This window comes from Sus scrofa, chromosome 14 (genome assembly GCF_054392235.1).
Source record: "Sus scrofa isolate SSC_HxYL_T2T_F1_AM1 chromosome 14, Sscrofa_HxYL_maternal_Yorkshire_Landrace_v2.0, whole genome shotgun sequence".
In the NCBI taxonomy this organism is placed as follows: Eukaryota; Metazoa; Chordata; class Mammalia; order Artiodactyla; family Suidae; genus Sus; species Sus scrofa.
Window position 1 is genome coordinate 142,257,464 of NC_139396.1, and position 1,067,717 is coordinate 143,325,180.

A 1,067,717-nucleotide genomic window follows, 5' to 3' on the forward strand; every position below is an offset into this window, starting at 1 on the left:
AACTCACTAAGCCAAAAGGGAAACCCACTGTGCATTTTTTAAACCAAACCAGTGGACCATGGCTTGTTCCAGCGGTGTCTCCTGCTGGAGCAAACTCATAGCAAGTCCACTTTAGCTCCCCCACCACGAACTTGGTGGTTTTGTCCTTGCCCCGCTCCCTTTGTTCAAGGCATTTTTGCCCAGGCTCAGGCTCCCTTCCTTCTTCCCATTCGCTGCCTCTAGAGGGCGCCGTGGGCAAAGCAGAAGTAGGGTAAGAGCCCTGGATTCCCAAAAGTTGAAATCCCACCAAGCCCTAGAGTTCTGCTCAGAGCTGAGCTGGAGTGTGGCCGGGGCTGCAGAAGCTGCAACCTCTCTCTGCGCGGAGGAACACAAGCTCAATGATGATGGAAATCGTGCAGCCTGGCTGGAGGGGTGGTGCTGCCGTCCCCCAACTTTTCCCTACGTTGAACAGGAGAGAGGTCCCAAACCTGAATCCTTTTTTTTTTTTTTCCTTTCCTTTCAGGGCCGCACCTGAGGCATATGGACGTGCCCATGCTAAGGGTCTAATTGGAGCTGCAGCTGTCGGTATATCACATCCACAGCAACTCAGGATCCATGCCATGTCTGCGACCTACACCACAGCTAGATCCTGGTCGGGTTCCTTAACCACTGAGCTACGAGGGTAACTCCCCAAACCTGAATCTTGCTGCAGCGATCTCCCCTTCGCAGTCCTATGGGAGGGTGCTTAAGACCTTGACTCCATTCAAATTGAAAGCACTGGAAGACAGTTCTGAGGCTGGTGGCCACTTGAAGGGGACGACCTATGGCCACAGGAGTTGGAGGTGGATGGCAGCGCCAGCGGAGGGGCTGTGCGCTAGTGGTGCGGTTGACATGAGGGAGTTGCTGACCTGGCTGTGCAGGGGTTACAGGCGCAGCAGCCCCAACCACCAGGCTCTCCTCTTTCTGGTGCTGGGGCCACGTGTCCCCACACCCTACCCCACCTTTTCTTTCTTTGCTGCCGCCTATCCCGACCAGGAGCATGTCTCAAGGGCTCCAGCTGGAATTTTGTCGGTGTTAATGGTGTGTATACTGAACGTAGGTAGGGATGGTGTCCTTTCTGCTCTTCGTCTTTGGTAATTGACACCTTGATCAGACCCAGAGCAGGAACTAAGTATCCCAGACTGGAGGACACCCTATAAATGCAAAGCATTTTTTGTGTGTGCATGTGGTAGAGGGAGGGTAATGTGAGGTCCTGCATGTGTGTGTGTGTTTGCTTGTAGAAAACTAAAGTAAGCGCCTTCTAAAGTCTTTGAAGTTCTTAGAATCCTAATATATCTCATTTAATCAATAAAAAATAATGCCCAAAACACAAATAACAATTACAATAAAATCATACCACTTTCAATGTCTAATATGGCTTTGTTTTCCTTTTTTTTTTTTTTTTTTTTTGCATTTTCTAGGGTCACTCCCGCGGAACCTGGAGGTTCCCAGGCTAGGGGTCTAATCAGAGCTGTAGCTGCAGGTCTACACCACAGCCACCGCAAAGTGGGATCCGAGCCGCGTCTGCAACGGACACCACAGCTCACAGTAACACCGGATCCCCAACCCACTGAGCAAGGCCAGGGACCGAACCTACAACCCCATGGTTCCCAGTAGGATTCTTAACCACTGCGCCACGACGGGAATTCCTGGCTTTGTTTTCTTACAGAAAATCTAGTCCCTGTGCTTCTGATGGTAAACCTCAAGATAGTTATTGTTAATCATAACAAATGAAGACTTTTAGGTAATGTCTAAGAAAAAAGTTATGACAGATTGTATTTTCTGAAAAGGACTGCAACAATTTCACAAACCCCACATGCTCCACCTATCCCTTCTCTTAACCTGGGTAGCATGTGACTGTGATGGAAGTAACAAGAAACTCTAAGGTTAGATGCCAGAAGACTATGCAAGGTTTTCTTCAAACACTTGCTTTGGAGCTCTGCCACCTTGCCATAAGGGAGAGGAATATAGGCCCTCAAAACCTAGCCTCAGCTGAGCTCCCAGATGACAGCCAGTGCCAACTTGGCAAGTGATTGAGCCTTGTGATCAAGCTATCTCAGAAGGGGATGCTCAGCCCCAGCAGATGTCAAGAGAAACAGAGAAGAGCTGATCCTGCCAGGCTCTACACAAGGGCACATTCCTGAGCTACATGAATGGTTGTTTTGAGCCACTAAGTTTGGAGCTGGTATGTAACACTAATAGAAATTGATACACTTAATTGTTTTACAAATCTTCATAAAGTGGTGTTATTCAACAATCCTCTTTCCCAAAATTATTGCAAAAAAAAAAAAGTAAAGAAAGAACAGGAAGATCTCTCAGCCTTTGATAACTGGTGGAAAGAAGAATGAGAAATTGTCCTATTGCCAATGAATGACTCTGGGAAGTTCACAGGAGTGTGTGCTGCCTTTGGCTACTGTTTTATTCTTGGAACCCAGGATTGTACCCTAAAATGAAAGAGTCACTGCCTGACTAGCTGCTGTCTGTAGACAGAAAAGAGCAACAATAACCTTTCCCCATTGCTCCATCAGAATCAACAAAGGCTCTTTGTAGGGCCACCATTCCTCTCTCCTCTCTGAATGGTGTTCAGAGGTTCGTAGGATCATTTGCTTAAGGTTTTCTCTCCATGTTTTGCTAACTTTGTTTCTCAGTCTGAGTAAGTGCTTGGGAGTTTCTCAAGGACAGGAGAAAGTTTATAAAAATACAAACAGATTCCTATTCAATTATAGGGCTGAAAATGACAAAAGTGGGAACAAAAGATATCAGTGGATTTATAGGCTAAGGGACAAAGCTGATTTTGAATGAATGCACTTAATTATCTAATCCCAGATTATTTTAACCTTGCATAAGCCCAAATTGTTTATTAATATGAAACACTTTCTACAAAACTTGGTAAAAATGTAGCTGATTTTTTGTGTGTGTCTCCATAAAGATTAGATCTCCCATCTTTCCCAGTGCACTGGCCCCAATGTTTTTGATGAGGGGTGTGTGAGATCAATTAAATATCAATTTACTGAGTCCTAGAGTATTTTTAAAGTGTTATGTTAGTTATTCATTTGATAAAAGGGCTAATCAGATATAGATCAAGTTGACTTCAATTTTTTGACATTGTTACATTTAATTTTATACCTCTCAATCACCCATTGACCTGTGCCAATAAACAGATAAAAATATCACAAATTTGCCAAATCAACCCCTTTTGCCAATTATATCAGAAAGTGAAATAGTCTAATCAGAGATCTTTTTAATCCATTAGCCTTCAAAATTTCCTCAATAGACTTCATTAGTGGAATTAAAATGAATAAGCATTTGATGGGAAAACCATTGATGCTGCAAGCCAAGAAGTGAGTATAGTCATGTAATTCCTACAATGGATCTGTCAATTATGCATGAAACAAAATACATCTTAAAGTCACTGTCTTTTTAAGTAAGAATTGGCCAGCCTAGTGAATTACAACTAGACAACAACAGCAGCTATGTCAGTGTACCCCCTGCCTCCACCACTGCTTTGCTCCAAAGCCCTTTCTACTACAGTTGCCTTCCACGTGGGTTACATTATCTTAGCAGCACCATAGGGCAATGGACTTAGGATAAATGATTACATTTATTAAGATATTTTAGGTGGACTTAAATTTGTGTAAAAAAGATATTTATTTTATTAACCTTCAATTATTTATTTAATTTGATGATTTCAGTACATTTATAACTTAAAACAAAAGCAATGATTCAAATTCCCTGTCTAGCACTTGGAGTGGAGATGACTGAGGAGGAAACATTTTATATAAGGATTTCTGTCATGATTTCTTTTCTTTTTTTTTTTTCCTTTTTGCTATGACCATGGCATGTGGAAGTTCCCAGCACAGGCAGCGAACCTGCGCCACAGCCATGACCTGATCCGCAGCAGTGGCAACACCAGGTCCTATAACCACTACACCAGGGAACTCCATTTTTTTTCATGATTTTGATTTACTTCTAAAAGCTTACACAATTATGTTTCTGTAATCAAATGATCTGTGCTAAACCAAATTGAGGTCTTCATCATTTTTGGTCATTCTTTATAGTTTTCAAAATATATTTTAAAGTATTTTCTTTAACTTGTCTTCTTATAAATGCATTTGATTATTTGCCAATTGGTTAAAAAAGTGCTTTTCTTCCTTTTGAAGTCACTTAGATCATAGCATCATTATTGTTGAAAAACTGCAAATACAGTTTATAGATCATTAGATTTGTGATTGTTTTACCCATTACCATTTTTCTCTTTCCTGCATTAAGCTCTTCACGATTCAAGTGAAGTGCTATAGTGACAGTGATGGGCAAACATGTTTTGTGTTTTGTCAGTTCAAATAAACTGCAAGCAATAAATGACAAGTTATTTTGTTAGCAAAGATTAACATCCAGTGATGTCTGAAAAATGATCTGTGTATACACAATCACAGGTAGTGCCAATGGTATTTTAAAGAGTACTCCTTAAAAAAAAATTCTGCCATTCCTTTGATATGCTCTGAGCACATCCAGTATCTTTAGTCTCCACAGTTTTTTTATCATTGGTTCTATTTGTAATTGATCTGAAATGTAAGACACTTTCATGGCACCCACTGGAAACAAAGTATTTTGTTAATTATTATAAAAACATTGTTGTAATTACAAGACTGTGATTTAGTGTAAGATGAAGAAATCAGGTTATAAAGAAGATAGCCTGTAAAAGGGAGAGGAGCTACAAAGTGAAAATTATGTTGTCTAATGCCCACATCACAGAATTACATGAGTAGTTAGCATGTTACTTCTTTTCAACATTATAGCAAGTTGAAATGACAGGTACGTTTTTTCCTTCAAATACTCTGTACACTCAAGATTTTTTTGTACAAAGTAACTAAAAATGGCACAATGTGCTCATGAGAGACCCCAGACATAAGCCTTACAGAAGCAGAAGCAGCACTACACAATGATTAAGCACTTGGTTGTGGGGATGACAACCTGGGTTCAAATACTGCCTCCTTCACTAACTGATTAGGATGCAAAGCGTTTGGGGAGACTTGTCCATAAAGCAGCAGAAGAGAGGTTTTAAATGCAAACTACATCACACCACACTTTTGCTTAAAAACTTTTCAACAAGTTCCCATTCCACATAATGAAATCCCAGATCCTTACAATGGTCTCTGGGATCTTGTGTGAGGTGAACCCTGATTCTATCTTCAAGGCATGATGCTGTCTTTCCTCCAGCCCCCCAGATCTATAAGTTCTTCCCATTTTTCCAAGAAAATTTTTCCTTTCTTATTACATTTGCTCATGCTGTTCTCCTCCTTGAGTGCTAGCCCTCACATTCTTCACACAGCTCTCTTTCATCTTTAAGCTGATCGCTGGGAATAATAAATGTTCCCTTCTTAATGATATCATTTATAACACCATAGCTAACATAAATCTCTCACTGGTTTTGTCCTATTTCATCCCCATCTTGTCTATAAAATGTATTAAAATTTGAAACCATTTTCTTTGACTCTGTGTTTTGTCTATCTTCTCTACAAGATGGAAACCTCTTTAGAACAGAGATTGACTGCCTGCAATCTTCTCTGATTGCAGTGCCTTTCTTAATATCTGGCCCCCAGTGATGGTCACTAAAGAATGGTGATCTGAGTGATACCTGTATAGCAGCTCAATCTCCAAAAATATCACTCCTAAAAGTTGACTATCAAAAGTTCACTGCATGCCAGAAACTTACTGTATATTCTACATGTACTATCTCATTCATTAAAAAAAAAAAAAAAAAAACTGCCTGAAGCAAGTACTATTATTTAAGTAATAATACTACTCAAATAATTTAAGTAACTTCCCTGGTCACACAACTGTTTAGTGGAGAAGGCAGGGTTAGAACCCAGGCAGTCCCTCCCACAATCCATGTTTCACTATTATCAGATAACAATAACTGGTTACTTACTATTTCCAGCCCTCTTTAAGCACTGTGAGTCATTTTTAGTTATTTTCTACAAGCAAATATGATTGTATAAAGTATTTGAAGGAATATAAGTGTTTGTCATTTCAATCTGCTACAGTGCTTGAAAGGACATGAACAAGTAAACAGCATGGCCACTGGTAATACAATTATACAGTTCGAGCATAAGGTGACATCTTTCTTCTCACTTTGCTCCTCTTCCTCCCCTTGTTGGTCTTCTCATTCTTGATGGATAATGTAGCTTTGTCTTGCATCCAGTCACATAATATGTCTTATGTTTTTTATTTCAAATCAGTTTCAAATACAACCAATGATAGAAAACTGAGTATAAAAATATTAGACATGTTCAAGGCATGTTGAAGAAACAATAGATTTTTTTTAAAAAGGGAGTACTATTTAAAACACCATCAACACTACCTGTGATCGTGTACACAGGTCTCTTTTTTACATACATCACTGAATTTTACTCTTTGCTAAAAAAAAAATAGTTTGCAGTTTACTAGCTAGGATTTTATTTGAATTGACAAAGCGCAAAATATGCTCACCCATCACTGTCACTATAACTCTTTACTTGGCTTTGGAAAGCTTACTGGAATACAAGGAATTATGATGGGGAAAATAAAAATGTAAATGCAATGATCTGTAAACTATATTTGCAGTTTTTATCAATAATGGTGGTATCAAATGATGGCTTCAAAATGAGTACTTTTTCCAAGTGGTAAATAATGGGCAAATACATGTTAATATGAAGACATCCCAAGTTAAATAAAAAATATTGCTTCTCAAAATTTTATTTTGAAAATTATAAAGAACAACCATAAATGTCTTAAAATTTTAATTTGACTTAGAGGAGACCACCTGATTAGAGAATTATAACTGTAAAAGTTTGGGGAAGTAAATCAAAATCATGACTGAGCAATCCCCATATAATCTTTTGTGAATATGTTTCATTTCCCAATCATCTCCATTGCAAATTCTAGATTGGGGTGAGATCTTCCATTTTAGCTTATAAATGATCAATACCCTGGCTGAATTTGGTTTTATCTATCTATTAGCTCAACATCTAATACACACCTAGTTGGCTGCAAGAACTGCTTCCCTAAGACCCATGTACTTATACTCTTGACTATAAATCACATATTGCAAGATATTAACAATGACATTCTACTAGACCCCTATACAGAAGGCATAAAAATTTCCAAAGTGAGGTTTCAAGGCAATTCTGTGAATAAATTCTATAACTTTTGGAGTCCTCAGCTGGACAGAATATATAAAAAGGGATTGATAAGTGAAAGAAAAGAGGCTTTGGTAAGAAACGTTTGAGAAGAGTTTTTCTGCAAAAAGAGCTGTTGTACTCTGATTAGCTCACCACCTGAAGGAAGGTGTCATCTCATTTCTAGTGAAAGAGGCCACGCTATGTCTAGGGTGATGTGACCCCTACAAAAGACAGAAAGAATATTCAAGAAGTTCTCTTTTACTGGACATCCAGGAGAGGGCTGCTACTTTGCAGTCATCCTACCTCTAAGAGTTGGTCAGAACAAGGGGGAGGGATGGACTGGAATATGCATACTGAGGTATTTGGAACCTAATGGGGACCCACTCTCTAGTACAGAGAACTCTACCCAATATTCTGTGATAATCTATATGGGAAAAGAATCTGAAAGATAATGGATGTGTGTGCACATATAACTGAATAATTTTGATGTACAGCAGAAATTATCACATTGTGAAACAACTATACTTTGATAAAACTTTTAAAAAGGCAACTAAAAAGAACAATGGATGTGTCGCTATTTCCTACAGATAGTTGGAGGGCCATCTTTAAGGTGAAGACCCAGCCTGGGTTCATTATGGGTCTTGTCCAATTGGGTCACCACAAGCTATGAACAACTACCAGCAGCAAAAAACTCAGGGATGGAATTGTATTTCTAGGGATGCTTAATTCAGGGAAAACTATCATCCATACAATGATACATCTTCTTACCCAGGTCACGTGAGCTAAAGTTAGAAAGAAAAGACACAAACTATTAAGAGTTTCTAGCAGCACCATAAAAAAAGATTAGCTTCAAACATCTTTGAAGCTCAGAGACCATGGAAACAACTTACTATTATTGTGCCATTTAAATAAAAGATTTCACTTTCCTTGACTGCTTCACACTCACCCTTTCCCAACTCCGTAGGTGTCAGAATGTGCCCTGCAAGGTCAGGTGAGATTAGAAAAGAAGAGATTAAAATAATTAAATAAGAAGCCAATCATTCTCTCTTTCCTACTGCAGGCTTCCATTCTCTATTACTAAACAAGGAGAGGTGAGGTTATAACAATGATAAATAAAAGTCATAGTTTTAATTAATACGGTGAATTGGACATTCTGATCTCTGTCAAAAAGTGAGCATTAAAAGGCAGTGGTGTGGAAGTTTTCATCAAAGGGCATAGAAAAATCACCCTGACTTGAATACATTTTAAAGGGATGGTGGAAAATGGAAATAAAGTTGTGTTTTGATGATGTCAGTTGTTGCCCTTTATCAACATACTGGTTTCATAGGCATTGACATTTTAGAAATTTGCTTCAGTGCCAAGCCATCTAGAGAGGCAGAACTAAGCCAGGTCTGTGCATTGAAGCCTGTTTCACAGCAAGTGCAGATATGACAGGAAACACTGACTATGAATTTAATTATAAAATCATCTGCAAAGTTAAGTAATGAATCTAGACTTTCCATATTTGACCTAGTCCTTTCCTAAAGCTTAAGGTTTGTTATCTTTCCCACAGACTTAGTTTTTACATCTGTGTAATTAGAAACTAGACTAATTTATCTTTAAATAATGATAGGTATGAGCATAGGAAATGCTTACTCCAAATAATTAATGAATAAATGGTAAATTCAGTCCTGGATCTTGCCATTAACTTGTAGTATGACCTTTCCAAGTTTCCTATTTTTCTGTGTCTTAACTGACTTATTTCTGTCTCTGTCTCTCTCTATGCATCTTCCTTGCATTCCTATAAGGTAGATGTGCAGCTCAAATAACAATGATAATAACAAAAATAAGAATAATAGTAATGAAGCATTTTTGAAAATTTCAAAACCTTATGCAAACACTGTTTGCAATGGGAATTAAGATGGGAGTTATAAAATTGTGTCATATGAACACCAATTTATATGAAACATTCCAAAAAACAACCAAAGCTGAGGAGAGAGGTTTAAAACTATTCAGACTCTACTCCTATACTTCATTCTTCTCTTTATCTAGATGGCATATCCTTCCTTTCACTATTTCATTTACAGAAGTTCAACAAAAATCCTTTGCTGCCAGTTCTCAATTTCACAATTCTTATAATTGTACACATTTCATTCAATTAAGTCATGTTGGTGAAAAAGCAAATGATAATATTTTAATCATTAACTGTATTAGGAAAAAGAAAATATTTGATTTAAATGTTGAATGGGAGAGAGTTCCTATGTGACACAACAGAAATGAATCCGACTAGTATCTATGAGAATGTGGATTCAATACCTGACTTCAATCAGTGGGTCAGGGATCTGGTGTGGCCGTGAGCTATACTGTAGGTCACAGATGCAGCTCAGATCCCTGTGTGCTGTGGCTGTGGCATAGGCTGGCAGCTGCAGCTCTGATTTGACCCCCTAGCCTGAGAGCATCTATGTGCCATGGGCGCAGCCCCTAAAAAGAAAAAAAAAAATTAATGTTGAAGGTGGGATTTTCCATCTTAAGTTAGGAGCTGTTGCCCAAGTGTTATATTTTAATTATTCTTACTTTTTGCAGTCAAATGCTCTACCACTGAGCTATACCCCCTAATTATTCTTACTTTTTAAGTGACACCAGCTGTTTGCTAGAATTATCATAATGGATGGGGCTAAAACACATTGTAATATTTATTTTGCTAGTGGATTTGTGATCTCTGCTTACACAAAAATCAAAACAGGAAAATGTCTTTAAGGAATAAAATTGAATAGTTCAGTATCCAGAGTGGGCATGGGATAAACATAATTATATTACATGCATAAAATTTTCTCTTATTAAATTGTAATATCCTGTAGATTTTTCTTTCAGGTATAATTTTCTTTTGGCAATTGACCTATTTGCAAGTTCAAAAACTTTACAGTAGCTCACAAACTCAATTATATTTTATTTGACTTTTTTTTTTTTTGCTTTCTAATAATAGATTCTTATAAAAAACTTACATATTCTTTCTTCAGATTTTGACAGATCTAGGTCTAATTTTTCTCTTTTATTTGTCAAATCAAAAGTTGTTTGAACCAATAAACTATTTTTTCTCTCATCTAATTCCTGCTCCCACAGCTTATAGAACAAGATTCAGAGATGTATTACTTTGCTATGACTTAGGTCAGCTCTCTCTGAAAGTTGTTGATACTTATTACTATTCCCAGAATAGTATGGTCTTGGGGAGAGCTGTGTTATTTAGTGATTGGTCAATATTTTTAATTAGTTCTAGAGAAGGCATTTGGCATATTTATGTTGCCTACTATTACTGGAACTATTGTTTGTTTAATACTCTCAATATTGTAACCTATGATATATGAAGTTTATTCTTGGTTTCCTAGGGTTCAGCATTTTTTTTTCACCTCCCCAGGTTCTCCTATATACTGGTCCCCATTAAAGAGACATAATGTTGCCAATGAAAGGCATGAGCTGGCAGAAACGCAGTATCTCCTGTGGCCTTGACCTGGGAATGGGCCCTCCATGCTGAAAGGACAACTGGGCTCACTTCTCTCTTTCCTACAAGCAATAATGACTCTTGCTGCGATTTCCAGAACTAAACCTTGGCATGTTGAAGAAAAAAAAATATATCCAATGACACTTGTTAATTATGTTAAGGCAGGAATTCCCACTGTGGCACAGCAGAAATGAATTTGACTAGTATCCATGAGGATGCAGCCTCACTCAATCCCTGGCCTCACTCACTGGGTCAGGGATCCAACATTGCCATGAGCTCTGGTGTTGGTCACAGACACAGCTAGGATCCTGCCTTGCTGTGGCTGTGGAGTAGGCCAGCAGCTGTAGTTCCAATTCTACCCCTAGCCTGGGAATTGCCATATGCCACAGGTGTATCCTTAAAAGAAAAAGAAAAAAATATTAAGGCGGACTTATTTAGGACCATGGCGATAGGTATAGGAACCACTGCAATGCGATTTTTGCAGTAGGGGTGAAAAATTTGACTCAACTATAAATACAGGGAAGGCAAGTGGAAATTCATAGCCGGGCAGCAGGGTGGGAGTCAGCAGATGGGAAGTTACTAAGAGGAAACATAAGGGTTAAGGAGATTTCTGGCTAAACTGACTTCATGGATTCTTGCTGAAGACCCCCCCAGGGGGATCAGACATCATCTAGGGGGCAGTAAAGAGTAAAGAGGGGGAATTCTAGTTAAAATAACTTAGGGGTTTTGCTAAAACTAGATTTACATAGAAATGCACAGATGGGTCTAGAAGGTTTAGGACCTTGGGGTTCCTGCTGTGGCTCAATGAACCTGACTAGTAACCATAAGGACACAGGTTCAAACCCTTAGTGGGTTAAGGATCTGGCATTGCTATGAACTGTGGTGTAGGTCACAGATACAGCTTGGATCCCAAGGGACTGTGGCGTAAGACTGCAGCTACAGCTCCAATTTGACCCTTAGCCTGAGAACTTCCATATGCCATGGGTCTGACCCTAAAAAGACAAAAAAAAAAAAAAAAAAAAAGATTCAGGACCTTGACCAAAATTTGGTCAAGTAAGGAATTATTCTCACACAGAGAGATAATGATCACCACTCCTGTCTCAGGCCTTTCTCTTCTAAAAAGAAAGATGTGAAGTAGTGAGCCACACTGCTTCCTTGAAAAAAAAAAAAAAAAAGACTATTTTTAAAATAGCTATGTTAAAAAGCAATTCAGCCACAGATAAATAGCCATGTAACCTAATAGTGCCACATGGCTCTCATTATCCTCACTTTGCACATAAGGTGTTTTTCTTTACTGAAATTATTGGAGATATGTGAATCATTTAGAAGTTTTGATATATTCAGAGCTCAATATAGGGAAATAAAATTATGCACTAATTTGATTGACAATATCATAGTTACTAGAACCATAACTCCAATGGCAGAGATAATGAACATGATTTAAAAATGCTCTCCACACCCTATTATCAAGGATAGATTGTCTAGAAGTTAATTTTCTAGACAATCTATCCTTGATCTTGAACTCTAGATTCTAGCCAACGCAGGCCAGAAATTTTGCTCCCTCTTTCCTTGCTCTGCATACTTAGAAGAGTTGTTTAATCTCTGTGCCTCTGTTTATTCCAGAGGCATCTTGGAAGACCACAAGGAAAACAGCCACCTGCCTCACACACAGTCCCACAAAGTAGTTCCTTTTCAAACATTTATAAGATTATTTCTTGATATAACCGCTATTAAGACTGCCATAAAGAGAAATCTTTAGAGGAGACTGTTTACTGCATTGCTGAGGTCAACTGGGAAAAGTAGGATTCAAATTGAAGGTCAGGGACCTAGGTAATTTAAAGATTTAGGCTTCATGGCAAAAGGATTTCTGCTATAATGAAATCATAGTCCAACAAAGGTATGACAATGCTATTGAAGACAAAATGTCTTCTGTATCTCTATATCCATGAGATACAGAAAGTTGGGGCACTCAAGGAAGACAGAAAGATCATGGCAATTGACAGAAATTACTGGAAAGCCCAAATGGAAGAGGGCTTGTTAGAGTCATGGATTATTAAGATTATATTGGATTTCAACTATGAAAAAGGACACTGGCTTTTATCTGGATTCATCACTAATGAGTTTTATTTGGATTCATTAGTATGATGGGTCTAGCAAAAAATTAAACCACAAATCTTTCTTAACTTAATGATAGGGTTTCCCACGGTAATTGAAAATATCATATTGGAAAATGCATTTAACACCTAACCTATCAAATATCAAAACCTTACCTACCTTAAACATTCTCAGAACACTTACATTTCCTGCAGTTGGGCAAAATCATCTAACATGCAGACTATTTTATAATAAAGTACTGAATATCTCATGTAATTTATTAACTACTATACTAAAAGTGAAAAACAAGATGGTTGTATGCGTGCAGAATGATTGCAAGTGTGTTGGTTATTTACCCTGACAACTGTGTGACTGACTGGGAGCTGAGGCTATCCAGCATCCCAACAGAGTATCATGAGAGAGGCTATCCTATGGCATATAAGTAGCCCAGGAAAAGATCAAAGTCAAAAATTTAAAGTGCAGTTTCTACTCACTACATATTGCTTCATAATTCAGACCATCCTAAACTGAGGACTTCCTGTACTTCCTCAGAAGATAGTTTATTGGGTTTAATTAGAAAGAGTATAATTAGGGAGTTCCCACTGTGGCTTAGCAGTAACAAACCAGACTAGTAACCATGAGTATGCAGATCCGATCCCTGGCCTTGTTCAGTGGGTTAAGGATCTGGCATTGCCGTGAGCTGTGGTGTAGGTCACAGACTCAGCTAGGATCCTACATTGCTGTGGCTGGGATATAGTCCAGCAGCTACAGCTCCAATCTGACCCCTTGCCTGGGAACTTCCATATACTGTGAGTGAGGCCCTAAAAAGAAAAAAAAAAAAAAAAGATTATAATTAAAATTAATAGGCTCAGAGTCTTAATTAGAATACCCCTATTACTAAATACTGCTCATAAATAAATGATAGCTCAAATAATTTGTTTGGTAAGCCATGAAATTACAATTATTATGCACAAACTTGATACGATTCTTATTTACAAAGCTTTATCACATTGAGAATATCACATAATCTTAAAGTGTGAAACAGTGAGATCTCATTGTTATCAAAACACCTGAGATGTTAGCAATGGCCACTCTTATTTATTCCATGTAATGATTAGGCCATCGGTTAGAATTTGAAAATCACATTCTTTCTCTTTCCCTTTATCTCTCTCTCCATATATATATATCTATAGATAGTTAGATAGATGTATACTTATACATAAATAAATTATATATACATAAATCATATATGTAATGGTTTAGAGTAGGAGTGATGTTTAGTAATGGTCATCTATGACCCAGAGCAAAGTCTGGAAACAGTGAAACTGACTAGCTCAGGTGGGAATGGCCACCAGAACATCTCTACATCTTAAACTATAGCTGAATGAATTCACAAACCATCAGTATTTGTAGCATAGTTTCAACCTAATGCAACTGTTTGAATATCTACCAAAATTCTTTTTTTTTTCATTATTTTGAAGACAAATTTAATATCTCTGAAGGTCTAAAATCTAGTACAGATGGTTGACTGGTAAGGATTAACTGAGCGTTTATTTATTTTTTTATTTTTTTAAATTGTTATTTCCCCAATACAATTTTTTTTCTACTGTACAGCATGGTGACCCACTTACACATATATGTACACATTCTATTTTCTCACCTTATCATGCTCCATCATAAGTGACTAGACATAGTTTCCAGTGCTACACAGCAGGATCTCTTGGAATCTTATATATGGCACAAATGAACTTTCCACAGAAAAGAAAATCATGGACTTGTGGTTGCCAAGGGGGAGGGGGAGAGAGTGGGGTGGATTGGGGACCAATAGGGGTTAGTAGATGTCAACTATTGCCTTTGGAATGGATTAGCAATGAGTGTTTATTTTAAATGGACTATTTCTTAAGAAATTGACCTCTCAAATATGATAACTGGTAGGTATATAATAAAAGAGAAATAGAGGAAAATGTATTATCATTATGCTCTTTTCAAGCTTACTCCGGCTTGTTTCAATCCCATGTAATAGGTCTTCAAAAATATTACACTTGTTTTGTTTACTGTCTGAAATTCTGCCAATCCTTAACTAGGCTGAAAATTCAGTGGTGGCAGGCACAAAATATGTTCATTTTTCTTTCAATGCTTTATCCCTAGTTCCTAGTAAAATATCTGAAATATTTTCATAAGTAAATTCCTAAGTATTCAATAGACTTGCATAGAAATGAACTCCTAAAAGCTGAATTTCTTGCCAATGTTTTTGATAGCAGAAAAAGCAAAGAAAGGATAGTGAAATTATAAGAAAAAGAAGCAAAGAAATGACAGTGAAATCACAGAAATCATGGCACAGACATCAGTATCTTTGGAGTAGATGGGTCAGAACAAAAGTACATAAATGGCTTAAGTAATTTGCAAAGAGAAGGCTCCTGTCCTTGCCTACTTTAAGCCATGCCTAATGCCAATGTTGGATTTTTAGTTACTTTTGAGATATGATTCTTTTTTTTTCTTTTTTGGTTACAGAATGCCTAATAATTTTCTAAGGTTGCTATAATGAAATAGTATAAACTATAGATTAAAACAAAATATATTGATTCCCTCATACTTCTGATGGCTGTATATTTAAAATCATGCTGTTGTCAGGGTCATTTTTCCCATTCTCTTCCTGACTTCTAGGGGTTGGTTTCTGGCAATCTTTGGTATTTCTTGGTTCATAGTTATATTACTCCAATGTCTGTCTCCATCTTTATGTGGTCTTCTTACCTCGGTGCATCTCCATGCCCAAGTCTCCCTCCACTCATAAAGGCACTGTTTATTGGATTTAGGGTCCATCTTAATCCATTATGATCAATCCTAACTTTGATTACATCAGCAAAGATCCTGTTTCCAAATAAGTTCACATTTACGTGTTCTAGGTGGCCATGAATTTTGTGGTGGGGACACTGTTCAACCCAGTAAAATTTGCATCTAGCCTTCCAAAATTCACATCTTCTCCATGTAAAAAATACATTCATCTCATCCTAACATTTCTCAAAATCTTACCCCACTGCAGAATCAACTCTACGTCTAAAATCTCATCTAAGTATGATAAACACAAAAAGTCCAAGGTCTATAAAATTTGGTATGATCCATCCTGAAGAAAAATTTATCTCCATCTGTGGACCAATGAGACTAAAACACAAATTACCTGTTTCTAAAATGCAATGGTGGAACATAGGTAGATAGAATAGATAATTCATATTCCAAAAGGGATAAATTGGAAGAAATAAAAGGTAACATGCCCCAAACGAATTTGAAAATCAGTAAGGGGAATGCCATTAGACTCCTAGTCCTAAGAATAATTCTCTTTGTCTCTATGCTCTGTTCTCAGGGTGTTGAGGAGTGGCCCCATGCTCTGGCCTGTGGCAGAAGTCTACCCCCTTCAGCACTCTGAGATAGCACTGCCCTCTCAACAGTGAAGGTACTGGTCACCCCACTTCTTTGCCCATGGAAACAACTGAAGCCCTGCCCTCTGGATCTGCAGAGGCAGATATGACTTTATCTTCTCAACCTATTTCCTTCTAGTATAATTTTGGACGTCTGGCAGCCTTCCTTCATTTTTTTCAGTTTCTGTTTCCTTCAGTCCAATCTGGCAGTGTTTCTATTGATATACACATCTTAAAAACTTTGTTGGTCTCCCATGGGTATAAAGTCAAAGTGATCCACACCATCTCTATGCTGGCTTCTGCTGAAATGTTGACCAAAGTCATATACCATATGTTTAATTTTTTAGCAAAATATTTTCTGGTCATATCCTTGCTTTTGTAATGTAGATAGATAGGCTGAGAATTTTCCAAACCAGTTCTGGTTCCTTTCTACATAATAGTCCCTTCCTCAATCTATCTCTTTCATCTCATATTTTACAATAAGTAGCAAGGCGATATTAGGCTGCACTATGCACACTGCTTGGAAATATCCTTACCTAAACATGGAAGTTAAATGCTTACAAGTTCTGACCAATATTAGAATACAATTAAGCCACGTTTTCTGCAACTTATAACAAGGGTCACCTTTCCTCCATTTTCCAATAAGGTGGTCCTCCTAACTTCTCCCTAAGTTCTCCCCAGAGGCATATTTAAACTCCATATTCCTACTAAAAATCACCGCAAGACCATCTAGGTTTTGTCTAATATACTTTTCAGAATTCTTTCAGCCTCACTACATTACTCAATTCCATTGCCACATTTTGAACTACTTGTTATACCAATTCATATACTTCTGAGACAAAAATTTGTACTACTTTCTCAGAACTGCTGTAAAAAAAATAGACATTTTTTTTAGTTTCTTACAGAGTAATGTTATAAAGAGGACCTTCATTTTTTAATATATCCCTTTTACACTATAAATTTCCCTCTAAGAATTGTGTTAGTAGCATCCCATAATCTTTGGTACATTGCACTTGTGTTTTCCTTTATATTAGAATATTTTCTAACTTTATAATTTATCCTCCTTGATTAATTTATTATTAGTGAAATTATTTAACATTCTCATATTTGTGAGTTGTCAAATTTTCCTTCTGTTAACTTCTTATTGTATTTCATTTTTCTTAGAGAATATACTTATTATGATTATAATCATTTTATTATACTGAGATTGGTTTAATTTTTTAGCATATGGTCTACACTGAGGAATGACTTTTGTGAACTTGAAAAGAATATGTAATGTAATTGTTGCATTTGTATTTATTCTTTTTGGGTGGCTATCAAAAAATATCACATAGGGAGGAGAAGGAAGATGGCAGAGTAGTAGGACATAAGGCTCACCTACTCCCACAAATACACTGAAAATACATCTACATGAGGGACTATTCACACAGAAAATTTGCTAAAATTTGACAAAAGACTCTGGATTATGATAGAGCAAGAAAAAGTTCATGAAACCAGATAGGACAAAATATAGAAGAAAAATAAGTTAAAGGAAGAGAGAAGGGTCCTGCACCACCAGAAGGGAGCTGGAAAGAGGAAAAGCTGCTGAACCCTGGGAAGTTTCCCCACCAGCAAGGAGATCAGTCAAGACAGAGGAGGAACTCTAGACAATTGGTGTGGAACAGTTAAAACAGAAACAATCCTCCAGAATCTGTCAGTGCTATGGGCATGCCAGCAGGTGTTGGAACTAAAACTCTGGCCTTAGACATCAGACTCAAAGAGAGAGCTAGACCTGGCTATGTGGGAAAAAATTGGGGTTAGCAGCATGGAAATAGCCTGGAGGGACTAGAGCATAGGGTAGCCACAATTGAGGGCATGTAAGCAGAGGCAACCCAGTCAGACTTAGAAGCTAGCTGCCACTGTTTGGGAGTACTGGAAGGAAGGATCAGGATCCACCACTATGACCTTGTTCTCTGCGTATGCTTTCCCAGGCTTTAGGACACTGTCTGCCTCAGCTCTAGGGGTCACTCAGTAGCAGGAACAGCTGCCTAGCAACAGCTAGGAAGCAGCCCACGCTTACGGCTACAGAGTTCTTGGAGCAGGCAAAGTAACTGTCTGGGAGAATAAGACAAGCTCCCAGTTCCTGCTGGTGGCCCCACACTAGCAGCGCCCATCCTATGTCAGAAAAGCCACTGGCAGCACCTATTCCCTGCAAGAGCGGCAAACTACACAACCAGGGTAAACACAAGTGCTGTAGCTCTGCCAGTGGCTCTTTGGGGGCTTGTGCCAGCAGCGCTGTACCAGAAGAGCTGCCAGCACATGTTGCCGTGCAGGAGCCACAAACTCTTAGTCCAGGAAAAACACAAGCTCCACCCATCTGCCTAGTGGCTTTGCAGAGGCTCACACTAGCGGCACCAGTTCCAAAAGAGCCAAGAGAAGGCTGCCAGTGCCCATTCTACACAGTAGATGTAAACGGCCCAACCAGGAAAAGTGTAAACTCCATGGCTCCACCAAGAGGCCCTGCAGGGGCTTACATTAGTGGTGTCTGATCTGCATCAAAAAGAGACAAGAGAAGGCCACTGGCGTATGCTCTCTGCTGAGCTGTGGGCTGCCCCACTGGAGAAAAGAACAAGTTATAGGGCCTCTGGTAGTGGTCCTGATAAGGCCCATGACAATGGCACTCATTCCATACTAAGGGAGAATAGAAGGCCCACTAGTCCAACTTCTGACCCACAATATCTACAGAGAACACACCTGCTAGCAGACAGGTGGGGAAGGGACCACTAGAAGTACACATCCTGCAGCCACAGAGAAAGCCTTTTAGCAACAGTTAAGGAGAAGCCCCCTCTCCATCATGAGACTGAAGGGAGAGATCCCTAGAGTGGCCAAGCAAGGGGAGTGAATGGCAGCAACTGTCCCTACAGCTACAGAGAGCAGTCCCTAGAGCCTTCCTGGAGAAGGAGCGGCTGCAGGAGCAACTGCTGACATTGCAAGTTACAGGTAATAGTCCTGAAAGCTGTCTGGTAGCAGAAGGGGTTGTAGGAGACACTGCTTCCCCCACTTGCTATAAAACCAATCCTGTGAACTGGGTATCACTGCCACCTTCCTCGCAGACCTGATCCCTAGCAGCCACCCAGCTCCAGGAAAGGGAGTGTGATACTGCTCCTCCCAACACATGCTCTGAATAAATGTGAACTGATACCACCCCTAGAACCCCGGGACTGGGCACCTGCTACTGCATCTATCTACCTACTCTTAAGGGGATGATAAACAGAAAGGCAGACATTATGAAATGACAAAGAAGTAGCTTTCAGACAAAAGAACAAGACAAACACACACACACACACAAAACACTAAATGATGAGGTGATAGGCAGCCTTTCTGAAAAAGAATTCAAAGTGATGATAGTAAAGATGATCCAAGATCTTGGAAAAAGAAAGTAGACACAGAGAACTTAAAATAAATGTTTAACAAAGAGCTAGAGGATGTAAGGAGCAAGATGAATAGCACAATATCTAAAGTGAAAGATACTCTAGAAGGAATCAACTGTAGGTTAATGGAAGCAGAGGAACAAATAAAGGAGGTGGAGACAGAGTGGTGGAAATGACTGGCCCAGAAAAGAATTAAAAAAAAAAAAAGAATGAAAAGAACTAAGAAGAGTCTAAGAGACATCTGGGACAAAATTAAATGTACCAATATTTGCATCATAGGAATTCCAGAAGAAGAGAGAGAGAAAGGGCCAGATAAAATATTTGAAGAGATTATAGCAGAAAATGTCCCTAATATGGGAAAGGAAACACTCAAGTTGAGGAAACACAGAGAATTCTATACAAAATAAACCCAAGGAAAAACACAGCAAAACACATATTAATAAAATTTACAAAAAAATAAATACAAAGAAAAAATATTAAAAGCCACAGGGAAAGCAACAAATCATATATAAGGGAACCCCTATAAGGATAACAGCTGATATTTCAGCAGAAACTCTACAAGCCAGAAGGGAGTGGCAAGATATTTTTGAGGTGATGAAGAGGAGGAACCTAGAATTAAGAACACTCTACCCAGCAAAGCTCTCATTCAGATTTGATGGAAAGATCAAAAGTTTTTCAGACAAGCAAAAGCCAAGAGAATTCAGCACCTCAAAACCAGCTTTACACCAACTACTAAAGGAACTTCTGTAAGCGGAAAAGGAAAACCCACAATTAGAAACAAGAATATTACAAAAGAAAAAGTTCACTGATAAAGGCAAAGATAATACAAAAGTAGGAAACCACCCACTGACAAATATTATATCCAAACTAGCAAGCATGAGAAGAGGGGAGGACAAATGTGGAACATTAAAAATGCACTTGAAATTTAGAGGCCAGCAATCAGAAACAATTTTGCACACATATAGTGTCACATGTTTCTACAATATTTTCTTAGCCTCTTTGCTGAAAACTCCATCTTGTCCAGCTTTACTTTATCCCATCTTCCTGCTTGAAAAACAGTCGCAGTGATGGTAAATGACTTAAGCTTAAGAACAAAGACTTAAAGGCATAAACTATTCATAGGGTCAGCTGAATGAGAACATAATGCCTTGGTTTAGGCACGCTGGACCTGTGCAGATAAGCATGCCATTTGCACAAGCATGATCATGTCCCATAAAGAATAAGAGAAAGAGGAACCTCGTGGCCCCAAGTGGTTTATGAGCAGTCATTAGCAGAATATGCAGTAGCAAAGAGAACCAAGCTGCAAACCTAGGCACACTGGGGTGAAGCACAGTGAGGATTTTCTGGAATGCTATGCATAGATAGCTAACGCAAATGCTAATGATTGTTACGTGCCTAAAGGTCAGAGTAAAAGCTTAACCTTCTACCAGCTAAGTGACTTTTAAAATAATAAAAGAACTTATAAAATAATAAACAAACCCTATATCCTCCACCCATAGCCCCCTCCTCACTTGACGCAATCCCTAAAGAGCACAATAAAAGCAGTGTGGTTTCTTGAGGCAGTGCTCCTGGTCCCTGAGACCTTGAGTCCCCCAGTTCCCACCTTTACTTAAGACAAATTTCTCTGTGTCTTGTTTTATGTTAACTTTTTTCCTTAAGTTTCACAGCACCCATTCTTCAGCCCCATCCTGATGAGCTGGTCTTGGCAATATAGATATCAAAATATAATGGGAACTGCAAATCAAATAACTATAATGGTCACACACATAAGAAAAAGCAAGCCAAACATAACACTAAAGATGGTCATCAAATAATATAGACAACAAAAAGAGGAAGGGAAGAAAAAAGACCCAAAATCGCAATCCAAAAAAAAATTAAGAAAATGACCATAAGTACATACTTATCCATAATTACATTGAATGTAAATTATTAAATGCTCCAAGTAAAAGATACAGACTGGATGAATGGATGCAAAAACAAGACCCATATGTATACTGCTTACAAGGGACCCACATCAGATCTATGGACACATAGAGACTTAAAGTGAAGGGATGGAAGAAAATATTACATGCAAATGGAAATTATAGAAAAGCAAGAGTAACAACAATATTTATATCAGACAAAATAGGTTTTAAAATAAAGAAGGTCACAAGATATAAAGAAAGACATTACATAATGATTAAAGGTTCAATTCAAGAAGAAGACATAACAGTTGTAAATATATATTCACCCAACATAGGAATACCACAATATAGAAGACAACTACTATCAGCCATAAAAGGAGACACTGACAGTAATGCAATAATAGTGAGGGACTATAACATGCACGTACAGAAATGAACAGATCATCTAGACAAAAAATCAACAAGGAAACACAGGCTTTAAATGATACACTAGACCAAGTAGAATTAAATGATGTCTATAGAACTTCTCACCCCAAAGCAGCAGAATATACTTTCTTCTCAAAAGCACATGGAACATTCTCCAGGATAGATCACATCTTGGGCCACGGATCAGGGCCTGGTAAATTCTGAAAAACTGAAATTATTTCAGGCATTTCCTCTGACCAAAATGCTATGAGACTAGAAATCAAATACAAGAAAAAAACAGCAAAAAAACACAACCTCCTGGAAGCTAAACAATATGCTACTAAAAAACCAATGGATCATTGAAGAGATCAAAGAGGAAATTAAAAGATACTTAGAGACAAATGACAATGAAGATACAACAATCCAAAACCTATGGGACACAGCAAAAGCAGTTCTGAGAGAGAAGTTTATAGCAATACAGACTAATACCAGGAAAGAAAAACCAGGAAAGAAAAACTCATATAAATAATCTAAATTTACACCTTAAACATCTAGAGAATGAAGAATAGATAAAGCCCAGAATTAGTAGAAGGAAAGAAATCGTAAAGATTAGAGCAGAAATTAATAACATAGAGACAAAACAATAGAGATCAATGAAACCAAAGTTGGATCTTTGAAAAGTTCAAGAAAATTCTTAAAATTTTAGCCAGACTCATCAAGAAAAGAGGGAGAGGGTTCAAGTCAATAAAATTAGAAATTAAAAAGAAGTTACAACTGAAATACACAGGATCATGAAAGACTACTAGGAGTAACTGTATGCCAATAAGATGGACAACCTGGAAGAAATGGACAGATTCTTACAAAGGTACAACCAGGAAGAAACAGAAGATATGAATACACCAATAGCAAGCACTGAAATTTAAAATGTGATTTTAAAAAATTCCAAAAGTCCAGGACCTGATGGCTTCACTGCTGAATTCTATCAATCATTCAGAGAAGAATTAACAGCTATTCTTCTGAAACTGGTCCAAAAAATTGCAGAGGAAGGAGGACTTTGAAGCTTATTGTATGAAGCCACCATCACCTTGACACCAAAAACAGAAAAAGATACCACACACACACACACAAAAAAATTACAGGCCAATATCATCAACGAACATAGATGCAAAAATCTTAAACAAAATATTAACAAACCATATACAAATATATATTAAAAAGATCATATACCATGATCAAGTAGGATCTATCCCAGGGATATAAGGACTCTTCAATATCTGCAACTATATCAATGTAATAAACCACATCAAAAAATTGAAAAATAAAAACTGTATGATCTTCTCAATAAAGATAGAACAAGGTTTTGACAAAATCCAACACCTATTACTGATCAACAACTCTCCAGAGAGTGGGCATGGAGGGAAACTACCTTGATATAATAATAGCCATTTATAAAAACCCACAGCTAATGTCATTCTCAACAGTGAAAAACTGAAATCATTTCCACTAAAATCAGGAACAAGACAAGGATGTCCACTTTCACCAATGTTAATCAACATAGTTTTGGAAGTCCTAGCCATCACAATCAGAAAAGAAAAAGAAATATAAGGAATCCAAATTGGAAAAGAAGAAGTAAAACCATCACTGTTTGCAGATGACATTATACTATAATAGAAAATCCTAAAGATACTACCATAAAACTTTTAGAACTTAACAATGAACTTTATAAGGTTGCAGGATACAAATCAATTGCATTTCTTTATAGTAACAGTGAAAGATCCAAAAGAAAATTTAGGGAAACCATACTACTTATCATCACATCAAAAAGAATAAAATACATAGGATTAAACTACCTAAAGAGACAAAAGACCTGTACTCTGAAATCTATAAAACACTGACAAGGATGACATGAATAAATGGAAAGATATACCATGCTCTTGGATTTGAAGAATCAATATAGTCAAAATAAAAATACCACCTAAGGTAACCTACAAATTCAATGCAATCCCTTTCAAATTACCAATGACAATCCTTACATAACTAGAACAATACACTTTAAAATTTGTATGGAACACAAAAGATCTCGAACAGCCAAAGCAATAGTAAAAAAAACAGAACTGTAAGAATCAGGCTCCCTGACTTCAGACTATACTACAAAGCTACAAACACCAAAAAAATATGTACTGCAATAAAAACAGAAATATACATCAATGGACCAGGATAGAAAGCCCAGGAAACCCAAACACTTATGGTCAATTAATCAGTGACAAAAGAGGCAAGAACATATAGTGGAGGAAAGATAGTCTCTTCAATAAATGGTGCTAGGAAAACTGGACAGCTGCAGGTAAGAGAATGAAATTAGAATATTTTCTAACACCATAAACAAAAATAAACTCAAAATGGATTAAAGACTTAAATGAAGGCTAGAAACTATAAAACTCCTAGAATAAAACAGGCAAAATGCTCTTTGACATAAAGCACAGCAACATCTTGTTTGTTTCACCTCCTAGAATTGCAGTAAAGACAAAAATAAACTAATGGGACCTAATTAAACTCAAAAGCTTCTGGACAGCAAAGGAAACTATTTAAAAAAAAAAAAATACAACCCTCATAATGGGAGAAAATCTTTGCAAATGACTCAACCAACAAAGTTTTAATCTCCAAAATATATAAACCTCTACAACTCAACAACAACAATAACAAAAAACAAACAATGCTATTGAACAATGGGCAGAAGAGGAACAAAAACCAAGTAGGAGGCATAACTCTCCCAGACCTCAGGCAATATTACAAAGCTACAGTAATCAAGATAGTGTGGTACTGGTAACAAAACAGACACAGATCAAAGGAACAGTATAGAGAACCCAGAAATAAACCCAGACACCTATGGTCAATTAATCTTCAACAAAGGAGGCAAGAATAGAAAATTCAAAAAAGACAGACTTTTGAGCAAGTGGTGCTGGGAAAACTGGACAGCCACATGTATATCAATGAAACTGGAACACCTCACACCATACACAAAAACAAACTCAGAATGGCTTAAAGACTTAAACATAAGAAAAGACACCATCAAACTCCTAGAAGAGAAGATAGGCAAATATTATCTGGCATCAACCTTACAAATGTCTTCTCAGGTCAGACTTTCGAGGCAATAGAAATAAAAGCAAAAATAAACCAATGGGACCTAATCAAACTGACAAGCTTTTGCACAGCAAAGAAAACCATAAAAAAAAAAAAAAAAAGACAACCTATGGAATGGGAGAAAATAGTTTCAAACAATGCAACTGACAAGGGCTTAAGGGAGTGGGGAGAGGGAGAAGATTGAGATGGACTAGGAATCTGGGGTTAATAGATGCAAACTACTATATTTGGAATGGATAAGCAATGAGATCCTGCTGTATAGCACTGGGAACTATATCTAGTCACTTTTGGTGGAGCATGATGGAGGATAATGTGAGAAAAAGAATGTTAGTGACTGGGTCACTTTGTTGTACAGTAGAAAAGTGAGGGAACACTGTAAACCAGCTATACTGGAAAAAATAAAAATCATTAAATTAAAAAAAAAAAAAAAATGGGCGAAGAACTAAATACTCATATCTCCAAAGCAGCCATAGAAAATGGTGGAATAGAAGGACTAGAGCTTAACTTCTCTCCTAAAAACAACAAAATTCATAACTAAAGACTGAGCACTCTTCACCAAAACGGACCAGAAACCTTAAAAAAGATACCCTACTCCAGAAGAAAAAGAGGAGGACACATCAAGAGGTAGGAGGGGCGATTTCACGACATCAACAACCCCATACCTCCTGAGTGGGAAGCTCCACAGACTGGAAACTAATTGGTTCACAGAGACTCACCTACAAGAGTGAGAGTTCTGAGCCCCACATCAAACTCTCACGTGTGGGGATCTGGCACAGGGAGAAAGAGCCCTGGAGCATCTGGCATTGAAAGCCAGTGGGGCTTGTGCACAAGAGCTCCACGGGACTGAGGGAAACGGAGACCCCATTCTTAAAAGGCGCACACAGACTTTCATGTGCACTGAGTCCCAGGGCAAAGCAAAGTCTCAAGGGAATCTGGGTCAAACCTGACCGCAGTTTTTGGAGGACATCCTGGGAAAACAGGGGTGAACATGGCTTGCTGTGAGGGAAAGGCATTGGAAGAAAAGCTCTCAGGAATATTCAGCAGCAGTGCCTTTCCCTGGAGGTGGCCATTTTGGGAAAATCTGGCCCCACCCATCAGCCAGCTGCTGAGAAGCCCCAGGGCAAACAACAACCCAGGTGGGATCACAGCCCCACCCCTCAGTAAACAGGCTGCCTAAAGACCCCTCAGGCACACAGCTGCCTCTAATGCCATCCAGAGACTAAGCCCCACCCACCAGAGGGATTAGAATCGGCTCCTCCTACCAGGGGGCAGGCATCAGCCCCTCCCATCAGGAAGCCTACACCAAGCCCCCATACTGACTTCAGCCACAAGGGGGGCAGACACCAGAAGTAAGAGGGGCTACAACAATTATCTGGAGGAAGTTCACCACACCAAAAACCTATAAAAATGAAAAGACAGAGAACTATAACTCAGATGAGGGAGAAAGGAAAAACCCGAGAAAATCAGCTAAGCCATGAGGAGATTCTCAGCCTCCAGGAAAAAGACTTTAGACTGTTGATTCTGAAGATGATGCAAGACATTGGAAATAAACTGGACTCAAAGATTGATAACTTAAAGGAAACACTAACCAAAGAGATTTAAGATATAAAACTTAAACAAGAAGAGATGTAAAATACAATAAATGAAATAAAAAATTCACTAGAAGCAGCTAACAGCAGAATACAGGAGGCAGAAGAATGAATAAGCAAGGTGGAGGACAGATTAGTACAAATTACGGATGCAGAACCGAAAAGAGAAAAAATATTGAAAACAAATGAGGAGAGTCTCAGGGAAATCTGGGGCAACATGAAATGCACCAACATCCGTATTATAGGGGTGCCAGAAAGAGAAGAGAGAGAGAAGGAGACAGAAAAAATATTCCAAGAGATAATAGCCAAAAACTTCCCTAACATGGGGAAGGAACCACTCACTCAAATCCAGGAAAAAAACGAGTACCATACAAAATAAACCCAAGGAGAAACACCCCAAGACACATACTAATCAAACTGACCAAAATGAAAGACAAAGAGAAAATCTTGAAAGCAGCTAGGGAAAAGAAACAAATAACATACAGTGGAACCCCGATAAGGCTATGGGCAGATTTTTCAACAGAAACTCTGCAGGCCAGAAGGGAGTGGCATGATATACTCAACGTGATGAAAGGAAAAAACCTCCAACCAAGAATACTCTACCTAGCAAGGCTCTCATTCAGATTTGAAGGAGAAATCAAAACCTTCTCAGATAAGCAAAAGCTGAGAGAATTCAGCAACACTAAACCAGCCTTACAACAAATACTAAAGGAACTTCTATAGGCAGAAAAGAACAAGAGAAGAAGGAAAGGAAAAAGAGCAGCAAAAACAAATCCAAAGTAATTAATAAAATGGCAGTAAGAACATACATATCAATAATTACCTTAAATGTGAATGGACTAAACGCCCCAACCAAAAGACATAGACTGACTGAATGGATACAAAAACAAGACCCATATATATGCTGTCTTCAGGAGACCCACTTCACTTCTAGGGACACATACAAACTGAAAGTGAGAGGATAAAAGAAAATATTTCATGCAAACGGGGATCAAAAGAAAGCTGGAGTAGCAATACTCATATCAGACAAAATAGACTTTAAAATGAAGAATATTTTCAGGGACAACGAAGGACATTACATAATGATCAAAGGATCAATCCAAGATGATGTTATAAAAATTTTAAATATCTATGCACCCAACACAGGTTCACCACAATATATAAGGCAACTGCTAACAACCTTAAAAGGAGAAATTGACAATAACACAATCATAGTGGGGGACTTTAACACCCCACTTACAGCAATGGACAGATCATCCAGACAGAAAATCAATGAGGAAACACAGGCCCTGAATGAAGCATTAGACCAGATGGACTTAATAGATATTTACAGGACATTTCATCCAAAAGCAACAGAATACACATTCTTTTCAAGAGCCCATGGAACATTCTCTAAGATTGACCATATCCTGGGCTACAAATCCAACCTCAGTAACTTTAAGAAAATTGAAATCATATCAGGAATCTTCTCTGACCACCACACTATACAACTGGAAATCAACAACAAGAAAAAAACTGCAAAAAACACAAACACATGGAGACGAAACAACATGCTACTAAACAACCAATGGATCACTGAAGAAATCAAAGAGGAAAGTAAAAAATACCTAGCCGCAAATGACAACGAAGATATGACACTCCAAAACCTATGGGATGCAGCAAAAGCCGTTCTAAGAGGAAAGTTTATAGCAATACAAGCCCACCTCAGGAAACAAGAAAAAGCCCAAATAAACAAGCTAACTTTACATCTAAAGCAGCTTGAGAGAGAAGAACAGACAAGACCTAAAGTTAGTAGAAGGAAAGAAATCATAAAGATCAGAGCAGAAATCAATGAAATAGAAACAAAGAAAACCATAGAAAAGATCAATGAAATGAAAAGGTGGTTCTTTGAAATATCAACAAAATTGATAAACCCCTAGCCAGACTTATCAAGAAAAAAAGAGAGAGGACTCAAATCAATAAAATTAGAAATGAAAAAGGAGAAGTAACAATGGACATCACAGAAATACAAAGGATCATAAGGGACTACTATATGCAACTATATGCCAATAAAATGGAAAACCTAGAAGAAATGGACAAATTCTTAGAAAAGTACACTCTAAACCAAGATGAAATAGAAAAGATGAATGGACCCATCACAAGAACTGAAATTGAAACTGTGATTAAAAACTTCCAGAAAACAAAAGTCCAGGTCCAGATGGCTTCACAGGCGAATTCTATCAAACATTTAGAGAAGAGCTAACACCTCTCCTTCTGAAACTATTTCAAAAAATTGCAGAGGAATGGATACTCCCAAACCCATTCTATGAGGCCACCCTGATACCAAAACCAGACAAAGACTCCACAAAAAAAGAAAACTATAGGGCAATTTCACTGATGAACATAGGTGCAAAAATCCTCAACAAAATACTAGCAAACCAAATCCAACAATACATTAAAAGGATTGTACATCATGATCAAGTGGGATTTATCCCAGGGATGCAAGGGTTCTTCAATATCCGCAAATCCATGGGTGTGATACACCACATTAACAAACTGAAGAATAAAAACCATATGATCCTCTCAATAAATGCGGAAAAAGCCTTTGACAAAATCCAACACCCATTTCTGATAAAAACTCTTCAGAAAGTGGGCATAACGGGAACCTACCTCAACATGTTAAAGGCCATATATGACAAATCCACAGCAAACATCATTCTCAAGGGGGAAAAGCTGAAAGAATTCCCGCTGAGATCAGGAACAAGACAAGGATGTCTGCTCTGGCCACTACTATTCAACATAGTTTTCGAAGTCCTAGCCACAGCAATCAGAGAAGTAAAAGAGATAAAAGGAATCCAAATTGGAAAGGAGGAGTAAAACTATCACTATTTGCAGATCACATGATACTATACCTAGAGAATCCTAAAGACTCTACCACAAAACTGTTAGAACTCACCCACGAATTTGGCAAAGTCGCAGGATACAAAATCAATACACAAACATTGACAGTGTTTCTATATACTAAAAATGAAAAAGCCAAAAAGGAAATTAGGGAAGCAATCCCATTTACCATCACATCCAAAAGAATAAAATACCTAGGAGCAAACCTACCTAAAGAAACAAAAGACCTGTACTCTGAAAACTACAAGCTACTGATGAAAGAAATCAAAGATGACACAGATAGATGGAAAGATATACCATGCTTGTGGATTGGAAGAGTTATTATCAAAATGACTATACTACCCAAGGCAATCTACAGATTCAATGCAATCCCTATCAAATTACCAAGGACATTTTTCACAGAATTCGAACAAAATATTTTAAAGTTTGTTTGGAAGCACAAAAGACCCAGAATAGCCAAAGACATCCTGAAAAAGAAAAATGGAGCTGGAGGAATCAGGCGCCTGGACTTCAGACTATACCAGAAAGCAAAAGTCGTCAAAACTGCATGGTACTTGCACAAAGACAGACATATAGATCAGTGGAACAGGATAGAAAGCCCAGAATTAAACCCATGCACCTACAGCCAACTAATCTATGACAAAGGAGGCAAGAATATACAATGGAGAAAGGACAGCTTGTTCAACAAGTGGTGCTGGGAAAACTGGACAGCCACATGGAAAAGAATAAAATTAGAACACTCCCTAACACCACACACAAAAATAAACTCCAAATGGATGAAAGACCTAGATATAAGACCAGACACTATAAAACTCTTAGAGGAAAACATGGGCCAAACACTCTCTGACATAAATGACAGCAACATCTTCTCAGATCCACCTATCAGAGTATTGACAATAAAAAGAAAAATAAACAAATGGGATCTAATCAAACTTCAAAGTTTCTGCACAGCAAACGAAACCCTGAACAACACAAAAAGACAACCCACAGAATGGGAGAAAATCTTTGCAAGTGAATCAACTGACAAGGGATTAACCTTCAAAACTTATAAATACCTTCTGCAGCTCCATACCAAAAAAACAAACACGCCTATCAAAAAATGGGCAGAAGGTCTAAACAGACAATTCTCCAAAGAAGACATACAGATGGCCAAGAAACACATGAAAAGATATTCAGCATCACTCATTATTAGAGAAATGCAAATCAAAACCACTCTGAGGTACCACCTTACACCAGCCAGAATGGCCATCATCCAAAAGTCTACAAACAATAAGTGCTAGAGAGGGTGTGGAGAAAAAGAAACACTAGTACACTGTTGATGGGATTGTAAATTGGTGCAACCACTGTGGAAAGCAGTATGGAGATTCCTCAGAAAACGAAATATAGAACTACCATTGGATCCAGCCATCCCACTCCTGGGCATCTATCCAGAGAAAACCACGACTCGCAAAGACACATGTATTCCAATGTTCATTGCAGCACTACTTACAATAGCCAAGACATGGAAACAACCTAAATGTCCATCGACAGAAGAGTGGATCCAGACGATGTGGTACATATACACATGGAATATTACTCAGCCATTAAAAAGAACGAAGTACCAGCATTTTTTGCAACAAGAATGGACCTAGAAACTATCATGCTGAGTGAAGTCAGCCATACAATGAGACACCAACATCAAATGCTTTCACTGACATGTGGAATCTGAAAAAAGGACAGACGGAACTTCTTTGCAGAACAGATGCTGACTCTCAGACATTGAAAAACTTATGGTCTCTGGAGGAGACAGTTTTGGGGGTGGGGGATGTGCCTGGGTTGTGGGATGGAAATCCTATGAAATCAGATTGTTATGATCATTATACAACTACAGATGTGATAAATTCATTTGAGTAATAAAAAAAAGGGAAAAAAAAAACAAAAAAACAAAGTAGCCATACAGATGGCCAGCAGGTACATGAAAAAATGCTGAATATCACTAATTATTAGAGAAATGCAAATCAAAACTATAATGAGGTACCTCCTTACACAGGAATTGCCATCTTCTACATCTACAAATAACAAATGCTAGAGAGGGTGTATAGAAAAGGGAACCTTCCTATACTGTTGATGGGAATGTAAACTGGTACAACCACTATGGAAAAAAGTATGGAAATACCTCAGAAAACTAAATATAAAACTATCATATGATCCAGCAATCCCACTCCTGGGTTTATACCCAGAGAATACTTTCATTGAAAAAGATATATGCACCCATATGTTCATTGCAGCACTACTCACAATAGCCAAGACATGGACAAACCTAAATGTCCATCGACAGATGAACGGATTAAGAAGATGTGGTACATATGTGTAAAAGAATATTATTTGTCCATATAAAGGACAAAATAATGACTTTGCAGCAACATGGATGGAACTAATGACTCTCATACTAAATGAAATTAAGTCAGAAAGAGAAAGGCAAACACCCTATGATATCACTTCAGTGTGGAGTATAAAGTATGGCACAAACAATCTATTTACAAAACAGAAACAGATCATTGCATGGAGGACATGTTTGCCAGTGGGAAGGAAGGAGAAGGGGACTGATGTGGAGTTTGAGGTTGGTAGATGCTGATTGTTACATTTAGTACAGTTGGGTGATGGGGTCCTTCTGTATAGCACAGGGAACTGTATCCAGTCCCCTGAGTAAGACCCTGATGGAAAATGAAAAAAAAGGGGGGGACTGTATGGTGGCTGGGTCACTTTGCTGTATACAGAAACTGAAGGAACATTGTAAATCAATTATACTTGATTAAAAAATACCACATAATTGGTGGCATATAAACAACAGAAATTAATATTTCTCACAGTTCTGGAGGCTCAGAAGTCCAAGATCAAGGCACCAGCATGGTTGAGTTTTTGAGTTTTGGTGAGAGCCCATTTATGGTTTAGCATGCTCCTTCTTTCTGTTTCCTTACATGGTGGAAAGGCTAGGGATGTCTGTGGGTTTCTTTTATAAAGTAATAATCTCATTCATGTGGACTATACCTGCAAGATTTAAGCACTTCCTAAAGTCCACCAGTCCTAAAACCATTATCTTTGGCATTTATAATTTAAGCGTATGAATTTGGGAGGTATACAAATATTCAGATGATAGTAGTTCTTTACAAATATTTACTCAGTCTAGTTGGTTTACAGTGTCTTTCTTATTTCCTATTACCTTGTCGATCTTCTATCTTATTTTGTTATCTATTACTGAAAGCGAAGCATAAAGCCTCCCACTTTTGATGTTATTTCTACAGTGATACATTTTACCCACATTTTTATAGTCTTTCACACATGGATTTCTTTAGTTATTTCAATATATTTAAAATACAGGAAGAGATAAGACACACATTTGGGAAATAAAAAATGATTCTTAGAAGGTTAAGTCTCTTATGGCATTCCTGGGTTTTTGAGATAAAATCAGAATAGGCAATAAATAGAGTTTCAATAAATTTTATAAATAGCTTTATTAAGGACAATTTCTAGTGATTGCTTTTCTTTCCATGTATGGGCCATACTTTCTTATTTCTTTGTATTTCTTATAATTGTTTTGTTGAAAACTGAATGTTTTAAATATATTGTGACTACTCTGGATATCAGATTTTCCTTCCTTCCCATAGACACATTGCTGTTGCTACCAGTTGTTTTTATTCTTCTTCATACTGTTTATTTGCTTCATGACTTTGTTGATTTAATTTTGTAAAGTCTTCTGTGGCCACTGTAGTTTCCTGCTCAGTTAACTTGGTTTCAGTTAATGAGCACCAGATATTTCCCTAAATGCCCAGAATGAATAATTTCCCAAACTATTTGCCAAAGGGCTCTGTGTGCATGTTGGGGCATACCTTCAATGCTCGGGCGGGCAGTTTACAATTCTGCCCTGGCCTTCACTCCCTGCTTGCCCAGACCTTCAAGGTCAACCAGAGATGAGGACTTATGGCGTTCTCAAGTCTTTCTTGCACATGTACATAGGACTTTACATTAGCCATTTTATAGACTATTAGATTACTAAGCTTCTATGGTTATCCCATTTCTCAGATTTCTCTTTTGTTCTTTTGGTCAGTGTGCTGTTGTTCCAATTGTTATCACCAAGTCTGGTAGCTGAAATGTTAAACAATTGTCGCTAATTTTTTTTTCTTTTACAATTATCCCAGGAGAAATTATGAAAGTCCTTACTCCACCATTCTAACTGACATCATCTTCCTACTATTTTCTTTTGACTGCACAAGAATAACTATTTAATAATGTTTGCCAGGATTTTCTTTAAGATACTGAAAGAAAAGTGAGGAGTTGTTCACAAGGATGTGAAAGTCATATTTAAAAAGAAAAAAAATATCTCTTTTAGCGTTCCCAGCGCTACAGAGCAGGATCCCATTGCTAATCCATCCTGAAGGCAAAATTCTGCATCTATTTACTCCAAGCTCCCAGTCCCTCCCACTCTCCCCCCTTCCCCATTGGCAACCACAAGTCTATTCTACAAGTCCATGATTTTCTTTTCTGTGGAAATGTTCCTTTGTGCCGTGTATTATATTCCGGATATAAGTGATATCATATGGGAACTCTGTCTAGTCACTTCCGATGGAGTATGTAATGTGAGAAAAAAGAATGTATATGTGTAAGTATAACTGGGTCACCATGCTGTACAGTAGAAAAAATATAAATATATATAAATAAATGGTAAAAAAAATAAAAAAATATTTTAAAAAGTCTCTTTCCCTTTGGTAAATATGAAATTAGATATATCATCTCATGGACTAATCATTAGGTTATTTAAGAAAGATCATGAATGGTCTTATTGCACAGAAATGATGTAAACAAAGATGGAATGTACTTGAATGCCTATCAGGAAATGACCTAGATATATTTATGTCTTCTAAAAAATGTTTAGAAAAAAAAGTATATTTCAAAATACATTTTTTTTCTTTTTATGGCCACACCTGTGTCATAGGGAAGCTCCTGGTCGAGTTGGACCTGCAGCTAAAAGCCTATGCCACAGTCTTGTAACAGCAGATCCAAGCCGCATCTGCAAACTACACCACAGCTTGTGGCAATACCAGACCCCCAACCCACTGTGTGAAGCCAGGTATTGAACCTACATCCTCATGAACACTATGTCAAGTTCCTAACCTGCTGAACCACAGGGTTTACTCAACATACAAAACATGGAACATGGGAACTCCTCGACATACCAAATATTTAAAGAATCTTTTTTAGAGGCAAATTTTGTTTGCACCAGGATGATAACTTGAAAGCATCAACTTGAGGTTTTTGTTTTTTTTTTAATCTATAATTTACTGCACTGTAAAATGTATATGCCATATGTGTCTATTTTGGAAACTGCATTATAAATATAACATGGTTTTCAAATATATCGTGATTAAGTATATTTTTAGTATTAAACTGGAGATTAGTTTAGATGCAGCTAAATGAAAATATTTTAGTCCAATGTGTTTTTTATATGCTTGTTTTAAAATATATCATAAAAATAATTCTGAGATAGAAGAACCCTGTATATGTTTCAGAGTTCTATTTTTTAAGAACAAAATGCCATTAAAATGCTGATAGAAATCCTCAGGTTCACCTAATTTGTGGGAGAGGGAAAGAAATGAAATTTTAAAATTCATAAAATATTTTGATCACTTACTCTGTATAAGGCTGCTTAGTACCTACACATGTCTTTGTAAAATGGATGTAATATGGGGTCTCCTGGCACCTTGAAATTTAGAGAAACTTGATTCAAACCCTCAGTATCATATACTATGTAAGTCCCCCTGGACTTGAAGGAATGTAATCTTCAATGTAGTCTTTAATAGGGGATATATGACAATTATAGAAACATTTATAGTTCAGTAAACAGGCTTCGAATGGTGGGAAAGCGGTAAAGTATCCCTTAAGAGATATGAAGAGAGAAAGAGAAGGTACTCTAATTGGGAATTTAAAATGGTCCTTAAAAAGTTAAGTCTCTCACTGTTACATCTTCGACTTTTGAGGAAAAACTTACATGGGTCAACAAACACAGTCTTCAACAAATTCTGCTTTTCAAGCCTAAACGTACTATTATTGCATTTATAAATCCTCCATGACAATCCAGGTTGGTTTCCTGTACACAGTATGTCTATTCCTGCCTTTTTCCTCTTGGTTATGCTGTTCTCACTGGATGCCCCCCTTTTTTCCTTTTCTATATGAATTTTCTTCAGTCCTTAAGGCCCATCTCTCCCCCCACTGCCCCTTTGCAAAAGTATCCCTCACTGCTCTAGGCTGAGCAAACATTTCTGTGAATGTTTGTTAGTGTGCCGTAAGTGTTGCAGGGTAGAACTTGTAGTCACATCTCCTTTGATTGAAAGTAACAAACACCAATCAACTAGCTTTTGCAAGTGAAGGGAATATACTTAAAGGACCCAAAATATTTCCTCAAATCCAAAAGCAAGTCAAGTATCTGGATCTTATATGGGACTTGATCTGCAAGATTTTCTTGTTAATTTTTAAAGTTTTATTGAAACAATGATTTATAATTTTGTGATAATTTCTGCTGTACAGCAAAGTGATTCAGTTATACATGTACACACATCCATTCTTTATCAGATTGTTTTCCCATAAAGATTATCACAGAATATTGGGTAGAATTCCCTGTGTTATAGACCAGGTCCCCATTGGCCAGTCATTACATATACCAGATGTGTATATGCCAATCCCAAACTCCAGTCCAACCTACCCTTCCACCTGTCCCCTTTGGTAACCATAAGTTGGTTTTCAAAGTCAGTGAGTCTATTTCTGTTCTCCAAATAAGTTCATTTGTATCTTCTTTTTTAGATTTCACATATAAGTTATATCACATGTTTGTCTGACTTACTTCACTTAGTATGATAATCTCTAGGTCCATCCATGTTGCTACAAATGACATTATTTCATTTTTTATGGTTGAGCAGTATTCTCTTGATTTTAGGTACCACATCTTCTTAATCCATTCAACTGTCGATGGACATTTAAGTGGTTTTCATGTGTTGGCTATTGTACGTAGTGCTGTAATGGACATCAAAGAGCATGTATATTTTGGAATTATGGTTTTCTCTGGCTACATTCCCAGGATTGGAATTGCTGGATCATACAGTAGTTCAATTTTTAGGTTTTTTTTTTTGAGGAAACTCCGTACTGTTTTCCATAGTAGTGGTACCAATTTACATTCCTATCAACAGTGTAGGAGAGTTACCTTTTCTCTGCACTCTCTCCAGCATTTATTGTTTGTAGATTTTTTGATGATGGCCATTCTGGCTGGTGTAAAGTGGTACCTCATAGTAGTTTTTATATGCATTTCTTTAATAATTAGAGATCTTGAGCATATTCTCATGTACGTGTGTTTTGGGTTTTTGTTTTTTGTTTGTTTGTTTGTTTTTGGCTGTCATCTCCAGAGAAATGTTTATGTAGATCTTCTGAAAATTTTTCAATTGGGTTATTTGTTTGATATTGAGCTGCATGAGTTGTTTATATATTTTGGAGATTGATTCCTTGTCCATCGCTTCATTTGCAAATATTTTCTCCCATTCTGTGGGTTGTCTTTTCATTTTGTTCATGATTTATTTTGCTGCGCAAAAGCTTTTAAGTATAATTAGGTCCCATTGGTTTATTTTTGTTTTTATTTTCATTACTCTAGCAGGTGGATCTAAAAAGGTATTACTGTGGTTTACATCAGAGAGAGTTCTGCCTGTGTTTTCCTCTAAGAATTTTATAGTATCTTGTCTTATATTTAGGTCTTTAATCCATTTTGAGTTTATTTTTATGTATGGTATAGAAAGTATTCTAATTTCATTTGTTTTCAAAACAAAACAAAACACCAAAAACAAAAAGAGAAACAAATAGCCAAAGCAAATCCTGGAAATAAAAATTGAACTGGAGGAACCAGGCTCCCCACCTCCAGACTATACTACAATGCTACAGCTATCAAAACAGTATGGCAACAGGGGAAAAAAAAAAACAAAAAAAAACAGAAATACAGATCAATGGTACAGGAAAGAAAGCCCAGAAATAAACCCATGCACTTATGGTCAACTAATTTACAATAGAGGCAAGAATACACAATGGAGAAAAACTTTTAGGAACTAAGGATGCTTCTCTCTCTCTCTCTCCCCCTTCCTCTGTCTCCTTTCTTGGTTCCCCTCGCCATATGAACCTTCTTCTGTACATTTTCTTTATTCAGTTTTCTCACACGTTTTCTCTGTTACACTATGTTCATGACTTAGCCTTAGCCTTTCCATATCCTTTCAGTACAAGTGTCCAATAGAAACTCAGAGAAATTTCAGTGTAGTGGAGAAGAACTTTTTACTATCTCAGTTTAGTTCAAATATCCCCTACTCTTCCAGTCAACTGTGAATGGGTCAGGATACACTCTTGTTAGTAAGTGAGTTGCAGAAGATGTGAATTGCAAAAGTGTTTTCTTTATTACATGATATGACAATTTCTTGAATCATTTTCTAACTGTGTAATGTATAGAAATGAATGCTAATTTTAATAAAATCATAAGCTTCTCTCTAGAGGAAATATTGACATTCACTTCTCTATTCTCCTTACAACTCATGCATTAAAATTCTACGGTAGGTTACTTTATAGACTGATGGGAATAAAAGGAAAATAGATAAATTTGGAAAAACTCCTATCTCCTAATAGTAGAATGGCCATCTGGTTTGGGATGCTGAGTTTGCATAACCTCTCCAGCCAGAATTTGGTGCCAAAATGAGAAGTTCTGAGACATGTAGATGGAAAAGATTCTATTTAACAAAGAAGTATGATCAGAACAAATGGGATCTAGTGGGTAGGAGTTGGGTTCATCTGCTTGCACTGCCTGGTGAGACAATCAAAATTATTTTGGGAAGGTAAGGCGTGGTGCCTGTAGCATTGAATTTCAAAGCACAATACAAGTAGTTCTTAATATTATTTAGCTCCCAGTGAACACCTTGTGGAGATACCAACCTGACCTTGTCTCAGAAACCACAAACCCTTGACTCAGGATGACAGAGCAGGTGGAATTAAGCATTGGCTCTACATTCCTCTTTCTACTCCAATGTCTTATTTGCCCAGGAATTCTCATGTTGTATCACCAGAAAAGAGTACCCTAGCCATTAATCAAACTCCACTACAAGGAATGTCTCTGAGAGAGCCAAATATATCTTTGATGAATCAGTACATCTGGGGTGCTGTCCTCAAGAGTATTGCCATTTTTGAATGAAGCACTCTGGCTCCAGTGGCTTGAGAGCAGGCCAGGCAGAGGTGGTTGCTAGAGTCAGTTGTGTGCACACCTTGGCTGTGGGAGCCAACTGCAAGTGTCTGTGTAGTGGCAGGGGCCTGTTGCAAACACTCATATGACCATGGAGATCAGGGACATCAGCAAGAGCTATGGCCAACTGCTGGTGCAATGGTAGCTATGAAAGCCAGGGCTGATTGTGTGCATACATGTGGTTGAGGGTCTTGCCTTGGGTTCACAGACTATAGTGGAGGCTTATGACAGGAGCTGTGCTGGAGAGTTGCAGGTGCATATATAGACGGCCCAGCTATAGGTGAACCAGTAAGTGAAGGCAGTGATAGGATACTGGCCCTGAGGTAGGCCAATGAATAGCTGTGGGGCCTTAGATGTTGGTGTGCAGTACCATGGCTGCAGGGTCTTTCCACAGGCACAGGCCAGTGGAGGCCAATGTTGAGAGTTGAGCCAAAGGCATGAATATGCACACCTAGGGGTGCTAGCTGCAGGTGAAACTGGTGCTGTAGGCCAATAACTGGAGATAGGGCTGAATCTGGGCACACAAGCAGCTGTGAGGGCCTGGAATGTTGGTATGCACCTTGTACTAGTAAGATCTTGCCATGAGTATGTGTACCACAGTAGAGGCTGGTGATGGAGGTCAAACTGATGGTGTACAGCTATAGAGTTTGAGGGGCTAGTACCAAGAGTGTACATAATAGTGGGAACCCACCATTGGGGTCTAGGCTGGCATCTTGCACCCATGCAGCCACAGAAGCCAGTGTGAATCCCTAGCTCTGATGGGGGTGGCAAGGATAAAGTTGAGAGGGAACTGAATAACTGATGTTTGTGAACATGAATACATATAGGACAAAGCATGGTGAAATCTGCAGTGGGTCCACTATGCTTTGCTGCCCATTGGTTTCTTTGGTGGTAAAAGCTACTGAAATTTCCTACAGAGCTCACCATTGGAAACCATCCAGCTTCTGCTGTATGGCTCATACAATAGCCCCTGCTCTACTCTTTTTGTTGCTAGACATGTCTCAATATCTCAGATTTGGTGGGTGTCTGGATGGGGTGAAACTAAAGCAGATCTTTTGTTTGGTGCACAAAAAGACTGGAGAAACTGGTCACTCACTTCATTTTCTTTTTCCAGGTCTGAGGAACTCCTTCAAGCTGGAAAGTTTCCTCTTGATATTGAGCAGTGCTGCCTGGGGGATGAAATGATGCAGGCAAAATGAAGCTGCTCTTCTTTCACTTTTTGTGTGGTTATTCTCAGGTTTTTTGTTCCATTATGTTGCTAAAGTTTCCTAAGTAGATTCCTGAGCTTTTTCTTGGTTTTGTTTTGTTTTCAATGAATGACTAATTGTCCACATTTGTTAAGGAGCAGAGGCTGGTGTCTTTTACTCTGCCACTTTGATAATGTCACTCTTTATACAGTTTGAATCAAGGGCTTTTTTTTTTTTTTTTTTTTTTTTTTTTTTGCTTAGAAGGCATTTAAAGAATTCTATTTGATTTTTCTCTTGATATTTTCCTGTCATAATATTGCAGATTAATCATTTCCAACTGAAGGTTAGGTGGAAGCTATTCAGTTTCATGGTTAAATTGATTTTGAAATATAGAAAAAGATATTTCACTTCGAGTGAGATTTGAAACACACTGTTGGAACTACAGTGGAAGCTTGGAAATTTTTAGACTAAGTACTGAAAATCTGTGTGATAATGATAATGTTACTGTTTTAACTCTTGTCAGCATGAGAAGGTTATAAGACTGTTGACACTAATTGTATTTCAAATAACACTCGTTTTTATGGAATAGACTTTAAACCAATATAAGTTGTATATATGTTATCTTTTACCTTGAAATTTTATATTGATTCTCTAAGAAGCTAGTTTCTAAAGTCAGTCCATGTTTAAAAATAATGACTGTGACAAGAGTATCAACATCAAAATCCATATTCTAAACCAGGGAACTGAAAACCAGACTGAGGTCAAATCTGGCCCATTGCTTGTTTAAAAATGTTAAATTTTGGTTCTAACATCAAAAAGCACAATAAAACTTCACCACTGTAAACCATTAACCTTCTTGCAGTAAAGCCAAATTAAAGATATTCAGCTTCTATTTCTGATAAAAATTCATGGAATGACAATGTTAAATCCACTAGAGCTGATGAAATTCACCACTGATATTATTGACACAATAGATTAAAATATTTTCCACACAGTATATGCTGATGAATAATATAATAAACATAACTTTAAATAACTTACATTTATATAAACTTTGTATGTCTGTCCAACTGAATCTTTCTATGATGCTTCACCCAAACTTTTTCCATCATCAGTTATAACACATCATAGCAGATTCCAATTCAGGTTTTAATGAATTAGCATTTTGTCAATTTCTTTGAAAATATTCTTACCTGTAGTTATTCCATACAGGCTTTTCATAAAAGGTAATCCTTTAATCACTTCAAACTCAGTATTGACTCCTGGAAATAAGAAAATCTGTTAACTCACCGGTAGTCAATGAAAACAACTTAAAATCATCCAGTTTATTTTTAATTGACTACTGAATTGCTCCTAATATCCACAACTCTTCAGTTTTATTTTTTACAGGAAGCAAATCATTTTTTAATAGTTTTTATTTCTCTCTGGACACATTCTTTTGCTGTTGAAATCAAAGATGGTATAATTAATCCAAAATTGCCAAACTTTTTTTCTTGGCTAACAAATGAATCACTCAAACACTTTAGTTGTAATATTATTTTTAATTTTGTGAAGAAAATCTGCCATGAGGAGATGCTTTAAATTTTCTTTTTTTTTTTTTATAAACATTGCTTTCCTATATGTAGGGATATTGTGATGAGTGCTTAGTTTGCTAGTCAATGTATACTGAATTCTTTTAAAATAGCTATAATGCCATCACATAATAAATGCAGTATTTCAACTTCTAATTCAGTAACAAACTATACACATTCTATTGTGCCTTTAAATCACATTATTTTTTATTCTTCTTGCTATTTTAACATTGTTGATTATGCACTAGTAATAAAAAATGAATAAAATATTTTGATATTTTATGCATATGTTAGTGTCATATGTGAGGTGCCAAAACGCTGAAGTTATAACTGCATCACTCAAGGTGTAGTGTTCTTTTTTTTTTTTTTTAATTTTGGCAGCAGAAGCATTTTCTTTTCTTTTTTTCTTTTTTTTTTTTTTTTTTTTTTTTTGTCTTTTTGTTGTTGTTGTTGTTGCTATTTCTTTGGGCCGCTCCCAAGGCATATGGAGGTTCCCAGGCTAGGGGTTGAATCGGAGCTGTAGCCACCGGCCAACTCGGGATCCGAGCCGCGTCTGCAACCTACACCACAGCTCACGGCAACGCCGGATCGTTAACCCACTGAGCAAGGGCAGGGACCGAACCCGCAACCTCATGGTTCCTAGTCGGATTCGTTAACCACTGCGCCACGACGGGAACTCCGAGGTGTAGTGTTCTAAGCAGCAGTGCAAAGTGATGAGAGCACCCCTATGGTCTTTGTTGCAACTACTCAACTATCCCACTGTAGTGGGAAATGGGCATGGAAAATACATAATGAGTCTAGCTGTATTGCAATAAAACTTTATTCGTGGGCATTTACATTTAAATTTAGTATAACTTTCATGGCTAAGGAAATATTGAACATCTTGGATTTCTTTGTCAGTTAAAAATAGCTCATAGGCCATACAAAAATAGGCAGTGGGCCAGATTTGACCCTCAGTCTAGTTTTCAGATCTATGCATTAAACTATGGATTTTGACATTGGTACTCTAATCTCCCTTACTTTATTGAGCAACTGAATTATTTAATAATATGTATAAGTTTCAGTTTCCTCATTGATAAAATTGGGAAAAACAGTAATAATTCTGTCATAGGGCCATTGTAAAAATCAAATAGGTTTATGTTTGTTAAGATGCTCAGCTTGGTGCCAGGTACATAATAACATATATTGATAATAATCACTAATTTTGGTTTCTATCTCTTAAGGATATGGACTTAGATACTCATATGGATATGGTTAATTGTGTGGGTTTATTATCAATTAGCCCAGGCACAAAGATGCTTTTGTTCTGAGGGATCGTCTAGAAAAATGGAATGCCAAATATTTAAACTTCAATTATTATTTTATCCCTCTTACTTAACAGGTAGAGCATATAAGGGTTTATTTGTGGACAATGTATAATTGTTTCAGTTTGTTATTTATATCAAGAATCTATAGGGTGGTCCATCCTTTCCATCCACAGGGATGGCTTGGTTACATGAAGGGACACACCCTTTCTAAGAGGCCCATGAGCTTTAATTAGCTTTAGCTAAGACCATCTATTGTAATTGCTAAGACCAACTTTTAGCAATTATATATAAATAAATTCAATAAACAAATGCAATTTGCAGAATTGTTACTCTAATAGCCTCAAGTTGAATATCTTCACTGTATACAGTAATTAGACAGTAAATTAGTTACTGCCATATACTTATTTTCAAATGTGTAATAGGTCTTGCAGGGAAAATAAATGTAGACCGATTTGATCTATTGTTTTCTACACAGAACAATAATGCCTGGAAAGAGAGTGTTGAGTCCTTTATTACTGGTGAAAATCCTTATAGACCCAGGTGCCACCCCTGGTTTAATCATTTGGAGTGTGTTTATACATTCAGCTCAATTACCGTCAGAGGGAGAGTAAACTGGTCTCCAAAACTTGCAACACCTACAGGGTAATCTGGAGAGCTGCAACTACAGCATGTCACACTCTGCTCTTCAGTTCCAAAGGATCTCAAATAAATATACAATGTAGATGAAAGCAATGTCTTTGATAATGCATAGTTTTCTTTAAAAGGAATCTTGGAGTTCCACCTTCCAAACACACTGTGCCTTTTCTATACAGAAAACTTAAAAAGTTTTAGCAGACACTACCTTCAACTAATATGAGATTTTATAAAGCAGCCAAAACAGAAACATCAACACTTTATAATATACTGTGGTATCCAGCAAGACTATAGGAAATGCACAAAAGAACAGATTTGCTTTGTTAAATCCAGTTTATTTCATATCTACTGACACTATCCCAATATAGCTCTGCAAATGATAATAGTTTGAATGCAATTATAATTGCCCATCCTTCATTACCTGAGCCCTAGCATAATTTGTTTATAATCATCAGTTTACAAGTTGATTGTTCTCTCTCAAGAAAATTTGCCTATACAACTAAATTGCAGAGCTCAGTCCATCAAGGTATCCAGGGAAACATAACGGATATTAAACGTAAGTACACATTACAATAGCTCATGTCCAGCCTAAATTGGTGCATTTACTTTTCAACTGCATTTGATTATTCAAATGATGTTATTACCATGATCATAACTGTTTTAATTTGCGACAATGAATAAAAAAACAAATGTGGCTGCAAATATAAAGTGAGGATGATCATTTGCTCTGAGCACCTATTCAGAGGGCAATTAATCAGACAAGTATTCCATTCAAGAGGCTTGTAGCTGGGTGTTAGGCAGAACTGGGATACTTAAAACCAGGGAGGAAGATGTGGAAAGAATACTGACCTTGAAAACAAGCTCCACCACTGAATTCTTGCATGATAGTGGATGTCACTCCATTTCTGTGCAGTTTTTATCACATAGACTTCTTTCAAATGTTGTCATGAATTTGTTTAATTTGTCTCCTCTGTTGGGTATGCCCACCTCACTTTTACCCAAGTCTGACTTGGTTCCCTGTTGTCTGATCTTTATGTTTATTCTTCATTTCATGTAGTTTTAGTGCTAATTAAATTTTATTCTTTTTTTGTGTTTCATTATCTCCCCTAAACTCCTTTACCCATACATTCATCGTTTCCAATGTGCTTTTAACTCCTTTATCAAAGTTAGTTTAAAAGATTTGTTCATTTCAACATTTGAGCAATTTGTGAATCTCTTACTTTAGAGTATTGTTCCTCTTCACTGTGCTGATATATTCTGTTTTCTTCTCATGTCCAGGATTTTTTAAATTTATTCAAGACATTGTGGGTGATGCATCAGAGACTCTGGTTTCTAAAATCATCCTCTGAAGACAAATGATGTTGTTTTTCGATCGGTCAGTTAAATTACTAACACATCAAATTGACCTGGTAAAGCAGAGCTCAGCAAACTGCAGCCCTGGGCCAAATTTGGACAACCATCTGTTTCCACAAATAAAGTTTTATTGGAACACAGCTACCCTCATTGTTTAGGTATTATCTATGGCTGCTTTTTGTCTAGAATAGCAAAAGTGAGTCATTGCTATGAAGACTGAATGGACTGCAAAGCCTATATTTAATAGCTGACCCTTTACAGAGTTTTTATCAATCTTTGTTCTAGAAGATAAGGCTGATGTGTGTATTTTGAAAAAAAAAAAGAATATTCCCAGATGATATTAATGTATATTCTTTTTATAGAAGTCATTTCATTAACATATCTTTAAGATACCTTACATTTCTGATATTCTCAATTGTAGATATCACTGTGGATGCTGGGGAATAAATTCATGAAATAGAACATGCACTTTTTTTTTTTTTTACTTTTTAGGGCTGTACCTGTGGCATGTGGAGGTTCCCAGATTAGGGGTCTAATTGGAGCTGTAGCCAATGACTTATACCACAGTCACAGCAATATCAGATCCAAGCTGCATCTGTGACCTACACCATAGCTCATGGCGATGCCAGATTCTTAAGCTATTGGGCGAGGGCAGGGACTGAACTTGCAACCTCATGGTTCCTAGTCAGTTTCGTTTCTGCTGCACCATGATGGGAACTCCAGAACATGCACTTTTAATTTCAGAGTAATGACACAAAATCTTCAGTCACCTTTTGATTAACAAATACTGATATTGCTACTCTATTTTAAATATTAAAAACAAAGCAAAACAAAAACCCCTTGGGAGTCTAGGGATGCAAGAAAAATTATCTCAAAAACAGTTCAATACAGATGCAATCTAAGATACAGAACATAGTTATCATATTTCAGTGTTTTTTGTTTGTTTGATTGATTTGCTTTGTTTTGTTTTTGTTTCCTTCCCTTCTTCCCAAACTGGCTGTTTCTTACATGGCTAAGAATACAGCTTCTGGCCATTTGGAGGCAAGGAGATACCACAATTGGAGAAGGTACTGAACATAATTTACTCTGGAACAATATACAAGAATTTTCAGATGTCAATTTCAGGGATTTGGGACATAAATGAGATGGGAAATGCTCATTAATCAAGCCCAAGCTGCCTGTTTCTCAAAGGACATAGAATCAATATAGATCAAATTTTCTATTTCTCCAAAGCCTATCTCGCTAAGCACCTTGAAAGAAACTTTATAGGCACTCTTCCTATAGACTTACTTTTTGGCATGCAAGAACACCAACCTCTTTAAATGTTGGGCAGAGAAAACTTTAAATTGTGAAACAGATATGCCTGATTGAAGGGTGAAAACAATCAAACACCAATTCAACTCTATGAATTCTGTAATAAGATAGTGATGTGGGCAAGTGAATTTTGAATTTTTGTGTTGTAGATATGGTTGTAAACATTCTTTTGGAAAGAATTATTGTATCACTCTCCACCCTTAAAACAAATACATAAGCAAAGAAAAACAATGTCTTTTACCAACACAAATGTTAAAATAATCAGATAAAAATATTTGAAATATAAATGAGAGAAAAGAGTTGTACTAAATATACAAATAGCTCCTACCATCAATATGGAAAAATAAATATTATAATAGATTAACATTTAAAAATATGACAAGCAAATATATTTAATACAAGTTTTCACTAAGATATGTTGATTTAAATGCCCACATTTATTATTAATGTGTTCTGTTAAAATAAATACCATTGTTGAAGTTTCTTCCCTGAATATACATACATATTGGAAGTGATATTAATCAGAGCTATAAAGAAATGAGATATCAAGCTATGAAAATATATGGAGGAAAAAATTAAAGAGGCCAACCTGAAAAGGCTATATTCTATGATTCCAACTATATGACATTCTGGAAAAGGTAAAGCTATGGAGACAATAAAAGATGAATATTTGCCAGCTGGAGGCATAGGAAGAAATGAATAGGCAGGGCACAGAGAATTTTGAAGGCAGTGCAAACACCCTGTATGGTATTATAATGCGGATATATGTCATTTTACATTTATCCAAACCCATAGAATATACAACACCAAGAGAGAATCCTAAGGTAAGCTATGGAGTTTAGGTAAGTATGATGTGTGACTACAGTTCCATCCTTTGTTAAAAAAAAAAAAAAAAAGTACCGTTTTTGTGAGTGATGTTGATAATGGGAGAAGCTACGCATGTTTAGGGGTAGGGAGTGTATGGGAAATCCCTATATCTCCCTATCAATTTTGCTGTAAACCTAAAACTAATCTAAAAAAAATTGTCTGAAAAAAATGTACACAAATTATAGGACAACACTCTTTCAATGAAATTCAAAGTAATCCACGATAATAACTCCTACTGATAATTTAAGTTATGCTATTTTTCTTTAAAACTGTTAGTTAGCTAGCTGGAGAGTATATGTATTATTATATGTCATTGCATATCATATAAATGCCCATTATTTGATATGCATATATTCAGAACCAGAAATATTTATACCATAAGGCATTCATCTCTGTGTGAGGATATTATAATAATTTTTATTTTCTTCTCCGTGTTTTGTTTTGTGTTTTTCAAATGGTTTAAATGTCAATTACTTTCATAATTATTTAAAAGCAATTATTGCTATTTAAAAAATAGAAAAAGCCATACTTCTTTCCAAGGAACTTTTCTCTTACTATGGGTCCCTTTCTGATTCTCTCTTAAAGGCAAAGGTAAATGGGAGTGCTCTCAAGTTTAAGAAAAGAGCAGGCATTTACTATGATCTAATCTACAGGGTTCTCTGGACTACCTGGGCATGTAATAATATTCTTATTAGAAGAAAAATGTGGGTTTTCTATGGATGAACTGGGGAGGCAGGCTGGGGCAGGGGAAAAGCCATTGCTCTCAGAACTGAACAACTTTTCTCCCTCAATTTTACTATCAACTGAGAAGGGCAATTCTTGGGAATTCTTGGGTTTTAATTATGAGATAAACTTATCTAGAATATCTGGCAGCTTAATTTCTTAGTACCTGTGATTATATCCAAATCTTTTGAGTTTTAACAGTGCGTATGCTACTTGAAAGGCAGCATTATTTAGTTGTAACTTAACATAAATTAAGCAACCTATTAATAAAACAGGGTTTAAAAATGTGAGGTGTATAGAGCTCTCTCTTATCTATTGAATTAACCTATAGATAATATTTATAGATCTATTTGGTACAGAGAGTTGAAAAATTAAAAGATTCAACAAATGCTGGCAAATAAAAGTCCCAGTACTAGTAACAACAATGATGGTAATATCAATAGTAGCAATATAATTAAACATAGTTGAGAAACCCCTCTATTTTACATCTAGATATTTATAATTTTGTATTTTTTGCTTATATCATCTTTCAAATATTTAACATGCAGTGCCAAAGTAAGTAGACTAAAAGTAAATTAATAAAACTAAAGTAGCATGTATTAATTGGTCATTCATATGATTTCCTGGATTTAAAAGCAAATCATTTCTCCCATCCCATATCCCTCATCCTAAGGTCTTTGTTAAATTCCCAGTTTCTGTGTTTCCAATCTTCATATTCATTTCCTTCAAGTAGGTATGATCAATACCTCTTGTTTTAATTTACTGCTAAAAATTTTTATAAGTTAGACTCTAGGGGTTCCCGTCGTGGCGCAGTCATTGACGAATACGACTAGGAACCATGAGATTGAGGGTTCAATCCCTGGCTTTGCTCAGTGGGTTAAGGATCCGACATTTCCGTGAGCTGTGGTGTGGGTCACAGACATGGCTTGGATCCCATGTAGCTGTGGCTCTGGCGTAGGCCAGTGGCTATAGCTTCGATTAGACCCCTAGCCTGGGAACCTCTGTATGCCATGGGATCAGCTGGAAAAAAGGCAAAAAGACAAAAAACAAAAAAATTTTATGTTACACGCTAACAAAAATAACAAGAAATAGTCACTTAAGTAAACTTATTTAAAACCCTCCTTAAATTTACCATCCCAAATTATAGCTAATATTTTTGTAACTATTTCAAATAATTTCATGTAGGTCCTTTCATGTGTATTTGTGAACTATGATTTTTGTATAAAGGAAAAATCATTATTTTTGCTTATTTCTTCTGCTATTATTTTCCCCATCACCTGCATAAACTACAGATATTCCATGATGTAATTAAAAAGTACAAAATGTGTACACCTTATTGTACCTAAATTTTGAGTCTTAAGGAAAAAAGCAACTGAAAAATATCATTCTCTAATTAATGATATGCATTAAATATGACATTCAGATATAATTACTGATATCTGGAATTTATATTGAAATGTAACAAAAAAATGATGGCTCAGAAGATGGATAGATGAATCTTCAAGAAGTACTATAAAATAATAATTAAATAATATTGGCAGTAGATAACTGGGTATTCACTGCAGAATTTTTAAATTGTTTTTGTGTTTGAAATATTCCTAAGACAATGTTGGATGAAGGTAACTAGAAAAGTCCCAGTTTCCTAGAATACAAAACAGCACCAGGCACTTTTAAAAGTACAGGGATGATGTTCCACAATAATCTAGGGAAGAAATAATGACAGTGCAAACTGCAAGATTATATAAACTGAAGTTTTGTGTGTCAAGAGAAGTAGTCAGAAAGATAAGACACTAGGGAAGAAGAAGAAGCTATACTTGGAAATTATCTGATATCCAAAGTGATGAAAAGTAAGAATTTAATCATGAGTAGATGGTTCTAGTAGAAATGGGGATTCTGGAGGATGCAGAGGTCACACAGTGCTGACAGATAATAGAATTCCAACTAGCCAGAGTGGAAAGACATAACTTACAAACCCAAGAATTTATTTGAGAGCCTTCTAGCAGCTAAAGGCTGACCTACAAGAGTTTTGGCTCCTAAGCTAAGATGGATCATGAAAGTGCTGCAGCCAGAGGCTCCCAGCTAACTGGCCTGGTTGCAGTGGTAAGTTATTTCTTGAAAGGAACCTATAATGGTGAAGTTTCCAGACAGCCATTCAAACATTGCAAATGTCAAATCGTTGAGAGTCTGAATTAAATTATCTCCTTAAAGATTTTTTTTTTTTTGTCTTTTTGTCTTTTTAGGGCTGTGCCCACGGCATATGGAGGCTCCCAGGCTAGGGGTCTAATTGGAGCTGTTGCTGCCAACTTACACTACAGCCACAACACCAGATCCTTGACCCACTGAGAGAGGCCGGGAATCCAACCTGCAACTTCATGGTTCCTAGTCAGATTCGTTTCCACTGCACCATGCACCATGATGGGAATTCCTCCTTAAAGATTTTTGAGTATTGTTCTGATAGACAGTTAAATAGTGGTTTAGTTTCGACATCACTGAGGTTTGATTTTAGGCTTTGTTAGGGTGGGTCTAGTGTAGGGCTAATCTGCACTAGATCAGATTAGTTAAACTTCCTCCTAAAATGTGGCTTTTCTACAAAGGCAACCATAAACAACATGAAAAGACAACCTACAGAGAATGTGAGAAAATATTTGCAAATGACAACTGACAAGGGCTTCATCTCCAAAGTATACAAACAAATCATACAACTCAACAACAAAAATCAAACGACTCAATTGAAAAATGGGAAGAAGACCTAAGTAGATATTTCTCCAAAGAAAACATATGGATGGCCACTAGGCACATGAAAAGATGTTCAACATCACTAATTATTAGAGAAAGGCAAATAAAAATTACAGGGAGGTACCACCTCACACCAGTCAGAATGGTGTGAGGTGGCACCTCATTAATGATATTTCTAATAAGTCTACAAATAGCAGATGCTGGAGAGGTTAGGGAGAAAAGAGAACCCTCTTAAAACTGTTGATGGGAAGGTAAATTGGTACGATCACTATGGAAAACAGTATGCAGTTGCCTCACAAAACTAAATATAGAACTACCATATAATCCAGCAATCCCATTCTTGTGCATATAGCTACGCAAAACTACAATTCAAAAAGATACTTGCTGCCCCATGTTCATAGCAGCACTATTCACAATAGCCAAGGCATGGAATCAACCTAAATGTCCATCAACAGATGAATTGATTAAGAAGATGTGTCAGAGTTCCCATCGTGGCTCAATGGTTAACGAATCTGACTAGGAACCATGAGGTTGCAGGTTCGATCCCTGGCCTTGCTCAGTGGGTTAAGGATCCGGTGTTGCCGTGAGCTGTGGCGTAGGTTGCAGACGCGTGTTGCTGTGGCTCTGGCAGAGGCTGGTGGCTACAGCTCCGATTCAACCCCTAGCCTGGGAACTTCCATATGCTGCAGGAGCGGCCCAAGAAATGGCAAAAAAAAAAAACAAACAAACAAAAAAAAGAAGATGTGGTACATATATAATCAATAGGATACTACTCAACCATAAAAGAGAATGAAATAATGCCATTTCATAGCAACATGGATGAAACTAGAGATTATCATACTAAGTGAAGTCAGTCAGATAGAGATGGACAAACAACGTATGATATCACTTAAAGGTAGAATCTACAATATGGCACAAAAACAGAAACAGACTCACAGACATAGAGATCAGACTGGTGGTTGCCAAGGGGAGGAGGGATAGAGCGGGATGGACCGGGCATTTGTGGTTAGTAGATGCAAACTATTACATTTAGAATGGATAAACAATAAGGTCCCAGAGTATAGCACAGGGAACTTTACCCAATCTCCTGGGATAAACCATGATGGGAAATAATATTTAAAAAGGAATTTATGTATACGTATGACTGAGTCACTTTGCTGTACAGCATAAATTGGTACAACACTACAAATCAACTATACTTTAATTTTAAAATGTGGCTTTTCTGGAATTTCAAATAAATGCCTGGATTACTTAGTAATTTCCCTCCACTCTAGCAGGTTGGAATTTTAATATCACCTAGCACTGTGGGAACTATTACATCTACAATAAGTTCACAGCTTCCCAGTAGCTTTTCTCTGTCACATCCCAAAGGACCTGGTCTTATGCACTCAATGCTTAGTGTTCAGCCAGAGATGCAACGGAACCTGGCACAGGCTTCTGGGTCTACTTCTCTGTACAATTCCCTCTGCTCCAACTCCTTTCCCTGAAAATTTCAGTGAGTATCTCAGATCTAATCTCTTATCTTTGTTTCCTCTGCCCAGCAAAATCACCACTCTGTGTTTGGGCTTCGTCTCTCCATGTTCAGAGATTCTCCCCAGCACAAAGTTCACACAAATATGGAGCTTACCTTATATGTTTCTCTTCATTCAAGGGTCACACCTTGGGCTGTGTGTTGTCCAATGCCTGAAGGAAAGTTTTTCATGTATTATATACTGTGTCATATTTACTTACGGTGGGACGTTAATTCTGATAACCACCACTCTCAGAACTAGAAGGTCATGTGCTCATATCCTAATACAAAAAGACTCATACATTATTCATAGGGATGACTCAAGTTCTGTTCATTATTTGAGTAGTAACTTAATTTCTTAATAGAGTTCCCTGACATATATATAGGAGACTGGTCACAGAGAAGCTTTCAGCATGGGTGTTGGAGCCCTTTCCTCTCTTACTATGATCCAGTTACAGAAAGCTATGGCACAAAATTCTCTGGTGAGAGCTGGTTGCTATTTCCACTGGTGGATTTAGGCTGGGGGATTACAGATTTTGATAAAGTGAAGAGGAGATTAACTCTGTTCTTTATCTCATCCATAAAGCTTGTTATACATTATGTTAATTTCATATTCCTGGTAACAAAGTCCTAAACATTTAGTGGCTTAAAACATTTCACATTTAATTTTTTATGTTTCTGGAAGTCAAAAGTTGGAGAGGAGTCTTATAGGCTGAAGTATGATCAGGGCTGCTTCGTTTTGAAAGCTCTAGGGTAAAATCCATCCCTTTCTTTTCCAGCTTCTGGCTTATCAGGAGGCCACATCTCTCCTATCTCTGCTTGCATCCTCACATAACCTTCTCTTTCTTACCTACTGCCTTCCACTTATAAGGACTCTTCTAATTATATGGGGCCGACTAGACAATCTCCCCATCTCAAAATCTGTTATTTAAGTATATCAGGCAAGTCTCTTTTATATGTATTGTCACATATACTTAGGTTTTGAGCATTAGAACATGGCAATGGTGTGTGGAGGGGTCATTATTCAGTCTACCACATGAAGAGGCAAATTTCTCTGAAGTCCCATTTTTAACAAAGAGAAAATTTTACGCATCTTCTCAATATATTTTTTATTCCAAATATGACATTCCTTAAAAACACACTGACCAATACATAAATAAATAAATAAATAAATAAACCCACGAGATTGGAGTAGCTTCAAGTTAATGATATAATCCCATGGACAATTTCCTTTTCGTATCTCAGAGATATGGGTGAATAAATCCTGTGTTATTGCAAGAAGACTTTTCTCTCTCTGAGTTCTACCTGCTGCAATCTCAATGCCTTACAGATTGAATAAAACTTTCATTTAAAATAACACTTTGAAATTGGCCTTGAAGAAAAACCTCATACCTGAGGGTGAGATGGCTGTGCATATAGTGAGAATGTTCCTGGGTGTCAAATTCTCTCCTCTTGTGAACAGCAGCTTTCCTTTGTGAAGTGACTTCCAACAATTCTTTTCAGGTTCCATTCACCTTAATGCAGATTGGGCTTTCCTAACAGATTGCCATTGTGTGAAATTCTCCATAATATTATCCTAGAGGTTTTTTCTCCCTGCTCTGCAATAAGAAATAGATGTATAAATGTTCATGAAAAACTCAGGATACTTGAACAGGTTAAATATTACTTGTTGGGAAATTGTAATACTAAGTCAAAACATTCAGCCTAGCTTCAAATAGCTTTATAGCTTTATGTGTATTTCTCTTTCTTTCTTAACTACTACAGAATGATATAGATAATATTATTCTTTCACTCACACATTTTTAAGACAGGGGTATTCCCCCTCCCCTCCCCAAGCTGGGACATGACCTTAACCAGTGAACTGTCTTCTTTGCCTCACATGGTTCTGGGTCTAAGGAATTAACAAAATGCCTTCTTCAAGGAATTTGAAACTCAAGAAGGATGAGTAAATTTTACACATTTGAGAAACTAGTCTAAAAAGCATGGTTCTAAATTAGGTTTTTAAATGCTCCAGTTTTTCAAACTTATATTTGGTTTTATGTTGCTTCCTTTCAAGAATGTTATGCTTGACTCTTAACCTGGACCACAAAATCTTTATGGAGAAAGGATGCTCTCTTCCACTCAGGGTCAGATATATCTACCAGACCAGGGCTGAGCAAAATGCTAAAAATGCCTGATGCAATGCAAAATGAATTTATTCAGTACTTCTGTCATCAAAGAAGCCATTAAGAAAATGAAAATTCAACCCAGAAAAAGAGAGAGGAAGAACTCTGCGTGTGTGCACGTGCATGTGTCTACATAAATTTCGCATGTATAAAGTTCTCCAAAGTGGGAAAAGCAACTTATATCCAGCCCTATAAATAAAACTTATACCTATAAATAATGCCACACAACTCAGTGGAGAAGAATGGACAAAAACTCCCACTAAACAAAGAAAAAACTTATATAGGCATTTTATATTATAAATGGACATCTAAATTGCCACTAAAGCTATGAAAATACATTTAGATTATTTAGTTATTAGGTAAATGCAAAACCATGTCAAATATCTATACATCCCTCAGAAGAACTAAGATAATAACAATACTAATGGAGAGGAGAAGACAGAGGAGGGAAGAAGGAAAAGGAGAAGAGAAAGAATTTTAAATAGTGAAAAAAAAAAAACCAAAATAAAACAAAACGACTGTTGGTAAGAAGAGTAGTATCTATGACTCTCAAACAATACCAGAAGGAGTAAAAGTTGATAGACTCACTTTGAAAAACTATTGAAGATTAATGGCATTCCTGATTTCATTTATTCGTCCCACCTTTGTTAATGTTGCCCTTTGCCATCAAGAAGCAAAGGATGAACTCTTGCCTTTCAATTCTGTGCCCATTCATCTGACTTTCTTTGGACAATGTTAGCAAATGTTACACAAGCAGAATCTTATAAAAGAGGTTGTTCATTTCCACTTGTGCCCTTGTATCTTTGCCTTCATAATGAGAACATACTGGACTATGTGCTGAGGAGTAAGCAGTGAATGGAAGTAGTAAGGTCATTCTTGTCCCAGCCAAGATTACCCTAAATCAGCCAGCAGCCAATCTGTCCCCACACATCTGGGGAAGCTCATCCATGAATGGTAGAATAACTTAGCTGAACTCTAGTTGATCCTAGTGGAAAACACTGCTGAAAATGCTTCAATGACACTTCATTGTTTTCCAGGTAAAATCTATACTCTGAAGTACAGCTTAGATGATGTCACCTGACATATCCTCTTGCTACTTCTTCAGTAGAGTTATTATTCTGATTCTTCTCTACTTTCTTATATACCCATACCACCAAAATGTGAAAATTATAACCTGTCACCTTTACTTGATTCCCCTCCATTCCACTGTCAAGTATGAGCCTTGGTAAAGAGCAGACCTTTGTAACATGGATGGGTTTGAATGTCATGTTTATCATTTATCCCTCCCAACATTCTCTACTTTTTTAACCTATAAAGTGAAGATAGTAGTAGTAGTTAACATAGGGTGATGGAGGGTACTGAGTGTAGTAACTTATGCCTAGCAAGCACTCCACAAGTGCTGGATATTGTTATTAATTATTCTTGCATCGTCTTTTGTTCTTCTATAAATCCCCTATTAATTTTTCAATATACAGACCACAGATTTTCAAAGATCCTGTGCTGACTATCCTTGTCACACCCCAGCCCGTGCTCATGTCTCCTCTTTGTTCCACTTATATCCTGGACATACAATGTAGCAGTTCTTACCAACAATGTGATAATAGTTGATCTGCTTGTCTCTCCTCAGAGGACTGCAAGCATCTTAAGGGCAGGCACTGGGCTGAGTTCACTTCTGAATCACTGGTACCCACACCTGGTCCTCTGACAACATTCAGCGAACATGTTTCCTTTCATAAATTTTGGAAACATCAAGGGCAGAGTAGAGGATGAACAGTCTCATAGTGTGAAAGGTTGTCTAAAATGGAGAGATTGTGGCTCAGTAATATTATTTAACTCAAGTACCTTCTACATCAGTGACTAGAAGGAATGTACTGCCAGCCAGCTGAATTCTGACTAACATCAAGAGCTACTAACCCAGACAGCCTACCAGGATCTTGGTTTTAAATCACTGTCGTCTATCCAAGCCTTGGCTCATAACAAAAATAGTTGATTTTGTATGTAGTTACAAACTCATTTCCCTCAAAAATTCTATATAGAGCTTTTCTTCAACAGTGCCCACTGATTATATATGGTACAAAAAACTGCCACTATGAGGCCAAAATTTGTGGTGAATATGAGAGGTTACCCTCAACAAAATCAATGATGGAAAGTTGAAGACCTCATTTTGATAAGTCTGCCTATTTTTTCACCTTTCCAAAAGCAACAAATCTGAATGTGAGACATATTGCAATTTTTCCCATCTGGAACTTCAAAGCAGATTCTCATTAGTTTGGCCACATTTCTCTTCCAAGAAAGATGATTACATCCAGAATTAAGAATATGATAGTCTTATCCTTGAGAGAACTTCTTCAGTTTAAAGCCTGGTTTTCACTGTGGAAGACATTTGTTTCCCTTCCTTTTAATTTTTCTGAGAATGTGATAACATTAAAACTCACTTAGAGAATGTTAGGTGAGGTTTGAACACACATGCAAATCCATACAAACAGATAGATAGATAGATAGATAGATAGATAGATAGATAGATAGATAGATAGATGATAGATAGATAATTTTCACAGATTCTGAGCAAAATCTTCTTCATAAATCCCTGCTTCCACATCTAGACAATGGAAATTCCTCTTGGATTCCTCAGGATTACTTGGCAATTACTAGTGCAGTTTTTGTGGACACAAGTAATACAGATTTTTCCTGTAAGTTTGCAATTTGGCTAGAATATCCTAGCTGTATTCTTTACATCAAACAACCAGCACTTCTTAGTATCTTTGTAAGTGAGATTATGTCCTATGACACACGGCACAGCAAAAAGGGTTTGAAATTGATTTCACAACATGGTCTAATAAGTGCAAGAAATTGTATGACTAAATTCAGGATAAGAATGTTCTTCATGACCCAAATAGGAAAGCACATACCCGCTTTTGAGAATGGCATGAGAAACCATGGAAATAGGTGGCCTAACTGTGAATGCAAAACCATTAATTAATTAGAAGTCTGGGAAGGACATCCTTATTGGTAGGAATCAAAAATATTTCCTTTCTGAAAAAAAACACAATGTAGAATAGAAAGAATATCATTTTATTATATACCCAAAGGAGTAAACTAACCAGGCACACTGAACTAGAGAAATGATTTTTAAGTAAAATATAGGCGTTCCCACTGTGGCTCAGTGGGTTAAGAATCCATCTGTAGTGGCTCAGTTCTCTGCAGAGGTGTGAGTTTGATCCTTGGCCTGGTGCAGTGGTTTAAACAATGTGGTGTCGCCACAGCACCACTGACAAGAGGTTCCTTGCCCAGGAATTCCCACATGCCATGAATGTGGCCATTTAAAAAAAAAAAAAAGTTTGGAAAAAACCATAAATTCTCTCTCCAAGGCTTGAATAAAACTGATTTTCTTAGTTTTTTCTGGGAAAAAGGCCAGAAAAATAACCCCAGAGAAAACATTAATGTGATCTCCAATGAAGCTAATTTGGACCACTAATAGAAGGTCAAATGTGTTTTCCCATCACTATCCATGGAATAGGCTTACCAGTATTCCAGTTTCAGCAGGTAGAAAACTAAAGACAAGACAACAAACCATGCTGAGAGAGAGAAACAGACATGGTAATCTACAACCACTACATCTGTGACTGAGATGTGATTATGCTTTCAGGCTTAGAAATATGAAATGACTATTTAAGTTGATATATTTTTTTTTAAATTATGGACAGTTAAATCTCTAGTGATGAGAAGCATCAACGTGTCTCTCTGTTCTCTTATGAAAGTTATGGAAGTTCATGAGGTGAAAGACTTTAAACCAATAAGGAGTAAACCAAATATTTTACCCACCTCTATGTAAATCTGTCCCTAGGAAACCTTTCTGAGTCTGTACATTTCGAAAATATGATAAGTTTTTAAGGGATGATAATTATGTTAGTAGGTGACATATCAAGGAAGACTTGATAGAATGAAATGCTCACTCTGCTGATAGACATCATTACGGTAAAATTAAACTTGACTTGAAGATGCCTATGTATGCTTTCCAACTCTGACTTCTATGTCTTTCTCTTTCAGGACAAAGAACTTCCCTCAACTTAGTGCATTATGTGATGGGTTGTGACAAGCAATGGTGACTTGCGGAAACTAAAACTATTAAGCCAGACTGGCTCCAAGTCTCATTCCTTACACCTAAGTGCCAATTGGAAGGCACATGTTAAAATATCCATATTCCTTACACATGGAGATCATCTTTCTCTCGCAAAGTTGGCATCTTGCAATTTGTCACTTAATACCTTCTTTTATGTTTTTTATCTGAATTTTTGAAGCATTTACAAATGGTTGGCAAAAATCATTCAGTCAAATCTAAATCACCAACTTCTATGTACTTCCAAATCCCCACCCCTCCTGGGTTCTCTATCGTGAATATGTTGACTTTCAACCCAGAGTCAGATTTAATTTCCCACTTAGCCAGTCGGTCGCCAGATTTAATTCAGTTCAAAAAACAAAAAAAAAGTTCACAGTGCTATACAGCAGGATCTCATTGCTTATCCATTCCAAAGGCAATAGACACTGAGAACTATATCTAGTTACTCATGATGGAGCATGATGGAGAATAATGTGAGAAAAAGAATGTATTTATGTATGTGTGAATGGTTCACCTTGCCGTACAGTAGAAAATTGACAGAACGCTGTAAACCAGCTATAATTGAAAAAATAAAAATCATTAAAAAAAAAAAAAAGACAACAATTACTGGGGCCTTACTATGTAAGCCTTGCATGGTGACAGGCAGAAATCCTGTCTCTAAATTGAGCCTCAAAGTCAACTCCATGATAACATTCTCCTAGTTGGTCCCTCTGTCTCCTTGCTTTCTTCCCCTGCATATACATTCATTAGCAGGGATTTTTCTCAGTTTATCTCAGGAACCAACATCTATTTTGCACCATAAAGAAGATTTCAATATATCCCAAGACCTTGCTAGAAAAGAGAAATATGGTGTGTCTAAGGAGTCACTTGTTCTTTGTTGATAATACCTATAAAATTGCAGGCCCTAAACAATCAACAATCAAGTAGCAGAACTTTAAATACAATGGCCTCATTGTGCTTTCTAGAAAGATCATTATCTTTAAATTTAATTATTTATTTAATCATACACAGTATATTTATAGTGCTTTTAGTCTATGTGAATGTGATATGCGTACGTGTATATTGAACTTGCCTCTGTTATTTATAATTTTGCAACATTATATGCATCACTGGCCTTCTCTCCAGGCATTTTCAAGCATCTCTTAAAAGAGCTGGAAGCAAAAAAGATTGGACATTGATTTATTGAGGATAAAAACAAGGCCAAGACCAGCTTTTACAACCTAGAGATACTTTTAATTTAGCAAAATTTGGTCATCTTGTTATGAATAGGAATCCGTTCACATTTACCTTGTTCTATCCTGGAGAAATGAATAAATTAAAGAAGTGAACAAAATTTCCTGCTTAATCACATAGACATTGCTCTGCCTTGCTGCACCTATGGAGATACTGAAAATTAAAATATTTAACACTGCAGGCACTGCCCGTGCTTCCTTCTAAAACGAGTCCTCTTGCTTTTGTTTGTATTATTAAGTTTGTTTTTTCATATTCCTTACAGAGCTCTGTGTAGGTCTAAGAGCAGTGTTCATTAAATGTGGACAGTCAGCCTAGGGCATCAATCAGATAAATAGTATTTTTCATTTGAAAAAGAATACTTTTTTGTTGTCTCATTTTATCTTTGCCCTTGTCTCTTAGATGCCACCTCAGTGATTAGGGGTAAGGTGGCAGTTGTACTTATTTAGTTCTAGGGAGAAGGCATTACAGATGCAGATACTTGAATATCTGGCAAAGGCATTAATCTCTTCCTAGGAGTAACACCCCACCCAATGCCTTGCCAGATCCCTGTCTCCAAGAGCATGGGCAGTATATATCCATGATTTAAAATATTTTAGAGTAAAATATTCGAATTCAAATTTCTGCTCTTTCACTTACCCCACACCTCATGGTTGCAATTTATTTAACTTTTTGAAGCTTCAAATTTATCATCTATAAAGCTATAGGGATGAGTGAACTTACAATGAAACAAATATAGTGCAAGTAGCCAATACCTGCAACAAATAGATTGTTCAATAGGTGTTAATGATCACTTTTTTTTCTTCTTTTTTGATAATCCTGGGGATACAAGAAGCTTAAGGAAATCAATTCTAGTCTTTCTGCAGATAAATGGATTCAACAGAATCATCTGGAGCTGCTTGATAAAAGAAAATACAGGGTTTTGCTTTTTTGGTCTTTTGTTTTGTTTTGTTTTTGCATTCTTTACCCCATAGTCAGTGAATTAGATACTATATTTACTACATGACTAATAACCCTTCTAGGTGAAACTGGTGGGCAGTCACACTTGAAAATCACTATCTTATTTATCTCACCCTAAATTCCATTGCTCAATTCCCTTTTGCAATATTGCTGCCAGATGTTTCTGTAACTTCTGTTTAAATATTTTAAACAATGAAGTCAAAAATGCTTCTTGAAGCATCTCTGACTAAATACAACAGTTTTAAGAAGTGATTTTTTTTTCTACCCAAGCAAAATTTCTCTCCAGCATCCCTCATTTGCTGATATAAATTCAAACCTCTAGAGTCATGCAGAAAAAAAATCAACCCCTCTTTGTGCCTGATAGCTGTTCATCTCTTTAAAATCATAATTGTCCAAGTATTTTCTTGTTGACTCATATGTTGTTCACCAAATTATCAATCCCCATTTCCCATATTCATGTTTACCTAGTCCTTGCCAAATACATCCTACTGCTAGAATTCTATGTGTCCGAATATTCTCTAGTCTCTGACCACCAGGACACATTTAAAATTTTGCATTTATTTAATCTTATCACCTTCATTTAGCAAAAGAAAGATGCATATAAAGGTCCACTTGAAGTTGCTTGTCATCTGCCACAAAAGAATCTTCAAATTTTCCATTTTTTTAATCTAAGTGTTTTATATCTCCTCAACTATCATATGATCTATGCAAATTCAACACCATGGGTTTTATTAGGAAAATATGATATTTTAGAGTTGAGGCAGGAATAGTGCACAGGGAATTGGGAGAATAGTTTATAGCTGGGGCAGTTGTGTCCTAAGAGGTCATATGTCTTACCAAAGTTTATGTAACTAGTATATATGCAATAACTATTTGTGTTAGTTTTTTAGTATAATAACTGTGTTTCTTTACTAGTACAATGACTGTTTCTGTTTGTTTTCTAGTACAATAACTGTTTGTAACAAAAAGATCTCCTACTTACATGGTACAGATATCTTAATCCCAGCAGCTTCTAAACAGGTTTTGTTGACCTTCATAACCTCAGTTCTTTTTCATTGATATTACTGTTGTTTTAATTTAATCCTATATGTAATAGTTTTAAAGTATCAGTTGAACTAAGAAGTCATGGATTTTCTTTAAAAATTAGATATCTTGCAATTCTGGGTCTATACTCCCACACAGTAATATGCTGGACCTCCCTTTAGATTGAACTCATATTTCCTGCCTGGCCACCAGAGACACTTAAATTTTCCATGCTCCCCATGGTAGAGTATTGCATACTTTTATAGGCAGTTTCATATCTTCCATTTAACATAAAATTTAATCCAACCCTATGAAATAAAAAGGATTGACATAATCATATATATATATATATACGTATTTTGTATCAGGAGAGGGAAAGGAGAACATAATTGCTTAACATTACTAGAGTCATGGCAAGTACTTAACAAATATTTGCCATTGGCATTCTTTTTTTTTTTTTTTTTTTTTTTTTTTGTCTTTTTGCTATTTCTTTGGGCCGCTCCCGCGGCATATGGAGGTTCCCAAGCTAGGGGTCAAATTGGAGCTGTAGCCACTGGCCTACGCCAGAGCCACAGCAACGCGGGATCCGAGCTGCATCTGCAACCTACACCACAGCTCATGGCAATGCCAGATCATCAACCCACTGAGCAAGGGCAGGGACTGAACCTGCAACCTCACGGTTCCTAGGTCGGATTCGCCAACCACTGCGTCACGACGGGAACTCCACCATTGGCATTCTTAATAGTTGGGCACTAGAACCTAGACCACTCAACATCTAGTGCGGGGCTCCTTGCATTGTGTAAAATATCCACCCACCCTGTCCCATGTGACTCCTAAACCCCCAGTTACTGAAGTCGCTCTAAGTGACTGTCTTACCAGACTGCTGATGAGGATTGACTCATGACCAAACACTAGCTGTCGCACTGAATTGCATCAAGATCCTGCCCTAACCCAAGCTCTTTTCCACAAATTTCTTTATATGGGAAATGTGAAGACCACCACATGATTGGTGATTTAGTCACTTACTCAGCTTGGGTCATGGGTGGGACAGCCTATTTTATGACTTATATACTCCATCTTTTCAGGAATTCAAAGTAGAAATAATTTGCTAAATAAATCAATAACTAGTTAGTATGACAATTGATGTTATTTCCAAACATTGATGAAATTCTTGAACAAATGATTGTATACCTGAGTGGGTATTCTGAGTGGCTTTGCCACTACTAAAACATCAGGCTGGAAAATTTACTTCTTCTAAAAATATGGGTCATTCACTTGTCCCCAGTCTCAGGCAGCCAAGTTTCTGCAGACTTCATATTTTCATCAATAATCTCCCTCTCTCCTTTTTCAGTTTTGGGCAGTTTTGATCTTGTGTCTTATAGCAGATATTTGGGGGCTGTGTGGCCACAGAAAATTCAGGCTGAAGAAGTAAAATATAGGCATTTTTTGAGACAATGCTTTCTGATACCTTAAAGTTCTATAAATAGAAGAGGTTTAAGTATCTACTGTTGTATTTTTCAGTTTGGTATTTGACTCACCTTCCTTAGAATCACAAAGATACATTTACTATTTTCCTCAAAATCAATTGAAACACATCTCTTGATTTGGGGGAGGAAACTGCCCCTGTAACAAGTGCTACACACTGAAATTATATATGTACTGAACAACTGCATTAAGAAATCAATAGGAAAGAGTTCCTGTCATGGCGCAGTGGTTAACAAATCCGACTAGGAACTATGAGGTTGCAGGTTTGATCCCTGGCCTTGCTCAGTGGGTTAAGGATCCGGCATTGCCATGAGCTATGGTGTGGGTCGAAGATGTAGCTCAGATCCCGCGTTGCTGTGGCTCTGGTGAAGGCCGGAAGCTACAGCTCCGATTAGACCCCTAGCCTGGGAACCTCCATATGCCGTGGGAGTGGCTCAAGAAAAGGCAAAAAGACAAAAAAAAAAAAAAAAAAGGAAAGAAATCAATAGGGAGATACAAGTGAGAACTTGAGAAATGGCTATAGTGATGAGGGAAGAATCAGAATAATTCCAACAACTGGGTACTTGAGGAATTCAGAGTATTACTCCTAGCCTCTTCATATGATATATTGACTAAGGTCTTAGGCATATAAAATATTTGGAAGTATGAAACAAAATAAATATGATTAAGTATTAATATGAGTAATTCAGGTAAGTACCCAGCATTTCAAGGATAGGTGTGACAAGGGTGAAACCAAATTATTTGAGGAGAATAATTTGATCGGACTTAAAATACAGATGAATATCTGGGTGAGAAACGAATTTTACTATCTGAGGGGAAGGTAAATATAGGTAAATGTGAGGTGGCAGTGATGAATATAGTGAATAGGACTAATGAAAAATTAGATGGAAAATTATGAATAACTGACTTCAAAAAATTCTTCAAAGAAGCAGCATGGCAAGTTCTAAAACATAGGATTTCAAAGCTTCATTGTGGTTAACCTGGGTCAAAAGAAATTACTGGACATACTAGAATGCATCCATGTGATTCCACAACATCATGAATTTAGCTCCAGCACTTAACTCTCAGTGTCCCTGTCTTTTTGCCTCAGACTCACCTGGAAATGTTTAGATTGGTTTCTATAAGGAGACGACAACTGAGCAAAGACTGAATGTGTCATTTAAGACAGCAACCAAGATCCTTAGAAATTCTGCAAAAAAAGTTGGAATAAAGAGAAAGAAAAATACAAAGAAACATGTTGAAATTCAGAGACTTCTCTACTTAACCTTGTCTTTCCATCTGGGTCTCACTGGGCTACAGCCCAACTCTAGAAACCCAAGTGGATCCTCTTCAGTCACCTGTGTGTACAGTAGGATCAACTGCACAGCTTAGTTTTGTAGACTATGTAGCTATATGGGAACAGGCAGCCTCACATATTTTAAGTCAGTATAAAACTTGATCACATTCTTTTTCAGGGTTTTGGATTGCATTTAATAATTTTTTTCCTTTTTACAGCCTCACCTGCAGCATATGGAAGTTCCCAGGCTGGGGGTCAAATCAGAGCTGCAACAGAGGCCTGTGCCACAGCCACAGAAACACTGGATCTGAGCCACATCTGTGACCTATGCCACAGATACTATGTTTGGTTCTTAACCCATTGAGCCACAATGAGAACTCTGATAATTCTTACATTATATACCAGATCACTTAGAAAACCCACACTGTGTTAACCACTTGTCTTATATATGTTCATCTTGCAATATAAGAAAGAAAAAAAGAATATTCTCTCTCCAATCTTTAGCCAAAGTGTTCTCATAGTTCATGTCACTCCAAGTTCTAGGGTTGCATTAGGCATTGAGACAGTACATGAGACTCATGTGTGAACTGACAGATGAAAGTAATAAGGAATGTGTTGGATGTCCTTATGGAACTATGCCAAAGGCAGAAGAAGCTTTTATCATGCTGGAAGAAATGCTTATGCCTATGTCTGTGTTCTATCTACTTCTTGTAGCAAGGCCATGCTCCCATCCCACCCCTAGTATAAGAATAATAACAGCATTTATCCTAGATGCTGAGCTGTGTATGACCTCATTATCTGCTTGCTCATATTTTATGTCAAAGCTGAATATTGTTCTATGTTGACCACAGTGGAAACTTGTATTTTTTTTTAAGTTTTGCCACTGGATTCTCAAAACACAACTTTTGTCTGATCCTCCTTCTAGCTTCAAAAATAGGCATGGGAAGTAGGTCTAAGCCAATCATCACAGCACATTCCTCAAGAGAGAAAAAAATAACCAGGACTGATCATGGAACTCAAACGCAGGCAATCAGTGCTAATTTCAGAACTTGGCTGCATAGACAAGAAGAAACACATTATTTTAATTTCTCTTGGATTTAATCCACAGTGATGTAGCTTGGCAGGTTTACTACATGTCAGGGTAAAAACCTTCCAAGAATGAGATCAACACAAAGGTAGACTCAATATAGAAAGTATACTGAAGATATCATTTAATCCCTAAATCAGGTCCCGTTGAAGCCTGTCTAACCCTATACTTTTCCTTTTTCTAGTCTATGAGTAAAAATGACGCATTATGGGAAGGAAGGCAAGATGGCAGAAGAGTAGGAGGATGCACTCGCCCTCTCCCACAAACACACACAAAAAAACACATCTGCATGTTAAATGACTCGCACAGAACAACAACGAAATGCTGGCAGAAGAACTTAAACCTCCAATAAAGCAAGAATCTCATGACCTAACTGGGTAAAACAAGAGAAAAGAGGAGAGTGAGAGAAGGGGAATTGGGACTGGATAGGCACTCCTGAAAGGGAACTGTGAAGGACAAAGGGAACCCACACCATGGAAAGTCACCTAATTGACAGAAAGATCAACCACGTCAGAGGGATCTCCAGACGCTGAGAAGAGTGCAGCAGTAGGTCTGAAATCTGAAAAGCAGAGTGAGAGCCGAACAGATCATCTGACCTACTGGCACAGTCACCAAAAACTGAGATGCTCGGGTGGGAGCTGGGCACAGAGACCATGGCTTCAGAGGTTAGTTCCCAGGAGCAGGCTGGAGTTGGCAGTGTGGAGACGGCCTGGGGTACTAGGAAGCAGAGCATCATGGTTGGAGGGAGCAATACGCTAAGCGCTGGGGAGTGGAAAACCACAACAGAGGGAACTTGGGAGAAGAGCTGGACCTGTAGGAGAGACGAGGTGCCGGTGTTGGGGAAGGGAGAGGAGGAGGGATGGGCCACCATAGAATACTCCTTGCACGTCAGCAAGCATGCTTGCCTACTAGCTAGCAGAGAGCAGTGCTACCCAGTGCATCCCCCCTCCCCTACCCTGCATGCACCTGACCTTAGGCCACCTGGCATCCCAGAGAGCGGGCCTCACCACTCGTGGGAAGCCGACCACCTCAGGGGCTTTCCCCATCCTGACCTGCCTGCCCTCTGGAGGAGCTACACTCCCACAGAGCAGCACCCAGCACTGCCTGCCCCCTGGAAGAGCTCCACAGCCCAGAAACACCAGAGAAAGCTCTGCCCAGCCATGGGAAGTCTGCCTCCATTGTGGGGTGGTCCTGCCAGTTCCAGCTGCCCTGGGGAAATGCCTCTTTGTCTCGCAGTGGCCCAGCTAGCAGCTCCCACACTCAGAAGGTGCTGCACTCCTGCGGAGCAGTGCCCAGCACCACCAGACCCCTAGAAGAGCTCCGCAGCCAGAAACGCCAGAGCAAGCTATGCCCAGCCATGAAAGTCTGCATCCATCACGGTGTGGACCTTCCAGTCTTGCCTGCCCTTGGGAAGTCCTCCTTTGCTTCAGAGTGACCCTGCTAGCCCCACCCACCCTCAGGAAATGCCCTGCTGCCTCGAAGAAGACCAGCCAACACTGCCAGCCTTCGGGAAATACTCCACAGCAGTGCCAGGGCAAACCCTGCCTGGCCACAGGGAGTACACCTCCACCAAGAAAAAGAAAATAACAAGCAAGATGAATAAGCTCAGAAACCACCCCCAGTTGAACCAACAGGAAAACTCACCTAAAGCAGTCAACAATGAAACAGACATCTGCAGTCTGACAGACATGGAGTTCAATAGGGAGATAGTGAAAATACAGAAGGAATTAAGAGAAGATATGAACAGTAATGCAGACTCCCTCAGAAAGGAACTAGAAAATATAAGGAGGAACCAAGAAAAACTAGAACATTCATTTGCAGAGATACAAACTGAGCTAAAGGCAATAAAGAGCAGAATAAATAATGAAGATGAACGAATTAGTGAAGTGGAAGATAGAACAACGGAAATCACTCAAACAGGACAGAAGACAGAAAACCAAATGAAAAAACATGAAAGTAATATAAGAGACCTATGGGATAATATAAAGTGGGCCAATCTACATATAATAGGAATTCCAGAAGGAGTAGAAAAAGATAAAGTGATGGAAAATATATTTGAAGAAATTATCACTGGAAACTTCCCAAATCTAAGGGATACTGATTTCAAGATACAGGAAGCACAGAGGGCCCCAAACAAGTTGAACATAAATAGACCCACACCAAGACATATTATAATAAAAATGGCAAAAGTTAGTGATAAAAAGAGGATCCTAAAGGCAGCAAGAGAAAAGCAAAGTGTCACTTATAAGGGAACCCCTATAAGGCTATCAGCTTATTTCTCTAAATAAACCCTACAGGCCAGGAGGGAATGGCAAGAGATATTTAAAGTGCTGAAAGGAAAAAATATGCAACCTAGAATACTCTACCCAGCAAGAACATCATTTAAAATAGAAGATGAACTAAAAAAATTTTCCAACAAACAAAATCTAAAAAAATACAGCAATACAAAACCCATTCGAAAAGAAATATTGAAAGAGCTTCTCTAAATCAAAAAAAAAAAAAAGAGAGAGAGAGAGAGAGAAAGAACTAGGATGGAGGAAACCACAATCAGAGAGCAGTCACTCAAATAAGCCAGCATACAGATCTAATTATGAACATGTTTAAAACAAAATAAAAATAAGAGAAAAAAAGAGACATTGAAATCATAAAATGTGGGCAAGGGAAATAAGGAAATAGATTCTTTTTAATTTATTTTTTTTAAACTTTAGTATGGTAATGAAGTGTTTGACCTACAGGACTATCAGTCTAAAACACACAATTATAGGAAGGGGTTAACATACTTAAAAAACAGGGCAACCACAAATCAAAACCAAACATTACATTCACAAAAAATGAAAATAATTGGAGACCATCCAACCAAAAAAAAAAGAAAGAATGGAGAATTAGAATCAACTGGAAAAAGAGGTTTAAAATAGCAATAAATAATCATCTATCAATTATCACCTTAAACGTCAATGGACTGAATGTTCCAATTGAAAGACACAGAGTGGCTGATTGGATAAAAAAGCAAACACCTTCAATCTGCTGCCTACAAGAAACTCACCTTAGGACAAAGGATACATATACATTGAAAGTGAGGGGGTGGGAAAAAAATATTTCATGTCAATGGGCATGACAGGAAAGCAGGAGTTGCAACACTCATATAAGACAAAATAGATTTTAAAAAGAAAGCCATAAAGAAAAACAAAGAAGGACACGACTTAATGATTAAGCAATCCATTCAGGAAGAAGATATTACTATCGTCAACATATATGCCCCAAATATAGGAGCACCCAAATACATAAAACAAATATTAGTAGACATAAAGGAAGAAATTGATAGGAATACAATCACAGTAGGAGACCTTAATACCCCACTCACATCAATGGACAGATCCTCTAGACAGAAAACCAATAAAGCAACAGAGCTCCTAAAGGAAACAATAGAAAAATTAGACTTAATTGATATCTTCAGGACACTACATCCAAAAAAAGCAGAATACACATTCTTCTCAAATGCTCATGGAACATTCTCAAGAACTGACCACATATTGGGACACAAAGCTAACCTCAATAAATTTAGGAGGATAGAAATTATTTCAAGTATCTTCTCTGACCACAATGCCATGAAACTAGAAATCAACCACAGGAAAAGAAATGAGAAAAAACCTACTACATGGAGACTAAACAACATGCTACTATAAAACCAATGGGTCAATGAGGAAATCAAGAAGAAAATTTAAAAACACCTTGAGACAAATGATAATGAAACCCCTCAAAATTTAAGGGACGCTACAAAAGCAGCACTCAGAGGGAAATTCATAGCAATAAGGGCTTCCTCAAAAAAAGAAGAAATATATCAAATTGATAACTTCACCCAACACCTACATGAATTAGAAAAAGAAGAACAAAAAAGACCTAAAGTCAGCAGAAGGAAGGAAATCATAAAGATCAAAGCAGAAATCAATAAAATAGAGATTCAAAAAACAATAGAGAAAATTAATAAAACAAAGAGCTGATTCTTTGAAAAGATAAACAAAATTGACAAACCCCTGGCTAGACTCACTAAGAAGAGGAGAGAAATAACCCAAATAACAAAATTAGAAATGAAAAAGGAGAAATAACAACAGATACAGCAGAAATACAAAAAATCATAATAGAATACTATTAACAACTATATGCCAACAAATTTGACAATCTGTAAGAAATGGACAACTTTCTAAAGACTTACAGCCTGCCAAAACTGAATCAGGAAGAAATGGACCAACTGAACAGACTGATCACTAGAAATGAAAGTGAAGATGTCATAAAAACACTCCCTACAAATAAAAGTCCAGGACCAGATGGCTTCACAGGCAAATTTTATCAAACATATAAAGAGGAACTGGGGCCCATCCTCCTTAAACTCTTTCAAAAGGTTGAAGAAGAAGGAACACTCCCAAAGACATTCTATGATGCCACCATCACCCTCATTCCAAAACCAGACAAAGATACCACCAAAAAAGAAACCTATCGGCCAATATCTTTGATGAATTTAGACACAAACATTCTCAACAAAATCTTAGCCAACCGAATCCAACAACATATCAAAAAGATCATACACCATGACCAGGTGGGGTTCATCCCAGGTTCACAAGGATGGTTCAACACACGCAAATCAATCAATGTCGTACACCACATTAACAAGAGAAAAGTCAAAAACCATATGATCATCTCACTAGATGCAGAAAAAGCATTTGACAAGTCCAACATCCATTTATGAGAAAAACTCTTACCAAAGTGGGTATAGAGGGAACATTCCTGAACATAATCAAAGTCATTTATGACAAACCCACAGCACACATAATACTCAATGGAGAAAAATTGAAAGCCTTCTTACTCAAATCTGGAACAAGACAGGGATGCCCACTCTCACCACTGCTCTTCAACATAGTTTTGGAAGTCCTAGCCACAGCAGTCAGACAAACAAAAGTAATAAAAGGCACCCAAATAGGAAGAGAAGAGATAAAAGTGTCACTGTATGCAGATGACATGATACTGTACATAGAAAATCCTAAGGACTCAACCCAAAAACTACTTGAACTGATTAACAAATTCAGCAAAGTAGCAGGATACAATATTAACATTCAGAAATCAGTCACATTTCTGTATACTAACAATGAAATATTAGAAAAGGAATACAGAAATACAATACCTTTTAAAATTGCACCCCAAAAAATTAAATACCTGGGAGTACACCTTACCAAGGAGGTAAAGGACTTATATGCTGAGAACTATAAAACATTAATCAAAGAAATTAAAGAAGATGTAAAGAAATGGAAAGATATTCCATGATCCTGGGTTGGAAAAATTAGTATTGTAAAATTGGCCATACTACCCAAAGCAATTTACAGATTCAATGCAATCCCTATCAAATTTCCCATGACATTTTTTTAACAGAACTAGAACAAACCAAAAATTTATATGGAGCCACAAAAGACCCAGAATTGCCAAAGTAATTCTGAAGAACAAAAACCAAGCAGGAGGCATAACTCTCCCAGACTTCAGGCACTATTACAAAGCCACAGCCATCAAGACAGTGTGGTACTGGTATCAAAACAGACAGACAGACCAATGGAACCAAATGGAGAATGCAGAAATAAACCCAGACAGTTATGGTCAATTAATCTTTGACAAAGCAGGCAAGAACATAAAATTCAAAAAGACAGTTTATTCAGCAAGAATTGCTGGGAAAACTGGACAGCTGCATGCAAAGCAATGAAAATAGAACAAACCCTCACGCCATGCATGAAAATAAACTCAAAATGGCTGATAGACTTAAATATAAGATGAGACACCATCAAACTCCTGGGAGAGAACATAGGCAAAACATTCTCTGACATAAACCTCATGAATATTTTCTCAGGTCATTCTCCCAAGGCAATAGAAATAAGAGCAAAAATAAACCAATGGGACCTATCAAACTGACAAGATTTTGCACAGCAAAAGAAACCAAAAAGAAACCAAAAAGACAACTTACAGAATGGGAGAAAATAATTTTAAATGATGCAACTGACAAGGGCTTAATCTCTAGAATATACAAGCAACTTACACAATTGAACAGCAAAAAAGTCAACAACCCAAGTGAAAAATGGGCAAAAGACCTGAATAAACATTTTTCCAAGGAAGATATACAGATGGCCAACAAGCACATGAAAAAATGCTCAACATCACTTATTATTAGAGAAATGTAAATCAAAACTACCATGAGATACCACCTCACACCAGTCAGAATGGCCATCATTAATAAGTCCACAAATAACAAGTGCTGGATTGGGTGTGGAGAAAAGGGAACCCTCTTGCACCGTTGTGTGACTGTAAGGTGGTTCAGCCACTATGGGGAACAGTATGGAGGTACCTTAGAAATCTATATATAGAACTACCATATGACCCAGAAACCCCACTATTGGGCATATATCCAGACAAAACTTTCCTTAAAAAAGATACATGCACCCACATGTTCATTGAAGCTCTATTCAAAATAGCCGAGACATGGAAACAACACAAATGTCCATCAACAGACGATTGGATTAGGGAGAGGTGGCATATATACACAATGGAATACTACTCAGCCATAAAAAGAATGACATAATGCCATTTGCGGCAACATGGATGGAACTATAGACTCTCATACTGAGTGAAATGATCAGAAAGAGAAAAACAAATACCATATGATATCACTTATAACTGGAATATAATATACAGCACAAATGAATGTTTCCACAGAAAAGAAAATCATAGACTTGGAGAATAGACTTGTGGCTGTCTGGGGGGAGAGGGAGAGAGTGGGACGATTGGAAGCTTGGGGTTAATGGATGCAGACTATTGACCTTGGAATGGATTTACAATGAGCTCCTGCTGTGTAGCATTGAAAACTATGTCTAGATACTTACATCTCAACAGAACAATGAGAGGAAAACTTATGTATACATGAATCCCATGCTGTAGAGTGGAAAAAAATAAACAAACTTTAAAAAATAAAATAAAAATAAAAATGACACATTATGAATAACCCTTTTTTAACAGCTTTGTTGAGGTATAATTGATACACAAAAACTGCATATATCTACTGTGTGCAATTTGATGACTTTCGACACACCCAAATACCATGATACCATCACTACAATCAAGGCAACAGTTATATCCAACACTTCCTAAAGTTTCCTTGTGTTCCTTTGTTTGCATTTGTTTACTTTTTTGGTAGGAACACTTAACATGCTATCAACACACTTAACAAATTTTGAATTGCACATGTAGGAAATCTTTTGTAAGCAGCTCTCTAGGAGTTATACATCTAACATAATTGAAACTTTAACTCCATTGAACAACAACTTCTCTTTGCCCCACACACCTCAGACCCTGGTAACTGCTATTGTACTTTCTGCTTCTATGAATTTTACTATTTCAGATTTCTCATATAATTAGAATCATGTAGTTCACATCCTTCTATAACTGGATTATTTCCCTGAGTATAACATCCTTCAGGTTTATATATGTTGTCTCAAGCGACAGGGTTAAGGCTGAATAATACCCCATTGCATGTATTCTATAAATCTCTTTATGTATTCATGTGTCAATAGATACATGGGTTCTTTCCATATATTGGCTCTTGAGAATAATATTGCAATAAAGATAAAATCCATATATCTCTTCAGGACACTAATTTCAATTCTTTTGGGTATATACCCAGAAGTGGAATTTCTGGATCATATGGTAGTCATTATCACCTCACATCCCGTAGACCATCTATTATCAAAAAAGGAGGGAGGAGAGGTGGGGAGAGAAGTGCTGGTGAAAATGTGGAGAAATTTGAACCCTGTTAATACAAATGCAAAGTAGTGCAGTAGCTATTGAAAACAGTTGCAAGTGTCAGAAAAAAAAAAAAACTGAAAATGCTTAACTCAATTTGTGATTGACTAAATGGCCTCAACTGTTAGGCTGAAGTTGTTTTGAATCAAAAGCATTTCCTATATTGCTTTTTTATTGATTATTTCAAAAATTTACCACATCTTTAAAATTTATATTCCATATGCAATAGTTTGTTTCATTTAACTCAATGCTTTTTACATCTCCCTTGGATATTCCCCTTGACCATGGACTATAAACCAACACTTAAAAACCTGAAGTTGCCACTTAAAAAGCCTTCCATTTTAACTCCATTGTACAGCAGATCTTCTTAAAAACTGATAACCACCCACTCATGCCTCAGGTTTGTAACTCTGGCTTTCCATATGCTGGGTTTCCTTAGGCAAGGAACCTCATATAAAAATTTGCATCTTCAATTCTTGGATGCTGATTTTCCTTGTCACTCAGTCATCATTACATCATGCTTTAAAATTAAACACATAAACCCCACTTCATAAGTCCTTAGTGCTCCCTTAAAAAATCATAACTATTATACTTCAGATTGACTTTTATCATGTCAGGCTACATAAAATCAGGCATTATAACTGAACGAAAGGCTAGGGCTAGACACTAGGATGTAAAACACAGATACAAATAAATGTTCACAACAATAATATTTTTTCACTAGTAAAATGAGGTTACAATATGACAGCATGAGGCACACATCTATAAAAATGTGTTAAATCCAGAATGAAGATTAACTTCTCCAATTAAAAGAGTAAAGAGGGTAGATTTAGAAGGCCTGGGATCTTTACCTCGTTCCATACTAATGTTATTATAGAGAGAAAGACAAAGAGTAGTTTTTAAGAACAGACTCTTAGGAGTTCCCACTGTGGCTCAGTGGGTTTCAAATCTGACTGGGCAGCTCTGGTTGCTGTGGAAGTGAAGGTTCAATCCCCAGTCCAATGGCACAGCGGGTTAAAGGATCCAGCATTTCTGTAGCATGGTGTAGTGTAATCCCTGGATCAACCATAAGAAAAAAAGAAAACAAAAACAAAAGAAACAAAAAAGCATAGTCTAATTGAAATAACGGATCCAAAGTGCACACACAGTTTCCTCATTTGTAAGAGGAGAGAAAACTCATAGAATTGCTATAAGGACTCAATGAGAAATGCAAGATTAAGTGTGGGACAGAGAGAAGAGGCAACCAGAAGAACAAGTAATTCAGAGGCTTGACAGTAAGACACTTCTGGGTTTGAAAATGATATGTTGTTACATAACTTGATCAAACTACTTAATTTGGGCCTCAATTTCCATACCTATAAAATGGGTAAAATACTGGATTTGGAGGACTCATAGGGAAGGTCGCCACCCTTTCCTGCAGCAGTCCCTGAATGCATATGCCAGGCTGAGTTTCCTTTTTTCAATTTATCCCCTTTTGCTTTTGATATGCTTAGGATTCTTCACAGCTATTCATCCATTGAAGGTTATCCTTCTATATTCAAAAATACTTATGGATTTTTTTGAATATCCTTTCTAGCATTTCAAAGGATTTGGACTAAATGAAAGAGGCTATATTTTATGCTTGGTTCTCTATATTGAATCAATTCTGAACATGCACTTCAAATGGACATTTATTCTCAATTCATACCCTTTCATAAGACTATGGTTTCATTTCTTGTAAGGATTTTCCTCTAATTGCCAGTAACCATAACCTTTAAAAAGTTTTGCATTGTTATCTATAGCTGTCCTTTCCTTTTGCTAGCAAGAGTCTCTCATTTGTATCCTGATTAATCAGCCTATTTAGAATGAGCTTCTTAAGGATTTTGAGTAAGTTTTTTATTCTTCTTCTGGTATTCCCAGAGTATAGCACAGACTAATATTATATGTTCATGACTCACTCCCCCAAATTCAGCACCAGAAAAATATGCACATAGTTAAAAACTGAAAAGCAAGATTAAAGTAGGGTTGGTCTCCCTTAAAACAAGAATCAGTTTTGGTATTGTCTAGCCTCCCTGTCTTGTGATTGGCAACCACTCACGCATCAACCTAAGCTGTCTCAGTCACTCTCCAGGAAAGCTGAGCTCTACCACAACTGCTCCAAGAATGACAAATCCAAATCAGCTCAGGTCCACAATACTAAACATACAAGCAAACATAACAGCAGAAAAAACTTCAAAAACCTCTAGTTCAGTGATTTTTTTTTTAAATCTTTTTAGGGCTTCTCCTGCAGCATATGGAGGTTCCCAGGCTACAGGTCGAATCAGAGTTGTTGCTGCTGGCCTGTACCACAGCCACAGCAACGCGGAATCCAAGCCCCCCTCTGCGACCCACACCACAGTTCACAGCAATGCCAGATCCTTAACCCACTGAGCCAGGCCAGGTATCAAACCTGCAACTTCATATTAATTTCTGCAGAGCCACAACAGGAACTCCTATTCTTGAGACAATATTTAGAGCAAAAATTTCAGAGCCACACTAACACTCTTCTCCCTTTATTGTTATTTTTTAAAGTATATGTATGTGTGTATATATATATATATATATATATATATATGTGTGTGTGTGTGTGTGTGTGTGTGTGTGTATATACATACAAATATATGTGTATACACAGTTTTTATTTTCTTTTTAGGGCTGCACCCATGGCATATGGAAGTTCCCAGGAGCTACAGCTGCCAGCCTACACCAAAGCCACAGCAACGCCAAGTCCAAACTACATCTGTGACCTACACTGCAGCTTACAACAAAGTGGAATCCTTTAACCCACCGAGAAGGGCCAGGGATTGAACCTGTATCTGCATGAATACTAGTCAGGTTCATCATTGCTGAGCCACAAATGGGAACTAAAACTATGTATTTAATAAAAAAAAATGTGTTTAGGACCTGTAGAACTAGGATACCTTGCTAATAATTTGAGATTCATAAATAAAAGTTATCAGTAAAGTGGTCTAGAGTTGAAGGGAAATTTATTTTCGGTCTCCTGATTCAAGTGCCAAATTCACATATCCTCAGTCTATGGCCTCAAGGTAATAACATTCAGGAGTTTTGTGGTTTGGAAACAGGTATTCCATCTGGGCATATGGGTATGTCCACTATTAGTGGATCCACTGTACACAGTGCACTCATTCAATTAGTCATTCGTTTATACATTCATTAAAATTTTTTTCTAAACATCTACTAATTGCTGAGTGTTGGCAGTTCCTGGCCCAGTCCAAGTTGTTAAAAAAAGATGCTGGTTAAGTGGTATGTGAAAAGTAATTGAAGTCAGACAGCTTATATTTAATTAAAAACACTCACCTCTACTGCCCCTCCATAACGTCTTACTGAAGCTTAAAATGTATAAATATTAATTCCTCTGGAAATACATAGAATGCACTAGACCATACAAATTTTAAAAAGACATTTATATACTATGGAGCTACAAAAATACCCTTGGAAGAGGCAAAATTTATGTCAAACCTCTTAATCATTACTTCCTCCAAAAAGCCTTCTCATAATACCACTGGCAAGGATTTTGAAGCAGGTATTTTTAAAGAAAAATTTGGCACATGTAAGGTTAATGATCTTCTTATGTGTACACATCTTAACTAAATAGAAGAGTCTTCAAATGTTCTCATTTGATCTCCTCCAATACAGGCGATTAAGGGAATATTTATTGGAAGAATAAGAGAATAATAGGCAATTTAAGGGTGATAAGTTATAAAAAGTGAACAAAGCATCAGAAGCACTTATTAATGGCTTGGCTAATGGGTACAAATTCCAGTTGTGGAGTCCAGAAATCATGAGTTCTAATTCACAAACTGACTGAATAACCAAATTATAATCACCATGAACTCCAGTTTACACTATTCATAAAATGCAAATAAAGCTACTTTTCCTGAGTTTTGGGGAAGGATGAAGGAAGTTGAAATAATGCTAATAGACTCTAATAATTGTGTATCTTCTTAATACTCTATTCTCTGTCAGACTTACTGAAATGTTTCTAGCTTATGCCTTTAACAATTCTGCACTATACCTGGGTGTCTGTAGCTAAGAAGGTCTCTAATCTTGACAAATACTCATTAAAATGAAAGGTCATTGAAGCCTCTGGAGAAGGGCTCTGTTCAGAAAGCCAATTAGTTTAGTTTCAACCCATGACCCTAAGGACTCTGTACTTTAAGGCCACTATTTTATTCTCTTTTATATTTTCTTGATACGAAGTTAGTTTTTATTCAGTGTAATATCCGTGACCACAAAGAGAATTTGGCTGTAATAATCAGTATTTCCTGGTCAAAAATTAATTCTAGGGAAGGAGGAAGGTTGGTGTTTAGAGAACCTCAGGAAAAAAATATTCAAATGCTGGGGACATGACACTGATTTGAGGATAAAAAGTTTCTCATGATGGTGCCATATAGAACTCCCTCCAACATAGCTGTGGTATCCTGCTAAAAATAGCATGGGATTCTGAAAGAAATGATGTTGATATGATAGGTTATGAAAGAAATATGGTTTTGGTCATGGTTCTGAATATACACATTTTCCACTATCATTGAATAGAGAAGGGCAATATCTAAGGATACAGTATATAACCTGGTCTTTTATAAATAGCAAAATTAGGTCCAGTTTGAACTCTCAGTTTCTGCATAACGAATCACCCCAAGCCCCACATTACAAACACTCATTGATACTCCCTCCCCATCCCCCGTCTTACTCTCCAACTTTCAATTTGCTTGACTATGTCTATATGTCACTTCTTATTAGAGTATATTCATCAATATTCATGCTTATTATGTATCTTGTTTTCAAGATTTGATTATCATTCTGCTGAATGCTATGATGATACAGCTCTCAAGAGATAAGAAGGCTAGTAATATTTGTGGTTCACTGGCTATTCAACAGATCAGACTATGGAATACATTTTTTTAATTTAACATACATCATGATTAATGGATCATGATACAGGTATCACTGTCGGTAAATTTTAAGATATAAAAGCTGAGATTCAGAGAGGTTAAGTGATTGTTTTATGGTCACAGATTTTTACTGCTAGAGCTTTGATTTTAAAATAATTTTAAATTCACGTTCTTTCCACTACACTATGTTTTTAGAGGTAATTGTAAGAAAGAGTTTAAAATAATAAAGTAATTATGGAGGTCCTGTCGTGGTGCAGCAGAAACGAATGACTAGGAACCATGGGGTAGTGGGTTTGATCCCTGGCCTTGCTCAGTTGGTTAGGGATCTGGTGTTGCCGTGAGCTGTGGTGTAGGTCAGACGCAGCTTGGATCTGGTGTTGCTATGGCTGTGGTGTAGTCCAGCAGCTACAGCTCTGATTAGACCCCTAGCCTGGGAACCTCCATGTGCCATGGGTACAGCCCTAAAAAGATGAAAAAAAAAAGACAAAATTAAATAAATAATAATTACGAACAATAATAGGTTAAAGTTGGGTAAATCAGAGGAGATGCAACTTTGCTATTTCTTTTTATCAAAGCTGTACCTCTGATGGCTGGCATAGTGTTCTTATAGAATTGAGACTTGATAGGTATTGACCGTGTATATGTTATGGCTGAAAGTGGTACAAAGATAGAGTTTTCAAAGAAGTGTGTGTGTGTGTGTGTGTGTGTGTCTGTGTGTGAAGGACACATGGGTGAAGGACTTAAAATTTGATATTGATCTTAAAGAATTGGAAGGATTTGAGAATGCATACATTAGGAATTAAGTGACAGAAAATGAGTTCCTCACACATGGGGACAGAATAACCAAAGATACTGAGGTAGGAAACACCAAAGCACTTTTGAAATTGTGAATAGTCAAATTCTTGGGGGAAAAAAATTCCCATATTAGAATTTCAGATCATAGCCTACATGTATGTAAATAAGAAGAGTGATGCAATTAGGATAAGAGCCAACTTATTGTAGCTGGAACCTCTCTACCCATAGAGAGTCCCAGAAAAAGGAGTCATTCCACCAGTGGTTCTCACTAAAGTCCTCTCGGGAGACCTCAGGCAACCACATGAAATGGTCAAATAAAACCAAGACATAGCTTTCAAGTGTGCCTTAAAGTGCCATCAAATTTGCATTTACTCATTTTTGGTTCAATATAACATTTCTCTCTGATCATTGAGCAAAATGAGCACCCCTTGGAAAATGAACTGCATTTCCCAGTGACTTCATGTCGCCTATGACAAACTGCCTACACAACAATGAAGACACAGTATGCTGGACGGAGTGAGGTAGTATAGGGAGTCAACTTGCTATCTTGAGAGACATTACTTTCTCTCAGGAAAACAAAACAAAATAAAATGTGCATGACATATATTTGTTATTTATCTTTAGAGAATATAAAATACATTTTACCAACTTTATTGAGATATTTTTCATATATAAAAACTGCATGTGTTTAAGGTGTACAACTTGATGTTTTGATATATGTATACATTGTAAAAATAGCCAAATAACTTAATCTATCACCTCCACATAGTTACTATGTTTGGGGGGCGGGGGTGAGAAGATGTCTATCTATCCTTCTGGCAAATTTTATGTATACATACAGTATCACTAACTATTGTTACCATGCTGTACATTAGCTCTCCAAAACTCATTCTCTTACATAACTGACACTTCATACCCTTTAGTCAACCTCTTCATTTCCCCCTAATCTCCTATGGCAACTACTCTCTGCTTTTATGAGTTTGACTATTTTAGATTCCTCAGAAAAGTGTGAACTTACAGTTTTGGTCTTCCTGTGTCTGAAAGTGTGCGTGCGTGTGTATGTTCATGTATTTTTTAAGATTTTTATATTTGTTTTTAGGTGAAGGAAGTGAGGTTTAGAGAAGTTAATGAACTTATCCTAGAACACACACCTAAAGGTAGGAGATTCAAGACTAAAAACAGCAATCAATCTTCCTTTTAACCTCTTCACACACTGTCTCAAAAAGAAAAAGTATATTTTAAAAATGCTAATTTTAAAAGTATCAGAATACAGCAACAACTTATACCTGCTCACCTCTAATTAAAAGATTCAAAGTTGATCTAGTCTGATTTGTTATTTTTTAATCAAAAGGGTTTATTAATGAAGGGATAATTTATAACATCAAATATTAATTGTTCTTCAATGCAACCCCCTTCCTTTTTTCCAGATTCTCCATCATCCCAATCTGCTGCCAGAAGAAACAATTAGCCATTACATAAATAGATCAATATTTGCCCACACAGTAGATGATGACATCCAATTCTGATGCCCCACTGCACCTTGGCACCAAGATTGCCTCATAAGACTGGCTTTAGGCATTTTCCTAATTCTCCATTTCAAAGCTGAGAAAACAGTTTCAGCAATATTCATCAATATGTCTAACATCAAACAGCTGAGAAGTGGACACGAGATTTGAGTAAGTCTTTGTGAGTCTCAAGTCCTTATTCCTTTCAATTCTATCACAGTTCATTTTATCTTTATGTTCTAGTATTTTTGCAATTACACTTATAGTTAAAGGTTTTAGATGCTTTATATCTGCATATCTAGACATCTCGCTGCCATTTCTTTTTATAAAAACATCTTGATTCTAAAGTAAAAAAAAATACATGAAAATGACTCCATTTTCTGCCATCAAATACTTCATCCCTGAACCTCACCATCTTTTAGATGAAGTAGCAGTGCAGCCATAGCTGAGCACACCATGGGGGATAAAAGCAATGTTCTTTCTATTCCAGAAAGGACTCATGTGAAGATGTGTAGAAGCATTTGGCTATTACTCATATTTTGATTTTATTTCTAAGATGTTCTGGCTATAATCTGAATTTAAAGACATGTTTACATGACCTGAGCCTATGTATGTGAACTGTTGACCACCTGTGTATTAGTTTTCAAGGTATGGGTTGAAAGTGGACATATAATTTTACACAATTGTCATAATAGAGAGTCTTGCAAAGCAAATTTTAATAAAAATAAATCAACTTGACCCCTATCCTGCAGATAATATTTCCATGGTGAAGGAGAGAAGTGGCTGACAAAAGAAGCCCCCCCTCCATCACTATTATTTTATTATTTTAATTTTCACATACTACTTTTAGCTCTTAAAATCAGCTATTAAAAATAGCAAAAGACAAGTGAGGTTCAAAATAAATTAGAAACACAAGTGACTTCCATGAAATATTTATGGGCAGTGGACTTCGATGATATCTGAATGTAAAGAAAAACAACAGGGCATTCCACTGCCTACATATTTTTCTATAACATGTTTGTTTTTTGTTTTTTTTTTAATTTTCATTTAAGGGTCTAATCTTGAGTAATGAAAAAGAACCTGAAAAATTCTATACCTGTTTTTTCTCCTGCCTCTGTTTTCCAAAAGCTAAACTTCAAAGTATGGTGATGACAGGTACTTAGCACTATCTAGTAATTTTGTATTTATGCAGCTAATATTCATCATTATGATAATATACTAATGATTCCAAGAGTTGATTCCTATGAGTAATTACATTTCCCAACAGGACTGTTGTGAAGAATAAATAAGCCAGGATATGAACAGCATCTGTCCAATGACTGGCAAGAATTGAGAGGAAGAATGCATGGCACAGAATAAGTGATTAGTAACTACTGAGCCTTTCTTCCATGACCCAGATTTGTAGAGGTCTTTGAAAGTATATCCCAACTGTGTTCTTCAGGGTTCAATGCCACTATGGGACAGTGGAACTCTCCCAGTCTCCAGGCTTTAAGTCACCTGATTTCTATCACAGGTTTTAAAATCTTAGGTGCTTCCTGGTCTATATTTTCTTGGTTTTTTTTTTAAAGATTTTAATTTTTAGAGTACTTGTAGGCTTACAACAAAGTGGAGAGGGAGGTTCAGAGATTTCCCATGTAATCACTGCCCCCACACTTGCATATTTTCAACATAACTTACCAGAATGATACATTTTTTACCAAGGATGACCCTACAGTGACATGTCATAATCACCCAAAGTCTATAGTTATTTACTATTCACTCTTGGTGTTGTAAGTTTCAAGAGTTTGGACAGATGTATAATATATATCTGTCTTATAATATAATAGAGAATATTTTTACTGCCCTAAAAATATCCTCTGTTGTTTGTCTATTCATCTTCCTACACTAATCTTATTGTCTCCATAGCTTTGTCTTTTTCAGAATGTCATATACTTGGAACCATGCAGTTTCAGATGGGCTTCTTTCATTTAATAATAAGCATTTAAGGTTTGTCCACATCTTTTCACAGCTTGATAGTCCATTTCTTTTTTAGCACCAAATAACATTCCATTGTCTGAAGGTACCACCGTTTACTTATCCATTCGCCTACTAAAGGCTATCTTCCACATTTTTGCCATTATAAATAGAGCTGCTATAAATATTTGTGTGAACGTAAGTTTTCATCCTTAGTGTATTTTTTTTTTCATATTTTTAGGGCTGCACCTGTGGTATAGGGAAGTTCCCAGGCTAGGGGTTGAATTAGAGCTGCAGCTGCTGGCCTATACCACAGCCACAGCAATGCAGAATCTGAGCCACACCTGTGACCTACACCACAGCTCATGGCAATGCTAGATCCTTAACCCACTGAGCCAGCTCAGGGATCAAAACTGCATCCTCATAGATACTAGTTGGATTCATTACCACTGAGCCACCACGGGAACTCCCTGTTTTCAAATGTTTAGTTGGGAAACTGTAGGGCTTATATCCCGTCACTCTTTTCCCCTAAGTCCATGATGGTCAGCAGTCAACAAACCAAGAAATCTCTGAGTCGGTACAAGGCCTTGTGATCCTTTTTAACACATACTCTGAACAGCCACTTATAAACAATTCCAGTCAGCACATGAGATGTAATCCAGTTGCCATTTCTTTCCTGGAAACAGCTGAATAACATCATTCTAAGCTGCAATTGAGAATGGAGTTAAATTGTAGGAGATGACTAAAGTTTCAGGAAAAGGACAATGACTAATGTTCCTTTTAGCATCTGTTAAGTCCATTCCTTCTCCTGAATACTTATTCTTCATTACTCTAGCCTGGTGATTTACAGGAACATAAATCAGCACATTTAAGAAATTTGTCAATATGAGACTCCAATAATAAAATATCCACATCCATGTTGGTACTACTGTAAACATGATGACACCATTTATTTTCCAAACATCAGGGAAGGGAAAAATACAGAGAAAGACAACCAACAGTTTCTTTTATCATGTGGAGAAATATTACTGCATCTCTGCTTTCATTTATGGGAAGGTCAATTAACCTCAACTAAGGAAATTACAGGGAGAAAGAAAAATGGATCAATGTAGAATTTATGTTGAGGTAACTGGAAATTTTCATATGATCTCAGCATCAGATCCTTTATTTGGCAGGTATGTTAAAGGGAACATTCTTTCAATGGGCTCCTCCAAGAAAACAGATTAAGAAATTAATTTTAAGTAATTAAGACAACAAAGTTGGAGAAGGTTTTCAAGTATGTGATGAGTGATGGAAAGGTTTCTTATCCAGTCATCCTGAAAGGCAGAGGAAAACAAACGTAGAGAATACTTTTTCTACAATTCTATTCAGTGCAGCATTTACTCTCCAAAGCACAGCCACCTCACCCCACATGAATTGAACAAAGCTGAGAATCGAGGGAGAATAAGGTGGTTACTGCCAACTGTCACCAAAGCCAACTCATGTAACTAGCAGGCAATTAATAACTAGCTCTCAACTATGCTCCTGGCTTTAAGGAAGATGGCAAACTCATTGGAAATACTGACTCTCAGCTTCATCACCTTCCTGATCTCAGGATTCAGGTTCCCACTTTGCAGCATATCTTTCTTTTTCTCCCCTTCAAACTTGTTGATGTTTACTATATTTCACCTGAATACATACCTGTTCTCTTATCCTTGCTCTTCTAAGTGTAGTCCATAGACCAGAAGCATTGACATCATCAAGGAACTTGATAGAAATACAGAATATCAGCCCCAAATCAGAACTCTTAAATCAGAATCTGATCTTTAACATGACACCCTCATAATACAACACACATTGAGGCTTCAGACCATGCTCAAAGTCTTACTCCCACCCATATCTCTGCTTATCAAGCCTCTCCCTTTCATTAAATCTTGTTCTATTTCACCTCTCCCTCTATCTCTCTCCTATGCAGTAAAGTCAGAAGCAGAAAGAGAAAATTACCTTTATCAAAAACATTTACCTCAACTCCTGGTATCTGTGATGAGAATAAATTGTGAGATTAACTTCTCACTGGGTGAAAAAAAAAATCTCTTTTGCAGATCTTGAGAGATGATCCTCTGCTACCCATTCTAAAGCCTTCATACTCACCTGTTGGAAGGTTTTCCCAGCTGCATGGTCAAAGCATCTGTTCTTGCCCCAATTTCATCAGCTATCAAAGACAGATGCCCACCAGTTTATCTATAAATCCTCCACCTTGAGTCATTTCTTCATTTCTATTTTTAAACTGATTTGACTAATTCCACTATCTGCAGCTCCTCTTGGGGATCCAATCTGGGTGGCTGCTTCCAACATCTCTACAATTTTGAGGACATGTGAAGGCAGATTTACCCATCAACAGGGAACTTTGCTGCTCCCATCCTTCATTCAGTCTCCTCTAATCCCTACAGAGGTTCCCAAACAGCTGCTTACAAAAACACCTATGTGGTCATACTGCACACAGTCCCTGGCAGCCAAAATAAGGAGCAGTTACTGCTAGAAATCTTATTTGTGTGTGTGCGCATGTGTGTGTTTATGAGTCCTAAAGTCTTTATTTCATGAATGCCTACACAGAGTTTGAGATCTGTTGGGAGTGATAAAGGGCCATTCTCATTATAAACCGCACTTTATCTCCATTTTACCTATTACCTCAAACTTTTTTTAATTAGTTTAAGTTATGATCATTACAGGAAAAGAGAAAAGGCTATCTCTATTTAAGCAGGAAACCTAACTACTTTCTCTTTGAGCCTGGGCTAAGGAACTGAAAATGTAGCATTTAGGAAATAACATAAAACCCGCATCTTTTCCTGTAAGAAGATAACTGACAGAGTCATCCATCATGGGTTCATTTGCTGAAGTTCAAGGTTAGAAGTTTCTCTCTCTGAAGGTTTATCTCCTTGAAATGAAATATAAGGGAGAAGGAAAGGAAAGGGGTGTCAGGAAAACATACTGACTGACTGACTAATTGATAAACAGGGGGAAAAAGACATGAGAAAGAAGGAAGGCAGCAGCTCTCTGGAAAGCAGCCAGTGCAAATAAAATCAATGATGTTTGGGTATGGAAAAGAGCATTTCTTCCCAGCTTCCCCCACTTTAATATCTCTAACTCAGTCAAAGTGAACAGTACTTGTTCTAGATGTGTCATAATAAATATGTCTTCTCTTGCCTTACCTAATAACTTAGGTTAGTTAGAAATTTGTGAGAGATTCTTCTTACCGAATGAAAAGGAAAATAAGGTCACCCTGAATAATTTTTTCAGCCCCTCTGCCAGAGAGTCCCTGAGTTACACATCAATCTAACCTTGTCTCTTCCATTTTTTTTCAACACTAAAATCAGGATTCTCTTCATTAGGATGACAAAAATATAATTTAAACTGAGTCCCAAAGCCCTTAAGCAAAAACAAGCAAACAAATCAACAGGGAAAATGCCCTCAGGTAAGGCTTGATTGAAATCATTAAGTAACTCCCACTTTCTAACACTTGATTCTATGTTTCCTACTTGGATGGTACATACACACACACACACACACACACACACATGTATGTATACATACACACACGTATGTGTATATATACACACACACACATATGTATGTGTATATATACACACACACATATACGGAAATGGGAAACTTAAGAATGTTATGTATCTATATCCTATAACATAGTCTGACCCACATGCAAAATTTGGATAATAATAGAAACTACATAGAGCTTATGTGGGAGGAATAGTTATGATAAAGTCTCTAACCTACAATAAACTTAGGGATATTATACAAAAGAATATATGTTTTTCCAAATCAAGCAGTCCCATCTTCCTAATATCAGCATATGACAGATTAGTATAATTGGAAAATCCACAGTGTGTGTTGTGTTCCCTTCTTACCTTCATGTCTTTTCTTTAGGTACTGTCCTTTCCCAAACCTACAATAAACTTCTCCTTTCACTGGAGTTCCCATCATGGCTCAGTGGTTAATGAACACAACCGTTATCCATGAGGACTCAGGTTCAATCCCTGGCCTTGCTCAGTGGGTTAAGGATCCGGTGTTGCCCTGAGCTGTGGTGCAGGTTGCAGACTTGGTTAAGATCCCGTGTTGCTGTGGCTGTGGTGTAGGCCAGCAGCTACAGCTCCAATTTGACTCCTAGCCTGGGAACCTCCATATGCCACAGGTGTGGCCCTAAAAACAAACAAACAAACAAAATATATCCAAGAGTTTGGAGTTTCTGTCATGGCTCAGCAGTTAACAAATTTGACTAGCATCTATGAGGACACAGGTTTGATCCCTGGCCTTGCTCAGTGAGTTAAGGAGCCAGCATTGCCACGAGCTGTGGTATAACTCACAGAGGTGGCTCAGATCCTGCATCGCTGTGGCTGTGGTGTAGGCCAGCAGCTGTAGCTCCAGTTCGACCCCTAGCCCAGGAAACGCCATATGCCGTGAGTACAACCCTAAAAAGCAAATAAATAAATAAATAAATAAATCTGCTTTCACTAATTCTCTTTTTCCCTATACTTCAGTCTAAATGATCCAGGTTTATGAATAATAAAAAGCTATATTTTTGGTGACCTTTGCTATGTATCTTTTTGATTCCACAAGTACTGGAGGATAAATTCTTTTTTTTTTCTTCTTTTTAATACTTAATGAATTTTATTACATTTATAGGTGTACAACAATCAACACAACCAAATTTTATAGCATGTCCACCCCAAACCCTCAGTACATGCCCCCCACCCCCCCAACCTGTCTCCTTTGGAAACCATAAGTTTTTCAAAGTTTTTGAGTCAGTATCTGTTCTGCAAAGAAGTTCATTGTGTCCTTTTTTTAGATTCCACATGTAAGTGAAAGCATTTGATGTTGGTATTGCATCGTCTGACTGACTTCACTTAGGCATGATAACTTCTAGGTCCATCCATGTTGCTAAAAATGCCAGTATTTCATTCCTTTTAATGGCTGAGTAATATTCCATTGTGTATATGTACCACCTCTTCTGGATCCACTCCTCTGTCATGGACATTTAGGTTGTTTCCATGTCTTGGCTATTGTAAATAGTGCTGCAATGAATATCGGAGTACATGTGTCTTTGCGAGTCATGGTTTTCCCTCGATAGATGCCCCAGGAGTGGGATTGCTGGATCCAATGGTAGTTCTATGTTTAGTTTTCTGAGGAATCTCCATACTGCTTTCCACAGTGGTTGCACCAACTTACAATCCCACCAACAGTTTACTAGTGTTCCTTTTTCTCCACACCCTCTCTAGCACTTATTGTTTGTAGACTTTTGGATGATGGCCATTCTGGTAGTACCTCATAGTGGTTTTGATTTGCATCTCTCTAATAATGAGTGATGTTGAATATCTTTTCGTGTGTTTTTTTGGCCATCCGTATGTTTTCTTTGGAGAATTGCCTATTTAGATCTTTTGCCAGTTTTTTGATGGGATTGTTTGTTTTTTTGGTATTGAGCTGCAGAAGGTGTTTATAAATTTTGGAGATTAAATTCTTAAAGGGAAGTCATCTAATTCAATGCACAGCCACCATCCCTTACTCACCTTCAACAGGCTATGCCTACTAAATACTGGGATTAGATATGGAGGATTGCAACAATTATATCTGTTATTTTGAATAGTCTTCTGTAATATGGGGATAATTCATCTAATCTCATCAGACTATTGTGAGGAAATGTAAAGCTAAGTAAACTACACATTTCTTTTCCATAAAGTTAGAGCCCAAAATTTATTACATTGCTGTTGTTTTTGTTCTTACCACCATGATCTTTTAAACACCTGACGTGGAATCTGCCTTCTATTTGTCTGATGGGTGCAGAAAAAATAAACTCATTATCTGGTAAAGACACAAAACTAAGATGTTAAAATAACTGCTTCTATGGTCAAAAATTTGGCAGGAAAAAAATAACAAATTTTCCTTGGAGATCAGCCTAGAGATGCCTCTATATTTTTGACCTTTTATTTGATGATTACTGTGAAAAATATTTTTAAAAGTAATGAGTTAATGGAATATTCAATCCTGGAAATATATGGGAATAATAGAACACAGGCATGAAGAAATGAAGTTTTAACCATAGAAACCATAAAAACAGAGCAACAAAGTATCTTAATAAGAAAGACTTAAAACAAAGGGGCAACAAAGGGAAGCATTTTGATGTTTGAAGCCCTGATTTTGGGAAACTTATAATGGGCAAATCTCGAGGCTGTTTTCACTGGATAGAGGTAAAATTTAAGGATGGGTATTAATGTATCCTATGAGTATGTACAGTTATAGGGAACCAATACATAAAATGGAATAACATGTCCTTGCTCTATTGCTTAATTGGATAATGGGCCTCATAAAAAGTTCCATAATTTAGCGCATTAATTGTGTCCATACCGGAGTGATAAAGGAGTAATGAAGGACATTCACCTCAAAGTCAAACCAAATTGACTTTGACAATTGGGTTCCATCATTTCCTACTTTTTCATCCTTGGCAAATTCCCATTCAGTTTAATTTTTCTCATGTGTGAAATCAGAATAGTGCTAGTACCTCTTATTGTAAGGACACATGTGAAACTATATTTAATGCCTTTAGCAATATGCATAGAACATAAAATGCACTGAAGAAGGAGTTCCCATGGTGGCTCAGCAGGTTAAGTACCCAACATAGTCTCCATGAGGATGCAGGTTTGATTCCTGGCCTCAAGCAGGGTAGGTCACAGACGTGGCTCAAATCTGGCATTGCTGTGGCTGTGGTGTAGGCCAGTAGCTGCAGCTCTGATTTGACCCCTAGCCTGGGAACTTCCATATACCACTGGTGTGACCTTAACAGAGAAAAAATAAAATAAAATACACTGAAGAAGTGTGAATGTTGATGGTGATGGTAATAATGTTGATGATAAAGATAATGAAGAAGAAAATGATGATGATGATATTAAATTTTGCACCTAAAATAAGGTCTATCCTTTTGAAGAAAAAATTTAGAGACATGGAAACTTTTAGAGATGCCCTTTAATATGTTAACAAAGTGAAAACTTTTTAAAAAGTCCTCTGGAATCCATCAAGCCATTCACTAGAAAGTTACAGAAGTCCAGGACCAGAGCAATGTTAGGAATAAAAGGAGAGCTGTTGGCTAACACTACAGTGGTAATAATGGTGCAATACATACATGCGCCAAATTGCTATGCTGTACCCCTTAAATTTTCACAGTGTGATAGGTCAACTACATATCAATTAAAAATGAATAAATCCCTATGGGGGAAAGGCCATAAAACCACACATCTTCTTCTTGTAGGCATGGGAATTGAGGGTCACCATATGGTTAGCAGCATGTATGACTCTGGACATCCAGTTCAATACTCTTCAAGCTATAATACACTGAAATCTACATATCAGACCACCATACTACCACTGGTACCTTTAAGAGGTGAATTTAGTGTTAGCACCCTAAGGATACAAGTAGGAATAGTAATGATAGAAATATTGTGGAAAATGACCAATAAGTGAAGTGGCAAAAAGAATTCTAGTTTGTTCCCTAGTCTGTCCAAAAATGAGGCTCCCAGCTTCACATATTGGTCACAGGCCTGCAGAGCAAATCATTTTTCTTGGTTATTTATGAAACATGAAAAATATTTCATGAGAGGCTTAGATCAATAACAATACAAATATTTCATAATGTTGTACATTTTAAAAATTGACCTTCCTAAGTCAATTCTCTGCTACAAAGAGAACAGCAGCTTTTAAGAAGGAGATAAATGGTAGTATTAGAAAATTAATATGTTGTAATCACAAATGTGGTAGTTAATTCAGACAAGGATCATTTAAAGATAGCAAAAGAAGCTGGTGAAAGTTTGCAAGAGAAAAGAGACATCTTTTTTTTTCCACATTCATGGCATATGGAAATCCCCAGGCCAGAGATCTAATCCAAGCCATAACTGTGACCCAAGCCACCACAGAGGAGATGCACTATCCTTAACCCACTGTACCACAGCAGGAACTCGAAAGAGACATCTTTTGTTTTATATTACATTCCCTTTCTTTTACAATCCTCACTGTGATCAAGTGACAAGAGTTATAAAGGCAATTGCTGAGAATCTGAGTTACAGCCTGGAGCTATCCAGGAATTTAAACTCACCATTATGCTTTCAGAATTTTGCACCAACCATGAAAAACTGCATCAGTAATAGCATCTCTGAGACAGTATTTGACATTCCTATAATATAGGCAGAGATGTCTCTACCAGTCAAGGGCACCTGAGAGTTTTTGTAACAAACAGCTGGCAAGCTGTGGAATAGACACAGATGCTGCCTTTTCCTGAGATACCAGCTAGAGTGATGACACTGGTTTCTTGGCCTCAGGTAAAATATTCAAGATTCTATGTTCTGTCAGAAAGATTAAAAAGTAAGAGTCTAACCTAGACATTCAACAACTTGTCCCTTCTTTCTCACCTGAGTATCTCCTCCATTACCCCACCAGTTCTGTCCTATTAATCCCACGATGAAAGGAGCAGCTTGCCTGTCTAAGCCTACTTGGCTGTTTACCAGGAAATTTCCCTGGTACTTGACAAAACATATCAGTGAGATTCTACTCACCTCAATAGGCCTCCCTTCCTGCATGAATGCACATCCACAAATCCAAACAGTGCTAAAGGATATTGACAAAGTGGATGCCTCTCCAAAAATGATGGCCCAGGAGAAAAACAGAAATCACGCATAGCAAGCAATCAGGAAATGTCAGCAGATCTTAGAGAAACCCTTTAAACACCCCAGAGCACCCAGACAAACATCAAAACTAATGGAGCGTTTGTAAGGAGATGTGTGTTTGCCCAGAGAAAAGAGGTAGGAAAAGTAGTGAGAAGCCAAGAAGCAGAAGGACTATCTTTGCTATTTGGAGGCTGACAGCATGGTAGCAGAATACAACCCACGAGCTGCGGGTCTGAAAAAGACACTGGGAAAGAATCTGTATATCAGGCCTTGAAATCTCCTTTCAGAACGACCGATGGGAATGGCACATACCCCTGGCCACTGTGATTAATTTAGGGTTAGTCACATGACCCAAGCCAGAGTCACCTGAATCACTGAGACACAATTTTAGATTTTTTTATTTGTATCTCTTGGGAAATAGAACATATCTTTCTGCTTAATTTAAATAACGTTGTTTGGGAAGCAGAGACCAAGATGAAATTAGACATACAAAAAATGGTACTAAGAGAAATAACAGGGAAGTTTCAGAGACAGGACTCTCCCTCTGCATGGGTTGTGCCAGGCTGCTGTGAATAATGCCTCTAGGAACTTAGAAAGCCCTTTATTTGAGAGGAGCTGCCAGGGATCAACTTACATCTTTCAAAGAATTTAATAAAGTGTCTTACAGCTATACCCTTGATAGGCACTTTGGTCTAAGACTAATTCCACTTGAAAAAGTGTTTACTTTCTGGAACAACTGAAGAAGAGAAATATTTTACCAACCAGGCAAACCTTATCTTTTATATAGCCCCTCAACCTGGAAGCAAAAAAATTTACATGATAAGCCTGAAACTAAAGAGTTCATTTCTCTCTCCTCCTAACTTTTCACAGGGAATAAAACAAAGACAACTGGATTTTGTTAACATTCTGCAGGGAAATCACCTTTCTGAGGCTTACAAGCTCATCATGCAAATTTCTTTGCTTCCAGGCTACCACACAAAATAGTTTCATTTACTTAATTTGAGCATTTTTTTTCCTAGTTTGATATCATCTTTTCCTTGCTGCTTTTTTGACTTTATTAAATGACTTGTTCAACAATGTTGCAGACTTGGCTAATATTTTCACTGAGTTTAGTTTAAATCTGGATTTCATTATTGAACAAAGTGGATCATGTTTCTAACTTAGAAAACAGAGGCTAACAGAGAGCAATGCCAGGGAAATAAAATTAATTTACAACATATTAATTAAGTGGAGAAATCTCAGCATTCCCCTAAAAAGCTATTATTCTGACCCATATTTATTTTTTCCAATATTACTGTTTCCACCAAGGATCATATCAATAGTAATGAAGCAGAAAAATTATGCATGTTAAGAAATTAATGTGCTCCATAATGGATTATAAACTTGCACTTCTTCATTGCTCATGCACTTTTGATAAGCTTGACAAATTTTAGACCTCTTTAATTTAAGATAGAATAGTTTTAATTCTTTAAGTTACAGTGGAAATAATTTCCCTATCTATCATTAGAATTCTTCAATACATTCATTAATCTACAAAATATCATGCAGAAAGTGATTTTTTTTAATCTACTCCAATCACTCATTTAATCTGTTTCAGAAAGGAAAAATGTTATTTTCTGAATCCAGAGTTAAGGCAAATACTTTCAAAAGCCATCATAATTATAGAGTTAAGATTTAGAGATAGAGCTGCCATTGTCACTAAATCTTCATTGGCATGAGTAGGCCCATTGCTAAGAGCAGAAACCACTTACAAAATCAGAAACATTCAGAATTTCAGTAAGATATGCAGTGCTACCTCTAGGGCACAAAGAGTTCATTTCTCATCAACTCAATAGGGGGTCTGTGGAATTGTTCATCTTCCTCTGCTCCTTCACTCAGTGGCACCTTTGGTACTTGCCAAGAAGTTGGGATGAGCTTAAAAATATCTAAATAAAGCCCTAGCAGAGGAAGTTGTACCCACTGTTTCTTGATGAGCTCCACCCATGGTCCTAAACAGACACATATACTGTCCTAACAGAAAGCCTGAGCATTCAGCTCCTATCCCCACCTTGCAATTCTGAGAACAATAGGTCCCAACTGTCCTAAGAAATGTTGTGAATTTCAGCACTATGAAATCAGAATTGTGAACTTGGGAAAGAGGAAAAAGTGGAAGAATCAAAAGAATGAAGGTAACTATGATTGTCTTGGGAAATGTACATCAATCTTATATTCTACCCATAGCAGACATCACTGCTTATAACAACTATGGATTGCTGTATAACCAACCACTACAAAACTCAGTGGCCTAAAGCACTTACTAGTTCATAAGTGTGCAGGCAAGCTGGGCAGTTCTGCTAATCTGGTCTGGGCTTACATGTTCCAGCTCATTCTTACTCACACATTTGCAGTCAGCACCAAAGATAGCTCAGGGCTGGATGTACTGAGAGTTCAGTTGGGAGAGCTGGTCTTTGCACATATATGCTCCCATTCTATAGAAGGAGAGCATGGATTTGCTCAAATCATGATAGCTGTAAAAGTTGTAGAAGCAAAAACAGAGTCATACAAAGTCCCTTGGCATCTATCTTAGAATGTGCTTTCACCACATTCTACTAGCCTAATCAAATATCAAAGGAGCCCACATTTAAAGACTGGAGAATTTGACTCAACCTCTGAAAGTGAAGAGGTGCAAAAAAAGGTAGCCACTTATACAAACTCTAATTTAGTACAAAATGTCTCTCTGTTAGGGAATAAGGCAGCTTCAAAATCATTATGAGCCCAGTCTTTTAAGAAGTCTCTCAGAAATTTTCAACAAGAAACACATTTGATATCCACAGTCTTGGACAATATCTAGTGTTAGACTACTCATTTGTGACCAACATAATCATACGACTGACATAGCCTAATAAAATTATGTCCTAGTATGATTTGTCCTAATTTGGGTAATTTTTGAGTGAATAGAAATTGATTTTTATACAACTACCTAGAATATTTTATTCTCCTCATTTCTAGAACACAAATTGTTTAAACCATCTATTTATCATGTGATCATGTATTACCGTGCTTCTCTTTTGATGTAGCAAAACTAATAGGTATGTGTATACATTTTATAAACTATAGTTTTTATTTAAACTAGCTGATCTATGACATAGGCAAAGCAGGAATTATCATTCTCATTTTAAGATTTAAAAGACATTGGATCAAAGTTTCTGCACAGCAAAGGAAACCCTGAACAAAACGAAAAGACAACCCACAGAATGGGAGAAAATCTTTGCAAGTGAATCAACTGACAAGGGATTAACCTTCAAAATTTATAAATACCTTCTGCAGCTTAATACCAAAAAAACAAACAATCCCATCAAAAAATTGGCAGAAGATCTAAACAGACAATTCTCCAAAGAAGACATACTGATGGCCAAGAAACACATGAAAAGATATTCAACATCACTCATTATTAGAGAGATGCAAATCAAAACCACTATGAAGTACCACCTTACACCAGCCAGAATGGCCATCATCCAAAAGTCTACAAACAATAAGTGCTAGAGAGGGTGTGGAGAAAAAGAAACACTAGTACACTGTTGGTGAGATTGTAAGTTGGTGCAACCACTGTGGAAAGCAGTATGGAGATTCCTCAGAAAACTAAACATAGAACTACCATTGGATCCAGCCATCCCACTCCTGGGCATCTATCCAGAGAAAACCACGACTCGCAAAGACACATGTACTCCAATGTTCATTGAAGCACTATTTACAATAGCCAAGACATGGAAACAACCTAAATGTCCATGACAGAGGAGTGGATCCAGAAGAAGTGGTACATATACACAATGGAATATTACTCAGCCATTAAAAAGAACGAAATACCAGCATTTTTTGCAACAAGGATGGATCTAGAAACTATCATGCTGAGTGAAGTCAGCCATACAATGAGACACCAACATCAAATGCTTTCACTGACATGTGGAATCTGAAAAAAGGACAGATGGAACTTCTTTGCAGAACAGATGCTGACTCACAGACATGGAAAAACTTATGGTCTCTGGAGGAGACAGTTTGGGGGGTGGGAGGATGTGCCTGGGCTGTGGGATGGAAATCCTGTGAAATCAGATTGTTATGATCATTATACAACTACAGATGTGATAAATTCATTTGAGTAATAAAAAAAATGCTTAAAAAAAAAAAAAAAGACATTGGAGTTCCTGTCATGGCGCAGTGGTTAACGAATCCGACTAGGAACCATGAGGCTACAGGTTCGGTCCCTGCCCTTGCTCAGAGGGTTAATGAAACAGCATGGCTGTGAGCTGTGGTGTAGGTTGCAGACACGGCTCCATCCCGCATTGCTGTGGCTCTGGCATAGGCCGGCAGCTACAGTTCCGATTAGACCCCTAGCCTGGGAACCTCCATAAGCCACGGGAGTGGCCCTAGAAAAGACAAAAAGACAAAAAAAAAAAAGGATTTAAAAGACATGAAAATCAGAGAAATGTAACAAACTTTCAATTTCACATATTTAGTAAATGGAGGACTTATTTGAGTAAAAATTTAAATCCTTACTCAGAAAAGTTAGTTTAAACACTTTATACACTGGCAAATTTTCCCTAGAATTTTTCATATTAGTTGCCTAATGAGGTTGAAAATTGTGGAAATAAGTGATATGTAAGGATATGTACAAGCCTAGCACCTAAATATCGTCTGGCTGTGGTAAGAGTGTTTTCCCAGTTTTTCTGAAAGTTTTATGTGGCATATTTGGAATCAAACCTATCTTGCTAAATCCAGAGACTGTGTTCCCAGAATTAACAGTATCTCAAAATTCTAAGACTAGAACAACCAGGAAATAATGCAATAATGTACCTCAGAAAAGGAAATTACTGTCTGATCTTCCAGGCATTGTTGTATGCACTGATGCAAAAATATCTGAATATTTTCTTAGATATTATGAGGCACTGGGAAATCACATGACCTTGCTCAAGTCATGGGAGTGATGATTCAAATAATCACATCAAGCATTTTAATGTACTTGGTATCATTAAAATGTGCCACACTGTCAGTGGTCACACTGCCAGGTCATCATCTCAGGAATAACCTAGGTCAAAATTAATGATTTATACCTTATTCCCTAGCCAGTAGAGTGAATGTGACTCATGTCAAATCTCAAAAATAAGCAAGAATAATTTATAAACTATGAGTATAAAATTACTAAATTTGAAGTAAAATTTTTAAAATGCAATACAAGTCTATGGTGGAGGTGCTCACTCAAATTTGAGAGGCATTTGAAGAAAAGGCCTAGAGTCTTCATTGGTCTAAGCTTATAAAGAAATGATAGTCTTTTTAAAAAAATGTTTATTAAATCGTATTTAATATACATTAGTTTCAGAGGTACCAGATAATTGACATTTATATACATCATGAACTGATCAATACTGTAAGTCTAACAGCCATCTGTCATCATACAAATTTATTACAATATTATTGCCTATATTCCCTATGCTGTACATTATATCCCCTTGACATATCTGTCTTATAATTAGAATGCTGTACTTAATCTTCTTTAGTTATTTCCAGGAACTGCCCAAACCCTCTCCTCTGGTGACCACAAGTTTATTCTTTGAGTCTATGTATTTGTTTCTGTTTTGTTTGTTCTTTTGTTTTATTTCTTAAATTTGACATATGAATGTAATTATATGGCACTTTTCTTTCTTCATCTGACTGATTTCACTTAGCATAATACCCTCAAGGGTCCATCCATGTTGTTGCAAATGGAAGGATTTCATTCTTTGGTATGGATAAGTAATATTCCATTGTTTATATACACCACTTCTTTATCCATTCTTCTATCAATGGACACTTAGGTTGCTTCCATATCTTGGCTATTGTAAACAATGCTGCAGTGAACATAGGAGCACATTGGTATTTTTCTTTTTCTTAGACAAATACCAAAAAGTAGAATTGCTAGATTGTGTGCTAGTTCAATTTTTAATTTCTGAAGAAGAGTCATAATGTTTTCCATGGTGGCTACATCAATTTACATTCCCACCAACAGTGTATGAGGGTCCCCTTTTCTCCATATGCTTGCCAACACTTGTTAATTGTTGTCTTTTGATAATGAGCATTCTGACAAATGTGAAGTGATATTTCATTGTGGTTTTGATTTGCATTTCCCTGATGATTTGTGATGTTGAACATATTTTCATCCTAGCCATTTATATATCTTCATTGGAAAAATGTTTATTTAGTTACTCATTATTTTAAGGATATTTTCTCCATTTTTTATCCCTTTATTTCTTAATGAATTTTACTATATTTATAGTTGTACAACCATTATCATAACCTAATTTTAGAACATTTCCATCCCAAACCCCCAGCCCACCCCTCCCCCCACAACCATTTTTCTGTTTTGTTTTGATTTGGTTTGGATTTTCTTGGCTGTTTTTTCCCTGGCATGTGGAAGTGCCTGGGCTAGGGGTTGAACCTGCACCACAGCAATAACCCAAGCCACTGCACTGACAACACTGATATTTTATACACACACACACACACACACACACACACACGACTTCTTTGTATATATTGAATATTAACCCATAATCAGATATATCATTTGCAAATATCTTCTCCCATTCACTAGGCTTACTTTTCATTTTGTTGGTGATATCCTTCACTATGCAAAAGCTTTTCAGTTTGATACAGTCCTATTTGTTTATTTTTGCTTTTGTTGCCATTGCCTCAGAGGTCCAAAAAAGTATTGGTAAGACTAATGTCAAAGAGCAAATTGCCTGTTTTTTCCAAGGAGTTTTATGGTTTCAGATCTTACATTTAAGTCTTTAATACAATTTGAGCTTATTTTTGTATATGGTGTAAGAGAGTGGCCCAGTTACATTCTTTGTGTATAGCTCTCTGCTGGCACCCAAATCTAAATTATCTTTCCCATGCTTATAACTAAACTTAAAAATAAAACAAAAAACTTTTTTTTGCTCATCCTGGGCAGGTTTTACTCCTTCCTCTGCAACCTGTACTAAGTTCATGCCTTTATAATATGACTTATTATGTTGACTTTAATGTACTTATTTACAAGTCTATTTCCTATAATAATCTGAGTTACTTGAGGGCAAGTAGAATTTCTTATTCATCTTTGAATTTCCAGTTCGTAGCTCACTACCCATCACTGGGGATTGGCTTAGTAAATGTTGATTTAATCAAATGAGTTCTTTCTGAGAGAATGTGGATTGTATTCTCTCTCCAATTTTATGAAATGGGTTCTAGTCCCAACTGAGTCACAAGGCAGGTGTTTAACCTTGGGCAATCACTCTACTTCTGAGGCTTAGTAGTTTTTGAAAAAATAAGAATAACATCAAGTGATCTATCTCAAATGGTTATTTCAAGAACAAAATGGGATTATGTGTGGGAAAATACTATAAAAATTGAAAACTCCTCTACATACTAAATTTTCTCTGGTATTTAATATCATGCCATCATATTTGTTAAAATGAATGATGTGAACCCATCATTGATCAGGATCTATGCTAGGGTGAAAGACATTAATGCAAAAGCCCAAGACTCCGTCTGCCATTCAAGAAGAACAATATGTAAATACCACAGTATGGAGCCTTGACCTGTCCCAAAGGAATTGCCAAATAAGTGTATCCAATTTCATGAGTGCCATAGTTTAGTTCATGAGCAAGTTCCAAGAAACTCTGAAGTGAAATAGAATTTGAAAGGAAAGGTTAAATTTGGGAAATAACAACAGAGAGAGAAGTAAAAAGAAACATAAACCAGTAAGTGTTGGGAAAGCTTTCTAAGCAAAATAGATCACTGAAACAAGCATTTTATCTTTTTTTGTCTACACATATTCAACTAAGTGAGACAATGAGGTATACTAAACCCAGTCATCTGAAAACAATTCATCACTTTGCGTACTCTAAGACCATCTCATAATCATTTATTCACTCATTTATTCTACAGAATCTCTAGTTCATTCCTTCAGCACATACTCTTAAGTATCTTATGAGGGGAAGGTCAGTGTATCTATTAGACACATTGGATACACTGCATCTAGGGATCCAGTGGGATACATGAGTGGTATAATGCAATCCTTGCCCTTAAAAATCTCAGAGTGTAGAAGGAGAGAATGAAGAGTAAATGAACAATGACCCTGGAGTGTGGAAAGTGTTTGAATAAGTGTGCCAATTTTTTGAGGGCAGTATATGGACCATCCAAGCAGTTGAGTATCTAATAAAATAATTTTTCAAAACTGTACATGGACCCCCTTGGATTGCTCATTTAAAATGCCAATTTTAGGGCATATTAAAACTAGACTGCTTAAATCAGAACTTCTGAAGTCAGGGTTCTAAAATTCGCATTTTTAACAAGAGTCCTAAATAATCCTCTGCTAAGAAGTTTGAGAAATACTATTCTTGATAACTGACATCCTTGCTGAAGCCTTCACAAGTAGGAGTTAATTCAATTCATTTCTTCTTCATTACAGATGCAGTAACTAGAAATATGTATAAGAATGTAGGTCAATGTACGTGATTATAGAGATGAATTTGAATTAAATGTATATTTTTGACCTGACTTTTAGAAATATAATTAGTACAATTTACTTGTAACTCAGCAGATAGCCAATCACAACACAGAAGGTTAATAGGTCAAACTCCGCCATTAGACCTTCTGGGTTCAAACCTCAAATTTGTAGCTTACAATGTTATGTAGTTTAAAGAAAGTCACATAACATCTCTGTGCATCAGTTTCCTCACTTGTAAAGTGGATACACGTATATTTCATTTTATTTTGCTTTGCTTTGTCAGTCTCCACAGATATTACATTTTTCACAAATTAAAGGTCTGTGGCAACTGTGTCATCAAGCTTGTAAGTGCCATTTTCCCAATGTCACTAGTTTACTTCATGTCTCTGTGTCACATTTTGGTAATTCTCACAGTATTTCAAAGTTTTTAATTATTTTATTTGTTATGGTAATTTGCGATCAGTGAGCTTTGATGTTACCATGACAACTCAACTGAAGACTCAGATCATCATCTGATTAGCACTGTTGCTAGATTAGAATTTTCTAGCAATAAAGTATTTTGTAATTAAGATATATACGTTGTTTTTAGACATAATGCTATTACACACTTATAACTACAATATTGTGTAAACATAACCTTTATATACACTGGGAAAACAAAAAGCTATTATGATTAACTTTATTGTGATATTTGCTTTATGGAGGTGAACTGGAACCAAACATAATATCTTTAGGGTATACCTGTGTAATAAGATAGGTCCTATCTATCCTACAGGTTAAGTTGAAGTAAATGACACATGTAACTGATGACATTATCTAGCACATAAGTACTGTATAAGTGTTAGGAGTCAGGACTAATATTCTGTTTGCTTCATCTCCTAGCCTATCCTGTCTCAATACTCATTTCAGATCAATTCCCATTAGTTATCATGTATTTTTCTGCAGTTTGTTCCCATTACCTTTCTTAGTGGTATATAATGAATACTGAATGATGTCTTACTGAGGCACGTGAAAGAGGGATCCTATCTTTATCCAAGGGTCCAAAGGAGATGTTTGTTTCCCTTATGGTATTGGTCACATTCTTATTCTGCATAGTCTTTAGGAAGAAATCAGTCAGTTTTGTTCTGATATAATACATGGCTAGAAATCTGATGATTCATTTTACTTTCTTATAACAAAAAACAAAAAAAATTCCCTTCCCCTTCAGCTGCCTACTATGCATCATTTAAAATAAACTAGCTGTAAGGGACAATTGGTCAAGAATATGCATATTAGAAAGTTAATATTGCATCTTAACAGGAATCCTCCAATGTACTGGGTGCAAATTAGCATTTTCTCTTTTTATCCATCCATACTCCCAATTACTTCATTGATTATATCAACTTTTCTCTTTTTATTAGGGTTCAACAGTTTGTACCCATGGCTTTCATTAGATAGCTTATTGAAGTTCTCTACATTTTGAAAATTTATTTTACTTCCACAAAAATCTCTCTGTTAAAAGTCTTGAAAATGGGACATAGACAATTTGCAATAATATCTTGTATCTGACTACCCTAAAACTCTATAAAATTAAAGAGCAATTAAATAAGTTTAAAAGTATTTAAGTAGAACATTCAATGACCCTGTCCAAGAGCATTCTGGATGCATTTTTATAATGCACATTACTTTAAAAATTAAAACATTTTAGTTACTTAGTGAGAAGATATTTTAAAGCTATGCTTAAAAGCACATAAAGTGAAAAAGTAATTAAAATTTAAAATGGAATCATAAAGTCTCATTTGACTCAAAAAAACCAATGGAAATAAATGTCCTTTCTCCATTTAGATTTGTTTGATGGCATCCATATTATTCTGAGGAACAATAACAAAGTGAGAACACTGAAATTGATTTAAAAGTTTTTGTTTCATTGAGATTTAATTATTATAATCACCATAAGCATGTAGGAGTGTAATTTAAGGTGTGTTTTTATTTGTTTGTTTTTGTTCTTTTAAGTCATCACAAAGGAAATTTCCTTAGTTTGGAATGTTTGCAAATGTTCCCTAGAAAAAGTCTGAAGCAAACGGTACTGGTTTTTTCCTGCAGAAGAAACAACCACTGAGTATTTCAGCTGAAAGCACCTTGATAAATATCATACAATTTATGAAGTTTAAGCCCCAAATTAAAGTTCTAAAAGATTCTGATTACTATAATTACAACAGCATTAATATTATTTTATGTTACACAATTTATTTGAAAAGCTTTTTCAGAACAGAGTGAAAGTAATGAGAAAGTGAGATAGAGAGAGGGGAGAGAGTGAAAAAGAGAGAGAGCTCAAACACTCAAAATAGTCTAACCATCATGCCAGGTAGTAAGGGGATACAGGATAAACAATAATTTCATAGTGTAGTTGGAAAGATAAAACTGACAAGTCTGACATAATGCATGCCACTATGTACTAAAGAGCTTGTAGTTCCTAAGCTGCCATTTAGCAAAGAAACATCAGAAGAAGCAAAATTTAAACATTAGAACAAATCTCATCACACAAATTCCTGTACTATACAAATAAAGTTATTTAAAGTAAATTATCGGTAATTCAAAAGAGTACTATCTAGAACACACTATCTGGAATTATAAAATATATATTGTATTTTGAAGACTTTTGCTGAAATAAGAACGTAAAAATGTCTGATTAATATTTTTATATTGTTCATAGGTTAAAAATAGTAACTTTTTAGATTTTTTTTCTTTCTATATAATGATTTTTATTTTTTCCATTATAGCTGGTTTACAGCATTCTGTCAATTTTCTACTGTACAGCATGGTGACCCAGTTACACATACACGTATACATTGTTTTTTCTCACATTATCATGCTCCATCATAAGTGACTAAACATAGTTCCCAGTGCTACACAGCAGAATCTCATTGCTAATCCATTCCAAAGGCAATAGTTTGCCTCTAATAACCCCAAGCAACCCATCCATCCCTCCCCCTCCCCCTCCCCCTCCCCCTCCCCCTTGGCAACCACAGGTCTATTCTTCAAGTCCATGATTTTCTTTCCTGTGAAAAGGCTCACTTGTGCCTTATATTAGTTTCCAGATATAAGTGATATCATAAGGTATTTGTCTTTCTCTTTCTGACACTTCACTCAGGATGAGAGTCTCTAGTTCCACCAAGGTTGCTGCAAATGGCATTATGTCATTCTTTTTTTACGGCTGAGTAGTATTCCATTGTGTATATATACCACCCCTCCCTAATCCAACTGTCTGTTGATGGACATTTAGGTTGTTTCCATGTCTTGGCTATTATGAATAGTGCTGCAATGAACATGAGGGTGCATGTGTCTTTTTTAAGGAAAGTTTTGCCTAGATATATGCCCAAGAGTGGGATTGCTGGATCATATAATAGTTATATGCACAGTTTTTTTAAGATACCTCCATACTGTTCTCCATAGTGGCTGTATCAGCTTAAATTCCCACTAACAGTGCAGGAGGGTTCCCTTTTCTCCACACCCCCTCTAGCATTTGTTATTTGTGGACTTATTAACAATGGCCATTCTGACTGGTGTGAGGTGGTATCTTGTGGTAGATTTGATGTGTATTTCTTTAATAATCAGTGATGTGGAGCATTTTTCCATGTTCTTATTGGCCATCTGTATATCTTCCTTGGAGAAATGTCTATTCAGGTCTTTTGCCCATTTATCCATTGGGCTGTTGGCTTCTTTGCTGTTGAGTTGTATAAGTTGTTTGTATATTTTAGAGATTAAGCCCTTGTCAGTTGTGTCATTTGACACTACTTTCTTCCATTCTGTAAGTTGTCATTTGTTTTCTTTTTGGTTTCCTTTGCTATGCAAAAGCTTGTCAGTTTGATTAGGTCCCACTGGTTTATTTCTGCTTTTATTTCTGTTACTTTGGGAGACTTACCTGAGAAAACATTTGTAAGGTTGATGTCAGAGAATATTTTGCCTATGTTCTCTTCCAGGAATTTGATGGTCTCTTGTCTTATATTTAAGTCTTTAAGCCATTTTGAGTTTATAGATTTTTTGGGGTTAAATAAAATGCACAATTAAAATTATTGTCACCTAATCTTTTTTTTTTCTGATGACTACAAGTAGATTTAAATTATATATTTGGGTTGCCTTAGATTTCTCTGGGGAAGCACTCATCTGGAAGTTCTTGCTTCCATGCATGTAACTGAGATAAATATGAAGTACTAACCTTTAGGAATTGAGGGAAAAAACAGGGAGATAAAAATAGAGATAAAATGTAAGAAGAATTACTAATGACATGAGGCTTGAGTTGGGCCTTGATGACTATGGTATTCGGATCAGGAGAAGGTAAAAATGGGGTAGGAACCAAGCCAAGAAATTAAAATCGCAATGTGCTTTAAGATAAATTAAGTTAAATAAGATGACTATTTGGTTACCATTATGCTGACACTGAATAATATATGCAGAGGATCAAGCAAGTAAGAATAGGCTTGAATAAATTTCTTTTTCAAAAGGACATAGTGGAATGAAGAATTTTTTTTTTTTTTTTTTTTTTTTTTTTGTCTTTTTGCCATTTCTTGGGCCGCTCCCACGGCATATGGAGGTTCCCAGGCTAGGGGTCCAATCGGAGCTGTAGCTGCCGGCCTACGCCAGAGCCACAGCAACGCTGGATCCGAGCCGCATCTGCGACCTATGCCACAGCTCACGGCAACGCCGGATCGTTAACCCACTGAGCAAGGCCAGGGACCGAACCCGCAACCTCATGGTTCCTAGTCGGATTCGTTAACCACTGCGCCACGACGGGAACTCCCTGGAATGAAGAATTTAATAAAAATTTCTAATTTAAAACGATAATGAACAACAAAGTTAATCAGAGAATTTCTCTGAACTCACCAGTTTCTGTTTACAGTTTGGGGCTTTTGTTTATTTATTTATTTGTTTGTTTTTGGTAAGATCACTTAGCATGAGACTTACTGTTAACAAATTTAATTGTCCAACACAGTATTGTTATATGTAGGCACAATGTTGTATATTATATCTCTAAAAATAATTCATCTTGCATAATTTAAATTTTATGCATGTTGACTAGCAACTCCTCATTTTTCCCTCCCCACAGACCCTGGCAATCACCATTCTGTTCTTTGTTTCTATGAGTTTGACTATCTTAGGTACTGCATATAAGTGGAATCATGCAGTATTTATCCTTCTGTGATTGGCTTATTTCACTTTGCATAATGTCCTCTGGGTTCATCTATGTCGTCACAAATTGCAGGATTCTCTTCTTATTCAGTGTTGAATAATATTCCACTGTGTATATACATTTTCTTGTTTCCTTTATCCATTCATCTGTCAATGAAAATTTAGGTTGTTTCCACATCTTGGCTCTTAGGAATAGCTTAGCAATAAACATGGAAGCAGTAATATTTCTTTGAGACCTGGATTTGAATTTTTTTTTTATTCTTTGGCTAGATACCCACAAGTGAGGATGCTGATAATTCTACTTTCCAATTTTTGAGGAACCTTCATACTCTTTTCCATATTTGCTGCATTTTGCATTCCCATCAAAAATGTTTAAGAGTTCCTATTTCTCCACATCCTCACCATCCTCACTTGTTTTTTGGTTTTTTGAGAATAGCCATTCTAACAGGGGTGACATAATCTCATTGTGGTTTTGATTTGCATTTCTCTGATGACAGTGATACTGAGCATCTTTCACATACCTTTTGGCTATTTTTAAAATCTCTTTTTGGAGAAGTGTCTACTTAAGTCTTTAGTGTATTTTTAAATAGACTAAATTTGATAGGTTTTTTGCTATTGAATTGTAGAAGTTCCTTATATTTTAGAAAGTCACCTCTTATAAGATATGTATATATTAAAATATCTTCTCCTATTTCATAGGTTGACTTTTCACTTTGTTGATTATTTTGTTTTATATAAGCCTTTTAGGCTTATGCAGTTTCCATTTGCCTGTTTGCTTTGGTAGCTTGTGCTTTTGGTATCACAGACATGAATAAAATCATTGCCAATACTGATGTCAAGGAGTTCAACTTGTTTTCATCTAGGAGTTTTAGGATTACAGGTCTTACATTTATGTCTTTAATCTTTTTCAAGTTAATTTTTTTGAGCAGTGTGAGACAGAGGTCCAATTTCATTTTTTTTGCATGTGAATATCCATTTTTTTCAATACAACTTATTGAAGAGATTAACCATTCCCCACTGAGTATTTTTCATTACTTTTTCAAAGAGTAGTTGACCACAAATACATCTGGTCATTTTGTTTTGTTTTGTTTCTGGGTTTTCAATTCTGTTCCATTGATCTGTGTCTTTTTTTAATGCCAGCCCATACTGTTTTGATTACTATAGTTTTGTCACATATTATTTCACTCAAAGAGTGAATTCCAAACATTCTTATACTCTTCCAAAAAAAAAATCAAAGCATAGGGACCATTTCCAAGTACATTGCATGAGGTCAGAATTACTGTGATATCAAACCCAGGCAGAGATAGCACAAGAAAATAAAACTACAGGCCAATATCTCTGATGAAAATAGATGCAAAAATCTTCAACAAAATACTAGCAAATAAAATCCAACAGCATATCAATAGGATCATACATCATGACCAAGTGGGATTCACTCCTGGGATGCAAGAATGACTTAACATATGAAAATAAAGTAATGTGATAACACCACATCAACATAGTGGAAGACAAAACCCACTTGTTTCCAGTTTTAAAGAATCCACAGAGTGCTTAGCACAATAATTAGAATGAGAAAACCAATGTGCATCTTTGTACAATTTCAGAATATCAGAGTAATGAGAAATCCTAAAGGCTTTCAGAGAGGTGAAGAGTAGGAACTCAGAACAACATAAGCCTTTTTCAATCACAGTATTAAAAACAGAGGTAGGCTATCAATCAACTGCTGAGTAAAAGCCCCTCTAAAATTTAGTGGCATAAATATAATAACCATTTCAACATGGAGAACAGACTTGTGGTTGCCAAGGGAGAAGGGGAAGGAATGGGAGGAACTGGGAATGTGGGGTTAGTAGATGCAAACTATTGCATTTGGAATGGATAAGCAATGAGATTCTGCTGTATCACCCAAGGAACAATATCTGATCACTTATGATGGAACATGATGCAGGATAATGTGAAAAAAAGAATGTATATATATATATACACATATACATATATATATGCATATGCATATTTGGGTTACTTTGCTATACAGCAGAAATTGACAGAATATTGTAAATCATCTAGAATATAAAAATGAAGTGTGTATGTGTATATATATATCATTTGATTACACCTATAAATGCATGGTAGGGCACAGTGGTGATGGTCCTTCTCTTTGACAAATGAGACTCAAACAGAACCAGAGACTCAAACAGCTAAAAACACCAGGGAAAAGTTGACTAGTGTCATAAGTCTAGGACCTCAGTTTTTGTTGTTGGCTGGATTGTTTTATTTTACTTCTCCAGTAATATCAACTGCATTTGAGATATTCAAAATGACTTCTTTACTTAGTATCTGAGATCTGGGCTTGGATGCTTGGATCAGCTGAGGATTGTTTAACAATCATGTCTCTTTCCAGGCAGCCTCTTCATGGCGACCTTGGGCTTCTTCATGACATAGTGGGCTCAGAGCACAGCCTCCCTAGAGCTAGTTTTCAGAACAATAGGATGGAAGCCATAAGGGTTTTAATGACCTAGCTTCACAATTTCCAAAATATGTTTTTACACATTCTATCTGTCAGGTGAGTCACTAAGGTCTCCCCAGGTGCAAGGGAAAGTAATCACCTCTCAATAGAAGGATTAGGAAAGAATTTGCGGTTGTACTTAACATGCCACTTGCAAGGAATATACTTTTTTTTTTCGTTTTTTTTTGTTTTGTTTGTTTTTTTTTGTTTTTGTCTTTTTGCCTTTTTTTCTTGAGCCGCTCCCGTGGCATATGGAGGTTCCCAGGCTAGGGGCTGAATCGGAGCTGTAGCCAAGAGCCTATGCCAGAGCCACAGCAACATGGGATCCGAGCCACGTCTGTAACCCACACCACATGTGGTTCACGGCAGCGCTGGATCCTTAACCCACTGAGCAAGGTCAGGGATGGAACCTGCAACCTCATGGTTCCTAGTCAGATTTGTTAACCACTGCGCCACGACAGGAACTCCAAGAAATTTACTTTTAACTAAGAATTATATATTCAGCTTATTTTTCAATCAAATGTGAAAATAGATACTTCATACATTCAATGACTTTGTGTTTTGCTCTAAGATATGTCTTGGGAATCTACTCAAGAGCTATTGCCTACCCAAATAAAGCTTATAAATGAAGGAAGAATCTAGGCAACACCAACTATAAAACAAACCTAAAAACTAACCACTTCTGATTGCAACAGAGAGAGAGAGAGCTCCAGGGAAGTTTTCTTTTTCTTTTTTTTTTTTTTAATGGCTATATAGATATATTTGAGTGTTGCAGGGGAAAATTTGATAAATAGGCATTTGATATATGCATTGAAACTAATTAATTATAGGCATATTGAAACTTTGATCAAAATAACAGATATAAATTAAGGACAATAAAATGTTCCCTAAAGAAAGAATATGATTCTATGTCTGTGATGAATAATATATACATAGTTATAATAATGCACACAGCAAATATTTATCCCAAGTGAACTTAGGATAAATCTATTCAGAGAATGGGAACAACTAAGCAGGGATAAGGTCCTGTATAAGAATGATGTATCTTGGAGTTCCCGTCGTGGCTCAGTGGTTAACGAATCCGACTAAGAACCATGAGGTTCGATCCCTGGCCTTGCTCTGTGGGTTAACAATCCAGTGTTGCTCAGTGGGTTAACGATCCGGCGTTGCCGTGAGCTGTGGTGTAGATTGCAGACGCGGCTCGGATCCCGCGTTGCTGTGGCTCTGGTGTAGGCCGGTGGCTGCAGCTCCAATTCAACTCTTAGCCTGGGAACCTCCATATGCCATGGGAGCGGCCCAAAAAATGGCAAAAAGACAAAAAAAAAAAAAAAGAATGATGTGTCTTTATTCTACAGTATATCAATGGATAGTACACATATTTGACAAAACAGTTATGTTTAAAAAAGCATTACAAATACATTTAGAAATACAAATAAGCATAAATACCTAAAGAAACAACTAAAATAAATAAAAATGAGATTGCTACTGGGAAGTAATAGGTAATGGAGAAGGATTTCCTGTATTTTGTTATAAGTATTTTGTTTCTAATATACACACAACACACACACGAATGGGAAAATGAGAGCCACACTGAAATCTATGATCTGTTTTTCTGTTTTAGGGCTTAAAATATTTTGACATATTTGAAAAGAATTATAAAATGAAAAACAGAAGGTTTTGCTAGAAATTGTCTCATAAATGATTTAATGTGTCACCCAGTTCAAAGAATAGTGACAGATTTCTTTACATAATGCTCCTCTGACAGGAGTCTGACCCATAAAATAACAATATTTTTTAAAAGTCCAGTCTCAGATAGTAAAATTTGTATGTGGAAAGACAGACATGGAGATTTATATTTTGTAGCAAGAATCCAGGCCTAAGGAATATCCCTGACAATTCAATGCCCCTTCTGCTAAAAAGACCAATGAATAATGAGTCCAAGTGGTTGGTAAGAGAGAGGAGAGGGTTGTGCTTAGGAAATAAGATTCCATAAGACATTTGTGGGTGTTGTATGCTTCTAAGAAAATAGGGCTGAAAATAAGTCAGCGAAGAGCCTTTTCAAATATGTTAGAAAGAAAAGAGAAAAAGGAAGAAACAAGGTATTAGAGGTAATCTGTGAGCAATGTGTGTTCATGATTTGATTAGTTCTATGCTGAATAATATTGCTAATAGCTTGATGTGATATAATTAATGCCAAATACAGTAATTATAAAGTAATTATAATTAAACTCAACAATTAAATTTATGAGAAAAAATGAGATAAAGGAAATAGCATGCATACTTCATCAATAAAATATTACTTAATGAATAATTAATCACACTTCAGAAATGATGGCATTTGTAGAAAGTCTTCACACGGTTCCCTTTCTCCGCAGGAATAAAGATGAGTCTCCAGAAAGCATTTCTCAAACAACTGATTTCCCCACTCAGTGCAGAGAAATCTCTATGTAGAAACAGAAATGAAAATCGCACCTGTCTGGCTAATCCCATCATCTATGCAAGGTGTCTAAATCATGAGTTTTCTTGTTCATAGTTCAGGAATTTTATAACAATCACTACCATTTTATGACCATGTTCTGTGTACTAGATACTTTGTACACTTTTCCTTAAATCATTAGATCCTTTCAGAAATTCTGCAGGAGATATTATTTCCTCCATATGATTTCTAGAAAGATTTAGAGAACTAACATGCAGAGTTTTTTTGTTTTTTGTTTTTTGTTTTTTTTTTTTTTTTTGTCACTTGCCCATGCTACCAGGAAGCAGTGGTCGAGCCTGGATTATTCACCCTGATGCCAAAGCCACCTCCTGCTGCCTCCATACTTATAGCCCCAGCCTCAATGCTTTTTACATTGTTTCTCTTAATGCACTTTCTAAATTTTCAGAGATATACTTAGACTGCCTATGGCTTTAAGTAAACTGTTAACTACTAACTATACCTTGAAGCCAGAGCCTCTTGACACCTGACCTCTCTGTATCTGGAGCTGTGGAAGAGGAAAACAGAGTGTGGTGGTGCTGAGGCAGGAAGTGAGTGATGGAACACTTGTGGGTGGAACAGGAACAGCTGAGTCTGCCTGCACCTTGATGAACTGATCCATTTCCTCTGTCACTCCGGGCTTAACCTACACACACTTCTATGGATAATGTCCTCCCAACCTGGCTCTCAAAAACGGATTCAGGCTTATCATAAGAAATGCTTCCTACTCTGAAACTGCATTGTCTTACTCCTTTTGGCTGCTTTAATTCACACAAAAGACATCCCTTGGCTTTACAGATTCTGGGTTGTTTTTGGTTTGGGAAGAGATTTTTTTCCATATTTCCTGTTTGTTTTTAAATTCAAAAACATGTTTTCCCATTGTATCTTGGACACAGAGAAGTCTGAAAGCCCAAGGAGTCAAAACAATGCAAGAAACTCCACTGCTGCTGTCTTCCCCCTACCCTGAGAGATAGTCATTGATACTCAAATTCAAGAGGAGAGAGCAACAGAAGTGATCCATGCAGTCAAAGCCCAGCCACATGAGCCCAAAACAGCGGCTCTGGAAGGAAAATGAGGCTGAGAGAGCAGGAGGTGGCCACAGACTGAAATAAGCATGTACATGGGGAGGAGGAGGAGGAGATTTCAGCCAATTCAAGGGATGGGATTCACTCCTGACTCTGCAGCTCAGTTAAGGTTTAGCTGTCAATTATAACATCCCACATCTTCACTGATGAGAGAGAGCCATCCTGGGAAGAGAATTTAATGGACAAGGGCAAGTTCTCTTCTAAATCATCCAGACATTTGTGTCTGTCTCAAGTCAAAAATTGTTTTGCTACCCAAAGTGGGACACTGGGAACTTAGAAATGCTCAAATGAGAACTACAAAAAAGGCAGATGGAAAAAGTCCACTAAAGAAGCGAAGGACGCAAAACAGCAAACAGGTCATTGTGATAATTTTCACCAAATTGACGGAGTTGGCCTTTGGATGAATAATCATTAAAATAAACTTTGGAGAAAGGAAACGAGAACAGTGACAATATACAATCTTTGAAACGTGGATAATTTCATAGGTGTGTACTTACAGAGGCACTGACAACTGAGTACACTTTTGAGAGGATTTGAGATTCTTAATAAAAATTCTCCACAAAATTTTATAAGAAGCTTTATTAGATATTGAGGACGGGAAAGGCCTCTTGTTGTGGAACTCATCAAAGCATGCAGTGCTGACTTACGTTACCTACATGCCAAAAATGAGCAGAGGGGTATTCACACACTTTCTCCAGCAGACATTTTGGGGTGGCTGATCTGCCATTCATTTCCCAATCACCTTCTCTGTTCACTACCTCTAAAATAGAAGAGATAAAAAAAGATATAAATGCACGTGGCTAGCCTTCTTAGTAGATGGGAGAAAGGAGATGATGTGACACAGTCCTGACCAATGGGACATAAACAAGCATATTGTTACTACCTCTTCCTCTTACTTCTCCTTCCTGTTGGAATGTATACATAAGAACGGGAGGCACAGCAACCATTGGGAACGATGAAGTGATAACTACAAGGATGAATATCCATACACTGAGGATGACAGATGAACAGTGAAAATGCTTCTTGATGGTATCACTAAGAAGCTGTACCAGCTCTATACTGCTGGCAAGTGAAATCCTTTTTACTTGAGAAAAAGAATATTTTAAGTGTTTAAGCCACTTCAGGAACAATGAAGATTTTTATTCCTTAGAAACAAAGGCATTTTGAACCAATATAACCTCTGACATTATGTGTCATGAGACATGTTTCTACAATATTTTCTTAGCCTCTTTGCTTCTATTTTCTATGCTGAAAACTCCATCTTGTCCTGCCTTACTTTACCCCATAGTCCTGCTTGAAAAACAATCACAGTGCTGGTAAATGACTTACTTAAGCTTAAGAACAAAGACCTAAAGGCATAAGTTATTCATAGGGTCAGCTGAATGAGGACATAATGCGTTGGTCTAGTCACACTGGACCTGTGCAGATAGGCATGCCATTTGCACAAGCATGATATGTCCCATAAAGAATAAGAGAAAGAGGAACCTCATGGCCCCAAGTGGTCTATGAGGTGTCCTTAGCAGAATATGCATTAGCAAAGAGAATCAAGCTGCAAACCTAGGCACACCAGGTGAAGCACAGTGAGGATTCTCTGGAATGCTATGCATAGATAGCTAACTCAAATGCTAATGATTGTTATGTGCCTAAAGGTCAGAGTAAAAGCTCAACCATCTACAAGTTAAGTGACTTAAAATAATAAAAGAGCTTATAAAATAATATATAAAAAAAAACTATATACTGCACCTATAGCCCCCTCCTCACTTGATGCAATCTTAAAGAGCACAATAAAAGCAGTGTGGTTTCTTGAGGTGGTGCTCTTGGTCCCTGAGACCTTGAGGCCCCCGATTCCCACCTTTACTTAAGATTAATGTCTCTGTGTCTTGTTTCACAGCACCCATTATTCAGCCCCAACCTGCTGAGTTGGTCTCAGTAATTATGCTGATTTTTCTCTTATGCAAAGAAAGCTGTTAATTGGTCTTAATCTTTTAAAAAATCTATTTACTCCAACAGAAAATATGTTTCCCTTTTTTTTCCCCCACATCTGTGGCATATGAAAGTTCCCATGCCAGGGATCAAATCTGAGCCACAACTGTGACCTATGCCAGAGCTGCAGCAACGTCAGATCCTTAACCCACTGCACCAGGCCAGGGACAAGGTGCACTTGTCACTGTCCCACCGCCACAGAGACAATACTGGATCTTAACCCTCTGTGTCACTTCTCTTTTCCGTTCTTTCTTATGGCTTGCCTTCTGAGTACTGTATTGCTCTCATCTCAAAATTATAAGGACTCTGGCACATCTTAAAATAAAATCCAACTCCACATAAAATCCAACTCCAACTTTAGAGGCTGGAGCATCCTTATCTAGAGATAAAAGGAGGAAGATTCCTCAAGAAGGAGGACAATTTTCTGCAGGGCAGCCATGAGTCAATTCATTCTATTGCCCCTCTGAGTAGAATCCTCCCCATCACAAAGTTGGATCCAACTTTAATTGGATAAAGAATGCAAATGGGCCTTTTACACAAGCCTGTAAGGATCTCAGGAGGAGATATCCAAACTCCCTGATTACTTGGGGGAGATACAAAGATACTTACACAAACATCTGGGAGGGATTACAAATCTAAATACTCAAGAACAAGAAACACATTCAAGAACATCAGTGAGATTCTTCTAACTGGGGACTGAGAACAGCTTAGAATCTGGCAGAAGACAAGTTCCAGTTTTCCAGAGCAGAGAGCAGAGGGCTGGTCTCCTGCTAGACAGGTAGAATAAGCCCCCCTTGGTAAGGCTCTGCCACCACTAGGTAGAAGCCCTTTGACAAAAGGGCTTTCATCTCTTTCTAATCCCCTACTTATGCTTCTCTCAAATATGTTTATCCTCAAGAAACAGTTGTTATTAAAGATGATGCAAAAGGAATAAAACAATAGCGTATTTAATGTATTTTGAGTCACCCGAAGAGGAAAACTGATAGCTGAGTAATTATAAAGGTAAAGGAGAGAATGTTGATTTTTTAAAACACTTTTTTTCTATTTCATATTTTAAAAACATATCAGTCTTAAAATGAAATATAAATCTTTTGTGTATACAACCAGAAAGTGCAAATAAATGCACTCTTCAATAAAATAATTTACTTTTCAACCACACTGTTGAATAGAGAAATCACAAATATTAACCTTTCTAAAACAAATATTAATAATTTCATAAAGAGGCACTAGGCTAATATTTTATCAAAAATAAGCTAAATATTTCCTTTCACTATTTTTTCCACCTAGACAGAAAAGTTGTCTGACTTAAGAATCAGTTTAAAACAGGTACTTCATTATACGCTTCCTATTTTTTTCAAAATATAACTAATTTTATTTTTTATAGAAGCTAGTAAGTAATTGTCCTAAATGTTGATTTTGAATTTCTCTCAAGGAATATCCTCTTTTATTTTATTAGCAGTAATAAAACTATGGTGCCCTGGATAATTCAATTGCGTATTATTTTCCACCTGAAGAACTTTAGAAACTTTAGAAGTCTTCAACTCTTGGAACATAAGCATTGCTTCATTACAGTGTGTTTTTTCTCACTGTAGTTTCATAAAACAAATATTCTAAAAAGAGGCTTATTAAGGATAGGAAAGCATTACAATGTCTTCACACAAATCCTTTTTGAGGAATAAAAAGTAATAACTTTTCTTAAAATTTTTCACGGTGAGTTTTAGCAAATTGTATCTAAAGTTGGATGTATCTTTGGTAGTAATTTTTATCTCTGAAATTAGAAAATATAATATTATTTCTTCCTCTCTCTGTTCATTAGATTGAAGAATCTCTTTAAAGCACATTTTAAAATATTATCTAAAAATACTGACATAATATTTCTGTACAGTATTAATAAATGTTTTTTCATTGCCACATACACAAAAAGCTTATTGCAATGCTACGGCATTCATTCAATCTTTTGCCAAATGTTTATCAAGCACCTGCTATGTTCTAATATGTTCTAGGCAATGTGGTATATACACTATTTAGTTCTCCAAATATAATTATAGTTCTTCATCACAAATAGTTAGAAAATAAATAACTTAAAATGGGTCCAACCCCATAATCTTTCTTGTAGTGTGTGCGTGTGCACGTGTGTGTGTGTGAAGAATAAGACAAATTCCATCATCAGCAAGTCACTTAATTTCTCTGGACTTCATTTTCACTCCCATAAACAGTTATTTCTTAAAGTATTGTAATGATTAGAGAAAATTTACTTTAAATTCTTGTCACTCAGTGGTTAGGCTCTTGTAAAATGTTAGTTATTGTCATTCTTCCGTGAGAAATGTTGTCTGACTTCAATTCTGTTGCTAATCTACTGAGTTGGATGTGGGGATGCTCATTCCTATTGACTATTCATTGAATTGAATGTTTTGGATCCAGCTCCTATGTAAGAAATCCTTTAGTAATCTCAAACACAGAAATGAGTCCAATTATGCAATTAATGATGAAAAGTATAAATACGTCTCCATCCGAGACTGATCCTTTTAGGAATACAGTCAATTAAAATGTCTTATACTAACACTTTGCCTTTCATAAAGCCTCCTGGGGAGGACATTCAAATTGCCAAGAAATTTTAGCATCTGGTCTTGATTTCCCACCACATCTTAATGAGAGACTGAGCATATATTATTTTGAAAAAAAGTTTCATTTCTACATCAAAGAGAAAAGTAGTAAAACCAGTTGCATGTCTTAAATATTTACTAAGACACACACTCATTCCAATGACATTAAACACTGTTATTCTAGAAATATTTAAGATTAAGATTCTCTAGTTTTTACTTATCCTAAGATTTAAAGCAAATTAATTCCTCATTAGTTATGAGGAATATGCTTTGAAACAAGCTGTTTATTTTTCAATTGGAGTGTGGTGTGCCAAGCAAAGCAATTAAACAAGAGTTGCCAGCAAAATCAGCAGCCCAGCCACTGGAAGACAAGAGCAATAACCTACTGATGACTTCCTATTCTGTTTTTAGCCATGTTCTTATAAAAAAAGAAATATGTGTGTATGTGTGTGTGTATAGAAACTGTATTTCACTCACATAAATAACCAAATGGGTTCAAAAAGTTATCATTCTATGAATAACATATAAGAGCATGTCTGAAAAGATTAACTACAACTATAGAGAATGCACGCATGATCCAAAGGGTGATCAGTGTACAAGGCATATGCTTAATATAAATAGATAGATATTAGCCCAGGAATAGACACACACAAAATCTTCTGATAATAATGAGACATTGATGTACCATTTATAAATATCAGATGCCACAAACAACATCCGATAGCATACATATACTTACAAGAAGCTGTGTTTTATGTAGCAGCATTTTGTTGCTGGTTTAAAGTAAACTCACAGGCAAAGTACTGTCAAGAATGGAAAAACTGCACTCACTCCTTGAGACTACCTCTTAGAACTAAAAACAAGTCATCCAAAGGATGACATTTGGGCCAAATTTGAATATGTGGCTAATATTTCTTATTTTTTTTCTTTAGACTCAAAAGAAAATGTAATGCTTTCCAGATTGAGACATATGTACCTTACACATGGCACTCGGCATTACCATCTGTGCCACAAACATAATAAGTAGGCTGCCTGACATAAACAGCAGGGGATAAATGAGGTTTTCATGTCTCTACCTTTCTCTGCACAAAGTCTTTTCTGAGATAGGGTGTTCTCTGTTCCCGAAAACTAGGTGGGATATTAGAGTTTCCTGTCCAGTGACTCCTGGTGTTCAACTATTTCCCTTGACTTGATTTCTGCTTAATTAAAAGAATAAATATTATAGAGCTACAAAATAAATAAAACACTGGTGTATTTTTCACATTAAGTTGAGCAATTTGTGTACTTTTGACAGTTCAATCTTAAATTCAAATTCCCTTCCCCCACCATAAATTAAGGAGCATATATTGCCATCTAGTGTCCTTCTGAAGCAACACATCTACCAGGATCATGAAAGAAAACATGTTACATTAGACAGAGGATGTAAAAATGGTACAAGTAGGTAATTTGGATTTGTGTAATATATCAAAACACTTTTAGTGAAAACTGATAGAGTAAAGTGTCTTAAGATCACTGCTTTCAACATTTCAACTGAAAGATACAAGGTGTTCCAGATTTGCTTAATTAGGAAGCATGGTGATGTCATCTGTGACCCAGGAGCTTCCATCTTACCACTCAGCATCTTCATAATGTTGATCTTAATCCCCAGGCATATGCCCTCAGGATCACAAAAGGGCTGCCCCCATTCCATGCATCATATACTTGCCTAACCATAGATATGCAGGAAGAAGGTGTAAAAATCTCCATGTGTATCTCTTTTCCAAAGACCTTCTCATCCCCTATCATAATACACTTTCCCTCAGGACCCACTGCATGGAATAGATCACATGTTTATATCCTAAAACCAAGGAATCATAAGAAAGCATATATACTATCTGACATTTTCAGTCTTTATATCATGGACTTTTAGCAAAGAAGACCTGGGTTTCAATTAACTGTGTTGAAAACCCATAATAAGGAGAAAGAGAAAGAAAAAAAAGTTTAAGGAGCTATTTCAATTTAAATGGTACAAGGAATGAGTTGTATTTTAAGATTCCAGCAATCTGTAGGATGAGTCCTAAATAGATTAACAGGGTGTATGCATTGGGGAAGTAAGGTATTGGGGAAGAAAGAGACTGCAAATTAGTAGATCTATAAAGATCCCAGGGAAAGCTTTTCTATGATGACAACAGAAATTATAATATTACATTTAGCTAGGAATTGGAAAAGACCCTGAGGATTTATCGGACATGAGATAGTGGGGTGGGATCCTGCAAAATGCAGAGGGAACAATGGCAAGAGATCCACTCGCTCTCCATTTCTTGTTGGACTGCCTGACTAAAGGGATAGGAAACAGCATTGAAGGATATTTTGAAATAAAGATCAGGATTTGCATGGAAACTTGGCAGAGGAGAGCTCTGGGCCCCTGTGGTTTTCTACTATGTGCATCACATGTGGGACATCCGAAAAAAAAAAAAAAAAGGCTTTGAGTACTGGCAATCAGGTAGCCAGAATATAGCTATGAAAAATGAGGCCTAAAGAAATAAACATGCTTTCTATCAAAGACTGGCATTAACTTATTTTTCCAAAGTAGGTGTTCTATTTTTAATATTTTAGTGTTTTATCCCAATGACTGAAAGCAGTGGTTGTCTAAATTTCTTTATTTATACTAAGCTCTGGGGACTGAGATATAGCTTGGAATAATTTAGAATTTGAAAAAGTACTCAGGCATGTTTTGACATAAAAAATCATAGAATCATACAATATTGTTTTTAATGGAAAGAAGAGTAGGAGGAAACTTAGGCCCAGGGAAAGGCAATGACTTACCCATTACCTCCTAATGATACAACAGAAGAGCTGGTCCTAAAATTGAGGTAACTTAATTGCAATCCAGTGCTCTTCCCATGATTTTATCTCTGAAATTGTATAGCATATTTGTTAAGATTCTTGGGTTTTGAAGATCAGACTTGCAAATAAATACCAGTCTAGCCACTTAGGGGTGGTTGAATCTAGAAAGAAAAACTGGATGTTTTTAATAAGCCTTGGGCTCTTCACCTGTCTAAGGAGAATATAAATAGGAACCATTTTGCAGGAAATTTGAAATAAAATGTGGACTCTATAGTATGGTATTAGAAGCCCACACATAGGGTGCTTCCAAATGTTAATCATCAGCTGTGCCAGAACCCCATTTCCAAGAGATGTGTATGGCACTTGGGGATCCTGTGGAAATGTAGGGTGTGTTTAATTTAATATGAAATAATTTTGTTGAAATGATGTGACTCAGGATCACCTGTATACTTTTTTTTTTTTTTTTTTTTTGTCTTTTTGCCATTTCTAGGGCCGCTTCTGCGGCATATGGTGGTTCCCAGGCTAGGGGTCTAATTGGAGCTGTAGCTGCCAGCCTACACCACCACCACAGCAATGCGGGATCTGAGCCGCGTCTTTAACCTACCCCACAGCTCACGGCAACACCTGGTCCTCAACCCACTGAGCAAGGCCAGGGATCGAACCCGAAACCTCATGGTTCCTAGTTGGATTCGTTAACCACTGAGCCATGACGGGAACTCCACGGATCACCTGTATTCTAACACCAGTGCTGCCATTTTCATCCTTGCAGACTCTATAAGTAACACTGAGCAGTCATTCAACCTCTCTTTGTCCTCAGATTCTGCACTTACATATTAACAGAAGCACTTATCTCACAGGGTTGCTGTAGGAATTAAATGACTTATATGTAAATAGAATAATGCTTGGCAAATAGTAGGTCCTATTCATGTGTTTATGTGGCTAATATTATAATCAATTGTGAAACCAACTCATGATATCTTCGGCCTGCTTCCAGATAGCCATTGTGAACATAGTGTCTATCAATTTTTTTTTTTTTTCACTGAAGTGTAATTCTTCCTAGTTCCAGGAGCCTCCAGTTACCACAACAATATGCAGTGCATTAGAGGAACATTAACTCAGCATGATCTATGCTGGTAATCCCCTTCACAGCAAACTCTGACCTTCTGCCTCTAAGCTCTGTGAGTCCAGGTTGTATCAGATATATTGCTACCTACCCCCTTCCTCCATAACTTGCAGCTTCAGATCAGAAAACATTCCAGGCTCCCATAAAGCCTAGATATCAACTGGAGAAATGCAAACCACCCTGAGATAAAAAGAGGCAGATAATTATCAGATAGTGCAAATAAATAGATAAGAAAGCATCAGAAAGGTTTGTAGAAAGGCTTAATCTTGAAAAAACTAGAGACTTTAATCTGCCATTAAAAGGCAGCTAAATATACAGCCCCTCTTTTTTAAAAAAAAAAAAATACTACCAGTACTTCATGCACCACATGCTCCTTTTTCCTAATTTAAAAACGACATATAAAATCCACTATAAGCTGATCACTCTTTTACATCAGAGAACGAAGCACCACAACGATATTCTTCCAGGCTCTTCTCTGCTGGAGGGTTGGTGTGGACAGGAGAAATATTGGATGGAGGACCTCATATAACAGGAGTAACAGCTACCAGATGAGTCAAATATGCTTCCATCCACAGCCAGTGACATTTCCCCATCACACTGCAGAATTTCTATATTCAGGTTATTATAAAACAAATGTTAACTTCCTACTGGGTTTTCAGTATTTTGAAACTAAAAATACTACAGAGATTCTTTCTTCTATGATTTTAGTAACAAAACTATGGCCTCCTACTTGCTTTCATAAATCATATTTTATAGGCCTACATAAGCCTGACTTGTTTCTGACTGTTTTTGTGCTATGGGGACAGAGCTGAGAAGTTGTGACAACAACTATACAGTAGGAAAACCCTAAAATATCTGTCTTCTTAGAGAAAACATTGGCTAATCCCTATTTTAAATAGACTAGCATGTCTTTCATCATGAGAAGTTACAGCTCATTCTAGAATTGCATTGTAAGGGAATACGTGAAGAAGTGAACAAAGAAATATATAGACCCAGAGATGTCCGTTGTAAAGCTAGTCACAATGCAACAAATTTGAAAACAATCTAAAGTATATGAAAGATAATTTATAAATGCATATGTGATGAAAAAATATGTGTAGATGCAGAAGGTATATCAAAATAATTGAATATTTTAAAATTGTTTAAATACGTAAAATAGATCTATTCAGTTGGACACAGAAATATTGAACAACAAGACAATTATGCCATACCTTTAACAGAATGATTAAAATGGAGCAGATCCTATGCTATTTCCTTTTATCATTATCCTCAATTCATAGGTTAAAATATTGAGGTTTGGAAAGATTACATGTATTCTTACTCAAGTTACATAATTTAAAAGTGGCAGTGGTAAACAGAGATCTGCCTGATTGTCAACTCCAAAGAGAGAGAAGGAGTTGTTAACAGACCATGATTTATGAAAGAGACATTGGCCCTTCAAAGTACTCTCTATAGCCATAGAAATGACTACAAAAGAACTTTTTCTTTCCTGAACCACTGGAGAGTGAGTTTCTGACCTCAGCTCCACACAGCACTGTGTTATTCCTTTAAACAAGGACCTTCTCCTACATAACCACATAATGGTCACCATTAACTAATGATCAGCCCAAATTAACATTGATACATATACTGCCATGTGATACTCAGATATTAACTGTCCCAAGAATGACTTTATAACCAAAATTTCATATTCAGAATCATTCATTGTCTTTGTCATGTCCCATTTATTTCACGTCAGACTAAAAGGTTTTTTCCTGTCTTTTGATTTCATAACTTTGACACTTTTGAAGATTACAGGTCAGGTATTTCGCTCATGGGTTTTTCTGCTGTTACTGCATGATTAGATGCATGTTTTGTTCTGTTTTCTTCCTTTGTCATCTTAATAATTTAAATTTGACTCATTACAGAGGTGGGAACAGATGGCAGAGGAATAATACGTGGTGCTCATGTCTCCAACAAACAAATTTAAAAAACAAAATCTACATGTAGAACAATTAGCACAGAACTTCTACTGAATGCTGGCAGAAGACCTTAAACCTCCAAAAAGGGCAAAAAGTCCCCCATATAACTGGGAAGAACAAAAATAAATAAATAAATAGATAAATAAATAAATAAAGAGAGAGAGAGAGAGAGAGAGAGAGAGAGAAAAGAGGAAAAAAGGAATCAAGACAGGACTAGCACTCCTGAGAAGAAGCTGTGAAACAGGAAAGGAACCTGAACCCTGGGAGGCCACCCCAAAGCCTCAGAGGAAAGTGGAGCAACAGGACTGAGGAGGGCAAAGCTGAAAGAGGGCCACACAGATCATCAGTGCCACTGCCCCAGGACACCACAGCTTGAGATTCTCAGTCAGGGTCTGGGCACTGAGACTCAGGCTCCAGAGGTCAGTTCCAGGGAGATCACTAGAGTTGGCAGTTTGGAGACAGCCTGAGGGACTAGGGAGCTGTGCACTGTGTACTGTGGAGCAGAGTGCCACAGCTGAAGGAGCACAGAAGGAGGCTAGGGCACACAGCAGAAGCAAGGCACCATTGTTGGGGAGGGCAGAGGAGAAGGGGCAGCATAATATCTTTCTCTCAATAGATGCAGAAAAAGGATTTGACAAAATCCAACATCTTCTTATCATAAAAACTCTTCCAAAGTGGGTATAAAGGAAATGTATCTTAACACAATAAAAGCCATTTATGGCAAACCCACAGCCAATATAATAAATACTCAATGGAGAAAAGCTGAGCCTTCCTGATTATATCTGGGACAAGACAAGGACGCCCACTCTCACCACTTTTATTCAACAAAGTATTGGAAGTCATAGCCATAGCAATCAGACAAACAAAAGAAATAAAATGTATCCAAATTAGAAGAGAAGAGGTAAAATTGTCACTGTATGCAAATGGCATGATACTATCTTTAGAAAATCCTAAGAACTACACTTGAAAACTATTCAAACCGATCAACAAATTCAGCAAAGTAGCAGCATACAAGATCAACACTCAGAAATTGGTTGCATTTCCATATACTAAAAATGAAACATTAGAAAATGAATATAAAAAACAATACCTGTTAAAATCACATCCCCAAAATTAAATATCTAGGAATAAACCTAAGGATGTATAAGACTTACATGCTAAGAACTATAAAACATTAATCAAGGAAATCAATACAGATAGCCAACAAACACATTGAAAAGATGTTCAACATCACTCATTGTTAGAGAAATGCAAACCAAAACTACAATGAGGTGCCACCTCACACCAGTTAGAATGGCTATCATTAATAAAGACTACAAATAACAAATTCTGGAGAGGGTGTGGAGAAAAGGGAACCCTCCTGCACTATTGGTGGGAATGCAAATTGGTACAACCACCATGGAAAACAATATGTGGGTTGAAACTACCATATGATCCAGCAATCACACTCCTAGCATATATCCAGACAAAACTTTCATTCAAAAAGACACAGGCATCCCTATGTTCATTGCAGCATTATTCATAATAGCCAAGACACGGCAACAACCTAAATGTCCTTCAAAAAATTAATGGATTAAGAAGATGTGGTACATGTACACAATGGAATACTACTCAACCATAAAAAGAACAAAGTGATGCCATTTGCAGCAATATGGATAGAACTAGATATTCTCATACTAAGTGAGGTAAGTCAGAAAGAGAAAGACAGAAACCATATGATATCACTTACATGTGGAATCTAAAATATGGCACAGATGAACCTACCTACAGAACAGAAACAGATCCCAGATATGGACAGTAGACTTGTGGTTGCCAGGTGGGAGGGAAAGGGAATAGGATGGACTGGGAGTTTGGGTTAATGGATGCAAACTGTTACACTAATAATGAATTGGCAGTGAGGGTCTGCTGTATAGCATATGGAACTATATCCAGTCACTTGTGATGGAACATGATGAAAGATAAAATGAGGAAGAGAGTGTGTCTAGATGTATGACTGCCCACTTTGCTGTACAGCAGAAATTGACAAAACAATGTAAACCAACTATAATAAATTTCTTGGAAAAAGAAAAAAGAATGACAGCATGAGGGAAAGCAAATCAGGGACACTACTTCAGGGTGCCTTCAATACTGGAGGTGCCAGTTAGAACTGTTAGCTTGCATTCCCAGAGGCTGTGATGGCAAATCTCTAACTGTTCCAATCATTAACTCACCGATGCCCCCTGCAGGAGCTCTGGTGGGGACCATACAGAAGCCTTCAGTTGCTCACCAAGGTCAGCACTCACCATTTAGGAAATGAAATTTTGAAACAAGGTGTCCATTAGCTCCCCATTTGTAAATTCTTATTTTTATCTGTTCCACATTCTCTCACTTTGTTCCTTCTTTTTTCTCTGTGTCTACTTTTACCTACGAGATGATATTGACTTGAATGTTCTCCTACAGCAACCCTGGATGGAGTACTTGGGAATAAAGTTGCACACCAAGCCATAGAAAAATAAAAATAAAAATAAATTTGTCTCATTACTGATAATGTTCACTTTACTATTACAAATGGTAAGTGGTGCTTCTCCACTGCAAAATTAATTCTTTTTTTATTTTCCAGAGTTTTTTTGTGTGTATGTGTGAATATTTACGTTGAAATTATGCAAAGTTTATTTTGCTCTTCATAATTGCTCATTTATCAGGGTTAGATACATAGTTTCCTGTTTTATGCAATGATTTATAATCTGCCACTAGCATTCTTTATTTGATGATCAAATTATGCTTAATTTAGCACAGAGAGGCCTCTCTTAATTGGCTTTTGTGTTTTGACATGTCCTCATCATTCTTTGAGTATTTCCCTAATTTCTGGCACAAAAAGATTTCTCTGGTTCCCATTAGTGGATAATACACTAAGAAAACAAGATATGGATACAGGGTGTGCTGATTTTTATTGATTTCTCACTGCTCCCAGAACCTCTCAATGGACCAAGAAAAGAAATGAATAAAATTAAACAACACACACACACACACACACACACACACACACACACACACACACACACTTCCTTTAAGTCATACTGATACTTCAAATTCCAATTTACTGGAGTTCCCGTTGTGGCTTAGCAGAAACAATCTAAGTAGTATGCATGAGAACACAGGTTCAATCCTTGGCCTCACTCAGTGGGGTAAGGATCTGGCATTGCTGTGAGCTGTGGTGTAGGTCACAGATGTGGCTCGGATCTGGTGTTGCTGCAGCTGTGGTGTAAGCTGGCAGCTATAGCTCCATTTCAACCCCTAGCCTGGTAATGTCCATATGCTGCAGGTGCACCCCTAAAAAGAAAAAATAATTCCAATCTACCGAAACTGAAAGAATCCCTTGTAGTTTTCTTTCTTTTGATATTTGGTCTCCCTTCTCTGACAGTGAGCAACCAGGCCCTCATTATCTTTAATTTACTTTTCTTATTTTCTATTAATCCTCCTGTAAGTGACCAATCTTTCAACTCTTCCAATCCCAACTTACCCAACAGGGCTTCGACAATTCATGAGGACCATTCCCAACAGGGGAGGTTTTATTCCTTATCCATTTGATATCCAACACTCCAATCTGGGCTTTTCCAACCACCCAACACATGCAGACCCTTCTAACCTTCTCCAACTCTGACTCCCTGTCCCAGGTCACTGTGCCTTCCTTTACCTTCCAGCACAGGTACTCCTCTCATTAATTTACAACTTAATTATTCATGAAAGGAAGGGTAGGGAAAAGAAAGGAAAGGAAGGAAAAAATTGGGAAGAATCACCAATCACAAAATTTAATACCACACAGTGTAATGCAAGTGGGGAAGAGAGAACGGAACAATCTGTTCATGGAATAGAACAAGACCAAGGGCTGAGAAAAGGACAACTATTTGGAACAATTCATGTAGAAAGATAATAATGTGGCAGTGTTGTTGGCTAATAAAATAGTCACCAAAAATGAAGAGATGATTGGGGAAGAAAAGAGTTTCTAGACTTGGGATAAAGAAAAATATGTCTTCCAGGAGTTCCCATTGTAGCTCAGAGGAAACGAATCTGACTAGTATCCATGAGGATGCAGGTTTGATCCCTGGCCTCACTCAGTAAGTTAAGCATCCAGCATTGCCATGAGCTGGGGTGCACATCACAGACATAGCTCAGATCCTGCATTCCTGTGGCTGTGGGGAGGCCGGCAGCTGTAGCTCCAATTAGACCCTTAGCCTCAGAACTTCCATATGCCCTAAAAAACAACAACAACAAAAAGAAGATGAGAGAGAGAGAAAGAAAAATATGTCTTCCACAAAGTAGGTCTTTGATGGCTCTGAATACAGAGAGAAGTATCTCTTTTATTAATACTCTGCATATTTTGGCTATGCATCCTCGATTTTCTAAAACAGTCACAATTGTAGATAATTTTACTCTTCTCAATTTATCTTGTTCAATAATAGTATACCCAAATCCATTATTAAGGATTGGTAACCTCTGTCTGTGTGCATGGGTGTGTATTTTTATATCAGAACAAACTCTTCTGTCAGCACATATGATCTGATTTTGGAGGATGATACAATCATGACAACCAAATAACTCTGATGTGATTATTGGCTTCTTGAAAAGATTGCACAAACGTAGGGAAATTCTAACGAGTCAAGGTCTTCTAAATTACTTAGCATCTACATCTAAATCTCACCTACTGCTTCATATTCACCTCATGACAGAAACACACAGAACCCATGCTGCTTCTATAACAATTGCTATTGGTAATATAAGATAATAATAGCTTATCTTCATATTAGACATTGGGCTAAGTGTTTTACATATTATAGTGTCAAGTAGTAAATAGCTGTAGAAAACAGATTCACTACCACTTGTAACATAATAAACATTGTAAACCAGCTATAATGGAAAAAATAAAAATCATTAAAATTTTTAAAAAAGAAGTAAAGGTTTATACCAAACAGAAAAAAAAAGAAAAAGAAAAAGAAAAAGAAACTGATGTAGTCATTTGTGTAACATTTTTTACAGAGTCCAGCTTTTCGGAGTTCCCATTGTGGCTCATCTGTTAACGAACCCGACTGGTATACTTGAGGGCACAGGTTTGATCCCTGGCCTTGCTCACTGGGTTGGGGATCTGGCATTGCCATGAGCTGTGGTGCAGGTTGCAGACACGGCTTGGATCCCACATTGCTGTGGCTGTGGCATAGGCCAGCAGCTACAGCTCTGAATAGACCCCTAGCCTGGTAACCACCATATGCCACATGTATGGCCCTAAAAAAAAAGACAAAAGACAAAAAAAAAAAAAAAAAAAAAAAAAAAGAACACAGCTTTTCAACAGAAAGCAAGAACTTTTTTTTTTTTTTTTTTGCTTTTTAGGTCCCCACCCTCAGCATATGGAGGTTCCCAGGCTAGGGGTCAAATCGGAGCTGTAGCCCCCGGCCTACACCAGGGCCACATCAACGCAGGATCTGAGCTGTGTCTGCGACCTACACCACAGCTCACGTTAACACCGGATCGTTAACCCACTGAGCAAGGTAAGGGACCGAACCTGCAATCTCATGGTTCCTTGTCGGATTCGTTAACCACTGCGCCACGACGGGAACTCCAGAAAGCAAGAACTCTTAATCTGGTTCTTATGACTCCAGAATCCTTGTTCTAACCACCACAGACACTACCTCAACACGCTGCCAAAAGAAGAGGAGGTGGAATCTATAAATATTTATGCCATTAAAAGCATGCTCTAGAGAAAGGAAAACAATCCCTCTACATGAAGCCTTCTAAGACATTCCTTTTTATTTTGAAAGAGAATTTGCACACATTCTTGTAATTTATTTTTATTAATGCAATTAATGATGGTGGTGTTTTTTCATAGTCTCTTAGCCATGCTTTCCATCTGCCTTTTTCCCGTTTAATTAACATCGGGGCTAAAGGTTGAAACTTGAAGGACAGTCCTTGACAAGAATAACACATCCTTAATTGTGAGATTTTATAAAGTTCAAGTGCATAGAATCAAACAGGCCAGCTAATGTGGAAATGTATCTTAAGCACCTTCTATGTGCCAGGTGCTATCCCAGGCACTGAAGATCCATTAGGAAAAGACAAATAGATTCCTTGCCCTCATTGAACTTTCCATCTTGGTTGTTCTTAAGTGTGCTTTGTGCTATGATTAAATTTTTTAAAGAAGAAAATAAAGAAAAAGAAGAAGAAAGACCAAGATATGGTGCCTGATCTCCAGCATACACTCTAGCTAGAGAAAGATGAATCACACCTACGTAATTAAAGAGTTATTTAATGATAAAGCACGTAACATCAACTCTTAAGCACAATGCTTTAAAGATAGATCAACTCAAAGCTGAGAGAGTATCTCCCTCCACGTAGGATCCTTAAAAGAGAAGCAAAACTAAGAAATATTAAACAAGTGTTTAGCCTGAAAACTGGAGGCACTGACTCGGGCTCTCTTTGCTAGCATTACATTTTTGTTTGTTACAATGAAATAGTTCAGATGTAATGGGAGCATCAACACACATAATGAACATCTGTATATATATCCTGCAGTTGAAGAAATAAACATCTATTGACTTAAGCCTTCTGTGAATCCCTTCTCAATATCTATGATTATCACAGATGTATGAGTCTGCTAACCTGCCCAATGGGCTATATCTTAAATTTTTCTGTCTTCACAGATATGATTATTCAAGTACTTCGAAGCTGTGAATGGCCATCCACTTGTCTCCATTTAACAGAAAAGGAAACCAACCTCAAAGGGGTCACTCTTGAGCACTAGAGTATGAGACCTGCTTTTTACACTCAGTCCTCACAACTGCAAGTGCCTGTTTGCTTTTCATTCATCACCAACCTAGCTATGGATGTGATAAAAACTTAATGAAGAGGACTAGCTTTATCCCATACTAGCTTTAAGCCCTAATTTCCATGTCTGCAAAAGAGAAGCAATGAAAATATTCAGGCTTAAATTATTAAATAAAATAATTCATCTATGCTGCTTAGCACAACAGTATCTTAAATAGAGCTATTCCTCAACTAATAGTAATTATTATTGTTCTTTTCCATGAGAAAAAATAAAAGGTTATTTGAAAAGCCAAAAGCAAACCACGTAGGGCTGACCATCAGAGTTTTCCTGAGAAGGGATGTAAATATGTCAGCCAGTGGGCAAGAAAGCATGGGTTATCTGTAAGAACATGGCTCACATCTGTGCAGGTTTGATCCCCAGAAGACCATTCTGTGATTCCCATACATTGACTTCTGACCTCATGGCTTCTCATCTCATTCCACTGCCATAGCCCAGCTTGTCATCATCCTTCCCTCCTCAGTGACAACTGTATTTGGCTTCAAAATAAACTCTACTGAAACTTAGTTGAAAGCTTTGACCCTGTGGGGACTGAGTAAAGTGATTGGTGTGGCTTCATCAGTGTCTTCATCAATGGCCTCATTTCCAGGCTGCAGAATAAGTTGACAGATCAGTGCTTTTTCTACCTCTTGTCAAAGAAGCAACATACATTGCACTGTTAAGAGGAGTAAATCTGAGTTCTTGCTATTTTCCACATGAACCCTTCCTTTTAAAAAGCCTTAGCTCATGTAGCTCAGGGAATTTTTTAAAATGTAAACTATTTTAGGGGTGCAGGTTGGTGATGTCTCTGTCACCCTAAAACAAAAATCATTATAATATAAAACATATGAAACTACTTGATATTTTTAAAGTAAAAAAAAAAGAAAAGAAAAGAAAGAAAGAACAAGAAAATAAAGAAAATGAATATTTCCTGACAGGCTAGGGCAATTTTAGTTGTCTCAGGTTTGCTGTAAAATAATGTGTTTGCAAAGAGCTCTGAGAAGAAAGTTCTCTAGATTCAGACCTGAGAATTTTATTTGTTCTTCCCTGGAGGAAGCCTGGCATGTTCTAAAGAATCAACTTGTACAGAGTCTTTTGCAGACTCACCAGTGCAGGCGCCAATAAAAATATTTTTGAATCAACCCACTGACATTTTTATAAGGAGCATGAAACATTCTATATTGAAAGAGCCAACTTCCACAAACCCCATGAGCTTTTCCTTCAGCCAAGAACAATATTGAAGTGAACAAGAGCACTTTACAGGACAGGGTTTGAAGGGTTCTTTCATGTGGGAAGTGTGGGCAGATATATCAGCACATCCCTGACCTTTTCCTCAGACACATTTTGATTTAATCTCTTTCATGTTCTGATTGTGCAAGAGACTCCTTTGAATTCTCCATCAGCCTGGGTAGATGGTAACTTGGCTGATGAAACCGGCTGGGACCACAGGTCACTGCTAAACTCTGAGTTTCTTCAAGAGAAAACAGTTTTATTCCTATATTTTAAGACGAAGGTCGGTTGAGCTTCTGCACCCCATGGCACTGAGGGAAGCTCTCAGTGTAGGCATCAAGGCCCACTTCTGAACAATAATCCTGATTGCTAATCTACCTGTAACCTTGCTGCCGTGTGTATAATTCCAGCTACACTGCTCTTCTTCCTGGTTCTTAAGTCTATCAAGTTCTTTGCACCCTGGGTCCTCTGTCCACTCTCTTCTCTGAATGCTCTTTCTCTCAATCCCCTCATTTCAACACCAAGCCTTCTACTTTTATTACATTGGCTCTTTCTTAGCCTCCAGCTAAAATTTCACCACTTCAGTGAGGATGTCCTACTGTGTCAGTATATTTTAAGTTCTTTGGTTCCTCTTTTGTTACAGCTTGCACAATTTCCAACAAGACTTTGGGAGGTCCTCTATAAATTCTGCTAGGGACAGGTAGTTCACTACTACAAATTAGGCTTACTTTTATTTAGACTCAGATTTGACCAATAGAAAATGATTCCTGATCAAAAAATACCTCTTTGAAGAAGTGACATTTAAGCTCAGAGTGTAGCATAAATGAGTTAATTGAAAGAGAGTGTGTTAATTCCAGACAAAAGGAGCATATGCAAAGGTTCTGAAATCAGAGAGACCTCATCACACTGGAAAAAAAAAATGGAAGAAGATTGATAATCTTAGAAGAGAGGACAGGAGGTTGGAAAAATTGGCAGAATTTTTTTTTCCATATTGATTTTTTTACTTAATTCTACACAAAGAGATGGAAGGAAAATGACATTTTTTTTTTAATGCTGTGTAACTTGATAGTGGCTGGATTGGAAAAGGGCACACATTTGTCAACCTTAGAAACATCCCTCGAATTTCATCTTTTTCTCCAAATTCATTGATTCGACCTTAGTTCAGGACCTTATAACTTCTTTGCTTGTCTAGTCTACTGGTCTCTAATTTCCCTCTTTCACAACTGGTCCCCAGCTTCCAACATGGGTCATGTGCATCTGTGTCCCCCCTCTTATTATTGCCAGCAAAATCATAGGAAGTTTTAGAGTTGATCTTATGTAAAATCCTGGATTCTCTGCCTCTAAGCTTTGTGGCCAGAGGTGGGTTGCTTATCTTCTCTTGCCATTAGATCTATCATCAGTGAAATGAGGATAATAGTGTCCAGTTTGTAGGATTTTTCTAGTCCATTAGCTTTATGACATCCATAAAACACCTACTTTTGGGCTGAGATTTATAAGAAGAACATAATAAGCAATGACTCTCATAGTTTGTTTTTTAAATTCCATTATAAAAAGTAGATTGTATAGCTCTCTGGTAAACAGGATTGTAGAGAATTAACCCTGTACTTGAGAGAGAAATTATTCTTCAGAGAGACATGCATATCTTTACAGCCTGCTCTGGTAATAATTCCACTTTCCCATCCTGTCTCTCCACTCCAGGCACACTGCCATCCTCACTCTTCCTATATCTCTTCACTTCCCTGGCTTCTGCCCATATTGATCTCATATTGTATAATGTCCATCCCTATTTATTCACTTGGAAAACTTCAATTCATTTGTCAGGACCAAATGTACCTTTATGCTTATTTGTATAATCACAACCATTTTTTAAGTACCTATATGAGTCAGCCCCTGTGCTTGATCCAAAGATAGGAATTAAACATAGAAAAGGCACTAGCTGGAATAGGGGTAAGCCATTTAGACTCAGAAGTTCTGAATTATTATTGGCTTTATAATCATGAGGAAATCCCCTATCAGAGATTCAGTTGTTTCATCTTTAAAGAAGGCATTAATTATTCCCATTTCATAATATGTGGAACACAGAAATGAAATGAGTTTGTGATTATGGAACCCTAAAACTTAATGCAGGTATTAGCTGTTTCTAATACACCATCTCATAACTTTATGGAGGGTAAAATTTAACAGAAAAAGCAAATAAAAAATATATAGAAATACATGTTAAAATACACATTGAAATATACACTGTCCTACTTCAAGCTGGCAATGTAAGAAGACTCTGAACTCACCTCCTCCCACAAACATACAAAATCTACATCTACATATGGAACAACTTTCTAGGAAAAAAACCAAAACTAATTGAAAATTTGCTGAGCAACTTCACACTGGGCAAAAGAGAAAAGACCCACATGGAAACAGGTAGAAAAAAATCTCACTATAAGCCCCACCATTGACATAGTGACCCAGAGTTGGAGGCAACTCAAAACCTGGACTTTGTGTGGGAAAGGTTCAGTGGCATGACTTGGAGCACTGGGCTGAGGGGGAGGCATCTGATTTGACACACAGACAGGAACCTGCTGAACTATATAATACAATACCATAGAAATGCGATATACAGAATTCAATACACATAGAAAAATATTCGTATAAACATATCAATATTCATACAATGACAACAATTCAAGGGAAGTTACGATACGTGAGATAATATGATTAGCTATGTCTGTAACAAGGTAGAAACTATCCTGTGATAGAGATGGTCCAGGGTGTCGGCATGGAAGACGGGTGTCTTAAAGACCAGGTAGGATTCAAATACAGCAGGGAAAGGCTGGGTGTGCTTGCGTATAGGACTCTAAGTGCTGCAGCACAATCTGAGTTTACTGTGTAGCTGCTATTCATTCTCAAAGAGGGTCTGCTACTCCATTTATTCACAGTGATGGGGGCAGCAGGACTGCTACAGCTGTGCAATGAATGACAAAGGTTCACATCCTCAGAAAATTATAATTTGAGCAATGTTGCTATAAAACCTGAAATGCAGTTAAAAAGCAGTTTGGGTAAGAATATCAGGAACTCCTAAGGTGGGTAGCTAGTTAAATGAGAATTCGCCAAGTGCTTCTGAATCCCTCTACATCCACCACGAAAGTCTCTCCTCTAACCTGCTCTTTAACTTAAAGATAGCTTCTGTCTCCTGATTATGTTGACCTCACAGGGTGCAGTAATGCATTGACTCTCTTCTTTACGCTTCCCCCAGGAATGTTCCTACCTGTTTTGAATAGTGAAGTGTTTCCCAAACAACTTAGTCAGGGATTTGCATGCACATGGCAAGCCCAGCTGCTAAAAACGAATCATCCATGCTGGGGTGTGAGCTTCCTAAAGGGTCAAACATGTAATGGGGGTCTGAGTAAGGCCCTGTCATCAGGAGCTGAGTGAGGCTTTTCTTGGTCTTAATGGAAATCAGAATTTCTTCTAATTTCACTTCCTCAGCTCCTGGTTCACAACTAAGATCACTTCCAAATCCCTCTAGCTGCCTACTCTGAAATGACAAACATACAATTTCCTTTACTGTTGCTGTTTGACTGGAGTGACATTCTAATCTTTCATAGGAGATGTGTATACATAACCAAAGCATCCAATACTCCTTGGATTTTTCTTCCTCTCAGAGCAATGTTCTTTCCTACAGTCATTGCACTTGTCAATCACCTGCTCAGAGACCTGAATACAATGAATAAATATGGTCTTTAAAGGGAAAGAAGTAACCAGAAGAAAAAGTATAAAATAAAACACCATCTGAAAATAGTTCTGATCATATATCCCAGGTTTTGTTATTTATCTTTTTCTGGTATTAATTACATCAGCATAAAATGAGCTTTGTTTTCCAAGAACCGGGGAAGTTATATAACAATTAAAAAACAATTTACCATTTAAAAACAGGCCAACAGATATATCCCCTTCCTCAAGTTGCTTCTTCCCTGCCCAGAACTGATTAGAAAGTCACAACTCATATTAGTGCCTCAATAGTGCTAAAAATTAATGAATTATCAGTCTCAGATTGGGCCAAGGGCTGCCCAACACGATGTCCCACCAGGAAGACCTCTAACTGTGGGTCTTGGATGTGTATATCCAAGGAAGTGTTGCCTATTTTCAGAGCAATCTTTAAAAGAGTGAAATGTAGGGGATAAGTGTCTTAAGCACTGACAATATTACATATTGGGCTCTTCAATATCTCTGAATAAAGGCTCAAATGTTCTATTTCTATGAGAACACACTACTATATGTAAAATAGATAACAAGGACCTACTGTATAGTACAAGGAGACCTATTGAATATTCTATAATAACCTATATGGTAAAGAAGAATAGATATTTGTATGTGTATAATTGACACACTTTGCTCTACATCTGGACCGCTCCAGTCACCACATGTTTGAAGGAAACTATTATCTTGACATCTAACAGCAAGTACCTTTTTTTTTTTTTTCTGGCTTGTTTTTGTACTTTATAGACATGAAATCCTATAGCATTTACACTTTTGGAGAAAAAAAAAAGGACAAAAGGGGGGCCCAGAACCTGAGCCACTGCAAAGCCAATGCCCTGAAGTTATCCTGTAGACCACAGGGGAAGTCCCAGCATTGAAACATTTATCTTTGGCTTCTGTTCTTCAATATTATGTGTGTAATTTATATGCACATTGCTACCTATTGTTTAGATGTTCCAGTCTCAAGGCTGTATTTGAATGTCTGATACCTTAGTCCATTTTGCTATTGATAATAATTTGAATATTTTCAAGTTTTAGGCAATTATAGATAGTGCTACTCTGAATGTTCCAGTACATGTCTTTTGTGTTGCCTACATATATATTGTATATAATACACTAAATCAACAATGATGAGCGTTCTGGTTGCTTCAAATTCTTCTTAATACTTGTTATTATCAGTGTTTTTCATTACATCAACTATGCAGTGGAACTTCATTATAATTTTAATTTATATCCTCCTGATGACTAATGGGGCTGATACAATTTTTAAATACTCATTGGTTGTTTGTAATCTTTAATGAAGTGACAGTGACTATTCAAATCGTAAATTCATTTTTCTTTTGGATTATTTGTCTTTTTAAAATTGATTCTTAAGCAGTTTTTAAATAATCTGGATATTAATGGACCTGTAATTCACAAATCTATTCTCTTCTACTCAGTGGATTTCATTTTGAAAAAAAAAATAACAGTTTTAGATTCACAGAAAGATCATAAAGATAATACAGAAAGTTTCTATATACTCCACACCCAGTGTCCTCAATTATTAAGATTGTACATAATTCAGGTTATCAGTCACATTAATGCACTGATACAGTTATTAAATAAGGTCCATGTTTTTTGCTATTTTCTTGGTTTCTACCTAGTGTCCTTTTCCTATTCCATGATCCAGGATACCATTACATTCTGTAGCTGAGGCTCGTTTTGCTCCATTGGCTGTGATGATTTCTAAGACTTTTCTCATTCTTTGATGACCTTGATATTTAGACACATATTGGTCAGATGCCTTACAGAATGTCCTCCTGCTGAAGTTTTCCTGTATGTTCTTATGATTACATAATGGTTATATATATGCAGGAGGAAGATCACAGAGATAAACTGTCATTTTCATCACATGATTTAATGGAAATATACTAACAACATGAACTGTCATTTTGATTAGTTAATATTGATCAACTGGGTGAGAGAGTGTTTGTCAGATTTCTCTACTTTAAAGATAATTCTTCTTCCCCTTTCTATACTGTATCCTCACTTTCATACTGTTTGCAAACTCCACATTTAAGGAATGAGGTGCTATGTTCCATCTATTGAGGGAATAAAGGAATCATACATAAATGATTGAGAGTTCTTCAGCATAGGTGATTTATTTATTTTCCCTCATTTATTCAAATATATTTATTTTCATATAGTTATATTTATTTTTATTTACTATATATTATAGAGAATATTTATTTTATTTTTATTTTTTTAAACTTAAAAGCTTTTGCTTTTAAGCATTTTTTAATTGTTATTTCCCCAATACAATTTTTTTTCTACTGTACAGCATGGTGACCCAGTTAAACATACATGTCCACATTCTATTTTCTCACATCATTATGCTCCATCATAAGTGACTAGACATAGTTCCCAGGGCTACACAGCAGGATCCCATTGCTAATCCATTCCAAGGCAATAGTTTGCATCTATTAACCCAAAGCTCCCCATCCACCGCACTCCCTCCCCCTCCCTCTTGGCAACCACAAGTCTATTCTCAAAGTCCATGATTTTCTTTTCTGTGGAAAGGACTTAATGCTGAGAACTATAAAACATTAATCAAGAAAATTAAAGAAGATGTAAAGAAGTGGAAAGATATCCCATGCTCCTGGGTTGGAAAAATTAATATTGTAAAAATGGCCATACTACCCAAAGCAATCTACAGATTCAGTGCAATCCCTATCAAATTACCCAGGACGTTTTTCAAAGAACTATAACAAACAATCCAAAAATTTGTATGGAACCACAAAAAACCCAGAATTTCCAAAGTAACTCTGAAGAAGAAAAACCAAGCAGGAAGCATGACTCTCCCAGACTTCAGACAATATTACAAAGCCATAGACATCAAGACAGTGTGGTACCAGTACCAAAACAGACAGACAGACCAATGGAACAGAATGGAGAGCTCAGAAATAAACCCAGACACCTATGGTCAATTAATCTTTGACAAAGGAGGCAAGAACATAAAATGGGAAAAAGTATTTTCAGCAAGTCTAGCTGAGAAACCTGGACAGCTGCATGCAAATCAGTGAAACTAGAACACATCCTCACACCACGCACCAAAATAAACTTAAAATGGCTGAGAGACTTAAATATAAGACAGGACACCATCAAACTCCTGGGAGAGAACATAGGCAAAACATTCTCTGACATCAACCTTATGAATATTTTCTCAGGTCAGTCTCCCAAAACAACAGAAATAAGAGCAAAAATAAACCAGAGGGACTTACTCAAACTGAAAAGCTTTTGCACAACAAAGGAAACCAAAAAAACAACTTACAGCATGGGAGAAAATAGTTTCAAATGATGCAACTGACAAGGGCTTAATCTCTAGAATATACAAGCAACTTACACACTGAACAGCAAAAAAGCCAACAACCCAATTGAAAAACGGGCAAAAGACCTGAATAAACATTTTTCCAAGGAAGATATACAGGTAGCCAACAAGCACATGAAAAAATGCTCTGAATATTTATTTTTTACTTTAAGTTATAATACAATACAAATTATTATTTTTTTTAGAGCCACACCTGCGGCATATGGAGGTTCCCAAGCTAGGGGTCACATTGGAGTTACAGTTGCCAGCCTAAGCCAAAGCCACAGCAACATGGGATCCAAGCCAGATCTGTGACCTTCACCATGGCTCACAGCAACGCTGGATCTCCAACCCACTAAACAAGACCAGGGACTGAACCTGCATCCTCATGAATACTAGTCAGACTCGTTGCCACTGCACCATGATGGGAACTCCATAAATTAATTTATATTGTTGCCCATATTTATTTTGGTTTTGACCACTGGAACTCTCAATTGGTTCCTGTTCCTTGACGTTTTTCTCATAAATATTTCTTTTTCTTTTTTAAGCACTTCTTTACTTTCCAGCACTACAAGATGCTCCAAATTCATCTTATATATTCCCAGTGCACTTTTGTAATCAGACATTTCCATTTCCCCAAGGAGTTCTGGTTCCCCAAGGAGAATAGGATTAGAAATCACGATCTGTGTACTAGGTTTGCTCGTTGCTACAATGGCTTTTGCTTCCAGGTACTCGGAGCTGACACAGGATGGAAATGTGTGATATACATGTATACTGTACATACACATTCAAATAAGTATTTCTACACGTATCCATCTCCATATTAAGCTACATGAGTTCATTCCAATAGCTCCAACTCTAACAGGTTGCCACATGTATCATTTTAGCCTATTCCCCTGGACTGTCTATAAATTCCCACTCCAACAATGAGAAACCTGGTTGTGATCAACCAATATCCAGTTATTTAACTGGTTGATTCCAGTGTACACATTTTTATCATGTTAGCTTGACAATTATACCTCTTTAAGATTAATGGTTGCCCTTCAGTTTATAGTGTACATTTTTTAACTAATCCTAATTCACTTTCAAATAGCATTATACCACTTTACCTGTAGTGCAGCTAACCTATAACAAAGTATTTTCAATTCCTCCATCCCATCCTGTGAGACAAGTCATTCATTTTACTTATCCATTTAATAAATTATTCAACACTGTATCATTATTATTATCATCAGCATTACTTTAAAAAGCTATTTTAATGCCCAATTAACAATAAGAAAAATAAAATATTTTAGAAGTTCCCATCGTGGCTTAGTGGAAATGAATCTGACTAGCACCCATGAGGACGCAGGCCGATCCCTGGCCTCGCTCAGTGGGTTAAGGATCCAGCATTGTCATGAGTTTCAGTGTAGGTCTCAGACATGGCTCGGATTTGGCATTGCTGTGGCTATGGTGCAGGCCAGCAAATACAGCTCTGATTCAACCCCTAGCCTGGGAACCTCCACATGCCACAGATGCGGCCCTTAAAAAAAAAAAAAAAAAAAAAAAAAAAAAAAAAAAAACTGACCTACATTTACCCATTTTCTGATGCTCTTCTTTTCTCTGTGTATATCTAAGTTTTGACCCATATCATTTTCTTCTGACTAAAGAATCTTTGAGATATCTTGCAGGGCATACCTGTTGACTATAACTTCCCTCTCTTTTGGGGTTTTAATTTTTTTGAGAATATCTTTATTTCTTTTTAAGTTTAAAATAAATTCACTGGATATAGAAGTCTGGATTTGGTGTGGTAATTTTTTTTCTCTATACCCCCAAACTTCTAAATATTTCACTTCACTCTCTTCTTTCTCTCATAGTTTCTGATGAGAAGTATGCTGTAATTATTATATTTGGTCCTACACTGTTGAAATGCTTCCCCACCTCTGGCTCCTTTCAAGATTTTTTTCCTTATCTTCAATTTTCTGTACTTTGATTATGATATGTGGTAAGTGTCAATTTTTTCAATATTCTCTGAACTTCTTAGAATTGTACTTTGATGCAAGTAATTTTGGAAATTTCTTGGCCATTATCACTTCAACTATTTCTTCCTCTCAGTTCCCTCTTCTCCTTCTAGCATTCTAATTACAAACCTAATACACTTTTTGGTATTGTCCAAAAGTTCTTGGATACTCTGTTCTGATTTTTTTCCATATTTTTGTCCTTACATTATAGTCTGAGAAGTGTCCACTGACCTGTCTTCAAGGTCACTTTTCCTACCCTTTGCAATGTCCAGTCCTATTGATGAGTCTGCCAAAGGAAAACTTCCTACTTGTTACAATGTTTTGATCTCTAGTGTTTCCCTTTGATTCTTTTGTAGAGTTTCTAAATCGCTGCTTACATTACTCATTTGTTCTTACATATTGTCTATATTTCCATTAGAATCCTAATATGTTAATCAAGTTACTTTGCATTTCCTCTCTGATAATTAAAACATGTTTCACAGCTTAATCTGGTTCTGATTGTTGTTTTCAGTCTTCAGTCAGTGTTTTCTTCTTGCCTTTTGTCATGTCTTATACTTGTCTTAAAAGCCATGCATGTTATATTGGTTAATAGGAACAGAAGTAAATACTCCTTTGTTGTGAAGATCTATGTGTAACTGGTTAGCAGTTGCGATGTTTTTAATGTTCGGTGTGTCTTCAAATGTCCTTATTGTGATTTCTCTCTTGATCTTGTGCTTCCCTAGGTACTGCTCCTCAGAGAGAGTTTATATATTGAAACTTTTTCCTGTAATCCATTGTTATTGTACTAGACCCCTATTGGTGTGGTGGTTAGATGTGGGATATGGGAAGTGTTATATAATCTTCCAATTAAATTTCAGTCTCTTATTTACCCTATGTCACAGGGCTGTTACATCCATAAACATCTCTCCAGGAATAAAAGCCTTCTCCATGCCTTCCTTTCACCCCTTTCATGTTTCCAATATGTTTGCTTAAAAATCCATCCCTGCTGATTATGTCTTCTTCCCTCCTGAGATGAGACAGGAAGCCTCGAAGAGGATCAAGTGAGAAGAATTTCCTTCCTCTGCCTGGATTACAGCTCTTTCAAAGCCCTATTCTTTTGGATAATAAGTCTTTATTATGTTTTTGTTCTTGCACAGTGCCTTACCAAGTTCCTTCCATATAGTGGGCCCTCAGTTACTGATTATTAAAAATGAAATACTTCACAATTTATTCAATACTCTTGAATAAATGGAGGAGGAAGGAAAAAGCCAAATGCCCCTTACTTAATGACTTCTTAGTCTTAGCATATAGGATTCCATGTTACACTATTTGAATATTTTTTGCTTTTATTTTTTTTTTGGGGGGGTGGCACATCTGAGACATATGGACCCAGAATAAAGGTCAAATCTGGGCTGCAGCTGCCAGTCTACGACACAGCCACAACACTGGATCTGAGCTGCATCTGTGACCTATGCCACAACTTGCGGCAATGCCAGATCCTTAACCCGCTGAGCAAGACCAGGCATTGAACCTACATCCTCATGGATATTAGCTGTGTTTGTAACCCACTGAGCCACAACAGGAACTGCCTATTTGAATATTTTAAAATTCAAGGCTAGATGGACTTTTGGAGTCTGGTGGCCTGTTTTAGAATCCAAAACCTATCATTTCCTGCTTGTAAAGCCTTTGTCAAGGTACTTAAACTCTCTGAGCCACATTTTCACACCTATTAATATAAAGATAATGATAGTACCTGTATGCAACTCTTCATTGAATCGACAATCATTAAATTATGACTCTCTGCAAGGTAATCTGCAAGATGCATTTTTATATGGGATCATTTAAATTTCATATAAATCTTCTGAGTTAGATATTATTCATTTTAATAGTTGGGAGAAACTGTAAGTATTAAAACCCCTCCTTATCTGAAATGTACAGCCATGTATCTGTACATGATTGAAAGTAATTTCCAGATTTTTGCATATTATTTATTTACACTCTGGATAAGGCTAAAATATAGATATGTTGTTGGAAAATGCACACAGATTTCTAAGAATGTTTACCTAGCAAAGGAATTTATCAAAGTTTAACAACCCCTATTAAAACGGCAGTGTTGCCCTTTTCTGTGACCATATCTTCTATCCCTATTCTATCCCTATCAGCTATGCTTGCCTGAGAAAACAATATCCCCTCTTACGGTTCTTTTTAAGGCATAAATGTCATGGGTGAATGTGAGAGTTTGTTGTTGTTAACAGAATTCTCTGTGCATGCCCTAATGAGATGCGGTATTTTTAAACTAATAAACATAATCTAATATGGAACATAAACTATATAATGTGCATATTTTCATACTCGATATTTCATCTCTAATGGAAATATAAATTATCTTTTTGTTTCATATCATCTATTTTCTATTTTTCAAGATTCATGGTATTTAAAAATAGTCATCATAATTTATACTAATCTCTTATGACAAAACTGTAAATATAAATTGATTAGTCATGTAATAAATTTATAACTCTAATATACTGTTGTCTTTTTGATCCACTCACATACAATTAGTATGGTCAACCCATTTACTAATCATTTTCACTTTATCACATCAATAATATTCTATTTTCTCCTTATGCATTACAGTCAATGTAAAAATTATATATAACATGTATAACAAGTGGACAAATAATCAAATCCATTATCCTGGTGATAATTTCTCAGGGGAAGGTGAAAAACTAGTGTTGCAAGTAACAAGATAAGATTAAATCTCCCTGATAACATTATTCAAAGAGGAAGTTAGAAATAACCATCAGCCTTGAGATGGGCTTAAGATGGCAGAAAAGAAGGACTAGGGCTCAACTTCTCTCATAAAAACAACAAAATTACAACCAAATGCTGAGCAATTTTAAACCAAATGGACTGGAAACTTTCAAAAAGATATCCTACTCCAGAAGACAAAGAGGAGGCCACATCAAGAGGTAGAGGCAATTACACAATACCAGCAACCCCATACCTCCTGGGTGGGAAGCCCCACAGGCTGGAAAGTAACTGTATCACAGAGACTCACCTACATGAGCGAAAATTCTGAGCTCCATGGCAAGTCCCCATGCCTGGGGATCTGGCACTGGGAGAAAGCCCCCAGAGCATCTGGCATTGAAGGCCAATTGGGCTTATGTGCAGGATCTCCACAGGACTGGGGGAAATGGAGACCCCATTCTTATACGGCACACACAGATTTTCATATGCACTGGGTCCCAAGACAAAGCAAAGTTTCCACAGGTATCTGTGTCGCACTGACTGCAGTTCTAGGAGGACCTCTGGGGAAAACAGGGGGTGAATGTGGCTTGTTGTGGGGAAAGGACATTGGAGGCAAAGCTCTTGGGAATATTCAGCAAGTGCCTTTCTCTGGAGATGGCCATTTTGGGAAAATCTGGCCCCACCCATCAGCTCTGAGAAGCCCCAGGCCAAACAACAATCCAGTGGGATCACAGCCCTGCCCATCAGTAAACAGGCTGCCTAAAAGAACCCCCAGGCACACAGCTTCCTCTAATCTCACACAGAGACAAATCCCCACCCACCAGAGGGATAGGAATCAGCTATCAGAGGTCGGGCATCAGTCCCTCTCATCAAGAAGCCTACACCAAGCCCCCATACAAACATCAGCCACAAGGTGGGCAGACATTGGAAGTAAGAGAGGCTACAACTCTATTATCTGTAAAAAGGTCATCACACCAAAAACCTATAAAAATGAAAAGATAGAGAACTATAACTCAGATGAGGGAGAAAGGAAAAAATCAAGAGAAACAGCTAAGTGATCAGGAGATTATCAGCTTCCAGGAAAAAGACTTTAGACTGTTGATGCTAAAGATGATACAAGAATTGCAAATAAACTGGAGGAAAAAATGGATAATTTATAGGAAACACTGAGCAAAGAGATATAAGATATAAAACTTAAGCAAGAAGAGATGCAAAATACAATAACTGAAATAAAAACTTCATTAGAAGCAGCCAACAGCAGAATACAGGAGGCAGAAGAGCAAAGAAGCAAGGTGGAGGACAGATCAGTGGAAATTATGGATGCGGAACAGAAAAGAGAAAAAAGATTTAAAACAAATGAAGAGAGTCTCAGAGAACACTAACATCCATATTATAGGGGTGCCAGAAGGAGAAGAGAGATGGAAAGGGACAGAAAAATTATTCAAATTATTCAAAGAGATAAGAGCCGAAAACTTCCCTAACATGTGAAAGGAACTCACTCAAATCCAGGAAGGGCAACAAGTACCATATAAAATACACCCAAGGAGGAATAGCCTGAGACACATATTAATCAAACTGACGAAAATTAAAGACAAAGAGAAAATATTGAAAGCAGCTAGGGAAAAGAAACAAATAACATACAAGGGAACCCTGATAAAGTTATAAGTAGATATTTCAGCAGAAACTCTGCAGGCCAGAAGGGAGTGGCATGATATACTCAACGTGATGAAAGGAAAAAAAAACCTCCAACCAAGATTACCTTACCCAGCAAGGCTCTCATTCAGATTTGAAGGAGAAATCAAAAGCTTCACAGATAAGTACAGATAAGAGAATTCAGCAACACTAAACCAGCTTTACAACAAATTCTAAAGGAACTTCTCTAGGCAGAAAAGAAAAGGCAGCAAAAGGAAATAATTATACTACAAATGACAAGGCTAACCAATAAAGGCATACATACAATAAAGATACAAAATCATCCATGCACAATCATGCCACCAAAACCAGAAATCGTGAGGAGGGTACAAATGCATGACACTGGAGATGCACTTGCAATTAAGAGACCAACAACTTAAAACAATCTCATATATATATATAGACTCCTATATCAAAACATTAGAGTAACTTCAAACCAAAAATCTACAAATGAAACACAAACAAATAAGAAAAATCAACTTAAGTACAACACTAAAGATAGTCATCAAACCGCAATAGAAGAGAACAAGAGAAGAAGGGAAGAAAAAGGAGCAACAAAAACAAATCCAAAGTAATTAATAAAATGGCAATAAGAATATACATATCAATAATTACCTTAAATGTTAATGGACTAAACGTCCCAACCAAAAGACATAGACTGGCTGAATGGATACAAAAACAAGACCCATATATGTGCTGTCTTTAAGAGACCCATTTCACTTCTAGGGTCACATACAAATTGAAAGTGACAGGATGGAAGAAAATATTCCATGCAAACAGGAATCAAAATAAAGCTGGAGTAGCAATACTCATATCAGACAAAATAGACTTTAAAATGAAGAATATTTTAAGGGACAAGGAAAGTCACTATATAGTGATCAAAGGATCAATCCAAGAAGAAGATATAACAATTTTAAATATCTACGCACCCAACATACGTTCACCACAATATATGAGGCAACTGCTAACAAGCTAAAAAGGATAAATCAACAATAACACAATCATAGTGGGGGACTTTAACACCCCACTTACAGCAATGGACAGATCAACCAGACAGAAAATCAATAAGGAAACAAAGGCCCTGAATGAAGCATTAGACCGGATGGACTTAATAGATATTTATAGGACATTCCATCCAAAAGCAACAGAATACACATTCTTCTCAAGTGCACATGGAACATTCTCTAAGACTGACTATATCCTGGGCTACAAATCCAACCTCAGTAACTTTAAGAAAATTGAAATCATATTAAGCATCTTTTCTGACAACAACGCTATATGACTGGAAATCAAGAAAAAAAAATGCCAAAAACACGAACACGTGGAGATTAAACAACATGCTACTAAACAACCTATGGATCACTGAAGAAATCAAAGAGGAAGTTTAAAAATACCTAGAAGGAAATAACAACAAAGATAAGACACTCCAAAACTTATGGGATGCAGCAAAAGTCGTTCTAAGAGGAAAGTTTATAGCAATACAAGCCCACCTCGAAGAAAAAGCCCAAATAAACAAGCTAATCTGACATCTAAAGCGGCTAGAGAGAGAAGAACAGACAAGACCTAAAGTTAGTAGAAGAAAAGAAATCATAAATATCAGAGCAGAAATCAATGAAATAGAAACAAAAAAAAAACTGTGGAAAAGATCAATGAAACGAAAAGCTGGTTCTTTGAAAAGATCAACAAAATTGATAAACCCTTAGCCAGACTTATCAAGAAAAAAAGAGAGAGGACTCAAATCAATACAATTAGAAATGAAAAAGGAGAAATAACAACAGACATCACAGAAATACAAAGGATCATAAGAGACTACTATATGCAACTATATGCCAATAAAATGGAAAACCTAGAAGAAACGGACAAATTCTTAGAAAAGCACAATCTTCCCAAGCTAAACCAAGATGAAATAGAAAAGATGAATGGACCCATCACAAGAAATGAAATTGAAACTGTGATTAAAAAACTTCCAACAAACAAAAGCCCAGGACCAGATGGCTTCACAGGCGAATTCTATCAAACATTCAAAGAGAGCTAACACCTATCCTTATGAAATTATTCCAAAAAACTGCAGAGGAAGAGATACACACAAACTCATTCTATGAGGCCACCATCACCCTGATACCAAAACCAGAAAAGATATCACAAAAAAAGAAAATTACAGGCCAATTTCACTGATTAATATAGGTGTGAAATTCCTCAACAAAATACTAGCAAACTGCATTCAACAATACATTAAAAGGATTGTACATCATGACCAAGTGATGCAAGATTCTTCAATATCTGCAAATCGATTCATATGATACACCACATTAACAAACTGGAGAAGAAAAACCACATGATCCTCTCAATAGACACAGAAAAAGCCTTTGACAAAATCCAACACCCATATCTGATAAAAACCCTTCAGAATGTGTGCACCTACCTCAACATAATAAAGAGGCATATATGACAAACCCACAGCTAACATAATTCTCAATGGTGAAAAGCTGAAAGAATTCCCACTGAGATCAGGAAGAAGACAAGGATGTCTGTTTTCACCAAAACATAGTTCTGGAAGTCCTAGCCACCACAATCAGAGAAGTAAAAGAGATAAAAGGAATCCAAGTTGGAAAGGAAGAAGTAAAACTATCACTATTTGCAGATCACATGATATTATATCTAGAGAATCCTAAAGGAAACTGTTAGAACTCATCAAGGAATTTGGCAAAGTTTCAGGATACAAAATTAATACACAGAAATTGATGGCATTTCTATGTACAACAGTGAAAGATCAGAAAGAGAAATTAGGGAAGCAATCCTGTTTACCGTCACATCCAAAAGAATAAAATACCTAGGAGTAAACCTATCTAAAGAGACAAAAGGCCTGTACTCTGAAAACTAAATGACACTGATGAAAGAAATCAAAGATGACACAAATAGATGGGAAGACATACCATGCTCTTGGATTGGAAGAGTCAATGTTATCAAAATGACTATACTACCCAAGGCAATCTACAGATTCAATGCAATCCCTATCAAATTACCAAGAACATGTTTCACAGAACTCAAAAGAAATATGTTAAATTTGTTTGAAGCACAAAAGACCCAGAATGGCCAAGACATCCCGAAAAAGAAAAATGGAGCTGGAGGAATCAGGCTCCCTGACTTCAGACTACACAACAAAGCAACAGTCATCAAAACTGCATGGTACTGGCACAAAGACAGACATATAGATCAGTGGAACAGGATAGAAAGCCCAGAATTAAACCCACGCACCTACAGCCAACTAATCTATGACAAAGGAGGCAAGAATATACAATGGAGAAAAGACAGTCCCTTTATTAAGTGGTGCATGGAAAAGAATGAAATTAGAACACTCCCTAACACCATACACAAAAATAAACTCAAAAGGGATTAAAGACCTAAATATAAGACCAGATACTATAAAAATCTTAGTGGAAAACATAGGCCAAACACTCTCTGACCTAAATGACAGCAACATCTTCTCAGATCCACCTCTTAGAGTACTGACAGTAAAAACAAAAATGAACAAATGGGACTTAGTTAAACTTAAAAGTTTCTGCACAGCAAAGGAAACCCTAAACAAAATGAAAAGACAACCCACAGAATGGGAGAAAATCTTTGCAAAGGAATCCACTGACAAGGGATTCATCTCCAAAATTTATAAACACCTCCTACCGCTCAATACCAAAAAAAAAAAAAAAAAAAAAAAAAAACCATCAAAAAATGGGCATAAGATCTAAACAGACAATGCTCCAAAGAAGACATACAGATGGCCAAAAAACACATGAAAAGGTGTTCAGCGTCATTCATTATTAGAGAAATGCAAATCAACACCACTATGAGGTACAGCCTTACACCAGCCAGAATGGCCATCATCAAAAAGTCTACAAACAATAAGTACTGGAGAGGGTGTGGAGAAAAAGGAATCCAATTACACTGCTGGTGGGAATGTAAACTGGTGCAACCACTGTGGAAAACTGTATGGAGTTTCCTCAGAAAACTAAACATAGAACTACCATTTGATCCAGCAATCCCACTCCTGGGCATCTATCCAGAGAAAACCATGACTCGAAAAGACATATGTACTCTGATGTTCATTGCAGCACTGTTTTCAATAGCTGAGACATGGAAACAACCTAAATGTCCATCAACAGAGGAGTGGATCCAGAAGATGTGGTACATATACACAATGGAATATTACTCAGCCATTAAAAGGAATGAAACATTGGCATTTTTAGCAACATGAATGGACCTAGAAATTATCATGCTAAGTGAAATCAGTCAGACAATGATTTGCCAACATCAACAGCTATCACTGACATGTGGAATCTGAAAAAAAGGACAGAATGAACTTCTTTGCAGAACAGATACTGACTCAAAGACTTTGAAAAACTTATGGTTTCCAAAAGAGAGAGGTTGGGGAGTGGGGAGATTTGCTGGGGGTTTGGGATGGAAATGCCAAAAAATTGGATTGTATGATCATTGTACAACTATAAATGTAATAAATTCATTGAGTAATATAAAAAATTAAAAAAAAAAAGTCATATTGGAAAAAAAAAAAAAAAAAAAGAAATAACCATCAGCCACTGGAAGCCATTAAATATAACTATAATGACTTCTACCCAAAACGAAGGATCTAACTTTGGCCTTCCCACCATGAACAACTATAAAACTGGACAAATTATATGAAGCAACTTCTTTTAGACATTGGACTATAAGTGTCAAAGAGGGAAGCTCTTTGACAGAGGGGAAACACATAAGATGAGGCCCTCAACTCCTCCAGCTTTCTGACTTAGACTACTTTCAAGACTGCGTTATGAAAAACAGAGTTAAGAGTTCAGGCAGAACATGACAGTCTTGTTGAAATGAGGATACAGAAATGGAAAACTGAGTTACTAAAGTGACTGGAATGTGTAGGACACAGTAGTAAAGAGAAGAAAGTTGCACACACATTAAAAGGAACTTCCAATATTTAAAGACATCCTATTAGGTCTTTGACCATATGCTAAGCCATGCAAGACTCTGAAGACTGGCAAAGAAAGACTCTGAAGACTGGCAAAGAAAAGCTGCCAGGTAGCTATGCAAGGAAGGGAGACTGACAAAGATGGAAAGTATGGTGGTCCTGATGGTCTTTGCTGATCCCCTGGAGAAGTCAAGTGAACACATTGGAATGTCCAAATCTTAGGGGTGAAACACTTCTTCTTTTTTGTTTTTTGGTTTTTTTTTTTGTCTTTTGTCTTTTTTGTTATTGTTGTGCTATTTCTTGGGCCGCTCCCGCGGCACATGGAGGTTCCCAGGCTAGGGGTCGAATCGGAGCTGTAGCCACCGGCCTACGCCAGAGCCACAGCAACGTGGGATCCGAGCCGCGTCTGCAACCTACACCACAGCTCACGGCAACGCCGGATCCTTAACCCACTGAGCAAGGGCAGGGACTGAACCCGCAACCTCATGGTTCCTAGTCGGATTCGTTAACCACTGCGCCACGACGGGAACTCCTGAAACACTTCTAGACCTAGAAAATCAGAATTTCTAGACTTGTCGTAATAAGATTTGAAATCAAGTCATGAGAGGATCAACATATCCATCAGAAAATTAACTATCTTCCAGAACAAAACTGAACTTTTTTTAAACAAGAGAAGAAAATCCAGACTCTCAATAATTTGTACATAATTTTGCATGTATAACTGAAGAAATCTGGGTAAGCACATCAGGTAACACAAAATGAATAGTCACGTCAAAAAACAAGAAAATGTGTCATAACCAGTAAAAAAATAAATATACATATTTGTATATAATTGGGTATATGAATTTGTTTTTTGTTTTTTTTTTTTGTCTTATTGCCATTTTCTTGGGCCACTCTCACAGCATATGGAGATTCCCATGCTAGGGGTCGAATCGGAGCTGCAGCCACCAGCCTACGCCAGAGCCACAGCAATGTGGGATCTGAGCTGCGTCTGCGATCCACACCACAGCTCACAGAATGCCGGATCCTTAAGCCACTGAGCAAGGCCAGGGATCGAACCCACAACCCCATGGTTCCTAGTTGGATTCGCTAACCACTGCGCCACGACAGGAACTCCATGAATTTGTCAAATTTAACTCAATTACACACCCTTTGAATTATGGTATAATTTAGATACAATAAAGTGTCCACATGTATAGTTTGATTACTTTTGAGAAATTTGCATACTTGTATACCCTCCAACATCAACTCAGACTCTAAACATTTATATTATTGCAAGTGATCTATTCATAAGTTGCTGGATTTGAATTTGATCCGCTAATATTTTCTTGATGATTTTATATATGCTCACAATAGATATCTGTTTGTAAGATTCCTTCCTTGTGATGTCTTTATCTTGTTTTGTTACTAGTTTAACGCTGGCTTCATAATGTAAGTTAAGAAGTATTCCTTCTGCTTGTATTTTCTGAAAAAAAAATTAGAGACTTAATAGCAATTATTCCTTAAATGACTGATAGATTTTACACTAAAGCCATCTTAACCTGGTACTTTCATTTTAGGGAAGATTATTATTGATTTGACTTCTTTTGTAGATAAAAGTCTCAATTTGTCTAATTATTCTTGTGTGAGTTTTGACAGTCTTTCAAAGAATTAGTCCATTTCACCTAAATTACCAAAAATTTGCAGCATAGTGTTCATAAAATCTCTTTATTATGTTTTAATGTCCATGGGATTAACAGTGATGATCTTTCTTACCATTCTGATAATAGTTGTTTGTGTCTGTTCTTTCTTCCCCGCCTTGAATATCCTGTCTAGAGGTTTATCAAATTTTTTGGTCTTTCCAAATATATGGGTTTTTACACTGGTTTTCTTTATTGTTTTCTGGTTTTTAATATCATCTATTTCTGCTCTAATTTTTATTATTTACATTCCTATAATTCATTTAGCTTTATATTACTTTTGTTTACTTAGTTTCCTAGCATAGAAACTTAGATAATTGATATTAAATCTTTTCAAATATATACATTCAGTGCAGTAATTTTTCCCTGAAAGTACTTTTGCTACAGCCTACAAGTTTTGATAAGTTGTATTTTCATTTCATTCAGCTCAAATTTTTTTTTAATTCTCCTGAAATCTCTTAATTGATCCATGTGTTATTCGGAAGTATATTGTTTAATCTCCAAATATTTTCAGATTTTCCCAGCTTTTGGTTTGTTTATTGATTTTTTGTTAAATGCCATTGTTGATCTCAGAATGTACTTGGTATGATTTCCATTCTTTTAAATTTGTTAAGGTACATTTTATGCCCAAGAATGGGGTCTATCTCAGTGAATGTTTCATGTGATCTTAAAAAGAATACATATTCTGATGTCGAATGAAGTTTCTATAAATGTCAATTAGATCCAGTTAAGTGATGGTTCTATTCAATTCCACTATATCCTTGGTGATTTTCTCTCACCTATTTTCCCAATTACTGATAGAGGGTTGTTGAAGTTCCCTCTGATAATAATGAATTAGTCTATTTTTCCTTGCCTTTCTATCATTTTTTGTATTTTTGACACTTACTGTTAGATGCATACATGTAAGAATTATGTATTCTTAAAAAACGACTCTATCATGATAACCCTCTTTAGGCTGATATTATTCCTTGTTTTGAAGTTTGCTTTTTCTGAAATTAGTATAGCTATTCCAGTTTTCTTTTGATTAGTGTTAAATAGTATATTCTTCTCCACCCCTTATAAAAATCTGTTTTTTTAAAGTTTTTTATAAACAACATATAGTGGATTTTCATTTTTTTTTGTTTTGGTCTTTTGTCTTTCTAGGGCCTCACCCACGGCATATGGAGGTTCACAGGCTAGGAGTGAATCAGAGATATAGCTGCCAGCCACAGCCACAGCCAGAGCAACACAGGATCCAAGCAATGTCTGCAACCTACACCACAGCTCACTGCAATGTTGGGTTTTTAACCCACTGAGTGAGGCCAGGGATCAAACCCGGGTCCTCATGGATGCTAGTCAGGTTCATTAATCACTGAGCCACAACGGGAAATCCTGAGCCATGACGGGAACTCTGGCTCTTCCTTTTTAATACACTATATTTTAATTGATGCATGTCTTAGTCTATTTGGACTGTTATAAAAAAAATCACAGCTGGGTGGCTTATAAACAATATCAATTTACTTCTCACAGTTTCAGAAGTTGTGAAATCCAATAAAGCTACTAGTGTGGCACAACCTGGTGAAAGAAGTAACAAGAAAATGTATCCTGGTTCACAGCTAGCACCTTCTCACTATGTCCTCACATGGTACAAGGAGCTAGAGAGCTCTCTGTGGCTGTATCCTCATGACCTAAGCATATCTCAAGAACTTACCCTATTACCATCACACTGAGCATGAAAATTTCAATAAATGATTTTTTTTCTTTTGAAGAACACATTCAGACCATAGCAATGTATTTAAATCATTCATATTTAATTATTTATTTAATTTTTGATATATTTCTTTTCATATATACTATGTTTGTAACTCTTGTATCCATTGCATTTGATCTTTGTTTCATTTTATTTTTATCGTCCCTTCTTTGTCTGGCTTCCTGGTGTTAACTGAAGATTTTATGTGTGCATACCCATATACTTTTTAAAAACTTTTAAGTGGTTTATCTAGATGTTGCAATATACATCGTAACTACTCTAAGTCCACTTTCAAATAAACTGTACTGCTTAATGAGTAATGCAAGTATCTTATAGCAGAGTATTACCAATTCCTTCCTCCTATCCCTTATAACCCTGCTGTCTTTCCTTTCACTTACCCACATGTTATAATCAACCAATAATTGTTGCTATTACTACTTTGAATGAAGAGTTATCTATTGAATCAAATAAACATAAGAAAATTGTTTCTTTTAACTTCATTTTTCCCTGTTCTCAGGTTCTTTCTCTTTGTACATATGAATTTCTGACCTATGTAATTTTCTTAAGTACGTATTTAAGTATTGAAAGACAAGTGAACTGGAAATAAGTTACCTCAATTTTTGTTTTTCTGAGAAAGTTTTTACTTCTCTTTCACATTTGAAAGATAATTTCAATGGATAAAATACTCTATGGTGGATGGATTTTTCCTTCAACACTAAATATTCCGTTCTACTCTTTCCTTGCTTGCATAGTTTCTGATTAGACATCTAATGTCATTCTTAACTTTGTTGCTCTACATGTGTGGTATGACCTGCCCTACACCCATGTGATTCTTTCAATGTTTTATCATGTCTTTGGTTTTCTGTAGTTTGACCATGATATGCTCAAGTATACATATGTGTGTGTGTGTGTGTGTGTGTGTGTGTGTATAGATATAGACATAGATATAGATATAGATTAGATATACATATATCTTACTTGAGCTTATTGGATTTGTAGTTTAGTTTCTATCATTAATTTTGGAAAATTCTCAGCCATTATTATTTCAAATGTCTTTTGGCATTTTTCTTTTTGTTCTGATAGTCCAATTACAGGTATGTATCTATTTTGGTGATTGTTCCATTGATCTTGGATATTCTGCTCCATATTTTTGATTCTTTTTTTCTTTTGTCATTTCAATTTTGGAAGTTTTCTATTGACAGGTTTTCAAGCTCACTGACTCAGTCTACTGATAAGTCCTTTAAAGATCCTCTTTATTTCTATTACAGTATTATTTTCCTGATGTTTCTTCAGATTCTTTGAGTTTCTGTTTTTCTACCTACATTATTCATTGTTTCTTTCAGTCTATTCACTTCTCCATTAAAGTGCTTGGCATATTAATTATAGTTATCTTAAATTCCTGTTTTGATAAAGTCGACAGCTATGTTGCAACTGAGTCCGGTTCTGATGTTTGTGTCATCTCTTCAGATTGTGTGTGTGTGTGTGTGTGTCTTTGCCTTTTAGCGTGACTTATATTTTTTGTTTGTTTGTTTAAAACTGGGCATGATATATTGAGGAAGAGAAACTGGGTAGGTAGACTTTTTTTGCCTTTTTATTTTTTTAATTGTTATTTCCCAAAAACAATTTTTTTCCTACTGTACATCATGGTGACCCAGTTACACTGTGAAGTGTTTTGTTCATCTGGCTAGGAGTTAGGTTATGCTTACTCTTTACTGTGGCTGTAGTTATCAGAGGCTTCAACTTCATCTAGTGTCCTTGTTTTTGTTCCCTCTCTTGTCTTTGAGCTGCCTTAGAAAATCATTGGCAAGTAGAGTTTGAGCTTTGAAATTCTTTCAGCTATAATCCACTGCTAAGATACAGGGGACTTGTATCTTAGTCCCCTGTATCTTAGCAGTAGGCCTGAGTCCCTGGACCTCCCCACTTTAGTGACACAAGGAGAATAGTAAAGGTGGGATTTACATAATTTTCCTTCCCCTAAGTTAGATGAAGTTCAGGTGAAGTCTTTTACCTTGCCAGGTAAATTGCCATTGTGAAGAATTCTCTGGCTTACTTAAAAGGTTACTTTTCCCATGGGTGTAATTCAAAATGGTTACTTCTCTCCTTGTCCTGTTCAAACACAAGATTTTTCTCCCATCTTTTCTGTGAGGCTTCATCTGATGGGGCTCTAGGAGGTAAAACACAAGAAAGTCTGCCCCTCCTTGACTGCTCTCTAAGAGATTTTTAATTTTCAAGTTAGCCTTTAGGAGTTCATATTTAGCTTCACTACAGAAGTCACTGTTTAAATTTTCCTACCAGTAGCTGGTTCCAGCATCTTCTGCTTCAGGTAAACTAGCTAATCTGTATTCTGCATTTTGTGCATTCACCTGTCTATACATTTTTTGGGGTGAAAGTTTGTCCTGTGACATCAGCTATCTGAAGAATCTACAAAGATCCATTGTTCTTTTTTTGGCCACATTCGTTGGCATGTGGAAGTTCCAGAGCCAAGGATCAATCCCACACCACAGCAGTGACAATGCTGGATTATTAACCCACTGAGCCACCAAGAAACTCTGACAATTTTTGTTTTGATTTGTTTTTTTTTTTTAATTTGTTTGGCTTTTTTCTTGCAGTGTGGGTAGGAGTGACAACTTACTATCTATTTACATGTCAGTGGAAGCTGGATGGCCTGTGGACTATTTTCATTATGAAAGGTTGTTGGATTTTGTCAAATGTTATTTATCCATTTATTGAAATGATAATTTGGTTTCATTTTTATTCTATCAAAACTGTGTTATATTAACAACTTTGTAATATTAAACCAACTTTGCAGTTTGGTGTTAAACCCAGTTTGTCATGGTATATAAAGCTTATTATCAGGAACAAAGGTCAAGATTTGTAAGTTAGACCATTTCTACATTTTCTGAGAGAAAAATATCTCAGATGAGTTCCTAAGAATGTAGGAGTAGATGTCACCTCTGAAATAGATTGTGTCTAAAGCTATTTTTTCAGTCCTGAGCATTCCCTGATGTGTGCTTACTATAGGCATACTCCAGAGATACAGCAGGTGCAGTTCCGAACCATTGCAATATAGCCAATAAAGTGAATACCACAATAAAGCAAGTCACATGAATTGTGTGATCTCTCTGAGAATATACAAGTTATGGTTACAGTGTAATGTAATCTCTGATATGCAATAGGATCATGTCTTAAAAAACAAAGTATATACCTTAGTTGAAAAATACTTGATTGCTAAAAATCACTAAACTTTGAGTTAGCTAACATTTGAGCTTTCAATAAGTCATAATCTTTTTGCTGGTGGAGGGTTTGAAGTACCAGCAAGAACTACAAAAATGTGACATGAAATGATATAATACTATTGGGAAAATGGTTCTGATAGACTTATTTGATGCATGGTTGTCAAAAACCTTCAGTTGGTGAAAAAAATGCAATATCTATGAAGTGCAATAAACTGAAGTATAAGTGTACTTGCTCTTTGCCCTATACTTCCATCTGGGGATATGTTGGTGTCTGGTCCAAAGTGGAATTCACAACATTCTAGTATATACCATATGCACCCTTTTCTTAGCTTTCTAAGTTTGCCAAACATGTGAGTCCTTCCTGGGATCATGTATCAAATTAACTACTGGGTTCACATGCTTGTCTTAGGGTTTAGTTCTGGTAGTTCAATCATGGACTAACCTGCTCAAACCCTGCCGATATTTTTAAATTACTTTAAGTAAGACCCAAACGTCTTAGTTTATACAGCCTTTGGTAGTTCATGCTAATTGTCATTTCTAATGCTCTTTCTCAACACATTCTGCAGGGAAACTTTGTTACAGTAAGATTCGGCCCCGTCTTCTTACCCCCACCTGCTTCATATTCTGTCCTTGCTATCATACTTATATTATTACTCATACTTGGATTTTCCCATAGTAGAGTCATTAAAAACAGGCTCTGAGGTCAGGCTGCTTGAATTTATATCCTAGTTTTTACACTCACTATCTCTGTGTTCTTCATCAAGTTACTTAGTCTTTCTGTACCTTCATTTGCTCATCTATTTTACAGGTATAATAGTAGCACCTAACTCATGAGGTGAATATGACAATTTTACAAAAATTAGTATGTAGAAAAGTACCACATGCCTTTTATTTATTAGTACTTAGAAAGACACCACATGCCTTTTATTTATTCAGTATTTACTGAATAAATGTCAGCTTTTATTATCCCATCTTCAAAACTTAGCTTCAAAGCAGCTCAGCCTTCTAAAGGATACCTTTTTATTAACCCATAGCCATATATAAGCATTGCATCCCTTAAAGTCTCTCTTTACCTATATTTTCTCTTTGCATTGATTTTCTATCATGTATGATATGCACTTTTTTTGCTATTCTTTAGGGCCACACCTGCAACATATAGCAGTTCCCAGGCTAGGGGTAATATGCACATATAATTTCCCTAATAAAACTGTGCATTCTAAAAGAAAAAATATATAATTCCCTTTCTTTGTCTCCAATTTAGTGCTCAGCACATAGTACATACTCAATAAATATTTCAGGAATGCCTTAATTTTCACCACAAAATAAAAATACATAGCACATATAATACATGTCAATTTATAATATCTTAATCAAAGTCAACTCACAAAAGCAATAAAAAATTTCCAATTCAGAGCTACATTTTACCCCCCAGGAGACAAATCACAAGTTAAAAGTACGGAAATTAAATAACAGTTCAACCTCCTTTGTTCATCTCTATTACATATGAGGATTGATTCCACTGTGGATTGACATATGTCACAAGAAAAATAAAACTTCAAATGAAGATTTTGGACCTATTTCTTTGATGCTATTGTCTGTGGTACACAAACTTCTAGGAAGGAATAGTATTTCCAATGACTATGAATCACATAAAAACTCTAAGTAGCCCAAACCTTCTCAAAGAAACATTATTTTTTTCAAACATACATTTCTCTCCAGCCTCTTATCTCCTTGATTTAAGAATCTGTTCAGTTCACATTTTTAAAAAATCACCATGCTAAGATGGTGACTTGGAAGGCAGTTACATGCAATAGCTTCTGCTTTATAATTGAAGAGATGTTCTTCATTTATTTATCACATGAGCTCAAATCTCTGTATTCAAATAAATACCAAGTCTGAGATCAGGCTTCACAATATTTCAAATCAAAGATCTAGGACAATTTTCACCAAAGGAATAGAGTTGGAGTTCAGCTTTTGTTTTGTTTTATTTACTGTTCCAGTGGAAATATAATTGCATTTTAGAAACAGAGAACTGTTATTGGAATCTAATTCAGAAAGTATTTCCTACACTCTATCTCCTGAGTGTAAGCTGCTGTATTGGTTGTTTTAAAGGATTCTATGATGATGAGATAGAGTCTTTGACCTTTATAAGTTTTCAGTTAGTTAAAGACAAATGTTCAAACCCATATAAGTAAGAAAAACAACATTATAATAAAGTCCACATGAGAAACACAAGTGCCATTTGGATTAAATTGAGGAAAGGAACAAATGTACCAGGATAATGGGACATGAGTCAAGATATGTTTACATTATGGAAGAAGTGGCACTTTAGATGAGACTGGAAGGAAGGATTAGACTCACCAGTTGGAGGTAGTACAGAAAAGTTCTCTGCATAAAGTAAAGAACATGTTTGATTTTATTTTTGATGGCTGGTATAGAGTCACTTTCTACCTGTCAAAATAGTACTGACTTTCCTTTCAAGAAGTACCACTCCAGTTCACGTTCTTTGAATGTATTTGGTGTTACTGGTGGTGACCTAGGCCTATCATCTGATTTTACTATCCACAGTGATTGAATTAAGTATTCAGAATTCATCTCGGCCTTTCGGGTTAGTGACTAAAAAGGAGATGTTTGCTTTGGCAATAACTTTGAACATGGGAACACATAAATGTGAGGCTGCTGTTTGCTATCTTTCCTCCATATAGACCCTGGGACTAAAGCCAACATAGAGGTAAGACCCAGGAGATGAAGAAGACAGAGTCTAGATGACATCATTTGAGCCTGAATATTAAGCCTACATGGAGCTAGCCAGTTTTGAACCTTCTAGTTACTTAGACCAAATAAATTATTTTCTGATGATTTTTGTCAAGTTTTCTGTTGCTTCTAAAATAAAAGCTCTAAACTGATCAAGTAAATAAATATATGGATCTGGATAATCACGTGTAGGGGAAGCAATAACTCTCTGGGAATAGACACATTTCTCCTGTATCATTATTATCAATAACTATCAACATCTTATACTTTTAGGAATTGACATTTACCTTCAGTGTCCTACTTTACCCTGTACATGTCAATGAACTGAATCTCAAAGAGAACAGAAAGTGAAACCAAGGCAATTAAAGTTTTTAATACGACTCTCAGATTTATTTTACCCACTTCCCCCTCACTGAGTTGCCTTCTCTAACTAACACATGGGTTAAGTGGCACAGAAGACTTCATTGATGCAAAATCTCCTGCCCAGTCTACTTCTATTGTGTCAGAACAGCAACTGAAGGTTGGTGCAAATATTTGAAATTGATGATGATGATGAAGTAATATCTACCATTATTGAGGGCTTCCTACAGTCCAGGAACTGTTCCAAGAGTGCTGGATGTATAATTCCCTTACACCTTCATAAAAATCCTGTGAGTTATGTACTCTTTCCCTGTATACAGATGATGAAACTGAGGCTCATACATATTAATTAAATTGTTCTAATTTCCACAGTGTCATAAGTCAAATAATCTGCCTAACTCCAAGCTCCACACCCAGCCCTTACCTTAGTGACAATCTATGAGTTTATAGTTTTCCTGTAACTTCGACTGGTTATTAAGACCTTATTGATAGGGTCAATAGGGAGCTTGCCTACTTGCTTTCACTGGTATGGCAATCAAGACAAAATTCTCTTCAGAGTCTAAGGTGGCTAGATAAATGTTCAGCCAAGTCAGCATCTTGGGAACACAGGTAATTGTGGCAAAGAGATCAGCATTTTTTTCTCTAAATTTATAATTAATAAACAAATGATTACACTGAAATATGTTATTCTTATTGATCATAAGAATACAAAATGTATGATAAGGATAGGGTCCAGAAAAGTGGGCTACTCTGAGAAATAGATTAAGTCAGTATGAGAACATGACTACTCTGGACTGAACCTCTCAGTAGATCCCAATTCTCACCTAAAGTTCAAATCTGAACCATAGCTAAGACACTGGAGCTGGGGTTACAATAAAGAACTTGGCAATAAAATGTTCAAACCACCAAAACTAATCATTGAATTTTCCTATGGCAACTGTGCACTGGAAATTCAGGAACTGCTGCTTCAATGAAGAAAATAATCTAGCATCTGTGAAAAAGCATTCACTTTCTTCTATGTCCATTTTGTTGGCATATAGTTGCCTATAGTAGTCTTTTATGATCCTTTGTATTTCTGTGGTGTCAGCTGGAACTTCTCCTTTTTCATTTCTAATTTCATTGATTTGATCCAGGAAGAAAAAGAAAATGTGAATATACCATCACAAGCACTGAAACTGAAAGTGATTTAAAAACTTCCAAAAAACACAAGTCGAGGACCAGATGGCTTCGCAGGTGAATTAGATCATACATTCAGAGAAGAGTTAAACCTATTCTTCTGAAACTCTTTCAAAAAATAGCAGAGAAAGGAACACACCTGAACACATTCTATGAGGCCATCATCACTCTGATACCAAAACCAGACAAGGATATCATAAAAAAAGAAAATTGCATACCAATATCATTGATGAACAGAGATGCAAAAATACTCAACAAAATACTAGCAAACCAAATCCAAATGTATACTAAAATTATCATACACCATGATCAAGTGGGATTAACCCAGGGATGCAAGGATTCTTCGATATCTCCAAATCAATCAATGTGATACACCACATCAACAAACTGAAAAATAAAAGCCAAATGATTATCTCAATAGATGCAGAAAAGGCTTTTGACAAAATTCAATACCCTTTTCTGATAAAAACACTCCAGAGAGTGGCCATAGAGGGAACCTACCTTGACATAATAAAAACCATATATGAAAAACCCACAGCTACCATCATTCTCATTGGTAAAAAGCTGAAAACATTTCTATTAAGATAAGGATGTGCACTCGCACCACTTTTATTCAGCATAGTTTTGGAAGTCCTAGTCACAGCAATCGAAAAAGAAAAAGAAATAAAAGGCATCCAAATAGGAAAAGAAGAAGTAAAACTGTCACTTTTTCAGATGACATGATACTATACATTGAAAATCCTAAAGATGCTACCAAAAAACTGTTACAATTCAGCAATGGATTTGGTAAAGTTGCAGGATACAAAATTAATACATAGAAATTGATGACATTACTATATACTAACAAAGAAAGATCAGAAAGAGAAATTAGGAAGATAATCCCATTACCACCACTTCAAAAAGAATAAAATACCTAGGAACAAACCTACCTAGAGAGGAAAAGACCTGTACTCTTAAAATAATAAGACACTAATAAAAGAAATCAAAGACAACACAGATGGAAAGATAAACCATGCCATGGATTGGAAGAGTCAATATTGGCAAAATGGTGATACTACCCAAGGCAATCTACAGACTCAATGCAATCCCTATCAAATTACCAATGGCATTTTTCATAGAACTAGAACTAAAACCTTAAAATTTGTTTGGAAACACAAAAGACCCTGAATAGCAAAACCTATCCCGAGAAAGAAAAATGGAGCTGGAGGAATTAGGCTCCCTGACTTTGACTCTACTACAAAGTTATAGTCATCAAAACCATATGGTTCTGGCACACAAATGGAAATATAGCTCAATGGAACAAGAGAGAAACCCAGAAATAAACCCATGTACCTATGGTCAACCAATCTATGATCAAGTAGGAAAGAATGTACAGTGCTGGAAAGACAGTCTCCTCAGTAGGTGGTGCTGGGAAAATTGGACAGCTGTATGTAAAAGAATGAAATTAGAGAAAATAAACTCAAAGTAGATTACTGACATAAACATAAGTCCAGATACTATAAAACTACTGAGGAAAACATAGCCGGAACCATCTTTGACATAAATCACAGCAATATCTTGTTTGATCCACCTCTTAGAGTAATGAAAATTATAAAATTCTCCAAGTCTATGATTTTCTTTTCTGTGAAAAGGTTCATTTGTGCCATATATTAGATTCCAGATATAAGTGATATCATATGGTATTTCTCTTTCTCTTTCTGACTTACTTTACTCAATATGAGAGTCTCTATTTCCACCCATGTTGCTGCAAATGGCATTATTTCATTCTTTTTTACAGCTAAGTAGTATTCCATTGTGTATATATACACCATCTCCCTAATCCAATCATCTGTTGATGGACATTTCGGTTGTCTCCATGTCTTGACTATTGTGAATAGTGCTGCAATGAATATGTGGGTGCATGTGCCAAGGGGGAGGGGGAGGGAGTGGGATTGGGAGCTTGGGATTAACAAATACAGACTATTGCCTTTGGAATGGATTAGCAATGAGATCCTGCTATGTAGCACTGGGAACTATGTCTAAGTCACTTATGATGGAGTATGATAATGTGAAAAAAAAGAATGTGTACTTGTACGTGTAACTGGGTCACCATGCGCTATAGTAGAAAACTGACAGAATACTGTAAACCAGCTATAATGGAAAAAAATAAATATCATTATATAAAATAAAATTTTAAAAAAGATAATCTATATTGCTAATTTTTACAGAAATGCAAGTCAAAACTACAATGAGGTATTACCTCATATTAGTCAGAATGGCCTTTATCAAAAAAGTCTGCAAATAGGATTTCCCATTGTGGTGCAGTGTAAATGAATCTGACTAGTTTCTTTGAGGACGCAGGTTCGATCCCTGGCCTTGCTAAGTGGGTTAAGGATCTGGAATTGCCATAAGCTGTGGTGTACATTGCAGACACGGTTCAGATCCCATTTTGCTGTGGTTACAGCTTAGGCCAGTGACTATAGCTCAGATTTGACCCCTAGCCTGGGAACCTCCACATGCTGGGTGTACAGCCCTAAAAAGACAAAAAAAAAAAAAAAAGTCTGCAAAGAATAAATGCTGGAGAAATGTGTAGAAAAGGGAACCCTCCTATACTGTGGTGGGAATTTAAATTGATGCAACCACTATGGAGAACAGTAAGGACATTCCTTTAAAAAAATATGAACTACCATATGATCCAGCAATCCCACTCCTGGGCATATATCTAGAGAAAACCATAATTTGTAAAGATGCATGCATCCCAGTATTCACTGTAGCACTATTTATGACAGCCAAGACATGGAAGCAACCTAAATGTCCATTGACAGGAGAATGGATAAAGAAAATGTGGTATATAATATATATAATAGATTATTACTCAGGTATAAAAAGAATGAAATAATGCCATTTGCAGCAATAAGAATGAACTTAGAGATTGTCATACTGAATGAAATCAGAGAATGATAAATTCATGACATAATTTAAATGTAGAATATAATTGAAATGATTTAAAAATAACTTATTTATAAAACAGAAACAAACTCACAGATTTCAAAACCATTCTTACCATAGGTAAGAATTGGTTACCATAGATGAAACCATTAGGGTAAGGAAGGAATTGGAAGGTAGTAATAACATAAACACATTACTGATTAAAATAAATGATTAACAAGAACCTACTATATATTACAGGAAAAAAGAATGGATATATTTATATGTATTATATTCACTTTGCTGTACAGCTGAAACTAATACAACATTATAAGTCAACTATATTCCAATTAAAATTTTTTTAAAAAAGAAATTTAAAAAAAAAACAGTCGCACATAAAAAACAAACTTGTGGTTACCAAAGGGGAAAGGTGAGAGTGGGCTAAATTAGGAGTGTGGGATTAACATAAACACACTACTATATATAAAACAGATAATTATAAGGACCTACTATATAGGGAGTTATAATCAATATTTTGAAATAACCTCTAAGGGAAAATAACCTAAAAAATAGATACGTATGTAAAAGTGAATCTCTTTGCTCTATACCTGAAACTAACACAACATTGTAAATCAACTATACTTCAATAATTTTTTTTTAAAAAAGCAGTCATAGGCTAGTGTTCTTATGTTTTTATCATTCTCAATCAAATGGTAGTGTGCATCATTTTTGTGGTAGATAGTATTATCTTTACTGCATCAAATTTAAAAAAGTGATGATTCAGAACACTATTCAGCATCCCCCAAATTATCAAAGTACTAGAAGGCAGTTTTGCAAAGCGGCTGATACTGCTAGAATTTGGGAGTGTCTGAGATTCAATTCTGGCTCTTCTTACTAATTGTATATGTGTTTGGAAATATGATCTAAGCATTTACGCCTAGGTTTCCTCATCTATAAAACTGAAATAAGACTGACCCGGGAGGGTTGCTGCAAAAATTAAATATTTTTCCATACAAGTTTTTAGCACCATGCCTGAAAAGAGTCAGTAATCAACTAATTTTTCAAATGTATACATGTGTGTGTAATCAGGTCACCATGCTGTACAGTAGAAACAAAAATTATATTGGGAAATAATAATTTTTAAAAAAAGTACAGGGATATTATATTTTCAGTAAAATATTGACTGGTTTCACTTCAACTAACTGGAGTGAGAAAAAAAAATTTAAAAGAATACCTTATTAACTGGAGAAGGTGAATCACTTCCATAACCTAAGCACTCACTATTTATTCCAGGCAATTAAAGTTTTATTTTATTTCTTGACTATAAATTGTGCTTTACACTTTAGTATTCTAGAGTAGACACTGGGTTATCCTTGAAAAGTATAAGAATTATAAAAACATGAAATAACTATGAAAGCAAGAGAGAAAACTGAAAATATTTTGCTAAGCAAAATTTAAAATACCATTTTAACTAATTGAACACAGACTGAAACAAGTTATCTCTAGGAAGTACATCAAAGGTCCAAAATGCTTTTCTATAAGAACTAACAGAAGCAAATAAACAAAAACCCAAGGCCAAGCTAAATAGACATCAAACATAAAAACACAATTGCAAGAGGAAATGTACTAGGAAATTAAGTATATAGAAAAGTGCCCAACCTTCAAAAATGTTAATTAAAACAAACATGATATACTATTTTTGCTTATCACACTGGCTATATATTTTCTAAGTGGAAATAACCAATGATTAGAAAAATTCAGCTGGCATTCATGTATCTGTGTTAAGAGTACACAATGCTATAGGAAAGCTGTTAGAAAATGTAATCCATGCTTTAAAAGTGTCAAAAGACAAAGTTCATAATATTAATTATGAAAGTCTACCCTGTGAAAATAGTGCAAAACACAGAAAAAGCTTTATGTACAAATTGGCAAATATGTTCTTTTCAGTCAAAATAATTAAGGAGGTATTTTCATTTTAAAAATTGACACACAGTATTTTGCAATATGAAAACATTAACTAAACACAAGGGTAAGATATGAAGTGTCATGCCAAGAATTTTCCTGTGGCCCCAGTTTCCAGGAGTCACAATATAATTATAGGGGACAAAGCACATATTGGAAAAATCTTGAGGACAATGTACTGTATTTCAATAGAAATGAGAATAATATAAAAAGCCAAACTTGGATGCTGCAGAGAGGCAAAGTAAAATAACAGATTAATCTTTGAATTTTTCTCTTTTATATTTATTTTACAATAATAAAAGTAATTCGTCTATCACCAAAAATTTGACTACAAGATAAAGTAAAACAAAGAATATAAAATTGTCTCAATACCCTTAGATAAATTTTGTTTAGTTTCTTCTTTTCTCCTTGTATTTAATCATATCTTTCCTTGAATAAATACATCTTTTTTTTTTAATCTTTGACTTGGGTGAGATGAGACCTGGGGAAGAGTGGCTACATATTCATACAGTAACAAACTGTGCCTGTGATTATGTCATCTAGACACTATTCAAGGCCCTAAGTGATATTTTTAATGAAAGCTCAGAAGATAAATATGCATTTGCAAGAGCAGAGTCTGTCTAGACATCATCGATTTTAGTCAAGCTCTTTGAATTCACAAACAAAAAAAAAATAAGTAAATTTTGGTTTAGATTGAGTTCCCAAGCCTGAATCCTTGGCAGCTCTAGCACAAGAAGTCAGACCTCCTTATTCCTACTAAGGGTGAAATAAAAGAAGGCTTCCTATATGACCTTGGAATCAGGTTGCTCGGGTTCAAATCCTAAATCTGGTGATCTTAGACATATTATATAAATAATCATTACCTGCTGAGTACTTGTAAGTACACATGTGTAAAGTGCGATGATAAAAAATAAATCTTCACAAAGTCATCATAAAAATTAATTGAAAAGAGTTATAAAAGCACATTCCTAAAAATCTGTTTCCTAATAAAACACATATTAATGGTTATTGTATTTACTACTTTTAGTTATTTAGTCTTATGCTTTTCTCCTCCACATTGTTTCATAGCACCTAGAGCAGTTCATTTTTCTTTAAAAAAAAAAAAAAAAAAAAGCAAATATCCTGTGCATCACTCTCATGTTCTCTCTCAGACACTAAGAAGTCCATGCAGGTTTGGTCAGGGTGTTATTGGGAAGGCTGAAAGAGGGTGATACAGAACCAGAACTTTCTTCCTCATCCCAGTTCCTCCATTGATTAACTCTAGGACTTAAGCAAACAACTTCTCTGAGCTCCACAAGCCTTGTAAAAAGAGAATACCAGGAACTGCCTTGGAGGGCTATCAGAAGAACTAATGTGATACCCCAAAGATACCTATGCACATGGTCCACCATGTGATAAATGCTCAGGAAATGCTACCTTGAGTCAGAGCATGGGAGCAGAGCCTCCTAAGTCACGACCTGATAAGCCTTTGGCAACAGGAACACTCATTAAAACGTTCATCTCTCTTTTTTTTTTCTCTAGGATTTAAAACTCTGTTCAAATGATTTTATGATTTATTAGCAGAGCTAGTGATGTTTAACGATTGATTCACTCTTCCCTGTAATTAGTTGGGATGATTAAAGAAAGCAGTCCTATTACTGTAATGTTTGATTTGTAACAGCCTGTTAAACCCAGAGGGAGGGAGCTGAGAAGTCAGTCTGTCCCCTATCACCATGACAATAAAAAATACACACCCTCCTGTGCAGGGGCAGAGTGGCTTTTTTAAAAGGATATTCCGAACTTAGGCATCATTGGCTAGTGATTCCCAACCAGCAAAGCTTTAACCTTCCAACGAAAAGAGCCAAAATCTATACAGCATTTCCCAAAACATTTTCTGTGAACTATTCACCCCCTGCCATGAAACACTCTACAGAGAATAAAGAGCGAGTGGGTCTTATGTTCAAATAATATTGGAAGTCTTGCATGAACGAGCCTTCTTGAGGATTCACAATACAAAGATGGCCTATTATTTATTTGACGTTGGGAGAATCTGGATAAAAATGATTTAATGTTGCATAGCTTTTTTCCCTGTCAATTAATATCTCTTAATATTGTAACAAATTAACATAAGCCAAAAACTGCTTAAGAATTCCTATCTGTATAGATATACAGATAACTAGATATTAAGTAATATATGTACTAAATATATTAAAAGTTTCAAATAAAACAGAACACACCTTGCTTGTTATAATAAATGATTTAACTTAAGGGTTTTATACTGAAGAAATCATACTCTAAATAAAAGATGAATTTGTCTTGCTCACTTAACCCACTTCCTTGCTTTAACTGCCTTCTTCATGCCTTGTTCAATGAATACATGGAGATGTCATCTATTAAATGGATGCCCACAGAAGAATCAGCACCTCTCCCTAAACTTGTGTACTTATGCCTTTTTGCTGCAGTAAAGAGCGAATTTTTATTCGCAAAGCCTCCCTCTCTAGTTTCTGTTTATTTAAAGATACTCTCTTTAAATTGACAAATTGACCCTCATCTCAGAGCATTTGCAACAATGATAATTTCAAGTTACTGTCATTGTGTAGAATAACAGAAGAGTGTATGGACCAAAGGAAGATTGACTTTCTAAACTCCATCTCTTCCCACAGACCTCATTAAATAGATGAATTGGAAATCTGATTGTTCCTTAAATAAAATATAAATAGTAAGGATATTGGTTAATTTACTGTGCACTGAGGTTAATAACTATACAGTATTAAGAAGCTCAGGATGTAGTTTTTTGGGACTAAGGTCCAGATAGTTTATTCCTTCCTTCCATCCTCCCTTCCTTCTTTTTTCTTTTTCTTTTTGGGGCTGCACCATGGCATAGCCACAGCAACACAGGATCTGAGCTGCATCTGTGACCTACACCACAACTCAGGGCAACGCCAGATCCTCAACCCACTGAGCAAGCCCAAGGATCGAACTCGTGTCCTCATGGATACTAGTTCGGTTCGTTACCACTGAGCCACAACGTGAACTCCCTTTCCTTCTTTTTTAAAGCTAAAGTTTATCTGAGTTCATATTGCTACCATCTATCAAATATAAGCTTGCACCAGGTGAGATATAATTGACACAAATCCTGTAATTTTGAAGAGCACCATGGATGGGATCTCCACACTGTGAAAGTTTCCCAACCACACCCAAGTACTTGTCAGGTTGCCTGTACTGCTGCCTTTAAATGGTTTCCTCTTGACATTAATGAATGTAAGACATTTATTTATTCCATATTATATCTGATAAAAGAAATGAGAAGTTTGTTCTTTGAAGAGAGAAAAACATTAATTACTCTTGCACATAAGTGAAGAGTTTTAAAAACACTGACTCTCACACCGCCAAATTATGTTCATCCCTTTTTTGCCTTAAGACAAATACCTTTTAATCTTATGGATGGAAGCATCCTGACATTAAAAGTAAATTAACGAATTGCAGGCAGTTAATTTACTGGTGAGACAGAACAAGAGTAAGAAAGACAGAGAGAGGATAAATGGATGTTGCTATAGATATAGATATAAAAAGGTAGTTTATATATATAATACAGAATTTACAGACCAAGGGAAGACTCAAGCCATGCTCCCCAGTGATGGCTCCTGAACTGAGTTGGGTAGAGGCTTTGCCCTTAGCTAGAGGGATTCATGGGCCAAGGAAGGACAGAACACTTGCAATACCAAAACAATTTAATATCAAAGACTTTGGCATTAATGGTTTCATCAATTGTCCCTCTTTCATTCAATATATAATTATTGAGCTCCATGACTTTTCTGCATGTTGGGGAAACAGCAGCAAGCAAAACAGACAAGAGTGATGACTTCAAAGCCGAAACTGTAAGGGGAAACAGACACAGGGAGTAAATTCAATACGAGGGCCTGAAATAAAAGGGGTTTCTAATGGAATCCAGTTTACCTAATCCTCGTCCTCCTACACACTTCTAGACAAAGGAATTATTTCTCAGAAAAGAACTAAAGAGCTGTTTTTCTCCTCACTTCTGCTTACTCTTTTTCTCTCCCTGTTCCTCTCCCTCTTTTTCTCCCTTTCACATTCTACACATATGGGCTTTCATCACTGGTATAACCTAAATATAATAATAATGTGGAAATTGACACAAGATTGCAAAATATTTTGCCATGTTAGGATATATACATTTTCATGGCCATCCACTCTTAATATTAGCTAAAATTGACTGAGAACTTCTTCTTTTAAGTGTTTTTTGTCTACTAACCCATTGCATCAAAACAACACCTTACGAAGTAGATACTATTATTATTCCCACTTTATAGATATGGAAACTGGAATGTAAAAAGATTAGATGTATTGCCTGATCTAACCCCATGGCAGAGCCAGGCTGTAGACCCAAGGAGTCTGCCCACAAAGCTTATTCTCCTGACCTCCACAGGTAAGGTGGGTGCAAATATTACCTTAGGTGAAAAATTCACTTGTCCATTTTATTTTTTTAGTTTCCCTGTAGGCTGGTGAAAACTTTGTCAAAGCCCTGCTCTGACCCACTAACCTATATCCAGGAATCCCAGCCTGAAGATATCAGCCTTATGAAGTTTTTAACTCTCATCCAAGATTTATGTTACAGATGTGGTAGGACAAGAGCTTAACTGTGTTCACAGGATGGTGTTTACAATACATTTTGCCAATGACTTTCAGAAACATGACCTGATTTCTAACACTCTCCCTGACTAGCCCTTTTAATAATGTGTTATTAACCTAAATCAGCAGGAGACCCTCAGGTGATGAAGGGTCCTTATCACAAAGTCCACAGATAATTTGAGGGGCCTAGGAATGACCTGAAGTCAATTGAAAAAAATTTTTTTTTTGAATTCAGGTAACCTTTCACACACACTGACACTCACACACACATGCTCTGGAAAAAAAGTTTGATAGATCTTTCCATATTTCACAGGGATCTTGAAAATATCCATAAGTCAAAAGAGCATTACAGTTCTAGGCCTGAGGGCTAATTTACCATGTGACCTTACGAAAGTCACTTGGCCACACTGGACATCAATTTTCCCTCCTGACAAATCATAATTTAATTCTACTCTAACAAATCTGCAAAGTGGGAAGATTAGATGATATAAAAGGCTACATATACATTATTTGTTATTATTTCTTTACCCTTTCTCTTTTCACTCTGAGAGATCTTGTAAAATTTTGTAACGAAGGTTCTTTTGGGCAAGTTACAAAATTTCACCTGCGCAATGATTTCCGTATTTTTATTTTTGAAGATATATTAGTATTCTGTGCTCATTGTCAACTGAAAATGGTTATTCCAATTTGTCCCAATAGCCAAGAAAAATGTTAAATTAAGGATAAATGAAAACAGTAAATATGCATTTCTGCCCATCAACTCTAGAAATAGAAGATGAAATGAACAAGTAAACATCAAAATGAAACATCATCATTCCAGGCTGATTTAAAAACCTCAGTAAGGGCCATTTTAAGAGTAAAGCAGCTTTTCTAAGGAAACAAGCAACACTGTATAGTTGCTCCAATTCTGTACTCCAAAATCAGAACATTTCCAGAGAGAAAGAAACTACAGTTAATGTGATTTTTGTCCCCAAAGAAGACTCCAGCAATGACACTGTCATGATTTCTCTCATGGTTCTCCTGCTTTGTTCATGAGAAACATCATATGTTCACACACACACACATACACACACACACATCAAAGCAACAGATGGTTCATAGAGACCTTTAAGATACATTTGAGATGTTTAAGGTGCATTTGATAACTTGAATCTTGGGATTATCATCTGCCTTGAATTCCCCGTAGAAGCTCTATAATTAGGCAACATTTAGTAAAAAAATTTATTGTCTTGTCCTCATATGGGTAAATGGGATGCTTCTAACACTGGCCTGAGAAAGAAACATGTTCTTTGGAAATCCTGGCAATAGCGAGAGAGCTATCCTGAGATTATTTATGTGTATCCTGAGTATATATTATATATTGAGTGTGTAGATATATATATACACACACACACACACGTGTGTGTATGTATCCTGAGTGTACTGAGTGTATATACATATAATACAAAATGATATATCACATCATGATATATCATTATCAATAGGGTTCTATTTTCTTAGAGAACCCTAACACAGTTTCCATGATTAGAATAATCATTTTGTGTTACCTAGCTCAGCATTTTTTCTTCAATCTTTGCTACAAGGCTTATGATGTATAGGCAGGTAGGCAATAGTACAACATCCTTAATAACAGGTAGCTTGCTACTTCCATGTGAAAAGCTCTAATCATCATTCATTTATGCATTAACTCAAAAATTCATTAAATTTCTACTATCCAGTTGACATTGTACTATGTACTAGAAGCACAGCTAGGAGAAGAATCTCTACCACAGGGAGCTATAGATTTACTGGAAGACACAACTAAATCAGAAAGTACATTATATAGCATATCTCATTTTTAACTGAACACTCATATATATAAATTTCACTCATTGTTCTAGATTAAGCCTCTAGCAATACATATAACAAGTCTAATTTATATCCCAGAGACAAATCCATCAGGCATTTGAAGACAACTTTCACAGCTTTGTAAATTAAAAATCCCTAATCCATTAAATCATTTTTTTGAGCATCTACTATGTGCCTTGTGGGGACACAATAAATTAAATACTAACACAGCCCCTGCCTTCAAGTAGTCATCCCTCCTTGCATCTACCTTTTTTTTTTTTGTTTTTGTCTTTTTGCCTTTTCTACGGCCGCTCCTGCAGCATATGGAGGTTCCCAGGCTAGGGGTCCAACTGGAGCTGCAGCCACTGGCCTACGCCAGAGCCACAGCAACTCAGGATCTGAGCCACGTCTGCAACCTACACCACAGCTCAAGGCAATGCCGGATCCTCAACCCACTGAGCAAGGCCAGGGATTGAACCTGCAACCTTATGGTTCCTAGTCAGATTCGTTAACCACTGTGCCACAACGGGAACTCCTGCCATTTTTATAGTTAGAAGTCATCCCATCCAAATAGCTCTTCATTCACCACCTCAGATACTCTGAGCCTTGTGCTAGGGATTGATTTATGCACAGAACTAAGTGACACAGTCCCTGCCATGAAGAAACATGCAGGCATGTGATAGAGCCAAGCGCAGCTGTTCCACTCACATAATTTATCATGAATTCACTAAATTAGGGATATATAGGATATATCTGGCTGGTATCTTTCCCTTTTTATCACTGTCCAGGGTATCTAGATATATGTGAAAGCAATAAATAGTAATGTTTACATTTATTAAAAACAATGTAAAATGAATGTCAAATGTTGAGATTCAAATGTAGAGGCTACGCATAATCTTTGAAGTTTTCTAAATCCACAAGGTCCACTGACCCAACCTATGGCAATTTATTCTTTGTTCCTTTTCCTGGATTGTTTTCTTTTTTTTAAATTAAAGTATAGTTGATTTACAATGTTTTTCCAATTTCTGCTGTACAGCAAAGTGACTCAGTCATGCATATACACATACAATCTTTTTCTCACCCTGGATTATTGTCTAAGACCTAGGGCTACAGTGTATTCTGTGAAGCACCATCCATCATTTTGAGGCCCGATCGAAATACTAAAACTTGGAACTTACCAGGAAAACCCTGTCAGAAAATGATCCAGGTTAATCTGCTCCCTTTCCTCTCCAAGGCTGGCTGCTTCTCAGGCTCCTCTGGTTTCCATCTTTAACTCCTGCCTTCAGGAAAGTCAAAGAACACAACTAAGTGTTGCTTGTCTTCTTTCCACACAGCACTATGAACTATATAATCCACCTCTAATATTTCCAGAAGGATGGGAACATTTATATGGTGGTTATGATCTTTTTAATCCCCTTTACTTTCTTGGCCTGATTCTCTGACTTTCACCATTGATTCCTCAAGGGCTGTTCTCTCCATTTGCCCATCAGGTACTCCGAACTTTGCCTGGTTTCTTTAATGGGTTACTTTGATATAACCATTTTTAAATGAGGATTTATTAATAATTAAGACAAACAGTTGAATTTCAGCATTTTAAATTAATAGTTAATGAATAAGTTCATCCTACTCCATCCTTGAGGCCTTCCCCTGCCGCCCGTTGCTAACCCTCAGCCCTGAAGTAGGGTTTGAAGAGAAGGGGACAGATCAGGATCTCCTGGTAGACAAGCACAGGTGGCCTGTCAGCATCTCAGTGAGGTCTTTTTGGTCCATCCAAACTAGAGTAGTTGCCACCGTACTCTTCCATGTCATCTTTTTTTTGTTTACTTCATAGCATTGAAGTTAATATATTCATCTATTTCAAGCTGTATATAATCTGTCTACCATCCACCTTAACCCCACTCCTAACTTGATAAAAACTGTAAGAGGAGAGACCCTGCTCCCCTTCTTTATTATCATATCCCTAATTGGCACATAGGATGTACTCCCAAATCTGGTGCATTTATATGTCTAATATTATAGCTCAATAAGAAAATTCAGTTGCTTTAGCCCCTGGCACCATTTAGGACTTTTTGCCACCATAAATTTTTTCCTGGCTGAGTTATTGAGAACAAACCCAGAAGGAATTCTAGAACAGAGTGTTTGCAGAAAAATAACCATGAGCTGCTCCTAATGTCAAGAACAATGATGGAAGAAAGCTGTCATGATTCAAAGTGGAGGAGAGGAGAGAAATTAAGAAATAAATCTGGAGTTCCCGTCGTGGCTCAGTGGTTAATGAAGATCTGACTAGGAACCATGAGGTTGCAGGTTCAATCCCTGGCCTTGCTCAGTGGGTTAAGGATCCAGCACTGCCATGAGCTGAGGTGTAGGTCACAGACACGGCTCGGATCCCGCGTTGCTGTAGCTCTGGCGTAGGCCAGTGGCTACAGCTCCAATTGGACCCCTAGCCTGAGAACCTCCATATGCCGTGGGAGAGGCCCAAGAAAATGGAAAAAAGACAAAAAAAAAAAAAAAGAAAGAAAGAAAAGACATAAATCAATGTACCCTCAATTACAAATAAGTGCTTTCAGCAATCTTGTGATTTTCCTCAAAACTTAACAGAGTAAAATAGTAAATAGTACCTAAGTAGGTAAGCAAACACCAAAATGGACTATGATCAAATCACAAACTTAAAATAGAGTAGACTAAGAGTTTCCATTGTGGTTCAGTGGTAAAAAATCTGACTAGTATCCATGAGGATACAGGTTCAATCCCTGGCCTCACTCAGTGGGTTAAGGATCCAGCATTGCTGTGAGCTGTGGTATAGGTTGCAGATCCATTGTTGCTCTGGCTGTGGTGTAAGCCAGCAGCTGCAGCTCTGATTCAACCCCTAGCCTGGGAACTTCTATATGCCATAGGTGAAGCCCTAAAAAGAAAAAATAAATAAAATAAATAAGAGAAGATTTCCAAACTGGGCAAATCACAGCAGCTATGTGGTTGCCTCATTTGGTTTACTGAAGTACAAGAGGAAATATTTGCCTCATTTGGTTATGCCTCCTGCTTGGTTCTTGTTCCTCAGGATTGCCTTGGCAATCTAGGCCTTTTATAGTTCCATATAAATTTTTGGATTTTTTGGTTCTAGTTCTGTGAAAAATGTCATGGGTAATTTGACAGAGATTGCATTGAATCTGAAGATTGCTTTGGGTAGTATGGCCATTTTTACAGTATTAATTCTTCTAACCCAGGATCATGGAATATCTTTCTGTTTTTTTGAATCTTCTTTAATTTCCTTGATTAATGTTTTATAGTTCTCAGCATATAAGTCTTTCACCTCCTTGGTCAGTTTTATTCCTAGGTATTTAATTTTTTGGGTGTGATTTCAAAATGTATTGTATTTTTGTGTTCCTTTTCTACTATTTCATTGGTTGTATATAGAAATGCCACTGATTTCTCTTTTTTTTAACGATTTTTATTTGAGAGACTGTCTTTCAATCTTGGGTAAAAATTTCTTCTTTGAAGTTTGTTGCTATAACCAGCTTTGATACTTACCTTCTCAATTGGCCCAAACTATCCTAAAACTATCCTAAAACTCTTAATTTCATATTACAGAGGTTTGGTTATTGCTATACTTTACACTGTTTTTCAGCTATGCCTCAATACTAATATAAGGTATCAGAAAATATTTTAAAAATTATTATAGCTGATTTACAATGTTCTATCAATTTCTACTCTATAGAAAAGTAACCCAGTTTTACATACATATATATGTATGTATATACACATACATACATTCTTTTTCTCATATTATCTTCCATCATGTTCTATCACAATTGATTGGATATAGTTCCCTGTGCTAGACAGCAGGGCCTATACAGCCCATCCACTCCAATGCAGTTGTTTGCATTTATTCATCCCAAATGCCCAGTCCATCCCACTCTCTCCCCCTATCCCTTGGCAACCACAAGTCTGTTCTCCATGTCCACGAATTTGTTGGCATCAGAACATAAGGAGTTCTTCATTTCTGGTCTTCTGCCTACATCATAGTGGTTTGGTCTAGATGCAATAAAAATTACAATTATAGGAATTCCCACTGTGGCAAAGTGGGTTAAGAATCTGACTGTGGCAGCTCAGGTTGCTGCAGAGGTGTGGGTTCAATTCCCCTCCTGGCACAGTGGGTTAAGGATCCAGCACTGCCACAGCTGGTCCTGGAACTTCTATGTGCTGTGGTTGCAGCCATAAAATTTTAAAAATAAAAGAATTATGATTATAGTGCATATACTACTATACATTATAAAACTCAAAAGTTCCCCTCTTTATACTGACTTGAAGGAAACTGAGAAACAAAAACTGCTTACCACAAGTGTTGAGCACTTAATTGAAGCTCTCTCTAAAATAAAGTAGAGCAGTAACTAGCCAGTTAAGTAAGATTTGTAGTGTCTTTTTGTCTTTCATTATTTGTGGCCATTGCTTATCCCTTTAATAATATTTCCTCTTACACCTCCTGCTTGGAGATTAATATGGGCAATTAATCTTCAACAAAAGAGGCAAGAATATAAAATGGGAGAAAAGTCTTTTCAGCAACAGTGCTGGAAAAACTGGAGAGCTGCATGTAAATCAATGAAACAGGAACATACCCTCAAACCACACACAACAATAAATTCAAAATGGCCTGAAGACTTAAACATAAGAGAAGACAACATCAAACTCCTAGAAGAAAACATAGACAAAACATTCTCTGACATCAACTATACAAATGTTTTCTTAGGTCAAACTCCCAAGGCAAAGGCAATAAAAACAAAAATAAACCAATGGGACCTAATCAAACTGACAAGCTTTTGCATAGCAAAGGAAACCATAAAAAAAAGATAACCTATGGAATGGGAGAAAATAGTTTCAAACAATGCAATTGACAAGGGCTTAATCTCTAAAATACACAAACAACTTATACAACTCAACAGCAAAAAAACCAACAACCCAATTGAAAAATGGGCAAAAGACATGAATAGACATTTCTCCAATGAAGATACACAAATGGCCAACGGGCACATGAAAAGTTGCTCAAGATCACTAACTATTAGAAAAATGCAAATCAAAATTACTATGAGGTACTACCTCACACCTGTCAGAATGGCCATCATTAAAAAGTCCACAAATAACAAATGCTAGAGAGGGCATGGAGAAAGGGGTGTCCTCCTACACTGTTGGTGGGAATGTAAACTGGCACAACCACTATTGAAAACGGTATGGCGGTATCTCAGAAAACTAAATATAGAACTACCATATAATCCAGAAACCCCCCTCTTGGGTATATATCTGGACAAAACTTTCCTTGGAAAAGATACATGCATGTTCATCACAGCATTATTCACAACAGCCAAGACATGGAAACAACCTAAATGTCCATCAACAGATGAATGGATTAAGAAGATGTGGTATATATACACAATGGAATTCTACTCAGTCATAAAAAAGAACAAAACAATGCCTTTTGCAGCAACATGGATGGAACTAGAAACTCTCATAGTGAGTAAAGTAAGTCAGAAAGAGAAAGACAAATACCATATGATATCACATATCTGGAATGTAATATATGGCACAAATAAACTTTTTCACAGAAAAGAAACTCATGGACTTTGTGGTTGCTAAGGAGGAGGGGTAGGGAGTGGGATGGACTTGAAATCTGGGGTTAATAGATGCAAACTATTGCCTTTGGAATGGATTAGCAAGGAGATCCTGCTGTGTAGCACTGGGAACTATGTCTAGTTACTTATGATGGAACATGATAGAGGATAATATAAGAAAAAGAGTATATAGATATAGATATAGATTGTGTGTGTGTGTGTGTGTGTGTCAGGTCACTTTGCGTATGGTAGAAATTGACAGAACACTCTAAACCAACTATAATGGAAAAAATTAAAATCCTTAAAAATAAAAAAAAAGACAGTCACTCAATAGCATAGAAAGAACAACTGAAGACCTACCAGAACTTGTAGCTCTAACTGCACATGTAGGTGGTAACCATCCTCAACAGCATCATCCTCAGATGCCAGAGACAGGTGACAAATGCATAAAGTATGTGAGTCACAGTCAGAAACTGATGATTACCTAATGTCTGAAGAAGAAAAGAATAATAATCAAATACATTAGTCACAATTATGTCGGCTGAGGTCAATGATTTATTATCAGTGGAAAAGCTAGTCTTATTCAAAGCTATTAATATCCATTAGTAAATTAAAATGTGTATTTTGAAACTTCTGTTTTTATTTCATATATTTTGTTCCATTTGACATTAGGAATCCACTTAGATTATATGTCTATATTCAACTCTAAACATAAAAAAGTGAATTTTCTTTCACAACAGAATCTAAACAGACTTATAATTCTTTAATTTGCAGAATATTCTTCTCTCCCTTCAATCACCTAATTACCAAGCATTCTTACTGCATATAGACCTTAACCACAATTTTATCAATGACGTCTTGGACCCCCAGCTGAATATTGAAATGAATAATCTGTTTCCGAGTCAAAATTTTTGCAAGTAAATGAAATGTCCTAATCCTAGAATGCAACCAAAGTACATCTTGTAGAGAAGCTCTTGCATTTCTTCTATATCATTATTAAATATTCAAGTAACATTTTTAGCATTCAAGGAAACATATAATCAAACACATAAGGAAGTAATAACTCTCTTCAGATATTCTTCATAAGAAAAACATCCAAAAATACTGTTGGTTGATTTTGCCTGCATTAATTATTCTATATATATTCTCTGCCACCTTTGCACTCTCTCTTTTCTCAAGAAAAGTAAATATATTTAATTTAATCATAGCAGAAGGCAATGTTCAGCAGGTCAAGAGTCACTGAGATCTTGGTAAACAAAGATCCTCAATCCCCAATACAGCTCATACTTGATCTTTACCAATGACATTTCCTCAATGTCATTGTTTGCATTATCTTCTGAGAGTGAAATTTCTTATCTCCCTTCTTTACCATTGAGCCAATTCTGTCCAAGTTCATTGCATACTAATTGGATTCAGGATTACTTGCAAGCACAAAGAGACATCAGGCAGTGAGGCTGAGTTGTGGGTTAAATCAACCACCAGCCTGAAGACCACTCAGCTTCATCCTACATCAAGTTTATCACACTGCCTTGCACACTGTCTCTAAATATTCCTAGAAGAAAGAAATTCTAGAAATATATACTCAAGATTTGCTTCTGGAAACATATATATATATATTTTTTTCTGGTATTCCCATTAGATAAACAAAAGAATAAAAATATGGTCAGAAAAAGAAAGAAAAATCACTGAACATAGAGATTTTCCCTTGGTCTCCTTTTCCTCATCTCCCTTGATCCTGTCCATATAGTATACATCAAACTAGAGCCCTAGGTTGTAACTAGATTTCTCATTTCATTTTCCTTCATGAGTCTTTCAGTATTTGAATTTCTGGAGGTCCCTTTGTGGCTCAGTGGCAACAAACCCAACTAGTAATCATGAGGATATGGATCCAATCCCTGGTCTCACTCAGTGGGTTAAGGATCTGGCATTGTCATTAGCTGTGGTGTAGGTTGCAGAAGCAGCTCAGATCTGGTGTTGCTGTGGCTGTGGCATAGGCCTTCAACTGCAGCTCCAATTTTACCCCTAGCCTGGGAACTGTCATATGCTGCAGGCGCAACAATAAAAAGACAAAAAAAAAAAAAAGTAAACTTCTGTTCAATATACTAAGATGGATGGCACTATGGCACTATCCCTTAATACATACTGCCTGTTTCCCAGCCAAGAGCATGTTGTGTTTCTAATTTTTTGTTATATCTAAATTTCATTTGGCTGCTTATATCTTTAACAGACTCATTTTTTTTCAAATATCTCTTTCAACATCTTATTTTCAAAGTAACAATATTTGCTGGATTTTTATTTTATTTTATTAGCACATAGCATAGTATCACAAATGCTACAACCCACTCAACCAGGTTTTCTCAGGTTTTGAGCCCTATCCTAAGAATCCTTCTCCCTGCTTAACATGAGCTGAGAAAGGTAAAAGACAAGAGGGACAAAGACTAGATGTATTTGTGTAAAACAGAAAAATGAAAAAAGTGAGAGAGGATCACCTAGAAAGGTAACAGTCGTCTTAGCCACTCTAACTCCACTCATTTTTCCAAGTTATTGATTGATATTTACCAGGTCTTTCTAGATCAGGGAGGAAAATGCCCACCTAGAGTATAAAACTAGTACAGATCACTGAATATTCACATAAAATATGGTTCTCCAAATAGCGAAGCAGACATCGTTAAAGTACTACAGCAGCAGCAGGGCTTAGGCAAAATGAGAGGAAATCATCCTTTAGATAACCTATGTTAAATTCGGCAGAAATGGGAAATCATTGAAACACAGTTTAAGAAGACATAAGAGAGGAAGAGGTGGCCACAGTGGGCATCAGAAGCCTTCACCAATGGATAAGCACAGCAAGACGGCACTAGTAGGGAATTCCTATTGAGAAATTACCAAGTGATGGGCACTGTGAAAAGCAAGTCACATTTATTATCCTTTTTAAACAACTCAATAGTATTAGTACTATTATTATCCCCATTTTATAGGTGAGGAAATTAAGTCTTGTAGAGTTCAAGTTGTATACCTAAGGTGAAAACTAAGCCTGAGTTCAAATGTGGGCATTAAGACTCTCATTCATTATGATGGCAGCAGCAGCTTTGCATGCTATGGAAATTTGCAACTATACCTACTTAAGGAAGGAGGAAATTTTATGGCGAGAGAGAGAGAGAGAATATGGTAACTAGATAATCGGTGAGAGACTCAGCCTTCTGCCATTGTGTGCATGAAGTATGCTCCCTGGAGGAGCTAACTATGTTAAACCTACTCATATTCCCATCCTCAGACTTGGTGTCCCTCACAGTGGGGTCGTGTAAGCTGCTTGGGTGTCCTTCCAATGTCTCAAATACAAAACTTTTCAGATGGCATGGCCTATAGATGAGCCAACTACTTCATCTGATGCTCAATCATAGAAAGAGCCAGAGGGGACAGTCACAGAGGGAAAATTAAACTTATTGAAGGATGGCATTGTGTTTGCAAAGTGGCACTTAAGAGATTTTAGAAGCAGTGTAACTTTACTTCTTGTACCCCTTTAAACACTTAATTCCAGAGTCAAAGGCAGCTCCTTTCTGCTTCTAGAGGGTATAGCTCCTGCTCTTTCAGAAGCCACAGGCTCTTCTTGGATGCCCTTATTTTGCTCCAATCATTCTTAATACAGACCACTACATTTCTGGTTAGTGTAAGATAATTTAAAACTATTTTCCAATTGCCTTAGAAAGAAATTAAATTGCTTCTCCAAGGGCAGATTTTTTAAAGACAAAGTTTATTGTAGTAGTCATTCTGAATGATCTAATCAGTCTCTTTATTTGACCTAGGGCAGTCACCCCATTGGTAGAAAAGTGGGTAAGTGAAAAGATTTCCAAATTGGGCTAAGGTGAGAAAGACAGAGACAGAGTGAGTGGTGAGACTAGAAGGGCTGAGCATAAACATAGATTTATACCCACCTTCCTTCCCTTTATTCCTAGCTTTGTGCAAAGAGTAAGATAAAAGCTATAGTAAAAGAAAAAACACCGTTTGAATTCTTGCTCTGTCACACTTTAGCTGTGTAACCATTATTTAATTTGTTTGAGCCTCTCGCTCCACATTTATAGAGAGGTTATTAGAATATCCAGTTAAGAGGTGTATCGGGAAAATAAAGTTCCCAGAGAAGAGGTATTCAATAAAAAGTTGCTGACTCTGCAATTCCGTCCCCATTATTTCAAGGAATAAAGGAAGGACATCATAAGACACATGATCAAAATGTGACCCTCAAGAACCCAATCTAGTGCTCTTCAGTCCTTAGTCATAGGTGCCTCCAGTCATTTTCTCATAAAGTTTGTCTCCATTTTCAGAATGTAGAATTCATCTCTCTTTCCCGCTTCTCAGCAGTATCTTTGGCACTTGTCTAAAAGGCAGTATCATGCTCTCCATCAGAGGCTTTCTTGAAGAAATGTGTGTACCTGTATTGGGCAGATACCTGTCATGAGTCAGAATGATGCAGATGCTCTGAGGGAGTGCTTCTTTCACCATAGGAATATCATGAAAGAAACACCCATTTCTGCTAATATCACACCTGCTACCCACTTCCCTGAAATAGGATTCGACAACTACATAAACAACTTTTATTTTATTTAGCCCCAAAGTAGCTATCTGCCTGATACCGGTTTGTTTTTTGTTTTTGTTTTTGTTTTTGTTTTTTCTGTTTGTTGGTTGGTTTGGTTTGCTTTGGTTTTGCTTTCTTTTCCTGCATTTTACTTTGTCTTTGAAAAACGTATGTTGCATGAGAAAGACAAAGCAAGCTCAGTTAAACTACTTTCAGTTGGTGTTTATACACCAGCATCTATGCTTTAAAAACCATCGCTGCTTTCTCCTCAAGAAATTAATGGGATTTGACTGACTCCAAATCTTACAGGACAAATGTCTCAGCCTTGAATTTACATGATAAAAATAGGCCAAAAAAAGTAAGCATATACATGAACCACAATATCATCTCTACTTGTTTTGAGATAGTTTATTGAGAGCATATTTCCTCTGTTAGATAAATTTTAGTCCCTATCACGTGAAACATCTTCTGATTCTGAGAGTACTCATCTTCCTCAACTGGGGAAAGTATGCCTAAAAGATGTTTGGTGGCTGAGGGAACTCACCAGACCAATAGAGAGTTAATTAATATCATTTCAATTATCATGTAAAGAGCATCCTATGTGCCAAGAATTAACCTCTTCCTGATGGTGAACCAGTACTTGTTGGGACATCGCTCATTATATCTTATAGTGCAACATCTTTAGGTCATTTTTCTAGTTTCCTCTCAGAAAGGCAGGAACAGGTATTTATTTTCCCTTTAACTATGCTCCTTATCCATGTTTAGCTGCTTGTGAGACTTTTTTTTTTTTCAAATTTCATAATGGTGTATAACATTTGTGGTAAAAACCACAGTTAAAAGCAACAAATTTTATCAATATTTTAACCACACCCAGAGCATGTGGAAGTTCCCAGGCCAGGGATCAAACTTGTGCCACAGCATTGACAGTGCCAGATCCTTAACCCACTGCACCACCAATTTTTTAATCAATAAAACAAAAATACTTCATTTTGTCTTGCACCAATGCACCCCACTTCCCCAAATTCAGCTCCCTGACACAAGCATTTTTATCTTTTCTACTTGTTTATTCATATCCTTATTTAAAATAAAATTTCTTTTTGATATTACTCCCTCAATTCTTTAGCTCATAAAGTTTCCTGTATTGGGTGATACCAACTCCAATGAATATTAATTCTAACTTAAGCCAATTAATGAGGAAACAAGAATCGACTAAGAAGTTTCTAAATTAAGCATCATTGCATCATGTTATTTTTCTGCTCTGAAGCTGTGTCCAAATCCACCATTATAAAGAAGAAAAAAAAAGGAAAACATATGATGTTTACAAGTCCTTCTTCCCATCTTCATTCTCCTCCACCATTTTGTTTCCCCACATCTGACCCCAAATTTCCATTCTTTTTTCCTCTCAATGTCATTCTCTTGCCTTCTTAATCTTCACATCAAGGTTTTGAGGAATAATATCAACAGCATCAGAAAGGCCATGTGGCTTATAGATTAAGCACATGGTCTTTATTCTCACAAGATGTGGTAGGAATCCTAACTGTACCATAAGGTGACCTTGGGAAAGTTATGAGTTTGTTAAAGCTCTGAAATGATGACAGGATTTCTGTAGCAAAATTTATAAGACAATAAAAAGCACCCAGAATGTGAAAAAATTCAAATAAACATTTTTCACATATTATGAAACCCTGTTGCTAAAGAAAAATCAATTGAAAAGTATTTAGTCATTGAAAGTAGTAATAAATTCTGATTATTATGGCAGAGATAATGGACATGAATACACTAGATTTCCTTCCCAAATTTGATATTGATTTGTTACGCTTAATCAAGAAAACCTCTTCTGTCCATTTATTGATTTGTTCTATTTTGGGTGATGCTACTGTCTCTCAAGGACTGAGTAAGAAATTAATTTATGACTGCGGCAGGCACTGAAAATTTCATAAAGACGTTTTTAGATGAGAAGCGAGCATCAGATTCTCACTCCAGAAATACAGGCAATATGACTCTGGAATTATTAGCTAATTGGGGAAATTACTCAAATTCTTTAAGGCTCACCTGTAAAATGGGAATAATAATAGTGCCTTTATAGGTACTTTTACAGGATATTTTGTATGAATTAAATGAAAAAATATATGTAAAGTACTCTATCTTATATGGTAAACCATATTTTTTCCACAAATATTATAATGATTCTGAAGATGTTGCTAGTTACAATGATGTCATGAAATGTCAAGAAATATCAGGGTATCTATCAAGAAGGAGATAGCCTTCTTGGTGGAAAAAGCCTTTTATTAAAGAAAACCGACTTTGTTGGGAACTTGAAATCTTGATTTTTAATATGGAGCTTACTTTTCCAGTTGGTATGGATAAGTAATCAGGCTACTAAAGGTGACTGAAAATGACTTGATTTCTCTACTAGAGGATAATTGTATTTATCACCTATTAATTATGATACTAGTTACATATTTTGGAAGGTCAGGAGAGGTTAAATCACTGCAAGAAGTTATCTACTGCATTTCTTTGGCATGTTCCTCTGAATTGCAGATGGTCATAGCCTCAGCTTAAAATTAGTAATTTGTAACTTCAAATTGTGCCTTGCACCCCTTGAGACTCTACCTAAAATGAAATCCAAGGAAAATGACAGTGCAAGTGACAAAGGAGATAAATCTTTGCAGTAAGCTCCTTATAAACACCTTCAGGTTGTGCACAGGGGAGATTATCAAACCAGGCTTTTTATGAGAACAGATAAATATAAACTTCAAATACACTCTTTGAGCTCTTTCCTGTTCATCTTCAAGCTCCTATCCCTTCCCTGAATTATGCTATACAGCCCATAAGTTATGAGCAGAGTCATTGTTCTCAGGGCTCACATCCCCTGATGTGGTGAGTACAAACAGAGCCCAGCTCACAGGTAAATCACAGCCCAGAACAGCCATACAGCAGCTCTTTATTTTCATAATACCCAAATAACACAGCTAATTCATCAAACCACTTTTGCTAGCCATTCACGAAATCTCCCAGTGTGTGCACTAGACCTATTTAACAGGTAATAGAACACAGCTTCATAGACTGAAGCACATTTATGAATATTTACAGGTAATATCATATTCAATGATGAAAGTCTGGAAGTGTTTTACTTTAAAAAAGAAGAAATAAGAATACTTGCTTTTTACTAGAGTTATTCAACATTGTACTGGCAGTTTTAAGCAAAGTAAATAGGCAAGAACAAAGTAATAAAAATCATCCAAATCATAAAGGAATGAATAAAATTATCTCTATTTGTTGATGGCATGACCCTTTATAGAAAATATTACAGAATCACAAAACCCCTATACTAGAATTAATAAATACATACAGAAAACCTCCAGAGAACAATATCAATACACAGAAATCATCTGTGTTTCTGTATACCAGCAATAATAATCCAAAAAGGAAATGAACAAAATTCCAAACAATGAAATAACTGGAAATAAATCCGATCAAAATGAAAGATCTGTACATCCAAAACTATAAAATAATGCTGTAAGACATTTAAAAAGACTTAAATAAATAGAAGGACATATCACATTTGTGGATTAGAAAACGTAGTATTGTTAACATGGCACCACTACCCAAAGCCATCTACAGGTTCAGTGCAATCCCCATCAATAACCCAGAAGCCATTTTTTCAAAATTTGAAAGAACTGAAATCCTCAAATTTATATGGAATACCAAGGGCTTTTTTTTTTCCAAAGTGGAAGAACTATAAAAACTTCAAATGTATTTGGAATTGTGAGGAGCTCTGAAAAGCCAAAATAAGAGCAAAACAAAAAGAATAAAGTTCGAGGACTCAGAACTTCCCGATTACTACAAAGCTAGCATAATCAAAAAACTGTGGTACCTGAATAAGGATGGGCAAAAAGAGCAACGGAGTCAAATTAAGAGTAGATAAATAAGCGCATTTATTTATGGCCAATTGGCTTTGACAAGGGCGTCCAAACCATTCTGTGGAAAAGGAATAGTCTCTTCAACAAATGTTGGAGATACAACCAGATATCCACATGCAAAAGAACAACACAGCCTCACACTATACAGAAATTAGCTCAAAATGGATCAATGATCTAAACATAAGAGTTAACACCATAACATTCTAAAGAAAACATAGGGATAAATCTTCATGACCTTATGATTGACTGTGGATTCTTAGACATAACACCAAAGTACAAGCAACAGAATAAAATATAGAAAAATCAGACTTCATCAAATTTTTCTAAAAATTGTGCATCTGAGGACATTATCAAAAACTGAAAAAATATCCTACAGAATAGCAGGAAATATTTAAAAATCATGTATCTAATCAGAGATTAGTATCCAAAATACATAAGAAAAATTATGGCTCAACTACAAAAAGATAAAACCCAATTTAAAAAGATGAAAAGAGGAATTCCTGTCATGGCTCAGTGGTAATGAGCCTGACTAGGATTCATGAGGATGCAGATTCTATCCCTGGCCTTCCTCAGTGGGTTAAGGATCCCGCATTGCCAAGAAATGTGATGTAAGTCATAGAGCGGGGGTCAGATCCTGCATTGTCATGGCTGTGGGGTAGACCAGCAGCTGTAGCTCTGATTGGACCCCTCGCCTTGGAATTTCCATAGGGCACAGGTGAGGCCCTAAAAAGCCAAAAAGAAAAGAAAAGAAAAGAAAAGAGAAGAAAGAAGGAAGGAAGGAATGGAAGGAAGAAAGAAAAAGAAAGAAAGAAAGAAAGAAAGAAAGAAAGAAAGAAAGAAAGAAAGAAAGAAAGAAAGAAAGAAAGAAAGAAAGAAAGGGAAAAAGAACTTGAATAGACATCTCTCAAAAAAATTAACAAATTTCAAACAGGCATATGGATGTTCAACACTTTTATTAGGGAAATGCAAATAAAACACACAATAGGATACCACTCTACCCACAAGGATGACTGCTAAAATACACACACACACACACACACACACACACACAAATCGACAAGGATGTGGAGAAACTGTAACATCTGTCCATTGCTGGTGGGAATGGTGGGAATGTAAAGTGGTTTAGCTGCTGTAGAAAACATTTTAATGGATCCTCAAAACCTTAAACATAGAATTATTACATAACACAGTAATTCCACTTTTAAGTATATACCCAAAATAATTGGAAATGGGTACTAAAACAAATGTATACATGTCTATCTATGTCTATGGCAGCAGTACTATTAATAAAAGCCAAAAGGTGCAAATAACCAAAATGTTCTTCAACAGATAAAGTGTTAAAAAAATTACAGTGTATACATTCAATAGAATATTACTCATCCACAGAAAAGAAAAGAAGTACTGATACAAGCTACAATATTCATGAACCTTAAAAACATAATGGTATGTGAAAGAAGGCAGACCCAACTGTCAAAAATTATGCATTTTCATTGTTACTAAATATCTGAAATCAATAAATGCATAGAGACAGAAAACAGACTTGTGATTGACAAGAGCTAAAAAGATAGTGGAATAGAGGATAACTGTTTAAAGAATATTAGGCTTCTCTTTGGGATGATGAAAGTATTTTGGAAATTAATACAAGCGGTTGTTGATAACATTTTTAATGTACTGAATGTCCCTGAATTGTACACTTTAAATGGTTAATTTTATTTTATATGAATTTCACTTTAATTTTTTTTTTAAAAAGATGAATATCAAAGTCTCAGGTATTATTGCAGTTTTCCATTCTGACAGTTTGGGATTTTTTTCATGTACTTTGTGGCTCTGTTGTTATGTGCATAACTGTTTATAATTGTTTCATCTTCCTGATGGATTAACCATTGATCATTATAAAATTTGATTTTTTGCACTAATAACAACATTTTTGTTGAAGTCTACTTGGACTTATATTAGTATAGCTATTACATATCTTTTTCTTTAAATTGTTTGCATGATATAACTTTTTCCACCTATTTAGCTGCAATCTATCTGTGTCTTTAAATTTCATTGTGTCTCATACATATTTAGTTGGATCATATTTCTTATTTTTCCAATTTCTGCCTTTTTATTTAATTAATTTATTTTAAATGGAGAATTTCTGTCTGTTATTTTGCTGTTTGTTTTCTCCATGTTTTATGCATTTTTTGTCCTTCTAATCTGCCATTACTGCCTTCTTTTTATTAAATAGATATCATTTATATTTCTTGGCATTTATTTTACTATAATTGTTAGTTACTTTTAGAGTGGTTTACCTGAGATTAAGAGAATTTTACTCAGTTTATTTGTATAAAATTTTACTTCCAAGCTTTCTGCAATAGTTCTCTATGAACTTCATTTTCCTTTTATTCATTTTAGAACATTGAAGTGTTTTTACAAGTTACCAAATCTAACAATGCACTTTCCTGTCAGTTTAGCAATTGTCCAAATATTTCAGTGAGGGTATTTTTTATTTGTTTTTATTTTTTCTGGTAAGGAAAAAGTTTTAATCTATAAAAATATTGATTTACTAGGTTATACAGGAAATTATTATAATATGTCAACTATACTTCAATTTTTAAAATAATTTTAAATTATTTCATTTTATAATTTAATGCTGTTCATGGTTTTCAGTCTCAAAAACATGGAGAAGGGTCTCATTGGCACAGCTTGTGTCAGTCACTCCATCTTTAAAACAAAGGAAACTTTGCCAAGAGGTTGTGTAATATAATAAACACTATCTATTTAGAAGTCATATCTTTATAAACCAAATGGTATTGGAAGGTAACATTTTCGATTAAAAAAATTGCATTACTCTTTGCAGAAAATGGAGGATTACTGGTCAGACAAAGTAATTAAATACCCATTACAGCTATAAATTCAAGGGAAGGCCTTACATCAGCCATATAATTGAGTACAACTTCCTGTAAAGATAGAGTAAGAAAAAAAAAATACCATGACATATATAATCAGGTAAAATTGTTAATAACTTTAGTCCTGAGGTCCCAGTCTGAACTCAGTTTGAGTAGCCTGTCTCCAACATTTTGTTCTGTTTAAATTCCACATACCCCACAATACTCAATGCATTTCCTTCTCCCTCTTTGAAGTTTTACCAAGTACCACATCCATTGCTGTCAATCCTTGCCCTCAACCTCCAGAAGAAAGAGAAGCAGCAGCAGCAGAAGAAGAAGGAGAATGTATACCTTACATTTGCTGATGATACAATGTGCTTTTACTGTCCATTGTTTTAATAAAAAAATAAGAATTATTACTGCATATTTACAAGAACTATTCACAAGAACTATTATCAACAGCATAGTTAAAAACTATCTTTTTGTTCCATCAGCAATTTGTATCACAAAACCTGGTTAAACTAATTTATGTTTGGGAACAGATTTGGGGGAAAAGTTTACCACTACTTATACGAAGCACACTGAATAGTCTGAAGATAAGCAGAATAGTTGACTTCCAGGGTAACTGACTCATTCCTGAAACATAAATTGGTCCCTAGTCCCAACAATACCTTAAGAATCACCTCAGGTGTGACTATAAAACCTTAATCAAAGAAATCAAAGAAGATGTAAAGAAATGGAAAGATATTTCATGTTCCTGGATTGGAAAAATCAATATTGTGAAAATAGCCATCCTACCCAAAGCAATCTACAGATTCAATGCAATCCCTATCAAATTACCCATGACATTTTTCACAGAACTAGAACAAACAATCCAAACATTTACATGGAACCACAAAAGACCCAGAATCGCCAAAGCAATACTGAGGAACAAAAACCAAGCAGAAGGCATCACTCTCCCAGACTTCAAGAAATACTACAAAGCCACAGTCATCAAAACAGTGTGGTACTGGGATCAAAACAGACAGACAGACCAATGGAACAGAATAGAGAATCCGGAAATTAACCCTGACACCTATGGTCAATTAATCTTTGACAAGGGAGGCAAGAACATAAAATGGGAAAAGGAAAGTCTATTCAGCAAGCATTGCTGGGAAACCTGGATAGCTGCATGCAAAGCAATGAAACTAGAACACACCCTCACACCATGCACAAAAATAAACTCCAAATGGCTGAAAGACTTAAATATACGACAGGACACCATCAAACTCCTAGAAGAAGACATAGGCAAAACACTCTCTGACATCAACATCATGAATATTTTCTCAGGTCAGTCTCCCAAAGCAATAGAAATTAGAGCAAAAATAAACCCATGGGACCTCATCAAACTGAAAAGCTTTTGCACAGCAAAGGAAACCAAAAAGAAAACAAAAAGACAACTTACAGAATGGGAGAAAATAGTTTCAAATGATGCAACTGACAAGGGCTTAACCTCTAGAATATATAAACAACTTATACAACCCAACAGCAAAAAAACCAATCAATCAATGGAAAAATGGGCAAAAGACCTGAACAGACATTTCTCCAAAGAAGATACACAGATGGCCAGCAAACACATGAAAAAATGCTCAACATCGCTGATTATAAGAGAAATGCAAATCAAAACTACCATGAGATACCACCTCACACCAGTCAGAATGGCCATCATTAATAAATCCACAAATAACAAGTGCTGGAGGGGCTGTGGAGAAAAGGGAACCCTCCTGCACTGTTGGTGGGAATGTCAACTGGTACAGCCACTATGGAGAACAGCTTGGAGATACCTTAGAAATCTATACATAGAACTTCCATATGACCCTGCAATCCCACTCTTGGGCATCTATCCGGACAAAGCTCTACTTAAAAGAGACACATGCACCCGCATGTTCATTGCAGCACTATTCACAATAGCCAGGACATGGAAACAATCCAAATGTCCATCGACAGATGATTGGATTCGGAAGAAGTGGTATATATACACAATGGAATACTACTCAGCCATAAAAAAGGATGACATCATGCCATTTGCAGCAACATGGATGGAACTAGAGAATCTCATACTGAGTGAAATGAGCCAGAAAGACAAAGACAAATACCATATGATATCACTTATAACTGGAATCTAATATCCAGCACAAATGAACATTTCCTCAGAAGAGAAAATCATGGACTTGGAGAAGAGACTTGTGGTTGCCTGATGGGAGGGGGAGGGAGTGGGAGGGATCGGGAGCTTGGGCTTATCAGACACAACCTAGAATAGATTTACAAGGAGATCCCGCTGAATAGCATTGAGAACTATGTCTAGATACTCATGTTGCAACAGAAGAAATGGTGGGGGAAAAACTGTAATTGTAATGTATACATGTAAGGATAACCTGACCCCCTTGCTGTACAGTGGGAAAATAAAAAAAAAAAAAAAAAAAGAAATAAGAAAAACCATAATGATGTGAAGAAAAAAAAAAAAAAAAAAGAATCACCTCAGAGTGAGTGATCAAACTCACGTCTTTTAACATATGTATGACAGTGTTTTGTCCACCCTGAAGCATTATACCAATAATGATCATGGAGCAAAGAGACCATTACCCTATTTCTTCTCATATCTATTTAGGGCTCATCTCAGAAGAGGAAGTTCAAGAGAGTATTTTTTGTTTTCCAAAAGTAAGAGGAAATTTGTTCTTCAACACAGATATTTAATGTTAAGGGTTGTCAAATCAGGCATTGAAAACAGCAAATACACCAGCTCGCTAATTTTGATTACAATGACAATCAATCTGAAGTTTTCTAAACTCAAAATTATGAGGACTATTTAAAAGATGAAATAACTTGAATTTGGTAACAAAGTGTAGCAAGAAAATGCTCCACACAACAAGCATTCCTTAACAAACTAATAAGGAAGATCTGGCATTAGTCTCTTTATTATTAGGATGTAAACAATGATCCTTGCATGAATGAACAAAGCTTGTCCTCTGAAATGATAAATTCACCCTTTTATATCTGTCTACATTATTGTTTGTTGTTTTATAATTTTTCTTAAATATATGCAGTGATTAAAATTTAAGTTGACATTCTCATTTAATAATTATCAATCTTCAAGAGGTAAGTAAAGCTACTTTCACAGGCAAAACAATGAGGCTGAAAGGTATTTTGTGACTTTCCTGAGCGCAGGTGTGTGAGGGGGTGAGGCTAGAAATTAACAGAATCAAGTTCCTCCTAATAACTCAGGTAAACAGTGACCAAAATCTACCCAGTATGAAGTCACTACAGTCTGAATAAATAAGGTTATTTTTAAAAAGAGATATATATTGATTACCAAGAATAACAATAAAAATCCCCTCTCTGTGTTAATTCTTAAAGTTCTTGACTTGGTATACGAAGTGCTGGGAAGTAGAATGGAGGTGCCCTTCTCTGCTTTTTGCTAAACTGGACTGCACCGTAAAATTCATTATTTCTTTATTTATTGGTCTGGTTCAACTTAAAAAGAGTAAGATATGTTAAAATAAATTAGTTATATTTCTTTCCATGTGTGTCATGAGCGAAAAATGGGAGACAAATTGATCTTTTGAAGTTACAGGAGGCGCTACCTCTCTCCTGGCTGTTCTGCCTGCACTGATCCTGTGCAGGAATGTTTCTAGAGGAAATTAGAGTTATATTTGCTTAAACCAATATAGTTAGCTGGTAGCTATACCAGCCCAATTAACTCCTCTGACAAAAAAAGTAAAATGAGGATACTGGATTATGCTTGTAGCCAATTAGAAAAGTCATGGTTGAATACTCATTCTTATATCATTATCAAAAGTTATGAAATCCTAGTACTGAAAAATACTTCATAGAGCAGGAGAGACAATTTCAGAGGAAAATGGAGAAGAGTTCTTTTCTTTAAATAACGATATGAAAGTCATAAATGCATATATGTTCGAGTAAAGCAGGGCTTTTTTTCCTGTGAGAATCAGAAATACGTGAGGCATAAATTAGCAGAAAAAACAACTCCCTATTTTCATTAACAATATTATTACCATATTAAAAAAATTAACATTGATGGGAGATGATATGTAAAATGGATGTGTTAAAAAAATCAATAGACACAAGTCCCAATTTTGTTTCTGTTACTCCCTGATTCATAATCTCTCTCATTTGAAAAGCAAAAATAATAATTCTGCTATCATGAAAATCAAATGAAATAATATATGTGATGTGCTTCAAAAAGTATTAATCTTAAGGTGTAATTCATAAAATAAAGTTGGAATAATACATAATTCTTTGAAATTATTTTAAACTCTAGAACAAGTAAATCTTACTTCATAAAATATACCCAAGGAAATATTTATTTAAAAAATTAGAGAACCAAACTTCATTTTAATTGTGCTAAAGACAAGTAAATAGATTTCTCATTCTCCTGGTATAAATATTTTATAAATGAGAATGGAGTTTGTAAAATTGAAGAGCTCATGCCAGAAGGCAGAAAATCCCCACAACTGGGGCAAACCAACAAGAATAGAAGAGAGTCGTTAGAGAAACTTAAAACCAAGTGCTCAATCCAAGCAAGTGATCAATTCTGAACAAAAGGACAAAAATTTTAACCCCAGTTCTTTTTTTCCCATCATCAGTTCTTACCCTCTATAGCCACAGGTTAGCACTGATTCAACATGGTAATAATTTTCCAAACAATACTTCTGGGTTAGTATTATCATCCACAATTCAAAAATAGGAAAACCGAGGCTCCAGGAGATAGGTAATCTCCTCAAAAATCACACAGCAAATAAGTGAAGATTTGCATTTATGTTTTGCCTGAGATCTCCCAAGTTCATATATTTTTCACTTCTTTATTCTAAGCAAAGATGTCAGGTATTTCTTCTTAAGTATCAAGTCTACTTTCATCTTTGTAACCCATGTATACCTGACTCAATTTCCATCCCTTTTTCTCATCATAGCCAAAACACCACATGTTCTTGATTACACAGTTAAGAGATGAATGCAGATAGTACCTGGAGGAATCAAATGATGATAAGAGCAAGTGACAGATGGGCCTCCATTCCCCAACAGACTGAGAAAGCAGAACAAGACAATGAAGTCATACCGCTGCTCAGAACATCCACTTGGTGACCATGAGATGGGAGGGTTAGGAGCAGAGACACAGGTGAATAATATGACCATCCTATCACTGTCTATGATCCACTGACCAGCCTTCAGCACAAGAGTATTTGTTTTCCCTTTTGCACACCTGAAATCAACAAGGAAAAAAGGTTTATCATTAATCACAATGAATGTCTTTGCCCATATGGTTTGGAAACTTTACTTTTAACCAGAAAAAACGTGGTCATGAATATGAACAGGCTTAGAATACTAAAGTTACTGAAGCTGCTGGGAGTCTCTAAAACCAAACTTGGAATAATTTGTCTGAAATTCTCTTGTAGCAATTATTAATTCTTAAGTCTCATTAGTTCTTTTGCTGGTAAAATCAGTGTTATGAATACAATTTCTTTCTGGATCACTTAGCTTTGCTTTCCTCTTCAGACAGTAGACAGTTACAAAGAGATTTAGGTCAGAAAGTGTGGGTTACTCAAAACACACCTATCTCCACTAATAAAAAGGAAGAAAAATATTCTGCTATCAGTGGGAAAATAGCACAACAGTATTTTTTATATAGAAAGCATTGTTTCCCTAAAATTTTATATTGATATAAGTGTCTGACCTAAATGTTCAGATAGTGTTAAGAGTTTATGCCCTATAAAAAACTAAGGTTTGGACAAAGAAAGGAATAGAAGGGATAAAGCAGATGGATTAAAGCAAACAGTGCTTATTTTCAAAAAGAACAATGGGACACATGAACAGACAGAAGCAGAAATGAGAGACAATGTGGTCTCAGAGAGAGAGAGAGAGATACACAGAGACAGAAGGTGAAATTGAAGACATAATCTGACAGAGTCAGAGACACACTAAGTTGCAGAGAAAATTCTGTAATGGTTTTCAGCTATCTAATCTAACTCCCAAGAAAGCTGTGGGATCTCTAAATTTTTAAAACAACTTCATTCTTCTATTTACATAAATTTGCTTAGGTAGGTTTCTTTTTCTTGTAAAACAAAAATGCATTGCTTTTATAGTCATAGATTTTTTCGGTTTTTTCCAAAGAAGGTATTTAGTTCACTTGTGAACTGGATTGTAACATTGGGATTCCCGGGTTTCTTTTATCCTGATTCCTATAAGGTGTAACTCCAGAAACAAAGAGTTTGAGCATCCTCTTTAGACATAGCATTATGCCCTCTCTGAAATGTTAAAATATTTAACATGGTGATAGATTGCAAACCTAAGTAAAACTCTCCAAGGAAATTAAAGGAAAGAGATTGCCTCAATACATAAAGAAGATCTGATTCAACCTAATAACTCAGTCCTTTTTGCAACAGGGAGTGTTTCTAATAGAAGGAAAGTTCAAGTCTCATCTTGTCTCATCAGCCTCATGGGGAAAAAAAGACAGAATCATAAAGAGACAACATAGAAGTGAGACTTTTGGTGTTTTGGTTTTTGTTTTTTGGCTATGCCTGCAGCATGTGGAAGTTTCTGGGCCAGGAATCAAACCCATGCCATAGCAGCTGAGCCACTGCAGTGACAATGCTGAATCCTTAATCCACTGCACCACAAGAGAACTCCAGAGGTGAGACTTTCGGAATGACTATATAAAGAGCTTGACAAATTTTCTCTCCCAAATAGTTGTATAAAACTCGACAAAATTTTCAAAAACAACCATTTAAAATCTCTGATAATTCTCCAGCACACAACAGTTTGAGAAACAATTATTCAAGAAAATTGAATAAATCTTGGTAAGAACAGTGGGAACATGTGGTGTTTAAATCAGGGACTCCATCATACTGTCAAGCTCCATATTGCAGAAGTTTTATTCTGCACAGGCAAGGCAGGTTGTGAGAACAGGCAGCTCCAGTCCCCTCTCTGCCCTAGTCCTAGCTCCATGACATAGAGATTTTACTGCAGGGTAGAAAGTAAGGATCAGCAGCTATGTGAGCCTGACTGAGGATGTTAGCTTTCTTCTTTCAAAATACTCAAGAACACTATTAACTATATTAGAGATCTCAGTGGTTAAAAAAAAAAAATCAGGAAAGGGTAACATCTCTGTGATAGATCAAGAAAAATTATCCAATCTAAATAATAAAGAGGAAATGCAACATAAACAGGATCTCAGAGATCTGTAGCACATTATTAAATACATAACAGTATTATTCTAATTGTAGCTTTAGCAGTAATAGTGTACTTCTTTAACATATCAAAGTCTACTGTGATGGGCTGAATAATTCCCCTCAAAGATGTCCATGTCCTAATCTCTAGAACTTGTAAATATGTGCACTTAAAAGAGACTTTGCAGATGTGACTACGTTAAGGATATTGAGAAGATAATCCTATATTAACCAGGTGAGACTAAAGTAATCACAAGAATCTTTATAAGAGAAAAGGAAAAGGTCAGAGGGAAAGAAGTGTTATGAAGTCAAGGACAAAAGTGAGAGAAACTTTAAAATGTCACACTCTGGCTTTAAAGATAGAAGAAGGATGGCCAAGGAATGCATCTAAACGCTGGAAAATTCAAGACGACGGATTCTTTCAGAGACTCCAAGAGGAACACCATCCTGCTGACATTTGCTGCCCAGTAAGAACATTTTGGGTTTCTGAGCTCCAGAACTAAAAGTAATAAAATTGCGTTCTTTTACAATACTAAGTTGTGCTAATTTGCTACAGTAGACATAGGAAAGTAATACATCATATTCAAATCCTATTGTACTGCCTCATATATAGCAGGTATTTGTTTTTGTTTTTTGCTTTTTTTAGGGCTACATCTGCAGCATATGGAAGTTCGCAGGCTAGGGGTTGAATCAGAGCTGTAGCTGCCGGCCTAGACCACAGCCACAGCAACATGGGATTTAAGCCTACATCACAGTTCCCAGAAACACCAGATCCTTAACCTACTGAGCCGAGGATTGGACCCACATCCTCATGGATCCTAGTCAGGTTTGTTTCCACTGGGCCATGATGGGAACTACATAACAGGTATTCTTAATTTGGGAATATTGTGCCCCTTAGGGACAGTTGACAAAATCTGGAAACATTTTTTGTTGGCACAAAAGGAAGCAGGCAGGGGAAGTCAGCGGGAAAGGGAAGGATGGGATCGGTAGCTTGAATCAGCTGGAGAGAAGGTAAAGGCCAGAGATGCTGCTAAACAATGCACAGAGTAGAGCACAGATACCATAATGAATGCTAAAACTGAACATTCTGCTATCTAGTTCAGCAACATACTAGCACACTTTGCATTCTAGACTCCCATACTCTATGCTTTCTACACCTTTGTCGCCATACATTTTGCTTATACAAAAGTTATAAACTATATAATACATTGTTATTATTTGTATTCAAATATTCAATGAGCATTTTAACAGCTCAATTGAGATATAATTCACACACCATATGATTCACTCATTTAAAGTATAAAATTCATTGTATTTCTGTGGTATCAGTTGAAACATCTTCTCTTTCATTTCTGGCTTATTTGAGCCCTCTCTTTTTCTAGGCAAGTCAAGCTAAAAGTTTGTCGATTTTGTTTTATCTTTTCAAAGAATCTGATCTTAGTTTCATCAGTCTTTTCTATTGTCTTTTTAGCCTCTCTATAAGTTGTTTCTGTTTTGACCTTTATTGTTTTATTTCTTCTACAAAACTTGAGCTTTGTTCTTTTTAGATTCTTTAGGTGTAAAGTTAGATTGTTTACTTACTATTTTTCTTGGTTTTTGAAGTAGGTCTATATCGCTAAAAACTTCCCTTTTATAACCACTTTTGCTACATTCCATATATTTTTCTATGTTGTATTTCTGTTTTCATTTACTCTAGCTACTTTTTATTTCTCTTTTGATTTGATGATCAATCATTTGTTGGGTAGCATGAAGTTTAATCTCCACATTTTAGTGGTGTTCCTGTTTATCTTGTAATCAATTCCTAGTTTTATACCATTGTGGTCAGGAAAGATGCTTGATATGATTTCAAACACCCTGAATTTATTGAGACTTGTTTTGTGACCTAAGATGTGATGTATCTTGGAGAATGTACCATGTGCACTTGAGAAGAATGTATACTCTGCTTATTTTGGATAGAATGTTCTGTAAAGATCTACTGAAGTTATCTGGTCCAATAAGTCATTTAAAGCTGATGTTTCTTTATTGATTTTCTGTCTGCATGATGTATCCATTGATGTAAATGGAGTGCTAAAGTTTCCTACTATAATTGTATTGCTGTCAGTTTCTCCATTTAGAGAGGTCTGTTAATTTTGCTTTTTATATTTTGTTGCTCCTATGTTGGGTGTGTATGTGTGTGTGTGCATATATAATGTGTGTGTGTGTGTGTATAATGTACATATACAGAAATTATATATATTATACATACATGTACCTTACATACATATAATATATTTATATTTATAAATGTATTATCTTCTTGTTGGACTGACCCCCTTATCATTCTGTAATATCCTTCTTCATCTTTTATAACAGTCTTCACTTTCAGGTCTATTTTCTCTGATATAAGCATTGCTACACTAGGCATCTTTTTGTTTCTATTTGCATGGACTATCTTTTTCCATCCTTTCACTTTCAGTCCATGTGTGTCTTTAAATCTGAAGTCTCTTCTAGGCAGGCATAAAATATCTTTTTTTAATCTATTCAGCCAATCTGTTTTTAATTGCAGAATTTAATGCATTTACATGTAAATTATTAATAGTTTTATATTTACTTATATTTTGTTAATTATTTTCTGGATGTTTTTACAGTTCCTCTTGGTCCATTTATTCACTTTCTCTTTTCTTTGTGGTTTGATGGCTTTCTTCAGTGTTATAGTTTACTAACAAATTGGAAAGCCTAGAAGAAATGGATAAGTTCCTAGAAACATACAATATTCTAAGACTGAATCAGGAAGAAAAAGAAAGTATGAATAAACTGATTACTGGTAAGGAGGTCAAATAAAAAGAAAACCAAAAAACAAAAAAACTTCTTGCAAACAAAAGTCTAGGGCTAGAAAGCTTCACTGGTGAATTCTACCAAACATCCAAAGAAGATATGATTCTTATTCTTCTCAAACTTTTCCAAAACAAAATTGAGGGGGGGAACACTTTTAAAATAATTTTAAAAGAGCAGCATTAAACTGACACCCAAACTGGAGAAGAATACATAAAAATTCAAGCCAATATCCTTGATGAACATAGATGCAAAAATCCTCCATAAAATTAGCAAACCAAATTCAACAGTGAATAAAAGGATCATACATTATTAGCAAGTAAATTTATTCCAGAGATGAAAAAATAGCTCAACATCAATCATTGTGATACACCATATGAACAAAAGGAAAGGTAAAAATCTTACGATTATCTCAATAGATGCAGAAAAAACATTTGACAAAATTTAACATTAATTTATAATAAAAACTCTTTACAAAGTGGGTACAGAAGGAATATACTCCAACATTATAAAGCCATAGATGACAAACCCACTACTAACATCATGCTCAATGATAAAAAAGCTGAAATCTTTTCAGAAAAATCAGGAAAAAAACAAGGGTGCTTACTACTGCTGCTTTTATTCAACATAGTATGAACCTTCCTTCACTGTTGTTGGGAATGTAAATTGGTACAACCACTATGGAAAACAGCCTGGAGATTCATCAGAAAACTGAATGTAGAACTACCACATGGGCCATCAATCCCACTCCTGGGTGTATATCCAGACAAAACATTCATTCAAAAAGATACATGCACCCTTATGTTCATCATAGCACTATTCACAATAGCCAAGACATGGAAACAACCTAAATGTCCATCAATAGATAAAGGGATTAAGAAGATGTCGTACATATATACAATGGAATACTACTCATACATAAAAAAGAACAAAATCATGCAATTTGCAGCAATGTGGATGCCCATGAAATAGATTTGTGGTTGCCAAAGAGGAAGGGATAGAAGTGGGATGGATGGGGAGTTTGGGGTTGGAATTTAGAATGGTTAAGCAATGAGGTATGACCATATAGCACAGAGAACTCTATCCAGTCTCTTAGGATAGACCATGATGTAAGATAATGTGAGAAAAATAATGTACATGTATGTAATACTGGGTCACTATGCTGTATAGCAGAAAGTGACACAACACTGAAAATCATCTATACTCTAACAAAAAAAAAATCAAAAAGAAAGTCCTAGCCACAGTATTTAGCCAAGAAAAAGAAAGATATGACATACAAATAGGAAGAAGTAAAACTGTCACCATTTGCAGATGGCATGTTTATATATAGAGAGAGAGACTCTACCAAAAAACTGTTAGAATCAATAAATTCAGAAAAGTTGCAGAATAAAAAATCATTATGCAGAAACCCATAGCATTTCTATATATTAATAAGAAACTATCACAGGGATATTTAAAGACAATGTTATTTATAATTGTATCAAAAAGAATAAAATACCTAAGAAAAAATTTAACCAAGGAGATGAAAGACATACACACTAAAAACAACTAGACTTTAATGAAATAAACTGAACAAGACACAATAACAGAAATATATTCCATGTTCATGGTTTGGAACAATTAATATTGTTAAAATGTCCATTTTACCTGAAGTAATTTACAAATTCAGTGCAATCCCTATTGAAAAAAATCCAAGGGCATTTTTCACAGAACAAATTAAAAAAAAAAATCCTAAAATGTGTATGGATATGGATCCAAAAAAATTCCTAAATAGTCAAAGCAATCTTTAGAGAAAAGAACAAGGCTGGTGGTATCACACTCCTTGACTTCAAACTATACTACAAAGTTACAGTAATCAAAACAGTAAGGTATTGGCTTTAAAACAGACACAACAATCAATGATAGAATTAAGAGCCAAGAAATAACCCCATTCATACATGGATGATTAATTTATGATAAAAGCATCAAGAACATACAATGGAAAAAGGACAAAAACCCAAAGATATTCTCTGTAAATACTGTAACACTTTACTTATCTGTAACTTTGTGCCTTAATTTAAATACCTCCAGGAAGTAGACCTTGAGACAAAGATCTAAGTGCAAAGCCTGTTGGAAGGAAATTTCAAGAAACACAAGGAGGGGCAAATGGTAACCAGTTTACAAAAGGTAGGAAGCCAGTATCAGTGAGCTATCAAGCAATTTAGCATTATGAACATCTAGGGTATAATCACACTGTGAAAGTCTAGGAACCAGTGGGGAATGTACACCTCGGCGTTATCCCATCTGGGAGTGAGAAGGGAACTGGGGTACCTATGTGCCAATCCCATCAGTTAGGGGCTCCTTTTCCCTTCCTTAGAAGTGACAATTCCCTATCACATCCTACATTCCCTAGCCTATAGACCATAAAGGCAGAGGAGGCTCTGATGGTCAGGGAAAGCCTCAGACAGACAGGAGGCAGATATGGCAGTGGGAAGTTGGGCCAGCATGCAGTGAAAAGGCAAGGGCAGAGGGGATGTAGTCAGGGCATCAACAGTGTTTTCGATGATCACTTACTTGTCAATTTTCTAAAACAGATCTAGGCCAAAAATCTATCTAAGAAAGAGGTCCTTGAGTACTCAAACCTCCTTCCCTTTGGAAGATGCCACCAACTCCCACTTAAACATATCTGCCTCCCCCTCCCCCACACTTAGTAGAGGCTAGGAATCTTTATAAAATTTGAATAACAAAGAGCATCTGTTTCCCTAATTCACTATAGCTTTCCTATTAGATGTAGCAGATGCTTCCTACTGGCAGACATATGCTAAAAATGCAATAAATGACAATAGCATTGTAAGAGCTGACATGAAGAAGAATACTGAAAACTGCAGAAAATAGATGAGAGAACAATGAACATAGATCTTTAGCATAAGGAACAAATAATCTTACACTTCCCAATATCCTTACAGGCACATTATATTAAGTCCCAGGCCAATAAATAATGAACAAAATAGGCATTTATTAACCAAACAGCTACTGAGCATATTATATGTCATTTGTATTGTTGTGGATGCGGGGGAAGCATATAATATTTCCATCAATGTCTCAGCCATTATGGAGTCACTTAAAAAAATAAATACATACTTAACATGGTTATGTTTAAACAGATAGTAAAATTCATTTTAGAAAAATAATCAAATAGGATCTTGTTTTTAATTTTGAGGGAAAAAGGACATTGGAAGAGAGAAAGAAAGGAAAGAAAGAGAGAGAATGAAGGATGGAAGGAAGAGGAGTGGGGAGAAAACCTGACTATTCTGAAATACTCATTCCCCAGGAGTGCACAATAACTAGACTTTCATTGCTCTGCACTTTCTCCCTCTTCTGCTTGCCTCCCATGTGAACAGATTTAACAAACAATTATATGGGAAACATAGGGCTACGTAGAAGAAAGAACTTATAAAATTAATCCTCAGAAAGAATAACTGACCCTTAGAAAATTGCATATAATGATGCCAAAAGGACAACTGGAGTGCAGTGTACTACAGAGACCTTTAGAGTCCAGGAGAGACAGGTTTGAAATTTAGCTCAGCTATCTAGTGGCTGTGTGATCTTGAACAAGTAACTGTCCCTCTTTGAGCCTCAGTTTGGAGGGATGTAAAATGATTTTTAAAAAATAATAATACCTAGCTTTGAGAGTTGGGAAATTAGATTGAGATATCAAATGAAAAATGCCCAGGTCAGCAGTTCTTGACACATTGATAGTGCAAACTCAATAAACAGTAGTTCCCTCCTATTCATATAAATATTCTGGTCACTCTGCTAGCAAGGGAGACAGACTTGTGTTAATCTATCCACCTGTTTGAGCCCAGGAGCCCCCAGTGATAGTTGCTCCTGACTAAGTTTGCATGTATATTTTATTAACTAGGTTTTATTATCAACATGGGGATTTCCACTCTACAATCCTAGACTTGTAACACATATTAACCATACTCAGCTCACCAAACCAGACAACCCAAAGCTTAGTAATATGCTGGCCTCAGACACAGAAGTAGCATTTTGCTTACAGAGTTTATCTACAATTCACTTTGCTATATTCCAAGTGGTCTCTGTAAAGGTGCCAAGAACTCCAATGTGTCAGTACTTGTGAAATGTACTGAGCTTCCAGAATCACTACCAACCAGGGACAAATATGAGAAGGGAGAAACAAGCAAAGAGCAGAACCCATTCCGTACCCACTCTTCATGTTTAAGGAAAGCCAACTGTTTACACCACAGGTCACACTTGCTTAACTACCTGTAATCAGAGCTTAAGAGATTCACATAGAAATTAAGTGATAACATATAACTGAAGAGGAGAATTTAACACCTTCATACTAAACAGAGAACAAAATATAATAAACGAGATGGTAGGTGAAATTGTAAGTTAATGATCTTGTGCTTCACAATATAACAAGGCACATACAGAACTAGGCTAGAATAAAATGTATTATAGGATATAAATGCATATAATGGAAGTTTATAAATAATTCTACACTAATTGCAATTAAAACAACTTGTTTTAATATGATCTTGTAATTAAGACATAAACAGCTTGCTGCCTAGTTCCTGCCTGATCAGCACCAAATACAAATATTTTTCTCAGCTATAGTAGCTGTAAATAACGACACAAACTTTATATGAATTTCTTTTTGTCAGATGAACATCCATGTATAAAATCAGATTACTACAAATTGGTTGAACCTGCAAACACTGTCAGTTCTGACTTAGTACTCTTCCCAAAGACTATTTCCAATTGTTTGCAATTAAGGAAAATTATTTTCAAATTAGGGGAACTTTTAATCACTCCAATTTTACCTTTCATTTATTCCATTCCAGTGGATAGATGCCACTCTGGTCAGCAATGCTGTGGTAACTATGAGCTTGGCTGCAGCAGGATGAGATGCCCCATCTCTTCCCTCCCTCTCTCTGAGTTAGGGGTACTTCATGTGAGCTGCTGTCCATAGTTCTGTTCTAGACTCTGCACTCCACATTCTAAGCATCCACTCACAGGCCTGTTTATGTTGGCCCTGGGGACAGATGCATGAGGCCTTTGATGTTCCAGATCACATACTTTTTCTGGAATTGGGTTAGGGCCCAGGTGTATAGAAAGGATATGAAAACCCCACAATCCATGCCTTTCGAGGGCTTCAATTTGGCAAGAGGAATAATAATAGACAAACTACTATGTAAGGCACAGTAACATTAGCTTTCAAAAACATCACAAGGAGCAATTTCTGGAAGCTGAATGGAAGGAACAACGAATTAGCTGGCAAGTAATAGAAAAGTTCCTTGATGTGGAATTTAATTTTTTTTTTTTTTTTTTTTTTTGCCCTGGGACTTAAAAGGAAGAGACTTCTCCTGCCAAAGATTTCTTGTGTGTGTTTCTTTTGACATAAATTAAAAGACATCTTTTCAAAGTACCATTTAATGAAGAAAGAAAAAGCATCATACTTGAAGAACAAACAAACTTATCTATACTAAGTAAAACCAAACAAATTTTAAAAATAAATCCTGGATTGAGGAGAGAGGGACTATTTTGAGAGAAATATCAGAGAAAGGGAGGATTGCAAGAAAATGATAATTTAGCCTCAGTGGGAGATTGTGACTAGAAGAAAGTCACTATCAAATAAAATAGTTGATTCTCTCAGTACAGTAAATGGGCTGGGGACAGACAGCTCAAAGGAAGTATGCAGATGTCAGTGCATTGCTTTGTACTAATGAGTGAATAGTAGGCAAGTTCAAGTAGGAAAAGGCTAGCTAAATAGATTGTGTTCTCCGGAGACCCAATAAATAACAGCCCTCTGTCCCATCCTAAGTTCTGAACAAAAGAGCAGGTCAATGAGAGTTCAAAATATTATGATAAAATCAAAGCAGCATTTGGGGGAGGGGTAGTATAGCCTAGTATAAAAACAAATACAAGCAAAACAAATAGATCTGCCAGTTGAACACCAGAGTCAGAAAGACTCTCAGTGCACTCAGAAGTATTGGGCCAGGGCAAGCCCCACCCCACCCCCCAGGTCAAGACCCACCCCACAGACACACACTGGAGAAGGAAAGAAAGGGAAAAGCCACCTCTGAAAGAACAGCAGAGAACCTATCTGCAGGTAGTTACTACCTGAGAGGAAAAGCCAAGGAGTTCTGATATGTTATTTGCAAATGTATCAATCCAACAAGCCATTCCAAAGGGATCTCATAAATTTTCATTTCTAACAAACAGCCACCACTCTTGTCCCATCCTCCTTCCCTCCCCACTCCAACCCCACCCCCAAACCTTAGTGATTTTCTTGCAATTTGTCTGTTAGTGGTCTTCAAGGAGAAATGCACTACCTACCTCATGCTGCCCATCTCCATGGCTTTACTGTGATGGCCGAGCACAGTCATGGAAGTGAACCACCTGAAGCTTTGGATAAATTCATCATCATTACTTGCCCTACCTAATTATTCAAACTCTTCTGATGATCTTTTTCCAAGAGCTCTCCACCCCAGCAGAAATGACATAAGAAGGCCTGGCATTCACGCAAATCTCATCCCAGTTTTCTTGGTTAAGTGCCGATTGAAACAGTCACATCTTTCTACTCCTCAGGTGTTTTAGGTACTCTCAGATAAAGGATCAATAATAAGCAATTAAACACTAGCTGTTTTTCCATGCTGAGCGGAGACATTAAATATGCAGATTAGAGGAGGTGGGGGCAAGCAAGGAGACTCAGGCCTTAGTAGCTATTTTGCTCTTCCAAAAGTTTAACCAAGTGTTTTCTTTGCTTATGTCTGGCTTATTTAACTAAACAATTAGTTACTACATGCTACATGTGGTCCATAATGACAGCCTTTAGAATCAACAGGCATTTTAGAATCTATAGACATTTCAGGCACCACAGTTTTAGCTAAGCAGATATTTCATTATATTAGGTGGTGAATGATAGAGATGTCCTTGGTTCTTATCAATTATAAATGAGCTATTACTTGAAAAAAACTAGAAGTTCTATCCATTGCCAGAGATCAGCCTGGCTGCCCTCTCCACAGGAACAGACTTTGTGAGTTAGACAAGAATCAGATTCAGCTTTGGTGATTCAGGCTCTGATCTAAAGCAAAGATAATCCCCTGGGTTCAGCCTAATTCATTGAGAAGAGCTCCCCATAGAGTAGGCCCTGACCTTCAGGAAGCCACTGAGGAAATTTCTTCTGTTTTATTTGTTCCACTTAAGTGTAGAGTCCTGGGAAAAACCGGAGCAGGGCAGAGTCCTAGGGAGCTGTTTGGAAGATCATAGCTGCCTGGGTGTCCTCAACATACAAAGATTTTTATCATGTCAAATTATCTTTATGTTTACTTATTGACCTAAGAGTAGCAATGATAAAATTATACTAGCTAAAACTTGTGGGGACACACTATGTGTTAAGATATGCTGAGTATACACCTCATTCAAACCCACAATAATCTTGTAAGATGGTTTTTATTAACACCCATTTTTTAGGAGGACAAGGAGAATGTGATTCAACCATTAAACATTTTTGTCCAAGCTGTGTGACTAATGATTGGTGGTTTTAGAATTAAAGTCCAGGTTGATAAGGCACTGAAGCCCATGGTCTGACATACCATGTAACAGGCCACCAGCAATTTTATCAACCAGTTCAGATTAAAGGGGACAGAGAACACTGATGACCTGAATTCCTTATCAGTCATAAGCACAATAAGCCCCCGCTGTTGGTAAAACTGGGGGGAGCATAAAAATTCACTGGTTCTAAAACATCTGCATTGGGCCAAATATTCTTTTTGGTCATCAGTGAAGGCTTCTTTTAATTTTAATTCTACTGTGTACAGAGGAAGTGGAATTTATCAAAATGCTTTGGACTATTTTCAGGCAACCTGTATGGCTTGAGATGAAAATAGGATAAATAATAGCATAAAGAGGGAGGGAGTCCAGATGTCCTGTCATTTAAGATGTCAAATAATGGTAGGAGGATATATATATCTTTTTTTAATTTTGTTTTAAGAGTAAAAAATTTCCCTCAGAAAAAAGTCAAGGTCTGTTGCTATTGACCAAGGGGGAAAACAAGTATTTCTAAATTCTCTCTCTCTCTTCCTTTTTTGGCCCCACCCACGGAATGTGGAATTTCCTGGCCCAGGGATCAAACGCAAGCCACAGCAGTGACCCGAGGTGCTACAGTGACAACACTGGATCCTTACCACACCACAAGAGAACTGCAAGTATTTCCGAATTCTTAAACCATTTGAGAGTCAGTAGAGTAGGTTGAAATAATAAAATGATAATAGTAATACTTGGGATTTCTATTTTTTTTTTTCTTTTTTCTTTTTAGGTACGGCAGCACCTGCGGCAAATAGAAGTTCCCAGGCTGGGGTCAAATCAGCTGCAGCTGCCGGTCTATGCCACAGTCACAGCAATATGGGATCTGAGCTGCTTCTGCTACCTAAGCTGCAACACCAGATCCTTAACCCACTGAGTGAGGCCAAGGATCTAACCATCAACCTTATCGATACCAGTCAGGTTCTTAACCTACTGAGCCACAATGGGAGCTCCCTGGGATTTCTAATCGCATAGAGTGCTTCATGGTTTATTGCCCTCTTAGATCCTTACAACAGTCTTATAAGAAAATAGTACGAGATTATTTAACCCATTCTACCCGTTAGGAAATTTTTAAGTTTTGAGACAAAAAACAAACAAACAAACAAACAAAACCACCTAAATAATTAGCCTAAGGTCCTAAGGTTACATGGTTAGTAATGTGCAGAGTCGGCACAAAACCCTGGGCTTCAGCTTCAAGTATCCCTTCTACTGCAGCTCAGAGACTGGTTAAAGTACAAAGTCAAGTGTCACAGGGCAGTTGATGGAGAAATCTGTGGACACTGATCCTACTCTGTCTTCACTATTTCCTATTCGTCCCTGAACCTTGTGCTTTGGAATAAAATCCCATATGTTGGTCCTTAACAGCTATTTCTCAAACACATCACATGGCTAAATGAGGCTAAGGACACACCAGCTAATGGTTTAAAGCATTATTGTTTTTCCTGCATTACTATTATCTTGACAATTATGGAACAGAGAGATCTGAGCATGTTCTAGCCCACCTTGTTATGAGGGTAGTAGAGTTGGGAGGAGGTAAAGAAGGATAGTATTTTTTTCCAACCAGATAAAAATGATTTAAAAATCTTTAGATTCTTCCTTTAAAGAGGTTAATTGGGCAAAGATTGTATGTGGAGAGAGGCAGGTGCTAGTTTTTCTCACTATTCAGTGCATCCAGGCCAAATGTGTTTTATGTTGGTTTGGCTAGTTTTATGCTTTTAATTATTGCGCAGTTTTCTTAAGCAAATTATTACCAACACTGCCTGGACCAGGCAATCAGATTTCCTGCTTCTATCGTTGCCAGATCAGAATAAAAGAGTTAGATGATAGTGTCATATCATTGAGAATTTTTGTTCATATTCAGGGGTCTAGAGCTCAGAAACATAATTCTAAGTCTTCTTACCTGGAAAGTCAATTGGAGTTGACCAGAATAAAAATATTTATTTCTACGGCTAATTCTTGATGAGACTGAAAGCAGAAGAAAGTGTAAAATGCAGACATACAATAAATGTATAGGAGTTTTAGTTGTGCTTCCAACTAGAATGAGTTACAAAAGATCCTAGAGACACATTGTCTAGGGTTCCTTTCCACAACAGCCTCAAAGACTAGTTAAAGAGACAAGGCTTGGGTATATATCATACCAGAAGAAACAGAAAGGCAGTTCGCCATAAATAAGATATTCAGTCAGTATTAGGTATTAAGTGGCTAGTTTCCAGTCACTTACAAGGGTAATGTGGTGCTTAAGAGTATGAGCTCTAGAGTCAGATACACCTGTGACACATTGGATGTTGTGCTGGCTTAGGTAAGATAGTTCTTCTAATCAAAACTTCACATTATTATCTGTAACACAGAGACAGTGATATTAGCTGCCACGTAATATTTTCATGAAGATTAAATGAGCAAACACATTAAAAAAAAGGAACACAGTTTGATATTATATAAATGCTCATGCATGTTAACTAGTAGTTGTAATAATGGTAGCAGTAGTGGCAATAATAGTGGCAGTACAAGCAAAGTCTTACAGGAAAAAGTTGGGAATGATTAGATGGGCTCAAAAATGTGTGTGGGAAACAGTCTGTCAAGGAGTGCCACATCTGAATTTAGAGGATCACTTAACATGCTATTGCCAATCCTTATCAGAAAAAGGAGTGATGCTCATGGCTCTACCATCAAGAGGAATAAACAGAGAAAGATGTTTGAAGCAGAGAGTGGGAACTAGATCCTGGAGTAAGTTCAAAGCCGATGTGCAAGGGCTGAAGCCCTTCTGTTGTCTAACCACACTGTACCCTGCAGAGCTGAAATACCACATGATCACATTACTATCCACCCTCTCCCTTCTCCTAGGAATTTAAACAAGTGAAATTCCAATTCCAGATGTAGAACCAAGAGATCCATGAAAGTGGAGATTACCTGCCCAGGTACAGACCCAATCATAAAGATGTAAAGTCCAAAAGGATGCAGATCATGGGAAATTAACAGAGTAAATGTTTAAAGAGAACTAGTTAGATCACAAGAAAGAGAGGAGGTGGAGAGAGCAGCAACATTCCAGCCCAGGTCCCAATTCCTGAGGCTGGGTGCTCAACTCTTCCTAGATTTCCCATGAAATCTCTGTATAGTTTTTCCATGGTTTCCACTCTATCCTTTTCATTTGTACTGACTTGTTCTCCTTTCTTTCCAAATAGAAACAGACCCCTATATTAATTTTAAAAGCAAAGATCTGAAGGAGCCAACAAAGCAAATATTTCTTTTCCTAGAGTCTCACTTCATACTGGCTAATGCCTTGGGATTAGCCAGGAAAACCATAAGCAAAACTATCTACCATAGCTTTGGGGAGTTCCAAGTAAGGCAACTGTTATCTATCTAATCCGACTAATAAAAGACACATCTCCTCTCCTTAGAAAGGCATCTCTGTGGTGCAGTGTAGACTCCACAGCTGAGGGGAAATAATCACTCTGTATTTTCACAGACCAGGACTTAAGTCCCCATTTACCTTTCATCTGACCCTAGATGAGTTGTATCCACATGATAGGACTCACCATCTGCAGCTGTAAATTGGGGGTAATAATATCTACCTTATATGAGTTCCACATAAGTTAAATGTGCACTAAACCTTCAGCATGTGGGTCGATAACAGCAGGCCTTCTATAAACCCATACAACATTTATAGGAATAAGAAAAATGTGCTCTTTCTGCTGGGCAAACAACTGGCAACTAGAGTAGGTCTCTGAAGAGCAGTACATGGCAACTCTGCCTAACAGTCACTAAGTGGTAATTATTATGTTGTTGTACAGATAATTGATGTCCAAGTTTGTTTCTTTTGGAACAGCAGCATAGCTATGAATGACATTGAAATTTATATAATTTTTTCCTTTGTGATGGTTCATAACTAATCAAGTAGTTGGGGTGAAAAAAACTATCATCAAGGTTTCAGCCTGATGGGAAAATCAATGCAGCCCACAGTGCTGTCAATAGCACCAATTACATCTCATCGGTCATGATGGAAAGCAGTTTTCACTTAAAGCAGACTTTTTTTAGCTTGATGCCTGATTATATGTCACCCTAAACACTGAATTAAAGCAGGTTGACATGAAAATAAAACACATCCCTGTCTTCCAAGGCTCAGCTAGCTGCCTAGGTAGAGTTGATCTATTTATAACAGAGTGCATAATTCAAAATGACAATAAAGAAAAAAAGAATCTTGCATAATTTCATGCACATGGCGGGTAAAGACTGCTGACAGATTTATGGGTTGTAACCTGCTGAAGATTCTGTGTGGAAATGTTTCACTCACTTCTCTTTGCAGACAGGCAAATTCTTTCATCTTCAGCCTTTCGGATAAATTTTCCCCAGGAGTTGCTGGACATTAAATCTGTCAAACAGAGACCTATTAACTCTGACTTAATGCTATAAATGGTAGAAGCCTGAGTACCTGAGTCGTAGCAACTCTAAAGATGACACACACCTCCCCAAGTGGCATTTTATGGTAGAAGACAGCAAGGTTGTTAGGATAGCCATTCTCCAAGAAAGAAATGGGATGGACCATTTGCAAGTCCTGCCCCTCTTGGAGGTATCCTCCTTATAAAACAACCCAGTCACACCAACCCCAGGCAGCTGTGGCAACTGCCCAGGGTGACTGTGTTTCATTATCACACATGCCAATGGTTGGGTCAGAGTCATGTGATTCTCTAGAACTAGTTAATGAATGCAGTCCAAAAGACCGGGAATTGGTGGTGTTTTCGTTCTGAAATTTGGCAGCTGCCAGGCACGGATGTTTAAGTATTCTGAAGCTGCCAGATTTGGGAAAGTTTTTATCTCTCCCTCTCCACTGTGTGAATAAGCCATCAATCCAAACATAATAATGCCTTAGCAAATTAAGTTTCCTACAGTTTGTATTTCATCTGTCGGCTTCCAGAAAACAATATTTGGGCACCAGAACCTATTCAAGAAAAAGAGGAATGAGGTCTCTGGGTGGTAGGTCCGATTGTGGCAACGGTGCAATAGCCTGGTGCACAACAGATATCTTGTGAAAGGGTCCTCTTTTGCTTATTTAGGATACTCCACCCTTCTGACTGAGGATTTCTTCTTAGCGTCGGGGAAAGCTAAGGAGAGCTGGATTTGGGGATTCTCGGGGTTTACTGGAAGTCAGTATACTAAAAACAGACAATAAGATGGAATTTGGCATGTTGGATATCTATTTGTGATCAACACCTGTGGAAAGGTGTTGGAGGAAGTGATATTGGTAAAAGGGAGAGGTCTAACTATAATAAAAGTAATGCAAAATTGGCCAACTCCACCAGAAGTGCTGGAGTAAGTATGGCTTGTCTGAGTTGTTCCATGTTGGGAAAAAATGTGCAGGCTTTTGGTCATATCCTTAGGAGAGGTTGTTTTTTGTAGTGAAGCAAATTCTGAATGGGCTGACAACGAAAGTCTATTTGTTGGGAGCTGGCAGCAAGACCTCCTTTGAAAAGGTCCCTTTGTATAGGTCCTTAGCAAAGCAAACCTCCCTTGGTTGTGTTTTTAATCTTCTCTGGAGCTTAGCCAGTCTGACTCAGTACCTGGTCTTCAGGTTTCTGAGCATTCCTGTTGCCAAAGATGAGAGCCTCTTCATAAGCTACCAAGGATGCCTTCCCTTCTGGATTTCATACATTTATTTCAATTGCCTATTAGTCTCCTAGGAATTTTCTGTAACATCATTTTCTTCCTCAAATACTTTCACATAAGTTATATACTTGGGGTTAAGTGATACAACTGGCCTCTCTTCTTTAGTGTTCTCTGATCCCACTGCTGTCAGTGGGCCTAGTTCTCTCCCACTACCCACTGTAGTTTCTAAATTAGAGCCTGACCATTGTTAGTACACAGGTACCATTCCTGGACATTATAGCTTGTCAAACTGTCCATTTTTAAATTGATACCTATTTTGGAGTTAAAGAGTTGAGTACAATATTTAACAGTGAGAATGCTAGAGTCACACAGATCAGGTTTGAATCTCAGCTCAGCCTGTACCTGAGTAACTTTGGGTAAATTATTTAATTGTGTGTGTGCGTGTGTGCGCACACGCATGTGTCTTTTTAGGGCCACACCCACAGCATATGGAAGTTCCCAGGTCAGGGTTGAATCAGAGCTGTAGCTTCAGGCCTACACCACAGCCACAGCAATTCAGGATCCAAGCTGTGTCTGAGACCTACATCACAGCCATGGCAACAGCAGATACCTTAGCCCACTAAGCGAGGCCAGGGATTGAACCCACATTTTCACAGACCATGGATACTAGTTGGGTTTGTTACCACTGAGCCACAATGGGAACTCTCAATTAATTAGCATTTTGAGTCCAGAATATCCTACTTACAAAAAGGATATAATAGTAGTAACCTACATTAGGCTTATGAGAAAGAATATTTAGCAGAAGAAAGGAAGGAAGTAAAGATGGAAAAAAAGAGGGAAGGAAAGAAGAAAAGAAGAAACCAAAGGAAACTATCTGATGCCAACTATTTATAAAAATGATCTATAATAGGGCAGGCTGGAGATGTCCTTTTCAAAGCATTTCTAACAGAGGCTGATCTAATTTGAAATTATATCAAATTGCATTGATATAGTTCATGAGCTAAATGAATTAGAAGATAGAAGAGGATATAAACATGGAAGGAACATCAGCCTTCTAGGAGCATGTGCCTAGAGGCCCTCAAGTATCAAGCACATTCATTGTTAATGTTTGTGGGACAGGAAGATGCTGAGTCCCCTTATGGCCACGTGGCCTAGCAGAGGACATCAGCAGATGAATGGCCTTGCCCTTGCTCTGCAATTATTGACACTGTTAAAAGGGCAAGAGAAAGTTGGGCTTTAATAGGGGAACAACCCAGTCATGAGACTGAAGTAATGCCAAAGATATTCCCTGTGTCAAAATATCTTCCCTGTCATCTTAGGGTTTATCAAGTCCATCTTCAGACACTGCTTTTTGGAAATGTGTTGATGTGGTACAACAGCTCCACTGATCATGGATTACATTTAATGCCTGTAATGTGTAAACCTTCTGCAAAACACTGTATTGAATAGAGAAAAAAAATATAGTGGCGAAGGGTGCAGGACTTGTATGCAACCACTACCTATGCCATGAACAGGCTATGTTATCAAAGGCAAATTACTTAATCTCCCTTTCTCTTCATCTGCCATATAGAAATGATAACTAACTTAATTTAAAAGGTATTGAGGATTCTTTTTGTGATGTGTGTCCTATAGGCCCTGTAACTTTAGGCTCTGTAACTAGAAGATAATTTAGAAGTTGCAGCTACCTGTTTGCTAATTTTACTGGAACTTGCCTTTGAGATGGTTACAAAATAGCTAGAGGGGAAAGACTAATCAAAATAAAATAAATGAGCCGATAACAGAATATAGAGCATTATTAAGAGTTAAAATTAAGAGATCCTTTAATTTGGAAAGGAAAAAGTAAAACTGTCACTTTTTGGAAGTTCCCGTCGTGGCTCAGTGGTTAACAAATCTGACTAGGAACCATGAGGTTGAGGGTTCGATCCCTGGCCTTGCTCAGTGGGTTATAGATCCAGCGTTGCCCTGAGCTGTGGTGTAGATTGCAGACATGGCTCGGATCCCGCATTGCTGTGGCTCTGGTGTAGGCCGGCGGCTACAGCTCGGATTAGACCCCTAGCCTGGGAACCTCCATGTGCCACAGAAGTGGCCCCAGAAATGGCAAAAAGACAATAAATAAATAAATAAATAAAACAAAAAAAAAAACTGTCACTCTTTGCAGATATTATACATCAAAAATCCTAAAGATAGTAGCAGAAAACAACTAGAGCTCATCAATGAATTCAATAATGTTGCAGGATACAAAATTAATACACAATAATCACATTCCTATACATTAACAATGAAAGATCAGAAAGAGAAATTAAGGAAATAATCTCATTTACCATTACATTAAAGAGAATAAAATACCCAGGAATAAACCTACCTAAAGAGGAAAAGACCTCTTAAAACTCTTTATATTCTGAAAACTATAAGACACTGAAGGAAACTGATGATGACACAAACAGATGGAAAGATATATATATCCTACCCTTGGATTGGAAGAATCAATAATGTCACAATGACTATACTACCCAAGGCAATCTAAAGATTCAGCACAACCCCTAACAAACTACCAATGACATCTTTCACAGAGCTAGAACAAAAAAAATTTTAATTTGTATAGAAATACAAAAGACCCCAAACAGTCAAAGTAATCCTGATAAAGAAAAATAGAGCTAGAGGAATCAGGCTCCCTGACTTCAGACCGTATATACCACAAAGCTATAGTCATCAAAACAGTGTGGTACTGGCACAAAAACAAAAATATAGATCTACCCAGGAGAGAAAGTCCAGATATAAACCCATGTATGTATGGTCAATCAATCTTTGACAAAGGAGGCAAAAATATACAGTGGAGCAAAGACAGTCTCTTTAATAAATGGTGCTGGGACAACTGGACAGCTACATATAAAAGAATGAAACCAGAACATTCTCTAACTCTAATGAACTCAAAATGAAACTCAAAGTGGATTAAAGACCTACATGTAAGACTAGATACTATAAAATTCTTAGAGGAAAACACAGGCAGAATACTCTCTGACATAACTGCAGCAGTATCTTCTCAGATCCACCTCCTAGAGTAATGGAAATAAAAACGAAAGTAAACAAATGGGACCTAATTGAACTTAAAAGCTTTTGCACAGCAAAGGAAACCATAAACAAAATGAAAAGACAATCCACAGAATGGGAGAAGATATTTGCAAGTGAAGTGACCAACAATGGATTAATCTCCAAAACATACAAACATCTCATGAAACTTTATATCAAAAAAACAAACAACCACAACCCAATTTATAAAATGATCAGAAGATCTAAATAGACATTTCTCCGAAGAAGACCTACAAATGGCCAAAAAGCTCATGAAAGCATGTACAATATCAGTCTTTACTAGAGAAATGCAAATCATAAGTACAATGAGGTATCAACTTAACACCAGTCAGAATGACTGTCATCAAAAAGTCTAGAAACAACAAATGCTGGAGAGGGTATGGAGAAAAAGGAACCCTAATACACTGTTAGTGGGAATGTAAATTGGTACAACCACTATGGAGAACAAGTTGGAGATTCCTTAAAATAGAGAATTACCATATGATCTAGCAATCCCACTCTTGGGCATTTAACCAGAGAAAACAATAATTCAAAAAGAAAGATTCATGCCCTCCAATGTTCACTGAAGCACAATCCACAATAGCCACGATATGGAGAGTACCTAAATGTCCATCAGCAGAGGAATGGATAAAGATGTAGTACGTATATGAAATATTATTCAGCCATAAAAATAACAAAATAATGCCACATGTTGCAACATGGATGGACACAGATATTATCTTACTAAGCTAAGTAAGTCAGAGAATGACATATATTATATGAGATCACCAATATGTAGAATCTGATAAAAATGATACAAAAGAACTTATTCACAAAGCAGAAACAGACTCACAGATTTTGAAACCAAATTTATGGTTACAAAATGGGAAGTATAAGTGGGAGTGAAAAATTAGGCGGTAGAGATTAACATATACACACCACTATATATAAAATAGATAAGTAACAATGATCTACTGTATAGCACAGGGAAATCTATTCAATATTGTGTAATAATCTTATATGGGAAAATAATCTGGAAAGGAATAAATATATGTATATACATAACTGATTTACTTTGCTATATACCTGAAATTAACACAACATTGTAAATCAACAATACTCCAATAATTTTTTTAATTAGAGGTTCCTTTCATTCATACATATTAACTATATTTTGTACTAGAAATTTTATATTACTATGTGCCAGCTATAATATTATCAGCTACAGAAACATTAGTTAAGTAGCAACACTGCCTGCCCAATGGCACTTAAAATCCAAGGGTGCTGGTGATTCTGCAAGAATTCATCTCACAGGGGACCCTACTTCCACTATTCCCCAGAGCAAAAATAAGCAAGAAAAAAGGTTTATTCAGTGCTCACTGCCTATTCTCCCTTCTGCTCCTGGCTAACACAATCCAGAGACACTTGCAGAAACTCCTGTTAATATCAAGATCTTAATTTACAGAGTCAAAGGCTACAACCCTGGATCCTGGTTTGCATTTATGACATTGTTTTACAATGTGGCAGTATAAGAAATAATATGCCTAGTAATGGTCATAGAACAAGTTATTTGGTGTTGGACTTCACATGAAAAAAGAGCTTTGAACCAAAAGGGAAACTGAGCATGGAAGAAAACTGTCATTCACTGAGAACATAACCTAAATCAGGCCAGATGCCTTGCAATGACAGTAATTTGAAAAACTGATCTGTGGGATTTGCATTATTATCCCCATTTCACAGATGAGGCATCCGAGGCTCAGAGATATTAAGTGACTTGCTTAAGGTCGCAAAGTCAGTGAAGGGCAGAGATACATTCCAAAGCTTAGACTATTGGATTCCCATCCCAGGACTCATTTTACTCTATCATGGAGCTTCAGGAGATAGACGCCCCTGGCATTGTCTCTGTCACTAACTCACTGAGCTGCTACTGACAGACCATTCATTGCCTCCTGGGCTCTGTATCTGTGAATAAACAAGTGATTTGGACTAGAAGATCTTCTGGCCAGGACTTGACCAGGGACATCAAAAAGAGCTAGGAACATCAAAGGTAGCATGTGCTACCTATAGAAGGATTTCTCTGGGTTATGGCGTCATGGTGAATCTGATACCCAAAGTGTCTTTAAATGACACCCTCCTTAATCTAAGATATGGTAGGTGGCCTCTGTCTTGAGAGTTAAAGAAGGTGTTTTAAAGAGGTCTCTATCTATTTGAGATAATTTTGATTGCAGTTTGAAACCAGCGTTTGACATAAACAGAGCCAAGATCAATAGTTACAAACCACATTAACCTAGAAAGGTCATCTGACCTCGACTGGCCTCAGTTTCCTCAGTTTTAAAATGGCAGGATGATGCTTATTCTCATTTGGATCCTTTGAATTTCAAATAAATAAAATTGATAGGTGAAAATGCTTAGAGAAACATTAAATGTTCTCAGCAGGCAAGCTAGATATCTGTAACTAGAAGAAAACATATGGCTGATATCATCAAAGGAATAAATATATTTAAAAGTATGCACATTAAAATTTATATTAAATTTGATTATTTATATCTGCTCATATTAATGTTATATATATTTTAATACAACTCTACTTTTAAGTATGGAGATGATATTTTCTGACAAATTAATCTATATACACCAACATTTATCATCATGATTCAAAACCATAAGTCAGAAACACTGGAGGAACTTATAAAAGAAGATGGTTGTGGCACAAACAAGTCCAACTACCTCAGAATTTTCAGGAGTGGGACCTAGAGATACACATTTCAACTAATTACTTAATTCTCCAACTGATTCACATCTAACCCATAGGATTCTGCGAGCGGAGAGTTAAGCTGAAAGGTTTTGATGGTAAAAGTTAACAATGAAATATTTAACTTCTCTGGGATTAGCTAAGCAGCCAATAAAGGGTACCTGGTAGGGGCTGGTGGCAGGTGTAGATGGACCTTCTTTGTTTTTCAAGGAAGGGGAGTCAAGTTAATTAAGGTACCACAAAACCTTGCCAATGAAAAGCATTTCTGTTATTCTATACCTTTAGAACCAGGAGTGTCCCAAGAGGTAAGAGCTGACATTTGGGCTAGAATCAACAATCATAATACTCTGACATCCTCAGACCAACCATCAAGATATCACAAAGGTTTCATGGTTAATAATGTGCCCTCTGAAATAGGAAGGGCTATGATGAAATCCCAGCCCTACTAATTATTAACTATACGATCAGGAAAGTCAGCCTCACCCACCTCATTTGTAAACTAGGGATAGTAATAGTATCTATGTTGCCTAGGTTCCATCTAGGTTATGGAAACACAACATGCAATATTCTCAATGCAGTACCTGAGACAGAATGAGGACTCGATAGGTGTTAGTCACCTAGGAAAAGGGATCGTATAAGCCATGTATTTTTATCTCAGTCACATTACGGGAACTTGTCAAGTAAGCAATTTATAATTTCTTGGATAAATGTTAACACAAACACACATTGTTTGAATTAAGACATCTGAAAATGGATGAAGGAGCCATTATTTCTCCAGTTGGGGTGATCCCTGAAAAACAGAAACTCCCAGTGAACTCAAGGTGGTGCCTCTGTCTCCCTTCAATGCAACTGAACCACACGTCTTGATCATCATACCAAGAGCATGCATATTATTCCATAGCTCTTGATTCACAATGAGGATATGAGAGTCATTATCAACCATACACTTATAGAGATTTTTAACCTGTTATTTTTAGTATATTTTCAGAATTGTGCAACAATCACCATAATTTAATTCTAGAATGTTTTCATCAGCCCTAAAAGAAAACTTACACTCATTAAATCAATATCTTACCCCTCCAGTTCTAGACAACTCCTAATGTACCTTCTGTCGTTATGTGTTTACCTATTATTTACATTTCATATAATGAATTGAGAGACTGAATACTCAAAAAAAAACAAAGGACAAACTACATATAAAAACAGAACTCTGATAACCAACCTGTAGCAATCAGACCTGGAAGTCAATCTACTATCTTAAAGTACCAGTCCAGGAAGTTAGATAATAAACCCCATAATAATAGGCCCAAAATGACCAGGACTTGATTAATAACTTATACTTTTCTAATTTTTGTCTCCCATTTTCAAATTAGGGTCACCTGGAGAAAGCCAAATATGCAGCCCTCATTAATTACTGTGGATGTTCTACTTCTAGTTAGCCCTCCCCACAACTTTCCCATGTCAATAGCTCCAGTCAGGACATACTTGAAGCCACCATTTTTCCTCACTATAAAGCTTCCCCACTTCTCTGCCTGCCTTCAAGTCTCTGCCAAAAGCAAGTGTTGGTAGACATCACCCTTGCTATAAAAAGCTCTAAATAAAACACTTTAGCTTGTTCTCATTTGGGTGGTCTTCATTTATGTTCCAGGGAATCATACAAAATGTCTTTTGTGTCTGGCTTTTTTCATTCAGCATAATATTTCAAGATTTATCTATGTTGTAGAATATATCAGTACTTTATTCCTTATAATGGCTGAATAACATCCCAAGGTATAGCTATTCCATGTTTCATTTATCTATTCATCAGTTCATGAGCATTTAGGTTATTTTTGCTATTATGAACAATGTCTCTATGAACTTTTCTATATAACTGTTTGTGCAGACATGTTTATATTTATTTTAGGTATATACCAAGGAGTAGGATTGCTGGGTCATACAATAACTCTATATTTAATATTTTAAAGAACTGACAAACTGTTTTCCAAAATGTTTATACCATTTTAAAATTCCACCAGCAATATATTAGAGTTTTAATATCTTTACATCCTTGCCAGCACTTTTTATTGTGTTTTTTCTATTTATTCATCCTTATAGGTGTGAAGTGGTATTTGTGGTTTTTATTTGCATTCCTTTCCTTAGTGACTAATAATATTGAGCATGTGCTTTTTAGCCATTTCATATATCTTATATGGCAGTGTATTCAAATCAACTGCCTATTTAAAAATTGAGTTATACATCTTTTCATCATTGAGTTGTAAGCGTTCTTTACATATTCTGGATTCAAGTACCTTATCGTGTGTATAATTTGCAAAGATTTTCTCCTACACTGTTGCTTGTCCTTTCACATGTGAAACTGGAGGAAAAGTAAATTCTATTTTATTCTATTCCATTAATGTCTAGCCATGGGCTCATATTATAGGTTTTCCCCACTATGAGAAAATAGAGCATTTCTGTGAAACTTTTCAAAAGCAGAAGTGGAGCAGTAAAGAGTATCCCCACTTTTTGAAAATTTGAGTTTCACTAGTTTGCTTTCAGAGAGGATCTGCATTAGTACAGTAATGGCTTTTTTTTTTTTTTTTCTTTCACACAAGTGAAAATTTTCTTTGGATTTCAGTTAGGAAAAACAGATACTAAATTATGTCTTTCATAAGATCAGAGTGGTGTTACATGAACTTTTAGAAAGGGAAGAAAATCTGTATTGGGGATAAAATATTGTCTGTGTACTGAAGGGAAGGTCAGAAAATTGGTATTCTAATTCCAGCTCTTCTATGATCTAAAAGAGTGGCCATATATGGTTAACTTCTCTGACCCTTTATTTTCTCATCTGAAAAATATGGGGACTAAAGTGGATGACCTTCAAAATCTCATCCAGATAAAAATTACGTTGGCTTGATGTATAGTAAAATAAAATACAAATCCTGAAATACAGCCATTTCATATATCCAACCCTGATATAAAATAGTTGCTCTGGAGTTGTAGATCATGCTTATGAATTCTGACTCCTGGCACCAGGCATCTTATACTTTCCCCATCTTCATCCCTTTCCATTCCTTCATCCATTCACTAGTTACTGAACACTTGCTCTGTGAGTGCCAGCTCTACAGGAGATAAAAAATGAATCCTATTTCTCTATATTCTTATCGTCAATAACATACTTCACTCTGGTGCCATATATAGCATCTGTCTTTTCAGAAGTTCCATGCATGACAATGTTCATTGCAGCATTATTTATAATAGCCAAGGCATAGAACAAACATAATTGTCCATCAACAGAGGACTGGATAAAGAAGATGTGGTACATATATACAATGGGATATTAGCCATAAAAAAAGCATGAAATAATGCCATTTGCAGCAATATGGATAGACCTAGAAATAATCATACTAAATGAAGTCAGACAAATATCATATTCACTAGTAAGCAGAATCTAGTAGAAATGATACAATAAAACTTATAAAACAGAAACAGACTCAAAGATTTCAAAATGGAACTTACGTTTACCAAAGGGGAAATATGGTAGGGGAGGGATAAATTAGGGGCTTGAGATTGATATATACACACTACTATATATAAAAATACAGGAAACAAGGACCTATTGTATGTCACAGGGAAATTTACTCAATCCTGTATAATAACCTACCTGGGAAAAGAATCTGAAAATGAATGGATATGTGTATGTGTGTAGCTGATTTACTTTGCTTTACATCTAAAACTAACACAACTTTGTAAGTTGACTATATTCCAGTAAAATTAAAAGCCAACCAACAAACAAAAAAAATTTTCAAAGCCTAGCCATCACAGTGTTAACAAAAGATAAACTATTTCCTGATCTTAAATGCACAGCCTAATACATAACTATGTAAATGACAGACTAATTCTACTTATAATGTAATTCTTTGAGAATAAAACTTTGGCCATAATAGTATAACCAAACATACTTTGGAAAGAGCTCTTCTCTCTGGTGAATTTCTTTCTTCCAATTTAGTTTAATTTGGCTGTGCTTACTTCCCTGAAAAATTTCCTAAGCCTCAACCATATATTAATGCTACCCATATTAAACTGACTTCCTTGATGTATTACACCTGGATGTGAAAAAAAGTCATTCTTCAGATGATATACTTTATACCACAGGTACTGCAGCTTTCACCAGCATGTTCATTGGTTTAAGTCCATTATTAAAACAATGATCAAATAAAAAGGCCTCAGGCATAAACACGGAGAAAAAGTCTAGATGATGGTTTGCACTCATTTGTAATATATTTTTCCAGCATGTTGGAAGATTTTTACCTTAAGCAAGAAGTTGATGATTTTTTAATAGAGTTTTCTTTTTAAATCTTTTCCTTTCTGCTAAAACTGCAGACTTTTTCCACAGGCTCTCATATGATTACTTGCCAACAAACATCTCTAAATAACAAAGCTTCTTCACTAATGCTTGGTTAATTCTATGGGCACTTGGTGACAAGAAAAACACACAAATTATTAATTGCATGAAATATAGCATTTGAATGCTACCACTATTCTCAACAAAATATCATGTTAAATGTAAACAGTATTTTCATTTCAATTACCTAAAATAAATCATTTCATACTAATAGTGTCTTAGCAATTCAGAACAATAATTAAGAGCTTAATAATCTTATAAATCTAGATCCAAAGGTATTACTTTCATTTTTAATTCTTTAAGCCTTGATGCTCTTACCTTTAAGATGGAATAATAATGGTACATATCCCTCAAAGGGTTGTGGTAAAAATTTTGAGCTCTATCTTCAGGTGCTATACAAAACAAATATAGTAAAAGCAGCAAAAGTGAACATGCTTGTCTTGTTCCTAATCTTAGAGAATATGTTTTCAGCTTTTCACCATTGTGCATGATGTTAGCTGTGGGTTTGTCCTCTCCACATTTATTCAACATAGTTCTAGAAGTCCTAGCCATGGCAACCAGAGAAGAAAAAGAAATAAAAGATATCCAAATTGGAAAGGAAGAAGTAATAGTGTTACTGTTTGAAGATGACATGATACTATACATAGAAAATCCTAAAGATACTAACAGAAAATGACAAGAGCTCACCAATGAATTTGGTAAATTTGCAGGATATAAAATTAGTAGACAATAATCTCACATTCCTATACACTAACACTGAAAGATCAGAAAGAAAAAATAAGGAAACAATTCCATTTACCATGGCATTAAAGAGAATAAAATACCTAGGAATAAACCCACCTTAAGAGGAAAGATCTATACTCTGAAAACTATAAGACACTGATGAAGAAAACTGAAGATAATACAAACATATGGAAAGATATACCATGCTCTTAGATTGGAAGAATCAATAATGTTACAATGACTATATAACCCAAGACAACCTACAGATTCAACACAGTCCCAATCCAACTACCAATGGCACTATTTACAGAACTAGAACAACAACAAAAAAACTTGTATGGAAACACAAAAGACTGAAAATAGCCAAAGCAATCCTGAGAAAGAAAAACAACTGGAGGAATCAAGCTCCTTGATGTCAGACTATATACGCTACAAAGCTACAGTCACCAAAACAGTATGGCACTGGCAAAAAAACAGAAATACAGATCAATGAAACAGGATAGAGAGCCCAGAAATAAACCCATGCACCTATGGTCAAATAATCTATTACAAAAGAGGCAAGAATATACAGTGGAGAAAAGACAGTCTCTTTAATAAGTAGTATTGGTAAAACTGGACAGCTACAAGTAAAAGAATGAAATTAGAACATTCTCTTACACCATACACAAAAAAATAAACTCAAAGTAGATTAAAGTCCTAAATGTAAGACCAGATACTATAAAACTCTTAGAGGAAAATATAGGCAGAACACTCTCTGACATAAATGACAGCAATATCTTCTCAGATCCACCTCCTAGAGTAATGAAAATAAAAACAAAGATAAACAAATGGGACCTATTTAAAGTTAAAAGCTTTTGCACAGCAAAGGAAAGCAAAAACAAAATGAAAAGATAATCCACATAATGGGAAAAAATGCTTGCAAGTGAAGTGGCCAATAAGGAACTAATCTCCAAAACATATAAACATCTCATACAGTTTAATATAAAAAAAAACCCAATTAAAAGATCTAAATAGAAGGTCTAAACAGATATTTCTCCAAAGAAGACATACAGATGGCCAAAAAGCACATGAAAAGAGGCACAACAGCACTATTTATTGGAGAAATGAAAATCCCACCAGTCAAGAATGGCCATCATCAAAAAGACTACAAACAATAAATGGTGGAGAGGGTGTGGAGGAAAGGGAACCTTTCTATACTGCTGGTGGGAATGTAAATTAGTACAACCACTATGGAGAACAGGTTGGAGATTCCTTAAAAAGACTAAAAATAGAATTACCAATGATCCAGAAATCCCACTCCTGGGCATTTATCAGGAAAAAAAACAATTGTCCAGAAAGACACATGCACCCCACTGTTCATTTCAGCACTATTTACAGTAGCCACAACATGGAAGCAACCTAAATGTCCATCAAGAGATCAGTGGACTAAGAAGATGTGGTACATATATGTAATGGAATATTATTCATCCATAAAAAAGAATGAAATAATGCCATTTCCAGCAACATGGATGGACCTAGAGACTATCATACTAAGTGAAGTAAGCCAGACAAAGACAAATATCATATATCACTTATATGTGGAATCTAAAAAATGATACAAATGAACTTATTTGCAAGACATAAACAGACTCATAGATTTGCAAACAAACTTATGGTTACCAAAGGGGAAAGGCAGGGGGGAAGGATGGATTAGAACTTCAGGATTGGCATATGCACACTATTGTATATGGAATGGATGGTCAATGGGGACCTGCTGTATAGCACAAGGAATTACTCAATATACTGTGATAATCTACATGGTAAAAATAATCTGAAAAATAATGCATATATGTATATATATATATACATACACATATATGACTGAATTACTCTGCTGTACAGAAGAAATTAATACAACATTGTACCAACTATACATCAAATTTTTTAAATGAAAAAAAAACAGAATGTACTCTTATGCTGGATTCTTTCACTTAGCATTTTTTTGGTAATTTATCCATTATATTGTATGCAACAAAAGTTTATTTTTTTATTATGGACTAATATTACATTACATGTACCCTCTTGCATATTAATAAATATTTGAGTTTTTTCAGTTTGGGTCTATTTTGAATAAAGATGTTATATACAAAAAAAGACATAATAAAAACTTTATGAATTCTGGTAGAGTATACTTAGGAACAGGATTCCTATAAGCCATGTTTTTATTGAAGTATTGCAGGGACATTTGTATTCTTGTTGTCTCTTTTATATCTACTTTTCTAGACTTGTGATTCTAGAATTGATCAGAATAAAAGACAGGAGTAATCTTGTCATTTATTATATGATCAACTTTACACATAGACAGTCTTCTTTTGTTCCTGAGATCTCTTCTTGTACCTGCAGCCAGCAGAGTACTGTCTCTTCTTCCTAACTCAGCTTCCCCCATTTCTGTTACCTTCCCTGGTCTCCTCTCTTATTTACTCATGGTCGAACCAAATACAGACTTTGTCCATCCACCTTCCTGAATTCTGGACAATAAAGTTTTAAAAATCCTTTATCTCACCAAAACTAAAAATGCTCATTTTCAAAATGAAGCTTGGGAGCCACTGCATCACCAATATCAGTCTATTTTCCACCTAGGGATGTAGATGCATATCCTGCTTCTGAAAGAGTCTTCACATTATTTTCCAAATCAAAGTGGAGACATGGCTCTCATGGTCCAGAGAGAAAAACATGGTTTGTTATATCAGAGCGTTTCGGCATAATATTGGTTGCAGCAAAAGTGGACTGAGGAAAAAAAAATAATAAAACAAATCCTTTTCACAAGTCAAAGGGATCAAAACAGGTAATATTTACATTAAGATGTATCTGATTTTTCACTTCGTAATGGGAAAATGAAAATGGCTAGAAATTGGAAAACCATTACAGTCATACTGTTTACTGTTTCCATAAAAATATGTTTTCCTAACCCTAGGATAGAACTCTACCACATTTACAATCCATTGTTTCTGAAAAAAATCCCTAAATATATCTAGAAAAATTTAATTTGCTCTTTATAACATGAAGTATACATAACATTTAATAGACAGAATATGTAGATAATTAACTAATCTCAGTCATAAAAAAATTTTTAGATGCCAATTAATCCAATGCTCTGACTCTAAACATGATAGTCCTCAAATTATTCCAATAATATCCCTACTTGAGAATTTCATAGTGAGTTAGAAAGAATAATCAGGATCTTTGAAAAGCTATGCTAAACGGTAACTAGGGGAAGTGAAGGATCTGTTAATTAACTTGATTATAAGTTTAGAATGTATACATATATCAAATCATCAGTATACCTTAAATATATACATAAATTTTGTCAACTATACCTCAGTAAAACTAGGAGGAAAGGAAGGAAGGGAGAAAAAAGAAAGAAAGAGAGATGGAGGAAGGGATAAAGGAAGAGAGGGAAGGCAGGCTGTGCTAACCCCAGACTTCAGTCACCTTCAAGAGGTTCGGCATTTTCCAATATCTATGCTTCTGCGACCTGATTCTGACTTATATCTCCTCTATCTTTTCCTATAAACATAACACTGTATCAATGAAGTCAACTCCTCATGTACATAAATGCACCCATGTTGGAGGAGGTCATTGAGAGGTTGTGACAATCAGTTGATCAGCAAGCTGGACCCAGGTAATTCAAGATTCCTAACCTCCTCTCCTGCCCCTGGAAGGTACATTCTGCCAGCATTCCCACTTTGAACCAATTTCAAAGACACAGTCTTGAGAGAGCAATGTGTTGCTGAAACCATCTGGATGGTACACATGACTGAACATAGGTAAGTCCTTTATGTGCACTTTTAAGATTCTGGCAGATGGGGCAGAGATCTACTCATCCTGTGGCCACCCAAGACAAGCCTTGTATGTAAGTCCCCTTGCTTATTGAAACTGCTACCTGCCAACTGGGGGTGATCTACTGCTTTCTTCAATTCTTCTTGACCTCTTTGTACCAGTTGCCAGTTCAGCTTTCATTCAGGAAGCTCACAAGATCTCAAGCCAACAACCCAGCACCCTTGGTGTAGACACCTTTTCCCCCCACACAAATATATATCCCTATCTGAAACTGTTGCTCATTATTTTTTATTCCTCCTCACAAGAAAGTGTTGGAATTTACATTGCACCCAAAAGGTTCTGGAAATTTAATTACCTAAATTTCAAAATTCTGAATGCTAATGGAGGTTTTAAAACCAGATTGATTTCAAATGACTGCTTCCTTTCTCAAGTTACCCTACTGAAATGAATGTAGCCTTCTATTTTATTTGTACGTCTTTATGAAATTATTTTCCCTTTCTCAATGGCTGGAAAAAGATGGAAGCCCAGCTACATCACTCTAAAGGAAGGGCTAATATAAACTGTTACTTAGAGGGCTAAGCAAACACATGCCCCATTTCCTCAAGAATGCTACTCCAGTGAAAAATATGAAAAGATTTTAATAGGAGTTCCTGTCGTGGTACAGCAGAAATGAATCTGACCAGGAACCATAAGGTTGTGGGTTCGATCCCTGGCCTCACTCAGTGGGTTACGGATCTGGCATTGCCATGAGCTGTGGTGTAGGTCACAGATGCAGCTCGGATCTGGTGTTGCTGCGGGTGTGGTGTAGGCCGGCAGCTATCACTCTGATTAGACCTCTGGCCAGGGAACTTCCATATGCTACAGATACGGCCCTAAAAGGACAAAAAGACAAAAAAAAAAAAAAAAAAAAAAAGATATTAATAGAGATGCCCAGGTACTATATTAAAATTTCCACTCTGACCTTTGAAAATCAGAGTAGTCAAAGACAGCTATGACTGGAGTTCCTGCTGTGGTGCAGTGCATTAAGAATCCAACTGCAGTGGCTTGAGTCACAGCAGAGGCAGTTTGATCTCTGGCCCGGTGCAGTGGGTTAAAGGATCTGGCATTGCTGCAGATGTGGTGGAGGTCACAGCTATGGCTCAGATTCAATCCCTGGCCCAGGAACTTCCATGTGTCATGGGTGTGGCCATTTGAAAAAAAAAAAAAAAAGAGTTCCCATTGTGGCTCAGTGGTAACAAATCCAACTAATATCAATGAGGACGTGGGCTTGATCCCTGGCCCTGCTCACTGGGTTAAGGATCCGGCTTTGCCATGAGCTGTGGTATAGGTCACAGATGCAGCTCGGATCTGGTGTTGCTGCGGGTGTGGTGTAGGCCGGCGGCTATCACTCTGATTAGACCTCTGGCCAGGGAACTTCCATATGCTACAGATACGGCCCTAAAAGGACAAAAAGACAAAAAAAAAAAAAAAAAAAAAAAAAAAAAGATATTAATATAGATGCCCAGGTACTATATTAAAATTTCCACTCTGACCTTTGAAAATCAGAGTAGTCAAAGACAGCTATGACTGGAGTTCCTGCTGTGGTGCAGTGCATTAAGAATCCAACTGCAGTGGCTTGAGTCACAGCAGAGGCAGTTTGATCTCTGGCCCGGTGCAGTGGGTTAAAGGATCTGGCATTGCTGCAGATGTGGTGGAGGTCACAGCTATGGCTCAGATTCAATCCCTGGCCCAGGAACTTCCATGTGTCATGGGTGTGGCCATTTGAAAAAAAAAAAAAAAAAAAAAAAAAGAGTTCCCATTGTGGCTCAGTGGTAACAAATCCAACTAATATCAATGAGGACGTGGGCTTGATCCCTGGCCCTGCTCACTGGGTTAAGGATCCGGCTTTGCCATGAGCTGTGGTATAGGTCACCGACGTAGCTCAGATCCTGTATTGATGTGACTGTGGTACAGGCCAACAGCTACAGCTCCAATTCAGCCCTGAGCCTGGGAACTTCCATATGCCTTGGATGTGGCCAGAAAAAAAAAAAAAAGACAGCTATTATTAATGATTAATGGGAGAGGAAGTACATTTATAAATTACTACCTGCAGGATGAAGAGAAAGTCTGTGGTTACTAGACAGAACATAGAAAGCATTTAGCCCCCATTCTCTACCTCCTTGTCTCATTATTAATTAGGCCAATTTAAAAAGCTGATTAGAATGTAGCTTGGTCATTTCTTCATAAGTTTTTACCACATTCACTTATTTGTATTTATTTAATTTATTAATTTAACATAACTTCTTCAATGCGTTAGTGTAACCAAGTAGGGCCCTGTGGGGTTCCTGAGCACAATGCCTATGCGTTAAAGATTATTAGAAAAAGATGTTTTTCAGGACCTTTCCTAGTGTGTTCTAATCTGTGATCAGTATGCCCTTTTCACAAACACTGTCACTCTAGGCAATAACCCAGAAGATCACCACCAGGATCATGCCAAGATCTCCTTATGCCAGCTCCAATGACAAAGACTGCCCCAAAGAAAGAATGCATGGGAGGGGGTGCAAAGACAAGGGAGGAATAGTCAAGTAATTGTCTGTGCCTGCCTCTTAGAACTTAGGGAAGGCCTGGAGGCTGAATGAGGTCCATTTTGCAAAAATAAGAAATGGAGGGGAGTTCCTGTCGTGGCGCAGTGGTTAACGAATCCCACTAGGAACCATGAGGTTGCGGGTTCGGTCCCTGCCCTTGCTCAGTGGGTTAACGATCCGGCGTTGCCGTGAGCTGTGGTGTAGGTTGCAGACGCGGCTCGGATCCTGCGTTGCTGTGGCTCTGGCGTAGGCCGGTGGCTACAGCTCTGATTCGACCCCTAGCCTGGGAACCTCCATATGCCTCAGGAGCGGCCCAAGAAATGGCAGAAAGACAAAAAAAAAAAAGAAAGAAAGAAATGGAGGACCCAGAAAGGCCTTTGTGCCCAGCTGCCCAAGAGCTCTGCTTGGTTACATTAGTAGTCATATATCATCCAGGTTTCAGAGAGAGAAAACAAGGATCCAGACAGCTCAGCATGTACTTCTTGTTTCTACCTGAAAATCTGTCCACATTTCTTCCCATCCAATTCCCAGCACAGGTTCAAAGGGACAGTGCAGATGGTTACAGACATTTTAAGCGCCTCTCCTACAATACCGTGCCATGGACAGATGGCAACATCACAGTCTTAAATCTGTGAGGTACAAAAATGAAGTCAAAATAACCTAAGTGACCAATTACTGGTTTTTAAATATTGCCCCATGACCTGATTCCAGTATCTGGAGAAGGAGCTCCAGATTAGCCTTCACTAACCACTCATCTTCAACTCTTCCCCATCTATATGCTACACACACACACACACACACACACACACACACACACACACACACACACACAGCTGTGGTACAAAGGTCAGGTAATAAATCTGAGAGTTAAAAGCAAACAAAAGAAAAGAGCAACAACAAGCCTGCATCAATCACTACACTGATCTCACTCTCTCCTCTTTCATGATGAAAGCTCATAAGCTTATTTCTAAGAAAAGGTAATTAGGATAATATCAATTCCAAAACCACTTTAAATGATACTTTAAAAAATAAAGAAGACAGTTCTTCATTTGAATTGGCCTCAATGAGCTCTAATTATGCAACGCGAACAGCTGAAAAGAGCTAATTAGAAAGTATATGCCTGTTTAGGTACATTCCCATCAATGTGCTTTCATAAATGCTTTTCCTTAGAAGAGAGGGTTTTTTTTTTTTTAATTCTATATAAAAAGTTTATCTTTGTGGATAAGGAGTGAACAAAAATAGAAGTGTTAAGTAGGAAAAAAGTGAAAGTAAAATGTATTGAAGTTTTGAAAAATACAAATTAAATGCTTGTCTATCTCAATTGAATCAATTGATTGACCCTACCCTGAGCTCTGAAACTACTGAAAGATGATCTCCTGCTTGACGCCAATTGCAAGATGTTTACAAGGTCCTCAATTTCCATTTAGCAAGGAGGAATTGATTTAGTATTGAAGCCATAAAAGTTGCAAAGGACTTTACCAGATCATATTAACTTTTGAATGAATACGTATATCAATTCAAGTTCTCTTCTACTTTATTGTGTCTGAGTTTAAAGCCAGAGCATGGTTTGAAAGGAAAACTTTATTTCTACACCAGTTTACTTATTTCTACTGCTTTTGATGATTTTTATTTCTACATTATCACAAATTCCTCACCTTGGAGATACATCTGATTTTATTTTCTCTTCAAAATACGTCAGATATTCTGGAGGGGTAAGAGTGCCCCATTAATATATTCAAATCAGCTAACAAATTTTGAATAATAAAAAATACTTGCTTATAATTACTGAACAGTATGTTTCTGTCTCTGTACTTTGGGCTTTATACAGATTTACTGAATCATTTCCACTGTCTTAATAACATGCTTTAATTTTATCTCTAACAATACCCCTACTTTTGCCGATCCCCAAACTCCCAAGCCCCTACATCCCCTCTTTAAACTAATTCTACCAAAAATGGGAAAATTCCCCACAGAGAAAACCCCAGGGAAATCCTAGGAATAGCAGACCCTGTGCTTTCCTTCTTCAATCACATACAAAAATCATCAGGTTGCACCACTATTCATCTGAAACAGAAATACAGGGCATATCTGATCAGAGAGTTTTTTCAGTTCTAAGGAGGTGTGGTGAGAGTCACAGGGATGATTTTTTTCTTGGTGCTCAATGGTGATCTTCTGGACCAGAAAACTACAATTCGTTCTGGGGCTTGGCTCCATAAGGTCATCTAGCCCCTCTTTGCATAGTATCACACACCCCAGATTATAAAACACATTTCTTTAAATGGCCCCTATGCTGCATGCCAGCCACATTCACAGTGCTCTAATCCAGATGGGCACAAGTGCTACAGCTCTGAGTAATTATTATATCAATATGCCACCTTGTGGCTGGCGCTGAAGGGACAGAATTCACTTCCATATAAGAGGATGATGGGAAGGTCAGGGTAGAGGGTCAGGGATCCAGGGACAAAATTTTTTTTCCAGCAGGAAACCAAGTACAGAGCAAAGAAAATCTAGGTACAGACCAAGAGGCGATGACTGAATCAACATAGCAATAAGATGGGTTTGAGAAGATTGTGACTTGATGGGTACTCAGGGATCCGGACTACAAAACAGGCACAATTAATGGAAGATCTATGGCAGGCAGTTCACCCTATGACCTGGAGGGCTGAGACTGCTGATGAACTCCACCACCTGGTTAGGACTGACAGGAATTGTGTATAACAGAGCCTCAGGGTAGAAAGCACCTGTAATTTCAGCTGCTTCTCTCGATTAACCATTTTCAGGTGGCAGAATCATAACCACACTACCCCTACACCCAGTTTCCCATTACTGAGAGCTCACTGAATGTCAGGCATACGTATTCAGTGATTCAATTCTCTCAGGAATTTTAAGCAGTGAATGCTATTACTGATTCTATTTTTAAATGAGACAACAGAGGCAAAGGAATATCAAGAAATCTATATGTCATGATCATATAGATAGAAAGCTGAAGAACCAAGATTCTAAGGCAACAGCCTGATTCTAGAGTCTATACACTTAACTGCTAGACTATAGGGCATTCTTTTTTATTTTCTGGGCCACACGAGCAAAAATCAACCCACTAGCCTTAATGTAGTGAAACTATTCACTATATCAAATCAAAATATATTATTTGTCCCTGAGTTTTATAGTAGTGGATACTACAGTGTCCTTTGCTTACTGGAGCATTTCAGAGATGTCCTATGAAGATGTAGTGGTTCCTAAGATGTTGAAATCCATTCAAACCAAAGACTTTCAAATCAACACACATGTGGGAGTTTCTACAGTGGGTTAAGAATCTGACTGCAGTAGCTCAGGTTGCTATGGAGGGGTGGGTACCTGGTCCAGCACAATGTGTTAAAAAATTCAGCATTGCTTCAACTGAGGCATAGGTCACAGCTGTGGCTTGGAATCAATCCCTGGTCCAGGAATTTCCATTTGTCCTGGGTGCAGCCATAAATATATTTATATATATATGAATGTATTATTTTTTGTTTTCATCTTACAGAAGCAGAAAAGTCTAATGGAGGAAGGTAATGTGTGTAGCAATGGAGAGTATCACTCATTCTTTTAAGATGTTTAATTTTGAAATAATTGTAGATTTGCAAGCATCTGTAAGTAATAATACAGAGAGCCAGTGTGTCCTTTAACCAGTTTCTCCTAATGGGTCTATCACTTAAAAACTTATATTTGTAAATAAAAATGTTATCGAATGGTCTATATTATTCCCATTTTGAAATAAACCAGCCACCATTGAGCAGGAATCACTATAATGATTTTATGATATGGCAATGAGTTGTAATTATATTTCCTCCAATCTGTTAGTCCTAGATACAGATACCGGTATTTAATATAACTATGGTTATTTTTCATTATATTTCAAACAAATGAGAGTGTGAGAAATTATTAGTAACCACTAGCTAACAAACACATTTTTCACAAAAGCACTAATTTATTCAAGTACATGTATGTTAGACAAATGACTCCTGCTTGAATGATTTAGCAACTGAGTGTGAAATGTTTTAGCCTCCACAGCCAGCTGCTAGTCCTATTTTGCATTTGGATCTTCCATCGAAAGCTGAGAGAAGGATGGCAGAAAGTATAATTCTTTTTTGAGATATTAAGATTAAAAAAGAAAAATTTGGTTAAATGCATGTTAAGTACAGATTTAACTTCCATGGCTTCGGTTTCTTTATTTGTGAAATAAATAATTAATATGAATGATTTCTAAAATCCCTTCTGATTTTCAAACCATAATGGGGCAAAGGGCAGAAATCTGTCACTTTGAACTGGGGAGTTTTGTTCAGTGCCATTTATCCATAGCCTAAAATATTTAGATACACTATACCTCCCTCCTCACCACCACCATGGGCCAAGAAAGTAACAAGATCCTAAAAATCAGAAACCACCTTTTTTTTCTTTCTTCCATGACATCTCATGTAGGACTGCCATAAGGGGGTGCTCAAGGAAAACATTTTTGAGTTCCTAAGTTTCCAGATAGAATAGGTTATTTCACTTGTTAACTTCTCCATAGGAAACCATCCAAACTCAATGACTTCAAGGGACAACCACATGATAGTATCTTATGAATTTGTGAACTGCTCAGTTCAGTGATTCTTCTGCTCTACAAAGCAATGACTGAGGTCACTCAGTGGTAGTCACTGAGCTATTGGGCTAGTCTAGTGGGTCCAAACAGTTATAATCAAATGCCTGGTGCCTTATTCCTTGGAAGGTTGGGCTCAACTAGGAGCCTCTCCCTCTCCATGCAGTCTCAGGGTCTGTCCAGGTAATCTCTTCAACAGAGCATCAGACTTCTTACATGGTGGCTGAGGATCTAAGACAGTATGTTTTAAGAGGTAAGAGAGTAAAATTCTTGTTTTTTAAGAGTTGGGTCCCTAAATTGGCATAGCGTCAATTCCACTATATTCAATCAATCAAAGCAGTCACAGGGAGTTCCTGTCATGGCTTAGTGGTAATGAACCCAACTAGGATCCATAAGGACATGGGTTCTATCTCTGGCCTTGCTCAGTGGGTTAAGGATCCAGCGTTGCCTTGAGCTGCGGTATAGGTTGCATTCACCGCTCAGATCTGGCATTGCTGTGGATTTCAAGTAGGTTCAATATACTGTGGGTGCAGCCCTAAGAAGACCAAAAAAACAAAAAAAACAAACAAAAAAAACAAAAACAAAAAAAAAAGCAGTCACACACTCCACCCAGATTCAAAGGAAAGAGACATAAAATACAACCCCAAATGAAAAAAACTTCAAAGAATTTGCAACAACCTTGAAATAGTGACAGTCTATAAATGCATTCACTCAACATGGGGGGTGGGGGGATTAGCTGCATTGCATTCATAGTAAGACAGTTTTAATCCTAGCTCTGCTACTCTCTGGTTGAATGATTTGAGGCAAGTTATTTTCTGAACAGAGCTTTAGACTGTAAAATGAGGTTAGTGATAATACTGCATACCTCATAGGATAATTGTGAGAATTAAAGATAAGAATTCATGAAGTGAAAATTGCACAGTATCTGGCATACAGGCGATAGCTATAATATGATTATTAGGTATAAGGAATTCTGCTTGCTGTTTGGGAATGCTGCAAAGATGTTTTAGATCAAGAACCTATGAATAAAATGTTTATATACGATTACTTTGAGTGCTCCAAAGTTGAAAGGAAGGACAATTTACTTTCTGACAGGTGCTCAAAAGAAGCCTCATGAAGCAAAGCCCCAAAGACCAGATAGGATATGACAAAGGAAAGTGGAAGGGATGGATATAGCTGTGCTCACCCTTTGAAGGAGATATGCATTGACTTCCCCAATAACATAGGGAAATAATCTGGGTTCACAAATTTGTTATTTCTTTTTCTGTTAGTGGAAAAACAAACAAAACCTTTCCATGAGCCATGTGTCACCCTATAGGTGGCACTCAATTCAACCCATACTCTCCCTCATCCACATACCCAGAGCACTCTTCTTCAGAGTCTATGCAACATTACATCCTTTACAAAGACCTAACTGTTTCTCTCAGGCAGAATTAGTTCCCAACCCTTCACAGTGCCACAGCATTCTCTACAAACCTTCATTGCATGTATCACACAATACTGTAATTATTTGTTTAGTTAACTCTGGAACTTAGTCCTTTAATATCCCATTATGATTATAGCAGCGAAGATGCCTTTTACAATAGTCTTGAAAGCTCCAGGTATGTAAGGATTGGATGCATTTTGTCGTTAATACTTGAGTAGCACCTACCACAGACCCTGTACATAATGGAGGTTCAATAATTATTGAATGAATGAATATACATAATGAGCTGGATTGACTCTGAAAACAGATATAGAAGAAGCATGTAAAAGGGAAGAGGAGAGAAGGTCTTTCTTCTCCAAAACACCATATAGGACCTTAGAACTCAAGTCGTTACAGAGTTTATTTCTCAAGTTAAAAAAAAAAGGCCAAAAGTTTTATAATAAAGGATGATAAAAAAAACACCAGTGAAAAATGTAATTCTGCGATTAGTCCTTTAATATCTCATAATGAGTATAGCAGCAAAGATGCTTTTTACAATAATCTTGTAAAATGGAAAAAAAAATGTCAGAAATCCATTTCCCTGGACAACAGCCACCAATTTCTAACAATCAGTGAGGAGATGCAGAATTAGCTCCATAATATCTGCTATTAAACAATGTCAGTCTAATATAACTAAAAAGATACACATCAGACATAAGAGACAGCTCCTTATCTAATGCATTTCACGGATACACTAACCTGGCCAATGCCTCTCACTTTAGACCATAGGTTGAGGTGACCCCTGCCTAGTGCCTGAGAGAAAAAACATTCACTTGGTAAAAATTACATGTAGCCTTCTCAGTGAAATATCATTTCACAACTTTCAAATTTAACATGATTTACATGATGCAAAACACATTTACAGGAGCCAGCCAGCACTTTCATGCCTTTGATTTCGGGTAATTATTTTCATGCTGAGAGATTTTACTGTCTTCCTACGACTTTTGCCCATAAGCGTGCCAAGTTATTCTTTTCTGTTCTCTTTCTGTTTAAAAGATAGAAATAGCAATTTCTTGAGAAATGATTTTTCAGAGGCAAACTGCCCAAAAACTGATGAGGAGAAGGAATGCTCTGCTAGTGCAGCCTGGGGAACATTCTCCAACCTGACAAAGCCTGGCTCAGTGACTGAGGCAGGCAGAGTCACAGAGATGTTTGAGTTATAGTTAAATTGCCTTCCAGAGTGCTGGCTGGAAGCTAACATCAAGACCACTGCCAAAGTTCCCCACTCCCCACTCCTCTCCCTGCTCCCCTCTTTGGCCCTTTTTAACTGACTCTTTACACAACAGCCAGAATGAGGTTAACTTAGCATAAATTAGATCTTGTCACTTCTCTGCTTCAGTGGCTTCCCCTGACTTAAAGTCAAACTGAAAGCTTATGCCATGTCCTTAGTGGTACTCATAATCTGATTTGAACCCTTAGAACAGAATAACCTTAGGACATTTTTGAGAGAAAAATGGAAAGAAAGTGAAGTTGGTATTTATCTCTGAGAATACAATCTAAGAGATTTTTCCTGGAAACTGCCCATCAGGTTTCTCAGAACTCTCTCTCCCATCTCTCATGAAACACTCCCCTCTCTGCCCATATGCTTCTGCCTCATATCCTAAATAAGCCCTTTGTTTGTGGCTTAATTTGTCTTTGGCACTGCCCTAAGAACAGACTGTGGAACTGAAGTGGAACTTAACAGCTGAGACTTCTGGGAAAAGTATAATTTTCACTCTAATGATCCTTGTGTTTGATCCTTTTGTAACTTTTAGTTTAGCATCAAAAATTGACAGCCTATGCCAATATTCTAAACCAGTCTAGCCCATTAGAGGCACATTACAGGAAGCAGAAGAAAGCTCTTTATGTGCCTAAGTAATGCGTTTAGTGTAGAGGGAACAACTCATTTGCTGCCAGCTCCACAAGCTTCCTTGCTCTTGTTCCTTAATCTATTAGTACTTATTTCCACAGCTAAGAAGCATATGTGTTTTGGTGTGTATGGTGAGCAGGTGAAACTGGCCACAATTTTACTCCCCATCTGATTTCCATGGGAAACAACAGAGCAAAAATCTTGGAAACTCCCCATAGTTACTGTGTTTACATTTAGGAACTGGGAGGTAAGAGAATCCATGAGAACTCCTTGTGTTCCACAGGAGTTTCAGGAAAGAAATGACCCTGCTCAAAAACAACCAGTGGTTTCAATGAAACCAGAGGAGATGGAGCTGCTATTCAGAGTCCACACACTAGAAAAGGAAGATGCAATGAACAAAGATGGAAACCCAATGACCAGAAACACTGATCTCCAAGACCTTCACAGATCCCTGTGGAATCATCCTCTTTTCCCTAGTTACTTGCTCAACAAATAGTCAAGGATATGGTCAAAGTTAGTGATTTACTCAGCTACAGCACACAGGGTACTCTATCTCTGTTTTGTAGAAGTATTTGTGATTATTTAACAATAGATACTACCTGTTATTAGTTATTAATTAATACATGAGTTATTAATTAATACATGAGAACTTCTGTGAAAACAAGTCATTTTCCACTCAGCCAACATTTTCTTTTATTTTTATTTTTTCCACTGTACAGTATGGGGACCCAGCTACACATACCTGTACACATAATTTTTTCTCCCATTGTCATGCTGCAATGTAAGCATTTAGACATAGTTCTCAGTGCTACACAGCAGAATCTCATTTTGCTCGCATAATGAAATAAAATTTATTGGATGGTATCATTATTACCAGATTTCACTGACACACTATCTATAATGATGTGAAACTATTACATTTCATTTATTGTTGTGTGATTAACCTAACCATGAAATAACAAATGATGGAGATAGTGATTTCAATAGTTTTGGAAACACATGTTAGTGGAACCTGTCACCTAAAGGGAAATGTTTCTCAAGTGTGTCTCTTGTGTGGCTTCAGAGGGTCAAAAACTTTGAAGTCATATTTTTAAAAAGCTGTAAATTCTCAGAGATACAAATGCAGCATCATCAAATGAGGAATCTAAACTCTTCCAGCATAGGTGAGAAAGTGAGCACTTTCAAAAGAGGAAGGAAATCTCAAACTCACCACCCTATGGTTAAGCCAGTGGTTACTCTACCCTGAGTTTAAAATGTTTCATTTTAAGTTAATGGTGAAAGCCACTCAGAAAAAATTGAAGAAACAGGAGAGTTTTGGAATAATAGCCTTCATCTCTGGGACTCATAACAACTCCCTCTCTTTGCAGGATGTCATCCCTTCTTGAATTCAGAATGGTGTGCTTCCTAGAAATGATCCTTGGGCAAGTTCTGAAGTACTTTTGGGAAAAACACCAAAAAAATTATCAAGGTCCATTGAGCCTGTTCACCACAGCTAAAGCACTTTTAGAACTAGGCTTTTGATCACTATACTATTTTGCCTTCTTCAATATTTACTAATTTTGAGGACGAAGGCAATCTATTTAAACTCTGCTTATCTTCCATACCCACCAAATTGGTTTAATAATACTACTTTCTTGGTAGGGTCGTTTCGGAGATTAAATAAAAGAAAACACTTCAAGTGGAGCAAGTCAAAGAGATATTTTAGTGATAACTATCACAGCAACACCATCATCATCATCGCAATCACCATCATTATCATTGTAATGGTCATTTATCATCAACTTGGGTTCTGAGCTACTCAGTGCTGATTTCATTGTGCAGGCAGCCTTGATGCCTCAGGAAAGTAGCATTATATTTCCTGGATGCTTTGCTAGGATGTATGCTTCATGCTCTGAGTAAATAAACTGTCTCTACGACTTTGGTCACATGGTTGAACCAAGCTTGGTCATGAGCTGAAAGCAACCATACAGTGGCCAGACAGTATGATGACAAAACACCTCAGAGGTGACTGTGGGAAATTCTTCTCCAACAGGCATAGTGTGAATTAGATGGAAGCAAGTATACCAATCAAAACCTCTCTTTTTAGAACCTGAACACAGAGAAGTTGGCAATGAGCAGAATGGTCACTAAGTATAAGCCAAAAGAACCTATGCTATTTTCATGATTCTACTTAAGGATCTGGAAATCCTATTCTTAGCGCTGATAGTTAATGTTTTAGAAGACATTTCTTGCTGCCCCTAGAGCATGTATTTACATATTTGGAAGATCTCTCATTAGTGAGGTACATTTATATATACATCTCTTCTTTTAAAAGCCCAAGTGGTATTATATGTCACTCATGTGTGTCTCTTTTTCCTGTCTTGGCACACAACTTTAGCATCTCCTGGCATGACTATTTCAATGAGAGGCCTTGATTTTTGTCTCGCCCCTTATCTTTCCTTTTTTAAAAAATGGTACACTTTCTGGTACACTTATTGCTCTTCCATTACCATGGTCTCTAAGGTTTTCTCAGTGAAAACATCATAATGAGGAGCAATTGATTGCTTTAGAAATGACTGCTTTTTGTAGCATTTTTGGAAATGTTTTCTCTTTTAATCTTTGTGATTCTTTTGGGACTGTCAATCATTCATTCCCTACTTTTCCAACTTTGGGGGTGAATACCTGATTCAACCTGGCCAATAACAGTGCCCCATCCCCCTTATGCTTTATCCAGTGATGGGTCTGTGGTTGGGCAGTACCTTAGTTTGCTAGAGCTACCATAACAAAATACCACAGACTAGGGCTTAAACAACAGAAATGTATTTTCTCACAGTTTGGGAGGCAAGAAGTCTAAGATTAAGATATTGGCAGGCTTGATTTCTCCTAAGGCCTCTCTCCTTGGCTTGCAGATGGCCATCTTCTCACTCTGTGCTTATGTGATCTGCATGCACATATCCCTGGTACCTGTCTATATGTCCAAATTTGCTCTTCTTATAAGGAGACCAATTAGATTGGATTTGAGCCCTGTGATGGTTAATTATATATGTCAATGTGGCTGGGTCACAGAGTCCAGATAGTGATTCAACATTATTCCAGATGCTTCTGTGAGGGTATTTTTGAAAGTAATTTACATTTAAACCTATGAATTTAAAGTAGATTGACCATCCATAATGAGGGTGGGCCTCATCTGATCAGTTGAATGCCTACATAGAAAGAAAAGTTGATCTCCCTCAAACGAGAGGGATCCTGTCAGCAGACTTCATCTGCAGCCCCTGCTCTTCCTGGTGTGCCCTGAACTCAAACTGCAACTCTTTCCTGAGTCCCCACCTGCCTCCTTCCCTTGTACTTTCCAAGCCTCCACAATCACATAAACGAATTTCCTAAAATAAGTCTCTTTCTGTGTATGTACACTATTGGTTCTGTTTCTCTGAGGAATCCTGACAAATACCAGCCCATACCTATGATATCATTTAACCTCATTTACGTCTTTTTTTTTCTTTTTCAGCCTCACTCCAAGTATTGAATCTGAGCTAGAGCTGTGACCTACACCATAGCTGCAGCAATGCTAGATCCTTAACCCAATACAACAGGTCCAGGTCGGGGCCTCCACAGAGACAAGCTGATCAATAACAATTGTGCCACAGCAGGAACTCCCACCTCAATTATGTCTTTAATGGCCCTATCTCAAAGTACAGCAACATTCTGAAGCACGGGGGTCAGGGCTTCAACATGTGAATTTGAGGGAGAGGGAAACAAAACGAAGCTCATAACAGGCGCATTTCCAAATGAAGACCAATCAGAATCCTTTCTATCCCTAAATATGGGCACTCGGGTGGGGGGATATTTAAACTCTGATACTGGAATAATGAGTTTTAAGGATCTGCGCCTGGATCCTCTTGAGACCATTTTTTCTGCCTGATGGGGAATCTGTTAAGACAGAATCCAGCTCAAAAGAAATCAAGCCAAGGTAAAAAGGAAAACCCTCCCAAAATTACAGGGGAAATGGAATCTAGCTATATCTAAAGTCAAATATTGTACTTGCAGATATGAAAGCTAAAGCTGGACACAATGTTCTTTCTTCGTTTCTCCTAAATCTAATCAGTCGAACAAAAATCAGTACGTCTTGACTATCCTCTTCATCTCAGTTTATACTTGGTTCATACTTTCACCACCCCTTGATTTAACAATTGTAACAGCCACTTGCTTCATGTCCTCTCTCACCAAGACCTATCTTCTGTAACAAACTTCTGATGATATGTCCATTTTTATTTGGGAAGCCACTCATTTCCCTAATCCCTACATTTTTAAAAATTTTACTAATATTTCCCCATTTCCTCCACAAACTGTTCCCTGCCAACCACTTCTCTACTTTTCTGTTTCTATGAGTTTAACTTTCTTTTTTAAGATTCCATATGTAAGTGATAGTAAGAGAAAAACGAGGGTTTAATATGTTTTCCAATTTAGTTCTATAAAGATAGTACATTACTATCACAGGCATTTTACATATGAGGAAAACTAAGGATCAAGAAGATCCCATAACTTTCCAAATGTGACAGTTAGTAAGTGCTCAAGTAATGCTTAACTTCAGTTTTGTTTGATAATACAGTAGGTGTTTTATTTTTTTTTCATTTGTTTTAAATATTGTAGCAAATGCTATTGATATCTCCAGAGACACTTTACCACTTCTGCAAGTAAATCCTGCATTTCTGTGAGCTTCTCCTAAGGGTGTGCACCTGCAAACTGTTTAGAGGACTACGTTTGGGTTTCTGGAACTAATCTGATCATACATATTAGAAGCCAGAAATGCCTGGGAGTTTAATTCCAGTTGGAGAGTTGTGAGGCACTCCTGAAGGAGTATGAAAGCCCAGCTTGCTCGCCCTGAGATGGCACAAACTCTGGAAGGTGTGTGCCAGTACTTATGCAGCATCAGACTGAAGGCTAATACAATGCCTTAAACTTAGTTTGGCTTCTTCTTCTCTTTCCTGCTTCTTTCGTGCCCATCATGGCTTCTCATGGGAGAACCCTCTTAATTAATCACACACAAACCTTGTCTTTGTGCCCACTTCCTAGGGAATCTGAACAAAGACAATTATGTTTTGGTCTCATTCTAAACTTGACACCACAAAGAAGTCCACTTTAATCAAAAGCAATAAGAAATCATAATTGAAAACAACTAGTGAATAAACTTTAGAGATTCCTTAGTACGTTGATTTGGCCTTGCAGTTTCTCTTATTTCATTCAATCATTCATTAAAAGATATAATTTCTGCCAAGTGCCTAGGATCACTTTGATGTGTACACATTCTTTCATGTAGATAGGGAAAAATATACTTTTCAGTGGATGAATTTGGGGGTACTCAGAAAACATAGAGAAAGAAGTCTAATTTGAACAGACCAATCACTAGAAATGAAATTGAATATGTAAGAAAAACACTCTCTAAAAACAAAAGTCCAGGACCAGATGGCTTCATGGGAGAATTCTACTAAATATACAAAAAAGAACTTATATACAACATTCTTAAACTTTCCAAAAGGTTAAAGAAGAAGGAATAATCTCAAGGACATTCTATGAAGCCATCGTCACCCTAAAACCAAAATCAGACAGAGATACTACCAAAAAAAGGAAATTATGAATATAGACACAAAAATTCTCAACAAAATTTTGGGCAACCAAATCCAACAACACATAAAAAAGATCAAACACCACAACCAAGTGGGATTCACCCCAAGTTCACAAGGATGGTTCAATATACACAAGTCAATCAATGTCATACACCACATTAACAAAAGAAAAGTCAAAAGCCACATGATCATTTCAACTGATGCAGAAAAAACATTTGACAAAATCCAACATCCATTCATGATAAGAATTCTTACCAAAATGGGTATAAAGATAACATATCTTAACATAATAAAAGCCATTTATGACAAACCCGCAGCAAATATAATACTCAATAGAGAAAAGCTGAATGCCTTCTCACTAAAATCTGGAACAAGACAAGGATGCCCACTCTCACCAATTTTATTCAACATAGTACTGGAAGTCCTAGCCACAACAATCAGACAAACAAAAGAAATAAAAGGTATCCAGATTGGAAGAGAAGAGGTAAAACTGTCTCTGTGCAGATGACATGATACTATATATAAAAAACCCTAAGGACTCCACACAAGAACTACTCCAACTGATCAATGAATTCAGCAAAGTAGCAGGATATAAGATTAACATTCAGAAATCGGTTGTATTTCTGTATACTAAAAAGGAAATATTAGAAAAGGATTATAAAAATATAATACCTTTTAAAATAACATCCCCCGAAAAATTCAATACTTAGGAATAAACCTGATCAAGAAGGTGAAAAACTTAAATGCTGAGAATTATAAATCATTAATCAAGGGAATTAAAGAAGATTCAAAGAAATGGGAACATATTCCATGATCCTGGGTTGGAAAAATTAATATTGTAAAAATGGCCATACTACCTAAAGCAACCTACAGATTCAATGCAAATTACCCATGACATTTTTTCACAGAACTAGAACAAACAATCCAAAAATTTATATGGAACCACAAAAGACCCAGAATTGCCAAAGAAATTCTGAAGAACAAAAACCAAGCAGGAGGCATAACTCTCCCAGACTTCAGACAATAATACAAAGTACAGTAATCACGGCAGTGTGGTACTGGTACCAAAACAGACAGACAGACCAAGGGAACAGAATAGAGAACCCAGAAATAAACCCAGACACCTATGGTCAATTAATCTTCAACAAAGGCGGCAAGAACATAAAATGGGGTAAGTATAGTCTCTTCAGAAAGTGGTGCTGGGAAAACTTGACAGCTGCATGTAAATCAATGAAACTAGAACACACCCTCACACCATGTAGAAAAATAAACTCAAAATGTCTTAAAGAATTAAACATAAGATGCCACAAAACTCCTAGAAAAGAACAGGCAAAATACTCTCTGACATCAATTGTACAAATAATCTCTGAGGTTAGTCTCCCAAGTTAATAGAAATAAAAACAAAATAAATCAATGGGACCTAATCAAACCTCAAACTTTTGCACAGCAAAGGAAACCATAAAAAAAGACAACTTACAGAATGGGAGAAAAGAGTTGCAAATGATGCAACCAAGGGCTTAATCTCCAAAATAAACAAACAACTCATACAACTCAACAGCAAAAAAACAAACCATCCAACTTAAAAATGGGCAAAAGACCTAAGTAGACATTTCTCCAAAGAAGACACATGGATGGCCAGCAAGCACATGAAAAAATGTTCGGTATCACTAATTATTAGAGAAATGCAAATCAAAACTCCAATGAGGTACAACCTCACACTAGTCAGAATGGCTATCATTATTAAGTCTGTAAATAACAAATTCTGGAGAGGGTGTGGAGAAAAGGCACCTTCCTACACTGCTACTGGGAATGTAAACTGGTATAATAACTATGGAAACAGTATGGAAGAACCTTAGAAAACTAAATATAGAACTACCATATGATCTAAGAATCCCACTGCTGGGCATATATATCCAGACAAAACTTTCATTCAAAAAAATACATGCACTCCTATGTTCACTGCAGCACTATTCACGATAGCTAAGACATGGAAACAACACAAATGTCCACTGACAGATGAATGGATTAAGAAGATGGGATCATATACACAATGGACTACTATTCAGCCACAAAAAAACAAAATAATGCCATTTATAGCAACATAGATGGAACTAGAGATTCTCATGCTAAGTGAAGTAAGTCAGAAAGAGAAAGACAAATACCGTATGACATCATTTATATGTGGAATCTAAAATATGGCAAAAATTAACCTATCTGCAGAACAGAAACATACTCATGGACATAGAGAAGAAACTTGTGATTTCTGATGGGGAGGGAAGGGGAAGGAGTGGGTTGGATTAGGAGTATGGGGTTAGTAGATGCAAACAATTGCATTTGGAATGGGTAAGCAATGAGATCCTGCTGTATATCACAAGAAACTACATCTGATCACTTGTGATGGACCATGATGGAAGATATTATGAGAAAAAGAATATAAATGTATAATTGGGTCATTTTGCTGTACAGAAGAAACTGACAGAACATTGTAAATCAACTATAATAGAAAAATTTTTAATTAAAAAATGCTATAATTATTTAAAAATTCAATGCTTTACAATCATGTGCATTATTTAAACTTTCACAATATAATTTCTTCCAGATGTAAATTCATGGTTTGGGATATTTTATGGCTGAGTGGTGTGGGGGAGGCAGAGATGCTACAGGAAGGGGTTGGCTTCAGACTAGAACTTTCACCTGCCATAGGTTAAGTAAATGTCTTCCAAATATTAATGACAAAACCACCCTTTTGCAATTTTTGGAAATTTGTCTTGGGACAAAATATGAACCATGAAAACAGAAGGATTTATCTAATAAAATTCCATTAATAATATCACTGATTATGGAAGGGATATATTGCCCAGGCTGAAGTTACTCTTTTAGTCAAAAATTATTTTGTGATTTGGTGTGAAAGTTAGATATTAGGATAAAATTCTGAAAGGGAGGCAAATAAGCTTGGGATTTTGAGCCTCAGTTTCTCCACGTTCAAATTCCCCAAGGTCTGTAGGCTATAGATATTGCTCCCAAGAAGCCTTGCTTCTCAATCATTCTCTTTTTTCTACTTCCCTCATTTCCTCCACATGTGAAAACTCTCTTTAGGCTTAGAGAATGTTCAATCTGTTATACAATCTCTCCTCTACTTTCAAAGCTCAAGGCTTTATCTGCCACTCCCACACACACTTTTTGCTGCCTTTCCCTTTATTCATTAGTGATGTTTACTATTTTTTCCTTAGTGACATTTACTCGTTAGGAACCTTCTTACTACTGAAATAAACACTGCTGTGTCAAGTTGTGTTCCCTTGCACAAAGGCTACTGTGAAATACACAAGACAAACAAGTAAGTGCAGAGTAATATACAGACTGACTCACAGAGAGTATTTCTGAATATGAATATATACTTTGCAACCAGAAACATCAAGAAAAGAACCCCAAATCATCACGACATTAATAATGCAGAAAAAAAAATCCTAGAATTGAATATCACCATCTCTAGTTGGTTTGATGGGGTCATGTGCTCATACCTCTGTCAATTTCTGTCTCCATGATAACATGGCACCTTAACTGTGCAAGTCTAAATTATGTGGTACTCGGGTTGGTGAAATGGAGTTAACACCATTAGAGACACATAGAGAGAAAAAAATGAGAAATTATTTCAATTGCATTACAAAATAAAATGCCAAAGAATAAAATTAAGCAAGGAGATGAAATACATGGATACTATAAGAGAGTAAGAACGAAATTGAAGAAGACACAAATAAATAGAAAATATTCCATGCTCAAGAACTGGAAGAATTAGTATTGGTAAAATGTTCATACTATCCAAAGCCATGTACAGATTCAGTGCAATCCCTTTTAAAATTATGACATTTTTCACATAAATAGGTAAATCAATCTTAAAATATATATGGAACCACAAAAGACCCCAAATAGCCAAATAATCCTGAGAAAGAACAAATCTGCAGTCCTCAAACTTCCTGGTTTCAAACTAAATTACAAATTTATGATAATCAAAACAGTATAGTATTAACATAAAAACAGACAAACAGATCAATGGAACAGAATAGAGAGTCTAGAAATAAATCCGTGTATACATGGTCAATTAATTTATAACAAAAAAGTCAAGAATACAAAATAGGGAAGAAAAACTCTCCTATAATTGGTATTGGGAAAACCGAACAGCCACATGCAAAACAATGAAACTGGACCCTATGTTTCAGCATACACAAAAAACAGCTTTGAGCATAAGACCTGAAACTATGAAACCATAAAGAAACATAGGGAGTAAGCTCTTTGACATTGGTCTTGGCAATGATTTTTGGTTTTTGACTTCAAAATCAGGTGTAACAAAAATAAAAAAAAATGAATGCGACTGATCATACCAAAAAGTTTCTGCCCAGCAAAGGAAACCATCAACAAAATGAAAAGGTGACCAATTTAATGGGAGAAAATATTTGCAAACCATAAGACTTGTAAGGGATTAATACACAAAATATGTAATGAACATATTCATCTGTTCATTAGCAAATATGAATACAGTTCGATAGCAAGAAAACAGTCCCATTTAAAATGGGTAGAAGAATTGAAGAATCGAATTTTTACAAATTTTCTCTTTGGCCTATTCAGTGGGTAGAAGAATTGTCTGTTAATCTCTTCTTGCCTATTCTCCTATCAATTCCAAATAAGACATACACAAGCTCAACAGAGAAATAAAAGGGTGCTCAATATAACTAATCATCACAGAAATGCAAATCAAAACAAAAATAACATACCACCTCACACATGTCAGATGTCTATTGTCAAAATAAGAGATAACAAGCATTGCTGAGGATGTGGAGAAAAGGGAACATTTGTGTATTCTTGGTGGGAATGTAAACGGGTGTAGCCACTATGGAAGACAGTATAAAAAGTTTTGGAGTTTCCTCAAAAAAAATCTAAAGTATAACTGTCATATGATCCAGAAACTCCACTTCTGGGTATATATAGTAAAAAACTGAAAACAGGAGCTCAAAGAGATATCTGTACCCTCATGTTCATTGTGGCATTATATAAAAAAGCCAAAGTATGGAGAAAATCTAAATGCCCATTAGTGGACGCTAATAAAGAAGATGTGTTAAATACATACGATGGAATATTTTTCAGCCATAATAAAGAAAAAAAAATCCTGCTGTTTTCAACAACATGGATGGGCCTTGAAGGCATTATGCTAAGTGGAATAAGCCAAAGAGAGACAAATATAAATCTCTGATGTGGCAACCATGCAATAGATGTTAATTATCATCACCATCATTTCTATTGTCTTCACTATTGCTGGAGACAAAATATTCTTTGATAAACCTCAGTATTTTAACATTTCTTTATTGCCTAAATTCGAGAATGTCTTTATTTTTTTCAGATTCTAAAATATTTAATTCTCCAACTCAATTTTTCAACCTCAGGAAATATTTTAACCCCTCCCTCTTCCTGCATGTCATCTCCTCTTCCACATCTGTCCAATGCACATGTCTATGTGAAGCTTAATCTTGACTTTGGAGTCAGCCAATTCACTCTTTAGTCAATACTGGGCTGATCCAAAGGGGGTTGTGAATCCAAAACTAATAGATATTGTCAGTTATCCACAGTCTGAAATTAATGGGATTATCTATCTGCAGCAATTTGAAAAGCCTTCTGGAAAGCAAAAGCAATAAAGACTTCTGGCAGCAACAACACTGAGATGATCAGGCTTTCTTAAAGGGCAGCAATAGAGACAGTACAGAGCAAAACATGAAAGGCTCACAACTTCTGGGGGTCTTGTGTACCTGCAGAACCTTTGAGGCATTATTTCAATATCATAGCTGTCAATTAATTTTTTTATTTCCTTTTTTGGCTGCCCCAAAGCATATGGAGTTCCCAGACCAAAGATCAGATCTGAGCCTCAGATGCGACCTATGCCACAGCTATAGCAAAGCCAGATCCTTCTAAGCCACTGTGCCAGCCAGGGATTGAACCTGTGTCCTGGCACTTCAAAGACACCACCAATCCCATTGCACCAGCAGGAACTCCTATCAATTAATTTGATTCAAGTAAGAAGGGATGAGAAGATCAGTGTGTTTTCAGGGAAAACTTCTTGGGCACTTCCAGTACTGAGACAACTGGAAACAGAGAGCTTGAATTTTCAAGGCTCCTACAAGACCTGTCAGGCTTGTCATTAGTCCTACCTGCTACGGTTGGATGACAACACATCTCTTTGTTGTTCAGAAAGTCGAGGATGCCTCCATTTACACCTTAAGATTCTTCATCGGGTTTTCTGTCCTTGGTACTAATCATAGAAGGGCCTGACCTTTAATTATGAATATTATGCTCTTAATTTTAGAAGTACCTGACAAACAATAGATTCTAAGAAACTGGGCCTAGCATTTAAGTCAAAGGACTCCAGTGAGGAAGTGGGGTGACTTAGAATGGAAAACCTTGCCCCTCTGCATTTGTTATTGAGTTGCCAAGATGCCTAATGATGTAATTTGAAGATAATGGGAATGAAAACCAAATGATTCACATCCATAGAGAGATCATATTTCATTCTAGAAAGCCAAAATTAGTTTGGTCTGTTTTCCTCTCATTCAATTGATCTACTTAACAGAATCACCAATTAACCTAAGACACCAATTAACGATAAACTGAAGATTCTATGCTGCGAGATGCTTCTTGGAAATACAGCAATTGATATGTATTGGATTTTATGTGACATCTTGTTCCTATTCCTTTGCTTATCCAAGATTCCAAATTGGCAAAGGCAATCCTAGGAAATAATCACTTGCACCAAACTGCCTTAAGTCTTGAAAGTGATAGCTCTAGAACTCCAAGCCAATTTTGAATGCACACACAGGCATATGGCTCCAACCAATGTGGGAGAATTTTAAATGAATAATGCATTGATGCAAAAAATATTTGGCACATTGTAGATTATCTGTGGCTGTATGAAACAGGCATAGTGGGAGTCATAAAATTCAGCTCTTTGAAAAAAATAATAAAATAAATAAAATAAAACAAAGTAAGATAAAATTCAGCTCTGTACCTCACCTCACAAGATGAGAAACCAGTGTAGTTTCATGACAGTAAACATGGCAACCAGTCTCTTTCTCCCTCACTGACTAGCTACAAAGAGGAAAAGGAAAGAACAAGAGGAAAAAAAAATTCAATTCAAGACAAAAATAATTATTTTATTTTATTTTATTTTTTTGCTTTTTAGGGCTGCACCTGTTGCATATAGACGTTCCCAGGCTAGGGGTCTCATTGGAGCTACAGCTGCTGGCCTATGCCACAGCCACAACAAAGCCAGATCCATCTGAGCTGCATCTGTGACCTACACCACAGCTCACGGCAACACCAGATCCTTAACCTACCGAGCGAGGCCAGGGATAGAATCCGCAACTTCATGGTTCCTAGTTGGATTCGTTTCCACTGTGGTATGACAGGAACTCCCAAGACAAAATAATATATTTTCCCAATCCACATAATTTCCCTAATGAAAATAATGGAAGACTAAATTTTCTTGCCTCTAGATGAAGTCATTTGATTACTTTCATCCAATACAATGTAAGAGAAAGTGATATTCACCATTCTAAGGCTGACCCCTAAAAATCCAGTCATTTATGATTTTCCTATATTGTCCCTTTTCCACAGAGAACCATATGCTGAGGGCAGTCATGTCCAAAGGTGTAAGGAGCCTGGATCCTTGAGTCAAGGCTTAGAGAAGAACTACTCAGCAGTACCCCAATGACAGCAAGTCTCAGAAATAAAATGTTATTATATGAAGCCATTAAGGTTCTGTGGTCATTTACATAGTAACTATTATTTATTATTTTGTTTAACATAGTTTTCTGCTTTTCATTTTTTTCAACCTTTTGTTGAAGTATAACACATTCATAAGAAAAAGGCTGAAATCATAGTGTAAAATCTGATGAATTTTTACAAACTGAAAACACTCATGCCACCAGCACCAATATTAAGGGGAAATAACATTATTTGCTCCTTAAAAGTCACCCTCATGCTCTCCTAAAGTTCTAGCCTAGAAGAGTTACCAGTACCTTGGTTTCCAACAGCATGGATTAGTTTTCTACTTCACAGAAATGTAATCACAAGACTGCAGTTGAATGAGTCACCACCTCAAATCTCTCCTGAGACAGGAACATAACCCCCTTCACACTGGACTTGGTCTCCCAAACTGTAGTCCCCTGGGCATACACCTTCATCCTCTACAATAAAGCCAGTGGTTTCTCATGTCATAGAGTGTAAGAAAAAGAGAGATGGCTGAGCACCAGGACTTCTAAGTGGCTGGGTCCACAGTAACAAGGTCTCCAGGGTACAAAGCAACATTTGGGGCTTTGTTCTCACATCTCACTGCAATGTGCACTGGTATTGCCCCAATGAGCAGTAAGGTTTAAAATCCCAGAAAAAGCCCAGCTAATTCAACAGCCCTTTATTCCAGCCCTGAATCTTAAACTCAACTCCCTATCACCTACATGAGATAAGGTGAAGGCCAAGAAGAACATACCATAGGGAAATTAAAAAATGTATTAGCACACAGAGGTTAAATATACATATGATGGAGTCAGGCAGAGTTAGGTTTGAAACACCGCTTCATCATTTATTAGATTTATAAACTAATACTCTGATTCATTACTTTTTAGTATCTGCATAATATTCCAAAGTGCAGCTGTTCTGTAAGCCATTGTGCCACTGGGACAAGTAACTATAAAGGGGTATCACAAGGGAGTGTTTTGGGACTGTTCCATTTATAGACACTCACTTGTGTTCAGCTGCTTGCCACTAACTACAGTGCTGTAATAAACATCCTTGTATTTATACCTTTAAAACTCTGGAGCCCTTATTTTTACAGGAGAGATTAAAATAGTGGGTCTTCTGGGACAAAGTGTTTATGTAGTTGCAATTTCTACCAGCTGTTACAAGATTGCTTTCAAAAAAATTCTGTGGCAATTTACACGTTCATCAGCAGTGCAGTAGCATCCTTTTACTAAATTCCTGCCAGCAATAGGTGTTAGCCTTCTAGATTTTTACTTTTTATTTTTCAAGCATATGCAAAATAAAGAATACAGTATAAGAAATCCCCAAATGCTCACTGCCCAATTTCATCAGTTATTACTATTCCACCACCTCTGTAACCTTATACTTTCACTCAGATTATAGTGGTATCATTTCAATAATGTACCCTTTTGGTGTACAGTTGTAGGAGCCTTAATTAATGTGTTATGGCTGTACAACCGTCAGCACAGTCATGGTACAGAGCTTTCCATCATACTGTCAGGTTCCTACATGCTCCTATATAATCAAACATTCTCCTCACATCCTAGTCCCTAGGAAGGACTGATATGTTTCTTCCACTATATGTTTGCTTTATCCATAATGCCATATAAATGCAATCATGCAGAATGTAGCCCTTTGAATCTCACTTCTGCCATTCAGCATAATGAGTTTCAGATTTATCCATATCATTACCTGTATTGTAGCATGCTCTTTTTATTGTTAAATAGTATCCAATTGTAAGGGAATGCCTGAGTTCATTTATCCATTCACCAGTTGAAATTGCGAATGGTTATTAACATAGCTGAAATAAACATTGATGCCGAAGTATTTGTGTGAATGCGTATTTCTATTTTTCAGATAAAAACCTAGGAATGGAATTACTGGGTCTTATTAGTTAGCGTATATTAAACTTTATAAAAAGCTGCAAACCTATTTTCCAGAATGACTAAAACATTGTATATTCCCACCAGCAATGTATGAGAGTTACAAGTATGTAGTACTGTTAGCTATTTTTTAAGCCACTCAAACAGATATTTCCTAATGATGCTGAGTACATTTCCATGGGCATATTCATATTCTTTGCTGAAACACTGTCCAGTCTCATTTTTCAAATGGGTTAATATTTTCTTATTATAAAATTTTGAGAGGTCTTTATGTATTCTAGACACATGTCCTTTGTCAGACATGTGTTTTGTAAATGTTTTCTGTTTATGTATTATCTTTTGATTTACTTATCAGTGTCTTTATTTTTTCTATTCATACAAGAAAACTTTCTTGGCAGCATAGAGTTATGTGAATTTTAACGTATGTTTATAGGTCCATGTAAAAACCACAGTAATCAGTGCATAGAAAGTTTATTTACTCCAAAAAAATTGTTAATCCTTTATATTCACCCTGTTTTTCTCAATCATAACCCCTAGAAACAACCGATATATTCTCCATACCTACAGCTTTATTATTTTTAGAACATTATATAAGTATAATCTCTCAGCAGTAACCTGTGGATACCAGGTTCTTTCACTCACTACAATGCCTTTGAGATTCATGCAAGTGGTGAGTGTCGCAATTCTGTTCTGTCATACTGTTGAGTGTTCCATTGTGCAAATGTCCATTTACCTACCACAGGACATATATTTTCAGTTTGGATCTATCACTAATAGAGCTGCTATAGATATCTATGTAGATATTTGTGTATGAACATATATTTTCACTTTTCTAAGAATACATTCCCAAAAGAGGAATTTCTGGTCCCTATGGTATAGTTAACTTTATAAAACAATGCCAAACCATCTTCCAGAGTGGCTGTACTAGTTTTCATTCACACCAGTAATCTATGAAGAGTTCTAGTTGCTATGCATTCCCTGTCACCTCTTCATATTGAATGGTTTTAGCCTATTAGATGTGTAGTAGTATCTCATCATGATTTTAATTTGAAATGGCCAATGACTTTAAACAATTTTTCTTATGTCTATTTGTCTTCTTTATTTGTCCTGTCTCTTTGGTAGATGGATTATTTGTGTCATTAGCCCTTTTTTAAAGTTTTTGACTTCTGAAAGTTATATATATATATAACTTTCAGAAGTATATATATATTATATATATATATATATATATACATATATACACACACACACACGCATTCTGGTTAAACCTACTGTAAGATATATTGTTTGAAAATATTTTTCCTAATCTGTAAACTATCTTTTCATCTCTTCATTGACACTTTTGCATAATTAACATTTTCAATTTTGATGGAGTACAGTTCATCAAATTTTCCTTTTGTGAATCATGCACTGAGTCAGACCTTGCCTGAATGGTATTGCCATGTTGGCTAGTCCTAGGGACCATAGAGGATTCCAAAGTTTGGAGGCTCCTGAAGCACTTCCCTGAGTCTAAGGAGAGTACTGCCACCATGCATGAGATTCCAAACAAGACTACACATGATACAGAAGGCATGGTTCCCAAAGAAAATTAAAGAGATTGTTTTTTTCCCAAAGTGAAGAGAAAGGGATACTTGGCTCCAGACAACACACATTTACTGTAGATGGTAATGGCATAATAATAGCTAACATTTCTTAGAGTGAAAGCTAACACTTATAGTCATTTTATGCCAGGCACTGTTATAAACTCTTTTCACATATTAACTTATTTTGCCTTCAAAACAACATTGTGAAGGAAATAATACTATTATCCATTTTCTACAGCTAAATAAATAAAAGCACAGAGACATAACTGATATTCAAGGTCATAGAACAATTATAGGACAGAGCTGAGACTTGAACCCATCACAGGGTACCAGGGTCTTCATGCTTAAATTCTATCATTGCCTTTCAAGTGTAGAATCCATGCTCAATGGAGAAGTCAACCAGGTAGTTCTAAAGCAAAGGGAGGAAAAGCCCTCAAGGCACAAAGTTCTTTCATTATACTCTTATATTTCATTTACTGGAAGGGTTTTCAAATCATCATTTGATACATCAGAAGAAAACTCAGGGACTCCCTTTCACTGAAGGCTCAAAGATGAACCCATATATATACACAAAAGGAAACACAATAATCTTTCATGATTCAGAATATAACATCGGGATTTTTGGAGTCATTTTTCTAAAAGGTCACATCTTCTCCAAAATTCTGAGACTCCAATGCTGGAGTTATCAATAGGTTTCTTCCCTTTTTATTAAAAAAAAACTGACAACAGGTAAGATCAGTAACATTGTGTCCATTGAAATCCCTCATGAAAATGTTGAAGAGAGTCACATATTTGCAGAGTATAGCAAAGCAGAGTAGGCATTAGTGACAGTAAAATCAGATACTACTACTATCTCAATGCCTGCAAACCCAGGCATTTCATACTAGATATGATTTATCAGTCTCAAGAGGGACAATGAAAAAGAATTCTCAGATAGTGTATCTGTGTGTCTATAATAGCTAAGATATCAGTACCCTTGAGAAGTTGCTGCAATAATCAGGGTTCAGTCTACCTAAAGCATATGCCAAGGGCACACACACACACAAAAAAAAAGTCAAATAAGAAATTTTTGGAGTTTCTATTGTGGCTCAGCAGGTTAAGAGTCTAACTAGTATCTATGAGAATGTGGGTTTGATCCCTGGTCTCACTCAGTGGGTTAAAGATCCGGCCTTGCCACAAGCTGTGACACAGGTACATCAGTGTTGCTATGTCTGTGGTGCAGGTCAGCAGCTGCAGCTCTGATTCGACCCCTAGCCTGGGAACTTACATATGCTGCAGGTGTGGCACTAAAAAGAAAAATAAAATTATTATTGGGTTAGCCTTTTTGTACATATGTCCAATAGCAGAGCTAATACAAAAATATAAATAATTTTCTCCAATCTTCCTAGCAGTGAATATTCATCATAATTGTGACCTTAATTTCAAAAATGCTACTTCCGTTAAAAATATTTACATGTGGACAGCAATTATACACTTTCCCTGATCTCAAAGCTTAATAATAATTTTAAACAACTTTGTTATTTTCTTTAAAAGCTGTTTCTCTTCATGGCACTTCAAGTCATTATGTAATGCTTCACTATACTCAGCTTATTCTATAATGACTGCCATTATAATAGAACCAAAGAAGAATCTCCAAAGACATTAAGTAAATCAACTTGAGATGGAATATTTTAAAAACCTTTAATATCAAAACATCTTCTCAAAGTCATTTCCATATCCATGTAAATCTTCTCATTTATACCCAACTCTATGAGTCTTGGAGGGCAGAATCAGCAAATGTTTAGAAAATAAATGTTAGAGAATTGCAGTGAAGATAAGGACAGAATGAAGGAAGGAAGATAGCATTTTGTTGAAAGCCGCATTTTAATATAAGATTATAGAAAATTTATCTGGAACAGAAAAGGGGGGAAAAGGGTACAAGGTAACCTTGACTTTTATTTCTCTAACACTGTGTCACATATTCCAGGATGGGGAGCAAGAAAGCACCTCATATTTTTAGGGAAAGAGCCAATAGCTAGTTCAGGAAGTGTATTCCTAAGACAGAATCCAAGGAAATGATACACTCAGGTTATATTTTCATAACTTATAGTTCTTATCCACCAAAGTAACTCCAATGGCATTTAAATCTATTTGAAGGAAGGAAGGAAAGAGGCAAGGAAAGAAGGGAGGAAATTTGGAGGGGGAAAAGAGGGAGGAAAGAGGGAGGGAGGAAACTAAATGAGTCTCCAGTCTTAAGAAGTTAGGAGAAAGAAAGAGCAAAAATTTTACAATAAATTATATTTATAGGAAATATACATTAATTAAAAGTGTGCTAGGACAAATAATCCTAAAATTAATATGGAACCTAAAAGACCCAGAATTTCTAAAGCAATCCTGAAGGGAAAAAAAAAAAAAATAACTGGAAGCATAAGCCTCCCAGACTTCAGACAATACTACAAAGATACAATAATCAAAACAGCATGGTATTGGCACAAAAACAGACATATGGGTCAATGGAACAGAATAGAGAGGCCAGAGATAATTCAAGTCACCTTCAGTCAATTAATCTTTGACAACAAAGGCAAGAATATACAATGGAAGAAAGTCTCTGCAGCACATAGTGTTGGGAAAGCTTAATAGCCATATGTAAATCAATGAAAGTAGAAAATACTCTCACACCATACATAAAAATAAACTCAAAATGGCTTAAAGACTTACATATAAGACATAACACCATAAATCTCCTAGAAAAAGAACTTAGGAAAATATTCTCTGAAATAAACCATACCAATGTTTTCTTTGGTTAGTCTTCCAAGGGAATAGAAATAAAAGCAAAAATAAACAAATGGGAACTAATCAAACTTAGAAGCTTTTGCACAGTAAAAGAAATCATAAATGAAATTAAAAGATAACATATGGAATGGGAGAAAAATACTTACAAATGATGTGACCTATAAAGGCTTAATTTTCAAGATACATAAAGACTCAAACAACCCAATACCAAAAAACAAAAACAGCAAACAAACCAAAAAAAAAAAAAAAAAAAAAACAGAACTCATTTAAAAAAATGAACAGAACTAAATAAACATTTCTCCAAAGACAACATATAGGTGGCCTACAGGTACATAGAAAGATGCCCAACATCACTAATTATTAGAGAAATGCAAATCAAAACTGCACTAAAGTATCACCTAGCAACAGTCAGAATAGCCATCATTAAAAGCTTTGCAAATAATATATGCTAGAGAGGGTATGGAGAAAAGGGAACCATCCTACACTGTCGGTGGAAAGGTAAGCTGGTGCAGCCAATATGGAAAACAGTATGGAGGTTCCTTAAAAAACTAAAAATAGAGTTGCCATATGATCCATGAATCTCACCCCTGGGCATACATTTGGAGAAAACCCTAATTTGAAACACATATGCACCCCAATATTTATAGCACTATTTACAATAACTAAAATATAGAAGCAACTTAAATGTTCATTGACAGGAATAGATTAAGAAGATGTGGTATATTTATACAATGGAATATTACTCAGCAATTAAAAAGAATGATGTAATGCCATTTACAGCAAGATGGATGCACCTAGAGATTATTATACTAAGCAAAATAGGTCAAAGACAAATATATGATATCACTTATATGTGGAATATAAAATATGATACAAATTAACTTATTTACAGAACAGAAACAGACTCACAGACTTTAAAAACAAATTTATGGTTACCAAGGGGAAAGGAGATAGAGGGGTGATAAAGTAGGAGTTCGGGATTAGCAGATATAAACTACTATATATAAAATAAACAAACAACAAGGACCTATTATATAGTACAGAGAAATATATTAAAATCATGTAATAAACCATAATGGGAAAAATATGAAAAACTGAATCACCTTGTTGTACACCAGAAAGTAACACAACATTGTAAATAAACTACAACATAAAAAAGTGTCCTAGAAAGAAAGCAAGACAGAAGTCAAATTTGGAGGTGATAAATGTTCATTACTTTGTGATGATAGTTTCACAGGTATGCACATATGTCTAAACTCATCAAATTGTATATATTAAATATGTGCATTTCTGTATATTAAAAAAGAGTGAGGTCAGGAAGAAAGGTTAAGTAAGCAAGAGATAAGAAGAAATCCAATGGTAAAAGAATTAATTAATATTATAAACATTGGGTTAGAGATAGTAAATCCCCTGTGCTAATTAATAAACATTAGAGAAAAGATAGTGAGGGAGCTTTAGCATCACCTAATGTTTGAGCAGCATCTTGAAAATTTGGAGAAGATAAGAATAACACATCTTCTTGAGTATCAAGACTTCTGAAAAAGCAGAAATAATACATCTTCTTGAGTATCAGGACTATTTAGTCATTTCTTCAGCTCACATTAGACAAATATTTAGTAACGTCCATGTGACAGGAACTGTGCTAGATACTGAAAATTAAAGAGTAGAAGGAGATTCCTGCTCTCCAGAGCTTTCGGTCTGGACTTTGAGTCCTTGTAATTTTCAGAAAAACTATTTTCTGGATGGTTCAACTAAATGTGGAAAACACATGGGAAAAGCAACGAGATGATAAAAACTGTGTAACTAAGTCATTGTGAACACAGTTGCCCAGAAGATCCTCAGAAAATTAAGTCCAACCATTTGCATCTGCTCTAAAATCTTTTCTCTTAGAATAAAATATCCTTAAAGTCTTTAAAATGAGCAACAATGCCATGCATAATCTGACCTCTTATCTCTCTGGCTGCTGCTCTCACTAATCTTCCCTTTGCTCATTTAGTCCCAACCAAGGTGGAAAGAATATACAGTCCTGCCATCTCTTACTTCTGTCTAGGATGTTCCTTCCACAGACATCCTCATGGCTCACTCCTTGGCCTTCCTCAGGTCTTGGCTTCAATGTCACATCTCAACATGGCTGGCATTTCCTGAACAACCCATCAAAAATATGATACCCACACAGATCAGTATTGCTCATCTCTCTTCTTTATCTTTCTCATTTCGGTTATCTTCTAACATGTTATATTATGCACTATGTATTGTGTTCCCATCATCCATTATCTGTCTCCTGTCACTGGAATGTAAGCTACAAAAGAGCAGAGGAATTTTTATGGGTGCTTCGTTTTATCTTTTATTCACTGTTCTATCTGCAGCACTTAGAACAGTTATTGAAATGGATTATGCATTTACTTAATATTTATTGAAACAATGAACGAATATGAAAAGCATCCATATTATGAAAACACTTTAAAGGGTGTTTCATGTTAAGAAACCAATTATACATTTGTATACTAAGTAAATACCATTTATAAGAACTAAGTGAAACTTCATCCCTAAAGGTCTATGGAGATAAGAAAAGTGGTTGTTCTGAATCATTTAGATAAGTACATGTCTGCAAGAAAACATGAATGAGCAGAGAATTTTTAGGATCCTTTCACTGTTTTTCTATCAAGAAAAGACAATTGTAAAAGAAGTAGATATTGAATACTTATTAAAGTATTCAATATTACTTTACACCCTTTGAAGAGGGTAAGTTGTGCATTAGTAGGGCAATATGTAAAGAGATAAGAGATCAGAGATTGTAAAGAGATAAGAGATTAGAGGTTGTTTCATTTAAGTATTCCAACATTTACAATGCTATATTGTTTTCTTGCATTATTTAAATTTTCTTATATTGATGACATATTCTATTTAGAAAATAGGCATAATCGGAGTTATTATCAGTATAATGTAAACTTAATTATCTCGTATTGAATACAGTTATGACATGGTAGGAATAAAACAGGACTTAGAGGCATACACATGAGAGATGCAGTTTCAGCTCTGCTATTTACTGAGCATCTGGTCTTGAACAAATCATTGAGGTCCATGTCTTCCATTCTGGGATTAGTCATAACACCTAGCTTTCATGTAGTGGGAATTAAAGCATTGTCACACTATTTGGGATAGAAGGTCATTATAATAATAACAGCTACAATTAATGAAAGATTCTCTATAATCCAAGCAGTTGAGGTTCCAAGTGTCTTCCATGCATTATCTCCTATCACAGTCCTATGAGGTAGAAACTTTTATATCCCTATTTCACAGATGAGAAAACCAAGACTCACTGAGATTAACTTGCTTACATATTACTTAGAAAGTAGCAGAGCTGGGATGTCAACTCTAGTCCTTCTGAGTCCAGAAATAGAAAATATAAACAAAAGTCTATACTATGTTCCAAACATTAATATGCTAATTTGCTCATCTTTGGATTTAAGAAAATCTGTCTTAAATTTTTCTCCAAAACAGATTGGTTATAGCAAGACTCCAATATATTACTATCTCTTAGCCTGCCACATTTTCAACTTTTTTCTAGTCATTCTCACTAAGCAATTTCTCTCCACCCTTCAGCTTTTGGGGGGCGGGGGGTGGGGAGGGGATGCTATTCAGAGAGCTCTTACTTACCTCAATTTTTCTTTACCATCCTTTTCCCCAAGCCATCAATATTTACCGCCTTTACCCAGAGGGGTCTTCCCTCCAACTTCCTCAGATACTTCTCACATCTTTTGTTGACAGCTTCCAGGTACAGGACACTCAGAGAAGTTACATTCCAAAGAGAGGCTAATAGAGCCTCTATTCCTGATCCAGGAGAACCACTGGTTTCTAAGTTCAACCTCTTAGTGCTTCCCAAATAGGAACAAAATGTTCTAAAACTCAATTTGGTGGTTACAGTGATCATCACGGTGTAAGCTTGCTTGCATTCCAAACAAAAAGGGATAAGGAGAGGGCCTGAGGCACTTTTCAGATGAGAAGAACAAACAATCCAAAGAGGTACAGATATCTAATCCTCCCATTCTGCACCCGTTTGTCTCTGCAAGAAACAAATATTTGAATCAAGATTGCTGGATGGAAATACATGCATACACCCCTTCACATAAATCAAGAAAGTTGAAAATACCCAATAAATTGTGCTCAGCATTCAAAACGAGACACCAAATGAAAAAGAAAGCAGAGAGGCTGCATTAGTAAAGAGCATATAAACAAAGACTTTTTCAAAGGACTCAAAATATTCATTGAAGCTACACACAGAAAAAAAAAAAAAAATCTATGGATGGCCCCAAACATGGCTAAAACTAGAAAGAAAAAGGAAAAGCAGAGAGGAGGGACAAGGGTGACAGGAGGCTGCAGTCCCAAACTGAAGAATGGTCCTAAATACAGAGCTCATAAAGCTCCTACTAGACATCAGATCTGTTTTGACACTCTGTATTCATTATCTCAAAACAACTATATAAGAGAGGAATTATTGACCACTTCATAGAGATTAGAAAGCCAAGGTGGAAACTGTTACCTAGAAATTATTTCTAGCGACAGGATTCAAAATTGGATCTAAATCATGTCAAAGCCTTTTCTTTAAGACACACTGCTGTCTTCTTAAGAAACAACACATGCAGACACGGCTTCTTTGTTGGAATTATTGCTCGTTCCTCCCAGCAGGGAAAAATGAGGGCTCCCACTCCAGGGGTAGGCAGCCGCACTTAGCAACCTGGAAAGCATGAATGGTCCAGTGTGTTGTTTTCAATCGTTTTGCTCTTTATAGCCACATAATGTTCAGCTACCATGATTCCCGGAAGTGGGAATCCATTTAAATATGCAATTGAGCTTTATTTCTATTTTATTTCTGCTGGCCCCACCAACACACCTCACATTATAAAGCAATAAGGCAAATATCACATTTAGTAGGCTTCTGAGTACATGAACATGTCTGTGTTGGCAGGAAAATCTAACAAGCAGCCAAAGGGACACTTTCTATTCTGACTCCAAATTTCTTCCTAGAATGGATTGGAATGGATTGAAAAATCGTGATTGTTTGGGGCTTTTTGGAATTATTGGAGGAAAAAAAAAATCTGTTGATTGGTTATACAATTCACTCAAATTGGATTCCTTCTGATAGAGAAAAGTGATGCTAATAGGACAGAATGCTGGTCAAACAAACATTAAACAGGGAATTTCCTGGACAAACTTGGAATTTATATAATGTTGTTTATTTGTAATTTTGTCCTCGAAGGAAAGGTTAAGAGTTTTCAGCCAAACAAAAAATTTTAGAAGCCACCTAGGCAAGTTTATTGGCAATCCCGGAAGACCCTTGTTTTGTTTAAAACAAAATGATTGTACAAATATGGAGAAAAAACAACCCTGAGTGTCTGTATACAAGTTGAATAAAAAAATAAATATTGGAGTTCCCATTGTGGCTCAGCAGTAATGAACCTGACTAGTATCCATGAGGATACAGGTTTGATCCCTGACCTTGCTCAGTGGATTAAGGACCCAGCGTTGCCATGAGCTGTGGTAAATGTCACAGACACTGCTCAGATCTGGCGTTGCTGTGCCTGTGGCATAGGCCAGCAGCTAAGCAGTTGCAGCTCCAATTTGACCCCTAGCCTGGGGAGCCTCCTCACAGGTGTGGCCTTGAAAAACAAAAGGAAAAAAAAATGTATATGTATATATATATATATATATATATACATACACATATAGGAACTGACTCATATTCTTTCAGCCCTGCATAGGTGACAAAATGATGTAAAAGATCTTTCTTTCTGGAAAAAAACCCTACTGCAAGCCTCCCTATCTCTATGATTGTTATAACAATGTATTACAACTGTCTGTGCAAAAAGAAAGAGTTACCAATGTGAAGACACTTCAAACACCTAGAAAAGACCCACTGAGTCAAAGCACCTGTCATTCATCTCAGATGTTTAAAGTATCAAAATCAAGGATTCAAACTTACATTCAATTCTGAGATAGAGGTGTTAAAATTAATACCCTTAAAAAGAGGGAAATATTTACTGAATTTTGTCAAGTAATAAACAGTACTGAAGCTGCAAAGAATAAACACTTGTATTTAGGGTCTTAAGAATTCCAATTTAAGAGACAGATCCCAGTAAAGCCAAAAGAGTGTCCTAGGGAAGAGAAAATCAGGGGCTTTAAAGGCAAAAGCTGGAAGAATTATGATCAACTCAGACAAAAGAAAGGAGATGTTTGGCCTTACCGGATAGGCTACCATGAGTTATTTAGCGTAAATGTCAAGAAAGAATCTTGAGATTCTGGATTGTGCAGACATTCTTCCTGGACAGATGCATTAAGACACTTATCAGTCAAAATTCAGATTCTATATGGCCTGAAAGGTGCATAGGTCAGACTTCCTCAATGGCTTTCTAGCTCCATTTATGAGAGCTCTCTTACCAATACTGACTCCATGGTATAAATATCAGAGGCAACGCTGGATCCTTATTAGCCCCCTGGGTCACAGTGGGAACTCTGACAATGACTTTTCTGAAAATAAATTTTAATTGGGGGAGTTGTCATGAAAAAAAAGAGAGCGTGCATGCTATGTGGACAAAACAGATTTTATGATCAGGCAAAAAATAATAGATTTGGGGGTCAGCTCCCCATTAACTATGTAATCAAGGAAAGTCCCTTAAACCATTTTTAGCTGAGAAGCGTTTATAAGCACTGGAGAGAATTATTATAATGTATCTAGCATAGTTCAAGGCATGCGGGGGGTGGGTGGGTGGGGAGTGATAATTCCTGGGAGAAAGCAGCTGGCTCCTGAGGGTTGAGAGAAGGATGGAGACGGAACTGGGGAAAGAGGCACAGTAGAGAGGAGAGCCTGGGAAAGCTGTATGATCAATTGTTTTTCCCCATCTTTGCTAAGATAAGCCTTGAATGGGGCACTAGACACCCCCAGAGAGCCTCAGTGGTCTTGGTGGCTGTGAGGCAGAATAACTCAGGTAGTCGGTGTAGGAGCTTGGGTTTCAATGCATTCATTGATACGGCCATTGAATAATAACATTTGTGGCTTAAGGGCTGCAGGGAGTAACATCACCACAGGCCTTGTTTACTATAGGGAGTATACCTACGCCCAGATGGACATTAATCCCTATCCCCCATGACTCAGTTCACGGGAAGAAAAGGGCAAAGAAACCATGATACTTATGGGACATTTCCACCTCTAAGACCCCTATTGGACAAGGACTGATATATGCAATTAGGCAAGACCAATGGGAGAAAACCACATCTTTCTGGAGCCTACGTTGGTAACCCCCATCTTTGAGGGATAATAACCGCTATAAGACAATAGAGAGGGGGGCTCTTCTCCAAGACAATAGAGAGGGGGGCTCTTCTCCCTGCCCCCAGCTGTCCTGGGATCTATCTGCTTTCCTGTAATAAAGATTTTGCTTGCTTGCTGCCTGTGTGTTTGCGTGAAGTTCATTCTTTGGCTGCGTGAACAAGAACCCAGATTCCAGCAACATATTTCCGGCATCAGTTGCATACTATTTAGCTAAAGGAAACTTGATCAAATTAAAATTACCTTAGTCAGTTTCATTGCCACACTGTGATGGCGACTTTCCTTTCCTCCTGTTGAGTTTTTAATATTCATCTTTATTAACTTTACCATGAATGCTCACACGAGGTGTTCTGGATTAGAGGCAGATTTTTTTTTTTTTATTAGTTGCTTCACAGTAAATAATAAGTGTGCTCGCTTTCTCTCCCCTGTGTCTCCCTGAGCCCTTAATCTGGGGTGACAATAGAAGAGCCAGTGAACATTTTTCCTACATATGTGGCAAGATGCGCCGAAGGAGAAGGAGAAAGAAGAAATGATTTTTCTCTGATTTAAAAAGGGAGGAAGGGGAGGAAGTTATAACCTTCCCTCGGAAAGGGCCTCCTTGGAAATGTAAGAGGTCAGATTGCTAACTCCAACCCTCTGAAATGCAATGAAAATCTCTCCAGGAGCCTGAGAACCATGCAAGTCTTATCTTTTGTGACCTAAAGAGGCCTCCAAGCCCTCAGGCCTCATTCTTCCTATATGTGAATGAAACCTTTGGGGTTTGGGGAACATAAGAAACATCTTAAACAAATGACTACAGATGTAGTCATTATGATATATGAAAATATTTATAGAAGAGGTGGAAGTACACATTTTCTAATTTAATGGCATGTATGTTTCTGTGGCTCAGGAGGCTTAACAGAGGAACACATAAATTCAGAGAATTTCTGTATTTCCCAACATCTTCCTTCTTTAAATTTTAATTGTCTGCCAATATTAGAGACTTCTGTGGCAGACCAAGTACTCCGGTACTATTCTAAACACAGGGAAGGGCAAGTTGCCTTCCACTGCCATGGAAGAAAAAGTTCCCATACAAGAGTGGATAAAAAGGTTATTTAGGAGAGACTTTTAATGGCCAAATGTAGAACAAAAGCATAAGTTCTATCACATGACCAATTCAAAGCAATTCATGGGCATATGCAAGCTCATCCTCATCTCTTAAGAAGGATCTATGTCCTTCCAGAAGATTCTAAAACAGCTTTCATAATTATGATCTGTTAAATCATAATTACTGTACATTGGTTAAGGATTTGGGTTTCGGAGTCAAAGAATCCAGGTTCAAAGTAGAATGTCAACCACTCCCTAGCTGAATGACCTTGAGCAAACCACTAAACTTCTGTAACCATCAGCAAAGTTCTAAAAAGAAAAGTAGAATAACAATATACCATAAGGATTAAGCAAGATAATCAGTGCAGACAACATAGCACACTACCTGGAGCATACTAAGAATACAATTAAGGTTAAATTTTTGTCATCGTCATTTACATTGTGTTGCACATGTGTTAGGTGTTGAGGGGAATGAACATAGATGAAAGGTATTTATCTAGTGAACCTGAGTTAGGAGGTAGATGCGTCCCTGGGCTGAGAACAGCTAGGACTTATTGGGGTGAATAAATTGGAACTTGCTTCTCTTTGGAATTTCAAGGAGAAAGTTAATGGCAGAAACTGAGTTCTGCTGAAGTAAAAAAAATAAGATGACCACATCAATCACTCCTGGGATCAAGGAGACCTCCCCAAGTACACGTGTGGAGAAAGACCCCTAGGGGGTCAAAAGGGGAGGGTATACTAGGCCATAATAAATCCTAATAACCATCCCATAAACACGTGCTCTGGAATCCATCTCGGCCAAAAGTTGTCTGCACACATCTGGGAGAGCCCTGTGTCACATCAGCTGTGAGAAATAAAATAAGAGAGTTGGCCAAAGGAAAATAAAGACCTGGAAGAACTGTCCCTATGTAAGTACTTTAAATCACCCCTTTGGCAGCTCCCCACTAGAGGGGACATGCACATTTCTCTCTGAGTGTGCTCTTTTGCTTCTAAACTGCTTCCCTGTGTGCTTTCCCACATGTTGTATTGTGCCTCTAATAATAAATTTCACATTTACAGTCTTTCCCTCCTTGAAACAGTCTTACTTTCAACAGGGGCAGGAATCAGAGCAATTCTGCTTTTAGCTTCTAGCCCCTGGTGGTCTAGTGGCTAGGGTTCCAATTTTTATCCAGGTTGCTCAGGTTTAATTCCCGAGCAGGGAATTAAGATCTCATTCAAGACATCACTTACTGCTGTTACTCCGAGATATCTCAGCTCTTACTCTTAACTTTGAAAAATAAAATGTTCGCTTCTGGCTCCAGGGACCCACATGTAAAGAATTTGGAAGTTGTACCTCCCATATGAACAAGGTTGTGAACAAACAAAATCAACCACTTTTCTCGGATCCATCAAAATATTGAAGTCATAAGGCAAACAGCCACCCTAAAATCTGGAGAGATAGCATATGGGATCTACTTACCTGGAGTAGAAGCTTCTGGAGCCATAAACTGGTAGGAACACTTAAATGGTAATTTTGACAAAAAGCTGGAAACTGAGCATTAACTCGTTTGAGAATGAGAAAGTCCTGGTGGATTTAGGCTTAGGGGAGTCTACACACTGTCAAAGACTCTTCTGCCAGGAACCCCACAGAGAGCTCACAGGTGAGGATCCAAGAAAGATTCCTTCTTGACTGGAGCAGGAGACAGGGAAGCATAGCCATTATGCAATACATGTAAAGCCTTCGCCAAGAAAAACTTGAGCCTTCTCCCAGGAAAAATGACTTTTCCACAGTGCAATTCCTTTTATTTATTTACTTTTGGCCACACCCACGCATGTGTCAGTTCCTGGGCCAGGAATCAAACCTGCACCACAGCAGGAACCTGAGCCGCTGCAGTGACAATGTCAGATCCTTAACCTGCTGCACCACAAAAAAAGTCCAGTTCTGAAACCTAATCTCAGGTGGGGAAAATGAATCCTTCCTGGTGTCAGTTTCTTACACCCTTGCTATGTCATGTAAGAGGGGAAAAAACCCTAGTCAATGGGAAAAATACATTCAAATAAGTACAGGGAACACTGAAGGAAGAGAAAGAAGTAAGGAGTAGGGCAAAAGAAGCTATACCACTGAATACCAGCGCAGAAACCCTTGTGCAGGTCATAGCCCTGAGACACAGACCCACTAAAAGGCTAAAAATTAACTTGAGGCTATAGACTATATCCTCCCAATACCTTACCATCACACCAGCAAAGTTCAAGTATAATAACAGTGGCCCACAGCTGAGAGAACTGCAGGATAAGGACTCTACAACACACTGGGAACCAAACACTCAATGGAGGAGGCAAAACCAAAGACACCAGAGGAATGCAAAGCCTCTGGAAATTACAGCTCCCAGAAACATTAAACACAACCATCTCCTGGCCAGGTTAACGTAAATCCTCACAGGAGAGGCCTATTTACATCATATTATGTAACCCAATCCAACAAGGTCAGGTATCAACTAAAATCACAAGCCATTCCAAAAACTAAGAAAGAAAGAACACTTTCTAAAGTAGGCAGCATCACTATATGCAACACAGCCAAGGAAAGGATCAGTGAGCTTGAAGATAGGTCAATAGACACTTAACAATTAGAAATTCCAAGAGGAAAAAAGAAGAAAACAAAGCATCCAAGAGATTTGGACAATACATAAAGAGGTTACATTTGTGTAATTAATGCCATGGACACCACCAAACCAAGGACTCCTTGGCAAAATGATTGATTCTACAGCTAGGATGCACCTGGAGCACTGTGCAATGCCAGAAAGTAAAGAACACACATGATGAAGGCATTTCAAAAAGACATAGAGCCAATTTAAAAAGCTCCCCATGGTCAAAGTTCAAACAATTCGAGCACAGAATTAAGTTAGCACTGGATTATAAACCAAGTATAAAGTAAATATTTTTAGGTCCAAACTTACATAAATGAATGATTGAATAAATCATTAATGGGCAGAAGAGACAAATCTCCCATGAGAAAAATTCCTAATAATTCTTTCAAATACTTTGCCCTGTGGAAGGTAGAACATAACTCTCCTCTCCTTAAATGTGGTCAGTACATAGTGACTTCCTTCTAAGGTGTACAGCATGGAAAGAGAGGAGGGGAAATGCAGTTTTACAGTGGAGAAACTTAACACTACTTTGCCAGCTGATCATGACACATTTATGGTTACCAAAGAGGACAGTGGTGGGGACGGGGGAGGAATGGATTGGGGGTTTGGGATTGGCATAGGGACCTCGACCCGATATTATGTGATAATCTATATGGGAAAAGAATCTGAAAAAGAATGGATGTGTGTCTATGTATAACTGAATCACTTGGCTGTACAACAGAAATTATCACAGCATTGTAAATCAACTTTACTTCAATAAAACTTTAAAAAATGAAAAAAAAAGAGTGATAATGCATACTGATAGACTATATCCTTGATAGGCTATAAGGAGAGTAGCATTTTACTTCTGTGGCTTTCTCCCCAAACCTATATCCACAAGCAAATGACAAGAACATCAAACCTCAATTGAGGGACATCCTATAATACACCTGACCAATACTCCTCAAAACTCTGAAAGTCTTAAAAAGAAAAGTCCGAACTGAATTGCCATACCCAAGAGAAGCCTCAGGGCACATGACTAAATGCAGTGCTGCGTTCTAGATGGTATCCTGCAATAACATTAACTAAAAACTAAGGAACACTAACAAAAATATGCAATTCAGTTAATAATAATGTAAAAGTAGTGATAAATTAATTGTGACAAATTCACCATACTAACACAAGTTTTAAGTAACGGGGGGAACTAGATAGGAGTATATAAGAAGGCTGCCATCTCTTTGCAAATTTCCAATAAATCTAAAACTATTCTAAAATAAAAAGTTAGTCAAAAGTAAAAGTTTCTTGGAGTTCTCTGATGGCTCAGCAGGTTAAGAATCTGGCATTGTCACTGCAATGGCTCTGGTTACAGCTGTGGTGGCGGGGTTTGATCTCTGGCTCAGGAACTTCCACATGCCACAAGCACAGCCAAAAAGAAAGAAATGAAAAAATGCTTCTTAACATTGACATCTTATTCTTAAACATGTACACAATGGAAATGTGTTGAAAATTAACATTCACATTAAGACCTCATTTTCCTTGCTGAATAGCCTGTCATTTGTGGCTGTTCCTAGAGAAGCATGATTATTCCCCAGTCATTCATACATCTAAACAGGCAATCAGTGCCACTAAATCAGAGAGCAGTCAGTCAAGAATATAAAATTTAAATTTATCAGAAGGGACTGTAAACTGCCAAATTTGATTCCCTGTTCTACAGCTGGTGTGCTATGAAATTAAGACAATATCGTCTATCCTTATGTTTACTAACTGCAATGACAAGGAAGAAAACTCCAGGGTTTCACTTACCTAGAAAGTAAGACAAGATACAGAATTAACAAACGAAGGCCAAGAATCCCAGGCCAGAATTGCCAGAAACTACACAGAGGGTGAAAGAGAAAGGCCAGATGGAGTATTCTAAAAACAAACCAAAAAATAAAATAAAATAAAATAAAATAAAATAAAATAAAATAAAATAAAATAAAATAAAATAAAATAAAATAAAATAAAATAAAACAAAATAAAATAAAACAAAATAAAATAAAACAAAATAAAATAAAACAAAATAAAACAAAACAAAAAAACCAAAACAACAAACAGTTTATATAGTCAAAGAAGATATGTGGAATCAAAATCTGTATCATCATCTTTTAAAATACACTGCCTTCATTTTACAAGAATGTATATATGCATGTGTGACTTGGTCACCTTGCTATGCAGTAGAAAATTGACAGAACACTGTAAACCAGCTATAATGGAAAAAATAAAGATAATTTAAAAATAAAAATAAATAAAATAAAATACATTGCTTTGGTGTCTTTTAAAATAACAATATATACTCATTTTAAAGAATTCAAAACATAACTCCTTGCCCCAGAATTCAAAGAAAAATATAAAACATGATACTCAATCCCACAATTCAGTGATAATTATTAACTCTTTGAATATCCTTACACACATCTCTGTACTTAGAAGTATATTATACAGGAGTTCCCGTCCTGGCGCAGTGGTTAACGAATCCGACTAGGAACCATGAGGTTGCGGGTTCGGTCCCTGCCCTTGCTCAGTGGGTTAACGATCCGGCGTTGCCGTGAGCTGTGGTGTAGGTTGCAGACGCGGCTCTGATCCCGAGTTGCTGTGGCTCTGGCGTAGGCCGGTGGCTACAGCTCCGATTCGACCCCTAGCCTGGGAACCTCCATATGCCGCGGGAGCGGCCCAAGAAATAGCAACAACAACAACAGACAAAAAGACAAAAAAAAAAAAAAAAAAAAAAAAAAAAAGAAGTATATTATACAGTACATGCTATTTATCTGCTTTTGTCAAGCAACAGTTACAGACCAAATTCTGAATTATTTTTATTGGCTTGATTATATTTAATTATTTTATGTATGCTAATTTATTTATAAAATCTTATGCTAGGAAATTCCATTTGTTTTGACACTAAAATCTACACTAACACTGTTAAAAAACAAAATTCAACCTAGTAAATTTGAAAATCCAATAGGCTTTGTTCAAGGATTCATGAATTTAAAAAAGTTTTTTACTTTTTCTGAAAGAGCTTAAAGTGTTTGGGTTATTTTTTTTCTTTAAATATTTGATAGAATTCAATGAGGGAAGTCCTCTAAGCCTGGGCTTTGCTGTGTGAGAAGATTTATTATTACTAATTCATGTTCTTATGTGTTATAGGTCAACTCAGATCCTCCTTTTTTCTTGTTTTGGCAATCTGTGTTTGCTTAGATATTTGTTTACTTCATCCAAGTTGTCTAATTTTTAGTATAAGATTGTTCATAAAATTTCCTTATGGTGTTTTTAAACTGAGTAGAATTGGTAACAACACCTCCTCTTTAATTACTGATTTGGGTATTTTTTTATATTCTATTTCTCTTTGTCTAGTTAAAGCTTTGTCATTTTTGTTGGTTCTTTTCAACTCCCAAATTTCTTTCCAGACTATCTGTCTCCCAGTGTTGAGTTAGCTAGACTAAGAGTTCACTAACCCAAGTTATGTTTTGATGTTTGCACACAGCTTTGAATATTTGCATGTGAAGTGTCACTGAATGGAACAAACATAGTTAACCGTGAGTCAGTCAAGTCCTCAGATTATTCAGCTGAGCTCTTTTTTGTTCTACTCTTATGGTACCCAGATGGGTTAATAATGAAATCTCTTTATTTTTTCAATTTATTATATGAACATTATACAGTTTATATGGTTTGTCCTCTAAATTTACTAATACAATTTTCTTTCTTTCTACATATCAACTTTCATCTTTTCCCCTCAATCAGAATAATGCATTTTCTTTTTCATCAATACAGCGTACTAAACTTTATTTATTTATTTTTTTTGGTGGTGGTGGTGGTAATAAAGCAATTTCTTATTCTCTTTATATGTCTTCTATATCTATGTGCCAATTTTAATTTCTGCCTTTATCATACAAATGATCTTATAACTAAACCTTCTAAAGCATGAATCCCTTCATAATAATTTCCCAAACAGCTGCCCCAAAAATGTTTCCATACTCTCCTCATCATAGTAGGCAAGCATGTCATCACTTAGCAGATATCATGAGAACTGTCGGTCGCATACGTTGAAAAATATTAAAGGTGCTGACAAACAAAATTGGTAACATAAGAGTATATATTGTATGACGATTACTAGAGGGTCAAGACATATTATGTAAAATAGCATAAATAAAATTATCAATCTTTAATATAAGAAGTGTTCAGAGTTGAATGCTTTGAGCAAGGGTGAAATTAAATTCATCTAATCAAAAAATGTTTTGACACCTGCAAGCACATGAAATGAAAACACAGATGGCTATCCTAAGACCAATTTTAAGTAGTGAGAGACTCATTTTAATTCATTCTAATTACTTAGAATCATCCCTAAATAAAACAAATCAATTTATTACTAGAAGTATTCCATCAGAGACTGGATGGCTTCAGTAACAGATGCTATAATAAAGATTTCTACACTGGATGCACAGTGACATTTTAGGCCATCTCATACCATAGAATGGAGAATATTTCAGTGGAAAGTTAAGTCTCCTTCCCTGTTTCCTTCCTTGAAACTTAGGAGTGTGAGAACCACCTCCTATTGGAGAAATATCTATATTATGATACTCAATTAAGGCTCCTGAATACTAGGGATATGATACAGTAATCGTGAAAAGCAAAGAAGACTAGCCCAGGAGCCAGAAGACCTGAATGATTCTACCCCTGGAAAGATATATGACCTTGAATAGTCCTCTCACATCTCTGAACCTCAGCTGTCCCTCAGGAATATGGGAATAATAACAATACTAATAATTGAACCTCCCTGATTTTCTTTTCAAGATTATTGCAAAAATACTCTTAAAACTATAGAATGGGATTTTAAAATATGAGACTATAATTACACAAATTCTTCAGAAGTCAGCTCAGTGAGAAATATGACATTCCCTACTACATTTATTTTCAGACACCCTGTCTTCCTTCCAAGAAACAAGACCACCTTCCCATACAAGATGATAAATTTGTACTTCCAAAAATCTCATAAATTCTGAGTTTAGAGAGCACAGTGCCTCAGCTGATACACAGATTATATTTGTTTCCAAACAGAGAATAACCAACAGGAAAAGGCCACTTCCACTAACTGCTGCAATCCATTGTTGGCTTATTTTCTACATTTCTCTATAACATCTGCAAAAGTAATAAAGCAATTATGGAAGCCATCTGGCACAAAGCAGAGAGGAAGATTTATTTTTGAAAGATTCTTCTCTGAATAACTGGCACCCTAACCAACAACACGTGAAAACAAAGATATTAAGAAGTCCATTATCATTAAGGGAGGGAGGAAAGAGATTTGCAGAAAGAAAATCATGATTGCTCATTACCAAATATGGTGGAGTCACATGACAATCAAGTGATAAAAAAGGCTGAGCATCCATCTATCTCCACTGCCTCCTGAGCCTCAAGCCAGGGCTCTCAGTTTATTCATCCTGGGAAACTGGTCACCCTAATGGACTGAGAGGAGGCAGATAACCAGAAGCTCATTCAGACATCTTGGGCAAATTAATCCTTCCTCTGAGACACTGGAATCATTAATACAATTGGAATGTTTTACCATCAACTCACACCATGGAGCCACAGATTAACAGAGGCACAGCCAGAGGATTGCTTCAAGGCTAAACCAACTAACTCCTGCTGGTTCCAACCCAACCTCACTCACCCAGAGGCACAATTTAACAGGGAAAGAAACAAGATCTAAAGCCGAACCTCATCACCTCCTGAGGTTGAGAAAATAAAACATAAAATATAAAATCCACGACCCAGAATCTGCCCCCTTTAGTTCCTTGGCTGAATCTAGCCATCTGTATTCTTTTATTTTGATCAAGATGCAACGGTTGTTTCAGGAGTTCCCTGGTGGCCTAGCTGTTAAGGACTCAGTGTTGTCACTGCTGTGACATGGGTTTGATCCCTGGCCTGGGAATTTCCACATGCCATGAGCATGGCCAAAAATAAATAAATAAATAAATGCAATGGTTGTTTTGGAGTGATATCAGCAAGAGATTCAGGTAGGTGATTATGAAAATACAGTAGAGTCAGACCATAGAGAGATATTTTCAGAAGGCAGGTGGCTCGCTCATCAACTGTGGTCCTGGCTACAGACCCATAAACAACTCTGTGTCCCTGAGGTCTCAGCCATGCCTAGTTTGGCATTGAGTTTTTCACCAGCACCGTATGCAGGGGTCCTGGAAGGAGTTACACCTACCTGTGTATCAGGTAATATGCATACAGACCTCAGTCCCAGTTGTAGACCCAAAAGCAGCCCATGAACTGAGTCCAGCCCCTCTCAGCCATGGTCCAGGAACCCATGCAGGTAGTCAAACTCAGTAAGACTAGATTCTGAAAGGGCTCCAGTCTGTCCCATTTAACATTCCTGTTGACATAGGGACTTTGCAGAGATAGTGCTGTCTATGCCTCAGAGATTCTGAAAGGGATCTGTACATGGTTCCACCCTCCTCACAGCCACAGTCCACCAGTGGGGTCCTAAAGGTTCAGAGTTCCAGCAGGAGGCACCCCATCCATGCCTCCAGAGACACTGAAAGGGCCCTATTCTCAGCTCCAGCCCCCTCACTGAAGTATCCATGGATCTGGAGAATTAATATTGTAAAATGTTCACTCTACTAACGTCATCTGTAGATTCAATGCAATCCTTATCAAAATTCCAATGGCATTTTTCACAGAAATAAAAAAGATAATCCTAAAATTTGTATAAAATCACAGAAGACCCCAAATAGCCAGCTCACTTTCGAAAAATAAGAAAGGCTGGAGGCACCCTTCTCTTTTTCTCTTCCTCTTTCTTAACAAATGAACATTAGTATTATTACTCTGTAGCTTTATTTCATTGTTGTATCATGATGTCCATCTAAATTCTCTGAAACAAAAGTGCCAATTATTCCTCCTTTGTAATCTTTCCCTTTACATGAGTAAATAAAACACTGAATTAATATAAAATGTAAAGTAATCAATTAAAAATGAAGAATGGAAAAAAAAAAGAAACAATACCTTTATTTTTCCCCAGTTGAGAAAAATCCTGGGCCAGCACAGTCCTAGGCTTGACTTTGCTTCCTATATTTCACTTGGTCTTGAATAGCCATTGTGTCATCTTAGCCTCAGTTTTTCTGTCTATAAACTGGAGAAACTAAGATGTGTTTTCTTGCCCCCAGGATATTTTGAGTGTTAAACTCTAAAACTTAGAGAACATTCTTTGTCAATTTAACAATTTAACATTTTTTTAGTTTTCATAATCTTTGATACAGAAATATCATTCCTGAGGATCTACCCTAAAAATATATTTTTAAACAGCATGAAGCCACAAATTAAAAATATCCAGTGATGTTTTAAAATAAAAAATTATTATAATCAAACAAAATAATAATTTACTTAATCTCTTAAATAAAGCTGTGTTTTCACACACATCATCTCCTTTAAGAATCATAACAACTTGGAGGGAGATAAGGTAGGTATTTTGTTCACCAATGAGAAAACTGAAGCTTAGGGTGATTGGATGGCTTACACAGATACTGGCGCCTTAGTCCAGTACTCACTTTTTTGCACTATTCTTATCTGGCTGCTCCAGCACCACTGTAACTTTTTGCCTCCTCTGCAAGTTAAAATGGAAAATCAACAATTCACAGAGCATCTAATTGAGCAAGGCAAAGAATGAATATATTAAAATGAATCACTTTCCTAGGAAGCATTCCTAAAGCTCCTAAGAGAGATGCAACCCAACAGCACTGTCACGGTCATCCCTGCAAATAAAATATTGAGTTTTGAAATGCACATCCATTATCATCTTGTAAAATACAGATAAACATATTTCTTCCCAAGCTACTTGCTAAGCACTTTAATATGCATTTTCCCCAAATGTAATGAGTGATATACTTAGACCATCAGCAGGTAAAGCCATCAGTAAAAGTCGTTCAAGTGCAGAAAAGCAATGAATTAGCTAGTAGCTTCTGATACATCTGTACTATTTGGTGTAGACTTTCAGCAGGTACTTTCAGAATAAAAAACCTCAGAGAGGTAACTACACAGAAGATTACAGAGCTGAGTGAAGAGTCCAAATAAGGTGCTTGGCAGTTCGATTAGAAACAGCAGAATTTTGCTGGTGAGCTGGGTTCTTGGCTTTAGTTAACAAAAATGACCTTTTTAAATGAGAAAAACCCAGTATTATCAGTCACCATGTGCAATCTCTGCACATCCCAGGAACTAACTAGGTGTGAAGGCCAGCATCTTTCTGTGTGGGGTAGCAGGGAGATACCAGCTTATTCCCCTTCTTGCCCATTTTTGGTAACTGATTCTTTCTAAAACTCCTCTGGAAAATAGGATTGGAATCCAAGGAGATTCAAGAAAGTCTTTTTAGGGAGTTCCCAGTGTGGCTCAGTGGTAACGAATTCAACTATCCTAACCATGAGGACACAGGTTCAATCCTTGGCCTTTCTCAGTGGGTTAAAGATCTGGCGTTGCCATGAGTTGTGGCTTAGATCCAGCATTGCTGTGGCTGTGGTGTAGGCCTGTGGCTGCAGCTCTAATTTGACCCCTAGCCTGGGAACCTCCATATGCTGCAGGGTGCAGCCCTAAAAACCAAAGAAAAAAAAGAAAGTTTTTTGATCTGGGCAATGTGGGCATTGGTAACTGGGGAGTGGGGAAAGGGAAAAGAAAATGTTTCTAGATTCTTAGATGACTTTTTTAACATTAGAAAATAGGTGAAATGAAAAAAAAATTAATCTCCTAAAATATTAATGAGATTAACTGCATTTCACACTTCAAAACAGTGTTCATGGGTCCTATTCTTCAAAATAAGTATTTACAAACAATACACAGATAAGAGTTCAAATCCCTCCAGCTACACAGCTAGGTGTGTATGCATATATGTGTATATATATATGTGGTGTCTGTGTATGTATGTATATGTGCATATATATATGTATGTATAATTTTTATTGGTTTCTTTTGTTCTCAAGTAACAGTAGATACTGTGAACAAGTAGAAAAGGTTACCGGATATCTTAACAGCTGGAGCCGCATCAAGCCAACTCAGTTTTTATTGGTGGGCTCAGTGGAATTTATGTGGAGGGCAGGCCCACATACTTACCCCCTGAGGACAATCATGTTGCGTTGCTGTGCTGAGGAGAGCCTTGTTATATTTACTACTCTAGGCTCACACAATCAGAAGTGTTAAATGGACACTTTAAGCACCTTTGGGCATTGCTAGTTCCAAGGTTTGCATGACACTTGAGCTGCAACAGGTGTGTCAATACCTTCTGCACCTCTGTTAACATATGCTTACAGTTCTAATTTCTTCATTTAAGCTAATGTACATGAAGTTAGCCATTTGTGTTCACTCTCACAATAGATAGGCATCTGTCCATAACCACTACCAACTTACAATTCAGTGACCAGATATAACATACAGGATACAAATGCAACCTCGGTCCTGTCTTTCCTTGAACGTTCTAGAAAACGAGAGACCGTTAGGACCTGAGCTGATGCCCTCAAAAAAAGCATGACCATAATTAATAACTTTCCCTCCATCCACTAGTTTCTCTACAGAAGTGGAGAAAATCACACCTGCCATCTACTATATCTGCTTTATTACTTTTCCTTAGCCTCCTAATACACTAGATTTTTTTTTGTCTTTTTTTTTTTTTTTTTTTGGTCTTTTTGCCATTTCCTGGGCCGCTCCCGCGGCATATGGAGGTTCCCAGGCTAGGGGCTGAATCAGAGCCATAGCCGCTGGCCTACGCCAGAGCCACAGCAACACAGGATCCCAGCCGCGTCTACAACCTACACCACAGCTCACAGCAATGCTGGATCCTCAACCCACTGAGCAAGGGCAGGGATCGAACCCGCAACCTCATGGATCCTAGTCAGATTTGTTAACCACTGCGCCACGACGGGAACTCCACTAGATATCTTATTTATTAACATAAAATTTTTCTGTTTTCCTCTAGGAGTGAGAGGACAGCTTTTTGTCTGATGACCTCATTGCTGAACTTCTAATGCCTTAAGGGATAATTGTTACAAGGTAGATACTCAATAAATATACTGAAAGGAGTGATTTAGTATTATGAGAATGAAATGAAATAAGCTGAGCAGTGTATCTGATATTATATAGGATGAACAATAAATAGTGGCTATTAATATTCTTATATTTAACACTTCCAAAATATTTTTCATCCTTAAAAAATAACAGAAATGATGAACTCATTATAATAAGTTATAATAGATCTTCCTGAGTAATCCTTGAATAATTGAATAAGAAGAGCTATTATATATCATGCACTGTTCAAAATGTGTTACAGGAATTAACTCATCTAATTCCCACCACACCTTTACGTTGTAGGAAAAATTTTATCTCCGTGCCATAAATGAGGAAACTTCAACTACATAATTTGCTCAAAGTCACTCAACTACTAAATAGCACTACTGGTATTCGAATCAGACATTCCCGAACCAGGTCCATACTGCTTTCCCAAGTCCCAAACTGTAGGAAGTAGATGGGAAAACAATAAGATATAATGGATGAGGAGCTCCCACTGTGGCACAGGGGATGGGCAGCATCTCTGTAGCACTTGGAGTGTAGATTGGAACTTCAGCTCAATCTGATTCCTGGCCTGGGAACTCTATATGCCACAGGGTGGCCAGAAGAGAAAAGAAAAAGAAAAGATATAATGAGTGAAAATTTTAGGGTAGAAAAGGTGAGCTCTTATAACCAAATTAACAGTAATTTTTTTAAAAGGCAACAGGAAACATAATAGAAGAAGCATCTGAGTTCATTTTACAGAAGAAAAAGATTGAAAGAACATTCCATGATATTACTGCTTATTGTTAAAAGAAGAAACCATGATACAGAATATTGTATTTAACATGACCTCAAATACCAGACTTTTTTAAAGCTTCATTAATATCATTTTGACTGGAAAGAGCTGTAAGTCAGTTAGAATCCAGGTCAGTTTTATCTTTTCCTTCTTGTTAACACTGATCTCTTATAGGCATTCTGACTCAGGTATCTAAGCCAATATACTCATAGATAGTAAGCAAGTATTATCATTGAGGGCTTGGGGGTGGGATAGGGGAACTGTAGAAAACTGAAGAGTTCATATCTTTTTGGGCTTTTCAGCTCCAGGTAATCATTAACGGAAATCAAGCCCAATACCAGATCTTCCATTTTCCAACATATGACAGTAATCTGCATTTTTAATGAGACACTGATTTTTAAATGAGTAACTAATTACAATAAAGAATATACAAAAGAATGAGTTCCTGTCGAAGCTCAGTGGTTAGTGAATCTGACTAGCATCCATGAGGATGCAGGTTGGATCCTGGCCTTGCTCAGTGGGTTAAGGATCCGGCGTTGCCATGAGCTGTGGTATAGGTTGCAGATGCAGCTCGGATCCTGCATTGCTGTGGCTGTGGCGTAGGCCAGCAGCTACAGCCCATTCGACACCCTGACTGACCTGACTAGCTCAGAGACAGGCTGTCCCTTCCTAGAATAAAGCAAAAACATTATAGCTACCAAATGAGAATAAAATATTGTACTGCAGTCTTGCATTCTGACTTTGTCAGAGGGCCATCTGGCATTTAATCTTATTTCCCCTACTTGTGATCTGACTACTGAGCAGAAAATTAGTTTGTTGCCACAGTACACTCCCAGTGAACCTCCACTGCTGTGCACATATTTACCTGCTTGACCAGACTCAAGCTGCTAACAGCTCAGAAAAACATTGCTTTCTGATAGGTGGTAATGTTTTAAAACTGCTAGACATTATTGGGCAGAGTCGGGGGGGAACCATTTAAAAAGTTTAAGAATTGATGAAAACAATGGGAAGTAAATTAGCTCATAAACTCTGGCAAAAGCACATACTGAAAATGCCATGGAGGAGGGAAGTCCAGCACCCCATTATTAAAATGTAAAGTGTGCATTCCTTCTAATGCAGAGAAGTAAAAAAAAAAAAAAAAAAAAGATCAGAATAGGGAAAAAAGACTCTGAAAATGACTGGCATTTAGATGTAATATAAGGGAAAGATTCTAGTCCTTTTCAAGAGTAGGTTTAGATAGGAAAATTAGAAACAAGTAAATGGGCATTGGGAGCTTAGGTGGTTTTAATGGAATGAGTAACCTGGAATGCCAGAAGCCTTGGGCAACCAATGGCTCAAAAAAGGAAATGTGGGAGTTCCCATCGTGGCTCAGTGGTTAACAAATCTGATTAGGAATCATGAGGTTGCGGGTTCGATCCCTGGCCTTGCTCAGTGGGTTAACGATCCAGCATTGCCGTGAGCTGTGGTGCAGGTCACAGACGCGGCTCGGATCCAGAGTTGCTGTGGTTCTGGCGTAGGCTAGTGGCTACAGCTCCCGTTGGACCCCTAGCCTCAGAAACTCCATATGTCGCAGGAGCGGCCCAAGAAATGGCAAAAAGACAAAAAAAAAAAAAAAATGGAAATGTGGAGGTCCTGTCGTATCTCAGTGGTAACAAACCTGACAAGGATACCTGAGGAATCAGGTTCAATCCCTGGCCTCGCTCCTTGGGTTAAGGATCTGACATTGCCGTGAGCTGTGGTATATGTTGCAAACACAGCTGAGACTCCGCTCCTCCTTGCTGTGGCTGTGGTGTAGGCCTGCAGCTGCAGCTCCAATTTGACCTCTAGCCTGGGAACTTCCATACGCTACAGGTATGGCCCTAAAAAGACAAAAAAAAAAAAAAAAAAAGGAAAGGAAATGCAACTGAGTACTAGATTTGGGGCATTGTGAATTGTCCTTACAAACCCACTGAGATGTTCACGCCAGGGATGAGAAAACCGGGCTCAGAAAGTTTATGGTCCTCAACAATGTTTCTGGCATAAATATGACTAAATCAATGATTGAAAATGCACATCTCAAAATAGGTAAATTGCTGGCAGTGAGTCTCCATGGGTAGGAGGGCACTAGACAAATTGCACCTAGAGGAATCTCATTAGGATTCCAAGGTTGTAGTGGAATAGAGTTTGGAAAAGAACCCTGCATATTCTTATTAGCATCCCATTCCTTCTGTGAGAATACCTACATTTTAGTTGGACTTCTTTCTGAGTCCAGTGTCAGCATTTCAGTATTTGACATAGTAGTCAGCAAATCAGTTGATGATACTTGTGAAAACTCCATATTAAATTTAATAATACAAACATTTTTCCATCTTTATTAGTATATCCAATAACCATAGGCAAGAAATAGTAAACACAAGTATAATTTATTACCCTGTCAGGTTCAACAAACACCATATTGATGTGCTAACAGTCTCTAATGAAGATATAAAATATCATTAATTATTAGATTCATGAATGCATGCTCTGAGACGTTCTGAAGACATTTATGCACTCGTTTGTTGCATGTTTATTTTCCAGTGCAAAATCAAAAGTCAAAAATGTAGCACTGGTCATTGGGACTCCGGCGGTAAAAAAGAATTGTGTTCAAATATATATAAAGGTGGGGAAAATAAACAAGTACTTCAATTATACCTGGTGGCTTGGAACTAATAAGGAGATTATATTATTAACTGATGCAAAGATTTTATTTCACACTTGCTCTATGGGGTTGGCACTTTTCCAGGGGCTATTTGCAGGGTTGGCTACTTAATTGTGAGTGGCCTGAGAGTCCTTGGATTTGAAGCCAGGAGGCCTATAGCTGAATGTAAAGTGTCTTTGTTGTTTCCCTTTTTCAAATGTTTATTTTCAAGTTTTCGCCTGCCTTCTGGCAAAAAAAAAGGATCTGAAGTGGTTTAGGCACACTTGCTTCTGTACCAAAGCTGTGTTCTACCACTGACCCCGGCAGAGAAAAGTCAGAGCTAGTCTGTTCTTCCGTCCCAGTGCAGCCATGGGGCTGGAGCAGGAGGGTGAGGAGGTCAGGTGGGGAACATAGATGGTGATTATCAGTCCTATTTCAAAACTAAAAACTCATTACAGGTCATTGTTAAGTCTTTTGCTTATTATCAATCTTTTCAAAGCTAAAGCTGAGCACATACTCAACCAGGAATTTTCAGGATCATCTGAGAATCTTATTAAAATAGTAACTTCCCAAACCTCACCTCCAAGAAGGAGTCAAGAATCCTGAGTGAGGCTTAGGAACCTAAGAAAAGCCTCAGAGGCCAGATGCATATTTTGAGAAATAGCATAATGAATAATATCCCCTAAATGATTAATATTTTGTTCATGTTGATCAATTAGTATCACCTGTTCCTTTTTCCCACTAACATCTACTTCAAAGCTACCCCACTTACTTTTTTTTCTTTTTTTTCTTTTTTTTTTTTTTTGTCTTTTTGCCATCTCTTGGGCCGCTCCCACAGCATATGGAGGTTCCCAGGCTAGGGGTCTAATCGGAGCTGTAGCTGCCAGCCTATGCCAGAGCCACAGCAACGTGGGATCTGAGCCACGTCTGTGACCTACACCACAGCTCACGGCAATGCTGGATCGTTAACCCACTGAGCAAGGGCAGGGATCGAACCCGCAACCTCATGGATCCTAGTCAGATTTGTTAACCACTGCGCCATGACGGGAACTCTCCCACTTACCTTTTTAATTATGTCCTATTCACCTCATTGGTGAGGGAGGGATTCCCACCCTATGGCTTAGGAGTTAGACAAATATACAACACTTAATACTGGACAGATGAGATGAACAGTATTTATTAACTGCATATACTCACAGCCCAGAAGAGGTCACTGTCTGCCTGCCAGGGCCACAGGGGGTTTGCACTCAGGAACAGAGTGAAAAACCATGGTCTGCTATGGAGGAAGGCTTTGTGGTATCAAGCGGATGGAGTGATTCCTGGTTCCTGCAGGAGGATGTGATTAGTTTGAATAATTCTACAGGCTGTCAGGGAGTTCAAACTACTACCCAGAGCAGATGCACCTGGTCCCCCTTTCAAGAGGGTCTTTTGGCTTGGGGACCTGACTCACTGGTGCAGAGTAGCAAAGATACCTGCAGCTGAGTCATTCAACATCTTCCCAGATTCACCAGTTGTCAGTGTAACACATTGCATCTAGCTATCATTTTAGGCTTTATTGCATACTCATCCTCCAAAAATCTGATCTTAGTCAAGTGCACCAGATTAAAAGACTCATTGTGAGAAAGTTATTCTATGTGTTAGTCAGTGTCCCCCAGAGAAACATAACTAATGTATACATAAATATATAGAAAGTAATTTATTATAAGGAATTGGATCAGCCAGTTCCTATGGAATTATGGAGGCTGACAACTCCCAAGAGCTACAAGGTGAGTCTGCAAACTGAAGGCTCAAGAGAGCCAGCGGTGCTGGTCCAGTCTGAAGGTCAGCAGTCTTGAGACCTAAAGAGCTGATGTTCCAGCTGAATGCAGTCAGGCAGGAAGAATTGTTTCTTACCAAGCCCTTTTGCTCTGTTCAGGCCTTTAACTGAATGGCCAAGGCCTACCACATTACAAAGAACAGTCTGCTTTACTCAGCCTACCAATTCAAATGTTAACCAATCCAGAAATTCCTTCATAGAAACATTCAGAACAATGTATGACCAAATGTCTAGGCATCCCATGGCCCCGTCAAATTGACATATAAAATTAATGACAACGTTTTATATGTCTAAAAACACCCGCTCCTGGTCCTCCGAGAAATAACATGATAGGATAGAATATGCAGACTCAGAGCAAAAAAAAAAAAAAAAAAAAAAGCATGACAGTCTCATTTAACTATCACTTTTATATGAACATTGATAATACAACCCCCCTTGGGGTTGAAGAAACTGATATTTTGATTCACACTCCTCAATTTCTCTCTAACATACTCCTTCCCTCCCTTCTTGGAAGCAATTTGCAAATTAACCCTGTGAGGTCTGCCCAGGACTAGGGCTCTCACATGTCCAGGAGAACGGGAAGATAAGAGGTGCTTTGTCCAGGCACTACAACCACTAAAAATGAGTGGTGTTAAGCCATCAGGATGAAATAAAATAATATTTCATACTTTTCAAATGTAATCTATATGTAAATTTGCCAGCTTGCTTTAAAAATAAATAATAGTGAATATTTATGTTTACACCATTAATCTGTGAGAGGTTCATGCTTTTAACTAACAGTTTAGAAGCAGTATTTTTTGTATTTTATAAAGCTGAGTGATTAAGGAGATATAGAATACAGTCCCATAACCTATTTAAAAATAAAACCACTAAACTGCAACTGAGCTAATAGAGAAGAAGGTGAGGCTGATCTGAGAGCTGCTGATTTGCAGTAATTTATATTCAAAGGGTGTTTGGGAATCAAGAAATATCTTCCTAATGCACAATTTTCTAATTACTAAGTACTCAATCAACATAAAATATAAAAGAGGCATAACAACTGAAATGTTGGCATTATTTAGACAACATTTTATGTTGTAAGAACCAAATAATAGACCCTTATTCTCTGTATCCTCGGGGTCTAGGACACTGATGCTGGTGTGATACATCTCCTCATAGGGCTTCTTATGCTAACCCCTTAGAGGAGAATTCATACAGAAGAGCAGTTAGAGTAACACTAGCTGCTATAACAAAGAACTCCCACCGTTTGATGACAACATTAGACGTTCCCTTCTTGTTCATGTGATAGACCACCCTCTTTTCATGCATTTCAAGGAATCTTAAGTTCCTTCCATCTTGTGGAAACACCATCCTCAGAGCCCAAGGGGAAGTAGCAGGCAGAAAGGGCAGGACCCCTTCTTAAAAACTTTGAATCCTCTTACAGTCCATTATCCAAAGCCAGTCACAGGTGCACCTGGCTGGAAATGTCCATCAAAAGATGGACAGCAAATTCCAAGCATAAAAGCTCCCCTTTGAAAGGGAAACACATATTTTGGTGGGTATATAATTAACTCAGACATAAAAAGAATCATAATACCTCATCTAATGTAGTATACCCAAACATGGCTAATGATCAGCACTACCAAACTCTGAGTTTATTTAAGAACTAGATATTTCCTGGGCTCTGAATCCAGAGATTGTATTTTGAGGTCTGTGTTAAGATCTAAGGATAAGTATTTTTAGGACATCTACCAGGATTCTGATACTCCCTGCACAGAGTCATGGCTTATGTTCCATTTTTCACTTGCAGACAGAAACTCAGCCAAACCCATACTCCAAGATTTATCTGTCCTGTAATGCGATGTGCATAAGAATCTTGAATCAGGATCCAGAAAACTTGGTTTTAACAAGCTCTTGGGACAATAATGATATCCAACTTTTATTGAGTGTTATTAGAGCTTAAGATATGAATGAACTAAATTAACCTTTATACAACCCTATTAGCTTGGTATTGTTATTTCTACTTTACAGAGGAAGAAACTGAGACACAGAGTGGTTAAATAAATTGCCCACATTTATAATAGTAAACAGAAAAGCTGGGATTCAAACACAGAAGAGCCTGCATCTTCCCCACTAGACTACACTCCAAGGAATCTGGCACAAAAGAAGGTATAAGGACCATTGAGCTACTAGAGAGATATCTAGAGGTTTCTAATGAAAGCGCTCCAAACCAACTTTGAGAATGTTACCACATGTAAGAGTTTCCTGTTGTTGTTCTCCAGCATGATGTTTAAATTTAAATCTCCAGCATGGGTGTTTCCTCTGAACTCTAGATATAGAGCACCATGCTGGAGGCCTTGCACATACTTCACAAATGGACTCACAATTTGCTCCAGCCACCAGCTTTTCAACTTTGTGCTCCCATCTTAATGAACAGTGCCACTTTCCACTTGGTCATGCAAGCCCAGAGTCTGGGAATCATCTACAACACCTAGGTTTTCCTTACTCAACCAATCATGTGTTCTACAGAGCTTGCCTGCCTAATATTTCTCCACCCTACTCTCTACCTCCCCATCAACACCTCACGTATCATCTCAGAATGACTGGATAGTCTCTCCAATCCATTTCCCAGGCTGAAGTGAGAGTGGTCTTTCTAAAACTCACTGGGGAAACCCGGACCCCTTAACATTTCCTAGACAACCCTGCATGTGCCCCCTGCCTGCCTCAGGGTCCTCAGCACAGACCACTCTCCCCCCATCCATGTTCTAGCCGAGTGTCCTTCCTTTAGTTTTCACCTTATTCCTTGGCTTTACTCTTTCATATACCCTTACCTCTCTGACTGGAATGCTCCCTTCAACCTTCCTCAGATAAGTTACTTCATTGCTCTAAGCCTCAAGTCCCTCACTTATAAAATAGGAATAAAAAAGCATCACAGACAATGATTGTTAAGAGATGGAATAAATTAAGTATATGTACCGATTTCATAGTAGGTATTCAAAAATTTTTATTTTCTTAATATAACCCTGTATTTTAAATTTATCCTATTGACCTTTATATCAAAATTATGTGTCATTTCTATTATTTTTCTAGTTATTTTTCAAAGAATCTCAAATTAAAAAGAATCTGTTAAAGTATTCTTTATCTCACTTCATAAATTCATGAAAATCATAATACGTCTCATTGTAAACTAGTTTTTAATTACTGTCAAGTTAGTAATATCTCAGAAGAGAGCATCATATAGATATTGGACAGTTATAATTGTCAAATCTGCTGCTTTTTTCTTTAAACCATCTAATGAATAGGTAAAAATAAATAATAAAATGTACACACTTTCATAAACACTGACATGAGAAAAAGAATCCAAATAAATGAGAAGATCAAAGAGCATTAATTAGCATCTAATTTGTAAGAGCAGTGTGAAATGCTCAGTAATTTGACTATGACCTTTATGTGTTATATAAAGTGCAAGCATATTCATGTCTGACACATGTAAGATTAGTGTTGCCCTTATAAGAACACTGCTAAGGAAACTGGTGTGCTGAAAGGACAAAGGTCTGTTATGTAAAAGAATATTAAGAATATTAATATAAGAATATGAAAGCAGATTATCTGCCTACTATTGTACAAAGAAAAGATAGAACTAAGTTTTCATCTATGTAAGAAAAATTTGGCAATAGCTCTAAGTCTTCCATTTTGCAAAGGTCTTTCTATCACTATACTGGATGCTGCCTGATTCAAATAGATATTTGCTCAAATAAACTGTTAGAAATTTTAACAGGCCTCAGTTTATCTTTTAACAGTTGAAATAGTGTGTGCTTCCCAGCAAGTGGAAAGGAGTGTCCCTTTGAGTTGAGGGAAGTGTGAAGGCTTGAAACTACTAGAAATGTATGTGATTCCTCTACTCCTCAGGTCTCACATTCCCAGAAGGGACCCTACAGCAGAGGTTTCATGCCAGACAGACCTGGCTTTACCACTTAGTAACTCTGTTAGCAGACCCAGTAAATTCATGCCTTTGGAGTTTTGACCTACTTTTAAAATGGCAAACACCCCACCTCACAGCACACCCTAACCCCTTCCACTTTATTTTTCTATCACTTTCTAATCCACCACCTACTTTATTTATTTATTTATTTATTTATTTATTTACTTATCTGATTCTCACCAGAATGTAAGCAAGGAGAGGGTGAAAGAGAGCAGAATTATTTTTTTAAAGAAACAACAAAGGAGAAACTTGAAAAACAAGTAGAACCCCATTATAAGAGAAATCTCCATTTACGAGGGTGTCTCCTTCCCCATACCAGGTTGACCAAATTTTCAGAAAATCTTATCAAAAGAGAAGGCAAGCACCACATAACACATCCTTGTGTACTGTGCTTTTCCTGGTAGCTGGCTTCCTTCCCCACCTTCCCCATATCTTCTTTTATCTTTAGCCGGAGACAGTGTTTAAGGTGGCTTTGGCTATTTCAGAGACTTACTCAGTTTTACTGGGTCTCTCCCATGTATACATCAGGTATACATGTTACTAAACTTCTGTTTTTCTCCTGGTAATCTGTCTTTTTTGACAGGGTGGTCTCAGTCAGAACCTGAGAAGGGTAGAGGGGAAATGATTTTTCCTCCCCCATCAGGGCAAAAGTATGTGATTCCTATTCTCTGTTGTGTTACCATGGCCTAGAATAATTGCTGTTTATTGAAAGAATGATTTAATCAATTAATGAAGTATAAAGCAAGAAGAAGAATACTAGCTATTTCACATTTTACCCTAAATATATATACAATGTGTAAAGCACTTAGCACACTATGGAGTACACAGTGGGTGTTCATCAAAGTTAGTTATTACTACCAAGTAGATTGTGAGGGTCAGAGTTCACAGTATGAAGTAGTGAGAGTCTGGGCTGAGGAAGAGCAAATGGCCAGAGCATAGAAGTGCTCTTGGGTCACCCTAAGGAGTTTTTGTACTAATTCCTACGTTTTAAGTAAAGGTGGAACAGAGTAAGCTTCTTATTGCATGAACATCAAACCAGCAGCTGTAAGGAAGATGGTTGAAGAACTTGCAAGCCATTTAATTCCTCTAACACTCAGTTTTTCATCTTGAAATGGGTGGAATAAAGCATGCCCAATATTCTCACAGAGGGAAGATGTCATAATATATAAAAGGGTGTTGATAACTATGAAATGACGTGAGAATGTCACAATATGCTTATCATATCCTGGTACACACCAGATTTGCTATAGCAGTGCTCACCAGAGTGTTTTTCACAAGCAAGTAGCTTCAAACCCAAGGAAAATATGCTCCCTACAAATCACCCACCCTTCTCTGGAGAGAATTTCACAGCAGGATTTCATTTTCATTTGCCACTGTACCCATGAACCAAATACAGACATTCCTGAGAGAAATTTCAGATCACCACAGCAAAGAAAGTACTTCAACAAAGTGAATCATGGGAATGTTTGGTTTCCCAGTGCATATAAAAGTTATGTTTATACTATACTGTAGTTTATTAAATGTAAAATAGCATTATGTCTTTAAAAGCAACATAACATGCCTTAATTAAAAATATTTTATTGTTAAAAGATGTTATCCATCATCTGAGTCTTTTTGCTGGTGGAGGGTCTTGCCTCAATATTAATGGATTCTGATTGATCAGAGTGGTGGTTGCTGCAGATTTGAAAGGCTGCATCAATTTATTAAAACAATGAAGTTGCCTCATCTGATTGACTCTTCCTTTCACAAATGATTTCTTTGTAGCACACAATGTCATATTTTACGTACAGTAGAACTTATTTCAAAACCAGAGTCAATCCTCTCAAACCCTGATGCTGCTTTATTAGCTAAATAAAGTTTAAGTTACATATTAAGTTTACATAACATTCTAAATCCTTTGTTGTTATTTCAACAATATTCACAGCATCTTCACCAGGAGTAGATTCTATCTCAGAAACCATTTTCTTCGCTCACTCAGAGAAAGCAACTCCTCACCTAACTTTTAATGTGAGATTGAGGCAATTCAGTCACATGTTTAGGTTCCACTTCTAATTCTAGTTTCTTGCTACTTTCATCTGCAATTACTTCCTCCACGGAATTCTTAAACCCCTCAAAGTCATCCATGAGAGTTGGAATCAACTTCTTCCAAACTCCTGTTAATGTTGATATTTTACTTCTTCCCATGAATCACATCTAGAATGGTGAATCCTTTCCAGGAGGTTTTCAATTGATTTTGCCCAGATCTATCAGAGGAATGGCTATGTGTGGCAGTTATAGCCTTATGAAACATATTTCTTAAATAATAAGACCTGAACGTTGAAATTACTCCCTGATCTATGGACTGTAGAATGGATGTTGTGTTACCAGGCATGAAAACAATATTAATCTTGTTGTTCACCTTCATCAGAGCCCTTAGGTGACCAGGTGATTGTCAGTAAGCAGTACTCCTTTTTTTCTTTTTTCTTTTTAGGGCAGCACCCGTGGCATATGAAAGTTCCCAGGTTAGGGGTCGAATCGGAGCTACAACTGCTGGCCTATGCCACAGCCACAGCAATGTGGGATCCCCGCCATGTCTGGGACCTACACCACAGTTCACAGCAATGCCAGATCCCGGATCCCAGCCCTACTAAGTGAGGCCAGGGATCAAACCCGCATCCTCATGGATACTAGTTGGATTCATTTCTGCTGCACCACAGCGGGAACTCCCAAGCAGTACTCTTTTGTAAGGAGTCTTTTTCCCGAGCAGGTCTCAACAGTGGACTTAAAGTTGTCAGTAAACCATGACGTAAACAGATAGGCTTTCATCCAGGCTTTGTTTCATTTTCAGAACATAGGCAGAGTATATTTAACATAATTCTTAAGGGCCTTAGGATTTTCAGAATGGTAAATGACCATTAGTTTCCATTTAAAATCACCAGCTGTATCAACCCTTAATAAGAGAGTCAGCCTGTCCTTTGAAGCTTTGAAGCCAGGCATTGACGTCTCTGTAGCTATAAAAGTCATAGGTTGTGTCTTCCAATATAATGCTGTTCATCTACAATGAAATTCTGTTGTTTAGTGTAGCAACTTCATTAATTATCTTAACCAGATATTCTGAATAATTTGCTGCAGCTTCTACATCAGTACTTGGTTCTTCATATTGCACTTTTATGTCATAGAAATGCCTCCTTTCTTGAACCTCATGAACCATCCTCTGCTAGTTTCCAGCTTGCTGCAGCTTCCTCATCTCTCTTAACCTCCAATTTTTTTAATTTTAATTTTTTTTTTTTACAGCTGCACCTGTGGCAAATGGAATTTCCCTGGCAAGGGATAGAATCTGAGCCATAGCTGTGGAAAATCTGGATCCTTTAATCCAGTGCACTGGGCCAGGGATCAAAACCATACCTCCGCAGCGAACCAGGCAACTGAAGTCACATTCTTAACCCACAGACCATGGCAGGAACTCCACCTTCAAAAAAACTGAAGAGAGTTAGGACATTTCTCTGGATTAGGCTTTGGCTTAAGGGAATGTTGCAGCTGGTTCAATCTTCTATCCAGATCACTAAAACTTTCTCTGCATTGGCAATCAGTCTGGTTCACTTTCGTATCATTTGTGTGCTCCCTGGAATAGCATTTTTAATTTCCTTCAAGAACTTCTCCTTAAACTGTTTGGTACAAGAGCCTTAGCTTTCAGCCTATCTTGAATTTTGACATGCCTTCCTCATGATCAAAAAACCTTAATCATTTCTACCTTTTGATGTAAAGTGAGAGACATGCAATTTCTTTCACTCGAACACTTAGAGGCCAATGCAGAGTTATTAATTGGCCAAATTTCAATATTGTTGTGTTTCGGGGAATAGGGAGGCCCACAAAGAGAGAGAGGGGGAACACCCAGTTGGTGGAGCAGTCAGAACACCACAACATTTATCAATTAAGTTTGCCATCTTATATGGGTGCACCCCCAAAGAACAAAAATACTAACATCAAAAAAGAGTGATCATGTATTATTACAACAAATATAACCATAATGAAAAAGTTTGAAATATTTCAAGAAATACCAAAACATGGCACAGATACAGGAAATGAGAAAATGCTGTTGGAAAAAAATGGCACTGATAGATTTGATGCTGGGTTGACACAAACCTCTAATCTGTGTAAAAAAAAAAATGCAATAGCTGCAAAACACAATAAAGTGAAGCACAATAAAAATCCTGTGTGCTATGGGCAAATAATAATATAGCTACAGATACATGGGCATTTTTCCTGCTTCCAGCTCCACTTCTTCTAGGTATCCAATCTCTATTTTAGAAGAGTTGAGGCATTGCTACTTGGTTTCCAGTATCATTTGTTTGGCTTCAAAGTCAAACTTTTATTTGTTACCACCTACACCCTCTTCTAGTGAAATGAGCCCTGGATCCAGCAATCAGAAGCCTGGCAGTCTAAACTTGAATTTGACTGTAAAGTCTTGCCCAAAGTTGCTAATATCCCTGATCCTCTATTTTTGTCACCTTTGCAATATGAAGGGCCGTGATAATATCCTTCTCTCATTGGTACAGATTCATTGTCATACGGAACTAAGGAGCACAGATTCTTAAGTCAATCAGAGACCTGAGTCCCAAACATGCATCTTACTATCTGTGTAACCTAGAGAAATCTACTTCTCTGTTGAAACTTAGACTCCATTCCTATAAAAACTGTGGATAACAATAGCTCCTATCTGGTGGGTTATTCTGAGGATTCTCATGAGATCACACTTTTAAAGTACTGCAGAAATAATATTCCTACCAACAAAGAGAAATGTCATCACATCAATATATAAATTTTAAAAAACAATGTATTTTGAGTAAGCATAACAGAATTCATACATATATGTATCCCTGCAAGAAACTAAAAAGTCAGAACAAAACTTGATACAATTTAAACAGCAAAGCAGTACAAAATTCACTTGGGATTTGAGGTAGCTATTCGTGTGGTTAATTGACCTCCTCTGTAAGAATAATAAAACTTCTCTTATCTCCTGGAGAAAACAAATGGTTACACCTTGAGAAAGGCTCCCAGAGATATGTTTTCACATTCAAGAGGAAATGAGGCTCATGACCTTGATCACAAGTCTGCACTGCAAAACTGAAGACTAGACTTTTTGGTCTCTGGAGAGATTATTTTATGTTACAAAAGTGAGATAAAGGACTCAACTCAGGCCCACAATGATCCCCCAGGAAACATTCTAAAAGGAGAAAAGAGGAAAATGGTCTCTTTCCCCTTCATACATCTTTATCACCTTTACAACAGCCCAATCCCTTAAATTATAGGTTTGAAAATTCCTGGTAAACTCTAAGATATGTGTACATATATATTAAACTAAATATTATTATTATTGTATTCTGTCATCCATTTTTTTTTCTCCAAGGTTACAGGATCACATGAAGAAAATTTCCCAGATGGATCTACTTTCCATTGAAAAGAAGAGTGGTACCCTCCTCTGAGATACCCACAGCCACCCTGCCTTCCAGGCTGCCCACCAAGAATGTGAATCTAGGCAAAATCACATCTATGTAGAGGCAGCAAATAACTCCACAATGGCATGCTAATTTCTGTACCCAACAAAGACCTAAAAGTCTCTACATGGACACATGGACATATATATGTACATGTGTAATATTTATCTATATATTAAATATACATGTAACTGTATATGTTATAAATATGTGCATGCATATGATTATGTATGTGTGTATACACACATATATGTCTAATCAAAAAAAGATGTAGCTGACAATTTTCATATAAAATTTTCATATCTGCTGCAGGTACTTAATAAATGCAAAGAGGGGAATATTGGTATAATAAACCAAGAACTCCATTAAAAAATTAATATATGTTTTTGAACATTCTCTACACAAAGTAGATGTGAAAGGAGAGCTTCTGAATGGGACATATTGTCCACCTGGAGGAGTAGCAGGTGATCTAACAAAAGGAGAGAGTAATTCCAAAATAAATCCTTATGGGACAGAAATAAAACCTCAGATGCTTAATTTGTATAAGGCAAAGTCTCACTGATCCATGAGGCCTTGTGTGAAAACCAAGTTTCCCTCCCTCCAGGATGCAGCTCCCTTTTACCTCTGAAAAGGGTACCAGACTGCAATTAGCATCTCACATAACAGTAGGTGCCATCCTACAGATAGGGTTTAATGAAAGGATAGGCAGTCTGAGTGTCCGTCTGACTTCCTTAATCCCTCTACTTTAATTGCAACTCCCCAAGGTTCTGAGGATTTCTGCAACCCCTTGAAGTTTCATTCAGATTAACAAACTCTCAGACAATATAAAAGGGAAGTTTCCAAATATGCCTTAGTTCTCACTACTGCACCTCACTATGTAACTAGAACACAGTAGGTGCTCAATGAAAATTTGTCGAATTATCGCTTTTTAACAATCCAATGAACCCAAAGAGTTAACTAAATGGGGCTATTTGGGACACTTAAAGGAAACAAAAAGTCAATAATAAAGCTTTTTTAGGTCAATATATTCTCATCAAGGGAATATTCTTGGGAAACAAAGTAATATAGAAGTAGGGAACCCTGGTCTTTGTATGTTAGCTGGATAGACTTGCTGATATTCACCCTAGTAGAAAGAAAACATTTCTTAACATGTCCATTCCTCCAGATGCTTCTATAAATGCAGTTCCTTAAGGGTTTTGGATAGAAAGCTGTAATGACTACACTGCATTCACACTATATATTGCATTTGTGGCTTGTCATAGTTGATTTTCTAAACTACTTGATGAGGTTGATATTATAATCCCTACTTTATGATTGAGAGGAAAAAGTCTCAAGAGGTTAAAACTCAACAAATGTAATTCCACCAATAAGTTGGACAAATAAAAGTCCACCTCAGGCCATATGATTCAGAACCTACCTCAAAACATATGATTCAGTCTAAGCAGTAATAATACATAGGCGTTATATTTTATTACTAACAAGAGAGTGAGGTACCCCTCATCCATCTACTCACTGAGGACTAGGAACATAACAACTGCCAAAATATGGCATAGAATCAGAGATAGTGCATGCTTTAAAATCTTGAGTTTCATCTCTTTTTCAGGTATGTCCTCAGTCAAATCTGAGGAAAGATTTAATGAGGAAAATATGACATTCTATTCCTAAAGAATTTAAGACAGGAAAATGGCTGCTTCACTGAATATCAGAGGGGACCTTTTTTCTGGGGACTATCCATTTGAGCTTCCTCATCTTAGGGTTGAGAAAACTGGTGCCCAAATACATGAAGAAGTAGGTATACTCACTCAGCAAGTCAGTAGTAGATCCAGAACGGGAACTCAGGTATATTTATATTCTTCATCTGCTGTTGCCTTCATGACCCGGGGATACCTGATTTTAGAGTGGCTTGACCAAAGCCTATTTGAAGTAGAAAACCCCTGATGTGTATGCTGACTGCTTTACAGACATATGCAGGCACAAAAATTCTGTTTGACCTACTAATGTTTTTTAATACAAAGATCAAAGTATCTTTTCCTGTGAGGACTAAGATGGATACGTCCTCAATTATCTCAAACCCATAATTAATAATATGGGAAAGTGATTAGTAGCACTGTGCAACCTCATCCTAAATATGAAGGATTTTAGATTGAATCCCGTTATTAACTTGGCATTTGGTTCAGAATGATAGCTTCCTGGAAATAAGCAAACAGCAAAAGACATACTAAAAGCCTTTCTTCCCTGATGCATTCAAATCTATATGTGAAGAGAGAAAGAAAATAATTTTTTTTTCTTTTTGTCATGCCCTGAATATTTTCCAGAAATCATTGTAAACATTAGAATTCCCATAGAGTATGCGGTCTGTCTTATCAGGTCATGCTAGGCTGTTAGTCAAGTCAACTGATAAATTGACCCTGCCCTCCAAAAGCTTCCAAAGCCTTTATCTGACTCATAGCTCAGGTTATCTCTTATACAACCTGAGCTATGTTTCTCACATACATATTTATCTCTTCTTGTGCCACCTGCCTCCAAAAGACACAAGGTTCCACTCACGGATGAGAATTCAGTACTGAGAACCACAAAACTGGATCTTGAGACTCTAGAGATGGGAAAAAACAAATGCCAGGTTAAGGCTTGGCCGTTCTTTAAAAGGTGGTAATCAGAATCTGACCATCAATGAAATGTTTTCAAGATCTGGCCACTAGGCCCATGAAAAGATGTTCAGCATCACTAATTATTAGAGAAATGCAAATTAAAGCTACAATGAGTTACCACCTCACGCCAGTCAGAATGGTCACCATTAAAAAGTCTACAAATAACAAATGATGGAGAGGGTATGAAGAAAAGGGAACCCTCCTACACTGTTGTAAGGATGTAAATTGGTATAACCACTATATAAAACAGTATGGAGGTTCCTCAAAAAACTAAAAATAAAATTACCATATGATCCAGCAATCCCACTTGTGAGCATATATCTAGACAAAACTATAATTCAAAAAGATACATGACCCCATGTTCATAGCAACACTCTTCACAATGGCCGAGATATGGAAACAACCTAAATGTCCATCGACAGATGAATGGATTAAGAAGATGTGTTACCTATATATAATGGAATACTATTAAGCCATAAAAAGAACAAAATAGTGTCATTTGGAGCAACATGGATGCAGCTAGAGATTATCATACTAAGTGAAGTAAGTCAGAAAGAGAAAGAAAAATACCATATGATACCACTCATTTGTCAAATCTAAAATATAGCACAAATGAACCTACCTACAAAATAGCAACAGACTCACAGACATGGAGAACAGATTTTTGGATGCCAAGGGGAATGAGGGAGGGAGAGGGATGGACTGGGAGTTTGGGCCTAGTATATGCAAACTATTACATTTAGAATAGATAATAATAAGGTCCTACTATATAGCACAGAGAACTATATCCAATCTCCTGGGACATGATGGAAAAGAAAATAAAAATGAATGTGTGTGTGTGTATATATATATATATATATATATGAAACTGAGTCACTTTGGTGTACAACAGAAATTGGCACAACGTTGTAAATCAACTTTAATACAAAAAAATTTAAAAAGAAATAAAAAGTGTTATCAAGATCCAATCCTTTGGAGAAGGCAGAAAAAAAGATAAGAAAAAAAATGAATGAATTAGGGGAAACACCTTAAAAAACTTAAATTCCATCATTGATTCTTCTACTTCGAATTTAGCACTTGTAGAAATAGCATGTTTTAATGTTTTCTTTCTCTACAACTAGATTTACAGAAATTCCAGAACTGAAAAACTCAAAGGATATATACTCCAACTAACCCTCTTGAAATTCATCTATCAAATAACCATGCATGCATTTGTCCCCAGTGTTCATTGCAGCACTATTTACAATAGCCAAGGCATGGAGGCAACCTAAATGCCCATCAAAAAGGAATGAATAAAGAAGATGAAGTACATATATGCAGTGGTATATTACTCAGCCATAAAAAAGAATGAAATGATACCATCTGCAGCAACATGGATGGACCTAGAGATTTTCTAACTAAATGAAGTACATTAGACAAAGACAGATGTCATATGATATTTCTTACATGTGGAATCTTTAAAAAATGATACAAATGTACTTATTTACAAAACAGTTTGAAATCAAATTTATGGTTACCAAAGTAGAAAGGTAGGGCAGAGAGACAAATTAGCAGCTTGGGATTAACATATATACGCTATTACACATAAAACATATAGTCAGCAAGGGCCTGCTGTATAACACAGTGAACCCTATTCGATATTCTGTAAGGCTATATGAAAAAAGAATCTGAAAAAGAATGGATGCATACATATATATATAAATTAATATATCCAGCAATATACACATATGTAAATATATATATTAGTATATACAGCAATATATATAAATACATCCAGCAATATATATACACACACACAAACATCATTAACTATACTCCAATATAAAATAAAAATTAAATTAAATTGAAAAAAATCACTGTGCATTTGTTCAACCAGACAAGTAACTTCAGAAATGCTGATATGTAGATACACATATATAGTTAGATAGACATAGAGAGATTGATCAATCTCAACAAAGATATAATTTTTCACCTGGAAATTAACAAAACTATTTTTCATTGATGAAACCCAAGGTACATAAAAATGTAATAATATCGTGACTCCCATACACTTTTGGCAACATAACAAATTGCTGTCAACTTCCAAGAAGATACTGTAATAATGTATATAACATGATATAATGTTTGAAGGTAAATACATTTCTTTTAATTATCATTAACACATTTTTTAAAAGTTATAAACACAAAATATCAACTACATGATTGCTTTTAAATGAGTTACATTTCTGACAGGGTAATAGCTATGTCTATCAATATGCATTGACACAACTGCATATTATGCAGTAATTATAAACTATGGTCAGAAATACATAGCATCATTTGGCTTACAATATAGTGCTAATTTTAAAAAGCATGACACTGTATCAGCCAGGCTGTTACCTATAATCAATAATACAAACCCTGGCTAACTTCTGCAATATAAGGAATTCATTTAAACAATATTAGGCACTGGGGACTGGGAAAACAAGGCTGGAAACTTCACAGTCAAGAATGTGACAGACTTAGTTCAAAGAAGATGCTATGCTGTTATCACTGGGCACAAACATCTCACCTGCAGTGCTGACAGTGCTAATTCTGGGGTCTCAACACAAACCTAGAATCACTTCTGCCGTTCCTCTGGAAATTAGATGTAACCGTATGCCACTTTCACTGCCACCCCAGTGGGAGGAATTTTTTGCAGTCTCTGCAATCCCAAGCACCAGTTTATTATTCAATCTGAAGTGAGGGTGCCTGGTTGTTCCGGGGCAGCACCTTGTATTCAGAGGATATCATGAAAGCAAGGATGTGGCATTTTCAACCACTATAATGTGAGGAAGACTTTGTCTGTCATGGAATTCTCCTAAGTAGGACAAGGGTTGGATACTCAGTGTTCAAAAACAATGACAAATATACACCAGACACAAAATCACATTTTGCTATGGTTACAACCAGTAAAACTATTATCACTGGAGAAAGATTGGAAGGAACTCAGTTTTGGGTTCACACATTGAATGGTACTTAGGTTCATACATTGAAGTTTGGGTGAATTTTTTCCTGTTTTCCAATATTGCATATTTTTCCACATTAATGTCATTTAAATATGCAAAATTTGGGGTTATTCTCTTTTTTCTATTGAGCTAAACATTAAGCTTCCGATGTTATGATGTTTATTTCTTTGGAATCTAAATATGCCTTCTCCTATAGCATCTTGAATAGGACTCAGCATATATTGGGCATTTAGTAAATATGTAATAAGTGATACTCAAAGAGCAAATAGGAGATATGGAGAAAGAAATTAATATATTAAAGAAGGAATAAAGATATGAGTGAATATGTCTGCATGGAGGTATGGAAAATCTGCTAGAAACTCAGAAGCTCCCACCTTATCTACTTCATCATCATCGTCATCACTATGGTATTATCTATTTCATAAAGAATTTGACACAATCAAATCTGCCCAACCATCTCAATTAAGATTTTTTCCCTAATTAGTAACATACCAAAAATAACTATAAATCCAAGCAAATGGCTCCAGTCTCAAAGGTCAAAGTAACACTAATCAAAACTTTAAAATGTATGAAAAAATAAGTCAGCAAATTCATTATATCTTTATATGTTGAAAAGTTGATAAATAGGTAAATATGGTTAAGTAGATAGATAATCAGATTAGGCAAGAAAGTTAAGTTAGAGTAGTTAAGTAACTAGGCAAAATTAAGAGGTAGATAGGCAAGACCAAATTTTCCCAAATCCCCCAACTTTTAAACTCACAGATAATAGAAATAATAACTACAAACCACAAACAGTGGGAAGGGCTTACCCTGTGACATGTTGGGGTTTGGGAACCTAAACTCAAGCTAATTTTAATAAGAGGCAGAGAGAATTAAATCAGTCACTGTGCACTGTCCATAAATTGGAAACATTTTGAATAGCATGCCCTTGCCACACAGTGTAATTTGATTGTTCATCTCCTTAATCCATAATTACTTATCGCTGTGTGATACCCTTGATTCTACATACTAATTCCCTTAGCTCCCAGGAAATCTGCTATTCAGCTCTTGGGAGCCCTCTTGCCAGACAAGCTGCCCAGCTGTTTGGGAATAAAGTTCAGTAACAGAGAAAAGAAAGGGCAGACATCAATCAGTTCAACTGATGTGCCCCTCAATGGCTGTGAACAACCTCATTTTTATCACTAAAAATACCATTTTAAATGCTCCCAGGACAATCAATGCTTAACCCAGTAGTAATTGCTTTTGGATAAATAAATAATAGCCCTAATTCTTTTTGCCTGTCATTATAAACAGAATATTTGTGTTTCCCCAAAATTCAAGGTGTTGAAGTTCTGGCCCTCAAAGTGATGGCATTACGAAGTTGGGGTTTGAGGAGGTAATTAGGTTTAGATGAGGGCATGAGGGTGGGATCTCCATGGATTAGCACCTAATAAGAAGACAGAGAGATACCAGCTTGTCTTCTCCCCTCCATGTAAAGATTCAGCAAGAAGGCAGCCATCTGTTAAGTCAGTAAGGGAGTTCTCACCAGGAACTAAATTTCTCAACCCCTGGTCCTAGGCTTCTATAAGAAATAAACTGATGCTTACGCTACCAAGTCTATGGTATTTTGTTAGAGCAGCCCAAGCTAAAATACCAACATATGTACTTATATACTATAAGGGACTTTTTTTTTATTGCTTAAAAACCAGCCAAACAAACAAACATATTCCCACTTTAGATGCTATAAAAATGTTCCTAGAAGCCAAAAGAAAAAAGTAATGTAATAAAAAGCAAAGTTGTTCTACTATCAATAAAAACATATGTTCAGGTGCTTTCAAAACACTTAGGACATTTCTCCACTTGAGGAGTGCTCATTGCAGTATAGGTTTGGAGAAAGACAGCAAAGGGAAGAGGCATGTATTAAATTCAAAAGAAGTTTCTAAGAGCCTAGAAGTGGTCCAGTGGATACAGGTCAGAAGTGGAAATGCTAGGAATATAAGAGTTTGATTTCCCACTGCCAAAGTTACCACTTTCCCCACATGATATTCATTCTCCCAGAATATCAACCAACCAAACTCATCTATATATTGATCACCAACATGGATACCCATATATTAAGTGGGAGAGCTGAGGCTTGAACACAAATCTGTCTGCCTGACTCCAAAGCCCATTCATCCCTTTCACTGCCTCACATAACAAGCATGTAGCTCACTCTTGTAAGAAGTGACAAGGGCCTTTAACCCAGGAAGCCTGAGCACAGAGTCTCACTAACACTGGAGTGAGAAAAATCACATCCACTAAAACACAACCAACTTTTTTCAGACTTAAAGCACCAGTATGTAATAAAGTAAGAGAAGGCTCACTAGAGATGAGAATAAATAATGCAATTGTGACACCAAGGAGTAATATGTCCATCAAATAGAAGGCCAACCGGCGACTTCATTGGAAGTTCTCAGACATGCTCCAGGCAAGAGATTACTATCATATTATATTCAAAGCTCAATCAAAGCAATGAGTCATAACTACTATTTCCATCAAATATGATATCTCATCTTTATGGCAACATCAGATTCTTACTTCCCATGCTCAAAAACTACAGATTCTTAGCAGGAGCTGTATATTTTCTAGAAGACCTCAGATGACAGAAGTGTCTTGCCTAAGAAAAACCCAAGTCCTTTCCCGAGTGGGGTGCCAAAGGCACTGGGCAATTAACCAAGGGTAAGACCACATTTTAAATAAGACACTAAAGAAGCCATTTTCTTCTCTGTGAACTGTCTTATTTCAAGATGACTACTGCAGGAGAACATTCTCTGCTCCGACCTCAGAGTCTGTGTCTCAAAAGCAGAAAACGGCTTTTCTTTTTCAGTTTATGGGGAGGGTTAAGCAGGGCTATCAGGAATATTGTTGGGGAAGGGAGCAATCAGTGGGGACCAACAAACAGCATGATTGCAGCAGCTCAACAGGAAATGTTCTTTCCTATTGTGGACTGATTCTCAGAATGAGTTGCTAAGGGTGTGAAGGGGGTATATTCTGAACCTTAGTACGTGCTTAACTCTATGGTCAAGCCACAGTTCAGGGGTCTTTGGAAAGGAGAGAAGTCTAACTAAAGTTTGGTCAAGTCAGTAGGTAAGTTACGGGCAATTATGAGTACTCGGCTATTATATGTCATGTAACTTTTATCTCATTGGCCAAAGCAATTCGCATGACTACGCCCATTTTAGAGGAGAGAGGGGAGTGTAATCCTGGCTTGTGTTAAAAAGAAGAACATAGGAGTTCCCGTCGTGGCGCAGTAGTTAACGAATCCGACTAGGAACCATGAGGTTGCAGGTTCGGTCCCTGCCCTTGCTCAGTGGGTTAACGATCCGGCGTTGCCGTGAGCTGTGGTGTAGGTTGCAGATGTGGCTCGGATCCCACGTGGCTGTGGCTCTGGCGTAGGCCGGAGGCTACAGCTCCGATTCGACCCCTAGCCTGGGAACCTCCATATGCCGCGGGAGCGGCCCAAGAAATGGCAAAAAGTCAAAAAAAAAAAAGAACATAATATTTATGGACAGGCAAGTGACTACTGTAGTAGGTCACAACTTTTCCCTTCCTCTTCAGAGCAGAAACAGATCTCCTGCTGGAAGGCCACTTCTACCAGTGTGACCTTGCCTCCCTAGGAAGTTTCAAAATGCCATTCATACAGGATCTTGACCAAAATGTTTTTATGGTTAAACATTCAAAAAATAATGTGCTTTTCCTATTGTTATTAAGAAACTAAAACAACAGATGGAATTATTTTCAGTTATTTGTTTTTCTTTCAAAAATGTTTAACTTCAATGACTGCTATAATCTATCACATAAAAAACCAAATAAAAGAACTTAGTAACCCTCAAAGCATTCTATAGGGACCATCTTGTTCTGTAGGTACTTTGCCACATGAATAGATTTGAGTAGATTTGCTGCATCTCACAGGACTTGGAGAACCTCTATCTTCTTCTCCAGCTGGTAGATCAGAAGCTCTGGATTGCAAATCTGATAAATCAGCTAAAACAGCCATTCTATTTATGAACCACATGGGCGAGTGGAGATAAGAATATCTGCCTAACTAATGGGGGTGTTTTGAGGATGAAATAATGTGAGAGGAATGTGCTCTGCAAATTTAAAGGAGTAAATAAATGCAGGGGATTTTTATTTATGTATCAGACTGTTCATTATAAGAGTTAGACTATGTGGCCTGGGGCACTTTATATACTGATTACATTTAATCATTCCTAAAATCTAATGAGTTATTATCTCCACGCTACAGATGAGGAACATACAAACACATGTGCACTGAATCTTACTTTGGAAATAGGGACTGCATTACCAGGGTAATAGGCTCCTTCCCCCAAAGCTAAAATGGAAAGGAGTCAGCCTTTATAATATGCTGTATTCTGTATTTTAAATTCTGTAATGCCTTGAGCAAATAACTTGTCTACCTTAAGCGATAGTTTCCACATCTACACACTGAAGATAAAAATATCTTTCTAGGGGGTAGTTGTATAGCTTCAATTCAATAAGATACCACATATAAAAACATTTAGCTCAGTCCTTTGCATATAATGAGCACTCAGCAAATGTTCTGTAAACTATGTAAATTCTTAGGACTCAAGTCTGCAAACTGACTTGCAAAGCATGGGAAATGAAAAAGCTAGAATTTGCCCTCAAGAAGTGTACCAGGTTACAGGTCCTGGATCTCAGAGGTCATTGAAACACAATTTGGACAGTGTTTGGACTAAAAGAGCAGGTAGATATAAGAAAATCAACTGCTGCCCAAACCTGAGACCTTCCTCCAAATGCTTCTGAGTTTCTGAAGGTAAGAAGATGAGGAAAGAGCAAAACTGAAAACACCATGTAGTCCTCACCTGTAGTAGTTTGGGTCCAATCAGGAGAGAAACTACAGAGTAATTTGAAAAGGCAAAGCTTAATAACAAGAATTAGTAACAACAACACAGAATTAGAGTCATGGGGTATTGGCTAATAAGTAAAAAAAAAAAAAAAAAAAAAAAAAAAAAAAAAAAAAATTAACAAACGAACAAAAAAACCTCTGAGGGGGAGTTCCCGTCATGGCTCCGTGGTTAACAAACCCGACTAGCATCCATGAGGACATGGGTTCAATCCCTGGCCTTGCTCAGTGGGTTAAGGATCCAGTGTTGCTGTGAGCTGTGGTGTAGGTCACAGACATGGCTTGGATCCAGTATTACTGTGGCTGTGGCGTAGGCCGGCAGCTACAGCTCTCATTAGATCCCTATCCTAGAAACCTCCTATGTGTGGGTGCAACCCTAAAAAGACAAAAAAAAAAAAAAAACCTCTGAGGAACACAGGAACAGTAGTTATAAGGAATTGCCACTGCCCCAAAGATTGAGACAGAGGCCCTAAAGGAGAAGGCCCTCACCCCCAGATATCACCCAGGACTGAGATCCAGACCTTGCTGACAGGGAACAGCAATGGCCCACAGAATAGTAGAAAAGTGACTGTGGTGCTCCATGGACAAAACTTGCCGGGAATCTGCCCACTAGGATGCTAGGGAAAGGTGTTCACAGGAAGGCATCTCACTGGAAGAACTCTGCTAATAAAATTGCCCGAGGGGGTGCCAATAAAGCTCCTGGTCATGCTTTGCTGCCATGCACTCCAGGAGCCTAGTGTCTTGAAAATCATGAATTCTGCAGAATCCTGCAAACAAGCACACTAGAACCAAGATGCAAAACTTCTCTTCTAGAAATGTCTCTCAGTGCCCTCCATGGAAAAACTTCAGCACTAGCTGGCAAAGGGAAAAAAGCTTAAATGGCCCAGGTCCATTCACACATAGCAGTCAAAAGGGTGAATTTCAATAACTGGCACACAGCCCTTCAGTCAATGGCATTTTCCAAACAGAGCAATGGCAGCACAGAAACACTTAGCCTTGGCATTCACTTTCCACTAAATTCTGCAGTCAAAATGAATATTGATGTAGCTTTCGGTTGTCACGAGTGAGCAAATTAGACACAGGTTCCCAAATCCAAAATCCTATCCTATTGCTGTTATTTCACACCACTTCTTTTTTTTTAATATATTTTTTTTAATTTTCCCACTGTACAGCAAGGGGGTCAGGTTATCCTTACATGTATACATTACAATTACAGTTTTTCCCTCACCCTTTTTTCTGTTGCAACATGAGTATCTAGACATAGTTCCCAATGCTATTCAGCAGGATCTCCTTGTAAATCTATTCTAAGTTGTGTCTGATAAGCCCAAGCTCCTGATCCCTCCCCCTCCCATCAGGCAGCCACAAGTCTCTTCTCCAAGTCCATGATTTTCTTTTCTGAGGAGATGTTCATTTGTGCTGGATATTAGATTCCAGTTATAAGTGATATCATATGGTATTTGTCTTTGTCTTTCTGGCTCATTTCACTCAGGATGAGATTCTCTAGTTCCATCCATGTTGCTGCGAATGGCATTATGTCATCCTTTTTTATGGCTGAGTAGTATTCCATTGTGTATATATACTACCTCTTCCGAATCCAATCATCTGTCCATGGACATTTATGTTGTTTCCATGTCCTGGCTATTGTGAATAGTGCTGCAATGAACATGCGGGTGCACGTGTCTCTTTTAAGTAGAGTTTTGTCTGGATAGATGCCCAAGAGTAGGATTGCGGGGTCATACGGAAGTTCTATGTATAGATTTCTAAGGTATCTCCAAGCTGTTCTCCATAGTGGCTGTACCAGTTGACATTCCCACCAACAGTGCAGGAGGGTTCCCTTTTCTCCACAGCCTCTCCAGCACTTGTTATTTGTGGATTTATTAATGATGGCCATTCTGACTGGTCACACCACTTCTAACAATGGAAATAAAAAACCTACAGACAGTGAGTGTGATTTAGTAAACTAGAAGAGGGCAAATAGCACTGGGTGGCATTTCCAGCTTTCCCTACCTGCACCTGGAAAGAACAGAAGAAATTTAATGAGTCAGCCACAAGGCATCCAGGACCAGAGTACAGAGGAAGTGAAGGAAACAGAAGATAAATATGACTGGCATCAGGAACTGAATAAACAGCTTATTGACATCCATTTCATCCTAGTCTTGAAGCACACGTGAATAGTGGAGCAGATGATGAGATCCTGAAAAATCCTTATCTGAAAAATGGAGAACTGTTAGTACCTGCCTGACAGGTTTTTTATGAGCTTTAGGTAAGACAATGTGTTACTTTACTTATTATAGTGCTTATCAATAAAAAGTGGCTATCATTGTTATTATTCTAATTAACTTCATTCAAGCACTACCACTACCACTACAATAGGTTCTGCCTTGCTGTACCAGCTCCAAATACTCCTTCTAGCTCCTTCCAGAGAAAACAAAGGGTGTTGCCTGATAATTAACTCCATTCTACCCTCTGGGTTTCCAGATGTCTTGGTAAGCCTACAGATGAAGTTGATTTATAGAAATCAGCCCTTTATTCAGAGAACCGCAATAGTACAGCAAACTGAAAGACAAACGATTGGCAGAAGCATTATTTAGTTTTATTTATTTTTCTGACCTAAAGCTTCATTAGCTGGAATCTGCAGTTTAGAAAGCGGGAGCCAACAGGACAAGAATTAATATATAGCCAAAGAGGAGTTCCCACTGCGGCTTAGCAGGTTAAGAACTCAACATAGTGTCCAGAAGGATGGAGGTTTGATCCCTGGCCTCGTTCAGTGGGTTAAGAATCCAAAATTGCCTCAATCTGCGGCACAGATCACAGTTGCAGCTCAGACCCTGGGTTGCTGTGCATGCAGACAGCTACAGCTCCAATTTGACCCCTAGCCAGGGAACTCCCATGTGCTCAGGTGCAGCCCTAAAAGAGAAATACACACACACACACACATATATATATATATATATATATATACACACACATATAGCTGAACAGATTATATATTAATTCAGGGACATTGATGTTACAGACAAATAACTTACAGGTGACAAAGAGAGTTTCATGCTTTTCAGGGCAACATGAGAAGTGATTATAGAGTCGATCTTTGAAAAGCACTTAGTGGAGATCATATTAAGTTCTTTATTGAAATACCTTTTCCTCCTGTGCTATATTCACAATACTCAGAGAATTTATTTCAGGTTTATCAAGTTTACTTATTGTGATTGTCATCCTTACGGTTAGAATTTTGGGTTTAGATGGTTCCTTGAAATTGGCTGTGGGATTCAATAAGCTGCAGAAGACAATAGGTTCCTTCCTACAAAAAAGTGAGGACACAGGTTGCTTAATATTCCTGTTAAACCTAGTCAAGATGAGGTGTTACCCGTCAAGCTGCTTTCTTAAAGCTAAGTCAAACACCTTCAGTGTCCTAAATTGTTGAAGTTAATGAGGTTGGGTAAGGAGGTAGAGAAAGGGTGATCTAAAAAGAGAGAAGTCAGAACGGATCCAATTCTTTACCAATCAGGTGGAGTGTTTATTTGTACAACCCAGAGACATAGTCCAAAGGACTTTGCATTTGTATCTCTATGAATGAAAAATGACAGGCAGACAAGGAGCTTGTGAAATTGATAAAAACAGAGCATGTGGTTAACTGGCCAGGCATATAATAGAAGACACAGGGTATTCGGCATATAAAGTTCATCATTTGTAGCTTTCTAGGCTGAGGTCTAAAAAGGCTCAAGAAGAGCAAGGTAAAACAATGAGAAGACCACAGTGTTTTGGAGACGTGTTTCAGCCCTGACATTTGCTAGCTCTGTGTTACTAAGCAAAATACTCCCCTGCCCTTTTCCAGTGCTAAGATCATCATCTATAAAGTGGTCTTAGTAATACTCATATTAAAGAGATAAACTGAGAGGACAATTATGAAAAAGATTAATAACATGCATTCCATGCAAAATGTCGTATTGGTTTAAGAAATTGAAGTAGGTTTTTATCTAAGTTTCAGGAAGAGGAAAGGACGAAGTGTGACCTTTCCATGGATCCCACCCTAGAGTTCTAGGCAGTAAGGACATTGATCTGCACTGATGTAGCAATGTTTATATTTACAGACTTTGTGTTAAAAGATTTATGCAATGATCTACAGGGCTAGTATATAAAAAACAAGAGGAAGTAGACCTCAGAGAAATTGCCATGTCGCTATTTAAGAAAAACAGGTGTTTTGAAGGGAGAAAGCTTTACTGCTTTGCTTACTGTGGATATAATTATACTCAGATACGTCAGAAAGTGAAGTATAACCAGAAAATTTTGTCTGGGTTGTTAGAAGGATTTCCACTCCTGGTAAAAGTTTTACCACAGTAAAAACTGGAGTCTCAATATTAAGCTCAATTTTTCATACAACAGAACAGGTTTCTCTTTAAGAGTGTCCTGAATATCTTCTACACTACTTCTGGTCTAGTTTCTGGTGAATTTGGCCAAGAGGAAAGCAGTGAATCTTACTTAGTAGACATGTAGCTAATGTCAGCAAGAATTACAGAACTCATCCTAGAGAAAAACTGAGCTGAGGAGAAAAAAATCTTGTTAGGATAATTTTCTTCATTCCAATACAGCTGAAGCTAGGATTCTCCTGATAGCACATCCTTGGTAATTTTGTCCAGTAGAGTTTTAAATAACTTAAGTGATTGGCCTCTTTTTATTTCTCCTGAGAACTTATTCCACCATGTAAAGGAACTGACTCTTAGGAAGTTTCTCTTGACATATATTGTTGCATATGATTTCTCCAAAAAGTTTCTTGTATTCAATTTCACCTCCATAAAGAAAAAGAGAGTGAATAGGAAGGAAGGAAGGAAGGAAGGAAGGAAGGAAGGAAGGAAGGGAGGAAGGGAGGAAGGGAGGAAGGGAGGAAGAGAGGAAGGGAGGGAGGGGAAGGTGAAAATAAAATGGTCAGGGTAGATTAAGATGGAATTTTGGGATGGGTTAGGTTTGCTGGCTGATGAAAGAAAGCAGAAGAGGCAGACCATAACAAACACACACACACACACGTGCGCACACACACACAAAGAACAGTTGTGTATGTGGGGGTCAGGGGATGACAAAACCACTCACATCAAGTTTGAGTTGTATTATTCCCTCAGAATGGATTCAAGGAGGTGGCACCTGCCAAGAAGCGACAGTAAGGTCCTTTTCTAATTTCTACTACTTTCTGTGCCTCAAGACATTGACCTCAAGAACTGCTGTGGATTTAGTCAACTCTCTGTTTGTTACCATCAAGTTGATATTTAATGCATTAAAAATCCATCCATAGCAATCCACGTTAACCTAGATAGCAAAGCTTGAACACCAGTCCTAAAGAGAGATGGGGAGGGAAATGCTAGGGAACTTCTGAGTAGAAAGTCCAGTGGTTGCAGGAGTCCCTGAAGTACATAAATAAGAATATAATTTATGAAGAAAGTTATTCCAGAGACAACATTGAGGAAAGGGATCATGAAGATTCAGAGAAATGAGAGTGAAAAGTGTTTTTTTGTTTTGTTTTGTTTTTTTACCATTTTATTTTTTTATTTTTTATTTTTTATTACTCAAATGAATTTATCACATCTGTAGTTGTATAATGATCATAACAATCTGATTTCACAGGATTTCCATCCCACAGCCCAAGCACATCCCCCCACCCCCAAAACTGTCTCTGCCGGAGACCATAAGTTTTTCAATGTCTGTGAGTCAGCATCTCTTCTTCAAAGAAGTTCAGTCTGTCCTTTTTTCAGATTCCACATGTCAGTGAAAGCATTGGATGTTGGTGTCTCATTGTATGGCTGACTTCACTTAGCATGATAGTTTCTAGGTCCATCCATGTTGCTAAAAATGCTGGTATTTCATTCTTTTTGATGGTTGAGTAATATTCCATTGAGTATATGTACCACCTCTTCTGGATCCACTCCTCTGTCGATGGACATTTAGGTTGTTTCCATCTCTTGGCTATTGTAAATAGTGCTTCAATGAACATTGGAGTACATGTGTCTTTGCGAGTCGTGGTTTTCTCTGGGTAAATGCCCAGGAGTGGGATTGCTGGATCCAATGGTAGTTCTATGTTTCGTTTTCTGAGGAATCTCCATACTGCTTTCCACAGTGGTTGCACCAATTTACAATTCCACTGACAGTGTAACAGGGTTCCTTTTTCTCCACACCCTCTCCAGCACATATTGTTTGTAGACTTTTGGATGATGGCCATTCTGGCTGGTGTAAGGTGGTACCTCAGAGTGGTTTTGATTTGCATTTCTCTAATAATGAATGATGCTGAACATTTTTTCACGTGTTTCTTGGCCATCTCTATCTCTTTTTTGGAGAACTGTCTGTTTGGATCTTCTGCCCATCTTTGGATGGCGTTGTTTGTTTTTTTGGTATGGAGCTGCAGAAGGTGTTTATAAATTTTGGAGATTAATCCCTTGTCAGGTGATTCACTTGCAAAGATTTTCTCCCATTCTGTGGGTTGTCTTTTCATTTTGTTTAGGGTTTCCTTTGCTGTGCAGATACTTTGAAGTTTAATTACGTCCCATTTGTTTGTTTTTATTGTCAATACTCTGAAAGGTGGATCTGAGAAGATGTTGCTGTCATTTATGTCAGAGAGTGTTTGGCCTATGTTTTCCTAGAGGAGTTTGATAGTGTCTGGTCTTATATCTAGGTCTTTAATCCTTTTGGGGTTTATTTTTATGTATGGTGTTAGGCAGTCTTCTAATTTTATTCTTTTCCATGTGGCTGTCCAGTTTTCCCAGCACCACTTATTGAACAAGCTATCCTTTCTCCATTGTATATCCTTGCCTCCTTTGTCATAGATTAGTTGGCTGTAGGTGTGTGGGTTGAATTCTGGGCTTTCTATCCTGTTCCAGTGATCTATATTTCTGTCTTTGTGCCAGTACCATGTGGTTTTGATGACTGTTGCTTTGTAGTATAGTCTGAAGTCCAGGCACCCGATTCCTCCAGGTCCATTTTTCTTTTTCAGGATGTCTTTGGCTACTCTGGGTCTTTTGTGCTTCCAAACAAACTTTAAAATATTTTGTTCGAATTCTGTGAAAAATGTCCTTGGTAATTTGATAGGGATTGCATTGAATCTGTAGATTGCCTTGGGTAGTATAGTCATTTTGATAATATTAACTCTTCCAATCCAAGAGCATGGTGTGTCTTTCCATCTATTTGTGTCATCTTTGATTTCTTTCATCAGTGGCTTGTAGTTTTCAGACTATTGGTCTTTTGTTTCTTTAGGTAGGTTTACTCCTAGGTATTTTATTCTTTTGGATGTGATGGTAAATGGGATTGCTTTCCTAATTTCCTTTTCTGCTTTTTCATTGTTAGTATATAGAAACGCTATCGATTTCTGTGTATTGATTTTGTATCCTGCAACTTTGCCAAATTCGTGGGTGAGTTCTAACAGTTTTGTGGTAGAGTCTTAAGGATTCTCTAGGTATAGTATCATGTCATCTGCAAATAGCGATAGTTTTACTCCTCCTTTCCAATTTGGATTCCTTTTATCTCTTTTACTTCTCTGATTGCTGTGGCTAGGACTTCCAGGAGTATGTTGAATAGTAGTGGTGAGAGCGGACATACTTGTCTTGTTCCTGATCTCAGCGGGAATTCTTTCAGCTTTTCACCATTGAGAATGATGTTCACTGTGAGTTTGTCATATATGGCCTTTATCATGTTGAGGTAGCTTCCTGTTATGCCCACTTTCTGAAGGGTTTTTATCAGAAATGGGTGTTGGATTTTGTCAAAGGCTTTTTCCGCATCTATTGAGAGGATCATATGGTTTTTATTCTTCAGTTTGTTAATGTGGTGTATCGCACTGATGGATTTGCAGATATTGAAGAACCCTTGCATCCCTGGGATAAATCGCACTTGATCAAGATGTACAATCCTTTGAAGGTAGTATTGGATGCGGTTTGCTGGTATTTTGTTGAGGATATTTGCATCGATGTTCATCAGTGATATTGGCCTGTATTTTCTTTTTTTGTGGAGTCTTTGTCTGCTTTTGGTATCAGGGTGATGGTAGCCTCATAGAATGAGTTTGGGAGTATCCCTTCTTCTGTAATTTTTTGAAAAAGTTTCAGAAGGGGAGGTGTTAGCTCTTCTCTAAATTTTTGATAGAATTCACCTGTGAAGCCATCTGGTCCTGGACTTTTGTTTGTTGGAAGTTTTTTAATCACAGTTTCAATTTCAGTACTTGTGATGGGTCCATTCATCGTTTCTATTTCATCTTGGTTTCGTCTTGGAAGATTGTATTTTTCTAAGAATTTGTCCATTTCTTCTAGGTTTTCCATTTTATTGGCATATAGTTGCATATAGTAGTCTCTTATGATCCTTTGTATTTCTGTGGTGTCCATTGTTACTTCTCCTTTTTCATTTCTAATTGTATTGATTTGAGTCCTCTCTCTTTTGCTTGATAAGTCTGGCTAGGGGTTTATCAATTTTGTTGATCTTTTCAAAGAACCAGCTTTTCATTTCATTGATCTTTTCCACAGTTTTTTTTGTTTCTATTTCATTGATTTCTGCTCTGATATTTATGATTTCTTTCCTTCTACTAACTTTAGGTCTTGTCTGTTCTTCTCTCTCAAGCTGCTTTAGATGTAAAGTTAGCTTGTTTATTTGGGCTTTTTCTTGTTTCCTGAGGTGGGCTTGTATTGCTATAAACTTTCCTCTTAGATCGGCTTTTGCTGCATCCCATAGGTTTTGGAGTGTCGTATTCATTGTCATTTGCAGCTAGGTATTTTTTACTTTCCTCTTTGATTTCTTCAGTGATCCATTGGTTGTTTAGTAGCATGTTGTTGAGTCTTCATGTGTTTGTGTTTTTTGCAGTTTTTTTCTTGTTGATTTCCAGTTGTATAGCATTGTGGTCAGAAAAGATGCTTGATATGATTTCAATTTTCTTAAAGTTACTGAGGTTGGATTTGTAGCCCAGGATATGGTCAATCTTAGAGAATGTTCCATGTGCACTTGAGAAGAATGTGTATTCTGTTGCTTTTGAAATGAAATGTCCTATAAATATCTATTAAGTCCATCTGGTTTAATGCTTCATTCAGGGCCTGTGTTTCCTTATTGATTTTCTATCTGGTTGATCTGTCCATTGCTGTAAGTGGGATGTTAAAATCCCCCACTATGATTGTGTTATTGTTGATTTCTCCTTTTAAGGTTGTTAGCAGTTGCCCTATATATGGTGGTGAACCTGTGTTGGGTGCATAGATATTTAAAATTTTTATATCTTCTTCTTGGATTGATCCTTTGATCATTATGTAATGTCCTTCTTTGTCCCTGAAAATATTCTTCATTTTAAAGTCTATTTTGTCTGATATGAGTGTTGCTAGTCCAGCTTTCTTTTGATGCCTATTTGCATGAAATATTTTCTTCCATCCTCTCACTTTCAGTTTGTATGTGTCCCTAGAAGTGAAGTGGGTCTCTTGAAGACAGCATATATATGGGTCTTGTTTTTGTATCCATTCAGCCAGTCTATGTCTTTTGGTTGGGGCGTTTAGTCCATTCACATTTAAGGTAATTATTGATATGTATGTTCTTATTGCCATTTTATTAATTACTTTGGATTTGGTTTTGTTGCTCTTTCTCCTTTCCTTCTTCTCTTGTTCTTTTCTGCCTATAGAAGTTCCTTTAGTATTTGTTGTAAGGCTGGTTTAGTGTTGCTGAATTCTCTCAGCTTTTGCTTATCTGAGAAGGTTTTGATTTCTCCTTCAAATCTGAAGGAGAGCCTTGCTGGGTAAAGTAATCTTGATTGGAGGTTTTTTCCTTTCATCACGTTAAGTATATCATGCCACTCCCTTCTGGCCTGCAGAGTATCTGTTGAAAAATCTGCCATAGCCTTATCGGGGTTCCCTTGTATGTTATTTGTTTCTTTTCCCTAGCTACTTTCAAGATTTTCTCTTTGTCTTTCACTTTGGTCAGTTTGATTAGTATGTGTCTCGGGGTGTTCCTCCTTGGGTTTATTTTATATGGTACTCATTGTGCTTCCTGGATTTGAGTGAGTGATTCCTTCCCCATGTTAGGGAAGTTTTCGGCTATTATCTCTTGGAATATTTTTTCTGTCTCCTTCTCTCTCTCTTCTCCTTCTGGCACCCCTATAATACGGATGTTGGTGCATTTCACGTTGTCCCAGCATTCTCTGAGACTCTCTTAATTTGTTTTCAATCTTTTTTCTCTTTTCTGTTCCACATCCATAATTTCCACTAATCTGTCCTCCACCTCACTTATTCGTTCTTCTGCCTCCTGTATTCTGCTGTTAGCTGCTTCTAGTGAATTTTTTTCAGTTATTGTATTTTGCATCTGTTCTTGTTTAAGTTTTAATCTTGTATCTTTTTGGTCAGTGTTTCCTGTAAGTTATCCATCTTTGCCTCCAGTTTATTTCCAATGTCTTGCATCTTCTTCAGCATCAACAATCTAAAGTCTTTTTCCTGGAGGCTGAGAATCTCCTCATCACTTAGCTGTTTTTCTGGGGTTTTTTGGGGTTTTTTCTTTCTCCCTCATCTGAATTATCGTTCTCTGTCTTTTCATTTTTATAGGTTTTTGGTGTGGTGACCTTCTTCAAGATAATAGAGTTGTAGCCTCTCCTACTTCTGATGTCTGTCCCCCTGTGGCTGAAGTCAGTATGGGGGCTTGCTATAGGCTTCCTGATGAGAGGGGCTGATGCCTGCCCCCTGGTAGGAGGGATTCTAATCCCTCTGGTGGGTGGGGCTTAGTCTCTGGATGGGATTAGAGGCAGTTGTGTGCCTGAGGGGTCTTTAGGTAGCCTGTTTACTGAGGGGTGGGGCTGTGATCCCACTTGGGTTGTTGTTTGCCCTGGGGCTTCTCAGCAGCTGGCTGATGGGTGGGGCCAGAGTTTCCCAAAATGGCCACCTCCAGAGAAAGGCACTGCTGCTGAATATTCCTAAGAGCTCTGCTTTCAACGTCCTTCCCTCACAACAAGCCACATTCACCCCTGTTTTCCCAGGATGTCCTCCAAGTAATGCAGTCAGGTTTGACCCAGATTCCTTTGAGACTTTGCTTTGCCCTGGGACCCAGTGCACGTGAAAGTCCTTTTGCACCTTTTAAAAATGGGGTCTCCATTTCCCCCAGTCCCGTGGAGCTCCTGTGCACAAGCCCCACTGGCCTTCAATGCCAGATGCTCCGGGGCTCTTTCTCCCAGTTCCAGATCCCCACATGTGAGAGTTTGATGTGTGGCTCAGAACTCTCACTCCTGTAGGTGAGTCTCTGTGAACCAGTTAGTTTCCAGTCTGTGGAGCTTCCCACCCAGGAGGTATGGGGTTGTTTATATCGTGAAATCGCCCCTCCTACCTCTTGATGTGATGTGTCCTCCTCTTTTTGTTCTGGAGTAGGGTATCTTTTTTAAGGTTTCCGGTCCATTTTGGTGAAGTGTGCTCAGTCTTTAGTTGTGAATTTTGTTGTTTTTAGTAGAGAAGTTGAGCTCCAGTCCTTCTATTCCACCATTTTAATCCCATCTCCCAAGAGTGAATAGTGTTCACTGAGAGGAAGATAGGAGCCTGAAAAGTTATAAGTAGGACCCATGACACCATCACCACTTTCTTGTGTTAAGGCTGAGTTGAAAAAGAGCTTCCTGCCCAGCCTTGGCCAGTGGTTGGGAACACAAAGAGGTAGCATAAAAAGCAGGGCCTCATTTTCCCATATTTTATTAAGTCTGAATAGGAATATGAAGAAGCCAGTAGTGGTTGATTCTGCAGTGGTCCCAATGGATCTGCTAAGGCTAAGTGTCAGTCAAGAAGAGGTGATCAGGAAGAGGGAGAGTCAGGACCTTTCCTTCTGAGAAATGCCTCCTTCACCTGAAATCTCTTCTAGGCTGAACTCCTTCAGTTGTCACCACTGTTACAGCCACCTGGCACTGAGGTTCGATGTTCCTGGCCATCAGTATCATTAGTTTGGAGCTGCCTTGTCTCTCCAGGAAGACCAAGGAGACATTGGTCCATCTCCTGCCACTGTCATGGCCAACTCAGTGCATGGTTCAGAGATGGTTGCCACAAAATTGAAAACAGTCTTTCTGGCATCCAAGTCACACATTTAGAAATCTCCATGCTGTATCATATCTCCTGATGTCATCTGAGTTTAATGCTGATGCTTACCTTCCAACTGAACAGCTCTGTATTTTCAGCTCTGGCTGTTCACTGCAGATCCCCTTTAGTGGGACATCAAAGAGACCACAGCAGGTTCCTTTTGGAACCAACTACAATGGTGGAATTTTTTTCTCCTTGCCCTTTCCTCTGATTTAAACACTAACTGTATATTGGCAACGCAGGTAGCCCATTCCCCACTGTGTGCTTTAATTAGCCTTTCTGGCTCTTGTTGTTGGCTTCCTGCTGTGTGTTCCTAGATGCTGGGCCATGTGGGTGGTCAGGGAGGGCTCCCCTGTTTCCTTAATGGAACCTTGGGTGGACTCTTCAAAGAAGGTTTCTTTTTAAGGATGTTTGGGTTATAGGTAAGGTTAAGTTCTTGCTATTCTCTGGAACACAAACGTAATTTGATCTGTTCTTTCCAGGGATTTAAAACTTGGGTGTATAATACTGTATAATACTGAACTAAGATGAAAAGGGAAAGAAACATCAAATTCTTTTAAATTTCTTTAATTAAAAAAGTTAGCAGGAAGATAACCCAGGGGAAAAAAACCATAATATCTTTAAGGTCTGCTGTTAAGTAGGATAACAGAATGGAAGATGACTGGGATAGCTTCAAATTTTTATTCTGCTACTACCTACCAAATGACCTCGAACAATCATCTCACCTTTTAAGGTAACAACTTCTTCTTATGTAAAATAACCGAATTACACTAAATGAACCTTCTAAAGGAAATTTATAGCCCAAATAATCTATGAAAATATGGCATACCCATTTCAAAGGCTTAGAGAGAAATGTAAGTGCTCTAGTCCAGTGGGGATGTAGACATGAATAGTACAAAAGTCATTCTACAAAATACTAAGTAGTATTCTTCACAACAAGGAAAATTTAAGAAACTCTTAACCAAGAATAGCCTAAAGAGATATAATTACTAAAATGTAATATAGTAACCTACATGAGATCTTGGAATAGAAAAGGGACATTAGGTGAAATCAAAGGAAATCTAAGTGAAATATAGACTTTAGTTAAAAATAATACATCAATATTGGTTCATTGATTGTTACATGGATGTATTATAATAGAAAATGTTAAAAGTGGGAAACTGGGTATGAGGTACATGGGAATTCTCTGAAATATCTTCATGAATTTTCTGTAAATCTAAAATTATTTGAAAATAAAATTTCCTTTTAAAGAAACACCATGAGAAGTATTTCTCACCCCCTAAAATAGCTATGATGTGAAAATAAGACAATAATAATTATTGGCAAGAATGTCAAGAAATTTGAGCCATCATTTATTGCTGGTGGTAATGTAAAAAGGTGTAGTCACTTTGGGAAAAAATTTGTCAGTTTCTTAGAAAGTTAAAAATAAATATACCTTAACATCCACAAATCCCATTCCTAGGAATCTACTTGAGGGAATTAAAACATAGAAAACACAGAAAGACTTATATATGTGTTCCTAGCAGCATTATTTGTAATGGCCAAAAGTGAAAATAACCTAATCAATGAAAGGACAAAAAAGCATGTTATATCCACATAATGGAATACTTTTCAATAATAAAAAGTAGTTAACTACTTGTTACAACACAGATGAAAAACATTATGCCAAACAAAATGAGCCAGAATCAAAAGACCACATAGTGCATGGCCATATGTACATAAAATGTTCAGATAAAACTAATCCATAAACACAGAAAATAATGAATGGTTGCCTATGGCTGATGGAGGAACAGAGACTGACTGTATTTGGACACAGGGATCTTTCTGGTATGTGGAAATGTTCTAAAATTGGACTTTAATGATGGTTATACAACTCCATAAATTCCCTAAAAAGCACTGAATTGCACATTTAAACTGGGTAACTGTTATAGTATATAAATTATATCTCCATCCAACTCTTAAAGAAAAAGTCAAGGATGTGGATGTTACACCTCTATTGAGATACTGAAAAATATGAAAGTGGTACAGTAGATCTTTAACCTAGACAAGAGCTCCTAGAAATACTAAGTGTATAAATCCATATAATCTTGATACAGCAGATGCTGTTGGTGGCTCGACCACATCCACTTTATCAGGCAGATGTGCTCATCTCCCAGCTGCTGCAGATGTTATCTGTTAACAGCTCGCACCCTGACTCTCCTCTAGAGTTATTCTTACCCTAACTGAGCTATATTATCTGTGATTCCTAGGAGGATATACCCCCACCTCCCTCACACAGTCCTTATGAAGTGGCAATAATTAAGTAATGAAGGTCCATCACAGCCCAGCCCACGCCTTTAGGTGGGAATCAAGCTGAAGCCAGACTTCTAAAACATCTTTGTCCAGGTTCTGCTCCTGAACTATTTGTTTTTGTTTTTTGTTGTTTTAGCGGTTTCACCTGAAAGCACTCCCTATGTCATTTACAAGGATCCCTGTATTATACCCCTGATTATTATATTATTTACTATGTATTAATATATTATATTATTAGATCCCTATTTACAGAGAACCAGATTTAAAATATCTGATAAACTCAGTCAACATTTTTAAATCTAGAGAGAATGACACATCTAAAAATGACTATAAATGTCAATTTTGACACAATTATGTGAATATTAAATAACTGTTGATTTAAATTTTTTGCAATAGAGCTAGAAAATGGGTATCTCAAAACTGCAGTTTGTGGAATTCCTGCTGTGCCCAATGGGATATACAGTGGCTCTGAAGCTCTGGGACACAGGTTTGATGCCTAGCCCAGCACAGTGGGTTAAAGGATCCTACATTGCTGCAGCTGTGGTGTAGGTTGCAAATGCAGCTCAGATCTGATCCTGGCCCAGGAACTCCATATGCCACAGGGTGGCTATTCATCTGCAGCTCAGTTTGTCAATGAGCTATAGATGAATACGAAAATCCTCTCTTCATCTGTGTCACACAACTCATTGTCCTCTATGGGTTTTGTTCATTATATTTTTAACCCTGGAAATCTGACCCACTTCCCAGCTGCATTTGCTGTCTTTGGAAGTTCTGTACAGCCAGGTCCCATAACTTGCATGCTACTTACCTCTTATTAGCCTAAATACATGATCAATGAGAAGGGCAGGGAATAACAGAGTGAGTCAACTGCAAGGTACCAAGGAAGATGTGTCTAAGACAGATGAAATACAGTGTTTTACCATTTCATTGTGCTCATAAAAACTGTTAGAAGATGTGGAGATATATTTATAGTAATAATGCACCCTGGGCACCAAATTGAAAAGCAACGGAAATATGGCCATTTTAAACCTATGCAATGATTAAATTGAGTTGCATCAATGTAATGAGTCTCATCAATGCTAAAGTTTTCCAAACCAATTCTCTGCACATGAAAAATACCCCAGGTCTTCAGCCATGGGCTTCACAGGGCAGTGGGCTCAGATTATAGCCCAGAAAAATGCTGTCAGTTCTGTGTCAGTGTTCTTCTGTCTGGGCAGACATCACTGTGGATATCAGAGTTCAGACACTTTTTTTCTAAGTTAAAAGAATTGTAGGTGAGAAAAAAAAAGTTGGAAAAGACTTGATATAGAGGTTTACATCTACATCAACTTGTTGGAAGCAACCTGATATAGTCCATAAATGATACACCAGACTTGGAGACAAGAGATGTGTGTCTGGTGTACTGGTATATTTGACTTAGTCATAAGTCTTTAGTTTTGTTGTTGTTTTCTCCCATCTGTAAAATAGAGAATAATGACCATAAAACGAAATGCATTAAGATTTATACAACTAAGTTATTTTTCCCCTTTCCCCTTTCTAATAACTTCTTTGTCTATGATGCACTACTCTCATGTTTTATTCTGGCCATGAAACTTGCCTTGTTGCCAGTGCTTGGCCTTTTTGAATGTCAGTTTGAATATAAAATAAGGTACCTTCTAAACATTAGTGAGTAACTGATCCCAGAGTCAAGTTGTTACAAGGAGTTAGGAGAGTACTTTGGAGGAGGTGGTATTGGTTTACATTGTATATTCCTCAGCAAAGCAGTCCACCCGGAGATACTCTTTCCCCTACAGACTTTTTTTTTTTTCTATTTAAAAAAGCAGTTCTAAAATAACAGCTAGTAAATTATCCAAACCACCAGGAACTCCAAGAGGAAAATTCGGAAGGCAAAGCTAACCTATTTTAAGCACCAGGGTGAAAGGAGGGAAGAATGGCTTTCTGATGTGATGCTATGATTATCAAGGTTGAGAGCAGATCCATCTCAAAAATGTTTCATCCTACTTAAGCTTTCCATAAACATGAGGGAATTCAAAGCAAGTATCTATTGCAGACCAAATACTAACTCTTGTCTCCCACGCAAATCTTCCCCACCCTGTTCCTTCATTAATCATTCGGCAGAAGGTAGGTGTTTACGTCCCAAAATGTAAATTATCCAATTCCAAATACCTGAAGAAACAACAGCCTGCATCCCAGAACTTTACTATAACACATGCTGTGCATCCCCATTCTTTTGCAGGTTTCTTTATAAAATTCTAAAATATTTTCTGGGCTAGTGTTTGACTAATAATAATACATATCTGGAAAATATGTAAAGAAAAAATAAAGCTTTCTATTTTTTTATAAACCTCAAAGATTCAATTCAATAAATATTTGTCATTACTTGTTACTTAAGTATTTGTTATTAAATATTACATGTTGTTATACTGAACCTTTATGTGTCTCTCATGGTATTTAACATTTTACATATGTATGCTTTATCTTCAAAACGAGACAGTTCTTTAACAACACATATTTATGAGGGGCTTCTGGAGACCAGACATTGGTAGAGATGGAGAATTTAATAGGATCTATCAACATCTTCATAGGGTTTTTAATAAAGGCCATATCACAATCACACACATATTGATAACCTGTGAAAAGCTGCTGATATTTTACCTACTTTCAAAAGTAAATTTAAAGCTTTCTACAACATGTTCAAATAGATATGTGATAAATTAAGGATAAGAACTGAATCTTTGCCATCTTTTTTATGTCCAAATCAAGTATGGTGTCTGGCACAGACAATGAGGCTCTCAGTAAGGTTTTTCTGTGGATTGTCACAAGGCTTAGTCTGTATCCACACTGTACACAGTGAGGAATCCAAAGGTGTACCAACACAACCACTGACCTCGTGGGGGAGATACCAAAATCAGGAACAATACAAGATTCTGTTCACATCAGGTTCTTAGTAAATACTCAGCGAGATACCTGTCTTTATAATCTTTTGACCTGTATCACATCATCCAGTCGCCTCACAAAAATTACTCTCAATCATTCAAAACTTTGAAGAGAATGTAGACCTTAAAATGAGAGGCTAACAATATTCTAGATGATGAAATGAAATAGTGATTGTGATTAATTTTAAAATGCTAGTCAATTCTTTAAAAATAGTCCCATATGCATATACAGTTTCATGTGACATGGATAAAAATAATATAAAACTCACCAATAGCACCCTTTCCTCCATTTTCTCTGATATATTTGCTACAGTTTGGATGAGTATGAGTATGAGAGAAGTGCCAAATGTTACTTTGTACTGAGTATTCATCATGAAGCTGGCTCAAAGGACCTCAGCCATTGGCATAATAGCACAGCAATGGAGTCATTACTGCCCCTGAAACCTTGGATCTTCTTCTGACTCAGGATCCAGAAACTTAAAAAAAAAAGTGATTTAGCATCCTAAAACAATGTGCCATGCCATTCAATCTAAATATGAAAAAAGGAACCCTTGTGCACTGTTGGTGGGATAACCCCATTTAATGCACACAGATGAACTATTCAACAGGCATTGTGTAGGTTCCAGAGCTACTAGTAAAAAAATTCCCAGATTGATTCTTTCCTCCCTTGCCCTTCCTGAAGTCTGACCCTCCCCAGCTTCTGTACTCTTACTCTGAACCTTGGCTCATCATCCATGTGAGATCCTGGTTGTAAGTGTATTCTCTTAGGTAGTCATCGCATTCTAGTCGGCCCCTTCCTTTGAAGGGTAAATTCAATAAAGTAATGTATGCTTCCTAGTGCTTTTCCCATAAAAAACAGGCAGACTCAGCAGAAGTGCCAACTCAGTAGATATTTAAATGTTGGTGGAAATGTAAACTGGTGCATCTACTATGGGAAACAGTATGGAAGTTCCTCAAAAAATTAAAGCTAGAACTACCATGATCTAGCAATCTCACTTAGAATGTATGTATTTGGTAGTTTGCAGGACCCCCACAATGTTTCTTTGGCCTATGTGGTAAGAGCTATAATAGCTGAGAAAACCAAATGAAAGTATCAGAAACTATCTTATTAGAAGAGCAGAGATTAGTATCCCCCTTAAAGACCTAAATGACAAAGTGTGGGTTGGTAGCTCCCATCATATTCTCATATCATATACCAGTCCAGTCACTAGAAAAAATCAGCTGGAAGCTAAAAGATGACAGCAAACTAATACAAACTCAATCCAGTGGCAGCTCCAAATATAGCTGCTGTGTCACATGCGTTTTCTTAGCTAGAGCAAATTAATGAGATCTCTAGGTACATGGTGTGTGGTCCTCAATCTGGCAAATCCATTATTTTCTAGTCTCAAGATGAAAAGATTTTCATTCACTTGGGATAGACAAGAGCATACAGCTATAATCTTGATGTTGTTATGACTGCTGAATTAGAAGTCCTATAAGGACATCTACATTGCTGGGATTACATAATTTTAAATATAAGCACAAGATGTTGCAGGAAGATTTTATGCAAGAATGGACTCAAAAATTTTTAATTGAAGTATATAGTTTTTTACAATATTGTGTTAGTTTTTGGTATACAGCAAAGCGATTCAATTATAAATACATACGAATGTATGTATGTATATGTGTGTGTGTGCATATAGCATTTGTGTTACATGTAGACTTTTTAATGATGGCTCAGGAATGGATTCAATCTTAAGTTTGCAAAAAGCCAAGTCATTTCTACTTGTATCCTAGACTGGTCAACTCTAATTGATGCTACTCTTGTATTCTGAATAGGCAAGAATAGAGTCATCTGGTACAGTAGAGATACAAGAAAAAGAACTTAAAAGACATTTAAAGATAGCTGTGGGGTAAACGTCAAAATATCTTTTTATTTGTTTTAATTTTACGGTTGTTTATTTTTCTTTTGTGTTTGCCTTTACGCCTGGCACTTCTTTTGGTCATTTTCCCAATCTGTCTGCTGTCTGCATCAGATATAGGAAGTAGAAAGATCTCAAAACCTGAGAAAGCACTTTACGTATTCCCTCTGGGAAAATGTATTAGAGTTTGCAGAAGTAAACTGCAGAGGCATTGGGTATAAAGGATGTGGGACATGCCCATCAATCAAACCTCACCTGCTGATTTCTCTAAGAATTCTGAAACGACATAGTTGGAATTTTCTCTTTATGCCAAAGTCTACAGCACTAAACATCCTGAAAGAGACTTTATGGGCAGTTTCCCTGTAAATTTATTGTTTGCATGCAAGAACATCAATCTCTTTAACTGCTGGGCAGAGAGAACATAGGCTGTGAATTAAGTGTCCCTCTTGTCCAGAAACATGGCAAAGATAAAGAAGCAAATGCCAAGCATATTATTCTGTGGAAACCCATTTTGTAATAAAATGTTTTATGTCAGCATGTACACTCTGAATTTTCAAGATATAGTTATTTTAGAGAAAGTATATTTCTCTCTTTCTTTTCACTTATAAAGTAATTATACAAGCAAAAAATACACATCATCTTTAAGCAAAGTAGAAAGTAAACAAAAAACTGGAAAAAAATTTGATAGATATAAGAGAGGAAACAGTTATAGTAGCCTCAAAACAATAATTGCTATGTATTAATATGAAAAAAGTGCCCTAGATCTTGTAGCAAAAAAACTACATAAAATTATTAAATCTAAATACACTCTATTTTGCTGTTAAAAATCCAGTTAGCTAGCTAGAAAATTTATGTCATTTATATCATTACATATCATTAACTATTTTATATAAGCATATGTGAAAAACCAAAACTATTTTGCAAGAGAATGTATTCATCTTTTTCTCATGGAATTTTGGTGGCATTTACTTCTATCTGAGTGCTTTTCACTCTGTACTTTGAGAATATTATGCACTATCTATTACCTTAATGATTATAGGCTAGTAATAAATGTTATTTTAAAATAAAAGTTCCCTCCAGGCCATTTCCTACTCTATATTTACCATTCTTTCTGTTTCTCTTTAAGGCAAGAGGCAAAGAAAGTACTACCACGAATTAATTTGGGATACACAGAGGCATCTGCCATAACTCAAGTTATTATAACCCGTAATCTCTATGTTCTTGAGGCTTCCCCCAACCTATCAACCACAAGCATTCAAACTCTGAGGTCATCAAGGCTGTTTATGAATAATAGCCAAATATTCTGGGGTCCACCGATGCCGTGGTCTATTAAGGATTGAATATTAATTATTCAAATCTGGTGCCGACTCTTCCCAAAGCTCCCCAGTTGACTTCTCCATAAATATCCCACAGTGCTCATCCCATTGATCTCCTGTCTCCCCAGGAGCTACAGCTCCTCAGTGCACAGGGAGCCAAGCTTGCTTTCTCATCCAAAGACAAGGCTCTCAGACCAACAAGGGGACATTTAGATGGGTTTGAATTCTGGTAAAAGTGTTTGCCAGCACCCATGTCTGGATGTCACTTTGAAATCTGTTAAAGCATGACTGCTATAATTTGGATCTGAGTTGTCAAGTACCCTAATTACCTTGAATCTTATTACTGCCTCTGATACAAATCTTGTCACAGAACAAATTAAATTCTGCTCCCTTTTTCTTCAGGAGAGAAGAATCCCTTTCTATGGTGCACACAGACAAAATTTATGTTTGGGAATATTTAGAAGCACCATGATCCAGCACCTCCAGGGACAGCATCATAATTGACCCACAAGTACTTACACTGTAGAGTACCCCCAGTCAACTGAAACTCTCCAGGTTTCCACATACAATTTTGGTTTAGAATTTTAACCATAATAGGACAAAGTTGGCCAAGTATGGGAACACATAAAGTTGATATAGCCAGTAGGTAGCTGGTAGTTCAAGTGCCTAGGAAAAATATAGGCTAAAAGTAGCAGAGAGGAAAGGAATCAGCCCTAAAGAAACCAAATAAACTGAGGAGGAAAACACAGGCTAATGTTGATGATCCAGACAGGAGGACCTAAAGCCTGAAAGTCAGTGTCCCATAAAAACAAGCCTTGTCCAGCCAATATAGAATAATCCAGGCTAACCAGGCCATATCAGAATCTGTGGAGCAACTCTGTAATTAATGCCTACTAACTAAAGTGACTTGTTTTCAGAGCCAGGCAGTCAGATGACTCTAAGGAAAACTATGGAGACTATGACAACGCAGAAAGGCTGGGATCCTAGGAAGTCCTCACACAGAGAAGAACATGGTCTGATAGGCAGGGAACAAGCATTTCTGACTGACTGACTGACCGATCAAGGGGAGGTTGCTTGGAATCCAGAAAGCAATTCAGACATTGGCGCTAATGCTCAGACCTAACAAGGACCAATGAAAAGACACAGGGACTGCTTCTAGTGAGAGTGATATGATAGCAGAGCATTTGTGATGACACCAAACATGCCTGGAGACACTTGCCCCCAGCCTGGGGAAGAGCAATCTTAGATCTCCCTTTCCTTTAGAGTCAATAAAATAAAATAAAATAACAAATGTATCCCAGTGTTTGCCTCTACTGTGCATTACAAAGGATCATTTCTCTTTTGTTCTGAGCTCATACAACTTTTATGTTCCCTCTTGCTCTTATATATGCTTTGCAGGACACATGGCATTTATATATGAAAGGGAAGAGCTAGCCAGCTATCCCCTTGAAGATGAGTGGACATGAAATATCTCTAGACAAGGCGATTCATGATTAATGAAACCTGGATTCGACAAATAGTTACTTCTCATCCATCATGCTGCTTGCAAAGATAACACTCCTCATTCTCTGGCTTAAGTGAACAGGAGATCCAATCTCCCAGGAATAACAAATCATTTTATTTCACAACTGCACGTTAACCTGTAAAAGTGAATGAAATTCCAAATAAGAATAAAATGTAGTAGCACATGTGCTATCTACAATAACTGGGCACCCCAACAAACACTTAGTAGGACTGGATATACCATGCTATGAGAATAGGGAGAACCAGATTCTCACCCCAGGTCTTTCAAAAACAAATTGTGTGTCTTTATTGTTTAATCCAGTTGGGCTTCATTTTCCTCATTTAAAAAGTGAAAGGGTTAAATGTAACAATCTTGAAGTTCATCCTTCTATTACTAAACTCTTAAGCTATAAAAAGATAGCACATGTCTGTATATTACTAAAGAACTTATATGTGGGTGGATAATGATGTTAGCATTGTTAAGTTCCCTATTTTTCTTGTTATCCTGAATGTCAAAATAGGTGTTTAATAAAAGAACACTGTTGCTGCTGTAAACTATTCCTGGTTGTCTGTATGTGTTTAATGGTTGGGGACATCTTTGGTAATATGACTCGGTAATATGTGTAGTATATCACTCCTTGTTTAGTTCAAAAGAAAGAACATCTCTGTCATCAGCATTATACAGACTTTAATATACACTGCACACTATACACATCTATTTGGAAAAATGTTATTCAGTGAGGTTGCCCCTCCTTCTTCCCCTGCTCAATTTCAGAACAAACCAATTGTATGACCTCAGTAAATTACCTTAACATCTCTTGCCTTAATTTTTGTTGGGTGAACCAATAAAGTCAGGTTAGATCTGTGTCTCCCAAAACACTTTTCATAAGCAGCAGCATATGAACAATGACAAAAAACGAATCTGTGAACCAGGATGTTCAGAAAATGCTCCAAGTTTTATCCCCTTTCAGAGACTCACCATCATACTAGCATTATGAAGGCTCTGAAAAGTCCTGTAGAACAGCAGCATGCCTATTTCATCCAGTTTACCCTTGAAACAATTGACCATGGAACTCTTTATTTCTGAATAAAATCATTTCGGGAGGGGGGTCACACCCATAGCACATGGAGGTTCCCAGGCTAGGGATCGAATTGGAGCTATGACTACCAGCCTATGCCACAGCCACAGCAACACAGTATCAGAGCCTCATCCGCGACCTACACCACAGCTCACGGCAACGCCAGATCCTTAACCCACTGAGCAAGGCCAGGGATCACACCCACAACCTCATGGTGACTAGTCAGATTTGTTTATGCTTTACCACAATGGGAACTCTGTGAATAAAATCAATTTATTATGGCACCTCAGCAGTAACGATCCCTGGACTGAATTTGAGAAACCTCAAACATGATACTCTCCAAGGTTTCTTTTTACCTTGAATATTTTATGAAAGCTTACCAGACAGATACTTACATGGATTAGGAATGGTGAAGATGCAATAAAAGACTTCCTAATTTATGACTCATAATTAATACGTCCTGATTCTGGTTTTCTTTCCCAATCCCTCTGACATAATCCATCACAAGATAAAACTAAGCGGCACAGTATGTAAGCGAATTCCCCGAATAAGCTCAGATACAGCCACAAATGCATACACAAGTCAACAAAGTGTCCTTTTTATTTTGAGGATATTATACATTTTTAATAAAATATGAAAATATGGAAGAAAATTAATAGCTTCTCATTCTAGAAAAATGAGGGTAGAGAACCAGTTATAAAGGTTATAAAAATCATGGAAAATCTAGATGAGGTAAACTTAAGTTGGTTCACTATTTATGAAATACTTGAGATTCTCTTCAAGTCTCAAAAACATACAGTTTCAGGAGAGATGAAAATAAGCCATCAATGAAAAGGATTTTTTTAGAGCTTGTTATTTTCAAGACCATCTAGTGCAGTAACTAAAGAAATCCAAGTTAAAAGGTTTAGAAGCACCTATGTACTCAAGGATCCCCTATTTGGGAAACTGAAGCAGGTAATATCACAGCCGATAAGGACCTTCCAGAAGATTTAGCCTTTCCCAAAGCATCCCTCACTCTGACTCATACAAAGGTTGGCCACAAAGACAACTGAGCAATCCTACACTGCATGCCCTGGGTCTCTTGTGAGGGGTATGAAGCTGTTCTAGTCCAGTGCAATATGTTCTTATATGTTCTTGGTTAAAACAGAATCACAAAGAGCTCTGTTGACACAAGATATCAGAATGACTAGTGGATATTGCCCTGCCACTGTTACACCTCCAGAAGGAGTGCTGTGGCACTTATATTGACAAAGTACACACAACACAGAAGGAAAATACCCTTTGTGCAGGGGATTTTTATTTTTTTATTTTTTTGCAATTATAAGAAGTGTTTGAGACAGCCTAGGCCTGAGTGGAAGCACTTGCTAAGTTAATGGATTCTGTTGCATCCTGGAAAGAACCTGGAGTTCAATGAGTGGATTTTTGTCCATGAATTGATTTTGTCTCATACCCATGATATTCCCTGCCTTTCACCACATTCCTGGGAACTGGCTCTGTGTATACCATTGCTTCAGGCTGTGTCTTCCTTTTAGATTCCCCCTTTATCAGAGTATTGCCTAAATTTCCTTGCATCTTGTCTTCCCTACTAGTCTTGTCAGCTTTTTGGGTGGCACACGCTGTGCCTTTTTACTTCCCTTCTTTCTCTCACAGCTCCTAGAACAGCACCTATGTAAAATAGTTCAGTTAATATTTACCAGGGGAGAATATATATTGATACACAGATGAGTAGATGGATTCTAATTTTATTTTCAGACGAATTTCCAAAAGTTGTCTTATAAGTTATCTCAGCCATTAAAAAAGTTGAATGGCTAATATAAGGAAAACTGAAACTGTTACAAACACCCAATATTGAATCCCTGTGACCCCCTTCCTGTTCAAATCCCCCTTACTCCTCATACGTGAACTTGGAGTTTATCATTCCTATGCATCTCTGCACACCTTTACTAATTAGATACAGGTCCCTAAGTAATTTTCAATCTTATTTTTTCATTTTTGTAGATTTTAAAAAATATTATTATATTGTATTCTTCTGTATTCATTTGAAAATTGCATTTTTAATCAAGAATATAATGTGGTAAAATTCATGTTGATATACATTATTCTAGTTCAGTTATTTTCAGTGTTGAATTGTATTTCAGAGTATGGATACCCATAATTTATTTATCCTTCCATGGGTGGAAGTTGGTTTGTTTCTAATTCTTCATCATTACACACAAAGCTGTTATGAACATTCTTATTCATGTCATTGTGTGCAGATATGAGTGGATTTTTACAGAGCACACCCCTAGAGGTGGAGTCTGTGGTCATATAAAATGCACATTCTCAATTATACCAGGGATTGCTGGATAACTTTCCAAAAAAGCTATACCAACTTATTCTCTAATAAATTTTTATTTTGTAAGACTTCAGTTTTGTAAACCAGATTCTGACCATTTCGGCACTGACTTCAAGAGAGGATGATTTTTGCTGCCAAGCTTGCTAAGGACTGTGTCTCAAAGCTCATATGAGATATACAGGTATCTGTTCAAAGGTAGGGATACCTGCCTATTAGGGTATGAATGGATCCCATTCTCCCATTACAACTTCTTGACTACAAGCCACAATGGTTGCTCAATGTTCAAGGCATAAGAGTGTTTTCCTTCTAACACTCAACTGCTTGAGCCCTTTTATTTTAAACACAGATTCCAACATCAATTAAAAGTTACCTTTAGATGGCAAAAGAAGAGATTCATTTATCAAAATGTGATCACGTTAGCAGGAATGATTTTGATCATATTTATAAACTACTGGTTTCCCTGCATCCTGATTACATTCACAGCCCATTACATCCCATGTAAGCAAAACATTAAAAGTTGATAATGACCTCTGCAAAACTGTCAAATTAAAAGTTGGTCTTTGATGAACAATGAGTCTGGAGTTTCCCCAACCACCAGACTCATTTGTTCATCAAAGTTCCCCAAAGTGCCTTAGGCCCTCAATTTATGATTTCAGTATACTTTCTATCAAAACTCCCATGGCCCCCTATAACTTACTCTCAGCTATCGGAGAATATAAAGGTTTGATAATTATTCTCCTGAGTTTTTAAGAGCTGATCAAAGTGTCCTTCCTTCTCTCTACATATTTGCCTTTAACATATAGTGATGATAGCCACTGCTATTAAAGAGGTTGATAGGAATATTTCAGAGGTTAGGTTGGGATGGTATTCATACCTCATAGACAGAGACTTATTTTCAAGTTCTCACTTAGATGCAAAATAAGGTCACTTAGTGGAATGACGCTTTCTCTTGCTGCATTAAGCACACATGGGCCCATGTTCACACACATTCATATGCACACAGCTGATGCACATCCACACCTCATAGCAAATAAGAACCCAGCCAGGGCCTCCAGTGAATCCTGTATCTTTTCATTATCCTACTGATTTCTGTCAGGCATATCAGTTCTAAATTTATACACTAGAGCTTTCCAGCCCAACTCATTTTCTCCCCCAATCCTTAAGTAATTATTAGAGAGGAAATTACATTATATATTGAATAAAATAATTTCTTTCCCAGACATATCTCAGACTTCAGGCATTTATAAGTTGATACTATATAATAAAGTAATTGTGTAATTAGGGATACATTTGTCAAGAAGATAATTATTATGCTTAGAACATGTAAAAATGGGTTTTTAAAGAGAGAGATAAAAAGATGGTATTAAGAATTTTACTGGATCAAATGAAAGCTTCAAGTTTTTATTGGAAAGGAATAAATGGCCCTAACCAGCATTGGTTTTATGAGTCTTTAAGTCCATTTTCTAAAGGGTCAGATAATGAGTTTGGGGAAAAGTCTGATCTCACTGAATTCTCATTAATATCCCCTTGCAGCAGTAAGTTGGCCATGAACCACGGCAAAGCCCATGCCTGGCGGTGTGGGTCCTCCTCCCCAGCTTCCTCTAACATCAACCCTAGCTTCAGCTGGTCACCGATGATTTGCTTCTCCCCATCCGCACCTCCACAATCGTCAAAGACACTCTAATCCCTTGCCTGATCTCCAATATCCTCCTAGACAGTTCCTTCATCCAGTCTTTTTTATGCTTTTTTATTTGCTTTTATCAGGTACATTCACATAACATAAAATTAATGATTTTAAAGGGCACAATTTAGTAGCATTAGGCCACTTACAAATACTGCAAAACCACTACATATATCAAGCTCCAAAACACTCTCGTCACTCCAAAAGAAACCCCATACCCATTAAGCAGTCAGCCCCATTCCGGGGCAACCACCAATCTGTTTGTTGTCTCTAGGGATTTACTTACCCTGGATATTGTACATAAATGGAATCATAGCAATATGTGACTTTTTGTGTCTGGCTTCTTCACTTAATATGTTTGAGGTTTATCTATGTTATAGCACATGTAAGTACTTCATCCTCATCAGACAACTTTTCCAGTCCAAATTCACACTGATAAGTGATGGAGCTGAACTTCACATGGTTTTCCATTACTGCAGACAACATGTTGATGTAAGTCACAAGAGCTAGCCATACGGCAAACAACATTTTGTATCTTTAAAAGCTCTGCTTTGTCAGGGTTCCTGTTCTCTCTCAGCATTTGCCTTTCTGAGCCAGAGATATAACCCCACCCTCAACACACACACAAACACACACACACAATCTTGTTTTTATCATGTCCTCAAACTCTTCAGTCTTCTACCTACTGCTTCCACTTCCGGCATGTCCTTTGAGTTGCCCTCCCAAGTGATTTTAATTTTAATGATGTCATTGCTATGACCAGTAAGAAATGCCTACAGTGTCAATGGTTCTGTCCCTTACTAACTACTTGATCTTTGGCAACTATATTTCTGACAATTTGACCTCCTCATTGCTTCTTACCTTCTGTGCCTTAATAAAATGGATGCAATATCTATGTCCTGAGTACAGTGAGAGTTAATTAAAATACTTACATAAAGTGCTAAAGAATAAGAGCCAAGCACGTTATTACTATAAATACACTTGGAAAATACAACCAAATCTTTCCCACAGACATCTCTGCTGGAAGAAAAGTTACTAATTCTACAGTGATGAAGATAAGGCATTAACATAAGCAATCTAGAGCAGAAATTTATTTTTATCTTCCTATTGTACAAAGATTTAAACTCTTGAAGAACAGCTTGAAGAAGAAACACACTCAAAAATTGCACTTCACACATCAATTCTATGTAATTAGACTCAAGGCAGGAGATTTTTTTTTTTTTCATTATGGAGATAAACCAAGATAGAGACAAGGTCTCTTTTGCACCAAATATATGTCTTTATCTAATCCTAAAGACTAGAAAATTCCCCACCAGAGAGAAACAAATCCTTCTACCTGCACAAGACATTGTGCATGCTAAGATGATATGGGAAAACAATGTCACTGAAGACATCAGGAAAAACTTGACAGTCAAGTAAATGAACAAAACTAAACACTATTACACTGAGATGTATATTTCACTGCATGAACCATTAGATTGAAAATTAGGTTTCTTCTCATTTCTTTTCCTATGGTTGAAAGTTAGGTAACACTAACAGAGTAACTACAGGCAATTTATGTAATTTCTTTTTCTTTCTTTCTTTTTTTTTTTTTTTTTTTTTTTTTTTGTCTTTTTGCCTTTTCTAGAGCCACTTCCCATGGCATATGGAGGTTCCCAGGCTAGGGGTCAAATCGGAGCTGTAGCCACCGGCCTAAGCCAGAGCCACGGCAACGCAGGATCCGAGCCGCGTCTGCAACCTACACCACAGCTCACGGCAACTCCAGATGCCTAACCCACTGAGCAAGGCCAGGGATCGAACCTGCAACCTCATGGTTCCTAGTCGGATTCGTTAACCACTGAGCCACGACGGGAACTCCAGTTTATTTAATTTCTATAAGCCTCAATTACATTATCTATAAAATGAGGCGAGCTAGCTCATTTGTTGTGAGAAGTCAAATGAAAAAGTAAAAAATGAGACTCAAAGGAAAGTACTCAGTAATTGGTAGTTCTAATTGGGCAGTAGTAAACTGAAGCGGTTATAATAGTTTTATGTTCTCACTAGCTATGTGACCTTAATCAAATTACTTAACTTGACTAATCTGTGCCTTAGTTTTCACATCTGCAAAGCAGGAATAATATTACTTCTCTCATATAGTAGTTTAGGGAATTAAACTAGGCAGTCGGTGTAAAGTACCCAGGACAGTGCCTGGTACTCATTAAACGTCAGTGATTGTCATCATCACCATGTGCATTCAAAGCATATTTGCCCTTATCAGGGCACATGAACCAAATATCTAAGTCTTTACAAAAATGAGATTTTTGATTTAAGTTTTAAAAAAGACACAAAGTAGAAGTTAAAACTATTACTGAAAGCAAAATTCTCTCTTTAAAAGTCACTGTGCCCTCAGAAAGCATTTCCAATGCTGCTGTTTATCTCCCTGGCTTCCAAATCCCAGATGCTGCCTTATTAGTTGAATCCCCTTGTTTTCTTGGATGCCCTACCTTGAGCCTGAGGCAATCACATAAATCTCTCAGAATAAGAAGGCTATATGGTTATGGCAATCTCATACATTTGTTGAAACATCTGTATTAGCCAATTTTAATGTAAGAGATCCTAAATTGTTGATGTTTTCCTAAGTGAAATTTTATGGCAAAATTAATACCTGCATGAACCATAATGACTAATTTTTTGTGGAAAAAACATGTAAGTTGGCAGAGGAAATGATCACACTGTCAAAGACCACAAGATTTCATTTTCTGAGGGCCATATATATCCCTTGGTTTCAGTTATACAGGCTGTCATCAAGATGGTGCGATTTATTCCTCCTCTAATTACACCACGACAGCCAGTTTTATAGGACATACAGCTATGGTGTATACTTTTCAAAAGGGTACAAAATTCATGGCATTACTTATACAGGGTGCTACATGTGTAATGGAGAGAATGGCTTGTACGCCAGTGAAACCAGACCCCATTCCCAATGAAAGGCTTATAGAAACTTAGGGTGCAATTCGGATATCTAAAAATGTATAATAGCCAGTTATTTATTTATTCAGGGAAAAATTCAAGACAGTTTGCTTATGACCTCAATCCCAAAGGAACTACCCATCAGAGAATGAAAGTCTGACCTCTTTTGTGCACTTTTTAGTGCTTTTCTTTCTCATGCACTGAAATATGAAGCATACCTTAAAAATCCTTCATGCCTATTTCAAGACCTGTGTTCTGCTTCCCTTGAAACCTCTCCAATTTCACACATAATTCATTAGAGGCAGAGCCTTGGAATAGGAAATACAGCCAGTACTGGCTTTTTTCCTTCTGCCACTAGTGTCACTGTAGGACCAGCTGGTTGGTTTTTGCCATTCACTCTAACTTCTCAAATGTTCATTTATGCTCAACATCATGTACCCTGTTTTATGCCAGGCCCTAAAGGCTTATGCAGGAAGCACGTCACATGTCCTGGTACTCAGTGCGTATGTATCTGAGTACCAAGGCTTGTATTTGTGAAAAATTAACTCTGTACTATCAGGTGTGAAATGAATATAATTAGATATGCCTGTGAATGGCCAGCAGCGTTGGGTTACTGAAAGCATAGGTTTCAGCATCAGGTTTTCTAGGTCTGAATCCCAGCTGGACCACTAACTAGATGTATCACCTCTGTAGTTATGGGAGTGCATTCTCATTTGGACAGCAAGCATGGGTAGAAAACCTGGCCTGGGCATTCAAGGAAACTTCAAAACATGTGAGTAATTTGATAGATGACAAGTGGGGAGCTAAGTGTTACAGACAGAGTAGCACTAATTAATGGGGAGTGACTGCTGACTGGGTATCAGATGCTCTGTGGGAGTAATGAAAATATTTAAAAACTAGACAGATTGTTGCACAATACTGTGAACATACTAAATGTCACTGAATTGTGCACTTTAAAATTGTTGACTTGGTGTTATGGAATGTCACCTAACTACAAAATAAATTTTAAAAGTATAATTTAAGGAGTTCCTGTTGTGGCTCAATTTAAGGAGTTCCTGTTGTGGCTCAGCAGATTCAGAGTTGTGATGAACTGCTATTGTGGCTCAGCAGTAATGAATCAGCATCCATGAGGATGCTGGTTCGATCCCTGGCCTCCCTCAGCAGGTTAAGGATAGAGCATTGCAGTGAGTTGTGGTGTAGGTTGCAGACATGGCTCACTTCTGGTGTTGCTGTGGCTGTGGCATAGGCTGGCAGCTGCAGTTCCAATTCAACCCCTAGCCTGGGAACTTCCATGTGCCACGGGTTTAGCCCTAAAAAGCAAAAGACAAAAAACCCCAATAATTTAAAAATTAATACACGCAGATTGTACAGATTTCAAAAAGTATTTAAAATTATTGAGTAAATAATTTCCCTCCCACTCCTGACCCCTTGTTACATCTGCTTCCCCATGGACACCTCAGTTGTAAGCACATCTTTGTTAGTTATCCTGCCAGATATATTTTGTATGATATGTGTATTATGATCTTGATTTTCTTAGCCAACTGGTAACATTTTATACACAGTTTTGTCCCTTGCACCTGTCATTTAAAATTAATCTTAAGAGATCATTCCCTACAAGTACACAGAGAGCTGATTTCCTGTTTCCAACAGCTTCACTGCATGCTTTTGCAGTTCCAGTTGCTGGATAATCTAGATTATTTCTAACCTTTTGCTTTCATAAGGATATCAGAATAAAAATTCTTATGTCTTGGTTTTCGCCTCTGCATGTCCATTTATGGTCTTTATTTCAACTTACTCTTTTGGTTTTTAGCCAGTACCTGACTAAAACTCTCTATTATAAACAGTAAAGTTTTTTTTTTCATTGATTTTCCACCACCTTGCATCCCGATTTACCACCTGATTCTAGTGGATTATAAAATTTTTGAAGTGATTACCTTCTTTTAACAAAATCGGATTTATATTCATATAGGCACAGACACATACATAAGTTTATTGGCAACAGACATATTCCTGATTCACATTTTTTTATTAAACCTCACGTTTTCTTTTTTCTTTTTTTTTGGCCAAGCCCACAGCACATGCAAGTTCCCAGGCCAGGAATCAAACCTGTACCACAGCAGCAGCCCTTGCCTCTCAGTGATGACAGTGAATCCTTAACCCACTGAGCCACAAGAGAATTCCAAGCCTCACATTTTCTTAAAGTATACTGAATTGAAAATTGTTACCCAGAAAAGTAACACTAGTAAGGTGGTGATAAAAGCTATTCCCAACTTCGGTCCCCCTCACAAGACCAACTAGCAACCACCCATAGACAAGCACCATTATGGAAATCCCAGATGATGAGGGTGAGACTGGAGGACCCTCCTCTTGGACCATGGATATTGAGAAGGATGGTATCAGAAGGATAAGAGGAGTGGCTATACACTTACCACTCTGCCCTTTTCCCAGGCTGGCCCAGCAATATACCAAGAGGGTCCCCCTGGGCCCACATTTTCTGCAGTGGGAAAAAGAGAGCCCGAGGTAGACCCAGCTCCCCAAACATTGCCGGACTTTTCCCAGGAGGTCCATTCGGGTCCTGCCTCACAAAGTCACAGGGGGAATCTGTGAGCATTGACTACAGGTTAATTATATTTAAGTTTGTTTATATTATAGCTCTATTACTTGATTTGCCAACTTAAAAAAAAAACTTAGTTTCCAACTATACTGATTTCTATACTACCTATGATTTTTTCTTCTCCTCTTCCAAATTTTATTCTATCATTTCCACATTTTCAGGGGTTGTAGATTATTGACGACCTATTCTGTAATTCTTAACTCCCACCTTTTAGTCATAAACCCTCTCTGAATCAAATTAGGTTTTGCCACATTTTCACAATATAGTTCTTCATCCATTGAAGTTTATACTTTAGAAAGGCAAACTTTCTTCTAGAAAGACTCATTGGAATTATATACACTGATTTTTTTTATTTTTTTGGCATGTGGATATCCAATTTTTCCAGCTTTATTTGTTGAAAACAATATCCTTTCTCTGTTTCTGTATATTTTTAAATTAGGGTAGTTGGCCACCCTACCAGTCTCTTTTTTTTTTTTTTTTTTTTTTTTTGCCACTTCTTGGGCCGCTCCTGTGGCATATGGAGGTTCCCAGGCTAGGGGTCAAATCGGAGCTGTAGCCGCCAGCCTACACCAGAGCCACAGCAACGTAGGATCCGAGCCGCATCTGTGAACTACACCACAGCTCATGGCATCGCCGGATCCTTAACCCACTGAGCGAGTCCAGGGATTGAACCTGCAACCTCATGGTTCCTAGTCGGATTCATTAACCACTGAGCCATGACAGGAACTACACCAGTCTCTTGAAATCCATTGTTTTACCTACATCACCTGGTATGTTTGGTCATTTCAGGTCAGAGAGTAAGTAACTTCTGGCTGACCTATCTTAAGGGAAAGTAGAAGTCTGAACTTAGTTTCAAAATTCGTTTTTCCCACTTTAAACTGGCTTTATGACCTTAGTCATCATCATTATTTCCACGTTGCTAGTTTATAAACTGAAGGGAAGGGAAGCTAAACAATTTGCTCAATTCACAGAGCTGTCGCAGCGATTAATGAAATAACCTTGCAAAACCCATAGTGTGGTATACAACGTCATAATTGTGTAGGGATTGATAAATAAAGTGGTTTAGTCAATTTAAGATTATTTATTAAATTAACTCTACTACCATAACAAGTGTCCCTCTGCAGCATATTCAATATCCATAAACATTTTTCCTTGAAAAGGCTCTACTTTTATTTCCCTACTGAGGACACACTGAAGAGTATTTTCTCAGCCTGACCAGAGGATCCCATCTGTATCTCCAGCACCAGCTGCTGATCTTCTACACTGATCAGCAACTGTGAACTTCATTAGATGCTAAATTACTGCTTCCAGAAAGGAACAGAAGACTACATTTCACTGACATCAAGCTCACTCAATAAAAATAAAAGAAGCCTTAGGGAATAAGGGTTTGGAAGAACCATAAATAAGACTATATTTTAGACAGTAGTGTCAGGATCAGTGAGTTAATGCTAAGAAATGAATATATTTAGTTATTAAGCAGGCTATTGGGAGAACTGGTCTCATCACTTCCCATACAAGGGAGGGAATCTACTACTTTCAAATGCAGCTGTATTAACAAAAACATCAATTATTCATATTAAGATATTTCCCAATGCTCTACTTTTGTTTATAAAAATAAAGCCTTATATGGGTTATGGAATTTTATCTGTCTCTCTTTGAAACCCTTCCAACAGCAACCTGACTGTGGCACATAGGATATGGTGGGCTTACTTCATGAGATGGTTTATGTGGGATTTCACTGGCTTTTTAGAACTGCCGATGGTGCCCTGAGCCCAACCTCAGGATGTCTTTAACAACAAGTCAAACCCTGTTTGTTTTTGTAAAGCAGGGAATACAGAAGTGGAGATCTATAATCTCAGAGTCAGAAGTGAGGATGCTTGTTGTAGTGGGAAATTCGTCAAGCTATTCCCACCGCCCCATCTCACATCTTCACAGCCAAAATTTAAAAGAACTTTTTCCTTGCACACCTCTTCATCACTTCGCAGACCACCCATGCTACCACTCTAGCAGTCCACCGTAACTCTCTCCCCAAAGATATCAGTGACCTCCCATCACTAAACCAAGGGATATCTTTTAGTTGTCCTCCAACTTGACCCACTAAAAGAATATTCCAACATGACCAACTCTATTTCTTAGAGCATTCTGTTCCACAGTTTCCATGACTCACACTGCATTGTCTTTCCTTTATATATTTTTTTCTCTTGGCACTATTCATCAGAATCCATTTCAGATTTGTCTTCCTCTAAATTCAGTCATTAATGATGGTGATGATCAGCCCTAGGTGTCCCTCTTTTCTCATGCTTTGCACTCCCTGCCTTCAGCTGCCATCCAAATGCACGTGACTCAACTGCCTCCCCTCTAACTGTGGACTCCCTTAACACAGGTGCCCACTGACATCTCCACGTGGTGTCTCAAAGGAATTCCATATTGACCATGTCCAGGTTCATGTTAAAACAAAAGATTTTTTTTAAAAAAGTGACTCTAATATGTGATCCCCATTTCCCCACCGCAAAATAAAAATTAACATGATTCACAGGATTCTGATTAACCTAGCCACTGGTTTTTCTCTCTAGCCTCATCTCACCCCAAACTTTACCTTCTCTCTTCATTTCTAGACCACCAACCACAGCACTCTGCTTTATGCCTCTCGCATTTGTCATACTCCCTTCTGCCACAGGAACTTCTACCTGATCCACTTTTCTCTCCCCTTCCCCAGTCACCTCCTAGTTAACCGGTGCTCATCCTCCAGATCCTGGCTCACATGTCACTCCTCAAAATCACCTGACCTCCCAGACAAAGCTTTCTGCTCTCAATGCAATATACTTGAGTGTTATAGTTTAATTTATATGTCTAATTTCTTAAGTAATGTAAATATCTTCCTCAGTGAGAGCTCCATGATGGCAGGGACAAACCCTGCCAAGCTTTCCAATGTATCCTCAGAATTAACACAGGTGGTGATCAGTAAAATTTGTTGGATTTATTGAATACTTGTAAGCCAGGAGGACTTGGTCCCTGTCCTAGTTCTGTGTTTGCTGAGTTTAATGACTTGCAGCATGAAGGACCGCTGCCTGAATTGAAGAGATGTCTATCTTTGTCACTGAAGGATATTAATGCACTGGGCAAATCCTGCCCACTGCAAGGACCCAATTCATTTGCTGATAAATCATTTAAGCATCTTTCACACTCAAGAAGCTTGTTTAGAAGCAAATCAATACCACTCCCCTATTTCAACTGACTCCCAAAATTCCTCGATCAGTGTCTGCAGGTGCCCCAAGGTGTAGTTTCCTATGACTGAGCCTTATGACTGTTTTGATAGGGAGAGATCCCTGCATCTTCCTGGGGATTCAGAGAGTGTAGAAAGTGCACAGCTGAAAGTGCACACCCGCTCTCATTTGAGGGTGTCAGAACCTGCCCCAATTGTTATGGTTTGGAAAACTTGAAGGAAAGACTTTTATGGAGGAAAATGTGGGAAAAGGTTGACACCCAACCATGAAAGAGAAAAAAAAAATGCATCTCCAGGTAGTACCTACCCAAATTTCAACACTTCACGGGCAATTCTACTGCCTTCCTCTACTGAATATGTCACTCTTATGCTATGTACATTAGAACAGTTGGCACATTCTTTTCTGTAATCATAGGATGCTAAGAATTCCATAACAGTTTCACATGCATGGAAGTATTTTATCTTCAAGTCCTATAATACAGTCTTGTTTTCATTCTCATTTTCTTCAGGTTAGGAAATTGAGGATTAGAGACACCAAGTGTCCCCATGTGTATTACCCCTCCTGGCTTCAACTCAGCTGCTTTTATTCTAAGACATCATTTTTTTCATTAAGGTGATGACTTAATTTAAACTTTATTATCCTATTTTTCTCTAATTCCCAGACATAAATTTGTGTTTCTTCTTCTCACATGCACTATAAATTCCTGGGGCGGGGGAGGAACAACAGCGGACTGTGATTCTCTGTCAAGTAAGACTATAGCATAAAGCAGGTAGTCTTTGGCTGAACTGGGTCAGGGCAGGTAGAAGGAACTGTCAAGACTGGCAGACACAAAGCACATTCCCTCAGAGTACAGACAACAACCAAGGCTATAGTTTGTAGCAAATATCAAGGAGCACAGAAAATTTATTTATTGCTGGTAGAATGGCCTTGGGTTGGAACCAGCTATGCAAGGCCCTGTGCAAATAAAAATGTAGGGTTCCCTGTTCAAAAAACTGAGAAAAAAATATTTTCTCTTCTTCCATGGTCATTTTCTCCACCTGTTGTAGTGTTTTTTATTTACTGCTTAATGTTGTATACCCTTGGACATACTGATATTTTCAGGCTGAATGGAGACCCAGACATGTGCCCAGGCTTCTGCGGGGAATGAAGGGTATCAGCTCTCACTGTAGAGGAACAGGGGAGCGGGCTGACAACCCGTCCAGGAGAGGCAGACTGCACAGTCTGTAAACAAGGCTCCCAGACCCCAGTGCATGCTCTACTATCTCATCAGATTTCACTTACAAAACAGGGTCAAAGATAAAATTATTAAGAATTTCAAACAGTAACTGGAGAGCATTAAACCCCAAGACTGGGGTCTCTTCTCTGTGCATACCCCAGAGGCCAGCCCTGACCTAGGTCATACATATTAATGAACCTAGGGCAAGGTCAGAAGCCTCTGGACCACTAAAAGTTCTTATATTCTGCATGTCCTGTAAGATCAGCACTTGGCAGCCTTAAATAGATATGGTATTGAATCAAATTGGAGAGACTGTCAATAAAGCAGAAATAGCAAGATGTGTTTTTTATTTTTTTAAATCACAGTATTAAATGAAGCCAGACTTTCCTTGGAGACTCAAAAGGAAAGGTTTTTTGGTACTTCTTTCATATTAATAGAACTAAGATGAAATGTCAGATGCACAGGTTTTAACCTCAAATATAACCCTTTTAAGCAATGGCAGGCCAGACTCAGAAGGCACCTTCCTCACCCCGACCTCTGCAGAGGTAAAACAGCTCTATCTGAAGACTGCACAGGGTTTGATGGGCAACTTCCTCCACCATTTTCAGGAAATGACAAAGAAAACTTAAGCACTAAAAGCCTCAAACACATTCTTGGTGTCAGGGTCTTTCTGGGCCCCAGGCCCCCCTTTGATTATATTTGCCAGGCTCACTGATTCTACAGCTGTTCAGAACCATTCACAAATGGAGCAGCAGCTTTAAAAGGATAACCCCAGGGAGGCGACTGGAAGAAACTTTTCCAGGCTACACCTTAGCCTCCTCACACCAGAACGGACTGTGGGTAAAATTGTGCTTACAGATTTACGGGACTTGTCTCAGGGATGAACCCCACTTGGCTATTGCAATCTTCCCAACTCTCACAGTGTGGGGCTTTGCTTTACACAAGAGTTATCAATCACATTCCTGTAAAGTGTTTAATGGTTTAGTTTTCATAAACTGAATTCTGTTTTCAATGTAGGACAAATCAATATTAGAGGGATGCCTGAGGTAAATTCTCTGGAAATCCAGACTTCCCTAGACATAGCAATGGCTTTCAGGAAGATGTTGGATAACTAGCATAAGTCTAGATTTTGCATATTGAATTGGAGATTCTTGTGGTTTCTCCTCAGAACAGTTCTGCTCATTCTCATGCATGTAATTCTTCATTTTATATGGAGAGTATTTGTTTTGTGGTCATCATGTTTCTTTCCTACAATGTAGCCCTTAGGATGACCTCTCTAAGAATACTATAAACATAGGATGCAGTACATGTCCTATTCTAGACTATGTCCAGAGTGAATGCAGGGATAAATACATCCAATTACCACATGATATGTCATATACTGAGAGCAAAGCAAAAAAGTCATTTCATGAGAAACGGTTCTGTCCACTCTGTGCAGAAGAGAGCGTGTTTACACCCAGGAAACACACTAGTACAAAATTACAAACTAGTCAAAGTCAGCTCCTCAATTCATTTCCCTTATAAACTGGGGTTAGTCTTAAATGGTTTGTTTCTTATGGAACATATTAGTTTGCTAGAGCTGTCACAGCAAAGTACCACAGACTGGCTGACAAGATGTCAATAGAAATTACCTTTCTCACAGTTTTGGAGGCTAGTAGTCTGAAATCAAGGCATCAGTAGGGTTGGTTTCTTCTGAGGATTCTCTCTTTTGGCTTGTAGAGGGCTGTCTTCTCCCTGTGTCTTCACTGGTCTTCTCTCTGTAACTATCCATGTCCAAATTTTCTCTTCTTATAAGGGCACTTTCACACTGGATTAGAACCCACCCTAATGATCATACTGTATATGAACTACCTCTTTAAAGATCCTATCTACAAATACAGTCATATTTTGAGGTAGTAGGGGTTAGGATTTCAAAATGTGGATTTGGGGGTTATGGGAGGACACAACTCAGCCTGTAACATAGAATAATAGTAAACATAAGAAGAGCACATTTAGAAAAACTGCCTCTTCTGATTTATTGTACATATGTCTAAAATCCAAATATACTTGTAGAGCAAGTTTCAAAACAGAGAAAATTGTTTTCTTTCTATAATTTTTACTTTAGAACATTGTTGCCACACAAGTAGGATTTATATTAAAATGAGCCCTGATCTTCTGCAGTTCACTGTGAAGGAAATGAAGGGCCCATTATGAAAAAATGTCTAGTAACTTGAATAGCAGGAGAACTCTCATATTCAACTCATGTAATATGAATTTTCCTAGGTTTTCCCTATGAAGGAATGTTCTGAAGCTATTAAGGTTCCCATCAGTCAGTAGAGGCTGAGCAAAGCAGAAAATACCACTGATTTCTGAAAACTATTACATGGCCTCATAGATTATCTGTCCCAAAGATACAAAGAATTCCTGCCAATGCTAATACAAGAAGAGATTAGGCAGTTAGCATTGCAGTTGGTTGCACATGAGCCCCTCCCTGGTAATGTGCCTTCCTCTCTCCATTTGTGGTTTGCATCATCAGCTATAAGGTTAGGATGACACCTCAGTCTTTCTTTGAGGTACAGGTGCTTAATAAGCTGACTTCATTGAAGCTGTCCCTACTTCTTGGCTTGAGGTGAGCCTTCCTGACCCCCTACCTTTCAGTGAGTAAAGTCCCCCTTTACAAGCTCTCATAAAACCATTCCCCTTTGTAATATAAATAACAGTTATGGGAGTTCCCCTGCGGTACAGTGGAAAGGAACCAACTAATATCCATGAGGATGCGGGTTCAATCCCTGGCCTTACTCAGTGGGTCAGGGATCCGGTGTTGCTGTGAGCTGTGGTATAGGTCACAGATGTGGCTAGGATCCCGAGTTGCTGTGGCTGTGGTGTAAGCCAGCAGCTGCAGCTCCAATTAAACCCTCAGCCTGGAAACTTCCATGTGCCATGGGCGTGGCCCTAAAAATAATAAGTTATGAATATATATTTAATGCCATGGTAATTTGGTAATTATATCTCCATCACTAGTCTATAAGCCCCAGGACCACAGGGACTATGCATGTTTCATTTACCTTTATGAATCCCATCAACCAGGCCTGGAGACATGAAAGCAAATTCTGGAAACAAGCAGTGCCAACACAACTCTGAATGGTTATTGCTCTTGCTAAGTGACAATCATTTTAAATTCCAGAAAACAGCTTCCTAATGATCCTTAATTAGAGAAACTAGAAATGACATTCTTTCTCTTCATGGACTAAATTAAACTTGGGACAATGAATGTGTATTTCAAAAATATTTACATGCATAATAATACACAAAACTGCATGTGCTTATAAATGCATATAAATTTAAAATCATGAACATGTCTCACATCTTATTTTCTTGGTTTTTTTTAACCTCTAAATTCTCATGGTACTCTCAACACAGCTTGAATTTTGAAGTGTCCATTGTTCACTTTCTCATGTATCATCACTATCATAATGTAAAATAACAATAAGCTCTCTTATCCTAACCTACTACTGAGTCCTTAGACATAAACAAGAAATGTGTATGGCATCTAGGCTGGCAATCCAACTGGTGATAAAATTGCCTCCCCAATATCTCCACAAGGAAATATGGCTAAGTTAAAGATTTCATTATCTCTTGCAAACTCCATTTTACCTCTCATCTGAATCCCAGACCCACATATTCTGTTGAGCATCTCTACTTGTAGCCCCACCAAATCTGGTCGCCTGTCTGTTTTGGTAAATAAACTTTTATTTGAGCACAGCCTCATTCATGCATTTACATACTTTCCAGGACTGCTTTCACGCTACATTGTCACAGAGGTCACACGACCCCCAAAGCCAGAAATATTTATCACCTGGCCTTTCAGAGAAAAAGACTGAATGATCTGTTCTCCACTTATGCCCTGAATTTTCATTTTCTTTTCCTCCTCAGTCCTCCACTGTTCTTTGCCCATCACCAGAGGATACCTTGATCTTAGCTCTCACTTCATTTCATAGTCTTCTGTCTACCCTCAGAAGACTGTGACCATCTTGAGGGCAAGGGGTATGCCTTATTAATTTTGAATCCACAGAATGGGTATCTCGTCAATGGCTGCTTTTCAGTGCACATGAGCTCCTTATGGGGGGTTATGGAATATCAGCCCCCAGAGGATGTGCAGTCACAGATGGGAGGTTGCTGGGGCATCAGCATTTTTTTGTTTTGTGAAGGTTAGCCATTCAATTGACTTCCAGAAAGTTATATTTTGGCAGCTGAGCTCTGATCCACATGAGAGCTCATAAAGCAGGCACGCACTGAGGATTCTGAATCCAAATAAGTGTGATGTAGCCAAACCCCAAATCACATCATCAGCAGCAGACTTTGATTGTTAATTCCTTTGTATGGTTTCACATTCATTATTTCTCAAGGAATCTTGAATGGGAAAAAAAAGAAAAGTGCCCACTGCTGACTTGTTTGTTTAAAAAGAAATTGTACCACCAAGAAATTGTCACTTAGGGCAAATCTGAGAAGTATTCACACTCAAGTCAAGGTACAAAGATAAAGGACTCCCTTTTTGCCAGTTTGTTTTTGAATCTACAAAGTTTTCCAGCTTTCCAAGAATAAAAAACACAAAGTGAGACTCATTTTTCATCTCTCCATCTAGAATTTCAGAGTAGACTCTCACTATTTTGGTCTTTGCTCTTTCTAGAAAGATCACTGTTTCCAGGATTAAGAACATGTTATTTAACCTTAAAAAACTACTGCAACTTTAAAGTTCAGTTCTCCTTTACAGAAGGTTGTTTTCCTTTCTGTTATGTCTTGTCAGGATGCCCTGAACTTGATCATCAGAGAATTCTCTTGAAGGGCTAAAATTTAAAAGATAAGCACAGCCTCCAAATGTTCTGGCAGAAAATTTTCAGTCTACTAAAAATCATTTGCAAAATGCTTTGATTTTACATCCAGACAATTTCAATGACTACTCAATCTCCTGACTACTCAGGATTACTTGGCAATAACATAAGCAATTATTTGTTACCAGATACCACAACACAGAATGGGTTCTGCAAGTTTGAGTTAAATCGCAAACCTAGCTTTCTTCATTCCTTGCTTCCATTCATCTTCCTTAAATCACATACAAAATGACCCTCTCCCACCTTTTACTTGATTTCAGAGACATTGATGACATATGACACTCAAAAAAGACTTCTCTGTTTCTTTCCATTTTCGGTACAGGGAGAATGGAACCACTGTTTATGCAAAAAGCTTTACCTTTACCAGGATATTTTTGAAGATCCTACACTCTAAAGTGAAAAACACTTCATGTTAGAAAATTCACATACCTTTCCTCTCTTATTCTTGCAAAGACAAACTGAAAGGCTTATTATACTTGGGTTCTAATACACTGTTTTGCTATACACGATGAATCCCCCTAAAAAAAGGAAATGCTGTGAAAAGGATTTCTTGATAAACTCATAGGTTATCTTCTATGTCTGTGTGGGATTTGATATCTTTTTATGACAATTCATTGTATTACAATATATTTCACAACTCAACAAAAGTGATTTTCAAAAAAAACAGGGACATAAGTAATTTAAGGTAGGAAAGAGTTGAATTCTCTACTTAAACTCAAGTTCTAATTATTGGAAGAGGTAAAAGCCTACACACACACACACACACACACACACACACACACACACACACACCTTTTCCTTAATTAGGTTCATAGAATATTAAACATTTTGTGACACATAACTTTTGCCTCTATCCTAGAAAAACATAAGTATATTAACATTTTATGGTCATTCTTTCTCTTCCCTACATCCCAACCTTATTCTTTATACCTTTTCCTAAGTTTTAACTGACTGACTCCTTTTTAATTTTATATGCAAATATTACTTAAAAGCTACATTAAGTTTATTTTAAGCTATATCACTCATCTCTACCTCAACCCATCTACACTCTGCTTTGCAGTCATGTGGTTAGAATACTGAAAACTCATCTTTTCAAATGCCTTCCTGTTAAGTTCTACCAATACAGGGTGTGAGACTGAAACTGAAGGGCAGGAAGAAGAGGAAAAGTCTGGTCCCTTCCTATTTTCCTGCTCTTCCTGTCAGCATCACTCCAGCTTCACTCCAGCAATAAGTCACAGTTAGCCTTAGTCTCCAGTCATTTTGGTCCTCTAGGAACTAATACCACTGTCTCCCTTCAGAAGGACTAACACTTCCTGGGAGATGGCTTATTTCCAGAGGTCTGGACCCATACTCTGTGGTGCTCAACCTCTGATCTCCTGAGGTGCCAAGAGTAGCTAAGGATTGCCTCCTCTTCAGAGTTTGGAGCCTAGCTCTTTGGTAACCCTTCTCTATGCTCCTGTGCTATTAGCTACAGCTGCATAGCACTGCCTTGCCAGAGCTTTGAGTCTCATTTCTCCAGGGCATCTTCTCTAAGTTTCTATATTTTGGAGATTCCAACCCCTTTTCTTCATGCCTCAAACCTTAAACATATAACTGCTGTACCTTAGTGTTCCGTTTTGATTTTTCCATTCTCTAACACCTCTATATCCAGTTCAATATACTAAATTTTTTCTGTTACCATACTCAATATGATTTCTCTGTTCCTAACTGGACCCTGAGTCTGATACTATATTGGTACCAAACAAAGTTCCAGGCTACAAAACCTCTAAATGAGATTCATGGATGGTTTCATTGTATCCTTGGCCTTGAATAGTGTACTGAGCTCCTTGCCAAGGGGAGAAGAGACATCAGTAATTCTTGGCATGCTCTGCACTGTGATTAATTAAATTGTCATCTGTAGTTAATTGTGATAAAGTATCTAAAGATACTTGTGGAACAATGTGTCTACTCTTAATGCATAGGATATTGTCTCACTGCGCTGGAAACCATATAGAACGTGACTAGCTCAAATCTTTATACTCTAAGCTCAATTGCCGGGCAAAGAAAAGGAGATCTTCAATCTTCTTTACCTCCCTAAAATAATTTTATTTCACTAAAATCACAGTCAAAATTCAACCGTGTGAGTTGCAGAATTAAATGCTAGGTAGAATTCAGATTCCCAGCACTTGACAACCCAAAGCTTGGGAAAAAAAATGAGAAATATTACAACATGCCTGGAAGCTACCTTATTTCTTTGTTTTTAATACTCCTAATACCTGCTGGTCACAAAACTTCGCAGCAAGCAAAAATGTGCAATATGGTGATCTCACTGTACTTTGCAGAAAGATTGCAGTGTCTTGAAATATCTGCATAGAGACAGTAGAAGACACAATGGGTGTTGATATAATCATGGAGGGAGAGTTGATTAAATGAGAAGAGATTACCCCAGCAACCCTAAGAAGCAGATAATACATCCATTTCACTTGTCCTTAGACAATAAGCGGGACAATCTATGGGAGGTGCTAATAGTCCTTTGAACAGTGGAAAGGAGGGTGGGACTACTGCAGCTTATAGCCTTGGATATACTTCTTAAGTTCCTTTTGTTTAGGTCCCCTCACTGGCACTGATTCACTGATTCACAGGACAAGGACCCAGTAGCCACGACCCTCTGGTCACAGTGGACTGGCTGTTACCTGATTCAAGTGGACAGATTTCCAAAGGAAGCTAATTTTATATTCTTGCAAACCACCATGTTGGTGGGTCTTGGCATTGCACCTTACACTTAATAAAACACTATTTCTTCTTCACCTCCAGCCTTCAGATCTTAATCCCACTCATTTAATGACAATCCTCACAACTCAATTAACTAGTTGAGGCAGGTTTACATATCATCTGATTTGGAGGTTAACACCTGTAATGATCTTGCCTTTCTTGACCAATATGTCATCATTCCAATTTTTCCCGCCAAAGTCAAGAGGGGACATGAGATGGTCCAGTGCACTGAAGCACACTGTAAACCATAAAGCATGACACTGCTAACCTTAGAAATAATTTATATGCAGTGTCCATCAGTCACTCATTCAGATTATGGGGTTCTCTTCATTTCAGTCATTTTGTACATAGTCATTAGTGACAGGAACAGCATTTGTAACATAATAGAAATTCAGACTCAGCAATGCCTTTATGGAACATGTAAACCTAACAGGGAAAACAGACATTATCAAATAACTACAGAAACAGCATAGCTTTCTAATTTTGACAAGTGCTATGATGGTAAGTGGATGTGGGATATAGCAGGGAAAGTGGGTCTGGTCTTCCTATTCATGGTTGAGGTGGCTCACTTTATGCCAGCAGCTGTCCCAGAGTAATAAACATTTTTAAGAAACATAACCATTGGAAGTTCCTGCAGGTTAAGAATATGACTAGTATCCATGAGGATGCAGGTTTGATCCCTGGCCTAACTCAGTGGGTTAAGGATCTGGCATTGCCGTGAGCTGCAGCATAGATCATGGATGCAGCTTGGATCCAGCATCGCTGTGGCTATGGAGTAGGCCAGCAACTGCAGCTCTGACTCAGCCCCTGGCCTGGGAACTTCCATATGGTGCAGGTGTGGCCCTAAATAAAGAAAACAAAGAAAAGAAATGTAAGCACTGCAAGGAAGTATCAAAAGCCTGAAATCCATTCTCAGTTGTAATCTGTGAAGTAAGCCTGTGACCTAAACTAGGAATTCAAATTCTTGAGACTGTTTCCTCATTTATCTTGCCAATTACTGCTAAGTGTTTGCGTCCCTCAAAATTCATATTTTGAAACCCTAACCACCCCCGCAGTGTGATAGTATTAGGAGTTTGGTCTTTGGGAGATAATTAGTATTAGATGATGTCGAGGATACAGCCCTCATGAACAGAATTAGTGCCCTTAATAACAGTCATAAGAGAGCTTGCTTCCTCTCTCATCTCAGTGAGGATACAAGGAGAAGTCAGCATGAGGATACAAGAAAGAGTCAGCAGTCTGCCACCTGGAAGAGGGCTCTCATCAGACCTTAACAATGCTGGCACTCGGATCTTGGACTTCTGGCCTTGAAGACTGTGAGAAATAAAACTGTGTTATTTATAAGCCACTTGGTCAATGGTACTTTGTCGGAACAACCCGAACTAAGACACTAGCTACCAAGATTCACCAACAAGGCATCTTCAAAGGAATCTATGAAGCCACTCACCAGTCCTGCCTTCCACATTTGTTACAGGAGAGCAGCCTGCCCAGGCCTACAACCTGCTGCCACCATCACTCACCTAGTCACTCCCTGAACAGAAAGAAAGGCAGTGATGGACAAGGCAAACTCACCAACAAGTTGACCTCTGAGCCCAGGGCTTATACAGGCTATACCTCTGACAATGTTGGAGTGAGAGGATTTTCTCTCTTCACATCAACTGGCAAGAGACAAAAATTGAGACATGAAGGAGTCCAAACCTTCCTTGGTATTTCTGAGACTACCTAGGTACTGCAGTACTGCTGTTCCTGTGGCCTCCTCTGCCTCTTGGGCTCCAGATTCCTCATTCAGGGATCTTGTTGCTCATCACACTGTCCCAGACTTAAAATTCAGTCCCTTCATAGATTTATTATCCACCTTCCACCCACACTAACAATGCCCATGAAAAATGCATGACTTCATAACATTGGATATCACATCACACATCACAAGATAATCAAAATGGTCTATTTTTCCTCTCCAAAGAACTTTTTGGCAACCTCATCACTCAGGGCCCAGTCTAAAATCCACTCCCCCCTCTAATTGCTCCTATTTATTTTTGTCATCCTCTCTCTGCCTTGAGCTGCCAAGCCCTCTAAAGCAGAGCCACTTGGACTTTATTTCTGAAGTCCTTGGGTCCCATGCTTTGAAATAAACACTTGCTTTTTTTTATTTATGTATTTCCCTCCCTAAATGGAATTTTGGTACCTGTTAGAATAAAACACATTCCCCCATGTTTTGCACTAGTACTCCTGCAGAGAGAGGATTAGGAGACAGCTCCCAGCCCCTGTGATAATTCAAAACTGGATTTGCCACCTTGCTTCACCCATGATTGAAGGAACATTTTGCCACAGCAGACATAGCAAGGCCCGAGTTGTGCTAATGCCTCATCACACACCAGCAGTAACCTGATCTTAGTCTGGGATGAATCACAACTTCAGAGTATCACAAATCAATGGTACTGCCTACCTTCCGTTCAAAGAGCCACCAGTGTCATTAGCAGTAAATGCCAACCCACTGAAGTAACTGGCTACTCTTCTTCAAACAGTGAGACCATAGGGATGGATGAAAACAGGCTTAGCACAGAGTAGTGCAAACATTCCTAGAACAGACACAAATGAGTGGAAAGCTGTTCAAACCACTGAAATCCAGCAATTAGATATTCAGATATCTAAACCTGACATGAGTTTTGGAGTCAGATCTGGGTTCAATTTCCAATTATTCCTTTACTTGCTAGGTATCCTTAAGTAAAGAGCTTAATTCTTATACTTGTTTATACAATGAGGTTAATGTGTCTCATCTCATGAGACAGTGAATTTAGAAAGTGCTCAATAAATGGCAGTTGTCACAATGAGAAGTCATGTGAAAAATGAGCCTGTGCAAACACTGAACCTTTTGTGCATCCCTATCTCACACTTACTTGCAAACAAGGCAATTTTAAAATCTAGTACCTGAAAGCCTATAGTTTAACTAAACTAAAGCTTTCTTCTTTGGAAAACTTTTTTTTGGGGGGGGGGGTGGTGACATGCCCATGGCATGTGGAAGTTCCCAGGTCAGGGATGGGACCAGAGCCACAGCAGTGACACAGCCATGCAGTGGTAACATTGGATCCTTAACCACTGCACCACAAGAGAACTCCTTGAAACACTTTTTAACAGACTAGAACAGATTCAGATTTCCTATTGGCAGTTTGTTATGTGGGGTCAGTGATACTTCGTTACTTCCTATTTTGCTTAGAATCAATATCCTCTTCTGTTTGAACTCTTCCCCAACGTCATACAGATAACAAGCTAGGGAAAATAGTAAATGTTCAATAAATACAGGCTAATTGATTGATTGACCCAATCTGTATCCACCAGCACCCTTACTAATGGAGATGTTATCACAACTTAACCAGGTCAGCTGTTTAGTTGAGAATAAGGGCCACTTTTCTCCAATCCAAAGGCTGAAGCTTTTAAGTTTAATTACAGCACCAGAGTTGGCTCAGATCTCTTCTCCTCAGCCTCTATGGCACTATGAATTGTACAGAGTATCTAAATAGGATGCAATAAACATAATATTCATCCACAATCTGAAAGGTAGTTTAGCATACACATTTGTTGCTGGGAAACAACCATGTATTTCTAAATAGCTTTATTATTGTAAGGAATCAGAAAAAAAATTTGCATCTATTTTAGCCCCTTTGTAAAAAACACTTTGCCTTTTGCTGCAACCAGCTCCATGATGCCTACAGATTCCATCCCACAAGGCCTATCCTTCAGCTCCATTGGATTTAATAAATTTCATGGGTTTCCATTTGGGGCATACATGTTGTCAGTGGATATGAGTAACTTATGTTGTTATAGTTATAAAACAGCTGCCCTAATGAGATAATATATTTACTTATTAAAACAATAAACCCAGCTGCAAGATGAACCATAAAAAAAAAATCAGTGAGCTGCCAGAGTTCTCTACCCAAAGTGTCAGCTTTAATTGAGAAAGAAATGAAACAATCCATCTTCTCCCACCTTCTATTTCTCGATCTTGTTGTGTACCTATGGTATCCAAGAGCAGTCAGCATTACTTACACTAATTACAGGATCACAAACCTTCATACGGAAATTGGCCTCGCAATATGGTTTTGACAACACTTAACATATTGTGGCTCCTCTAATAAAGTCAAATCTAATGACTAAACAGAAATCTATCTACTTATTAACAGTTTTTTCTTTACCGTGTCTATAGTACTAAGACTTCTCTTTATTAGGGTCCTACAGGCAATAATGGAAGTGATATATAATAAGGGAAATATCCTAATCTACATGCTAAGTGGTGATTCCCAGGTGTGTGTGAGTGAGGGAGAAGGGACTATTTCAAGTAAATTATACCACAAGACTAATTCTTCCTGCTAATAGTACTCAGAGGTGAAGTCTGAAAGAACCAAAAGACGCTAGAATCATTTAAACATAATTGTACCAATTTGTTTTTCCACAGCACATGCTATAATAATCCTACAATGATATAGCAAATGTCACAGAGAAAAGTCACAATAATTTCATTTATGTTTTTCAAATGTTTTAATTTTACTCCTTCCTTGCTCTGAAATTTTCTGTTTTCTTGTTTGTTTTAAATCTCCTGGCCCATCGATATATCCGGTCAAAAAACGTTTAAATATATTTGGGGAGAAGCAGGAGATATGTATGATTCTTCATTTAAACATCCTTACTGGAAAAAATAGTTTTAAGTTTTATGTAATTACCAGTCACTGAAAAATCGAAGAAAATAGAATATAAAATAATCAAAAGGAAAACATCCACATTCCTATCAGCCAGAAATAGTTGTTAATACTTTGCACTGCATAATTCAAGATTTCTTTTCAAAACATGGTGACATAAAACTCTTTTTTTTTTGGTAAGGTATCATATAGTGATTTCATTTTTCCCCAAGTTATTGCGGTATAATTAACAAAATTATATATATTTAAGATGTATAACATGATTATATATATGTACATATATATATATACACACATATTGTGAAATGATTACCAAAATCAAGCTAATTAATACATCCAATACCTCACATAGCTACCATTTTGTGTGTGTGTGGTGAGAACACTTAAGATCTACTCTTTTTTAGGAACTTTCAACTATAAAATACAGCATTATTAATTATAATCAGCATGGTAGGCACTAGATTCCTAAAACTTACTCATCTTATAAATGAAAGCTTGCACCCTCCAGCATTCATTAAGCCCTACCAAGCCACTGTTATGGATTTAATCAACCTAAGTGAGAAGTATCAATATTTGGCTTTTAAGGACTGGAGGATGGGATTGAGACCTACCATAATGTGACTCTGGTCATGTGCCTCAGCCTGACCTATGTGTGAGTCTTAGAATGAAGCTGTATCTGATGCTTGACTGGGGAAAGACTACATTCTGTGAGAAATGTGAGCTCTTATGAGTGGTCACCCATGAAAGAGCAGTCATTAAGGAGGAGGAAAGTGGGGAGATTGAGAGAGTCATGATGTACTGTACTGAGGCCCACACTCCTAAGGAAGATTATTCACCAGAACTCTTAGATACCTCTGCTGCTACTTCTGCCTATGCCTTCGTTTTAACAGATACAAAGATTCTGATTCTCTAGTTTATAGGATAAATTTACCCATGGCACTCCTAAGGCACAACAACAGGGTTAGTTCAAACACAATATATAAGCTGGGGATCCTTAAACCTCATAAGTCAACCATTGTCATGAAGGATGTCTCTAACCCAGATGATACTGATTTGAGGTTCTTTGGGGGAAGAAATTTATGGACATGAGTTGGATAGCCCACAAAAGCATTCTCAGTGACAAACAAAAAGGAAAAATGAGCCGGAAAGCCCAGAGAAGGACAGGAAACAATAACAACAAAAATGCTACAACAAAGGTCTACAATTGGACCCAATATGAAATCCAAAGTTTCCTAAAAGAATTAATACAACATTAAACAAAAGGGCATCTCTGTCTTTGTGCCTCTACAATACAGGTTCTGAATTATCTTTAACATCTGATGAAATCCACCAATTGGCAAACATTTCGTGGCCTTAATCAATATAGGGGCTCAAATCATACTTACACTTTGGAATCCCACTAAATTTAATCAAAGTTCTTCCTACAATCTTAAGAGCCTTCCTAAATGTAAAAAAGATAAAGTGAGATGCCTCACCCTGACCATCAGAACTACTGCCTGGTCTAGATTTCCCATGACCATATCACCTATTACCCTATTATATCCCATAGTGGGTATGGACACTCTGACTCAATGAGTAACATATTTAAATTAAATTAAGTCTTAGGTACATATAAATTGGCTTGACCAAATAAGATCCGCTAGACCATCTCTTCCAGTTAAAACAATTAATATAGCTCAATCTAAATTAAAACAGGCTCTTCAAGGGTTAGACTCTATTACGCAAAACCTATTTAGAGAAAGGATGATTATGCCCACTGCTCCTCTATTTAACAGCCCAGTTTACTTGGAAAGAATAAGTGACGACACAGCATAGTACATTACCATAACTTTGACCACTGTAGTCCCACCTGTGAATTGCCTGAATACAATACTCGATATTATTGAATTTCTGACTGCATCCAATCGGCAATCTTTTGCTACTATAGATATTGCTCATGTGTCTGTCTGTGCCTATTTCAACCTCCTAGGCACAGTTTGCCTTTACCTACCAAGGAAAATGTTTATCTTTTCCTGGCTATCCATGGGAACTCTTAACAGCCTTGCCATCACTTACAATTTTTGCAGGCAGGTCTCCACCTTTCTCCAGGAGCACAAGTATGACATCATGTAGATGGCATCTTCCCCTTACAAAATGAGTTTAACATATTCATTCAGGAAAAACACTCAAAAAAGCTCACAAAAAGATGGTGGGCCACTGCCCTACGTATAACACAAGGCCCTGCTACCTTGGTAAAATCCCTAATCGTACTTGGTAAACCAAGGGACATGGTCAAGAAACAGCTACTGATTCTTTCAGTACTCACACTATTAAAATAACACCAAAGTCTCTTAGGCCTTTTGAGGTTCTGGAATCAACATATCCCTTCTTTACTTCTTTTCCTTAAGCCAATTTATGCTGTTACTTACAAACTGACCCACCTTGACAGGAACCCCTACAAAAAGAGGCTCTAAATTCTGCTCAAATTGCAACCAGCATCCCTTTAATACCCTCCAAAGATTCCCTCATTGTAGAGGTTTTACAGTCTCTTCTTATGCCTCCTGGTGTCTTCAGACCTCCTGTGATGGCCATAAACTGGTCATGGGCTTCTGATGCAAGTAAGTGACACCTTAGCCTCACACAATGTGCCATTAGAGTGGTGACTGCCAGCCATACACTGGGATCTCTTGTAAATGGAGGCCCTAAACCTGTAATCCTTTATATCCAACTTGCTACCAACTTTGGAACATAGAAGCAGCATCCTGACAACTTGGTATATCTACTGAGTCTTCTTTGCTACAAGATGGGGCCAAACTTTGACCCTCTGTCCCACCTGTGACCACCTCTGTTTTAGGTCCCTGGCCAGATGACATAGTGCTTGATGAGATTCCTCCCCCTCTCGGAACCCCTGATACCTTGGAAGCCCCCTAGGATAGACTGAGTGAACAGCAATTGAAGATCACTGACTTTAGGGGTAGTACCGTCATCATCAACATGATGATGCTCAGTGAAATGTTGCTTATATTCACCCCCAAGCATGACATCCCTGATAAAGGATGGGACCCAAGAGTTAGCACAACTGGACAAAACTTACATAGCCATCTCAGCTCAGTAACAGGCCTCATCAGGAGAACAGATGTAATAGAAAATATCTATTTCATTTTTTTTAGTATTCTATCCTCCTATTTCTATATATACAAGCTAATTAGTAATGGGCTCTGATTAATAGCTTTTATGATTAAGAAGTTCAGTATTTTTTTGGTTTGGGTTTAAGATCTAGGTTTTATATCTTTTCTCCATATTTTAGGTAGTTTGTTTGTGTGCACCTTGGCTTTAGCTCTTTAAAAATCAATTTGAATCAGGTAAGAATAGGCAATAAGCACAACTCCATCAGTATGACAAACTCACAGATATGGGTCCTGTGCGATGCATTCAACTGACATGCTATGCTCTTCAACTCTGATCATGCCTGTTACTCATCACATTTGTTTGGCTTTATAGTGTTTGATATTGCCTGATGCCTCAGAGAATATCTTAAGATATAGATGTATTTTCCTTTATGATGATAAAAGAAATATAATCCCCACATACCCAGCACACGTCTCATTAAAAAGCAGTTTAGTCCTTGAAGTGGGCATGACATTATTCTTTTTCATAAATACAGCTATTTTAAGCCACGGCCAATAGCTGTGTCTCTCATCTCACTATTATACATGCATCCAAGGTAAAGCTTTTATCTCCACTTGAATAAAGACAAATATCTTTTAAAATTTAGTGGGCAGCTATCTGACATTTAAAAACAATTGTAACCAGTTACCCGTGGCTGGTAAATTATTGGGTTAGGTCATCCTGGAAGCTGAATTTCTACTGAGAAAGGAGTGGGGAGGGAGAGACTGACTGGAATTGTTCTTTGTGCTAAGTTACAGTGAGGCTAACAGGAAAGTCCTAACTGCACCCACCCAGTGATGCTTTTGGACTGGCTTGGGCAGAGAATGTGTTAATCCTGTGAGTCCTTTAGGGTCACTTAGTACCAAGGGTGGACAGAGAGCCTACGTGATTCACACAAATCCATTCTGAGGGTATTTGGCACTTAATTTGATTCATTAACTTTGCATTCATTCATTCATTAATCAAATTTTGACCTACTCTGTCCCATAAACTGCTCCAAATTTTGAGGATGAAGCAGCAAGCAAAACAGACCAGATTGTTGTTCATAAATCTGGCATTACAATAATGGAGACAGAAAATTAACACCAAGAGTTAAATCTGAAGTCTAATGCAACTAAAATTATCTGTTCCTGCCCCTCCCACCCTCCCTAGGAAAAGAAGCTATTTGGGGAAAAGAAGACTAGATTACTTTTTTTCTTCTCACTCTGCTTTTTTCTCCCCTTCTCTTTTTTGCTCCCCCCCCCGCCATTTTTGTTTCTGTACCAAAACAAAGATTTAAGAGAATTTGAGCGACCTACCCAGAATTTTCAAATAATTTTGCCATTAAAGAATACTTTGGTATTTTTTATGATATATAAATATATACATATATATCAAGCACTGTAATTATAAGCTAACTTTTTCTGAAGACTTAATATGTTTAGACAATTTTTGAAGTGTTTCAAATATATTAACTTATTTTATAAGCACAATAGTCTTTAGCCTGGGTAACATTATTATTCCCATTTTACAGATAAGAAACCTCAAGTTAAAAGAGGTTAATACTTTGCGCAATGTAATCATTTAGTAAGTGATAGCACCAGACTATGAATCTGGAACCAGAGTTTGTGGTCCTGACACTGCCTTGCTTTGAAACATAACACTGTCGTGTGTGTGTGTGTGTGTGTGTGTGTGTGTGTATGTTACCAATAAGAAAAGACAAGGGAAGGAAAGGAAAGGAAAAGAAGGAAAGGAAAGGAAAGGAAACCAATGCAAGGACATAACTTCAGAGTACAGTTATTTTTATGAAGAATTCACTATTCACTTGATCTTTTTTAATTCACTGTAGACTGGTAAAGATTTTCTCAAGAACTACTTCTGGGCAAGCATCCTACATTTGGGAGCCCAGGAACAAGTCATTAGCAACATTGGAGGTTTTCATTTTTTTCCAGACTTACATTCCAGACACTATAGATCAAGAGCTTAACCATGTCAGTTGTTGTTAGGATGTTGTTCATGATTCACTCTGCAAATGGCCTTCAAACACCGATACAAAACACCTGAATTTGATTCTTTCTCCACCTTTTACTTTTAATAGCACATAAGTGGGTTTTGAAACCACCATCCCTAAAGCTTGACAGGGTCAAGAGTTTGGAAAATGACAATCAGGTGAGGAAGGGTCCTCTATACGGATTCCAACGACTTCAGAGATCTGAGAATCACCTGAAATGAGCCACAAAAATTTGCCAACTTGTGCAATCTCCTCCACCCCAGGAAGAAGATCTATAGCTTTCAAATTATTTTAAAGGGTCTGTCTCCTAAAAGAGCTTAAGAACCACAGTTTGGGGCTCAGTTACTAACTTACACACTTTAGGGAAATTCCCTTAACCACTGTACGCATCAGTTTTCCCAATTATCGAATTGGAATAACATAATTCCCGCCTGACATTCCCATCTGAAACCCTTCAAAAAGATAAAAATTAAACAAGGGTGTACAATTATGAGCTGTTATTACCATTCTGCTCCCCATTCCCCTCCATGACACTTATGAGAGTTTTGTGAGCATGCTTTAGGGCGTGCTCTGTTTGTTCTGTCTTTTAGAGATGCTGTTTTAATACTTTCTATAGACCCATTTCTGTGGATGTATTAGTATTTTATACTTACAATTTTATGAAAATTGTTGTATGTATTTGCTCCCAAAAGCCAATAAAAATTTTAAATTTGAGAATAAGCTCAAACAACAAATACTGCACTACCACCCATCAACCCGTGGATGGGGTTTAGAGTGAAAAGGCAAATTCTCCAAGGACAAATGACAAACAGCAACTTCCAAGCAGATTAAAATGCCAAAGTAGGTGTTACCTTAAACCAGAGCACCCTTCTGTGGAAATGTGCAATGTTGGGTGGCTACTGAGGGAATATATTCTAATATTATTTTCTATCCAGGAAATGAAATTTAAAATAATTTTCTTTGATATTCCTCCCACCCAGTCTAAAAAATAATAATAATAAAAAGAAATTCTTCTAGACCCCAGCAAACACTGAGAACACTGTGTCATCATCATTCCCTTCCAGCTCCCCTATGGGTACATACAGGCAGCACAATTTAAATTTTTTCTTTTAGGCTTTTAAAAATACCATTAAAATTGTATCCTTTTGAGGTCAATTGAAAGGTCAAGTAATAGTGTGTCATTTCAAATCTAAGGCTTGCCCAATGGAGTGTGACTTCATAGAAAGCCCAGCTTTGTCTCACTATCTCCCTCTGCACAAGAATAACCAACAAGTAGGATAACCAGGTTTAACTAATGAAAAGACATGATGCACAAGGGGAGTTTCCTGATCCATACCACGGATCCATAAGTACGCAAGTTTGATCCCTGACCTCATTTAGTGCATTGCCATCAGCTGCAGTATAGGTTGCAGACACAGCTCAGATCTGGCATGGCTGTGGTGTAGGCCAGCAGCTACAGCTCCAATTCAACCCTTAGCCTGGGAACTTCCATATGTCATGGGCATGGCTCAAAAAAGATAAAAAAAAAATGAATTTCAAGTAACCATTAAATTTTTTTGTAGTATAGTTATAACCCACCTAGTGCAAGGAACATAATTATACTAAAATTATATATAGCTAATGTGAAATTCAAATTTAACTGGGATCCTGTATTTGATTCAGCAACCCTCCCAATAACATCTGAAGGCACCATGAAATGTTCAACATTGGGGGATCTATGCCATGACATCCTTCCTGAGAAAAGGTCAGAAATGTGACAATTACATAAACCCTAAAACATTAAGGTCAGAAACAGAACTATACTTTCATATTCATGAATAGCTATAGAAACAGGTGATATGAAAGGAAGCTGTTTTGCTACTGAACTTGTGAACATTAATTAAAGCAAAGTACATTCTTACAGCAAAGGGGAAGAAGTCACTTTTGCATTAATACCTTACCTTTCCAAATCTGGTTGGCAAAGCCAATTCTCTGTACCGTGCCTCCCCTCAAACATTCTACATCGGTAACACTGGTTGTAACCTTAAACTGATTTAATAAGAAATACAAAATGAACAAAGAGTCATAAACACATTAAATGGATCTATTCTTACATCACACAAAGGATTTTAGTTTTGCTCCAAGTAAGTATTATACTTCATTATTATTAAATATGTCAGCAATATTTTTCCTGAAAAAGCACAATTTTTTCCTATTTTCCATCTTACTCAAAACCCCTTATTGCATATTTTATGAGTCACAGGCGGTCCTAATAACTGCTTTTCATTATTACACATTCTGAAACCCAAGGTGGCATTTTCGTAATGGATTTTGTACATGTAGAGTTGTTAAGCATTTACAAAACACACACACACAATAAGAAAAAAAAAATTCCTGGCATGATTCTTCTCTTGTGAGTATCCCTCAGAAGTGGCACTAACAGGGCTTTATGAAGCGAACCATTCAAGTTCCTGTGCCTGTAATATCACACTCTTTTCTTTTACTTTGAGTGGCACAGTCAACCTCATTATTCTCTCTCTTCCTTCCCTCTCTCTCACACTTCTCAGTTTTAAGAAGCATAATAACAAATGCACTGCAGAGGACAATTTTGAGATGAAAGTTGGGGTGAGTGTCTTGAAGCCTCTTACTTCTTCCTTATCCTTACTCACTGGGGTGCTCCCAATTTTCACTATATCATTAATGTGCTAAAGTTGTAAGGAAGAAAATTCCTTTTAAATTTGGGAAGACTTAAAAGGCTGCCTTTGCATCTCTTTAGCATGTGATGCTGGGAAAGCTGGACAATTGCACATAAATCAATGAAGTTAGAACAGTCTCTCACACCATGCACAGAAATAAACTCAAAAAGGCTTAGAGACTTAAATATAAGACATAACACCATAAAATTCCTAGAAAAGAACATACGCAAAACATTCTCTGACATAAACTACAGAAATATTTTCTTAGGTCAGTTTTCCAAGCCAAAAGAAATAAAAGCAAAAATAAACCAATGGGACCTATTCAAACTTACATGCTTTTGTACAGCAAAAAAAAACATAAACAAAATGAAAAGACAAAGAGAAATTATTTGCAAATGATGTAACTGACAAGGGCTTAATTTCCAAAATATGCAAACGGCTCATACAACTCACCATCAAAAAAATTTAAACAATGCAATCAAAAAAGTGGCAGAAGGTCTAAATAGACATTTCTCCAAATAAGACATTCAGAGGGCCAGGAAGCATATGAAAAGATGCTCAACACTGTTAATTAGTACAGAAATATAAACCAAAACTGCAATGCCCAAGCACCTGTGGTAATCCCAAGCACCTGTGGTCAACTAATCTATGACAAATGAGGCAAGAACATACAGCGGAAGAAAGACAGTCTCTTAAATAAAGGGTGGTAGGAAAACTGGAAAGCTACAGGTAAAAGAATGAAATTAGAACACTCCCTAACACCATACACAGAAATAAACTCAAAATGGTCTAAAGACCTAAACATAAGGCCAGATACTATAAAACTCATAGAGGAAAACAAAGGCAGAATGCTTTTTGACCTAAATCATGGGAATATCTTATCTGATCCACCTAATAGAATAATGACAATAAAAACAAAAATATACCCATGAGACCTAATTAAATTCAAAAGCTTTTGCACAGCAAAGGAAACCATTAAAAAAAATGAAAAAACAACCCACAGAATGGGATAAAATCTACAAAGGATGCAACAGACAAAGGTCTAATATCCAAAGCATAAAAAAACAACTCATACAATTCAACAACAAACAAAAAGCCTAGTTGAAAAACTGGGACAGAAGACCTAAATAGATATTTCTCTAAAGAAGACATATGGATGGCCAACAGGCACATGAAAAAATGCTCAACATCAGTAATTATTAGAGAAATGCAAATCAAAACTCCAATGAGATACCACCTCACAGGTCAGAATGGCCATCATTAACAAGTCTACAAATAACAAATGCTAGAGAGGGTGTGGTAAAAAGGAGACCCTCCTTCACTCTTCGTGGTACAACCAGTATGGAAAATAATATGGAGGTATCTCAGAAAGCTCAATATAGAACTACCATGTGATCTAGCAATCTCATTCCTGGGCATACATTCAGACAAAACATTCATTGAAAAAGATCCATGGACCCCAATGTTCACTGCAGCACTATTCACAATAGCCAAGACATGGAAACAACCTAAATGTCCATTGACTGATGACTGGATTAAGAAGATGAGGTGCATATACACAAAGGAATATTGTTCAGCCATAAACAAGAAAAAAATAATGCCATTCACAACAACATGGATGAACTAGAGACTCTAATACTAAGTGAGGTAAGTCTGAAAGAGAAAGACAAACACTGTATAACATCACTTATATGTGGGATCTAAAATATGGCACAAATGAACCTACATACAAAACAAAAACAGATCATTGACATAGAGGGCAGACTTGTGTTTGTTGGGGGGAGGGGGACTGATGGAGAGTTTGAAGTTGGTAGATACATTAGTTACATTTGGAATGGATGGGCTATGGGGTCCTGCTGTACAGCACAGGAACATGTGCCTGGTCTCTTGAGTAAGAATCGGATGGAAAATGGAAAAAAAAAATGGGTGTGTATGGGCAGCTGGGTCACTTTGCTGTAGAGCAGAAATTGAAGGAACATTGTAAATCAACTATATTCTAATAAAAGTTTCCATGAATATCATCTCATACTGGTCAGAATGGCCATTATCAAAATGTCTACAAATAATAAATGTTTGAGAGAGTATGGAGAAAAGAGAACCCTCTTACACTGTTGGTGGGACAGTAAATTGGTAGAGCCAGTATGAAAAGCAGTATGGAAGTTCCTTTAAAAATTAAAATTAGAGTTGCCATATGATCCATCAATACCACTCCTGGGCATATTTCCAGAAAAGTTGAAATCTCTAATTAGAAAAGATACAGGCACCCCTATGTTCATTGCAGCACAATTTACAATAGCAAAGACACGGAAGCAACCTAAATGTATATCAACAGAGGAATAGGCAAAGAAGATATGGTACATATATACAATGGAATATTACCCAGCCATAAAAAGGAATGAAACATTACCATTTGCAGCAACATGGATGGACCTAGAGATTATATTAAGTGAAGTAGACAGATAAAGACAAGTATCATATGATAGCACTTATATGTAGAATCTTAAAAAAAATACAAATTAAAAATAATACAAGTGAACTCGTTTTAAAACAGAAACAAACACATAGACACAGAAAACAAACTTATACTTACCAGAGGGGAAGGGCGAGTGTGTATAAATTAAGAGTTTAAACTTAACATATACACATTACTATATATAAAAGAGATAAGCAAAGAGGATTTACTATATAGCACATGGAACTACATTCAATATCTTATAATAACTCATAATAGAAAAGAATTTGAAATATATATATATATGAATCACTGCTATACGCCTCAAACAAATACAACATTGTAAATCAACTATACTTTAATAATTAAAAAAAAAAGAGGCTCTCTTAGGAAAAGAACAAAATCATTGCAGGAAGTTGTTGAATTTGGTGATTTTGGAAGTTTATTTATTTATTGAAGTAACTTATAAAAGCTGGGTTTTGTGTAATACATTTTCAGACTGATTTAAGAGAGGGATAATGAGAATTAAATGTGATAAGACATGTGAGGTAATACACATGGGGCCTAGCACCCAGAAAATGCTTAGTAAATCCTAGGTATTATTAAGGTCAAGTTCATTCCTGTTGTGTGTGAAGCATTGTAAACCCTAAAACAGTGGAGGAAAGAGAGAAATTTTTTAGGAGAGACTTTAACTTCAACATCAAATTTATAGAAAAAAAGTATCTTGTACAATCTCATGGGATCCATAGAAAAGCTAAAAAATCAAAAATGTGGCCAAGATGACACTGTGCAGTAAAAAGGAATTTCACTCCTTCATGTCTAGTGTATGTTCAGACAGCTCTACTCAAAAGAGTGCTTTATCACAGATGAGGTCAATAATCCTCTTGGCCTTTCCATAACAATTTTGGCTTTGATTTTTCTATAAAGATCACCTTAGGGAAATGGCAGCATCTCTGTGAGTAACAAGTTGTGGACCTGCCTGGTAACAAACATCAGATCAATACCCACAACTCAGTTCCTCAAGTTTCGGTACCCTGTATCTTCTCTTTCCCTCTTCCCTTAGGACCACATCACAGTCACCCCACAGCCAAAGAAAGAAGTCCATTGTTTCAGCTGAAGAGGCTGTTATTTGTATCAAGTCACATCAGCCACCTTCTTTCTAGTTTCAGACCTTAGCAAAACTGAAATGCAATATGTTTTCCTTTCTCTGTCAGCCCTCACTCCTTCCCTCGCCATCTTTGTTCCTCCTGGGATTCCTGAATCTAGTATCTTCATGTGCCCAGAACCCAGATCTGGAGGCACCACTTGGGCTTGCTCCCATTGCATGCCTACAACTAAAAGCAGTACCTTTTCTCTTCCAGTCAGTATCAACTAGAATGTACCTTATCCTCTGAACTCTCAATCAAGAGACGGTTGACTCAAATTCTGAAATAGGTGATTTGCGGTGGAACAAGAATATAGTAATAATAAACATTAAAGCTACTGTTCCTTAAGTGTTTAAGTGCCACATATAAATTTAACCCTTTATAATTCACTCAACAACCCTATGAGGTAGATACTGATTTTATCTCATTTCATGGGTGGTAAAAACTGAGGCTGGCAGGGATGAAACAACATCCCCAAGGTCAATTGTTAAGAAATTAGTGGAGTAAGGATTTAAACCAAGTATGTTTGAATCCAAAGTCTGAACAATTAGCCGTATCTTCATTCCAGGTAACCTTTGTATCACCTGGAAATTTTTAAAGAAATAAACATTAAGGTATAACCCCCCACCCCTATGCTCAGCAACTTGAAACAATGACATCAGACTAGGCTACTACCATCTCAAGATGGCAAATCAATACCATTCCCTAAATGAAATAAATGTAGCCCTAATTTAAATATACTCATGATATGGAAAAGTAAGACTGTAGCAAACTGATGTTTCTACTGATAATAACTATAAACTCTGCAGAAAATACAACAGGCAATTACCTGAGAGCTCTGGAGAGTGAATAAAGTAAGACAGATTTTATAGAGGAGTCAAAAACCTAGAAGAAATTGTAGGTATTGGATGAATATCTCACTTATGGGACTTTGCTATAACTGTAGTTGTAGCTAGGTATAGAGGGATTAAAACTCTTTGGGATGGTCTGCCATCTTTTCAGCCAGAGGACACAGAGAAAGCTGCCTGAAGCAACCAGGGTCACCAGAACGATGGAGTGAATCCTAGAAAGGAGGACACCAGAGAATGCAAAAGCCAAGTACAGTGCATGAAGTCTGCTAAAATACTTGGGTGCCCATTAAATTGCTCATGCACCATGGATACTAAGCAGTCAGAACTAAGATCTAGGCTGATAATCACTACTCACTCTACCCAAAAGAGTTTTCATTTTGAGTCTAATCAAGCTAACTGCTTGCTTAAATAAAAATATTAATAGTCTTCACAGAATATCAACAAAATCCAAAGTCTCCGAAACACAGTACCTACAATATTCAAAATTCAAACTAAAATTACTCACCATACAAAGAGAAAGGAAAATGTCACCCACTCTCAAAGGAAAAGATAACTGAGAGTCTAGTCCCAAAATATTCTGGTAGTTGGAATAAAAAGGAAAGACTTTTAAAGCAGCTATAACAACCACAATCAATGAGGTAGAGCAAAACAGTCTTTTATGAATGAGAAACTAGGTAGTATAGCATAAATGTAGAAAATAGTAAAAAGTAATACATGTAATATTAAAACTAAAAAGTACAATATCTTAAAAAATAACTTGAAGGGCTTAGAAAAATGCCAGTGCTTTAAAAAATGCATTAACAGAAAATATCCAATCTGAAGGGAAAAAAATAGATATTTTTAAAAATTAACAGGGATTCAGAGAAGTATTAATATAAAAAGTTCTTAACCCACCGTTCCCTACCCATTCCTAAAATTGCTACAGGAGAGGAAGTAAAAATGGGTATAAAGAATACTTAAAGTAATAATGGCCTAGAGCTATCCACATTTGATGAAACACATAAGTTTATAGATTCAACAAGCTCAACATATTTCAAATCTGATAAATATGGAGAAAACCATACCTAGGAAGATCATATTCAAACTATTGATAATCAAAAACAATAAGAAATTCTTGAGGACAGTCAGAAATAAAAGACATAATATAAGGAGAAGAATAAATCAGAAATCATGGAAACCAGAAGACAATGGAAGTGTATTTTTAACATACTGAATGAGAAAAAAAATAAAATGTGAACTTAAAATTTTATATGTAGTAAAAATAGCCTTCAAAGAGGCAAAATAAAGATTGTTTCAGGAGTTCCCGTCGTGGCGCAGTGGTTAATGAATCCGACTAGGAACCATGAGGTTGTGGGTTCGATCCCTGCCCTTGCTCAGCGGGTTAAGGATCCGGCATTGCCGTGAGCTCTGGTGTAGGTTGCAGACGCGGCTCGGATCCCGCATTGCTGTGGTTCTGGCGTAGTCTGGTGACTACAGCTCTGATTCGACCCCTAGCCTGGGAACCTCCATATGCCATGGGAAGCGGCCCTAGAAAAAGACAAAAAAAAAAAAAAAAAAAAAAAAAAAAAAGATTGTTTCGGATAAATGAAACTAAGAAAATCTGTCACCAGTAGACCAATACTACAAGAAATGCTAAAGGAATTTCTTCAAGCTGAAAAAATTGATAGTAGAGTGAAAAATCTGATCTTCAGAAAGGAATGAAGAACATTTAAGGTGATAAATAACTATGTTACTATTATATTATTTTTCCTCTTTATTTCTTTAAAATGTACATGATTGTTTAAAACAATTATAATATTTTCTTATGGATTTTTTATGCTCTGTGAAGATCAAATACCTTTGACAACTATAAATTGAAGGGTGGTGAGGAGTATGTTAAGTGGAAGTGGCAAGATTTTTACACTTTACAGGCAGTATTAAAATGTTAACTCTGAGAGTTCCCATTGTGGCTCAGCTATTCATGAGGATGAAGGTTTGATCCCTGGCCTTATTCACTGGGTTAAAGGATCCGGCATTTTCAGGAGCTGTGGTGTAGCTCACAGAGGCGGCTCAGATGACACATTGCTGTGGCTGTGGAATAAGCCAGTTACCATAGCTCTGACTTGACCCGTAGCTTGGGAACTTCCATATGCCATGGGTGCAGCCCTACAACAAACAAATAAAAAAATACAAAAAAAAAAAAAAAAAAAAAAGTTAACTCTAAATAGACTTAAAATAATGACGGCAGCAATTTTATCCCTAGAGAACTGCTAAAAATACAAAAAATAGAGTTAAAAAACCAAAGGCTAATTAGGATGGAATTCTTTAAAATAGCCTAATAATAATAATAATAATAATGTCCAAAGGGATAGGGGACTTCAAAGAAAACAAATAAAGCTACATACTTATCACCAAAAGCACATCTATGAAAGGAAAATTGACAAACTAGAATTCATCCCAATTAAAATTTTTGCAAGGTAAGAGATCCTGTTAAGAAGGTGAAAAACAAGCTACAGATTGGGAGAAAATATTTTCAAACAACTTGTTCAACAAAGACTATTATATAGTATATATTAAAATCTCTCCAAACTCAACAGTAGTAAAATAAAAAAAATCCAATTAGCAAGTAAGCAAAAAACATGAAGCTACAGTTTACTGAAGAAGATATACAGATGGAAAATAGCACATGAAAGGATATTTAACATCATGAGCCATTAGAAAAATGAAAACTCAAACTACAATGATATATTACTACACATCTATCAGAATGGCTCATATAAAAAACAGTAACTCCAACAAATGCTGGGAAGGAAGCAGAGAAACTGAATCATTCATATATTGCTGGTGGAAATGCAAAATGGTACAACCACTCGAGAAAAGTTAATTTTTTCATTATTACTCAGCATAGGAATTGCAATTCCTGGGCATTTATCCAGAGAAATGAAAAACATGTTCACACAGAAGCCAGATTCATAAGAGACAAAATGTTGAAACAACCAAGATGTCATTCACCAGGTGAATGGTTTAACAATCTACGACGCATCTATATCATGGAATATTACTCAGCAAAAAAAAAAAAAAAAAAAAAAAAAAAAGGAACAACCTTTTGGCATACACAAGAGCCTGGATGAATCTCCACGGAATGTTAGTGAGTGATACAGCAATCCCCAAAAATTATCACTGTCTACATTTTATAGAACATTTCTGAAAAGACAATTTTGTAGAAATAAAGAGCAGATTAGTAGTTGTCAAGGGAAAAGGAGAGAGTGGAGGCATGAAAAAAATGAGTGTTAAAAATGCCTTTCAAAAAATAAAGAAAAACAAAAGATTTTTTCAGACAAGCAAAGACTGGGAGTTTACTGCCAGCAGATCTGTTCTTTAGTGATTATTTAGAGAATATTTTTTCAGGCAGAAGAAAATAATCAGACAGCTCCCAATATCCAAACCTATAATAAATTGTGTAACAAAATAATGTTACAATAAGATTATAATCCAAAGAAGAAAATATATTTCCATGAGTATATACTGATATAAATAAATTTATGGAAGAACTAAATAAATAGGTGACAATTCCTCCTGGAAGGATTCTAATAAATGTAGAAGGAATGAGGGAAAGAGAAACACATCACTAGATGTACCAGGCACTAGGCTAGTCCCCAAAGAAAAATAGGACAAAAAGGATGATCTTCAGAGTTCTGTGGAAATATCCAGAAAATTCCAATGATCTTTTAATAACTTTCAATGGAGTATAATCTGTAAAATTACTGAATCATTATGCTTTACATCTGATACTAAAATAATATTGTAAATCAACTACACTTCAATTTAAAAACTAAATAAAATTGAAATACTGTTTAAAAAATTCCAGATTATAAAAGTAAAAAGTAACACATAAAGGAGGTGTAGTTAATTCATCTCGAATGAAAAGAGGAGGAAGAAAAGGAAGAGAGAATTTTCAGGAGAAGTACTTCCAAAAAGAGGTGATGCTTGACCCTAGTATTAGAGTCTGAATATGAGTGTGCTGGATAAAGAAATGAGGAAGAAACATTCCAGGCCAAGGGAACCACACATGCAAAGGTACAGAGTTTGAGATGGTGAAAGCAAAGATTATACAAGTGAAGTGATATAAGATGAAGCCAGAAAGCAGAGAGTGGCTGAATCATTAAGAGACCACTGCATGCCAACTTAGGAAGTTTGAGTTTTATCTTGTGAGAGTCATGAACTAATCAAGAAATTTTTAAAAGGAGAGGCACAATTACATGTGCATTTTAGGAAAATCACACAAAAATTGTGGGAGGTGGATTGGAAATTGACAAAGCAGGAGCAGAAAGACTAGCCAAGAAAATATTATATTAATTCTGAAAAGAAAAATGGAGAAAGGGGGGACTTCCTACACAGTGAATGGAGGAATGAGTTGTCAGACAAGGGAAGAGTCACTAGAATCTAAAATTGATATGATCTCATGAGCAGTTAGATACAGAAGTTGATAAAGAGCGAGATTGGAAAGAAACTCTCTGGCAGAGACGACCAAGGAGAAAGTGAAGTCATTCACTGAAATGACAAATATGGAAGAAGAAGCAATTTTGAGAGAAGAGTTTAGTGGGACATGTTTAGTCTGCCAAAGCTTCACCTGAAGGTGCAGCAGTAAATAGAAATGTCAAGTAGTCTTTCCTGTTAGATCACAAAGCAGCCATTGCTTCCTAGAAAACAAAGGCATGTAATCCAAATCAACAATGAGGAAAATGAGGAGACTTCTGGGTAAAGTGAGATGAGGAAGTGTCACTGAAAGATAAATTAGGAGGAAGATGTGGCATGGAGGGGAGGGAGGGGGAAGCATGAGTGACAAATAAAGCAATTAAACTTTTCACTAGCTCCCTCTGAACGATCAGGTCATGAAGTTTTCAAAGAGTTATTTGTAAGGACTCTGTTCTTTGGAGGTAGAATAAGTTATTAACCTTCTCTAATTGGAATCTGATTTTCTCTAGAATTCCGTATTTCAGACTAACAGGGTTTTACAGGAGAATGTAATAAGTTTGGGATGACTGCTTTAATGCAATATGAGTCACTTTTTTAACAATCCGAGTCCTATTCCCACTCCTTCATCTCTACTCTGTGTAACCCACATAGTCCCAAGGTAGAGTCTAGCTTGTAGGCCCCTGAGGTTCTCCATGAAGTCTTCCTAAGCAGACAATGTTGCTTAGGAACCTGTTGACCTAAATATCAATGTCCCTCCACAATTCATGTGTTGAAGCCCTGACTCAAAAATGTGATCATATTTGAAGATGGAGACTTTGGAAGGTAATTAGCTTTAAATGAAGTCATAAAGGTGGGGCTGGCCCTCCCGATGGGATTGGTGGTCTTATAAGAAGACACTCGAGAGCTTGCTCTCTTTCCTTGTATGTGCACAAGAACAGGTTATGTGAGCACACAGTGAGATGGTGGCCACAAACAAGCCAAGAAAATAGGCCCCAGGATGAAACCTACTTTGCTGGCACCTTTATCTTGGACTTCCCAGTCTCCAGAACTATAAGAAGTAAATTCCCATTATTTCAGCCACCCAGTCTATGGTATTTTGCTATAGCAGCTCAAACAGATGAAAACAAATGGCTATCACAGATGCCAAGTTTGCCTCACAGAGCTGTGTCCCAATCTGATGCATGTACATTGTTAGCATCACATGCAATGTGAACATTTAATTGCCTTAATCAACATCCTGCAATGAAACTGCATTTTGTCTGCATTGAAACTTCCCAGGCTACAGTGTTAGCAAGAAGGCCAGGAGACATGCCAGAACAGAGATATCTTGTAAGGAAACAAGTACATCCACATGAGAGCCAGCTTCTCTTAAAGCAAAAGAGAATGAGGGATCAAGGCTCACAATGTAAAATCCAGAGAGAGAAGAAAACAGGAGTCAGATTCCCCAGTCCTTAGCCACATCTGGGTGTTGTTAACCACCTTATAGATTTCCCCAAAAGCCTGCTGGGTATCTGGAGCACTTTGTTAGGTTTTTCACCACCAAATGGTATGTGATTAAAAATCCAGCCTTCAGGTAGAGGATTTCTCCAAAGCAGACAAGTCCCATTTGCTACATCCACATGTATTTTGGTTTTTTGGTTTGTTTTTGTTTTGTTTTTGCCTTTTTGCCATTTCTTGGGCCTCCATATGGCAGCATATGGAGGTTCCCAGGCTAGGGGCTGAATCGGAGCCATAGCCGCTGGCCTATGCCAGAGCCACAGCAACACAGGATCCGAGCCGCGTCTGCAATCTACACCACAGCTCATGGCAACAGCGATCCTTAACCCACTGAGCAAGACCAAGGATCGAACCCTCAACCTTGTGGTTCCTAGTCAGATCTTCGTTAACTGCTGAGCCACAACGAGAACTCCCACATGTATCTTGTTGACCCGTGGTGCGTCAGAGGTAATTTGGGGAATTCTGTGTTTCCAATGAGTTATGCAATGGCCAAAAGGCATACAGGATATGAAGATACAATTCATGGAACCATGGAACTAATCTATTTATTTACTCTTAATACTCAGATTTATCCCATAAAAAAATTGTCATCTATTTAATACACACTCTCCAGAGGTGGGCTGCAGTTTGATTTTAGCCTTCTTCCAAGAAGTGAAGGGGAAACACTTTTTGGACAACATAAGTCACCATGGTATGAGCCATGATTTCTTCTCTCATTTCATTTAAATCCAAACAACTGTGTAGTGGATGGTAGTCAAATGAGAAAAAAATATCTTTAAGATACCTTGATGCAACATGCCTATATAGAAACATGAGAAAAAGACAGGTGTGGAAGTGCACAGCAACGGCTTAACCAATTTGGTGGCCAAGATGTTTGACGCTCTTAAGTCTAAATAACCATATCCCAATCAAGAATCTAGGTGTCATATATTAGGTACCAGATATGAGTGATACCATATGGTATTTGTCTTTCTCTTTCTGACTTACTTCACTCAGTATGAGAGTCTCTAGTTTTATCCATGTTGCTGCAAATGGCATTATTTCATTCTTTTTATGGCTGAGTAGCATTCCATTGTGTGATACTACATCTTAATCCAATCATCTGTTAATGGACATTTGGGTTGTATCCATGTCTTGGCTATTGCGAAAAGAGCTGCAATGAACATGTGGGTGCATGTGTCTTTTTTAAGGAAAGTTTTGTCACAACACAAATGAACCTTTCCACAGAAAAGAAAATCAGGACTTGGAGAATAGACTTGTGGTTGCCCCGGGGGGAAGGGGTAGGAGTGGGAGGGATTGGGAGCTTGGGGTTAACGCATGCAAACTATTGCTTTGGGAATGGATTAACAATGAGATCCTGCTGTGTAGCCTTAAGAACTGTGTCTAGATACTTAACAACACAACACGACAATGGGAGAAAAAGTTATATATACATGTATATGTAACTAGGTTCCCATGCTGTACAGTACAATAAAAAAAGTGTGTTGAGGGAAATAACAATAAAAAATACATTTAAAAAAATTTAAAAAAAGAATCTCAGTGTCAATGTCAGCTATAATTGTAGACCCTAAAACACATCTTTGACCAGAGAAAATGACAGTCACTTGACATTGATATGGTGATACCCACCAGCACACTCACACACCTACCCACACCCTCAAGAGCTTCATCCTCAAACACAAGTACTGGTGACAAATATATCACAAATATGTGTCAGAGCAAGAATTTTCACACTCTTTCAAGTCTGGAGCAAAGAAAGCAATAAGCAAATGCATTAGTCACAGTACAATCAGCCAAAGCCAGCCATGGCTATAAATGACATGGTCTGAATCAATTAAATCTTAAGTGTAGAATATTAAATTTAAAATGTTGATTTTACCCATTTGTCCTTTCACTCCATACATTTTATCATTTCACTGCAGGAGTCCACTTAGGATGTGTTTCTACAATTAATCCAAAACAGAGATGAATTAATTACCTTTCATAAGCCAAAGTGGAATCTAATTCATTAATAAATTTTTATGTCTCTCAACTCATTAATTTTCTGAATACCATTCCTCCTATAGACATAACTTCATCTTTAACTACAACAGTTTGCAAGCACAAGACTAAGACTGAATAGGATAATTTGCCCTTGAACCAAACTTTGCTGAAAGTAACTCAAATGGTCCAGCAACTAGAATATGTTATAAAAGTAAATCTGGCAAAGAAGCTTGACTACTCTCTATCTCAAATAGCATTTGGTGCTTCAGACAATCTACACACCCAAATACAGCATGGCCTTCTCTTTATTTATCTCCAAAAGCAAAGTCCCGTCACATTAGTTGCTGAAACTCCTCTGAAGCTTAGTATGTTTGTGTTTGCCATCTACTACATAGTTACTATCACCTTCACTCTTTCTAGAGATGTATTTATTTTCATGGACAAGAGAAAAGTAAATCTCCTTGAGTCAAAATGCATTGGGTGGGGGGCTCTTGGCAAGATAAAGGTCCACCAGGCTATCTCTAAGATTTTCATTTCTCCCAAAACCTGCTTCATTTTTACCAGTTTTCAGTTTAGACAAAAATATATCCACCTAGAAAATAAACCCCAGCACAGACCACAATTTACCTGAAATCCCTGTCTATAGACAATGGAGCAAAAGTTAATGAAATAGTCTGTTAGCAATCTAAGCTAAATGAAAGAAAATTATTCATTACACAGCCTGCCAACTCACGGGCATTAGTAGCCAAAGGGAATAACTGAAGCAAATATCTATGGTGGTGTAAGAAAGGGGAGAAAATCCTGAAGAAAAGGCCAAGGGAAGGGTGAGAAGGCACCAGCTGTTAGAAAATGTTAGTGATTAGCCTTTATCAGGTACTTAATAAATGCTCGGCACTTGCCAATTAGTTTACACTTGTTACTTAATTCTTATAATAAGCATACGAGATGTTTACTGGCATCATTCCCTTTTGATATATGAGTAAACTGAAGCTTACGATAAGTAGCATGATTAGTGGCAAATAAGTCATAAAGAGTCTAACACAAAAGCAATCAATGAAACTGCTAACTGTTACACAGAGTATGAATTAATCTGATCCTCATTTTCAAACCATATTCCTTCGAGGAATGTGGGTACGGTGAGAGAAAGAGAAGAAGAACGGAGGGAAGAGACCTGGATAACTCTTCAAATGCAAGAAGCCTGCTCCCTGCTGTCTGTTCAGTGGCTCTGTGTCCTAGAGTAAGCAAGAGATGGGAACTGGCTGTACTGCTCCCTTCCCCACAGTAGGAGCATCAAATGTATAACTTCAGATGTCATTCCAGTGTTCAAAATTTTAATTTCTCATACAACATTGTCTCTAAAACCAAGACATTTTATTGAAATCTCAAACAAAGCATCAGTCCCAACCAAGAAGAAAACCTGGCTGTGTTGAAATATTAGAGAAGGCACCTTGGCCTCCACCAGGGTATCTTCCTAGGGCACCTCCAGAAGCAGTTTTAACCCTCACACACACACACACGACTTGGAGAATCTACCATCCCACTGAGAGGCAGCCCCTCTTTATTTCCAAGCCCTGTACATGCTCTCCCATCTTAGAATTCACAGACTCATCTTAGGTGTCCTAGTTTGGGATTCCCCAGAAAAAGATCCTGAGAAGAGAATTAGAAAACAAGTAACAGGTTCCCTTGTTCACTCCCAGAGGGTAGGAGTTGGGAGCACTAGCTGGTTCCTTATTTGGAGGGGTGGCTTAGGTGTTTTGCCAACCCTCTTGATGATGACATCTGCAGGGTGCATGCTCAGCACCCTTATTTTGCTCCCAGTGCCCTGTTTTTTGCTTCTGGCTTATCAGAAATGGCAGGGTTTTTTTTTTTTTTTTTTTTTTTCTGTCTTTTTATACCTTTTGGTGCATAATTTGCCCCAATTGCTTGTACACAGTTATTTTTACTCCCATATAGTTTCTTTGTATTTTCCTTATAGCTCCTTTGTATTTTGTTGCTGGAGGAGGAGTTTGTACAGGTGCAACCACTGCAGCAAAGGGTCTCTGGTCCCAGGTTCCAGGTTCTCTTAGTATCACACATTTCAGTGATCTATTTCTGGCCTCCACTGACAACTTGATTCATATCTTTTATCCCTTGATCAGATCTTGCTTTTATTTATTAATTATTGTATGCATACAGCTCATCTACTTTTCTAGATTTTGAGCCTCTTAAATATTTTTATAACAAGTATAGTTCATAGCACTAATAATTAAAGATTGTCTTTATTCTAACCCATGCAACCTATAGTACAATGCTGACTGCAGTTTTAATAATCATATTTGGGTACAGACCTTGGGAAGATGGGATTTAACATTACCTACACAAAGTATACCAATAGCACCACAGCAAGCAGATCAGATGAGTAGCAGGGTAAGTTTCTTTCCTGAGACATGCACTAAATAATATGCTAAGAAAAAAAATCTCTATCCACCAAATAATATGCAAAGGGAAGATCTCAAGTATTGGTAAAATACATGATAAAATGTTACACTAATAAGGAGCTAGGAATGAGGACAAAATTACCCAACCTTTGTTTTTCTCTGCTTAAAGCAACCCCAAGAAAAAGGAAGCTCAGAATATTTACAGAAAGGCATATTCTTATCAATTAAGGCAATGAAAATTTATAATTCTACCCAGATTCAACAATCTGAAACTTGTCAGTGAAGGTATAGAAAGTGATAAGTAGGGCTTAGAATTTGCATAACCAAATGTTATAATTTTGACTTTGCGAAAAGTCAAAATTACAAAGCTTATTTAAAAGGCACAATAACTGGAAACTCATTAAATGTTAAAGGAAAATACTCCACAGAGAGCACCTTATTTAGTGAACTCATTATGAAGATTTTATATTAGCATATTTATTGTTAGGTTATAAACACTGTTCTCAGACTAGTTGAAAACAACCTTAAAAAAAAAAAAAAAAAAAAAAGGAATGCAGCAATTTCCTGGTAGCTTGGCCACTTAAGGATCTGGCATGGTCATTGCTGTGGTTCTGGTTACTTCCATGGTGCAAGTCCAGTCCCTGGCCCAGAAACTTCCACATGCCGTGGGTGCAGTCAAAAAAAAAAAAGAAAAAAAAAAGAAGTAAAGCAAGTTTCCCCTTTCATATTTGTCTAAATTATTGTTTCTTAAGCTTAATTTCTCACATTCTTTTCCCACATTCTCTTCTCACATTTGTGCAATACTTCGCAGTTTAGCAGTACATTCTCATGCAACTTTTACGTGACCTTTCACAGGTTAAAAAAAATAGTAAGATTTAAAAAGATTTTTCTACTTCCTAAATGTAGATTGAGTAACTAATATGAACTACACAAATTCTAAGGCAGTGAAGTCTAAATAAATATGACTTGACTTTGTTTTTGTTTTATTCCTGAGAAACATGCACTCCCATATGGCAGAAATTACAAAAGAGAAAAAGAAAAAATAACAACTACTCTCATTTCTGGATTCTCTAAACTCTTAAACTATGAAGGAAATGGGGAAGAAGGCAGGGGGGTTGTGGGTTTCATCCTTATTAATTTAGCTCAAATGCAATGTAAAATTTAATATTTCTTTTGTTATTTTTACTCTTCAGTTTGAAAGGAATTATGCATCTATTATATTTTTTCACTTAAGTAAAGCAATAACTTTTTTCCAAGTTTGTCTAGAAAGAGTTGATAATTGACACTAAATTGGTCTTTTGAAGTTTTACCCAGAATCTTCTCTCCTTCAACTACTTCTTGAGGATGATTTTGCAGGAAATTAGATTCACCGTTGGCATAAACCAATGTATTTAGCTGGTGGTTCTGAACAATATGGGCAAAACAGGTGTTTTTAGCCAATTAGAATTGTTTTGATTGAACACTCCTTCTTCTATCTTATTTAAAGAAAGTAAACATGGCGCTGGTATGGGAGGGAGCTTCTGGGGCAAAAAGGAGGAAAGATATCGAGGTCATGAAAAGAAATGCATGACCTCTCATTTATGTATGAGCATAAAGAGGCTTATTTGCACAACATTCTTAAAATACTGTGCCTAACATACTTTGAAGACATCCTTAATATGACCATCACTGTCATTACTACAGTATTTTGAAAAATAAAATTTTTGATGTCAGACAAAACAGTAAAAGTTGAAGGCACCCAGAGCTGAGAACCACTATACCTGTATCCTAATGTCAGCTCTGCCACTAGACTGACTTCCTCTTGGATCTGTTTTTGTCTGCTGTCTTTTTGTCTTCTATTGCTTTTGCTACAAGTTAATCAATAAAGGGATGTTGCCGATAGCTTTAAAGTATACCTAATGGCCCATCTCAGGGAACCTTGCCTCCTACACCTGAGCTTAAGCTAAAATACATTTGTTTAAGCTCAAAGGAAATATCCTGATCAGGCCCACCTGTGAATGGTAGCAGAAAAGAAGAAATGAACACATCCCCTCAGGAGTCTGGCTGGAACCAGGATATATTTGCAATAATTTTCTGCCTTTTTTGCTTTCCCTCCTCATCTCCCCCTCTGCTCCATAAAAGAAACTAGCATCTAAACCCAGGCAAGACAGTTCCTTGGGACACTAGTCCACCATCTTCTTAGTCAGCTGGCTTTCTGAATAAGGTTGCTATTCCTTGCCCCAGTAACTTATCTCTGGATTTACTGGCCTGCAGTGCAGCAAGCAGTATAAGCTTGGACTTGGTAATGAGGAACACCCTCTCTGAACTTATTTTTCCTTGTCTGGAAAATGGAAACAATAATGTAGTTTCTGTATCCAAGAATACAAAGAAATTCAATATACAATTTCTTCTCTCAAATAATTGTAATACATTTGGCAAAACAAAGTAATTCACAAAAAAAAATAGAAATAACCATTTGCCAGGAACTGCTCCAAAAACAATTATCACCTGGTTGAGCTTCACAACAACCCAAAGAGGTAGACATGATTAATATTCCTATTTTATATGCAAGGAAAGGAAGGCACAGAGTAATTCAGAAATATTAAAAGAGGAGTTCCTGTTGTGGCACAGTGGTTAACGAATCCAACTAGGAACCATGAGGTTGCGGGTTCGGTCCCTGCCCTTGCTCAGTAGGTTAACGATCCGGCATTGCCGTGAGCTGTGGTGTAGGTTGCAGACGTGGCTCAGATCCCGCGTTGCTGTGGCTCTGGCGTAGGCCGGTGGCTACAGCTCCGATTCAACCCCTAGCCTGGGAACCTCCATATGCCGCGGGAGCGGCCCAAGAAATAGCAACAACAACAACAACAACAAAAAAAAAAAAAAAAAAAGAAAGAAATATTAAGACTTCTCTGTTGCTTAACAGAGCAAGCTTTCAAACTCTGTCAGCCTCAGAGCATGCACAATTAGCCACCATGTGATACAATGACAAAAAGTCCAATGTGTTCAAAGAAGGGAAAGGCAGGATAATTAGGAAAATTATACAACCAGGATAGTTAAGAACTGGAATGACAAGAGAAGATTCCAATCATAAAAATATGATGAGCTAAATCTTAAAGGATGAGGAGTACTTGTATGAACAAAAGAGAAGATGATGGCAGTAGAGAGAGGAAGCTCAGCATGAAGATGGCAGTAGGTGTTTGGTGGCAGGAGGGAAAACCCCAGGTGAACTTCAGTGAGAAATAAGGCTGGGGAGTGGAGCAAGATGGCAGAGGAGTAAGAGGTCATGCTCACCTTCTCCCACAAACATCAAAAAAACAAATCTACATGTAAAATGACTCACACAGAACATCAACTGAATGCTGGCAGAACGTAAACCTCCAAAAAGGGCAAGAAACTCTTGACATAACCGGGTAGAACAAAAGAAAAAAAAAAGAGAGAAAGGAATCAGACAGGACTAGCATTCTAGAGAGGGAGCTGTGAAGGAGAAAAGGAATCCACAAAAGATCAGCCAGGCCATAGGGACCTCAAAGTCACTGAGAAAAGTGCAGCAGCAGGTCTGAGAATGGGAAAGCAGAATGAGAGCTGCCACAAATCATCTGAACCACAGGCACAGACACCAGGGCCTGAGATGCTCAGGTGGGGGCTGGGCACTGAGATGTAGGCTCCAGAGGTCAGTCCCTGGAAGAGGGCAGGGGTTGGCGGTGTGGAGACAGCCTAAGGAGTTAAGGAGCAGTGCACCATGGGCAGGGTAGTGGTATACTGTGGACTGGGGAGTGGAAAGCCATGGCAGAGGGAAACTGGCAGACCTGCAGGAGAGGCAAGGTGCCATTGCTGGGGTACATGTAAAATGACTCACACAGAACATCATGTGTGAAGGAGAGAAGGAGGGGCGGACTGCCATAGGAAAATCCTTGCGCCCAAGTGTTCACAGGTGACCGCAGGCTTGCAGAGGGTGGGGCAGTACCGGCGCAGGCTGCCCATGGACAGAAGTCACTTGTTACCCATGGTGGGCTGGACATCTCTGGCACAGGCTGCTGGTGGCCAGAGGATACTTGCTAGCCTGAGGCAGACCGGGGGTCTCTGAAGGAGGCCGCCTGTGGCTGGAAATCGCTTGCTAGCCTGCAGTAGACTGGGTGGCTCTGGCAAAGGCCACCTGCAGAAAGAAGCCTCTTGCTCGTATATGGGAGACTGGGCACTTCTTGTGCAGGCTGCCAGCGGCCAGGCACCTCTAGTGTATGCTAAGAGCATCAGAGGGCTCAGTGCTACACTGGCCTTCCAAGTACCAAACACTGTTGCTCTCACTCCCCTGGGAACACACCCACCCTGCAGCTGCCACTGCCAAACGTTCTGAGTGGTGCCCAGACACTTGGTCACTGTCCCTTCCCAAGACCCTACACCTAGGAGCACCTGGTACATCACCTCCTGCGTGGTCTAAGTGGGACAGGGTGCTTCTTGTGTGGCCTGCAGGTGGCAGAAACAAACCACCACAGTTATCCCTGACTCCAGAGGTGGGCATGACCCACTGCCACTGGGGATACCTGAACAAAAATCACTTGTAGTCCCAACCACCTCAGAGGGCACCACAAAGAAGGATATTATGACAGAACACCACCTGATGCTGCTTTTGCTCCCCCGGGAGCACAGCCACTCTGCAACTGCCACTGCCAAACATTCTGGGCAGTGCCCAGAAATTTGGTCACTGTCCCTTCCCCACACCAAAAATAAATAGTAACCCCCCACAAAATACAAAGGGGTGCTCTTGCATAGAAGTAGCCCTCCAACACTACAGTTTGGCTTCCCTAAACTCATAGGAAAAAAAAAAAACAAAAGTAAGATGAAGAAGCTCAGGAACCATTCCCAGTTAAAAGAACAGGAGAATTCACCTGCAAATAATGAAACAGACCTCTGCAGTCTAACAGACACTGAGTTCTAAAGGGAAATAATGAAAATACTAAAGGAGTTAAGGGTGAATATCAAGGAATTAAGAGTGGATATAAACAATAAGGCAGATTATTTAGAAAGGAACTAGAAAATGTAAGGAGGAACATGGAAAAAATAGAAAATTCATTTGCAGAGATGCAAACTGAGCTAAAGGCACCAAAGAGCAGAATGATTAATGCAGAGGAACGAATTAGTGACTTGGAAGATAGAAAAATGGAAATCACCCAATCAGGACAGCAGACAGAAAACCAAATGAAAAAACACATGAAAGCAATATAAGAGATCTATGGGATAATATAAAGCAGGTCAATCTATGCATAACAGGAATTCCAGAAGGAGAAGAAAAAGAAAAGGGGGTTGAAGATATATTTGAAGAAATTATGGCTGCAAACTTTCCAAATCTAAAGGAAACTGACATCAAGATACAGGAAGCACAGACGGCCCCAAGCAAACTGAACCCAAACAGGCTCACACCAAGACATATTATAATAAAAATGGCAAAAGTGAAAGATAAAGAGAGATTCTAAATGCAGCAAAAGCAAAGCATTACTTATAAGGGAACCTCCATAAGGCTATCAGCTGATTTCTCCACAGAAACAGAACAGGCCAGAAGGGAGTGGCAAGATATATTCAAAGTGCTGAAAGGAAAAAATCTGCAACCTAGAATACTCTACCCAGCAAGAATATCATTTAAAATAGAAGGAGAAATAAAGAATTTCTTCAACAAACAAAAGCTAAAAGAGTACAGCAATACTAAACCCTTTCTAAAAGAAATACTGAAAGGGCTCCTCTAAACTAAAAAAAAGAAGAAGAAATAGAATGGAGAAAACCACAATTGGAAAGCAAACACTCAAATAAGCTAGCATACATATCTAAACATGAAGATGTTTTAAAAAAAATTAAAAAGATAACAAAACCATACAATATGGGGAGGGAAAATAAGAAAATATAGATTTTTTAAATTTTTTAATTTTTTTTAATCATGCATTGGAGCCTATATGGCTATCAGGCTAAAGCAAGCAGACATAAGAAGGTGTTAACATGCTTAAAAAACAGGGCAACCACAAATCAAAATGGAACATCACATTGACAAAAACTGAAAAGAAAAGCACTCAAGCATAAAATAAATGGAAACCATCCAACCAAAAAAAGGAAAGGAAGGAAAGAGAAACATAAAATCAACTGGAAAACAAGGTTTAAAATGGCAATAAATATGTATCTATCAATAATCACCTTAAATGTCAATGGACTGAATGCTCCAATCAAAAGACACAGAATGGCAGACTAGATAAAAAAGCATAACCTACAATCTGCTGTCTACAAGAGACTCACATTAGAGCAAAGGACACATATAGATTGAAAGTGAAGGGATAGGAATAGATATTTCATGCCAATGGACAAGACAGGAGAGCAGGAGTTGCAATACTCATATCAGACAAAATAGACTTTAAAATTAAGGCCATAGAGAAAGACAAAGAAGGACACTACTTAATGCTTAAAGGATCCATTCAAGAAGAGGATATTACAAACGTCAATCTATATGCCCCTAAAATAGGAGCACCCAATTATCTACAATTACTAACAGACAAAAAATGAGAAATTGATTGGAATATAATAATAGTAGGAGACTTTAACACCCCACTCACATCAATGGACAGATCCTCTAGACAGAAAATCAATAAGGCAACAGAGATCCTAAATGATACAATAGAAAAGCTAGACCTAATTGACATTTTCAGGACATTACATCAAAAAAAATCAGAATGTACAATCTTCTCAGCTGCACATGGAACATTCTCAAGAACTGATCACATACTGGGACACAAAGCTAACCTCAACAAATTTAAGCATATAGAAATTATTTCAAGTGTCTTCTCCGACCACAGTGGCATGAAACTACAAATCAACCACAGGAAAATAAGTGAGGAAAAAAACCCTACATGGAGACCAAACAACATGCTACTAAAAAACCAATGGGGGAGTTCCTGTCGTGGCACAGTGGTTAACGAATCCGACTAGGAACCATGAGGTTGCGGGTTCGGTCCCTGCCCTTGCTCAGTGGGTTAAGGATCCGGTGTTGCCGTGAGCTGTGGTGTAGGTTGCAGACGCGGCTCGGATCCCGCGTTGCTGTGGCTCTGGTGTAGGCCGATGGCTACAGCTCCGACTGGACCCCTAGCCTGGGAATCTCCATATGCCACGGGAGCGGCCCAAGAAATAGCAAAAAGACAAAAAACAAACAAACAAAAAAAAACAAAAAACCAATGGGTCAATGAGGAAATCAAGAAGGAAACTAAAAAAATACCTCAAGACAAATGATATTGAAGACACAATCACTCAAAATCTATGGGATGCTACAAAAGCAGTGCTCAGAGGGAAACTTATAGCAATACAGACCTTCCTCAAAAAGAAGAAAAATGTCAAATCGACAACTTAACCCACCACCTAAATGAATTAGAAACAGAAGAACAAAAAAGACCTAAAGTCAGCAGAAGGAAGGAAATCATAAAGATCAAAGAGGAAATCAATAAAATAGAGATTCAAAAAAACAATAGAAAAGAATCAAATCAAGAGCTGGTTCTTTGAAAAGGTAAAGAATATTGGCAAGCTTCTGGCTAGACTCACTAAGAAGAAGAGAGAAAGAATCCAAGTAAACAAAATTAGAAATGAAAAGGAGAAATCACAGAAATCAAATTAGAAATGAAAGAGGAGAAATCATAGAAAGGAGATACTGCAGAAATACAAAAAACCATAGAAGAATACTACAAACAACTATATGCCAACAAATTTGACAATCTGGAAGAAATGGAAACTTTCTAGAGACTTACAGCCTGGCAAAACTGAATCAAGAAGAAAGAGATCAAGTGAACAGACTGACTAATAAAAACACTCTCTACAATAAAACTCCAGAACAGATGGCTTCACAGGTGAATTCTACCAAACATACAAAGAGAAACTTATACACATCCTCCTTAAACTTTTTCAAAAAGTTGAAGAAGAAGGAACACTCCCAAAGACATTCTGATGCCACCATCACCCTAATTCCAAAACCAGACAAAGATACCACAAAAAGGAAAACTATCGGACAATACCTTCCATAAATATAGATGCAAAACTTCTCAGCAAAATTTTATCCAGCCAAATCCAACAACATATAAAAAAGATCATACACCAGGACCAGGTTGGATTCATCCCAGGTGCACAAGAATGGTTCAACATATACAAATCAATCAACGTCATATACCACAATAACAAAAGAAAAGTCAAAAACCACTGATCATCTCAGTAGATACAGAAAAAGCATTTGACAAAGGGCAACATTCATTCACGTAAAAAAAAAAAAAAAAAGAAAGCTCTTACCAAAGTAGGTATAGAGGGAACATACCTTAACATAATCAAAGCCATTTATGACAAGCACATAGCAAATATAACACTCAATGGAGAATAGCTGAAAGCCTTCCCGCTAAAAATCTGGAACAAGACAAGGATGCCCACTCTCACCACTGCTATTCAACGTAGTATTAGAAGTCCTAACCACAGCAATCAGACAAACAAAAGAAATAAAAGGCACCCAAACTGGAAGAGAAGAGGTAAAACTGTCACTGTATGCAGATGACATGATACTATATATAGAAAACCCTCGGACTCAACCCAAAAACTACTCAAACTGATCAACAAATTCAGCAAAGTAGCAGAATATAAGATTAACATTAAGAAATCAGTCACATTTCTGTATACTAACAATGAAATATTAGAAAAGGAACCCAGAAATACAATACCTTTTAAAATTGCACCCCAGAAAATCAAATACCGGGGAATAAATCTGACCAAGGAGGCAAAGGACTTATATGCCAATAACTGTAAAACATTAATCAAGAAAATTAAAGATGTAAAGAAATGGAAAGATATTCCATGATCCTGGGTTGGAAAAATTAATATTATAAAAATGGCCATACTACCCAAAGCAATCTACACATTGAATGCAATCCCTATCAAATTACCATGACATTATCACAGAACTAGAACAAACAATCCAAACATTTATATGGAGCCACAAAAGACCCAGAATTGCCAAAGCAGTCCTGAGGAACAAAAACCAAGCAGGATGCATAACTCTCCCAGACTACAAGCAATATTACAAAGCCACCGCCATCAAGACAGTGTGGTACTGGTACCAAAACAGACACATGGACCAATGGAACAGAATAGAGAACCCAGAAATAAACCCTGACACCTATGGTCAATTCATCTTTGACAAAGCAGGCAAGAACATAAAGTGGGGAAAAGAAAGTCTATTCAGCAAGCATTGCTGGGAAACCTGGACAGCTGCATGCAAAGCAGTGAAATTGGAACACACCCTCACACCATGCACAAAAATAAACTCCAAATGGCTGAAAGACTTAAATATAAGACGAGACACCATCAAACTCCTGGGAGAGACCATAGGCAAAACATTCTCTGACATCAACCTTACAAATGTTTTCTCAGGTCAGCCTCCCAAAGCAACAGAAATAAGAGCAAAGCTAAGCCACTGGGACCTAATCAAACTGACAAGCTTTTGCACAGCAAAGGAAACCAAAAAGAAAACAAAAAGACAACTTACAGAATGGGAGAAATTAGTTTCAAATGGTGCAACTGACAAGGGCTTAATCTCTAGAATATACAAGCAACTTACACAACTCAACAGCAAAGAAGCCAACAACCCAATGGAAAAATGGGCAAAAGACCTGAAGAGACTTTTCTCAAAGGAAGACATAGAGATGGCCAACAAGCACATGGAAAAATGCTCAACATCACTGATTATTAGAGAATGCAAATCAAAACTACCATGAGGTACCACCTCATACCAGTCAGAATGGCCATCACTAGTAAGTCCACAGATGACAAGTGCTGGAGGGGGTGTGGAAAAAGGGAACCCTCCTGCACTGTTGGTGGGAATATAAGCTGGTAAAGCCACTATGGAGAACAGTATGGAAGTACCTTAGAAATCTATACATAGAACCACCATATGACCCAACATTCCCACTCTTGGGCATATATCCAGAAAAAAACTTTCCTTGAAAAAGACACATGCACCCACACATTCATTTCAGCACTATTCACAATAGCCAAGACATGGAAACAACTCAAAAGTCCATTGACAGATGATTGGATTAGGGAGAGGTGGTATATACACACAATGGAATATTACTCAGCCATAAAAAAGAATGATATAATGCCATTTGCAGCAACATGGATGGAGCTAGAGACTCTCATACTTACTGAAGTAAGTCAGAAAGAGAAAGACAAATACCATATGATATCACTTATATCTGGAATCTCATATACTGCACAAATGAGCCTTTCTGCAGGAAAGAAAATCATGGACATGGAGAACAGCCTTGTGGTTACCAAGGGGGAGAGGGAGGGCATGGGATTGTCTGGGAGTCTGGGGTTAATAGAAGCAGACTATTGCCTTTGGAATGGAAAGGCAATGATATCCTGCTGTATAGCACTAGGAACTATGTCTAATCACTTGTGATGAATCTATACATGTATGTGTAACCGGGTCACCACGCTGTACAGTAGAAAATTGACAGAACACTGTTATCCAGCTATAATGGAAAAAATAAAAATCATTATAATAAAAAAAAGTAAGGCTGGACAGGTCAATTATGGAGAATTTGACTGCAAAGTTTAAAACCTTCCACATTCCCCAAACTGTTAGTTCTGTTCACCTGGCCCTCTAAAGGTCAGTCTCCACAGTTGAGCAAGCAAAGGCTCAGATTGCTCTAAAGATCCCAATCAAAGCCCCAGCTGGCCTAAAAGAAGCTTTTTAACTAATTAAGCAAAAGTGCCCTCAACAGATGAGTACATGGCTTGGTGAGCAGAGCATGTCTTTGCATGATTTAAAGGAAAAACCTGAGTAGATGCAGCCCTGTGCATAGAGTGTAGCTGATCAACCCAGGCTGATCTCAAGCATCTCTCAAGCATGAGCATGCAAACTACTCAAAACTGTACATACCAGCCCCATTTTCAGTATATAACCACATTCTCTGGAATCTTCAAATGTGCAAAAGTTTATATAAGCACAAAGATCATTACTTAATTACTTTAAGTAATTACTTAAAGGTTATAATAATCACTTCTTTATACTTTTGGGGGGAAATTTATAAATGTTTGAAAACAACTACATAATATTTCAAAAATCCAGTGATTCTTACCTATGGTAATCAATATCAAAGTTTTTGTTGTTGCTGTTTACTTCAGAAAAATGCATAAATGTGTTTCCTCCATTATAGTTTATATTGAAATAAAATTAGAATATAAAGTTAATTTGGGGCATATTATTATTATAATTATAAAACAGAGATTCAACCATTTACATTTTATATTCCTAATTCCATGGGGGAAATATTTGTATCAGAAAAAATTTTTACCAGGCAATATAGTGACATTATTTTAATGAAACTGGTTCTTTTACTTTTTTTAAGTATAAAATTCTACATAGAATTTGATAGCCAGCTATGCATCTTAAATGTATTTATTATAGTATGATTTAAATAAATATAAAGGGACTTTTGGGGGATGATGGATATGTCCTAAAACAGAACTGTGGTGCTTGTTGTGAAACAGTATAAATTTAATAAAATTCATTGAATGTTGCACATACTCTTTTTCCTATATTTAAGTTATTACATACTCTTTTAAATGTATATTAGCTTAATAAAGCTATTTTTAAAAATGATTACAACTTGTGGCTCTTGGTGGATGTATTATAATTCTTTTCACTTCTACTTCTCAAGATTTTCCTATTTTTCACAACAGCAGGTATTACCTACATAATTAAAAAATAATTTCAATGCAGTTCAGTTTAACATACACATTTATCTAGCACACACAGTGCTTAGCATCATGAGAAAATCTGTAGTTATACAAAATAAAAAATAACATGTCAAGGTATTTACAAATAAGCATATAAACTATGAAAATGACTGCTTTTTTATAGCAGAATGAAAATATCTCAATCAAGTTGCAAGTAACAGGTGTTGATAGATGAATGAAAGGAACAATTAATGCTTAGCCAAAGGGGAGGGGCAAGGAGAGAGTGGTCTTCAGGAGAGTTTTAATGAATCACCTAGAGGTTGATGCACATAACCGTATTTGTAGTTGGAATAAATGAATTCATAGTTGTTTGAAAGTAAGGCTTAGTAGCAAAAGTAAGCATCTTCCATGCTTAGCACACCTATATCTGCTAGGGAAAAAAATAACCTTGAGGAGACAGAAAGATTTTAGAAAGTAGGCAAAAAGAGGAAGAGTGGACAGAGGAAAGAAAATTTTCTACCTCGTGAGAAAGCAAAAAGTCAGTTTGTACTTTATCATTGAAAAAGAAAACAAAAATAAAAACAGGAGAGTCTATTTAAAAAATAGCTATTTCTCTAACCAGAGTAAAGGGGGAGGGGTAGTTACCTCCCCTCGCATTGCAGGAAAGAGTAAAGAGCCTCCTTTCTGAAGGCAGTTACCTCTCTAGAGATAAGGTAATGCAGCTAAACCAAACACGCCCAGATTATTCTTTACAAATTTACCAGTCAGATCTATTGTTCTACCTCTTTTGAGCTGGAATAGGTAAAATGGTGGGAAAAAGTCAGAACCTATAAGAAGTAGGTTCTTTTTCCAAGGAAGGAATCATCAGTATTTCTCAGTATTTCTCAGTGGTGCATAAGAATCATGTGAAAAGCTTGCTAAAAATGTGGATTCCCAATCCAAATACAGTGGATTCTGAAAGAGACCCATGATCTGTATTGAACATATGCATGTACCTCCCCCCCATCAGTAATTTGAAGAACCTACTGCAGTAGGTCTGTAGACCAAACTATTAAAACATGACACCAACTTAGAGGTTTTGGTATGGGAAACTAACAAAATAATGAACATCGATGCATAAAATCTTATCAATTATTTACTGTTACTGGTACTATTACTACCAGTCACTAAATTAAGATTCTAGCAGCATCCTAGTTCCAAGAGTGATAATATATGTATAGAAGAAATGTTCTTGTTTTGATATGATGCAAAGAAAAACTTAAAAGGGATGTTGAATATGTCAGGTACTCAATAACTTCTAATGATTTCTGAGTGATCTAAAATCCATTTCTTTTAAATGATTCCCTAAATTGTGTTTGTCAAGAGAACTATTCAGCAAGAAACCACCATCCCACCAGAGATGACACATAAGGCCTTACAATTCCAGATCTTGTCCCAGGTTTCTTAAATTAATAATATTTTGCCTCTCCCCAGGTCTGTCAGCCTGGTAGACAACTTGGCCCTTCCCTTCATGGCAAGCTGTGGTGTAGGTCACAGATGAGCTCAGATCCTACATTGCTGTGGCTGTAGTATAGGCTGTACAGATTTGATCCCCTAGCCTTGGAACCTCCATATGCCACAAGAACAGCCCTAAAGAGCAATAAACAAACAAACAAACATTTCTCAAAAAAGACATACAGATAGTCAAAAATCACATGGATTGAGGCTCAACATCACTAATTATTACAGAAATGCAAATCAAAACTTCTCTGAGGAGTTCCCGTCTTGGCTCAGTGGTTTACAAATCTATCATCCATGAGGACGTGGGTTCAATCCCTGGCCTCACTCAGTGCGTTAAGGATCTGGCAATGCCATGAGCTGTGGTGCAGGTCATAGATGTGGCTCGGATCCCATGTTGCTGTGGCTGTGGTGTAGGCGAGAAGCTACAGCTCCAATTAGACCCTTAGCCTGGGAACCTCCATATGCCATGGGTGTGGCCCTAAAAGACCAAAACAAAAGCAAAAACAAACAAAAAAAAACCTCTATGAGGTACCATCTTATACCAGCCAGAATAGCCATCATCAAAAAGTCTACAAACAATAAATGCTGGAAAGGCTGTGGAGAAAAGGGAACCGTCTTACACCATTGGTGGGAATGTAAATTGGTGCAAACACTATGGAAAACAGTTTGGAGGTTCCTCAAAAAACTAAAAATAGAACTACCATATGATCCAGCAATCCCATTCCTGGGCATCTATCCTAAGAAAACCATAATTTAAAAAGATACATGCACCCCAATGTTCATTGCAGCACTATTTACAATAGTCAAGACATGGAAATAAACTAAATGTTCATTGACAGAGGAATGGATAAAGAACATGTGTAACATATACACAATGGAATATTAATCATCCATAAAAAAGAATGAAAGAATGCAATTTCAGCAACATGGGTGAACCTAGAAATTATCATACTAAGTGAAGTTAGTGAAAGGCAAACATCATATGATATCACTTATATGTGGAATCTAAAAAAAAAGGATACAAGTAAACTTTCAGAACAGGAACAGATTTTGAAAAACTTATGGTTGCCAACGAGTGGGGAGAAAGGATGGACCCATGGGTTGTGATTGGCATATGCATGCTGAAGTATTCTGAATGACTGGCCAAACAGGGACCTGCCGTATAGCATAGAGAACTCTACCCAATATTCTGTGATATTCTGAAAGAGAAAAGAATCTGAAAGAGAATGGATGTGTGTACATGTATAACTGAACCACTTCAGAAATTATCGCAACATTGTAAATCATCTATACTTCAATAAAAAAATATATATATATATACACAATTGTATATACAATTTATATATACAATATAAACAGAGAAAGCAAAACCTAAGACAAAGAAACATTCAATGCTGAGGACATTCTCTGGATTTTAACTCTGCTTATGTATGCCATTTGAGTGCAAAGAAGGTCCTTAAAAAACTCATAAACTGAATTAAACTATAGGCAACTGCTTTCAAAATCCAGCAGAGAATTCTACCTAACTGTGAGACTTAATATACTTAAGTTGCAGTGTGGTTACAAGCGGTGTCAGCTTGTTTTGAATGCTGGGTTGAGTGTTGGCTGGATAAGCCATTTAACACTCTAAGTCTCAGCTCCATCTTCGGTAAAATGGCAATAGAAATAGGATCAATTTCATAGCATTGTTGTGAGGGGTAAATGTGATAATGTGTCTAAGATATTTGACAAAGTTTTTGACATTTAAGTACTGCATAAATGTCTTATTTTTGTTCTTATTCATCATCATCCTCAAACTTACTTATTAAGCAGGAATGAGATAGAGAAATGACATACAATGAAAAGGGATGGGAAATATCACCAACAGCAAACCAGCATCTACCCCGAGCTACCCCAGCTGAATTCCACTACTGTGGTTAATTAAAAATCAAATACTCAAAAAAAATTGTCTAAGTCTATTTTAGCGCATTAAAAGTCTATGGATATAGGGCAAAAATAGTATTTAAACATCGGTAACCAGGAATAGATGTTACCACCACCTGAGTTCTCCCATTCCCCTCTGTCTGGCGGGGAAGCTGTCCACATAGAAGCCACCTTAGCCAGAAAATGCATAGTAAACTCTCCACTAACAGAATACAATTGACTCTACAATTGTCCCTGAACCCACATTAACCTGCAGAGACTTGGGGGTGGGGGAGACTCAATCAGAATCCTCAGAGAGGAGGCAAGTGGTCTATGAACAAAATGCCTGATGGGCATTTGTAGGCTTCCATGGACGTTACTTACCCTTAGTATTATAAAATTTTAAGGTTGCAAATATATACAAAGTGTGATAAATGGGGGAGCACTAAATGACCATTAGGATTATAATATGTGTGAATAAACCATTGGAATAGTCTCTGCAAATAAAGGCCCATATAACTGCTAATATTCCCACCTTTTCCTAGCAATAATAATGCATCATCTGGCTGAAACAGTTCCTTAAGTACCTTATGTTCTCTGCTGGAACCAAGTCATTAATCCCATTTATATAGCTAATGGGAAGCCCTGAGTCCAAATTAAGGTCCGGAAGAAAAGTACTGGAATTAATGACAAAAGGGAATCATTTTTTCTTTACAGCTATAAGGTTGCTTTACCAAATGGCACCTTTTTGTTCCTGAACTTTACTTTGAATACTGAATAATCTCCCCAGGAAAGAAACAGTTAATACAACCACATCAATAGTTTTGAAGTTGAGCTGGTCAACTCAACACTGCAAGGACTGCAATAGTTAATACAACCACATCAATAGTTTTGAAGTTGAGCTGGTCAACTCAACACTGCAAGGACTGCAATAGTTAATACAACCACATCAATAGTTTTGAAGTTGAGCTGGTCAACTCAACTCTGCAAGGACTGCAATAGTTAATACAACCACATCAATAGTTTTCAAGTTGAGCTGGTTAACTCAACACTGCAAGTTTTCAAGTTGAGTTGGTCAACTCAAAATGGCAACACTGCAAGCAACTCTGGTCCTTTAATATCTCTCCCCTAGCCTGTCCATATTCCCATCAACCTACAAAAGCCGAGTCAGATTTTACAGTGTGCTAGTAAACAAGAACAGAGACGCCTATGCCATGAATGCTCATCCCAAACACTTCAAGGTGATGCAGTTTTAGTCTGTGACTCTCTCTACATGAGAAAGAGTAGTGCATAACTGTTTTAAGTTTTAGTGCACTGCAGGGTGAAACAGACCTGGTTTATATCCCAGCTCTATCAGCGTCTGAAGTTCTCAGGTCAGTTAACATCTTTTAGACTGGTTTTCTCTGTCTTTAAAGTGGGTGGGGAAGGAAGAAGTACTCAGGAAGAAAGGAAGGAAAGGAGGGAGGAAGGAAGGAAGGAGGAGAGTCAGAGAGGAATTCCTAAAGAGACATGGCTTTACTCAAGAGACCTGTGGGAGGTCTCTCCTCCTAGAATCTGTCCTAGTTTTCTGTAATTTAAAGTTTCAGGAGTAGGAAATCTGTGAATATGCACCAAGCTCCTTCTAAGAGCCAGACAAGAGGGCCCTTCATAGAGCAGCTACAGCTCTTGCTTTCTGATGGAAGTGGTAGGGTGTGTGCTGTAAGCATGTTTAAAGAATACAAAGACAGGGAGGTGTTGAGTCTGTCTTGTTGCTGTGCTCACAACAGAGAACATTTCTGCTGAACCACTGCATCTTTACACTGCAATTACAATCCTAATTCAATGGGGAAGTTACAACAAAGAGCTAATGCAGCTGTGACAGTCATTAGCCATTCTGCCCAAGCATAACCTCTGGGGGAAGCACTACAGGATCCCTTCTCACCATCAAGAGGCAACTGCAGTTAGAGGCAACTTCGCTCACTATTTTTATGCCCACTGTCTTAATTACCAGTAAGACAAGAGGCATAAACTGGGACTGTCCTAAGCAAACAAGGATATAGGATCATCCTAAATGTAAGACACATTGCTGTGGCAGGGAGAGATTCTAGTTAGGCTGCACACCCTGGGAACCCTCCCAAGAAGCAGGAAGATGCTGTGCTGGTTACCTTCTCCCTCTGAAAACTATCTTAATTATTTCCCCCCTTTAAATAAATAAATAAATAAACAAACAATAACAATTTAAAATAAAATACATCAAAATCATTAATATAAAAGAAAGCAAAACAGAAAAGCACAAGAATTAAAAATTACTAAAAAAAATCTCATGTGCAACAGAACAAAGGGTGGGGGAAAAAATGTAATGGTAATGTATACATGTAAGGATAACCTGACCCCCTTGCTGTACAGTGGGAAAATAAAAAAACTAAAAATAAATAAAATAAAATAAAAAAATCACATGTGTAATAGGGGAAGGGAGAGAGTATCATCATTTGGTGAAAGTCATTTTTTCCATATTTCCATATCTGAAGAATAAATAAATGAAAAGATGGTTAGAAAGGCAAAAAATTTATGAAGAAGGAATCATACTACACTAGATACTTTTAATAAAAGGAGTTCAATTTAATTTTACATAGCACACAATAAAGGAAAGTAAAATTAACTTAAGAGAAATGCTGAACCTCACATAAATACATCTTCATTATAAGAACTGGGGAATAGAAAGATAGTCCCTTTGCCCTAAAGAAGCCCCTTAGGATCCCATGGGGTCTTCCATTTCCACCGTCACTCACGTGGTTGGTGAAAGGCACCTGTTCAGAGTAAATATGTTGCCTAGAGAGGTTGGTCTATTGCAGTAAAGAGAGAGCACACAGCTAGGAGTCCAGGGACCAAGTCCCTTCCCCGACACCTGCATCAGAAAGTTGTCACTGGAGCTTTTGGAGCCTTAGGGTTCTGCCTTCTGCAAATAGTTGATAGGAAGAACAGTGAGAAACTCAGTAGTGGTGAGAGGGCAGGGGTGACTTTGAAAGTGGTCACAGGAAGGTCTGGGTGGGACAGTAGCCTATTTAGTCACTGCCTGATGAGCACAGAACAAGTGGATGACAACAGTGGGATAGGTCACATTCCATGACCTTGGCCATGCTACTTGTTACTAAACCCTCCTATGACTCAGTTTCCATATTTTTAAGGGGGTATATTAATAGGGTCATTTTCAGAATTATGAGACAGCCTATAAAAAGAGTTCAGAGTGTCATATGGCTCATCAAAAACATTAAAAAAAAACAAAATAAACTAAAACAAGTTAAGTTTTCATGATGAGGTCTGGGAAGGCCTAGGAATAGGTTACCTCCTGAGATGGACAGACCAGAATGGGATTTGAGAGTGGGAAGACAGGGCTTCCCTAGCATAGCACTATGGACACTTGAAATGGAAACTGGAGGAGGCAAGAAGCAAATTCCTCCAAATCAGATCTTCACCTAAGCCAGCCTTGCCAAGCATAGCTCATATCTAATATTTACAATGTGCTTAACTCTAAGAAAACAACTATATGTGCTGGAGAAGATTCATCAGTGTGGCCTAGAAGTTAGGAACCTGCACTTTGAACTCAATCATCCATAGACATGAATCCAAGCTCTGCCCTTGGATGAGCTGTGTGATCACAGGCAAGTTACTTAACCTCTCTGAGCCTGATTCATCATCCACCAAAAGATGATGAGGATCAATTTCATAGAGCTGTGGGGATAAGTAAATGAGATTTATGTGTGAGCTATGTTTCTGTTCCTGGTCTGTTACCAGGAACATGTACTCAATAAAGGAAAACTCCTAATATTAATATTTTAATCTGTCACTTCCTTTGAAAAGTTTATAGCATAGTTGTAGGGACTAAGCTAATACACTAAAAGATAAGCCCACAATGGATGGCAGAGAACATCTAAGTGCTAAAATTAGGGAAAACGTTCAGTCAATACATATTTATGGAGCATGTGGTATGTGCCAGGCACTGTGCTAGTAGCTGGAGATATGCTAATGAATAAAACATCCATACCTGAACTCCTACCATCCAAGTCTGCTAGTGACTCACTAAGAGTCTGCACCACCCAGCACACTTACACCACTAACGCCCTGTGCTATCACAAACCAAAAAGGCCAAGTGTGGGGGCTTCTAAGAAAGATACACCTCTCAAACAAGCAGGGAGAAAGGGATCTTCAGGTGCTCACCAGCTGTTTGCCATCTCCCTCTTAGCTATTATAACCTGCAGAAACTTGCAGGAAGCTTAAGTAATTCCCAGATCTAAAATCTCAGAGTCAAGAGCTGTATTCTTGAGGCATGATTTGCATCCATGAATATGCAGCAACACAAGTCTCTTGCTTGGGATTTCTGCCCTTTGATGAGTGCAGGACTATGTTTGTGACTATACATTGTCCCTTTCTGAATAAAGTGCACAGTCAGGAAATGCGGGCCTCAGAGCTACAGGGGTGGGAGGAGCCCACCCCTAATCTTCAGTCCCTGCATTTTTCTGCAATTGAATCTCACAGTAGCCTTACTTGTCTTGGAACTTTTGACAGTTGTGTTTTGAAACCAGAACAATGATATGATATTTTTATTTCCTCCTGCCCTATTTTTGAGTGATGGGAAGCACATGATTCAACTGTGAAGTGCTTCTACTAATGACCTTCTCCGACTCAAAAAGCTCCAAGAAAGCAAACACACACAGAAATACTGTAATCTATGCTGATCTTAAAAGCAAAACCAACTATCTTTTATATCAAAGATTCAAGAGGGATGGAGTTTAACCTTAAGACATTAGCAGGCAATTTGCTTTTCATTGTAAGGATATTTGTGCCATAAGAGGATTTCTGAAATAGAATCAGAAGAACACTTGCGCTTCTTCTTTGATTGTGGCCATTGCAAAGGCTCAGCAGCCCAAGTCAGCCTTGTGGATGTGTCATCATGACCATCATATTCCTCACCAAGTGAGACGATCTCTTTGGTACAGAGCCAGCACCCTCTTGGATTCCGTTGATGGGGCCTCAAAGTTCCCTCCAGTGTCAGGGGGCACCCTCTTAGAAAGAGGCAATTTTTAAAGCCCAGACTGGACTTGGCCCTGGGTGAGTGCCACCCCAGGAGATGGTGCAGAAGGTTTCTAGTTCTGGGTTTCTCAGAGCAGAGGTCGGACCACTGAGGGCAGCAGGAGATATGGTCAGTTCCAAAATTGATTTCTGGACATAATGTCACTATTCCTTTGGGTGTCCAAAAGGTATTAGAGAAAACCTCTTACTACAACCATAGACATCCTTAAAAATAAAAAAAAGAATCACCTGCTAATGTCAAAGACTAAGGATGCCACTTAACAGCTCTTACCATCTCTAAGAAGACATTATATTAGAGGGATTATAGAAAAAAGGATCTTTGCTGTCAGACAAGACCTGAGCTGGGAAAAGCCATGCCCCAAAGGAGACAAAGAGTGAGGGAACCAGCATCCCCTGAACACCCAGTCTCATCAACCAGGCCTGCTGCTGCTTCCTAACAGATAACTTTAATGTGAATAACTTCCCCATGAATTATCTGTAATTATTCTCGTTTCATAGATGAAGAAAGCAAAGCTCAGGGATGTTCAGTCAATTGACCAAGGTCATAAAGCCAGATGCAGAATGCAAATCCAGGACTTTTGACTCTTCCCAGAGTTCTTTCCACCCCACAAGGGACCTTAAGATGCACATCCTCACCCTAGTTCTCTCAACAACAGGCCACAAGCATGACTTTGTGCCCAGCAAAGAGGTGGAAATCAAGGCCAGTTTGTACAGGGGAAAAAGTGATTTAATTACCTGAATGGGAAGAAGTTGCTCTAAAAGGACCTCAGAGAAGCCTATCCCAAACCTGGGCTGCCTTGCAATTGGCTGGAGATGTCAGAGAACAGGGTGGTCACCTGCAGGAGAATGTTTCTAGAGACCACCTGAATGGAAGGCCCTTCCCCAAGGAGCCTATAAGCGACAGTTGGCATGTTTTCAATGCCTTTGGAGTAGGAGAAAGTTCCAGGTGACTTTCAAAGGTCTTTGTCTACCATGGACAAACAAGACCAAGCTTTAAGGCAGACATTGTCTCAAAGTAGGTGCCCAAATTATACCTGGAATCAGTACTGAGGCCAATAGCTCTGACCAAAAGTCACTTACACAAGTTACTCAATGTCTGTGCCTCAGTGACCTCAGCTGAAAAAAGGCTGTCCTACTTCAGATCTCTTAAGGACCCAATAATAAAAAGAGGCCATAAATATGCCTTGAAAGGCTGTTTCAACATGCAAGGCACATATAACTACAAGGATGATCAAATAATCAAGTCATAAGACTGAAACTAGAAAGAAAACATGATTTTTAAAAAGGATAAGAAGTAACAGAATGGTTAAAGGTCCATTCAGTTTGATCATTTACACACCATGATAACATCTTCTCTGAGTAATATTTCTTTAAATGCAAGCATTTATGAAAAATCAGAGGGCATCTTTATGGTGAATTTATCTATAAGGACCAGCAGTTTTTAAGATGTGGTATCAAAATGCCTAAGAATCCCCTAGGGCACCTATTTTTAAGAGATTCCTGGGTTTCACCCCTCTTCTGTTAAACCAAGATCTCTGTGGGTGAAGCCCAGGAACCTGCATTTTAATAAACCAGGATTCTGCATTTTAATAAAGTCCCCTAACAGGACTTACTCAGGTGGTTGAGAGACCCCCCTCTGAGAAACCTGTCAGCAGCAATTCCTCATCACCTTGTTATTCCAGGAGAAGCTTGGCCACAACACTGAATGAATGAGTAGGGGAAAAGATGAGTCAGACAGATGTTAAGAAGTCAGTGCTGGTATTTCTGGTTAATGGAGGGCCCCAGCAAAGCTTGTCAGAGTGGAGGAAAGTGATGTATAAGGTGACAATTCTCAATTCATAAACACTTGGGGATGGAAAACTAATCCAGAGCTTAGTCCTATGTGAGGCTTCCACATGTTCAGGTAGGGGGATTCAAGTTTAATAAACTAATTGGAGAGCCCAACACTGGCCTGGCCAAAGCACCTGGTTACTGAGTGCCTAAGAACCAGTCCAGATACTGAAGTAAGAGCTGACCATCTGTTACAGAATTTGTGGCAAAAGAGTGTCCAGACTCTCAAAACTTCCTTGGAGACAACAAAAAGACCTGAATGCCAGCCCTCAGCTCCCTCAGTTATCAGCTGTGTGAAGGTGATGGTGAACACATAGGTAACTTCTATGATTCTCATTTTCCTCATCTGTAAAATAGTGATAATAAGAGCACACACCTCCTAGCATTTCCATGAATCATAAGTGAAATGATGCTCATAAACTTACCTAATGCAGTACCTGGTGCAAAGTGAAGTCTCAATTAATACGTTTAACATAAGCAAATGAAACTTAGTCATGCATTCACTCAAATATGCAGAACTTGTCAAGTGAGAAACCATAATTTACTGGAGAAGTGCTTACAATGTATAAAAAGAACACTCCTTTAAACTTGGAATGTTCCTAGAAATACATGAAAAACCTGTCTCCTTCAAAGAGCTATTGGAATTATAGGAAGCTGTGCAGCTCTAATGAGAACACAGTAATCACTGATACTATGTTGCAACTGGCTCTTAGAGCTCTGGATCTAGGCTCCCTCACATTTACCCCTTCAGCACCTTTCTCCTATGCCCCAACAGGGACAGAGGGCTTTGTCTCTACTTTGGTTCAGTTGTGCTCTCAGACCAATAAAAAAGGACTTATGCCTATACTCTTGGCGTTGCAGAGACTTCACCACATATTCTGTCTCCAAACTCCAATAGCAGACTTAGTGAAGCCCCAAATTCCTCTTCTTGATTACCCATGTGAAGGAAAGTTAACATCTCTCCAAGTCACCTAGCAGAAGCCACTCTGCTGAGCCTAGACTTCTCCTAGATGGGCAAATTAAATTCTAAATGCAGCTCTGAGATTAAGAAGGAAGCAGGGGGATATGATTTGATTTCAGTGTCCTCAAAATGCTGTTCAAAGAACATCCATCAGAATCACCTGGAGGATGTTGAGACTCAATGATCTAGTTTACTGGAGGTGATTGATAATAAGAATCTCAGAAAAGGAAAGGAGAATGGAAAATGTGATCCTTAATCCTTCCCCCGCGACCAAAGATTTACACACGACTGTCTTCAAAGAAGGTATCTCTGTTAGCTCAATTAAGTGTGTGCTAGATAAACCTAACCCCAAAACTCCTCCTGACTTACAAATATGCACAATGGAGAGGGGCTTCCCTTTGGAACCCTCTCCTCCTTTGTGTCTCTCCTCTTCCAAGATGGTTCATGGGCACACTTATTTTCCTAACAGATTTCCATGTCTCCAACTATAAATCAATACCTTTTCTGCCAGACTGACTTGGATGATATACCATGCATGAAAAAAAAATCTCTAGACTCTAAATTTATCTCTCTTAAATTTTACATATACAGAAACTGTGGCTTTCAATAGCTTGTCCATCTAAGACCAATAAAAGAAAAATGATCAAATATTAAATACTCAGGCATAAACATGACAAAAATGAAAATGAATGACTGCTGGCACTCATTTGTAATATTACAGTATTCTGGTACTGAAAGTTTTTCAACCTAAAGCTAGAGATATTTTGATGACTTTAATGGGCCTTTTTCTCCCTCTGTTTTGATGACTTTAATGGAACTTTTTCTCCCTCTCTGTTTCAAAACTGCCGGGTTTTTTAAATCTTTGGCTCAGACTACTCAGTTCAATTCTAAAATGTAGGTGAAGGACCTCAACTTTTCTCCTAAAAACAACAAAATTCACAACTAAAGACTGAGCACACTTCACCAAAATGGACCGGAAACCTTGAAAAAGATACCCTACTCCAGAAGAAAAAGAGGAGGACACATCACATCAAGAGGTAGGAGGGGCGATTTCATGACATAAACAACCCCATACCTCCTGAGTGGGAAGCTCCACAGACTGGAAGCTAACCGGTTCACAGAGGCTCACCTACAGGAGTGAGAGTTCTGAGCCACACATCAAACCCTCATGTGCGGGGATCTGGAACTGGGAGAAAGAGCCCCAGAGCATCTGGCATTGAAAGCCAGTGGGACTTGTGCACAGGAGCTCCACGGGACTGGGGGAAATGGAGACCCCATTCTTAAAAGGTGCAAAAGGACTTTCACATGCATTGGGTCCCAGGGCAAAGCAAAGTCTCCAAGGGAATCTGGGTCAAACCTGACTGCAGTTCTTGGAGGACATCCTGGGAAAACAGGGGTGAATGTGGCTTGTTGTGAGGGAAGGACATTGAAAGCAAAGCTCTTAGGAATATTCAGCAGCAGTGCCTTTCTCTGGAGGTGGCCATTTTGGGGAAACCTGGTCCAACCCCTCAGTCAGCCCTGAGAAGCCCCAGGGCAAACAACAACCCAGGTGGGATTACAGCCCCGCCCCTCAGTAAACAGGCTGCTTAAAGACCCCTCAGGCACACAGCTGCCTCTAATCCCATCCATAGACTAAGCCCCACCCACCAGAGGGATTAGAATCGGCTCCTCCTACCAGGGGGCAGGCATCAGCCCCTCCCATCAGGAAGCCTACACCAAGCCCCCATACTGACTTTAGCCACAAGGGGGGCAGACATCAGAAGTAAGAGATGATATAACTCTATTATCTGGAAGAAGGTCACCACACCAAAAAACCTATAAAAATGAAAAGACAGAGAACTATAACTCAGATGAGGGAGAAAGGAAAAACCCGAGAAAATCAGCTAAGCAATGAGGAGATTCTCAGCCTCCAAGAAAGAGACTTTAGACTGTTGATGCTGAAGATGATGCAAGACATTGGAAATAAACTGGAGGCAAAGATGGATAACTTACAGGAAACACTGACCAAAGAGATACAAGATATAAAACTTAAACAAGAAGAGATGAAAAATACAATAACTGAAATAAAAAATTCATTAGAAGCAGGCAACAGCAGAATACAGGAGGCAGAAGAGTGAAGAAGCAAGGTGGAGGACAGATTAGTCGAAATTATGGATGTGGAACAGAAAAGAGAAAAAAGATTGAAAAGAAATGAAGAGAGTCTCAGGGAATTCTGAGAAGACGTTAAATGCACCAACATCCGTATTATAGGGGTGCCAGAAGGGGAAGAGAGAGAGAAGGAGACAGAAAAAATATTCCAAGAGATAATAGCCAAAAACTTCCCTAACATGGGGAAGGAATCACTCACTCAAATCCAGGAAGCACAATGAGTACCATATAAAATAAACCCAAGGAGGAACACCCCGAGACACATATTAATCAAACTGACCAAAATTAAAGACAAAGAGAAAATCTTGAAAGCAGCTAGGGAAAGGAAACAAATAACATACAAGGGAACCTCTATAAGGTTATTGGCAGATTTTTCAGAGAAATTCTGCAGGCCAGAAGGGAATGACATGATATACTTAACGTGATGAAAGGAAAAAACCTCCAACCAAGATTACCGTACCCAGCAAGACTCTTGTTCAGATTTGAAGGAGAAATCAAAACCTTCACAGATAAGCAAAAGCTGAGAGAATTCAGCAACATTAAACCAGTCATACAACAAATACTAAAGGAATTTCTATAGGCAGAAAAGAACAAGAGAAGAAGGAAAGAAAAAAGAGCAACAAAAACAAATCCAAAGCAATTAATAAAATGGCAATAAGAACATACATATCAATAATTACCTTAAATGTGAATGGACTAAATGCTTCAACCAAAAGACATAGACTGGCTGAATGGATACAAAAACAACACCCATATATATGCTGTCTTCAGGAGACCCACTTCACTTCTAGGGACACATACAAACTGAAAGTGAGAGGATGGAAGAAAATATTTCATGCAAATGGGCTTCAAAAGAAAGCTGGAGTAGCAACACTCGTATCAGACACAATAGACTTTAAAATGAAGAATATTTTCAGGGACAAAGAAGGACATTACATAATGATCAAAGGATTAATCCAAGAAGAAGATATAACAATTTTAAATATCTATGCACCCAACATAGGTTCACCACAATATATAAGGCAACTGCTAACAAGCTTAAAAGGACAAATCGACAATAACACAATCATAGTGGGGGACTTTAACACCCCACTTACAGCAATGGACAGATCAACCAGACAGAAAATCAATAAGGAAACACAGGCCCTGAATGATGCATTAAACCAGATGGACTTAATAGATATTTATAGGACATTCCATCCAAAAGCAACAGAATACACATTCTTCTCAAGTGCACATGGAACATTCTCTAAGACTGATCACATCCTGGGCTACAAGTCCAACCTTGGTAAATTCGAGAAAACTGAAATCATATCAAGCATCTTTTCTGACCACAATGCTATATGACTGGAAATCAACAACAAGAAAAAAACTGAAAAAAACACAAACACGTGGAGACTCAACAACATGCTACTAAACAACCAATGGATCACTGAAGAAATCAAAGAGGAAAGTAAAAAATACCTAGCCGCAAATGACAATGAAGATACGACACTCCAAAACCTATGAGATGCAGCAAAACCGTTCTAAAAGGAAAGTTTATAGCAATACAAGCCCACCTCAAGAAACAAGAAAAAGCCCAAAGAAACAAGCTAACTTTACATCTAAAGCAGCTTGAGAGAGAAGAACAGACAAGACCTAAAGTTAGTACAAAGAAAGAAATCATAAAGATCAGAGCAGAAATCAATGAAATAGAAACAAAGAAAACCATGGAAAAGATCAATGATATGAAAAGCTGGTTCTTTGAAAAGATCAACAAAATTGATAAACCCCTAGCCAGACTTATCAAGAAAAAAAGAGAGAGGACTCAAATCAATAAAATTAGAAATGAAAAAGGAGAAGTAACAACAGACATCACAGAAATACAAAGGATGATAAGAGACTACTATATGCACATATATACCAATAAAACAGAAAACCTAGAAGAAATGGACAAATTTTTAGAAAAGTACAATCTTCCAAGACGAAACCAAGATGAAATAGAAAAGACAAATGGACCAATCACAAGGACTGAAATTGAAACTGTGATTAAAAAACTTCCAACAGGAGTTCCCATCGTGGCTCAGTGGTAAACGAATATGACTAAGAACCATGAGGTTGCAGGTTCGATCCCTGGCTTTAATCAGGAGGTTAAGGATCCGGCGTTGCCATGAGCTGTAGTGTAGGTCACAGATATGGCTTGGATCCTAAGTTGCTGTGGCTGTGGCGTAAGCTGGCGGCTACAGCTCCTATTAGACCCCTAGCCTGGGAACCTCCATATGCCAAGGGAAGCAGCCCTAGAAAAGTTAAAAAAAAAAAGCAAAAAACATCCAACAAACAAAAGTCCAGGACCAGATGGCTTCACAGGAGAATTCTATCAAACATTTAGAGAAGAGATAACACCTCTCCTTCTGAAACTATTCCAAAAAATTGCAGAGGAAGGGACACACACAGACGCATTCAATTAGGCCACCATCACCCTGATACCAAAACCAGACAAAGATTCCACAAAAAAAGAAAACTACAGGCCAATTTCACTGATGAACATAGGTGCAAAAATCCTCAACAAAATACTAGCAAACCGCATCCAACAATACAGTCAAAGGACTGTACATCATGATCAAGTGAGATTTATCCCAGGGATGCAAGGGTTCTTCAATAGCCACAAATCCATCAGTGTGATAAACCACATGAACAAACTGGAGAAGAAAAACCATATGATCCTCTCTATAGACGCAGAAAAAGTCTTTGACAAAATCCAACACCCATTTCTGATAAAAACCCTTCAGAATGTGTGCACCTACCTCAACATAATAAAGGGGCATATATGACAAACCCACAGCTAACATCATTCTCAATGGTGAAAAGCTGAAGGAATTCCCGCTGAGATCAGGAACAAGACAAGGATGTCTGGTCTCACCAAAACATAGTTTTGGAAGTCCTAACCATGGCAATCAGAGAAGTAAAAGAAATAAAAGGAATCCACATTGGAAAGGAAGAAGTAAAACTATCACGATTTGCAGGTGACATGATACCATACCTAGAGAATCCTAAAGACCATACCAGAAAACTGTTAGAGCTTATCCTTGAATTTGGCAAAGTTGCAGGATACAAAATTAATACACAGAAATCGACAGCATTTCTATACACTAACAATGAAAGAGCAGAAAAAGAAATTAGGAAAGCAATCCCATTTACCATCACATCCAAAACAATAAAATACCTAGGAGTAAGCCTACCTAAAGGGACAAAAGACCTGTACTCTGAAAACTATAAGACACTTTGATGAAAGAAATCAAAGATGATTCAAATAGATGGAAAGACACACCATGCTCTTGGATTGGTAAGAGACTACTGTATGCACATATATACCAATAAAATATTATCAAAATGACTATATTATCAAAATGACTCAATATTATCAAAATGACTATACTACCTGAGGCAATCTACAGATTCAATGCAATCCCTATCAAACTACCAAGAACATTTTTCACATAACTTGAAAAAAATACCGTTTGTAATGCACAAAAGACCCAGAATAGCCAAAGACATCCTGAAAAAGAAAAACAGAGCTGGAGGAATCAGGCTCCCGGTCTTAGGACTATATTACAAAGCAACAATCATCAAAACCACATGGTACTGGCACAAAGACAGAAATAAAGATCAGTGGAACAGGATAGAAAGCCCAGAATTCAACCCATGCACCTACAGCCAACTCATCTATGACAAAGGAGGCAAGACTATACAATGGAGAAAGGACAGCTTGTTCAATAAGCGGTGCTGGGAACACTGGACAGCCACATGGAAAAGAATGAAATTAGAACACTCCCTAACACCATACACAAAAATAAACTCCAAAAGGATTAAAGACCTAGATATAAGACCAGACACTATTAAACTCTTAGAGGAAAACATAGGCCAAACACTCTCTGACATAAATGACAGCAACATCTTCCCAGATCCACCTCTCAGAGTACTGACAACAAAAACAAAAATAAACAAATGGGACTTAATTAATCTTAAAAGTTTCTGCACAGCAAAGGAAACCCTAAACAAAATGAAAAGACAACCCACAGAATGGGAGAAAATCTTTGCAAATGAAGCGACTGACAAAGGGTTAATCTCCAAAATTGATAAACACCTTCTGTAGCTCCATACCAAAAAAACAAACAACCCCATCAAAAAATGGGCAGATCTAAACAGACAGTTCTCCAAAGAAGACATATGGATGGCCAAAAAACACATGAAAAGGTGTTCAGCGTCACTCATTATTAGAGAAATGCAAATCAAAACCACTATGAGGTACCACCTTACACCAGCCAGAATGGCCATCATCCAAAAGTCTACAAACAATAAGTGCTGGATAGGCTGTAGAGAAAAAGGAATCCTGTTACACTGTCAGTGGGATTGTAAATTGGTGCAACCACTGTGGAAAGCAGTATGAAGATTCCTCAGAAAACGAAACATAGAACTACCATTGGATCCAGCAATCCCACTCCTAGGCATCTACCCAGAGAAAACCACAACTTGCAAAGACACACGTACTCCAATGTTCATTGAAGCACTATTTACAATAGCCAAGAAATGGAAACAACCTAAATGTCCATCGACAGAGGAGTGGATCCAGAAGAGGTGGTACATATACTCAATGGAATATTACTCGGCCATTAAAAGGAACGAAATACTGGCATTTTTAGCAACATGGATGGACCTAGAAATTATCATGCTAAGTGAAGTCAGCCGTACAATGAGACACCAACATCAAATGCTTTCACTGACATGTGGAATCTGAAAAAAGGACAGACTGAACTTCTTTGAAGAAGAGATGCTGACTCACAGACATGGAAAAACTTATGGTCTCTGGAGGAGACAGTTTTGGGGGTGAGAGGATGTGCTTGGGCTGTGGGATGGAAATCCTGTGAAATCAGATTGTTATGATCATTATACAACTACAGATGTGATAAATTCATTTGAGTAATTTAAAAAATAATTAATTAATTAAAAAAATAAAAATAAAGCTCCCTAGTTCTCTAAAGAATACAATTTCAAAATATAAAAAACAATAAATATTTTAAGCTTTGCAGAACAATTCAGTATACTCTTTCCCAAATACCTCCCTAGATAATATATACCTACCTTCTCAGCTTCACTATATTTTAAATTGACTCATTGGAGAAATGTCTATTTCGGTATTCTGAACATTTTTTGATTGGGTTGTTTTTTGATTGCTTGTATATTTTGGAGATTAGGCCCTTGTTGGTGGCATTGTTTGCAAAGATTTTCTTTCATTCTGTGGGTTGTCTTTTCATTTTTTAAATAGTTTCCTTTGCTGTGCAAAAGGTTTTGAGTTTAATTAGGTCCTAATGGTTTGTTTTTGTTTTTATTTCTATTATTCAATGGGGTGGATCAAACAACATGTTGTTGTGATTTATGTCAAAGTGTGTTCTCCCTGTGTTTTCCTTTAGGAGTTTTTTAGTATCTGGCCTTACACGTAGGTCTTCAATCCATTTTGAGTTTATTTTTGTCTGTGGTATTAAAGAATGTTCTAATATCATTCTTTTACATGTAGCTGTCCACCACTTATTGAACAGACTATCTTTCCTCCACTGTATGTTCTTGCCACCTTTGTCATAGATGACTTGGCCATAGGTGCTTGGGTATATTTCTGGGATTTCTATCCTGTTCCATTGATCTATATTTCTGTTTTGTGCTGGCATCACACTGTCTTAATAACTGTAGCTATGTAGTATAGTGTGAAGTCAGGGAGCCTGATTCCTCCAGTTCCCCTTTTTTCCCCCAATATTGCTTTTTCTGCTACAGGTCTTTTGTGTTTCCATACAAATTTTGAAACATTTGGTACTAGTTATGTGAAAAAGGTCATTGGTAATTTGATAGGGTTACACTGAATCTGTAGATTGCTTTGATTAGTATAGTTATTTTGATAATATTGATTCTTTTAATCTAAGAGCATGGTATATCTTTCCATCTGTTTGTGTCATCTTTGATTTCTTTCATCAGGGTCTCAGAGTTTTTGGCGTACAGGTCTTTTATCTCTCTAGGAAAGTTTATTCTTAGGCACTTTATTCTTTTTGAGGTGGTAGAAAATGAGATGGTTTCCCTAATTTCTCTTTCTGAGCTGTCATTGTTAATATATAGAAATGCAATTGATTTCCATGTATTAATTTTGAATCCTTGAAAATAAGGGACCCTCAAACCAAAAAATAAGTACAATAGATACATAAAAACGAAAAAGAAATCCAACACAACACTGAAGATATCAAAATACAAGAGAAGACAACAAAAAAGGGATTAAAAAAAGACCCAAAGTAACACTTCCAAGCAATTACAAAATGGTAATAAATACATCCCTGTCTATAATTACACTGAATGTAAATGGATGAAATGCTGTAACAAAAAGAAACAGACTGGCTGAATGGATACAAAAACAAGATCCATATATATGCTTTTTACAAGAGACCCACTTGAGACCCAAGGACACATACAGGCTGAAAGTGAGAAGATAGAAGAAGATGTTATATACAAATGGAAATCACAGGAAAGCAGGAGTAACAGTACTCATATCAAACAAATAGACTTTAGGAAAAAGAAAATCACGAGAGACAAATAAGGACACTACCTAATAATTAAAAGATCAATCCAAGAAGAAGAAATAACAATTGTAAATATATATGCACCTAACATAGGAGCACCTCAATATATAGGGCAAGTCCTGCCAGTCATAGAAGGTAGAATCAACAGCAACAAAATAATAGCGCGGGATTTTAACACCCCACTTACATCAAGAGACAGATTATCCAGACAGAGAATCGAAGAGGAAACACATGGCTTAAATGGACCTCTAGACCAAATAGATTTAACCAATATTTATAGAACATTCCATCCCGAGGGAACAGAATATACATTCTTCTCAAGTGCACTTGGAATATTCTCCAGGATAGATCACATTTGGGGCCAAAAATCAGGTCTGTGTAAATTTTTTAAAGTTGAAATTATTCCATGCATTTTCTCCAACCACAATGCTATGGAAATCAACTACAAGGAAAAAAAACAGCAAAAAATACAAATACTGGAATATAAACACTATGATACTGAAAAGCCATTGAAGAAATCAAAGAGGAAAGCAAAAGATAGTTAGAGACAAATGGTAATGAAGAAACAACAAACCAAAACCTATGAGACACAGCAAAAGCAGTTCTAACAGGAAAGTTTATAGCAATACAATCTTACCTCAAGAAAGAAGAAAAAGCTCAAATAAACAACCTAACCTTGCACCTAAAACAATTAGAGAAGGAAGAACAGACAAAGCCCAAAATTATCAGAAGGAAAGAAATAATAAAGATCAGAACAGAAATAAATGAAATAGAGACAAAAAAAAAGAGAAGATCAATGAAACCAAAAGTTGGTTCTTTGAAAAGAACAACAAAATTGATAACCCTTTAGCCAGACTCTTCCAGAAAAAAAGGGAGAAAGCTCAAATCAATAAAATTAAAAATTGAAAAGGATAAATTACAACTGACTCCACAGAAATACAAAGGATCATAAGAGGCTACTATAAGCAACTATACAGCAATAAAATGGAAAACCTAGAAGAAATGTACAGATTCTTATAAAAGTACAACCTACCAAGCCTGAACCAGGAAAAAATTGAAAATATGAACAGACCAATCACAAGTACCAAAATTGAAAATGTATTTTAAAACCTTCAAAAGAACAAAAGTCCAAGACCTAATGGCTACAGAGGTTAATTCTATCAAACTTTCAGGGAAGAGTTAATACCTATTCTTCTGAAACACTTTCAAAAAATAGAAGAGAAAGGAACACTCCCAAACTCATTCTATGAGGCCACCATCACCCTGATACGAAAACCAAAGATACCACAAAAAGGACAATCCATGGAACTGTAGAAAATCTTTGCAAAGGATGCACCAGACAAGGGCCTAATCTCCAAAATATACAAATAACTCATGCAACTCAACAAACAAAAAAAAAAACCAAACAACCCAATTGAAAAATGGGCAAAAGACCTAAATAGAAATTTCTCCAAAGAAGCCATACATATGGCCAACAGGTATATGAAAAATGCTCAATATCTCTAATTATTAGATAAATGCAAATCAAAACTACAATGAGCGACCCTCTCACACCAGTCAGAATGGCCATCATTAATAAGTCAACTAATAATAAATGCTGGAGAGGGTGTGGAGGAAAAGGTACCCTTCTCCACTGCTGGTGAGAACGTAAATTGGTACAACCACCATGAAAAACAGTATGCAGTTACCTCAGGAAACTAAATATAGAGCTACCATGTGATCCAGCAATTAAACTGCTTGGCATATAGCAGACAAAACTTTCATCAATAAAGATACATGCACCCTTATGTTCACAGCAGCACTATTCATAATAGCCAAGACAAGGAAACAACCTCAATGTCCCTCAACAAATGAATGAATTAAGATGTGGCACATCTATATAATGGAATATTGCTCAGCCATAAAAAAGACAAACTAATGCCATTTGTAACAACATGGATGGATCTAGAGATGCTCATCCTAAGTTAGGTAAGCCAGAAAGAAAAAGACAAATACCCTATGATATCATGTATTTGTGGAATCTAAAATATGGAACAGATGATCCTATCTAAAAACAACAAACAAAAAATAGAAACAGATCATGGCTAAGATAAGAAGACTTGGGGTTCCCAAGGGGGAAAGGGGAGAGGTGGGATGGATAGGCATTTGGGGGGGGGTTTGGGTGCAAACTGTTATATTTGGAATGGATGGGCAATGGGATCCTACTATATAGTACTGGGAAATGTGTAATTGGTCATTTTGTTGTACAGCGAACTTGATGAAACATTGTAAATCAACTATAATAATAATAAAAATAAATAAAAAGAAGACTAGAAAAAAATTTTAATCCTACAACTTTGCCAATTCATAGATGATCTCTAACAGTTTTCTGGTAGTATCTTTAGGATTTTCTAAGTATAGTGTTCTGTCATCTGCAAACACTGATAGTTTTACTTCTTCTTTTCCAATTTGGATTGATTTTAATTCCTTTTCTTCTCTGATTGTTGTGGTTATGCTTTCCAAAACTATGTTGAATAACAGTGGTGAAAGTGGACATCTTGTCTTGTTCTAATCTTAGCATAAATGCTCCAAAGAAGACATATGGATGGCTAACAAGTGCATGAAAATATGCTCAATATCACTAATTATTAGAGAAAGGCAAATCAAAACTACTATGAGGTATCACCTCACACTGGTCAGAATGGCTATCATTAATAAGCCTACAAATAACAAATTCTGGATAGGATATGGAGAAAATGGGACCCTCCTTCACTGTTGGTGGGAATGTAAATTGGTACAACCTCTATGGAAAACTGTATGGAGGTTCCTCAGAAAACTAAATATAGAACTACCATATGATCCATCAATCCAACTCCTAGGCATATATCCAAACAAAACTTTAATTCAAAAATATATATGCACACCTACGTTCGTTGCAGCACTATTCACAATAGTCAAGACATGGATACAACCCAAATATTCGTTGACAGATGAATGGATTAAGAATGTGGCACAGGGGAGTTCCCGTCGTGGCGCAGTGGTTAACGAATCCGACTAGGAACCATGAGGTCGCGGGTTCGGTCCCTGCCCTTGCTCAGTGGGTTAACGATCTGGCGTTGCCGTGAGCTGTGGTGTAGGTTGCAGACGCGGCTCGGATCCAGCCATTGCTGTGGCTTTGGTGTAGGCCGGTGGCTACAGCTCCGATTCAACCCCTAACCTGGGAACCTCCATATGCCGCGGAAGCGGCCCAAGAGATAGCAACAACAACAACAACAAAAGACAAAAAAGACAAAAAAAAAAAAAAAAAAAAAAAGAATGTGGTACAGGGAGGCAAGAACATAAAATGGGAAAAAGAAAGTCTATTCAGCAAGCATTGCTGGGAAACCTGGACAGCTGTATGCAAAGCAACGAAACTAGAACACACCCTCACACCATGCACAAAAATAAACTCCAAATGGCTGAAAGACTTAAATATACGACAGGACACCATCAAACTCCTAGAAGAAAACATAGGCAAAACACTCTCTGACATCAACATCATGAATATTTTCTCAGGTCAGTCTCCCAAAGCAATAGAAATTAGAGCAAAAATAAACCCATGGGACCTCATCAAACTGAAAAGCTTTTGCACACCAAAGGAAACCAAAAAGAAAACAAAAAGACAACTTACAGAATGGGAGAAAATAGTTTCAAATGATGCAACTGACAAGGGCTTAATCTCTAGAATATACAAGCAACTTATACAACCCAACAGCAAAAAAACCAATCAATCAATGGAAAAATGGGCAAAAAACCTGAATAGACATTTCTCCAAAGAAGATATACAGATGGCCAACAAACACATGAAAAAATGCTCAACATCGCTGATTATAAGAGAAATGCAAATCAAAACTACCATGAGATACCACCTCACACCAGTCAGAATGGCCATCATTAATAAATCCACAAATAACAAGTGCTGGAGGGGCTGTGGAGAAAAGGGAACCCTCCTGCACTGCTGGTGGGAATGTCAACTGGTACAGCCACTATGGAGAACAGCTTGGAGATACCTTAGAAATCTATACATAGAACTTCCATATGACCCCGCAATCCCACTCTTGGGCATCTATCCGGACAAAACTCTACTTAAAAGAGAGACATGCACCCGCATGTTCATTGCAGCCCTATTCACAATAGCCAGGACATGGAAACAACCCAAATGTCCATCGACAGATGATTGGATTCGGAAGAGGTGGTATATATACACAATGGAATACTACTCAGCCATAAAAAAGGATGACATAATGCCATTTGCAGCAACATGGATGGAACTAGAGAATCTCATCCTGAGTGAAATGAGCCAGAAAGACAAAGACAAATACCATATGATATCACTTATAACTGGAATCTAATATCCAGCACAAATGAACATCTCCTCAGAAAAGAAAATCATGGACTTGGAGAAGAGACTTGTGGTTGCCTAATGGGAGGGGGAGGAAGTGGGAGGGATCGGGAGCTTGGGCTTATCAGACACAACTTAGAATAGATTTACAAGGAGATCCTGCTGAATAGCATTGAGAACTATGTCTAGATACTCATGTTGCAACAGAAGAAAGGGTGGGGTAAAAACTGTAATTGCAATGTATACATGTAAGGATAATCTGACCCCCTTGCTGTACAGTGGGAAAATAAATAAATAAATAAATAAATAAATAAATAAATAAATAAAGAATGTGGTACATATATACAATAGAATACTACTAAGCCATAAAAGAGACCAAATAATGCCATTTGCATCAATATGGAAGCAACTAGACATTTTCATATGGAGTGAAACAAGTCAGAAAGAGAATGACAAACACCATATGATATCACTTATATGTGGAATTAAAATATGGCACAAATGACCCTATCTACAAAACAGAAACAGACTCACAGACAGAGAGAACACATTTGTGATTGCCAAGAGGGAGGGAGGAAGAAGTGGGATGGCCTGGGGGTTTGGGGTTGGTAAATGCAAACTATTACATTTGGAATGGGTATACAATGAGGTCCTAGCACAGGATAGCACAGGAAAACTACATCTAATCACTTGTGATGGAACATGATAGAAGTTATTATGGGAAAAAGAATGTATTCTCTTTGGACAGACCATGATGGAAGAAAATATGAGAAAAAGAATATATATGTATGACTGGGTCACTATGCCATATAGCAGAAATTGATTCAACACTGTAAAGCAACTATATCCTAATAAAAAATAAAATTAAAAAAATTGAGTCTCATTGAACTACCCTTAGGGATGCAATGTTGGTACACATGGTGCTGCTCTCAGGCTCCAGGCAGTTGTTATGCACCTGATAAATTCCCACTCCAAAAGGAGAAAACATTAAAGCCAAAATTAAATAAATACCAAAATTAAACCTGAGGAGAAAGGGGAAAAATAAGCCTTTAAACTGAAAATCAGATAGGAAGGTAAATAAATTTAATGAAGACCATATCTGGATAGCCAGCAATGAGATCTCCATACCATGAAATTGAACTTCAGTTTGAGAGCTCACCTCTTGATCACAACCATCTCCAGAATTCTTCCTCTTATGATGCCTTCTTAAGATAGCCAAATTATAGCAAACTATAAAATACCATAACTTGTTCCCAAAAGGTACTCTAAGTTCTCAACTGAGGAAAGTTCATTATGTATCCACAGAGATGTTATTGCCTCTGCCTGAAATTAAATATCTTTCTCAATAAATTCATAGTCATTTGTCAAGATCTATCTATAGCATAAACACTTTCTGAATTCTGCAGGCGGCTACAGGTTTCCTCTTTCTGAATACTGTACATAACTTTCTTAACATATACCTACTGTTATTGTGATTATTATAATGTGTCCTTTCTCTTCCATACTTGATCTAAAGGCTCCTAATTTCCAAAGGCATTTAATCTCACCTTTCTTCCTAACTTCTTAGCACCCAACTCAGTGCCTGACACTTTTTAAAATCCTCAACAATGTTGGAAGAATGTCATGAAATCATATATTATATGAGTCTCACCTCTTACTACAGTGAACAAATCTCTGTAAATTGATTTCTTTTTATCCTTCATTATTCTCAAACATTTTTGAGTTCAGTAATCCCATTTAGCTATTAATCTTAGTATTATATTTTAAAAAACAAGAGCATATTCAATAATGAAGTCCCATTGTGGCAAAATTAATTGGAAATATCTGTCAGTGTTGGAATCTGATGCCCAGTCCAACATACTTCTTTCCTGCAGTCTTGATCTCATAGAATCCATCAGAAGAAGACCTGGAGCCCAAAACTCATAGAAAGAAGTCAAATTGAGGGAATGGGAGCTCTGAACCATCCCTTATTCAGAGTAAACTAAAACCAAAGAAAGCAAAAGAAAAGAAATAATGAAAAGGATAACAGAAACAAACAAGATAGAGAATAGAAAAACAACAGAAAAAAAATCAATAAAACCAAAAACTGGGTCATTGACGAGATCCACAAAATTAACAAACCTTTAAGCACTGACAGAAAAGAGAAGTCAAATTACAAAATTCAGGAATCAAGAGAGGTCACCACAACCAAGTATACAGAAATGAAATGTATAATAAGGGTATACCATGAACAATAGTATGTCACAAATTAAGTAACTTAGATGAAACTAATAAATTATTAGACACAAATTACTGAATCTGGCTAAAGAAGAATTAGATAATCTGATTGGCCTATAAAGTAAAGAGATCAAATTAATAAGATAAGAACTTACAGAGAAAGCTCAGGCTTAGATGGCTTCACTAATGAATCATATCAAATGTTCATAGAAGAATTGATACCAATACTTCACAAATTCTTACAAAAAAAAAAAAAAAGAAGAAACACTTCCCAATGGATTTATCTCAGTAATGTATAGGTAGCTTAACATATACAAATCAATTAATTTAATGCACCTTATTAATAAGGTAAATTGTAATAATGACCTTATTAAATAAGATCAATTAATACGGTCAATTGTACAAATAACAAAAACAACATGATCATATTAATTGATGAAAAAATATTTTTATAATATCTAACACCGTTTCATGATAAAATACTCAATAAACTAGAAATATAAAGGAATTTCTTCAACATGATAAAGGAACATCTGTGTAAAATAATGAATATAATATTTAATAGCTAATGACCAAACACTTTTTCCCTAAGATCAGGAGTCAGTCAAGGATGTCCACTTTTACCACTTTTATTTAATATTGTGCTAGAGGTTATTCCAGGGAAATTAGGCAAGAAAAAGGAACAAGAAGACAGAAGTAAAATTATATCTGTTTGCATATGATATGATTGTATTATATATGTATGTATGAATACATATGTACACATACATCATACATGTATAAATCAACTAAAAATAGTAATACTAATAATAGTAATATAAGCTAATTAGTATGAATAAAATAATAGATCTAGAAAGGCTGCAGGGTACAAGATCAATATGTAAAAATCTACTATATTTCTATACACTAGTAATGAATAGTTTGAAAATGAATTTAAGAAAATAATTCCATTTACAACAGTATCATGAAGAATGAAATACTCAGGTACAAATTCAACAAAAGAAGTTCAAGACTTGTACACTAGACATTGAAAAACACTGTTGAGGGAGTTCCCGTCGTGGCGCAGTGGTTAGTGAACCCGACTAGGAACCATGAGGTTGCAGGTTCGGTCCCTGCCCTTGCTCAGTGGGTTAACGATCCGGCGTTGCCGTGAGCTGTGGTGTAGGTTGCAGACGTGGCTCGGATCCCGCGTTGCTGTGGCTCTGGCGTAGGCCTGTGGCTACAGCTCCGATTCAACCCCTAGCCTGGGAACCTCCATATGCCGCGGAAGCGGCACAAGAAATAGCAACAACAACAATAAAAAAAAAAAAAAAAAAACACTGTTGAAAGTAATTAAAGAAGACAAACAAATGGAAAGGCATTCCATGTTCATGAATTGGAAGAAACTATTGATAAAATGGCAGTATTCCCCAAAGTGATCTACAGATTTAATACAATCCCTATTAAAATTTCAGCTGCCATTTTTGCAGAAATTGATAAGCTGCTCAAAACATTTATACAGAAGTACAAAGAACCCATTATATCCAAAATAATCTTGAAAAAGAACAAAGTTGAATGACTCATTCCTATCAAATTCAAAACTTATACAAAGCAGTGTGATAGTGGCATAAAATAGACATATTTATAAATGGAATAGAATTTAGAGTCTGGGAAAAAAACATAATTTATAATCAGCTGATTTTTATAAGGTTGCCAAGACAATTCAATAGAGAATAAAAAAAGTGCTGGTACAACTGGAAACCCTAGTTAAAAGAACAAAGTCAGACCTCCACCCCACAATATGCTCAAAAATTAGCTCATAGTGGTTCTGAGGCCTAAATGTAAGAGCTAAAACTAAAAAACCCTTAGAATAAAGCAGTGATAAATTTTCTTAATGTTGTTTTGGCAATAATTTCTTAGATACAAAATGAGAAGTATAAGCAACAAAAGAAAAAATATAGTGGATTACAAAATATTAATTTTGTAAATTAAATATTTTGTGCTGAAATCTTTCATCTGTAAAGGGAAAATATAACCCACAGAATGGGAGAAAATATTTTCAAAATCATATATCTGATAGAGATATGTTTCCAGAATCTATAAATATCTCTCATAACTGAATAATAAAAAGGCACTTAACCCATTTAAAAGTGAGCAAGGAGAGTTCTCTGCTGGCTCCGAGAGCTGAGAATCTGTCATTGTCACTGCTATGGCTCTAGTTGCTGCTGAGGTGCAGGTTCAATCCCTAGCCCTGGAATTTCTGCATGCCACAGGCACAGACGCCCCCCCGCCCCAGAAAAACGTGAGATAGGGATTTGAAATGATATTTCTCCAAAGAAGATATAGAGATGGACAATAAGCTCATTTAAAGAAATTTAACATCATTAATCATTAGAGAAATACAAATCAAAACCACAATACAATACCAGTTTACAACTACTTGGACACTATTTTTTTAAAAAAAAGAGAGAAAATAGCAAGTGCTGGTGAGGATACAGAGAAATTAGTACTGTCATGCATTACTTGTGGAAATGTAAAATGGTACAGCCATCTTGGAAAATAGTTTAACAGTTCCTCAAAATGTTAAACATGGAGTTATATATGGCCCAGCAACTCCACTCCTATGTATATATGCAAAAGAAATAAAAACATGTCCACACACAAGAAAAACTGTACATGAATGCTCACAGCAGCATTATTCATAATTTCCAAAAAGTAGAAAAACTCAAATGTCCATAACAAAATATGGAATAATCACATAATATAATACTATTTGGCAATTAAAAAAATGAAGTACTGATTATACTGTAATACTGATTAACCTTGAAAACATTATGCTAAGTGAATAAAGTAAAAGAAGTCAATCACAGGAGTTCCGGTCATGGTGCAGTGAAAACGAATCCAACTAGGAACCACGAAATTCTGGGTTCAATCCCTGGCCTTGCTCAATGGGGTTAAGGATCTGGCATTGCCATGAGTTTTGGTATAGGTCGCAGAGGCGGCTCAGATCTGGCATTGCTGTGGCTCTGGCATAGGCCAACAGCAATAGCTCCAATTAGACTCCTAGCCTGGGAACCTCCATATGCCATGGGTGCATCCCTAAAAAGACAAAAAAAAAAAAAAAAAAAAAAAGACAAAAGAAAGAAAAAGAAGAAGTCAATCACAAAAGACATATTCTGTGATTCCATTTATATGAAACACGAACAGGCATATTTTAGAGACACAAATCATACCAATAGTTGTTTAGGGCTTGGGAGGTTGTTACAGAGGAGAATGGAGGTTCACTGCTAATGAATACAATGTTTCTTTTAAAGGGGACAAAAATATCTAAACATAAACTGTGGCGATGGTTACACAATCCTGTGAATATACCAAAAAGCACTGAACTTTATACTTTAAGTATATGAATTGTATAATATGTGAATTATATTCAATTTTTTGTAGAGTATATGCCTTGGAATGGTTTTTCCCCATAAAAGGTCATTCGTAGTCTTTATTCATTAGTATAATTATGCTATTGAAATTATGATTTTTCACACAATCACAGAAAAAATACAACCATGACAACTGCTATTTCATAGCATATATAGCTTGATTTAATGTATTTCTGCAAACCTATTTGCAGAAGTCACTGTCTTTTTTTCAAGTCACTGAAATAAAAAGGGAGAAAAAGAAACAAAAACAAAAATGCCTAACAACCCAGTTTTTCTACCTGAGAAGGAGCAAATCCATTTGATTCAGTGCAGAGGATCTGAATTTGAGTTTTCTCAGCTGGAGGGTATTCTTCATTAATTTTCATTCTGCCCCGTGTGCCATGATTCATGTCAGATATTTTACATAGTACTTCTAAATTTTCTAAATTTAAATTTATTTCAATAAAAATGAAACACTTGCTGTCTTTTTTTTTTTTTTTTTAAGGGCCGCATCCATGGCATATGGAGGTTCCCAGGCTAGGTGTCAAATCAGAACTGCAGCTGCCGGTCAGAGCCACAGCCACGTGGGATCTGAGCTGCATCTGCAACCTGCACCACAGCCCATGGCAACACCAGATCCTTAACCCGCCGAGCTGGGCCAGGGATCAAACCTGAGTCCTCATGTATGTTAGTTGCATTCATTAACAACCTGAGTCACTACAGGAACTCCCCATTTGCTGCCTTTCAGTCACAAAATCTGAGTTTCTGTATTATACATTGGTTCCTTTAATGTACATATATTGTGCATATACATGATACTATATTTAAGTCAACATAGTGATATTGTTTATAACTTTGTTTTTATATTCCTGGTGAAACACTGCATACATTCATATTATGGATTGGAAAATGTAGTATGAATGACATTAGAAAAAAAAGAATAGTATATTTTAGCTAAAATGGGTACTATATCTCTGACCCTGGAAAACATCTCAAGGTTATTAAAAGAGAGAGATTTTATTGTATGAATGAGAGAAATATAACAGAATATGCAGATGATACACAATTCTCATATAAGGGGGAAAAGGGAAGAAGTGAGACAAACAGAGTGAATTAGAAAAAAACAAAACAAACTGAATAAGAGCAATGTTTTTGAGCAATTAAATCAAGGAGCTACTAACTTGAAGAGACCTAAGTTCAAAATCTTAGGCTCATCATGCACTTCATTCTATCTCATCTGTGGAGGCATTCCAACCCATATGAAATCCCTTTCCCACATTTAATCTTCTTAGTTTCATCATTTGCATTGATTGGATATTTTCCTTCTCTGATTTTCCCTCTCTCCCATCACCACCTTCTAAGGATTACAAAGGCCAGTGGGTGGTTCAAGAACTATTGCATGTAACAGATTTAACCAACTTTTACCAGTTATGTCAGTTTCTACCCTGAATCCTGCCACCACCACTCCCACTCCCAGACTCTATAACATACACCAGTTAAGCCATGAAAAAGATTTCTAACCTCTAAACCCAGATCCTAGGAAAAATGAGAGTGGGCATAATAGAAAGGTTGTACAAGGGCTTAAAGAAGTTCATTTCAGTAGATCTTTACCTGTTTTCCCTTCTCTCAGTGGGTACATCCAATTAGCAAATGAAGGGAAGGTTGCTCTTTTCCCCTCTACATGAAGGGCATTTGTGAGCATCTGGAAATATGCAAGGTGTGTAACAGATATATATGTCTGAACAATGAATAAATAAATGAATTACAAATGAATTAATGAATGAATTAGGAATGACTGGGATGTCAATCCAAAGTATTAAGAATAAATGGAAAATCTGAATAGATTACCAGTAAGGAAATTGAATCAGTATTCAAAATCCTCCCAATTAACAGTCTAAGATAAGACGGCTTCACAGATAAATTCTAGCAAACATTTAAAGGAAAGTTAACACTTTCCCTTCTCAAACCATTACAAAAAATTGAAAAGGATGCTTCTGAACTCATTCCATGAAGCCAGCATCACCCCATACCAAAACCAGACAATGACACCACACAAAAAAAGAAAATTACAGACCAATATCACCAAAGAACATAGATGAAAATATCCAAAACAAAATATTAGCAAACCAAATTCAACAATACAGTAAAAGGATCATACACCATGATCAAGTGGGATTTATCCCACAGATACAAGAATGGTTTGATATCTGCAAATCAATCAACATGATAAACAGAACTAACAAAATAAAGGATAAAAATCACACAATCATCTCAAAAGACACAAAAAAAGCATTTGACAAAATTTAACATCCATTCATGATAAAAACTCTCAACAAAATTGTTATAGAGGGAATATGCCTCAACATAATAAAGCCATATATGACAAACTTACAGCCAACAACATACTCAGTGGTGGTAAGATGAAAGTATTTCCTCTAAAATAAGGAACAAGACTAGGATGCTCACACTTGTCACTTTTATTCAATGCAGTATTGGAGGTCCTAGCCATTGTAATAAGGGAAGAAAAATAAAAGAAATCCAAATTAATTGGAAAGAAGCAAAACTGTCACTGTTTGCAGATGACATTATACTATACACAGATAATCCTAAAGACTCCCCAAAAAATCTATTAGATCTAATAAATGAATCCACTAAAGTTTTAGGATAAAAAAATCAATATACAGAAATCTTTTGTGTTTCTATATACTAACAATGAACAATCAGAAAGAGAAACTAAGAAAACAATCCCATTTACAATCTCATCAGAAAGAATAAAACACCTAGCAATAAATATAACCAAGGAGGTAAAAGACCTGTACTCTGGAAACTATAAGACACTGATGGAAGAAATTGAAGGTGGCACAAATAAATATAAAGATACACTATGCTTATGGGTTGGAAGAATTAATATTGTTAAAATGCCCATATCAACCAAAGCAATCTAGAAAATCAATGCAATCCCTATCAAAATAACCATAGAATTTTCCTAAAACTGAAACAAATAATTCTGAAATTCATGCAGAACCACAAGATTCTGAATAGACAAAGCATTTTTTTGTTTGTTTTTTATGGCTGCACCTGTGCATGTGGAAGTTCCTAGACTAGGGGTGGAATTGGAGCTGTAGCTTCTGGCCTGCACCACAGCCACAGCAATGCAGGATCCAAGTCGCATCTGTGAGCTACACCATAGCTCATGGTAACGCCAAATCCTTAAGCCACTGAGCAAGGCCAGGTTTTGAACCCACATCCTCATGGAAACTAGTCAGGTTCTTAACCTGCTTATCCACTACAGGAGCTCCCCCCTGTTTTTAGTCTTTGACAAAGTATTTCTCAGAAAGAATAAAGCTGGAGATATCATGCACATTGATTTCAAATTATACTACAAAGCTATAGTAATCAAAACAGTAAGGTATTGGCACCAAAATAGACACATAGATAAATGGCACAGAAGAGAGAAACCAAAAATAAATCCACTCACATGTAGTTAATTAATCAATAACAAAAGAGGCAAGAATATACAGTAGGAAAAAGACAGTCTCTTCAGGATAAATGGTTTGAGGAAACCTTTACCACTACATGCAAAAGAATGAAACTGGCCACTTTCTTATACCATATACAAAAATAAACTCAAAATGAATTAAATATTTAAATGTAATAACCTGACACACTGAAACCCCTAGAAGAAAACATAGGTGATATACTCTGACATCAGTCTGAGCAGTATGTTTTTGGATCTAACTTTTCAGATAAGGGCAACAAAAGCAAAAATAAACAAATGGGATTACACTGAGCTAAATTTTTTTTTCACAGCAAAGAAATCTACTAACAAAATGAAAATGCAATATAAATGCAAACTATTGGGATAGAACATGATGGAAGGTGTATATACACACGACTGGGTCACTATGCTATACAGCAGAAATTGGCACAACACTGTAAATCAACTATAACAACTTTTTTTAAAAAATGAAAAAAAGTTGTGGCTCAGTGGTTAACAAATTCGACTACGAACCATGAGGTTGTGGGTTCAATCCCCAGCCTTGCTCAGTGGGTTAAGGACCTGGCATTGCCGTGAGCTGTGGTGTAGGTTGCAGATGCGGCTTGGATCCCGTGTTGCTATGGCTGTGGTGTAGGCTGGTGGCCACAGTCTAAATCAACCCCTAGCCTGGGAACCTCCAATGCCGTGGCAGCGGCACTAGAAAAGACAAAAAGACAAAACAAAAAACAAAAACAAAACAAACAAAAAAAATGAAAAGGCAACCTACTAAACGTGAGAAGATATTCACAAGTTGTATATCAAGTAAGGGTTAATATCCAATTATTTGAACACATGCAACTCAATATCAAAAAAAACCCAATCCATTTAAAAACTGTCGGAGTACCTGAATAGATATTTTTCCAAGGAAGACCTACAGATGGCCAACAGACACATGAAAAGATGCTCAACATCACTAATCATCAGGGAAATTCAGATCAAAACCACAATAAAATATTACCTCATACCTGTTCAGAATGGCTATTATTAAAAAGACAACAAATAACAAGTGCTAGTGAAGATATGGCAAAAAGGGAACCCATGTGCAGTGTTGGTTAGGGAATATAAATTGGAACATCCATTATGGAAAACATTATGAAGGTTCTTCAAAAAATTAAAAATAGAACTACCATATAATCCAGGAATTTTATTTCTGGGTATTTATCCAAAGAAAATGAGAACACTAATTTGAAAAGACATATGCATTCTAATTTTTCATTGCAGCATTATTTACAATAGCCAAGATATGGAACAACCTAAGTGCTTATCGATAGATAAATGGATAAAGTAGATATGATATACATATATAATGGAATATTATCCATTTAAAAAAATGAAATTTTGCCACTTGTGACAACATGGATGTACCTAGAAGGTATCATGCTAAGTCATACAGAGAAAGACAAATACATGATTTCATTTATGTGTGGAATCTTAAAAAAAAAAAAAAAAAAGAATGAACAAATAAGAGAACAGAAACAAATTCATAGATATAGAGAGCAAACTGATGGTCACCAGAAAAGGAGGTAAAAGTGTAGGCAAAATAGGTTAAGTTTGTACCTCACAAACTTCCAGTTACAAAATAAAATAGTCATTGACATGTAATGTACAAAGTAGGGAATATAGTCAATAATATTGTAACAACTTTTTATGGTATTTGATGATTACTAGACTTATCACGGTGATCAACTTGTAATGTATATAAATGTCAAATCACCACATTGTATACCTGAAACTAATATAATATGGTATGTCAACTATACTTCAATAAATAAATAAAATTCAAAATATTGAAATAATTTTAAGGTTGATTTATTAGATATTGACATTAGTATTACATAATCACCATTATTAAAATTATTCCCTTTTCCAAGGTCAAATTTGGAAAAAGACCAAACCATATTTGTCTTAATTCAGATTCCTCAGAAACAGACACTGAGACAAAGATCGGTGCACTAGAGTTTTATTAATAAATGTCACCAAGAGAAACCAGTGGGAGTTGCAAGATGCAGAGGGGGACAAGCCAAATAAAAGTATGATTTCAAGTGAAGTCCCCTTCTCTGCCTGATCCAATAAGGAGCTCTGGAGATCAACTCCTCTGTAGTTTATCATTTAAACTATGATAAATTTAAGAATTACCCATCCCAATCTGATGCAAAGTTGCTGGGCTTTCAAGTTGCTACACTGATCAGGTGTCATTTGGGGGTCACAGAGGGAGCTATAAATTAAGCACTTCCTGCTCTGGTCAAAGAGCCTCCAGTAGCGGAGTTCCCATCATGGCTCAGTGGTTAACAAACCTGACTAGAATTCATGAGCATGCGGGTTCGATTCCTGGCTTCACTCAGTGGGTTAGGGATCTGGTGTTGCTATGGGCTGTGGTGTGGGTCACAGACATGGCTTGGATCCTGCATTGCTGTGGCTCTGGTATAGGCCAGCAGCTACAGTTTTGTTTGGACCCCTGGCCTGGGAACTTCAATATGCTGCAGGTGCAGCCCTAAAAAGCGGAAAAAAAAGGAGCCTCCAGTAACAAAGTGTAGTCCTCTAAAGAAAATTACAGATGTGGGTTCTTAGGAGAGGCAGACTGAAGTTAGTGGCTATGCACCTAGAACTGGTAGAGGTGATTAGGGGGAATCTGAATATTGTAGTATAATATAGTATCTATTAAAGTATTTAAGGCAATTCGAAAAAAAAGACACACACCACAAATCAATTTGAATTAAGTCAGAATTTCAGCTCTGTGCTCCTTATCTGTGCTGCCCTAGGCAAGCTACTTCTCATTCCTGAGCCTCAGTTTCTTCACATGTGACACATTAATAGCATATACTTTCCAAGTTTGAAATAAAATGCAGATCAGGAGTTCCCACTGGCTTAGCAGGTTAAGAAACTGGCATTGTCACTGCTGTGCCTCTGGTTACAGCTGTGGCTCAGAATTTATCCCTGGCCCAGGAAGTCCTGCATGCCTCAGGTGCAACCAAAAAAAAAAAAAAAAATTTAGATTAGAAATATATGCAAAATGGCTGGAGTTCCCGTCGTGGCGCAGTGGTTAACATATCTGACTAGGAACCGTGAGGTTGAGGGTTCGATCTCTGGCCTTGCTCAGTGGGTTAAGGATCTGGTGTTGCCATGAGCTGTGGCGCAGGTCACAGATGTGACTCGGATCCCGCGTTGCTGTGGCTCTGGTGTAGGCCGGTGGCTACATCTCCAATTAGACTCCTAGCCTGGGAACCTCCATGTGCCATGGGAGTGGCCCTAGAAAAGGCAAAAAGACAAAAAAAAAAAAAAAAAAAAAAAAAAAAAAGGCAAGGACTCTTAGCAAAATGGTTTAAAACTGCTCCTTGACTATAATAACTGCTCAATAAATGTCAATCATCATCACCAAAACTATCATACTTTCCTGGCCCAGAACAGTCTTTTGGTTTAAATCGCATGGTAAATCTGAATTTCTTCATACTTCTTTATACCTAAACTCTAATTTCTTGTAGTCTTAAAATATTCAGCTCTCTGCTCTGCTTTTCAATTTTAGGGGATGTCTTTCTCTTCTTCGTCTTCCTCCTTTCCTCCCTCCTTATTTTCTGACCCTTAGACCTGAGTTCCTCCTCACCTTGACTTGGAAGAAGATGATGCAGACAGTATTGACCAAGCCAGAAGAACGTATGACTCCAAACTAATGGACTGTGTCAGGTATCTGCATTCTCAATTAACTGGAGTACCACTAGCTCCCCGGAAGACCTGCCAAGAAGCAGTGATGACAAGGACTCCTAGCAGTGACAGTGCTGCAGCTATAAGACCTTGGTGAAGAAAAGCAATGGATTGGTTGCAGAACAGGATTGATGGGCTCCAGTAAAGGAGAAAGGACTTGTGAAGTCCTTGGAAATTTAAGATGTGATTCACATGTCTTAGTTGGGTAAGTTTATTTTTTTTTAATTTGAGATAAAAAGATAAAACCTATGGTGAGTTTAAGGAGAAGTGTTACTCAGAGACTTTTCAGCAGACACATTTTCACTCACCAAGAAATTCTGACCTTTTAGAGATTTGTGTCTCCTTAGGCCTACCTTCTGGACTGTTTCTCGGGTATTTTTCTTTGGAAAAACAAAGTTGCTCCATTGCCACTTTGGTACATCATTCATACCAAGCAAAGCAGACCCCAGATCCACATAACAGCTTCTAAGAACCAGATTTTTCTTAGCCCATGTTACAGAGAGGCCTCCAGTGAGGTATCTAGATGACACAGCAGGAGAAATACTGTCCTTTGCCTCTTTTGTTCTTGCTATTGAGATGTCTAAGGTTAAAATTTCTTGAATATGAAGTAAATACCAATAAAATTATACTGACTCTAAGAGCCTATTTCAGGTTAAAGAGTAAAAATTATTTTGAGTTAATTCCTCTCTTATTTATATTGATCCATCCATATTGATCTCCATTTTCACTTTTAGATGTAAATTTAATATAGATTAGAAATCCCTTGCTGAGAGATGGTTCTAGAAGTCATGCTAAGTAGGACAAAATTGGTTTTTACATGATAGCTCATTGCCATTTATTTGCTTACTGATGCTCCTCAATTAGCAGACTAGGTCCCAGGTATCAGTTTGCTATTTCCCAAAAGCCTTAGACCTTAAATGATGGTGCTAGAGCAAGAGGTGGCACTAGAATAATAAGCCATCCTTAGTTATCCACTTAGGCACACCATCACTCAACCTAAATGCTACCAGAACAGTTAAGTGGAAATGTAGCAAAGTATAAAATATTCAAAACAACTTGTGCTACCAGTGATAATGTGAACAGCTAAGATGGGAGGCATCCATCAGTTACCAATGTTCAACTCTGAAGATACTAGAGATTGACTGTGGGGTCAGAGAAGGTCCATGACTTGAAACATTACATCTCAGCCCCTTGCTCCTTTACTGGCAAGTAACAAAGATGAAAAGAATAGGAAGATTTATAGATACAACTCAGGAGTTTTGTTGTTCCTTTTGTATCAAATGTCTGAGTACATAAAGTGAAAAGAGCTGCAATGTCAGATACCTCTGAGAACTGATCAATCAAAAAACCAAAGAAATCTTGTTTGAGAAACTGTTATGTCCATGAAATTATAACTAGGGGGATCCAGGACTCTATTTCAACAAATGTCCAATCTAGTTGATTTGACGAGACTAATCTACATGAAAATATCGGGACTGAGAGTTTGCTGCAATAAGAGAGAACAGACTGAATTTGTCAATAAAGATGCTGCAGCTGACAGGAATGTTGGTAACTGATAAAACCCCGCAAAACAGCTCAATAAATCATCTTGTTTGAAAGGTGTTCATAAAATACTAAAAGACCCGCATCCTGTCAGAGACCCCATGTTTAATATAGAAACATCTACAATACAGCAGAGGGCTGCCCGCCCAACCTGAATTAGACTTGATATGAGCAAGAAATTAAGCTGTCAGAGATTATTTGCTTCTGTAGCAGAGCCTATTCTGATTGCTAAAAACACTACTTTGCTATTTTTTTTTTTTTTTTGCACAAATCTCAGGCTTCATCCTAATTCTACCAGTTTGGATTGTGTGACTATTACAGAATCATTCCCCAAGAGGCTCAACATAGGAAAAACCAGTTGGTTTTATTATGCGTTCCACGGCCTTAGAGAAATTTTGGTAAATTATTATATAATGCTGCCAAATTCCTGGATTATTTGGTATTACACACATCCACAGTCCATCGGTAGCTGCAAGGATATCTGTTCTAAGAACAAGAGTTTGTCCTCTTTCTAACACAGATTTCTTGAATAGTTTATAGTTCATTAGCTACATATTTCTTCAGTCAAAATTTTTTTCTTTCATTCACATCACCTTTCTGGTCTAGGAGTTAGCTACTCCATACAGTGCTCCTATTCAAACAGAGAAGGGCTCTATATAAATTCCTTATTTTTCACTGCCACAGTCATCTGGCTTTGTTTTATTAAACAGTAACACATTTGCCTTTGGATAAAATTAACTTTTTGTTTGAAAATCCTGGAGAATTTGGAAGTTAAACTTCAGGGATTATGATTGGTATAGTTTTAGGGTAGTAACTAATCAGCATTAGCCCTATATAAAGGCCAATTTTCATTACAGAAATTTTTTTTCCATTAATAAAGCAAGAAATGTCCCTACTCTTATGCCGCAGGGGAAACTTATAGTAGGCATTTTAGAATTAAATCAGAGAGATATTCAAGTGCATGTTGTTTCTCTCATTTTGAAAATTTTCTGCTTTCACAATTGGACATAATCTCAAAGAAGAGCTTCTTTCACAGCATCAGTTCTTCCTACTACCTGCAGCAACATTTTGTTTATGATTTATTTATTTATTTATTTTGCGTTTTAGGGCCGCAACCACAGCATATGGAAGTTCCCAGGCTAGGGGTCCAATCGGAGCTATGGCTGCTGGCCTACACCACAGCCACAGTAACACAGGATCCCAGCCCCATCTGCAACCTACACCATAGCTCACAGAAACACTGGATCCTTAACCCACTGAGTGAGGCCAGGGATTGAACCTGCAACCTCACGGTTCCTAGATGGATTTGTTTCTGCTGCGCCACAACTGGAACACCATGATTTAAGTGTTATGGAATGAGGATTGTTCTGGTGCCCTAAAGAACATATGTATACATGTATGTAACATGGAAGATAAGATGTGCAGAAATTATATCAGTGATATAGACGATATGGTAGTATTGAACTTGCTTATACTCACGAGAGACTTGGAAGAACAGTGCAATGAAAGCCTACGTATCTCTCATCTCAATTCGCCACTCTTAACATCATCTTTTCATCAATTTGTCCAAATTATTTCAAATTTGACCAGTGTGGGTCCCTTCAAGACAACTCTTAATCCATTTGCTATGACCCTTCCCCCTATTAATTTTTGAATACTTCCTTGCTTTTTGTTTCAATAACATGTCCAAGGCTCATTTTCTACTCCCTGCCTCAAATCTGTAATAAGCCATCCAAAAAGACTTAATTTCTTAAAGTGAGGAGTAGTATATATAAAAATAAAGATCTAGGTACCACAGAAACTAGGAACTCAACAGTATTATTGAATGTTACATAGTAACATTTAGGTTGTATTTTTTTTTTACTTTTACAGCAACCAATAAAATAATATTATGAAATATATGAAGAAAAACTTATTAAAAAGATAAAATGGATTAACAAAAATAATTATCAACAAACGAAGGTAGTAAAGATCAATAACTGGTGAGACAAATTTTTAAAAATGCAAATGGTGCAATTAACTGCAAATATGTTAAGCATAAATAGACTAAAAAGTCCAATTTAAAAACAGAGATTGTCAGACTAGAATAAATCAGATTCAGCTTTACTATTTATAAGAAATATAGAGAGAGGTTCGGAGTTCCCGTTGTGCTGCAGTTGTTAACAAATCCGACTAGGAACCATGAGGTTGCGGGTTTGATCCCTGGCCCTGCACAGTGGGTTAAGGATCTGGCATTTGATCCCTGGCCCTGCTCAGTGGGTTAAGGATCTGGTGTTGCCGTGAACTGTAGTGTGGGTCGCAGACACAGCTCGGATCCTGCGTTTTTGTGGCTCTGGCATAGGCCAGTGACTACAGCTCCAATTAGATCCCTAGTCTGGGAACCTCCTTATGCTGTGGGAGCGGCTTAAGAAAAAGACAAAAAAAAGAAAAAGAAAGAAATATATAGAGAAGTTGAAAATAAAATGATAGAGTAAGATATGTCATATAAACACTACATAAAATATTATGGATCTATTAATATCAGAAAACCAGACTAAAGGTAAGAAATATTATAAGATATAAACAGGAATATTTATTGGTGACAGAGAATTTGATAAATATTACATATTTAAGATTAAAAAGGTTTCAGCACATTTCTAGAAAAAGCAGAAATATATATCCTGTTAAAAAAGTATCTACAACAGATGTATCAGTACATAATCAAAGGTAAACTATTTTATCATTTTCCTCTAATGTCTGAAATGAGACAAAAATGTCTACTATAATCACTGCCATTCATATTTTACTAGAACTCATAGCTTGTGAAATAAAGCAAAATGAAGAAATGAAAATTATAACTGGAAGGAAAGAAATGACTATCTTTACTGCAGATGTCTTGATGTTGGATATAGAAAGTCTAAAATTAATATGAATTTAGCAAGGTGCTAGATACAAGATCAATATTAATTTATCAATTTCCTTACTCTTAGTGCTTTTTCTGGGGTCTCAGATGATTTCTTGGGGTGTTAATAAGGCCTCTTCACTCTGGCTGGGCTCAGAGTGGAACAGCCATGTTGTCTCTGAAATCATACTGAAAAAAACAATTAGAAAATAAAATTAGAAAATCAATGTGGGAGTTCCTGTCATGAATCAGAACTAACAAATCCATGAAGTATCCATGAGGATGCAGGTTTGACCCCTTGCCTCACTCAGTGGATTAACGATCCAGTGTTGCCATAAGCTGTGCTGTAGGTTGTAGATGCAGCCCTGAACCCATGTTGCTGTGGCTGGGGTATAAACCAGCAGCTGTGGTATAGGCCAGCAACTGCAGTTCTGATTCAACCCCTAGCCCTAGAACCTCCATATGCTGCACCTGTGGCCCTAAAAAGCAAAAATCAAAGTGATTTATATCAGCATAATGTATCTAGCAATCAATCTAACAAAAGATGTGAAAGACCTCAGCACAAAAATTTACTATGAATAATTGCTTAGAGAAATTTTAGAACATGTGAATAAAAAGAGTAATATTCCAATTTCATGAATTTCAAGACAATATCATTATCAATAATTCTCAAATTTCAAATTGATCTATAAAAGCAAAGCAATTGCAACAAAAAAAAAATCTTAGCATTTTTTTTTTTTTTTTTGTAAATTGGTGAGCTGATTTTAATGTGTACTTAGAAATGCAACACACCTCAAAGATGAAACTTTGGCAAATTGCTGACTGTGAGGGATGACAGGCAAAAGAGAGAAGTTTCAACATTCTGGGAATCAAAGGAGGCTTGGTCAACTGCTAGTGATCAGAGAGTCAACGATTCCACTATAAGTTTCCAGCGTCAAAACAGACAAGACATCATGTGGCAATGCTTCAGACTGGCCTGTATAAAGGGATAAGAAGCTTTGTCTCCTATAAGAATAGCTTAATAAAGTCTTGACTCTCAAGAGTAATTAGCATGCAAAGTCTGTTTACCTACATGATTGACCTATCCATTCCTCCAAATTATATTGCAAGAAGGTGAATACACCCTCACATTTCAAACTCATCACCTATATCAAAATTCAAATTGCCACATCATAACAAGGCATCATGAGCCTATTTTTATCTTGAGACCTACAATTTTCAACTAATTTAGAGGACAGTTTAGTGATGAAATAAAATAAAATATCTTTACAAGGTGACATTTGTTTGATACAAATATCTTTACAAGGTCCTACAAAAATGTGTTATCCTGGGACCCCAAACAATACAGTGAGAAAATATATAAGACTTTATTATTTATCACAATTGCTTATAGATACTTACTATGTTAGCTCTTACTATTGACAATAATTATGACTATGGTTATTTCCATACAATATCATATGTTCCTTTAGCTAACAAGATTTATTCAAATATAATGATCACAGTCCCTTCAACAGTAATGATGCATCAGAAACTTTAAAATGTGTTTTGGGGATGGAATTAAGATGGTGGAATAGAAGGACCAGAGCTCAACTTCTCTCATAAAAACAACAAAATTACAACCAAATGCTGAGCAATCTTCAACCAAATGGACCAGAAACTTTCAAAAAGATATCCTACTCCAGAAGACAAAGAGGAGGCCACATCAAGAGGTTGGAGGGGTGATTACACAATATAAGAAACCCCTTACCTCCTGGGAGGGAACCCCCACAGACTGGAAAGTAACTCTTATCACAGAGAGTCACCCACAGGAGTAAAAGACCCACCTCAAAATCCCATGCCTTGGGATCCGGCACTTGGAGAAAGAGCCCCCGGAGCATCTGGCATTGAAGGCCAGTGGGGATTATGTGCAGGAGCTCCATGGGACTGAGGGGAAATGGACCCCATTCTTGAAAGGCACATGCAGACTTTTATTGGCATGGGGTCCCAGGGCAAAGCAGAGTATCCATAGGAATATGGGTTGAACCTGACTGCAGATCTTGGAGGACCTCCTGGGAAAACAGTGGGTGACTGCGGCTTGTTATGAGGGAAGAACATTGGAGGCAGAGCTCTCTGGAATATTCATCAGTGTGTGATTCTCCAGAGGTGGCCATTTTGGGAAAATCTGGCCCCACCCATCGGTAAATAGGCTGCCTAAGGACCCCCCAGGCACAGAGCCCCTCTAATCTCACCCATAGACAAAGCCCCAACCACCAGAAAATACAAATCAGCCCCACCTACCTGTGGGCAGGCACCAGTCCCTCCCATCAGGAAGCCTAAAGCAAGCCCCCATACCAACTTCAGCCACAGGCGGGCAGACATCAGAAGTAAGAGAGGCTACAACTCTATTATCTGCAAAAAGGACACCACACCAAAACCCTATAAAAATGAAAAGGCAGAGAACTATAACTCAGATAAGGGAGAAATAAAAAACCCCAGAAAAACAGCTAAGTGATCTGGAGATTATCAACTTCCAGGAAAAAGACTTTAGACTGATGATGTGGAAGATGATACAAGACATTGGAAATAAACTGGAGGCAAAGATGGATAATTTATAGGAAACACTGAGCAAATAAATATGACTTAAAACTTAAGCAAGAAGAGATTCAAAACAAAATAACCAAAATAAAAAATTCATTAGAAGCAGCCAACAGCAGAATACAGGAGGCAGAAGAATGAATAAGTGAGGTGGAGGACAGACTGGTGGAAATCATGGATGTGGAATAGAAAAGAGAAAAAAGATTGAAAAGAAATGAAGACAGTCTCAAAGAACTCTGGGACAACATTAAATGCACCAACATCCATATTATAGGGGTGCCAGAGGAGAAGAGAGAGAGAAAGGGACAGAAAAAATATTCAAAGACATAATACACAAAAACTTCCCTAGTATGGGAAAGGAATGACTCACCCAAATCCAGGAAGCACAATGAGTACCATTTAAAATAAACCCAAGGAGGAACACACCAAGACACATATTAATCAAACTGAACAAAATTAAAAACAAAGAGAAAATATAGAAAGAAGCTAGGGAAAATAAACAAATAACATACAAGGGAACCCCAATAAGGTTAATGGCAGATTTTTCAGAGAAACTCTGCAGGCCAGAAGGGAATGGCATGAAATACTTAACGTGATGAAAGGAAAAAACCTCCAACCAAGATTACTGTACCCAGCAAGGTTCTCAATCAGATTTGAAGGAGAAATCAAAAGATTTACAGATAAGCAGCAGCTAAGAGAATTCAGCAATACTAAACAAGTCTTAAAACAAATACTAAAGAAACTTCTCTAGGCAGAAAATAAAAGGCCACAACCTGAAACAACAATACCACATTTGACAAGGCTCACAAGTAAAGGGATATATACAGTAAAGGTAGGAAATCATCCATGCACAAATATGCTACCAAAATCAGAAATTGTGAGAAGAGGTACAAATGCAGGACACTGGTCTGCACTTGCAATTAAGAGATCAACAACTTAAAACAATCTCATAAATATATACTCCTATATCAAAATGTCAGGGCAACTGCAAACCAAAAATCTACAATTGATACACAAACAAATAAGAAAAATCAACTCAAATACAAGATAATCATCAAACCACAAGATGAGAAAACAAAGGAAGAAGGGAAGAAAAAAGAGCAACAAAATCACATCCAAAACAGTTAATAAAATGGCAGTAAGAACATACATATCAATAATTACCTTAAATGTTAATGAAGTAAATGCTTCAGTCAAACAACATACCCTGGCTGAATGGATATAAAAACAAGAGACCCACTTCACTTCTAGGGACACATACAAATTGAAAGTGGGAGAATGGAAGAAAATATTCCATGCAAATGAGAATCAAAAGAAAGCTGGAGTAGAAATACGCATGTCAGACAAAATAGACCTTAAAATGAAGAATACTTTAAGAGACAAGGAAGGACATTACATAATGATCAAAGGATTAATCCAAGATGATGATATAACAATTTTAAATATGTATGCACCCAACCTAGAATCACCTCAATATATAAGGCAACTGCTAACAACCTTAAAAGGAGAAACTGACAATAACACAATAATAGTGGGGGATTTTAACATCCCATTTACAGCAATGGACAGATCAACCATACATAAAATCAACAAGAAAACACAGGCCCTGAATGAAGCATTAGACCAGATGGACTTAATAGATATTTATAGAACATTCCATCCAAAAGCAACAGAATACACATTCTTCTCAAGTGCACACAGAACATTTTCTAAGATTGATCACATTCTGGGCTGCAAATAAAGCCTCAGCAGCTTTAATAAAATTTAAATCATATCAAGCATTGTTTCAGACCACAATGTTATATGACTGGAAATCAACAAGAAAAATATTGCAAAAAACACAAACATGTGGAGACTCAACAACATGTGACTAAACAACCAATGGATCACTTAAGAAATCAAAAGGAAATTAAAAAATACCTAGAAGCAAATGACAAGAAAGATATGACACTCCAAAACCTATGGGATGCAGCAAAAGCAGTTGCAAGAGGCAAGTTTATATCAATACAAGCCTACCTCAGGAAACAAGAAAAAGCCCAAATAAAAAACCTAACTTTACATCTAAAGCAGCTAGAGACAGAGGAACAAACAAGACCTGGAGTTAGCAGAAGGAAAGAAATCATAAAGATCACAGCAGAAATCAATAAAAAAGAAATGAAGAAAACCATAGAAAAGATCAGTGAAACAAAAAGCTGGTTCTTTGAAAAGATCAACAAAATTGATAAACCCCTAGCCAGACTTATCAAGAAAAAAAGAGAGGACTCAAATCAATAAAATTAGAAATGAGAAAGGAGAAGTTACAATGGACATCACAGAAATACAAAGGATCAAAAGAGACTACATGGAACTCTATGCCAATAAAATGGAAAACCTAGAAGAAATGGACAAATTCTTAGAAAAATACAATCTTCCAAGACTAAACCCAAGATGAAATAGAAAAGATGAATGGACCTATCACAAGAACTGATATTGAAACTGTGATTAAAAAACTTCCAACAAACAGAAGTCCAGGACCAGATGGCTTCACAGGAGAATTCTATCAAACATTTAGAGAAGAGCTAACACCTCTCCTTCTGAAACTATTCCAAAAAATTGCAGAGGAAGGGACACACACAGACGCATTCAATTAGGCCACCATCACCCTGATACCAAAACCAGACAAAGATTCCACAAAAAAAGAAAACTACAGGCCAATTTCACTGATGAACATAGGTGCAAAAATCCTCAACAAAATACTAGCAAACCACATCCAACAATACATTCACAGGACTGTACATCATAATCAAGTGCAATTTATCCCAGGGATGCAAGGGTTCTTCAATAGCCACAAATCCATCAGTGTGATAAACCACATGAACAAACTGGAGAAGAAAAACCATATGATCCTCTCTATAGACGCAGAAAAAGTCTTTGACAAAATCCAACACCCATTTCTGATAAAAACCCTTCAGAATGTGTGCACCTACCTCAACATAATAAAGGGGCATATATGACAAACCCACAGCTAACATCATTCTCAATGGTGAAAAGCTGAAGGAATTCCCGCTGAGATCAGGAACAAGACAAGGATGTCTGTTCTCACCAAAACATAGTTTAGGAAACCCTAAACAAAATGAAAACCCACAGAATGGGAGAAAATATATGCAAATGAAGCGACTGACAAAGGGTTAATCTCCAAAATTTATAAACACTGTCTGCTGCTCAATACCAAAAAAACAAACAACCCCATCAAAAAATGGGCAGATCTAAACAGACAATTCTCCAAAGACATACAGATGGCAAAAAGAAAAAAAAAAAAAAACCACATGAAAAGATGTTCAACATCACTAATTATTAGAAAAATGCAAGTCAAAACCACTATGAGGTATCACCTTGCTCTGGCCAGAATGGTCATCATCAAAAAGTCTACAAACAGGGAGTTCCCATCGAGGCTCAGTGGTTAACAAATCTGACTAGGAATCATGAGGTTGAAGGTTTGATCCCTGGCCTTGCTCACTGGGTTGAGGATCTGGCATTGCCATGAGCTGTGGTGCAGTTTGCAGACATGGCTCAGATCCTGAGTTGCTGTGGCTGTGGTATAAGCTGACGGCTTATAGCTCTGATTGAACCCCTAGTCTGGGAACCTCCATACGCCACCAGTATGGCCCTAGAAAAGACCAAAAAAAAGACCAAAAAAAAGTCTACAAATAGTAAGCGCTAGAACGGGTGTAGAGAAAAGGGATTACCCTATTACACTGTTGGTGCGAATGTAAACTGGTGCGACTACTGTGAAAAACAGTATGGAGACTAAACATAGAATTACCATTTGATCCAGCAATCCTACTCCTGGGCATGTATCCAGAGAAAACAATGACTCAAAAAGACACATGTACTCCAGTGTCATTTTAGCACTATGTACAATAGCCAAAACATGGAAATAACCTAAATGTCTGTCGACAGAGGAGTGGATAAAGAAGATGTGGTACATATATATACACGATGGAATATTACCTAGCCATTAAAAGGAAAGAAATAATGGCATTTTTAGCAACAAGGATGGACCTAGGAATTATCATGCTAAGTGAAGTCAGTCAGACAATGAGACACCAACATCAAATGCTATCACTTACATGTGGAATCTAAGAAAAGGAAACAGTGAACTTCTTTACAGAGCAGATACTGATTCACAGACTTTGAAAAACTTATGGTTTCCAAACCAGACAAGTTGGAGGGTGGGGGAAGGCACTGAGGGTTTGGGATGGAAGTGCCATAAAATTTGCTTGTGATGATCATTGTACAACTATAAATGTAATAGAATTCATTGAGTAATAAAATAAATAAAATGTGTTTCAACTTGCACATGGTTATTCAAGGAATGCAGCAAATGTGCTGCATTACACTTAATAGACTGTGGGGGATTTAAACCATAATGTCAGATAAGGCATGATTAGTACCTAGATTTCATGAGCCAATCTAGAAGCAGTGTATTGAAGCATACAGTCTGCATGGTCATCAAGCACGACTTTTATGCCAAAGAGCAATCAGCCTCTGCCACCACAGAGCAACTCAGTCTCCAACACGAGCCTGGCTCCTGTTCTTAGAGACCCTCAGAAGATATTTAAGCAGCATTTGTAGAGTGGCAGATCCTGGGGAGGTAAATTTAAAAGAGAAGCAGAAGTTCTCTCAAGAGTGAATATTCGGCTGAAGAAATCCCTTGACACTCCTCCTGGTTGAAAATCAGCAATAACAAATTTTAGCCATGACAAACCAGCACTCAAGTTCTTCACTTCCGTTTAACTCAATCTTTCAATTCTAGCGATGAAGATGGTGACATCCAGTACTTTTCTCCCAGCCCAACCACCCACAAACATGTACTCATTGACTCTTTGGCAAAGGTTCTCTGCTTGGTCAAACTTTAATCAGCCTCCTGAACCACCTCTTAGGTCCATTTGTACACTTCCTCATAAGATTCAGTTTTAGCAATAACTGCTATGTTAGTTTAGTAAGAATCCCTAATCCTCTCCATCTGATCACACTTGATATCTAATTAGTTTCATTAGCCTCCACTGTCTCCCAGGTGATATCTGATCATCCAGATTGGTCTTCAGCAAAAATTCTATTAGGTCACTTTAGCCAGAACTCTCCTTACTGCTGATGTTTCCTTTTGGTAATTTTCTATCCACTATCCTTCACTTTGCTCCTTGGCTATAAATTCACACCCATCCGTGCTATACCTGGACTTGAGCCGGTTCTATAGTGAGGTCTCCTTTCCCCTATTGCAGTCATCCTGAATTACAAAACAGAAAAAAATTTACCACTTTAATTACTGACCAGCTCTGGTTTTTCTTTGAGGGCTTTCCCTAAGGGTCTCTAGAAACCATCGATAAGTGCCTAATGAATCTCATTTCTTGCTCTGTGACTGACTCTTACGGATCTCCTTCTATCCACCCATCCACACAACTCACAGAACTCAGAATTCAGCCCAACCAGCATATCCATTTATTTTCCGGGGGTGATTTCCCCATTTCACAATTACCTCCCAATCACCAGTCTGAATTTCTTTTGATAGAGAGAAAACATCATACTCTGAGAAAACACAAGTCTCCTTGCTCTTTAACATGCAAGGTCTTCATTTTTATTTCTGAATACTTTTCCCATTTGACTTTTTTAATTTTCAGCTTCATAATGAATAAATCCCTATTCAGAAACAATGTTTAGCTCTCATTCAAACATTTCAATTATATGCCCCTCTTTTCATTCTGTTTAGAACAAAGGAAATTCCTGCCTTCCACCAGAGGCAGCTTCCTTTAAGGGAACAACTTACTTTGCTTAATAGCCCAACTCTGTAAATGCTATATTTACAAAACATGGTTCATTTAAAGGTACCAGCTCATGGTATTTTATGAATCCCACTTCTCTTAGAGCTAGCTAAGTTCCACTGGAGTACACCGAGGATGGCACCAGGAAAAATCAATCCTCCATTTTGACTGTAAAATATATATTCTTGAGAGAATGAACAGCATTACCTATTATTTCAAAAATATCTTTAAAGACAAGAAGTTAGGGTAAACAAAAGGGGAAGAAGTTGAACAGAGAAAAAGTATACTTATTATCCACATTCTGTTTACATTTCCCTTGCTAACTCTCTTCAGCTGTTTGTCTAAACTTCATGCCTTTTGTTTTTATGGTAATTTGAGAGAAGAGTGAATGATAACATGCTTGGGTTTTACAGGTATCTTAAGTGATTCAACAAAAACATAAGTGGGGGTGATCTTCCCTAAGGTAGGAGTTTCAGATATATTTCACAGGCTAACTGTGAACAGAAAAGCTGAAGTCCCTTATTTTTCTCTAGGCCCTTCAGATGTTTCCATTTCTAGCTGAGTGTCCACCAGGAACTACGAAATCTTCTGTTTCCTCCTACAGGAGATACACTAGAGCCAAGAGACAAGTGGTAAGTTATTACTGTGATACAAGGAAGAACTCCTATCTCCCTTTGGGTTATGCTTTGCTATAGGGACACCCAACACATGTTCCTATGCAGGAAGCCCTTGAAAAGTTTCTTTCTGTTTTACACCCCTGTCCTACACTGACCATATAAATAACTCCTTCAGGTGTTGGCTCAAGAGACAAAGCTAAGTAAGGAACCCCATTCTGTATACAGAATTGTCACTCAAGTCCAACAATGGAAGTTTTCTTCATCACCTTAGGGTTCTCTTCCCTTAGGGTTCTCTCACATTCTTCCCTTAGGGTTCTCTCACAGGCAGTGCCTTAGGCCCCAAGCAAACAAAACTCTTGACAGGGCACACCAAAGGGCTCCCACTTACAAGTAAACTTGTTGCATTCCCCTCCACTCTACTCCCTTTCAGCATCCCTGGCTCCCAACTATAGCGTGAAATAGCAATTGTATTTTTCTAGCTGTTGTTTCCGCCAGCTCTATCTTTGCTGTCTTAAATCTGAGGCTAGTTAACTCATTTAACTACAGTGGGACACTAATGAGGTTAAAGTCTTGAATTCAATGTCAAATGGTTCAGCCCAGTCAGGTCATGATGAACCCCTAGCCTAGGGAATAAGAATCCAGGCACAGTATTATAGTGTACCCTAGTGGTGAAAAGGGAACCCAAAAAAGGGTTCCTTGGACAGTTCCAAGGATACTTGGGTTTTGTTTTTTTTTTTTTTATGGAAACCTAGTTAAGCTATCTGGAAGCATCACAGTCTCTGCTTTTGAAAAGTTTGAAATTCTTTTGGAAGGACAAATTTCTACTCATGAGAGAATAAGTAAACACCATGGAATAGCACAAAATCAAGCACATAATTGGGCACTGCTTTGGGAATTGACTAGGGTATGGTGTAGTCATGGAAGACAACACAGAGGCCAAGGAAAGTGAGGAATTTGGATAGGTAAGAGAAGTGTGAGTCTTCAAAAGGGAGGGAAAAGAGCATTTCACATTTCAAAAATATATAGAGACTCAAATTGTTGATGTTTGTTTCTCATTAGTAATGATGACTTTCAGAAAGTACTAAGTATTGTAAATGCATGGGAAACAAGTGGGAAAAAAAGCTTCTCCATGACAGATGTTGCCAAAGACCATTGCTCTTTCAAGGCCAAGATCTATGATATCCTGTTCTATATCATTTAGACACAAACTTATTTCCTCATAATCTCTGTCTTCTCACCCAAACTCAAAACCTGAATTTCCTTTCACCCAGGACTCCTTTTCATACAGCATATGAGTTAATTTGCTAAGAATTCCAAGTGTGCTTTGTTACTTTCAAACCAAATTAGCTTTGCTTAATAAGCATTATGCCTATGAGTTGCTTCACCTTTAATGACCTTAAGTCCCTTATTCTATAGCCCAAGTGCTTTAGCAAAGCTGAAGAAAATCATGGTTTGTTTTAACATACTCTTGATTTAGCAATCCAATAAACGTGCTAATAAGTTGCAAAAATAAGTCATTTTTTGGACTAAAACCAACAGTCTAATTAGCCTGGTATACACTTGGGCTCTTAATCACACAGCAGTCACCTTCAAAAGGGGTGATAGCATTTAATACTTTAACAACAGAAGCAGAGTTTCTGTGGAGGAAGAGAAGTTTTTCAATGGACTTTGACTTGTTCTTTTGTGGGAGGGGAGCAAGAACAAAAAAAAGCAGTCTTGTTTTTGGAGAGGCAAATAGTTCTAGGCTTAGACAATTATGAAAGATATTGTCCTTTCTTATTTATTGTATGATCATACTATTTGCATTTACTATCTAGATAAGGACAACATAAAGTCTGGAGAATTTAATGGCCTCCAATTATTCAATCTCCACAGTTTTTAACAATTTACACTTATTCACTAAAGAGGGCAGCAGAAATTACAAAAACAAAATTTTAAGAAAATATACTAAAAAGCAACTATACTTTATTCATGATATCAGCTTTAATTTCAGAGTAACACCATGGAAGAAAAGGAAAGTCACTGAAAAACTGGCCATAAATTCAGGATATTCTCTAGTTCAAAAAATTGGGCCTCATCAGCAAGCTTGAAAACTGAGATTTCATCCCATAAATATCTGCAGGGTTTCTGTATTTACTCTTTAACTTCTCTCACAATCTTGGGGAAAAAAATCATTTTAAAACTCCCAGTTGTATTTACCATAGGTTGCCAGTTGATCTCCTCCAATAATAATTTTTAACCTGTAATAAGAATTTTTTTTCGACTGTACACATAGGGACCCAGGAACACATACATGCGTACATAATTTTTTCTCCCATTATTGTGCTGTGAAGTAAATATCTAGACATAGTTCTCAGTGCTACACAGCAGGATCTCATTGTAAATCCATTCCAAGAGCAATAGTTTGCATGCATTAACCCCAAGCTCCCAATCCACCCCACTCCCTCCCCCTCCACCTGGGCAACCACATGTCTGTTCTCCAAGTCCATGATTTTCTCTCCTGTGGAAAGGTTCATTTGTGCTGTATATTAGATTCCAGATATAAGTGATATCATATGGTATTTGCCATTCTCCTTCTGACTTACTTCACTCAGTAGGAGAGTCTCTAGTTCCATCCGTGCTGCAGCAAATGGCATGAGGTCATTCTTTTTTATGGATGAGTAGTATTCCATTGTGTATATATATCACCTCTCCCTAATCCAATCATCTGTCGATGGACATTTGGGTTGTTTCCATGTCTTGGCTATTGTGAATAGTGCTGAAATGAACATGCGGGTGCATGTGTCTTTTTTAAGTAGAGTTTTGTCTGGATATATGCCCAAGAGTGGGATTGCTGGGTCATATGGTAGTTCTATGTATAGATTTCTAAGGTACTTCCATACTGTTCTCCATAGTGGCTGTACCAGCTTCCATTCCCACCAACAGTGCAGGAGGGTTCCCTTTTTCCACACCCCCTACGGCACTTGTCATCTGTGGACTTACTAGTGATGGCCATTCTGACTGGTATGAGGTGGTACCTCATGGTAGTTTTGATTTGCATTCTCTAATAATCAGTGATGTTGAGCATTTTTCCATGTGCTTGTTGGCCATCTGTATGTCTTCCTTTGAGAAATGTCTATTCAGGTCTTTTGCCCATTTTTCCATTGGGTTGTTGGCTTCTTTGCTGTTGAGTTCTAGAAGTTATTTGTGTATCTTAGAGATTAAGCCTTTGTCAGTTGCACCATTTGAAACTAATTTCTCCCATTCTGTAAGTTGTCTTTTTGTTTCCTTTTTGGTTTCCTTTGCTGTGCAAAAGCTTGTCAATTTGATTAGGTCCCAATGGTTTAGCTTTGCTCTTATTTCTGTCGCTTTGGGAGGCTGGCCTGAGAAAACATTTGTAAGGTTGATGTCAGAGAATGTTTTGCCTATGGTCTCTCCCAGGAGTTTGATGGTGTCTCGTCTTATATTTAAGCCTTTCAGCCATTTGGAGTTTATTTTTGTGCATGGTGTGAGGGTGTGTTCCAATTTCATTGCTTTGCATGCAGCTGTCCAGGTTTCCCAGCAATGCTTGCTGAATAGACTTTCTTTTTCCCACTTTATGTTCTTGCCTGCTTTGTCAAAGATGAATTGACCATAGGTGTCAGGGTTTATTTCTGGGTTCTCTATTCTGTTCCATTGGTCCATGTGTCTGTTTTGGTACCAGTACCACACTGTCTTGATGAGGGTGGCACTGTAATATTGCTTGTAGTCTGGGAGAGTTATGCCTCCTGCTTGGTTTTTGTTTCTCTCAGGATTGCTTTGGCAATTCTGGGTCTTTTGTGTTCCACATAAATTTTTGGATTGTTTGTTCTGTGAAAAATGTCATGGTAATTTGATAGGGATTGCATTCAATGTGTAGATTGCTTAGGGTAGTATGACCATTTTTACAAGATTATTTTTTCCAACCCAGGATCATGGAATATCTTTCCATTTCTTTACATCTTCTTTAATTTTCTTGATTAATGTTTTATAGTTATTGGCATATAAGTCTTTTGCCTCCTTGGTCAGGTGTATTCCCCGGTATTTGATTTTTTGGGGTGCAATTTTAAAAGGTATTGTATTTCTGGGTTCCTTTTCTAATATTTCATTGTTAGCATACAGAAATGCGACTGATTTCTTAATCTTATATCCTGCTACTTTGCTGAATTTGTTGATCAGTTCAAGTAATTATTTGGTTGTGTCCTTATGGTTTTCTATATATAGTATCATGTCATCTGTATACAGTGACAGTTTTACCTCCTCTCTTCCAATTTGGGTGCCTTTTATTTCTTTTGTTTGTCTGATAGCTGTGGCTAGGACTCCCAATACTCTGTTGAATAGCAGTGGTGAGAGTGGGCATCCCTGTCTTGTTCCATATTTGAGTGAGAAGGCTTTCAATTTTTCTCCATTGGGTGTTATATTTGCTGTGGGTTTGTCATAAATGGCTTTGATTATGTTAAGGAATGTTCCCTCCATACCCACTTTGGTAAGAGTTTTTATCATAAATGGATGTTTGACTTTGTCAAATGCTTTTTCTGCATCTATTGAGATAATCATATGGTTTTTGGCTCTTCTTTTGTCAGTGTGGTGTATGAGGTTGATTGATTTGGATATGTTGAACCATCCTTGTTTACCTGGGAGAATATTTTAAGTTTTAATGACCTTAGGCAGTAGTGCTATAGCACAAGTGCTTTGGCAAAGCTAAGGAAAATCATGGTTGGTCTTAATACACTTTTGATTTAGCAATCCAATAAACTAACTAATAAATTGCAAGAATAAATCATTCTTTTGGACTAAAACCAACAACCTCATTAGCCTGGTATATACCATTGGGCTACCAAAGTATAGCACTTGGTAGCACTTCAAAGCATGTAGGCTACAGGATAAGGTCATTAAAAGTTAAAAATAGTAACTATCATTTATTGAATACCTATTGGACCAGACGCTTTGATAAGCACTTGACATATTTAATTTCACAATCTCACAATAACCCTGGGAGGGTATTATTTTTCTGGTTTTAAATATGAGGAAACCAAGGTTTAAAGAGGTTTAAATGCCTGCTATCACATAGCTGGTGAACTGCAGAGCCAGGCTACAAAATTTCATCATCTTGAATAGGTTTACAAAGTGCCCCACTTTGAAACATAGGTCTAAACACTAACATTAAGAATCCTTACTCTCCTGTGCTCATTGCCTTGTGAAATTCTGATTCATGTGAGAATACCTCTCTGATAGGATACTTGAAATCAGATGTCACATTGTGATAGGGATAGAGTAGACACAGGCAGTTGTAGAAGTCCCAGTAAAGGATCATAGATAAAGAGGGAAGCCTAGGGGACACTAGGAAATAACTGCAAGTTAATAATTGCTCAAGAAAGCCATCAGAAAGAGTTGGGTTTGCCTGAGGCATGAGATGTTGGGTGGAGGATGGGATGAGGCCTGCATTCAGATTCAGACAAAGAGCAGGAGTTTGAGGACCACCCTTCTGCTAATTTGAACACACACCTTACCAGATACTAAGGAGGAGCTACTACTTGAAGAAAGAGAAGGAGGTAGTCTTTTCTGACCCCCACTTCCCTAGGATAATAAAACTGTAGCCCACCGGATCCTGAGAGCATACCTTCCTTGCCTGCCCACCTGCATCTCGCATAAGTCTCCTATCTTAATAAATCTATTTCTTGCTTATCACTTTGACTCTCACTGAATTTCTTCTGCATATAAAGAACCTGAACCTCAGTAAATCCAGACACCGGGTGAGTGATTATAATTTAAAACGTGGGTTCAAGTCCCAATTTGGGTTTTGGATGGGTTCAGGCCATTAGTGCTGTCAGTTTCAATTGTATTCATTTTCGTGTCTCCTACACAAAACCCTGGGCATCCTTATCTGGCAGATCACTAACACTGCTTTTAGTCTGACTCAACAGAGCTACTAAGGAAATGGTAGAACACTGTTAAAACTGAGCCCCCACCCCAAGTACATAAGCCCCTCCATGTGCCCTGCCTCCTGTTTGTAGAAAAGCTGAACTCTCTCAGGCTTCCTTGAGTCACAAAAGAACAGGCTCAAGCAGTTAATAATTTAGGACCATAGAGTCACAGAATCTTTGTGTCTGATGCAATTCCTGAGTTGTTTTATAGATACTATAACTGCCACCAGGGGGGGAAGCTAACTGTATGATGACCAGACTGCAACCATAGCATAAAGTACTCCATCTTGAGCAGTACTGAATCTAAGGCTAGCACAATTTCAAGAACTGGCCTCAAGAGAAGGGGATTAATAGTATTGCTCATAATAATCTGTATCTTTGTAGGCATCAAAATAATTGTAACTTGCTCTGCCTGTGTGAGTAACTAAAACTGTCAGCAAAGAGATGCTACAGATTCATCGGAATCTTCCATTCTAAGAATATAGCACCCTGTATCAGCAAGAAGTTACAGAAGATGAACTTTCACCCATGATCCCATATAAATGGAATGATGTCTGACAGTGGGGATTTGTAAGCAGCTCCTTGCAAGTAGCTCTTTGCAGAAAACAGCTCTTTGCAGGAAGCAACTCTCTGCAGGGGGACTTTTTGTCTGGTCACTTTAACAAAGTTCTATTTTTAACTAACCTCCAGCCTAAGCACACCTTTCACATCTTTTGACTACACAATGTCACACCTAACCAGTTGATTCTTTTTTTTAGATTCAAGAAGTAGAAATGAAGAAAAAGTAGTTAACAGGCAAGTAGATCTTTTCCCCAGTTTCCCCTTCAGTAATCAAACAAGCAAACTATGTGCAGGAGACAGCTTCTAAAGGAAGATCACAAGCCTGCATACAGTGGGGGATGGCAAAGAATCTGACTCCTAACCTCACTGATTAACTGAGATTACTTCCCCTTTTTGCCTTTAAAAACTATCATGGCCAAGCATACTCTTCAGAGTTGGTTCTAGGACATGAGTCCACATTCTCCCCAGGTTGCCAGCCTCCTGAATAAAGCAACTGTTCTGTTCCTATTGCCACAGGTCTCAAGTACTGGCTTTTGAGCAGGTGAACACCTGAACTTGAGTTTGGCAACACTGTGTTCACTTGGTAAAGTCAATACTCCCCACAGAGACACACCCTGAAGGTTCCTGTACATCAGGTGAATCCCTCAACTCTAAGAAACCTTTGGAGACCTAGCAAATTCTGTATCAGGGAATGAACCAATCTGTTAAGACTAAGTTGCCTAGGATGAGGGACCTTATTTGGCAGAGAAGACTCATTGATCCTGGATCCCGTAACTTTGCCATCTTCCCTTTACCCCTATGGTCCCCCATAATACCCACTCTGATCCAGAGTTCACTGTCTCCTGAATCAGATAAGACTGTCCAGATACCCATGCAGTTTACCAGTTAAGCCATTAATAGCTAGTTATATTTTTCCCTGTGTCCATAAGACTATGGAGAAACTCTATTGTGGCACTTGTCATATACAAATATTTCACTTTTCATGTCACTTTCTCATTAAACAATAAAGCCCTTAAGGTCAAAGTCCAGTATTTATTCAACTCTATAACCTTGCCTTACTAATAGTCATAGTATATGATTGATGTTCATTAATATAACAATAATAATGAAAAGTTAATAATCCTAAACATTGAAGACTCTACCAAATGCTTTAAGCACATCTTTTATTTACTACTCACTATATCATTCTTAGGTATTATTATTCTCTTTCACAGACAAAAGAAACTGAGTTGGAGAAACATTAATTGATTTGCCTCAGGTCACACTGCTGCTAAGTGCCTGAGATGATTCAGAATTTTGTCTAACTTCAGAACATTTAATGACGAAACCAAATTTTCCACCTATAATCCTCCAACCTTTTACAGCTCCAGGTCCTAACACATACTTGGCACTTAATAACTGTTTATAGCCTGACCATTCAAGTACAGATCAGGACTCAGAAATAGCTGTAACAGCCTGTTATACCATTAGAAATTAACAGCTTCTATTACAGGGGATTTAGCTCAGTCTTTATAGCTCTTCTCAGTGATGGTGATGGAGAGAGATAGATGAGCTGTCCTCTCTTTCTCTTCATTTTTACAGCCTTTCCTCCATCTTAAATCACCATTCACTGTAGTAACTGGTGATGCCAAGACTTGAAACCCAGGTGATGAGTTTCCAAGCCTCTTAGCAGCGAATCCTGGTGCCAAAGGTGAGAACAATTACCCTGGATGAGTCCATCCTGTGTGCTCTGAAACAGCTTCTTCTTACTTTATTAGCAACTAACTAGTCACTTCATATTCTCCAATTTCCCTGTACCAACTGTCTATCTCAGAGTCAATGCACACAATTAGAAAGAACTACAGGTGCAATATCTTTTGTATCACAGGGAAGTGTAGCTCCATCATTAGCAACAAAGTTCAGAAAACATCAATTTTAGAGGATCTGGAAGCCTAGGTTTTGTTTTGCTCTTACCCTGAAATCTGGCAAAAGCATATGCATTCCTAGGTCACTAGGTACGAGAAGTCAGGCAAAGAGGCAATTATGAATATCAGGCATCATGAAACATTTGTGAAAATGATAAGCTACAAATCTTTTGAATAATATCCTCAATTAAATAGTTAAACTTGGACTAATAAAGTCCTTGATTTTAATAGTATTAGGTAAATTTCATATCATATAGAAAGTCATGTTGCTTTATGCTATTAATAAAACAAGAGAAAGAGAGGGAGGAAAAGAGGGAGAGTGGGGGGAAGGAAGAAAAGAAGGAAGAGAGGGATGGAGGGAAGTATAAATACATAGAGACAATGGAGAAGACCATATTTGGTACCAAAAAACAGCTCTCAATTTATCCACTGAACATCATTTATAATGTTTAATATCATTTCCATAAAATTCAGCACAACTGACCTTCAGAAAAACTAAGTAAGGAAAAAATACATAGATACAGTTCTTTGAAATGCATCACTGTCTTTGTCCTAAGAAATGTCAGCCTACGCTTTTCTATGCTAATGCAAAAAGTCAAAATAAGTTTTGAGGGGGAGCTCCCATCATGGCTCAGCAGCAATGAATCTGACTAGTATCCATGAGGATGCAGGTTCGATCCCTGGCCTCACTTAGTGGGCTGGGGACCCAGAGTTGCCATGAGCTGTGGTGTAAGTCGCAGACACGGCTCAGATTCCGTATTGGCATAGGCTGGCAGCTGTAGCTCTGATGTGACCCCTAGCCTGGGAACTTCCACATGCCGTGGGTACACCGCCCCCCACCCCCCAAAAAAAAAAGTTAGAGAAGAGCTGGTTTTGAACTCATGTTTTGATCTGGTCATTGGTGGAGAAATTCAAATGCTTAGGACAGAGTGGACACTGTCTCACAGAAATACTCAACCTGGTTGTAGAACTAGATTGTAGATATTAAACTAAAGGACAATTCCCAAGCAATCATCAAGTGCAAAATAAGATGCTTTCTATGACCTAATTACATATTTAGGCTATCTTTGTAGTTTTGCTCTACCATCCTGTTATTCCACTCAGAGTTTATAGAAATTCTTAATGAACATTGCTACAAATAACATCCTTTAGAGACACATATGACTTACCTTGATAATGATGGTTTCATTCCTTCTCTTATTTTGTTTGTGCAGCAGATGATCATTAAAATTAAGCTCTTGATTAAAATTATCCAGGGTAATTTATCTCAGGCTGCCTTCTCACTTAACAAGTAAAGAGATTCATAAGTAAGTACTGATTGGGATGAAGTTTCCACCATGCTTAAGAATTCCTTGGGACAGAAGGTGTTATGTTAGTGTAAAATCACAATAATTAACTAGAATAATCCAACCCCTGGGTATCAACAGATAATTCATAGAGTCAACGGCAAATGTAATGAGAAATTGTCACTATTATGCATATTTGCTATAAGGTTTAATTACCAAAGTATAAGCCTAAGCCTTAAAAGATTTCTTAATAGGGGGTAGGACCTACTCATTTAGCATTATTCATCTAAATATTCATTAGCAGCAATATTGCATAGTGTAACAAAATTCTCCCATCCAAGGAAAGCAGTAGAGATAATCAAACTATAGTTTCAAGTGTAAACTTAAGGGGTATTTGCTAAATATCCCCTGGACTCCTCTAATGCTTTTATTAAACAGGTAGAACTCAGTGCTATTTTGCCTTGTTCTCATTATGCTATTCAATAAAACTCATACGTCTTCTAAAAGGTAGGACTCTCTACATGCTACCCTACATGCTACTACATGCTGCTCCACACACGATACTAGGAATAGTTTAGACGCTGCCAACATGGAAGAGCATGCCCAGCTAAGAAAGAGCCAGAGCAAGATTTATGGCCTCAAGGGCTCCAGAGACCTTTTCACCTGGCTTAACACATCTCTAGACCATGGAAACTTTGAAATGTTGACCCAGATGGTCAAAGGGCTATGGCTCTATCCAAAATCAGGAGTCCCACAGACACTTCAATGGAAGTAGCTGTTGAGCAATATTTTCAAAGACTATTGAAAATATTTGCAGAAATAATATGAATTAATCTTAGGGAGAAGCAGGATCCTACTCTCTGCAAATTCTAAAAGAAAAAATGTTCCATAAGAGTTGTCTAATCACTCATATCTTACTGAGCCCAAGCCCTCTCTTGTTTGTTTTTCAGTATTTTTCTTTTTGTCTTTTTCTAGGGCCGCTTCCCGCGGCATATGGAGGTTCCCAGGCTAGGGGTCGAATCAGAGCTGTAGTCACCAGCCTACGCCAGAACCACAGCTGCGCGGGATCTGAGCTGCGTCTGCAACCTACACCAGAGCTCACGGCAACGCCGGATCCTTAACCCACTGAGCAAGGGCAGGGATCGAACCTGCAACCTCATGGTTCCTAGTCAGATTCGTTAACCACTGTGCCACGACGGGAACTCCAGGCCGTCTCTTAAGCTACTGCTCTCGTGTCCATTCTTCCTGTGAGATGTACAAGAAATACTAAATTTTAGAATTACATTCATATGGAATTTCTTTCTTCATGGCGAAAGCATTAAGTATGTGTGCTTTTGAAGTTATTCCTTGTATGCATTGGAAAGGAAATAAATCATCATCCTATTCAAGATGTTTTAATGTTATCTAAGTATATTATAAGCACATTTGATTGTAAGTCATCAGTAAGTGCTTCCCAAAAGATTTTTTTCTTAGCAGGAAGAGGCAGGAATGTATTTGTTAATTATGGAAAAATGCATAACGTATTTGAAATACCCAAAGTAGGTATAATGTAATAATGCCAAGTGATAAGGGATATATTGAAATAATTATCTCTTTCTTATTAATAATTGCTGTTTCTATAAGAGATAGATGGAGAAATTTATCTGGAGGTTATACCTTAAATAGCTATAGCAAAAGCAGTTATGAAATGACTTTTGAAGTCTGGATGCAATTGAAGCAGATTTGGCCGGCCATTTCCATCACAATAGGATTTTTGAAGTGACTGCAGAGGGAAAAAAAGGCCCATTACAGACAGACCACCTGATTCAGCCCTAGAAAGAATGTGAAATTGTTCCATACAGCAATGTCTACAGGGCTTTATCCAGCCTAGTCTGAAATGGATACTCAGAAAAATGCTCAGTTCTGATAATACCCCCTCCTTTACCTTCAGCTTGAAAGCCTATTTCCTAATAGCAGTAATGATTAGTCTGCATACCCATTCATCTCCATTAAAGATGTAAATGAAAACAGTATTTTGCAACCACCAGCATTAGGGAGAGTTGCTCACAGGACCTCGGTGATTAAAAGGTGAGAGCTGAGGTTACATCATGTGTTTTCTAAGCCTTAACTCGTCTGGCACTTAGTAGAATAAGCTTTAACCCACAGAAAGCCTGAGAAAATAACGAGGAGCCTGAAGAACATGGAATGAATTGCACTGGCTGGGTCAGGGGAACGAAGGTACCTCCAATTGCAGAGATATGTACCTTTCCTTGAGTCTCATCTAGAGAAGACTACTGCCTGCTGAGCAGGAAACAGACATCTATGTGTTATGTTCTGCACCATGACATCCAGATGTCCAATTCATTAAATCTGATATTCAGTGTCACAAATCATATCCTAATGGTTCCACCACTGTATGGGCGATTAAGCCACAGGGAAAATTAAACTCAGATGGCACTAAGCAAAAATATTGAGACTTGATACAATGTTTTCCAACAGAAGCGAATCAGGGCCAGCAATGGTCAAGGCATTTTCCTTTACATTTTTATGTTGTATAAGACTTGGTGCTGCCACCTCCAGAGAAGATCAGCTGGATTCCCTTGATTCCATGGACTCCCACTGATTTCATACTCCTTCTTTCTCAAAATTCCAAGGACTATTATTGTCTGCATAAGATAAATAGACCCTGTTTATTTTCAGCAGACACATAAGGAAAAGAGAAAAAAATTGAGAGGCATAAGATCTGGGCAGAAGCATTTGGAGTATTTATCATAAACAGATTAGATGGCATCCATTGTGGGTGTCATTATTTACAGTGTATCTCACATTCTGAGTGCAAATTGTCTGCATAAAACAAGAAAGCATGGTCTGAATTGTGCTCTGGTTCAGTGGAGAGTATAGTTAGAACTGCAGAAATAGGTAGCTGCACATGTGATGGACCCCATTTGGACTTCTAAAAAAAAAATTTTTTTTTTGTCTTTTTTCCATTACTTGGACCACTCTCGCAGAATATGGAGGTGCCCAGGTTAGCAGTCGAATCAGAGCCATAGCTGCCGGCCTACACCAGAGCCACAGCAATGCAGGATCCGAGCTGAGTCTGCAACCTATACCACAGCTCATGGCAACATTGGATCCTTGACCCACTGAGCAAGGCCAAGGATTGAACCCGCAACCTCATGGTTCCTAGTCAGATTCGTTAACCACTGAGCCACGACGGGAACTCCTGGACTTCTAAAATTAACTGAGGAAATTTTTAGGGCCTGGGAAGGAGGGCTGAAAGCTAGCGAGAAAGTGGGTATTGGTCATCATTGTGGTTTCAACATTAAATATCCATATGACCTTATTTGTTCCAAAAGCCTCTTGTGGATGGTAACAAACCAGACACAATCTCTCAAACCAGAGTATAAATTCTTTGAATTTAAACACTGTGTCATTCATCATTATAATCCTCAGACCTGAAACAGAAGGACTGAATTAAATGTTGTTGAATGGATGAATACCTGAATATTGAATGAATATTGTGAATGTAAAAAATGCACACCTACCTATCATAGAAACAAAAGGAATACTTCCTACTTGTAACAGGCTTCACTTTTTTCTGCTACATCCTAAGAGTAACAATCACCTGTTCCCCATGCTCACTGAACCTAGGCAAAAAAACAGTGTTTGGAACAAGAAAAAGGTAAAATCATTTAAATCAAAGAGGATATATTTTTAAAAAGTAATTGTCTCTAGGTGATAATAATGTGTCAATGTAAATTCATGGATTGTAACCCTGTGGTACTGGTTGTTAATACTGGAAGAGGTTGTATATGTGGGCGGGGAAGGAGGACAGAGGTATATGGGAACTCTCTGTACTTTCAACTCAATTTTTCTATGAAATTAAAACTGCTCTAAAAGTAAAATTTATTGGAGTTCCCGTTGTGGCGCAGTGGTGAACAAAGCCAACTAGGAACCATGAGGTTGCTGGTTTGATCCCTGGCCTTGCTCAGTGGATTAAGGATCCGGCGTTGCCGTGAGCTGTGGTGTAGGTTGCAGACGCGGCTCGGATCCCGCATTGCTGTGGCTCTGGCATAGGCTGGCAGCTATAGCTCCGATTAGACCCCTAGCCTGGGAACCTCCATATGCTGCAGGAAGTGGCCCCAGAAAAAGGCAAAAAAAGACAAAAAAAAAGTAAAGTTTATTAATTTTTAAAAACTAAATGTTAGATTAGAAACAATAAAAACATGTAGTTCTAAAAGCAAACCCAGGTGTTTTCCAAATTACTGTTTATCCAGACAATACTTCAAGCATTTTATAGATATTAACTTATTTAACTCTTTACAACCTCCAGGAAATGCTATTAATATTCATATTTTTTTCAGAAAAGAGCATAGAGTCAAAGTTATCTAGTATCTTTTTCAAAGTCTCATTGCCACGTATTGGTAGAGATGGGATTTGAACCCAGATCACCTGGTTTCAGGTTTTATTTAAGACTCTCAACCTCTGCTCTTTGCTGCTTCACTACTGTTTTGTATTGCCATAGTAGTTAGCAATGATTCTTTATTATATAAGTCAGAAAGCGACACATGGCTCCAATATCATTAAAGCCTTGAAAAGTACACACACACACGCACACACACACACACACACTTCATGTATAATTTGGAGTTCAACATCTGTTATTTCTCAAGTCTAGCGTCTTCTTCAAAATTCAAGGACTACAAGGCTTCCATGCTATCACAATTTTCCTTTTGTTACTATTTAAAGATTAGAACTTCTTGAATACCAGGGAGATAACTAGCAACACATTATTTCAAGTTCCTCATCGCAATACTGAATAAAATCCCATGTAATAGAAACTTTAGTGAAGTGGAGCAGGTGTTAGCAGCAGATGATATGATCAGTTTCTACCCTTATCTCCATGGCTGCAATCCCAAGCCTTTTTACACTAGAAAGGGTTTGCCAGTCTCTTGAGAGACAAAGAAAAGTAAACCTCAGAAAAGAGAGTGCTCACAATAGCAGGCATACTAATACCCCAGGGTGACTGTAGCAATAAACAGGGTTTAGTGCATCAAAGGCATATGCTTCTCGACATTAGAGAGTAATATCAAATGAAAGATTTTTATTGAATTGGCCTCTAAAACAGACAAATTCCCAATTGCCATAGCTGATGAAAAAAATTAGCTTGCTACTAAACATTAAATGGATCAATAATCTATTAACTCTAACCTTGTTAGCAGGAGCTTGCAGTACACTACGTGACCTGCCTTTTTAAACACACTGTCTTCAACATCTGTGTTTGACTAAAATAATTTTCTTTTGCTGAATTCAGCAATGGTGTCCTTAATACTCCATATTAACTCAAAATGATTTTTTCCCTTTTTTTGAAGGCTGTTCACCTTCAAGGCTATTCAAGATCATTACATATGTACCACTTTATTCAGCTAATCATAGCATTTTTATTTTATGGGCAGAATCTACAGCAGAAACTCATACGATACTCAGTAAATCTCTACAATCATGATGAGATGTTATGAAGCCCTTGGTGACAAATCATCTTCACAAAGTCACTGTCTTATCAGTGTAAATATTCTCTTCCACATTCACCTAGAGGCACGGGTGAGGAGAGAGTCAGCAAAAACCCATGCAGAAAAAGTTTTGATGGGGAACCACAGGGAGAATGGGAATAGGTTGATGGAGTGAGTATAGTCTTAGGGTGAAATCTTCATATTTAAACAAGTGAAAAGACAGTTGATCTTGTAAAGTAAAAGTGTGTTTATGTGGGGGAGAAGGTTGGAGGCTGCTGAAGTAACCTCGATTCTTTCTTCCTGTTCTATGTTATTATTTCCCTCCTGTGACAAACTTCTTCAGGAAAAAAGCAGTGACAAGCACTATGCATGAGTGAGAGAGCACGCTATGCAAGCGGATATACTATTGCCATGACCTGGCAGCCACAAGGACACTGCCCAGTGTGAGCGTATTTTAGCCAGCTCTCCAGAGGCAAATCTTAGTTTCTTTCCTATGTAAACCTAAGTTTCTACTATGACCCAAACCTACACCCCAGAAAGCTTGGGAGAAGTTTCCAATGCCTTCGATATTTAAAAAGTAGGAGAGAGAAGAACAAAAGTTCTGAAATAAAGTATAGTCCCATGGAACCAACATAATGGAAAGAAGCAAATGCTAGAATAAAAGCCAGAAAAAAGATGAGAAGCAGCAGTAACTTCAGGCTGGAAATTAGGAAGAATTCCACAATATTTAGAGTGAACAAATATTAAAAAGACTGTCCAAGGAGGTCTCAAAACTCTTTGAGCTAGTTAGCAAATACTACAGGAAAGAAAGTGCAGATTATCATTAGCATCAGCCAAATGTTTGCAGGGCTTTTTGGAAAGTAAAGGAGAAAAGGAGAGGATTATCTTTAGAATTTAAAGACTCCTGAGTCAGCAGAAATCTTTAGGTAACACCTTTTCAGCCAGAACTTAAAATCTATCTTTTTGAGTGTTATGTCAAGTACTAAAGATATGAAAATAAAAAGTCACCACCTCTACTCTCAAGAATCTAAAAAGTTTGGAGAGGAAACTAGATAGACTTAGCTACTTCTGGCAAAAAGATGGGGAAGCTATTCCAAATGGCTTAGACAGTCAATGTCAAGGCAAAACCAAAAGCTAAATTATCAGCATCTCTGTACCGCATTAAAAGGAAAGACAACTGGAAGAGAATATCAGACTCTTCCTCTATAAAATCTGTTGGAAACTTTGGTCTTACTGAATGTGTGTGTCTATGTGTGCGTGTGTGTGTGTGTGTATGTATGTGTGTGTGTGTGATGTCATATTTGAAGACCTAGTTAAATCTATTCAGCTGCCACATTTTTGCCTTGTTCTTCCTGTTTATTCAAATTTCTATAATATACCAGTTTCTATTTATAATGAAGGAATAATTTATTACAAATAAGATATAGACATTTATTTTGTTTTAGGTGCATATAATGGGAAAAAATAGGTTCTGGAATCACAGACCATGTAGTTAATTTCTAGAGATTCTCATAATAAGTGAAGTAAGTCAGAAGGAGAAAAAAAAATACCCTATGATATAACATATCTGGAACCTAAAATATGAACCTATCCACAAAGCAGAAACACAGGCATAGTGAACAGACCTATGGCTTCCAAGAACGAGGAGGGAGGAATTGGGATGGATGGGGAGTTTGGGGTTAACAGATGCAAACTATACATTCAGAATGGATAAACAATGAAGCCTTACTGGACAGTAGAGGGAACTATATCTAATCTCTTGGGATAGAATGTGATGGAAGATAGTATGAGAAGAAGAATGTATATGTATGTATGACTAGGTCACTATGCTGTAGCAGAAACTGATACAACATGATAAATCAACTATACTTTAATAAAAAAATTTTAAAGGAAGAAATTTACAGATGCAATTTTTATAACCAGATGCAATTTTTATAACAGAAAAAAAGGAAATTCTAAAGTCAATGCTCTAATATCTCATCTTAAGAAGCTAAGGAAAAGAGAGTTCCTATTGTGGCGTAGCAGAAATGAATCCGACTAGTATCCACGAGGATGAGGGTTTGATCCCTGGCCTCGCTCAGTGGGTTGGGGATCTGGCATTGCCATGAGCTGTGGTATAGGTCACAGACTTGGCTTGGATCCTGCATCACTGTGGCTGTGGCATAGGCCAGCAGCTGCAGCTCTAATTTGAACTTCCATATGCCGTAGGTACGGCCCTAAAAAGCAAAAAATAAAAAATAAAAAAAAATAAATAAGAATAAGCTAGGAAAAAGAACAGCATAGCTCTAAGTGGAAAGTAATTTTTAAACACTGTATAAAAATAAAAGTAAAACTTTTAAATAAAAATGGAAAAAAGAGCAAATTAAATCAAAGCTAAGTAAAATTAAGGAAATAAATATGAGTAGAAATAAATAAAACAAAAAATAAAATAAAGAGAAAAATCAGTAAAAACAAAAGCTGATTCTTTAAAAAGTTTAATATAATTGATACATATCTAGGTTAAAAAGAAAATTAGAGGAAAGAAACAAGTTACCAATATCAGTAATGAGGCATGAACATTATTACAGATACTACAGATAATATGAATAACAGTTCTTATCATTTTAACACAGATAAAATGAAAAACTCCTTGGACAACACAAATTACAGAAACAAATACAAGATAAAATAAAAACTGTTACTAGCCCAGTCATTATTTTCTAAAAATTAAACCTTTCCATTAAGAAAATATGAGTGCAGATGGCTTCACTAGTGAATTCATTTATGTAAGAAATAACACCAAAACAACACAAATTGGTTGATGATGCCTTACACATAGTAGGCAAAAATTATTAAAGCTCTCTGGGCCTTAATTTCTTCATGTGTAAATAGGAATTTTTATACCAAAAAGTTTATAGGCTTACAGAAATGATTAAATATGAAAACTCACTGATAAGCTTTAGCACAGTGCCTGTCATATTGAAGCATTTAATAAGTGCAAGTTTTTATTAATTTTTATTATCTTAATTTGCTATCACATAATGAAAGCCATCTAAATATATTAAATCTACCAAATTTTTCTTTTCCCTTCTCTGGAAACCCTTCCTCCAAAATCTTATAACCAAATATGGAAAACATGAATTGGAGAAATTATGAAGGGAATTTTAAATGCAATAACAGAACAAAGCAAACAGGCAAAAGCTTTCAATAGTCCTTGTTTAGAAGGAAAAAAGCAAGAATCAGAAGTCACTTGTTATAAGAATGGTTCTGGGGAGTTCCCATCATAGCTCATAGCTCGGCAGTTAGTGAATCCAACTAGCATCCATGAGGACGTGGGTTCAATCCCTGGCCTTGCTCAGTCAGTTAAAGATCTGGCATTGCCCTAAGCTGTAATGTAGGTTGCAGACATGGCTCGGATCCCTCATTGCTGTGGCTGTGGCATAGGCCAGCAGCTACAGTTCCAACTGGACCCCTAGCCTAGGAACCTCCATATGCCACGGCTGTGGCCCTAAAAAAGACAAAAAGACCAAAAAAAGAAAAAAAAGACGAAAGAATGGTTCTGTCAGTTACTATTTAAAATTAGAAAAATTATTTAGCTCTCTTATCCTGTTCCTCAACTATAAAATGGGGGAAATAATATATATTTTGCTCACATCACTGAAGTTGTATTAAAATCTAAAAACTTAAAAGACTTACTTCATACTTTTAACAATTGATCTAGTAATATACTCAATAAAGGAATAATACATAATAAGAAAAAACCTCATTATAATATCAAACAATAGGAAACCATTGAAATAATCTTTATTCTACTAGCTTTTTTAAATTATGCTAGTAAATTTACTTTTTTAAAATATGCAATTGAATGTTATAGTTAAAGATTTTTTCATATACACTATGTTTCTCTGTAAGGAGAGATTAATGACAAAATTATAAGTAGAAAGTCAACAGAAAACTTTGTTATCATAATGTAAAAATTATGAAGCATTCATACAAAAGTTATAAAGAAATGCAAAATAATTGAGCCACTTGTGTTTAAGACATGGGAATTTTGGGGTATATAAATCATAACATACAAACTAAATGTTCAAAATATATTTTGAAAATGGTAAACTGTTATGTGATAGTAAGGCATTAATGGAAATCCCAATAAGTAGGAAGATATTCATTAATGCATTACCTTTGACATTGACCCTCTGTGTCTGTATACACGTCAGACAGAGTTATTCTATTGTTTACCTGACAAAGGTAATTTTCCTGAGCCTTATAAGGAGGGAAAGGAGTCAACTTCCTTAAGGTAGAAATATGTTTAAAGATGAACTGTTAGCAGGCCCACTCAGCTAGGAACAAACACATATCAAAGCTCTGGCTCATGCAGTCTCATACCTGGGAACACCACTAATCTGGTGGAAAGTGCACTGTATAGCAGGCATTCCAGGCCAAGACAGACCTTTCTTCTAAATTGAGTTCATCAAGGAATTCAGATGACTGATGTTGAGGCTTGATGTATTGGCTGTCAAGATTTTGGAGGCTTCATTCCTTGACCTCTGATTTGCATTGCCAGAAAATTCAGGCTGCCTTTCTTGCCTGAGCACTGGACCACTTTTGCTCTGACCTCTTACAACTGTATGCTTTCATACAACTCTCTGGCTTCCCAAACTTCGTGCATACCTAAGACACACAACTTAAAATTACTTGGGAGTCTCAGAGCTAACAACTCAAAATAAAAAACCAACCTTTGTTCTCTTCTTAATCTGACTTCCAATTACCTCTGCAGAGGAAATATCAAAGGTAAAAAGGTCTGATCATGGAATATGCAATTAAATGAGGAAGAAGAGTTGTAACACCTGAAAAAGACAACAGTAAACCCCTGTAGCCATCCGAAGGCTTCAACTAAGAGTTGCAAAATATACATGCCTATCAAGCACATAAATATTGGCAGGAAAAAGAATGAAGCTTCCAAGATCCTGGTATTAAAACAATCTCATTTACAATAGTTTCAAAAATAATAAAACAGGAATAAATTTGACCAAGTTAATAATCTGTACACTGATAACTATAAGACTTTGATGAAAGAAACTGAAAAAGACACAAATAAATGAAATGATACCTTGTGCATATAAACTGGAAAAATTTATATTGTTAAAATGTCCATGCTGCTGAAATCAATCTGCATATTCAATACAATTCCTACCAAAATTCCTATGGTACTTTTGGTATTTTCATAGAAATAGAAAAAAAAGAACAGTTCTAATATTCACAGGGACACACAAAAGATTCTAAATAGACAAAAGCAATTTTGAGTTGGAGGCATCCATCATACTTCCTGATTTCAAATTATACTATAAAACCTTAGTAATCAAAACAGTATGTACTGGCATAAAAATAGACACAAACACCAGTGGAACAGAATAAAAAGCCCAGAAATAAATCTACTCATATATAGTCAACTAATACTTGGCAATGGCACCAAGGACACAACAACAAGGAATGGAGAGTCATGCTACTGGGAAAACTAGAGAAAGAATGAAATTTGGCTTTTATTTTATACCCTAAACAAAAATCACCTTGAAAATGGATTAAAGATTTACATGTAAGACTTTAAACCATTAAAGTCCTAGAAGAAAACATGGAGGAAAAGCTCCTTTACATTGGTCTTGACAACAACTATACATTGGCTATGACACCAAAAGCACAGGTAACAAAAATAAACAGTAAAACCACATCAAAAAGCTAAAAATCTTCTGTACAACAAAGGAAATAACAAAATGAAAAGATTCTACAGAATGGGCAAAAATATCTGATAAGGAGTTAATAGCCAAAATACATAAGGAACTCATACAACTCTAGGAAACAACCAAATAACCCAATTTAAAAAATGAGCAAAAGACCTGAATAAACATTTTCCAAAGAAGAAATATAAATTGCCAATAGATATATGAAAAGGTGTTCAATTTCACTATTCAGGGAAATGCAAATAAAACTGCAATGATATATCACCCTATACCTGTTAGGATAGCTATTATCAAAACATTAAGAGCCACAACTACTATCAAAAGTACAGAAAAAGAAATCCTTGGGCATTGTTGGTGGGAATGTAAACTGGTACAGCCATTATAGAAACCAGCACGGAGGCTCCTCAAGAAAGTTAAAAATGGGTGTTCCTGCTGTGGCACAGTGGGTTAAGAATTTGAATGGAGAGGCTCAGGTCACTGTAGAAGCACAGGTTCAATCCCCAGCCTGGTGCAGTAGGTTAAAAGATCTGGTGTTCCCATAGATGTGGTATAGGTCACAGCTGCAGCTCAGATTCATTCCCTGCCCCAGGAACTTCCATATGCTGCAGGTGTGGTCATAAAAAAAATAAAATAAAAATGGAACTTCCATATGATCCAGCAGTCCCACTTCTGGGTATATATCCAAAGGAAATAAAATTAGTATCTCAAAGAGATACTTGCACCCCCATGTTCATTTCAGCATTGTTTACAGTAGCTAAGTATAGAAACAACATAAATAATGATGGATGAATGGATATAGAAAATGTATAGTACACATACATCACTTTGTGACAATACGGTTGAACTTGAAGGACATTGTGCTAAGTGAAATAAGCCAGAAAGAGAAAGACAAATACCATATGATCTCACTTATATGTGTAATCCCAAAAGTTGAACTCAGAACTGAAAATAGAACTGTGGTTTCCAGGGCACAGAGGGTGGGGAAAATGGGGAGGTACTGGCCAAAGGATACAAACTTTCACTTCTAAGATGAATAAGTTTGAGGGATACAATGCACAGTAAGATGACTATAGTTAATAGTACTGTGCTGTATGCTTGCAATGCCCTGGAAGAGTAAATCTTAAGTGTCCTAATCATGTATACATGTGACTATGTGAGCTGAGGAATATGTCAATTCCTTGAGCTTTATTGCAGTAATCATTTCACAATGTATATGTATATCAAATCATTACACTGTGTACCTTAACTATATCATATTAACTATGCACAGTTTTACCTTAACTATATACTAGTTTTATTTGGTCAATTATACCTCAATAAAGCGAGGGAAAAAAATAAAGTAAAATAAAACCAAATACCTAGAGTAACTCTTGCCTGACTGCATTGCTATTTAAAACACTGCATTAGTTTTCTATCTCTGCATAGCAAATTACCACAAATTTAGTATCTTAAAACATATATGAATTATCTCAGTGTCTGTCAGGAGTCTGAGCATAGCTTATTTGGGTCCTCTGCTCAGTCTCACAGGGCTTCAGTAAAGATATCAGCAATGCTGAATTCTCTTGTGCAGGACTGACTGGGGAAGAATCTGCTCATTCAGATCTATTTCCTTGCAACTGTATAAGCCAGCTTTTCCCTGGCTGTTGGCTAGAAGCTGGCTTCATATCTTCAAGGCTGCACCCAAGGATCTATCTGGCACAAATACAGTATATGCTACAAAAAAAAAAAAAAAAAAAAAGACATATAAGACGAGCTTATGAGACCCCAGCCTGCTCTATCTTCTGCCTGCTTCCCTTCACAGTGGAGGTAGTAGCAGGGAGCTCACACAGTAGAGCAATAAGCCCAGTAGAGAGGAATCCAGCCCGTCTGCCTGATCTGCTTTGCTTTTCATCTCTACAGTGCACCACAATTGGGGCCATGGACCTCCCATCTATGGGTTCACTTCTGCTCTATTTCTAAGATAAATCCAAGCTTAAAGCAGAAAAGACTTCTGCACTTTCTTCCTTCCCCCTTACTCTCCTCCCAAATCTAGACCACCTTAATTGAGAACAGATCAGTCTTTGGGATTTCCAGAAAGGTAAGATTCAGTACAGACCATTAGACATCGTCGCTCCCCAGCCACATTCCTTGTTATTCTGGTATAACTGAATAACTTCTGGTTTCCCAGCTGTGTCCCAGTCCTGTTCTCTGTGCTCAGACACCACTCTTCTGATACTTTCTACCTTATTCCCAAAGCATCTCCAGTTTATAAAACATGGCATCTGCATTCATCCTTTCAGAAATGACAATGCAGCACTGTCCTCAAAACTTAGGCACAGCTTGCTTCTTGTCATCCAATACAGTCTGGAATGACTCAGGACAAATTTTTCAGTCCTCTAAATGGAATTTCTAAACTGATGGGCTTCACAGGCTGATTATTAAAAATGTCTCTGCAGCCTAGACACAGATGAACAAACGCTCTTAGGATCTTATTGAAATCTGCGGTTAGTCTGCCAGAATGCAATTTTGGTGTTTTTGAATGCATTCGACAGAGCTGAGTGGATTTTTAATTTCATTTCTGTCCAAAAAATCAATCAAAAATAGTTTTTATGAACCTATTTGTTAAATCCTCAGCACTATACTAGACACTGTAGGGGATTAAAAAGAAACATAAGCCACAGTTTATGACCTCAAAGACTTTATGATCCAGTTGTGGATACACACATACACACAACATTCATGAAACAAGAGTATGCAATAAAAGGTGAAAATAAATAATAGTTTCCAGGTACTGAAGCTCTACAGAACTAGGAACTTTACAAAAGTGATTTTGCAGCTTCACTACAATCCTGAAAGTTCTGACTTTCCCATTTTCACAGTAAAATGGGAAGAGTCAGTATTATCTGATACCAAAGCTGATGCTATTTCCACTAAAAAATAAAACAAAGACTTGTGGCTGCCTGATGGGAGGGGGAGGGAGTGGGAGGGATCGGGAGCTTGGGCTTATCAGACACAATTTAGAATAGATTTACAAGGAGATCCTGCTGAGTAGCATTGAGAACTTTGTCTAGATACTCATGTTGCAACAGAAGAAAGGGTGGGGGAAAAAATGTAATTGTAATGTATACATGTAAGGATAACATGATCCCCTTGCTGTACAGTGGGAAAATAAAAAAATAAATAAATAAAATAAAGTAAAATATTTGTATGAATAAAAATAAATAAATAAATAAAACAAAGCAAAACAAAACAGAGAGTTCCTGTCGTGGCTCAGTGGGTTAAGAACCTGACTAGTATCCATGAGGATGCGAGGTCGATCCCTGGCCTCCCTCCGTGGGTTAAGGATATATAGTGTTGCTGTGAGCTGTGGTGTAGGTCATGGGTGCGGCTCAGATCCTGCGTTGCTGTAGCTGTGACATAGGTCAACAGCTGCATATCTGATTGGCCCCCTACCCTAGGAACTCCCATGTGCAAAATCCTGAGTTCCTTTTCAGATTCTTATTTAGTTGCAGTCCAGCCTTTTAATAAATAGTTTTTGGGATGTCAGGCGATAAACTGTACAACCAGAGAGTAGAACTGAACTAAAACAATAATTCATTATATGGCCCAAGTGATAACAAATATACATATTAAGAAAGTTCACTAGGTAAAAATTTCTAGCAGGTAAGCTGGGAAGAAACAATTTGCCCTTTAACTGCTATTTCCCAGCCAGCTGGAACTTAAGTGTTAATCAACTTGTTCCAAAGTCATAACTTGACATCAGGTCTAAGAAAAAGGAAATGAATGGATAATACTAATATATACACATTATTCACGAAAGCTTACACCGTATCTTCACAAGCATCATTTCAAGTATCACAAGAATTTAGGAGTAGTAAGGTGCAGTTATTTTATTTATTTCCTATTGAGAAAACCAAGGACCAAACTCACAGCAAGTCACACACCTACCCAGTGACCAAGCTCTGTGCTCATTTCACTGCTTGACTCTGGCCCACCCCAATGTCTCTGCAGCTTGATGACTCCCAGGACTGGCTACATATCTGTGGGGCCCAATGCAAAACAAAAATCAGAGTTCAAAGTATGCTAGGAATTCTAAAGTGTATTAGGAATTTTAAAACAGCAACTGCAGACTATTAAACCAAGCATGGGGCCAATTCTAGGTAACTGCACAGGTGGCATACCCATGAAGCCCCTGATGATACCACTGCAAATTAAACTGTGAAATCAATAATTCAAGGAGCTACTAATTGAATAAGGCAAAGGTTATGAGTGTATTAAAAATAATCACTTCTCCAGGAAACACTGCAAAAGTACCTGTAACAGAGGCAATCGAGCAATCCAAGTTGTATGATCATAATCACCCTCCTCTAAGTAAATTATTCAGATTAGGAAATGCATGCCCATCAGCTTTTGGTGGAGTAAGATAAGCACATTTCTTCCCAAGTTACTTACTGAACACATTAATATGTATTTTTCCCAAATGTAATGAACTGATATGCTTCAAGACTGTGACAAGGTGAAAGTATCAGAAAGTTCATTCAAAAGCAGGAAAACCATCAAATTAACTTGTAGCTTTCAGCAAACTTACTCTATTTGGCTTTGGCTTCTAGCATGCCATTTCAGAGTAAACAGCTTCAGGAAGGCAGCTACACAGATGCTTTCACAACAGAGTGAAGAGCTGAAATAAGAGCCTGACAGTGCTATCAATGAACAGCAGATGTTTGCAGGGGAGCTGGGATCCGTGGTTTGAATTTCCAGAGTAACATGAGCCTCCAGAATGCAGAAAAGTCCACTGTTGTTAGTCACCTCTGTTAGAATTTACCCTGAACACCACACCACAGAACCACTTGGGTAGGAGGGCCAACTCCGCTCCTTATGAGGGAACAGGAAGGAAAAGCACCTTGCCTTCTTGTCTGGTTATCTGTATTTTGATCTTAATAGAAAACTTCTAAAAACTGTAATTCTTGTTGAGAAAACTCTGGGAAGACTTTTCAAATAGGAAGTATGCACTTGGGGAGTGGAGAAGGAAAGAATAAACATTCCTGCATAAGTAAGATATTTATCATTAAAAATAAGCTAAATGTGGTCTAGGAAAAAGAAACCATTTATATCAATCAAATACAAATGAGGGGAAATTTATACAAATGTCTACTTTATTCTTCAAAACAAGTGTTTATAGAATATAACTTCTACTTGGACGAGTTATCATCTATTCCATTTGAGCATGAATAGAAATAGTTGTTTGTCCTAGAGTTCAGCCAATCTATATTTGAATCCCCAATAGATACTTAATACCTAGAAGAGCTTAAGTAGGAATATTGGGTTCTTTTGATCTGGCATAATAGAAACAACTTACGCAAATAGGAAGAGATACCAGAAGACCTTACTAAATCCAAGAAATAATTGAATAACCAGGTCATAGGAAGGGTGAGGACCAGGACAGCTCCAAGGACCTCGTCAAATGGACTTGGTGGATCTTTCCTCTCTGTCTCCCCCATCACAGCAACTTGGTTCCTAATGAAAAATTTAGTGAGGTTCATGTAGAGAATGTATCCACTCTTTGAACTTGTCTAATACAGGCATGTTAAAGAGTTTTATTGATAAGTACCCCTTGAGGCTCATGCACCCACAAGTACTAAAATGTTCAGGCAGGTCCAGAAGATATGGAACATGAGTATTATTTCTAAGACAGAAGAGTTTTACTCTCAAGTTCGTTTCACTTGCCCCGCTTATTGGGGATGGACAAGAGATAACATATTTGAGTGCTCGAAGTCAAAAAGAACCTGTGTACTATGGATGTGCTTAACTAAGATGGGGAACTTCACCACATAGTGATGAGGACATGGCTTTTCTAATTGAGACAGAGCTGGATTCAAATCTGAAACGATCCACACTCCTTGGTCAGCAGTTTGAGATTGGGAAAGTTACAAAATATCGATGAATCTTAGGTTTGCATTAATACCATTGTCCTCCGAATTTTAAAATAATGGAAGGTCTTTGTGGAGAACTGGAAACTACAGAAACTTTCAAGGCATACATTGTAATTGCCCTGTAATCTTACCCCCTGGCCTGAGAGTTAACGTTGTGATATAATTTACATAAATTTTCAATCTATGCATACACATATATATTTTTCACCACAATCACTGCTTCAGCTACATGCCACAATTTCGAAGTTTTTTTCAATTTCATTCAGTTAAAGCTATTTTCCCTTGTGATTTCTTCTTAGACCTATTAATTATTTAGAAATATATTATTCAATTCCAAGTTTCATGGATTTCCAAGGTACCTTCTTGTTACTGGTTTCTAATTTACTTCTGCTGTGGTCACATAACATAATCTGTACAAGTTCAGTCTTCATAATTTACTGAAACTTGTTTTATGGCTCAGCATGTGGTCCATCTTAAGTATCACAGGTAAAACGATTGCTTTCTGGTCTTACTGAATGATGTGTTTTATAAACATCAATTAGCTTGAGTTGGTTAGTGGTGCTATTCAAGTCTTCTATATCACTATTGTTTTTATGTGGCACTTATTAAATCAAATTTTAGAGTAATGTTTTGAAATCTGCAATCATAATTACAGGTTTATCTATTTCTTTCAGTAATGCCAAATTTTCCTTTATGCATTTTGAAACTATGTTGTTGTGCTTACACACTAAGGATTGTTATGTGTTGATGAATTAGCCCTTTTATCACTAAGAAATTTTCCTCCTTACACTTAGAAATGTTCCTTGTTGAGAAGACTATTTTTTCTGATATTGCACAGCTACTGTAGCTCTCATGATTATTCATTGTATTAAATATACTTTAAATGTATACTGAATCCTTTTCTTTAAATCTATGTCTCTATCTCTCTTTTTTTTTTTATTCAGCTGCACCTGCAGCATATGGAAGTTTCTGGGCCAGGGATCAACCTCGAGCCAGAGCAGCAGCAACCTATGCCACAGTTACAGCAATGCCAGATCCTTAACCCACCACATCACAGGGGAACTCCTCTATGTCTCTTTAATTATGTGTTTCTTATAAATTCAATATAACAGAATCTTCCTTTTAAATCCATTTTTATAATCTCCAATTTTAATTGCTTTTTAGGTCATTTAGTTATTGATAGTGTTATGTTTAAATCTACTCTCTTGCATTTTATTTTCTATGCATCCCCTTTCCTTCATCCCTTTTTTCCTGCCTTTTTTCTGGATTAATAGAATAGCATTACATTTCATTCTGGCTCCACTTTGGCTCCTTAATTATACATCCTTATTCTGTTTTGTTAGTGGTTGTTCTGGGCTTAAAACATGCACCTTTAACTTACGCAGTCTACCTTCAAATAATATTATACCCCTTCATGTATAAGAACCTTAGAACAGTATACATCCATTTCTTCCTTAGTCTTTCATGCTATTGTTGTTATACATTTTAATAACTTAATACAAGGCATATTCTCCTCAGTTTTTATACCAAGTCCCTCTCCTATAAGTAGTATGTAAAGACGCCAATTTTTTGACATCCTTACCAACCTAATGGAATTGCCACATTTTAAAACTTGTCAATGTGATATTTATGAAATGATATATCATGATGGTTTCTTTCATTTCTCAGATGAAATCTGTGAGGCTGAGAATCTTTTCATTCTTCATTGACCATTGTATTTCCTTTCTGTCAATGGGATGCTCGTATGTCTTATACATTTTTACACTGAGTTATTTGTCTTTTTCTCATTGATTTGTGGGAATTTTTGTTTAATGAATTCTGGATATTTATCCCCTATTTTACGCATTGCAAATATTCTCCCTGTCTTCAGCTTGCTTTTTGACTGTTTTCTGCATTTTTAGATACAAAGAGATTCTATTGTTTTTGTTTTAATTTAGTGAAATCAAACTTCTGAATATTTTCTTATGTGGCTTGGGCTTTTTATGTCACTAAAATGAATCCCTCCCAATTCTGATAAAATAAACAGTCTCCTATATTTTCTTCCTAATACCCCAAAATTTTGATTTTTCTATGTAATCTTTTAGTCTATTAAGAATTTAACTTTGTACTCATCCCTTGCTCCTCTTTTTATGTAACCTACATAGGTACATTCCAGTGCTGCATCCCCTTCCTTAAGTCCTGACTTTTTTATAGTCCAGCTAAGTTAGCACTTCCTTCATGAAGTCTTCCTTGACTGCACCAGCACTCAATGACTTTCTCTCCTCAACTTCTGACAATATTTATCATTGAATTTTGATAGTAATTGATGCCTACGCATCACAGTGAATTAGGTCAATGCAGGATTTGGGTAGAGGGCTGGAATCAAAGAATACAAAGAGAGTGGGTAATAAAAAAGCACGTTTTTTTCTCAATTGCTACTCAGCACTACCCAATTATTTCTATGTGATACAAAAGCTCAGAGTTTCCAGATCTACTTTTTTCTTTTCAACAGAACCTAGAAATCCATATTTTTATGTGAACTATTCTGACATTTAAATATTTCCAACTCAAAGATATTTTTAAACCATTATGTGTGTGTATTTGTGGAAGTGAGAGGAATTATCTACTAGTCAGATTCAGTCATCCCACTGTCAATCTCTAACCTCTGGTTTAATAGTTGCTAATCAATTGATCAGTTTTATTTTTCTCTTCAATAAATCATAAACCCCTTGAGTACAGGAACACCTAGTTGTAACCATGACAGAAGCTGTCACAGGGAAAAGCCTATGATAAATGCCTGATAAACCCTTTATTGACTGTTTATTGACAGATGATGGCATGCATATCCTGAGTCATAGTCCTCTCCACAATCAATGGCTGAGAAGAAGACTGAAGGAGATCCCATAGTGAGGCACTACGACCAAGATGCTGCCCATCCAGAGAGTGTCATTCAAGCAAGACAACACATGCACAAAAAAATAGGTCCTCCCAAAGTCAAGGTCATCCTTCCCCAGAGATAGGATGTCAGGTCATATCCTGGACACTCTGCCAGGACTTGTTCAAATTCAAGAGTTTTACAGTACCAGTGATCTATGCACTACAAAGAGCAGAAGCCCATTTCTCAGAGAGGCAAACAGAGTTGCAGAGAGAAAAAGAAAAGGCTTCCAACCCCTCTTTTAGGAGAATAAACTCCTGACTTTGAGTGAAGTTGTGTCATGGCCATTGTTCATTCATAGTTCTAAGCTCTTACCCTGAGAATTACAATTCCACACTATCAATTTCACAAACAGTCTAAGGGAAGAAGCAAAGGTCTACATCTGTAGTGAATGCAGGCTCAGGCCAGGAAACAGACACTTAGCAGACACTTAGATGCAAAGCTTTAGTTTATCATTTAAAAGCTCTAGCTGAGGTACTTAGAAGACCCTCTGTCTTCTCATGCGTACAGTAGGAACAGTCAGGCTGCAACTCCCTCTCAGTGGAAGAAGAGGCAGTATCAGGGGTGGTGAGGAGCACAGACTCAAGCAGACGTGAATCTAAACCTAGACATGAATCTAATCTAGACATGACCCAGTAAACTTACTTAACTAACCTCTCTGTGCCTGAGTTTCCATACCTACAAAACGAAGGCAAATAATAGAACTTGGTCCACTAAGTTGTTCCAAAGATCAAATGACATTATACCTGTAAAGTTAGCTACAAATGATAGGTTTGCGTTCATAGGTGGAAGAGAAATTGGTATACCATAAGGAATTGCTATTACAGGATCTTTTGTTCTAGTTTCCAGAGCTGTCAGCATCCCACAGGGGTTATTTCATTGTTGTTATGTTGTTATTGTTGTTACTTCCTCAGGATTGCAGGGTCCTGTGAAGGATAACTTCTCAGCAGGATCTATTTCTGTTAAAAGCTAGCATGAGCATGTTCCCTCCTCTGAAGCTATACAACTTCTATGCCTCATGCCCACTTGGAAACAGGCCTAGGCAAAAGCACTTCTGCGTAAAGAAGCAAATTCTTAACTGTGCTTTAAGATCTTAGACATACACAAAAAAAATCTTAACGTCCCTCAAGAGTACATTTTTTTTCCTGTTTCCTTTCATTATTTATTTATTTTAATTGTTATTTCCCCAATACAATTATTTTTTCTACTGTACAGCATGGTGACCCAGTTACATATACATGTATGCATTATTTTTTCTCACGTTATCATTCTACATCATGAATGAACAGACATACTTCCCAATGCTACACAGCAGGATCTCACTGCTAATCCATTCCAAAGGCAACAGTCTGCATCTATTAACCCCAAGATCCCAATCCACTCCACTCCCTTCCCCTCCCCCTTGGCAACCACAAGGCTGTTCTCCATGTCCATGATTTTCTTTTCTGTGGAAAGGTTTGTGCCATATATTAGATCCCAGATATAAGTGATATCATATGGTATTTGCCATTCTCCTTCTGACTTACTTCACTCAGTAGGAGAGTCTCTAGTTCCATCCGTGCTGCAGCAAATGGCATGAGGTCATTCTTTTTTATGGATGAGTAGTATTCCATTGTGTATATATATCACCTCTCCCTAATCCAATCATCTGTCGATGGACATTTGGGTTGTTTCCATGTCTTGGCTATTGTGAATAGTGCTGAAATGAACATGCGGGTGCATGTGTCTTTTTTAAGTAGAGTTTTGTCTGGATATATGCCCAAGAGTGGGAATGTTGGGTCATATGGTGGTTCTATGTATAGATTTCTAAGGTACTTCCATACTGTTCTCCATAGTGGCTGTACCAGCTTCCATTCCCACCAACAGTGCAGGAGGGTTCCCTTTTCTCCACACCCCCTACGGCACTTGTCATCTGTGGACTTACTAGTGATGGCCATTCTGACTGGTATGAGGTGGTACCTCATGGTAGTTTTGATTTGCATTTCTCTTATAATGATGTTGAGCATTTTTCCATGTGCTTGTTGGCCATCTGTATGTCTTCCTTTGAGAAATGTCTATTCAGGTCTTTTGCCCATTTTTCCATTGGGTTGTTGGCTTCTTTGCTGTTGAGTTCTAGAAGTTATTTGTGTATCTTAGAGATTAAGCCTTTGTCAGTTGCACCATTTGAAACTAATTTCTCCCATTCTGTAAGTTGTCTTTTTGTTTCCTTTTTGGTTTCCTTTGCTGTGCAAAAGCTTGTCAATTTGATTAGGTCCCAATGGTTTAGCTTTGCTCTTATTTCTGTTGCTTTGGGAGGCTGACCTGAGAAAACATTTGTAAGGTTGATGTCAGAGAATGTTTTGCCTATGGTCTCTCCCAGGAGTTTGATGGTGTCTCGTCTTATATTTAAGCCTTTCAGCCATTTGGAGTTTATTTTTGTGCATGGTGTGAGGGTGTGTTCCAATTTCATTGCTTTGCATGCAGCTGTCCAGGTTTCCCAGCAATGCTTGCTGAATAGACTTTCTTTTCCCCACTTTATGTTCTTGCCTGCTTTGTCAAAGATGAATTGACCATAGGTGTCAGGGTTTATTTCTGGGTTCTCTATTCTGTTCCATTGGTCCATGTGTCTGTTTTGGTACCAGTACCACACTGTCTTGATGATGGTGGCTTTGTAATATTGCTTGTAGTCTGGGAGAGTTATGCATCCTGCTTGGTTTTTGTTTCTCTCAGGTTTGCTTTGGCAATTCTGGGTCTTTTGTGTTCCACATAAATTTTTGGATTGTTTGTTCTAGTTCTGTGAAAAATGTCATGGTAATTTGATAGGGATTGCATTCAATGTGTAGATTGCTTTGGGTAGTATGGCCATTTTTACAATATTAATTTTTCCAACCCAGGATCATGGAATATCTTTCCATTTCTTTACATCTTCTTTAATTTCCTTGATTAATGTTGTATAGTTCTCAGCATATAAGTCTTTTACTTCCTTGGTCAGGTGTATTCCCTGGTATTTGATTTTCTGGGGTGCAATTTTAAAAGGTATTGTATTTTTGTTTGTTTTGAAGGGCAGCAATTTGATTTTTTTATTCACAATCTTATTTTTTTATTTTTTTATTACTCAAATTAATTTATCACATCTATAGTTTTATAATGATCATCACAATCCAATTTCATAGTATTTCCATCCCATAACCCAAGCACATCCCCCCACCCTCCCCAAACTGTCTCCTCCAGAGACCATAAGTTTTTCAACGTCTGTGAGTCAGCATCTGTTATGCAAAGTTCAGTCTGTCCTTTTTTCAGATTCCACATGTCAGTGAAAGCATTTGATGTTGGTGTCTCATTGTATGGCTGACTTCACTTAGCATGATAATTTCTAGGTCCATCCTTGTTGCTAAAAATGCCGGTATACTCAGCCATTAAAAGGTACTGTATTTTTGGATTCCTTTTCTAATATTTCATTGTTAGTATGCAGAAATGCAACCGATTTCTGAATGTTAATCTTATATCCTGCTACTTTGCTGAATTTGTTGATCAGTTCAAGTAGTTTTTGGGTTGAGTCCTTAGGGTTTTCTATATATAGTATCATGTCCTCTGCATACAGTGACAGTTTTACCTCTTCTCTTCCTATTTGGATGCCTTTTATTTCTTTTGTTTGCCTGATAGCTGTGGCTAGGACTTCCAATACTATGTGGAATAGCAGTGGTGAGAGCAGGCATCCTTGTCTTATTCCAGATTTTAGTGGGAAGGCTTTCAGCTTTTCTCCATTGAGTATTATATTTGCTGTGGGTTTGTCATAAATGGCTTTGATTATGTTCACGAATGTTCCCTCTATACTCACTTTGGTAAGAGTTTTGATCATGAATGGATATTGTACTTTGTCATTTCTGAGCATGCATCTCTTCACTGCAGGATGTCCAAACCTGTCTATGTTGCCTTCCATATCTCTGTGAATGGAGTTCTCTGTGTGTATCTCAGGCTACTTCTATGCTGTAACCTCTTAAGTGTGTGTCTTTCTGTGTATAACTGTGTCCCTCCATGAAACTATATGTCTACCTGTGACTGTGTGCATGTGTCTCTGTGACTATGTTACAAATGTATGTGTGTGTGTGTCTGCACCTGTCCTTTTTTATGAAGTGCTGGGGTTGTGTCTTTGTACCAGAATATACGTCTGTATGTGTGTCAGGAGCCATAGTCTGTAACCCCTGGTGTGTGTGTATCTCTCTGTGACATGTGAGTCTCCCAACACAGTTGTATATGTATCTATATTCTCTCTGTGTTGTGTCTGTCACTAAAACTCCTCATTTATATCCCAAGTGGGCCATGTGCATGTGTGTTTATGTGACAAAGGACAAAACTGAACACTTGCAATATGGCCCATCGATGCTCCACAGTTACTCTATGCTGTTGTCAAAACATTTAGAAAATATAGGCCACTGGTTCTCATTTTATCTGCAAGGGTTCTTGGGAAGCTTTTAAAGATATACTGGTGCCTAAACTCCACTTGCAGAGATCATAATTGCCATTTATTACTCTGCAGTGGAGTTCAGATGTGAGATCTTTGTGAAGCACTCAGGCAATTCTAATGTGCAGCCATGGTTGAGAACGACTATATATATCAGGCAAATGGACCGGCCTCTGCCATTCTCCCTAAATAGATGCAGACTGCTTTCTTTGCCTGTGACATAAATATCAGGGGAGGAGGGAGGGAACTGTGAATAAATTATCTAGTACAAAAAAGGACAGACCTTCTGGCTGAGGAGGAGGGAGGGGCTCTACTACAATGGACCCTGTGAGTCAACAGTCTGCAAATTAACCTATGAAAATAACAGGGAAGAAACTCTCTGCCAAGTCCAATCTTCCTTCCATTCCAGGAAACATTTGCTTCCTTTTACATATATGTCTGTCTAATTTAAAAGATGTAGTGCTACCTTAATTTCTATATAAATGCATTGCATTTACTACACGTTTCACAAACCAGAAGAGGATTTATTAGTATAACAAACCAAAGCCTTCGTAAAAATTTAAATGAAGTTTCAAGCATTTTTTCCCAAGGAAGAATGTTAAAAGAGGGATGGCCCAGAAGGGGACAAAATCTCTCATTTGTGGGAATGGAGATCTAAAAAGGAATGAGAAAGAATCCAAGAAGAGGGAGGGAAGGAATAAAACCACAGATGTTTAGAAGGTGGAAGCAGAGCCATCACATTCCATAAGATGCTTCTGTTCACACTGTTTGCCCAGTATTCAGCCCCACTTAACTTCAGAGAAGGGTGTCTGGCGATTTAAGTCCTGCTTAACGAAGGTGGGAGCCGCTGAGGAACTTGCAACTCCTGCCTCTTGAGAATTTCTGAGACTCTGAGGACCTTCATTCATGTAGACAGATTTGTATTTAAGCAAAAGAATGGCAGACTTTCAAACAGTTCTTGAGAAGCACTACTGCAGCTGGCAGAGTACCTAGAACCCAGTAGGTCTCATTGAAATTTATTGAATGAATGACTGAACGAATAAATTGCTCTTTAGTGATCTAATGAACCTCAACAGACAATTCAAAGGGCTTTCTCAGCCAACTAAAGGAAACACAAAAAGTTGACAAGAATACTTTCCTAGGTCACCTACTTTCTCACCAGGAAAACTTTCCTGTGCAGTAAAATACTCATAGAGAAGTAAGAAATATGCTGCTGTTCCCAGTGAGGGACATGTGAAGAAAATATACAGCCCATTATGTATCCAGAGCCCATTTTAAGGAAAGATTATCTTTTAAAAGTTTTATTGAAGTATAGTTTATTTACAATGTTGTGATAATGTCTGCTGAACAAAAAAAGTGATTCAGTTATACATATATACACATCCATTCTTTTTTAGATTCTTCTCCATACAGATTATCACAGAATGTTGGTAGAGCAGTTCATGCCTGGCCAGTAATTTCAGAAAGAGAAATTAAGGAAACAATCCCATTTACCATTTCAACAAAAAGAAGAGAATATCAAGGAATAAACCTACCTACAGAGGCAAAAGACCTGTCCTCTGAAAACTATAAGATGCTGATGAAAGAAGTCAAAGATGACATAAACAGATGGAAAGATATACCATGTTCTTGGATTGGAAAGAAAGATTAATTTTAAAAGATGGAATGGATTAGCAATGAGATCCTGCTGTGTAGCACTGGGAACTATGCCTAGTTACTTATGATGGAGCATGATAATGTGAGAAAAAAGAGTGTATATATGTATGTGTAACTGGGTCACCACGCTGTAGAATAGAAAAAAAAAAAAAGGTATAAAAAAATAAAATAAAAGATGGGATTGAATTGTCTGGAGCAGTTTAGGATGAAAAAGATGCAAGTCTCTCCAATTATGCAACGCCTCAAGCCAAACAACCGACAAGGTGGGAACAGAGCCCCAACCCAGGAGCAGACAGGCTGCCTAAAGCTGTAGTGAGCTCAGAGCCACCTGAACACACACCCCTGCCTACCAGAGGGCCAAGACCCAGCTCCACCTACCAGTGGGCAGGCACCAGTCCCTCCCATCAGGAAGCCTGCACAAGCTCCTGGACCAACATCACCTACCAGGGGGCAGACACCAGAAGCAAGAGAACCCCGACCCTGCAATCTGTGGAAGGGAAACCACGAAGACAGAAAGTTAGACAGAGAAATATGTTATAGATGAAGGAACAAGGAAAAAAAAAAAAACAAACCCAGGAGAACAACTAAGTGGAGACAGGCAATCTGCATGAAAAAGAATTCAGAGTAATGACAGTAAGGATGATCCAAAATCTCAGAAAAAGAATAGAGGCAGAGACCAAGAAGACACAAGAAATGTTTAACAAAGAGCTAGAATATTTAAAGATGGAAGTCTCACAGAATTTTACAGCAGGAATTGGCCCTGGAGACTGTCTAGTATATTCCTCTTTAATTGTAGTTGAAGATCTGGTGCCTAGCAAGACATGAAGGAATCCATCCAGTGCCTCAGCTAACTGGTGGTGGACTGCTAAGAACCCCAGCTCATTAAAACATCATTTGTTGTACTTTCCATGCTCTCTAACTCCTTACCTCCCTAAAGAACTGCATAAACAAAGCTATCGGGAGGTGCAAAGATTAACTGGTTGACCTCACTAACCAGTGTATAGACCATTACAACCCTGGAGTTTCTGCTTCCCCAATTCACCCAAACATCACCTAGAATGATCAAAAGTAATTCTCCTTTAGGAATTAAGGAAAACGCCTCCTTTCTTTCTTTTTTTCCCCCAGGCCTAGTATTTAGAACATGGATGAAATTGTCACAAGTGTAAGGTAAACCTTATCCTCAGCAAGAGAAGTTTGAGATTATCCCTTTTCTACTAATCCTCTAACTCAAGGTTGTGGGCTCCTGTGAGGTAGTGGGGAGAGCCAGGTGCCCGTATATTCTAATGAAATCAAATATCTTTGTGAGAACTTGGAAGCAAAAAAAATTTAAACATGACTATTTTTCCCAGTAAGCTTCAAGTGAGCTATCACCAACATAAGTACTTTGGGTGTGAACTGTTACAAATCTTAATGACCCCAAGTTACTATTTTGGCAATCTAAAATTGCCAGTACAGAGAATCAAGATGACGGAGGAGTAAGACGTCATGCTCACCTGCTCCCACAAACACATCAAAAAAAAACCGCATGTACATGTAAAATGATTCACACAGAGCACCTACCGAACGCCGACAGAAGAACTTAAACCTTCAAAAAGGGTAAGAAACTCTCAATATAACTGGGTAGAACAAAAGAAAAAAAGGGAGAGAGAGAAAAAACCAATCAGGACAGGACTAGCATTCATGCGAGGGAGCTGTGAAGGAGAAAAGGAACCCACACCCTGGGAAGCCACCTAACCAACGGGGAGATCAGCCAAGACAGAGGGACCTCAAAGTTGCTGAGAAAAGTGCAGCAGCTGGACAGAGGAGAGCAAAGTACAGTGAGAGCCCCACAGATCACCTCCGCCACCGCCCTGGACACCACAGCCAGAGACGCTTGGGCAGGGGCTGGTTGCTGAGACTCAGGCTCCGGGGATCAGTTCCCAGGAGAGGACTAGGATTGGCTATGTGGGGACAGCCTAAAGGCCTAGGGAGTGGTGTGCCATGGCCTGGAGAGTGGTGAGCTATGGGCTGGGGTGCTGAATGCCAAGGCAGAGGGAACCCAGGAGGAGGTCTGGGCACATGGGAGAAGCAAGGCACCACTATTGGGGAAGGTGAGAGGAAAAGGGGTGGATTGCCATAGGAATCTCCCTGTGCTCCTGCAGGCTCTCGGGGGGCAGGGTGCCTCTGGTACAGGCTACTGGTGGCAAGAAGTCACTTGCTTGGGCTACAGGAGACCAGGCACTTCTTGTGTGGGCTAATGGCAGTGGCAGGCTAAGTGTGATGTGGTACCTCTTGTGTGATATATAGGCTGAAGGGATGGACTGCAGCAGTCATCTTGGAGGCCAGAGGGAGGCATGGCCTGCCACCACTGGGGGCCTGGGAGTGAGCTCCACTTGCGGCCCCTGTCACCCCAGTGATCAAAAAAAAAAAAAAAAAAAAAGAGGGCGCTGAAACCATGTACCACCCACTGTTGCTCTCACTCTCCTGGGAACACACCCACCCTGCTGCCGCCACTGCCAAATGCTCTGGGCAGTGCCCACAAGCTTGATCACTGTCCCTTCCCAAGACCCTACAACTAGGAGCAGCTGATGCAGCACATCCTATGTGGGCTAAGCAGGATGGGGTGCTTCTTGCATGGTCTACAGGTGGCAGGGGCAAACCACAGCAGTTATCTCTGATTCCAGAGGTGGGTGTGGCCCACTACCACTAGGGGTTCCTGAATAGGCACCACTTGAGGCCCCAGTCTCCTCAGAGGGCACCACAGAGGAGGACGCTGCAACCGAACACCACCTGTTGTTGTTCTCGCACCCCTAGAAACACACCCGCCCTGCTGCTGACACTGCCAAACGCTCCAGGCAGTGACCACATGCTTAATCACTGTCTCTTCCCAGGACCCTGCAACTAGGAGCAGTGGGTGCAGCACCTCCAGTGTGGGCTAAGTGGGATGGGGTGCTTCCTGCATGGTCTACAGATGGTGGGGGGCAAGCCAGAGATGGGAAGGGCCTGCTACCACTAGGGGGTCCCTGAATAGGCAGCACTTGTGGCCCAAATCACCTCAGAGGAGGGCAATGAGTTGGAACATCATCTGTTGTTGCTCTGTCTCCCCTGGGAAATCACACACCCTGCCACTACCACTGCCAAATGCTCTGAGCACCTTGTAAATCTGCCTAAGGCTCATTACCACTTCCCAGGGCCCTGCAGCTAGGAGTGGCCTGTGCCGCTTTCCTACAGGTCCTTGCTGCTGTTAAGAACCCAGCAACCAGAACTGACCACTAGCCCTACACATTGCTCCTTCTCCCTGGAAACATACCCAGCACCCTGGGGATAAGAGCCTACTTGCACCAAAGAGAGAGACAGCAAATATCCAAACTCCCACACCAAAAATAAATAGTAACCCCCCACAAAATACAAAGGGGTTCTCTTGCATAGAAGTAGCCCTCCAACACTACAGTTTGGCTTCCCTAAACTCATAGAAAAAGAAAAACAAAAGCAAGATGAAGAAGCTCAGGAACCATTCCCAGTTAAAAGAACAGGAGAATTCACCTGCAAATAATGAAACAGACCTCTGTGGTCTGACAGACACTGAGTTCTAAAGGGAGATAATGAAATTACTGAAGGAATTAAGGCTGAATATCAAGGAATTAAGAGTGGATATGAACAATAAGGCAGATTATTTAGAAAGGAACTAGAAAATATGAGGAATATGGAAAAAATAGAAAATTCATTTGCAGAGATGCAAACTGAGCTAAAGCCACCAAAGAGCAGAATGACTAATGCAGAAGAACGAATTAGTGACTTGGAAGATAGAAAAATGGAAATCACCCAATCAGGACAGCAGACAGAAAACCAAATGAAAAAACACATGAAGGAGATCTATGGGATAATATAAAGCAGGTCAATCTATGCACAATAGGAATTCCAGAAGAAGAAGAAAAAGAATAGGGTATCGGAAATATATTTGAAGAAATTATGTCTGAAAACTTTCCAAATCTAAAGGAAACTGATATCAAGATATAGGATGCACAGACTGCCCCAAACAAGATGAACCCAAACTAGGCCCACACCAAGACATATTATAATAAAAATGGCAAAAGTGAAAGATAAAGAGAGGATTCTAAAGGCAATAAGAGAAAAACAAACCATTAATTATAAGGGAACCCCCATAAGGCTATCAGCTGATTTCTCTACAGAAACACTACAGGCCAGAAGAGAGTGGCAAGATATATTCAAAGTTCTGAAAGGAAAAAATTTGCAGCCTAGAATACTCTATCCAGCAAGAATATCATTTAAAATAGAAGGGGAAATAAAGAATTTCTTCAACAAACAAAAGCTGAAACAGTACAGCAATACTAAACCCTTTCTAAAAGAAATACTGAAAGCGCTTCTCTAAATAAAAAGAGAAGTAAGAAGAAATAGGATGGAGGAAACCACAATTGGAAAGCAATCACTTAAATAAGCCAGCCTACAGATCTAAGAGTGGGAAAAAAAAACAAACAAACAAACAAACAAACAAAAAAAAACCTACTGTAATAGAGATGATGAACGCAATGAACGGCAAAAGGATGAACATGAAGATGTTAAAATAGGACATAAAAATCACTGTATGTGAGGAAGGAAGTAAGAAAATCTGAAGTCTTTTTTTTTAAATAATGTGTTTGAGCACATATGACTATCAGGCTAAAGCAAGCAGATATAGGAAGTGGCTAATATACATAAGAAACAGGGCACAAATCAAGACCAAATATTACATTCACAAAACTAAAAAGAAAACCACTCAAGCATAAAATAAATAGAAATAATCCAACCAAAAAAGAAAGAAAGGAGAAACCTAGAATCAACTAGACAACAAGGTTTAAAATGGCAATAAATACATATTTATCAATAATTGTCTTAAATGTCACTGCAGCGAATGCTCTAATCCAAAGACAGAGAGTGCCAGATTGGATAAAAAAGAAAAAGCCTACAATATGCTGTCTGCAAGAGACTTACCTTATGGCAAAGGACACATATAAATTGAAAGTGAAGGGACAGGAAAAGATATTTCATGCCAATGGACAAGACAGGAGAGAAGTATATGCAATACTCATGTCAGTATATGCAATACTCATATCAGACAAAATAGACATTAAAATGGAGGCCATAAAGAAAGACAAACAAGGACACTAATGATAAAAGGATCCATTTGAGAAGAGGATATTACAATCATCAATACATATGCTCCTAATACAGGGGCACCCAAATATATAAAACAAATGCTAACAGACATAAAAGGAGAAGTTGATGGGAATGTAATAATAGTAGGAGGCTTTAACATCCCACTCACATCAATGGACATATCCTTTAGACAGAAAAACAATAAGGCAATGGAGATCCTAAATGACAAAATAGAAATTAGACTGAATAGATATTTTCAGGACATTACATCCAAAAAAAATCATAAAATACATTTTTTTCAAGTGCATATGGAACAGTCTCAAGGATTGACCATATTCTTGGGCACAAAACTAACCACAACAAATTTAAGAGTATAGAAATTATTTCAAGTATCTTCTCTCACAACGGCATAAAACTAGAAATCAACCACAGGAAAAGAAATGAAACAAAAAGAAACTAACTACATGGAGACTAAACAACATAATACTAAAAAACGAATGGGTCAATAAGGAAATAAAGAACAAAATTTTAGGAGTTCCCGTCGTGGCGCAGTGGTTAACGAATCCGACTAGGAACCATGAGGTTGCGGGTTCGGTCCCTGCCCTTGCTCAGTGGGTTAACGATCCGGCGTTGCCGTGAGCTGTGGTGTAGGTTGCAGACGCGGCTCGGATCCTGCGTTGCTGTGGCTCTGGCATAGGCCGGTGGCTGCAGCTCCGATGAGACCCCTAGCCTGGGAACCTCCATATGCCGCGGGAGCGGCCCAAGAAATAGCAACAACAACAACAACAACAACAACAACAACAAAAAGACAAAAGACAAAAAAAAAAGAACAAAATTTTAAAAATACCTGGAGATAAATGATAATGAAGACACAACTATTCAAAAATCTACGGGATGCCACAAAAGCAGTGCTCAGAGGGAAGTTCGTAGAAATACAAGCCTTCCTCAAAAAAGAAGAAAAATCTCAAATCAACAACTTAACCTACCACCTAAATGAATTAGAAAAAGAAGAACAAAACCTAAAGTCAGCAGAAAGAAGGAAATCATAAAGATCAGAGAGGAAATCAATAAAATAGAGATTCAAAAAACAATAGAAAAAAAATCAATAAAATCAAGAGCTAGTTCTTTGAAAAGGTAAACAAAATTGAAAAACCTCTGGTCAGACTCACAAAGAAGAGGAGAAAAAAAACCCAAATAAACAAAATAAGAAATGAAAAAGGGGGATTTCACATCAAGGCACAGCGGAAATGAATCTGACTGGGAACCATGAGGTTGCGGGTTCAAATCCTGGCCTCGCTCAGTGGGTTAAGGATCTGGCATTGCCTTGAGCTGTAGTGTAGGTTGCAGATGCAGCTTAGATCTGGCATTGCTATCGCTTTGGCATAGGCTAGCAGTTGTAGCTTCAATTGTATCCCTAATCTGGGAACCTCCATATGCTGCGGGTGTGGCCCTAAAAAGACCAATAAGTAAATAAATAAGAAATGAAAAAGGAGAAATCACAACAGATACAGCAGAAATACAAAAAAACATAAGAGAATACTATGAACAACTGTATGCCAAAAAGTCTGACAACCTAGAAGAAATGGACAACTTTCTAGAGACTTACAGCCTGCCAAAACTGAATCAAGAAGAAAGAGATCAAGTGAACAGACCGATCACTAGAAATGAAATTGAATATGTCATAAAAAACACTCCCTACAAATAAAAGTCCAGGACCAGATGGCTTCACAGGAAAATTCTACTAAACACACAAGGAGGAATTTATACATATCCTCCTTAAACATTTCCAAAAGTTTGAAGAAAAAACAATCTCAAAGACATTCTATGATGCCACCATCACCCTAATTCCAAAACCAGACAAAATTACTACCAAAAAAGAAAACTATAGGCCAGTTTTTTTTGATGAATATAGATGCAAAAATTCTCTACAAAATGTTAGCCAACTGTATCCAACAACATATAAAAGAGATCATACACCATGACCAAGTGGGATTCATCCCAGGTTCACAAGGATGGTTCAGCATATACAAATCAATCAATGTCATACACCACATTAACAAAAGAAAAGTCAAAACCCATATGATCATCTCAATAGATGCAGGAAAAGCATTTGACAAGTCCAACATCCATTCATGACAAAAACTCTTACGAAAGTGGGTATAGAGGGAACATAATCAAAGCCATTTATGACAAACCCACAGCAAATATAATACTCAATGGAGAAAAGCTGAAAGCCTTCCCACTAAAATCTGGAACAAGACAAGGATGCCCACTCTCACCACTGCTATTCCACATAATACTGGAAGTCCTAGCCACAGCTATCAGACAAACAAAAGAAATAAAAGGCATCCAAATAGGAAGAGAAGAGGTAAAAAAGAGATAAATCTGCACTATATGCAGATGACATGATACTATATATAGAAAAGCCCAAGGACTCAACCCAAAAACTACTTGAACTGATCAACAAATTCAGCAAAGTAGCAGGATACAAGATTAACATTCAGAAATCGGTTGCATTTCTGCATACTAACAATGAAATATTAGAAAAGGAATACAGAAATACAGTACCTTTCAAAATTGCACCCCCAAAAATCAAATACCTGGGAATACACCTGACCAAGGAGGTGAAAGACTTATACACTAAGAACTATAAAACATTGATCAAGAATATTAAAGATGATTCAAAGAAATGGAAAGATATTCCACGATTCTGGGTTGGAAAAATTAATACTGTAAAAATGGACATACTATGCAAAGCAACCTACAGATTTAATGCAATCCCTATCAAATTACCCATGATATTTTTCACAGAACTAGAACAAATAATCCAAAAATTTATATGGAGCCCCAGGACCCAGCATTGCCAAAGCAATCCTGAGGAACAAAAACCAAGCGGGAGACATAACTCTCCCAGATGTCAGGCAATATTACAAAGCCACAGTCATCAAGACAGTATGGTACTGGTACCAAAACAGATATACAGACCAATGGAACAGAATAGAGAACCAAGAAATAAACCCAGACATCTATGGTTAATTAATCTTCGACAAAGGAGGCAAGAATATAAAATGGGAAAAAGGCAGTCTTTTCAGCAATTTGTGCTGGGAAACCTGGACAGCCGCATGCAAATCAATGAAACTGGAACACACCCTCACGTCATGCACGAAAATAAACTCAAAATGGCTTAAAGACTTAAACGTAAGACAAGGCACCATCAAACTTCTAGAAGACAACATAGGCAAAACATTCTCTAACATCGACCATACAAATATTTACATAGGTCAGACTCCCAAGGCCAGAGAAATAAAAGCAAAGATAAACCAGTGGACCTAATCAAACTGACAAGTTTTTGCACAGCAAAGGAAACCATGAGGAAAAAAAAAAAAAAGACAACCCCACAGAAAGGAAGAAAATAGTTTCAAACAATGCAACAGACAAGGACTTAATCTCTAAAATACACAAACAACTTATACAACTCAATAACAACAACAACAAAAAAACCCCAAAAGCAATTGAAAAATGGGTAAAAGACCTAAACAGACATTTCTCCACGGAATATATACAGATTGCCAACAAGCACATGAAAAAATGTTCAACATTATTAGAGAAATGCAAATCAAAACTACTATGAGATACTACCTCACACCAGTCAGAATGGCCATCATTAATAAGTCCACAAATAACAAATGCTGGAGGGGGTGTGGAGAAAAGGTAACCCTCCCGCACTATTTCTAGGAGTGTAAATTGGTACAAACACTACGGAAAACAGTATGGAGGTACCTTAAAAAACTATACATAGGACCTAGAAATCCCACTCTTGGGCATATATCTGTACAAAACTTTCTTAGGAAAGACACATGCAACCGTATGTTCACTGCAGCATTATTCACAATAGCCAATCCACGGAAACAACCTACATGTCCATCGACAGATGAGTGGATTAAGAAGATGAGATATATATACACAATGAAATACTACTTAGCCATAAAAAGAACAAAATAATGCCACTTGCAGCAACATGGATGGAACTTGAGACTCTCGTATTAAGTGAAGTCAGACAGAGAAAGACAAATACCATATGGTATCACTTATACCTGGAATCTAATATATGGCACAAATGAACCTTTCCACAGAAAAGAAAATCATGGACATGGAGAATAGAATTGTAGTTGCCAAGGGGGAGGGGGAGGGAGTGGGATGGATGGGGAATTTGGGGTTAATAGATGCAAACTATTGCCTTTGGAATGGATTAGCAATGATATCCTGCTGTATAGCACTGGGAACTATATCTAGTCACTTATGATAGAGCATGATAATGAGAGAGAAAGGAATGTATACATGTATGTGTGACAGAAAACTGACAGAACACTGTAAACCAGCTATAGTGGAAAAAAAATCCTTAAATAAAAAAATAAAATTGTCAGTACATTTCCTGGGGGAGAAAAAATGAAACCTTAGGAATTGAGGCACACCTTGGTAAGAGACTTCTTAAATCTTTTAAATAAGGAGACACGAATGCCTTCAATGACTTCAATCCCAGAAATAAGATTTTGGAAAATTGAGACTGCTAAACAAAGGTAAGCTGATATTATTCCAGAGTGTTCTAAAGTATTATCCAATTTCAAACATCTTCATCAGGTAGATACCATATCATCATCTCTACTTTATAGATATGAAAACCAAAGAAAAGAAGTTAACTGATTTATCAAAAATTGTTAGTTAATTCCATATCAAGGACTAGGACAGAAGTTTCCTGGTCTCTATGTCTTTTCTAATAAACTTTATTATTGAGCAGCTGCTATATGGAGGAGGCACCCAAGAATGTCATTTTAATGCATGTAACGATGAAAACAGACTTTTAGAATTTAGATATCAAATCAAGCTTATTAAAAAACAACCCAAATAAATTTCACATGATCATATATGATTACCATTTTTTAATAAGTTAATCATCAGTTTGTACTTAAGAGGAAAAAATATTAAATAAGCAAACCTAAAGAAAATGGATAAGTGATTGAGACATTTCAGTAAGGAGTCTCATTAAAATTTCAGATTTATGTGCAATTTCCATCACCTTGATTCAACTATCTGGGCTTATTTTAGAATGCACGTGACTTGGATAGTTTTTATTACTCAGTTTCCTACTCCACATTAAAGATAATGCTTCAGAAATACTAAGTTGTATTATTCACCTTAGGAATTAGGAAAATGATTTAACTGACACGAAGAAATTTCATATGTGAATAAAAGCAAATAATTTTTTCACTATTTTCAATCCAGAAAACAAGAAAGATTAGTAGAAATAAACTTTTGATTAAAAAAAAAAAGGTTTAAAAAAAATTAAACATTTTTCTCTGTAGGGTGGTCCCCAAAACTTCCCAGGAGTAATCCTAAAGCTCAGGAATATGTGTTTGTATAAATCAGTCATCATTAAAAGTTGTCCAAGCAAACTGCCAAATTGATCTTACCATCAAGTAGATTCAACAGCCATTTATCTTCCCCGAAATTCCAGTTATCTCTTATATACCATACTTCCACCTCTGCCTTCTACACACAAAAGCTTGTAACTGCCTCTCTTGAAAGCAACAGGCTGCCACCCACTGGTGAGAGATCGTCTTGGAGAAAACACAAGATTGGGTCTCAAGACCCTTGAAATGAAGGAAATGAGGTTAAAACTTGTCAAACTTGTCAGTTCTTAAAAGGTACTAATCAGAATGTGACAATTTGAGAAATTCTGCCTAGAAGTGGTATCCTGGGATGGGAAAAAGAAAATATATAAGAAAAGAAATGAAGAGAGTTCCCGTCATGGCTCAGCGGTCAATGAACCCAACTAGGAACCATGAGATTGTGGGTTCGATCCCTGGCCTTGCTCAATGGGTTAAGGATCCGGTGTTGTCGTGAGCTGTGGTATAGGTTGCAAACGCGGCTCAGATCTCACATTGCTGTGGCTGTGGCTGTGGCGCAGGCAGGCGGCTACAGCTCTGATTAGACCTCTAGCCTGGGAACCTACATATGCCGCGGGTTCGGCCCTAAAAAGACAAAAAGACAAAGAAAAAAAGAAAAGAAAAGAAATGAGAACATTGAGGCAGAGCCTATAAAAGAAAGGACTTTCCTTGGTGATTCTGCCATTCCAAATTCAACACTTGCAGGCACAGGATGCTTCCTCATTTCCTTCCTTCCAAGAAGAATCTAAAAATCTCAGGATTGAAAGGCTCTGTTGCATCTATAACTCTTGAATCCCCTGCCTCTCATCACAACTTCATCAATTTGCCCAGTCCACTGAAACAGGATTGTAATCCTGTTAAGAAGCACATTCCATGCTTATATATGCTTATTTTACCTTCTTGCCTTGCGAACAGAAAAATCAGTGAAAATCCCAACTAGTAAACAAAATAAGGGAACAATGTTATTCTTATCAGTAATTAGGGAAATGAAAATTAAAACATTAAGGCACTGTTTTTCGAAGATAGTAGAAATCTTTGTCATTGAGAATATCACTCATGTAAATAAAGATGTAATACAATTAGCACCCTCATAAATTGCCGGCAGTGGTATAAATTGTTACTACTTTTCAGAAAAGCACAGTGACATGCAGAACTCACTCTCTGACCCAGTGCACATATATAAGTTTCACACACACACACACACATAAATAATACCAGGGGAAAAACCCAAGTGATAGGCACAAATATATCCACTGCAGGTTTGTTTTGACCTACTTTTCTAACAAGTCAGAGAGCTGTAACACTGCAGAGTTTGCTTATGATACAATGTTAAATTTAAAAACTGGAAAACCAGGAGTGCCCATCATGGTTCAGCAGAAATGAATCTGACTAGGAACCATGAGGTTTCAGGTTCAATCCCTGGCCTCGCTCAGTGGGTTAAGGATCTGGCATTGCCGTGAGCTGTGATGTAGGTCAAAGATATGGCTCGGATCTGGCATTGCTGTAGCTATGGTGTAGGTCAGGAGCTATAGCTCTAATTAGACCCCTAGCCTGGGAACCTCCATATGCCGAGGGTGCGGCCCTAAAAAGACAAAAATAAATAAATAAATTAATTAATTAATTAATTAAAATAAAATAAAATAAAATAAAAACTGGAAAACTAGAAGTTTCCATCGTGGCACAGAAAAAACAAATCTGACTAGGAACCATGAGGTTGCAGGTTTGATCCCTGGCCTCACTCAGTGGGTTAAAAATCCGGTGTTGCCGTGAGCTGTGGTGTATGTTGCAGATGCGTTGATCTGATCTGATATGGTGTTGCTGTGGCTGTGGAGCAGGCCAGCAGCTATACCTACAATTAGACGCCTAGCCTGAGAAACTCCATATGCCATGGCTGCAGCCCTAAAAAGTCAAAAAATAAAATAAAAATAAAAACTGAAAAACCAGCCAGGATTTCCTTATAAGCAAAAGGAATATACACTGGTTAGGTTCACTCCTAAAATTACATTAAAAAAAAAATGAAGCACTTTAGTTTCTACTAAAGTGCTTCATCCTCAAAGAGAGTCATGGAAAGGACTCTGACAAGCAGTAAAGAATACCGGTTTCTGATAACTTTTCACATCATACCACTGATTTAGGTAAAAATTTAGAGAATGCTAATGAAGAAACAGATAGCTTCATAAAACTTCTAACAAAAGATCAAGGCCAACAAGAACTAATTTCATGGGACCAAATTAACTGAGGAGAATGTTTATAATTCTTTTTATGACTTTTTTCTTTGAAATACTGCTTAATGTTTTCAGCATTTTAATTTTACAGATTTAAGGAAACTTTTTCCTTAAGCTATCTATGACTCACAGAAATTTTATTAAGTGTTCCTTTGTAAATCATAATGAAGCATTTATTTCTTCTCTCTGTCTGACCCCTCCAGAATTTGAAAACTCTTCAAATTCTGAGTGAGACTAAGTAAGTGGGTATTCTTATTTTTATGACAATATAGTCATTTGCATGAGTTCAATAACAATATGTTCTCCTCTCCTCAAAACAGGACACAATCAGATATACTAGCTACAATACCAAGGATTTGACCAAAACGTCGTATTAGAGAGAAATATACATAGAATCAGATAAGACCAAAAAAATTTAAGGAAGTGCTTGGAAAAATTAGCTTACTACCTTGCTTATAAAGTTCCAGCAAAGTAATCTTAAAAAGAGCTTATGTGGTAAATCATTATTCTTGCTGCATTTATGTAAATAATCAGACCATTTTAATACAAATTAGTTTTACTATAATGGCCTTTGATTTAATTATGGAGAGAGAAATTATTTTTGCACCTTTGCAGATACTAGGTTCTTTTTTTCTTTCTTTTTATGGCCATACCTACAGCATACTGAAGGTCCCAGGCTATGGGCTGAATCAGAGCTGCGGCTGCAGGCCTACACCACAGCCACGGCAACAAAGGATCCTTAACCCACTAAGCGAGGCCAGGGATCAAACCTGCATTCTCAGAGAGACAGCATGGGGTTCTTAATCCACTGAGCCACAGTGGGAACTTCCAGATATTAGGTTCTCATCCTTGTCTTTAAGGTTCTGTTATATACCTATAAGGTGGACTATATACAAAACTCTTCTCATTTCCTCAAATATCTGACTAAAAAAATATTTCTGAACTAAATGTTTCCAATTTTCTCCAACCCTTTTGATTTGGAATCAATAAAAACAAAGACTGCCCTTAAATTTCCTTGGAAGGGACTAAACCAGGTCCTCCTCACTTTACCCAGATAGCAGCAAAACCTCAGAAACTCAAGCCCTAGGTACACATCTTATAGCTAAAGAAAGCTCCACCTGGCATCTAGCCCTATGCAAGCACTGGAGACTTCAGAGTCAGATTCACCAAGAATTGAAACAGAAGATAGCTGAAAGAAACAGCTTTCCTAAGACCTCAGGATCAGGCCTGTATACCTTTCCCCACTGTTACTTCTTACCTTATTCTCTCTCTCTTTTTGTTGGAAAGAAACATCTTACCTGCATTTCTCAGTCTATTACAAAGGGGGAAAACTTACCTACTTGTTGGGCTTGCCACCAGAAACTTCAGTCCATTCTTGGCAATGGTGATTCTTTCCTCTATCCTGTAACAAATGTTTTTACTTGTCCCAAACGTTAGTGCTAATTTTACCCAGGGCCCCCTTGACATCAGCTACAAAGTAAGACTTCTGAAGCCTCCCATGGTCCACCCAATTAAGCCTCCATGGCCAGTTAAACAGGACCTATGGGGGGAGGGGGTATGGTGTATATGATTCCAAGTTTGCCTCCACAGAAAGAGCCTTTCCCCTTAGGATTAGTATAAGCACCAATGAACACCTGATCGGAAAGCTCTCCCATGGGAGAGCTAGCCAATTTCACAGCCAAAGCAGTAGCAGGCCAACAATGATTACTTGACTCTCTGGCTAAAGTAGTTTTAGATAATGGCATGGCCCTTGATTATCTACTTGCTGAGCAAGGAGGTGTCTGTGTGATAGCAAATAAAATCTGTTGCACATGGATAAACACCTCTGGAGAGACAAGAATTCAATTACACAAGATTAGGGAACAAGCACACACTGGTTACAACAAATTTCCCCTGATACTCCATGATCTTTCGATCTATTTAGCTAGTTACCACCATATAAACTGGACTTATATTACTTTTAACCCTGCTCTGCATAATTATTTTTAAGCTCTGAACCCTCTGCCTGCCAAACCTTTGTAGAAACGACATACGCAACAGGGAGATGCTAGTCAGTACTTTGAGATGATCTCTAATACCTACAACGTAGTTAGGATATAGACTTTAGATGAAAAATTCCTGAGCATTCTCCCTCATGCCCCTCCTTGTTACTCAAATGAGGTTTCAATGGTTTCCAGTCACTATGCACGTTCCCTCTGACATGGGACATGACAACCAGGAAGGACCTTCCTGTTACCAAAGGACAAAAATCTCTCAATGAGGAAAACCTGACTCGATCAGTGATGCTTTCAAGCAAAATCTTGATGAAAAACTGAAATGTGAAAATGAATAAAAGCAAACTTCACTTAAAATAAAGTCAGGAAACCCTGAAGGGAGGGGTTTTTACTTACCACACTCAGTTGCTGCCTGCAGGACAGGAGAAACAGTAACGGTGTTTTTTTACACGTGTGGCATATGAAAGTTTCCAGCCTAGGGGTCAAATCAGAGCTGCAGCTGCTGGCCTACACCACAGCCTCATGGGATCTGAGCCGCATTTGCAACCACCCGCATCCTCACAGGCACTATGTCAGATTCTTACTTAACCTGATAAGCCACAACAGAAACTGCAGTAACAGTTTTTTAACAAGGCCTGTTTGGATAGATTTTTTGGGGTAAAATTCTTTGGTCTCAACGCCTTATCCATGATGGTAAGACAGTTTTTCACACGGGAATTTCAGCTCATAAGAAGATCCCTCTCTGCCTGAGCAACAATGCATTAACCACTACTTGAAGCCAGTAAAAACCTGCCACAACCTCAAACTCTTGTTCCTGTCCAATGAACTTTTACAACCTAATGAAACCTGACCTTCCCTTTATCTATTCAGACTTGCCTATGATTCACCATAGCTTGCCTGTCCCAAACTGCAATTCTCTGCTATTCCTGAATAAAACCATTGTGCTAGTAAAATAACTGGCCATTTTATTGTTTGAGGTTGACAAGTTCTATATTCACCACGCTTCCTTAGGGGCTTCCTCACTCTCTCAGCTTTTCCTCAAACTACTAGGCTTTCAGGGCATCTTATAAAAAGCGTAAGATAAAAATATACTTATGGTGGAACAGCTACCTCTTCCATCTTTGTTCCTCTCATTCTCTCTCTCTCTCTCTCTTTTTTTAAGGGCCACACCTGCAGCATAAGGGAGGTCTGGGGCTAGGGATCGAATCGGACCTAGAGCTGCTGGTCTATGCCACAGCCACAGCAACACCAGATACAAGCTCCATCTGAAACATACACCACAGCTTGCAACAATGGATCCTTAACCCACTGAGTGAGGCCAGGGATTGAATCCGCATCCTCGTGGATGCTAGTTGGGTTCTTAACCCATTGACCCACAATGGGAACTCCTACCTCTTCCACTCTTGATACCATCATCGGAACAGTTTCTGGCACATGGGTTGTGTTCAATTAAGTACTGGATGAATCTATTTATCATTAATGATGATGACTATCTCTATACAGCACTCTTAGCCTGGGCAGAGTATCATAACAATACCTCCTTAGATATCACCTAGAGGCCCACAAGGGCAGGTAGCACAAAACATCCCATTATGACAGAGAAGGAATCTGGATTCAGAGACCACATCTCAAGTCTGGTTGACAGAGCCAAACTGAACATAACAACCTCCAAGTTCCCAACTCAAGTTTCTATTTGGTGAGCTGTTACTCACCCTTCAATAATTGACAGTGCCCTGGAGAAAGTGACCCCCAATCAGCTCAGTGTTTCTATCACTCTTACACATATGTTCTGCACATTTGTCACAATGCAGTGGTCTTTGGTTAATAAGACTCTCATATTAGACTGATGACCCTTGGGAAACAGCTTCCCTAACTTTTCATCTCCCCACAGTTCAGCACAGAGCCTGAGGGCATCATAGGAGTTCAACAAAATATATTCGACAGTTCATTTGTTGTACCACACCAACAAGTTAAAACAAAACTAAGATATTCATAGGTTAATGCTACTCTTCAGCAATACTTGTTTGCTAAAAGGACAGATGCATATGAATCTCACAAACATAATGTTGAGCAAAAGAGGCCACATCCAAAATGGTACATATTTACTTGAAGTTCAAAAACAGGCAAAATCAACTGCTGGTGTAAAAACTGCAATTACCATGATTTGTCTTAATGCAATCTATGCCTGGACATCAAAGGGATTCATAAAAATGTTTTAAATGTTCACAAATTTCATTACCAGCTGACACTGAGTCACAACTAAAAGCTACACCCCACTGGGAAAGTTTCTGCCAATTACACCACAATTGAAAACAACATGAAAGATACCTTTATTTGGTGTTAATGCTCTCAAGGCCTGGAGAACACTTTTAAGTGCTCTTTAGCTGTGGTATTCAAGATGTTTTGTTTTGTTTTTCAGGAAGTTAAAGTTCCCAGCATCAGCTTAAATTGTAACAGTTCTTTCAGGTTGAAAAGAGGCAGAATTTTCTCAAAAATATAAAACTTCCCCTAACAAGACTAAAGATTGCTGGCTTCCACCTGCTCTGTCTAGCCCAACCCCACTCATGCTACTCTCCCCAGTGTTAGCCTCCTGTAATCCAGCAAACCCTTTTCTCCTTCCATTAAGGAGGGAGGAAAATTATCTTTTTGGTTTTTTTTTTTTCTTGTCACTAGAGGTCAAGCAACCGGACAACCCAGAGTTGTTGTCACTAGGATATCTTTTCCTAGAACTGATCACACCAGGGAACAGTGGTTCATGCACAGGCTGGACAGTCTGATCATAACTCCCCATGCTATGAGAAGATGCCAGGAGTTCTCTCCTGTAACGCCTGTGCTGAGTCCCACAAACAGGGAAACTCTAAAGGCAGACTGTCCACTGACATTCTCCACTCCTCTGAGAGAAGGAAGAAGGAGTGGGACTCCTCACTTTAATTACCCTGCTTAACCTGAGTCTACATAAAGGTAAAATCCCTAGAAGGAAGGTCAACGTGTTGAAATTTAACTCTTTCATCTCCACAGTCCTGACATTTTGTTGCCCCCAATTCTTTGCCTGATCTTTATTTGCACCCCTGCTTGCAGGGCAACAGTTCGCAATGTCCAAGCTTTTTGTTTTGTTTTGTTTTGAGGGTTGGGCTTTGAAAAAGAACACGGGGTTGGGGTGGGATGCAGGTGGTTCCTACAGAAGGAAGTATAACTTCTGCGGAAGATGGGCAGAGTCTCGAAGTTTGCAGCACCTCCTGAGTTCAGAAGCCTCATCCACTCACAAACTCTACATGACCTAGCCTAGCCAGCAGCAACCCTTCCCATCCTTCACTCGTCTGCCTCCACCCCCATTACCTCTCCTCAATGCTACTATCCTGACTAGAACAGTGGACCAAGGCTTAGACGTTTGTGGAGGCTCCTGCCAAGAGCCAATGCGATGCTGACAGGCGTCAGCTCCTTCAGCCCCAGGCGGGTGGCCCTGCCCAGGTGCTGCTCTCGCACGCTGGGCATTCCAGGAGAGCTGCAGTCCGCGTCCTCGCCTCGGCCCCCTCAGTATAAGGAGCACACGGGGAGAGGCAACGGAGTGGCAGGAGCCAGACCTCGTGGCCTTCGCTGATAGAAGTTTCCTGGGATGGGGACCCTAGATCCGAGGGACCCAGCAGGAGCCGCTGCTAGAGGTGCCCAGGGTTCGGAGGACAGAAGCCCACCCCTGCCAGGAATCCAACTAGGCAGCGGCCGCCCGCGCCAACTCTTCCCGTCGCGGGAGCCGAGAGAAGAGGAGAGGGGATTCCGGACCTGGAGTGGTGGCGCGGGGCTCTTCGCTGACTGGCTCTGGGGGGGACAGGCGCTCAGTACCCGAACTCCAGCGAAATCGCGCCGCGGTGGGGGCAGGTCCAGTCGTCGCAGACTGGTGGCGGCCGCTGGTGAGAAGCAAGGCGCCCTCTCGCGGTCTGGAGCTGGAGTCGCGAAACCCGGGAGCAGCCGTCTGCGGAGCGCATGCGCAACGTCGGGGCATTGAGGGGTCCGGCTCGGCGCCCGGCTCCCCGCACTGCGCCGGCGCGGGCGGCGGACACACTGGGTGCACAGCTGCCGCTACGACCTCCGTCCACTAGCTGGCGCCGCAGTCCCCCGGCTTCTCGAACCCGGAGACTCTAGATCTCAAAGCTTTCGCTACGTCATAGGGTGGCGATTTCCTGCCCTGTGGCGGGGTTCTTGATTTGACCCAGGGCACAGACCGTTTCCTGGCTTGGAGAGAGTAATGTTATCGCCGCTCCGTGTGCTTGGGTTCCCGACTTTCTAGAGTGCTCCCGTCTCGGGCCGTCTCAACCCTTTAAAAGAACCCTCCTGTTGGCGACATATCTGCAGGTTTTGTGGACATGTCTTCGGCGTCCTCAAAGCACTTTAAATTTCTTAAAGGCCGGAAGACGAAAGTATAAGCTCCAGAAGACAAAGCCCTGTGTTGGATTTTGCCCATTTAGAACTGTGTGCCCTACTTAGAACTGTGCGCCCTACTTAGAACTGTGCGGAACACCAGGCAGGAGACACAGATATCCCACACAGGTACTCGGAGGCAGTGGTCTTATTTTCACCTTCGGGCCCGAGCCCAGAGGTGGTGATAAGCATCTTTTAGTGTCTTGGGAGGAAACTAGATGAAGTTAGCTAACTTAAGCTTCTGTGCTGGATATTCTGCCACTCGTTTGTAGAGGAAACTTACTCAAGCTGCCTCTCAGCTAACTGAGCCTTAACATGAAGGGGTTGTGTAGGTGACAAAGTTCCTTCCAGTTTCTAAAAGTTTTACATTGCAGGATCATATCAGCCCAGAACCTCAACTGCTATTTAAAAAAAGTTCAGATGGAATCTTTGGTGGGTGAATTTTAACATGTTTTAAATTACTAGGTTTTTATTTAAAAGCCAATCTTTTTTAAAGATATGGTTAAAATATCTTCAAATTCCAAAGTCCTCACAGACTTTGTAACACTGTTATTGTACATAGGAATTAGATAATAGATATCCATGACTAAATTAATGAATATCAGGACAATTAATGCCTATTACAATAATAATGATAGTAATCCCAATGTATGTGTAATGTGTTCCATTGCTCTTTCCATAACATCACTGAAAACTTGACCCCTGTGTCTCTGACAGCCTACCTTGAAGACAATGTACGAATAGATCCTCATCGACTTTTCCAACAAGGTCCAAGAAAATTTCTCTTACACAAACACTCGCAAGGCAGAAGTAGAGCAGAGTCCCTTGAGACATAATTCTTAAGATCACTCCAAGGTAAGTAGAAATAGAAGGTGAGCAGCTTTCTCAGCCAATGAAGCTGAATATGTTGATATTTAAAAGAAGGATGTCTGACATTTAGACAACCTGGAATTTCCTTCCCCAAACATCCTTCCGTGCCTCTTGACTAATGGTTCGTCCTTGGAGCCTAGCTCTGTACCCTTCCATAAAGGTAACCACATTTGGTGGGCTGTGGCCTCTGGATAGGAGAGAGGACTGTGGAGATTCCTCTCACCCCAGAGTACAAGTGTTCTTTGTGAAATACAAGGCGGTCATTCCCCTCTCCTTGGAAAGCTTTGCAGGATCACTTGCTTATTGCCTTATTTTCATCCCCAGCTTACCTCCTTTCCAACGTGGATAAGAATACTGGAGTTCCTCCAAGAGAGGAAGCCAAGGAGATCCCTAGCCAAACATAGGACTGGGAAAGGCAAATATAATGAATGGGGTTAGGAGAGGTGAAATTAGAATATTTGATGACTTTGAGACAATACTTACTTTGCCTTAATATGCTTGCATTTCAAGCTAGGACTAGTTCTACCTTAAATTGTTTTTCCAACATGAAGTCCTTCTTGGAGAATCTTTGTGAAAGTACAACTCATTTTTCTCCCCCAAAAGGTTGCATCTTCTTTCTTCCTCAACTAACTTCTCCCAGACATCTTCCTGGCAAGAGGATGTTTGAGATCCATTTGAGAAGGATTCACTGAGGCTTCAGCATTTTTTCATCTCCGATTTTAGTCTTCCATTTGAAGAAGGGTTTAATCAGAAAATCTAGATTAAATTAGTTCCAAGCTTGGTTGATTGGTTGTATTTTTTTTAGTAGTTCCTATTCTTATACTACTTTTTAATTCATAGATCTCTTCTCCTCTCTGCCCGCTGTCAACAGGCAGTAGTTTAAAAATACCACTAATTCCCCAAACACATCCCCTTTAACAAAACCACCAAAGAGCCTAATCAGGTAAAGAGGTAGACTAATCTAAGTGGTTTCTACTATAGTATTCCCTTACAATTTTTGAATGGATCTCATTGATAGGATGCCAGAAGGATGAGCTGATGTCAGAAGCCAGGCAGTGGGTGTAGACGCGTGGTTCCAACAAGAAATCTGAAGACTCTTAACGTGAAAAAATATACCTCAGCTCTTACTACTTCTCATTGTGTTGACCCTAGCAGCTTCCACACTACATCCTTGCTTCTCTGATCATTCCCTCTCTATCTCTTCTTTACAAAATTCATACTCAAAGGGAGTTTATATACCCAGCAGGACTAGACAGTGACACAGTTGGGGGGAGAAGAAAGAAAATAATTTCTTTTTATTTTTTTTGTCTTTTTGCCATTTCTTGGGCCGCTCCCGCGGCATATGGAGGTTCCCAGGTTAGGGGTCAAATCGGAGCTGTAGCTGCCAGCCTACGCCAGAGCCACAGCAACACGGGATCCGAGCCGCTTCTGCGACCCACACCACACCACAGCTTATGGCAACGCCGGATCATTAACCCACTGAACAAGGACAGGGATTGAACCCGCAACCTCATGGTTCCTAGTCGGATTCGTTAACCACTGCGCCATGACGGGAACTCCGATTTCTTTTTATATATCCATAGTTTTTATATTCAAAAGCTAACATGTACATATTGTACTTTACTTTCTTTGTGGCTGTAGCAAGTTGAGTCTATCTTTTTATAGAGTTCATTATATAATTATACATTTTTTATTTCAGTAATTCAGTTTTCTTATGTATTTCAATAAACTTTAGAGCAGTTTTAAGTTCACCACAAAATTGAATGGAAGATACAGTGATTTCCTATACAGCCCCTTCCCAGCACAACTATGGCCCATTATCAATGTCCTCCACCAGTGTGGTACATTTGTTACAGCTGATGAACCTACACTGACTCATCCTAGTCACCCAAAGTCCATAGTTTACATTACAGTTCACTCTTGGTGTTGTACATTCTGTGGGTTTGGAGAGATGTGTAATGATGTGTATCCATCAGCATATTATCATGCACAGTAGTTTCACTACCCTAAAAATCCTCTACAGACTGTTTATCCCTCCCCACCCTCAACTTGTTAGTATTTTTATTAGAGTCATTTTAACCTCAATGGGAATGTGACTGTGCTGTCATCTTAGTTGACCCTTGAACAACATGGCTTTGAACTGTGCTGGCCCATTAATACAAGGATTTTTTTCCAATGGTAAATACTGTGGTACTACATGATCTGTTGGTTGACTCTCCTGATTTGGAACTATGGATATAAAGAAACTTCATATGTGGAGAGACGGCTGTAAGTTATAGGCAGATTTTTCAACTGCAGGGAGTATTGTTTCCCTTAACCGCCATGTAGTTCAAGGGTCAACTGTGTATTATAAAGGTTTGCAAATTATCAAGAGTTACAATCTCTAATTACAAAGTAGATGCTAATTTATTGTCTTTTTATTTTCTTTTTTTATTACTCAATTTATTACATTTATAGTTGTACAATGATCATCACAATCCAGTTTCATAGTATTTCAATCCCATAACCCCCCAAACTGTCTCCTTTGGAAACCATAAGTTTTTCAAAGTCTGTTGAGTCAGTATCTGTTCTGCAAAGAAGTTCATTCTGTCCTTTTTTCAGATTCCACATGTCAGTGAAAGCATTTGATGTTGGTGTCTCATTGTTTGGCTGACTTCACTTAGCATGATAATTTCTAGGTCCATCCCTGTTGCTAAAAATGAAAAAGTCTAATTTATTTTATTTGCTCAGTTATTTGCAGTCCTTTTTTATGTCATTACCTCTAAAAGTATATACATTTCATTAATTATTTGTGCTGACTATTTAAATGGATTACAGAACAAAACGGTAATTTTGAAAATTATAGCCATCTAACACCTACATTTAATGAAGACTCCACATTCTAAGGGATATTATTAACCTGACAGCAATTAAAAACTGCTGCATAGATGCTTCACTGAAAGATGTGTTATAATTTTAATAAACTTCCAAAATGAGATAAACAGATCTTTAAAGGTTCTTTCCTATTTCGAAGTTTTATAAATCACCATTAAAAAACAAGTTTAAAAGGATTTTTATCTTTATATGAAGATTATTGGGGAAAGAATTTAAGATTCTGGGATATTTTGAGGGAAACAAATTTGTTGAACATCTATTTTGTGCCAGGAACATTATGTATTTATTGGGATTTTTTGGCTGCCACCCCAGGCAAATGTAAGTTCCTGGGACACAGATCGAATCTAAGCCACAACTGGGAGTTATGATCACATCCCCAACCTGCTGCACCATGTTGGAACTCCCATTATGTATTTATTTTATTTCATATTATTAACAACTGTGATCTAAGGCACTTTAATTCCCATTTGACAGATGAGACAACTGAAACTTTGAATGCTGAAATAACTTTCCTAAGCCAGTTTCTGGGGGAGCGTTCCAAGCAGAGGGACCAGCTTGTGTTGTGTGGAAGCTAAAGTCCAAGGAACATGAGCAGGTGGAGGAACTAAAGGAAGGCCTCATGGCTGAGCATGGGGATGGAGAAGAGTGGTCTGAGCCGAGGCACAGGAGGCAGGTGTGCAGCTCAGGAAGCATTACGATTTGAGATTTCTTTGTAACTTCGTCACACTCTCAGTAGTGAGGAGTAGATTGGAGGGACCATTGCAGTAGTCCCTGGGAGATTATGCTGGATTGGAGGTTGAGGGTGGCCAGGGAAGGGAAAAGCATGTGGCTCTGTGAGAGATTTAGTAGGAAAGAGTGATAGGAATCATTATTGATTGCAGGGTGATGGCAGGGAATAAGGGAATGGGCGATGAGGCAATAATTCCCACATTTCAGACTTGCTGACCTGTTTGCAAGGGAATACACTATCTTGAGGTGAGTGAATCCCAAGAGAAGAGCTGTTTGAAGAATTTCATGAGTTTGTTCTAAAATGTGGTGTGGAGCACTTGAAATGTATACAGAATGGAGTTTCTGCCATGGTGCAGTGGGTTAAAAATTCAACTGCAGCGGCTCTGGTTGCAGCTGTGTCTTGGATTCCGTCCCTGGCCTGGGAACTTCCATGTGCTGTAGGTGTAGCCATAAAAAGGAAAAGAGAAAAAAAGAAAAAAAAAAAAGTACAAAATAGGTTGTAAGATATAGGGGTATGGAGTTTAATGGAAATGTCTGGGCCAGAGGTCTAAGTTTAGGAGCAAAAGTGAAGACCATTAAATATTTATGGCTGTGTTGCCCAAGTTGTATCTTGGATCTTCTCCATTAGAAGCCCCCCTCCCCCGCCCCAAATTCATCCTGTAACTCAGTGCTCCCAAACGTTCCTGTGCATTGGAAGAACCTGTGTATCAGAGTGGACAAGTGCAGTGTGGCAGCGGAGTCGCTGGGATTGAATCCTGGCTCTGGAGCTTGTGGTCTAAAGTTGAGTCACTTACTCAACTCTGTTACTCAGTCTCTTCCTCTGTAAAATGGGGACAGTTGTATCAATATATTAAATCTATATATTTAATCTTTAAGAGACATCTCACAATGTTTCTTTTTTTAATATATATAATGATTTTTTTCCATTATAGCTGGTTTACAGTGTTCTGTCAGTTTTCTACTGTACAGCATGCTGTCCCAGTTACACATACATGTATACATTCTTTTTTCTTACATTGTAATGCTCCATCATAAGTGAGGTAGTTCCCAGTGCTACACAGCAGGATCTGGTTGCTAATCCATTCCAAAGGCAGTAGTCTGCATCTATTAACTCCAAGCTCCCCATCCATCCCACTCCCTCCTCCTCCCCCTTGACAACCACAAGTCTGTTCTGCAAGTCTATGATTTTCTTTCCTGTGGAAAGGTTCATTTATGCCATATATTAGGTTCCAGATATAAGTGATACCATATGGTATTTGTCTTTTTCTTTCTGACTTACTCGTAGTATGAGAGTCTCAAGTTCCATCCATGTTGCTGCAAATGGCATTATTTTGTTCTTTGTTGTGGCTGAGTAGTATTTCATTGTGTATATATACCACATCTTCCTAATCCAATCATCTGTCAATGGACATTTGGGTTGTTTCCATGTCTTGGCTATTGTGAATAGTGCTGCAGGGAACATGTGGGTGCATGTGTCTTCTTCAAGGAAAGTTTTGGTGGTTCAGCATATGCAGATCAATCAACATCATACACCACATTAACAAAAGAAAAGTCAAAAATCATATGATCATCTCAATAGATGCGGAAGAAGCATTTGAGAAAGTCCAACATCCATTCATGATAAAAACTCTTACCAAACTGGGTATAGAGGGAACATATCCTAACAAAATAAAAGCCATTTATAATAAACCCACAGCAAATATAACACTCAATGGAGAAAAGCTGAAAGCCTTCCCACTAAAATCTGGAACAAGACAAGGATGCCCGCTCTCACCACTGTTATTCAACATAGTAGTGGAAGTCCTAGCCACAGCAATCAGACAAACAAAAGAAATAAAAGACATCCAAATAGGAAGGAAAGAGGTAAAACTGTCACTGTATGCAGATTACATGATACTATACATAGAAAACCCTAAGGACTCAACCCCAAAACTGCTTGAACTGATGAACAAATTCAGCAAAGTAGCAGGATATAGGATTAACATTCAGAAATCAGTCACATTTCTGTATATTAGCGATGAAATATTAGAAAAGGAATCCAAAAATACAATACCTTTTAAAATTGCATCCCAAAAAATCAAATACCTGGGAATACACCTGACCAAGGGGGTAAAAGACTTATGTGCTGAGAACTATAAAATATTAATCAAGGAAATTAAAGAAGATGTAAAGAAATGGAAAGATATTCCATGCTCCTGGGTTGGAAAAATTAATATTGTAAAAATGGCCATACTACCCAAAGCAATCAAAATATTTCTTAAGATTAAATAAGTTCATATACCAAAGCTCTGAAAATGATACCTGATACATAGTAAGAACTCAATACCTATTAGTTATCATTATTTTCTGGAGAACTTTGTAAAAAAGAGGATTCATGGATTCCCAACTAGCGTTCTGGGATTTAGTTCACATTCTGTCTCAACTTATGTCCTTTTAGTCTATGCCATATTTATACTGTCCCTCATTAATTTATATAGGTAATACATGCTCATGGTTAAATAAAAAATTCAAGATGGATCCATCATAAAAAGCAACAGCTTTCCATTTCATGTCTCCTCACCTGAAGTCCCATTTCCTAGAAATAATCAATTTTAGTCATTTTCCTGGCTTCAGTTGACTGTTTTCACCATAGCTCTTAAGTATTAAATTCATGCCAGTGTACCATCACTTATCCTATTTGTATATACATTGCCTTTGTTTTCGGTATGATTTTACATCTCTTCTTTTCACAGTTCTCCTAGTTGTTATTCTATCCCAGCCTTGTAATCCAAAAGGAACACAGTGAAAGGAAAAGGAGGATCATCTTTCTACCTCCTGGTCTTAGGACCCAGTGCTCCATAGGAGTGGCGTCCTCCCAGACAGAGAGCATTGCCCTGAGGCCAAAGTCATCCTGGAGTCCCTTGACAGCAAGGGGCCAAACCTGGGATTTTATGTGACTGCTTTCAGAGGATTGTTTCCTTATGTCATTGTAGGATGTGATTTGGAAAAGAGTACTGTGCATTGCAAAAAAAAAAAAAAAAAAAAAAAAAATTAAGAACACAAAAAGTAGCTCGGTGCTCACCTCAGGCAAAATTGGATGATATTAAGAGTTTATTTGGCAAAGATGTATTTTTCCTCTTTGCCACCATGCTGCCTGTCACTTTACCTACTTGAGCATGCATAACTACACCTGTTAAAATAAGTGAGATAAGGAATGAATTTAATTGCTTTAACCTACCACATTTGGAGTTTGTTTTTTGATGCAGTCATTCACAAAATGGAACATTTCACCTGTTTCCTTATAGCATTGAATGACAACTTAGTTTACAGTGATGTCCCTATTCATTTATAATTACTAAGAAGGGACCTCTCAGGATGATTTGAAGTGTTTCCAAGGAGGAATTTCTGCTCAGCTTGCAGAAGAAAAGATTCAGGTGAGATGCATAAGATTATGAATCAATTAGTAAGAAGAGGCAAGACATTTCTGCTTACCAAACTCAGGTAAACATAGGGAGACACTTTTCATTTGATTTCAAGAAAAACTTTTTGTTTGGCACATAATTTATCTTACAATAGTCCTGCTACAGAGTTAGCAAAAAGAGCGTCTATATTTAAAAGCATTATTTTGGAATAGAATAGAAATGGAAGGATAAGTCATTTGCTGTAAATTTTGCATCTTCAGCCACTTGTTTATAAAACTGCTAATATGACAAAGTCTCACCTCCCCTCTAATTTCAGAATTTCAGGAAGCCTGCCAGAAAACCAAACCAAACCAAACAAAAAACTCCACATTTTGTATCCAGGAGGAAGCACATAATAAGAAATAATGATGTAATCTTCCATTTGGATAGTGTTTTTAGCTTTCTGAAACACTTTGCTCTCCTATTTAAATCTCACCAGTGCTCTGTGAAACTATGGGGTAGGTGTGTCTGTATTCTGCAGATGAGGAAACTGAGGCCAGAATGTGAATGATTGTCTGTATTGTTTTCCATAGGGGCTGCACCACTTTATGTTAACACTGGCAGTGTACAAGTGTTCCCTGTTTCCCACATTCTCACCAGCTTTTTTTTTTTTTGTATCCTACTGCTTTACTAAATTTATTTATTACTTCTAATAGTTTTTTGGTGGATGCTACAGGATTTTCTGTATATAAGATCATGTCATTTGCAGCAAAGATAGTTTTCCTTCTGTCTTTCTGATTCAGCACTTTTTATTTTTTTTTTCTTGCTTGATTGCTCTAGCAAGGACTTTCAGGACTATGTTGAATAGGAGTGGTAAGAATGAACATCCTTTTCTTGTTCCTGATCTTAGAGGAAAGCTTTCAGTCTTTCTCCTTGCATCGTGAGTATAATAATAGATGTGAGATTGTCCTATATAATGTCTTATTATTTTGAGGTATATTCCTTCTATACCAAATTTGTTGAGAGTTTTTTTTATCATGAATATATGTTGAATTTTGTCAAATGCATTTTCTGTATCTACTGAGATTATCATATTTTTTTCTTTTATTCTGTTAATAGGGTGTATCACATTTGTTGCTTGTGTATGTTGAACCATCCTTGAGTTCCAAGGTAAATCCCACTTGATCATGCTGTGTAATTCTTTTAATGAGTGGTTGATTTCAGTTTGATAGCATTTGTTGAGAATTCTTGCATCTGTATTCATCAAGAATATTGGTCTATAGTTTTCTTGTAGAGTCATTATCTGGCTTTCATATCAGGGAAATGTTCTGTGCTCTTCAATTTTTTGAAAGAGTTTGAAAAGGATTGATACTCATTCTTTTTTTAAATGTTTGGTAGAATTCATCAGTGAAAATATCTGGTACTGGACTTTTCTTTGCAGAGTTTTATATTACTGATTCAGTATCCTTATTCAGTATTGGTTTTACTCATTATTTTCAGTTTCTTCATGATTCCATCTTGGTAGGCTGTATATTTCTAGAAATTTATCCATTTTTTTCTAGATTGCCTAGTTTTTATGTAGGATTGTTCATACTAATCTCTTATCCTTTATATTTCTGTGGTATGAGTTGTAATATCTCTTATTTAAAATTTTATTTTAGGGCTTCTCTCTTTTTGCCTGGTTAGTCTAGTGAAAGATTTATCAATTTCAATTGTCTTTTCAAATAACCAACATTCATTTTTTTTAATCTTTTCTATTATTTTTTTATTCTCTACTTTATTTACTTCTCCTCTAATGTTTAATATTTCCTTCCTCTGCTAACTTGAGGCTTAGGTTTTTCTACTTTTTCTAGTTCTTCGAGGTATAAAGTTGCATTGTTCATTTGACATTTTTCTTTTTTCTTGATGTGTACATTTATTTACCAAATCTGTTTTCATTCTTTCATGTGATTATTGCCTCATGAGAACTTCAGTTTGGCTTAGAATGGTGAGTAATAGTTCAGTCCCTGCTTAGTCATTTTATCCTTGGAGGAATAAGTTGGTTTTTTTGTCTTTTATCAAGAAGGCTCTGTACTTGGATAGTACTAATGGCAGCTGACAGGCATATGAATTTAAAGTCGCAAGGGTTGCTGTTCCCTCAAGAGCTTCCTCCATAGACTTACTTGAAAATCAGAATGCCAAAACAGTTTAGGGGTGTGTGTGTGTGTATGGAATGGGGACTATGAAATAAACCCAAGGCAATGGCATATCTAATTCCTGTGTCTCTAGATAGGATGATGTAAAGATGAGGAAAAGAGTGCTAGAAGAGTTTGAAAAGAAAATATGGAAGAAAGACATGATTAAATCATAGGATGAGTAATTATTGATCACAGTCATTATTGTTTTCATCATCTACAGCCATAGTATTAATTATAATACTGTGCTGACTCCTAAGCTCTCAAGCATAGAATGGTGTTTGCAACAGGCTTTGCATTGCATTTTCTAGGAGCTGGGCTTAGTCAACAGAAGGTTAGGTAAGAACTGACCATCTGATACAGGAGAGGTGGAGAAGAATTAATTCTGTATTTTTTTTCTTTTTATGGTCACACCCTCAGCATATGGAAATTCTCAGACAAGGGATTGAATCTGAGCCACAGCTGCCACCCCAGCCGCAGCTGTGTCAACACCAGATCCTTTAACCCACTGTGCCAGACCAGAGATTGAACCTGCACCTCTGCAGTGCCTGAGCCAGTGCAGTCAGATTTTTAACCCACTGTGGCACAGCAGGAACTCCTAATTCTGTATTTTGGATAAATATAAATTGAGTCCCTATATCCATTTGTCCTGAAAATTGGGGTTTATCTAATAAATCCTTTCTCCTGTAGAAAATTTTTAATTGGGTCTTGTCACCTTGTCACTTGCAAACAAAAGTCTGTGATAAAGTCTCTGATAAAATATGAACGCTATTGCCCCTCTGAGTGTTATTAACCTAAGATGGTTCACATTTAAGTGAAAAGATAGCTGGCTGAGTATGTGTGTGTGTGTGAGCGTGTGCGCTTCTGAATAGCTTTTAGCCTTTAATCAGAAAGCCCCTGTATAACCTAACTTAAATGGCTTAACTGCTCTGAATCACTAACCTTCTGCCTTACCAAAATATATAAATCTATAAAAACACAGATCTCTAGAAGTGAATAGTTGATATCTGCACAACATAAAAAAGTGAATAACTTCAGAAACTTCATGACAGATTACCTCAGATAATTCCAAAATCACTGACTACTCCAAAATTTCTAACAACTTGAATAATTTCACCATATATGTCAATTTTGTTTCATGATTGTGATCTAAAGCACTGCAAATATATGAAGTGATTTCACAACTATCTATTGTAAGTGTGTATACACATGTATTTGCCCTGGAAGTAGGAAGACTTTGCCCATCACTCTGGAGTCCCTTATTTTAAAAAATGAAAATCTGTCTATTAAAAATAAAGGGTTTTATAGGAAAGTAGAGAGGGGATTGAAGAAGAGTTCAAGCTTTTCTGAAGGCAGGAAGCAGTGTCCCCATGCTGAGGAGGAGAGAGAGCTGTACCTCCCTGGGCATGTGAGGGTAGGTATGCTGAGACAGCTCCTAGGCAGACTCTAGAGAATAGATGCAAGGGTCTTCAGGATAGCACACCTGCACCAAGAACCCAGCCTCACTCCAAAGTCTTATATCCCATAAAATAAATCAATCAGGAGAGCGTCCCTTTTAGATATGGACCGTGAGGGTGTTAGCAGCCAGCATGCAAGGAAAGGAGGAGTTCTGCCCCCCTTTTCTGGACATTACCTATGTCTCAATATGCTAGAATAGTTCTGTGGATGGGAGGGGCCCCGTAATGACTGGCACTGATTTTGTCTAGTCCAGCTGGATGATGCATGGGGCTACAAAATTAATATTTCTTGCATTACTAAGAGGTTACTATGCATGGTGTAACCTTTGATAACTAGCAACCATATGGTAATTACTCTAACACTAGCATCATCATAGGTGTCTACTAAAGACCATTAGATATCCACAGTACCCCTTTCTCATCCCAGCCTGGGGAATTAACGTTATTCCAAAAACTGGAAATTAAATGCTCCTATTTTCTTGTACCTTTCCATTAAAGGATCAAAAACATTAATGAAAGAAAAATTGATTTTCGCATTTAGATTAAGGTTAGGTATGCATGATGACACCCATTTCCCATAAGTTTGCCAACACTTGAAAATTTTAGAATAGAATAGATGTTTATCTTGTAATTTTTAGACTATTTAATATTTATAGATATCTACCAGTTGTTTAAGGGATACTATTTCTGGAAAGGATTTTCTGGCTCTTACAGTCCAAGTCCGAGCAAACAAGTAAATGTTGTGTCAACAAGGAGAAGGGAGACACCTTGATAGAGGAATTGGAAGACTTCTTTTCTCCCCTGAGACTCAGATCTCCAGGAGGAGAAGGACAAGTGTCAGTCAAACCTTCACTAAATACAGGCCCAGGATGTAGTATTGATTTATTTCTGTTTGGTGAGTGTGACGACTTTGACCTGTCCAGAATGGGAGGTGCCAGCCTCTCACACTTGTCAGTCTTTACTGAAGGCTCAGGATTGCCTGTGATGTGCATCACATTCTTATTCAATAAGAAAGCAGTTTTGTTTCTCTACTAACACTGGTAGGCAGGTTTGCTGGGTTGGGAGAAGTTTTTGTTTTTAAATACATTTCTTCCAACACTTCACATGCAACCAGTGATTGCCATTTTGAAAAGATGTGCTAGAATTGGGAAAGTTATATCCTCAGCCACATTTTTCTCTGTGGATATAAATAAAGCAGTTTTATAAGCCAGAGGGGTGTTTCGGTATGCTCCCCAGCATTGCCTCCTATTCTCCCTTTGTCTGCATGTTGACTGATCCCTCACATTCCATGGGAGGTGGTGGGACTCTTCAAAGAGGGTGATGGTAACTGGACATAAAAGGGTCACAAACTAGGATGTTTTCAGAAGCACATAAACTTACCTGCTTCTCTGCTCACTCTTAAGAAATGAGGAGCCATGAGAAGCTCTTGGACACACGCTGTGTGGTAAGCACATCACAGGAGGCTTGCTGGCCTTTTCCTACTTGAGTTTCACATGGCTTCTGTCTTAACAGGGTTTCCAAGCCACACTGTAGTCACTTCCAATTCCTTGGGAGAAGGACTATCTTATCGGCTTTTCACAGGCATCACTCAACTCTTTCTTGAATCATTCATTTCCTATTTAATTATTTCTTATTTTAGCAAACCAACATAATGTGTATCCTAGTTGCTGCCAGAATTTAAACCCAGATCTTAATAGATACAAACTATTGCCTTTGGAATGGATTAGCAATGAGATCCTGCTGTGTAGCACTGAGAACTATGTCTAGTCACTTATGATGGAGCATGATAATGTATGAAAATAGAATGTGTACATGTATGTGTAACTGGGTCACCATGCTGTACAGTAGACAAAAAATTGTATTGGGGAAATAACTATTTAAAAAATAGTAATAAAAATAAAAATAGAAAATGAAAAAAAAAAAAAAACAGATGTAATGACCTCAAGAGGGACATCTGTGTTCTCACATATAAATGATATTAATGTTAATAATTCTTTAGAAAATATTTGTAGTAGGCACATTTTTTGAAGAATTAAATATATGTGAAAGTAACATTAACCTCTTCGTATTGGTGGATTTATATCTTTTTTAGTGGTCTTTAATATTATTTTATTTAATAGACAATACACTTAATCATTTAGGAACTTTCTCTTCCCTTTTTTATTCTATAATTACCAGTCAGCAGGTTTCTTGAGTGTCCTAGGACCAGAAGTCCCCACTTTCTTTGGGTCTTCTAGAAAAGTGAATGACCCACAATAGGCCAAGAAGATGAATGTGCTGACCCCTCTGTGCCACCTTGCACAGAATGGGCTGACTCTGCCACTCCAGAAAGTTCCATTGTGTGCGGAGATTCTGCAAAGGAGACCTATAACAGTGGGCTCTTCTCTGTTTTAGAAATCATTTTACTCTGGGAATTTAAAACCATGATCCCAGCTCACTGACAAACATCTGCTGTTCATTGATAGCACCATCTGGTATTTCAGCTCCTTGCTCTGTTATAGAAGCTTTGTATAGCTGCCTCCCCAAATTAATTACTTTAAACAACTTGTTTTCTGGAAGCACAGGCCAAATAGGGTAGTTTTGCTGAAAGCTACTAATTCAGTGCTTTGTCCCATGTTTGAATGGGCCTTCCTATGCATTTCCCTGGTCATGGTCTGAAGTGTTGCAAGCCATTATATTTGAGGGAATGTGGAGCAGGGGAAAATGCATACTAATGCCCTGAGCAAGTAGCTTGGGAAAAAATGTGTTTATCTGCATTTCACAAGTTCATTAACATGCATGGCCTAATCTAAATAATTTATTTAGAGGGTTGATTATGATAATACAGGCTGAGCTATATCTGTCATAGAAGCTTAAAAAGTGCTTCCTAGAGTAGAAATTGCTTTTAATATAGCTATACCCTTCACCCTACTCAATTAGCAGCTTCTTCAATTATTGATCTCACCATTCAATTTGCAACCATGCTGGGGGAGCAGCCAAGTCTGGGTGATGCAATGAAGTGAGCATGGGATGAGGTCACTAACCAAGTGAGCGAGGCTCTGTAAGTCATTTGGTCACTCTAGGTCTCAGTTTTCTCAGTGGTACATAAAGTACCTGACCTATCACACCCCAGGTTGTTGTGATGCTCACATGAGGTAAGAAACATCAAGACAGTGTAATCAGATGAGCAATATGCATACTTTACAGATTTCATCTGTTTTGTCTCTTTTTTACAGGTAAGATTCCAGTGAAGTCAGGTACCCGTGACTGCAACTCTGGAGCAAGATGCTTAACCTGTAAGTCTGTGCTTTAGGGACAAATTGTCTCATCCCACACCAGACTCTCTCTTCAGAATATGTATACTTGTTTTCAGCATTTGGCTGCATGATTTGGCACATTTGTTCTCCACCTTGGTGAATGGTTAGAACTACCAAGGTTTCTTTAAATATGCCAATAACCCAGGCCCCAAATGAGTGGTCTCTCTGATGGCATGGCTCAGGCATCTATGTTTTTGAGGACGTTATTTGATTCAAACACACAGAGCGAGAGCCTCTCACTCAGAGGAAGGAACAGCACCCTGGAGTCAAACACCCTTGGCTCCACCATTCTGCTGACTGTGTGACCTTGACCTCAATCTGTAATGTGTAACATCAGATGGGAGAACTGACAGCTCTCAGAGTCTTTGTGAGGGTACAGGCTCACTTATGCGAATTACCCAGCCCAGTAGAAGCCCAGTAGATGTTGACTGTTATCGTACGTGTACTGACTTTTACTGAGTACACTTTTCCTAAGTATGATTGTAGGGTGGGGGTAGGCATGGAGTTGTCCACGACTGAAGTAGAAACTCTCTGAGGTTGGAGACTGTGGTTTACTTTGCATCTAAATCCCCTGCAGATCCTGACATAGCACTGAGCATATAGTAAAGAGGTATATAACAACTTTATTGACTATTTTGGTTAATTTATGGACAGAAAGGAAGCTCACAATCATCTTCAGCTCTGTCAAATATATTTTAAAACATCCGAATTGCATTCTAGTAGACTCACCACAGCTTTTGATAAAAATCCAAAGAGCATTTGATCATCTGAGTCTAAGCCACAGAAAACCTTTTCTGTAATCAAACTGTGAGCCCATCAGCTGAGATATTACATTTGGAGGACAGTCATGTTTGCCCCAAGGCTTTTCATTTGATACAGGGCCATAGGAAGGAAGCTGCATCGATCGTAAAGGCGAGACCTGGCTTTCATTTCTGAAAGAACTAATGTGGGTGTCATGTTTTAGAAATGAGGGCAATTGGAAGGCAGTCAGTATAGCCTGGGTACTTGGGTGCACAAAGCTGATACTTGAACGGGCTCATGTAGTAGGAATGAGTGGACAGAGACTCTGGGAACAATGTGGGGAAACGAAGAGTATGCATTACTGTGTCAGGACAGCAAGGAGCTCTCTACATCCTTTCTGGCTTAAGCCCAGAGTGGTCTTATAAGTAGAGCAGGGGGACCTGTGGGGCCAGCTGCAGCAAGCAAGTAGGGATGAAGACACAGCAAGGGAGGTCAGGCACAGGGGTGCATCTTCTCTGAGCTGGACATGCTGCAGCACCACATGTGCATCCCTGCCACTCTCTCCACTGTCTTGGGAAGCAGGCATCAGTTAGAGCAGACTGGCAGCCTGCAGACATGTCTTGTGTGGCCAGTGTATTTAGTCCACACAGTGTTTTAAAACATAGTGCAACTAACAGTGTTATTCTAGATCATAACAGAATTCAGCAGCTTCATCACCTTCTATGCCATCTGCCATCCCTGTATAACTTTCTAATTTTTATTGCCTCACCTGTGGCATATGGAAGTTCCCAGGCCAGGGATTGAATCCAAACCACAGCGCAACCTACACCACAGCTGTGGCAATTCCCAATCCTTTAACCCACTGTGCCAGGCCGAGGATCAAACCACATCTTCACAATGACTAGAGCCTCTGCAGTCAGATGCTTAACCCACTGCATCACAGCAGGAACTCCCCAAGTATGATTTTGAGTTTGCAAAGTCAAGGTTACGCCTGTTGATAGCCACAGAGAACAGCTGTTGTTTCAGTCAAATGTAATAAAATGCTCTTCATTTTATTGCATGTTTCAAGTTTTAGTCTGGTGTTCTTTAAATTCCCACTCTCTCACCAAAGGTAATGGTAATTCAGACCAGTGAGTGAGAGAAGAGAGATATGGTTCTTATCCTGAGTCATTAGTTACAGGGTGCCCAGGGAGCTTTGGAGTATGTGCCATAGGTGTGCCTGGGATTTGGATTTCTGAGGTGTTGTAAGAAGTCAGCAGCAAACTGGAAGTCAAGGAAAACTAAGGCTCCAACGTCATGGCTTGCAATAAATCAAGTCAGAACTCAAGTCATCTGAGCACCAGGATGTGGACCAGAATGGGAAGCAAGGTCTGCCTCTATCAGAAGGCTCTAAAGTACCATTCTCTCTGGCAGGGTTGACCATGGGCATGAGACAGTGTATGTGGGAGTTTTAATATGTATTTTACCTGAAAAAGAAGGGCTGTCACCAGCTCAAATTTCAAATATATTTCTAGTTTTAAAAAGTTGCCACCCTTTCCATTTTCTCTCAGATCTCAGAAAAAAATCACCTTTGTTGGAGTAATTAGTCAAATAACTAGGTCTGATGGGAAAAATACAGAGGGTCATTTAAAAAGAGATGACTCTCTGGGCTGATGTCTTTCTGCTTATTGGATTTCTATTAATACTGTATTAGCCCATAACTATTTTCATAATGGGTTTTTTAAATTTTGATTTTTACTCATAACTTTTATAGAATGAAATCCATGATGTTAACACCACAGTTTTGTCCTTTTTGCATTCTTTTTCCATTTTTTCCAAGTGTACCACATATTACATTAGGTTTGTAATACAATACAGTTGTGATTTTTTTGTCATATGATCTGTCAAAATTTTTCTCAGAAAAATACTGTTTTTATATTCATGAAGACGATATTTTTTATTTTTGGCAAGGTTATCTTTCTCCAACATTAGAATGATACTAGCATAATATGCATGTACGGTTGCATAGTGTTCATTTACACCAACATTTACATTGACATTCAGTTGCATTTACCAAAGATAAATGGCCTAAAGCAGATTAAATACATTAATGCACGTATCAGTTGTTTCCAATTGCTTTTTTTTTAAGGCTTCATACTTCTTTATAACTGTAATCATCCCTTGATATCTTCAGAGGATCCCCACAGATACCAAAATAGTGGATATTATGGCATAGCACAGTTGGTTGTCCATTTCACTCATGAGGAACCAGTAGATACAGGGGCAGCTGTCTCTTTTATTAGCATAAAGCCAATGAATTGGATTACTAAGTCAGTGATTCTGACAATAAAACAAGACTTATTAAGTTTACAAAGAATTTCCCTATAGGTTTCAGCTTTTAATACTAAAAGTTTCCAATAAAGTGTGCAAAGTGCAAATTATTTCACCCATTTTATAGGCAGAAAAACTGAGCTAAAGCGAGGTTAGGTGACTTGCCCAAGCCAGATGAACCATAGTGGCAGAGTAAGTCCTAAAATAAAAGTCTTCTAGTTCTTGGCTTTTCCTTCTGAACAGGAGACATTAAGGAGACTCTTTGTTTGGCTTTGTTTTATTTTTAGTTGTCATTGTTATTTCCCAAATTTATAATTTTTCTTCTTTTGCTGTAATTTGGAGGAAGGGTCTTAAGGGAGAAGAAAATTTTGTTTAGTGAATTTCAATACAAGGATGAAATTTAGAATAATAACTATAATAACTGAGCCCTTCGGTATTCCAGCACTCTGCTAAGTGATGGACATCAGTGGTGTGTGCTGGGGCCAACAAGCGGATTGTAAGGACATCATCCACCTTGAAATGGCCCAGGTGGGAGTACTTACACCATGGTAGTCAGAAAATGCTGCCCTCCCCACCTCAGTCAGAAGAGCTGATTATTAAACACTTGCTGGCACACCCCAGAAAATGAATTATTTCATTTAATGGGTTCAAACAAGCATATTTTACAGTAGTAATCCTCATTCACTGGTGAAAAGACTGAGGCCAGAGAGGGTAAATGATTTCCAGGTATTAAACAGCTATGAGGTAGCAGACTTGTAATCGACACCAGGCAGTCTGATTCCAAAAATTAATGTTTAACCACCATATATCACTGTTTCCTATTCTTCAGACCAGTGAAGACAGTTAGAAATATTCTGAGATGGTGGATTTTGTTTTTTGCTTTATTTTGCCAAACTCAAGTGGATAAGGCTCAACTTTGAAAAGTCTTACTGTCCTCCCCAGTCCCACTGTATCCCTTTCAGGCAAGTTGATGGTAAAAACAGAGAGTCCCCATTTGTCATGAATGAGTCATGTGTTCCAAGGGCATGAGTATCTTGCCCAGGGTGAGTAAAGGAGTCCACAGCCCTTCAGGGCCACTCAGTCCGTTAAGCTCCACAGATTCCCTTGATGAGTGAGCTGAAAGCCTCAGGCTTGGGACTCAGGTAAACAATGGAGAAGGTTGCTCAGCCTGTGAAAAGCCACATGCCTTGACAGCTGTAACTGGGATTAAACAACCCTAATTTCCTTTATGTAAGTAATATCCCATTTCCTTTAAAAATAGTGGAGTTACTTGTTAACATTGTTGTTCTTCATGCATGCCATCTATGCCAGAGCTAGTTATTCAAAGGATTTTCTTTGCATAATTATTCTATTTTGCTCTTATTCTAGATGATTTACATAAAATTGGCTTATTACTTTTGCAGATGTAGAGAAATTAAGATGTAAGCCAATAATGGATAGTAGCAACTAATAAAAGGAAGCTATTTCAGTTGATTATGTACAGTGTAAAAACAAATATATTTGGTATATCAACTGCAGGCAAAAAAAGAAAAAAGACCCTAGCATTTCTGGGGGCAAAGAAATTACCTATCAATCATATGAGATGGATAGTTAGTCTTTTTGTTTCTTAGAACACTGGGACTTTGGGAAAGAGTTTATTCATTACCAAGAGCATTTCCATTGAAATAAATTCTGTAAAATGTATATAAGTAAAATTACTCAATATTTGTAAAATATTTTACAGCTTTCAGATGGTTATGGATATAATCCTTGGAATACAGTTTTTTTAGAAAGATGGTGTTAATATCCAAGGTCACATAGCCCTCCGGTAGCAAGAGAACTCAGGCTTTCCTGACTGAGGACCACATTGTATATCTGATACAGGAGATTACATGGAAGGTACATGAAAGAGATATTCAAGTACCAAATCAATAATCTTTAAGAGCTGCTTTTTTTCTTTCTTTCTTTTTTTTTTTTTTTGGCTTTTTAGGGCTGCACCTGCAGCATGTGGAGGTTCCCAGGCTAGGGGTCTAATTAGAGCTGCCAGCCTATGCCACAGCCACAGCAAGGCCAGATCCAAGCCATGTCTGCAACCTACACCACAGCTCACGGCAACGCTGGATCCTTAACCCACTGAGGGAGGGCAGGAATCAAACCCGCAACCTCATAGTTCCTACTCGGTTTCGTTTCTGCTGGGCCATGATGGGGACTCCCAAGAAATGCTTTTTACTGATTTTTTTCTCATGTACCCTCCATTTATTGGCTTCAAGAAAGTAGGCAAGGGGCAGCTTCTCACTGAAATACTCCTAGATGTATAATTTAGGATGAAATGTGGAGAGCATTAATCCAACTCCTACCCGGCCGCCCCTAAATTTCTGACAAATTCTAATCAGTCTCTTACTAAATATTTATGGAGATAAATTGTTTAATTGTATCTTCAGGAAATTGTGAATATCTAAGACCTTTTTTCTTAATGTGAGTCGGAATTGGCCTTTGACCTCTGTTTAGGATTTTCATCTGAAAATATCTGCGTGTCTGTAGCAGAAAGAATGACAGACCAGGTGATTTCAGCATTCACTCTAGCCCAAAAAGTTCTTCCTGAAAACTCTTCAGATTTTTGGAATTCCTTTAGACTCTGCTACAGATTTTTCTTTCCCTAAATACATCTTTTCCCATAAATACAATGCTTTTTTCCTAAAGATTTTAAAGGATACTTGTATGACATGGGTTCCAGGTACCTCATCTTCAGTTTGTTGCTTAATTGGTCAATAAATTGAAGAACCTTATTAGACTTCTGTACCCTGTGCCAAACCACAGCCCCATCCAGCACATCCACTCTTAGTAGGTAAAGAAGTCATGCAAGTTTCCACAGTAAGAGGACAGAGACTTATTTTCAATAGTCCCTGAGAGATGGTTGCTTGGAGCATCACAGTTCACTTTGTTTAATGGTCGTGGTGATTTATTTGATGGAGAAAGGATGGAAAATGGATCAAACATGAATAGTAAGTGTGCAAAGAGCGATTGAGAACTCTCCTTTTAGACAAACAAAAGTGGACAGTATCAGCAAATAAAGAGATCACTATACTTTAAAAAGTAAAAGATTTCAAGTTAGTAGAAACAAAGTAATTTAATAAGCATAGGATAAATATGTACAGGTGGTCAAGACACTATGGAAAAACACAATATTGGGAGAAAATGTTACAGAATTCCTGCACTGGGGGCACTGGCAGAGTGGTACAAACCCAATAGTCTTAGGTTCTTATTTATAATCAGCTGAACTGCTTTTTTTTTCAGTGACTCTCAGAGACTCCCTACCTCTGTAAATAATAGTATAATGATAAAAAAGCCACGTGAATATACAGCAACAGTAAATATGAGCTGATAAAGTCCAAATCCCAGTTTTCTCTCGTTGAAGAAATTTGTAGGGAGGGTTTGGGTATGATTCCCACAGTAGAAGAAGAAAGTGATAATAAGGCAGTAGATTTTGGTTTGTGAGCCAAAATCTTAAAAGTTGTTGCTCTGAGCCTTGTTAGGAAACTTCTTGGATTCCAGACCTGTTGGGTCTCTCACAGATTCCCATCTTGCTCCAGTCTTGTGTCCACATGGCTTCCAGTATTGGCTGATTCAATGGCTGTATGGAGAAATTCTCCAGAGGGAACAGCCTTTTAAATTTGAGGGTCCATAAAGGAGATGACTAAGAAGAGCCATTTCATTTATCAGTGCTAATACTAGGAACACTTGGGCTTGGAATTGTTTACTGAGAAGAGGCACCTGAATACTTAGTGCACAGTGATTGTGTTAGGATAATCCAGTGGAGATATTTTTTAAATGTGGAAAAGTAAAGAGAAAAAAAATACTTAGTTATTTCTCATTCTGAAGTGAGAATGATCCTCAATACATGATTTTTTCATGCCTGTAGTATTCCTTTTAAAATTTTATTTTTGTCTTCATTATTGCTGTAATTTGTTAGGTCAATGTCCTATTATCAGATCATATGTTGTTTCCTGTTCATATTATACTTGTTCATAAATATGTGTGTGCCTGTGACTGATTTTTTTTAAGGATAAATTTCTATGGGAAGAAATACTGGATAAAATAGGATGAACATTTTTAGCTTTCCATGCTTACTGCCAAATGGAAATTTCCATGGTCTATTGCCAAGACTGAGTATTAGCATTTTTAAAAAATGGAAGTTTTATAGGTCAAACACAGCATTTCATATGGATTTTCTCTGATGAGTAGTGAGGGTGATTATATAATTTGCCCATGTGGACATTTTCTAAGCTGCTTATTCATACACCATAGAATAGTAATAATTTGTTACTGGACTAGAGCACCCAGGCATTTCTGACTCCAGTGTTTCTCTTGAGTCAGTAGTGAGACTGGTGGCTAGAGCTTTGGCCAGAAACAAAAAGTCAACCACAGCCCTGATAGTGGCTTGCTACATCATGTGGGCAAGTCATTCTTTTCTGTAATCTGTTCCCCTCATCTGAATAAGAAAAATCTAAATCTCATATTCTCCATAATCCTATATTATAGGGTAGGATGACCCTAACCTGATCTAAATCATGTATTCTATATCTACAACATGAATTTAAAGTAAATGAGAGTATGATCTAGAACTTAAGCCTCAGCTGCTTTCACATCCTCCTCATGTTTTTTTGCTGTTGATGTCAGCGTTTTTATTTGTCCTTTTATGGTTCTGAAAGCTTCCAAATAGGAAGAAGTTTACAATTCTGGAAAATATGAATAAAGGCTGAGAAGTTACTGAGTGCTTTTGTACATGCCAAGCTTTGCACTAAGCTCTTCAAATATACATAAGGTCCTACAACCTCTGAAGATCATTGTTTTTTAAACGAACACAGTGAGACTAAAAGTTTCTTATAACAGGCCCAAATTCCTATGGTTAGTACATAGCAGAATTAGGCATCAAACCTTGGTTTTCTGACACCAACTGATAGTTGCTGTGAGTATCGTGGGATGAAAGCCTGATTCGAAAGGAGTGCACGAGGAGTTCTTGCTGTGGTGCAGTGGGATAAGAATCTGACTGCAGTGGATCAGGTTGCTGCAGAGGTGTGGGTTTAATCCCTGGCCTGGAGTGCAGCGTCTGCAGTGCCCTGGCACAGGAACTTATATATGCCATGGATGTGACCATAAATAAAATGAAGAAAAGCAATGCACGATAACTTCTCCAATACAATAAATATCTAATGCTAGGTTAAATTCTTTCTGGTACCTAGGATCTCCTTAGGATCTCATTCTTAAATTAATACAAACTCAAGAAATACAAATAACATTTGATATTAGACTAAATTGATGTAGAGTTTATCAATGACTGAAAAACTAAAACAAACTCTCTGCAAAATGCATCATAATATCAAATTTGATAGATTATTTATTATTTTCATTGAAAGTTTGAAACTATGGAGTGCCTTAAAGATAATTTTCAAACTTCTCATTTATAAATATACAAACTGAGACAGAGATTGGGAAGTTGGTAAAAACCAAATCTGGAACTAGAATCTAGGTCTTTTGATTCTTAATCCAGTGCTTTTTCTGCTAAAATGTTGTGCAGCTTGTGACAAATTATGAATATTCTTGGACACTAAATATAAATGTAGAAGCACAGAGACATATCACAGAAGTATTCCACTTACAGATTGTAATAGCATCAAATTGAAAGTAACCTAAATTTCAATCAACAGGACATTTAATAGACAAAAGTGCATAAAAATGGGAATTCCCATTGTGGTTAAGCACTAACAAAGCTAATTAGTATCCATGAGGATGCAGGTTCAATCCCTGGCCTCGATCAGTGGGTTAAAGGATCCAGAGTTGCCACGAGCTGTGGTATAGGTCTCAGACTCGGCTTGGCTCTGGTGTTGTGACTGTGGTGTAGGCCAGCAGCTGCAACTCCCAATTCAGCCCCCAACCTGGGAACTTCCATATGCCACAGGTACACCCCTAAAAAGATAAAAATAAATAAAGATAGAGAGAGTGCATAAAAACCATGAATCTGACCCAGTCCTTCAAAATGATAACATAGGCCACTGTTTATTTTCCTCGATAGATAAGCATGATGTATTATTTGAGAAAAAAAGACATACTACAAAGTAGCTTTATAGCGTGACCTACTACATAGGAAATTGTACACTTACATCCATAGATAATGTGGGTTTTGCTAGATGATAGGATTATGATGACTTTTTTTTTACTTCTGTGTTCTTGATTCAATTTTATTTTGGTTGCTTCTAAGAACTTGTCTTTAGAACATGAAGCAAAATGCTTTAAAACAAGAAAGCAGTTCTTACTCTGTGTATCTTTTCAAATGATCTAAATCAGTGCTTCTCAAACTTTAATCATCTGGAAACCTTGTTGAAATGCAGGTTCTGATTCTACTGACTGTTCAAGGTCTGTGGTGGGGCCAGAGAGTCTGCTTTTTAAACAAGCTCCCAGGTGATACCCATGCTGCTGAATGAAGAACAACACCTTGCCTTACAGGAATCTAACCGTTTTTGTTAATTACCCCAACGGGTCCTTTCATCATTCATTCCATATGTAGTTTCTGGCAATCCTGGCCTGGAATTGTTTTCCCTTGTTTGTTAGTGCTGTAGTGATTTCTAGGTAAATAGAACGCTGGAGCTTTCTTATTTTTTTTGCAGTTAATAAACATCAACACTGGGGGACACTTTAAAAATTGCTGCACACTCATTACACAACTGGAAATAGTATACTCAATATTGCTTTTCCGGTCAGATAGTTTTTATCTTGATATCCTCGACTGAGGATGCTCTCTGATTTAATGGCATTGGTTGTTTAAATGTATGAACAACTGGGGAGTAATTATGATTAAAAAAATAAAACAACAATTGACAGGCTGCTCTGCAAGTTAAATGAGGTCATAATATGAATGCTAATTTTAAACACATCTTCATGTATTTTCATGAAGAAAATTAAAGCATTTTAAGAATGACTAGGTATGAGAATGGCCTAAGTTTTTTTTAGTAAAAGCCAGATGTTGAAACCCTGTACTTGGGAGGAAAATTGGGTGAAATAATATCTGTTAAAAATGTAATCGGCAGTTAGGTAAAATACAGCTAATACTGTTCCCGTGTTCAGCATTCATTGAGTGCTCACTTGGTAGTCAAGGCTGATCAAGTTGACTTATGTGCATTAATTTTTTATATCTTATTTAAGGTCTGTAAAAGTTCAGGAACTTGTCCAAATAAGTATTTAAAAGGGGATAGTCAGTATTTCAGTTCATATTTGTGTGACTCCAAACTCAGGATCTTAACCGCTATATGTACTTTGAGACATTGAAAGAATTGAGCATTTGCCTAAGGTGTACCAGGTGTTGTCCTAGGTAACAGGGAATATTTGGTGAATGAATAAAACTAACACCGTGCCTTCATGGAGCTTACCTTCTCGAGAAGATAAGGAGAGAGAAGTTCTCATAGACTTGTAGGAGATCTTAATCATTTAGCTGTATAATCCTGAGTGAGAAACAAAAAAGTCACTTCCCTCTTTTGGCCTCCATTTCTTCAGATATGGAATTCTCTTAAGTTTGCTTTAAGCTCAAACCTCTATGTACATTTTATTTATCTTACATTTCCTGCTCCTAATTCATACTATCAATAGGCCACCTCACCTATGCCTCTTGATTTCATGTATTTAATAGGATTTCCTTTTACAGTATTACTGCAATTGATATTATGACTGTCATTATTCATGACCATGAATGCCAGGTCAGGCCACTATGAAATGACTTGGTGCCTTTCCACCACAGTGTTTATGCCAACTGTACTCCACCAAGCCACCTCCACCTACTTGAGCCAAACTGCTGTTCTTGCTTGTGGACTTTCTGCCATTGTCCAGCTGAGAGCAGTACACTGGTTTCAAGACTTTATGTATGAGAATGAAATGCAGTCATTGGAAATTATTGTGGAAAGCTCTTGAGTGGTTGCCATTATATGAAACATTATACCCATCTGGGTTCCAAAAGACAGTAGTGTCTTAATGTTGTATTCTTTAGGAGTTCCACATCTGAACATTTCCTGCCCCTTACAAGAAAAACTAGGTAATGCTAGAACCAGCATAAAAGGAGTCTTGGTGTGGATTTGCTCTCTAACACTTCTGCAGAAAATAGGTGTCAGTAGGCAGTTCAAACCTCTTGCTTTGCTAGTGTTTTTCTCAGTCATTAATTCATTTACTCTGATGATAATATGTATGGTTGCCTAGTATGTCTGAGGCATCCTGAAAATATAGAAACTATGATTAAAATAAGGTCTTCCCTTCCAAGAGTCTTATTTTTGAAAACATATTTTTCGACACATAGAATTATAGGACTATAGTGGTGTGGGATATTTTAAATAATTTCTGGTATGAAAAAGTAATACCAAGAAACCTGGATGTTTCTGGCACTGATGTATAGAAAAGAATGGAAATGAAGTCATGAAATATATGTATTCAGTGGCAGACAAATTTTGAAGTATATAAACGTTACTGGCTCTTGGCAGAAAGACATAATGATCACCTCCACAGGAAGGCTGATAATGAGGAGGAGGGTACTACTTCTGGGTTTGGAAGAACTTGTCAGACCCTGGAATTTCAAGAAAAACAGTAAATGAAGAAGAGAACGTGACACATGTGTAGAGTAAGAATAACTTGAGTCATCTGCTATGGATTTATATTCCTTTTCAAATAGGGACAGTCTATCGATGTCAAGTTTGATTCCATTTTGTACATACCGTTGTTACGGCAGATACCCAGCAGCCCTGTGCTGCAGCGTATCAGCTCTGGCGACAACCCCTTGGCTGTAGCGTACCAGCTCCGGCAGCTCTGTGGCTGTAGTGGATCAGCTCTTTTACCCGGTGAGAAACCAAGCGAGCACTCAGAGAGTTGGAGAACTCAGGTTTATTACGCCGGCGGGCTCAGAGGAGATTGCTCTCCAGAGTCTGAGCCCAGAAGAAGGGTTTCACAAGGCTTTTATGGGCTACGTCTTCCGGGTCCAAGCTTGGCTAGTTGGACTGGAGTGACGTCAGGCAAGGTAGTAAATGCGGAAACAAATTTACAGAAGCAGATGCATGGGGGAGGACTGGTTGGCGCAGTTGGCTAGACTTTGCTTAGTCATCATGGCTGGGGTCTCTCCTTTCTACATTTTATTGGGACATTTTCTCCTACACTATCATCCCTTTTGAGCAGCCTTCCTCAGTTTCAAATATGTAGCTAGCAGAGGCAAGATATGCTCCTGTCTTGCTAAGGAAAACTACAAGAATTTACACATTGGTCTCAAACCCTTCATACTTTCTTGGGCGTGAAATAAAAACTGACTAGACTGATCAAAGTCCCTGTTGTTTGCCATCCCCATCAATTTGCAATAGCCCTTTCTTTCAAAAAAAATTCTTTCTCATTTCTCATTCATATTCTTATTCAGGTATAAGAATAACAAAGTGTGTGATCACCCTACATTTAACTAAAAAAGACCTTCTTTGTAGACATCCACTCAGTTTCAGAGATGCTAAAGCAAACAAAATACCCCAACCTGTCCCTTGCATGATAAAGAATTTATCTCAGCTTCAACTCAGGTTCCTTGCTTGGAGCTTTTAAATCCTTTGGATTTCTTCAAGTGACAGGAGTGTCTTTGTTATGCATGAGCCTCTTGGATCAGGCCAGAGTTTATATTAATGAGATTAGGTGACTTAGTGGGAACTGGGAACTGGTTACCAGAAAAATCAACACAGGGTTGGAGTTTGGGGCCAGTCCAGTTTCTAGGAAGTGTAATGGAGGATGGCGGAGAGCTGGAGATTGAGTTCAGTTATGTAGCCATTGTTGAGTAATTCATGCCTTTGTAATGGAACTCCTGTTAAAAACTCTGGATATGAAATCAGAGATCTTCTTGGTTGGTGAAGACATTGGTGTCAGTGTGCCTGGAGGAAGGTGGGCCCTGATTCCATGGGGAGAGCGAGTCATAGCACTGCGTTTGGGACCCTCCTAAACCTTGTTGCATGTTTCTTGTCATTTGGTTGGTCCAGATCTATCCTTTATAACAAAACTGTAATCAGAAGTGAAGCACTTATCTGAGTTCTGTGAGCCATTCTAGCAAATTATTGAGCCTGAGGGGTTGTGGGAACCCCTGAATTTGCAGCCAGTTGGTCAGAAGTGTGGGATCCCTGAAGTGCAGCTGAAATGAGGATAGTCTTCTGGAGGACTGAGCCCTTAATGTATGGATTCTGCACTAATTCCAGGTGATTAGCACCAGAATCAAATTGCAGTACACCAGTTGGCATTGAATACAATCCCGGGAGGATATTTGACCAAAGGAAACAATGCTTTCGTGCCTGCTCACAAAATTCTCCAGTCCATATGGACATTTTCATAATATCTGAAGCTGATGATTATGATTTTTTCCTTTTTCAAAAACTTTGCTTTAAAAGAAGGGATGGAGAAGTTAGCATATACAAAATGAAAATAAAGTTCAGATGTGTGTTTAAATGGATTCTCATTTTGGCCACAGAAAGACACAATATGTATTTTTAACAGGCTGTGGATAAAAGTCATGTGGCCACAAATAGGAAAATGGCTGAAAACAACAGACTAGACCACTGCTTTTCAGGTGTGAGGTGTGGCTGACCCTCCCTAGTGTGAGAGCACTCACTTTTCCCACCAGAGCTGGACACGAATTCCACAAGAGAGCAGAGACACATCAAAACATGGGTTCTTAGCAGGAGAACAGAGCAGTAAAGGGCACGGACTTTGGGATTTTGCAGAACCTGGTATGACCCCAAATACAGAAATAGTTAGATGTGTGACTATAGCCCTGTTACTAAATAGTTTGAGCCTCAATTTCCTCACCTGTAAAATGTAGATAATAATTCCTCTCTTCTTAGGTGGTGGTGAGGATCAAGTGACATAATGAATATAAGGTGATAAATTGTTCCTGAAACTTAAAATAGCTTAGTAAATGATATATTTAGGTCTGCTCTGCAGCTCGAGGCTGCAGCTGCTTGTTATCTCTCAGGCGCTCTTCTTTTCATCCTTTTTGGGTTTTGCCCCAAACTGGATTTCCATAGAAGAATTTGATATGTCTTTGCTGCTTATAACTTAACATCATTTATAGAATATTGAAAAAAAAAAAAAAAAACATGTACTTATATTGGACTCCAAGATAGCCTCACTGCTGTCTTATTCATCTGGGACTTTTCTTGACAGCTTGGAGGAGCTGGGTTAGTTTACATGAGCAGTACTTTAAATGTTTGTGTTTCAACATAGTGGACTCTGTGTGTGTGTGTGTGTGTGTGTGTGTGTGTGTGTGTTTTCTTCAAGCAATTGATACTAAAATATTTTCCTTTTGTAAACAAGCAGAGCTGTGTTTCTGTATTTTGTGATTTATCTGATTTGTGTATTCTTTTGTTCCTTGTCCTAAAAAAAGGCTTTAGGCCCTTTCTTAAATCTCTTTTGTTTGGATTTTATGCAAATAATCGTCTGTGAGCCCTTCTCTAACCACAGCAGCCCCACCTGAGTTCTCTGAAAGTTTTGTTTCCTAACTTCAGAGCACCTGTGTACTGAATTCAGCAGCCAAAAACTCCCTCTCATCAAGTAAAAAGAGAGACCACGCCTCTGGTTAGAACACACCTGCCTTGCAGGCATGGCTGGAACTAGAAGTTAGTAATAGATGGAGAGGGCAGAACCTGAGGATAGAAATAAAAATGGAACTAGGGTAGAAGTCCAACTCCTGGATAAAGGGACTAAATATTGATGGCATGAAAAGGATGAAGGAGGGAAAAGGAAGATGGAAAACCTCTCTCAGCATCAGAAATAAAGTCCGAAGATGAGAGGAATTGCTGAGTGAGAGTAAGACCAAGCTTGTGGGAAATTATGGATGGTCAGTGTATAGGTAATACATAGGAATCCTTCAAGAACCCAGGTGCTTTGGAGCAGATTCAGGCCAGTGAAGTTCTTGTAAAATCTGTGATGATGGGGGAAGGGAAACACTGAGTGGTGTCTGAGGCACCCTGTAGAACAGTGGTCACATGCTCCACCTCTGCAAGCCCAAGAGACTTAATTCAGACCCATGTTCTATTGCTTTCTTTTTGCTGTATGGTCTTTGGGCAAGTTACTTAACCCCACTGAGCCTGAGTATCCTCAGCTATAAAATCAGGATAATTACAGTTCTGGGTTCGCAGGGTTATTCTGAGAAGGAAAGGAGATACTGAATGTGAAGAAATTTTACTTGGAATATCATAATTGCTTAATAGCATTTTGTTACTATCATCCAAATTTTTGAGAGACTGCTCTGTTCCAGATCTTACGCCATTGTTTTCCATGAAATACCTTATTTAATCCCCCTAATATCATAGTATATGTTATTATCCATGTTATATAGATGACAGAAGTTAAGATTCAAAGAAGTTAAATAACTCACAAATAGCAAATTCAGGAGAAATTAGCAGTACTTTTATGATATGTCATATCTATTCCTTTCTTTTTTTTTTTTTTTTGTATTTTTAGGGCCGCACCTGCAGCATATGGAGGTTCCCAGGCTAGGGGTCGAATCAGAGGAATCAGAGCTGTAGCTGCTAGCCTATGCCACAGCCACAGCAACACCAGATCCAAGCCGAGTCTGCGACCTGCCCCATAGCTCACGGCAACGCCGGATCCTTAACCCATTGAGCAAGGCCAGGGATCAAACCTGCAACCTCATGTTTCCTAGTGGGATTTGTTTCCACTGCGCCACGATGGGAACTCCCTCTATTCCTTTCTAAAACAGGGGTACCACTCCTATATGTCATACTGAATCCAGGTTAAAATAAACAAGTCTACTTTATACTTAAAGTAATAGGAATTTTGCCTATTTTCTTGTTTAAAAAATCAAAGTAGATTGGAAATTTGAATTAAGTAAAAAAGAAAAAGGCAAAAATATTATTACATGTATAATGTATAATTTGCATATTTATACATATAATTCACATACCATAGAATTATGTAATGCATATATAAATGTTATATATAATACATGCATATATTATATTTAATATCCTAACTACAGAAAGGTAAAAGGTTTGATTGTGAAGAATTCAATATTCAGATTTTTGTTGCAATTTTCTTTCTTCTTAAGCCATTAATCAAAAATGAGAGGAAACCTGAGGCATCTCAGGTTCAGAGTTCCTTTAGACATAGGTTCCTCTAATATTTAGAGTTTTCCTGCATGTTTTCCATCAATGACTACATCTTTCTAGAACTTGGACCACTCCTCTCCACAACAAAACAAGAACCATAAGCTCTTTTTTTTTTTTTTTTGGTCTTTTTGCCATTTTCTTGGGCCACTCCCACAGCATATGGAGGTTCCCAGGCTAGGGGTCGAATTGGAGCTGTAGCCACTGGCCTACGCCAGAGCCACAGCAACACTGGATCCGAGCCACGTCTGCGACCTACACCACAGCTCATGGCAATGCTGGATCCTTAATCCACTGAGCAAGGCCAGGGATCAAACCCGCAACCTCATGGTTCTTAGTCAGATTCGCTAACCACTGAGCCACGATGGGAACTCCAAGAACCATAAGCTCTTAAAAGAAGGGATTGGGTTTTCACATCTTTAAATCTTCAGATCATGGCCCAGTGCCTGATACATGGAAGATACTCACTAAATCTTGGCTGAATATGTGCTGAATAAAATACCTGAGTGTTTGTGCTGTCTCAGGAGTCTTTATACCCCCAATGATAATTTTATCTCTTCTTTCTCCTTTTATTTCCGAAAGGCCCCACAGATGCTTGGTTGATATTAAGAGTAGCCTCATCTCTGATTCATCCTACCATTTTGTACATTTAGGTGATACCTGTTAACATGGAAACATTATTTCAGAATTTCTTTTCTTCCCGCTCTGGTTTCCTAAGACTAAAGTCTTAAGTCTGCTACTGCAGGCTCTATCTTCCCAATGTTCCTTTGAGTAAATCTAGAAGAAACTTAGGTGCAAAAGTTTGGAAGCATGCTCCAAACATTGCTTCTGGAGGAGATAAAGAAAATATATCGAGATCAGGTGGTATTCCTGGTGTTTATGAAACCAGTGGAATATTTTACCTGCACACACAGCCTCTGCTGTACTTGATAAATAAGGAATGCCTTTTTCTACATCATGGAGAAGTTTGTCATGAGAGAGAAATAATTTCAGGAAATGTGAAGAATCAAGGTTGCTCTGAAACTTTGTTTCTCCTTGGTTGTACTAGATGAGCTTTGTATAGTAAGACTGTATTAGAATTAGATGCTCGCTCTCTCAGCATGACCCTAGTGCAATTTCCTATCAGAAGTTGCAAACTGGGTGGACATTTGCTCCCCCTGTTCTCTGATTGCCTCAGAGTGATTGAGAATGAGACCATGATCATGTACACTGATATCAAAATAGCTTTGAGAAGATATTTCGTCACAAAAGGCTTTTTTTTTTTTTTTTTTTTTAAACAGCTGCATCTGAGGCATATGGAAGTTCCTAAGCCAGGGGCTGAATTGGAGCTGCAGCTGCAGGCCTGCACCACAGCCACAACAGATCCAGCCGCATCTGTGGATCTATACTGCAGATCCTTAACCCACTGAGTGAGGCCAGGGATCGAACCCACATCCTCACAGACACTATGTCAGATTCTTAACCTACTGGACCACAATGGGAACTCCACAAAAAACTTTGTAATACATCATTTTAACTCTCTAGATTTACTAAATACTGTTCTTGTCTTTGCTGTGATTTTTACCAGTAAAACAAATTGATATTATAAACTTAATAAAATCAGGTGTATACCTAATGATCCTAAAATGCCATGAAAGTGAACAGTATTGGACATAAAATATTCAGTGAATGGGCTCAACCAAACAATGGAGATTACAGAGGAATGTGTTACTGAACTTTAAGATATAACAATAGAAATTATTCAATCTGAAAAACAGAGGAAAAGGTTGAAAAAATGAGCAGAGCCTTTGGAAGTAGTAGAACAACATCACAAAGATCTACGGAGTTCCCATAGTGGCACGGTGGAAACGAATCCAACTAGGAACCATGAGGTTGCAGGTTCGATCCCTGGCCTTAGTGGGTTAAGGATCCGGCATTGCCGTGACTTGTGGTGTAGGCCGGTAGCTACAGCTCCAATTAGACCCCTAGCCTGGGAATTTCTATATGCCACAGGTGCGGCCCTAAAAAAAGACAAAAAAGAAGAAGAAGAAAAAAAAAAGAATTCTCATTTGAGAATATGAGGAAGGAAAGAAGAAAAACACTGGATAGAGAAAATAATTTGAAGAAATCAGGTCAAAAACTAAAATTGATAAGAGTATAAAGAGTTAGACTGTTTTGCAACTCTTGTGTAGCAAAAAACACAAGAGAATGTGTTTTTCATTGACTGATCTAAACTGATAGTTTTCTTGATGAATTTAGAACTCGAGTGTACTTTTCCTGCCTCACTTAACGTTAGAGGACTGAGAATGATTAATTTGAGGACTGAGAATGATTAATTTCTTAAATGCATTTTTCTGGACTTCAGGCTCTATTTTCAAGAACTGGAAACAGCTTGGTAGAATATCTTTGCACTCACATCAGATTCCCCGTTTATCATCCCCATTGTTCATATTTCCCCTTCCTGCTGTGGTTAATAAATCAAAATCCCTACTAACTGCCAGAAGCCTAAAGCAATCCAATTTTTGAATGGTCTCTCTTATCATAGCAAAACTTTCCATTCTCTCATTCATTTGTGGGGAATTAATCTAGAACCCCAAGCACTACTATGTACCAATTCTTGTTTATAAGAAGGAGCTAAAAACACATACTAGATTTTCTCCTGGTTCTCACTACATTCAAAGACATCAGAGAATTTTCCATATGAAACCACCTCTTACATACTAGGCCCTTATCACCTACTACCCCTGTGTCTTCCCTTTCCCTTACTTCCAGTTCTGTTTCCTTAAATTTCATCTATCACAGCTTCCAAAGTAATATATTCAAATAAAAATAGGACCATGTCACTCTACAGTTAAAAACTCTTTCTGTACTTTTTTTTGCTTTTTTTTAGGGGTGCAGCTGTGGCACATGGACGTTCCCAGGCTAGGGGTCAAATCAGAACTTTATCTGCCGGCCATAGCCACAGCCACAGTAATGCAGGATCTGAGCCACGTCTGTGACTTAAACCACGGCTGACGGCAATGCTGGATCCTTAACCCACTGAGTGAGACCAGGGATAGAACCTGCATCCTCATGGATACTAGTCGGTTTTGTTACTGCTAAGCCATGATGGGAACTCTCTGTACGTTTTCTTGATACAAGTTCTTTGTCAGATATGTTCTGCAGATATTCTCATCCAGAATGTGGCTTGCCTTTTCATCTTCTGATGACCAGTAATTCTTTACCTTGATTAAATCTAGTTTATTGTTTCTTTTCTTATGTGTCTAATGCCTTTTGTATTCTAAGAATTCTTGCATATCCTAAAGCCATGAAAACAGTCTACTAGTATTCTAGAAGTTTTATGGTTCTTGTACTAGCGTTGAAGTGATCCATCGCAAATTAAATCTTCAAGTGAGCTAGAAGATAAGGTTCATTTTTTTTCTATACAAATACCTAGAAACTCCAGAATCATTTGTCCAGAAGGCTTATTTCCCTGTTAAATTTATTTATGATCATTTCTAGACCCTCTGTTCCATTAATCTATTTGTTTCTGCTTATGCCATTGTGTTATGCTTTATAAAAGTGAATCTTAGCACTAATTTTTTTGGGTCTTTTTTTTGGGGGGGGGGCATATGGAAGTTCTCAGGCTAGGGGTCTAATCAGAGCTTTAGCTGCCAGCCTACACCAGAGCCACAGCAATGTCAGATCCAAGCTGCATCTGCAACCTACACCATAGCTCACAACAATGCCAGATTCTTAACCCACTGAGCAAGGCCAGGGATTGAATCCACAACCTCATGATTGCTAGTCGATTCGTTTCTGCCGTGCCACAATGGAAACTCCAGCACTAACTTCCTTGACATCTGGAAGTCATAATGGGTAGTAAAGCAAATACAAGTCCATTTCCTGCTCACAGACTAGTGGTCTTCTCTGGAAGTGAGATTTAAGGAGAGATACACACTTCTGCAACTCCAGGATAACTTCATTACTCATAAAACTGTCCCTAAACTGTAGAATAATGTTTACTGCCATCAGATAGAGGCTCCAGAGCATTTGTGCAGCCTCAGCTACCGTCTTGCTATTACTTAGACCACTGAGCTGATTCTACTCTGTGCAGGGTAGTCCCAGAATATTGCTTTCTTTCCCATCTTAATGGATGATTAATGGGCTGGAAGACTAGTCATTACTATCATTATGAAATAAATTTTCAAGCTAACAGTAAGACAGGCAGATCTGTGCATTTTCCAGAGTATTCATTTAAGATTGATCTGAACAAAGTACTATGGACATTATTCTAGGGAACAATTCCACATTTTCTCTAGGACTGGATCAGGTGACCTGTCTGTAATGGGGCCTATTATTCCTCTACATTCACTTCTAAAATCTTATTGTGATAGAAAAAAACCTGGCTGAATAAGCTTCAATTGCTTCCAGACTTCAAAAGTAATTTCATATCTGCTTCTAATCTAGCTATTTAAAAGTATAGCCTCCAGCTAAGTTTCTCCATCTATCTTCCTTGTAAAAATAGTGATGATTAATAAGAAATAGGTGATTATGCCAAAATTTCCCTCACCACATGAAATGTAAGCATGCATCTCTTCAGTGTGGAAAAATATAGGGTGTAAGTTTCCATAATTACAAATATACTCCTCCCTCTCTTCTTCTTGCTGAGAACAATCTTTCTGGAAAGCTCTTATTGGTGGCTTACAATCAATGTGCAAATGATAGGTTAAGAAAATTAAATGCTCTAATAGAGTGGCAGTAGATTTCTTTTTAAATATATATCATGAGAATCTATAATAGCGGCTTCCATTAATGCTTTAGCTGTAAAATATCCACTAATGTTCTTCTAAAATTTAGTGTTACCTGTAAATTTCATAGCAGTGTTGGAAAGGACTGAGCTTACAATGACACTGTACAGTACTGTCAGTGAAGCATCAGTGGAAAGATCGCCAGTTCATGTCAAATATTTTCTTCTCTCCTGTTCTGGCAGTAACCCCAGCTCTCCCTTCTCTGCTGTATATAATTTACTTCTATAAATTTATGAAAAGGATTAAGAGTTTTAGATCCCTACGCTTCATGGGAGACACATAGACATCTCCATCTTTCATTCTTTCTACTCCAACTCACTCTGACCTATTCCATCTCTCTCAAAATAAATTGTTTCCTTAGAGGAAGTGTCTCTGGTGGAAGGCAGAGGTTTCCCTTGATCTAAACAGCATGAGAAATGAGCACCTGCAGAAGTTTTGGGCTTTACTATATCTGATCTCGTATTGTTCTGTTATTATTAGTCTTTACTTCTTCACAGAGGGTTTAACTCCTTAAGAGTTGAAAGCATGTTTCTTGTTTCTTTGACAGTCACCAATGATCTTAGCTTTGTGTTACACATGAAGTGGATGCCCAATAACTATTTGTATATTGATTATAAGAATAGTAATTTTAGCTAACATGTATTGAGCTCTGGTGTATTTCAGACTTAACTAATCCTCATGATGATTATATTATTATCCTAGTTCTACAGATGAGAAGACTGAATGAGGATAAATGGCTTACTGAAAATTGCATAGCTTGTAATCATAATGTGAAAGAGCTATATTTTAAGGCAGTAGACAAAGAGGCTACTGTCTATAGCCAGTAAACACTGTTAGTAAAAATTTTAGTCATAATTTCTCTTCATAATTATCCTCAGAAATGGAACTGTAATTATTAGATTAAGCTGGTAGTTTGTTGGATTTTGTCAGATAACATAGCAACCCCAAAACATTATCATTCACAACTCTCTCAAATTACTGCAAAGAAAAAAGACCTCAACGACTAGTAAGGGTTGATGATGAAAGTACAGTATAACCTTCAGATAATAAGTTAATTTTTCTTCCCAGTCCCATCTCTCATTAGCTTCATCCTAACTTCTAGTTCTTAAAAATATTTATAACTCAGTGCAGTTCCTTCTCTCAGAAATTTATATCACACTGTCAAAATGGAAGATTAAATTTGCCTGGCATCATCTTCAGTTGACTTGTGGGTTTAGCCAATTCTAACAAAAGTGGGAATCATCATGAACTGGTATCTTTATATGCCGTTCATGGAGTTGAGCTCTTAAGAAGCAAAATAAATTGTTTCCTTAGAGGAAGTGTCACTGGTGGAAGGCAGAGGTTTCCCTTGATCTAAACAGCATGAGAAATGAAAATGAAAAGAAAGAGCTGATAATGAAAATGTTTGCATTAAAGTTAACCATTGTTTCTAGATGTAAATGTATCCATTGCAGGCCAAATATTTTTTTTGCTCAAATCAGAAAAGAATTCCTAAATGAAAATGAAGCCCTTAGATGTTACAGCAAGGAGAGGGAGACCTGTGCTTTCTCAGACTGTGGTATTATCTCTCCATAGGAAAAAAAAAATTAGATTTAAGATTTGGTGGTATGAATATAATATTTAAGGGGAATATTTGCTGGAATATCTAGGTAGTGAAGAGAGAGAAATCCCCAGGTAGGAGAGACAGGAAAATGCTGCTTGGGCTGAAATCTGAGCAGTGTGCATTGCGTATAGATGCAGGGGAAAGAGGTGGAGGGTGAAGGAGCTCTTTCCTTCCACAAGAAGGGCAGTCACAGAGGGAAGATGGGTATGCCTTGAGCATCGTTATCATATGTGCACCTAACAACAGAGCAAGGTTAGCTTAACATCTGAAAATCAATTAATTTAATATACTATATTAATGGAATAAAATATCTATAAATTGAAATGGATAAACAAAATGCAGTATATCCATATAATAGATATGATGAAGTTCTGATACATGATACAACATGCATGGATGAACCTGGAAAAGATGTTAAGTGAAAGATATCATCAAGAAAGACCACGTATTATATCATTCCGTTTATATGAAATGTCCAAAATAGGCTATGTCTATATAGACAAAAAGTAGATTAGTGATGGCCTATAGCTGAGGGGGCATAGGGGTTGAGGTGGAATGAAGAGTGTTGCTGATAGCCACAGGGTTATTTTTGTAAGGACAAAAGTATTCTAAAATTAGGTTATGGTGATGATTGTACAACACTGTGGATATACTTAAATAATGGAATTGTAAACTTTAAATGGGTGAATTGTATGATATGGGAGTTATATCTCAATAAGTAGCTTTTGATTTGGGTTTTTTTTTTGTTTTATTTAAATTTCTTTGGAGATATGACTGAAATCTAAAGCAAGAAGGCTGCTATAAGCACTGAGTATTTTATTATTATTATTATTAAAGTATAGTTGATTTACAGTGTTTGGTCAAATTCTTTTGTATAACAAAGTGACCCAATCACACACATTTCCCTGTGCTGTACAGTAGATCTCATTGCCCATCCATTCCAAATATAACAGATTGCATCCAAAAAGCACCCAAAATGCCCATCCATTCCCACTCCCTCCCCTTTCCGCCTTGGGAACATCAAGTCTGCTCTTCTTGGTCATGATCTGTTTCTGTTTTTTGTTCATTTGTTTGTTGTTTTTATATAGGATCATCTAGTCCATATTTTAGATTCCACAAATAAGTGATGTCATATGGTATTTGTCTTTTTCTTTCTGGCTTACTTCACTTAGTATGAGAATCTCTAGATCCATCCATGTTGCTGCAAATGGCATTAGTTTGTCTTTTTTATAGATGAGTAATATTCCATTGTATATATTTACCACATCCGCCTAATTCATTCAACTGTTGACAGACATTTAGGTTGTTTCCATGTCTTGGCTATTGTGAATAGTCCCACTGTAAACATAGGGGTACATGTATCTTTTTCAATGAAAGTTTCGTCCATATATATGCTCACGGGTGGAATGGCTGTATCATGTGGAAGCTCTATATTTAGCTACCTGAGGTACCTCCATGCTGTTTTCCATAGTGGTTGTACCAATTTACATTCCTACTAACAGTGGAGGAGGATACCTTTTTCTCCACACCCTCTCCAGGATTTGTTATTTGTTGACTTGTTAATTATGGCTATTCTGATTGGAATGAGGTAGTACCTCATTGTAGTTTTGATTTGCATTTCTCTAGTAATTAGTGATATTGAGCATTTTTTCATATGCCTGTTGGCCATCTGTATGGCTTCTTTGGTCTTCTGCCCATTTTTCAGTTGGGTTGTTTGTTTTATTGTTGTTGAGTTGTATGTATTGTTTGTATATTTTGGAGATTAGGCCCTTGTCTGTTGAATCATTGGCAAAGATTTTCTCCCATTCTGTGAGCTGTCTTTTCATTTTTTTAATGGTTTTCTTTATGTACAAAAGCTTTTGAGTTTGATTAGGTCCCATTGGTTTATTTGTGTCTTTATTGTCATTATTCTAGGAGGTGTATCAAACAAGATATTGCTTTGATTTATGTCAAAGAGCGTTCTGCCTGTGTTTTCCTCTAGGTGTTTCCTCTAGGAGTTCCATACTGTCTGGCCTTATATTTAGATCTTTAATCTATTTTGAATTTATTTTTGTATATGGTATTAGATAATGTTCTACTTTCATTCTTTTTCATGTAGCTTTCTAGTTTTCCCAGCACCATTTATTGAAGAGGCTATCTTTCTCCCACATTAGGTTCTGGCCTCCTTGGTCATAGATTAGTTGACCATAGATTCTTGGGTTTATATCTGAGCTTTCTATCCTGTTCCATTGGTCTGTATTTCTGTTTTTGTGATAGTACCATATTTTTTGATGACTGTAGCTTTGTAGTATTGTCTGAAGTCAATGAGCTTGATTCCTCCATTTTTGTTTTTCAATATTGCTGTGGCTATTCAGGCTCTCTTGTGTTTCCATACACATTTTAAAATATTCTGTTCTAGTTCTGTGAGGAATGTCTTTGGTAATTTTATAGAGATTGCATTGAATCTGTGGATTGCATTGGGTAATATAGTCATTTGACAATATTGAATCTTCCAATCCAAGAGCATGGTATGTCTTTCCACTTGTTTGTGTTGTCATTGATTTTTTTTTTCAGTGTTTTATAATTTTCAGAGTGTCGGTCATTTGTCTCTTTAGGTGGGTTTATTTGTAGGTATTTTATTCTTTTTGATGTGATTGTAAATGGTTTATTTGATTTCTCTTTCTGATATTTCATTATAAGTATATAGAAATGCAGTTGATTTCTACGTATTAATTTTGTAGCCTGCAACTTTACCAAATCCATTGATGAGTTCTAACAGTTTTATGGTGCAGTCTTTACGGTTTTCTTAGTATAGTATAGTGTCATCTGTAAACAGTGATGATTTTATTTCTTCTTTTCCAATTTAGATTCCTTTTATTTCTTTTGTCTTCTCTAATTGCTGTGGCTAGGACTTCAAAAACTATGTTGAATAAGAGTGGTGAAAATGGACAGCCTTGTCTTTCCTGATTATAGTAGGAATGTTTTCAGTTTTTCACTACTGAGAATAATGTTAGCTGTGAATTTTTCATATATGTTTTTTATTATGTTGAGGTAGTTCCCTCGATCCCCACTCTCTGGAAAGTTTTTATCGAAAATAGGTGTTGAATTTTGTCAAAAGCCTTTTCTGCATCTATTGAGATGATCATGTGGTTTTTATTCTTGAGTCTGTTGATGTGGTATATCACATTGATAGATTTGTGAATATTGAGGAATCCTTGCATCCCTGGGGTAAATCCTACTTGATCATGGTGTATGATCCTTTTAATATACATTTGAATTCGGTTTGCTAGTATTTTGTTGAGGATTTTTGCATCTATGTTCATTAATGATATTGGTCTGTAATTTTCTTTTTGGGTGGTGTCTTTGTCTGGTTTTGGTATCAGGCTGATGGTGGCCTCATAGAATGAGTTTGGGAGTGTTCCTTCCTCCACTGTTTTTTGAAAGAGTTTCAGAAGAATAGGTGTTAACTCTTCCCTGAATATTTGATAGAATTTATCCTTGTAGCCATTGGGTCCTGGAATTTTGGTTTTTTGAAGGTTTTTAATCATGTTTTCATTTTCAGTTGTGATTGGTCTGTTCATGTTTTTAATGTCTTCCTGGTTCAGTCTTGTTAGGTTGTACCTTTGTAAGAATTTGTCCATTTCTTCTAGGTGCTACATTTTATTAGCATATAGTTGTTTATAGTAGCCTCTTATGATCCTTTGTATTTCTGTGGAATCAGTTGTAATTTCTCCTTTTTCATTTCTAATTTTATTGATTTAAGCACTCTCCCTTTTTCCTTGATGAGTCAGGCTAAAGGTTTATCAATTTTGTTGATCTTTTCAAAGAATCAACTTTTGGTTTCATTGATCTTCTCTGTTGTTTTCTTTGTCTCTATTTCACTTATTTCTGCTCTGATCTTTTTTATTTCTTTCCTTCTGTTAATTTGGGGCTTTGTCTGTTCTTCCTTCTCTGATTGTTTTAGGTGCAAGGTTAGGTTGTTTAATTGAGCTTTTTCTTCTTTCTTGAGGTAAGATTGTATTGCTATAAACTTTCCTCTCAGAACTGCTTTTGCTGTGTCCCATAGGTTTTTGGTTGTTGTATCTTCATTGTCGTTTGTCTCTCTATACCTTTTGATTTCCTCTTTGATTTCTCCAGTGATCCATTGGTCGTTCAGTAGCATAGTGTTTATCTTACAGGGATTTGTATTTTTTGCTGCTTTTTTCTTGTAGTTCCTAGTCTCATAGCATTGTGGTCAGAGAAAATGCATGGGGTGAGTTCAACTTTTTAAAATTTACCCAGCCTTGATATGTGGCCCAAAATGTGATCTATCCTGGAAAATGTTCCATGTGCACTTGAGAAGAGTGTGTATTCTGTTCCCTCGGGATGGAATGTTCTATAAATATCAGTTAAATCTATCTGGCCTAGAGTACCATTTAAGGCCTGTGTTTCCTTGTTGATTCTCTCTCTTGATAATCTGTCTCTTGATGTAAGTGGATTGTTAAAGTCCCCCAGCACTATTGCATTGTTGTTGATTTCTCCTTTTATGGCTGTTAGCAGTTACTTTATATATTGAGGTGCTCCTATGTTAGGTGAATACGTATTTACAATTGTTGTTTCTTCTTCTTGGATTGATCTTTTTATTATTAGGTAGTGTCCTTCTTTGTGGCTTGTGATTTTCTTTATATTAAAGTCTATTTTGCCTGATATGAGTGTTGCTACTCCTGCTTTCCTTTGATTCCCATTTGCATGTAATATCTTCTTCCATCCTCTCACTTTCAGTCTGTATTATGTGTCCTTAGGTCTGAATTGGGTCTCTTGTAAATAGCGTATATATGGATCTTTTTTTTTTTTTTTTTTTTTTGGTATCCATTCTGCCTGTCTGTATCTTTTGGTTGGAGCATTTAATCCATTTACATTCAGTGTAATTATGGATAAGTATGTACTTATTGCCATTTTGTTAATTGCTTTGAATTGTTACTTTGGGTCTTTTTTTTCCTTCCCTTTTTTTGTTACCTTGTTTTGTCATTTGCTGACCATCTTTAGTGTCCTTTTTGGGTTGCTTTTTCTTTTTCATCTATGTATCTATTATACTTATTATTTTGGTTTGTGGTTATCTTATTTTCAAATGCATTTTGGATGTTCTTCATTTTTCTTCTATTCTCATGTGTGTTGTTTTGATATATTTTTTGTCAGTGGGTGATTTTCTACCTTTACATTGCCTGTATCACTGATTTTTCTCTTTTGAAATTTTCTTGTTCTAGTCGTAGCTTTTTCCTTTCTTCTTAGAGTTCTTTGAATAGTTGCTGTAGAGTCGCTGCTGATTTGGAGTTGCTGAATTCTTTTAGCTTTTTTTTTTGTCTGAAAAGCTTTTGATCTCTCCTTCATATATGAATGATAGCCTTGCTGGGTATAGTATGCTTGGTTCTAGGTTCCTCCCCTTCATCATTTTAAATATATCTTGCCAACCTATTGCACATTCTCTACTAAAAGATTATCTGTTATCCTTATGGGGATTCCTTTGTATGTTATTTGTTGCTTTTCCCTTGTTGCTTTTAATATTTTTTCTTCGTATTTAATTTTTGTCAGTTTGATTAGTATGTGTCTCTCTGTGTTTCTCTTTTGGTTAATCCTGTGTGGGATCCTCTATGCTTCCTAGATTTGAGTGAGTGTCTCCCATTTAGGGAAATGGGAGCTATAATCTCTTCAAATATTTTCCCTGGCCCCTTTTCTCCCTCTTCTCCTTATGGAACCCCTATGATATGGATGTTGGTACATTTAATGTTGTCCCAGATCTCTTGGGCTCTCTTTCCTTGTCATCTCATAATGGTTTAACGTTCTATGTTTATTGTCCCCTTGATGACAGGTACGTAGATGCTGAAGTTATTGCCTTGTCTTGAAGTTTGCAGAGGTGTTAGTGGCTCACATGTACCTAGAGCACATGATGAGAGTGATGGTATTATGTTACCTTCCCTGAAGCCCAGTGGCTGTTATGGATGGGGTCCATGTGAATGTTGGTAGTGGCTCACAGTTCATAGGATTGCTTTCTCAGCTGAGGAGGGGGTTGTCAGGACTAGCTCCTGTGATTCCTCTTGCTTTCAGGGAGGTCTCAGGACAGTTTTCTGTGATTGGCAACATCAGCAATTGATCCCACAGTCCCTCCCTTTACCAAGGAGGTTCTAGGGATTGCTCTTGTAGCTGGGAAGGCAGGTGCCTCTCTGTAAGTCACTACCTTTGTTTGTAGAGACTAAGGGTCTTCTCTGTAGCCTCAGGGGCAGGGGCTGCTCCTTAACTGTTGTTAAAAGTCTTTTCTCTGTAGCTGAAAGGCCTGCACCATTCTGGCTCTCCCTCCTCCAACCAGGATGGTGATAGAGTGCTCCCTGTAGCTGTTGAGCTATAAAAGCGTGCACCAGTGGGCCCCTCTTAGCTCCTTTGGCTAGCTGTGCAACATACTATGTTTCTGTGGTCCCCTGGTTGAACGTCGGCTGGGATCACAGAGCTCGTGCTTTTCTCGAGATCATTCCCCCAATCCACTAAGCCGTTGTGTCTCTCAGGCTATGTGCATTGTTTCCATGTTCACTTTGCCCCTTCACTAAGCCTTTTGGGGTTTTCCACCTTCCCGCCAGGCCTCTTTCAACTCCCAGGGTGCTTTGTGCTATTTCCAAGTTCTCTTTCTCCATCTCCTGCATAGATTGCGACTCTTCACGTGCTCACTGGGCCTTTTGTGATTCCCAGGACCTTTTGTGTTGTTTCTGAAACAGCTTTACCAGTTTAGTGGGCTTTTCCTAGCTCTCAACCCACCTAGGAAGACTCTTGCAGCTTTCCAGGATTCTTTGCACTTCTTCTAAGATACTTTTCACCACCCCCAGGCAGATCATGGCTCTGTGTCTGCCCAGGAGGCCCCTTGCAGAACCCAGACAGTCCGTACTGTTTCCCAAATCACCATCTGTCCCTTAGGCAGATTGTGGCTCTGTGCCTATGCTGAAAGCTTCTTTTGGAGTTTCATCCCTCTGTACTGTTGCAGAAATAATTTTCTCCACCCCCTAGGAAATCTGCATGTTTCCATCAGCTCAGGAGGTCCCCTGAAGAATTCTTCTGGATAATCCATGCTGTTTCCAAAAACCCATTTTGTCTCATAGGCTGATAGCCAGAAGGCCCCTTATGCACTCCCATGAGTTTCCCCTGTTTCTGAGGTAACTTTTTGCACCCCAATAGGGAGATCACGGCTCTATACCCTCCCCAGAAGGCACTTGTGGGATCCTGCCCCTCTGTGCTGTTTCAGAAATAGTTTTCTCCACCCCCTAGGAAATATGAAGGTTTCCAGCAGTTCAGGAGACCTCCTGCTGAATTCTGGGCCCTCCATGCTGTTCCCAAGATCACAATCTGTGTTCTAGGCCACTTGTGCATCTGCACACTCCTGGAAGGCACTCGTGCACTCCTAGGAGCTTTCCCTGTTTCCATTCTGTTTCCAAAATCACAGTCTGTATATAAGCACTGAATATTTTGTTGGACCAAAAAAGTAAGTGCTGAAATATTAATGTGTTCAAATAAATGCATAATTGGCTTGGAGGAATGCCCCCTGGCCAAATTTGAAAAAATCTGAGCAAAAAAATAAAATCATATTGTATAGGAAAAACTATACTTAAATAATCCATAAGCCCACAGTAATATTTAAAATAAATATTACATAAATATATGTAATATGTAGAAAGAAATGGTGAATCAAAGGAAAATTCTTTTTTATGAAAGAATGCCAGGTATTAGATGGAGAAGGAATAATGGAATTAGAAAATCAATGTTCTTTTACCCCCATTATAATAATGATACAAACAAGAATCATCAATTAATGTAATAACCTGAATTAAAGACATTGGAATACATATTCACATTATTTCAAAGTATCACCCAACAGATTACTAATAACAAAGTGAAAATTGTTAAATTGAGTGATCTGACGGTTGCCACCTTAACCAAGTGGTCAAGTTTGCCATTGTCAACAGTAGAATGTTCTGATGTTCTGTGTCTCCTGATATGAGCGTTGTGAAATACACATCACCTTTTTTGGGTTCTTGCTGGAAAAGTGTGTCTGAATTTGACCAAGATTCAACAGTAAAACAAATCCAGAAGGTGGAAAGTTCTGCAGGATACATGGCCTGGAATTGTCAAAGGATGCAATATCACAAATTAAAAAAGGATGAGAGAGTTTTCGGTTATGGGATACTAAAGGGACTCGACAACAAATATTATGTATATATCTTAATAGGATGCTTATTTTTAAAATAAAGCTGCAAAGGACATTTAGGGGACAATATTGAAAAATTGTGTATAGACTTCATGTTTGATGATGTTGAGTTAGTTGATTTTCCTAGGTATGGCAATGATATTGTGTCTCTGTAGGGAAAAAATGGTCTTGTTCTTGAATTATGCATGACCAAGAAGTATTCAGTGGAAAAACATTAAGATGTCTTTGTGCTATTTTCAGAATATTGAGGGAAAGAGATGTATGTATGTATGTTTACAGAGACACACATTAAGATAGGGAGGAAGGAAAAGAGCTGTTTAGAATAGTTAAGTGTAATAAATCTATGTAAGAGATGTACAAGCGTCTATTATGTTCTTTTTAAAATTTCCTGTGGGTTTGGTATTTTCAATACTGGCTTAATTACCCATTTTACTAATATGGGCATTTAATTCTGCACACTTGTGTCTCAAGTATTTTTTTTAATTTTCTGCAGCTCTGGTAAGTTACCTACACCATAATAAAAATACGTAATTTCTAACAAAAATAATAATCTTGACAGGGACTGCTTTTAGATTTTTCCCAATTGTGGAAATAGAATATTCCAGAGAGATCTGAAATTCATAAGTAGATAAAACCTATGTCATTAAAGGTCTCTCTGTTTGCACTGTAAAATTCTAGTATGCAGAGAGAATGGGTTTTCCTGTGATCTCAGTATGCTAACATCCCTGACCTACTTCCTCAGTGCAAGAAAGATTTTCTCTAATGAAAATTGTTCCCAGAATAGGATTAATGTAGATGAGATTGACTTACTGCAAAACCAAGCATAATCTCTGGAGTTTAACTTACCAATTTTGCAGGATTTAAAAGGAAAAAAATAAATTTTTCCCCGAGATAAATGTATTAATATTTAATAAAAACAAGCCAGATTACAGTGCTAGTGAAAAATAAGAAATTTACATAAAGCGCTTTTATAGTTGAACAAATACACTAAATTGAGTAGCATAATGTCCCAGACTTGAAAAGGGGATAAAGAAGAGGAAATTTACAAGCTGATAAAGAGTTTGGTTATTCTACTAAAAAATTTCCAGTGAATCTATGTTGGTAAAAATGACCAAATTCCTATTTTCAGAATTATTATCCTTGCAGCTCTTGGTGGACCTGTGAGCATGTGTTGTATCAATGATCCAGGAAATTGGCCGTGATATACAGTACTTATCTTCCAAAAGCTCAGTAATGGTTGTATAAAAACAGCACAATATTTTGTTTTTTGCCATCTCTTTGTGAGGAATGACTCTTCTCCACATTTGGTTAACTGAGAGTCGTGTTCAAGAGTAAGGTCTTGAAGTATCTTTAATACTTCCTACCCATCTTTTCATGGCCAGAACTCAGCCATTTGGTCTTGATCCAACTACAAGAAAGGCTAGGAAATGTAGTATTCCTAGGAAGTCCAGCAAGAGGAGGAGGGTGCCTACTGTTGCTTCTGCCACAGTGTTCTATCTACTGGGTCACTCCTATCATAGTGTTCTCTCTACCAGTGTTCTCTCTACTGGGTCACTCCTATCACAGTGTTCTCTCTACCAGGTCACTTCTGAGGTACCTGGTGGTTAGTTTTTTACAAATGTGGCAAAAACTTGGCTAGAAATGAAATGGTCACAGAAGAAAACAAAGTAGAGCTAGAGAGCTTTTGTCCATCACATTGCTATAGTCCATGAATCCTGCTGTGATGGTGAGCTGATAAAAACATGCCCACTTTGCATAGAGGGAATCTACCTTAACATAATAAAGGCCATGTATGACAAACCAAGAGCTAACATCATTCTCATTGGTGAAAAGCTGAAAGAATTCCTGCTGAGATCAGGAACAAGATAAGGATGCCCGCTCTTGCCACTACTATTCAACACACATAGTTTTGGAAGTACTAGCCAGAAAAGTAGAAGAAATAAAAGGAATCCAAATTGGAAAGGAAGAAGTAAAACTATCATGATTTGCAGTTGACATGATACTATACCTAGAGAATGCTAAAGACCCTACCAGAAAACTGTTAGAGCTCATCAAGGAATTTGGCAAAATCGCAGGATACAAAATTAATACACAGAAATTGACGGCATTTCTGTATACTAACAATGAAAGAGCAGAAAAAGAAATTAGGGAAGCAATCCCATTTACCCTTACATCAAAAAGAATAAAATACCTAGGAGTAAACCTACCTAAAGAGACAAAAGACCTGTACTCTGAAAACTATAAGACACTGATGAAAGAAATCAAAGATGACACAAATAAATGGAAAGATATACCATGCTCGTGGATTGGAAGAGTTAACATTATCAAAATGACTATACTACCCAAGGCAATCTACAGATTGAATGCAATCCCTATCAAATTACCAAGGACATTTTTCACAGAACTTGAACAAAATATTTTAGAGTTAACATTATCAAAATGACTATACTACCCAAGGCAATCTACAGATTGAATGCAATCCCTATCAAATTACCAAGGACATTTTTCACAGAACTCGAACAAAATATTTTAAAGTTTGTTTGGAAGCACAAAAGACCCAGAGTAGCCAAAGACATCCTGAAAAAGAAAAATGGACCTGGAGGAATCGGGTGCCTGGACTTCAGACTATACTACAAAGCAACAATCATCAAAACCATATGGTACTGGCACAAAGACAGAAATGTAGATCAGTGGAACAGGATAGAAAGCCCGGAATTCAACCCATGCACCTACAGCCAACTAATCTATGACAAAGGAGGCAAGGATATACAATAGAGAAAGGACAGCTTGTTCAATAAGTGGTGCTGGGAAAACTGGACAGCCACATGGAAAAGAATGAAATTAGAACACTCCCTAACACCATACACAAAAAATAAACTCCAAATGGATGAAAGACCTAGATATAAGACCAGACACTATCAAACTCTTAGTGGAAAACATAGGCCAAACACTCTCTGACATAAATGACAGCAACATCTTCTCAGATCCACCTCTTAGAGTACTGACAATAAAAACAAAAATAAACAAATGGGACCTAATCAAACTTCAAAGTTTCTGCACAGCAAAGGAAACCCTAAACCACACAAAAAGACAACCCACAGAATGGGAGAAAATCTTTGCAAGTGAATCACCTGACAAGGGATTAATCTCCAAAATTTATAAACACCTTCTGCAGCGCCATACCAAAAAAACAAGCAACCCCATCCAAAAATGGGCAGAAGATCTAAACAGACAGTTCTCCAAAGAAGACATATGGATGGCCAAAAAACACATGAAAAGATGTTCAGCATCATTCATTATTAGAGAAATGCAAATCAAAACCACTATGAGGTACCACCTTACACCAGCCAGAATGGCCATCATCAAAAAGTCTACAAACAATAAGTGCTGGAGAGGGTGTGGAGAAAAAAGAACCCTGTTACACTGTTGGTGGGATTGTAAACTGGTGCAACCACTGTAGAAAGCAGTATGGAGATTCCTCAGAAAACTAAAAATAGAATTACCATTTGATCTAGCAATCCCACTCCTGGGCATCTATCCAGAGAAAAGACGCATGTATTCCAATGTTCATTGCAGCACTATTTTCAATAGCCAAGACATGGAAACAACCTAAATGTCCATCGACAGAGCAGTGCATAAAGAAGAGGTGGTGCAATTACACAATGGAATATTACTCAGCCATTAAAGGGAAGAAAATACCAACATTTTTAGAAACATGGATGGACCTAGATATTATCATACTAAGCAAAGTCAGTCTGACAATGAGACACCAACATCAAATGCTTTCACTGACATGTGGAATCTGAAAAAAGGACAGATTGAACTTCTTTGCAGAACAGATACTGACTCACAGACTTTGAAAGACTCATGATTTCCAAAGGAGACAGTTTGGGGGGTGGGGAGATGCACTGGGGATGTGGGATTGAAATACTTTAAAACTGGATTGTGATGATCATTGTACAACTATAAATGTAATAAATTCTTTGAGTAATAAAAAAAAAATAAATGCCCACTTTGTTTGTGTTCCTTAATTCAGTTTGAGTTGTATTTGCCTCTGATAACCCAGAATAATTACTAACTCAAGGTCATTTAAAATCAAGCCACATGCTCAGTAACCAATAATTCTGTCAATCCATTCATTGGCAGATTTCATTAGTATTTCCTGTGCTGTGGCTGGTAAACTCCCACTCTTCTATCAGACTTTGTCTCAGTATCATTCTTTCTATGAAATCTTCCCATTACACTCTATGCCTGTTTCTGTCAATCATTAGGATTCTGATAGGCAGAAACAGTGTAGGACAGTGGATAAACGCATAACCACTTGAGTTAACTTGCCTTGGGCTTAAATCTAGTTGGTACTTAAAGTTGTGTGGATTTGGGCACATAATTAAGTTCCTTGTGTCTCAGTTTCATTAACCATAAATTGGAGATAATACAATGCTGTTGTGCATGTTTCAAAAGTTAATACATATAAACACTTAGAATACTGCCTGGCAATAGGTAATTATTCCATAAATATTAACAATTATTATTACTAATAGACTGTAAGGCCTTCAAAGACAAAGATAGTGATAACTTACTAAATTCTTTTCTCTAATAGCTAGAACACCACCTGGCCCATAGATGACAGTCAGTTAAAATGAGTTTACTAGAAAGTCATAGTAATAAAAGTGATAAAGATATAGTAAATTGATTGCAATAAATGGCTGCAATACTGCTTTTTTTTAAATCCCTTTGCAATGTGACTTTTCAGCATCTCTCTTCAAGAAATTGGGTCTTTTTCCTCTCCCTTTGAGATCTGGGTTGGACAATCAAATGTGGCAGAAATAATCTTGTGCCAGTTTTAACTCTAAGCCTGAAGAAGCCTTGCCTTTCTCACTCTCTCCTTTACTCTCCTGCATTCTCCATGAGAATAAGCCCAGACTATCTTTCTGGAATGTGTGAGATCACATGGAGAAGAATTAAGGTACCCTAGGAGGGGAGCCACATCTAACTGCAGATATATATTTGATCTCAGCCAAGACCTAAAGAACCACCCAGTTCACTCCAGCCTAAGTTGCCTACCATTAGAATCATGAACCAAGAACATTAATGTCATTTTAAACCACTTAGCTTTGGAATGGTTTTGCACAGTAGTAGCTGATAGAAATAGAAATTATAATAACATTTTTTTAGTATTAACCTATTTAATGAATAGAATCTGTTAAATGAATAGAATACGTAGAATTTGGGAGTAATCACTGTCAGCAACTATAACAAAAATTCCAGGATTTAAGTAGTTTAACACAATACATGCTTATTTTATATGAAATCTGAAGTGAATGTTGTTGGTTGGAAAATTCTCCTGTGCAGCTCTTCTCAAACCAATGGCTCAGGGATTGAGAATCTTTTCCTCTTGAAACACTGACATCTTCCACAGGTAGCTTTCAAGGTCCCTGATAAAAAGGAAGAAACAATATCACACATGGGGAATCTTGTATGCGTGAAGTCATAAAAGTGTTTTTACATCTATTCCATTGGCCAGAGCTGGTCTTATGGCCCCAGTTAGTGGCAAGGGAGCTGAAAAATGTGGTCTTCTTGTGTTTCCATGGAGAATAGGATAAGTCTTTGCCACATATTAACCCTGCCCTCAAAAACTTAGAATCCATTTGGAAGAGGCAAGATTAACAAAGTCTTTTGTAATTTGAGAAGGCTTTCAGAAGGAAAGAATACTTTTGGGGATCCCCGAAAAATGAAGTAGAAGGGAAAAAAAACAAGATGTGATGACTTGCATAAACAAAAGTGTGGAAGAAAAATGAGTAGGATGCTGTCCTCTGAGAAAGCTGGGGGAGGTGCTAAGAACGAACTTTCAAACTGCTCTTCACTCCTCTGGAACAGAGACCCCATCACTGGCCATTCAGTTCTGATCATCATTATATTTATCCAAGCTTTCTATCTGTTTTCCTCTTTTGACAGAGACCTGCTTTATTCCTTCTTTCTAAGGTTTAAATCTTTTATTCCTGCTCTTTGTTTGAGTTTTCCCTCCTGCTCTAGAAATTTCTCAGGTGGGAAAAAAAAAAAATTGGGGACCTATGCATTCTGCCCTCAAGAATTCCAGTGTCACCCGGTGTACCATGATTCTCCTTTTTGTTGTGTAGGGCACAGTTTAACAGGCAGACAGTGAGGCTAAAAAAGGTAGGTTTGGGGGAGGGGGAGGGACAGAACAGAGAACATTTTGTAAGACTTCAGGTATTGGAACTTGACCCCAAATCAGTGTGTCAGGAAGGGCAGTCCAGCTGCCCCATAGTGCAAATGAAATTCACTCACAGACAACTTTAAAGCATTGTCCCGACTAATTGGCCATTCAGAGAATCAAAGCTGACTCCCAAGCTTATGTTCTCCAGATAGAGTTGAGAGGCCTCCAGCATTCTATAACTGCCAGGTATCTGACTATGCTCCATCCCTTGATCAAGTGAATGAACTCATTCTTGCCCTCCAAAATGAAATTAACAGCTTAACCTCCTCCTCTGTGGTGAGTCAAAGAGGGTTAGGGCACAGAGTCACTCACTTTAGTGCTCAAATGATGGTGTGGTGGGCACGCTTTCATCCAGATGAAAGAGTTCTCTTCCTTATGGCCCATCTTCACCAGAATTTGCAGCCCCAAGATCCTGGGCTGCTTCTCTATGAGGTATTTAGATTGTTACCATCTCCACTAGGTACCCTGGAAGCCAAACATTGTGAGTTGCAAGGTAGGGATGAGTGGTGGGAAGTCTGATGGCCTCCCTCACAAGTCAATGCTCATCTCTTGATAATTGTTGACCTTGCTATGTCCACTGACAGTGCCCTTATGAAGGTGTTTCTGGTACCTGCCTCTCTGACTCCAAATGAATTACATCAGATTATTTCAGACACAGGAATGTGTGTAAAAATGCACTGACACTCAAATCTGCAGGCTACCCACAATACCTTGAGAAAAATCACTTCGCCTTCCTGAGCCATAAAATGGGGATAATAATGGCCATCTGTCAGACTCGTTTTGGGAATTAAATGATCCATTGTAGCTAAGCACTCTTAAAAGTACCTGATACTTAGTAAATTAATAAATGGAAGTAATTGGTGCATCTTTTGTTGTGACCCTTGACTTCCTGTGGCTGTATTGACACTAGCAGGACACTAAAATCGTGGATAGGTTATGAAGCCCCCTCCACAAAACAGGCCACGGGGCATCACTGGAGGAGGGGAAGCAGACCAGTGCTATGAGGCAGTCTAGTCTCTCCCCCAGGTCACCAGGAAACATCAAATGATTCCCCACTCCCTCCACATGTGTGTAACTAGTATCTAGAATCTAAATACAGGGCAGTCTTGCTCTGTGTTTTCAAGGGTATGCTGTCTTCCACCTCCCCCACCAACACACACACAAAATATCCACTTATTCTGCTTAATGCATTCCCCACAAGACCACAGTTTACTTGTCCTGGGAATGCTGTCAGTGTGAATAACCATCCAAGGAGGTGCTTTGGGTAAATAAGACGAAATTTCAGGAAGAATGTATTTTTTTCCTTAAGGGAAAGTAGGGAAGGAGTTACAAATCTATAAATAATTACAATATAGTGTGATTAGTACAACAATAAAATTCTGTACAAAGTGTCGTGGAAGCACACAATAGTGAGAAACTCAGTTCTGCCTGGGAGAATAAGAAAAGTGCTTCAGGAGGAAGTAATGTTTGAATTGACCCTTTAATTTTTTTTTTTTTTTTTTTTTTTTGAGGGCTGAACACACAGCATGTGGAAGTTCCCAGGCTAGGGGTCGAATCAGAGCTTCCATCTGCAGGCCACAACCATAGCAACAAGGGATCCAAGCCACATCTATAACCTACACCACATCTCACAGCAATGCCGGATCCTCAACCCACAGAGCAAGGCCAGGGATTGAACCTGCCTGCTCATGGGTACTAGTTGGACTTATTCCTACTGCGCCATGATGAGAATTCCTCATTGACTCTTTAAGAAAGAGAAATAGGTGTTCCCGTCATGGCTCAGTGGAAATGAATCTTACTGGTATCCATGAGGATGCAGGTTTTGTTCCTAGCCTCGCTCAGTGGATAAAAGATCTGGTGTTGCTGTGAGCTGTGGTGTAGGTCACAGACGTGGCTCGGATCTGGTGTTGCTGTGGCTGTGGTGTAGGCCAGCAGCTACAGTTCTGATTCAGCCCCTAGCCTGGGAACCTCCATATGCCACAGGTGCAGCTCTTAAAAAAAAGAAAGAAAGAGAAACAGTGTCTCAGGCTGAGGGAAAACTAGGCAGTGTGATAGTGGGAGAATTGCTTTTTGGTGGAAATGGGTTACCCATGAAGCTGAATCATGGTATACGGGAGAGTAGGACATCCTTTTGTATCTTTAAGCAGATAGGGAGAAATTAATCTGTGGATAAGCAGTACCACTCATGTTATTGGCCAAATCAATGCACTTTTCCATTAAAGCAGAAAGCAACCATGTCCATCCCCCACCTCTGTCTGTCCGTACCCACCCAGTCTTCAGGACTTTGCCTCCATGAGGCTTTCCATGAGCCCTAGCAGAAAGGAAATTCGCCCTCAGCTTAACCACAGAGCATGCAGAATTACTGAATATATGGCTCATGAGTATGGTATCCTCACCCAATATATCATCACAGCCATCTGCGTATCACTTAGCACAGTGCACCCAAGAAACATTTTTTGGATGACAGTGAGGGGCTGGCCCTATGCCAGGCTATTTACTGTTTGCTTTATACCAGCTCTCTTATTTACTCCTCACACAGCTCTGTAAGGATCATTATCAAACTTGTTTTACATATCAGGAAACTAAGACTTAGAATATTGCTTGCCTAAAGCACAATGTGTCCTAAAAACACATAAAAAACTAAGATTAAAACTTAGATTGTCTGACTTTAAAGTCCAGTGACTTAATCCTACACGGTACCGGATGGATGAATCCATCTGTCGTCTGTCATCTCTGGAAACTTGGCTTAGAGGACTGACAACATTTTCACTTGGGCACTTACTGTGAGCAAATTTATAGCAGGTATTCTTAAAGGATTAAAAATATATTGTGGTTCCTGATTTAGAGCAGTTTTTGCTTTCCTGTCATTTCCGGTGTATGATGGGGGTAGCAGAGATAGTCAGGGTAGCATATTAGGATATCTGGGTATAGGTATGTGGCAGTGAAAAAAATTCTGCAGGCAAAGGTGATAGGCCCCTCCCTTCTTCCCTAGATGATGCTACTAATCTAAGGTTCTGAGACATATATGGAATGTATGAAAGGCAAAATAATGATCCCCAAAGGTAGCTCCTCCCTAATCCCCAGAACCTATGAATGTTACATTACATGGCCAGAGACTTTGCAGAGAATTAGGGTTAAGGACCTTGAGATGAGATTATCCTTGATTATCCAAGTGGGCCCAGTCTAATCAGATGAATCATCAAAACTGGAGAATTTTTCCCATCTACACCCAGAGAGGACCTAAGGTGGAAGGCAGAATACTGTAAGACGGCAGTGTGAGAGTTCCCTGGTGGCCTAGTGGTTAAGAATCTGGCATTGTCACTGCTGTGGTTCAGGTCACTTCTGTAGCTCGAGTTCAATCCTTGCACAGGAACTTCCATATGTCATAGGCACAGCACCTCCACCTCCCCAAAAAAGGAAGATGACAGTGTGAAAAAGATTCCTCATTTCTTTGTTGGTTCTGAGAAGTAGAAAGCTATGTGCAAGGACTAGTGGAAAGTTTCTAGGAAGTAGAAGTGGCCTGGAACTGATGGACAGCGAGGAATCAGAGACCTCAGTCCCCCAACTGTCCAAAACTGAATTCTGACACCTGAATGAGCAAGGAGATAGATTTTCCCCTAGAGCCTTAGAGAGGAACACAGCCCTGACAATGGCTTGATCTTAGCCAAGTAAAAGCTGTACTAGGCTTCTGACTTCCAGAACTATAACATGATGAATTTGTGTTGTTTTAAGCCAGTGAGTTTTTGGTTATGGAAGCATAGAAAACTAATACAGTAGCCATTTAAGAAATAATTTAGTCTACACATTGATTTTATTACTAAAGATACTGAGGCTAGGGTGTTCCCACTGTGGCACAGCAGAAACGAATCTGACTAGTATCCATGAGGATGTGGGTTCGATCCCTGCCCTCGCTCAGTAGGTCAGGCATCTGGTGTTGCCATGAGCTGTGGTGTGGTCGCAGATGCAGCTCAGATCCTGCGTTACTATGGCTATGCTAGCCTGGGAACTTCTATATGCCCTGGGTGTGGCCTAAAAAAAAAAAAAAAAAAAGATACTGAGGCCAAAGAAATTACTTTTAATTAAAGTCTCATCCTGGTTAGTCTAGTGTACAGGGACTTGAGTATAAAATTACCTTGATAAGCACAAATTGATTGACAAATTTAGGTATTGCCACAGTTTCTTATAAAATCAGGAAAATGGCTAAATATATTTGTGATTCTTGATAAAGGATGCAATTTCTAGCACAGTGGCTCTTTGCAAAACAGGCTACTCATTACTATCACTTGAGAGATTTTAATAAAGTCCAATGTCCAGGACCAATACCTAGATATTCTTATTTTATGGGTTTGTGGTAGAGTTTTGACATTGGCATTATTCTTTAAAGTTTGCTAAGGTGACTTTACTGTGTAAGCAAAGTTGAGAAACACTGCTCTAACAGATATTCAGCTTGCTAAGCTTCCTTGTGATATCTGTAATGTCTTTATATTTAATCACTTACATTAGTTCTAGAATAACACCAAAAAAGTAAAGGCAGTATGTGACTTCTGGCTATCATTTGATAATGACAGACTTGTCTACACTACCCCAGCATTAACAAACCCTTGCTTCTTCAATTACTCCTTATTCAAAAGTTTCTTAAATATATTGGTTTTTTATTGCTTCATGACAAATCACTTGAAAACTTGACATTTTAAGATAAACGTCTATTATTTCACATTCTGTGGGTAAGATATCTGGGGGCTTCTCGTTCAGGGTCTTTGACAGGCAGTCAGCTATCAGCCAGGGTCACAGTCGCTTCCAGGCTCAATCAAAGAAGATCCTCTTCCAAAACCTGTCCCATGGCTGTCAGAGGCCTCAGGTCCTTGCTGCTTGATGGCAGAGACATCAGACCCTTTCTGTTCAGACCTTTCCTTAAAGCTGTTCACAATATGGCAGATTGCTTCCCTAAAGCAAGCACAGAGAGAGAGAGAGACAGATAGAGACAGCAACATAGCACCACAGAGAGAAATGAGAGAAAGAGGCACGGAGGAGTTAAACAAACTAGAAAGCACAAATCACAAAACTAAATCTAAGAAGTAGATATATGCATTATGATATATAGATTAATTTTTCAATTAAAAAAACTGGAAACAAAAAAATAGAAATAGTTTGAAAGATAGACAGAGAGATGATAAATAAACTGCCGTTGATTTCAAAATGGTTGATAGTCTCCATCCTTATCACTCACTCTCTGCTACCAGAAGATGAAGAGAAAATAATCTTATGTGACAGTTACCATCATGTAATATTATTTAGTTTTTCCAGTACACAGGGAATCAGTACCTTATTCACTGTTCCAGTGTTCAAAAGAAAATACAGTATCTGGTATTTATTAAACATTGGAACTCCCTTAGAACTCATGAACAAAAACATGCCCTGTTTAAGATATTTACTCAAATGCATCAGCAATCTAAATGTAGTAGCTAAAACTATAAAAGTCTTAGAAGAAAATATTGGGGTAAATATTCATGACCTTGGATTTGGCAAAGAATTCTTGGGTATGAATGACATCAAAATCATAAACAACAAAATAAAGAGGAAACATACTGGACTTTTATAAAATTTAAAAATTTTGTGCTGCAAAGTACATCAACAAGAAAGTGGGGGGAAAAAGACCCACAGATTTGGAAAAGATATTTATGAATCATATATCTCATAAGAAACTTGTATCTAGAATATATATACAACTCAATAATAAGAAAGAAAACTTATTTATTTATTTATTATTTATTTATTTTGCTTTTTAGGGCCACACCTACAGCACATGGAAGTTCCCTGGCTAGGGGTCGAACTGGAGCTACAGCTACCAGCCTATGCCACAGCCACAGCAATGCAGGACCTGAGCCATGTCTGTGACCTACACCACAGCTCATGGCAACACCAGATCCTTAACCCAGTGAGTAAGGCCAGGGATCCAGTCCACATCCTCATGGGTACTAGTTGGGTTCATTACCACTGAGCCACGATGGGAACTCCCAAAAACTCAACTTTAAAATGGGCAAAAGATCCAAACAGACATTTCTCCAAAAGACCAATAAGCACCAGGAAAGATGCTCATTATCATTAGTCCTCAGGGAAATGATAATCAAAACCACAGTAGATATTACTTCAGACACACTAGCATAGCTAGAATCAAAAAGTCAGGTAATAACAGGTGTTAGTGAGGATGTAGAGAAAGGCTTGTACACTGCTGATGGATAGGTAAATGGTGCATCTACTGTGATAAACAGTCTGACAGTTTCTCAAGGGATTAATCATACAGTTACCAGAAATTCTATGCTGGTTATATATTCAAGATAACTGAAAACATGTCCATGCAAAAACGTGTACTTGGATATTTATAGCTGTTTTATTTGTGATAACCAGGAGTTAGGAACAGCCCAGATGTCCATCAGTGGACAAATAGTTCAACAAAATGTAGTCTATCTATAAAGTGGAATAGTCTTCAGCTGTAAAAAGGAATGGTGTACTGATACAAGCTACAACTTGGGTAAGCCTCGAAAACATCATGCTAAGTGAAAGAAGCTAGTGGTAAAAGTCTACATATTATATGATTCCATTCATATGAAAATTCAGAATAAGCAGATATACAGACACAGACAATAAATTAGTGCTTGCTTAGGGCTGTGGAGTGGGGAGGTGAGGAGGGGAAGATAGAAAGGTGAGAACTAAAGGAAATAGGGTTTCTTTTTGAGATAATGAGATGTTCTAATATGGACTACAGTGCTACTTCTCCGTATCTGTGAAGATACTCAAAACCATTGAATTTTACACTTTGCATAGATGAATTGTATGCCTATGGGTTATATTTCAGTAAAGCTCTTGCTGCAGGGGTGGCTCTTCATTAGCACCAGAGGAGGGGGCAGTTCTCTGCTCTGTGCTCCTGAAGGTGTCCTGACTACTATAAGGGGGCAGTTTGTATGGCAGTTAAGTGTATGTATTCTGGTTTCAAGCTACCTGGCTTTAAACACTGAAACATTTCCTATCACTTCCTAGTTAGTTCACCTAGACCCATTTACCTTCTCTGAGCCTGTTTCCTCATCTTAGTAAATAGCACATAACAACCTATGATGTTGGTTAGGAGGGATCAAATCAGAAAGTTCATGGGTCTGAGAGAGGGTAAGCACCCAGTAAGTATGGGCTAGGGGTGGGGGTAACTTGGGTTTTTTTTTTATCATTTCAAAGCGTATAGTCAGGGAAAACATTGTCCCAGCCCATATATGCCTAAGTGTCTCTTCGCTGAAATGACTGAGGCTTACTTCCTCCAGGATCTGCCCTGCCTATTCCTCACTCATTCTTGGTCTGGAGAGCACTTTGTTTCAGCAGTCTTATCCCATCAGGTCAAAGAATGTGGGATGCATATCAGTACTTTAGACCTGGCATCAGTTGCACCCATCTTGTGTTCTAGAATCTGGACTCCAGACACTCCAGGGTCTCCTTCAACTCCAGATTTCTGCCATGATGATTCTAGTCTTTACAGCTGGGCTTTTGCTTTTGATTTCTCTGTCCTGAACCAAGGTTACCTGTTGAGACCACAACCAAATCCTGAATTGACCTACTTAGATGGATCTCTTTGACATTCTGTACTGCCTTTGACATCACTTTCCCAGAGTTGAATATGGTTCTTGTACTCAGCTGCGTCTAGCTGGCATCTTGTTAAGAGTGGACTGATTACCTGAACCCGTGGCCCTTTCGCCCACCTGAATTAGGGTGCTCTGCTTTCTAGGCTCCTAGTGCTATTTCTTGGTTAGAACTCCATAAAAAAGACTTGCCCGAACTTTGACCTCAGAGGCCAAATCTTCAGTCACAATGGATTAGAATGCAAACACTGCATTGTGTTGAACATAGTAAGCCAGCCCTTCAGTTTCATCAGTTTCTTTATGCAGAGTCAGACTTCCTCCTCTCCTGCTTTGGATCAATGGCTCAGCCTCCAGCAGGCATTTAGCTGAGCAAAAGAATTTCTGCCTTGGACAGACCAATTCTTGGTAATTTTTTCCCTTGAACTATCTGTTGTATTTTTTTTTTTTTTTTGGTCTTTTTTATAGGGCTGCACCCGAGGCATATGGAGGTTCTCAGCCTAGGGGTCAAATTGGAGCTGTAGCTGCTGGCCTACATCACAGCCATAGCAATGTGGTACCTGAGCCACATGTGCCAGCTATACCACAGCTCATGGCAACACCGGATCCTTAACCCACTGAGCAAGGCCAGGGATTGAACCTGCATCCTCATGGATACTAGTCAGCTTCCTTAACTGCTGAACCATGACGAGAACTCCCTGAGCAACAGAATTGATAAAGGATGTTAAATTGTCATTTGGCTGTCACTAAGGCTTTTTAATGATTGAAGTAAAAAAAAAAAAAAAAAAAAAGGGTTATTTCAGTAGAGGTTACTGATTGAAAAAAGAGGCACAGGGAAGCTTTCCATATGCTGGAAATATCCTGTATCTTGATCTGAGTGAAAATTATTCAGTATTTACAAATGCATAAATTTGTCAAGCTGCACACTTAAGATGAGTGAATTTAGGAACTTCGTATATGTTACGCCTAAGTAGAAAAAGGAAATACAGTAATGTTTAATGTTGAGGAACATGATAACAATAAGTCCTGTGAAAATAGTTGCTGTATTACTATATGAATATTCATGTACATATTTGCTTTATGAAAATCTACTAAGGAAACTTCTCTCCAGTTTTACCATGAGCCTTGCTTTGTTTCTCCAAAACATATATTTATTTTCATTTTGTAATTATAGCTCTTATTTCCCTCTTCACTTTGGCTGCCAAGCAGCACTAAATCCAATATACAGTCAACCCAGGCACCTGTGTAGTATTTTTCATAGGTTTTTAAAATTAATTTCAACCTTTCTACAGGCCTTAACTTACTTTTTCCAACTTTATGTACTTCCTCCATTAATTTCCTCACTTACTAATTTCGTCAATCAAAACTGTAGGTATCAGAGTTCTCGTTGTGGCTCAGAGAGTTACAAACCCAATTGGTATCCATAAGGATGCAGGTTCGATCCCTGGCCTCGCTCAGTGTGTTAAGGATCTGGAGTTGCCATGAGCTGTGGTGTAGGTCGCAGACATGGCTCAGATCCCATGTTGATATAGCTGTGGCATAGGCCAGCAACTGCAGCTCCTATTTGACCCGTAGCCTGGGATCTTCCACATGCCACAGGTGTGGCCCTAAAAAGAAAAAACAAACAGAAAACCTAAACAAACAAAAACCAAAAAAAACTGGATACCAAGATCTCTATTTGGTTTTATTTTTTTAATTTTTTATTTTTTTTTAATTATTATTAAAGTATAGTTACAATGTTGTGTCTCTTTTTTTAGATGATACAATTAATGACCTTTTAATTATTTTCTGAGACTATAATTTTATTATGTATATACTTTATCCTTTGTTTCTATTGAGTTTGTTTCCTTGGGGAATAATTCTGTTTTATGTTACTGGTGCTTCTCTGTACTGATTCTTACTTTCCTTGATGTTTGACGATTCTTGATTCTTGATGTTTGTGGTCACTTCCTAAATAGTCCCCTTTTGCCCTTTTCTCTTTTTTATGGTCTGTTAGGGGGATCGAGGCTAGATATGATTTCATTTGATTTCTAATTTTCAGAAATTCACTTTCCACTCATTAGTGTCAGTTCTTTTATTTTACAACACTGTTGTTAAATTTTTGGGGAGGGCAGATATTTTCCTTTTTTTCATGAGATTTAGAATAAGAAGGAAAATAGAACCATGGGCTCAGTCTGCCCTTTGGAGATCTTTTGAGAACATGAATGATTTCATCAACAGGGAAGCAAATAAGCTGAGAGCTGTGTGGCATTAGGTCCACCAGGGTCCCCAGGACTCCATGGCCCAAACTCTGGCAGTATGAGCTGCAAGTCAGAAAAGCACAGAGGCAAGATGATGGGTAACAAGTGATGCTGGGTCCTTATGGAGAAGCAGACTTTATAATCTGGATCTGTCTCATATTGGTCATGACAGTGCAGTTTATGGATTGGCCAGCCATTTTTAAAGGACCCAGGGACATAGTAGACAATAGCCACCTAGTCCCAAGAATCCAGAAAACCTTATTTCATTATTCACCACTAATTAGGAGCTCTCTGATCAGACTTGCTCCTTGTTACTGATGTCAGGCATAAACCTCTACGATAGCAAGCAGGCAGACATATGGAGACTGGGTTCCCTGTGGAGACACTGGTGCTTTTTGACTCTTTCAGCCTGAGGAAGAAATAGTTTGGGTCCGCTATTTCTGGCAATTGCCTGAGGGTAGCCCCATGGAAGGATTTGTCAGTATTTTTGATGAAGACACCTTTGATAAGAAGAATAGAGTTTTGAGGGTTTCAGATCTAGTCAAAATAAAGAGTTTATTAGTGATAAACTTAATATTTATTTCTCAGTGCTGAAGAGATGATTTAACAAAATAGTCTATGTAAGTCCCAGTGCTAAATGCTTGGCATATATTGAATACTTAATAAATGCTGACTGTAATTATTTCTACTATTATGTGCTTTGTTATCTGCTTTGGCTATTGCCTTGTGTCACTGTCAGTCACCTTTCTAAACACCCAGAAGGTTCAGAGTCAAATTTAAATCCAAACTATCTCTGTATTATAGTCTCTATAGTCTGTAGTGAGGTGGCCATAATTATATAAGACAAAAGAGCTGCAGCTACCCTGAAAATGTTAGGGCAGAAATAAAATTATTCTTTTCAAATGGTTTTCTGCCTCAAATTCAGTTAAACAGATTTGTAATAGAGAGACTCTGAAGCCACATACTCAGTCGTGAACAGGATATCCATACCAAGTTCTTTAAGGCTTCTAGGGCTTTCATTCCTGAGAGAAAGCAATTCTGTCCTGGTAAATGGAAGTTAATGAGTTTGAAAACAGTAACCAGCAGGAGAGCAGGTAGGGACCATCCTGACAGCTTTTATTTAGAGAGATCTGAATTTTGTCAGTTTGCTGACACAATTAAGGTTGATGATGTTTTGTTTGTATTTTTTGAGGCTTTGTCATAAACATTTACTTTCACTTTTTTCTTCTCCACACTCTTCCATTTCTGTTCACTCTGTATTAACAGAGATTAGGGCTGCAATTCGAGTCAAAACATGATCTCCTTAAATCAAAACAAGTTATCAAAGTACATTGATGGGGATATGTCTCAACACACATGTATACTTCCTGATTAGTTGTTTGATGGCTCCCAATGCATAGTTAAAGTTTACTCAAGCAAATTCCAAGGAAGAGACTCCTTCTTTGTTTTCAGGTATCCCTAAAATTATATGTCAACATTGTCATAGTTACTTCTTTTTAGAAATGTACTATGGACTTTTAAAAGGCAGGAGAAGGGATCTTGGAGGCCATGTAATTTGCCCTGGTGGTTGATGCAGAATTTTTTCCTGCTTTTTCTTAGGCTTCCTGTTCATCCTCTGCTTACCTGAGGTCTTGTTCATTCGTACATGTACACATTAGACCCTTCAAGGCAATAGAATCTAGGCTTCTAAGAGTAAAGGAATCTTTCCTAAGAGAAAAGAAATCAATGAAGGGCATTTCTTCAAATCCACACCAAGCCAAAAAGCAAAAATGCTAGTTTTTCAACCTTTTCAGGACCCTGAATTCAAGGCCTCAATCTCAGTAATCGCACTTCTATTCATAATAAAAACAGAAAAATGGTTCACCTGGTGACTAAGCCAAGCACTCATCATCTCTGGCTGAGGCAGTAACACAGGTTGCAAGTAACACAGGTTCCAGACCAAATATTAGATGTGAGCTCCCTTGGGGACACTTTCTAAGAACACAGTCTGTCCCAGCTGGCTTTTGGCCTCTGAGCCACAGTGAAGTTCCCAGAAGTGAACTCTGTAAGTTCCCAAGAACGAACTCTCCTCTCTTTCTTGGGATGTTTAGAAATATCAGCAGTATTCTTTGCTCTTGTGTTTTGACTGATTTATCTGAGACATTACTGTAGGTCCCATTTAGGGAAGCAGTGTTCTAAAAGAGGGATGAAAACAAAAGATGTATTAATTCTAATTATATTACTTTTTAGTTAAGTATTTTAGTCACATGGTTCAAATTTCAAAAGGTACACACAGATTGATAAAAATGCCCCTGCTAATCTCCATAACCCAATCACCCCATCTCCTCCCAAGAGGCAAACCACTTTGTCATTTTCTTTTGCTTTCTTCCAAAATATTCTATGCAAAATCAAAGAAAATTATAAATGCATATTCCCTTTTACTCATTATTAAATAAATAAGCTTTGGTTTGTATCTTGTCTTATTCAGTTAATAGTATATCTTAGACATCATTCTCTACATTTTAGAGAACATTCCATATCATGTCATGGAGATCTTTCTCATACTTTGGGGAAATTTATCATAATTTAACCAATCCTCTAATGGTAGACATTTGATTTTTGTCTAATAATTTGCTGTTACAAATGGTGGTACACTATAAAGTTGTGTACTTGTATTATTTCACACATGTGGGAAAGTATCAGTAGGCTAAAGTGAAATTCCTAGTTCAAAAGGTAAATGTACTTTTTCTCATTTAAAAACTATCTGTGATACATGAGTGTTTATTTCACTAGAACATTGTCAAACTGCACACATGACTTTTTTATATCTTGCCAACCTGATATGTGAATAGGTTTAAATTACATTTTTTCTTATATGTGAGACTGACCACCTTTACATATATATTATTTGTTCTCTTGTAAACTGTTTTTCCACACATTTCTACTACACTATTGGTGTATTATTGGTTTGTAGGGTTCTTTACATATTAGGAAGATTAGCTATTTCTGATATATTACAATTTAATTTTTAGTTTGCCATTTGTCTTTTGATTTTGTGTGTAAAATAAATTTTTAGAAGGCCTTTTCCACATCAATATTTTATGTGTATATATTATATAAAACTGCTGTTTTCTAAGGCTCAGTAGAACATCAGAATTTGGTGGAGACAAGGGAGTTTTGAATGGACCTTGGGTGTAGAAGAAAGGGGGCCAGGGAGATCAAAAGATAAAAGAAATGGAGATGGTTAGTTAACAAGGAGTTTCAGGAGTCTCCTGAAAAGAAGTGTGACAAGAAGATACAGGAGTGTAAAGAAGCTGGTTTTGAGACAGACTGATTAGGGAAGGGCGGAAAGTGGTCACAGGCCCTATCGTATGTTAATCAGCAGAATTCATTTGCTTCTGTTGGATTTGCCTCTAGAGCTAAAGGCATTTCTTTCTTTACATGTGACGAGAGGTGGGGCTAAGGAGGAGGACAAGAAGACATGCACACATCTGTAACCTCCATTTATATAACATATGTTATGTGCCAAGCCCTCGCTAAGCCCAAAGTTGTTTAATATGCACCATGCCCTATGAGGCAAAAACTGCTGTCACTTACATCCTACAGATGAATAAACTGAAACAAAGTCAGTGCCTCAAATTTCATATCTTTGAAGTGGTTTCTATATGACTATAAATCTCTCTATTCTTTACATCTAAGAGAGTATTGTTGTTAAGCTAAACTCTTAACAGTTGGATCTAATCAGTGTCTCTTGAAGATCTATAGTGAAATCTGTAGGAAGCAGAGAGCAGTATTCTAGTTCTGTTCATCCAGTCTTTGAGAGCCTCTGCTTGCCATCAGCTTGGATGCCCATACAGTGAACCCAGCTTCCTCCCAGTAGACGCTGGTTTTGAAACTAAGAGATATGTTCTGCAAAGCGGTCATCAGAGAGCTAGGAATGAAAAAAATGTCAGCAGTTTTAAAGCAGAAAGGAAAAGGTTTATGAAGAAAACTCTATTAAAGTCATCAACTTTCTCTTGCTTAAGGTCAAAAACTTACAGTGTGCTGGAATACTATTTATTATGTTACAAATGAGTGCCAGCAGTCATCTGTTTCCTTGCCCTTGTCGTGTTTCTGCCTGGGGTATTTATATTTGATCATTGTTCTCCAAATGGATTGAACTAATAAACAAGCATGTGAAAGCCACAGTACCTGCAGATCTAAAGTAAAAGGGAGATTTAAAGTGTATCATCTGAAGATTTGTGATGTCTTTATTCAAGGTATCATCAAGGCAGTCAATTTGGCAAGAATGGCATTGATTTATGGTTTAGGAAAAGGGAACCTATTGGGCAACTAAATGCCACTCTGTTAATTCATAAAAGGAAGTCACAAAGCAGAGGAGGATAGTGGAGAAAAATTCCTCTCCAATGTGGACTCAGCTAGGTTTTGAGACTAAAGTTCTATTCTCAGAAGATTATGCTTCAGGGGGGATTAGGCTTTGTCATTTCCACAGGATATCTAGCTCAGAAAAGAATGTCTCTTAATCACTTTATAGAATTACACATGGTAGATCTTTGATGGTTAGACTTTGATTGTCATCAAAGATAGAACCTACAGGGCCCAAGTAGGGGTGCCTAACAAGGACAGGATGTAGATGGATGAGATTAATTTTTAATCATCAGCAGAGCCTGAACACACAGAGCAAGTGTTTAATAATTATCTGAATGCATGATAGAACAGAAAGAAAAGGAAGGGAGGTTGAAATTGGTGGTCTCTGTGATTCATACTCATGGCCTATGATTCTAGTCTAAAGCAATTGTTTTGGATTAACATTTTAAAATATAAAAGTTATTATGTTTGAGGGCTCATATTTTAATTTGCCAGATAACCTTAACTGTAGGACTTAGTTGTGGTAAAGCAATTTTCTCATATATTCAGCTCCTTATTTAACAGAGGGAAAAAATGGAAGCTCAGAGAGATTTAATGGTCATCCAAGGTCATAGCCTTAATTAACAGTAGAGCTGGGGTGAGAATTTGAGTTTCCTGACATTCTCTTCTGCACAAATCTGACTTTCATTAAGATGATCCCAGAGATTGAGACCAATTACATTCTGGTTTATCAACTTTTCCTCCAATTCTATTTGCACTATGTATTAATTCATTTAACTTGTATTTCAAATATTTGTTGAGTATCTACTGATTGTCAAGTTCTAGGGGCCACTGAGAATACAGCATTGAATGAGATAGCCATGGGCTCAACGCTCATGGGTTTTATAGTCTAAGAGAAGCCAGGTACTGAATGAGTAATTGCAGCTGAAAGGGAGAGCTCTTCAAGGCAGGCATTAGTTGTACTTTCTGGGGAAAAAAAAAAAAAAAAAAAAAAAAAGCAGTGCCCCCAAGAGGCTCTTATATAAATATAGGAGCAAGAATTTGTGCCTTTAACTTTAAATTTAGTATTCTCATGAAATCACAATTACCTTTAACTTTAAATTTAGTATTCTCATGAAATCACAATTATGAAGCACCAGTGGATTCTGTTAATCAGTTTCATTTGTTGTGGTTGTTTTTAATGCATGGACTCTGGCAAAATCTATTGTTTTGCCTGTACAATATCCATTTCTGTTTTCAGTAATCGCTATAAAAATTTCCTTTTCAAAATCTGTTTGTCTCCTCTTTTTAATCTCAATCCTTATGTGTGTCTGGGGTAGGGGAGTATCTCTGTTTAGGGAGAGCATATATTTGGTGTGGCCAGAGTGTTTGGTTCAGGAGTGAACGCTCAATCCCCATTGGCCCATCTAAAGCTTCTATGAAGGGGAAGCCGTCTCTTCCACTGGACATGAAATGGGGAGATTCTGCAACTGGGGCTATGAGGCTGTAATGAGAAAGAGCCTGCCTGAGAGTGAAGGTGACACCCAGGAAAGGAAACCAGCTGAGCCTCTAGATGCAGCTCTGCCTAGATTGTGACACTTTCACTTTTTTTTTTCTTTTTTTTTTTTTTTTTTTTTTTTTTTTTTGCTTAAACCACATTTAGTTGAGATTTGTGATACTTTCAGTAGGAAGAGTCCTGACTGATACCCCAATTACACAAAACAACTGAGGGTTTTACAGACACATTTTGATACATCCACACACCCTGATTAAGGACCCTTGGTTTATGCAGTTGGTTAATTGGAGAGATTCCCTGGGCTCAGTTTCTTGAACATAAATGACTGATGTAGTTCCCAGAGAATAATCCGGCATAGCTCTCTAGGAAGAAGGAAAGGATTCATAGATCGTGAATCCTAGTCCCGCTCCCTTTTCCTAGGTTTTTCATTATCACCTCCAATAATCAGATGAAGTTCCTCAAATTTTAATCTGCATCAAAATCACCTGGATGATCCCAGTACGACGGAGCTTGGACCACACCAGAGGACGTTGATAAAGGAGCAAATGGATTGAACTATCTCCTCCCTGCATAACTGCAGAGCCATTGTTAGAATGTGCTATGTATCTCTTGCAGAGTAAACTCCAGGCTTAAGAGAGTGGTTTCTGAGACTTGTTTCCTCTGTGCAAATAGTAAGTTGTGAAACTGAATTCGGGACTGTCACAAAGTCTTTCATCTTGATTTGGAAACTGAAAAGATGCAGAGCTCCCTGCAACCTTAAGAGGGAAAGTAAAGGTCCTTTGTTGGCATGAGAGCCCACCCTGTGGGGACCAGGCCCTTTGTCCTTTTTACAGCTAAAAAGAGAAAGGAGCTAAGAGGTTGTATGCAAGGGGCTGTGACTCAGAGCCTTCAAAGACTAATTGCAGCACAACATCCATGGCCTCGCTGGGACCAGTGGTGAGCTGTTTTCCAGGTGGAAGTGAAATGGAGCTGTGCAGTCTCAGAGCAGCTCTGAGGCTGTTTGACAGTTTCTCAGACAGTGAGAAACATTAGGCAGTGAGAAAGAACAGAAAGTTACCTCTGAAGAAAGCTGCTGCTGAGGCACTCAGCCTAAAGAATGAGGAGCCACAGCCCAAAGCTCCAGAGAACAGGGGCTGAGCATCCCCCCAAGTAGTTACAGAGCACTGACTGTGTACAAAGCTGTTAACAAGTCTTTGGTGTGAAAGGGCTACTGAGAGAGTGTAGACCATCTTCTGCGCCAGAAGTTCTCATAGTTTTGAAGGAGAGCGAGGTGTGTTCCAGAACACAGTGTGTCATGAATAAGTACCAAAGGAGGACAGATGAAATGCTAGGTCAGAGGGGAGGGGACGGAGAGAGGACGTGGGCCTGCTGGTGGACAGGCAGCAACACCAAGCTCACAGAGGAACAGCGGAGACCCACGGGGTCTCAGAGTGAAAGGCCTGGATTTCCAAACTGGGGCCACTGGGGACCCCCTTGAAGGTATCTGAGCAGGTAAGTATGATCCAAGTTCTAGGAGGATTAATCTGGTCATTAGGTTTCTTAATTTCTAAGAAATGGGATAGCTCTACACCCAAAACTTGGAAGAGATCTTCAAATGAAGAGATTCATCCCCTAAAAAATGAAGGAAATGTGTGTGACCTAGCACACTCCAAGTCACCTATCGAGGATGAGTTTTAAAGTTTTGACCAGATTCCCAGAATCCCATTGAATGCCAATATTTTTCAGAATGACAGGTGCACATATCATTTGCAGAGAAACCTACCTCTGGAAATTTTACCTCCAGAAGTACATATATAAAATTTTGTGTGTATGTCTTGTTCCTGCAGTATCTTTTGAAATAAGAAGAGATTGGAAACAACCCGTGTCCAATAGGAAACTGATGGAACGAGTTATTGTATATCCATGCGGTGAGACATTATGCATCTATAAAAAGAACGAGAAATCTTTCCATGTTTTTAAAAAAAAGGACTGCTAATTTGGGGGGAAAAAAAAGGTGCAGAAGAGTCTGCTACTTTCCATAAGAATGCAGATGAATGGTATCTATTCATATTTTATTTGCATTTTTAAAACCTAGAGGAATACATTAAAAAACATCTACTGAAAAGTAGTTATCCAGTGGAGAAGGGTGTAAACTTGAGGGAGGAGAGATAGGAGTGGAGATGAATCTTTTCATTCTGATCCTTAATTATATTTTAAATACGTGAGGGCATTCCATAGCCAACATATTAAGTATTTTATCAAATGGGTGAGCAGAACACATTTGGCAGGGGCTTCTGTTATCTGTGAGTCTGGGCTCTGACTCACAGCTCCACACAGAGGTTTCTGAGGAAGGAGATTGTGGGTGAGAGCTGCTTACCAGCATTTATTCACTCAAATCCTCTCCGGGGAATCAAATTCCTGCTCTTTGGGATCAGGCAAAACTGCTTGTTCTCCTGCAGCAGAACCTGTCCCTCAAGGGAGGCTTTGCGATGTACTCAGTCACTGAGCTGCCATCTCTGTGATGACCTGTTCCCTATGCCCAGCCCTCTTGGCAGAAAGAAGTAGTTCTGTCCAGTTCCCCAAGCTCAGTGGGCACCTGCCTGCAGAGCAAAGGGCTCCCACTTTCTAATAAATCTTCCATTTTGTATCAAGTCATATCTAACTAGAATGTGACAATTGCCATTAGCTTCACCATCAACAATTCAAGAGTTGCCTCCTTCAAGACACCACCAAGACCTCTGTCTTCCTCTGAACTTTCTCAGAGTAGAGGACTCTGTGTGTGTGTGTGTGTGTGTGTGTGTGTGTGTGTGTGTGTGTGTGTGTGTGTGTGTGTGTGTGTTGTGTGTGTGTTCTTGCTTGTGAAAGAAAGTAGAACATAGTAATTTAAAGATACAAGACTTAGGGAGTTCCCTGGTGGTTTTGTGGTTAGGACTTGGTGCTTTCACCATCATGGCCCAGACTAAAGTGGCTCAAACATGGATTTGGGTTCAAATCTGAATTTGGCAATTATCAGCATGGCCTTGAAAAGGTTACTTGACATATCTAGCTCAGTTTCCTCACCTAAAAAATGAGGTTGTTTTATAAAGTGAAAGAGAAGGTATACTTAAACCATCAACCATGTACCTGGCATTTGGAAAAGGCTCAATAAATGTGTTATTTTTGATGTTTCATGACCTCTTGATGGTGAAACCTCTGACGTAGAATAATCTGGAAGCATTTGATAGAAAACATATTGAATAACCTCATAGACTTGCTTAGATTCAGTAAAGAGACTTGGAATCTTCTCCAAAAGCCCCATGGAAACTTCTTTCATTTTCCTGAAATGATCTACCTGAAACCAAGGGGCGATATGTCCTTCATGCAGTTCTGAATATGTCCCCAATTTTGACTATATATTTGTTTATATACGAGGCAGAGTGGCTGACAGTCATTTAAGTTTCTTGGGTATAACCTGCTCCTCTCATTAGGCTTGTAATTGCAGAGCAAGGACAAATTGAATCAACCAAAACATCCTCTGCTGGGAGCCCTGGGCGCAAGACAGACTAGCACCTCCCTCTCTTCATATTCTTTAAATACTACGCTCACAGGACATACCCCACCACCCCCAGCAGAAAGCAAAAACTCATGGGTGCTCCTAGGTCCCTGTCTAGCTTGTAGAAGGGGGCTGCTGCTCCATTCAGGTTCACAGCTTTCCTGCTCCTGAACCTTTCAATTACAGAGAAAGACAGACCTGGTGTGGGGAGAGACCATGGCCTCTGGGGAGGGTCCCTCTAGTCTGGCCTCTCACAGGTCACTTGAGTAAAGCTGTGTCTCTTCAGCAAGTCCTCTCTCTGTGCGTGCCTTCCTCTTTCCCTCCCTTCCTCCCTTCCTTTTCTAGAACAAATGTCTCCTAAAAAACCTGAAGAATTTACTACTACTATACTCATTTTAAAGGCTTAGTCTTTTTTTTTTTTAAGACAACTTGATCTGAAAAACATTAAGCAACGTAACCAAGGATGATTCAAATAATGGTGAGCTGGGATAATAACAGGTCTGTCTGACTCTGGAGCCCACACTCTTAGCCTTCTTGCTCTATTGCCCCTCACTTTGAAAGGCCGTCCTGGCTAGTTGCTTTGTAGAGCCTGAGAAGAGCACATCATTGGGCATTCTCCCTCTTTGTCCTATTTTAATGGCACACAGAGAACCTGATTGCTTGGGCCCTGTTGAAAGCTAAAAGTCAGAGAATTATTCTCAGCCCTTCATGCTTCTCTGTGTTCCCTCTCCTCTTTGTCTGTTTTTCTCTTCTGTAATTATGGCCCAGGTTTCAGCTTTGGGGTTCTCTTTTTTAGAATAGAACTGAGTATCTTCATTTTATAATCTGACTCCTTCTGTGCTGTCCTAACAGCGGCATCATGGGTTTTGGGGATTGCTATGGGACCACACACTGGTAACAGTAAATAAGCATCTGGCTAGGAGACCCAATTTTTCTTCTTAAGAAATATGAATCTCTGTGGCCAGGGAAATTCTGCAAAATATAATGAAGTTTACTTCTACTTCTTTGCTTTCACCTCTGGCCTTCCCAGTGTATCCAGATCACTCTCATATAGAAAGGTGACCTGGGATATTGATCCACACTGCATATTGATAACATAATATGGTACCTCTGTCAGGTGGTGCTAAAGTATATGACTTGTGTGGAGGAATGTTTCTCAAGTGGTAGAATTTAAAGCCCAAATAATAACCATTAACAGGTATCATATTCTTATGTGGTTCCGCCAAGTTCTTCCCATATTATCTCATTTCATTCTTACATCAACCATATATATCAGATACATGATCCCATTTTACTAATGGAAAAATGGCAAATAGTTTGCTTCATATGTCACACCGGGCAAATGGAAGAAATGAGTTCAAATGTTGGTCTGTTTCATTCTAAACCCCTAACCTCTGTGGTCCACCTGAGTGAAGAACACAGTTATAAGTAAAAGACCCTCTCCTATAATGGTCAGATAGAGGCACCACCCGCTCTGCCTGCACACAGGCTAATCCTGAGAAAGGATTAGCTGAGACCCTGTCTTACATGCATGGTGATAGTGCTTCCCTCTCATTTGTGATGGAACTTAACCAGGTGGCAGAGGGTGACAGTGAGGGTGATTTCTGAATCTTGGCTATGGCTAAAGAATCAACGCAGGGAATCCTCAGACCCATCTCTGAGGATGGAATTAACCTCTTTACCTTTTCCATCCTCAGTAGGAGAAAGAGGAGGGAATCCTACAAGAAAAATCCTCGTGTACAAGAAAAGAGAGAGGACCCATTTATTGAGCACCTACTGGATACACACTGCTGGGCTCTTCCAGACTTATCTCATGGAGAGCTCCTTCCTCCTTTTCTTCAAGGGATATGTTGACTAAACATCGTTTTGAGGGAATGGATAATTGCAAAATAAATCACAGAGAATTCATTTGTCTTAAGTTCTGTTTGGTTTTCACCACATAAGATAAGGCATGAGATCAAAGTCTGTGTGATGATTAGCTTTTATGGGTCAACTTGGCTGAGCTATAACACTGTCATTAAGTCAAACATTGTCAGGTGTTGCACTGAAGGTATTTTGTAGATGTGGTGAACATTTACAATCAGTTGATTTTGAGCAAAGGCTATTACCTTTAATAATATCGGTGGGCCTTATCCAGTCGGTCGAAGGCATTATAAACAAGAACTGAGATTTCCCAGAGAAGAAATTGTGCCTCAAGACTGCAATATCAAGACTGCCTGAGCTTCCAGCCTGCCCTTCAGATTTCAGCTTCCACAATAACATGAGCCAGTTCCTTAAAAATAAATCTGCCTATTTTTATGTCATCTGTTTCAGCCTGAAAAACTTGATGCTCTTGAAAGCACCCAGATGGGAGCTGCCAATCCTGGGAGCAATACGTTGCCTCTGCTTTGTCTCATGGATGTCATTCTTTAATTCTCAGCATCCCCTGAGGCACTCTTGAGGTGTCACAGTCACCCAGCGGTGGAGGTGAGAGGCCATGAGCTACTGAGTTCTTCCATTCAACCCCCATTGAAAGGTTAAAAAGAACACAGTGTGGCTGAGAAGGTGCCGCAGGGGCCTGGAGTTTTGTGTCATTGTAATGTTATGTAGTGTGGACACTTAAAGAAGGAAGGGACTGCCCACACTGTCTCTACCCCATTCCTGATGCTGATGAAATGACCATAAGCACCTTACTGTCTTCCGTGGAAAACACCAGTTGGAGAAGTCTTTGTCACTTTCAGAGACTCCATCTCAGAGCCTCAGACTTTTGTATCGTCAGACATTTGTAGCATCAAGTCAAATTTAATCTTGGCGACAGATTTAAAGTTCATCAGGTCCTGGGGAAAGATCATCCAAAGAGCCTGAAGATGAGTTCATTTGCCTCTCTTCAAAGACAAGCTAGTGGAAAAATTCAACAGAGCAGTGTTTAGCAGATTGAAGCTCATAAATCTGTCAGCAAACTTTACTGACTGCATACAGGAAATTAGGCAAGGTTTTTTTCCCCCTTACTTCCAATGTCATCTTGAATTATGTACTCTGCATTATGGAGAGATTGGGTTTTTCTCGGCTACTAGCCAGGGTTTTGGAAGACAGGGATAGGTTTTATTTTTATATCAACCTGTTTCTGATTCAGAGTTTAGAATGACATATAGTCAGGCATCCGGTTAAAAAAATAATCTGTTATAGGTCAGTCAACCCACTTTCAATTATGCTCCATAGGATATAATTGGTGTTATTGACAGTGTACTGGATGGCATTGATTTTACCATCAGAGCAGAAAACCTCGGGACATTTTTCTTTTTCATCCCACTACCCTGTTAGTTGTGAAAAATTCTCTAAGGAAAAATTACATTAATCATAAGTTCTTTAGATGTTTCTATACTGTTTTCCTGAAAGACTTGACATTAAGTGTAAATAATTTACCATTTCTTGCATGCTGACTCTGAAGAACCTCCACACTGTCTTACTCTGATTCTCCAGCTGCAGGGGTGAGTAGGAGCTAGAAGCCAACCACATGCCACTTGCAAAGTGGTCCACCTTAAGAAAGGGCATTTACCTTGCTGTACCTCAGAAATTGACAGAACATTGTAAATCAACTATAATAAAAACATTTTAAAAAAGGAAAAAAAAGAAAGGGGCATCTTTCTCCAATTCACCTGAGAACCTCTGGTGGCTTATATGCACCATTATATTTAATCTGCACAGATGCTGCCCACAGTAGAGTTATGAATGTGGAGAGAGGGGAGATGAGGATGTACCCTATGCTGTCAGGTTGAAATTGTTGGTATCCGTATGGACTCATCACATTTAATAGAAAGACAGACAGATATAATCATAAATAAATGTAAGTGGTGTGTGCGGGGTGGTGGTGTGAGGGTGTTGCACATGTGCATTGTCTAACTCTGCTTAGAGCAAGAAAATTATGGCTTAAAGCTTAGTACCTTATTCACAGGCATATGGCTTGGGTCAAGCCACCCTTTCCTCCTAATGAAAAATTAATAAATAAAAACAAAAAAGCAGGAAAGAAAGGAAAATGGGGATGGTAATAATATCTACCTAATATGGTTATTGTGAAGATTAAATGAGATATAGCATACTTATGAAGTCTAGCATACACTATGTACAACAAACTACAGCTAAGTAGTAACATTATTATAAATTCATTATTATGTTTATCTAAAACAGTTAAAAATATGCATCTGCCTAGGGTACCTGGGTAGCTCCCATCATGACCCTTACTTGCCCTGTTTATTTTTTCCCGGGACACTGAATTTAATTTAAGTAGAGCTACCAAAATCCAGCCAAGATTTTCCCTGGGTCAGGGCCTACCCATTGAGGAACTATTCTTCTCATGAGTCAGGCCAAGCCCAGGGGATTGTAATAGCTTTCCATCAGAGCCTGGATCAGCAGGGGTAATCTATGAAATAACTCACAAAGTCTGTCCCTGCAGAGACACTGCTAGCTGAGCTCTTTCTTCCAAGAGAGGACCCATCTTGTTTCCTCCAACCAGTAGCTCATTCATAATTAAGAGATCAAATAGTATTCTCATCTACCACCCTGATTTCATGAACTATGTTGAAATGTTTTGTTTCTGAGGCCTTTCAATAGGGGAGGGTAGGACTAATTTCACTTGAATAGGGAGGATCGCAGTGACAAAATGCAATGAACCTCCTTCCTTCTTGGTTCAACCAAAGCACAGTGCCACACCACAAGACAGTGACATCTTTTTTTTTTTTTTTTTTTTTTTTTTTTTTTTTTGTATTTTTGCCATTTCTAGGGCCACTTCCGCAGCATATTTGGAGCTAGGGGTCCAATCGGAGCTGTAGCCTCTGGCCTACACCAGAGCCACAGCAACACAGGATCCGAGCTGCGTCTGTAACTACACCACAGCTCACGGCAACGCCGGATCCTTAACCCACTGAGCAAGACCAGGGATCGAACCCGCAACCTCATGGTTCTTAGTTGGATTCGTTAACCACTGAGCCACAACGGGAACTCCAAGGCAGTGACATCTTAAACCCCAGGAAAAAAAGATCTGGGTGAAACTTCTGCAAAAGGGAAAATGACCAGCTGTCAAATGTGTGTTCTTTGTTAAAATCCACATCCTCTCACTCTAGGCAGAAGACAAAAATGACCAAGTTTAAAAAGGAAAATCATACTTTACCTATCCGTTGCTGGATCTTTAACTGAGAGCATTCCTGACAAGAAGTGTGAGATAGGACTCAGATGCTGGTGTTCTGTGGCCTTGCTGACGCGTAGAGCACTTGAAGAAGGCCATCAAGAGGGCTTTGCGCATTCTTGCCTACTGTCATCTGGGGAATTATTTAAAGTAATGTTCTTAGGGCATTTGAGAAATCATTAAGCACTTGGTACACTGATTACACTCCTTACATCTTCTTTGGGCCAAATTATAGCATAAGAATTTCCTTCATCAACATATCATTACTTTGGAGCAAAAAAATCACAATTCAGTAAATAATAATGGTAAATTATATAATGCTTTACCTACTGACTTCCATTATTTTGTTAAGTTTCGGGGGCCTTCCTGAAACATCTTGATCTTCTCAGCTTGTGATCGAGTATTCGTGGATGCTTTTCCAAAAGCAGGAGGCAAGGCAAGGAAGCAGGCTTTGAGTGAGAGCTGAGTGAGAAAGGGAGAACAGGCCCCCCAGAGAAAGGCTGACCCTCCTCGAAAGGAAGATTGCCCATCTTTGGGTTCAAAAGATCATGGACTTTAGGTTTCTCAGGTAGAACCTGAATCAGATTTCTTTTCCTTCACTTACCAGCTTTGTATCCGTGACATGTATTGAAATCTTCCTGAGCCCCAGTTTTCTTATCTGTGAATTGTGGATAATAGCATCTACTTTGAAGTGTTGCCAGGAGGATTGTCCATTACCACTGTTGGCCTTAGGACTCTTGACCAAGATCTGGGACTTCTTGTTTGGTCCAGATGCTCAAAGTTAGGGGCTCACTGGACTTTCTCCAGAGAGTGTTTCAAAGCAGACCTGTCTCATTTGACTGATGCATATACATATAAATTTTACTGAAGTATGGGTACAATGTTGTGTTAGTTTCAGGTGTACAGCAAAGTGAATCAGTCATGCATATGATTATATACTTATTCTTTTTCAGATTCTTTCTCCATATAGGCTGTCACAGAGCACTGAATAGATTTCCCCAAGGGATATAGAAGGTCCTTGTTACTGATAAATTTTGTATATAGTAGTGTGTATATGCCAATCTCAACCTCCCAATCCATTCCTTCTCCCAACGTTTTCCCTTTGGTAACCATGAGTTTGGTTTCAAAAATCTTTGAGTCTGTTTTTTTGTTTTGTGAATAAGTTCTTTTGTACCATTTTTATTAGATTAAACATATTTATGATCTCATATGATATTTGTCTTTCTCTGTCTGACTTACTTTACTTTGTCGGATTGGCTGCAATTTTCTTAAAGAGCCTCCTCTAATAGTCCTGAAGACCCATCCCAACCATTGTGAAAAACTACTTGCTTTTGCAGAAATGATTTTACTTTGTCTTTCCCTTTTATAAACCACATTTTAACTTACAGTATAATTATACCAGGGGAGGGAGAGGACTGATTATATATCCTTGGCTCAATTAAACTCGGGCTTTGTTTGCAGAATTTCTGCTCCTAAATATTTCCCTGGGAACATATGTGTTGAGAAAATCTCCTTATAGATTTTAAAATACCTTCAGAAAGACCACAGAGTATCTTAACTCTTTTTTTTTATAATATCTACCTTGTGATTCATGTTTTTTGAAGCACATTGTGTTCACCATATCATTGGGTCCTCAGGGCAACAGAATTATTATTTCCACTTTTCAGATTAGAGAAAAGTAAGTTCAAGAGTTTGCGATTCAGCAGCCACAGAACTGACATTAGGACTGGGGACTGCTGGTTCCCAATGCTAGTTCCCAGTGCTTCAACTTTACCATATTATGACCCATTGAAATAACTTCATGTGTGTAATAATAATAATTTTGGTAAAAGTAATAATAAAATACCTTCAAAACACCTTGTGCCCAACATTTTTCTTCTGCTTCTCCTCAGACTTCTATCCCCATGAAATATGCTGCAGTTCCATGTTTTATTAACTTTAAATAAGTTTACAAGAGGAAGTATTCAAGCAAAACAACCTTAATTGGCTAGAAACATTATATAATAACCTCTTTTCACCCAAATTGTTAGAGGAGTTAATTGGACCTGCATAGCCACCAGCTAAACACATTGGTTTAAACATAAAGTGAATCTAATTTCCTCTGAAAACATCCCTCTTGCAGAAACAGTCAAATGGAAGGGAAGGAGGGAGAATTCTGAATGGAACTTTAAATCAATTTAGTTTCAATTATCTGCTCTTGCTAGATAAACAAAGCAGAAAATAATTTATTTAAATATATCTATTTGCATGTAAGAGAGATAGGTAAACAGAAAGACAGATACTTTTCCAATTGAAGCTGTCAGAAATAATTATAAATCTTACAATGGAGTTGAACTAAGCCAAAATCAGCAGGTTGGGTTCACCATGTTCCCTGCCACCAACCCTCCTTAAACCTTGTCCCTGAAAGCCTAAATGTTTTAGGAAGCTTTGGCCTTATAATTTTTGACCTATGGGCTCAACTTTTTCTCTAAAACAAAAACGGCAGCCTTAAAATTTAGTGATTTAGAACTGATCTGATTCAATCAGTTGTTACTAGTTGCCTGGTGTATTAGAAATCCAGTATATTGATTTTTAGGTCCTCCCACCACTCAGTGGGCTCCCAGCCCATTGTCTGCTTACCTCATGAGGTCAAGACACAGTTAAATGAGAATGGACTTTTAGATTGTAAAGTATAACTAAGATGTCAGCAACTGATGTGTGGATTCAATTCAACGAGAACACATGTGGTGTTCCCACTGTGGTACAACGGGATCAACAGCATCTTGGGAGAGCTGGTTCAGGTTCAATCCTTGGCGGGGCACAGGTGGGTTAAAGATCCAGCATTGTCGCAGCTGCAGCTTAGGCCACGACTCTGGCTCAGATTTGATCCCTGGCCTGGGAGCTCCAGAAAATGCTGTGGGGCAGCCAAAAAATGAAACAAAAAACAAGAACACATAGAAAACACACATATCCTAAAGTGAATCATTTTCAAGATTCTTTCACTGAAGAAGGTACTGTCTATGGGACATTTTCTGATAATGCTTTGTTAAGCAGTGTTTTACTTTTTAAATATATTTCACAAAATATAATTCTTACTTTTCAAAATTTCAAATTAATCATCATTCAGTTAAGGTTAACTAATAAGTGATAGTTGGCAAGCCACAGATTTGGAAGATTGTATTAAGCAAATATTTCTGTCACCTGCTAGGAAGAATGCCTCTCTATTTACATCTTCCTGACTTCTTTTTTTTTTTTTTTTCTTTTTATGGCTGCCCCTGTGGCAAATGGAAGTTCCCAGGCTAGAGGTTGAATCAGAGCTGCAGCTGTGGGCCTACACCACAGCTACAACAATGCCAGATCCAAGCTGCATCTGTGACTTCTGCCACAGTTTGTAGCAACACCGGATCCTTAGCCACTGAGCAAGGCCAGGGATCAAACCCCCATCCTCATGGACCACTATGTAATGTTCTTAACCCGCTGAACCACATTAGGAACTCCTGAACTACCTTCCTATTTTTTTTTAAAGACTTCCCTAAGTGGAGAAAGTTGGGGTAGCAATATCCTCACTCATTCACAGCAAAAAGCACTGTCGCATATTCTACTCTGGGTTTGAGTTTTCATCTTGAGATCTTTCATTAACATATTACTCAATGTCTGGAACCTTATTTATGTGTCAAGAAAAAATCAGCAACCTTGCCGCTCATCCACTCTTCCTGCTGTATAAATAACCAACATACTTTGTGTAAGTAATATGAACCCTCATCTTCCAAAATCTCTCCCCAAACATGTAATTACTTAGAGTGTATGTGGAATTGAGCTACAAGTTGCAGGGGATAGAAGAAAGGTAATTGTCAATTATCCATGCTAATAATAATAGTTATTATAATGATATTTTTAAAGCTTAGAAACTAGGAGGATGAATGAGATCTACATATAAACCATTAGTGAAAATAGGACAGTGTATAATCAGGAAATGCAGTGGGGGAAGAAATAGATTAGTGAAGAATATGACACTTAGAGAAGGTGAGTCTTGAAGTAAGCACTATGAGGTGAGTAGGATTTAGATAGAATAAACCATAGAAAGAACACTGTTCAGATTGAGCTTGAGGGAGGTGATTACAGAACACATTTTGTTGACGACTTTGGCTGAGTGTATATAGTTTGTTACTCTTTTTTATTTTGTCTTTGCTTAGAGTTAAACTCAATTATGTGCTGTGGGTCCTTCTCATTCTTATGTTGTTGTAATCAGCCAAACAGGTGATTCCAGACCACCCTCTTTTCTTCTTGAAGCCTTTCCTCTCCACATGTCTTCAAATCAATCATTTATCTCATATTTTCTAAACATCTACCATTCGTTCATACCACCCTGTCCTCCTGGCCACAATTGATTGATCCAAGAATGGGTGCCTGACCCAAGGTGGGTCAGTGAGTCTTTCTTCCTGGATATTTGGACTTGGAAGCAGGAAGAATATTTGGCCAGTCTCTGTCTGATACTGAATATGTGAGATGTAAATCTTGGGGAGATCTTGGTAGTCAGGTCTTCGGCCCATGGAGAAAGCTACTCTGCAGCAGAGAGAAGGAGGCTGTCATGACATGTAGAGGGAAGTAAACAAGAAAGAGGAAGAACATCCGATGGTTCTATTATTATAGAGGTTCACCTGTAGCCTTGGTTCTTGGGTTCTGAATCCAACATTTCCTGATGAAAATGTTCACATTATAAATATTGACATTTTTACAGTGAACACTCATATACACCATCTAGATTCTACAACTAGCATTTTGCTGTATTTGCCTTATCATGTATCTATCTATTCATCCCTTATCTATAAAATCATCTTGTTTTTCACACATTTAGCTTAAGTTGCAAATATCACTTCACAAAACCCTAAACACTTTACCACACATATAATTAAGCAGAGTTTAATTATTGTTTACTTATTGAGGTAAAAGTCATGCAGAGTAAGATGCACAGATTTCAAGTGTAACATTCAGTGAGTTTTGGCAAATGCAAACATCGGTATAACTCAAGTCCCTATCCAGATACCTAGTATTTTCTTTAAGTAAGTTTCTCTTTCTGCTTAAGATAATTCAAGGCTCCCCCCCCCCCACCACCACCACCTGCAAGCAAAAGAATCATTGTTATACTTTAGCAAATTCACAGCTGAAATTGGGAATTGGACTGTTGCAATCTGCTTTCCTTATAGCTCAGTATGCTATGACAAAATACCACAGACTGGGTGTCTAAAAGAACAGCCCATTGCCCATCCATTCCAAATGTTATGGTTCGCATCCACCAACCTCAAATTCCCCATCCATTCAACTCCCTCCCTCCTCCTCCCTGGCAACCACAGTTCCCTTTTATTCCCAAACATCTGTAATTTTTTGCTGTGACTTTGTCACTGCCCAGAGCAACTTGGGTGCTCACCAGGAAAAGCTGTCCCTCCTGACCCCTATCATAGGGGGTGGGGCAATACTGGATGCAATAATATTTGTAAAAGTGAAATAGTATATGCCAGGTGCCTGTTTATCTCTGGTCTTATAACTTGGATCATTAGAGCAGGAAGAGATAAGTTGGAAACTGAATTATGACTACGTCTTTGATCATACTCTACTTGGACACCAAATAATGTTCCCAGGGATGCTGCGAATTGGTATTTACGCATGATATTGCAAACATCAAGGAAGTCATAATGCAGTCAGACTCCAGCAGCAGTGAAAGTTATGCATGGGCAGGTCTGGTGTGCTTCAAGGCTTCTACAAATAGATGACTGCCTCCCCAAGACCAGGCATAGGTTTGTGGAGGCACAAAACAGGATCATTGTAGTTGACTACAAATGACCAGAAAATGTCAACCTGGAAAGAGTGATGGTGGAGAGGAACTTCAGCATAAATAATTGTCCATCTTTATAAACCTTTCTAAGTCTTTCCAAAAGATCAGTATAATCCAGAGATCAGCCCAGGCATGAAGGGATAGATGTTATTTATGGAGGTCTGCAAGAGACATTTGGAGTCACGGGGAGGTGAGGGGTAGGGCTTACTTGGAAAATAGAAGCACAGTAGTACTCTCATAGGTCAGAGTAGTACAGGCAAGTAGTGTGTATAAAATAGTGCCTGGCACCTACTAAACACTCAGTAATTACTATGATGAAGTCATTCCCCAGGCTGAAATACTCCAGTGGCCCCCAGCTGCCTTACAAGTTCAGTCCAAATTCCTGACATTTCAAAATCAGGCTTCAGACTCCTTCTTCTGCTCAGCTCCTGCTATCTTCACTCTGAGTTTCCTCAAGCCCTCAGAACTTTGTTTCCTTAAGTCACCACATACTTTCATTCCTCTGAGCCCTGCACTTGCTGTTCCCTCTCTTCTCTGCACTTGCCTGTCAGCTACTGATCCTTCAAAGGAAGCCTTCAGAGTCTACCATTTAGAAGTCTTAAGAAATTTGTGGCCAGGTTTTTTACTTGGTCCTGATACTCATCCACCAGGTGATCTTAGGTACATTAAGCTAATTTTCTGTGCTTTTATTTCCTCATCTATAAAATGAGCTGAACGCCTGATATGGTCTGAATGTATCCTCCCAAAAATCATGTGTTGAAGCCTAACCCCCAGGGTGATGATGTAAGAAGGTGGGGCTCTGAGAGTTGATGATTAGTCTAAGTCAAGCTTCGTGAGTGTATAGCATTATGAGGACAAAGAAAAACACATTGTATAATTCAAATACTTTGAATGTTATTGACATTTTTATGGGACAGAATATGGTCCATCTTGGCAAATGTTGCGCCCTCTGCTACACGTTGTTGGGTGGAGTGTTCTATAAGTATCAGTCAGGTGAAGTAGGTTGACACTGTCAGTCAGGTCTACCATATTTTTCATGATTTTCTGCCATTTTTCCTATGAATTCTTGAGAGAGAGATATTAAAATTTCCGGATTTTACCTCTTTCTCCTTGCCATTCTAAGAGTTTTTGTTTCATGTATTTTGTATCTCTGTTATTAGCGGCATAAATGTTTAGAATTGCTGTCCTCTTGATAAATTGACCCTGTTACCATTATGAAATGAACTTCTTTATCCGTGGTAGTAATCTTGGCTGTGAAATCTATTTTATCTGATATTAATGTAGATGCTCCAACTTCCTTTTGATTCCTGGAATGACAAGCCACAGACTGAAAGAAAATACTTGCAAAAGCATATGGCCGATAAAGGACACATATCTAGAATTTATAAAGAACTCTCAAAATTCAATATTCAAAAAGCAAACAACTTAATTTTTTTAAATGGGAAAAAGTTTCAAACAGATACTTCGCCACAGAAGACACACAGATGGCAAACATGCACATGAAAAGATATTCAGCATCATTAGTCATTAGGGAAATGCAAATTAAAACCACAATGCAGTCTCACTTCACACATATTAGAGAAGCTAAAATTAAAAAGACTGACCATATCAATCTGGAGGAACAAAAATTCTCAGTGTACTGCTAGTGGGACTGTAAAGTGAGACAGCCACTTTGAGCGAAAATGATTTGGCAGTTTTCTAGAAAGCTAAGCATATGCCTACAGTGTAATGCAGCCATTCCATTCCTGGAAATTTACCCAGAAGAAAAGAAAGTATATGTTCATACAAATGTAAATACTCAGAGCTGCTTTGTAATAGTCGAAAAATGGGAGCAACCCAAATATCTATAAACAGATGAATGATAAACTGAGGAATATGCATATAAACTATTACTCAACAATTTTTATTTATTTATTTATTTACTTATTTATTTATTTATTTATTGTCATTTTAGGGCCGCACCCATGGCATATGGAGGTTCCCAGGCTAGGGAATCCAGTTGGAGCTGCAGCTGCTGGCCTAAACCACAGCTACAGCAACACCGGATCTGAGCCATGTCTGAGACCTACACCACACCTCATGGCAACACCAGATCCTTAACCCACTGAGCAAGGCCAGGGATCAAACCTGCATCCTCATGGATACTAGTCAGGTTTGTTAACCACTGAGCCACGACAGGAACTCCTATTACTCAAGAATTTAAAAAAAGGAATGACCCCAATACAATTTTTTTTTCCTACTGTACAGCATGGTAACCCAGTTACACATACATGTACACATTCTATTTTTGCACATTATCATGCTCCATCATAAGTGACTAGACATAGTTCCCAGTGCTACACAGCAGGATCTCATTGCTAATCCATTCCAAAGGCAATAGTTTGTATCTATTAACCCCAAGCTCCCCAACCACCCCACTCCCTTCCCCTCCTCTTGGCAACCACAAATCTATTCTGCAAGTCCATGATTTTCTTTTCTGTGGAAAGGTTCATTTGTGCCTTATATTAGATAACTATTTAAAAAATAATAATAAAAAAAGAAGAAAATAAAAAATTAAAAAAAGAATGAGCTATGGATATATACTGTAACATGAACAAATAACAAAATAATTATGCTGAGTGAATGAAGGCAAAAAAATAGCACGGGCTTTATAATTCCACTTATATAAAGTCTAGAAAATGAAAACCAACCCGAAATAACAGAAAGCAAGTCAGTAGTTGTCAACAGATAGGGGTCAGTGGGGAAGGTTAAGCAGGAGGATTATAAAGCAACATGACGAATTGCTTAGTGATAATGGTTATGTTCACTACCTTGATTGTGGTGAAGACTTGGCAGGGTATTCATGTCAAAACAGATTAAATTGTACACTTTAATTCAGTTTATTGTATGACAATTATAATGCAATAAAGCTGTTTTCTAAAAAGTGCCATATCTACCCAAGAAAAATGAAAACCTATGCCTACACAAAGACTTATAAACAAATGTTCTTAGCATTATCCATAATCACCAAATATTGGAAACAACCAAAATGTCTGACAGTTGGCAAATAAAAAAAAAAACGTCATATGTCCGTATAATGGAATATTATTCAGCAATTAAAAAGAAATGTTACAGATATATGTTATGATATGGACAAACCTCAAAAACATTATGCTCAAAGAAATCAGACACAGCAGCATACATATTGTATGATTCCATTCATATGAAATATTCAGAAAAATCTAAGCTGTAAGAGACAAAAAGGAGATTAGTGGCTACCTAGGGAGGGGTTGTAGAAATGGGAATGAATAGTAGACCTGCATTAGTGATCTTATTGGGGTGATGCAAATGTTCTAAAACTGATTTATGGTGATGGTTGTACAACATGGCAAGTTTACTAAAACAAAGAGTTCCAGATTCTGGCCCACCTTGTCTCAGTTTTCTCAGCTCATGGTGAACTCTCAGGATGGATCTGCATAACTGGAAGTGAAACTTGAGGAAACTTAACCGAGATAGCTGCAAAAGTTGAGATACTGCGCTGTGCCCTAATCAAATAACTCCTGTGAATAATGCCTTTACCTTGAAAATGGGATCTTTGAAGATAGCTGTTTTAACAGTGAGCACATTATAAGATTATGGCCATGAAAATAAACTGTAGGCATTTTATAAAATTAAAGGAGAGAAGAAACATCTCAGTGGTTTCATATGCCAGGCCGGTATCCCTCTGAGGATAGTACTACCATCTCAGTATATTAACAAGTATAAATTTTGGAAAAAAATCATAGGGACAGTGAAAGTCAGGAAGTTATATTATAACCCAGGGCTTAATTTTTGTGTGTGCCATGAAGATATGAAAAGGAAAAAGAAGACAGGAGCTTTTTTGTTGTTGTTGAAGTTTTTCTTCTCTCTCTGATGTTGACTGTGATTTTCACCCTTAAAATGGAAAGGCAAAGAAACAGAAATATAATTTTACACACTTCTGCATTGTCCAGTGAGAAAGTTTATAGACAGGCAGAGATTACATCATATCTTGCTGGGATTTCTCTCCCACAGAAATAGTGTGATATTATATTAACTTGCAAAGCAGCAGTGGGGATCCTGCTGGCAGTGAACTCAGTGAGGATGGAAGTAGAGTCTTCTCAAGGGTGATGACTGAAGTTAACCTCATCACAGCCTTGCTATCCAGTGACATTGACTCCTTGTGTTTGCAAGTAAGCCAGAATTCAGTCATCAGGAATACACCTAGACAATATTGGCTGATGGGAATGAAGGCAGAGGAGAAGCTTCACTCACAGATGTGCCAGCAATGCTAAGGGGAAAGCCTGGTGAAGGGCAGGTCTGTGGGGTCCTCGGGAACAAGCCTCTGTACTTATCAAGATCTCCGTGATCCTGTGCACTCTGATTACTATAATACTCAACCAAGGAGATGTACTTGTCTTTGCCTTTGAAAAGACATATGTCTCCACAAAAAGTAGAGATGAGAGCAACTCTACAGGAGATGGTTGAATGCACTGTTTGTGCTTCAAAGTAGTTCTAGCCAGTAATGCAACAGGAGCCTTAGCTTTTGAAAATACTATACAAGGATAAGCACCAGTGGTCTTGGGTGTGAACATTGCCTGAAGCACTTGAAATGCTACTTAATGACAATATAGAATAGACCTAAGCATCCCCATCATATTCACTTTGTTTCTATATTGTAGTGCTTGACAATTTGAGTCACTTTCAACAATTTGATTCAAAAATAGATTAACCTGTTCCACATTGGTCTGGGGATCAGAAATGTAGCTAACAGTGAAATAGTTAGTGGCTAATATTTATGCAAGGGTAGAACTTCAGTAAACTGATAAACTGAGAAAGAGAAAACATTGAGGAAATTTATGAATGAATGGCCTGCTTTGACTTCTCCAGGGAAGGGTGATTCATTCATCTTATGTTTGGGTTAATTATAGAAATATAACCTAAGTGGGCTCCTGCTGGGAAATGATAAAATGCCTAAGGTTAATAAACAAATGTAGGAACACGCATGCATTTTAATGCAATAGTAGACACTTGCAGCTTTAATTAAATAGTAGACAATTATTTTAAAAGAGGATTGGTTTTGACCAATAAAAGTGTGACTAGTGAAATTGCTCATTATTTTTCTCTGCTCTGGATTGATCTCTTCTTATGATACTCATTTGTGATGCATTTGTCACTGGCCTTCCTGTTTGAAGATGCTCCTGCTGATGGTGTTGCTATCTGTGTAAGCAACTGTAGCTATGATGCCTGGTGGGTGTTCACCTGATCTTTTCATTTCATTCCCTGTAGCTAGAGCTGCTACTAAAGAGACTTTGTTGTAACCAACTTTGACATTTAGACTCCTGGTGGGCCCAAAATGCATGTTCAGACTTAACCGCCCTGTACCTCTTACTTTCATTTTATATTGGCCTGGTTACCGCTTTGATTTCCCACTTGTCTCTAGCTTTGCCTCCACAATATAGGCAAGGGGATATCTTTAAGGTGTTGCTTCTCTTTTCCCTGCTGCTTGCCCTTCATCTTTTTAGATGCAGTGAGTCAAGTATAACCATAGTCCATTTTGAGAGACACTAGGCATTTCAGGGAAAAAAAAAAAAAAGCAAAAAAACCAGAGAGCAGACATCACAATGGTTCAGTATTCTAGATTGGTAAGTGGCTCAGTACCTTTTTTTTAAATTGAAGTATAGTTGCTATTGTATTAGTATCAAGGAATATAGCATAGTGATTTGGGTTTTTTGCAGATTATATTCCATTATAGGTTACGATAAGATGCTGAGTAAAATTTCCTGTGCTGTACAATAAATCCTTGTTTCTTATCTGTTTTATGTGTTTATATCTATTAATCCCATACTCTTCATTTGTCCCTCTCCTTCCCTCGCCTTTGGTAAAAATAAGTTGGCTTTCTGTGTCTGTGAGTATATTTCTATTTTGTATCTAGATTGATTTGTATTATTTTTTAGATTCTGTGTATAATTGATATCATACTGTATTTGTCTTTCTCTGTCTGACTTACTTCACAACATAATATTCTCCAGATCCATCCATGTTGCTGTAAATGTTTCATTCTTTTTAATGGCTGAGTAATATTCCATGTCATAGATATACCACATCTTAAGCCAGTCATCTGTTGATGGGCATTTATCTCAGTACCTATTTACAGTAGCTAGGAGCCTGAAAAATTAAACTTGTATTCCACCTCTTATGAGTAGGAATAGCCTTTATGTCAATCCTTCCTACAACTGAGGTAATATTAAATAGATGTTATATTAAATATTAGTATTTATATTTATCAAATATCTTTATGTTAAGTATATTATAATATAATATATATTATATAAGGACTTGTATGAGAATTAAATGAGATAAATACATACAAAATATCAAGAACTGTGTCAAGTATACAATAAGTGTTCATTAATATTTGCTTTTATTGTTGCTGTTATTAATGTTTTTGTTTTTGTATAAAATAAAAAACATCTTTGATACCAGAATATGAGGCAACATCATCTTGGATGAGGGATTGTCCTAAAAGAAATAAAATATAAGGTAGTTGAGTTGAGTTGCCCAAATTACTGCCTTTAGAGGGGTCCAGAGTTAAGGCTGCAAAAAGTAGCACCAAGGGATATGAAGAGAGTAATGGAAGGAGTGAGAGGTGGAAGTATAAGAAATACTTGCTTCATTCTAGCTTTGCTAGAAAGAGCCAGGGTACCCTTGCCTGCAGTACCACATGCATACAACATTTGATGTGTGTATGGGTGGGGCTGGGGATAGTGAGAGAGTGAACCCCTTTACTCAGATAGACCTGGCACTAGAGTGTGGTCTTGAGGGGTAAGTGAAAAAGGAGACATGGAGATTGTTGGAACTAAGTTTTAGCTCTCCTTCTAGTAGACCTTGAGGTTCCACTATTCTGAGCCCCATAGAAATGTACCAGATTCCCTATGGGGATCTGTTTGAGGAAGGCCAAAACCAAATTAATTTGGAGAGGTCATGTGGCTTATTGGCCTCCCAAGTTCACTTTTGAGCAGCACTGTCTCAAAATACAATAGGGAGGGATCAAGGATCACAGCTTATCTGAGGCTACCATTGTTTGTTTTGGGGCCTTGTTGTTGGTTGTAGATCCTAGATGCAGGCCATATAGGTTGTTCTTTCCTGCAAGTTGCCTGATGCAATTAGAGCTCCCTTAAAAAGTTGTTTCCCAAATCCTTTTGGGGAGTTTAGGGTGAATCACAGACAAGATGAATATGCTTGCGACTTAATAAAGGAATAATAAATTAATAATAATAGATACATAAATAATAAATATATATAAATAATAGATTAATAATAATAATATAGGGAATTAAAAATAATGATAAACATTTTTGAGCACTTCTCAGGTGCCAGGCCCTGTGCTAAGTACTTCCAATGCCTTATACCATTCAATTCTCACAATCACCCTCTCTAGTCTTTCTGGAAATGTCTTTTGGAAAAAAAAAAATTTTATTTTTAAATTCATTTCTAAAGTTCCCAGTGTTCCCCCAATTAACTACTTCTCACAACTGTTTTGCTCTGTTTTCCATGAACATGCTCAGTTAGTTCTTCCCAACTCATGGGGAAGACCTGCAGACACATCACTTAAGTTCAAGAGAGCTCACAGTACCCTAGCAGGCAAGCCGAAGAGAAAACAGGAGACTTCAAGGCACTCAACCCAGCTTTCAGCTTCGTACAAGGCCCTAATTATAGATTTCCCAAAATTGTCAAGGGGAGAGGGAAAAGGGGAGGATAATAAATTAGCCTATCATATAAGTCTCTCAAGTTGGAAGAATTTCTTATGAAATTAGTATGTGGAGAAACTCAGCTTACTCCCTCAATATAGCCCTATTTCTGTTTATAACAGACACACAAATATATCGCAAGTATATATTCATCCTACAAATGTTTCTCTTATTACATTTCCCTCTGTAAATGCTCAACAACCCCTCATATGCAAAGGCCATTAGCAAAATGCCAACATAGACTTTAGAGTTTGTAATTTTAAAAAACAACAACTATAAGCTGCTATAACTCATAAAATATGCAATAAGGGATTTTGAGGAAGATTGAAAAATAGGAAGAAAATCTGTGCTCCCAGCAGGCAAAATATTCATGACATTTTTAATAATAATGAAACATAAGACCTTCATAAGGCAAAACTAAAACCCATTTTGCATGTGAAAAAAATAGGTTCCATTTAATTTGTTTAGGTTTCTTTGCTAGATTTTATGTTTCTTATTGTAAACTGTGAGGATATGAAAAATAGAAAAAATAATTGAGGGGAGGTGTGGAAGAGGGAGCCAAATGCTCCTTTAAGATTGGATGAGGTAAGAAACCTTTATACAAGGCTAACTTCACCCTCTCTCCCTCACAAATTGTTTTGTTTTTCTTTCAGAAGGCAAAAAGGGAAAGACTGGCTTCCCTTTATAGGTATTAATCTATAATATCCTGACAGAGCGCACATTAAAGGGTATGGTTTGTTGCTTATTCTAACTTAAGAGGTTTACCTAATTTGCCTTAGAGTCAGAGGAAGTCCTTAAAAGGCGGTATCATCATGGTCTTCAAATACCAAATGGATCTGTCCTATGTGAAATAGATTAGACTTATCACATGTGTTTAAACAACAGTAAGTGGTATGTACAGGCATTTGGTTCAGTAAAAACGAATACAGTATTGTAGTTGCTGGTTATCTTCCACTCCTTTCTAAGGTCCCTGAAGTTGGGATCACATGTTTTTTATTCACTGCTATGTTACCACTGCCTAATAAGTACTTCTTAATAAATGTTTGCGTAGGAGCATAACTACATAATAATTAGACCAGTACACTCATGGAAACAGCTTTCCACCACCAGATGTTCTGGCATTGCTGACACGTGTGGGATTAGAGCAGAAATCTGAGGGTGAAGGTGGGGTTCGACCAAATAGTACATGACACCTGATTTAATTCTGATTGTTTAATATTTCATTCATTTAGAATATGTGTTTTGCCCCTGTGCCTTTTCACACAGTTTTTAGGGAAATCTTTCTCCCCATCAGTAAAACATTCCTCAAGGATATGGCCCATGGTGAGGATGGAGGGCTGTGTGCTTTTTCCTAAGTCCTTGTATGTTTCACGGAAATCTAATGACCTCTCCTTTATTACCTCCATCATACCACCACCTTCTAATTTTTTCTTTCTTATCCTTTTTTCTTTTTCAGCCATGCCCACAAACATATGGAAGTTCCAAGGCCAGGGACTGAATCAAGCCACAGCTGCAACCTACACCACACCTGCAGCAATACCACATCCTTAACCCACTATTCTAGGCCAGGAATCAAACTGGCGCCACCCCAGAGACAAGCCAGATCATTAACCCACTGCACCACAGCAGGAACTCCCAAACCTCAATATACATATATTTTTTTGGCCTCACCTGGACCATGTGGAGGTTCCTGGGCCAAGGATCAAACCTGTGCCACCGTTGCAACCTGTGTCATAGCTGCAGCAACACTGGATCCTGAACCCACTGTGCCACACAGGAACTTCCATATAGCCACCTTCCCCTGGTACCAGAACACAACATGAAGTTACTCTTGTATAAAGATTTAAAAAAAGCGCTAGTTACCAAGGCCAGTGAGAGAAGCCTCACTCCCTGGGAGGCTATTATCTATCCTACATGACATATAATTGTGAGGCTTCTTCAGGAAATTCACCGTAGAGGTTGGGTCACAGTCAGTAGAGTCATGTTACTGGACACCCCTTGTACGTTGCTCCTCAGAGCCTGGATGTTCATGCTCCTCACATGAATCAGCAGAACCAGGAGAAAGCAAGACAGCAGGTACCTCAGGGCCTCCTGGGTTCTCAGCTCTTCCTCTTTGAGGAACAAAAGGAATTTCTAAGAAGTTAGAATATTTTGATGTTTGGAAGGCATGCCCCAGTCAGCCACCTGGGATTGTCTCTCTCCCTGAGAGCAGCCCTGATTTAAAACAACCTCTGCTGCAATGTCCTCATCTACCTGGAAGTGATTGTGTGTCCTTTCGGATGTTCAATTGCTTCCTTCATCTCCCATCCACATGTTGACTGGCAGAAATGCAATATTTACTGTTTTCATTTACTCTTAATTTAAAATTTTATTGGCTTTGGGGAGCAAACAGAAATAACAATTTGCAGGAAACAGTGAGTATAGAATACTAAATATTTGAGAAGAGGGAAACATATACGGCATCAGAAGAGAATATCTAATGACATAGGAAATGGAGCTGATCCAAAAGAAAACCTGTGAATCTTCAGACTAAATTGCACAAGCTCTCTCAGTCAGAAAGTGCACATAGTTTATCTTATCTAATACCCTTTCGAAGGTGTGTCAGATAGGAATCAAATTATTCTGATTTGACAAATGAAAAAACTAAGGTACTAAATAATCAAGCATCTTGCTCAATATCACAACTCAGTACCTTAACCAAGACCATTGATTTTCTTAAGCTCTTTGGGGTTATTGAAACAATTAAGAATTCATGGCATGGCTTTCTCAACAGCATGTAGGGAAAGCATAGCATTGCCCAAGCTAGTAAAATTTTGTGGCTCATTTCTGGGGATTCTCATACCCTTACGGGCCTTGGCCTCTGTAGTAAGGATCTTTCCTCACTTGAACGTTTCCCAGTCTCCTAAGTCCATGCACCCAGTGGGAGAATTAAAACTGAGGCATGTTGCAGATTCATTTAAAGGTCACTCACAAAATGAATCGTGAATGTCCTTAAAATGGCTAACACTTTTATACTCTTTTTTTCATTTTTTAAAGTTTTATTGAGGTATAGTTTATTTAATGTTGGCATCCCCTCTATACTCTTGATCTAAACTCTCCAGAAAGTCACTTAGGGTGTAGATTAAAAGCTTCTCTGTTGCTGAAGACTAAGAACCAAGATTCCTAAGGGCAAGCCAGTGGGCCTGAGCGGGTCTTTGACAAAGCTTTTCCAGTCCACGGTGAAATAAAAGAAATATAAACAAGTGAGTTTTTCCTAAAGATAACTAGAGAATTTCTGAAATTTGTCTTTCTCACATGTTTAGCAATGAGTAGTTTTGTAGGGTTTTTTTGGTTGTTGTTTTTTTCCTGTTTCAGAGGGAATGGTGGTGTTGAGAATCCAAGTGTTAAGTGGTCAGGCGTCCAAATCTCTGGTTTTGCCACCCACCAGCTGGGTCCAACTGGACAGTGTTTTTAGCTTTGAGCTTCCACTTCATTATCTGTAAAACGGGAATATTAATATTATCGATACCATCATTGTGTAGATTGAATGTAAAGTATCGATCACATATTCAACCCCCAAATATTAGCTAATATTAGGAGTAGATGGTAATTATATAACTATCATAATATATGTAATAGATGGTATTATGTACATATATATGAACGCATAGACATACACATAAAACCATAGTAAAAAAAAGTTGGCAATTTTATATACATGCCTCAAACTATTTCTTTTAACTTTACTATTGTGAAATCCAAATATCTAGGGATTATTATTCTAGTATATAAGAGGAGAGGGAAAGAGAGAGCAAACAAGGGAGAAGAAGAAGGGGAGAGGGAGCATTCAAGGGTAGGAAGAAAATGTTTTAATTATCTGATCCTCTCTTCCCTGGGAGTGGGCGGGGACCACCGTCTTTGCCTATAGGAATGGAAGGGAAAAGAAAGATCATCATTTCAGATGCATTCAGCTTTTGATTTGAGATCCTCAGGTTTAGTCTCCCTGTGTCTTTCCTCTCTCTCTCCCTCCCTCCCTCCCTTCCTGGAGCATTATGGCAGCAGCATTCTTATCTGGCTGATTCACTGCTCTTTCCCAACATCACCACAATGTAGACACTGAATTAAATAACTTAATGAATGAGATGAGGGTCAATACTTCATAGTGTCAAATGTCTTGGCATTTGTCAAATTGTTTTGATGTTGCGAGTGCTCTGTCCTCCCTTGGCCCATGTATCCCTCTGGCTAAGGCACAGCCTCTGCCCAACTCAGTCCAGGAGCCATGACTGGTGGGGGTGGCTTGAATCTTCCCTTAGTCTGTGCTACAACATGGGACCAAATGACATCAGGCAGTCCATGTCTTTCTTTCCTCTTTCTCTCTCCTCTCCTTTTTATAAATTTTAATGTAGTATTTCAGCATCTGAGATGACCTAGCCCATCAGTTTATTAGCCACAACTCATTACAAGTGGTTTTTAATGCCAAGTAGCTGCCAGCTGTAAAGTTAAAACATATTTGTCTTTATTGAAGTAAGAGAAAGCCTTTACCTAGGATGAAAGATAATGGTGATATGAGAGACACAGCTATCAGTTGTGATTTAAAGTAGCTGCGATAATAAACAAGAGTAAGATCATGCCCACTTCAAGGACTGAACTGCTTTTTAATGGGGAGTGTGCCAGGGACAAGAGTAATAGAGATATTTCTTTTATTAGGCGTTACAGAGAGTGAACAAATGTCAGCACATTCACTGAAGGCAACAAGCAGCCATTTAAAAACTGTAAACACAAATTACTCAGACAAGTGATGAAATGTGTTCAGAATAGAGACCAGCCCACAAAGGCCAGGTGCAGTCCACACCTGAGTGTTTTGCAAAGTCACAGAGATTGTGAGTGTTACAATCCCCCCTAACTTGGACTGAATTCAGATAGCTAATGTCAAGGTAAATGCAAACTATCAATTAACATAGCCCAAAATAATAGGCAAAAACAAACAAAAAAATCAGACTTCAACTTCAACCCAACAAAATACTGAGTGTAGAATAATTTATAATCACTAAACATAGCCCACGGTGAGTTAACTTAGGTTCCGATGATTACCTATATATTAAAAGAGAAAGAATATCAGGATTCCACTTTATTTATCTAAGTAAACCGACCGAGGGCATTAGGTGAGGGAATAGATTCAGTAATTCCTATTGGTTGTCTATGAAATGAGTTGAATTTCTAAATATGATTGAAGTTTTCAAATAAGTGGATTAGTAATCTCCCCTCCGACCTTTCTGAAGTGGAATCTTTCAAACATCAGGGGACTAAAGAGGAAGCATATTAAAGTGAAGATTATGCTTGACTACTGCAAAAAAGGCGTATACACTATAAGCCTATATACACTATGATTTAGAGAGAGATACTAACTGTTTAGGGGTCCATTTAACAACTGTTTTTTAGGTGATCAGCTGCTTCACAGGGAGGAAGTGGATAAGCTAGGGGAGTAGAGCAGAACAGGGGAGGCAAATATTTTACCTGTTTCCATTGGAGTATAGTTTCTCCAGTGACAACCAAGTTGAAATTGAATATTTATCATAAGCAAGTACAGATGTAATATTTTTCAATATTAAGTTTTCAATTTGTATTATTAGTACCAGTCAATACTTCCCAAGAATATTCTGCCATTTATAAATTCTTTAGATTATTAATTAGTAAATGTTAATTGAAAAGTGATTTCCAGCATTAAATGAATTTTTTAATCCAAAGTCTCCCAAAGATAAATGGAGATGCATGCAACAATAGCATTCTGCTGCTTATGAAAAGGAAAATGAACTTCTGTAGGTTCTGTGAAATACCATATGGTTGAAAAATGTGGTTCTAACTAATGAAAAATAATAGCCAATTTAAAAGTCCTTGTTCTTTTGCCATACAGAAGGTTCAGGATCCTGCATTTTCACTGCAGTGACTTAGGTTGCTGCTGTGGCATGGATTCAATCCCTAGCCCAGGTTTTCCGCATCCTGTGGGCATAGCCAAAAAAAAATTTTGTTAAAATCCTATTATAAACCAAGCAGTGGGCTGGATGAATATACAACTGTTATCTTTCTTTTTCTTTTGTCTTTTTAGGGTCACACCCACAGTATATGGAGGTTCCCAGACTAGGGGTCTATTCGGAGCTGTAGCACCCTGCCTATACCACAGCCACAGCAACACGGGATCCGAGCCATATCTGTGACCCTACACCATAGCTCACGGCCATACTGGATCCTTAGGCCACTGAGCAAGGCCAGGGATCAAACCTGCGTCCTCATGGATGCTAGTCAGATTTATTTCTGCTGAGCCATGAGGAACTCCCTACAACTGTTATCTTAATCATGTCACCACAAAATTCATGGAATGGAAGTACTCACCCCTGATACTTCAGAATGTGACTGTATTTGGAGAAAAAGGCTTTAAAGAGGTAATAAAGGGAGGGACAAGGTGGACCCTAATCCAGTATGAGTGATGTCCTAAATAGAGGAGATTATGTCACAGACAGCACAAGAAATAACCACGTGAGGGCGCAGTGCGAAGGTGGACACCTGCAAGCCATGGAGAGAGACCTCGAAGAAACCAAGCCTGCGAACACCTTAATCTTGGTCTTCCAGCCTCCAGAACTGGGGCAAAATACATTTCTGTTGTTTAAGCCACCCAGTCTGGTATTTCATTATGTCAGCCCTAGCAAATTACTACAAGTTACTGTGTCATTTAATCCCCACGATGACCCTGTGATGAGGACAGCGTTCTTGTTACCACCTGCTTTCACTGGTGAGAAAACTGGGCCTTGAACTTCACTGTACAATGTCTCAATGACAGCCGTACTTTTGAAAGACATTTTACTCCCATGAATGTCTGGCAGTTCTTTCTCAGATCTCATTTTTCCCAATCCTAGACATTTGCCAAAGAAGAAAAGAAGAAAACTTGCCTAGAGGTTAATTGTGAACTGGAGAATTAATTTTTACTTTCTCTGTGTTTTCCAATTTTTCTACGACAAACTTATACTGGTTTTCTGATTTAAAAATATAAATAAGTGAGAAAAGGAAGATTCATGATTAATCCCAGCTATTCTAATTTGTCTCCCTGATGTATCCCCATGGGTGACGTGTTTTCACTGTGTCACACCTCCCCTTGTTGATCCTTTGCATTTTTTTCATTCTCAGTGTTATGTTCCTGTGTGTTTGCCCTAGTTAATGGGTTGGCTCCTTAAAGACAAGGCAGTGTCTTGGTATGACAGTTTATATTTTCATATCCCCTTGTATTTAGTTAACTATTTTAACATTACAAAGCAAACATGCTCCTTAAGAACATTTTAAAAATAAATTTATTATGTATCCTCCACTTAAATTTCTATATTTGAAAATTTGAGCTGAAAATATCTCTGTGGTTTAAGGACTTTCCTACACTGAGGGCTGTTTGTTTTGTTTTGTTTTGTTTTTAGAATACATGTCTTAATTAGCCTACAGTTAAGTTAAAGGCTTTGAACCCTTTTAACACTTGGATTCAGATTGTCTAGGAGCCTCCCTGAGGGAGGGATACAGTTTCAGCAATGTGTGAATGCCAAGTGTATTCTTGCCAACACCAGCCATTTTTGTTTTTTTAAAAAAATCTGGGCCAAATTGACAGGTGAACGTGATGTCTCCTGATTGCTTTAATTAGTATTTCTAAAAACTTGAACATTCTTTCACATGGTTATTTTACAATTTAAAGTCTTCTTTAAATCATACTGTTTATTAGAGTTCCCATCGTGGCACAGTGGTTAATGAATCTGACTAGGAACCATGAGGTTGCAGGTTCAATCCCTGGCCTTGCTCAGTGGGTTAAGGATACCGTGAGCTGTGGTATAGGTTGCAGACGCAGCTCGCATCCTGTGTTGCCGTGGCTCTGGTGTAGGCTCCGATATTGACCCCTAGCCTGGGAACCTCCATATGCCATGGGAGCAGCCCTAGAAAAAGCAAAAAGACAAGGAAAAAAAAAAATCACACTGTTTATTGATGTCTTATTTTTTTATCTGTCTGTATGAGCTCTCGTGACAAAAGCATAATAATCTTTAGATATACTTACTGGAAATATTTTTCCCAGTCTGCCTTGTCATTAAATGAAGTAAGATTTTTAAATTTTACAAAGTCATGTCTTGGTAGTTTTTTCGGTTATGCCCAAGCATATGAAAAAATCTGGCCTGTAACTGGTTCTCAATAAATGCTTGCTCATTCCCTTCCTTGGATACCTTTTGCTACATCTCTGGCAGACAGTTGGCCTAGAAAAATCCGATGTTGGAAGCTTGTGGCCAGTCCAGTGGTCGACCAAGCTCTTTATCTTAATCCCAGCAAAGGGATTAAGTTGTGGCCTAGATTTAAACTTGCTCTGAGAAGCAGCGATCTTCTTAAAGGGCCAGACTTTAAGATGAACATGCTCTAATCTTGACTCGGTTCCATGGCCCAAGTAGTTTAAGATCTCATGTGGCTCTGATTATAATAAACTTTGTCTTATGTAATATGAATTATCTTAGTCTCCCCATGAGATTACAAGTCACCTAAGGACTAAGAGAGTGTCTCAGTCATCTCTTAAGACCTGTGACACCTAACATAGTGCTTAATTACCAGAGAGGCATAGTAGCACTTGTTGAACTAGATTTCTTCACCACACCATAGTTAGAGGAAAGATACTATGCCTCAATCGGAAAAGTAAGAAAACCGAACCTCAGAAGAATCATCAACATGGTTGTCTGCCAACCCAGGGACCCGTCCTGAATGCTGTTTCCCACCACATGTAATTGGGGTGCCCATACTGGTTAGCTTCAACCAAGAAGCATAACCACAGTGCTTCTTTCCAGGGGTTAGTTTAGTATGGATTAGAGAGGCATGGGGGGTCCTGAGAAGAGTGTCTATTAAAAAAAAAAATGAAAAGAGATAATCTGACTTCTTTGGTAAGATGCTGTCATCAGTGTGTGACTGTGAGGGAAATAGCTTGATGGACAAGGTCAGTGTGTCAAGAGTAGAAACCACGGAAGTATCCAGCTGGGATGATGGGTGCAGTTGTGGTTTAAGGATCCTGGATCCAGCCACCTCTGTACTTCTTGCTGTGTAAGATATTAGATTGCTCATTGTTTTAGCAGCCCAGAGCAACCCTATCCCAAGGCCCTCCAAAAGATCACAGGCACTTAGGGAAAAAGTCTTTTCCTGGAGCAAGGTGCCGCACAGATTTTTTGGTCTGACCTAAGTTGAGGGAGCACACTGGTCACCTGGTCAGTCTTTGTCTTGATTTAAAATTTGCTCAGGGAACACTGTTCTCTGAGAAGTCCCTGCAGCAATAGAGTGAGATTCAAAACATCATTCAGACTCATGGACATAGGGAACAAACTTGTGGTTGCTGGGGGCAGAGTGGGGTTGGTGGGAGGAGGTGGTGGCAGGGGGCTGGTGGGGAAATTTGGAGTTGGTAGATACAAACTGTTACATTTAGAATGGACAAGCTGTGAGATCCTACTGAACAGGAAACTATATCCAGTCTCTTGGTATAGAATGTTGATGGAAGATAGTATGAGAAAAAGAATGTAGGAGTTCCCATTGTGTCTCGGTGGGTTAAGAACTTGACGTAGTGTCCTTGAGGATGCCGGTTTGAACCCTGGCTTTGCACAGTGGGTTAAGGATCTCTGCACACTGCAGTGTGGCTTGCAGATGCAGCTCAGGTCCAGCATTGCTGTGGCTGTGGTATAGGCCAGCAGCTGTAGCTCTGATTCAACCCCTAGCCCAAGAACTTCCATATGCCGCAAAAGCAGCCCTAAAAAGAAAAGAAAAAGAATGTATAAATATGTATGACCGAGTCACTGACATGTACAGCAGAAATTGATACAGTACTGTATATCAACCATACTCTAATAAAAATAAAATTTTTAAAAAATCATGCCCTCAAAGAAATGTAAGTCTCCCCAGCCGCCTGAGATGTGACCTGCCAGCCTGATACTTACCTGATATCAGGCCCTCCCATTTCTTATCTCAGCAACACAGGGTGCACAGTAGGTCCTCAGGCAACATACACATATTGTCTGACTGATCAGATAGCTCTGAGCAGTGTGCTTCCAGGGAGCACAAAAGCAGAGAGAGGGGAAGATGCAAGAGTAAGAGGAAAATGTAAACCCACTTCATTTTGTGGAGAAAAATCCACCTGAGCTTTTGCTTTGAAACATTACCAGGCCTCATCTCAGAAACTGGCCGTGACCTGCAGAAGTGCTGAGGCCCCATGTGGATGTATGAGAGACATCTCTTCAATTATACAGCCGTGGCTGTTCCATGGAACTCCTTCCAAATTACCCTCTTAACATAGTGATAATTTTTTTTTGTATGTGTGCCCTGAACAGATTCTTAAATCTGGAAGCAGAGAAGGAACTTGGGAGAAATGTGTGTTTGGATAACAAAAATACTCCTCTGTGAGAGCTTGAACTCCTTTCAGCTGTTATGTGTTTCATAAACATTGCACTGAATTGGCAGACACTCTGGCTTGGGCGTTTGTGAAAATTTTTTTTTTTTTTAAGGACAAGGTGAGGCTTTGTCTTCTCATTTGTTATGTTTTATTTCTCTTGTGTTATACATGAAGTTCCACAGTGGAATCTATCCTGACCTTTACTAGAGAGAGTAGATGAGACTATTATTTAAATTATTTAACTTCTATAGTACAAACTTGTGTTTTACTTGCTGTAAGTAAAACAGAGCTCTCAATTTGGGGTTTTCTGTTGCTCTTCTCTGCCTCTAGACACTGTGCTCCTCCTGCCCTTCGTTCCAGGCCAGAGGAAAACAGGAGAGCTAGCACTGAGGCAGAAACAATGAAAGAAGTGAATAGAGAATACCAGGGGCTTAATCTGGCTTTGATCAATAGCCACCCAAGAGGTGTGGTGAAAAGGGCCATTAGCAATGAAGGTTACAGGCCCTTCACAATGGGCTGTAAGAAAGAAATTTAGGCTTTACTCTGCAGACAATGGAAATACAGAAAATGTATTTGAGCTAAGGAGTTGTCTTGGTTGGGTTTCCCAGAAGCAGGCACTGATAGAAGGATTGGAATCCAAGCAGTTGGTGTAGAAGGCAGTCGAGCAATCCAGCTGTAGGAAAGTGACTCAGAGCAGAGGAACAGCCAATGAAACAGAGTGTGGTTAAACGTACCCCAGTTGAATATTGTTAGAGCAGAGGTGTTTAACCCCTGTGGTTCACAACTAAGACTCTAACCCTCAGTTTTATTCTATCCCATTACTGGCAGATGAAACCTCAGCAAAGGGACTCCACTGCAACAGATGTGGAGTGCAACAGAAGCCTAATGTCCGGAAAGTTTGAGAAAACACTTCAGTTGTCATCAGGAAAGTTAATGGGGATTCGTGATGGGCATAAGTCCAGGTGTGTAGATCAGGACAGTAGGAGCCAGAGACACAGGCCATGGTGGTCCAGGGCAGGAGATGATGGAAATTTTAGGCTGAGCAAACAAGAAGAAAGTAGAATCTCACATTTACCTCTTTGTGGCTGTCAGTTTTCAAGAGAGCATACTCTCAAAATTGACCTATACAGGATAGGGGCCTTTTGAGAACATAGCCGACTCTCAAGCTCCAGAAGGAAAGTTCATCTTCAGAGTTGGTGGTCAGTCCATGTTCCCATGTGAGCTATTAAATCTGAGACTCTCAAATTCCTTCTGAGGAAGGTCAGTGTTCATCCAGGAAAACAAACTGATGTAGAACCAATTACACAGTAACACTGGGAGGGTAGAGGAACTTTGGGGAGATGAGCACATCCTTACAGGAAGAGCAGAAGGAAAGGGGAGCATCTGAGCCAGCTGCCGCTGTCACAAGGACCACAGTGAGATGGAAGGCTCAGGACCAGCCCAACATGTCTATATGTGCAGTGATGGCAGACACAAAGAGCAGAGAGAAAGAAGATGAGCTCAAGCTAAAAAAAAAAATCATAATCCTTAGCTAAATCTCATACTTTATTTTTTCCTAGATAAAATAAAGTAACTTCTAGAAATGGAGGAAGTAATTTTTCCCCAGGGGTCCATTACAGGTGAGGATGACCTTCTCACACATATCTGCCTTCTAGGCTTCAGGGATGCTATCAGAAATAAACTGAACATAAATCAGAAGTTCTGGCAACACAGGATTAACTTAGATGTCAACAATATGGGCTGGTTAAATAACAAAGGGACATGCCACCTTTAGAAATGACAGTGATGATCGTGTTTATTGACATGGAGAGATGCTTGCTCCACATATGTTAATTGAAAAAATAGTAAATAGAAAATAAAATAAACAGTATCATGCCACTGCATTAAATGTATAATGTGTATTTTAAAAGTCTAAGAAAATCAAAGTATTAATGATGTTTGTGTGTTGAGTTTAATGACTTTTTAAAATATGTATCTTATATTTTTAACAGTAAGAGTAGATTTCTTAAGTAATTTTTTAAAAAGCATAGTCAATAAAGACATATTTAAAAGATGTTATCTCCCCCTCCCAAAATAATGGAAATATTGTCCAAGGGACTAAAGAAAGCCAAATATCCCTGAGCAGGAAAGGATTAAAATAAAAATTTTTGAAAAATAAAAAATAAGGTTTTCTTTGCAATGACATGTATTATCTCATGGTGGGATAATTACAAGTCATGGAGAGAAATTGGTACAATTATATTTAATTGGTTCCAAAGGTTATTGTCTGTTTCAACCTTTACCTCTGAATAAAATTAGCAGACAGATGTAACCTTTGTGAACTTTTTGTCTTCTTATCAAGAATTACTACAGGGATAATAGATTAGATTATTGTTCCACCTATTATATGATATATTATCTTCAGAAATGTCTATAAAGTGCATATAAAGAGAAATCTCAATAGTATTGGCATGATAAAATGAAAATCATTAGTAAGTAGAAAGTTCATCATGGTAAGGCTTAAATACATTAAAAGGAACAGCAGTAAGTGTTGGCAAAATTATACTGCAATGTCAATCAGTTTCCCCACAGAGTTTTTTTTCTTAGTGAGTAATTAGTACAAAAAATGCCGATTATTCTTAAATATCACAGATAGTGAAGAAAATTGAAGCATGCATGACAGGAAGCATATGGATCATCTAATTATTTTTCAATTACAGGTGACACATTGTGTGCTAAAATCTGCAAGTCGTCCATCTGTCCAGCTGTGTTTCTTATGATAAGTAAATACATTCTTTCATTAGGGCAGCATTTTATAACAACCAAAAAATAATAGGAAAAGCAGCCCACACACAACATATGTGGCCTGAATGGAACCCCAGGAGGAAAGAATGGTGGCCCAACCAGGGTGGACCTGTGGGTGGAGGCTGTAGGTACCAGGAGGTGGGCACAGCAGAGGATCGTCGGTTGCCTTGAGACATGGGCTGTTAATGGTTGGGAAGGGTTTTGTTTTGTTTCAGAGATAAAGTCGGGCTTAATAATCTAGGTGTTTCCCAGAAACAGATATATATTATACATCAGGTTGCTGATGTGCAGTAAAGTTGACTGCACCCATTTCAGACTCTGTGCAACCTCACAGTACCACAGAGCTGAAAGAGAAAGATCTGAGCCAACCTCCAGTGCCGTCATTAAAAAATTTTAACCGAAACTTTTATTGAAATAATTGTAGATTCACACATAGTTGTCAGAAGAAGTACAGAGGTTCTTGTATACATACTTTGCCTAGTCCTCCCAATGGTGACATGTAAAACTGTAGCATAAAATCACAACCAAGGTATTGACATCGATCCTATGCAATTATTTATTGACTGATCTTTCTCAGATTTCCCCAGTGTTTTTGTTCTCATGTGTATATGTGAGTGTATTTAAGTTTTGAAAATCCTCATCCATTGAATCGTAAGAGAGGCATTTATTCTCAAGAGAACAGCTGGACTGTTACATATCCTCAAATCCTCCCCATCCCATTAGAGTGGGAAGAAGGGGGGTGCACATTGAATTAACTCATCAAATAGTGAGTATTTATTGACTGACAACTGTTTTCTCAACTAAGTCGTAGAAATTTGTGCTATCTTTAAGTATGACATGCTAACAGGGATTTATGAAGAAAACGGTGCTACTTGCTTTCTAACAGCATCTCTATATCTTATATATCTGCTCCACACCCTCCATATATCCCTCGCCTGCTGTATCCTTCACTATCTCTCCAGTGGCCTCCTTTATTCAAAAACTCTGTCCTTGAAAAATCTAAAGTAAACAGATGTCACGCATTGCTAACAGCTTAGATCCTGGCCTCAGACAGATCTAGGTTCAAATACCAGATCTTTACCTGCCTATTTTTGGATGATTTATCTAAATTATTCTAAGAATCAGCTTCTACATCTGAAATATGGGGCTAATGTGAGTCCCTGTCTCATGGGATTGAGATAGTAAATGAAACACTTCCTGCAAAGCACTTCCCAAAGAATTTAGTACATAGTATGTCTAAATATAATATTATCTTTATACTATATTAGTGTTCATGGCTATAGAATCCAATAGTTATGTTGCATATTGTTATAATCTTTAATAAATACAAGGAAATTTTAGTTTGAGGAAAAAGCAGCAAATTCTTTTGTAGAGAGAATAAATTTTGTGTCATCTGAAAACATTCTGAGTGCCATGGTCTTGGTAGTTTGAGACAGAAGCTTTCCCTAGATCAGGCCATTGGCGCTCATGCTTTGTGTGTGGGAAAAGGACCGACATGTCCATGATGCACATTTCTCCTAAGGCATGAGTTCAGTGCCCTTGATTTCCTCCATGATGTGGTGAGAGGGCTACACAGATGTCAGGAACTGTTTTATGGTGACCCAGGTTTCCTTGCTATGGTATTGGTAGGATTAGGTGATGGGTAAATTCAGTGGCAGTATTCTCCACACCAGCATAAGGAACTGTTGTATAAAAAGGATTTTGGAGTCATTACTAGGAATAAGGGTCTGTCTTTGGGATGTGCTTTGGACATCAGGATATTGAAATTTTGGAACTGTCCTATGATTTCTGAGAACAATTCGCAGTCTGCTGTGACAGAGAGCTTCTTGCACCAGCTCTCCCAGTCCAGGATTTCTGGTTGGCTCATGTTGATATTGTGGTTGCCATGTTCTCCTCTCAGAAGGCTGCAGGTTGGCCACCTGGTGAAGAGTCCAGAAAGAAGAGGACACTGTTTGTAATCAAAATATAAAGGAAATAAATAGCACCGGCTGCAGATAGCAAATCAAGAATAGAAAATCTGAGCCTCTTGTCTTTTGCTTTCATTATGTTTCAAAGAAGAAAGCAAGAAAGAGGGTTAGTGTAATGAAATGATAGGTTTGGGGTGCAGGACTCAAACTTGCTTTACTGTAAATGAGGTAAAGGATGGGTTGCTGGGCATGAAGGGAAAGCCTGCACTAAGGAACACCCACTGATGATTCTTGAGCAAAATCAAGGGCTCAACTCTGCGCTGGCTCCTTTTCCATGGGATTGTCTCTGTGCAAGCCACCATTTCTAGAGCATTTAGTCTAGGGCTAGTCACGGTCTTAGGGACTTTCAGGGAACATGGAACCAGTAACATTGGCCTCATTGCACAAATAAGCAAGGACAGTTTAGCCATTTACCTGAGGTCACCTGACAAGTGAATAACCAGCTGGACCTAGACTCCAAATCTTGTTAAGGTTCAAGTACCACCCGTGCAAATTCTGGGCTCTCAGTCCCTGAGAAGCCCACTTGCCTTATGTTGAGAGCTTAACTTTTGGGTGAATTTTTATGCCAATTTTATTGAATTCAGTCAAGAAGAGAAATGTACTAACCTACGATATATGACCCTAACTATTCCGAAGTAGTGATTTAGTTTACAGTTTATCTTTGAGAAATTGCCTCTCTTTAAATACATAGTTGTTCATTTATTTGAGTCTCTGGGCAGGTGATTGCCAAGGCCAAGGCCTCTGTAGGGGAAAACATTACTGGGAGTGGACAATAATCCAAGAAATTTGGGGTATACTTGTTAGGTATACAGATTGTGGGTTTTCTGAATGAAAGATTGCAATGCCATGCCAATAAACTGGCAATAACAAAAGCACCTTTTTGTCTGTAATTGGAGGAAGGTGAACTGGAAGGATTTGATTGCAATCTTAATGTCAGTCAGTCAGTTGCTGAAGAAGGAAACTGAGAGGAAGTCTATGATTTCAGTAAAACCACCTAGGAGAAATGACATTTGGTGCCTAGTCTTGGGACTGATTCTAGCCCCAATTTATTTTTATTACTTTCCATAGTAGGGAAACTCACTTTAACACTAACAGTTCTGTCAAAGCATCTTGGCTTGCTATGTGTAAGCAAATGCCTGGCTAAATCGCTCAGCAAATCCATCACTATTTAGAATGGGTAGACATACTCCTGAGAGAGAAGGGGGAGCAAAATCACTGCACCACACCCTGTTGAGCCAACATAATCAAGAGTCAGAAACAGTCTGTAAGTGAAAGTGTGGGTGGGGAGGGTAGCTCTTTGGTACAGAGACAACCTTGATTTCTCTAGCACCCACCTCTTCTCATCCAGAAGGCCTCAGTGCATTTCAGCTTCCTTAGTGATAATGATGACTGTCATTTTCTGAAAAGCAGTCCTGTTTGCTTCTTTTCCTTTGCCACACCTGAGGCACGTGGATGTTCCCAGGCCAGGGATCAAACCTGCGCCACAGCAGGGATCCAAGCCACTGCAGTGACAACACTAGATTTCTAGCCCACTGCACCACAAGGGAGCTCCCAGGAATCCTGTTTTTATTTTTCACTTCCAGCAGTCTTTCTCTTCCCAACACTGCACATAAATTGGTCAAGACACCATTTGAGACTGTAAACTAGGTGAACTGTAAATTCAGATTGCCCTACAGGACCCTGGAGCCCCCAAATCAAACACAGGCAGCCACCTCTCCTCCTCTGTCAATCTGAATCCTACCTGTTCTTCAAGATATTTGTTCCATGTAGACTCCCCTGAATCCCTCACTTCACCTCACAGGAATTGTGCCTGTCTTATTTCTTAGAGAATAAATAATGGTACCTTTCTTCAAACACATCTTAAATGGCTTTATATTATGGTTATCATTTTATGTTTGTCTGTATTTCTCCTATCGGGATAAATGTTTGTTCTCTCTTCTTAAGGCATCAGATCTTGTCTTAAAAACAACTAACACCTGCATAATGCTGTACAGTTCCAAAACCACATCTCCTAGGCTTTCTCGAGGCCAATTTTAATCCTTTTAAAATCCCATCAGTAGATGTGCTATGTTTGCCCATCCCAATGAAAAACTCGAAGAAGCCTATTGGAAAAGCAAAGTATAAAACATTAAATCATAATGTGTCCACAGAGAAGCTCAGGCATATGCTTATAAATCTTCCTGGGCTTCCAACATGAAAGAACATTTAATCTGTTTCACTCCAAATGCTTTCGTTCACTTCAATATTATTCATAGAGAAAGAAAAGCCTATGGGGTTTGTGAAAGTTGGCTTTTGCAGTATTCAGTTTTTCAGGCTCCATGTAAAAATGTCCCTGAGTTGATTCAAACTTACTTTTACAGGGTAGAGATTGAAAAATCAGCAAGGAGTTTACATGTGTTAATTCAAAGAGCCCAGCAGGCTTCCCTTTAGAAAAGACCAAATAATAATCCTACCATCAGAATCTTGAGAACTTTGCCCCAGGAGTTCTTTGCAAAGAAGTCATTATATGTGATAAATCTTTGGAATACCATCATTTCCCTGGTCTACCTGGGAATGAAAGGTCTTGCTAAACTGTCTATTGGAATAACTTATAAATCTAATTTCTACATAGGGTTTATTGGCTCTGCATTGGGAACATTTTGATTTGGGGGGAACAAAGGTGCCATCTGCTTGCACTTGAATTTGTTCTGACCTTAAACTTTTTTTTAATGATGTCCCTCCCTGAGAATAAGCAATGACTGTGATTTACCGTGATTAATTATGCATATACGTGATTTTTAGCTCAGATATTGTATTAGCGGTATGTCCAGAAGTGCAAAAACGCCCTGGGTTGTTCATTAGTTCCAAACAAAGGGAAGATGCATTTAATAAATTCAGTTTTGTCACCTCACTGAAAAATTTTACTGAACGGGCACAGCTTTCTCCTGCATTTTGGTAGGGGCCATTTCAAGCCCTAGGAGAACTCTTGGAGGGAAGGAAGAACACACTGCTGTGGAGGAGAGATCAGGAGAGTCACATCTCCTGTGGAATTCTTGTCTGTAATCACAAAAGCTAACAGCACAGGTCAGACACAGTTGCAATTATTTCAGCCCATTTCCTGCACAACTCAGTGCTCCCTGACTTTATTCATACCAAATCCCATACTATTCACCACCCATACTCACCCATTCACCTGAAAAATTTCGTATGTCAGAATTGGGCAGGTCTTCAAGAAATAGGATGATGATCATCATAGTTTTTGGCCTTTACGAGAAACTGCAGTAAGCATTTTGCATGAATTATTTCATTTAATCTTGTGGTATATACTGTGGTGCTCCACTCATATGCCCCAGCTGCCAGAATTTGGTGTTGGTGACTGGGTCCTCCAGTAATTGATCGTGACAAAGTGAGCTGCCTCACCAAAACCATGTTCCCTCCCCTGGGACAACCCTTATCCAACAACTGGTTAATTGGAGTGGGGGGGTATACAAAAAATAGTTCCCTTGCTTTGAAAAGAAACACCTCTGAAAGGACAACCAGTTTCAGAGATCTTTGTAGAACCAGTACTTTATATGATTGCATTGAACAATTTCTTCCTCTGCCCCGTCTTGTGTTCCTCTCTTCTCGTAGGTGTTATTTTGAAAGCATTCCCCAATAATGCTATTGTGTGTAAATCTGAGAATTTGAACATCTATATCCTGGGCTACCCAAGCCACAACAGTTGAAACCAGAAGTGATCCAAGTGGGCAGATTCTAAAATGCAATGTTGATGCTGGATTACTAACAGCAGGGTAGCAATGAGGACCCTCTCACACATGATGGGCAGAGCAGTGAAAGCCACTGGCATGCAGGTGCAGTCATTGTTAAGCACACTTGCCGGGAATGCACTGATGGGGGTGGTATCCCACACATTTGAAAGTTTCATAGGAAATAGTAATTATAAGGACTTCGGATCTGAGAGCTATTGATGGGGACCGTAAATATGAGGGAAACAAACAAACAAACAATGAAAGACAAGAAAGGGAAGTGTAAAAGCCAGAGGGCCTTATTGGCAGCACATTATAAGCTCTCATCTCGTATAAACAGAGGGCGGAGAGAGCAAAGGATCAGGCATAGGACTTAAAATTAAGAGTAGCCAAGGAGTTCCCATTGTGGCTCAGCAGTAACAAACCTGACTAGTATCCTTGAGGATGCAGGTTTGATCCCTGGCCTCGCTCAGTGGGTTAAGGATCCACCATTGCCATGAGCTGTAGTGTAGATCGCAGATGCACCTGGGATCTGGCATTGCTGTGGCTGTGGTGTAGGCCAGCAGCTGCAAGCTCCAATTGGACCCCTGGCTGGGAACTCCCATATGCCACAGGTGCAGCCCTAAAAAAAAAACAAGTATCCAAGTTCCTTATAGCAGAAACTGGCACCACATTGTAAATTAACTTAAAAAAAAAAAGAAAATAGCTAAGCTCCCAATAGTGAGGAAGCCCAGGTAGAAGCTTCTAAAACTCCGCCCCTGCTCCAGCCAAAATAGTAAATCAAAATCTGCATCCTATCATGCAAGGAATGGCAGAGATTAACCCTATCATTAAGGTCCTGAGGAATGTATGGTCCTTCCTAATATCTATGGAAACAGCTGCATTCTCCAGATTAATGATCACCTTACCTACTAACATGTAACTAAGGCTCTGTTAGTTTGCTCTAGTAAAGATATCACAATGTCTACAACTGGGACTTTTACTTGATTTGCTTTCCATATGCTTTTTTTCAGAAACCAAGCCTAATGCTTATGCTCTATACTGCTTCCTAGGCAACACATCATAACTTGACAATATCTGCAATTGCTCTTTCAAAATAAGAGATCCCAACTCTAGGAGAACTAATGGAATACCTTCTTGCTTTCGTTTGGAACTTGTCCTTACAAATGTCTCTCCATAATATACTTACAAATGTCTCCTCTTGTCCATAGAACATCGTGAGAGGGAAGTTCAGTAAAGTGATCAGAGCAGGGATTCCAGAGTCAGATAGACCAGGGTTTGAGTCTCTGCCCAGATTTTTAATAGATAGTTTCATTGTGTAATTTATTTAACCTCTCTAAGTAGGTTTCCTGTTCCAGAAAGGGGAAATAAATTGGCCGTTTCCTAAAGTTATTGGAGCACTGCTTGACAGAATATATGGAAGTGATTATCACAAAGCCAAGCAAATATTTCCAAATAAAGTCCAGTATTACTGTTATAACTATGATTATGATTATTATTAGGAATTCTTTGAGTTTCTATCAGGTGATGTACATGGAGCATTGGGTGAATTTTAATGTTCAGTAATTTAGAAAATCTCATATTTGTTTTATTTCTTTGGATAAGAAGGTTGACAAACCCAAGTCACAAAGTTGCAAAAGCCATATCTCCTAACCAAAAATGGAGGATGTTATGGACTGAATATTTGTGTCCTCCTAATTTGTATGTTGGAAGTCCTTAATCCCACATTGATTGTATTAGGAGATGAGTCCTTCAGGAGTTAATTAGATTTAGATAAAGTCATGAGAGTGCCCTCCTAAGGAGAGACCAGAGAGCTTGCCAGCTCTTTGTGTATCTCTCTGCCGTTTAGGAACATAGAAAGTGGCTATCTGTAAGCCAGAGAGAGAGCTCTCACCAGAACCTGAATTGGCTGGCACCCTGATTTTGGACTTCCCAATCTCCAGAACCAAGAGAAATAAATACGTGTTGTTTAAGCCACTCAGTCCATGGTATTTTGTTATAGCAGCCTGAGCCAGAACAGAGCATATGATCTAACAAAGGATATTTTTCTAATTGCTAGTGTATCTATGTATAAAGGCTTACCAACTATTAAAAAACAAAAATAGGTAGAGTTCTTGGTAATAATATTTCTTTACAATATGGTTTTCATTGAACCATTTTAAAAGTGTCCACTGACACAGTGGGCCGTGTTTTGAAACTACCAGGGCATCCAGTTGCCATCATTCTAGAGCACAGTGTCTGGAAGGGAAGGCCAGTCTCTGGAGTCAAAAGCGTTCAAGTCCCCTTTTGTATGGCATGCATTCTTCTTTGTTTCAATATCAGAAACACTGTATCTTTCTCTCCCACATTTCCATTCTTAATTGCTATTTCCTTAGCCAACAACATTGCTCCCAGTCTTATTTTTCTGAGCAGTGGTTGCAGCAGCCATCAGAGAAATGGGCATTCCAGGGCCTTATTGCCCATGTATCTCTTCCTGACACTTGTTTTCTCTTTAGTGGTTATAGATTTCAATTCTTTTAAAATAGCTTTCATCTAGTCAGTGCTTCTACACCAAAGGCAGTTGTTTCTGGGGCAGTAGAGACTATTTGGAACTGGCCAGGGACTCTTGAAGAAGCTCTTATGGGGAAGTTAACAGCTTTGTCTCTGGAGGTAGGCTGATCAGGGTTCAAATATTGGCTTCCCCACTTTGAACCTGTGTGGCTTTGAACAAGTAATCTTTCTGAACCTATAAATCAATAACAATAAAATAATAATGCTTACTTGATAGAGTAGTTGTGAGGTTTAAGTGCATTGACCTGTAAAGAGCTTAGCCCAGTATCTGACACCAGGTATGCAGTCAATAGAAGTTAACTTTTGCTAAGATTGTCATGACTTACTTTCTGGCCCACCTAAACAGATCTACTTTATCTCTTAAATCTTGTGAAAAATTATTTTCCTTTCCTTCTTGTTATTGTGAATAGCAAGCACTTCAACAAACATCTCTGAATGTGTATTTCTCTATATACTTGTTCAGTTATTTCCTTTTATATGTTCTTAGAGCTAGACTATCTGAATCAAAGGATATGAATTTTTCTCTAGAAAAATTTACGTATATTTTAAATCATTACTAAAGTCTAAGAAGAATATATTATCTAGCTAGTTATATGCTTAAAATATTGAAAATCTGGATAAAATTGACAATTACTTGAAATTGCCCTCAATAAAGAAAATCTACAGATTGATAGAAAATGTTGGTGGTCCATTACTAAAGTCAAAGAGGAATATATATTATCTACCTAAATCAAAATATTGAAAATCTAGATAAAACTGACTATGACTTGAAATTGACCAGAATATGGAAAATCTACAGCTTGATAGAAAATCTTGATGGTCTCAGAAGGAAGCTTGTTGGCTCCAACCTGGAAGATATTACTAGTCTCTGTGACTTCTAGGCCTGACTCTGGTCACAGGAGACAGCTCACTCAGCCAGACTGACCTTTAGGAAGAGAAGCAACTTGGAGAAAACACACTAGCTATTTCCCCACTGCCCAGTATAGAGAGAATTCAGGTCACAGTGACTATTCAGTAAAACTAAAAGGGAAAGAGGGGAGGGGGCAGGAACTATAGCTAGCATGGCTTAATTTAAGACTGGGAATGTATTCTAGTTCCCCACTTAATTTACAGAGCTTTGAGGTGGCGGGGGGAATGTTGTTCTTGCTGTCATTGTGTTTGTTTTTTTGTCCACTCCTGCAGCATGCAGAAGTCCCTGGGCCAGGGATTGAACCCCAGCTAGGGTCGTGACAATGCCAAGTCCTTAACTGCTAGGCTACCATGGAATTCCAATTTACAGAGTTTTACACTCCCTAGTTTCTTTGGGCTAAGACCAGTGACAAAACTTTCTGGTATTTCCCTTAAAATGAGCCATTTGATGATTGCCTGCATTCTTCTTCTTAAAATGTTTTGCATTACTCCAGTGGAGGTATGGGCTTGTCAGCATAGATAATTGTCTGATTGAAGGGATCTGAAGACTGGTATGCCTGATAGGGCCAAATCCTAAAGATTCATGGGTCACAAGGTGCTGAGAGCTCCAGGAAGAATCAGAAGGAAACCCTGAAGGAAAGATATCTCTGCGTTAATATTCTCTTACTACATAATATGAATCCTTACAAAGACTAGAGGATTAGACAAAGAGTGATTGTGTGGTAGTGAAGAGCTCTTTTTCCTCTTTAAGAAGCTGTATTCAAAGGGTCCATTCTGAAACTCGACTAAAGGTATCAACCAGTGACCTGGCCTCCATGACAAATACAAACAACAACTACATTCATATAAGACCTAATATATGCCAGATATTATACCAAGTGTTTTAGAAATATTAACTCAATTAATCCTGAGTACAGTCCTTTAAAGTAAATAGGTTTATCATTCACATTTTAAAGTTGCAAAAACTGAAGCACAGAAAGGTTAAGTGACTTTCCTAAAGTCACACAACTATTAAGTGGTAAAGCAGCCTGAATCCACACTTTTATATAGGGCACCATGATCTCAGTAAACCCTTATAAAGTTCTGTTAGTCTGGTTGACCCCAGAAAGCCACCCATATGTCCTTGAAATGGGGTCCTGGCACTAATAGTAACAAATATCTGTGACCACCTACCTAGTGAATACCTACCAAATTCTGGGACCTGAGATTTTTACAGCTGTCCTGGAAGGCATGTCCTGGGACTCTTTACCTATCAAATGTGTTTTATTCACATTTGGTAGATGAAGAGGCTGAGGCTCAGAAAAATTAAGTTCCTTGTTCAAGTTTACATGACAGTAAAGGGCGGAGCTGTCATTATCATCTAAGTCCCTCTTTTCTCAAAACTCAAGGTATTAGCTACCCTCCCCACGGCCCCCCCACCGTACTGTTTTAGAAATAAATACTGAAAGAACCACAAGCCTGGGGGATAATAGGTATTGCAAAATTCTAGCCCAGCTCTTGTTCATTTTAAAATAAATGCTATTAGGACCAAGTTCAGCGACACTGCAGCCCAACAGTTGAGTCAGGCAGTGACTTTGCTGTGCATAGCTGTGGAGGTGGGCCATGAGTAAGATAGACACTCTGGAAGCCCCTACTTGTCATTCTTGGCTCTATCCACCAGGGCACAAGAGCTAAAAAATGCTTTAAGCAATATTAGTTACTTATTCAAATTATGGCTTTGAGTTCTGGCTTGTTTACTTTTCTACTTAAAAATCATTCCTCACAGATTATATTCATGATTCTCAGAGACTGGATAGAAGATAGTAGCTATTTTCCTTCTTGGCATGAATCTAAATACAGTTTTGCAATGTGCTTAAATCTTAAAAAAAAAAAAAAAAAAAAAAAGCTATAAGGAAAAAGTTTTCTTCCAAATAAGTTCAAAAACAGAACCATGACACCAGTTGCTGTGTATGAAATCTGTCTTTAAAAATGACATCAGTTTATCATGTATTACTCTAAGCAGATGTTCAGTGTGGGGGGAGAATGTGTGTTTTTTAAATTTCCTCATTTGTGTCACTCCTCTGTCCCCATTATCCATCTGGTACCTTTCTGTGAATCCCCTGGAAGCCAAGGGGCACCTTTTGGGAGACACATTTGGGATCATTAGATTGATAGCTTTTCAAAACAAAAGAAAGTTTTCTTTAGTAAAATGGTATAATTTCAAGAATGATTTTTTTTTTTCTGACAACATGGCCAAATGAAAGGCAGAGCCATGGAATGTAGAAGTGGGTTGTTCTGCACAGGTGCCTGAGAGTCCCACTGAATGGGCTGCATCTTGCCAGCAGCTTCATCACATGTCAGACTGTAGTGAAGGTGTGTCAGACTTGCATTTGGAAAACAAATAGCTTATTACAAAATGTCTCCATCTTAGTTAATGAAGACAGATTAATATGCTTCAAATCTTGTACTGAGTCAAAATTAATATTTTTTCTTAAAAATTTTAAGAACAGTAATTTTTAAAATCATAAAATGAATTGTGTAACCTTGTAAAATTTTAAAATTAAGGCAGGCAACTGGTTTATTGTGAACATTTTTAATACTCTTATTCTGTCATCAATGAATTGTGAAAAACTAAGTCTAAATGCTGAATTTGTAAGGACGCTATTCAAGTTCTTGGAATGTCTTCCCCCTGGGAAAAGATATGAAAAATGTAATGTCAGTGTGGGACATTGGATTTCAGTTGTTCTAGAAAGGAGTGGTCCTGAGTGGGGACATGTTTTTTATATTCATCAGTACTTTGAAAGCAAATTGGGGTAATTTCTGCTCTGGGGAATACTGTAGGTTCCTTACACAGAAATTGAGCCAAGAGATTTAGTTCAGCATATATTCACCATGGTTGCTTTGAGTTCATAAGAACCTCCTCCCCCACCAAAAAAAACTACCACAAAACTGAGGCTTAAGAACATTTCTAATTAGAAAACTAAATGTAGAACTACCATATAACCCAACAATCCCACTCTGGGGCATATATCCAGACAAAACTTTCCTTGAAAAAGACACATGCACCCATATGTTCATTGAAGCACTATTCACAAGACATGGAAACAACCTAAATGTCCATTGACAGATGAATCAATTAAGATGTGGTATATATACACAGTGGAATACTACTCAGCCATAAAAAGAACAAAATAATGCCATTTGCAGCAACATGGATGGAACCAGAGACTCATACTAAGTGAAGTGAGTCAAAAGGAGAAAAACAAATACCATATGATATCACTTAAAATATCTGGAATCTAATATATGGCACAAATGAACCTTTCCACAGAAAAGAAACTCATGGACTTGGAGAACAGACTTGTGGTTGCCAAGGGGGAAGGGGAAGGGAGTGGGATGAACTGGGAGTCTGGGGTTAATAGATGCAAACTATTGCATTTGGAATAGATTAGAAATGAGATCCTGCTGTATAGCACAGGGAACTTGTGATGGAGCATGATGGAGGATAATGTGAGAAAAAGAATGTATATATGTAGGTGTGACTGTGTGGCAAAGGGTCACTTTGCCATACAGTAGAAATTGACAGAACACTATAAATCAACTATAATGGAAAAAATTAAAATCATAAAATAAAAAAAGAGTAAAAACACCTATTTACTAAGGTACTATAGAGGTACTTAAAATGTATTCTTTTTAGAGTTCTTGTCGTGGCGCAGTGGTTAACGAATCCGACTAGGAACCATGAGGTTGCAGGTTCGGTCCCTGGCCTTGCTCAGTGGGTTAACGATCCGGCGTTGCCGTGAGCTGTGGTGTAGGTTGCACACGCGGCTCGGATCCCGAGTTGCTGTGGCTCTGGCATAGGCTGCTGGCTACAGCTCCGATTCGACCCCTAGCCTGGGAACCTCCATATGCCGCGGGAGCGGCCCAAGAAATAGCAAAAAGACAAAAAAGAAAAAAAAAGTATTCTTTTTAAACCTCATACTAACCCTAGAGAGAGTTTTTTAAACCCCATTCCTGTGAAAGGTGAGGTCCAGAGAAATTTAGTAACTTGCTGAATATATGATCTTCTGGAAGTTATGGATAAGCGAGCTTATTCCAGAGCTGCCTTATTCCACTCTCATGATCCTAAGCACTGTATGCTTCTATGTACAACACACACACACATGCATGAACGCACGCTTGCATACAAGAAAAATAACTATTGTTCAGCCCAAGTGCTTTGGAGCCACGGAGAAAGAGAGATGAATTGCAAGTACAGGTAAATCCTGGATTATATAAGTCGACTTTTACAAAGTACAATTTTTGAGATAGTAGATTTAGGCAATTTTGAGAAAATAAACTCAAAATAGCAATGCATGGAAACTACTATATTTGATAAATTTATTGTGACCAGACAAACAAATTCAATAAATTCACTTCAGACAGATCCAGGATATTGATCTTATTTGGTTAAACAATACTCATTTACTTGCTGACATTAAGGATAAATGTTACATTTTTACTCAGTTTCCAAAAGAATTGAGAACTGTTGTGGTAAAGAAGGAATTAAACCAACCATTTATTTATGGTATGTCATGAACATGCAAAAGAGTATGATCTTTTTTTTTTTTTTTTTTTTTTTTGTCTTTTTGCTATTTCTTGGGCCACTCCCGTGGCATATGGAGATTCCCAGGCTAGGGGTCGAATCAGAGCCGTAGCCACCAGCCTACACCAGAGCCACAGCAACACGGGATCCGAGCCGCGTCTGCAACCTGCTCCACAGCTCACGGCAACACCGGATCCTTAACCCACTGAGCAAGGGCAGGGACTGAACCCACAACCTCATGGTTCCTAGTCGGATTCGTTAACCACTGCACCACGACGGGAACTCCAAAGGAGTATGATCTTTATGGTTGAGTACAAATTAAAGGTACCACCAACCAGGTGGGGGAATAGACAGAGTTTCATTTGGTTTAAAATAGAAAGTTATAAAAAAATAAACATGATTGTAAAAGTAAGCAACATTTAGAATAGTGTCTAGCACATAGTATGGACTTAAATATTTGATGAAAATTGATTGAACGCCAAATGTAGTAGATCAATCTATTGCTATGTAGTATGTGATACATTTTTTTCTTTCAGTTTTATTGAGCTATAACTTTATTGATTTAATTTTATTGAGCTGTATAAGTTTAAGGTGTACTGCATAATGATTTGACTCACATACACCATGAAATGATGACTACAATAAGTTTAGTGAACATCCATCATTTCACATAGGTATAAAGGAGAAAGAAAAAAGATTTTTTTCCTTGTGATAAGAACTATTAGGATTTACTCTCTTAATGACTTTCATATATTACATACAACAGTGTTGATTATATTAATCATATCTTTAGTACTTTATTAATCTTATACCTGGAAGTTTATTGTGGAACCCTTTTTTCTTTTTAATTTTGTTTGTTTGTTTGTTTACTTTTTAGGGCCACACAGGCAGCATATGGAAGTTCCCAGGCTAGGGGTTGTATTGGAGCTGCAGCTTTCCAGCCTATACCACAGCCACAGCAAGGCCCGATCCAGGCCACGTCTGAGAGTTACACCACTGCTCACCACAATGCTGGATCCTTAATCCACTAAGCGAGGCCAGGGATCGAACCTGTGTCCTCATGGTTACTAGTTGGGTTGTTGCCACTGAGCCACGATGGGAACTCCTCCTCCATCATTTCTGAGACTTAAGTTCCCTATCTTTAAAAAGAAGGAATTTCTCTACAGAATATACTTGTTGCTTATCTATTTTATACGTATTTATTTATATCTGTTAATCCTATAACCCTAATTTGTCCCTCCCTGCTTCCCTCTCCCCTTTGGAAACCGTAGGTTTGTTTTCTATATCTCTGAGTATGTTTCTGTTTAGCTTATACATTCATTCGTGTTATTTTTTAGAATCACTATGCTGTACACCTGAAGCTCATATAATATTGTAAATCAACTAATTTTTTTAAGTGAGGGAATTAGGCTGGATGATAAATCCCTTACCACTCAAATTATCTATAATCAAATCAAAAGTTAAACACAATTACTCCTTAATCCGTTACAGACTAAGACATCACTAGCTTCTATTCCTTAATTGCTAGAAAATTGTCTGAGTGTAATAGATCAATGCTGATTACAAATGTAAATGGCGCCCCCTAGAGTTTTTCAGTGCCCAACTTATACAACCACCTGTGAGGGTCAGTTCTAAACCCCATTCATCATCTGCTAAGACCTAGACAGGAATTAGCAGGGTCACAGGGTCACCAGTGAGAGAAGGGAAGAAGAAAATATCAGAAGATGGAGATACTTGTGCTAATAGTAGATGTAGCGAAAAGGTATGGTCAAGAGACAAAAATCACACCAGGTATCTGAACAGGAGAATTAAAGAATGTTTAATTAGATATAAAATTAAAGTTAAGAAAAGCAAAAGAGACAAGTATCACAGAAGTGGCCATTGTGGGAAGAGCTACTATCTTGAGTGATGAGGAATAAAAGGGAAAGGGTTGGAATAGTTCATACTTACAAGCTGGAGGAAGAGCCACATGCAGCTGAAACCGATCTCTGAGGAGGTGCCCTGGGCTGGAAGGTGCTATTGTTCCTGAGGAGGGTACTGCAAGGTTCTTTCTGAGAGTGCTGGCAAAACTGCAAACCAAATTCAGCTGCTACTGCAGCTGAAAACCCAAAGGAAAGAGAAAGTCCCTCCTTTCTCCATCCAGACTAACAGTGACCTAGCTAGCAAGGCAGAAACATAATGTGCAAAAGCCCAGCACAGGCATCCCAAAGAAGAGCACAGAGAGCTGCTTGGAACTAAGGGGATAATAAGTAGCACACCAAATTTGTCCTAAGCAGAAATGACAAATAGGTTTCATCTGTGCACCAATTCTAACAATGGCAGCATATTGTGTTGAGAAGCATTCTGAGGTTATACTTAGCAGAAGAGAGTCCAGCAATGGTTTAGAATACATTCTATGGGCAGGAGAGCATGGTGGCATGGAGTTGCCATTTCTGGCCTAGAGCCACCTAACTGCCCATGTATCAGGGTGTCGGTCCCTGGGAAAAGAGACCTGAACTCCTTCCCAGCAGCAGCCCCCTCTCACTCCATCTAACAAAGAGGGTGCAGTGGGTGCGTGGGGGCGGGGGGGTGCAAAGCAAATTAGAGACCCTGATATAGTTACAAGGTTCTTGGCTATGTTTGAGCAGCTCTAGGAATGGCGAACACATCATCTTTATCTTCTTCTGATCCCAGGAAATATCTTTTTCATAAAGAACTTAGATCTACTTCACTCTAACTCCTATCCACTGACCCTACTTTTACCCCTTTCAGAAAGACAGAAGTAAGTCAAATTCTTTCTCTGCATGCTGTCCTTCAGATGTTTGATTCTGACCATCGTATTCCACCAGAACTTTCTTCTCAAGGTGAAGTAGCCTTAATGCCTCCAACTGTTTCTTACATGGTTGGTATCCAGATATTTCTGTCCCATCTTTTGAATACACTTTGTCACATCTTAGGCCCTCTTCAAGGGTGGCCTGAAATTAATACCCAGATGGGTTAGAATAGCACCAATGAATAAAACAGAGTGCAGTTATTTTGTTTTACAATCCCATCAACATTTCTGATGACCACATCACACTGAAAACTTCCATAAGAATTTATTCTCTCTCACCTGAAATAAACCCCAGCCCTTCAACCCCCAAGATAAACAATTTTCAGTTCCTTCAAACCTTCCCAAAGAAAAATATGTTGCAGACAATACAAATGACCAGGAAGTCTCCTTGGAGGAGAAGGCAAACAGCTTTGTGAATCCTTAAGTTAGAAAATTAAGCTCTTTCTTGCTGATGGTGGCTGTCATAAATGTATGCTCCAATGAAAAGAAGCTTAAATCAATTTTGATTTTCTCACTCAGCTGCAAACTTTGTTATTGTTCCGCCTGTGCAATATAGATGCCATAAACCATATCTAAGTGTGCAGAAGACATTTACTTCCACTGGGGCTTTCAAGTCAGAGGAGATTTTATAAGTGCTTCTGTTCTACCTTTTAACTGCCTTTTAATTTAAATAGGTTTTTTAATCTTAGCTTTAAAAATTATCCTCACTATGTAACCAAAGTTTAAAGTAATGGCATATTTTAAAAATACATGCAAAAATCTCTTAGTCAGGGTCTTTAACTATTCTACTTATTTCTTTGAGGTTCATTTAGTTGTACTATAATTTTATGGAGTTTTAGAGTGGTGGGGCATATGATGTGATTGCCAATTACCTAGGTCCTATTTCCAGACACATAATCAGAAGAATCTGTGAAATAACAGAGAGTTTAATAAGAATAAAAGTCTTTAAGAAATCACCTGATGAAAATTCCATAGATATAAATTTATAAAGGTTAAGGGAAGAAAGATAAATATAATTAAATGCAAGGAAGTAGGGGGTGTGATGTGGAAAAGAGTAGGAGAAATTTTGCTTTATTTGCAGCACCCTAGAAGAGGAATGGTCTTAAATTTAAGGCCAATCTTACAACCATTGACTTCCTTTTGAAGAACTACGGAGTGGACCTTTAAATTGTGAAGGAATTATTTTCTGGGTATAAAAGATAAAATTGAAAGGTCACATACATATTATTCTAAGGAAAAAAACAGATGTCTGAAGATTATGCATATTAGTTTTCTCGTGCCACTGTAACAAATTACCACAAACCCAATGGCTTAACCAATGCAAATTTATTATCTTGCAGATCAGTAGATCAAAATTCCAACATGGCTCGCACAGGTCTAAAATCCACATGTTGACAGGAATTGTCTCCTTCTGGAGGTTCTAGTAAGGATCTATTTCCAGGACTTTTCTAGCTTCTATAGGCTGCCCTCTCTTCTTGGCTCATAGCCCCTTCCTCCATCTTCAAGGCTGGCAATGTTACAGCTCCATCTGATCTCAGCTTGGAAAGGTTCTCCACTTGTAAAGATTCATGTGATTCATTGGGTGTACCTGGATACTCCTTAACTATAACTAGAAAAATCCCTTTTTCATATGGGGTAACCATATCTCATGGTCCTTGACTATAGCTAGAAAAATCTCATTTGTCATACAGAGTAATATTCACAGGTTCTGAAGATTATGACTGGGACATCTTTGGGTGCCATTATTCTGCCTACTGCACTAGGTAAAGCAAAGCTAAGACATCATTCCAGGAAATAAATTGCTCAAAGGAGACTTCCTCAAATGAAGATTATTTCCCTCCATCTCATACTTTTTTAGGACAAAATTCATGGTTCAGTACATCACCCCCCCACACACCCCCGCCAGAAAAAAACAAGAGGGCAGTATCTGCAAGGGAAGGGATGGAAACTGAGGGGATACTGATCTAGAATGATGACCGAGTCCAGATTAAGTGTAGAGCAAATATGCCAGGGGCTCTTCCAAATACTTTATGCATATGAATTTATTTAGTCCTCATAGCAGCCCTATACAATAGGAATTTTATCATCAAACTATTTTCCAAGTGAGGAAACTAAGACACAGATTACTTGCCCCAACCTGCACAGCTAGTAAGAAACAGAGGCTCTGCCCCAGAGCCTGAGTTTTAACCACAGAATACAAAACCTCCTATTTGCTGGTCAGTAAATAGGAGGGTTACAAGTAATTTGTGACTAACAGTGATTTACATTTGTCAAGATTATCTCTATGACAGCCCTCTTGCTTTTACATTCTGATATGGCTTTCTGGTTACACAGATGTTGGAGAAGGAGCAAACATTTAATCAATTGATCTAAGTCAGTGGTTCCCACACTTTTTTGGGGCATAAGAATCAACTGAAGTACTTTTATTAAAATGCAGATTACTCATCTCTAACCCCAGAGATTCATTTAGATCTTAGAATTTCTATTTTTTAAAAAATCCAAGGAGTTTTGTTGTTGTTGTTGTTTGCTTTTAAGGGCCGAACCTGCAACACATGGAAGTTCTCAGGTTAGGCGTTAAATGGGAGCTGCAGCTGCTGGCCTGTACCACATCAACAGCAATGCCAGATCCAAGCCACATCTGCAACCTACACCACAGCTTATGGCAATGTCAGATCCTTAACCCACTGAGTAGGACCAGGGATCAAACCCAGGTCCTTATCAATCCTAGTCAGGTTCATTACCACTAAGCCACAATGGAAACTCCCCAAGGAGTTCTCCTATGGCACAGTGGTTCATGATCCAGCATTGTCACTGCTGCAGCTTGGGTCACTGCTGTGGTGTGTATTCAGCCCCTGGCCTGGGAACTTCCACATGCCATTGGAAATAGCTAAAATAAAATAAAAAATAAAGGTAGTATTTTCTAAATAAGTAAGTAAATAAATAAATAAAATCCAAGTGTTTCTGATACAGGCTTCCCTGCACATATTAAGTGAGTGTTTGGAAAAACTGCTCTTGGGTGACCTCCCTGAGGCATCCTCTTAAGACCTGAAAAGGCACTCACAAAGAAACCTAAACTTATGCCATCAAAGTAATTATCACAGTGTATGGTACTTGCCTATTTATTTATCTGTCTCCCCCTCTAGACTGTGAGGTCTTTTAAAGTCAAGGCCGTGCCTCTTTCAGTGAGACATACTCTGTTACCCACCTCACACTCCACGGGTATAGGTGCTCAGCAGCCATCTGTGGTCAGATGCATAGCCAAATAAACAAATTAATGATGAAGTGGACTCAGATCACACAGAAACATTTTCAGATGGGTGACTTTAGAGTCCCAAATGCCTCATATAGTAAGAAAAAATTGAAAAAAAAAAAAAAAAAAGAACACCATAAACTAAGTTCATTGTTGAAGGACAGAACAGAAGCATGTGAGCAGAAGCTCACAGCAGTAAGTAGTAGGCAATCGTCTCAGCGTTGGTAAGCCATGACTCCTTCTACCAGCAAGAGACAGTCTGCAATCCCAGGGGCAAACAGTGTGTCCAGTATGAACTCCTTTCACAATACCATACTGATTTCAAATTTATTTTACATTTTGGAGAGTGATATTCTATAAATAAATCAATAAACAAGTAAAAATGTTTGTAATGTCTCAACGCAATCGTCTTGTAGAAGGGCTGACCTGAGCCACCCAAAGTGATTGTATCATAGGGTGATTATGAAGATCTCTGAATAATTTGTACAATGCATCCAGCACAGAGCCAGGCACAAGGCAGGTACTCAACAAATACTTGTTGAACAATTGAGTCTTAGGAAACTTTGATAAGCAAAGACCTATCTCAGCGTAACGCTCTTTCTGCTGGGACATGCTAAGGGCACCCAAGCTTATCATCACAGGAGGACTCACTGCACAATTTCTCTTGGCCCCTTCTCCATTAAAAGTAAAGATCTTTTTCTCTTGGAATATTTTTCCTCTTACAAGAAAAGCTTTTAGCATTGTTTTCATCTGCCACGAAATTTAAACACACAATTTTAAGAGTAAGCTGTGACTCTGAGGACAAAGAGTAGCTCATGAATTTTAACCCCAGTTTCTTCCTGAGACTAAGACCAAGCAGTGACCATTAGTGATGCCTTTCAATGATATAAAATTAATGCTCTTGAAGGCCATGATTTCATCAAACTTGTTTTGATGGTTATAGCAAGGCCAGGTAATTCAGTGATGCATGGTAAAAATTGATAGCCCTTCCCTGTTAGACAGCTAAGAGAGTTATCAAATGTTCCTGTGTCAGCACGTAAAACAAATGCCTGGAGGATCAGAAAATAATGATACATTATTGTATAATTTCCTTGTTGCCTCTGATAGTGAACTTGGAAAATGTTGTTAATTTTAGGGATAGAATTGCTGGACAGGATAGGACAGCTTTCAACTCAAATAGAGCACTCAAGGCCTCAGCCAAACTGGGAAGTCTCTCTGTAGCCTTGGCTGAAGAAGCTCTGAGTGCTAGTAAAGGACTTCAAATACAGTTTACTCTCATGGTTTCCAAATCTTTTTTAAAGCAATTGACCTTCTTAAAATTAATCATGGACAGATTCCTCTATGTAAAGCATAGACAAACAGCAAGCACTCTGGATGAAGATCTGAACTCTTAGCCCCTTCACCTACTAAATACATGAAATTAAGGAGTCACTGTTCTTCTCTGAGCCTCAAATTTTGTTTTTGGTTTTCTTAATCTTAGAATGGAAATAATAGTGCTTGCCTTATCATTGCTTTAGGATCAGACAAATTAGCATTGGGGAAACTATATCTAGTCACTTGTGATGGAACATGATGGAGGATAATGTAAAAGAAAAAAATATATGTGTATATGACTGGGTCACTTTGCTGTACAGTAGAAATTGACAAAACACTGTAAATCAACTATAATAGAAAAAATAAAAATCATAAACAATAATAAAAATCATAACCATCTAAGTTAGCATTATTATTACACGAAAAGGGAAAGCACAGACAGAACATGCTAAAACGATAAATAGGTACTTTTAGTTACAGTTAAAAGAAAAAGAAAGATTCTTGGTAGTTTATGCAAAGACCCTTTTCTGTCCTTAACTTCTGAAAGATTAAGATATTTGAGGTTTTTAGAATAATACAAGATATGGTCATAGATCAAGGATGACACATTGATTCCTTCCAAAAAATAGGATGACTTAACTGCCTAAAAGTGTGGGTTAATGAGAATTTTAGGATCTCTCAGTGCTTGTCAGTGATGGTATTATGAGAGATTAGTAATGTCAGCTGTGAGTGGAAGATGAGATGAGTGCATAGCTCCCTTCCCTGTCAGGTTAGTTTTATTCTTTTGATTCTTTAGCTCCATTTCCTTTCCCTAGGTTTTCAGCCCTGAGTCCTTAGCACTAGCACTCGCTCCGTTTCACAGGACAGTGAAGCCACCATTCCCAAAACTGCCAGGTGGCACTGGGGACTTAAGGCTCTGGTCTTCTTCTTGATGCACCATGTGTACATCTCCTCCTGAGCTGTTTTTATCTCTGACTAATTGGCCAGCCCATTGGTGTCGTTTTCTCCATAAGACGCTGTTTCGTTCATCCTGTACAACCCTTGGAAAATCATCTTAGATGATGATGATCCATCATGGGCCACATCAATCAGCATCTGACCAACACAGTGCCATGGTATTGTTAAATGTTGTCTCTTCTCTCTCTCTCTGGCACACTTAGAATATGAATCCATGTGTTCTGTGTGGAGGAAAGATCTAACATTCTGAATTAATTATTAGGAGACTAATGAACTGAGAACCTGGGTGAGGCTCATAAAGAAAAAGGGGCTGACACTTCATCAGCTGTGTCTTAAGCTGCTGTTGTTAAGCTTAGCCCACCTGCTTGGTGTATGTGCATGCACCACTGGGAGGGGCAAGCATTGAAGTGACTGCCTTTAGAGGCCTCCCGCAGATTTGATGAGGATACCAACTGCCTGTGCCCTGGAGGCAGCACTGCAGGTTTCCAACATCAGATGTCCATTCTGCCAGGATATCAGAATCCTTGATGTGTTTATCTGTGTTCTGCTGCTTGAGGCCATAATCTTAATCATGTTGAGGAAGAGATGGTAACATTATCAGCTCCATCTATCTCTAAATCTGGCCCCTGTAATCACCACAGCTTATAGATCTGCTAACCTTAAGTTAAATCTGTAATTAGCAGAAAACAGTTATTTTCCTTTCCAAAGCAAGCTGAAATAGATGATTGAAATGGGTACATAATCACTTTCTCATTTATGATGTGTCGATTAATAAAAATTTTAAAACATTCTAATGATAGAAGTATAAATTATCATTTCTACTATAAAAGAAAAAACATTGATGTCTCTCAAAATTAAAAAAAAAAAGATGTCTCAACCTTTGTAAGCTCATCATGATGCATGGACCAAAAGAAATTTTAATACACTATGGCACACCTAAATTTCTTTTTGTTTTGTTTTATTTTTGTTTTTAGGGCCGAACCCGCAGCATATGGAAGTTCCCAGTCCAGGCATCGAATGGGAGCTGCAATTTCCAGCCCATACCACAGCCACAACAGCAAAGGATCCAAGCCACATCTGTGAACTACACCACAGCTCACTGAGGCCAGGGATCAAACCCGCATCCTCATAGATATTTGTCAGGTTCGTCACTACTGAGCCGCAACAGTAACTCCTAAACTTCTTAAGTTATCAATTTATGCTTCATTAGTGTTGGTACGTTTCTCAAAAGCTTTTGGGAAATGTTAACTTTCACAGAAATAATCATCACTATGTGTTAGGCTAATACTGTATGGTGAATGATGAGAATTCCTCATTTTATTAGTATGTTGACACTGTAATTTTTTTTCATTGAACTTGTTGCCTCTGTAGCAGTTGTGTTCTCAGGCTGGGCAGCATGATTCACTGTGTTCAGTGAACAAATTCAAATCTGAAGTATATTGCCTGATGTGGGTCCAGGAAATACGGTTTTTGAGAAGATCGTAGCTTGAATGTATTCTTCTTTGAATAGGTGGAATTCAATGGAGTTTTGTTCAACCACTGAGCATGAATCATTATGAGAATAAGACCCCAAAGAGTGGGCATGATAGGAACGGTACTGGACAAGCTTTTAAGCATGATTTCATCTCTTTCTAGTCCCACCTCTGCCTCTACTCACTGCTGTGATGACTTTGATCAGCTTTGCACAGTTCAGCCTGACAGCACTGCATCTCAGAACCTGCTCTCACCTCCTCCCCTGGGACTCCTCGGAAACTGGCAGCTGAGATTCCCCAAGACCCACTCAGTGCCCAGGTAGGCAGTTTGGAAATGCTGAGGAGTTGGTGTCTGTGGACCCTCCCTCGAATGACTGGGGAGGGAACTTTTAAATGAATAGTTCCCTCTTTGTTTCCCTAGTGAATAATTGTGGGATACATTTCCTAAGGCTCCCCTGGAATAAAGTGCCAGGCATTAGTAGCAACAGCCCACTCAATGGTGCATTCTTGTACTGGTTTTCTCTCATTCCCTGGTCACTTTCTTTGCCATCACAGTTGCTCCCTGGGATCACATTCCGCCAAATCTCCTAATGCCAGCCCTGAATCTCAACCTTTATTTAAGGGTTAAGAAAATCCCTTCTGCTATTTTAAGTATGTATAAGGCATGTGTGCTGACATTCTCAATTACCCATAATCGGTCACAGAATTCCTTTTTAGGTATGAACTCAGAGTCCCTCTGAACACAAGTTTACTCAGAGATATTGTCAGTTGGTTGTTTTATTATCACATAATCTCTGGTATCATCCTGTAATCAGATGAAGTCTTTAAATGCTGGGAGATCTAAGCTGCCCATACTCACTGGGCAGTATGGCCATTTATTGTAGTGTGGATGTTGAGAAATAGGCTAGCCTTAGTAACTCTTATGTGAACATGTAACATTTTGTATTCACATTGATGCCTCAAAAAAGATACAAACCTACACGTTAATTCTGCAAATTACATTATCTACCACTTAAGAGTACACAAGAACAGTTATTCTTTGACCTAGGATAGGGCTTACCTCTTGTTTCTGCTCTCTCAAATGACCTGAATAACACTGTAGATAGAATAGAGTGTTATAGGAGTTCCCGTCGTGGCGCAGTGGTTAACGAATCCGACTAGGAACCATGAGGTTGCGGGTTCGGTCCCTGGCCTTGCTCAGTGGGTTAATGATCCGGCGTTGCTGTGAGCTGTGGTGTAGGTTGCAGACGCAGCTCGGATCCCGCGTTGCTGTGGCTCTGGCATAGGCCGGCGGCTACAGCTCCGATTCGACCCCTAGCCTGGGAACCTCCATATGCCACAGGAGCGGCCCAAAGAAGTAGCAAAAAGACAAAAAAGACAAAAAAAAAAAAAAAAAAAAAAAAAAAGAAGAATAGAGTGTTATAGACCTAACAGAAATATACAGAATATTCCGTGCAACTGCAGCTGAATATTCATTCAGTCTTCTCAAGTACACATGGATCATTCTCCAGAATATATCATATGTTGGGCCATAAAACAAGTCTCAACAAATTTAAGAATATTGAAATCCTATTATGCATCTTTTCTGACAGCAGTGGTGTGAAACTAGAAATCAATAAAAGAAGGAAATCTGTAAAATTCACCAAAAATGTGGAAATTAACACACTCTTGAACATTGGGTCAAAGAGAAATTAATAGGGAAAACAAAAAATATCTTGAGACAATGGAAACACAACATACCAAAACTTAAGAGATGTAGCAGGAGCAGCTCTAAGAAGGAAGTTTATAGCAACAAATGCCTACAGCAAGAAAAAAAGAAATCTCAAACAACCTAACTTTACACATGAGGAACTGTAAATGTAACAACAAACTAAGCCCAAATTTAGCAGAATGAACTAAAAAGATCAAAGAAGAAATAAATTGAGTTCAGAAAAAATAGAAATAATCAAAAAACCCTAAGAACTTGTTTTTGAAAAGATAAACAAAATTGACAAGTAGACTAAGAATAAAAGAGAGAAGACTCAAAATCAGAAATGAAGAAGATCACAAGATGAAGTTCTCTTGTGGCACCATGTGTTAAGGATCCAGCAGTTGTCCCTGCAGTGGCTTGGGTCACTGCTGTGGCTTGGGTTCGGTCCCTAGCCTGGGAACTTCCACATGCCAGAGGAATGGCCAAAAAAAAAAAAAGAAAAAAAGAAATGAAAGAGGAGACACTGCAGCTGATACCGTAGAGATGCAAAGGATCATAAAAGACTACTATGAACAGTTGTACACCAACAAATTTAACAACTTAGAAGAAATAAATTCCTAGAACATATCCCCCACCAAAAAGGAATCATGAAGAAATTAAAAAACTGAACAAACATTTCAGGAAAAAATTAATTCCAAATCTACTCAAACTCTTCCCAAAAGTTAATGAAGAGGTGCCCTTTGAAACTCATTTTACAAGGCTGCTATTACCCTCATACCTAAGTCAGACAAGAACATTATGAGGAAAGGAAATTACAGGGCAAAACCCTAATGAAAATTAATGTAAAAATCCCAATAAAATAAAAAACCTATTCGACGGCACAATAAAGATATCATACACCATGATCAAGTGAGATTTATCCCTGGGGTGCAAAAATAGATCAACATCTGCAAATCAATAAATGTGATTCACTGCATTAACAAATGAAGGTAAAAATCATATAAGCATCTCAGATACAATAAGAGCATTTGACAAAATACAAAATCCTTCCATGATAAAAATCTCAACAAACTGGATATAGAAGGAATGTATCTCAGTATAACAAAGGCTTTACATGTCAAGCCCACAGCTAACATCAAGTTCAACAGTGAAAAAAAGAAAGCTTTTCTTTCCCCTAACATCACAGCAAGACAAGGTGTCCACTCTCATCACTTTTATTCAACATGGTACTGGGAGTTCTAGCCGGAGAAATTAGGGAGAAGAAAGAAAGAAAAAGTATACAAATCAGAGAGGTAAATTTCTATTTGCAGATGATATGATCTTACACATAAAAAGCCCTTAAGGCTCCATCAGAAAAGACTGTTATTGTTAGAACTACTAGACAAACTCTGTAAATTTTCAGGATACAAAATCAACATACAGAAATCACTTATAGTACCATACACTAATAAAAAACTAAAGATTTAAGAAGAAAATCATATATACAATAACATCAAGAACAATAAAGTACTTAGGACTAAATTTAATTGAGGAAGTGAAAGATCTGTACATTGGAAACTACAAGATAGTGGTGAAAGAAAATGAAGTTATAAATAAGTGGAAAGATATTCTGTGCTCATGGATTGGAAGAAGTAATAGTGCTGAAATGTCCATACCACCCAAAGCCATCTATAGATTCAATATAATTCCTGTCAAGATTCCAATTGCACTTTTCACAGAAATAACAAAAACAGTCCTGAAATGCATATGAAAATACAACAATCCCTGATTAACCAAAGCAATTCTGAGAAGGAAGAACAAAGCTGGAGACATCACTCCTCTTAATTTAAAACCATATTATAAAGCTATAGTGTTCAAAATAGTGTGGTACTGTCGTAAAAACAGACATAGAGCAATGAAATAGAATAGAGTGTCCAGAAATAAAGCCAGTGTTCATGGTCAACTTATCTTCAGCAGTGGTGCCCAGAACATACAATGGGTAAAGAATAGTGTGTTCAATAAATAGAAATGAAATGGCAATTAGGTGAGGTGAAGGAAGTGTTAACTTTATTGTGGCAAACAGTTCACTATTAAATTATCATCCTTTACACCTTAAATTTACACAATGTTATAGGTCAGTTATATCTCAATGAAGCTAGGAAAACTAAATGCTGTTGAGAAAACTGGATATCCATTTGCGGAGAAATGAAATTGGAACCTTATCTCATACCATATACAAAAATCAAATTTTAAATTGATTGAGGACTTGAACATAAGACTTGAAACTTTAAAAAACTGGTAGAATAAAGCATAGGGGAAATTTTTCTTTTCCGTTGTCTCAGCAGTGGTATCTTGGATATAACACCAAAAGTGAAGGCAACAAAAGCAAAAATAAGCAAGTGGGGTATCATCAGAATGCTGATCAGATTTGTGAGTCAGATAAGTCAATGTGAGAGTATTACTATTACCTAAATTTGTATAGATGGGAAAACTGACTCTCAGAAGCTAAGGGATGATACAACAGGTGTCAAACTCAGGTCTGATTCAGAGCCAATAAGTGACCTTTATTATGGTGCTGTAGTCAGTCCCATATGAGCACCAAAAGAGTAATAAATTATTTGAAACTTTTCAAGACCTTTTATGAGATCCATAGTTCCTGCAGGATCACTTGGTTTTCTATTCTCTGATTTATGCTGCCATCCATATTCATCTTCAGTTCTAATTAAAAGCAACCCAGAATCTCTCACCGTGACCCAAGGAGAATATGCCCTGAGAGCTGTGAACAATAACATTCCCATTTCCAAGGCTTCACTCTTTGATTTCCATCTTAGTGTTTCCTTTAGATGCTCATTTGTTTTAAATATTTCTCATTAAGAAGCTCCTGGCTCTATTCTCTTGTCTATGCTATAAATGCTTTTATTTTGTTAAATATAATTCTTGTGAGTTTTCCAGACTGAATGTCCCAGTGACTCATAAAAGCCTGAAAATATATAGCCAGAGTTATGTATAACTAAAAGCTAATTAGCTGTATGCTGATGTCCTTAGTTTGAAAACTAAAAGTGAAATGAGACATATCAGCTTACATTGTATTTCTTTAACAAAACTCAAGATGGTCATTTTCCCAAGCTGCACCCAGAGAAAAGAAAAGAAAATTATCCATCAGAGGGTTCCAAAGAATCCTGGTCCCCTTGCCCCTTGCCACTCTCATATCCCATTCCAACCTTTTCCTTTTTTTTTTTTTTGGCTACACTCACAGGATATGAGAAGTTCCGAGGCGAGGGATCGAATCTCACAGCTGTGACAACATTAGATCCTTAACCTACTGAGCCACAAGGGAACTTCTTCCAACCCATTCTTGGTGCTCCTTTATAAAGACTTCATAGGCCAGAAGCACAAGAACTTCTGGAAAGAATTTGCATGTGCTCAGCTACTTCACGTGGTCATGTTTTGTGCTTTCACATATTTCCCTATGACCAGAAGGTCATAATAATGCAGCAGTTGTTTTCGTTAACATGACATCCTATGGAGATGGCAAAATAAGAATCTGAGTGTTAGAATCAGATGGCCACAGACTCATGTTGAATAACTGTGATTTGTTACCTCTGGGTAACAAGAAAGAATAAAAAAGAGACATGGGCTCTGTCCTCAGAAAATTTATCAATTGATTCATATATGTATGCAGTAAATAATGGGCATGCACATATACACATATGCATATATGAATAAATAATAGATACATTATTGGGTACTTACTATGTGATAAGCACCTCAAAGATACCATCTTATTCTTCACATGAGCCCTATGTGGTTAGCACCATCATCTTCATTTTACAAATGACTAAACTAGACAATAGGCAATAGGTAAAAATGTATATAACTCAGAATATTCAGTCCTAGTATTGAGTATGAACTGTGTGCCAGGCAAGGAGGATGGGCAGTACATAAAGCTAGAAGTGTTCTTTATGATTGTTTACAGTCTGGTTGGGAAACTGAGATGAACACAAATGGAATTTCGGAAAAGACCACAAGGATGGGTGATGTAAAACTGTGGTGGAAGCTGTGGAAGATTAAGACGAGATCAGTGAGGGGGCATCAGGTGTGATAAAGATGAGTTAAGGGATGGGCTTTTGATCAAGAGAACAGCGTAAGAACAGAAACATTCACATTGCAATTGGTGCTTTATACCCAACATGGATGCCGGGAGGGTAGAATGGGAACCAAAAGGCCTAAATCTGTGGAAACTTTCTGCAGACTTTAATGTGTAGTTGGCATCTGTTATATTTTTTGGTCTATTTATTCCCAAGGGAAACCTTCTATCCAACTCTACATGTGATTCAGGCACAGGGATCAGTCAAAAAAATGAGTGAGAATATATGCCAGTCATCCAAACAGAATCCTTTCTGGAGACTAGCATGGACCTTCTTTCTGGGGAACCCTGAGTTCTAAGGACTATTTAGAGCCATAGCTCTGGAGATCATTGTGCCACTGGCTTGGCAGAGAATAACCTGAATAAGGCTCACACAGCTAGTGGTCAGACAGAGCAGACCTGATGCTGTTGTTAGATTGCCTGGATGGAAACTGATGTGAAGGCAAGAGTTGGGTTTCCCAGTCATGTCTGTTTGCTTACTTGCTTTTATTAAATTAGCTTGACTTAGGTGTTTGGTACTTAACAACCAACGCAGTCCTGATTAACACAGAATGGGAGAATGGAGGGAATAAGATGTGGAACCATGAGTCATGGGCAGGGATCCTCCAGCAGAGAGGCACTTGAGAAAGGCACACAAGAGTCCCTTGTTCCTGCCTCATTGGTTGAGGGACAACTCCTATGATTTTCACTATCCAACAGATAAAACAGTGTTATGCCTTTACCCCCACAGAGGAGATTTGCAAAGCTCTCACTAAGCTGAGAAAAGGACTTTGAGCTCTCTAAATAAAAGATAAAGCACTAAAAGACTAATATTTATTATTAAGCATCCAAAATGACTGTTGTTCCATTTTTTTCTTATTTAGATACATTGAGTGTATTAGGAAGTAGGAGGAAATGCACTTTTCAGTAACCAAACATCATTTATTCAACTTGAACCATCTGTTTTATTATTTCTTTTTTAGAAGACATTTCACATTCTGCTGCTTTCAAGAGAGCTGCTGTCTTCCTGGTCTATAACCCTCTCACTTCTTTTGTATCTTCATCACTTAATTAGTCCATCTGTCAGCCAATCCATCTTTCTCCCTTTTCTCTCCCCTCATTTTCCACCTCAGAAAGAAACTTCTAACCAAACGAGGCAAACGACTCCTAGATAATTATCTTCTAAAAGGAATATAATGCGTTTTTTATGTATCCACCAAATGACACACTTGGTTCCTCATCCTGCTCTCATGCAGAAAGCAGGGACTTGCCTGCTTTCACATCTTAAATGAAAGTAAACTTTATTCTTTAGCTCTGGCTCCTCACAGCCATAACTTATAGTAATAAAGGTTAATGTATGGGGTGGAAGGGAAGTAAATTTAAGGTAATAATGAGAATGATTCTTTATCATTCCTGACAGATCTTGAGCTCTGTGTAGGCAGTAATTAAAGAAGAGCTTCAGAAACCATAAAATCATAAATAAGATCTCTAGTAAAAAATCTTTATTGTAGCTTGGGTGTTTTATTGTAGTCTGGACTAAATCGAGAGTACCCTTCTAGGCTTTGTTAAGCTTTTTCAGTAATCACGCCAGAAGCAAAAGGTTGAGGACAAAGGTGGTCCCTGTCAGAGAGCAACCCTGCCCTCAAGCAGCCATAGGCACATGGAGAGGACTTAGAGCTACCAGAGCTCTGAAAGTTTGACCAGAACAGATCCCTGAGAAAAGCCATAGACACCAGGACCACCTGCACCAATTCAAGAGTCTAGAGGGGAGTAAACACAGTGAAGGTGACAAATGTGAATGGCTCTTGTGAAGAATAGATGGTGGTCCTTGAAAGCTGCTGAGGTCTGAGCCACACCCCAAGAAGGCAAAACGCTGTCTGCAGAGAAGCCTCCTGGCCAGATGAAACTTTTAAAAAGATGGTAAAAGGTCTGCTCAGACTGATTCTCCCTTGGGATGAAATTTCCTCCAATGAAATCATGAAATTTCTTCTCTGCACAGATTATAGGGTTTTGAGGTATGTGATTTGGAAAAAAGACACAAACTGGAACAGATAATTTCCTTCTCCTTCTGACCATGATGCAGAAGGAAGCGGGAGCTAATGAGAGAAATCCAAAACAGGAATGAATGGACCAGGGAGAGGCATGACGGCAGGAAGACGAGGAGCATGTGCTTCCCTCATCCTGCCTGCAAGACAGAGGGTATCAGGTGAAATCAGGAAGGAATTCACATCTACAGGCTTGAAAGGAAAAGGATGAAGAAGAGGCACCTCAGAATATGAATTTACAGCCCAGTACAGGAATGTGCGGAAGCTGGGAGGAGGTACTACTCCAAGGCCACCTAGCATAGCCCTCCTCAAAGTCAGGGACATATCTGGAGCTGGAGGTTTCTTGCCTTTTGCATGAATTTGCTGGTCGATTTTGGCACCATTTGGCACTATCGGCTTCCTCTTTTTTGCTTTTTCCTTTTATGAATCAATGCATATATCTTTTTGAGTTAATATCTTCATTTCCTTTGGCTAAACACCCAAATGTGGGATTGCTGGATCACATGGTAGTTCTATTTTTAATTTTTTGAGGAAACTCCATGTTGTTTTCCATAGTGGCTGCACCAATTTACATTCCCACAAACAGTGCTTAAGTGTGGCCTTTTCTCCATATCCTTGTTAATACTTGCTATATATTGTCTTTTTGATAATAGCCATTCTAACAGGTATAAGGTAATATCTCATTGTGATTTTGATTTATGTATCCCTGGTGATTAGTGCTATTAATTCCCTTTCCATGTACCCGTTGGCCATTTTTATGTCTTCTATGGAAAAATGTCTATTCAGATCCTCAGCCCATTTTTCAGTCGAATTGTTTGGGAGTTTTACTATTGAGTTGTATAGATTCTTTATATATTTTGGATATTAACCCCTTATCAGATATATGATTTGCAAATATTTTCTTCCATTCAATAAATTGCCTTTTCATTGTGTTGATGCTTCCCTCTGCTGTGCAAAAGTGGGTTTGTTTGTTTGTTTGTTTGATGTAATCCCTCTTGTTTATTTTTGCCTTTGTTGCTCTTGCTTTTGGTGTTAAATACAAAAATCATCACCAAGCCTGATGTCAAGGAGCTTACTGCCTATGTTTTCTTTTAGGATTTTTATGGCTTTAGATCTTATGTTCAAATCTTTAATCCATTTTAAGTACGAGGAATATCTTTTATTGGGGGAATGGGGTTATGATATGAAGGCTGAAAGTGATGAGTTTTATTAAGAATAAGGAGCCATGCCAAGACCCACCAATGCAACAGCCATATAAACGTGAGATGGACTTTAAAAGAACTAGAAAAATAGTGGCCTTAGCAGGCTGGGTTCCCTCTAGCCACCTTTATTTAACCCACCTTGCTGATCCAGAATATAGCCACTCCCCAGAAATAGACCAGATCTAGCAAACGAAAACATGAAGGAGCCCAGGATACAGCATTTCTTTGTTCCTCATCACTATTTCTCTTTGCTTCTGTCTCTCCCCTTCCTCTTCCTCCCTCTCTTTTCCCCTCCCCCGCTTCTTCTTCTCTCTGTCTCAGCATCTTTTCAATGCTACTGAACCCCCACATGGTAGTAGGAGACAGTGACTCCTCAACTCCAATACTGTTATCTTCTAAGTATAAACACAGGCAAAGACTGCCTTTGCAAATCTCTAAATTCCAATTCCAAATTCCTGGGAGACAGAAAGTGATTAAGTCATCCTGAATCAAAGGAGCAGCCAGTCCACTATGGCCAGGGTCACAAACAGTTGCCAGCTCACTCTGCTGCATCAAGAAGCCAGTGCCAGTAAGGAGACCCAGCAAAAGGAAATGAAACAAAAGGAGCTGTTCCTAGGGCAGGTGAAATGGGGCCAAGATGGCACTGCTGGGCGTGGACAAAGCTACACTAGATGTAGTTAAAGGAAGGGCAGCATCAGGACCACACTCACTAACCATCAGGCCATTCCATCATTTATTCCATATTTTTATTCCAGCCTTTAAAGCATTCTGGTTTTAATTTGAATAAGAATGTTTCTAGGAGTTCCCGTCGTGGCACAGCGGAAACGAATCTGACTAGGAACCATGAGGTTGCAGATTTGATCCCTGGCCTCACTCAGTGGGTTAAGGATCTGGCGTTGCCATCAGCTGCAGTGTAGTTGGCAGATGTGGCTTGGATCTGGCATTGCTGTGGCTCTGGTGTAGGCCAGCAGCTATAGCTCTGGTTAGACACCTAGCCTGGGAACCTCCATATACCGCGGGTTCAGCCCTAAAAAGACAAAAAAAAAAAAAAAAAAAAAAAAGAATGTTTCTAATCAAGGGTCATGCGCAAATCTTATGACCCAGACTATAAACCTATGAAAGTAAATCATGTATCAATTAATAAATCTTTTCTCTCTCTGATCTCTGCATTGAGAGTTTAATCAGCCTTCCTATTACTGAAATAATGAATGAAAAGATATTTCTCCACACAAAAAGCAGACTTTCAGCTGACATTCTCTGCAGTATCCACCCCTCATCCCCGACCCAGTTGCACAGATAAATTCTACTGTCACTTTTATAGCAGCTCTTGTATAAATCTGGGTATTTTATTATTTGAGATTTTGCATTGACAAATTTTCAAAATTTTCTCATTTTAGTTCTTGCAAATCATCATGCTGGGGTAATGAAGAATGAGTGTTCATGACAGGAAGTGACTTAGCAGATGTCAGGGAACATCAGTCACTCTTTGTCCTCTTCCTAACTGCCTTAGCCCCTCCTCCACTTAATTTCCTTCCTGAAGGGTGGTAATAGTATTAGATTCGGTTTCTAGAACAAAGATGGCAAATAGGTTACCTCTCATGAGCTGACTCTAGTCAGCGCTAAGGTCTGGTCTGGGCTCAGTTGGAGGGAGTACTTGGGTTGGTTTGTGATGATGGCCATGGGTATAGGAAGGAATAGTATCAGCACACATACCAGATAGTTCCTATTCCTGTATTTTCCAAAAGACACCAAGGGGCAAATCGAAGCTTCTAAGTAAAGAGTTTAGAAATCAAATTTCATGGAGCCCAGTGTCTAGGAGAGTCCTGTTGCTACTCTGCTGACATTAATTATGTGGAATATGTTTCAGCCTTGATATTCTTGAGAGATACAGCTGGAGAATTTTGCAAATCTGCAACCTCAGAACTAAATGTAGTATTTATTAAACACTTAGTATGAGCCAGGCACTATTCAACATGCTTCACATGTTTTTCTTTGTAATGTTTACAACACTCCTATGAAGCAGGCACTATTATCTCCCTTTTTCAGAAGAGGCAACAGACCTGTGCAGAAGTTAAGTACTAAAGTTAAGTACTATGCCCGTGACTACAGCCATAGGGAGGGTAGGACTAAAAACCTATGTCAGTCAGTCTGAGTTCAGTGCTCTTAACCCCTGTGCTGTATGGACTCTGGAGTGTAGGGAACTACCTCTATCTGAGATGCGGATGCTGGACAGTCAGGTGGGGATCCTCAGTAGGTGCATAATGGGCTCCTTCATTCCAGCCTCACAGCTAATTCGATTCATTCCTGTCTAGGCACTTCCTATGCAGTGCTTTATCCAAAACCAAAAAACAAACAGAAAACCCTGGAGGGTTCCTAAACATGCACCTGCAGGATTGCAAGCAAGTTATCAAAACTGAGTACTGTGAACATAAGCTCCAAGATGCTGTTAATGCCAAGTAGCTCTCACCCCTGCATTTAGAAGATCAGTATTTGAAAGACAGCACTAAAGAGACAAGAAGAAAAAAAACCAAACAGGCATAGGTCTATGGTCCAATGACAGGACCATTCAATAGAAATGCAAAATTGTGGCATGCTAAAGAAAATCTGGATGTGGTGGTGAACTAAGCTCGTTTCTTTATGTTCAGATAGCATCAAATTCCACTTCATTACAGGTAAATATTTTATGGAGCTCATTTGCCTTTATAATTTATTATGTATCTCATTTCTTTTCTGTTCAGTCACCTCTGGTTTACTTTAAAGTATATCCCTTAGAAACCCCCTCTCAAAGGAACTAGTTAATCAGGACATTGGGTCATTAAAAAAAAGATGAGAGCCCCTTTGTAGCAGTGAGGGAAATTGCCAAAAACATATACACGAGGCAGTTTATGAGAAAGTAATTAAGTCATTTCAGTGGCAAACACTGAGTAGAACACATTCTTACAAAGGGGTTTGAACTAAAAGAGATGGAGCCATTTGATGATGGCATTTGAGATGTTTTTATTCAATCCAAAAAAATAATTGTAAGATACAGCCTTTCTCTTTTCTCCATGTCCCTAACCATTTCTGAAATTATATTTTAGAAAATTACAATTACTGAATATAAGGAAAGGGAGGACCTTTATGGATGAGTAATCATTAGGCATCCTAACGATGTGGAAAATTTGGAAACGAAGGGAATGGATTGAAAAAGGAAATCACACCCCAGAGGACTACCAGAGGAGATGGGAGTTGCACCAGAAGTTTTCCATCCTGGAAGTGGTGGATGCTGGAAACATGAGGAACTCAGGAGCACCGACCTCACAGAACTTTTTATTGAGGTGAAATTCAGGTAGCACAAAATTAACTGTTTTAAGGTGAACAACTCAATGATATTTAGAACAAGGTTATGTAACTCTTACTTCTATCAAGGTCCAAAACACTTCATCCCTCCAAAAGAAATCCCATACCCATTAAATACTCACTCCTCATTCTTCCCTCCTTCCCCACCATCTCTGACAACCACCAGTCTGCTTTCTGTCTCTACAAGTTTACCTATTCTGGACATTTCACGTAATGGAATCAGGCGACCTTTGTTATTTGGCTTCTTTCACTTAACACACTGTTTACAAAGTTTATCCACATTGTGGTATGTATCAATACTTCTTTCCTTTTCACATGCTAATTCTCTTAAATATATGATAATATTTAATTTATTGGGGACATGCTGAACTGTTTCTTTCCTTCCCCCAGTGGCTGCATCATTTTACACCTTCTCCACATCCTTACCAACAGTGGTTATTTTCCATTTTTTTGATGATGATGATGGCCATCCTAGTGGGTATGAAGTGTTTCATGGTTTTGATTTGCATTTCCCTAACAGCTAATGTTGCCGAGCATCTTTTCATGTGCTTATGGTCCATTTGCTTATCTTCCTTAGGGAATATTTATTCGGGTCCTTTGCCCATTTTTTTTAATTGGATTATTTGTCTTTTTGTTGTTAAGAGTTATTTATATATTCTGAACACTAGAGCTTTACCATATACATGATTTGCAAATATTTTCTCCCATTCTCTATGGTATTTTTTTCTGTCCCTTGATAATGCGCTTTGCTTCATAAAAGTTCTTAATTTTGATGAAGTTCAGCTCATCTATTTGTCTTTCGTTGCTTGTGTTCTAACGTCATGCCAAAGCCTTTGATGGCTGCCCATATCTCAATTATCACTAAGTTCTGTGTTTTCATGGCCTTCTGGTCCTCTTCTGCTCTCCCTTGCACCCATTCAGCACCACCCTCTCATGGCTCGATTTACCTCCTCCATCCTTATTTGGAGCCTTTCTCCAGTCATTCATCCTTACCCCTGCCTGGTAGACATCCCTTCATTTTTCCTTTCTATTCCTCAGAATCCCTGTATTATCAAGTATCTTTCTTGACTCAGCCTGTAAATAAGTCTAGACTACTTCTATTTTAACTTCTATTTAGAAATTAAAAACAAAGAAGTTTCTCTCCTTCTCTAGTGCACTCACTACCTCCATCCTCCTATGAACAAGACTTCCTGAATCACCCACATTGGCATCCTCCACCTTGTCACCCCTTTGCAGTCAAGCCTTGGGCACATCACTGAGACAGCTCTCAAAGAGGCTGCTTGTGACCTCCAGTTTGCCAAATTCTGAGACCCTTCACAGTTCTGTTGTGGTTGGACCCCTCTACGACCTAAAACATGGCTTATCAATTCTTTCTTTTTAAATTCTTTCTCCCCCAATGGCTTCTGTGACACAGACTTCAAAAAGACAACAGTGTCTATACAGATGGCCAGAAAACACATAAAAAGATGTTCAACATCACTAATTATTAGAGAAATGTAAATTGAAACTACAATGAGGTACCACCTTACACCAGCCAGAATGGCCATCATCCAAAAGGCTACAAACAATAAATGCTGGAGAGAGTGTGGAGAAAAGGTAACCCTCATACACTTTTGGTGGGGATGTAAATTGGTGCAACCACTATGGAAAACGGTATGGAGATTCCTCAAAAAACTAAAAATAGAATTACCATTTGATCCAGCAATCCCACTCCTGGGAATCGATCCAGAGAAAACCATGACTTGAAAAGATACATGTACTCCAGTGTTCATTTCACCACTATGTACAATAGCCAAGACATGGAAGCACCCTAAATGTTCAATGACAAGAGGAGTGAATAAAGAAGATGTGGAACATGTATGCAATGGAATAGTATTCAGCCATAAAAAAGAAGGAAATAATGTCACTTGCAGCAACATGGATGGACCTAGAAATTATCATGCTAGGTGAAGTTAGTCAGACAGTGAGACACCACCATCATATGCTGTCACTTACATGTGGAATCTTAAAAAAGGACACAATGAACCTCTTTGCAGAGCAGATACTGACTTAAAGACTTTGAAAAACTTAAGGTTTCGAAAGGAGACAGGTTGTGGGGGGGATGGGCTGGGGTTTGGGATGGAATGCTATAAAATTGGGTTGTGATGATCATTGTACATCTATAAATGTAAAATAATTCATTGAGTTAAAAAAAATGAGGCAACAATGTTTGGAAAATGGCTGCAGATCCCTAACATTAATTGAGCACTCACCAAAACTATGTTCCACCAGAGGAAGAAAAGGACATTATCATTGTGAGCACTTATTTTATTCTCATTTTATAACCTGGTCTGTGGTCATGGCCTTGAGACTCACAAACATATAGCCCTTTGGATGTGGTTTGACATAAAAAAACCAATCTGACATCTAAAGGTTGTAATTCTTTAAGGGACACTGAGGATTAGGGAAATGGGTTTTGTATGTTTCAATAAGTATGTAGCATTCCATACTTCCCTGAGATGGCTGAGAAACCAGAGAAATACCAGCCAAAGCTCAGGCGAGGGGAAGTCTTAGAAGTGGTACCTGCTCAAGCGGATGAAAAACGGAATCTACAAAGCTTTTATGTTAGAGGGTGGTTAACAGCCTACAAGAGGATAACCTTGATTTATCATGGGATTTAACTGTGAGTTTTTTTTTTTTTTTTGATGTGCAGCTTTCCTCATGTTTCTAAGTGTTTATTAATAGCACATTAGCTAGAGAAGCATCTGAAGAAGCTTAAAAGAGCTTAGAACTAATGTGTAATTATAATGATCCATGGAGAATCAATATAAAGCAAAGAGGTAGTATTTCTAAAGTGGTTGATTAATGTCAGAAAAGGCAAATGCTTTTGACTTACAAGAATTCAGCATGCAGTCCAACCCTAAATGGTTTAAGCGTAGCAAGACTTTATTTTCATGTGAAAATAAAAAGTTCAAGGGTAACATTTATCTCCCATATGGCTTAACTGGGGGTCAGGTGACCTCCTAGCAGTGTCTCTTCTTCATGTTGGCCTCTTTCTCGTCTTGTCATGACTGTAGGAGTTCCAGGCAGCATCTCTTTATGCTAGGAGAAAAAAATAGCCTCTCTCCTGGTCACCTCAGTGAAGTCCTAAGATTAGTTCTCAGTGGTTCACATTTGTTCTGTGACTACTCCTGCATCCATTTTGTTTGTGGCCAAGAGAACGGAGTGTGCTGACTGGCTCACGCCTAAGGTCACATGCCCATATCCGGAGCAGGAGGTGAGGTCAGCTTCATCCAAAACACATCCTCTGAGAGTTGGGCAGCTTGGGATCTCTAGAGGCAAATGGAAGTATTCTTTACCAAAAGAAGGGAAATGAAAGTTAGGGAATGCAAACAAACAAACAAACAAAAAGAACAGGGGTTCACTATGCTCAGCATATACATGAATTTACTGAGTCATGGATTTGGTGTAAAACTATAACCAAGCAGAATTCTCACAACCCATACCTGGGACAAATGCTTTTGTTTCTTCCACTAGCTGGAATGTTAGTCTCCTGGAGACTAACATGTAACACATGGAAACTCACATGTAACACATACCTCCAATTGCCAGGGGCATCTTCCACTGAGAATTGCAAGCAGATTCCTTTTTTTTTTAATGGCTGCACCCACGGCATATTGAAATTCCCAGGCTAGGGTCGAATTGGAGCTGCAGCTGCCGGCCTACACCACAGCCATAGCAACACCAGATCTGACACCAGATCCTTAACCCACTGAGCAAGGCCAGGGATTGAACCTGAATCCTCATGGATACTAGTTGGAGTCTTAATCCCCTGAACCACAATGGGAATTTCCAAGCAGATTCTTTATAGGCTAAATCTCTGTGTCTACACATACCTTCTTGCAATGCTACCTTGCCATCTAGTGTCATCTTTGAGCAGTACAAATAAACAAAATAGACCTGGTTAGAAAATACAAAGAGGAAAGCAAACTTTATTTTTCTCATGTTCCAAGATGGAGAGGAAAAAAGAACATAAATTAATCTCATGTGGATTTTCCAAGTGATCTTGGATTTAGCATAAGAGTAATCCAATTCAATAATACAATGCAACCAGGAAAAAGAATGTGATTCTAGGTTTTAGTCATATTGAAAGTGAAGAAGGCCACTAGTTCCCACTTCAGCAGAAGTATTTTAGGAAGCTCAGTTTTGTGGGTGAGTCCTGCTGCACACGTGGATTACTACGGAGGTACGACTTGGATTTCCAGAGCAGAGGAGCGATTTCTTAAAAACAGATGAGAAACCTAGTGGAGGCAGATAGACCTCTGACTTTTGTTTTACCTTCTTATCACTTCTTCTTCTCTTTGTACAGAGTTTTAGTTGTTCTCACACATGCTGCATTCAGTCTTAGCTCAGTTTACCAACTTATTCTGCTCAAAGTAGAGCAGGTCCACACATACCCAGGCCAGACTTTGATGGGAAGAAGAGACTCAGTGCCAAATGCGCAGAAGACTCCATCATTCTTGAAAGACTTTGGTGCCCCCTAAGATGGATCAAGAAATCTTTATCTAAGACATAATGCGGTCTTGAGACTCAAGGTCTCAAGTCTTACCCTAATTCCTCTTAGAAGCAGCAACACAAAATTGTAAATTCTTTATCTCAAATTCATCCATCCAATTCTCCATCAAACATTTCTAAACCATATTTGTTACCATCTCCTCACATTTGCCCATATCCTCAACCATTATGAAAATTCTAGACATAATACTTCCTTTTTCAATCATAGCACCTTTTCCAAGATCATTTCTTTTCTATAACAGTCACCTATTTTTTTGAAACCTTTCTGCATTTATCACCAGAGCCCAGATCAATACTTAATCACACAATATCTTGTTTTGCTACTTTTTTCTTCTGTTTTTACCTTTTTAGGGTCTAAATTGCACACTATTGAAGGGCTGGGTCCATTATTTGTTATCTTCCATTATGCCTATTGCTAATACCATACTAATACCTATTGCTAAAATGACACTAGTTCTTCTTGCAACTCTACAACAGTTCTCAAGTTGTCATTTTTCTCCAGACATCGATTTCTGGATCCCTTTTGTTCAATAATCCTTAAACCTCAGCGTTGTCAAAAGGGCTTGTTAAAAGGGAGACCTCTTGCCCCTCCCCAAAAAGATTGTGTTTCAGTAGGTTTTTCATAGATTCAGCAATCTGCCTTTGTAAAAATTGCCCCACGTAATTCTGAGGCAGCTGAGCCAAGAACCAGATTCTGAGAAAGACTACCAGAGAAGCTTCCCAATTCTATCCAGGGGGCTCCTCAGACATCAGGAAGCATTATCTCAAAGAATGAGTTATGCCATGCCTGGCTGCTTCCTGCCTCTGGGGGTGATTTATTGGCCTAGGTTTCTGGCACTGATAAAGCTTTTGGTTTGATGATTCAGCAGAAGTAAAGCCACAATTTAGGTAACCAGATTGTCCGAGCCTTTCAACAGCATGTGAAAATGATATCCTATGTCTAGTCACTTATGATGGAGCATGATAATGTGAGAAAAAAAAATGTATACATGTATGTGTAACTGGGTCACCATGCTGTATAGTAGAAAATTGACAGAACACTGTAAACCAGCTATAATGGAAAAAAATAAAAATCACCGTATACATTAAAAAAAAATGACATCAGCTGGAATCCTGTGTCTGTTGCTTTATCTAGTAAAGCATAAGATGTGATTACTTTCATTCCTCTTCTTATGGGGCATGATGCTGAGAAGTTCGGTGGCTCATCTAGTCCCTCTGCAGCCCTATGAGACTGGTGGTCCCCATAGGACCTTCAATTTGTGACACTCCAGGAATGGGGCACAAGGAAGGCATATGAGGCAGTGTAACTCATGAGGGAAGAGCCTCAAATTCAATGTCTGAAGGTCTAGATTCCTTTTTCTAGTCTGTGAGGAATATCAGTAGCTAACACTTGTTAAGCATGGTGCCAAAGATTTCTTACCTTTGTTTACATGTCTTGGCTATTGTAAATAATGCTGAAATGAAAATAGGGATGCAAATATATCTTCAACATAGTGATTTTATTTCCTCCTTATATATACCCTTGTATATATCCAGGTAGAATCGCTGGATCATGTGAGTTCTATTTTTAATTTTTTGAGGAACCTCCATACATTTTTCCATAGCACTTGTACCAATCTAATCTTTAAAATGAGTATGGGAGTTCCCGTCATGGCTCAGTGGTTAACGAATTTGACTAGGAACCATGAGGTTGCGGGTTTGGTCCCTACCCTTGCTCAGTGGGTTAAGGATCTGGTGTTGCCGTGAGCTGTGGTGTAGGTTGCAGATGTGGCTCGGATCTGGTGTTGCTGTGGCTCTGGCATAGGCCAGCGGCTACAGCTCTAATTGGACCCTTAGCCTGGGGCCCTCCATATGCCACAGGAGCATGCCTAGAAAAGGCAAAAAGACCAAAAAAAAATTACAAATAAAATAAAATAAATAAATAAAATGAGTATGATGGAAGGAAGTTGGGCTCAGTGTTGTCTCAACCCCCTTATCCTCATCTTTATCCCACAATTAAAAATCTTATATTCTCATATTGAAAGTCTTGATTTCGAGCAACTTGCATTATATTTGACATATGGAAGGCAGATTAAAAGATATGAGATTCCTTTTGATGCACCTTACAGAAAAGAGCATCTTTTGTTCGCACTTTGCAGAGAAAGAGTGATTGGAAGAGCAGAATGCTAAACTCCAGAGGGAGGTTAGCTACCAGGTAACAGGATAGGTCCACCAGCTGGAAATCTGGCCATGGGAATGCATTTGGCAAGGGTTAGATAAGCAGAGGCTGAAATGTGGGGACTGGAAATTTGGTTCAGGATGTACTAGTTTAGAAAAGAGAGTACTCTAGGGGACATGGGAAGTATTTTCAAGTATCTAAAGCACTATCAAATAGGAAGGGTAAGTCTATTCTATAGGTCTCCAGGAACAGAATTACCATCAATGGGGAAAAGAATGCTAGAGGGAGCTTTTGGTTGAGTACTAGAAGATGTCTGAAAGCTGCCAAATATGAACAAGGCTTTGATGTCTCTGGGGGTATTTAAGAAGATGCTAGAAGTACACCTGGTGAAGGATTTGAACATTAGAAGTTGGAGGTGGGATGAATGAGAGTAGGAGGAGTTCAAGACTCTTGGCTTGATGCAAATCCATCCAGCTTCCACACCTGACTGCCCATGAAAACCATCTGGGATGTTAATTTCCATGGATTAAGCAGAGAGATCCTGATTCACCAGGTCAAGAGAGAGTCTGGGAGTCTCTGTTTTTAGCAAGCAATCCCAAGTATGTTGTTGGAGCCACTTGCCTGCAGGCACTCAGTAATTTTCATTTTTCTTATCTTACTACATTCTCACCCATCCTTATTTAGCATGTGTGAATTTGCACATGAGGAAACTGAGGCTTTGAGAGGTCATATAGCCAGTGAGTGACAAAGCAGAACTGTCTGATGTGTTTTACTCCAAACCTCTCAGCCACTATGTGTATACTGAGCCACAAAGTGTTAATTGCCTCAAATGAGGTCTGTGCTTAGAACCAGGAGTTCTGGAAAGACAGGAAAGTGGTGCCCCCAGGAGAACTGAACCTGCTCCAGGTCTTTGAGCATCATCTTGTGCAAAATCTTGAAAAGTTGTGATTGACAGTCTCCTGCCTCACCCTTGGGTTCTGAGGTGCCTTCTGTGGTATATAAGTGTAATTAATTCAAAGACAAGGATAAGGGGGAGGGGAGAGAAAGCCTGAACAAAATACATTTTCCAAATGGAATAATATCTGATTAATGCCTTGGGCTGCCTACGCATGTTTAGTGAAACTCTTATCTCTGAGATAGAGTTTTTTTCAAGCAACTGGTGAGGCAAAAATGTGATGAATATGTAAAACAAATCCCATAATACAAATACAGCTGGAGTGACCTGTTTCAGAGGCGAGACAGTGCCCCTGGTGTTGTAAATTTCAATTTCGAATGCCTCCCCACTGTGGAAGGCCAGAGCCAGCCCTCTGTGATGATGAGGCAACTCTGTTTACCTCTTTAGTTTGTTTTTCCCTGCAGGATAGGACAAGGGAAATAAGAAAGTCGATTTTCTTCTCATCTCAATCAAATTGAATTTTGGTAAACTAAAATAAGCTCTGGATAAGCTAAGGTCAGTCCAGCCTTGGACCTTTTTCTTCATTAACAAAAAAATCAACCCCAGTATCTCTGCCCCCAGCTCTTTCACCAGGAGATGCCATCAGCAGAACTCAGTGAGGCATGCTTTCTCTCACCAAAATCATGTACAGCTGAGGCAAGAGCCAGTTATTACTTATGCCAATGTGTATATGTTTTTCATATAGAGGCATAGTAAATATATTTCACCTTGTTAAGTTTCATACTAATAAGACCAGAGGAAACAACTTGAGACCATTGTGTTGTCCAGTTCTGCTTCTTCAACTCTTCTGTGTCCTTCAGATATAAGAGTATCAGCAAAGGTCATCAGAAGAAGCAGGCTGTGCCACTTCTCTCTTTACTCTCTTTTGAGCTGTGTTGATATTCTTTTAATGTCACAAAATATGTGTGAGATTTCCAGAGAAATTGCCTTAAAATTCTGTCAATAAATATAATCTGGAGAGGAATGCGAAAGAGTCAGGGAGACTATTAAAAAAGACTGCAATGATGGAATAGAATAGCATAAGAGAACTTAAAGAGGTGAATCAGGACTGAAGGTGTTCCAGAGGGAGGTTTTGTGCCTAATACCCTGGCAGGCTCAGGCATAAGTAAACATTTTTTAAAATGAGGTAATGAGAGCTTATTGAATAAGCGAGTGAGAGCTTATTGAATAAGGACTCTGCAAACATTTGCAAAACTGCATAGAATTTGGCAGCTCATTGGATAAAGTATTTTAAGTTTGCAGTTTACATGACTATAATATTAATGGTAGGAGACACAAGGAAAATTCAGGTTTAGGTGTAGGTGGAGACCAAAAAGCTTTAACTAGTTGGCCTCACCAATAGCTGCTATTATTGCTGCAAATCAAAGGGGGAAAGAGATATAAAAATATATATAAACAATAGGGGAGTTCCCGTCGTGGCGCAGTGGTTAACGAATCCGACTAGGAACCATGAGGTTTCGGGTTCGGTCCCTGCCCTTGCTCAGTGGGTTAACGATCCGGCGTTGCCGCGAGCTGTGGTGTAGGTTACAGACGCGGCTCGGATCCCGCGTTGCTGTGGCTCTGGCGTAGGCCGGTGGCTACAGCTCCGATTCAACCCCTAGCCTGGGAACCTCCATATGCCGCTTGAGCGGCCCAAGAAATAGCAACAACAACAACAAAAAGACAAAAAAAAAAAATATATATATATATATATATATGTATAAACAATAAATAGATGTCATTATAACAGCAACCAGCTACTCCTGAGATGTCATTATAATGTCTAAATATATTCTCCATTTTTAAGAAATTTGGTGGAGGAGTTCTTGTTGTGGCTCAGTGGAAGGGAACCCAACTGGTATCCATGAGGACATGGGTTCGATCCCTGGCCCCACTCAGTGAGTTAAGGATCCAGCATTGACATGAGCTGTGGTGTAGGTCGCAGGTGCAGCTCAGATTTCCTCATTGCAGTGGCTGTGGTGTGGACTGGCAACTGCAGCTCCTATTCAACCACTAGGTATATACCATGGGTAAGGCACCAAAAAGAAAGAAAGAAGAGAGGGAGGAAGGGAGGGAAGGGAGGGAAGGAAGGAAGGGAGGAATGAATTTGAGGGGGAGAGACTTTGAATAAACTAAGCTCTTTTAAAAGGTGAAGTGTAAATCCAAGAGTGTAATTTGGCAGGTGGTAAAGTGGAAATGAAAGCCAGTGGTTCTGGAGACTAAGGAGTAATCATTATTATCCATTTTTCCCTAACTGGTAGAACTATTTTCAAGGAGAATAAAATGATGTTTTAGGACAGTGCATCATTCAGAGTCCAGGTGGGAAAAAAAAAATCACATTCTGTTTCAACAGAATGAATTTAACAAGAGAAATTAGTAAGATTTTCACAAGATCTTCAAATAAGGGAAAGCTAGACTACTCAGACACAGTAAGGAAGGCCACATTTCTGGGAAGCGAGGCTCATAGAGACCCAGGAGACTGAGATTCTCAGCTTCATCTGGGTCCAGCCAAATGTCTCCAGGCCAGCGTTCAGCTCTTAGTCTTTCCAAGTCAATACCCTGTCTTGACTTAGTGAGAGTATGAATTCAGCTTAGTTTGTAATTCTACAAACACACACCGTGATTAAATGTATGGTATGATTCCCAGTGCATTAGATCCACAACTAACTTATTTCTATCTCTGATTTATAGAAAATTGCTTTTATTAAATATGTGCTAAAGTACAATAAATAATTATACAAAAAGACATCAAATATTAAAGGTAGTGAAGCAGTGGGAGTTTATTGAGATAACTTCTAAGAGGTTTCCTTTTTTCTAAAAGGATTCATCATTTATAAGAAAATAGTGAATCCAAGCCCAAATAAATTAAATCATCCAATTTGTTTATAAATAAAAGAGTAGAGCCTTTTGGAATTTCTCGCTTGGAGGTCTTTCTGCTTTTGCCATTAAACTTATCTGATGGTTAAAAAAATGAATTGTAATTATGTATGGTAATGGATGTTAACTAAACCTGTTGGGGTGATTATTTTGAAATACATGCATATATTGAATCATATTGTTGTACACCTGAAATGAATATAATGTTATATGTCATTTATGCCTCAATAAAAAATACCTCAGTTGTTAATTTAATATTAATAATATTACTTTAAAAACCTTACATGGAAGTGATAAAATATTTTTACATTAAAGTTTAGTTTCCCTGTATACCAAGGGAAGAGAATCAGAAAGTGAAAGAAATCAGCTGTGTTATTGCAATGAGTTAATCACTGAGTATTACCCATGCTCTCAGGAATCCAGACAAAGTAGAAAAGGGGGTTGTTCTATAAAAGATGTGCTTAGTATATCTGACTATAAGAAAGAGAAAGACAAATACCATATGATATCACTTATATGCAGAATCTAAAATATGGCACAAGTGAACCTATCTACAAAACAGAAGCAGACTCACAGACATAGAGAAGAGACTTGTGGCTGCCAAGGGATTGCGGGGGCAGAGGGGGAGGAAGTGGGACGGACTGGGAGTTTGGGGTTGGTAGAGGCAAACTATAACATTTAGAATGGATAAGCAGTGAGGTCCTACTGTTCAGCACAGGGAACTATATCCAATCTCTTGGGACAGAACATGATGGAAAATAGTATGACAAAAAGAATGTATATATATATATATGTATATATATGTGTGTGTGTGTGTGTTTATGTATATATATACATGATTGGGTCACTATGCACTACAGGAGAAATGGTCACAACATTGTAAATCAGCTATAATTTTTAAAATTAGTTTAAAATAAAAAATGCATCTGACTGTAATTTGGCTATAATGATGATGATGGATGATGCATCCTGCATATTAGATGGAGAACATGAACTATGGCCCCTTCTTCAATATCAAAGGGATGTTGGGAGTTTGCCATGAGAATTCAGAGAGACAGAGATTCAAGAATGTAAGTGATAAAAAGTTCGCAGTATTTGAAAAGATATGTGCAGCCATAGGCTCATGTAGTTTGTATATGCATATATTCATATATTGCTGTGACTTGGTTCACATAGAGGAAAAGAGTTGTTCCTGTTTCCCCAGTTGTGGGATTGTTCAGAAGCTGTTTGCTAGATGTGAACCTCTTGTCACTTAGAGAGAGTGATAACTGTGCAGAGCATTAGAGGAGGCAGCTGCAGCTTGAGGAAGTGTTCCCTTCTCTACAGCTTCACTATTAGAATAGCCCAGAACTGGAGCCTATTTATTTTTCTAATTCTTTCATAAAATGATATAGTGACTTCTATTTGACATTTGTGGGTAACAATCCATGTGGAACAGAATGAACATATGAGGAACGACCCCTCCCCCATGAAAACAGATATAAAAGTAATCTCTACTGTGTCCTTTGCTCCCAACCCCCTCAATATCCCTTGAGGGGAGAAAAGAGTCTTACTAAAAAATATTAGCCACCCAAGGGCTTTGTTGTTAAAAGCTCAAGAGATCAGGGCCATGAATTGCAGCTCCCAGAGCCTCTGTTTCACCCACTTGGACACACTAGTGTACATACTTAAAAAAGGAAGGGAAGCAGCATTGCCCTGGGATATGTTGCAGGCCAAGACTTTCAAGGTCCTAAAATCTATCAGCCCATCTATTCATTGTCCCTTGTGTTCTAGATACTGTGGGGATAAATACCAAAGTCTAGAACCCATCCCCAACTTTAAAGATCCTTTTACTAGGACTTATCAGGCAAGACCGAGGGCTTCACTCTTCACTAGGACTTTCTGTAATGACAGAAACATTCTGTATCTGAGACATGACAACTTAAGTAGTGTTACGTTCTCACTGGGATCCTGGAAGAGAAAAAAAAAAAAAAAGGACATCAGGTTAAAAACTAAGGAGATCTTAATAAAGTATGGTATTTAGTTAATAATAGTATCAATATTGGGTCATTAATTGCAACAAGTGTACATACTAATTTAAGATGCTATTAATAGAAGCCACTGGGTGTGGAATATCTGGGAACTCACTGCACTATCTTTGCAATTTTCTCTTAGTTTAAAAGTATTCCAAAAAGTGAAAAGTATTTTTTTAAATTTAAGCACTTTGACCCCTTGACTTTGGAAGAATGCTGCTGAGTACCCTGTGTAACACTAGAGAGAATCAGGGAAATTGTAGCGGGGGTGGGGGGGTTGTCTCACCTCCAGGAAAAGCCCCATAGATCTATGAGCACTATTTTATCCACAAGCCTTTGTGATGTGAGGCTAATGTGTAGCCCCAGAAAGATGCCTTCCAGTTCCGCTCTGGAAGTCAGTCTTTTATAGCTGCTGTTTCGCCTGTAATGACTCTGCACAGAAGTGAAATTAGTGACCACGGTAAATACAATCAAAAGCAGCCCTGAGGCCAGGAAGGGTCTTCTGCCCTCCCAAGAGTATGTTCTGGAGATTTATTTTCTTTACTTGGCTGCCATTCCCTGTAATTGATGGAGGATGTTGCTTAAGAAAGACTGTACAGCTTTCAGATCAGGCCACTGCCTTCTGGGAAGACAGCATGTCCCCATTAGTGGATCGAGGGTAGAGGAGGCGGGGGATGGCAGAACAGCTGTCACAGCCTGGCCTACTGCTGCTCATAGAAGGTTAAACCTGACAGTCCATCTTCCTATCTATGTTAATGTAGATGAGGAGTCAACGGGCCTTTCTATTGTGTTTCCAGGGAAAGATTGCTTTCAGTTAATACCATGATTTTACATAGCATATTGCATATTTTAGCTTTACTGCTTTATTATGATTCCCTCCTATTTAATGATGTCCCATACTTTATTTAGGACCACCAGTGCTGGATTGTGGGAGATCCCAAATACAAGGAGCTTTAGTGGAAACCTCTGATTGCATCCTGGATTTGGTGAACTCCTGTGGGCCCAGAGCCACTGCACCCAGCAAGAAGTAAGCTATCTCTGCCCTGGAACAAGAGGCAAGTCCACATTCTGGGATCACTGTATGGGGTTGTCTCTCCTAAGACAGGTGGCATTTGGGTCCACTTGCCTTGCTGTCAGTTTTGTACCCACCCGACCTGCTTGTGCAGCAATCTGACTTGACATGAGTCTTATTCTGCTCAGGCTGCCATGACAAAATACCACAGATGGTGTGACTTAAACAGCAGATATTTATTATCTCATCCTTCTGGAAGCCAGAAGTCCATGACCAAGGTGCCATCAGGGTTGGTGACTTGTGAGGTCTCTCTTCCTGGCTTGCAGATGGCCACCTTTTTGCTCTGTCCTCAAACACCTTTCCTCTGAGCCTGCGTAAGGAGAGGTCTCTGGTGTCTCTTCCTCTTAAAAGGGCACCATCCCTATTGGATTAGGGTCCCTCCCAATGACCTCATTTAACCTTAATTATCTCCTTAAAAACCCTATTTCCAAATAATGTATCATTAGGGACGAGGGCTTCCACATTTTAGAGGGACACAATTTAGTCCATAATAATGTGGAAACAGCACAAGTAATTTAAATAAACTAATAGAAAAATCACTAGCCTTGAGATGAAAAAAGCCGAGCTTGAAACCAAGATTACAAGAGGGGTCACAGAAAATAGGAGAGAAAGTCTCTTGCCTTCTCTAATGTGTTTCCTAGCATAAAAACTGAGAATAAAAACAATGCCTATAAATCAGAGTTGTCATGAAGCTAAAAATGTGACAAAGCATGTGAAAATGCATTATAACTGTTAGTAGCCTTCAATTATATTAAACTGTGGGCCCACTGATCCTGGAAGTAAGTGCTGCAAAAGCAAAGGATTCAAAATGAAAGAGGCCTGCTGTCTACCACAGGGAACTATATCTAATCACTTGTGATGGAGCATGATGGAGGATAATGTGAAAAAAAAGAATGTATATGGACGTATAACTGGGTCATTTTACTGTACAGCAGAAATTGACAGAACACTGTAAATCAACTATAATAATTTTTTTTTTTTTTTTTTTTTTTTTTTTTAATGAGGAAGGCCGCAGACTCCAGTGGTGCCTCAATCCATAAGGCAACCAGGTTAAGCTCGGGTCATCCAGAGTGTGGCCAGCTCTGCACTCTCTGTATCTCTGCAGCCCCCAAAGGGTACAAGTTGCTTTCTCTGTCTGAAAAGTCTCCTAACACAAAGCTCATTCAGGTGAAATCTGCACCTTAGGGTGTTTAACACTGCTGATGCAAGGAATTTCGGAAATTAGCTTGAGGGAATTGAGTGCCGCCAGTTACTTGGGCCTGATATCTCATCATAACTGATACCTTCCCTTAAATAATTGATCAGTGAATGGATCAGATCCCCCAGGGCAGGACTTTTACCTTGAACAAATAAATTTCAATAACAAAGGACTAAATTTCTTTGATCCATGCAAGTCCTTTATCTCCAAGTCCATGTTTCCATCCAAGGCAGAGCCAGGACCCAGCCCCAGGCCTTCTGGTTTACAATTATTCAGTGTATCCAGCAAATAGTATTGAGCACCAGCAGTGCTAGATTCTAAGAATATAGCAAGACTGTAGCCAGATACTATTCCTGTCATTGTGGAGCTTAACACATGTTAATCAAATAATTATACATATTTTTAATGAAATTATTATTGTCAGAGGTATATGATGTCATGGGAGGTTGAGGTGAGTGACCTTGAGGACATAGGTGACATGTGAGACAAGATCTGGAGGATGAGCACCAGGTAACTAAGAAATGACTGGGGAAGAGAAAGCAAAGTGGGTCAGGTAGAAGTTGCTGTGCCAGGAGGGGGCATGACGAATGTGAGGTGCGTAAAGCAGAGTGGCCTGGTTGGTGTGCTTGAAGCAAAGAGAGAGGGTGGCTTGTGGTGTGAGATGAGGCTGGAGAAATAGGCATTGGGAAAACTATGCAGGCCCTTATAAGTTATGTTACAATTTTTTTTTTTATTATATCCTAGGAGCAGTGAAACCATTGTTTTATTTTGGGGAAACAAGATGATGTAATAATATTTTCCTTTTTAGATAGATCCCTTTGGTTGTAAGATGGACCGCTATCTAGATTGGGGGAAATGTAGATGAGTGAGACCCCTATTAGGAAGCTCTGATAGCTGTTCTGGCCAGACACCACAGTAGCCTGGAACAGGGGCCATTGTGGAGATTCATTCATTCATCAAATATTTACTGAGCACCTTTGTACCCCACTCCTGTGCCAGTGGATAGAGATGGACAGAGGTCAAAAGATTTGAGCAATAATTAAGAGAGAAAATAGACAAGACATGCCGATGTAATGGACATCTAATGTAAGAAGTGAGAGCTGTTGAAAAGAATATCTAAGTCCTTGACTCATCAGAATCAGAACAGATAGTGGAGCTGAAGCGGGTCCGTGTTTGGAGAGGAAAACCTGGACATTTTGAGTTTGCAGTACCTTTGAGACATCCTGTGGAGATACCAGTGGGATAGCAGGTTAAGGGTCCACAGCTCAGAGGGGAGGTGTATGGATCCCCACCTAACAATGGTAGTGGAAACCACGGGTACACTGAGACCCTTCAGGGAAGGTGCAAAGTGTGAGAAAAGAAGAGGGCCTAGGACTGACCTTCAAAGGGCAAGTAGTTCATGATGGCTGAGGTTAGAGGACAATAAACCTGAAAGGGAGTCCAGAAAAAGAGTAAGAGGAGAGATCAAAGAAAACCTTAGGGCAGTGTCAACTCATGGAAACCAAGAGCAGCAGGAATAGGTCATTAGTGGAAAATTCCACTGATGGAGAGAGAGAGAGACTGAAAAATGTTCATCTGACCTGTATATGGAGACCATTGATTACATTATCGATAAAAGTTAGAGTGAGGGACAGTAGCCAAATGGGAGCATGAAGAGAAGTGGGGGACAAGTGAGAAAGTAGAGAAAATTCTCCAAAGACTTTTGGCTATGAAGAAGCAGGGGAAGATGCAATGTGGGTACTGGATATTTTCCTACATAATGCACAGCTTTGCTTCCGCTCTGACAGTCTAAGACTTCTGCCTCTGTACTCCCTGCTTCACGAAAAGCACATGCACTCAGATCTCAAGTGTCACAGGGAAATTCCCTAGGGCTCAGCTGAAAGCATCCACTCTGGCTCTGAAATGCAGGTGAACACACTGCATTTGTCAAATCATCCCACAAAATAAGGCCCTAGGAAGGCCATGGCCCACAATCAGAAAGCCATTTGGAAGGGTTCCAAGGATGAGTAGAAAATATTTGACAGCCTATATCTTTGTTAAGAAAATTGCTACTCTAGGGAGAATTTCAATATGTGAAAATGTTTCTATTAATGCAGGTACATTCACAAATAACAACTCCACTGCTTGACATGGCAAGCAATGATGACAGATCTGTGTTCCTAACTACTTCATTTCATGAACTGAAGCTGTCTCCTTCCTTAAGTATTAACTCACTGGATTCTGCCATTCAGATAAACTGCCTGAAGCAGATGTATATTCCCTGTGATCTCACAAATATATGTCTCTATAGCCCCTTTTTGTTTTAATCTATGTGCTTTACGGTGGTAAAAGGTTGCAAACTGTCATTTGTCACTTTTTGCTTGCAGTAATTTAGCATCAAATGAGCAAAACTCGAAACTCCCCCCACCCCAGGCAGTGCAGAAGCTCTGGAACAATGTTGGAGATGCAAATGGGAGAGACTTTATAAAGAGAACAAATGTGGCTCAGATATGGAAATCAAGCGAGAAAAAAAGTTCCTGAGTGTTCTTGGGAAGGAAATACAAGAAAGGAACTTTACAGGCAGGTCATGGATGAATAATAGACCAAAAAGGGGCAGCTAGTGCCATAGGAGTAATAAGAATAAAATAATAATCATAATATTGATAGAAGTCTTCATTTATCTGGTGCCACGTCCCATGTCTCATCTCATGCACTGTGCCAGGGGCTTTTTCAGCTGATCTCATTGGATCATTACAGCAGTCTCATGACTGTTCAAATAATTCAGCCGATCTCAACTTCAGTTTATAAGTCTTCAAAATAGAAATTATAATGATGACTAAGGTTGCAAAGCTTACTTCAGATTTTAAGGATGGATTGTGCGTGTGTGTGTGTGTGCGTGTGCGTGTGCGTGTGTGTGTGTGTGTGTGTGTGTGTGTGTGTTTTAGCTGCACCCGCAGCAAGTTCCTGGGCCAGGGATTGAACCCAAGCCACAGCAGTGACAAGGCAGAATCCTTAATTGCTAAACCATCAGGGAACTCCCTTAGTGTGCCTTTGTAATCCTCCTCCCTGTCGGTATTTTCCCTGTACCCTTGCCCCAGGGTCACCACTGATCAGCTTCCTATCAGTATATTTGCATTTTCTAGAACTTCATGTAGATGGAATTATAAAGAATACACTTTTTTGTGGCCTTTTTCCCTTAATGTAATTATTTTGAGATTCATCCATGTTGTAGCTAGTTCATTCCTTTTTATTGCTGAGTATTCCATTGTACGGCTCTAACAAAGTCTGTTTATCTATTCATTTGTTGATAAACACTTAGGTTGCTTTGTGGGTTTTGGTTATTACTAATGAAATTATTTACATACCAGTTGTATGGTTAGGTGCTTTCATACCTAGGAATGGAATGGATCCTATGATAGGAATATTTTTAAATTATTAAGAAACTGCTAGACTGTTTTCCAAAGTGTGTGTATGTTACCAGCAGCAGTGCCTGAGATCCCATACCCCCACATCCATAGCAATACTTGAAATGGTCAGTATTTTTTATTTTAGCTGTTTTAATAGGTGGTATCTCATAGCATTTTGTTTGTTTTTTTGTTTTTGGCTGCTCCCATGACACATGACAATTCCTTGGGCTAGGGATCGAACCCATGCCACAGCAGGCACCCAAGCTGCTGCAGTGATAATGCCAGATCCTTAACCCAGTGCACCACAAGAGAACTCCACAGTGGTATTAATTTACACTCTCCTACTTACTAATGATGTTGAGCATTTTTTTCATGTCCTTACTTTACATCAGTACATTTCTTTGGTGAAATGTCTACTCAAATCTTCACTCCCATTTTTTCCAATTTTATTGAGATATAATTGACATATAACTGACATATACCATTCTGTAAGTTTAAGATGGACAACACAATAACTTGATACATGTATATATATTACAAAGTTGTTACCATGAAAAGGTTAGTTAACACATCCATCACCTCAAATAGTTTCAATTTTGTGTGTGTGGAGAACTTCATTCATCTTCTCCACCCCCTCCCACTGGCAACCATCAGTCTATTCTGTTTCTCTGAGTTTGGTTTTCTAAAGATTCTGCATATAAGTATTTGTCTTTCTCTGTCTGACTTATTTAGCATAATGTTAATTCTCTGGCTGCTTTTAAGATTTGTCTCTTTGTCACTGGTTTTGAGAAATGTGATTATAATGTCTGTGGTATTGTTTTTTTCATATAGTTTGCACTTGGGGTTTATTGAATTTTTATCTGTTGATTTACAGTTTTTATCAAATTTGGAAAAATTTTAGTCATTATTTCCTCATGTGTTTTTTCCATTTCTCCCCACTTTGAAAAGAATCCAATTACATGTATTTTCTGCCACTTGAAGTTATCCCACAGCTCACTCATATTCTGTTTATTTGTTTTTAGACTCTTCTCTGTATTTTATTTTGGGCACTTCCCTATGCCTTCCAGTTTACTAATCATTATTTCTGAAGTATATGATCCACTGTTAATCCCATCCAGTGTATTTTTCATCTCAGATATTGTAGTTTTCAGTTCTAGAAACTTGATTTAAACCTTTTTATATCTTTCCCATCTCTACTTAACATGATTAATCTTTTCTCCAGCTTCTCATGGAGTAGTTACAATAACTACTTTAATGACCTCGACTACGTAGTCCTTCATCTCATCATTTCTAAGTCAGTTTTGATAGATTGATTTTTCTCCTCACTGTAAATTTTATTTTCCTGTTTCTTTGCATATCTAGTAATGTTTGGCTAGATGCTGACCTTGTGAATTTCACCTTGCTGAGTGCTAGACATTTTTGTATTCCTATACATATTCCTGAGTTTTGTTCTGAGATACATTTACTTGGAAATATATGAGCCTTTTGGATCTTGCTGTTATTAATCTTTGTTAGGTAGGACCAGGGCAATGCTTAATCTGGGGCTAATTGTGTCCTTCTACTGGGGCAAAACTCTTGAGTACTCTAACCAATACCTATAAATTATGATATTTTCCATTTGGCTAGCGAGAGCAAGAACTATTCCTGGCTCTGTGTGAGCTCTGGACATTATTACCTCTAGTCCTTTTGGATACTTTTTTCCCTGGTCTCTAGTAGTTTCTTTACACCCCTGTGCTAACTGGGGCTCAGATAAAGAAGCCAGGGGACTCCACTGGTCCTTATAGAACTCTCTGGAGTTCTTTCTCTGTGAAACTCTCTCTAACCTAGCTCTCTGCTCTGTGAACTCTAGCCACCTCTTGGTTTCTCAATGCATTTTCTCAATTCAGGGAGACCTCCCGGGGGTCTCTTCTCCCTAACTCTCTATAAGCAACAACCTGAGACAGTCACAGGACTCATCTTATTTGTTTCCTGTCTCTCAAGGAATCACTCTTCTTCGTTCTCCAGTGTCCAGTGTCTTGAAAACTGCTTCTGAAAATATTGTGTTCAGTCCTTTTGTTCAATCTCAGCATAAATCCAGCCCCTGTTACTCTGTCTATGCTGAAAGTGGTCTTCTTTTTTTTTTTTTTTTTTTATCTTTTTAGGACTGCACCCAGGGCATGTGGAAGTTCCCAGGCTAGGGGTCAAATGGGAACTGTAGCTTCCAGCCTACACCACAGCTCACAGCAATGCCAAATCCTTAACCCACTGATCAAGGCCAGGGATTGAACCCATATCCTCATGGATACTAGTCAGGTTCATTACCACTGAGCAACAACAATGGGAACTCCAAAGTGGCCATTTTTACTGCACCATAATTAGTAATAACTATCTTTACAATAGAGCAAAAGACAAGTGGTGGAATTCCTAACACATTTTTGTAATATTCCTGAACTTGACATGAAAAATGCTACCTATGTCATATGTATCTGAATATCCGCTCTAAGTTAGTCACTATGTTACACCCAATTTGAGTTACATTTTACTTTAAATATGCATTGTCACAAATTTATTAATAAAAATGACTAATTTTGATAATAAAAAACAAATTACAAAAAATATATGACACCAAGTCAGTAAACGGCAGAGAAATTATGGAATAAACTCAGACCTATCTAACTTCAAATCTTGCCACCCTTTCAGAAAGACATGCTACCACCAGTGTGTATATTTGATGAGCTGATTGAAATGATTGTAATGTGTCTAGTCTATGCCAGAGTTTGTGATAATAAAGATGATATAAAAGAGGGGTAGGACAAAAGGTTGTCCTGCCCCTCAAGTAGCATATAGACTGTTAAAGAATTGAACACAAATGTAAAATAACTGGAGAAAAAGGAATTACTAGACTATGTTGTATATTTGTGAATGAAAACCAATGAGAGAAAAACAGCAAAAAAGAAATTTAGACATTGGTATCTTCTCACCCTTTCTGTGCCATCCTGAAGTGTGCCATTGACTCTCTTCCTGGCTGTGTCTTCTATAAGACTTTCAGGATCAAGCAATTCCTGGCCAAGAAGTGAAAGTAGAATTGTCCTATCCTCAAATGGATTCAGATGAAACTGATAATAAAAGCAGATATAATTCTAAGAAGAGATGTTGGAGAAAAACCAAGCTGGAATTGCATATGCAGTGGCATGTATATTTATGCCATGTCAAATTCACTACCATCTAACCATATCAAGCTGAAAATGTCACCACTATCTGGAAAGTTGCACATGTTTTAGTAGGAAAATGGTTTTTCTCTTTCTGTCTATGCTTCTTCACTAGTAGTTTGGTTCCATATGTGAGAACTTCCATCTGAAAAAAAAAAGAAATTGATGTCTTCTCCTTTCTGCCTTTCAGCTATGATATTGGGCCTGTGTTTAGCTAAGGCTGTGCACTCTCTGACGAAGAGTTATGTCCTCCTCATTAAGACAATGTCCTTTCTTATTAGAAACCCATGTTCACTAGATCTGACTTATTTGGGGGTACTCAGTGTATCTGGGAAAAATAAAAGCATACACTGACCTTGCAAGTAGAGCTACCCTTGGGTGGTGAGGGTGACCCCCTTGACCTTTCACAGTGAGCCACATGAACTGCCAGAAGGACCAGAACTGTGGTGTCAACCAGATGTGGATTCAAATTCTAATTCTCCTGTTTCCTGGCTTCACATCTTTGAGAAGATGGTTGATGCTCTCTGAGCCCCAGGGACCTTCCAGTATCTACCACCCATGATTGTTATAAATATTAAATATGAAGATAATGTGTTCAGCATAAAAAAGTCCAAACATAGTGGCAGTAGTGGTGGTGAGGATGATGCAGTAACACCCGTGACTGGTACTTCTTCCCATTTTAGATATGGGGAAAAGAGGTAACATCCTGGAAACTAGCAGCTGGCCTCACTCACAATAACATGGGCATGGTTTTTACTGAGGCCAAAAGATAAAGCTTTAACACTGGGTGATAGACATTATATCTTAAGAATGTTCACTCATGTTTGTAAATCTGAGCTGGGATAAGTGAGTAGCGTAGACTCCCATTGCCTGCCTTTCCTCAGTTCATTGCCCACCTCAGGAACAGCAAAGTTTTGCTCGCCGTTTGGAACAAGCTGGACCACCCTTTTCTAAAATCTAAGGATTTCCTCAATGAATCTTAGGGTCATAGAACTTTCAAGCTGGAGAGAGAAGTAAAGGACATCTAACACAACCTGAATTGCATAATCTCAGTATCTTGAGTGGCTGACGGAATCTGACAATGGTTGGGATGCAATAAATGCTTATTGATTGTTGGATATCTACTGTATTGCCCCTTCTCCTCTCAGAAATCAACTCGAAACAAGAAGAATAAGTGCAAGCTCTAACACTGACAAGCTCGATGACATCTGGACCCCTGAACCACAGTATATGAGGAACAGCCATCAAAGCAGTTATGGTTAAACAGGAGCAAGGGGGATGCAGAGAGAGAATGCTTACAGCTACACATCACAAGAAAACTGTCACACCCTGAAGGGAAACCAGTAATTCCCTGCTGGAAATACTGGGAATCGTTGTGCTTCAGTAGCAGTTAAGAGCATCCTTGGACCCAGTTTAGCAGGGTTGGGAAGCTGAATGAAGTATCACACCAATGTGCCATATTTACAAGAAGGATTCCCTTGGTGAGACAGGGTAGAGAAGATAGAGTCAGCATTAGTGACATCCTACAGAAGCTCATCTCTGTTGTCTTGGGAGAAGTAAAACCAGAGGCAACATATACTCACAACACTAGGTCTTAAGAAACCCACTGTGAACCATGGACAGTTCAGCTAACCCCTAACACTGCCTGGCTCCTCTATCACTATAACATTATAATCATAAGTGGATGGGAGAAGGGCCAGTCGAAAGGAAGTTGAAGTGTGCCTGTTTTCACCATCGTAAGGAATACATGGTACTAGCTAAAAATTATGAAATATAAAGAAGCAGCCCAGATGTTCCTGTAACATGAGAAATAAGGCATGCAGCATCATTTGTAAAAGCAAAATCCCTATTTCACCTTGAGGTTTCAGCTGAAATGTCACTCTCTTGTGGAAGCCTTCCCTGAACACCAGTCCAGGTTTGCTGTCCTTGGTGTCATCTCTCATAGCTTCCAAGGTCACAGAGCTAGTTGGTAGTGGGGCTGAGATTCAGGCCTAAATTTGCTCATGCTGAAGTCTGAACCCTCAATAGTGCAGCTCTGCTGGCCACTCACTGATACATCTAATTATAGTCTTCATACCTGATAGTATAGAGTTTTGTTTTGTCCTCTAAAATCTCATAAATACAAGTGTTAATTCTCTAATACCCTGTAATACCTGAGACATATCTTATGTTTCCTGAACATGGCTCCCAGGACATAGCACAAAACAAGCACCCTTTGAAATCATCCACTACATTGAACGCAAATGAGCATTTGGGGAGCCCACCTAAGTGCAGATTGATCATACTGCCTTACAGTGCACAAGTGGCAGTTTGAAGAAGAAAAGCCAAGACTGACTCTACCTCTTGGTCCTAATGTATCTCTAATGAATTATGTGTGAAATTTCTGAGGTTGTTAGGGAAACCACATACAGTCCTTGAAATAGCCTTCAAGGGTGAATAATGCTTGGTCTATACTTAATGCATGAGGATGCAAAATGCTGAAAATTGCACAAGAGGTCAAATTCCCTCTCTACAAGGAGGGATTTTTCTGTCTTCCCACCAATAAATGAATCACTGGTTATTAAATACTTTTAAATATCTGAAGAGGGATCCACAAAACCTGTGTTTTGCTGCTCACTTTGTTTCAAGCCTTCTAGTCACGGGTACCATCACCTAATTAAGTGATGCCATGGATTTTGCACCTTTCTGAAAAGTGGGCGCCTCAGCTCTATTCCCCTTAAAACTGGCTACCATGTTGTAATTAGAGGAAAAGTAAATTTCACTATCATGATGATAGTCTATGCAACTGAAACCAGGATAGAGATAGCTCTGAGAAAATGGAATCTCTGACAGCGTAATTTTTACACTGTCAAATTTTTCAGCTTTTTTCTTAAAAGTCACTTAATACTCCACACAGATATTACTTTTGCCATCAAATAGCACTTTGGAAAAAGTTAATAATTTAGGAACTTTTACATATTTTAAAGGCTAATACAACAAATGCATAAGATGCCATAACCAGATAGCCCTCTCACTCTGCAAGGTTTTTGTAATTGCTTCAGTCGGCATCTTTAATATAGGGATCAGAGAGAAAGAAGGGTTGGCTGGTAAAGAGGCACTCCCAGTAATTGGGAGACCAGAGTCAGCAGCCTCCCTGGAATGGTTTAGGAAGATGCTGTGACCTTTCTTTGGAAGATAGACCTTTCCTATCCAGCAATAGTCTTTTCTTTTACCTTCTTTTACCTTAAAACTTAAATAAAAGATGTTGTTATTATGAAGACCTTAGTCCTTGGGCTGAAGATCATTAATAAGGGAAATGCGTTTTTTGATGTGATGACGATAACATCAAGTAACAGCAGTTGAGTTGAGTGAGTACTCACCACACAGCAGGCAATGTTCAAAGTGCTTAAACATGGTGTCTAATTTTCTCAAGTACCACATGTCATTAGCCTCCATTTTACAGATTTGAAAACTGAGGCACAGAGTTTAACTTGGCTAAGATCACACAGCTGGTATGATCATCTTCTGGAGGTTAAACTTTTATTTCTTCTAATGATACCTCATTCCCAATTCATTTCAGCATACACACAGCCTTTGTTTGAGAGATTTTCACCCTCGCAGAAATCTTCCAGCTTCAGGACCCTAAACATGTGTAACCTAAAGACTGGTAAGCATGCTTCTCTGAAGAAAAGAAATCTTGAGTAACACCTCTGAGAGGGTGTAGAGGCTGGGCGAGACTGCATTTGGAGTGGCTTCTCTGGGGCTCCAGCTTTTCCTTGCTGCCTCCACTTGCCGAGTTTACAGCTGTGTGTAGAGGGAGAGGGGACCGACTATACCTTGGCACAATCAGTAAAGCTTTTGTTTTCTGAGCCTCAGAGAGATAACTCTGATATATTCCATCTCTTTCCCCCACTGCAGCTCTCACTCTTGGTATTGTCTCCATGGCAACAGTAATGCATCTACAACCTTGAGGATGTTTGTCTGCCTTTCTACCTATATTAGGGTTAAATTCATTAACCTAAGTGTGTCAAAATATGGTTTCCAGCACACAATTGAATTAACTTAGTGATGAATCATGAAATCCTGGGAATCAAAATACCCTTTTTCAAGCTCATGCTATGCAATTTGTCAAACTTGAGCAGGTTAGCCTCAGTGATACTCAGCCTCCTTCCTCCTCTGTACAGTGAGTATAGAAATATAAGAATATTATCAGAATTGGATGGAATTTTTCATATTGTATGAAAAATAAAACCTAGGACAATGATTGGTCTTGGAAAGTGTTCCACAAATGTCTCCACCATTGGAGAGCGTCCCTTTAGCTATATAAACTGTTGATTAAATGGACATGGCTGATGTGTCCTCTCTCCCATGGCAGATGGCGCCTCCCTCAGTGTAATGAGCCAACTGCATTTCCCAGTTGACTCTGTAGGATATCTCAGAAGCCTGGTGGGGTAAAACAGGGAACATCCAGATTGGAGAACTTTGTAGGGAAACACATAGATTAAGACACAGCCAACCCCACACACTGGAATCCAGGCACCTTTGGTGGTTGAGGAGAACTGGCTGTAGTTACAAAAATACCCTGGTCTAAATTACATCCCTGTTTAAGAAAACGAGTTTGAAGCTACTGAAGAAAACTACCTCTTTCCTATGTTCAGGGGTGGAAGGAATGAAGCCCTTCTCACATCACACCAAGAAATAGGAAGCTGGAGTGGCCAGTTTTCTTCCGGGGAATTTGAGATAAGAAACCTGAGTGAATGATCGTAATGTTTGGCTGCTCCACAAGAGGTGCCCTGCAGTGAGACTCACAATTGGATGAAATGCAGATTCCCAGTGAGCACTAACTGGAGCAAAACCTTTTCTGTTAACAAATGGCAAAACTGAAGGCTTTGTGTTGTATTTTTTAATGGCGCTATATTCCAACTGTTAACAAAGTGATGCAAAATCAATAATTCCAACATTTCCCCAGGGCGTACCATCTTGCCTAATCAAAGCCATTGACTTGCTGCAACATACATGAGCAACAGATGTCTGTTAATTTTTATTTTTATAATGATTTTTATTTTTTCCATTATAGCTGATTTAGAGTGTTCTGTCTATTTTCTGCTGCACAGCAAGGTGACCCAGTCACACATACATGTATACATTCTTTTTTCTCATATTATCATGCTCCATCACAAGTGACCAGACATAGTTCCCAGTGCTATACAGCAGGGTCCCATTGCTTATCCATTCCAAAGGCAATAGTTTGCATTTATTAACCCCAAATTCCCAGTCCATCCAACTCCCTCCCCCTCCACCTTGGCAAGTCTGTTCTCCATGTCCATGATTTTCTTTTCTGTGGAAAGTTCCATTTGTGCCATATATTAGATTTCAGATATGAGTGATAGCATACGATGTTTGTCTCTCTCTTTGGGACTTATTTCACTTAGTATGAGAGTCTCTAGTTCCATCCATGTTGCTGCAAATGGGATTATCTTGTTTTGTTTTGTTTTTATGGATAAGTAGTATTTCGTTGTGTATATATACCACATCTTCTTAATCCATTCATCTGTCGATTGGTTCCATGTCTTGGCTGTTGTGAATAGTGCTGCAGTGAACATACGGATGCATGTGTCTTTTTCAAGGAAAGTTTTGTCCAGATATATGCCCAAGAGTGGGATTGCTGGGACCTATGATAGTTCTATATTAGTTCTCTGAGGTACCTCCATACTGTTCTTGATAGTGGTTGTATCAATTTACATTCCCACCAACAGTGTAGGAGGGTTCCCTTTTCTTCACACCCTCTCTAGCATTTGCTATTTGTGGACTTATTAATGATGGCTATTCTGACTGGTGTGAGGTGATACTTCATAGTAGTTTTGATTTGCATTTCTCTAATAATCAGTGATGTTGAGTATTTTTTGATGTGCTTATTGGCCATCTGTATATCTTCACAACTATTAATTATTTAAAGGCAAAGGCTGTGTCCTGTATTTTTTCCATTTTCTCAAAGCATAATAGGGTCAGTAAATATTTGCTGATTGATGAATGACTTGTGTGTAAATAAATACTGCAAATTTGTAACAAATGTTCAATTTGAATACTTCATGATAAAATATTTCGTTCTACATCCCTCATCTTAAGAATGTAGCATTTTAAAGCCAGAGGGAAGATTTGTCAACCAGTCTTTTCATTCCTTAGATGAGAAGAAGTGAAGCTAAGGAAGTTGAAGTGATTTGATTAAGATCACACAACTAAATAGGAGACAGTCTAGGGCCAGAGCCCAGACTCTGCAGACATGTAGTGATGTACCCTTTCTGATACACAGCACGATGCCCCAAGGTCACAGTCTACTTATAAGTTGGTCATCACTGTTCAATAGAGGGAAGCCATACTGGGAGCTAGCTGGCAAGGGACCACATCCTTGTTCTTTTGCTAATTCATTCTGTAGCCTTGGGAAAATCATTTAACCTTTTGACCTCAGACTCCACAGTTGCAAGGGGAAGGATGCTAATTCTGCATGTTCTAACTCAGAGTTCAGCAGACTGCACAGCCCACAAGCCAAATCTGGTACACTCTTGTTTCGGTAAAGTTTTACTTGCATACCCATTTACTTATCTGTTGTAAATACCTGGCAGAGTGGAGGAACTGTTAACACAGAGACTGTATGACCCACAAGACCAAAATATTTACCATTTGGCCCTTTGCAGAAAAAAAAAATTGTTGCGTCCCAATCTAACCTGTATATAGTAGAGTTGTACGCATCTAATACAGTTTAATACTGTATGCAGATTTTTTTCACCTATAAAGTGCTATACCCCACATTTAAAAAAATCATTGTTATTGACAATGATAGTAATATAGCAGTAGTAAATCATAAAATATCATTTGTAATAAGGACAGTTGAAAGTTTCTTTGCTTAATAGATGGCATCTATATGACAGTATTGCTTGATTTGAGATCACCTCACTATTGTTGATAATAATGTGTTTTTATAGAACCAAGTGACAATTTTAACAGATACAGGAATATTTCAGAAATAATTGTATCATTTATATATAAAACACAAAACAAATGTTTTCAGAAAAACAGCAGGTCCTCTAGGGATGTCACTGCCCTCATTTTTATCACTGACTCGCTAGGTGGACACCATCCTGTGTCATAAGTACTGTGTAATGAAATTAACATTCACTTGGAAATACTGGCTTGACATATACCGACCTTTGATAATTGGCTCTGTTACTCTAAATGTATCAAGCTTTTCCATTGACATTTTTGAGATGGAGATTGGCAGCTCACACTGCTTTTGCCCTGGCATGTGCTCTGGACATGGGCATTAGCCAATGAAGACAAATTGTTCTCAGGAAAGTGGGAGGTTCGTTACTGGCCACATCCAACTCACTGTCATGATAATGACTTGGGATTTTATCCTAGGAACTGCAGCAGTCACTGAAAGGCCTTAGAGGAGTTCTTCCCCTGATGTAACCGCAATGTAGAGAATGGGTCCATGGTACAAAAGCAGGTGTGGGAACTAACTGGGAGACTGTAGGACTAGCCCAAGCAGGAGACCAAAATTGGCTTTGTCATGCAGATGGATATTTGCAAACCAATAACCAGCCTAAGCTGCAGGTGCAGTGAGAAGAGGGGAAGAGGCAGGACAGGCACTGACTTTGTGTTAGCTCAGACCAACCTAATGCTGCACAAGGGCAGGTAGCAAGAACCCAGCCAGATTACCTTCCCTCAAATTCATCTCCTGCCCCTAATTCAAATGGACTCAGAGGCCCATAAAGCCAGTTCCAATTAGGGCTCTTTATTCCTCTGCAGTAAAACTTGAAACTTTCATTTGATTCAGTAAAATTCTTAACATTTTTTTAATTTCCCTCTTTAAAAAACCTTTTTTACATGGTGTAAATGTAACAGTGACTTAGTAGTGACAAATATATTCCTAATTAAAACAACCATTTTATTGCATATTATCAGCTTAAAAATGTTGAAAGCCTGAGATCTGTCAGGGAAATACATTGCCTTGTTTACAGGTGTTGTGCTGAGAGACCTGATCTTCCTGGTGCAAATGAGTCAGAAATGACTGGTATTAAGATTAGGCAGGAGTTATTAGGCTTTATGGCTGGGGTTCCTGTTTCCTTTGAAGTATTACTCTACCTGTATTTGTATTTACATGTTCATGTATATATGTGCACATGTGTGTATATACAGACAGGGTAGTTTCCCCTGAAAGGTAAGAACTGTCTATGTGATGTGAATCCTCTCTCACCTCCATCACTAAAATATTCCTCTGAAATTTCTATGTCAGAAAAGAGCCTGAAACTTCTAAGTGTTAAAGGCAAATACTCCTCAGAGAGGTGAAATAGGAAACTCTTATCGGTAATAAATGACTGAATGGAAACACCTATCTTCTCCAAAGCTGAGAATAAAGCATGGAGGCCATGGGAGTTTTGATGGAAGGTGCACTGAAATCATAAATTGGAACCTGGCACTCTAGGCACCATGATGGAAAGATCTAGATTAGTGGGCCAGCTGTTAACCAAAGACCAGATTTTCAATTTTACAACCTTTCAGAGGCCAGCCCTGATTCCTAACCAAATCATATATTAAAGTTGGGCTTTACTTCTCCCCACATGGACAGGCTTCTCCACAACTTGTCTTGGCCCAGCCCACTACCCCAGAAGTTGGTTGTCATTATTTTATAAAAACAATGTTCCTATTAATGTGGGATATTCGTCTTGTAAGTTTATTTTCTAATGACGAGAATGGATGCATATAGACCGAGCCACACTCTTTTGCTTGGATCACCTCAACATCAAAGTTTGTATAAAGAGGCTGGGACTGGGACTAAAGTGTAGGTTATCTGTGGCTCTGTAATGAGAATGATCTAAATTGTGCATCCTTCTGTTCAACCATTTTTTTTTATCAGTTCATTCATCTATTCGTCTATTCAACAGCTATTTCCTGAGCACCGACCTGTGCTGGGCCCTGTGCTGGCAACTAGGGATATAAGAGCAAAAAAGGGAGCTCTGGTCCTGCTCTCATGATGATAAGACCTGGTAGTTCATTGGAAATATGTCATCCATCCTAAAAGGGCAGTGAATAGAGTCACCAATTCTGTCTCTGTTTTACCATGTGACCTCAGGAAACTCTCTTGCTCTCTAAGCCTCATGTTCCTCTTCTGGGCTTTAGACTTGATGCTCTCCAAAGTCTATACCACTGTTTCTTGTGGACTCCAACCAAACATGACCTGCTGATTGGCAGTCATGCTTCTCTGCAACAGAGAAACATCTGGATCCCTAAGAAACACCTCTGGGGGATTTGGAAGTTGGTGAAATTGTGTCACTGGGGATGAATCCACTAGAGACTCTGGCTTTTTTCCATTCTTCCTTCATTTTCCTAAACCTCTGCTATCTACTGGCTAGAGAAAGGAATTTGTATGCCCAAGCATTCTCAGTGTGTATTTTTCAAGCCTATGAGTCCTAAGATGGGAGGAAGAGGGTGCAGACCTAGAGATTCCTTTTCCAACCTTACTTTTGAGGGAACTGACCTTAAATCCAGGAACAAAGTAACTTGATTAAAATCCCACAGCAAAAAGGAGTCAATCTAGGGCCAAGATGTACATCTCCAGACTTGCAGTGGCATGCTCCTCCTGACACCAGCATGCTGCCACAGTGTTCCACTCTCCCTGTCACTGCGTCCTCATGATCCAGGGGGGAAAGAGCAAACTGAGAGTCCATGCTTTCTCACCAATCCACTGTGCAGCCAGTTTACTTAACCCCAGTGGCCTCAGTGCCCATAGCTGCAAGAGGAGAGATGTCTAATGCACAATGCTGTTGTGCAGACAGAATCCTGGTCAGAGGTCATCCAAAGGAGCTTTTAAACCAGACAGTGCTACATCCACGCAAACCACTGGAATCATTGATGTTAGAAATGGTAGCAGTAGTAATAGCCGTAGTAAATCTTAAATGTGTGGCAGCCACATTGCCTCCATGGTGTCCACAAAAAAATGTGTTTTGTAAAACTAGATTATATCTTTTAAGATTCCTGAAGTATTCTAGGAATAAATGATATAAGGGTTTGTGTATAAAACACAAATAAATGTAGATCAGTAGCTCACCCACAGAGGGCATCTGTCACTGCTTCCATCACTAATGTGATCCACTGTGGCCCCCTCATGTGCCATAAGTGTGTCAGAGTCCACTTGGACTCTGACTTTGGAGCTGACTATGTTCAGATTTGTTGCTCTAATGCATTGGATTTATTCTTATTATTTCTGTTATTATTACTATTACTACTACTATTATTATTATTATTATTATTATTGGCAGCAGCAGCATTATTAACATAGGATTAGCAGTAGCATTTTTGAGAGGGAGCTTTGTGCCTCCAAGTGGTTGATTTCCTGGTCTTCTATGAACATGCTATTTCCTCAGTTCAGGAAAATACCATTCTCAGAAAAATTGGAAAATTAATCATTGGACCCATCCAGCCCCCTCTCCTTCCAGCCCTTGGGATAGGATTTATTTATGGAAAGTGCCAGCTTCAGAGTCAGAAAACTAGTTTCTGCTTTATGTTCCAAATTCCCCAAATACCTACCTGGGTCTCAGTTTTCTCCTTGAATACATAGAGCCAGTATCTTTTTTTTTTTCCCTCCTCATGAAGGGTTTTGAGAAGAAAATGGAAGGCAAAATAAAAGTTATTATAAACATCATATGTTTAAAAAGAGTGAAGTATATACCAGATAATTGTATAATATAGAAGGAAACTAGAAACTAGCCAATACTTAAAAGTCTTTATTTTGTGCCAGATGCTGTTCTAAGCACTCTGCCTAAAATAAACACTATTGACTAGTAATAACGAGAAAGCGTAAATTTAATAGAAATTTATCCATATGGCTATTCACAATTTTCAAACACAGTATCAGCACTTTCCACTTCTCTCTACACTCAGCTCTGTCTCAATTCCAGGACAGGAAGTAAGAGTTCACTGAGCCTCATATGATCTGTAGGAAATTCTGTGCAGACTGCTCTGCCCCTCCAGGGCCTTAAATGATTGGCTCCTGACCTTTGTACTCCTCAGTTCAGCAGATGAAAAAACAGTCTTTCCCACAGAAGGGGAAGAGAGTGAAATTGTTTGCTTTCCTTCTAATATAATTCCCCTTGCCAGGATTATGATGTCAGCTGTAGTTGTAAACCCCATGGATAAAAAGATAACTTAAAATGCACATTTCATTCCATTTGTGAGTATTTCAAAGGACTGCAGGGTTGATCAGGAGACAGGAGGGCAATAACATGATAGTTATTCAAAGAACCAGAGAACTGGATGGCTTTGTTCAACCACTGCTGAAAGGAAGTATCCACAACTAGAAGGTTTAAAATATTGGCTCCCAGGTGCAGGATCTAAATACACCCTTTCTGTTGTTATTGTCTTTGTTTCTTTCTCCAGAAGGTAATATCTGACGTGTAATAACTGGAAGTTTCCAAGACAAACATCCACGAACAACTCCCAAAAGGGATGGAGCATGACTGGGTCCAATAGAATGCACAGTCTTGTTGGTCATTGGTGGATATAACATAAGAACGAAAAAGAAGGTGGAGAATGCTGACAGATCAAGGTCTATGAGGAGCACTGGGGGCACCCATCATGAAGCAGAAGAAGCTGCTGTGGGCAGCTGTGCAGGACCAGGTGCAGGGCTCTTCCTGGAGAATGTGGGGGCCATTGTGAGCCAGCCTTTCAACCCCTTCATGCCCAAGGCTGCCTCAGGGAATGGACCAGATGAGATGATGCCCAATCCAGGCCCAGCACTGGCCCCACAGGCAAGAACAAGGACAAAGCACTGCCCAGCTTCTACATCTCATTGCTGACCCCAAGGCCAAGTCCATGAAGCTGGAAAGGCCATCGTGCATCGTGACCTGCCCTGCCCCACATCCAGGAAGCTGCTGCACATATCTGACCTCACGCCAGTGTGCTTCAAGGCTGGACAGCTCGGTGGCTACGCAGGGCTCATGGCACACAGCAGGAGCTACGCATGCACAGTGACCCACAGTAGACTGAACAACACATGCCATGTGCAATTCTGTGGCCCTCAAGGGCCATGCCACCCTGGAGTTCATGGAGAAGCTGATTTGCAAGACTTAATGGACCCCATGGATGGAAAGAATCTCATGGACCACAACACCATCATGCTGCATCTGGGTGGCCCGGGCTTAACGGACTCAAGAGTGAAGCTAGGAGTTCCCGTCATGGCTCAGTGGTTAACAAATCCGACTAGGAACCATGAGGTTGTGGGTTCAATCCCTGACCTCGCTCAGTGAGTTAAGGATCCAGCATTGCCGTGAGCTGTGGTGTAGGTCACAGATGTGGCTCGGATTCCGTGTTGCTGTGTCTGTGTGGTGTAGGCCAGCAGTTATAGCTCCAATTGGACCCTAGCCTGGGAATCTCCATATGCCTCGGGTGCAGCCCTAGAAAAGAAAGACTGAAGAAAAAAAAAAAAAGAGTGAAGCTGCAGGTGGAGAAGTCCAAGCCAGTTTGTAGCTGGTAAGCTGACCAGTTGTGGTCACAATCATTCATTTTGTTAACCAAGCACATCTTGTGTGCCAGGGACCATGTTGTTTGTGTGTGTGTTTTCATATAAGTGCATTGCATGTGCACTTGCATATGTGTGTACTTATGAATGGTCATTAGAGAGTAGATGTCTTTAAACAAGAGGCTCGTTTTCAGTCCTGGTGGCTGGGAGTTGAAGTAAGTGCCTTTGTGGCAAATCCCCACCCACCTCACAGAAAGAGTCCTCTCTGCATCCCTAGGACAACCTTGAAATGCAAGTTCTGTAGCTCATTCTCTAGATAGGTGGTATAGGATACTTTAGTCAGCTGCTAAGGATTCTCCGTATTCTCCCACAAGTGAGAACAGACTCATGGGGATAGAAGCTTTGCTGGAAGACATGTTGGAATCATTCATTGAGACCCAGCTCTGCAGGGCACCAGATAAACAGAGCCCTGGGCACTACTTAGGTAGTAACTCTGGTACAGATAACCAAAGATCAACCTGGTTAATTGGTCAGCTCCACAAATTTCTGGGGAACCTGATCTGTCTTCTATATCATACATTAAAATTAGACCAGATTTTTGGTCACGTGAACAGTCAAGGCTTTGCTTGACACTCCTCGCTGCTCAAGAATTTTACTTTCTTCTGGCTCAGGCACAGAGTCAGGCCCAGGACTAGCTTCCTTAGTAGGAATGGGTTTGATGTTCTTTAGATTTGCAATAGTCTTCAAACCCTTATGTCCCCTTGGGATACTGGACTTTTATGAATAGAGAAACCTTCCTACTTTCTCAGAGATACAATAGAAAGGCCCTGGGTGGAGACTTTGCATTCCCTCTCTCTCTGTCTCTCTGTCTCTCTCCCCCCACCCAAGGCTTCTTCTTCTCTCTTTTCCTCTCTCTTCCTTTTTTTCCTCTCTGTCCTTCTCTCTCCCTTTTTTCCTCCTTCCTCCCTTCTTCACCTTGCTTACTTACACATCTCATCCATTTTCTCTTGGCTTACTCTTACTTATCCTCAAGCCTCAGATTAATATCTTTTTTTCTGAAAAGTCTCCCCCAACCACCTCTTTGGTCTCCCACTCCCCAGATTACATTAGGCACCATCCTTTCTTCTCCCTTTATTGTAGTTCTTATTTTATCTGGTAATTATCCCCTCACTTGAGTTGTACAGATGTCGTTGGGGCCATTTGACCCTTGAGAGCAAGGTAAAATTAAAGCTCTCAACTTAATTGGCTGAGGAAGTCCAGACCCTCCCCAGGATGTCTGCTGATACCTGAGATAAGGAGAGAAGGATGTTTCCAGGGGTGGTATGATATTGTGATTTATAATAAGACATATATATTTGGTCTCTGTCCCAATTCTGGCACAGATCTCCTAAAACTCTTGAAATTTCCTAAGCAATAAGGGTGGTAAAGGTGTCTTTTGTTAGGTTAATGAGGTGACTTTTGGAAATCCCCTAAAGATGGGTGCTGAAAGGGCTGGTGACCAAAAGAACTAACCTTGTGATTAGAGGTGTGGAACTTTTACTCCCACCCTCCATGACCTCAGCAGAGAGGCAAGAGGCTAGAGCTTGAGTTCAGTCACCAACAGCCAATGATTTAATCAATCATGCCTATGTAATGAAGCTTCCATTAAAAACCTCAAAAGACAGGATTCAGAGAGCTTCTGGGTGGGTAAACACATGGAGATTTGGGGACAGTGGTACATTCAGAGAAAGCAAGGAAGCCCCTCACCCTTTCCCCAAGCTTTGCCCCATGCATCTCTTCCATCTGGCCCTTCCTGAGTTATATCCTTTTGTAATAAACCAGTGATCTAGTAGGTAAAATGTTTCTCTATGAGCCACTCTAGTCTGGCAAATTAATCAAACCCAGGGATGAAGTCTTAGAACTTCAGATCAGTAGCTGGTTAGTCAGAAGTATGAGTGGAAAGGGGCTTGGCATCTGAGATGGGGTAGAATAGGGGAGCAATTCTGTAGGGCTGAATCTTCAAAAATTGTGGAATTTGATGCTGTCTCCTAATAGACAGTGTCGGAATTGAGTTGTAGGACATCCAGCTGGTGTCCAGTGAATCACTCCGATGTATAGGGAAACAATCTCCCCCCCCACTCCCCCACCCCCACCACAGGCACATTGGAATTGGGCACAGAACCTTTTCAAGAAGCCACACATATCTTTCTTTTTTACGTGAAAGGTCAGCTGAGCCTTATCCTGAATGTGAGAAATGATCCTTTGCCATATGCTTTTGAAGGACCATTATTGTCAACCCAAGACCGAATCATGCTGTCATCAGTGAGATAGATGCTAAAATGGAGAAGCTGACCTCTAGCTAAGATTAGAGAAGGAGTGAGTTACCATCTGTTGAGAGTTCTTTGGGTACCAGCCGCTGTGCTAAATGATTTATATACATTATCACAAATGCTACAGGAACTTTATTCTCTCCATTTTACAAATGAGGGACAGCTTGGAGAGCCAAGGTGACTTGGCCAGGGCCATACTGCTCATATATAGGCAAACTGGGAATAAGACTGATTTACCTGACTCCACATGTCACCTGTTATCCAGTGCTCCACACCGCTCTGAAACCTCAGTTAGTCAGAACACTCAGGGGCCATTGTCATGGAAAGGGCTTTTAATCTGCATGTGGAGAGTTAGGACATGTTGAAGCTGACCAGCTTTTAAGTGTTGGATTACATTACTGGTGTGAACCTGACTGTTGTTACTATTCTCTCCCTTGGAGGGAGGGCACAGATAGCAGATACGCTGAGTACTAACTGGTTATTTCCCCCAAAAGAGTGCTGGGTAGTAAATACTTCATACATTGCTTTTTAAATCCTACCTTCATTCATAGAGTTCTGAAACTTACGCATGTGTACAAGGGTCTGCTCCTTGTGTGTGAAAAGCAAAATGTTTAGCAGTAGGAAGATGCTGGTGGACAAGGGAACACAACGTGGGTGGAAGACCAATCACTCCACAGTGCACAGAGAAAATGCATCATGCAGTGGTCACAATGCATTTCTTGCCTCATTTCAGTAAAAGAGAAAATAAGAACAGTTGGAGTAAATCGTAGCAAAACGGACAGCGGATCAGGTGGAGAGTTCCAGCGCCAATTCTTCACTAACTCTTTGTGAGACCTTGGGTGAGTCATTTCATCTTGTTGGCTCTTACTGAACTCATCTGTCAATGGAGAGGTTGGGTTTTAAGAATTCGTGACATCTCTTAAAGAAAAAATAAACACATAATGATTACCTTGGGAGTGGGAGTGTATAATGACTGAAAGAGAACATGAGGGGGATTTTGAGTTCTGGTAAACTTGAACTGACTGCTGTTCCACGAATGTGTTTACTTCATGAAACATCATCAATCAGGAAGCTTATTTTTGGTGCACTTGCTGTATGTACTGTATTCTTCAAGAAGAAAGTTTACATTAGAAACAAACAAAGCAAAATACTAGCCACTTTTTTAAAGTGTTTAAACCACCTATGAATCTTCATCTCATTTCAAGGGAAAAGCAACTATTAGGAAAAAAATACCTCAGCTCCAAATCATGATGGGATACTCTGGGCAGCATGGTCACCTATCACAGACTTTGCTTTTGAAATATGGTCTGAATACTACATAGTCTGATTAGTTTTAATATCCTCTGTTTTGAAGTATTATGCTATTTAATAAATTATAGTAGAAGGCATTAAGGTACAACCTACTGTTACCCAAAGCAAAGAATTCCAGCAGCAACACTGTCACCCTGTGGTGCTCTGATCAAAGCGCAGTGTAAAGGGACATAAAGGGTTTCAGGACACGGGGACACCAGAAGTGTGAAAGGGATGACCATCAGTCCTGTGAACATAGATCCCATTTAGATGAAGTTGACTCTTCACCATTAAAGAGTCTAGCACTTCATTGTAAATCAACTATAATTTTAAAAATAGAAAAATAAATACATAAATAAAGCAACCTTTTATTTTGGTGCTGAGTTTGCAGTGAATGGGGTGGAGACACTTGAGGGTTAGGAGAAAGGAACTGTGATACTGCAGCCACTGAGGCAGCATAGCAGCTTTAGCTTATGAAACAGCAGGGAGGAATGGGAATCACTCAGACCACTGTGGTCAGAGCCCCAGGCCTGAAGTCTACACATCTCAGAGCTGGCCCTCAGGCAGCCTTGGCAGCAAAGTGCATCCTCCAGAGGAAGTCAGCACCTAAAAAGACAAGCATTAGTGTTAGAAAACTGAAGTGTTAGAAATGCAGATCCATGAGCATGTAAATTGGTACAACTGCTTTGGACTCTTATCCAGCAATCCCAGCAAAGTTTGCAATTTAGGAATCTGTGTCAAAAAGGGAGATACAGCTTGGGGCAAAAGTACACACAGAACCTGTCTCCCAGGCATGTGGCTGAAGATGATGCTAGTGGGAGGGGAGTAAACCCAGCTCCAGGGTCAGAGGACACAAATCTCACACTGGGTTTCTGGCTCTTCTTCCCAGGATGCAGTACAGGCCATCATCCTGGCAAGTGCTCCCACTCAGGCCTGGGCTGTCTCAGGCACTTTTTACAATGGCTGAAATTCTGCACAGAGGGTGATTTCATGCTTTGTTGTGCTTCTTTTTCAATATAAGTGTCATGGCTCTTCACATAGAGGTGTAACAATGGTAGGAGTTAAATTCATCAGTATTCTAATGTCTTGTGTTTGAAGAACACTTTGAAAACTCTTTTTCTCTTCTGAGTACTTTTATCAGAGCATACTGGTTCAGACCACAGCCCTCTTTTGTGCTTTCCCTCACCAAATAACCCAAGAATGCATGGTAGGTGGGCTCAGTTGTCCTTGTAATCATCATTTTGGGGTGACTGGGTGAGAGATTTTACAGTCATTATATGATATCAGAAACTGAGCAAGGGAGGAGGATAGGCCAGTGTTCCATCAAATCCAAGAGAAAAAAAAAAACTTGCAGTTTTTTTTTTTAATACCTATGATGCTGATGACAGCAATACCAGTAAACTAAATAGGGAATTATATACATACATATTATGTGAGTCATAATTCCAAAGATGTCCATTATCATTAAATGACATATAGAAAGCCCAGAAGTAGTTTATGGTAGGAATAGTATTACTCCTGCATTAAATATCTATTAGACATCTGGAGCAAAACAATGGTAGCTAAACATTGCTAATGTTTTCAGCATGCATGATCCTAAATACTTTGAAAATATGCAAGTGTGTGTTAATTTATACTTTATAGCTTTACAATCTGTTGCAGAAGGATTAACTCTAACCCTCATATAGTACACAAGGAGGGCACTGAGACCCAGATGGGTTAAACATCAAAATCTAACAGTTTTTGAAAGAGCTGGGACAAGAAACCAGCGCCCCTTGAATTTAAATTGGTATAATCACTATGGAGAACAATACGGAGGTTCCTTTAAAAAGTAAACACAGAACTACCATATGATCCAGAATTCTCACTGCTGGGCATATATCCAACATGTTCTTTGGGCGTGTTCATTGTAACACTGTGTACAAGAGCTAAGACATGGAAGCAACCTAAATGTTGTTTAGCAGAGGAATGGATAAAGATATGGTACATACACGCAATGGAATATTACTTAGCCGTAAAAGAGAACTAAACAATGCCATTTGCAGCAAAATGGATGGACCTAGAAATTATCATACTAAGTGACGTAAGTCAGACAGAGAAAGATGAATATCATATGATGTGACTTATATGTGAAACCTAATAAAAATGACACAAAAGAACTTATTTATAAACCAGAAACTCACAGATTTCAAAACCAAATTTATGGTTACCAAAGGGAAAACTATGAGGAGAAGGATAAGTTAGGAGGATGGGATTAACATATACACACTACTTATATAAAATAGATAACTAACAAGGACCTACTGTATAGCACAAGGAAATCTGCTTAATATTCTGTAATAACCTATATGGGAAGAAAGAATGGATATGTGTACATGTATAACTGATTCACTTCACTATGCACCTGAAACTAACACAACATTGTAAGTCAACTACACTCCAAAAAAAATTTTTTTTAAAAGAAACAGGCTCCCTTATTCCCCCAGCACAGAGCTTCCAATCTTCCATCAGTGTTCATAGCTGCACTAAATCATTGATGCTAACTCACAGAGGCAGTTGTTCTCACTTAAACTTTCATTGTGGTTTGAAGTTAGGGATGATTCTGAAATAAGTTGATCTTTCATTCATGGGCAGCCAGGGGCCAGAAAAAAAAAAAAACAAGGAATGGTGTTTTCCCTTCTGAGTAGGATGAGAGGTGGGGAGTAGCTACCTGCTATGTGTTGGATTCATTAGCTGTGTGTCCCCCTGATTTAGAAATACTTTATAAAAATTAAGTCTGTGCTCTGTCAAGGGTGGCATCTGTACTGCAAAGAAATCAGAGCAGTGAATACCAGAAATGTGAAATATATCAAGCTCAGAATTAAAAAACAAGGTCTTTAACCTCCCTCGAAATATAAAGTGGAGTGAATCACTGAGGTGCAGTTTGGGTTGGTTTGTTCGTTTGTTGGGTTTTAGTCTGTAGGAAAAAAGGAAATTTATGGTCTTCCCTGGACCTGGACCCTGTGTCTGTAGCAATCTTTGGTGTCACCACAAAAACACTGGTACCATATGAGTCACATTGGAAGCAAGTCTTTGAATTATCCTTTCACTGATTCCTTCAGGCCTGAACACTGGCACTGATATCGGAATTGCTCTGGGCTATAAAACTCTTTAGGTCCAGGAGCACCCCAGGCAGTCACAGAAATGACTGCCAACTGCATATCCAACCCACGTTCTTCTCCATGTGGGGGCCTTTTGGGGATCCAGCCTTGTCCCAGTCAGGGATAGTAGGTCACCTAAATACCTCTGACTGCTTCATTCTACCCAGCGAGCAGTAAGCATAAGGCTGGTTCAGTAGTAGCCTCTCAAGATGGCTCTGGATTTAGCTTGCCTCCCCCTTGCTGACCAGGCAGTGCTTGTTTTCCCAATGCACAGATCTCCGGACTTCAGATTCTCCTTTTTGGATCACTAAGACCTGCCTGTGTTTGTCTTCATCCTCTGGACCCAGACACTTTGCCATCGTCATATATAGTCTCTTGGAATTGGATGAAATATGATGTTGATCATGAACTTACTATTTTTACCATGGGCTAGTCCCATCACAAGCCATGCATCTTTCCTAGAACTGATCTGACACACCATTGGCTGCACCAGCAGGGCCTCTGAACTGGTGCCCATATCGCCACACGTTGTCCAGAACTAAACGGTTTAATGTAGAAATGACCCCTGGTCACTAGCATGAAGCCACCAGAACAGGAGACAGCCAAGAGGTAACAGGCAGGGGCTGATGCCTTGTGGCCTTTTGTTCTTTTGGTCTCTCATTAGCTGGATGGCCATAGGACAGTTGCTTAACTTCTTTGAGCCTTAATTTCATCATTTGTAAAATGAGAATAACAATACCAACCCCATTCAGTGATTATTATACCTAATACATTTCTTGGGGTGGGGGTTGCTGGTACATAATGAGCTTTTAATAAATGGTGGCTCTTATCATTATTACCCTGATTAATGGAATATAGATGGAAGTGCCCGGAATATAGTAGTTGACAAACAGGCATTTATAGAAGACTGTTAGTTATTTCAAGGCCTTTTTAAAAAAAAATCTCCTTACAGCTTTATGGAAAAACAGGTGCGCATCACTGACTCCTTCACAGTCCTTTCACTGACTCCTTCCTTTACTGTGTCTCTTCTTTGCTTTTTGGTACCACGTAATTATCCCCCTGGTTATTCTAGAGCCCAGAAAACCCAGCATCATGTCAATAGTGATGTTTAGGCATTTGTGTGACACTAAAGAGTGTTTCGGTTCCTCATCTCTTGAAGGCATTTCAATGGGCATTGTCCCCTTTCAGTGGATGAGGCCATCAAGGAGCATCTAACTAGTTAGATGTCAGAGAAGAAACCAGAGCCCATATTTTGTGATTTCTCACAGCAAGCTATGGTTCCATATTTATGCTGAGTCTCTTATATATTTCAAATCTTCCCCAAACCAGAATTAGAAGGTTAAAAACAACTATGTCACTTGTTATCCCTGTCATCTGTCATAAGTTTGTATTGGGCAAACGTAAAATGTTAGTGTACTCAGTCCTGTGTAGAGGACGAGGTGACCTTGACCATGTGAGATGCCTGTGATCTCTTTGGAAGGACAGAGTGACCACGATGATGACAGTAGCATGAGATAAGATACAGCTTTGTAGCCACTACATTAAAGGAGCATTGAAAGATCTGTACTAGATTCTAATCCATGTAGTAGGTGATTTTGTGTAATTCATTCATATTCCTTGGGTTGCAAGATACTCAGCAAAAGTTTTTTTGTTTATTCCTCTCCTAGAAAAGACTTAGAAACAAGAGGAAACAAAAAGGAGCATTTGGGCAAACAAAGATGAATATGATTTCATACTGAGAATCTTCCCCAAGTTGGGAGAAAAAGCCCTCATCTCTCTCTGTCTCTCTCTCTCTGTCTCTCTCTCTGTCTCTCTCTCTGTCTCTCTCTCTCTCTCTCTCTCTCTCACACACACACACACACACACACACACACACACACACTCACCAAAAACATTGGCATACTAGAGCTAGAAGCAAAAGGAAAGAGGCATTACATTATTTTTGATATTTCTTGGCCTGGAAGGCATCACTTTACTTCTGATTACAACATCCCGGAGCTGCCATTGGGCTTGTTGAGGTGCCCTAGTTTCCGGATGAACGTCTGTGTATATCTGTGCCATATGTAGATCAGAAAGAAAGAAACCTCTGGAGGAATATAGTTAAGACATTGCAGGATGGTGACCCATTAAGAAAGCCAGCCCACATTAAGGGGAATGAAACTTGGGAAGAATTGTCACAGCCACTTATATCATTAGATTCCTTCACAAAATAAGTTCCTGTGCACAGAAAAGAGACGTTTGTAACCCAAGAGCTCCTGGAAAAGTGGAAAGGTCTAAATATATTCGCAGCTGTTTCCCCTCAAGGCTTGGGTTTTGCTCCAGAACCAGTTTCAGAGTCTTATTTCAATTGAAAGCTCTTACCCAATTTGATATGCATTGAGATTGCATCAGGTAGACTCCATTGCGGGAAATTGCTTGCTGCAATGATATATGATTCATTCATTCACATCTCTGAGCTATTTAGAGGAAATTATCCGTGGATCGTGTCATTAGTTTAAAAGCCACTGTTGTTGTTTTTCTGTCAGTATAATTTTAAGCCACATAAGATCGTTAGTTGGGAAAACACATTTGAAAAAAAAAATATGTAACTAGTTCTCTCCCTGCAACAGCATGATTTATGTTGAAGAGACCTAGCCCTGGAAATTAAACTTTTAAGCATAAATCATCCTTGGGAATGATATCTGAGCTCCTCTCCTTTCTTAACATACCCCACTGCAAAGGTGTCCAAAAAGTATAAGAATATTTCCAGGGGTACAGAACACGACTGTGAAGACATCCACATTACAGCTGCAAAATTATTGTGATGACAAAATTCGTCTCCATTGCCTCACTCAGCAAAAAGCCAAGAAGATTATTTGCCATTATTCTATTGGATCATTAATCAGCCTTAGCTTTCTTTCTCAGTTTGGTGGCCTCCTCAGGGTTATCAGTGCTGGATGCTGACAGCTTCCTTGGCCATGAATTAGGAGACAGAAGTGCCAATTATACTGCTGCCCAAATTGCTGACACTGCCATCTTATTTAGAGTCCTGTTCTTGACTTTTAGATCACCTCTTCCTCTCTCCTCTGTATATGAGAGTAAAATTCAATGTGAGATGAAATTCAGTACAAGATTCATAAATGTCATGTTGTGGTTTTACCATCTAAAAACATCAGGACAAAAATATGCTCAGAATCTTACTTTTTGTTCTTACTATACATTCTTACTATCCAGCACAAGCAGAGTCATTCAAATCTTCCTTAGGAGTAGAATATAGTCTGAAATATTTCCATAAACTATATAAGCAGAGAGACTATGGAAAAGACAGGAGTGAGTGTAACCAAACAAGTTGAATGGAAGAAAAACAAGTTGAATGGCCATTTGGGGGCTGCCTTCAGAAATTTGATTTTTATGGCATGCGCTAATATATTAGGAGCTACAGAGAGGCATTCAGTGATGTTGACTCTCAGGGAGCAAAGCATGGTATCAGCTCCATGGCCTCTCCCTGATTTCATTAGTGATGAAAAGGGCTGGTGGTTCACTCTCAGCTATGTCACCTTAATAGTTTTGTGATTTTAGGAATCAGTCACTCTGAGCTAATAATCTTCAGATGCAAATCTAAGGACATAATAACTAAAGTACTTATGTATAGTTTATAGTAGACATAGTAGAGTAACTATTATCATTGTTGATAATAATAACACTATTATGTTTCTTCCTATGAACTTTATTTTAAAAAATCAGTTTCCCTCCCCAATCTACAAATAAGAGGGAAAGAGTGCTCCCCAAAATCCTAATTCACATGATTATGTAATAATAAAAGCCTTTTAAAACAGCGACTCCCCAAATCATATGTTTATGGGAGGTAAACTGATATAAAGCAGCATAATATTGGCAGAATCTGTAGGATATGGCTTCATACATAAGAAGGGTGGGCAAAATTTCAAGATGAAACATAGTGTGGGTATTTGCTACTTAGAGTTTGTTTTCTCTTTATATCAGAAAATAATTCTATGTACCTATTCAAAATTTATAAGTAATTAAAATAATATCATTCAGAGGCTTGGTATACAAACTAGGATCATGCATTGCATTCATTTTTTAAATTTTATGTTATTTTTATTAGCGTATAGTTGATTTACAGTGTTGTGCCAGTTTCCACTGTACATTGACTCATTTAAACATCCTATCATATCCCTTTGGTCTGAGTGCATAATAGTTTCTCAGTCTTCCCTTGTCTTTTATGACCCTGATGCTTTTTAAGATTTGAAGCTAAGTACTTTATGGAAGGTCCTTTAAGTTTTTCTGCTTTACTGTCATGATTTTTGCATTTTAAATGGGAATCCCACAGAAATGATGCCATGCTTATCTCAGTGCATAATTTCAGGAGAAACACAGTACCCATGAGCCCCATAATGAGAGGTGTGAATTTCTCTTACTTGGCCAGCTTCTTTCTGGCCAAGTTTCTCCATTGTAGAGTTAATTGATAAATATGTTGTACTTATTTGAAGCCATGTCTCAGGAATCTTTGGTTCTGAAATCATGAAAAGATTTCCTACTCCAGAGGGGTGGAAAAAGTGTTCACTAATTCTCAGGAGATGGCTGACTGCCATAATTTTAAACAGAGTGAGGATTATTTAAATAATTTTAATAGGTTAATGAAAAAGTCTGACTTGCCTCATTACCTTGTCATCAAAATCAATGAGATCTTTATTCTCATCTTGCTTGACATCTTACTGGCATTTGACATTTTGACCCTCCCTGTGTGAAACACTGCCTTGTTATACTTTCTATTTTGATGCCAATCTCCAGTGTTTCTCTTCCTGACCATGTGGCCAGACTTGCTCCTCTGTCTGACCACTTATACATATTTTTGGTTCTTTATCTGTGTAATGATATACAACAATAACTTTTTATTAGAGCTGCACCTGTGACATATGGAGGCTCCCGGGCTAGGGGTCAAATTAGAGCCGTAGCCACCAGCCTACGCCATAGCCACAGCAATGCAGGATCCGAGCTGCATCTGCGACCTACACCACAGCACCCAGCAAGGCTGGATCCTTAACCCACTGAGCAAGACCAGGAATTGAACCTGCATCCTCATGGATACTAGTCAGATTTGAGTAGCCACAATGGGAACTCCCAATAATAACATTTTAGATAAATATTTTTTTTTTCAAAGAAGCAACAACGTTCCAAACTGGTTACCAAAGGGAGGGCTTTAATCCTTTCCCAGCCTGGACACAGATCAGCCTCAAACAATACCTATCATTAGATTGCAAAGCAATCAAACTGGAAGACCCAAATTTGTTTTATAATGAGAACCATGAGGTCCAAATTGGGAAGCTACTTTCTTGAGGTCCCTTTTGAGTCTCTGGTAAACTAGAGGGAGAACAGTTTTCCATTGCCCAAGGCAGCAGTATTTCCTGTACCATCTTGCTTCCCAGCCAGCTGAACACCTTGCAAGAACCTCATTTCTCTTCTGCCAATAACAGTCTTTGGTTGGCCCAGAGTAGCCTAGAGAGCTTTTTCCAATACTCCTAGAGAGTTTTTCCCAAACTAAGCCTTGACTATGCTTCGCCTTTCACCTTGACAGAAGAAAGAGATTAGGAAACGTGAAGTAGGAAGAACGACCTGGTAAAACAGTTTGTATTTTTAACAATTCTTATTCCTTGATTATGATTAGCAAGGCAATCGATATTTAGGGCAGAATGTTTGGAAACTTACACATGGAAAAAAGCTCTGGGATGGAAATAAAAATGAACCATTATCCTGCTACAAAAGGATAAGTATATTCTCTTATAAATCATTCTAGCTCTCTACATATACATATACAATAAGAGATAATAATAGAAAGTAATATTTTTTCTAAATAGCTAACCAGCTGCTTTAAATTGAGTTTCTTATAGTTTCATAATTGTATGTAGACTTTTTAACTGACATATCTTGGAAACTTTTTTCTATGCCTTTAAATATTCACATAAATAATATTAATGATTGCTTAGTGTCCCATAGTAGAAATGCATCATTATTTACTTAACTAATTTTGGAAACTTTAGAGTGTTTGCTTTAAAAAATACAGACAATGCTTCAATGCATTTTTTTTTTTTTTGGTCTTTTTTGTCTTTTTGTCTGTTGTTGTTGTTGATGTTGTTGTTGCTGTTGTTGCTATTTCTTGGGCCGCTCCCGCGGCATATGGAGGTTCCCAGGCTAGGGGTCGAATCGGATCTGCAGCCACTGGCCTACGCCAGAGCCACAGCAACGCGGGATCCGAGCCGCGTCTGCAACCTACACCACAGCTCACGGCAACGCCGGATCGTTAACCCACTGAGCAAGGGCAGGGACCGAACCCGCAACCTCATGGTTCCTAGTCGGATTCGTTAACCACTGCGCCACGATGGGAACTCCCCTCAATGCATTTTTTTAATAGAATAGTCTTTGAGTATAACCATGATAATCTCCTAGGAGAGAACATTGGGTCAAATGATATGTATATACATTTTTAGGACAATTGAAACATTTCAACAATTTGCTTTCTCGAAAGATCGTACCAATTCATATCCTGTCAAAATGGAGATCCTGTGGTAGCTCAGCAGTTAATGATTCTGACTAGCATCCATGAGGACGCATGTTCCATCCCTGACCTCACTCAGTGGGTTAAGGATTTGGCATTGCTGTGAGTCGTGGTGTAGGCCGCAGATGCGGCTCAGATCCTGTGTTGCCATGGCTGTGGCATAGGCTGACAGATACAGCTCCAATTAGACCCCTAGCCTGGGAATCTCCATATGCCGTGGGTGCGTCCCTAAAAAAAAAAAAGCAAAAAAGGCAAAAGTATGTTAATCTCATAATGTGTTATCATTAGGGGGGAAAAAAGGAACCTTGCTAATACAAAGTGAAAACATTTTTTAAATTGTGGTAATATATACATAAAATTTACCATTTTAGGAGTTTCCATTAGGACCCAGTGGAAACAAATCTGACAGCAAATCATCCATCTCACTATCATAAATAAAGAGGCCTGGCACCCAGCTCTAAACTCCTCAGACCCAGGATTACAAATCTGAGTATCCATGAGGATGCAGGTTGGATCCCCGGCCTCACTCAGTGGGTTAAGGATCCAGAGTTGCATGAGCTGTGATATAGTTTGCAGACGTGGCTTGGATCTGTCATTCCTGTGACAGTAGTATTGACCGACAGCTACAGGTCTGATTTGACCCCTAGCCTAGGAATTTCCGTATGCCACGGGTTCGGCCCTAAGGAAAAAAAAAAAAAAAAAAGCTACTGTTTTAACTGTTTTTAAGTGTACAGTTCAGAGGTTTTAAAGACATTCACATTGTGTTGCAACCATCACCAACATCCATCTCCAGAACTTTTTTCACCTTTCCAGCTGAAGCTGCATATCTATTAAACACTGACTCCTCATGCCCCTTCCCCTCAGGTCCTGGCAACCATCATTCTACTTTCTGTCTCTATCAGTTTGACTCTACTAATTACCTTGCATAAATAGAACCAAACACTATTTGTGACTCTGTGACCAGCTTATTTCGGTTAGCCTAGCATCTTCAAGGCTCATCCACATTGTAGCATGTCAGAATTTTCTTCCTTTTTTGACAATATAATTTTAATCTGGCTCTTCATAATGTTTATCCGAATAGCTAGTAATACAGAATTCTGAACCAAAGTATAGCTAATATATTTGTCTAAACCTCTGATTTATATATTTGAAGAAACTGTAAAGGATTTTCCAGGCATTTATGTTTATATTAAGAAACTTTTGTGAGCACTATTGTATGTGATTGTGCATTCTGGTGGTAGTTAAGTTGGATTGCTAAAGAAGACTCACAGGACCCAAATGATGATGTTTGCAAATCCACAGTTCATTACAAACAATGCATACTCAGTATAGCAAGGACATTAAATAAGGACATGTATCATAGTCAAAGACTATCTCACAGCAGGGGGTCTGGAGTGCCTGGGTGAAAGCTGACCTTGCTCTCACTGTAAGGCCCTGGCAGAATACACTTTCTCAGATCAGGAACCACTGATGTGTACAGAGAACACCTTGGAACCAGGGAGTCCAAAATGCAGTCTCAGCTGGCGATTGTTATATTTTCCTAGTCACGTAGGCATCTCTCTGCTAAGTAACCAGCCTCCGTGGCAGAGCCTTCAGGGGTCTCACTGGGACCAGAGGCAACTCATCCGTCTCACTGTCATAAATAAAGAGGCCTGGCACCCAGCTCTAAACTCTTCAGACCCAGGATTAAGAGCAGCACTATTAATCACTGTGCTTCATGCCTTAATCAGGGGTCAGTGCCATGCAGAACAGTTCAGCCTGATTCCAATCTGCTGGAAGAATTAACCCTCACAGCACAGAATGTAGCATTTCAATGTAAGTTATCCTCTGGTTATGTTTCCATTTACTATAGAGGTAGCTTCAGGTTTTCACAAATGCTAGTTACTGGTAAAATATGGCCATGGAATGTTGTTTTGAAAGAATTCCGTGTTTACTTTTTATCTCGCCCCATCATCTATTAACCCATTCAGTCTGTTAATCTGTTGGACTGCATATATCTTTTGCTCACTAGCGTTGCTTCTTCTCTTAGAGTACATGGCCTTACTTTTACTCAAAAATTCTATTCTGAAATGTCTTTCAAAGTGTTTTATTGTTTGCCTCTTATACTTTTCTTTTCCTTTTATTACTGTTATTTTTTAGTTTAGCCATACCTTTGGGCTCAGCAAGATAGAAAACCTAACAAACTGAAAAAGATTTAAAATTTTTTCTACATTTAAAAGAAAACTTGGGAGTTCCCAGGTGGTTCGGCAGGTTAAGTATCCAGCATGGTCATTGCTCTGCCTTGGGTCACTGCTGTGTCTCAGGTTCGATCCCTGGCCCTGGATCTTTCGCATGCTGCAGGCATGGCCCAAATAAAGAAGACTTAAAAAGTTAATGTGCTTTTTTAACTTTTCATGCTACAATAACTAAAATTGGTGGCTTCTTTTTTTCTCTCACTCTGTTTATTATTTTTTGTGCATGAAAAGAACACTTAAGACCCATACTCTTAGCAAATTGTTAAGTATACAGTATTGTTAACTATAGGCACTGCGTCATACCATGGATCTCTAGGACTTATTCATCTTGCATACCTGAAAATGTGTACCCTTTGACTAATGCCTCTTTACTTGCCCCTTTCTGCAACCTCTGGGAACCAAAGCTCTTATTCTCTGCTTCTGTGAGCTTAACTGTTTTGGATTCTTCATGGTAGTATCATGTAGCCTTTTTCCTTCTGTGTATGAATTATTTCCCTTAGCATAATATACTCACCATCTTGTCCCAAATGGCAATATTTCCTTCATTTTTTAAGACTGAATAATATTCCATTGTACATACTTCCTTATACATTTATCCATTCATTCATGGATGGTTAGGTTGCTTCCATGTCTTGGCTATTCTGAATAATACTGTAGTGAACATGGGAGTGCAGACATCTCTTTGAGATCCTGTTTTTGTTTCTTTTGGATATATACTCAGAGTTAGAATTGCTGGATCATATGATGGTTCTTTTTGTAATTTTTTGAAGAACCACCATACTGTTTTCCAAACTGGCTACACCAATTTATATCCCCACCAACAGTACACAAGGGTTCCTATTCCTCAGCATCCTCACCAGCATTTGTTATCTCTTGTCTTTTTGATGGTAGTCCTTCCCACAAGTGTGAGGCAGTCTCTCCTTGGGTTTTGATTTGAATTTCCCTAATGATTAGTGATGTTAAGCACTTTGTTATAAAACTATTGGTCATTTGTATATCTTCTTTGGGAAAATGTCTGTTCAGTTCCTTTCCTCTTTTTTTTTTTTTTTTTTTTTTTTTTTTGCTTTTTTTAGGGCTGCACCTGTGGCATATGGAAGTTACCAGGCTAGGGGTTGAATGGGAGTGGCAGCTGCCAGCCTACGCCACAGCCACAGCAATGCCAGATCCAAGCCATGTCTGTGACCTACACCACAGCTTGCAGCAATGCCAGATCCTTTAACTCACTGAGCGAGGCCAGGGATCTAACCCACATCCTCATGGATACTAGTCAGGTTCTTAACTTGCCAAGCCACAATGGGAACCCCCCTTTGCTCATTTTTAATTGGATTATTTGGGAGTTTTGCCTGCTTTCAGTTCTTTGAAAATACTCCTAGAGGAGTTCCCGTCGTGGCCCAGTGGTTAACGAATCCGACTAGGAACCATGAGGTTGCGGGTTCAGTCCCTGCCCTTGCTCAGCGGGTTAACGATCCGGCGTTGCCGTGAGCTGTGGTGTAGGTTGCAGACGCGGCTCGGATCCCGCGTTGCTGTGGCTCTGGCGTAGGCCGGTGGCTACAGCTCCGATTCAACCTCTAGCCTGGGAACCTCCATATGCCCCGGGAGCGGCCCAAGAAATAGCAACAACAACAACAGCAGCAAAAGACAAAAAGACAAAGAAAAAAAAAAAATACTCCTAGAAGTGGAATTGCTAGATTGTGTAATCATTCTATATTTAATTTTTTGAGGAAATGAATAGATGAATACATTTTAATTTTTAAATGTATATATCTTAAATTATTAGTGAGGAGTGACATTTAGAACAATTTTATGGTTCTGAACATTACTTGTGACTTATGAGGACATATTTTTAAACACATAATTTTTATTAATATTAATAATAGTAACTGTTTACTCTAAAAGAAGTTACAAGGATTTTTCCATTTATTACTCACTTTTTACTTCTGTTAGAGATGACATGCCTATTTGTGTATGTATTTATTTTAGAGTAGGGTAAGAGGGATGGAACCCTCTTTCTTTCTAAAATAAATATATGCAGTGTGAAAATTCAGTGTTCATATGCTGACACAAAGCATAGTCTGGTTTCCAGAGAATAGTGCACCTGGCATTTAATTCTTTGTCTTTGTGATGATCCTTGACAAGCAGGCACACCTGTTTCACAGCCTAAGTTCCCTCTGCCCAGCATTTAAGGAAGTAGATGTTTTTGCAGGAAAAGCAATAAATCTACAGGAGAGATGCCCATAAAGTCTCATTCAAGATGCTTAGTGTAAGAGACTGGTGGAAAAAGAAAATTCCAGCTATATTATCACTAAGCTGTCTCAAGAGTAGTCAATCAAGTCTTGACTAATGAGCGTTTTCTGCATCATTTATGTCCAACCTCTCTGCAGCTTGCTTCTGCAAACTCTAATACACAGTCCCAGAGGACACACTATTTTCTCTGGTCTTGATGCCTCTTTGCCTCTATGTCCACTACTGCTTTCTAGATTACACAGGCAGCAGTCAGGTTGTTAAAAGTACAAAAGGAGTTCCTGTTGTGGCTCAGTGGTTAACGAATCCGACTAGGAACGATGAGGTTGCGGGTTCGGTCCCTGCCCTTGCTCAGTGGGTTAACGATCCGGCATTGCCGTGAGCTGTGGTGTAGGTTGCAGACACGGCTTGGATCCCGCGTTGCTGTGGCTCTGGCATAGGTTGGTGGCTGCAGCTCCGATGAGACCCCTAGCCTGGGAACCTCCATATGCTGAGGGAGCGGCCCTAGAAATGGCAAAAAAAGACAAAAAAATAAAAATAAAATAAAAATAAATAAAATAAAAGTACAAAAGAATTATCAGGATTAAAAAACAAATAAGACAAAGGAAAACCAAACAACTCTCAAGACGAAAGGTCTACTTTAAATCCTAGCCACTTTTTTTTGACCTCTGGCCTACCAGTTAACTCTGTTTTTGCCATTCACAACTCAGGAGTGGTATTGGTATGGGTTAGTCCAAAAGAGAGACAGGTAGAAAATCAGTGTCTTAGCTTTAATCTTAAGATCAAACCCACTCCTTTACAACAATGTTTCTCAAACTTTTTTCCCTTGTCATCTCCCAAAAGAGCCCTTTTGGACAATTTTTCCTAATCACCCTCCTCCAATGAAATTTGAAATCACAAGTATGCTCAGTATCTGTTTATGTATTATATCTATATCTGTATAGTAAAAGAGTAAGTTTTTTTTTCATCATGCCTCTCCTGTAAGAACCAGTTTTTGCCCCCATAATGCAGTATCACTTCTGTTGAGGATAAATGATCTACGGTCTTTTCTCTAAGGAGCCCATGCTCACCTTTAGAGTCACGGAATCTCAGAAGTATAAGGGAACACATTATTCTGCTAATTGAATCATCCTTACCCATTGATCTGTAGTAAATTCATCCAGGAAGACTCTCTTTTAAAATACAAATGCCAGGGCTGTATCTAAGATGTACTCTATCAGACGTTCTATAGTTGGAGTCTGGATAATTATTTCCAGTGCCAAGTGATTTAAGTGCATACTCCAAATTTTGAACCACTCATCGAGTCCAATCTTTACTTATTAGTAGCTTTTAAAACAGCTTACATTTATTGACTACAAATGATGTACCAGGCCCCCTGTCCTTATTCTCTATCTCAGATTGCTTAAAGTAACCCTATGACGTAGGCATTACTATTATTTCTTTTTCACAGATGGGGAAAGCGAGGCATAAAGGGATTAAGAAATTCATCCAGTGATACACAACTAGTTCAGGCAAGCTGATGCCAGAATCATCCTCTCTGTCATTTGTCCACAAAGCCACACAATCACCCTTATGTATAAATCATCTATCGAGGTATAAATTCTTGTAAAAGAGATACAAACGACTCATATTTCTGGATAAAAAGCATGTTTTAAAAGAAAAAAGATGGGATTTAGAGTCAAGCAAATCCTAGTTTAAATTTTAAATCCTCCATTTTTTCAATGTGTTACTTAGGAATTTCTTAACCTCTGTGCACCTCAAAATCTTCACTTATAAGTAGGCTTAATGGCACTTTGTTAGTAAGGCTATTTGGGAGAATAAAATCAGATGACATATATAGAAGTCCTAGGTCAGTGAACACATAGGAGGTCGCCAATAAATATTAGTTCTCTTTCCCCTTCTTCCTTGTTCTCTGCTTTTACATGTCTCATGAAAATAAGCCCACTGCCTGCATAATGAGGTGACTGGAGCAGAATAGCATTCCACTGGGACCAGTGCGCACTCTACCACAGTTCCCAATGAGGGCACTGGGGAATGCTGGTGAGCATTCTTCCCAGATGCGTAACCAAAGTGTAATCAGTGTGTGTAATTTATTTTTGCAATCACTGAGCAGTCACCTTATTAGCATAATGAGTAAGAAGTAAGAGATGACAAGAGTTCCCGTCGTGGCTCAGCAGTTAACGAATCTGACTAGCATCCATGAGCATGCAGGTTCGATCCCTAGCCTTGCTCAGTGGGTTAAGGATCTGGAGTTGCCATGAGCTGTGGTGTAGGTCATAGCCATGGCTTGGATCCTAGATTGCTGTGGTTGTGGTGTAGGCCGGCAGGTACAGCTCCAGTTTGACCCCTAGCCTGGGAACCTCTACATGGCATGGGTGCACCCCTAAAAAGCACCCCCCCAAAAAAAGAAGTAAGAGGTGAGAGTTTGCATCTACCAACCCCAAACTTCCCAGTAGATGCAAACTACTGCAGGTAGAGCTGATAAGCAATGGGGTCCTACTATACAATACAGGGAACTATATATAATCTCTTGGGATAGAACATGATGGAAGATAGTATGAGACAAAAAAAATATATATATATATATGTATGTATGATTGGGTCACTATGCTGTACAGCAGAAGTGAGCACAACACTGTAAATCAACCATTCTTTAAGAATATAAATAAATAAATAATTTTTTAAAATATGCAACAACAAAAAATACTTCAACAAAATATAAAAGTCAAAAAAAGAGGGGAGCTTAACATCAAACTAAAGAAAAGAATATTGAAAGAACATCACCCTTTGAGAATATAAGAGAGTGTTTGCTGTCAGGTCAGTGAGCAGTTCTTGTCAAGCAGTAACAGAGTCTATGTAAAAGTGACCAAGCAACGCTGTGAAAACTCTGGGATGCTTTCATAGATACTGTACATCATGGGTTAGGTTCCCCAAGTAATTGGCTCTGAGATGAAGATTTGCATTACTGGAGAGTATTATCAAGACCATGACCTGTAGGAGAAAACAAGTAGAATTGAAAAGGAGGAGGAATTAAATTGTGCTATGGTCACAGCAATGTCCTCAGCTGATTCCCACAGTGAAGGAGTGTGAACTTGGGCAAGGAAATTCTCCTTACCTAAGGGCAATGCTCAGAGTAACTCAGCTGAGAGCTGTCGACTGCCAACCACCTCAGCAACTGGGAGAACTATTCTCAGTCCTAAATGTGAGAGGGGACAGGGCTGGAGGTGCATCATAACGTCCACAACAGTCTCACCCTTTAAGCCAATGGGATCCCCTTGCTTTGACAGTAAATTCGGGGAACACTCTGACAGTAAATTCGGGGAACATCTCCGTCAAGGTTCTGGTTGATCCCTTTTCCTAGGAAAGAATCATACTCATAGAACCCTGGATGGTGAATTAATTCTTCACACCTCCTGATTTCATTGAATGGTGTCTGCTTATCACCTCCATAGAGAAATTTTATTTACTTGTATAAGAAGACTAGTAAATAGATGAGAATGAGAAGAGGGAAAAGAGGAAGAATGTGTCCACTTTCAAAATTCATGCGGCTTAATAGAGTAAATGAAGTGTGAGTGAGGGATAGAACATAGAGAAGGCCAGTGATAGAGAAAATGGAAGGTGGCCTCTGGGGGATGAGGACTGGAATAGTGAGAAGAACCAATGGGCTTCAAGGGGTCTGACCTGGTGAGATGGAGAGCGTGTGCACAAGTGAGAATCTGGTCATCCTTTCATGGGATATTTTAAATCAAATTACTGGGTGTCTGCACATCTTTGGTATGAAATCTGGACTAGCCCAGGGGGAGCAATTGACTTGATAAGACAAATGAATGAAGTTTGCCCTATGGATTTTTGAGGGGAAATAGATTGGTCTGGTAGATGGGACAGAGACTTTCCTGGCCCTTCTCTTCCATGGGCCAGTCTCTGGGTGAGGCAGGAGGCATCCCTTCCCTCTGAGACCTACTCTCTCTTTTCTTGTATCAGCCCACAAATAGATATTCTTTTGCCCCAAAGTAATAACAACATCATCAAACCCAAAGCCATGCTTATAGGTCTATGCCCCACTCCCAGCCAGGCCTCCTTGCTCAGTGAGAACCAAAGAAAGCAAGGCTTCTCAGACAGAAGTCGCTAACTCTCCCAAAGTTTCCCTGCTGAGGCTTTAACAAGAGAAAATTTGCTTTTTAAGAAAAGGCAGCCCTGAATTTCTCTGTGACTTGAGTAATGCCATTACTACCCAGAGAATGGAGAGAGAGAGGGAATTTACTGCTTAAAGGGCTTCTCAATAAGTCACTGGCCTCAGCAGAGATGCATATCCATAATTTATGGAGGAAGTGATCAATCACTAGAAAATATATCCTGCCTATTAAAGTGAGCTGTTGGCCTCCGGACTCCTGTCAGCTCATCACACTGAACTGAAGGGTCTGGGCCAAGGACACCTAGTACTGCCTTTATCTGCCACTGGTTTTTAGGGCACAGACAGGAATTTTGTCACTGTCTCAGAGGCTTTAAGACCTATAAAGGAGACAGGGTTTGGAAAATAGGTTCATATAGGGGGAAATAGGAGAGGAAGGGGGGTCTGCACTTCATCAGGTCTCTCTTCAGCTTCCTGCAGGTGTCAGGAAGCAGGCAGGAATCAAATCTTCTGTGTGTGGCCAGAAATGAGATTTGGAGATTGAAGGCTGTTGGTCAGGCTGAGGATACAGAGGCATCCCTTCCCTCTGAGACCTTTGGCTTCTCTAGTCCACTTGCAAAATAAGAGGAAAAGGCAAGAGGGAGACTAAAAGGAAAACAAGAGAGCAAGTGAAGGACAGTGGTAACCACAGAAGAAGAAAAAAAGTGAGCATTTATTCATTAAAGAGCCAAAGGGAGATAGAGAAAAGTGAAACCTAGAACCGTAATATGTCTAGAATTGCTCAGCAATCAGGCAGACTTGGCTCAAATATAACATTATTCTCATTTTCTTTTTTCGTCTTAGGGCTGCACCCGAAGCATGTGGAAGTTCCCAGGCTAGGGGTCAAATCATAGCTGCAGCTGCCGGCCTACTCCACAAAGTGATGCAGGATCCAACCTATACCATAGCTCACAGCAATGCCCCTAGATCCTTAAACCACTGAGCAAGGCCAGGGATGGAACCTGCATCCTCATGGATACTTGTCAGATTCGTTTCTGCTGCACCACAATGGGAACTCCTTATTCTCATTTTCAAATGCTCAGGAGCTCTAAGAGGTATCTCTTTCCTGCCCCTGTAATTCATGAACATGGGAAAAACCTGGACACCAGGTCAGCTCGGCAGACATTCATGTCCCACCAGCCTCAGCTCCAGCTGGTTCTTCAGACCACACAGAACTTCCAGACCCACAGGTCCCATCAGTGAGCTCCTTGCCCTCTTGGCCAGAAGCACCTGGGAGATAGTTCCCTCTCTGCTCCCATCAGGCATTGCTACACATGCCTCTAGGGACTGAAGTTGAAAAGCATCCCCTCCAGTATTCTTTTTTCTTTCGTTCAGGACTCCCATAAGAGAAAACATCCACCTCTCCCCTAATACAGCCTGCTCAGAGACATCATTTATACGAAGAATACCAATGGAATTTCTTCTCTGTATTTTCACATTTTTAACTGAGACCAAGCACTAAGCCTAAAAGAATGGCTTGCTAAGAATGGAGTTTAGGAATAGCCAGCCTTATGAGTAGACTGGGCCCTAGGCAAATCACGCTTTTTTTTATTTTCATTTTTATGGTCACACTGTGATATATGGAAGTTCCCAGGCTAGGGGTTGAATCAGAGTTGCAGGCCTAAACCACAGCCATGGCAACACTGGATCCAAGCCACATCTGTGACCTATGCTGCACCTTGTGGCAACACCAGATTCTTAATCCACTGATGGAGGCCAAGGATCAAACCCACTCCTCCTGGACACTATGTTGGATTCTTAACCTGCTGAGCCACAATGGGAACTCCCAGGCAAATCACTCCTGATGTAGCCTATCAGAGACTGAAGGATCCAGCCTCTGCCTGGGTTGACTTATATCCACTTGTGAGATTTGTCTCCCTTCTCAAACACACCACCGTCTCATCAGCCCCAGGGCCTTTTCACATGCTCTTCTTGCTATCTGGAACTCTCTTCTGCAGCTCTTCATGTAATTAATATGTTAATATTTAAGTCCATCTTGGTCCCATTTTATCCCAGGACAAATGTCATTCCCTCAAGGAAGTCCCCCCTGCTTCCCAAGATAAAGTCAAGACTCCCTACAAGAGGTCCTCCAGCACCATGGACCACTCCTCCATTCCTTCTTTGTCCTAAAGGCTTTGGATCACAGCAAGATTGACAGTTTCCAGCTACCTGAAGAAGACCAGTGTGGCTGGGGTAGAGTGGGCGGAAGAGATGGGTAGGTCAGAGAGGCAAATTAGCCAGGCCCATGAGAGCTTAATTCAGATTTTATTCCAAGGACAATCATAAAACACTGGGAGTATAAGCAGTAAAGTGGATTTATAGTGTAAATGGTTACTCCAGCTACTATGTGAAATGGGTGGAGGTTAGAAGCAGGGATATTAGTTGGGACGCTCTCGTGCTAGGGAAATATATTGGGGTTGGACCAGAGGTATGCAGTGGAGGTGCAGAGGAGTAAGTGGATTCAGTGCATGTTTGGGAAAAGGATACCAACAATGTATTCATAGATTGAATGTGATGGTTGAGGAAAAGAGAACTAGTTTTTGACTTAAGCAACTAGTACATGCAGCATTGTTTATTGACCTGAGGAAGATTGGTAGGAGTAGGTAAGTGAGGGAAATCAATGCTATTTCACTAAGTTAAATTTCAAGTCTTTTAGACATCCAAGTGGAAATGTCAAGGAAGCAGATGGAATTGCTAGGAAAGGTCAGGGCTGAAAAAAGATACTGTGCAATTATTGATCTATAGATTGGCTTACCAGAGCCAAGGCTGCTACTTGAGTACAGTGGAGGAAGGGGCTGACAGCAGTGTTTGCAGGCGAGTGAACCTGGAGAACCGTGGAGCCTAGCTGAGTCAGAAGGGAAAAAGGTCCCAAGAGCAGTGAGAATAGGGGGTTGTAATAGCATAAAAGGATTGAAAGTAACACCAGGTTTATATTACTGCTCAAGTGGCAGATCCAGAAGTAGGCGAGAGACAAGCATAGAAGATGGTTCTCAGAAAGTGGATTTAAAGAGGTAAAGACCTTTCACATCCTGAATCCCAACTTGGCTATGCTGGCACTGTTGCTCTGCTCTCAGGTATCTTCCTTCCTTTGTGGGCAACAGTCCACCCATGGATGCTGTTGCGCACGCTGTGACTTTAAACCAGCCTGAAGTGCCTGCAGGCCACCTGCACATTAACTGTCAAATGGGCGCTGGACAGGCCCCAGGCCATCTGTGAACACCATCCCAGATACCTCCTCCTTGCCGTGGCTCTGCTTGATTTCTCAGCCTGCAGAACTCTGCTTGGCTCTTATGCTCTTTGCTTGGTTCCATTATCCACACAAGATCATGCCTTCTGCTCTGGATTCTCTTGGATGGTAACATTGCTCCAGTTCGCTCCTTGGAACTAAGCCTCCGGTGACATGGCAGCCCTCTGGCTCTGCCTGGTTCTCCAGGAGGGAGAGGATTAGAAAACGCCCCTGACTCTCCCACCCTTCCCCAGCAGAAGCCATCTCCTCCTGCTGCTTTTCTCCCTGCACTTGAGAATATGTTTCCATCAGCTTTGTAAATGTATTCCTCTGGCATGCTTTAACTGTCTATAGGAATCTCATTCTGCTCCTCATTCCCTTTTTTATTTTAACATCTTTTTACGCAACTTGATCTCAGTCTTTTTTAACTCATTTTTATATGAAATTGGTTGTTTTCCTTCCTAACTTCATGGTTCCACAGCTCCCTCTTCTGCTATTTTTGCAAAATGTTCACAAGATGTTGCTTTCCTGCCTAAAAATCCTGCTCTGGCCTCCTCTTCTTTCATCTGGACTTTCTCCTTTGTCTCTGTTGACCCCACGCAGCTCACTTTGGATCTTATTCCAGGCACTTTCAGCTCACTGTGGGGTTGTTGTCTTAGAAGGAATTTGGAATGGTTAGTTTGAGAGTTTGTGGGGCCCTGAATGCCAGGGCCCATGGGAGCTCACCACATGCACGTGGGCTGGCAGAGTCTGAAAAACTCCTGGTTTCAGTGACTGTTCTCAGGTTGGCCCTCCAGTTTCCAGTGAACACCTGGCTGTATCCTCTGAAGATCCTAGCGTACATGAGATGCCCCACAGCTTTCCTTTGCTTCCCTCCACACAGTCGTGGATACATTTCAGGTCTTGGCGTGCTGGTGGTTTGTCCCCATCTACTCACATTTTCTGTTCAGGAAGATACCTTGTCAACCATCTTTTTTGTGGATGTTGACTATAAATTAAGAGAGTTGGAGTTTTTCCTACCTAATCTCTCTCTTTTATTTCATAGGTGTACTTGAAGAAATGACAAAATTATGCTGCCACTGCCTTTTCCCCAAATTCCCTTGGGTTCTAACAACCCTCTGAGGTAATTGCCGTTATTATTCCCAGTATATAGATGAAGCAACCAGAGCCTGGAGTGGTGAAGCAAATTTCCCAAGATCAAAGGGTAGAAATCAGATACAAATCTAGATACAAATTCTACCTGTGTAGCACACACTACTAACCACTCTGCATGGCTGCATTTAAGTGTCATTAAGCCATCAGAAGGTGAGTAGAAATTGGGCAAATGAGCAATAGAGAGAAACCCGTTCTGGGTTGAAAGATCAAAATAAGCGAAGGCCCTGAGGCTTCCCTGCTTCTGAGGAATTAGAAGAAGCCAGTGTGTCTACAGATTTGCGAGACATGAGGTGATGCATGAAAAGGAATCAAAGTAGATTATTCAAGACACTGCAAGCCATGGAAGAGATTTGGATTTTACTCTATATGCAATGCAAAGTCTTCAAAAAAAAAAAAAAAAAAGCTGTATGCAACATTCTGACAGAGTCTGAACCCCTTAAAGGACTAAGTTAGATATCTCTTGTTTTTTTCCTTCCATTTTTATTGGTATATAATTAACATACAGCACCATGTAAGTTTAAGGTTTACAATGTATGTACATCATGAAATAATGATCACAGTAAGTCCAATGAACATTCTTCATCATCTCACATAGATACAAAAGAACAGAAAAAAAATATTTTTTCCTTGTGATAAGAACTTTAGGAATGGAGTTCCCTTGTGGCTCAGCAGGTTAAGAACACAGCATAGTGTCAATGAGGATGCGGGTTCAATCCCTAGCCTTGCTCTGTGGGTTAAGGATCTGGTGTTGCTGCAAGCTGTGGTATAGGTCATAGATGTGGCTCAGATCCAGAGTTGCTGTGGCTGTGGTGTAAACCTGCAGCTCTGATTCGACCCTGAACCTGGGGACTTCCATATGCTATAGGTGCGGCCCTCAAAAGAAAAAGAAAAAAAAAAAAAAAGAGCTTTAGAACTTATTTGCTTAACAGCTTTCATATGTAACTTGCAGCAATGTTCATTTCATTAATCATGTGTACATTACATCCCTAGTACTTATTTATCTTATAACTGAACGTTTGTACCTTTTGGTCACCTTCGTCACCATACAAAGATATGACGTAATTATTGACTACATTCCCCACACTATACATTTCATCCCCATGAGTCATTTATTTTGGAACTGAAAGTTTGTACCTCTTAATTTTTCTCACCTATTTCACTCATCCCCACCTGCTCCTCTGAATTAGGTATCTTTAGACCTAAAGAATGATTTGACTGCAGAGAAGATAGATAAATGGCATGATATATTGCATCACTGCCCATTTAGAAGTGAACCAAGATGGGAGTGAAAGTAGTACCCAGGGAGGAGAAGCATCATGAGAAAGGAGGCTAGAGAGCTTGGACGGGGCACCAGATTGAGAAGGCCCTGACACTCCTGGCTCAGCGGGTTCCTGAGAGCAATAGCCCTTCTTCACATCAGTTGCTACTGGGAGGAGAGTGACAGAGCCACAGAACCTATGACACCAATGTGAGCTAAAGAGAACCACTGCTTTACACTGAATAGAGCAGCACATTTTTTAGGAAGCTGTTTCTCCTTTTACAGTGTTCAGGACTCCACATCAGAAGGTCAGCCACATTCACCTGTCAAGATATTTTGGGTAATGATGATTCCCCTTTCTTGCTATTCGTATCAGTTGCCTTTTGTTACAGCCACCAAAGCTTTGTGAACTGGCTTTGTGATAAGTGTTCTGTATAATATTTGGCATTTTCCTATTCTCATTTAAACTTCAGCCAAAGTTTCAGGGAAAAAGGAAGAAAGGATGATACCTGTGACTTGGGTATTATTTCTATCTACAGCACATGGAGGAAAGTTGCTTAAATGCTGTGGGATTTTCTGCCTGGGATTCCACGTATTCCATAAATATATAAAGCAGAGTCACTTTTCCACACCCTCTCTGATGAATTAATTTCCAGAGCTGCCCAAGGTTTCCATTTTAAACCTTGCCTTCTCATTTTTAGTCTGTAGTCATTGGGAATTATTTGCAGAAATACCACTGCATGATGAGACCAAGGCCATAAGCCAAAGGGAGGTTGGGACAGCTCTAGTTGGCTAATGGTAATTATGTGGAAAAGAGTGCAGGTGTTGAGCCCTCTGGTGGCTCAGAAGGTTAGGGAATCTGGCATTGTCAGTGCTGTAGCTCAGGCCACTGCTGAGATTCAATCACTGGCCCATGCTGTGCTGTACCCACACCGTGGGTGTGACCAAAAAAAAAAAAGAAGAGTGCAGGTGTGAGCCATTAGCAGCAGCCAGAGGATGGGTGCACCACGCTGGTCCAGGGAATCTGGGTGAGGCACCAGGGGCATCTGGTACCTGGCTTAGGTGGGACCACATCCCTAATATTTCTAACAACACTTTTGTCTGGATAAAAGGATCTACTCAGTAATATTGTAGTCTTTTCAGAAGTGTTAATAAATGCTGTGACATGTGTTTTCTCTGAGATTTAGTCTTAGTGACCATGCTCTGGATTTGGTCTCAGTCCTAAAACTGTGCTTTAATGGCCACACATTGAAATGGTTAGAAGCAGATTCATTTTCCAACCCTGACATCCTGGAATCTCTGTGCTCCTCTATCTATCCGAATCTATTTGCAAACTTTCTTTCCTGAGCTCATCTCTTTCTTGTATTGCCTTATCAAATAAAGCTAATATCAACCAGTTCACATTTTCAGATTCTGCTTTAAAACTGACTAACTCAGTGCTCAAGTTAAGAATACTTTCTGTTTTCCAGATTGCCACAGGCAGTAGTTTCACAAAATGTTTACCAGTGCATAACACGAGTTGCCATCCTCCCAGCATCCTATAACAGTTTTCTCATGGCCATCTGTTCACCAGAAGACCATTCAATGATTGTAGATATATAATTCTTTGAAAGGGTAGTAAAGAATTGGGGACCAATTATATAATTAACACAATGTCTGACACAGTGGATCAACAAGAATCCTTTTCATGGGGATAGAGAATAGACGTTACCTCTGTGGATCTAAACCAGATCTGCTCTGCACTGTGACTCTCCACTAAGAGAGCCAGTCTGCAGACATAGACCAGTTAAGCAGATGAACAGAGCAAAGCAGACATGTGAGAGGCAAGAGGGTTCCTGTCACTTTGCATTTTCCCAGCTCCAGCTCCTGAGATTCAGCTGTTTTCCTTTGCCTGTATGGGTCCCTTTCCCCTATCTTGATGACAAATTCCCATTTTCACTTTATACTAGCTAAGTGGTGTCCTGTTTCTTGAAATGAAGTAGTCTCAGCCAGTTCAGAAGAACATGATGTCATGTGCCAATTCTCTTATGGTCCAGCGCCCCAGCCAGTTTGATGCTGGACCAGATAATCACTTGGGTCTCTTCTGGTTCTGACGTTCTAGGTAAGGTGCCTCTGAGTAGATTCCCTGATGTGAAGAATACATGAGTTCCATAAATATAGCCCATGACCCAGACTTAGTGGACTTTGAAAAACTTATGGTTACCAAAGGGGACAGGTGGGGGTGGGGAGGGATGGACTGGGAGGTTGAGATGGGCGTATGCACACTGAGGCACATGGAATGATTGGCGAACAGGGACCTGCTGTATAGCACAGAGAACTCTACCCAATATTCTGTGATAACCTGGATGGGAAAAGAATCTGAAAGAGAATGAATATGTGCGTATGTATGACTGAATCACTTTGTTGTACAGCAGAAATTATCACAATCTTGTAAATCAACTATGCATCAAGAAATTTTTTTAATTAAAAAAATTTTCTAAGTATAGCCCATTAACACCCTAGAGTGAGTGTGTAATTCAGTGCAAATCTCAACTCAGTGCCACTCTGTTGCTTCAGAAACACCTTAAATTGCATACTCTACCAGCTGATTATGAGTGATAAGGTAAACATTCACTAAGTCTTTTTTCTCCATCAAGAAGCAGCACATTGATTTACGATTGTTGGCAGATGCATGAATGTGGGTCAAAGAAAGAGTAATTTACTTTATAAATTCAAGCGGGCATTGCAGGTGGCATCAACTATCTATAACAGAGACTGAAGTAGAACCAACAGACTGTAGCTTTACAATATTTGCATATGTGAAAGACAAAGCAAGCAAGGTTTGCCATGTGAGCAACAAGAGAAGCTCCCCACTTCTCGTAGGAAGGGTAAAATTGCTATATCCTACACATAGGACTAGTCAACCAACCAACTTTTTCTCTCTCACCTCCCTCCAGTCATTTGGATGGCAGGTAGTAGGTGGCTTGGCTTAGGAATGGAGGTGAGGGACTTGGAGCAGTGCTGGGGTAGGCGGTAGAGGCAATTTATCCCAGGGAGGGATGGGCAGCAGCAGTGAGGCATCAGAAGACTTGATATCTGACATGAGCATGGGGTTTTTCTTCTCAACTAGAGCTACTTTGTTGATGGAAATAGGTGCCTCCAATTGCCTGACACAGCCCTACAGGAAACTTCTACAGATCTTCTTATACCAGGTGGACCAGGGAATCCTCTATTTAACATGCCAAGGGTTCTCAATATTACCTGGGAATCTGTTAGAAATGCTAAGTACAGGCCATACCCCAGAACCACTTACAAGAAACTCTGAAAGTGGGGCCAACAATCTGTGTCTTAATAGGTCTTTCAGGGAATCTGATGCTCCCTGAAGATTAAGAGCCTCTGCATTATATTAAACCCAGAAGTGAAGAAGAAGGCATGGGGTGGTCACCAAGCTCTTGCTTCTGAGGATATGGTGTTTTCCCTGCATCACTTCACAGACCACATCGTGTTCTCTTCAATTGAGCCAGACCCTGTGGAGGAGTCAAAAGTCCGGGCCAGCTGGAGGGCACTTCCTGACAAACATGCCAGGGACCAAAGGGATCTGTACTTTCCAAACACTTACAGAAGGCAGGCTTTAGAACCTACATTTTCCAAAACTTCATCCTGCAGTCAGTCTATTCATCATTCACTGACAACTCCTTGTCCCAGGCTGAAGGTCAGTCTATCTGCATTTGTCTGAGCAGCAAAGGAGAGCAATTTTCACAGCATGGTTGGCACATGGGGGATGCTGGTCTCTACACCCCACTTCAGGTGTGGTGATGATGATAATACTGATGATGATGACGATGATATGGTAGCACTGGGCAGATACGTCCCTCAGCAATAATGAGACGGATTGACACGGAGACTAAAAAGGCGTTAAAAGAACATCTCCTAGGAGTTCCTGTCGTGGCGCAGCAGAAGTGAATCCGACTAGGAATGGTGAGGTTGTGGGTTTGATCCCTGGCCTTGCTCAGTGGGTTAAGGATCCGGCGTTGCCATGAGCTGTGGTGTAGGTCGACGAGGCTCGGATCCTGCATTGCTGTGGCTCTGGCGTAGGCCAGCAGCTGTAGCTCTGATTAGACCCCCTAGTCTGGGATCCTCCATATGCTGCAGGTATGGCCCTAAAAAGACAGAAGACAAAAAAAAAAAAAAAAAAAAAAGAGCATCTCCTATAAGAATCTTCACTACTACAAAAAGGAGACAACATTTCTCTCCTCTTGCTCATCATTCAGAACCCCTGAGAGAATCACCGGCCTGAATGTTTGAAATAAATTCAAGTTGGAAAGGTGAATTTTTTTTCTTGTTATTGTATAATATTTGTTCTGTTTTAAATAGCCTTTTGAAGCAGAAAATTTGGAATCAAAATTTTGGATTTGAATCTAAGATATACCACTTACTTAATTGTGTGTCTTGTTATCTTAGGCAATTAACTTAGCCTTACTTTAACCTTTGTAGGTCTTAGTTTTCTCATCTGTTAATGGCTACTTTTTTGAGTCATTGTGAAAATTATAATAAAATAATTTATGCTTACTGTATAGAGTAAATACTTTTTTCAATCTCTCCTGCTGTTATCTCTTTTACTCGCTTTGAATAATATCCTTGCAAACAGGAACCCCGTGGGTGGGAGTCATTTTCATAGGGAAAAATGAAGGGCATCATCTCATGACTTTCCAGTTTCTAATGATTCTTATATATTCTTTTTCTTTTTAGGGCCATACCTGCACCATATGGAAGTTCCCAGGCTAGGGGTCAAATCGGAGCTGCAGCTGCCAGCCAACACCACAACCACAGCAACACCAGATGTGAGCCACCCCTGTGACCTACACCACAGTTCAAGGCAATGCCAGATACTTTAACCCACTGAGTGAGGCCAGGAATTGAATCCACATCCTCATGGATACTCGGGTTCTTGAGCCACAGCAGGAACTTCCATCTAATGATCCTTATGTTAGTCATGTCCAAATCCCCTGGAATGGAACAGTTCCATTCCTTAGGCCATTAAGGTTTGTATACCATGTCTCTCTAGAGTGTTAGAACCAGAAAGGGCCTTAGAATTGGTGAACCGAATGAATTTTTTCATTTTTTAAATGAAAAAAAAAAAAGTCTCCATAAAAGTTAAGATATAGGGGATGATATGAGAAAAAGAATGTGTGTGTGTATGTGTGTGTGTAGCTGGGTCACTTTGCATATATATATACATATATATATATATATGTATATATATATGACTGGATCACTTTGTTGTACAACAGAAGTTGGCACAACGTTGTAAATCAAGCACATTTTAATTAAAAAAAATTAAGGTGACTGGTTTAAGGTCATTTGGCTAGGGAGTAACAAACCACAGATTAAACACAACTACAGCATTCCTTGGTGGCCTAGCAGTTAAGGATCTGGCATTGTCGCTGCTGTGGTGCAGGTTCAGTCCCTGGCCTGGGAACTTTTGCATGCCATGGTCGAGGCCAAATAAATAAATTAAGTAAAAGCTATTTTAGTCCATCATCCACTCTGTTGTGCAACATAACAGCTGAAACTGAAGACACCACAATTTTCTCCTGGTTTGCTTCCTGCTAAATTTTTTGCTAAAAAAAAAAATAGGGAGTTCCCGTCGTGGCGCAGTGGTTAATGAATCCGACTAGGAACCATGAGGTTGCGGGTTCGGTCCCTGCCCTTGCTCAGTGGGTTAACGATCCGGCGTTGCCGTGAGCTGTGGTGTAGGTTGCAGACGCGGCTCGGATCCCGCGTTGCTGTGGCTCTGGCGTAGGCCAGTGGCTACAGCTCCGATTCGACCCCTAGCCTGGGAACCTCCATATGCCGTAGGAGCGGCCCAAGAAATAGCAAAAAGACAAAAAAAAAAATAGGAAAAGAATCTGACTTCTCTTCCCATTTCACCTTGGCTCCAGATCATGCACCTAACTTTTTAAATCAGAGGATAATAGAATAGGCGTGATTATGGATATATTTCAGAGAGCAGCCAGTGCAAAACAATTCCATGGAACTCAAGTATCTTTTTAACACAATAATCTTTGCAGAATCCAGTAAGGAAACACAAGAGTCCTCACAGACCACCCACATGGTCCTGCATGCAGGAATGCCTAGCCTAGCCAGAGGCCAACAGATTGACCCAGAAAGAAGGCAAATTAAAGCACACAGCAGGGAATGAAACTGGGGCACCTGCATCATCAATAACCAGTGTTTGTTTGAACAACTGTAGCATTGAGAGAAGAAAAAGAAAGAAAATTCCACTATTGTTGCTTCAGAGAAAGGCATGCTGTGGTTTCTTTGATGTTCCACCAGAGGGGATCTGCAACAAGCAGCTGGTCTTGAAAATACAGAGCTATTCAATGGGGAGGTCAGCATTAAGACCAGATGATGTCAGGAAAGATCAGTAGAATGGACCCAATGATTTCCACATATGTGACTTGGATGCAGAGCAAGACTGTTTTCAAATATCTGTACTGTGCACTTAGGTGGCCAGGACAGTGGAAGGAGATGGACCAGGGTCTCCTTGGTCTACCTGGAGGGACAAGCCAGCTCCACACTAATGATTCTGATGGCCATGAACATCAAACCTCAGTGCCAAGTGGCTGAAACAGAGGTGAGAACAAGAGGGGTCCAGCGGAGAAAAGATCCCTGGGGGTGGAGGTGAAGGAGGACTTTACATAGAGCAAAGGTACCCTTACCTGACCACCTCTTCTTGGGCCTGTGGATCTTAACTCTAGTAGTTCATTTGGGGCCATTGCTGTATCATCAATTACTGAGCTCCTTGTGTTCCTCCTAAGGACCTGTAGAAAAGCTGGAAATGTGAGCTCCTGCTTCTGGGCTACCTCCTTGTGTTCCCAACACTGGCTAAGGCTGTATGGGAAGCTCTTCACCAACTCAACTTTAGCACAGTAGAGTGATGAGGTCCTGCTGATACACTTTTCAAGCCCTATGTCTTCCTTGCTGAGCCCTTAACACTGTTCATTCCCATTTCTCCAAATCTTCATGATTCCTTTCCCCAGCAATGCCTCTAGAATAGCCTCCTTTCTCCCCAAATTATCAGCTTATTTATGGGCCTCAGTGACTCCTGCAACCACTGGGCTTTTTATTCACCAGTTCCCTTTGCTCATGTTTTTGAATGATTCAGCTTCTGGATAACTGATGATTTGTCCTATAACATCAATGAACCTCTTCACTTTTCTACTAGACATTTAACTTTGACTTAAATATCCCAGTGAGCTACCCACAACATAAGAAAAATAAAAAGCCCTCTAAAAGCCTCTTAATTTCCTCAAGACGAACACTGCAGTTATTATCCGAAAGTGTTATTATAAGTGTTATTTAACAGTGCACCGTCTCCTGTGAACAAACAAAAGATGTGTTTCAGTGAGTTAACAATTTAAATCAGAGAAAGGAAAAAAATATATATATATATATATGTATGTGTATATTTCCAAGAAGTCAAGGAAAGCACAACAGGAAAGAAAAATCATACAGAGATTGTTAATTGTTTTGTAAGAATATTTGAGATGGAGAGATGTATGTTTCTGAACATATGTTTAATAAACCTGAGAACCCACCAGAAGGTACTTGTGAGACCCTTGTAGTGTTCTTTGATGATTTAAACCAGCAGCAGACTAATTTCCAAATGGAAAAGATTTCCTTTACTCAATTTAAAGAGTTGGTGTTAATTGTTCTAATTTCTTTGAACAACAACCCACAGACCTCTGGATCCTGGTGGCTAATCTCTGGCCATTTCCAGGTGGGTAACACCTTACGTAAATGGGCTTGTGTCTGAACATGTGATCATGTAACCTACACAGTTATTTTTCCTACAGAAAGGAGTGAGTTTCTAGTAAGGACAAGGCATTAAATGGTCCAGGGGATGCAGTGGTGAGCAAAGCAGGCAAGGTCTCTGTCCTCATGGATTTTATAGTCTGGTGGAATGGACACACTCACATGTGTGATTGTGTGTCTGATTATACCTTCCCTGGAGGCAGAGTCCTCTGAGAGCTCAGCTGAGAGACAGGGACCCTAGCTAGTCAGGGAGTGGAGGTGGTTGAGGTTTCCTTTAAGATGTGGTGATTAAACAATGGTATCAGAGGTGAGTGGAAATTAATTTGGGGGAAAAGAGGCAGCATCTAAAGGTCCATTAGCACAGAGAGGATAACACATTTGAAGAAACTGGTTGGATTGAAGATAAAATTGGCCAAACGTGAGGCCAGATCAGTCAAGGTCTTGTGGCTCACATGGACGATCTTGAATTTTATTCTAAGAATTTTGACAAGTCACTAAGGTGTATTAAACCATTGAATTTGTGGTCCAGTAACTACAAAGAGTAGAACACAGTTTGCTTGCCTTTCACCAATATGAAGTAGTTGTTTGGCTATCTCTCAAATTTGTGTATGTCTTTTTACAAGAGAACCTTAAGAATGTCATGTGAGGCCTTTGTCTTCAACATCCATGTGGAATATCTGCTCTTGACTGCTCAGACAGGGTGAATCTGGTTCTGCCTTTGGCTCTGGAGACCCTAACCCTAACCCTTTTGTGTGCTGCACTCTGCCCTGTTGTGTTCCCTTTAGAAATCTACTTCATTGTAAGCTGAGTTCAACAATGGAGCCACAAGGGAAGGTGATCTTGGGAGCAGCGAAGTTACAATGTGGAGGGAGTATCTCGATCTTACCCCCCCTTCACTCTCCAGTCCTCCCAGGACCACTGCTCAAAGCTGGGCTTATGCCAGCTAACATAAATAGCTATGGGGTTTTGAAAATAATGAAACACCAGTTTGAAATGAGCAAACCTAAACATTCACCAAATCCATAGAGATTAATGAAATTAGTGTATTGAGGCACACCTCAGTTTAGAGAGGGCCCAAAATCATGGAAGAAACTTGCTGTTGCTTCTGAGCAACTGCTGCCTTTTCCAATCCATCCTAAGGGGTGTTTTGTCTCCGCTCACCCTCCGCTCACCCTTTCTTTCAGAGCCTCCTGGCACAGCCTGCTTCCTCTCCCTCTTCCTTCATCCAGCAACTCCCCACCATCTACCCAGTCTCTCTTCTAACTACTTTCTCTTCTCTTTTTGTCTTCATATTGATTTCCTCATAAAATGAAATTGAATAAAGGGAAACATATGAAGAAATCTTACAGGATAATATTATGTCAAGAAGAATTTCCTCAGAGCCAGTTCTGTTTCATGGTAGAATGAGTTCCCAAGAAAAATAATGAGGCCAATTACCCGAGTTACTTAAAAATCAGCTGGACGAAAACACCAAGGATGTGCTGGCAGGAGGGCCCCAGTCTCAGCCATCCTGGAATGAGGAAAGTGATCCTAATAGGATTGTTCTCTCCTCATCCTACTTTTTCTGTGGGCTGAATTCCGTAGCATGTGCTAAAATCAGTTATAGCCAAATACAGCAAGATTCACTCCTTTCCTGTGGCCAAATTCATCAGAAACTAGAACAAAAACAGGAAAGGGGAGTATTCAAGAATCCCTTTTTCAACTATCAGAAAATACTCTGGTCGTGTAGGGAAAAATCAATGTGGAACTCTCCCATTCTTGGCCTGTTCTTGATTCTGTGATCAAAGGAAAAATTCTCTGGAAATAGGAGGGTGAATTTTGCTAACATTTCGTGGCTAAAAGCTACTGTTATACATAGCTTCCTACAGTGTCTGCATAAAATTTTTGTCCATCAACAAGTAAAATTTTATTTCCCAAACAGCACATGTTTTCCCATTACATGTTTATGGCAATTTCTCTGAAGTCCATTAATTTTTTTATATAGCCTTGCAGAATATTGTAGAAATCTTTTCAAACTCAAAATGTGTGAAATATAGGCATTACTGTATTAGCCAGATCAATGTACTTACCACCTAGCACTCTAGGATCCAAACAAAGATGTTATGGTTTTCTATCTTGGCATCATCAGATAAACATATCCCTTTAACTTGACCCAAGAGGTCATTGAAAAATCTACCATGATTTGATAATCTAATAATACCTCACACATAAAGCACTTGTACTTTATATAAACTCTTTCACAAGTATCCACTCTTTTGATCTTCAATTTGTGTATTATTGTCCATTATACAAATGGAAGAATCTGAAAATCAAAAAGGGGAAATAATTTGCTCAATGAATGACACAGAGATAGTAGGGGCAGGCTGGAGCACAATCTTGGATCTGTCTCCAAAACCCTGGATTCTTCCCATTCTGACACCTTGCTCTTCTCAGGGATTTGGGGAAGCTTCAACCTAGGCACATGCAGATGATGTGTTTTAGATGCTGAGTGCATCCTCTATAGATATCAGACCAAAAAACTATACCTTCAGAAGACAGTATGTATCAATAAAAATGATATTCTAATCATTGACCCAGGTAAAATAGCTACTTGTCTATTTTCAAGCATTTTTCATTCATGGGGAAACAATTATGCAAATTAACTTGAACTTTATGTCTCTGAGTTGAAGGAATTCACCTGATCCCTGAAACTGGATCCATTCTGCCTGCTTTCTTTGCAGAACCCTCCCCTCCCAGTCTCCTTATACCCCCAGGGTACCTAGCAGTGTTCCCCTGGGCATGGAGAAAGCAGTGTGTTGGAGAGTTCAATATCTTAAGCAGGAATGTTCTGTCTTCTACAGCTAACTGGTTCTCTACCAATTCCAAGGACCATCAAAAACTGTACAAACTTGCCCTTAACGATGGCAAGGAATAAAGGAAGCAATATTTTTAACATGGAATTAATGCCCTACTGAAGGGAGCCTCAATAAAGACTTTAACAAGACTCACCACTACTCCTGAGGGTAGGCAGGACCTGACACTTGCTTCTGACTAATAGAATATGGCAAATGTGGTGGGACTCCATCCCCATCTGGCTGATTTGGTGAAGCAAACATCCATGTTCACAAAACTCTTCTCTTTTTTTACTGTTCTTACCTTTTTATTGAAATATAGTTGATTTATGTGTTAGTTTCAGGTGTACAGTAAAGTGATTCTGTGTGTGTGTGTGTGTGTGTGTGTGTGTGTGTGTGTGTGTGTATTCTTTTGTATATGCTCTCCCATTATAGGTTATTATAAGATACTGAATATAGTTCCCACCAAGCTGGTCTCTTAAGAAACTGAAGGTGGTGTCTAGGAGCCAAGAACAACCTCTAGCCAATAGCCAACAAGAAGTTGAAGCCCTCAGTCCTGCAACCTCAAGGAACTGAATTCTGTCAACATAGCAATAGAGAACTAATACATCATACAAAGATGCAGGTACCTAGAGAATGAAATCATACTTGCATGGACCGATTAGACATTGAAAGGGCACACAGCTATGTTTTCAATAATTTTTTAATAGCTTGTGACCCCAGTTAAGTAGCTTCATCTCTTGTATCTTCATTACTGCATCCTTAAATTGTTGGAGGATTCCCTGAGATCATATGTGTAAATCATGTAATTACCCCCTACATCTTAGAGGTCTTTGCTTCTTTGGGTTTTAAAGCCAGCTATGCTCTTAAAAGTCAGTAATGATCATATTTCCAAATAGTATCTTTGTTGACCAAGCCTATGCCAAATGCTTCTCTGCCTTAGAAACCAGAGATATGAAAATACTATAAAGCACCAGCATCATAACTACTTCCTCCAAAAACCCCAAATGAAATAACCCATTATTACCCCATAAGAAGTCATCTTCATGCAGGGAGGGGCAGTATATTCATTTTCTGTTGCTGCACAACAAACTATACTATCTTAGAGGCTTTAAAACAAACCCATTGGTTATCTCACAGTTTCCATGGGGCAGGAATCCAGGCAGGCAGTGTCCTCTACTTGGTCTCATAAGACTGCAATCAAGGTGCTGGCCACACTGGGTAAAAACCTGCTCAAGCTCTCGCATATCTTTGGCAGAATTCTCTTTCTATAGCTGCAGACCTCATGGTGACTTGCTTCTTCATGGCAAGCAGGAGAGAATCTCTGCCCTCAGACCCTCTTTAAGGGCTTTCACTTGATTAGGTCAGGCCCACCCAGAGTGATCATCCTTTCAATTAACTCAAAATTGGCTAATTTAGGGTGTTAATTACATCTTCAAAAATCCCTTTGTTTTTGTCATGTTCTATCGACCAGAAGAAAATCACAGGTCACACACACACAAGACGAGGAATTACAAGGGCATGACTCTGTGGAGTCACCTAAAAATGTGTCCAACACAGAGTACAGTCAAAACTTTTTGATCAATGTCAGTAAGTACTTTCATTTAGCCATATTACTTTATCAATTTTCATTAACTTAAAGTGATTTCATTTAGTCATTATTATTTTACAAATTTTTATTATCTTATTACAAAGATCTATACACATTGCCAAGTGATTGTCTGTTAAGTGTGAGCAGATAAGTTAGATTACATTTGCGCACACAGTGACTTCTGTCCTTATTTTATATAGAAACCCAAGTTTAAGGGTGAACCAAAAGGACCTTATGATCCACTGGCTGCTAAGCCTCATAACATTTCAGTGTTATTTCACCTTGTGAATCTTCAGGTCTACAACCACTGTGCCTAAGAGCAACTTGAACTTCCTGTAAGAGTCCATGCTGGTTTGGTTCATGATGAGAGTGTTTTTCCCACGGTCTTCCCTGCCACAGTGTTTATCTTCTCTAGTTCTGAGTATGGTTGATGATCAGTGATCATCCTGGGATCAGAGGACCAGCACTGACCATCAATCTTCTCTCTTCACTTTCACTTTTAATTTTATTCTCTTAAGGTTAAATAGTTAAGTGTTCTAGGCATACCCCACATCCCTGATACCCAATCTGCCTAACAGAAAGCAAAAATGGAACAAAACTAGTCAATAGAGTGGAGAAAGGCAAACACCACATGGTATCACTTATATGTGGAATTTTTTAAAAAGTCAAACTCATAGGAACAGAGCATAGGAAACTGGCTACCAGGTCTTGGGGGGCAGGAGAGAAATAGGGAGAGGTTGGCAAAATAGCGATTGCTTAAGAGATAAGAATTCAACCTTATCTAATATAATGAGGCCCTGACCCTAAACATTTGTCTATTTGGAAGGAGGAAGAGGAGAAGACAAAGCTCCCCCTTTCCAGCTGGAGGTGAGGCTAAACTGATATAGTTTGGAGATGCTGTGATGCTGAGGAACATGAGAATGAAACCAACCCAGGGAAGAGCACGGCACCAAGCAGGGACATGGAGAAAGGTGGGTCCTGGGGACAGTGTTCCCAGCCATACCTGAAGCCAGCAATAGCCCTGGACTTTGCAGTTCTGAGCCTGTGCATTCCTTTTTGGCTTGAGATGATGGGGGTGTGGCATTGGTTTTGTTTTTTGTTTTTTGTTTTCTGTTACTTGTTATGGGAATTGTCCTAACTGATATTATACCACTGGCAAACTCAGACCAGAAATCTAGTTTCCCAGGTTGATCTCCACAGTAGCATATATCAGTCAGAGATACAGATTTTTTTAAAGCTAGAAAAGAACCCATTGAGTTCTTGTCCAGCACACTTTCTTTATGAGTTAAGGTCTACAGTGTTTCAGAAAAGGGCCTACTCATAGGTGACAAGCTATCAAGCTATCAAGATCAAATTTCCTGACTTGAAGTCAAGTCATTTTTTTTTTTACTACTCTATGCTACTTCAGTAATAGATAGTGATTTTTGATAAGCAACTATGTGCTCAGCTCTGTGGGTTCTTTCCTGTAGAGAAATGATAGATAATTAGATAAATAATTAGATAATCAGATAGATAATAATAAATAATAGGTATTCAATGGATGTAGAAACTATTGTTCTCATTCTCAAAGAGTTTACATTCAATACCATAAATATTTGAGTATTTGTTGAATATCTACTATGAATTCTTCAGTTACCTTGAAGACAGGTGATATGAGCATAGGATTAGTGGTAAAACTTACAGACTGAGCCTCCTCCACCTAGTAGCACTTACTAACGCTGACCTTGAATGATATTTGTGATTTCTTTAACTTCTCTGTTTCCTTATCTTAAAATTTAGTTAACATGTGATGTCATATGGCAAAGATTCAATTAAATACCTTAGGTTTGAGTGCTTAACACCATATCTGATGAGTACTATTCAGTGAACTAATTAATATGGTTATTGTTACATACCTGAAAAGATTAGACAATGTATTGCATGATTTAAATTCACACATGGTACTCTGAAATATACTGGATAGCACAAAGCACTGTAAGGTAAATGATGGATGCACAGCCTTCAGTTTGCAAATTGTCAGCCTATAAGGTGAATGTAGTTAGAAAGCATATTTTGTGTGATCCACACAGTATTTTTAAAAAAAGTGAAATTATTTTCTGATATCTAAGACTGAAGGTATTTTACATTAAAATCTAGGTTTCTCTCTTCCCTGGACAAATCAGATGATCTAACAGTCCCAGGGCTGCATTTCAATTTTGCATTCATTAGTGTCTGCCTAGTTCAGAAAGATCCATTGTCACACAGACTCTACCCCTTTGTATGTACTGTTCAGCTCTTGTAGGCTTTGAAATTTTGGAACTCGAATTGACATTTAACAAGGTGTTCTTAGAATCCTCACATGCTGTGCTAACATGTGTTCCACAGGGCACACACACACACACACACACGCACACACAGTGTTTCCTTGGTCACATACATCAGGAAATACTTCATAATAAATCGTCAGCCATCTGGAGCATCACAATTCACTTAGAGTTCTAGAAATGTTACAAGAAAGAAACCTGTTCAGATTGTTTTAACCCAGCATTTCTCAAATATATTATGCTGTAGAAGATTTTCTTCCAAAGAAAACCTGGTAATATTATCTGCAGTAGTGTTTTTGGAAGACAGACGTTAAAAGACCTGTTTGTTCATAGAAAGAGAAAGTTCTTAAGTAGTGAATGTCATGACCTCTGTCCAATGTGTAGTTATAATCTCCAAACTAAGCGTTCAGAGGGAAGTTAATAGACAACCTAGCAGTGAAGAGAAGTTGAGGAAATGGAATATAGGAAGAGAGATACAAGAGAAAGGAACACAGTCTGATCTCTCACCAAAAAAAAAAAAGGGACTTGGGGAATTAAGCCCAGTAAATCTTTGCTACTGTTTCTTGAAGAGAAGCAGCTTCATGATAACGGCGCCCAGCCAGCAAAAGCCACCGCTGGCCTTGGAAGAGAATCCTGGCTTTGATCTGCTGTTGGCTTAGTGTGTCCCTGATTTTGTTTTTGTTTTTTCCCAATGTGTATGTACATTAGGACAACTTAATAGAAGATTTTCCTTTTTGGATTAAAAACACTGGAGAATTTGACTGATGATCTACTTGTTTTAAGCAAATGACTCAGATTGATCCGTAAACTTTCAGTTACATTGGCCAGCAGATAAATCCTTTGTTTACTGGCTTTCATCACTCAGAGACTGGTTCTGCTCCATGACATGGGCTTAACTTCATGAGTCGTAAATATTAGTAAGTGCCAATAATGTATAGACAGACTAATTTGACAAAGCTTAAGTCTTCAATTTTATGAGCTGGTTTTTTTTGTTTTGAGTACTGAACGAATAGATGTTAAACAGAAAAAAAACTGGATAGTACAGATAGCAGAAAGACAATTCAAAATCAAATAAGGGTAGTATTGGGGCTGATATTTTTATATATGGCCCACAGGCTTTTCTTCCCCCCACTCCCATGGCATGGCATGCAGAAGTTACCAATCCAGAGATCGAACCCCAGGAGCATCAGGATCACTAGCCCACTGCACCACAAGGCTTTTCCAAAGAGTATTCAACATATGTATAGTATTATGCGTGACATGAATTCTTAACCCCAGAATTAAGAAGGTTCTATAGAACACAGTTATTTAATTTATTCAAACTGTCCAAATACCCTTCAATAACAGAATGAATAAACTGATTTGTTATATTCATATAATCAGCACTGTACAAAATGAGAATGAGTTCTCTGAAATCACACACTATTGGTGAGTTCCACAGAAATATAATATTAAGTTAAAGAAGCCAAACGCAGGAGAGTACAAATTATATGCTTCTCAGTATAAAATACAAAAATAGACAAAACTAATTTATGCTATCAGGATGGTGCTTGTTCTTTGAGAGATGAAACTGGAAGAGTACATAAGAGGTCCTCTTGGAGTACCAACAGTGCTCTTGTTCCAGAATCTATTTTTGAATGGGACGTCTGCCTGCAACTGACCATAGCCGTTGATTTTTGCTCCCCCTTAAAGAAAGACTGAACATTGAGAAATACTACCCTTTGAAAAACTGAAGAAAAGCATAAGAACATCAAGCATAAGAACCAACAAAACAACAATAAAAATTCCATGACCCTTCTAAACACTCCAAGATTATAAAAGACTTTGTAGGATTTATATTTATCCACATCTAAATTTCTTAGTCAGGAGTTCCCCTCGTGGCGCAGTGGTTAACGAATCCGACTAGGAACCATGAGGTTGCGGTCCCTGCCCTTGCTCAGTGGGTTAACGATCCGGCGTTGCCGTGAGCTGTGGTGTAGGTTGCAGATGCGGCTCGGATCCCGCGTTGCTGTGGCTCTGGCGTAGGCCGGTGGCTACAGCTCCGATTCAACCCCTAGCCTGGGAACCTCCATATGCCGCGGGAGCGGCCCAAGAAATAGCAACAACAACAACAACAACAACAGCAAAAAGACAAAAGACAAAAAAAAAAAAAAAAAAATTTCTTAGTCTTCAAATTAGCCTATTTTTTCCCAATTTTTCATCGTGGTAAATACATGTAACATAGGGATTCATAATAAAAATAGTAGGTGGAAGTACAGTTGAAATGGACCTCTTAAGAACCTTTTAACCGTGTATTTCCAATTACTCCCTCTTGTCCTTTGTACTATCATTTTCATGTTTTCTAATTTTATGTATGCTATTAAACACACAAAATATTGTTACCATTTTTGCTTTAAACAAGCATGTGTCAATTAGAGCAATTAAACACAGTAAAAAATTTTTAATAGAAAAAAAGTTTTTCATCCCCTCTTTCCTATTCCTCTTCCTCCTTCCTTTTTCTCAGTGATGACCACCGTTATCCCTTAATTCAAAATATATTTTACTTAGTCAGTGACCTTGATCACAGATCAAATTTAATGACAGGTTCTTAAAATGTATTTTAATAGTGTCATCTTAATGGAATTCTAGACTATAGGTGAAGGTAAGAAATTGTCTGTCTTTGGCCATAATTTTAATTTCTTTATTATATAATAAATAATTTCTGAATTATAGCCATGAACAAAATTAAATTCTCTATCTACGAAATGTAATATTAACTAGGAGTTCCCATCATGAATCTGACTAGTATCCATGAGGACACGGGTTCAATCCCTGGCTTCACTCAGTGGATGAAGGATCTGGCATTGCTGTGAGCTGTGGTATAGGTCGCAGACATGGCTCAGATCTGGTATTGCTGTGGCTATGGTGTAGGCCAGTAGCTACAGCTCCAATTCGACCCCTAGCATGGGAACCTCTATATGTCATGGGTGCAGCCCTATAAAGACAAAATAAATAAAACAAAATGTAATATTATCCAGAATTTGTAAACTTTTCATTGATTTTTTTTTTTTTTTTTTGTCTTTTTGTCTTTTCTTGAGCCGCTTCCACAGCATAGGGAGGTTCCCAGGCTGGGGGTCGAATCGGAGCTGTTGCTGCCAGCTTACGCCAGAGCCACAGCAGCGCGGGATCAGAACCACGTCTGCGACCCACACCACAGCTCATGGCAACGCCCGATCCTTAACCCACTGAGCAAGGCCAGGGAACGAACCCACAACCTCATGGTTCCTAGTCGGATTCGTTAACCACTGCGCCATGACGGGAACTCCTGATCATTTTTTTAAATACACAGTTCTACATGGTATTGGAGCCAAATGTAAGTAATTTGAACATCTTGTTTTACTTGCTTTCAGTGGAAAAAAAAAACTATGTTAATACCAAGAAGCCATTCTTTTTAGCAAGGAACCAGCTGAAAACACTGGATGAGGAATAATCTCTAAATATGGATTAATGTTATATTTTATTCAAGGTGGCTTTGTGGACCTGTTTTAATCTGGTTCAATTACAGGGTATACTGTCAAATGTAAATGAATGAAATTTTGCTCCAGGTCGTAATAGAAAATACCTGTAACATCCTATGTCTTATGCTATTCTGTAGCCAACTTGACCTAATAGATATTTATAGAACATTCCACCCCAAACCATAGAATCCACATTGTTTTAAATTATGCACCTAACATTTACCACAGTAGACCAGATGCTTATGGCTTGCCATAAAATAAGAAAGACAACTTACAGAATGGGAGAAAATAGTTTCAAATGATGCAACTGACAAGGGCTTAATCTCTAGAATATACAAGCAACTTATACAACTCAACAGCAAAAAAGCCAATCAATCAATGGAAAAATGGGCAAAAGACCTGAATAGACATTTCTCCAAGGAAGATATACAGATGGCCAACAAACACATGAAAAAATGCTCAACATCACTGATTATAAGAGAAATGCAAATCAAAACTACCATGAGATACCACCTCACACCAGTCAGAATGGCCATCATTAATAAATCCACAAATAACAAGTGCTGGAGGGGCTGTGGAGAAAAGGGAACCCTCCTGCACTGCTGGTGGGAATGTAAACTGGTATAGCCACTATGGAGAACAGTTTGGAGATACCTTAGAAATCTATACATAGAACTTCCATATGACCCCGCAATCCCACTCTTGGGCATCTATCCGGACAAAGCTCTACTTAAAAGAGACACATGCACCCGCATGTTCATTGCAGCCCTATTCACAATAGCCAGGACATGGAAACAATCCAAATGTCCATCGACAGATGATTGGATTCGGAAGATGTGGTATATATACACAATGGAATACTACTCAGCCATAAAAAAGGATGACATAATGCCATTTGCAGCAACATGGATGGAACTAGAGAATCTCATACTGAGTGAAATGAGCCAGAAAGACAAAGACAAGTACCATATGATATCACTTATAACTGGAATCTAATATCCAGCACAAATGAACATCTCCTCAGAAAAGAAAATCATGGACTTGGAGAAGAGACTTGTGGCTGCCTGATGGGAGGGGGAGGGAGTGGGAGGGATCGGGAGCTTGGGCTTATCAGACACAACCTAGAATAGATTTATAAGGAGATCCTGCTGAATAGCATTGAGAACTATGTCTAGATACTCATGTTGCAACAGAAGAAAGGGTGGGGGAAAAAACTGTAACTGCAATGTATACATGTAAGGATAACCTGACCCCCTTGCTGTACAGTGGGAAAATAATAAAAAAAATAAATAAATAAATAAATAAATAAATAAATAAAAGAATCAATACATTTTAAAAGACTGAAATCAAAATACAATTAATAGAAATTAATAACAAAAGAAATCTTGAAAATCTTTAAATATTTAAAAGTTAAACAATATACTTCTTTTTTTTTTTTTTTTGGTCTTTTTGCCATTTCTTGGGCCGCTCCCACTCCCGCGGCATATGGAGGTTTCCAGGCTAGGGGTCGAATCGGAGCCATAGCCGCCGGCCTACGCCAGAGCCACAGCAACTCGGGATCCGAGCCGCGTCTGCAACCTACACCACAGCTCACGGCAACGCCGGATCGTTAACCCACGAGGTATAACTGAGTAAGGGCAGGGACCGAACCCTCAACCTCATGGTTCCTAGTCGGATTCGTTAACCACTGCACCACAACGGGAACTCCAGCAATAACTTCTAAATAGCCTATGTGTCAAAGAAGAAATCACAAAAGAGGTGAGAAAAAAATGTTGAATTGAATGAAAATAAAAATACAGCACAGCTGTACAGCAGAAATTGACAGAACACTGTAAATCAACTACAATAAAAAAAATTTTTAATAAAAATACAGCATATCAAAATGTGTATGATGCAGTTAAAGAAGTATCTGCAATATATCCTAGTACAGCACAGGGAATACAGCCAATATTTTATATAATTGTGAATGGGGTATAACCTTTAAATATTGTGAATCACTATGTTATACACCTGAAGCATATAATATTGTACATCAACTATACCTCAATATAAATAAATAAGCAAATAAATAATAAATTAAATGAGTTCCTCTCATGGCTCAGGGATTAATGCACCTGACTAGGATCCATGAGGATGCAGGTTTGATCCCTGGCCTTGCTCAGTGGCTTATGGATCTGGCATTGCTGTGAGCTGTGGTGTAGATTGCAGACTCAGCTCAGATCTGATGTTGCTGTGCCTATGGCATAGGCTGGCAGCTGCAGCTCCAATTCGACCCCTAGCCTGGAAACTTCCATATGCCATGGGTACAGCCCTAAAAAGCAAAAAATAAACAAATTAATTATTTTTTTAAAGTAACAAATAATAAAGTAAAAAAAGTATTTGTAGGAAAAGTTGTAACTTTAAATGTTTACATTTAAAAAATTATAAAGGTATGGAGAGACAGTATAAGATAGCAATGTAGAAGGACTGGAGCTCACCTTCTCTTATAAAAGAACAAAATTACAACTAACTGCTGAATAATCTTCAACCAAATAAACTGGCAGACTATCAAAAAAGATATTCTACTCCAGAAGACAAAGAGGAGGCCACATCAAGACAGTAGTAGGGATGATTACATGATATAAGCAACCCATACATGCAGGATGGGCAGCCCATAGACTGGAAAGTAACTGTATCACAGAGACTCACCTACAGGAGTGAGAGTTCTGAGCTCCATGTCAGGTCCCCACACCTGGAGATCTGGCATTGGGAGAAGGAGCCCCTGGAGCATTTGCCATTGAAGGCCAATGGGGCTTGTGCGCAGGAGCTCCATGGGACTGGGGTGAAATGAAGACCATTTCTTAAAAGGTGCACACAGGCTTTCATGTGCACTGGGTTGCAGGGCAAAGCAGAGACTCCATGGGAATATGGGTCAGACCTGACTGCAGTTCTTGGAGGATCTCCTGGAAAAACAGGGGGTGACTGTGGCCCATTGTGGGGTAAGAACATTGGAGGCAAAAGTCGCTGGAATAATCATTTGTATCTGTTCCTCTAGAAGTGGCCATTTTGGAAAAATCTGGCCCCACTCATCAGTGCTGAGAAGCACCAGGCCAAACAATAAACCAGGTGGGATCACAGTCCCACTCATCTGTAAACAGGCTGCCTAAAGACACCCCCCCCACCAGGCACACAGCTGCCTTTAATCTCAACCAGAGACAAAGCCCCAACCACCACAGAGATAAGAATCAGCTCTACCTACCAGTGGGCAGGCCCCAATCCCTCCCATCAGGAAGCCTACAGCAAGCTCCTATACCAACTTCAGCCTCAAGGGGGCGGACATCAGAAGGAAGAGAGGCTACAACTCTATAATCTGCAAAAAGGAGACCAAACCAAAAATCTATAGAAAATGAAAAGGCAGAGAATTATTACTCAGATAAGAGAGCAAGAAAAAAAAAAGTGGTGTTCCCGTCGTGGCACAGTGGTTAATGAATCTGACTAGGAACCATGAGGTTGCAGATTCAATCCCTGGCCTTGCTCAGTGGGTTAAGGATCCGGTGTTGCTGTGAGCTGTGGTGTAGGTCACAGACACAGCTCAGATCCTGCATTGCTGTGGTTCTGGTGTAGGCTGGCGGCTACAGCTTCGATTGGACCCCTAGCCTGGGAATCTCCATATGCCATGGGAGTGGCCCTAGAAAAGAGAAAAAAAAAAAAAGAAAGAAAGAAAGAAAGAAAAGAAAAAGAAAGAAAGAAAAAAAAAAAAACAGAAAAACAGCTAAGTGATCTGGAGATTATCAACCTCCATGAAAAAGACTTTAGACTGATAATAGTGAAGATGATTCAAGACATTGGAAATACTGGAGGCAAAGATTGATAAATTACAGAAACATTCAGCAAAGAAATACAAGAGTTAAAACTTAAGCAAGCAAAATACAATAATGGAAAAAAATACATTAGAAGCAAACAACAGCAGAATACAGGAGGCAGAAGAATGAATAAGCGAGGTGGAGGACAGATTAGTGGAAATCTCTGATGTGGAATAGAAAAGAGAAAAAAGATTGAAAACAAATGAAGAGAGTCTCAGAGAACTCTGGGATAATGTCAAATGCACCAACATCTTCTTATGGGGTGCCAGAAGGAGAAGAGAGAAAGAAAGGGAAAGAAAAAATATTTGAAGAGATAAGAGCTGAAAACTTCCCTAACATGGGAAAGGAATCACTCACTCAAATCCAGGAAGCACAATGAGTACCATATAAAATAAACCCAAGGAGGAACACCCTGAGACACATATTAATCAAACTGACCAAAATTAAAGACAAAGAGAAAATATTGGAAGCAGCTAGGGAAAAGAAACAAATAACATACAAGTTAACCCCAGTAAGGTTATTGGCAGATTTTTCAGCAGAAATGCTGCAGCCCAGAAGGGAGTAGCATAATATACTTAAAGTGATGAAAGGAAAAAAAAACCTACAACCAAGAGTACTCTATCCAGCAAGGCTCTCATTCAGATTTGAGGAAAAAATCTAAAGCTTTGCAGACAAGCAAAAGCTAAGAGAATTCAGCACCACTAAACCAACTCTACAACAAATGCTAAAGAAACTTCTCTAGGTGGAAAAGAAAAGGCCACAACTAGAAACAAAGATACCGCAAATGACAAGGCTAACCAGTAAAGGCATACATATAGTAAAGGTAGGAAATCACCCACACAAATATGCTACCAAAATAAGAAATCATGGGAAGAGGGGGAAAAATGCAGGACACTGGAGTTGCACTTTAAATTAAGAGACCAACAACTTAAAACAGTCTTGTATGTATATAGACTCCTATATCAAAACTTCACGGTAACTGCAAACTAAAAATCTACAATAGATACACACACAAATAAGAAAAACAACTCAAATACAATGCTAAAGATAGTATCAAACCACAAGAGAAGAGAACAAGAGAAGGGAAGAAAAAAGATCAATAAAAACAAATCCAAAACAGTTAATAAAATGGCAATGAGAACATACATATCAATAATTACCTTAGGAGTTCCCGTCATGGCGCAGTGGTTAACGAATTTGACTAGGAACCATGAGGTTGCAGGTTCGATCCCCAGCCTTGCTCAGTGGGTTAAGGATCCGGCATTGCCGTGAGCTGTGTTTAGGTCGCAGACGCGGCTCAGATCCTGCGTTGCTGTGGCTCTGGTGTAGGCCAGTGGCTGTGGCTCCGATTCGACCCCTGGCCTGGGAATCGCCATATGCCGCAGGAGTGGCCCAAGAAAAGGAAAAAATACAAAAAAAAAAAATTACCTTAAATGTCCATGGACTAAATGCCCCAACCAAAAGACATAGACTGGCTGAATGGATACAAAAACAAGACCCATATATATGCTGTCTTCAAGAGATGTACTTCAGTTCTAAGGACACAAACAAATTGAATGTGAGAGGATGGAAGAAAATATTCCATGCAAACAAGAATTAAAAGAAAGAGTAGCTAGAGAAGCAATACTCATATCAGACAAAATAGACCTTAAAATAAAGAATATTATGAGACAAAGGACATTACATAATGATCAAAGGACATTACATAATGATCAATCCAAGAAGAAGATACAACAATTGTAAATATAAATGCACCCAACATAGAATCACCTCAATATATAAAGCAACTGCTAACAACATTAAAAGGAGAATTTGACAATAACACAATAATAGTGGGGGACTTAAACACCCCACTTACAGCAATGGACAGATCATCCAGACAGAAAATCAACAGGCCTTAAATCATGCATTAGACCAGATGGATTAATAGATATTTATAGAATATTCTATACAAAAGCAGCAGAATACACATTCTTCTCAAGTGCACATGGAACATTCTCTAGGATTGATCACATTCTGGGCCACAAATCACTCCTCAGTAACTTTAAGAATATTGAAATCATATCAAGAATCTTTTCCAACCGCAATGCTATATGACTAGGAATCAACAAGAAGAAAAACTGCAAAAAAACAGAAACACATGGAGATTAAACAACATGCTTCTAAACAATAAATGGATCACTGAAGAAATCAGAGGAAATTGAAAAATTTCTAGAAGCAAATGACAACAAAGACAAAACAATCCAAAACCTATGGGATGCAGCAAAAGCAGTTCTAAGAGGAAGTTTATAGCAATATAAGCCTACCTCAGGAAACAAGAAAAAGCTCAAATAAACAACCTAACTTTATGTCTAAATCAGCTAGAGAGAGAAGAACAGACAAAAACTAAAGTTAGCAGAAGGAAAGAAATCATAAAGTTCAGAGCAGAAATAAGTGAAATAGAAATGAAGAAAACCATGGAAAACATCAATGAAACCAAAAGCTGGGTCTTTGAAAAGATCAACAAAGTCAATAAACTCTTAGCCAGACTCATCAAAAAAAAAAAAAAAAAGACTCAAATCAATACAATTAGAAATGAAAAAGGAGAAGTAACAACCAACATCACAGAAATACAAAGGATCATAGGAGACTACAACATGCAATTATATGCCAATAAAACAGAAAACCTGGAAGAAATGGACAAATTCTTAGAAAATTACAGTCTTCCAAGACTAAACCAAAATAAAATAGAAAAGATGAATGGGCCAATCACGAGAACTGAAATTGAAACTGTGATTTAAAAACTTCCAACAAATGAAAATCCAGGACCAGAGGGCTTCGGAGGAGAATTCTATCAAACATTATAGAAGGGCTAACACCTATCCTTCTGAAACTCTTCCAAAAAATAGCAGAGGAAGGAACACTCCCAAACTCATTCTATGAGGCCACCATCACCATGATACCAAAATAAGACAGAGATACCACACACAAAAAGAAAATTACAGGCCTGTATCACTGATGAACATCGATGCAAAAATCCTCAACAAAATATTAGCAAACCGAATCCAACAATACATTAAAAGGATTGTACAACATGATCAAGTCGTATTTATCCCAAGGATGCAAGGATTCTTCAGTATCCTCAAGTCAATCAGTGTGATCCACCACATTAACAAGCTGAAGGGGAAAAAAAGCATATGATACTCTCAATAGATGCAGAAAAACTTCTGGCAGAATCCAACACCCATTTCTGATAAAAACCCTCCAGAAAGTGGGCATAGAGAGAATCTATCTCAAGATGAAAAAGGCCATATATGACAAACCCGCAGCTAACAACATTCTTAGTGGTGAAAAGCTGGAAGAATTCCCACTGAAATCAGGAACAAGACAAGGATATCCACTCTTGCCACTACTATTCAACATAGTTTTGGAAGTCCTAGCCAATCAGAGAAGAAAAACAAAAGGAATTCAAATTGGAAAAGAAGAAGTAAAACTATCACTGTTGGCAGATAACATGATACTATACCTAGAGAATCCTAAAGACTCTACCAGAAAACTGTTAGAGCTCATCCATGAATTTGGCAAAATCACAGGATACAAAATTAATACACAGAAATTGATGGCATTTCTATATACTAACAATGAAAGATCAGAAAGAGAAATTAGGGAAACAATCACATTTACCATCACATCAAAAAGAATGAAATTCTTAGGAATAGACCTACCTAAAGAGACAAAAGACCTGTACTCTGAAAACTATAAGATGCTGATGAAAGAAACCAAAGATGACACAAACAGATGGAAAGACATACCATGTTCTTGATTGGAAGAATCAATATTATAAAAATGGCTACAATACCCAAGGCAATCTACACTTTAGATGTAATCCCTATCAAATTACCAAGGACGCTTTTCACAGAACTAATACAAAATATTTTAAAGTTTGTTTGGAAGCACAAAAGACCCAAAATAGCCAAAGCCATCCTGAGAAAGAAAAATGGAGCTAGAGGAATCAGCCTCCCTGACTTCGGTCTCGTACAAAGCTACAGTCATCAAAACTGTATGGTGCTGGGAGTTCCTGTCATGGCTCAGTGGTTAATGAATCCAACTAAGAACCATGAGGTTGCGGGTTTGATCCCTGGCCTTGCTCAGTGGGTTAAGGATCCAGCATTGCCGTGAGCTGTGGTGTAGGTTGCAGACGTGGCTGGGATCCCGTGTTGCTGTGGCTCTGGTGTAGGCCAGCAGCTACAGCTCCAATTTGACCCCTAGCCTGGGAACCTCCGTATGCTGCAGGAAAGGCTCAAGAAAAGGCAAAAAGACCAAAAAAAAAAAAAAAACAAAAACAAACAAAAAAAAACTTTATGTTGCTGGCCCCAAAACAGAAATATAGATCAATGGAACAGGATAGAGCCCAGAACTAAACCTGAACAGCTCCAGTCAACTAATCTATAACAAAGGAGGCAAGAATATACAATGGAGAAAAGACAGTCACTTCAATAAGGTGCTGGGAAAACTGGACAGCTACATGTAAAAGAATAAAATTAGAACACTCCCTAACACCATACACAATAATAAAATCAAAATGGATTAAAGACATAAATATAAGACCAGATACTATAAAACTCTTAGAAAAAAACAGGCTGAACACTCCAACATAAACCACAGCAATATCTTCTCAGATCCACCTTCTAGAGTAATGACAATAAAAACAAAAATAAACAAGTGGGACTTAATTAATCTTAAAAGTTTCTGCACAGCAAAGGAAACCCTAAACAAAATGAAAAGACAACCCACAGAATAGGAGAACATCTTTGCAAATGAAGCAACTGACAAGGGATTAATCTCCAAAATCTATAAACACCTCCTGCAGCTCAATACCAAAAAGACAAACAACCCCATCAAAAAATGGGCAGAAGATCTAAACAGACAGTTCTCCGAAGAAGACATATGGATGGCCAAAAAACACATGAAAAAATGTTTAGCATCACTCATTGTTAGAGAAATGCAAATCAAAACCACTGTGAGGTACCACCAGCCAGAATGGCCATTATCGAAAAGTCTACAAACAGTAAATGCTGGAGAGGGTATGAAGAAAAGGGAACCCTAGTACACTATTGGTGAGATTGTAAATTGGTGCAACCACTGTGGATAACAGTATGGAGATTTCTCAGAAAACTAAAAATAGAAGTACCATTTGATCCAGCAATCCCACTCCTGGGCATCTATCCAAAGAAAACCATGACTGGAAAAGATCCATGTACTCACATGTTCATTGCAGCACTATATACAGTAGCCAAGACATGGAAGCAGCTTAAATGTCCATCAACAGAGGAGTGGATCCAGAAGATGTGGTACATATACACAAAGGAATATTACTCAGCCATTAAAATGGAAGAAATAATGGCATTTGCAGCAACATGGATGGACCTAGAAATTATCATGCTAGGTGAAGTTAGTCAGACAGTGAGTCACCAACATCATATGCTGTCACTTACCTGTGGAATCTAAAAAAATGACACAGTGAACTTCTTTGCATAACAGATACTGACTCAAAGACTTTGAAAAACTTAGGGTTTTCAAAGGAGACAGGTTGGGGGTGGGGGAATGGGCTGGGGGTTTGGAATGGAAATGTTATAAAACTGGGTTGTGATGATCACTGTACAACTATAAATGTAATAAAATTCATTGGGTTTAAAACATTTTTTAAATGATAAAGGTATAAAAATCAGTGTACAATATATTATAAGAAAGGACAACTACAGGCTGATATCCCTTATGAACATACATTTTTCTAAATTATTTTTAAATAAAAGTGAACTCAGCAGTGTATTTTAAAAAGTCAAGAAATTATGACCAAGTGGGAGGTGTCACAGGGATACAAGTTTGGGTTTACATTTAAACATACAACAAAATGGAGTTCCCATTGTGGCTTAGAAACAAATCTGACTAGCATCTATGAGGACACAGGTTTGATCCCTGGCTTCATTCAGTGGGTCAAGGATCCTGCATTGGGATGAACTATGGTGTAGGCTGTAGACATGGCTCAGATCTGGTGTTGAAGTGGCTGTGGTGTAGTAGGGCAGCTGCAGCTCTGATTCGTCCCCTAGCCTGGAAACCTCCATATGCCATGAGTGCGGCCCTAAAAAAATAAATAAATAAATAAACAGTAAAATGAGTGCAATCATTATCATATTAGCAGAGTAAAGGAAAAAATCATATGATCATTTACTTGTATGCATAAAATATTTTACCAAATTCAATATCCACGCATAACAATAATTCTTAACAAACTAGGAATGGAGAAGAGTTTCCTCAACCTGATAATAGAGCATCTGAAAATCCTACTGCTGACATCATACAAAATGATGAAAGTTTTAATTCTTTATCCATAAGATTGGGAACAAGACAAAGTTGTCCACCCTCACCTCTGCTACTCAAGATTGTACTAGAGGTCCTACCTAATGAAATAAGCAAGCAAGAAAGAAGAAATAAAAGGCACACAGACACAAAAAGAAGTAAAACTGTCATTACTCACAGATGACATAATTGTGTACAGAGAAAATCCTCAAGAATCCACAAAAAGCTACCAGAGCTGACAAATAAGTCTGACAAGTTTGTAGGACGCAAAGTCAACATCCATCAATCAACTTTCTGTCTATATACAGTAATGCTCAATTAGAAAGTGAAAATTTTAAAAATCCAATGCTGCCTATAGTAGCCAAGAAAAAAAATCATGAAATACTATGAGATATATGAAATAAATCTATAAAAATATGTGTAAGACCCACAGAATGAGAACCAGAAAACATTTCTGAGAGAAATTAAAGAACTCTTAAATAAATGAAAGATGTACTAATCTATAGATACATTATAATCCCATTTAAAACCCAAAGAGGTTTGTTAGTATTTTTTAAAGGCTAACTCAAAAATTTATATGAAAATAAAAAAGACTGAAATAATCTAGACAATTTTGGAAAAGAATAAATACGGAAGACCTACACTACATGATTTCTAATTACTAAAGACTTAGTAACTAAAGTATGTGATGTTGGCATAAACACAAACATAAAAATTAATGGAACAGAACAGAAAATGCAGGAATAATCCCATACATTTATAGTCAATTGACTTTTGGCAGTGCGCCAAAGTCCTTCAATTGGGAAAATGATAGCCTTTTCAATATTTCTGTTGGAACAATTAGATATAAATATATGGGAAATGTACCTTGACTCTGCCTCACATCATATGTAAAAATTAACTTGAAATGGATTATAGACTTCTATGGAAAAGTTAAAACTTAAAACTTCTAGAAAATAATAACAGCAACAGAAAAGATCATTGTGACCCTGGGCAATGGTTTCTTAGTTTTCTGGTTCAAAAAGCATGAACCGTTTAAAAAAGGGGGGAGCTGTGAGGAGGAGAGGAAGAGAAGAAGGAGAAGAGGAGGGATGGGTAGGAAAGAAGAAAGAAAAAGAAAATTTTAACCTAAAATTTAAAACTTCAGAGTTCCCCTCGTGGCGTGCAGTGGTTAACGAATCCGAATAAGAACCTTGAGGTTGCAGGTTCGATCCTTGGCCTTGCTCAGTGGGTCGATGATCTGGCCTTGCCGTGGGCTATGGTGTAGGTTGCAGACGCGGCTGGGATCCCACGTTGCTGTGGCTCTGGCATAGGCTGGCAGCTACAGCTCTGATTAGACCCCTAGCCTGGGAATCTCCATGTGCCACAGGAGCAGCCCTAGAAAAGGCAAAAAGATTAAAAAAAAAAATTTTAACTTCTCATTAGGAAGTTCCTATGTGGTGCAGTAGGTTAAGAATCCAATGTTGCCATAGGTCAAAACTGCAGCATGGGTTTGATCCCTGGCCCAGGAACTTCCATATGCCCAGGGTGCAGCCATAAATAAATAAATAATTTTAAAGCAAATTTTTCAAAAAATAAATAAAATAAAATTTCTCATTAAAAATAAAAATGCAAGCAACAGAGAAAATATTTACATTCATCTGACAAAATCTAAATTTTTTTAAACTTACAAAATAACAAGAAAACAAATAATAAAAACTGGCCAAATATTTGAGCAGACAGTTCACCAAAGCAGGTATGTGAATGGGCAGTAAGCATATGAAAATATGCTCAACATTATTTAGTCACCAGGGAAATTCAGATAAAACCACAATGAGATTACCACTCCATGTACACTAAAATAACTAAAAGACTGACAATACCATGTACTGGGGAGAATAGGGAGCAACTGGAACTCTCATGAATTGCTAATGGAAATGTAAATTAGTACAATCACTTTAGAGACCATTTGGCAATTTGTTAAAAATTCACACTTACCATGTGATCCAAGAGTTTTACTCCTAGATACTCATCTAAGAGAAGTGAAAATTTATGTCTACAAAAAAGATTTTGTTCATAGAAACTTTGTTCTAATAGCAAGAATTGAAAATAACACAAATGTCCATCAACAGATAAATGGATAAACAAATTATGGTATATTTATACAAGGGAATACTACTCAAAAACAAAAGGAGTAGTTCCTGCTGTGGTGCAGTGGGTTAAGTATCCAGCATTACTGCAGCTGCGGCTCGGGTCACAGCTACGGCTCAGATTCTGTCCCTGGCCTGGGAACTTCCATATGCTGTGGATTTGGCAAAAAATAAAATAAATAAAAATAAAAAATTTTTTTAATTTTAAAAAGCAAAGACAAAAAGGAAAGACTGCTGAAATGCACGGCAACATGGAGAAATCTCAGAAACCACGTTCTGAGCAAAAGAAGCCAAAAACAAGAGTACTGACATATTGTTCCATTCATTTAAAATTTTTGAATAAGTAAGCAAAAAGAGTATAGTATTTTCATATGGAGTATAAGTAAAAACAGTACACTATTTTATATAGAATAGTAGCAGAAAGCAGTGGTTTCATGGAGCTAGGGTGAGGGATATTGAGTAGTAGGGGGCATGAAAGCATTTGGGAGGGCAATAAAAATGTTCTGTATCTTGATCACAGCAATGGTTATGTAACATTAAACCATCCACTTGGAGTACATTTCACTGTAGGTAAATCACATCTCAATAAGGTTAGCTTTTTATTTATTTTTTTAAAAAATGAAGAGTCAGCTGCAAGGCAACAATCCTTCTTTCCCCTTCAGATAACTCCCCATTTCTCATGTGATATTGGCCTTCCCCAAAGACAGTGCAGAATGTGCTGATAAGCCCTTGTTCTGAGCTGACAGTTTCCTGTTAGTGACATTCAGCGGTCACATGCAATGCCTGAGAGATGTCCTTCAGGTGGTCCTTCAAATGGGGCTTATGGCTATGAAAGTTGGAAGGATGGCAGTCCCTGCCTTCCTGTCCCGGAGGATGAAGATGGCATTCTGACCTAAGGACTGAGTAATTTCCTTGTCAGCATAAGCAATGTGTTCTCCCAGTGGCTGTAATCAAAAGAGACTTGCCCTTTGGCCTCTAGCAGTGAGCAGCTCTCCACTGAGTTTGTTAGGACCTCGCAGGAAGAGTTGGTAAATTATGCACAGGGACACCAGAGGGGTTATATATTACTGTTGCCACATAATTCTAGCACTTGTCAAGATCTAGATACCCTCTATAACTCAGGCATGCTTTAAAATGGTGAACAGGGAGTTCCTGTCGCGGCTCAGTGGTAAACGAATCCGACTAGGAACCATGAGGTTGCAGGTTCCATCCCTGGCCTTGCTTAGTGGGTTAAGGGTCCGGTGTTGCCATGAGCTGTGGTGTAGGCTGCAGACGTGGCTCACATCCCGCGTTGCTGTGGCTGTGGTGTAGGCTGGTGGCTACAGCTCCAGTTCGACCCCTAGCCTGGGAACCTCCATGTGCCGCAGGAGGCAGCCCTGGAAAAAGACGAAAAGACAAAAAAATAATAATAATAAAAAAGTAAAATAAAATGGCGAACAGTTGTTTACTGAAGCTAACAAAGGTCTAGCAATTATAAAACTAATTACTGAGACACACACCACCATAGCCACCACCAGAGAAAGGAAATAGTGAATAAGTCTTCTCAATGCAGTTTTTTCACTATGTTGGTATCAAGAAGCAGGTAGCTGAGCTGGCATCCATTAAGAAGGTTATAGCTTGCTTTCAGAGAGGAGACATGTTGGAAAGGAATTTTTTGTGGATGTTTTCCACTTAACTGTATTGGGGATGTTGAGAAGCAGGGTAGCCAGGAAGAAATAAACCAGATGGTGAGGGATACTTAACTGAATTCAAGGATTTACTGTAGAATTCCATGTAGGTTTGCCATAACCTTAACTTCCATCATTGAATGACATTCAGATCAGAATATTGTGGAACTGAAAGGGCATGTGGGTTTGTCTGGGGTCGGGGGGGAGTGAAAGAGCCATTTGCTTCAACTTTGTTTAAAATTATGAAGTTTGGGAATTGGAAGGACCTAGAGTCATCTAGTTCTGAGCTTACCAGCACTCAAGGATTGAGGTGGTAATGCCCATGGGAACTAGGAGTCAAAAGCAAATATGGCTCAGCTTCCAAGATAATTCTCTGCCCTGAGGTTTTCTGTATACATGTTATTTATTAAAACAAACACAGCAATTGGCTTGAATTTGAATTCTTTAAAGTGGCATTGTCAAAAAACTTTATTGGAGTTCCCATCATGGCACAGCAGAAACGAATCCGACTAGGAACCACGAGGTTGTAAGTTTGATCCCTGGCCTCGATCAGTGGGTTGAGGATCCGGTGTTGCCGTGAGCTGTGGTGTAGGTTACAGACACGTGGCTGGCATTGCTGTGGCTGTGGTGTAGGCTGGCAGCTGTAGCTCCAATTAGACCCCTAGCCTGGGAACTTCCATGTGCTGCGGGTGCAGCCCTAGAAAATACAAAAGACAAAATAAATAAACAAATAAATAAACTTTATTGATTGCAGTAGCCACTTTCACCTGTGCTCTAAACCCGCAAACCTTCTCTCTCCCTTGCCACCAGGTGTACCCCAGTGGAATGTAAAAGGAGAAGAGAGAATAGCCTCCTGGTCAACTCTGTGATGATGCAAAGGGGGACTCCAGAAATAAAAGGGACTCCTCCAGGCCGTACCATGTCCATGGGTAGAACCAGAGCTGGGTGCCCCTTTCTCCTTTTCCAGGACCCCTCCTCTCACCTGCAAGAGACCTGGAGAAAGGAGCCTTCCAGACCTCACTTGCTTTAGCCTGCCTTTTGGGGTAAGAACAGATCCACTGGCTGCTCTTTCTGGGGAGAACTCAGCCCCTGGTTTCATGGCACCTGGTCCTCCTCTAGAAGCCAGGTCTCATTTCTCCCCACCCCTGTCTCCACCTTCTTGCAACACTCTCCCCAGAATAGTCAGGTACTCTTCTCTCTTCATGGGTGATGCTTAGGAGAGCTCATTCACTCATTCTTTTTATTCTGTGCCTGTTGAAACACAGCTAAGTAAGTCAGCCATCTCCTGTCTCCCCTCAGGGAGCTTGCAGTCTACCCTGGCAGGGAGGTGGCGAGCATGGATGCACATTCACTCGACACATGTGTACATCCTCCTTCCTGCCCTCACCCCAGCAGGAGTTGCAGTGACAAAACAACTGGTACTGCCCACACCCAGTAGCCCCAGTTGCTCTGTCCAGTTTCCCTGGCAAGAGAAAAGAACCATCCCTTTCTGGTCCTGCCCCTACTCCCATAAAATATATCCACAACAAACAGTGGAGCTGAAGGTCTAAAAATGAATCATTTGGGTCACTACTTCTCTGCTGATAATGGGGCCACAGCAAACTTTGGGAAAACAAGCCCTGGTGTTAGACCAATGCCTTCCTATGTCCTGAGTCCTTCTTCCCCTTTTTCCAGGTAGTGTATCCTCACCTCTGCCTCCCACCTGTGTCTGTGTCAGGGCAGGATGGAGAGTAAGGTGAGTCATCCCCACCAGCAGGAGCAGAGGGTAGCCCGAGGTGTCCCAGACAAGCCCTTCCCAACCAAACCCCTTTCTCTGTTCTTCCTGATGCCCCAAGTTCCCTGAATCCTGCTGAAGGAGGGGGCACCACAAAGCAATCCTGCTTGTCCCCTGAACCATCTAAGAAAGAGAAGACTGGATTTCAGAGGCCAAACAGCCAGTAATGTCTAAGAGTACAGCAGAACCAATGCTGGCAAAGGATTTTCAGCAGGTAGGTTTTGCTTCAAAGCATCACTCTGTGTATCCAGTCACTACATCTCTCCATGCTCTGCTTGTTTTAAATGGCCACTCCTGTCCTTTTCTTGCTCTTGAGATGGAATTTTTCTTTTTCCGCGAAGTCACTGCAGTAGGAGCCTTAGATTCACAAAGATCAGGATTGACAGGCACCAGCTGCGTGATTTCTCACCCAGATTCTTCTTGTCCACTTGGGAAATTATGGAAACATTTGATTTGTATAGAGTTTATAGAGTTTGTTACTAGCCACTTTAATGCTTAAAATTTGGGGAGTTCCCCTTGTGTCTCAGCAGGTTAAGATCCTGACATAGTGTCCATGAGCATGTGAGTTCAATCCCTGGCATTGCTCAGTGGGTTAAGGATCCGGCGTTTCCACAAGATGCAGTGTAGGCTACAGATGCATTCAGATCGGGTATTGCCATGGCTGAGGCATGGGCCAGCAGCTGCAGCTCCAATTCAACCCCTAGCCCAGGAGGAACTTCTGATGCTGCAGGTACAGCCGTAAAAAGAAAAAATACATGCTTATAATTTTGTTTGATCCTTGCCACAATTCTGTGAGAATTTTTCTTAATATACCGAGAAATTATTCAACCACTATTTACAAGTGTCCTCAAGTGTGGTAGATGTAAAGTAGAACCACACACATCTCTGTTTTTAAGACACTTTAGAGTCTGATAGGCAGGCAGCAAATAGACGGGTAATTATAACTCCGAGATAAAATGAGCCCTACTGCCACCAGACCATCTTACATGCGTGCTATTAATACATGTTGATGGTTGTCCATAGTCATCTGCTCCACCCGGAGAGACCAGGGGAGGATCTAATGAAGGGACGACAATTCACCAAGTGGACAAACCTTCTAGGAAAAGAGAAGAGGGTATCCTCCACAGAGGACAGGGTGTGCAAAGATTGCAGCATTGGTTTGCAGCACAGGGTGTTCACAGAACTTCATCATGGAGGCAGGGGGCTGAAGGATTTATCCAAGGTCCTGCCACTGTTTAAGGCAAGAATTGGCTTTAAGAATAGGTGTCTTTCTACAGCATCTTTCTCCCAGTGGTATGTGGCCAGGCTCTCCCCAACACATTGAGTAAGCTTCCTGAATGGAATGCTGCCTGCCCATTTGCCCTCCAAATGGGTGCTCACAGAAAACCATCCCTGTTATTCTTGATTCCAAGCTACCTCCCTTTGTACAAGCCATTTCTATGTACTGGCAAATTGCAATAGTTATGATCATAGTAATAACATCTCAGGCATAATCAAATGCTATTGAGACAAAATGCACCAATTTAGGTCAGGCTTTGGCTACTGTAATGTGCATTTAAGTTCATGCACATTTGTGATTTATGGGAATGACAGTGCCCTCTATGTTCCCCTGGAAGCTGTGATAGACTGCCCTCTGCAACCTGGTTTTGTTTGGCCATTTATCTCTCCTTCCCCCGATCCTCAATTTTGAAAGGGAGGGAACCAACCTAGTCACTGCCATCTGAGCCAGTACATACCAAGGCAAAGCTGAAGTCATGATGAACTACTAATTGATCATTCCATTCAATCCACTTCTCACTGGCAGGACCATATTGGGTTTGTGTAAATAACCTTTATGAAGCGATCAATTCGGCAACTCAGTCCCTTTATCACTTCCCTGAGGCTGCCTGGATACCGCATCTCCCTGTCCTGAATCAGTTGGTCTCATTCTGGCTGCTCTGGTATCTTTCAGACTCTTGAAAAGCAGTGTCTGCCACAGACTCTCCCTATAGAAAGAGGCACTCTGGTTGGAATGGGGGCCAGAAGCTTTTTTGAAGCTAACATATTTGCATATCAAAGACTCTAGGTCTACTTTGATTGTGTGTTTGCTGGAGATGGCTTGGTGACAGCTGATATAGGTACAATTAGAATTCTCCCAGCTCTGGCCTGAGTACCACCAGCAGGAGACCCTCACAGGAAGGGTTACTTTCCTCGTCCATGCCCATTTTAAATTTCATATTCCTCGGGTGGAATTCCTCTCTGCATCTCTGCAGTTACCAATGCACTCTTTACCTATATGAGCACTTTTCATAGCCTGCCAGCTACAAAAATTCCTTAGGTTTGTTGATCTTTTCTCAGTTCCCTGGTGAGCACTGAGAGGAGAGAGACATAGTTACCTCTGCCCCCCACGTGTATGTGGGACGTTCAATAAAACCTGGGCAGCTTGTCAAAGGCAAAAACCAGTCAATCATATCTCAATAAAGCTGGCTGTGGGGGGAGGAGGCAAAAAACAAATGAGGAAGAAGATTGATTGCATTCAGGTTATTGCAATAAAAAGATTCCAAGATCAGAATATCTCTGCAGGTTGATTTCACTCCAACCTTCAAGCGGAAGGAAAGAAGAAAGAAACTGCAGATGAGGCAATTTGCAGTTGGGGTTGTTTTGCAAGCAGGGCAAGTCTCAATCAGTTGTCAGACCAGGAAGTGCTTTTCCCTGTAGTTAGTTTGTTTCAGGGGGAACAAAAGGTTCTAACCTCAGCTAATCAATCATGAAACAGAGACCAGAAGTTGGAGGGGCTGTGTCCAGCCTCATCAGCAGACTCAGACAAGGGGGAAAGGGCTGTGCTTGGCCTTGTCCCAGGTAAATAAGGGAGCCTCCAAGTCTTAGGAGAGTCGGGAGAAAGAGCTAATTTTCATCCTCATCTAAGTCATGTGAGAAAGGGTAGTTCTTTGTGGGAACCTGTTTACTGGGACACAAAGATCAAGTGGGGTGGGGGGAATTTCTTAACTGTCACTGTTTTCCCAGAGCGCATGGGTCAGGTAAAGTTAAACATTATCAAAATGAATGAAAGTAAATGTGCAATATAGGCAGATAGATAGATGGATAGATAGATAGATAGATAGATGATAGATGGATAGATAGATAGATAGAGCAGTGGTCTCCTCAAAGAAAGATTATTCCTGCTCTCCGTCCCTGCCTCAGCTCTCTCTTTGTGACCTACTAACATGGAAAACTAGAAAGAGAAGATAGGAGCTTTCTTAAAGTCCAATATCCTTAAAGTCAATTCTTCCCTTTGGTATTGCCTTTAAGGTGACTGGACTTTGAAATTTGCAACATGAAGATCACAGTGGTGACTTTTCCACCAGAATTGAAGCTGTGAGGAGCAGTAAGAATAAAGGGTGCTTCTGCGTGTTCACTGAGGCAAAGATGGTGGTCAGAGGCACTGCAGTCTGCGGAGCTGTGGTCGGGGAAGTCATTAAGGCTTGATCTGACCCTTGCTTACTGGGTAGGGGTCCACTCCTCATCAGCCCTGCAGTTTGACTCTGAAACTTCATATCCAAGTTGTTTCTGCAACCACCAGTCTCCACCTGAGGCTCATCGGGTGAGGGTCCCTGAGGAAAGAATGATGCCCACTCAGGAATCCAGTGTTCTTTCTCCCCACACATTTATTTCTCAGAAGATTAAGCTTTTGCCTGGAGCTCTAGCCCAGGCTGGAGAGAAGAGAGTCAGGAGGCTTGATCCAAAAAGAAAAGAGTTATAAAGAGAGGGAGTTCTTTGAAAAACAAGATTTGAAGTCTGGGCAAAAGTTCTAGTGGCCTCTCCTCTTTTTTTTTTTTTTTTTTTTTTTTTAGGGCCACAGCTGTAGCATATGGAAGTTCCCAGGCTAGGGGTCGAATCAGAGCTGCAGCTGCCGGCCCACACCACAGCCACAGCAACTAGGGATCCGAACCGCATCTGTGACCTACACCCCAGTTCACAGCAACACCATATTCTTAACCCACTGAGCAAGGCCAGGGATTGAACCCACGTCCTTGTGGATCCTAGTTGGATTTGTTACCACTGAGCCACAACAGGGACTTCCTCTCCTCTTTTATTTTTAATCAGCTTTTTATCCCTAACAAACAGTAGATGAGCAGTACTGGGAATAATTGTTTAAAAAGAAAAGATAAGCCTGTGTATAAAGAACTACCATATGACCCAGCAGTAACACTCTTGAGCATATATCTGGACAAATGCATCCACATGTTCATTGCAGCATTATTCACAATAGCCAAGACATGGAAACAACCCAAATGTCCATCAAGAGGTGATTGGATTAGGAAGATGTGGTATTTATACACAATGGAATACTACTCAGCCATAAAAAAATAATAATAATGCCATTTGCAGCAACATGGATGGAACTAGAGACTCTCATATTGAGTGAAGTGAGTCAGAAAGAGAAAGTCAAATAGCATATGATACCACTTATATTTGGAATCTCTTCTATGGCACAAATGAACCTTTCCACAGAAGAGAAAATCATGGTGTTGGAGAATAGACTTGTGGTTGCCTGGGGGGAGGGGGAGGGAGTGGGATGGATTGAGAGCTTGGGGTTAATAGATGCAGACTATTGCCTTTGGAATGGATTAGCAATGAGATCCTACTGTGTAGCACTAGGAACTATGTCTAGTCACTTATGATGGAGCATGATAATGTGAGAAAAAAGAATATATACATGTATGTTTAACTGGGTCACCATGCTGTACAGTAGAAAAAAAAATGTATTGAGGAAATAACAATTGATTACAATTTTTAAAAAAATCCTTAGCTTATTGTTTTGGTTAGGGCACTGTGTTTTATTTGATTCTAACACCTTGTTACTCAAGTTAGCCTTTGGTACAAAGTAGGTGCTCAGTAAATGGTTATTAGTTGACTGAATTGCCTTCTAGTGGTGGTTAGCATTCTCTTTTCACTAGGGGATATGGGTGTACCTTCCGACATGGGGCTTGTCAAAACGTTGCAAAATTTGAACCAGCCATCCTGGTTTATCTGTCTCCAGTATTTTTAAGAAGCCACCCTTGTCATTAGTGCAGGAGGACTTTTCCTAAGACACAGAGGATGCAGGTGACACTTGCCCAAATACAGCACAGGTAGACGCCCAGACGGTACTAGTTCTTGGTCGAAAGAAGACAGGTTCTTTTATGCTTGCCTGATGGAGCTTGACACTTCACTCACAGAGGACAGAGCTTTTCACGTCACAGATCATTTTGGCCTTGGCAGCCAGGGTCCTCCTCCTCCTGGTCACAGTTCACTGGAGCTGAAAAAGCTGAGGCCTAAGATGCACCTGGAATCAGGGCATGTGAAGCCAACTCTGGCAATGGCTGTAATGTGCCTCGGCTTGTGCCAGGAGCCATGATGTATGTGAGGCTAATTAGAACAAGTTTGAAAAGGCGAGCTTCCCTAGGGACAGCACTCTGAGGTGATTTTCTCCTGTGACAGGGAGCGTGTATTTGCAGGGAAAATCAAAATTTTCATGGAAAGAGAAGCTTAGAGATAAAGCTTCATTCCGCATTGCACGTGGCCCGGTCCTCCTTAGGCGAGACTTTTGGAAGATGCTGAGACCAGACTGTACATCTTCACCAACTGGTCACCCTGAGCTGAGCACCATCTGGAAAAGTTCAGTATCTTGCTTTGCTGCTTGACCTGATGGTCTCTAACTTCCCCAGGGTAACCTAGAGAGGTGTTGTTTCTCCCCCTCATATGCACTATGAGCAGTTAACCAACTGGTACCAGTATGCTCTCTTAAGGTCACTTGTTCCAGGAGTCTCTCTTTCTTCTTGGTGCAGGGCTTTTCCCTTTGGCTATTCCAGGATGTCTTCTGACACCAACCACCAGCTCTCCCATTCTCCAGACTCCAGATGGACATTCAGTAATTCAATTCAATTTGACACTAACTACCCAGAGTCAGCGCAGACTCCACAGGTTAAGGATTCATCCCACAAGACTGCTCCCACTTGGGATGTCAGTCACAGCCCTAGGCCTCCTGTACTTCTTTGCAAATGGCTATGAATCAGGGGTTCCCTCAAGCCCTTCCTAAGGGTCAACAATTCACTAGGACAACTGATAGAACCCAGGAAATCCCTTTACTTAATATTACCAGTTTATGGTAAAGGATATGACTGAGGAGCAGCCAAATGGAAGAGATCAATAGGGAAAGGGATTGGGGGGAGGGGTGCACAGATTTCCATGCCCTCTCCAGGTGCTCCACCCTTCCAACACCTCCTGTGTTCACCTATCCAGAAGCTTTCTAAACCCCATCATTAGGGGGGTTTTATGGAGGTTTCATTATGTATTTATGACTAATTAAGTTATTGGTCATTGGTGATTAACTCAAGTCCCAATCTTCTAATCAAGGGTTGGTATCTCTAGCCAAGTCTGCATCCTAACACTATCTAAGGGTCCACCAAGCGTCACTTCATTAGAACAAAATTAGGTCCTACTACCCTTATCTCAGGAAATTCCAAAGGTTCTAGGAGCTCTGTGCCTGTAAACAAGAAAAAAGACCAAATATCTTTCTATGATACCACAGCTCTGTCTTTGTGGAAATTTTTAAGATGTTAATACATCCAGCAATATGCCCTTCACACTAGTAGGACACAGCAGTTCTCTAAATAAAGTGTTTCCTGCTCTTTGTCCCAACCAGTTGATAAACTTAACTAGCCATGGAATTTTGAGTTTGTGCAGTAAGAGGAAAGCACAAAAGATGGAAAAGACTGTATCACTTCCACTGGGAAGCTTATGGCAATGGTGATATTAATTACTATGTCAATTAAAGAGTAATCTGAGACAATGTCTTATCAAGTGCTGACGTAGATAATTTGGGGGTTTCCTTCCCAGCCCCACTGCATCCCATCCCATTGTCAAAGGAACTAAGGTATACCTTTGGTTAAGTCCCAACCAATTGGACCAGAATAGTGTCCAAAGAACACCAAGATGGACTAAAAAGAACTCCAGGGTGGGGCTGGACCAAGATGGACTAATTATCGTCCCTCCCATGACACTGGAATTTCTGTGTATGTCTTTAAACACTTGAACCAGAAGGGCTTGCTTTCATCCCTTCAGTCAAGGTCTTCTGCCTGTCTCTGATGCCTTTCCTCTTTTTACCTGGATAAATCTTAGCATTTTTCAGGAGCCAGCTGAGAGTATCTTCCTCTGGGACCCCATCTCTGTGACACTAGGTCTGTGTCCCAGTACTTCCTTGTGTTTACTTCCATTTAACATTTATAGATAATTATCCCAGTCACACTGTGAGCTTTTCAAGGGCAGGGACATCCTAGATATTCATGCATAATTTTGTTTCAGTGCCTATTATTTGTCCTGGCTCTCAATGAGTCTTCAACATTTATTCATTTAACTGAACCAAGAAATGAAGTAGTCTTTTTTAAGATAAACCAGACTATATCATTCTTTTGCTAAAAATTCGCTAATGACTTCTTTTTTACTTATAGTAAAATCCAGACTTCTTACTGAGGTCCGCAAAATCCTAGGTTTTCCATTTCACTCTGTGCATAAAATAAGCCTTAAAATAATCACCCCAATCCACAGGTAAATCAAAACTTAACACTTCTATCAAGGAAAATGATGAAATACAGATAATCACACTATGCCATCCAGCATACCATCAAAACTTTCTAATTATATGAAAAAGCATGAAAATATTACCCATATCCAAGAGAGAAATCATTCAGTAGAAACGGACACAGAAATGAAAGGGATGCCAGGAGTAGCAGAAAGGGCTTTGAAACAGCCATTATGGGAGCTAAAATAACACACTAAATAAATTTCCCTTAATCTTAAAGAATTCAGGAAAGGAGGGAGAGAGGAACAAAGAATAGATGGCCCAAATAGAAAACAAATGGCAAGATGGTAGACCCAAACCCAGTTTAAAGTAAGTAGATTAAATCCTCCAATTAAAGGGTAGAGGTTGTTTAGCTGGGAAAAAGTAAAATTGAAAATAATCATGTGGAATATGGCAAATGTCCAGTTCAACCAACTAGATTTGGAAACATAAGTAATAAGATATAAGAGTGGGAAGTTTGATGAAACCAAGTTACGTTGGGTCATAGATGTCCAAACCTATACTTTCTACAGGCACTCGTGCCTTGTGTGTGTGAATAAATAGCCCACTTTGTGAAATGGAATGACCTTCTGAAAGAACAGGTATAAAGCTGACTTACTTTCCAGAATATTTTATTTCATAAGAAAAGTAAATCTTAGCGTTCCCACTGTGGCAGAGTGGGACTGGAGGCATCTCTGCAGCTCCAGGACACAGGTTCAATCCCTGCCCAGCACAGTGGGTTAAAGGATCTGGCATTGCCACAGCTGCAGCATAGGTTGCCACCACAGCTTGGATCTGATCCCTGGCCCAGGAACTCCATGTGCCACAGGGATGCCAAAAAGGAACAAGAGAGAGGAAGGGAGGGAGGTGGGGAAAGAAGGAAGAAAAGTAAATCTTTCTCTTATCTCCTGTTTTTTTCTTTCCTCATAAGGAAACAGGGTGGCTGTGGTCATGCATTTCAGCTGCCCAAGCTCCCAGCGCATAAGTAAGCCAGGTGACAAAATGTTAACCTCTGTACTACATGCTACAATCTTTCTTTTAAAAGTGAAAATATATTTGGAAACTGAAGAAAGTACTAAGTCTAATCTTGCCTTGTCATTAAATCAATAAAGAAATTAAAGACAACATTACTCAAACTGTGGTTCTTAGATGACATCACCTTTTATTTTTATTATTGTCATTATTATTATTGTTATTTCATTTTTCAGTGCCCACCACGTATGAAGGTTCCTGGAGTTAAAGGCATAGCAAGATATAGAAAAGATATTGCTTTTGCCTCAGCTTCATGAAGCTGATATCAATCTTTTATTTCATAAACTTCAGGCTGGTTATTGCTTTAAACGCAGGCTTTGGTGCATTAAATGTGGCACTGACAGGAATACAAATAAGACAGTTCCCAATGATACTAAGCAGGGGGCTGGGGAAGGACTGACTTCCCTCCCACGCCTGGAGAAGGGAATTCAGGAAAGGTCACAGAGCAGCTGGACTTTAGAGATAAATCTGAGCTGAACTGACTCAATGAATGACTCAGAGGGACAGTTTTTGCTGCTGTGTTTTTCCAGCAAGAGGAGAAAGGACAGATGATTTGATTGAGCCTCTGAAGGAGGTCTGGCTGTGCTGAGGCTGAAAGAGTCCAGAGGCAGAAGGTCTGGAGTTAACCCTTAATTCAGCCCCTCAGTAGCTCAGCCCTCTGGGCCTCAGTTCGATCTGTGACCACAGTAAATCTCTAAAAGCCCTTTCTGGCTTGAAATTTTTAAGGAAGTAGTACCTACTATACAGAGCAATCATTTGTATTTGGAAAGTACTTCCTGGAATACCAGTTGCTTTGATACTAATCACAGCCTTAAGAATAACGAAGGGTAGAGCTGAGTGAACTGAGGCATCACCAGCTGAAAGATGCAGTTAGCTAACCAATGGATGGACTGGTCCTTGGCTGCAGGTCTCTGGCTTCTAACCCTGTGTCCCTTATCCCATTCTACAAAGAGCAGAGAAGACTTATTTAGAGGGAATATACAGGCAAAATGGGGAAGTGGTGCTCTGAGTTCTTCAGGAAGCATTTGGGAATATTCTTTTTTTCTTTTTTTTTTTTTCCTTTTTGCCTTTTCTAGAGCTGCTCCCATGGCATATGGAGGTTCCCAGGCTAGGGGTCTAATTGGAGCTGTAGCCACCGGCCTATGCCAGAGCCACAGCAACGCAGGATCCGAGCCACATCTGGGACCTACACCACAGTTCACGGCAACGCCAGATCCTTAACCCACTGAGCATGGCCAGGGATCGAATCCGCAACCTCATGATACCTAGTCAGATTCGTTAACCACTGGACCACGATGGGAACTCCCAGGAATATTCTTGTGGTGCAGTGGGTTAAGGATCCAGTGTTGTCACTGCAACGGCTCTGGCCACTCCTGTAACTCATGTTCCATCCCTGGCCCATGAACTTCCACATGCTGGGAAAAAAAAAAAAAAAAAAAAAAAGGATTTGGATCTGGGACTAAACTGTAAAAATGGAATGGGGTTGTCCATCAGGTCAGAATTAAGAGTAGAGTTTGCCCCTCTCTGAGTATTTGCACAAACAAATTGAAAATAGGTACTCAAGGGACTTCCCATTGTGGCTCAGCAGGGTAAGAACCCAACTAGTATCCATGAGTTTGCAGGTTCGATCCCTGGCCTCACTCAGTGGGTTAAGGATCCAGCATTGCCTCAACCTGCAGCACAGATCACAGATGTAGCATAGGCCCCAGCTGCAGCTCCGTTTTGACCCCTAGCCCAGGAACTTCCATGTGCTGCAGGTGTGCCTGTAAAAAGAAACAAAAAATTTTCTTCATGAACTCTGTGTTAAAGGGAAAAATCCTTGGAGTTCCCGTTGTGGTGCAGTGGTTAACGAATCCAGCTAGGAACCTTGAGGTTGCGGGTTTGATCCCTGGCCTCGCTCAGTGGGTTAAGGATCTGGCGTTGCCGTGAGCTGAGGTGTAGATCGCAGATTCGACTTGGATCCTAATTGCTGTGGCTCTGGCATAGGCCGGTGGCTACAGCTCCAATTAGACCCCCAGCCTGGGAACCTCCATACACCTTGGGTGCGGCTCTAGGAAAGACAAAAAAATAAATAAATAAGATAAAGGGCAAAATCCTTAACTTCCAAAGTCCCCCCAAATCTGGCCTTCCTTTGCCTTTCCAGTCTAATCCCAGCTACTCCCCTTCACCTACCTTTTACTCCAGTCAGACCAAAGGATGATTCTTCCCTGTACCTGTCCACACTTCCTGCCGCCATGCACCTGCTCATACTACATCCTCAGTCCACGGTTGTATCCTTTTTGTTCATCTAAACCTATCTCCATAGTTACCAACGTTCTCTGCTTCTTCCAATGGAATTGTTCCTCTCTCTTTCTCCTTTAAACACTTACCTCTTACTCTTCTGTTGACTTTACTTCTATCCTGTGTTATAATTATTCTCAAACCTGCCTGATTTCCCCTCTTAAATGGTTCCTTTAAGGCCGAAGAAAATGGACTTTCAAAGAATATGGATTTGGGGATTCAAACCAATCTTAACTTGATCTCTAAGACACCAGAATCTCCTAAATGTCATGTCAAATTGGATATTAAGCAGATCAATACATAATAAGTGCTCAGTAACATTTGTTGAATGTTCTTTATTTGTATTTGTTCGTTTGATTTCAAGGCTACTTCAACATTAAAACCCTTTCCCCATCTTTATTGGCTAAATAACTTAAAAACTGGCTTTTGGAGTAATATTTAATACCAAAACAAATTTGTGAAATAGCTGAGGATGTCTATGAGCATTTTCAGGGAGCACTAAAGACCAAAACTTAGGATCTGTTTCCCATCCTCAGCTCTGTTATCACCAGGAGAACCTCAGCACTGTAGAATTTTTCTCTCTAATGTGTTTTTAAAGCCCCCAGATGAAAATGTGCTGAACTGAAAGGAAATATTTTCATTCCATTGCTCTACACCCTTATTCACTTGTCTACTAAAACACATACCTAATCATGGCATGTATTTAAAGCCATGAAATATTTACAGTGCAATGCCAAAGGCAGATGATGTGTAATATATTCATTCTGCAGTCAGTAAACTCTGGATACAAAGACTCAAATTGATGCTCTCAAGTGATCGTGTCACTGCAAACAAACTTCTCTTAAAAAACCGTTCTTCAGGATTTGATTTTCATTCTAAAAGATGGCATATTCTCTGTATATGTCTTGACTGACATAAATAAATCTAGGCTCTAGCTCTTTCCTGCACTTATCAAAGTATCTTCTGCCTTGTGAGTGAATCTTTTCTGAACAGGTAAGACTCCCCGGCAGGGCCTAACATGTCAGCTATCCCATCAAAGACTCTGCCTAAGTAGATATTTGCTAAATGAAGTAAACATTCTCGGTTGAATTTCCCAAAGTTCTGAACAACTCCCCCCCTACTGATTTGATGTGTCATTAAAAGTGCAGGCTACATCAGTGCATTTATAATCCTTGGAAACCACAAGTGCCTGGTAATAGCCATGAGCTGCAGTGTAGCATGCCAGGAGGCTTTCTTTGTCAGGAACAGAGAAACTGTTTTACTAACTTCTATATTTTACTCATTTTCCTGTTTAAATCATGTTGGATTTGCCTCTGTAACTTCCCTTTCTCCAGTGAATCCTCAACCATGATCTTGGGGCATTTTTTCCTTTCTCACTTTGTGCAATAATCACTAGCATTGGTTAATGGGTGCTCAATAAATATTGGTTGGATGAATAGAAAATAACCTGTGAGGAATTTCCACTGTGGCTCAGGAGTAATGAACCCAATCAGTATCTGTGAGGACGCAGGTTCTATCCCTGGCCCCACTCAGTGGGTTAAATCCAGCATTGCCATGAGCTATGGCATAGGTCACAGGCGAGGCTCCAATCTGGCATTGCTGTGGCTGTGGCATAGGCTGGCGGCTGCAGCTCCAATTCGACCCCTGGCCCAGGAATTTCGACATGCCACAGGTGAGCACCCCCCCCCCCCGCCAAAAGAAGAAAGTAACCTGTGAAATTTGGCTACCATGTGTGAGGCACTGTGGTATGTGCTAGAGATGAAACTGTGAGAAGGACAAATAGGGACCCTTACACTGTGGAGTTTACAGTCCACTGGGGAAGACAGACCGTCCATGACATCATGACAAAATACATACATACTGCCTTACAGATGCAATGAGGACTGCAAGGAGCAGCCTGTGCGCTGGTGAGAGGGTTTATGGTGGATACCCTGAGCTGAAAGTGGAGGTCGGGGAGCACTTCCCGAAGTGAAGCTTTAGCTGAGATCTGACTCTTAAGTGCAAAGTGACAGGTGAAGACAAGGCAGATGAGCAGATGTGCAAAAGCCTGGAAGGAGGAATTTGAAGTTTGGGGAAGAATTTAAAGTTTCCAGGGGCTGAAAAGTATCATCAAAGGGCTGGAGTGAAGAGAGCTAGGGAGATGTTGGTGAGGGAGAAGTTAGAAAGGACAACATCCAGTCATGCGAGCCCTTAACTCCTCGCTCCAGGGTCTTTATTCTGGGAGCCATGCAAGTCGGAGGAGTTAAAAAAAGGGTTAACACTGTTAGGTTTTGGTTTCAGAGCCAACGTAAAAAGGAGGAAGGCAGCCGCAGCACTGGCCAGTGAAAGAAGGGAAGTATTAACCAGAAGATTAGTAATAAGGGTATGCTTTCATTATTGAGCTTTACTCTCAGTGCAGAATTGACACATCTGTTTCTGGAGGAATGGTCAATTTGAAGTGATCTCCAAGTAGATCCTTGACAATCCAAGCTCCTGTACTGTTCCTTTGTCCTTCAGAGACACTAATGGGGATGCAGGGGCAAGAGCTTCAGTCTGTGGCCAGACATTTGAAAGCATGGTGCACATCCTGGTGGTCACGCATTAACTCATTTGGCCTCAGCACGCAAGCTCGGAGTCCCCCAGGTGGGCAACATCACTGTACCTGTCCCAGGTACATCACTGTACCTGTCCCAGGTGATGTGAATGAATAAAGACCTCAGTCACGCTAGACCCACTGGCCACACACTACCTTGCTCTGTAAGAATTCCAAGCTATGCCTCGTGGTCATAGATTTGTCACATTCATTTTGTATATGAATCAATGCCGTATTTGCTGTCCTTCTAGGATATTTTAAAAACACTGACTTCTCACTGTGCCCTTGAGCTTTCAGTACACAATAGAAGATTGTCCAATAAGTGAGGAATCTTTTTAAAATGAGAACATTACCAGCTTGTGCCCTTAATCGTCTTTGTGTGGATTACAAGATGGATGTTAGGACTATTGTTTATTTATGAGGACCCCTAAGTAGCACACACATTCTAACTAAGAATCTAAGCCTTCATCCTTAACTCTGTCCTCCTAATGAAACTGAATAGTCTGACTCCTGGGGAGGAGGTCTCACTGACTGTCAAATCTGCCATATTCAGGAATGCAAGCACGATTCTGCAAGGACCCCTTTTCCTCTCCCTTGGTTGAAATCCCACCAGTCATCAGGGTCGATATTTCTAATAAGACCTCTCCTGCTGAGCTTTTCCTGATTACTGCCCCTCAAGAGGCCATAATAGCTTTCTTCTCTAAATCTTCCCAAGCATTTATATCAGTTTGCCTTTTAGACCAATGCCCTCACAGTCACACTCCCTAGGTTGCAAGCTGTTTGAAAGCAGGGGCTTCAACAGTGACCATCAACTCCACTCCACTCCTGGAGTTTTCAGGCCTGCGCTGTTCAGTGGTAATTCACATTCAGTGGGCACTGAGAGCCCCAAACTTAAATTCTAGCCCTCCCAAGACCGTCTCAACAATGTAGCAAAAATTTCTCATGTTTGAGCTGCCTTTTCATCTCCTAGTCTGGGTCTCCTTGCTGCCAAGATAATTTAAAAAAGCACAACTCCAAACTTAGAAAATGAGAGCAGCTTTATAGCTGAGAGAATTGTAGTCTCGAGTGTGTAAATGTATAAAAATCGATGAAGAGAGCAATGGATGCATGTCAGCTACTGTATATAGGGGCTTCTTTATGTAACAGTTGTTAGCTTTCCTTACAGAATTTTACACCTCTAAGGAACTGGGACCACTTTCATCTTTGTAGCCATGGTACCCACAACTATGTTGGTAGTAAAAGCCCCACAAGTGTTTGTGGGAAATGATTCTGATATGCCTTGCCACCATGATTGAAGTCAACTACATCATAACCAGGCGTTATCCCTTCCTAGACATGTTTCTACATTAAAAAAAGATACCTGCAGAAGATGAAGCTTACTCAACATCTTTGACAAAGTTGCCTGCTGCTTCTTTGAAGCATAGGTAGAAGATGGTCCACCCACCTCTCAGCATGTATTCTGTTCTTCCAGCTCTCTTTTGCGTTTTCCAAGAACAGAGACTGTGTTTTGTACGGCTTTCTCAGTTACCTGGCACAGAAATAAGCATGCAGAAGGAATACAGTAAAGATTTGGTATTTCTGACTGGCATTGTGGACACAGTCTCAGAAGCTGAAAGAGCAGCACCATGTGGCTTCCACTAAACCCAGATCCAGGAATGGACACCACGGAGTGCCAGGCTCTCCTATGCAAGGACATTCTCACCCACCCAGGAAGAGGCAAGCTCAGCTCTTCCCAAAAGGCCAAAACTGGACAGCAAAAAAAAAAAAAAAAAAAAAAAAAAAGGATGAATGCAACAAGTATTTGGCCCTGTCCCTTTTGAACTTGATTTCTTTTACCTGTGTCATCACCAAGAGATTGTCAAAGCAGTAAACGTGAATGTCCCCTCAGCCCCCTCAAGGAAAAAGTCCATCTTGGGACAGTTCTGGTGGTAGAAAGTTCATCCTGACATGGAGCTTATTTTCACTGCAACTTCCACCTGTTGGAAAAAAAAATCAGCTCCTTGATGGGAGCAGTTGTGTTTTTTTGTTGTTGTTTTTTGTTTTTGTTTTTTTACTGCTGTAATTCCAATGTCTAGAGTGGAGCCTGGCACAGAGTAGCCCTCAATAAATATCTGTTGAATGAACACATGAAAGAGTCTTCACCCTGAAGAGTCGTCTGAGACTTTGAAGTCCCCCGCCTTCCTGCTCAAACCTCTCTTAGGTTTCCAAGCTACTTCCCCTTCCTGGTCTGCCTTCTCTGACCACTAAATCGAGGTGCTCCACAGGCTGGCCTAAGGTGACTTTATCCCTGTAACCAGGCTACAAGCCTGGTGAGAATGGAGCCCCTGGTCATAATTACCTCTGTGATGCAGTGAGTACTTGATAAATGCTGATGAATGAAGCTGTTAGCTCTCAGTTCGCAGGCTCCCTGCATGGATCAGCTGGATTTCCATGACAAGGTCTCCCCTCTTCTTCCTTTCTGTTTCATCTCTCTTCACCCCATGGCATTTGCCCTCAGGAACACCTCCCTCCTAAGACTAATCAGGGCTCGCCAGGAATTAGGAAACTGGCCACAAAACACACTGTAAGATGGAAGGCACATTCTTAAAACCAAGGTTATGCTCCTCACCACCCCCACCCCTAACACCTACATGCATTTTCTTCAGCCTGTACAGTAAGAATTAAAGCCCGTGGGAGGAAACCAGAACAATCAAAGAGACAACAGTAGAGACTATGGGGCAAGAGCATGAATTTCCTCTTGAGTTAAGTGACATCTTTGGCACGTGTTCATTATCTATGTGGGTGAAAGTCATGGCTTTATCTTTTTGAAAAATATATCCTTTAGCCCTTTCTAGGAGAGGAGACAATTAACTAGAGTGATCAAGTGTTTTTCATTAACCTTAAACCCATCTTGCTTTGGGCTAGAATTTGTGATTTAATTGAGCACTGCGTGCCCAGTCCTTACAGAGCCTAGCTTTCGACATTCCTCAGAGAAGGCAAGAACCTTGAGGCTCTGAAACTGCAAGCTGGGGCATACCGAGCATGTACCATCCTCCAAGCAGTTAGTCTCACTGCCATTCTACCTCCTGCTATCCTGGCAGGATGAGAAAACTAAAGCTCAGATGACTTTCCCAAGGTCACTCCGTCAATTAAGAGATCCGGTATTTAAACCCAAGTCACTCTGATAACCACGCCTTTGATCTTGCCCATTAGACCATGATGTTGGCAGATGAGGAAACAGAGGTCTCATAACTGGGACATGAATTGTCCCTCAGAACAATGAGGAGACAGATGGGACTGCCCCTTCCCAGGGTTCCCCCCCACCACCCACCTTCCGTTCTCTGTACAGATTCTGCCGAGGCTCCCCCATTAACCATGAGATGCGGCCTTCCTGCTCTGCCACCTCTCAGAACACACCAGTTCTCTGGAGCACTGCCTCCATCTGCCCCAGTTCATGTGCTGTGCTGCTCTGGGGATGTTCCTAAGTTGGGAGGAGTGAATGTTCCAACAGGCAAGTGTTCTTCCCCCAGCTCAGCTTTCTGCTCCCTCGAAGCAGAGAAAGAGACATGGGTGGTCTTCACAGCACCCTCCTCGGAGCCTGCACACAGGCCCTGCACACAGGGGCATTAAACAACTCCTATCCCGCCGTGCTGAGGGAGACAGCCAGGGCTAATGACAGCAGGCAGGAGACAAGAAGACACAGGAACAGTGGCAGGTGACCCGTTGTGAATAAATTCAAACAAAAGGCAGCATAGAAAGTGGAGCAGCCACTGGAGAGGTTTAGACAAAGTTCGAGAGAATCCTTCCAATCGGTGAAGGAAAACTCAGGGCAAGCTGCAAGGAGACATGACACTTCCTCTGGGCTCTGAATGATGGTAGAATTGGGTACGTGGGAGAGTCTGGGTGTCCCAAAAGGACAGCAGGGACAAGGCTCTGAGGAGGGTGATCCCAGAAAGGACACAAGAGAAAAAGGTCAAGTCCGTTGCGCCAAAGTATCAGGCACAGGAAGGGTGCAGCTGGGGGATGAAGTTGCTTATATGTAAGTTGAGTCCAGATGGCGGACCCTGAACAGCAAAACCAGGGACTTGAGATCTAGTCTGAGGACCATAAGAGGTTTTAGAGCAGAAGAGTGATGCAATCAGGAATATGCTTCAGGAGCTCCTGTTGTGGCTCGGCAGGTTAGGAACCCGACATAGCGTCCATGAGGATTCGGATTCAATCCCTGGCCCCATTCAGTGGGTTAAGGATCTGGTGTTGCAGCAAACTGTGGCATAGGTCACAGAGGTGGCTCAGATCCAGCATGGCTGTGGCCAGCAGCTGCAGCACCAGTTTAACCCCGAGCTGGAAACTTCCATGTGCCTCAGGTGCATAAGGAAGGAAAAGAAAAGAAAAGAGAAAAGAAATGGCAACACCAGACCTGAGCCGCATCTATACCCTGCACTGCAGCTTTCGGCAACACCAGATCCTCAATCCACTGAGCAAGGCCAGGGATCTGGTGTGGCTGTGGCTGTGGCTGTGGTGTAGACCAGCAGCTGCAGCTCTGATTTGACCCCTAGCCTGCATATGCCACATGTGCAGCCATTTGGGGCGGGGAAGTGCTTCAGAAAATATTCAGCAGTTATTTAGATGAAAAATGGATTAGAAAGGGAGAGGAATTGTAGCAGGGATAACAGTATGAGTAGCTTAGAAAGAAGGAACAAAGTTATGAAACAAATAGGGCAGCGGCATTGGGAAGGGACAGGAGTGGGTGGTGAGGCCTCCAGAGGCAGAAAGGACAAGGCTCCATAGGAAGGGTACGGAAGAGGAAGGAATGGGTCAGGACACCTGGGAAGCCGGGCACAGCAACATTTATTGGATGCTTACTGGTGCCAGACATTGTGCTGTGCACCTGATACAAGTCTTAGCCCACAGGATCCTCATAACGCCCTAAGACGTAGGCACCCCTGTTTCACAGGTGTTGTTCACTTAGGCACCAGGAGCTTAAGCAACATGCCCAAGCACACGCAGCCTGTTAAGTATCAGTACAAGGCTTTGAACCAGAGCATCTGCCTCTGTCCCCATGGCCCACACTCTTCATCACAAGATTATGTTGAATCACAGGAGTCAGGAAGCCAAGGATTCCAGTAGGTTAGGGCAGGAGAGGCTGCAAGCCAGAGAAGAGCCTAGATGGCCTCAGAGAGCTGGAGGAGACTGTGGGGAGCCCAGGCGTCAAGGGAAGCAGGAGCTTCCAGAAGCTACTTACTCAGCATTCACCCTGTGCCCAGAGCCACAACAAGAATTCTAAATTCTACCCTCCCTGAACCAGCAGCTCCTCTCTGAAGTAGGTACTGTTATTTTTATTCCTCCGATTACAGATAAAGAAGCTGTAGGTCAGAGCTTGTGCATCAGTGAGATTTGGGGATTCAGAGTCACATCTGTTTGTCATCAGAGTCTGAGCCTTTAACCAATGCTTCACCAAAACTGGCACAAAGTTTAACACAAATGAGAAAAAGAAGAGGCCAGGAGTTCCCGTAGTGGCGCAGTGGTTAACGAATCCGACTAGGAACCATGAGGTTGCGGGTTCGGTCCCTGCCCTTGCTCAGTGGGTTAACGATCCGGCGTTGCCGTGAGCTGTGGTGTAGGTTGCAGACGCGGCTCGGATCCCGCGTTGCTGTGGCTCTGGTGTAGGCCGGTGGCTACAGCTCCGATTAGACCCCTAGCCTGGGAACCTCCATATGCCGCGGGAGCGGCCCAAGAAATAGCAACAACAACAACAAAAGACAAAAGACAAAAAAAAGAAAAGAAAAAGAAGAGGCCACTGTATATGACTAATAAGAGGTGATGTGGCCAGATAGCTTAAAAGCCAAATCAGAACTTGAGAGAGTGAAACTAGTGCTATTCATAATTCTGCTGGGAGAACTAGGATGAGATGGGGCTGTCCCAGGCCACCTAGCAAGTGCGTTCCTTCAACTCTGAGGACGCTGGCTGCATAAAATCAAATTAAATGAAATAAAAAGAAATATTAAATGGAACGAGGATGGAGTCAGATAACAGTGGGTCGAAGAGAAATAGGACATTAGGAGCTTGAGAGAATGAAAATGGACTCAGCTTTCTCAAAAAGAGGTAGACATCAGAGTTCCCTGGTGGCTCATTGGGATAAGGACCTGGCATTGTCACTGCTGTGGCTCAAGGTCGATCCCTGCCTGGCCTGGTAATTTTTGCATGCCACAGGTATGGACAAAAAACCAAACCAAAACAACAAGAACAAAATTTAGAAAAAGACACTGAAAATAACTTTCAAGGAAGCTGAACCTGTTTGACAGTGAGCAGGAACAGTGGCCATACTGCACCTTGTACAGTGTCCAGCGTAGGCACTTCCTAAATATGTATTGATTCATTCATCAGGATCAATAAAGGGATGATTTTTTTAGAAGGGAAAAATACTGAAAATACTGTAGTCTGAAGGATAAGACCCTATGGGGTGGGGGGGATAAAAGATGCAAATACAAGAGGGATTAATAAAGCAGGGTAGATAACCTCACGGGTGTAAGTGGGAGAAGAGTTTGCTTTGAAAGTGAGGAGCATTCTCTTCTCTAAAGAAATAATAAAATGAAGCTGCCGTGCGCAAAGGACTTGGAGGTGGGTCGTAGACAGCTCTTGAGCAGAGGGGATTGCAGAGCCTGGGTGGGGGGGTGGAGAAAAGAGATCAGCAACAGCGACCCCACATTTCACCCATCAACTGAGCGCCTTCCGCAGGGGCAGGCCCCCCCGCCCGCCCCAAGGCAGCCAGGACTCTTCCTCTAGTGCAGCCTCTGATCTGCAGCTACTAAAGGACCAGGAAGCCTGAAGCAGTGAGGAATCCCCCAGCTAAGCCTGAGGCTGGGGAACTGGTCCCGTTTGGTCACTGACTTGTTTTGTCATGCAGAACAGGGCCTTGTCCCTTCTCAAGGCCTCGGTTTCCTCCTCTATCAAATGAGAGAACATGATCAGTGGGTCCCAAAGGACTAAAGGCTCAGGAGAGATGATGATGAAGTGTGTGTGTCTTTAACACTTAATTCCAGGCTAATACACACAGAAATGTGCATGTTTCATAACCGTACAGTTCTCTGGATTTTCACAAATTGGATATACTATGAAACCAACACCCAGAGGAAGAGTCAGAGTATTTCCAATAACTCCAAAGTCCCTCATGCTCCCTTCCAGTTATCAAACCCCCAGCTGAGGTGACCATATCCTGACCTCCAGCCCTGCAGTTGGGCCTCTCCTGGGTTTTCCTGCTCTATATGATGCCTGGAGTGTGCCCTATTTTGTGCCTGGTTTATTCCATGCAGCATCTTCAACAGTTCTGTGTATAATGAGAATATTTGCATCAATACATTACCCAAAAATGCAAAAAAAAAAAAAAAGTGAAGAGAATACCTTGAGTTTTGCCATCAGTTAAAATGTGTTTAAGTTAAATGATTGTCCTTTATTCTAAGATGATATTTCTCTATTTTGTAATAAAATGTCCTAGACCAAGTTTGGTGGTTTTTTGTTTTAGTATTGATGCATGTTTAGAAAATCCAATCTCTAAATCAGATTTTCTTGAAATTTGGCTGGTCAGAAAACCCCTGATTGTGGTCTCTGCTGGTCTGGTTGAGCTCCAGAGTTCCCAGAACTGTGATGTACTGGGCAGAGCTTCAGACTCAGCTTTCTGGTTAGAGCGCCCTCTGGTGGCTGAGTGGGAAAAGGGGGAAGTCCACAGACTCAGTGGTGCCTGGGATGCTGCAAAACTAAAACTCTTGACTTTTCTTGAGAGGAGAGAGAAGTGGGGGAGGTTTGTAGCCCCCACGCACTGAGTCTTCACAGTGACAGTAAAGAATAGTTTCACCTTCCCTTTAGTTCCCTGGTGGTGCAGGGGGTTAAGGATCCAGCACTGTCACTGCAGAAGCTCGGGTCACTGCTGTGGCGCAGGTTCTGTCCCTGGCCTGGGAACTTCCACATGCCACAGGTGCAGCCAAAAATAGCAATAAATTTAAAAGACTATATGAAGAGGGGAAGGATAAATTAGGAGTTTGGGATTAACATATACAAGCTACTATCTATGAAATAGATAACAAACAAGGATAGCACAGGGAACTCTACTCAGTATTTGTAATAACCTATAAAGGAAACTCTGAAATACATATGCATATATATTCAGTGACACACACACATATATGTCACTGAATCACTTTGCGGTACACCTGGAACTAACACAACATTGTAAATGAACTATTTTTCAATTAAAAATTAATTTAAAAATAAAATTAAAAGGCTAGATGGGGCTTTTTGCAAAAAAAGGTAGCATGGAAGTCTGTAACCCACTTACAGGACAGGACCAGAGAACAGAACAAGAAAGCATCAATCAGGTTTGAGAGTCCTCATCTCAGAAATTCAGGAAAGAGGGGGCTAGGCCATGGGCTGTGTGCTCAGGACATACTTAGAGCCAATATGGGACTTTGAACAGGCTTCAGTGCCTCATGCCAGGGACTCAGTTGAAAAAAAAATGGATGTTGTAGTGACTTCTGTGGCACTGTGCTGCCACAAACATACCAGTTGTGGTGGCATCTGAGTCAGTCTGCACCATCATCCAGCCAACAAGCACCCTGTGAAGAAACTGTAAAGGAAAAATTATTCAGCCTCATCCCCTGCCCTAAAGGAGCCATGGAGGCAAAAGGATAAACATGAAGTAAAGAAAAGTAAGAAAAATCCCAGAGCTCCCAGTTCTTCAGAAATAATTCTCTGGTGAGATTATGGAGTCTGTGATGGAGTCTTCCATTGAGATTGAGTCAAGGGGAATGACCATCAAGGGGAGACTCAGCTCTTTCTTCCCTAAGCTGTGCCATTACAGATGCAGCAGGATCTCCTTTGGAACAATGGATAATGGGACAATTCCACCTAAAACTAAATCCATCTGAGGCTATGCTTTGCATCATAGCTGCACAAAATAATGTACCAAGAGTGCCTTTTAATAGGTGATATCCTGGTCCATCCAACATAGTAGTCTTTACAAATCTAACTTTTAAAAACCTTCTATATTGCATAAAGCAAGATATATACTAGAATCTCCCTATAATTCATTGGTTTTGCCATTGTTTTCACAAGCAACAGTTTTGTTCTGGTTTGGCTATACAGCCTTCAACACCCGCCACTGTTTCCACCTCTCTGTAGCTTATTTGGGAGAATTCCCAAATGTGTGAGGTCTTGGCAGAAGTTAAGTCCCATTCCCTGCCACTGCACACCCTCAACTAGGAGACATCAAGGGGCCACATGGTTTCTTCGGTACCCACTGAGGCAACCCAGTGATGCAGGCTAGACCAGTTAGATGTTCTTGCCTGGAACCTGGACGCTGAGGCAGACAGTGCTGAGTCAGGGGAAATGTTTGAAGGTCAGATTCAGCAGTGACAACAGCCTTTTGACACCAACTGTTCCCGATGCTCCAATACCAATAAATCCCTCCTCCTTCCAGAGTTTTTCCTAAACATGGTTTCTTCAGTAGTAGAGACACGTTCAATTATCTCTTCCTCTTCTTCCATCAGTGAAATAGATGCTCAATGAAAGGGCCGGGTGATACTAATGAACAAAAGATGAAAGAAAGAAAGGGATTAGAAGACCTCACCAGTCAACGTATCAAAATTTAGTATGAAGTTCATGGAAAAGAGGCCAGGTAGAAGCACCTTAAATCTCCTAGAGTGGATTTGGTTTTAAATGATACAAAAAGTTAACCATACTAAAGTGCAAGAATATAAGTGACTCCACTTCATGTCTGCCTCATGAGACATTATGTCTTAGGTATTTAATTTTAAAGTCACATTGAGCTTTATGTTTTAATTAATGAATCCTGCTTCATAAGGCAATGAAGAGCATTTCTGCCAATTAGTGTCAGGTCTGTCTCTCACACAGCTTCTAATCTGCCCTTGCACACCGGGCCGGGAGGTGGAGGGCAAACGCACATGGATTTGCTCACCCACCGGTACCTTGTGTTTTGTCATCCTGGAGTGTCTACATCTGTGTGTGTGTGGATGCTATTCCTTGACCCATGATCATGACAAATACAATTTCCTCCAGAACAGCATCACTAAGCGTGCACCCCCAGCTCCCCAAGCCTTGCGCTACAACCAGCTTATGCAAGAAGTATGCTCACATCTGCAAACGTCCACTGCCTACATGAGATGAACATGGACGTGGGGCTGGGGGCTGGGGTTGAGGGAGACAGCGTGTGTGGTGTGGGGGGAGGAGGCAACATTGCCTCTCAGATAGAGGTGTGGAGTCTCTAAATCAGAACCTGGCAAAATTCCCAGTTCCATCATTAACTGGCTGTGCAATCTTGAACAAATCATTTCATTTCATTTCTGCCTTAGCTTCTTTACATATAAAATTAGAGCTGTTAGAAGAATTAAAGGAAACAATTGTGTAGCACCTAGAAGACGACTCCCTACTTAGGAAGTACTCAGTACTCTGCAAGTACTTAGTAAATGTCTGCTATCCCTCTGCCTCCAACATGTGCACTTTGTAGAGACCTCCTCCCCAGTCTGTACAGCAATTTCATAAACTCTGATGCTTCTGATCGTCATCTTTGGGGAGTTCTGGGTTTGTTTGGCTTTGTTTGGCTTTTGCAAGAGATCCACTTTCCTCACCAGATGCTCCTTGAACCAGCCGCCCAGGGGCTGCACTGTAACCCACACCCCTCACCAGTGCTGCAGAAGGGTAAGCAACATGTCTCCTGACTGCCCTTGGAAGGGACGTGGAAGCCACAGCAGGGAGGGGACTGGCAGGGTCAGGGATCTGACCTGTGATCCCTGGGGCAGGTGGCAACACAGAACATGGCGGGAAGGATTTCCCATCCTGGCTCAGCGGAAACAAATCTGACTAGTGTCCATGAGGATACAGGTTCAATCCCTGGCCTCGCTCAGTGGGTTAAGGATCAGGCATTCCGTCAGCTGTGGTGTGGGTCGCAGACGTGGCTCGGATCTGGCATTGCCATGGCTGTGGCATAGGCCAGCAACTGTAGCTCCGATTCACCCCCTAGCCTGGGAACCTCCATATGCCATGGGTGTGGCCCTAAAAAGACAAAACAAAAACAAACAAACAAAAAGCAGCAGAGCAAGGGTTTTGGAGAGGGGGATGAGGGGCAGTGTTCCAGGCTGGTGGCAACTCTATTGAGTCCAGCAGAAGGAGAATGTCCCCCCAGGTATGAAGTAATATGGTGTTCTGTAGTCTGGGGTGAGAAAAACACAGGCAAGCTGTTGGTATCAGTCAAGCTGGGGCGTTCCAGGCTCCAGGAAGGCAAGGTCAGTAAAGGTTGGAGAATGGGCACTAGTTTTGACTGCGCATATTTTCTATAAGATTTGTATGGAGTAGCATTATTAACCACGCCCATCCCTTTTAAGAAAGGAAGAAAATGTGGTTCAGAGAGGCCAGGAAACCAGGCCAAGGTCATGCAGTGGTAAGAGGTGAGTGAGTTCCACCCCACCTGGTTGGTACTCGTGCACCGCCCCCAGCTGGAGACCAGGAGGCACCAGAGGGCTGAGCAGGACTCGAAACCTGGATCTCAGGCAGGAAGGATAATTCAGAGGCTGAGGTCCTAGCTTAGAACTGGGTGCAAGGGGGGCAGGGGTAACAGGACTGGCAGAAAAAGGATTCAGAATTCAGTGATAGAGAATGGGCCTGGTCCTGGAGTCTGGGTGAGCTGGTCCTGAAGATGGTGGCTAAGGGACCTATGAGGGCTGAAGGGATGGGGACGAGGGAAGAGAAGCCAGAACACCGTGACAGTGATGACAAGGTTAAAGGTACTGGCTATGATTGTGGAACAGAGGAAATCCACTGGCTGACCTGGGGGCTCAGCAAAGGATTTTGGTCTTTTTGGTGCTGAGCTCCAGACCACTGAACTAATCAGACTACCCAAGGCTACAGAGTACGAAGCAAAACACGTGGAGAGGCCAGAAAAAGAGGCTGGGGTCTGAGTGAACATAAACCTCTAGTGATCTAACAGCGCACAGCCTTTGTTTAAATAGGAAATAGCATTGTAGAAGGATGCTACTTGTTGTAAAGGATGGAATCCACATGGACCCTCCTTTTTTAAGACAAAATGGGATGTCAGGGGGAAGCCACAAAGAGCTACAAAGGATGAGTCAATGTATTTTTTAAGGCTAGGGAGTGAGCTTTGGTGACATTCTAGCATCTAGCATGGCGAGTCATCTTAGCGGAGGCCAAGGGTAGGCAACTCCAACTAAATGGACTCCCACAGCCTGGGAGGTCTGAGGCAGACACGGAATGTGCCCATGGGACAGAGCACCAGGGAGGCCCTGGAGAGATTCTGTAGAAACCCCCTGCCTATTCCACTTGCATTATAAACTGCCTTGTGCTGTAGGCACATTTGGATACGCTGTGTCTCTGTGAGGGACCCTGGGGGGATGGAGGGGTGCATCTTTCTGTTCCCATCATACCCAGCTGAGGGTACCATCAGAGCTGGCATTTCAGTCCGTCTTATTAAATGAACCCTATCCATATTCCTGCCTACAGTCATGGACTGGGTCCAATGACCTCTGGGAGGACACTGAGTGGCAGCCACATGAACCCATGTGATTCCTCCCCTGTCTTATAGTCTGTATTATCTGTAATTCAGTGCCCTTCCTCTGGGGCTGGTGCTCTCTAAAGGTCTACACTGCCACCTGCTGGCTGGATGCACAGGCCAGCCCAGACGCCACTGTGCACCCCCTGCAGGGGTTTGCTGGGAAGTCCTAAGGCCTGACTCCCTGAGTTAGGCCCTCCTACCCCCTGCCTGGTGACACTGTGAGCGTGGAAGCCCCAGGCTCTCATCCTTATGATTTTCCAAATTATCTCATCATCCTTTTCTTCAAAAAATTTTAACTTGTTCAGAAACATGTGTCCTCCACCACTCCGCCCGGACATATTTTAGACTCTTCTGACGCTGGAGGGAAAGAGAGCAGGGCGGTAGAGAGAGCCACATCCCTTCCACTCACCCCTTGTCCGAGAGGCTTCAGTGCAGCCCCTGATCACAGCGCCCACGGCAGGGCCTGGTCAGGTTTTCTGTAATGAAGTTTGTTCCACATTCTCACAAATCAGGAATGAGGATGCAGTCTTAATCTCTGTATAAAAACCTTCTCTGACACCTGGATAGACCAAGGAAGCACCAGCACCGTCGTGTCCCCCTTTAAATAGGTGAACTGTATGGCAGAGGAATCTTATCTCAATAAAAGTGCAATTTTAAAAACAAGGTTGAGGAGTTCCTCTTGTGGCCCAACAGGATCGGTGGTATCTCTGGAGCCCTGGGACTCAGGTTCAATCCCCGGCCTGGCACAGTGGGTTAAGGATCCAGCGTTGTCGCAGCTATGGTGGTATAGGTCGCATCTGTGGCTTGCATCTGATCCCTGGTCCAGGAACTGCATATGCCATAGGGCAACCAAAATGAAAACAAAAACAAGCAAACAAAAAAACCAGTGTTGGGTTGGAAGACACATGTATACATGCTGAGCTAAGTCTGGGGACACACTCTACATGAGCTTCCTCATTCGGTCCTCACAGCCACAGGACTTGCCACCACTAACCTCACCTTGCAGGGAGGGAAATGGGGGCTCAGAGGGGTCGTATTCCTGCCCAAGGACTCACAGCTGGTACACGGCATGTGCAGTCAGCAGTCACGCCCTCCTTCAGCAGTGGTCAGCTGGCTTCCAGGCATCCCACGGAGGCTACTCGCCTGTCCTCAAGGAGCTTACAGTCCAGTAAGACACAGCAGCTGCCCAAGAACCAAATGCAGCTCGCACGGGTGTGCTTGACCCACACATTTTCTGTTTTGGTTTATTTTATGTTAAATTGGCTATGAATATTTAAAAACTAGGATAAGCCCCACACACATGCACAAAGGGGTCTCAGCTCCTCTTTAAAATCATGCTTTAACCCTTCTCCTGTGAGTCTTCACCACATGGCCAGTCAGCTGCAGATGGTACCTCCCTTCTCCTCACACAAGGCACTTGCTCTCCCCTCCCCCAATCATGGTCCAATCCCATCCGCTCTAATCTTGCCCACCTGGCCACTCTTAGTTTTTGGGGGGTTTTTTAAGTTCATTATTGTTAAATTTAGCACAGATACAAAAGACAACAAGAAAGAAATTTGGGGCTTAATGAACTACAACGGACACCCTTTTAACCACAACCCCTGCTATTCCATTTCTTCTGCCCTAAAATGTTGCTGTGAAAACTTCTAAGGGCAGTCTCATGTTTTTCTGCTGTAAGTGACCACATCATTCATTAGACTACTAAATGATTTTTTTCTTTAAAGTACAATGAGTTTTTCCTGATGGTTATCTTGGGGTTCTCAGGTCCATCAGACACCCTATTGCTTCCTTCAGTTTCCTCCTGCACAGCTGCTGACAACACACTGGTGACCTTGTGTCAGCTCCCACTAAGTTTGTGGGGATATTTGTCACCTGTATTTGATGTAAATCTCATCCATGAGTTTTAGTTTACTATCCTGGCTTCGCTGTGTTTTTATGGAGTGATTTGAAGAGATTCAACAACTAGGATACAACTGCCACCTTGCCAGAATCTGCATTTTTTGTTTTCAAATTCTGAGCCTATGAATTTCTCACTCTGTGCTCCATCTGCTTTCAGTAACTAGCAATTACAGTAGAGGCATTAAAATTGTCAAGCACCAGAGTTCCCACCGTGGCTCAGTGGGTTAAGAACGCTATGTAGTCTCCGCAAGGACATGAGTTCGATCCCTGGTCTTGCTCAGTGAGTTGAGGATCTGGTATTGCCATGAGCTGTGGTGTAGGTCACATATGGGTTCGTATGTGATGTTGCTGCGCCTGCAGCGTAGACCTCAGCTGTGGCTCTGATTCCACCCCTAGCTCAGGAACTTCCATCTGCCACAGGTGCAGCCCGAAAAACAAAAGTCAAGCACCTGCCTGCCCTGTCCCCAGCCCTCCTGTTATGCCCTTCTGTCTCCCCCTAGTGGTAAACTTGCTCAAGCTGGGAAGGTGTCACAAAGCGCTACCCCTGAGTGTGTGTAAATCCCAAACTGCTGGGAAACACCAAGGGCAAGCCCTCCCTCACAGCTTGTGATACAACAGAGGTTCCTTTCACAACTGCCCACTTCTCTCTGATGAGAAATGACATTTGGTACTACTAGACAGCTAGAGCCCAGGCACTAGCCCTCAGGGCAGACAAGCACAGGCCCCTCTCATAGCACAAGCAACAGAAGGATTTTTTTAGCAGAGTGAACAAGCTGAGGAAGGCAGCCCCTGGGGTAATCACAGCAGAAGCCACACATCCATTCCTTTTATTAATTAATTTAAGGGCCGCACCCGTGGCATATGTAAGTTCCCAGACTAAGGGCCACAGCTGCCTGCCACAACAGCAACACAGGATCCTTAACCCACCGAGTGAGTCCAAGGATCGAACCCTCATTCTCATGGATACCAGTCAGGTTCGTTACCACTGAGCCACAACAGGAACCCTTCCGTACCCTTTTTTAAATCCTCTCTTGTACCTAAGACCTAAGAGGGCATAGAGTAAGCAAGACAAAGAGCAGCTTCCTTGGAATTCTTCCGTAAATTTAGCATAATGCTCTTTCTGCACCCAGACTTCTTTCTAGTCACTTATTTAAAAGTGAAGAGTGGAGTTCCCATCGTGGCGCAGTGGTTAACGAATCCGACTAGGAACCATGAGGTTGCGGGTTCGGTCCCTGCCCTTGCTCAGTGGGTTAACGATCCGGCGTTGCCGTGAGCTGTGGTGTAGGTTGCAGACGCGGCTCGGATCCCGCGTTGCTGTGGCTCTGGTGTAGGCCGGTGGCTACAGCTCCGATTCAACCCCTAGCCTGGGAACCTCCATATGCCACGGGAGTGGCCCAAGAAATAGCAACAACAAAAGACCAAAAAAAAAAAAAAAAGTGAAGAGTGATTCTTTTTATCCATATTTTTAACTCTCCATCATCCCCCTGAGCATATTACAGTTTTATTTTGGTCCTTGCTCTTTCTGGGGCCATGTCACCTAGTTTACGGCTCATGAACTTCATGCCAAGACATGCAGGTCCAGGCAGGAAGCTCCCAGCACCAGGAAACTCTGCTTCTTGGGCTTGAGCCAGTTAAATGAAACTTTGCTCTGAGCCTGCCTTGGGAAGTGACAGGCTTAACAGTCTGGTGAACAAACAGTGGAGTTGCCATCACACTTGACTTACAGTCTGTTTGAACTCCAAAATCAGCTGCAATTCACGGCTCCCATTTCCTGAGAAAGAGGAAGATTCAGGATGTCACAGAGGAGATGACAGTCTGGGTCCTAAGGGGAGGGCCTCCTGCTTTTAGAGGTGATGGATGAGAAATGTGACTAATAAGCACTATTATTTGAAAAGTCCAAGTCCAATCTTATGGGACATAGTAGAAATATGAGCAAAGGTGAACCAAAGGCATTCCAGAATTGATCTTTGGTGGGTCAGAATACGTTCTGTTATTGTGAGGCACTGCTTCCATGTCATCCTGGTCTTGTTAAAAATATAACCTGAGAACTCGCCATCAGTCATGCTTCCTCCCACACAGCAAGTTGGAATCAATAATCCTTGGGAGGAAAGAAGGCAGGAGGATGGCAGAAATGTTGATAAGTCTGTTTTTAGGTGCTTGGTCAGTTTAGACTCACCCTATCGGTAAATTTTTTTTTTGCCAACACCCCGGTTCTGAATGGTAAATATAGTTCATTTTCTGCTCCCCAGATGGAAAGCGTAATGGCCCTTGCCAACCATGCTTTGGTGAAAGGCTAAAGTATGCTTACTCATCTTCACTGCCATTCAAATCAAAGATGTGGTTTCAGAGTCAATGAGATTGACTTTCAAAAGAACACAGCCATAAATAGAATTGTCTATACCCATTAATAGCTGGATCTATACATACCAATATGGAAAAATAACTTGGATATATTTTGCCAAGTTAAAAAAGGAAATTGCATATATAGAGAATAGCCCAATGTCTGTGTGTGTGATGTGTGTGTATGTGCATCTGTGTGCATAAATATTCCTTTATCCATTCCATATATTACTGAATACTGGTGAAAATGTTTAGCAAAGAGTGGTTTTATCTGCAGGGTATGACTTAGGTTGGGTTCCTAAAGAGGAAGACCCTAAGACAAGGATCTGCATGTAAATGGTTTAATGGGACATGGCTCCAGGAAACACTGGTGGGAGAAAGGGAAAATAAGACAGAAGAGAAGGAAGAAGACAAAAGGTGTGCTATTGAACTGGTCCACACAGTGAGCAAGGAAGGCTCAATCCCCATCAGAAACCCCAGGAGACAGTGTAGACCACGCCTCAGACATCCCAGCCAAGGGATGGAGAGTCAGTTTTCTCCCACCTGACCATGAAGGTCTGAGGCCTCAGGGGCATTAGCTCTGCCAGCCCTTTAGGTCGCCCCATGTGTGCAAGTCCAGAGAGAGCTGTAGGACAGGCAGTGGCAGGCACCTGCCAAAGACCACTGTTTACAAGTAATGAAACAATGAGACATCCACAACATCTACTCTAAGGCAGATCATGGAAGACTGTCACTTGCAGTGTGATTTGTGTGCGTGTGTGTGTGTGTGTGTATCAATGGCATATTTCAAAATCAGGAAAAAAAAACTGATAGTAAAAATATTCCACAAAATATTAGGTTTTCTAGAGGAAAAAAAAAAACAAAACGAGGCTTAAAATTAAGTCAGAAAGTATGCAGGGAGGCCTGGGGTCTCTCCTCAAAGGGTCCTTGCACCAGAAAACATGCCCTGGAAAGGAGCCCGCCTCACACACAAGTCAGACAGTGCTGGGAGGAGCGAGACGGTGGAGACAAAGCCCATTCTGACATTTTATTCACTGATGATAAATACAGTCTCGTGCACAGGAAGGTGGCCATGAATGATGTACTAGCACCGGAACGTGGCGGTCGCAGACCGCTCACTGCTTCGCCATCGCCAAACACTGGATCCCCCGCGGCTGCTCAGGGCATCGCCCCTGATCCGAGCACTGGGCTTTGTGGGGAATCCTCCTCTGGGGCAGCAATTTATTCTTTGCTAGTTCTCAACAATTTAAAAAAAAAATCATAAAAGATCAAGTGTTTGCAAGAAAATATCAAAGAGGATAAGAAGATTTTCAGTTCTTCTTAGAGTCTAAAAGTAAAAAGGGGAGGTAAGGAAGGAGAGAAAAGGGGGAAGATGTTGGGGGTGTGCCAGGCTTCTTCCTTTCCCCAGAGCGTTTTTTAAAAAAAATCAGGGAGATATTAATGCTGTTTGGAGATGGGCTGTGTCTCTCTGATGAGCCACTCGAGCGCTTCCTGGCGGCCCTGTTTTTGCAGTTCCTTCCCGATTACATCCCTGCAGGTCAGATGGTAGTTGTTGAGCCAGTCACACTGCAACAGAGAAGAAAGAGGAAACTTCAGTAAAGGCTGCCTGGAGAGCAGCGAGGCCCATGTGCTGAGGCACAGGAGCAGAAAACCCTTTCTCCCTGCTCAGGGACAAGTGACTTCCTTGTGTTCTACTTCCCTGGAAACAGATGGGATGAGGCCACATGGCCTATGGTAAGAATGCTCCCAGAACATTCTGGAGTGACTGGGGGTGTGTGGGGCAGGGGGCAGCCTCAGCGGCCACAACAATACCCCAAAAGCCCTGGCAACCTGCAGTTCCCACAGTCACAGCCAACCAAAGTCCTCTGCTGCCACCTGGTGAAAAGTTGATGGGAATGCAGACCCAACCCCAAAACTGTAAAGTTTCTAAGATAGTCTATTTGGAAGGTGATACAGTGCACTGACTGGTATTTTAAAAGCCCAGTGGACAGAATCTTGATCTTGTTGTGTGATATGACTATGCCTTACTACAGAATGAAGCCCCAGATTTACTGAGTGGTATATATATTTACTGAGTGGGAAAAGAAGCCTTTTACTAAAAGAGAGAAACATACTCTGCTTGGTATATTAAATACTGTTCTCTACTTGTTATTTGTGGAAACCTGCTAATGACCCCAAGGCAAGAAGATATTATCTGTCCTATAAAACCGAATTGGCTAAAAGAACAGTTCAGTGATTTGGGTATGTAAGGTACAGCAATAACACTGGACCAGACAAAGGCCACCAGTCCCTGTCCACTGTCATGGGGTGGACTGTGAGACACAGGTTAACAAAACTTTCTCCCTTCCTACTTAATCTTCCTCATGCACTATTTCCCTGAATAAAGTGGAATGTGTCGCATGGGAGAAATGCCTTCTGACTGGCACTCATCCTGTGGACAGCAAAGACAACGGGACCTAGAATTACTTGGCAGAAACCAGAGCCTTGGGCTTCCCAAGTGTGCCAAGTGACTTACTAGTGGAGTCCCTTGCTAACACCCTGGAAGCTGTGCCCAAGGGCCACTGGAAGAGATCGGTTCCTTGGGGCACAGGGCTTTAAGCCAGGTGGCGCCCGGGTTCACTGCTGTGCTCTCACTCCCTGTCACCTAAGCCACTGCTGAAGTTCAGAGGAGTCCAGGACCACAGGAGAGACTCTTCCTGCTGAGGAGACACACCTGACACTGTGCTACTGACAGGCCGCTTCCTCTTCTGAATCCACACACTGAAGAAAGCAGCATCAGCAGGGCCTCTTTGGGTCCTGTGAGCGGGAATGATTGGCTGACAAGGGCACCGATGGTCAAGGAGAGGTGCCCAGGTACGGAAGGAATCGAAACAGAAAGCAGATGAGCTTCTATCACCATCTGTGAGCTGGACAAGGCAGAAGAGGGTGCTTCTGGCTAGAAGAACCAACTTCCCTCTAGCACCAAGCATGCGGCCCAAGGGGCTCCATGAGGACACGTTTCTGCCTCAAGAGGCATGAAGGCCCCTGGGGTGAGGCCAGTAACAGAAACATCTTATTCCTAGAGTAACCCCCACACTTGTCCTGCCTTTGGCTCCCGCTAGTCATTTGCTTGTTGCCGGACTTCTGTCCACCTGCCTTGCTATGAAATGTGTGTTCTTCTGGCTTCTGGCTTCTGGCTTCCTGGCTTGGGAACTCTTCTGTCCATGAATCAGGCCTGACCACTTCACATCTGAAGGATGGGGTGGTGCTGTTTCTGGCCCCCTGTCTTGGCCCTCGTCCCTGCTCCGATCTTGATCACTGTCTGATTCCTCATGTCTTCCTCCAGGTTCCTGACTCTGCCACTTCGCCTGGCCTCAGGAGCCTGGGGACCCACACTAGTATCTGAAGGGGTTTCGAGACTCTGTGACCCATGAGCTTGACAAGTGAGCACAACAGTGAAGGGTTTCACAGCCCAGCGGGACCACCTCTCGGTCTGGGTGAAAACCAGGCATATGATAGATTTTACTTCCCATTTCCTTCATGTTCCATGCGATGTGAGGAAACAACCTGGCACGTGCAATAGCCACCAGGTCCCACCAGCCGTCTGGAAGGGAAGACACACGGCCCGTATTTGCTAAACACGCATCAAGGCAGCTATGGCCCCTGCCCTCCTGGAAAGCTAAGTACACTATTCCCACCCACAAAACTACAGCCCCACAACGGCAGGGAGAGCAGGCCTATCTCAGCCTAGAGACCCAAAAAACACAGGAAAGGGACCTACAGTCCTCAGAAGACATGGGATTTTCACTCAAGTGGCCTAGACTCCACCCCACACACACCCTTCTGCCTCCCCTGAGACTCCCTCATTACCTCTTTGTCTGTAAGGGAATCCACGTCTATCATTTTGGTCTGTATGGGAACCAAAGTTAGAGGTTCAAAGGTCAGGCTTCCCCGGTTATTAAAGTTATACTGTGGGAGAAAGAAGGAAACAGAAGCTTTTACTCCTCTTTACCACAATGAGCCACCATGAGGTCATTCCCACCAGACAGGACTGTCCCTCAGAGCCAAGTGTGACTAGGAATCGAGAAGTGGTTAGCGGGTCCCCATCTGTAACAGACAGAAGCCACAATAAACACAGTGGATGCCACTTTCCATGAGCTGCTCCGCTGTGCAAACCACAGCCCATGGCAGCGGGAAAAGCCAGGCTGAGAGCACTGGAGGCTCCTTCCCGGCAATAGATCCAGCCCGTCTGCTGTGATGCAGAGGAGGCAGGTGGGGGGCGTCTGGAAGCAGGGACAGCTCTGGGTTTAGTTCTCAAGACTCCGCTAAGCTCTAAGTCCCCCAGCAGATTCCATGTGGCCTGGCCTAACCCAGCCAGGCCCATCAAGTGATGTTTAACAGGTCTGTCCAGGGCATGTGGCCTGGGAGAGCCGGGGCACACAGAGCAGGCAGGTCTCTGTTCCCAGCAGGGCTTGCGGGAGTGAGGGGAGAGGCCTCTCTCTTCCTGCAGGCGAAGGAAACCACTTCACACCGACCGTTCCACTTCCAAAATCAGCCATGGAGAGGCGCAAACAGGCCTTCCAGGTAAAGCCTAGCACCTAAAGGCTGCAGTCTCTTAGTAATGTGATGGGGAGAGGGCACCACACCTGCCTTATCACTCCTCTGCAGGGCCAGACCCAGGGGATAACTCAGGCTTCCCCAGCTTTACCTGATAAAAATCACCTGGGCGCTTGTTAAAAATAGTTTCCAGGCCCTAGCCCTGGAGATTCAGTGTCTGGAAGGAGGCTTTACACAAACATCCCCCACAGCAAAGGGGCCTTCATGACAAGAAGCTGCCTCCAGTAAACACAGAGGCCTGAGGAACATCAAGCAGGGGTCTGCCTAGGGCTCTCTGAGGTCTGGCTCAGGATCCCAGGTCACAAAGGATTTTCTTCCTGACTTTGAAGAGGAGAATGAATTCCAGGAAAGGCCTCAATATCAGGGGAAGGAAGCTCCATTTTGGCCACAGAATGGCATACTCTTTGTTCTAAGGACAAAAGTCTTCATCTTCCCCATCAAGGAATGAGGGAATTTTAAAAATAAATAACTACATAATTACTCACCTTGGTCTTCACAGGAACCACCAGGACAACATTCTCAATGCGAATTCCAAAAGCCCCATCTTCGTAATACCCTGGCTCTGAAAGAAACCAAGACCCCAGGTGAGAAGCAGCCCATGATGAAGATAAGCACTTTTTGGAGACGCTTTTGTTCCTGGGATGACAGCGCCTGTCCCAAGGAGAAGAGAAACAGGAAGAGCCACTCAATTAGGGACAAGAGCCCTGAGACACTTCTTCCCAGGTGGCTTTTAACAGGCACTTGAGGTACAGAGAGAGCAAGGCTCGGAAGTTTCTGAAACAGGGGATCCACCAAATAAATTACAGGGCATATCTATCCATAAGACATAACGATGCAAGCGTTAAAATACATTCACAGATTTAATGGGAAACGGCAATATCTGTTAAGTATGGATGCAGAATATAGACCATATGACCAGTATAATCTGAATGATTTTAAAAAAAGCTACGCACATATATAAACAACCAGAAGCTAATAGATCGAAATATTAAGCCGTGTTTCCCCCAGGTGGCTGGGTCACAAATGACTTTCATTTTCTTTTTTTTTTTGTTGTTGTTGTTGTTATAATGGTTTTATTTTATTCATTTTCTTCTTCATACCATTCTATAGTTTCATGTTTTCTACAATGAATATTTATCACTTTTATAAACATAAAAGGTTGTTGTTTGTTGTTGTTTGAGTAAAAAGTGACAGGAACGGGAAAGTAGATTCAACTTACTCTATAATAATTCAAATATTAGAAACAACAAAGAGCTTTCAAAAAGCCAGAGGATCCACGCGCACCCTCTGGGTGAGAGAGACCTACCATCGGTGACAATCATGCCCGCCTCCAAGGGCTCATCGGAGAATGTTTTATAACTGATGCCACAAGGACCCTCGTGAACATTCAGAAAAGACCCGACCCCGTGTCCTGTTCCGTGCAGATAATCCAGGCCAGAATCCCACAAAGCAGAGCGGGCAAAGGAGTCCAGAAGGTGGCCTGGAAGATATAAAGAACCACTTGACGATATTTATACAGTAGTTTTCAACTTGAGAAGCACTTTAGAGATTAGATTCGTTATGTTTGGCTCCAGAAGGTGAAACAGAAACCAGTGGGTAAAAGTCCCTGGAGGACTCAGGTTTCAGTGCAACACAAAGAACTTTCTAACAATCAGAGCTCCTGAGGAGGGCAGCTCCCCACCAGTCCGAGCTCAGTGTGAAGCTGGAGGACGCTGGTGAGGGACGGTCAGCGGTGGCAGCTAAGGGCTGCGTTAGGTGCCCGGGACATTCCCTTCCCAGTGCCGGGACCCCACAGCTTCAGAATTACAAAGGTGAGATTCCAGCCAGACTGCAGGCAGGCCTGACAGGTGAGGAAATGTGCCCGGGAGGTGAGTGCCGGCCCAATGCCCGGGACAAGCCCCACCCACCAGTCTTCAGGCAAAAAGGGGTAAATCCGAAGTCAGGTTCCCAGAAAAATTAATCCCAACAAAGGTCCTGAAAGGAGGCACTGGCCCAGCACAGAAGGACAGACAAGAGGCTGCGCCAACTTCCACGGGGGCCCTGGGACCTTCATGCCCTGCTGCCCCCACACGGGCCACCCAACACCAACAATGGTCAGGAGGTGGGGACACAGCTGACCCTCACCCGGTCCTAAGCCTGGCTCCCTGGAGGTCCTCTCAGCTCAGTCCGTGCAGCACCCCACTTGCCCTGGCTGGGCCTGAAGTAGGCTGGGGGCTGGTGAGAGAAGGACGGTTCTTCCACTCAGACTTACACATGGCTGATGGCTGCACAAGAAAAAGGCTGCCATATGCAGGAAGGGACCACCTACCTTTGGTCCCGGTCGGGAAAACGGCAGCGCTCACAGCTATGTGGCCCTTGAGGACATATGTGAAGCATTCCTGCCAAAGAAAACCCAGGGGGCATGTTCAGAACAAATCCTGTCCTTTCCTGGGAGTTCAGAAAACCTTGCCTCGTTGTATCAATACCACAGAGAAAAATCAGAGGAAAAATGGAAAAAATCTGGCGGGGGAAAAATAACTTGGCCTCGGGACCAATTTTCCAGAAAATCTTGAACTTAGATTTAGTAAAAGAACTGTCCAAGAGATGACCCCACCAGCCCTTCCCTGACATTCTGAATTACTCTGCCATCTGAGCCCCAGGAAGGCTGGGGCAAAGTAATAAAAAGTACCGGTGACACTAGTAAGGTAACACTTACTGAGCCTCTCCTCTGGCCGGCCATTGCTACTCAGCCCTGCACACTTAATCCCACACTTCTTGATGGAGGCACTCCTGTCCTCACTTTACAGAGATGAAGTAGGCAGCCTGCCATATTGCAGAGTTCATAAGTGGTACCATCTGGCCTTGGAGCCGGGCAGTCCTGCTTCAACTTCTGTGCTCCTCACCACCAACTATACTCAAACGTTAGTCCCTACTGCCTGGACAAGAAAAGTGCTGTTTGGAAGGGTAGTGGCTTGCCAGTAAGGTGCAGAGTCAGAACTAAACCCAACACTGTTCAGTCTCGTCTGAGGCTCTTTCTACAGCATAAGACAAGTCACACCAAAGGTATCTGGACCCAAGGTCAAACCCTTCTAAGGTGCTGGTGCCTACAAGTGAACAATGCAAGGGACCAACACCAGGAAACCTGCCCTGTGGCACCCACACAGCCCTCCTCCCTAGACAAGGAGCTTCCCGGAAAAACGAGCACTCAGAGATTCAACCAATATCTGCCAAGCAGTGACTATGATCCAGGAAACTGCTGGGCTCACAGAACCTTCACAGCCAGCCTTGGAGGCAAGCAGTTTTCTCCCTATTTTTATGGATGGTCTAAGTGCTACATTCAAGGTCATGGAGCGGGTAAACAGCAGAGAGGGTACGAAGCCCAGTCTCCAGGCGCCTGGTACACACCCCTCTACCTTACAGCTGTCTCCTCTTTTCCATGCCAGACAGACCACAAACTGAGCTGTGTATATTATTTCAGAGGGTTCCTAGAGAGTTGAACCTATAAATAGGAACACTGAACTTGAAAATAGAAGGGGGGTAGCTTTCAAAATCAAACCTAGACACTGTTGGTTAAAAAAACATATATTTCACAACTCTACTCCCAACCCCAAAGACATTTCCTGACTCAAGAGAAGGCCAAAGCTGTTTAAACTTGAATCTGAGCCACTTTGACCTCAGCAGACAGAAAGCTTTTAAAATCTCTCCAATGATTAATTAAATGGACATCATAAAGCAGATAAGCCTGACTCCACAGTAAATGAGCTATTTTATTGTCCCACATATAATTTTTACTTATTTATACAATCGCTTTTCGCAAGCAAGAACTGTCAGAGAAAGTAGAGAGGGCCTCTCGAGTTTTCTCTTACCTTCTCATATGCCGTAGGGGTTCCAAAATGCATGGTACGAGTCACATCTGTTGTTCCATCCCTTTCCAAAAGAAAGGACAAATTAATTTTCACTCGAAATAAGCTTTTGCTCAAATAGACAGGTGAGGATGTGGAGAAGTTAGAACCCTCATGCACTGCTGGTGGACACGGAAAATAGTGCAGCCACTCTGGAAAACAGTTGGCAGTTCCTTAAAAGGTTAAACATGGAATTACCCTGTGACCTAGCAATTCCACTCCTAGGTAAACCCCCAAGGGAACAGAAAACATGTTCACAGTAGCATTTTTGTTCATAATATCCAAAACATGAAATAATCTGAATGCCCATCAATGACAAATAAACAAAATGTAGTATATACATACACTGAAATATTACTCAACAATAAAAAAGGAATGAAGTACTGATACACACTATAATAAGGAAAAATCCAGAAGAATCAGACTAAGTGACAGAAGCTAGACATTGAGGCCACATGTTATTAACCCAATTATATGAAATGTCCAAAACAGGCAAATCCATGCAGACAGAAGGTAAACTAGTGGCTCCCTGAGTAGAAGAAATGAGAAGTGACTGCTAACAGGAATGGTGTCTCTTTTAACGGGTGATGAAAATATTCTAATATTGATTGTGGTGAGAACTGCACAACTCTGAGAATAAACTAAAAACCATTAATTGCACACTTTAAGTTGCATGGTTTGTGAATTATGTTTCAATAAAGTCATTATAAAAAATAAAATGAAACAGAGTGAATGCCAGGATGGCCCGTATAGTGGGAGTGAACTCAGCCCTGGCACGCATGCACACACACACTCTTGGTCTACGATGTGAGGACTGTTTCATGAAAGACACCGTCTCCGGGGGTATGAATGAGAAGGAGGTGGACAAAGGAATGGAGAGCAATTTACTGGCCCCTAAAAACACTCAAGTGCATCTTTTAGAACATGCAAATCTACCCCCTGACACAGAAAGGATAGCTTCTAGAATCCTGCTAACATGTAGAAGTGAACCAAAATGTCACCACTAACCAAGCAACCCCAATACTCTGAGCCACAAGGCTAGGTTGTAGCTTCCACATACTTGGCTGAGCTCATTTAAAAATAAGGTTCTCCATCAGCCAAAGTCCCAGCTGCAGGGACTGAGGAGAACAGGTGAAAAGGCCTTGCTCGTGCTCTCTTAAGGCAGACGACACCAATGCCAGCTCCTCCTCCTGGGGTCCACATCGAGACCCAGCCTAATCGTGGGTTCTCTGACAAACTATCCTAGATGATGACTGCGAAAGCAGTGAGGCATGAAGAAGGGGATTCAGAATTCATAGGCAACCCTTTTTTCTCATGCATTCATTCAAAATTCTCATGCCTCACTTCATGGCTCTGGAGCCACTGCAAGTCCAGAGAGCTGGCAGACAGTTTGTGGGCTGGATCAGAAGACTTCCCAATGGTCCAGAAAGCTTACTTTTTTATTTATTGAGTATTTAACAGCTTCCAACCAAGGCCTAAACATTTCTATCAAACAGTCTTTTGTGGGAACAGAGCTACAACCAGGCTATTTCAACTAGGGGTGAAAAAAAGGACAAGACTTGAGAACAATTCTGTTAATGGGCAGCACAGAATGAGATGACCGGCTGGAGCCTGGCTTGTCCACCCACTCAAGTGCCTTGATTCAGCGGAGTCAAGATCTCTGGCAGCCCTGATTCACTTACTTGTACTGTGCACCCGAGTCAATGAGGTACACCTCATCCAGCGACAAGGTCCTATTCGTCTCAGGGACTGGCCTAAGAAGGTAATCAAAAATTAGTTATTCCACAAATGTAAACACTTCCTGAATCCAGGAAGAAGGAATACAACTGTTCTTTGTATTAGTCTCACAACTTAGGTAAGTCCAAAATTACATCAAAATTAAGTTACCCAAAAGGTTAATTATTTCAACTAGTATTAACCTTCTACTAGTCAGTCCCAGTCAACCTATCTCTCCACTAGATAAAGAGCTCAGGAGAAGGAAGAATAACATAGTTATGTCTACCTCCATTTGTTTCTGGAACAAGTGTTCATGAGATAAATTGTAAAAGCTACAAAAATATTAATCAATAGAAGCAATGGGACCAAGCTGGGAAATGGGGAGAGCACAGCCTGGAGTCACTTGTCTTTTACTGGGTAGGGGTCCAGGCCCCTGCCTCAGCCTCCACTACCCTCCCTTAGTCTTAACTCCACCAGGAGCCTCCCCACTGGCTTCTCAATTTGGTAGAAAAACTAAAGGCGTTTTTGCTGGGGAAAGGGATGGATCGTGATGCTCTTACGCTGGAGCAATTTTTCAAATCAACATGAGGTATTTTTAAGTGATCTGATTTCCGGGTGCCTCTTTCCCAGACACTAGGCTGCCCTAAGAAAAGTTAAAAGGGAGTCGAGCATTCCGAGTGTCTGCCCTGCAGGAGACAGGGGGCCTCAGAGAGCTTCTCCTTCATGTCTAGGCAGCAAGGGAGCTAGTGGGCACTCAAGTCCAATGATTGAAAATGAACCAAAGGTGGGCCCAGCTTCAGCACCCTGCCTCTCAACAGGCTTCCAAGAGCCATAACGAAGAAACACCAAAGGAGAAGCAAAATTCTCCTGTCCTGGTCTGAAATTATTTAAGGTGTTAATTACATGCAAAATTCTAGGAATAGTATCCAAGCAGGAAATTCATCACCTGAGTTAAATATAACACAAAAACTGACTTCCTTTTGGTATTTTAATATTAGAACAGAAGCATTCATGTGAAAGAACCGTACATTCCCATATGTGACTGTCTCCCACATAACAGCTTCAAAATTTGCCCTAAGACTAAAAACTCTAAAAGCAATTATTAAAAAGCAGGGCCCAAGTATAGCACAGTGAGACAGAGCAAGTGTTCCTTCCCTGCGCACATCACAGATGGGAAGCGAAGAACTCAAGATGCCCCACAGAAGGCAAAACCATTTGAGCCAGGTGAAGCTAGAGCTGCAGCCCAGGGGACGCCAAGTCCCCTTTCCCACAGGTCCACAGGCAGATCTAGCAGTCCTAGACTCATCAGTTCCCCTCCTGCCTCACAGCGGGGGGACGCTCGGCTCTGTGGGCTCCTGGGCTCTCATAGGTCATGTGATAAAAACCCCCACAGGCTGAGGAAAGAGAGAGTACAGATTATCTCCTTAACCATAAAAGGTGCTCCACAAGCTAATGATAAGATTTTCTGGTGCGGAGGTGATGGAGCTCACAGGACGTTTGGACTAATGCATCAAGAAGGCTGCCGCTGTCAGAAGGGAAAAACACTAAAAATTCTAATTATTAAGATCCAGGGATTATGAATACAGATAGTGCAGCCTCAGAAGGAAAGAGAGACAACCCATTGACTGCATCATGGAGAATGTCAGTGCCAAACACCTAAGCCTAAGAGGCGGCTCCCAAAAGGCAGAGGCTTGGGACTTTAGAGGAAATGAGAGAAAACAAGATTTCATTCTTTCCCAAATAAGAACAATCTCAACAGACACACGGAGGTGGGCACTGGGGCCTCTGGTAAAACAATGTCTCTCCCCTGCTCAGGCTCCTGTGCAGAAGCAGCAGCAAAGCCAGGCAGCGTGCTCCTCCGCATGCCTTACGCGTAGTGAATGATGGCGCCGTTGGGTCCCGTACTGGAAATTGTTGGGAAGCTCAGGTCCACAAAGTCAGCCTGCTGCCTGGAACAGAAAGACACACAGAGCAGAGGGGCTTAAAGATTTTTATTGTGCCAAGAAACAGGGCCCTCCCAGCTTCATTTAACCTGCCAAGGAAGTGAGCACAGGTTCGTGGGGTCCCCAAACTGACCCTTACCTGCGGAATTCCTCAGCTTTGTCAGCAGCTGAGATCTCCGTCACGCCGCCTTTGGGCACCTACAAGGAAGTGGCTTATAAACCATCGGGGTGTGATAAATTCATGTGTCTCTTACATATTATAGGGCGTGCATTAAAAACTTATTTTTCCTCAATTCCCATGTCCCAATTCCCAGCAATCTACAGGACACAGTTTATGTCTCATCTTTAACAAGGAGGGGATTTCCAAAGGCTCTAATCTAAAGTAGAAGGATTTCTACCCATTTATTTTTCACAAAACCATTTTGCCTCAGTATGATATCCTGAAACTTTCCAAAACTTTATACACCTAAATTTAAAAATTCAAAAGTATCCCACCCAGGACATCATTATAAGAAAGTGATCCTAAATAAGTAAAAAAGATAGGTGCAAACATATTATTACAGGGTTTTTGATAAGGGCAAACAGTTAACAACAATCTAAACATTTGAAAATAAGAGAAATGGGTAAATAAATCAATCTAACCACCAAACATAGTCTCCATTTAGATCATTTTTTTAAGACCTCAAAGCATATGGAAAATGCTCACACTATGATACTAAATGACTAAAATAAACAAAATACAAAATTGTAGCTGTACAGTGAGAGCTGTAAAAATAATTTATATTGAAAAAAATAATATACAAAGATGAACAATAGCCAGAGGGGAAAAAGCTGTTACACTGGAGGGAATAGGGGTGATAATTCTCTTTTTCCAATTTAAGCTACTTTTAAAGAGTTGTTTAGATAATATTGAAAGGGAACATGATATTGTTTAATAAGAGAACAAAAAAATCACTTTCGTGTCAACTACAAGGAGTGAAAGGGAAAGAAACCAAGGAGTCAGTTTAATATAAAAAGTTTTATGGGAGTTCCTGTTGTGGCACAGTGGAGGTAAATCTGACTAGAAACGATGAGATTGCAGGTTGGATCCCTGACCTCACTCAGTGGGTTGGGAATCTGCTGTTGCCGTGGGCTGTGGTGTAGGTTGCGGACAAGGCTCAGATATGGCATTCCTGTGGCTGTGGTGTAGGCCAGTATCTGTGGCTTCAATTAGACCCCTAGCCTGGGAACCTCCATATGCTGTGGGTATGGCCATAAAAAGACAAAGGACAAAAAAAAAAAAAAAGTTTTATGGTGCAAATTAAAGTTCAAAATGTATAAAGATCTTTTTTCTCTCAATACAACTTGCCTAGAATATCCACAAAGTCATATTTCCTTATAATGAAACTCCACTTAGTTGTAAGACAATTCCTTAACCAGAAAGGATCCGTGCTGTTAAGGAATTTCCTTCTTCATCCTTGTTACTATTTTCTACAATTAAAGAATTTCTAAATACACACACACCAAATTTCCACAGAGAACTACTGAAAGAGTGCTAAAAGTAGATCAAGAGCTTAGACCTCATGGTGAACAGTTAAAATCACACGTAGATAATTCCGGAATAATCTAGATCCAAGTGTTAAACAAAGACTAGGAACCAACCTCTTTCTCCAGCCAGTTAAAGAGTTCACAGAGGGCAACGGCATCTTTAATCTGTGCAAATAATGGAGACATTTTTTTAAAGTCACTACTGAAAATCAGATGGGCAGATTCGGAGCCCAGCCCTAATGTGATACTGAGAGGACTGCACCCACAGGACCACAAATCATCAGCAATCAGGGCTGTACACGCAGGCATTTCCTGTGAACAAGTGTGCAGCAATTTCTACTACAGGGGAAAGGGCTCCTCTGCCAGGGAGTAATTCAGGCACGATCAGGAAGGGGCCCACCCCAGAGCATACACAACAGCTCCCTCAGGGGGGTCACTCCTGTACTTCTGGAGCAGGAAAGACAGGCCATCTCTGGGCCCCACATCCTTCCAGATCCACTGCTTGAAACACAAATCCAGGCCTTTTCAGAGGCTTCACCTTCATCATTTTCATCATCGCCATCACCTACACTATCATCATCAATATCTCTTTTGTGTTGTATGTATTTTGTAAAGATCCAGATCATCCAGTAGTTGATTTCATTCTCTCATTAACTCTGGAAGGCTCACAAAGGTTCCAACCTTGTGCCAAGTTCAAGACCACTCAGCAGGTAAAGGAGCAGGGCCTTCTGACCGCCACACATCCCCTCTTCAGCACGGGCTGCCTTACTCACATGAGCTCGCCTCATGCCTTCTGATTCGGCAGAATTCTTCACAGCTTTGGCGATGCAGATGGGGGTGTAAGGCATACAGCAGCGATGATCCTAGGGCAAAAGGCAGTAGCATGGGAAACTAAGCATGGCTCCACTCACCCAAGACCAAGGCAATCACCTCTTGGCCCAGCACACCACACTTAAATCACTGGAAGAACTCCCACTCAGGACCTACCCAGCTGTCCCCTGGGGCCCAAAGACCTGTCCCTTTTGGTTGGTGACTCTGAGCATGGTAAAAGGTGAGTGAGCTCATTCAAAAAAATAAAGTACATCAAACAAGGTATTTCTCGTCCATCCCCCACCCACTTAGTTCTGTGAGACTGCTGGCAGCCAGCCATCAGCAAGATACTCCTTTTTGAGCCTCCGTGGTCATGGTCAGAGTTCACTAACAGATCAAAGCTTGACTGAAATAACCCCTTCTGGCTGCACAAAGGAGGCTTTTTCCCACTGTCTGGGATGCATATGACCAACCAGGGGAGACAGGGGCACTCTGCTTCTTCCCTTCTTGCACTCAGGAATCAGCTACTGCTAAAGATCTGATCTTAAAGGGCTGGGGAAGAGACTTCCCAATTTGAGAACAAGTTAGAATCCAGGCCTGTGTTACAAGGGGGTTGGGGTGGATTTTTCACCACCTTGACTTTGGACTCGCAGAGCCTCTCAAAGGGCTTTCCCTCTCCACTCTCCTTGCTTCTCTCTCTCACTTACCTAACCCCTCAGGAAACAAAGGCAGGCAGGATCCCCAGGGAAGTAAAGCTCTGAGTAACTGTGTCACACAGTGTGATAGTGACCAGGTGCAAGGGCAAGCCAGGTCTAGAGGGCCAAGCCTAGACTCCTCCCAGGATGGCCCACTGCTTAATGGAGAAGAGAGGACATTGCTGGCCTTGGCACAGGCCACCTGGCAGCCAGAGGCCCAAGGTAGGACAGTTAAAAAGAATACAACTAAGGTGGTGTGGACTGCTGCCCCAGGCTCTAGTTAAAATGGGGCGGCGGCGGAGGGGGGTGGTGGGGAAACAGGTGTCAGCTGCTTACCACCACCAGCAGGGGCTCAGTCGAGGGCAGGGTTATCACTATCATCTGACCTCTGACAAACCCCTAGCTTCCAAAGCTGCCCAGGGCCTCAGGTCTCTTGAACTATAAAGTGTGATGGGGGAAGTCAATTAGCGTCTCCCCAACTTTAGCCACTCTCCTGCCACCCGCACAGGTCTTACCTTAGCCGCCTACCCCCGGACCCTGAGTAATATCCTTCTTTAGATTCTCTTTCAATTACCTTCGTTTATTAAACTCAACTCTGTCTTAACAAATGATCTGTATAATATATGGTCTTATAGACTAATTATATTTTTACCATACACATTTTTAAATTGAAATATAGTTGACATATATTTTAATGTAAGTTTCAGGTGTGTACAACCCAGTGATTGACAATTTTTAAAGGTTAAATGCCATTTAAAGTTATGAGAAGATACTGATTATATTCCCTGTGCTATACAATATATCTTTGTAGCTTATTTATTTTATACATAGTAGTTTGTGCCTCTAGTGTTTAGACACCCCTATCTTGCCTCTCCCCACATCCCTCTCCCCACTGGTAATCACTAGTTTGCTCTCTGCATCTGTTAAAATGCTTTTAAAATAGATATGTATAAATAAACCTAAGTTTGAATGTTTCCCACCTAAAATCATCTCTCATGCCACATTCTGGAAAACACAGGACTCAGTGGGTTCTAAGGGCCTCCCTCTAGCCCAAAGGGCTCATCCAGGGAGATGACACCTCTGATCCAACAGCCAGTTCTGGAACTCTGCCCAAGCAACCTTTGTTTCAAAAGCAAATTGCACGAGGCCAGGCCTGGGAAGGGCCTGGCCGCTGGAATGAAAGGTTCAGATGGGCCTCTGGGGCTACCAACCTTGGGGATGGCCTCGCTCACGGCATAGCTGGCCTTGTCACTGACCCACACCTTCTCCCTAGGCGACAGGCTGGCACACAGGACCTTGAGCTCGCTCAGGATGGACTTGTAGGGAAGCACCTGGATTCTGTATTCGGCTTCCAGGCCCAAGTCAAAAAGCAGGTGTTCCTTAACACTGGGGGTGTCTATGCGGTCACCGTCAATGAAGAGCCTGCAGAGGGGCCAGACGCAAGGTGACAGGAAAGGCGGGCATAGGAGTGAGAGGACAAGAACGCAGATGCACACAAGTGGGTCTGTCTTCTGGCAATCCAAAGCAAGCAGCTTCTCCTTTCTCCCCACCTTTCCCAAACCCTGCTCCCCAAACCGTGTCCCCTGCCCTGTATATGTTGTCGCCTTCACCAGGTGACAAGCCAGGGCCTGGGCACTGTCCTCTTTGATGCTCCTCCTCTCTCCTTTATTGAGATCTTTGAGCCTATAGCCTAGACCACCCCCAACCTCTCCAGCTTTCGCTGTGGCCTTGCCCAGTCACTGCCCAGGTTCAGGCCACTATCGTTGCTCACCTGGAGTGGTGCCACAGCCTCCTAACTGGTCTCCTTGCCTCCAGCCTTCCCTATCCACCCTATTTTTCACAGCAATCATAATTTTCCCCATAATTTCACCCTAATCATAACAGTCTTTATGATTTACAAGCCTGACCAAGTGGTTCCCTTGAGAAGCTCATCCCTCGGGACAAGAGCCCAAGCTCTGGAGCTAAGGGAGGCTCACAAGGCCTCCCTTAAGGGGCCTGCCCACCTGTGGGCCTCTCACTCCAGGTTCCAACCATCCTGGACCACTCTGCCTCCTCCACATGCACTGTGCTCTCCCCTGCCCAGAGCCTCTGAAAACGCTGCTCCCTCTGCTGATCGCCATTCTCTCCCTCCTCGCCCCCTAACCCAGCTAACTCACATGTACCCTTAATCTCTGCTTCAATATCACTTTCCCCAAGAGCCTCCTCTGACCAAGTCAGGCCCCTCCCATAATACCCATCTCCCCATCCTACTGATGAGTCAGTGCCCACCATGTGCATGAATCGCCTAAGTTCATCTCCCCAACTCCAACTCCAACCCAGGGCCCTGTCTCATTTGCCCCAACACCTAGCAGAGACCCTGGCACATGGCAGGCACTGAATAAATATGTTGTCTGAATGTACAAAGCCATTCAAATAGAAGAGCAATGGCAGGAAGGCCACAAGCAGCAGTTTAAAAGATAAACTGACGATTCAACAAGGCACAGCTCAGGGACGGTTTCCTGAACCACTTCTGACCTTCCGAATGACAGGGTCTGTTTGCAGTGGAGACCCAGGATTGCATAATGGAGCCCACAGCCCCCCTGGCATTGGCTGCTAGAAAACCTGGCATCAGAATCAAATCTGCAGCCTGAACAAGACTTTGCAGCAGGAATTTGGTGAACTGACCTCACTCTCTGGTTTTGTTCTGATGTCCTCGAATACCAATTTTTTTTTTAATCTCCTAGTACTATAGAGACTTTCAGAGACTTCAAATCACTTTCAGGATTAAAAGAGAAGCAGGATATAAATAAATACCTATTGTTAAGGAAGGCAAGAAAGGGAAGGAAGAGAGGCCGGAAAGGGAAAGGGCAGGAGAAAAGCAGCGCGTCAGCACACGTCAGGGCCGGAGCAGGAGGTCGGGGCTCCAAGGGGCTGGGAGAAGGACTTTCAGGTGCAGGGCCAGCACTCACATGATTGTTTCTAGTCCTATGATTGCATAGGAGAAAAATACCGGATTGTGCTCCACATCTGATCCTCGGAGATTGAAGAGCCCTGGAAAAAAAAGTTCCTGTCACCTGCCTGACTGAGAGTTTAAGGGGCAGCTTGTTGGGGTGGTGAGCGGGGTTCCACTTGCTAGGGAAGGACTGGGTGGCATCTCTCTCAGAAGCTGGGAACCTTTCTTCCTAGTCCTACCTCTGAGCTGCAGTTGCTCATATCCGCCAAATGATGGCACCAGAACTGTTTCTTATGCTGCCACATCTCCGTCCAGAGAAGGGAATGCGGGAGTTATTAGTCAGAAAAGGGGAAATGCCCTCCAAACAAAGAGTTGCAATGGTCCCCCTGGTGGTGATGGGTCAGGCCTGGCCTTGCGGCAGAAAACCTCTGATGCTCCCTACTCCAGGGCAAGAAACCACTTTCTGGCTCCCATCTGAGGCGAACGGCCTTGGATAGAAAAACTGAGACCCACCCATGAGGGAGGCCAAAAGAGGCCTCTGTGTGAGGGTCACGGAGCCCCAGGGAGGCGGAGCTTCCCGGCAGAGGAACAAAAGCAGTGAGTCAGCCGGGGCTCTGGCCCTTGAATGAAACCCAAGCCTGCGGCCCACCCATGGGTCTGCTGTGGACCAAGGCAGGGTGGAGGACCTGCCTCCGCCAGTGTCAGGGGGCTTGGTGAGGTCACTGTGTGTCTGAGAAACCAGAGAACAGCTCTGGTCCCTGCACTTCCAGCTGCTTAATGTCTGCTCTCCTGAGGATCAGAACGTAGAAAGGACCCTGCAGTAAAAGTACCACCTCTGCTTTAAAATCACGGCTTCTCAAAGTAAAGTGATGAGGCAGTGTGTTTTACCTATGGGACCAAACTAACACTTTTTTAAACAACAGTACCTGGGACTGGCAAGGGTGTGGCAAGAGGGGTGTATTCATGCACCACTGTGCGACCATTCCGGCAGGTAAATGGCAAGACGGTCAAAAGCCCTACCACACACACACCCTCCAACACATACCACTTCTAAAAGCCAACCAGAAGCCGCAAGAAAACTATCAGACATTAAGACATGGATTTTGATGCACCAAGTTTGATGGCAGCATTGAAATAAAATCATGAGGAAACTGGACATAACTGAAAGGACATACTTAGGAGAATGGCTGAGTAAATTATTATACAATCCTATGGTGGGATATTTAATATTCACTGCAAATTATGCTTATATATGCGTAGAGTATCCTGATACACTGGGGGAAAAAAATCAAGCTACAAAATCACATATGCACAGAATGTCAACAGTGATTCTCTCTGTGTAACAAGATCACAGGTGATACTTTTTTTCTTCTTTCTACTTCCTCTGCACTCTCCAGATTTTCCACAATGGAAATGTGTTTTTTAAATAATCAAAGGGAGAAATTAGCTTTCTACGTTATTTACTCTGATGCTAAGATTATTAAGTTAATTAGGGATACAAATCACTGATACTCCTGACCAAGTCTGGGGGCTGGGGATTAGAGAGAAAGGACACTGTACAGTAAGCTCTCTTTCTGTAGTGAGAAACTAAAAAGATAAGACAGTGCCTCTTCTCAGGTGCCTTGGGTCAAATCCAATCAGAAAACAGCAGAGAGAATAAGAAGCTTCAACCAGATTCCTTTAGGTTCTAGAAGGCACTAAACAATTCCATGGGGGTCGTTTCAGGGCTTAAGATTAAGAAACTGCTACTGCATGAAAAGGCCTGGTGAAGAACTTTTAATTCCTGAGTTTTCTGAAGTAGAAATATTTCTAGAACATCATTACTGTGAAGAACTTGGGGAAATACAGGCAAGTATAAAGAAAAAAATATCTCCTGTGATCTCACTGTTACACGTATAGAGAGACATGAATGTTGACAGACCAGGAAGTTTGGACGAAATGTGCTTTTTCAGAGGTGTCACAGGCCTGAGTACAATGGCCAGAGGGGAACATTACCATGACTTTAACCTTAGCCCCTGGCTGTAATTCTGCTCCAGATCCCCCTCCCCCACTCCCTATAATTTCTTCTCCATCCTACTTGGCATATCGTACACTCACTTGGTGACAAAGTCTTTTGCTTATTCCCTGGCCAGTCATGAACCCACAGATTCCCAAAGAACCAATGGAGAGATTAGAGAACATGCCCCAACAGTGAAACCAGGGCACTCACACGCAATCTCATCCAGGGCAGTGACCACAAACCACACGACATTCCTCTCGGCCATTTTCAACCGAAGGTCTGCAACCTTGTCTTTCCAGGAGATGCCTGCAAGAAACAAACCTGCTTGTGACTCCAGCCCTGGACTGGTCCCAGAGTTCTGCAGGAACCAAGTGAAAGAAGCCATTCCAAACATCCTTAACCAGCACCACAGCCTAAGGAACATGTTATCTGAGCTGACCCAAGGCCTGGATTCAAGCCCCATACAAGAGAAGTAACTCTGTCTAAGCTAGTTGACTCTTGAGAGCCCTGACTGCCTCACCAGCAAGATTAATTCATTTGTTCATCCAATAAATGTCTATGAAGCATCTGTACTTTCCAGGCCCAACTATCTGTAGGTACCATACCGGTCACTGAGGTTGGAGCTCTGAGCTACACACAATCTCTGCGCTCTTGGGGCTTACAACCTATGAGGGAAGACAGATTACTAAACCAGCAATTAGTTACACTTCTGTAAAGACTGTTGCAATGGAGGAAGCACAGGGAACTTTGAGAACACACAGCCCAGCAGAGAGAACTCACTGACTCTTAGAGGTCAGAAGAATATACCCACCCCTTTACATTCCCAGAGCCTTTCAGTGCTAAGACCCAGGCACTCTCTACATACAACTTACTGTGACTTTGACTTTTAAATCACACCTGTGCTGTCAGACACAGCCAGGGCCTCCCTGCTGCTCCCCAGGATGAATCTGTGGCCCTGGAGGTGCTCACCCCATCATCACCACTACCACCACCACCTGCCCTGAAACAGCACCTGTAACTCAGGGTACAGCCACCTGTGAAGGGGGCAGGCATCTGTCTTATTCAACCAACACACGGCAGTGTCCTGCACACAGTAGGTACTCATGTGTCAGTTGAACAGAAGCCTTACCAGCCATATATGTTCTCCCCTCTTGTACAAGCAAAAGGTCAGAGCCCTGTTCAGTTAAACAAAATCCAAAATACACTGATGGAAATGTTTAGGTGACCCTGGACCACCCACTGGACCCATCCCCCCAAACTGCAACACCCTCAGGTGAGGGCGTCACAAGGAAAGTGAGCTGGCGGCTGCCTCCACAACCAAACACTGCTTTGAAGATCAGCTCGGGAACGCTGTTTAAAACTTGGCTCAGAGTCTGGGCTGTAATGCTTTCTTCCCAGGACCCCTCTGGGCAACGGGCCCACATTCCAGACATCCCCCATCCACCTCTCCTCTTCCATTTCAACAGCAAGGCTCCCTCCCCTGCAGCCCCACCTCCCAGGCCTCTCCCTCCACACTTCTCACTGTTCCAGAAATCCACACTTGCATCTCCCACAGAACTTGCTCCTTACTCACCAATGTCACACAGGCCCAAGAAACCCACCCACCCCCCAAAGCCTTTAGAGTACAAGGTAGATAGAGGGTGGGGGGGGCCTGGAAAGGTAAACCTACAAATGCTAGGTTTAATGCTAGACAGAAGAAAAGGAAATGGAAGCTAGAAACCTCTAGTCTCTGTTTCCAGTATCAGACATGTCTTAAAGGGGCAGTGAGCAACTGAGTGGTAGAAAAGACATCTCAGTAGCACCCAGAAGAGCTCTGCAAAAATAAACTATGCCAAAGTAGGGGAAATAGGTGACAAGAGTAGAAACAAACTGAACTGCTTGCATCAAATGTCTCAGGGGCTTGGACAGGTCAAAATCCCCCCATCAGCTCAAGCTCCACTTGGATTCAGAAAACCTTCACTCAAGTGTAGGGGCTGAAGGTGAAGGCAGGGCATGGCGTTCCGACCTGTGTAATCCAGGCCCAGGGTGAGGAGGGGCTTGCACGGACGCTCAGGGCGGTCTGTCCAGATCTTGTCCACAAGGTTCTCCTTGACAGGAACAAGGTGGTGGCCAGCGCTTCTCAGAACCTTGGCCATCTTCTTCCAGTAATCTGAGGAGAAGCACACGTGGTCTAGCTAAGAGCGGAACATACTTTACAGACAGCAGCACTTTGAGAGCCTGGCACCTTCTGAAAGGCAATATTCCTGTGGCCCTTTGCTAACCCTTCTCCTCACCTTGACCTCTGTTGTGACATCAATTCATGCTGAGCCCTAAATGTTCCACGTTCCACAAGCAAACAAGGAGGATGGAGAGGCATCTAGAACCCACTTCCTCACCCAAGCTGAAAGGGTCTATGCTTACTCACCTGTAGGAATGATCAATGGGTCCACACCAACCCTGGATCCTTCAGGAAGTACACTCACCAGCCAGTCTTCCTGAGTTGGTGTGTCCTTCAGACCTACAGAGGGAAGAACTAATAAGAAACAATTCCTGGGGGCCCAAGCTCATTGTCCCATCTAGCAGGATGCAATTCACCAACATCATGATAGTTGGTGAATTAATAAAAACAAACTAAAGAAGGTGCTTTTACTAAAGAGAATTGACAGCACTTGGAAAATCTAAACTTCCCTTAATCCTGGAAAGTAATGAGAAGTGTAAGACACTATATAAGGAAAGCATAAGGTAAGACGGTATATAAGGGTGAGACAGAAGGAAAAAAAAAAAGCAGGATTTTCATTAGACCCCCAGTGAAAGGCAACCCGAGAATCACTGCAACGTAGGTATGTGCTGTCATCGTGAAGATCACCTCATCAGCCTCCAGTCACTTTTCCACTACTGGTCATGTGATGAGAGCTTGGGTGGTGATATGGTGAAGGCTGGGGCTGGGAGCCTCCCTGACATCCCACAGCAGGTAAGTGGAATACACACCACAGCAGCCTCCCCTTATCTGGAGGGCAGAGTGGCAGAGAAAAGGCCCTGGGTCTGACTGGAGGGCTGAGCACACGTCTTGGCAGCAGAGAAATCTATCCAAAGATTAAAGATTATAAGAGGAACACACAGAAGCCCAACATCGTGTCCTTAACGTGGTTCCCTGGGCCTCCCACTACCAAGAGCAAACAGCCCTCTCGGTTTCTGCAACACTAGTCACAGGACATCAATCAGCTCTGCAAAAGGAACTGAAGTCATTTTTGATATCCCAGTTTTTCTTTAATCCATCCCAATATCTTGTATATTTGGGATGTATACTTTTTTCATCAGATTTTTGCTAAATAACATTTGGTAAAACATTAAGAGTGAAAGTTCACATATTCTGAAACAGTACTGATTTTTTACCATTTTCCCTGAGTACTGATAATCATATAACCACAGAAAGGAAGTTCAAAGGTTTATAAAGAAATGAGCTCATGAATTTCAGTTCTCAAATACTCAGCTGCACTGAGCTGTTATCTTGCTATTTGATTTGGCCCTATATTTTTTCAAACTGCTGAACAAGCCACTTCTTAATGAAGTTTCTTTAATGCCCCTGGTAGAACTTTCACAGGATGAAGTCATGTTATCTACTAGCAGACAGATGTTTGGCAAAACCCTGGGGGTGAATCACTCCCCAACCACACCCACCAGAAACTCCCCATGCAGGAGAGACGCTGAGGAGGTAGGCTTAGGGAAGAGTCAGCACAGGGAAGAAACTAGAGAGGGGCCTGGAAGGGAGGAGCCATCCCCAGGATTGTTCTAAGGAACAGGCAGACAGTATCTGCTCCTCTGACACTCTGACCCCAAAGTGCTATGCATCTAACAGCTGGAGTTACAGCCCCAAGGAGAGATGCCCACACTCCAGGGGCACGCTAAATGATCCACGGGGGTGCAAGTAGAAAGGATCAGAACTCCCATCTGTTCTTTTCCTAAAAAAATAAGCAACTAATTTTTGCTTGTATTTGAAAATACAGATGGTCACTAGCACATCCATATAACTCTTATAAAGTAAATATATATACACGCAGACGCATGAGCCATCAACAGAGGCATGTAATTAAAAAGTTTAAAGGTGAGGTAACCAATCCATTTATAACAGCTATACAACCCTGAACATCTGTGTGTGTGTGTGTGTGTGTGTGTGTGTGTGTGTGTGTGTGGAGAGAGACAGAGAGTGAAAGAGAGAGAAAGAACTGGGGTAACATCACCTATAACTTCAACGTTTCTATATTTTTTTAAAAGATTTTTGAGAGCGTTCCCTTCGTGGCTCAGCAATTAACGAATCTGACTAGCATCTGTGAGGACGCAGGTTCGATCCCTGGCCTCGCTCAGTGGGTTAAGGATCTGGTGTTGCCATGAGTTGTGGTGTAGGGCACAGATGCAGCTCGGATCCTATGTTGCTATGGCATAGGCCGGTGGCTACAGCTCCAATTTGACCCCTAGCCAGGGAACCTCCATATGCTGCGGGTGTGACCCTAAAAGGCAAATTAAAAAAAAAAAAAAGATCTTTGAGAAACAGAAATTTAAAATAAACCCACTGCCAAGATAAAAAACATTCCTAACTCCTAAGACAAACAACACACATTTATGTATATGGAGATGGTGTGGCACACATGTACACACACACACACACACATACACACACACACACAAACACGTTTTACCTCAGGAGGCTCACTGCTGGGATCTTGATGTCAATTCAACTCAAATTGTGAGTCTAGTAACAATGTGGTTTCCTCATTACTTCCGACAACAAAGAAATATCAGGTATTTGGTCTCATCTTCTTTTCCTTACTCAACCCCAGTAGCCCTTTCCCCCTCCTATTGTCCAAGTTCAAAATTCAGGAGGCAGAGACCTCTGTACAACCACTAAACACAAGTTTCTACAGACTATTTTAATGGCAAGGAAAAACACAGCACAAAATTAAGTGACAAACCAGAGTACACACCCACACATAGATACACAATCGTTATCCAGTAAGTGCTGAGCTCTATTCTTCTCATATATTATCTCTTTAATTCTCACCATTTTTGTGTGGGACTTACTATTATCATTCTGTATTACAGATGAGGAAACTGAAGCACCGAAAGTGAAGTGACTTGCCCAAGAAAGTTCCAGACCCATGCTTCTGCCCCTCCTCAGAGGGAGAGCTTCCTAGCTTCTGCTGCCAATGGCCTCTTACCTTTATCTCACTCTGAATCATGAGGCAGCGAAGAGCAGTGGGAAGGTCCCCAGTGCATGAGTCAAATGCACAGCAGGATATGTGAGCTAGAACAGAGCAACTGTCCTCTCTGGCCCTCAGTTTCTCCTCACTGACATGAGTATCCTGAACCAGGACCTTCCAAAATTGAATGCATAATGGTATAGATATATAAGCATGTAATTTTCTTGGTTTTCCTAGTGCCATGAACTGTGTCCCCTCAAAATTCATACATTAAAGCCCTACCCTGAAATGTGACTGTATTTGGAGATGGAGGTAATTAAGGTTAAATGAAGTCATAGGGGTAGAATTCTTTTTTTTTTTTTTGGTCTTTTTTGTCTTTTTAGGGCCGCACCCACGGCATATGGAGATTCCCGGGCTAGGAGTCGAATCGGAGCTGTTGCTGCCGGCCTACGCCAGAGCCGTAGGGGTAGAATTCTAATCCAAAATGATTGGTAGACTTCTAAGAAGAGGAACAGAGGGAGATCTAGCCATGAAGGAAAAGTGAAAAGGCAACCATCTACAAGACAAGACGAGAGCTCTCACCAGAACCTGACCACACTGGTACCCTGACCTCAGACCTCCAACCTCCAGAAATGAAAAAGTAAATTTCTGTTGTTTAGGCCACCCAGTGTATGGTATTTTGTTGTGGCGGGCTGAGCAGACTAAGACACTTTGGATTCTAAACAGTCCATGGCCCCATAATGGGTTAGGACTCAGAAGCCCTGAGAGCACTAGGGTCCCTTCCCAGAACTGGCCAACTAAGGTTGAGATGGCCAGGCCTCTACGCACCCATCTTCATGAGTGTCCAGTTGCTGTCCATCTGCTTGGCAGCCTGGAGAAAGTAACGCCCATCTGTCCACATGGCCGCGTGCTCTTCTGTGATGATGGCTGTGCCTGGAGCAAGGGAGCAAAGAAGTGAGAGTGGTTTCTCATAACCACCAGAAGCTGAACAAAATGGCAGCAGGCAGGCAGGCATGGCGAGAGGCACCAGATCCTGTGTGGCCTCACTGGCCACCACCAGCAGGGCAGATGCGCCTTTAACTCCAAGGAAACTTCCAGGCAAGAGAAGATGATACACTGAGAACCAGCTGTGGACCAAGCTCTGAAACAAACAGTCCTGAGGCAGCCCAAGCTACCTGAGTACTGGTTCCCACACAGAAAGAACCCCACTTGTACAGCAGGAGTCAAGGCCAGCAGAACAGAGGTCTACAGACCTATGGCCACAAGGGCCTCATAGTCAACAAGACAGAGGTGGAAACAGTTCCTGCTCAGTGATCACAGCCATCTGCTCCACCAGATACCCCAAAGGAGAGACCACCGGACCCGGTGAGTATTCATGGTGACTCAGTGGTCACCAGTAGGGACTTTATGCCTCCCACCTCCACCTGTCTCATTCTCACAAGCCCGGCAGAACTCAGGGCTTTCAACGGAGGTGTCAGCTAAAACATGTCCTAATGTGCCAAGAACACATCAAAGAAAACAGTACACTAACTGCGAGGAGAGGGGCTCCCACCAAGTCTAGCAGCTTAAGGGATGGGAGTCTGAAGGGGAAAACCCACCTTAAAACTCAAGGGCACAACAATTTTGGGAAAGTTAGTACAGAGCACCAATATAGCTCAACATTAATCTTTATTATTTAAGCTGAAAGTGAAAACAGAAAAATCAAAAGTCAAGCACTTAGAGAATTACACAGGACCAATAAGCTAAGGAGGGGATTTCAAAAGTGCTATGGTGTTCCATTTCTTTTTTTTGCTTTTTAGGGCTGCACCCACAGCATAAGGAGGTTTCCAGGCTAGGGGTCAAACAGGAGCTGTAGCTGCCAGCCTACGCCACAGCCACAGCAACACAGGATCCGAGCTGTGTCTGCAACCTACACCACAGCTCACGGCAACATCAGATCCTTAGCCCACTGAGCAAGGCCAGGGATCAAACCTGTGTCCTCATGAATGCTAGTCAGATTCGTTAACTGCTGAGCCATGATGGGAACTCCAAGGTGTCCCATTTGTTATTTGGAGTGCTAGTTAAATGGGCTATTCAGGTTAATTGATAACATTTTTCTTTACACATGTTATATTTAATAAAAAGTTCAAAAATATTTTTTAAATAAATTGTTTTAAGACTAGAAAAGCAAAGGCACAGAGAAAAGGGTCATGAAAACATAAGCTTAGGAGCTGGGGGTGCCAGGACCATGTTCCCTCTGCAGACGCTCTGGTTTGCATCTTCTTTGGGGTTTTATATCACAGGCTGAAACTAGGTCCAGTTATTTTGGGGGAGGTGAACAAAAGTACCAAAGAACAAAGAGGGAATTTAGCGACTCACCTGCAGAGCCATCGAATCCAGAGACGAAGGCCCGCCGACAATCACATGGAGCAATGTACTCACTCTGGAAGACAAAAAGGACAAAGAACTGGACCTTGATCAGTCTCAGGCCAACTCATGCTCAGCCCAGCAGAACTACAAAGGCTGGCAAAAGCCAGACACCTGCCTTCAAGAGACTGACAGTCTAGCTGAAAAGGCAAGCTCAGCATTAAAAAAAAAAAAAAAAAAAAAAAATTAGAGCGCACTGCAGAAGACCCTAATTAATGAAGGGCTAAACGGGCTTTTCCCTTTAGCCTCAGTTTCTTCATCTGGAGAACAAAGCAAGTTAAGAGAAACAGATCAAAACTGCTCTTTCCTCACTGAGATCTTACTCAAAAAAAACAAACCAATAGCCTTCTCCCTTCCTTGCCACTGACATTTAGGCATCTGCTATTTTTCTGAAAAGGCTGGATTTCTGTTTTATGTGCCAATAGTTCTCTAACTTGAGTCTCTCTAGGTATCAGCCTATTTCTGAATTTCCTGTTTGTGTCCCCCTCCAAGGCAGTGTCACCAATCTCTCCCACGCAGACCCTGTCCCTTCCTGTTAGGGAACGAAGGGAAACGCTTCCTCCAAGCCAGAAGGCTTTAGCAAAATAAAACATCATGTTCAAATCCAGGTCCTTCACAGCTGACAATCCCTTGCCTCTGTATGGAATGGGATTAGGGTAAAGAAAGTAAGAGGTTCCCAGTCCTAGAGAGGGTGTGGAGTCCTCATCTGTATGATAACCTCTGGAAATAGCCAGTGAGGCACAGAGAGTTAACTAACTTGTCCAAAGTCACACAGCTAATAAGTAGCAGAGGCAGGATTTGAAACTGGGCAGTCAGCTCCAGAGCCTCGACTCTGAAGTCTTTATACCACGCTGCCTCCATAAAACACACCATCTCTCATTCTCGTAGTGACTCTGCAGGATAAGACCAAGAGCAAATGAAAAAACTGAGGTTCAAAGACAGAATCTTTAAGTAACTAGCAGGTCAACAGCCGGGCCAGAATCTGGTCTGTCTGAGACCAGAGCCACTGCTCCTTTTACTGTTCATAGGTCTTCCCTGAGCCAAAGGACCTGGCAGGGTCAGGAATGCTTAGGATAGAGAATGGGGCCACTGGCTGACCCCAAGGCATTTTAATTTTAAGTTGACATGATGTATGAGGAAAAAAGGCTCCCATATCCCACTCCTGCCCTGTGGGTAAGAACTGTTCCCTTCCCCGAGGCAGCCACAATCACAACCTCATACCAGTCACAAGACCACAATCCAGAGAGGTGCTGGAAGGGCCAGCAGAAAGAACCATGAAGACAGGAAGAAGGAGCTCTGGGAGCTGCAGGCCACACCCCCTCTGGCAGGCCAGCTATGTGGTCTGCAACAGGCCCCCTTGCCCCTATGTGGTCACTCCCAGCCTCAGCCCCTCACTCCTACAATGGGTCATTTCACACTGCTGAATGCAATAGCAGGCAAATGTTCTATCCCCAAAACACACAGGAACACTGACCAGACAGCACTAAGGACACAGAAAGAAATGGCCACCAGCATCATTTATTAACTGTATATTAACCCAGTAATTACTGAGTGCAAGACTGAAAAAAAAGAGAGAGAGAGAAAAACAAAAAATGCCAAAATGGGGGAATGGGTTCCCACCCTTATCCTAGGACTATTGTGAGAACAGTAAGTGAATGTTTAAAACAACTCACCACAACCTGAGAGTGCCTCGTACACGCAACAGAAAAGATAATATTAATCCCTTCTTCCTGGGTGGTGGAAAGTGTCTAAGAGGCTTGGAAAACTAAGTTAACAAAAACAATCCTTGTGCTAAAAATCAGAGTGCCCAACAGGGAAGACACAGAGGGGACACGCTTGACCGACCAGAAGGTTCCCCTGTCCTGGGGCTCACCCACCTGACAGACCACAGTGACGATGAGGCAAGGGGCTGGCAAAGAAGGAACTGCAGGCAAGGTGGGGAAGCCTACTGGGGAAGCCTACAGGGCCCCACAAAGGTCTACCTAGAGTTGCCCCTCAGCAAAGGCAGGAGAAGAGAAGTGGAATTAACAGCAGGTGGACGTGTTTGGTTTGGGAACAAGATGAGGGCTGGGGCAAGAATGTCTAGACATGACCTAAGTGGTCAACATGCCAGAAAGACATCGCTGACCAAAGCTGTCACCTCCACATAACAGGATAAAGCAGAGGCCAGACAAGCCTGGGCCTCCCACTCTTTCCCCCCGGCCATGAAGCTGGCAAAGCCCAGGACCATTGTCCCCAGAGAGCAGCAGAAGGTCTAAAGTAAGCCAAAGCTGGAGCATACTAGGAAAAGGCACAAAGAAACACAGCTGTTGGCTTCTCTAAAACTGTCCATTTCTCTCCATCTCTAACATGCCCCAGTCCAAGGCTTCCTCATCGCTACCTGGACCACTGCCCCTGCAATCCACTCTTCACACACAGTGAGCTTTTCAAAATGTGTGTACATTTATATCATGTTAGCATCCTGCTTAAAACCCTGCAATGACCTCCCATCATCTTAGGATAAAGTCCAAACCCCAGCCCAGTCCCCAAGGCACAAATGAACAATCCAGCAAGCAAAATAAGACAGATATCAGTAAAACATTAGCCCTAATAAAAAGCCACATAAATTATGCTACATATGCAGAATGGTATCTGCCAGTTTCAACCTCAGATCTGCCTGGAATCCATCAGGCCAAGCTCAGAGGTTTGACCTGGGCCAGCACAGACAGGGGAGGAGAAGCAGGAAGGCAATCCAGGGAGGAGGACAAGTTCAAGAAGGCCCAGAAGCAAGAGGTTTGTGGCAGGACAGCATGCAACTAGCCTGACTGCTGGGACAGGAAGTTGAAGGGAGTGGCAGCAAAGATCCTTGGGAAGGCAGGCTGAAGACAATGGTCAAGGACCTCAAACATCACACTAAGAGGCTTGAACTTTATCCTGCAAGTTCCAGAAGGAGAATAAAAGTTCAAGAAGGGGTGGTGACATGGGTTTTAAGAAGAATGAGCAACATGGCCACATGCAGATGGAACGGGGCAAGCCAGGCAGATGGCTGGGTGCCAAAATAAGCTGGCCCGAAGTTATATGGGCCCTGAGGTGAGATCTTTCCCCTCCCCGGCACAGTGCCTCAGACACACCAGGCACTCAACAAAAATGAAACCGAAAGAGTAAAAGGCTATGTGTTCACAGGAAGTCCCAGAAGTTAGACTGGGAATAGGAGACGAGAGCTACCGGACCCCAAATACTAAGGTTACTCCCCTTCTCTGGCATTTTCTTCTCTCTTAAATGAAACCAAACCAAGGTATGTGGGAAAACAGATAGCTGCCCAAAGATTCATGCCCTTTCCTCAGTGTACAGTCACTGAAAAGTGGTTGGTTGCCCCTCCAGAACTTCGTTTCTCAGCCCCCCCTTGCATCTAGGTGGGGTCACGTGACCAGCTCTCAGCCCTAAAATGTGGGTGGAAAGTGATGTCTGAGTCAGGGCGAAGACAGACGTGTCTCCTGCGTACGCCTTCCCTTCTGCCTGCTGGAGCAGTGGCATTGTAGGGTGGAAAGTGCCTGGATCCCTGAATCACCCATCTATCTAGTGGAAGAAAGTTACCCACCAACCAGGAACACTCACTGCTACGTGAACAAGAAATAAGGCTCCACGGCACCAAGTCACCAAAACTTTGAGATGGGTTACTGCAGCTAGCCTTACTCCAATTAATACAGTGGATAAAATCACCGTGGGATAAAAGTCACCACCTCCACCCCAGGAGAGAGCCCATTTAAGAACTACAAAACAGGAAGCCAACTCCTGGAGGAATGGGAGTAGGATCCAAAGAGTTTAGGAAAATCTGATTCATGTCTTCCAGAAGGAGGAACTATAAACACAGCCAAAAACTCAAGTTGGCAGAGTCACCCCAGCAAGAACGTGATCCTTTGACTAAGCAGAGCCCAAAAAGCAGAATAAGGGGCCTTACAGAAGGAGAGGATGAAGAGTTCAAATTTCTCAAAGGTAGTGCCAACGCAGTTCTGGCCCCAACGAATGGTTCCCCTGGTTTGGGGCCAGTGGTACCCACAAATCCCAACATTTGACTGAGATGGTTCATGAAAGCACCCAGATTACAAGAAAGAATGGACAATTCCTCACTGAAAAAGTCCCCCTGGGCCCAAACTCATTAACAGCACAACCCTTGTTCTGAGTTGAAGAGGAAAAACCCTTAGAGCTGCAGAGGACAGGAAGGGGCAGACCCCTGGAGTGCCAAGTCCTTGCACAATGATGCATTTGGGGTGCATATTCTCTCTAACACGCAACAGTGTGTGGGTGTGTGTATTTGTGTTTTGGAAAGTACAAAGGACCGAATTCAAGATTCCTCTTCATTTCTCCAACACCCTCCCTCCCCCACCCGTAGGAGAAATTCCATCAACCCAGCATCTAGCCTGAAATGAAACAATTAGGAACAAGAGCCTCAGAGAACAGCAGCCTCTCTATTACTGAGGAGGCTGTTGCGGCAGGTCACACACAAAGCCAAGCCTTCCTCCTCAACCTCACAGTCCTGGCAAGGACCCAGAGTCCCACTTAACAGCTGTCTCGCCTGTGCCCCACCCCCTCCACAGAACAGAACCAAGGAATGCGGAGCTTCTCATTCCTTTCTGTGGATGGCACCACAGACCCTCTCAGCTTCCAAATTTTTCAATCTCCTCGGCCATCCATGCTGGATCTATCCGCTGCTTCTCCTCCACGTCCTTCCCGCTTCTCTGCTCCCAGCACCCAGGCCCTCTGTACACCAACTGTGGGATCCTGCAACGGCCTCTGAACAGGTTTCAGTTCCCAGTGTCTCCCTTTTCCACCCCACCTGAACACTGCTCCCAGGAATGGATCGTGTCACTCCCTTGTTCAAAGACCTTCCGTGGGTCCCGAATGTCTAATAAAAACCTAAATTCTTGACTCTGGCGGCTCCTAAGTGGCCCTGACCAGATCCCTTATTATTCTTTCTTCTTTAAGGTTATCATATATATTCATGTTCTCCTACTTCCATGGATTTGCCCACAGTATTTCTTACACCTCTCTATCTCCAAGCACGCCAATCCTATCTGTTCACATTCCAACTTAAATGCACTTCCTGGGAGTTCCCTGGCTGTCTAGAGGTTAGGATTTGGCACTTGCATCACCACAGCCAGGGTTCAATTCCTGGTCTGGGAACTGAGACCCCACGTCAAGCCGCTGCATGCCATGGCCAAATAAGTAAATAAATAAAAATGCACTTCCATCATGAAGCCTTCTTGACTCTGCCAGCTCAAAATATTCCTTCTCACCTATGAGTTCAGTTCACACTTGATCTAAATCTGTGCTGGCCTTTAACAGTACACACTGAATGCATGTAGCTACTGAGCAATTAAAATATGGCTAATGTGACTGAGAAACTGAATGTTTATTTCATTTTAATTAATGTAAATGTAAATTTTAAAACTGATGCTTAAGACTCCATTATTACAAAACTTCACAGGTTTAGAACAACTTTGGTATGTAAGTCCATTTTTTTCAACTGTAAATTTTATGAAATCTAAATAAAGATGACATATTTCCAATGAACATTCCACATTCCAGTTGAGATGATTTGTAATGAAATACATACTGGAACTGAAGACTTAGTAGGAAAAAAGGAATGTAAACTATCTCATTAATAATTTTCAATACTGGTGATGTGTTGAAATGATCATATTTTGGACATACTGGGGTAAATAAAATGTATTACTAAAAATAATTCCACTGTTTCCTTTCACTTTTTTTTTTTTACTATGGCTATTACAATATTTAAGACTACATACGTGTCTCATATTTTTCTACTACACAATGCTGAGTTCTTTCCTGTGACATTTACTGGTTGTATTTTGTGTGAGCATTTGCAGCTGGTACCATCTACTCTTTCATCTCTTTAAGGGGATAGTCCCCCTCATTCATTTCCATAACGGTAATAATAACAATAATAGCTAATATAATGAGACTTGTCAGGTGACAGACAAGCTTTATTAAGCATTTACATCTATTAACTCTAATCCTAACAACAGCCCTAAGAGGTAAATACGTCGCTGTCCTTTTCTAGCAGATGGGGAAACTGAGACCCAGAGGGCTTAACTGACACTTGGGAGTTTGAGGTAATTTACTTGAGGTCAAGCAGCTAGTTAAGTGGCAAATCTGGCACCTGAACCCAGTCTCTAAAGCCCATATGCTTACCTACATGCTAACTGCTTGCCCTCTACAACTGTCCCAGTACTTAGCTTTCAGATAACAGTCAGGAAATATGCACCAAATAAACAAAATACAGCTTCTCCCAACTCGCAAGGCAGATGGCTAAACTACAGCAACAGAAATGACTGTTAAAAATTATAAAAGAAAAATGGGTAGGAGGGCAGTGGTGAGGGGGTGAGGGAGAAAAGAACAGTAAGAGTATAAGAACATAAATTTGTGAAGCCTAAACAAATAGTGACTTCTGCAATAAAAGAGACAGCTAATATCAAGCAAGCTTAACTTTTCGTGTTTTCAGGATGTTTCTGGAAAACACATTTTTCCAGGATTAGAGGTTCAGCTTCCTCATCTAGGGAGAAATTATCCAATTCTGAGATTCCAGATCCATTAGCTGGAGAAGAAACACTGAGGGAAAGCCTGGAACATTGCCTGTGTTTGGTCAGTGTCACTGCCATTCCCAAAGTTGAATAAGAAATTGCTTTGGGTGTATTAGGCCACACCTAATGTCAAAGACAGAGAATTCTTAAAAATTCATCAGTGTATTAGACCATAAGCCAGCTTTATGATTTAAAAAATAAAAAAGGGGGGCTCAGGAACAGCACCCAGGACCAAGAACATCAAGATAAATTTGACTTGGCTATAAGAATGTCTTCTGTGGGTAAACATACAGATTTCATCCTAACTCCAGGCAAAGGAAAACTGAAACTGAAATACCAACACTACAAAGCTTCTAACACACCCTTAACTGAAAACCTTCAAAGGTTAATGCAAGTAATATTCACAAGTCAAATCTTTCCATTCAGTGAGGCCTCATCTGGAGGTAAAGATTCACAAATAAAGCAGAACTATTAGGAGTTTGGCTGGGGCTCCATGGCAGCCTGTGAGATCCTTTCAAAGGAGAGACCCAATTTCAGATGACAGCATGCCGGTGTTGTAAGGATTAACAGGGTAAGGCATTCCCTGATAGCTAGCGGGTAAAATATTACTTCTGGGTGTGTCTGTGTGGCTGTTTCTGGAAAAGATTAACAATTGAATTGGTGAACCCAATAAAGATTGCCCTCACTGATATACATGGCAGCATCTAATCTGCGGAGGGCAAATTAAAGGAGGAAGGGCAAATTTGTTCTCTTTTGACTGAGATGACATCCATCTTTTCCTGCTCTCGGACTTCTGCATTCCTGGTTCTCAGGCCTTTGACTTGAATAGGGACTTACACCACCGGTGCCCTCTGCAAGCTGAAGAACCAGAAAAGCCAGTGGTGTGATTCCAGTTCAAATTTGAAGACCCCACGAACCAGGGGAGCTGATGCTGTATGAGCCAATGTCTCATAATGTCTTTTTGTTCCCCCGCCCCCCTCTTTCTACACACACACACGCACACACACACACATACACACACACGTACATACATATACATCCTACTGGTTCTGTCTCTCTGGAGAACCTACTGACACAAGAATTTACAGATGACCTCAAAAAAACTGCTATATCATGTGCTCCACCATCCTGCCCAATACTGAGATAGAACAGCTACAGTCAAATCAGACCACGGCAACTGCCTAATGCTTGAAAGGCAGACAATGAAAAACACTACAGGCGACTCCAGCAGAGAATCCACGTGACTGGAAGCCCAAGTCCAAAGGCTAAAGCCCAGGGCTGACAGAAGGCAGGGAAGAACCCATCAGAGAAGCCCCAGGCAGGAGAAGAAAAAAGGAGCTCCCTGAACACAAGGCCAAGGTCTGCCCTCCTCAGGGTAGTGCATCAGCAATATAAAGGTCCAGACCTCTGCCTCTTCATCTGTCAACTAATTCTTCCACAAACTATCAAAAACTAGATATTATACACTGGAAACAAGCAAGCCAGGGCCAAATGAAAAAGTTTTCAGTGAGAACCTACTGGACACAGGTCCCTATGCCTAGCCCTGAAGGATAAACTCAGATGTGGGTTGACAGCTGGAATCCTACAAACACCAATGGGTCTAGGGGAAAAGAAAGAAAAGGGAGTTCCCATTGTGGTGCAGTGGAAACAAATCTGACTAGTATCTATGAGGATCCGGGTTCAATCCCTGGCCTCACTCAGTGGGTCAGGGATCTAGCGTTACTATGAGCTGTGGTGTAGGTTGCAGACATGGCTCAGATCCCGCATTGCTATGGCTGTGGCGTAGGTCAGCAGCTGCAGTTCTGATCTGACCCCTAGCCTGGGAACGTCCATATGCCACAGATGCAAGAAAAGAAAGGAGGGGCTAATGAGTTCCATCACCAGCCCATCAGCACTCAGTACCTGGTGGGCGTCTCCCGATGGGATGATGTAGGCCTGGATTGGTTCTGTCACATACTCCAAGTTCTTCATGGCTTGTCTCAGCTGCCGAAGCAGCTCTGAAGTTACCTTTGGAGCCATTCTGCCGTCTGCAACAATAGGAGAATTTGTTCCAAAACCTGATGCCCCACATAACTCAATGACTAGTTCAAAGGGAACCTTAAAGAAGCATCTACCATGTCCTCCCCCAGCCCATCCACCTCTATGTCTTTAAACCGACTGCCCCAAACCAGACCAACACCAAAGCTGCCAGAAACTCTAAAGCTCACAATTCTTAAATACCATTTACAAATGGCTATTTGTGTCAAGAAAAGTTGAGTTACTAGTATTCATTTCCAAAGTGAGCAATAACCTCTTTCACTTCAAGGACTTTATTCTAAGAAGACAACCAGATGTGCAAAGATATAGCTGTTTAATTTGTTTATAGTAGTTAAAAAAAGGGAGGGGGGGTTCCCACTGTGGTACAGTGGAAATAATCTGACTAGGTACCATGAGGTTGCAGGTTCGATCCCTGGCCTCACTCAGTGGGTTAGGATCCAGCGTTGCCATGAGCTGTGGTGTAGGTCGCAGATTCGGCTTGGATCCTGTGTTGCTGTGGCTGCGGCATAGGCTGGCAGCTGTAGCTCCAATTCGACCCCTAGCCTGGGAACTTCCACATGCCGCAAGTGCAGTCCTAAAAAGGAAAAAAAAAAAAAAAAAAGCAGAAGTGGGGAGATACCTAACTGGTTAAATGAACAATGGTAGACTATGAAACAGTTTAAAATTTCATAAACCAAAAAAATTTACATAGATCTATATTTAACTTACAAAGATACCAACAACACTGGTAGGTGATTTAAAAACAGATTACAAAAGAACATGTATAGATTGTTCTTATTTAAAATTCTGTATGTGTAAATGCATAGAGAAGTTTCTAGGTCAGTCACTCAAGTGTTAATTAATGGTATTAAACATATATGGATAGAAGGATTTGGAGTGATTTTATTTTTCTTCTTCTATTTTACTGCTTAATTTTAACCGCTTTAAAAGAAGTTTTATGTTTTTGTTAAATAGCCAGCCACAGACTGGAAAAGGTTAGTCCACTAGAATTTAAAAGTCTAAGCCATGTGCCCTAGTGAATACCTACTACCAACTGGGTATAGGACCTCAGGGAGAAGGGGATTAAGCCATCAGTGCTCTGAGATCTCCTTTCTAAAATATGGTGGGACTGGAAGAGATCCAGATTCTTCAAACTGAGCCCCACAAAGTGCCAGGGATCCTGAGGAGTCTAGCATCCCAATAAAACTAGCTAGAGTCAACAGTTATTAAAAAAAAAAAAATCAGAAACAGAAATTCAAAAATTATTCAAAAGAAAATGTTAGGAACATGAAATGTAGTCTTACTAGAAATCCTTAAACTTTTACTAATTTTTAAGTGATCAAAATCAGAATATTGCCTCTTAGTGTGTAGAAGAGACTACTTCTATGTAGTCAAGACACAGATGATGCAAGCTGACTTTAAAATCGATTTAGTTGGTGCTTCAAAAAAACACCTTTTCTCAACAAATATTGATATCGGTGAAAAGTTCTGATAAATCATACTATATGATCTCTCTACATATGACTAGAGATAACTATATCATAGCTCTAGTCCCATGAGTACATATCAAAACAACTTACACAAAGAATTTTACTGAATCCTATATATTGGCACAAAACAAAATATTAGAATTCAAAGTAGAATAATGAGGTTTTCCAACTCATTTTAAAATAGATTTTATCATTTAGAGCAGTTATGGGTTCATACCAAAACTGAACAGAAAGTATGGAGCGTTCCCATATGCCTGCCCTGCCCTAAATACCTACAGCTTCCCACACTATCAAGATCCCCTACCAGAGTGGCACATTTTTTATAACTGATGAACCTACATGGACACATCGTGACCCCCCAAAGTCCATAGTTTACATTAGGGTTCACTCTTGGTGGTGTCTATTCTACAGATTTTGACAGAGGTATAGTGACAAGCATCCATCATTATGGTACCATGCAGAACAGTTTAATGGTTTTTCATTGCCCTAAAAAATCCTCTCTGCTTCGTCTTCATCCTTCCTTTCCTCCCCCAAGCCCTGGCAATCACTAATCTTGTTACTGTCTTCACAGTTTTGACTTTTCCAAAAAACCATACAGCTGAAATCATACAGTATTATGGCCTTTTCAGATTGGCTTCCTCCACTTAGCCTTTAAGGTTCCTCCATGTCCTCCCATGGGTTGATAACTCATTTCTTTTTAGCTCTGAATAGTATTCCATTGTCTGGATATATCACTATTTATTTATCCATTCACTAACTGAAGGACATGTTGGTTGCTTCCAAATTTTGGCAATTATGAATAAAGCTGCTATAAATATCCATGTTGCAGGCTTTTGTGTGGACATAAGTTTTCAAATTCTTTGAATAAATAACAAGGATCATGATAGTGGGATGATATGGTAAGAGTATATTTAGTTTTGTAAGGAATTGGAGTTCCCGTAGTGCTCAGAGGAAATGAATCTGACTAGCATCCACGAGGACACAGGTTTCATCCCTGGACTCACTCAGTGGGTTAAGGATACAGCATTGTCGTGAGCTGCAGTTTAGGTCACAGACGCAGCTCAGATCTGACATTGCTGTGGCTGTGGCGTAGGCCAGCGGATACAGCTCTGATTCAACCCCTAGCCTGGGAACCTCCATGTGCGGTGGGTGAGGCCCTAAAAAGAAAAAAACAAAACAAACAAACAAACAAAAAAACCTACTGAACTGTCTTCTTTTTTAAAAAAAAGAATTTTATTATAGTTGATCTACAATGTTCTGTTAATTTCTGCGTACAGCAGTGACCCAGTTATACATACATATATATACACACACATACATATATATACATTCTTTTTCTCACATTATACTCCATCATGTTCCATCACTAGTGATTGCATATAGTTGCCTGTGCTATACAGCAGGATCTCATTGCTTATGCACTCCAAATATAATAGTTTGCATCTTCCAACCCCAAACTCCCAGTCCATCCCCCTCCTTTTCCCTCCCCCTTGGCAACCACAAGTCTGTTCTCCATGTCCATGAGTTTGTTTCTTTTCATTTGTGCCATATATTAGATTCCAGATGTAAGTAATCAAACTGTCTTCTAAAGTAGCTGAACCATGCTGCATTCCCACCATTAATGAATGCAAATTCCTATTGATCCACATCTTCACCATCGTTTGGTATTGTCAGTGTTTTGGATTCTCCCAACATATTTTTTAAACAAATAAAAAAACACCTGACTTAACCAAAAACATCCTAATGCATAATGCTGTAAGTAATGGGGGGTTACATACATCGAGGTTGCTGTACCACAGGTAATCTTTAAGAATTTACTCCCTGACTCACTGGGGCTTGTACTCTGCTAGGTAAGGATCCTTTTTGGCTCTTTGTCTTTAACAATTTGATCTTCTTCTTCTCCATCATCAGCAGCACCCTGGGCTATAAAAGCCTCAGTTATCATGGTCATCTCCAATCAATTCCTCTATGAGGTAGGATACTAATCTTGGGACTCACTGAAAAAGTGTCCCATTGTATTCATAATTTGCAAGAGCAGCTTTAGCTATAAACCTCAGGGCTTCATCTCACAAGTCTCCAAAAGACAGAAGGACTCAAAGACAGAGTCACCGGAAATGGTTCTCTTCATTATTCAAACAGCTATGCTTCCTATATTATAGCTGCTTCTGAATAACTTCCAGAGGGACATCCTTTCCTTTTGCCTGATCTACTAAACTATAATTTCTCACCTATCTCAAAAAGAGGGATCAGAAGTATCTAATCTGATCTAAATTTATGTCAACACTTCCACTGGGTTCAAAATGAAGCCTATTGTGACCTCATAAGCTTTCAGCAACTGAAAACTTTATTATGACATCTTTCAGGAGCTTCAGAATAGATCTGTGTTTCCAAACCACATTTCTGAGAGCAAGTTAAGACTGTAAAAATTCAAGCAAAAACATAGACATCTTTTAGAGTGCTATTCCAACTTGGCTACACATGAAAACTACCTGGGGAACTTATTTAATTAGCCTGGAACACAGCCTGAGCATCTGGAATTTTAAAAAGCAACTATATAATAAATCCTAGTATATTTTCTTTCAAGATCACTAACCTCCTTATAGTATTTGCCTTCTAATTGGGCCTATTCTGACTTAAGGAATTTGATAGCACTGACTGTGTGTTTAGAGTGCTGACTGTAGTCTGTATCAATATTATCAGTTACTCTGAAAGCCTTCTCACTCAAATCTGGAACAAGACAGGGATGCCCACTCTCACCACTGCTCTTCAACATAGTTTTGGAAGTCCTAGCCACAGCAATTAGACAAACAAAAGAAATAAAAGGCATCCATATAGGAAGAGAAGAGATCAAACTGTCACTGTATGCAGATGACATGATACTATACCTAGAAAACCCTAAGGACTCAACCCCAAAACTACTTGAACTGATTAATAAATTCAGCAACGTAGCAGGATATAAGATTAACATTCAGAAGTCAGTTGCATTTCTGTATACCAGCAATGAAATATTAGAAAAGGAATGCAAAAATACGATACCTTTTAAAATTGCACCTCACAAAATCAAATACCTTGGAATACACCTGACCAAGGAGGTAAAGGACCTATATGTCGAGAACTATAAAACTTTAATCAAAGAAATCAAAGAAGATGTAAAGAAATGGAAAGATATTCCATGTTCCTGGATTGGAAAAATCAATATTGTAAAAATGGCCATACTACCCAAAGCAATCTACAGATTCAATGCAATCCCTATCAAATTACCCATGACATTTTTCACAGAACTACAACAAACAATCCAGACATTTATATGGAACCACAAAAGACCCAGAATCGCCAAAGCAATCCTGAGAAACAAAAACCAAGCAGGAGGCATAACTCTCCCAGACTTCAAGAAATACTACGGAGTTCCCGTCGTGGCGCAGTGGTTAACGAATCCGACTAGGAACCATGAGGTTGTGGGTTCGGTTCGGTCCCTTCCCTTGCTCAGTGGGTTAACGATCCGGCGTTGCCGTGAGCTGTGGTGTAGGTTACAGACGCAGCTCGGATCCCACGTTGCTGTGGCTCTGGCGTAGGCCAGTGGCTATTCAACCCCTAGCCTGGGAACCTCCATATGCCGCAGGAGCGGCCCAAGAAATAGCAACAACAACAACAACTAAAAGACAAAAAAAAAAAAAAAAAAAAAGAAATACTACAAAGCCACAGTCATCAAAACAGTGTGGTACTGGTGTCAAAACAGACAGACAGACCAATGGAACAGAAGAGAGAATCCGGAAATAAACCCTGACACCTATGGTCCATTCATCTTTGACAAGGGAGGCAAGAACATAAAATGGGAAAAAGAAAGTCTATTCAGCAAGCATTGCTGGGAAACCTGGATAGCTGCATGCAAAGCAATGAAACTAGAACACACCCTCACACCATGCACAAAAATAAACTCCAAATGGCTGAAAGACTTAAATATACGACAGGACACCATCAAACTCCTAGAAGAAAACATAGGCAAAACACTCTCTGACATCAACATCATGAATATTTTCTCAGGTCAGTCTCCCAAAGCAATAGAAATTAGAGCAAAAATAAACCCATGGGACCTCATCAAACTGAAAAGCTTTTGCACAGCAAAGGAAACCCAAAAGAAAACAAAAAGACAACTTACAGAATGGGAGAAATTAGTTTCAAATGATGCAACCGACAAGGGCTTAATCTCTAGAATATATAAACAACTTATACAACCCAACAGCAAAAAAACCAATCAATCAATGGAAAAATGGGCAAAAGACCTGAATAGACATTTCTCCAAAGAAGATATACAGATGGCCAGCAAACACATGAAAAAATGCTCAACATCGCTGATTATAAGAGAAATGCAAATCAAAACTACCATGAGATACCACCTCACACCAGTCAGAATGGCCATCATTAATAAATCCACAAATAACAAGTGCTGGAGGGGCTGTGGAGAAAAGGGAACCCTCCTGCACTGCTGGTGGGAATGTCAACTGGTAAAGCCACTATGGAGAACAGTTTGGAGATACCTTAGAAATCTATACATAGAACTTCCATATGACCCCGCAATCCCACTCTTGGGCATCTATCCGGACAAAGCTCTACTTAAAAGAGACACGTGCACCCGCATGTTCATTGCAGCACTATTCACAATAGCCAGGACATGGAAACAACCCAAATGTCCATCGACAGATGATTGGATTCGGAAGATGTGGTATATATACACAATGGAATACTACTCAGCCATAAAAAAAGAATGACATAATGCCATTTGCAGCAACATGGATGGAACTAGAGAATCTCATCCTGAGTGAAATGAGCCAGAAAGATAAAGACAAATACCATATGATATCACTTATAACTGGAATCTAATATCCAGCACAAATGAACATCTCCTCAGAAAAGAAAATCATGGACTTGGAGAAAAGACTTGTGGCTGCCTGATGGGAGGGGGAGGGAGTGGGAGGGATGGGGAGCTTGGGCTTATAACAACAACAAAAAAAAATTTTTTTAATTAAAAAAAATATCATCAGTTACTGACTTCATCAGTAATGTCAACGGAACCAATGGCAGGCACAAAATCCTCAATTACAAACTGATAGCCATCAAAGGCAAAATGGAGCCGATCAAAAGCATCCTCTGCTTCCTTCATCAATTTCACTCCACTACAGTGGTAACTTCACACTTCCCTCCACAAAGCCACCTTCACCACTATTAACATCTCCCCTGCTCCTTCCTTCCTCATCCTTGATTTCCTTCACACTTGGTTGGTGTTCTTGATCTGAGGTACCCACTCCTTTGTCACTTATATCAAACACAATGAAAGAACTCCCAACACCACAATCAACAGATAGGATGTGGTAAAGGACAGTGGCAGGACTAGCAAAGGGGAAAAGACAGCAACAGGCAAAGGCAGAGGCAAAGAATGGGCTGTGGCAGTGGAGGCAGGTATACGGGAGGTGGATACAATGGGCAAAGGTGGTTGAGGTGGCTGTGGCCACAAGGACAATGGGCCTTAAAAGTAACTGAATGGGTGAGCAGCTAGAGCTGAGGAGAAGACAAAGCAGGTTCCATCAGAAGACCCAGCTAATGAGGTAGCAGCAATTGAAATAATAGTCAAGATGGAGGAGATGAAAATCATGGCTGGTAATCCTCAGAGGGTAATTTTTATGAGGATGAAATGGGCTACTAAATATAAAGCACTTAGAAACAGTACTTGGCACATAGTAAATGTTGTATCTGCAATTGCTAGGTCTAGATACGCAGCTAACTATGAAAGCAATGTGATAAATGGTGCAATAGATGTATACATTGCTTCTCCTTAAGGCAGGGACCATGTCATCCTCACCTCTGAATCCATGTATCTAGCTCAGCACCTAACACATGCATATACTCACTCACTCAAAGATGTCTGAATGAATATTACACCTTTGCGTCTATGACATTTTCAGACTCAACATAATAAAGAGTAATGAATCTTCAGTGAAAGAAAGCTCGAATCTTAGAAAATACCACATTATAGCATCTGCCTATTCCACATCCCATTACTTTTCAGAAATGTCAGAAGCCGCCAAGAGCTAATCAGGGTATGCAGGGAAGTGGGGAGCCAAGAACAACAAACCTGGTCTATGATGTAAAATTAGCCCATACATTGCCAGGTATTTTTAAATCATGCTTTAAAAAGAATGACTCATTTAAAAGTCTCTTGCATACGTGGGTCTGCTTTTAGAAGTTATGAAACATTCAGCCTTTATCACAAACAAAAGACTTTTTACCGCTTGGAAATACATGAAGAGCACACCCTATTTACCTCATTTGGTAGCTAGAAAAATTTAACATGACAACATGTGTGAAAGCAGCATGCACAGCATCTGGTACACTGCAAAAGCTCAAGAAATATTATTTGACTCTGGATCCGAAGCACCAGCTGGGATTCCTACATGCCTTGTTGTAAGAATAGAAGGGGCTGGTTTACTCCAATTTCAGCATCTTAACACTTGCACAGATGCCAAGCTGCTCGTCCAGCATCAACAGCTTTAGAGATGGTGGTTTGTTTCTCTGTCTTACTCTGAGTGAGGTAGCCAAAGGCTTTACATACACTAGTGGTTAAGTCTCACAATAACCCCCCAGGGATTCACGGCTCCCATTTTACAGATTTAAAAAATAAACGAACAAAAAAAAAAAAAAAAAAAAAAAAAAAAAAAACAGGAGTTAAATACTTGCCCAAGTTAACCAGATCATCAGGACCAAGACCCAAGGTCTATCCAATTCCCAAGTCCATGCTCTATTATAGTATATTATATTATCTAGGGGACCTAACAGAGGCTCTAAGGCACTCTAAGACCAAAGGATTCAAAACAAGTGGGTTCTAGTTTCCAGCTGGGATCTGCAACCTCAGACAACCAAAGCTCCCTGAACCTCTATTTCTTTATATGTAATAGAAAGAAAGAGAATTTCTCTTCGAACTCTAAACTCAATGATTCTATCACTTTTTCCCTTTTCTACTTCCACTTTTTCCCATTCATTCCTCTCCTCCCTCCTAATTCAGCCAAGACTGTGCTGGATACATTGACATTTTTAAAGAAAAAAGACCTAAAATTGCACAAGTTACAGCACTGATCTTCCAAAGAGAAACCAGTTATAGCTCCTAATGTGCTCCACAGGACTGGTTTGTTCAGTCGACTAGACGTAAATGCTGTAGTTCTCCTGGGTCGTCCACAGAAAAGCACTTGTTTTACATGGGACAGAAATACAGAAATACACCACTTTTCAGAATTCAGGTTTCTGGCAACCCAACAATATAACTAACCAGTTCTGGAAAGAGGATATGGCTCTTGAAATTTTCCTCCAAAAGATTTTCCTGAATGCCCACTTTATAAAACACGATAATACATTATAAAAATTTTTCTTATCTCATAGTCTTAGGATGAAAACTGAAAGCTAATCTCTAAAGCTGTCAATAAAGGAATATATTAGAAATTAGCAAAACTAGAACAGGACTTTTATAATACAATCTACCACCACCACCATCACCACCACCCCAGGAACAGGAAATCAAAAACCATAATTTTCCAACTTACTACTGAAAAAAAGTGATGTAAGCAACAGCTCAGAAAGCCAAAAGACGAAATGGTTTTTAATTTCCAGATATATATGCCCTCAGCCCCCCAGCCATGATCAATTAATTAATCCCTTACCCTCTCTTCTCTCCCAGCTTGGGGTTGGAGTGGGAGAATCTAAAATCCTTTTGAGATGTTCCATCTAAGTAATAGGCAAAATTATTACCTGTTCCTACACCTGGGTATCCTGAACGTGTCACCTCGTTAGGTTCAATTATTCTTAAATTCTTCAGCTGAAAATCCTGGTAATTTGCCCTAAGAAGAGAAAGAACAGGATGTTGCAGACTTTGACCTTAGCAAACGTGGCAAGGCTTAGTCAGAGAGGGTCATTAACTTGACTTAACAACTAGAAGAACTCTCACCCCAGTATCAGTGATGAAATAACTAAGTTTCAGATAAAACATAAAAACATCACCATCGCAGGTAAATAGTCTCAGTTCCAGCCTTTAATTCGTGAATTCTCTTCACCTACATCTAATCTCCTATTTAACTTATCTAAAAATATTTTATTAGCAAGGACTATATTTTTCACATGCACAGTTCTATCTGCTTCTTTTACAAATCTGCCTGTCCTTTCTTCATGGTGTCCTTCTCTATGGTTTCTATTCCTTCTCTTAGCTTTAATTATTTGGGGCCCTTATTTTATAATTCATTTCAGACTCTCCATTAGAAGATCTTGGAATAGTAATCCTCAAGTTTACTGAGGCTGCTGGCTCCCTCTTGGTGGGTCATTACTTTTCTTATAGACTCACAGACTATTTACCTATGAGAACGAGAGGTAGCCTGGATTGTACAAGCACTATTGACACTGTTGTTTGCTTCTGAGATTAATTCTCACTTTAATTCCTGAGCTAGGAGATTTACATACAAGTCTCCTGTCTCCATTTGGGGATAGTCTGATGCTCTGAAACCCAACTACTATGAATCTGAATCCCCTCAGATTCAGCTTATCCCCTGCCATGCAGGCTTTACGTTCCCCTACATTTCTGGCACCTGAGGATTTCTCTTCCAAGTCCATTCAGTCAACAATGCAAAAATGAAATTAAGAAAAGTTCATCATAACAGCATCAAAACAACAATTGCCTAGAAATAAACTGAACAAAAAAGATACAAAACTTATACTCTGAAAACTACAAAACACTGTCGAAAGAAATTAAAGAAGACCTAAATGAATGGAAAGATTTTCCACGTTCATGGGTTGGAAGACTTAACTATTGTTAAAATGGCAATACTCCCCAAAATAATCTACAGATACAATGCAATCCCTATCAAATTCCAGCTAGGTTCTATGGAGAAAGTGACAAGCAGATCCTAAATGCAAAGAATCCAGAATAAGCAAGACAATCATGAAAAAGAACAAAGTTGAAGGATTCACCCTTCCTGATTTCAAAACTACTAAAACAGTCATCAAGACAGTGTGGTACTGCCATAAGGATAGAATTACCCATCAATAAAATGGAATTCAGAAATAAACCCTCACAATTACCATCAAGTTTTTTTATAAGAGTACCATTCAATGAAGAAGAATACAGTCTCTTCAACAAATGATGCTGGGATAGCTGGATGTCCACATGTAAAACAATGAAGCTGAACTTCTACCCTCACATAGAAATTAACTCAAAATGGATCACAGACATAAATGTTTTCTTAGACGAAAACACAGGCATAAATCTGCCTGACCTTGAATCAGGCAATGATTTCTTAGATATGATATCAAAAGCACATGCAGCAAAAGAAAAATAGATAGACTGGACTTCACTAAATTAAAGACTTTTATGTTTCAAAGGATGCCATAAAGTAAAAAGACAACCCATAAAATGAAAGAAAATATTTAGAACTCATGTATATGATAAGATTCTAGTATCCAGAGTGTATAAAGAACTATTACAACTCAGCAATAAAGATAAATATTAAAGCTTTTAAATAGTCACAAGTTCTGAATAGACATTTCTCCTAAGAAGATATACAAATGGCCAAAAATCATACGAAAAAAATTTCAGTATCATTTTTCATTAGGGAAATGCAAATCAAAACCACAATGAGATGCCACTTAACATCCAGTAGGGAAGATTATAATTAAAAAAAAAAAAAGCGGAGTTCCCGTCGTGGCGCAGTGGTTAACGAATCCGACTAGGAACCATGAGGTTGCGGGTTCGGTCCCTGCCCTTGCTCAGTGGGTTAACAATCCGGCGTTGCCGTGAGCTGTGGTGTAGGTTGCAGATGCGGCTCGGATCCCGCGTTGCTGTGGCTCTGGCGTAGGCCGGTGGCTACAGCTCCGATTCAACCCCTAGCCTGGGAACCTCCATATGCCGCGGGAGCGGCCCAAGAACCAAGAGATAGCAACAATAACAACAACAAAAAGACAAAAGACAAAAATAAATAAATAAATAAATAAATAAATAAAAAGCCATAAAATAACAAGCATGGGCAAGAATGTGGAAAAACTGGAACACTCAGACATTGCTGGTGGGGATGTAAAATGGTATAGCAGCTTTGGGAAACAGTCCAGCAGTCCTCAAAAGAATTAAATACAGAGTTAGCCAGCCTATGATCCAGCAGTTGCACTCTTAGGTGTACACCAAAGAAAACTGAAAAAATTAGGTCCACATAGAAACTCACACAAAATGTTCACAGCAGCATTATTCATAATATCCAAAAAATAGAAACAACCCAAATGTCCATCAATTGACGGATAAATAAAAGTAGACTAAACATTATTTGGCAATAAAAAGGAATAATTACTGATAGATGCTACAACATAATAAACCTAGAAGACATTTTATGCTAAGTTAAAAAAGCCAGTCTAAAAAGACGTGTATTGTATGATGCCACAGGCAGTGTCCAAAATAGACCAATCCATAGAGATAGAAAGTAGATTAGTGGTTGCCTAGAGCTGAAGTAGAGGTGGGGAAATGAGGAATGACTGAAAATATGAGAGGATTTTCTTTTGAGAAGAATTAAAATGTTCTAAAATTGATCACGGTAATGGCTGCACAACTCTGGGAATATTCTCAAAACCACTGAATTGTACTTTTTAATAAGTGAATTGTGTGGTACATGAATTATATTTCAATAAAGCTGTTATAATATTTTACAAAGTAAGAAAGCTTTTTCTTGGACAGAGATATGTCACATTCTCAACTGATTTCCCTTGATTTCATATGCACATTTACAAATGGTGAGCCAAGAAAGTCAATTTCTCTATATATTCCAATTTAACTGGTGCCAGTGACTGGCTGACACACAAGACAAGAGAGCTGGAGGGAGGTTATTCAGAAGTAGCCTTATTCACTCACTTTACAAGAGAAGAAACAAAGGTAACTTGCCACGGGCCATACACATCAGGAGCTCCAAAGCCAAGACCAAAAATCAGGTCTGACAGGTAATGCTTACAGAGAACTTGAGTTCAAGATGTCTCCGTAAGGATCTCTACCTTTCTGTAAGGATCAAAGGAGCCACAAAGCAGCTAAATATTAAAACTGTCATGCTCCTGCCATACCCTGGTCACTGCAGAGTCCAAGATCCATCCACCTTTCATTTACTTGAACAGACACATTCTCAGGCTCTCCAACAAAGCAAGGCTATTATTGAATGTTAGGACGAGAATGTACCTCAGGAACCATCCAATTCACCTCCCTCCTCTAGAAAGAAACTATTTGTTCAAGGCCTCAAAGCTATGTGGTGAGAGTTAGTTTAGAACTAGGGTCCAGGGGTCCCAACTTTCAGCTCAGTGTTCTCTTTCCCAGGCCTTCTTCAGCCTACACCTTCTCAACATCATGATGTGCTATGAGAAAGGTAAGAGGGGAGTTCCCGTCGTGACTCAGTGGTTAACAAATCCAACTAGGAACCATGAGGTTGCGGGTTCAATCCCTGGCCTTGATCAGTGGGTTAAGGTCCTGTTGTAGCTCAGTGGTTAACAAATCCGACTGGGAACCATGAGGTTGAGGGTTCGATCCCTGGCTTGCTCAGTGGGTTAAGGATCCAGTGTTGCTGTGAGCTGTGGTGTAGGTCGCAGATGCAGCTCGGATCCTGCATTGCTGTGGCTCTGGCGTAGGCCGGTGGCTACAGCTCCGATTTGACCCCTAGCCTGGGAACCTCCATATGCCGCAGGAGTGGCCCAAGAAATGGCAAAAAAACAAAAAGACAAAAAAAAAAAAAAGAAAAAAGACAAAGAAAGATAAGAGGAAAGAAGCATGCAGAGAACTTTTTTTTTTTTTGCTTGCTTGCTTGCTTTTTAGGGTCACAACCGTGGCACATGGAAGTTCCCAGGCTAGGAGTCAAATCGGAGCTACTGCTGCCAGCCTACACCACAGCCACAGTAACATGCGATAGGAGCCACGTCTGCAACCTACACCACAGCTCATGGCAATGCCAGATCCTTAACCTACTGAGCAAGTACAGGGTCGAACCAGCATCCCCATGGACACCAGTAAGATTCACTTCCACTCTGTCACAACGGGAACTTGCTGAGAATTTCTTTTTATAAGATGGCTATAGCACATTTCTCTCCCTCTTTTTAAAGAAATCCCAGCAGGGTTGTTACCCTCTGCCTTCCCCCAGCCCATGATGAGAATCATACATGTATATCCCTCAGGATGGAGCAAAACAAGGACCAAGATGCTCAATCGAGCCCTGTGAGGTGAGGCAAGGGCAGAATGGAGGAAGTTCTAGGGTGAAAAAGGAGGCAATGTTATTTTGCCTACCCAGAATCCAACCCTCCTCCTTTTGATCAGAGCACCTTGGTTTTTCCTTCTGAGAGTGTCTCTTCTCCATTTTTAGTCCACAGAGTTAGTTGAAATGAACCTCGCACACTCACACATCAAGTTCTGGATCCCAGGCCTGCTCAAGCCATCCCTCCAACCACAATTACCGGTTCAGGGATGGACATAAGGAACAAAGCAGTCCAGTGAGGATCACATCTGGAATTTCTGCTCCAACCATTAGGTAAAAGGGCCCTGTTTTTGCTGGGACTGTCAGACTAGATCTGTTAAAGGAGAAAATCTGCCTGAGAATGAAGCCAACAGTGAAGAAATCAGAGCCAAGAGGTACCAGAGAGAAGCCAAGTCTGATGCCAGTGCTGGTTTCCTAGATGCCCCTGCACTAGAAGCCGGCTCAACCCCTTACCTAAGTCCATCTAAGGTCAGATTCCATCACCTAAACTGAGTCATATTTACATTGAATGGCACTCAAATTCTGCCAGGAGGGGAGGTACCTGGGGCAAATAGCCTCCCATCTCTCAGCCTTTCAGTGGCCTCTTGTGTGAGGTAAGGAGACTCTATCAGCAAATGCTGAAAGACCCTTGTGCCCCTAAAATGTTGGGATTCCGTGAGCCCATCAAAGACCAACTAGGTCCTCAAAGGCTACTTCTCAGCCTAGGCCCTAACTCATTATCCACTTGTGGTACCCCATTTCCAGCAGCCCTATTCCCATGCAGGTTAGCCGCACCTCAAACACCCTTCCACAGGGCTGGGCAGGTTCTCTACTCATCCCTAACACGCTCTGCGGAAGCCAAGGCCAGGTCAAGTTTGGCCTGAGATCTGTCAGCTCACAAACACAAGCACAAGCCACGGCCTGTGTTCAGCAAGTGAGCCGGGCCATGCTGCCAAGTTTCAACTGGTCAGAGGATGGCTGACCCCATGTAGATTGCCAGGGAATTTGGTTTCTGGCCATTGGGAATTCTCAACATATCTCTCAGTTTGTTAGCTGCTCTGATAAGTACACCTTGATTGTAGGGGAAGACTAGGCTGAAACCTATTCAATGTGAGACCAGCGGATTATCCTTCTCACCTCCCTGCATCCAGGGAGTACCCAGGGCAGGTTACTGGTAGGATGATATCAAAGTATTCCCTTACACGACCTCTGAAACCACTTGGGTAGGGAAGGGCCCGTGGTGGCCTATCCTTGTAGTGGTGACAGATCAGCAAGTCGAACTGCAGGTGTCACATTGTCACGGTTGTACTTTGAAGATTAGATTCTCAGGATAGAGGGGCGAGGGCGAGGTCGAGGGCTCGCCCACCTCCCCGGCCCCGGGAGAAGCCAGAAGGGGTCAATTTCCTCCTATAGCGGGGCCTTCTAGCCTAGCCGAGGAAGGGGCGGCGATGGCCACAGCTCCCTCCGGCCGAGCGCTGCACCTCCGCACACACTCTCGTGCGAGGACGCGGTTCGGGCTGCCCAGGGCTGCCAGAGGCCCCACCGGAAACGAACCGGAACTTGCCCGGCTGCAAGGCTCCCTCCCCTTGCCTTGGCTCGAGGGGCTCCGGCCATCCCTGGCCGGCGCCCGACTGCAGTGGGCTGCCTGCAGCGCCTCACCCGCTTGTCCCTGCCCTGCGGAGTGCAACAGGCGCGCCCGGGCCCCGGGGGCCGCGCGATGCCCGGACGCCGGCTCCCCGGCACATTCCCCTCACCTTACTCGCGGTGCCTTTCTGGAGGCTGCCATTCGGCGGTGACGTGCCCAGGCTCACGTCAGAGGAGCGCAGACCAGCTGATCACCGGTGGGCCTGCGGAAGGAAAGGAGGGGGGCGCGCGCGCCGAGCCGGCCACGCCCCCCTCTGTGGCGTGCGCCGGCGCCGCGGCCCCGCCCACCTTCAGGCCCCGCCCGCCGCTGGGGACGTATCTGCATTCCCACCGCAACCCGCATGGCTTCTTTCCCTTCGGCGAGTTAGGGGATGGAAGCCGTGCAGCGTCGGGTTATTGCTGTTCATTTTTCTCGCCATTCCCCAAAGAGGTAAAAGAAGGGCTCTGTCTGCTGAAGGGATTAAGGCGCGATGAAATTCCCTTCAGGGATTTTCCAGCCTTTAGGAGGAGGACGTGATCAGTTATGGAAGTAGTACCTCAGCGCGGTCTCACTTCCTGAGGCGTTAGCATTTCTCCTAAATCACTCATACAGGCAAAATCCAGCTGCTCACAACACTTGGATAGCTAATAGGCACCTCAAACTTGACATGTATGAATGGCGCTGGTGCCCACCCCCACCCCCCACAACCAACGCACCAAAACAAAGCAAAACCTTGCTCTACCAAGCAATCAGCGACTAGATCTTGGAGTCATCCCTGCCTCCTCTTTCACACTCCACATCCTGTCTTAGAAAATCGTTTTGGCCGCGTCTTCAAGACTGATCTAACCACTTCTCACTACCTGTCCCCCTTGTCCCACCTCTAGGTCTGCATCGCTACTGCCTTGCCCTTGTGATTGATTCCACTGACTTCCCTAATGCCTTGGGCACCCACAAGGTCTAGCCTAAACACAGCAGCCAGGTCAATTCTTTGAAGTCTGAAATCATGCCCCTGATCTACTTAGCACTTTCTGATGGTTCCTCATTTCACTCAGGCTAAAAGCTCTGCTTGCTTTGCCCCTAACCATTTCCTTCTGTTTCCACACTGTTCACTCTGTCGCAATGAACCTGATCTCCTTGCTATCCTTGATAAAGCCAGGCATCCTTATGCCCCAGGGCCTTTGGACTTGTTCTTCCCCAAATACCCAAGCTCCCTTCCTTACCTTTTCCTCACTTTGCCTTCAAATCTTTGCTCAAGTATTACCTTTTCAATGGACCCACCCTGATCACCCTATTTAAATCTGTAAACAGCCCCCAAGGTGGCTAATCCTCTTACACTGCTGTTTTTTTCAATAGCACTTATTACCTTTTAACATGATAAAGAATGTATTTATGTGTGTTGTATTCTGCCCCCCACCTTACACACACACACACACGTGCACATGTGCCATTGTCATTAGTATAGTATAGTAATATAAACTGTGTTTTTTAATGATGAGCAAAACCTGACCTGTAGTAAGTGCTCATTACATATTTTTTTGCATGAGTGAATGTTCTCAGAATGTGCAGTACTTAAGGGTAGGAACGCTGGCTCTCTTGTTCATTTTTATGACCCTGGTGCTTAGAGCAGCATCTGGCACTGAGTCAGCGCTTCAGATATATTTGCTAAATGACAGTGACCATCTTTTTAAAGCCATCTACTCGTCTTGCTTTGACCTTGGGGAAGGCCTTATACACCTGTATCAAGTAGGTTCTGCTTCCTGCAAGAGCTTGGAGTTCTAGTTGTTATTCAATAAGCATTTAGACAAACTAAATTGGGCCTGTAGAAAAAGTATGAAAGAACTAAAAGATGTGGCACCTTGGAAAGTAGCAGATGTCTGTTCTATTTCCCCGACTTTATGGAGTCAGAAAAAAAAAAAAAAAAAGATTGTAAATAAAATGACTGGTTCCAGCCCACATCTGAAAAATGGTGGGAAAGATCAAGTTATGAGAGAAAAAAAAGATGTCAGAGAGACAGATAAGTGGGACCTAGAAGGAACAGGTATTTCGTAATCACATCGCCTAGGAGGAGTCTGCTCAGGATTGATCACATCTGGCTTTAGCGGAGAGAGAGAAATACTTTGTGTTCCCTGAACCGGATTTGAATTTCTATTTGCAGGATAGCAAATCACCCTCCCCTTCTTGAATTTCTCTCAGGAAAACCACGGGGAGAAATTGTTGAGCTGAATTATCACCAGAGGGTGAAAACGCTCGGTTTCTTTCAGGCTCTTCTCCTGGCTCCCCAGTCCTACATGTTTGAAAAGGCGGAACAGTCACACTAACATTTACTGAGAGCTATGTGCCTAGCCCACAACATCCTAATGAGTAAAGGACTGCAATCCTCATTTTACTGGTTGAGGAGACAGATTTGCAGATTGTCACTTGCCCAAAGTCCAAAAGATAGTGGTTGGAATGTAGTATACATTCAAGCATCAGGTGGATTCCTAGCTCCCAAACACTTAATCACTAAGTTATGAGGAAAGAACCCTAGAGGTCACTCATCCAACCTTCTGGTCCACACAGTGGAAGGAAGGAGGCAACTGGATTCAATAATTTATCATTCAAATTCAGACTGGTTGGGGTTTTTAATTTTTTAAATTATGGTTGCTTTACAATGTTGTGTCAATTTCTGCTGTACCGCAAAGTGACTCAGTCATATATATACATTCTTTTCACATATTATCTTCCATCATGTTCTATCACAGGAGACTGGATACAGTTTTCTGTGCTACACAGCAGGATCTAGTTGCTTATCCATCCTAAATGTAATAGTTTGCATCTACTAACTCCAAACTCTCCCAGTCCATCCCACTCCTTCCGCCTCCCCTTTGGCAACCACAAGTCTTTTCTCCATGTCTATGAGTCTGTTTCTGTTCTGTAGATAGGTTGATTTGTGCCACATTTTATTTTTATTTTTTTAAAGACACAGTGCAAATGGCTTTTACCTTTATTGATTGATTGATTGATTTCTGCTTTTTTAGGGCCTTACATGTGGCATATGGATGTTCCCAGGCTAGGGGGTAGAATCAGAGCTCCAACTGTCAGCCTACATCACAGCTCATGGCAATACCAAGTAAGGCTGGAGATAGAACCCACACTCTCATGGATACTAGGGATACTAGTTGAGTTCGTTTCTGCTGCTCCACAACTGGAACTCCTATGCCACATTTTAGAACCCACATATAAATGATATCATATAGTATTTGTCTTTCTCTTTCTGTCTTAATTCACTTAGCATGAGAATCTCTATTTGCATCCATGTTGCTGCAAATAGCATTATTTTGTTCTTTTTATGGCTGAGTAGTATTCCATTATGTATATGTACCACATTTTTTAATCCATCCATATGTCAATGGACATTCAGGTTGTTTCCATGCAGACCTTTTTTTTTTTCTTTTTAGGGCTGCATTTGTGGCATATGGATGTTCCCAGGCTAGGGGTCCAACCAGAGCTACAGCTGCCCGCCCATACCATAGCTGACAGCAACACGGGATCCAAGCTGCATCTGCAACCCACACCACAGCTCAGGGCAACACCAGATCCTTAACCCACTGAGCAAGGAAAAGGGATCAAATCCGAAACCTCATAGTTCCTAGTTGGATTCATTTCTGCTGCACCACAAAGGGAACTCCTGGATTGGTTTTAAATGTAGCCAGAAACATTGTGTGTGGAAACATGTTGTGGATTGAACTGTGTTGTCCCCAAATTCACATGTTGGTGCCTATCAGTATGTCAAAACGTGATCTTATTTGGAAATGGGGTCCTTGTAAATGTAGTTAAGATGAGGTTGTACTGTGGTAGAGGGGACCCCTAATCCAAATCACTGGTGTCCTTATAAAAAGAGGAAATCTAGACACAGAGAAAATGTAATGTGAAGATGACAACAAAAAGCAGAGCAATGCATCTACAAGTCAAGGAATTCCAAGACCAAAAGAGGAGAGAGGCATGACCCCTGGGAAGGAACCAACATTGAGGATTCCTTGATCTGGGTCTTCTAGTCTCCAGAACTGTGAGACAATAAATTTCTGTTTAAGTCACCCAGTATCCAGTAGTTTGTTATGAGAGCGCTAGGAAACAGTACAAAATGGGTTCTAAATGTCCAGGTCTATGAATTGTGCAACTGTTAATCCAGCCACACAACCTTCATCCATTATCATTCTGGTAACCATCCTCCTATTTCCCTCTGTGGACCCATCCCTTCCTCTCTCATTCTCAGTCTGTTATTTGGTGAAACACTTGGATTCTAAGAGTCTATCATGACCCAGGCACGAGCCATCATGATAGGCTTAGAAATGTCTTTGACACAAGTATAACGAAATTTCCATGGTGAATACTGGAAGAGGGCCTTTTTCTCCTTTGCCAGGCAAGAACCTAGATGCATCCCACTCTGGGACTGCTGCCTCTACATGCAAGATGTGAATGGCACCAAAGCAGCAGAAGGCAGAACGGAGAAAGAGAAGCAGAAACCTCCTAAAATGGTTTAAGCCCTGAACCCTGCCAGGCCCAAAAACAGATCTCCCACTGGATTTTGCAGATGTCAACCAAAAACTTTCCTTTTGTGCTTAAGTCACTTTGACATGGATTTTCTGCCACTTGCTATCAAAAGATTCCTCACTGAATCATTTAAGTTACCTTCCATCTGTACAACTGGTTTATGTGCATGAAGTAGATAAAACTGTATTAACATCAACAATCATGAACTAAGAAATGGAAAACGTAGATTATAAAGAAGTAGATAAGATGTAATATCCCATTTTTATAATTACATATACATGTACCTATACTTATATAAATATATTTTTTAGAATACAAGAAAAATGACCCACAAAACATAACAATGCCTATCTCAAAGTGACAGAATTTGGGATAATCTTAATTTTCCTCTGCTTCTTTGGGTTTTTTGAGGGTTTTTTTTTAATTAAAAAAATTAATTAAAAAAAAAAAAGCTCAGGAGTTCTTGCTGTGGCACAGTGGGAGCGTTGGGAAGCAGGCCCAGGCACTGTGCCAGGTGGGTAGGTTAGATCCTGGGTAAAGGATCTGGTATTGTTGCAGCTGTGGCTAAGGGTGCAACTTCAGCTCTGATCTTACTCCTGGCTCAGGAACTCCATATGCCATGGGGCAACCAAAAAAAAATCCTCAAAGTACTAATCATTTATTTGATCCTTTCTCCTTTGAAGACAGAATGGAGAAATGGTACCATCCTTCAAATCTGAGCACCAATATTCAACTTGATAACTAGTTGAGGGCCTGACCATTGACTGGGTGGGGGGGAGCTTGGGGGTGGGGGGGACCTGGCCACATCCTCTTTGGTAAACCCCCAGATGAGAGGACTGAAAAAAATAGAGATTCCTGTAGTCTATCAAACAAAATTACAACTTCAGAGGATGGATTTAACCTTTTCAAACATTTCAATTTGTTCCAATAAAATCGATAGTTATAGGCATAGTGATGAGTGAGGCTCTAACAAATTGTTATAATATGGTCTTATTTTCTGTGAAGTTCACTGAAAGATAGGCTTGTGGTTACACCCTAGAAAGGAATCAGAGAAGAAAAGCCAACTTCCAGGATTGTAGAGTCTGCCAAAACAATGTACGGTAAATTAAGGGTGGGAGATACATTTGGCTCAGTTCAAAATCCACTCACCCTTTGTATTCAATGAAAACTGAACTCAGACCTTTGATATCTGAGTTCCATTTACTCTTGGCAAAGTTCAGTTCTCTCGTTTAAAAAAAAAAAAAAACCTTTCAGAAGGCCCAGAGCATTTCTTGGACATCAAAAGTTTCTTGCACAAACAACACATTGATGAGCTAAGTGTAAATAAATCAGAAACATACAGAGTAAGTGACTCTAAAACATACACTCCCTTCTGTGCTATACAAACAAAAAAAGGCTCAGGGAAGGCTTTGTTTTTTCCCTTTCTTTAAGGAGTATTCCTTTTCACCATATTTTATCCCTTTCTCAAGATATCTTTGAGGGACATTGGTAAAATGCAGCAAAAGAGAGTGTATCCAGCTGTTCCTGATGTTGATTTCTCACAATTCCTTCCTGGCTCTGCCCTGAAAACTGAGCTTTGGATAGAGGTAGCATGACCTAGTGGTCAAGGTCAAGAGACATGTTTTGGCCCTCGCTCTGCTACTAAAAAGGCATGTGACTTTAGAACTGGCAGATCACCCTCTTCTCTGGTTTCCTAAGAACTGGGTTTGATAGCCCCTTCCAGATCTGCTAGGCATTTGATCAAGTCCTAATAAAAGGACTTGAAGCTGGCGGCCTCAAAGATATGTGCTGTGTGGCCATCGCTGTATTCTTTTTTTTTCCATACCAGGTTTACGGGGATGTAATTCACATAGAATACAATCACTTATTTGAAGTACACAATTCAGGGAGTTCCCTGGTGGCCTAGTAATTAAGGATTCAACATCGTCACTGCTGTGGCTCATGTTCAATCCTTGGTCCAGGAACTTCCCTCATGCTGCTGGTGTGGCCAAAAATAGTAATAATAATAAAATATACAATTCAATGTTTTTGAGTATACTCACAGAGTTGTGCAACCATCATCACAATTTATAACATTTTCATCACACTGAAAAAAAGCCTATACCCTTTAGCAACCACTCCTCAATTCCCTTTATCCTCCCCACTCTAGGCAAACACTAATCTTTCTGTCTCTATAGGTTTGCCTCTTCTGGACGTGTATTAATGGAATCATAGCATATGGTCTTTTGTGATTGGCTTCTTTCACTGAGCATAATGGTTTCAAGGTTTATCTATGGTGTAGCATATATTAGTACTTGATTCCTTTTAATTGCCAGATAATATCCCCTACAACTCATTAGTTGATCGACCCTTGGGTTGTTTCTATTTGAGGGATATTGTGAAGCTTCTATGGACCTTCATGTACAATTTTTTTGTAGACATATGTTTTCATTTCTCATGATTATATACCTATGCACAAAAATGTTGAGTCATATGGTCATTCTATGGTTAAATTTTAAGGAAATACTGAACTGTTTTCCAAAGTGGCTACACGTCTTACATTCCCAACAGCAGTGTATGAGGATTTCTGTTTCTTCATATCTCCACCAACACATGTTATTATTTTTCTTTTTGATTCTGGCCACATTAGTGGCTATGAAATGTTATCTCTCTGTGGTTTTTATTTGCTAATGATGGCTAATGATGTTGAGTGCCTTTTTATGTGCTTTTTTGGCCATTTGTATGTCTTCATTGGCAAAATATCTATTCAGGAGTTCCTGCCGTGGCGCAGTGGTTAATGAATCCGACTAGGAACCATGAGGTAGTGGGTTCGATCACTGGCCTTGCTCAGTGGGTTAAGGATCCGGCGTTGCCGTGAGCTGTAGTCTAGGTCGCAGATGCAGCTCCAGTCCCATGTTGCTGTGGCTCTGGCGTAGACTGGTGGTTACAGCTCTGATTAGACCCCTAGCCTGGGAACTTCCATATGCCGAGGGAGTGGCCCTAGAAAAGACAAAAAAAAAAATCTATTCAGATCCTCTGCCTGTTATGTTGTTGTGATTGTTGTTGTTTTGTTCTTTTTTTGCCTCTTGCTTTTTTTTTTTTTTTAGGGCTGCACCTGTGGCATATGGAGGTTCCCAGGCTAGGGGTGGAATCAGAGCTACAGTCACTGGCATAGCCACAGCCCCAGCAATGCAAGGTCCAAGCTGCTTCTACGACCTACACCACAGCTCATGGATCCTAGTCGGGTTCCTTAACCACTGAGCCATGACGGGAACTCCCTGCCCATTTTTAAATTGCATTACTTGATTTTCTTATTATTGAAGTATAAGTATTTTTTATATATTCTAGATGCAAGTCCCTCATGGGACGTATGATTTGGAAATATTTTCTCCTATTCATTGCATTTTTTATTCTAATTAGATAGCAGCATCTAGAAAAAAATCCATATCTTCAACTTCCTTTGGAAAATCAGAAGACTGATTTAACAGCACTGGTCCTTCCTCCTATATAGCAACAAGCATGAATGGAGCAGGGCCTACTCCCTTGAGATCAGACAAGAAGACCTTCATTTAACTATATTAACTATTCTATTTCACCCGCTAAGCCCCTATACACTTCCCAGTTTGTCATTCCTTTTAGAGAATTTGACAAAGCATGGACTAAATTTCAACTCCATTGAAATTGCCCTTGCAATTGAGTTGAAACAACTATTTCTTACTAGAATGTTTTCACCTTTGGCACTTAAACACAGAATCCCCCAAACTTAGCACAAACCAGAAAATTCTCCACTCTTCCTGTTTTGTGATTTGGATTTTCTGAGGCATGGGGCAACTCACTGGGGCTTGGCAAGACCTCCAGAGTTTTGGCAGACCTGTTTGTACTGATGTCATTAGTGTCCCTTGCCATAATGCGTCTTCATTACTAACTCAAACCAGCCAAACTCAAACAAATGGAGCTAAAAAAAAATAGAGTAACAGGCTGCCTGATCTTCAAAACACTGCATAAAAATACCAGAAAAATAATTTCATACTTAAGATCACAGCCAAGAATGAAAATCACAAGTTCTGATTGTTAACCATCCCTTTCCCTAATCATAATTTGCCTGCTAAAAGCAGCCCCCCCTTAGAACAAAATAAGAATTTCTATAATGATGTATTAGTAATATAACCTAGTCTATAACATTCTTTTCCCCTGTTTTTCATTAGCCTCTGTTTAACTATTTACTCATCCTTTTTTTCTTTTTTTCTTTTCTTTTCTTTTTTTTTTTTTTTTTGTTTTTTTTTGTTTTTTTGTTTGTCTTTTCTAGGGCCACACCCTCGGCATATGGAGTATCCCAGGCTAGAAGTCTAATCAGAGCTGTAGCCACTGGCCTACGCCACAGCCACAGCAACTCAGGATCTGAGCCGTGTCTTCGACCTATATCACAGCTCATGGCAATGCCAGATCCTTAACTCACTGAGCGAGGCCGGGGATCAAACCCAAAACCTCATGGTTCCTAGTCTGATTCATTAACCACTGAGCCACAACAGGAACTCCCATTTTTTCATTTAAATATTTTTATCCTTACCATTCTTTTTGTGAGCAACTTTATTGAGATATAATTCATATAACCATACACATCACCCATTTAAAGTGTACAAATAGGAGTTCCCACCGTGGCACAGTGGGTTAAGCATCTGACTGCAGTGGCTCAGGTCACTTGGCAGTCCAGGGAAGTATAGATGAGGTTCCTGGCCTGGCACAGTGGGTTAAAGTATCCAGAATCTGAAGCTATGGCTCAGAGTTAATCCCTGGCTTGGGAACTTCCATATGCTACAGGTGGGGCCATAAAATTTTAAAAAATAAAGTGTACAACTAAGTGGTCTTTAGTATATTCACAGAGCTGTGGAACCACCAACACTATCTAGTTTCAGAATATTTTCATCACCCCAAAAAGAAACCTCATATTTTAGCATCACTACTCACTTCTCCAATTTTCCCCAGCCCTGGGCAACCATTAATCTGCTTTCTATCTCAGTGTCATTGCCTCTTCTGAGCATTTCATATAAATAAAATCATACAATACATTATCATGTGTGTCTGGCTTCTTTCATTTAGCATAAGGTCTTCAAGGTTCATCTGTGTTGTAGCATGTATCAGTGCTTCACTCTTTTTATTGCAGAATAATACTCCATTGCATGGATCTGCCATGTTTTATTTACCCATTCAAATGAATATTTGGGGTATATAAAGAACTCATACAATCCAATAGAAAAAAAAACAGATCCAATTAAAAATGGGCAAAGGACTTGAATAGAGATTTTTTCAGAAGAAGACATAGATATGACCAACAGGTATATGAAAAGGTACTCAATACTACAAATCCTTAATTTTAATTGATATCTGGGTTGCTTCCACTTTGGGGCTATTATGAATAATGCTGTTATGAACATTCATGTGTAAGTTTTTTTGTAGTTATAAAACTTAGCTGTGGATTGCCAGGTCACAGGGTGACTCTCTGCTTCATATTTTAAGGAACTGCCAAACTGTTTTCTAAAGTGGCTGCTCCATTGTAAATAAATGAGTTGCAATTCATCCACATGCTTGTCTGTTCTTCCTATTTGTGTGTGTATGTGCGGGCACGTGCGTGTGCACTTTTTAGGGCTGCACTGGCAGCCTGTGGAAGTTCCCAGGCTAGGGGTCAAATTGGAGCTGCAGCTGCCAGCCTACACCACAGCTCAAGGCAAAGCCAGATCCTTAACCCACTGAATGGAGCCAGGGATCAAATCCACATCTTCATGGATACTAGTAGGGTTCACTACCACTGAGCCACAATGGGAACTCCCTGTTCTTACTAATCTTGACTAATATGTTTGCCTTCCTTCCTTCATCAATTCTTCCTAGATTTCACTGAAATTTCTAATGACTTTTGCCACTGGGAAAGAGAAATGGCACTTCATTTTAGAGAGAACTCTTACTTAGCCTCTTTTCATGGAAACCATTAGAAAAAATAAACTTCAAATTGTTCCTTTACTCTAGTAAATCAGATTTTGTTCCAAGGTGCACCATAAGCCTGAGTCTCTAAGCACCTAGTCTAGCTATTTTAGATACAAACAAAAGAAAGTAATTCAATCATATAAATTAAAGCCATAAATTTATGGAATTTCAGAACTTGAAGGAACCCTAAGGATCTCTCCACCAATGCTTTCATTTTATAAAGGAGGATGCCCAAACCAGATTCATGTGAACAAGGCCACAGAGCTGGTTTATTGCAGGATAAGACTGAAACCCAGCTCTGCTGATTCTCAGCTATCAGTCCTGTCAGTTCAATCCTGTCACTCAGTCATCTGAGAAAATCCAGCTTAGCAAACACTGGGGCAGTTATAATTTCAAAAGCAAGGGCTGCATTCATATATACACCAAGCAAAGTGAAGAATTAGGTGATTCCCTGCATAATTCCTACACAAAACCCACTCACATCAAAACCTAGATCCAAGGTTGTGAATTGGGTACCAGAGGGCTGAGCCTAGCCCACAGATATGTTTAGCTTATGCTACATAGTATTTTAATATTTTTAGAAAATAGTTGCAGGAGTCCCTTGGTGGCTTAGTGGGTTAAGGATCCAGCATTGTCACTGCTATGGCCAGGATTCAATCCCAGGCCAGGGAACTTCCGCAAGTCATGGGTGAGGCCAAAAAAAAAAAAAAATTGTTGACAATTCATAAAAATGAAGATATTTCTCTCTCTCTCTCTCTCTCTCACACACACACACACACACACACACACACACACACACTTCTAAAATCTATTAACATGGGCCTGCTGTGATTCCTGCTTAAATTTTGCAACAGGCTGGAGTTGAGCAGTACCATCCACTACCCACCCAGTAAGCCCCATTCATCATTCCCCCCACTGCCCCCCACTTCATTCCAGAAAGTCTTTGCGTTTAGGACTTAGTCCAGATAATTGAGAGCAATGTGAGATGCTGGTGCATTTGCTATCTGCAGGAGGACCCCTACTCTGCATGGCTCTGCTTAAAGAGAGGAGGACAAACAAATACTGGTGGGCAACTGAGATCTTTGCAGGCTTGGAGGGCTTATCAGGGGAGCAGATGATCAAAACAGGAACACCAGAGTACTGGGAGAAGCGGAGGGAGGGGGAGTCTGCCCGGCCTCTGCGGGGCCTCCTTTTGGCCTCAGTTCACAAAATAAGCAGCAGATGCTGCAAGGCAGCCACAGATTTCAAAGAGAAACCAAGACAGCGTGTTACCTCAGAGCCCAAGTCCCCACAAGGGAAAGTCTTGGAACGGCATGCTCTCTTGTGAGCTGGGGCCCTTCGCCTCCCCCGGTGTGAGGCGCTGAGCTCTGCCTGTTTCCAGAAAGTGCCATCCAGTTTGCTTGCTGTGCTGCACAGCATGTCAGCTCATTGAATCAATTGCTAACTGGTGATGGAGGGCTGGGCGGGGCTGGGAGCAGATAAAGCACACCTGAGACCCTAAAGGTGATTCTGAAGACTAAATAAAAGACAAGCACTTTGACTGTGTCTGCAGCCCAGAAAGAAACCAAGAAATGCTGGTTCTATTATTAATGGTGAACTCTCACAGAGCATTTCAAAAATCTGAAATCTATACGTCTTCATAAAATCACAACTGTCAAAACTGAAAGCCCTTAGGGACCAACTGGTTCACCAAAGTTATGAGAAAAGCAGTTTCCTCCTCTCTAAGATGAGGTGGTGGCCCTGACCAGTGTGTGGTCCCATCAGTCTAGGGTTTTGTCAATGCCCCTATTGTGTAAAGCACAGCACACCTGTAGACTCCAGGGTCGATTTGCCCACGGGGTAGGCCTCCCTGTTATGCTAAAGAATCACTTTTCTTGGCTGTTTTGGCTCAGGACTTAATAGTCAGAACTTAAGAGGCCCCTGGGTGAGGCTCAGAGACAAATGAGCTCAGAGCACATGTGAGAGGCATGATTTACATCCCTCCCCTCTTCACTGGAATTGCCCGAGTGTGTGAGGAGTGGGATGGACGGCTCTCGGGTTGGAGTTCCTTGCAGCTGTAAAAACAGCCGGTCCCCCTGGCTTCCCCCAGCTCTTTGGCACAAAGAGACCGTGGAGGGGCTTCAGGAAGTTGGAGCAAAGGAGGAACTGCTCTTAAAAGGAGAGAAAGAGTAAAACAAAAAGCTTCTCTTGTATGACCTCATCACCAAGCAAGTCTGTCTTCAGTTCTTTGAAGTTAGGTGGAATTGGAATCATGTGGGTGTTAAGCGATAAAAAATAAATGGATTACAACTCTCCCAAGAAGATTTTGTTGTACAACATGATCACCTGTCAGCTGCAAACGGCTTTAAAAGTCTCAAAAGCTTAAGCTGCTGTGCTGGGCAAGGCTCTGTCTATCCCTCCACCCCATCAATGCCCCTCTCTCTGCTTTACCATCCAGTTCCTCAAAGGGACCTTCCCTTGTGCCTCAGGACCTTTGCACATTGTCAATGTTCTAAGGAGCTGCAGTTCCCTGGAACAGTAGCTGTGCTCCCAGGTGTGTGTATGTTTAGGAGTGGGAGGATTGGCATGGAGCCCACAAAAAAAAGGGGATCCAACTGACCTCTCCTAGAAGCAGCAGGATGAACTGGAAACAGTCTTAGGACACCTGGTTCTGCTAATTGCTGAGATCGGCAGGGGTCTCAGGGGTCACTGTCCCCACTGGGCCAGAATCCCTTTGTCTGTAACACAGAAGACCAGATGTGCCTGAAGCCCTGTTCCTGCTCTAGCATTTGGTGATGCTAATATCAAGTGAAGAATGACCAAGATATTCTTCTCCCAGGTCAGCACACCCTGCAGACAGACAGACATAAGTTCACCAAGAGGCACATAACTGCAGCACTCATTGCAGCCCCAAATCAGAAACTACCCAAATGTCCATAAACAGCAGAATGGATCAATTCTGGTACATCCACGCAATTGAATAAGCCCATGAGAACGAACAGACTACAGCTCATGAACAACATGAATGACTCACACAAATGGGATCCAGACACCTAAGATTAGATGTTGAATGAATCCAATTTTATAGAGTTCAATAACAGGAAAAAACTAGAAGTCAAGTTACTGTTTATCTTGTTTTTTGTTATCTTTTTGCCTTTTCTAGGGCTGCTCCCGAGGCATATGGAGGTTCTTGGCCCAGGGTCTAATAGGAGCTGTAGCCACCAGCCTACGCCAGAGCTGCAGCAACACTGAATCCGAGCCGCATCTGCAACCTACACCACAGCTCACGGCAACGCCAGATCCTTAACTCACTGAGCAAGGCCAGTGATCGAACCCGTGACCTCGTGGTTCCTAGTCGGATTCGTTAACCACTGAGCCACAACGGGAACTCCTCAAGTTACTGTTTAAACTAGCAGAAGGGTAGAGACGAAGGGAGATGAAACAAGGATTCCAGGGAACTGATGATGTTTTTTCTTGATACCGGTTCTGGTTCATGGATGGGTTGACTTTGTGAAAATTCATGGTGCTGCACCATTACCACTTACACACTTTCCTATGAGTATATTATACTTCAATTAAAATTTTTCTTTTTTTTTCTTTTTCTTTTTAGGGCTGCACCTTCGGCATATGGAAGTTCCCAGGCTAAGGGTCGAAACAGAGCTGTAGCTGCTGGCTTACGCCACAGCCACAGCAACCCTAGATCTGAGCCTCATCTGTGACTCACACCACAGTTTACAGCAACTAGGGATCCCCAACCTGCTGAGTCTGGCCAGGGATCAAACCCACATCCTCATGGATACTAGTCAGATTCGTTTCCACTGTGCCACAACAGGAACGCCCTAAAATTTTTCTTAAAGACACTTTTACAATAACATACAGGAGACTATCTTTAAGATCTTAGGGTAGGGAAAAGTGTTTTAATAAGACACAAAGAACACAAATTATTAAGGAAAATTTGACTAATCAATTACATATTTTATATTTAATTGGGAAGCAAAAATAATAACAGCAATGAACCAGCAAATGGCTTCAGTCTAAGGAATAGCATCATGAATAGGTAACATTTATTTGCCATGAACCATGCAAACATTATCCATTGAATTCTCATAACTACCATGAGGTCAGCACTTTTTTCATCCCTATTTTGCAGATGGGTAAATTGAGGCTTAGAGTTAAGTTGCTTGGCTACAGGCACTTGGCTAGTGAGCCAGTGCTTGAGCTCAGGTGGGCCTGACTTCTAGGCTTCCCCCATTCCCTACTTGGCCAAGGAGGTTTACAGTTCAGCTCATCAGACATCTAGGTTGTAGGGAGAGAGAGGTCATAGGTTGGGGGGCCATCACAGGTCACAGGTCTAGATTCCCACCCCAGTCCATTCCCAACAGTGTTTTCAAAAAGAGTGGATGGCTAGAATTATAATGCCAAGACACCCCTCCCCTGAGGTCAGGAGCTAAGATCCCATCAGAACTCTGTCCTCCTGAGGGGGTAGAGTGAGTGTGAAAGGCAGGATACAGGGTGAAGAATTGAGAGGAGGAATTTGTCTTTTCCCCTTCATTCCCTGTGCCTGTTATCATCAGAGAGATGATGGCTTCCACAGTGCCTAAAAAGGAATTCTCTTTTTTTTTTTTTTTTTTTTTGTCTTTTTAGTTATTTCTTGGGCCGCTCCCGCAGCATATGGAGGTTCCCAGGCTAGGGGTCAAATCGGAGCTGTAGCTGCCGGCCTACACCATAGCCACAGCAACGCGGGATCTGAGCCGCGTCTGCAATCTACACCACAGCTCACGGCAACGCCAGATCGTTAACCCACTGAGAAAAGGCAGGGACCGAACCCGCGACCTCACGGTTCCTAGTCGGATTCGTTAACCACTGAGCCACAACGGGAACTCCAAAAGGAATTCTCTACTCAGGCTAAGTCCTCTCTCCGCTGGTGCTGCCCCAAACTGCTGGGTTCATTCCAAGCTCTGAATAGTTTCTCCCACCTGGAAGACCCTTTCCCTCCTCTTCTATCTAATTCTGCCTTCTGTTCCAGCTCAGCCCAAGCCTAGTCCCTGAAGTTGGCCTTTATTACTCCAGGCCAGTGCTGCCCAATAGAACTTTCTGGAGAGTAAGACTCTTACTCTTGCTCTATCCAGGATGGTGGCCACTAGCCACATGTGGTTACAGAGCACCTACTAAGCATGGCTAAGAAACTGAGTTCTTAATTTTATTTCATTTTACTTTACATTTAAATAGTCACACGTGGGGAATTCCTATTGTGGATCAGCAGGTTACGAAAAACTGGCCTAGTATCCATGAAGACATGGGTTCAATCCTTGGCCTTACTCAGTGGGTTGAGGATCTGGCTTTGCTGTGAGCTGTGGTGTAGGCCAGCAGCTGCAGCTCCAATTAGACCCCTAGCCTGGGAACTTCCATAGGCTGCAGGTGCAGCCCTAAAAAAGCAAAAATAAATAAATAAATAAGTCACATGTGGCTGGTAGCTACCCCGTTGGAAAGTACAGCTCTAACTCCATGTATGGCCTTGATTTTCTTCCTCCAAGAACAGAATGCAAAGTTGATTGGTTCTCTATTTTATTTGTCTAAGTGTTGCCTTTGGAGCTGAGCTATTAGCATAAAGAGGGAGTTAAAGATAGGAAAAATCTACTTTACAGCCTTACTGTGCTCACACAGTTCTGAGCACAAAGCTGGTTGGTCTTCTGCTACAATTGATTATTACTCAGAACTGGCAGAGCTAGGATGCGACATCTGGAGCCATTGGAACACCCAGTTGCAGGTGCTCCACTACAGAGGGGAGGTGTGGATGGAGTGTGATTCCCTTGTTACAGAAGCAGTAACAAGGGAAACCAGGTATCCAGGTGAGGGCAGCTCCAGTCTCCTCTGGGTACTTCAACCCTGCCCTGCATTTTCTGGAATCTTCCTCTTGCACCTCAAAAGTGGCTCCCGCTTCCAGGAACCGCCCATATCTGAAGCAGAGTGTAGAGATGATTACAATGCAGTAGGCTAGCAGGCCAGAGCGCCTCTGAGTGCTGCTTAGAGCCATTAACCATAGCATTCCTGTGAAGCATTTGTGTGAACTCTCTCTTCTCCAAGCCCCAAAACACCCTCAAGGAGATTTTCTCTCTAAAGTGCCAACAGACAGGCACAGGCACGGTCACCAAAGCTTGAACTTGGTTTCTGCCCACCAGCCTAGGGTGTTTCCCATGGGGACAGATAGTGAGGTCAGCAGAGGCACTATCAGCAACAGTTGGAAAGGGAAAGGTCCTGTGAGTCCACTGAGACAGGAGGATGGAAGACATGAAGGGTAAAGCCTACTAAAGCATGTGCACCAGATGCTGTGTCCCAAGGCCCAGGTGCTCCCACAGTTCAACCAGGGATTTGGAAAGAGATGAAAGTGGAGTGACAAAATGAAGGTAGAAGTGAAAGAGAGAATTTGGGAAGCTTGTGAGGCAGGAGATAGGTGGGCTCCAGGGTAGACATTTGCAAATAGCCTCTTATTTATACTTCTTGAGGCAGGAGATAGGTACAACTAGCCTCTTATTTACACTTCCTTAGGAAGGAGATAGGTGGGCTCCAGGATGAAATTTACAACCAGCCAGGTATCTAACTTCAAGATAGAAATAACAACCGACACGTGGCAAATAACTGGTACTTGTCTTCTGTGAACTTGTTAAACAATTGTAACAACAGGATCAAAAGAGGAGCTGAGTCCTGCTTGGACAGAAGAAAGAGGTCATGTACTCCCCATCCATAGGATCAGAGAGACCCCAACTACACATTCACAGAGAGACCTCTCTGGGTCAGAAAGTGGGGGGGTGCTAGACCATAATAAGTCTGGATAACCTTCCTGCCACGCTCTGCTTTGCAATCCAGCTGGGCCAAAAGGTGAGCACACAGATCAGGGGAGGGCCTTGGGTCTGGTCAGATGTAGCAAAATAAAACAAGATAATTGGTCAAAGGAAGACAAAGACCTGGAAGAACTGCCCTATATAAGAAAATTAAGTCACATTTCTGGCACGCCACTCATTTAGGGGGACGCCCACACCCTCATTTCTCTTTTGGGTGTGTATTATTGCTTTACTTCTGCCTTAGATAAATAGATTCTCTGTATTTCTGTGCTCTCCCACATGTTGTACAGTGTTTCTAGCAATAAAGCTTATATCTATTTTTATAATCTTTGCCTCCTTGAAGCATTCTTGCTTTCAACAGAGGGCAAGAATCAGGGCAATTCTGTTTTCATCCTCTAGCTAGTCTTATGGCTAGGATTCCTGGTTTTCATCCAGGCTGCCCAGGTTCAATTCCTGAGCAGAGAATTAAAATCTCTCTTGAAGCCATCACCCATTGCTATCTCTCCAAAATCACCAGGACCTTATAGCAAGTAGTCCACGTATCAGGCAATCTGGGAGGTCTTTGCATAGGGTTGGAAGAGCCTCAGTTCTTCCTTTAGGGGGAGGTGGGAGATGGGGAGGAGTGGAGATACCCACCCCCCAACTGGGGTACCTGAGCTGCCCCTGGAAGATGCCCTTGAGCTGGCCCAGGGGGAGAGGAAGAGCAAGAGGTTACCTGGCTTCCTAGATGCATTGCACATGGCATGCCACAGTCCTTAATTAGTTTAGGAGAGAGAATCTTTGGGGTCTACATGATGTGGTCTGCTATCTGTAGGAGACCCCAGCCCCCAGCTCCTGTGCCCACACCGGCCCTCCCTGTCCTGAGAGAAACACGTCAAAAGATTAAATGGCCTGATAGTAAAAAGCACTAACCTATTGATGCCCCTATCAGGAAAAAGATAGCCTTCTCCCTTTGCTGAGAGCTCTGCCTTCTCTCTCCTTGACCTTCAGAGACAGGCTGCACAGAGTGAGGTGCCCTGTCCCTGCCTCACCCCCTCAACTCCCCACACCCTTCTCCCACCACATCCCTCCTCAGACCCCCAGCTGCCAAACCGAACAGACACTGCTGAGGCTCATCCAACTCGGCCTCTGAAATGACCCCTCCCTCCTTGATAAGCTGCCCCCTACTCCCGGCCTTCTCCATACAGTGTTCACCTTGCCTTCTCCAGCCCCTGGGTCCCCCTTATTTTTCCCACTTCTGTAGGTGTCAGAAGTCTTTCTCACTGGCCCTGCCCTGCCCCTGGGCACTGGCCCTGTGCTGTCATGTCTTAACTACCACATCTAAATCTCCAGCTCAAACTTGATTTTCTGAGTACTGGGTCCTTATTCCTAACTCTTTGTCTATCAGTAATGCCCAAATATTCTGAAGTCACTTGAAATTCAGTACGTCTAAAATTAAAATTGTCCCCACTTCCCTCCTTGAAATTTGACTTTCTTGTTTCCTTTTTTTTAATTACAGCTTTTAATTATTTATTTATTGGCAAGGCATACAGCATGCATAAGTTCCCAGGCCAGTGACTGAACCCACACCACAACAGTGACCAAGCTCTGCAGTGACAACACTAGATCCTTAACCCAATGTGCCACAAAAGAACTCCAATTCTTTTGTTGTTTTTACAACTATTCAACACCATTTTTTTTTCTTCTTTTTTGGCCACCTGGCAGCATATGGACTTCCCAGGCCAGGGAGCTGAGCCGCAGTTGTAATGTATGCTGCAGCTGTGGCAATGCCTGATCCTTAACCCACCATGCCAGGCCTGTGTCCCAGCACTCCGGAGACACCACTGATCCCCTTGTGCCACAGCAGGAACTCCTCAATACCATTCTGTTCATTAATAAAAGCCAACCTTTAATGAGATAGATGCTTGCATGTATTCCCCTCCTTCTGTTGACAGTATATGGCTTTCCATCCAGGCAAGAGCCCGCCCCCGCCGCCTCCGACTCAGCCCATGTTATCTTCTCCAGTGTCTAGGGAAGAGGGTGCCAGCCATGGTCTTTGTTTACCAGCATATCTCATCCTCCTGGCCACAGGAGGAAGTTTGGTTTAGGAATAGGCAGTACATGTCCAAGTTTGAACTTGTGAAATGTGAGGAGATATTCTCTAGGGGAAAAAAGTGCCTCACCCTTTAAATTCCTCGGGCAACGACTTTTCTCCTGATGGAAATAAATAAGGAATCATGTAGCTCTCAGAACATTCCGGCCACCATCCTGTGATCCTAAGGCAGCCAGGCTTAGGGTGAAACACACAGCCTGGAAGTGTGAGAAGGCAGAGAGAAGAAACTTGTTCTTTGATGAAGTTGCCGGTTAAGTGTCACCTGAAGGCCACCTTACCGCTGAGCTTAAGACTGTTGGAATTGTATTTTCTGTTACTTGCACTCAAGACACCCTAAGTGACACACCTAGTAATAAGTTCTCAGTAACTCTTTGTTGAACTGAACTGACCCCTAAAAATGTATTAAGTATGCACTGGCCTCCAGGCAATGTAATGCCTAGATTCAGTGCAACTACACACATCATTAAGAAAGTACTTCATATATAATATTATAAATCAACTATACTTCAATTTTAAAAAAAAGAAAAAAGAAAGAATGCACTTCAGTGGCACAAACTTCTTGTTTTAGAGGCTTCCAGAAATAGCAGGCCTGGAGAGGTGCCTCAATCATACCACAGAGGTAGCCAGCCGTGCTGCCTACATATGAGCCTGGTTTTCTCTCTCTCTTTCAATTTCCTTGTCTAAATCCAGGTGATAAAACTTACACCTACCTCCTTCTACTGCTCCCGGGTATGAAAAACTTGGAAAATCGGAGGTACTAAAATTTGTAATATTTTTTTTTCCCACAGCAAGAAGTATAGATGCTATCTATATAAAACACGCCTTACTAAACTTACTAAACTTCTCACTTTGGGAAGGGCAATTTCTTTCTTGGAAAACGTGAAAAGAGCTTTTAGTTTGGCTCCTTATGTTGAGAAAATCTTTAATGAGGTGTTAAAATTACAAATAAAACCTCAACTCATTATGTCCAAAACAAACTTATCAAATGGCAAGAAAAACCTGAAAAAATGAGAGAGTGACTAGATCAGAGGATTTCCATCACGCTATTTTAATACACTGCTCAAACACAACCCATTGCTATGTGTGTTGTAAGTAAGTTCTTATTAATCATTGTCTAAGTGTCATTGGTTTTGCCCACCCAGCTTCCATTCTCCTAGTTTCTGATAACAGTCCCTCAGTTTTCCTTTAGGGACTAGGCCACACCCACTCTTAGTCTATATGGTTCAGATGAGATGGAGCCCACTTCCGTTCCCATTCCCCATGGTGGAGACAGAGGGAGACAGCACAGCCCCAGCCAATCAGCATATCCCATCCCATTGACGGGAACCCAGTGGCAGTGCTTCCAAGGCAACCCAATGAGTCTTAATCCTAGGATTTAGGCTGGAACTACAGTATTAAGAAAATAAAGCTCTCTTTTCACAAAGGGTGCTCAGCTTTGAGAATACAAACCTAAGGCTGCCAGCAGCCATTTATCACCCATGGAGTGATTCTGTCTGAAAATCTCAACACAAAGTAAAACAGAACCTAGAGATGGATAAATAATCTAAGTCCTGATGAAACCATTTGTGCCTCTGGATCCAGTCATGACTGAAGCATCTGCCCCTGCATATTCTTATATTACACAAGTCAGTGCATTTTATCATTTGTGTAAGTCAGTTTGGGTTGGGGTTTTTTTTACTTAAAGAATCCTGTGTTTGCATTTTTGGAAATAAATTGAATGAAAATAAATTGAGTGAAATCAGGGTTACCCTTATAATAACTTCTCTCTTGCTTTTATTTTAATATGCTTTGTTGAGTGAGAGAGAACAAGGTGGGAAAAGAGCCAACACAGGCAAAGGTATTTGACCTACAGTTTAGTCATCGCTTGAAGTGAGAGAGCAAAAATCTGAACCTGCAAAAGAAATGTGTTCTGTTCATGACCACCATTCATCTGTGGATCTTCACAAGAGAAAGGCTGAAAACCTCTTTACTGTTTTATTTCTTAAGTTCTTTCAAGAGTGCGTAAATGACTTTTATCATCACAGTGCATTTCTATCTATGAGCATACCTCAGAGACGTTTTGGCTCAGTTTCCAAACGATGGCAATAAAGTGAATGTTGCAATAAATCGAGTCACAAATTTTTTGGTTTCTCAGTGCACATAAAAGTTATGTTTACACTATGCTGTAGTCTATTAAGTGTGCAATAGCATTACATCTAAAAAAAAGCACATACCTTAATTTTAAAATATTTTATTGCTAAAAAAGGCTAACCATCATCTGACAATGCAGGGCTGCGACAAATCTTCGATTTGTAAAAATCACAGCATCTGCAAAGCACAATAAAGTGAAGCACGATAAAACAAGCCATGCTGGGATAGATTTTTGGATTTCCCAAAGCACTTTCCTGCTCAACTCACAGGCCACATTTGCACTTACACAACCCTAAGCACCCAACGGCAATTACGATACCATTTTACAAATGGAGAAACTGAACATGAGATGGGGAAGCAACTTGCCTAGACCCAGAGCAGGAGAAACTCAGGTTTGCTCATCCCAGCCTGCTCCCTTTCCACCTCCTGTGAGGGCAAAATGAGATCATAAATAGGAAAACACTTTGGAAAGAAGGGAACTCTATCGATGCCAGATGTATCATTATAAAGCCAAACCTAAGTACAGAATGACCTTGTTATCACCCCTGGAGTGGGGATGCTTACAGATCAGGCCTGCTTAATCTCTTGGTACCTTGGGGAGAGCATCTGGGGCTTTCTCCAGCAGGGTTAAGCCTTGTATGTTCCTGACATCACTTTCTCCAGAGGGAACCCATCGGGAAGAAAAGAGTGACATCCCCTTCATTCCTTAAAAATGTCGCCCCCAAATTATGCCCAATTTGACCAATCAAAACGTCAGAGAGTAATAACGTAGATGTCAGATTCAAAATTTATAGACACTGTGGACATGTGTGATGGTTTGTTTGGGGAAATGGATTTGTCATGTGCAAGATATATGGCACAAGATAAAACATCCTGACAATATTACACACTTGGGGAAGTGGGGGGGCGGGGGGTGCATGAGCTTATTATTTTGAAAGCACACTGTTATGACATTTAAAAAATTCCAGAGTGAAGGCTGAGCAGATCCAGAGGTTAATGCAATGCGGGAACATGCAGCTGTGTGGGACCATGAAGACATATTCATTTTGTATTACAATGTGCATTTTTCATTTTCTTCTCTCAAATCATGGAGTTCAGTGCACTTTAAGAAAATTTGATTGGGGTATATTTAAAAGTGCATAATATGAAAGTAATAATACTCATTTTTGGAAAATTCAAAAGTACTTTCAAATTAAAAATTTGTTCAAAATTTTTAACCTGAGAGCCCAGTGAAGTGGAAATTCTGTTTATTCTCTTGCCAAATGGCCAACATAATGGCTACCATCCTTCACCAGGAAGAGTCTTGCATCATGAAATTTGTTTTTTGTCTTTACTTTCATACATGCAGTCTTATAAAGTGCAACTCACATGTCAAATGCAAATTCCTTATACTCAGATGCACTAAATGTTTTTAGAGGGCTTATTTGGTACAGGCTTTCACACATCTGCAATTTTAAACTTCACCAACAGCCTAAAAGGTAAATAATATCACCCTATCTTACAGAGGAGAGAATGGACGCTTAGAGGATTCAAATAACTTACCCAAAGTTACATAGGGAGGAGGACACAGAGCCAGAACTCACAGGCAGGGTTTTTAACCCCTCGGACCACAATCACCTTAACCCAAAAAACTGACAGAATTTCACATGAGCACCTATTGACCTCTAGCCTTGTACCAGGTGCTGGGCTGGGCATTAGGTCTAGAGGGGACCGAATGATGCCAGAACCAAGATTTTGGAGGGGCAGGCAGGGGCACAAGATACAGGGTCCAAAGGTCCAAGCTGGTTCAAGCAGGCTTCAGCGTCTGAAGATTCAAAGGGTAGTAATATATGGCGAGGGGGGCTGTTCCTTCTACCAACTGACTCTCACATTCTCTTATTGAGTTCAAAGCTCTGCAAGAGAACATCTGATGGGTTTACTTAATCACTTTAATTCTCTTGGGCAAAACTTTTGTACCAGACTACCTTATAGGCTGGAGGCCAGCCTATAGACTGCCCTTAAGATAAGTGTTCATCTGTGATCCAATCAGCTATGACTTTGGAGGTGCGGTGGGGTGGGGTTGTGATCCAAAGTACAGAACAAGCTAGGTATGCTTCAGGAAGAGCTTAAGACCCTTTCTTTAGCAAAGAACTATGGGCATACGGTTGCCAAGTAAAATACAAGATGCATAGCTAGATTTGAATTTCATACAAATACTGAATTATTTTTTAGTATAAGTATGTCCCAAATATTGCACAGGACCTGCAGATATTATTTGTATCTTATCTGAAATTTAAATTTAACAGAATACCTATGCTTTTATTAGTTAAATCTGGCAACCCAATGTGGGGGAGTGGGGAGGAAGGCAGTTACCATTAGAAGGAGTTGTGGATGTGCTTCTAAGACTTGGTCAGTTCCTCAAAAGAAAGGAAATAAAAGACATAAGTTCACATATTCAGAAATGGACATTCAAGCTATTTACAGAGATCAAAGATCAGGAAGCAGTTATCATGGAGGGTAAGCCCAGGATTCCAGAGAAGGTATCCACAGGCGGGAAAAGTAGAATGAGGGTAGTCCTGGCTACATATCTGACCCAGAAAGTTGTCCTCTGCTGGCTTCTAAATGATCTCCTTGGGCAGCATGTGGGAGGGGACACTGGAAGACAGGCAGGCAGTGGGGTTGTGCTTCTGGGTGATCAATTTATTCAGATAAAGGATCCTAGAGGAAGTGTCAATAGGAATAGGGAAACGTTAGGGATATTATCTGATTCCAAGGACAAATTGGTTTACAAATATAGGCACCATGCAGAATGGCAGTACAGAGGGTGCAGCACAAATTTAAGCAAAAGCTCAGTTGCTTCAACTGGGCCAAAGTAGCCAAGGGCTGCAGTTCAAGGAGCAAGTGAGTCTCTGAGATGTACCCCATGCCATTGGGATATTGGGTTCTGCTGAGAACAAATAACTTGAAGCCCTACTTCTGCAGGCTAGAGACTCTGACAAACTGTCTGCCAAGATAACAATGGGCTCAGGAACCAAAGAAAAGACAGAGCCACTGGGAAGTGGACAAGAGGGGGCTGGGCTTGTCAGTGTGCTATTGTTTGTCCGAGTTTCCCTTTCTGGAGATGCTGGGGATTATAACAAGGCTGGACTCCCCAGAGCTGGACTTGGGCACAGAGCTAAGTGGAAGACTGTCTGAGACGTAGGTGACTGTGGAACAAGAGCCAGATAAAAAACAAAGGGCCAGCTAAACAGATCAGGCGATATGGCTGGAGTAGTTGGGGACACAAGGCCCAAGGAAACCCTCTGAGATAAATGTCCCCAGGGCAACTGTATCAATACTGTGGGCTCGCAGGAAGGAGTGACGGTCATTGTCTGGTTTGGATTTTGGTTTGGTTTTTGATATTTTTGTACCACAATCCATAATTTATGTACTGATCCAGTATACAAAAAATTAAAACATAAATTCACAATGTTTACCGTTTGTGGGTGGCTTCTCTGCTGATATTTTCAAATTCTTTTAATTTCATTTTTATGTGGGACTGTTTTGTTTTGTTTTGTTTTGTTTTGTTTTTTATGTTTTTGGGGCCACACCCGCGGCATATGGAAGTTCCCAGGCTAGGGGTCGAATTGGAGCTACAGTCGCCGGCCCACGCCACAGCCACAGCCACAGCAATGCCGGATCCGAGGCACACCTGTGAACTACACCACAGCTCATGGCAATACCAGATCCTTAACCCACTGAGCAAGGCCAGGGATCAGATTAATTTTCACTAAACCATGATGGGAAATCCATTCATTTTTATGTTTTTTAAAAAATGTGACTCACTAAATTGATTTCACATCTCTTTGATGGATCATGAGCTCACAGTTTAAAAAAGCTGGTTTGATTTTATTTATTTATTTATTTGTTTGTTTGTTTATTTATTTATTTATTTTGTCACCGGCCCTTGGCAAAAACAATGCCAAATTCTTTCAGTAGATGTCAAGTTTTATGATGTCTATTCTTCCCATATAACACCTTTTCTCCCACATAATGCCTTCTCTCCCATATAACCCCACTACCCCTCACAAAGCCTCCACGAAAGGAGTGAAACTGAATCCATGTATTTATAACATGATGTCACTAATTTGGGCATATCTGATTGGACAGGATAAACACCTGACACAAAAAGGATGACCATTTTGAAATTAAATCATTGTGATGACTGTTTAGTAGTAGATTGTCCTTGGGACAGGTCCGTAACATATGGTGGTTGTACAAGTCGTGGACTATATAACTCTAGGGATTATCATAGTGTAAAATGTGCCACCTAGAGTCACATGGTGTACAACCTGTAAAACCATACACAACAACTCTCTGGGAGCTAAAAGTTAATTTAGTTCCAAGGCTAAAATGGCCATATTACATCATGTCCAGTAAAACAAAGTGAAAAACATTTTTATATTAACCAGCTGGAATCAGAATTCATTTAAAGGAAAAAAATATCTTAGTATGAGAAAGTACCTTGATAAACTACTTCAATGACAAATATAAATTGGTGCTGAGACATCAGAGGAGGAGGAAAGACACCCTGCTTGAGAAAAAAGGGAAATATTTCTTGGTTTTTCTAAAATGGAGAGAGTTGAGCAATGCTATCTTCAGAGGAAACTGATAGGACACTGCCTGGAATGCCAACCTATAAACAGCAGTGAAACCTCATTAGAATAATAAAAATGCCACTGGAAATGGGAAGGAAATTGAAAAATTGAGGTTACCAAATCTTCTCTCAGATAGAGAAGGGTAAGTTTGTAATAGATACTTTGACAACCCATCCCAACCCACATGGGTTGGGATGAGCCATCAGGAACATGATTACATAAAAACAGATAACTGGTTGTAAAACAACCTTTTAGGAGGGGGGCTCAGATCAAACACACTACTTTCATTTGACTCTGTGAGCTGTGCATATTTGGGACTAGAGCTGAACTGCTCAGACTGACAAAGCAGAGGCTGAGTATGATGCTCCTCTGTTGCTCTCCCCCCAAGCACCCCAAGCACCTCCCCTCCAAGTATCAAATATCAGTCTTCGCAGGGTGCCAAACTGTTAATCTGTCCATTGTATCCAAGAGCTTTTGTCTGGTCCTTGGTATAAGCAAAGGGGAAAGAGAAAGAGGGAGAGAGAAGAGTGAAAACTAAGGAGATAAATTCAGACTAGGTGGGGTAAAGGGCCTGTGAAACTCATCAGGTATGGGTAGTTTAAGAATGGTGACACCTACTGTTTCATTTAAGGTTTACACTACCATGGTTGTAAGTTCTCTCTTCACTTCCTCATCAATTCTCTGTACTGCCTCTCATGCTCATAAAGAATTTGTGTGAAAGAGAAAGAAGTATGTGTGATGTGCATGTGTGTGTGTGTGAGAGAGAGAGAGAGAGAGAGAGAAAGAAGGGTCTGAGTTTAATGTCTTGTCACTGTGGAACAGAACAGAGACCATTTGAGTTGAGGAACCCAACAGAGAAAGGAGTCCGTAAGAACAGAAGCTCCACTGGGAATTCAGAGATATCTTGGAAGAGTCTTTGGATACCCATAGGACAAGGACTTGAGAGTTCATTCCAATTTGACTAGAGCTCAAGGAGAAGAGAGGCTCCAGCTAACATCTGAGTTAAAACAGAGGAACAATGAGAAAGCCAATCTTCAGAGAGTGAAAGGGTTAAGCAGACACAGAGACTATTTTGCTTCTTGTATTAATTTAGTAAGCTAAGCTGGGTTGACAAGTACACAAAATTTTGTAATTGCTCAAAACAACAGGAGTTTATTTTTTTGCTTACTCAACAGCCTAAAGACAGCTCTTTTCCATGAGATGATTCAGAAACACAGGTTCTTCCTAGCTTGTGGCTGCACTATTCTCCAGGGTCTAGGATCTCATCATTTATCTATATCCAGCCAACAGAAAGGGAATGAAGCACAGATGGGACATATGACCTTCTTGGCCTGAAAATGGCTTACATCACTTTCCGTCACATTCTGTTAGCTAGAGCTCACACATGTAAGTAAGTCCTACTGCATGTGGAGCCCGGAAAGTGTGGTCTAGCTATGCATTTAAGAAGAGGAAATGGAGGAGTTCCCTTCTTGGCTCAGCAGTTAACGAATCTGACTGGCATCCATGAGGACTTGGGTTCGATCCCTGGCCTCGCTCAGTGGATTAAGGATCTGGCATTGCCATGAGCTGTGGTATAGTTCACAGGCACGGCTCGGATCTGGTGTTGCTGTGGCTGTGGTGGGGGCCTGCAGCTGTAGCTCTGATTAGACCCCTAGCCTGGGAACCTCCATATGCCACGGGTGTGGCCCCAAAAAGACAAAAAGACCCCCCCAAAAAAAGAAAAAATGGATTTTTAGTAAATAGTCTCAATCTAACACTGTCTGTCCTTTCCAGACACAAATTCTCCATGTGCACCTTTCTTCCCACATAAAGAGCCTATACTCACGCCCTCCTCAAGGAAGACAATCCAAGTCTCCATTTAGTCACTACATTCATCTCAACATCTGGGATTCTTGAAAAAATGCAGTTTCCTCATTCAGGTCTATACGTGGCTCCTCACAGTCCAGGGATTTACTAAGCAAAAGACCAGGTATCTGGCCCTCTAACACACATCCACTCTAACATGGTGGAGCAGATGTGATTACTGCAATAAGACCCCAGTTCGAAGAAAGGAAGGACGGGAAAAACAGAGTCTGCAGTTAAGAACATGATGGAATCCTGCTAGGTGAACAGTATGAGACCTATGCCTGGTAGGAGAAGGTAAATTCCCTGCCCAGTGCTTTAATCTGCATTTGGGAGGAATTCATTGTTTGTTTTTCTCTAGGGCCCCTTACTCCACCCTTTGGATATCCCTCCTTGCCCACTATTCCTTTTGGCCACTTCTGAAGAGCCCTCCTTGAAGCCTCTGCAGGCATTGTAGACTACTTTCTATTCATGCAATTTTAGGACCAAAGGGTAAGGCTTGACCAATCAAAGATGATTTCACCAAACTCCTTTAGTAATACTCCTTCAAAAAAATTGGGAAGCTTCTCATTTATTTGCCTCTGGTAAATTCCAAGTGCCGATAACCATAACCCAAATTATTTCCTGGAACCAGTCCTGATGCGCAGCTTTCTCTCAATTTAATGGCAGTTACCTCCAGGCCATCTGAACAATAGACTCAAGTGGAAAGATTACACTCTTCATCTGATCTTTGCTGCAGGGGTTGAACTGCTATATTTAACTGAGAATTCTTAGTGGGCCAAGTCTGAGGGGTTAATTTTTTTTTTCTTCTGGTCTTATTCCTTGCTGTTTAGATCAGAATAAATAGGTTTTTCAAATTTGGAGGCCATCTTCAGTCTCTTCTACTTCTCCTTATAAACTGGCCAGTTATTGCCTGGGCTCGCACTTTTCTAGCAGTAACTTGTTCTAAGTAGCAAGAAACTCAGCTCTGACACACACGAACATTCTAATGGCTTCCCCTAGAGCTACAGGTCCACCTTGTCTGCATTCCAAATGACTGCTGGCAACAGTTTAACAAATATCCTACCTCTACATAACATGGCTCAACATTTTCACAGCCCACTCTAGTTTCTTGTCTCCTTGCACAACTACTAAACGAGTGACACCTAATTTAGGTGTTTCTTACTTAGCACTACCTTTCTAACACCAATTTCTGTGTTACTTAAAGTAGGGAAACTGCTGTGGAAAAATAGACCTGAAGTGTATAATGATTTGAGCAAAATGGAAATTTATTTCCCATAGCCTCATAGTATAAGGCAGTTATTCCTGGCCATTGAGTGATTGACTTCTACACAGTGATTTAGGAATCAGGCTCCTTTACCCTGTGGCCTTGCATCTCCTAAAATTTCCTCATCATCTGTGTCCAATCTCAGAGTGAGATAGGTGGGGACCCAGGATTCTCTACCAGAGTATCTGCTCCTGGACAAAAGTCTCCTTGAGCAATAGGATACAAATAAATTTTAGACAATAAAAATAACTGCCCCATGCCCAGTTGGGACAATGATGAGCAATAGGATACCTGAGTTCCCCTCGTGGCTCAGGGGAAACCAACCAGGCTAGTATCCATGAGGATGAGGGTTTGATCCCTGGCCTCACTCAGTGGGTTAAGGATCTGGTGTTGCCGAGAGCTGTGGTGCAGGTTGCAGACATGGCTCAGATCTGGCAATGCTGTAGCTGTGGTGTAGGCCAGCAGCTGTAGCTCAAATTCGACCCCTAGCCTGGGAATTCCATGTGCTGCAGTGTGGCCATAAAAATACAAAACAAAACAAAAAAACTGCCATTTCTGAGATGCCTGGAAGAAAAGCAGTGTCTTCGGCATGATCCCTGCACATGGCATCACTAAGGTGTTCAGGCACTTAGGGTGGACAGACCACCTAAACCACAGATTCATCCCTCTTGTTACCCCATTGAAGGACCCAGCAGCTCCTCTCGGGAAGCAGGCAAGGGTACCAGTTACTTGCTTTCGCTCCCTTGTGCTGCAGCATCAACCTTGCCTGAAATTCTCACCTGGCTTATTATGCTTCTATTGATTAGAGAGCCCAAGGGCTCAGATCAGTAACAAGAGGGTAGAGAGAGTGTGAAGGGGCATAGGTGCTTATTAGAAGCTTTGACCCAGAAGTGTGGGTTGTGTTGCATTGGCTAGAACTCAATCATGTGGCCATACCCAATTACAAGAGAAGCTGGGAGATTAGCCCCCTGGCTAAGCAGCTATTTTTCCAATAACAATTCTATAGTCCAGGAATCTGCAAACTAAAGCCCACAGACCAAATCCAGCCCACAGTTTGTTTTGTAAATAAAGGTTTATTGGAACACAGCCATATGCATTCGTTTACATGTCACCTGTGGCTGCTTTCGCACTCTCACAGCACAGGTGAGTAGCTGCACTAGGAACTGTGTGGCCCACAATGCCTAAAATATTTCCCATCTGTCACCTTTACAGGAACATTTTCTTGACCCCTGCTTTATACTGGAGGCAAGAACTATGGCAGCCTCCTTGCCACCACAAGGGGGAGTCTGGAAATGCTGGGGCCCACCACCTGACCACTGAAAATGAAGCCAATCAAACAGAAGGCAGAGCCTAGACATGGAGAGAAACCAAGCCCTGATGACCTCATTCAAGCAGTGAAGCCAGGCTAGCCTTGGGCTTTGTAGTTAGTGCATCTAATACATTTCCTCTTTCACTTAAATCAATTTGAATTGAGTTTCTGTCTTTACATGAAGGGCCCTAACTCATAACCTCTCCCATTCTAGAGTGGCAGACCACTGGGGAGAGGGTGACGCTTGTCTTACACCAAAGAACAGGGATGAAACTTCAGTCTGACTTAGCACACCGATGGATCAGACCTGAACAGTGGACAAGTGCTGCTGGAGTGTAACCAACATGTGGCACATCCCCAATTTAAACCCTGCAAGCTGTTGAGACACTGGTCGCTTGGAGCTTCCTTTGAATATTTCATGTCTCCGTCTGAGTTGATCAAATTTCTCAAAGCAGGTGAAGTGAAAGGCAAGGGTTCAGCGAAGCAGCTGCTTAGTGATCCTTCAGTCCTAGGAGACCTTTGGCCAAGAAATAAAAGCAGAGATTTTTTTTTTTTTTTCAGTCCGGCCTGTCCTGGAAAAGCCCTGTGTCATTCACACAATGAAATATAATAAGCAGCCTCTCTTCCAGGCCAAGCCCTCAGAGCTCTCTGCAGGTGCACTGGCAGAGCACAAAGGGGTTGACAGAGGGCAGGTGGCTTTGTTCCCCCTGCTGTCTACTTCTCAGAAGTTGCTCATTACAGAGTGAGGCCATGGTGTTATATAACATGAACTCGGCCTGGTTCCACCAGAGTTCAAGGGAGAACAAAATATATAATATCTTCAAGAAACAGCAGACTGAGAGACCAAACATAGGATCCTTTAGATCTTGACAGACAGGCCATGCATTGAAGTCAGAATATGCCCTAGACTTCCTGAGTTGCCCTTCATGAAGGCAAACACTTGTTATATGATAAGAGTCTTCTATATATCTAGAGTGGAGTCTACAATAGCCAAGTCTGTGTTTCGAATAATTCTTGGCATCGGCCAAGTAACCTCCCTCCATGGATCTCCAAGAGCTTTGCAAACATTTGATGTAAAATAACTTTACACTCACGCACACAACTATAGTTACTTTTTAAAAATCTCCCCTGCGAATAAGCAAAAACTAATTCTACACACTCTCTTTTAATTAACAAACATGTCCTCCTATGACCACATACCTTCTGTGACATGAATAAGAAATACAATACCCAGGAGATGGAAACGAGTGTTTTTAACCCTTTGTAGAAGTACAGGGACATTGTGTAAAGAATGTGGTTCTGAGAAGAACGTACGGCAAGAACACCATAAGCCACTGAAGCACAAAAAAGCAGGAGCCCTGGAAGCTGTGAGCATGTGGACAGGTGTGTGTGTACCTAGCTAAGTTCAGTCATACCTGTCCAGGTCCCCTAGGGTCAATCTGTGAGGTTTCAGAGTTGGATGCAGATCAGAGGAAATTTTATTCAAGGAAATAAACAGTAGATGGACCAAAAAGAAAGTTTAAATCTTGGTCATCTAAAAGAAAAACACAAGTTTGGAACTAGAAATGTAGAGGTGAGAAGCGAAGTAAGTTCATGTGTAGAAAAATAAGCCAGAGTTAAGAAGGTCACATAGGGAAATCAAGTTCAAAGTGAGTCAGGGCAAACAGTCCTGTAGAAAATATATAAATCGAAAGAGAGTGAACAAAGAGTAATTTATTTTCAGAAATGACTCATGCATTGGTAGGGTCTGGCAACTCTGAAATCCATAAGGAAAGCCAGGAGTCTAGAAATCCAAGTAAGAACTGGGGTTGTAGGCTTGCATACAAAATATGCGGGACAGGCCAATAGGACTTCAACTCAGGCAAGATTTCTAGATTGTAGTCTTGAGGCAGAATTCCTTCTTCTCCAAGAATCCTCAGTCTTTGCTCTTATGACCTTCAACTGATTAGATGAGGCCCACCCACATTATGAAGAATAATCTGCTTTGATGTCAACTGACTGTAAATGTTAATCACGTCTACAAATTACCTTCACAGAAACATCTACTCAAGTGCATGACCAAGCACCTAGGCACCCTAGCCTCTTCAGTTGACACATAAAATTAACCAACCTGTGTTGTTTAATGAATCCAACAGAACTAAGTTCATTACATCATAAAGATTCAGGGCTTAGAGGAGACTCTATAGATGAGGAATCTAAGAACCAGAGAATGGTGAAGAGTGACTCTAAAAGAGACAGTAGTCTCCTAAACCCTAGTCCTGTGCTTTTTCTCAAACTCTGGGGCTAGGCATCCTAAGCCCAAGTGCCAACTCCCACACAGTTTCTTTTTTTGATCAAACTTGGTCGGGTGTAAAAACAGACATGTGCCTCGAAATTAGTGCCAGCTAGATCACATTCTAATCATCCAAATATCTATTTCTTCAGTAACTTCAGGAGGAAGTTAGGGATAGCAGAAGGCTAAGCACAACAACAAAGTGCAAGAGTTTCCAAGAGTCTGGAAAACATATGTGAACTTGGAGCCTTGCCCTTATGGGTTTTAATTTTGAGTCAACTACATCTAAGAAGTATTTACTTTTGGAATTCTCATTTGCACTCATGTTCATCTATTTGCAAAAATGAGTTGCTTCAACATGGGCCCGCTTGTCGAGATGGGGTTGTTCACTTTTTCATCTGTTAGGGCTAAAATGGAAAAATCGGCTTGTTTCTGACTTTCGTGAATGAACTAACAGTGCTTGCTGCATGGAACCATCTGGCCCAGGCAGGGCATGGATTGTTTGCACTGAACCCTGCCTGGCACCCCCTGAGGCCAGAGCCCTCCTAAGACTGGGGTGCCTCCAGGAAGTACTTACAGCAACAAATAAATTTGGCAAAAATAATCCACAAGAGCATCATGAATACAAAAACGCTTCCCACAAGAGAACAATTACCAGACAAGCCAAGTACTTTTCTGTGGGAACTAGGGCATACTTGAAGAAATCACCCAGAGACCAAGGCAGAGAGAAACGATGTTACCATTCTAATTTGGCCTGCTTTTATTTCTCAACACTCCCAGTTTGCAGTGAGTGGGTGTCACCATGCTGTTTTTTTCCCCCTAACAGAAATGACAACCACGAAAACCTCCACCCTGCATTTGAGCAAATATCTGTCAATTAGAGTGGTATATACTGAATATAAAAATAGCTAACTCACTGCTTTATGTTGTGCCAAGGAATGTTCTGAGCATTTTAAGTGAACCACATCACTGAATCCTCACCTCTGAGGTAGGTACCATCATCTCATCTTTTAAGTGGAAAGATGAAACAGAGCTTAAGTTAGAGAAAGATTAAATTTCCTAAACAAGTGCCAGAGTTTATCAATTCTAAGACAAATTTTTGTCATATTTTAACATCACTGAAATTAAGATATGCCCTACAATTGATGGCATATTAGCATTGTGTCATAATTTAGTTGGCAGCTCTTTTTCTTTCTTAGTGATGCTTAAAATAATGATAATGCTTGACAGTCAAGGGCACCTTAAATGTGCTGAGACACGGAAGGTGGGAGAGCCAAGGCAGAGTTCAAGCAGTTTGACTCTGGCGTTTGTGTTCTCAGGCCATACAGTGAGAGATTCCTTCTGCTCCAGTGGTTGTGTGTGTTTGGCGGGCGGCAGGGGGTTGGAGGGGTGGGTAGGAGGGAAGATGCTTTGATTTCAACCAAGAGGTCGGAAAGTGCAGTGAATAGGATTTCCAAGAAGACCACCATTCACCTAAAGTGATCATTAAAAAGCAAGGTTTTACTTGAGTTCCTGTCATGGCTCAGTGGTTAATGAAACTGACTAGTATGAATGAGGACGTGGGTTCGATCCCTGGCACTCATCAGGGGGTTAAGGATCCGGCGTTGCCATGAGCTATGGTGTAGGTCATAGATGCAGCTCAGATCCCACGTTGCTGTGGCTGTGGCATAGGCCAGCAGTTACAGCTCTGATTCAACTCCTGGCCTGGGAACCTCTGTATGCCGCGGGTGTGGCCCTCAAAAGACAAAAGACCAAAAAAAAAGCAGCCAAGGTTTTATTTAGCAGGTTCTGAAATGGAAAAAAAAAAAAAAAAAAAAAAAAAAAAAAAGCCAAGACAGTCTAAGTCAATTTCTCAATCTTTTTAATTTTTTTAATCCTCAACCCTTTTTGATAAACACTAATCTCATACCAGGTCCCTCCCTCTGATACACCCCCGCCCCAGGAATTCTGATATGTTGACCGGGCCATCACCCCTCTCAGAGACTTGGGCCTGAAGATCATCCAAAAAATGTTCTTGTTCTGTGTGCAATTATGCATGAGATTTGAATCACCTTTCTCTTTCCCTATCTTCTCAAGCATAGTAATAATCACACAGCACTAAACTTGAAATTAAAAAAATTTTAAAAACAGTGTGGCTGAGTTCAAGGGTATGAGGGAAAATAGTTTATGGGCATTTGTGTGTGTGTATATGTGTGCTCTCTGTGTGTGTAGTGTGTGTGTGTTTTGCAATTTTTATTTACTTTTTGTTTTGTTTTATATTTGGGGTTGTTGGGGAGGAAATCTCTATTTAAAAAAAATCTGTAATGTAAACCAATTTATTGTTCCCAGTTTTTCCCTCAACAACACATTGATTTTGTTGCCCAGGAAACTGGAGGGAGTTTCTGGAGAATTAATTACCTTATTCCAAACCAAGGGGGTCACTAAACTCTCTCCTTTTAACTCTGTTTTCATAGGAAACAAAGACCATTCCTTGTAGCTCACCTGAGTCTCTCTTGAGTCTGAAACTTGAGCCCCTACTCATTCCTGGGATTTCGCACTTCCTGCTGCAAACCATATGTTAGGTTATAATGGGAAAACCCTATAGTTACAGTTTGGGGGGGTGGGGCGCGAGGCTGGAGAAAGGATGAGGTCACAAATCCCTGCAGGAGGCAATCACAGCTCTAACCCAAAGCTGCTAGAAAAACATGTTCCAATAAATTAGATAGATTGTTTTTGTAGCCCTTCAACTTCAATATTTGGCTCTTTATGGTTATAAGTGTCTTTCCCTCTACTCCATGTCATAAGTGGGCTCTTTGTGGACATCTGCAAAAGCTGGTGGCTAGCCTGGCCTGTAATCTGCCTGGATTTTGTTCCCTACACTTGGAAAGGTATTTTAATTCGATGCACTTTTGATTCCTCACCTTTCTTTGGTGGAAGCATCATACACAGAGGACCTAAGGGGAAGTGGGGTCTCCAGAGTCACGAAGTCAGACGGAGGCCTCCTAGGGGGCTTCCATGGTGGTGAAGAACCCTCTAGGACTCCAGAAAAAGATGCTCGAGGGATCTGGAAGAGAGCACCATGGGAGAACTTGCCCTTTCAAGGGCACAAGAATGGGAATAAAGATTCACAGACACGGTCAAAAGGAAGACAAGTATCCAAGACTTTTTCACTGACAAGAACTTTTATTTCTTGTTACTGACATTAACCACAACTGCTATAAGGGGGGAAACAAGATAAAGAGGAGGCGTCATCAAATTTCAGTTTCATAATTGATCCTGACAACAACCCAAGTAAATCAGGGTATGTATTAGATGCAAAACTACAGGTTAGGAGTTCCCGTCGTGGCACAGTGGTTAACGAATCCGACTAGGAACCATGAGGTTGCGGGTTCGATCCCTGGCCTTGCTCAGGGGGTTAAGGATCCGGCATTGCCATGAGCTGTGGCTTTGCCATGAGCTGTGGTGTGGGTCGCCGATGCAGCTCGGATCCCAAGTTGCTGTGGCTCTGGCATAGGCCGGTGGCTACAGCTCTGGTTAGACCCCTAGCCTGGGAATCTCCATATGCTGCGGGAGTGGCTCAAGAAAAAGGCAAAAAGACAGAAAAAAAAAAAAATACAGGTTATTTCAGACTCCTTACTTACAAGTAAACTGTGTAACCAGCACATCTCTACTCTGCTTTGTCAAGACCCCTGGGGTGAGATGTCATCGCAGATAAAGAAAACTAGGTAGGCAGTTAAATGTACACTCCAATTGCCAATCTGAGCCAAAAGACATTCATTAGTGAGAATGTAGTCATTGTCCCACAAGTGGAGGACGAGAGAAGACAGGGGTGTTTTCTTAAAAATGACTGACGGAGAAGTGACTCATATGGGGGTGGGGGGAGGAGGAAGGGGACAGGACTTGAAATCTGGCAGACCTAAATGCTACATGCTAGCTGGGTGATCTGCAGTGAAATAGCTGAGCTCCCTGAACCTCTGTTTCCTCCTCTATAAAATGAGGATTACAGTAGAAAATAGGATTCTTATGCAAATTAAATTACACCATGTATTCCACAAGTACTAAATAAATGCTCTGCTCTCAGTCATCATGGGATCTTTAAGCAGAAGGTCTTCACGTCCCCACATGAGGGGATTAAGGCAGCACCTCTGCTTGTGAGGGAGCATTTTCCAATCTCAGTTATGCTCTTTCTCCCCCACAGCAGAGGTCAGACAGCTCCTGTTCAACCTATCTCAACTCCTTTTTCTGGAGCCTAGTGGGCCTCAGGAGTTAGAACTGTGCTTACTCCACTTCTAACAAGAGGCACCTCTGGCCTTGTGGAAACTGTGCTGTTTGAACCAATTGGGATTTTTTTTTGGTCTTTTTAGGGCCGCACCCACAGCCTATGGAAGTTCCCAGGCTGGAGTCGAATCGGAGCTGTAGCCACTGGCCTACACCACAGCCACAGCAACACCAGATCCGAGCCCACAGCTCACGGCAGTGCCAGATCCTTAACCCACTGAGCAAGGCCAGGGATCAACCCTGCATCCTCATGGATACTAGTCAAGATTTGTTTTCTTTGAGCCACAATGGGAACTCCACAAACCTGGATTAATGTCATGGACAACTTTCTGTCTCATGTACTTTTCAAAAAAAAATTTAAAGGGGCAGCTCTCTTTCTTTCGGCTCAGTGAATCTATTTACATAATAAGCGCATTTTAGAAGCCACTTGGAATATTGGTGCTTCCATTAATCCTTTCTTTGGCCTTTAAGCCTTAAATGCCTATTCTGCTCGAGTTGGGAGCCCCATCTCCTCTGTGAAGCCCTCTCTGGTTGCCCAGCACCCAATCTGCCCTCCCTGCTCAGGACTCCTATAGCACTTCTAATCAGCACCATATGGCTGAGCAGGGGACACTCCTCCTCTGAAGCACCATGGTCATCTCTCTCCATTGCTGTTAAGTCCCTCTGCTAAAGTTGCCAGATAAAATACAGAATGGCCAGTTAAATTTGAATTTCAGAGAAGCAACGAATACCTTCCTAGTGTAAGTATGTCCCTTGTACTGCATCCCATGTTTTTATTTGCTACATCTGGCTACAATAAGGCCAGACTCTCACGCTTCCACATCTACCACTGCACTCAGCATGCAAGTGAGATTGTGCTGGGGTCGAATAATATATAAATGCTGATAACAACAACTATAATAATAGCTAACATTTATCTAGCATCAAGTGGCTCGGCGGTTGACAAACCTGACTAGGATCCATGAGGATGTGGGTTTGATCCCTGGCCTCACTAAGTGGGTTAAGGATCCGGCATTGTCATGAACTGTGGTGTAGGTTACAGATGCGGCTCAGATCCTGCATTGCTATAGCTGTAGTGTAGGCCAGTGGCTGAAGCTCTGATTTGACACCTATCCTGGGAACTTCCATATGCCATGGGTGCAGCCCTAAAAAGCACCTATGTTTGTCAGATACCTCACTAATTAAGTTTACATAGCCTATGTTCAGGAGAGGGCACTTATACATAAACATGTTGTTGACACATAAGTTGGAATGTGATTTTTTTTTCAAGGCAATACAGCTAGAAGTATGAGGGGAAGCCATGTAACCCAACTCTGTCATTTACTGTCCCTGTGACTGCTGTTTACCTGCTCTCTCCTTATTCTCCTCATCTATAAAGTGATATTTTTTTCCTGGAGTAGTTTGAGATAATACACTAAAGGTAAGTGAGCTAATACACTAAGGATGAAACCCAATGCCAGCACATTGTAAGTTCTCAGAAACTGTCAAAGACATCCTGGTGGTGGAAATAGTGTCACTCTTGTTGGAATTTAGAGAGAAAAGCTCTTTAGCCTGAGTGATCAGGTGAACCTTCAAGGACGGGATAATTTGACAAGTCAGGGGTGATTCCCAGGATAGCAGGAAAGTGGGAGGCAATTTTAGGAAATGTCAAATAGACTTATTTGCCAGAAATCAGCAATCCTGCTGTTTCACTTTGCATAGAGTTAATTAAAAATCTTCTTTACCTTCCAAAGTGCTCTGTTAGACCTGAAGTCCTCATAGCTAAAAAATTGCCTTCCTGACTAGACCGATGTATAAGTCTAAGTATGCAAGTAGAATGTTCATTTACATGATGGATTAAAAAAAAAGAATCACCACAGTTCTACCCTTCTAAGCTTATCACAATGAGATAATATTCACCAAGGCATAGAGATATTTATTGACTATGAATGTATCAACTGACATTAAAGGGAGTTGCCAACTTTTGGTAATGAACCTTGAGAATCCTCTCCAAAATATCCTTTTGCCCCATTCTTTTCTACTGGAAAACTAGGTTACTGAAGCTCAGGTCCAGCACTCAGGACCTTTTGTAGGATCTGGGCTTCCGCTGAGATTTCTGCTCAGAGCTGGGGCTGTGGGAATGAAACCAGAGAGGGTGCCAGATGGCAGAGTGTGGGAAGTCTTGGGCTGGAAAGAGATGGCCAAGATAAACAAGCGACTGGAGGTCTGAAAAATGAATGGATAAACATCCAGACCAAAGTCAACAGTGCTGGAGAATCCAACCCAGTCTCCGCAGCCGGCGAGGTTTGGACACATGAATTCAGTCTCAGGTCCTTGAAAGAACTTTTGTGCATCTGATTCTTAAGCATCCTTGCCTGGGGCATTGGGTGGAGGTGGGGGTGGGGTGGGGGTACACTCTAGCAATGCAGGAATTGTTAGATTTTCATCAGCATGACTTTCTGTTAAATTGCTGCTTAAAAAATCAGTAGGTGACTAGCTACTGGTTGATATTAAAGTTTGTTGTTAATTTTTATAGTATGATAATGGCATTGAATTTACATTTTTAATAGAACCATTATCTTTTAGAACTGCACACTGAACATTCACTGACAAAATGATATGATATGTATTTACTTCAAAATAATTTGGGGGTGGAGGCTGGAGATTGACCACAATTGATAACTGTTTAAACTTAGAAAGCATTGTGTGGCCCTAGAAAAGACAAAAAAATAAAAATAAAAATAAATTTTTAAAGTAAACTTAGAATGCATTGTATTAGTCTATTTTTGTATATGATGATCTTTGAAATTTTCTATAATACAGAGGTTTAAATAAAAGTTGTCACACATTTGTTTAGTATCATAAAAAAAATCAAACCAAGATCTAATAGAATGTATGTCTGGGTTTTGATTTTTGTCTTGTTGTTTTTTAATCATCAAAGATATTGAGCTCAGGTACAAACAGAACAAAATGAAATGGTACACCGGCAAAATTGAGCCATTTGGAGCTATGGATTAAACATTTTACTTGTAAAATTTCGTGGCAGAATGCCTACACTTTCCTGTAATTTCAGAGATAACACGTGTATAGGACTCTCGGTATTTTCACTTTCCGGAATAACTGGACTGTGCAGAACTAATTTTGGGGAACAATAAATTCAAGGAGTGGGATTTATGATGCGGATCTAAGAGATGCTTCAGACTAGCAGTTGTTCCTTGGTTGGCTGGTGGCCTATTTGCCTTTCCTTGGGGTCTTGACACAGACTGGGGCAAAAAGAGGAAACAACGTCTTGAAAGTTAAGTCTAATACACTGACCAAAAAGTCCCAGGCTGGAATTCTGCTCTGACTCAACTCATTTCCTCCCAGCCTTCTGGTATGATGGGGTTTTTTGTTTATTTGGTTTGTCTTTTCAATCTCTGATAAATTTGAATTATATTCACTTTATGATGTGTGTTACGGAAAAAAAAAAAAAAAAGCAAACTGTTTAGAATCCTTGTTTAAACTGGAATAACTGATTCAGCTTTGAAAGTAATACATGATCATTTCCTGACCAGCAAAAGACCCCAAATCCTGTGTGACCAGAGTTAGTACTTATGCAACTGCAGTGCCTCGAGTTTGCTGTTGTTGGGGGCTGGGTAGTAATGCCCCGCTGTTCTTCTAAAGTACGACTGGCACAGTCATTGACTATATAATCTTACTTAGCTTGCAAATGTTGTTGGAAAACCAGCACATGTCATATCACATTGTTCTTAATGCAGTAAAGAGTCAGATGATCCTGCACAGCTTGTGCTGCGCGGGAAGGCCGTGTGCAGGCCTGCCTGCTCTGCTCACCGAGTCCAAATCAATTACGCTCTAATCAGGACTGTTTCCGGAACTGGTCGGATGGAGGTTCAGAATGGGAAGAAAAAATTGCTATTTCTCTCCAGATCCTGTTTTGCATCAGCGGACTCCATCTGAGACACATCCTGTTTGACCTCTGGCGTTGCGGGAGAAGCGAAATGTCTGTTTGATTTTGACTGTCACTGATCCTAGGGCCTCCACTTTTTGTTGTTGCTGTTTTTGTTTTCTGGTGGTTTTGGTTTTTGTTTGTTTTGAGAAGAAGGTTGAACTAGTACTAAAACTCAGTCATCAGTCTCAGTCGATGCAGATACATGGTCTGGGTTTTTCATGTTTCTCAAATAGTGGTGCCTCGTGCGTCAGAATTTCCAGGATGCTCATTTAAAATTTAGATTTCCAGCCCTACCTTGAGACACAATCTCTGAAATGTTGGTCTAACAAATTACCCAGGTGATTCCGAAGTGCTGGTCAAGTTCAAGAAATTGCATCAGGATTAGAACGGCTCAAATCCAGGTTCGTAATCTCAGGTCTCTGACTGCAGCAAGACCCCAATCCCCTATTTATGCTCTAATGCTGGGAAAATCATTTTGAAATTTGGGGAACCTAGAAGCAACCACCAAAAGAGATACCTTCACTTGTGGGTCAGGAGGACCTAAGGGCATCATGTCTGTAAATCCCCAGCGAGTGATCAGTGAGAGCTGGAGGGTCAGCTAGAGGGACTACTGTCAGACCCTAAACAAGTTTTCACCAAGGCACGTCAAAAAGAGGAAAACAAGGGCAAAGTTAAATCTATTCAAACTATTTTGTGATTATGTTAGCCTTATCTTTGTGGAGATGTTTAACTACCTTAGTCTTTTTGGGCTGCTATAACAAAACATTACAGACTAAGTAGCTTATAAACAACAAAAATTTATTGTTCACAGTTCTAGAGGTTGGCAAGTCCAAGATCAAGGTGCCAGCATGGTTGGTTTCTGGTGAGAGCTCCCTTCCTGATTCATCACCTGCACCTTCACCTATTGCTCTGTCCTCACATGGTGAAAGGAGCTAGGGATCTCAAGGAAACCACCGTTATAAGGTCCTAGTCACCTTCGTGAAGGTACTATCCTCATACCTAAGCACCTCCCAAAGACCCCACCTCCTAATACCATCACCTTTGGGAGTTAGGATTTCAGCATACAAATTTGGGGGAGACACAAACATTCAGACCATAGCAGTGTCTTCTCTTTTAGAGATTTATTTTGCATCTGTTTACTTATCTCTGGAATAGTTAATGTATGATGTCCCACGCACAAATCTCAAAATGTACACAAGCCTCCAATATTGATTAGGAGGCCATCTCCCTCCTACCCCAGAGTTCTGGCTCCCAAACCCAGAAGAAGCCACCATTACAGATTTCTTAGTGCTCAAGAAATGCTCTATGCATATACAAACAGATATATTTATTTTAAAATTCATTTTTGATATGGTAGTTAGCATCCTGCATCTTACCTTTTTTCACTTCGTAACATCGTGGAGATACTTCCATATCAATGCATTTGGGTAAATTTTTTTTGCATTTTAGGGCCATACCTGTGGCAAATGGAATTTCCTAGGCTAGGGGTAGAATCGGAGCTGCAGCTGTAGTCCTACGCCACAGCCACAGCAAAGAAGGATCAGAGCCGTGACTGCGATCTACTCTGCAGCTCACAGCAATGCTGGCTCCTCAACCCACTGAGCAGGACCAAGGACTGAACCCTCATCCTCATCCTCATGGATGGTAGTCAGGTTTGTTACCACTGAGCCACAACGGAAACTCCCTTGGGCATCTTTTTTATATTAAACGATAGTGATCATACATTACGGTTGAACAGTTTTTAAGTGTTCTAAAGTCCACACACACATGTACACACACATGGTGGTTTCATATTGGAGACCCAAAAAAGTTTCAAATTTTTTCTAGTCCATGAAATCTGAAAGCTGAAGCCAGTGGCATGATACTAAGAAATATATCACACACATATAATACGTATAGCATTATACTATAACATTTTTCATAAAACATTTATATAGTCATTATTTATTAAACTATTAAATAATAATAATAAACATTTCAGAATTAAATAGTTCTAGGCTTCAGTTCTACCTCTGCCATTTTCTAGGTCTACGAACTTAGGTAAGTTATTAATTTCTCTAGGCTAGTTTCCTCATTTAGCAAAACTGAGGGTGCAGTGAAAAATAAAACTTCCTTCCTGAAGTTGTGAGGATTAAATAAATAATGACTAGAAAGCACCTGGATCCTTGAACCTGAGGATTTTTGGTACATAGGACATGGCTATGGAGAGTTGGCAACATACAAATGCTGCAGAGAGGTTACGTAAGTAAAAGCTGGAAGTGTGCATTGAATTTGTCAATTAGAAGATCAATGAAGATTCTGGCAGAGCTCAGCAGTGTTGCAGCAAAAAACCAGAGCTGGCAGGAGGGGAGTGGCGGCTAGCAGGATGAGAAGGAGGTTGGTGGTGCATCATTGCTAAAGTTGGGCTCTATGTAGTCCAGGAGCAGGCAGCGTTCTAGCCAAAGAGATACAGTCTGACAAATGAAAGTCAGTCAACCCTATGGTTCTTAATCTGCATTTTCTGAACACCTACAAGAGGAAAACAGTGTAGAATGATTTTTTTCCCCTCTTTTCACCCCATCCAAATCCTATTTGTAAATGGAAGGAAACGGAGAGTGCATCTCTTAGGCAGCTCCACTGGAGATAGATAAAAATTTGGATAAGTGTTATTGAAATAAGCTTGAGAAGTGGCTCAAACCATCTTGAAAAGCAACTCATTGTAAGGCTTTAAAAAAAAAAAAAAAAACCAATGGTGACAGAACTGATGCATCATGTTCTACTGTTTTTAGGGGGTTTTGTTGTGGTTGTGTTGGGTTTTTTCAATACATACTAAGGTAGAAAGACAGCATAATGAACCCTATGATCAGCTTCAACAATTACCAACATCATGTGGTGTAGGTCTGATTAGACCCCTAGCCTGGGAAACTCCATATGCCGTGGGTGCGGCCCTGGAAAAGACAAAAAAGACCAAAAAAAAAAAAAAAATCAGTAGGATCTTCATTTCTCTTTTTTTCCCCTTACAACTTATTTATTAGAGAAACATCTTTCTTTCCCTTCAGTTTCTTTCAGACTGGATTTTGCTGCTTGCTTCCCTGTGACAAAGTTAACATATTCCTCTCACTCCTTCCCAACCCCTGTATTTCCTAAAAATTGAAAATTATATCGGAAAGCTTGCTCGGATTCAGTTTTGATTTTTTTTAAAGACTCTTTCACAGTGTTTGTTTTCATCAGAAGGGACTTGAAGTCTAATTTTCTTTTTTTTATCCTGTTATTAGCCACTGATGCTCAATGTCAAGTCTCTCTCTCTTTTTTTTTTTTCCTGTAGCTGTCGGCCTACACCACAGCAACGCCAGATCCGAGCTTCGTCTGTGACCTATACCACATTTCGAGGCAATGCCAGATCCTTAACCCACTGAGGCCAGGGATTGAAATGGCATCCTCATGGATCCTAGTTGGGTTTGTTAACCACTGAGCCACGAAGGGAACTCCAATGTCAAGTCTTTTAATGGTTTTGGTTTTTCATCTCTTTTGCTCACTGTCATTTGGTTAGCTTGCTTTTTGGCAAGGTCAAGTCACAAGTTAATGTCGCCCAGATTTGGACCACTAAAAATTTTCAGACCCATTACCCCAAAGTTATGCTTTTCCAGAATGACTTTTTTCAGTTTTATTAAGATATAATTGACATAAAACATTGTATTCACTTAAGTTACAACCTAGTTATTTGATATATGTATATATTGTGAAATGATCACAAGTTTAAAGTACATCACCTGGCATAGATACATTTTTTTTGGTGATAAGAACTTTTAAGATCTGCTCTTAGCAATTTTCAAATCTATAATACAGTGTTATCAACTATAATCACCATGCCATATATTACATCCCCAGCACATGTTTATAAGTGGAAAGTTATACATTTTGACCACCTTCACCCATTTCCTCCACTGCCCCTCCCTGCCTTTGACAATCACCAATCTGTTCTCCATTTCTATGAGTTCAGTTTTTTCAGATTCCACATGTGAGATCATACAATTTTTGTCTTTTTCTGACTTATTGCACTTAGCATAATGACCTAAAGGTCCGTTCATGTTGTCACGAATGGCAGGATTTCCTTTTTTTTTTTTTTTTTTCCGGTCTTTTCTAGGGCTGCACCTGTGGCATATGGAGGTTCCCAGACTAGGGGTCTAATTGGAGTAGTAGCTGCCAGCCTACACCAGAGCCACAGCAATGCGGGATCCGAGCCGTATCTTCGACGTACACCACAGATCACAGCAACGCCAGATCCTTAACCCACTGAGCAAGGCCAGGGATCAAACCTGCAACCTCATGGTTCCCAGTGGGGTTCATTAACCACTGCGCCACGACGGGAACTCCAGGATTGCCTTCTTTTTATGGACAAATAATATATATGAATCCCACATTTTCTTTATCCATTCATCCATCAATTGACACTTTGGTTGTTCTGTCTTGGCTATTGTAAATAATGCTGCAATGAACATGGGGATACCAATATCTTTTCTAGATAGTGATTTCATTTCCTCTAGATACATACCCGGGAATGGGATTGCTGGGTCATTTGGTAGTTCTATTTTCAATTTTTTGAGGAATCTCCATACTGTTTTCCATAGCCGCCGCACCAATTTACATTCCTATCATCGGTGCACAAGACTTTCCTTATCTCCACGTTCTCACCAACACTTGTTATAGCTTGTCATTTCTACGGACAGTCATTCTAACAGGTGCAAGGTGATATTGCCTTGTGGTTTTCATTTGCATTTCCCTGGTTATGAGTGATGTTGAGCATCTTTTCATGGATCTGTTGGCCATTCATGTATCGTCTTTGGGGAAATGTCTATTTAGTTCCTCTGCCCAATTTTTAATTAGATTTTTTTTTTTTTGCTATGGAGTTGTATGAGTACGTTGTATATTTTGTATAGCAACTCCTTATCCAATATATGATTTGCAAATATTTTTTCTCCCATTCTGTAAGTTGCCTTTAATTTTACTGATGCTTTCCTTTGTTTATGCAGGAGTTTTTTAATTTAAAGTAGTCCCACTTGTTTATTTTTGCTTTTGTTGCCTTTGCTTTTGGTGTCAAATCCAAAAAATGATTGCCAAGACCAATGTCAAGGAGTTTACCACCTATGTTTTCTTCTAAGAGTTTTATGGTTTCAGGTCTTTAATTCACTAAAGACTGGTCCTTAATATGCATTTTCCTGAACATCAAGAAGGGAAAAAAGTATGGAGTGATATTTATCTAAGCTCAACTTCTTTCTTATGGGACTTAAAGACTACTCTGTGTTTCACTAAAACTCTCTCACTGGTTAATATGCTTCTTCCTCTTCTTCCCCTTCCCTTCTGATTCTGCATCTAGAAAGCCCAAAGAACCATCCATATGGCAATGACAGAATCTTCCTCCAAGGGAAGAACCATTCACAAATGCAAAATGTCTTTGGCTGTCAAGAGGGGGGAAGGGGTGGGAACGCTGCTGTGGTTATAATTTTTCTCCCTTCGCAAATGAATGGATGATGGATTAAGGCAGACAAAACTCCAGCTGGGATTTACAGACCCACGGAATGTGTCAAGGGATGTACTTGAGCAAAACTGTGAGGGGCTGAAGAATCCTGTGTGCCAGGACACACAGTGCACTGCATTTAATGTGAATTAGGTGATCATAGGCATCTTGCTGGACCAGTGGAAGTAGTATTTGGGGGCAAAGACCATCCTAGGGTTTTTCCAGTAACTGTGTTAAAGGAGCTAGTTACTCTCTCATCTGAGCCGCAGTCTTAACCTAAACCACAGCTTCATCAATGCCGGATCCTTAACCCACTGTGCTAACTGGGCATTGAACCTGCATCCCAGTGCTCCCAAGATGACACCGATCCTGTTGAGCCACAGCAGGAACTCCTAAAGCTGGTATTCTTGACCCTGAATCACATACCATGCCGTGATACTTTTTTCCATTTTTGAGTAAACCATCCATGGCCAAGCCAGACTGAAAGTGTGGGGAGAATCCTGGGTATCAGGCCCAGCAACCCAAGGCAAGCACATGATGGGAAAAGAAGATAGGAGCCAAGGGGAAAGAGCCAGTTGCTTAGCTCTGCAAGTCTTCCAGGCTCCTTGGAATAGTTGTCTCTCCCAGTCTCTCCTCCCAGCCCCTTCCTCCAAGAAAAGTAGATCTCAATTTAACAAAGCAGAAAGGTGGACAAGTTGACCTTGTGTTAAATTTAGTTACTTTCAAAGTGTTATTCTGGTTTACTTAAAGGTGCAGTGCAAGTAACTGGGTTCGTGTTTTACCAACTCAAACAAAATATGAGTGTCAACGTGAATAAGTGATAACTCTTTTACACAGAGAAACTCAAACCAACAGAGGCAAAGTGGTGGAATGGTGGAGTTGCTGAGAGCCCTGTCTTTGGAATTAGACAGAACTTGTTTTCGTTGGGTTTTTAAACCTATTTTTCCACTTTTTTTCCCTCTCTCTCTCTCTCTCTCTCTCTTTTTTTTTTTTTTTTTTTTTTCCGCTTGTTAGGGCCGCAACTGCAGCATATGAAATTTCCCAGGCTAGGGGTCTAATCAGAGCTCCAGCTGCTGGCCTGCACCACAGCCACAACAATACAAGATACAAGCCACGTCTATGACCTACACCACAGCTCATGGTAAGCCAGGTCAGGGGGTTCGAACACACATCCTCATGGTTACTCGTCAGGTTCATTACCACTGAGCCACAACAGGAACTCCCTAGACAGAACAGAACTTGTTGTATCAATTTTTATCTGTGTCTCTCTGAGCAAGCTGTTTAGACCCTGTGAACCACATTTTCCTCATCTGGAAAATGAATGTAACTAACCATACCTACTTCATAACACTGTTGTGAACAGATGGGTAGGGCACTCTGCATTATGCCCACAGGGTATAGGTTTCTGTTGCCGCTACTAGGATTTCTTGGAGAATCAGACTTCAGGAATGTGTAAGATTTCTTCAAAATAAACTTTACATTTTTGGAATAATTTTATATTTACAGAAAATTCACAAATATAGTCTCAAGATTTGCCATATACCCTTCACCCAGATCTTTTTTTTTTTTTACATCGACATCCTATATTACTGTGGTATATTTGCCTAGACTAAGAAGCCAACATTGGCACGTCACTCTTACTGTTAACTATTACTATAAACATTTCTATTGCTATTCAACTAGACACTTCATTTAGACTTCCCAGTTTCCCATTCCAAGATCTAATCTAGGATATCATATAGCATTTGGAAGAATGTCTTTAATTGGCAAAACAACCAACATTATTAATCCATCCAATTAGTGACTCCATGGTCAAAACCTAAACATGACTTTCCAAAATACTTGAGAAGTTCAACAAGTGGCACTGGGAAAACAGGATAGCTACATGTTATAGGACAAAATTAGAACATTTTCTCACACCATATACAAAAATAAACTTGAAATGGATTAAAGACTGAAGTGTATGACTGGAAACCATAAAATTCCTAGAAGAATACATAGGCAAAACACTCTTTGACATAAATTGTAGCAATATATATTTTTTAATCTGTCTCCTAAAGCAAAGGAAATAAAAGCAAAAATAAACAAATGAGACCCAATTACACCTAAAAGCTTTTGCCTAGCAAAAGCAACCATCAGCAAAACAAAAAGACAGCTTACTGAATGGGAGACCACTGTTTGCTAATGATATGACAAATAAGGGCTTAATTTCCAACGTATATAAATAGCTCATACAACTCAACATCAAAAAAATAAGCAACCCAATTAAGAAATGGCCAGAATGCTTGAATAGACATTTTTCCAAAGACATATAGATGGCAATAAAGCACATGAAAAATGCTCAACATTGTTAATCATCAAAGAAATGCACATTAAAATCACAATGAGATATTGCCTCACACCTATCAGAATGGATATCCTCAAAAAGACTACAAATAACAAATACTGGTGAGGATGTGGAAAAAAGGGACCACTCATACACTGTTGGTGGAAATGTAAATTGGTACAGCTCCTAAGAAAAACAACATGGTGGTATCTCAAATAACTAAAAATAGAACTACCATTCCATCCAGCAATTGCATTCGTGGATATATAGCTGGAAAAAAATGGAAACACTGATTTGAAAAGATACACGCATCCCAATGTTTCATAGCAACATTCTTTACAGTAGCCAGGACATGGAAGTAACTAAATGTCCATCAACAGATGAATGGATAAAGAAATTGTAGATAGATAGATAGATAGATAAATAGATAGATAGATAGATAGATATGGACAACTACTCAGTCATAAGAAATTGTGCCATTTGCAATGGCATGGATGGACTTAGAGGGTATTATGCTAAGTGAAATGTCAGGCAGAAAAAAAGAAATACTATATGATATCACTCATATGTGAAATCTAAAAAACAAAACAAGCCAGTAAATTAACAAAAAAGATAAAGGCTCACTGATGAAAGAATAAGCTTGTGGTTACAAGGGGGGAAGGGAAAGATAGGGGTAGGTAATTAAGAAGTACAAACTATTAGTTATAAAATAAGCTGCAAGGATATACTATACAACACAGGGACTATAGCCAGTATCTTATAATAACTCTAAAAGGAGTATAACCTTAAAAATTGCGAGTCACTATGTTGTACACCTATAACTTACATGATATAGTACATTAACTGTAGCCCAATTTTTAAGTACAAAATAAAAATAAAAAATAAAGAAAATGAGAAGTCTTAATTTATTCTCTTAAGGAGTTTTTTGCAAACTTATACTAATTGGCAAAAGTAAATCCTTTCACAAGGTTAGTAAAATAGTCAAATGCAGGTTAGCATCTGTCTGAATTATTATATCCAATTTATTCAAATTTGAAATTAGTAAGTTTTCACTGTGTATACATAATCATGGCCTAAAAAGTGGCTGGCACTTAGTGGGCATTCAAAAAGTATATGTTGCTAAGCTACATGTAAGAGGGAACTCAGATCTCCCGACAGCTTGATTTGCTTACAGGCACTGTTAGGTATATTTTGCCTTAAGGATCTTGTTTTGAATAATATCTTAGCGCATGACCTTACCTTTGCCCAAAGAACCTGTTTGTACAAGACTGTACAAACTCTGAGCAAACAGTAATTACTGTTTGGCAAACCATGAATTTCTCTACCATCTTTCACTCAGCAAGTATTGTCCCTTGAGGGGATCAATTCTGATGTTGAAAATAGATATTTTACTTTTATCTCTGAAGGAAAAAATGTTCACTTGTGTGAATTCAATTTCTTGGAGGTTAGTTGTTGTAGTTGCTGTTTGTAATAAACAGCATCAGCCAGGAATGATAAGAATCACCAGGATAGCTCTGGCAATGAGAAGGACAAAGATAAGGATGTCCAGCCAGCTGTGAGCTTCCTGGTGTGACCAGGTGTGTCTACTGTAACCACATTGGGACCTCAGGGGTAAGTTATTGCAAGATAGGTGTGGCAAGGGCATGGCTTCTTCCACCAGTGTTGACGAGTGCAGCATTGCGTCCAAGTGGTTCATTTAATCATTCTTTTATTCAACATAAAATATTTATCGAATGACAACTATAGACCATCTACTAGATTTCTGCTACTGAAAATGCGGTCTGTGGAGCATCCATTTACTTGAGGGCTTGTTAGGAATGCAGAATTTTAAGGTCCGCCCAAGTTCTTTGAATCAGAATCTGCATTTTAAGATCTCCATGTGATTTTCATGTGAGAAGCTCTGAACCAGATGAAGGGCGTAAGAGCCAGGATCCTGTCAGGAGAAAAATGATATATTTACTGGAGGGACTATTCATAAAATCTCAGTCAGTTATAGGACACCAATAAAGAATGGGGCACCCTGGAACTAGTTTTAGCAAAAGGCTATTACATCTCAGCAAGAGCTGGAGCTGTAGGAGAGAGCTGCTCAAAAGAACCAATGGTCTTTCTTAGAGAGAAGCAAATATTACCAACCTGTGCCTCGGCAAGGAGCAAGCTAGGGAATAAGTATCCCAACATTTTCCTGCCAGAGCCTTCCAGCCCAGTGCAAAGCCAGAGGGCAAGAGACCCCAGCTGGTACAGTCTGTAAAAGTTGTACACCCTGGGCAGAGAGCAAGGGGGGAAAATGGAAAGTGATCCTGGTGGGGCCAACAAAGTATGTCCATCACATCATGAAACACAGCTCCTGTTTTCGGTAAGTTTGGTCTCTAGCAGGTCTATAGGTTGGCAGTGATAATAGCCCCTATTGTTACAACTTAAATAAGAATGTATTTTCAAAGTGGCCTTGAATTTGATATCTTAGGATTCTCCTAGGTCGATCTTCACAAAGCTAACAATATTTCTGAGTAATCATTATGCCAAAGGCACCCAACTAGATACTAAGAAAGAGATAGAAGTGTCAGATATGGTCTCTGCCTACAAGAAGTTTGTGATTGTAGTAAGTCAATCCAAAGAGGCTCAAACATTCTCCAGAATCTGATGAAGCAGTATACAAAGTTGAAACTCTGGAACCACACGGGTGGGTTTGAACCTCAGTCTTGACACTTACTAGCTGTGGCACTGTGGACAGGCTGCCTGACTTCTCTGTGTTTCCATTTCTTGCTCTGTAAGTTGAGATGGCCAAACTAGTTACCCTCCTGAACAGATCGTGGTGGGAGGCTTAAATGCATTAGTACATGAAAAGTATTTTCAACGGTGCTTAGCACATCATAAACTCTCTACGTGTTAGTTACTGAGAGGTAAGAAGTAACCATGTCCCAAGTGGCAGAGGATCTAAAAGAGCAGAGTATCAGGTCCATGATATTAAGTTGCCATTCTAAACTTACGTATTAAAGTAAGTCAATTATAGGAGGAAAACAATAAGTAAATAATCATGTAGTTGGCACAAGCGTAACCCTGACCCCAGTTACTTCTAGCTCCTAGAGTCCATGCAATGCCTTGCCTGAGTGTCCTTAGAGGATTAAGAGACTTCCCAAGGGGACAACTTTCTACAAAGCTTTCTGGCTTTGGAGTTCCCATTCGTGGCTCAGTGGTTAATGAATCCGACTAGGAACCATGAAATTGCGTGTTCGATCCCTGGCCTCGCTCAGTGGGTTAAGGATCTGGCTTGCCGTGAGCTGTGGTGTGGGTCACAGACACAGCTTGGATCCCGCGTTGCTGTGGCTCTGGCATAGGCCGGTGGCTACAGCTCCGATTAGACCCCTAGCATGGGAACCTCCATATGCTGAGGCAAAAGGCAAAGGCAAAAAAGACCAAAAAAAAAAAAAAAAAAAAGAAAAAACAGCTTTCTGGCTTAGAGGAAAATGAAATGTAAGTGTGAAAATAGGAGTGCTTTTAAGAAACTGAAGTTGGTTTGTATTCAAAACTAACCAAAGGAGTTCTAAATACATTCAGAGATGCAGCTATTCCGGGTATCAAATGTGCTATGCAGCTGTGCTGACGGAGTCACTTACATACTAGGGGCAAGAAGTCAGCTCTTGAGATTTTGTGTAGTTACCTCTTTGTCAGAATTTCCAAAATTGCAGGCTCCTTTTGTTAGATCCAGTGCTGATTTGTCTTTGCTTTTTTGATGAACTTTTGACCTAAATTGTATTTCCAATCTCCACTCATTTAGTGGAAGGCCATTAGCGACTGATTAAACACACACAGGCACACACATTTTTATATTACATTTCAGGCCAATTGAATTACAGAAGGAACCAATTTGAAAAGTTATTGAATTAAAACCCTTGAAGAGAGAGATGGGTTTTATTGTTAGCTGTTGGCATGACAACTTGACATGCTGGCTAGTAATATGTGCTGAGTTCACATCGCTGGAGACTCTGACAAGTTCAAGGCCGAGCCTGTGCCTCTAAATCTTGTTGCCACGGTAATGCAGCATAAGGCCAGAGTCCACTGAAATGAATACCTCTGACAGCTTGTGCCAGCAGGAGCTATCTGATTAAAAGGGATCTCTCCAAAAAAAAAAAAAAAAAAAAGAAAAGAAAAAGAAAAGAAACAGTATTTTAACAAGAGCTGGACTAGAATGGAAAGCCTGGATATTGAAATATAGGCAACAGAAAATCTAAAAGGAAAGCAGCCAGTGGGTGCCAAGGAATAACTAATAAATGGTCTGTTTTATGAGCAAGGGGTTGGTGATGTATGAAAGTCTGTAGGCAGGGAGTCCAGCCTGCCGGGCCATTTTGTATGTGAAATGATACTGCCCTAGTTTGGTTCCCTGGCTCAAGTTCAGCAGAGAGATTTCACTTGATTGGTGATCACCCCCTTCCCACCGCAGACTTTAATTTGACAGGTTTTCTTCTCTGATAATGTATGAAAGAAAATGGTTTCTGAGATACTTTATAGGTCACACATATGTCCCAGGATGAAAGGGGAACCCACAAAAACCTCAACCCAGGGTAGAAGCCACCAAAATGCCACTGCATTCAACCATTAGCTTGGCCTTTTGGATGTTCTGATTCATGTCCTGCTGGTTTGTTAGTTGATGATTGACAGGAAAATAGTCTTAGGATCATGATCCTCATTTCCTAACTTTATATGCCAGTTTATTTGGATTTGTCTGTGACGAAACGGTGGTCCTTGGAGGTTCTTATGCTCTTAAGAGTGGAAAAGAGGAAAGAACCCTCAGGTTCATGACCATATTTCCACAGGGATTTGACCCAAGCTCCACGTGAGCTGACCCTCTTTTCCACTTCTAGAGATTTAAGGGGGATAATCAGTAAATGGGGACAAGCAAATAAGAGCATAACAGGTGGAATCTAAAAGGAATTCAGAATCCTAGGTCAGCAGTTCAGATCAGGGTATTATTTTATAAGCAAATGAAAGTTTACTATGCTTATCCCACCCTATACAAATAGCTTCCACAGTATAAACTGTAGTGGAGAGAATATTGACCTTAGAATTACTGACCAAAATCCAACTTGGCCTCTACAAATGATTCTCTGATTGACCTTGGCAAAGTATCTAACACATTTGGTCTCTGTTTGTTAAGCTCTAAAACAAGGTGGATTACCCTAGCCTTCACCTGTAACAATAGTTTGGAATATACGGCCAAACTACAGAGAGAACTTTGTAGAAATTCAGATTCCCTGGTCTCCACCCCAATCTCTACTGAGTCGAAATTTATAATTTTCAGGAGCTCTACACGTGATTCTGATCTGCATCTCTGTTTAAGAATCACCAAAGAGTGTACATAACTTATAAAGATGAATGAGCTAATACATGTGAGTTGTCTTAAGATTCTTCAACAATCAAAAAAGAGTACTGCTAAATTCAGCTTTTCCCCCAGCTTTTATGTTTAATACTTAAAACAGGGTAAAGAAATTAGCAATGTAGGAAAGTTGGCAGACATCAAGTGATTTTCCTCTACCATTTGAAGTATTTGAAGATGTCCAAGCTTTCAATGAAAAGCTCTTTTAAGTAACTCCCTTTGTTCATAGTTTGCAATATTCTGCTCAGTCTTTATTGATCTGGACAGAATGATAATGGATGCTTATCTAACGCTTACTGACAATATTCTGAGTGCTTTATAAGTGTTAGCTTATTTGATCTTATCTCCTCTTACACACATGCTGTAGAGAGATTAAATAAGTTGTCCGAGGCCTCAGGAAAAAATAAGTAGAGATGGGCTTTGAACTCAGGAACCCCACTCCAGAGCCATTCTCTTGATCACAGTGCTATTTGACTACTTTGTAGGTTAAATACTTCCAAAGAAAATTGTTCAACTTTCTGAAGTAAAAACAAAAGCCTAAAAATGAAAGTTTTCTAGGTCTAGATCATCATTTCTTAAAGCATTGTCCTTAGATTTCCTACATCTGAATTACCTGAGATGCTTATTAAAGATGCAGTTTCCGAGGAGGTAGACTAAAGGTAACGCTGCTACACTGTTGGTGAGAATGTAAAATGGGGCAGCCATTATGGAAAATGGGATGGAAGTTTCTCAAAAAATTAAAAATAGAACTACCATGTGATCCAGAAGTTCTACTCCTGAGTATATATCTGAAGAAAATGAAAACACTAATTTGAAAAGATATGTGTACCTCAATGTTCATAGCAGCATTATTTATAATAGCCAAGATATGGAAGCAACCTAAGTGTCTATAGACAGATGAATGAATGAAGGAGATGCGGTAAAGATACACACAACAGAATATTACTCAGCCATACACACACAAAAAAGAATGGAACTCTGCCATTTGCAACAAACAGAGAGACCTAAAGTGTATTATGTTTAGTGAAATAAGTCAGAGAAAGCAAATACTCTGTGTTATCACTTATATGTGGGATCTAAAAAATAACACAAATGAATGAATATAACAAGACAGAAACAGTTATCAGATATAGAGAAAAATTAGGTGCTACCAGTGGAGAAAGGAAAGGGGATAGGGGCAAGTTAGGGGTAGGGAGTTGAGAGATAAAAACTGCTTTGTATAAAATAAATAAGTAACGGTGGTATATTGTACAGTACAGGGAAATGTAGCCATTATTTTGTTATAACTTTAAGTGAAGTATAATCTGTAAAAATATTGAATCACTATGTTGTACTTCTGAAACTAATATAATATTGTGAATCAATTATAGTTTTCATGTTTTAAAAAATGCAGTTTCCTGCAGTTTCTACTCCCAGGCCTATTGCATTAGAATCTCAGTATGAGTGGGGGCTGGGAGTCGGTATTTAGAAAATAAACTCATTAGGGGATTCTTCTTTTTTTTTTTTTCCAGCTTCATTGAGGTATGATTGGCAAATAATATTGGGTTGTACGATGTGATTTTTTAAGGTATATAACATGATGATTTAATGCATATGTATACATTGTGAAATGATTACCGCAATCCATTACCTCACATAGTTATTACTTTGTGTGTGTGTGGGTGTGGTGAGAACATGATAGGTTTACTCTCTTTGCAAGGTAGGAGATTCTCAAGCCCAGTAGTTTAAGAACCAATGGCCTGGATACATATGCATTTGTGGGTCACTATTGTTGGGATTGAGAGTGGGTAGAACATTTGGGAGCTGCTGAACCAAAGCTGTTTTCTTTAGAATCAGATGTTGGGTGCTGCCTGGGGTGGAATGTTCAGCCTTATGACAAATGGATGGTCTGCACAAGGCACAGCTTCTGCCCAGAAACAACTGGCTGTTATCTGTCACAGAGGAAAGCCAGCAAACTGACAGTACAAATTTTCCTTCAGGGCCCAGATCTCATTTCCCCTCAATGGGTTCCTGCATGTTGGGAGCAGGGCTAGCGCTGGCCTGGAACTTTGAAGTTTTCCTTTTCAATATCCAAATGCCAGGGAGGCTCCGTGTCACTGCACACACCGTCTCGGGCACAATGGCAGAGTCAGGGAGCAGACTGTTTGGAATGCGGTCTGGCCCCACTGGGGATTTAAATTGGGCTGGAACTTGCAGACTCTCACAAGAGTTCATCCTGGTATCTTTTACAGATGGGCAAAGAAAAGGAGGCCAAGAGACTAACCCAGAAGGTTGGGGATTTGTTGATTGGAAGAAGTCCATGGTGATTCTGGAAGGAATTGAAAAAAATTTATGTGAGGCTTACTGAGGTATAATTTATATGCAGCAAATTTCACTTTTTTTGAGTATATGGTTAGATGAATTTTGGAAGCTATCCTCAACATTACACCGCCAATGCCAGTTCTCAGTTTTGACTAATGTTTACTGTCAGCTAACCAACATCAAGTGAGATACAGAACACTTCCATCTCCCCAAAAAGTTCCCTTGTAACCTCTTTGCAGCCAACCCTACCCCCTTTCCCCTAGCCCTTGACCACTGCCGATCAGATATGTGTCTGTATTCCGGAATAACACATAAATGGAATTGTAAAATGTACAGCCTTTTGTTGTTGTATATGTCAGTAGTTCTTGCTTATGTGTTACTAAGTAGCATTCTATGGTATGTGTTACCACAATTTATTTATCAGTTCACCAGATGATGGGCATTGGGGTTATTTTCACTTTGGGGCAGGAATTGAAATTTATTTATTTATTTATTTAGTGTTTTTAGAGCTGCATTCACAGCATATGGAGGTTCCCAGGCTAGGGTTCTAATCCGAGCTGTAGCCATCAGCCTACACCACAGCCATGGTAACTTGGGATCCTAGCTGGGTCTGCGACCTACACCACAGCTCAGGCAACTCCAGATCTTTAGCCCACTGAGCAAGGCCAGGGATGGAACATGCATCCTCATGGATACCAGTCAGATTCGTTTCCAGTGAGCCCCAATGGGAATTCCAGGAATTGAAATTTAAATTAAATGGGCATGAACTCAGCAAGTATTTATTGAATACGCACATAACTAGACTCTGAAAAATGAATAGCTTATGCCTACAGCCTCTGATAAAAATCATCATCATACTGGAAATTCTAACACCTAAAGGGGAAGGAGCCTCATTTGGGGCCCTGGAAATAAGAGGAAAGGAAGAGAATACTATTAAATGGTGTTGCAGTGACTAGGAGAGCATTTTATGCCTTTTGAAAGCCCCCAAATGATACTACCCATCTGAGACACATGAGGGCGCTCTAACCAGCCAGCGTTTCAAACACTTTCGTTCTAACAAAGGTTGTTTGTTTTTTAATTTATTGGAATGCTTTGTGGAAAACCCCGGTGAATTCCCACTCCCACCCTTGGTCTCGTCGGCCACTCTTGGAGGACAGAAAAGAATTTGGCATCAAGTGAATCTGTCTTTGACTAGTCCTCAGGGGTTTATTGTACCCAACCACAGTTTTATGGTGAGGCTCCAGTCAGCTTCCCTACTTAAACCTACGTAGAGAGGCTTCCAAAGAAACCCTAGATTAGAATACCTCCTAAATCACAAAGAGAACTGAGATTGTCTCTAAAATTCTTTGTTTAATTATTGTTGTTTTCAGGCCTTCCCGGAACATACCACACAAGTGTTAAAAAAAAAATTACTGGGCAACATTTTACAAAGACTTGGGAAGCACTTCATTCATGCGGTCAACAATTTGGCTGGTTGAGAGGAACCACTGTGATCCACAGAGAGGAAAGCTCTCTTTATAGTGAAGCAGCAGGGAGACAGGACAGGGTTACTGGTTTTGGCTTCTGAGTAGCTGTTCAAAACAAAAACCAAAAAGAAAAAGGTTCTGGATACATTTAAAATTTTTTGAAAATCAATGACTCATTTGTTAGAGAGGAACCAAGTACAAAATAAAAGAGACTTCATAAAAATTGCATTAGAATGCTCTGATGGAACTCTAAATGAATTTACTGCTGGGGGTGCATGATTTTCTTGCAAGGTCTGGGAATTCTTAAAGATCACTCTCCTGGGGGAAGAGTTGGAGTCTAACATTTGCAAGGATGTCTCTACAAGGACTTTCTACAGTTAACAGAAAAAAGTGCTCAGTTGCGGAAAGAAGTCTTTTACTCAGCCAGACCTATCAAACATAAAATATCCTGATTGTTTTAAGCAGAAAATTGTCTTTGGCTGTTATAGCCAGATTATGTAATACCATGGCCTTAACACTAGGAAGAAGATATTAAAGAGATGATTCTAAAGACAGGGTGTGGCCCTGGCTGGATTCACAGATGGCGCCAGTCAGGAAGACCACCCTGGGGTGCTCTGTTTCCACTCATGAGTAAAGTCTTGAACCACACAACCAGACCTGGGCCCTTCACACACTCCCACTGTAGACCTTCTCAATCACCCACTTCAAAAAGCATTCTCCCATTCTATCTTTACCTTAAGCCTGGGATCCAAATCTCATCATTATCATCATCATTAATCATTAATATCTGTACTAATCTCAACTATGATTTGACCTCCCCATCCTGGTACTCCATCTTCAGACAACTGTAAGAAGAATCTTCCTAATCAACCAAGCCCTTATCCTCTCTGTCCCTGCCTCTCCCCCAGGAATGTCCTCCCCTCCCACCAGGGCTCACAAACAAAATGCAGCTCATGCTAACAATCTGGTCCCATCACATATCAGAGTTGTGTTACAAATGCCAGGAATGTCAGGTGGCCATCACTTCAGCTAACCATCAATTTGGGATGGATTTACCTGAGAGGTGACACACACTCCATTCTATTATAAATCCTACACTCTTCATCCAGGGGAGAAATATGACTTCAAGAGCATATTCTGGGAGTTCCCATCGTGGCGCAGTGGTTAACAAATCTGACTAGGAACCATGAGGTTGTGGGTTCGGTCCCTGCCCTTGCTCAGTGGGTTAACGATCCGACGTTGCCGTGAGCTGTGGTGCAGGTTGCAGACACGGCTCGGATCCCGCGTTGCTGTGGCTCTGGCGTAGGCCAGTGGCTACAGCTCCGATTCGACCCCTCGCCTGGGAACCTCCATATGCCGCAGGAGCAGCCCAAAGAAATAGCAAAAAGACAAAAAAATTAATTAATTAATTAAAAAAAGAGCATATTCTGCACATCAACAATCGTCCTCTTACAAGAGAGATGCAGAAAGAGTGTAATGGGAGAGGATAGGTGTTCTGTTTATGGAGGGGAAATGCTATCTTACAGCATTTCTGTTATGTCCCCAGCAAGCAATAGAGTCAAGGACCAAGCTGGCAATTAAAACTCCAAGTTTTGCAAGAGAAATGGAATGGAGGAAAGGAAATCCACAAAGGCAGTCATCCGAGTTGGTGATCAGATTTTGCAAAAGAGGATTTCACGTTGTGGCTCAGCGGTAACAAACCTGACTAGTATCCATGAGGACACGGGTTCAATCCCTGGCCTCGCTCAGTGGGTTAAGGATCTGACATTGCTGTGGCTGTGGTGCAGGCCAGCAGTTGCAGCTCTGATTCCACCCCTAGCCTGGGAACTTCTGCATGCCACGGATGTGGCCCTAAAAAGACAAAAAAAAAAAAAAAAAAAAAAAATTTTTTTTTTTTTTGCAAAGATGAATGAGAAGAAGCAAAATGCCTCAAAATAGATCCATTAACATTTTCTTTGAAGAATGAGAGAGGGAGCTTACTACATGCAGTTCAGAATAACTTAGAGACAAATCTTATTTTAAACAAGTGTTCTTGATGAGATGGTATAGTGTTTAGGATGAGTGTTTGTAGATTCTGAATCTGTCTAGCTGAGTTGAAATTCTTCCCCTGGTCCTTCTTTTTCCCCTTAATAAGCTTTGGTTTCCCCATATGTAAGATGGGGATAACACCATTGTCTACCTCACAGCATTGTCATTAGAGTTAAATACAGTAAGCCATTTGTTCCACCAAGCTTAGTGCTGGAAATGAGAATGAGGATAGGAGATGGAGAAGAAAATAATAGAGTAAGATTCAACAGAGAAGGGTCCTGTCCAGACTAACAGTGAAAGATTGTGAACCTGCAAGTGTGATTAACTCAACCCCATGCCCCTGAGGTCCAAGGAAAGCAGTAACGTAAAAGGGCTTTAGCACATGGATTTTGATATTGTGCTTGTCTGCTCAGCACCGTTCAGCTCATTTTTTCATCTTCCACTGTGTCTGATTAGGTGAGTTTGCTCAATAGCCAAGTTCTAGAGAAAGTGAGTAGCAAAGCAAAAGGAGCTGAAGCAATTATAAATATGTGTAGAATTAAGTCCACAAACTAAAGGGATTTTAGAGGCTCTTTAGGTCAACCCTCTGAGCCTAGAGAGGTTAAGTGGTCTGCTCAACTCATAGGCAGCCAACCAGTGGCTAAGCCAGGACTCTGAAGGTATCTTGGGGTGCTAACTCATACTTCAGGCTGCAAGAGGGATGGAAATAATAATAATAATAATAATGTTCCTTTATTTCATATTGTTTGTCCAAGGAAAAATGAAAGAGAAACTTTTATACAGGCATCTTTTGAAGTTCAACTCACAATAGGCCTTATACTTTAAGTGGGTCACTCTCTATCACCATGGTGATTTTTCCAAGTTTTCCTGGAATCATCGTCTGTTTTTTAATGAGAGCACTGGCCAAAATCTGCAGTTCTACCAAACAGATAAATTCTTCCCAGAAGACAATACTTAGATCCTTAAGCAACTTGGTCAGCAATTGCTTTTCCTTCTCCACTTCTCAGGAAGACAGACTAAAGCATACTCCTTCATTTGCTTTAGATGTCATAGAGTTATTTTTTTTTAAATCTTCTTGTTTCTTTTTCTTTTCTTTTTTTTTTTTTTTTTTTTTTTGGCTTTTCTATGGCTGCACTCACAGCATATGGAGGTTCCCAGGCTCCCAGGCTAGGGGTCGAATCGGAGCTGGAGCTGCCGGCCTACGCCAGAGCCACAATGATGCAGGATCCGAGCCACGTCTTCGACCTACACCACAGCTCACGGCAACGCCAGATCATTAATCCACTGAGCAAAGCCGGGGATCGAACCCGCAACCTCATGGTTCCTAGTCGGATTCGTCAACCACTGCACCACGATGGCAACTCCTATTTTTAAAAAACTTCTTAATTCTACTGATGGCAAGGCTACTTCCCTGGGTGTTCTGTGGTTTATACATTGGAAAACAACCACCTTTTTGCCTTCTATCTTTCTAACCAAGCAGTAAGCAAGCACATAACAAATTAAAACCTTTGCAGTGGTACGGATGCTCCTCAAAAAATTAGAAAAGAATTATTCAGCAATTCCATTTCTGAGTATACATCCAAAAAAATTGAAAGCAGTGTCTGGAAGAGATATTTGTACACCCATGTTCATAGTAGTAGTATTCACAATAGCCAAAAGCTGGAAGCAACCCAAATGTCCATCATGCATGAATGGATTAAAAATATATATATTTTTTATATTTTTTGGAATATAATTCAGTCTTAAAATGGAAGGATATTCTGACACAGGCTACAACATGGATAAATCTTAAAGACACTATGCTAAGTAAAATAAACCAGGCACAAAAGGACAAATACTACATGAGCTCACATATATGAGGTCTCTAGAGTTGTGAAATTCATAAAGACAGAAAGTAGAATGGTGGTTGCTGGGGTGTTGGGCACTGGGAAATGAGGAGTTGCTGTTTAATGGGTAGTATACAGTTTCAGTTTTACAAGGTAAAAAGGTTCTGGAAATTGGTTGCAAACAATGTGAAGGTACTAAATACTGAACTGTACTCTTAAAAATGGTTAAGATGGTTATTGTAATGTGTATATTACCACAATTATATTTTTTAATTAAAAAAAAGAGAGAGAGAGGAAGTACAGTCTGGTATGGTTTGTTACAAGCATCCATACAGTTATTAAACTAACAGTTACTATACAAACTGTTATACTAACTGTATTATACTAAGTCAAGTCTCATTACACTTCGGTCAAAGTTGGGAAGGTTCACTGGTAAAAATCTCAAAGCATTAAGGCTATGAAAAGCATCAGCTTAAAGCAGTATAAGTGGACAGCAAAATGAAAGAAAACCAAGATCAATTATTCATTATTCTTTTCTGAGTTTCTTAAGCTTCCACTCAGCTCATCTTGATCTCCAATCAGTTAGTGATAATATCCGTTCTTCCCATTTTGTTAATATTCCCAGAGTTCCTTTCATAAAATAAGATTTTTTTGCCCCAAACTTTAAAGCTAGTGTTTGATTTCACAAGAAAAAAATTTGTTTATCTCCAAGGTGGAGAAACCCCAAATCCTAAAGTTCAAATCTTTGCTCATGACACAGATCACAAAAAGTTTTATATCTATTTTTATGGGTTGAATTGTATGCCCTCCCTCCCAGCTGAAAAATGTAGATGTTGAAGTCCTAACCAACCCCCCAGTACCTCAGAATGTGACCTTATTTGGAAATAGGGTCCTCCCAGATGTAATTAACTAAGGTGAAGTCATATTGGAGTAAGGCAGGCCCCAATTCAATATGACTAGTGTTCTTACAAAAAGAGGAAATTTGGACAGAGGCACACACACAGGGAGAATACCATGTGAACAAGAAGGCAGAGATCTGCAAGACAAGGAACACAAAAGATTGCCAGCAAACTGGGGGAGAGGCACAGAACAGCTTCTTCCTTATAGCCCAGAGAAAGAACTAACCCTGCTGACACCTTGATCTTGGACTTGTGGTTCCCAGAACCATGAGACACCAGATTTCTCTTGTTTAAGCCAATTGAAAGTAAAAAATAAAAATAAAAGCCTTGGCATGGGCTTCCCTAATGCTATCATTTCCTGTTCCTTGATTCTTTTGCCTCTTAGCTCCTTCTGCTTTTCTTCAATTCTCTTCCAGTTTTCCTGCCCTTTGGGAATTTTCCTTACTCCATGCATCGTGGTGTATTAAAAAAATGCTCAGGCTTTATTTTTATCTAACTTATTAACTTGTTTTATTTTATTATGAAAGTAATACATAGGCATGTTTTAAAATTTACTTTCATATAATTCGAAGGATATAAAGTAAAAAGAAATAGAGCTCTTTCTTCATTCCTAGCTGAGCAGTGTTTCACATCACCTCCCTAGAGGTAATCTCTGCTAAAGTTATGTAATCCTCCAGAAATCATATCACAAGTGTATATGATTTATGCATTTTTAAAAATACATTTATTTTTAAAAAGAAAATGTAATCAAGTAATGTGTGCTGTTCTACATTCACTTTTCTTCAGCTAATGATATATCCTGAATAGCCTCCCATGTAAGTATATATATATAGGTATGCCCCTTCCATATCATGTGAGTGTGTGTGTGTATGTGTATGTGTGTGTGCCCCTTTCTATATAGCTATATCTTAAGTTATCCAACCAATTCACCAATAAAGAATATTTAAATTATTTTCAGTTTAGACTTACTATAATCAGCACTGAAATGAACATTCTTGTGTTTGTATCTTTGGGCACTTACCTCAGCATATCTACAGGATTAACCACTCTGCACCCAAATTACAATGTGGAGTAAAGGTTGGGGTGGTTCCCCACACCACCAAACAATTCTTTGACACCAATTGAGTGTCCTACAATTCAACTCAATTCCGACACCATCTACCTGGAGATAGCATCAAATTCTACAGGTAAAGGGCTCCGTCCTACAAGACTGCCCTCCACTTGAGATACCAATTGCAATTTCAGATGCTTCTGACCTGTGCTTCTGATGGACCACTACAGATTCAAAGTTCCAATGACTACCCGCTTGAATTCAATTTATCTGCTGAAGCGGCTCACAAAACTCAGAGGAACATTTTAATTGCTTGATTAGTGGTTTATTATCAAAGGACACAACTCAGGAATGGCCAGACAGAAGAGATGCGCAGGGCAAGATATGGGGAAAGGGCACCGAGCTCCCATGCTCTCTGCAGGGGCCACTCTCCCCAAACCTCCCCATGTTCACCAATCAGAAATCCTCTGAACCCATCCTTTTTGAATTTTTAGGGAGGCTTCATTACAAAGGCATGAAGACCATTGTCTTAATCACTGATTAAGCTCAAGGTTGGGAGGGGAGAGAGGCTATGACTCCAAAGTTCCAACCCTCTAATCATGTGGTTGGCTCCACTGGCAACAAGACTCCATCCTCAGGTGTGGTACAAAAGTCGTCTCATTCATATGACCAAAGACATCCTTATCTCTCACCACTTAGGAAATTCTATGAGTTTTAGGAGCCCTGTTCCAGAAATGGGATGTAGACCAAATATATATTTCTTCTTACAAATCACAGTATCACAAGGATAAATTCCTAGAAGTAGAATTACTGGGTCAAAGGGTCATGCATTTTATACTTCCGTAAATGTTCTCCATGGACTTTAGTATCAGACAAAGCTGGGATTGAATCTGTGCTCTATCGCTTACCAGATGTGTTACTTCAAACAAGTTACTTTATTCATTTCCCACCTCAATTTCCTTGGCTATAAAATGGATATAATTTAAAGTCTATCTCAGAGCCGTTCGTGGACATAACAATACGTTTAGTTCCTAGTGGTTAGCAGTTAGTTCCCATACACTCATTCAATTATCTATCCTTTATTGTCTCTCTCCTAACTCCTCCTTGGGTTTTTGCAAGGGTCCCATTTCATTTCACGTCAACAAATAGAACATCTGACATATGCAAGCTGCTATGGGAACTCTAAGTTTTATTTGTTTTTGTTTTTAAAGGCATAGTCCTTTTTGGAGCTCATGATATTATACAGGAGAAAAATCTTCTCTAGTTTTTATACCAGCTCCTAGCATATGGTAAGCTCTTACTTAATATTGTTGGAATTAATGAGTAAAGGAAGGAAGAGATGTTGTTGAATGAGTAGCAACACCCGGTTTGGAAAAAAGCTCAGGGGAGGTCCTAGCATCACAGAATGCAGCATGGAGTCAGCAGTGATGGAGATGAGGCCTCTTAAAACTTTTCCTCGGAATTCCACATAATGAATGGAAAGAGGAGCACTGGGACCAAAGGTCAAAGCATCTGGCTATAAAGTTATTTGAAGTCTTCTGTTTTATCTTGACACTTCACATAAAATTTGTATTCTACCCTGCAACATATTGTTCGCTTCCATATACATGGAATCCTTCTCAATCCTAGGGTAAAATGGACATTCCCACGAGACATACCATATTTATCAGATGACTCAGGTTCCTCCTGATGTGTTGTCAAGGTGTGCATACCTGACTTTGAGAAGTGTGACAGTAAGATAGATGCTCTCACTTCATGCTTCACCAACTATCTCTCTCTCCATCTCTCTACCCTACACACACCCAACCTCACACTCCCAACAGCCTCACCCCTCCCAACTTTCTGCCAAAATTCTCCCCTACCCTTGCTGTCTTTTCAATCTTGATTTTGTTTTTCTAACTAATCTAAATTTTATGTTGATACTTCACTAATCAAAAAATATTTAAGAAAAATTACTCAACTGCAAAACTCCTCTAATATCATTTGAGGTTATTAAAGTCTCGTGGGACACCCTTCATTTATCCACATTATTCTGGCTTTTGGTCTGTCTCATCCTTGTCATCCACAACAATAGACTCTTAGAGGGATGTAACTTGTTTCATTTAAATCTTGACAATCACCCAAACTAATGTCATGGTCAATTAATGTTGATCTGGTTCTGAGCACTCTCCTCTCTGTTTGAAGAACCCTGTAAATGGAACATTTTTTGAATTGCTTCTCCAGAGCTCAGGGTGACTCATCTGTCTGCCTCTTCTCCATTACCACTACCTAGGCTCTGGGTCAAGCCCTCATCATCTCTCACTTAGGTTATTGCTCTATCTCCCTGCGTGGGGCACCTTATCTCTATACCTCACCCCCCTCCAAGCTGCTAGAGTGATTTTTCTAACACAGAGTTCAGCCCAAGTCATTCCCTGTTTAAAACTTAGGTGGCAATGATCCACAGCTACATAAAATGACATTATGTTTCCCTTATTGACATGACTTAAAAAGCCAGCCACAAAAGAGTACATATATTAAATAAAGCACAAAACCCAGCAAAACCAATCTATGGTGGCAGAAGTCACAATAGCAGCCAACAGGAATTTAAAAAGGTGTTCAACATCACTAATCTTGAGGGAAATGCAAATCAAAAGTACAATGAGGTATAACCTCACACAGTTAGGACGACTATTATTAAAAAAAAAACCCAAAAAATAATAGGTGTTCGGGAGGATGTGGAGATAAGGGAAGCTTAATACACTGTTGGTAGGGGGTGAAAATTGGTGTAGTCACTGAGGAAAACAGTATGGAGGTTTCTAAAAAATTGAAAATAGGACTATTGTTGTGATATATCAACTCATTTTTGGATGTTTATCCAAAGGAAATCAGGATCTCAAAGAGTACCTGCATGCCCACATTCACTGTAGCATTATTCTCGGTAGATAAATGTGGAAACAGCTGAAGTATCGACGAATGAATAAAGAAAATAAAGTGTCGACGAATGATACACACACACAATGGAATATTATGTGGCCTAAAACAAAAACAAAAAAAAAGGAAATCCTGCCTTTTGTGACAACATGGATGAACCTGGAGAACATTAGGCTAAATGAAATAAGCCAGACACAGAAAAACAAATACTGCATGACCTCACTTAAATATGAAAGCTAAAATATTGAAGCTCATAGAACAGCAGTTGCCAGAGAAAGGTGAAATGGGGAGGTGATAATCAAAGAGTACAAAGTTTCAGTTCTGCAAGATTAAGGGAGTTCTAGAGATCTACCATATAACATAGTTTCTACAGCTAACAATACTGTATTGTACACTTAAATTTTGCTTACAGTGTATATCCTATGCTAAACCTTCTTACAACACACACACACACACACACACACACACACAGATAATTATAATAAAGTGGTGGGGAAGTTCCCATTGTGCCTCAGTGGATTGTGAACCCAACTAGTGTCCATAACGGTTTGGGTTTGATCCCTGGTCCTTCTCAGTAGGTTGGGAATCCAGCTTTGTGGTGGCAGTGGCGTAGGCCAGTAGCTGCAGCTCCTATTGGACTCCTTGCCTGGGAACTTCCATGTGCCGCAGTTGTGGCCCTAAAAAGCAAAAAATAAAAAGATAAAATGAAGAGGTGGGAGGAAATTTTGGGAGGTGATGAATATGTTTATGACTTTAATGGTGGTGATGGATTCACCCCAAACTCATCGAATTGTATACATTAAATATGTATAGCTTTACATGTAAATCATACCTGAATAAAGTGGGGAGTAATTGTTGGGATTGGTAGGGATCATGAAAGGAGCTTTGGGGATGTTGTTCAATCTGATTTCTTGATCTGGGTGCTAATAAAATAGATGTGCTCATTTTGCGAAAAATCTATCAAGCTATATACTTATGTTTTAGGAACCCTTCTCTGTGTTTATTCCTTCACTAAAAAGTGAAAACGAACAGCCAGGACTGGTTGCTTCCCCTTAGCACGATGCCCAGTCTTTCATAAATGTCCCACCACTTGTTCGCCTCTGCCCCCAGCCCTGATCATCTTCCTCGGGATCCAGCCACACCAGATGACTCAAAGTCCTCCAAACAGCATGCTTCCTATTTTTTTTTCCCCAATGCTGCTCTGACAGGAAACCCTTTAGTTGAAAGTCACCTTACCCTTTGAGGCTCCACTCTAATATCATGTCCTGCATGAGACAACTTCCTGACTACCCTTGTCAAAACGAATGGTTCCCTTCTCTGGGCTTTCACAGTACTTTGTAATTCCTTTCCTCTAGCTGCAGTGATCATATTTTCAATATAAAAACACAAGATTCTTGTCTGAAAAATATGAGTTATACTTAAGAGACCAATAGAATATTGGGATCAAGAATGGCCCAGAACATCAAGCTAGGTATGAAACATCATATTGTAGTAATTTCTCTGGACTTGAATTTCTGCCTCTACCAGAGGTTCTTAATCTTTTTTGCGCCATGAATCTCTTTGGCAGACCATGAAGCCTATGGCCTCTCTTTTTAAACTAAATTTTTACCCAAGTCCACAGCTATAAAAAGTGCACAAATTGTTGATGGAGAGCTCGATGAGTTGTACAAAGTGAACACATTCACATTGCTAACGTCTGGATCAATAAGTAATCCAAAAGCCACACACCCATCCCAGTTACCACTCCACAAAAGGGTGATGTTTCTACTTTGATGTCTAACTCCAGACATCAGTTAGCTTGTTTTTAAACTCTGTATAAATTGAATCATGCAGTATGTTCCCTTTTGCCTCTGATTTCTTTTTCTGAATCTATGTTTGTGAGATTCACCCATGTTGCTGAATGTTGCAATTGTTTATTCATTCATTGCGGGGTGATATTTCATTGTATGACTTTTCCACCAATGATTTATCTATTTTTCTACTGATGAAATAGGGTTTGTTTGTTTGTTTGTTTTTCAGTTTTTCATTGCAATGAATAGTACTTTTATGAACACCCTCATACATTTACCAGGTCCTCATATATGGTAAACGTATTTTGTGTGTGCATTTCAAAACACTTTTTTTTTTTTTTTTTTTTTTTTGACCATCCTGATGCATATGGAGTTCCATCTGATCTCAGGCCGGGGATCAGATTCAAGCCACAGTTGTGTTGTGACCTATGAGGCATTGCTGGATCCTTTAACCCACTGTGCTGGCCTGGGGATGGAACCTGCATCCTGGCATTGCAGACACACCTCTCATCCCATTGCCCCACAGTGGGAACTCCCAGAACACTGTTTTTAAATGCATAAAATAAAATACATAGGAGCAAAAAATAAATAATCGAACTAATATCTAGTTTTCAAATTACAAAATAAAATTTGAGATACTGTTATGTATGTGCTTCTTTATTAACACAATTCCCAGACCTAGCAGTAGGTCTAATAACTATCACTACTTCAAAGTAATGATGTACTTAAATGTAATTTCAAAATTTCTGCTTAACTACAATGTGCCATGAAAATGTTTGTGATTTCTGTGAATGATAAAGTCACATATATTGTGAATACTTCTGATTTGTTGAATAAATTCACAATTAACATTAAATTTCAGTTAGAGTTTAGTGAAAAATAGGTATGTGGGTTTTGTCCCCCGTCTAAGTTCAGGAGGTCCCTGAATTCACCTCTGATCTAAACTTAACCCTCTTAAAAGCAAGGATCATATCCTAACCATATTAAAAATTTAGAATCTGACACAAAACTTGGCACACCTTAGGTGCTCAATAAGTGTTTTTTTTTTTTTTTCTGAATGATGAACTTATATATGGCAGTAGTAAACTTTGGTTGTGCATATAATTTGTGATAGGTACTGTGCTAGGCTCTTTAAATGTCCATCTAAAAGTCCTCACAACAACTTTTTGATTACTGCCCCCATTTTACTGATGAGGAATGGAGGTTTGGATAGTTATGTAATTTGCCAAGATTCTACAACCAGTGTCAGGCCAGGAATTCAAATCCAAGTATTTCTGACTCCAAAGCTGCCAGCTGACTGCTGAGTCTACGTTTTACTGCTGAAAATTGAATGAAGAGATAGATGAATAACTGAATAAATAAACTGATGCACTTAACAAATCACACCCTCTAGTCTCCTAATCCTTACATTTAGTGGGATAATTTCAAGACGCATCCAGCTGGAATTAGTGATGTAGTCTTGTTGTGAAGAATATTTTTGTTGAAGAATATTTTTATGTGTCTGAGGCAATTTGGTGCCTTGAAAAAAAATCAAACCCAAGAGCTCATTAACATCATTCTTTAATCAACTGAACTGTCATGTAGCAAATGGTAGATGACAGATGTTTCCAGCACTGAGCTTCAGAAAACAACTCCTGGACCACAGAGCTTTATTCATAGTAACAAGCACTTAACCCCAAGTGCACACATCAGGTTGTGGAGAGTTATCTGAACACCAAATCTCACTTCCTCTCAAGGAAAACACTCATAACAGTCACACTCTAGTTAAAATTTTTGCCTTATCTGAGGCCCAAAGGAAGCAGTGGAGAGTTATGAAGGAACTCTGGGATATCAGGGGTTCCAATTCCTCCTTTGTCTCGAGGGCTTGGATAGGTTGGATATCTTTTTAGGGAATTAAACAAAATGCTTCTCCAGTTCTGAGACTCTTTTTATCCGAGGGAAAGAGATTAATTTCATCCATTTCCTTGAAAAGGTATTCTCTGAGTGAGGACTCCTGAAATTTAGAGAAAAGCAATTAAGTGCTTAAGGACATGTTTCTGAATTCAGCTATTCTCATTCTATCTTTTTTTTTTTTTAATGATGCAAATAATACTTACACATGTGGAGTTCCTGCTGTGCTGCAACGGGATTGGTGGTGTCTCTGCAGCGCCAGGGCACAAGTTTGATGCCCAGCCCAGCACAGCGGGTTGAAGGATCCAGTGTTGCCGTAGCTACAGAATATATTGCAACTGTGCCTAGGATCTGATCCATATGCAGCAGGGCAGCCAAAAAAAAAAAAAAAAAAAAAAATTTATGCATGTAAAGGCATTCAAATACATACACATTTAAAGTAAAAACTCAGGGAGTTCCTATTGTAGCACAGCAGAAACGAATCAGAGAAGTTGCTGGTTCAATCCCTGGCCTTGCTCAGTGGGTTAAGGATTCTGTATTGCCATCAACTGTGGTGTAGGCTGGCAGCTGTAGCTCCAATTAGACCCCTAGCCTGGGAAACTCCATATGCCACCAGTGTGGCTCTAAAAAACCAAAAAAATTAAAAAAACTTAAAAAGCAGTAAAAAATCAAAGTGTCCCTTGCCCTCCTAATCCCATTTCTCAGAAATAACTACGTACTGTTAACATGAACAGTTTCATGTACAGATTCCAAATTGTATTCAAAAACACATCACATATATTTTTACCTATTTGCACACACAAATATGTATACATTCACATATGTAGGCATGTATGTATGTATACAAATATGACATTACTCTTAGCATGTTGTTCTACAACTTACTTTTTCCCTTAATTATATGTCATGAGCATCAGGCCAGGTCAGTATATCAAGGCCAACATCATGCTTCATTAATGCTGCATAGCATTCTGTTTAACGTGTCCATTATAATTGTTCTAACTGTTCTCCTACTTAAAAATTTAGATTATTGCCTCTTTTGTTTGCTATGGGAAACCACATGGCAGTGGACATCCTTATAATTATCATGTTCAAATGTTCGTACAGGATTTCTGAAGGGTAGCTTCTTTCAAGTGGCTTTACTTGGTCAAAGACTCATATATTTTAATTTTTGGCAAAATTATGGCCAGATTCAAGAGGAGACACTTTGAAACTTCTGTTCCTCAGGAAATTTTCTATGCAGTTTCAACAGACTGTGAGATCCACAGCTCTGGGTTAACTCACACCTAAATTCACAGCATTCCTTTCACTCCATTAAAGTGAAGGTGTTCTTACTGCCACAATCTCTCCTCCAAAGAGTGCATGTTTCAGCAACTATGCTTTATTTCAGAAGCAAATGATTTATTGGCAGCAAAACTTAGAAGCCGCTCATGCTTCAGAGTAAAGATTTAACTCCACCTCTAATGAGGATTTTTTTTCGCTCATTAGTCAGCATATCTTTGTGGTCTGGAACAACATCTCCAAGGTACATCTGCACTCCTTTGTTTGTGACTTTGGCTGACCTGGATTCCACCCTGATATGCTACAACAAATACATGATTAGGGGCAGGGATTCATGCCTTTGTTTCCTCCTCTTTCCCCCGCCCATCTTCCATCTCTTCTAAGAGCAAAGGCCCAAAGGGCAAGACCATTTGGTGTCATCCTACATTCCCTTTTTTTTTTAATGCCTTGGGGTTCTGAATCCAGTAATAAAGGCATTACTGTTGTTTGTAAAGAAAGTAACGGCATGAGGGAAGAGAGGTTGGCATACTCCGAGAAAAGACAAAGGCCAAACCCAACCAGAGATACATCCTGTAAAAACTCTGGCAATCTCTTAAAAATCAGTCAGGATTGGACCAATTCTACATCTCATTTCAAGAAAGAAAAAGACTAAGGAGAGTCTTTAAAAAGCTACCTACCTTCTGGGCTGAAGCATGTTGTGTCATGGCCATCCTGCAGGAAAACCGGCTCAGAAAAATCTATGCTGTTCTCTGAAGAGCTTCTGAATGTTCAAGATCAGTTTGTTTAATGTACATGTCTCCCTCACCCTGTACCCAGGTTGCTTCCAGATGTAAGTCCCAGACTGGTCTCTCAATTACCTCGCTGGCAAAGAGGTCAAAACCACCTATCAAAAAAATAACACACTTTTCTGAGAAAGATCACCATCCATTCCCCTATCCCAGATCCACTGTAATAGCTTATACTCCCTTCCAGGGAATTTGAAAACCCAAGGCTTTGCTCAGGCAACTGGAGCCTTGACTTGGATTAGATCTCTAACTTCTTACTATTTTACTTAATGTAGAGTCTGGGTAAGTCAGTTTCTGTCAAGGCTGCTGGAAAGGTTCACTATTTAGTTAATGATTTACATCCAAGCAGTTTGGCCTCTGGAAAGCCTATTTATGTCGATTACTTGGTTCAGGCAGGTAATTTTCAAAATGTGTTAAACATTCTAAGTGAAGGTTAGAAGAGCTTCAAATACGAGTGGAAGAAAAACCAGGTGCTGTTTCACTAAACGGCTGAGCAATGCATGAAGGTGGTAAGAGAAGAGGTTGGAGCCCAGATTCTGGAGTCATCTTATTACCTGGGTTCAAAACTCAGCCTCTGCCATTGATCAGCTCTTTGATCTTGGGCAAATTACTTAATTTCTCAGCTTCAGTTCCCTTGTTTCTAGATAATAGGATAGTACCTATAAATTGTAAATATTCAATGAGAGAGCTATATCATAAAGCACTTTTTTTTTGCCTTTTTCTTGTCTTTTTAGGGCTGCACTTGTGGCATATGGAAGTTCCTAGGTTAGGGGTCGAATCGGAGTTGCAGCTGCCACCCTACACCATAGCCACAGCAATGCCAGATCCTTAACCCACTGAGCAAGGCCAGGGATCAAACCTGCACCCTCATGGATACTAGTCGGGTTTGTTACCGCTGAGCCATGGTGGGAACTCCCAAAGCACTTTTAATAGTAACTGGCGTATAGTAAATGTTCAGCAAATGCTTGTAATACTATTTTATGTTTTAATGATAAGAATGGTGACATTATATGCTAAGAATGGTGACACACACCCCCCACCCACCCTTTTGAAATAAAAATGATTGGCCATGAAGAGTCTATACAGATTTATAGCCAAATTTTGTTGTGTTTAGATTTGGCAAATAGCAACCATTATTGGGATTCCCTTACCCAGGGCAGGATAAGGAGCATATTATAGTTTAATAAAAATGAAATTGAGTCATTTTCATATTATATGCAGTGTAACTGGAGATCAAATGTAAAAACCAGTTTCATTAACTTAAACATTTATATTTTAAATAGTGGCTGCTATTTTTTTGTTGTTGTTTGTTATGTCTTTTTGCCTTTTCTTGGGCCGCTCCTGCGGCATATGGAGGTTCCCAGGCTACAGTCGAAGCGGAGCTGCCGCTGGCCTAGGCCACAGCCACAGCAATGTGGGATCGGAGCCATGTCTGCAACCTACACAGCTCATGGAAACACTGGATCCTTGACCCACTGAGTGAGGCCCAGGATCGAACCTGCGTCCTCATGGATACTAGACAGATTCATTTCCACTGAGCCACGACGGGAGCTCTAAGTTGCCATTAATTTCTCAGAGTCTTAAAGAGTTATAGATCTTTTTTTTTTTTTTTAATGGGGGAGGGGAGAGGTCAACAAATGACTGGGATTTAACCCAAATGATTTAAAAGACAGGATGTTCTTTTTTTCCCCCTAGGGACCACAGAAGGAAATGAGAACTAAATTTAATATTAAGAGTTCTTATGTTCATAAATTGATGTCTTAGGTTTATGTGTCCCAGTAATTATGCCCTGCTTTACAAAGGCTTACTCTGAAATTTTAGTCTAAAGATAGAAATTCAGGGGCTGGGAGAGCTGAGTAGAAACTAGGAAATAAAGGTGTTGAGAGTTTCCAGCAAGGTATTTATCTCATGTGAAAACTCAGGGCAACTTTGTAAAGTGTTATTTATGTGTCTGTCATGTCCCAGCCATTCCTTTCCTTCCTACCTCAGTGGTAGAACTGATGTCAAGCCATGGATCCCTTTCACTCTCACCTGCCTGTTCAGTGACTGTTATCAGACATTTACCTTTTAGTGAAAACTTAGGTCAATGTGTTACTGGCTCTCAGGAAAGATTTGTTTGGAAAGATCTACCTCTAATTAGAGATTTCAAGGTTTTTAATTGCTGCATCATAGATTATATTGCCAGCAAATGAGACCACTCTAATTAACTTAGGCAAAAGGAATTTATTGGAGGAATAAGGCACATGGCTCATAAAATTGAAGGAAAAGCTGAAGAATCAGGATTTGGGATGGACAGGAGCCAAGTCGAACAAGATCTCTGCAGCAGTATCTCATCACAGTCTCCTCAGGGATGTCCCTCAGAATGAACTCTGATCTTCTTAAGTTTTCGTGTCATTCTACTCAATATTTAAATGCTAGGGAGAGAACATCTGGTGGGTCCAGCTTGAGGCCAACCCCTTGCTCAGAAAAAGGGAAGGGTGCCAAGACTGCAACAATGGGGTGAAAAAAAGTTCCACAAAAAATTACGGAAGCACTCTTCCTGGAAAAGGGAACAGATGTTTTGCAGATAAAAACATACATTTACTATAATCACCAAATAAAGGCATTTCACCTACCTGTAAATGTGTGGGACACATATTTTTGAGGTGTGGTGGAAGAGGAAGGTTGTCCCAGCACTCACATAACCATCCTTCTTCACATGAAGGACCTTCCTATGAGACCCTTTCCTGGTTTCCAATGAGGGTGTATCCATCAAATGAAATAGGAGGGACCCCAGAAGTCTTTCAGTGGTTTTTCTCTCAGAAGCTTTTAAATTAACACCTTATGATTTAACTGTATTTGAGAAGACCATGGAATTCTTAAAGTTATACATTTTGGTCTTGGGGGAAGGTGCTAAAATGTGGTTTCTAAGGTAAATATTTGAATGAACACTAATATATCTCAACCACTGGTTTAGATTGTAGACCACTGCCCCTCTACTCTCCTGACTAAATACGCAATTTCCTGAGTGCAACCCCAGACCTATTAGAGCAGAGTTCTGGTGGGGAGGGGTTCAGGCAAGGGGCAGATACTAAACTTTTAATAAACTGCCCAGGTGGTTTGGATGGATGTCTGAGAACCAGACTCAACAAATCCCAATAGTTGTTGAGCATATCCTCTGGGCCAGTCTATGTTTTGATCACTAGGGATACAACAATGAACAAAGTAAACAAAGTTCTTACTCTTTTGAAGATTCTTATGAGGGAAAATGAATGATGAACAAATTAAAAAAATAAACTAAGGAGATAATTTTAAAGTGGAAAAATCAGAAGACAAAAAGAAGGCAGTCTCAAGCTTCACATGACAAAACAGAAATGTTTACTTTTTTTCTTTTCTTTTCTTTTCTTTTTTTTTTTGTTTTTTTTGTTTTTTGTTTTTTTGCTTTTTTGGGCCACATCCAAGGCGTATGGAGATTCCCAGGCTAGGGGTCTAATCAGAGCTCCACCATAGCCACAGCAACAAAAGATCCAAGCCAAGTCTGCAACCTACACCATAGCTCACCACAACCCTGGATCCTTAACCCACTGAGCGAGACCAGGGATCCAATCTGCAACCTCATGGTTCCTCGTCGGTTCATTTCCGCTTCGCCACAATGGGAACTCCCAGAAGTGTTTACTTTTATCTGTCACATTCTTCCTTCTCAAGTCTTCTCTGTCTTGGATAATGTGCCCCCACCTTTTGGCCTGAACATCATTCTGGGTTGATTTCTATCTTTCTCTTTTCCTCACCAACCACACACACACTCCATGCTCAGGTCAAGTCAGCTCTACTCCCCAAATGTGCTCCAAGTCCATGTGCTTCTCCTCGTCTCCATAGCCACCTCTGCAACAACACCTCACTTCCTCTTTTCTTTTTTTTTTTTACAGCCACACCTGCAGCAGACGGAAGTTCCCAGGCTAGGGGTCAAATTGGAGCTGCTGCTGCAGGCCTGTGCCACAGCCATGGCAACACCGGATCCAAGCTATGTAACCTATGCTGCAGCTTGTGGCAATGAAGGATCTTTAACCCACTGAGTGAGGCCAGGGATCTAACCCACATCCTCATGGAGATAATGTCAGGTCCTTAACCCGATGAGCCACTCCTACCTCACTTCCTCCAGTATAGATGACTTTGATAACTTCCTAATTGGCCTCCCAGTCCCTAATCACATCTCTCTAGAGCTCATTCTCCACAAAGCAGCCAGAGTGAAATTTCAAAAATGTAAATAAGACCCTGTCCCTCTTTAGCTGAAAACCTCCCCAATCAAACTCCTGATCTACGAGAACTGCAAGATCCAGCACCCACCATTACCCTACCCCTTGCTTTCTGGCCACATCTGGGATGTTTTATCCCTTGCGCACAGTGCTGGAACACCAAGACCTTCTCTCAGTCTTCCAGACACACCAAGATTGTTCTGCCTCATGACCTTTGAACTTGCTTTTCTCTCCAGCTGACAACTTCAGATCATTGGGGTCACAGCTCAAATGTCACCTCCTCAAAGAGGTCTTCTTCATCCTTCTTAACTAGTCATTGTCAACAGTCCGTTTTATTTTCTTCATAGTCCTTTAGCATCTGAAATAGCCTTATTTGTCAAAGTGTTTACATGTTAACATCTGTGTTTTCTCATTACTACAAAAGTTTCATGGGTGCAAGGATTTTTGCTTTATTCATTGCTTTATTCCTAGCACCCATGGGCTAGCACACAGTAGGAGTCCTCTAAATACTGTAATCCCAATGAATGAAAATAAGTGAGTGTATCAGTGGAAAGTAACTGGAGGTTGGGCTACTTAAACAGGCCTTCTTTAAATGAAGGCTGAGTTTTTAGGGTTATGGGTTTGGGAACTACATATATTCTAACTTTGTACCACAAAAACTTTTCATTCTAGACAGACAGGTTTATTTGCTCTTTTGTCAATAGTCCTCATACTTTCCTGTCAGCTCAGTGAAAAGACCCAAATTGTGTGCCCACCAAGAGCTCAGCCTATGTGAAATGCTGGGGGACTTGTCTCAGAAAACTTACACACATATCTTTGCTCCTGACACCTCCATCATCAAAGGCCCTTCTCCTCCATCTTTCCCCCATCACAATTCTGCTCATTCTACTCCGAGATGTTGTCCCTACGTTCTCCAGCAGAAACTGACCTCTTCCCTGACTCCTTTTAGAGTATTTGAGTGTACTATTTACCTTGACTCTGGAATGCATATCAAATGTGTGCCTTGGGAAAGTTATTTAATTTCTCTGAGCCTGCTTCCTCACTTAAAAAATATGATGAATGATACTGATTTAGCAGTGTTGATATGATGACTTTATATATATATAGCACTCAGTGGCTGGGACGTAGTAGGAGTTCACTAAATACTGTTGTCCTAATGAATGAAAATAAGTGAGTGTATCCATGGAAAGTAAATGGAGGTGGGGCTACTTAAACAGGCCATCAGTAAATGACTTTATACATATAAAGTCATCTTATCAACCCTGCTAAATCAGTATCATATATATATTATATCATATATATAAACACCAAGCACAATACTGGCACATAATCACCCATTAAATGGTAGCTAGACATTTATTATTTCTGGAAGCTCCTATTGTGGCTCAGGGATAATGAGGTGGACTAGGATCCATGAGGATGGGGGTTCGATCCCAGGCCTAGCTCAGTGGGTTAAGGATCCAGCATTGCTGTGAGCTGTGGTGTAGGTCACAGATGCAGCTCGGGTCCTGCCTTGCTTTGGTTGTGGCACATGTAGGCTGGCAGCTAGAGCTCTGATTCAGCCCCTAGCCTGGGAACTTCCATATGCCACACGTGTGACCCTACAAAGAAAAAAAAAGCATTTATTATTTCTTCTTCTTGTTAGTAAAACCATAATAATTATGTCAACAATTATTAGACTAGAATATAATATTATCAATAGTAATTGATAATAATATAATATTGGTAATAATATTATTGATTATATTTATTGATGGTTTACTATTTGCTAGTAAATGCTAGTAAATGCTTCACATTTATTATCTCATACGTGGTGATTTTGCAATCTGATTGCTTCATACACTTATATTTCCCAGCTAGCTGTTTAGGGCATAGGCTAGCTATGTCTTTTTTTTTTTTTTTTATAATCCTCTCAGTGCCAAACTAGTGCATAGTTCATTGCAAGTGTTCAAGAACTATTCATTGCAAATGACAAGATCTATAGCTCTGAAACTTAGTGACTTGCATTATGTCAGAATATAAGCTGATCTAGAACAGTGAATAATTTAAAACTTGATCTTAGATATGTCATCTGCTTAAACAGTATGCTGGTGAAAGGACTACCTTCCATCTATTCAGTTCTTTTGAACACCTACTATGTGCCACACTGTGTTATAAGCAACTAGCAAAGGCTTCTAAGATAGGGAAATAATGGCATTCATTTGTCTGTATTTCTAGCAGGTTTATAAACTCCACTTTTGCAATTGCTTATCCCTTCCAAGAGACCGGCTCCTGTGTTGGAATCTAAGCATTTAGAGAACATACAAAACATACATCCTAATGAACAGATAAGCTCTGGAGTCAGAATGCCTGGGTTTAAATCTCAGCTCTGCTAAATTTTTACTCTGAGATTCTGGGCATGTTGCTTACCCTCTATGAGCCTTAATTCCTTTATCCGAAAATAATAATACCTATCTTTAAGGAGTACTGTGGGTATGAAATGAAAGAACGCATATAAAATATTTAGCACTGGCATACTAAATACTCAAAATATTGGCTATCATTAAACTACTAGTTCACATTCCTCTACCAAGTATACTAAAACACTGGACAAGAAGAACACACCTGGGCACTTATTTCTGAACAAGGGGAGAAGGAATAAATATACATTTAAGTTCTATTATGGGTCAGGCACTAGAGTAAAAAGCTCTCCATATGTTATTTAATCCTCACAACAACACGGTCAAAAAGAAATTATTTTACAAATGAGGATACTAGGACCTAAAGAGATTAAATATTTTGCCCAAGTTTACACTGTAGAAGAGGTGGAGCCAGTATTAGTCCTTCTCTGAATCGTTCTCACATGATAAAAAAGGAGACACCTACATTTCTCTCATCATGTCTCTGAGATTCTACACGCACTGCATTGTTTCTATAGGACACTGGTACTCAAATATGGTGTACAGGAGGATCACTTGGGGTGCTTAAAAAACCCTCAATCCAGCACCACCCCCAAAAGATTCTAATTCTAGGATATGGTCCAGGAATCAGCATTTTAGGAAACACTCCAAGTAATGCTGTTGCTGGTGGTTCCTGATCACTTTCTAGAAATAGTGCCCTAAGGATCAAAATACCAGCTTTTAAGATCATGTCATTCAGACTTGTATATTAAAAGCATCTGAAATCATTAGGCATGTGACCATAGATACAGAGGTAAACTGATGTATTTTAGGCTTAACATAGCAAATGCATACTTGGCATTCATTTTACAATTTCTGTACACAGAAATCTTAAATTGACTTTGCGTGAGTTTTTATGTCCTCTCTATGAGCAGGCCTCTTATATGGAGTATCTGACTTATAGCAATTCTTTATTAGTTGTTTGTGTATTAGCAGTTTTTTATTTAGCCATGATGATTTTAAAAGACTTACCAAATGGAAATGAATACATGACAAGAAATACTTTTGGGGAGAAAAAAATGAGGAGGACCCCAAAGGTGATATTTTATAAATGTTCCAGACATTTAGCATGCCTGATTGCTTAAACAGTTGTATAAGGACCTGTCAGGTATTTAGCTGAGGTAATTCTTTAAACCATATAGGTTACATAGTGCTAATAAAATATGTTGATGAATCCTTGAGTATTGCCCCGATTTATGTCTCCTTGGGGAGTGGCGAACTCATTAACATGGTTTCCATATCAGTTCTTCCTGCTTTGCTGCTGGAGTACTTTCCAGACTGGCTTGGCACAAAAGTGTGATCAAATCATAAGTAGCATGGCTGAGTTTCAAACTGAATGGTTCACCTAACCCCACTGATTGAATATATGACATTACATAGTATGAAAAGGTGGTTGTTCTTCGCTGAGTTTACTTTTCTGTCTGAGAGCTTTAAAAGGTAAATTTGGGGGAAGGGGATGGAGGAGTGCCCTCTACATAAATTCTTAGCTCTTCATGTTGCCTGTGCTAGCTGAGAAGTTGTTAAATTGGGAGCCGCAGGGTGCAGGTGTAAGCATGCGCTCAGAGGGAGCGAGAGAAACCTGTTTGCCTTCTAAAACAATAAGTAGTAAAACAGGTTGTTTAGGGTAAAGTCCCTTGAACTCGGTAATTGATTTTAAATACATCTGCCTATTATAATACCTTCTATTTACAAAGTGCTTTGAAAAGTTCAAAGCATTTTTACCTTTATTATCATTTGAGCTTCATAACTACCCTATGAGTTAGAGACAGCAGATATTATAATCCACCACCACCACTTAAAAGATGGCTAAACTGAAGCAAAAGCATGTCAAGAAACTTGTCTGAGGTCACATAACCAGTTGGTTTCACAACTAGAACTAGAGCACCAGGATTTTGAAACCTAATCCTGTGCTTTCCTGGCAGAGTGTCTCTGGCTACTGCTTTATCTACCCAGAGTTCATGTGGAGATTTGTGGTTACAGTTTAATTGGAGAATACAAATCGGGCATGCCTAAAGAGCTCTACAGAAGGGAGATTGTTTCTCTTAGATCATGACTGTGTTGGAAGGGGGGGGGGGTAAAGAATGAAGTCAGTTGTTTTAGACAGTGCAAACTACAAACAAACAAAAACACTCTGTAATCAGTTTCTGAATATTTGGGGAGCTATTCATTCATTAATTTGTGTATTCATTTTTTTAAAGTATCTTTTAAGTGCCTTTATATGAGAGATTGTGCTCAGTACTTTGGGGAAGATACAAAGAAATGCATTTAATTTTAAGGGGTTCCTTCAAATTATACAAATAACAGCTATTTTATTCATTGTCCATTACCACCTGGTAGAAGAAATGAAATGCCTTCCTTTCAGAAGAGCAAGACAAATAAAAATGGATGAAGAAACAGGGCAACTAATTTCCTTCAATTCTACTCCTGTAGAAGGGTTTAAAAAAAAAATCTAGGTACACAAAACACCAAGTTTGCTATGTCATCTAATCTAAGGTAATGCCCCTTTGAGACTAGGGAGAATGGGCTTAGGTTAGTGCCAGGTTCCTTATCAGGAATACAAGATCAGGATTTAAGGAAAAATGTTAGTATCTAGACCCAAAAGCAACTTCCAAAAATCATCTCTGAAGGCCAGAATTAAGTCTCGCCAATACTTAACCCTACCTGGATCCAAACGCACTTTTCCTCCTGGCAGCTTAAGCATGCAGACAAAAGGTAACAGAGGTGCAATGGGTGCAAGAGGCAAGTGGCAGTGTTGAAGGGTCTGTCATTTGGGTGGAAGATAAGTAAGAGTTTGCAAGTGTTGAGAGTTTCCTTAGAGGTCACTTAAATCTCTCTCTCTCTCTCTCTCTCTCTCTCTCTCTCTCTCTCTCTCTCTCTCACACACACACACACACACACACTTCCCTAGACAAATTTCTTTACTTTCTAGCATAAACACCTCCAAACCTGAAGGCAAAATTTGTGTTAATATTTACACATATTATAAGCACTTGTTTGATATATATTTTTAGTTTATACTACATGTACACAAATGGTGTCATTGAGTGAAACCACTTTTTTTTTTTTGCTGTGACAGGTCTTGCTCAGCCCCCACTATGGGTTTGTGAAACATTGTGTATGCTCATATGTGTTGTTATTTGTCTTGTGTGTGAATAGTGGAGACTGAGTTAAGTCCCCTGTGTCCCATATTACTCCTCTGGGTTTCCATTTTTTCCACTTGTGAAATTAGAGTTGGAGTCAGTGAGCTCTAAACTGTTCCAACTCTACCATCTGACGTTGTACCAGTTTTTAAAATACACCGTTAAACATACATTTTGTACTCCACTCAGTCAGTATCCTTAACCAAATTGGTCATAGTTGGGTACAAAATCATAAGTCAGATAAAACTAAGTTTATTCACTTTACAAAAAGATATTTGATTTGCAAAATAATTTCAGAATAGTGGAAAATAACAAAATCTGGCTATACATTTAAAATATAGATTTATTTATTTATTTCTTCTTCTTCTTCTTCTTCTTCTTTTTTTTTTTTTTTAGGGCTGCACCTGTGGCATATGGAAGTTCTCAGGCTAGGGGCTGAATTGGAGCTACAGCTGCTGGCCTACACCACGGCCACAGCAATGCCAGATCCGAGCTACCTCTGAGACCTACACCACAGCTTGCAGCAACACAGGATCCTTAACCCACTGATTGAGACCAGGGATGGAACTCGAGTTCTCATGGGTACTAGTCGGGTTCATTACAGCTGAGTCACAAGGGGAGCTCTCTATATTTATTTTTAATCCAAGTTTTTAGGAAAAGTAGTGTAGAGTCAGACATACATGCATTAAATAATGAAAATATAAACATTTAAATGTCATAAAATCATAGTATTTTGGAATGTGAAAGGAAATCTCAACCCAATATCCTTATTCTACAATTTAGGGAACTATGAAACAGAAAAGTTTATTTACTTGGTCAAGAGCACATAGGTAGTTAACAAAGGCTGTGCCAAAAAAATCAATTGCAGGATATTTTCTGCATTTTTCTCTATTTATATTTTGGGTCCACACCTCCTCATTTACCTGTGAAGGAAAAAAATCACAGATGTTCACTGCTCAAATTTAAATATTATTTAAAATAAAACAAAGTTATAATGCAGACTCCCAAGTTCCTCATGTGTAGACACATCACATTTTAATAGTGTAAATAGTAGATTTGCAGGCATTTAAAGTAATCTACTTGAGTTCTTAATTTTGCTGAACTCTGCCACTGAAATAGCATAGTACCCTGCTACTATTTTCTAAAACTATTTCAGATATTTTTGTTTTTCTATAAATAATATTATTTGATAACTACACCTTGATCTCTGTCAATAATATATTTTCTTTTCTTTTTTTATTGAAGTAGAGTTGATTTACAATGATATATTCTCTAATACATTCATTGAAATTCCAGATATGCTTATAAGTGTAAGACTTTACTCCATTGCCCCCAATCATGTGTTTTATTATTTTTCACGTTCTTGTATTAAATAGTAAATAACCTCCCTTTAAATAGTTATCACTTTAGTGCAATGATTAGAAATTAAATATTAACACAAAATACTAGTCAGTTTCAAGGCACATCACTTTATTTTTGCCATGCACCCCAGAGTTTGCAGTTAGCAGGGCTCTTTAAAACTAATGCTTCTAGCATTTCATTGACTCACACTAAATTGGTCCCTAGATCACCCAGTTAATTTTAACCTTGACCTCCCACAGCTGTATTGCCTTACTCAGCCCAGAAAAACTCCCTGCTTCCACCCTTTCTGCCTCTTATGAAGCAATAGTGCAGAGGAAAAACAAAACCCATTCCTTTAAGAAAGATTCCGCCTCCTCTCTTTTAAGCAAGCGCCTAATGCTAATTGTGGAGTCTCTACTAAAGTCACACACTTTACTACTCAGCATTGGGAGAAGCTGCTGCTGCTGCCGCTGCAGCTGTTACCGCTGCCGCTGCAGCCGCCGCCGCCACCGCGGGTCTGAGGCTGCAGTAGGTTTCTGTGCAGCACTGCAGATCCACACCTAGAAGACACACGCGTCTACTACGCTGGACACAAGAAAGCCTTAGATCCTCAGTGGGTAAGCAAATCTTTTATCCATTTTGTCCAGAAACTGTGGGAAAGAGAGTGATCATGGAAAGGATTGCTCATCAGACATGCTTAAGATGGATTATGTTAATTTGTCTCCCTTTTTGGGGGGGGGTCCTAGATTTGTGACTAGCAAATGCCCTGTATAGGGGAGACTATTGTCTGATACGTGCCCTTAACATACTTTTGGGGGGCTGTTCATAAAAAGGTAACCTTAATGAATTGCCAAGCTTTTCATTCTCTGCTTTTTAAATGCAAGAAAACATCCAGCCACTCCCAATATTTCTCTCAAATACTGCAGATATTTTAAAATCCCAAATAAAATGACAGGCAGAACATTTTCTAAATATTTTCTACCCAAAGCCAGGAAGCCTTCCCCACGATCCTTTAGGGGTATCTAAAAACCATAAGACATCGTTAGATTTTGAGCATATGGGAGATGGTGGTAGACTAAAATTTCTTAAGGTTTAGTCCAGTGCAGAGAGAAAATAAGGATAAATGAATCACAGTTTGGGCCAAGACAAGATTCATTTTCCACACTTCATATGTGGGAAGAGGAAACTACATTTTAATTAGCACATTTTTAGGGAGGAGGGAGGGGATGAAGATGAGGGGGATGGCATGAAGTATTTGAGGGGGAAGAGAAGAGTCTGCAGAAGAGGAAGGAAATGAAATGGAGTGTTGCCAATGCCTTGGAAACGAAGAGAGATAAGGGTGGGGAATGAAGTTTGTTGTGTGTGTTAGGGTGGGGTTGACCCAAGGGACCATGAATAACCAGAATGGCGCTCAGCCGGGCGTGCTTGGGAGTGGATTCGTGCCTGTGGAGGACATGTACGCCAGAGGGATGTGCAAGTCGTGGGTGGCAGAGAAAAGTGTGCGTTGCTGGGAGGTCTATTTCTAGAGTAGGTCGTGTCTGGGAGGTGGGGGGTGGGCGGCCCTAGTGTCACCTGTGGATGGATCCACAGCCCTGCAATTGCGTGTTGCAAAGTTTACCCGCCCCCAAATTCATTTTGAAGGCTGGCGGTGCTTTGACTTTTCACCTCCCAGAGGTCAGCTGTCATAAGGTCTCAAGGCCAGGAGCCAAAGTGGGGATGAGACCCTTGATACCCATCAAGTAAGCAGGATTGAGAGAGCGCCTGCCCTGCCCCTCTGAGGAGGTGAGTAGAGGGAGGAGGCGCCCCCATAGGCAACTATGATGAGAATACCCAGGCCTCTCCTATGGGGGGCGTGCGGAGGTTGAACCTTAGCAGTGGCCTCCTGCTGAAGACCCAGCTGCCAGTGGCTAACTAAGAGCTGTGGCTTAGCCTCAGGATTAGGAGCTCTCTCAGGTTAGGGAGGGCGACATTTCCGAGGCGCCCCTCCTCCCCGCCTCTAGTCGGGTTTGCGTAGGAGTCGTTTACACCTCCGACCCTCAGGGGACGCCGCGGATCGAAGCTGCATAGCCACAGAAGGACGCTGAAAAGATGCTAGACTGCTGTCCCCGCCAGGCCCTCCCAGGGGCCGGCCAATAAGCCCCAGCGACCGTGTCTTCTGTGACACTCTACTGGCGGGCCGGGTGGGGGCTTCAGGGGGTGGGACCAAGGCTCTGGAGGGGAGTACGGGACCACGAGGGGCGGAGCCTTGGGAGGCGGGGCCAGGAGTGTCCCAAGATTCCGAGGGGCGGGGCCAGGACGCTCGGGGGCCCGAGGGGCGGGACCAGGGGCGCTCGGGGGCTGCGAGGGGCGGGCTTGGGGGTGGGGCCAGGGGCGCTTGGGGGCCTAAGGGAGGGGCCTTAGGGGCGGAGCCAGGGGGCGCTCGGGGGGCGCTAGGCCAGTCCCGCCAGAGCCCGAGCAGCCTGCCGGTAACGGTCGCAGAGGCGCGGGGAGGGAGGGAAAAGAAGGAGGTTTAAGTTATATTTTAAAAAACCGAGATCGAGAGCTAGAGGCATCGCGACCCAGGTGTCGTCGCTTCCTGCTACAAAGGGCTCAGCGCCCAGGTCCCTCCTTCCTCAAGCCCCTTCCTCTCCTGCCCTCCCTTCTGGAGCAGTGCGGCGCTCAAGCGGCGGCAGTGGAGGATCGCCCGGCCGCTGCAGCCCCAGCGGCCGCGGAGAAGGAGGGAGGGAAGCACAAAGCCGGCTGCGAGCTGCGAGCTGCGAGGTAATCCTGAGGGGAGGGAAGGCGCCGTCTTTCTGCCCCTCCTTCCGGCAGGGACGGCGGGCGCCCGCGCGGGCTGGGCTGTGGGGACCCTTCCAGGGGGTCGCGCGGGGTTGAGGAATGTGACCGCTCGCAGGCCTGAGGGGACTTCCTATTGGCTGCCCTTGTGGCCTCAGGTGAACCCCTTTCTCTCCGAGGGAGGTGGATCTGCAGGGGAGGATCTCGGGGCGCTGCGAGGTGGGCCTTACGAGGTGGGGCGAGGTGGGGCGATTTCCCCTGGAGGACCGGGAGTTCTGAAAATCAAGAGCTAGCTGAGGCTTCGGTGACCCGGGGGACCTTACGCTCTGAAGGTGCGCTCCAGGAGGGTGGGAGGTTCCCGCGCTTGGAAAAAAGGTGGAGGTAAGGGAGTGGGTGTTGGTTTGTTTTACCCATTTTAAAAAAACTTCTGTTACAAGTTGAAAGTGTTCAGCCAAATCTTACTCCTGCAATCTGCGTCCCCATCCCCCTCAACAGCCACACACCCCACCCACCCCACCCCTGCAAACGTATGCACGTTAGGTTGCGCTTCCTGCCCGGGTTGACAAACAGAGTTGGCAGCAGGTTCGCTTTAGTGGTGTTTGGGGCACGTCCATCCTCTTCGGAGGTATGCTTTTATAAATGAGGCAAGATTGCAGAGACAGGTAGAGTAAGGTAGGCCTCTATTAAAATGGCAAGAATGGCCTCAGGTAAACTTTTTTTGTTGCAGAGATTTAATTGCAAGTAGATGCCAGTTTAAAATGAGAGAGTGATGTAAAACCACTAATTTCTTTGGCACATGTGCTATTGCAATTGACCTGCTAGAGTGATGTGGGGAGAAACAGAATTTAAGTCAACCGAGAGGCTTTGAGTGGGGATTATATGCAAATTTGGTGAAGTTGATAAGATTGGGGGGGGTAGGAATCTACTACATAAAGGTGTGTGCACGTTTATGTTAAATTATAAGACATTTTAGGCTTAGCAGTGTGAAATGGTTGCTTTTCTTGGAATGGAGTACATCTATATCATGCTGAGTACCTCCTGATTTTGGCCTTAGAAAATTCCTAATGAGAGTATTAAAGAGAGTAAAATAAGAATACAGTGTAATTTGTCATTTTTAAATAAGATGCTTGACTCTTTTTTTTTTTTTTTTTTGTCTTTTTGCCATTGCTTGGACCGCTCCCGCGGCATATGGAGGTTCCCAGACTAGGGGTCGAATCGGAGCTGTAGCCACCGGCCTACGCAAGAGCTACAGCAACGCGGGATCCGAGCCGCGTCTGCGACCCACACCACAGCTCCGGGCAACGCCAGATCCTCAACCCACTGAGCAAGGCCACGGATTGAACCTGCAACCTCATGGTTCCTAGTCGGATTTGTTAACCACTGAGCCACAACGGGAACTCCGATGCTTGACTATTTTTTTTAGTGTGTAATTAAGATATGGGATCTATTCTTTTATAAGGTTGTTACTTTGGGAGCATATGTATAAAGTTTTTAATATATAAGACTTATTTTCATTGTAATTGCACTGTAACTCACTCATTTTCCTCTGCTTAAATTGAATAGATTAACTTTGCAGAGAGAAGGCCTGCAAAAAATGGCCACTTTTACTATATTTAACTCTTCATTGCTTTGAAGAGTTCAGTCTTTGCTCTTAAAACTATAAATTGACCTCAAGTGCTGGCATGTTGGAATGTTGCTTTTAAAGAAGAAAATTGGTTTATCTATTTTGAATGTTGAATGTAATTTAGGAGTTCTTGAAATAGTTGGTTATGAGACATTCATTATGTTGCAGCTTTTTACATGTATAAGGAAATGTTTGTTGGTAAACATCTGACATACTGACAAGTGATCAGATGACACCTAGAAAATATTTTTGCGTGATAGAAGGACTGTAATTTCAGAATATGTTTTACATTCTGAAAATGGATGAGAAAATATTTTTTGCATGATAGAAGGACTGTAATTTCAGAATATAGGTTTCACATTCTGAAAATGGATGAGAAAATTATACTGTACATTTTGCTATTTCTAACCCCCTTTTTCAATAATGTTATAATAGGATGATGTTTAAAGTGTGGATTTGGTCTTTGTAAAAGCAGAATGTCTTTTGAGACTAAGAGGACTTCCTCCTACACATCAACCTTCCTCCTACACAAAATCCTAAAATCTAAATACAGGGTGGGGTCCATGCTCTGAGGTTGTGAGTCCTCCTGTAGTAGGTCTGTAGTGTCTGACTGTTTTTGTCACACTTAAGCCTATGCAAGTTGTTAGCTGTTTAATCTGTCCTATCACAGAGAGTTGTTTTGCAGTACTGGGAAGCACTTACGTATGTCATCAAAGTGTAAGAAGCATTTCTATTGAAAGAAGTCACATAAAAGCATAAAAACCCAACTCTGAACAAATTGGGTTTGTAAAATATTGGGCAATAATAACATCAGACTCTTAATGAGTTGTTATTTATTTATTTATTTATTTATTTTTGTCTTTCGTCTTTTTTGTTGTTGTTGTTGTTGTTGCTATTTCTTGGGCCGCTCCCGCGGCATATGGAGGTTCCCAGGCTAGGGGTCCAATCGGAGCTGCAGCCACCGGCCTACGCCAGAGCCACAGCAACTCGGGATCCGAGCCGCGTCTGCAACCTACACCACAGCTCACGGCAACGCCGGATCGTTAACCCACTGAGCAAGGGCAGGGATCGAACCCGCAACCTCATGGTTCCTAGTCGGATTCGTTAACCACTACGCCACGACGGGAACTCCAGAGTTGTTATTTATATATAAAGTGCTTAGAATAAAGTCTGGTACTCAGTAAGGGCTTTGTTTTTTTTCATTTATTTTTTATTCTTTTCACTTTTTAGGGCCACACATGAGGCATATAGAGGTTCCAAGGCTAGGGGTCAAATCGGGAGCTACAACTGCTGGGCTACACCAGAGCCACAGCAACGCAGGATCCAAGCTGAGTCTGTGAACTACACCACAGCTCACTGCAATGCCAGATCCTTAACCCACTGATCAAGGCCAGGGATTGAACCCGCAACCTCATGGTTCCCAGTCAGATTCGTTTCCACTGTGCCGCGATAGGAATTCCACAATAAGGGCTTTATATGTTTATCATTATCAGCATAAAATGACTTTTTTTTTTAAGTGATTATATTATGCAACCCAGCAAGTGAAGGAAGACTCAGCAAATACTTGTAACAGCCAGTATTTATTTGCTCTATCTCTGTGCCAGGCACAGAGTTTTATATGATTTAATTTACTTAATCCTTGTGACAACCCAATGCCTAAACAGAGACATAGAGAGGTTAAGTATTTGGTATAACCACTAGGCACAGGTTGGTTCTGAATCCAGAGCCTGGCTGAGAGTGAGCTTATGTGACTAGTGGCCTCCGTGCTATTACACTTGTGGTAATACTTGCAGATCAATGTAGTATCCCCACAACTCTAGGTGTGTATATATCTTTTTAGCTACACTCTCTTGTATTACTACCAACTTGTTTTTAAATCTGAAGGGTGGTGACTAATCTACATTAAGTAGAATCGCCTTTTGACTTTGGAAGAGGATTCTCTTTTCACATAACGTATGTTTAGCTAGGATGCTAGAAGTTGGGCTATAGTATGTTATCTTTTTAATTACTTAAGATTAATGTCTTTGTTGTTTTTTAAACTTGCTAGATGTATAGGGCTCCAACTGGACAGCAGGCCCCTTGGGGAGATTCTTGTTCTGCACTAAATCAATAGACCTGATTTTCTCATTACCAACACCGTATCAACTTGAAGTAAATTTTAACTCATTTGTTCGAAATTTCACCTGAGTTGCCTCTTAAAATAAGCCTGAAGTGGAAAGATGTCACTTGTGGCTTATACTTTGTCACTTACATTCCTCAAGGTGTGTTGCTCCTTCACTAGTGTAGTTGATAAGTTCAAGCAAATTAATTATAACGTAAATTAGTAGCTCTTTTAAGTAATATTTAGTTACTATTGTAGGGAGTTAATATGTTCTTTATTGACAATTTAGTAAAAGGTAATATTGGGAAAAAATATTTGAAAACAAGCATACAATGAATTAAGAAAGCTCAAACTATATTGAAGATACGGGTTACTGATTTGTTTCTCACTCTAAAGAAACATTAATTTCTTTGCTATAGTTAATATTCAGTGCTGTTTCAGATTTCTTTGAAAATATTGAACATGTAGAGCTTGAGTAGAAATCATTTTAAATATTTAATCAAGAGTACTATTCTTTTAAACATAGACACACTGTTTGAAATTAAGTGAGCAGTCGTAGACTGTGTCTTGTCATTGAGATTAAAAATGAATGCCCTAATACTTTATTTCATGCCTTCTATGTTAATACTTTATCATTTGATCTTGGGGTCCGTGCCATTTATTTCTAGGTGAGATTGTTGCGAGGTCTTTCAGGTCCTGCTGGTGACTAAATTCTCTTGGCCCAAAGTCAAGACAATCTCCAGTTTTTACTGTAATGGATTGTGTATGTTAAGAGTCCTATTTAGGAGTTCCCATCGTGACTCAGTGGAAACGGTAATCTGAATAGCATCCATGAGGACGCAGGTTTGATCCGTTACTCAGTGGAAACGGTAATCTGAATAGCATCCATGAGGATGCAGGTTTGATCCCTGGCCTTGCTCAGTGGGTTAAGGATCCAGTGTTGTCTTGAGATATGGCGTAGGTCACAGACATGGCTCAGATCTGGTGTTGCTGTGGCTGTGGTGCAGGCCAGTGGCTGCAGCTCTGATTCAACCCCTAGCTGTGGGTTCGGCCCCTTAAAAAAAAAAAAAAAATCTTTTAAAATCAAACAGGTTAACAGTTTTTCATTGATTATGGCTTGAAAAAAAAAGTCTGTTATCCCTCTATATCCCTTATGGGTAATAGATGAATTTAATTACATTTTTCTTGTAGCAGTAGCTAGTTATGGACAAACATGTGTGTAACTTTACTACTTGGGGAATGCTCTTCCTTTCAAGGAAAGTTGAAAATGATTCACTTGGCATTCTTGCAGTGAATATTTATTTGAATATCAACAGTATGCATAGAGTAACAATTTTAGCTAAAAATTAATTGAAAGTGTTGAATAAAAAAGGGTGTGTGAGTTTTTTGTTTGTCATGTGTCTTTAATGTTGCTATATGTGAACTAGTCCTCAAATCAGATTCAAAAGTATGTTAATTGCAAAGTTGAAAACACACTTGAATGTTAAAAAAGTACTATTTAACTTACCCTAAAGTCTTAGATGATAGCATAGATAATCAAAACCAGAGTCCCTTGTTTCTTTAAACTGTTTTTGTTGGGGTTTTTTTGAAAAGCTGCAGTAATAATCTTTTTCAGGTTTCTAGGACATGACTTACTACACTGAAGGAACAGTTTAATAAAGAGTATCCTAGAAATCTTAAAGAATGAATGTTGCTTTCACAGTTGTCTAGCATAACTCAAGAAGTAATCACATAATCACCAAAAGGTATAAAATGTATGCAACCATTGTTTTTTTTTTTTTTTTTTTTTTTTGTCTTTTTGCCATTTCTTTGGGCCGCTCCCGCGGCATATGGAGGTTCCCAGGCTAGGGGTCGAATCAGAGCTGTAGCCACTGGCCTACGCCAGAGCCACAGCCACGCGGGATCCGAGCCGCGTCTGCAACCTGCACCACAGCTCACGGCAACACCGGATCCTTCAGCCACTGAGCGAGGCCAGGGACTGAACCCGCAACCGTCGGATTTGTTAACCACTGCGCCACGACGGGAACTCCTATAAATTTCCTTCTTAGGAGGATAGTATAGACTAGCTTTTAACTATGCCAGACCTGAACTGTTGTTATAAAAGATGTTTAGGCTTTGACATAGAGTTTTATTTTTTTAATAAGGTTAGATCTAAGTTGAGCTTTTTACCTGATGTCAAGCTGCTCTCTATCACCAACATATACGTTACACTTACTTGTTTTAAAAGTTGGCTTTAGTTAAAGCTTAATTTGCAAATGTTAAGACTCCTTGATATAAGATGAACTTTGAAACCTCTGGTTTTAAATTGCCTGAAACTGGGCCTGAGGATATTGGTGTGTAGCAGTACATTAACTAGCATTTAAGATTGCTACCTCCTCAAACAACACTACAGTTTGAACCTTGGGTTATGAAGCTCACTTTTTCTACATAGGCATCCGTGACTTCCATAAGATAGAAAATTTCCCACAACTAGCCAGCCAGGAGGTAAGAACACTTTTTTAGAAGCTTAAGGGCAATAACAACATAGGCTCTTAATACCAATGTCTCAAGAAGCATACTGTATATATTAACAAAACAATTTAAAAATTTTAATTCTCACTGTGCATTAAGGCAAGTAGACATTAAGGCAAGCAATATGAAAACCTAACTCTAAGCAACATACATGAAATTGTTATTTTATTCTTTTTTGCTAACTCTCATACCCTTTTAAATTTTTACTTGTAATTTTTCACTCCCCCATCCCCCACCAGGGACGTGCTTACCTTGAATGGAAGAGGAAAGGACAGTGCAGGGGTGAGTTCAGGAGCCTGTTTAATTCAGCTCCCATAGCTAGTGTTGGCTGCCTGCTAGGGCAGCTGGAATCCCAACAATGTAGAAAGCAGCCAGGTTGGAGAAGTGCTGAGTTTTATCAGTATCTTGGGGACTTAGTGTATGCCTTTAATTTGTCACCATCAGCAATGTTTCTGTGAAGTTTTTCCACAGTGGCTCAGCTCATCCTGTGCAAGGACAGCATTTCCTTTTCCCTTTTCCATACAATATTCTCATCCTGTCATCTTTAGATCTGCTGGATGACTAAATGCCAGAGCAAAAAATAGGTTTACTCACTAGCCTCATAGAGAAGGCAATTAGGCTTATTTGGTATGTCTAAAGAAGTATATTTTGGGATCAAGACCTCCCCAGGGATTCTTGAACACCCTACTTTTAATTCTTCAGAAATTAGAGCCAGCAACTGTTAGCTGCATTGTTACTTCTGATCTCATTTTCTTATTAGTACATGAGAAAAAGATTCTGTAAGGTCACCCTTTTAATATCTGAGGAAGTGGTTGGAGAAGGGTGATGGTCAGAGCTCAAATGGAGTTGTAAATGGACTTCAGTGCGTAGGATGTGTGGCATGCTGAGTGGAGAGGGGAAAGAGATTAGCAGTGAAACCGATATATTGGCCTTATTTCTTATACCCACTCCCAATGCTTTTTTCTTTTCTTTTTTTTTTTTTTAACTTTAAAAGAGTTAAAAAAAACCCAGTCTTTTTCTTGACTTTTATTGTCAGGATTGAGTTTTATCTGTCCTAGAGAAAGGTAGAATTTTTAAGGTGATTCCTGTGTGACTGCTAAGAAGTTTGGCTTTCAACTGGAGGTTGCACTAAAAAGAATTTCCTTCCATCTCTCTCCACGACTGTCTGCTTTTTAAATTAAAAAAAGAAAAAAAAGAAGAAGAAAATCTCTGAAACACAAGTGTAAGAAACCTTCCTTATTATCCTGGAGTAGTTTGGAGCCATTATGCATTAAAGTAAAATACATACCATTAATGAATCAGAAATCCATATTACTTTAAACACCTTTTTTTTTTTTTTTTTTTTTTTGGCCAATCTAGATCTATAGTAATTTTGTATTAGGATGTTTGATTCTTTTAGGGTGGTTATCAAAAATTATGTGAATTATTTCAACCAAAAAATACCAAAAGGTAATACATCTTTCATTAGCCTTAGTGAATGTTAATTATTACAAATCATAGTTCTCTAAACACTTTGCTGTCATTAAATACTTTAATTAAATATTTGATAGACAAGATTTGTCACTAGCCCCTGAAAGACCATCACCTCTGTAGCAGAGAAGTAATAGAGAAGGAACCTTTTATGCCTGAACAACGACAGTATATCTGGAGTTCCTGTTGTGGCTCAGCAAGTTAAGAACCCAGCTAGTATCCATGAGGATGCACTTCAAACCCTGGCCTTGCTCAGTAAGTTAAGGATCCAATGTTGCTACAAGCTATGGTGTAGTCCGCAGATATGGCTCAGATCTGGCATGGTTGTGGTATAGGCCAGCAGTGGGAGCTCTGATTCAATCCTGAGCCCAGGAACGGCCATATGCCACAGGTGTGGCCCTATAAAGACAAAAAAAAGAGCAGTATATCTGCTTGACATAGAAAAGGCTCTGAGAAGCTGATTACCTGGTAATCATTTGAGTTAGGTGATTTTATATTGTGTTTGATGTTTTATAATCTGGAATTCCCTGGGCTCTTTAAAAGTGTCTGGTTGGACCATTAGCTTTTGATGAATGGGTTTCTGGAAGGATTGTGACAGCCAGTTAAGTGCTTTGAAAAGAGAATCCCTGAATTGTATCACACCTAAATGGCACAAAACATGCTTCTTGGTGCTTGTGTAATTTGGGCTCAAAGGGAAGAGTGCCATCTACTGAATGGCCAGCATCAAGTTGAGCAGCCCCAAGTTTTTGTTGCGGAACTTTCAGCAGGCTCCTGGAGAAACCAGACTCAATTTCATCGAAGGATTTGACAGGATCTTAGCACCAAGTGGAATTGTTGCTTGCTTAATTTTAATTATGCTTCCCAGCAGGAGGCCTAAACACATGATGAAGAAATAATTCACTACTTGGTGGAATGCATGGGAAAGAAACTTGAAGAAGTTGTTGAGGCTTTATAGTTAAAAACAGTCTAGCAATGGTGAAATCATTGTTAAATTAAAAGTGGTAAAGAAAATTATTTTAGTAAGGCCTGTTTCATTAGTGGTTCTGGTTATTGATGGCTCCTGCAGGCAATAATGAGGTTTAAAATTTGGGCTTCACATTGTCAGTCATTTGCTTAACTGGAGGTAAGGGTTTTAAAAATATTTGGATAATTTGGTTATTTTTTTTCCTTGCCTTTTTCTTTGTCTCAGGTTCTAAGGCAGTTATATCTACTTGAGTGAATTCACTGTTTCAAAGTGGATTTTGTTGTTGTTTAGGCTTGCTCAAGTGGCCTCTCGTTTTGTCTTTTGCCATGTTTTCCATGACTTCCAGAAACTGCTTGTGGTTATAGCCATGGGTAGAACTGAAGGTAGTAGAACCAGTTATGGGTCTGGTGTGGAGATTTATGACACCTGGAATAGCCCCATCAGAGCCCAAGAAAAGGAATTGAAAGGAAGCTTTGAAATTGTTATAAGAAAGTATTTTTGTTATCTACTATATGTAATTAATTAATCATTAACCACTTTTCTCTGCCCTTAAAACCTGCCAGGGATCATGTTAAGCACTTTACATAAATTATCTGAAATTTAGTTAAGTAACTTGCCCAAGATCATACAGTTAATAAGTGGCAGAGCCAAGGCTTGAGCCTGGGGCTAATTCCTTTACTGTGCTATATTGGTATTTATTTGAGCTGATTCTAGTTGGTGACTGCACAGAAAACTTGAACGAAGATTAAAATGACGTTTCTACCTCTCCCGGAAAATATTGGTGGTTTTCGTTTGTTTGTTTGAAGAGGGTGATGAAATGGGTACTAGGACTGAGATTTCACTAGAATCAGGAAATATATGAGAGATGGACTTTCAAATAATTTGCTGTTTGGTTTGTCTCTAATATTCATTTCTTCACTCCTTTTGCTATATTATTTATTAATTTAAGACCATAAGAAAAATTTATTGAATCATTGAATTGTTTCACATTGCTTAAAATATGCTGCTTCTTGGGTGGAAGAGTTGAGTTACTGAAGGATTTTATGCTGAATTAGGGGGGTATGGTTGGGGATAGATGGGGATTTGTTAATTTTTATATTTTTCTTGCTCCTAAATACTTTTAGGTAGTGGTACTTTTTGATATGGCAAAACTATTCCATGCCCACAGTATGATAAAATTCAGCCATGTGCCTGTCTGAGGTCCTGGGGGAACTCTTGTGCATATCAGCTATGCTCTGTTAGACCAAATGAGTACCATATTTCATGTTGTATATACTTGTATTTTTGAATGCATGTATTCTCAAAGACACTTAGCACCTAATATTAGAGTATATATTTAAAAAAAAACATATTTTGACTTTAAAAGGCATCCTTATTACTTTAAAAGGTTGGGAGTCATTATTTTTGATATAACCAAAAGCTTGTAAAATTGCAGATCCACGATTGTGCTGTGTGCTCTCAAACCCAGTCACTCTTTTAGGACTTTGATTCTTTCCCTTCATATGTAAGAGCAGTATACTTTATTGTCCAGAAAAATCCCCACAGGAATATCAACTGTGTAACTCTTTGGGATTCTGACTATCCAGTCAACATAAAAAAAGCCAGCAACAACTAAGATTACTATGCAAAAGATGTTACTTGGCATTGTGTGGTGAATGCTAAACGACAGATACAGATAACAAATGCCATAGGTCATCTGGTCAAGAAAAGGGCACCATAGATGGAATGGTCAAAAAAAGGTACCCAGGAAAGAGGAATAAGTGTGGGCCTTGAAAGGTCTAGGTCTAAAAGAAGGCCAAGACCATGGCCTGCATCTAGTGAAACAGTAGGGTTTCACTAGATGCAGGCCATGGAAAGGATTCTGTCGAGAAATTACTGTCCATGAAAATAATAATCCTTCTTCCATAGCAAAACAAGAGATAGTTTATAATAGTGGCTTACAGTTTCCTCCCACTGTAAGGGACTTGAAGGCTGCAACACACTTTCATTAGTAACAGTGCCAAGAACACACTTCCCTAGAAGGTGTGTTAGGATATTGCAGGGATGGGGGAGAAGATGGTGTGTGTGGGGGTGAAGATCATGTACATTTAATAGATGAACCCCATGTGAAAATGACTGGTGCATAGAAACATCCTTAAATTGCTATTTTGAAGCCAGTAATGCTTGGGGAAGTTGGTACTTAGAAAAAGACTTAGACTTTAGAAATCCTCATCATTCCCAAAAGTGCACAAGGAAAGTCTCCTTTGGGAAAAAGTTTACATTTTTTTAAAATGTGAATTTATCCATCATTTACTTTGCTCAGTGCTAGAGTATAGTTTCTGTTACAATTTTTAAATCGAATGTGTGAATTGGTATTGTTGATATTACAAGATTTAATAATTTCTACTTAATTTTTGTAAATAATATTGTCTGGGAATATTTTAGGGAATTTGTTTCAAGGGTTTAAATTCTCTTAGATTTGGTAATATTTAGCATTAATTATTTGAAAAATACTTAGTGTAACTATTCAAGATAATTTGGCCACACTCATAGCATGTGGAAATTCCCTGGCCAGGGATCGAACCTGAGCCACAGCCGTGACCCAAGCCACTGCAGTGACAACACCAGATCTTTAGCCCACTGTGCCACAAAGGAACTCCCACAATTTCTTTTTTAACTCTGGTTTTTTAAACGTATAAAATACATGAGAGGTTGAGGTTAAGATTCGTTTTAGTTTGAAGATGTTGTGATTGTAGTTCTAAGGAAGGTGAATTTACCAAACTAGTGGTTTTAGTTGGAAGCTGGCCAAGAAACCTATGATTGTACTGTTGGAAGGTCCTGGGAATAGGTCTAAAAGAAGGCCAAGACCATGAAAGTCCTTGGCTCTATGTATATGTGGCAGTTGAGAAGGACATCAATCATTCCAGGAACTTGTCAACTCCCAGAGGTTTTTTCATTTCTTCAAAAGCTAAATATAGATCAGGGAAGTAAGGCAAAGGGAGTATTTACGGGTAATGGCAAATTTAAATAAGAGTGGCCAGTGAAATCCTCACTGACCGGTCACTTGAAGAAGGTAAGGGAACATGTACAGTCACTCCTTCATATCTGTGGGTTGTGCATGTGCACAATCAATCAACCACAAATCAAAAATGTTTGGGAAAAACAATTCTAGAAAGTTCCAAGTTGCAACTATTTATGTAGCATTTACGTTGGATTAGGTATTATAAATGATCTAGAGATGATTTAAAGTATATGGGAGGATGCAAATATTAGGCCATTTTATATAAAGGACTTAAGCTTACTTGGATTTTGGTGTCCGCCAGGGTCCTGGAACAAATCCCCCTTGAATACTGAATACCGAGGGGTACCAAGGGACAACTGTATATATCAAGGGGAAGATGGTGGCAGGCAGAGGGAACAACAAGCAGAGGCCCCAAGGCCCAAGAGTATCTGAAACAGAATGAGTGATGGGTGTTGGGAAGCCACTGGATGTTTCATAGAAGTGAGATACAATTTGACATACATTTTTAAAGGAATGTTTTGGCTGTGTTTTGACATTAGACCATAGTGGTGTAATAGTCTTGGTGAGAGACTGTGTATCTGGTAAAGGTGGTGAGATCTGATTGGATTCTGGATGATAGAACCAACAGGATTTACTAATTGGGATGCAGGGTATATCAGAGAGAAAGGAGTCAAACTTGACGCCAAGATTTGGGATGCAGACAAACACTTGCAAATTTCAGGAGCAGGAAAGAGTAGGAATCCATCTTGAGACATACTAAGTTTGAAATGTCTATGAGAGATGTTGGAGTAGGAAGTTACTATAACTGGAGATTAGTGTATAGTTATTGGCTGACTATATAAACTTTGTTATTTTCCTCTTTTCATTTAAAAATATTTGCATATTTAATCCCTTTGATGTCTAGAAGAAACTTTGCTGTTGTAAGGATTTGATGTATTGCCATACATCTTTTTAAGGGAGTTACTCTATTTTATAAAACCTTGACTTTTTTTTTTTTTTTTTGGTCTTTTTAAGGCCGAACCCATGGCATATGGAGGTCCCCGGGCTAGGGGTCGAATTGGAGCTGTAGCTGCCGACCTACACCGTAGCCACAGCAACATAGGATTCAAGCCGTGTCTGCGACCTACACCACAGCTCTCAGAAACGTCGGATCCTTAACGCACTGAGCAAGGCCAGGGATTGAACCCACATCCTCATGGATACTAGTTGGATTTGTTAACCACTGAGCCATGTTGGGAACTCCTAAAACCTTGAATTTAACTTCTAAGGACACTTAGTCCCACAGGAAATCTTTTCCTCTAGGGATAGAACAATTTACTTTTAAACAAAATGTGAAAATAAAAATAGTGTTGTTACTGCCCCTAAAAACTTGTGTGTAAATGTAAAATGCAATAGTTTGACTGTTCCTCCAAAAGTTAATGTGGTTTAATGGTTAAAAATAGTGATATATAGTTACCATTGTGGTGCACCAATTCTATTCCTACATTACATACACAAAAGAAGTGAAAACACATGTTCACACAAACAACTTACACCACTGTTCATGGCAGCTTTGCCCATAATAGCCAAAAAGTGGAAACAGCCTAAATGTCTATCAACTGATTAATAGATAATAAATGTGGTATATCCATGCAATGGAATATTATTCGATCAAAAAGAAATGAAGTTCTGATACATTCTACAACATTGTTGAACTTCGAAAATATGCTAAGTGAAAGACTCAAGATACAAAGGCCACATGTTGTATGGTTTCATTTGTGTGCAATACATAGAATAGACATATCCATAGTGACTGAAAGAAGATTGATAAATGGTTGCCAGGGGCGAGGGGATATGGGAAATAAGGAGTTTCTGCTTAATGGGTACTGGGTTTCCCTTTAGTTCTAGAACTAGATAGTTGATGGCTGCACAACGTTGTGAATATACTAAAAACCACCACTGAATTGTACAGTTTAAAAGAGTGAATTTTATGATGTGTGAATTTTATTTCAAGTTTTAAAGAAAGACACCAGGGAAAAAAGTGTGTGTGAACACCCATTTGTACAGAAATGAAACAACTTACATAGATCTTATTTCTAAAATTGAACTGTTTTCCCAGTAGAAATTTGATGAAACAAGAATTATCACATTAAACTTAGTTTAATTCGGTTTGCCTAAAAAGACAGGGTTAAGATACTTAGATCATTCAGATAGAAATCAGAAACAGTTTGTGATCCTACCCTTGACAAGTCATGGGTGAGTCTAAATGTTTTTAAATACCCAGTTTCTTAGAGATGATAAGCAAAAAGAAGGCTCTATGATGATCATTTCCATGGGTTTCAAATAGCAGAAACCAGTTTTTAAATAAATTTATTAGGTCTTAAGTCAATAAAGATGGCTTAATTTTTTTTCTCCATAATATTGAGGACTCTTTCAATATTTTTTAAGCCTACTCAAGATAATATTTACCTTCTTAAAAACATTATTATCATCAAGAAGGTGCCTGTTGAGTACATGAAAGGATTGTTTTTAACTTTCATGTACCATTTACCCTAGTGTTATTTTTTATTAAGATAAAATTCACATGCCATAAAATTCAACCTCTAATTTTATTATGAATATACATATATTCCTTTGTTAAAAGAAACTTCTGGAGAACAGAGGTCCATATTTGAATGGCTTGATATGTTTTCAGCCTCTTTTTCTTTTTTTTTTTTTCTTTTGTCTTTCTCTCCTTTTCACCTTCAGTATATGGAGGTTCCCAGGCTAGGGGTCCAATTGGAGCTATAGCTGCCGGCCTATGCCACATCGATAGCAACGCTGGATCTGAGCCATGTCTGCGGCCTACACCACAGCTCACGGCAACACCGATCCTTAACCACTGAGCGAGGCCAGGGATCGAACCTGCATCCTCATGGATGCTAGTCAGATTTGTTAGCTGCGGAGCCATGATGGGAACTCCTCTGTTTTCAGCCTCTTTAAGGAAGCATATGTGATCCAGACAAGAACTGTAGTGGGGAAAATAGATACTTATGTAACAGACTCTAAGACCAACCTGAGAGCAATGCTATAGCAACAATTTAAAGGAAATGCAGGTGGGCAGAGAAAAGGGAAATGTTCATCCCACTGGGGAGAAATAATTCATGGAGGAGGATGGCATTTAAGTTGAGCTTTAGAGGATCTCCTAAATGTTGAAGAGGAGAGTAAGTTACTGACGGAAATAATAGACTATGCAAAGGCATGTGGATCTGTGGAATGGTTGTGGAGGGAAAACAGGAAAGGTAAGGCGGAGAGCACCAGATCATTAAGCCTTGGATGCTATTTTAAGAAATTTAGGTTTTATACTATGGCACTTATTTTAGCTAATGAGAAGCATAATCAAATGTACTTAAAATTTGGTGTTGTGAAGAACACATGAAAAGATGCTCAACATTGCTAATTATTAGAGAAATGCAAATCAAAGCTTCTATGAGGTACCACCCTATACCAGCCAGAATGGCCATTATCAAAAAGTCTACAATCAGTAAGTGCTGGAGAGGGTGTGGAGAAAAGGGGAACCCTTTTGTAGTGTTGGTGGGAATGCAAATTGATACAACCATTATGGAAAACAGTATGGAGGTTCTTCAAAAGACTAAAAATAGAACTACCATATGATCCAGCAATCCCACTCTTGGCATCTATTTGGAGAAAACCATAATTCAAAAAGATACATGCACCCCCATGTTCATTGCAGGACTATTTGCAACAACCAAGACATGGGAAGCAATTTAAATGTCCATTGACAAGATGTGGTACATATATACAATGGAATATTATTCAGCCATAAAAAGAAATGAAATAATGCCATTTGCAGCAACATGTGTGACCTAGAGATTATCATACTAAGTAAATTAGGCACGAAAGACAAACATCATATGATATCACTTATATGTAGACTCTAAAAAAAGGATACGAATGAACTTATTTGCAGAACAGAAACAGACTCATAAATCTTGAAAACTAACTTATGGTTACCAAAGGGGGCAGGTTGGGTAGGGGATGGATTGGGGATTTGGGATTGGCATATGCACATTGAGCTATATAGAATGATTAGTCATTGGGGATCAATCATTCCACATAGCACAGAGGACTGTACCCAATGTTCTGTAATAATCTGTGTGGGAAAAGACTGGATGTGTGTACTTGTATAATTGAATCACTTTGGTGTACAGCAGAAATAATTTTAAATCAACTATACTTCAATAAAACTTTTAAAAATGGAAAAAAAGAATGTGGTGATTGGAAGTGTTGGCAAAAAGACAATTTAGGAGGCATTTAGAGATGAGCAAATGAACTAAGGCAGTGGCTTTGAGATTAGAATGAGGAATGAGACATTTTGGAGACAAAAATCCATGCAACTTGCTGAACAGTGCAGATGTTGAGGAAACATTTGATCACTAGGGGTAGAAATTTAAATGTTGTGTTTTATTCCATTTCTAATAATCTGTTTTATGACAGAGGGAAGATATACCTGCAATACTAGAAATTAGGTAGATTCAGCAAATCTTGAATGTATCTTTTCCTTAGTATACATAAAAGACTTCAGAAATGTGACTATTTCTTAATTTTCTTTCATTTTTATTGCATGTCAGCTGTTACTCAATTTTTCAGTCTTTGGATTTGTTTTCATTTGTGCATTTAGAAATGGTTGAATAGTCATCATTTTGGCAAAAGAATTGTATTTTTGTTTCCAACTGAAACTACCTCCCTATGCTGTGCTTTTGTGTTAAATTTCAAACTTGGAATAATAAAAAAGAAAGAACCAAAGCCAGTATTAGGCATTGCAATATCAAGTATTGTATGCTGTCATAATAGGAAGTCATTGTGCCATCTTAAAGTTTCCCCTTTATTACATTTAGTGGTTTATCTTGTAACTTATAAACACATGGTAATCACCTGTAAAAAACAATTAGAAATGTCAAAAGAAGCACTTGCAAAATCATATGTTTTTTCTTTGTATATTTAGTGGAGAATCCAATCCAGTAAAATTTTTGCACATTTGCTTAGTGAAACAACTAATGCAAGATTTAGCTCCTCTGATGTTTCTCATAGCTTTTTTACAGGTATGATCTGTTTGTTTGTTGGTTTTTTGACAAACCCACGCCAGGTGGAAGTTCCTGGGCCAGGGATCAAAGCAGAGCCACAGTTGCGACCTACACCACAGCGTGGCAATGTGGGATTCTTAACTTGCTGTGCCCCATCAGGAAGTCTCGATTGGTCATTTTGTTTGTAGCTCCCTTAATAAAACATATACAAAGAGGGTGTTATACTAGGACAAAGGGATTTTATAAATGGGCAAAAGAAAATACCAGAATTGGCAGAACTAACTTTTAAAGTATTGCAGTGTAAAACTTATTTTTGTGCTTAAAAATTCCAAGTTATTAAATAGTGTTTAAAATAATTTATTCAAAAGCAACTTAAAAATAGTTTATAAACATACAATGTAATAAAAAGTTTAAAAGTCAGAAACATAAGAGCACTCTCACTGAGTCTTTTAAAAGCGGAAATGATCTTATTAACTTGATGTCTAAGGTAAATTTACCATCTGAGTTACCTTTTTTTTTTTTTTTTTTTTTTTGGCTGCATCCAAAAAAATTTTGGCATGCAGAAGTTCTCGGGCCAGGGATCGATCCTGCACAAGGGAGTGACCTGAGCCACAGCAGTGACAATGCTGAATCCTTAACCAGGGAGCCACCTCGGAGCTCCTAGAGTTACATTTTTACAAAATCAGTTTCATTTTAAAATATTTGAAATTAACTTTTCAACTATGGAAGACATAGAACAAAATCCAAAATACACAAAAGAGTATATACAGTGAAAAGTAAGTTGTCACCCTATCCCCGAACTACTATCCTCTTTTTTCCTTGTATATTTTTCTAGAGATATTTTTCATTGTTTATTTTAAAATTCCTGAATCAAGGCTTTGCCTGACTTCACCTGGTAGACGAATTGCTGCATAAGAAATATACCTTTAGGTTCAAAACAATCTGGGGAAACAGCCAACCCTGTTCTTCTAAAGTGTTTCCTAGGTTTCTAGATTCATTGTCTCTTTTTAATAAATAGTATGCTTTCCTAGCTTACCCTCCACTTAAGGCAGAGGTATGGAGAGTGGGAGGTAGTAGTTGTAATCATCCTTCACTCATATTTTACCCTAGGCATTGACAAATAACTGTAATGAAATGATACATGCTAACAAAGCAAATTCCAGCTGAGATGTGCTCCCACGGAAAAACATCCTCCAGTAGGGAGGGAGAAGAGTGGCTAGCCTTTCCCATCTTTGTGCATCTGCCCTGTTATGCCAGTTGGACAAGACCACTTCTAAAACTTTACTTTTTCAGTACTTCACATTATTTTGTTGACTCTGCCTTTGGCTACCCACCAAGTCATAAGATTTTCTCCCAAGCCTTGGGATTACCTAACTCTGTAAACTTTCTGTTACTAGACTTGGTTTCTTTTCTTCTTTGGATAGTATTTAGTAGAACATCATAACTATGCAGATACTGTAATAGTCCCATATTTGTGTGTGTGTGTGTGTAGGGGTCCTTTTAAAAATTTTTCCAATGTATTTAAAAATTTTTATACCAGTTATGTTTTGTTGGGCATTGTTCTCAATTCAGATGTGAAAAGATTCAGCAGTGATCAAGTTCCTCAAGGAGAGGTGTCCGGCAGAGTTCATGGTCAGGGAAGCAGGGTATGTCCTCTGCACTGGGCCCTCTTCAGTGGTACCTGCGTAGCTGCTCGTGTTTGAGTTTCTTCTAAGAAAGGCAGTAGCTGAAAAGCACGTCAGCTGCCAGCATCGTGGAAACTTGAGCAATGCTTCCTTTCTTCACATTGACATACTTGTTGTCATACCGTTAGGAACCTCTTTGAAACACTCTAGCAGTGCTTTTAAGGGTGAAATCCTGTATCAGTGTCCAGCTTGGCAGCTCCTTTATTTTAACATCCATGAGTTTATTCTTCATTGGTGCAGCTGATGCCATCTTAGAGTCTTGGGTGTCTGCTGTTTTCCAATATTTTTATTGTGTTAAAATACACAGTATAAAATTTACCGTTTTTAAGTGTACAGTTCAGTGGTATTAAATACATTCATAATGTGGGTAACCGTCACCAACATCCATTTCTAGAACTCTTTTCACCTCGTAACACTGAAATTCTATACTCATTAAACAATAACTTCTCATTCCCCTCTCCTATATTCCTGGATCAAAAAATTGTTTTAAGATCAAGGTTTTGGGTGATACAAAAATCTGTTATTCCTGTTCCTAACCCCACTGTAGGGTCTGCATTATGTAGCAAAGGTAATGATTGTCAGTCAAGACCCTGGTGTTGAGACTAGGGGCAGAGAACCTATGGCCTTTGACACATATTTCAAAGTCAAGAATTACAGCCTCATTATAATTAGAAGAGGCCTCACCCCTCAGCTGTGCAAATTCAATGTTGGTAGGTGGGAGAGAGAGTTTGATAGTTAAGGGAGAGACAGGAATTGGCAACCTGGTGCCAGCCAGCCTCTGCCCCCATGACCCAATAAAAAGGATGTTTCCCCAGTAATAGAAATTGAGGCTCCACAGTTTGTCAAGTCTCATTGGATGCTAAAATTTTGCCTCTGAATCATTCAGCTTTCTGTTATGAGTAGAAGTGGGAATTCTCTATAAACTTTAACATTTGGAGAGGCAAAGTTTGGGAGAGTAAAGAGGAGGATGAAATCTAGACTCACAGAATTTCGGAAATCCTCACCTCATTTTTATGAAGTACCTGGTTTAACTGAGTGAATCGACATATTCAAGGTGGCTGATTTATACTCACAAACTGGAATTCCTGACTCTCAGTCTATTGCTTTTTCTACTTCATCATATTACCAGCCATCATAACCCATTCATGCAGTTCTGAGGTGAGGGAGTTTATCAGAATTCCTCTTGACTTTTCCTAGAGCAGGGTTTAGGTAGGAGGGGAGACCTTCTTTTAGGGATTTGAAGCTACTTTTCAAAAATAATTGATACCTCTCTTTCTTTCTTTGAATCTTTTATTGGGAATGTTTTGTTAAAAAAAGTTTTGTTTTGTCACTGTGTCATGAACTTTCTTGTTATTTTGACAAAAAGCCATGCTGATCTTCTATATATTGTTCCAGTTTAAGCATGCTCAGCACTGAAGTAAGACAAGTACATGGTAAATGTTTCTGATATGTTTAGGAACATTATATTGAAAATTCAAACTAGATGTATTTGGCTGACTTGCCTTTTTTTTTTTTTTTCCTTTTGGAAAAGAACATATTTAAATGAGAAACAGTTCCACCTTCCAGCGAGAAAGACGTTTTTAGGTCATTTGTTTGAGTAAAAGAGACTAGAGCTTTTGGCCGCAATGTTCCATTATTTTCAACTAAGTGGCCCATTATATAAGGCATATTGAAGGAAGAAATTGGTCATGTTAGAAATGTTAATGTTTTAGTATAGTTTTGTGATTAAACTCATTTATCAAATAAGATTTTTAGCCATTATATTATGTATTATACCAAGGACTGAATGGAATCCATCCATTTTTTGGTCAGTGTTTTGCTATGGCATTTGGTTTCATTACAATAGTTTTAGTTAGGCAATGTTCAAGATAGCCTGGTCCTTTCAAAGTACTGCATATAGCCTTTATAATACATTTTTCAGAGGAACTGAAAAGATTCATTATCATGGTGGGGATCTAAATAAAATTAATTGCTTTTGATTTTACTGTGAGTATAAATGATGTGTTTTGGAGTTCCTGTAGTAGCGCAGTGAAAACGAATCTGACTGGGAACCATGAGGTTGCAGGTTCGATCCCTGGCCTCGTTCAGTGGGTTAAGGATCCGGTGTTGCCATGAGCTGTGGTGTACATCACAGACTCGGCTTGAATTTTGTGTTGCTATGGCTCTGGCATAGGCCAGTGGCTATAGCTCTGATTAGACCTGGGCCTGAGAACCTCCATATGCTGTGGATGCAGCCCTAAAAGGACAAAAGACCAAAAAAAAAAAAAAAAGGGTGTATTTTCATCTATTTTTAAATGAATTTTAATAGAAATAGGTACAAGGTCAAAGTACTTACTAGATGACTTGGAGTTCAGTTTTATTAAGTTGATTTAAATTACTTGGGGGCTGGCTCTGTTTCATGGTGACAGTATTTGTGCTTAAAACCTTATAGGACAATTTTTTTGAAAATCATGTAATATTTCCTTTAAGTTAATTATCTTTTTTTTTTTTTTTTTGTCCTTTCCAGGGCTGCACCCGCAGCATATGGAAGTTCCCAGGCTAGGGGTCTATTCGGAGCTGTAGCTGCCAGCTTACGCCACAGCAATGTGGGATCCAAGCCACGTCTGTGACCCACACCACACTCAGGGCAACGCTGGATCCTTAACCCACTGAGTGAGGCCAGGGATCGAACCCACAACTTCATGGTTTCTAGTCGGATTCGTTAACCACTTCGCCACCAAGGGAACTCCTAATTATCGATTTTTTAAGTTTCTATTGGTTCTTTCCCCTAAGATTTTGCTCTATAGAGAATAAAACGTCTTTTAAATAGAAACTTCAATTAGCTGAAATTCCTTCTGTCCTTTAATGGAAGAGAACCAAATGATTAAGCATACAAAGGAATTTTAGGGGTGTATTGGAAGCAGTGAGTTCTAGGTAGGTGCTAAAGTTGGCGCACTTTGACTCCTGTATCTTCTGTGGTCTACTATACCTACAATCAACATTCACAATGAAGACCTTAGTATTTTGCGCAAACCTCTTTTTTAAGATTTTAATTTTTTCCATTGATTTACAGTGTTCTGTCAATATCTACTATACAGTAAAGTGACCCAGTCATGCGTGTGTGTGTGTGTATTCTTTATCTCACATTATCCTCCATCATGTTCCATCACAACTGACTGGAAATAGTTCCCTGTGCTTATCCACTCCAAATGCAGTAGTTTGCATCTATTAATTCCAAATTCTCAGTCCATCCCACTCCCCCCACCTTCCCCTTGGCAACCGCAAGTCTGTTCTCCAAGTCCATGAGTTTCTTTTCTGTGGGAAGGTTCATTTGTGCCATATATTAGATTCCAGATATAAGTGATATCATGTGGCATTTGTTTTTCTCTTTCTGACCTACTTCACTTTGTATGAGAGTCTCTAGTTCAATCCATGTTGCTGCAAATGGCATTTTGTTCTTTTTTATGGCTGAGTAGTATCCATTGTGTATATATACCACATCTTCTTAATCCATTCATCTGTTGATGGACATTTAGGTTGTTTCCATGTCTTGGCTATTGTGACTAGTGCTGCAGTGAACATGCTAGTGCATGTGTCTTTTTCAAGGAGTTTTGTCCAGATATATGCCCAAGAGTGGGATTGCTGGGTCCTATGGTAGTTCTATATTTAGTTTTCTGAGGTACCCCCATACTGTTTTCCATAGTGTTTGTACCAATTTACATTCCTATCAACAGTGTAGGAGGATTCCCTTTTCTCCACACCCTCTCCAGCATTTGTTATTTGTGGACTTGTTAATGATAGCCATTCTGACAGGTATGTGGTAGTACCTCACAGTAATTTTGATTTGTGTTACTCTAATAATCAGTGATGTTGAGCATTTTTTCATGTGCTTGTTGTCCATCTGTATATCTTTGGAGATATGTCTATTCAGGTCTTCTGCCATTTTTCAGTTGGGTTGTTGGCTTTTTTGCTGTTGAGTTGTATAAATTGTTGATGTATCTTAGATTGTCAGTTGCATCCTTTGAAACTATTTTCTTCCATTCCATAGGTTGTCTTTTTGGTTTTTTTTAAATGGTTTCCCTTGCTTTGCAAAAGCTTGTCAGTTTGATTAGGTCCCATTGGTTTATGTTTGCTTCTATTTCTGTGGCCTTGGGAGTCTGACCTAAGTAAACGTTTGTATGGTTGATGTCAGAGAATGTTTTGCCTATTATGTTCTCTTCTAAGAGTTTTTGGTGTCTTGCACAAGTCTTAAGCAATAAAGATAAATATGTTCATAAATGTATATGAAGCCAGAAGTTGGAATGATGTCTTTTAAGATTTGGAGTTTTGGGGGGATGGGGAGAAGGCTATGTTTGTTTGGCTTGTTACTGTAAGAAGTAACATTTATTTACCATTTCTGATCAGAATAATTAATTAATAATTACTTATATGGATTTTGCCAAAGTTTTTTTTTTGTTTGTTTGGTTTTTTTTTTTTGTCTTTTTGCCTTTTTCTAGGGCCGCTTCCACGGAATATAGAGGTTCCCAGGCTAGGGGTCTAATCGGAGCTGTAGCCTCCGGCCTACACTAGAGCCACAGCAACGCGGGATCCGAGCCGTGTCTGCAACCTACACCACAACTCATGGCAACGCCAGATCCTCAACCCACTGAGCAAGACCAGGGATCGAACCCATAACCTCATGGTTTCTAGTTGGATTCATTAACCACTGAGCCACGACGGGAACTCCCAAAGTGTTGTTCTTCTGATAGCCCACCACATTTTCTTTTAAGAGGTTTAATTATAAGGGTTTGGGCCTTCTGTTCAGGGATGGCTTTTGTATAAACTACCTGCATAGTTTGATTTGAAGTCTCATGGGAAGGCCATAGACTATTGCTGCCCCCCCCAATACAAATATAATTAAAAATTTTCTAGTAGTCATGTTAAAAAAATACAGAGAAATTTGTGAATTTTATTTAATATGACTTAAAAATATTATCTTTAGGGAGTTCTCTTGTGGTGCAACAGGTTAAGAATCCGGTGTTGTCACTGCAGTGGATCCTTAAAAAAAATTATCTTTCAACACATAATATTAATTGCCGAGACCAGCTCAGCAGGACGGGGCTGAAGAACGGGTGCTGTAGAACTTGAGGAAAAGAGTTAACATAAAACAAGACACAGAAACAGTAAAGGTGGGAACCGGGGGACTCAAGGTCTCAGGGACCAAGAGCACTGCCTCAAGAAACCACACTGCTTTTATTGTGCTCTTTAGATGAGATCAAGTGAGGAGGGGCTATGGGTGGATGATCAAGCAAGAAGATTGGATAAAGTAAAGAATGAAGATGGGATAAAGTAAAGAAGGACAAGATGGAGTTTTCAGAGAAACATGTCTGGAGACAGTTAATGAAGTATTGATTCATTGAAATATTGATTCAGTGAAGCAATATTTTGCTCTTTTTTATATGCCAAGCCTTTGAAATCCTGTGTATGTTTTATACTATAAGCACATCTCAGTTCAAACTAGTCACATTTCGAGTATTCAGTGGTCATAGGTGGCTGGTGGCCTCCAAATTATACAGCGCAGCCCTAGAACGTCTTTCTCTTTTGTGCCACATTAGTGTTGAGGATTCTTCCGCTATAAGGGAACTAAAGTCTTGCCATCTGTCTTGATGTATGCTTTTCTATAATTGAGTGGAAAATGAAAAACTCCATAGAGAAAAAACAAACAATTCTCAATCATATTTGTTTTAACCATTTTTCACCTTTGCAATGTGATAACCAAAAATTAGTACTACTGAAGAAATACCAGTGTTACTGAATGAGAGCTTTAGAGGGCAAGTTCAGTTGGTTGTCTGTTAAGTGAAGACAGCGAGAGCTAGAGTAGAAAAGGAAGAGTCAGCACCAAATAGTACAAATAGGACAGATTTTGCTGTCAGACACTTCTGGCTTAGAATCCTGCTGGCCTTCAGCAAGTTACTTTGCTTCTCTGAGCCTTTATTCATATGTAGAATTGGGATAAAAATAACCTATCTCTTGAGTTGCTATGAAGTTTAAATAAGATGATGTAAGTGAAGTACGTCCTGTGTATCTATACATCCTGGTACCTATAAGGTGCTTAATATATTTATATTGAGTAAATGATTGTTGCTTACTTAGATCCCCCACTCCCTAATCCCTGCTTGTGAGAGGAAGAGGAAGGGGGCTGCCTAAAGTGAATGTTGTAATGTAGTAAAGAAATCCATCCCATCTGCTAAAGTAACTAGGATTCAGTGTTTGTCCAGAACAAACTAGTTCCTCAACACTGCAGTTAATTGAGATTTTAATTCAGGACCATTACTTGAAAGTTTCACTAAGTAATGATGTGAAATAGTTCATACTCTACATTGTCATAATAGTTGAAATATCTTTTTCTAGGTATTATACAAGTGCATCGTTTTCCATTTCTTTAAAAGTTTTATCACAAGGGCTATTGCAATTTTGAATCTAAATATGTTTTACATCTACTTCAGAAGGCTAGTTTTCAGAAGAGTAGTATACTGATGATTGTAAACTTGTGTAGTAATTGGAAATAAGGAAAACTTTTCTAAATGAAAGGAAAACTGCCACTTGGTGACTGAGCTTTATGTTACAATGCAAGTGACCTATTGTTCTTGCTCAGGCATTAACATCAATTTGTATTTTTAGATAGAATTTTGTTTTTCTGTATAGCATGTTCTGAATCTACTTAGGAGGAGGGAGTTTTCAATCATACAAATATTTCTGATTTGCTATGCATTTTGAGAGATTTACTTTATTTGTAAAATTGAAACATCATTGAAATGTGGGAGAGTGAGGAGTGTTCGGATAGATGATTAGATTAGATATGAACTTTTCAAAGCTTTATATGCACCCAGTGTGTAGGCCACATATGTGGTAATGTTTTTGGAAATCGGTCACATTTGAAGCTTCATTTCTTTGCCAATAACATCTGGTTGCACTTTACATTACATACTTTGAAAGTACTTTTTGAATTGCAAAAAAGAAAGCCATATGACACAGACTTTTTTTTTTAACTGATTGAAAGTTGTTTACAGTTATAAATGAACTTTAACAAACAAAACTAAAGGCGTGAATATCCATATACATGGGTTGTCGTTGACACCTAAGATAAAATATTCTTATAGTTATCAGCTTTTCAAATTCTCTAGACTTTTTACATTATTCTAGTGACCCCTTACAGAGGTCTTATTTACTAAAAGTTCTTCCAGGATTCTGGAATTTTGAAGGCACTGACCTGATTGGAATACACTCTGCCAAGTATTCAAGGACAATCTAGGAATAGTGTTACTGATTGATTGGCGTTCCTCTACCAATTTCTTACAGCTCCCTACAGGTGTTACTAGTTATATCCTTGTATATGTTTTTGTCATACCTGGTTGTGTGAGCTTTTGTTATAATGGTAACCTGGGGCTAGGCAACCTAAAGAAGATTTGGGAGATGCATTAAGTGGCGTGAACCTAGGCTAACCTGTGAACTAGGCAAAATAAGTCTCTAGTTTCCTTAAGATTCCTTTTCTTTTGCTTTCTTCCTCTTGACTTTCCAGGTGGCTAACCTATATCAGATAATCCTTGTTGAAATGTTAGCTGATTAGTTCACTGCTTTTCCAGAGATGTTTACATTTTAAAGGTGAGATCTTTTTATAACAAGGCTTTCAAGACCCCTAGTAGGCTAATAGAGTAACAAGTAGGGTAGATTCTTAGGCCAAAGAATGTGGTGTCAGGATTGTAGAGCCCTCCTGTCCAGTATGGCAGGCACTAGCTGTGTGTCCTACTGACCACTTGATGTAGCTAGACTAAACTGAGATGTGCTGTTAAGTGTAAAACACACAATAGATTTCTAAGACTTAGTATAAGACTGTAAAATAACTCAACATTTAATATTTATTACATGTTGAAATGATGATATTTTGATATATATTGGGTTAAATGAAATATATCATTAAAATTAATTTCACCTGTTTCTTTTTACATTTTTAGTATGAGTACTAGAAAATTTAAAAGCAGTCGTGGCTCACATTTTATTTCTATTGGACAATGCTGTTATAAAAACCAGAGGGTTTATGTTGTGTTCTTGCTGTTTGGAGCTTACAGAGGTTCAGGGAATGCTCCCCCAGGATGCCTTAACTACAGCTATTCCAGCAGACTTGGCTGGACCACTTCGTATTATATTATAGTGCTGTTTTGAGAGCTATTGCCTACACACAGCCGCACTCTCTCCTTCTTCTCTAACTCTCCCAATTCATGAGTTATGTTTTTTAAAAAGTTACTCTGCCCATCACCTCTAATGGTTGCTCATTCCTGACCAGCTTTTTATTGAAGGTAGATGATTAAAAAAAATTTTTTATAGTTACTATTTATTGGGCACTGCCATGTACCAGGTACTGTGCTAGGTCCTTTACATAAAATCTTGAATCCTCACTTCAGTTCTGCAAAATTGATATTATAAGTGACAAAAGAGAATAAGATACATTGTGACTTTGCCCTGGGTCAGCTAGTAAGTGGCGGAATCAGGATCGTATCACAGAGCTCTGATCCCAGATCATTGTTCTTTCTGCTGTATTATGCTCTATTCATGTTTCCCATTAACTATGTGTATACTTTAGTCTGAAACAGAGTGCTATGTATGAAGGGGTCCCTTGCCAAATGGTGTTGACTGATGTTTAAGTTGATTTCCTTTGTTTTAGGGAATAACTTCAGTGCTTCTCACTCCAGGTCACCTTCCTCCCTTGTCTAGTGCCTAGTGAGTGGCCCAGACATTAATGGAGAGACTTAAGCTTAAGTCTGTTGAGCAGGCTAGATAATCCTGTGAAAGAGCATCTCTTCCACCTTGAAAATCAATCAGCAAAGAATGTTTCAGATAACTTCAGGAAGAGAGAAAAGAAGAGAACTTCTCTGAAAGCTAGAAATATCAAATCTTAGACTTCAGAGACTGGCCATATAAGGAAGGGGTTTTTTAGAGTCAAAGGGAGTTGAAGTAAAATAATGGGATAGAATAAGCGTATTGAGCTGGATAAGTCTTCTATAATCCTAGGTCATCTTTTAATGGCTATGTCCTTGACATTGTTGCATTAAGAATGAGAGCAGAAGGAAATAGTCCATGTGTTGTCATGCTTCTCTGTAAATGAGAGTAGTTGTAATCATAACTCATGAGTGCTCTGAATGCCTGGATGCTGCATTTACTCTGCTGCCTTCACTTAGGTTCAAGCAAGTGATATTGACTTTGAGAAAATAAGGGGAGAAAAGAAAGGTCAAAGAGGTTCAAGGAGTAAAACTAGACTGGAAGTGGGCCACAGGGAGGTTTGGGCAAGTTCTAAATGCAAAGCCCTTTTATACATATACACACATTGTATTTATAATACTAAAAGCTATGTAAACTAAAATACTCATTTCAGGAATGAACTGATATACTAGAAAGAACATTTCTAACTCAGTGGTATGGATTCAGTTTTTCCGGCTCTACCACTGCCCTAACTATATAATGCTAGGAAATTATAAAATTTGAGATAATCATTGTCTTTCTATCTCCCTGGCTTTCCTTCTTGATTTGATAAGATTGTGATGAATTTGAAAACACTTTGGGTAAGTTCCTATGCCATATTCATGTTATTAATATTTTATACTGTTATTTACTCTTCATTTGAAGTGTTGCTTACCCAAAAGTTCATTGAGAGGAAAAAAATCCACCCAAGAACATTCACATGATTAAGAGAAGTTAGAGTTAAATGGCCAACAAGTAGTACTAATTTGGCTCTCATCCCTAGGCTTTATGAAAGGGACAGAGGCAGCCTTGTGGGTGAAGGGAATGAGGACCTAATTGCTTATTTAATTCAATCATTCATCCCTTTAACCCCTTTTAAAACTTGACTTTTGTAGGTCAATTATATAATGCATGAATGTGCAAGCACACACGGTGTTTCTCTTTAAGTGAAAAGCCCTATTCAATGACTGTTTTAAAAAAGATTTTGATATATTCATAGTAATAAACCTAGTTTGCATTTCTTTGAGGCTCATGAGGCTTCAACTTCCGACCAAGTTAGTAAAGGGTTGCTATAACTACCAGATGGCAGTCTTCTTAATCCAGTCCACAACAGACTAACACAGAATGAATGTAAGCAGAATTCAAGCACAGAATTTGAAGTATTATTTAAACTGATCATCTTGCATATTTAACATAAAGAGGATACATTGAATATATTCATGTTGTTGGGTTCTCAGCAATCCCAGGGTGCATCTTTAATTTGTATTCCATGTAAAATGCTGAGTACAGGGATATTTTGCCAGATGCCAGTTTGAAATTTACTTGGGATCCATCCAGCTGGCAGATCAGTTGTGCTAATCAGATGAGCCCATTTCAGGGGAATGGAATTTCATAGGAGGAGCAGTGTTCTTGAAGTATAGTTATTTTTAAAATAAACTAATTTTTAATTTTAAAGTTCTCATGTGCTATATTGAAATGCATATAGTGTAAACATTGTAAAATATGCAATGCAAATACTTCATGCATTTTTGTAAATAATAAATAGCAGGGACAATAGGTTCATTGTATTGTCCTCATTTGTTCTCATTTCTATTTTGAGTTCCTGGGGTCATAACTTGCTTCGCCTTAATCTCTGTGAACAAAAAAGACACTGAGGTACAGATGGGATAAATCTAATAGCTGTAGGCAACTAACTTTATGTGTAGAATAAGCTCTAAACTCATACTTTTTTTAAGATGAGCTGGTAGATAGGCTCAAAGACTGCTTTTCACAAATGAAAAGGAATTCAAACACCATTGATGAGGATTTAGACCTGAAGAAGTAATATGCTCCTTTTTAACCTCAAGATTAACCCAATATAAGTGTTAATACACAGTTTCATGTTTGTGTTAGAAACCTCATGCCATGGAGTAGCGTTTCCCACAGTATGCTCTGTAGATCATTAATAAAGAGTTACCAGGAAAAATAGTTCCAAACATGTTTGGGAAACTGCTTTCTGCACTCTTTCTTTTAAAGAAAGGCTTATAATACATATTAGCGTAGTAGAAACTGGAAAGTATTGCTAAGCACTGGGTTTACCTTTAAAAAATAAAAAAAACCTCAGTGTATTGCAAATTATGTCACACAGGCCAGGGAAATCAGTCCGTCTCTCTAGTAAAATGTATTCATATCCCGTGGAACTCTTGTTTCTTAGAATACACTGGGGGAAACAATGCTCTTAAGTAAGGTGCTGGCAGATCACAGAGCTTATTTTTGTGATTATTCTTTTTTTAAAATCACAATTAAAATTATTTTGGAGGTCATAGATATCTTGGCCTGGGGGATATTTTGATTGCGTTTAAAACTTTTGTTTTACAATTATCTTATAAGACAGTTTTACATAGAAATTTATAACTTTACATAGAAATTTTCATTTCTATGAGGTATGTCTTTACATGATATTGACATCATCATTGGGGGCATTTTTGATGTTTTTTGTAGATGTAATTTTCTTTATATTTTATTTATTTATTTCTTTACTTACTAATTTATTCTTGCTTTTTAGAGCTCCACCCACTGAGCAAGGAAGTTCCCGGGCTAGGGGTCGAATCAGAGGTACAGCTGCTACCCTACACCACAGCCACAACAACGAGGGATCCAGACCGAGTCTGTAACCCACATCATAGCAACACTGGATCCCCGACCCACTGAGCGAAGCCAGGAATCAAACCTGCATCCTATCCTCATGGATACTAGTTGGATTTGTTTCTGCTGCACCACAGTGGGAACTCCAATTTTCCTAATATTTTAAAATTTACATTTACTTTTGATAAACCAGGTAATTTCTTTAACAGGCTATTTTCTAATTTAAATTATATATTTTTTAAAGAATAAAATAAAATGTAATGTTTTAAATTCAGTTATTGGGTAAAGAGACATTTTGGTAACAAACTTGTCCGTAAATGTTTTCATTTGAACTGGAAGGAAAACCAAAGATTTCAGTAAGCCAAGATATTTCCATATAATTAATTCTATGAAATGAGGTTTTGAGACTGTCAACTTAGACAGTGACATCCTAAGAATAAACAAATTACTTATGTATAACAAAGCCTACTCTTAATATCCTCTAACCTGAATATACATCATGGATTTAAAGCATTTCTTGCTTTTTATGAATTCCTTTAAAGTGACATCTGAGGTTTTTTCTTTTAAATGTAGATCTTAAATTATCCCCAGGTTGGAAAACTGGAAAGTTGTGTCATATTGTGAGTAATAGAAAATACCAAATATATTCAAGCTTCCTTAGTATGAGCCAGTACATACCTTAAATTAAACCAAAAAAGCTTAGCCAGCCACGTTTCAGGTTTTGGGGTGTGTAATGGATAAATATAACCTTCTACTAGAAAAGAAATAGTTGTTTTACCATTAGCCACCAAACTAAATCAAACCATGAGACATTTATTTTCAGTTGTATTTGGAAGACCATGTATCAGTTAGCTTTGGCTTGCCATTTGCTGAATAACTAAAAATGGCATGTTTAATGCTAGGTAGTATTTATGACTAGACCATCAAACCCCAAATGGAATTGAGGGTAGGATTCTTTCTTACTGAAATATGAAACTTTTTTCTCTTAGTATTATGTTAGAAAGTATAAGATCCTTAAACTTTCTCTCTTGTGGAAACATAAGATAATCTCATCTACACAGTTTCTTTTGGTCAGAGAGTCCATCCAAAGGATTTTGCTTAGTGAGGAAACCTAAAGATTAGAGTGATAATGCCACTGAAAAGAACTGCTCAGCCACAGAAACAAAATCAAAAATTTTAAAGCCAGAGTTCCCTTATGGTGCAGTGGGTTAAGGATCCAGAGTTGTCACCACAGCAACTCCGACTACTACTGTGGCTCAGGTTTGATCCTTGGCCCGGGAACTTCCGCCTGCTACAGGCATGGCCAAAAATTATATTTAGAATGAATAAGCAATGAGGTCCTGCTGTATGGCACAAGGAACAATGTCCAGTCACTTGTGATAGAACATGACAGAATATGAGAAAAAGAATATATATGTATGCTGGGTCACTTTGCTGTACAGCAGAAATTGATAGAACGTTGTAAATCAACTATATTTTAATAAATTAAAAAAAAAATTTTTAAAGCCAAGCTAGACTAGCAGACTAAAGAGCAACTGCACTTGTGGAACTATCTCAGCTACTGTAGAGGGGCAGTGATAACACTGAAGCCTTTTAGACTAATGGTTCTCAGATTTTAGCAGGAATTGGAAGCAGCTGGTGGGCTTGTTCAACCTTAGTTCTCTGGGCCACACCTCCACACTTTCTGATTCAGTAGTCTGGAGTAAGGCCCAATAACTTGCATTTCTGATACATATTCAGGTGATACTGCTATTCTGAGACCACATTTGAGAACCCCCCCCCCATACTAGGGAGTCTTTTTGAATCTTCTCTTTTCCTTTCTGTCCTCATGCCACTCACTGTCCCCGTCAAAGCTAGCCATCTTCTGTTATAGACTGTTCCAGAAGCCCTCTTATTAGCTTTTCCTACATTGGTTCCTTTATATATATTTTTAACCATCTACAGTGAGGCAGCATTATATGGTGGAGTCAATTTTTATCTATACAGTATTTTTTTAACCAATCTTGGAATTCTTTTGCTTTCTCTAAGTTTTGATATTTCTCATGTAAACATTCTCTTTCATAGTTTAGAAAATACATCTTCCTTTTAAAGTTGTCTCATTTCAATTTTGTTTGTTTGTTTGTTTTGGAAGTGATGGATGTATTTATTACCTAGGTTGTGGTGATGCTTATTATATATATAATTAGGTGAGTATATAACAAACTCACCTAATTATATTCATTAATTATGTGCAGCTTTTAAGTAACAATTGTAGCTCATTAAAACTTGGGGGAAATGAAGTCAAATATCAAAATAGAGTCAGACTCTTTATTTCAGTGGAAATTTAAAACTCTCTTGCTCTTCTTAATCCAAAGAAGGTTCTGGCTGCTCCTTAGTGTAGGCTCTACCAGAAAATCTTTAGGCAAAAGTCATATAGGTAGCCTTTCTGAGTCATGTATATATAGTATCAACAGGGTCCTTTAATGGCTCAAAGAGGTTAATAAGAAAAATGCTTTACTCCTGCTTGAGAAAAGGCAAAAAGTTGTTGAGAGGTAGGATGGAGCTTCTGGGCCTATGAGGTGGTTGACACAGGAGTGGATCCTGCTCAGCCTCCTGCACAATCATGCCCTAAACAGTGACTGTGTGCAACAAAAGATAATTCTGGAGAGCTGTAGCAATAGCTGTAGTAATGACTTCTTAGGGAATTGCCACTGAGTGTGTCCAAGGAGATTGATGTTTCTTCCACTGCTCAGGAAGTGCTCTGTGTAGCACCTGCACAGGGGTCTCCGCTTCCACTGCCATGCGCAGGCATCAAGCTTCAGGAACAGCCTTGTCATCCTTATCTTCCACCAAAGACTTCAGGAAATTCTTGAGCAGCTTTAGATACCTATTCTGCTTCAACCTCCTACTCCTTGTCCTTCCTAGGAAAACCTCTATTTTTTTTCTTTATGTTGTATGTTTCAGGTATACAGCATTATAGTTTGACATCTGTACATACTACAAAGTGATCACTACCACAAGTCTAGTTACCATTCATTTCAACTTCTAAATAGACAATTCCCACTCGCTGGGGTTCTGTCATATATGTGACCTTCTAAATTCATTTTGGCGTTTTAAGGCAGGAGGGTAGTGTTTTGTAGAGGGGTATGCAGATCATTGCCCAGCATTCAAAAGTAATGCCATGACTAGCCTGCAGGAATTAGAAGTTAGGTGTGGAGAAACGACTCTCCCTCTTCAAGCAGCTGTTGTCTTAGCCACAAACAGTACAGCTCTTTTTATCTCAGTCCCATCCAAGATAACAACTTGTCTATGGTTAATCAGATTAGTCCTTTTTTACTTTCCAGAAATGGATATGTACTGAGTCCTAAGAACGAGTAGGTAGGTTTCTGGGGGATGGAGAGTTATAGGAGCACTAGGAGCATCATTAGAAATAAGCAAATGCTAATGTAAGGAACTGTTAGATGTCATCTAGTTCAGCATTCTCATTTTACTATGCAACATTTCCCAGACTTGCCCAAGGTCATGTAGCCAGCCCTTTGCAGACCACTTGACCACTGTTTCCATTTTGCTCCAGGGCTTCTGCTGTTCTTGACACTGACATGAAGGGAAAGTTTGTTGTACACTCAGTAACTAGCCCCATAGTTCAGCTTCTTAAGAAATTTAATGGGATAGAGTATTTTCTAAATCCTAACGTTTTTGGTGACTTAAAATCTATGTAAATCCAAAGAAATTGCTGTCATGTAACATATACGGTGTTTGTCTATGTATTTGGCAGTATTTTTTAAAAAAAATAATGTTTGTTTCTGACTCTAGAAATAATACAAGCCCATTGTAAAATGTTTAGAAAATACAGATACGAGTTAGTAAGTAAAAACTAAGAATAAACCACCCCTCAGAGAGAGCCTATTATGTTAGAGTAGGCTATCAGTGCTTATAAATATCTAAAATTCAGTGACTTATGCAGTGGTTTACGTTTCATGATGTGGAGTTAGTTCAGTGTAGGTGGGGAGAGGGGTGGTTCTAAGAACCAGGGTCACTAGGATCATCCAAATAGTGGCTCCATCCACCAGGACCTCTAGATCCTGCATAGGATCTTGGATCTTTTGCAACTGGTCAGTGAAAGAGGGAGGAGAGAGACAATGACGGGACCCATAGCAGTATGTCGGAACTAGGGCTCAAACCTGGGACAGCAGTGTAAAAATAATTTTGTATCTTGTTTTATTAAAGTGTTTGCTTATCATTTGCCCCTGGTCATTAACTACTTTTAGAATATTATACAGCCCTTACAAACTGTCTCATTTTTAATTATTTATTTTTTAATGGCTACACCCAGTGCATATGGAAGTTCCTGGGCTAGGGATTGAATCTGAGCCACAGCTGCAACCTGTGCTGAAGCTGCAGCAACACAGAATCTTTTAACCCACTGTACCAGACTGGGGATTGAATCTGCCTCCACAGTGACCTGAGCCGCTGAGCCGCTGCAGATAGATTCTTTTTTTTTTTTTTTTTTCTTTTTTTTAAGGGCCACACCTGCAACATATGGAAGTTCCCAGACTAGGGGTCAAATTGGAGGTATAGCTCCCAGCTTACACCACAGCCACAGCAACGTAGGGTCTGAGCCACATTGGAGACCTATACCACAGATCATGGCAACACCAGATCCTTAACCCACTGAGTGAGGCCAGGGATTGAATCCACATCCTTGTAGTTACTAGTCGGGTTCTTTACCGCTGAGCCATGATGGGAACTCCCTGCAGTTGGATTTTTAACCTACTGTGCCATAGCAGGAACTCCATTCAGTATTATTTCTAAACAGATATGAAAGATATCTGCCCTATCCTAGTGCTCTTTAAAAAGCACATTGTCTCGATGTACTCTTTTTAAGGTTCATGTGTGTGTTAAAATGTTTTATGCTCTTTGACTCAATCCTACTCCAAAGAATTGACCAGCAGAGTACAAATGTGAAAGGTTGTATGCATAAGGATGAAAATTATATCTGTAAAACTGTGAAACTAAGAAAAAACTGAGTTTGAAAAGAACTGATCAAATAACTTTCGGTAACTACATATGATGTTGGAATACAATGCTGCCATTAACAATGATGATTTTTATTTTCTTAGAAAGATATCACAACAAATGAGACTGGTAGGTTGCAGAGTAGCATATATAGCATGTAAAGTTTAGTATATGAATTATGCGTATATAAGAAGAGATAGATGTCCTTATGTGTGTATGAAGGATGTCTACCAAAAGTTAACAATGATTTATCTTTGAGTTGTTTTATATATATATATATACATATATATATATATATATATATATATATATATATTTGATCTTTTGTCTTTTTAGGGCTGCACTTGCGGCATATGGAGGTTCCCAGGCTAGGGGTCCAATTGGAGCTGCAGCCACCGGCCTACGCCAGAGCCACAGCAACGCCAGATCCAAGCTGCTTCTGTGACCTACACCACAGCTCACAGCAATGTCGGATCCTGAACCCACTGAGCAAGGCCAGGGATTGAACCTGCCACCTCATGGTTCCTAGTCGGATTTGTTTCTGCTGCACCATGATGGGAACTCCCTGAGTTGTTATATTTGTGACTTTTTCAACTTTTCAAAAATGTTTCAGTAGTTTTTAATTTTAACAATGAGCATGAATCATTTTTACAAAATCAATAAAATTAGCAAAATTATGATTAGAAGATAAAATATGGTTCAGGATAATTTATATGTTGATTTACTCAATGTCCCTATTGTTTGTTTTCAGCCTCAAAGTTACGCATTCTAATTATTATGAGACAAAAATCATAAGTTCATATATATTTGTGTGTGTGTTTTTGGGTTTTTTTCCTTTAAAAGTAGGTGTTTTATTCAAGTTTGACTGGGATTTCTGGTGGTCTGTGAGAGATGGGGGAAGAGTTTGTGTGCTTCATTATTTCTAAGAGGAAGGTATACACAAGCACTCTCTGGTGTTAACACAAGCAAGCAGTTCCCGTTGTAGTGCAGGGGAAACGAATCTGACTAGGAACCTTTGGGTTGCAGGTTTGATCCCTGGCCTCACTCAGTGAGTTCAGGATCTGGTGTTGCGCTTGAGCTGTGTTGTGTGTCACAGACGCAGCTCAGATCTAGCATTGTTATGGCTATGGTGTAGGCCAGCAGCTGTAGCTCCGATTACACCCCTAGCCTGGGAACCTCCATATGATGTGGGTGTGACCCTAAAAAGCAAAATAAATAAATAAGTAAAAAATAAAATAAGCAAAATCCAAAGTACTTTATTAGTTATCTACTGGCATGTAACACATCACCTCAAATCTTAGCAATTCAAGACAACATTTATTATTTTACGGATTCTGTGGGTCAGGAGTCCAGGAGCAGCTTAGCTGGGTGGTTCTGGCTCAAGATCTTTCATGAGGTTGCAGTCAAGCTGCTGGCCTGGGCTTTAGCCATCTTAAGACTTGACTGGGGCTGGAGAATCTCCTTCTAGTCTCATGCACCTTGTTGTTGGCATACCTTTGTTCTTTAAGACGAGCCTTAGTTCTTTGCCACACACAGGACTGTCCGAGTGTTCTTAAGACAGGGCAACTGTCTTCCCTAGAAACAAGTGGGTGAGTGGGGGGCCTGAGGGGGATCTAAGATGGAAGCCATAGTCTTTTTATAACCTAATTTTGCAGGCACACCATCACTTCTTTTTTTTTTTTTTTTTTTTTTTGTCTTTTCGCCATTTCTTGGGCCGCTCCCGTGGCATATGGAGGTTCCCAGGCTAGTGGTCTAATCGGAGCCGTAGCCACCAGCCTACACCAGAGCCACAGCAACACAGGATCCGAGCTGCATCTGCGACCTACACCACAGCTCACGGCAATGCCAGACCCTTAACCCACTGAGCAAGGGCAGGGATCGAACCCACAACCTCATGGTTCCTAGTTGGATTTGTTAACCACTGCGCCACGACGGGAACTCCACACCATCACTTCTGTCATATGCTTTTAGTGCTCTCCCAGACCAACCATGTAACATGTGAGAGTGAACTACAAAAAGATGTCAATACCAGGAGGGTGGAATCATTGTGGCCGTCTCAGAGGCTGCCCACCACAAACACCCCAGTGCTGTTTTTAAGTAAATCATTAGGGAAGTTAATATTTTCACAGATTTCCAACCTTTGTCTTGTAAAGAGATGTTAGACATTGCCAGCAATGCTCGTTTGAATGAGGTTTGGATGAGAATACACTCAGTGAAAAATGTGCTGTAGCTTTTTTCTCTACTTGGTGAAGATAGATCCTGTAAAACTTTGCCAAGATTGAGAGGTGATTAATGGGCCAACTTACCTGAAACATGATTGAACAAATTCACACTGGCAGGATTATACAGCAAACATCCACCAATTAGTATGTACTGATTAGTATATGTATACTTGTACAGTAATTTTTAAATGGCTATCCATAATTAGGGGTTAATTGCAAATTCAAATACTCATTATTTCATTGCAGTATAAAGCAGATAGTAATTTATAGCAAAGATTATATCACGGAGAAATTTACTTACCACGTTGAGGAATTTGGACTTTATTCTTTGGGAAATGGATCCATTGAAGAGTTTATAGGAAAAGGAGAGTTTATAGGAAAAGGAGTGATGTGGTCAGATTGTGGGGTTTTTTTTCTTTTTTTTTTTTGCGTATGACTTTTATTTATTTATTTATCATAGATGTTTGTTTTATTTTTTAAATTAATTTATTTAATAATGATCTCTGTTTTTTCCATTATAGCTGGTTATTTTCTGTCAATTTTCTACTGTGCAGCAAGGTGACCTAGTCACACATACATATGTACATTCCTTTTTCTTACATTATCATGCTCCATCATAAGTGACCAGATATAGTTCTCAGGGCTGTACAGCAAGATCTCATTGCTTATCCACTCCAAATGCAATGATTTGCATCTATTAACCCCAAATTCCCAATCCATCCCAGTCCCTCCCCCTTGGCAACCACAAGTTTGTTCTCCATTTCCATGATTTTCTTTTTGGTGGAAAGGTTCATTTGTGCCAAATATTAGATTCCAGATATAGATGATACCACGTGGTATTTGTCTTTCTCTTTCTGACTTACTTCACTTAGTATGAGAGTCTCTGGTTCCATCCATGTTGCTGTAGATGGCATTATTTTGTTCTTTTTATGGCTGAGTAGTATTCCAGTGTGTGTGTGTGTGTGTGTGTGTGTATCACATCTTCTTAATCCATTCATCTGTCGATGGATGTTTAGGTTGTTCCTATGTCTTGGCTATTGCGGATAGTGCGGCAGTTAACATGCTGGTGCATGTGTCATTTTCAAGGAAAGTTTTGTCCAGATATATGTCCAAGAGTGGGATTGCTGGGTCATATGGTAGTTCTATGTATAGTTTTCTAAGGTACCTCCATACTGTTCGTACCAATTTATATTCCCACCAACAGTGCAGGAGGGTTCCCTTTTTTCTTCACACCCTCCCCAGCATTTGTTATTTATGGACTTATTACTGATAGCCATTCTGACTGGTGTGAGGTGGTACCTCATAGTAGTTTTGGTTTTGCATTTCTCTAATAATCAGTGATGTTGAGCATTTTTTCATGTGCTTGTTTGCCATCTGTATGTCTTTCTTGCAGATATGTCTATTCAGGTCTTTTGCCCATTTTTCAGTTGGGTTTTTGGCATATCTTAGAGATTAAGCCCTCGTCAGTTGCATCTTTTGAAACTGTTTTCTCCCATTCTATAAGTTGTCTTTTTGTTGGTTTTTTAAAAATGGTTTCCTTTGCTTTGCAAAAGCTTGCCAGTTTGATTAGGTCCCGTTGGTTTATTTTTGCTTTTATTTCTGTTGCTTTGGGACAGATTGGTTTCGAAAGTCTCATTTTGGCAGCGATGTTGAAAGTAAAATCAGGGATGAAAGGTCAAAGACATGGAGGATTATTATATATCCCAAGAGTGAGTGAATGAATGCCTGAAATAAATCAGTGGTCTCACAAATAGAGAGGAAGAGACTGGCCTGAGAGGAAAAATGGTAAAATCAGAAAGAATTGGTTACTACATGGATATAAGAGGTGACGGTCCAGTTAAACTTCTAGGTTTCTGTCATGGAGAAAGAAAACTTATCAAAGATCTCTTCTGTCTCTTTAGAAGGATGTATGGGAAATGTGAGTTTGATTTTTCAGATATGAAGGTTGAAAGACTTGGACAGCAGTAAGAGATATAAAGTGAGCATTGCACATTGGAGATCCCAAGCACACTCAAGAAGTTTGACAGGATTGGAAATAGAAATTTGTGAATTAGGGAGGAGAATGATTGTGTAAGTTGTAGGAGGCAGATGAGGTTGCCCAAGGTGAATGTGCAGAGTGAAAGAAGTATGCCAAGGATAGGACTTTCTCTGATACCAAGGTATAAAATCATTCTTTTTGTAGCTACAATCCACACTAAAAAATTCTAGTGTAGGGATCCATTCGAATCCCATCCCTGCTTGAGGTTACATAGATTGAAGTACCAGAACTCCTCTGTGACTTTGCACAAATCACTTAAAATCTCTGAGCTTAAGTTTTCAGTTTCTTCAACTACAAAATGAGGAGATTAAGTCAAACCAGTGGTTCTTAAGCTTTTTTTTTCTGCAGGATCATGTGTAATGTAGGATATTCGCATTCACAGCACATTTCCATGAGTGTGCTCAGAATTATGGACCATTTCATTGCTCTGATTTTCTCTGTCACAAGAAATGCAAGTAAATAAGTTATGTTAATATAAAGATAATTTTAGTTCTGCTCCATTACATATTTCAAAAAGCAAGTATTTCACAAACTTAGTACTTAAATCAGCAAGAAGTTATTTGTGATAGATAACGTCACAGCTGATAGGTATGTACCAAAGAAGCCACACTATTTTTTTTGTTGTTGTTGTTGTTGTTTTTCTAGGGTTAAACCTGCAGCATATTGAGGTTCCCAGGCTAGGGGTCGAATTGGAGCTACAGCTGCTGGTCTACACCGTAGCCACAGCAACATGGGAACTGAGGCTTGTCTGCGACCTACACCACAGCTCACGGCAATGCCGGATCCTTAATCCACTGAGTGAGGCCAGGGATCAAACCTGCGTCCTCATGGATGCTAGTCAGATTCATTTCCACTGAGCCACAGCGGGAACCCCAAGAAGCCATACTTAAAACTCCCAGTCTGTTAGGTCACTTTCTAAAGTCTTTTGGGGACATAGGCCACTTTGAGAATCTGAGGAAAGTTATGGACTCTCCCCAGAAGAAGCATACATATAATTTTTCTATTTAATTTGAGAGAATCCAAATTAATTTTTCTGAAGTTTATCCATAGAAGCTCTTGAGATCCATGGGCCCTGTGTTAAATTCCTTATTGTAGAAAAATCTTCTCCTTGAAGATTTTATGACTTTTTATGTTGCAAAAGGAGGCCTCATTCTTTGAAAATATTCTTTGTGATTGGATAATTGTAGGTAAGGAATTCTGCGGTAGTTTTCAAATAGTATTGTTTCTAAAGCCATTTTTATTGTTTAGATCAGAGCTTGTCATAATTAGAAAACAGTTGTCTATTCTGTGGTGGACAAACTAGAAATCACATTAACATTAAGAAGAATAAGGTAATTTAAAACACAACTATATTACATTCTGTGTTATCCTCTCAGAATGGAGGCAGTGAGGACAGTGGTAGTAAGGTAGTAAGGCAGCCAGAAGATCACAAGAAGCCGAGGCATTCAGGAGGTTTGACTAGTACAGAGTGTTTTGTAGGTTCACGGGAAAATATTTGTCAAATATAGTCTTGTCCAAGTGTCTTGGAGGTGTTTAGGAGTATATATTAGGTGAACTATAAATAATCCTATAAATAAAATAATCTATAAGAGAAATACTATGTGAGAAATAATCCTACAAATCTTTTTATAAAAAACCTCTTTGGGAGTTTCCATCATGGCTCAGCGGTAATGAACCTCACTAGTATTCATGAGGACACAGGTTCAAGCCCTGGCCTCACTCAGTGGGTTAAGGATCCAGTGTTGTGGTGAGCTATGATGTGGGCTGGCAGCTACAGGTGTGATTTGACCCTTAGCCTAGGAACTTACGTATGCCATGGGTGTGACCCTAAAAAGACAAAAAAACAAAAAAAACCTTTTTTTTCCCCACACCCCACAGCATGTGGAAGTTCCTGGGCCAGGGATCAAACAAGCCACAGCAGTGACAACACCAGATCTTTAACTGTCACGCCACTAGGGAACTCCAAAACCTCATGTTCTAAAAAGAGAAAAAAATAACTTCAATTAAAATAATATTTTATTTTGTTTTGTTTTTGTCTTTTGTCTTTTGTCTTTTTTTTAGAGCCACACCTGTGCCATATGGAGGTTCCCAGGCTAGGGATCTAATTGGAACTGTTGCCGCCAGCCTACACCAGAGCCACAGCAATGCCAGATCCGAGCTGCATCTGCAACCTACACCATAGCTTACGGCAACACCAGATCCTCAACCCACTGAGCAAGGCCAGGGATTGAACCCGCAGCCTTATGGTTCCTAGTCAAATTTGCTTCCCCTGCGCCACAATGGGAACTCCAAAATAATGTTATTTTTAATCAGGAAATATTCTGGAATTACATGGAATGTGAATTTTAGTTTAGATTGAGCACACTAATACAATATTAATAATAACAATCTTAGTAATAACTGATTTTGTCTGGTACTTTTTTCCATCAGTTTTTTTCACATCTCAAATCCCAGAATCAAATCTAATTCTTCTGATAATTAGAAATAAATATTACTTCAATAGTTTCCATCATCCAGTTATTTCATAAGAAGATTTCCACTAATGGTGAAATGATTTGATTTTGTTCTTTGTCTAAAATTATACACATACCAAAGAAAATTTAAATTAATTTTCATCTAAACTAGTTATTAAAACTTTGAGAAAAAAGTAGAATGAATGTTTTTTTACTTCAGAGTTTTAATGGGTCACTTTTTATTTTGTTTTTCATGAATTATTATGTATTTCAGCTTTTTGGCAACTTGCCTGCACTGGGCCAGTAATGATTACTCCTGGCTCAGTGGTCAAGAATGTTGATTTAAAAAACTTATTTCCAGGCTATGGAATAGTCCATTGAGGACATAGTAATTTTTTTTGCATTTCAGTTGTATACTGGAGACGTTGGTCTGTATGGTTGTTGGACCAGTCCAGTTTTCAATCATTCTGCATTCTCTTTATGGGTGGACCGCTCTTCCTGCTCTTGCAGTAGTTGTAACTTTACTTGAGTCAGCCTTTATTTATTTTTTGATTATAGTTGATTTACAATGTTCTGTCAATTTCTGCTGCATGTCTTAGCCTTTAAATCCAGATGAATTTGTTTTTTTCCTGAAATAGCTTTAAGCACACACACAAAAATAGGATTAATGTAGTCCTCAAGGTTTTCAATATTTTTAAATCATGCAATAGAAACTTTTCAAATCTGTACATTTATATTTTTGAAAGAAGGTGTATTTATTTTCAGCTGTATCTAAATTAATGTTTTTATAGAAGGCTTTAATATTATCATGTAAAGAAATAGATCCCCCACCTCAGTATTTTCTAACTCCTCTATTTTTAAAGTATAAAGTCTTTCCTTAGGACTTTCTACTTTTACTGTAGAAGTTACATTTGAATGTTTCTAGATACTTTACTTACCCATTTGGCTGTTATTCCATTTTTATGGTTAAATTACTCAGACTGATTTTTAATTTTTCTTGTTTCAATCAAGGATGAATGTCATTGGGAAGAAAGACATGGTGAAAATAACCTATCTTTTTTGAGGGGGAAAATATCACCATTGGAGCCACATTTTTCTACTGAATAAGCCCTTTCAAGAGTAGACTGGGAAGTTTGGCACTGTCAAAATTAATATCACCCCAGAAATTAACCCTTGCATGTATGGTCAATTAACTTTTGACAAGGATGCCACTATCATTCAATAAGGAAAGGACAGTCTTTCAACAAATGGTGCTGGGAAAAACCAGATGTCCTCATGCAAAAGAATGAAGTAAACCTTTATACCACATGTAAAAATTACCTCAAAATTAGTCAAAGGCCCAAAGTTAGAGCTAAAACTATAAAACTCTTAGAAAAAAAAAACAGGATAAAATCTTCATGGCATTGGATTTGGTGATGATTTCTTGGATATGACATCAAAAGCACAGGCAACAAAAGAAAAAATTGATAAGTTGGACTTAACCAAAATTTAAAAATTTATATATCACAGATCACTATCAAGAAAGTGAAATATTTGCAAAATGGGAAAAATATTTGCAAATTATGTATCTGATAAGGAATTAATATCCAGAATATGTAAAGAACTTACACAGCTCAACAACCAGGCAACCCAATTCAAAAATGGATACAAATGGGATTCAAATAGATACTTCTCCAAAGAAGATGTACAAATGGCCAATAAATACATGAAAAGATGCTCAGCATTACTAGACATTAGGGAAATGCAAATCAAAACCATAAAATACCACTTAATGCCCATCAGCATGACTGTTATTAAAAATGGTAAATAACAAGTGTTGGTGCGAATGTGGGGAAATTGGAAATTGCTGGAGGGAATGTAAAATGATACAGCTGCTGTGAAAACAGTTTGACAGTTTTTCAGCAAGTTATACATAGAATTACCATATCATTCAGCAATTTACTACCCAGTTTATACCCCAGAAAATTGAAAACGGACTGAAGCAGATACTCATACACCACTGTTCATAGTAGCATAACTCACAACAGTCAAAGGATGAAAACAGCCCAAATGAGTGTTGACAGATAAATGGATATTTACATGCAATGGAAGATTACTGGACATTTAAAAGGAATGAAATTCTGATAAGTGCTACACATTGGATGAACCTTGAAAACATTATGCTGGGAGAAGCCAGCTATAGGACAAATATTATATGATTCTACCATACAAGGTACCTGGAATAGATAAATTCATAGTCACAGAAAGTATAATGGAGATTACCAGGAAATGGGGGAGTAGGGGATGGGAGTAATTGTTTACCGTGTACAGTTTCTGTTTAGGATGATTAAAAGGTTCTGGAAATGATAGTGATGTTTGTACATTGAACATTGTAAACGTACTTAATGCCACTGGGTTTAACACTTAAGTGGTTAAAGTGAGAAATTTCAAATATATTTTACCACAATTTTAAAATTACTATTTTATATAAACTTTGACCTAACAGTCCCACTTCTGGGTGTTGATCTTACAGATGGACTAACAGATATGTGCAAAGAAATATATATAAAGATTACCAATGAAGCATTATAAAAGAAAAAGGAAAAATCTGAATGCCTATTAAGGAGAATTTTTTTTTAAATATCCTAAAATGGAATACTGTGCAACTATTTGAAAATAAATTTGGATCTATAAATTCTGAAATAGAATGTACTCTAAGATAATATTAAATGGAACAAAGCAAGATATAGAGAGTGTACATTGTATAATTTTTGTAAAATATATGGACAGTATCACAAAGTGGCAAAAGGGGTTTTAGGTTGAAAAGAAAAGGCTAAATTGTGCAGTTGTAAGTTGACTATTTTTTTTTTGTACCTTTACATTTTTTACCATGTGTATTACTTAGAAGTAAATTGAAAAAAGTTTAAAATATACCAACAATGTGCTTTTATGGAGATCTTTTATATGACCTCTTTTTTAGACTGAAAAATGAGTAAGAGGTAGGACCACCTCCCTCATGAGGAAAACACCAAAGAATCAGTGCTCATAAGATGTCTGCTTCATTCTAATGGTCTGTGCTACCAGATGTTTAGGATAAAACATTGGCTTCCTTAGGCAAGTTAAAGTGCAGGCTCCTCCTGTGCCTAAGAGTATGGTGATTCTTTTGACAAATAGCTTGTATTATAAACATAAAAAATAAGTGAATAAATAGTTTCTTTTTAAGCTTAAAAACTATTTCAGAGGAGTAAAAAATGTGACAGTGATTCAAATGAAAGACACTGTGTTAGTGTCCTCCAGAGAAACAGACCAATAGGATATCTATCTGTCTGTCTATCTACCTAGCTGTCTATCTAAAGAGATTTCTTATGAGGAATTGGCTCATATGCTTTGGAGTCTAAGAAGTCCCATGATCTGCCATCTTCGGATTTGCCAAGTTAGGAGACCCAGGAAACCCAGTGGGATAGTTTAGTCTATCTGAAGTCCCAGTGGAGCCTATAGTGTAAATCTCAAGTCTGAGAGCAGATGGGATGAGTTGTCTCAGCTCAAACAGCAAGGCAGAAAGAAAAGGTTCCTTGTTCCTCCACATTTTGTCCTAGTCAGGCCTTCAAAGCATTGGATGATACTTATCCATATTGGGGACTAAATCCACCGATTCAAATATTAATCTCATCCAGAAACACTCTCCAGACATACTCAGAAATAATGTTTAATCTGGCACTCTGGCCAGTCAAGTTGGCGCATAAAATTAACTATCACATACACTAAGGCCCTTAAAATGACAAGAGTTGCTGGAGAAGTTGGAGTAGAGCAGAGGAATTTCTTTAAAGCTTAAAGAAACCAGTGTTCAGATATTAGTGTAACAAACAACCATATTGTAAGGAAATATAGCATAGTCTGTTGAGTTAATATATAATAATAAGGCCTTGAAGAATCTATTCTGAGGTGGGCAGAGTACCTGCTTTAGGACATGAGAATAATTGTACAAACACAATAGGAATGATAGAGCTTTTACTTTTGTTAGTGAGCAAATAAAACAGCTTCCCAGGAGGACAGTATCCACGATCCAGATGGCTGAGAGCATAAGATCATAGCAGAAGGGGGAAAAATAAACTCAACAATTTACCATTAGTCATCTTTCTACATTTTCACATTTAAATCAGTGGTAATAAAAGGATACTCTTAGCTTCACTTCAAAGTAGGTGAATTTAAATAATGTCAGTTTCTCTTTGGACTTAATGTGAATATTTCTTTTTTGTGGCAAATAATAATGCAAGATAAAATAGCTTTTCACTTTTCAGTGAGTATTCCTCAATATATTATCTTTTTGGGAGTTTCCGTTGTGGTTCAGTGGTAATAAACCCGACTAGTAACCACGAGGATGCGTGTTTGATCCCTAGCCTCACTCGGTGGGTTAAAGATCCAGCATTGCCATGTGCTGTGGTGTAGGTCATAGATGTGGCTTGGATCCCGTGTTGCTGTGGCTTTGCCATAGGCCAGCACCTGTAGTTCTGATTTGACCCCTAGCCTGGGAACCTCCAATCGGAGCTGTAGCCGCCAGTCTACGCCACAGCCACAGCAACGCCAGATCTGAGCCTCCTCTGCGACCTACACCACAGCTCATGGCCACGCCTGATCCTTAACCCACTGAGCAAGGCCAGGGATTGAACCCGCAACCTCATGGTTCCTAGTCGGATTCATTAACCACTGAGCCACGACGGGAACTCCAAGTTGGTTATGATTTAAAAACAAACAAACAAAAAACCTGAGGAGTTCCCATTGTGGCTCAGTGGGTTAAGAATCTAACAAGGGAGTTCCCGTCGTGGCGCAGTGGAAATGACTCTCACTAGGAACCATGAGGTTGTGGGTTCGATCCCTGTCTTCGCTCAGTGGGTTAAGGATCTGGCCTTGCTGTGAGCTGTGGTGTAGGTTGCAGATTCTGCTCGGATCCCGAGTTGCTGTGGCTGTGGTGTAGGCCAGCAGCTGCAGCTCCGATTAGACCCCTAGCCTGGGAACCTCCATATGCTGCAAGTGTGGCCCTGAAAAAGACAAAAAAAAAAAAAAAAAAAAAAAAATCCGACTAGTATCAATGAGGATGTGGGTTTGATCCCTATCCTTGCTTAGTGGGCTAAGGATCCAGCACTGTTGCAAGCTGCAGTGTAGGTCGCAGATGCAATTCAGTTCTGTCATTGCCATGGCTGTGGTGTAGGCTGGCAGCTGCAGCTCCCATTCAACCCCTAGCCTGGGAACTTCCATATACCACGGGTACAGCCCTAAAAAGAAAGAAAGGGAAAAAAAATGAACATGAAGGATGACTATGGCATAATCCTTCACTGTGACTATTGAAGAATGGAATCATTCTGTATTACTGACTTAGAATAAAATATCCATTGTGTTAATTATTAATTTAAAAACTAAGGTGTAGAATAGAATAAATGGGTGTGTTTTTTTTTAAGTGTGAACAGAATGTTTCTCATGCTGAGAAAATGAAAGAATAACTCACAAACTGTGATTAAATTTACTTCTAGAGAATGGTATATAAACATGAGTATGTATTATTTTTGTAAATAATACATTTTTAGAAATCAAAATGTAATATAAAATTTAAGAGCCATAACTTTTAGTCACAAAATTTTAGTACTGTCAGATAATGCTGGTATTATTTGTGTGTAGTGGATGGAGTTCTGATTTTAGAGTTGAAGTCATAGATTCATATTCTGGAACTACCACCCAACTAGTTACAAGACCTTGAAAGAAAGTCAGTCTTGAGGAGCTAAGTTTCTCATTCTTAAATGAAATCCACGTAAAGTCTTTAGCATCTAGTGAGTTCTCAATGGTGTTAATTGTTAAAGTGGTGCTGAAATCTTCCTTAATTAGCATGATGTCAAACTGGAAAAAAAGTACCAGACGGGCAAGAAACAAGAGTAAGCTGTGGTGATAAAACTTGCAGGCAAATAGTATTTACAATATTTTATTGAACTATTGAACTTCTTGCCCAAGTGTTCTGAATTATTTTGGCATTGTATGGATGTAGAAAACAGTGGTAAATCAGTGTCTTTGCACAGACCACTCAGCTGCCTGCCACTGATTTTAGTAATGTATGGTACTTCCTGAATATTACTTTGCTTTAAAATATGCTCCTTTGGGGCAGAGTGCTAAGTACAGTGTTCCATATTTGGCAAAGGTGATCAAAAATCTGGTTTGGCCCAAGTGTCCATCAGTGGATGAATGGTTAAACAATTTGGTGTATCCATACAATGGAATATTATTCTGCCTTTAAAAGGAAAGAAATTCTGATACATGCTACAACATAGATAAACCTTGAGGACATTATGCTAAGGGAAATAACCCAGTCACAAAAAGACAAATACCGAAAGACTCCACTTATATGAGATTCTACAGTTTTGACTACTTGAAGCGACAGAAAGTAGGATGGTGGTTGCCAGGGGATGGGGAAATGAGAAGTTATTTAATAAGGATAAAGTTTCGGTTTTTATAAGACAAAAAGAGCTCTGAAGATGTGTAATAGTGACGGTTGCACATTAGGAAATGTGCTAGTGAACTGTATACTTAGAAATGGTTAGAAAGGAAAAGAAGGAAAAACATGCTTTGGAGTTTCTGTCGTGGCTCAGCAGAAATGAATCTGACTAGTATCCATGAGGATGTAGGGTCAATCCCTGGCCTCACTCAGTGGGTTAAGGATCAGGCATTCCGTGAGCTGTGGTGTGGGTCGCAGACGTGGCTCGGATCTGGCATTGCCGTGGCTGTGGCATAGGCCAGCAACTGTAGCTCCGATTCACCCCCTAGCCTGGGAACCTCCATATGCCATGGGTGTGACCCTAAAAAGACAATAAATAAAATAAATAAATAAATAAATAAAAGTGGTTAGGATGGTGAATTGTATGTTATGTATATTTTTTGTTGTTTTTGTTTTGTTTGTTTTACAATTTTGGGACTCTTTATTTTTAATTCCATTATTTTAGTTGAACATAATCCTAGATATACCTATCGAATTCTTTTACTTTCACACTACCCCTAAAGTAAATCTGGGTAGTGTTGTTGTGTTTTTTTTGTTGTTGTTTTTTGTCTTTTTGCCTTTTTTAGGGCCACTTCCCACGGCATATGGAGGTTTCCAGGCTAGGGGTCAAATTGGAGCTGTAGCCACTGGCCTACACCAGAGCCACAGCAACACGGGATCTGAGCCACGTCTGCAATCTACACCACAGCTCATGGCAATGCTGGATCCTTAACCCACTGAGCAAGGCCAGGGATGGAACCTGCAACCTCATGGTTCCTAGTCGGATTCGTTAACCACTGCACCACGACAGGAACTCCTGGGTTTTGTTTTTTAAAACAGACAGCCAAACAGAAATAACTAAAGAATGCACACATATTTATTCCATTCAGTTCAATCTCCTGGATCTATTTTCCTTTCAGTACATAATTAGCATATACAGGTCTATTGTTTTTTCCAAGTGATATAATTAAAAGTAATTGGAATTGACAAGTGTGAAAGACCTTTAGAAGGAAAGGAAAAATCTCAGGGTTGTTGAGGATGTGAGGAGCTCTCTTATTTATTCATTGATAGCAGCTACATTTTGCTTCAAAATTTCCTAATAGCTTTTATTTTTTTTAATTTTTATTTTTTTACAGAATAAAATACATATATTTAAACACAATTACATTCACACAGATTATTATATCATGGATCTTAAGAAACAGATTAAGTGACTCCCTCTGGAGAAGTGGAATGGAAAATATGCTGAGACAAATAGGAAATTTATTCTATACTTTATCCCATTTTGTATGGCTTTCATCTTTACTATTTAGTATTATCTATTACATTTCAATTTTTCTTTAAAAATTAGCATTATATTAAAATTGTGTATATTGTGCAACTAAAATTTATAAAGAAGAAAGCCTTATATACCATTAAATATTTTATATAGCATCATAAAAAGAATAACTTAACTGGTAAGAAATAACAAAAATAAGTACCCTCTGAAAATAAGTAAAATATAAAATGCATAAATTGGTTAAAAAACAGTGTAACTGTATAAATATGTCCTCACAATTTGTTACATCTTATTGATTCTTCAGTATAGGCATGACACTATTCTAGGTGATGTGATAAACAAGACATTATAGACCTTACATTGTACCATGGAGAGAAATGGGTTATTAATAATGCAATTGTAGAACTGTATTATTTAATTGTACAGTTGCATTATTTAATTATAATTATCATAAATTCTTTGATGGAGAGGAAATCAGAATAAGATCTAAGGAGACTTCAGCATTTCAAGAATGATGTCACATGACCCCCCTTCATGGTGGATTATGCACATATTTACTATGAGATATATTTCTTCTCCAGAGATTCCTTGTTTGTGTATCAATTGTAGATTTTTGGTTTGCAGTTATTCTGAAGTTTTGATGTAAGTGTCTATATGTATATGAGATTGTTTTAAGTTGTTGTTCTCTTAATTGCAAGTTCATCTCCAGTGTCCTGCATTTGTACCCACCTCTTCTCATGATTCCTGGTTTTGGTGGTATAATTGTGCATGGATGATTTCGTTATCTTTACTGTATATATACCTTTACTGGTGAGCCTTGTCATTTGTGGAATTTTTGTTTCCTGTTGCTGTTTTTTCTTTTCTGCCTAGAGAAGTTTCTTTAGTATTTGTCGTAAGGCTGGTTTAGTATTGCTGAATTCTCTCAACTTTTGCTTATCTGTGAAGTTTTTACTTTCTCCTTCAAATCTGAATGAGAGCCTTGCTGGGTAAAGTAATCTTGGTTGGAGGTTTTTTCTTTTCATCACGTTAAGTATATCATGCCACGCCCTTCTGGCCTGCAGAGTTTCTGCTGCAAAATCTGCCGATAACCTTATTGGGGTTCCCTTGTATGTTACTTGTTTCTTTTCCCTAGCTGCTTTCAAGATTTTCTCTTTATCTTTAATTTTGATCAGTTTGATTAATATGTGTCTTGGTGTATTCCTCCTTGGGTTTATTTTATATGGTACTCATTGTGCTTCCTGGATTTGAGTGAGTGATTCCTTTCCCATGTTAGGGAAGTTTTCAGCTGTTATCTCTTGGAATATTTTTTCTGTCCCCTTCTCTCTCTCTCTTCTCCTTCTGGCACCCCTATAATATGGATGTTGGTGCATTTAACATTGTCCCAGAGTTCTCTGAGACTCTCTTCATTTGTTTTCAATCTTTTTTCTCTTTTCTGTTCTGCATTCATAATTTCCACTAATCTGTCCTCCACCTCGCTTATTCATTCTTCTGCCTCCTGTATTCTGCTGTTAGCTGCTTCTAGTGAATTTTTTATTTCAGTTATTGTATTTTGCATCTCTTCTTATTTAAATTTCATATCTTGTATCTCTTTGGTCAGTATTTCCTGTAAGTTATCCATCTTTGCCTCCAGTTTCTTTCCAATGTCTTGCATCATCTTCAGCATCAACAGTCTAAAATCTTTTTCCTGGAGGCTAAGAATCTCCTCAGTTGCTTAGCTGATTTTCTGGGGTTTTTCCTTTCTCCCTCATCTGAGTTAAAGTTCTCTGTCTCTTCATTTTTATAGGTTTTTGGTGTGGTGACCTTTTTACAGATAATAGGGTTGTAGCCTCTCTTACTTCTGGTGACTGCCCCGCTTGTGGCTGAAGTCAGCATGGGGGCTTGCTGTAGGCTTCCTGATGAGAGGGGCTGATGCCTGCCCACTGGTAGGTGGAGCTGATTCTAATCCCTCTGGTGGGTGGGGCTTAGTCTCTGGATGGGGTTAGAGGCAGCTGTGTGTCTGAGGGGTCTCTAGGTAGCCTGTTTACTGAGGAGCAGGGCTGTGATCCCACCTGGATTGTTTGCCTTGGGGCTTCTCAGCACTGAACTGATGGATGGGGCCAGATTTTCCCAAAATTGCCCCCTCCAGAGAAAGGCATGGCTTCTGAATATTCCTGAGAGTTTTGCCTTCAATGTCCTTCCCTCACAACAAGCCACACTCACTGGTTTCCCAGGATGTCCTCCAAGAACTGCAGTCAGGTTTGACCCAGATTCCTATGGAGACCTCACTCTGCCTTGGGACCCAGTGTATGTGAAAGTCCGTGTGCACCTTTTAAGAATGGGGTCTCCATTTCCTGGAGTCCTGTGGAGCTCCTGCACACAAGCCCCACTGGCCTTCAATGCCAGATGCTCCAGGGGCTCTTTCTCCCAGTGCCGGATCCCCGCATGTGAGCTTTTGATGTGGAGCTCAGAACTCTCACTCCTGTAGGTGAGTCTCTGTGAACCAGTTAGTTTTCAGTCTGTGGAGCTTCCCACCCAGGAGGTGTGGGGTTATTTATATCATGAAATTGCCCCTCCTACCTCTTGATGTGGCCTCCTCTTTTTCTTCTGGGTAAGGTATCTTTTTTAAGGTTTCCAGTCCATTTGGGTGGAGATTGCTCAGCCTTTAGTTGTGAATTTTGTTGTTTTTAGGAGAGAAGTTGAGCTCCAGTCCTTCTATTCCACCATCTTAATCCGGAATCTATGTTATGCATCTTTTATCAATGTAAAACAAAACTGAAAATTTTTCAATATAAATTATTGGGATGATAGAATTATCTAAGGTTCAAAGTCTTTATAAATAATTACAGTGTTAATAACATTATTTTTCCTTGATTTTTTCATATTGAAATTCTAAGGAAAGCCCTGCATAAAAAAACTGACAGGCTGATAGTTTAAGTTACTAAAGTATAAGAAGACTTGGATTCTAGTTGTAATTCTTCCATTTATTAACTCTGTGTGTTTGAGAGTTTTTCATCAGTGTGATGAACATTTAATTTTACAGAGTTCTTTTGAACATAAAATGAAAAAATAGATATGAAAATGTGTTATAAACTAGAAGGCACTATGTACATAGAAGGAACTACATAACCTTTTTGTAATCTAGACTTTCCTTGCACAGTATATTTTATTAAATGGCATAAAAGCCCATCATAGCAATTTTCTTAATGGAATTAGACAGTAATGGTAAAATGGAACACTTATTGTAAATCCAGGCTAACCACTATGAAATCTTTTGGCCTAGCTAAACATGCAGACTATTATAGTGCCTGTGGTAGCATATGAGTTTATGACCTGAAGGCCGTTGAATTGCAAACAGATTTCTATAAATCACCAGACATTAATCCAAAATCATATCACAATCCTAAGTATTCTTAATGAAATGACTAGCTGCCTAACTGTCACCCACCCTCAATTCCAAGGTTTTGGCTTTGAGGGAAAGCCTTAATCCTTGAGCTGACATAATTCAAAAAGGGTTCCAATGAGCCTCAAATATGTATAATAATTAGTTCCATGAATAAATTGCATACCAGAGTTACTTCTGTTTTGCATTTGCAAACTTCTTATTTGTGGATTGAATTATATGTTTTCTAATTAACTGGTTCCTTTAATGATCAATTTCAGGTCCCATCAGTAATATTTATAAAAGGAAGGAAAGTGTAAATGAGAACTAGCGAGAATTTAAAAAATTAGTCTTGATTTCCTTTTATATTGGGAATTAAAATTATTTTTGAAGGTTACATTGCAACTGAAGTTGAGGATTTTTGCCCCTTTCACAACAATAGTAGATATAAGTTTTAGAAGTAGAAGAATACCCTTCCTCATTCTTTGTGAAGACATGGAATTTTTTGCAAAATAATTCCAGGATTTGGGATAGGAAGTAAAAAATGATATTGTGGTTTAGGATGTTAATTTGTCTTACCAAGAATTAGCAGAGGCAGTGGGAAATGGACAAATCAGATTTTTCATCTAGTCAACACTGATTAGATTCACAAAAGCATTGAATTTGAAACCACTAACATCAATTTAAAATCCAAGATCCAGTACCTCCAACCTCTACCAAGTGAAACTTGAAGTCACTTTATAGCCCACCTTCCTCAGAGGTACCCTCACCATGTATCTAGAACAAATGGAGAACTCTTTCTTTTAATTGCTTTTCTTCTGCTTCCAAAGGGGACTATTTTGACGTGGCTATACTAGTGCGAAGATGGAATTATAATTAGATTACTTCTGTTTTTCCAGACCCTTGTCTTTATTAGAAAGTTGTTTGGATTCCTGTGGTCAGTGTTATAAGGAAACACTAGGTTATTAACAGTTTCCAATGATTTCCTCAAGAGTTCCTTTGGTTGCAAAAGCTTTTGATGCCTTTGTTGATAAGAGGTAGGGTGATGGTAGTGACTCAGTGAAACAGATTCTTAAGAAATCTCTGATACTTGCATATTCTTCCCTCATAACCCCAGTGCTCCCCTTCACCACCCCATCCCACCCAACACTTTTCTAACTGGTTATTATGTGATAACTAACTTTTCTCGAACGTGTTTTATTGTACTTCCATATCCAAAAATAATTGCCTGCAGTTTCCCTAATAGTTTGCTCTGAAAAATTCTCCTTCCTTTGAAAATATGCAGGAAAGCATTTTTACTTAACCAAGAGGTGGTTTTGTTCTTTGCCACTAAATCTTTTATCTCTCTACTCATAGATGAGAGAAAGATGTCTTAAACTTGTAATGTATTTTTTCTAACATGGGTTGAACTTTGTACATAAATACATCAAAAGATATTAAATGTATTGTTTGGTTAACAGGCAATATACTATAATGAATGTTTCTGCCATCTTAGAAATGGTAATTTTGTGGTTTCTGTTTATGTATGATGTTACTTTTCCAATATGTTATTTTAAAATCATGGACTATTACAAAGTATTTTCTTGGGACATACTATTGGTAATTTTGTGGTTTCTGTTTATGTGTGATGTTACTTTTCCAATATGTTATTTTAAAATCGTGGACTATTACAAAGTATCTTCTTGGGACATACTATTAAGCATTTAGAATATTCACTTTGAAAAAAAAATATGTATACTAAAAACTCAGTATGGTGGATATTACAACACATGGTATAAATATTGAGAAATGCTTGTGATTCACATGTAAGTTGAAAACAACCAGGAAGGGATCAATGACATGTCTGAAGGATTTGGCTACAATCTGATGAGCAGAAGGCTCTTGGATATAGTGAACTGGAAGAGCACAAGGGTTTATAAGTTCAGTAATGACAGGCTTTCTAGATACAACTTTTAAGATATTATCAAATACATACTCTAAAAGATTTTTTGCAGATCTAGAATGGGAGCAGGTCTAGAATGGGAACTCTAAAATTTATAATTCACCTTTTAATTTTAAATGCAGGGAATGCCCTTTCATGGGGAAAATTTATGTAGAAGTTCCCTTTGCCGCTCAGTGAGTTAGGAACCCAGTGTAGTCAACGTTAGTCTCCATAAGGATGCAGGTTCGATCCTTGACCTTGCTTGGTGGGTTAAGGATCCTGAGTTGCTGCAAACTATGGTGTAAGTTGCACATGTGGCTTGGATTTGATATGGCTGTGGCTGTGGCATAGGCCTCAGCTGCAGCTCCAATTTGACCTCTAGCCTGGGAACCTCCATATGCCTCAAGTATGAGCGTAAAAAGAAAAAAAAAAAGTATATAAAAATTAAAGGGGTTATATTTTGCTTTATAAAGGACTTTAATTTTGTTCTTTTGCCTTTTGTGTCCTTTAATTCCACAGTATTATTAATAATAGCTACCTTTGGATTTGGGCATTTCCTAATGATTTTGCCTCTGTTCTTCCCATTGAGAACCAAAATGTTTTGATTTTGGATTATTTTATTTTTCCCAAACATATACTTAAGTTAGTGGTGCCTAACCCCTTCTTGCTAGTTTGAACCCAAGTGTGACTTTTTGATAACTAAGATTAAAAAATAATAATAATAAGCAAAATTTTTAAACAATTAAATTCTTAATGCTATGATTAATTGTATTATAGAATCACTCTTACATGCTTAATGTGTGTCAGCATATCCAGGATGACTCTTCTGTCCCCACTTTGTTTCTCTCAGATGAACACAGATATCCTAGCAGGAGGCAAAAATGACAGGCTTGCTAGCCACCCTGCAGGGATTATATTTTGGCCTGGGTGAGGAGGAGTTGCTGATGTATATAGCAAGTAGATCTCACCTTCCCACTGAGAAAACTGCCCTGTACCCACAATGAATCTTCTTACTTTGGGTTGGTAGGATTGGGAGAAGAATATAGAGGAATTTTTTCCCAGAGATTGTTTATCTTCATTTCTTCAAAGACCCAAAGTTGAGAACCAATGCACTAATTCACTAGTACTCAAATATGACTATTCTCTGAAGTCATCTAGGAAGCTTAAAAAATTCTGATGTTTGGGTCTCACCTTCCAAGATTCTGGTGTAGATGGTATATACAGAATGCAGCCTGGGTATTGAGATCTTTTTAAAAACTCATGTGATTCTGTTTTGCAATAAAGTTTTAAAGTCACTGCTCTATTTAGTGCATCAAAACTAGGCAAAGAAATTTTTAAAACATATCTTTCACAATTGTGAATAATGTAAGTTTGAGGAGGGCACGTACCTTGTACTCTACTGTGTCTCAAACATTAAAATGGTATCTGATGCAGAAGTGGCACTCAGAATATTTTGTTGAGTAAAAGAATACGCTTATTAAGAATTAGTGTAATTTATTCAAAGAATAAACCATTCAAACATCAATTCTTTGAAATAATCTGAACCATAAGAACTAGTGATAAGCTAGTGATGAAACACGGATACATTTTGTATGTGTGTGTAGAAGAAAAACTGAAACTAGATATTTATTTTTAAAAATATAAATAAAGATCCCTGTGTGACTATAAAGTGCCAATATGTTCTTATTCCCCTTAAGTGTATTTGCACTTTAGATAACCCACTGGGACAAAAAGATTATCCCACTGAGGCTAACGCCTACCATGAAACATTTCCTTTATTTAGTTGTTTTCTTCTTTATCTCTTGAAAAAGATTTTTTCTGCTTGCTGTATTCATGTGTTTTGCTTTTCCTGTCTGTGTGAGTGTGTGTGTATATGAGTATGTGTGTGTGTGTTTAATAAAGGCAATGCTCTGTTTCCTTCCTTCAGGAAACACCTTTTTTTCTGCTTGATACAGTTTCTGTCATTTCTACCTTAATGTGATCTAAGAAGTCATCCTTTTCCTGTGAAAAGGAAATTTCCCAACTGTGTTCATAAGTTGCAGCGCCTGCTGTGGCAGAGAGCAAAATCTCAGGAAGAGCTCTTTCTCCCTATTCCACGTGTTCTTTTATTGCTTTTGCCATGTAGCTGATCTTTTTATTTCGAATGTGTACCATCTAATTGACAAGATAGTGGCTTTGTATTTGAGAGTGAGCTCTGTGTTTGTGGGTCAGACCCATGGTGTAACACTTTGTGCACTGGGGCAATACTAGTGCACTCTTCTCCTATTGATTCAAAAGGTAAGCTGGGGAAATGAAGCAGTTAAAAGAGGTGTTCTTTTGAAAGTAATTCTATAGTGTTTTCTTGGTTAAAATGCTTACCACTTCCTCCCTTCTCTAAACACACCCATCTGAGCACATCACTATTTCCTTTGTTTTGAGCCTCTCTTATTTATATATGCAGAACTACCATTTGGAATATGATCTCCTGTTGATTCACCTGAACACCTCTGATTAGCATCTAAGTACTCAGCTAACTGACTTTGCAGTATCACAAACCCCTTCTAAAGTGGGGCTATAGGAAGGATCTGCTATGGTACTGTTGCATTATCATTGGTTCCAGATAACACTGGTTTGCTTTTGCTCACATTGCTGCTGGTGCCTAGAAGATTCTCTCTCTGCTACTTTGTTTGGCTAATACATACTCTTTCGAATTATAATTTGTAAATCAAATACTTACAATTTATGTCTCATAAATTATTGTAATCGCATGTTATCTCTATTATAAAATGTTCCCTTTCTACCTCTTTTGCCCTGGCCTGGGTTAGGAGCCTTGTTTGTGAGCTCACATAGTATCCTGCAAAGGATATAAAAGGAAATTCTATTTTTTAGTTATATTTTGATACCATGGAAACAGCTTTCACAAATGGGAGACTAAAGATCATTCGTACAAGTATGAATTTCTTAAGACAAGGCTGGTTTTGTCATTTTTACTACAACCTCTTTCCTCAGAAGAGTATAACTAACATGGGTTTTTTTGGGGGGGACATTACGATTAAAGGTTATTTTTATGGACTCTCAAAATACTTGTCAGCCATAGACTTACTGACACTTCATCACGGCCATTTGAATGGGTGTGTTCAACATGGGCCTGGTTAAATCGTGTGTGTTGGATATGTGAAGTGAAGGGAACAGAATTGAAGCATGGGAACATTTATACTTTTTAGATTGCTACTTCCTGTTCAGCTAAGCAGTGTCCTTTAACTTTGCTGTTAGCTTAGGAGATAGTCCCGTAAGCTTGACAGATCACAGCTGTATCCTGTACTTCATGTGAAAATGTATTTGCTTTCCCTCCTATTCATTTTTCTTATTTCCTAATACACTAAAGTTTATTCTAATGTTTCATGGAGCAAGAGGCTGGATATATGCCCAAATTAGAATGTGAACAATGGTTAAATAATAGCTTAGAGGCAGAGAATTAATTAAAAATGAGATATGTGTGATACAAAAACTGAATGACGGGGGGAACCTCCTCTGAGTGAATGTTTTAAAGAAGGTCTCAAGAACATTTGGAAGTTTTAGTGCTGTAACAGAGGCAGTTCTATTTCTTGTATTAACCACACAATTCTTGTATAACGAATCAAATACTGATTCTGTTTTCTAACCATTCTATCATTTTATTCTCTCTCAGAGCTTTAGAACAACCTCAGGATATTATTCTTTGATCTTACCGTCTTAAAAATCTTTGATTGCCACTGGAACAATACTGATTATCCCAAGCTCCTTCCTTCTTTGGGATTTTATACTCTAATGTCTGTTTAATCCTAATACACTGGTAAGTTGCTCTCCTTAGTGCAAATTCATTTCTTGACATTGGACATATAGCTTGGAAATACTTTTTAGATCTCATCTTGGTTGAGGTGGAGTGTTTCATTGATGATTCAGCAGAATGACAGGCTACAAGTTCCATGGGAGAGAGGATTCCAATTTTGTAAAAGTGGAAAGAGTACTGGCCTGAAGTCAGGTAATAAGTATTCTGTGACCTTAGGTAGTGGTCTTATGGACCTAAATTCTCACCGGTGAAAAGGGAGAATAGGACTAGATGACCTTTAAGGTCCCTTCAGCCATAGTTGACATATATGGAGCAGGAATGCTCAGCTAGGACAAAATGCAGTTGCCTCTATCATTATATTAAAGGCTGTTACTTCCAGACACCCACCGTTGGTGAAAAGAAGGTAAGCCAACTTTTTTATTTAGAAGGATGAAGCCACAGTGTTCCAGATGGCTCCAGCAGAGCCACAGAATACAGCCAAATAGACAGGTAATGCCAGTGGCCTCCTGACAGTGTAGGTAGTGGACAGGGGCTCATGGATTGACTTATTCAGTGACACTCTTTTATTGGTATAGCACAGTCTAGAAAAGGATTGTCTTTTGTGATACTGCTGATTGGTCTTGAGGAAGTCTTAGAGAATTGACTGGAGTTAAGCCTTCCTTTGGGAACATAGAATGAGAGAGTATTCAGAAGTATTTTCATAAGGAGTGAAGCAGATTGGTACTTATACTTCACATAGAGTAAACTTCTTATAGTGCACATAATTGCTGTAATACACAGATGAAATCTAGGTGCTTGTAGAGGAATAAAGAATATCCATTTGCATGGAGAGCTACCATGACAAATGGACTGGCTAAAGAAAGATTAAAATACATATATATATATATATATATATATATATATATATATATAGTTGAGGTATAACTGACATACAACAGTATGTTAGTTTTAGGTATATAACATAATGATTCAATATTTGTATATGCTTTTTTTGCTACAGAGAGGAGGCTTTTCTTTCTTTTAAATTGTTTTAATTTTTTTCAAACCTTTAAATGTAAGTTTAACATAACACAGAAAAGTGCACAAATCATAAGGTATAGCTTGGTGAATATGCAAAAGCAAACCTAGATCAAGAAATGGGACAGGAGTTCCCATCGTGGCTCAGTGGTTAACGAATCCGACTAGGAACCATGAGGTTGCGGGTTCAATCCCTGGCCTTGATTAAAGGATTAAGGATCCAGTGGGTTAAGGATCAAGTGGGTTAAGGATCCAGTGTTGCTGTGAGCTGTGGTGCAGTTTACAGACGCGGCTTGGATCCCGCATTGCTGTGGCTGTGGTGTAGTCGGTGGCTACAGCTCCGATTCGACCCCTAGCCTGGAAACCTCCATATGCCATGGGAGTGGCCCAAGAAATGGCAAAAAAAAAAAAAGGAAATGGGACACTAGGAACACCCTAATGTATCTCCTCAGGTATCACTCCGGCCCTGCAAGGTAGCCACAATCCTGACAGGCCACAGGTTAACACTACCTGCATCTGAGTTTTGTATAAATGTGATCATGCAATATCTGTTCTTTTGTATTTGGCTTCTTTTGTTCAACATTTTTTCCCATGTTACTGCTTATAACAACAGTTCATTCTCATTGTGTACCTTACATTTTATGAACATACAATCATCTACCCATTTCTTTGATGGGCATTCAGATTGTTTCTAGTTTTGGGCTATTGAAAACTTCTGCCATGGGCATTGTTGTTTATGTTTTTGTTGTTCATATGTATGTTTTTCTGTTGGATGTATTCCTAGGAGAGGAGTGGCTGAATTCCAGGGCAGGTGTGTGTCCAGCTTTTTTAGATAATGCCAAACAGTTTTCCAAAATATTTGTACTAATTGCACAAGGACTTGCAGCGTTTAAGAGCTCCAGATGCACCACATCCTTGCCAATACCTGATATTAAGTTTTTTTGTGTTTGTTTTCATTTTAACCTTTCTGATGGGTAGATAGCTGTATCTCATTGTGGTTTTATTCTCCATTCCCATCTTATGTGATGGGGTTTTAGTTCCATCTTGTTTTTAACACTCTACATTTGTTATTGCAGTTGTTTTATATAGCATTAAAAAATTACTTATTGTTTACCAATTTCTTCACTGCTTCCATCTCAGCTTTTCCTTCCAGTTTTCTTTCTGAAATTAATCCTTTGAAAGTTCCTTTAATGGGTTTAGAACAAACTTTAGTGAGACAGTATTTTACTTTACTTACTTTTGATGGTTTTGTTTGATATATAATTCTAGACTCACAGTTGTCTTCTCTCAGCATTTTGGAAATATTTCTGTGTCTTTTGGTTTTTATTTATGTTTTCTTTTGAAGTCTACTGCAGATCTAATTGTTAGTTCTTTACAGGCTGTTTGTCTCAGGACAACTCTGGAAAACTTCTAGCCATGTTCTCCTTGAACATGACTTCTCCCCTATTCTGTTTCCTCTTTGGGAATTCCAGTTTGTTGAACTTCCTTATTCTCTATGTCTCTTAGCCACTCTTTTTTTTTGTTGGGGGGGGAGGGTGGAGGGGACACACCTATGACATGCAGAAGTTCCTGGGCCAGGGATCAAACCCACACCACAGCAGTAACCAGAGCCATAGTAGTGACAATGCCAGGTCCTTAATCTGCGGAGCCATCAGGGAACTCCTCTTAGCCCCTCTTTTACATATTCTATTTCCTTGTCTCTCTGTGCTTCAGGCTGGCTAGTTTTTTTCAAATCTATATTCCAGTTTATTCTCTTTACACTTCTAGTCTACTGTTTAATCCATTTATTAAGTTTTTTTCATTTATTATATTCAGTAGTTTTTCAAATCTACTGGTCTTTATAACATCTTGTTTCTTTCTCATGCTTGTTATTCTATCTTTAAGTATTTTGAACATGGTAAAAATACTTATAGTCTGTGCCTCAGTGTTCCATTGTCTGCAGTTCTGGGGGCGGGGTAAGTGTCAAATTCTACTCTGTTGTTTCTGCTGACTCTTGTTTAATGTGGTTTGTTTATTCATGTGCTTTAATTTTGAATTTTAAACTTGGCAGGATTTTATCTGTGGGACTCTGTAGGTGGCCTGTTTTGAGATCACCTTTTTCCAAACATATATTTCATTTTTGTCAGGTATCTGGTGGAAATCGGGTGGGTGCTACCAACCTAAGACCACTTTGGTTATTCTTTTGGCCTGGGGTTTGTGGACCATGCTGGTGTGTAAAGTCAAATCCCAAATCCTTGGGAGGATAGACCTGTTGTTACAGGTTTTCAGGAGAGACTTTTCCTTTTCCATTCAGCATTCTGGCTGGGGTGGGGTGGGGATGTTTTAAATTTCCTCTGTGGACAGATTTTTTTTTTTGCGTGGGGTGGGGTCTACCTTTTAACTAAGGGTGTTACCCTTCAGGATTCTGGCTTTATGAGGGGGTGGGGGCCGGAGGGGAAGGGGTGTCCAGAATGTCTCATAACAACTCCCTACTTCCTAGAAAGAACTCTCTTTCTACCTCCATAAGTTGTGACTTGAAGAAAATCTGATCCCTAATTTAGCAATTCTTTTATTCACAACATTAAGCTCATCATTTTCAGAAGACCAGGCAACTTTTATTTTTTACTTCTGATCCTATTCACCCAGGTAAATTGACTGATTAGAAATTCTTTCATAAGTTTTAAGGTGTTTATAATGCTTTGTGTGAGGTGAAAGTAGTAAACATATATTGCTTTGTGATATAATTAAATGTCTAGTTTTTTTGAAGTTACTGAAATAAAAGAGTATTTCCATGAGTATTTATTTATAGTGGCATGATCTATATAATGACTTTATATAAAGAGGTTTCCTCCTTTGAGCCCTGAGTACAAGTTTTTGTTTTAAATCAATGAGTCAGAATGCTAAATGCTCTATTCTGACTGTACTAAAAACACTGGTCCAGGTGCACTGATGGCTTACTTGTATATCAGGTACACTTTTTGTGTCATGGCAAAGGCAGATACTTGAATATATGATATCCTTTTGCCAATTTCTGTAAGAAGGTATTAATTAATGCCTAGAAGAATAGACAGATGTGATTAACATAGTAAATCATCTACAAAAAGTTTGAAATATCTCTTGGGGGGGTTGTTTTCAGCTTTCATTTCTAGGGGTGTAGCAGATGTAATAAATAACTGTTGAACTTGGAGGAAGTAATTTGCTTCTGGCAGAAGGCCCATCCAAATCCTTTCTGTAATTTCTGGTCACATGATTTAAGAATATGGTAGTAAATGTATATCATCTGATTGCTTCCCACTTCCAGTTTTTTTAAACTTAATAGCAACACCAAAGGTACTAGTTTGGGCCTTCTTTTCTCCCTCATGCTCCCTTTTTTACTTAAAACATCATATTATTTATTATATTAGACCAGCAGGAATGAGTTTAAAGGACATGAGAGCTGTTTTAGATTAATGCTTGGCAACTTGGAAAGAGCCCACTGGAGTCACAGTCTTGCTTATCTTGGAGTAAGTTTTAAAAACTCAGCCATTGAGAATTGTTTCTATAAGCTGCCACATTGAAAGGTGGAGTGAAGAAAAACTACACTGATCCACATCTCCCAAAATTCTTGTCAGTATGCTTGTTGGGGATCTTGTTTGAAGGTTGGCGTAGTCCACAGTATAAAAAGCTTTATCATGACAATCAATAAATAATGCAGCTTTGTGTTTACATGGACTTTATAGTGTTTTTTCTCAAAGATCTCAATTTTTCATTTTCATGTATAAAGTATTTACTGCTCTTTTTTGTTTAATAGTTTTTTTAAATGATAGCCATTTATTATATCATAAACTTTTCAGTATTAGAAAAACACCTTTCTTCTTCCTTCTTCCATTTGTAGGATTGCTCAACCTTCAGTTAAACAAAACCAAAATTGTTCACTTGCTCACAGTGTTCCACCCCCTTGAAATAAGCCACAAACTCCCCTGTGGGTGTGCCCAGCCTCTCTCTGCTGCCACAGTTACTTGATCTTCCTTTTCTCACTCTTGGCTCCCGTAGTTGTCTCTTCATCTACTATCTTAGCTCCTCCTTTCCCCTCTTCCACCCAGTTTTTATACTGCTCTAGTCACCTCTCTTCTCAAAGGCTCAGAAGCAGTTCTCATGAATGTTTTTTCTCCCTTTTCTCTAAGTATTCTGAGGGTAGTTACTTATTCACTGTCCAAAAATACATGTTTCATTGAGGAATTCCTACACAAGGCTTAAACCTCTCAGTTGAACATTTTGTAAGAAGTTTTTTTTTTTGTTTTTTTTTTTAGGTATGTGTTATGTATTATAGTTAGGAATTCCTGAATATAAAGTACAGATAGTTCTTGCTTTATAAAATATGTGCTCTAAAAATTGGCTGTATCCTGATATGATATGTTAAATGCAGAGGAGATTACGATTTAAAAGAACCTGGCAAGGAATCTTTGAAGTAAAGAATTCACATGGTGTAAGTAGTTATACCTTAATTTTTCTGTTTTAGTTTTTTTCAGTCAAGTTGTCATATAATGTGCCTTGTAAATGATAATCTTCAAAATATTCTCCATAAAAATGGGATATTTGTCACTTATGTATACTTTGATGTGGAAACCTATATTAATGTTAACCTTATGGCATTTTCACATCAGTAGTAATTTGATCAAAATGAGGGTAGTCTGATCTCAGCAATTTAACATGGTATTCTTCCCACCTTTCATCAGATTAGCAAAATTTCCCAATCCACAAAAGTAATCTTTCTCAGCATCTTTCTGGGCAGTGAACTTGAGCATTTAGGTGCCTGAAAATACAATGCTTGTGATCAATTGTGTTTTTCTTTTTTTTCCCCCAGCCCCTCCTATGCTTATACTTGTTACCATGCAGGCTTTGAGCCAATAGGGTATGGTATATCTGTGCCAGGTTGACCAAGTCTTTGTTTACTGACCTTGGTATTAACCAAGAACATTCTAAGACTCCTTTCATGGTGGTATGGTGGCAGATTGCAGTTTGACTGGCTTCAAGATAATTGGTCTTAATTACTTCTAAGTCATTGGTTGGTACAGTGTAAGAACAAGCATTGTTCCAAGAAAGGATATAAATGGTTCCTGAGTTTCTTTTCTTAGAATGTAGTCAAAAGATTAGGATGAAAGCAAAAGCACATGACACAAAACTGTATGGTTTGCTAGTAGATTGTAGGGTTCCTCTAGCTTAAATTATACAAACCACTGTAAACTGTTAACTAGTGACAGTTTTTATTTCCTTTTTGTATCAATTTCAATCTTTGGTACTTTTATTTAAAGTAAAGCCATGTGATAAAGTACAGGTTTATTAAGAAGTATTTGTCTTTGCATACCTTTCTGCCCCCCCACCCACCATAACTACTCATCCTTTTAAGACCAAGCTCCAATGTAACTTCCCAGGAAACTTTCAAATTGGCTCCTTTTTCTGAGTCTGTAATACATTTATTATAACACAATAACACAGTGTGCACTATAATTTTATAAGAAGCTGTCTCCCTCTTCCTTCCCGAACCCACTAAGTTCTTGGCTAGTATTTTAGAATCAGGGATCGTGTCTCATTTTTTTCTTTGCATTCTCCAGCTGTTCTGCATCCTCAATTGTAGCACATGGTAGGTGTTGAATGAACTGTTGTTAAAAGAATAAATGAATTTAAGCAGAAAAATAGTTGCTGAATTGACTAATAACCAACTTAGAATTTAAAGAGAATTTTTTAAAATCTAAAATGAGAGTAGATTAGTATCTACATAGAGCTATAGATTTGGCACAGAACAGGTTGATATTCTCTAACCATAGTAACACTTGGGGCAGAAAGTATAATGCAGTAAGTTAAAGTGCTTCTAAAATGCAAAGAAGAGATGTGTTTGTAGCTACTTTTGTTTTTGGCTTGTTTTTGTTATAATTAAACCTCCTATCATGTTGTCAGTTTGCTTGAAGAAATGGAAAGTTGGCAAATCTACCAACTGTCCAAAGATACTTTTACTAAGGGCAGGCAGAACTGGAGGGGTTGAGGGATGGGAGTGAAGATGGGGAGTAAATGTCTAACCCTGTCCCTGGCCCTGTCTTGGAGAGAGCTTATGACAGTATATGGAGACTTGAAGCTGTTTTAATTTTTAAATTTTTATTTATTTATTTATTTATTTTAGGGCCACACCTGAGGCATATGGAGGTTCCCAGGCTAGGGGTCTAATCAGAGCTGCAGCTGCTGGCCTATGCCACAGCCACAGCAACGCCAGATCTTTAACCAACTGAGCGAGGCCAGGGATTGAATCTGAATCCTTGTGGATACTAGTCAGATTCATCAACCACTGAGCCACGATGACAACTCCCAAAGCTGTTTTAATTTTAGAGGATGGGATGTGGTTCTTGTCATGGATAGGCAGCATGTGTTCTATAGCTTGAATTTAGAGAAGTGAGATTGTTAATCCTGTAAGCCGTGTGATATGTCCGCTTGGCTGCTTACCTATCTTATTAGCAATGTTGGAAGCTAAGTACTTGAAATCTGAGCAATGAGAATATTTAAATTTCCCAAGATTTAAAAAAAAAATGTTTGGTATGGCTTTTTTTTTTTTTAACAGGGTAAATTATTTGAAATATGACACACATTTACACACACATTATAAAAGCAACAATTAAAAAATGGTTCCAGGGAGTTTCCTCTTGCAGCTCAGCGGGTTACAAACCCAACTAATATCCAAGAGGATGCACTGGCCTTGCTCAGCAGGTTAATGATCTGCCCTTGCTGTGAGCTGTGGTGTAGGTCACAGATGTAGCTCAGATCCTGCATTGCTGTAGCTGTGACGTAGCCTAGCAGCTACAGCTCCAGGTCGACCCCTAGCTTGAGAATTTCCATATGCCACAGGTGCAGCCCTTTTTTAAGAAAAAAAGAAAAAAAAAAAAAAATGGCTCCATGGTCCCATACCTTTAGATGGAGCAAATCAAAACAAAAGTACTATTTCTGGGAGTTCATTGATGGCCTGTTGGTTAAGGATTCAATGTTGTCATTGCTGTGGCTTGGGTTCGATCCCTGGTCCAGGAACTTCTACATGCTGAGGGTATGGCTGAAAACAAACCAACAAAAAGTGTTTTTAATAAGAAACTGCATGTGTTATGAGTGATTCATATATTGTGTGGCCATATCACATTTTATTTTTACTTGTTTTCTATTCTGTCTTTGAACTTTTCTCCAATATTTGTAAATGTAGGTTTTTTATTTTTTAATTTTTTTATGGCCACACCCATGGCATATGGAAGTTCCGGTCCCAAGGATTGAATCCAAGCTGCAGCTGCAACCCATGCCACGGCTGTAGCAACTCCAGATCCTTAACCCACTGTGCCAGCCAGGCCAGGGAGCAAAGTCACACCGCCACAGAGACAAGCTGGATCCTAACCAGTGCACCATAGTGGGAAGTCCTTGATTATAGGCATTTTTAATAGTACATAAATATTTATTCTTCATTTTTATGTTGATATTTATATGTAGTCTTTCTCATCTTTTAAAAGGTGCTTAATAAAAAGTGTTGTTTTAAAAAGTATTATGCTATAGTTGAGTCAAAGCCATGTTTTTTTCCACTGGAAGTTTTAGCATTCTTCAGATACAATACCGGCTCGCTAGTTTGGTTAATTTTTGTTTTAAATTGGAATCATGCCCAATCTTTAGACCTAATATTTTACCGAATTTGAACCTCAACTTTATTAGGCTTATCTCACCAATCATTTTATATAATGTTTATTTATTTATTTATTTGGTCTTTTTAGGTCCGCACCCACGGCATATGGAGGTTCCCTGGCTAGGGGTCTAATCAGAGCCGTAGCCAGCCTACACTACAGCCACAGCAATGCTAGATCCTAGTCATGTCTGCAGCCTATACCACAGCTTACGGCAACACTGGATCCTTAACCCACTAAGAGAGGCCAGGGATCGAACCCACAACCTCATGGTTCCTAGTCAGATTCGTTGCTGCTGTGCCACAACGGGAACTCCTATATTATGTTTAAATACATTTTTTTTAATCTAGGAAATAAAAACTTCTGAATATTAACCATATCTCATTTATCCCCAATCTTTTCTATCGTGACTTTTTAGTAATTGCTTCCTCCTTAAATCCTCTATCATCTCTTTTAACAAATAACTATCAAATATTAAATAGACAAAGGCCTTTATTCATTTACCATCGATAATATTTTTTGAACATGCCCTATGCTAGGTCCTGAGGGGCTTCGCCCTGAAGTTCCTCACAGCACATGTGAGAACTATGTCAGTGAACAGAAAATTGTGAGTCAATGTAATGAGTGCTTTGTTGGAGGTGGGCCAGAGGGCTGTGGGACTTGAGGCTTTAAACTTCAAGGTGGAGGCTTCTAGGAGGCTTTCCTTCATAAATCATCTTCGCAAGGGAGGCAAAACCAGAGTATTCCTAAAGGAGAGATTACAGAATGTGGCCAGAGATGCCCGCAGACAAGAGTTCACTTCACCAGTTTGGTGAGGCTCTCATTTTCTGAAGCATGAGCACCATGGTCAGCATTTTCATCAAGGAGTTATCTATGTTGTATTATTACTTCAGAGAACAGTTAACTTGGGGAAGAAACATCCATGCTGAGAATAAGAGCTGTTCTGTCTCTCTTATGGGTTCTAGGGCCATCTCTGACTTGTATATCATAACCCCAGGATGGCGGACTATTCTGTGAAGATAATTCCTGCGTAGAATTCATGTACCCCTTATCACCTTAGCTTTGGTTTGTTTTTGTCCAGGCCTTTTTTCTCTCTTTGACTTTTGCTCCCTCTGCCAAATCTCTTATGCTGTTCAGTTGCCCCTCAACTGTCTGGGCTTTCTTTAACCCAGAGCTTCCCCATGGTATGTGTAAAATTGGCCTAATATGAAAATAACTTGTAATGAAAAATAACTACTCTGCCTTTTCTCTCTGTTGCCACTAGTTGTGTGATGCTGTTTAACCTCCTTGAGTCTCAGTATTCTTTCTTATAAAAGGGGCATGATAGTACTGATAGAGTTCTTGTGGGTGGGACATGGGATGAGTACGTAAAGCACACAGCAGCCTGAATTATTCCAGTGGCACTTTGACTGCTTAGTGGCAGTCACTTCCCTGAGAACACAGGAGTTTGCACACAGTTGGTTTTTACTCTTTTTAAAATTGTATGTCTTTTAATAAGGTCTATGATCATCTCCCTGCCTCCCATTTTTCTGGCACTTTGCTTTTCTTTTTGGTGAGTGTTCACTCTTAGTTGTTTTGCTACTTTGATCATAACCGAGTACCCATTTACACAGGTATATCTATTCAGCAGATGTTTATGGATGGTTTCATTGTGCTAGGTGTGCTTGGTGCTAGGCTTTGGGGTACAGAGGTGATCCCATTCAAGAGGAGGAAGCACATGGAGTTCCTGTTGTGGCGCAGTGGAAACAAATCTGACTAGGAACCATGAGGCTACAGGTTCGATCCCTGACCCTGCTCATGGGTTAAGGATCCGGCATTACTGTCTATATTGCTGTGAGCTGTGGTATAGGCCGCAGACATGGCTCGGATTTGGTGTTGCTGTGGCTGTGGTGTAGGCTGGCAGCTGTAGCTCTGATTTGACCTATATGCTGTGGGTGTGGCCCTGAAAAGAAAAAAAAAGAAAGGGAAACACATGGAAGTAGCCAGCTGGTATGAGGAGTTCTGTAATGTTATTTAAAGCATTATGGGAACACAGAGGAAGGAGCTTTAAATTTTGATTAAATCAGGAAAGTAGATTAGATGGGAGCCCTGAATTCTCATTTGGTGGATAAAAGGAGGATCATGGAACTGTTTATACAAAGACAGGTAGAGATATAAGGTATATATGGTCAACATGAAGCAAAAGTCTGTGCTTTCCTCCCCCACCTCTCCAGTTCTTCTACCATAAAAGTAAACAGAAAAGAAAGCCTTTTTTTTTTTTTTTCTGATTTGAAAACTACCTTGCCTCTGGTGAATAAAGCATTCTGCTTTATGTGCAGTTATTTTATTTACATATATATGCAAAATCAGAGCAAATGTAGGGGTAGCACAAGTGTTTAAAAGCAATACATGAACGTGCATATTCTTGAACTGTGTTTTCATACTGTCAGTTTTCTCTCCACTTCCTGTGTTTCCTTCCATTGATCACTTACTTTATGCCTGGCACTTTACAAAGATTCTCTCTTTTAATCCATACAACTCTATGAGTTAAGATTCTCCTTGTTTAGCAGATGAGAAAACAGACCCAAATTTAAAAACCCAAAACCAAAAATTTGTTTAAGATGCTTTGGCTTGTAGGTAGTTGAGCTCTTCCTCTGAGCCAGCCTTATCTCTAGTTTCTGTTCTCTTCATCCTAAAATGAAGTGTAGAGCTGCTGCTTAAGAGCCTTAGAGTAAGCCCATCCAATAAATTACTGACCAGTTGGATGACTGTACAGGCAGCCAAAACTTTCTAAGTTTTAATTCCTTCACCTAAGAAATTGAGTAGCTGGAACAGATGAGTCTAATTCCTTTTAACTTTATGATTTCTTCTTAAGCTCCTTCCATGTACATATCTGATCGTTTTGTTCAAGCAAGTATAAGTTATGGGATGTAGTGGAAAATATTCCAAAGCATAGATTGCGAAGGCAAGACTCCTTGGAGTTTAAAAGTACTTTAAAAATCAAAACAGTGATTGTTTTTAGGAAAGTGGGAGAAGGGATTGCCTGGGAAGAGGCATGAGAGAACTTTTCTGGGGTTAAAATAATATTCTTTATCTTGACAGGATTTGGGGTTATACAAAGTATATACTAACATTTCTGCATTTCATTCTATGTAAACTTTACATCAAAACAAAAAAGCCGTAAGCAAATATTGAGCTCTTGGTAATGATATGCATGCAGAAGTGTTTATGGGGAATTATACTGATGCTTATAATTTACTTTAAAATGCATGAAAGATAAGATGATGAAAAGAATGGATAGATATTTGATAAAATACGTGTAGTACAGTGTTAATAGTAGAATCTAGATATTGTATATATGGTACTCATTGTAAAATTCTTTCAAATGTGCTTATATGTAAATTTTTAAGAATAACATAATACATATATATTAGTATTAAATATTATATTAATAAATTATTGAGGGGGAAATCACTTTAAGAGTGAGTTGATAGGAGTTCCCTGATGGCCTAGTGGTTAAGGATCCAGCATCGTCACCTGCAGCATCTTGGGTCACTGCTGCGGCATGGGTTTAACCCCTGGCCCAGCAACTTCCACATGCTGCAGGCGTAGCCAAAACATTGACAATTTCATATCTACAGCCTCTTCTCTCAAAGGGTCTTTGTTAATGCTACCCAAGGCTCTAGTCAGAGTTTAAGCAACCTGATTTAAACAGCTCAGAGCTTTTCTTTCCTTAGCCAACCTTATAGGTGGGGAAGTTCCTCCCCTTAGACATTTCAAACTAGTCTGAATGTCCCACAGAGCTGAAGCTTGCCAAGTTCATCTCTGTGGCTGAGTCACTAATAGTTATACCATATTTCTAGAATGAAGTGTCACCATCAGCCAAAGGCTAAACTGTTCTCCTCCCATCTCCTACCCCACATATATCCTTGGTCAGGTGATGTTTGTTGAGGAAAAGACCCTTTTTTGAACTTGTCCTTTGTTTTCAGTCTACCACATGTATGAGAATGCCTTATATTTTGTTAACAAATCACACTTCATGCTTTCAAAGCACTTATAGTCGGAGACAGTTTCTCATTGTGCTGCTTTGAGTTCTGGCACTTGAGAGCATCTTCATTCTGAAGATTATAGAATGCCCTCTCGTATTTGGAGCAGAGAATTTTCTTCTCTTCATTGGTTAAGCCCTACCCGCTAGTGGTACCGAAATTGAGCGCCCCATCCAAGTTGTATTTGAAGATATACAGGGATTAGGACGGCATGAACTCTTGGGCAGCAAAAAGCAAGGGGGAGGTACCTAGAATAATGAATTCAATCCTGGGAATAACTAATTTCATGCTAAAAAAAAAAAAAGCTGAAATACGTTTTGAATTATTTTGTTCTAAAGATGCCACCTTTTTCTTTCATGCCAGTAATTAATCACAAGTCATTTTACATCCTAATAACACAAGCTGTTTGTTTGAAAATTAGAGTTGGAGGGCAGGGAGAGAAGAGGATAGAATACTTTTTTTTTTTTAGCATATGGAGGTTCCCAGGCTGGGGGTCCAACTGGAGCTGTAGCCGCTGGCCTACGCCACAGCCACAGCAATGCCAGATCCAAGCCGAGTCTGTGACCTACATCACAGCTCATGGCAACGACAGATCCTTAACCCACTGAGAGAGGCCAGGGATCAAACCCACATCCTCATAGATACTAGTCGGGTTCGTTAACCTCTGAGCCACGAACGGAACTCCTGGAATACTTCTTTTTTTTTTTTTTTTTTGTCTTTTTGCTATTTCTTGGGCCGCTCCCTCGGCATATGGAGGTTCCCAGGCTAGGGGTCCAATCGGAGCTATAGCCACCGGCCTACGCCAGAGCCCCAGCAACTCGGGATCCGAGCTGCGTCTGCAACCTACACCACAGCTCACGGCAAGGCCGCCGGATCCTTAACCCACTGAGCAAGGGCAGGGACCGAACCCGCAACGTCATGGTTCCTAGTCGGATTCAGTTAACCACTGCGCCACGACGGGAACTCCCTGGAATACTTCTTGAGTTATACATGAGCCCATGCTATAGTGGTTAAGCCTCTGACACTCATTAGTGAATATTTTTATTTAAAACCCACAAAACTGATGAGGAGAGGGAAGGAGAAATTTGATGACTTGAGAGCTACCCTAGAAGATTAGATCTGTAAAATTACATGAATCCCTGAAACAGGCAGGTGTATGTGAGTGCCAAATAATGTCTGAACTAACCAAGAAAAACTTGCTTTTCTTCATGGCTGTGGTAAAAGCATTGGTTCCCAACTTTCACGTTTATAAGGATTTTTTTAAGGGACTAAATACACATTGGGCAGGCAGCTGTGTAGTCCAAAAAGTATTGGCTGGATTTCACATACTGGGGGCTTGTGGATTCCTAAGAATGTCACACCTTGTCTGTGCCAATAAATCAGTGTCTATTCTTGATACTAAATCTGATGTCATTGGCAGATTTTCCTCTTTATTGGAAGGGTGATATTCAGAAGGGAGGGTTCCCCCCCCCCATGAATTTTGCTCTGAGATGTTTTTATGGTTTCTTTTTCTTTTCTTTCTTTCTTTCTTTTTTTTTAATGCTATGAAATAATACTGACAAGTCCCAAGAAAACTGGATCTGGATTTCATTTTGTCTCTTCAACTCTGTGTGATCCTGTGCACATTCCTGACATGTTACAAACAGCTTGTGTCTCTGAATGTGCAGTATCAGTTTTCAGTGGTGAAAGCCCCAAAAGGAAACAGACTGACTCTTCCATGCACAAACAGCTGGGCAGTTGTGGATGGAATTAATTGCTGATATATATTGGCTCTGTTTTTCTTCTCTTGTCATTTCCTTTGCAGCTGTGAAAGTGAAGTTTGACTTGAAAACACATTTCCAGCAGTGCAAATCCAAAAAGTATCAAGATGGGATTCTTCAAATATAATTTACTACCCAAATGCTACCTTTGAGTTGTTCAATTAGGGGATTTGATGAGGAAGACCAAGGGATGGCAGCAGGTGATTCGTAATTAAGCATATGAATGAAAAAAATAATTATATCAGGCACGTGAACTATGAAGGGAGTATTCTGGAATGGGTTAACTTATCATATGGCAAGAATGACCTCATAATCCAACAAAAGGCTAGATCAGTCAGCACCTACCCCCAGGATTCTGAAAGAGGGTGTTCTAGGCCATCTCTCAAAATATTGAAATAGTCAATGGTCCAGACTGATTTATTGTTCCAGTGTAAGGGAGTAGCAGTTGGAGAGGGTATTGTGAAACATATATCATTAAAAATATTTTCCAGATCTTTTCCCAAAGCCCTTTCCATTGTTTGTTTTAAATTCTATGTAAATGATTATATAGCTTATTTTTTACATGCTTGGGTATTCTACTGAGAAACCTATTTTTTATTTCATGGCTTATAGGAGTTCAATTAAAAGTAACTTTTGGTTGTGTCTCTGAATGTATATATATAAAAAGTAGTATTGATTAAAATCACTTTGAACAATAATCAGATGTTTAGTAATAGTTTCAATAATTGAATTATTTTAGACACTATTAAAGATTTTTATACAGTATGTATACATCCTATTGAATATTTATTTGGAAATCAAAAAATTTAAAAATCAAAACTTATAGAATTATTTGAAAAAGTGAGTGATCACAAAAATTTTAAGGCATAGTACATATTAGTTATTTTCTTTAAAATAATTATCCCTTTTAATATGTTTATCTCAGTATTATACCAAAGCAAGTTCATAAATCACGTCCCTTATTTTTGAAGGTGGCTCTTGCTAGTTGTTAAGAAAATGCTTGTGTTTCTGTATTTTTAGTTTAGGGCTTGAGTATTGGTAGGGAAAACTAGGTAATGCTTGATCATGTTTGGGTCCCCTGTCCTGGCCAGATAGGCCAAAGTCAAGTTCCAGAGTGAGCAATGTTGCTGACACCTTGAGATATGCAGAAGCTACTGTTGCTAAACTTAGCAGTTGGCATGGTTGGACTTCCTTTACAGTAGTCCATTTTGACCTAACATTCTGTTGATTGAGCTGTGTGATTTACCTTGCATTTTATCTTTACTTTCTTCATGAAAAAGCAATAATCTGTATTTCATTTCATGGCAGGAAAGCAAATCTGCAAACATGAACTTTTCCCCCATCTCTTTGAAGAGAATTATCCAATTAATTTTGATTCAGAGGCCCTAAAAAATATTGTGGCAATATTAGTGTGCAGTTTGCTCTCACTGAAGTCTGCCTGGGTGTGTTGTTTCCCCCAGAGTGGGCTCCACCCTTGCTCTAACCACACGGTGTGGATATCTTACTGTTTAAAACAAAGTTCATTTTTAGGGCAGCATTGCATCAGAATTGCCACACAAAAACCAGCTTAAGAAATGTACAGCAGCTTCTATTTTTTTGTGTAAGTAAATACAAAGTTGTCTATTGTAATACTGATATCTCACAGCTTAGGGGAAAAGCATAGATAAAATAGATGGTTAATTTTGTGCCAGCTGCTAGCAATGTGCAATATTCTTCTTGGGGAGGAGCCTGTGGCTTTATCACTCAACTAAATTTTTTTCTGTTAGTTTGCTTGTCTGATTTTTTTTTTTTTCTTCATTAAACAGTTTGCTGAATTGTTCTTAATTGTTTGGGGGGTGATGTTGACTGTTTAAGGAAAATACTGGTAGTCTCTCAAACATGCTAATGATTTAAGATAAAAATGCTTGATGTACTGTTTTGCATTGAATTTATTGGACTCATTAATAGTATAGTCTGGCAATACTGTACTTCAGGATATTATGGCATGAACTTTGTGTGTAAGAGTGGGTTCATTGAATTAAAAAAAGGCAGCATCTAAAGAGCCTTTATTTCTGGCATAATGATGCTTTGTCCTCCCACTATTGGGTATTTGTCAGAAGAGTTGAGGAAGGCTGCAGCCCTGAGTTCTGTTCCATGCCTTGTCTGTGCCTCTGTGTTCTTTCTAGAGTGTGTGACGTGAACGGTAAGTTGAACTATAGGAGTTTTATTGTTTTTCAGTGAGGTCCATGTTCAGCAATATTTCTCTGCAAATGGGGTCTAACTTTTCTTCTCACATATTGGAGTTCTGTTCATAGTTTGGTTTTCAGTGCCTGTGAAATATTTAATTACGAACTGACCAAAGAGGATATGTTGGGAGAGGCTGTGCTTTGTAATGTCTGTACTATTATCTTCCTCTCCTGCCTGTTCACTGTGTACCCTTGTGGGGTGGACACACCCATTTGGTACATGAAAGTTGAATTGTTCGCCTCAATTGAATCAAAGCTGGATGTTGAAAATGGCAGATTTGTGTAAACCTTGCAGGAGTGACATTGTGTCATCCTTTTACTGAGACTTCCTAGCATTTCCTTGCTTCAGCTTCCTCTTTGCAACTTGATAGTAATTGTGTTTAGCTATTTTGTAATAATACAGGGATCTAAGAATAAAGTAAAAGTGTGTATCATAGGAAAAGACACTATCCTGGGAATCATGAGGCTGTTACTTTGGACACTAGTTTCTTCACCTATAAAATTAGGAATTTGGGTTATATCTTTAAGATCTTTTCCAGTTTAGAATGCCCTAATTCTCTTTGTAGAGGACACATGCCTATTCCAGAGATGCTAAAGGGAGTGTGTTAGAATGGAGAAAAAAATGTTTAGATGTTAACCCAGAATCATACTTATAAATGAGAAAACTAAAGCTTTGCTTTAAATAAATCATATATATCAGAAATTTTGAAAATTTACTGTTTCATATCTGAGCAGTAGAATTAGGTTTATAAATATCTTCTCAACAAGAAAATTAATTTTCAGTCTGGAACTAAGCGAACCTCTTGCCACAGGTGTTGTGTAGATGTTTCATTGAATTTTGGCTATACTCAGTGTACAATTATTAGTTGAACAGCCTCGGGTGAATGGCTTTCAATTTTTTTTTTTTTTGTCTTTTTGTCTTTTCTAGGGCCAAACCCGCAACATATGGAGGTTCCCAGGCTAGGGGTCTAATCGGAGCTGTAGCCACCGGCCTACGCCAGAGCCACAGCAACGAGAGATCTGAGCCATGTCTGCGACCTACGCCACAGCTCATGGCAACGCCGGATCGTTAACCCACTGAGCAAGGCCAGGGATCGAACCCACAACCTCATGGTTCCTAGTCGGATTCGTTAACCACTGCGCCACTACAGGAACTCCCTCAATTTTTTTAATATATATATATATTTTATCTCATGACCCAATACACACACTATATACATAACAGTTAATCCCTAAAATTATATTTTAACAGCACAGAAAACACACTGCTATATTTTCTGTGTTGATTCATTAAAAAAAAAAATGTTAGTTTCACAGACTTTGTAAAACTTATAGTTACCAAAGGAGACAGGTTGTGGGGGGGAGGGGTGGGCTGGGGTTTGGGATGGAAATGTTGTAAAATTGGGTTGTGATGATGGTTGTACAGCTATAAATATAATAAAATTCATTGAGTTTAAAAAATGTTGGTTTCAATCCACTGAGCTAGATGATCTCTACTATCCCTTTGAACTCTAGGATAATACAATTACTCTTAGACTTTTATAGCTGCTCCAGAGCAAAGCTTGTCAACTAGTTTGATGTTAAATATTGAAATTAGAAGATTTACTACATAGATTTTTGGGGGGAACTTTTCTAGGAAGTCAATATTTAATATCTATAACAATACTCTATCTTACTTACTCTTGTGATAATTATGTAATATAGAGAAAATGTGGGTTTTTTTCACATAGCCCTATTATGTAGCTGCACCTCAATCACCACCTCTTTACTCCAGTATGCTATACAAATTTTATTCATGTATTGGTGAAAACACACATTACTGTGACATGAAGAAGTCCTTTCTAGAGAATTAAATTGTGTGTTGTGTAGGTTAGGTATAGAGTATCAAATTACCCTTGATAAGACCCCATCCTTGTCTTCTTCATCAGAGTTTTCCCAGGGCTTTGCAGAAGTTCCCTTCCCTACTTTAATGTATTTCTAAAATGTATTAATTTTATAACTCAAAAAATGGACATGGTAAAAAGACGAAACAACGCAATGGGCATATGACAAAATGTCTCTTTCTCACCCTAATCTCTGAGCCCTACTCCCAAGGGTGGGGCTAGGGGTGGGGGTTCTCTCTTTTTCTAGAAAATTTCTATCGATATGAGTGTACATCTTTTTTAAAAAGTACAAATAAAATTATACTCTGCATACCATTATATATCTCCCTCATTCTTTTTAGTGGTCATATGGTACTTAAATGTGTGGATGGGTATACTATAGTATATGTAATCATTTACCTTTTGAGAGATATCTGGATTATTTTCAAGTTGTTCCCTTTCTGCACTATCAGGTAGACTTAGGCTATCGGCTTCTCTCCTACTTCCCTTTTGGGACAGAATCCAGAACACAGGTGCTATTGGAAAGGAGTGGTAGTGCTGTGTGGAGATGGAAGAACCCCTCACCTACTTCTCTTCCTCTGGCTAGAACACCAAAGGTAGGCCCCACTGCCCCAGCCAGTCATGAGTGGGTTAGACTGCCCTGGGAGTCCATTTTCCAGCAGGTTAATGAAATAACAGTGGGATCAAAGTCTGGTAACTGGAGTGTGAGATTGTGGGCAGGTCATTTAACCTCCTTGATCATCCATCAGTTTTACCATCTAAAAAACGAGAGGTCAGAATAGATGAATTTTAATGTCTCTTACAACTGTAATAATATAGCTTTGACTTAAGCTATATAATGCAAATTATATGAAGTTTCTGTTACTTAAATTAAAAACATACTTTGTGTATATTGTGTGGTCTGTAATTTATTTGACCTGCCATATGGCGTAAGCTATTTGAAAGTTTAGCAGTGTTTTTAAAAAGAGAAGCTGAATGTTATATTTTATATAAACTCTCCTTTTCTAAAAAATCACTTTGAAAAGTGTAAAACCCATTTGAAATAAAAGCAAATCCTTTTATCAAGCTTGAATACTTATGAAGAAGATTCTGAGTGAGGCGATATTTGTTTTTAAAATGGATCCTTGTAATTTTCAATGAACCCAGCCATTCAAAGTTATCCTAAGGGCCTTGAAACTTGGCTTCAGTCCCCTTGTTTAAATTATTTTTACTTTCTAGCCTTCTAATCCATCTCCTTGTTTCACTGAATGCTAAAATTGATGTTACTTGGAGTTCCCATTGTGGCTCAGCGGTTACAAACCCAGCTAGTATCCATGAGGATGCGTGTTTGGTCCCTGGCCTCACTCAGTGGGTTAATGATCCTGTTGTTGCTGCGAGCTGTGGCGTAGGTCGCAGATGTAGCTTGGATCCCACAGATCTGGCTTGGGTGTTGCTGTGACTGTGGCTGTGGCATAGGCCAGCAGCTACAGCTCTGATTCAACTCCTAGCCTGGGAACGTCCATATGACACAGGTAAGGCCCTAAAAGGCAAAAAAGGAAAAAAAAAAAGAAAAAAAAATTTAAAAGGAGTTCCCATCGTGGCGCAGAGGAAGCGAATCTGACTAAGAACCATGAGGTTGTGGGTTCAATCCCTGGCCTCACTAGTGGGTTAAGGATCCAGCGGCATTGCCGTGAGCTGTGGTGTAGATCGCAGACTCGGCTCAGGTCTGGCATTGCTGTGGCTGTGGCATAGGCCAGCAGCTACAGCTCCAATAAGACCCCTAGCCTGGGAACCTCCATATGCCGGGGGTTCGGCACTAAGAAGGCAAAAGACTAAATTAATTAATTAATTTTTAAAAATCAATGTTACTTGACATAGCTAAAGTTTTCTGATTTGGTGCTGAGGAAATAGCCTTTGAGGTGAACTGTATGCTATCATCCTGCCAGCAAAGTTATCAAGTTACATAGCAAAGTTATAAAGTAACAGAAGCAAGAATTTTTGCTGCATCACACTAGGATGTTTAGCATTGCCTGTTTCACAATTTTACTCTTATAATTCTGTCAAATGACAGCTGTCTTGAAAGCAGAATGGACTAAGAATGTCATCGTTTGATTTGTATCATTATAACAGGAAGATAAAAAGACATTTTCTTGGCCTGGAGGTAGGGGAGTCTGTGTGTGTTTGTGTCCTGGTGACCCTCGCTTCTGTAGCAGAGAACTTGACATGCCTTGAATAAGTATTCTTCCCTAAAACCTGAGATTATTTGTGATCCAAATAATGCTAGTATTCCATGTTAATTTTCATATCAATTGTTAGACATAGTTCATTTTAGCAAAATGTGTTGAGGACATTGTAGAAGCCAAGCACTGCATTAAATGGTGGGAGTACCTAGAGGGCAGAGACAGTCTTGCTGGAATCTACTAAAATTACAACTGTTCTTATTCACGCCATTGTTGGAGTTTTCCAAATCCATTGGTAAGTAGAACTGGGCAGAAAAATTTCCTCAAATTTGAGTCTGAGAAAATAGATGAAAAGAAAGTATATTTTCAATGTTTAAAAAGGAGTATTCATGCTGTTAGGGCAGCATCAGTTACTGTGGAGGCATACTCTTCTGTGTGCGGATCTGTGAGTGACAACCATTTCTAACTAATTAATTTCTAAACAAAATAAACAAATTTGTGATGCTTGGATTGATTGAGCCCTGATTTTTGCCTACAATTGCAGTTAGTGTACCTTGTGTAGTATAATGGCTTAAACAATTGCTTGGATGAAACTAACCTTGAAAATTGTCAAGCTCTGTCTTGAGGACACATCCCAATATCTTCTTTGTCAAGTTACCTTATCCACTGTTGCATTTACGACTAAGGAAATTCTCCAGAGTTAGAAATATACAGGATACTGCTGCCTACAGGATGTTGAACAAACTTTGTCTAAAACATTTGAAACTATTTTAGAAAAACCGTTCTATGATAGCAAAATCAGTCAAATAGATGGTAGTTTGAGCTGAAGCAGAAAGCCGTTTTAAACAAGAGAGAGAAGAAAAAGTCTAATCATTAGTCTTTTATGTATGCACTCTCAGAAGGGACTGCTCTTTCTCTTTTAGAGCCTAGCTTTTGGCTAGGGTCCTGTGACACACAGTGGGAATTCACTTCCTATCAGGAAACGCTGTTTTTCAATGTATTATCTTGTTGAGACAACCACAGTGGACAATAGGCTATTAATGTATTAGAACAACAAGTGTCATAACTAAGCCAATATTTGCTTTGTTTTGAGTGTTGCCCTAAAAAAAAAAAAAAAAAAAAGAAAAGAAAAGAAAAAGAAAAACTTTGGCTGAGCTTCAGAATACATTTGGCTATCAGTAACTGCTGGGTACAAAAGCCCTGACAGTTGAAAAGAACAAAGAAGAAAAAAAGTGCTTGAATAATGGTGATGAACTTTTGAAGGTTTACTCTTCTGACTCCCTATCCACAGAGAGAGAAGAATAAATTATAGGATTTCAAATATATCTTTCAGGTATGAAAATGTCCACTTAAAACCCTGTTTTGAATTTTAGAAGCTATACCAAGAAACTGGTATAAAGAAGAAAGCTTTCAGTTCAGGTTCACGTGAAAATTATCAGAATCTTTTAACTCCATTCAGGGAGTGGTTAGTTAATATCAAGTCACTACTATAATAACATAAAAAAGACTGTAATAAAATTTCAGATTTGGGAGGTAAGGCCAGAAGTCATCTAGTTCAAACCACCTCATTTTATAATTTATGCCTTACTTCTTAATTGAAATCTTCCCTTATGGTCTTAATCCAGAATTCTATTTATCAGCAATCCTCAACAACTCTTGTATATCTTATATTTATCTTTCATTTGGCATTTATCATAAATTGGTTTTTACTGTCAAGTTACCTCTGCATGTAGTCAATAGAGAATTTTAGTTCTCTATAATTAAACTGGAGAGTTTAAGGATAGGACCTAGGTCTGTGCTTTATATCTCTTTATACCCTTTCCCTAACAGCTGAATTACTGTTTATTGATTGATTGGATAAGTAGTTTTTGGTTATTTTAAGATAACATTTTGTAGCATTATTTGTACTGGTCTCACAACAGAACAGTAGGTATAGATTTTTTTTTTAATGGCTCTTTTTATGGTTCTTTTTATACCTTCACATTTTTTGTGATTAGTTTTTAGTCTGCTTACATTTCATACACAAGTTACAATATTCATTATCTCAGCCATCTTGGGTACCTGGCCAGATCAAATCATGATTAGCCCAGTTTTCAAGAGTTACTCTAGATTCTCTGCCCTAGTTTCCTCTAAGACTGGAGAATGGAATATTATGAGTCAGTAGTCCTGCTTGCCTCACTCAGTTTAATAAACCCTTATTGAGTATCTGTACGTGGACAATAAAGAAAGGAAAAAGATGTTGACCCAGTTACTGGGGCAGACAGACCTACTCAAATAATTTAAAACAACACAAATTATGACAGAGTGCTTTGGGAACACTAAGGGGAGAAAAAGGCTAATGCTGGTGGAGAGGATTGGAGAAGCCATCATGGAGGGAGTTGGTTTTTTGAGTATGACTTCAAAGTTTGGATTAAGATTTGAATTGATAGGGTTATGGAAGGGAAAACGGTCCAAGTGTGTGAGAAATAATGTGAGTAAAGCATCAGTCAAGGTAATGGCTTTTGTTTGGGAGTCATCATTTTCTGCTGAGTGTGTGGGAGATCCTTAAAGGCTTCTGCATCCTATTTTCAGAGCCTGAATTTTAGAAACCACCTTCCATCCAAGCCTGATTCCTAATAATTTTTTTTAAAGATGGGATTCCAGGATGCTTTAAAAACAAACAAATGAACAAAAAAACCCTAAGTGAACAACTAAGAAAATTGTGTGTTTGGAAAATTATAGTAGGTAGCTTTGTGTTTCTCACTTGTAACCATGAACCCGAAAGATTGTAGTATCCATATTAACTTTTAGATGTTTAAAGTAACACTTTACAATTCTATAAAGCCCTTCCTGGACAGTAGAGATAAAAAGTAGATGTAAAATATTTACCAAACTTTGGAGAGCTACTTAAGTTGCTAAGCTCCATGAAGATTGCTTTTTATGTGACAATAAAGTACTTGATGTAGGCTTTAGGTCCAGCTAAATAGGCACCATAGAACTAAGCTGTGAGTCTAGTCTTTGTGAGCCTCAGAAAAACAAAAATTCTACTCCAAGCCTGAATTTAAAATACAGCAAGGAATTTAAGTGGACCTTTCAGGCTTGCATGAATGGGCACAAAAAGCTGAGTCATAAAGTTTACTGTAGTGAATTACCATAAAAGCTTGAAACAGAAGTGTTCTTATTATTTTAAAATGGTATAAATGACTGTAAGGTCTTATGAAAGCACAGACCAAAAAAATCTGTTTGTGTGTTTTTAACCCTGAATGCATACCTACAAACCCCTTAATAAAATCAAGAAACTTGGTGCTTGAGGCATTTAGGTAGTTTTTCTTTTTCATGAAAGCTAACATTTTATTTAATGTACATTAGCTTTTGAAATTTATTGCTGAAACTTTTAAAGAAATTTTTTAATGTTCATATTTTAAATATTTTCTTATCTTTATAGATGATATGACCCATATTCTGTGTATCATATGCTGCTCTAGATAAGGTGAAAAGTCTTGAGTAAGATAAATTGAGGGACTTGGGCAAGTCACATCTCTCTTGGGACCTGTTTCTTCATATGGGGAAGAGAGGGGGTAATACTACATGTAATAATTAATATCTTATATCCTATTAAGCTGTAATACCTTAAATTCTAAAGTTGCTATTCCTCTTTCAGTTTTATTTAGATAATTAAAACTGATATTATCAGGGCAGGCAGTATTTATTTCTTGGGAGAGTTGTTATTTGGATTTATCAATGTTTTGTTTCTCTATTATCCTTACAAGTGTATTCTTCAGCCTATTGTTTTTGATAAACTTTCCTCCATAAATTAAATGATGAGTTAATTTAAGGCTTCCTCTTGTCCCCTGAATTTAACATTAGACTTTTTAGATCTTCTTTCAGATTTTTTTTTAAATTTTTTATTAAGACTTCAGTTGATAGCTGTGTATTAGAGGCTTGGATTGTTATCTCTTTATCTTCATATTGTCTCCTGTCTCCTCACTGTTTATGTCAGAAGAGAATTTCAATTTCTTTTCTTTTATATGAGTTAATTGTCATAAAATATCAAAATGTGTGCACACATTTTCAAGATTCTTATTCACATTAACTAGGTTGACTTTTCAAGGTTTAGTCTTATTTTATACCAGGTCAGAGCCTAGACTTCTTCAAGTGAATTGACAAGCCTGTATGGCAATAAATGTTCAGCACAGTTGTAGATGAAATAATGGGATATGTATAATCTCAATATTAGGCTCCAGAGGACTCCTCTCACCTCTTTCTAAAGCTCACAATTGTAGTTTAGCTTATACGTTGTAGAAGATTAGATTTTGTGAATGATCAGGGCAGTTTACTTATTTATTAATGATTTAGTAATCAAATTCCTGAGGGTCATACCTTGTACTTCATGCTTTTATGTTTTATGTTTCATTGTAAGAAAAATACAGTCTATGCAAACATATTTGTCAAAGAGTTCGTTCACATTAGAGGGGGGACTTAGCTTTGGGGCTGAATGAGGAAAGAATTGGAAACATTTACAAAGGTATAAACTTGAAATGACACAGAATTTGAAAACATCACTGGGGACTAGGGGTAGTAGAAGGTAGAGCTACAATATAGTGGCTAAGAAAACAGGTTCTGGAGCAAGTTGCCTTGAATTTATATCTCAGCCGCATGCATATTTGTGTGTGACCTTGGATAGGTAAGTTCTATATGCTGTTTCTTTGTAAAATGAATACGATAATAGCACCTACCTGTCTGGCCATTGCTGACTACTGGCCATTACCTTTCTCTCCTTATAAAAACATACTTTCATCGAAGATTGTGTTTCTAAATCTTTCGCTGTAATTAGTTTAATGAGAAAAACATGAAAGCTAAATTACTAACATGGATGGTGTCAGGTAACAGAACTAGAGTGGCTGAATGCCTGACAAAGATTTGGGATCTAGGCAGACATTTGTATACAGGGCAGATTCCTAGCAACAAGCAAGAACCCAGGTGTACAGACTGTCTGTATAAGGGAGGTTGGACAGTAGGTTTCAAATCCTGGCCTGTAGATAGGTCATGGGGACAGGGTCTTTTGGCATAGGGACAGAGTGTTTCAACAAAGGGTAGTAAATGATAAGAGTCTAGATGGGGAATTAATGCCAAGGAGGTGGTCTGCATGGCATAAGAAACCCCCTACTATAAGCCAGGGTGTGAGCTCTCAGGTGACCTCAGGGAAAAGTAGAAACTGATAAGGGTCTAAGACTGAGACCTTGGAAAGAGAATTCAGGCCATGGATCTTCCGTTTTGAAAGTATTTGGAGATGCCTGATAGAAAAACAGGAAAGGGATTTAAGCTGCTTTAGAGAGAGTGGAATGGCTAAGAGGTTAACAGAGTTTGATTACTAACAATCAGATAAAAGCATTGCTAAAGTGAAAGTCAAACATCAGAATGGGAGCAGCAGCAGCAAGACTAACTTGATGCTGAGTTGCCAAACTAGTTTTTTAAGGTTTCTAATAATCCTGGGGCCCAGAACCTACCGAATCTGCAGGTTAAGGTTTAATGGTCCCTAATGTGGGGAGAAGGGCAGAAATGCAGCTCATGTGTACACATGGTAAGAAATCTGATAAGCTGAGCAAGTGGCTTTTTAAATCTGCCTTTGCTTGAATAAAAAGACATTCCATCAGACTGGAATATTTTGTAATTTGATAAGTACTTTAACAGTGTTTCAGCTATGATGGAACAGCAGAGTCCACTGTATCTTTAATTTGCAGATGATGTTCATTGTGCATCTTCATGGGAGTTTTACAAAGAAATTTCTGTTCAGAATCTGATATGACAAGAACATTCATATCTTCTTGGTTCAGATTTTCTTGGAAACACTGTTTCTTGGTCTAAAACATAAGTTTGCAAAAGTCATGCCATTGTGGAAGACATCCATCCTGCATCGCCCTTAGTATGTATATCAAATGGTATATCAAATGTCATTTAGGTTGCTATTTTGATTTCTGTAATTCCTAACGAGCTGACTTTGATTTTGCAAAGATGTGTTATCTGTTCACACTGTTGTGATGATAAAATGCCTCCTAAAATAGTTATTATTAGAATGGTAATTCTATTGGAATAGTATGTATATTAGTTTTCTAGGGCTACCATAACAAAGTACCATGAAATGAGTGGCTGAAAACAGCAGGAATCCATTCTCACTGCAATTCTTGAGTCCAGAAGTCCAAAATCAGGGTGTCAGCAGGGTTGGTTTCTTCTGGCGGCTCTAAGGGAAATTCTGTTTTGTGCCTTACTCCTAACTTCTGGTAGTTGCTTGCTAGCAGCTTTGGTGTTCTTAGGCGTGTAGCTCTATCAGTTCAGTCTGTGCCTTCATCATCATGTGACTTTTTCCCCCTTTGTGTCTCTGTGTCCACATCTCTCTTACTTTTCTCTTGTAAAGACACTAGTCATTGGATTTAGGGCCTGCCACAGTCCAGTATGATCTCATCTTAATTTGATTACAAATTAAGACCGTGTTTTCAAATAAGGTCACCTTCTGAGATAATGACATGAATTTTAGGGGACACTATTCAATGTAGTACAGTATGTAATATTGGACTTTAAAGGATGATTCATTTGAAAAAACTTGCTTCACAAAAATAGGTTTTTTTATTATAAAAACAGATTTTCACGGTTGATAAACATCTCTTCTCATGAACTTCTACTTAAAACCATTATAAGAGTTCTAAATGGCAGGTTATGACCAGTTTTTTTTTTTTAAAGCTATTTCCAAGTGCTATTACTTATGCTTAATAAATTATATTTTCATGACTCTATATTAGACTTTACATTAAAAAAGATGAAGTTATGATGATCTTGAAATCTTCCTTACTCAAAATCTGGAGGCAAGAACTACTTCAAATCAGACTTCTTTGCAGTAACTATGTATGGAGTTACTTACAGCTTTTGGATTGACTTTTGCAGCTGTATTTTATAAGTTATGGCCATAAAAGCCAAAAATCTTTAGTTGGGGTACTTGAAATAGTAGATCAAAATGAACTCTTGGGGTTGACTCATACCTTGTATTCTTTAACATCTTGTATGTTTTCCTCCAATTTTAATGTGAGGAAACTTGCCTCCTATTTTTTTGTGCCAGCCTCCCTCCTGTCCCTCACTGGTCACAATAACCACATTGGGAATAGACTGTTAGAAGTTCCATCCCCAAATCAACTTTCTGGACCAGGCTTTTGGTAAATGTTTTGTGTTGCAAACTCTGAACTCTTTTTTTTAAATAATGAGCTTTTATATGATCATTTACATTTCTTTATTTTTTATTTATTTTTATTTTTTATTTTTTTGTCTTTTTGCTATTTCTTTGGGCCGCTCCCGCGGCATATGGAGGTTCCCAGGCTAGGGGTCGAATCGGAGCTGTAGCCACTGGCCTACGCCAGAGCCACAGCAACGCCAGAGCCACAGCAACGCGGGATCCGAGCCGCGTCTGCAACCTACACCACAGCTCACGGCAACGCCAGATCATTAACCCACTGAGCAAGGGCAGGGACCGAACCCACAACTTCATGGTTCCTAGTCGGATTCGTCAACCACTACGCCACGACAGGAACTCCTACATTTCTTTAGAATGAAGAACTAGAATTTCTTGAGTTCACAATTTTTGAAAAATAAGTAGGTGTAAGATTGGAATTTAGGAGAGTTAAGTTTTCTATATTACTTGTATTCTGATACTCACTTTGGAAAAAGTTTCTTGAGGTTTCAGTGTAGATATACAGTAATAGGTAAGAGTGAATTTTCCTCAAACATTACTCTCAAGCAAATGTCAAAAGCAGTAGCTTTAAATTTTTCAAGCTCAGGACTGCACAAATAATTAAAAAGAAAAAAACTTTTTTCCAGGACTACTAAATAGTAAAAAGCCAAAGATTTAAGGTATCTCCAGAAATTGAGAGTAATGACTCTTTCTTTAAAAATCATAATCTCCAGTGATTCCACTTTTAAAAACCTCTCATTTATCATGAGCTGTCAAGTTCTGGATAGTTTCCTGGATCTCAATTTAAAAATTTTCACTGATACCAGGGGACTTAATAACAGAAACTTAATGTCTGAGAAGCACATTTGAGTAATCAATTCACTAGTCTCTGTCAACTTTCTCTTAGGAAAAAAATCCATGTTTGGTTTTTTTCCCAACCGCTTCCCAGTACAAACTCCATGTTGAAGACAAATGGTGGCTGAGGGAATATATACAGAACATTCATCATATTTTGTAGAAAGGATGGTAAAGGCACTGAGGCCATGTGTTTTGGATTCTGCAAGATACTTGAGGGATTGTCCCTCTCTGGTTGATTGTTTTATTCATCATTTTATATGACTATATATTTATTTAAAAATCAGTTTTGTGTTTGCTTTTCCAAATGATTCATGTTGGGAACAATTTGAGCTAAGTCTAGAAAGTTATTGAATTTAGGCTTCAAGAATACACACTTTTCTGAACTGTTCACACATGTTTTCATGTTTCTAACTCTGTCCCTTGCATGGCCATTTTAATTGGTAAATTTGACCTATTTATAATGAGAGTGTTTTTTTCAAGTTATCGATGAACATTATTTCCACTCTTCCCAGTGTCTAAGCGAGTGACTCCTCTTCTCCCCAAACCTACTCTTCAAATACAGAAGTCTAGCTCACTGTTCCTTGCAACCAGTAATGTTGACCAATAAAATATTCTTTGTCAAGTATTGGTACTTAAGTGGAAAGGAGGTTAGATTTATCCTCTGCTTTGTCAAGCAGTGACTACCTTTATTCTTTGGATCACTCTGCTCCATATGACCTAGCAAGCACCTACTTGATATTTCGTACTTATTTGTCTGCATTTATATTTTTTGAACAGCTGTGTTTTATAGTTACATATAACTACTATTATATGCCAGTTGTAGAAGCACAGAATGTATTTTTCATGTTTGCTAAAATAGCTTATCTTAGTTAGCAGTATTACTTTTATTTATAAAACAAAGTTTGGAACTGAAATACTCTTGTAGGTATACCTTCCAGATGATCCTTTATCTGTTTTTTAATAAATGCTGAGCCAGCTATCCAATTCCACTAAGAATAGGTCCCTTTGAAACATAAAGGGTTGTTGTTACTGTTATTATCTTATTGTTGGCATTTTTTTCTTGCTTAAGTAGGATTTTTTAATTGAAGTATAGTTGATTTATAATATAATATTAATTTCAGGTGTACAACATAGTGATTCAGTATTTCTACAGATTATATTCCATTAAGTTACAGGATAATGGCTATAATTCTCTATGCTATACAATATATCCTTGTTGCTTATCTAATTTGTACGTAATAATTTGTATCTCTTAATCTCATGCCCCTAATATGCCCCTCTCCTCTTCAGTAACCACTAGTGTGTTTTCTATATGAGTCAGTTTCTGTTTTGCATATACATTAATTTATAAATTTTTTAGATTCTATGTATAAGTGACATCATACGATATTTACCTTTCTCTGTATGACATATTTCACTATAAAATTCTCTAGGTCTATATTGCTGCAAATGGCAGAATTTCATTTTTTTCTTATGGCTGAGTAATATTTCAGTATAATACATATATATATATATACACACAAAGACACACACACACCACATCTTCTTTATTCATTTATCTATTGATGGGCACTTGGATTGTTTCCATATCTTGGCTATTGTTAAATAGTGCTATTATAAACATTGGAATGCAAGTATCTTTTTGAATTAATGATTTCATTTTTTCTGGATATATATCCAGTAATGGAATTGCTTGATCATATGGTATTGTATTTTTAGTTTTTTGAGTTAAGTTGGATTTTTAACTAAGCCCCAAATTAATATCATTTACTAATTGACTATAGATTCATTATTTCATAGGTGTTTATATTGAAGCTTAGAATTTATAGTCTTATTTTAAAGATATGCTCAACAGAAGTCATTTCAAAAGAACAAAAAGGAATTCAGAAATTTAAGAATGATTTGGGTCAATTTTATGATTCCAGCAATAGGCCAGAGAAAGTTAAATTTCTTCATATGTACCAGTTTGATAGCCATACAAGACTTTTTTTATTATATTGCTTTGAGAATATTTATCATTTGAATATTTGTGAATATTGTGATCCTATAATATATTTTCAGGTGCCCCAATAAAGATGGTAATTAAATTTGTAACAGCTGTATATACTTCCAGGAAATGATATTGAGCCATTCCATCTTTTTTGATCAGTTCTTCCACACCCAATTAAGATCTATAACCATGAATATTTTCTTATTTGGTGAAGAACATTTGGTAATCTGAGGCATATTTTTTTTTCTACTTTTTTAAGGCCGCACAAATAGCATGTGGAAGTTCCCAGGCTAGGGGTCAAATCAGAGGTGCAGCTGCCAGTCTACACCACAGCCACAGCAACATGGGATCTGAGCCACCTTGGCAACCTACACCACAGCTCACGGCAACACTGGATCTTTAACCCACTGAGTGGGGCCAGGGATCGAACCCACATCTTCATGAATACTAGTTGGATTCACTTCCGCTTTGTCACAATGGGAACTCCCTGAGGCAAATTATTAAACCTCAGTTTCTTCATCTATATAGTAGGGTTACTGCCAATGTAATCTTTTTCCAAGGGTTGATTTGTTTCATTATAAATAGCTAAAGGCCTTCAACTCTTTCAAAATGATGCTAAAGTAACTTTAGAGATAAAAATGTAAACTCGAACGCAATTTATTATTACCCAGGGCACAGTCAATGTCATTCTGCTATAGCAGTCATCTGTTAGGGTAACAGTTACAACTTCCAAAATACTGATCCTTGCCCATGTGGTAGTGTTTTCAGATGGACTTGAGCCAGTTTAAGGGCTCTTACCCTGCATGTAGTTCCTCTTTGGAACTCAAAATTGTATGGACTGTTTCATGATATCTTATGATACTATTCATCTTTGCCTACCTCATTGTGCTTCTTGTCCATCTCCTAATACCCCTTGTCCTTATGTATCTTATTTATCTGGTTTGCTAAGTACTGATAGGAAAGAAAACCAAGTATATAGAGTGACAAATATGAGGAAGCAATACTGTGCTGCAGAAAGAGATAGGAGAACTTAGATCACCCTGATGATGTTAAGGGTGTGATCTTAAGCATATCTCTGTATGAAGACCTCTCTCCTTGGTAATCTAGAAAACAAGAGATTTGGACTGGTTGTTCTCTCAATTTTTATTTCCAAGTCTTAAAAGAATTTAAGTGAAAAGGCAGATCCTTAACTTACCAGGAATATGTTAATAGATACTTCTTAATCTTTAAAAATCTATTTGCTTAAAGAAAATGTGTTCTTTAGGTATTGGAGTCAAGCAAACCACTGCTATAGAACTGCTTCATTTTACATCTACTTTCTGTGCATGCTAGACAGACAGTCATAACATTGTATCCATTTACAAGTACTAGAATGTTTAGCCATTCCATGTAGCCTGTTCTTCTCAGTCAATAGTATTTATAAAATACCTACATAAACTGTGTATGGTAGGCCTTGTTTTTTTCTTATACTTCATTGAAGGAGTAAATTTTGACCATGGTACAATCTGTGAATGATATGAAATGCTAATAAATGTCACTGTGATGAATATATTGAGTATTGTAACTTTAGAAAAATCACTCAACACTTCTGAGTTTCCTGTCATCTATAAAATGTCTGAAATATTCCAAGAGAGCTCTCATAGAATCAGTAGCAATAAGATTCTAGTGCTTTGCGGGATAATTAAATCCTCTCCCATTTGGACACTTAGAAAGTGCCATCTGTGTTACTCAATGCCATTTTTTTTTCTTTTTCTTTTTTTTAAACTTTTATCTACCTCTAGTTCAGTTTTCCAGATCTGTCAATTTCCATGTCAGTTGTATATAAAATTTTGGCTAGCAGTTGAAAGTAGTTCATGTATTTTATAGTTTAAAATAAAGTTTCAGAAGTTCCCGTCATGGCGCAGTGGAAGCGAATCTGACTAGGAACCATGAGCTTGTGAGTTCACTCCCTGGCCTCACTCATTGGGTTAAGGATCTGTCATTGCCGTGAGCTGTGGTATAGGTTACAGATGCAGCTCTGGCATAGTCTGGCAGCTGTAGCTCCAACTGGACCCCTAGCCTGGGAACCTCCATATGCCTGGGGTGCAGCCCTAAAAAGCAAGTAAAATGAAATGAAATGAAATAAATTAGTAAAATAAAAAAGTTTCACTTGTCAGTCTGAGGGTGTGGCTGTCATAGTTTGTGCAGAGTTCATGTTTTTATCTAGAACTTTAAATACCTTCACAGTCTTATAGTAATCTTTTCAAGAAAAACTAAATATACCAGCATTTGTCATTGTTGCTTTTAACCAAATATGCTGCTTTAAAATCTCAATGTATCTTTGATTATTGTTTTAAATACAGAATAGTGGGCCTGCTACTTGAGAGTACAGCCATCTTTTTGCTTATGTTCTAGAGAAAACTGTTAAAACTTATAAGAATTTCAAGTTTGGAAACACTTTTTCTAAGTAATAACTTTTCATAAGATTTTTACCATTCCCAGCCTAGAAACAATACAAACCAGATCGATTTGGAAGGAGTTGTGATATAGTGAAATAATTCAGTTCAGCCACCTCTATGGAGTACTCTGCCATTGTGGGGACTATTCAGACATAAGCAAAGAGATCCCAGAAACTAAACTAGACATAGATACAAGTCAAGAAAATTGAAAACAACAACAACAACAAATGCTGACATTGAGTAATACAGATAGCACAGATAGTGCCCAAATGGAGGAAAACTTAGTTATCCCACAAAGCACTAGGATCTTGTCACTATAATCTACTATAAATATTTCTTTTAAAAAATGAAGGAATCATTTCTTATTCCCTTCCACCTCTCTAGTACATATTCATCCCCTCCCCAGTTTCTGTCTTTGTCTCTCTCTCTCTCTCTTGCTCTCTCTCTCACACACACACACACACACACACACACACACGCACTTATTTTCCTTTCTATTTCCAATATGACCATGGCCTTTAAGAGTTCCTAAGGCAACATGGAAACAACCCAAATGTCCATCGACAGATGATTGGATTCGGAAGAGGTGGTATATATACACAATGAAATACTACTCAGCCGTAAAAAAGAATGACATAATACCATTTGCAGCAACATAGATGGAACTAGAGAATCTCATACTGAGTGAAATGAGCCAGAAAGACAAAGACAAATACCATATGATATCACTTATAACTGGAATCTAATATCCAGCACAAATGAATATCTCCTTAGAAAAGAAAATCATGGACTTGGAGAAGAGACTTGTGGCTGCCTGATGGGAGGGGGAGGGAGTGGGAAGGATCGGGAGCTTGGGCTTATCAGACACAACTTAGAATAGATTTACAAGGAGATCCTGCTGAGTAGCATTGAGAACTTTGTCTAGATACTCATGTTGCAACAGAAGAAAGGGTGGGGGAAAAACTGTAATTGTAATGTATACATGTAAGGATAACCTGACCCCCTTGCTGTACAGTGGGAAAATTTAAAAATTATTAAAACAAAAAAAAGAGTTCCTAAGGCAGTGTTTTTTGAGCTGTAGATTATAAAAATTTATTGGTAGATTATGAATTAATTTGACCATTTTTTTAAATGAAGAGATTAAAATAGAAGGTATTGATTGTACCATATAGGAAGGGAAAATATCATGTCCTGAGTTTATTTCAGTTATACATATCATGTATTTGTATGTGATTACAATGTAAAATATATTTCTTATTGTGGATTGCCAGTTTTTAAAAGTTCAAAAACTGTCATTCTAAAGTATTTCATCTAATTGTGTCTTGAACCTAATGTTCTTTAAATATACATATTAGCTAGTTACTACATAAATATTTGGATAAGATTTTTTAAAGCTAGAATTTTGGGAGTTCCAGTAGTGGCTTAGCAGTAACGAACTCACTAGTATCCATGAGAACGCAAGTTCGATCCCTAGCCTAGCTCAGTGGGTTAAGGATCCTGCATTGCCATGAGCTATGGTTTAGGTTTCAGACGTGGCTCAGATCTGGTGTTGCTGTGGCTGTAGTATAGGATGGCAGCTACAGCTCTGATTCGACCTTTAGCCTGGGAACTTCCATATACTGCAGGTGCGGCCCTAAAGACAAAAAAGGGAGTTCCTGTTGTGGCACAGTAGAAATGAATCCAACTAGTATTCATGAGGACACGGGTTTGATCCCTGGCCTTGCTCGGTGGGTTAAGAATCCAGCATTGCCGTGAGGCTGTGGTGTAGGCTGGCAGCTATAGGTCTGATCAGACCCCTAGCCTAGAAACATCCATATGCAGCTTGTGTGGCCCTAAAAAGCAAAAAAAAAAAAAAAAAAAAAAAAATTATCCATATTGTTGCAAATGTCAGGATTTCCTTCTCTCTTATGGCTGAATAATATTTCATTGCATATATCACATTTTTCTTATTCATTCCTCTATAGGTGGATACTTAGGTTGTTTCCATGTCTTAGCTATTGTAAATAATGAAGCTGCTGAAAGCTTCTCTCATTTTTTTTTAAATTCTGTTTATGTTCAGATAATCTGTGGATCCTAAATTTTTTCCAAGCTTGAAATAATAGCTTAATGTGTAGTAGTTAGTCTGCAAAATTTCAGATAATCAGTTGTTCCTTATAATCGGTTTAAAATCTGTATAAAACTCTTATTGTTGAGCATCTAGGTATAAAAGAGCACCTAACTGACAAACTTCTATTCTTATTCTTTATTTCTGTATCCTTATTATAAATTCCTAATTCTTATTCTAAGTACATAAAACTTTGAAACTTCTTGTATTAAAAAGCCATGCTAAATAATGAGCTTTTGAGGTTTTAAAAAGGTCAGAGTGTTTTGAGTCATTTCTAATCTTATTTCCCCTTTTTGGTGCCATTTCCTTATTTTTGACAGATTCTATAAACTCCCAGATGCTTACTATTTAGGACATTATATAGACCAAAAGTCTCAAATTTTCGTAGCTTTATGTTTTATGATATGTAAAATAGTATGTGTCATTGTAAAGTGGACTAGAAGATAGACATTGTGACTTTAAATATTGGCTATGACATAAGCAATGGGATTTTCAGGAGGATGTTTAATTCATTGACCCTCCAGTTTATTAACTTCTATCTCATTGTGTACTTGCAAAGATAAAATAAGGTAGAAAGGTGTAAAAGCATGTTATAAACTATATAAAGTTTTACACACATATAATACTTTTATTATTAAAATGAGTGGTTATATTTTCCTCTTTATCTTGCTCTAAAAATGCATTCATCAAGAGTTCTTTAAACTAAGCTTTTACTTATCAATGTTTCTATTACCAGTTTCTTAAACCAATGCTGGGACAACAAAATGAATCTACTACCACAGTTCCTTGTTTTGTGCTGTGTTTTAATAAAATTAGTTTATAGGTATCAGCAAATTCAGTTAGACACCAGTTTATTATTTAGCTTGACTCCTCCATTAAGCAAAATAGTGCTTTTGGTGTTGATGAATATGTTAAAGTCCAACTAAAGACATATTTGTGGAATTCCTTTTTTAAAAATGACTAAAGAAGCCAGTGACATAGTGTGGTAAACTAAACAGAATTGATTTCTTTGTTAACTGATGTCTCATTTATTGAGTACCCACTTAGTCTGTATTTGACCAAGTCAGCATGGCATTTACTAATATATGTGAGTTTGTTTGATTTTTTTAAAAACTAATTATTCTTGAAATTATTATATGCTAGCAATAAGCTGTTTTAAGGAATTCAAGTGGGTTTGTTATAAACAGCTTCTAAGAAAATTAGGTTCTAATGATTGGTTAGACCTTTAGACTGCTGATAACCCAGCTGGGTATGAAAAGTGAAGTTTCTTACTGTTGGTGCTCTGTGTACCACATTTTTTTTTTTTTTTTTTTTTTTTTGTCTTTGTTGTTGTTGCTATTTCTTGGGCCGCTCCCGAGGCATATGGAGGTTCCCAGGCTAGGGGTCTAATCGGAGCTGTAGCCACCGGCCTACGCCAGAGCCACAGCAACGCGGGATCCGAGCCGTGTCTGCAACCTACACCACAGCTCACGGCAACGCCGGATCGTTAACCCACTGAGCAAGGGCAGGGACCGAACCCGCAACCTCATGGTTCCTAGTCGGATTCGTTAACCACTGCGCCACAACAGGAACTCCACCACATTTTTTAATAATGGCAAGATAAAGACCGTAAGCCAAGCTAACAATAGTGTAGCAAAACCAAATTTTTGGAATAATATAAAATGGCCAGGTCATTCCATTAGTAGTGGATGCTATATTAAAAATAAGAAAAAACAGCCATTTATCCTGTGGAGAACACATTTAATGATATTAAAATTAAGTTTAGATTTCCAGGGCCAGAATTAATGCAAGAATTTTTAATTTCTTATAGCAAATTTGCCTGGGCTGAGTTGGGTCAAGACAGCTTTAGAGATGAATTCTATCAGAGAAAACTCTTATTAGAGACAAATACAATAATCTCACTGGTTGTTATTTTGTTTAAAAGGTGAGACCAGATTTCTCTAGTCTTTAAGAGGGATTCAGATCCCTAAGAAAAAGGTGGCCTTTGCCTTTTCTCTTCTGGATTTATTTAGAAAACTGCTCTGCTGGAAGGCAAAGCTGTTCTGCTTGGGGAATCCAAGGCTGTGAAGCAACTTTGCAGAGTTTCAGGTCCATGGATATTTCTTTCTCTCTAGTTTTCTTTTCTTTTTTTTTTTTTTTGCCTTTTCTAGGGCCACTCCCGTGGCATATGGAGGTTCCCAGACTAGGGGTCTAATTGGACCTATAGCCGCTGGCCTACACCAGAGCCACAGCAATGCAGGATCCGAGCTGTGTCTGCGACCTACACCATAGCTCATGGCAACACCGGATCCTTAACCCACTGAGCGAGGTCAGGGATCAAACCTGCAACCTCATGGTTCCTAGTCGGATTCGTTAACCACTGAGCCATGACGGGAACTCCTAGTTTTCTACATAAATAGAGACTACTTGAAATGTTTTACATCTGACTTCCCTTATTACAAAGTGATTCTTCCCATCAGGCAAATAATCAGTTGAATAAGTAACCATTTTGTAGTCAGTATTTTTTTTTTTTCTGCTACTTAGTCATTTATTTTGAACAGGTTACATTTGTCACTACCTGTAGAGAAAATCGTGTTAAGCAAAACCATCCTTACATTTTCTTTTTTAAAATTGGTTTCCTTTTCTTCCTTGCTGCACATTTTTGCATCTTCTACATTCAGTTAAAAAACAACAACAACAACTAGGTAAAGGGATACACTACTCAGTGATATCCTGTTCTCTTGATTTAGGCTTTTGCCCTATACACCTAAAGCCAGAGGACCCATTCCTTTAGTGTGCGAAAACTCTTACTCTCTGCTAGGTCAGCACTATTCTCAGTGTGGGCCAGGATTCGGTGCCAGTCTGAACACTACCAGTCTGTGATGAGTACACAATATGATATTAAGTGTTTAGAAGATTCTTACAGGTTGATATTGCCATGACATCTAAATGCATTATTTTGTATTTTACAAAAATATTGGTCCACAGCAAATTGGAGAAAGTCCTTCCCCACAGACAAGATAGATAACTTCATCACAGCCTGGTGCTGGGGGAAAGCTGTTAAATGACTGGCTTGTTGATCTGGCTACAGTTGGTTGATTAGGTACTTAGCTACAGCAAAACTCAAATGAATTTGTTTCCTTGGCATAAAATCAAGGATTATCCTAAGTGTCAGTAATAGGTGAATCAATCAACCATTCTTGTGGTTTCTGAATAGCTTCTTACTGTTTCTTACTTGGATTTGAAGTATTGTCTGCTAAGTTATATAGTCTGGCAACCTTAATACTGACTACATTTTCTGCAGAACTTAAAGAATCATTTGAAAAACTTACATGTGTGTTTCTCTCATGTCTTAGTAAACTACATTAACTATAAAATATAGTTGTCATTAAATATGACAGAGTTTGGTCCAACATAAAAGCAAGAGCAAGAGAGAAAAGAGAAACCCCACTAACAGTAATCACTAGTTGTGAAAATTTGCTATCATAGGCAAATTTTATCATATGGCATTTTACCTTTTTTTTTTTTTTTTTTTAATTGCTTTTCAGTGACATACCTGCAGCATATGGAAGTTCCCAAGCCAGGGGTCAGGTTGGAGCTATAAGCCACCAGCCTACACCACAGCCACAGCAATGCCAGATCCAAACCCAACCTACACCACAGCAGCTCATGGCAACTCCAGATCCTTAAGCCACTGAGCGAGGCCAGGGATCCATGATAACTCATATCCATGAGGCCATCCTCATGGATGCTTGTAGGGTTTTTTTCAACTGAGCCACAATGGGAACTCCCTTACTTTCTAATATTTTGATCCTGCCCCCTTTTCTTTTTTTTTTTCTTTTTTATAAATTATAGTTGATTTATAATGTTCTGCCAGTTTCTGCTATACAGCAAAGTGACCCAGTTACATATGCATTCTTTTTTTCACATTATTCTCCATCATGTTCCATCACAAGTGATTAAATATAGTTCCCTGGGCTATACAGCAGGATCTCCTTGCTTATCCACTCCAAATGCAATAATTTGAATCTTCTAACCCCAGACTCCCAGTCCACCCCACTTCCTCTCCCTCCCCCTTGGCAACCACAAGTCTGTTCTCCATGTCCATGAGCTTGTTTCTTTTCTGTGGAAAGGTTCATTTGTGTCATATATTAGATTCCAGATATAAGTGATATCATATGGTATTTGTCTTTCCCTTTCTGACTTATTTCACTTAGTATGAGTCTCTAGTTGCAGATCATGCCTCCTTTAAAAGTTCATTTAAAAAAATAAAAAATTCATTTAGCAGTTAATGACATTATTATAATTGAACCACAAGTTTCCACTATCTCTGAAAATAGCAATTTCCAATTTAGCATTATAATCTAAGATATTTTTACCTTAATTAGAAATTGTGGAGTTCCCATTGTGGCTCAGAAGGTTATGAACCTGACTAGCATCCATGAGGATGCAGGTTTGATCCCTGGCCTCACTCAGTGGCTTAAGGATCCAGCATAGCTGCTGCAGCACAGGTCACAGATATAGCTCAGATCTGGCATTGCTGTGGCTGTGTTGTAGGCCAGCAGCTGCAGCTCTGATTCGATCCCTAGCCGGAAAACTTCCATACGCTGCACCTGCAGTCCTAAAAGAAAGGGAAAAAAAAAAAAAGTTGTTCTAGGAGTTCTGTTGTGGCTCAGCAGGTTAAGAACCCGACAGTGTCCATGAGGATGTGAGTTTAATCCCTGGCATCACTTAGAGGGTTAAGGATCCAGTGTTGCCACAGTCTGCAGCATAGGTTGCAGATGCAGCTCAGATCTGGTGTTCCTGTGGCTGTGGTGTAGACCTCAGCTGCAGTTCCAATTCAACCCCTGGCCTGGGAGCTTACACATGCTGCAGGTATGACCATAAAAAGAAAAAGAAATTGTTCTAATATTTTTTGAGGAGGTACTTTTTGTTTGTTTTTTGGCTGTGTCCACAACATGTGAAAATTCCCAGGCCAGGGACTGAGGCTGCACCATAGCAGCAACCCAAGCAGTGACTTCACTGGATCCTTCAACACAAGGGAATTCCTTGAGAAGCCACTTTTTAAAGAAAGCTGCCACTGTTACTCTGATGGTAAAAAAAAAAAAAAAAAAAAAAAAAAAAAAGAGTTCTGCTTGACCCATGTAAAATTTGAATTTAATAATGAATTTATCATGAATATCCTACTTTGTGTTTACTCATGCAGGTGACAAGGGATATCGGCGGACTTGAAGCATGAGTTCAGATGCTAGCCAAGGTGTGGTTACTACTCCTCCTCCTCCCAGCATGCCTCACAAAGAGAGGTATTTTGACCGTATCAATGAAAATGACCCAGAATACATAAGGGAGAGGAACATGTCTCCTGATCTACGACAAGACTTCAATATGATGGAGCAAAGGAAACGAGTTACTCAAATCTTGCAAAGTCCGGTGAGTTGAAATAATTAGAAGGCTATAATTTTTCTTTCTCTTTGGAAATCTTGATACAATGAGGTAGGATTTATCTTAAACTACTTTCAGGTTAGAAGAGGGGTGGAGGAAGAATGAGTGACTATTTGTCCCCAACCTTTCAGAGGCAAAGTAAGCACCTAATTTATAAATGTAATTTGCAAGGCTTTAATAGCAGACCAGTATTGTCTTGGTGATTATAAATTTTCTTGTGTGATTTCCAACTATAATGTTTCATTAAAGAAGGACAAAAGATGCTACTGAACTCAAGGACCCCCATTTCAGACTGAGTATCTGAAGAAAAGAAAGAAAGGCATGAGTGAAGTGTTAAGAACACAGAAATGAGTTAGATACATCCCATGCATATATTTCCTTCTTCCTTTGGATATCAGAGCAGCATGGGAAGACTTAAGTTTTATGAGGATGTCTGTGATTTGGCAGGTTATGTTGCATATACCTAATATAGGTACACATGTGTGCATATGCACAAAACTAACTGGATTAAATATGGATTCTTATTTTAACTCAAGCTGAAAATTCTGTCTATACAGTAATATTCAGACTTCGTAAATCATGTTCCAGTGATTTGTTAGTTTCTTTCAAACCTTAAGTGGAATCGTAAAGTTCACATATAAGTGCTGGAAAATGAGAGAGCAGCTTGATTTAAGATGCAAAATAAATTCATAACTTTATGTATAATGAAGTTCATGGACCCCTTAAGGTAGAGTTCAGCATGTGTAGACCCATGATGCCCAGGTTTGAGTTATATTAGATATCCAACTTAGGTACTAAAATAAGCATCAAGACATAGAACTGCCTGAAGTGGCCTTGCTAAATCATTTTTGTTGTGCCCTTGTGAATTTAATCACAGAGGTTGAGTCTAAAGCCAAAGGGAAATTCCACTCTTCAGTAATTCTTCTATATCAGTGGCCTAGATAAAAGCAAGTACAAGTTATAAAAGCAATTCAAGCTTTGAAGACTTTAAGTATAGCTTAAATGTAAAGCTATCATTTAAATAAACCCTTAAAGAAACCTTTTCCAGTGGAAGGGAGACTAACCAAAAAATTCATCATGAGGGAGTAAATGTTCAGTGCCTTCTTTTATGCAAACAAGTTTCTATGTTTATAAATACTTGAAAGGCATGTTAATTATTTGGACCAAAATAGATGTATTTCCTTCTCTAAAGAAACCCCACTTTGAAGAACTAATTCATTAGCCAAAGGGTTATAGTAATATGTAGAATAAAGTAACTGAAAGAGTGAGATGAAGTTCAGATCTTGTTCAAGATTATTAAATATTGAGATTTCTTTGGGAAGTGCTCCAAAGAGGACCAATCAATTCTAACTAAAGTTTGAAAGAAAAAAGTATTAATATATTTCTGTGTCAGGGTTCTTAATTTCTTCATTAAACTAAAAACAGCATAACCGTGAGTAGATTACCTAATTTTTTTATATTTGTGTATTGCCATTTGTAAATTGGCTTAAAATATCCATTTTACTTATGCCTTGAGAAATTTAATGAAATGATGGGAAAGGCGTATAGATTGTCATTTCCATATTCATGTAGCAAGAGTGATAGTTTTCAGCCCAGAGAGAAACAAAGATTTAAAAGGTGTGAATTGACCATTTTTTCCCTTAGATCTTTGCTAGTGGATTTAAAATCTTGTTTGTTCAAGACTTGGAGAAGTGTTTACATTTTGCCTTTCTGCCATGTTTTAGGACAACAGCTTTTTTTTTTTTTTTTTTTTTTGTCTTTTTGCTATTTCTTGGGCCGCTCCCGCGGCATATAGAGGTTCCCAGGCTAGGGGTCCAATCGGAGCTGTAGCCACCAGCCTACTCCAGAGCCACAGCAATGCGGGATCCGAGCCTACACCACAGCTCACAGCAACGCCAGATCCTTAACCCACTGAGCAAGGGCAGGGACCGAACCCGCAACGTCATGGTTCCTAGTCAGATTCGTTAACCACTGCGCCACGACGGGAACTCCAGGACAACAGCTTTTAATACAACCAACTTTTCATGATGTCTGGTATTGCTAAATAGCAGAACTTAACAGCTTTAAACAAGCTTTGTGTCATCATTTCTGTGGGTCAGGAATTCAGGAGCACCTTAGTTGAGTGGTTCTGGCCTAAGGTCTTTCATGAAGGTGTAGTCAAGACATCAGTTAGGGCTGCTGTCATCTAAAGGCTTAACTGGAGTAGAGGTTTTCACTCTTAAGATAGGTCATTCACATGGTTATTGGCAAAAGGCGCAGTTCCTTGCCAGGTGGACTTTTACCTGAGGCCATTTGAATATTCTCCTCCAGAGCATGTATCTGAGAGCAAAGAGAAGGCTGCACTGCCTTTTATGACCTAATCTCCAACATTAAACACCATCGCTTCCATCTTATTTGTTGGTTGGAATTAAGTCACTAAATTCAGCCCATACTCAAGGGAGGTAGAATTAAACTCTACCTTTTGATGGTAGGATTGTCCACTCTCTGATCACAATTTATTTTAAAAACACCACAGTCTACCACAGCTTATTTACCTTCCTCCCACATGCAAAATACACTCACCCTCTACTAACATCTCTGCTAAAGTTTCATCCCATTACAACATTAACCTGAATCCAGAATATCGTCATCTAAATCTGGTCCAGGTACAATTGATATTCCTCAAGTGTAATTCCTTAAAAACAGCTCCTTAAGTACAGTTCCTCTCAGTCTTCTTCTTCTTCTTTTTTTTTAAGGGCTGCTCCTGTGGCATATGGAAGTTCCCAGGCTAGGGGTTAAATCAGAGCTACAGTTGCTGGCCTACATCACACCCACAGTAACACAGGATTCGAGCCACATCTGCGACCTATGCCACAGCTCACGGCAACGCCAGATCCTTAACCCACTGATCAAAGCCAGGGATTGAACCCTCATCCTCATGGATATTAGTCAGGTTCATTTCTGCTGAGCCACAACAGAAACTCCACTACCGGTGATATTTCTTTTTTTTTTTTATTTCTGGCCACCCTGCAGCATATGGAGTTCCTAGGCCAGGGATCAGATCTGAGCCATAGTTGTGATCTAAGCCATAGCTGCAGCAATGCCAGATCTTTAACCTACCTTGCTAGCCCAGGGATCGGACTGAGTCCCAGCACTTCCAAGATGCCACTAATCCCACTGAGCCACAGCGGGAGCTCCCCTCAGTCTTAAGACCTGTGAACCAGAGACAAGCTATCTTCACCCCTCCTCTGCCACACACACACACACACAGCCATTGGTGGGACAGGCAGAGATAACTGCTGTAGACATCTCTGTTCAAAAAGAAATTGGGGGTACAGAGGAGTCATTGGTCCATAGCAATTCTGACATTCATCTGGGAAATGCTTAGAAGTTCTCTTGTTGAGGACTCAGTGCTTCTGCTTAGTAGGGATGAGTCTCTCCAGTTCTTGGCTCTGCCCTCTGAGCTTTTGGTTCCACCCTTTGAATTATTCTTCCTTTTCCTGAAAGGTAGCCTGTGTTTGCAGCTGTGTTTTTTGTTTGTTTGTTTTTTCTCACCCTGTATCCTTCTTGTAGAGGTTTGGGAGATCAAAGACCTATTTTCTTTTTTACTCTTTGTTCCCTTAAGCCCAAGCTTATAATATTTCTGTGAATATAGTTTTCTTAAAACCTCTGTGTGTCTCCTGTGAATATTGGGGTTCATTCTGTTGGACAAAACCCATAACCAGTAAAGAACAAAATCAAAGGTATCACTAATTCACATGTTTCTAAGAAACAAATTTATAAGCCTTCTATCTAAAATGCTGAGTTCCAGAATCTCATACTGAGTGAAATGAGCCAGAAAGACAAAGACAAATACCATATGATATCACTTATAACTGGAATCTAATATCCAGCACAAATGAATATCTCCTCAGAAAAGAAAATCATGGACTTGGAGAAGAGACTTGTGGCTGCCTGATGGGAGGGGGAGGGAGTAGGAAGGATCGGGAGCTTGGGCTTATCAGACACAACTTAGAATAGATTTACAAGGAGATCCTGCTGAATAGCATTGAGAACTTTGTCTAGATACTCATGTTGCAACAGAAGAAAGGGTGGGGGGAAAACTGTAATTGTAATGTATACATGTAAGGATAACCTGACCCCCTTGCTGTACAGTGGGAAAATAAAAAAATAAAATAAAATAAATAAAATAAAATGCTGAGTTCCAGCAGCTTAAGGACCCAACTAGTGTCCAGGAGGATGCTGGTTTGATCTTGGCCTCAGTCAGTGGGTTAAAGGATCCAGCATTGTAGTGAGCTGAGACATAGGTTGCAGGGGCTGCTCAGATCCTGTGTTGTAGTGGCTGTGGCATAGGCCAGCATCTGCAGCTCTGATTCAACCCTGGGAACTTCCATGTGCCGCAGGTGCAGACCTAAAAAAATAAAATTAAAGTAAAATAAAATAAAACACTCAGTTCATTTGGGAAAAAAGGAAATCAGGAAAGAAACTAATAAAAGCAAAAAAATTTTTAAATTACTCACTCTGTACCAGGCACCTATTATGTATTGAATACTATTTAATCTTCAGAACAACTCAATCAAAGAAGTATTATTATCCCTAGTTTAACGGTGAATAAAATGCAACTTTGATTTCTTCATAATAGGGCAATGTATAATGCTTCAAGCTTATTTTAAAGTTAGAAATTTCAAAGCAATATTTAGAATTAGATATATCAAGATTTAGAATATCGCTATAACTAAGGCGTAAAATGTTAACAGATCACCTTAATTAGAATAATTGGTCAAAATGATAATGATTTATATGGTCACCTTGGAAATTTCAGGTGCAAGTATTCTTCATTAACTTTGTTTGCATTTTTATTCTATACCATCTTTTAAGAAAAGATTATTCTAACCTTTAGTTTTATATTAATCAAGACACTTAGATACAGGAGAAAGATCTTCCAGAAGAAAATTTAGTTTATTTGTTTTTTCTCCTTTCAACAGGACCAGTGGTATTCTATTTCCAAATGAATACATTTCTTAATGGAGAAATTCTAAGTAAGTTTGTTATGCTCCTAATCCCACTTTAGGAGGGATCTAATTACATAATTGCAGGGTGCCTTGGGAGCAGCAAGTCTATAATCTGTTTTTGTTTTTGCTCCAGTTTTTCTTTCTAGTAATTATTATGAAGTAGAACATCCAGATGTGGATATTTAAAATCTAGCTCTGATACTTGTCAGTATTCTGTTACCTGATTTTTTGGAAGTTAGACATTACTTGCAAATCAGCCTATGTATTTTTTTTCTTTTAGTCTTAACAAAAACAATCACATCAGGTCAGGTTTTTTTTCCATCAAATTGATTCTCTTTTCTGTGACTTAAAAAATCATTCATCTATTGCCACTTCCTACTGAAAGTTCTGATCTTAGATACAGAAGCCTAAATTACTCCTACTTTTGGTTTCTATTATACATGAATATGTATGAATTTAAAGTATACTCTTACCTTATGTGGATCTCATTTCTGAATCGTTCATGTTTTTACAAGTTTATCTTTATTCATACTTTATCAATTACTAAAGTGATATGGGATCACTACCAACATTGACAGAAGATGTATCAATTGCAATGGCGATTCAGAGAAGGCTTCTTCTTCTTTTTTTTTTTGCGGATTTTTTTAGGGCTGCACTTTCTGCATATGGAAGGTTCCAGGCTAGGGGTCGAATCAGAGCTCCAGCTGCCAGGCACAGCCACAGCCACAGCCACAGCCACATAAACTCAGCAATGCCTGATCCTTAATCCACTGAGCGAGTCTGGAGATTGAACCCACATCCTCATGGATATTAGTCGGGTTCAGTACCATTAAGCAGGAACTCCCCAGAGAAGGCTTTTAAAGCCCCCTCTCACTAACTTGAACATTTTGTTTTTCACCTAGTGATTTCCTTTTTAACCACACATTTTGGGACATGTGTTTGATAAGAGAGCTGTCCAAACTATTAATTTTCTAGGGATAGACAAATTTTCAAGTAGGATTTTGTTTGCATTGAAGAACTAAATGACTTTTTAAAAATTTATAACTTTCTATGAAGATTCATTTCTTATTAAAAAAATGAATTTCTCCCACTAGATGATGGACAGGCCTAATTACAGGGAAGGAATTTCTCATTCAAGTGACTGATAAGACTTTTCTAGAGCCTCAGATACCAGTGTTAATAACCTGTGAAATGGATCTTTGCTATCGCTAATTCAATTAAGATGAGGTCAGATTCTTTCCTTAAATCTAGGAAAATAAAAGAAGCTCTAACTTACAATAATTGGACACTAAGCTAGGCACTCTGGGAGACTCTAGAAATGTGAAAGACACAGTCCCAGTCATTGATTATTACAGTAGAACAGAGTAGGGAAAATAAATCGCAATCATGATAGGTAGGTACCCTAAGGGTGTCTAGGCAAATACTAAAAGAATTCAAAGTGGGCTGGGAAGAGAAGCAATTGAGAGAGAGCCCTCCTAACTGTGGTGATTAAAGGAGAGACTTCAAGGAGAAGGTGGCATTTAAGACAGTGTTGAGGAAAGGGTAGAGGAAGAGTAGAAGCCAGCATTCCCATTTGATGAAATATAGTGAACAAGGATAGAAGAGTTCAAGTTGTGATCAGAGCATGCTGAGTGAACCTCTTAGGATAGACCAGAGCATGTGATAGCGTGCAGGATAGATACAGCCAGAAATTGGCCTAATAGATTGGAGAGATCCTGGAGTGCCAGCCTCTTGTGACCTAGTTAGGGGCCAGCCCATTTTCTCATCATTTCCAGTTTTAATCTGTTCATATGAATTTCTTATACATGCATATATGTGTATAGTCCTTGTTTGGGATCTGGACTTAACCACCACTTAATAGCTCTGACATTAGGAAACTCACTTGAGCTTCACTTTCCTTGTTAGTAAAAATGGATCTCATGTGGTGGTTGTGACAGTTGAATGAAATGAGCCTAGTTCATAGTAGGCAACTATTTTTGTGGAAATGTATATGTAGAGTTATATACAGTATTGCTAACTTAAAGCATTTTTATGCTTTTGTGACAATACTTTGAAGATTATAATCATAATTTATTAGACTGTATTTTTAGTTTTGAAGGCCTTAAAGAATCTGTCATCCCAGTGGCACTTTGCCTTCTTCATAGTCACGTACTCATGTATTCAAAGTGTAACAGCTTCCACTACCTCCTCGTCTCTATTGTTCTCAATCTGAGAAGGAAGATGGTTTATGCTGTAAAAGCTTATGTGTTGTTTGATCTGTTAACTTGACTCTTCTCTAGTGGAGACCCTAGGGAATTGTTGGTTTATTCTGACTTCAAAATCCCAGCATGTGATCTTGCTGCCCTACTTATAAGTTAGTTTCTCATTCTTTTTTTTTTTTTGGTCTGTTTTTTAGGGCTGCACCTTCGGCATATGAGGTTCCCAGGCTAGAGGTCTAATCTGAGCTACAGCTGCTGGCCACAGCCACAGCAACATGGGATCCGAACTACACCTGCGACCTACACCACAGCTCACAGCAACACGGAATCCTTAACCCACTGAGAAAGGCCAGGGGTTGAACCTGCCTCCTCATGGATGCTAGTCAGATTTATTTCCACTGAGCCACGACGGGAACTCCCTCATTCTTTGATGGGAAAATTGCTAGCTGAGAGGGCAAGTACTTTGGTGCTCTAGGATCTGCTTTATCTATCATTACAAGGTAATGCTCTAATCTAGCCTAAGAGGTTTATGCATGTTTCTGATCACAGCACACCTGCTGCCTTATTAGTTGTATAGGCATACCTCAGGGATACTGCAGATTCAGTTGCAGACCACTGAAGTAAAACAAACATCGCAGTAAAATGAGTCACAAATTTTTTTGTTTTCCAATAAGTATAAAAGTTATATTTACACTCTACTGTAGTCTATTAAATGCATAATAGCATTATATCTAAGAAAACAATGTACAGGAGTTCCCACGTAGTCACGTAGAAACAAACGTACTAGTATCCATGAGGATGCAAGTTCAGTCCCTGGCCTCGCTCATCTGGCATTGCTGTGAGCTATGGTGTAGATCGAGGACGTGGCTGTGGCCTGGATGCTGCCCTGCTGTGGCTATGGCATAAGCTTGCAGCTGCAGCTCCTATTCAACCCCTAGCCCAGGAACTTCCATGTGCCACACCTGTGGCCCTGGAAAAAAAAAAATAAATAAGAAAACCATGTACAAACTTTGATATTTTAATTTTAAAATAATACTGTTGGAAAAATGGCTCTGATTTGCTTGATACAGGGCTGCCGCAAACCTTCAATTTGTAAAAAAAAATGCAGTATCTGCAAGACACAATAAAGTGCAATAAAATGAGATATACCTGTATCTGGTTTCAGTGATACAACTCATCTCTGATAAATTAGGCAAAGATCTTATGCCCAACCGAAAGTTCAAGATTTTTTTTTTTTGTGTGTGTGTGTGTTTTTGCTATTTCTCGTGCCGCTCCCGCGGCATATGGAGGTTCCCAGGCTAGGGGTCCATTTGGAGCTGTAGCCACCGGCCGAGGCCAGAGCCACAGCAACGCGGGATCCGAGCCGCGTCTGCAACCTACACCACAGCTCACGGCAACGCCGGATCGTTAACCCACTGAGCAAGGGCAGGGACCGAACCCGCAACCTCATGGTTCCTAGTCGGATTCATTAACCACTGCGCCACGACAGGAACTCCAAGTTCAAGATTTAAATCTTTATTCCATTTACTTATTTGCTGTGCAACTGATCAAATCATTGCCTATCTCAGGACTTTGTTGTGAGATTCAAATGAATCATCTGTAAAGGATTATTTTATTAACACCAGATTTTAGTAGGAATATGATTAACTATCATAAAGATAAGCAGAAGTTTTATTCTTTTAATATAATATTTTAATGAAGGCTTAATAAGCCTATTGATAAATTTTACAATCAGCTGAAACAATTTTTTATCATCGGTAAATTTTATACTGTTTTATGACTTAGGTAATTATCTGAACAATAATTCAAAAATATTTGAAACTAACATATGAGTTATGTATTCATGATGAAAATATTAAATCTTTTGGAATTAAATGATCTATATCTGTTTAAGCACAGTCAACTGTAAAACGACTGGGGCTTTTCATTTACATTGAAAATTATTTTCTTCTCCTGTATTGCATATCAGCTATTCACTAGCCTTAAAGGGGAATTCATGTTTTTCTCTTAATTGATTTCAGAAGGGCTTATGCATCCCTCTGTGACACCATGGATCATCTCAAAGCTTTAGGATGGTACTTACCATATTATGGATAAATGGAAATGAAAAATGCATTCTTGCTAATGAAAAAAAACATGTGACCTGAGTCCTTAACCTCTAACATTTACTAGCTCTGTGACCTTGAACAGATTTTTCAACCTTTCTTATTTAGCTTTCTCATTCCACACAGCAGAAATTTCTCATCAGTATCATAAATAGTGTGATTCTCTTGGGCAACTAGTTGGATTTTTTTTTTCTTAAAGCCATTGTAAATCAGCATACTGAATGATTGTCTTGATTCATGTTTGCTGCTGGAGACTTTAGATAAAATTTGGCCCATTTCTGGCAAATGATACAGTTTTATAGTGTGTGCTTTGTGTCTTAATCTCATTCCTGGCTCTATCTAACCTCTTTATGCATATTTTCTCCTTAGCTTGATTTTTCTTATATTTATTTTTGTGTCATTTTAATCTACGGAATCTGCCTTAAATTCTTCTTGGAGGAACATAAAGTATAGCATTTAATAAAATAAAAATTGTTATACATAAAGAGCTATTGTTATACATAAAATAGGTATCAATTTTTAAAAGCCGAATCAAAGAATATTGGTTATTGCTTCTTTGAACTGAGGAAACTTTAAATAGCTTTTGGTTTTGAAGAGAAGATAAAGTTTCAGAAGAGCACACTGGCCCATTGCCAGGCGTCTAGAAGTTTTCTATAGTCTTTATAAAGATAAATGAGTAAATCTGGAAGCTTCTTTTCCTTTTAGCCTTAAACATGGTAAAACACTCCTGTTACTCATCAGTATCAAGGTGTCCATCCAACTTATATTAGCTCACAACCAATTTATGTTCACAGAGTCTTAGAAATGTATTAATGGAGTTTTCTGAAACATGTTTTTGTAGAGCATATTTCATACGATAGTTTCTTTGGTTGAAATCACATTTAAATGAACTAGAGGGAGTTCCTGTTGTGGTTCAGTGGTAACGAACCTAACTAGTATCCATGAGGACATGGGTTCGATCCCTGGCCTCACTCAGTGGGTTAAGGATCCAGTGTTGCTATGAGTTGTGGTGTAGGTTGCAGCTGTTGCTCCAATTTGACCCCTACCCTGGGAATTTAACGTGTGCCATGGGTGAGGCCCTAAAAAGACAAAATAGAATAAAAGAACTAGATAAAAGTCAATGGAATTAGAGGTTTAGAATTTTTTAAATTAGCAAAGAATTTACATTTAACAAGCCTTGAATTTGTAAAAGGAAAACTATATTTAACTGGTATAAACTGTTCCATAAACTCAGAATTCAAATAGTAACAACTAGTATTTTTTAAATTAATCATTGAAACATCCATCTGCTATATAAGCAAAAAGGACAGTATCTTCCTCTTGGAACTTCTACTTTCCCCTAAATTGTCCCAAGAACTTCAAGTGGCTTAACATAGTCTAAGAAGGTTCATCAGTGGTACACATGTGTCTGAGTCTACAAATGGGTCACACCAAAGTCTGTTCAGTCCACCACTGCCACTGCCCTGTCCCTCCCTGCCATGTAGTGGTGGCGTTGAAAACCTTCTCCAACAGAAGATGCAGGTTCACTGTTGACCCAGATGCCTAGGCAGGTCACCAAGATGCATCAGGGAAGAATACACCTCCCTCCCTGCCTGTGCTGAGCTCGGTTAAGGTGTTCCATGGTGCCCATGGTTGAGCTCCCAAAATTACAACTATTAGCATTCAGCTCTTTGAGTTCACATCACAGATGCCTTTCAGTTGTTGCTCTCAGAGCAACACAAGTATTTAGTCAGGACTAGCCCTAATACTTACTACCACCTCATAGCCTCAGAACCACATTTCCCTTTTTCACCATGGGCTTCTATGCTATTTCTTAAAATTTATATAAAGTTCTTCATTCTGAAAACCTCTGAGGTATTCAGCCATCCTCTAAGCAAGATCTTATTCCCAGCCTAACGAGGAAGGCTACTGTCAGTGACTCGAAGGAGAGTCACCCTTCTGTGGAGGATTTCTCAGTGGTCTCCATAGTATTTATGCCACCTCTCTTGAAGGTAATGAGTCCAAAGCAGTTTTCTACCTTCTCCCTCTTAGGTGAAGTGGGAACAAACTGAATTTAATTTCTGGCAGGGCATTCTGCTACACATGTAACCAATCTTAAATGGAAGGGCAAGATCTAGATAATTTATACTGCAAGAACTTTCAAGTTTAAAATGAATGAGTACAAACATGAGCAAGAGAATAAATGATGCATTTAATAAAATAAGTGTTGGTTGGGTGTGATAGAAATATAAAACCAGTTATTTCAACGAATGTGAAGGATTGGGAGATGTTTCAAATGATAAATCATACTAGCAACTCAAGGGTTATTGGAATAGAAATTTTTCTCTTAATCTTCGGGTTTTTTTTAATATTAAATACTGTTTCTACCACACACACACACACACACAAAGAAAAAAGCAGAGCTTCAGAACAGGAACATATAGTACCCAAAGTTGGGGGGCAGGGGAGTTTTCTTCAACACAGTGTTGTAAAAAGGGAGTAATCAGCTCTCAGCTCTTTATAGACTTGCTTTCAGAATTTATAGGGGTGAGGAATTACCATAGAAATCATAACATGGAAGCCGTGATTTACTGTGTCTTAGTGAAGATTTTTGCTGTGAGTCACTGTAGTCATGCCCTGTTCAGATAAGGACTCTATCCTAACCTGGATAATGAGGCTGCCCGGCAACAAATGGCTTTCTTTTTACATCAGTCTACACTTTGGTGCTCTGGTTGCATATTAACAGAGTTACTTTTGTCTATACCTGTCTATTGTAGATGTTATAATAGTTCATTTTCTTTGAGAGTGAGAATACCTAGTGATTTTTTCCTCCCCTGAAAGCAAGCTTGCTTCTTCTTCCAATGTTTTAATTTTGTTATTTTGTGTTCTACATTTGCTTAAAATAGTGTAGATGAAAGCTATCCAAAAGAGAGATGGGGGAATTCCCATCATGGCTCAGTGGTTAATGAATCCATCTAGGAACCATGAGGTTGCGGGTTTGATCCCTAGCCTCGCTCAGTGGGTTAAGGATCCGGCATTGCCATGAGCTGTTGTGTACAGATGCAGCTGAGATCCCGCGTTGCTGTGGCTGTGGTGTATGGCTGTGGTGTATGCCGGTGGCTACAGCTCCGATTTGAACCCTAGCCTGGGAACCTCCACATGCCTCGGGTGCAGCCCTAGAAAAGACAAGAGAAACAAACAAACAAACAAAAACAAGAGAGATGGGGGAATGATTGATTATGTCAGAGCAAGTTATGTTTGGGTCAGTCTGGTCCAAGTGAGATGCATGTGCTCAGTGATTATTTTTGTGTATTACAGGCCTTTCGGGAAGACCTGGAATGCCTAATTCAGGAACAGATGAAGAAAGGCCACAATCCAACTGGATTACTAGCATTACAACAGATTGCAGATTACATCATGGCCAATTCTTTTTCGGGCTTTACTTCACCTCCCCTCAGTACGTCAGTTTTGTAAATTTTAAAAATTGTAATTTTATATTTTCTTTGAACACTGTACATCTCTAGCAGCACACTCTGCTTTAGTTCAGTCCTTAAGTTTATAACATCTAATACTTAGAGTAACGTAGTATTAGGATTTGTTACTTTTTCATACCAACCAGACATTTACTAGACTTTGTGTGAATTACAAAATAGTCATAAAATGTAGTCCCTGCCCCAGATAAATGCATATTTGAGTTGAGAAAACATACAATGCGTGCATGAAAGATTAAAACTGCAAGATAACAGTAGAGGAAAAAATTATAAAGCAGGTCATAAGAAACTGTCTAATGACTTTTGCTAAACCATCTTATCATGAACTCAACATTGGAATTTATTATTGGCTAAAGTGAACTAAGAGAACTTTATGGAAGAAGAGAGACCTGAACTAACCAGGATGGAGCAGTTAGAACTTGGTGTAAAAGAGTTGCAGACATTTTATTCATTCAGCATTTCTTTAATGAGAGCACCAACTTGGAGAAATGAACACTGCAAGGATACCAAGAATCATAGGGTGTTAAGTTCAAGCACTTTACACCTCAGTGAGATATGCACAGAAGTCACTGCTGTACCAAGCAGGTATCCAGAGTCCCAGACCAACAGGGACTTTCCTTTTCCTTCTCTTTCTTCCTTTGTTATTTCTTTTTTTTTCTTTTGGTTAAAGATTTACAAGTAGTTTAGTGAATTCAAGTACTTCCCCATCAGAGGAATGGCATGAAAAGAGACATGATGGTGGGAACGTGCAAGGTGAGGGTAGAACCCAAGTGGATCCCTGTGTTGACACATACATATACTGGTTAAAGGGTCTTTGAAAGAGGCCCAATGTGAGTTATAAGTGCTTAAACTAGAGAAGTGGTGTGGATACAAGAAGGAAGAGATCAGTGAGAAGGGCATAGCCAAGGAAGAGTAGAGAAGACTTAGCAACAGGTTTGAATGTGGTGATGGTGGGGCTGGTGAATGCATGGTAGGAAGAATGATGAGTTCCAAAATCACTCACTCTTCCAGCTTGCAAGAAACATTCTATCAAAAGAAACAGAAAAATTGAAAGATTGAGCTAGTTTGGTTCACTTTTTCTATAATATTGAGCATCTGTCATGTATCATGCACCCTAACAAGAGTGCATAAGGGATAAAGGATACAAGATCCATGGTAGTGCCACACAGGCCTGGAGAAGAATTCTAGGATAGAGGTAGTAAATAGTGTCTAAGAGAATGAAGACTGAGAAAAGTTGGACTTAGGAATTGGGTCATTAGAGATTAAGCAATTGGGTCATTAGAGATCAATAGAGATTAAGACTAGTTCTTGTTGCTTGGCAGAAACCAGACTGCTGTTTGAATGCTTTCTTAAATGGTTTTTATTTGAATAAAGTCAAAAGAGATATTAGAAAGGTAGCTTTCTGTTGAGATCTTTTCATCATAAAATTAGCAATAGCTTCAGTGTTAATAATGCTTTCATGGAGTTCCCTTAGTGGCTCAGCAGTAAAGAACCTGACTAGTATCCATGAGGACATCAATTCAATCCCTGGCCTCGCTCAGTGGGTTAAAGATCCGGTGTTGCTGTGAGCTGTGGTGTAGGTTGCAGATGTGGCTTGGATCCTGCCTGTCTGTGGTTGTGGCTGAGGCCAGCAGCTTCAGCTCCGATTCAACCCCTAGCCTGGGAAGGAGCTTTTATTTGCGGGGCGGGGGGTGGGGGTGCAGCCCTAAAAAGACCAAAAAAAAAAAAAAGCTCTCACCATTGAGAGCATGTGACTTAACTCTCTAACATCACTCCCTAACAAGTACTTGATGAAACAGCAAGATGGTAGCTGATATGTTCTTTTACTCTCAGTGTACTTCTTTGAAGGATAATAAGCTAAAGAAACATTGTATGAGCTGATAAATTTCAGACCATCATTTACAGTCTGGGACACTCCCAGACTCAGGCTTCTTCCTGGCAACTAATTTTCAGGTAAGGAATTATTTGACCTGAATCTCTCTCCACAATTTTTCCTCTTTTAGGTCTCGGCATGGTCACACCTATCAATGACCTTCCTGGGGCAGATACATCCTCATACGTGAAGGGAGAAAAGCTTACTCGTTGTAAACTTGCCAGCCTGTACAGACTTGCAGACTTGTTTGGATGGGCCCACCTGGCAAATACATATATCTCAGTGAGTCCTTCAGCTTTCACTTCCTCTTTTTTTTTTTTTTTTTTTTTTTTTTTTTTTTTTTTTAAATCCCAACTTGAAAGCAACTGTATTGTCCTCACCTTTTCTCAGAAGTGCAGTTTTTGGACCTTATCCTCTGAGCCTGGCATGCTGGACCTCATCCTGATTTAAACCTTATATTTAAGAGAGAGGCTGCAGTTACCCCAACTTTTTTCTCCATTTACTATCTGTGTTGTTCCTCTAATTCAGACCAGTTGTAGAACTTATCCAGGAAGAAATCCTCAGGCAGAGTTTTCCCTCTTTGTGTTAATGATATCTGAGAGACAGTGATATTTTTAAAATGCTTTAAAAAGCAATTGGAGCAGGGAAAATAGAGGGGGTCAGGAAGTTTCCTCCCTGGTCTTTATTTTTGAAAGATATTTTTCCCATTCATCATCATCTTGTTTTCATGTTGCCACACTTGAAACAAGATAATATTTGGAGACAAAAAAGTATGAAAATATTGTGTGATGAAAATGGCACAGATGTGAAGTATAATCTTCCTACAATTTTTCAGCCCTTCCTTCCTCCCGGCTGTTCCTTAGTTTGCCCTTCCATCTCTACCTTAATTCCTTCTTAGGAAAAGATTCTGTTTTCTTTCTTTTGCTCATTTGCCCTTAATTTGCATATTTAAATCAAGATTATAGTCATTACCACCTTGGGTTGAATTATATTGGCATTCATTTCTCTTGAAGATAGCTGACCCTAAACAACCTTAAAACCCCCAGAGTGACACTTTAGGTAAGTCCAGTGTATGAGGAACTAATGTCAGGATATTTTTAGCAAGTGCTTGAGGGTTTGAGGGAAAAAAACTTTTCAAAGAAAGTTTCATGTTGTACACCTTTAAGTTCTGCTTTGTTTTCTCCCCCCAGATCTCTTACAGTTATTTGTTGTAAATATATTCCTAGTCATGTTTACACAGCAAAATATGAACACCTCATAGTAATTCCATATTTTTTTCTCTTTCTCCCAGGTAAGAATAAGTAAGGAGCAAGACCACATAATAATAATTCCCAGAGGTCTGTCATTTTCTGAAGCCACAGCCTCCAATTTGGTACAGTTTTCGTTCCTGTATTATTTTTTCTGTGCTTCCTTGTGCTTTTCTGACAGTTTTTATCTTTTAGTACAGGACAGAATAAGAAAAGGTATAGATGGAAAAGCATTTACTAGTTAACAGGAATAAATTGGAAAGTTAACATTGTGGTTTTTTTTTTTAAATAAAAGCTTTAGGGTTCAAGAAAAACAGGGTAGTTGAAGAGCCTAGTAAATGAATTGGTCTAATCAGCTAACCTATTCATGTTTTAAAGAGAATATTTTGATTTTTTTTTCACCCCGTACTCCCTGTAATTTGTGTGAAAAAACAAAAACCACACATACACACACACAGAGACTATACATTTTATAGATAGATTTAAACAAAGTTCATTTGGTGTGAGACTAGCATCCAACATTCTAGCATTTTGTTTTCCATAATTGTACTCTTAGCCATTGTCGTTAGCCTCTAGAACAGTAGGAACTACATTAGTTCTAGTGCTGCAGTGTTAATTACAAGTGGATGTTTTCCAGCCATTTCAGTAAATGATGGACTTGTCCAGACCTTCAGTGAAGAGCTTAAGTTATTTAGTTTCTTGAAATGGCACTTCTTGGTAAATACTAAGTTTTGTTGCAGACTGTTTTTGTAATTAAAATTTTCTGGGAACAAAGCCACACCCATTCTTTTGTAGCGGGAGAGTTGAGTAGTTGCAATAGAGGCCTACAAAATCTAAAATATTTGCTATCTGGCTTTTGACCAAAAAAGTTTGCCATGTCCTGGTTTAGCTTGCAGAACACAAGAAACTTTAAGCATGTGTACCAATTAACTATGTCTTTGTGATTTTTCCAGGTGAAAGTCAATATCATAGGAGAAGTAGTGGATCAGGGAAGTACTAATTTAAAAATTGACCATACAGGATTCAGTCCCCATGCTGCAATCTACTCAACACGTCCTGATGTTAAGTGCGTGATACACGTCCATACCCTTGCAACAGCAGCTGTAAGTCACTGAAGGGACAGTGACCCTGGGAAGTGTATATTTTCATGTCTTTCCTTTCCTGATGCTTTACACTTTGCCATTTGAAATCATTTTCAGAGTATTAATGCTCTGCATATCCAGAAAGTAAAAAGTCCCTTTGGACTAAATGCTACAGTTCTAGGAAACAACTAGAGAGATAACATTTGCATTTTTGAACTAAACAGTTTAATAATTGGGTCATTTAGTTCTTTGGAGCAAAGCCTATTTCATGATATCCAGTACAACATGTAAATTGTGTAGTATCCCCAAGTTCTTTTTTTTTTTTTCTTGAAGAAGCAAAGAGCTAACAGAGGTAGCTGGAGTGGTAAACACAGCCTGAGCTGACTGAAGAATACAGTTCCTATGAAAGTGTAATTAGTAACTAAATGTGTGTTATCTTGGCCTGAACCTAATCAAATAGGTATCCTCCATGAAGTGTGGGATCCTTCCAATTTCTCAAGAGTCCCTGATCCTGGGAGATGTCGCCTATTATGACTACCAAGGGTCACTCGATGAACAAGAGGAGAGAATTCAACTGCAGAAAGTTCTGGGACCAAGTTGTAAGGTATGTAGTAGAGTTTTCTAACTAAGGAGCTATTTTTGTTGCTGTTACTGTTGATGAAAGCAGTGTAAGCTATGCCAGTTATTTAAAGTGATTGCTTTGGGATTCTATTTTAGGTGCTGGTACTCAGAAATCATGGTGTGGTAGCCCTTGGGGAAACAGTTGAGGAGGCTTTTCATTATATTTTTAATGTGCAGATAGCCTGTGAGATTCAGGTAAGAAAAACCCTTTACTCCCCTCTTTTTTTTTTTTTTTTTTTGCTTTGTTATTTGTTGAGTTGGGTATTGTGTTTACTTATTTCCAGAGTCCTATCAGTTGATGGCTTTTGTTTTGTCTTTTAAGAGAAGTTCTGTTTCCCTTGAGTTTAGGGTCAACTCAGGTATCTCTTGAGTTAAAAACAGGAGGAAGGAAATTAAAATTCACATACAGACACACAGCAAATCTAAGTGCCTCATAAACATAATTTTCATCATAATCCTATTTTTAAGATATATAGTTGCACAATTTGTCTGTTTTTACCCTCTAGTGATGTGGTGCTAATTAAGAAACAAAGGTGACTGCCGGTTATCAAAGATCAGATATGTTGCGGCCATTTTCCTGAAAGTGTTAGGGCAGGGCCAGAAGTTTTATGAACTCATGAGCTGTCCAGGGATTCATCAGCCTCAACTTCAATATTATAATGGATTTGATATTTATTAACCACTTTTTCCCCCAGAGAAGCCGAATGTGTTTAATGCACAGATTCTCTGTCTCTCTCTCTCTTTTTTTTTTTTTTTTTTGTCTTTTGTGCTTTTAGGGCCACACCTGCAGCATATGGAGGTTCCCAAGCCAGGAGGTCTAATTGGAGCTGTTGCTGCCAGCCTACGCCAGAGCCACAGCAACGCCAGATCAGAGCCGCGTCTGCGACCTACACCACAGCTCACGGCAATGCCAGATCCTTAACCCACTAAGCGAGGCCAGGAATTGAACCCTCAACCTCATGGTTCCTAGTCGGATTTGTTTCTGTTGCGCCACAATGGGAACTCCTGCACAGATTCTCTGGAAGCAAATGATAGTAATCTGAATTTATTGGAATGGCCACCAAAAAGGAGGGAAAAACTTTCTCTACCAACTTTAGCTTGTCTTAACAACCAACATTTTTTTTCTTTAATAGTCACTCCTCAAATGAAGCTATGAAAAGCTTAGTTAAATTAGCAAGCTGACTTCTGCCTAAATATCTTTAGATTCACAGTATAGTGCTTATATTCCTTTAAAATTATAACTTTCAGCAAACATATTAATGGATTGCTATGGGTAAACTGCAAGGAAAGAACTTTAAAATTTGGCAAGAGAATTCCATTTCTTGAACCATATTAAAAGGTATGGCTTTAAATGTGTTTTCCATCAGGGAGGATCAGAGTCCTGGAAGGTATAGGTAGATGGAAACAATACTTCAAGCTGCCTGCTTTCATAAGTGTATTTCTTTGTTGGTAGCCTAAATAACTATTACAGATATTTGATGAATTGAACTTATGCCCTTTTTTTTGACCACGCCTATGGCATATGGACATTCCCGGGCCAGGAATTGAACCCATGCCACAGCAGTGAAAATGCCAGATCCTTAACCTACTATACCACAAGAGAGCTCCAAACTTGTGCCTTTTTAAAAAAAATACTCATTCTAGTCTCTGTTCCCTAATTTGCCATTGATTACAGGTGCAGGCATTGGCAGGAGCAGGTGGTGTAGACAATCTACTTGTATTGGATCTTCAGAAATACAAAGCTTTCACTCACAGTGTAGCAGCATCTGGAGGAGGAGGAGTGAATATGGGTTCCCATCAAAAATGGAAGATTGGCGAGCTTGAGTTTGAAGGGCTGATGAGGACTCTGGACAATTTGGTAGGTGGAAAATTGAGCATAAACTTGGATTTCATGTTTTCAGATTCAAGAGCAGATGTTCCATCTCCATTTGATTTTGGAGCATGCTCCTTACTCCTCTGGGAGCATAGTTAGACCGTAGGAAGGAATTCAGTATATTTTAAGAATCATACAGTGAAACATGCAAATGTCATCCTAGATTTTACCCTCTTCCACTAAAAGTCAGGAGGCAGATTGCCTTCAGACCCAGGAACAAAGACGTAAATGAGCACTGAGATTTGGCCTCCAGAAAACCAGTTTATATCTAGAAAAATGTTTCTGGTCAGCAGTTTTGGAATTACTTTCTCAGGAAAAACTGTATGAGTGGAAACCACTTTGTCAGCTCAGATAAATTTTAACCCGATCTTGAAATTTGCTTGATTTCCACTCTAGTGTTTATGTGGAGGTGGAGTTTGGAAGGATTTCTTCTTTGTTAACAAATAAAGTAAAGGAGTCTTGTTGAATCATTTGCTTGAAGAATAGACCCTAAATAATCTGTTTGGTATAAGATTGATTTCTTCAAATGTGGTTTTTCCCCCTCTCCTAGGGATATAGAACAGGCTATGCTTATAGGCATCCTCTCATTCGAGAAAAGCCTAGGCACAAGAGTGATGTGGAAATCCCAGCAACTGTGACTGCCTTTTCCTTCGAAGATGATACAGTGCCACTCTCTCCTCTCAAGTACATGGCGCAGAGGCAGCAGCGTGAAAAAACAAGATGGCTGAACTCCCCAAATACCTACATGAAAGTGAATGTGCCTGAGGAGTCCCGGAATGGGGAAACCAGTCCCAGGACCAAAATCACAGTATGCCCCCATTTTATGTAGTCTGCCTTCACTAAATATCTTGCCTAGTTACTGATGAATTGAATGTTCTGTGTTGGAAATACTGGGAAAGTAGAATATCATGTTAACAGTAACATCATTCTAAATGATCAGGTAACCTTTGTGCAAGGCACTTTGGCCTAAGTGCTGTTCATGAATTCTCTCATTTACTTCTCCTAATACAGAGAGGATGCTATGTTTCTCCTCCACTTTATAGATGAGAAAACTGAAGCACAGAGGGATTTGCTAATCATTTGTGACTGGCAGAGTCAGGATTTGGATGCAGGCAATCTGACCCTGGAGCCTGGTTTTACCCATTACCTGATACTGCTTTGTAGTTTATATTATACCCATGAATCAGAACTATAAAAGTTATCAACACCTAATGGTGCCAAATTTTGTCAGTATAAGGGTAGTGCATAGCTATCCTTAGGCAAGAACTGATAAATAAAGAAATGAGTTATCTTTTTTGATGTTTTGCTTCAGATTTGGTTTAATTTTGGAGTGCATATCACCAAACATTTCCTAGGTACTCAAAATTAGTTCATCCTATCAAATAAATCAGTAATGTTCAACACGGAAATGCATAGGCATCAAAGTGTTTTTCCCCTAGTCTATATGATTTCTTATCTTCTAGTAAAAGAGCATGTTTCCCAAAATTAATTTTGTCAACAGAGACTAACAGCCAGCCATCATTAATCTCGATGAATATTAGCTTTCTTTAAGGGGTATAAAGTTAGGTAAGTGAGAATAATTGTATAAGGCTCTCCCATCTCGGTGGTGCCATTATAGTATAAATTATTACCAGATTATCCCCTTTATAAAATGCTTGTCAGGCCCATTCTGAGAGCTAAAAATAAAAAATGAAGTCTGGAAATCTAAATCTTAAGAGATTTTTTGAGTCCTTTTTGGTGACTTCTTAGCCATCATCATTTGATGAAACTTCAATGCAGATGACAACTATGAATATGAGTTAATGTGAGATCAAGCTTTATGTCTACCCTTGAAAATTTTCACCAATGTATTCAAAATTCCAGAAGAAGAAAATTTAAATAGCAGCATAATTTAGTATTCGTGTGAATACTAACATTTGTTTTTAAGTGAATGCTGACTCTAATTATTATGACATATAGAGTAATTGATCACTAAAAACTACTTAGTGAAATTCTTTAAAATATCGTCAGTGTATGGAGTTCCCATCGTGGTGCAGTGGTTAACAAATCCGACTAGGAACCATGAGGTTGCAGGTTCGATCCCTGGCCTTACTCAGTGGGTTGAGGATCTGGCGTTGCCGTGAGCTGTGGCATAGGTCGCAGACAAGGCTCGGATCCCGCGTTGCTGTGGCTCTGGTGTAGGCCGGTGCCTACAGCTCCTATTCGACCCCTAGCCTGGGAACCTCCATATGCTGCAGGAGCGGCACCAAAAAAGGCAAAAAGACAAAAAAAAAAAAAAAAAAAAAAATCGTCAGTGTCTACCCCTTTTCTCTTTAAGTCAGTAAACATTTGTTAAGAACCTACCATATTTCTTTAACACAAAGCTTCATTCTAGAAAATTTTTGATTCTTTAGTGGATGAAAGCGGAGGACTCTTCCAAAGTTAGTAGTGGAACACCTATCAAAATTGAAGATCCAAATCAGTTTGTTCCTTTAAACACAAACCCGAACGAGGTACTAGAAAAGAGGAATAAGGTAAGATATGGCCTTCTGTGTCTGGAGGAGGCATTTTTATGCTGTTCTGTGTTTAAATCACTAGTGATTAAATCTAATCATGCCCAGCTAAGGGTTTGAATACAGAAGAATTTGAGATTTAATTCTGTATAACTTTAGCCTGTATTGAATACTTCCAGTTCTGTGCTAGTTACTGGTGAGCAGGCTATACGGGGAAGACGTAGTAGACATTTCTGCTGTGTTAGTGAAAAATGTGTGTAAAACAGTAGAAAATCACATCAAGAAAAGTAGAAGGGAGTAATGTGAATTGTTAGGATGGTAAAAGAGGGCTTTATGGAGATGGAGTTAAAGAGGCCCTTACCCCGGGTTGGTCAAATTGTAAGCCAAAGGTCACCTGCAGAGTTGTCTCCAAGATCTTCTTGTTACTGTTTTATAAATTCAGATTCGTGAGCAAAATCGGTATGACTTGAAAACAGCAGGACCACAGTCTCAGTTGCTTGCCGGAATTGTTGTGGACAAGCCTCCTTCTGTAAGTCTGTGAAGCACTATGATTTTTGTTTTGACATTAACTTCTTTGCTTTTTAAATATGAATATTTGTTTTTACTGAAGTTAATATTAGCACAAGTTAAAAAGTGAAGTAATACACCAGATTTAAAATGTCACCTTTAATTCCCAATTTCTAGGGACAAGGACTTTCTTTCTAGCGTTTACCTTTGTTTCTAAAGAGCATCTTTATTCTGCTTTTTCTTAGTTTATCAGTTTTAGACTTCAACTGTATTTCACTGAGTCTATATCATCAACTGTAAGAAGTACCATCTTTTTATGTATCACTAAAAGAGAAAAAAATTCCCGACAATTATAGTTGTAAGAAACCAATTATAAGATGCTTCCCAATTTCAGAGATCAGGAAATGTGGGGGGGGGGGGAATTGCATTGTAGAAGTAATCAAAGACAATAGTGACTTCTTTCATGGATGATGAGGATTTAGCCTGTTTACACAAGGCTTCCCTTTTTCATTCTCCCAGTAAGGTTGTATCACTATGTTTTGTCTCCTCAGCTTTCAGTGTTTATATTTTTAAACATTTACTGCTGAGCCCAGGTAATATCCCATGAGGACCTTTCCTTTTTTATACAACTTTTCTCCCTCTGGAGAAAAAGGCGCCACTTTTTTTCATTGGCTTAGTATTTGGGGTACATTGGCTTGGTTCTTCCCAAACTTTTCTTGATATTATTTTCCATAGGGTCAAAGGTAACAGGTAATCTCTCAGTTCCATCCTTCTGTCATTCTGGTCCAGATCTGGACCAACAGCTCTGCTTCTCACCTATATAGTGCCCCGTTTCCTGCGTCGTATGTCTTCCACTTTCTTGATTTACTCCTTTATTATTGAGCACATCCACTGATAGCTTTCTGGAAAAGGATACGTAGGAAAGTAAGTCTAAAAACCTGTGTTCTACCTCCAAATGTGCATGTAATGGGTACAGAATTCTAAGTTACAAATAATATGAAAAGCATCACCATATTATCCCCCAGTGCCACATTATTGTTAAGTAGGAAAGTATTATGATTCACACACTTTGTGTAGGACTCTTTTTTCCTTTTATTTTATTTTATTTTTTTGTCTTTTTGCCTTTTCTAGGGCCGCTTCCCACGGCACATGGAGGTTCCCAGGCTAGGGGTCTAATCAGAGCTGTAGCCACTGGCCTACGCCAGAGGCACAGCAACGCGGAATCCGAGCCACGTCTGCAACCTACACCACAGCTCACGGCAATGCCAGACCCTTAACCCACTGAGCAAGGCCAGGGATCGAACCCGCAACCTCATGGTTCCTAGTTGGATTCATTAACCACTGCGCCACAACAGCAACTCCAGTCTTTTTTTTTCTTTTAGACCTTTTCTACATTCCTGCTTTTCTGAAATTTTGTGATGATGTACTTTGTAAATTTCTTTTTAGTCTTTGTTTTTAGGGTGTAGTAACTCTTCACTCGGCAAAGTTATGTCCTTCACTTCTGGGAATTTTTTTAAAAGTGTTTCTTCAATAAGTTGTCTTTCTTCAATTTCTTTCTTTTCTGTTGGGATATATATACTGTTGGTTGGATCTCTTTGACTGAGCTTCTGATTTTTTTCTTTCCTACCTTCCATCTCTTTGTCTTTTTAGTCCTGCTTTCTGGGAAATATGCTTGGTTTTATTTTCCGAGCCTTCTATTTAATTTTCTATTTTGATACTTTTTTTTTTTTTTTAATTTTTAAGACTTATTCCTTGAATGTTCCTTTAAAAAAAAAAAAAAAAGATCCTGGTCTTTCTGGATACTATTATTTTTTCTTATCGCTCTAAAAAATCAATTTTAAATTTTCTTTATTGTCTGTTTCTTCTGAGTTCTGGTCTCCTCTATGACAGAAACCTTCCTTAATAGCATCTGGAAATTCATGATAGCCTGTCTGTATTTAAGAATGAGACACTGGAGTTCCTGTCGTGGCTCAGTGGTTAGCGAACCCCACAAGCATCCATGAGGATGTAGGTTCAATTGCTGACCTCACTCAGTGGGTCAAGGATCTGGCATCGCCATGGGCTATGGTGTAGGTCACAGATGAGGCTCAGATCCCATGTTGCTGTGGCTCTGGTATAGGCCGGCAGCTACAACTCCAATTCAACCCCTAGACTGGAAACCTCCATATGCCGAGGGTGTGGCCCTAAAAGACAACAACAACAACAACAAAAAAGAATGACACACTGAAAACCAGGCAGAAGCTCTGGGTGTGCGCAGAGCTTGGGAACTGGAGAGCTCCATTGTAGGGTGACTGGCTGTGGACCAGGTTGTTTCTCTAAGAAATCCCCAAGTGTTAGTGTTTGTAGTTCTTTTATCTGGGGCCATTTAATTTAGCCAGAGAATTTTCTAGTCTCCTGCCAGTCTCCCCTCATCATTCTGGGAGCCCTCAGCTGTGTTTTAGGTACCCTAATCTAGGCCTCTGACCATCCACAGCGATGAGAGGGAGGTAAATGCTCGGCTGTGTGAAACAGAAAGGGGATCTGAGAATCTATCTGTTTCTTATTCAGACTTTTAACTTTTTTAACTTGTCCCCCTTTGCAGCTTTTCTTCACTGCCACCTTCTGTGATATCTGGGCCTCACCGGACCTCTGCAGGGCAAATGAGCTTGCTTCTCCTTTGCGCCCTTCTGCGCAGGACTAAGGCTTCAACTTTCCCAGCTCTGCCACCCACTCTTCCACCTCCTTCCCATCTTCCAACAATGTGTTACTATTTCTCATCCTCTTTTGTCTCCTCTTCCACTCTTTTGTCCTTGAAAGTATATACTATTTTTGTTGCTGTAACTTTACTATCATTTTAGTGAGGTTTGGGGAGGAATTTTTTAAAATGCACAGGTTCAGTCTGCCAGGTTTAACCGAAAGTCTCGATTTCTTTCTTAGAACAAATAGGTACAAGTTTATTTTCATAGCAAATTTAAACTTCTTTTGGCACAGTTTCATTTTTCTAAGCCTTTTGACAAAGGCTTTTTGAAATTCTTGGTTTTTAAGATGTTTCTTAGTTTATGAAGCTTTCTAGAACTTGACTTATTTTTTTTCAGTTATTAAAATTGACCTATGCAGATTTATCTAGGAAACATCACTGGCAGTTAGAGTCTATTGAATCACTAGTCGAAAAGCACTAATCCGATAGGAGTATTTTAAACAAAGCGTGTTGCCTTATCATTTCTTGTGATTGTTATGAGGTGGGGTGTCAGACATCGTGTATACATTTATGTGTGTGTGCATGAAGTTGTGTGTGTATGTATATATATCTGTGTGTGTAAAATATATAAAGATAGAGATGTAAGTAAAGCTCTTAGTAACGTCGTTGTTTTCCTGTGCAAGACCATGCAGTTTGAAGATGATGATCATGCCCCCCCGGCCCCTCCCAACCCCTTCAGTCATCTCACAGAAGGAGAACTTGAAGAGTATAAGAAGACAATCGAGCGTAAACAGCAAGGCCTGGAAGGTTAGTTCATTTTGAGATTAAGCCCAGGATAACCACACTGCTAACAACAGAGCCCCTTGAGTTGGATAATGGAAGATAGTTTGTGGGGTTTTTTTAATGTTCCCTTTGCACTCAGTGGTTCTTTGTCCTCTTTCTCAGTCCTTACTTGGGTATAGATAGGACTGAAATGCAAGAGCTACTGCAGCCTATGTCTGTTAACATGGAGAGAAGACGGTTTTCCTCAGAAAGCAATCTGAGTGCTAGCAAAAAAGTCTTCTATAGGAAAGTGAGATCCCCAGATGAGTAAAGAATCACTGGCTAGAGTAAATGGAGATATGTTCATAGATTTAAACATTTTAGAATATGTGGCTTTTAAAAAACTTTTTACTTTGACATAATTATAGATTCACAAGTATGTGGCTTTAATGCTTTGTAAAATCCCTATTGTTCCTGCTGCTTCAAGATGCCAATGCTGTGATTTCAAAATCAAAATGTAAAGCAAAGTGCTAGAATTTTTATGTGATTTCTGCTGAAGTATATGGGCACTCTAGTGAGGTTGCGGTTTTCTGACTTCAGAACCCTAAGTGAGGATTATTTAAGAATTTTTCATGAAAATGCCCCAGTCAGTTGAATACCAGCTCCCTTTTTCTCAAGAATAAGAAGTTCTTTACAGCAAGGGTTCTCAATCTAGAGTGTTTGGATAAGCTTCAGACAGTCCATGAGCCATCTGGAAAACATATGCTTAATTCTGTACCATATACATTTGAGGAAAGCAGGGCTTCATGGTGGAGGACAAGAAGTCTCTGACCCTAAAAGCGGGTATAAGCCTCTGCTTTAGAGCCTCTTCAGCATATATTGAAATTCTTACCCAAAGCAAAACAGAACCAATAGTTAAAGAATCTTTGTCCCTGTTAGATACCATGTAGAAAGAACTAATGACATCTGGGTCGTCTAGGAAACCATTTTTGTCAGTGTTTTAGTGTCTTTGTCACAAAAGGGAGTCATCCTGACTTGTTAATGTAATTACACTAACTGTTCTAAGTAGTATTATTCAATTTATTTATTTAACATAAGGTTGGAAACTGTCTCTATTTTTATATTTTGTAAAATGTCCTTTAATTTCTTATTTTTGAAAGCCTAAAGATGCCAGGTAAAAATATTGCGCAATAGAACCATTACCTTTTATATATAACTTTATAGTTTCTTCCACATTCAGTATGACCTGAATTAGCTCCCTAATATTGCTGCGACAGGAATCACTAATTGGATATTGTTCAAAAATTCAGTGAGGCTTTCATATTTCTTTTCATTTGGCTGCTCGATATGTTTTGGTTTTCTAACCCTCTAGCAAAAGCTAAATGCATACATATTATTTGCCTAGGCTGCTAGTAGTCACGCCTCCTTAAAGCATGTATATAAAATTACTCTTAGCAGCCGGAAATGTTAACACATTAATCTCCTCATAATGCATAATTATCAATATATGGGGTAACTGTTAGCATGCTTAGCTGATTGCTGAAGAATTTTTTCATCCTGCATATGCAGGCATTTGGTGTGTGCACTAACCTCCGTGAAATCTTATGCTTCTTTGTTTTTGCATGGCTTTTAACTTAACTCTTATCCAACAGATGCTGAGCAGGATTTACTCTCAGATGACGCTTCATCTGTTTCACAAATTCAGTCTCAAACTCAGTCACCGCAAAATATCCCCGAAAAATTAGAAGGTATTCAATGTAACTTCCCATAGCCTTCACTGAGTTGGTCTTTAGAGTCTGTCCTTCTGTCATTTGTGTCCGTATAAAGAAATTGAACACCTGATTGCAGTAAGTTTACCATGGATTTACTTAAAGCTCCAGTAGTTTTATATATTTTATCAAATAGGGTGCTACTTGTGTTTAACATTTATATTGACTTAATTTGGATGTTGGCAAGTTCTAAGAATTTGTGAAATTAAAACTAGTTTGTCATATATCTTCCAATCAGAAGCATGAAATCATTTTCAGTTTTGACTGCCAAATGACCCCAAAGTTAATGAAAAATGTGTATGTGTTGTGTTCCTTGTTTATACTGACTTGCTTTACAATGAAACTATCAAGTCATCAAACCGGACTTATCCAGCCTTCACTATTTGGTCTAACAACTTTGTCCTCTTCCCCTTTATATCATCTAAGAACATTAGCTTCATGCTAATAGGCCCATAGTTTATTAAAATAATCCATCTTTATTGGAATTGAAGTGATGCCTTGGCATATTGCTTAAACATTTCATATTTATAAAGTAAAGCAAAGATATCAACTATATAAAATAACCAAAAACTCCTCCCCTTTTATAGAAAACCATGAGCTATTTTCCAAGAGCTTCATCTCCATGGATGTGCCTGTCCTGATAGTAAACGGCAAGGATGACGTGCATGGCATTGAAGATGAGCTTGCCCAGCGAGTGAGTAGGTTAACAACAAGCACCACCATAGAGAACATCGAGATCACCATTAAGTCTCCAGAAAAAATTGAAGAAGTCCCATCACCTGAAGGCTCACCTTCAAAATCACCATCCAAGAAAAAGAAGAAATTCCGCACTCCTTCTTTTCTGAAAAAGAACAAAAAAAAGGAGAAAGTTGAAGCCTAAATAAAGTCTTTTTATAATTATTATTACAATGTGACGTTGCACATTTTAAAACCGCATTTAAGTTGATCGTTAATATGCAGTGGTAGATCAGATTGGGGGTATGTAGCAAACTGGACTTTAAGAACTGGAAAGAGGTTTTACTAAAAGAAAAGCATTATGAAAAATACTTTCAAATTCATCTCACATTTTATATGTCCAAAAGAGGTTTTGAATTTTTAAACAATTGCTAGTTTTGACTAGCTCTGCCCTCATGAAGTATCATTATAATCGCCACAGATATCTGTCTGAATTACTTCAGGCCTTCTACATACTTGTTGGAAATAAATTACCAGTGAACAAGCAAGAAAATTTTTATTTCTCAACACCTGTTTCACTTGGTAATCAGATTATAGTTTTTTATCATGATTATTGACTGTACCTTTTGGGTTCCCATTGTTTCAATGGGCATTAACAGAATGCTTTAAAAGCGTCTAAGATAAGAATCTATAGCATTAGTATACACTGGCACATATTTTTTTGAAAGTTAAGAAAAGATTCAATTGGAATTTTATTCATAGTATAAAATCTCTTCACCTGAAGTAACTTTGTTTGCCAAAAAAGGGTCATTTTAGTAAACTATAATTTTTGAAAAATCCTTTTATATTAGTTTAGAAAGCCCCTTATTTTTCAACAAAGGGGATTTTATACACATAACATGGGTTATTTAGTTTAACTCTGGCAAAAATGATTTTTGTATGTTGAGATGTTTGTATACCATTCAGTATAAAAGTGTCATAAGCATATTAGCCAATCATTTAACCGTAGAGCATATTTGAGGCTGCTTGGTACTAAGCATACTTAAATATAATTAAAGAATCCAGGGACTTGGTATCAAAAGGAGATTAGAGCATTTAAAAGCATAACAAGATTCATATTTGAACCTTATAATGTATTTTTCTCTTAGTATTGCTAGTGAATGAAGAAGCCCTCATAAGGTAACCAAATGAAAAGGAAAAGAATGAGAGAGAAAGTGAAGAATTAAGGGAACAAAAGAAGTGTCATGAGAAGAATCTTAGTTTGATAATGATTTATAGTCATGATATGATTTGAAGTGTAATTTATTGGAAGCTTGTCCCAAATCTCTAAAATTCTGTTTCCCTGCCCAAGTCATTATATTTCTCAGTTGATATTTGAGTTTTAAAGGGGTCAGATTCTTTTAACTTACGTATCTTTAGAAGGCAGCACAAGAAGAAATCAGTGGGGCTAATCCCCCTCCCCCACCCTGAGAAAACTACCACTTCTTGATTTTTACAGATTTTTCTTGTCTTTTCAGTTAACTTTCTTTCTAATGTAAATACAAATTTAAACCTAGGCTTAATATAGTTTTTTTTTTTTTCCCCTTCACCCAAGTGATGTCACAAATCAATGTAAAATCAATGATCCAAAACAGTCAGTGGGTAAAAATCATCCAAAGTATTTCTGGAGGGTGAGTTTGTGTGTAAAAAATTACATTGATTATAAGTGTGTTCTGGGGCTGGTTCTGTTTGACCGTGTGTGTATGATGATGCAAAGTTGAAACAGAGCCTAGAAAGTTCATTCTAGATCTCACTAACTACTGGAATCAGTGTTTTAATCTCTTAGTGGAAACTTTCAGTTGCTTAATTCTGTATTTGAGGATTCTTTTATGTTCTACATCATTTATGTTGTATTACAACGTACGTAGAAACAGTAACCTGTGAACTCTGCTTTTCCATAACTTTTTAAAAATATATATATATCTTAAATGAATGCAATGTGCATAAATATTTTTTAAACACAACAGTGAACTATTTGCACCTTTTGCTAATGCCTCTATTTACTTGCTTTGGCATAAAGAATGAGCCAATGAACCTCTGTGTCCTGTGGAAAATGTATAAATGTTATCTGATATTGCTCTTAGATGTAATGCTGATTAATGTAAAATCACAAATAAACAGTATTTTAAATAGATTTGGTATCATGAGCTTTCAATTCAGTGGTGGTTGCTTATCCTGAATTACTTTGTGGACTGTTGTGTTTTGCACTGAAGTGAGATTTTGAGCGAAAGCCTTTTTTTTTTTCTTTTTAGAGCCGCACCAACGGCATATGGAAGTTACCAGGCTAGGGGATGAATCGGAGCAGGACCTGCCAGCCTACAGCACAACAATACCAGATCCAAGCCGCATCTGCGACCTGTGCTGCACCTTGTGGCAATGCTGGATCCTTAACCCACTGAGCAAGGCCAGGCAGGGATTGAAACAACATCCTCACAGATACTAGTTGGGTTCTTAACCTGCTGAGCCACAACGGAAACTCCAAAATTGACACTTCTGAATAAGGAATGTCCTGATACATGTGTTTTCAAATTATTTGAAAATTAACTATTGAAAACCCTTCTCATATCAGCTCGTTTTGTGAGAAATATTCTCCAAGTGACCTATTTTTGCCTTAATGGGCTATGGCGACCTTAACTATTTCTCTGAGATCTAAAGTTCTTTGAAGGACTTAGAATTCTGATTCTTAGTCTCAATGCTACTGTTCAGATGTATGGATGTGGAATTGAAGATGGTGCAGAATATGTGCTGAGTTTATACATCACCCTTCTCCTTGATTTTTGTTTATCTAACAGTGTTACAATAAAGAAGATAGTAGAGAAAATAGAAAGTAGACTACTATTCCACCATGTTAACAAATTCAACAAAATACTTTCTTCCCTGCCAGATCTTGTTCAGTTAATGTATATATTTCCTGTATATTGGTTATCATGGTGTGAATGTAATTTTATTCAAGGTTTTTTTCTGCTTAGCATAGCATAACCCATCCTAGATTTTCAAACTAAACATCCTTCACATGAATGGTTTCTTGTGATTTTTTTCCTCCCACTTTGTCCTAAAAATAGAGTGCAAGAGGGGAAATCATGTTAATTGAGGGTTCTGGTTAATTGAAGTTTTTACTATAATTACCCATTATAAAAATGAAGGGTTTGGGCAGAGAATAGATGCATAGTCTTGGGCATATCTAATTATTACCTTGGCTTGTAAATAGCCCTTTGGTGAAAAATTGCTGTTTTAGAAAGATGCTCATTTCAGAATTCCCTTTCATAAAGCAACAAAGACAATTATCTTCAGTTCTCACTTGAGAGTCCATATACATGAAAGGTAATGTTGCCTGTGCCTTTTTCCCTATTGATTAGTGTTTTCATTCAGCAGGGAGTAAAGAGGACAGAATGGATCAAATTGTGACCGCATTGGTTTCTCTTAACATTGGCTCACTCGCTCTCTCTCTCTCTCCCCCCTCCCCCAACCTTTTGATGTAAGCAGAAAACACATAAAGTCAAGTTGGCTATTTTTTAAACTCAAGGGTGATGTATATACATTCAAGTTGCAGTCATGGCCAAACGAGGGTTTTTAAAAAGAACAATCTTCTTTGTGGCCACTAGAGGGTATCGTAGACCTAACAATCCTGTTTTGTTTCTAGTCCTTTCTTTTTCTTAGTCTCTAGGCACCATCATGTTTGTTGTGAAGTGGCCAGAACTTAGTAAGACTTTGTTGCTTACCACCCACCTCACTAGACTGTTCTCAGCTTTGTTGTCTTAACAGGTCACACTTCACCAATACAAGTACTACCAGCAGGGACTCATGCCTATGGGGATAACACAGTAAAATTTTTTCAGGTGTGGTCTCAGAAAGAAATTGTGTTAGAAAACTCCTCTGAGGACAATATAATAAAACTGCCTGTGAGTGACAATATAATACCTGCTTCGATAATTGGTATTTTTTGACTGGGAACATAACCGATAATAATATCTGTCAATTTTTTATACTGTCTGTGTATCAAAGATTATGCTAAATGCTTTTCGTGTATTACCTCATTTGGCCTTCCTTAAAAATGTAGATTATATCCTCATTGTGGATAGAGGTGAAGGCTTACAGAAGACAAAAAGGAGGTGCTAGTATTTCACTCAGATTCAGATTTCTAAAATTACTAGTGTCATGTGTGTGCCAGATCCTGTTGCAGCTCCAGTGTACGTTTTCTGGGGGGAGAGGCGGTTTACTTGGTTTGGACTGTAAGTCCACCCATGGTGAGTTCATGGTTTTGATATTAGATGGGATATAGATTTGGGGTAAAACACTAACTTCTGATTTAGAAGAATTTTTTTAACAAAGTACTCCAAAAATGAATTTGGTGAATTCTGGAAAATAGAAATGACCTCTGCTAATATTATCCTTTAGGATAAAGAATCAGCTCTTGAACCTTCACTGTGACACCTGGGAGACAAGTTATCTCAACCTTTGTTTAAGATGCAAAAAGTACTCTGGTAAAAATTCTTTATCTTTGCCTTTTTGATTTCCTATGTTGGGGGCAGAGAGAGACTAAGTGTTATTTTGCAAACCTGAAAAGATTGCTTGATCTAGTTAAAGAAGTAGGTTTAAAGATAAGAAATACACTGTACTTAACTTGCAATCTTATTTAAATGAATATACTTGCAGATGATTTTTCTTGGGGAAAAATCTAATGTACATGCTGGAGACCAGAACAATGATAAACAAACCTTTGGGGAAAATCTTGATAGAAAAAAACTGAATTTGCAAATTCAGTGGTTTTCAAAGGGATTTCATTTCTGAGAGATGACCATTAGGGGGCAATCTTGGGTCAAAATTTAGTTTTAGTTATAATTAAGAACTTCTTTCAAAATATCTCTAAGCTTAGATTTGGAACTTTGCTCTGATTATGCATTACTAGATGGAGAATAAAGTTGAAGAAAGTCTCTAAGTGCCAAATTACCTCATTCATTCCTTACAGCCTAGTTATCTTGTTCTCACTTAGGAGGAATCAGTCCTCCAGAAAAGTTGTGCTTGCTTAACAGTTGAAAAATGGCTAAGCCAGGATTCACTTCAAGCATGTTATCTCATGCTTTTCTGCTATCCCACTGTCTCCCTTGGAAGTTCATTGGATCATAACCTAGGAATAGATAAATATACAGTTATCTAAAATTCCCTGCAAAATAATATTTAGAAGTTTACTATGGGAATAAAGACAAACATGTTACAGAACTGAGCCTATATATTATTTATCAATAATTGCTTTTCCTAATATATCAAGTCTGTTAGATGCTCTGCGAGTCTTTTTTGTTTCCTATCTTGTTAACTAAGACGCTGATTTCTTTACTGCTGCAACCTATAATATTTTAAATGCCATTTATATCTTAAATGACAGACTGATACTTTTTGATATTCCTTATGTAGCAAAAAAAAAAAGTTGTATGTCTTATCTAGCAGATAGATGGATATATCTTCAGTCCACAATTATTTTTAAGGCCTATAAAACTTTTGGTTGGTTAAGCCTTGATGTTGAAGCAATGGTGAAGGTTATTGATTAAGCTAGCTTTTGTTTTATTCTCACAAACGACTTTAGTTTTTGTCATTTCCCAGAGCCAGCCTTGACCTTGCTTATAAAAGTTTCTTTTTTTTTTAATTCCTTATTTTCAGTCCCAAGTAACTCCCATCATTAGACAAAATACTATTTACTTGCTAAAGTCCACCTTAAAACAATAGCATTGATTTTTATTAGTCCAATTTGGACATTCACTGAAGAATATTAAATTTCTAAGAAGTCATTCTAAAACTTTTAAACATGCTTTTGAAATAACAACATGTAGTACAAAATCTTATAGACAAGATTTTTCTTCATTGTTTTTAAACTTATATTAGACTGTCCCTCGGAAGGCCAGTAAGCGTGTGAACCCTTGGGAAAGACCCAATTTGGAGTGTTAATTATTGGCCTTTTTAGGCCAAAGAATGTCCTATCAGGGTGATATTTAGACTTGAGATTTTTCAAGGAAAACTTGGATTTCCCAAAGCAGTAATATCCTAGCAGGTGGGGGTGGAAATGAGAAAGTGGTATGGTGATAAACTGCAGGAGTTAAGAGGTAGACTGGTCTGTGGATTTCCCACTGGTCCTCTTGACTTAAATGGTATTTTCAGGGGGAGGGGGAAGCTGGTAGTGACAGCCCCAGCCTGGACCTGAAGCTGCAGTGCTGCTAGATGCTTTTCAATGATTTGCTGGACTAGCGTATGTTCTTACTTAATGTAAGGGCACTTTCTTAAGTGGGATCTAAACTAATTGTTTTTTCCAAAAACAATAGCTTCTGCAGATTCTTATTGAGCAGGAGCTATGGAGGAAGTCGTTGCTGCACTCTATAACCCACCTCTTTCCTGTTGAGTAATGCTCTAGAGGCTGGATTTCAGTGGTGACTGGCTTGGTAGACTTTGACTTCAGAGTAGATGATCTCCTCGGTTTTACGAGAGAAAGTGTAGGTAGAGTCAACTTGCTGGCAGGCATAGACGTTCTCTTCCAAAGGTGTTTACTGGACTAACAAGTTAAGGTTAAACATTACTTCCTATCTGATTTCTATTTTAGAAACATTGGCTTCAATTGTTTCAACTGAAGTAAAGGTCATTTGAGGCTATTAAGACAACCAAAAATATATTCCAAATATTATCTACCCAGCCACGGTGCTGGGAGGGGGAGAGGGAGGGTGAGGCTTCCACTGCATCTGGGTGTTTGGGTGTGTTAAGCCCTTTAAAACGTGTTGTGTGGCAATTGAGATGCTTCCTTTTAGAAATGTCTTTTAAGCAGGAGTTCCCATTGTGGCGCAGTGGAAACAATCCAGCTAGCATCCGTGAGGATTCAGGTTCAATCCCTGGCCTTGCTCAGTGGGTCAGGGATCTGGCATTGCCCTGAGCTATGGTGTAGGCCATAGAGCGGCTTGGATCTCACATTGCTAAGGCTATAACATAAGCCAGCAGCTGTAGCTCCAGTTCGACCCCTAGCCTGGGAACTTCCATATGCCTCGGGTGGGGCCCTAAAAAGCAAAGAAAAAAGAAAGAAAGATCTTTTAAGCAATATTTTTATTTTAGGACCGTATATGCGAAATGATCTTATATAGGTATGGTCTATACCTCCATTTTACCTTTAGGTTAATCTTGAGCAAGAGTACATGAACATACACTTGCTAAAGTCAAGCTGAGCATGGCTCAATTAACTGCAGAAGAACAGGGCAGACTGGGTGGGGCAAGCTCTGGAATTCTACTCACTCACTGAGCAAAGTCAGGCATTGGGGCAATAGCTTGAGCTGAAGCAGCTCATAGGAAGCCCAGCCCAGCCCACCAGGTAAAGCATAGAGGATGTGGCAATCGACCCAAAGCACAGTGTGGTACTGTGATCTGCATCGGGGAAAGTGTAAGTGCCCATCAGGAATCTGGGGCAGGATAGCAGGACTGCAAGAGTCTTGTATGTAGCACATGGACCAGCCCCAGCGCCAGGGTAAGCTTCAAGAGCAGCGCTTCCTCCACTTCCTGTGGGGCAATGGCAAGATCAGGGCAGGGCCTCAGGCTTTCAGGGCCTGAGTCTAGTTCTTCAGCACAGGAACTCAGACGTCAGGAGAATGACACGTGGATCCTGTTGTCAGAGGACCGCTCAGGATCCCAGGAACAAAAGCGCTGCATGGAGCCAAGACACAAGGTCACGACTGGCCCAGAGACAGGCATGGCTTGATGCTGAGTGAGTCTCAGAACCTGGAACTGAAGCCACCTTAGGTCCTCCTGTCTCATCAGGACTAGTCCTAGAGTCTACAGCCAGGTGAGGGGGTCAAGTCCCCCAGCTGATGGAGAAGGGGCCTGGCCTGACTCTCACAATGGAAGCAGCCCCATGTGACAACAGACTCAGAAGGTAGCCAGAATGGGTAATTAGAATTCCACACCAGAACCTACCTGGGAGGACAAGGGACAGCCACCAAAGCACTAGCTGCAAAAATGCCCATATGTTCCTTGGGAACTAATTTTCTCAAACTGAAAGTACAGTTTTCCCATTTAAAAATTAGCTATAGTGACAAGTCTGGCCTCCCCTACTAGGAGTCACTATAAGAAGCTCCTCAAGAGTACCAGTTGGAGGGAGTTCACTTCATGGCTCAGTGGTTAAGGAACCCAACTAGCATCCATGAGGACATGGGTTAGATCCCTGGTCTCCCTCAGTGGGTTAAGGATCTGGTGTTACTGGGAGCTGTGGTATAGGTCACAGACGTGGCTCTGACCTGGCATTGCTGTGGCTGTGGTGTAGTCTGGCAGCTGCAGCTCCAATTACACCCCTAGCCTGGGAACCTCCATCTGCCGCAAGTCCTAAAAAAAAAAAAAGAGTACCAATTGGATAGAAGGGAATCACAGAGTGGCCTGTGTTCCCCCTTCTTCCTACCAGAGTAAAAGAGGCTATGATTTATTTATTTTTTTTTTTTTCTTTTTAGGGCCGCACCTGTAGCGTGTGGAAGTTCCCAAGCGAGGGGTCACATTAGAGCTGCAGCTGCCAGCCTATGCCACAGCCACAGCAACGCCAGATCCGACCCACGTCTTCGACCTACACCACAGCTCACAGTAATGCCCAATCCTTAACCCACTGAGCAAGGACAGGGAATCAAACCCACATTCTCATGGATACTAGTCAGATTCATCTCTGCAGAGCCACCACGGGAACTCCAAGGCTATGATTTTAAACTAGCAGAACAGCTTTGATTCTACATGGTACTTCCTCTAGACCTGGTTGTGGTAATGGCCTTTTGCCCGTGAGTCAGAAGACCTCTCATTCATCTTTCGACACTTGCTGGCAGAATGAGTTCTCTGTCCACTCCTCCAGCCTCAGGCCCTTACCTGTCAGAGCTCAGATCTGTCATCATCAGCTCTTTGATGATGATTCTGTCCTCTACTCCAGTCTTGTCTGTAGAACCCAGTTCCTACTCCCTGGCAAACAGAACCCCTTTACACCCATCTCCCTCAACTTGCATACCCGGCAGAGGGCTTGCGCCCTCTCGGGTGACTTCCTAGCTCTCCAGGCATCCTCCATCTGGCCCCACTGATGAAGGATGTTAATCTCATCAAAATGACTTCCTTCTTTGCTGAACTCCAGTGGTAAAGTTTTAGAGAAGTTTCCCAAGGTGACAAAAGCTGGGGTTGAAACCTAGGTAATCCAACCTGAGAGAGTATACCTTTTTTTTTTTTTTTTTTTTTTTTTTTTTTTTATCTTTTTAAGGCCATGCATGTGGCACATGGAGATTCCCAGGCTAGCTCGAATCAGAGCTGCAGCTACCGGCCTACGCCAGAGCCACCGCAATCAGGACCCGAGCTGCATCTGCAACCTACACCACAGCTCTCGGCAATGTTGGATCCTTAACCCACTGAGCAAGGACAGGAATCAAACCTGCGTCCTCCTGGATACTAGTCAGATTCATTTCTTCTGAGCCACAATTGGAACTCTGAGAACTTATACTTCTGTCTTTGATTCCCAAGGATAATTGCTAATCTTATTCATCATCATTGACATGGATCTCTGGGGACAGCAGACATCAATTAAATAACCTATTACATTGTACTAGGTTCATGTTATCTTTCCCTCTCAGTCTCTTTGGCACTAGAATACTCTAGCTGTGGCACATGATACATTCCATATTATTTAATTAAAGAATTATACAAATAATACCCTGAAATTTCCATGTTTGAAACTGTTTAGCATGTTTTTCTTTGTCCAATAATAGAACATTATAGACTAAGAAGAGTTTATGCTCTGGAGTCATAGAGACCTGAGTTTGATTCCTGGCTTTTCATTTTTCTATAAAATGGGTATAATAATTATATTTGCCTCTTAGGATGCTTATAAGAATTAAGAGAGATGGTAATAGACACAAGACTTAGCATGGAGACAGGATCGGTAAGCCCTCAATGCTGATATTATTAGTAGTATCCCTTTTTTCAGTCTCCTTTATCTGCTAGCAGAGAATGCATATTACAAAAAAGATTAGACTATAGATAGCTTATCCCTTTCAGTGTTAGCCACTTGATATGTTGTCATTCCTGTTCTTTTCAGAATTCTTTGTACAACTATGACCAGATTTCCAGTCTTTGAAAAAGAAGGGCAGAAGATGACAAGGAATGAACAGATAACCGAATGTAACTCGCCCTTTTCCAATAAGAAACTTCCTGGGAAGGTGATGGACGAAGGGATTGTTGCATTGGTTCCTCCCAGGCAAGACCACTCCAGAGGAACAACTTCAAGACCAGCAGGACTGGAGTTCCCATTGTGGCTCAGCAGAAATGAATCTAACTAGCATCCATGAGAACGCAGGTTTGATCCCAGCCCTTGCTCAGTGGGTTAAGGATCCGGCGTTGCCATGAGCTGTGGTGTAGGTCGAAGATGCGGCTCAGATCCCGTGTTGCCATGGCTGTGGTGTGGGCCAGCAGCTGCGGCTCCAGTTGGACCTCTAGCCTGGGAACCTCCATATGCCTCAGGAGCAGCCCTAAAAAGACAAAAAAAAAAAAAAAAAAAAGATCAGTAGGACTGCCTAAACCTAAGGCAGCTTCCTGGAGAAGCCTATAGGTCCCAGGAGAATCCTGTTGTCTTGTGTGAAGCAACCACCTTTGGGAATCTTGCTGGAAAGGATTACATTTCCTAGCTCCCTTTGCTCCTTGAAAGTCGAGAAGCTGTTACACAGAGGATTGGTCATCTGCAGGCTTGTGGCCCTAATTGTCTGATCTTGGCAATTTAAGAAAGTCCTTTATGAACAAACTTAAATGATGCTTCACAATTTCAGTTTTCCATTTGGGGATGCTCTGGTGGCAGAGGTTAGGCTGAAGGGTTCTCACAGAAGCATAGAGAAGACCCAGAAAAGGCAGGTTCATATCAGACCTGGGTTGGGCAGAACATTAGTAAGAAAATAATTACCTGCCCATGCTCACAATATAATCATTAATTGCGGGGGAGAGGAAAAAGGGGGATGTAAAAGTAAATGGGAAGGGAACCCCAGAATGTAAAATTTTTTCTACAGTTTGAAAACATTAAACACTTGCATACTCTCATATTCATTTCAAGATAGGAAGGAATACGCCCAAACAGAATGTATTTAACAGTGGTGATATCTTGCTAGTGGGATTACATGTGCTTTTAATTTTTTGAATCTCTCATATTTCCAAATTTTGGATAGGAAAATATTAAAAACTCAGAAAATCAAAAATTATGACAATTGGGAGAAGTGTTATATTTACGTCATGTATCAATATTGAATGATAAGCAAAGAGCAGAACCATGCCTGTGATATGCTACCATTCATGTCATAAAGGGAGCAAATAATATATGTTATTTGGATATGTATAAGTTATCCCAGGAAAATTAAGCAGAAATCAGTTGCAGGGGATTGGGAACTGCCTTGTGGGAGACAGGGGTGGGATAGGGCTTTTCACTCATAAACCCTTTTATACTTTATTTTTTATCTAGTCCCAATGTAAAAAGTTTTTTAAATACAGTGTATCTTCCCCTCTTCTTGTCGGGTCAAGGCTCCCTGCGAACTGTCAGAAACCACATCATTATACGTGAACTCTGCATTTACCATTTCAAACATGCTCAGCATGATCCACAGTAGGTAGAATGCCTGCACGATACCACACACCGTGCCATGTGGTGCTATTTATCTAAAGTCCCCCTTGTCAAATGCATATCCTCATTTAGAGCCAAAATTAAAATGAATAATTTTAAGATGACCCATCAAGTTTTCATTTTTGCCTTGGTTTCCAAGAAGCCTAGAGCTAGGTTTGTCTTCAGCCAGATTTTCTGGTTGAAGGGAACAGTCAGACTCTTCCTACCTGTACCCACCCCCATTTATTTCACCACTCTCCTCTTTCAAATCTCATTCTAATAGCTTTCTATTAGAAACTTAGTTATATCTTTCCCTAGATGCAATTTCCAAACCTCTCTGGAAAGCAATGGATATGTATTCGTTATCTACTGCTGGGTAACAAATCACTCTACAATATAGAGGCTTAGAACAATATGCATTTATTGTATCTCACAGAATATATTGCTTTGGGTCAGAAATTCAGGAGCATTCTGGCTTGGGAATCTTTCAAGATGTTTCAGAGTTCCCATTGTGGCTCAGCGGAAACAAACCTGACTAGTATCCATGAGGATGTGGGTTTGAACCCTGGCCTCAATCAGTGGGTTAGGGATCTGGCGTTACCATGAGCTGTGGTGTAGATGCAGACTCAGCTTGGATCCCTCATGGCTGTAGTGTAGGCCAGCAGCTGCAGCTCCAATTTGCCCCGTCTGGGAACTTCCATATGCTGCCAGTGTGGCTCTAAAAATACAAAAACAAACAAACAAAAACATGTTTCAGGATGTCAGCCGGAGCTTTGGTCATCTGAGGGCTTGAGGGGGCTGGAGACCCTGCCCCAGGAGGGTTGGCTATTGGTGGGAGGTCTTCGTTCCTCCCCCCATGGGCCTCTCCATGGGCTGCCTGATTGTCCTCAGGACAGGGTGGCCCATGGGGCAGACAATGCAGGAGGGAACAAGATGGAAATCCCAAGGCCTTTTATGACCTTGCTCCTGAAGCCACACTCTTCACTCCTACGTCATAAGAAGCAAGTCCCCAAGTCCAGCCGTCCTCAGGGGGAGGGCTCTTCAGCTTCACCCTTTGAAGAAAGCAGTGTGGAAGGATTTGTAATCACCTTAAAAAACCACCACAGTGGAGTACCTTCTGTGGCTCAATGGGATTGTCAGAGTCTTAGGAGGGCTGGGACAGGGGTTCAGTCCCCAGCCTGGCACAGCGGGTCAAGGATCCAGCGTTCCTTAGGTTGCAACTATGGCTTGGATCTGATCCCTGGCCTGGGAACTCCATATGCCACAGGGCAGCCAAAAAAAAAAAAAAAAATTTAAATAAGTAAAAAACTACCACAGGGTATAATAAATAATCAGAATTAGTCAATTAGTGTCAAGTTAGTTACATGAGATGGTATAAAGACAATGAGAAATAAGGGAACACCCAATGAGCACCTGCTCTGCACTCACATACCTGATGGTGATTAATGTCTTTAAAACTTATTCTCGCTTTTATAGATGAGGAAAGAGGAGACTCAGTGAGGATGGATAAGGTGTCCAAGGTCACAAAGAAAGTGTCATAGGTGCATGTCAAGCACATGTCAGCCTGAGGTCACAGCTGTGCTGTCACCCCATCCCAGTGGGCAATGGAAAGCATTCTCAACTATTTGCTACCTTGAGTTTTCTAAGCCAGGGCCATTTTGCCACCAGAGACAAAAGTGGCAAAGGTGAATGAACTCATAGAGCTGTTTAACTCATTTCTAAATCCTCTGGAATCACATGTGTTAATTCTCCTTCAGAAGCCCCTCCCCTGTCTTCCGGCGCTATTTGCTCAGCCCAGGCAGTGCCATGCCTCTCCTCACCCCTGACTTTGAAAGCCAGCCAACTTCCCTTCCCATTGTAGCTGGCTATGCCATGGAAGCCAGTGGGGTCAATGGAGTAAGGTGACTCTAAGCACTGGGGTGTGTGGGGACAAGGCCCTCTCTCTCATGGGAACTGAGCCAAGCCCAACAGGGTGGAGATGGGACAGCCCATCTGCGCTGGTGCCATGCTGGACTGCGGAGGCCTGATAAGGCCAGGGAACCTCCCACCCAATTCGGTGTCCCCTTCCAAATATAGACTTCTCCCGACACTGCCCTCCAGCCGTTGATTGTCACATGGGCACTTTTCTCCAAGGTAGCAGGTGGCCTCTTTGCTGCTGCAAGATGGGACGTGATCCAGTGCAGGACCAGAATTGGAGTGCCACCGAATTCCTACCTCTCCTACCCCCACTTTCCTTCTCAGCCATGGCCACTCCATTCCTCTCAGGGAAACAATCTTCTGATGGACTCTCTGGGCAACGCTGTCCTTTCTGCTGAGAATTCATGCCTGGAGAATCCCTGGAATTCTGCTCCGCTGGTATCCCAGCTCCCAAGGTCCTTCCTTCATACAGAGAATTTTCCTGGGGTAGGAAGCTGAGGAACCAGTGCTGTTGTCAGGGGCAGAGCTGAAGTAAGAAGTAGGTCAACTGGGCCATTAACCAAGGCTCCAGCCTATAAGGACACTCAAAACCATCCTTTTAGTTAAAAAGGATGAAGAATGTCAACTTCCTAGGAAGTATCTTTCAACCATTTATGACTGAAAGAATTCTGTGATGAAATAGTTCAGGGCAGTGGCAGGCATCGAGACTTTTCACCTCAATTTCCTGCTGAAGGTGAAGATCTGGTGAACACAGGGCTATCTTTCTGGGTGTGGTCTGTGCATTTGAAGCCCATTGCTGCTCCCACCCCACCCCACTTGGTCATCCACCCTTCTCTCTGTGCTCAGCCTCCTCTCTAAGAAAAGGAGCAACAAATACTGAGAGGTTATCAGCAGGGAACCACCACCAAGTTGTCAGCTCATGGACCAGGTCGCCTTCCTGGCTGGAGCAGTGCGTGCTTGGGGCAAGCTGCCCTCTTAGCAGGGCCTCTGGGGTGGATCAGAGCTGCTCTCGCTGGGATCAAGGGAGGCTCTGGGAGGAACCAAACCCATGAACTAGCTGCTGGCTGTCCACCTTGGTCAGCAATGGAGTTGAATTTTCCCTTTCTTCATTGCTAGGGCCGATTCCTCACTTGAGAGCCCCCAGGACACCTGACATTGATGAATGGAGCAGGGTGAGCCCATGGCCCTGCCAGGAGGACAGCATCAGGTCAGTGAAGTCCGTGTTATATGCAGGTGAATAGAACTTCTTCCATGTTGGCCTGAGACCCCAAGAGTGTGGGCCCTGGGAGAGGTCAACCTGGGAGCAGAAAGTACAGGAATGACCACCTCTGCTAGTAACCTGGTGCCCTTGCCATGTATAAGGCAGTGCTCTGGGTGCTTTATAAGGATGGTTGTGTCCTTAAGGATGCCCCTGGGGACAGAATCCAATATCCCTCACCCTGTTCTGAGTAAGGAACCTCAGGCCCGTAGAAGCTAAGCTACCTGCTCAAGATAGTGGTCGATAAGTGAGGGCTCAGGATTCAAAGGCTGGTATCTCTGACTCCTGGGGCCCCTTGAGCCACTGATTCCTCCTGAGAAAAGTCACCCCTTCAGTACTTGGAATCCCAGATTCTTTTTTTTTTTTTTCTTTGTATGTTAGCACCTGTGGCATATGGAAGTTCCCAGGTTAGGGGTCTAATAGGATCTACAGCTGCCAGCCTATGCTGCAGTCACAGCAGTGCTGGTTTCCGAGGCACATCTGCAAACTATGCCATAGCTTGTGGCAACGCTGTATCCTTAACCCACTGAGTAAGGCCAGGGATGGAACCAGTATCCTCAGGGACAATGTGTTGGGTTCTTAACCCAAAGAGACAGAGTGGGAACTCCCGGACCCCCAATTCTTGCCTCTGCTGTGCCTCTGCTCTGCTCTACCCTCCTCCAAGGAGAAGGGCCTCTCACCCTGGGAAGCTCCCATGATCCCTGCTGTAAGACGGGCTTTTCCAGAACAGATCTGGGGCCTGAAATCAGGCCAAGCGCAGAGCCCAGCCTGGTGAGAAGATGCTGGGTTGTGGATGCACAGGGCTGTGGTCATGGCTGTAGACTCTACTCAGGGGGCGGGAACCAGGTGAGGCAGAGGCTGTGTGGCCAAGAAGGCAGCAAACTTGTGAACTTGCAGCCAGACATTCTGCTGAGGACCAGCTTGGTGACCTTGAGCAAACTCTTCCCCAAGGTCAGTTTTCTCAGCTTTCAAGTAAGAAGGATCATATTTGCCCCATAGGGTTGGTGTCGGGGGTGAAACCAGAGTGAGCCCAGTGTCTGCACTGCTGCTGGCCCACTGCAGGCATCCAGGAGTGAGTGAAGGCCTTGTGAGGTTCCTCCTGGAACCTTCCCCGGCCCCACCCCCACTGCACCTCTTCTGTGCCTCTTCCTCCTTCTTCATTCCTTGTCTCCCTCTTCCTTTGTGTCTGGAAGCCTCAGAGTGGCCAGAGAAGATGTGGCTGAGAGTTCCCATCATGGCGCAGCGGAAACGAATCCAACTAGGAACCATGAGATTGTGGGTTAGATCCCTGGCCTTGCTCAGTGGGTGAAGGATCCGGCGTTGCTGTGAGCTGTGATGTAGGTTGCAGATGTGGCTCGGATCCCATGTTGCTGTGGCTGTAGTGTAGGCCAGTAGCAACAGCTCCAATTGGACCCCTAGCCTGGGAATCTCCATGTGCCGTGGGTGCCAACCTGAAAAAAAAAAAAGCAAAAAAAAGAAAAATGTGGCTGAGTGTCCAGTGACACTCTGGGAGGGGTCACTGGACACACCTGTTGGTGGCCTAGAACACTTCCAACCAGGAGGGTTAGCTGAGCCAGGCCCAGAGTCAATCAGAGAACACGTGTCCAGTGACAGCCACACCCCAGGCTTCTGACCCGTCCACTGCCCCCTCACTCACCTGCTTGTCACCATCCCCCCTCACCCCAACCCCCACCTCAGGAGTTCCAACCATGGCCCAGAGGACACAGTTAACTGCAAAGAGACCATGGCCATGGTCACTTTTAGCTGGAGGGGAGACTGCAGACTGCCTTTCTCTCTCCCTCCCTCCCCTAAACCAGAGAGGCAGGGCAGGGGGGCCCCAGGATCGGCACACTTGGCTGGCTGGCTTTCTGTGTGCAGGGTATTGAGGCTGTCTAATTGACAGATAGTAAACACAGATAAAGACCCTGGGGCAGAGAAGAAGGGGTGGTTGGGATGAGGCAGGCGAGGCACTGGGTTGGGGAGGGTGGGTTGAGGGTCTTGGGAGAAGACCAGATGGCTCCCTGCCATGTCCGCATCTGGGCCTCCACCAGCTTTAAGCTGAGTGAGCAGGGCCTGGTGGACCAAGGCTGATGCACACATGAAGGGGGACACAGGGGTACAGCCTAGGGGAAAGTGGAAGACAGGGGTTCCCTGTTCTGTGTGAAGCCTGGCAGCTTGGGACTCCCCTCCGGCTGCCCCTCTCTTCTTCCCCAGTCTGGGGCACGCTGTGCGTGTCCACACTGCCCCTCAGCTCACCTACTCTGGTGGGGAAGGCCAGGAAGTGGGTCTCCCAGGCAGGCCTCAGATAGCTCCCCACGCTGGGAGTGAGCCTTTTTCCCTCAGGGGGGTGGGTCTCTGCACCCCTGCTGCTGGCAGCACTCAGGAAGAGGCCCCAGGCTGTTCGAGAGAGCCTGGCCTCAGCCACCAGCCCTGTGACCGCCCCCCACCCCCCCAGCATGGCCCCAAGCCCAAAGGATCTACGTCCTATCCCAGGGTGAGGTTCTGAACAAAAGGGAAGTAGGGGGCTGCCTTCTGTCCGCCCCCACCCCCCAACCAGGGGGGCCCATGTACTGCCTTTACTCCAGATGTGGGCAAGCTAAGGCACCGTCTACACTGAAGGCACTTCTTTTCCAAGGCCTCATGCTGTCTCCAGCCCTCGGGAGAAGAGAAAGGCCTCTGGCGGAAGAAAGGGGATCAGAAGCATCTCAGCTCCTTTTGAGAATAACAGCTTCTCTTATTCCACCCTCTGTCTTGCTCCTCAGAGAGGGCCTCCAGCCCTCGACCTGAACCACCTGAGCTCTGAGCTGCCAATCAGGCCAAGCCTCTCACTGAGGACTGTCCTCCCCTGCTCCCCCAACCCTTCTAGTGCATCCCAGGCTTTGCATACAGCTAAGTCCTGCCCAGAGAGACACCACGACCAGGAGAGCTGGCAGACCTGCGTACACATTTTGTCCCTGTGCTATGACTTTGAAAAAGTCCCTTACTTTCTTCGAGCCTCAGTTTCCCACAACTGGGTGAGTGGGTACCTTGCAGACTTGTGAGGATTTAATAAAGTGAGATCTTTAGAACGCTCTGCCCTGACGGGGGCCATAGGGCCATCCTATCCATGGGTGCTGCCTCCTAAACCTCTCTCCCTTCTGGCCCCTCTTTCTATTCCCATTGTCAGGGCCCTCATCTAGGCTCCTCATTTTTCACCTTAATTTATTTAAATGGCCCCCTTACTGGTCTCTCTGCTCCAACCTCCCACTGCTGGAGCGTGAGCTCTTCGAAATGCAGAGCGTGGTCCTGCCACACCCAGCAGGAGTCTGTGCCTTGTAGGAAAGAGGGAATCCAGCTTTCTTTGCTTGCAGGGAGCCCAGTGGGAGCCTGGCCCAGCTTTATTTCCATCTGCTCACCTGCTTCCAGCCACTTACTTCCACGCATGTATCATCGCATGCACTCTTTCCTCAGAGGGGCGCATCCTTCCCCAGCTCATCTGAAAGCCAACCCCTCATTTTCCTGGGGAGAAGTGTCCCCACTGTGTGCCAGGCACTGTGCTGAGCATTTGATTTGCATTCTCACGAGGTATGTGCTATTATCATTACTATTATCATGTCCACTTAACAGACGATAAAGTCCCGAGAGGTTAATCCTGCTCCCAAACCCAGGCTCTTGGTTATATCTCCAAACTCAAATACTTCCTCCTGCAAACACTCCAAATATGGAGGCTGGATCTGGCTTAGCATTTGCGGGGCGAGGGGCGGGGGGAAACAGAGTGTGTAGATGAGTTTCAAAGAAGCAAAATATTTGTTCAGGAAAAGCACATGATCAGCCCAGCAAATGTGGATTCGGCAGTTCCTGTATTCAAGGGACAGGTCTGGGTGCTGTGTGGGGTTAAAAACCATCCTATAAAATCGGATTGTGATGATCACTGTACAACTATAAACGTAATAAATTCATTGAGTAATAAACAAAGCAAAACAACAACAACAACAAGTTGGTAGAGAAGAACAAGTGCTGGCAAGGATGGGGGAAATTTGAGTCTCCACACATTGCCATTGGGAATGTAAAATGGTACAACCACTTTGGAAAACAGTTTGGCAGTTCTTCCGAAAGTTAATCATAGAGTTACTGTCTGAGCCAGCTGTTTCACTCCTAGGTATACCCCCCAAAATAATTGAAAAATACGTTCCCATAAAAGCTTGTGCAAGAATGTTCATAGCAGCATTATTCATAATAGCCAAAAAGTATACCAACGCAAATGTCCATCGGCTGACAAAGGCAAACACAGAATGTTGGTACTATCTGTGCAATAGCAGAAGGGCCGTACTGACACACGCTACAAGAGGAAGAGCCTTGTAAACACTATGCTAAATGAAGGAAGCCACGTGTTGTATGACTTCATTTGTATGAAATGTCAAGAGTAGTAAATCCATAAAGATAAAATGTAAATTAGAGGTTTCCAAAGTGTAGGGGTATAGTGACTGCTCATGGCTATGGGGTTTCTTCTGGGGTTAATGAGAGCGTTCTAAAATTAGTTAGTGGTGATGGTTACAGAATCATGTAAGTTAACTAAAAACTACTGAATTGCTCACCTTAAAAGGACGAATTTTAGGAATTCCTGTTATGGCTCAGTGGCTTAAGAACCCAACTAGCTTCCATGAGGAAGCAGTTTTGACCCCTGGCCTTGCTCAGTGGGTTAAGGATCCAGCATTGCCGAGAGCTGTGGTGTAGCTTGGATCCTTCTGTGTTGCTGTGGCTGTGGCATAGGCCAGCAGCTGTAGCTCTGATTCGATCCCTAACCTGGGAACTTCCATATGCCAAGGGTGCAGCCCTAAAAAAAAAATATATATATATTATATATATGGTATTATGATATTATGGATTATATCTCAATAAATCTGTTAAAAAAAAACAAAAAACAAAAAATTAGATACAACTTTAATGCCCAGCAATAGAAGCCTAGTTGAGAAAATTGTGATATAATTGTCGGATAGAATACTCTTGCAGGGTTGGGGATTCTGTATAGTAAAATGGAAAAACCACCATAATGTTATAAGGCGTTGTGGATAAATTTTATCCAGGAGGAGGCTCTCTGGATTTTCTGATATTTCCACACAATAAATTTAGATTCATTGTATAATTTCTAAAAAGAGTGACAGGAATGCCCTTCAGCAGTAATGAATCCAACTAGTATCCATGAGGGCACAGGTTCCATCCCTGGCCTCACTCAGTGGGTTAAGGGTTCTACATTGCTGCGAGCTGTGGTGTAGGTCACAGACACAGCTCAGATCTGGCGTTGCTGTGGCTGTGGTGTAGGCTGGCAGCTGTAACTCTGATTCAACCCCTAGCCTGAGAACTTCCATATGCTGCAAGCGTGGCTTGGATCCCGAGTTGCTGTGGCTCTGGCCTAGGCTGGTGCCTACAGCTCCGATTAGACCCCTAGCCTGGGAACCTCCATATGCAGGGGGAATGGCCCTAGAAAAGGCAAAAAGACAAAAATAAACAAATTAATAATAAAAAGCAAAAAAATAAAATAAGAAGAGTGACAAAGAGATCACCTATGCCTTTCCAGGTGCTCAGAATCCAGCAAGGAGGACAGATATGAATGTTGCAAAAGGAAGCTAAGAGACTGGGGGAGGGTGGGGTCAAGCCTTGCTGGGGGACTTCAGGCAGATCTCCTGGAAGGGATGGACTTTGCAATTATGGCTGGAAGAAGTATTTAGGGGGCAAATCAAAAAACTGGGCCAACGGCCTCAGGTTTTCCAGGAGACAGATGGAGGGGGAAGAGGGCATTTCTCATCAACTTCCCAAAAGTCCTAAGTGTGTTGAATAATCCTGGCTAGCCATTGTGCCCTCCATACCCATGTAACCACTGGTGGGACACTGGGGACCTTTGTCAAAACCAGTCATCAAGAATAATCCAGGTTGGCCCTGGCAGCCTGTGAGTCGGGTCTGGACCAGAGTTCCCTGGGGTGGCCACACTGACGGGGGGCGGGGGGGGGGGGATGGTCCCACTTTCCCAGCAAAGCAGACGAAGTGAGGCAGGACGTCAACACTCACTACCCTGCTGTTTCCCACCTTCCACCTTCTCTCCATCTTTCTCTTAAATACTTGTCCTCTCGGAGTTCCCGTCATGGCGCAGTGGTTAGCGAATCCGACTAGGAGCCATGAGGTTGAGGGTTCGATCCCTGCCCTTGCTCAGTGGGTTAACGATCCGGCGTTGCCATGAGCTGTGGTGTAGATTGCAGACGCGGCTCGGATCCTGTGTTGCTGTGGCTCTGGCGTAGGCTGGTGGCCACAGCTCTGATTAGACCCCTAGCCTGGGAACCTCCATATGCCGCGGGAGCGGCCAAAAGAAATAGCAAAAAGACAAAAAAAAAAAAAATACTTGTCCTCTCAAGCTGGGGGAGTGCCCAGTGGGCTGTGAACAGAAATCAGAAGCTGTGAAATAAGACAACTTTCAAGATCAACAGGAAGCAGGGAGATAAATCACAAGAATGACTTGAGGAGGGTGTGTGTTGGGTTTGGTCTTATTTTTAGTGGTCATGGTGGTAATGGTGGTGGGGAATTGAGGCGAGAGCAGGAAGCCGGGTTTCCCAGCCTCAGCTTTTGATGGTTTCCGGGTCTCCTTGGGCCTGTGAAGAAAAGGCTCATCTCTGCGATGGACCAGCTCTTTTCAGTTGCCTTTGTCTTTGAGAGGTGTTAGTATGGTCTTGTAAAATTGCTGTTCCTGGGAGGGGTCCCTCGAGCATGAGCAAAGCAGAGCATGTTAGCTGGGGTCTGGGTATCCCCCTAGAATTGAAGCTCTGTGAATAAGCCCCCAGCACACACACACGTACACAGGATGACCACTCACAATCTCCAAGGGACCCACAATGTGCCCCCAAAAGCAGAATCACGGCATGGTGACTATAGTTAATAGTACTGAGGAGTTCCTTTCATGGCTCAGTGGTTAATGAACCTGGCTAGTATCCAGGAGAACTCAGGTTCCATCCCTGGCCTCGCTCAGTGGGGTAAGGATCCCGCGTTGCCATGAGCTGTGGTGTAGGTCACAGACACGGCCCAGATCCTCAGTTGCTGTGGCTGTAGCTCCGATTCGACCCCTAGCCTGGAGCTTCCATATGCCTCGGATGCAGCCCCAAAAAGACAAAAGACAAAAAACAAAACAAAACAACAAAAAACCCTGTACTGTGTATATGAAATTTGCTAAGACAGTAGGTTTTAAGTTATCATCACAAGAAAAAAACAATTTTTTTATAACTGTATGTGGCCGCTGATGTTAATGACATTGTGTGATCATTTCGCTGTGTGTAAAATATGGAATGATTATGCTGTAACTCATAGAATGTAATATGTCAATAACAAAAAGACAGGTAACCCATTTTTTATTTTTTCACATTTTGTATGATTTATTTATTTATCTTGGCCGCATCCACGGCATATGGAAGTTCCCCGGCCAGAGATCAGATCCGAGCCGCAGCTATGACCTATGCGGCTGCGTAAGCAAAGGACTTGAACAGAAGTTCTCTGAAGAAGATAAACAATGGGCCAAAAAAAGCACGTGAAAGGAGATGATCAGCATCATTAACCATCAGGGAAATACGAAGCAAAACCACAATGAGCTGCCGCTTCACACTGGTACAATGACTCTACCGAAAACAAAACAACAACAAAGCAAGTGAGTGTTGGCAAGGATATGAAGAAGTTCAATGAAACAAGGTGAAACCACTTTGGAAAAAAATATGGCAGTTCCTCAAAAAGTTAAATACAGTTACAATATGATCCAACAATTCCACTTGTGGGTATACACCCAGGAGAAATGAAAGCATATAAAATCTATGGAGACAGAAGGGAGATTGGTGGTTGCCAGAGCGCTGGAGAGTGAAGGAATGGAGAGCCATTGTTCATAGATTTGGGGTTTCAGTCCTTTGGGGATGAAGAAAATGTTCTAGAATTAGTGGTGTTAGCTACACAACCTTTTGAATATACTGAACACCATGGACTTGTACCTTTTAAGTGAGTAAATTTTATGTTATGTGAATTATATCTTAGTTTTTTAATGGAAAAAAATGTATACCTGGCTCACATTTCTTATCAGACTTTATTTTTAGAGAAGTTTTAGGTTCACAGTAAAATTGAATGAAAGGTACAGTGACTTCCCCACGCACGCACAACCTCCCCCACTACCAATATTCCACATCGGAATGGTGGGTTTGCTGTAACTGCTAAATTACATTGGCAAATCATTATCACTTAAAATCCATAGTTTATATTAGGTCTCCTTCACCCTCGGTGTGGTACATTCTATCAGCCTTGACAAAGGCGTAATACCAGGCATACACCATTATGGAATTACACAGACTAGTTTCACCGCCCTAAAACTCGCCTATGCTCCATCTAGTCATCCTTCCCACTCCCCTCACCCCTGGCAACTGTTGATCTTTTTACCGTTTCCATAGTTTTGCCTTTTCCAGAATGAAACCATACAGTATGGAGCCTTTTCAGATTGTCTTCTTCCACTTAGTCACATGCATTCAATTTCCCCTGATGTCGTTTCTTGGCCTGATCATTTCTTTTTAGCACTGAATAATATTCCATTGTCTGGATGTACCACAGAGTATGTACCCATTAACCTACTGAAGGACATGTTGGTTGCTTCCAAGCTTTGGCGATTATGAATAAAGCTACTATAAACATCCTTGCACAGGTTTTTATATTGATGTAAGTTTTCAGCTTCTTTGGGTACATACCAAGGAGCACGACTGCTGAATCATATGTTTAAGAGTATGTTTAGTTAGTAAGAAACTGCCAAACTATCTTCCACAGTGGCTGTACCATTTTGCATTCCCAGCAGCAGTGTATGAGGGTTCCTGTTGGTCCACACCCTCACCAGTATTTAGTGTTTCAGAGTTTTGGATTTTCACTATGTTCACAGATGTGTTGTGTCCTTGTTTTTTCTATCACATTATATTTTTACTGAACGGTGTTGCTCTAGACACTGGAATTCAGCGGTGAAACCCACAACATCCCAGGCCACGTGGAGATCCTATTTTTGTGGAAGGAGATAACAGAGATAAGCTACACATCTTAGCTTGCTTCTCCCAAAGAATAAGGCCAAAGACCTGATCCTAACCAGACATTTTACAAATGGGAAGTATCTTCACAGTAGAAACTAGACAAGGGGGTAAGAACAGTTCAGGGCTGCCCTTACCTCTCCCTGGAAAACTCAGCAAGAACATCTACCAGAGTCACAAAAAACAAGGAGCTGGTAGGTCCTCATATCCTGTGCTCCAACACCCTGCAAATGGGAAGAAGGACTTGGCTAGACAAGTGACTGACCTAAGATCACACAGCTGCTGTAAGACAGGGCAGAACTACGCCCACGTTTCCTGAGCTCAGGGTCAATGCATGAATCTGGCCAGGATTAAACATCTAATGAGAAAGGGAAACCCCCAAGGGTCTTCCTGGGTTTCTCCTGCCAGAGCAGAATTGCAAGGCAGCCCGTAACACCCCTAAAAAGCATCTGTGCTTTGACCCAGCAGTTCAACTTCTAGGGCTTTATCCTACACACACTCTCACAGGTGCATACAACAGCATAGGCACCTGAGTACCCAGCCTTATTTCTAATAGAAAGTACTAGAAGTGATCCATGCACCTCAGTGGAAGGCTAGTTAAATACATTATGATGCATCTATAAAGGGCTTTAATATATATAGCAGTAAAAAGAAAAAAAAAAGTTGGAAAGCTCTTTGTGTACGAATAGGGAACAATTTCCAAGATCCATCACTAAGTTAAAAAGTCAGGTGCAGCCACTGTGCAGTGGATGCTCATTTTGCCCTGGAGACTTGAAGGGGATGGGGGCCTTTCATCCCTTCCCCCTCCACCCCTGAACAGGGGTTAAAGAAAACAAGGGGGTAAAAACAGTTCAGGGCTGACCTTACCCATCCCTGGAAAACTCAGCTGGAACATCTCTCAGAATCACAAAGAATAAGGAGCAGGTGACCCACTCCCCTGACTTTCGGCTCCTGTTGTTCAGGGAGGTTGAGGAGCTTCATGTTCTTCAAGCTGAGCTTGGAACTTCTGCGACACTCAGGACCTTTCCATTGTCTCTGGAAGCGCAGGGTGGCCCTGGAGGGAGGTGACCCTTCAGGAGCCACAGGGCTGCCTGAGGATTCCACCATCTGATTGAGAGTCAGGAAGCCTGGCTCTGGCCCAGCTCCAGCCCATACTTGATGTGGGAGATCCAGAAGTATCCCATAATACTGCCTCCCTGGCTTCACCGGATCGATCACAAAGGAGAGAGTGAAGCAGCCAGTGCCCCAGTAAGGAGTACGGGGCTCTGTGTGGTCAAAAACAAAGACTGAGGCTTGTGGTTGCCAAGGGGGGAGGGGGATGGATGGGGAGTTTGATTACCTTTAGAATGGATAAGCCATGAGGTCTACTGTACTGCACAAGGAACTATATCCAGTTTCTTGGGATAGAACGTGATGGAAGACAGTATGAGAAAAAAGATATATGTGTGTGTATTATGACTGGGTCACTATGCTGCACAGAAGACATTAACACAACACTGTAAATCAATGCTACTTTAATAAAAATTTAAAAATTAAAAAAACAAACTGTGGAGTTCCTGTTGTGGCTCAGCAGGTAAAGAACCCCAAAAGCATCTATGAGGATGTAGGTTTGATCCCTGGCCTCGCTCAGTGGGTTAAGGATCTAGCATTGCTATGAGATGTAGTGTAGGTCACAGATGTGGCTCAGATCCAGCATTGCTGTGGCTGTGGTATAGGCCTGCAACTGCAGCTCTGATTTGACCCCTAGCCTGGGAATTTCCATATGCTGCAGATGCATCCCTAAAAATAAATAAATAAATAAATAAAAATAAAAACTAAGTCTGGGGAAGGCTGGGTAAGCAGAATTAGTAGGGTCCTTCACTGCAGACCTTCTCAGAGCCTTGAGCATGCTGAGTTATAATATTCAGGTGTGACTACAGTATGTAACACTTCCCAAACTTTTCTGACCTCAGAACCACTTTGGAGGAAAACATCTATTAAAACCTCCTAGAATAAAGGTAATCTGTGGAACACAGTTGGACAAATGCTGTTTAGATAAAAGAAGGGTAAACACAAAGCACTATTCAAAGGCACAATGGCAGAGATAATGACTACAATATAAATTCCTGTCATTAACACCTCCCATTCAGTCTCCCTGACCCTGCTCACAGTGTAAGGCTTTTTTTTTTTTAAACTGTGGATCATAAACCATTAGTGGGTAGTGAAATCAACTTAGCAGGTCACAACCAGCTTTTAAACAAATAAATTTGGCTACAGTAGAAAATAACAGGGCATACCACATTTAATCCTGGTGAGTACTGATTTTCTGAAACACACATACCTGTATATACAAGCTGGGTTATGCCGGAAAATGTTTGTTTGTTTGCTTGCTTGCTTTTTAGGGCTGCACCTGTGACATTTGGACGTTCCCAGGCTAGGGGTCAAATTGGAGCTGCAGCTGCCTGCCTACGCCATAGCTACAGCAACACCAGATCTGAGCCTCATCTGCAACCTACACTGCAGTTCATGGCAGCACTGGATCCTTAACCCACTAAGAGAGGCCAGGGATCAGAACTGCATCTTCATGAATACTATGTCGGGTTCTTAACCCACTGAGCCATAACGGGAACTCCCCAGAAAATGTATTTCCTACTGTGGGTTGTGGAGAAAAAATTTGGAAAACATCACCATCGAGCTCCTCCTCTTCCGCACAGAAGGAAACTATCCCATAAGGGGCACCTTCGTCTGACTCAAGCAGCAGGACTGTCTGCTGAGGGCTCCAGGGACAGGGGCCTCTCCCTGGCCCTGCGACTGTAGGATAGATTTTAGGATTAGCCGTGTCACCTTGCCAGACCCAGAGAGTGACAGAGGCCCCCTTTGTTATTCACCGTGCTCCAGAAAAGCAACTGATCTTTCATTCCTTTTCCAAATGCTGTTTATCCTCCTAACCAGAAAACACCTTTCCATCTGGGAAAACAGGTTTGTTGAAGCTCAGGCTTCTCGCCTCCACTTAGGCATCCAGGACACAATGTGAACTCTGAAGACTCAATTTGCTATCTCCAGCTGTTGGGTTTTCCTTTTTTAAAAATTCGGTGCCTGAGTCATTTCTTCACTCTGCTTCTAATTCTCAGTGACAGGTGAGTATTGTTTAAAACGCCGGGGCGTTTCACACTGACCAATTAGAGCAAACATCCTGTGGACCTTTATTCCTCGGTTAAGGTGCGCTTTGTCAAAGTCCCTGCTTGGCAGCTGACCAGCTGTGTGACTCTGGGCAGGTGACCTGCTCCCTGTGCGCCTCTTTCTTCTCATCTGTCCAATGGGGGGAATAAAATCTGCCTCAGCGAGAAGTCATGGGGATTAAATGAGACAGGCTCCATTAGACACTTATCACAGTCCTGACGCATAGTAAGAGCTCAATTAAGAACTAATTTAGTCACCACTCCGCCTCCTGCCTCTTGGAGTGTAATTCATCTGTTTACTTGAAACTTGAGGGGAACTGGTTCAGCCTCTGTGTCGCTCAACATTTGTTAAAAAAAAAAAGACAAAAAGAAAAAAGAGCCTGGGGTGTGCAAAAGGGGGTCCACAGATCTCCACCTCTCAGGTTTCTTCTGCCTCCTCCATGGGTGGAGAGAGCCTAGTGCAGCATTCAGGTGGGCTCTTGTGCGCCTTTCCGGGGGTACTTGGGGCCTTCTGAAGGTGACCTCAACCTGCCTACCCGCTAGCATCTGTCTGCCCCGCACTTGCCACTGAAAGTTCTGCATCCTGGGAACCTCCTCTGTCCGCAGAAAAACAGGTCAGTTAGTTTCCTTACTTCCCAGGTTCCCTCTGTTCGCCTCTACACCCCCAACCAGCGTTCACTGCAGCCTCTCACTGGGAATCACCTCTCTTCTCCAACACTCCGGTTTCTTGCCCCCTGGGCTAGGCTCCAGCTCCCCTAGTCCCCCGATTTCAAAGGCCCCAGGTTCACTGACATTTCTTGCTTGACTTATTCACCTCCTCCAGTAGGCCCTGGTCCCTTGAGGCCAGGAAATATGTCTTGTCCTATCAAATTCAGTCTTGTATCCCACAGCAGCTTTCACGGCTCAGAGCAGACTCAGGTGGAGGCTTGGTAAAGGCCAGTGACTCAAAGCCAGAGAGGGAGGAAGGACAGGCCACTGACTGATGCTGGGCGACCCACAGGGACTTAGGGAAGCAGTGCCAAGAAGAAGTTCCAGGAGACTCCCCCTTCCTTTCCTTCCTGCTCAATGTGTACATCCAGGAGCTCCTGCCCTGCCCCTTCGCCAGTGCCCCAAACACAGGAGGACTAACCAAGAGTCATACCCTTAGCTACAGCTGCCAACAGGGAGGATAATGTGGCCTCTGATCTTGGTCAGAGTCTTGGTCACTGGACCATCTCATCAGGAAGACTCGAGGCCTTTATTAAAAACATCTCAGATGGACTCAATCAGAACCTTCGGGGGTGGAGCCTAGGACTCTGCTTTTGAACAGGTGATTCTGATGTCAACTAAAATTTAAGACACCTGTGATCTACTTGTAGCCCTCCCTTCACCTGCCCCACCTTCCTGGACTTGACCCCTTGACTCCTGGACGTACACCCTACCGGGAAGGCAAAGGTAGGTCCAGTGATTTCAGGGCAAGGGCACAGGTATGAGATGGAGTTGCTCGATAGCATGATCTCCCAGAAAGAAAGGTGTGGCCAGAGCAGACCTTTCCCCCAGCCTCTGGGTAGATCCCAGGATCTGGGATTGGTGAAGGGGAAAGAAAGCTTCAGAGCAGCCTGGCTGAGGACCTCGGGCCTGGGCGTCCCTCTTCAGTACATGGTCTTCCTAGAAGGTAAAGCTCTATCTTTGGGGTTTTTTGTTTGTTTGTTTTTTCTTTTTGTCTTTTTGTCTTTTTAGGGCCACACCGCCAGCATATGGAGGTTCCCAGGCCAGGGGTTGAATTGGAGCTGTAGCCACTGGCCTACACCAGATCCGAGCCACGCCTGCAACCTACACCATGGCTCACAGCAACGCCAGATCCTTAACCCACTGAGCGAGGCCAGGGATCGAACTCACAGACTCATGGATACTAGTCAGCTTCGTTTCCACTGAGCTGTGATGGGAACTCCTCCATCTTTGTTTTGAGTTTAAAAAAAACAAAAACCAAAAAAAAACCAAAGTAAATATGCTAACTCAGAATTAGACAACCAAAGAGGATTTTAGGAGAGCCTCATATCCCCTGAAATTAAGGACATAGTTGTATGTATGGGTATTTGGCGGCGGGGAGAGTGGGGGGTGGAATATGTGCTTCTCTGGGGTAATGCAACAGAGAATAATGGTTAATGGCACAGACTTTGGGGTCAAACTCACTGAATTTGAACCCTGGCTGTGCCAGTTTACAACCATTGGCACAAGTCACTCAATCTCTCTGAGGCTCTGTTTTCTCATTTTTAAATACACTAGGATGAAATGAATCAGCGCATGCAAAGTGCCTAGAACAGTACTTGGGCCATGGCAGATATTATTGATCATTAGCTGTAACAACAAAATAATAGCTTTTGGCACATCTTTAAAAGTCAGTTATCCAAACGGAGGTTAAAAGTCAACGATCCAGAGGGAGGTTAAGAAACTGAACTTCTCTGGGGGTCTGAGAGATAGCACGTGGTGTGGTTAGGAGGGTGGCATCCTCATCAATGAGATCCGAAGGCTCTTCCAGTGACTGCGGGGCTGGGGACAAGTAGCCTCACCCCTTTTACGCTTATGAATTTATCTGCACAATGAGAGCAGTCATGGTACCTACTTCCTGAGATTTTCATGGAGATTAACTGAGAGCCCGCCTGTGCATAGGGTCTGGCACAAAGCAGGCACTCAGGGAGGCTCAGCAATCATCCCCGTCATTTGGCTGCTGCGGGGGTTCCTAGCGACAGGATGTCTCTTCTACTCATTTCCCAAAAGCCACCTTCTATCCCCCCAAAGCAGTGGGGAAACGGTCCTTGGAAACCTCCCTCCCTCCATCCTTGCTTTCCCTTAAGGGGGAACTTCTCTGCAAGGGAGGGCGACAGCATGGACAGGCTCCCAACAGTTGACCTCGGGTGGATAGAATCAGCAAATTCCCCCTCTGAGCTGGAAAGGAAAGGTCTTGGCTCTCTCACCTCCCCCTCTTCCACTCTGCAACTGTGGCTCCCCTCTGCTTTCTCCTAGCTCGCAGGGATCCTCCCATCCCAGCCCCTCCTATCTCTGAGGCATCAGAGCGCCTCTGAAGACAGCTCAGGTGCCCTAGAGCCATCAGAAGGTGCCAGAAAGTCTGACACTGGTTCGGGAAAAGATCTGCCTAAAAATAGAATCACAAAATCTCAGCCCACACAGGAGTTCGGAGCCCTGGGCAGCATCCGGTCCAGCCTCCTCAGTGCAGGGCTCCTTAGCGTGGTGGTGCTTCCCAGGCTTACTTAGTGCTGGCTAAACGCAAGCTCTGGGGCCCTCCCTGAAGTCTAGCTGTGGTTCCGGGATGAGGCTTGGGATGCCAGATGTTAAAGAACATCCAGGGTGATCCCTGTGATGAGGCAGGGTACAGAGTCTCTGGAATACCTCTGAGAATGGGGGATGCACCACTGGAGTGTGGGGGAGAAGACAATCTTAAAGAGTGCCAACTTTGGAGCCAGGTATGGGTAGGGACCTCCGCTTCTCCATGTGCTCACTCAGCCGTGTTCAACTTTGCTTAACTTCACTGAGCTTAATTTCTCACCCACGATGTAGGGACATGAATTAATTGCAGGCGTCTACTTCCCAGGTGGTCAGGAGGTTAAGGCAGAGTAGAGAAAAGTGCGTGGCATAAAGCTTATCACTGTCTTCAGTAAGTGGCAGCTTTGAGAGTAATAATAACAACAACAAGGTGGTCTTGCATCTTTTCTTATGTTAAGCTGATAGCTGCCTCCCGAGGCCCCATAGTCATCGCACGCTTCCTGCCCTCTGAAGATGTCCTAATTAATCTCTTTTTTTTTGTGATAGGCTTTCAGGTATCTGGCAGTGGCACAGACCATACTCCACTTTTTTTTTTTTTTTTTTTTTTTTGTCTCTCAAGCTGTACTGAGATATGATTGACAAATGTAAATTGTATATATTGAAAGTGTACTATGTAATGTTTTGCATGTTCCGCATGGACCTGGTGAAATGAGGACCACAATCAAGCTAATCAACACACATATCACCTCACAGAGTTATCTTGTGTGTGTGATGAGAACACTTCTAAGTTCTCCTCTCCAGCAAATTTCAAGTCAACAGCAGTACTATGAACGAGCGTTGACCCCTTAGGTTTCCAGAACTTAATCATCTTCCAACTGAAAGATGGATCCTTTGACCAAAATCCCCCCATTTTTCCCACCCCCCGCTCCTGGTAACTGCCATTCTGTTCTCTGTTACTATGAGTTTGACTATTTTTTAGACTCCATATATAACTGAGATGATGCAGCCTTTGTCTGTGTCTGTGAGTATGTACGTGTATATCTATGTCGGGTGTGTGTACCTATAAACACTTTGCATACACACAACCCACCACATTTTCTGTATCCACTCATCTGTTGACAACACTGAAGTTGCTTCCATATCTTGGCCACACCCCACTTAATTCCCCCCACTGCCCACAAGAATTTTTTTCTGCCCTTGAGTGTGAGGGCCTCAAGACTGGGTGGCCACCTCCTAGGTTCAAGTTGAGGACAAGAGAGAGGTCTCCCCTCAGACTCCTGTGATGCCACAAATCCCCAGCATTCCATTTTATTTCTAGAAGGCCTCCATAAAAGTGTCTGTGAACCAACAGAGAGATTGGATCACTCTGGCAACCAATAGCCCATTAGTACAACTTAGCTTTAGAAGGTCCTGGAAGATGAGAGCCAGGTGCTGAGGGGAAGGGCCCTGCCTGGGACTGCAGCAGCTGGCAAGCCAAGATGGCCCACCCTAAGTGGCCTGAGCACACGCGCCCTCCCCACAGCTCTCCCCCGCCCAGCATTAACATGGGTCCCATGATCTCTGAAACAACTGCTCCCTCTTTTCTCAGGGTGGAGGGGGGGCCTCTAGAAACTTCCCATTGACTGGTCGTCATGGGATGGAGGACACTTGGATCTTTTCCAACCCCAAGAAGAACCCAGAGTTCCCCTCGGTGTAGCTGTTGGGAGCTTTGGCTCTGGAATAAGACCGCCTTGGTGCCAGTCTTGCCTCTACCTCTTAACATCTCTACACCACAGTTTGTTCATCTGCAAAAAGAGGGGTAGTAACTAGTGTCCACCTTGTGTGGCTACTTTGGGAAATAAGATAACCCATATAACGGAATTCCCATTGTGGCTCAGTAGTAACGAACATGACTAGTATCCATGAAGATGCAGGTTCGATCCCTGGTCTCTCTCAGTGGGTTGAGGATCTGGTGTTTCCGTGAGCTGTGGTGTAGGTCACAGATGCGGCTCAGATCTGGCATTGCTGTGGCTGAGGGTTAGGCCCACTGCTGCAGCTTTGATCTGACCCATAGCCTGAGGACTTCCATATGTCGCAGATATGGCCATAAAAAGACTATGTGTATATACAAAACACATATAAAAGTATCTAGCAAGCCTTTGTTGCAGTTACTGGCAGAAGAAACTAAAGCTGCTCTCCAGCTGTGTGGGGAATGATCCAAATGTGAGGTGTCTTTTGCTTTGCTCCCCATGGTTTGATCAGTCACAGCCGCTCTGCCTGTTTCCACAGCTGGAAAATGTTTGGTCTAATCTTCTAGGTGTCAAAGCATCATACGGGAACCCCTAGAGCCTGCAGGCTGACTGGGGATGCTGGAGCAGCCTTTTGTCCATGGAGAGGGAGAAATACTCTGGACCAAGGTTTGGGGGCGCTGCCACCCATCCTGAGCAGCTGCTTACCTGAGCCGCGGAAGAGATGACACCTGGGGCTGTTCGTGTAGCTGCCCTTGAGCCTTTTGTGATCTGGGCTCTGTCCACAGCTGCTGTCCCAGGAAGGGGATGACCTGTCTCTGTGTCCTTTTCTCTGAGCTTGTGGTAGGCATTCTGGGGGCCCATGTGCAGGCCTTTGGCTGTGGCAGGAATGGGTGTGGCTTTGCAGGTGACCTACGTCTGGTGACCTAGGAGCATGGTGGTGGGATGGTGTGGGGGGGGAGAATCTCTTCTTTTCCTAACAGCCCTGAGCCAAAGTTTTGATACCACCCAGGGCTGATCTGTTTTTCCTTTGGTTTGCATTGGAGCTCTGAGAGGTTAAGCCTGATGTGTGGTCCCCTCCAGAGAGGATCCCCACCTTTCTGCCTTCCTCCCAGCTCATTTATTGTGTAGTCACTGTGGGTTGCTAGGGCCACCAGTGGCCAAAAATATTTTTTTAACTGCTAACAAAGAAGACTTCCTCTATCCCTCACTGCACTGATGATCAGTAAACTTTCGAACAGAGATGGGAGGTCAAGATCAAAATACAAAACCGGAAAAAAAAAAAAAAAAAAAAAAAAAAAAAAAAAACCATCCTGTTTGCCTACAGGTTTTGCTGCAACTTGCTGCAATATTCCTGGTTCTGGAACATCCAGGCTCACCTCTTGCCCAGGTCTAAGGGTGGGTGTGCAAAGCCTGGAGACAGGGGTGTGGGTGGGGGAGATGGCCTGTCTCATAATGACTCCTCTCTGCAAGGCAGTGATCCCTCTTGGGGAGCAAGGTCTTCCTTTTCTTTCAGGTCCAGGGACTCCCCACTCAGGGTCTGGGTAGGCTCCTCCAGGCTCTGAGCTGGGAGAACCCCGGTGCCACACAGGGAGCGCAACCCTGTTGTCCCAGAAGAGGAACCTGAAGGGAAATGACTCACCCAAGATCACAGCCAAATGAATTCTAGGGGAAGAGCACACCTCATGTTTCAGAGTTGGACAGACTTGCTCCAAATCACCACTTTAGGATGCTGTATATGCAACTGATCTTTCTGAGATTCACATTCATCCACATAAAATAATACTTCCTTCTGGAAGGTTGTTGGGAGTCTGAAATTACTGTCTTATATGGTGCCTGGCTCTTAATAGGTCATCCACTAATCATCCTTCGAGCCCCACCCTCCCCTGCCTCCACCCACCCACAGAGTTATTAGTCACTCCCTTCTCTGCCCTGTTTCCCGCAATACAGGTATTACTCTCTCAGGGTATTTTTTTAAATTATTTTATTGCATTAACTTATTTAAATCAGTCCCTGTCTTTCTATATCTGAGCACCTTGAGGCTTAGAGAGGCAACCACAGCCCCCATTCCATTCCTGTGCCTGCCCCAGCCTGTGCTCCAAAACTGCACACCCCAATCTATTCATGGCAAGATGGTGGACATCATACATCACTGGCCAGTGGTGGCAGAGATGGCATCAGTAAAGTTGGCTGCAGAGGGCTTCCCTTTCTGGTCTTGGCCTCGTCCCTGGGGGAGGAAGACCTGCCCCCTCTTCCTCAGTATCCTGTGCCCTTGGGTTCTTCCTCCTCCCTCCAGTTTCCTTACTAAAATGCAGCTTCAAGGAGGCAAATGAGTGGTAAGGCTGGGTTAGGATTTGCACTTTAAAGTCTTTACACTCTGTGATTCTCAAAGTATAGTCCTAGGACCACATGTAGTAGCATCACCTGACAGGTTCATTGACAAATCGTTTGTAGTCTGAATCAGGAGGTGGGCCTTGGACTCTTCATATGTATCAAGTATCTGAACTCTATCTCAGACTGAAGTTTGAGGAGAGATGGGTTGCATCCCAGACTGTGCAATCTGGGGCACTAACCACTGGGTAGAGAAGGTATTTAGAGGGGGTAGGTGCACTGACCTCCCTTTGACCCTCAGAAACACCCCACACTGAGCATCCTGATAATAAAATCTGGCTTCTTCGACGCAAACTGGATGCACAGGTTACCTTCTTGCTGTTCACCTTTGCTCTTTCTTGTTATTATGCAGTTATTGTTATTTATACTAAAAAAAAAAAGACTTGAAGGCAGGTTGAGGTCAGTCCTCCACGTGGGGGATGAGTAACTAAGTTACTGATGTGATCTGAAGGCCACTAAAGAGACCTCCCTGAATTCCAAAACTCTCCCCTGGGGATTTTGGCCTTGTATCTGAAATGCCAACATAGGTAGTGCTGCAGGGTCAGTGGGTATGGCTCTTTGTTTCTGGGGGTCCCCAGAAATGTCTCTGGAAGTGCCAACTCAGTGGCAATCCATTATAAAGCCACTCAAAGTCCCCAATAATCCCCCCACTACTGTGTGCTTGTCATATTCTCATTTGCACTATTGGTGTTTTGCACAGTTCTAAAAGCCAGAAAGCATGTATCTCTCTCTTGTTACTTTCTAGATTTCTCACTGCCTGTTAAGCTTACGTGCCCAGAAAATTACAATCATGCCCATTTACCTTAAAACAACTGCTATTTTCATTTTATGATGTCTTCTTGGCCATTGTCACTGTGCATATCAGATTTTACACAAGTGAGACTGCTTACAAACTGTTTTGCATTTTCTTTTTATTATTATTATTATTATTATTATTATTATTATTATTGTCCTTTTTAGTGCCGCATCCTCGGCATATGGGGGTTCCCAGGCTAGGGGTCTAATCGGAGCTGTAGCCGCTGGCCTACACCATAGCCACAACAATGCCAGATCTGAGCCACATCTACGACCTACACCATAGCTCACAGCAACGCCAGATCCTCAACCCACTGAGCGAGGTCAGGGATGGAATCCACAACCTCAGGATTCCTAGTCAGATTCGTTAACCACTGAGCCAAGACGGGAACTCCTACATTTTCCTTTTAACTTGTATTATTTTATATTCACTTTTCCATATAATTTTACATGCAGTTTTAGCTTCATTATTATCCTTCTTAGTGATATAGTAATATTTCATTACTTTGCTAATGCAATACTTGTTTAACCAATTCTCTTTTGTTGGGCATTTGGACAACTTCTAGATTTTCATCACTCTGAATCACTCTACTATAAATATCTTTGTCCTAACAGCTTTTTAACTTTTGACCAATTTCCTGGAGATGGCTTCCCCAGAAAGGCATTTCCCAGGACCCACTTGGATTTCTAGCTCCTGGAAGGCCGGAACTGACTTTATTGTTTCACTGACATTTCATGTCCCTCTGCCCACCTCTCAACCCCTGAGCTCACCAAGGACAGAAATCTGCCCACGGGGAGGGCTCTGTAGATGCCCGGGCTGACATCGCAGAGGGATTGCCTTCTCTGTCCTTCTAGGAAGGAGTTGATGATCTTTCTTCAAGAAATAGCCTAATCCTTGAAGCGTTCTGCTGCTGGGGTACCTTGTCCAGTGGTGGCTGGGGAGGATGGTCCCAGTGATTGTGGAGAAAGGGCCCTCAGTGCACCCGTCTGGCTGCCCGCATGCCAGCTGCAGAGTTTGACTTGGATAGTTCTGCTAGAGAACTCTTGTGGGTCCTTTTATTTCCTGGCAGGACATTGAGTGATGAGAACAATGAGAGGTTCTTTGCCCCCAGAAAAAAAGGCCCTTGGACTGAAAAACTAAGGCCTTGGTGCGGAGCCAAGGTGAGGCTGGAGTTGTGTTTCTAGGAGACGAGGAACATTTCATTTTAAGCGGTCGGCATTCAATAAACAGAAAAGCAGAGGTTAATGTCCCACCAGTGAGACTCCATGGGCCCTTGGTGCTGCAACAGCTGGTTTACTAGGGGCAGTAGGGACTCTTGGAGTCCCAGCCCTGCCACCCCTGGCCCATGCATCAAAGGGCCAAGCCCTGACCTCGACACTTTCCTTGGAGGCTGTATAACGGGGACAGTGTTGATTCTCGGGGGCCACAGAATGATTGTGAAATTCAACAATGTAATATAGGCGAAAGGGCTTTGTAAGCACTAAGCAAATAGCATGTGTTTCTGTTATTATTGGTCATGGATGATCATCATTGGCTACTTGGAGGACACTCCCTTTATGCTTGTAAATGAGGCTATGACCTGTGCCTTCTCTAAGAGCATCAGGTAACTGAGCTTAACAGCTCAACCTAGCCAAGAAAACTATGACTTATTCATCTGGTACTAAATGTTATATTATATGTAAGACACTGACCTTCCTGTGGAAAGAGTAGAGCCTCGGTGCCAGACTCTTCCCCATCCACTACCTGACTCAATCCCTGCTATAACCTCATCTCATAGATGTTATTACTCCCATGTAATACAGTAAAATTTACTGGCTGTAGGTTCCTATCTCTGTCCATGCCAGAGGTGGTGTTTGAACTCTGTCTAACTCCAGGGCCTATGCTCTTCCCCTGATACCTTGCTATCCCTCTGGCCCTGACACTTCAGTCTGGACAGGCACTAGATCAAGATATATAGATGGTGGTTATGAGAGAAGGGAGAAAGTACACTAATAGCTTACTGTTTGCATTAGTTAGCTATGGCTGCGTAACAAACCATCTCAAACTTTAGTGGTTTGAGATAAAAAAACAAACAAATAACACTTGAGTCTGTCTTGACTCATCTAAGATGGCCTCCCTCATGCTCCTGGGCAGCTCTGGGTCACCTGTGGGCTAATTTTTTGTTGTTGTTTTTGTTGTTTTATTTGTTTTTAGGGCTGCACCCATGGCATATGGAGGTTCCCAAGCTAGGGGTCAAATCAGAACTGTAGCTGCTGGCCTACACCATAGTCACAGCAATGCCAGATCCGAGCCTTGTCTGTGACCTACACCACAACTCACAGCAATGCCGGATCCTTAATTTACTGAATGAGGTCAGGGATTGAACCTGCATCCTCTTGGATGCTAGTCAAATTTGTTTCCCCTGAGCCACAGTGGGAACTCCATGGCTGGGCTTCCCCACATGCCTGGGGCCGAAGAAGACTAACTCAGCTCTGCCTTACTTGGTCTCTGATTGTCCAGCAGGCTGGTCTGAACTTGTTCTCAGTGCAGAGGCAGAGTTCCAATAGGACAGAAGTGGATGAGAGATTTTAGGGCCTAGAACTGATGCACTGTTATTTCTGCTGACTCCAGACTCAAGGAGGGGAGTAGACTCTTATTCTTGACGAGGGTTCCTCAAAGTCATGTGGCAAAGGGGGTTTAAGGGAAGCCATCTGTGCAATAAAGCTATAGTACAATAGTTCTGTCCTACATGCTTTATATGCAGTAAGGCATTTCATCCTTATAACATCTCTATGAGATGAACACTCTTAGTATCCCCACTTTACAGATAGAGACACTGAGGTGCAGATGAATTAAGCAAATTTGCCCAAAGTGGAGCAAATGCTAAGTGACAGAGAGAAGAGTTTATGTGTCACAGTGAGATGTGTTCACAGGACAGTGTTCCCCGGCGAGAGGCAGACACCAAGGCCATGGACGGAGATGGCACAGGTTACAGGGCACTGAGTGCTCAACTGTGCAACTCTAGGAGGTGACCAGTTTAATCAATTTATATGAACTCCTTCTCCTGGGAAGCTCCTGAGGGAAGAAGAGAGGTCAGGGGTCCTGGAGGGCAACAGAGTCCAGCCCCCCATCACTGAAAATGTTTGCAGTTTTTGCATTTCATTTTTTAGAAAGGTGCCCTGGCTGGGACTTCCCGTGTCTGGCTCAGCCTGAGAGCTGTTTGTCTGGGAAGATCTGAGAAGTCTTTGGACCTCAGGGGCCCCAACTGCCGCGTCAGCTCAGCATTGTCACAAAAATAGCCCTTCTCAGGGAAGGCAGGTACTTCCTCTGACTGTGTTTCCCCTCTCAGCCGAGCCTGGCCCTCAGAAGAAAAGAGACAAGAAGCAAAACTGCACACAGGATCTGGACGTGGCTGGTTAGAGGGCTTTATGGGGACTCAATAGTAACAAAGGGAGGAAATGAATATGCAGTATTAGTAATTATACTGTATGCGTCCCAATTTGTATTTCAATATGTCATTTCCATAATAAAACTGCCAAAGCGAGTAACTAATGACACAGGCTCACGTCAGGGACTTGGGGGGGAGGAGGGAGGACAGAGGCTTTTTTTTTTTTTTTTTTTTTTTTTTTTTACCCTAACAACAAAATTGCCTTCAGTGAGAAACTCGTGGCAGGCTGGCTGTTTATAAGGCAAATATATTCCAGGAGATGAGGCTGCAACCCTAGACTTCTATGGTAAAGGAGCCAAGGTTGATTGGCCCACTGGGGGCTCCCAGAGTTCCATAACTGTGTGGAGGTGTTCCAGGGTAGGGATGCAGCCTCAGGGACCATCAGGCCAGGTCAGAACAAATTTTTCTTTGCAAAGCCCGTAAGATAAAAGTATGAGCTGACAACAGCCTTGTGAATTTGGCTGTCCCAACCAGGGCTCCCAAACATATTATATTGCTGAAAACCTCGGTGCCTTTGCACATGCTCTTTCTTCCACCTGAAATGCCCCTTCCCCTTTGCCTGCCTGCTTGTTTTGTTTGTTTGAACTCAGCATCTGATCTCCCAAGGAGTCATCCCTGACCACCAGTTGCCAGCATCAAATTTCCTAATCTGGAAGGATCTGCTCTCCAAAGTTTCAGATGAGATTGCAACACTTACCGTAGGTGGTAATTGTCACGTCTTCTCCCCTTTCCTATTGGACTGTAAGCTTCCTGAAGGCAGAGAGCCTTGCAGGGTGAGCAGGACCCCTTCTGGGGAAGGGCATGCGGAGAAAACTGGCACACCCATCTCCACGTCCCCCATGGTCAGGTGAGACTTACCTGGCTTCGCCCAAAGCTCATTTCCCTACCTATAGTGGAACAGAATGTAAGCTTCAGGAAAAAGAACAGAATAAGTGTCTGGGCATGAAATAAAAAAAAAAAAAAAAAAGTGCCCCATAATTGTATGGTGCTTTAGCAATTACAGAGCTCTTTGAGGTCTAGTCTAACAGATTCTCCAATAACAAAACTGATAAGTAAGTGGGCAGGTACTGTAATTATTCTTTTCACAGAGAGGAAGCAAGAATAAGTGACCTGTTCAAGGTCACATAGGTGCGTGGAGGTAAGACTCGAACCCAGGTCATCAATTCTGATTACAGAGCTCTTCCCACTGATATGGAATGTGTTGGAGGTGCTTTCATAAAGTAAACCAGTCATCAGGCTCTGATATCATCATAGCACTGGAACTAGAGAGCTTGAGTTACCTTTAGCTCAAATTTTTGAAGAAGCCAATACAAAAAGATTTAAAATAATATATATAGGAAGAATTTGCCTCTTCTGAAACTGACATTGGGTGAATGTTCTTTAGAAATATCCTCTAGTGAATTTTTACCTTAGGGTCAGGACTTTTGGGGCAGAATGAAAGAAAATGAAGGCAGTTCCCCAGCTGACAGACCCTGCAAACACAAGTTTTCAAGTTAAAAAATTATATAATATTTCGTTCAATTTTTAATTTCTTAAAATCTCCCTTCTCATATATTGTCTTGTCCCATCAACCAAAAATCACACTGAAGTACTTTAGCTTAAAAGTTAAAACAAAATCAAGAGTTCCCATTGTTGCTCAGCGGTAACAAACCCAACTAGTGTCCATGAGGTTGTGGGTTTGATCCCTGGCCTCACTCAGTGGGTTAAGGATCTGGCATTGCCATGAACTGTGGTGTAGGTCACAGACGCAGCTCAGACCCTGAGTTGCTGTAGCTGTGGTGCAGGTCAGCAGGTGTAGCTCCGATTCGACCCCTAGCCTGGGAATTTCCACATGCTACATGTGTGGCTCAAAAAAAAAAAAAAAAAAATTAAAACAACATCAACCAACAAGCAAATATAAGAAACATCTTCCCTCAGCTCCCTCTTCCTTTTCTGTCCTATACTAGACTCCTTGAAAGATTTTTCTCAAGGTCTCCACCTCTCCTCTTAAGCCCACTATCTGCTCCACTTGCTTCATTCAGACTCCCTTTTCTTTCTCCTGGACTATGGAGTCAGCCTCCTGAGGGGTTTTCCCTACTTACCCTCTCTTAATTCAGGCCCATCCTCCTCACTGCCCACCAAGGTAAACTCTCCAAAACTCCCGTGTTACAAACGGAGCTCCATCCAAGATGCAGCTGGGTCCAAGTCTCTGCCATGGTGTAAATAAAAGGCCTGTGGTGGGCAGAAGACAGGATATATTCTAAGATGGGCCCCTAATCCCTGGGCCTTGTGATTAAATTACCTTACATGGCAAGAGGGACTTGGCAGATGCGATGAAGCTAGGGATCCTAAGAAGGGGAGGGCATCCTGGCTTACCCAGCTGGACCCAATAATCTCAAGGTCCTTATATAAGAAAAAGGAAGGCAAGAAAGAGTGTGATAAAGAGAGAGGGTGATTTGAAGATGCTATACTGCTAGCTTTGAAGATGAAGAAAAAGGCTAAGAAATGTGGGCAGCTTCTAGAAGCTGGAAAAGTCAAAGAAATGGATTGTCCCCTGGAGCCCCCAGAAGCAACATAGTCCTATGGGCACTTTGATTTTAACCCAATAAGATCCATTTTAGATTTCTGACCTCAAGATCTTTAAGATAATAAATGTGTATTGTTTTAAGCCACTAAGTTTGTAGTAATGTGCTAACTACAGTAGGAAACTAATACAGGACCCTTCAGAGTTTTTCCTGACCTACTTTGCCAGCCTCATCTCCTAGTGACTCAGCCCTCCAGTTACTTAGACCTCCCTCAGACACGCTGTTCTCTTTCACACCTCTGTGCCTTTGCAAAGGCTATTCCCTCTGATTCAAATGCTCTTCCCTTTGTGGCTGCTTGTGAGTTCCTCTCCTTCGAGACTGGTCTCAAGTGTAATTAAATATAATCTCAAGTATGATCTCAAGTGTGATCAAGTACATCTCTATGTAAAGATGTCCCCTCCCACCCTCAGGCTGGTCTAGCTGTGCCCTCTCCCACCCACTGCTTGCCTATCTCCCCTTATTTGAGCCTCGGAGGCAGGTTCTGGGCATCTTCATCTGCTTTGTTCATTGCCACACCCTCAATACCTGGAGTAGGCACTCAATAAATATATGTTCAATAGCTGTATCTTTCTTCTTTCATAGAACAGGGGAGCCTGGCACCTAAACGTTGCCTTTTTTATATATCAAGCATCTAGTACAATGTCTGGTACCAGGTGATACCTCCACTAGCCTTAATTAACTAATAGCAGTAAACTCTGGTTTAAAAATACATTGCTCTAAAAGCTCATCTGATTTCAGAAAAGTCAAACTTTGACTTCTCCCCTGCTTTCTGGAAAAACTGGAATCTTCCACATCAGGGCAGTACACAAAGCAGCTGGCTCGGCATCCCGTCACGTGCTCCAAATGACGGTGTGCTTACCATGTGTCTGCTGCTTCCACACACAACCTCTCACAGCTTCTGCAGAACAACCCTGTGTGGTCCGTGTGGTTGTTTCTCCCCCTCCACTCCCCCCCCACCCCGCCCCGTTACCCACGAAGCGACTATGAAGTCAGCCTTGGAGCCTGAAATACAATCCACGTCTCCTCGTGCCAAAGCCACGACTCTTTTCACCCAATCTTCTTGCTTGTGGGATGGCCTCTGTTATCTTTCTCCCCTAAAGCTCTGACCCTGGCCAACTTGCGTGGGGGCAGGAGGAGGGAAGAAAGAAGGCGGTGACTGGCTGTATTGAAATCACAGACTGTATCCCCAGCTATGCTTGTGTGTTCACCGAATACCTTCGGAAGGATACACAGGAAACCAGGTGGCCCGGTGGTGACTGTCCAGGAGTGGGAGGGAGACACCCTTTGTTTATTGGGTCACCATGTGTCAGATGCCATTTTAGGTACTGGGTATACATCAATGGATAAGACAGACACAATATACACCCCTTCAAATGGTTTCGATTTATCCATGTATGTATTCCCCTTTCAATATAAAAATAGCCATTTAAATATTAAATAAAATGGAGAAGAGGAAAGAAATCATATCCATACCATTGACTATATACCTAATCACCAAGATATATTTTTATGTGAAATTTATATCATATTATTTTTGTGCCTAAAAAGTATACATCTACAAAATTTGACATATTTACGTTTGCAGAGATGAATGCAAATACATGATGAAAAACCTGGAAGGATTGTGGTAAATGATGAGGGGTGTGATAGGATAAATGAGAATGGTACACTATTTTGCACTATTCACTTCTGTATCATTTCAAATGTATTTATGTGTACATAACTTTTTAGATTAAAAAAGGAACCAGGAACCATGAGGCCAGAGCTGGTCTCAGATCCCAGTGGAGGGGAGAGTCCGCTGGCCCTCAAAGGCTGTTTCAGCTGCGAGTTTGGCCTGGCATCCCAAATGGAGTCAGGGCTGAAAAGCTCTCTTTTCTCTTCTCTGGAAATAAACAAAGCCTGTTGGCTTGGAAAACTGACAATGCTCTACCTGAAGATAAGACCAGAGCCGTCAGAAAAGCTCGAAGAGGGCGGGCATGGGTGCTGCAACAGCCACATTGTTGATGGTGTCACCCAGGCCCCCCTCTCCAGAAAACAACAATGAAAAGATATTGGCAACTTTGACATGGAGGAAATTGCTTCCTTCTGTAGGAAAGAGGAGTTCTGTTTTGAGGACAAAAAACCACTTGCCCTGACAAAATGCTTAATTAGGAGATAAGCCAGGGAGCGGTGGGAGGGGTGTTGTTTGCCAGGGGTCCTGGGGAGCGAGTACACAGATGCTGTCCTGGCGTCCCACGGTCACTGCTGGTCAGGGCTTTGCGGGCCACTGGAGAAGCTGTGTGTGAGCGATTACGGTCAGGGCTCTCCTGGCCCTGGGACAAACCTTCGAATCTATTAGGACCTCCGTTTTTTCATCTCTAGACTAGTTACTGTAATCCCCGCTTCACCAGGGGTGGAGGAGATGAAGTTGGACTCTGCATTTCAGCACCATGCCGGACACCGCGGGTGTCTGCTTAGTGGCTGGTGGCTGATGTCACCCTGAGGATTATCCAGGCATCTCTGCGTGGTGGCTGAGAATGTGGACTCTGGGGTCAGATTCCCTGTGTCAGTTTCCCCGCTCCCTCACTTACCTGCTGTGGGACTTAGGCTGTCTCTTGACCCCTATGTGCCCTAGTTTGCTTATCAGTGAAATGGGAATAATGGTACTTCTTCCCTCACAGAGCTGCTGTTGAGATTAAGTGAGCTAATACCTGTTAAGCAGTATGTGCCTAGCCCATGGTGGTCAGCACTTTGTACATATTAGAGACTTTTTTTTTTTCTTTGTCTTTTTAGGGCCGTTCCCGCGGCCTATGAAGTTCCCAGGCTAGGGGTTGAATCAGAGCTGCAGCTCCCAGCCTATACCACAGCCGCAGCAACACCGGATCTGAGCCACATCTTCCAGCTATACCACAGGTCACGAATACTAGTTGGGTTCATTACAGCTGAGCCATGATGGGAACTCCTCATATTAGGGACTATTAACAGTAACAATAACAAACACAAGGCCAGCATGTCCTGAGGGCTACAGTCCTCTTTTTCACCAGACATTTCTCATTCCAGTCCTGCTAATTTGCAGGCAACGGGGAGCAGGCCCTCCCTTCTCCCTGTTGCCCAGATGGATGACACAGAGGGAAGAGGATGGCCTGCTGGAGAGTTGGGACTCAAGACCCCCATTTCCTTGGTTTTAGAATCAATGTTTTTTCTCTCTCATGTGGCCAGACAATCAGGGATATAGACCATGTGCCCACTGCCTGTGCGGCCTTGAGTAAGTCCCAGGAGAGGGAGGGTGGCAAGGTGCAGGTCCTGTGCAGAGGTTGAAACTAGAGATGGCCTAGAAGTGGGCACTGCCACCTATGAGGTTGGTGAACCTGGAAATAGAGATGATATGCATCTGTCCTTGTGGGTGGGCACCTTGAGAGTCTTTTTAATAGAATCACTCCTTCCCAAAAGAGATGGGGAGAGGATGCTCTCAGCAAACTGCACTCCAGTGTGGTAGGTAATAGTTGGGGACACCCCCAAAAGCACCTCTTCTGATCTAAGTTCCAGCAGCAGTTTTTACGAGGTGAGTCCATTAGAAGGGTCACTCTACCCTCCTCAGATACCCACATCTAAAAGGCAAATTTCTGGCGCTTCCCATTGTGGCTCAGCGGAAACAGATCTGACTAGTATCCATGAGGATGCAGTTCTGGATCCCTGGCCTGGCTCACTGGGTTAAGGATCTGGCGTTGCCTTGAGCTGTGTTGTAGGTTGCAGACATGGCTTGGACCTGGTGTTGCTGTGGCTATGGTGCAGGCCAGTGGCTACAGCTCCGACTCGACTCCTAGCCTGGGAACTTCCATACACCGCGAGTGCAGCCGTAAAAAGACACATAAAATAAATAAAATAAAATGAAATGCAAATTGCCAAGAAAAGATCCAAACTTTGTCGCCAGCCTAAACCTTTAGCATCAATTAAGAACTAACCAGGAATTTGTTGGCAGCTTCTTGAAAATTAGAATAGCACCCAAATGATGGGGATGCTGTGAGTGTGTTGGGGAGAGTGGGTGGGAGCAAATTAACTGCGGGGCAATTTGACAAAGCCTTTTCATAACCTTAAAACTGTGCAAATGTGTACCCAGCTATTCCCTTCCAGGAATATATCCTAAGGAAATCATTAAGGACAGGCAAAGATTTTGCTCCAGGATGTTTATTGTAACATTGTTTACAGCAGCAAAAAATATTTGGAAACAATTTAAATGCCTACCATTGAGAGGCTGGTTAAATAAATTGTGGTACAGTCATACAATGGAATATTGTGTAGCCATTAAAATATTGTAAAAGCATATTTATTGACCTGGAAAGATGTTCATGATTCATTATTGAGTGAAAAAAGAGGTTATGAAAGAGCCTGTATGATATGATCTCATTTTTTATTAAAAAATATCTATATACACACACTAAAACACACACTCACACACACTATACATATATAGTAGCTCGAGAGAATATTTTTTTAGGGAAGACTTTGCTAGAGGCCCACGTAATATAGGGCCTTATGCAGGATGTTTCTGCACTATGATAATGTAGCTTTTCCTTGTAACATATTTTGACTTTAACCTAGAGGGGAAGGTGGTACAAATTAAGGGTCTGAGGTGGGTGAAGTAGGTATATTTGCATGTCTATATCAACCAAGATCTTTCAAGTGGCAGCTGGGATTTGGATGTTTTTTATTACCTTATTTTTTTTCTCCTCTGTATTTTGGGTTAATTATGAACTTACTCAAAGGTTTTTAAGGAGTTCCTATTGGGACTCAGCAGTAATGAACCCAACTAGTATCCATGAGGATGCAGGTTTGATCCTTGGCCTCACTCAGTGGGTTAGGCATCCAGCGTTGTGGTGATCTGTGGTGTAGGTTGCAGACACAGCTTGGATCTCTCATTGCTGCGGCTGGGGCTTAGGCTGGCAGCTGTAGCTCTGATTCCACCCCTAGCATGGGAATTTCCATATGCCATTGGTGAGGCCCTTAAAAAAAAAAAAAAAAGTTTTTTAAGTTACTGGGAAGAAAAGAGACTCAAAGAAGTCCAGGCTAGATGGCTGTAGGACCATGAGAGCTGGGAGGGAGGAGAGAGCTGTTGAGAGAGCAAGGAGGCAAACTCCAGTTGCTTCCACATCTCATCTGCAGTCTGGTCTCCCAGCAACAATGACCATGACTTCACCTGGGCCCCTGGGACACGTGCTACCAATCGCCAGGCCCTCTTTTCTGTAATCCTGTCGCCTTCCAGCAATCGTGTGGGCATGAGTTAGATTCTCCTTCTGAGCAGACACGGTCTCCTCGGCCAGACTGCCATGTGGCCACCTCATTTTTGGCGAGAACTGGAAAGGAGGAAAAACCAAATAAAACCAAAACTGCTGCTATACAGGAAAGCTGGGAGTAGGAAGTGAGATGGTGGCTACCGGTCCCAGGACACACAAGAAAGAGAACTCCAACCCACAGACCATGAAAACACTCAGAAGAGAGAGTTTCTACCTGTTTTGTGTGGGTTTTTTGTTTGTTTGTTTGTTTTAGCAACCATTATTTAATGGAAATATCATTAAATATATCATAAAGGAAGGAATATTAGAATCTTGGTTCTACTGAATAAGCATATTTTACCAAACATTTGTGTTAGAGAAGCTCAGTCTATGCAACACTATGTATTTTTTCTTTTCTATCTTAAATTTTACATCATGGTAAGATAATTCTAGTTGTTTTAGGACCAGAAGTTACCCATGCTGAAGTGGAGTGAAGTATATTTTGGCATACATATATTCTGCCCTTATGAAGGGAGGACAGAATTGTGTCTTCCAAAGGTAACTCTG

The 1,067,717-nt window shown here is 39.2% G+C and overlaps 3 protein-coding genes, 5 long non-coding RNA genes and 2 pseudogenes across 43 annotated transcripts; 4 read left to right on the forward strand and 6 right to left on the reverse strand.

The window, feature by feature from the left end:
- Nucleotides 1-36,868: 36,868 nt before the first annotated feature.
- LOC146397047 (uncharacterized) lies at nt 36,869-490,495 on the reverse strand. Its single transcript, XM_084997501.1, has 8 exons — nt 490,491-490,495; nt 490,112-490,364; nt 176,006-176,136; nt 171,227-171,328; nt 53,366-53,571; nt 52,091-52,146; nt 41,153-41,221; nt 36,869-39,941 (listed from the first exon to the last, which is right to left on the reverse strand). The coding sequence occupies exons 1-3, from the start codon at nt 490,493-490,495 to the stop codon at nt 176,020-176,022; spliced, it is 375 nt and encodes a 124-aa protein (XP_084853627.1). The 3' UTR covers nt 36,869-39,941; nt 41,153-41,221; nt 52,091-52,146; nt 53,366-53,571; nt 171,227-171,328; nt 176,006-176,019.
- Nucleotides 490,496-490,521: 26 nt separating this feature from the next.
- On the forward strand, nt 490,522-692,400 carry LOC146397048 (uncharacterized). Of its 2 annotated transcripts, XR_014827199.1 has the most exons (7): nt 490,522-490,876; nt 491,465-491,602; nt 505,447-505,506; nt 617,336-617,491; nt 642,998-643,115; nt 689,632-689,709; nt 691,285-692,400. It is a non-coding gene; the product is annotated as an uncharacterized LOC146397048 (long non-coding RNA). The 2 variants fall into 2 exon arrangements; XR_014827198.1 differs by lacking the exons at nt 617,336-617,491; nt 642,998-643,115; nt 689,632-689,709; nt 691,285-692,400 and having other exon boundaries at nt 505,447-505,544.
- Nucleotides 662,442-663,331, forward strand: LOC146397049 (nitric oxide synthase-interacting protein pseudogene; annotated as a pseudogene).
- A 63,634-nt stretch (nt 692,401-756,034) lies between the features above and the next one.
- XPNPEP1 (X-prolyl aminopeptidase 1) lies at nt 756,035-806,924 on the reverse strand. 7 transcript variants are annotated; one of them, XR_014825757.1, is made up of 21 exons: nt 806,817-806,924; nt 800,579-800,667; nt 791,184-791,308; nt 782,653-782,716; nt 781,123-781,227; nt 777,525-777,617; nt 777,126-777,269; nt 775,331-775,426; nt 773,138-773,219; nt 771,401-771,611; nt 769,458-769,547; nt 768,799-768,849; nt 767,297-767,355; nt 767,120-767,163; nt 765,181-765,252; nt 763,463-763,523; nt 761,926-761,995; nt 760,924-761,097; nt 760,103-760,179; nt 758,871-758,969; nt 756,035-756,587 (listed from the first exon to the last, which is right to left on the reverse strand). XR_014825757.1 is itself a non-coding variant. In XM_003133180.7 (21 exons), the coding sequence occupies exons 1-21, from the start codon at nt 806,846-806,848 to the stop codon at nt 756,459-756,461; spliced, it is 2,001 nt and encodes a 666-aa protein (XP_003133228.3). In that variant the 5' UTR covers nt 806,849-806,924; the 3' UTR covers nt 756,035-756,458. The 7 variants fall into 7 exon arrangements, 4 of the variants coding, with proteins under 4 accessions (XP_003133228.3, XP_005671503.1, XP_020928848.1 ...); XM_003133180.7 differs by having other exon boundaries at nt 767,086-767,163; XR_014825758.1 differs by lacking the exon at nt 800,579-800,667.
- Nucleotides 806,925-876,705: 69,781 nt separating this feature from the next.
- LOC102163250 (uncharacterized) lies at nt 876,706-879,352 on the reverse strand. The gene is made up of 3 exons (XR_307795.4): nt 879,010-879,352; nt 877,258-877,402; nt 876,706-877,154 (listed from the first exon to the last, which is right to left on the reverse strand). It is a non-coding gene; the product is annotated as an uncharacterized LOC102163250 (long non-coding RNA).
- Nucleotides 879,353-890,579: 11,227 nt separating this feature from the next.
- ADD3 (adducin 3) lies at nt 890,580-1,022,866 on the forward strand. 29 transcript variants are annotated; one of them, XR_014826210.1, is made up of 16 exons: nt 890,580-890,885; nt 891,910-892,050; nt 992,116-992,339; nt 1,004,943-1,005,081; nt 1,007,119-1,007,270; nt 1,008,280-1,008,360; nt 1,009,189-1,009,338; nt 1,009,778-1,009,921; nt 1,010,035-1,010,133; nt 1,011,614-1,011,796; nt 1,012,362-1,012,619; nt 1,014,205-1,014,324; nt 1,014,746-1,014,832; nt 1,017,392-1,018,294; nt 1,019,902-1,019,997; nt 1,020,606-1,022,866. XR_014826210.1 is itself a non-coding variant. In XM_084994231.1 (16 exons), the coding sequence occupies exons 3-16, from the start codon at nt 992,145-992,147 to the stop codon at nt 1,020,896-1,020,898; spliced, it is 2,121 nt and encodes a 706-aa protein (XP_084850357.1). In that variant the 5' UTR covers nt 890,580-890,885; nt 891,910-892,050; nt 992,116-992,144; the 3' UTR covers nt 1,020,899-1,022,866. The 29 variants fall into 29 exon arrangements, 21 of the variants coding, with proteins under 21 accessions (XP_084850357.1, XP_020928850.1, XP_084850367.1 ...); XR_014826207.1 differs by lacking the exon at nt 891,910-892,050 and adding an exon at nt 970,642-970,785; XM_084994231.1 differs by having other exon boundaries at nt 1,018,171-1,018,294.
- On the reverse strand, nt 894,229-900,693 carry LOC146397050 (uncharacterized). Its single transcript, XR_014826211.1, has 2 exons — nt 898,796-900,693; nt 894,229-897,545 (listed from the first exon to the last, which is right to left on the reverse strand). It is a non-coding gene; the product is annotated as an uncharacterized LOC146397050 (long non-coding RNA).
- LOC146397051 (ATP synthase F(0) complex subunit f, mitochondrial pseudogene) lies at nt 911,449-911,721 on the reverse strand (annotated as a pseudogene).
- On the reverse strand, nt 929,802-937,351 carry LOC146397052 (uncharacterized). Its single transcript, XR_014826213.1, has 2 exons — nt 934,033-937,351; nt 929,802-932,921 (listed from the first exon to the last, which is right to left on the reverse strand). It is a non-coding gene; the product is annotated as an uncharacterized LOC146397052 (long non-coding RNA).
- A 117-nt stretch (nt 1,022,867-1,022,983) lies between the features above and the next one.
- LOC146397053 (uncharacterized) lies at nt 1,022,984-1,031,264 on the forward strand. Its single transcript, XR_014826212.1, has 3 exons — nt 1,022,984-1,024,631; nt 1,025,128-1,025,213; nt 1,030,805-1,031,264. It is a non-coding gene; the product is annotated as an uncharacterized LOC146397053 (long non-coding RNA).
- The last annotated feature ends 36,453 nt before the right edge of the window (nt 1,031,265-1,067,717 follow it).

Excerpts from the sequence above, each read along its gene's own strand:
- XPNPEP1 (XM_003133180.7), bottom strand. The coding sequence starts at position 806,848 with ATGGCAGCCTCCAGAAAGGCACCGCGAGTAAG. Across the intron at positions 777,618-781,122 it reads CTGGACACTCATGAAGATGG|GTCTGAAGGACACACCAACT; the intron begins GTGCGTAGAGGC and ends TTCCCTCTGTAG. Across the intron at positions 763,524-765,180 it reads GACTCGGGTGCACAGTACAA|GGATGGAACAACAGATGTGA; the intron begins GTAAGTGAATCA and ends TCTTTTGGAAAG.
- ADD3 (XM_084994231.1), top strand. The coding sequence starts at position 992,145 with ATGAGTTCAGATGCTAGCCAAGGTGTGGTTACTACTCCTCCTCCTCCC. Across the intron at positions 1,009,339-1,009,777 it reads ATACCCTTGCAACAGCAGCT|GTATCCTCCATGAAGTGTGG; the intron begins GTAAGTCACTGA and ends CTAATCAAATAG. Across the intron at positions 1,014,833-1,018,170 it reads TTGTGGACAAGCCTCCTTCT|ACCATGCAGTTTGAAGATGA; the intron begins GTAAGTCTGTGA and ends TTCCTGTGCAAG.
- LOC146397047 (XM_084997501.1), bottom strand. Across the intron at positions 176,137-490,111 it reads GCCCCGCGCCACCACTCCAG|ACATTAGGTAATCATCAGTT; the intron begins GTCCGGAATCCC and ends TTTCTTCTTCAG.